The 984,987-nt window shown below is 38.3% G+C and overlaps 3 protein-coding genes, 1 long non-coding RNA gene, 1 other non-coding gene and 3 pseudogenes across 40 annotated transcripts; 2 read left to right on the forward strand and 6 right to left on the reverse strand.

The window, feature by feature from the left end:
* Positions 1-73,203: 73,203 nt before the first annotated feature.
* On the reverse strand, positions 73,204-328,089 carry COL21A1 (collagen type XXI alpha 1 chain). 4 transcript variants are annotated; one of them, XM_013045877.2, is made up of 30 exons: positions 328,069-328,089; positions 195,551-195,676; positions 191,443-191,994; positions 177,398-177,566; positions 177,086-177,302; positions 174,562-174,735; positions 173,422-173,499; positions 171,729-171,737; positions 171,338-171,421; positions 163,210-163,272; positions 151,516-151,569; positions 151,371-151,424; positions 135,668-135,721; positions 134,739-134,792; positions 133,657-133,710; positions 133,481-133,534; positions 116,523-116,576; positions 96,033-96,077; positions 93,734-93,787; positions 92,087-92,140; positions 88,162-88,215; positions 86,485-86,556; positions 84,685-84,720; positions 81,753-81,797; positions 78,549-78,581; positions 77,851-77,997; positions 77,707-77,761; positions 77,029-77,229; positions 76,181-76,258; positions 73,204-74,480 (listed from the first exon to the last, which is right to left on the reverse strand). In XM_013045877.2, the coding sequence occupies exons 2-30, from the start codon at positions 195,636-195,638 to the stop codon at positions 74,293-74,295; spliced, it is 2,874 nt and encodes a 957-aa protein (XP_012901331.1). In that variant the 5' UTR covers positions 195,639-195,676; positions 328,069-328,089; the 3' UTR covers positions 73,204-74,292. The 4 variants fall into 4 exon arrangements, with proteins under 4 accessions (XP_012901331.1, XP_004772458.1, XP_012901332.1 ...); XM_004772401.3 differs by lacking the exon at positions 328,069-328,089 and adding an exon at positions 258,437-258,951; XM_013045878.2 differs by lacking the exons at positions 77,029-77,229; positions 328,069-328,089 and adding an exon at positions 258,437-258,953.
* On the reverse strand, positions 164,126-165,081 carry LOC101671713 (annotated as a pseudogene).
* LOC123389544 lies at positions 300,648-300,751 on the reverse strand. The gene has a single exon (XR_006604159.1). It is a non-coding gene; the product is annotated as a U6 spliceosomal RNA (small nuclear RNA).
* A 117-nt stretch (positions 328,090-328,206) lies between the features above and the next one.
* On the reverse strand, positions 328,207-417,575 carry LOC123389531. Its single transcript, XR_006604148.1, has 8 exons — positions 417,454-417,575; positions 415,523-415,601; positions 374,369-374,471; positions 372,436-372,506; positions 348,941-349,167; positions 331,950-332,036; positions 330,520-330,591; positions 328,207-328,246 (listed from the first exon to the last, which is right to left on the reverse strand). It is a non-coding gene; the product is annotated as an uncharacterized LOC123389531 (long non-coding RNA).
* Positions 417,576-455,370: 37,795 nt separating this feature from the next.
* On the reverse strand, positions 455,371-926,632 carry DST (dystonin). Of its 32 annotated transcripts, none has more exons than XM_045071195.1 (104): positions 926,311-926,632; positions 925,695-925,729; positions 871,609-871,809; positions 814,849-815,056; positions 711,313-711,374; positions 679,788-679,877; positions 679,144-679,242; positions 677,453-677,530; positions 675,687-675,779; positions 648,511-648,677; positions 631,753-631,865; positions 631,551-631,657; positions 628,796-628,915; positions 626,349-626,444; positions 626,122-626,249; positions 622,316-622,409; positions 621,849-622,003; positions 619,881-620,346; positions 619,667-619,795; positions 619,433-619,510; positions 619,159-619,320; positions 618,965-619,069; positions 616,848-616,943; positions 615,916-616,041; positions 615,153-615,305; positions 614,811-614,965; positions 614,463-614,589; positions 613,800-613,983; positions 612,755-612,912; positions 611,855-612,033; positions 611,202-611,340; positions 610,197-610,390; positions 608,983-609,145; positions 608,203-608,286; positions 606,896-607,003; positions 606,150-606,248; positions 595,814-595,942; positions 593,541-593,629; positions 592,437-592,572; positions 585,879-591,341; positions 585,601-585,750; positions 585,242-585,457; positions 584,907-585,056; positions 584,069-584,302; positions 582,711-582,863; positions 580,698-580,931; positions 579,952-580,218; positions 576,579-577,127; positions 575,348-575,524; positions 569,139-569,262; positions 565,936-566,144; positions 565,003-565,320; positions 564,347-564,513; positions 562,383-562,539; positions 561,307-561,433; positions 558,929-558,991; positions 557,868-558,109; positions 556,784-556,913; positions 553,827-554,026; positions 552,244-552,739; positions 549,681-551,152; positions 534,036-534,197; positions 532,349-532,519; positions 529,682-529,848; positions 527,335-527,494; positions 526,808-527,134; positions 526,245-526,329; positions 524,682-524,923; positions 523,557-523,763; positions 512,065-512,184; positions 511,774-511,881; positions 509,754-509,972; positions 506,037-506,240; positions 504,668-504,899; positions 503,568-503,794; positions 502,040-502,162; positions 501,805-501,906; positions 499,446-499,547; positions 497,364-497,537; positions 496,896-497,051; positions 493,894-494,091; positions 493,197-493,325; positions 490,317-490,484; positions 489,324-489,479; positions 488,700-488,906; positions 486,057-486,176; positions 483,134-483,303; positions 481,698-481,857; positions 479,156-479,350; positions 478,521-478,649; positions 474,978-475,121; positions 473,896-474,084; positions 472,283-472,412; positions 470,485-470,648; positions 469,320-469,482; positions 467,894-468,048; positions 467,648-467,722; positions 466,757-466,774; positions 463,826-463,943; positions 462,397-462,468; positions 461,277-461,476; positions 460,709-460,819; positions 457,480-457,603; positions 455,371-456,632 (listed from the first exon to the last, which is right to left on the reverse strand). In XM_045071195.1, exons 1-104 carry the CDS (start codon positions 926,489-926,491, stop codon positions 456,370-456,372), a joined length of 23,430 nt encoding a protein of 7,809 aa, XP_044927130.1. In that variant the 5' UTR covers positions 926,492-926,632; the 3' UTR covers positions 455,371-456,369. The 32 variants fall into 32 exon arrangements, with proteins under 32 accessions (XP_044927130.1, XP_044927128.1, XP_044927127.1 ...); XM_045071193.1 differs by having other exon boundaries at positions 592,449-592,572; positions 925,668-925,729; XM_045071192.1 differs by having other exon boundaries at positions 925,668-925,729.
* LOC106003754 lies at positions 901,349-904,337 on the reverse strand (annotated as a pseudogene).
* On the forward strand, positions 904,894-909,909 carry LOC106003753 (annotated as a pseudogene).
* Positions 926,633-927,063: 431 nt separating the features above from the next.
* BEND6 (BEN domain containing 6) lies at positions 927,064-969,880 on the forward strand. 2 transcript variants are annotated; one of them, XM_045071211.1, is made up of 7 exons: positions 927,064-927,363; positions 946,594-946,813; positions 950,242-950,277; positions 952,385-952,562; positions 967,064-967,284; positions 968,756-968,948; positions 969,724-969,880. In XM_045071211.1, exons 2-7 carry the CDS (start codon positions 946,694-946,696, stop codon positions 969,849-969,851), a joined length of 876 nt encoding a protein of 291 aa, XP_044927146.1. In that variant the 5' UTR covers positions 927,064-927,363; positions 946,594-946,693; the 3' UTR covers positions 969,852-969,880. The 2 variants fall into 2 exon arrangements, with proteins under 2 accessions (XP_044927146.1, XP_044927147.1); XM_045071212.1 differs by lacking the exon at positions 950,242-950,277.
* Positions 969,881-984,987: the final 15,107 nt, after the last annotated feature.

Here is a 984,987-nt window from a genome sequence, read left to right on the forward strand (position 1 = left end):
TTAATGATTTTTTACTAGTTTATCTAATATATATATTTTTTCTTTTTTATATTTTTCTTAGGTGTTTTCTTTTTTTTAAATTTTTTTTCTTTCTTTCTTCCTTTTTGAACCTTTTTTTGTCCCCTTTCTCCCCCCTCACGATTTTGGATCTCTTCTAATTTGGTTAAAGCATATTTTCCTGGGGTTGTTGCCACCCTTTTAGTATTTTACTTGCCCCTTCATATACTCTTATCTGGACAAAATGACAAGACGGAAAAATTCAACACAAAAAAAAGAACAAGAGGCAGTACCAAAGGCTAGGGACCTAATCAATACAGACATTGGTAATATGTCAGATCTAGAGTTCCGAATGACAATTCTCAAGGTTCTAGCTGGGCTCGAAAAAGGCATGGAAGATATTAGAGAAACCCTCTCAAGAGATATAAAAGCCCTTTCTGGAGAAATAAAAGAACTAAACTCTAACCAAGTTGAAATCAAAAAAGCTATTAATGAGGTGCAATAAAAAATGGAGGCTCTCACTGCTAGGATAAATGAGGCAGAAGAAAGAATTAGTGATATAGAAGCCCAAATGACAGAGAATAAAGAAGCTGAGCAAAAGAGGGACAAACAGCTACTGGACCACGAGGGGAGAATTCGAGAGATAAGTGACACCATAAGACGAAACAACGTTAGAATAATTGGGATTCCAGAAGAAGAAGAAAGAGAGAGGGGAGCAGAAGGTATACTGGAGAGAATTATTGGGGAGAATTTCCCCAATATGGCAAAGGGAATGAGCATCAAAATTCAGGAGGTTCAGAGAACGCCCCTCAAAATCAATAAGAATAGGCCCACACCCCGTCACCTAATAGTAAAATTTACAAGTCTCAGTGACAAAGAGAAAATCCTGAAAGCAGCCCGGGAAAAGAAGTCTGTAACATACAATGGTAAAAATATTAGATTGGCAGCTGACTTATCCACAGAGACCTGGCAGGCCAGAAAGAGCTGGCATGACATTTTCAGAGCAATAAACGAGAAAAACATGCAGCCAAGAATACTATATCCAGCTAGGCTATCATTGAAAATAGAAGGAGAGATTAAAAGCTTCCAGGACAAACAAAAACTGAAAGAATTTGCAAACACCAAACCAGCTCTACAGGAAATCTTGAAAGGGGTCCTCTAAGCAAAGAGAGAGCCTACAAGTGGTAGATCAGAAAGGAACAGAGACCATATACAGTAACAGTCACCTTACAGGCAATACAATGGCCCTAAATTCATATCTCTCAATAGTTACCCTGAATGTTAATGGGCTAAATGCCCCTGTCAAAAGACACAGGCTATCAGAATGGATAAAAAAACAAAACCCACCAATATGTTGCCTCCAAGAAACTCATTTTAAGCCCGAAGACACCTCCAGATTTAAAGTGAGGGGGTGGAAAAGAATTTACCATGCTAATGGACATCAGAAGAAAGCAGGAGTGGCAATCCTTATATCAGATCAATTAGATTTTAAGTCAAAAACTATAATAAGAGATGAGGAAGGACACTATATCATACTCAAAGGGTCTGTCCAACAAGAAGATTTAACAATTTTAAATATCTATGCCCCCAACGTGGGAGCAGCCAACTATATAAACCAATTAATAACAAAATCAAAGAAACACATCAACAATAATACAATAATAGTAGGGGACTTTAACACTCCCCTCACTGAAATGGACAGATCATCCAATCAAAAGATCAGCAAGGAAATAAAGGCCTTAAACGACACACTGGACCAGATGGACATCACAGATATATTCAGAACATTTCATCCCAAAGCAACAGAATTCACATTCTTCTCTAGTGCACATGGAACATTCTCCAGAATAGATCACATCCTCGGTCCTAAATCAGGACTCAACTGGTATCAAAAGATTGGGATCATTCCCTGCATATTTTCAGACCACAATGCTCTAAAGCTAGAACTCAACCACAAAAGGAAGTTTGAAAAGAACCCAAATACATGGAGACTAAACAGCATCCTTCTAAAGAATGAATGGGTCAACCGGGAAATTAAAGAAGAATTGAAAAAAATCATGGAAACAAATGATAATGAAAATACAACAGTTCAAAATCTGTGGGACACAACAAAGGCAGTCCTGAGAGGAAAATATATAGCGGTACAAGCCTTTCTCAAGAAACAAGAAAGGTCTCAGGTACACAATCTAACCCTACACCTAAAGGAGCTGGAGAAAGAACAAGAAAGAAACCCTAAGCCAAGCAGGAGAAGAGAAATCATAAAGATCAGAGCAGAAATCAATGAAATAGAAACCAAAAAAACAATAGAACAAATCAACGAAACTAGGAGCTGGTTCTTTGAAAGAATTAATAAAATTGATAAACCCCTGGCCCGACTTATCAAAAAGAAAAAAGAAAGGACCCAAATAAATAAAATCATGAATGAAAGAGGAGAGATCACAACTAACACCAAAGAAATACAAAGTATTATAAGAACATACTATGAGCAACTCTACGGCAATAAATTTGACAATCTGGAAGAAATGGATGCATTCCTAGAAACATATAAACTACCACAACTGAACCAGGAAGAAATAGAAAGCCTGAACAGACCCATAACCAGTAAGGAGATTGAAACAGTCATTAAAAATCTCCAAACAAACAAAAGCCCAGGGCCAGACGGCTTCCCGGGGGAATTCTACCAAACATTTAAAGAAGAACTAATTCCTATTCTCCTAAAAATGTTCCAAAAAATAGAAATGGAAGGAAAACTTCCAAACTCATTTTATGAGGCCAGCATCACCTTGATCCCAAAACCAGACAAGGATCCCACCAAAAAAGAGAGCTATAGACCAATATCCTTGATGAACACAGATGCGAAAATACTCAACAAAATACTAGCCAATAGGATTCAACAGTACATTAAAAAGACTATTCACCACGACCAAGTGGGATTTATTCCAGGGCTGCAAGGTTGGTTCAACATCCGCAAATCAGTCAATGTGATACAACACAGCAATAAAAGAAAGAACAAGAACCATATGATACTCTCAATAGATACGGAAAAAGCATTTGACAAAGTACAGCATCCCTTCCTGATCAAAACTATTCAAAGTGTAGGGATAGAGGGCACATACCTCAATATCATCAAAGCCATCTATGAAAAACCCACCGCAAATATCATTCTCAATGGAGAAAAACTGAAAGCTTTTCCGCTAAGGTCAGGAACACGGCAGGGATGTCCATTATCACCACTGCTATTCAACATAGTACTAGAGGTCCTAGCCTCAGCAATCAGACAACAAAAGGAAATTAAAGGCATCCAAATCGGCAAAGAAGAAGTCAAATTATCACTCTTCGCAGATGATATGATACTATATGTGGAAAACCCAAAAGACTCCACTCCAAAACTGCTAGAACTTATACAGGAATTCAGTAAAGTGTCAGGATATAAAATCAATGCACAGAAATCAGTTGCATTTCTCTACACCAACAGCAAGACAGAAGAAAGGGAAATTAAGGAGTCAATCCCATTTACAATTGCACCCAAAACCATAAGATACCTAGGAATAAACCTAACCAAAGAGACACAGAATCTATACTCAGAAAACTATAAAGTACTCATGAAAGAAATTGAGGAAGACACAAAGAAATGGAAAAATGTTCCATGCTCCTGGATTGGAAGAATAAATATTGTGAAAATGTCTATGCTACCTAAAGCAATCTACACATTTAATGCAATTCCTATCAAAGTACCATCCATCTTTTTCAAATAAATGGAACAAATAATTCTAAAATTTATATGGAACCAGAAAAGACCTCGAATAGCCAAAGGGATATTGAAAAAGAAAGCCAATGTTGGTGGCATCACAATTCCGGACTTCAAGCTCTATTACAAAGCTGTCATCATCAAGACAGCATGGTACTGGCACAAAAACAGACACATAGATCAATGGAACAGAATAGAGAGCCCAGAAATAGACCCAATGGATACTTAAGGCAAAACCCTCAGGTCAAAGTGGACAACTTTCAGTCAACAAGTAATTCTGCAACAGAAATTTACTCATGAAAATTGTGACCTGGAAGGAAACAAGCAGAAGTTGATGAATACAGACATGTAGGCTAACACAACTTTCAAGAAGTTAAACTGTAAACTTCAGAATAGAAGGAAACCATAACATACTTAATTATTGTTAATCAGAAAGTCCACGTCAACTGGCTCAATATTTCTGCTGAAGACAGTTTTTGACAGAATATACAAACTACCTTCATGAAACCAAAAAGAATATGATGCTTTCAAGATTAATAAATGTTAAGCTAATTCTAAAAATATCTAGTCACCAGACACTTCCATAGAAAGATGCACAAAAGATCACTCGGCTTCGTTGCCCAAAACTGTTGGATTATATTACCTAGGCCTGACAATTAAGCCCACAACTTTCTCTTCTAAACTTGACAAAGGAAGTACCTAAAACAAACTTGTGCCTCTGGATAATCACCCGTTTGCTTCTAGTACAGCAGCTGAGTTTTCTGGAAGTACATCTGTGTTTGATCTGAGCTCCGGTATAAATCAATATAATGTGATCAAGATGACCCTTCTTTTTGGCCCTTTTCCTGCGAATGGTGCAATACATAATTACCTCTTGATCAAAGAGATGTGGCAACAAGTTGTCTTGTCTGAAGAGTTCAGACCTGCCGCCTCTGGTACTATGGGACTGAGAGATAAAGAAAAATATATCTCCCATCTGGATACTAGAGCCCCTTCATTGATGCATAGTGGCTAAAACATTTCTTCACTCACTCTGTGTGAGTGACAAATGTCTAATCTCCTACTGAAAAAGAAGCAGAGTGACCAACTGCACTGATTTTTCTGGGACTACCGAACATTTAGCACTGAAAGTCCCACATCTCAGGAAACCCCCTGACAAGCCAATCCAATGGTCAACATCTCTCACTATCCAAGATAGGTATCTCTTCTCTGCCTGTAAAGGCATGCCTCAACACCAACATGAGACTTTAAATGGGGTTTCACGTAGGTGCAGGTGAGTACCAACATGGATAGGATAAATTTCTGGACACAAATCTAGATTCCCTCATCCTGAAAACTCCAAAAGTACAAAACTTTGCACTCCACCCCAAGAAATAACATATCACTTTAGTAATTCTATTTTTCATCCAAATCTAAGAAGTCTGCCCTTATATAATGATGAGAATACTCCTGGTCTAGAGAATCCCACCATTTATTTGGACCAAAACATACATCTTATCTAGATCCTGACATACCTCTCTGCTGCACCCTTAGAATGAAATTTACTTAGGAATTAATTTTTCCCTGATTATTATGCTTCTGCTCCTCAATAGAATGTATTTCTCAATGCTCCGGCACGTACATTTCTAAAGCAAACAATTAACTCTGATCATATATTTTTAACTAATGGAAGACCACCATTTAAGTAACTGCCTACAGTACTTGGAACACAAAAACACTTTTAGTTTATCTCAGTTAATGAAATTCAGGTAAGTGACCAATTACTTAAATGTCATTAAAGCAACTTTATTTAAAAATCTATATCATAAAAGTAAGATCTTCCCTTCAATTAATTGATTTCTTATTCTTGAAACCCATAGATTATACAAGACTCTGGATTAATACAATTCTTTAAAAAATTAGGTAGTGAAAGATTGAAGTAATGTTAATTCTAAAATGTTTTCCAATAAAAATTACAAACCAAACAAAGCACAAAAGCAGGTTTGGAGACTTTGGAAAACTTCTCTGCAAATAACTAAGAATGGGAAACCTAATTTAGTTCTTCTTCATAGTATCACAACAGAAAGACAGGGTTCAGAATGTACATTTATACCCTGAGCTTTCCCAGCCCAGAGGGAAGATGCAGTTTGTATGCTTGAACTGTATTTAACTTTTAATAACACATTTTTCTGGTTTTTTAAAGCACTGAATATTATCAGAAATTTATGAAAAAAACTTAGGTTTTTAAAAGGAAACTATTAAAACCACCTACAATCTGTGTCATCATTGTTTTATTTCTGTCCAGCATTTTTGTAATACGTTTTATGTCATATTATGAAATGCATATTTAAAGAAAAACAAAGCAGAATTAAATCTATATTGCTCTGACTTTCTTGGGGAGTAGAGGACTCTGGGCATAGTTTTACGAGAGCCCTATTCTCTGGAGTAGATCAGAGTGAATCGTGCTCCAGGAATGAAGATGGCCAGTAGTGCCAGGCTGGCTACAGTCTACTCTGCCTTCTATCTCAGAATTGTTCACAAAGCCACTTCTGTTTTGAAACCCTCACCAGTGAAGGGTATTCTATCTTTCTCTGAATAGAGGTCACTGTTCTTCAATTTCAATGTTTGATTAGACTCCATGGAACTTTTCTTTGCTGCCTGGCTTTTCTTTTGTTGTCCCATGTGAATAATTCTTTTTCTTGAGACGGAAAGAGTGGAAAGGAAAAGTAGAAAATAAAGAAAAAACTATGTAAATAAATATACATGCTGAGAGAAAAAGGAAAAATGTACATCTAAGGATGTATTCTGTAGGGAGGAAAATATTCAGATAAAATCTAGCTAGATCCATTAGAGCTCAAACACTGGGTTGAAATATCTGAACTCATGAGGAAGGTACATTTTCTAAAATATCATCATAGGAATTTGTACTAAATTTATCTTTTCTTTCTTTTGGTGAGGAGGGTACCATTATTTGGATACTAGAAATGAATATTCAATAACACCTCCATAAAGGAGGAGGAAAAGAGGAGAGTCCCTTAATGAAGGGATCACGGTGATGAAGAACCAAGTGAGTTATAACGAGCACGGGGTATTATGTAAGAATGATGAATCACAGACCTGTACCCCTGAAACAAACACCACATTATATGCTAGTAATTGAATTTAAATATATTTTTTTTTAAAAAGAAGAGAGTGGGTTTTAAACAAGGGCCCTCTATAACCAATCTCTTTTGATGGCACACATAATTATTCTAAAAATAAAAACATAACTTCTTAATAATGGCTACAAATCTTTATGTATAAAATGTAACTTCATGATGCAAAATATACTATTTACTGCTATTTCATGAAAATATTACACCCCTATTTGTTTCTGGTTTTATTCTGTTTGTTACAACCAAGCATTAACAAAATGAAAATCACTGTTGAATTCCACAGTTCTCTGTGTTCTATTATTTCAACATGCAGAACCTCTTTTGTGTGTGTGTTCTTCTCAATCTTGTACTTCTTTGTCTACTTAGTAACATACAGAGTTCATATTTCCTAATTATTAAGGATTTTGAAATTAAAATTAAACTTTCCTAATTTTCCTAAACTTTCCTAATTTTTAAAAAAGATTTTACTTATTTATTTAACAAAGAGGGAGAGAGAAAGAACACAAGCAGGGGAAACAGCAGACAATTTTTTTCTAAATTTTTCTAAAATTGATTATTGTGTTAAAATGTGGGTGTGTATTGGTTTAGATTGTACGGATGAATGAAAACTGAAGAGCTATCTTTAATTAATTAGCAAAAACAAACTGAGGGTTGCTGGGGGGAGGGGGGTTAAGAGAAGGGGGGTGGGGTTATGGACATTGGGGAGGGTATGTACTTTGGTGAGTGCTGTGAAGTATGTAAACCTGGTGATTCACAGACCTGTACCCCTGGGGATAAAAATATATGTTTATAAAATATAAAAAAATTTAAAAAAATTTAAAAAAACTATACTGTAGTCCCTTTTTCAGGGTAATTATATTTTCTAAATCATTTTGCTAAACAAAAAAATAACTGAATATATGTAAACAATTGCCTGGAAAAATGGGTATTTATTATCGATTCATGTAAGCCATAATATGCTTATTATATAATCATAAGCCATAAACATGGTTGATTTCCTTCTGTAGCCTTTAGACCCCTGAAATTCAGATAAGAATGTTGACTTGAAGAAATTCAGGCTTAAAATATGCTGCTTTGATTTAGAATGAGTTCACCGAAAATTAGATAATATCCAAGCTATATAAACGGCTGAAGTAGTTACCACATTGGATATAAGGCCAATAAACATCACTTTTAAAATAGAAAGTCATTAAAATGGATAGCTTCTGTAAGTGCTTGACCCAAGTATTTATATTCCAAGAAATTGTACAAATTATGGCTAAGCATATGTTATTAATATCTTCTGTCTTAGATAGATGGGTTTTGAATTTATCAGTATGTACATCACCCTTTATTTTCAGTTTTCTGATGACATTTTTATGGATGAACTTTCTCCTGATTTTAAATTGTGGTATTTTAAACATTTGTTGTTCTAGAAGGAAGAACAAATTCCACTCTGATCAAGTAATAGCTCTTTAATAATGAAACAGATACATAAACTAGATCCTTTGGTCTCTAGCTATGAAAATGACTGATGAACCAAAGGCCTAAAGAAGCTTTGCTAGCAGTCAGAGAGACCGTTCCAATGAAGGTAGAGAAGAATGAGGGTGAAGGATAAAGTTGATACCTTTATTCTTTTTCTTGTTGAACAGTGTGGTGGTGGGGCAAACACATGAGGAAATACACTAGAGTTCAAGTTCTATGCCTTTAGGACAAGCAGTTGCTTACTTTTTAGCAGTTTATTAATTAATCTAAATTTAATCTTCAAAAAAATACTTTAATTTTAGTAGGTCCTTATCTTAATTTTAGTCACTTTTTAAATTGCACCTCTTAGTTTTGGATGCAGTAAAAGTTGATTGCAGTTCTGGGGCAATAACAAGAACAATTTTTACGTGATCCATGTTTTTCCTAATTTACTGTGGTGGTGGAAAATATTGTTTATAATAGCAAGAAAGACTTGCTTTATGTTATTGTTTCCTGTAGACACAACTCTCCAAGCACCAAACCAAAATCTGAGAACACACACAAAATTCGTATGGGGCAGCAGTAGAGTGAGAAGAGACAAAAGGGCATGGAAAGAAAAAACCAACTCGGAGTCAAGACAGGACGACAATCAAATCCGGGATCTTCCACCTGCTATCCTGGTTTTAATCTGACTTTGGGCAAGACATTTTACATCTGTGAGCCTCACATTCGAGAGCCTTAAGATGGAATCTTACCTACCAACAGGATTGTTGTAAGGGCTAAGCACTTAACATACCTGGGGCTTACAAAGGATTTCATACGTATTAGAATACTCCTTCCTCCTTCTCTTTCCAAAATATTTTTTATTAATAAGGACATTTTCAGTAAACTATTGATGTCAACAAAGACAAAAAATAAGGTATAGAGAATTATAATAACTCTTTCTAATTTATTTTAAAGTAAGAAGTAAATACCTACTACATCCAAACCAAAGCCAGTTTTTGCTGAGTGTTTTTTTTTTCCCATCTGAGAAAACATATCTCATAACACTTTACTTCATTAGCCAACTTAACAGTGTATCGCTTCCCTAATCCTCCTGTGAACTGTGATTATTAAAATTCTTGGCAGCTTGGTGTGCTGGAGATGAGAACATATTAACTCAATTATAGCCAGTGAGGCATGCTTTATTAGAATACTACCTTGCCTCTTATGACTTGGGTTTAGCTTGTCAAAAGTAACAAATGAAAGACTTAACTTTCCATAACTTTTTCTTCCCACTCCATCCATTATACCCTTCAATATCCTCCAAAGTGCTTTTTATACTCCAAAGAAACCTGGACTTAGATATTCTTTGAATTAGAATGTGGAAATGTCCATAATATATTAATTTTGTCAGACAAGGCTTGAGTTAAAAAGTTAATCTTTTGTTAGCTCTCTATCAGAAGCAAGTTCTGCTCAATAATTTTTAATTTTTTTATAAAGATTTTCCATGAGCAAGATTTGACTCTTTCCCACCACCTGGGGAGACACAAAGTCAACTCTAATGTCTAACCAACTGCCTCAGTGCTCCTTCTTCTTAAAATCTCAAATATTAAATAGTTTCTTTGGGTCCGATTTATTTAGAGTGATTTCTAAGTTTCCATACAGAATTCTAAAATTCTGTATAACTCTGAGTTGTGTAAGTACTTACTAGGCACCCTTATGGGTTTTCCCTATTAAGTGCAAAATACACATAAAATAAAATCACATTACTTTTCAAGGAGCTTAAAATCTAAGTCTCCCTTTAATCTTGGTCCTTAACTAGTAATAAATGGGTCCACTTGCTCAAAACAAGGCAAGTGAATTCTCTTGGGATTTTTAGTTAATATGTACATTATGCACTAGGAACTAAGGTAGTAATATAAACAGAATACCATGGTCTCTATTGTATCTGAATTTAAAGTCTAGAGTGGGTGTCTTATTCTGTTCAGGCTGCTATAACAGTACACCACAGACAGAGTAGCTTGTAAACACTAGAAATGTATTCTCACAGTTATGGTGGCAATGGTGCCAGCATTGTCTGTGGAGAATCCTTTTCTGGGCTGCCATTTTCTCATTATATCCTCACTTGATGAGGAGGAGGAGAGAGCTGTGTAGGGTCTCTTTTGTAAGAGCACCACTCTCAGCCATGAGGGCTCCACTTTCATGATTAATCTCCTTCCAAAGACCCCAGCTCCTAATACTATCATACTGGGGGTTAGTGTTTCAATTTATGAATTCTGGAGGGACATAAACATTTGTCCATAGTAGACATAGGCAGATAATTAAAGACAGCATATGGTCTTTGATGGGGCAAGCATTTAAATGCTTCTGGCTTCTGGCCTGAACAAGTACTGAACTGCTGTCAGTCTTTAGAGAGAGCACACTGTACTTCACGAGATTAGAAGAAAAATAATTATTTCAGTTTGAGATACTCAGCCTGTGACACTTAATTGAGTTTTAAATGTGTTCCACAGCAAAAGCTTTCAAAAATATATGCTCTTTCTCCAATTCTAATATTGTTGATAAACAAAAACCATTTCACCCAGAAGCAAAAACAACTGGAACTTCCTATGAGTATTCTTTTCAGATTTCAATAAATCTTCAGCCTTATAAGAAAGATGGTGACCATGTTCTCCTGCTAGCCAAGAAAGAAAAGTCCCAGCAGTCAAGTTCTTTTTGATAAGACATGGAACATAGAACGTAATTACAATTACAAAGATGATGTGGGGGCTTAAGACATATGTTTCACTCTTTTAAGGAATAAAGTTGGGAATTACTTCCTATGATTGGAAAGAATCTAACCATAGAATTTTTTTAAGTTTACTTAATTAAATAATGTCTATCTCCAATATAGGGCTCGAACCCATAGTCACGAGTTCAAGAGTCTCATGTTCTTAGACTGAGACAGCCAGGCACCCCCAGTCATAGAACTTTTAAGCTCAATTTTCTGTGGACTTGTCTCTTCGTTTCTTCTTTAGTCTTATGGATTGAAATACTTGGTTTGTAGGCTGTAATGTAGATTCTCAGCAGTGCTGGGAGAGCAAATTTAAGAGATTTTTTTTTTTATTAGGTTTGAAATAAAGGCTCTCAAAAGGAGAGTAAAAAAAATAGACATTGCTGAGCGAAATGAGCCCAAAGCTCAGAGAGGGTCTTTTGGTGACCACCTAAAATTTGAGTTGACTTAACACAGTAAAAATTGAAGACACTATTTTTCATTGATCCTAAGTTCAAATTTCTTCTAAAATGGCAACTGATCTCTGAAATTAGTACTTTAATCAGTCATCTTAAAGCTTCATCATTCTGGTGGCATTAGTAATTAAATTGTGCCTAAGCATGCACAAACTAGGAAGTATGTATTTTTGTTGTCATAGGTTTAATAATTCTATGCACTTGAGTATGCATGTTGCATTTAACTACAATAGAATGCCCTCAAAAGATTGTTATGATTCAGCCCTGAATAAAAAGTTACCATACATCCAGAAAAGCATGGAAACAGAGCAGTGTAATATAATACAAAATCTGTATCTAACAATTACAAATGACCTTTTTCAATGGTTATAAAAATAATTATTTGGGGGTGAGAAATTTAAGTTCCACTCTCAGCAAATTTCAGTTATGTAATGCCATGTTATTAACTATAGTCACCGGGTTATTTATTAGATCCAAACAAAAAAAATGAATAAGATAATTATATGGAAACAAGGAAATCCTGTCACAATGTATATATATTACAATGTACTCTTTATATATCTTTCAATTTTCTTTGTCAATTACACCTCAACAAAGCTGAAAACTATTCTAAATGATAAGAAAGCATTATGTTAATGTTTAATTGGCAATATCTTTTCCTTCTTAGAGGTATAAAAAAGAATGGTGCCAGTTAAAATCAAAGACATCTTGGGATCAATAAAATGTGGCAAATAAGCAAATCCCAAAGTTTTCCATTGTCTTTTCAAATATCTTTAATTAGACATCTGTTTAGCATTATTTAAGCTTAGTTGATAATTTAAAGTTATTTTGAAAACTAGACTCTGGATCTCAAAGAAGACTTTTTTTTTTTTTCTTTTTAAGGTATTATATTTGTTAGTACTACCTGATGGCAGGAAATCCTAATTATTGGGAAAGTATTTAAAAGGGAAAACAATTTCTAAAGTGCTGAAACTTTACATTTTAAAGTAATACATTCTGGCAAATGTCCCAGACACTTTTATGGACCCGGAAGAATAGTTGCACTGGACTGTATAAAGGAAGTGACATGGTAGATTTAGATTCTGATTAACTTTTCCCAGGGATTTCAGAGAAACATTCTCCAAGTCAAAGTTTTGCAGTCGGTGGGGGGGGGGGGGTGTAAATTTCAGAAGTTTAAGTTTCCTGGGCTGGTAGCAGATCATTTATGCATGCTGTAAATGCTGAGCACCTGTTTGTGTAAGGAACTACACAGGATTCCATGGTGAATGCAAGAATAAATAGAGTCCCTGTCTTCAAGAACCTTATAGTCTCCACAAGGAGCTAAAATACGTATACAAATTATTATAATTCAGAATGATAAAGAGCTTCCAGGGAGATGCGGGTTGAGGACACTGGCAACAAGAAGTTCACACCCCTCTATTTTGAGTGAAAGTGGCAGTGAGTCTGGAGATCGAACAATTAAATAGAGTTGTGTGATGTCAGCTGCTTTCATGAGCCATGCTTGAAAATGTAAAGTTGCATCTAATATTCTTCAAATTCAACTTAAGGATTTGTTCACTTTAAGATGGTTGTTCTAAATTCTGGAAGGATAAAAAGGAAAATAAAAAGTATTCACACTGTTTTTCCTTATGATGACACAGTATTGGATTTTAAAACTATCATTTGAATTTGTGTCATTTTTAAATGATATCTTCTTTTTTAAAAACAGCATTCCAAGATTCAAGTAGAAGTGGTTCAGTTTTATAATTTTCATTAATGATTTCAAGGCTCTTGTTTCAATTAAAAAAAAAACTTTGTATTAATGGGTTAATAAAGCGAATTAGTGCTTTCTTTTTTTATGTACCTGGATTAAATACATTCTTGTCTCTAGGTCTTTTTTTTATTATTTTTTTTGCTACTACTTTTGTGGGGACTTCTTTATTTCACTTTCCACCATAACCACTTACTCATAAGATTGTCTTTTTAGAAAGACCATGAATATTTGAAGGCAGAGTATATATCCTACTCACTCTCCCTCCCACATCACCTAGTTGAGTGCCAGGAAATTAGCAACAATTCAATAAATATATCACGAGCGTATGTATGCATGAAAAATGTCTATAATGATGAAAATAAATTTTAAAATATAAAGACAACATATTAAAAATATCTTGGTTCTCATGCTATATATGCCACATTTCAATTCCAGAAGACTATTTTAACTTATATCAAATATTTTTAATTTTATAAAATACCTCTTTAAATGGAACAGCTTATTGTTATGTAGAAGACCACTAAGCAGACAGGATGGTATACGTGACTTTGGAGCAACATGGATTTGAACAGCTCAGGTCCACTTACACACACATTTTTTTTGATACAATACTGCAAATGTCCTTTCCCTTCCTTATGATTTTAATAACATTTTCTTTCCTCTAGCATACTTTATTGTAGGGGTATAATATATAATACATATAACTTACACAATTTGTGTTAGTTGATTGTTTATGTTATCTGTAAGTCTTCTGTCCACAACAAGCTATTAGTAGTTAAGTCTTAGGGGAGTCAAAAGTTATATGAGGATTTTTGACTGCTCGAGGGTTAGTGCCCCTAACTCCCCAAACCCCCATTTTTTGAGGGCCAACTGTATTTGCCATTCCTCTGATTGAAGCAAACTTGGAACTGCAAACCGCAATTTAATTATTTCACCAGTGATCTAGTGAAAAAAAAACCATGAATGATACCTAAGTACTGTTTGACGTGCTTACTGCAAATTAAACTTAAATGAAATAAAGTTCGTTCTTTTCTATGACTCCAGAATTCTTGCTGTTGCTATCAAAAACTGATTATTGGTTGGTTTTACAGATAAATACCCAGATAAATAACTATTATTCAGATAAAGAACTCATAATTTATCCTAAAAATGGTGAAGTAGTTGGAATATTAACAGACTAGGAAATACCGTAAAGCAATCTAGAGGTAAGTTCAGTGTGCTGGGTTTTTGTTTCGTATAGGCACAAGAAACATCCAAGAAACCATTATAGTTGCTAATCTCATATACAAAAGGAAAATTTATTTAAGGTTTTAAGGATTTAAGGTTTTATTTAATATCATAAAGAAAAATTATTTTGAATTGCGATATGTAAAAAAGATATCACTTTCCCTCTTGCTACCAAACAACATGAATGATCAGAAATAGTGATATTTAAAAAAAAAAAAGGAACACTGTTCAGATTATAAATATGTCTTTGTTTTTACAGTTCCGCATGAACTAGATGCAGGTCTTTAAAATCATGGGCTATTTTTTTCATCTCCAGGACCTCTTCTGTTTGTCACTTAATTGATGAATGAACAGATCTATTACTAACAAGAGCTGCAATCATGATGCATTATAGTAATTCATAATTTAATAATTTATTTATAATGGACTCATTTGTAATTAAAAAACACAATAAGTCAGTTTGTGTATTACAACCTATTTACATGAATCAGAACCGAATAAAGTAGGTTATGAATACTTGCCTCCCAATCTTTCTTCCTTCCTTCCCAGCGGAAAACCAGTAACAGTTTAGTGAATATGTGTGACCCTACATTTTCTATGCTTATTTAAATACATATGCACATATTGAAGCAAAACAGGTACAAATATTTAAATGCAATGATATATATGTGCTCTTAAACAAAACTTGAGTCCTATTATACATAATGTTTTTTAACAATCTAATTGGGAGAAAATTTACTACCGCAACACAATATGTGGTCTTCTGTGTCTGACTTCTTTCATTCTGGATAAGGTTATGGAAGTTTATCCACATGGTTACATGTATTTGATCTCTTTTTGTTGACCGATGTCTGCTGTATGGATTTAACATATTTTGTTTATCCACTCATCAGTGGATGGACATTTGGGTTGATACCACTTTTCGGCTCTGATGAATAATGTTAACATGAACATTCATGTGCACGTGTTCGGTAGACATATGGTTTCGTTTTTCTTGGGTAGACATCTAGAAGCAGAATTGTTGGGCCCTGTTGTAATTCTACATTGAACATTTTGATAAACTGCCCAAGTATTTTCCAGAGTGGCCGTATCCTTTTACATTCCCACCAGCAATATATGAGCATTGGAACAATTCCTTATTCTCTTCAGTTCTTGGGATTGCTTTTTGACTATAGCCTAGTAGTTATGAAGCCGTATTTCATTGTGGTTTTAATATACATTTCCCTGATAACTCATGACATGCTTCATCCCTGTGTGTCCATCATTCTTATACCATCTTTGAAGAAATTTCTATTCAAATCCTTTGACAATTTTTAATTGGGTTATTTGTTTTCTTGTTACAAGAATTCTTTATACATTCTGGATACGAGTCTCTATTTAGATATATGATTTGCAGATATTTTCTCGCCATCTGTAGGTTGTCTTTTCACTTTGTAGATGGTGCTGTTTGAAGCAGAAGTTTTTAATTCTGATGAAGTCCAACTTATTTTTTCTTTTCTGGCTTGTGCTTTTGGTTTCATATCTAAGACATCATCCACTAACACAAGATCATCAAGATTTGCTCTTATATTTTCTTCTAAGAGTCGTATGTTTTAGCTCTTGCATTTTGCTCATTGATTCATCTTGAGTTTACATTTTGGATATGGTGTGAGAATAGGATCCAAATTCCTTCTTCTGAATGTGGATATCTAATTGCGCAACACCATTTATGGAAAAAGAGTATTGTCCCCCATTGAACCATGTTGGTATTTTGTTGAAAATCAATTGACTATTAATGCAAGGGTTTACTCCTGGGCTCTCAATCATATCCTATTGATCTAGATGTCTATATTACAGTGCTGCACTGTCTTGATTCTTGCAGCTCATATAAGTTACAAAATCAGAAAGTCTGTGTTCTCCAACTTTATTCCCTCTGTCAAGACTTTTTGGCTTTTCTGGGTTCCTTATATTTCTACATGAACTTTACGATCAGTTTACCAATTTCTGCAAAAGAAAAAAGGCATTAACTGGGATTTTGATAGCAATTGTATTGACTCTGTAGAACAATTTGAGAAATAACTGCTGTTTTGACAATATTGAGTCTTCCAATCTGTGAACATGGATGCTTTTCCATTTATTTAGGTATTCTTTCACTTTTTTCAGCTATATATTGTAGTTTTTAGGGTACTGGCCTTGAAATTTTTTTAAAATATATTTCCAAGTATTTTTATTCTTTTTGATTCTGTTGTAGTGGGGTTGCTTTCTTAATTTTGTTTTCAGATTAATTATTGATAATGTATAGAAATACAGTTGATTTTTGTATACTGATCTTGCACATATCCTGCAATCTTGCTAAACTCATTTATTAGGTCTAGAAGTTTTTTAAGAGGATACAAATAATTTTTAAAATCCCTTTTTCACTTCACGACCTATCCATATGGATAGCTTTTCAAGTCAGATATATATATATATATATATATATACCCCTGTAATTCCCATTTTAATAGAACTTGGTATTCCACATTATGATATAACAAAATATGCTTATCCTCAACCCTCTCCATTGCATTTATATTAATTTCTTTTATTTTGCTATCATAAAAATACTAAGTAAAAATCCTTGATCATGTGTAACTACTCACACATGTCCATATTTTTATATGTCAGAATCTTAAAAACAGAATTGACCAGTCATAATAAATATTTATCTAAAATTCTAGCAAATAAGGAAAAATTGTCCATCAAAGAGGTTCCAAATGTTTCCGTCATTAAAAAAATGACTATCAAAACAACTAACAGTTCCCGGTCATAGTCTTCTGACTTGGGTAGAAATAATTCCTTGCCAATAAAGCAGCAAGATTCTTCCTGTGATAGTCAATTTTAACCAGAAAAAAAAAAAAAAAAAAACAGAGAGGAACTAAGAGGATTTACTGTAGTTCAGTCAATCAGTAATAGATGCTGTGAAGCTTTCTGACGTTTTTGCTTCCTGATTCCCAGAAGAACATGGTTCACTAGGTCTCAGAATAGGAAGCACATGTTCAGAATGCAGAAACACATGCAGGCTGGGTAGAGCTATTTATTCAACAAGCACTTCCCCAAATAAGTGATTCCTCTTGTTTGTATACACCTACGCATTGATGCACAGATATACACATGTCCTCAGTATACATTTTGGCATGAAATCGTTAATCAGGAACCCCCTTGCCACTGTCTTAGGAGTATATTATAATCATATTCCAAAGGATGGTGGTGCTCCCTACCAGGAGATCCTTCTTAGGTTATATCCCAACTTCTAAAGAGAGTTTTAAAGGATTCCCCTGTTGCTTCTCAATGTAAGGGCCATTGACTATAAATCAATCAAAGTTTAAAGACCAGAGTTCTCCCATTCCTTGGAGCATCACAGCTTCATTCTCTATTATAAAACTATCAACCAGTATTTGTGCAGAGAAAACAGAATGGAAGCAAAACCTTCAATAGCAATGGCTTAGCCAAACAGCTCTTTAAATAAGTATATTGGCAAAGACTAAACTATTTCTGCCTCATGAACACGTGCTCAGAAGCAAGACGTTGATTGAAAATGTGAACTCTTTGTGGGCGCCTGGGTGGCTCAGTGGGTTAAGCTGCTGCCTTCAGCTCAGGTCATGATCTCAGAGTCCTGGGATCGAGTCCCGCATCGGGCTCTCTGCTCAGCAGAGAGTCTGCTTCCCTCTCTCTCTCTCTGCCTGCCTCTCCATCTACTTGTGATTTCTCTCTGTCAAATAAATAAATAAAATCTTAAAAAAAAAAAAAAAAAAGAAAATGTGAACTCTTTGTAAGATGACCAGCAGAACCTGGGAAAAGAAAACTGCCGGCTATCTCAGGTCACAAGTTACAAACTTGCCCACAAGATTCATGTTTATTAAGGGTTTTTTTTTAAAATTATTATGTTCAATTAGCCAACATATAGTACATCATGAGTTTTTGATGTAGGTGTTCAACAATTCATTAGTTGAGTATAAACACCCAGTGCTCATCACAATGGGTTTTTTTTTGGGGGGGGGTTGTGTTTTGTTGTTGTTGTTGTTTTTCTTTTGTTTTTTACAGAGAAAGAGCTCATCGATAGCAGAATCCAGGGTATAGGATTTCTGGTTGATGGAATGTGTTTAGAACTAAGTTAACACCAGAGGCGCCTGGGTGGCTCAGTGGGTTAAGCCGCTGCCTTCGGCTCAGGTCATGATCTCGGGGTCCTGAGATCGAGTCCCGCATTGGGCTCTCTGCTCAGGGGGGAGCCTGCTTCCCTCTCTCTCTGCCTGCCTCTCCATCTACTTGTGATTTCTCTCTGTCAAATAAATAAATAAAATCTTTAAAAAAAATAAAAAAAAAGAACTAAGTTAACACCAGAATAAAATCTGAATTGTTATTTGTCAAGATTCCTTTGTTCTTCAATCAAAATGTTTTAGCTCAGGTTTTGTCTCACTCCCAAAGCACGTATCTACCAAGAAATTCCTATGTGAAAACTCTGGGTAAGGTAATGACAATTGTTAATTCCTTAAAGGGGAGAAAGAGGCATCCATATATGTAATCATAACACAAAATCCTATAAAAGTCTACTGACCATGGTTTGCAGAGACTCTTCATGCTTTATAAGTTTAATAGTACCAATATTCTACAAAAAACATAGGTGTCATCAACCCTATAGAGCTATTTGCCAAAGTAAGTCTAAGTATTTAGATTGCTTTTTTTCTAATTTTTAAAGTAATAAAGGAAGTTTTGACCCTTCAAAGGTAGGAGCTGTGTTTGTCTTGTTCACTGTATCCCCAGAATTTATCACAATGCTTAATATACAGTAGACATTCAATAAGGATTTGTTGAAATATTAAAGCAATTCAGATTAATGCACAAAAATATTAAAAAAGAAAAAAAACATCTTGGCCAATTTTATAAACTCCACAGAAATATGTATTTTTGTTCAGTTCTGTGACTGTCTTCTTACAAAACTGCTATAATAGCAATTGTTGTGTTTAAAGTAAGTTCACATTCTACATTGTAATGCACAATGACTGCAGTCCTCCACAATGTTTACATCATTTTCCACTTCATCACTATGAGATGAGTTTCCATTTCCAAAACATGTCTCAGCACTTTGTCAATTCCTCCTCCTTGGTTATTCTGGTATGTGACAAATAATCTTGCAGTGCTGTTTTCATTGGTATTTTTAAAGATTTTATTTATTTATTTGACATAGAGAGAGTGAGCACAAGCTGGGGGAGCGGGAGGCAGAGGGTGAGGGAGAAGAAGGTTCCCTGCTGAGCAAGGAGCCCCTTGTGGGGCTAGATTCCCCAGGACCCAGGGATCATGACCTGACCCAAAGGCAGATGCTTAACTGACTGAGCTACCGAAGCATCTCTATTGGTATTCTTTTAATTACAAAATAGAAAGAACATTTCTTGTTCATTTACTTTTAATCTTTCTTTATGAATTGGCTTTCCAACTTTTTATGAATGTGGGAGTTCTTTATATAGCACTGTTATATAGCAGCTTTTGCTACCATATGTTGCCTTTTTTCTGTTTTTATGTTTGTTTGTTAATGCCATCTATTCTGAAACCAATCCTACAAAAATTTTCCTTTTGATTTCTGACTTTGGTGTCACACCAAAGGCCATCAGCAAAACTAAGATTGTGTAATTATTTATCCGTATGTTTTCTAGTTGCATTTTTTCATTGAAATTTCAATTTATCAAGAAAGTGCTCTCATCTAAGCTGTGAGATGCAAGTTTAAATTTGCTTTTCCAATGAGCTAGTTATTCTAATATCATGATATGTAGACTTACAGACTTGAAATGTGACATTTGTGAAACCAAAAAAAATTATGATTATATCTAGATTTTTTGGTTCTGTGTCATTTGTCTATTTTAGTGATAGTACTACTTTTTAGAACTATAGTACCTTTATAAGACCTTTTGTGCTACAATATTTTTGTATTTGTATTTTATCAAGAAATTCCCCTTTTTAGGTAGAATATTCCAGTTTCTGGACCGTTCTTTAACGTTTATTTTTCTGATAAACTTTAAAATCCTTTAACCAGGTTTTTATCCAAAATTCTCACTGGAATTGGTTCTGGGATTCACAGAATATTGTTTAAAACTCTCCAGAAGGTAGGTTTTTTTTTTTTTTCTTATAATTTTCACATAATTTCAAACATGATAGATTTTTTCAAGAAAACAGTAACAAAACAATAAATAAAAGTGATGGTTACCAGAATAGTGGTGGGTAGGGGAATGGGTTTAAAGAAGTGATGGGGATGAAGGAGTGTGATAAGCCCCGGGTGTTGTACGGAAGTGTTGAGTGACTATATTGTACATCTGAAACTAATACTACACTGTACGTTAACTAACTTGAATTTAAATAAAAATTTAAATAAATAAATAATTCTTAATGAGAAAATTAAGAATATCAAAAATCTCATCATAAAGAAAAGACCCATCGGGCTTTTCAGGGAACCTAGGGTAAACTGGGCGGGGTTGGGGGGGAGCAAGCTATACTTTCGCCACTAGAGGGCAGTGCGCTCTAAATAATGGACCCCATGGCCTTAAGAAGAAGCCCAGTTTCACTCGAAAATCAAGTTACCTAAGAATAACAATAGACTACAAATTTACTTTAAACTCGATAATAATTACGAAATTTTATTCTGATATTAGCAACATAACATTTATTTAGAATAGTCATAGAAATATAGTCAACACTGAATGACCCATGTTAATAGTCAGTTGCTGCCTGCACAGCCACATTGGGAAGACCTGCATGAAAACAGATGATACCTTGTATGAATGAGAGAGAACTCCCTGAAAACAGAAACTGTGTCTTGTTCACCAGTTGATTCTTCAATACATGCATAGGGTCTAGTTTACAGCAACATATCAAATATTTCATATTTCAAGAAATAAATATTTCTTGAAAGATAAAATTTCTTGAAAAAATATTTCAAGATATATTTCAAGAAAAAAAATGGTCTAGAGTCTCAGCCCTGCCCAAATCTGAATTAATTCACATGAAACTTGATACTACACTAGGAACTAGTACTGTTCTTAAGCAAGAGCTTCTCCTGTCCTAAGCCCTGCACTTCTGCAGGCCCTACTGGTCTCCTCTAGCTGCACTATCAGGCTAAAACTACCCCCTCTTCCTTCCATGGTCAACACAGCATGACCACCTGAAATCTATGATCACCCTTTCACATCATGCTCTGGGTACCTGAGTCACAGAATTAACTGGAATCCACATTCAGAGACTGTGTAGTCTGTTTCTCTGAGCCCATCTTACCTGAGCTTATCATGCTGTGAGTGTGGATACCACCCAAAAGCTAGCCAAAGGGAAGCTATTTCTTTGGAATGTAGACAGAGTTACAATGTGCAGGCTGAAATATATGGGCAAGAGAAATGGAAGGAGGATTTTATCTTTTTATTCCTTGTATTTCCAAAGTGCATCATTTTTAATAACTAATGTGTATTAATTGTACAATTTTTTTTAAATACGGAAGAAAAGATACAGAAAGTAGAATCCACATGATATGGTGACAGATTGGATGCAGAAAGTGAAAGGGAATGAGTGGTCTGTCCCTATCTTTCAGGCTGGGGAACTGGTTGTATGATAGTATCAGCAAATGAAATGAGGAATTCAAGAAGGGGAATCGGTTTAGGGATGTGGTATAAAGTGACAAATTCTATGAAGAAAAGTTGTATAGACAACCTATGCTATATTGAGGTACAAATATCTCAAAAGCAGTCAGAAATTCCAGTGGAGATCTCAAGAGGAATATTCAAACTGGACCATGCATTCAGAGGTATCTATGTATGTTTGACAATACAAGCAAAGAGGCCATCCAGGAAAAGTATACAGAGAACAAAGAGAATAAGCCCAAAGTCCTTACCTTGGGAAACAACAACTTTTTTTTAAAATTTTATTTATTTATTTGGCAGACAGAGATCACAAGTAGGCAGAGAGGCAGGCAGAGAGAGAGAAGGAAGCAGGCTCCCTGCTGAGCAGGGAGCCCGATGTGGGGCTCTATCCCAGGACCCTGGGATCATGACCTAGGCTGAAGGCAGAGGCTTTAACCCACTGAGCCACCCAGGTGCCCCGAAACAAAAACATTTTAACATAAAAGGAAAGGTGACTGAGAAAGAGTGATCAAAGAAGTGGGAGAAGAATACAGAGTAGAAACCAAGGAAAACTTTGAATAAGCACAGAGCTCGTGCTTATGAACCAAAGCTGAAAAGAATGCAATATATTCTTAAAAGCACTGTCTGGATTTGATCTTCAAGAAGTCATTTGTGACCTCAGAGACAGTCTTGTCAGTCAGTGGTCCGGGTGACAGCAGAGTGCTGCAGGCTGAACAGTGATGGGAGCTTGGGGAGTAGAGTTTGTGGTGGTGTCCACGTGTTCACCTTCTTTTGAGAAGATAAGGAGAAAAAGAGTGAAATACTTTTAGGTTTGGTGGGAGAGGCTAATCCCAAGAGAAGCTGTGGGTTAATAATAAGAAAAATCTGAAAATTTGTCCTCTGGGAGGCTACCCCCATTGGAAACCCAAACGTGACCTCTAGCTCTTGTCTTTTCTTGTTCCTTCTTGACTCCCACCTGACCGTATCCATCCTTGAGTGGTGTCAGTTAGAAGCCAAACACTAAAAAAAGGACAATTTTCCACCCATTGGTGTAGGTTCTCTTCTACGAAGATTAATGTTAAGTACTGTTTTTATTAATCAACACCAACCATTTTCTTAGAATGTTTATCAAGTAGATAAAGTCTCAATTTAGACAACTTCATCTACTAAGCAGTAAGTACTACACTGATAGGCAAATTTGGTAATAAAGAGTGAAAAGCTAATAGAAGAATCTTTTTAGAAGCAAAAAAAAAAAAAAAAAAAAAGTAGGCTACCCAAAGTTACTTTGTTTCATTTGGCATGCTCATTTTGGCTTTAATTTCTATTCTTATGATTAGAATTATAAATAATAAAGATTTAGTATTAATTTATGCCACTTTGGACTTGAATAGAGTCATTATTGGTCTAGTTCAAACATCACTTCCCACTCTTCACAGAGTTACCGTCTGCGGGCGCCTACTGCAAGCTCCCCTGTCTTGCTACTCTTTGTTCTCTTCTTTTCATACCCATCTCCAGCCAAGAGCCATTGTTGGTTGAGCTCTTTCTATCCTGTCACTGCCCCCCACCTCCGCCGCAAAGTCCCAGGAGTAGGCACTGCTGTCTTTATGTGGGAGCCAAAGGAAACAAGATGGCAAACTACATATACTTTTATCGTCCCAGGGGAGAATTCTAAAAAATTAAGCCCTACTCTCTTCCTCATTTTTTTGGTGTACTCTCCAAAATAACTCCTTCTTGGATCCCCTATGAGATTCTCCATCATATTTTTCAAAACACCCAATTTCCTATTCACAATATCTTACCACTCTCCCTACCCATTCTCAACCTAGTAGCACAGGGCCCTAAGTCTGATTCATTCTATCTGCGTAATACTCAAGGAAGGACAGGAATATGGCTAGTGAGAAGCATGGCTCTTCTTTCCCAAACATGGTGCTTATGTGAGTTGGAGCCAAAAGCCAGGTGGTACCCCAAGTCACACAGGGCCCTTATGTCCCAAACAGACTGTTGGAAAAAGGACAATCCTCCCCAGTGCAAAGACAAATTCTCGGACTTTTTTACAGATAGCTTGAATTCATAAAGTAGGTACAAAAGTTTCCCAACTACCTCCTAAGCTGCTTTATAATTTACGTGGTACTTCTGCCCCTTCTGATAGTGACATTATCAAATTATCATATAGAGCATATCACATTATTAAATAGAGCAGTAACTTCTTTGCCAAATACCCTTGTTCTCAACTTCCATCTAGGGGAGAGGAAGAGGGTGGTTTATTCTTCAGTTACTTCTGCTTATTTCATTTTGGAAGAAGACTAAAATCCATTGTAATACCAACCCCAGGATGCCAACCAACCCATTCATTAGCCTTATGGAACTATCTATTTTTATAACCAAAATTGTCTCATCACAGCATCTCACGATGAGCAAGAATAAGTTTTTCCAAGTTATTCTTGTGTATTTCTGTAGCACTGTGATTCAAGTTTTCCTAAAAGAATTAGCAACATCCATTCAGGTATTCATTCAGGAAAGCTATTCTAGTGTCTTGTGGCAGGTGCAGGCATTGGGACTGACCTTGGGAATGGAAATGGGAACAAGATGAGTCCCTGCCCTTAAGGAGTTTACAGACCATAAGTTGTCAGTCCCAGTAGAATGTGACTAGTGCTATGATCCAAGAGGCACAAGCTGCTATGAGGGAAGTGGAAACCCACTCCAGTCTGAGGAAATCACAGATGGCTTCCTGGAGGAAGTATCACAAAAAGCCGAGCCTTGAAAGATGCGTAGGGTTATTATGGCCCAGAAAAGACAAAAATGTGTTGAGGTAGAGGGATGGACCGAGGATAGTAAGAGCCTAAGATAGCCTGGCACAGTGAGAGAAACTGAAAACAGTTTACCATGACTGTGCTAGAATACAAGGTTTATTTATTTATTTTTAAGATTTTATTTATCTATTTGACAGACAGAGATCACAAGCAGGCAGATAGACAGGCAGAGAGAGAGGGGGAAGCAGACTCCCTGCTGAGCAGAGAGCCTGACGCAGAACTTGATCCCAGGACCCTGAGACCGTGACCTGAGCCAAAGACAGAAGCTTAACACACTGAGCCACACAGGCGCCCTAGAATACAAGGTTTAAAGTAAGGAATTTTACTTGAATAAGTCAAAATGTGTAGCAAAAGTTTTAGTTTGTTCACATCCTCACATTAATATAATACATTTGTTAAAATTAATGAACAAATACCGATACATTATTATCCAAAGTCTATATACTTTATTCAGATTTCCTCAGTTTTTACCTTTTTCTGTCCTAGGATCCCAACCAGGATACCATTTTACAGTTCTCTGTTATACCCCCTTAAGCTCCTCTTGGCTCTGACAGTTTCTTAGTTTCTTAGCTGAAGACCTGTGAGAAGCACAGCTGTGAATGTCATTCAATTTGGTTTTGTTTGGTATTTTTCTCATGATTAGACTGAGGTTATGTGTCTGGGGAGGATGTATAAAATTTGTAATAGAAAATCTAGTGGATATAAGGTCAAGGCTGCCCTCAAATAAAATTGAAAAGTTTTGATCCATTTCCCCACTATAGGTACACACGTTTCTGCCCCACATCCCCAGATTCAGCAATCAGTGGGATCTCTCCTCCACTTCTTCCAGCCTCCTAAGTTCTTCCTGAAAGGAAGCTCCCTCTTCCTCCCTCTCCCTGTCTACTCACATTGCTGTCATAGCTTGCATCTCCCTCATTTCCCAAAGACACTGCACATGTTATTCTCTGCCCAGAAACTTCTCCACACTCTCCACAGCCCTTGATGCCCATCTCACCCCATTCCACACCGCATCCACCTAATAACCTCCCATTTGTACATCTCAGGCAGCTTCCTCAGCAAGGGCATCTGTCAACCTTGGCCATACCTGGCCTCTCAGAAGATTAAATTCTTTCACTCTGAGAGCAGCCTGAGCTGTTCCCTCCTAGCATGTGTCTCTGATTGTAGCCAGCGGTTCATGTGCTTCTGTGATAAACACCCACTTCCCCCTATCTGGAAGCTACCTGAGGGCAGAAAATAATTCTGTGTCTTCTCACCCAATATTGTCAGTGCCTGGCACGAGCCCTGAAGGCCAGTAGATACAGAAGTCTCCAGATCAACATCCTTTCCATATCTTAAGCTATTTCAAGCACTGTTACCTAACCAGGTTCATGAAAACCAAAATATATTAAAGATGACTATTATGATAATAACATTTTCTGATTATCAGAAGCCATTATATACAACCCTCAGCTCTGCCTCTAACCAATAAATTCCCAATTGATGTTCCACCAGAAATTGTAAACTTGAACTCACGCACATGTACAGATGTGTGGGGATGGAGGGGGCTATCTCCGAGGGAAATGATAGCAGCAGGATCCAGCATTAAAGCCTCTTTTAAAATCAAGAAGGATGTAAGTAAACAATTGAATAGTAGGGACTAGAATTCAGTTTTCATATTAAAATGTTAACAACCAATAGGACATAAACAAGATTGCCCAGGAAAGGAGTGAATAGCATCTAAATGAATAGTGTATTTTAGATGAAACCCTACAACCATATATTCTATTACGGCTGCTCTCTAGAATATGTGCCAATGCAAGGACTGCATCATTCTTTTCATGTTTTTTCTGTTTTGGGAACAAAATGCCTGAGCTGACCAACAACTCACACCCTCAAAATCATGCATTTTTTTCCTTACACGTGCACACCTTCCTAACTGTTGATTGACAAAGGACATTTTCTGGAACTAAATCACTTAGCGATTGTTTGTTTGCTCACAACTGATACAAACGTGGAAAATGTGACTGCCCCACAGAAGGGAAGATTATTCATTAGCCATAAAGTAGCAACTTAGATCATTTCATGCATGTCATGAAAAATCTAGCAGGCAAGCCTCTTATATACATTTTTTTTTAAGTCCTATTTTCTCTCCCTTTTCTGCTCCCAACTGCAGCAGAATGGTTCTCAAATAAGTCAACTGACATAATTTTATCCTTCATTTCTCAGACAACAAACTTTTGTTGAAAGCTTGTTAGGTCCTTTTCACTGTACTAGCAACAAAGAGACAGATGAATACAGACACAATTCCTGCTCTCAGGGAGCTTACACTTTAGAGGCAGAAGACAGACTAAGAGAATATAAATACACAAATATACACCATTACAATTTCAAATCGGAAGAGCCTCTTTAAGCTGGAAGTGATCTTCAATAATAGGAAAAATCCAGCCCTGAAATAGCCCAAGGTAAACATATTCAAAGGGAGAGAAGAGAAAGGACATGAGGCCCTAAGTCAGCACCAAGTGAAACTCGTTCAAGAAATGAACCAAAAGCTACTGTAGCTGGAGCATCCGGAGTGGAGGGAAGAATTATAGAAAATAAAGTTAAGAGGAAGTCAGGGCCCAGATCTCCCAGTGATTTCCAGACAGCAAAAGGAAATCAGATTTTTATTCTAAGCAAAGTGAAAGGCTATTGGAAATATTTAGGCAAAAAAGTAGAACCAACAACAATAGCCAAACTATGGAAAGAGCCCAGATGTCCACTGACAGATGAATGGATAAAGAAGATGTGGTATATATATGCAATGGAATATTACACAGCTATCAAAAATTGACATCTTGCCATTTGCAAGGATGTAGATAGAACTAGAGGGTATTATGCTAAGTGAAATAAGTCAATCAGAGAAAGACTATTATCATATGATCTCACTGATATGTGGCATTTAAGAAACAAAATGGAGGATAGAGGGGAAGAAAGAAAAAAATAAACCAGAGAGGGAGACAAACCATAACAGACTCTTGATCATAGGAAGCAAACTGAGAGTTGCTAGAGGCGAGGGGAGTCAGGAGTTGGGGTAACAGGGTGATGGACGTTGGGCAGGGTATGTGTTGTATTGAGCACTGGGTATTATATAAGACTGATGAGTCACAGACCTGTACCCCTGAAATGAATAATAAATTACATCTTAACTGAATTTAAATTTCTAAAGTTTAAAAAAATTTAAAAAATAATAAAAACCAAAAAAGTGGAACCAATCTATGATTGGCATTTTTAAAATATAATTCTATAAATGAGTCAACACTGTTTTTTTATTATTATTATTTATTTATTTATCTGGCAGACAGAGATCACAAGTAGGAGAGAGGCAGGCAGAGAGAGAGAGGAGGAAGCAGGCTCCCTGCCGAAGCACAGAGCCCGATGTGGGACTTGATCCCAGGACCCCGGGATCATGATCTGAGCTGAAAGCAGAGGCTTTAACCCACTGATCCATCCCAGGTGCACCTTAAAATATGATTCTAATCCAATGTGGTGAATGGATTATAAGGGTAAAATTAGAATCAGAGAGGATAATTGCAGTAATCCAAGTAAGAGGTGAGGATCCCATGAACTGGGATTCCAATAGTGGAAACATAGAGAAATTGATAAACCAGAGGTATCATTGGGATGGTCAGCTGGGGGAACATGGTGAGGCCCAGATGTGGAAGATGAGGAAGACAGGAATGAGTGCATGACTGGGTTTCCAGAAGCTTGAAGGTGACACTGTTCCCTAAAAAGAGGCAATGACCAGAAGCACAGGGAGGAGAAGGGAGAAGGAATCTAGTGTTCCTTGCGAAGCATGTTAAGTATGGAACGCCTCATCAAGCGATAAGTTACAGACAAGGAACCCAATGCCAGAGTTTAAGTAACTTGCCCAAGATCACACAAGATACACAGCTGGTCCATGTCCATTTGAAGTTCAGTCCTTCTTATTCCAAAGTGAGTTCAGATTTGGAGGGGACGTCCAAAATTGTGTTATTCATCTTGTACCCACATACAGACTCAACCTGCTGACAAGCCAAATACAGAGTCCATCTTCTCTGTGTCATTCTGGATACTTGCCGAATGGTATTCCAGACAGTAAACACAAAATAATGAAAGCATTATCATAGGAAGTTCTTTCTCAAATCTGCTTAATGTTAAAAATCACTTAACACTTTGCTTGTTCATGACTGACTTAGGCAAGTGAAATTGGATTGCAAGAATTTGCAGATCTTCAGAGAGAAATTCACTAACAAGGATAAATGGTCTAAATATAACTTTGATTGGATCCTGGAACAGAAAAACAACATTAATGGAAAAACTGTTGAAACCCAAAAAGAGTCTGTAGTTTAGTTAATAGTACTGTACCAATGTTTATTTCTGAGTTCTGACAATGGAGCATAGTTCTGTGAGACGTGGATGTGAGGAAAGAAGGCTGAAGGGCACACAGGAACTCTCTGTATTATCTTTGCAACTTTTGGGCAAACTGAAAATCATACCAAAGTAAAAGATTAAAACAAACAAATAGACAAAAGGAGATGATGTATCTTATTGATTCCATCCATATTGATGGAATCTGAGTGTTTGGAATGCCACACAAGATATTAAAACCGTAAAAGAAGAATTAAATAGTGCTGATGACTGGGCGCCTGGGTGGCTCAGTGGGTTAAGCCTCTGCCTTCAGCTCAGGTCATGATCTCAGGGTCCTGGGATCGAGCCCCGCATCCAGCTCCCTGCTCAGCGGGGAGCCTGCTTCTCCTCCTCCCCCACTTGTCTCTCTGCCTACTTGTGGTCTCTGTCTGTCAAATAAATAAAATCTTTAAATAAATAAATAAATAAACAGTGCTAATGATCATAAGCAAAATCTTCAACTTCACTTGCAGTTGAAGAAACACAAATCAACAGGAGACATAATGTGCTTCCACTGAAATCAGTGGAATTAATAATTAATAATGACAACCAATGTTGAATGGATTTGGGGAAAATTACCCCCTTATATACTGTGAGGAATATTCATTGTATCAGGATCTTAATATTACAGCTAATAGAAAACTTACCTCATAATGGAATAGTAGAGAATTTGTCAGCTCACAGTAGGCCCAGCTTCAAGTAAGAATTAGACCCACTGTACAAAAATCAGATTCATTCTGACTTGTCTTTGCTTTCTGTGCTGTTAGCTTTCCCTTAAAGCCGACTCCTCATACACAATTCCCATAGCTGCATTCTTCCTCTTTCCATCGGGAAGCCAAGAAATGATTTTCTCAATAGTCCTGAAAATGTAAATATTTCTCACCTCAATGGCCTGAATTAAGCTATAAGTCCATTCCTAGGTCATTCACTGTGGCCCAGAAGAAGCACTTCACAAGTGGGGCCAATTCCTCCAACACCTTTTGGATGAGAATATCAGAGGGAAGGTCCACTAAAGGAAATGAAAAATACTACTTCCATGATGAAGGGGTATGAGTCAAGAAGATTTTTAAAATGGAGAATTTTAAGGTGCCTGGTTACTTCAGTTATTGAGCATCTGCCTTCAGCTCTGGGTGTGACCTGGGAGTCCTGGGATCAAGTCTCATTTTGGGCTCCCTGCTCAGCAGGGAGTCTGCTTCTCCCTCTGCCCCTGCCCCTGTTGCTCGTGTTCTCTCTCTCTCAAATAAATAAATAAAATCCTTAAAAATAAATAAAAAATAAAATAGAGAATTTCAAATAATTCCATTTTTAAAAATTATTTCAAATATTACAAGAAAAGGAGTCATGAACAAAAGGTGTTCTGGCAATTTTATGCATGCAACAAAATATTTGAAAAAAATCTGAATTCCCAGCAACAGTATGCTTGCTACAGTTACAATACACTGCCACGCTGCCTTAAATATGATATTTTCAAAGAGTATTTACTTTGAATAAAAAAAGAATATTTACATGAATGAAAGTCATACCATACCAGTGAGTTCAACAAATAATTGTTGATGGCTACTATGTGTCAGGCACTGGAATATGTCAGGGAGCAAAACAAAGATACCTGATCTCCTGGAATTAAGAAATAATAATAATAATAATAATAATATTATTATTATTCTATATTATTATTCTATATTCTTTTTGTAATATAATATTATTATTAATATTATTATTATTATTATTATTATTATTATTACAAAAAGAATATAGGTCAATTTTTAAAAGAGCAACAGTCTCAAATGCATACACACACAAGTATCTCCCAAGTACCAACATTTTCATATATACACATTATGCACATTATATACATTATACACACAAATATCTGAAAAGTGATACATCAGTATGTTAATAGAAGTTTTCTCTGGCTGGTGGGTTAAATGAGATATTTTATACCCTTCAGTTGTCTAACATAAACAAATTGTCTATCACAAATATGTGCTTCCTGTTAAACCAGAAAAGAAGTAACAAATTTGTTATTTTTTAAAAGAGTGGATACTGGCTTCTGTTGATATTCTTGGCATTTGCAGAACAATTTACTAAATGTTTAATTCATTTCCTTTCACTCCTACATAGTTGGGGGGTTGGGTAATGAGAAAGGAAGAAAAAGGAGAATGTTGAACTTATTTTTCTACAAGATCTAATTCTATCTAATTGTTTTAAATTAAACCCTTCTTGTAGCAAATCTATAGAAGCAAAACTTCTATAGAAGTATGTTCTATAGAAATGTTGATGCTGAATTTATTTTTCCCAAGACAGAATTGCTGTTTTTAGACTTGTGAAAAATAAAGATTGGTTACAAGGAATGGACTTTACCTATTTTTATTATCTAAGATATGATTACAGAGAGAATTATTATTTCACATTTAAGATTTCCCACAGCATGACTTCTGTCATGTGTTAAAAATAATTCTAATGCTGTCCAAGACATTCTGTATTACCCTGGTGCGTGAATTCCTAAGCCATTCCCAGAACAGAGATGTTTTTAAAGAAATTTCCCATGAGAAAACATAGCATCCGACTTTTGGTGATATGAAAAAAATGTCTTCTCAACCAACTTTTCCATTTTAACTACCTACTACCATATCATCAGTGGTAACAACCTCCTTGGCATGTACGGGCTAAAAGTAGTTCTTTGAGGAAGTTTGTTCTATAGAATTAGCTGCTATACACAGTTCCTATGACATATGAAGCTGAATGTGTTCAACCTTGACCTTTCAGGATTGAACAGTTGGTCAAACAAGACTACAAAGCTTCCTTGGAATTTGTTCAGTGAGTGATGAGTGAATTCAAATGGATTCTCAGGAGTGTCATAATTAAGTTACTATTCGTTCACATTCTGAACAAAAAATTTCTGAAATCCCTGTATAATCAGGAAAATTTAAAGAAGTCTCATGCATGTGAGGTATTCTCTGAACATGCTGACATCCTGGTCTGAGGAAGAAATGACTCCTTCCTAATTCCCAGAAGAGTCTTTGCAAAAGTGACCTAAGCTTTATACCAGAAAGAAACAAGAACAATTTTCTCATTAGATCTTTGGTACTTGTCCTTACATTATTTTTTTGAATACCATTTCAAGAATCTTGATTCATCAGAAGTACTATATCAGGTATATCAATTATTTTCATGGAGAGGCCCCCAATGAAGTTATACAAGTATCAGATACTATCAGATACTTCTCATTTCAAAATGTCTTTGTAGATCTTTGGTAATAACAGATTATTGATCTATAACATATCCAAAATAATTTAGTATAGGTGACTGCTCAAAATACATAGACTGAACCCACCACTTTCCAGAAAGTTGAAGTATTCATTTATAACAAATCAAAGAAGTCTGATTTTTCCCTAAGAGAAGTAGCCTCTTTGATGCAAAGAATTATTAAGTGACAGAAGCCAATGACAGCCCATTGTGTGTTTGATAGCTGGTATGTTCTGGAAAGAAAAGAGAAGAGAGAGAAGAGATAAGAGAAGAGAAAAAAGAAGAAAAGGGAAGAGAAGGGAAGGGAAGGGAAGGAAAAAGGAAGGAAAGAAAGAAAGAAACTGAAAGAGAAAGAAGGAGGGAGTGGGGAGAAGGAAGGAAGGAAAAGCAGAGCTAGGGAAGGCACAGGAAGGGAAAGAAAGGGAACCAAGGGAAGGAGAGAGGAATGAATTAGAAACAATATCAGGTATCAACAGATTAACATTATTCCTAGCCAGATTAATATCTTATAAATTTTATTAATATATTTTATGATTTTCTCAAAAATTTTAAATTTTTAGTAAGCTATAACCTCAAATGAGATTTGGAGAACAAATGTAAAGACTCTTGAGCACTTTCCAAAATCAAAGTCCATAGAATGAGAGCAGTAACAACATCTTAAATGTAGTTTTTAAGTTCTTCTGCAAAATATCCTAATGGTACTGCTCAGCTGTTTCATCTACAGGCAAACATAGAAATACAGAATTGACATTCATGACTCAATATTAAGAAATTCATTCATCAGAAAACCATGAAGAGTTTCTAATGCCTAATACAAATCACAGCACACAAATGGGAATTAAAACTGGAAAACAAACAAACAAAGAAAAGTGTACTTTGGCAGTAAAAAAATCACAAATCCTCCTTTTACTCCTGTAACAGAATATGTTATTTGACAACAAAATACACAACTGTTTGGCTTTGAGATCAAGAAATAGAATAAACTAATTAAAATAATAATATTAGGTAAATACTTGCTAAGTACCCACCAGAATGAGTACTGTTTCTGCAACTGCCAAGGCTAAACTAAACCACGGTGGCCAGGTTCTTCAGGAAATCACACTCTGGGGCAGTTCATGTCAATCTGCATTTTGCACTTGGAATTATCAAATTCTGCTATTTATAGCTCCCTACCCCAAAATATATTTAATATAACACAGTAAACCTTGAACTTCAGGATCTTTCCTGTACATGGGCCTCTTTCAAGGCCCCTGCAGGGACTCCAGTAACGTACTTACATGGTATATGGTTTTGATAATTTAACTGCAACCAGATAACTCCTCTTTCATCCCGCACAGACTCCTCTCCACCGTTTTTCTCTTCACAGTGAGCATTTTGTGGATCTGGCTAGAAGGATTTGCCCTTGGGAATCCTTTTAGTTTTGCTTTGGTGGGCTATATTCATGTAGTTGCAGTTACTCTCATGTAGCGTTAAATACTTGCTAACTATCTCAGTATACCAATGATGTGTCCAGGAACTGCCCTACTGCTCCAACTCACCCAGCCTTGAGGCATAAAGATCAAGACACAAAAGTTAACGATGCAAAATGCCTTATGGCATCTTGCCCTGGAAGTATGTGAGTAATGCAGGAGAAACAGAATTACTCAGTTTACTTGTGATCTGATAAATGGATTTCAGATAAATTCATCCACATCATCTAATCTAATGAAATGGTCATATGGTTTTAAATTATTCCTGCCAAAAAATGTCAAAAGATACACCTTACTAATGCAAACCCAGGAGAACAATAGGAAAGCGTACAGTTCTGTTCCTAGTATGAACTCACAGTCAGCCACATTAAAGGGTAAAATAATGATGCTCTGATGATGTGTGCCAAGAAGCTATCTACCGTAACAGGTTTACAAACTTGTCCTTGAGCATGCGTTATGCCTTCGGATATTAATTAACACTACTTAAGAGACATTCTTCACAACAGGCAAAATATTTAAAAGCAAACATGCAGAATAAGAAGATTAAACTCTACTTCTAAGAGCATGAATGTTTTATGACATTAATAAATTTTAAAATATTTTAGACTATCTTAATGTACTATATCATATGTTTATAAAGTACATAGTATGTTAATATTTGTAGCTAATATTTACATTATACCGGGCACTATTCTAAGTATTTTATATAAATAGAAATAGAAATTTAATTAATTAATTAATAATTCTCAAAGCAAATCTATGAATTCGTATTATTATCTCATTTTACAGGAGAGGAAACTGAGTAACTTACCTTGCCCAACATCATCCAGCTAGTACAAGATGGACTTGAATTTGAACACAACTCCTTTCCTTACTGGCTGGCATTCACCTTCCCCATCCCTATCCACTCTCTCCTTCCACAGCACTTCTCACTTCACAACGTTAGAAACAAAAGTAATAAAGTCATAAAATCAGTAGAAAGCATTCTGACATTGAAAAGGATGGATTTTTTTAATGAATCAAATATAATTTATTTCTAAATGCCAAAAATAAAATAATAGAGCCATAGGAAGAGATTTCATGTTAAAAACACTTTAATTTGTCTTTTTATGAAATTTAGGGGGTTTATTGAATAATTGGTATCCAATATTATGAAAAGAAATTTTTAATTTAAAAAAATTAGATCACCCATGGTCTACACTGCTATAGACAAACTTCTTTACCATCTTTTACCCAGTGTGTAAATTTCTTCTTTCTAAGGAATTTGGCTTATCTTGAGATTTTAGTTTCAGCTCCATGCTTGGCATGACCATGATCTCCCATCCTCTCATAGATATAATGACCTAAGCTAGGGAAGGGCAGAATGGCTAGTAGGCAACATGAATTTGGAGGGAGAATAAGGAAAAAACACTGCTTTAAAAATGTTAAAATTGTATTCTTTGTGGTAGAGGCTGACTAGATGCTCTCTGATCCTGTTGCTGCTTCCTAGGCAGTCAAGAAAATGACATTTCCCAGTCATCCTTTGCATTAGGCTGAGGCCATCTGAGTCATTTCCAGGGAATGAGATGTGGAAGGAGGAGAAGAACAATACTGCCAGGCCTGGACCTAAAACCTCCAGGGCCCAATTGAAGAATGCTGCACTCCTCAATTACTATCTGAAGGAAACCAACAAAAGTGCTACTTGACCCTCATGATATTGGATTTCAGCAGGGAATTAACTTTTATTGTGCTAAGTTACTAAGCTTTGAGGGTTGCTAGCATGAATTATCCAGATAAATATAATCTCATTTTTAAAATAAAACATTTATTTATTTACTTATTTATTTGGGCGGGATGGAGGGAGAGGGAAAGAGAATCCTAAGCAGACTCTGTGCTGAGTGCAGAGCCCAAAGTAGGGCTTTATCTCAGGAGCCTGAGATGACAACCTGAGCCAAAACCAAGAGTTGGACGTTTAACCAACTGCGCCACCTAGATACTTCAAGCATATTCTCTTTATAGCTTTTTGAAACCTATGGTTTTAGGGTGAAATGTGACCTCACCAGAGTAAAAATATGGTCATGATTAAACTGAAAACTAATTTTTCAGTTTAATTTATTGTAGTTTTGTGTATCAATTTTTAATTACCTGATGGTTTATTCTAAGATGTCAAAATATTGATTGTGATGATTTTTGGAAGCTATACATTTATTCATGCATTAGCAATCCCAACATGTTCATTGTTAAAAAATAAGGCTTTTTTGAATCTGAAGTAAATGCTGAAATCCCTGAGTCAATACCAAAGAAAGCAGAGAAGTGAATGGCCACCCATTCCCAACTGGATTTTATGCAGCCCAAGGTATGTGGATAGGTAGACACTTCTCTTTACATTCTTTAGAGAAGAACTGATATAAATGCTGTCAACTGCATGCATATAAGGTCTATTATCTGACTAATGTTTCTAACTAATGTTTATTATCTGTGAATTTACAAATTGAATTGCTGTGTGTTTTTAACAAAAACAAAATGTTTAAAACTGAATTCATCCTTCATTAACATTTTTATATATTACAATATCTAGAATTTATTAGTTCTAGAAATATTTATTCATGGGAAATTTATTTATTTAAGTTTCAATTCAAAATGAAGACTATAAACTTCTCATTTTGGTTTTCTCACATATCACCATGACATGGTAATTGTTTGAAAGTTGTATAACATTTTGACTTTGTTGACAGCTATGTTTTATTCCTTTGCCAAGACTTTTTTTTTCATAATGTTAGAGAATTTTCTAACTGGGAGGGAATTAAAAAATTATCATTTTAAGAATGTAGAAACAAAGGCACAGATAAATTAATGGCCTTACTCCTAAGCCTTAGAGACAGCCAGTGACAAATCTGGGAAGACAATCTACCATTTCTCTCCTGATAACTTCTTATTCCAAAAGAAGTGTTAACCTTTTTTGTTTGTTTAAGTTTCAACAACTATAAAATAATTTTGTATTCTGCTTTTTGACACACATAATCATCATGTTTCGAGCAACTTTACACATCAAAATGTCTAGGGGATTTCCTAAATAAAAATACCCACTATTATTTCCCTTAAATGTATACTTGTAGAAAGCCATGAGTATCATTTCCTAATAGAATCACAGTCATGAAGTCTTTAATTCAGTGAGAGAGTTCCTGATCTAACCCTTTCCACAACAAAAGTGTCATGATTTAATACTAAGATGAAATGTGAGTTTCCAAATGCAGTGCTCATTGTAACAAGAAACAAGCTGGATTTTGTAAGCCAACTCCTCTGGAAATTCTTTTCAAAGGGTTTCAGTTAGAGTCCTCAAAGATCACTCACACTCAGAAGCTGCTTAATTGTCATCTGAATGTAATTTCTTTCTACAGTTCAATAAACTGCATGTTGTTTGGCTGCCAAATGGGTGACTTCCACTGTTTTATCATTAAATCAACATACATTTTAATGACTACCTAGTGGTTATTGATGAGGCTTCCCAAGAAATGAAAATACACTCAATATTAAAGAAAGAAATGTGTTGGGGTTTGAATTGATTATTTCAAGGGCTAAACTAATTTGCAGCTTCAAGTATTAATAGTTTAAGAAATCAGTTGAAGGCTTTTTGTCCGATAGGATACACCTCATCTGTTTCTTATCTCTTGGATCATTGCCTTTTGTTGCCTCTTATCTATGATCTTGAAAATCTTTGTTTCATATATTTTGTCTGTAACTTGTTGCTTTGGGGGAGGACAAATAGGATCTCTATTCCTTCTTCTAGACTAGAAGCAAAGTGTTTGAACTGATTTTAACAAGAAAGGATTTGTGAAAAGTTTTTGGAAGAGAGAAAGTTCTGTTGAGAAAATCATAGAAAATGACATACCAGCCACTGTGGAACAGCATGGAAAATAATGAATAAAAATTTAATTGATTAACTGTTTAACCCAAGCACAGGGAAACTAATTTCGTCTACTCCAGAAAATATGTGGAAATTGACCATCTTAATTTTGGTCAACACAGGGTAATGTTTCCTGCAGAAACAAAGAAATCCCTCCATATTTTAGGTAGTGCTCCATCATAGGACCAGGGCTGGTGGAGTAGCCTGCATCTGGGCTTTCTAGTTTGATGGCAGAAGTTAACCCAATAAGTGCTGAAACCTCAAAATGTTTTATAGCTTCTTCTCAGATATGGCATACATCACATTCACCCATATTTTGGGGGGGTCACATGCTTATGCTTGTCTGGAGAGAGGGCCCTATAAGGAAGGCCCTACATGTAAGGTTCTTGAATATTTTCAGCAATAGTAAAATCTACAACAATCAATAAAAATTAAAAATTAGTTAATTAAAAATATGGATATGAAAAATATTCATATAGAAAAATATTCATATAGAAAAATTTTCTATATTTTTCATATAGTAATATCCTGGGCTCTGTGAACTCCTGTGGTTTACCCAAGGACCAGACTCCATAGACTTTAGGTTAAAAACCTCTGATTATATAGCTTTGATGTTCTAAATATTTGGGGCCAGGAGAAATCTTAGGTTATTATAAATTTTACAGAGTGGAAAGGTCATATGTTGAGAATGGACTCCAATTTTATTGATTATAAATTCAAATCTGCCTATAAAAATATTCCACAGAAGATAAATTAACATATTCAATATTATCATACATGAGAATTAGAAGGTCATTTAATATCCCAGGACTTGTGCTTTATTTTCAGACGTACTCATTGAACCTCTTAACAAAAATATTCTTTAGACTGAAAAAGATTTGCTAAAGTTCATTTGAACTTTTAACTCCCTCACGTGATTGGGCCTGTGAGAGTAACAAAACACCTGTTGGTCAAGCAGAGTTACTTCTGTTTAAGAAGTCTTGCCAGATTTGTCAGGCTGTGAAACTACACATGCTCCATTAAAAGTCAGAGAATACCGTAATAACATTGAAATAAGAAATAAAAGAAGTATTGTTTCATTTCTGTTTTGAAGAATGGAAAAGGAATAAATCAAGAACAAGAAATACCAACAAGGCCAAAGAGTGAAGTATTTCTGTTTAGGGCACAATTTTACCCCATCTCATTTTGTATGTGAGATCTGTATTTTTGTTTATACTGCTATAATTATAAAACATATGAAAATAGGTCAGAAAATATTTATTGGTTTAAGGAAAGCATATTATTTTTATGTTTGTTTTATTTACTTAAATTCCAATTATTTGAAAATTATAATTGTATATCTAAAAATAGTAAACACAAGCCACAAATTATTTAGGTGTTTTTTGTTTTGTTTTGTTTTTAGAACAAGTCAAGAAGCAAATAAATAATTTTATTAATAAATGAAACACAATAGGGTGACTGAACACTATAATAATCAGGGCCCCAATACTCAAGATAGAAAAATTCTAGGCACATTTATTTACAAACTAATTTTTGTTTGCTCAGTATTGGACAGACCACAGGAACATTGCAGCACTTAGTGTAACACTAAAGCCTGAGCAGATGGGAGCTCAAAAGACAGGGATGAGAGCACATGATGGAACCCAGCATCAGAGTCTTGCAGAGAAACCCACCTAGAGAAGAGCCATGACTTTTGGTGGAAGGGCACCACCATCCCAAGGTGATCACCTAAGGAGGAAGGAATCAATGTGCTGACTACTTTTCTGCCTCCTTCTGATCTGCTCAGCCTTCCCTTTGGTAAAACCCAGCTGGAAAGGCCAGAAATCGAGGAAACCATTTGACGCTGGCAATGGGTCTTGAGGGGCAAATGAAAGGACTTTGGCCCAAATATATAAATACAATATTGGATGATTTTGAGAAAATTAAATAATATGATCGTGAGTGGATTATACTCCAGATATATCTTTTAATTGCCAAACACCATTAAATTTTGCTTTATCATTATTTTCCTCTACTGCTCCCATAGGGCAGAGGAAGGGATGAAGAGGAAGAACAAGTCTCCTTAGAGAATTATTGTCTCAATGTCTATAAATTGCCACACTTATAAATCTTTTAATCCTAAATAGCTAGCACATATTTAGCACACAATAAGTATTTATTGAAATAATGTAATGAGTAAGTGAATGAATCATGTTTAAATGGGAAGGAACTGATGTAAGTAAGTCCCAACAGTAAAAATGGAAATCTATATAACACAGATTGTTAATTCTAAATGTAACTCCAACGGTGGTTTCTCTTAAATCTATGTGAAACCCAGATTCTTTAATTCTCTAACACCCTGGTCTAGGTTTCAAAATTATTCCTTTAGGTACTCTCCTACAAGTCTCTGTGTATCTAAACATATAACGGGCCCTATGTTTTCAATTTATTTTATGGTGCAATGGCTCTTGAAATATATCGTTACTAATTCCTCCAGTTTTCTTTGGGTGTTATATGGCAACATATTAATCCCTAAATGAAAACAGGATGATTTGTGGGAATGAATCAGTACTCACTTAGGCCACCCCAGAGAAATAAATCTCAACACTTTCAGGAGAGGCAGGGGAGTCTTGTTCTTTTGGCCTCAACGTGGCTCACCCAGAGAGCGATCATCTTTAAATAGCATAAGTAAAATCAAAGTCCCTTAGAGACCTAAAACGTGTAGCTTAATCTATTTTCAAGTCAGTTTTCACTTGACTGAAACACTGTGCCTATGTAATTCACACTCAGAAAGGCTATATCCTCAAGCTAATTATGAAGTCATTCTACTCTGTCCTTTACTTTCCTTCTCTCTTCTTCTATCCCAGGTGTAAAACATTCCCAAGAGATATAAACAATTATATAGAAAAAGAAGGAGGGCCAAAGTATATGCCTAATTTGCCAACTTCTTTATTGACTTTATGATAAAACCTGATGGGCTTTTTGTTCAAATTTTATGCATTCTACCTTGAACATAGATGGCCAAAAAAAAAATTCTGTAGGTAGAGGAAAAAACTGAAAAAATAGGAAAAGAGTAAAGGGAAATAGGAAGAGAAGGAAGGAGAGAGGAAGAGAGAGAAAAATAATTTTCTTCTGCTTACTCATTTGTAATTCTTGAATCAGATGCTTCAGATCACAGTAAGTAATAAAGAAAAAAATGGAAAAAATGTGTAAAAGAAACAATACATGTCACTTCAAGTTTTTCAGAACCTTAAATATATCATGGTCACAATTTGATGGACTATACACTAGAAAAGAAAAGGAGCTATTATAATCCAGAAAGATCTCATTGACTCAGGTGAACTTTGGAGATAAAGACAAAGGAACTGAGGGGAGAAGACATTAACTCCAAATAAAGAAAGACCATGGGTTTTTGAGCTAGAATATGTTGGTTTTAGTGTGTCTATGATTTCAAGTGTGTCTTTTGACAAAGAAAAAAGGATTCTGATAAGTAAGTAGCAATGACATGAGCTAAAAACAAGCTAAAATCAAGAGAACTTCTGTGGTTGCTTTATAAGAAGCCATTATGTGATACAGGAAAGAAAAACACTGAACAATAAATGACATTGGTAAATATAACCTATAAGGATCCTTCCAACTCTTGCACAGTATCCCAGGACTTTGAGGTCTAGTTAAGTTACTTCTGGAAATCAAAACATTCATCTGTGGAAAGCTGTGTTCAGCAATCAACCAGTGTATAGCTAACAGTCTCATAAAGCAATTCACTGCAGTTCATTATCAAAGGGTACATTTTGACAACTAGTTTATCTTAGTGGTCAAAATATGAAATTATATTGTTTAAAGCTAGACATTCTTTGTATGATTGAGGTTTTAATGGTGGGAATTCAATGACATAATTTTTTAAAGTTTTTTCTAAGTGTTTTCAAACATACACGTGTCCTAGGATTTGTCAGATGCTAATGTGGGAAGAACATAGTGGAAAAGTGGAAGAAACACAAGGGGAGGATGTCAAAGCAGCTGAGGGCTAGATAATACAGGGTATGCTGAGGTTCGATGAGAAATTGTATTTTAGGCTCAGAGCAACATGAAGCATTTTAAAAAGGCTTAAGAAGAGGAAAACACAGTCTGAACTATTATTTCTATATTGTTTTGAGTCTATTGACTAGAGTGGTAGACTACTTATAACAGCCATGGGAAGAATCTTGTCTTTTTCTTAAATCCCCAGTCATTTAACACCTTGCCTTATGTGAGAGATACAGCACTTGCTGATGTAACTAAAATGTCTTTATGGTTGATTAAAAATGCTCATTGTAGACAAGGCTCTCAGTGATCCCTCCTTGCATAATCCTCTCCCTTTGAGCATAGATCGAACCTGTGACTTGTATCTAACCAACAAAATACGCCAAAGGTGATAGAATATCATTTCCATGATTAAGTTAGATAAGATTATGACATCCGTCTTGTTAGCAGACTCTTTATGTAGCCCTCTTGGCTTGTACACTGTGAGGAAGCAAGAGGCCATGTTGGAGAGATCCACATGGTGAGTTATAGCCAATAGCCAGCTAGGAACTGAGACTTTAAATCTAACAGCTCTTCTAAAAAGTGAATTCTGTCAGTTTTTCCATCTGGAAGTAAGCCCTCCCTCAGTCAGGCTTTCAGATTAGACCTCAGCCCTGCCTGACATCTTGACTACTGCCTCATGAGAGACCCTAAAACAGAGAAGCCAGAGAAGCCATGCCCAGACTCTTTAGCCACAGAAGAATACAATAATAAATATGTTGTTTAAGTTACTGCATTTGTAGCAATCATTTACAGAGCAATACATAAATAGTATTATGAGGAGGAGATACTCAATTCACATTAACTCATTCTCTTCTGAGCATGATTTTTGCATACAAGTGTAGGTGTTTGGTCTAAAAGACCAGGCACTCTGGTCACACTATTAATTAATTCATAGGTAGTTTCCTGTCTTGAACCAGGCCATTTGGAATCTTTCTCTCAAGAATTTAACACTTGGAAAAGAGAAATAACGGGGTAGAAGTAAGTCACATTACTAGTGCCACTCTAGAAAAAAAGGCTGAAGAACTCCTAATGCTGAGGGTACAATTCAAAAAACCATGTTTATGACAATGACAATGGCAAAATAGGTAGATTCTAAAGAATCTCCTGTAGACTTAGGTAAAAAAAAAAAACTAGAATTTATCTATTCAAGCTTTCAAGATCATAATACAAGTTTTGAGAAAATAAGTTCAGAAATTTATAATCCTAAAGCCATAGACCTTCATTTTATATTAGGGGAAGACTGAATTAAATTTGTGGACACCATTTTTTTTGTGTATCAGCAATTTTCATTGTGGACAATAAAATTTAGGAATACAGGATGTACATCCCTAATCACGGCACCGTGGTTAAAAAAAAAAAAAAAAAACAAAAAAACAAAACAACTAATTGGTGATAAGAGCTTGAGCTGGAAGTGGAGAATGAATGAAATTATTTATAATTTTGAGAAGGTAATACGCAAAATGCAGAGGTACCATTTTTCTTTCAGGATAGGGAAGATAAGGGAAGGATAACATGTGATAAAATCCATATCTCTACTGGTAAAACAAATACATTAGACAGAATGTATCCTAACCTCCCTTAAAGGTATAAATTTTATGACCCTACAAAGAACTCACTGTAAGAGGGCAGTAAAAAAAAGTGAGAGAATTCTCACATGTATACTGCTGCCATGCCAACCTCTTCCAGAAGAGGACAGTACAAAGGAGTAGATGGAACACAACACAGTAAGGCCTTTTAAGGTCCTGGGAACTCAGTTACATTGACTTTCATAAATAAACCAAGTTAAAAGAAAGAGATGTTTTGATGCAAGAAAAACTCAGATAAAACATTTATAAATATGGTGGCATAACAAAAAGGAATAAGCTTTAATTATTTACCATGATTGATAATTAATACTACATCATCCATCAACACAATTACTAATACACAAAAATCAACAATCTAATGGGAACTTAATATCAGTTTCCTTTATAAAAGAAGCAGTATTTTTGGTTCATACGCATAAACTGATAACTCAAAATGTCAATGTTAATTCAAGGCACCAGGAGGCAGCAGGCTCTCCGAATCTAGAAACTGTAATCTAATTGATGGTGAGTGCATGGAAATTTGAATAGCTACTTTTCTTGTCTTAGATGTGTATGCATGATCACAAGAGATGGAGAAACTGACTTGTAAAGTTTGAATAAGATGCAAGATTGTTTTTTTGTGTGGTCTCTCTTCTTGAAGTCTAATTTAAACTATTTACAAAGTCTACCAAAACATAGCAAGAAACAATAGTGGAACTCTGAATTATTCCAAATGCCTTCTTTTTTCACCCCTCAGGCTGTACACAGGCATAAACCACTGAGATCTAAATTCTGCCCTTAACTGCAAAGAGGATGCCTTACAGAAAGTCTCGTGTGTGGATTTATGATAGAATTTGGCCCAAAATCCTGTGGTAGGCAGATCCAGTTTTGTTTGTCACACTTACCTGGTTCAAGAGCCATTAGCCATTATTTGTTAATGTGTCTGTTAGCACATTCTGAAAAAGACTAAAATTACAGAAAGCATTTTGAAATAGGAGATATTAAGAATTTATACAGTTTGAGGATATTTTTCTATTGTGTAATGGGTGTGTATGTATTTAGCCATCTCATGTTATACAAATCCATTTTACCTGTGGGTAAATGTTTTAGGATATGCACTTATTTAAGTAATCCATTGCTAAAATAACCCAAGAAGAGAAAAATAATTGAGGAACAAACAAAGTAATTCAAGTGTAATATAATTTAAGTATAAAAAGTGTGAGGCAAAATTCTGAACCTTATGACTCCTACCTAAGAAAAAAAGGAGAATTTTTATCAATGAAATTATTATGCTTTGGAAAAGTGTGAACGGTTGACTCTATGGACATAACAAAAGTAGTTTGACTTACATAAAAAATTCATTTAGTCTGCTCTAAAATAAAATATCTAAATTATTGGTAGAACAGTGAAAATAGAAGCATAGTAAATATAAAGATACTGGACTAGAATTCAAGAGACAAAGAATTAAACTACGGCTGGCAAATAATTTCAACTCAAGTATGAATTCCAAATTACATCATCCACTTAAAACACTTTGTTGAGAATGAGTTATGGGCCACTGCTGGGTTCAGCAGGAGAAAATGCTTATTAGCAATTTTTAGCATAGGTAGGTATGGAAGGAAGTGTGTTTGGGGTGGAGGGAATGATGAATGTGTGGGATCTCTGTCCTCGGCAATACTGCTGAAATTATGACTCCAATTTTTTAGCCCCAACTTATTTATAGAATGGGGTTGAGGGGAGGTATGTGCCTCTATCACTTTGATCTCTCTTTTTTTGTTTTCTCTCTTAGTTCTTTTATCTCTGAAAAGAGAAGTATGTGAAAACACCACATTTTTCTACTTAAAAACTGTTTTATTCAAAAATGTTTTAATATTCAGAGGGATGACCACAAATATTGAAAGAGAAAAATCTGTGCTGCACAAACTAACTTGTAGAACAGCTGGAATTTTGCTTCAGCAAACCCTTACCTTTATTTAAGCAAGGGCAGGAATTAGGATTAGTTAATTTTGGGGTGGGGGGGGAATGATACACTGTTGCCATGGTAACCTTTCCCTACTTCTGAGAAGATCTTCACAAGTTCTAACATACAAAGGAAATAATTTTCTCCTCAATCTTTGCTATGAGAAGACAAGTGAGAACATATAATTGAAAGGTGAATTCAAAACCAAGCCAAACAAACAAAAAACAAAAGAAAACCAAGCCAGAGGAGAGAAGGCACTTGTGCAGTGGACCATGAAGTTTCCTCCTGGAGAGCTTTGGTCAATAATGGCAAGAGATGCAATGAAGACTTATGAAAGCTCTTAATCCTTTTTTTTTTTTTTTTTTTTAAGTAGACTGTTAACTCACATGAAGTCCTTAAGCCCACTAGGAGCCAGACACACATACTTTCTGAAGTTGTTCTGTCTCAGATGCAGAATTTACTTCTGAGGTACGATTAAATGGAAGCCGATAACATTTGTAGATTTGTGAGAAGGAAGAAAATTGCACTTAGGTCTTACTAAATTTTATTTTTTGTACACAGCACTCCTAAAGTCCCTTTCAAAAAGACTGCTAGTTTTTCATCAAAATGCATTCCTCCTTTCTTTCACAGCAAGAAAGTTGTAACTGGGCACCTCATCTGTCTAGGAAGTGCTTGGAGCCTGGTCTGACAATAGATATCAGTTTTTTCTACCAGTAAGTTAGTAGAGGTAATGTGAGCCACTTCCTGGCCTTGGCCTTATTTTAACCTTGCACATTCTTGCTCCCTTTCTAAGAGCTGGGCACACACACACCTGTGACCCAGTTTTTACCATGCAAATGAGGATAATATTCCAGGGGGAAGACAGAATAATAAGGGAGGAAGAGACCTGAGTCACTGAATGACAATATGGAGCAGATCTACTCCCAAAACCTGGATTGTCTCTCTAAGGATTCTTATATGAGGGAGGAGTAAATAAATATTTTTCCTGGAGCTCGACTATTTGGGAAGCTCTGTTGTAGCAGGTTAAGTAAGCACTAAAAGATTTTCTGTAGGTATTTTTACATGTCATGATAAACAAAACATTGTCATATGGTTATGGTCCTGTGTGCTCTTTACCTAGCAAAATTCTTCCTTTCTCCAACCTCTAAAGTAAATATCAGGTAATCTTGAATTTGATGCTTATTATTCCTCAACATATTTTTGTATTTTACTAAATATGTATGTTTCCTTAAACAATATATAGTATTATAACATTATATAAATTTTGTCTTTAGCAGCTGGGGATCTTAGTTGCAAATACGAAAGAATCTATTTTGATGAGTTTAAACAGAAAAGGATTTTATGACAGAATACTAAATGGTTCACAGAATCTCCTGGATTCTCAAAAAAGCAGTCTGAAGCCTACACAGTCCAACCACATCACAAAAGTTTCTCTAATGAAAACACCAAGGCTTCTAACCAGCAACTGTGATGCCATGGGATGTAGAGAAAATAGTTCTGTGTTTCTGTACTGTCTGGGCCTTCTGAATAAATTTTTTCTGAAAACTTGGGATCCTGGGGTAACATGCTTAGAGAACTCCAGAGAGATTTACCTAATTCTAGAGGTATGTGTTTACATTTCAAAAGAAAATGAGGCCCATGCCCTTGGAGACATCCGTAGGTCATAAAAAGCCAGAGAGCTGAAGGAGGCCCATATGGTTCCTGGAGACTGGGATGTATATTGCAAAAGGCTCCAATGAGAACCCGGGTCCTTTGCATCCCATCTCCACAGAGCAGAGCTTTCTCTTCTTCCATTCATGGCAGGAGAGGGAAGATAAGAGGGAAGAGAAGTGTCCTTTGTATAAGGATAGAACCCATTTTCTCCCGTCTCTCACCAGGGCTTTCCTACCTGGCTTTCATCACATCACCTCAGGGGTAAGAACTCAGGTAGGGAGGAGTCATATGTTTATTAGTTATAAAGTCACAAATACAAAATCTGTTACTGATCTCGATCACCTCATATATACATTCAGAATAAAATAAAGATGACTATTCAATCCCAACAAGTGCCGGGGCTTAAATGTTAGACATGCCGACACACCGCTTCCCCCCAAAACACTGTACATCACCACTGTACTAACTAGAGGCCCTGCTTAGGGGGTTGGGAAACAGCCTCTGAGGCAGAGATTTCTGTAGAGTATATTTATTAGGAATATTCTTAGGAACAATGTCTATAAGAATTAGTGAAAGAAGTAATGTTAGGTAGACAGAGAAACTGAACCATAATACACTTGTAATGGAGGCCTCAGTCAATGACGTAGAGAGCTCTGAACATTTAGTTGTCCTAAATTCAGACTAAGAGTTTAGATCCCTAGAAGTGACCAGTCACTTCACAGAAGCTGTCTCTAGGGAAAGAGCTACACTCCAAGAGCAATTCGTGGAAACAGACTCAGCTGACAGCTATCAGTAGCAACATCCTGGCAACTTCAAGATGACTCCCTTAACCTTAAAAGGAAGATCTGAGCAGTGAGCCCTCCAACACCTAGCACCAGATCACTTCCTCCAAATACAGCTGGCTCTTCAGAGAGCTCACTTCTGAATCTAAGACCTGAATGGATATATCTGATGGGAGAAAACTTTCAGAAGTATGATGCTCAGGAAAAACATACCTACATCCAAGTATGTATTCCGTTAAGGACAAAGCTTCCCTGTCCATGAGAGAAGGTATCCACTGTATACTCAGTCTGACATCGGTTGGCTGCCAGTTCTTTATGGTATGTGATTGCATTTTCACAGGGCAGAGATGGGGGAGCAAGTAAGGGGCAGAGAGAGTTATGTCAGGGTGCTGCTGCTAGAAACCTAAGCACTTAGCAATAGCAGTAGCCTGGTGAGGTTTCATGAAGACACATGCATGTTGAGCTATGAAACCACCACATTAACAATGACCAGTAGTAATTTCAGCAGAAGCAGACACAAACACAGTATTGGTATGTAAAATAAAATTTACTTATCTGAGTAATGTATACTTATCTTACTATAGAAAGAAGTTAGAGGGATCAGAATACTGCAAATCAGAACGTAAGATTTAGAATATTACAAAGATCAGCAACATGATCCTTGAACAGATTTTGTATGAGTTTTCATGTTCTCCTGGAAAAGGGAACAACTGCAGGTGAAACAGCTTATTGAAAGTTATATCAAACTTTCTGGAAGCTCAAATGCTCCCCTTCCAGCCCAATGTCCTTTATTTAAACCTAGAAAAGTTCTTCACACAGGCTCATCTGGCTCTGTGCCAGAAGCAGCTTCCTATAAGGCAGGTTGACTTCATCAATCTAGGTGCTACACAACATAAAAATATAATAATATAGTTCAGTTATAGAGGCCATTATTAAGGGTTCATTGACCACCCCTGGCCTCCCTGGTTTAAGTGCTCTCCTGAAATGAAAGCTAAGAAACTGGAGCAATGATTCTATCTGGGATCATGCTAATAGATCCTATTTCTGTTGAATATGAAGGTGTACAGTCATCTCCACATGGTAAAATCCAACTCTTTAAGATCCAATTACTGAAGTGAGGGGGAGGCAGGATGTGTGTTCCAGATCAATAGCACCCTATCAAGCACCAGGGCTGTGTTGATTGGCTCTAGTAAAAAAAAAAAATAAGTAAAAAAAAAAAAAAAAACTACATCTTCAATGTAGTCATCACTTTATAAATCTGATATTCATAACCCTTATTCTCAAAGGACTCAGTACAACAGGTACCATAAGTGAGCCTGTAATAAGATTAATCACACCTGTATCTTCCAAGTTTTCCATAGAACTAACCTCTGATTTCTTAGGGATACAGTATTTCTATGGCTTATACTTTGGTAGGGAACTAGAATTCCACATCCACCATTTAGCTCTTCTTCCTTGACAGTCTTCTTACCATTTTGGAAATTGCTAAGTATGTCTAATCCAATAATATATTCAGGAAATAAGACAAATAATGGGAAGACTGTGTTTTCATGTCTGATAGACCTACTGAGACATTGTCTTAGGCCAAAATTCCATGTATCACCTGACCCCAACTCTCCTCAGGCCCACCGTAACCAGTGAACCACAAAAATGTTCTGGCTGGCAGTACTGGTTTTTTCCTGGTGATATAACCAAAAAAAGAAAAACAAAACAAAACACCCCCACATATTTAGAGGCTTAAAACAATGCCATTTATTATCTCACAAATGGTAGGTTAGAATTCTAAGGGTCTCCTCAGGCTAAAATCAAGATGTTGTTGTTTTAAGGATGAACTCAGTTCTTGGCAGATTTTAGTTTCATAGATTTGTTGGACTGAGGTCCCCATTTCTTCACTGGCTTTCATCCAGGGTCATTCCCAGCTTCTAGTAGCCACCAGCATTCTCTGGCTCATGACCTCCTCACCTTCAAACCCAGCAATGGCTGATCATCTCCTGATGCTTTGAATCTTTCTGATTTCCCCTTCTGATACAGCTCTATCTTCCTTTTGTGGTAGCACTGACATGTACTTTGTCTAGGATTCCTGATGTTTTCTCATTTAAAATGGTCTGGGTTTGTAAACCATGGGTTGGGAAATTGGTAAGATGACTTATGTGGCCCAAAAGATGTTAGACTATTGGAAAATGGCTTCATATAAACTTGGTTAAAAGAAATCTCTGATCCTAATGAAGTTTTCAGATACCAGTTTCCTGTCATAAAGTAATATTTCAAGTGCTGTTTATAATTTATAATAATTTAATTACACACTTCGATGTCTTAAATGGGCATTGTATGCATTAAATAGAGATAAGACTATATATAGGCTATTTTACATTTTCATGCATATGTGTGTGATAAGTGCATGATGTGTATATGAGGGTTAATATATAATTAACAAGCCAAAGGTATGAGAGTGGACACAGAAAATGTGTTTAGTGTTATATTTAAACGAAATAATGACCTATGTTTAAAAATGCACACATATTATTTTCATTCTTGTAAAATATACTATGGTTCACATGAAAGAATAGCCACTATTATTTGTGTATTGACAAACCAAATACTTGGTAGTTAATCTGGCATTTATCAGATAGAAATAGATTCAGTAGTATATAATAGATTTCTAAACTAAGCTAGAAAGTTATTTCTCTGTCTTGTAAGAGGCTAGCCATGAATGGTCCAGAGCTGCTATGAAGAATCTCTTCCACCAAGTCACCTTATCTGATGTCCCTATCATACTTCCCTTCTCTACATAGTCTAAGAGGACTTGCTACCGTGTCCACATTCCAAGAGGCAGAATAGGAGAAAGGGACAAGAGAGGACAGTTTCCTTCCTTTTATAGACCAACCCATAAATAGCCCACATCACTCTTACCACATTCCATGTGGCAGAACTGGGTCACATGGCCACACCAAGCTGCAAGGCAGATGTGAAATATAATCAACACTGACATAGTTTGCATTTATTAAGCACCTACTTAGTGACTGTAATAAATCCTGGATGCAGAGTTTTATTTTTTCATTCAATCTTTACAACTATCATTAGGCCCATATTATAACTGACTTGTCTGAAGTCACAGATTTGGAAAATTAGGACTAGAAGTCAAGTTTCACAGTTCCTAGTTCTTTTCCCTTTTCACTCTATTATGCATTAATGACAGCCTGATGACTTTGCAGCCTAGGGCAGAAGGGTCATACACATGTAATATGATGTAATCTTAAGAAACAGATAAGCCAAAAAGAAATCATGTCTTTTCTACCAAGTGCTTTAGCCAGAACACAATTTTAGATATTTTTAGACTCTTGGAGAAGAATAAAAATGGGAGGTCTTTTGATGGGAGGCCATCTATAAATGATGCTGCTCAGTGTGAAGATTTTTGCAACTGAATTCCACACAGGAGAATGAGCATCTCTAAATTTCATGACCCAGTGTAGACATGAAGCCAGCTGCAATTTCCCCTGTGGTGGTACCATTTACCCCGATGATTTCCCTCCTCCATGCAAAACAAGCTTCCACTCAATCAGCTCCATTTTGGTGGCAGATTAGCAAAACATTTAATAACAACAACAAAATACAGTTCTATCATAATACAGAAAGAATTATGGTGCAAAAAGATGGTTTTTGGAATTAATGGTATAGTGCAGGAGTTGAAACAGGTGACAGTTTATAAAAATAATCATAGATTTTTAAGTACTTACATCAAAAATTTGGGATCCCTGGGTGGCTCAGTCAGTTAAGCATCAGACCCTCGATCTCAACTCAGGTCTTAATCTCAGAGTCGTGAGTTCAAGTCCCACACTGGCTCCATTGGCTCCACACTGGGTATGGAGCCCACTTAAAAAAAAAAATCTAAAACAACAAACAAAAAACCCACCGTGAGCAACAGCACTTTGTCACGTTTGTATCTTTTATAATAAGAACAGAAAATTTAGCTAAACATCAGAATTCACCTAGGAAAACTCAGTAAAATGGAAATGGGAAACTCATGGCTCTGTGTAGAGAGCTGATGTTAGAACTACATGCAAAAGCCCATCTTCCTATTTTTTTCTTTCTTTCTTTTTTTTTTTTAAGATTTTTATTTATTTATTTGACAGAGAGAGAGATCACAATAGGCAGAGCAGCAGGCAGAGAGAGAGGGAAAACAGGCACCCTGCTGAGCACAGAGCCCGATGGGGGGCTTGATCCAGGACACTGAGATCATCTTAAAGGCACAGGCTTTAACCCACTGAGCCACCTAACACCCTGCCCACTCTCCTCTTAACAGAACTCTATCACTTTAAATGCCTTTAGATATAGAAATGATTCCACATTTCCAAGTGGCTCCTTCTTCAACTTTAAAAAGGGAAGACAGAGAGGAATAGCAGACTGGGACAAATTATGTTCCAAGGAAGGAACTGTTGCCATGTGACATATCATTGTACTTTGGTAGCCCTAACTCTCATGGCAAAAGGGAACATAACTAGAAGCAAAAACAAGATCTCTCATAACTCCATTTCATGGGAGCATTTCCTTCTTTTACAACACCTTACCCTCAAATAGTAATTATCAAAAGTGGTGAATGGGGTTAAAAATTCATCCAGGGACACAAAAGCCTTCTAGAATGAAATGGAAGATGGAACATTTCATGAGCCTGACTTCTAGAGTTTATTGGCTTCTTGTGTGAGAGGCATAAAAAGACCAAAGAGATTTTGTGGTCTCTTAACACAAGGTCCAAAAGTGTTTTTTTAAAGAGAAAGAGAAAAACAAATGATTCTGTCATGAGCAGAGCATGCTGGAAAGCTTCAGATACACAAAGGGCTGCTCAAAAGCCTTGTGTATTCTGGTTTTACATCTTGAATTAAAATGTAAGTTCAGAATTCATCTTCAGAGGACCGACATGGTCTTCATCACATAAATGCTTCCATGCCAAAGGCTCTTTAATGGAGAGCAGCTGTGTCAGCAAATGGTAAAGTGGTAGAAACCGAGATGCTGTGACATTATCTTATCTCTGTGCCTCCTTTCTTCTAAGGAAATAGGAGACCCTTTTTTCTCCATGAACCATTTATAGTCTAGGGCAAATACAGATGAGGGAGAGGGAGATGGAGAAAGGGAAGTGCCCCAGGGTGAACAAACCAGTTTAGTCTCCACGATTTTGCCTAAGTGGGGGTAAAGTGGCCAGCATGTAGCTAGGGCCAGCCAGCCCCTCCCCTTGCCTTGAGGCCACTCTGGGCAGCCTTATAAAGCTTAAGTTCTTGGTTATTTTGGAAGCAATGCTTGTGACGGCTGTAAAAATGCCAATACTTACTTAAACAGAACTGTGTTGAGAGAGCTCCATGGTAGTTTGCACACCTCTGTCTTCCACTGCCAGAGGTCATCATGGTCCTACCAGCTGCGCATGCCTGTTCTTGTTTCAGTTTACATAGGCCAATATCCCTCATCAGCTGCTTACACCCCATGACATGGAGATTTCCATATTCCATGGAAGGTGTGGTCAACAACGTTAGCCTCTGTAAAGCCATCCATCTGTCATCCATCTATCCATCCATCCTTCCATCTTCCCAACTTGTATCCCTCCTTTCTTCCCCCCTTCTTTTCATTACTGTCTCAGCTGCCCACCACATGAGTTTGGAGCATCTCCAATCCATCTGTGCTTTCAGGTTCATTTAGGTTCCTTCTGGCAAACCCAGAACACATATTTCTATATCTAAACTTGAAGCTGTGTTTGTTGAAGAAGGTCCCAATGGCCTCTTGCATTATGGAAATTTTAAATATACACATAATTAGAAGAGTATAAAGAGTCTCCCTCACATATCTATTATCTATCCATCAATAATTATCAGCATTTATATAATCCATTTTTATTTCATTCATAAATATTTCAGTCTGCATTGTTAAGTACTATTTTAAAAACACAGAAGCCATACCATCATCAAAATTAACAAATTAACAGTATTATATAATACCAATCCATATTTAAATTTCCCAGTTGCCCCAAAGGTATTTTGTTTCAGTCAATATGCCTGAACAAAAGTCCAAAAGGTTTGAAGAAGTGATAATTATTGATTTACCTTTTTATCCTAGCCTTCAACCTTAATTTTATTTTAAAAACCTAATGAATTATAAGAATTTCAGAGCAATTATGAATGCATGTTCTATGAAAGCAAGAAACTGAAGTAAAATTAGTTCCAAATATGATCTTCTTACAATATCATGATTATTCAGACTATTTGTTGGAATACAGAACTATAGATGATGTGCCAAGATTCTCATATCTTGAAAATCCAAGTAAAAAAATAGTTATAATCCCCAGAGTGGGGAACTTCACAGTTCATACAAATGTGGTACATTATCAAAAAATGTCAACAAAAATAATCAAGTATGCTGTGCTACTCATATTAAAAAAGAATATAATGAAGTCATAATTGAGAAACAAGATTATTTCAAGAAACCAACTCATATACCTAAAATAAACAAATTCTTATTGTTCAAATCCAATGACACCAAGATGTGCTCCAGCAATTCAAAGACTATTAAAACTACCATGTTTATTGATACTACCTTGGACTCCAACATCAACATAGATTTAAGCAGAATTTGCTGTTATTTTGCATGGTACAGAGTGAAGCAACAGAGTTGAGCAAAAAATATATTGCCCTGATAATTAAGAGGTAAGAGTTCTGGTATATTTTTTATTCTCAATTAGATACTTGATATTAGGGAAGTCAATAGTTATTTTCCTCAGTGTCTTTCTCTAAAATGAGATAAAAAAATACTTTTTCTACTTAATACACAGGGTTATGAGCTTTCTGTGTGCAGTAAGACTACTCTAAAGATACCAATAATATTCTCCTCCCAAACATACCATCCTTTTGACAGGTTGTTTTAAACAAATGTGTCTTAAAGCTTACTTCTTTCCTCTCCTTTGTAAAAATGGAAGCCCTACAGATTTCATTTTGAACTTAAAATAGGATAATTGTATTCTGAAGCTCATATGGTCGAGTTTTCAAGACATGATGAATTTGGTGGATATGAACATTGAGGGAACCGTGGCCTTCTAAATGGACTAAGGTCATTCTTTCCAGTCACAGCCACATCGAGTGGATTTCACCGCTCTGTCCACACACTGATTGAAATACAGTGGTACAGTACTTGTAGCAACTTGAGAGACACCACTGTCCTCGTTTCAAAGTTCAGCCTACTTCTCTGTTCCTAACTGAAGTCCACAAATAGAATGGTACTTAACTTGACTTTTAAAAGTACTTCCACATACATGTTATTCTTTTCCTTTTTTCTTTCACAATCAACTTTCTCTTCTCTCTTTTCTTCCATTCTCTTCTCTTTCCTTCTCTTTTCTCTTTTCTTCCCTCCCTTTCACTTTCCTTCCCTCCCTCCACTCCTCTCCTCTCCCTCTGCCTCCCCTCCCCTGCTTCCTTTTTTTCTCTCTCTCCACCCCCCTCCAATTTTCTCAAAAAACCTGTAGAAGAACAAGCAGCTGGCTCTTATACAGCTCCCTTAGAAGCAGTCCTGAAGAACACTGTTAGAATGTGATGATAGTATCTGACAATCCCAGTGTCCCTTTACAAATCAATCTTTCTCTGAAATTTTGTTTTAATCATGCACCATCATCTGGGATTATACCGTTTGTACATTTATAACCTGCTAGGCAATGTAGTATTGCATTTGTCTTCATACAGCTCAAAACTATCTCTTTTCAACAGTACAAGATGAGATCTGTTGTAAATAGACACAGAAACCATCAGAATATATCCAGGCTTTAATTTGGGGAAGATGAACCGATGCATGCTGGGCTAGAAATAGGATGCAGATTCAAGGGAAAGACGGCAACTGAAAATTCAGCTTCCACTGCTGGCTAATTTGGTGTGAGACTAAAACCTACTCATACAACAAATCCAGGGATTCTTTCAAAAGAAAATCAGAGAACTTTCCTTCACATTTTTCAAAAAGTCAGACACAAAGTCTCAACTGAGTCTCTCTGCTAGTTTTTTCTTTTTTTAATTATTCCTGACTTCTCATTTTATAAACATGATCACCAAGTAGACTTACTGGATTTGGTATCATATTTCTCATTTTGATACATATAGGTAAAGTTTTCATCATGACCTCTCTTATCTAAGAGAATCTTCTTCCTCATTTCTTTAATTTAGGATTATAACAGCCTTACGCTTTGTGGTGTTCTCTAATCCTTATTAATATAATCTCCATTTAAAGATTCTTTTCATTACTTTTTCATTGTTGCTTTGCTATGTATAAAATATAGAAACCAATTGTGAATATTCAATAACATTTTCAAATAATCTGTAAGCTTGCTGTAGTTTTGTTCAAATATCTACTTTTTAAATTTTCTAAATTAAATAACTATAAAATGAATTTGGCCTTTTTTATAAACTTTAAATAAGCCAAGACTATTAATTTTTAAAAGAGGTAATACATATACAGAACAAATACATTCTTAAGAAGTACAGATGATTGGATAGATAGATAGATAGGTAGATATAGATACAGTAGGCTTTTCTCTGGCTTAACAAAAGAGAAATAGATAGATAGGTACATAGCTAGAAAAAAAAAAAGAAAGAAAAAAAAAAGAAAGAAAGATCCATGTTCTAAACCCTAGAGGTACTACTACAATAATAAATTACATAATAAGTATAGCCAATAATTCAATAATGGAGATTATATGGAACACCAATATGCTAAATCCATTAGAAGACAAAAATAAAGAAAAATGTAATAAAGAATAGATGAAACTGACTGAAAACAAATAAAAAGAGGGTAACTATACACCCAACCAGATGAATAATAACGTTAAATTAAAATAGTCAAAATCAGGGGTCAGCAAACCAGGGCCTATGTGCTAAATTCAGCTTGCTATTTGTTTTGTCAACAAAGTTTTACTGGAACACAGTACTCCTCATTTATTTATCCATTGTCTATGCATTCTTCTGCACTGCAATGATAAAGTTAAGTAGATGCAAGGAAAAAATGTACGACCTGCAAAGCTTAAAATATTTACTATCTGGCTTTTTATAAAGAAAGATTGCTGAGGGGACCCTGGGTGGTTCAGCTGATTAGTCATCTAACTTTGGCTCAGGTCATATCTCCGGGTCCTGGTACAGAGTCCTACCACCATGGCAGTGGGGAGTCTGCTTCTCTCTCTCTCTCTGCCCTTCCCTCTATTTATGCTCTCTCTCTCAAATAAAATAATAAATAAAAGAAAATTTACTGACCTCTGATCTAAACACTCTAACTGAAAATAGATTGGATACAAAGCAAGTTCCAATTATATACTGCCTATAGGACATCTTTACATGTCTGATGCAAAGATATAGATAAAAGTCAAAATAAGAAAAAGATATCATTATGCAAATTATTTTCCAAAGAGTACCGAGGGTCTGTATTAACATCAAAGTATATTTTATAACAAGACTATTACCATGAATAAAGGGAAGAATTTATGATAAAAAAGAATCAATGCATCAAGAAAACATAATATTACTAAACGTGTATGCACTATGTAAGAGAGCTACAAAATACATAAAGCAAAAAGTAACAGAACTACAAGGAAAGAAAACCACAGTGGTGGCTGGAAATTTCTAAACTCCTCTTTTAGCATTGAGAGAACAAGTATGCTGAAAATCATTAAAAATAGAGAAAACTTGACCAATGCTATTACCCAATATGGCTTAATTTATGGAATACTCCATCTGAGGACAGCAGAATGCATATTATTTTCAGGATAGATGGTGTATTTCCAGAACAGACCACATGCTGCTCAATAAAATAACTCATTAAATTTAAATAATCAAAATTTTCTTCTGAAAATTGAATTTAATTAGAAATCAGTAAGAGACTGAAAAACACCCAAATATGTGGAAACTAAATAACACAATTTTAAATAATCCCTCTATCAAAAAGGAATCACAAGAGGAATTAGAAAATATTTTTACTTTGGCCATTCTAACTAGTGTAAGGTATCTCATTGTGGTTTTGATTTGAAATCTCCCTGATGGCTAACGATGATAAACATTTTTTCATGTGTCTGTTAGCCATTTGTATGTCTTCTTTGGAGAAGTGTCTGTTCATGTCTTCTGCCCACTTTTTGATGTGATTATCTGTTTTCTGAATGTTGAGTTTGAGGAATTCTCTATAGATCTTGGATATCAATCCTTTTTCTCTAGTATCACTTGTGAATATCTTCTCCCATTCCATGAGTTGCCTCTCAAAATTAACAAGATAGTAAACAAAAAGTGTTAGAGGATATGGAGAAAGGGGAACCTTCTTACACTGTTAGTAGGAATGCAAGTTGGTATAGCCACTTTGGAAAACAGTGTGGAGAGCCCTTAAGAAATTGAAAATAGAGCTACCCTATGACCCTGCAGTTGCACTACTGAGTATTTACCCCAAAGATACAGATGTAGTGAAGAGAAGGGCCATCTGTACCCTAATGTTCATAGTAGCAATGGCCACAGTTGCCAAACTGTGGAAAGAGCCAAGATGCCCTTCAACAGACAAATAGATAAAGAAGATATGGTCCTTATATACAGTGGAGTATTATACCTCCATCAGAAAGGATGAATATCTAACTTTTGTATCAACATGGACAGAACTGGAGGAGATTATCCTGAGTGAAATAAGTCAAGCAGAGAGAGTTATCATATAGTTTCACTTACTTGTAGAACATAAGGAAAAACATGGAAGACATTGGGTGAAGGAGAGAAGTGAGTTGGGGGAAACCGAGGGGGAGATGAACCATGAAAGACTGTGGACTCTGAGAAACAAACTGAGGGTTTTGGAGGAGAGGAGGGTGAAGTTTTGGGAGAGTCTCATGGTGGGTATTAAGGAGGGCACGTCTTACATGGAACAATGGATGTGGTGCATAAACAATGAATCTTGGAACACTGAAAAAATAAAATAAAACTTAAAAAAATATTTTGAACTTAATTAAAATGAAAAATAGCATATCAAAATTTTACGATGCCCTTAAAGCAATGCTTAGAGGGAAACTGAAAGCTTTTAATGCTTATGGTAGAAAATAAGAAAGATCTAAAATTGATTAAACAGTATCTACCTTAGGCAACTAGTAAACAGAGAGCAAACTGAGTCCAAAGTAAGTCACAGCAAGAAACAATAAAGAGCAGAAATTAATGAAGTAAAAATGGAAAAATAAATAGAAAATTATGCAACCTACCTCTGAGTTTTTGAAATTCTAACAAATTTTCAAAAAAGCTACTTGAACAAATAATAACAAGTACATTTCATGGGGTCCCAGAATAAAAGGTCAATTTAAGAAAAAATCAACAGTAATTCTATAAATTGTATTAGCAAGGAACAAAGAAAATTGAGGTTTAAAATAATATATTTACAAAAGCATCCAAAAACATGAATTACTTAATGATAAATTTTGCTAAATAATGTATACAAGACCTATATAATGAAAACTACCAAAAAAATCTCTGAGAGACATAAAACAGATAAATTAATGAAGAAATATACATGCTCAGGGATGGGAAGATGACTTATTTTTAAATGTCAGTTTTCCCAAAAATAGCCAATAGAGTCACTGAATCCCAGTTATAGTTTCAGCAGGGCTGTTTTTGTAGAAATCAACAAGTTGGTTCTAAAATTTTATGGAAATGCAAAGCGCTTAAAATTGTCCAAACAGGGGCACCTGGATGGCTCAGTGGGTTAAGCTTCTGCCTTCCACTCAGGTCATGATCTCGGGGTCCTGGGATGAAGTCTACATCTGGCTCTGCTCAGCAGGAAACCTGCCCCCCTGTGCCCTCTCCCTGCCTCTCTGCCTCTCTGTCAAATAAGTAAATAAAATCTTTTTTAAAGAAATAGCTGAAACAACTTTGGAAAAGAAAAATAAAGTTGGAAGACTCAACTACCTGGTCTCAACACTCACTCATAGAAGTATATAAAGGTAGTGTGATATTGGCATAAGGATAAACATGTTCACTCAAACAGGGAAATACCCTATGTTTATGATAAACTGATTTTTGACAAAAGTGCCAAAGTAATTCATTGGGAAAATGAGAGTCTTTTCAGCACACAGGACTTAATAGCTCTTCTGGGAAAAAATGTACTGTGAACCTTACTTCTCATTTTTTTATACAATTTAACTCAAAATAAATGGTAGACCTGCCTGAATACAAAAGCTAAAAAAATAAAAACTTCTAGACTTATGTTGACCAATATAGTAGCATGAGATACATGGTGGTAATTTAAATTTAAATAAATTCAAATTCATTTAAAAATTCAGTTCCTGGGGTGCCTGGGTGGCTCAGTGGGCTAAGTCTCTGCCTTCAGCTCGGGTCATGATCTTGAGGTCCTGGGATCAAGGCCCGCATCAGGCTCATTGCTCAGAGAGGGACCTGCTTCCCCCTCCCCTCTGCCTTCTTGTGATTTCTCTCTTTCTGTCAAATAAATTAAAAAAAAAAAATTCAGTTCCTCGGTTGCACTAGGCACATGACTCAGTTGCTAAATATGGTCAGTGGCCACAGTATAGATACAGAAGTTTTCCAATACCAGAAATATCTATCAGACAATGCTATTCTAGCAGAAAACAAAGGAAAAAAACTTCATGATCTCAGGATATGAAAGATTTCTTAGATGAACACAAAAAGCGCAAACTATATAAGAACAAATTATACATCATAAACATTTTAAAATTCTACTCTTTGAAGGACTTATTAAGAAAATAAAAGTACAAGCCATAGACTTGAAGAAAATATGTGCGTTAGAGAACAAAGGACTTATGTTCACAAAATACAGTTGCTTATAGAGTTAAGAATATACTTATAATTCAAAAATGCTACACCTAACATTCAAGAGTAATGAAAATGCTTCTCCACATAGACTTGCAAATAGGTGTCCATTGCAATGTTACTCACAACTGTCCCATAGCAGAAATAACCCAACTTTCCACAAACAGGTGAATGAAAAATTGAAATGAAATTGAATCATACCAAGGAATTCTATTCAGCAACAAAAAAGTAATAAATAACTGACAGAGATAAAAGTGAGATGGATCTCAAAGACATGCTGAATCAAAGAAGCCAAAAACGAAGGATTACATAAGTGTGATCCTATGATCTGTTTATACAAACTCTAGAAAATAAAATTTTAATCTTAGAGTGACAGAAAGCAGATCAGGGGTTTCCTAGGAAGAGGAGTAAATTATCTGGGAAAAGGCACAAGAAAACTTTACAGGGATGATAGCAATGTTCTATAAATCCTAACTGTAGTGATAATTTCATGAGCACATACATTTGTCAAAACGTATCAAAATATACACTTAAAAATGGATGTTTTATATTATATGTAATTTACACTTCAATAAAGTATCTTCTAAAGATAGCCTATTATATTTATTAAATATACACATTAAAAATCAAATTTTAGATAATATTTTGGATTTTATGTAAGCAAAAAGGAAGAAAAGGAGAGAAAAGAGAAAGGCAGAAGATAGAAAAAATAAAATACAGATCAATTTTAGGCAATTTCAAAACTTTGAAAAGAGGAGAATGGTTATTTGATTTGTTTATTTATTTTCATCTTTTGTGTAATCAACAATACAAAACTGTTGCAATTATTTTTGCCCTCAGAATATTCTTTCCCCTGAGTAACATGATGCACAGATTTCATTTCCTAGGCATTTATACAGATATTCATGTAAATAATATTATTGGGAAAGAATGTTTCCTTGCCAATTTCCAATGCAGAAATTAGATAATTCTAGGCAAAAAAAGTTATGTGGCTGAATACTTTCTTTAATTTCCATGCCAAAAGACCAGAATCCCTAATATTCAACAAGCTCTTATAATTTCATCGGCAGTTAGCCTTGTGGAATGCAGAATTTGGCACCAGAAAACCACATTATTCCACTGACAATTGGATAATGTGGTCATGTCCTTAGAAAGCACCAATATTAAATTAGTGGATCAGAAAAAAATGAAACCGTAAATTATGATTTTCCTTAGCAACATATGTATTTTTTCCTATTGTCTCCTCCTACTTGCCCCCCTAATTTTCTATCAAGTGCTCAGTATTTTCAAAGCATTAAATTAGACTGAATGCTTAAAATTCTTCAAAGCCTCATTTTCCCTATTGCTATAAAATGACATGGGATTTGGGGATGTGAAAAAAGACAACACAGTGCTTGTTTTCTACATATCTGAAAATGGAAAAATATGTTGAGTACATTATTTATTATATAGAGTAAACTTCATCAAAATAATAAAAGTCAGTTTTGCCAGAATCACAGAAGAATGTAAATACTTTCATTTCCTTTCAAAGAGTTAGTCAGTGATTGAATTTAATACATGAGTAGATGAAACAGGAGCAATAATTTACAAAGGATACCTTAAAAAGTCCTGAAAATTCAGTTAGTTGCAATTCTCTACAAAAATGAGGCCTGATTACACAGTATCTTAGTCAGATGAATTTATTCAAGAAAAAGATGGTAGGATATTCCAATGAAGAGGCTTCACTAATTCTAATATAACCTCTGATAATATTCTCCTAATATAAAAGACTAGAAAAAGATTTAGGATCAAAGTTTGAGGTGAGATCTGGTAACTGTCTACATGGGCCAAATTTATTAGTACTTTGTGATGATTAACCACACACAACAAGGAAGTAGCTAGCCTGAGAACACCAGCCTCACCGGTAATCATAGTGGCAGCTCACCTCTACAAGGTGCCTACTGGGTGTTGGGTACTTGCTGGGTATTTTAAAGTTAATGATCACATTTAAAAACAAACCTCTGAGATCTCATTGTCCTTCTCATTTCAAAGATGAGACTGCTGGTGCTAATCATGACTAGATTCAAGACCACACAGCCAGGAAATCACATTTCTGTCCAAAACCTGTGAGGCAAAAGAAGTTCCTGGTTCCCCTGTGTTTTCCTTGTCATCACTGCAGAAGTTTAAAAGAGTAAGCCAATCATCAGAAAGTTCTAATAATGATAACCAGTAGTTATGGAGTAGTGTGTCCCAGATACTCTTCTAAGAATTTTACTCAACTCACCAACATTCTAGTTTTCTAGATAACACCATTACCCTTCCTTATATGATCGTGATACTAGCAAATATGGTTCAAAAAGAATTTCAAATCAAGCCTTGGCAAGAGGTGTACTTGAAAACATATTTTGAAACAGTGCAGGAAGCTTGCCTTTAACAAGCCCACATACTCATGGGGGAGAGTGACAAAGAAAAGTAGCAAAACAAGGTTAAAAACAAACATGCTACCATGAGGAAATGCACAGAATATTAGGGGAACACCTGGGAGAGGTCCCAAAATTGACCTAGGACCGTCACTCTGAAAGAAACCTGCAAATGACAGTCCAAAGGACAGAATAAAAGCAGTGCAACATCTTCCAACGGAACGAGATAAATTGTAAGGCTGTGCAAACCTGTGCCAGACAAACACTGTTGTAGAATATTAGATGGCCTCCAGTCACCAACGAAATGTTGTATTGCAACACAGACTATATAGTGAACACATTTTAGTTATACCCAGACTGAAAACATGAGACTTGGAGCCTGGCAGATCTGGACTTAATCTTGGATTCATCACTGTCTACTCATACAAAGCTCAGCATTTTCATTTATAAAATGAAAATCATATTACCTAGTCCTAAGGAAGCTATAAATACTAAAGGATGGATGTTTTGAAGTCAATGAATCAATGATAGCTGTTGTTATTAATGTCTCTCTTCTGGCTTCCTAATGTAACTGTCCTTGACAGAACCCAAGAATTCAACAGATCCCTGTTTCTTCCCCTTTTGGCTTCCAGAACTCTAAAACATGCCTGGGGACATTAACATTTCGTGGAGACAGACAATAGCATTCATCTTTACTCTGTGGGTGTTACTGGAGACAGTGATCATTCCTTATGTGAGCTAATGCCTCTAAAATTTTAACTAGTTTGCTTTAAAATGAACAATGGAATCATGGTATGATGTGGCATAAAATTCATCAGAGCCAAATGTCTTTTTTTCCTCCCCTTTTTCCTACATGGATACAACTTATTCTTATGAAGGCTTGAAAAGATCTTCCCCATCTCCCATTTCTTTTTTTTTTTTTTTTTTTTTTTAGTATTTTATTTATTTACTTGAGAGAGAGAGAGAGAAAGCCGGAGCAGGGGAGAGGGGCAAAGGGAGAGGGGAAGCAGGCTCTCAGCTAAACAGGGAGCCTGACATAGGGCTCTATCTCAGGACCATGACCTGAGCTGAAGGCAGAAGCCTAACTGACTGTGCTAGCCAGGCACCCTGCATTCCTCCCACCCCCTCACCCCTGCCATCTCCCATTTCTTGGTAAGGTGTGAAGGAGTGTTTGTTAATTAAATGAAAACCAGGACAGCTGCTGATACTTAGGTTCAGAGAATCTTTTAAAAAAGGAAAAGTTTTCTTAAATGGAGATAAATATATTAATATCAAAGAGATCCCTGGACAGATAGATAAAAGAATCTTAGTTGTTTCTGAAATTTTAAAGAAAATAAATTTTAAAAATGTCTGCTCGGTTTTACCATTCTTTCCTTTTATCCTCACAAACACCATCTTTAACCATGGACTTCCTTTCTCTTCTGCATTCCTCATTTGCATAAACAAAATGCTAATTAGCACTAACATTTTGCATCTAAAAATGGTAAGTTAACTCCCAAGATGTGTGATCAAAGCAATCCCTCAACATTATACTCTGTTCTTTACCCTTTTCTACTCTCTTCATTTTTTAGAAGATTTTATTTATTTATTTGTCAGAGAGAGAGAGAGTGAGCACAAGCAGGGGAGCAGCAAGCAGAGAGGAAAGCAGACTCCTTGCTAAGTAGGGAGCTCAATGCAGGACTCAGTCCCAGGACCCTGGGATCATGACCTGAGCCCAAGGCAGCCGTTTAACCACCTGAGCCACCCAGGTGTCCCTCCCAATTTTTTCTTAACTAAACCTTTTGTTTCCCTGGACCCACACAGAAACACAACATGAGAGAATATTAACTATCTTTCAATCTTTTCACTTCATGTGGTATAAAGGGGTTCGTCCTATGAATACATGTGCACCCACTGCTATGATGAAAACCTATTCTCCATGGCAAGGCCATCTCAGCCCCAATCACTAACATTCTGTGTCCTTGCTGTTCCTTTCTGAATAATTTGAATAATTTGAATAATTTGAAGTGAACACTCCCTGGCTATGGTTGATCCTTGCCCGAGCTACCTGAGAGAATATACACTTCCCACTGAGTCATGTGCTACTGAAAGACCCCCCCCCCCCCGTCGTTAACTAATTAACTGCTCTTTTGTTGTGTAAAAGTACCCCTCCTCCCCTTGCAATGAAAAGACCCTTCCCCCAGGGTTGAATTCAATGTAACTGCTCTTTTGCCTTTCTGTAACGGCTTGGCTTTTAGGGCATGACACTTGACTCCTGTTTGAACAAGATACCCTCTCCTAATAGCTGGGGCATGGTCACGTAGGCAAGGGGGCTGCAGGGTCACATAGGTCACGTAGGCAAGGGGGCTGCATAGTCACGTAGACAGGATGTCTTTCTGCTGAATAATAAGGTCAAACTTCCCCTCTTTGTTTCCCCTTCCCGCCTCTCTCTTCGCGCGAGGGGGTCTTCCAGGGCCAATCCACTAACACCAAGTATGCCTTTTTTCAAATGTTCAAATTGTCAGCCAATCGGCCCCGTCCCATCCGGGACTTGTTTGTACCTGTCTATAAAAATCCTGCACCACCCCAGCCTGGTGTGCTCAGCTAGCAGGAGCTGCTGACCACCCGCAGGCGCCTGCGTAACAATAAAGAACCTCTTGCTGATTGCATCCAGTGGCAGTGTTGGATTCTTGGGTAAGGGGATCCGCGGGTCTTTCACTACCCCTGCCATATTGTGTCTCAGTTGTATAAGGACCAATCTCTTTTTTTTTGCTTTTGTTTTTCCCAAAGCTCTGAGCAATCCTCAAACATTCAACTGTCCAATAAATTCTTTCTTTTACAAAATGTAATGAGTCCTGAGAAAAGGGGATATATTTCTGACAGCATTTTTTAATTACATCTAATATTCCTGATTTTCTTAGTTTCTATCACTTTTTCATTTGTTATTTAGACTGAGTTATTACATTCATTTCTTAATCTCTGGATATGGAAATATTTGTTTGAAATATGGCCAGAGAAAGAAGTTTCCATTAGGAGCCTTATGGGTTAGCCACTGTTAAATTAATTAGACAAAGAGACCATTAGATTGAGATCTAGATTGGTTTTGTAGCCCACATAAGCAAACCAAAATCTAAAAGTGAAATGCCTCAAGATTAAGAAATTGAAACCTAAGGACAACCAGTCACAACGAGCCAACTAACCTTTCTCAAATAACACACCTGGGTCAGCTACAGCCATTTAAATATTTTTCTTGCTTTGCTTCCACCTCTGTCTATAAGTCTTCCTCCAGCTCCTGCCCAGTGGAGAACTGCTAACAACTTTCAGTTAGTTACAGATTACAACCTATTTTTGTTCAAGTCTTATCATTTTTACTATGCCTCAGTTTACTTTTTAACACACCGAAGATCTGCCCAGTCTCTGCCTCTTTTTAATAATTCATAAGGAAATACAGAGATAAATTTTATTTTAACTATTTCGGTTACCACTAAATTCATCATGAGGAGAATAGGGGAAATCAGTTAAAATAAACAGGTGAGTAAAACACTTCTAACAATTTAGTTTTTAATTCTCATAGGAGTGGACAATATGATGGAACATGGCCTTGTCTTGGAGACAGAAGAATTTAGGATTGAGTCATTACTGTTCTAAATCCTATGTAACTGTGAAAAATCTGCACCTGCGCTTAATATGCAGAAAGCATAAAATTCATAGTTCATACAGTTAATTCTAAGATTAATAAAGGTATTATTCAAGTTTACAGAATTCAAGTCTGTTTCTGAAAAGTCCCTAAGAGAGGTCAGAGATGGAAAAACAAAAAACAAAAAACCACGGTTTCAAATTGATTTCCCTCTAAATCCAACCCACGTGCTCAGATACTCCTTTGTCTACTCCCCAACTCCCTTGACCTTACCACATCAGCCGAAGGCAAGGAAAATCACATCTAAATTAGATTTTGCTTTCCTCCAGGCAATCATTAACAATTGCTGGGATTTGGCTCTAAAAACTTCCATTTCCCATTTCTGGTTTCAGGGCTTTTTTCTCCGCAAGGTGTTTCCTTCTAGAATTTAGGCTGACTGCAGATGACCTGGGGAGACTGGAGTACAACATTTTATCTAATCAGCTCTGTTGATTTATGGAGCATTTCCAGACAAGATGACATCTATTTCATAGACTTTCAGCTCCTCATCAAATAGGCCCCTCTACCTTAGCATCCACATGTTTTGCTTTGGGGCAGCAAATTAATTCTGAGACTGAGTTTGTCTTTGCCAGCAGTTTATTTAACAGAAATTCCACAGCCCATAGCATATAGGGTAATGTCCCTTCAAGAGCCAATGAAGAAATAACCTACTTCAAACCAATGACAGGTTAATGGCACTGTTGTCCCACGTAAGGGGAGGTGAAAAGAATAAAGCCTACATTTAGTTGAGGTCGACCCTTGTAGGAGTTAGTGCTTGAGTGAGCCGGCTTAGCCAACCGAGAACTTATGTGCAGCTGTCACCTCAAAAAGTTGCTAGAGCACATTGCTAGGGAATGATGGCACCAGTATTGATGCGCAGAGTAAAAGTCCCCTGTTGCTAGAGCACATTGCTAGGCAATGATGACGCCAGTGTTGATGGGCAAAAGAAGTGCTCTATGGTTTTCTGCACTACTAAGACAGTCATCTTTACTGCAGTGGTAGCTAATGGCCCTAAGCTCTTGGGTGAACTATTTAGATCAGCGGTCACCTTACCTGGACTAAATGATCTCAGGAAGTCCTCACAAACACTTTTTATAGTCCACAAGTCCCTTGGCCACAGTTGTACCTTTATATGTTTTTTATTGGTAAACCCCAGTGGGGCCCTCAGCAATTGAGCTCCTGAATGCTTATCAATGACAACAGATGAGATGAAACACCCTGACCCAGTCTACTTCATCAAAACTTTACTTCTAAAATCAACTGCATTTTCTTTTGGTCTTTGTCATCAACACATGGATTTGAAATTATGTCAAACCAGTAGACACCATGCCACTTTGAAATTATGTCAAACCAGTAGACACCATGCCACAGCAGTTATAACATCAGATGTTCCTAAAGGGTCACAGCACAAGTCACCTTTTCTGGAATCTTGAGGCATCAGAGAGAAAAGAAAAACAGAGAGTTTTTACTCCCGTTGTCAGTGAAAGGCTGGTATGAATAACACATAAGTGTGGAGACTTCTTGTCACAGTCAGAGCCAGTATCAGAAACAGGCTGGCATGTTTTGCCCCAGTGGAAGCCTGAAACAAATACCTTTCCATTCACATTCTAGACCATGGTTCTCAGGCTAACCTTCCCAACATTTGCAAGAGAGGCCCCTAGAAGATGCAGCTCGAGCTCTACACACAAGCTTGGCCTATGTCAACAGCCAAGTGGAAGTCTGGAAAGTTTGGTTCATACCCTAACTCCCACTGTACCAGCAAGACCTCACTTTCTTGGTGTTACTGGGTGCATTCTGGAAGTTATCTGCGATTACCGTAGAATAAATTAATGGCCTTTTATTTTCCCATCCCCTCTGCTTCTGTCTTATCTTCTTTTATCTTCACCTTTATCCTCAGTGCCATGGTGTTGGCATTTACTTAGCTTCTCCACTTCCAGTCCTGCCTGGTTTCATCCACTCTCACTCTCACTCTGCAATGCAAATCTCTTCCCGCTATTTCATCCTTAAAATCCTGCAAGACACTGTAATATCCTCTCCTTCCCTCTCCATCCCTTTTCCCATTCCCAATATCTCCACCTTTATCTTTTGCCACCTTCTACCATCAGCCTTCTAAAACCCACAAATAGAGACTTACTTCTACTCTGGCCCCGGGCCTCTGTACATCTCCTGCCTCTGCTTGGAAGACAAACCAATTACACCAGAATCTATCCATAAAGCCAAAGTAAGGAAACTTTTTTAAAGTTGCCTAGGTGATTGTGATGTACAGCCCAGGTCGAAAAAACACAGTAATTTAAACCCTTTGTTTCAGAGATAAGAAAACAAATTCAGGGTAATTATCAGATCCGTCCAATATCACATGTCACAGGACTCTACCTTTTTTGTTGTCAAAATGCCTTATTTCAAAATTTCACTTTGAATTTCACTTTGTAAGATCCATAGACACTTTTCAAATTTAATATTTTTCATATTATTTTGAAATGTTAACCAAACTGGGGACATGATGGAAAAACACTATCACTGTGTTTCAGTTCTCCAGATAGGATCCTCCAGTCAGCGATTTCAAAGGGTCCTTTTCATCTAGGACACCAATATGGGACTTTTAAAGTCTGCTTATTCAAAGTTCCTTTGTGAAAACCTACTTTTAGAAAGGCGGAACACAAAAATAATTTAGTGAATAGAAACAGCAATGTTCTTTATTTCAAATGTGTTCCTTGAAGCAAAATATAATTTTTCTACATACCTTTTAAGATAAGGTTTTGTTGAGACATTCTGGAGAAACATTTACAGCTCAATTTAACTAAATTATGGGCTGATTTCTGGTCTTTTCCCTTACTTTTTTTTTTATTAATGTATAATGTATTATTTGTTTCAGGAGTACAGGTCTGTGAATATCAGTCTTACACAATTCACAGCACTCCCCATAGCACATATCCTCCCCAATGTCCATCACCCAGCCACCCCAAAGTTACTTTTAATTGGGCAAACTTTTAATTGAAGTTTCCCTTTTGTGCTCCCCATCATGTCCCACAGTCCTTGGAGAGTAGGCTCTTAATGCTTTAGTCACAGTACTGATCATCTCTTGTGCTGACATTTTATAAAATCTACTGTTCCACGATTCTGGGATGTGTGGTTTACTCACCTGTAAACTCTAGATAGTGCTAAGGGCAGCTTTCTGTCTGCCCTGGGCACAAAAAAGCTAAAACACCAGCCAGTTGGCCAGATCTGTAACTGAGAAAAACCAAGTCTGAGCTTCAAGCCTCTCCTTTGACAACAGAGTTATCAGACTGAAGTTATAATCAAAGCTCCAAGCCAGAGCACTTTAATTAGATGACCTGTATCATACAAAGATAAAACAGATAAGCAATACATCGGATATAAAGAGCTTCACTAACTGGTTTAGGAGTTCAATTTACAAAAATGTAATAATTTTTTTCTTCTTTGGAAGCACAGTTTTGAGGATATAAATCTAACCAAGCTTGCAAAACTGAGAAAATTTTCACGCTAAATATATGTAGTGATTGTTTATCATGGCTTGGTTCTGTATGAGCAGATATATGTATTTTGCTGCCCTCTACTGGGGATTAAAGAATGATTTTTTTTTTCATTTCCACCTCAATTAAAAATTTCCTCATGATGAAAATTAAATAATTACCTGGTGAAGTTCTAAGAACTAGGGGAAAAAGAGCTCATAAAAATACAGAATTAATAAAATACAGATAAAACACCCCAAAACTATAACCCCCCAGGGTTTGTTGGGTTTTTCCCCTCAATTGTTCCCACTTTACATTTTTGACCAAGATGGCCAAAATCTGGTGGACAGCTTTTACTGAGAATTATTTTTACCCTTCAGACTGAGAGTTTCATTCTGAATTGCAATGAGGCAGATTAATCAGTTTTAACAGTTTGAGTTACACAGATACAAAATCTTTTGACTAGCTAAAATTTCATCAAAAGATTGCTAACCTCACATTATTTGTATGGTTCTGGTAAATTAGCAGACTTTATTCCATGAAGTAATTTTTCATTTCATCTCTTTTAATCCTCAAAATACTCATTCTTACTATTAGGTAAGTACTATTAATATTCCCCATTTAACATATGAAGAAATCTTGGCATGAAGAACTAGATAAATTTTCTGAAGACTCACTGGAAAACGAAGGTGGGGGGGTTGAACCCAGGCAAACCCACTACAGAAGCTATGCTTCTGTAATGACAATAAAAGTGCTTTGCCTGTAACAGGGTGCTGACACACCATTATAATGCAGAACAAACTCATTCACCTGCTTATTTGTGAAAGTCAGTGTAAAACAGTTAATCTCAAATTTGTCCAACGGATAAATACATTAGGACAAAACATATACCACGATATATTACAGAAATATTTCACCTTGCAATATTAAAGTAAGGATACTAAAAGTAACATGGTTTATTTTTCACAGGTTTTACTCTCTGAATTCTCCACGTTTTTCTAACTCCCCCAGCATTTGCTTGTTTTCATTATCTTGACATGACTTGGTTATGCTAATGCCTCCTAGCCTTTCAAATCTCAGTTTCTAATCTTTGCTTGCTTTAGAGAAGTTTTCCCTACCCTCACCTCTTTCCTATGAGCTTGGGGAGCAAATAACAAAATACTATTTTGTTATGGCAGCATAAGACTGGCAGGCTTAAACAACAGAAAGTGATTTTCTCACAATTCTGGAGACTGGAAGTCCGAGATCAAGGTGGGCTTCCTTCCTGGCTTGTTGACGGTCATCCTATCTCTATGTGCTCCCAGGACCCTTCCTGTATGCATGTAGAAAGAGAGAGATTTCCCTCTTGTTCTTCTTATAAGGCCATCAGTGCTATAGGATTAGTACCCTACCCTTAGGACCTCATTTAACCGCATTGCCATCCATAAACCCTGTTTCCAAATATGGTCACAGGGAAGTTAAGGCTTCTACATATGAATTTAGGAGATACACAATGTAGTCCATAGCATTTTCTCCTTTCTTAGAATGACTGTGTTGGAATTACCTGTTTACTTACCTGCATCTCATTACACAAGAGCAACCTCAGGCCAGAAAGTGCCACTATATTACCATTTTATCCTTGGCACCCTACCTGCCACTTAATGGCCACATAGTGGTTGAATGAATGGTGATATTTACTACCCTGTTCCACTCCTTTACCACTGTCTTAACAGATATTGTCATCATTAGCTGGGGGTTAGGTGTAAGCAGATACCCAGGGCTTTGCTAGAGATAGAACAACAAAACCAGCCTTATGCTATGGCTGGAACATAAAAGTTAAAAAACCAAACCAATACAAACAAACAAACAAACAAACAAAAAATATGTGTTGGCAAGAATGCGGAGAAAAGGTACCCCTCTATACTGTTGGTGGGAATGTATATTCGTGCAGCCATTGTACAAAATAGTATGCAGATTCCTCAAAAAATTAAAAATAGAAATACTGTATGATCCAATGATTTCACTATTGGATATTCACCCACGGAAAACAAAAACACTAATTCAAAAAGACATATGCACCCCGATGTTTACTGCAGCATTATTTACGATGACAAAATTATGGAAGAAGCCCAAACATCCGCTGACAAATGAAGGGATCAAGAAGTTGTGGTGTACATATATACAATGGAATATTACCCAGCCATGAAAAAGAAAAGAATGAAAGCTTGTCATCTGCAACAACATGGATGGGCCTAGAGCATATTATGCTAAGTGAACAGACAGAGAACAACAAATACCATATGGCTTCACTTACGTGTGGCATCTAAAAAACAAACAGAAAGCAGAAACATACCCATAATTACAGAGAACAGGCTGATAGTTGCTAGAGGGGAGATGGATAGGAGGATGGGAAGAATGGGTGAAGGAGAGTAGGAGATCCAGGCTTCCAGTTATGGAATGAGTAAGTCGCACCGATTAAAGGCACAGCATAGGGAATATAGCCAATAGTACTGTAATAGCATCGTAGGGTGACCAATGGGAGCCCCCCTTGTGGTGAGCACAGCATAACGTATAGAATCATGATGTTGTACACCTGAAACTAATGGAACACTGGGTGTCAACTCTACTTCAACAACAAAAGCAAAAACAACACAAAACAAGCCTTGCACTAACTCTGCTACTGAACGTTACGAACATCAGTCTCCCCTGAGGTCCTCACCAGAGTGGTAGAATGACATGTCAGTTAAGCTGATCAACAACCATTCCTGGGCCAGGAAGCAGGTTGTGCCCCTCTTTATGTGAGTAGCACAGCAACTGAATTTCTAAGTTCTTATTTCAGATGAACAAGTTCATAAAGAATAAAGTAAATAACTTAATAAAGTATATCTATTGAATAAATGACCATGGGACATCATACTATACTCAACTCTCAGTTAAAATTATATATAAAAAAGAAACCACTGCAAACAGGCCTGTACAAAACTTTATTATACTTTGAATAACAAGCATGTAACAAAATATAGAGCACGATTAGAATGAAATATCTCAAATATGTTCCTTACAAAAGCAGTAAGTACAGTACACAAAGACTGTCCATAATATTTTAATGTCTGCTAAAAATATCAAGACATACTAGGAGCTGTAGAGTTACCTTCCCTTTCAACTAGAGCATTTATTCCCATTAGCTTTGCTACAAATGAAAGTTAACATATAGGAACATACACATAAAATAAGTGGAATGGAAAATGAAGGCATACAACAGACGTTCCAATTACTAAGCAAATGTGAAGAATGAAGTCTTTTTAGAATTCCAAAAACTGCATTTCCTTGGAACATACTGACCAGGTACAATGAAACTTTTTTTCTGACATGTTTTTAACATGTTTTTAACAACAATTTTGTCCATGCCCAATGTAATCAATACTCTTTCTTAGCATAATTCAAGGATTTGCAAATGTACTTAAACACATTCGCCTCATTGAGAGGTGATATTCAAAACCCTGAATGCGCACCAGTCAGTCCACTGTCCCTCCCCAGTAAGCACAGACACTAGAGTAAATGACTGGTGTGGCAACACGGTCTGTCCTAGCTGAGTATCAGCCCAATATTCTTTCCAGCGACACCAGACACGTGTTTTGGCTAATGGACAAGCATGTGCTAGGAAATATGAAACATGAAATTCACACAGACATGAAATTGAACTCAATTACTCTGCTGCATGGAAGCTGAATGTGAAATATTTCACAGTGACTGAAATTGACTGGCTAACAGGCAATGGTGGTTTTTTAATATTCAACTTTGATTAAAATAAATGGACTTACAAGAAACCCTTGAGATTTAGTTAATGCTACTAATCTAAAGGCTCTGAATTACTTCAGAGCCTTTAAAATCAGTATATGTGACCTTTTATATAGTTTTCCTTAAGAAAAAAAAATAATAAGAACACCGAGGTACTTTAGTTTCTTTCAAGGGATTACTGTTGTTATCTTCCTGAGATGCAAAAGACCATAAGAGAAAAGCACCATGCCTAGGTTGCTGAATGAGGCATCAGACACTAATAGTTTGGTCCTTTTCTAAATGGGTCTCTTCCGACAATTACACTAAAACATAGTGATGGATCGCAGATGCCGGGGGGTCCTGGTTGGCCTTGGATTCCGGGTTTTCCATGATCTCCATCTTTGCCTGGGAGACCTGGGTCTCCTGGAGGACCTTCTTTGCTTATTCCAGGAGGACCCTCTGGACCTAAGGTGGGACATGAGCAATATATGAACAGAGGAGTTTGGTTTTTGATGACAGAGCTGATTCTGTTAAAAAACTTAAACTGAAAAAAAAAAAAATTTAAGTTTTACATATTTGCACATATGTGAGAAGAGGAGGGACTCTTTTGCTAATCCTGTATACCTTCCATGGGGAAAGGACTATCCAAAAATAATCAGCAATTTTTATAAAACTGGGCTAAGCTATATTAATACAGCAGTCATGCTGCTGATTGAGACACAGAGCTAACATTCTAACATTTCAATTGGTGGGTTGCCCAAACCCATTTCTTCCTTCCAGCGTATCTTCTGCCAATATTATTATAAATTAGCAAGTGAATAGACCAGTAAGCTAAAACTTTACTGATGTCACTTTTGTGCCATATTTGCAGTGAAAGGACTATTTCCATTAGACACATTTCTGAGTTTCCACATTTAAATACACTAAATACACTCATTACCATGCAAAATCTGTGATCAAAAGACACACAATGGTGTAACACCTCTCATTTGTGAACCACTGCAGAATTAGTTCAATGAGCATGCTCAAAGGAAGGAGAGTTAACTTAGGGTTTTGGCCTTCTAAGAAGTTGATGACTCCGGATGCCTGGGTGGCTCAGTGGTTAAGCGGCTTCCTTCGGCTCAGGTCATGATCCCAGGGTCCCTGCTCTGCGGAGAGTCTGCTTCTCCCTTGGCCCCCTGAATCTCTTGTGCTCATGTGCTCGCTCTCTCTCTCTCTCTCTCAAGTATTTAAATAAAATCTTTTAAAAATATATATATAAAATAAAATAAAAAAGTTGATGACTCAAAAGAACAAAATAATTCAGCTTTTGAAATGGAGCAGAGGGGTCTGAGGTACTTTCTATGAGTAATGATTCCTGCAGCTACTACTAAGAAACATTTATTTAACACTAACTACAGCTGTGGATATACTTCCAAGTATTTTACACAAAGACTGCTGAATCTTTTAACCCACCCAAAAGCTTCTTGAGGTAATAACATCTAGAATGATAACAGGGGCCATCTGGGTGGCTCAGTCATTTGAACATCTGACTTTGGCTCAGGTCGTGATTTCAGGCTCCTGCGATTGAGCCCTGCATCAGGCTCCTTGCTCACCGGGGAGTCTGCTCTCTCAACTTCTCTCTATCTCTCTCTCTCAAATAAATAAAGTCTTTGAAAATAATAGTACACATTTAATTGAAAACATGATTGTTATGCACTATTCCAAACACACTACAAGTATTAACTCAGGTTATTTTCCAATGTCATGATGCACGTACCATCTCACCACCATTTCACAAATGAGGAAATGGAGGCCTCACAAAGTTAAATCACACAGTAGCTGAGAGTGACTTAAAGAGTCCACTGTTTCAGTTACGTTGCTTCCTTGAGAATCATAAAGATGGAACAGTGATATACACCAGATAAACATGGGTGACTAAGACCAGTAAAAACTACTCTACAGAGTCGTCTTCTAAGGCTTGCCAAACAAAAAACAAGAGAAAATCCCAAGTGAGTTGTGAATATGACAGAGGAAGAAAAATCTAGGAATTAGAGCTCAATGTGTTGAATGTGATTCATTCAAAAAAGTAAACAAATGTCTTGATTTTCAATTTTTTGACATAGGTTGGTGATCATCTTAAAGCCAAATGTACGGTACACTTATGAGCATATAGCAAGTCTTACCTGGGGGACCAGGAGGACCTTGATCTCCGGGGTACCCAAACCCTTGGTTCCCCTTTGCCCCATTTCTTCCTGGTAGACCTGCAGAGTGTCAAAGACAGGAACATGCTTACTTTTCCTATAAAATCACTTCCTCCTGGATCATTTCTTTCAAATTTGTTAATACACACATTGAAAGAAAAATCTTTTAAAACAGCTTGCCATTTATTATTTCTCATGGGAAACAGAATTTTTGAAGGAAAAATTTCCAAAATTATCACTGATCTAGAAAGATGTAACAAGGATTAAATATTAAAAAGGAAAATGGTTTGGGATTATTAGCCCTTTCTGTTAATCACAGTTGTTTATTTATCACTGTGATTGAACATCTAAATTGTTCATATAATAGGAAATAAAAAGGAAAGTATTATCAAATGACATTTCATATAAACATTCAAAGAGAAGTAAGTTGTGGGCCATTAGTAAGTTAATTTTTCCTATAAGAGGAAAAAACCTTTCCAATAAGGTAACAGAAGTTACTGATGTCAAAACAAAGGAAATAGTGTCTGTGACTACTTAAAGACCTTCTTATTAAAAACTCAGTCCAAATCTCTAAGTACAATGTCAACTTTTTCTAATTTGTCATTTCACAAGCTTCAGATTTCAACCTTGCTTTAGTTTAGAATATTGCTTTAAGATAATAGAAAACTTGCTTTTTAACTAGTTGACAAATTATTTAAAGACTTAGGTATACAAGAGCTTTTTGTCATCCTAAAAACAAAGATGAACCCATGCCTATTAAATCAATTTAGAGAATGAACACAAAACATACCCTTTTTTATCGTTTGTTTATGCACATAAAGTTGAAGTACCTTTTAATCCTCTGGCACCTGGACGTCCAGGAGCACCCACTAACCCAGGAATGCCATCTCTTCCCGGCAAACCAGGAAATCCTCGAGGACCCTCTGGGCCTATGGGACCAGGCGGTCCAGGAATGCCAGGGGAACCGTGTTGAGACTGGCAATGATCACAACTTTGAATTCTTCCACTCTGAAGTAAGACTGGTAGCTGAGCTTAAAAACAAAGAAGTCCCACCCCTTATATTTAAATGGCAAATGAGTATTAGTAACATCTTACTCATTTTTTATAACATACAGATGCCAATCTGTTGACCAATAATTTTGCTTCTAGGAATTCAACTCATTGGTCTGTGTCATCATTTTTTTGTAGCAATTGCTTAAAATGGGAAGGAAAAGTGAAAGCAAACCCCCAAAAAGAAACTGGTAAATTATAGACATCTGTATTTATGAATTAAGTTTTCAGAGTTATGTCAGAAAAGAAAATTTAATTCTTGGTGAAATAATGATAAACTTCTTTATTAAAAAGATTACAAAAGAGTACACATAACTTTCATCTTCATAAGCATACTCACCTAGACAAAAACAGGGATTTACAAATGTCCTTTCTTATTTTATGTCTTTCATAATTTCTACCAAGAATCTGTATCACTTTAGTAATTTTAAAGTTATTAAAATCTGTTTGAGACTTACCTCTTAATACATCGGTGCAAACTTGTCGAATATACTGTTCTGAAAATTCTCTCCCCTGCATCAAATTATTAGGGGTTATAACATGTACATACCAAGTAAAAAGCAATGAAAATGCAAGAACTAAGGAAGAAGCAGAATACATACGGGCTTCCCATCCAGTCCTGGAGGTCCCTGAGGACCTGCTTCCCCACGCTGTCCCTGGGGACCCACAGGCCCCATTAGGCCGTCCACCCCAGACTCTCCTTTTGGTCCCGTGGCACCTCTGACACCCGGCTCTCCCTTTTCACCTCTCTAAAATCAGAAGAAACCGTTAAAAGTTCTATTTAAATGTTTCGGAAGGCAAAATTGCATCAAAGACTTCCTTAGAGATATGCATATGACTATATACATACATGTATATATAATGTACATTATACAAGGAAACTTCATGTCATATTCAAGGCCTACTCATCCATCCATCCACCCATCCACCCAACTCCACAAATATCCTCTCTTCATTGAGCGTATTGTGTAGGTAATACGTCTAGTGCCAGGGAAACAGCAAACATGACACAGTCCTGTTCCCAAAGAGTTTGCATTCTAGAGAGACAAATACAGAAACACAGTGTTCTTTGTTGAAACACAGACAGAAAAAAATTAGCTCTTAATCTAGAAGGAGAACCATTGACATTCACAAATATGTAACATTTCTTAATTAATTCAATGAGTCCGCATATTACGAAAATCACTATTTAAGAACTGAAGAACATGAAAGGCATTTTCTGTTTGGGATGCCTATAGCTAGATTTATACAGCACTGAAAACTCAAGCAATAAGGACTGAAAAGAGAGCATATGACATACCTCTCCTTTTGCACCCTCATGGCCTTGAATTCCCTTTGAAAATTAATAGGAGAAAAAACAATAATAACTGTGCAAGGTATACTACTAGAAATGTGGCATGCATCTTTTGCTATATATTTAATTAGACTTTAGGTTTTTTAAAAAGATTTATTTATTTATTTGAGAGAGAGAGAGAGCACACAAGTAGGCAGAGAGGCAGGCAGAGAGAGAGGGGGAAGCAGGCTCCCCGCCAAGCAGAAAGCCCAATGTGGGACTCAATCCCAGGACCCTTAGATCATGACCTGAGCTGAAGGCAGATATTTAACCCACTGAGCCACCCAGGCAATACCAAATGTCAGCTTTTAATTTGAAAAGTACTGACAGAATCAGTGAAAGAAGTATTTTTGATACATTTTTTTGCCATTTCAAAGGAGACTAAGGACAATGCAATATGTTAACTAGATAATAGAAAAATGTGAATTTATGTAACTGTGTCATTCTTAGATATGAGTATTTTTACATGAAGTTCAAATATGTAGGTTAGAAAGGGATTCCAGTTGAATTTTATTTAAATTCTATTCTGAATTTTAAATACACTACTATTTTAACGGAAATTAAGCTCCAATCAGGTAAGATATATTTAGTCTTTTATTGGGGTGATTAAATACTCTATTTTCCCAAGTTTATGTCTTTAAAATTAAATTTCAATTGAGTGCTACTTATAAAAGATGAGTTAAAGCAATGATGCCATTCAAAGTGATTAACAGGGAAGAAAATACTCATCTGTCCTATGCCTAAACCACTCACGGGTGGTAATTCAGAGATTAGAAAAGCAGTATGAGGTATAAATGGTATTTTTCCCAAGTGATACGCACACTGCGGAGCCCACACAGGGAATTCACTCACCATTAAAATCATTGAGTGCCTCTGAATGGCTATATTAAATTATTTCCCACTCATCTCTCATGTATTCATTGCAATGACAAATTACAGGTGATAAGAACTTTCAGGAAAGGCATTAAAATTTCCCATTTTTGAAATTCCTCATACACTCACCCAGTACCAGTTCAGGGATCAGGGTAAAGCTTGTACGCACACAGGCAGGATTTCATGATTCAACTTTATAATTAGCAACTGGTATTCCGAAATCCAACACAAAATTTAGTGCATAACACTTCACACTATGAATTTTGAGTTTGAATATTTATTTAGCATCATCTCTAGGTTTCTTGGACACGGATACCCAGATTAGACAAAGGGGAAGACAAGTTAGGTAAAATTCATGTATGGCACAGAGAAAGGGTGATTCTCAAATTAAAATGAGAGCATAAAAACACTAAATTTTCATACAAAAATATATTAGTGAGTAAAATACTGTAAGACTATTTTTTAAATATTAGGGTTTCTGAAGAAAGGCAGGGGTGTTCCCTACCAGACATAAGCCTACAACTAGAGCTCATACAAGAGGAAAGACAGTGGAGTTAAGTTCTCAGGGCTAGAACTGAATTAGAGCTGAAACTGAAAACAGCTGTCCTCTGAGAATCCACCAGGATGATTTCATGAGCAAAACACAACACGAAGGCCAAGAAATCACAGACTTGCAGCCCTTGGTAGGATGACAGGTAAACTAGGACTGTTTATTTAAAGAGCTTGGGACAACTATTCAGCTGCTGAAAAGCAATAGTTGCTTTGACCCCCAGGTGCTCCCTAAGGGCTCAGGGTTCCTGGTGGTGAGAAATGCAGCATCTGACAAATTTAGGGCAGAGGCTTTCTAGGGAACTCAAAACCTGCCTGGGGAGATGATTATTATTTTCCTTGAGAAGTGTGGGGGAAAAAAAAAAAACACGTTAGGGGCACTGTGTAAGCCAGTGACTTGGCAAGGTTATGAGCTCAGACTCCACAGGAAATAGCCTTCTTTTCAGACAGTTATTGTAAGAATTTGGGGGTAAGGCCGGGGTTGCAGAGGTTGAATGGATGAAGAGGTGAAGGTCCTCCTATTAGAACAGCTGTTTATATATATTGTGTGATTAACTTAGGGAAATCAAGGGGGAGGTGGTCTGTGCTGCCAGTGAGAAGAATGGGGACAGGGCTGGCTGTGTCATCAAGAGTATTGGAGTCAAGCGGAGGAGCATTAAAATTAAAAGACATGATTTACTGAACATACTTTTATGCAGGCAAACTCGGGCCATTTCTCATTTTAGTTACTTTTGTTCTTCGTGTTAGCTTCTAAATTCTCAACTCTTCCTAATAGCAGCACTGACCTTCCACCTTCTACTATAAACAACCTTTTGACCATATGCTTTCAGATCTCACTCCCATGGTCTCACAGATTTCTCCAGGTGAGGGAAAGAGATCCCTCTCCTCAAAGACATCACTCACGTTTTTCTCCCCCTCTCTCCAGAACCAGTATAATTACTGAATCTCTCTTGAATGTCACATTTGAAAAAGGTCTACCCCACCAAGGGTCTCCCTGTACAGTCTGCCCTTCCAAGGGTGGACCGAGTTGGATCTGAGCTTAATTATTGGCAAAGAAGCAGCACATAAGCTACATTAGGTACAAATCACTTGCATGCCTCTTTTGGTCCAGTTCAGCTCTGACTGAACTTGCAGGCCATATGGCAATCTCACTGGAACACTATTTAATGAGGAGAGTTTAGTCAGGGAAGAAGCAAAACAATTTTATTATGAATCTATTCCATAACATAGTCCCTCAAGATAGCATTTAATGAATCTCTATTGTAGGAAATTCTATCTCTGAACACATAAGAGGGAAACAAGTACATTTCTCCACACCTAATAGACTTCACCTACTCACGTTTCAAGAAAAAAAAAAAAAATCAAGACTGATCAGTAGATAAGGAAATACTGCCACTGTATGGCTGCCTTTGGCCAATAACTATTCTAAGATATAGGTGGAGTTGCCTACCTTTAGCCATTCATTTGACCAGAAAAAAGCATGGGGAAGGAAGTTTCACAGTGTAGAAAAATGAAAACATAAGGCAAAAGATGAAAGCAAACCATTATCAAAAAAATGAAAACATAAGGCAAAAGTTTAAAACAACCCATTATCACCATCATCACCTGACATTTTCTTCCTTAGGTGCTTAGAATGCATACTGTATCTGCCCTCCTTCCTTTTCTTTTCCATGTGCAGGTAACCCCCTCCAAACACCATCCAGTTATGTGATTCATTACTTCATCGACTATCAGAGAAAACAAAAATACCTGTTGCCCTGGGATCCCTTGTCTTCCATTTTCTCCCTTTTGGCCCTTTAAAATTTAATAAAAATTACTGATTAGCTCGCACACATAGAATACCACCACATATAAGAAACAAGTGATGTATTAACCTATGGTGAAGAAAAAATGTCACCAAAGCAATGATGCAAATATATAAAATGATATAAGAAATAAGTTAGTCTCTCAGAGTAAGAAAAAAGAGTCAACCCTCACATTAACAACATGAAAATAATTTAAAAATCCAATGGCTGTGGACATTTGATTGATTTCAGTGACATAACCATGTTCAGGGCTAGCTATAAACATGCAAAGACAAGAAGACATATTTAAAGGAATTTTTAAAAATTAAAAATAGACTGCAAAAGTGGAATACTATTCATACATTTTGAAAAATGGAATCTTGCCATTTGTGACAGACAACATGGATGGAACTCGAGGGCATGACACTAAGTGAAATAAGTCAGAGAAAGACAAATATTGTATGATTTCACTTATATGTGGAGTCTAACAAAATCAAACAAACAAACCAAACCAAAAAATTTAAGATTGTAGATAGAACACAATAATGGTTTCCAGAAACCATAGGGGGTGGGTGAAATAGGTGAAGGGGTTCAAAAGATATAAACTTCCTGTTATAAAATAAAGAGGTCCAGGGGATGGGTGTATAGCAATGGTTACCACAGTGGTAGTATGGTAATACTGTATATTTGAAGTTGCTAAGAGAGTGATTCTTAAAAGTTCTCCTCAAAAGAAAAAAATTTCTAACTATGCACGGTGATAGATGGTAACTAGACTTATTGTGATGATTGTTTCACAGTGTATACAAATTTTGAAGAGATTATGCATAACAAATTTGTACACCTGCAATATAGTTGACTCTTGAACAACACAGACGTTGAGGGCACCAACCTCCCTCAAAGTCCAAAATCGGTATATAGCTTTTGACTCCCCCCAGATTTAACTACTAATAGATCATGGTTGACTAGGAGCCTTACTAACAATATAAACTATCAATTAACCCATATCTTATATGTTACATGTAATATATTCTATATTCTCATAAGTAAGCTAGAGAAAAGTAAAAGTTAAGAAAGTCATAAAGAAGCAAAATACATTTATGATACTGTACCTTATTTATTAAAAAAAAACTGCATATAAGTGGAACTGGGGAGTTCAAGCTGACATTGTATAAGGGTCAGCCATATACTATTATATGCCAGTTATACTTCAACAAAAGAAGTACCATAAAAACATTTTTCATGAAGACATTTAAGTCAGGAAAAATAAGAAGAGAAGAAAAATAGTAAAGACATAAACACATTTGTCCATTTAATAAATATTTTTGGATATCCATCATATACAATGCATGGTCCTAGCCCCTAAAGCCCTACTTCATCCCTATGTTGGACAAGATTATTAGCAATTTCTAGGAAAACCAATACCTAGATAATATAATCAATGAATGATCTAGTGACTTAAATTTTGAATCACTCTTGCATTGTGATTTATTCATTAATTTACCTAAATGGACTCCCAACATTTATTGAATGACACCTATTTGCTATCCCACAGAGACACTGAAACAAAGATACGCTAACCTGCAAGTTGCTTACTGTGTGGTGGGAAAGATAAGCCATTAAATCAAGAATGATGAAAATGCATACTGAAACATCTGGGCTGGATACCACCAGAACAGGAAGGTGTATCTGAGAGAAAGGGGTCCTACAGGGTAGGGAAAATAACTCTACCCTAAATGACCAAAAAGAGTTAGTCAAACAAGGAAGGATTTTCCAGGACAGACTTTATCTTGAAACATGTGGGATACCACGGAAGAATTCCTGAGTGGGTCTGTAGTTTCCTTATTGCATGCTGGTAGGAGCATGAGAGGAAGAGAGGAGAGTGCACTCAAGGGGAACAGGGAGGAGGACAATGCAGAATTTGAGACCCATGGCAAGAAATGATCAGGACACTGTGAATAGGAAGAAGGGCCCAAGTTCTAGACAGGCTTAGAAGTGAAACTGCAGGTGAAGAGAGAAGAGAATGGGTTTTAAGATAACTTTCTAGACTTTTTCCTTAGGTTATTACATAGTGCTACCAATTACATAGTGCTACTATGACAAAGAACAGAGTAGGAGATGGTTTATGGGGAAAGGTGACAAGTTCTGTTTTGGACACACAGATGTGCACATGAGTCATCCAAATTCAGTACAAAGAAGGGAATTGGAATATGTGGGTCTAGAGCTCACAGATACTTCCTTAAAATTCACCTCACTCATTTCAAAATTAACTTAAAGAATCATAATAATGCTTGAATATCTCAAGTAAAACAAATGGAATCAACCGTAGAAAAGCAATTTTTGAGACTCTAACATTAATAGATTCTAATTCCACTCTTACTTCAATTTGTAATTTCCTTTTATACCTCCAGAAATTCTAGAGCTCCTCACCTTTGTTTCTAAGACACCCAAATGAAACGTCCTTCTAAATCATTAGATGTCTTCAGCCTGATTTCATTTTTTGGTATAATTCTCCTTCCATCTGTTAGTTTGAACATGTCTTATAATTGGTGTTAATGGTTTCTTATCAAATTTATTTTTGCTATAAGCCATTTCTAATCATTTCTGGAAACATACATACTTTCCATAAATATATAAAGATATTAGAAGTATATAGTAAAATCTGTATCTGTCTTGTTGAACCATTTGGTTCCCAAGTTTTCTACAACACTGGAGTGGAGAAGAATCTTAAAATGAGATTTGACATTGACCAAACAGTTTAGAAGACAAGAAGAGAGCTGGGACTTAACAATTAGAGACTGATGGCAAAACTGGAAGGAGCTGGAAAAGCCATGTGAGAACTAAAAAGAACAAAGCCCTGATTTTATTGCAAAGCAAAAATAAAAAAGCCAGCAACATACCTGAATGCCTCTTTCACCTTGATTTCCTTTGTCCCCCTGCAAAAAAGCAGTTAAATATCTATCATCAGAAGCTGAGTCCAAAACAGTATTTGGGAAGAGAGTAAAATCATATTATATCAAAATGATGTTCTAAATGAACTCTGTCTTGTGCTCTTACATTTGAGAGGAAAATTGACTACAATTTCTATTTTACCAGGAATAAGACAACTTTTCTATATCAATCACCATCTGACGGTCAACAAACATGAGAAAACTCATTTTGACAACTGCACTTTTACGAAATCAAAGTGAAAATCTTCCATTGAGCCAGTAGTAGCCATGCATTTATAGGATACAGTGAAGTAGAACATAATGTTAAAATGGTATTTTAGAAAACATATGCTTCAAAAATGAATTTGGGGGGGAAAATCCATATTCCAGGATAAAAACGTTCCTAGGATTTTTCAGCTAGAAGAGATATTCCTGACCAACTCCTTTAATGCTCTGGTTCTTACAAGGACCTGAATATTAATATGAATGACTATAATGAATCTGCAAATCAAGGAAGATAAGCACTTGCCCTGAGATGAACTTGGACACTGTTTCCAAATTTCTTTTCTGCCTTACCATGCTCTCTAAACACAGAGAGTTTTGTGTTTACAGCAAATAATATATAGGTGATCTTTAAAAAGGCAACTTTTGGAGCACCTGGGTGGCTCAGTGGGTTTAAAGCCTCTGCCTTTGGCTCAGGTCATGACCCCAGGGTCCAGGGATCAAGCCCCACATCGGTGCTGTCTGCTCAGCAGGGAGCCTCTCTCTCTGCCTGCTTCTCTGCCTACTTTGCAATCTCTGTCAAATAAATAAATAAAATCTTTTAAAAGGTGGGGGGCAACTTTGCACAAGAAATTTCTCCAATTCCAAACATATATTCACAGGTTTACTTCATGTGCACTAAGTTTCTAATACTTCATTGCTGCTATGAGGGTCATTCCTGTCTCCACAAGTGTTACCGGCTATTCAGTGTAACAAAAAGGTCAAGGATCATACCGGTTCTAATAACCTAGGGAACAAGTATATAATACATGAGAAACAGAAAAATGAAATGGTAGAAAAACTAAAACAACAAGGGATGTGAAGATGAAGACATGTGTCTACCCTTACCAGAATAAAAGCCAGTGTATTTACTTATAGCCTGAAATGTGTGTATTTGCAGTGGCATTGACTTCTTTGATGAACAAGCAGTCAGTTGTGACTTAAGATCCCACCCAAAATAATATTTATATAGTTACAGCTTCAGGGTTCCTTTACTTGAGGAGAAAGAGAGAGAGAATATAAATCTTAAGTGTTGCTCTCTTCTCTCACCAAAACATTTATCAGTATACCTGACTTGTATTTTAAACTCAAATTCATTTTAAATGAAATTCTATATAATATCATCTTTTATAAATAGCAACTTCATGGTCAAATTTTTACCTTTTTTAGACTTTTGCCCCAGTTTTGATAAGAGTTATATTCACATTTTGGTAAAAGTGCCTGACATGGAAGACTCTTCCTATAAAATTCCTGTGGAATTTAATCCACTCATGTGGATTGACTGCAAAAAAATCTGAATTTATAGGATATTACTTTTCTGAGCTGCATGTTTCATCCAAGACCTTCCTCTAGGAGACCACACCCATGTAGGGACCACAGCTATGGACATGGGGTAGGTCAGCTTATCCTTAAAAATATAATCAGTCCTGCTATAATGCTTTCACAAAAGGAAGACTTACATGCTAAAAGATGACTAAAAGTCAATTATATCTCCTAAACAATGCGTACCTTTTTTCCTTGAATTCCAGGTAAACCCAGGTATCCTGGTTCTCCTGGGGGACCTACTGCTCCTTGTTCTCCCTAGGTAACACAGAAGTTACATAAGATTGCAGACTTATTGCTTATGAAAAACACCACTGTTTTCCTCTACCTATATCTCCAATTTATAATCCATGGTTTCAAAATTAGTTGACACTTAGAATTATTACTTCAGATACAAAAGAATTAAAAATTTACCAGAGTCCTGATAAAACTTCTTATATTTTTCCTATCTTTGCTAGTTAAACTACTCTGATAGCATATGTTTTAAAATTTTATAAATATTTATCATTTTTATTTTATTTTATAGCTTCAACAATAACGTAGATAGTAAGGTAGTGACAATAATAAACATAGGTTTCTTTTGTTTTCTTTACTAACTTTCCCTTCCTCCTTGAAACTGCTTATTCTTATATTGCTACCTTAAAGAACTGATTGTTAAAAACTGATGAGTAAATAGAACTAAAATCACTGATAATCTCATTACTCACTGCTTTTACTTTGTTACAGATTTTCTGTCTACCTCTCACAAGCACACAATAAACGATTCAGTTACTAAGATTTACTCAGTATGCATGCATCATTTTAGAATGTCTTTTACCACAAAATCTATTAGTACTATGATGTTCTTCACATGCTGTTTTGTTTTTAAAATGTAATTTTAAATTACAAAATAGTACTTAACTGTATTGATTTACCATATTTGTTTTAATAAAATGCCAATTGTTAAACATTCGTTTTCATAGTTTTTACTTTTATCAACAATATTAGGGTGAACATCTTTATAGCTAAATAGTATACATATTTACGGGTTTTATTCCTTATACAAATGGAATACTGTTGTCTTAAAAGTGAATTCTTGAGCTATTTCCAGTACAGGTAATATTCCATGACTTAATTCCTCCACTCTCCATCATCCCATAGAGATTATTCTCTTAATGAAATAAAGATTTCTTAAAAGTCTTACATAAGGGAATTTCTGAAAGTTACAGTAATATAGGATGGAATCCTGAACTTGCTTCATGGTTTTTGGTTTGAGTTTTACCTTTAGTCCCTGACTCTACCACATTAACTAAAGCCTACTCTCTTTTGTAGAAACAGTTTTGTCCTCTTTACTTACTACGCCCATTCCTGAGCTATGGAATATTACTGCAGATTGTTAAAGGCTTGAAGAGAATTGAAAATCCTATTGAAATAAACATCAACCATTTGGTTTGGAGGAAAAATAAAATACAAAAGGCTGTGAGAGCCCACGCTAAAGTCCCATCAATCAGCAAAGAGAAGAATAGCACTACTTGTGTGGGAGCCACACCCACTTTCCCTCAGTTATGGAAGACAGTGATATTCTCCGGACCAAAGAGAGGTTCATGTTAGCCTGTGGCTTCTACCATTTCCAGGAAAATCAAGCCAGAGGATATTTTATGTCTGTTACCCAAACTATGATAAAGCATCCAAAAAAAAAAAAAAAAAAAAACAAATGAAACCTTGCATTAGGCATTTTCTTACGTGTTTGTTATATCTGTTACATAGATCATCCTTCATTTCATGTAACTTCTCTTAAGGGATGCAAAACAGTAATCTTAACAAACAACGAAGGAGACTTATAATTCTTTGAATATATTTCCAAATGTCTCAAATGATAATTACCTTTAGTCCAGAAGCCCCAGGCATCCCTTGTAGTCCAGGTTCACCTTTATTTCCCTGTCAATGCATCAAACCATTAAATTTTTTAAAAACGCAGTCACAATATATCTGAAATAGACACTTAAGGGAATTAACTTAAAATAATTTTTACATTTTCAACTCTCCAACTGTATGAAACATAGACTCTGTATGTTAAGTCTACTTATTCAGAAAGAATGAATCCTCATATTCATAAAGCTTTCTGAAAGCATGTTTTAAAGCTAGCAGATACAAGTAAGGGACGAGATTCAAAACCTCAGAAACAAGTGCAAATTGGCTGGGACTCCATACTCTACAGGCGAGAGCCATGTATTGTAACAACATCCCATATACCGAGAATCTTCATCTTTGCCCAGTTTCATTTTCTCGGGATGACTCAGTTTCAGCATGCAAGGAAAGAAAATTAGCTTCAAATGTACAGTGGCTTTTAAAAAATACATATATATGAATCAGAAAATGTTTACTTTGTGCTCTTTTTCAGAATTTGAGTGCCATCCTTTCTAACAAAAGCTTGGAGGGCAAAACCAACTTGACAGGGCAAAGAATATAAAAGTATAAAAGGGGTCAGGCATATAGCGAGAGAGCACGTCTGCTGGCTAATAAGGAGTGACTGTCAAAGACAGTCCTGGTTTTCAGAACTACAGGGTATTATGCTAAGTGAAATAAGTCAATCAGACAAAGACAATTATCATATGATCTCACTGATATGTAGAAGTCGAGAAACAAGACAAGAGGATCATAGGGGAAGGGAGGAGAAAATGAAACAAGACCAAACCAGAGGGGGAGACACACCATAAAAGACTCTTAATCTCAGGAAAAAGAGGGTTGCTGGAGAGGAAGTGGGTGAGAGGGATGGGGTTGCTGGGGGATGGACATTGGGGAGGGTATGTGCTATGGGGAGTGTGGTGAATTGTGTAAGACTGATGAATCACAGACCTATACCCCTGAAATAAATAATACATTATATGTTAATAAAATAAAAAAGACAGTGCTGGTTTTCAAATTTACCTTGATATCTAAAATCCCAATCTAGTCAATATCAGACAAAAGCAAGGGCCGAACTGGGTGTACTAATAAGTAAAGGTAAACAACTTCATTTTCAGCTTTTGAAAAGTTTTCTAGGTTACTCATGTTGAGAAACATATGAACACGATACTTGGACATAATTAAAGCATTCAGCACGTAACAGCATTATTAAGCCATAGAACAATGGTTCTTTAAAATTGGGGCACTTGGGGGGTTCAGTGGGTTAAAGCCTCTGCCTTCGGCTCAGGTCATGATCCCAGGGCCTGGGATTGAGGCCCACATAGGGCTGAGCAGGGAGCCTGCTTCCTCCTCTCTCTCTCTCTCTCTCTCTGCCTGCCTCTCCGCCTACTTGTGATATCTCTGTCAAATAAATAAATAAAATCTTTAAAAAATAATAATAATAAATAAATAAATATATTTTTTTAATTCTATAAGTGACTAAGCAGAAATTCACAAAGGTGACAAAACTTGCCGCAAGCTACTTGATTATGTTAACATAGCCTAATGTCATTTAGATAATAATTTTTAAAACTGCAAACTAGTATGGTTTAATGGCTTAAAAAAAAGTATCATAAACCAAGTTAGAAGTTTTCTGAAGATCCATCACAGAGTTTCAGCCTCACCCTTGCCCTATTTAATACAGTTTTTTTTGGTCCCACCCTAAAATTCATACTAATTGACACTGAAAGCATAGTTCACAAACTTATCACAGTTGACAAAACAGGCAGAGAGGGCACCTGGCTGGCTCAGTGGGTTAAGCATCTGCCTTTGGCTCAGGTCAATGTGGGACTGAGTCCCACATTGGACTCTCTGCTTGGCAGGGAGCCTGCTTTCTCCTCTCTCTCTCTCTCTCTCCCTGCCTCTCTGCCTACTTATGATCTCTCTCTGCCAAATAAATAAATAAAATCTTTAAGAGAAGAAAAAAAAAAAAAATAGGGAGAGAGAAACTAACATAGAGCTAGGTAAACTATAGCTCACGGGCTAAATGCAGCCCAGTGCAGAGTCTCGTAAATCAAGTTTTGCCAGAACACAGGCACAACCCACACAGTCCATGGCTGCTTTTGCAATATAATAGCAGAGCTGAGGAGCTGCAACAGAAGCTACATGGCCCTCTAAGACTGAAATATTTACTATCTGGCGATGTGTAGAACACCTGAGCTAATATACTACATGAGAAAAGAGTTGAAGTGTCTCACTGAAAAGATTACGTTCAAGAAGTATAATATCAACACTCTGAATCAACTTTTAACAAAATAACTGCACAAGTACAGGATGAGAGAAAACAAACTTTACAGTAATTCATGTAAAAATAAACTGATCCTGGAAACAGCCACCTGCTTTCCCAGCTCTAACAGTAGAAACTACTCAACTGGTGGATGCCATAAGGGATCATTCTAAAACATTTTATGGAAATTCCATCAGATTTAAAGACCCCCAGCTCAGTGTGAGCTAATGATGTGAAACAGCTGATAAACACAAGGTGAGGAAATCGTAGGCTGAATTCGTAAGAATTAGAACATCCAGAACACCGTGGCGGGAGTCCACTGTACCCCTGTTCCTTAGGAGTATATGACTACTCTGTATCTTCTCAGAAAATGACTTTGAGGGGCACCTGGGTGGCTCAGTTGGTTAAGCGTCTGCCTTCAGCTCAGGTCATGATCCCAAAGTCATGGGATCCAGTCCTGAATCAGGCTCCCTGCTCAAATGAGAACCTACTCTGCCCCTCACTCCAGCTCATGTTCTCTCTCATTCTATCTCAAATAAATGAATCTAAAGAAAGAAAGAAAGAAAGAAAGAAAGAAAGAAAGAAAGAAATTATGCAGAATCTACTTGGTAAAGGCTTTATACCAATTCAGTACTACTAATTCAGTACTAATTACTACTGTAGGACACACAATACTCCAACAATTCACAAGGGTTCACCACTGATGGAAGGGCAGTAGCTACTTTTCTCTGATCACTGGGTTCCCATGACGCTTTATCCTATTTCTTTCTCTAAATAGTTTTGAAACTGAAAGCAGAATAGATTAAGTCATCTCCTCATCCACTCATTTTGTATGCCAGAGTCTATTCCCATGGGACAATGTCTAGTTAAAGGTTTAATTCTTTCAAACAGGAATTCCATCATTTCCGTTTGGAAGGTTGTCCTACATTCTACTCATTAAATACTTGAGAACAGTCTGAGTCTAGCCAGAACATACTTGATTTGAGCCTCCAATAAACCAAGAAAAAAAAAAACACAATAGTTTTCTTAGCATGGGATTCTATCACCTAGAATATGGTCAAACCATGGTATTCAGAGTTTCAGTTCTATCTTGAGAATAACCTAACCTGACATTCTAAACATATTTGTCAGGCTTGCCTGACATTTCTTAAAAATGAAAGTAAAGATCAAGTACTATCTTACCCACAGTCCTGAAGGAGAAAACACCTAATAAAACTCATGACAAGCATTTTACAATAAAAATTCCATATACATACTACCAAATAAAAATATCAAGATGATGACTTAGGAACCGGTAAAAAGTTATCCTCAATCCTAACTACTAACCCACTCCATTGGTGGGGTTTGGAAGCAAACCCCGTGCAACTCTACACAGTCCTTGGTGCTCCTGGGATGACAAGAGAGGAAGAGGGGGTCAAGTAGTCAGAGATTCTGGACACTTTCCAGCTCACACCAGACCCGCTTTACATCATCCTGTTTTTATATGTTTAGTTTTTGTCTAACATTTCATTCTTACAAATGACCATCCATAGAATTAAAACCACATTTTAAGTAAAATCAGTAGAGTTAGGTTTTACTGAGTACATAAGTGGTCATTTTCCACAAAGTTTTCTATCTTATGAATTTCATTTTATTTACCTTAGATCCTGGTGTCCCAGGCTGACCGGGCGAGCCATCACGTCCCATCAAACCCTACATTTTTAAGTGGAAGTTTCGAGAGTAACTTAGAAAACATTATTTAAAAAATATTAAACCCATTTCCAAGGCACACATTCTCATAATAATTAATCTGCTAGAAAATAATACAATATGAGGAAAAGTTCCCCACAGAGATCCAAATAAAGGATAGTGAAAAAAAGCAAAGCCCTCCTAACATGGTTGCTCAAATAACTTACAAATAGCAAAAATTCCTGGAATGCTAGTAAAAGACAAATGTAAACACAAGTTGGTTTTCTTTCCTACATTCTTACTTTCTCCCTTTTGTCAAGATGGCTAAGAATTAGGTTTCTTCACAGATGTCATCCTGGTTAATTTTACATTCAATTTCTGTTTTCTTAAACGATATTTTGAAAGAGTTACAACCTAATAAATTCCCTGAATATAACAATCTCTCTTCAAGTTACAAAATGGTCATATTTGTAACTAACCATATAATTCAAAATATGACAATAATTACTCTAGCAACAAGGAACTAACTTAATTTAGATTCTACTTTAAATACCGTTACGTACATTGAAACATTTGCTTTCTCTTAAACATAGCCAAGAATATTTGATGAGCAAAAACTATGCAATTAATATCATCAGAAAACGTTATCTCAGTAGGATCATCCTGAAGATTCTATGTCATCACTACTATGCTTTGCTATTAATTTAGGATATTGTTGTAACTATAAAATGTAAAATATACTGGTTCACTGAAGCATGTATGAAATATTAGATATAATAAGTGTACATATTCTCAAAGTTCAGTGAAGCTCTAGCTAACATAGATCCTAGTAAATAACCAAGTATATTATTTCAATGAACAAATGATGTGGTAGTGACAGTGGAGACAGATTACTCCATTTTAAAGGAAAGAATCTTCTTTCAAAACTCCCCTAAAGTCAAATTCATATCTCATGCATAATATTTTTCTTCCTTACTCTTATGTGCAAAATTCACCAACTCTTTCACCAAACAATGAATAAAATATCTGTGTTTTTAATTGACATAAAGCCTTTAACTGTTAAACATTAAAGATAACCATTTTACTTAAAGTTATTATAGGCAATTTGATTCATAGGTTAAAATCAACATCACTTCTAGCAATTTTTATACAATCTTGCACACATACAATAGGATTTTCATAATTTCTAATACCAAACTCATATGTCCCTTCCACTCTCAAAACTTCCTAAAATTATTTGTTCACTAATTTAGGATCTTGCTATACTATGTGTTCTGAATATATTCTCCATCATTAGTGTAAAAATATGTAGTTTTAAAAAGTGAAAAAAATTATTATATTTTAGACCTTTTTATGGTATGTAGTTTTTTAATGAATAGATAGAATATTTGTTTTCTGATTTATCTACATTATGAATTCTTGATCTTTATTTGGGTGGGAAGAAATGTGGAATCCTCTAGAAAAATGGATATAATTATTTTCATACAAATGGATTTGTGGATCCCCCAAATATCACTGTTGAATTCCCACCCCCAAGTTTTATAAACTCCAAAATAAGAACTCCTGGTACATCAAAACTGTATTTCAAACACCCTGATAATAATGACATTAACATACAGGAATTCCCGGAGCTCCTTTTTTTCCTAGTGGTCCTGGAGGTCCAGTTTCTCCCTAAAAATAAAATACAGATCAAATTTAAAATTTTTAATTATAAATCCATTTCCAGGAATTCCCTACTAAAGCATTATGGAATGAAAATCCACTACCAATCAGCCCAGTCTGCCTTCTCTTTCTCTACTGTAAACCAGAAGCAACATAGGATAGAAAAATCAGGAATAAAATACCTTAAAGATTTGGGCATAGGGTCTGTGAAATCACTAAGTCCTATATCTTTACAAGAAAATCAGGAGTGATACTATCATTGTTTCAAATGAAGACCTGGAAGTTCACAGAGAGTTGGTGAGGTGAGAGAACAGTTGGCGGGGGTGGGGGGTATCACATGAAAAATTTTCTTTTATTTATCATAGATTAAGAAACATGATAGTAAACATAAATTAAGAAAATACAGGACATAGAATAATAGCATTTATACTTCAATTTCTTGGATTGTGGCTAACTAGGTATTCCAAGTGAGTCTTTGAATTCTTAACAACAAGAACAAAAACCTGGAAAGACCATTCTCTGAGATAGAGTGCTGTCTTATAAGAAGTTGGAGAGATCTTCAAAGATCCCTTATTTTAATAAAATATACTTTGTGTTGACACTGTGATTATGAGGATTTGGATTGACACTGTGATTATGAGGATTTGGATCTATGCAGAAACCTTGCCAGAGGTAGAGATGCAGGAGCCAAGAAGGCTGGAGGTGTCTACAGTGCATCAGAAAGTGAATGGTGGACTAGCCATGGAAAGAGGGTGGGAATCCTTAATCCCTATGAACACCCAGGACTCTTAGAGGGGGGCTGACCTGATATCCATGGTTACTAGTAGGAGGCAGCTCTCCATGGCCTGATTAGGCTGCCAGAACTCACGCCAATTAACATGAAGCAATGAACTCATATTTATCAAGAAAGAAAGAGGCATCAAGCTACAAGACTGAGAGTTAACAGAAATAACAATTGCAGATATTGGAACTGTTAGAAAGAGAATTTAGAACAATATAGGAGGTCTTTACATATTAAAGAATGGAATCATGAATGATGACTAGGACTGTAAGGAACAAGATGCTATCAAGAATAAAAAGATGTAAAAAAAAAGAATAAAAAGATGTTATTAAAAAGTTGAACTTTTAGAAATGAAAAGTATGATTGTTTTGTTTTAAATCAATTGCTAGTTTAAAAAACAGAGCAGACACAGTAAAGGAAGAATAAGTACAATGGGAAATATATCTAAAAAATTTAACCAGAATGTTAGAATCAAGAATATGAAAATAAGAAGCTCTTCAGAAACATGGAGTACAAAATGAGAAGGAATAAAATTCATCTAACTGTAATTTTAATCTTTGTTCCAAAGATTGGAAGAGATATAATTTGGAAATAATAAGCGATATCTTCCAGAATTAATGGAAATAATTCCATAGAGTCAGGAAGGAAAGTGAATTCTCCTCAGAGTAAATAAAGAGAAATACACAACTAGATTCGCAGTAATGAGCTTTAGAACATGAAAGACAAAATACCTTAGAAGAATCCCAAAGAAAGGGGCAGACCACTTACAAAAGAACAATAATTAGAATGAAAGCAAATGTTTTATAGTAATAAGGGAACCCTGAGGACAATAGAAGAAAATCCTCAACGTGTTTCAGTGTAATATACCCTACAAAATGATCCCTCAAAACCAAGAGTAAAATATCTAAGATTAGATAAAATCTGAAAACTTGTTACCTAGATATGTGTAATAAGAACTGATAAAGAGGGGCACCTGTGTGGCTCAGTGGGTTAAAGCCTCTGCCTTCAGCTCAGGTCATGACCCCAAGGTTCTGGGATCGAGCCACACATCGGGCTCTCTGCTCAGTGGGAAGCCTGCTTCCCTTCCTCTTTCTCTGCCTGCCTCTCTGCCTACTTGTGATCTCTGTCTGTCAAATAAATAAGTAAAAATCTTAAAAATAAAAAAAAAGAACTGATAAAGATATAGTTCAGGAAGTAGTAAAATTATCCCAAAAGGATAGTCAAAGGGCATTAGAAAAGTAACCACGTAAAATCAGAAAGCACATGTATAAAACAGAAAGCACATCTGTATAAAACAACAAAACAAAAGCTAATTATAAGGATAAAATAATAGCTTCTGAAATTATATAATATTTGAACAATTAACTGTTGCTACAAAAGTGGGAAGGATGTGTTCTATGTGAAGTCATCACCACTTTGCCCTTTTAATAAATAGATCTAGCCCCAAATCTTTCAAGTTTCATTAATACTCACCTTTTGTCCCATTAATCCTTGGTTTCCAGGAAATCCTGGCATTCCCTAAAAAGTAATAAAGTAAAATTTCAATTTTAAAAAGTATGGACTGTATCATAAGGAAGAATAAGTCATAACTGGATTTTTTACTTGTAAATAATGCATAATTTCAAACTTCTGTCATCCACTTACAACATAACACTGCTACTGATAATCCAATTTGGAAAAGAGAAAATTTATGAGAGCCAATATTATATGAACATCTACTGATAGTTCAAATTTTAAATACAGTCTTCCAAAAAGAAAAACTTACTAAATATTAACCTGGTTCTTCTTTCAAACCAACGTAAGTGATAAAATAAGAAGGATGCTTCATTTGAATATATTCCTTTACTATTTAAAATGAATAATGCATAGTATTCCATTGTGTATATATACCACATCTTCTTGATCCATTCATCTGTTGATGGACATCTATGTTCTTTCCATAGTTTGGCTATTGTGGACATTGCTGCTATAAACATTCGAGTACACGTGCCCCTTTGGATCACTACGTTTGTATCTTTAGGGTAAATACCCAATAGTGCAATTGCTGGGTCATAGGGCAGTTCTATTTTCAACATTTTGAGGAACCTCCATGCTGTTTTCTAGAGAGGTTGCACCAGCTTGCATTCCCACCAACAGTGTAGGAGGGTTCCCCTTTCTCCGCATCCTCGGAATACTATGCAGCCATCAAAAGAAATGAAATCTTGCCATTTGCGACAACATGGATGGAACTAGAGCGTATCATGCTTAGCGAAATAAGTCAGGCGGAGAAAGACAACTATCATATGATCTCCCTGATATGAGGAAGTGGTGTTGCAACATGGGGGCTTAAGTGGGTACGAGAAGAATAAATGAAAGAAGATGGGATTGGGAGGGAGACAAACCATAAGTGACTCTTAATCTCACAAAACAAACTGAGGGTTGCTGGGGGGAGGGGGTTTGGGAGAAGAAGGTGGTATTATGGACATTGGGGAGGGTATGTGTTTTGGTGAGTGCTGTGAAGTGTGTAAACCTGGTGATTCACAGACCTGTACCCCTGGGGATAAAAATATATGTTAATAAAAAATAAAAAATTATATTAGAAAAAAAAAAGAACGCCAAACATTCTATTTGCAGCTACATGAATAAAAGTGAATCTCCCATAGTCACATGCAAAACCACAGAATCTAAATATTTCTTTTCTGCAAGAATTTCAATTGTTAAATTGATCTTATGAAAGGATCGCTGTGAAAGTACTATTAAACTTCGGTTAATCATCATGCTAGCATTGAAATATTAATTTTGCTTATTTGTTCTTTGAGAATTTGTTGTTAAATATCTCTTCTCCTATGGAATGGGGTAGAAAATATAGCCATTGTAAACATTGATATAATAATTTGATATTTACAAATAAAATATGAGAATTATTTTGAATTCATAAAAAAATATAAAAAAAATGAATAATGCAAGAAAACCTGTAAAGTCATAGGAGTTCAGATTTAGTACGATTCCAAAGGGCCCCACTGCCTCACAACCATAATTAAAAACTAATAAGATTAACCAATATCCTCCAAACTGAGCCATGAGATACCCAGGAACTTATTTCCTTATCTAAAATACAATCATTCTCCTAATGATTCCCTTATTGATAAAACCACGAAGAATATGCAGGTCACAGTTTCAGGACAGAAGGAGAGAGAACTCTTTCACATGGTTCAACCTAGATGTACAAGTTCTCCAGCAAGATTATAGAATATTAATGTTCATTGTATAAATTTGAGAATAACATTAGCACATTCATTAATGGGCAAGCAGTTCTACTGTTGGTCCTTCAGTGCATTTACCAAAATAATCTTTTACCAGCCAAAGCAAACAGTGATGGTACTAATCAATTTTCATTTTTTATTCATTCTTCTTGGCTTCTTTCTCGATGGCACTTCAGTTAGAATAAGCAACATAGACAGATGGCAGAAAGAGAAATTTGAAAGATGAGGAAACAGGGCCCCATCAGTATTTCTTTGAAAGCCCTCTGCACTATCATGGCACTCAAAGAACAGCAGCACTCCTGAGTAAATCAAGGCAGGTGGTAGAGAGGCCACGGACAATGAGATCAAGTTATCTTCTATTACAGGGAGAGTAGGCCATTATTTTGATTTTCACATCTTGACTTTATTAACACAATACTGGTCAATGTGTTAGCCACAATTATAATGCAAGACACATGCATATAGTTCTGGTTTTAAAATCTGAACTTGAATCATAAATTGGATTTCATGTTGATTTTATTTGGCTCCATTCATTTTGCCATGGCACTACACCCTTTGCAGAGAACAAGGTTTGTGTGTGAGCAACGACTATCAACGGAGGGATTGTAGTCTAGTTGAAAACACAAGCTTTCATAAACATATGAATTAGAAAATAATAAAAAAACATGTAAATTTTAAAGTAACATTATAAAACATACCATAGTTTTCTTTAAGACATACAGAAAATTAAAATAACTGAGTTCTACATAGAAAGAACACAGAATGATATAAATTGTATCCTTCCAAGGCAGAAAATGCATATTCTCAATGCAATCAATTAAGATCAATAAAGTTCCAAATAAAGCCCTCCAGTTCATAGACCATAACTTGGCATGAAACCATCTGTAATCAGCTCCCATTCAAACACACATATACACAAACTCACTAAAGGTCTACATTAAGTCCGGAATTGAAATAAAACCTGCCTGTAAAATCTTAGCAGATACAAGACAGACATACATTGTTCTATGCTGAAAGTGGTGCTAGACACTGGACACTAGTGGACACTAGACACTGCTGTGGCCATGCAGTGTCCCTTGGGTCCAAGAATCTCTAATCGGGGTCAAATAGTTGCCCATGATACCATCAGACCTGAGAAGCTTGATTTCTTGCTGCATTCTGTCTTTTGTTGCTTAGAGTTTCATCATGATTCAAGTCTCTACGCCCTCACACAATGTGACATTAGTACAAACCAGTTAACAGACATACTGCCTCAACTTCTGTTTCTGAAGCCAATTCCAGTGTCAGATAGGCAGTGTCTTCACTGTGGGGGCAAATAGAGTTATGCCCAGGCACCCTGACATCCACCTCCCAGGAGCCCACAGTTCACTCCCTGGATCTGATGTCTTATTATTTAAATAATTATAATACTGAGCTTGGTCTATATTTGGACATAGTCCAAATCTTATTTCAGCGTATCAGATATTCAGTGTTTGGGGGGAAATTTCAGATTTGAGAAAAAGAAAAGATTCCTCTTCTTATCATCTTAACATGTTAGTAAAACATGAAAATGTATTTCAGAGATATGAAGTCATATATTCTATGTCTAATTATGCCAAGAACTATTGCTTATTTTATAAATATAAACATAAATATATAAAACTACATTATATTTAAAAAGAAGATGTAAAACTAATTTATAAAAGCAATTATTGGCAAAACTAACATGATACCATGGGTATGCATGGAATAAAAGACTGCTGAGAAAGAAATTAACCAGAACTGAAGTCAGTCAGAGCTATATTAGTTAATAAAATTCTGCTAGATTTTATTTTTCTGGGCTCCCATTTATTGAAATTCACTAAACTTTGCCAATTTTACACTAGCAGAAGTATTATTCAAAACCATTTGAAATTTACCAGTTTGTCGATCCAAAGTATTTAGTGACAATTACTTCATACAGCAAATGTTTTCCAAGCAAACTATTTTATATTTCACTTTTGGCCTGTGTGGTTTTGGATTCAGTCAACTGTAAGAATGTGTAAATAAAGAAAGAAACAAGCATTTTATCTGGTAAGAGTAAAGGGGTATATTTCCCCCACTTCTGTGATTTCAGTTTGGGTTTGAGAAAGAGCAGAAAGTCAACTGGAAAATCCTGCATAATGTTGTGGTGAAAAAATGTTGACATAAAAATGTTCTAGAATTTTCTCCGTAACCATTAAACCATTGATGTGTAACAAAAAGTCATTAAGAATAGAAATACATAATTTGGTATAAAGGGTTTGGTCTCTATTTCCTAAAGTCCACTTTGCAATGAAGGAAATGTGCCCATGATACATTACTTAGAATACACAAAAAATATTACTTGATACTTTCTCATGTCCAAAGAATTCAGTTATCTTATCCCTGAAATCAGAGCATCTTGGAGCCAATCTGCCTGTATGTAATGCACTATTTTCAATGTACTAAAAACAAATCTAACCCATTAATGGTATTTTTATATCAAAATTTTTAACCTTTCCATACAGTGGTATAGATATTTAATATACAGTTATCAAAATATCAGAAGAATGTTACGTTTTCTATTGTATCAAGAAGTGATTTGTTTGTTCCTAAAGATTCATGAAGAAAAAGCACCTATAGGTTGGAAGTACTGTTCTTATTAGCTACAAAAATTACAACTGTTATTATAGTGATTAATAAAAGCCCAATGGAAGCAGTTACAGGTTTAGACAGTGAAGTCAGCCATCTCATTATCCAGGGGCTGATGGACTCCAAACCTGTTATTTAAACTGTGGAATCTCAGTATCTCCATTTTATACGGGGCAAAATAAGAAAATCTACCTCAGAGAGTTGGTACATTATATCAATTAACTCGCACAAGTGCTTAGCTCAGTGCTGGCACTTTAATGAACAAATTTTCATGACTGTCTTTTCACAGCTCCTCCCTGACCTTTGAAGGTTGTGAAATAGATGAAGTCAATTCCCCCCACCCGTCTCAAAATGTGTCCTCCTCCTCCGTTTAAAGGACGTCTTTTTTTTTTTTTTTTTTTTTTTTTTTTTTTGGTGGTTGGGGGTGGGGGGGGGAGGGGTGGGGTCTTTCTACCTTGCATCTCTCTACCCTTGTCTCCAAAACATCCCCTTGCACCCAAGAGGACTCCAGCAATCTAAGGCTTCCCACTAGGCGGCATCATATTGGCAGTGCCCTCATCCACTACCTGTTTTTTCCTATTTGGCTAACTTTAACTACAATGATTTTTGCTTTTTAAACATTCACATGTATTCCATCACAATTCTTTCAGGAAAATATAACCAAAAGTTCCAAATGTACTTTCAGTTGAACCCCACGATGTTTTTCAATTCTTTTTTAAAATTCCACACTAACTGACAGATCATTATGAATGATGTATAAAGATTACGCTGTGGTAAGAGAACGCTAAAGAGAAGTAACTCACAACCACAGCTGCCAAACCTAAACAAACCAATATATAAGTATTTTCAATAAACCCATAATAAGGAAATCCCCAGCTTTACTATTCCCTTTAATATTTTAACACAGTTTTACTACTCCCTTTAATCTTTAAGGGGGAAAAAAGATAATCTGAGTAACACTGTATGAATTTCTTCTTCCCTAGGCTACAGATCAGGACTCACATGGGACTGGACCCCAAAGTACACAAAGGGAAGTAATTTCAATAGAAAATACTTTGGTAAATATTTCTGTGCTACTTATGTTTATACACAATAGAAAATGTCACCAGTTTGACATAATAAGTTACGGAGAGAGATCAGGGATGGCATCAAAAGGAAAAGCTACCTGCAAGCCCTTACAAAGTTGCCTCAAGTTACTGGCATTTCTCTTCAGCATCTAAAAGTATTTCAACATTTTTTAAAGGCCAAAAAGATACTCTAAACAATTTTGCTGTTGTCAAAGTATCTTTTTCAGGACAAAACAAAAAAAGACAAACGTTTAGCAAATTAAAATAACATACCTGAAAACCCAAAAGAGGAGGGGAAGACAAGATTTCAACCACGGATGGTCTCGCACCACCACATCATGGGACATCATGGTATCATGGCCTCATAATGTGAATTTAAATCATCTCCATCTTTAATGCCCTAGAGATGTTTAAATAACAAAGAACTATCTGGTCCTTGGATATTAGGTAATATTTCTGTGGTGAACCCAGGAATCCAGAAAATAACCTGTCCCTCTATATTAACAAGTGAGATCATGCACAAGAAATATATTAGGGGGATAAAGAAATCTTTTTAAAAATTTTTAAAGAAGATTTTATGTATTTATTTAATAGCGAGAGACACAGCTGGAGAGGGAACACAAGCAGGGGGAGTGGGAGAAAGAGAAGCAGGCTTCCTGTGGAACAGAGAGCTTGATGGGGAGGGGGGCTCTATCCCAAGATCCTGGGATTGTGACCTAAACCTAAGGCAGATGCTTAACAACTGAGCCACCAGGCTCCCCATCAAGGTCAATAATTTTAAGCACATCTGCCAAGTCCCTTTACAATAGTTGATATTCTGGGAACTAGGATGTGGATCTCTTACAGGGCAAGAGAGGAATAATTATTTTGCCTACCACAGAAATATTACCTAATAACCAAGGACCAGATAGTTCTTTGTTATTTAAACATCTCTAGGGCATTAAAGATAGAGATGATTTAAATTCACATTATGAGGCCATGATACCCTAATAACAAATCCAGTCAAGAATAATATCTAAAATGAAATTTATAAACTAATCTAATTTGTCAACACAAATGCAAATGGCTTTACCATAATGTTAGTAAATCAAATACTGCTGTGCATTAGAACAGTAGAGCATGATTAAGAGGACTTGCTTCAGGGTGCAATGAGTGTTTGATGTTAAGAAATATACCCATATAATATGTTCATACAAGTTATTAACAGTTTAGAGGAGGAACTATACAGAGTCATCTCAATATCAGGCAATATTAAAAAGTCATATGATCCCAAAACCAGACAAGGATCCCACCAAAAAAGAGAGCTATAGACCAATATCCTTGATGAACACAGATGCGAAAATACTCAACAAAATACTAGCCAATAGGATTCAACAGTACATTAAAAAGATTATTCACCACGACCAAGTGGGATTTATTCCAGGGCTGCAAGGTTGGTTCAACATCCGCAAATCAGTCAATGTGATACAACACATCAATAAAAGAAAGAACAAGAACCATATGATACTCTCAATAGATGCGGAAAAAGCATTTGACAAAGTACAGCATCCCTTCCTGATCAAAACTCTTCAAAGTGTAGGGATAGAGGGCACATACCTCAATATCATCAAAGCCATCTATGAAAAACCCACCGCAAATATCATTCTCAATGGAGAAAAACTGAAAGCTTTTCCGCTAAGGTCAGGAACACGGCAGGGATGTCCATTATCACCACTGCTATTCAACATAGTACTAGAGGTCCTAGCCTCAGCAATCAGACAACAAAAGGAAATTAAAGGCATCCAAATCGGCAAAGAAGAAGTCAAATTATCACTCTTCGCAGATGATATGATACTATATGTGGAAAACCCAAAAGACTCCACTCCAAAACTGCTAGAACTTATACAGGAATTCAGTAAAGTGTCAGGATATAAAATCAATGCACAGAAATCAGTTGCATTTCTCTACACCAACAGCAAGACAGAAGAAAGGGAAATTAAGGAGTCAATCCCATTTACAATTGCACCCAAAACCATAAGATACCTAGGAATAAACCTAACCAAAGAGGCACAGAATCTATACTCAGAAAACTATAAAGTACTCATGAAAGAAATTGAGGAAGACACAAAGAAATGGAAAAATGTTCCATGCTCCTGGATTGGAAGAATAAATATTGTGAAAATTCTATGCTACCTAAAGCAATCTACACATTTAATGCAACTCCTATCAAAGTACCATCCATCTTTTTCAAAGAAATGGAACAAATAATCCTAAAATCTATATGGAACCAGAAAAGACCTCGAATAGCCAAAAGGATATTGAAAAAGACAGCCAAAGTTGGTGGCATCACAATTCCGGACTTCAAGCTCTATTACAAAGCTGTCATCATCAAGACAGCATGGTACTGGCACAAAAACAGACACATAGATCAATGGAACAGAATAGAGAGCCCAGAAATAGACTCTCAACTCTATGGTCAACTAATCTTCGAGAAAGCAGGAAAGAATGTCCAATGGAAAAAAGACAGCCTCTTCAATAAATGGTGCTGGGAAAATTGGACAGCCACATGCAGAAAAATGAAATTGGACCATTTCCTTACACCACACACGAAAATAGACTCAAAATGGATGAAGGACCTCAATGTGCAAAAGGAATCCATCAAAATCCTTGAGGAGAACACAGGCAGCAACCTCTTCGACCTCAGCCGCAGCAACATCTTCCTAGGAACAACGCAAAAGGCAAGGGAAGCAAGGGCAAAAATGAACTATTGGGATTTCATCAAGATCAAAAGCTTTTGTACAGCAAAGGAAACAGTTAACAAAATCAAAAGACAACTGACAGAATGGGAGAAGATATTTGCAAACGACATATCAGATAAAGGACTAGTGTCCAGAATCTATAAAGAACTTAGCAAACTCAACACCCAAAGAACAAAGAATCCAATCAAGAAATGGGCAGAGGACATGAATAGACATTTCTGCAAAGAAGACATCCAGATGGCCAACAGACACATGAAAAAGTGCTCCATATCACTCGGCATCAGGGAAATACAAATCAAAACCACAATGCGATATCACCTCACACCAGTCAGAATGGCTAAAATCAACAAGTCAGGAAATGACAGATGCTGGCGAGGATGCGGAGAAAGGGGAACCCTCCTACACTGTTGGTGGGAATGCAAGCTGGTGCAACCTCTCTGGAAAACAGCATGGAGATTCCTCAAAATGTTGAAAATAGAACTGCCCTATGACCCAGCAATTGCACTATTGGGTATTTACCCTAAAGATACAAACGTAGTGATCCAAAGGGGCACGTGTACTCGAATGTTTATAGCAGCAATGTCCACAATAGCCAAACTATGGAAAGAACCTAGATGTCCATCAACAGATGAATGGATCAAGAAGATGTGGTATATATACACAATGGAATACTATGCAGCCATCAAAAGAAATGAAATCTTGCCATTTGCGACAACATGGATGGAACTAGAGCGTATCATGCTTAGCGAAATAAGTCAAGCAGAGAAAGACAACTATCATATGATCTCCCTGATATGAGGAAGTGGTGATGCAACATGTGGGCTTAAGTGGGTACGAGAAGAATAAATGAAAGAAGATGGGATTGGGAGGGAGACAAACCATAAGTGACTCTTAATCTCACAAAACAAACTGAGGGTTGCTGGGGGGAGGGGGTTTGGGAGAAGGAGGTGGTATTATGGACATTGGGGAGGGTATGTGATTTGGTGAGTGCTGTGAAGTGTGTAAACCTGGTGATTCACAGACCTGTACCCCTGGGGATAAAAATATATGTTTATAAAAAAATAAAAAATTATATTAAATTAAAAAAAAAAAGTCATAGGATTCTAAATCTAGAACTTTGTAAGCCTGAATCTGAATCCATCAGAAACCAACTGTAAACATAGTTGGTGAAACACTAGACATTTTTGTTTAAAATCAGGAATAAAGCATAAGCTGGATTTTGAAGCAGTAATTTCACTTAGAGGAAAACATCCTTCCCTCCAAATATTGCATAATACATGGAAATATATGTAACATCAATAAGGGAAGTTAGATGAAATATATCCATAAATATATAAAATGAAATGAGATAGAGGTTATATTCTTTCTTATAACCAGATATGGTAAAACATATATAATACTTTTAAAGTTAAATAAAATTTCAATGGACAAGACTTTTTACTTTAAAAATCTGTATGTGTTCTGTTTATGTATTTGTATATTCAAGAATATGTTTGGAAAGAATCTTAATAAATGAATAATTATTATCTCTAGGGATGGGATTGGGATTCAGGTAAATGAAGGCAGATTTTGAAATTTACAGCACAACTTCTACTTTTGTCTATTTGAGAGAAGTTAAATAAAATGTATAATAAATTACTACATGAAGTAATATAATAAAATATAATTAAAATATACATAAATAATACATTAAAAAGTTGGCCCATGTAGTTTTAGATTTCAAAAATTTCTCAGAAAAAAAATCTTAAGATTTTTCTCCCCACATTTTAGTCATTCAAGAAACTACTGCTAAATACCTGTATTTCAAAATAAAAAAAGTAAAGATATTAATGGTTGTGGCTATTATTTCACTAAAAAAATAAAACAACCCTAAGGGGTGCCTGGATGGCTCAGCTCATTAAGCATCTGACTCTTGATTTTGACTGAGGTCTTGATCTCAGGGTTGTGAGATCAAGCCCCACATCAGGCTCCCAGCTCAGCAGGGAGTCTGCTTGAGAGTCTCTCTCGGTCTCTCCCTCTGTCCCTCCCCCCATTCTCTAAAATAAATAACGAAATCTTAAACACACACACACACACACACACACCTAAATCAAGAAAGAAATATACTGCAACCTCACAGTTGTTACCTCAGAGGGTTTTGCTTAGTTTTCATGCCTTGGTAGGTTATTCTCACAGATAATTCTTTACACATTGCTAAGGATATACTGTTAGACAAAGGCATCAGTCTTTCCATCTAGAGAAGAACAATACTGTGTTTTAGAACCAATTTCTTTGATAAAATAGCCAGGAATTTGGCATTTGACAAGATTTGCCATACATTTCCCTGTAACAGAAGGAAAATAATAATTTTATTTCTAAAATAAAAATGGTAATAGGTCAGATCTAAAAATTGATTTTAAATGTACTATATATATTTTCAAAGTACATTTCTAGGAAAACTAATAACCTAAAAAATTCAATGAAAATGTAACAAAATGAATAAATTCAGTGACCAACTTCCTATCTTTGTGAGGATTTATTAATCTTCATATAAACAACTTAGTCTTGTTCAACTGTAGATGCACCTTTGTTTTCCACAATAGGTTTGCTTCCAAAATTTTGTCAAAAAATAATACAGTATTTCAAATACACCAAGAACATTGCCTCTATTTGGAAATATAATTTCTTATCATTCATGGCAATATTGAAGTTTATTTAGACAGAGAAAGATACTAAAGCACATACAGTCTTAAAGAATAAGGTAGCTAATAAGATGATAATTCTACTTTCACTTACCAATATCACTAAAATTAATTGTTCTCAAATAGGTAACTTTGTCTTTTTCCTACCTTCATATTCCTCTATTTTGATCAACCTGTATCGTAGTCTCTATGTCACTGGTTATCAAATTTTATATCAGACACATATAAGGGCAGCCATTAAAAACACAGTTTCCTGGGCTTTAGGCCCTAATTCTGATACATTAGCACTGGGATGGACCAGGAAACTGAATTTTATAACCATCTCTGGTGATTCTGGTTAAGGTACTCTGGATCAGAGTTGGAGAAACACTGTTCTATATATAGTAAACCAACCAACCAAGCAACTAACTCTTGAACATTATTTGCATTGGGGTATTAAGCTAGAAAAGTCATCAAGAAGTTTTTATGATTATCTACCAATTAAATTTTCATATAATCCATTTTAAGTCTCTTTACTCAAAAACAACTATAGATCATTTCCCCACCAATTTTTAACCCTTCACCAAAAGTCTTAATACTCAGCTTCTCATGATTAACTTCACTTTGATGGCATTTAAGAATTTTGACCTACCATAGGTTTTTTAAATAAACCTTTGAACAATATGTTTATTGAGTAAATGTTCTATTTCTTCTAACTGCAGAGAAACTACTCTATCTAAAACCACCTGGTACAATATCATATGTTCTAGGATTGCTTGGCAAATATTAGCACCTGACTCCACATCTCAGTAAGAATCTGCAATAATCCTAAAGCTCTCTCATGGTAGTTTCTCCTTTTGTCTCATTAGTAATTCCATTCTTAAAATGCATTGTTCATAAGTTTTTCATACTTCACTAAATCCATCAAGTAAGTGCACTCTTTTTATGCAGACATCATAAAATTCCTTTGCCTTATTAGTATTAGTTCATCAAATCACTATACTTCACTTGCAAGAAAGAGATCTTCATTGAAAAATACCAAGGCCCTATCTTCTAATAAAATTATTAAAAGAAAGTTATATGCCAATCTCACTTGATCATTTTCAGTAGATTAAATTCATTGTGAACCATTAGAGTCATACATGACTTCTAGAACATTCTCGATACTAGTCTACTCATGATTAATAAACTCTTTTGTTAAAAACGTACTTTTTTCCCCTACAAACTCAGAAGTGTGAATCTATGCCGAAAGAGTTTCAAAGCCACAATCTTTTAAAGAAACCAAAATTAAAACAGCAAAGCAGCTATGACTTAAAGTATATTTGTTTCAAATAACAGTTCAGTATTCAAAATTACAAAAGTAATTTTTATAAACCATCTGACACTATTGACAATTACCTATTAGGTATTTACCTGATTATCAAAAATAAAAATGCATATTGGTATAAACAAATATTTTCAAGTGCTCTTTCTCAGATATTACCCATCTGTATGTACCTATCTGTAACACACCCTAACATACGGAGAACATAAATGATTTTATGATGTTCTCAGAGGCATAAAACATTTGTCTAGTGTTCAATGTGGTAACCACACTCAAGCATCTTGGAAATATTTTTTAAAGACAACAACAAAAAAAGAGCTCATCAGAATGAAAAAATCTCATTACCAAAGTGTGCACTCCAGATCACATAAAAAATATATTAGTTTCCACACTTAAGAAAATAGAACGAATGAAAAACATTCTCATTTCATCTACTAAAATAGCATTTTTATGGATCATGAACCCAGTATTAAAATAAATATGCCTTGTCTTGAATAACACTGTGAATTCCATATTTTCATGCTCTGAAAATGGAGAATGTATTTGGACTAATTCAAAATGATCATATGATACCTTACAACAAAGATAAAAAGTACACAAAACAACCCCAGCCTCTGTATGACTAAAGAACATAATTTGAAAGTCAAAGTCTTGAAATCTTTGAAATATAAATATCCTGTATAGATGGTGTTTCCTCTCACCCCTTCTCTTCAAAACTGAGGTGGATGTAATCAATCCATATGTCAATGGGAATACCGAGCCTCTATAAGCAACACAAGATTCTCTTTACCCACAGGTAGTGCTACCCATTCTGAGAACTAATCATGCAGCATTTCAAAGTTCAATTACATTCATTTCTCTTGTCATTTCAGAATTCAATAAAGCCTTTTTTGAATTATAAGGAATGAATAAATGAGAAAAATGGAAATAAGTACATTTTGATGCTTATCCAAAACTTTACAATGAACATATTTAAGAGATTTCTTCAGAACAATAAGAAAAATGATCAGTACCATAGACACAGAGTCTCTAAATTTAAAATCTATGATGTGATAAAGGTGTTTGATGGTGGTCTTGTTTACTATGCCAGCGAAATCGTTTGTAAGGAAAGAATTAAACAGATGCTTTCTTAAATCTGGTGGGATTTTATTAACTAACTTATACAGATAATGGGCCAACATTTGCTTTTCATGTGTAAAGAAAAAGATACAATAGTTTCATAGTCATTACAAAACCAAAAGCCCTATTTGGGGAGACCAAAGTGTTGCACACATTGCTTACAAATTCAGTCACTCCTGCAGAAAAATCAGATGTGTACATAATTTGATTTAGATAAAACCTATTTCAAAATGTATTCTAAGGATGACTCTCAATCAGGTTTTAAAACATAACCCTGGAATTTAAATAATAAATACAAGTGTTTCAAACATTCTAAGTTGTTTGATGTGAGTTGCTTTCACACTGAGAAATGCCATGGGAAATTCTTAGGAGACATCAGGTTAAGGTTGTTCCACTCAACACATACCAAGGATGTGCCACTTCTCATGCCTGAAAGAGGAGTGGGGGGGAAATTGTTACAAATCTGTATAGAAGACCTATACAAAAAGCTTGCCGTTCAGTTGCAAATCAAATAGGAAAAATAATAGAATTCAGGTTTTTCCCCTTTTAACCTTTCTTCTTGATATAAATAAAAAAATACAATCAAGTAGGTAAATAAAGATCTCACCACATTATGAAGATAATGAAGTGAATTATACTTCATGGGAAACCACCATATCCTTTCAACATGAAATTTTCCCGAGAATTTTATGGATGTCTTTGGCTTTATAAGCATAAAAATGACATGTCAAACAGCCCAGAGAGAAGTTGATGAAACAAAAGGCCTTGTTTCATCTTGTCTCTTAAGAACATGATGACTTGGACCAGTTCACCAGCTAACATTACACCACAGACACAAGCACCACATGTGGTTTAGCAAGAATTCGAAAGACATGAAGAAAGGAAACTAAAACCTCTATGAGCCAATGTCCTCAAATACAGTACAGTGACCCCCACATCTTCACCCCTATAAAAATGATACAACAGACATTTTCTCTTATTTAAGAAACACATGCTCACCTCCATAGGTCCAGGAAATGTGTCATCCTTTCTCTCATCCTCATGGAGCTCCAGGAATCTTGGCTCAAGTAGTGGAATCCAGCTGCTGCCTACCCATCTTTGCTCTGAGCCACCTGGGGCTGGTCAATTATGAGAGAACTAGCGAGCAAATGGCTCAGACTGAGCAAAAGTTTAGCACTAGATACAGCAGGTCATCAGGATTGAGCACCAGGACAAGTACAGCTGTACTTGTCATAGCTATGACAAAGAAGAGTGAAAACATGGAAACTGCAGATAGTTTGGCCAGCAACAACTGGTTATGGCGAAGTAGTGGGTCAACATAATTTGATCTACAAACTCATTTGGTCAAACATGAATGTTCCAGTTTTCGTTTTTCAACTGCTGGTGAATTCTAGTGTGCGGCTGCCCTGTTACCCCACCTGCCTCAACTGCCCAAGATAAAAGCAAAGTTATTGGTGAGAAGTTCAGAAAACACACTTCCAACAACTAAGGATTCCTTGAAGCAATCAGACTGTTCTTTATTCCTTGGTACAAAACTGAAAATGTAGTCTTACAAGCTTAAGATCTTTTTTAAAAAAAGAAACACTGTAAAACACTCCAAATCCACCCCCTTGTTTGTTTGTTTGTTTTATAATGGATTACAAAACAATGGTACAATTAGGGAAGAAAATAAAGTACTGATAAGTAAAAATGGAACATAACAGATATCAAAAACCACCTTGGAGAAAAAATAAGCAAAGTGATCCAAAACAGGATTAAACCATATGTTTACCATGTAGATTATTTATTATACATACACATTTATCAAGTATCTCATTTTAAACTATGCTTAGGTATGTATACATTTTATACAGTTTATATACATAATATATTTAGTATCAGACATTAAATCTGTTCCAACTTTGCAAGACAATGAAGACTACAGAGAAGACATATGGGCTAAAATTTACTAAGCAGAATGATGCAAAAATGCAGAAAAATAAGAAGTAGATGAAGTAAGTTTTTAAAAACACAGGAGAGGTTAACAAAATTTATGAATCAGAAAATAGGGGTGGCTGAAGAGCCTTTCTTTTAACCAAATTGTCACTTAAACTTGCTGACTTGCTTTAATCCCAAATATGTTTAATCAATACAGGTGCTGCCTAGTGTTTGCGAGATATCAGTATGTGCTTCCATGGCCTTTTTACATGGGTCCATTGCTAAATAAAATATCACTAGATTAAAGCCTCAGTGTACTAGTTTCCTGTGACAGTTGTTAAAAAAAAATTTCACCACAAACCTGGTTGTTTAAAACAATGCCATTTTATTTTCTCAAGGTTCTGGAGGCTAGAAGTCTGAAGTCCGGGTCTTGATAGCACTGCACTCCCCACAGAAACTCTAGGGGAGAATCCATACCCTGTCTCCCATCTTGGAGCTGCCAGCACTCCTTGACTTGGGGCCATGTTGCTCCAGTAGCAGCCGCCATGTTCTCAGGGATGCCTCTGAGAAACTTCAGTTCAGCTTTTAGGGCCTTTCAACTGGGATCAGCCCCCCTCCTCAGATAACCCAGAATAATTTCTTCATCACAATATCATAATCACATCTGCAAAGACCCTTTATTCATATGAGATAACATTTACAGGTTGCAGGCATTAGGGTCTGATGACCTAGCGTGGGGGAGGGTAGTATTTTTCAACCTACTACCCACAGTATTTGCAAAATGCTAAAATGTCCTTAGAATCTGACCCACTATTTCTTATTAGAATTTCATTAGCTGTGTCTATCCTTTGTTCATTGCCCAAAGCATAGGCCGCCTATTTAAATGCTTCTGTTATTATCTAGATAGGTTCCATTTGAAAATACCTTAGGGTCACCTCCCCAGGCAAAACTAATGCTTCTTACTCTCTTTCCTGTTTATTGCCTGGTTGTCTGTGTCATCGTCCATGCAGTAGGACTATTGAAAATCAACCTTTTTCATCTTAAGTGCCACATCCAAACAATCCTCAAGCTCTGCTGGTCCTGCTTCAGTTCATTTCAGATCAGTCCCACTCGCCCTGCCCCCTCTCCCATCCGTCCCATCCTGGTTGCAACTGTAGGGGGCAGAACTCAGCTAGAACTCTGCCAGGCTCTGTCCTCTACCTTGGCTCACCTTTATCCATTTTCTATTCTACGATCAGAGTGATCTTTTTCCAACTTTCTGAATCTGATCAACTCACTCATCTAATTGCAACCTTTGAAAAGGTCCCACTATTCTTGGATTTAAGTTCGAGCGGCACAGACCGGCTGCTATCTACACCCACAACTTCATCACATATTTCTACCCTATTCCTTCTGTGTCTCTTAAGCAGCCTGAACTCGAGTCAGCTTTTTCTAAAATATCATGACTTTGTTTTTACTTCGACATTTGGGAACATACTCCAGGTTCCTGCCTTGCCAGGCCAGACAACCAGCCAACTCCGATTTATCTTCCAGAATATGGCCAAGAGAGTACCTTGTTTAGGAAAGTATCTCTATACACTTTAAACAAGTGAACCATACAGTATACTATAGTTCAATAAGGTTATTACTGAGAAGAAAAGAAGAATGAATCAGGCTCAGTGATAGTCCCGAGTGCATTTAGTGTTGTACACATCTTCTCCAAGACCCCCTGTGCCTACCTAACATTTGTACTATGCTGTCATCTCCTGGCTTGTGTGACTGCTTCAGGACATGGCCGTGACAAATTAATCTCCACATTCTCCTGGAGTAGGATCATGTCTGACAGAATGTGGACACTCTGTAAATGTTTGCTGAGTTAGTGACAAGATTATATAATCCATCAACAGAGCATTACAGGCTTGAAACCAATCATCATAAGTCCAGCATGTGTTAGAAAGGAGTCTACAGTCACCTGGATGGAAGTTAGTTTTATGTAATTCGCCACTTCGAAAATAAATCACCATTGGGGCTAAATTCCTACTAGGAATGACCAATACTAAAATTCAAGGTGTAGCCATTAGAATATAATAGTACTTTAGACAATATAACCCTTCCCCAAGGAAATAGAGTCTTTGTCCTCAATTTGCATTCCAGGCATTAGTGTTCATATTTACCAATCTGCTTACAGGGATGAGTCATCAACCAGCTGCTATAAGCTGTGTTTAATTAGCTTTAAAGCATTTTTCTAAGAGCTTCTGTCCTTCCAACTTAAGCTCCATTAATTTTCTTGGCTGCCACATTATGGAACAAACAAGTGAACATGTCCTTTTTAGTGAGGCCAAATCATTCATTATAAATACTTATACGCAGTATCCACACATAATGGAAGAGTATTCATTTCTTTGCATCACCAAATACAAAAACTTTCATTTTTTTTCCTGTTTCCAAAGCTTTATCTACACATGGTAAAGACCAAAGCCTTATCTACACATGGTAAAGACCAAAGCTTTATCTACACATGGTAAAGACCAAAGTTTTCATTAATGGCCAAAAGAAGAGAATCATTCTCAATTCCGTTCTTCACTATAAAAGAATACAGACCATAAGAATTCTATCCAGATAATGTGGGCCAATTTTAGATGCTCAATCTATTAACTGCTTTCCTAAGAGAGTATGTCTTCTGACATAGGAAACTTGGCTTCCTCTCCAGCGGCTGGCAGGAAAGAGAGACAGAGGGCCAGAAAGGGCAAGGGACCATTCTTGCCTTCCTTGATCGGTGGGATGGAGTAGGAAAGAGTCTGCAGAGTTTCTCTTGGTAACTCCCGGTTTTCTACCTGATTGGTTTAGAAGAGATCATATTCTAAATACCCCCACTATTGCTTGCCTTTTTTAGAACTCTGTGATTTAGCTTTTGCTTCTTTATCTTTTCACTGTCTCTCTCCACTGCGAGGGTGTAAGCCTCCATGTCCAGTCCCTCTCGCTAAACTCAATGCCTTATGCATTCTGGGAATGCGGTGAATGTTGCAAGGGAACAGAGAGAGTCAAGTCTGAAATCAGGAGGGCCTGAGATGGAAATTTATACTAGTGAGAAAGTTCTATACAGAGGTCAATCTTGAGTAAAGTGGGGGCAGGCAGGGCAGAAGAAAACACATCAGCCTCTCCTTCTGGCTGCCGTGAGGAACAGGCAGCCTTGGGAGAGGAACACGGCCCCTCGAGCGCTCCTAATTCCCTCTTTATTCTATTTGGTTTCATTAACAGGATAGCAACAGTATTATTTTTCAAGTAAATATATGCTGTTCCTGTCACATTATGGTTCATGTAGACTTGCTGGTCAGTCGGCTTTTTCTAACATTGTTTCTGTGGGAAAATGAGCCACAAATTCCAAATAACTGACTCACCAAGATTTATAATATAACCAGCTCAAATTATAACCTGGTTTTCATTTCAGCTGTCCGCTATTTCCCTCTTCTCTTTCTTTTCATGTTTCTCATTCTCTCAGCTGTCTTCCCTCCCCCGCCTCCCCCCATGCTCATGTACCTGCACGCCCATGTGCTTACGTGCACACATCTTATAGTCTCTAGAAATAAGAGCATAAACAAACATACCCGGTCTCAGATCCAGTTACCAGGTCTCAGAATTCTTCCTTAATCATAAAAATTATGAGTCAGATATATGGAGCTCACACTCCAGTCCAAATCACATACTTGTTGAGGCTTTATCAAATAGCCAGTGGGTTAGTGTCCTGATTGCAGTCTCTTCTCCTTTCAGTCTATCGTGAATATACCAGTAGCTCTTCACTGCCTCTACAGCACGGTTCTGCATCAAGTTAGCTCTTTTTCTTCCCATAGCACTTCCATGCCAAGTACAGAGAGTTTCCTCCCTGAATTCAGTCGAGGACTGCTGTGTCACAATCCTATCCCACCTTCCCAACTTCACTTTCTATCACTGCAGCCCCAGGACTGCTTTAGATCATTTCTTTATCTCTTAAGCACACACTTAACCATCGTACCTGGGTGTCTTCACTCATGTTCCTTCTCCCTCTGGTCTTCCTTTCTTCCCCCATCATCCTTTTATGATCCAATCAAGCCCTAGATCCTTGGTAAAAATTTCCCAATCACCCCACGATACAAGGTTCCCTTTCTAAACTCTTTCTGTGTTTCAGAGAACTCTATGCATTTGTGCAACGTTTTCATAGCTTTTTTCCCCATATGTTTCCTAAGACAGCCTCACAACAACACAGCGAAGTGGGTACTGTTAAGGATGTACAATTCACAGATAAGGAGAAAGCTTTTCAGAGATGTGAACTGATTTACCTCAGCTTGCAGAGCTGGAATGTGGCAGGAAATTATCTTTAAACCCTGGCCTTCTGATTTCATGTGAAATCCCCCATTTGGCACTTACTATAAACCTCTTTGGGTTGGTCATTATTTGCGTCATTTTTCCGCAGTCTTCCAAACTAGATTATAAGCTCCATGAAGGCAGTAGCTATGTAGAGAACTTGTCCCAATGCATTATAATACACAAGATGAGAACTCAATAAATATTTGATTGAATGATTCTATGAGTAGGTCACCCCATTTAAGAAGCTTCTGTGATTCCGCTGTCTTTTGTCCAATATTTGGATTCTGAGTGCTCACCTGAACGCTCTATGAAAAAATGCAATATATGTTGGCTATTTTCAAACTTCTTAACCTACTCATCCCCAAAACAGGCTGCAAATTCCCCTAAATTTAAATTCCCCATAAGATCCTTCGATGAATAAAATGAGACCAGCAGGTGTTTCAATCTTGGCCAATGTTGGCCAGGAGTTGTAGGAAGAAAAGGTGGGGAAAACGGTAAGTGAAGTTGAGTCATCTGGCACACTTGCTGAAAACACATATATCCAGGATTCAGATCCATCACTTTCTCAATCATGTTTCCTTACCCCACGTTATATTGAACACATGACCCCAGGGAGCATATTACCCAACGAGCCAGTGGCAAAGTGATGCTGGCTGAAGGCTCAGCAACAGACTAGGCTGTGTTCGGCATTTGTTTGTGTGGGCAGGAGTACTCATGATTGTAATTCATACTGCTGGTGAATTTTCTGCTCGTGACATTCTCCCCATTTTGTAAAAAAGGGTTAAATAGTTCAATATCTTATAATGTTCCTCAAAGAGCAGCTGTAGCATGTGAATCTGGAAGTCACTGAACAACAACAGGTTACCTGATAGGTGTATTTAAATAGAGGATTTTAGGAGAGGAAAAGAATTTCAGTATTTAGAGCTGAATTCAGAAGGTACTCACAGGCTCTCCCCGGGACCCATCCTGCCCTGGAGCACCTGGAGGTCCTGCTTCTCCCTTTTGATGATTTAAAAAAAAAAAAAAGAAGAAAATTACATTTTCAGACATGTTTATAAAATAGTGATATATAACACTGAGTATTAAAGTACCTTAGATACAACATAAACATTACTTCTACATTATTATTATTAATAATGTTATGTGGCCACTATACTTATGAGTACAGCATAACATATAGAATTGTCGAATCACTATGTTGTATGCCTGAGATTATCTACAGCACTTTAACAAAAAAATGTAACACCGTATGCCAACCATACTTCAATAAAAAGTAAATATTCAAAATTTTGTTTGCTATTTTATCATTTACTTAATATCAAAGAAAAATACTAGTAAGTGTACAGGATTTTTTAGGTATAATTATAGATTCTATTAACAAGTTAGGTAAAAGGCCTAAATAAAAGGAGATATATATCCTATTTATGGGCAGAAGAACTCATTCATAGTCATGAAGCTATAAAGTCTTTGTAGCATAAAGATGTTAGATGTCTCCAAATTAATCAAAATTTAATGCAATTTCAAAAGAAATCCCAAGAAAATATTTGTTGTAATGTGGCAAAATTATTATAGGATTTAAGTAGAAGGAGAAATTACCAAATGGCCAAGACAATTTAGGAGAAGACCAAAACGGTGAAATGAATTTGTTCCTGAACACACATCTAGCTATGGGAGTTAAGAATTTATAGCACCACCCCAGGGAGAGAGAGAAGATCACTGGAACAGAAAAGGGAGTCCAAAACTGCTTTTAATAAGTTCAGTATCTGGAAAGGAATCAAAACTGCAACAAATGGTACTTGGATTATTAAATACCATTTAAAAAATTAAATGATATTTATTTTTTATTTTTTTAATTAAATTTTAATTTTTTAATTAATTTTAATTTAATTTTTAAATATCATTTTAAATATCATTTTAAAAAATTAAAACTGAATAATCAAACACATGCACACGCAGAGGAAATAATACCAAGGTATGAAAAGTAGAATTTTAAATACTTTTGAAGGAAACAGAAGAAATTATATTTATAAGCTGGGGGCAGAGAAGAATTTTTAAAGTAAAATGTAATAAAACAAACCATAATAAATTTTGATTATCTGACTGCACTAAAAACATAATGGCTTATCAAAAGATATATCAAAAGTCTAAAGACAGACCACAGAGTAGAATAATAAACTTGCATGTAATAACAAAGGGTTAGCAAATTAGTATCTAGAATGTGAAAGCCTTCTAATACTCAATAAGAGAAATAAAAAATAAAACCAGATTATAAAAATAGATATGAAATTTTAAAATTCCTTCTGTATTACTGATTTTAACCCTTCCTGACATTAGATAACTCATTATGAAATTCATGAAGTGACTATATAAATATCCAACCTATTATGGCAGCAGATAATGGAGTTAATTTATAAAATAACTCTGATACTATACACTCATGAGAGTAGGACATTACATTTATTGCCAAGGTAAATGTGACCAAGGTTTATATCAATCCTTCCATATTTATTTTTATTTAACTTTTTACTTTAAAGTTGATCATTCTGTTGGAATGGAGCCACTGGATTGGATCATTCTTCTGGATCTATTTGAACTAATCATTCTAATTTGACCTTGCCTCCCAACAGTTACGTTTTAAAACCAAAATAAAGTTTTCATTAAAAATGGAGTTACTTAGGGACGCCTGGGTGGCTCAGTTGGTTAAGCAGCTGCCTTCAGCTCAGGTCATGATCCCAGCGTCCTGGGATCGAGTCCCACATCGGGCTCCTTGCTTGGCGGGGAGCCTGCTTCTCCCTCTGCCTCTGCCTGCCATTCTGTCTGCCTGTGCTTGCTCTCTCCCCCCCCCCTCTCTGATAGATAAAATAATAAGATCTTTAAAAAAAAATGGAGTTACTTATAAGTTATTACTTGAAATTATTTGAAACTTTAAGTTAGTATCCACCTAGTTAAAATTAACACTAACATGTTTATTTTTAGGTGACTATAATGACTAGCATAGTTTTTAGTTATATGCCTTTAAAATCCTATGCTTAAATGATTTAAGCATCTTATTTTCTATCCACCCTTTCGCATCCTCAAAACTTTCCCCAAATTGCCAGTGTATATAACAGTATCTGATACCACTTTACAATAAATATAAGTGGAGTTTATTCCTAAAATGTGTAATATTGACAGGTCAGTACAGCTTTAAACTACCAGAGGCAGTGTCATAAAGGGCAGGGGTGGAAAGAAGCCTCTTAAACACACAGACACACCCTCTATGCTTTTTGAAGCCTTCTAGTCATCAGGAGCCATGATTTTGTTTTCTATTCAGCAAAGTGTTGCATCATAACCATGTTCTCTGCAATGATGCCACATTTTGTTTCATACCAGAAAAAACACTTCATTCTACTTGAGATAAAGAAAGCAAAGCAAAAAGCATTTTTCTTGTAAATACTTCAAATGCCTGGGTTGAAATCAGTCTAAGGGTGAAAGAGTCTCAGAATACACGTACTGATGCACATGCCAACGTGGTTTTCCACAGTTTCATATTCCAATGAATTTCCCAAAATTGTAGAAAAGAAATCACAGAAGGAAGAACCAATAAAACCTGGCTAACATAATCAACACTTGGGAAAAAAAAATTCAACCATATCACATTATGGAAACACAGACTCTCCCACTTTCATGAATTCTTGCATTTCATAAGGACAGTGAAATACCAACTCAAGCCAAATAGTTCATCTGGTCCAATTTTATTTACAAACACTTGCTGACAAGCTGACAGCGGACAACAGAGGGAGCAAAACACAATGTTTTCCTGTAAGTTAACCAAATTGGGAGGTGCTGCTGGCCCAATGGTTCTACAGAAAAGCTTATGAAAACACCAAAGAGAAACAAAGATATATGTAGGATTCACTAAGTCTAAAAGCTCTAGGTCAAAAAGTCTGAAAAATTGAAGGGATATGTCAGGACCTAACACAACAGGGAAACACTGCAATGACTATACCTAAACTTAACATTCATGTTAACAGTCAGGAGGATTCACCCAAGCCATTGGTGCTCTTGGACAGCCCCCACATCAGCCAGCTCAGCTTCAGTTCATGTGTGAACTTCAAAGGGCAAAATTTCAGGCTTTCCTGCAGACCTAATGAATCAGACACACCAAATGGTGGAGCCCAGCATTTGGCTTTAACAGCTGTCCAGCTGATTCTGACGATCTGAGGACCATGGCATATCTGTAAGTCCTCAGGTCACTGACCTTCCCATACCTCCGGGTACTGTCATATGTGACTTGCAAGCAAATCTGCAGTTTAGCTCTTATATATATAAAGGGAGGAGGGCAATCGTCAAATAGTATAGTAAATGCTATTTACTATAAATAAATAGTATTTATTTATCCCAATAAATCTGGGATTACCTAACTATTCTGCCTGGTAAAAATTTCTCCATTTACTTCTCTGATGACCCAATCTTATTTTTTTCTAATTAGCAGGATGTTTTTTAAAATGCAACTAATCATCATCAAGGTTTATCAATAACAAAGTCCCCAAATTATTTGAGGATTTATTTTTATTCCTACTTTATGGACATGATGATACATAATAATATGAATAAAATATCTAGTCTTTATCATCTACAGCAGTAGTTCTTATACTAGCTGCATCAGAATCTTTGGGAGAATTTGTTAGACTGCAAATTGTGGACTCCACTCCAGAGTTTCTGATCCAACAGGTATGGGGCAGATGCTAGGAATTAGCATTTCCAATGGGTTCCTGAAAAGTGCTGATACAGTAGACTTTGGGACCACTGCTCTAGCCCAGATCTCCAGATGCTTACACATCTTTTCTGTTCTTACCAACACCTCTCTACAATGACACTGTATATTTAGCTTCACACTTGGCACCGAGTTTTAGGATGGTCAAGCTATTCAACAGGTATCTTGTTAATATAGGTGCTATTTTCCTGACACGCACATTCTTTAAAGGCAAGAAATATCTTTTTTGCTTTGTATTTTTTTTTCATTACCTAGAATACTTACAGTAACGCTGAACAGAATGTAAAACTATATATAAGGTTATATGTCCCCTTCTTCATTAAACACTAAAACATATCAAGGAAGGAGGAATGGGTTGTTTATTCTTAAATGTTTAATTTCAAGGGGATAAAGGAAATGGGGAAAAACACTGACAGATAAGGCGACAGCATTTGCTGTTGTAAAATTATGCACACTGGTTATGAAAAGATTCTACCTCAAAGTGTCCTCTTGATAGCCTGAATAATGTTTCACAGGGAAATGAAGAATGGTTTTTTTTTGGGTCATTTTCCATAAAATAATTAAATGCAATACACAACCTGTGAAATTCAGTATTATGATCAGAACCTAATCTGATTATTTGATTGCTTTCATGGTCTGGAGAACCTGGTGCATATATATTTGTTTGGCTGGTAGATAAAAGCACACAGCATGCCCCCGGCTCTAATTTATCATTTTGCTACCCTATTATTAATTTCTTTTTTGATATAAAAGAATTGAAAAAAATGGTACGGTAAACATTATTTCTAAATCCAGTTTCTACAGCTAATGTCAAAGATGATTTACTCCACAAAAAGCAGCTATTTTTAAGAAGGAAATTTAACCAAAAACAGACATGTAAAACTTGCATTGCATGTGTATTTCCTTTCATGCTATGGTCTCTGGTACTTACCCGCAAGAAATTAAAGAACGAAGAGTAATTTAATTTGTGGCCATAGCAACCCTCAAAGTCAGGAGGGTGACCATTAAAACATAATTTAATTTTGAGGAGATTATTTTATTGTTAAATGAGTAAAAAAATGAGTAAAAAATACAGTTAATATTTTAATATTTTAAAATGTCATAAAAACAGTAGAGTCAATAGTTTCATCATCATGTTTTATAATTGAGAAAGATTATTTGGGCGTAACCTGATTTTTCAACAATTTAGTGAAAGAAATTTTCATTGGTTATTAAATTATGTCTATGTGATCTTGGACAAGCTATTAATTTTCTCCATTCCTTAGTTTCTTCATCTGTAAAAGGATAATTTTTTTTTTTTTTTACTTATAGTTCAGTGACTTACGAGATTTAATGTGAGAATGCATATAAAGCGCTGGGAAAAGAGCCAGGCCTGTAGTAAGTATCCAATAAATTATGTCTCTTGCTATCATGTGTCCTGTCCTGTGTTCACTTCTCGTCGCACCCAGTTTAAACACCATTTTACAGTATTTTAACTGCTAACTGGAATTCTTATCCCTCTACCTCACTGTTATCTGCCACACTTGCCTAGGCAAACCTCAATATTCAGTAAATCAAACTGAAAGCTTCCTCAGACCCACACTTAGGCTTTGAAGTATAGCCTCAGGAGGGGGAAGTACTACAGTACTACAGTACTACAGTCACCCAGACTGTAACTTTCAGCTTCAGTGAGACATCAACGCATCTTCTCTAGTTCCTTAATCTCCTCTGGGCCACATTTTCCACACAGCTAAATAAGAGGTTCTCCAATCAACAAAAACTACCTCTTCCCTGTCTCTTTCCTGTCTCTCAACTGGTGACAACTTCATAAGAGAGAACGGAAGTCAACCATCTTGTCACCAAACCAACACACTCACCTGAATTTTCATCCACCCACTCTTTTTTTTTGTAACCTTTCTCTCTGTCTTCGAAGATTTTATTTATTTGGCAGAGAGAGAGAGATCATGTCCATGACAGCACAAGTAAGGGGAGCAGCAGGCAGAGGGAGAAGCAGGCTCTGTACCTTGCAGGACCCTGGGATCCTGATTTAAGCCCGAGGCAGACGCTTAAAGGTCTGAGGCACCCAGGTGGCTCCCTCTCCCCCCACTTTTGTTTTTAACAAAAATAGGTATCCCTCCTACAACGTAAGATAATCCTTTCCAGTTCTGTTCACTCTCCCACTCCTCTCCCATTCCTTCTTCTCTCTAAATGAGACAGGGCTCCTTATCAGGATTTAACTATTTGCTGGACATCTACTCTTAAATGTGCCACAGAAATCATATATGCACACACTGTACTTCTCATTTCTCCACCTCTGAAGAGAAGACATAGTTAACCCATCCCAACAAATAATTCCATTAAATAAACATCAAACTTCACTATACATTAAAAGGAGATGCTCAAGAAATTAGAAGCCTAGTAAGCCACTCCAACTTTTATACTCCTATTAGTAGAGGTCTAAATACATACAAAACATTTCAAATTGAGAAAATTTGCAGACAATATCCAAACAAAACTACTAAATGAAAAACATAAAATGAAAATCCAAACATTTCAGTAAATTTCCCTCACACAAAAACAAACATGAAGCAGGAAAAAAAAAAACTGCAAAAATTGTCATAACCTGGATTAATATTAAACAAGCAGTTTTAGATGTAAACAAGGATGATATAAAAATAAGAATCCAGGAAATAAATTGAAAATACAAAATAATCTCATATATTACAATTAAATTACTAGAAACTAAGGGAGAAAATATTTAACTTTAAATTTTTAAAGCTACTGAGAAAAAAAACTAAACATAGCCAATAAAAATGACATTTTTAAAAAGATAAAAAGGATCAGAGAAGTGGTAGAAGACAGTCAAAGAAGTTGTAACAGATCTAAAATTAGAGTCCTCACATATAAATTCAAACAATGTAACAGAACTTCTTATTTATTCATTTATTTATTTTTATTTAATTTTATTTTTTTTTCAGTGTTCCAACATTCATTGTTTATGTGCCACACTCAGTGCTCCTATTTATAACTATATTCCAAGGGGCGCCTGAGTGGCTCAGTCAGTTAAGCAGCCAGCTCTTGATTTCGGCTCAGTGATCTCAGGGTTATGAGATCAAGTCCAGCATCAGGCATTGTGCTCAGCATGGAAATTCTCTCCCCCTCTCCTTCTGCCCGTTCCACTCATGTTTTTTCTCTCTCTAAAATAAATCAATAAAAATTTTTAAAATATATATTTATTTTAAAAACTATAATCCAAGATAATACTCCAGAATTACAATAAGCCTTGAATCTACTTATTCAAAGGATTCTGGGATAAGTGGAATTCTTAAATCTGAGACATAAGTTATGCTCTTAGACTTCCCACAGAAAGGTTTTTGTTTTGTTCTGCTTTAACTCTCCAGGCTTCCATACAAAAAGACAAAGCCACTTACAAAGGAAAGACAATCAGGTTGACATCAGCAGCACATATGAGAGCCCTACAGCAACATCTCAAAGAAATTCAAAGAAAAACAGTGACAAGACAAGAAGTCTTAATGCTATAATGACAGCAACAAGACAGTGAAGCCAAATTGTCATTCAAGTAGCAAGAACAAAAAAACATGCTAAACACAAGAATTCAGAGAATACTGTATTCAAAAACACTTCCTAAGCAATACACAATAGAAGAAGTTTCATAAACCAAAATGATGGCTAGGAATTATTGGTTAAAGGGGCTGATGAGAAACACCATACTTAATTGCAAATTTGAAACAAAGGTGGAGAAAGTGTAGAAAATAGTTTATAAATATTACATAATCTGACAAAGTAGAAGTAATAGCATTAAACAAACAAGAAGAAAAGGAGGAAGGAAAGGAAATAGAATAAATTCATTAACTGACACAGAAATGATAAAGTATCATTTGAAGTTGGCAATGCAAAGCATATGTCTAAGGGAGGCAAAGGGTTGCTAAAGGAATTCTAAACTGTATTTGTACAGATTACTAGAGGTATTTGTATAAAGACCCTTAGTAGTTAACACCGCTGTACTGTGTATTTGAAAGTTGCTGAGAGACTAGAGATCCTGAGTTCTCATAACAAGAAAAAAAATTTTGGACCTATATGAGATGATGGATGTTAACTAGAGTTTTGTGGTAATCATTTCACAATAAAAGTAGGTCAAATCATTACAATGTACACCTTAAATTTATACAGGGCTGTATGTCAATTACTTCAATAAAACTGGAAGGAAAAAGAGCACTGGAAAAACAAACTTTCGTTAGTCCTAAAGAAAGAAAAAGTAGAAAGACATTAAAAACTGACCACAATGAGGAAAAAAAAATAAAAAAGCATAGTAAATAGAACATAATGCACATAGTAATATAACAAAATTATAACATAAGCATTATGATAAATGTAAGACCAAACCTATTAGTGAATAAAAACAGACTCAATCTCTTAAAAGGAAAAAAATTCAGATTGCTTTTAAAAGCAAAGACCAACTCTATGCCTCAGATAAAAGAAACAACTAAAAATTATTGAAAAAGCAAACAACAGAAAAATGTGCAAAGGTTTAGCAAGCAAATAAGAATAATCAAAATGAAGAAATGCAATTCTTCTAAATAAGGCAAGGCAAACTTCCAACTAAAAATTATTAGGGAAGACAAAAAAGTGATAGTTGATAATGTCAAAAGCCACAATTCAAAATGAAGATGTAATAGTTATGAATATCCATGCAACAAATTAAAACCACATTCATGAAACAGAGGATAGAAGAAGCATAGATGAAAATGACAAGATAGGTAAAACAAAACAAAAATTAAGTATATAGAATATTTAAAGAAGACATTCAATAAGAAAATTTTACAAATATACTGAGTTTCACATTCTCAAAATAGAAATTTACCTTCTTATATGACAGGAAACATTTCTGACAGTTGAACATATAATAAGTATAAGAAAGAATTTCAACAAATCCCATTAAGAAATGAAACAAGATGGGATCAGGTGGGAGACAAACCATAAAAGACTCTTAATTTCAGGAAACAAATGGAGAGTTGCCGGGTGGGGGGAGGAGGAGGGATAGGGTGGCTGGGTAATGGACATAGGAGAAGATATGTGCTATGGTGAGTGTTGTGAAATGTGTAACCCTGACAATTCACAGACCTATACCCTTGGGGCAAACAATACATTATATGTTAATTAAAATTAAAAATAAATAAATAAGTAATAAATTATACAAATAATATTTTCTGATACAGTATAATAAAGCCAGAAATTGACAACAGAATCAAAATAAAAGGATTTTCAACCTAAATTTTTTTAAACTTTCAAACAATTTCTAGGAAAAAGAAAAATATAATAAAAAATTACAGAATTTCTGAAAAGTAATAGTTTGAAAACATTGCACATTAAAATCAAGGTGACACAATTGAAGCAATAATTTAAAAATATATATAATTTAAATACTAAAAAAAAAATAGTAATGCAATGAAAATAAATGAATTCACTTCCCAATTGTAAAATCTAGAAAAATGTGAGAAAAAAGGAAGTAAATAGTACAAAAATAAAAACAGAACAAAACCCAGAAATGGAAAAAAAAAATAAAGTTAATAATTAACTTACAATATTGGATCTTTGGGGGAAAAACAAAAAGAACATAATAGAGAAGCCAGAACCTCATTTATAATCAAAAAAAAAAAAAAAGTAGAAAGCAAAAGCATAAATAGTCTAAGAAACAACAAAGGGAGAATAATCACTGAAACCAAGAAAACTTTTTTTAAAAAAACAAAAAAGGACTGGCACCTGAGTGGCTCAGCTCTGCCATCCGATCAGGGCATGATCCCAGGATCCTGGGATGGAGCCCTGCATCCGGCTCCCCGCTCAGTGGGGAGCCTGCTTCTCCCTCTCCCTAGGCAACTCCCCCCTGCTTGTGCTTTCACTTACTCTCCCACTCTCTATCAAATAAATAAATAAAGTCTTTAAAAAAATGAAAGGAATTTGCACAATTCTGTATTTGAAAAATGTAGATGAAATGACTGATTTCCTAAGAAAATGAAGTATACTATTATTGGCCCCGTGAGAGACAGACTGCTTCAGCCAACCAATTTCCATGTAAGAAATAAAAGCTATCAAGAAGCTTTTCAACACAAAGAATATCAGGCCCAGATGATAATGGAGAAGAGAAGGAGAAACGCTCTGGTGCATGAATTCAATTGTAACCACCAATAATAAATGATTATTATGTAATATAGAAAATCAAAAATGAAAAACATTAAAAATGGTACATTAAAAAGACAAGAATACAGCATAAAAATAGGCAAGAGATCAATGTAATAGAACAGAAAACCCAGAAATAAACCCACATGTATATGGTCAATTAATCTTTGACAAAACAGTAAAGAATAGCCAATGGGAAAAAGACAATCTTTTCAACAAATGGTGTTGGGAAAACTGGACATGAAAAAAAAAGAAAACTGGACTGCTGGCATACACCAAACACAAAGATAAATTCAAAATGGATTAAGAACTTAACTGTGACACCGGAAACTATAAAAATCCTAGAAGAGAGCACAGGCAGTAATTTCTCCCACATTAGCCATGACAACTTTTACCTAGATATGTTTCCTGAAGCAAGGGAAACAAAAGCAAAAATAAATGATTGGGACCATATCAAACTAAAAAGCTTCTGCACAGCGAAGGAAACAATCAACAAAACTAAAAGATAACCTTCCGAATGGGAGAATGTATTTGCAAATGACATCTCTGATAAAAGATTAGTATACAAAATAAAGAATTTATACAACTCAACAACCAAAGAACAAATAATCCAACTTAAAATATGGGCAGAAGACATGAACAGAAATTTTCCAAAGAAGACATACAGATAGCCAACATACCCATGAAAAGATGCTCATCATCATTTATCATCAGGGAATGCAAATCAAAACTACAATTAGATATCTCCTCACACTTGTCAGAGTGGCTAAAATAATGAAACACAAGAAACAAATGTTGGAGAGGAAGTGCATAAAAAGGAATACTTTTGCACTTTTGGTGGGAGTGCAAACTGGGACAGCCACTGTGGAAAACAGTATGGAGGTTCCTCAATAAGTTAGAAATGGAACTATCGTATGATCCATAATTTCACTACTAGGTATTTACCCCAAGAATACAAAAACACTAATTCAAAGGGATACATGCACCCCTCTGTTTATTGCAACACTATTTACAATAGCTAAATTATGAAAGCAGCCCAAGTGCCCATCAATAGATAAATGGATAAAGATGTGGCATATATATACACAACTGATTATTATTCAGCCAAAAAATGAAATCTTGCCATTTGCAACAACATGGATGGAGCCAGAGAGTATAATGCTAAGTGAAATCGTCAGAAAAGTACAAATACTACATGATTTCATTCATATGTGGAATTTAAGAAACAAAATAAAAACAAAAACAAAAAAAGAAAAGGGAGAGACAAACCAAGAAACAGACTCTTAACAATAGAGAACAAACTGATGGTTACCAGAGGAGAGGTGCTTGGGGGGGATGGGTGAGCTAAGTAAAGAGGACTAAAGAGTACACAATTCATATGTACATTATTCAGTGAGCACTGAGTAATAGATAAATTGTTGAATCACTATACTGTATACCTAAAATTAATATAACCCTGTATGTTAACTACATTGGAAATTAAATTTTAAAGCAATAAAATAAATTAATAATTTTAAAAGGACAAGAAAAATGCAATGTTATAAATAAAATATGCCAACAAACTGAAAATGAAAGGAAATGAATAAATCCCTGCAAAAGCACAAATTACCAAAATGTACTCAAGAAGAAAGAGAAACACTAAAGAGCCCAAAACTTAGTAAAAGAATTTAAATAGTAATTAGAATTTTCCTTACACTTACAAAACTGAAGTCCAAATGGTTTCACCGGTAAATTCTACCAAACAAGGAAAAAATGAGACCAATCTACACAAACTCTTTCAGAAAAGAAAAGCTAGTATTACCTTGATACAAAAGCCACACACATACACAAAAAATCACGAGAGAACTACTGACCATTATCTCTTGTGAACACAGAAACAAAAGTCCTTAATAAAATATTTTCAATTGAATCTAGCAGTATATAAAAAGAGTAATATAAATGGCTAATTGGCATTTATCTGAATAAAGCATGATTAGTGTAATCATGATTAGTGTATAAAAAGTCAATGTTATACAACATATTAAATAAAAGAGGAAAACAATATAAATCAAGAAATGCTGAAATTTTTTTATAAATTCAACACCTAATCATAATTAAAGAGAAAAACTCTCAAGAAACTACAAATAAAAAGGAATTTCCCAACATAATGAAGGAGTTTCAACTAACAGTTACGGGTAAAAGACTACCTATGATTAGAAACAAGGCAAGAAATGTCACTACTTCTATTTGAGATTGTACTGGAGGGCCTGTACAGTGCAATAAAATTATTACAATAAATTTAAGTCATATCGATTATATAGAAGAAGAAAACAGACTTTATCTCTAAATAATATGATCTATGCAGAAAAATCTAGGGAATTTACAAAGAAAGTTGCAGGAATCAATAAGTGAGTCTAGCAATACTGCAGGATATATGATAAACCAAACTAGTTCTTTTTTTTTTTTTTTAGGTTTTTTAAAAATTTATATGACAGAAAGAGAGAGATCACAAGTGGCAGAGAGGCAGGCAGAGAGAGAGGGGGAAGCAGGCTTCCCGCTGAGCAGAGAGCCAGATTCAGACCTCAATCCCAGGACCCTGAGATCATGACCTGAGCCAAAGACAGAAGCTTAACCCACTGAGCCACCCAGGTGCCCCAAACTAAACTAGTTCTATTTTCACAGGTTAGTAAAAAAAATTAAAAAACCCTTAAAAATATCTTCACAAGAGTATTTTTAAAAAACATAATATTGGGGTATGAATTTTACAGCAGACATAAAAGATCTGTACACTGAAAACTACAAAACATTGCTGAGATAAAGAAAAACTATTAGTGGAACATTATACCATATTCATGGATTGGAAGATTCATTGACCATAACTCTCCTCAAATAAATGTAAAGATATGTATATACTCTCCTGTCTAAAAGTTTAAGCTTAATCTCAGCCCTTCTGCCCCATCTTGAATAGAAGCTGAACTTGGTAACTCAATTCCAAAAAAAATGTGCAAAGAAAAAAGCAGTAACTTCACAGTGAAGAAACATGACAAATATTACCATAACCAAATCATAAAATTTAATATAATCAGTGATTAGTCATATGGATAGTATATAATCTGATATGATGAGATGGGCACTTCACCTTTGTGTTATCCTTCCCTCCCCACCAAACAAACAAGCAAACAAAAAAACGAAAAAACAAAAACAAAAACAAAAAACCCAAACCTGTAATTCCAGCCTAATCATGAGGAAAACATCAGAAAAACCCACACCAAGTGACATTCTACAAAATACCTAACCAAAGCTCTTTAAAACTGTGAAAGTCATGAAAAACAAGAAAAGAATGAAATTATCATAGATTATAAGAAACTAAGGAGGCATAACAAAATAATGCTATGTGGTATCCTCAATTAGGTCACAGAACAGAAAAAGGACAGTCCTGTTAAACTAATAAAATCCAAAAACAGTATGGAGTTCAATTTACAACAGTGTATTGCTACTGATTTCTTAGTTTCGACAAATGTGCCATAGTAATATGTTAACATCAGGAGAAACTGGATAAAGTGTGTAAAGGAACTCTGTATACTGTATCTGCAACTTTCCTATAAATCTAAAATTATTACCAACTAAAAAGTATACTTAATAAAACTCGGGAGGCTTCTCTGTAAAATTTTTCAAGCTGACATTTATGCTTATAGGGGATTTGCTACACTTAGTATATTCATTACAATTTTAAAATGAAAAACAAATTTAGATACACTGTCAGATTTCAAGACTTTACAGCTATGATAATCAAGACAGTGCATTGTTTACAAAAGGATGGAGATAGATTACTGGTACAGAATCAAGAGTCCAAAAATAGTTTCACATGTATCGGTGAAATCTTATTCGGCAAAAATGCTCATATAATTTGGTGGGAAATGATAGTCTTCTTAATAAATGATCCTGAAAGAATTGGGTGTATTAATGGAAAAAAATCAATCGACTTTTTCCTCATGCCATACATGGAAATTAAAATCATCAAAAATGGATTATAGGCCTAAATTGATGGCTAAGATGATAAAGTTTTAGAAAATATAATGTTCTAAATGTAAGTATTTAGAAAAATTGACTTTTTTTCTCTTTTAGAAGAAAAGACAAGAGAAAATCTTATAACCTTAAGTTAGGTAAATATTCATAAATATGACACAAAAGGCATGAACCACAAAAGAATTTAAGAAGTTGGACTTCATCTAGATTAAAAACTTTTCTTATCAAAGGTACAGTAAGTGAAAAAGCAACCCAAAGATGGCAAGAAAGTATTTTCAAACATAGATCTGATCAGTGATTATTGAATAACTATGTAAATATACTCAAAACCACTGAATTATGTATACAATAAATTAAATAGGTAAACTGTATAATGTGTGGCTCATTTATGAATAAAGTTGTTAAAAAGTAAAGTAAGGTTTACACTTATAGGTATGTCCATGCAAACATGCTACCCAGATTAATATCAAAAAGGGAAATAAACTAGAAGTGCCTGGGTGGCAAAGTCAGTTAAGCACCTGCATTGGGCTCAGGTCATGATCCCAGGATCCTGGGATCAAGCTCTGTGTAGGGCTCCTTGCTCAGTGGTGAGACTGCTTCTCCTTCTCTCTCTGCCTCTCCCCCCTCACGTGTGCTCTCTTTGTCTCTCTCTCTCTCTCAAATAAATTTTTTAAAAATCTTTTTTATTTTTCAATAAAAAGGGGGGCAAAAATTAGGAAAAGAAAAACTAAGCCCAAAATTAGGTGGAGGAAGGATATAATTAATATTAGAACAAGAATAAATGACATACAGAATATAAAAACAAAAGAAAAAATAATTAAAGCTAGAGTTGATCTAAAAAATTTTGGATTTTTTTTTAAAGATCTAAAGTATGGACAAATCCTTAGCTTAACTAAGGAAAAAAAGTAAGACTCTAATAAAATCAGAAACAAAAGAAGAGACATTACAATTGATGCGATGCCACCGAAATAAAAAAAAAAAAAACACAAGGGACCATTATGAATAATTATATGCCAACAAATTGGACAAACTAGAAGAAACGGATAAATTCCTAGAAACGTAAAACCTAACAAGACTGAATTAAGATGAAAGAGAAAGCCTAAACAGATCAATAACAAGTAAGGACACTGAATCAGTAATCAAAAATTTCCTAGAATAAAGAAAGTCCCAGGACAGGCAGAATTCACAGGTAAATTCCACTAACCGTTTAAAGAATTGATATGGGTCCTTAAAATCTTTCAAAAAATAAAAAAGGGAACAGTCACCAAATCATTTTATGAAGCTAATATTAGCCTGATACTAGAGCCAAATAAAACACCACAAGGAAAGAAAACTACAGGCCAACATCCTTGATGAACATACATGTAAAAGTCCTGAACAAATAGTATCTAACTGAATTTAACAGTACATTGAAAGGATCATCCACCACAATCAAATGGGGTTTATCCCTGAGATGCAAAGATGGCAGTATATGCAAATCAATGTGATATACCAGATTAACAGAAAAAAAGATAAAAATCATATGATCATCTCAAGAAATGTAGAAATAAAAAATTAACAAAACTCAATGTCATTTCACGATTAAAACTCTCAAAAACTAGGCATAGAAGGGATTAAACACAACACAATAAAGATCAAACACACACGTGTGTGTATATAGATATATATGAAAAACCCAAAGTGAACATATTTAATGATGAAAACTGAAAGCTTTTCCTTTCAGATCAAGAACAAGACAAAGATGCCCTGTCTTGCCACTTCTTTTCAACAAAGTACTAGAAGTACTAGCCAGATAAATTAGGTAAGAAAAAGAAATAAATAACATCCAAATTGTAAAAGAAGTAAAATTGTCTCTGTAGATGACATGATCTCACATATGGAAAAACCTAAGAACTCCATCAAAAAACTGTCAAAAATAATAAATTCAGCAATGTTGCAGGATACAAAATCAACATATGAAAATCAGTTGCATTTTTATACTCTAACAGCAAACTATACAAAACAGAAATTAAGAAAGCAAACATATTTCTAATAGCATCAAAATAATAAAATACTTTGAAATAAACTAAACCAAGGAAGAGAAAGACTTATACACTAAAAACTAAAAAACACTGATGAAAGAAATTAATGAAGACTCAGATAAATGAAAAGCCACCCCTAATCCCTAGGTTTATGGATTGGAACATTTTTTATTGTTAAAATATTCACACTACCACAAATGACCTACACATTCAATGTGATCCCTAGGAACATGATGACATCTCTAAATCAAATTTTGACCAAGTGACCTCACTGGTTGATGTATTACACAAATCCTCTCCTTAGGTATTCAAAAAACTTACAGCAGAACAATTACGTGGGCTGCTGGCACATTCCAGATAGACTGACAATATATTCATAGGATTGATACCCATTTATTTAACAAGCTACAACAGAGGAAGTCCATTTCTACTTGATAATTAGTGAAAAAAGTTTCTCTCAGTAAGAATATGAGGTGCAAACCGATCATCATAAGGGCATGTGCCTTTTGAGTTTTTTAGGGGTGTGAATGACAGGCACCTTGCAGTTCCTCTTGCTCTAATTCTCTCATACTAATACCACCACACAAGTAATAAAGAAGTTGTTGAGGTTAAGGATGAAGTCCCCCTACCTCCCACCCATGTCCCTCCCTTATTGGGAGATAAGAGCATGGTACCTCTTCTTCTAACCCACCAAACAAATCCATTTGAATGACTTAGCAAAGAAGTTCAAACTTCTGATATCCAGGGATTTTATTTCTAACACCTAAGAATTCTCAATAGACTCAAAAGAACTTCACTACCATTTTTAAATTACAGTAAAACAACTTTCAGCTCATTATTTTATGCCATTGTCATATTGTAAAAAAAAAAAAAAGTCATATATCAGTACATTTTTCTAATGTTCACTCACAAGTTACAGAAATCTTTTGAGTTTTTTATGTAAATACCTTGTAACCAGGACTACCCATTAATCCATCCTTTCCATGTCTTCCTGGTTCACCCTAAAAAATAAATACAGATATTATAATACATTTTTGTACTACTTTTTCTTTCTAAAAGAAGACAGTACAAGATAATTTTTATTTAGTGTAAAATACTCAAAAGCTTCTTCTGTCAAACTCACAGCACGTCCAGGAAGGCCAGGAAAACCAGCATTCCCTTTTTCACCTTTTGCACCCTATATTAAAAACAAACACTTAGAAAACAATCCATGCAATAATTTAAATTTTTGTTTTTATTACTCAAAAAGAGCTTCATTTTTTGTTTGTTTGTTTAGCTTTCTGAATCTGTGTTTGTGCCTTTGACACTTCCACAGTGATTTTCTGCTCAATAAAGAAAGCATGCTTGACCTTGGTATGGGCATATTTAGCACACATGGAACCACCATGGGCCCTGTTGACATGTTTTTCCATTTTAGGCAAATTCCTAAGACTTTAGGTCTCACAGCACAAATTCTTTGAAGTTGGCTTGGGCACACACATGCGGATCTTGATGGTTTCTCAACTTTCTTGGTATAAAGGTAAACAATTCTTTCACTAGAGTTTCTGGACAGCCTAGTTTTGCTAGCGAGTTTTGTAGGCTAGCCTATGATGATAGCTGGACGATTGGGAATGCCCCAGATACCATTCCTAGAGGAAGTACAACAAGGATTTAAAAATTCCAACTCAAACTTCTGTTAAAAAGTAAGTCAACATCTTTATGTAGTGACAGAATTCATGAAACGACAGCTAGTGTTGGCTCTACAACTCCTGGCAAAACATTATTTTACCAGGCCAGCCAACACAAAGACATTAAAAAAAAAAATGGTGAATGCAGGATTATTACAAATGTCTAAACACAGAAACCACATCTTGGCAAAATTAAAAGGCAGAGAAGATATAATCTTCCTACAATGTGAAGAAATTAGAAGGCCCAGAACAGTGATTCTCCATGGACATGATGTCAAGCAGCTCCCACTTCCTCCCAAGGAATCTCTCTCTACAAATACTTTAAAAAATCAGAATGATCAATAACATGATGCTTTCTTATCAAATACCACATACCAGGTATTATTCTCTATTTTCTTTACTCTAAATAAATTTCCTGAGAAAGGTAAACAAAGCTAATTGCTATAATGGTGAGTCAGCTGGGACTGAAACATGAGTTTTCTACTTCCATGACATTCAAAGTTCCATATGGATATTTTGTTTTATAACTCATACTTCCCTTTTTGCCATAAAATCCAGTTGATCCTTTATCTCCTTTGGGGCCCATTTCACCCTAAAAGAGAAAATACAAACACTGAATTTTATTTTTATTTATTTTTTAAAATCTTTATTTCAATTCCAGTATTTGTTATGTCTCTTTTTATGTGATTTAACCAGGGAATTCTGTGTGTACCTGAAGAACATGTGTATTCTATTTCTCATGTTTTATATACACCTTTTCAAACCATGTATTCTGAATTATGCTTCAAGTAAAAAATGTTCTTGTTGAAAAAAAAAAGAACTTTAACTGAGGGTATTCGTTGAAAATAAAGTCTATCAGAGGGGAGGTGGGGGATGGATGAAATAGGTGAAGGGAATTAAGAGTAAAATTTTGATGAGAACCAAGTAATGAGGTATAGAATTGCTGAATCACTGTATTGTGCACCTGAAACCAATATAACACTGTATGTCCAGTAACTGGACTTAAAATAATTGACTTTTAGAGAAATACAAAAATGTCTCTTTAAGTTTAAAGGAAATAAACACCAATTATAAACAAGGTTTAATGGCCAACATGAAATAAAATAGGAATAAAATAATTTAAATTTTATTTACAAAAGCCCTACATTTGAGGCTTTATGAAGAAAAACAGGAAAAATAAGGATAGCTGGAACTTTCACAGGGCCTAAAGTACAGGGCTTAGAATTAAAAGAATTTCCATATATTAAAACATACTTGTCAGTGTTTAAGTACCATAAAATTTGTTACTGGAAATTTTAAAGAAAATTTGTAAAAAGCTTTATGTAACTATGGTAGCAATCCAATCATTTACTTTATTATACTTCATATTTGAGCATTTACTTATAACACATTTGTAACATAAAGGACTTCTAATTTCAAATAAAATGCAAAATTAGTGAATATTAAAAGACTAGACTTTTTTTCAACCTTTAATCCTGGCATTCCATGAAGCCCAGGAAAACCAGGAAGTCCACGGTCACCCTGAAAATGAAACTAAAATTAATGAAAGAAAATATATTTCAGCCTAAAATATAACATAAATTCTTTAGCTTCACCTTTGTCAAAATCTACTGGAAAAAAAAATCTTCGAACAGTTAAACACATATCTACATTAAAATCTTATCTCTATGAAAGATCAATCCTCATTTATCAGGGTTTCCTTTAGGATTAGAAAAAGAAAGTATTTTTGAGACTTAGGTGAAGTTTTTCCAGTTCTGTGAAATATATTGTTGGTGTATATATATTTATATTTATATATTACTTATATATAAATATATTTATATATTTATATATTTATTTATATATCATTTATTTATTTATTTTGCTGTGCTGGGGGAGTGCAAGCATGAGCAGGAGGGAGAGGAGTAGAATGAGAGAGAGAGAGAGAGAGAATCCTAAGTAGGCTCAGGCTCAGTTTGGAGCCTAATGCAGAGCTCCATCTCAGGACCCTGAAATCATGATCTGAGTGATCAAGATCAAAATCAAGAGTTAATTGCTTAACCAACTAAGGTACCCAGGTGCCCCAAATGCTCTTGGTATTTTAAGGAATTCTATTGAACCTGTAGATTGCTTTGGGTAATGTGGGCATTTTAATATTAATTCTTCTAGTCCTTGACTATAAAATATCTTTCCATTGTGTCATTATGAATTTATTTTATCAGTGTCTTATAGTTTTCAGAGTAAAGGTCTTTTATTTCCTAGGTTAAATCAAAAAACTTGAAAACAAATGAAAATGAAAACACAATGATCTAAAATTTTGGAGATGCAGCAAAAAAACTAGTAGTAGTACATGAACTCAATAGTGTTGTAGAATATAAAATTAATACCCAGAAATAAGTAGCATTTCTGTGCACTAATAATGAAGTAACAGAAAGAGAATTAAGAAAAGAATCACACAGTTGGACCAAAAAGAATGAAATACCTAGGTATAAACTTAACCAAGGAAGTAAAAAAATCTATACTTTGAAAACTGTAATTCAATGTAATCCTTATCAAAATACCATCAACACTTTTTCAGAACTAGAAGAAATAATGCTAAAATTTGTATGAAACCACAAAAGACCCCAAAGATCCAAAGAAATCCTGAGATAGAAGAAAAAACCTGAAGATATCATACTTCCAGATTTCAAGATACACTACAAAGCTACAGTACTCAAAACTGTATGGTAGTGGCACAAAATAGAGAGCTAAGAAATAAACCCATTCTTATATGGTCAATTTATTCTATAACAATGAAAGCAAGAATATACAATGGGGAAAAGAGAGTTTATTCAATAAATGGGGAAACCAAATAATTAACATGCAAAATAACGAAACTAGAATCCTTTTCAACACCATACACAAAAAATAAGCTCAAAGGATTAGAGACCTAAATGTGAAACCTGAGACCAGAAAAATTCTAGAAGAGAGCACAGGCAATAATGTCTCTGACACTTGTCATCACAACATTTTTTTGGATATGTCTGCTAAAGCAAAGGACAAAAAAGCAAAAATAAACTATTGGGACTTCATCAAAATAAAAAGGTTCTGCACAGCAAAGGAATTATCAATAAAACAAAAAGGCAACCTACTTAAGGGGAGAAGATACTTGCAAATGATATATCCAATAAGGGGTTAATACTTAAAAATATGAAGAACTTCAACAACTCAACACCAAAAAAAAAATCTGATTTTAAAATAGGTAGAGGACTTGAACATACATTTTTCCAAAGACATCCAGATGGCCAGCTGACACATGAAAGGATGCTAAACATCACTCATCATCAAGGAAATGCAAATCAAAACCACAATGAGGTATCACCACATACCTGTCAAAATGGCTAAAATCAAAAAGGTAAGAAATTAAAAGTATTGGCAAGGAAGTAAAAAAAAAAAAAAAAAAAGGTGGGGAGTGGAAATTGGCATAGCCACTGTGAAAAGCTTCCTCAAAAATTTAAAAAGAGAAATACAATATGATCTAAAATTCCACTACTAGGTATTTGCAGAAAGAAAACAAAAATGTAAAACAAAAAGATATACAGACCCTATGTTTATTTCAGCATAATTTATAACACCCAATATAGGGAAACAGCCCAAGTGTTCATCAATTAATGAATAGATGAAAAAAATGTGCCATGTACATATATGTACATACAATGGAATATTATACAGCCATAAAAAGAATATCTTGCCTTTTACAACAATATGGATGGACCTAGAGAGTATTATGCTAAGTGAAATAAGACTGAGAAAGACAGATACCATATGACTTCACTCAGATGTGTAATCTAAAAAAAAACAAAACCAAACAAATCAACAGAAAGATGAAACAGACCTATAAATTACAGAGAACAAACTGATGGCCGCCAAAGGGAAGAGGAATGAAGAGATGGTCAAGTGGGTGAAAGGCAGTTGTAGATATACGATTCTAGTTATGAAATGAAAATGTCAAGGGAATAAAAGGCACAGCATAGGGAAGAGAGTCAATGATATTATAATAATGACGGATGACAGCTATGCTTGTGGTGAGCACAGCATATCATACACAGACACCAAATTATTATATTGTACACCTGAAATTACTGTAGCAGCTATACTTAAGTAAAAATTTTTTAAATCTAAAATCTTTTTTTTTAATTATTCACATATTTTAAAGAATGATCGAGTTATTGAATGGATAAAATCCTCCAAAGGCAGCTTTTTTCATTCTAAGCTTCCATATCTCTATAAACTCAAATCACCAGACCCCATGGTTACATTGCTACTGCATTTTCAGTTTCCAGCATTATCTACTGGCCTCCCACTGTGAAAGAAGGGATCGACCTCTAAAACCAACCAGCACCCTCTCCCCATCTCCACTTCTAGGAAACACAAATTCCTTAGCTTTCTATGACAACATTGATTAAATCAATTGTTATCATTTCTGATACTAAGATTGACAACTAAACCATAAATATGCTGATTGCTTGCCTTTTCTTGCCCTACAAGTTAAAAATTGCCTGTTTTGGAAGGGGCAGGAGGTTGACTACTTATTTTCTTATAAATTTATTACAACATTGAACTCCAATCTCCAACTGTCAAAATCACTGAGAAATATACTCATATACGTTGAAACTTTGATATTCTTTGCCTTTTCTAGAGGCTTCTCATTTGTTTCAGTATACATTTGTTCTCCTGTTTATTTCCTTGTTAGGGTAATACATCATCCCATAGCTTCCTGAAAACGAATTCATGGAAGACCACTTTCTGAAATTTAAATTTCTGAAAACATCTTTATTCTGTTCACTTATGTAATTAATAATTCATAGACCTTTGAAGGCTCTACTCCATTCCCTTCTTGACTTTAGTGACACTAGTGAGATATCTGAAGCCTTTCTGATTCTGATCACTTGTATATGACATTTTCTTTTGGTGGTTGTAGGGTTCTTCCCTCTCAGAAAGCACGTAGGATCTTCTGTTTTTAGTGTCTTACAATGTAAAATTGTACAATATTAAGCATAGATATGGTCATAATCATCCACTATGCTAAAACTATGGAAGACTTTTCATCTATATGACCCCATGCTTACACATGTAGACTCCCACCACACACCCAAACTCCATCCACTTTTCACATACACAACCTTCCCTTAGCTACCTCTAAGCATACTGTGTTACCAGAACCAAGAGAGTAAATAGGCCTGCAGACTCTGGAAATGGAAATCAGGACCCAGGATCTGGAACGTGGTCTATGAGGAGGTCATGTACTACAGAAGTGCCTCTTTATTGGCTCTGAAGTCCCATCACTTCCTACCAACGAACACAATGGAAGCACCATCTATCAGGGGTTTTCCCTCCCTGAGGGCACTAATGACACTTTGTCCAAGTCTTCTGCTCAGGTCTTTTACCAGTTTCTTCTGAGATTTTTTGCTGATCTTTAATTTTTCTAAGATCATTTTCTGGTTCTTGATGATCAGTTCATATGGAAGCTGATGATAAACTCTCAGCGAGTACAGTTCAGTGACTGAAATTCTCCATATATGGTGTGGTTGGGTCATTTACCTAAATAGCTCTGGCTATCAGTGGATTCCCCATAGAAGGATCTTCTTTGCCTATAGTTGTAGTACAACTCCACCCTTTCTTTCCAGTCTAGAGACGTTCAGCTTTATACTCTCCAGATAGTAAACTTGTGTATCTTGCCAGGGTAGAAGAAAAGAGACTAACTTAACCACACAGAGGTTAGGAAGGAATAACAGGATCTCACTATTCTTAAAGAAATATTCAACCATGTTTCCATTTTTTATTTTTTTAAATATTTTATTTATTTATTTATTTGTCAGAGAAAGAGACAGAGAGACAGGGAACACACAAGCAGAGGGAGTGGCAGGCTCCCTGCTGAGCATGGAGCCCAATGCTGGCCTAGATCCCAGGATTCTGGAATTGTGAACTGAGCCAAAGGCAGATGCTTAACTGACAGAACCACCCAGATATCCCCATGCTTCCATTTTTAGCTCTACCTTCTAGTCACTTCCATTTTCAGAAATACTTGTATTACCATTTCCTAAGCCTTAGGGATGTGTGCACATGTGCACACATGCAAAAGGGATTCTCTCTCATATGAGTCATATCACTTTTTATTTTAAGATAGAGCTTCCTTGGGTCCTTTCAGATTCCAAAAATGTAGAGCTATTATCTTCTTTTTTTATTGTCATTTTAGGTTTTATTATTATAATTACTATTTCATGATTGTGGCTTTATGGGAGTTTAAGAGCAGAGAAAGTTAATGTGTATATTCTGCCCTTCACCTTCATCAAGAAGCCGCAGTAATTTATTGATGCTTAAACAGTAATATCCAGAGCACCTTCCACTGGGAGGCTTTAAACCTCCTGGACAGGGTTATTTCTATGACCTCTTGTGTAGGAACGCTAATATTCATTCACTTATTCTGTTTTATCCTAAACCAATTTCATTCTTTATCCACTCTGGTTAATTGTAGGAAAATCTGGAAAGGTACTTATCTAACTAGACCAATACATTATTGACCTTCTTAATTTAAAAAAAAAAAAAACTTAATTTTAACAACTGATCTATTCCACATTGAGATATTCCTTTCCATTAGTGAAAGAATGGGAGGTATTATAAATTTTTACAGAGAGGGAACTGGGGCTGTGAGCCCAGGAATTCCATCATCTTCTCCTATGATAACTGATGTCAAATAAGGAATAAAAATGACATTATATTTTAGATTTATCTGTATTATGTTTGGTTCCTTTAATTTATCTATAAGTGTATGTAATATAAACAGTATGCTAGGCTCACGGTTATATCCAAAAATCTGTTCACCTTATACTACCACAGAGAATTTTTTCTGGGCACACAGCTTCCCAAGTAGAGACTCTACTTCCCAGACTACTTTGCAGTTAAGCATGGCCACCTAACCAAGTTCTTGCTAACAGAATGTGTGTGTAGAGGACTGCAGCCCACAACTTCCACAGAATTTATTAAAGGGAGAGTTACTGCTACGACTTCTCTTTCCTCCTTCCCATCAGATTAGAATGGAAGAGAACACTCTAAGGGAGATCAGACCAACAAGAAGGAAAAACGAGAGTCCCTGGATAAGTACATAAATAACATGACAGGAGAAATAGACACTTCTTTCTCATTTACACCAGTGAGTTTTGGGGTTTGTTTCTGGTCTAAATAGGAAGAGTATGTTTTGTCTTGTAAAGAATGTCCTTCTCATGGGTAATAACTTTCCCTTGACCATCTTAATTTTCCACTAAGGATTAATAACAATCTGTGTATATATGAGGGAGACAGACAGAAGATCCACTAAAAGCCCTAACATTCTAGAGTTTATTAATCCCAAAATTCAGTAGTTTAACCCAAGAATATGAAAAAATAAAATAAAATTCAGGGGGAGATCAAGAGGTGCAATAAGAAACTGAATCATATTCTTTCCCCTACATGTAGACTCCCAATATGAGAACAAAAACCACTTCTTGATTTTTTTTTTTTTCCTTTTTGCTTGGGGCAGGAAGGAGTGGTAACCGTTTCTATAGAGAGAAAAGATTAAGTTAAGAAGACTACCTGAGCTAACTTTTTAGAAGCTGTGCTAAAATAACCTATTGATGGTGGGACTAGACAAAGATATACTCTTAATAAAATGGAATGTAGCTGGACAGTAAATACTTGATAGAAATACAGAAGGAAGAGGACAAACCAGGATTCCTTATTAAGGCTGAACAAAGTCTAAGAACTCCACTTTCTGGGTACATAGTACAGAAAACAGAATCTTCACATTTTAATTTACCAGAGATAACAAATCTCAGATGAAGTGAGAAGACTGGGAGCATTCATTCACACTGGAACAGAAAAATAAAAACCTGGACAAAGCTATCCTTATGTGCATAAGCAAGATTTCTAAGTAAAATACAAAAGCATGGAATAGATATTAACATGGTGAAAAATTTAGTGAGAAAATTTTTGAGGAATACTGAAACAATATCTACAAAATACAGAACACAAGAAAGTGTTACCCAAATACAGTAAACCTCTGAAGAATTCAGGGGTTGGGGGCTGACCTCCATGCAATTGAAAATCCACATGTAACTTCTCCATCTCCAAAAACTTAACAACTAATACTCTACTGTTAACTAGAAGTCTTATGAATAACACAAATGATTAACACATAAATTTTATGATATGTGTATTATATTGTCTTCTTATAATGAAGGAAGCTAAAGAAAAGAAAATGTTATTAGGAAAGTAAAGAAAATATGTTTACAGTATTATGCTGTATTTTGTTGAAAAAAATCCAGATATAAGTGGACCTGTGAACTTCAAACTCATGTTGTTCACTCAAGTTATATCCAAGGTTTAAAACAAAGAAGTGGTAAAGTTAAGCCAAAATCTCCACAATGAGTATATAAGGCAAAAGGCAAATAAACACTCCTGTGTTGGTCATCTGCTACTGTAATATAGCTTCAACTATGTTAATTAACACAAAAACTGGTATGCTAGAAAAAGGAGGCTGCCAAAACAACAGTATTAAAAATTATATATGGCAGTGGCTTTGGGGCTAGGTAGTGAACAGGGAAAACAATAATTAGATGTTTGAAAAATGATGATTCATTTAATAAATGGTAAATATCTTAAAAAAAAAAAAACTTTGCTGGTAATACTTGCAAAGGCAAATAATGCATCAAATGGACTTAGACCTAGAGGTAAAGAACTGAGAAAACAGAATGTTGGTATCATGAATTGGTTACTATCATGAATTGATTGGTATTGGCTGCTTGCAAAAGGCACTATAAAAGAAAGAAGCCCAGAAAAGAATCATTTGATTTTCAAGTAGTAACTAAAAGGAAGAGACGAAGTACAAAAGTCCTGGGATTGGAAGACACAACTTTTTTTTTTTCTCATCTTTAACAGATAAATGATGAAACTGGAGAAGACATTTAAAAGAAGTTCAATTAAAACAACCTCTGGGAAGAACCAAATCAAATATGTGGCCACAAATACTATTTTTTTTTCACAAATACTGTTCTTAAATCCTCTGAATCAATGATGGTCGGTCCAAAAATCCTTTCAAGATGGACAGAATGGCTCAAGGAAAAAAAAAAAAAACCCACACAACAACAACTAAGAGTGCAATGGATGTCTGATAAGTTTAAGTCACCTATCATTAATTATTAGTAGTTAATAAATTAGTGTATAGAGGGTCATAACTAAAACAAAGGCTATGGGTGCTGCTATTGGCTGGAATCAAAAGTCAAAGATACAAAATCACAAATATCCACCTGCTGTTGAGAGAGTTGTACTACCAAAGCAGCCATAAACCTGTAGCTACAAGAGACTGTGCTTGAAACTTAAAAAAAAAAAAAGTCACCCAACAGCACCACTACTTTTCATGTTTTTCTAGCCAGTTTTGACTAGCCAATGAATTTAGACAAAATGTAGAAATAAGAAGTTAAAAACTAGAAGGAAGAAAAAGGACAATCTTATGTATGTTCATACATCTACTATGCCAATATACCTAATACCCTAAATCATAGATTATGTAGTCAATTCCTGCTTTAAAAAAAAAAAGATAATATGCAAAAATGTTTTATATATAAATAATAACCAATATGAAAATATATTAAAGAAAAGTTTCCATTTATAATAGAAACAAAGGAGATAAAAATTCCCAGATATAAACTTAGGTAATATTAGAAGACTATGTGAAAAAAAAATCAATGCTATTTCACTGAGTTTCAAGACTGAAATAAAAAGGTAAATAAATCATGATCTTAAATGGAAAAACTCAGTATTGAAATTATGTCAATGATTCTATAACAAATCCATAAAAGGAGTCCTAATCAAAATATGAGTAGGAATTTCTTAAAAACTAAAGAAAAGATACTGAGCTTTATCTGGAAAAATAAGCATATAAGAATAGCCAGGAAAATTTTGATTCTAAAGAATAATGAGGAACTACTAGGCCTGCCAACATTAAATCATATTATGAAGTGACAACAATTAAGAACAATTTGGTGTTGGAGAGGATGTAGACAGATAAATGGAACAAAATGGAAAGCCAAAAACACAAACCCATATGAAAATGGAAATTTAGGGGTAACGAGGAGATTCCAAATAAATGGAGAAAAAAGTGATGATTCCATAAATATTGTTGTGGCAACTGACTATCCATTTGGGAAAAGAGAGGGAAAAATATAAATGCTCGTATAACTTCACTCCAAATACCAAAGTTATAAAGATTAAAACATAAAATAACAAAAGTCTAAAAGTAGAGTTATTACCTACAAAATGTTGGAATGTGGAACCCTTTTACATAGACACAGAAAAGAAAAAATGAAAAAATCTACACATACATAAAAATTTAAACCTTATGTATGGCTAAAATTTCCAAGACCAAGTCAAAACACATAATAAAAACCAGGAAAAAATATTTTCATACCATATAGGAAATCTATAAAAATCGATTTTTAAAAAGATTAATAGCCCAATACAAAGCCATAAAAAGATATGACTAAAAAGGAAATGACAGAGAATTAACAAAATGCCCAAAACTCACATAACAAGGTACTTTACCTTACTAATAAAGAAATGCAAACCAAACCAATACTATTTTTAACTGGTACTGGTAAAAATTAGAAACTTTAATGAAACTCAGTGCTGATAAGAGTGTGAGGAAAGACATTTTCACATGCTTGTTGGGAGAGTACAAACTTACTGGAAGTTAAATAGGCAATTTGTATCAGAGTTAATTATGCATTTTACCCTTTGATCCTATAATCAATTCCAGTTCCAGAAAATATTCCTATATACTTAGAAAAATTTACTAACACATACACACACACACACAGTGCAACATCTTAAGAACCACAGCATCCCTAAATTATAGATTTCTTAAATTGGTTAGGGACAGCCTGTATAGTATATAGATGTGATTAACCTGCTGAAGGTTACTTTCTTGAGGCCTCTTTCAATTTTGCACGGCCCTACAGCTTAGAGAGAATTTTATTCAACTTCCTTGGCACTTAACAGCTATGTTTTTTGTTGTTGTTGTTGTTGTTGTCGTTGTAGTATTTAAGATTTATTTATTTATTTGACAGAGAGATAGAGCACAAGTAAGTAGAGCAGCAGGCAGAAGGAGAAGCAGTCTCTCCACTGAGCAGGGAATCTGACGAGGGGCTCAATTCCAGGACCCTGGGATGGTGATCTGAGCCGAAGGCAGGCACTTAATGGACTGAGCAACGCAGGCACCCCAACAACTGACTATCTTGACAACACTGTGTACATGTTATGTGTTTTATTAGATCCCAACTTCTTGGAGGAAAAATCCATTCTGATTTTTTTCCAATTTTTATTTAGTAGATATGACCACCATTTACCAATACCCCAATTCTCTCCACTTCCAAGCATATAGGGGAATCATACATTGCTGACTCTTGAACTTGGTGTGGTTTATAAAATTTGCCCTGGCTAATTAAAGATGAATAGAAGTAGTTTAAAAACCACCGTCTGATTCTCCACATACCTGCTCCTATAAGTAGTTATGATCTAGATGGTGGAACTTCTATCAGCCTAAGTCTCCATGTGAGGAAAAGAGGGACCTGTCACTGCTGCTAATAAATGCGTAGCCTCATGAGCAATAAACTTTTCTTTATTTTGAGATACAGGCATTTGGAATTTATTTGTTACTGCAGAATATACTACTCTATCTTCAGCCGGTGCCTTGCTTGTGATTAATGATAACTTGCTGAATATGCAAAATATTTTCATTTTCTAAAATACAGTAAACACTTTTGAGTCTTCCAAAATATTTCACCTAAACAGTTATTTTGAGGAGTCACACTCCTGGATCCATCTGACCTCACAAGAGATTAGAAGCAAAGCTAATCCAAGATTTACAGGGAGATGGTTTCATTTCCACAGATGCCTCCAAAGCTTTCATGACTGATGAATATCCTTTACCAGCTTATCTATCCCATGATTTGGTCTAGAATCATAGTCTCCAAGGTAAGGTCAAGTCAGGACAGTTGGGTGGCTCAGCTGGTTAAATGACCGACTCTTGATTTCAGCTCAGGTCATGATCTCAGGATCATGAGATCAAGCCCTGCATGGGGCTCCCCACTCAGCAAAGAGTCTGCTTGAGATTCTCCCTCTCCTTCTGCTCCTCCCCTTAACTGGTGCATGTATGCTCTCTCTCTCTCCCTCTAAAATAAATAAATCTCTGAGAAGCAAACTAAGGGTTTTGGAGGGGAGGTGGGGGTTGGGTAAGCCTGGTGGTGGGTACTATGGAGGGCATGTATTGCATGGAGCACTGGGTGTGCTGCATAAACAATGAATGCTGGAACACTGAAAAGAAATAAAATCAAATGGAAAAAAATAAATACACGCCTAGAAGACTTTTACTACAAAGATTCTACAATTCAAATTCACCTAACACATCTTAGTTGTTCTTTCTCCTTTCATTTTGAAACAAATATTAAGTCTTTCGAGGCTCAGGCAATGATTTATTGGGAATTATTTCAATTTACTAAAATGTTTCCTCTCTTTAATGCAATGATGGGCAATCCCCTTGGGTTTGGAGATCATCACTGAATTATTCAGGCCTAGAAAACAGGTAGATTCCTGAGCTTCCAGAACAGGGTCACTCCCATAGCTTCTTAGTGACCACAGACAGAGTCTATCCAAAGTGAAGATGAGAAGTGGAATTTAGAACCAACAAAATATGAAGCACTCTCTAAAAATTCAATGAAAGTTTTAAGTTTTCCAGTGATGCCAGTAGAGAAAAAGATAACAGAACAGAAAAAGGCATAGCAGCCAACAAATGAGTCAGGACATGGAATTAATGTTTCTTTTCCATAGGCTGAGATGCTGAATCCATTACAGATCCTTAAAAGAAAAGAAGTTGAAAGATCAGTGGTTACCAAGACATTGTAAAAGTACTCACCGAAGTAATAAGCACTTGGGTACACACAGGTCAGCACCCCATGGACAGAATAGACACTTAACAAAACTTGACTTCAGAGACTATTCAGGGAAGGCACAATTAGTGCTGCTTTGGAAGAAAAGCCTCTGAGAAAAGGGTAGAGGAAAGAAGGAAAATGTGGTACTACCCCTTCCATAAAAAGTAGAAGTTCTTCTGAAAATCCCTGGCTTCAACAACAATTCCACAGTTTCTTCAGATTCAAATGCAGCAAAATATTTCATCAGAAAACAGAATGTATATGTATGTGTGTGTATTTAATATTTTTATTCTATTAACTATAACTGGTTATATCAATATACTACTATTTTTAAAGATGCCTTTTACTTGTTTGTGAGAGAGAGAGAGCATGTGCACGCGCCATGTGCGAGAAAGCACAAGTGGAGGGAGAGGCAGAGGGAAAGAATCCCAAGCAGAGTCTGTGCTGAGGAGGCGCAGAGCCAACACGGGGCTGAGGCAGGGCTTGATCCCATGACCCTGAGATCATGACCTGAGCTGAAACCAAGAGTCCGATGCTTAACAGACTGAGCTACCCAGGTGCCCCTCAATATATTAATAGGCTTAACACCAATATTTGTATTTATATATTTAACACATAAATTTATATTCATGTAAGTTTATATTTAATAATATAACAAACAGACTCTATTAAGGAAGGAAAAGAAGGCATAGGACTGACTGAACCCTGAAATACTCCAACATGTAGAGAACGGATAGAGAAGATATAAGTAAAAGGTGAATTCAAAGCCCAACCAATAACCTGTAACTTCATTAAGTCTCCCTTTCTTGTGCCCCTTAAACTCCAAGCACACCCACGCCAGCATTTGGACCTTTGCGCTGTGGTGTTATCAGAAAACTACATTACCCTCCCTTTTTGAGAAGGAAGATAAAAGTGGCCACTTTACTAAGCCAATTCTATTTCTTCCTCCCATGTCATTCTTGGCTTTGTTTTAATTTTTTAAGGTTGTTTTGTTGTTGTTGTTTGTTTGTTTTTGTCTTCAGACACTATGGAAATAAAACCACTGATACTAAGTTTAATAAGTTAATATTAATAAGTTAATACTAATATATATAATATATATAATTTTATATATAAGTTAATACTAATATATATTATATATAATATATAAGTCAATACTAATATGTATAATATAATATATATAATTATATATAATATAAGTTAATACTAATATACTAAGTTTTAGCATATTCCCTAATAAAACTTTCAGCTTGGTCTTTTATTACTGTTCTCTCAGCATGTACACTGGAATTCCCTAATTATAACTGACTATATAAATCACTGTCATACCACTTAATCTTTGGACTTCAGAAGTGCAACAATGAAAATAAAGGATTTACTTCAGTGAGGAAGCCTCATTTATCACATCATACTCTTGTATGTATGCCAAAGACAATGGGAAACAGATCTTGAAGGAACAATTTAAATGGTAAATGATCTAATGAGGAAATTAAACAAAATGTGTAGTTTGCTCCATAATGAGACCTTGGATATATTAGCGTATTTTATTTCTTAATCCCAGAAAAACCAAGTGATAAATTTGTACAAAGTCTAAAAAAAAATTATTACTACCTCCCATGTGTTCAGAATTGAATTTGCTATAAAAAAGGTTTCATAATCAACTCAAAAACCCATAAATGCATGCCAGTTATTCAACCCAGCCTAAGTAAATTTTAACAAAATATATTTCTTTCAGTGATTTAAATATATGGGTTTCCTTAAAGCTGAAGAAGTGTTTTGAAGTACTTTTTATTAAATTCCAAATAACTTTAAAACATATTATAAAATGAGTTACCAACTGAAGACCATTTGGTGAATAAGTGCTCCTTTTTAATTTTGTAAATTCAGGAAGGGGGGGAACCTGCGAAATCTATACACATTCTATTGTCTGATATGTAGGAACAAATGTTGAAGTCAGCAAGAAAGTGCATGTAGTTTTAATTATCTTAAGTGGAAACTCCTACAATGGGAGTGTTCAGAAGAAATCCACAAGATGGAAATGATTCTGGGAAAAGATCCTAATGGAGAACAGCGTGTGGAACCATCTCTGAGAGGCCTCTGTGTGATGCCTGGAAAAAATGTCCTGCATTGCCCCAAGTCAAAGTCTCCTCAGGGGTCTACTTTTAAACCCTCCTATTTCTGAATATGAAGAAACTATATCCTAGAGGAAGAACTGAGGAAACGTCTCTAACTTATTCAGTGATTGCAATCCAGGTAAGGAACGTTCTAAAGCCGCATGGAATGTGAGGAGAAAATGTAGATGGCACAGCGCATAGTGATTCTGGGCTCACAGTGACTCTGCCAGATCAGACTTTATGCACTAAGAACAAATTTCAGAGAAAAAGCAACTCTGGGTGAAACTAGACTGAAAACAGAGACCTTCATAGAAACATACACTTTATTTTATTCAACAAAATGTATGCCTTTGTAAAACTCAGGCACTTCTGTTCTGGAGAGAGTACAATGACCCCAAAACAAGAGAGCAATTAAAGATGTGACTAAGCAAATTGCTGTTATTCCTTTACTTTCAAAGAGACACTTTACTCTTATTCTTTTTAAGGTGAATAAAAACCCTCCTTTTTATAACTGGTCTCTAAAACCCAAGTAAAAGGGAAAAATAGATAAATGTATTCATTCATCCATTCATAGATATATTCACTCATATACACATACTTTTATGAAACCCCTGCCATCCCCCAATCAGGGTAAGTGAGAATGTTAAACAGCAGTGATCCAGGGTGCCTGGGTGGCTCACTGAGTTAAGTACCTGTCTTTGGCTCAAGATGCAAGGGTCCTGGCATGCCCACATCAGTCTCCCTGTGCAGGGGGGAGCCTGCTTCCCCCTCTTCCTCTGCGCCTCCCCCTGCTCATGCTCTCCTCTCCTCTCTTTCTTGCTCTGCACACTCTCTCTCCAATAAATAAATAAAATCTTAGAAAGAAAGAAAAAGAAAAGAGCAGTGGTCCCGTAGACTAGAATTTAGGTGAGGTGACTGACACATGGTCTCCTCAGGACAGATATCCTCATGCTCCCAGGGACACCCCCAGTTCACCTGGCAGAGGTCAGGCAATCTCTCTCAACATCCCCACAGCATGAAAATATAAGACGTCTGCCATTCCTGCATATGGTGCAAGCTCCCTATCAACTCTCAAGAGGTATCTCCATCATTTAAAATAGGCAGATTTCTCTGTGGCTAAAAAAAGACTCCTTCACAAGAAACCGATGAAGGAATCACCATTGTGTCGATGAAAAAAATAAGACTCAAAGACATTAAGCAACCTGCCCAAGAACAAGTAACTTCAAAGTGGCAGATATATCATTAGATCTGCCAGAGATCCAACCTTTCAAGATTACTTTACCAGCTACAATTTTCTGCAAACAACATAAGCAGCCACAAAAACCTAAAATGGATACAGGTTAGGATCAGAACTTCTCAGATGTGAACATGGTGCACACTATCTTAAAAAGGTAATATTTAGCAAGGATTAATTAGAAAATTAGTACAGGCTTTTATCAGGAGCAAACACCAGAATGCCTTCACAGACCTTATAAACACAACTGTGCTTTAAGCTAACAAATCAACATGGGATCTGAGCAAACACAGTTGGGCATCTTGGATGTGGACCAGCTACCAGGGCCAGTAGGTCTTGATGGCTCTGGATCCTTGGGGAGGTACTGATATATTGAACATATTTAAAGATGATGTACTTCAATAGGAAGCTTGCCAAATCTCAGAGTTGTGAAAAAGGAGAGTCAGCAGTAAATACACCCACTGAAGCCCTTAGGAAAAAGCGCAGTAAGACTAAGCCAATAGACCACCTGCCAGATAAGTATCCATTATGGAGAAGGACACATGGGTATGGAGCTACCCGTGGCTAATAGGAACACATTTCATCCACAAGGGAGAGAACATAGCATCAGAGCAATGTCAATACCTGTTCTGTGTCACGGTGGTCATCCAGTGACAATCAATTTCATCTAGTGATAAAAGCCCCGCTATGAGCTTTATTGGCCAATGACCACTGACCATGAGCCCACAAATCTTGGAATTCTCCAAGGTGAATGCTACTGAATGGGAGTCACCATAGGTGACATTCTTGGTTTTCCTTGAGTGAACCAAAGCCAATTGGACACATTTTTGTTTGTATGCATTTACCTTTTCACCATCTCTCCCTGGTTCTCCTTTGTAACCTGGTGGTCCTGGAACTCCCTAAATCAAACACAGAATAAAATTCTGTTAATTATGTTTTTTGGTTCACTAGAAATGGTGATTCTTTAGTGTGTGTCTATGAATCACATACTTGTATTCCTGGAGATCCTGGGACACCTGGTGATCCTGCAACTCCCTGATATCCCTAAAGAAAAGCAAACACAAAATAATTAGTATTTCAACATACAAAAAGCAGTCTTCCGTTTCAGGATTCACCCTTGACTGTCTTACACTTAAGACTTCACTGGGTGACCGCTTAAGAAACAAAAATAACAAAGTTTCAAATGTTGAATGTGGAATTAATATCTTCGGTCTTTAGGAAAAGGTCTTAAATATCTCCAGATTAATAAAAATACCCAGATATGTTTCAGTGACAAGGAAGGCTCTGGGATGCAAATACAGAGCCAATATTCGCAGCTCCTAAAAAAATGTTTTGCACATAGAAACATATTCAACATAGTCAAGAGAAAAACATGCAAGATTGGAGGATTACACTAATGTAATCCATTTTTAAACTACCAGATTAATGGCCATTTGAGTTAATCTCTGGAATAAATTAAAACTTGATAAATGTTATTCTTCAGGGTAAGTCTATAACAGCCTTTGGGACTGCTCCTTTTGGAAAGCAGCTGCTGTTAACCCCACGAGTGTGGTTTGACATGTCTCCTCCACCTCCCAATGCTGAGCTGTCTGCTGAAGTGAGGGTCCCTTTCAACTTCACTGCTTCTTACATATCCCTCCAGACAGTGGACCTGTGGTACAATAGCAAGGCTTCTTCAGACAAGGCAAGCTATTCATTCTTCACTCAGCATATGGCAATTAAACTCCCAAACAAACTTGCAGGCCCAGAACATTTGTCTAGGTTACTCAGGGTCAATGTCAAGTTGACTTGAACCACCTGGCACCTGCAAATACATTTCTCTCTCTTATTTAGATTCCCCCCCCCCCCCGTCTCAGATCTTACTGCTTGGATATGGCTTTCTGTTGTCAGCCGTATAAAACAGATCTCGTTAGTGTTTCCAATTACATCTTCATTGTTAAATCCAAAAGCTTAATTTCCATGTGGCTATTTATGGCTGGTTTTTGTATTCACCCACTTGCTTGTCAGCACATTTTTAGCTGTCATTTTAGACACAGCACAACTCCCTGCTTTCCCACTCCCATTTTCAAATACTTCTTTTACTATTCTTTGCTAGCTCTAATAACACCAGTAACAATAATCGTGTTTGTCTCCGCAACAGCAGTCCTAGATTGTTTTTCTCCTTTTACACTCACTCGTATTTCTTTTTTTTTTTTTTAAAGATTCTATTTATTTATTTGACAGGGAGAGATCACAAGTAGGCAGAGAGGCAGATAACGAGAGAGGAGGAAGCAGGCTCCTGGCTGAGCAGAGAGCCCGACGCAGGGCTCAATCTCAGGACTCCGGGATCATGACCTGAGCTGAAGGCAGAGGCTTTAACTGACTGAGCCACCCAGGTGCCCCCACACTCGTATTTCTTATTCTGTAAAATGTTCCCAGTTACTCTCCAAATGAGAGACTATATAAGTTCCAGCACCAACTACGATGCTTTCCTTCATACCCCATTCAGTTTTTCACAGAGTGTATCATTACCCTTTCTCCAGGATTTCTCACACAAATACTCCTGAGTCCATTGCAAATGTTAAACATTTTATTTCATCTGTGAATGAGTCTCAAAATGAATCCCTCCATACACCACACGCCATACAAAACCACCTGCAGTATTCAGACCCCAAATCTGTCTCTGGGCAGCCACTGTCTCTGTGTTCTGGGATTAGGTGTCCCCTTGATAGGAAAAACCCAGTCCGATTCATTTCTATATTTCCAACACTGAACAGAGCATTCGGCAATTTTTTGTTAATCAAACTTAGGACAAATTTACCTTTGAGTCATGCACACTGCACTGAGAAAAATCTCTTTCCCCAAGGAACCAGGTTATGTTTATGCTGCTACCAGTAGCAAACTGAAGCTTTTAGTAATGCCATGTGGTTCCTGTTCTCAAGATCAAAGTCAACACGGTTTGCTCAGCCTTTTATCTTTATGACTCCAGTAACCACCGAATCTCTTTCCTTCAACCACTTCGCGATCAGATAGGTCTGGAATTAAATTGCAATTCTGTCGCTGCTAGGATATTGCCCAAATGGAGTTAGGTTACTTATAATTGCCACCCCTTAGGAAGACACTGGGTCCTCTGAAACCCTGTAGGCACTCTCTTGATAGTCTGACATGATACACAACAGGCTATTGTAATTGGGAGAAATAATAAGAGCAATGATTTATACAGTATTTGTCATGTTCCAGATTAAGTACTTCACATATATTAATTCACTTAACCCTCACAACCACCCTAACGCAGGGTCTATATTATCCCTATTTTCAGATGAGAAGTTACTTAATCACATAAGATTAAGTAACTTGCCCAAAGATAGACAGCTAGGAAGTTGACAGAGCCAATGGGAATACCCTCTATCAGAAAATGCTTCATGGTAGATCCTATCTTATGATTCTAGAATAATTAATGAGATCTTTCAAAGCACAAAATGCAAGGCTTTTAAATTGCTTAGAATCCTGAGTGCCCAAAGAAAAGGAATGTTCATCTAATTCCTCAAAAGAAAGTTACCATGGAGATTGGCTATTTACCAAAATGACCGGTCATCTGCAAAGTTCACTGTAATGAATTGTTCTTTTTCACAATTTTTCAAAAGTTAAGCCAAATGTCATATCAGCTTTATTACTTTGTTCACAAAACAAATCTTTTGTAGAAGATCAAAAACTGTACTCTTCTTCGAAGTTAATATGATCCATTTGTTAGAGAGGACACATCACATTTCAATGGATTAAAGCAACGTGGAGATACCCCAGACTGTGTTCCCAGCTCACCTCTGACTCATAATGTGACCTCAGGCAGAGTGATCAAATCCCCAAATCCTGGGAGGCAACTCAATAAAGTGGAAAGACAATGAATTTTGAAATTGGAAGACCCTGGGCTGAATTTTTGCTCCTCCCTTTACTTTCTACAGAATTTTGGCTAAGTGACTTTGCCTAGTTAAGCCTCAGTTTCTTACCATAGACCAGGATAACAGTGCCCACTTCACTTCTGAAAACAAACAAATGAGAGTCACAGGTGAAAATGCCTGTCAGAGGCTAGGAACTCATATGTGAGCTTCTTTGTATCTTCTTCAGACTCAGTGACTTTCGTACAAAACCATGAGAACTCTCCTGCAAACTCTTATTCTGTAGCCTTAATGGGCACCATTAGTACCTGAGGAATGGCAGATCCAGTCATCAAGATTTTGATTTAATTCTTTTTCAACATTCATATAGATCTAATGGCGTATATGTGAACAAGTCTTCAGTGTGCTTTAAAAAGGCCATATTTGTTTGTCTTTGGAAGAACTGCAATAATAAATGCTTCTCACAATCAACCAGGTTGATTTTTTTTTAACTTACAATGAGATGCATTCTTGAAAACTTAGTTATATATAGAAATTCAAAGATTTTTTTAGAAGCTAGGGGAAGCATGATTAGCAACAAAATAAAGAAAAACCAAAACCACATCCAAGCTGGGGGATCCCAGGGCAAATCACCAGAAGAAACTGGATGAAATTCAGAAAAACAAATTTTGGACTAAAAATCAGGAAAATAAAGGTTAATAGGGAGGAATATTACAGCACAGAACAATTTCCAAGAGGTGCAAAAACTAAACACTGGCTGACTCATAGCAGGGTACACTTAAACAAAAAAAAATGCCCTGAAACAGGAAAAATGATAAGCTTTCCTTACAACTTACTGAGTTTTTATTTTTCTTAATACACATGCTTCTGTGTTTTCCAGTAGGAGTGCCATTTTCACATGATCTTTGATCAATACTGTCTAACACTGATTTTGCTATTTTGCAATTATTAGCAGATCCAAATACCCACCCTACCCCCATGTGCAAGACTTCTGACAGTAAAGTCTTTTCCATGTTCACAGAAAGTTTCTTTGTAAATGAGTCATTTTTTAGGAAAAAAATATTCTCACTGCCAAATTGTAGGGTTGAAGAATACAGAATCAATTTAATTTTCCTCCATGATTCATAGTTACAATGCTCCAGGAAAGATGTATAGCATTGAAATGGAAATTAAAGAAATAAAACTTATCCTGTGAGCAAGGGTCACAGTCTCTTCTGAGCCCAATTCTAATCAGACCATAAATTATCCTGCCAACCTCAGTATATAGATCTTCTTAAGTAGCAAGGAAGATAAAGTAATTGATTTCCTTTAAGTATTCTAAACTCTAAAAATGATTATAAAATCCAGAGAAATCAGTTTGGATGTCACTCTTCTTTTTGAAATTTAAGAATGTGATTCAAAATTTATTCTATTACATAATTTTCTTTTAAGTTTTCCAAAATTCCCATAGATACCCTTCAAATACAGCCAGGGTAACTAAGTAACCAAAATCCAGTGTATATTTTTAATGTTCACTGTGGATTCTTCTTGCCATTGGCACTCTTTATAGCCCTACACAACCAAATCCCAAAAATATTCTTAAATCTCAGTCTTTTCATGTATAGCTAATATAGAAACTAGTTTATTTACCCCTAACCCAACTGTTAATCAAGTAGTGTGTGTGTCTGAACTGACTGCTCAAATTACTTGACTAATAATAGATCCCAGTAACAGAGGTAAAATTACACCTGAGCTAAGTTCTAAGAAAGACACTATGGGAGGCAAAGAGCAGACAGGGAAGCTTTCTGGAACGACAAGCACAAAGGAACACTCAGGAAGCACAGTACAGAACAATTCCTTGAAGAATTTAATGTACAAATAGTACTATGTAATATCTACACACACACCATTATTATATATACTATCTATACTATATTTTAAAAAATAAGTAGTCTATTTAAGAGGCCCGTGAGGAAAACATGGAGAAATTCATACATGAGATTTACACATGGGGAGGGTTGGGGGAAAAAATTAGTCAACTAAGCTTTGTCTAGGAAAGCTTTACAGGAAAGTTTTAAATTACACTTTGTTATAGAAAAGATAAAGTGCCCAAGTATAAGATAATTCATTTGAGGCAAATGGCCCATATTTCAGTCTACCAGTGAGCCTCTCATGAGGGATGTATGCGTGTGTTTGTGTAAGTTTTATGGTACTGGGAGACAATAAGACAATGAAGCTTTCTGCTAAAGGAATCCAAAATGAGGTGAAGTGAGAGCTCAGGTAGAAAATGTTTTCTCTAGACAAATGTTTCATACACTTCATCATTAAGCCACCTCTTATAATTCTATTTTCCAAGTTAAATAACAGCCATTCCTTTGGCTTGTAACCTCATGTACCCCATTTTCCAGGTCTTAATCTTCATGGCACTCAGCCCCAAACTCCCCACAGCTCTTAAACTGTTGAGTCCACAACTGGCACCATATTCAGTTAAGAGTCTGAAGGAGAAAAACATAAAAACTTGTCCCATGAGTCCTATTGGTCTACTATTAATTATTCACCTCCTGTCAAGCTTACTCTGCAAGCCTAAATTCTAGTTTTCTTCCCCTTCTTTTTCTCTACCATCATTCTCAACCATTTTGAAACAGCATCTTTCACTTGGCTTACACCTAAGATTTAGTCAATTCTCCCCCCACAGACATTCTTTTGAGTTCTTACTCTTGTCCCCATTTCTCTCTTCTAAATGAAATCCAAGTCCTACAAATCCCTAAGGTATAGCAGGCTAAACCAAATCTAACACTTCAGAAGAACGACTGTCATCTTGCTTAATATAGATGTTATATATTTACTAACAATGCCAAAAATTGCATCAGCCCTTCAGGCAGCCCCATTACAAATGCTGATCCCTTTTCACCAATGTTAAACTTGAATAACATGTCCCAGACAAGTAAGAACCATACGTTCATTTGGGTTGAATTTCACTATATTAGAGTAGCCATTCTCCAAGTTTGCCAAATCCGTTTGGATCTTCATGTCACCCCAAATGCCAAAATAAATTTCAGAAGTGAAATCGAGAATTAAAAATTCTTAAAAATCATATTAAAGTAAATGAATAGAGTAATAGTAAAAAAAAAAAAAAAAAAGAAAGAAAAGAAAAGAAAAAAAAAAACACTAGAAAAAATAACCAAGCATTTAACTGTAAGAAAATTTTACATTGCTACAAGTTAAAAACTATAAACCAAATAAATAATTAGAAGAAACATTTACAACATATATGTCAAAGGATTAATTCTTTTAATCCTTTAGTGTAGGAAGCTCTTACTAATCAACTGATTAACATTCAAAATACTATCACTCATATAGAAAATGGGTAAAGGACAAGAAAGGACACTTTATAAAAAAGGAACTCACCCTGAATGTCAGACTTCTATATTCAACTACCACCTAAAATTTCTACCTGAACAGGGGCACTGGGATGGCTCAGTGAATGGTGCATGCAACTCTTAATCTTAGGGTTGTGGATTTGAGTCCCACATTGGGTGTAGAGATTACTTTAAAAAAAAAAAAATCTTAAAAAAATTTCTCTGCTTAGCCATCTGACAAAAATTTAACATATCCTAAACCAAACTCTTGATTTCCCTTGCCCAAGTTTTTCTATTCTTCCTTCCACAACTCACTGAGTCTCCTTTGACTCCTCTCCTATAAACTCATGCATTACATCATCAAACCCTATCATATCTAACTTCAAAATACCCCCAGGAAGTCAGCAGTTCTCTTTACCTCACTACTTACCATCCTGATTCTAGCTGCAATCATCTTGTTCCTGGATTATTTCAAGAGCTTCTGGACTCATCTCTCTGGTTTTTGTCCTCATCGCCCTAAAATCTATTCTCAACTAAGAAGTCAGAGTAATCTTTTAAAAAATATAAGTTACATCACTTCAATTCAGACCCTCCAGTGGCTTCTGAGTTCACTCCAACCAAAAGCCAAAGTCATCACAATGGCCTAAAGAATTCTACTCCATCTCCCTTCCTTTCTCCCTCTTACCTACCCAACTTCACCTCCTACTAACCTGCCCCACCCCTCTCTCTTTGTGTTTGATAAAATCATCTACCTTTGAAATTCTCCCATCTGTACTGACTACCACTTTTGTATGGTTTAACCATCCACAGAGAAAGCTAGCCACTTTCTGGAATCTCTAGACTAGACGGGGTACACCAAGGGGTGTGGGAACAAAGAGAGTCACTGCATCACAGAGTGTGGCCCACTGACCAATCTACACTTCTATCTATCCTATCAGTAGCAGTATGGTATCAGTCTTCCAGAATCACTTAAGGGCAATAACATGAAAATTCACCTCCAGAATCTGACAGTTTTAATCTAGCTTACCTTTCTCCCTTAGCAAATATGATGGCTTTAATGGAATCTTAGAAAATTAGCACTGGAGAGAACATGGGCCTCATCCGGCACCATCTTCTCATTTCCCAGACAAAAAAACTGAGACCCTTGAAAACAAAGCAATTTTTAAAAACAAAGCAGAAGGCAAAACAACCCCTGATCTCTCTAACAACCAGTGAGGCCTTTGGTTTGAGAAAAGTAATTTAGTTCATGAAGACTAATTAATAATGACTGAAAACAGAAATAAGCACTATAAAAATATAATCTTCTACAAAATCATAAAATAGTTCTAGTATATGTTTTCATATGCTAGATGGCCTTTAAAAAAAATCAATGCCATAACAGTGCAATGCTTTTACTAATAGTACTATCTCCAAATTACCTGCGGGATATATGAATATTTCCCCTGCCTCTCTCTCTATAACGATATAGCAAAACAGTAATATTCTCCGACAGTGCTGTTAGAAATCATTTCACTGATAAAGAAATGAGAAAGGACAGGAAGAATTTGAAACTAGCTCTTTAATTTTGTTTGAAGGCATTTTCCTTGTGAAAATTAGTATTTCTCCAGAATGGAATAATTTCCTATTTAAAGCTTCAGTTGACTTGGCCTGGTTATAATGTGAAAGAGATTCAAACTGCTTATTTAAGGGGATTGCACAGAACCAAATCCAAACAAAGCAGAATTCCCTTCGAATTGTTCCATCCAAGTTTCCCTGGTCCAGATGGCTTCAATAGCCAGCCAGAGACTCCACCCACACCTTCCCACTCCCGCTGTGCACTGGCCCTGGACACACACTAATGACCCTCAGCTGTTCTGGCTCCCAGACTCATTTTCTTTTCCTGCCTGGCCACCCAACCTCCTATCTCCTACAGAGACAAAGGAAAGAGGGAAAGGGAGACACTTAGGAAAAATCATATCTTTGGGTAAATGGGATTTGCACTAATGAATCAGTTTCTTATTGCTGCTGTAAGAAATTATCCCAAACATAATGGCTTGAAACGACACAAACTTACATTCTGGTGGTCAGAAAGGCAACACAGCCTTAGGGAGCTAAACTCATGATGTCAATGGGACTGCATTCCTTCTGGAGGTTCTAGAAGATGTGTTCCTTCCCTTTACCAGCTTCTGGATACTGCAGACATTCCTTGGCTCATGGTCACCTCATCCTGATCTCTGCTTCTGTCATACATCTCCTCCTCTGACTCTGATGCTCCTGCCTCCCTCTTATAAGGATCCTTGTGCAAAATTCCTAGTCTAACATATTCACAGGTGTTAAGATTAGGAGGTGGACATTCTCTTTGCTCTTTCTCTCACATCAGGTATGCCTAGTAACATCTAACATCTAATATCAGGTACTACAAAGCTATACCTATGTCAACAGGTAAAATCATATACACAAACACATATATATGTAGTGAATACGATGAGATAACAAGTCTATTATAGATAAAATAAAAGTCCATGATTATTATATCAGGCTTATTACAACTAAATTCCAGTACTTTGTTCAGGCAAAATATTTAAGGAGGAAAAAAAAAAAAAGCACATTAGAGCCAATGGCCTATGAAGGGCTTGCTCACTACTCACTGCCATATACTGCCCAGGACTTTTCACCTCCAAGACACCCAAAGCCTAAATAATTTAGTAGTGCTGTCAGAGGAAGTCTTCAGGCAGGCAAGGGCTCACACTCATAAAACTCCTCCCACCCAGAGTGATTAGGGGAGAACCCACACAGGGCCTCAGGCAGTGTCTTCAGTGGGAGGAAGGAGGTGCAGTTAGAGAGTCTAACCAAGTCACATGACACTTCAAGTTAAAGTGAGAAAAGGATGAGATATAAGGAACCACGAGGAAAATGCTGGCAGGAACAGGAAGTTAAAGATAAAGGCAAAGAGGAGATGTTAGTTTAGAACCTATTTGTTTCATTCAATTCAAATAGAAGTAGTCTGATAATAAATTTTTCTTCTTCTTTCCTGCAAATCACTACCTGGCCACTTCCACCCTTATCCGCTTGGCCTTTTACCCCACATAAAGGTCCATATTATACCAATGCCCTCCAACCTGCCCAAGGATTTTCTTCCTGAAAATGCCCCTAATCTCCCAAATTACTGATTTTTTTTCCCTTCTGCCTCATTGTCACCATCATAAAACCGTGTTATAACATCTCCTATTTCTTAAAAGACCCTCCTTTTATCCCACATCCAAACCATGCAACTGCTCCATATAGCTGATCCACATTCTACCCCTCAGAAAAAGCTTCCATATTGACAGTCATCATTTTATCTCATACTCTCCCTTGAACCTATTTCAATCTGGTTTTTGTACCCACCCTCCCTACCCCATTTGTCAATGGCTTCAATACCTCCATAAAGCAAATCCAGTGCTCTATGCATAGAGCTCATTTTTCTCAATGTCTTGGCAACAATGACACAACTGAGCACTCTCTTCTTGAAATGCATACTTTACCTGGCTTCACGGATGCCGCTCTCTGTTGGTTTACCTCCTACTTCACTGGTCTTTCTTTCCCAGCTTTTTTGGCTGCATTCTCACCCTCCTTTTCTCTTTTTCCTCTGAAGACAGCCTGAGGTTCAATCCACTGCCCCATTCTCTTCTCCACTTTTCTGTGGTTGCTCTCTAAAGGATCTCATTCACTCTGGTGGCTCAGATAGTATGATCTACACACTAGGAAGTCCCAACTATGTATTTTCATTCTCAAACATATTCCTGAACTCAAGATTCCTTTCTCTAGCATCCCAGGAGATACTAGGGGCACTCCAGGAGACAACAAGGGCTCACACTCATAAAACTCTGTCTAGCTCAGTAAGCTGTTCACACAGAGATCCTCTGAGTCTTCCCTGACTCTTTCTCTCGTGCCTCACATCTAATTTGACAGCTAACTCTGGCCAGCTTTACATTAAAAAAATAATCCAGAATACGACCTCATATTTTCCCTTTCATATCTCTCTAGTCCAAGCCACTTTTACTTCTCCCTTAGAATCCTAAAATAACCTGCTTCCACTCTTGCCCTACATAATCTACTCTCTGATATTTATATGTATCTTTCTAAAACATAACCCAGGTCAAGTCCCTTCCTATCCCCAAATTCCCAAAAGTACTGCCATCACACAGACTGCACTGTCTCAGGGACTAACAAGCTCCTGTATCATGATGGTTGGCGTACTGATGGTTTAACATTAGTCTGTGGTTCCTTCATTCCTTAAACTTTACTGCCTCAGAATACAAACCTTTCCATATTTTATAGCAAGAGGTTAAATGTCTCATGATAAAGAAAATTCCTTAGTGGTGCCTGGGGTGTTCAGTCAGTTAAGCATCCAACTCTTGATTTTGCCTCAGGTCATGAGTCCAGAGTTGTGAGATCAAGCCCTGCATCTGTCTCCACACTGGGCATGGAGCCTGCTTAAGATTCTCTCTCTCTCTCTGCCCCTCCCCACTTTCTCTCTTGAAAAAAAATATCTTAGGAGATACTTTTGTGGTGACCATTATTTAGCATTTAAAGGCAAACTCCTAATGTTTATTTACTGTTATAAACATGTTGAGAGCTAACCTGAAAATATTCACCTAGAAAGCCCTAAAGTGTATGTGCTTTATGTTTCCTTAATTCAAAACTGTTCCTAAAGTTCTCTTGAAACTTAGAGGATACTATTTTTGTTCAGATTATAAGCATATATGTCCTCACAAAATATCTTTCAAAAAGATTTTTTTGAAAACTTCCATAGACATGAAGGGAAAAGGTAAAAGATTCCTGAACCTAGCTATTCAGCAATACTCACTGGACAATCTTTAAATGTAACAAAGATGTATGCAATTTTGGAGTAACTCACCTTTTAAGTGACTAGAACACTGATTCTATTGACCAAGCTAGGCTTAATGTTCCCTTCTGCTTAACTAAACTTCAGTCTTCTTCCTGATTCTAGGTGCTTGATTTCCCTTCCCTTAGAACATTTACTCTAGAAAATTTCTAATTATAAATTCTTTCTCTGACCCTTTGAGTGGCAAACCTTTTTAAAAGCTTGTTAGTTTTACAACTAGCAGGGTATGTCTTTCTCCAGGACCTAGGAGCCATCCCTTTGAAAAAACATCCAGAAAAATAAGTACCCAGACCTTCCAGGCTCTGTGGGATGGTAGTGCCCTATCTGTCATGAGCGCCAATTAGCAAAGACAGATGGCCTAATCACAGATGACAACATGTGTCAAACTCAGGATGACTCAATTTGCTCCATCCCATTGATCAACCACCCAAGTCCACCAGGACGTTTCCACTAGCTCCATTTCTGTTTCAGTGGTGGAGTTCAATCTCTCTCCTTATTATGGTAATCTTAAAGTCATTCTTGCCTGTATAACTAACTTTGCCCAGTGCAATTTCAACTTTGACACCATAATCCCAGTACTGGAGATGACTAAGCTTTCAGTACTCACAGGCTTACCATCTTGACCAGATTGTCCAGGGTAGCCAGGGTTCCCAGGCTGTCCAGGTTCACCCTAGAAAGGGAAAAAAAAGAAAAAAACTTCTCAGTACAAAACAACCAACCACACTGTTGCTGTCAGAGACCTTCAAGGTTCAAGCCAATTCCATGATTTGTAGATCTTTGTATATTTTTTAAAAATAAGAAGAACAACAACAGACATCTCAAAAAAAGGTTAGAAAAACAATGGCATATTTTAAATGCTGACTTTACCCAAAAAAAGGCTTTTTATTACATAAATTTTTCAGTGATTTATTTCTATGATCACACCAGGTATAACAACTAAAGTACACTTCACCAATGTAAAATGTCAATATTTATGTCAGGATACATTTTTAGAATTCTGAACAAGCTGAAGTGTCATAGCAATATGGTCTCAATGATAGCCATCTTTCTCTCATAATTCTATTTAGACTTAATTCTATTCTCAGTATTACACTATAGATATCAATGACCTATGATGTAATAATTTGATTTGCAATTATTTATTTAAAAAAAAAGTTTGGGGCACCTGGGTGGCTCAGTGGGTTAAAGCCTCTGCCTTTGGCTTGGGTCATGATCCTAGGGTCCTGAGATCAAGCCCCGCATGGGGCTCTCTGCTCAGCAGGGAGCCTGCTTCCCCTTCTCTCTCTCTGCCTGCCTCTCTGCCTGCCTGTGATCTCTATCTGTCAAATAAATGAATAAAAATCTTAAAAAAAAATTTTTTAATAAAAAATTTTTTAAAAAGTCCACAGGCTATACAATCTTTCACACAAGATTCAAGTTTAAAGCAGCATGACAGTCATTTCTTTTATTCTAGTCAATGTGTTTCTTTGCCTATATTTGTAACTTCATTTTAACATAATGTTAAAAATGTTTTTTTCTGTTAACATATTTTAAATTTTTCTTTATTTCAGAACTGTCTTTATGTACAGACATCATTAAAAAAAATGCACATATAATGGAGATCTTCCAAGAACAGGAACTGAAATTAAAAGTTAAAAGCATTTAGGAGAACTGAAATTGTCCCAGAGAAGTTCTGAGGCTCATGCTTCTTTAAATGACCTTGATAACCTCTTCAAGTTCTTCCTTTGTGAACATGTGGAAATTCTGGCCGGGCTGCACCGTGGCCAGCTCTATATTAGTTGCATTCAGCTTCTCCTCCATTACTTGTTTGAGGATGATGAGTGAAGACTTGATGGCTTCTTTCAATGTCATAGACTGGTGGTAAACTTCAAGGAGCTCTGGGCACCCTCTGAAGCAGAGCCAATTGCTCAAGCATCACACTGTACAAAGGTCCCAGATGGGTCCATGTGAAACAGCAGGGGTCCTTTCTCATCAACTCCTCCAAATAACAGTGCTACTCCAAAGGGACAAGACATGACACCTGGATCTGCATCTTCTTCTCCAAACTGAAGAGCTAGATTAGACACAGCCTGAGTCACACTCTCCACAGTCATTGTCTCATTGTAGGTGAACCAATAGTTCTGTGTCTCCACTCTGGCTTTATCAATTAAAGTTTTAGCATCAGCAATTAGCCCACTCATGGCACAACCTATGTGAGCATCAATCTCTACAATTTTCTCAATGCTGCTTGGCTCCATGAGTGGGGAGGTAATTCTCTTCTCCACAGCTAGGCATACACCCTCTGATGTCTGGATCCCAATGGCTGTAGAACCAAGCTTGATAGCTTCAATGGCATATTCCACTTGAAATAATCTTCCTTCAGGAGAAAAAGTATTCACGCCCCTGTCGTACTCAGACCGGGCGAGGAACATGGCGAGGGCAGGAGAGGGCGGCAGTGGCTACGCGGGGTTTTCAAGGGCCAACACCTTAACATAATGTTAAAATTTTTAAATCTGAATATTTACATGAGAGCAAGGCCCAAGCCAAACAACTCTACCCAACCCCCATAGTCCTTGAACACAAGGACTAATAAATGAAGAAATGACCTTTGCCCCCACAAACCAAGGATCTCCAAAGAATATTATTCCATACAATATGACAGTGAGCTCAGGCACATTCTAGGAAACTCTAGTTTGTTGCCCAATGGCCAGTACTGACCATTTGATTAGTCACCACCCATGAAAAAAACCAATGAGAGTAACACTTTTTGTGAGTTGAGGATGTTGCATAATCTAATTCTAAAAAAGACTTCAAAATTAGTATCATATTAATCTATTGCTGAATCCATGAGAGCCACATGGGCCATCTTACTTAAAAACATGAAGTCTCAACCATCAGTATCAGTAAACTCCTACACAGAGGCAAGGTAGCTGATTTCAGTTCATTAAGTCATTATTTACATTAAGAACTCATTCACATTCACACAGGACCCCAATAATTTTAAATTAACTAAACACCAATACTAAGGTTACTTTCACAAAGCCAAATCTGCAGATCTGAAATACTACTTCAGGCTACTGGCTACAGAGAGTTGTTCCTGAAACATAACAGGAAAACTGGAAAGAACTATGTGAACTCTATTAATTAATAGTAGCCAATGGAGAAGGGTTGGGCTTTTCACATAGGAGCTGCCCAAGAGACATAGCATGAGGAAGGGTTGAGAAGAATGGAAATGTTATTTTTAAAAGAGAGAAAGAGAAAGAATAACTGTAAATACAGGGAGAAACATATCCTGTCTTGCTGAAGAGACAGAATTTATAATTCTAACCCAAAGACTTCCAGTGTTAGCTGTGCATTAAGGAGTAACATTCTGGTTCTCTAGGAAGTTAGTTTTTCTCTTCTTATTTTGAGAGGATCCACATTAATCTCTAGCCTCTCTACCATCCTTTAACCCTGTTCAAACTGAACTTGTTATGCTTTCAACAAACTCCATCTTTTCTTCTCCTGACAAGCTGACAAGAAGTTTTTCTTCCTTTTCCACTTAAGAATCCATCATTCCTTTTTTCCTTACTGTCTTTTTCTATTGAAAGGCTAAGCAGCTTCTATCACTTATCCCTTACTCATAAGCAGAGTTTTCTCAGTCTTCCCTTGATTAGTCTTCATTTATCATTTGGATTGAAAACAGAGTCTTTATTTTCTCCCTTTTTTTGAATGGTTGGGAGGGTTGATAATGCTGGGTATCAAGCAGAGATTCAATAACTATTTGCGGATTTACTATAAATCTTTTTTCCTGTTAATGACCCCCTTTACTTGCAGAGTATTATTATCAGCAAAATCTAGGATATCAAGGACCTGGGATTTATCCTCTACTGTGATAAAGCTGGAATACAGCTTTGATAAAAGAAGAAATTAAATTTGTTTTTAGCACTGTGTCAAAGTATAAAACATATTAACATTTTAAATAAATAAAAACTAAGTTTCCAAGACAAAAAAAAAAAAATCATTCACAAGATAAATCCAATGCGACTTTAAAAGGACCATAACACTGGTGAAGAGCCCCAAGAGAGAACATAATCTTTTGCAGGTTCTATTATTGCTGATAAATCTTACTGGTTATTTTGCCTATTGCTCTATTGATTTATTTGCAAAAACCAGGAAGATTTCGTGGTGTTTCCATTAAATTGGGAAAATAAGGACAGACACTAATTTTGGAGAGAAATCCAATCAGAATAAAAATTCAATTGTATTACTGTAATAAAAGTTGATGCTCTACCTGGATTGTTTATTATATGCTAAGCATGGATGTAAGAGATTTACATATACTAAATTACTTAATCCTCATAATAATCCCATGAAGCAAGTAATTTTATTATTCTCATTTTTTATATAGGAAAACTGAGGCGCCAAAAGGTTAAGTCACTTGCTCAAGGTCACACAGCCCTAGCGGAGATGACACTTGAACTCAGCCAATTCAGCTCCAGAGTCCCTGCTCCTAAACACTACTATCCCTGCCCATAATTAACATGTTAATTAGAACCAGACCTGGGGACTGCTAGTAAACTTAACATAGGGAACAATTTCCAAATACATTAAATGAGACATAGGAGCTATTATTATACAACTGTGACTAAATTCCCAATCCACTTTCTTCTAATTTAGTTGAAACATTTGCACATTTTGAATTTTTAAAAAGTATGTGTTCAGCTGAAAAGCAGGACTTACTTATATTCAATTGAACTTGTGCCACAGGATTTTTGAGTTGTTGACAGGAGTGGAAATGTCATGGACTAAGCTGAAACATCTCTGAATATGGCCTCTCAAGTCGTATAAATATGAATAATCAAAGTAAGAAATAGTTGTGCTTGCAAAAGCAAGCTAGTATTTTCAGTTGCTCATCTAAAACAAATGTCTTTGGAACTCTTCGCCTAGGCCCAAATCCTGTATGTTCAAGCCCTCTTCTCAAAACTCCTTGTGGCTTCATGCAACCCTCCAGACTCCACAGGAGTATCTGACCTAAAACCTGTCCTCTTTTCCTAAACCAACCTCTTCCCTCCCTCAAAACTCAAACACCCACACTCTCAGGCTAGAAGGAATCCACTTAGTCTGGGAAAATTAACATAAAAATGTGAATGCCCAGTGGCCCCTGAAATTTTCCGAAGGCTTTTGTATTTTAAACAGAGGATACTTTGATAGCCTGAATGAATCTCTAATGGTGGTATCTGGAGGGTGAAACAAAGGAAATCAACAGAAATACAGTGGCATAGAGGGTGGTATTTCAGAGAAAAGGATTAGTAAGAAATTGTTCCTTCCTAAAAAGAAAAAATGACTTCTTTCCACTTCTGAAACAAAAGACCTAACATCAAGGTTAGATCAAAAGTGGGGAGTTTGGCCTCACAAATGTTCCTACGACTGAAGTGGGGGAAGAAGTTGCCATTTATATGGAAAAGTTTTTTGCAAAGGGGGATTGTAAGTTGGGGATTGCCTGGATCTTTCATATCACAACAAAGCCATCCCATATAGGTTAACTGGGAAGAGGGGTGAATCTTATTTTTTCAATGACTTCCTAACTCATTAAATAAAAACTATTACCATTAAGCACTGTGTTAGACACTAAAATTCCAAGGGAGAATTTATTTGTATTAACCTTCATTATGAAGTGCTTGCATATAAAAAGTATTCCAACAGATTTATTAATTTGATCACTCCCTATGTTTGACATTAAGAATACAAAATGAATTAGCTATTCTTCAAGGAACTCATACTCCAGTAACATAAATATATTTCTGTGACTATAGAGTTATAATGCCATGGTGAGTCTAAGATACCATAGTTAATTTGACCTGGTTTTTCCAATAGGGCTGTCATGTCTTTTGGAAACTCAGACAATTTTAAACAGATGAGTTTATCTTTGAATAAGCACTGACCCACCTATCCACTGTTTCAGTCTGAGAACTCAACTCTCAGTTCCCACAACTCTATTTCTGGCTAACAGGAAGATGAGATCTGTTCTTCACAGGTAACTCTGTTTGATGGACATCTGCAAAACCTTCCAGAGAACATCTAACAAAAATGGCCAATAAGTCTCAGTTGGAGCTACAAAAAATGGCTTTCTCTATTTTAGTTCCAGTTCTGTTAATCTAATTAAAAACCCTCTTAATTCCCCAAACCAGAAATTCTCTGAAGGAAATACAACTCAGAGTGTTGCTAGGGTTTCTGTTTTTCACATACAGGTCCCTGATGTAAGGAACCACCTCCAGGGGAAAGAGCCCTAAAAGTATGGAAGAGTGTGTGTGTGTTCCTGTCCTCTGGCCAGATTTTCTGAAGAAAATGGAAAGCAGATCAAGAAGGCACGCCAACTTAAAAGATTGGTGGAAAACTGCAATTTCACTTAAAGAAGTAGGTGGCAATAGCATGAGATTATGACTAAGAAAAGAAAATGAAAATGAGGAACACATGAAATTTGGAAATACTTGGTATCAGAGGCTTGACCAGATAAGACAAAGGGTGTACTAAAAATCTGCTGCAGGAACATACACGAATAAGAATTGATGTCACTTCAAGACACCTAATAGACCACTAGTAAAGATTCAGAAAACAACAGAGATATCTGATGCCTCCCCAAAAGTAGACAGCCCTTTTAGAGATCCTGAGGGTGGCCTGAACCTCCCTGGGAGTCAGAAAAGCACAGGAGGTTTTGAGAGGTCAAACATTATACACATCTGATTTCCATATTGTATCTCTTACAGATTAAATCACTTTTATGTGTAATATTCCAAGTTGAATAAACTCTATATGTGTGTGTGTGTGTGTGTTTATGTGTGTATATAAATATATATGCTTTAAAAGAAGTCTGCTGGTAGGTCACACCAAGTTGTCTTACAAGTTATATTCTCCCAGGAGTATCCTATAGGCATTTCTTCTTTATGTCAAGGCACCCTAAATAACATGCAGTTGCTTTAACTAAAGAACAAAGAACACCTGGATTAACTTTCCTAAATGCAATCTAAAAATAGTTTGTAACAGTAAATTGATTATAATATACTAAAGCCAAATTCCAAGCCAAACAGATTTACTGTGAACGAAATAGTGAATGTACACTTTATTCTTAAATTGCATTTCTTTCTTGATTTTTTTGAAGATAATTTATTTGACAGAGAGACCACAAGTAGGCAGAGAGGCAGAGGTGGGGGGGGGCAGGCTCCCTACTGAGCAGAGATCCTGATGTGGGGCTCAATCCCAGGACTCTGGGATCATGACCTGAGCTGAAGGCAGAGGCTTTTAACCCTCTGAGCCACCCAGGCGCCCCTCTTTCTTGATTTTAATGTGAGGCCTGAAGTAGGCCATGAGCTACCAAATAAAAATGGGATGAGCACTGGGTATTACATGCAACTGATGAGTCACTGAATGTTACATTAGAAACTAATGGTGTACTATATGTTGGCTAATTGAATTTAAATTTAAAAAGTGGATGGGAGAAACATGCATAAAAGATGGTAGGAAACAAATTAGATGAGCAGTTTAAAAGCTAAAATTTTCAGTCATGGTGACTGAAACACTAAGGAAATTCCATCTAAATGAACATTACAATTCATATTCAACAAAAATTAATAAATGTTGTGTGGACACCTAAAGCAATAAATGATCAATACTCTTTTTGGCTAGGCAGCCATATCCAATTCCAAGTTAGGCATTATTTTTATTTAAGTGATATTTTAAGATGATATCAAATGAATAAGATTTAGTGGTGCCTGAGTGGCTCAGCTGGTTAACTGAACAACTCTTGATTCTGGCTCAGGTCATGATCTCAGGGTCGTGAGATCAAGCCCCGTGTTGGGCTAAGTACTTGGCACAGAGCCTGCTTAAGATTCTCACTTCCTCTCTGCCCCTCCCCCCACACTCATTTGCAGGCTCTCTAAAATAAATAATTAAATAAATCCTAAAAAAAAATGAGCAAGATTTATATATAGTAGACAAACCACTTACTATCTCGGTATCAAGCTAAGTCTAAGTGATCCCACAGTAAGTATTAACTTAAAAATAGTCATTCATACTTAATAGCACAGAAGCATATTCAGACTTTTTAGTTATATAAAAAGTAGCTGGTTATAAAATGGTATGCACATCAAGGCTTCAATCATATAAAGATGTATACACAAATAAATACGTAAATGTTTATATACACGTACACACAAACTCTATTCACACACAAATCAACAGATGGAAGCAGAACATGTGCATATATGAACATGACTAACAGAACATACACCCCAAAAGCAATTACTACATGATTAAGTAAAATTAACTAATATATATGCCTCAGTTTTTAGAATTAGACATCAAACATAACACTGAAATCAACTTTAACACTTCTACTCTTCTTTTCTACCTGGAAATCATTTTGAGAAAATAAGGATTTAGAAACATAACTTAATAAGTGCCATTTCTTCATTTTTTATGAGGTTGTAAGGAGATACCATTCTGGGAATCTGGCAGCAGTGTTTGGAAAAAAACAGACCAGCAAATAAACTACTAATACTGCCTCACTGTACTGTGGCTAGGTGGTATCAGTTCTAGTTTCGAAGGCAGTATAGATTAGAATACACTCTTAAAAAAAAGTCACTAAAACTTGGGTTTTAAACTGTTCCAAAGCATTAGGTAGAAATTTCACAACAGCGTCAGTGGTGACTAGGAATTCTGTGCATTTGCTCACCTCTAATTTGTGTGTATTAACAAAAATCAAGTTCAGTATTACTCACTTTGGGGCCTTGCAGTCCTGGTTTTCCCGGAGGACAAACACAGGGAGCTGGAGTTGAACCTACATCACTGGGACCATTGAGGCACTACAGAGACAAAAATGGAAATCAGCAACAAACATGGAAAGACACATGTATATCTGTATTATGCTAGTATGTATAGGTGTCTGTACATATGTGTGAAGCTGGAAAGATATCTTACGTCTACTTTCCAATATTACTTAGCATAATCCATTAAGAAATTCTGAATCACAAAAAGCTATGAAAACTAAATGCACTCAAAATACATAAAAATAAGTTCTATTTATCTAATATACTTACAGTTGATAGAAGGAAGCAAAACAACCCACAATACAAATATTACCGTAAGGAGAATAATAGCTTCCAGGCCTACCTCACCATTCTGAAAGAAAAACAACAATGAATGTGTTTTAAAGGACACTTTTAAATTTCTAAATTATCATCCTAATTTATAGTTATTTCATTGTCCAGGTTCTAGATACATGAAGTATCAAAACCAGCAAAACCTAAAACATGTACGTGCAACTCCCCTAAAGAAAATGACATTAATATATGTTATGACGACATTTACAGTAGGATAAAGTAAGAGCATGAACAACAATGAAGAGTGGAAGAAGAAAATGGAAATGCCAAAGCTGCTTGGTATCATGGCCACACAGGAGCAAAAATACTTCAGGGTGAGATTTATATGTTCTCTTGAACTTTCTGGAAGTCATTTGAAAACCAAAGGAAAAAGTCAAAACACATCTAAGAAAGTCACAAAGCTCGTGCATTAAATTTTCTGCATTTTATTTTAGGAGACCTCCTCACCAAAAAATATGCTTCTTACTGAATAATACACAATTTTTAAAAGGTTAATAATCTTTCCAGATAATAACAAATTAGATCAAAAAAGGAGAAAATGGGAATAAACATGCAAAAGGTAAGCTACATGAAGTCACACCTGAGAGTAAGTAAGGAGACATAAAAACTCAGAAAAGTGAATGTGAGAACTCAAAATCTACCATCTATGCCTGTACTTTTATGATGTGGGAGGGAAATGGTCATAACATCGATGCAGAAATATCAACAAATAGAGTATACAGAATGGACTCTCAGAATGTAATCATGTATTAAGACTTTTAGGAGAGACTAGAGGTCTGTATTTCAAGTTATAAGTATCTAATATAAAAGTTACAGTGTACAATTACCTCTCTAAAAAACAAAGAATGAATCATTTCTAAAAGGTTCCATGGTTGATATTATTAGAGAGCCTTGAAATGCACTACTCTACGTCCTCAAGGTTTAGGATTTGTAGGTTATCCAGTTTTTTAGGAAAAAAAGATAATGGTAGCATGACTCTACAAAATAAAAGAATTATGACATGAGCTCAAATGTTACTGCGAATCCTCACTGCAAAAAGTTTAAAACATTCTTATTTGCATTATAAAAATATGGCTTTTTATTTTTTTGCCCAAGGGAGAAAGGATTACACACACACAAACACACAAGCACACATATGTCATCAGACTCAAGAAATAAACATTTTAGCTTATAATTTTTGCCTCCTAACACAGTAATGAAAATAGCCACATAAAGAAAAGTTACTTATATCCTCGAAATACAAGAAAGTCTTCCTTAGGTAACAACAAAAAGAAACCTGTATATTCATTATGGTTTGAGAAAACGTGCTGTGAACAGGAAAATTCATCACTTCCTATTCTTTAGAACTGTGCTATGTAGGATATTCTGTCCACACATTTAATTAAGTATAGAAATGTATTTTATGCTCTGGATATTCAAAGAATCCTAGATTTTCCTAGAGCAGATCCAGCCCTGTTTCACTTGAGTGCCAGAAACATCACACTCCGAGGGGTGAAAAAAACATTTCCTTGTGCTCTTCCATTTACACTTGCACAGTGAGACATTATCATTTCACTTCAATTATGAACCTCAAAATATGTTTTAATCAATGTAACTTTAACTGCACTGACAACAAACAAATTAACTCTGTAATTAAATTAAGGCTCACATATTATCTTTTATTTACTGCTCTGAAAGTACTGAAGGGAATTCACCCTACTCACAAATCCAGGAATCTCACATGCTGTCTCCCGGTTGTTTTGTTCTGGGTCACAGTAGATTCGCAACTTCTGGACATCAAACTAGGAACATAAACCCCAACATGTTAAAATTGAGACCCAAGTTAACTGCTTCATAAGAGTGACCCAACTACATGAGCGGTCACGGAAGGCTTACATCATAGCACTTAGCTAAAAAATAACAATACGGAATTTAAATACCTATCATACAGTTTAAAAATGTGATAAAACATAATTCATAAGGAAAACTCTAGCACCAAAAACCAATGTCTAATTTCCTTTAGGAACCCACTGGAGCTTTTTTAGTATCTCTATACTAAGAGCTAGCCTAGAGAGCATTTCCTGGGACACTTCAAAGCTTTCTCAGGCCTTCTGTGTTTATCCTATATCTTTACATTTCTGATTACAAAAGAGTGGCCTTAAGAAGTCATCTATGGTTTCAGAGATTTAGTTGCTGGCATTGCAGATTGTGTGATGAGTAGTCCAAGCACCTGCTGTTGTTAAAATATTTACTATACTCTGACAGGTAACATGAATGTAAGAGAGCATGGTGTAATTTGAATATGAAAGTCTTCCCTTCACAGAAACAGAGCAGGAAAGTATAACTTTTCAAATAAGGACTGTCCAAGACATGGCTATCCTTTAATATACACATTTCTCAACCCACACAGATACACCAGTTTTTTAAAAAAATCAAAAAAATAACAGTTTTGTTTAAGAAGAAAGCGTCTTGAAACACATTAATCTGATTGTAACCTCACAGCTGCAGGGAAATTTTATAGTTCCCAACTCACAGCTCTAACACAGTCTCTTTTCCAAGTTGTAATTTAATCTATGCTTCTCCTGGGAAATATGAAATTAATGTTTCATAAGAATGCAGAATTCTACCCTGAACCCAGGGGAACAGTTTTCTAAGAATTCTTATAAAATCTATTAAGCCTAATTTTGCATTTTCATCCACACACTCAAACACACAATTCCACAAATAAACTGACCACATTTGGTTTAAGTGTCTTAAAGGAACTAATAATTAAGTTAAATACAGTTAAATGTGAGAAATACTGCCACAAAGGACTGCAAAAGCTTGCTTTATACAATGCAAAAAGCAAATGATTTTTTATCTACCTGAACAGTTTCTTCTTTCCCAGAATACTTTCCAATTTGAGTTTGCCCACTGATGAAGATCCCTAAAACTGGATGTAAGGGCTTGGTTTCAATTTGTTGATCATCGATATACAGAGTTACATCTTGTTCTGTTACTAAGAGACGAATTTGATGCCAGCCTTCATCAAATAATGTCTACAGGAAGAAAGTATGAAAGATTTCATAAATAAAATTCCTAACAATCTTTCATATTTTTTTTGTTCCCGTTCCTTTGTCACCAGCCATAAATCCACACCATACAGATTTGATACATTATATACTAATTCACCCTGACCCAAGTTGGGTCTCAAATTCTACCTACCAATTAATTTCTGAAGCCCTAAATTTTACCCACCAATTAATTCATCTACTTACACATTACAAGTAAGTAGATGTATCAAACAATTTACCGAAGCAACTCCCTCAAGGCCACAAATTCCTAATCTCTGAATCCTAATGGCTTTTCCCATTCCTCATCCTATTTACTTCATTGCAACTTTAGATCTTTACCAGTTCATCTTCCTTAATATCCTCATTCAACTTCCATAACTCAAACCATCTTGATCTTCATTTCTTCTTCTCCAATTGCTCATTCTCTATTTCTTTGAGGGCTTCTCTTCCTCATCTGTCTTTTAATAAGTTCATTAACCCAGAGATCTGTCACTGACCTTTCTCAGTCTCCCCTTTGATTATCTATTTCTACAGGTCAGTCATTAGGCTATGGAATAACTCCCATATCTCCAACAGCCTGGACCTCTTTCCTATTATATGGGATCTGTAATTCTAATATTGGCTAGTATAGTTTTACCAGGATATTTCACAATCAGCCTGAGGGAGAGTATAGCAAAATGAATTTGAACTATCCCCAAAACTTTCTTCCTCTCAGTTTCCCTTGGATAATGAAATCCTTAGTTTCTAAACTGCAACAAGTGTCTTTACTTCTTGCCCTTCCCTCAGTTGCAATAATCACCATATGCAAAGCTCTACTAAATATGTTTCTTAAATATGACTCAAATTCACTTCACCATTTCCACTTTCATTGCCATGGTTTATATGTTTATGCACAACTTGCTTTATCTGAATCATTTTCAAACATATCTCTAACTCTTCCCTTTCTAAGCCATCCTTCATACCACCACTATAATTAATTTCTCTCACTATAATTCTGTCAGAAAAGATGCCATATCTTATTAATTTCTGGATTCCCAGGACCTAACCCAATTCCAGAACATGGAAGAAAAAAGTTTTTGAAAGAAGACAGAGCTGCTTTGACCACGACACACCTATGACTCAAGACCTTTTGATGAAATCCTGTGACCCACTGGATGAAGCCCAAAACCCTTTGTGTGGTTTCCAGATCCCCACAAATTGAACTCACACCTTAATGTAATCTTTCATGTATCTTATACTCTAAACACAGGGGACACCACTTTCTCTTCTTAAAATAAAAAACCTGCATTTTATTATACATGAGTACTCAACACTGAACCACTGACGCATATGTCCTTAGCTTTCTTCACCAAAATCCTGTATGTTCTTCAAGGTCCAGTCCAAAAAGTATCTCATTAATAAGACTTGCCCACATTCTGTGTTACAATCTACTTTTTCCTCTACACTCCATTAATACCTTGTACTTCCATTAGATACCAGAGGGCTTTAACCTTCCATTATAAATAAGTTCCTTGAAAGTGTGAAACATGCTTTATTTGTGATTTCTTATAGAACCCAGAACATTGACTTTAATAAAAACGGCAGCCCAAATTTCAAGAAATTTAATCTGCTTACCAAACGAAGAAATTGTACAGATGGCATAATTTTATATACAACCTTATACATTTCCTAAAATTAATACAATATTCTCTTAGATTGTAATTATAATAATAATCAAAACATAACTGTGTCTATCATTCCATCTGTATTCTGACCACATTTGACTTGGAAAATACACTTTTATTTTTAGTTTACCTATTTTATTAAATATAGGTTCCTTTGGGGAAAACAAAGCCTTCTCCTAATAAATATAAATTCTGTACCCATTATCTATCTGTATTTAAGTTTCTAACAAATGTCTTTTTCTCAGTATCTTGTTGGACATGGCAGTGTGAGATGGACCAACATGACTTTGAAACAGATGAGACTTAACTTCAATTCCTGATGTCACCATTTATTAGCTGTGTTAATTTGATATGGAACCTAATATACTTGAATTTTTTTTTTTTTTTTGGTCTATATAGTGAGAGCAATAGCTTCTGCATTGGGTGATACAATTAAATGTTCCTGGCATCTAGGAGCAGGCACTCAAAAAATGTGAGTTCCCTCCACTCCGTAATCCCATCTAAGAAACAATTTTCCTTCATTTGTTGCTTTTATTCAGTAAACCAACACTAAAACTAGGAAATCAGAATCTTTTCCGCCATGTTAAAACTACGACTCTCTTTCTCCAACACACACAAACCTGGTGGTGACTCCCATGAATACCATCATAATCATACCTAGGCATCTTTACCTTAACTTGAGAGCCAGCAAAAGTGACCACTTGTGAGCCATTAATTATGCTGGTTGTTGTAAACAGTAATGTTTTATCCACACCATTTAAGGTAACTGCTATTTGTGGCCTTCCATCAATGGTTAAAATTCTCCATAGATCCCACATTTTCTTGACCTTAAATCTCTGAGTGGAGACAAATACATATGATGGAGGAAGACCTTCTGGGAAAACATTGCTAGGAAAAGGAAAATACACATAAGCTTAAAAAATTCTCAATACATCTATAAACACGTCAAAAACAAAAAGGTGGTATCAACACATAACATATACCTTGTGAATTCTGATAAGTCAACTTTTGATGTTACTTCATATCCTTTTATTTTTGTTGGTGAAAGTGGGATTCTTTTCTTAACCTTTTTCTTTACACCCAAGCCTAAAAGAATATCAAACCCTTTCTCATCGCGAGCTGCCACTGGAATTCGTGTTGGACAGACAGATTCTATAAATCCAAACCAAAAGGAGTAAACATTGATTAATCATGGATTACTTCAACAAGAAAATGAGAAATATTAGAGAAAACAATTATAAAATCTATATATGCACACAAATATACATAAATGGATGTAAATGCATTTTCTGAGAAAACATGCAAGAGTCTCAAATGTCGTTTTTCCCCTAAGAGGGGAAAAAAGTAAAACAGAAATAGGAGAGAAACATTTGTTAATAGATTGTCTTAAGAACACTATGCTGACATTTATAAATCACTATTTTGAATGCAGGGCAACCTAATACCTGGGGGGTAGCATACTGGAATGGCATTGATGATTCTCATCCAGGATTTGCTATTAACTAGTCACGTGACTTTTCATAACTCTTAAATCTCTTGGATCTGGGAGGTGAACTCCAAGATTCCTTTCTTTCATTTCCAGCATTTGAGGAGTAAAAAAATAAAAGTGTCATTCTTGACATTCTTTCCAGGTTCAGCAATTGATAACTCTATAGTTCAAATATCATTGGTTCTATTGCTCTGGAAAAAAACTGTAGGTCTTTTCTTTCATGAAAGTTCTTGAAATAGGCTGATTATCTAATCTATGATCAATAATATTATAAATAAAGACTATTTCCTTAAGAAGAATCATTAAAGATGCCTGGGTGGCTCATATGGTTAAGTATTTGCCTTCAACTCAGGTCATAATCTCAGGGTCCTAAGATCGAGACCCACATCAGGCTCTCTGCTCAGAGAGGAGTCTGCTTCTCTCTCTCACTCTACCTCTGTGTTCTCTCTCTCTCTTGCTACCTCTCTCTCAAATAAGTAAAAGTCTTTTAAAAAGAATCATTAAGATTTGTATTATACAGTCATCTGTATAAATTATAAAAAATATGGCATGCTTTTCATTTGATGGGAAACTAGTATCTGAAATTATGTGGAAAATTTTATATGGCTGAAATGCTATAAAGCTGTTATATTGTAGAAATGTTGCAATATTTTCAGATTCTTCCAAGACCCTCGTAATATATACTTTGAGCATGACTGTTTATATTTTATAGAGCAGCTAAGAAAATAAAACAAGAACAAACTCCACTGAACTTCTTTAAGATAATCACTCTCTTACACAACATTAAGAAGACGGAAAAGTATCATATTTATGATACAATAAAAAGTAATGAGATGGATTTTATTAACCCAACATGTACAGTCATAACTCATACTACAGAATATTGAAAATAAAATAAAGGTTTGATATAAATAAAATTACAAAAATTCCTGGAAAAGGAGGGGCATTTTTCTCTGCAGGTCTTAAATCTTAAGTTTTGAAGTAACCCAATGAATTACATCCTTCTCTGGTAAGTCTGGAACCAAGTGAGGAGGAGATATAGGAATGAGGCAAACAGATGTTGGTTAGACTCATGATCTAGTGAGTTTCGTGAGATGCACACCATAACGAAACCCCTCACACCATCCCAACAGCACAGGGCTGACTTATTCCCCTTTCACACCTTAGAAGCAGGGCTTGCCCCCTAAGCTCACACGTGGTCTACAGAGGAAACCAGAACACCCTAGCTCCACAGACACACTGAGCCAAGGAGAAGAAACCCTTGCCAACCATGACCAGCTACTTTTATCAAACTCACTCATCTGAAAACTGATTTTCTCATTCAGTGGTAAGGAGCTAAAAAAAGGGTGGGAGAGAGATCAGAAGAGCTAGCCTAGCTGAAATCCCTCCACATGAAAACACGAGAAGCAGAATGTAAGAGTTTCTAATAACACTATGTTATACAGTTTAAATCATAAATCAATTAATAAAACTAAATATTTCCTGTCATGAAGCAGGGTTTCTTTTTTGGCAGGTGAGGAGGGGGGAAGTATGCAGACCAATACATGAAGCCTCATGTTAGATGCCTTTGATTTAAAACTGCAAAAGTTCAGCTGAAAGGAAAATATTACATCATAAAAATATTCAGATTTGAACTGCTCCTTTGATTTGCTTTACAAATGAGAAATTATAAATGTTGGATTAAGATCTCAGACTTAAGAACAGGAGGTTTAGACTTAAGTCTCTCTCTTAACCTCTCCTGAACCTCTGGACTCTCATCTGTGAAGGGAAAATAATAATCTCCTTCACAGGGTTTGTCTGAGGATCAAATGTGATGATGGATGTGAAAGTGCTTTGTAACTCCAATGTGGAATGGAAGCACAGGGGATAAAGCAAGTATTATGTCCATCATTTTGCTCTAACAAAGCCCTTTACACTGTCTTGTAATACCCCAGATTTTACGGGGAAACAGTGTGGCACAGCTTGTGAAATCAAGGATGAGCAATATAGCCGTGTTTTCTTTACTACCTAGTACATCTAATTAAGAAGTATGGATTTAAATAATTATGTTTTCTTGAAGGTCATTTTTATTTCCAGTTCATTCACTTGCAAGAACAGTATCTTAATACATGGGAAGTGAAAAAAAAATGTAGGAAAAATGCTCAAATACAGTTTTTATGTTTGTATACATGTAGCTATAGGAAACAGGTAAAAGAAGTTTCTGTATATAAAATGTTACTTTGATAACCAACAACTTCTGCACAAAAGAGAGATAAATAATTTCCCCATTGTGTAGAAAAAAGAAATACATGTTTAACTATACAAAGCACATCCAGACCAAAGTATGGAAACTCAAAATAAAAACTGAAATGTGGAAATTATAATTTTAAGTATCAGAAAAATCAAATGTTGAGAGACTCAATTGGAAGCTTGTTACAATCCTTACAAAAGGTAATTAGAACAATCTAGGTAAATAATTTATTTTAAAGGAATGCATTCAGGAGGAAGGGTAAACAAAACAGAAGACCAAAGTTCACAAAGATTTCTATACCAACTACACAGTTCTAATTTCATTCTACTCCAATATGTTTGGAGTATTCAGGGTAGGAATGCTTTCTCAGATGAGCAAAGATAACTCTATTTTAAACCTCTGGGACCAGTAATACCTGCCTTTTGGTTTGGATGATTTATTTTTGCTTTTGTTTCCCTTCCTTGCCTTTGGAGGTAAGAAATATCTAGAAAAATTCTCCTGTGACTAAAATCACTGCCTGTATTCTCTTCTAGGATGTTTACAATTTCCAGTTCCACATTCAGTGTGGAAATCCACTTTCAGTTTAATGTGGAATGGGAGAAGATATTTGCAAATGATATATACAATAAGAGGGGTTAATATCCAAAATATATAAAGAACTTAAAACTCAATACCAAAGAAACAAACAATTCAGTTAAAAAGTAGAGAATATGTATAGACATTTTCCAAAGAAGACATAGACATATGGAAAGATGCTCAATATCACTAGTCATCAGAGACAAATCAAAACCACAATGAGAAGGAAGTGATCTGAAGGGGCACATGAACCTGACTGTTTATACCAGCAATGTCCACAATAGACAAACTATGGATAGAACCTAGATGTCCATCAACAGATGAATGGATAAAGAAAATGTGGTATATATACACAATGGAATACTATGCATCCATCAAAAGAAATGAAATCTTGCCATTTGCAATGACATGGATGGAACTAGAGGGTATTATGCTGACTGAAATAAGTCAATCAGAGAAAGATAATTATCATACAATCTCTCTGACATGAGGATTTTCAGAGGCAGGGCAGGTGGTCTGGGGGGTAGGGAAGGAAAAAATGAAACAAGAAGGGATCGAGAGGGTGACAAACCATAAGAGACTCTTAATCTCACAAACAAACTGAGGGTTGCTGGGGAGTGGGGGTAGGGAGAGGGTAGTTGGGTTATGGACATTGGGGAGGTGATGGACATTGTGCTATGGTGAGTGTTGTGAAATGTGTAAGCCTGATGATTCACAGACCTGTACCCCTGGGGCAAATAATATATGTTAATATAAATAATTTTTAAGAAAACACAATGAGATATCACCTTACACCTGTCAGAAAGACTAAAACCAAAAAGACAAGAAAGAACAAGTGTTGGCAAGGATGTGGAGAAAAAGGAACCCTTATGTACTGCTGGTAGGAATGTAAATTGGTGCAGCCACTGTGGAAAACGGTATGGAGGATCCTCAAAAAATTAAAAATAAATATGCCATATGATCCAACAGTTCCACTACTAGGTAGTTACCAAAAAAAAAAAAAAACCAAATAGCCCAAAAGCACTAATTCAAAAAGATATATATACCCCTATGTTTGTTGCATCATTGTTTATAATAGCCAAGATACAAAAGCAACCTAAACATCCACGGAAAGACAATAGATATACACATGCACAACAGAATCTTAAACTGCCATAAAAAAGGATGAGATTTAAAAAGAAAAAAAAAAAAAAGGATGCAATCATGCCATTTGCAACAACATAGATATACCTAAAAGGTAGTATGCTAAGTAAACTAAGACAAAGAAAGACAAATACCACATGATTTTTCACTCACATGTGTAACGAAAAAAAATAAATAAATAAACCAAAGGAATAAACAAACAAAAAGCAGAAACACACCTGTAAATATGGAGGACAAACTGATAATTGACAGAGGACAGGGAGATAGGGAGATGGGCAATATAGGTGAAGGAGAGTGGGAGATAAAGTTAATGAAACTTCAATAGTTTAGTATGATGGTAGATGATAGGTACACTTGTGAGCATAGCATAATGTATAAACTTGTTCAATCACATGTTGTACACCTGAAATTAATGTAATATTGTATGTTGACTATATTTAAAATTGTCTGATTTTGCTTTTCTATTAAGTAATCCAGTACTACCAAGGTAATAAAAACATGTTTTATTTAAAATTCTGCCATGGACATGGACACAAAATCCATATAAATCTCTAGCTTAACTAGAGCAACCAAATTCCAACTACACCATTCCAGCTCTAAGTTAACATCACAAGAAAACTGATGAACCCATTATTCCAGAATATATCTAGCCTACTTTATAAGTGCCTATTTAATTCAATTCCACATGCCAAGTGATTCGAATGTCACCTCTCTCCAGATGTCACTTTTTTTTTTTTTTTTTTCAGATCAAGGGAATTCTATCAAGAAGATCTGTGGTCAGAAACCAAAAGTAATTTTACTGATCCAGACCTGATAGTCCAATAAAACAAGAGTTGTCTGGTGCCAACCTGTGCAAGCCAGCTTCTTCAAACTTTCCTGGATTGAACTTGGTTTTGATGGTAAGGCCCCATTTGAGCAAGTCAACATCATATACTTTTTTTAAAAAAAAACAGATAAATTTCCTGCCTCATCTAAAAGTCAAGATGGTGGAAATTAAACAGTAAGAATACACAGGCAGTTTTCTAGAGCCTGCTCTTTACCCACACCTGTGTATAGCAAGCTCAACATACCTGAATTAAAATATGGGTCCTAAAGCCCAGTAATTCAAGCCATTGGCTGCTGCAAACCCTTAAAGATTCCTAAGGATGGTATCTTCCAGGGCACAAGGGGAGATTTCTTTCTCCCTCCTTTCTCTCCTCTTTGTTGTGTTAATCCCATTCCAATTTACTCAAAAAAGAAACATAAGAATGATGTCAGCAAGATAGTGGAATAGAAAGTCACAGGCCATATTCTCTCACTGAAACACTAATTTAACAATAATAAATGGACAAAAATACCTTTATGAAAATTCCAGATTTGGATTAGGAAGTTGAAGTACCCCAGGTGAACACAAAGCCAAGAAGAGCCTCACTGAAACAAGTAATAAGAATAATTTCACTTTATCCACATCATTCCTTCCCCCAAGCCTGTACAAGTAAGTGCCAGGAGAGGACACCCTCGTTTGTGATACTGCCCTTCAGTGGAAAAAAGAAGAGTGGAACACGTATCCACAGGACTGCCCAAGAGACTGGTTTCAGTGTCACCTCATCTGGAGCACTGAAGGAACTGGAATCATTTGGATTCCTAAGAACTGCTGAAAACAAAGAGTCTTGGAGCTGGGGGAAGGAGCTTGTTGGGGCTGGCAACATGTGGCTCAGCATGATCAAGAGAAGACACATAACTTGAGCTTTCTCCCTCTGGAGGAAGAGAAAAGAATGGTTTACGTATCTAGCATTCTAGCTTTCCCAAGTGCTACCTGAGGAAATAATATTGGTCCCACCTGACTATGGATCCTGCCAGGGAACCAGAATATTTTTGATGCCTAATGCCCACTAAGAACAGGGTGAGGAAGCTTACAGCTAAGACTTTGGCTAGACAAAACTAGAGAACTTAAAAAGCTACTGCGGCGGGCGGGGGGGCGGGGGTGTGTGGACCAAGCAAGCCTCTCTAAGTAAGAAATTGCGCACTCGGGCCCACAGAAATTGCATCCTTCCATAAAAAGGCCTCAAAAGTCCCCAGAATATCTAGACAAATTAAGAGATGTGACTGTTTTTTCAAATGTGTGGATCCAAAAAAAAAAGCTGTAGGGTACACAAAGAAACAAGGAAACATGACCCAATCAAAGGAATAGAATAATTCTCCAGCCATCAACCCTAAAGAAAGGTAGATATATTATCTGAAAAAGAATTTAAAACAGCCATAATAATTATGCCCTGTGAGCTTAATAAAATGATGGTATAAACAAAATAAGAGTATCAATAGAGAGATAAAATATGAAAGAGAACTAAAAAGAAATTTTGTACCTGAGGAACATAATAACTCAAATGGGGGGGGGGGAAGACTGGAGAGGCTCCAAATCATACTTGATCAGTTAGAAGAAAAAATCAACAAACTTAAAGAAGGTGATTTGAAATATCTGGACAGAAGAACAAAAATTTAAAAGAATGAGAAAGACTGAAGAAAGCCTAAATGACTTATGAGACCCCATGATGTATACCAATATACATATTATAGGCATTTCAGAGAGAGAAAGAGAGTTTAGTTAAAGAAGTAATATCCCAAAACTTCTCAAATCTAGGAAAGGAAATGTACATCCAAATTAAAGAACCCAAAGAAATCCACATCAAGACATATTATAATCAAATTATTGGGAAAAAAGAGAGAGTTTTGAAACCAGCAAAAGAAAAGCCACTCATTATGCACAAAAGAATTCCCCCACCCCCACCATATGGCAGATATCTCAATAGAAACCTTGCAGACTACAAGCGAATGGGATGATATACTCAAAGCACTTGCTGAAAGAAAAAGATTTTCAAATGAAAAAAATAACTGGTAAAAATATTCTTCAGAAATGGAAGAGAAATAAACACTTTCCCAGATTAAAAAATACTGAGGGCGTCCATCACCGTGCCTTATAAGAAATACTGAGGGAGTCCTTTAGGTTGAAATTAAAGGGCATTAAACAACAACACAAAAGCACTCAAAGTACAAAACTCTGTGGTTAGGGACACCTGGGTGGTGCAGTCAGTTAGGCATCCAATTCCTGGCTTCAGCTCAGATCATGATCTCAGGGTTGTGAGACTAAGCCCAATGTCAGGCTCTGTGCTCAGCATGGAGTCTGCTTAAGACTCTCCTCCTCTCCTCCTACCCCTCCCCATCATGCATGCACAAACTCTCTCACTGTCTCACTCTAAAATAAAAATAAATAAATCTTTAAAAAAAAAACTCACTGGTTAAATATATAGACAAGTTCAGAATACTATAGAACTTTAACAATGGTGTGTAAATCACTTTTAATTCTTATAGAGAAGTTAGAAGAAATTATAAATAACTATAACTATAAAAATATGGTAATGAATACCCAATATAAGACGATGTAATTTGTAACATTAATAAGAAAGTCTGAGGAGACAGGGAGAAGCAAAACTATAGAGTATGTGTATGTGATTGAAATTAACTTTTCAGCTTAAAATAGGCTGCTATAACTATATGATGTTTTATGTAACCCTCATAGTAACCACAAAGGAAATACCTATAAAAGATATAAAAGATATACAAAAGCAAATGAGAAAAAAATCAAAACATGTCAAAAAAGATGTTAATGAAACACAAAGGAAAAAAACACAAAGCAAGAGAGAAAAGAGGGACCAAAAAAGGCATAAGACAGAAAATAATTAACAAAATGGTGATACTAAATCCTTCCCTATTGCCATTTCAGATATAAATGGATTAACCTCCCAAATAAATAGACACAGAGTGACTAAATGGACAAAAAACAAAAAAAAAAAAAAAAAAAGAAAGGAAGGCAGGAAGGAAGAGAAAAAAAGAAAAGAAAACAAGATCCAAGTACATATTGTCTATAAAATATATACTCTAAGATTACAGACACACACAGGCTAAAAGTAAGGGGACAGAAAAAGACACTTCATGCAGATGGTAACCAAAATAGAGCAAAGGTGGTACTACTTAGACAAAATAGACAAGTCAAAAACTCAATGGAGACAAAGGACATGATATGATGATAAAAGGGTCAATTCACCAGTAAGACATAACAATTATAAATATATATGCACCCAACATCATAGCACCCAATTATATGAAGCAAATGCTGACAGAATTGAGCAGAGAAATAGTAGATATAGAAACAGAATACACATTATAGTAAGGGATTTCAATATTCCACTTCCAGTAATGAATAGAATATCCAGACAAAAGACAAAAGAGGGAACACAGAACTTGAACAACACTGTAGACCAAACAGAACATTCCACCACCAGAATACACATTCTTTTAAGTGCAAATGAAACATTCTCCAGGATAGATCACATGTTAGGTCAAAAAACAAGTCTTAATAAATTTAAGAAGACTGAAATCATACCAAATACATCTCCCAACCACAACATAATGAAACTAGAAATTAATGATAGAAGGAAAAGTGGAAAATTCACAAATATGTGGAAATTGAACATGCTTTTGAACAACCATTTGTTCAACAACTGACTCAAAAAAAAATTAAGAGAAATTAGAAAATACCTAGAGGTAAACAAAAACTAAAATACAACATACCAAAATTTATGAGATGTGGCAAAATACTAAGTATTTTGGAATAAAGGATCTCAAATAAACTAAATTTATTCATTAAAAACTAGAAAAAGAACAAACTGAGCCCAAAACTAATAGGAACAAGAGAATAATTTTAATTTCAATAATCTTTAAGATAATTAAGATTATCTTTATTTCTTATATCTTTTTTTTTAATTTTTTATTTTTTATAAACATATATTTTTATCCCCAGGGGTACAGGTCTGTGAATCACCAGGTTTACACACTTCACAGCACTCACCAAAGCACATACCCTCCCCAATGTCCATAATCCCACCCCCTTCTCCCAAACCCCCTCCCCCCAGCAACCCTCAGTTTGTTTTGTGAGATTAAGAGTCACTTATGGTTTGTCTCCCTCCCAATCCCATCTTGTTTCATTTATTCTTCTCCTACCCACTTAAGCCCCCATGTTGCATCACCACTTCCTCATATCAGGGAGATCATATGATAGTTGTCTTTCTCTGCTTGACTTAATCTAAATTCATAAATAAATGAAATAAAGAAGAGTAAAATAAAAAAATCAAGAAATTCAGAGTTGATTTTTTTAAAAAATCAACAAAACTAAAATAACTTCAGCTAGATTAACTAAGAAAAAAAGAAGATTGAAATAAATAAAACTAGGAATGAAAGAGGAGACATTACAACTAATATCACAAAAATACAGTCATAAGAGACTGTAATAATACAATTCTGATAACCTAGAAGAAATGGATAAATTTCTACACTATAAAACCTACCAAGACTGAATCATGAAGAAATAGAAAATGTAAACAGATTCATAAGGATATTGAATCAGGAATCAAAAACATCCCAACAAGGAAAAGCCCAGGACCAGGTATCTTCACCAGTGAATTTTACAAAACACTTAAAAAATTAATGTCAATCCTTCTCAAACTCTCACAAATATCTGAAGAGTAGGGAATACTTCCAAAGTCTTTTTATAAGACCAGCATTGCCCTGATACAGGCCAGAAAAAGACTCGACAAGAAAAGAAAACTGATGCAAAATCCTCCACAAATTACTAACAAATTGAATACAACAGCATTATAAAAAGGATCCCAAAAAATCAAACATCATGATCCAGTGGAATTTATCCTTGAGATGCAAAGATGGTTAAACCTATGAGATTAATCAATGCAACACACCACATTAAGAGAATAAAGAATAAAAGTCACATGATCATCTCAATATTTGCAGGAAAAAATTTTGACACAATTTAATATTATTTCATAATAAAAACACTCATCAAATAAAGAAGGAATTTACCTCCACATAATCGAGGTCATATATAAAAAGCTCACAGTTAATGGTGAAAAACAAAAAGCTCTTCCTTTAAGATCAGGAACAAGACAAGGATGCCCACTCTTGCCGCTTCTATTCAACATAATATTGGAAGTACTAGCCAGAGCATCAAAAGTAATGAAATACTAAGGAATAAACTTAGCCAAGGAGGTGAAACACTGACATGCTAAAAACTACAAAAGACCGCTAAAAAAAAAAAAAAAAAAAAAAAAAAGCCTAAAGAAATCACCAACAAGTAGATACATCTCATATTAATAGACTGGAAAATTCAATAATGCAAAAATTTCTCTAGCACCCAAAGTGACCTATAGTTTCAACGCAGTCCCTATCAAAATCCCAACAGCCAGTCACAGAAGGACAAATACTGCATGCTTTCACCTTTATGAAATATGTAAAGTAGTCAAACTCATAACAACAGAAAGCAGAATGATGGCTGCCAGAATGGGACGAAGAGGGATATGGGGAGTAGCTATTCAATGGGCCCAAAGTTTCTGTCAGGCAACATGAGGAAGTTCTAGGTATCTACAGTACAACACTGTGCTTGTAGTTAACTATACTGTACTGTACACTTAAAATATTTAAGAGGTTAGCTCTCATGTGTTTTTTACAATAAAAAAAGAAAAGAATAGAAAGAAAAAGAAAAAAACTAAACTCCCAGTCAGATAAATAAAGAAACCATCGTCCATCACAAAAAGATCATCCTGAAATAAGAAATGTACTGCAGAATACTCCTTTAAGCAAATGGTAGGTTTATGAAGTTTAAATAATCCATGTGGGACCAAAGAAGTAAATAATATTTTGTTCATTGTGCGTCAGTCACAACAGGAATATAAAAGTGAACAACAAGATAAGCAATCCAAGGTAGAATTTAACCATTTATCAAAACAACAAAAAATAGGAACTTTGTCAAACAATGCAAATACAAATTGCATGATTTGAGGCTTCTGCAAAACAACAATGCACTAATCATAATCTAATAGTTATTAAAAAGTCAAATGCAAAAAAGTCCTTATATTCCCCTAAGTACAATTTCAAAAACTACATTTTAAAAGATGGCTATTGTACCGCATATTTGTGAACTGAATAGACACAGACATTACTTACATTCTTTCTTTGAGTGTGCATGAAGAAATATTTGGAAAGCTTTCAAATTTAATTTTTTTTTACAGACTGGACATTTTTGCCAAAAGAATTTTTTATCCTTTTAAACAAATCTTTCACGTGTAATTAGAATTTTTTAATAGAATGCATTTACCAAAATACGTATCTACACAAAGTCTCTGAAACAAGTACTGCCCAGACATACTTTATCAAATTTATATTTTAGAATATAAAAGAATGGTAGGTAAAACATCACCATGAAAAGTCTGTTTTAATAATGAAATATATCTAGCTACAAAACCAAAGAATTCTAATTCTAACCTTATAACATATTTAAAAATCTATGTAGGTCAATTATTTTTCAGTAAAATTGGAAAATAAATATAAATTCTCTGATCAAGATGAGAAAAGTCAACACAGTCTTACTGTTAGGAACATGAAAAGAATAATTATGATAATCATTTGTACTTGCTATAGTGACTTTTTAAAAGTTTGATTAAAGAAAATGCTTAACTTTTTTAAGATCTTATTTATTTATTTGACAGAGAGAGAGAGAGAGAGAGATCACAAATAGAGAGGCAGGCAGAGACAGAGAGGGGTTAGCAGGCTCCCCACTGAGCAGAGAGCCCAATGAGGGGCTCGATCCCAGGACCCTGGGATCATGACCTGAGCTGAGGGCAGAGGCTTAACCCACTGAGCCACCCAGATGCCCCAGAAAATGCTTAATTTCCATCCCTTCTTAAATAATCTAAAAATAAATTTAAATGTTTTTCTGTACTATAGCTCCCAAACAAATATGAAGAAAATAGAGAAATAAATCTTTTTTCTACACCACATTTAGAAATTTTTTTTTTTTAAAGATTTATCTGAGACACAGAGAGAGAGAGAAAGCAAAAAGAGTAAGAGGAGAAGCAGACTCCCTGCTGAGCAGGAAGCCTGAAGCAGGCTTTATCCAAGGACCCTGAGATCATGACCTCAGATGTTTAATCAACTGAGCCACCTAGGCACCCCAGAAATGTTTCTATCAAATGTGAACCAACATATTTTTGGAGCATTTTTAGGCAAACTAGAAAAAATAGTCTTTTGATTTTATATCAATTTTATTTTTTAGATATAGTATTAAATGCTTGTAGTATTACAAATTACTCTCTCCAAAAAAAATATGAATGTCAATATCCTAATACATTAATATTTGCCAAAAAATGGCATACTATGGACTATAGTGTCCATACTATGAACTTATCATAAACACAGAGTTAGATTTCATGGAATGATGTAAAAATGACTGACTAATAAATACTATATTTTCAAATATTCTCTCACTGATGGTAGAAATTTAAGTCTCTCAAGTGCAATTTTTAGCATTTTTACAGAGCTCTAACAACATTAGTAATTTGAACTATGTTTTTGAAAAAAATCAGACATTCCCATTCAGAATTCTGTATAAGAATATTTTATAGCAGAAAACTTAGAAATGAACAAAAAACATCAACTGATAAATGGATAAAAAAGATACACACACACATGAACACAATGGAATATTAGTCATCAAAAAGAATGAGAATCTTTGAGAGAATGATTTCATGATTTCATGAGAATGAAATCTTGCCATTTCAAACGACATGGATGGAGCTAGAGTATATTATGCTAGGCAAAATAAGTCAGAAAATAAAAAATACTGTATGATTTCACTCATACATGGAATTTAAAAAATAGATGAACAGAAGGGGAGAAAAAGAGAGAGGCAAACCATAAAACAGACTCTTTACTATAGAGATCAAATTGAGGGTTGATGGAGGGAAGTTGGGTGGGGGATGGACTAAGTGGGTGATGGGTATTAAGGAGGGCACTTGTGAGCACTAGGTAGTATGTGTAAGTGAAGAATCATTAAATTCTACAAGTGAAACCAATACTACACTATATGTAAACTAACTAGAATTTAGATAAAAATTTTAAAAAAGAGAAAGAAACTAAACACACAATAAAAGGGGAATTATTAAATGAATTATCTTAGGAGACTGAGACTGTCTGCTATTATGGTAATAGAGGATGAAAATTATACATAAAAATAATAGAATATACAATAGTATGAAAATAGAGGATAAAATTATATATACGTTATACTTATTTAGGCACATGAATAAGCTCTCAGAGACAATAAAAAAAAGAAAGACTGGAATGAAAAAGACAAAACACTAACAAGAGTAATAGTGATCATGTGTAATTTATATATTCTTATGTTTTATGTGTCTTTATTTTCTTCCATCTCCACAATGGACATGCTGCAATTGTAAAAAAAAAAAAAAAAAAAAAAAAAAAACAGCAACAAAAAAGGATATTTTCTAACTATAGATTTGCTTATGTGACTGTTTCTAAAAACAAAATTTATCCAAAATAAATGAAACACAAAAATACATGTACACCTCCATTCTAACATGATAGATAACTTGACACTAAATATAACTACAGTGGTATAGATAAGCAGGTTATACCAAAGTGTGAGAAAATGCAATTATTAATTGTTTCCAAATTCTATTAAGGCTTACCTTCACAAAGTTTCTGCTTCATCACCTCCCTTATTTTGGATATCGCAATATAGTCTTCCACATAAAACACATAAGTAGATGAAGGCTTATTGGCAATTGCTCTAAGTTCTGCATCTTCTGTTTCTGAACCAACACCAATAGCAAATAATGTTATTTTATTGTCTCTTGCTGCTTCTGCTGCATCTTTAACTTCATCTTGGGATTTACCATCTGTGAGTACTACTGCTATCTTTGTCAGAAACCGTGAGGACTTGGCAAAAAGGTAATCAAGTGCAAACTGGATGGCCTTTCCAGTCCTTGTGTTTCCACCCAGGTAATGTATAGATTCCATTGCTGCAATCAAATTCTCTCCAGAATCATGACTTCCAAGAGGAATCTCCAACACAGGATAATCACTATACTGGACGACTCCAACCTGAATAAACTTCGGTCCTATGTCAAAGTTTTTCGTGATATTAACAAGCCACTTTTTCACTATTTCAAAGTTTTCTGGGCCAACACTGTAAGAGCCATCTAAGATGAAAACTAAATCTGTTGGAGCAGTACGACAACCTAAGTGAAGAAGAAAACCATCAGAACACATTTGTGGTATAAAAAGCAAATATGGGAGGTTTTTATTGCACAATCTTTAAGTAAGCAGATGCAGGGGATGCTTTCACAACATACATGGGTATCAAATCACCATGAGGCACACATTAAATATAATACAATTTGTATGTCCATTAAATCTCAATAAAGCTAGAATTTTAAAATGTAATCAGCTCATAGGACCTTTATGAGGGTTAAATAAGATAAATTGCCTAATTCATGAAAATTCTTTCTAAATCAGAGCTATTATTTTTGTTGACATTTTTAAATTCTGTTGTCTTAATTTAAAGATTAATGATTCAGCTTTAAAAGTAGGGAATAAAAAAGGATACTATATCTGACATGATATCTAGATAGCTCTGTGTAGGGGCAGGTACTGCCATAAAGCAACGTTTAATTCCTTTTCCCCACTGACTAAATGAAACCACAAAAATAAATAAACGATTTTCAGATATATGCTAAAAGCATTCTTTTAAGTTATCCCTGAAATATGTTTAGTTTAATGTTAATCTAAAGTATTTACAAAAATCCATAAGTCAATGAATGGGAGAAAAATTTTAAAAAGAAAAAAGCTTTCTGCCAACTTCAGAATTCAACTAGCATATTCTTTGATAGAGTTGATAAAAGTTTAATGAACTAAGATCACCAATGTAATATCTACTCTTGCACTACACACAAGATCAATGTTTAAAGATCTGATCTCTCATTTTCAGCCAGAGAGAGACTTGTGCTAAGTGAATCTTTGTTCACAAGTAGTATAAATTATTCTTTCTCCACAGAGATAAAGATTCTTGTTTCAACATAACAGGAAACATGAGATCAGCACACCTGAGAGTTCTATTGGAGAACAAAAACCATCTTTGGTACAAGTTACACCTAGACAAGTTCTAAGCACTTGTAGAAAGAAAAAATCTTAACTCTCTTTTCCACAGTACCCAGCATGCCTTCAGGCCTATTTTAGCCTTTCAGTATATGTATATTAAATACCTGCTCTGTGCTTGACTATCTTGCTAGGTACCAGCTTCAAAGATATATAAGATATCTCAAACAGATATCACAGTCTATTAAGACAGATGACTGGCTGGTTAGGCAAAATACAAAATATTATGAGAACATTTAGGAGAGGGTAAAAACTAATTGTGCAAAGTCAGAACAGATCCTGTGGGAAAGCTGACAGGGAACCTGAGATCTAAAAAGAGAACGTTAGCCAGGTGAAGAGAAGGACCTTCTAATCAGAAGGAACAGTAAGTACAAAGGTCCAGAGGTAAGAATCAAAGAGCCCAAATGACAAACTGGTTGGAGTAATTCCAACAGTGCAAAACAGCTAATAGAGTACACTGAAAGGAATGGCTACACCTCCTGTTTCTCTCAATTCTTCACTCAAATCAGTAAAAATACTACCATTTATGGCCCATACGATAAAGATCACATGTCCTTGGAGATAGTAAGTTTAAAGAGGGTGAGATGAGTCAAGGTAATACAGTAACAAATTTTAAGTCCTGTGTTTTTACACATATTAATAGCCTCTCTTAGTAGTGATCAGAAGCCCAATATAATGATTTATTTTCTGTAGACATTACAAATAAGGTATCATAACTGTAAAGGACCGTCCTGGAGGAAAAAACAAAGTTCAGTGACTACTAGCATTTGTATTTCTTTATTTGTATTTTTGCATTTCCTTACATGTAAAATCAATTAATCAATCAATCACTCTTTCTCTTTCCCTCTCCTTTCTATTCTTTTCCTCATATTTGTCTATTTCCATATCTGGGATGATGACAAGGTCACACAAAGATGCCTCAATTTTAAAGGTAATTCACTCAAAGTAACTGGTAAAAATAAACTACTCTCAGGTGAACATATAGCCCAGAAGTTTAAAAAAAAATTTTTTTAACTGCCAAAACATGGATTTACCTCAAAAATGTAACTGTGATTATGATGTCACTCTTAAGATGGTGTGAAGTCCAAAAAATCATGAGGAACACTATTCCAACATCCTTTGGCATGGTAAACACTGCCAGAGTTCAGGCCAGGGACAGCAGAAATGGAATTCTGCCTCAGAGGCAAATTTTCTAATGCAAGGGAATGTAGTTCTGGGTTTTTCTGGAAGCTAGACTGGGATTAGAGACATATGCTTTTGTTGGGCTTTGCGGGAGAGACAAAAGGACAGACAAGTCATGTTTGCAGAGTTCTTCAGGGTAGTCCTTCCTCAATACTATGAGACTCATTGTCTAGACCTGCTAGTGTTTGTGTGCCACTTGATTCAGTATTTATAAACTCTTACAACGTTATTCTTGGCCCTTCCTATCCCTTTTCAGAGCCATGGACCATATATTTCATAACTGCAAGGTTAGCCAAGAGCATGGGTACAAAAGCAAGTACTGCCATTTATAAAAACTAGACAAAATACCACTCCAAGAAACCTCTTCCTTAGAAAGATGAATCATCAGTGTCACAGAAAAAAAAAAATGGACTAAAGATCAAAGGCATACTTCAAATACTAGTTATACCTCTAACCAGCTGTATGATATTAGGTAAGCCCCTTACATTTTGTGAATTTCTTTCCTACTCAAAAAAAAAAAAAAAAAACAGAGAAAATAATATATACTTTGTATAGTATGTGAGTGGATTAAACTCTGAGAGTATTATACAAACATTAAATTCACTATTAATAAATTCTGGGGAGTCTGGGTGGCTCAGTGGGTCAAAGCCCCTGCCTTCAGCTCAGGTCATGATCCCAGGGTCCTGGGATTGAAACCCGCGTCGGGCTCTCTGCTCAGCAGGGAGCCTGCTTCCTCTTCTCTCTACCTGCCTCTCTGCCTACTTGTGATCTCTGTCTGTCAAATAAATAAAATCTTTAAAAAAAAATAAATTCACTATTAATAAATTCTAATCAAGCTGAATCAAGTTGTCAAACTTACAAATTTAAGTGCTGTAGAAACCATAATTTATAGTAGGTTGTATATGAGTTTCAAAATATGATTATAAGCCAACTTTTTTACAAGACGCATGATATCTGTAAATAACGGCGTGGGTAGTAAAAATGCAATTAATATAGCTCTCCTTCTCTAATGCAAGCTCTCCTATACACAACCAGAATAATAGTCACCATCTACTGAGATGTCACTGAGCTAAGCCATTGATAGGAGTTACCCTGTTTATATGAATTATCTCGTTATCTCTATGAGATAACCTCATAAAATGGTCCTAACAACCCAATGAGGTAGGTACTTTATCTCCCTATCACTAAGTTCTAAATGGCTGAGTATAAACTGAATACCATACCATTTATTCCAAAGCCTAATGGGTAAAAGAATAAACAATTACCATGGAATTCTCTCAAAATTACCTCTGATAAAAGCTTTTCCCTCAGTTAATATGTAACACAGTAATTCATTTCATTTTAGGGAGTTACAGCATCAAAAACAGTAAGAATAAGATCCTAAAAAGGATTGCTTGAGCTCCCCAATTGTATTTCCACATTCAATTTGTTGATAACAAAAACATTGATTATTCTTACTTGATCTTATTTCCCCATCTTCAGCTAATACAGAATTCCGAAGAGGCAAGACCAAAATTATCCAAAGTAATAAAATATGGTGAGCCATGTTTCTGTTTTCGTTCTACTATTTTGGTTTTAGGATTCCTAAAGAGAAAAAAGGGGGGAAAAAAAACACATTAGAAAAGTAAAGACAGTACCATGCAAACGACATATCAGATAAAGGACTAGTGTCCAGAATCTATAAAGAACTTAGCAAACTCAACACCCAAAGAACAAATAATCCAATCAAGAAATGGGCAGAGGACATGAACAGACATTTCTGCAAAGAAGACATCCAGATGGCCAACAGACACATGAAAAAGTGCTCCATATCACTTGGCATCAGGGAAATACAAATCAAAACCACAATGAGATATCACCTCACACCAGTCAGAATGGCTAAAATCAACAAGTCAGGAAATGACAGAGGCTGGCGAGGATGCGGAGAAAGGGGAACCCTCCTACACTGTTGGTGGGAATGCAAGCTGGTGCAACCACTCTGGAAAACAGCATGAAGGTTCCTCAAAATGTTGAAAAAAGAACTGCCCTATGACCCAGCAATTGCACTATTGGGTATTTACCCTAAAGATACAAACGTAGTGATCCAAAGGGCCACGTGCACCTGAATGTTTATAGCAGCAATGTCCACAATAGCCAAACTGTGGAAAGAACCTAGATATCCATCAACAGATGAATGGATCAAGAAGATGTGGTATATATACACAATGGAATACTATGCAGCCATCAAAAGAAATGAAATCTTGCCATTTGCGACAACATGGATGGAACTAGATCGTATCATGCTTAGCGAAATAAGTCAAGCAGAGAAAGACAACTATCATATGATCTCCCTGATATGAGGAAGTGGTGATGCAAAATGGGGGCTTAACTGGGTAGGAGAAGAATAAATGAAACAAGATGGGATTGGGAGGGAGACAAACCATAAGTGACTCTTAATCTCACAAAACAAACTGAGGGTTGCTGGGGGGAGGGAGTTTGGGAGAAGGGGGTGGGATTATGGACATTGGGGAGGGTATGTGCTTTGGTGAGTGCTGTGAAGTGTGTTAGCCTGGTGATTCACAGACCTGTACCCCTGGGGATAAAAATATATGTTTATAAAAAATAAAAAATTTAAAAAAAGAAAAAAAAAGAAAAGTAAAGACAAATACCTAGCCATTGTAAGTTCAAATTTTTTCATTGTAATACTCAGAGTAGTTCTTACTAGCCTTAAAATAATTTATCTGTCTAAAATAGCCATATTTTAATAAAAGAAAGGATAAGAATCATATGATCCTCTCAACTGATAAAGAAAAAGCATTGACAAAATACAGTATCCTTTCTTAATTAAAACACTCCACAGTAGGGGTGGTGAACCATGAGAGACTATGGACTCTGAAAAACAATCTGAGGGGTTTGAAGGGGCGAGGGGGGGGGAGGGAGGTTGGGGGAGGAGGTGGGAGGTAAAAGGTGGTGGGTATTAGAGAGGGCACGGATTGCATGGAGCACTGGGTGTGGTACAAAAACAATGAATACTGTCACCCTGAAAATAAATAAATTAACTAATTAATTTAAAAAATAGCTGACAATATGAATTTTACCAGATTTCAAAAAAGAATGATTGAAAAAAAAAAAACACCACAGTGTAAAGATAGAGGGAACATCCCTCAATCTCATAAAAGCCATATATGGAAAGCCCAGATAGAATATCATTCTCAAGCTATTCTTGGGAATGAGAGCTTCTCCCCTAAGGTCAGGAACACAACAAGGATGTCCACCCCCACCACTGCTGTTCAACATAGTACTAGAAGTCCTACCTTCAGCAATCAGACAACAAAAACAAAAAATAAAAGGCAACCAAATTGGCAAGGAAGTAAAGCTTTCACTCTTTGCAGATGACATAATACTTTATTTATATGGGAAACCCAAAAGACTCCACCCCAAAATTGCTAGATCTTATATAGGAATTCAGCAAAGTGGCAGGATATAAAATCAATGCACACAAATAATTTGCATTTCTATATACTAACAATGAGACAGAAGAAAGAGAAATTAAAAAATCAATCCCATTTACAATTTTACCAAAAACCATAAGATAGGGGTGCCTGGGTGGCTCAGTAGGTTAAAGCCTCTGCCTTCAGTTCAGGTCATGATCCCAGGGTCCTGGGATTGAGTTCTGCATTGGGCTCTCTGCTCAGGAGGGAGCCTACTTCCTGCTCTCTCTCTGCCTGCTTTTCTGCCTACTTGTGATCTCTGTCAAATAAATAAATAAAATCTTAAAAAAAAAAAAAAGATATCGAGGAATAAACCTAACTAAAGAGGTAAAGGATCTGTACTCTGAAAACTATAAAACATTCAGGAAAGAAATTGAGGAAGACATAAAGAAATAGAAAAACATTCTATGCTCACAAATCAGAAGAACAAATATTGTTAAAATGTCTATACTACCCAGAGAAATATACACATTCAATGCAATCCCTATCACAATACCACTGGTATTTTTCACAAAGCCAGAACAAGTAACCCTAAAATTTGTATGGAACCAGACAACACCCTGAGTAGCCAGTAGAAAGAAATGTTGAAAAAGAAAACCAAAGCCAGTGGCATCACAATTCTGGACTTCAAAGTATATTACAAAGCTGTGATCATCAAGATAGCATGGTACTGGCACAAAAACAAACACATAGATCAATGGAACAGAATAGAGAACTATAAATGGATCCCCAACTCTATGGTTAACTAATATTCAACAAAGCAGGAAAGAATATCCAATGTAAAAAAGACAGCCTCAACAAATGGCATTGGGAAAATTGGACAGCCACAGGCAGAAGAATGAAACTGGAGCAATTTCTTACACCATACACAAAGATAAAATCAAAATGGATGAAAGAACTAAAGATGAGACAGGAATCTATCAAAATCTTAGAGGAAAACACAGGCACAACCTCTTGAAATTTAGCCACAGCAACTTCTTGCTAAACACTGTCTCCAAAGGCAAGGGAAACAAAGCAAAAATGAATTTTGGGACTTCATCAAGATAAAAACTTTTGCATAGCAAAGGAAACAATCAACAAAACTAAAAGGCAACCTATAGAAAGTGATAATATATTTGCCAATGACATATCAGATAAAGGGCTAGTATCTAAGAGCTATAAAGAATCTGTCAAACTCAAAAACCCTAAAAACAAATGATCCAGTCAAGAAATGGGCAGAAGACATGAACAGATATTTCTCCAAAGAAGACATATAAATGGCCAAGAGACACATGAAAAAATGCTCCATGTCACTTGGCATCAGGGAAATACAAATCAAAACCACAATAAGTATCACCTTACACCAGTAAGAATGGCTAAAATTAACAAGCAGGAAACAAATTTTGGTGAGGATATGGAGAAAGGGGAACCCTCTTACACGGTTGGTAGAAATGCAAGTTGGTACAGCTACTTTGGAAAACAATATGGAGGTGACATTAAAATAGAGCTACCCTAAGACTCAGCAATTTACTACTAGGTATCTACTCCACAGATACAAATGTAGTGATCCAAAGGGGCACCTGTACCCCAATGTTTATAGTAGCAATGTCCACAACAGCCAAACTCTGGGAAGAGCCCAGATATCCATTGACACAGGAATGGATAAAGAAGATGTGATATATAGATACAATGGAATATTACTCAGCCATCAGAAAGGATGAAATCTTACCAATTTACACTGACATGGATGGAACTGAAGGATATTATGCTGAGTGAAATGAGTCAATCAGAGAAAAACAATTATCACATGGCTTCGCTCATATGTGGAATTTAGGAAACAAAACAGAAGACCATAGGGGAAGGGAGGTAAAAATAAAATAAGATGAAATCAGAGAGGGAGACAAACCATAAAAGACTCATAACTATAGGAAACTGAGAGTTGCTGGAGGGAAAGTGGAGGGATGGGGCAAGTGGGTAATGGATATTAAAAAGGGCACATGATGAGGCACCTGGGTGGCTCAGTCAGTTAAGTGTCTCTCTTTGGCTTGGTCATGATTCCAAGGTGCTGGGATTGGACCCTACATCAGACTTCTTGCTCCGTGGAAAGCCTGCTTCTCCCTCTCCCTCTGCTTCTCCCTCTACTTGTGGTCTCTCTCTCCATCAAATAAATTGATAAAATCTTTAAATAAATAAATAAATACAAGTTTAAAAAAAAAGGGAACATGATGTAATGAACACTAGGTATCATATGCAACTGATGGATTACTGAAATCTACATGTGAAACTAATGATACACCATATGTTAAAAAATTGAATTTAAATGAGTAAAAAATAAAATAAAATAGCTGTATTTTAAATATATTAATGGATGAATAGGAGTTGAAGAAAACTGTAAGTTTTTTAATTCATAATTATCTTGGAAAAGTACAAACTTTTCTAGAACTTTTTGCTTTACTCAAAATATTTACTAGAATTCCTTCTTCAAGCATGACCTGTAGAGCTTTATCACATTCTTTTCATTATCTCAATAGTAGCAAACATTTTTCTCTTAAAAATGGATTTGCGTTTTAAGAAACACTTAAAGGGTATCTGGTTAAAATATTTATATAATAAAGCTAAGTGATAAGATTTAATTTTAAATGTGGTATAATTATAAGCATTAGAATCTATTTTATTTGATTCATAAACACTCAGTTACATGACTTTAATATGTCTTCTAAGTTAGACCAAGGTCTTTACTTCTGGTTAGAATGTGGAAAGTGGCAAGAGACTATCACTCCCACTAATGAAAACATGCCAGATAAACTATAAAACTATAGTCTTTTAAACCCAGCAGAAAAGACAGGATTTAAAAAATCTAAATAAGCAAAATACCAAAAATTATTAATCCTTTATAAGATAGAGGAGATTCTGGGCTGTTTTCATCCCTAGCAGAAAGGGAATCCTCCTCAGGAATAGGAATTTGCACAGCATGAGAGAAACCAGCCAAAACTGATGTGACACACTACAGTCCTGCACACAGAATGAGTATGCCTGCATCCAGTAATTCTTCCCCATGAGCCTTAACAAAGTACATGGAATAGAGAAGTAACACAGAGAAAGCTGAGAGCAATACAGAATAGCAAGAGAGATCTACCTTCCTCCCGCTGTTCAGGTAGCCAGAGAATTGCTCAAATACAAATCTTTGGCTTGCTGAAGCCTAGGGAAGAGGCAACAAAACTGAGTAAAGTCCCTCTAAGGCAGGCACTCCAGTCCTTCACTACTGTGGAGAGAGATATCTCAAAAAGCAGAAAGGCAAATGAATGACAAGAGAGAAAAATAAAATTTGGAAATACAAAAAGGTAGAAACCATATTGACAAGCTGAAACAAATCTCCCAAGGTTCTCTCAAGGTATAAGAAGAAGTAAGAAAAATCTGATATCTGATCAGGATTAAAATATTCAGTATAAGGAGATCCAGAGATGGTCTAAATATCAGAAATATCCAACAGGGTTTGTAAAATGATTATCATATACAAAGGATCTAGTGAATAAGATAAAGAATGGGCAAATACATGAGAAATTTCACAAGAGATGGAAAACTTAAAGATACAAGCTGAAATGATTGCTGTCAAAAAATATTTCAAACATATAATTCATACAATGGTTATCTCCATACATCAGAGGAAAAGATTAGTAAACTTGAAAATGTCAGCAGAAATTACCCAAAATGAATCTTAAAATGGGGTGGGGAGAGAATGATAAAAGGAAGAGAGCATCTGAAATCTATGGAACAATACCAAGTGGTCTTGATTTAGCATACAAGCAATTAGCTTTTCAGATGGAAAGGAGAAAGTGAATATTTGAAATACTTGAATATATAGCAGCCAAAGATTTTTCTAAATTGTCAAAAGCTACCAACAATCAGATCAAAGAAGTTCAGCAAACCCCAAGCAAAATAAAAAGTGAGTCAGACCTAGGTACTTTACATTCAATTAGTATCAAAACAAAAGAAAATTCTTAAAACCAGCCAGAGGAAAAAGACATTGCATACAGAGGGACAAAAATTTGAATTTTAGGTGGAAATTTCATAGTAATAGAAAAGGCAGATCAGAAAGATATAAAAATTCCTCATATCAGGGAGATCATATGATAGTTGTCTTTCTCTGCTTGACTTATTTCGCTAAGCATGATACGCTCTAGTTCCATCCATGTTGTCGCAAATGGCAAGATTTCATTTCTTTTGATGGCTGCATAGTATTCCATTGTGTATATATACCACATCTTCTTGATCCATTCATCTGTTGATGGACATCTAGGTTCTTTCCATAGTTTGGCTATTGTAGACATTGCTGCTATAAACATTCGGGTGCATGTGCCCCTTTGGATCACTACATTTGTATCTTTAGGGTAAATACCCAATAGTGCAATTGCTGGGTCATAGGGCAGTTCTATTTCAACATTTTGAGGAACCTCCATGCTGTTTTCCAGAGTGGCTGCACCAGCTTGCATTCCCACCAACTGTGTAGGAGGGTTCCCCTTTCTCCGCATCCTCGCCAGCCTCTGTCATTTCCTGACTTGTTGATTTTAGCCATTCTGACTGGTGTGAGGTGATATCGCATTGTGGTTTTGATTTGTATTTCCCTGATGCCGAGTGATATGGAGCACTTTTTCATGTGTCTGTTGGCCATCTGGATGTCTTCTTTGCAGAAATGTCTGTTCATGTCCTCTGCCCATTTCTTGATTGGATTATTTATTCTTTGGGTGTTGAGTTTGCTAAGTTCTTTATAGATTCTGGACACTAGTCCTTTATCTGATATGTCGTTTGCAAATATCTTCTCCCATTCTGTCAGTTGTCTTTTGATTTTGTTAACTGTTTCCTTTGCTGTGCAAAAGCTTTTGATCTTGATGAAATCCCAATAGTTCATTTTTTCCTTTGCTTCCCTTGCCTTTTGCGTTGTTCCTAGGAAGATGTTGCTGCGGCAGAGGTCGAAGAGGTTGCTGCCCGTGTTCTCCTCAAGGATTTTGATGGATTCCTTTCGCACATTGAGGTCCTTCATCCATTTTGAGTCTATTTTCGTGTGTGGTGTAAGGAAATGGTCCAATTTCATTTTTCTGCATGTGGCTGTCCAATTTTCCCAGCACCATTTATTGAAGAGGCTGTCTTTTTTCCATTGGACATTCTTTCCTGCTTTGTCGAAGATTAGTTGACCATAGATTTGAGGGTCTATTTCTGGGCTCTCTATTCTGTTTCATTGATCTATGGGTCTGTTTTTGTGCCAGTACCATGCTGTCTTGATGATGACAGCTTTGTAATAGAGCTTGAAATCCGGAATTGTGATGCCACCAACGTTGGCTTTCTTTTTCAATATCCCTTTGGCTATTCGAGGTCTTTTCTGGTTCCATATAAATTTTAGCATTATTTGTTCCATTTATTTGAAAAAGATGGATGGTACTTTGATAGGAATTGCATTAAATGTGTAGATTGCTTTAGGTAGCATAGACATTTTCACAATATTTATGTTGTGGTGATGCAACATGGGGGCTTAAGTGGGTAGGAGAAGAATAAATGAAACAAGATGGGATTGGGAGGGAGACAAACCATAAATGACTCTTAATCTCACAAAACAAACTGAGGGTTGCTGGGGGGAGGGGGTTAGGGAGAAGGGGGTGGGATTATGGACATTGGGGAGGGTATGTGCTTTGGTGAGTGCTGTGAAGTGTGTAAACCTGGTGATTCACAGACCTGTACCCCTGGGGATAAAAATATATGTTTATAAAAAATAAAAAATTAAAAAAAAAAGACTGCAACAAAAAATTGCTAGAACTGAGGCAGTAATTCAGTAGAGTCATAGAGTATAAAATCAACGTACAGAAATCTGTTCCATTTCTATACTCCAGTACTGAAGCAGCAGAAAGAGAAATCAAAGAATCTATCCCATTTTTAACTGCACCAAATTCATGAGTTACCAAGGAATAACACTAACCAAAGAGGTGAAAGGTCCACACTCAGAAAACTATAAAATACTAATGAAAGAAATTGAAGAAGACACAAAGAATGTAAAAACATTCTGTCCTCATGGATCAGAAGAACAAACTTTATTAAAATGTCTATAGTACCCAAAAGAAATCTCCATACTTAATGCAGACCTTATCAAAATACCAACAACCTTTTTCACAGAGTTAGAACAAACAATCCTAAAATTTGTTTGGTTCCCAAAAGGCATCCAATAGTGAAACAACCCTTAAAAGAAAAAGCAAAGCTGGAGGCACCCCAATTACTTACTCAAGCTGTATTAAAAAGCTATAGTCAAAAGGCCTCTGCACGGCAAAGGAAGCAATCAATAAAATTAAAACACAGTCTTTGAAATGGGAAAGGATATTTGTAAATGACATCTCTGTTAAAGCAATAGCATCCAAAATATGTAAAGAAGTTATAAAACTCAACACCCAGAAAACAATCCGTTTAAAAAATGGGTAGAAGACATGAAGAGACATTTTCCAAAGATGATTTCCTGATGGCCAGCGACACATGAAAAGATGCTGAACATCATTCATTGTCAAGGAAATACAAATCAAAAGTACACTGAGACATGATCTCACACCTGTCAGAATAGCTAAAATCAACAACACAGTAAACAACAGATGCTGGAGAGGAAGCAGAGAAGGGAGCTCTCCCACAAGGTTGGTGGGAATGGACACTGGTGTGGTCACTCTGAAATACAGTACAAAGGCTCCTCTAAAAGTTAAAAATAGAACTTCCCTATACTCCAGCAATTGCACTTGTTGATATTACCCAAAGGATACAAAAATACAGATTTGAATAGATTCATACACCCAATGTTTATAGCAGCATTATCCACAATAAGAAAATTACTAAAGAGCCAAATGTTCATCAAATGGAGAATGCATAAAGACAATGTTTTACATATCTACCATGGAATATTACTTAGCCATCAAAAAGAGTGAAATATTGACTTTGCAACAACTTGAATATAGCTAGAGAGTATTATGATAAGCGAAAAAGGTCAGTAAGAGAAAGTCAAATACCATATGATTTCACTTTTATGTGGTATTTAAGAAAGAAAATGATTGAACATGGGGGGAAAAAAGGAGAGGCAAACCATCTGAGGGTTACTGGAGGGGAGAGGGACTGTGGAAGGGTTAAATAGGTGAGGGTTATTAAGGAGTGCACTTGTCATGGTTACCACTAGGTGTTTTATGTAAGTGATTATTCACTAAATTCTACACCTATATAGAAAAAAATAAATAAAAATGAAAAAGCCAACCAAACAAAAAAAAAAAAAAAGAAAGATATAAAAATTCTAAATCTGTACACATCTAATAATAAAGCTACAGAATACATGAAGCAAAAAATGGGAACTTAAAAAAAATTCAAATCAAAATGCTACATTTTTACACCCACTTTTCAGTAATTACTGAATTAGACAAAAAAATTAGTAAAGGTACAGGTTTTAAAAACATCAAACAACTTCAACATCTATAGAACATTCCATGTAACAACAGCATATACATTCTTTTTGTAGTGTAAATGAAATAGACACCAACATAAACCATATGCTGAAGAAAAAATAAGCCTCAAACTCCAAGGAAATGAAATTATGTTAATTATTTTCTTTGACCAAATGGTATTAAATTAGAAAAGGAAAAAGGAGAAAATACCAAAATATTGCTAAATTTAGGAACATATTTCTAAATAATTCATAAGTTTAAAAAATCAGAAGGGAAATTTTAAAATATTTCAAATTGATCAATAACTTTTTTTAAAAAATGAAAATTTTATGATGCAGATAAAGCACTGTTTAGGGAAGACGTTTAGCTTTAAAAAAGTATATATTAGAAAAGAATAAAAATTTAAAAATCAGTATCTAAACTTCCATTTTAAGAAGCTAGGGAAAGCAGAGGCACCTGGCTGGCTTAGTCAGAGGAGCATTCAACTCTTAATCTCAGGACTGTGAGTTCAAATCCCCACTGGGATGCAGAGATTACTTAAACAAAAGCTTTTAAAAAGTCTACTTCAAAGAATGTAGGGACCATAAAACAAAGCCAAAAGAAAAAAAACAATTGATGAGATAGAAAATTGAAAAATAAAAAAGAGTTAATTCTTTGAACAAATGAACATTCTTAGAAACCCTAGCAAGAATAGCCAAGAAATAAAACAGAAAACACAAATTGCATGAGTCGATATTGAGATAGGGGATGTCACTACAGACCCTACAGACAGTTAAAAAAATAGTAAATAGACAGATGAATTAAACAAAATTCCAGAACATACTACGTATAGAAACTGACCTAAGTTGAAATCCTCTATTAGAAAAATCAATGTTTAAACAAAAAATTTCCCACAAAACAAAACAAAACTCCAGATCCAGATAGTTTCACCAGTAATTTCTACCAAATATTTAAGGGAAAAAAATAATAATAATCAAATTATTTCATGAAATGAAATGAAATAAAAATAGAGGTAAAATGAATTTCCCCCAACATTTTGTATCAGGCCAACATAACCCTAATAGAAAATTAGACAAAAATTTTACAAGTTAAGAAAACTATAGTCCGGGGGAGCCTGGGTGGCTCAGTGGGTTAAAGCCTCTGCCTTCGGCCTGGGTCATGGTCCCATGGTCCTGGGATGGAGCCCCACATCAGGCTCTCTGCTCAGCAGGGAGCATGCTTCCTCCTCTCTCTCTGCCTGCCTCTCTGCCTACTTGTGCTCTCTGTCTGTCAAATAAATAATAAATAATTTAAAAGAAAGAAAACTATAGTCCATTATCCTTCATTAACAAGGATGTAAAAATGCACAAAATATTAACAAATCAAATCTAATAATATATAAAAAAGACCATGACAAGTAATGTTTATCCTGAAATTGCAAGATGGGTTTAATGTTCAGCTGACACAACCTACTATAAGAGACTGAAAAAGAAAAATAAATGAACATCTCAATTTATACAACAAAGGGATTTAACAAAATTTAACACCCATTCATGATAAAATTCTCAGAAAACTAAAAAAAGAAGAGAACTTTTTCAACCTAATGAATGCCATGTACGAAAAATCAACAGCTAACATCATAACCAAATGGTAAAAACTGAACAATTTCTCCCCCACATAGATAAGACGTTAGACATATTCTCACATCACTTCTATTCAAAAATGTACAGGGAGTTCTAGCCACTGTCATATTCCAAATGAAAAATAAAAGATATAAAGCCTATAAAGGAAGAAATAAAACTATAATTATTTATAGACAAGATTTTAGAGAGCTCATGCTCTCTAAATAAATATCAATTCATAAATAAATAATAGCTCAATCTTTGTCGGGGGGGAAGACTCTGTATTGGTTACATGTTCATCTTTATCAAATTGATCTATACATTCAAAAAAATCCCAATCAAAATCCTAGCATATTTTTAAAAAGAGTGATGAATTTATTCTAAAATTATATAAAATCCAAATGATTTTGAATTAGAAAAGCAATCTTAAATGAAGAACAGTCTTCAATAGAAGACAATCTTGATTAAGAAGAACTAAACTGAAGAATTTACACTACCTGATTTTTGCCTTACTATAAAGATCCAATGATCAAGAAAGTATGTTATTGGTGAAGGGATAAACAAAGAACAAAACCCAAAAGAATTCAGAAATAGACCCACATTTACATGGTCAACTGATTTTCAATAAAAGTGTCAAGGTAATTGAATAGGAAAGTCTTTCCAATAAATGGTGCTAGATCAACTGGATAAGCACAATAAAATGATCCTTGACCCTACCTCATTCCACATACAAAAATTAGATAAAGTGTAGATCTAAATGTAAAAGCTGAAACTATTAAGCCTCTAAAAAAAAAATTTAAGAGAATATCTTCATGACCTTGGGAGTAGGCAAAAACCACTAGCAATTTTAAACATGGATACATCAGATTTCACCAAAATTAAAGATTTCTGTTCCTCAAAAATATACCATTAAAAATACAAGCCAATAGGGACACCTGGATGGCTCAGCTGGTTAAGCGGCTGCCATTAGCTCAGGTCATGATCCTGAGGCCCTGGGATGCAACCAGGCTCCTTGCTCAGGGGGGAGCCTGCTTCTCCCTCTGTCTGCCACTGCCCCTGCTTGTACTCACTCTCCAATTAAAAAAAAAAAAAAAAAAAAGCAAAGAATACAAGCCAATATTCACAACAAAATACTTATAAAAAATGACCCACACCAGAATATATAATTTTTTAAAATTCTCACAATAGTACTCAGCCATAAAAAAATAAAATAAAATCTTCCATTTATGATAAGATGAATGACACTACAGGGTATTATGCTAAGTGAAATAAGTCAGTCAGAGAAAGACAAATACCATATATTCCATTTATATATGGAATCTAAAAAACAAAACAGAAACAGACTCATAGATACAGGAAATAAACTGCTGATAACCAGATGAGGATGGGGTTGAGGGGCAGATGAAATAGGAGGAGATTAAGAGGTACAAACTTCCAGTTACAAAATAAGTAAGTCACAGAATGTAACAGCATAGGGAATTATAGTCAATAATAAAGTAATCACTGTGTATGGTGATGAATGGTAACTATACTCACCATGGAGATCATTTTATAATGTATAAAAATATTGAATTACTGTGATATATACCTAAAACTAATAGGATATTTATGTCAATTATAGTTTAACAAAATAAAAATATTTTTTAAAAATATTTTTTTAAAAAGTAAAATAATTCTTCACAAAAAAAAACTTCCTAAAAATCAACAATAAAAAAAATCCAATTTTTTTTAAATGGGTAAAAGTCGTGGACACACACAGGAAGATACAGAAATGCCCAATAAACATTTTAAATAGTACTCATCATTAGTCATCAGAGAAATGAATGCTAAGACCTTGATAAGATAACATTTCATATCCACTAAAATAGCTAAAATTGAAAAACTGACAATATCAAATGCTTTTGAGACTATGTGGAAAAATTGGAACTCAGACATTGCTGGTGAGAGTGGGAATATGATATAACCACTTTAGAGAACTAGAGTCAGTCTCTTAGAAAGTTAAACTATTGGGGCAACTGGGTGGCTCAGTGGGTTAAGCCTCTGCCTTCGGCTCAGGTCATGATCCCAGGGTCCTGAAATCGAGCCCCACATTGGGCTCTCTGCTCTGCAGGGAGCCTGCTTCTTCCTCTCTCTCTCTCTCTCTGCCTGCCTCTCTGCCTACTTGTGATGTCTGTCAAATCTGTCAAATAAATAAATAAATAAAATCTTTAAAAAATAAAAAAGAAAGAAATTTAAACTATGTCCAGGAATTCTCCCACTAGATATATAACCTAGAGAAATGAAAACTTGTGCCTATAAAAAGGTTTTAACGATGTTTGTATAGTAGTTCTATTCATAATCGTCCCAAATTAAAAATGACTCAAATGCTAACAACAGGGGAACAGATAAGTTGTGTAGCATATTCACATAATGAAATAACACATAGCAACCAGAACAACAAGAAAATGAACTGTTACACCCAACACGTGAACAAATTTTAGATATGTTCTACTTAATGAAAGGAGCCAAACACAAAAAAACACATAAAACATGATTCCAGTTTCATGAAGTACCAAATCACAAAACCAATCTGTGGTGGGATAAAAATATATGTTTATAAAAAATAAAAAATTAAAAAAAATAAAAAATAATAATAATAATAATAACAAAAAAAAAAGAAAAAGAAATCAGGAAACGTTTGCCTTAGATGAAAGAATTCAACTACAAAGTAGCAAAAGTCAATGGGCTGGGTCAGAGAAATAGGCTACATTTGCAGTGATGATGTTCAGGTGTCTGAATTTGTCTAAGATCATTAAACTTAAGGCTTGATAACTATACAATTTGTTGTATATAAATTATACCCCAAGGTTAAAAAAAAAATCTCGTATCATCACTGTCATTTTTCAAATTAGGCTATCCCCTGTGGACAAAATGCTATAAAGGCCAAAAATGTCAGTGAGAGGCATTTTTGGTGAGTCATCACCAGGATGTGCTGTTTTATGGCAATAATGTGTGCTAATAAATATTGGCTAACTTCCTTCCCAAAAGCCTCAAAGTTATTCTGCCCCTCTACCATAATCATCCTCATTATTTCTATGTAGTATCTAATTCCGTCAGAATTCTTATAGAGTTAGTTGTCTTAATTTTATTAAATTCTATGTCAGCAACCATAAAAGTAGACTATAGGAAAATGGCATTATTTACTGTCATGTTATTTAACCTTGGAAACATAACTGGTATGTTTCATAAATATATGTTATAATCATTTCATTGTACCTATGCTTAAGTGCAATGAGTATAAACTGAGGCATAACAAACTTTAACATTCACTTCAATCACCCGGGGAATCTAAGCATATGGATGCCCCTAGCGCTACCAAATAGCTTCAGGTTGTAGAGCAAGAGACCAAACATTTTAAAAAATAATAAAAATACGAAGCTTCCCATACCCATATGCTGATGTATACCAAAGTTCTAGAAATCTGGTATAAGGTAATGCAAAAATGATACATAAGGAAAAAAAGCTGTAAAGTTCCTAGAGTTCCTATTCTCCTGGCAGAGAAATAAATTAGCAATCCCCAATAGGATAGCATTATTCAAACAATCTCTATAAGCAAAAATGTGTAAAGATGTGCTACTTAAAGAGTGGCTCATATGCCACCTTTACACATGGAAAATTCTGCCTTAGAAAATGTAACCTTTTAATTCTATATAAATAATTCTCAATGGATAAAGAGAAAAGCAGGAATTACTCTTTTTTTAAAAGATTTTATTTACTTATTTGACAGACAAAGATCACAAGTAGGCAGGGAAGCAGGCAGAGAGAGAGGGGGAAGCAGGCTCCCCGTTGAGCAGAGAGCCTGATGCGGGGCTCGATCCCAGGACCCTGAGATCATGACCTGAGCCGAAGGCAGAGGCTTAAACCACTGAGCCCCCAGGTGTGCCAAAAGTGGGAATCACTCTTTTTAATTCTTTTTTTTTTTAAAGATGCTATTTATTTATTTGTCAGAGAGAGAGAGTGTGAGCACAGGCAGACAGAGTGGCAGAGGGAGAAGCAGTCTCCCTGCGGAGCAAGGAGCCGGAGAACCACTCTTAACAGAATGTAGGAATGTAGGAATTTAAACTCTACTGCTCTGTTAACATGGATATACATAGCTAAATGCACACCAAGCAATCTAGCTTATAGATTCAACACTGTCACTAACTACAACATAGTATCTTTCCTATAATATTCAAAAAAATCAATTACAGAAAAAAAAAATCCATATTCTCTGACCTCCCATAATTGTGATAAGGAAAATATACAGTGTTGAGACACTTCATTTCATCTCAGGAAGTGGTGAAGAGAACAAGGCTTGCTTAGGTAAAACATGGCTTGTCTACCACATGCACTCCAATAAGCTGCAGACCCAAAGGTTCTGGGAATTCAGAAGTAACCAAACTAGTTAAGGAATCAGTTTTCACGTAGTTCCTGTTCCAGACACTAAATAACCGAATGAGAAAATTTCATATAATGTTAAGTGCTAGGAAGAAATACAAACAATAATGTAGAACTTAGGGCCAGGAGAGAAAGGGCTCCTTTAGATCTTAAAGTCAAAACAGGCCTATGAAAAGATGCCCTTGCAGCTGACAGTTAAGTCCCGTGAAGAGCCACCCTTGCCCTGAACGGAAAACAAAGTTTCCCTTCCATGGAGGGAGTAAGTTTGGCTAGTTGTATGAACAGAAGAGAGCTCGGGGAAGCATGAGTGTAAAAGCACGAGAAAAAGACAGCAGGAGCTAAAATGAAGTATCAAGGACTACATGTGGTATGTTAACTTTAGAACTGTCAGCCCTAGATGCAAAGTGAATCCAACAGAGGGTTTTAAGCACGGGTGCCTCATGATCAAACTTTTCACATTTAGTGTGTTTCATCCCACTTCCCAAATCAAAGAGCTCTATAGACTTTCAACAGTTGATTATCACTCTTTATTACTTTTCATAGCTCTTCCATTTCTTTACTCTTTGTATCATACCCTACTATCACAGTCTCTGATACTTTACTAAAATCAAAATAACTACTGTGGGGGGCCGCCTAGGTGGCTCAGTGCGTTAAAGCCTCTGCCTACCGCTCAGGTCATGATCCCAGGGTGCTGGGGTTGAGCCCCGCATCTGGCTCTCTGCTCAGCGGGGAGCCTGCTTCCTCCTCTCTCTGCCTGCCTCTCTGCCTACTTGTGATCTCTGTCTGTCAAATAAATAAAAAATAATAATAATAACAACTACTAGGGAGCCTGGGCGGCTCAGTGGGTTAAGCATCAGACTTTTGATTTTAGCTCAGGTCACGATCTCAAGCCACCCAGTGAGGAGCCTGCTTAAGATTCTCTCTTTCCCTCTGCTTCTGCCCCTCTCCCCCTAAAAAATTAAAATTAAAATTAAAATAACTACTTATAGTAAATTTCTGTAAGCAGTGGATACAAATGAAAACAAATTCCTTGCCTCCTGCCTCCTTGCAATTAATGTCCCTTGCAGTGGGTCAGTGGTAAAGGCTGGGAATCAGCATGAGGAGCCATCAGGAATGTAATAAAAACTTTCAAAATAAGGGACTGAGGAAAGATGCCATCTCAAAATTTGCTTGCTGCTTGGCTATAAAACCTTCAGATGACACTGATGACTAAAAATAGTTCCCTCCTGAGACACTAACACTCATGCTTATTTATAGGCTCTGTCTTTTAACTAAATTGTAAGACAGGAAAAGGTAGAGAAACAAGCTCAGGTCCTCACACTTTTATGCACACAAACACATACACATCTATTGTGTTCTATATTTCTGACACTATGATAGAAGGAATCATTAAGTGGGACAGATAAATTTAGAAGAGCAAACTGCTGGCAACCCAGAAAAAGAATTAAGAATTAATTCATGTATATATGTAAACATGTAGGGTTTGGTTTGAGTTATAATTAAAACAACAGAACTATAGTTACAACTTTTGGAATTTCATAGATCCAATCAAGCCCCCCTCCACCAAAATATATAATTAATCAATGCCACCTTGATTGTGTGTAACAATTTGTGGATGTCTAAACAAATGACATTTGTTACATTTCTCTAAACGACCATCTGGAGTGGTAGGGCAGACAGGTAATCATAAATCCCCACCTTATAAACAGGTTAAGATATTCAAATATGTTATTAGTATATACATAGCAGAGTTTGCTTTCACACAGGTGACTACTTTCTTGATTCATGTGTAGAGTACATTCCATAGCATCCATTAAAACCACATAAGACAAAACAAAGGGCAGTAACTTGGTTGTCAGTAGTTTGGTGGAATGGTTTAAAATCCCATCTGATTAAGCAACAAAATATATGGTCTATGTGATCATTCAAAATGAGACCAGTAAAAGATAGACAAGGAATATGAAGAACAGTATATTTTACTTGCCTATTACAATAAATCCACAGAAATCAGGCCACAGGCTTCTGTTGGTAATTTAAGCTGTGCTTAAAAATGTAACCCTCTTTTCTATCCCTAAATTCCTCTTGTATTAATATCTATTAGCCTAATTTTTGTTTTCTAATTCACCTCTAAAACACAGTATTAGAAAACTAAAGACATCAATTCCCAAGGAGATAGTTAATAACATGTTTTAAAAGATTTTATGTATTTATTTTATCTGGGGGAGGGGTCAGGCAGAGGGAGAAGCAGGCTCCCTACTGAGTAAGGAGCCTGATGTGGGACCCCATCCTAGGGCCCTGGGATCAGGACCTGAGCCGAAGGCAGCCACTTAATGACTGAGCCATGCAGGCATCCTTGTTACTAATATTTTTAACATCTACCTCAGGTCAAATTGTTCTCCTGCCACTTAATCTTCCAATTCATCCACAATACACCAAAAAGAATGATGTAAAACAAGTCATAAGGTGTGAGTTCTAGTCCTGGATATCCCATTTGCCTCCTTAGAAAATAAAACTCAAGCATATGCAAGGTTAAATAACAATACAGGATAATAAATACAAAATGAATGGCATAGACAAAAGAGGGGCCAGGGTAAAGGAAATAGGTGGAAATAAGCATTTTATGTTCATCCTAATTGTGGTTTCTAAATACCATTTTCCATTAAAAGGAACCAGGGCTCTTTGGAAAAACAGCAGGTTCTAAACTGGGGTACCTGAGACCTGAGACAGAAATCTTGTCATTTAATACAAAGAAGAATCTCAAAAACTACTGAGATTAGAGCAAAAGGACTGACAAGCTGAACTGAGAGTTCCTTTCAGGTAACAATGAAACCATCTGATCTTTAAAAATAATCATAACTACAATGGACTAAAGTATAACAAACTGCTGAATCTAGGAGTTCATAATGATAAATGCAAAAAACACCATGGATCACTTTTGGAGGTTGCCAGTATACAAATAAAGAGAATCAAGCATTTTCTTAATTTTCCTACATGTATGATATTTCAGAGTAAGAAAACAGTGATGAAGCCACCATTACTAATGCCAGAAGAATGAGAGAAAGAGAAAATCAAATCTTGCAACCCCTAATGAAATAATAGATCTAGGCAAGGATCACCAGGGCTACTAATATTATTAGGTGAAAAGTCAGAGAGAAAATCAGGACAGATGCCTTAGGCTTGATTACACCTGAACCCACTCAACTACCTTAGCATCATTACAGCAGAGAAAGACATGTTCCTCCCAAAATGACATAACAAACAGCAGAAGCACATTTATTTTCACTTGTGAATTGTTTTTTTGGCCAATAAAAAGTAAAACCTGAATCTATTCAACTCTCTATATCTACTCAATTCTAAGAAATATCGGACTATGTTACATATGTTAGGATGAAAGCAGCAAAATCTATAAAGTAACAGGCTGTATAACCAACAAATAAGCAGTATGAACACAAAAGTAAGAGGACTTTAGAGATACATCAATTACAATGTAGTTGAGGACTTTGTTGGAATCCTGATACAAGCAACAAACTGTGTGCATTTTTGAGACAATCAGAGAAAACTGAAGATGGTCTGAATTTTAGAAGATATTCACCATTTTAAGAAACACATTGGATGTGATAGTAGCATGGGAATTATGTTTGCTTTACCTCCTTAAATATTCAAAGAAAAAATATAGATAAAAATAATAAAAGTACAAGCCATGCAGTTGGCCAACATATTTGTAACACATAATCAGCAGAGAATTTGTATCCAGAACATATATTAAACTAATTTAAAGCTGCTTATGTAATAAAATACCTCACTCTATGCCACTTTTATCAAAATCCAATGAATGCTTATGCCTATATCAGCTATTCCAAATATGATGCTATATGAGGAGTTTTCTGAGTTTTCTAACCAAGTTTGAAGCATTTCAAATATTGTGAAATAGTCAAGTGGGCACTGTTTAAAAAGATGGCACCAATTCAAATTTCCTGGAGAACTTAAGAGACTTGGTCTAACCTGAGTTAATTTACCCCTAAATAGGTATCAATCCTAAGAGAGCAAATAAAATTAGTGCTAAGCATAACATTAACATTTCTTACATTCAAACTATAGCTATGAAATCCTAGAGGGTTTCCTAGAAATGCTTTATAATACCTTGGAGCCTCATATAATTGACACATACTGCATACTTGGTTCCATTTTTAAAGGTGTAGATCATTATTCTTTTGTTTTTAAGTATCATTGTGATAGTTATCTGTGATTTCTTTTCAGAGATTACCATTGATTCTAAACTTAATTGCGAGTCAGGAACATAGCCCCTCCTCAAATATTATTCCTTTAGTTAATATTAACTTAATAAGACATTTTATAGCATAGCTTTGTTAAAAATACAATAACTGTTCCTATTCTAAGACATTCCAGGTTTACAGGAAAAATTCTAGATTAGACTAATAATACATCGATAAAGACTTGACATTTAAGTGGAATAATGATAATCATCTTTCCAAACCTGTAACTTTTCCCTTTCAAGAACTAATCTCAGAAAATAAATGCATGGTGCTTATGGAACCCAAGAGAAGACCTGGGGAAAAAGTAAAATTTGGAGTCACTGACGAAGAAACAAAATACCACCAAGGAAAGTCACCAAAAAAAAAAGCAAAGGATAGATGCAAAGCATCATTATCACCTAATTTAATATTATACTTAGAGTTCTCAGTGATCTCTAAGAATATTTGGTATAAGGATGTGAAATACCTGGTTTCCATAGTAAAATGTTTTTCTAATAGCTTAGTGAAGCATTAGAAAATGATATATATTCAAAAATTAGAATTCTTAATTTCTTGAGGAATCTCCACACTGTTCTCCAAAGAGGCTGCACCAACTTGCATTCCCACCAACAGTGTAAGAGGGTTCCCCTTTCTCCACATCCCTTCCAACACATGTTGTTTCCTGTCTTGTTAATTTTGGCCATTCTAACTGGTGTAAGGAGATATCTCAATGTGGTTTTAATTTTAATCTCCCTGAGGGCTAGTGATGATGAACATTTTTTCATGTGTCTGATAGCCATTTGTATGTCTTCATTGGAGAAGTGTCTGTTCATATCTTCTGCCCATTTTTTGATATGATTGTCTGTTTTGTGTGTGTTGAGTTTGAGGAGTTCATTATAGATCCTGGATATCAACCTTTTGTCTATACTGTCATTTGCAAATATCTTCTCCCATTCCATGGGTTGCCTCTTTGTTTTGTTGACTGTTTCCTTTGCTGTGCAGAAGCTTTTGATTTTGATGAAGTCCCGAAAGTATATTTTCCCTTTTGTTTCCTTTGCCTTTGGAGATATAGAATTCTTTCTATGCATTAATGATGTGTACCTATCTGCTAAAAATCAAAGAGCACAAGCATTATGTGGCTTAGAAAATAGTAGACTGGGTTTTGCAAAATTGTATTTAGCCTGATTCTACTATCATGTGAATTTAAGCATGAGATGAAGAAAGAAATCAGCTGGGACTTCTCCATGGGACTTGGTTTTCTTTTCCATAAAAAGAAAAGGGTTGACCAGTCAGACAGTCTGTGTATCTATGATAATCAGCAAAATCAATTTACATGAAGTCTTCTTGTTGTTTTTTTTTTAAACAAAAGTGTAATTACACTATTGTGTAATCTATTTTTTTTCCCCAGTGGCATTTATTTTTTTTATAATTAAATTTATTTATTTTCAGCATAACAGTATTCATTATTTTTGCACCACACCCAGTGCTCCATGCAATCCTTGCCCTCTATAATACCCACCACCTGGTACCCCAACCTCCCACCCCCCCACCACTTCATTCCCCTCAGATTGTTTTTCAGAGTCATAGTCTCTCATGGTTCACCTCCTACTTTTAAAAAATCATAGACATTAAAGAAACAAGTCTAAGAACAAAGATATTTTATTCTACTGTATAAAAAGCCAAACATATAGTGTTGGACAGATTTACTACATAGAGCTCATCATGTAAGACAGTGCTTTCATTTACATTATTGCTCTCATCCACATAACCATTCCTTGTCTGAACTCCTCACAACCAATAACATCTACTACTTCACTACTGATTTATGTTTAGAAGAATCATCTCCCCAACCTGTAAGTGTACTTGTCCATGCAGGATTGGTATTCAAACCCTGGTCAGCAATCACTAGCCTGGGCAAGTTCTCCAACATTGCTGAAACATAGCTTTTTAATCTGAAAAATTAGTATAATACCACAGTCCTTCTAGGACTATTAGAAAGATTAAATAAGATAGTTAAAGGTCTTATTTTTGTGAGGTTAAACAGTAATAGGCACTGACATTTCAATCTTTATCCTCACTAAATCCTTAATCACAAACAGGAAAGTATCTTGAATATGTCTTTTGTATTCCACAGAGCCGTTACTGACTCTAAGCCCACAGAAGGCAATGCAATACCTGTGCCATCAACTGACTCAATAAACATTTATTGAGAACCTGTTTGTAACAGGTATTGGGGTAGGCATGGGAGAAAATAAAAATGAAGAAGAATATCACAACTCTTTCATTAAAGATTTCTAACTCAGCTTGACACTCAATAATAAGGATATTAGAAGTATGAAGTAATTTTAACATAACTTGGCATAATTGTGACTGGACATTGACCAAAGTATTTATAAATACAAAACACAAATAACAAAAATGCATAGTCATTGTCATAACTAAACAGGAAAGAGTTGAGGCTATGGCCATTGTTTATCTCCCTAAATAAAAATGTCCCTTGGGGTTACATTTTAATGGGCAAATATGAATATTTGTCTAATTGGAAACCTGTTTTCTTTTTCTTGGAGCAGGAATTACAGGAAAAACATTGCAGAGATTCAAGTTCCATGATAAAGAAGAAAAAACAAAATGGGTTTTCATAGATGGGATGAAATCATGTTTCCATGGAAACCCTGAACTGGTTTGTTGCAGTCCAACTTAAGTTGGCAATTTTGGCTAATTTCAACTATAAAAATAAATCTGGCAACTTGAAAAATTTCCCCATACTATCCAAAGAGAATTTTCAAATGATAGCTAAATACATAGACAGCATCTTACTGGATTAAAGACATATTTTTAAATTTATTTAATCATTACCAACTTCACCTGGCAAAGATATAATTTAAATTGGAAACAAATCCAATGAACTAAGTGGTGCCAGAATAAACAGAATCTAGAATATGGTTGTCCTTTGATTCTAATGTTGGAATAAGAACAGGGACAAGAACTTCCTCTATTACAGACTAGCAGAGTCTGTGGGATTAATAATTTTACTGAATCATGATAACCAAAATAGACCCAACATCTGATCCCAAACAGACAAGGCTACTTTTTTTTTTAATTTAGATTTTTTTTCCCCCATATTAGAAATCTAGTTGATCACTGGCACATGTTGGGCCAAAGAAGACATCAAAGTGTTTGTTTTATTGTAATAATTTTTTAAAGTATTTTTGTCCTATGTTTTACATTTACTAAAAGTTTTACCCTTATTTACAGACCTCATTGTTATACAGGGATTGGCTCCAGCCCCTGAATTTGTTTCATATGAATTTCTTTTGCATGATCTGGAGTCTGGATAAACCAAGTAAGAGCCAAAAGGCAGGCAAACATAGACCTTATCAACTCTGAACTAAAACTATCCAGTCGCACAACCTTGATCAGCTCTTCCCCACAGCCAGTAACTATCTCACAACCACATTTAAGTGAAATGTAACCTCCTATGCTTCATCCACGTGACAATTTCAACACTGGGAAACCTACAACTAATTATTAATGGATCATTCTTCTCTTCACTCTTTTACTTGCATGTTCCTCTCTCTCCTTGCTTTCACTGCCAAGCTTCCTTGAGAGGTGGGTCTTCATTTTTCCCCTCCAATCCCTCCCTTCCTGCTGAAGCTTCATCCCACTGCAATCCAGTGTTTGACTCCCGCACAGTGTTTGACTTCCTAATTGCCAAATTAGGTCAACTTTTTTTTTTTTAAGATTTTATTTATTTATTTGACAGATCAAAAGTAGGCAGAGAGACAGGCAGAGAGAGAGAGAGGAGGAAGCAGGCTCCCTGCTGAGCAGAGAGTCCAATGCGGGGCTTGATCCCAGGACCCTGGGAAGGCAGAGGCTTTAACCAACTAAGCCACCCAAGCACCCCTGGTCAACTTTTTTTCTTTTTAATTTTATTTCTTTTCAGTGTTCCAAAATTCACTGTTTATGTGTCACACCCAGTGCTGCATGCAATACGTGCCCTCCTTAATACCCACCACCAGGCTCACCCAACCCCCCCACCACCCTCCCCTCCAAAACCCTCAGTCTGTTTCTCAGAGTCCACAGTCTCTCATGGTTTGTCTCCCCCTCCGATTTCCCCCATCTCACTTCTCTCCATCTCCCCACGTCCTCCATGTTATTCCTTATGCTCCACAAGTAAGTGAAACCATATGATAAGTGACTCTCTCTGCTTGACTTATTTCACTCAGCATAATCTCCTCCAGTCCCATCCATGTTGATACAAAAGCTGGGTATTCATCCTTTCTGATGGAGCCATAATACTCCATTGTATAAATGGATCATATCTTCTTTATCCATTTGTCTGTTGAAGGGCATCTTGGCTCTTTCCACAGTTTGGCAACTGTGGCCATTGCTGCTATGAACACTGGGGTACAGATGACCCTTCTTTTCACTACATCTGTATCTTTGGGTAAATACCCAGTAGTGCAATTGCAGGGTCATAGTGTAGCTCTATTTTTAATTTCTTAAGGAATCTCTATACTGTTTCTTAAAATGGCTGTACCAACCTGCATTCTCACCTACAGTGTAAGAGGGTTCCCCTTTCTCCACATCTTTTCCAACACTTGTTGTTTACTGTCTTGTTGATTTTGGCCCTTCTGACTGGTGTAAGGTAGTATCTCAATGTGGTTTTGATTTGAATCTTCCTGAAGGTTAATGATGATGAACATTTTTTCCTGTGTCTCTTAGCCATTTGTATGTCTTCATTGGAGAAGTGTCTGTTCATGTCTTCTGCCCATATTTTGATGTGATTATCTGTTTTGTGTGTGTTGAGTTTGCGAAGTTCTTTATAGATCTTGGCTATCAGCCCTTTGTCTGTAGTGTCATTTGAGAATATCTTCTCCCATTCTGTGGGTTGCCTCTTTGTTTTGTTGACTGTTTCCCCTGCTGTGAGAAACTTTTGATCTTGATGAAGTCCCAAAAGTTCATTTTCGCTTTTGTTTCTTTTGTCTTTGGAGACATGTCTTGAAAGAAGTTGTTGTGACCGATGTTGAAGAGGTTACTGCTTGTGTTCTTCTCTAGGATTTTGATAGATTCCTGCCTCACATTTAGGTCTTTTATCCATTTCAAGTTTATCTTTTGTATGGTGTAAGAGAATGGTCGAGTTTCATTCTTCTATACATAGGTGTCCAATTTTCCCAGCACCATTTATTAAAGAGACTGTCCTTTTTCCTCTGGATATTTTTTCCTGCTTTGTTGAAGATTATTTGATCACAGCATTGAGGGTCCATATCTGGGCTCTCTACTCTGTTCCACTGGTCTATGTGTCTGTTTTTGTGCCAGTACCATGTTGTCTTGGTGATCACAGCTTTGTAGTAAAGCTTAAAATTAGACAACGTGATGCCCCCAGTTTTTTTCTTTTTCAACATTTCCTTAGCAATTCGGGATCTCTTCTGGTTCCATACAAATTTTAGGATTATTTGTTCCAGCTCTTTGGAAAATGCCAGTGAAATTGTGATCGGGATGGCATGGAAAGTATAGATTGCTCTAGGCAAGGTCAGCTCTTTCTAACCATCTTTCTTTACTTGCCTGCATTTGGTTCATATACATGGGTTTTTGTTTTGTTTTGTTTTGTTTTTCACTGATACCTTTCCCTTTTCCTTCCTTGACATCACACTCCCTAGGAGTAACTTAATTTCAGACTTCTCTGAGAGTCCCTCCTATACCATCCTTTATGCGTTTAGGTTCCTGGGGTTTAAAGAGAGCCTCTACTTTTCTGATCCTTCAAACTCTCACTTCATCCTCCCCTACAGCTTTAACTACCACTTTGATATCAACAAATCACAATTTTTTTTATCCAGAGCATACTTATTTTTTTTACTTATTTTTAAATAAGAGTCCATTTCTTAATAATCATATTCAAAATTCTGAACGTCAACTTTTCAACAACCAAAATATATCTCCCTTTCAACAAATCTTGAAATAAGCTCAAAGCCTACTCCTAAAAAAATTGCTATTCTCTTTCTATTCCCTATTCAAGGAATGATCCTACCATTTAACCAGATATCCTAAGTCAACATCATGAGTGTCTTTCAAAAGCTCTTTTGTGCCCATCTTCTCTCACAACTAATAACAAAGTCCTCAAGATTCTATTTGCTCTATATCCACTACCATAGTCAGCGGCCAGGACTTCTATAATTTCACATCCATCCATGCTATTGAGATAGATGCAGAAGAAACATTTGATAATTTCAATACTCATTCATTATCTTGAAATACGACACACCCATTTACCACTTCAAAGTAAAAAGACAAGTTTTTTAATACGGTAAAACCAAAGACTTTCAAGAAACAAAAATTAATGGTGAAATGGGTTAGAAGGATTATCTTTGAATAAAGCCATAAATAATACAAAGATGCCTGCAATCACTTCTACTTGGCACTGTAAGAGACACTATCTAAGAAGACAACAAAAATAGGCATAAGATCAAGAAAGGAATAAAATTATCAATATTCTTAGGGAAAATATCTAAATTTTAAACACCACACAAAAAATAACAATTACAGATTTCAGCAAAGTTATTACTTGCTGAATAAGTAATAAGTACTTGAGTACTTACATATAAAGATTCAGTACTGACCAAAGTTTAGTCCAGAATAGTGGGTCTCAGTAAAGATCCTAGAAACAAATCCACCTACATATGCGAAACTGTTATGAGAAAGAAGTGGCATAACAAATGAGTTCTGAAGAGATAGCTATTGAATAAATGTCCTTGATAACTGGGAATCATAGGGAAAGGGGAATTATAGATAAAATTGTACCCCTATTCACACCATATATCAAAACCAAGTACTGATGGATTAAAGATGTAAATGTATAAAACAAAACTTCAAAACTCTTAGAATAGTATAAAGTATATTTTTTTAACAGCGGGTAAGGAAGAAATTTATATTTTTATAACAAAAGACAACATAAAGTTAAAAGACAAATTTAATCTGGAATAAAATATCTGCCATGTGCTTTCTAACAAAGAATGATGGCTTGGCTATATAAAGAAGGCCTACATTCAGTAAGAAAAATAGAAATAATCCAATAAAACAATAGGTAAAAATTATGAACAAGAATTCAAATAAGAGGAATCCTAAATGTCCATTATAAAAATATGAGCAAACTTCATAATAGGAAAATACAATATAGAATAAAATACTATTCACATCCACAAAAATCAATTAACAACAAAAGTTAAAGAGGATTTAGGAAAACAGGAATTCATGCTTTTAAAAATAAGAGTCTTTTGATTTTGTTAACTGTTTCCTTTGCTGTGCAAAAGCTTTTGATCTTGATGAAATCCCAATAGTTCAGTTTTTCCCTTGCTTCCCTTGCCTTTTGCGTTGTTCCTAGGAAGATGTTGCTGCGGCAGAGGTCGAAGAGGTTGCTGCCCGTGTTCTCCTCAAGGATTTTGATGGATTCCTATTGGGATTTCATCAAGATCAAAAGCTTTTGCACAGCAAAGGAAACAGTTAACAAAATCAAAAGACAACTGACAGAATGGGAGAAGATATTTGCAAACGACATATCAGATAAAGGACTAGTGTCCAGAATCTATAAAGAACTTAGCAAACTCAACACCCAAAGAACAAATAATCCAATCAAGAAATGGGCAGAGGACATGAACAGACATTTCTGCAAAGAAGACATCCAGATGGCCAACAGACACATGAAAAAGTGCTCCATATCACTCGGCATCAGGGAAATACAAATCAAAACCACAATGAGATATCACCTCACACCAGTCAGAATGGCTAAAATCAACAAGTCAGGAAATGACAGATGCTGGCGAGGATGCGGAGAAAGGGGAACCCTCCTACACTGTTGGTGGGAATGCAAGCTGGTGCAGCCACTCTGGAAAACAGCATGGAGGTTCCTCAAAATGTTGAAAATAGAACTGCCCTATGACCCAGCAATTGCACTATTGGGTATTTACCCTAAAGATACAAATGTAGTGATCCAAAGGGGCACATGCACCCGAATGTTTATAGCAGCAATGTCCACAATAGCCAAACTATGGAAAGAACCTAGATGTCCATCAACAGATGAATGGATCAAGAAGATGTGGTATATATACACGATGGAATACTATGCAGCCATCAAAAGAAATGAAATCTTGCCATTTGCGACAACATGGATGGAACTAGAGCGTATCATGCTTAGCGAAATAAGTCAAGCAGAGAAAGACAACTATCATATGATCTCCCTGATATGAGGAAGTGGTGATGCAACATGGGGGCTTAAGTGGGTAGAAGAAGAATCAATGAAACAAGATGGGATTGGGAGGGAGACAAACCATAAGTGACTCTTAATCTCACAAAACAAACTGAGGATTGCTGGGGGGAGGGGGTTTGGGAGAAGGGGGTGGGACTATGGACATTGGGGAGGGTATGTGATTTGGTGAGTGCTGTGAAGTGTGTAAACCTGGTGATTCACAGACCTGTACCCGTGGGGATAAAAATATATGTTTATAAAAAATAAAAAAGAAAATTAAAAATAAAAAAAAATAAAAATAAAAATAAGAGTCAATTTGAAGGGCAATTTACAATGCTTACTGAAGTCGGAAAAAAATGCAAATGCTGGGGCACCTGGGTGGCTAAATCCTTAGGCCTTTGGCTCAGGTCAGGATTCCAGGGCCCTGGGATTGAGCCCCCAATTGGGCTTCCTGCTCAGCAGGAAGTGTGCTTCTCCCTCTTCCACTCCCCCTTCTTATGTTCCCTCTCTGTGTCTCTCTCTGTCAAATAAATAAAAATTTTTTAAAAACGCAAATGTTATCATCTTATGATTTATTGCAAGGAGCACCTTCTGAAAAAATGTATCTATGTATAAAAGGAGACATAAGGAGATCTATCTATCCCTGCAGCATTATGTATAACCAGAAAAAAATGAAAAAGCCTGGTTGTCCATTCATAAGAGCATGAAAACTTATTTCAAGACAGTAAAAATGGGTGCTCTAGACATCTGTGTACCAAAAACAGAATGTTCCAAGAGGAAATAAACAGTACAATGCCATCTAAATAAATTTCAAAATTTACAAAATAACAATATATGTTGTTTGGGGGTACATACTCACATAGAAGAAGTTCAAATATTTATGTTAGAATAACACACAGTAACCGCCAAACAGCAGTTATTCTGGGGTTTGTCTGAAGAGATCAAAGGCAAAAAGATCTGCAATTTTCTTACCTTAAAAAAGACAGAACGATCTGAAGTAAGTAAATATGGGTGATAAGTTCATTGGTGTTTGCATTATTTTTCCATTTAAAATACTCTCTAATTAATTTCTTTTAATTAAAATCGCTTCAGGGCTTCTTCTTGCTTTCAGGACACAGCTCTGGCCCTTCTCAAAGAAGCCCTTTCATGACTTTGTCCCCATCTAACATCCAAGAACTATCTTACTCCTGGTAAACACCACAAACCCTGTGGTACCATGATGATCCCTTTCCCACCCTCAGATAGCCTTGGGATTTTGTCTTACACTGCGACTTCAGAGAACCTTTGATGTAACAAGTGTTTGTATACATGCCCATCTCCCACCACCAAAATGGGAATTACTTGAGGACAGGAATATCTGAATTTTCTCTCCCTTCTGCTGTGTTTCATTGTGCATTCACATACTAGAAAGTCACTTAGTGGGTGGATAGATGGATATATACAAACAAACATCCATTGCTGAAGGCCAGCCTTGTTTCCTACCAGCTTTCCATTCTTTAAGAAACAGGCATAAACACTTGTTAAACCTTAAGTGACTGTAAGAGTTTGGGTGGCCTCTAACTCTTCTCCTACATCCTCACTTATCCCAGATTTCTAGTTTTCAAAGACAGGTGGTGCTATTTCCACTGTACCCATACTTTCTTTGGGCCCCCCACTCCTGACCCACACCCCTGATCTGCAAAAGTGTCCACCATCACTTCCCAGCAGTGCAATTTACCTACAGATCAAGATGGAAAGGTTTTGAAAGATTTGCTCATATCAAGGCACTTCTGTATCTTCCTGCACATACTGCACTGGGCATAGTTCAAAGATCAGAGGCTTTCCATTAAAACAGATTTAAATTCTTCATCTACAACTTACTTGCTTACACTTAGGTGTGATTTCATCTCTTCAAATTTTACTTTCCTGTTCTTTAAAATGAGGAATAAATGTATCTACCTTGAAGGGTTATCGTGAATGCTAAATGAAATGGCATAAAAAGCACCTTGTAAAGTCTCTCACCCATTATAAGAACTCAATGAATAGGGACACCTGGGTGGCTCAGTTGGTTAAGCAGCTGCCTTCGGCTCAGGTCATGATCCCAGCGTCCTGGGATCGAGTCCCACATCGGGCTCCTTGCTCGGCAGGGAGCCTGTTTCTCCCTCTGCCTCTGCCTGCCATTCTGTCTGCCTGTGCTTGCTCTCTCTCCCCCCCCTCGCTGATAAATAAATAAAATCTTTAAAAAAAAAAAAAAAAAAAAGAACTCAATGAATAATTTTTTTTTTATTCCTTCTCCTTAAATCTTTTAACTCCATGATTTCTACAGAAAAAAAAAAAAAAAAAAAAGAAAGAAAGAAAGAAAAAGAAAAAATAGGAGTGGAAAAACAACTAATTGCTCTAGTTGAAAACAATTCTTCCTTCTTTCCTGAATATTATAGTGTATTATATACAAATTTTAAGCAGGTATCCATCACTTTGCTGTAAGGTAATAAACACCCATGCACATGTGTGTATCTCCTAGTTGTCTGACCAGTGGGTTTCCAGAAGGCAGGATTTAAAACCACTTATTTCCTAAGCCAAATTATGCTTAAAAGTTATAAGCAATCAGGTAACTATTTTGATATCACACCCACCACTGGCAAGATATTTAGTTTTATTTTTTTCATGATGGTGATAGATTTATGCTAACTCATCTGCATGTTCAGACATGATTTCTTTGGGGTTCAAACATCAGTTGAATGACTGGCTAGGACAAAGTGTACAGAATGCTGTTGTTGAACCCTGAAAGTCAACTGGCACACGGGACTTACTGCTGCACTAGTGACCACGTTCCAATCAACAACTAAAAAACCAGTCCAGATACCATTCAACCCACACAGAAGACCAACATAACTCATTTTGGAGAAGAGTTTATTTTTAGAAAATTCATACTTTAGCTTTGAAATTGTGATCCAAGTAGAGCCAAAAGATGATACAACCAAACATAAAAACAACAAAAAAATATCCATCCCCTATTCACACACACATAAATTTCTTCTTGGCCATGGATGGATGTCTTTTAAAGCCCAATCCACACTAGGATGACTCAAAGATGTGCTAAAAATCCCATCCTCTCTCCTTCAACTTTCTTCTGTTATCCAAATAATACCCATCAGAATCATCAACAGAGCACTCGATTATAATCAACCTCACGCAGATGTGAAAGGCTTCATATTTGTATAGAGCCAATGCTATGTCAGCATTATTCAATGCCTCTGACCAAGGCATGGACCAAGGAAAGATTCCAGTTGAACTCCTGTTCTTAACCACCTGTACTGTCTTAGGGCTGCATTTTCTTAATATGTGTCTTTTTACTCAGGCTAAAACTTAACACACAGTCTAAGTGGCATTTTTCTACACATTTATATTTTTAAAACAATGAAAAATTTGAGGTCCTCTACCTCAACATCTCTCATATTTCTAAGTAACAAGATAATTAGTCATTCCTTCCTGGAAATTAAGTACATAAGATAGTAAATTTGTATACTTAGAAGGTGAGTCCTCATTACATTTTCCAAAGCAACTTACAAGTATTTCCTGTAAGAAGTAAACATATCAAATTCAGTGGTATACATATTCTTCAAATCTTTTGAGTTCTTACAAAATATGTGGCCAGTCCTTATTTTTAAGAGGTATAGAGTTTAGAGTTTAGAGGTATAGAGTTTAAGTGCAAGTTCTTAAGGTGTAGAGTTTAGTGTTAATTATAAAATATATTGTTTCAAAATAAGAAATAGTGTTTGAGAGTAATACTCTCAAATGTCATAAATGCGTGATGTTAATTTTTTAATTAAAATAAGATTTCTATGAAAGGACAATTTATGAGTTTCACTGAATGTCCTCTGCCTGAATAATTGGGCCAGTATACAGAGGGGATTTCATTTTATAGACTCCAACTGCTGGCTCATCTGAAGCCAAACTATCAATAAAGTCAAGGCTTTCTCTCAGTTAACACTCAACCACTGAAGTAGAACAGAAGTTCAGCCCAACTATGGAATCCACAGCATCAACAACTAAGGACTGGCTTTGCTATGAGACTCAGAATAGCATATATTAAATACACTGAACAAACAAGAAACTCCCTATTAAGAGAAAAGTAAAGGGAATAGCCCTTAAGATTAATGAACCAAATGACTGAGAGGTACCAGAAAGACCTTCCAACCAATTTCATTGTTTAGCAGATAAGAAGCTGGAGCTCATTAAGGTTATTCTAACCAATATCAAATGCAGTCACAAAGCCAATATTGGAACCATGGCCCACTGGTTCCCAAAACAGTGTTCTCCCCCCTGCCTCCCTTACCTGGGTAAAGATTTAATGTCACTGCCCTAGAAGTAACCTGCAGATATCAGCCCGTGCCTTGAACACAAAGAAGGCTTCTATCTACAGACAGTATCCCAGAAGCCTCAAAACTACTCTATCTGGTCTTTAACACTAAGCAAAACAATCCCACTCCAATACAGACTCTACAAAGCAACAGATGCATGATTCCCCTGGTCACTGGACTCCTCTGAGAGCTGGAGGTCGCAGTATGTGTACAGAGATGGGAAGCCAATTCTGTTCCATCTCACTGTCAGGAGCACTAAATGTGATCATGAAAGCTCAAGAATGTCACTGACTGTGACATGCAATACAAGTATTAAAAATTCTATGTCCCCAAACAAGAAGCTAACCCATTCCTTAAACTTTACTACAGAATTATCTGAATATAATTTACCACTTCTCTCTTTAAAGTGGAATGCATTAAAACCATTTATACAACACTAGCTTGATACAAAATATGAGGAAGATCCTCAAACTTTAAAGTACCTTGCTTTCAAAGTGGAGAACACATACTTGATGAATATGAATATTTGATAATCTCATGCTCCAAATTGTCCTCCAACATTATTCTTAGGCATAGAAGGAGCTTACTTTGAAAAAAAGAAAAAGAAAACACAAAACTGTAAGAAACACGTCATGAGAAACTTCATGAAAGTTGTTAATTATATCATTATTTTGTTCTTAGCACACCTCATAACACTTAAGACCAAAGGCTCTTCCTTAACTGTGTAAAAAAGTCACCACATGGGTTATTGCTGTGCTATATCCACAGACAGCAGCTTCCTCTTATATGGAAATAACACATTCCTCATTCATTTTAGTTACGGAGAAAAAGCCTGATACCCAATACTGTGTAGTTCCTACCCCATGAGCACTTTAAAATAATATCTGTTTTCCTTGTGTGAAGTGAGGGCTATTGCATAACTTCCTGAAATGCCTTTTAATTCTGGAAGTTTTGTGTCTCCTGTCTTTACATTGAATACATTATAAAATACTGAACATGTTTGAGGTTTTTGAAATAGTATTTACTATTTCATACTTTCTTAAATTTTGGAATCACTTTATATTCTGAAGCAAAATTAAAGGTGCTGTCTTTGTCTCATACCTAATTTTGGCACTTCTACCTGCCCACAGAAAGCAGGAAGAAAAAAATTAAACTGGTTAGTATGTATTCTAAGTTCTTGGAGTGACTGAGTTAGTGCCAGGATCATAAAACTGACACTTCACTTACAGAGAAAAATTATTCTAGAGGAAGGAAGGCTGTCTCCATTATAATTCTGCACTGAAAAGCCAGTTTACATGGGACGAGTAATGCAAAACCAAAGTGGTGAAACCTGTTACAAATTCAAATTATTGAAAACAAAGAAACCTGATTCAGTTTACAGAAAAGTAATTAGCAAAAATTACATCTATTACATCTATTGCTCTAGTGAAGCATACCTATCTTTTGTGGTATCCTCAAGATAAATTCCATTTACATAGTTAATATAGTATTTTGTCAAACAGTTGACTTCAGCTGAGATTAAAATTTTGCTGCTGTAGTCACTCAACGTAATCCACTAAAACAGTGATTTTTTAAATCAAATGTGTATTAAGTACCTGACTTATTGCATGCCTGATATTTATTGGATGCCTGATAAGCACTGAAGCATTATGAAAATGTTGTAATCAAAGCACTTAACTGTGTAGAAGTTTATTATATATATATTTATATATATATATATATATATATATCTTGTTTTTTCAACAAAACTATGAGCTTTTACAGGGTAGGCGCTTTTTATATTTTTAATGAAAACTGTATCACTACATAATAAATAGTAGAAGCTCAATTAACATTACTTTTATGGTTAATATATTTGTTCATTTACTCATTCAGTGGACACTTATTACCTGTCAAATGCTATAATACATGCACAGCACATTGCATGGGGTACCTGGTATACAGGAGGTACTTAATAAATGTCACATTAGATGGAGAGATAAATAGCTAGCCAGTCATGACTCGTATTGGGTAATGAGCATACAATGGATATACAAAGAATTCTGATATTACAGAAACACAGAAAATAGCCTAGGGAATCCAAGCAATTAGCTAATACTGGTTAGCAGAGAGATCTAAGGGAATATTATGCAAAAAAAAAAAAAAAAGTACAATCAACATCTCAGTATCAAAATACAAGGCAAGTTCAAGTTTAATATCACTGAAGATGTCAACACTACCTTTGTTTACCTGACCTAACCTAACCTAAAATTTTTTATTTACTAAAGACTCAAGAAAAACTTGAGTCATCAGTCATTATATGTTGTATTTAGGAATTTTTTTTATAACTAAGGAAGATAGAAGGCCATTTAAACACTTAAAGAGTCAGAAAAAAACCAAGATGTTATCCACAGTGTGCTTGAACTCATCAAAGAAAAGGATGCTACCACCTAAATGCTACAAGGTTTTTCCGGATAGTACTCTGAATAACAGCTAATTTTTATTGACATCCTATATGGACCAGACAATGGAGTAAACAATTACATACATTATTTCATTCAATTCTATGAGCCCTTACAGTAGCAACTCTACTATTAATTCTACTTTATAATAGCACCATGAGGTTCAGAGAGATTTAAAGGAAGGTAGTTACCCAAAGGCAGAGCCGGAAGTCTTCACAAAGTCCCTCTGAGGCCATATGACCTCTGCTTTCTACCACAATTCAATGGTAGTCTTAAGGCAAAAATCTGTGCTTATTAACTGATATTCCATAGTTCTAGGTCTTTTTGCATTAAATGCAATACTGTGTATTTAGTCCAGTACAAATACTGTGTATTTGTCAACTTAGGTTGAAATTTGGGACCAGTTAAGTCTTTACCTTGGGGTCTAGCCTATGCATTTTAGGATGTTTGCAGCATCCCTGACCTCCACCATACTAGATGTCATTACTTCTCCCTTCTAGTTGTGACAATCAAAAATATTCGCAGATGTGACTGGGGAACAAAATCAAGCCCTTGAAAATCACCAATGTAGTCAAAAGAGACTTGTCTCAAGGATTAGCAATTAGAAGCCTTGATAAAACTGTTTTTGTTCTCAGCTTTCATATTAGAAATCAACCATGTTTATACTCCTTCACCCAAAGAATAAGGCATTATGGTAAAAAAGCATCAGTTTGTTTAAAATATTAAAAAGACTTCCATTTGTTGGTTAGCCTTTCAGTTTCAGACCTGACATAAGCTCTATTCATTCTCATATTAGTGTTTTGGGGATTTTCCTTCTATCAGAAGCAAATGTTTTTATAAGACCAGATATTTCATCCAAAAAAAAAAAAAATTAGGCAAATAAAAAACTCACCACACACAATTCATGGCTTGTACTTGCTTTTTATTTTTGTTGTTGTTGTTTTGTTTTATCTGACAGAGAGAGAGGCCACAAGAAGCCAGAGAGGCAGGCAGAGAGAGGGGGGAAGCAGGCTCCCTGCTGAGCAGAGAGTCCCAGGACCCTGAGATCATGACCTGAGTCAAAGGTAGAGGCTCAACCCACTGAGTCACCCAGACACCCATGCTTTTTGTTTTTTTAAAGTAACCTCTACCCCCAACATGGCGAGCAACTCACAACCTCAAGATAGTCACGTGCTCTACCAATGGAATCAGCCAGGTATGCCTGCTTTTTACTTTGGCCATGAGCAGAATCCTTCTAAAATTGGGAGTGTTTTTCTTCTATTTTATTCTGGGGTCACATACAACTAACTCTAAAACAGCATAATAATGTTGCCCGTGAGGACTTTCATTAAATTCCACTCACTCACATGGTAAAGGTGATTATATTTTTCATGTTTTTCAATCTATACAACTACAAAGCTCAAAATCTCATACCTATGAAACTGTTATACAATCTGAGTCTTTAGTGCATTCAAAGAATATAATACAAAAGAAATACTGTTTCTCTAGGGACAAAAGTTTAAGGCATGTAATCCATCTCTCTGATGAAATGCAGATTTCCTACTAGAAGACAAATCATTCATTTAAATCAGTTGAATAGGATAGTACAAAAAGAAAATCCATCTGGTTACATTTAAGGCTCAGAAAAAATCATGTACAAAAAAGATTCTCTGGCTTTCGGCCTAGAGGATTTTTGTGTGATTGTCAATTGGGTATATTTTCATTCAGTTTAAGATCATACTCTTCAAAAACAGGGACTCCCCAGGAGGTAGTAAGAAAATTTCAAAGTGGATCACACAGATCAGAACTCTCAGATTCCAAAAAAAAAAAAACTAAACCTCCTTGATGACTTTGGCAAAGGTAGGCAAGTGGCCTAATTCTATGTCCTTTATTTTTCTCCCATCCTTTACATTCTCGTTCATACCAAAGAGATTGCATGTGAGTGGTTCATATATTTATTTTTTATTAAATGTTGAGAAGGTACATATTGGGAAGAGGGAAGAGATATCCTTGGTCTATTCGGAATAAAACTTTTGCAATCCCTGGCTAAACTGCAGCTGGGTCGCTCACTTCTGAGATAAACGGCACACCTACCAATACTGCGTTCATGATTATCAGTCCATGAATTAGCTGCATTCATTTGAAGAAAGGCTGCCGGTAACTGACAGTAACATCAGTAGAATGGAGGACAATGACATGTTTTTTTTTCCTATATTCTTTGCTTCTTTAATTATTGTCTAGATTTTATCTGTTCCTTTCCACTGAAGAATAAAAGTGTCCTCTATGAAGGCAATGTGAAGGAAAAGGTCTGTACTCTCTCTCTCTTTTTTAAGATTTTATTTGACAGAGATCACAAGTAGGCAGAGAGGCAGGTAGAGAGAGAGGGAGGGAAGCCGGCTCCCCGCTGAGCAGAGAGCCAAATGCAGGGCTCGATCCCAGGACCCTGAGATCATGACCTGAGCTGAGGGCAGAGGCTTTTACCCACTGAGCCACCCAGGCGCCCCAGGTCTGTACTCCTTATCACACTTTTCTATTCATGCTTTATTTAGATACCTAAGCAATGTTCTTCATTTGTAACGTGCCTTGCAGAAACACCAATTTTTTTTTTTTTTTGCTTTTCCAGATAACCATTGAATTTTAAAAATAAAAATATATATGAAATTCTTCTAAAAATTTAGGTGTTAAGTTTATGTCATTTTTCCATATATGGACGCAAACAATTAAAATTTCCTGGGGGCGCCTGGGTGGCTCAGTGGTTTCAAGCCTCTGCCTTCAGCTCAGGTCATGATCTCAGGGTCCTGGGATCGAGCCCCGTATCGGGCTCTCTGTTCAGCAAGGAGCCTGCCTCCTCTCTCTCTGCCTGCCTCACTGCCTACTTGTGATCTCTCTCTGTCAAATAAATAAAATTAAAAAAAAAAATTTCCTGGAGGCCGCCAGTAAGTGGTTTTTGATAAGTAAAGTTATTAACTGGTCTTTCAACAGTGAAGGAATAATTCTAAGTTAAACTATATAAAAATTTTAATCTGTGTAAAACTATATTTGCACAATGCATTCATGGCAAACTACCCTTAAATCAAAGATGCTCAGAAATGTGATATCATTAGCTATTTCCAGAGTAACAAAATGCACCATAGCTCCTCTTGACAATCACTGAAAACATTTCCACCTGATAAGAACTAAATTAACTGATGTGCGAAAAAATATTAAAATCTTGCATTTTAACTGATTTTTCCACTGTAAAGTGTTGGGAGATAATTCTGCATGGTATTTCTGCACCTTTTGAACCATCTTTTGTTCTGAACTATTTCCAAGGATGGTGGAAGAGCTCCCCAACAGCCTTGGGAGATAGCGTCTCCCTCCTGGGATGAAGCCAGAATTTGATTCCTGACTCATATAATAACTATGAGTTCCCCTCCAGTACAAACGCTGGACACGTCTGCTAGCACCCTTTTTATAACAGGGATTTCTTAAGCTCAGAATTCCTCAGCTGTGACATTAACCTCCATGTATGCTAGTAGCCACCTGCATCCCTCCACACGGCTCTCGTGGGACTTGAGGGGCAAGAAGAACCAGTGCAGATATGGAATTCATGCTGTCTGCTGTGTTGTAATAAAATGCTTTACCTCTGACCCAAGAGTCTCCTCTCTTCCAACCTAAAACTGTAGCAGACTAGCTTGTTAAGATTGCACTTAGGGTAAAATCTCAGACTCTTCACAGTTTTTTTTTTTTTTTCTGGGTTTGTTGGTTTTTTTCAAGATTTTTATTTATTTATTTGACACAGAGAGAAATCACAAGTAGGCAGAGAGGCAGGCAAAGAGAGAGGGGTAAGCAGGCTCCCTGCTGAGCAGAAATCCCAATGCAGGGCTTGATCCCAGGACCCTGAGATCATGACCTGAGCCAAAGGCAGAGACTTTAACCCACTGAGCCACCCAGGCAACCGTCTTCACAATTCTTGATAAACACAGTAGGTGCACAATAATTACAAATGTTAAATGAAGAGCACAAATCACTATTTATAACCAAACTCCATGATTATACAGATTTATAATTTTCTTTAACAAAAGTGTACATTACAGTCTATACTTTGTGTTAGACACAGTTAACACAAAAAATACTGATTATTTTAATATTTTCCATTCTGATACCTATACCTAATTTCAGTAAGTGACTACTGCTTAACAAGTCCCAATCTCTTTGGAACAGGGTGGACATAAACAAAAAAATCATATTTATATATCCAAAAAATTGGATTGTTTCTAAGAATCAATAGATTTGACCAAATCAAAACATAGAAACAGTGACACTATGGGACTGTTGTTTTCCTGACATTGCTCTATTTTACCATTACTGGAAAAAACACATCAATATGAGCCATTTGATTAAAATAATGACAGATTTCATTTGGACAGCCAGCCTGAAATATTATTGTTGGACAGTATCCCTTTCTATGTTACTGTATTATATAAATGTATTTAACAAAAAGTACTGCTTTAACTATCACAACCAGTGAACCAAATCATACCAACCACTTTTCCTAACTTTCTCAAAACTGATGATGATGAAGAACAGTAAGGCCCTTAAGCTACCATGCAAAGTAAATTTCAGCATTAAAAAAAAAAAAAAACCCACAATTAAGACAATAAACAGGGAAAGACATAATCCCAACCCTTGGGGGAGAAAAAAAATCAAGAAGAGATTTCCCTTTTGTCAAATACTAAAAATAAAATCACTCTAACCACTAAATTAGTCTAAACACCACTGACTCCTTAAAAGCCACAATTTAAATTCCCCCCCTCAAAACCCTTAAAATATTCCATTTTCCTTCAACATCATGCAAGTTACAATAAGGCTTCTATTAAAGCTAACGACCTCCTCTGTATGAAATGGCCAGTTCTTTAAATCATTTTGAGACTCAGAGTTCCCAAGAAACTAAGCACTAGACCAACCCATCCTCATTGGTTCAGAACACCTGCGGCTGAGTGAGGCAAGGACTCAATAACTCAACCGCCTGAAACACTTTACAGAGCTTCCCCTGTCCTGGTCGCCACTGGTTCATAGTAAAGAAACTTGAAACTGTTAAGTTAGCCAGGCTCTCTGCTCAAGTACAGAGGGAACCTACCATAACAGGTGAAATGAGAGCCAAAAAGACCTACTCTCATAGTGGTGACCTGGTATTTGGAGGCCTAAAGGTTGCCCCTTGAGTGAATTCTCAGCTTGTCCCCGGCCAAAGGAGCTGTGGTTTTCAGAGACTCAATGAAAAGAAACCACATTGGGGCACCTGGGTGGCTCAGATGGTTAAGCATCTGCCTTTAGCTCAGGTCATGATCCCAGGGTCCTGGGATTGAGCCCCACGTTGGGCTCCTTGATCAGCGGGGAGTCTGCTTCTTCCTCTCCCTCTGCCTCTCTCTCTGCTCATGCTCTCTCTTTATCAAATGATTTTTTAAAAAAAGAAAGCAAGAAAGAAACCACATCGTAAAAGAATCTGGTGAGGGCCTTGACACTAGAAGATCATTTTAATGGAAAGGACCTCAAAGGGTAAGAATGTATCACTGATAGGATCACAGGTAAAATTTTGAAATTTAATTATGGCCTTTACCTTTTCAATATATTAATCACTAAGAGAGTGTCTTACATTGGAAGATGGAGAGGAGAAGGGAGTTGGGAGAAATCGGAGGGGGAGACAAACCATGAGAGACTGTGGACTCTGAGAAACAAACTGAGGGTTTTGGAGGGGAGGAGTGTGGGGGGTTGGTGAGCCTGGTAGTGGGTATTAAGGAGGGGGCTTATTGCATATAGCGCTGGGTGTGGTGCATAAACAATGAATTCTGGAACACTGAAAAAATAAAATAAAATTTTTTAAAAGGTATCTTATCTTTAATTTTTTTTCTTTTTTTAATTTTAAATCTCTAAAACATATTTTTAGAAGTTATAAGTATTATGCCTGCTATTTTGTGATCTTTTTTCTACTTATTTCAAATAGCCTTCCCAAGAATCAACAAAGTACAAATACTAAACAGAACTATTTACAGAATACAAATACTAAATGGAATTGTTTAAAGAATCTATAGGTCTTGAATTTTACTTTTCATTTTTTTAATTTAAACTTTATTTTATTTTTTTTCAGTGTTCCAAGATTTGTTGTTTATGCATCACTCCCAGGGCTCAAGGCAGTACGTCCCCTCCTTAATACCCACCACCCACTCACCCAACCCTCTACACCCCTCCCCTCCAAAACCCTCAGTTTGTTTCTCAGAGTCCACAGTCTCTCATGGTTCATGTCTCCCTCTGATTTCCCCCAAGTCCCTACTCCTCTCTTCCCAATGTCCTCTATGTTATTCCTTATGCTCCACAAGTAAGTGAAACCATATGATAATTGGCTTTCTCTGCTTGACTTATTTCACTCAGCATAATCTCCTCCAGCCCCATCTATGTTGAATTTTACTTTTTAAACCCTAGATCAGAAATATTACCAATGGTTAATTCATTCATGAAGCTACCAGGCATAGAGACCCTAACCTGTTATATATACCAAGATAAGTCACTTTGATTTCCTCACCTAGAATAACAGGAATTTAATATTATTTCTTTCTTGGAACCAGAGAAAGGTAACTTTTTACCAAATGCCCCATTACATAGTTATTCAACTATATTAATGTTACCTGGCTTTTTAGGACAGAATTCATTGGCGATGTTGACCATATAAACACACCAAAATGTCAGACTTCCAGTCTTAACTGGCAAACTTGCTAACTAGCTGGTCTGGTTTGAGTCACATTGTATTCAGGAAACCCCATTTTCCTAACTTAATTTAAGTTGAATTGTTTTTGTGATGGTGTTCTTTGGTTTGCTTTGCTTTTATGGGACAGTGTACTGCTCAGTAACTCCAGTATTGCAGTTTATATGAAAATCAGATGCTCTTCACTTCCACAAAGAACAGAAAAAGGTGACACAACTAAATTAGGCAAGATTTAAGTTAGTTTGAGAATGAAACTTTGGATGAAACTTATGAGACATGATCATGAGTCACTGAGAAACACTGGGGAATACTTTCTGTGGAGATTTTTTTTTTTTAAGTATATAAGAGTCTCATCCCTGTGGGATGGCTTCTATATGGGGAGCCCACCAACAGTTGAATGGACTTGGACTCACCCAAGTGCTTTTCCAAGCTTACAACAGTGACACGGAGGGTCTTCAAAGGGACAAAAAGAGTAACTCTTTCTCAATAACTAAAAGCAGAATGCAGTTCCAGACCACCAAAACTCTGCAAAGCTGGTTTGTGACCCTGACTCAGAGTCACTGGGATGCACTAGGAAACCACAGTTCTTGGCAGATGCCCATTTTATGTGCAAAGGCTTACCAGATGTGAAGTTCTATGTGCAATAGAAACAAAAATGAATCTGCTGTGTAATCTGGCATGCCAATTTATTCTGTGAACCAGCAGGTAAGAGGCTTGGTCTCATGTTTAAGCAAAGCCTATGGTGTTTGAATTTGAGCAGGAAAAAACTTCTTAAGCCCCATGCCCACCCCCCCAAATTAAAACCAATCCTATATGCTTGTTAAGCCTGAAATCCCACCAAGATTTATTTCTTTCAATTAAGAATTCCATCCCTGCTAAAATGGAAATTCCCTTGGGAGACATAAACTGTTATCAGTTATTTATACTTCAGTGTAAATGAATTTCAAATCCTGTCTTGACAGCTGGTTTTGATAAAAAGAATACATGAAGCTTGGTTGTTTAGATTATAAAAGAGAGGGGAAAATCTTCAAGAGATAAAAGTTAACAAATGAATAACTACCACTATTATTTGTCTATTCATTCACCAATATTTATGAGCACCTAATACTTTTCAGGCAATGTGCTAAGCATGGAGGATCCAAAGATGAAAAAGCATAGTTAAGGGCCTCAAAAAATGTAGGATTTGGAAGAAGGACATCAAATATGCAGTTACCATAGAAGAGCAAGGAAGTTAATGAAGGTGTGGGCAAGATGTAAAGGGAGGCTCTGAGAAATAAATACTAAATCTGCCTGGCAGAGAGGAGATGGGAAAGTTTTCCAGGAAGAGCTAGAGTTTGCCCTGTGAATGGAAGGAGAACCAGGATGGTACCTGGGAACATTAAGGAGCAAGGTGCAATCAGTGAAACAGCATTCCTGAAATAAAGGTGTTTGGACTAAGGTACCAGTGAGGGGTGGGAGGCGGTGTCTTAGTCTTCTCAGGCTGCCATAACAAAATACCATAGCCTAGGTGGTCTAAACAACAGCCTTTTATTTTCTCACAGTTCTGGAGACTGTAAGTCTGAGATCCAGATGCCAGCATGCTCTGGTGAGACCTTGCTACAGCTGGGTGCCATCTTGCTGGCTGTGTCTTCACTAGGCCTCTACTTTGTGGGGGAAGAAGGGAGGGAGCAGGGTAAGTTCTCTGGTGTCTCTTCCTGTAAGAACACTATTCCTATCATATCCAAGTCCCACCCTTAAGTCCCACAATTCAGACCCTAGCAGGAGGTGAGGGAAATGAATCACAATGATGGGGAGGGTACTCAGGAACCAAATCATGAAGGGCCTTTTAAATCAAATAAAGAAGAATCAATTTTGTCTGTAAAGCTCATTCTAGGATTCCAGAAGGATTTTAAGCAGGGAGTGACATAATCTGGTTCACATTTTAGAAAGCTCACTATGGCAGCAGAAGGGAAATCAGAAGGGACACAGAGAGGCAGTGGGGGCCTGATGCACAACAGAGGGAGCAAGAAGAGGGGTGAGAGATATTCAGGAGTAAAAAACAGGCCGTTTGATTGATTATATCAATATGATCAATGTGGGGAGGTGAAATGAGAATGACCCTAGCCTCTGGCTTATGCATGTAGTGGACTGCAATGTGCTTTCCTGAAAGAAAGACCTCAAAAGGAAAACTGAATTTGTTTGCTGGGAGATATAGGAGAGAAAATTAAAAGCTTATTAGCTTTTTAAAAAAATAAAGTATAAGCTTCATACACAGCATGTACACTGTTTACTTGGCAGCTGAGTACACTAACTCACCGTGTCCCAGGAGTGCAGTTATGGGAGATACAACTGATGCTAAACAGGGTGAATGGATATGGACCCACTCTGGCTTACTATTTGCTTATGAGTGCAAGGGGCCAAGATTTTTGTCCTTTAAAATTCTTTAGATTGAACAAAACTTAAACATGTAACAGTACAAGACTAATTTTGAAAATACTGGTTCATCTTTATGATGAAGTGTTATAGAGGTATGAAATTCATTTGTTCCAAGAATATTTAATGACATAAAAAATAAGAAAAAAACAAAATATAAAACTCTATTTACTAAGCTAATGGCAAAAAACTATTTTTTACATAGAAATGTCAAAAATTCATCCCTTCAGATAGTAGCATTATAAATATATAATTTTTTCATTGTTTTCCCAATCTTTCTATGAAGAACATAGGTTTTAAAATCAGAAATCATAAACTTGTTTTTAATCTTGTATATGTTTTGGGGCAAAGCTAATATTTTGGAAAAGAGGCTCTCTCCCACCACTAGCAGACACATAATTATCCTCTACCAAACAGGAGATGTTAGGCTATGCTAAATAGCAAGTATTTCCAAAAACTGTAATGCCTTGTAACAACAAAGGTTTGTTTTTTGCTCATACTATGTGTCCACTATGGGCTGGCTGGGGGTTCTGCTCCACATTCGTTTTAGGATCCATTCTGAGGAGCATGGTCACTTGCCATGGCAGAGGTAAAGAGCCCTAGAATGTCTCTGACTGGCAATTATATGCTCCAGTCCAGAAACACATGTCAATTTCCACTGAACTAATTGGTCAGAATGAACGTGGAGCCAGGAAATGTAAACCTACTATGTACCTGAAATATATTTGGCCAACAGAGATTATGATGATCACATATAACTACTATTCAGCAGTCCTGCCCCACCGGAAAAATTATGGAGTTATTTCTAGAGTAGTGTTCAAAACTGAAAACCATGACCCCCATGAGTAGATTGTGAAATCCATTTAGATGAGCAGTGTTTTTAATATAATGGAATTTAAGGGGAATTGTCAGAACATAACACATGTAGAAAGGGTAGATATTTACCATGAAACAATATTTGGTACACATCTATCAAATAAATACAGATGTGTCACAATGTGAAATATCTTCCTGTAGGTTCTGTGAAAAAATGTGGGAAACCATCATTCTGTGGGTGCCCTTAACTCAGCGAGATAGACAGAAACATAATAATTTCCATGTTGGGCTCTTCAAAGCTAATGTTTCAGACTACTGCAAAAGATTGGGGAAACCGGATATTCCTCCATGGTATAGGTCTCAAAGAACCATCCAATTTTTACTCTTTAGTATAATGCTCTCTCAGTAATAAATCAATTAAGAAATATCATGAAGCAACATATTTTTACCACCTTCTAAATATTAGTTTCATTATTTTTTATTTCTAACAGATTTCAAGCTTCAAAACCTTTCCCTTAACTATACAGATCCTCACTTTATTGGTTAAGAAGACACAAAATTCTTACATTAATTTAAAGGGCATCCCTGACGAAGATGAATGGTAATACAACTTTTTTCAATTTGTATTGCTATTAACTTATAAAACATTGTCATGAATGATTTTAACAGGCTTATGTTTTAATGTTTAAGAATGCATTTTAAGGGGCGCCTGGGTGGCTCAGTGGTTAAAGCCGCCGGCTCAGGTCATGATCCCAGGGTCCTGGGATCGAGCCTCACATCGGGCTCTCTGCTCAGCAGGGAGCCTGCTCCTTCCTCCTCTTTCTGCCTGCCTCTCTGCCTACTGTGGTCTGTCTGCCAAATAAATAAAAATCTTTAATAAACAAAAAAAAAAAAGAATGCATTTTAAAACTGCAAAATACCTACTGTATCTAACTTTCATCACAGACTTAATATTCCCAATTTTCCATATCCCACTTTTTATTTTCAAATAAGAAAATACAAATTCAGGGATGCCTGAGTGGCTCAATTGGTTAAGCAGCTGCCTTCTGCTCAGGTCATGATCCCAGGGTCCTGGGATGGAGTCCCACATAGGGCTCCTTGCTCAGCAGGAAGCCTGCTTCTCCCTCTGCCTCTGCCTGCCACTCTGTCTGCCCGTGCTCGCTCTTTCTGACAAAAAAAAAAAAAAAGAAGAAGAAGATACAAATTCGAACTATGCACTCTAGCTCTCTCTGTTAGTCTATGAAGAAAAGTACAATGTCTATCAATTTAATTTCAAATTTCTCATTTCCAAAATGAATTCTCACTCTTACTTTCTGTCATCCATGTGAAATGTTTTTAAGTGCTTACTTAAATGCAAGAGTTTCAACCAGTTTCAGTATTTTCAGCCCTGCCCCCACAGACCCTCCCATACTTGTTCCTAGCTACCCTCCACATAGCACTGCCAGTTAGTTCAAAAGCCAGCCTTTGTTTCTACAGGGAAAATACTGGTTAAACTGCCAAGAACAACACAATGCCTCATGTGGTACAATCTTCTTTTACCTCCCAGATGGCTCCACTGCCACTCACTAGGTATGCCAGAGAGATTTCCTGAGGAAAAAAGGAGTCAATGTGAACTAATATCATCTACCATCCTGACATTCAAAGACACCAAAGAAAACATGACTAAGTGCATTTTAAAGAACGGAAAGTGGAAAGACCATCCTCAAAAATAAACTAGTGGGCAATTTTTGTAGCATATAAGAGGAAGCTCTGGTATGGAAAAATGATGAACATCCGGTGTTTGTTAATTAAGGAAGCGTTATATTCAGTTCAGTAACAGTAACTAGTTTAGAAGTGATGAGTCACAATATTCTTTTCCTTCCTGGCCTGATTCAGCAAGGTGTGGGGAAAAGAGGTTCCTACTGGCAGTGGGACCATCTATACCGCAACAAGGCCTCTAAGACACTGCAAGAATCTGAGCAAGGAAACGAAGCTGACAGGATTTCAGCCTCTCCTCTAAACAAATCCATGGAGTGAGGAGATGAGTACATTGGAGGCTCTCCTCCATTTCAAATTTGCTGCAGTTCCATTCTCTTAAGTAATTTACCTAATTATTCCATTCAGTGCAATGTTAATAATTAGCTTCTTTAAATAAACCAAAAAAGGTCATTTCTTTTCATTATTCCAAACTGGATATCCTATTATGAGTTGTCTATCAATTAACTTCTTATAAACAAAATTACCACACCCAGAACATTTCTATTACATCCAAAGAGCTCCAAAAATATGCACAGTATCATTCTGGTCATTCTCATTTTTCATGGGAGCTTCTCTTTTTATTGCTATCAGACAAAAACAATTCCCTGAAAATCCTCCTCCTTTTTAACAAATGAAAACCACTGTATAAATCCAACTAAATGCTGATGGTATGGTTTTGAATCCTAAAATGTGGAATTTCTTAAACTAGCATTGTTCTCCCCAATACACACATACACAGACACACACACAATGTCAACACATAAATACCAGTCAAATTTGGATTATCAGCCAACTGGATGGCAAGAAACAACTAGCACAGATATTCTTAAGTGGTGGAGAGTTGGGGAAAATACACAGTTGGGCATTGGAATGTGTTTTATTCTTCTACTTGAATAAAACAATGCCTGGCACTCTGGAAATTGGCAATAATGTACTTCAAACTGAGTAAACAATGAAACTTTCCTAGGAGTAAAAAAACAAACTCAAGAGAACTAGAAAACATTTTTGTTTGTAAATACATTGATTCATACCTTAGCAAATGAGAAGACTATGTTTTGTTTAAAACAGCATTTTTAAACTCCTGCTATATAAGACTAGTGTGAAAAAGAGAATGAATTATAGGAGGTGACAATGTCATTAAATATTTATAAAAATTCTTGCAGAAAGGAGCCCTAAAAGGGCTCACAATACACAAACTCAAGATTGTATTATTATTACCAAATTTGCCATCTACAATGCAAGAAATTCATGAGGTGGGAAATTCTCATAACTCACTGCTCCCTCCAAAGTTGGTTGGTTACACTCTATTATAGAGATTTTTCTAATTCAATGGTCGAAAGCATAAACAGCTGCACTGGACTTGGTTCATGCTGGAAAACTGACATTTCTCTAGCAAGTGCCAAGTATAGTCTCAGAATTACAATATGTCAGACCTTATCCAAATGGAGATGCTCTTATTTTCCTACATCATCCAAATGCTGCTCAGGAGAAATTACAAACAAGATCCCTAAAGCCTTATTACCAAATGGCCCTAAGGAACAATTATGACTATCCACATACTTCCTGGTGCAAAATGCTCATTTCATAGCAGAAGTAATAGAGCAGGTACCAAAATGACTTCTGCTCCCAATTACAGGTGTTTTAGAATATTATTGGATTAACACGGAACATGATGCCTTCACAACTCCATGCCCTCTATTTCTGGTAAGGTCAGAAGAACCATATTAGTCAGAGCTAGAAGAAAAAGTATTCTCAGATCAGAAGTAAGGAAAGTTCCAAGATAGAGTTGGAAGTGGTTTGCACAAATGAGGAAGAACAAGTGGCCTCTTAGAGATTATACAATTCTTTTCTATTTGTAGCTACAGGAAGCCATGAGTATGGGTTCTTAGACTGGTTTAGCAAAGCAGGTTTCAGGTAGGTGTGCCACTAGAAAACCCAAAAGAAACAGCAAATAGCCATGTCCAGAAGACATTAGACACTACCCAACTCCACAATCATTTGGGGCAAGCTATGGAAACGGGAAAAAAATCCATCTGGCAGTAAATATGAAATTGCAAACATAAAGATATGAACAAATATTCAATAAAAACTACCATCATGGAAGAAGACACAAAAATAGCAAATACAGGGGTGCCTGGATGGCTCAGTGGGTTAGGCTTCTGCCTTCAGATCAGGTAATAATCTCAGGGTCCTGGGATCAAGCCCCACATGGAGCTCCTTTCTCAGCAGGGAGTCTACTTCCCCATCTCTCTCTGTCTGTCTCTGTGCCTACTTATGATCTCTTTCTCTGTCAAGTAAGTAAATAAAATCTTTTGAAAAAAAAATAGCAAATACAGTAACTAACATCAATAGAAACAGAGTTAATTCACTAAAAAGATAAGCAGCTTAAAGGTACTTAATATATTCAGAGACACATTTGAGAATATTTGAATATATACATTAACATATTGAGAGACATATGAGAATAACTGAAGAGGGAAGTAGTGAGATGGAAAATCAAGTTGAAGAATTCTATCAGATTACAATGCAAAAGGATACTAATTTTACAAAATATTTTAAAAGTTTTCAGAAGGAAAAAAAATAAAACATATGAGGAAATAATGGAAGAAAAGTATTCAAAGCTAAATAAAGATCTGAATCTTCAGACCGAAAGGATCTCCCAAGTTACAAACTGCTTGAATGTGGGGGGGGTGAGGGGAAATACATGCCTTTTTAGATACATATTGGTGAAAATATACTAACTCAAAGGAAAAAGAAAAAAAAAATCCTAAGTGTTTCCAGAGGGTGGAAGGAGAGAGGAGACAGAAAGGATACCAATTAGTGTCTCCAAAAAAATTACCCTAAGGTACACAAAACTAAGAGTTAGTTATGGGATAGAATTAATTAACAAAACCTTCCACCTACCCTTAACATTCCTCCAAAATAAACTTCCCTCTACTGGAGGGACGCCTGGGTGGCTCAGTCAGTTAAGTGACTGCTTCAGCTCAGGTCATCCTCCTGAGGTCCTGGGATCAAGTCCCGTATGGGGCTCCTTGCTCAGCGGGGAGCCTACTTCTCCCTCTGCCTGTTCTGCCTGCCGCTCCCCCTGCTTGTGTTCTCCCTCTGACAAATAAAATCTTAAAATAATAAAAAATAAAAGTGTTATTGGAAAAAAAGTTAATAACATTCTAGCAATAAAACACAAGCTCTCACACTGGAAGCTGATGGGAAGAGAGAGATGGAGGGTGGTAAGAGTGATAAAAATCATGTAAATAGGACAAATTATCTGGGAAGGGGAATAGTTACCAACTAGCTATTACTAGGAAACTAGGTTTTAATTTATACATAGAAATATGATGATGGCAATCATTATGTAAACAGGAATATAATTTCCAGGGAAGAAAAGGAAACAATTCCAAACAAAGATAGAAAACGTAATAGTAATAATTATAATGAAGAACAAGAAAGCATGATAAAAAGAGAAAACAATGCAAAGAAAGAGTCCAAACATATTAACAATCATAATAAAGTTTTCTGGTATTTAGAATTTAGAAATTTCAAATGGTAGGGTTTTTGTTTTAAGATTTTATTTATTTATTTGAGAGAAAGAGATAGCAAGAAAGGGAACACAAGCAGGGGGAGTGGGAGAGGGAGAAACAGGCTCCCCACCGAGCAAGGAGCCCGCCATGGGGTTCGATCCCAGGACCCAGGGATCATGACTTGAGCCGAAGGCAGACATTTAACAACTGAACTACCCAGGCACCCTGTAGGGTTGGGTTTTGTTTGTTTGTTTGTTTGTTTTTAAGATTTTACTTATTTAGAGAGATAGAGAGTGCAAGCAGACGGAGGTACAGAGAAAGAGAATCTCAGGCAGACTCCAAGCTGAGAGCTGAGTGCAGAGCCTGAGATTGGGGCTTGATCCCAGGACCTTAAGACCATGACCCGAGCAGAAGCCAAGAGTCTGACACTCAACTTCCTGAATTACTTAGGTGCCCCAGTGTGGATTTTTTTTTGGGGGGGGGGGGTTGTTTTTTTATTGTTTTTTTAAGTCTACCCACATGCTGCTTACAAGAAACCCACCTACAACACTTGTTAAGTGCCAAGAGTAAGTCATATCAGACTGACCTGGACTTCTCTGATGGGCATACTAAGATGTCATCAGATGAATACTCTGCTCAAGAGATTTCAAAATGAGAACAGATGAAATGTAAGCTTAATATAAAACTAAATGGCTCCCCAGTGGAGAGTTAAGACCTGATGCTAACATGGTGGGAGATTTCTAGTGATGTTTTTAGAATACTGACACTTGCCCTGTCCAGTTAACTGGTTACTCTTCATTTGGGTAAGGGCAACCATGACCTGCAAATCACAACTCCACACAAAGCAGAGCTAAGAATGATCTCTGACTGAATGAAAGACCTTACTGAAAGATCTCACCTGGATAAATAATGGGCCAACTGCCACAAGATAAAATTCAATGGAAACACACGAAAGTCCTGGGAGCCAAAATCTGGATTATAGAATGCTCAATAGGAAGCTGCTGGCTTCACAGCAGGAGATCTGAGGAGTCTACAAGGTCTTAGCTAATGGTAAACTGCAGTCATTATTGTCAACTGGACGCCCAACAATTCGTTTGCTTCTGGGCTACACCCTCTCCATTCAGCAACCCTATGATCAGGAAGAATCAAACCTCAGTGGATCTAGACAAGGCTGACCAGACTGGAGACATAACTGCAAACCACTGCAAAAAAAAAAAAAAAAAAAAAAAAAGCAGCAATTTTAGAATATGATGTCCCACTTGTCTTCAAATACTGGCAAGACTGCCACGAGGAAAAGATATTAGGCTTCTCCCCATCACTCCCAGAGTACAGAATTAGGACTGATGCCTGGAAACTCCAGGAAGGAAGTTTTCAGTTTAATTTCATTTTAAAAAGGTTTTAATAGATGGGGATGTCCCTCAAACTGAAAGTTTCCCATCACTGGAGGTGTCTGGAATAGGGCAATATGTTCATTAAGTACGCTATTGCGATAAGCATAATTGGTATCAACAATATTTATACAGTAAACAATAATTATTCATAAAATAACTTCCAGCCCTATGACTTACATTGACTAGAGTGTCTAAACCAATCATTTGTCCAAACTGAACCCAGGCTTCAAGAAGCAGATTTAGAGCACCTGGGTGGCTCAGTAGTCAAGCATCTGCCTTCAGCTCAGGTCAGGATCCCAGGGTCCTGGGGTTGAACCCCTCATTGGGCTCCCTACTCAGTGGGAATCTTGTTTCTCTTGCTCCCAGTCCCCTGCTTGTGTTCCCTCTCTGACCACCTCTCTGTCAAATAAATAAATAAATAAATTTTTAAAAAAGCAAGTTTAATCTCCACCTCTTCTACAAAGCATATCATGACAAAAAACAAGACCACACCTCCCACAGTGCCCATCTCCAGTATTAGACCATTTAGAGCTCCATTACATTCTTATTTTGCCTCCTAAAAATTATATTTGAAATAGTCCATCTCCCAATGGTACCACAAGCAACCTGGGGTCATAACCAACCTCAATCTGCCAGGCACCCTGGTAGACACCGAATTAAAACTTGCTGACTCATCATTCCTCTCTCTCTCTCTCTCTCTTTCTCTCTCTTCTTTTTCCCCTTCATATAGCACACAGCCAGTGTTTTTGTAATCACCAACATCTGCTCATTGTGAAAATAATGAAATACACAATAATGCCTTCCTGCTTGATATACCAAAATTCTTGCATTTTTCCATTTAAAACTTCCCAACTCCCTAGTGAAAACAATGCTAGAAACTAACTGATACCAGGGCACCTGGGTGACTCAGTAGGTTGAACATCTGCCCTCGATTCAGGTTATAACCCAGAGTCCTGGGATCGAGCCGTCTTTGCTCCTCGGAGCTCTTTGCTCCACAGGGAATTTGCCCCCTCTCCCTGCCACTCAGCCTGCTCGCACTCACTCCCTCTCTGTCAAACAAATAAAAATCTTAAAAAAAAAAAAAAATTAAGAAACTGACTGAAACCCATTCCTGCATATTTTGAAGGTAGTAAAACATGCCTTCTTCCTTTCCCCTTTTACCACAGAACATATCATATCAATAGATGCCTCTAGGAAAACAGAGATCCCAGATTTTGAAGGGAAAAAGTCAAAATATGAAATTCTCTACAGAATAATAAAGATTAGCAAAGTCTTACACTGTAGACAAGCAAGGCTACACATTCCTCTTCCCTGCAGCCTAAAAATACTATAGATCTGTACAAGTGCACTCCTTGAGGATACTGGGTTGGGTGCAACAGTCCAGCCTTATCCAAAGACTGGCAGTACTAAGACAGTGAAAGAAAGGAATAGAAGGAAAAAAATTTCTTCTCCAGCTCAGTTTATGATAAATGCTCATCTTTGAGGATAAACTGGAAGAGGGGATAAAACAGAAAGTGTACACATATTTATTTTTTAAATTTAAGTTGTTAGAATTTAAGTTAAATTCGAAAATGTGAAATTATCATTGCTTCTCTAGTCTTATGCTGCTTTAGGCTCAAGGTCCAAAAAGATGGCAGGTTACTAGAAGGGAAATTTCAAATTCAACTTGGCAGCCATATCCAAGATGATGCAGAAACATTTAAAATGCACAAACTTGTTGCATTACTCAAGCTTAGCATTTAATAATGGGATGAGTCTGGCTAAAAGTTGTCCAATGTGAAATTACACTCCCGAGCTAAAAATTAAAAATATTTAGAGACATAGCTAAGGAAACACAGATGCACAAATGGCTCTAACTATCCTGTATCGGTAATTGGCCAGACATTCATTTAACTAATTTAGAATGAAACAGAGATCAAAAATAATCACATTTTTTCCCCCAGGGTTCTGACATGTGTAGTCTAAAAAGAATTGATTCTGATTTCCCAGTGCCTCCATAACTTCCCTCTGTCAAGCGTCAGTCAATTGAATTCAATTCAACATAGTTTTTGTTTGGTTCAGTTTGTTATTTAATAGACTATGTATTAAGTCCAAACACTCTGTAGTAACTTACTTACATACGTCATGTATGTAGAACTCACCACAATTTTGAGAACATAGATCCAACCACAGACACAAATAATAGACCTTCTGACTAGTAGATGTGGGGGCAACTGACCAGATTACAAACACAACAACCTCCTTAAAGCACCTACTACACATAGCAATAAAAGAGGTTTAGGACCTACATGGTAATGCAACTGATCCTGACAAGGGGAGCATCCACGGAGAAATTTGCTAAGCGATTATGAGTCCTTGAGGACAAGGATCATAATTAATTTATCACTGCATCACCAGGATCTAGTTTAAACCACAGAAAGAACTAAGACATATTTGTGGGATGGATGGATTCATGCATACCCTACACAAATGCACCAAAGTGCGGGCTGCAACTGCACAGGGAAACCTAGCTGATGAAGCAAATCGATACTGAAACCCAGGGCTGCATCTGCCCATTGACACAGCTATGTTCTAATTTTCGCAAAGCTGTCCTAATGGGCTATCGGTGGCCCTGACCAAAGAGATCTCTGCAATTGCTAAACCCAGGAGCTCAAGACAAACCACCGATAGCTGCAAACAAGACTGGAAGATAGCCTCAATCCCACCAAACCATCACAGTGACCTTCTGGGACTATGCCATATGGCAGAGGAGGATCATCTTGCAGACTCCACAGCAACACTTACAGTCACAAGGTATTCCTCCCAAAGGCCAATGTTACTGCCAGCTCTAAGAGAGACCATCCCCAGCATCCACACTTTCTTCTCCCTCAACCCAGTGTGAACAATGGTGAAAATCTGGATGTGCCTCTTCATGACCCAGGCTGTACAGAGGATACCTCACCTAAAGTAGTAAGGTGGGGCACATGGGTGGCTCAGTCAGATAACCATCTGACTCTTCAATTCACCTCAGGTCATGATCTCAGGGTTGGGGGATCAAGCCCCATGTGGGGCTCCAGGCTCAGCACAGAGTCTCCTTACGACTCTTTCTCTCTCCTTCTCCCTCTGCCCCCACCCCTGCTCACATGTGCGTGCTCTCTCTCCCTCTAAATAAATCCAAAACATAAAGTAGTGATGTGTTTTCCAAAAGACAGACATCCAAGTCTCAAGTGTAAAAAAGCTTAGAAATAGGGAGAATAGTATACTTATGATAATAACAAAGTTAAGTGGAGTACTTCTGTCAGGCACTATGCTGAGGGGTTTGAGTTATTCTACTTAACCTTCCTGACCACACAAAGAAGTAGGTCCTATGATCCCCACTTGACAGATGGACAAACTAAGCTTTAAAAAGTTAAATACTAGGCCCGAAAATCACACAGGTGCTAAGTGTCAGGGCCATGACTACAAAATACCCATGATCTTAGTTAGCTATCATCGTACATGGCCTCAAGGTCTTAGAGTACAGAATACTCTTTTGGCACTCACAAGGAGTAATAAACTGATTTTCTGCTTTTACAAAAATATTTTGTATCATTTTAGCCATATTTTACTATCTGTAATTAGTGTCTGGTATTTAAAAGCACATCTGGCACAATAAATACTTGATGAATTAAAGGAAGATAAATTAATTACACTGTAACATCATTATCTCTCATTGGAATGGAATTCAAAATTAAAATTTCAAATGTTTCCATCTACATAGCATGTAGTTAGGCATTCATTTTTGCATTATGAAAGTAAAACATGTATATTAAAAAACAGACAAAACAAAGAAAAGCAGAAAGAAAATATCTATCATTCTACAAACCAAAGACAACTGTTAACATTTTGAGAAACATGCAATTCAGAGCTCAAAAATATAATTTGATTACTCATGTAAGCCTGATTTCTACCACAAAAGCCATAATTCAGAATCAGAAAAAAAATTTTTCAAGTGTTGAAAAGACCAATGAACTTTTTTTTATGTAATTTCCACATGGAGGCCAAAGAAAATTTTGTTTAACCATCATGAAAAGATATTTACAATTTTCTTAAGATAAAAAGATCTGTTATTTCATTATTCTTCATTCACTACTGTCCATTTTCAGTGAACATTCAAAAAGGATATTAATAGGAATTTGAGAAATGTGTCCTACATTTCCCAGTAGACTAATTTCCTAAAGGGTTTTACCCTACATTGACCTAAACTGTCTGTATATATGTTCTAAGCTGCAATTCTTTACACGGCCCATGATGGCTCCAAGCAGTGCGTGCAACCAAGGAAAAGAAAAACATACAAACAGCAAAATGAAAAAGGACTTTGCAATCACACCTGCCCAACTACCCCCTTCCTACAGGCTTTTCTAAGCTACTAGCTTTCATTCAGTTGGTGGCAGGCTGGTGAGAATCCAAGTTTCGTATTTCCTAGTCCAGAGCCTTTTAGGAAACAATGAGAGCATCTATGTATTTAGTATTTGACATATATTATTATTATTATTACTATTTAAATGGTAGTTGAGAAATGACACACAGACAGTAGGGACCTACTCAGTCACACTGCACACACTATAGGCTTGCTGCCACTAAATATACACAGAGTTTGAAGAAGGGTCCATGTACTTCCACTTCCTGGAGAGAGGATGAACGTCACCTTCTCTTTTCATTCCCACCCCAGCCCCATTCCAAAGGAAGCCAAGTAGGAGCTCTGCTTACAGCATTCTAGAGAAGACAGTTAGGCATGTCATCCCTGCCGCCCACATTGTTGATTTCACTCTCTCTCATTTCAAACCTCAGTCCAGAGGTGTTAGCTCACAAGTGATCTGAACAGGAAGGGGACAGTAAAAGGAGCTGTAAAATGATGAAAAGGCAGACTGCCCAAGGCAACGGAAATTTCTCCAGGTAAGTGGTGGAGCTGTCCACGTTCTCAGGAACTTGAGTGTGTGTTGACCTTCTCCACACTGCCTCTCTCTGGGATAAACGCTCCACTTCTTGCTAAGATCTGCCTTCAAATCATACTCAACCCTTTCTAAAGACTGATCACTTACCAAACTGAACCTAGCAACTTCTCTGAATCCCCATACGGTAGCCAAGCTCATGGTTGGCACTTAGGCACTATTTGGTGAATGGCTGAACACTTACAAAGAGTGTTCTGGTCTTATCTCTAATATTCTACCTAATTCTGGATACTACTGAAAATCACAGGCCTAGACACACCCCATGAGGTGGAATAAAACTCTCTCTCCCTAATAAAGTAGCAAAATTCAGATATACAAGGTTTAGAATTTTTGAAAATTTGTATTTCGAAAAGTTGTTTCAAACACTGAACGACCTTTGAATTTGAAAGTTACCATGAAAATATAATACCCATGTTCTGAGTGTTTGTATTTGTCCCTATACCACTTTAAAAACTAAATTTCCAAAGAATATTCTTAAAAGTACAAAATTGCTCTAAAGCTCAAACTTCACTGGAACCTCTTTTTATTTGAATTTTCAAATTGCACTATTGGGTATTTACCCTAAAGATACAAACGTAGTGATCCAAAGGGCCACGTGCACCCGAATGTTTATAGCAGCAATGTCCACAATAGCCAAACTATGGAAAGAACCTAGATGTCCATCAACAGATGAATGGATCAAGAAGATGTGGTATATATACACAATGGAATACTATGCAGCCATCAAAAGAAATGAAATCTTGCCATTTGCGACAACATGGATGGAACTAGAGCGTATCATGCTTAGCGAAATAAGTCAAGCGGAGAAAGACAACTATCATATGATCTCCCTGATATGAGGAAGTGGTGATGCAACATGGGGGCTTAAGTGGGTACGAGAAGAATCAATGAAACAAGATGGGATTGGGAGGGAGACAAACCATAAGTGACTCTTAATCTCACAAAAGAAACTGAGGGTTGCTGGGGGGAGGGGGTTTGGGAGAAGGGAATGGGATTATGGACATTGGGGAGGGTATGTGCTTTGGTGAGTGCTGTGAAGTGTGTAAACCTGGTGATTCACAGACCTGTACCTCTGGGGATAAAAATATATGTTTATAAAAAATAAAAAATTATTTAAAAAAAAAAAAGAAAATTTTATTGGTCCTTAATCTTTTCTTGACACCAATAACTGTAAAAACAAATAGTTAACAAACAGCATAACATTGCAATCATGGCTAAATTGACCAAGATCAAAACAACACAAGTCAAAACCAAAACTAAACACTGAATCAAACACAAGCAACTGGCAGGATTCCCAGAAGGTCACTAAACTTGGACTTGAGAAAACTATCAACGTTTCCTGAAATTTTCAAAGATATCTCTAAGTTTTTTCATTAGTAAAAACCAAAATGCCAGAGAAACAACAAAGAGAAAAAACTAAACTGAATCCTTAGAAAAGACAAACCTAGTAGGAAAAAATATCCCTTTCAAAATTGACAGCTATAAATTTATTTTCTTGGCATTGTGGACATATTGTTTGCAAAGGAAATCTTTTGAATAGATAACTCTGAAAGCAAACTGGGTTAAGCAGGACAGGTAGATCTAGAGCATTCCAGTAGCACTGTCTTTGATTATGTGCCTCCCTCATATTATCTGATTTTCCAGAAGGCAAGGTAGTTGAATGAAAAATATTGAGTTGAACACAGGAACCCTGATTTGTCATCCAGTCCTACAACTAACTCTGCATAAGCCTTTAGCCTAGAATGATACCTCTAAGCCTCTGTCTCCTCATTTATATTAGATCAATTATAATATCCATTAGCACTCTAAAAATTCTAGGAGTACATGGGAATCCCACAGATAATAATGTATAGTGTTACAGGGCCTCTCTTTATAAAGGACATGATTACTCCTTTTCACAATAAATTAACCAAATTAACTCTTTTAATCAGCTTGGGTATCAGCATTCTAAAGAACTGTGCTGGGTGCTTGGGTGGCTCAGTCGTTAAGCACCTACCTTTGGCTCAGATCATGATCCCAGGGTCCTGGAATCAAGCCCCACACTGGGCTCCCTGCTCAGTAGGGAGTCTGCTTCTCCTGCTACCACCCCCCAACCCCTGTCTCCCATTTGCTGTGACCCCCTGCACCCCCTTCCACTCTCTCTCTCAGATAAACAAATAAAATCTTTTAAAATAATAATAATAAAGATAATAAAGAAAGAAAGAACTGTGCTTGGTGATACTGATGTTCAGTCAAGTTTGAGAACCAGTAGGTCAAAGCAGTGATTCTCCGTGTGGTCTCTGGCCAGCAGCAGCATCTGGGAACTTTTATAAATGGTATTCAAAAGGTTGTACTATTTTCTGAGAAACTTGAAATACTTCACTTATCCTGAAACAAATTCTCCCACTATCTAAAACAGAAAAACCATCAAATGAACATAGCCTAAGCTACATTTTTTAGGATTCCATTTTTAAGAGGTGAAAACAGAAAAGAGAGCCTCAGCTTAAACCATTCATTAAGTCCAAAGTAAAATAACAGCAAATTCTTATTAAGCATTTACTATGAGTCAGGCAGTGTTAAAAGAACTTTATGTACATTAACACATTTACTCCATATAACAACCCTGCTGAGATAGGTACTGTTTTCCCAATTTTCTAATGAGGATACAGAAGTAAAAAGATATATGCAACTTGTCCAACTTCAAACAATTCATAAGTGACAGAGTCAGATACAAGACAAGACTAGATAGTCTGGGGGCGTCTGGGTGGCCCAGTGGGTTAAAGCCTCTGTCTTCGGCTTAGGTCATGATTCTAAGGTCCTGGAATCGAGTCCTGGGATCGAGCCCCCGCGTCAGGCTCTCTGCTCAGCAGGGAGCCTGCTTCCCTTCCTCTCTCTGCCTGCCTCTCTGCCTACTTGCAGAGTAGTCAAATAAATACAGTCTTTAAAAAGATTGTATCTGTCAAATAAATACAATCTTTAAAAAAAAAAAAAAAAAGACTAGGCAGTCTGACTGTAGAGTGTCCCCAACCAAAATATGGAAAAGAAAGGAAATTTGGCCTCCATGGCTGATCTTGTTTGCATGAGACTAGACCACATGCCAAAAATAAACATTTCTACTTTGTTTCTCTCAAGAATGATAATGACTCTAGCTACGGAATTACTATTGCATGCTAAGAAATATAATCCAAAAACAATAAATACAAAATAAAAACATGTATCCATTTCCACTGATGTGTTTTACTCACAAGACTTCCAAGATTGGCCTTAATAGTAAAACCATCCACTTTGGAACAAACTAGGGCCCTCAAAATGAACTAAATGAATGCCAGGTAATGCTCATCAAAACCTTTTTAAGTGAGCCAGGTTATGTAAATCAAGTGCAATTAGGCTAGCTCCTCTAACACTATCTCTGCTCCAATCCTTATGCATGTAAGTGGAGAATTATAAAATCATTTTTTATTTTATGCATTGCAGTACTGATTATTCCTAATTGGCCACTCACTGCAACAGAGCTGCCACATCCTGTCACTGACAATTGCAACATCGCGGACTCTCTTAGCTCTCCAGATAAATTATCCAAAACACGTGATTTGATTCCTGAGAGTTTGAATTTGCTTCCACATGCCTTCATTTTTCCCATCAAGAGATGTACCTCTGATCTTTCCTTTTCATCGCCAAAGCTACTCTTCATTTCATACATAGTGAGTTAAACAGAAAACCCTACTCAAATTAAATTGTAACGGCATTTAGTAACATTAAATTCTAATCATATTCATTTTAATAACATTCACTTGTAAGGTCAAAAGTATCCTAAAAGAGACTGATTGCCCGAATAAAGGAGTTTACATGCTCGAGAATGCTCATATGCTGGAAGCTGCATTACGTTTAGTCTCCAGGAAGTAACAGAAGATTAGTAATAGGCAGGTGTAACATTGAATTCCAAGAGTCAAGATGAGTTATAAAAAGGTGCTCTAAGTTAGAAATCTAATATTCAACTTATCATTGAAATCAAAGGATAATCAAGACTACATTCAAAATTACAGAATAATTTGGCATCCTTTTTGAAATTGATACCATGTTTTTTCACCAGAACTATTTGGTCCTAAGATGATCATTCAGATAAGTTCCAATCAAACGATATGCACAGAATTGCTTTTTGGGTATGTGGTTTGAAGCATTTTGAAATTATCACAGTTAAGCAGAAAAAGAACTCTTAAATTACGTCACCTAACCCTTTTTGCCAGTGTAGGCCTACCCTTGCTCTGTATCCTCATTTTCCCTTCTCTTATATCCTCTTCAACAAACCTTCATGTAGCTGGATAAGGTTTCAGTCTGTGCTCACTCTCAAGAACCTAAGAAATACCAGATCGTATTTCCCAAGTGCCTCTCTTGGATACCACAGCATGCCACCTTTAGATGCTCTCTTCCCATCTGAATTGTCTAAGGACTGATATTAAGGAGAACCAGACTTTAAGACTATTTAAATGTGAATGTTAATGGATTATAAAATCCACCAGATAGGGAATGAAATACTTTACCACAGAGAGTGAATAAAAATCAAATGATTTGAAGCTAATCAAGTAAAAAAAAAAAAATTCTAGAAAGTTCCATATAAAACATGCAATAAAATTATGAAGAGAATTTGAAAATATTCTTGTGTTCACATTCTGGTTAAGAAGCAAAAGCTATAAATTCTAAAAGTTAGATTTAATACAAAATCTGACCCTTATATCAACATACTTTTCATTTCAAGGCATTTGGGGATTAGAGTTTTTTGTTCTTAGTGTGAGTGTGGTGTGTGTATATTATTTTACTATTTTAAACACTTTAGAAGCATTATTTCACTTTAACAACAATGTGAGAACTATGAAGGATGCATTGTATTACTACAGTCCTCCTTTACAGATGGGGAAACTGAGGCTCAGAGAAGTTATGCAACTCTCCCAGAGCAAATTTTGAATATGTTCCCATAGCATATTTTGAACCTGAGTCTTGAGCCCCAACAAAGGCTCCTGTTCCTTAACACTACCTGTATTTTCCCCAGTTCTCTAAACACAAGCTTAGTACCTGCCCCTCAAGAAGTCTATATATTGCAATCACAAACTGGCACAGAAAATGCCAGTTTGGGAAATGAACGTTTCCTGTACAGAAAGTCTTGCTAGGGGTAGCACTGTGTTCACCAGGCACACATGTGGTGGGACTGGAGTCATGCCTATTCTAGTTTTTTATCCAGCATCAGATTTTCTAATCCATTTAAGCCTATTTGCAAAGTCATTCTATTTCTGTACTAATGACTTAGAAACAGCTGGAATTTTTTTTAGCCAAAATTTTGAAATCTCAGATCTCTATTAAAAGAAGGGGGGGAGGAGTCACTTCAGATAATCCAGAGACCTGCAATGCTGAATTTCCCTTTCACTCTGGAGAACTGGCATGAATCCCTTAAACCTCTGCTTTAAAAAAAAAAAAAAAAAAGTCCTGTAATGTACACTGATGACAGAGATGATCTGGTATCATCTCATTGGGAGCCAAAGACTCATGTTATTACAACTAGAAGACTTATGTATATTTCTTCTTCGGCTTCATTTCGACTCAAAAAAAAAAAAAAAAAAAAAAAAAAAAAAAAAAAAAAAAAAAAAAAAAACCTAAACCTATTCTTTCCTAAAGTACACAGATTCTACCATGTAAAAATTGCTCAAGATGATAGCTAATTCTCTACCCTTTGCAGGATCCTCCAATGTTCCCAGTGTGTTTTTTGGGGGAGAGGGTTTGTTTTGGATAGGGCAAAACCCTACTGATGCACACCTAGGATTTTCTGAAAAGTGTTCCCTTTACTCCTGCCCCTGTGGAGGGGAATTTGCAGGTGTTTGCCCTTACCTTAACTGAGATCCAACCCAGTAGTTCTCAAAAGTAGGTAAATGCAACCATCACCTGGTGGGCTCATGGAAACAGCTAAACCTTACTCCCAGAGTTTCGGCCTGGGCTCTAGATCGTCCCTTAAAGTTCCCAGGTGATGCTCATACCGCTGGCCAGAGATGACATTCTGAGAACCACTCCTTTAACTCACTGGTTCCCAAGCTGTTCTGCATGGAAATCACCCTGGAGGAGCTGTTTTTAAACGTGGATGCCCCCAAGTCCCATTCCTACAGATTCTCATTTAATTGGTTTAGGGTGCTGCTTAACTACCGAGTTTTTTAAAGTTCCCCCAAGCTCCTGTCCTGTGCAGCACCATTAAAGAACCTTCTGGGCCAAATACACCGCCCACCGCCCTGTGCGCTCGCCCACGCTCCCGGCGCGCCACGTGTGGACGCCACTGCCCCTTCCAAGGGGACGATGGGTTCAGGGGCATACATTGCCACACAATAAGAATTCCCGGGGCCAAAGACCCCGCGGCACAAACCAGCTCCCAACGAACCTCCTGTGATTCAGGAACACCCAGTAACTTTGTAGGACAAATCCTGTCATCCCAGCCTCCAGCCTGGGTGCAGGGTTGATCTCTGGATTCACCAAGCGCTTCAGCGCGGGGAGAAAATGTCAAACTGCAGCCCCGGGACAGCTAGCCTTGGACCCCCTATTTGTTACTCTAGCAGAGAGAGGGGAGAAGGCGTTGTCACCTTACCTGACGCGGCGTCCAGGGTCAGGGTGGCGGTCGCAGCCAGCAGCGTCTTGTACCAGGGCTTCGGGGGGCGTCCCAGGCAGCGACCAGCCCCAACCCGGGCAGAATCTGGGCTGAAGAGGGTTGGCTCCCCTCCGTCCCGAGCCCGGTCGCCCCGTCGCCCCGTCCGCCGGCAGTGGCCAGTGCAGAGCGCCTCGGCTCCGAAGCTCGCTCTCGGCCCCCTGGAGGCGGAGCCCCGGAGATAAGGTTAGCACTCCCGCCCCCTTTCCGGTGGGCCAGGCCAGAGGGTGGGTTTTGGATCGCGATCTGCAAGTGCGAACTGCTAATTAACCCTGGTGGAAACACGCTCCGCTCGAATCCTGCCAGGACCAGAGGCTGCGCGACGGGAGGGGCGGCAGAGGAGCTACCCGGGAAGCGGGAAAGATAAAGGAGCGCCGAGGGCGAAAGGGAGAGCCCGGGGAGGCGAGCACCTGGGGCGCGTGGCAGCACGGAGGAGAGGGGCTACCTTCTGTAGCCCGTGAGAACGGCCCCCAGGGGGCGCCAGGGTCTGTCACCCTGGTCCGCCCCGCCGCTGGGTGTTGTACCTGCCCTTAACCTAAGGGAATAGCTGCCCAAAAACCTGAGAGGAGTTCACTTTCAAATAGGTAGGCAGTTACCTGTGAGGACCTGGAAGTTACAGAAGTTCTGGAATAAGGCGACGGCCTCTGAAATAAAGGAGTACTCTGTTGCTCTGCCCTTAACTCACAGAGCACCAGAAAGTTCCTTAACCTTCAGGTGCTTAGACCTCCCATGTGCCCTGGACCCCCCCTTACCACCCCTCACCTGTCACTTTCTCCACTTCTCACTCTGCTTTACCCCCTCACCCCCTCCCCCGTATGGCCTGCTTGTCCTTCCTTATACACCCCAGTGTGGTGTTCTCTCCCTACTTCATCTACCTCCAAAGCTCTGTCTCCCACCTTATCACAGTTGCCTGCTTCCCTTTATTCAGGTCTCAAATGCCCCTTCCAGAGCATCCTTCCTGCATACTCCATCCAAATGGAACTCCCACAACCATTCACATCCCCTAACCCCACTTCATTTTCAACACATTACTTATCATTCCTTGAAAGTGTATTATTTGTTCTGTTGCTTTGCATCCATCTCAAGAGAAGCGTCCTGAGGAAAAAGAATTGGTCTTATGCCTAGCTTTACTTTCTACATCTAGAACAATACCTGGAATATAGTAGGTGCTCAATAAATATGGGCTGAGTGAATGTGTGACTCAGTTTCTCCCCAGGAGAGAGCCTTCACAAAGAAATGTCTGCCTGCCTTCAACAACTAAATCCTACTAAGTTCAGGTCAAATACATTCATCTTGGGATGATTATCATTTTCTGCGTTTCCTCATTCATTCATTCATTTCTGCATTTCCTTATTCATTCATGTTATAGTCCATTAGTATTCAGAAATGTTTCTTCCTGATCAGATCAATGAAAATATGACCACAACTTCCCAATATGGAGATATAGATAGCAGCCATATATATACAATACTTTTCTGGGGAGAGAGGTACCCTAGCCATACCTCAGCTTCTGCTGCCTCAGACCCTCCATGCTCAGACTTCTGACCTACAGAAACTCAGATATAATTCATTTATGTCATTTTAAGCTGTGTCATATCTGTGTCGTGTGTCATAAGTGTCATATCTATTGCTCACTATTATATTCCCATGTGAACAATAAACAAATATTTATTGAATGAACAAATTTGCTAATGTGACAAGACCAAGGGAGAACCACCTTAGTGTATATATATACTGAATGCACTGATGCTGTTCCAGGCAGCAGGCTAGACTTTGGGGACAGAGCTGTGAACAAAACAAGCCCCTGTCCTCCCTCTCAAGAAGCTAAAATCATCCTCAAATAATACACTATTCACAAAGGCAGGCAGTTCTCAAATGCTCTCTCTAGGATAGGATTGTGGGTAGAATCATCCCAAGCCTATCTTATTGTATCCTTCCTCACCCTTTAAATCAAGGGTATGTGTGAAGGGAATGAGAAGTTTCAAAAGTACAATAGGAGGCCTGGGAAAGAAAAGGGTGCATTACCTGATGGTGTTGGGGCTCCAAGTCACAGAAACCAACTCTGGTTGAGTTCAACAGCAAAAGGAATTTAGGCCATAGAAATGATAGGAAGGCTGGAAAACCAGGCTTAGAGAAAGATAGTCTGTGAAGGACCAGATTCTGTGTAGCAATTACTGCCCAACAGTCTTGTAAAGGCAACACAGCTTGAGAAAATAGACTGCATCTGTTTTTCCTGCCCTTGCTGTACTCTGTCCAAGACCCAAAGTCCAGAGAGAGAGTCCATTTAGCTTGGCTTGGTTTACATGCACACTCCCTTAGCTAGAGGACTGACAGACCAAAGACCACTAGTGGGGAAATGTCTAAACCTTGTATACCAGCTGACAATCAGGAATTAGATATTATCTGATCGATCTGACCATAAATTCAGCTCTGTGCCAGTGGCACTCTTTAAAATAAGGAGTGGACTTATGTAGTTCCCAAAGTCATGAGGACATTGCTTTACAAGGTGGCCAACTTTGAAGCAGTCAGCACCCTGGATATTCCTCACATGGGAACTGCTGACCAGGACACTCACTTCTCTTCCATGGAACAGTCTTGGCTATTTCTGTTTTGCAGGATATAGTGACAATCATGGTGGGATGCATGGAATGATCGTCAGCCCACTGGTAGCCCCTAAATCTGCCCTCTAGGAGGATCTCCTTTGACCACTGAGCATAGGACATTGTTGTCAAGGTTGAGGTCTACCTGGGAAGACAAGTCCTTTTAAGCTCTAAGAGGCTTCTGGTCAATTTCAGAGACTAGAAACTAAAGGTCAGTAATGTGACTAGTCATTTCCTTCAATCTAAACAGCTACTGAGGATTCTGGTTTCCAGGCAGTAACTTCAGTGTTCTAACCATCTCCCTAGCCTCTAACTAAAGCATTTATAAACAGGGATGTGGGATGGAGAGACTTGCCCATTCTGACCTTGGACTCCAAACTATAGCCCAAATGCATTTTTGCAGTAAATGTCATTATCTCCTCTGACAATGAGGCACTTCATAACAAGAGGTATATGCAAGGGTCCCAGAGAGCCAGCTTCTTATTTCCTTCTGTGGTTCTTACCTTCCTCCTAGTATTGATCATACTAGCTTTATTACTAGGCAGAGAACTTGGCTTTTCCAACTATCCAAGGCTCTAGAACACCAGAGCACCAGAGTACCAGGCTTTCTACCATTTCATTTTGCAGACTGCAACCAGTCTGGAAACAGGCACTGTTTCCAATCTACATGGAAAACGAATCCTTTGGAAATATATGAGTAGCTCACAGAAGGGCTGTAAAACTACTTTTGGGAAAAGAAGAACCAGATAAAGTTGCAGAGATAACAGGAACTCTTCAGCATTTTTAGAAGGATATCACCAGTGGTAGAAGTGAACAACATTTTTTTCACATTCATATATTAATCTACTCAGTGTATAAGGATAGTGAGTTTCACTGGCCTAGCTAGCATGGGTCACCAGCCAATACCTTACATTAGGAGAGAACAAGGCATCTAATTGTACTGGCCTACTGAAACACATTTGACAAAGCCTTTAAGTCTGAATTCAAAAAGCCTGAAGAAGAAGAAACACTCAAATGAAATCAGGATGCTGGTACCATAAAAAGTAGGAATGAGTGCTAGGTGGAACAAAATAAAACATCTACTACAGAGAAAGGAAAGTGATGCCATTTCCTTAGGACTTCTTCAGAACCAACTATGGAGGCCACTTCCTGTTCTTTTCAACACCTACATTCTTGGATTGTAGACACATTTCCAGTTTGATGGTTAAATCCAAGGGACTAATATATACTAGTTGTATTCTATCTAAAAAGATATGGCTTATGATAGCCCTACTGTGGAAATAATTGGAAAATACTTCACAGGCCTGAGGTCCATGATTTTTCAGTAATGATTCTAATAGTCCCTGGTGATGCCCCATGATAACATCCCTGGATCAAAGAATCCACAGAAGGAATCGTTCACACGGATTGGTTTAGGATGGGCAAATGACCCAAATTAGGCCAGTCAGACCTCTTTCTGGAACTTTGGAAGGGTGGGAAAGAGGAGTTTTTGTTGTTGTTTTTTCTTGGATTTTGAACCCGAAAGACCATGTAAGCCTAAATCCACCTAGAAGAAGCTGACTGAAAATTAAGCCAACACAGAGAATGGCAGAACTATAGGAAAACGAGAACAAGCAACAGACACCAGCGACAGACAACAGACACCAGAATATCTACATCCAGCCACTACTGAAACAAGGCCTCCTTCTAGATGTTTTTCCCTTGAGTCAATAAATCCCTTTTTTGTCTAAGCTAATTTGAATCAGGTTTCTCTTCCTTTCTATGAGAAGGGCCCTAAATTGAACACCCAAAAGCAATTTCAAAGCTGAAAGAAACTTAAGAAAACAGAATGTCAGTATAAAATCATTTTGTGTCTTAAATCCTTCTTAAATTCATAGCTTGAAATGCTAAACAGCAAATCATTTCTTAATATCAGAGTTTGACATCAATAATGAATATTTTTATAAGTCCCCTTAAAAGTCCGAAAGTCTAAGACAAAATGACTCATTCTAATTTGGTTGGATGATCTTTAGTTCTTATTTCTGAGGGCATGTTCTTAAATCCAAATGTGAGACACACAAATTAGCAGGTAAAGATGCAAAAAAAAACCACACAAATATACCCAAATGTGCAGTCAGAAAAAGCTTAGAGATAATTCTTCCATTTCATAGTTCTTTTTCTCACTATCAAAGTCCCAATTTCTTCTGGCCAAGAGAATACTGAATGAATTCACATTCCCCGAGGTTTGGGTCACATTTCTTACATTTTTTTCTTAGGGCTGAAAGGCAAATTCAACTTTCCTTGCCTTGAACCATAACACAGAAATGAGGAACTACCCTATTTCTAACCAGCCATGGCAATGGTTTCTTGTTAGGCTCCTACCTTCAGAAACTCTTTAAAACATGCTTCATTATGGTAGTTACAGTGAGGAAGGAAGAGGCAAATGGCCTTTGTGTTGAAGTCATTTATATACAGGCATCATCAGAAGTAAAAAGAAAATAAATTCTTTGTTGGTTTATTCATTTGTGATTGAAATGTTGTATCTAAAGTGAAAACACAGATTCAGTACTGGTTTTCCTTTAATTTACAGTTAAAAATTGGAAATAGAGACCTGTCAACAAGGATTTTCAAGTCCCTGGGTTCTTTTTAGACATGGTTAGTAATGGGCTGGGATAGATTTAAAAAAAAAAAAGTCCAAGTCCCATTAACTTCCAAGTTAACAAATATATATATAAAGCTAATTACTTCAAGTTCCAATGGATCTGTGTGCACACATGCACATGCATATAGGGAGGGGGGACTGAAAAATATTTGAAGATATTGAAGTTATTTAATATAGTTTTCTAAAAACTATAACCATCCCAATTCCTTACTTTTCTAAAGTTATTCCTCTAAGAGCTTTCTTAACACTTCAAGATTGCTTCAAGTGCAGCCTAGTTCCCTGGATAATAGTTCATGTAGGAAATTATCAGTGATGACCACCTGGAGAAGACATCCCATAGTGTACTGCCTACATTAAAAAAGGAAAGACAATCCTATATTTTTGGCTTCCCAATTCATGGTAGTAATCCTAGGTTTTTTCTGTCATAGTAAGTCATTTATTATCCAAGTTGCATGTTTTCCCCAGGTAAATGATTCAGCACTCATTCCCTTCTATTTCAATTCTGTTTAATTCCCAATACTTTGGTTTTATTAAAGTTGCTTTGACCAGATTTAAGAGATACTTCACCATATGTCATATGAAAAATTAGGATGGTTGCTGAAATTATGTCCGTGGTCCCTTTCCAGATGTAAAGTGCTTGAACCTCTGTGGGACAGGCAAGCCACAGTTACTGTCATACATTATAACCTGCATTTTGTTTTCTTATTTCCTACATTCTTTAAATCAGAGCTAATTGAATCAAGTGTCCTCTAGATTCATCACCTTCTTTTTCAATTCTGGGTATAAAAATCTTTCCTTTTGAACCTTCTAGATTGATCATGGTTCCTAAAAGGGAGAGTGTGTGTGTACTTAGTGTTTTCTATGGATATCCCCCCCACCCGGTCTAACTGCACAGAGCCTTGTAAAACTAATCTTTTCTTAAGGATATACATGCTTCTTTTTTTCTTAGAGGCTATCTCTAGAACCTACCATCATAAATTGGGCCACCTGCCTACATGACATCTTGTTGTAAGGAAGAGGAAGGGAAATATCTCCCCAGCTCTGCCAAGGTTTTTCCCAGCCAAAAGCATACTCGGGAAGCCTCAGTGCTGCAGTAAAGGGTGGGGATGAACGCCTTGGCTTGCTGCATGCCGACCTCGCAGAGATGCCAAGTTATTCAAAAGAGAAGTCCCTTAGCTGTAACAGAGTCATCTGCTAGAATCTGTGTACAGGACAGATGTGGCTTTCCCCTCAGCCCTCTGGGAGCTCACATTGGATAAAGCCCTTAAGCCTGAATTCAAGAACCCCACAACATACCTGACTTAAAAAAAAAAAAAGGTATATAGAGAGAATACCAGCCTACCTCTCATCATGGCTGATCTCTGGGAGAAGGGCAGCACAGGGTAATCATTGCACACTTCCAAATGTGAACAGTGACCATTCTGGGAGGTCTGCTTGGCTCAGCTGAAGATCCTCACCCAAGGTTCTCTTCTAGTGACTGATGAATTCTAAAGATGGGAGGATTATAGAATCTCTCTACTAGTTTTTCTGATTTTCCTAAAAAAAAAAAATGGATTCTAGAGTATTTTAGACTTTTTTTTTTTTTTTTTTTTTTTTAGTGAGAGAAAGAGAAAGAGCACAAGCAGGGGGTGGGGGTGCAAAGAGAGAGAGGGACAAGCAGACTCCGCCCTGAGCATGGAGCCCCACACAGGGCTCAGTCCCGTGACTCTGAGATCAAGACCTGAGCTGAGATCAAGAGTCAGAGGCTTAACTGACTGAGCCATCCAGGCACCCCTAGAGTATTTTCAGGTGGGACTTTAACCTATTAGATGATTGCAGAAGAAAAGCATAAAGTTTTCTAGATGCCAAGTAACCTAACACCAGGCTAAATTAAAAGTAATTCAACACTCTCATATCACTTTTCTGCCCCAGTCCCTCTCACCTTGCTCTTCCTTAAGGATCTGGAAAGCTTAGACTGAGGATGACTTACGGGGCTTCAGATCCAGCCCTTTTATTTCTGGTGGAGGCAGGAACGTGGACAGAGATGGGAAGTACTCATAAGCAACCACTGTATTTTCCCTTAAACCCTAATAGAATGAAACTTACTTCTTGCACTTCCAAGTTTAGTGTCAGGAAAAGTTTCTTACTTAAAAAAAAATGTATTTTCCCTAAGAGTAGAAAAAAAAAAAATGAAAAGTTTTAGCGTCCAATTAGATCTTTGAAAACTTAACAAACAAATATTCAGAATCAGAACCAAGACATCGCTTTGGTGCAGTGTCAGAAGTAAAGCCTCAAACAGGAAGAGATTCAAAAAGATATCCTCCCTAACATAAATTCGTTTCACACTAGGGAGGAGCAAAATCTAGACTTAAGATTTTGAAGCCTTAAATATCTATTTTCCAACTCCACCAACCAAATAACATTAAAACAACAGTTTCAAGGCTCTTTTGAAGTGCAAATCTATACCCTTTTTAGTCTCACATGGGACTGAAACCAACAATGCTTCCCCATTCAGGAGGAAAATATATTGATTAGCTGATGGTGAAATGAGTGTGGCAGGTTCAATTAGAATTTGTAAAGTCTATAATCGGACATTCAAAATACAACTCATGTAGGTAAGCAAGTGAGCCCTATTCTCAGATTTATAAAGAATCAGGTACAAACTCTGATGAATCTTCTATTTCTCATACTAAAGAGAGGTATTTCTCCATGACATACTCCTATTTACAATGACTTGAGGAGCAGGATTGTTCTACGAGGTCTCACGACAGGAGGTGTCAAGAACAGAAGCTGTAAGAATCAGGGCAGTTTTAAAAGGACAGATAAAAATTATAGAGCCTGGGTGGCTCAGGGGATTAAGCCTTCTGCTCAGGTCATAATCTCCAGGTCCTGGGATCAAGCCCTGCATCTGGCTCTCTGCTCAGCAGGGAGCCTGCTTCTTCCCCCACTCTCTACCTGACTCTCTGCCTACTTGTGATCTTTCTCTGTCAAATAAATAAATGAAATCCAAAAAAAAAAAAATTATAGAGCGTATGAAACTTACTCCCCCAGCAAATCCTTATTGCTAGCAAGGTTGGATTTGATTAACACTGTTCTATTATTGAATTTAAAATAGTTAAGGCAGGGTAGTATAGAGATTGTATTGCTCAAAAGAAAATCTCTATAGTTCTTGTATGCTTGTGGGGGAGTGGAACTTAGTTTGAACTTTCTAGAAAGAAATTTGGCATTATGAATCAGAGGCCTTAAAATATGCACGCCCTTTGACACAGCAATTTTAGTTTTAGGAAAATACCCAAATAGAATAATCTGAAAAGTAGGCAAAGATTTATGACCAAAGTTACTGGTTAAAACATGATTTAAAATGGACAAAAACAACAACAACAAAAATGGTCCAAAACTGTGGATCTGTTAAATAAGAAGTCACCAAACATTTTCTGCAAAAGTCCCAATAGTAACTATTTTAGGCTTTGTAGACCATGTTTTCTCTGTCACAACTACTGCTCTGCATTGTCAATGTGAAAGCAACACAGACAATAGTTAAGTAAGTGGGTGCGGCTGGGTTCCAATAAAACTTTATTAATCGACATTGAAATTTGAATTCATATAATTTTCAGATGTCATGAAATATTATTGTTTTGATTCTTTTCAAATATTTGAAAATGTCAAAAACGTTCTTAGCTCATGGGTTTTAAAAGACAGGTGACAGGCCAGATTTTCCAACCCCTGGCTTTAATTATAGTATCCTCATTAAAATTTTATGTTCAGTATTTATGATCAGTCAAAATTACACAATTTGGGGAAAAAATTACACAATTTGGGAGGGAGGGGAAGAGGAAGGAATAAAGGGAGGCCAGGGAGACTGGAAGATAATATGCTAAAACAGACATAGTAGTTATTTCTAGACTGAGAAATGGTGGGTAAAATGGATGATTTTTCTTTCATTCTTTATTTTGTATTTTTTTGGATTTTCCACAATAAGTATATGTTATTCCATGATTAAAGTGATATCTTAAGAATAACTTTTCTGGCTAAAAGGATTCATATCTTTCTTTTATTTTTTTTTTTGTTTTTTCTTTGTTTTGTTTTTATTTATTTATTTATTTATTTTTCATCCTTTTTTAAAATTTTTTTATTTTTTATTTTTTTTTAAAGATTTTATTTATTTATTTGACAGAGAGAGATCACAAGCAGGCAGAGAGGCAGGCAGAGAGAGACAGAGGAGGAGGAAGCAGGCTCCCTGCTGAGCAGAGAGCCAGATGTGGGACTCGATCCCAGGACCCTGAGATCATGACCTGAGCCGAAGGCAGTGGCTTAACCCACTGAGCCACCCAGGCGCCCTCATCCTTTTTTTTAAAAAAATTTTTTATTTTTTTATAAAAATATATTTTTATCCCCAGGGGTACAGGTCTGTGAATCACCAGGTTTACACACTTCACAGCACTCACCAAAGCACATACCCTTCCCAATGTCCATAATCCCACCCCCTTCTCCCAAACCCCCTCCCCCAGCAACCCAAGGCAGGGATGTCCATTATCACCACTGCTATTCAACATAGTACTAGAGGTCCTAGCCGCAGCAATCAGACAACAAAAGGAAATTAAAGGCATCCAAATCGGCAAAGAAGATTCACATCTTTCTTATTCTTTAAATATTCCTGAGAAATTTTGGACTTTCTGAGATTCTTGACAAAGCTCACCCTGGTTTTCAGCAATTACATTTAAAAAGCACTGTTTTTGCAAACAGAAGCTCTCAAGTCATTTATTTTTAAGGGCATATAATTTTTAAACTTAAGTACTTAGATCTTAGCCTCAAAGTCAGCGTCAGTCTCCCCCACTCTTTCATTCCCCTCCCCCCCGGGTGCACCCTTCAGCTCTTCTCCACTATTTAGCAAGTGCAGGCTGCCCCAGCTTTCCATACTGATGTGGTAATAATACCTCCAACCACTTCCCTCTACCTGCGTCTCAAATACACCTGCTCTAATCTCAGAGGCTCATCACTTAAAGTCCACATGCATGCGCCCCATTCCCTCATCTCTTGTTTACCTGCTATTGGCTCCTGGTCAGTTAACAAGCAACCCATCGGGTGCCCGAGTGGCTCATTGAGTTAAAGTCTCTGCCTTCAGCTCAGGTCATGATCTCAGGGTCCTGGGATTGAGTCTGAATCGAGATCTCTCCTCAGCAGGGAGCCTGCTTCTCCCTCCCTCTCTGCCTGCCTCTCTGCCTGCCTCTCTGCCTACTTGTGATCTCTCTCTGTGTGTGTCAAATAAATAAATAAAATCTTTAAAAAAAAAAAAAAAAAACAAGCAACCCATCACCTCCTGTGTCAGTGTTACGGTATATGTACTAGATAATGGCTCACACTGTAGAACCTCCAAAAGTATCTTTATATTTATTTTAAAAGGGGGGTTCATATCTTAATATCTTAACTCGACTGAATAATTAGCTGACAGACAAATTTCAGGCATCCCCAGCCAGCATTTCCCAAGCATATTTCACAAACACTTGTCTTATGAGAGGTTGCAGAGGGAAAAATAAGATGTGTGTTCAGGTCATTTGGAGAGCTGCTGTTTTCCCCTTATGAGACTTCCAATTCCTATTAGCATGTGTGTATTAAAAGCTTTACAAAGTCCAAAAGTAAAGACAACCCATTTAACTTGTTTAATTCATTGTACCCCCAACTTTACCTGAAGCTTCCCTCTGTGTCACCTCCTCCCTGTCTTTGCACCTTGTGCAAAGAAACGCATAAATATCAAAAACATTGAGCAGAAGCAGTATTCCCAAGGAACACTCTTGGAAGCCAAAGGGAAGAGCTGACAAGCGGGGTCAGGGAGAGTGATGCGCTCTAGTGTCCCTCAAATCATTTTGCATTGGAAGGTAATGGTCTCGGACTCTGAATCTGGCCCCTTCTGGCCAATGTTCCACCACATTCTCCCGCTGCTACCGCACAGCCAACATGTGCATTTCTCCTCAGACTTCTGAGTGTCGTCAACTCCCTCCTTCGCCACTTGCTGCTCCTCTCTCTCTCGGTCTCCCTGACTCCACAGCACACGCACTATCACTCTAGTGCATCCCCATCATTGTTGAGTGTTCACTCACAAACTGTGTACTAAAATTTAAATTAGAAGCACCATAGCTTCCCTTGGCTGCTGCCAAAAATTAGCATATGTTTTCAGTATCTATGAGACACACACAGCTGACATTTTTAGAAAATTACATTCCATTTGCAAAAACATATGTATCCAACTGTGATGAGATTAGATGTTCCCACATTTATTTTTCTAAGAATTGAGCACATCCAATATACAATCTTCTCTGAATGCATCTCACTGTTTCTCTTTTGACAATATCTTTCAAATATCCTATCACCATGGACAGTTATGCATTAAATTTTCATTCATCTAATAGCTTCTTAGAAAAACATGTACTTTTTCCAAAGCAAATTTCTACAGCCAGTCTACAAAGGATACAGAATAGAATATTGCTGCTGGTTAGGACACCCTTCATGAAACCTATTATTTCAGATTATAGATACGTGCCCCTTATAACTGGAGCTTAAAGAAACACATGGCCAGTTCAGCATTTATTGGTTTCCAAACCGCATTATGGTATTCTGGATTTGTTCTGGCCATTTTCAGATAAGTCATTTTATCAAGGAAGAAAAGCATGACATTCCTTTTCACATTACAATTTGGATTCTAACCCAGGAGGAGCAACCCACTGCCACTCCACCACATACACACATAGCGTGTTTCAAATTCAACAGCAGTGTGAAAAGACAGAGTTAGAACCAAATAAGAAGCCTGGTTTAACAAGAGACTATTATTTAAGAACCTAAGCTTAAGCTGAATTATTTTTTATCCTCCCTCAAGAAATGACTCTAAACCCAATACAGTGGTCCTCCTGTAACCATGGATTTCACTCAAAAGAAAGTCTCAGGGGGTGCCGAGGTGGCTCAGTCTTTTTAAGCTTCTACCTCAGCTCCTGGGATCTGGCCGTGCATAAGGCTCTCCACTCAGTAGGCAGTCTGCTTGTTCCTCTCTCTCTTCCCCTCCCCCGCTTCCGATGCTCTCTCTCTCTCAAATAAATAAATAAAATCTTAAAAAAAAAAAAAAAAGAAAAAAGGGATACCTGGGTGGCTCAGTTAAGTGTCTCCCTTTGTCGCAGGTCATGATCTCAGGATTTTTTGTCAATTTTGTCTTAAATAATGAAAGCAAGTTTTCATTGTCTAAATGAATTCCTCTATCTTTTGGTTTTTTTGAAATTTCCTTGCCTTACTTTATAGAAAATAAGGAGTTAACCATAATTCCACTACAGGGAGCATCTCTCTTCTTGCTGGATAAGATGCTGCCTGATTCATGAATCATTTAATGAAGCCAATTAGATTTTTTAAGGAAAAAAAAATAATTCCACTACAAATCCAAAGATATGCCAATGGTCTTCAAAGCCACAACCTCTCAGACCTCCTCTCTTACCACTCTCCCTCCCACTCATCCTGCTTTGTTCATAATGTCACCACTTGCATAAACCTAAAAGTGAGCGCCTCTTTCAACTTTGTACCTCAGGCATCTCTCTTGCCTATCCCTAGGCATGGCCCTAATCCAGGGCCATTGTAGTTAGGAAGATTAACATTGTAGTCAGGAAGATTAACATTGTAATTAAAATTATATTTAGGAAGATTAATCGCTGTATTAGTCAGGTTAAACTAAGTTATGCTGCAGTAACAAACCAATCCCAAGTTCTGGTGGGCTTAGCCCAACAAAGAATTATTTCTTGCTCTCAGTACAGGCAGATCAGCAGGAACCTCTGCTTTGCCCAGGAATTACTCAGGGAACTGAGTGATGGCAGCTTTATCATGTTGTATTCCATCTATCTAGAACATGTGGTCTCTGATCACTGTAGCAGAGGAAGAATGTAGACTTTACCCTGGCTCAGTCCTGGAGTGACTCATGTCACTTCCTTCACATTTCATTATCCAGAACTGCAAGAGGACTGGGAAAGATAGGGAAGAGAGTAGAATATTTGATAAATTTTACTGTTTCCACCACACACACACACACACACACATATGTAGCTACAACTGAATGCAACAGATATGAATTTTAGTTATCAATGCATCCAATCCTTTAAATCTGTGCTCTTTCTTATTTCTAGGATTTAAAACATTAGGTCCCCTCTGCCTGGCATATTCACCACAAACACACCCTACTGTCAAATCCTACACTTGGCTGCTCAACCTCCAGGTTTTGGCATAAATTTCTTCCAAGAATCCAAGAGAGATAACCTTCCCTCTCTTAACCTAGACCCCCCTCTGTGCTCTCATTTACTTTTGTCACATTAATAATGGCTAGCATTTTATTATCTACTCTGTTCCAGGTACTGTCCTGAGCACTTCCCACTTAATCCTCACAATAGGCCAATGAGGTAGTGTCATAGTCCAAGCTCCCTAGAAAATAGAGCCTGAACCAAAAGCATGTACGCTAGCTCTGTATTTGGTGGGCAATCCCAGGGAAGCTGGAGGGCAAGAAGAGGGCAATCAGGCAGGAAATAAGGGGAACCTGGGTAAGGAACTGAGATATAGAGCTGGCCACGGGTTTGTGACATACTAGGTGCTCACAGGAAATCAAGAGATAGAGAGGCAGAAAAGCACTACTCTCTGAAAAGTTCATCCCATCTCCAATTAGACCAGACACAGCTGTTCTATAGACAGTGGGTCTGTTGTAGGAGGTGCAGCCTAGTTTCATGACCAAGAGAAGAAGACAAGAACTGTTCCAGCTAGAAAGAAAGGGAAAGACAGGGACACCTGGGTGGCTCAGTTGGTTAAGCAGCTGCCTTCGGCTCAGGTCATGATCCCAGTGTCCTGGGATCGAGTCCCGCATCGGGCTCCTTGCTCAGCAGGGAGCCTGCTTCTCCCTCTGCCTCTGCCTGCTATTCTATCTGCCTATGCTTGCTCTCCCCCCCCTCTCTGATAAATAAATAAAATCTTAAAAAAAAAAAAAAAGAAAAGAAAAAAGAAAGGGAAAGACATTGGTCTGGGCTGATCTACAAATCCAAGCCAAAAACATTTGGTTTAGGTAGTTGTGTTTTATTTCCAGCTTTTAGTTGGAGCTCTTAATGCTCAGAAACTTAACAATTAAACAAGATTACACAGCTAGAAAGTAATCTAACCAGGATGTAAACCCAGGAAAACTAGCCCCAGAATATGTGGTCTCGACCACTATACTGCCTCAAGAACGCAAACTCCATAAAAACAAGAAATGCTTTATTCCCAGCACCTATCACAAATATAGAGTCTAACATACAGTAAACACTCAATAAATATTTATTGAATGAATAAGTTTATTTTAAATAAGTGGCATTTCACGAAGAGCTAAAGAAATCAGTAGGAAAGACAGATTGTATTTTATTGGGGTGCTGTGGAAGGTTCCATGATAAAAGTGACATCTGAGCTGGATTTTTTAAAGATTTAGAAAAAAAATCTGACCCAGTAGCACAAAGGCCATATTTAGAGACTATAGCTTTACTGAAATGGAGAGTCAAAATAAGGGAATGGTGGGAAATAAGGCTTAAAAAGTACACTGGTATCAAATTGTGAAAATTTGTCATATTCAATCACAAGATGCTTCAATCAGAGAGAAATTGAAAACTGTACATTCTAAAAGACATTTCCACTTGTAACAATGCCCACGACCAAGGAAGCCAAGACCATGCCCCAGAATATCTCCAATTTGTGGTTTACTTAAGCCAGTTTTAGTCTGTTCTCTAGGAACCAACCATTGTTCATTCTTTATAGACAGAAGTTCCATTTTGTTGTTACCCACATCTCAATGGCTAAAGATGAAGCAGTGTTCTTGTTTTCTATCATGATAAATGGAAAACAGCTGTGTAACATTCTCTTTATAATAAGCTTCATACAATTCAAGCAGTTATTTAAACATTTTCCTGATACTCGAGCATTAACCTAGCATACAGCATAAGAGATACTATAAGAAATCGTAGAAGAAAGAACAGATAATAACATTGCCTTTAGACACAAACTCTTAAAAATCTGTAAGGAATGAAATTATATTCCTTTATGGGAAACCCTTTAGTTTATAATGTTTACCTTGCAATACATAAAGCATTGCCTTTACGATAAATGAAGTCTCTCTGGAACTGATTATAACACACATGGGAAGCAAATTACCGAGATAAATTTTTATTTAGCAACATGAACATTCCAAATCCATCTGTGAGAGTTTCATAATGCTTTCATTTGCATTCGCATTTCCATTTGGTTAATGTCTTCATGCATCAGTAGGAGCAACATAAATAGAATAACCCACAAGTCACCCTTCTGCCGCTCACTCGTTATCTCATCACTTCCCTTGGACTTCAGCATTTTATGCACTTCGGAAACCGCCTCTTTGTTTTCCTTTTACTTCTATGGCTGCTGCTTCTCAGCAGTCCTTGGAATGTTATTCCTATCCACCCTACCATTAAACATCAGCATTCCTCAAAGATCAATCCTAAACACCTCCTTCTTTTCATCCTCCACTATCTCCCTAGAAGATTTTATTCAGAAGACTCACAAATTTAGAGGTGCCTGGGTGGCTTATTGGTTAAGTGTCTGCCTTTGGCTCAGGTCATGATCCTGGGGTCCTGGGATCAAGCCCTACATCGGGCCCCCTGCTCAGCAGGGAGCCTGCTTCTCCCTCCCCCTCTTTCTGCCACTTTGCCTACTTGTGCTTTCTATCTCTCTGTCAAGTAAATAAATAAAAATAAAAAATCTTAAAAAAAAAAGACTCACAAATTTACATTTGTTTCAAGACCTAGCTGTTGAAGTACAGCTGACCCTTGAATAATGTTGGGGTTCAGGATGTCAACCCCCCCCCACACACAGTGGAAAATCTGCTTATAACTTTTGACTCCCCAAAAACATAACTATTAATGGCCTCCTGTTGACCAGAAGATTTACTATTATATATAGTCACTTAAAACACTGTGTATGATATATGTATATGTGTATATAATATATATATACACATATATATATAATTTACTATATTCTTATAAAGTAAGCTAGATGAAAGAAAATGTTTTAAAAAACTTAAGAAAGAGAAAATGCATTTATAGTATTCTACTGTTTTTATTGGGAAAAAAATCCACATATAAGTGGACCCACATAGTTCAAACCCATATCGTTCAAGGGTCCACTGTACATGTAACTAATTTCCCATGGGACATTGACATCTGAATAGCATCTAGAACTCAACTTACCAAAACCTGAATATGTGATACATGAACTCCCAAACTGATTCTACTCTAATGTTTTCCTTGCATCTATTTTTCCCTCTAATCCCTGTATCCAATCAAATATAATCAAATTGCCAAGTCCTGTAAATAGTATCCCCTCAATATTTCTAATCTCTCTACATTTATCCTTCACCATCACCATTTGCCTAGCACAAGATCTTGAAGCAGGATGTTGATTGAGACTTTTTGCTGCCCAGGAGCCATCAGTGGTTCTTGATGAAACCTTTTCCCTTCTCTACCCACAGGAAAGAAAAGGTGCCTCTTACAATCCGATGATGGAGAAACTATAAAAGAGTCGTTCAGAGGATTGAGGTACCTACAGAAAGGGGAGACTGGCGTCTCAGTCTACAGTGGCTATCTGCTCACTTAGAGGTCTTATGGATTTGCCCACTGTGCTTATTTGAGCAAGCGGAGAGGGCAGTTGGAGTGACATGGCAGGGCTGAGACAGGGCTGGCAGTGAAGCAGTCCATTTGCTACTTGGAAAAATCAGGAATGTGTGCCTTTGCCATGCATCAAGAGAATGTCCCACAACTCTTGATGGGGATCCCAGGCAGAAGAGCCTCTGGAGGAGACTGTCAGGGCAAATGCTAAGTTGAAAGAGGTGATGCAAATTCTTCTTGAAGAGCCAGAATTCCGATGCCTTTTGCCTATGCGTCACCAAAGGTTAGTCAGTGTTAGTCCGGAAAAAAAAAGCAGGAACTAGCAACTCAAAGACTGTAACGGAGCCCACCAAGAAAGAGACACTGTCCTTTTCCCTTCCCTCCCTACCGCCCCTACCAGAAGGGCCTGGTCCAAGGACAAACGATTACACTCCCCACCCCCAGTGCAAAGGGAGTCTAAATCCTACTTCAAAAGCACTTGTTTCATAGACAAATGCCGGAGGTATCATCACTCCAAATCCTTGTACTTAGAGAAGACTCTACATCTCATATGTGACACATATGTGACACATCACATCTTAATTCAGTGAACAGGAGGCCTGCTTCCCTCCCTATCACTTAATGAGGTCTCTTTATGTGCTTCTGCTTGGTACTCAGGATTGTTGTTTATATTTGCACTCTACTTGCTGATGACATTTTAGGAAACAATCCTCTCCTAGTTTAAAAATACTAAGTACAATTATTGATGCTAGTTGGAGTCTCATAGTGCAAAGCTTTTGAGGTACAAAAATTAAATTCCATCTACTGAGAAGAAAAATTAAGGAAATACGCACAACAGAACTTTCATTAAAGACAAAGGCCTTATGAATTCTTTTTTTGTAGTCGCCAAAGGCTGTCTCCAAGTGCTTTTAATGAAGCAGTTTTGCGGGGGGGGGGGGGTTGTTGTTGTTTTCCCTGGGTCACCAATAGCTTTCATAGGCCCGTTGTCTAATAAAATATGCCAACGCAATTATGATTTACAGCTTCATTCATGCTGACAACAAAAGACATAGTGAATTTAGTTAATGATATCTTAAGTCACAGTTACTCTTCCCACCGAAAATTAAACTGAAAGTAAAATTTGAAACTCTGTAGAGAGAAATCAGCTTCATAAATATCACAAACACCTAATATAAAATTAGAGAATGTACCCTTTTTAGAAGGTACTGAACATTCTAGACTGGGAGTCAGAAAAATACAGCCCTTGGACCAAATCCAGGTCGCTGCCTATGTTTGTAAATAAAGTTTTATGGAAGACAACGCCATTCTCTTAACAGGGACCTTCACACCAAAAAAGAACAATTGAGTAGTTGTGACAGAGACTGTATAGCATACAAAGGCTAAAATATTTACTACCTGGCATTTTACAGAAAACATGTGCTAAGTCCTGCTTCAGTGGCAATCCATTATCTCCAGTTATGCTAGAAAGGCTGCTTTTCTTTGAAAGAAAAGTCCTGAGTACCTGAACCTTTTCTGGTAGGATTCACTTAGATGATGATGATGATCATGATCATAATAATAATAATAATAAATAATGATAGATGATAGGGAAGTTTCTACTTACATGTAATATTTTCGATCATAGCATCTAAAGGAAATGAAAAAAAAAAAAGGACACTGAAAGTGCTTTCCTAATCTTATTTTAAGAATTATCTTCCTCTTTAGAGAACATGTTTCACAAAGATTATCTACTTCAAACTAAGTCAAGAAAAGGAAATAATTTTACCATTCTTTTCCTTTGTTCAGCTAATTATTAATAGTACATATTTGACTCTGTCACAGCTATATATTTTCTTTAGCATTTTGTACAGGCTGAATGTACATAGTTTCTTTAAAATTCAGTTAATTTAAGCTTGACTTAAGTCTGAGGAACAGATTCTAAACATCTTCTTTGGCTTCCCTTCCAAACAGGGGCCTATGGGTCTAGATTACTAATCTTGAGTCTCAATACAATACACATTAACAAAAAAAAAAAAAAAAATTACCTTTCATATCACCTAAAATACAAAGGGGTTATGAGAGCTGTATATTGACATTCAATATGATAATATTAATAGCCAATGCTTATTGAGGGCTAACTATGTGCTCGTGTAGCCAAGACTGTCTGGCTCTTCATCAACCCTGCTTCCTTCTCTAGGGACATGAGCTGAGGTTCAACTAATGCATTGTTCCTGGTGCACCATCCTCCATTCTCTTTCCCTTTTCATTGATTTGAAGGAGATGAGCCCAGCAACCTGAAAAACCACTGTTAAGGAGGGGAAGATGGACGATGGGAGAAATGTGGGTCCCCAATCGCAGTATGCAGGAGACCCTTCAGTCAATCAATATTCCCTATTTTGGACTTTGTATGAGTGAAAAATTAACCTCCATAATTCTTGCTCCATTAGACATTGGAGACTTGCTTGACAGCACAGCTATCATGACTCTAACGGGTATTGTTATTTAATCAAAAGGTATTTGTATTGGTACTACTATGTATATGTAATGCCTACCATACACACTGTAATTTTAAGATCAGCACATTAGGGCACCTGGGTGGCTCAGTGGGTCAAGCCTCTGCCTTCAGCTCAGGTCATGATCTCAGGGTCCTGGGATCTAGTCCCATGTCCGGCTCTCTGCTTGGCAGGGAGCCTGCTTCCTCCTTTCTCTCTGCCTGACTCTCTGCCTACTTGTGATCTCTCTCTGTCAAATAAATAAATAAAATCTTTAAAAAAAAAAAAAGATCAGCACATTAATTTATAAAAATATGCTAACCCAGCTAGATATTTTATAAATGTGTAGGAGATTCTTAAGAATGTCCTGAAACTCCTTGATCTTAGAAATCCCCATAAAAATTTTTTATCACATTTTAGGTAAGTCATTTCAGATAGTAAACATTCTTGTTAAAACCAGAGGATACTGGGAGCGCCTGGGTGGTACAGTCAGTTAAACACCAAACTCTTGGTTTGGGCTCAGGTCATGATTTCAGGGTCACAAGATTAAGCCCTGTGCTGGGCTCAGCAGTCAGCATGGAGTCTTCCTGGGGTTCTCTCTCTCTCTCTTTGCCCCTCCCACGTGTGTGCTCATTCTTTCTCTCCCTCTTCCTCTCTCTCACTCAAATAAATAAATCTAAAAATATATATACAATAAAAACCAAAGAGTACTAAATAAGTTACAGACAAGCATGTGAACTATAACAATGCTAGTAATGGTTTGTGAATTCAGATGAGATATGAAGTGTTAATAAGCCACAGACTTCTATTTCTACTCCTGACAGAAAAGTGATCAAAAAGTGGGATGTGCACTAATTATAAAAACACAACGACATCCTATTCAAATTATTATTTGTTAATTTCCATAAGCTTTTAAAAATTCTGGTCAAAATTAAAGACCTCTGGGCATCTTTTATTTGTTGGAACATGAAATAATTATGTTGTTAAAAGTGGCAAATTACGTCCTTCAAATCTGGACTTTATTTCAAAACAATTTTGGATATTGTGTGCCACTTACGTTGCAATTTTCTTTTGTATATTTTCTACTTGGCAAGCACAGAATTAAACAAGCACTAGAAACTTTCATCTTCTCTTCCCCATAAGAACTCCCACCACCACTATCCTCTCCCTTGAGCATTAGATAGGCCCTATTTAGTTTATGGAACTAGGCTAGAACAGCGGTGGGATGTTTGAGAAACTGTGAAATGACTGCCTGGGGGTTACACTTAATGATCTCAACAAGTATTCCAGCTGACACATCCCTACATGAAAGCCAAAAGAGAGCAGGAGGTTTGATAGCAGGGGGTTGGAGATGGGGAGGAAAAGCAGCTCCTTTTTCTAAGAATGTCCTTCTTTGTCTTCTCGTTCTCTCCATATGTGGCTGTTGAGGAGTCTATAAACACTGCCACGCCCACCATTCCCCACAGGGAGCCAAACTCCTGATAACAGGCTGAAAGGCTCCCTCTCCCCTTTCCCTTTTCCTCTTCCTTCGGATATGCACAATATAAACCACACATTGGTGCATGCATACAACATTGTACAGTTTACAAAGCCTGCCCAAATCACTTTTCCCTGATCTCTAGTACAACAAGACCCCCTCCCTGCTGGCTGACTAGGAGCATGGTCACAACCCAAATGAAGAAACTGAGGCTCAGTTAGGAGTGACAGCAATCACACTCCACACCAAATCTGGCGACTCACTCAGCCTGCCTCGAATCTCCACCAGTCTCCTTAAACTCCTCCCTCAGCACCTTCTCTCTCTCATTTCTTCTCTTTCTTTCTCTGGAAAGAGTCATCAAATTCTTTAACCTCCTAGTCCTGAAATAAATGATGCTCATGGCTGAGAATGAAGTTGCCCAGCCCTGAACTAGGAATTAGTTGGCTGTAGAATGAGGCTGACATGGACTCAGTAACTTGCTTGTAGCCTTGGGTGGCTCCTTTGTCTTTGCCTCAGCCCCCTGCTGGTCCTGGATCACAGCAGCAGAGGCCAGGAGTGTCTTTTTCCTTGGCAACAAAGCTGAGACCACTCCTTTCTGATGCAGCTCTCTAAAGAACCATCCTGTTCCTATTCCCAGATTTGATAAACCCAGGATTGTGCAGGAAAATTACTGGAAACACTCAAGTGTGACTCACACACCTCAGGTGCAAGATAAAGCTATGTTCATGTAACTGCTTAAAAAAAAAAAATCAAAGGAGGTTCTTTTCTGAGTCTTAGATTATGCTAGTGAACAATACAATCTGCAAATGAGAAGTGAACCAGCAGAAGGTATGAGCCAGGACACCAAGATGCCCTTGGCTCCAGCAAAGTCAAATAGCCTTGTATTTTGCCTATATGAGTCAGATGAGAATCTCCCCTCTATCTATCTCTAAGACTGCCAAACTTCTCCACTAATTAATGTTTAATAGCAATGAAAGGAAACTAAGCCTGATAAACCGCTCAATCCCTCAGATGTTCATCTGAACACATTTTATTTTCCCTGCTCTTCTCTCCCCTTCTTCTTCTCAACCTTTTTCTCTGTCCCTCCTTCTCTCTCTGTCATTTGGGGACATATGCACACACCCAAACACACATGCATAATGTAGATGGCATCCAAATGGTTACCACCTTCCATTACCTTCGTTACCTTTCAAATACTCTATCTTAATTAACTACCATCTATGAGTTACCATCATGCATGTCTTCTTTCACTTGATTACTTTTTTCATTGATTCAGTGAATTCTTATTCAGTGTCCAGTACATACCAAGTTCTTGGCTAGGTCAGCTCATCTCAATCCACATACCTTCCCTGTGGGGTTCACTTACAAATGCTCTCATTAGTATCATTCGTTGAACAGGTATTGACTAAGCCCCAACATCAAGAGATAAGTTTAGGGGTGCCTGGGTGGCTCAGTGGGTTAAGCCGCTGCCTTCGGCTCAGGTCATGATCTCAGGGTCCTGGGATCAAGCCACGCATCGGACTCTCTGCTCAGCAGGGAGCCTGCTTCCTCCTCTCTCTCTGCCTGCCTCTCTGCCTGCTTGTGATCTCTCTCTGTCAAATAAATAAATAAAATCTTAAAATAAAAGAGAGAGATAAGTTTAGTAGGTGGCACAGGATGAGGTTTTTATTAGTTTATTCTACGTCCTTCCAAGTTTCTCAGCTCTTCTCCAAACTCCTGGTGTTATAGTGGATTCCTTCGCAGGGCTGAATGCAGCTCGGCATGACTACCACTTATGGAGCCTCCAGTCTCCAAGGCACTTAAGACCCACGATCTTGCCTCTGCACAAGATTTTATGATCACCATTCTATGGGGAAGGAAACGGAGGCTCGGAAGGGTAAAGAACTTACCCGAGTGTGTCTGACCATAAGGCCCATGTTCATTCCTCCACCCTGGACTTTCCCATGGTCCTTGTGCCTTAACATCCCTGTTTCTCTAGTCCCTGAGGTTTCAGATTCCAGGCACTCCTGGATGGGGAGACTTCAGACACAGGACCATACGCTGTCACATTAGTTTTGACAGGAAGGAAGAAAATGGGAGGTTTCATACGTCTTGAAGATAGTTACCCTTGTAAGGATAATCACAAGATCAAATCACAGTGACAAAGTTACAGTTTACACAGTTATTTATCATTTAAAGCACACATGGTGAATACTATGGGAGTATACTTAGAAATTCTGATTTTGGGGGTGGCCACCTGGGTGGCTCAGTCAGTTAAGCATCTGCCTTCAGCTCAGGTCATGAAACCAGGGTCCTAGGATCAAGTTGGGCTCTTTGTTCAGCAGGGAGTCTGCTTCTCTCTCTACCTCACTCATTCTCGTTCTCTCTCTCTCTCTCCCCAGAAAATAAATAAATAAAATCTTTGAAAGAAACTCTTTATGAGAGAAAAAGAAAGAAACTTCACCCCCAAACACCACCAATGTTATCATCATTAACCTAAACAAGCACCCATTATGTGACCTTTAGACTTCAAGAACACGTTCAGAATTTTATAAAAATAAAAAGTCCAAGTCTGCTAATATTCTTCTTCCTCATGGGTCAAGAGAAGGCTTTACCACTGCTCCATTAACTGACCTGTCTCCTTCTTTACCCCTGTTACCTTCATGCAGCTAATCTGAAGGAGCCCCTCCAGGGCCTGTGAGTTGACGGGTGGCCTCCAGAAATCAGATGGAAAAGTGAAAAAACAAAATCTTTACCCAGTCCTTGGATTTCTTGATCACGAACCTCTGGGAGGCTGAGCACAGGTGTGAGTCGAAGGCACCTAGACTTGACAGATAAAGCCTCTAATTAAATAACTCCAATACTCCAAGAAAGAGCCAATTGTCATGAAGAAGGAGGGGGTAAAAATAAGAATAACAATCTGGGAGTTCAATGAGGAGACATATTGAATTCTAGAGAGTCTTAGAAAATCTTTAAAACTGAGTAACTTCACTGTTGTTTTGGAAGATGACGTGAGTGGGTTTTTTAGAATTGCTGTTTTCTAAGTGGTAAGTTTCCATTCTAAGTATTTTTGGAGGAATTCTAAAAGCCCTGGTGCCTTCAAATTACAGTTCCAGGCATGCCAAATAAGCAACTGTTGATTGGGGTCACACACAAAAAGTCTGTGTTCCCAGATTGGAGAAGCACCTCAGAAAGCCTTCATATCGGTTACCCTAGAGATTGTATTACAATTATAGGTATCAATGAAGATTTTGATGGGACCCTGAAGGAAAAAAGAAGAAAAAAATGGAAAATTTTTGGCTGGAAAGGGTAAACAAGACATTAGCTCCTGCTGGGGGGTTGGTGGTAAATTTCATTTTAAAATAGGATTTTACCATCTCTTACACACATGGTTTTTCCATACTAAGAGAAAATAATTTTAGAACAAGTATTCCCAGAGAAAAAAAGAAAATTACAAAGGTACAAAGACTAGAGCCATTATTCTACTCTTCTATTATTATGAAACATGTGCAGAGAGAAGGGCTCTGGATGCCAGATACATGATCTAAATGGTTCAAAGTGTGTCCAGCACAAACTTAGGATGGGAAAGATCCTCTGTGGTCAGACCAGCATGCAGAACATTGCACAGCATGAAGCCTTCTTCCAGATGCATTGATTGTGTGTTGAATTAAATAAATCAAATCCAGAAACTTGTTAACCTCACACAATGCTCCACAGAGAAGGGCTTCCCAGGAAATGTATAGGTTGGTTTTAATTATCTTGCAAAGAAAGTTATTGTCTGTGCACAAGCTACCTGGGTGATAATGTTCCTCCGACAAAAATGATCATTCCTTACTCAGTGAATAATAAGACTCCTTGCCACCTGAAACCATATTGCAGACCTACTCCAGGGCCATTGAGCTCATGAATTCTGGTTCTTAAAAATTATTTATGTCAATGATCTCCTTCATTACTATAAAAAACAAGAATATGCTGTATCCACTTAGCAGTCTACATAATAGCCTATTCATGTAAACTTTCTTCCCATGGCTTTCTCTGTAAAGATGTACTTTTTTGAATAAACCCTTCTTATTTAAAAAACTTTCCATGTAGGTCAAGAGAAACTCCTATTTCAATCAATTGTAAAGTTAAACAATTTATTTTAAGCTCAGTGAATATACTCAAAAATTTTATAGCAATCTGCATAAAGTAATAAATAATATATGTATTACAATAAAATAATTTAGCAATCTGCATAAAAGATCTTCAAAGATAAAAGATTTGAGCCTGGTAAGATCCTCCTCCATATCTGTCCCAGGGTAGTCAGAATGTACATAAAGATTTATGGGCAAGGTTCTCAGCATTGCATCATTTATGAAAGTGAAGAAAACAAAGTCCATAGGACCATAGTCAAAAAGTCATTATGAATCCATGTGTTGGAACAATACATGGTCATTAGAATGATTTTTAACAAATAATTTAATCATGTAGAGAAATTCTTATAATCTAAGATTATGAGAAAAAAACTCAAGAGGAAGAATAAAAACACTGGTAAGCCATCTCCTAATTTCACAAGTAAGTATAGGCATGAACCAAATGCATCCTTGAAATATACCAAGATACTAATAGTGTAAGAGCTCTATTATGAATAATTCTTAATTTCTCCTTCAACTTTCCTATATTTTACAAGTATTTACAATGAACATGTATGATTTTTTAAAGGAAGACATGAACCAAAATTGTTTCTGTCATTTTTGCTCAGTGATAGGAAAAGAGGCATGATTGCTGGTGGTGGGTGAGGGGACCACAAATTAGCAAAGAAGTCCAGTCTCCAAAAGACAAATGAAAACCATACAAAAATATGAGTAGCCATTTGTAGCAGGAACCAATGTTTTAAATAAAGAAGGCTTGCTAAAGAGTGTGCCGAAACTCAAAAATTCCAATAAGAGATCTAGTCTCAGGGAGGCAGAACAGGGACACACACCCATACAGGACCTCTCCAGCTAGGAAGAGAGAGGGAGGGAGATCAAACAGTAAAAAGAACAAGAGTGGCCCTAACTCCTCAGCTTTCAATGGTTACCGAATAAAACCCATCTCATGACTCTGGCAAGCCAGGTCTTTCAGGAACTGAACGTCAACAACCTATTTATATTCTATCCAAAATTTCCATCTTCTGGCTAAGATCAGTTTACCCTACATTTTACCATTCCAAAACACTTACCGTTTTCCATAGTATGCCCTACTTTTCCAAGGTCTGCGGTCCAAGGGCAGGGTGTTCTCTCCTCCCCCTTTTCTTTGCCTTCGAAGCAAGTCAGACTCACTTACAGTGGCATCTGGTCATTAGAATTGTTTCAAGTTCCCAGGCGATTTGAATGTGCTGCACATGTTGAAACCATTTATCTCGCCTCTGTTCATTTCTATTTTTGTGGCTCTCCCCCTAGAGCCACCCCTCACCATCTCCAACAAACTGAATTGATAAATAACAGGGACTTGTCCATTCATTCATTCCTTCATCCAGTGGATGTTTACTATGTGTCTTCCTGTGCCAGGCGTTCTTAATTTTTATATCTGACCTCCTCCTTCTTCTTCCTGCCCCCCCAGCGCCTAGCATATACCCTGGCACAGGATAAAAACTCAGCAAAAATGTGTTCTAGTTCACTGAAATCACCACAAGTGTTTTCCAGCTCTTATTCATGATCTTAAATAGCTTCTTCTTTAAGAGCATCAATTAGCTAAGGTGTCAAGCTCTTCTTTTTAACATGACACTAAGTTTGCATTTTTAGATCTGGAAAGGATCTTAAGATTCAGTTGTCTTTAGGACACAACTCTGAAGATAAAGTTTCTTTTGAGCAGTCTACCTCACACAACACAAAGAATCCATAGTTTTAAAATGTAAGTACAACATCTCCTTCAAAGAAGGAAAAAATTATATATATATATATATATATATATATATATATATATATATATGGAAAAAATCTTCTCATTTCTGTTAGAACAAGAAGGAAGCACATGCTAAAAAAGTAACATCTATTAAATTAGTGTAAAGTCTTCTCAAGTACTCATGTGATGTGGTATTTAACTGAAAACCCCTGAAGTTTCCTATTCTCTATTGCACAAACCCAAGCACTCTTCCTACCCTTCAAACCTTCCCTCCACAGCCATGCTTGCCCGCAACCCCACTCTCCTCCTCAAAACCAAAACCAAAAGCACTATTTGCAATAAAGTTTGTTAATCTCCCAAACACAGTTTGATTACTCTTTCTTCCTGTCAAAAACATTGTTCCCCTCCTGACTCTCACATGAGAAGGGAACAGCAATGCTGATTTTGGGGGACTTTCCCTAAGGCTTTTATACTGACAGCTTAAATGTGGATTTCCACTAGCTCAGTCTGTTTCAGAAAACAGAAAAGTCAAAAAGAGCAAAGGACTTAAATCTCCCTTGATAAGTCCTAATTAATTGGCCAATCAGAAATTATCCTAGTGTTTATGCTAATAACCATGCCAAGGTATGATTTCATGCAAAGTTTAAACTGGACATATTCAAAACAAGTTAGAGATGAGGATATCCATAAAAGATGAATTGAGGAGAGGTCAATTTGATTCAAAGATGCATTCATTTGAGCACTGGGCTACCACTGAAGGTCTGTCACATGCACACACACTAGCATGTGCGCACACAAACACATGTGCACACATGCATACATACGCCCATACACATGGAGGCACATAGACATGTACTTGCACACACTTGCAAAGACACACACACACATATACTACTCATATATAACTGTACATGCCATACACACACACATGCACACACATGCACACATTTGCACACTCATATCTTATCACCCAAACAAAATTTGAAGTTCCATGAGGCTGTCCTCTACGCGTGTTCTTCCCCAGTACTTGGCACTGGGCTAAGCCCATATTACATACTAAATAGATAACCAGTTAATTCAAAATGTTTACATAATTTTCTACATTGGTATGTCTAAATTTACTAATCATTTGGCCTACTTTATACAAGTTAATATTTTGTTTTTCCTAAATGAAAACTGTGAGTAACCCCTACTTTTCTCATAGTTACAAGGGTGCTCAAGGCTGATGATCCTTGAGCTCATGCACTTTTGTAAAGGGAAATGCAAATCTGGTAAGTGTTCACAATCTCTGCGTAAAATAAGACAAGAGATGAAAATGATGTTCAGGGAGAGAGACGGAACAATCTCAGAAGCAGGAAGTTTAGATTTTCTTTTCTGAAAAGATTAGGCTTCCCTTGTTTCTTTTTTGGCTTTTATGTGTTTAAAGATGATGCTGACTAGACTTTACTGTTCTGTGTTACAGTATCATGTTAATTGTTCTTAGGGATAGAATAAATAGTAAGTGGCAGAATTATTGCAGACATTTCAAGTCTGTGAATGGATTTCTATGTTAATAGGAACCAAAAAATGATCCTCAGATGGAAGCCTAAAGACATGGGAGACACAACATTAAACCTGATCCGCCACCACATGTAAGCTCTTTGAGGCTACTTGATATAGTTGAAGCATATATATATATATATACATATATATGTATATATATATATATATGAAATATATATATATATATATACATATATATGTATATATATATTTAGCATAAAGCTGCATTTTTCAAACTTAATTTTTCAAACTCTTTTCCATTATGGCCCCATCGTAGGAAGAATAATGCCCCCCCCCAATGTCTGCACTCTAACATTCAGACCTTGAATACATGAAGCTAAATTCAGGACTTATAGTAAGTGACAAACTTAGTGTAAAGTTTGTCACTTTCACCCAAAAAGCACATTATAGGACTATCTTAGGGTTTTCCTAATAGTCTCCCTGAGAATATGTGGTTCTCAAATCTTTCTATAGTCTCCACACCCAGGGAAGCCCACAGTAGATGCTCAATAAATATATTTGAATGAATAAATGAATGAGCAAAAACAGATAAAGAGAGATGAACTGGGTTGACCTTGTCACACACTTTAGATCAGGATTTTTTTTTTTTTTACTTCAGCCCTACTGATATCTTGGGTGAATAATCCTTTCTTGTAGGCGACTGTGTGTGCAACATTCCTGGCCTCTCCCCACCAGATCCCAGTAGCACCCACCAATTGTGAAAATCAAAAATGTCTCCTAGATGGGGGTGGGGGGGGGCAAAATTGCCTCTGGCTAAGAACCACCACTCTGAAACAAAGGTCCTCAATTCTAGCTGTACTTTAAAATAACTTAGGATGACTTTAACAAGCAGAGAAAGTCAATCATCATATGGTTTCACTTATTTGTGGAACATAAGGAACAGCATGGAGGACATTAGGAGAAGGAAGGGAAAAGGTGGGGGGATTGGAGGGGGGGATGAACCATGAGAGACTATGGACTCCAAGAAACAAACCGAGGGTGTTAGAGGGGAGGGGTCAGGGGGATGGGTTCGCCCAGTGATGGGTATTAAGGAAGGCACGGATTCCATGGAGCACTGGGTGTTATATGCAAACAACAAATCATGGAACGCTACATCAAAAACTAATGATGTACTGTATGGTGAATAACATAACACAATAAATAATAATAATAAATAAATAAATAATAAATACCCAATGGTTAGGCCGCATCATTGATGATCTAAGTCAGACTCACTCAGGGTGGTATTAAGTCATTGGTAGTTTCCCAAAGCTCTCAGGTGATTTGAATATGCAGCCAAACACTGAGAATCACTTCTCTAGCTGCTTGCTATTAAAACTGTGGTCCATGGACAAGCAACTGGGCATTATCTTGAAGTTTGTCAGAAATGCAAAATCTTGGGCTCTATCCCAGACCTACTGCACTGGTCAAAGTCCAGGCAGGAGACAGAAACCACACCAATTACTGCAACAGTGAGAATTTCATGTAAGGAACTGTTAATTAGCAACAAGGTGAGGATGGCCGAGTTGGAAGGTCCTGAGCTCACCTCCTCCCACAGACAAACCAGAACTACAACTACATACAAAACAGCTATCTCTGAAAACTGAAGACCAACAGAAAAGATTTCACACAACTCAGGATATAAAGAAAATTCCCACTGAGATAGGCAGGAGAGGCAGAGACACAGTCTAATCAGGACCCACACTGCTGGCGCAGCAACATACAAATGAGGGGCCATCACAATGGTAGAGGCCATCCCTGACAAACAAGAGGTCTAAGACCAACACGGGGTTTTCCAGTTCAGGGAAGCTGCACCGGGAAGATGAGACCCCACGATGTCTGGCTTTGAAGACTAGCAGGGCTTATGTCCAGGAGTGCCAGAGAGTAGTGGAAAACCAAGACTCTGCTCTGCAAGGGCACACGCACAATTTCACTCAGTCCAAGCCCCAGTGCAGAGGCAGTGGTTTGAAAAGTACTTAGATACACATGAAGGAGAATCACTGACAAATTTTAGAGCACATGCCAAAGAGGCAGGGATCTGTTCTAACATTTTCTCAGGATAGAAGGTCTGGTAGGTACCTTTTTTTGTTGTTTTTTTAAACTCCGCTTCCATCTACCTGACCTGGCACCGGTGTGCTGGTGGAAGCCATGTCTGACACTATCCATGTGCCCTTCTAGCATCTCTGGCTCTGCCCCCGAGTTCCTCAGGCCACTCATCCTGCCCAACCCACCTGCTTCAGTCAGAGCCCTTCTCCAGCAGCTCTCTGCCTCATCACGCCTGGAGGAAATAAATGAAATAAAGACTAAATGAATAAATAAAAAGATCAAGGAAACTAAGAGTTGGTTCTTAGAAAAGGTATGCAGAAGAGATAAGCCTTTAGCCAGAGTCATTAAGAAAAAAAGAGAAAGACCCGAAATAAAATCAGAAATGAAAGAGAAATTACAATGTATACCACAGAAATAAAAATGACCATCAGAGACTACTATAAATAATTATATACCAACAATTAAGACAACCCAAAAGAAATGGAAAGATTCCCAGAACCGTACAGTTTACTAAGACTGAATCAGGAATTGAAAAGTGAATAAATTGATCACTATTAATAAAGTTGAATCCATAATCAAAAACTCCAAACAAACAGGAGATTAGCACCAGACAGCTTGACAAGTGAATTCTACCAAATATTTAAAGAGTTAATGACTATCCTTCTCAAAGTACTCCAAAAAATTGAAAAGGAAGGAATGCTTTCAAAGTCATTCTTTGAGGCCAGCATTATCCTGATATCAAACACAGACAAAAATTCCACAAAAAAAGAAAATTGTAGGCCAATATTTCTGATGAACACAGATGCAAAATCCTCAACAAAATATTAGCAAACCACACTCAACAATACATTAAAAGGATCATACACCACAGTCAAGAGGGGTTTACTCCAAGGATGCAAGGATGGTTTGATATCTGCAAATGAACCAACATGATTAACAAAAAGAAGGGTAAAAATCATAAATCATAGGACCATCTCAATAGCTGTAGAAAAGGTATTTGATAAAATGCAATATTTATGATACAAACTCACAAATGCCGTATATGACAAACCCACAGCTAACCTCAGACTCAACAATGAAAAGCTAAAAGTTTTTCCTCTAAAATCAGGAACAAAACAAGGATGCCCATTCTCACTACTTTTATTCAACATGGTGTGGGAAGTCCAAGCCCAGCAAGCAGATAAGAAAAAGAAATAAGGCAACCAAACTGGAAAAGAAGAAGTAAAACTGTCACTATTTGCAGATGACATGATACTATATATAGAAATATCCCCACCAAAAAACTACTTGGACTAATAAATGAATTCAGTAAAGTCACAGGATGCAAAATTAGTAATAGAAATCTGTTGCATTTCTGTGTTACTGATAATGAAGTACCAGGAAGAGAAATTAAGAAAACAATCCCATTTATAACTTATTAAAGAATAAAATATCTAAGAATAAATTTAACCAAGGAAGTGAAAGACTTAAACTCTGAAAACTTGGTAAGATATTAATGAAAAAAATTAAAGACACAAATAAATGGAAAGATACACTCTGCTCATGGCTTGGACGAATTAATATTGTTAAAATATTGCAATCTACAGAATCAGCGCAATCCCTATCAAAGTACCAGTGGCATTTTGGGTGTCACCTGGATGGCACAGTTGGTTGAGCATCCAATTCTTGGTTTCAGCTCAGGTTGTGATCTCAGGGTTGTGAGACTGAACTCCATGTCTGGCTCTGGGCTCAGCATGGAGTCTGCTTAAGACTCTCTCTCCTGCTTCCTTTGCCCCTCCCCCTGTACTTGTGCACTCACTCTCTCCCTCTCTCTCTCTCCAAAATAAATAAATCTTTTTAAAAAATGCCAGCGGCATTTTTCACAGAGCTATAACAAATAATCTAAAACTTCATACAGAACCACAAAAAACTGTCAGTAGCCAAAACAGTCTTGAGAAGGAAAAACAGAAGTTAGAAGCATCACACACCTGATTTCAAACTATATTACAAAGCTGTAGCAATCAAAACAGTATGGTACGGGCTCAGACACAGACACATAGATCAATAGAATGGAAAAGAGGGGGGAAAAAAAAGAATGGAAAAGAGAACACAGAGAGAAATGCATCCTTATCTGGTCAACTAATTTTCAACAAAGGAGGCAAGAATATACAATGGGGAAAAGACAATCTCTTTAATAAATGATGCTGGGAAACCTGAACAAATATATGCAAAGCAATGGAACTGAACCACTTTTCTTATACCAAAATGAATTTTGAATTTATTTTTGTATATGGTATAAGATATTTGCACCCCTGTGTTCATTACTTACAATAGTCAAGATAAAGAAGTAACCTAAGAACCCACCAGTGGATGGATGGACCAAGAAACTATGACACATACACATACACACATACCACAGAATATTACTCGGCCGTAAAAAGAAGAATAAAATCTTGCCATTCGCAACAACATGGATGTATCTGAAGGGTATTCTGCTAAGTGAAATAAATCAGACAGAAAAAAAATTACCATATGACTTCACTTAAATGCAGAATCTTAACAACAAAACAAGTAAACAAAACAAAATAGAAACAAACTCATAGATAGAGAATAATCTGGAGATTATCAGAGGGTAGGGGATTATGGGGGCAGAATGGGAAAAATAGACAAAAAGGAGATTAAAAGGTACAAACTTCCAGTCAGAAAATAATTAAACCGCAGAACCTACTGTACTGCAGTAGGGATACAGTTACTATTGTAGCAACTTTGTATGATGACGGGTAATAGCTAGACTTAGTGGTGATCCCTTCACGAGGTATATAAATGTTGAAGGACTGGGTTATAAACCTGAGACTGACATAATAGTGTATGTCAACTACACTTCAATTAAAAATGTTTTAAAATTACTGGGGATAAAAATACATTATATGTTTATAATTTTTTTTAATTTAATAAAAAAATGTTTTAAAATTAGTAATCAAGTAAAGTTATTAAAGTAATCAACTAGGTCATTGAAAGAGTAAAAATAAAGCTCTACTATTAGGGTGCTGATAATGGCAGAGAGCAGCTCCCACCATTGGGGTCAGGAAAGAAAGGAAAGAGGTTGGAATCCCTGACAGGGGCGTTGCTTGGCCCAGGGTGCCTAAGGGGCATAATGAAGTTCATCTTGACAGTGTTGGAAAAGCTGAAAACTGGAAGTTGCCTCAAGTGGGAGGGACTGCTGTTGCGGGATGGAAGGAGCATTGCACGGGGCATGCCCACTGGGCCACAAGCGGGCGGGTCGTCCTCCGTCCTCCGGCTTCGCAGTCGCCCCCTAGCGCCCCATCGGGGAAAGCCTAGCGCGGAGCCCGCCGGCAAAGCACAAGGGCGGTTGCCGAGTCCAACCCCTGCAGCTCCCGGCAGAGCCTGAAAGGGTGGGTTTGGAGCTGAGAGCCGGTGACAGTTTAACCACAGACACCGCACGTCCACAGATGGAGCATCTGCACTTTAGCAGGACCTCCAGGGGATTCCCGTGCACGTTGCCGTGTAGGAAGCCCTGCTTTCGAGCCTGTCGCGTCTTTGATCCATCCTGGCTCCTAAACAAGCTCCCTCGAGTTGGCCCGCAGCTTGGCAGCACCCTCCACTGGAGACACTCCCAGTCCGCTCCCGAATGCCAGTGACACAAACCACTGCTTTATGGTGGTTTGTCGCCTTAGATGTCAAGGGAGAAAGAAATGAATTCGGTCTCTGTGTTCTCTTCAAAGTTAAGTATTTCCTTGTCTGTTGCCCGCTCCCCCCGCCCCCACTTCTGTTTCAAAGGATTACAAACAAAAGCAAATTGGCATTCTTTGGTTTCTTAATACTTCCTTAAATGGCTAAGTAGAATCCAAAACTTCAACTGTGCAATTAATATCAACAAAACAGGACCCCTCGAGGAGACTCTGGACGCTTTCACTCTCCAGGGGACCAGTAATTCTGAGAACTGAGTATTTCCTTCCCACACAGCCGTCTCAGCAGCCTCCCTCAGAGAAAGCCCTAGTAGCCGGAGAGGCTGGCGTAGGAGGGTCTCACTCCAGCAGGCATCTGGCAAATGTGCCTTGCTCACCACCAGAGAGAGCAGGTGGGAGTGCACGGCGGCGCGGTGCCCACCCATGGACACAGCTGAAGAAAATAACTGGTCAGCAAATGTCCTCCTTCGGAGCATCAGCATGTTCTGCTCGCCAGCATCACCTTGGCATTGCGGGCGCAGGCCCAGGGCGGGGGGCCGGTTCGGGGAGGAGGGCTGTTTGCGAACGTGTCTTGTCCGCTCCTGCCACCCAGTGGACGTTCCTAACTCCTACGCTTAGAATCCAAAAGTCCAGCGTTTGAAATTTATTCAAAGCTTAAGTACAATTGTCTCTAAAAACTGCCAATCCTTTCAATGAACGTATTAGAAACTCACTTAAAATGGAATATGTGGGTAAGTGTAAACTACATGTGAATACATATTCAATTTTACATAAATGGAAATGTGCCGTATGCTTTGATAATAAGAGCTCAGCTCATAGGAAAGTGTGAATGAAAACAAAATGACCTGTTTTCACAGGTGGGAAGATTCTTCATAGTTTAAAAATATACTAAGAGGATCACAGTTCCATATATATGTACTTGCTCAGTTTTTAGTTCCAACATTATAAATTCTTTTTTGAGAATTTCACATGAAATAAAAAAAAATTAGTAACACAGAAAATGTCAATTACTTTGATTCAAAGGTTCACATGTGTGTTACAGGACTGCCAAAACAACTTTATAAGATTGCTTTGGTTTATGTATAGGGTGGTTTGTCTCATATGCTTTATCAACCATGGATTCTAAGTTTTTTAAGTCCTTTAAAACAACCCATGACATGTGACATTTAGGGATTACTCTATTTGAGTGTGGATGAGTAAATTGATGAGTAAATAGGTTGATAAAAGTATTATAGGACATTCTTCAAAGAACAATAAAGAAGTGTAACTCCTAAGAATCACATATTTACTATGTAGAAACTAAAAGACCAGATGTCTTTTATTAAAAGGGAAACAAAAATCCCAGTGTTGAATGACTGAATTTTATGAATTTATTATTGATTTTGATGATTAATGAAATAAAACATGATATCACAAGGACTCTCTGAAAAATCCCATTTTCTTAGGCAGCTCTGACTCAATTGCTAGCAAACATATGATAGAAATTCTGCACTTGATTAAAAAACCTATCACAGAAATCTAAGAATCATTGAGAGAAGTTTCAGAAGATAGAGAAGACATGTGAAAACTGGCTATTTGGATTCTCTAAATTTCATTAAGATAAAGGAGAAGTTACATGACAATTTCCAAATGGCTGGCTAATTATAACAAAATGCATACAGGCATTAGAAACTATTATGAAAAGATGGAAAGCTTATTGTGTGTGTTTCAACTGAACTTGAACTGTAACAGCTGAGATGCACCAGCTCCTTTTGGTATTTATCCTGGTTCTTTGCAAAGCGCATACAGCAAAAACTGCATGTGGTCAGTCAAACTCAATTACAGTAAGACTAGAAAATTGATTTGAAATGGCAATTTAGTTGAACCAGAACTGGACCCGAATTGTTTTGTTACTCTCCCAATCAAGATCATTCCAAACTCCTATCTTCACTTTACTAAACTAAATAAGGTTATCATTACAATTGCATTTTGATGTTGAATCATATAAAAAGGCAAGATTGAATTAGATAGTGATCCTCTGCTACTTTTTTGAGTTCACTACAATGTTTGAGGGCTTTTTTGGCTATTTCAGTCAAAAGGAAAAATCAATCAATAATCCATAGAACAAGATTTTGTGAAGGGTCTGATGCATATCTGATATATGGTTTGTGAATATTTTTTCCCACTCCATAGGTTCCATTTGTTTTGTTCTGTGCTGTTTTTGCTGTGGAGTTGTAGGAGTTTCTTATATATTTTGGACAACAACAGGGCACTGTTCCATAGTATAAAGTTTCAGTTATGTTAAATGAGTAAGTCCCAGGGATGCCTGGGTGGCTCAGGCCATGATCCCAGGATCCTAGGATCGAGTCCCACATTGGGCTCCTTGCCCTGCAGGGATCCTGCTTCTCTCTATGTCTTTGCCTGCCTTTGCCTGTGCTCTCACTCTCTCTGACAAATAAATTTAAAATCTTTTAAAAATTTTTTTAAATAAATAAATGAATATGTTCCAGAAACCTGCTGTACATCATAGTGCCCAACGTAGTTAACAACATGGTATTGTGCACTTCAAAACCTAGTAAGAAGTCAGATTTCATGTCAAGTGTTCTTACTGTACACACAAAAAAATTTAGAACACAAGGAAGATCTGGGAAGCATTGGATAGGTCTATTACTTTGACGATGGTGATGGTATGATGGGTGTTTGATATGTCCAAACTCATCAGATTATACTTATGCTAATTATACAATTAAGCATTGTATGTCAATTTTACCTCAATAAGGTTGTTTTTTTAAAAAGAAACAATATATAATATTCAAAAATTACATTATGCATCTTCAAATAAAAAGTAATTTCTCACTCTTTCTTTTTAGGTTAATAGGAAATTGAGCAGAAAGTAGTTTCCCCTGTTATTAACATCTTCCATTAGCATGCTACATTTGTTACAATTGAGGCATTATTCATACATCATTACTAACTGAAGTCCAAAGTTTATATTAGCATTCACTCCTTGTGTTGTACATTCTATGGGTTTGGAAAAGTGTTTAAAGAACATGTATCCACCAATACAGTATCACACAGATGAGTTTCACTGCCCTAAAAATCCTCTGTACTCTGCGTATTCATCCCTCCCTCCCTCTCCTTGAGCCCCTAAAATACCATGATCTTTGTTCTGTCTGTGTAGCTTTTCCTTTTCCAGAATATCTTATGGCTGTAATCATGCAGTACGCAACCTTTTTAAGTTGGTTTCTTTTTCTTATGATAAGCATTTTTATATCTTTTGTAGCCAGATAGCTCATTTCTTCCTATCACTACACAATATTTTATTAACTGGCTATACCAGTTTATTTATACATTATACTAAAGGATCTTAGCACTTCTAAGTTTTCGCAACTATGAAAAAAGCTGCCATAAGTATTCATGTGTAGGCTTATGCGTAGACATAAATTTTCAACTCCTTTGTGTAAATAATGAAAAGCACAATTGCTGAATCATATGATTACCACTGTGTTTAGTTTTCTAAGGAACTGCTGAACTATCTTCCAAGGAGGTTGTATTATTTTGCATCTCCATCACCTGTTCTCCACATCCTCATCAGCATTTGATGTTAATGTGTTTTGAATTTTAACCATTCTGATAGTAGATGGTGGTAGCTCATTGTTTTAATTTATAATTCCCTAAATGACAAATGATGTTGGTAATCTCCCTGTTTATCTTCTTTAGTGAAGTGTTTGCTCAGATCTTCTGCTCATTTTAAAAATTAAACTGTTGGTTTTCTTATTATTGAATTTTAAAGTTCTTTGTATATTTTGGATACCAGCCCTTTATCAAATATATGTTTTGTGAAGAATTTTTCCCAGTTGGTGATTTATCTTTGAATTCTCTTTAAAAATCTTTTCAGAGCAGAAGTTTTTAATGTTCATGAAGTCCAACTTCTGTTTGTTTGTTTGTTTGTTTGTTTTATGGACCATGCCTTGGTGCAATATTTAAAAAGTCATCACCAAAGCTATGATCACCTAGATTTCTCCTATGTTATCTTCTGAAGGTTTTATAGCTTTTCCTTTTACATCTAGTTCTATGATCTATTTTGAGTTAGTTTTTGTGAAGCTCTGTGTCTAAAATCCTTTTTTTTTTCTTACATATGGATATCTAACTGTTCCAGCAACATTTGTTGAAAATCTTAAAGTTTAGTTGTGTTAATCCTCCAACTTTGTATTTCTCCTTCAATATTTTACTGGCATTCTGGGCCTTTCGCCTTTTTACATAAACTTTAGCATCAGTTTGTCAATATCTACAAAATAACAGATTTCAACTGGTCTTGCATTGGATCTATAGATCAACTCAGGAAAAAGAAACAATAATACTGAGTTTTCCAATCCATCTACATGGAATATCTATTTATTTAAATCTTTGATTTTGGGACACCTCGGTGGCTCAGTCATTTAGCATCTGCCTTTAGCTCAAGTCATGATCCCAGAATCCTGGGATTGAGTCTCATATCGGGCTCCTTGCTCAGTGGGGATCCTGCTTCTCTGCCTGCCATTCCCCCTGCTTGTGCTCTCTCTCTCTTTCTGACAAACAAATAATTAAAAATCTTTTAAAAAAAAATCTTTGGTTTTGTTCATCACAATTTTCTAGTTATCTTCTTACAGATCTTAGATACATTTTGTCACACCTATTTTCCTTTTCTTCTTCTGTGTTAATGTAAATGGTATTGTGTTTTCAGTTTCAAATTCCAATTGTTCATTGTTGGTATATATGAAAGTAAATGCCTTTTGTTCATTAACAATGAATCTTGTAACCTTGCTATAATTGCTAATTAATTCTGGGAAATTTTGTTATTCTTTAGGATTTTCTACATAGACAACCCTGTCATCTATGGACAATGAGTTTTATTTCTTCCCTCTTAAATGGTATACCTTTGAGTCTCTTTTTAAAATTCTTTGATTTTTTTATTGTTCTTAACAAGGACTCACAGCACAATGTTGAAAAGGAGAGTGAGAAGGACATCCTTGCCTTGCCCCTGAGCTTAGTGGGAAAACATCTACTTTCTCACCACCAAGTACAATGTTAGCTATAGGCTTTTTGTAGATTTTTTTTTATCAAGTTGAACATGTTCTTTTCTATTCTCAGTTTGCTAAGATCTTGATTTATTTTAATGTAAATTTTAATATGTTTCAGGATTAAACTAAGTAAAAAAAAAAAAGTCGGCCTTAAAGCAACAGTCAGTAATACGTTGTCTCTTCTTTTCTAACCTAAAACTTCTAAAATAAGATTATATCCAACATAATCATATTCTCACATGAAGATAAAAACAATCAATCCAAGTAACTTCCAGTGAGTGTAGGTAAAAGCAATGGCATTTTCCAGTCTTGAATCAAAACTATATTTAAACAAAATAACCCTTCAATCCTCCTGGTCAAAATCACTTCTTTAAACCATTATGGAAAAAAAAAAGAGAGAGAAAAAGAAAATAAACCATTATGTATACTAATGATTTTACAATTTTGTCTGTGACACCAGCTATGTCTCCAATTACCTCAACACATATAATGGTATTTTAAAACTATTATTATGTTCCCTCTAATTTTCTTCATACAATCATAGGTGCCATGGGCAATAAACATCCAAAGGCAGTTTTGTAATTTGTGTCACTGGCTCTGGATTGTTTATAGATACACTGTATATTATGCCAAACTTCTCCCTGAGACAATATCTGGACTGTTTCTATTATGGTAAACCAACATTTGGGAAAGAATATACCAACACATGGATGGCCAGAATGAAAATTTCTTGTGAAATTCCCACAATACTAACCACCAAGAGGAACTCTCTAGAACAATAAGCCACTTTTACATTTTATTCTCACATAAGTATTCATAAGTATCTGTAGAACACTTGAGAGATGCTTTACCGCAGGCACTAAATATATGAAACATTTAATGGGAATGAAAATATGGCACATTTTATCAAATCGTGGATAGGTTTCCAAAATTACCATCCTTAGGTTCTTGGTCACTAATATGTCTAGAAACTTGAATAAGGCTCAGTGTAGGCTGTTATCATCCATGAGATATCTGAGACCCCCTTTGACCATGTACTCACTTCTTGAATTTTCACAGTCAACCGAACTCTCCGGGCAGCTTTGCAACACAGCCTACTGCTATATTAAATTGCTATTCTCCCATAGAGACCCAATATGGAGCCCAGGTATTTTCTAATTTATAAAGAGAGTGGGGCATTAAGTCAAAATGATAATATATATTGATAGAAAAATGACTGAATATAGATCAAGTTACAAGAAACCTGCATTATGCAGAATGAAAACCAACCTTGGACAAGTGAAAACTAGTTCCTGTCATTCTCTACCCTTCAAAGTCATCTCAGTAAACTCCTCCTCCAAACCTTCATATTTCATAGTTTCCTTCTACTTACTCATTGTTCTGTTTATTCTCTTCAGCTTAAGTCAGGTGAAACTTGAGATTACTTTCCACTGACCTTAAAATGTGATCAGTAGCCATCTGGACTTACAAAGACAGGCAGGGCCCTGTATGTGAGCCAATATACATATTTTTACTTTGCTTAACATTCTGTCATATTGTGAAATGATTCTAATCTTGGGAAAGAGTAATCAAGAATAGTTAAGATATTTACTATGCTCTTTCATTGACTATAATTTCTTTTTATTTGACTTCATGGGCAACTGGTTGTTATAACTCCAAAAAATAGGTCCTTTTTGTTGTTCTTTTTTTTTTTATGGCAACCTGAAAATTAAAGTCCTCAAAAAATGCACATGATTTATAATGATAATAAAATGAGATGCTGGAAAGTAGGAACAAGTTACACACAATAAAGCTATGGTTCTCAAAAGGTTACAATGCAGTAGACTGATGGTCTCCAAATGCCATTATTATGACTCAGAATGTGTCCTTTGAACAGCAGAACATTATGTTACAGTTAGGGCTTACAAGTTGAGAGCCTTCTATTATTTTACCCTTGAGGAGGCCTCAGTTCTGCACTGCGTGGTCTGCAGAAATGCACATATCTCCAGACCTGCAAAAAGGGCACCCAGAAGTTAGTAAGACCCTACCTGGTAAGGAGTCAGAGTATCTGGTTCTAACACTCGAGAGTTGTGCTGCGTGAGCCAACTGTTTGGTTTTCCTGAGGTTCGGTTTCTGTCCTGGAGGCAATATGAATGCTGACAGAAAAAAATACCTCACACATGGTTGTCATCAAGCCCAAACACATCAGAAGGGGCCGAGTCTAACGAGGGAGGCTGTGGCCACAATTCAGGAAGGAGATGATGGTGAGTAGAACTACTGTTAAGTCAACAGGTTTGGAGAACAGCAAATAGACTGGAGATGTATTTAACGGATAACATCAACAGAAACTGACTTCTAACTGGGGGAAGTATGGAGGGGTCCAATATTGTTCCCAGGTGTCTGTTGTGGGCAGTTGTAAACTTCAGGTGTCTTTTTGTGGGACAGTGAGCACAGGACATGGAGGAGATTTGGCAGTGGGGTGATGTTGGGATGGGAGTCTAAAGCAGTTGGCTTTGTATGCCTGTAGAAACCTACATGTGCAATCAGACGCTGGAGATAGGACCTGAGGAAGAAGGGGAAATACTCTGAAAATGGTAGTGAGGAGAGAGAAGGACACCATTCCACCCTCAGCCCTGAGGCTGGGGGATTGGTGAGTTCGTGATAATAATCCAAGGTAGAACCAAGTTTGAACTAAGGAAAGGAGATAAAAGAAGTTTTCAGAGAAGAAGTTGAGGATGCAGGGTGGTGACTGTTATTAGAACATGTGCTTCAGCACATCTATGAACAGAACGTCACCCTCACTAACATCAGAAGGGGGCGACTAACCCTTTCTTCTTTGCATTTCTATTTGTTTTTTGAAATACTTGGCATCATCTTATAACATTAGTGTATGCAAAAATATAGTACTCAACTTAAAAAATGTGAACCAGAGCCTCTTAGAAATCCATCATCTTAGAGTCTGACGAAACCTTAAAAATCACATACCTCCTTGAAAGGACTTGTATTCATGGTCATAGTAGTAAAGTATAGGTTTCTATACTATCGTTAAGTAAAAGAATCAAAAAATTTTCTTCATTTGTCACTGGAGATAAAAACTCTCATCTTTTGTAATCTCTGGGAGGGGGACACCAACCTAGAAGCTAAGAACGTTGCTTTCTTATCTCTGAACTGGCACTTCTTTTTTTTTGTGGAATCCTCCACAGATTGACATGTCATCCTTGTGCAGAAGCCATGCTAATCTTCTCTGCATGGTTCCCATTTCAGTATTTGTGCTGCTGAAGGGAGTCTTGAACTGGCACTTTTTAGTTATGTGACCCTTGACAGTTCATCTGATCCACAGACCTCCAGCCCCAAATATGGGGCTGAATTAGATCATTTCAATAGATTCTAGTCTGCTAAAGATCTTTATGAGTATATGAAGCTTTCTGCTTTGGAACAACAGTATAACAGGGAATTTCAACTTGATAAATTTTAGAATGCTAAATTTGGATTTGAAAAATTAGAAATCTGTTTTATGTATTCCTCCAAATATTTAACTTGTATATTGTGAGGAAAGTACCTTGACTCAGATACACTGAATGAATAAATTAGCTCTGGTTCTCAGTGAAGACCCAAAAAAAAAAAAAAAAAGGCAGAAAGAAATAAAGATAGCGACAACTGTTAATGATATGTGATTTTTAAATAATAAAATTATCACCCTCCTCTAGCCCAGTCAACCCTGACAATGTGTCCTTTTGTTAATATATGCCATATACTGAGGAAGCCCACTTATAATCACCATATACAGACATATATGGAAAGATAGTACTTTTTTTCCCAAAAGAAACATTTCAAATGTTTATATTTTATAAACCATATTTTATGTGACTTAATACTTTCAGATCAGACTTTCATCTTCAACAATATCTTATTTCTCACTTCTGGTGTGGGCTTCACCTAATTATTCCCATGAAAGATTTTCCCTCAGATTGCCTCCTAATTCCTGGACTTTCTCTAAGCTCCTCTCAAACTAGGGCATATATGTCTTTCCTTAACATTATTTAATATGTTCTTAAAATAAGAGGAGTAGAGCTTGGAAGTCCTTAACTCGTACTTCCCCTGTGGTTAAGAGCTCCCCTTTCTTTAAAAAAAAAAAAAATGCAAATTTACTGTTTTAATTTTGCTTGCAATTTCATATATTTCCACATTGTATGCTATTTCCTAAAATATGAATTGAAGTAATAGGAAAATTAAACAAGTCTGGCCAGCTTAGCATTTTCCATATTTAGTTGTTATATTTTATCCTTCAGAACAAAATTCCACATAAGGTAAAGAAAAGACAGTAAATGTCAGAAAGATTATGGAGCCGCCAAAGCATGCAGGAAGCCAACATGAATACGAGGAAATTCATTAATAGACCTGCCCAAATGTGTTTATGCATGATTAAATTATGGATAATATGATACGGTTCTAGAAGTTGCTTGAAAATAATGAGGGTTGGGGGTGGAGGTGGGGGTAGGGGGGTGGGGAATAGAGTACTGATTAAAACAATACTCCAGATCAGGGGATGATTGTTGTTTAAGCTGGGTGATGGGTACATGGGGTCTGTTACATGATCCCTTCTATTTTTGTGTATGTGTAAATTTTGTAAAATAAAATATTATTCTGTTATACTAAATGCTTAATTTCTAAATAATTAAACTGGACCTCTTTTATCCTGGAATGTCTTTTTTTTTTTAAAACCAAACAAGAAAATTTTTCACCCATTAGATACAAATGCTTAATAACCACTGATTTTCATACACTAACTTCCCATACCAAATAATGTATTAATCTTAAAATATGCTGGTGATGTTTTGGAGTGCATTCATCAGACATAAGCCATTAATTGCCATTCCACTTTTTTGTTGTTGTTTTTATTTCCTACAGAATCATGCACACAGGCTTTGGCATCCCCTTGCTTTCTCATTAGCCCAAAACACATTGAGCTAAAATGAACAGACCAGGGTACAATTATTCAGTCTATAGTTGGTTGGTGGTTGATAACTACTGCTCCAAAATCTATTCTATGGGTTGATGGATTGGTGAATGTTCAATCCGTACAGATGCTCAAAATTAATTTACTGGTTTAGGACCCCCCCGCCATGCTTTATTCACTCAGTCAACACCTATCAAATACTCTCTCTTCTTTTTTTAACCTTAATCAACTCATTCCAACAAATGTATTTTGAGCACATATAGTGTGAAAGCCACAGTTTTAATGTAGGGATTAAAATTACTAAGACTTGGGATGCCTGGGTGGCTCAGTAGGTTAAGTAGCTGCCTTTGGCTCTGGTCGTGATCCCAGGGTCCTGGGATCGAACTCCATGTTGGGCTCCTTGCTCAGCAGGGAGTCTGCTTCTTCCTCTCCCACTCCCCCTGCTTGTGCTCACTCTATCTCGCATCTGACTAAAAAAGAAAAAAAATACAAATAAAATAAAATCTTGTTCTTAAAAAAAAATTACTAAAAATCATTTGCTGCTCATAGAAAAGCATATGGGAAACTCTAAGATAAGCTAGAACAAGAACCATAGTAGAAGGGGCTGAATAGTGGCTCCCACAAAGTGCTCACATCTTAATCCCCAGAACCTCTTAATATATTACCTTACATGACAAAAGGCACTTTGAGGGTGAGATTAGATTTAGGGTTTGGAGGGGTTATAAAAAATGCAATTACGGGACACTCAGTGAATGAGCCTTCACTCACCTCAGGTCATGATCCAGGGTCCTGGGATGGAGCCTCCCATCAGACTCTGTGTTCCGAGGGGAGTCTGCTTCTTCCTCTGCCCCTTCCCCTGCTCGTGTACTCACTCTCTTTCTTTCTCCCTCCCCTTCACAAAATAAATGAATAAATAAAAAATCTTTAGAAATATTAAAAATTTAAAAAATAACAAATTAAGGATTTTGAGATGAGGAGAGTATTTGGATCATCCAGGTTAACCCGCTGCAATAAAATTAAAAAAAAAAAAAAAGGGTCCTTGTAAGTGGAAGAGTGATACAGGGAGTCAGAGGCAGAGATTTGAAGATGCTGTGCTGGTGCCTTTGAGATGGAAGGAGCCACAAGGCAAAGCATGCAGGTGACTTCTGGAAGCTGCAACAAGGGGACAGATTCATTCCAAGAGCCTCCAGAAGGAGTACAGCCTTCCTAATGCTTTGGTTTTAGCCTTTTAAGACCCGTTTTGGACTCCTGACCTCCAAAACTTAATTTGTGTTCTTTTAAGCCATTTTGTGTTTTTAAGTCACTAAGTTTGGGGTGATCTGTTACAGCAGCAATAGGAAACATACAGACAGGAACAAGATTACTTTGTTGTCAAGAGTTTAATAGCCACACCTGGCTACTGGGTACACTATCTGACAGGGTAGATTTCGAACACTACCCTCATTCTGGGAATTCTGTTGGGCAGCCTGACTTTAACATCCCTAAGAATCCCACTAACTGGGGCAGCTGGATGGCTCAGTTCTTAAGCACCAGGGTCCTGGGATTGAGCCCCGCCTCAGGCTCCCTGCTCAGCGGGAAGCCTGCTTCTCCCTCTCCCACTCTCCCTGCTGGTTCCCTCCCTTGCTGTGTCTCTCTCTGTCAAATAAATAAAATCTTAAAAAAAAAAAAAAAGAATGGCATTAACTTCTGTCATTCCCCTGGAATATGATATGCCAGGGTGGAGGGCACAGGAATGGGGCAAATCCAGAGGTTCCCATCTCAACTTCAATTGCTGATTAATCATGCTCAATCTTTCATTATCAATCCTGGCTGCACAACAGAATACACTGGGAACTTTTTAAAGATACTGATGCCCAATCCCATCCCAATCAACTGAACAGGAATCTCTAGGAGAGTCTGAGGATCAGTGTTCTTAATGTTCTCTGGAAAACTCTTTAATTAGGACTATGGCTGAGCAATAACTTTATTTAAGTGTAAGTACTTGATTAAAAAAAAATAAAGAAATCAAATGGAAAAAAAAATAAAAAAATAAAAGCTTCTTGATGTAAGTGTAAGTACTTGTATTAGAAAGGACATTGGGGAGGGTATGTGCTTTGGTGAGTGCTGTGAAGTGTGTAAACCTGGTGATTCACAGACCTGTACCCCTGGGGATAAAAATATATGTTTATAAAAAATAAAAAATATATAAAAAAAAAAGAAAGGTCGTTCTCTTTTATTCTCACCGAAGTTACTTGGAGGCCACTTACAATACATAATTGGTGCCAAATAACTTGTCTAACTAGTTAAGTAAGTCTCAGGGCACAATGTTTACCATCTAATGCCAAAGGATATGTCCAGAACAAATGAAGAAATATGTATTCATTAGTATAGTTACATATTTAACATTACTAATGTTTATTATAGTCTAGAATATTTAAAATATGCTATATATGTATATGTATGTATATATACATATATATATGTTAATTTTATTTCCTTTTACCAGAAATCTATTTGACTATTTGGTCCATGAGCATACTTTGGGAATAGACATTTAAAACATGGGTTCTAGGGCACATGGGTGGCTCAGCTCGTTAAGTGTCTATCTTTGGCTCAGGTCATGATGCCAGAGTCCTGGGATCAAGCCCTGCATCAGGTCCCTGCTCAATAGGGAGCCTGCTTCTTTCTCTCCTGCTCCCCCTGCTTATATGCTCTTTTCTGTCAAATAAATAAATAAATCTTTAAAAAAAAAAGTAAAACATGGATTCTCTTACCTGGCATAGATGTTACAAATTAAGAAAGATTTAACTCACAAAATCCAGGAATCATAAAGAACTATCACTCACTGGGATATATATATATATATATATATATATATATATATATATATAAAACATATATATGTTGTAGGTATAATATATATAATTATATAAGAAACTAACATATAATAAAAATTATATGTTAGATTAATCACGCTTATGTTCCAGACAAGAGGAGATGAAAGGAGTCAAATCCGAATTTAGTTGTTGTGCACCTTTATTGGACTCGGTACTTGGGAGCGGTGGCTTAGCCAAATGAGAACTGATGTCCCACTCCAGCGTAAAAGTCAAAGTCTCCCATTGCTGGACCATGTTGCTAGAGAACAAGGTGATAGGGCTGATGGGCAACAGGATATTTCTGGAGGAGTTGGCTGCATGGCTTTCACCACTGTCCAGCCAGCAGTTTTTGAAAGATACAATGTGGGTTTAGCAGTGACATGCCAATGCATTTCCTTTAATTTATTGAAGTATAATTAGTTCCAGGTATACAACATAATGATTCAACATTTGTTGAACCTTGTGAAATGCTCACCACAGTAAGTCTAATTACTATCTGTTACCTTACAAAGTTACTATAGCAGCCCCTGAGAGGCTCAGCTGGTTAAGCATCCAACTCTTGATTTCAGCTCAGTTCATGATCTCAGGCTGGAAGATCAAGCCCCACCTCCGGCTCCAAGCTGGGTGTAGAGCCTGCTTAAGGTTCTCTGTCTCCCTCTGCCCCTACCCTCCTCTAAAATAAATAAAAGTTAATACGATATTATTGATTATATTTCCCACTAATATATTTTAAAATTAAAGCACCATTTCCATGAGGGGAAAATTTCCAAAACTCTGTGCCAGCCCATCAAAACTAGCTCTACAGAATACAAAGACTTTTCCTGGCCAAGACAAAAAGTACAATTATCGTGAGTAAAAAGAATAAACCAGAGATTACAATTCTTGGAGGAGTGAGCTGAAACTGTTCCAGGATATGAGTTGTCACATTAGAACATTTGTTTGGAAACATGTGTTCCTGGCATAATTATGGGAGCCGTCCAGATCAGAGCCCCTTGACAGGGACTCACTTGGGCCCCTGCAGTGCCACCCTGCTTATTTTAACACCTTCTCTAGCCCCTTATCAGATAAACAATGAAAAGGAGAAAGAACATCGAGAAGAATGCTGCTAGAACCCTTCACAGTCAGGGTTAAAAAAAATTAGTCTTTATTTTCATGAGACGGTTAGATCTCAACAAGATGATTTTCCTTCAAATGGACCCACTGTACAGCTCTAAAAATTTATGAGGACATTCTACTCTACTTTTGAAGATAAAAGCTAATGGACATGGTTATAGCTGTGTGAATACATACATTATAATATATATATACATATACATGTGCGTATGTATACAATTAATCATCTTATATAATCGATAATTATAATTAAAATAACATATGCATATCTGTTTATAAGTGTCTATAAAATAAAATGTGTCTATAAAAATAATTCGTGGACCACAAGATATTGACACTGAAGGCTCTGACTGGAAAAGAAAACAACTTGTCCTTAAAAAAATTTCAGTGTAACAAACACGTGGGAAGACTCGTTAAACGCTGACTCCTGACTTCACTGAGAAGCAAATAAGGAAGACAGAGGTAAGTGCAGTAGTAGATCCAATGCCAAAGGGAAGTTCAGGACTCCACATGAGCACAGAGAAGAATCGTCTAGTCTAATGGGATATCAGGATGGCTTCTTAGTGGGAGTGACAGCTCAACTGTGTCTTGAAAAACACAAGTCATGATAAACATTATTCTTTCTGAGTGAGGATGAGGGCTAAGAGGTGGGAAGAGTAGTGGGTTTTGCACAGAGGAAAGACTGTAATGAACCAGTAGCAAAATTACGTAAACAGGGAACTAGACCAAATTTAGCAAACCTGGAACAAGATGTGTGTTGTGATGGTGATGGCAGATGAGGTTGGAAGGAAAGGCGGCATCTAGATTATGAGGACCACAGGCACCTTGTTTGAGAGACAACTTTCTCTTTTGCAATGGGTCATATTTGCCTTTTAGATTTTCCAGTCTATCTGCTGTGTGGAAGATGCAAGCGGGTAAACAACGGAAGCAAAAAGATGAGTTACAAGGTTAATGCAAGCAAGCAATGAGCCCTTGAACTAGAACAATGGCAGGAGGGAAAAGAGAAGGGATGGAGTCTATGATCATTGTGGTGATAAAACACAGAATTTGATGATTGATTAGGTTACTGAAGAGTGGGTAGAAGAAAGAATTGAGACTGACTCCCAGCTTTCTTACTTGGATGACTGAGAGGATGTTGGTATTTGTTAGGAAATGATGAGTTTGAGCAAGTGTATTCATTGAATGAAAACTTCTAAGCTCGAATGTGTAATTTGTTTTGAAGTATCTGTCAGAGATTCAGATAGAAATATCCAGCTTGATATATGGAATTGAAGTTCAGGAGAGATTTCAGGAGTGAAAAGAAAGAAAGAGAAAGCTACTTGAACAAAGCTACTTCAAAGAATATGAGTGGTACTACATAAAATAAAATAATACATAAGACATGAGATTACCCCCCAAGAAACAGCAATACCTTTTGGGGCACATCAATGTCACTAAGGTACCTAAAGGGACAAAAGAGTTGCCCTTGAGGGACAAGGAAGGAAGAGTTATGTACGAAAAAAGATACCCAGTATAAATGGGTTCCAAAGAAACCAAGGGAAGAGAGGTTTACAAGGAAAGCATGGTCCACAAGTGGCAAAAGCATCAGAGAAGTCAGTAAGGACACTGAATTCACAGCCTCCACACTGGGAAGATTTGGGGTTTCAGAATCACGCAAAACTTGATTTGTTATTCCACCACTTACAAGGATGGCAAGTTACCCTCTGAGCCTTAGTTTCCAAAATTTGCAAAATTAAAATGAAATACTAATAGCAAGGTGCCAGCATGCTTGGGTTCTAGTGAGAATTCCTTCAGAATTGTAGATAGCATCTTTGGGCTGTGTCCTCACATAATGGGGAGACAGATATCTCTTTTTCTCTCTCTCTCTCTCTTTCTTTTTCTATTCATATAAGAAGAGAATCCTATCAGATTACAGACCCTCCCTGTGAACTCACTTAACCTTAATTACCTCCTTATAGGTCCTGTCTCCAAATATAGACACGTTGGGGGTTAGGGCTTCAATGTGTGAATTTGGTGAGGGGCACAATTCAGTGCATAGCATAGACATTCAGATCGCTGATAAAATGGGAATGGCTACCCCAGCTTGGTCACCCACATAACCTATTCTTTGGATAAGAATGAGCATCTAAGGTCAGAAACATGGATAGAGGCATTCCTGTATCTCCTCCCCCACCTACCTCTGCCTTATCCAGCCTATTTTCTCTATTGCTTTGCCCAGAAATACTGCTATGCAATTAGTAAAAAGAATTAAGTTTTAAAATTGCATTCTTTTCCCAAAATAGAAAGAACATATGCCCTCCCCTTCCTTCAAGTAAATCGTGCATTAATTTTCATTTTTAAGATATCACACCTTTTTCTGACAACAGCTCGGACCTTGGGCCCTCTCCCCATTGGATAAATGTAAATAATATGTGGGTTTTAAGAAAGGAAAATAGCCTGCCTGGGAGGCAGGAAACATGGATTCTAGGCTCAGTCCTACTTTAAACTATCTGCAGCACTTTGGCTAATATATTTAAATCTTGAAGCTTGTTTTCTCAAATGTGAAATGACTGGGTTGGATTTAACAGTTTTAAACTTCGTTCCATTCTTAACATTATATAATTCTAACTATATAAAAAACTTTCTAAGGTTTAAAACACTCAACTTTCATAGTCTCCAACTTGAGATCTTCTATTCGAGTTTGATGAGGCTAGATTGTGATTTCCCATGGTAAAAAAAAAAATAGGCAGATTCTGTGATACTATGGCTTGTTTTCGGGTCTAAATGGAATAGAAGCAAAATTTTCCCTTATAACTTTGAATTAGTGCACAAAGTTGCTTTCTACATATGGCAGTACAATAACTGTAAACCCAAGAGCACACCACTAGAGGGCAGTACAGTAACATAGATCCTAACCATTTTATCCTATAGTGATCTATAAACGTGATGTAATTGAACCTCTGAGTACTGCCAGTATTATGGGATGTTACTGCAAACACAGAATACAAACTAAAACTAAACAAAAATAAATAAATAAAACTAAACACACAACAACAACAAAACAGCGCAACTGGGGATTATTTAATGCCAGCATGGTTAATGTAGACATTTTGACGGATTATAAACAAGGCAGATGCATGAAGATAAATTCAAATAATGGACTCTTTCCTTTTTATCCAGATATCAGACTACACGATACAAAACAGCTACATTCAGTTCCTTTTAAAGGATATAGCCTCATGAAGGGGCCCTGACCTATTCCTTGAGTGGGGTGCCCGAGCCTTCCACCTGTGACAACCCTCCCCAACCTTGGCAGGCCTACCTTCCTCCCCTTGATTGCATATCACAAAAGGAGATAACCCATAGCCTGACCAGCCAACTATGAGGTAGTGTAATATAAAAGTTCTGCACAAACGCGGCCAGGGCTGACTGGTTGCACCAATAAGATTCTCTCATTCTGAAATTTAAATTTACACCCTTGGAGAGAATCAGTCTGTTGATTACAGGAATATACGTAGGAAACTAAGGAGTGATGATCTTGGATGCCTGCTGGTGGGGGCTGGAGGGGGGAGGGCCGTTAGAAAGGCCTATCCTTAAATCCTGGTTGAATCTTGAATCTTTCCCATTTCCAAACTACAGTTCCTGCTTTTTAGAAGCTATTCCTAGCTTCCTTCGAGATTTCTCTCCCCTTCTTTCTCCCTCTCTCCCTCCTCTCTCTCTTCCTCTTTCCCTTCTCTTCGCTCTGCCTTCATCTTTCTCTATTTTTGCACATAGAACTTTTCAACTACCTGAGTTAAGCTAATTGGATCTTTTGTCTTTTCCCGGGAAAATGAGCTTAAAAGCATACCCACAGTAACTGCTATGTCATTGCTAACCAATTTTCTTTTTGCACATGATACTCGAAATGTTACAATCTTACAATTTCATGAGCAGATCCTTGAACTGCAAAGAGGGTCATAAGTTTGTTACATGCTTGCTAAGAAATACTCCTATTAAAAATACACATTTTCAAACACATTATTCTTATTTTTTTAAAAAAAAGAATTATAGCATTATACAAATACAAACATTAAAAATTGACATTAAAAATTTTGAGCAGCACACTATGCTGCAGGGTATCCATATTAGAAGTCTATCCTAGGTATTGAGGCACAGGACTTCTCGGGAAGAGTCATGTAGGATTTGAAGACTGCAGCCCCCCGGAGTTTCTCTGTCATACTAGTCCACACTCAACCTCCAGTAATTCATCAAAATGAGCATCTAAGCGTTCCTACTAGTTTATGGCTTTAGAGGCATCTGCTCTAGTTCAGCTGATCTCAGCTGTGACTGTCAGAAAGCAACTGCATCAACTCCCCTGTGAATGTCTGAATTCACCTCTCTCTATATCTCAGGCTATCCGTTTGCCTCAAAAACTCAGTTCTCTGATGAATCATGAAAAGTCATTGATTTTCAGTTTGTTTAGCTTTTTCTTGTTGTAAAGACGGGAGTGATGACTTCCAAGCTTTTTCCATGTCAGAACTAAGACTACAAGTTCAAAGATGACTTACTGAGCTTTACCATGAGCCTGACACCATGCAAACTATTTTTATAAGCATCCATGTCTTTAATTCTCCCAATAACACTATGGCTTTCTGCTTCGGTCCCCAACATGCCTCTTTGTTGCCACCAGATTGCAAAACCCTGGGTGAGTCATCCTCACTGTGTGAGGATTTTAGCTCCTTGTACATCAGTTTCTCCCATCATAACTTCTAGAAATCTCAAAATCCATGTAGATGACTCTTGCAATACTCCAGATGCTCAACCTCTCGACCTCTGTTCTCTCCATAACTGATCACATCCTCCATGTGATCTCAGTTCCCTACCCCCATGGTCATATCAACAGCTTATTTGTCATCACAAATAGGAATCTCTCCATGATCGCAATTTCAAAATTGCATTTTTGGACCACCACCTCTTATCTCTCCAGCTCAATCCCTCTAGCTCTTCTACACCCCCAAAACACTTCAATGACAACAGATACACAATCCCTTAATTCTAGTTTCCACTGTTCCTTGCTGCCTTCATCATCCACCTTCTTTGATATCCATGTTCCATCATTTGTTTCAACATGGATGGGACTGGAGGAGATTATGTTGAGTGAAATAAGTCAAGCAGAAAGAGTCAATTGTCATATCGTGTCACTTACTTGTGGAGAATAAGGAATAACACAGAGAACACTGGGAGATGGAGAGGAGAAGTGAGTTGGGAGAAATCAGAGGGGGAGAAGAACCATGAGAGACTGTGGACTCTGAAAAATAAGCTGAGGATTTTGGAGGAGAGCGGGGAATTGGGTCAGCCTGGTGGTGGGAGTTAAGGGAAGGCACATATTGCATGAAGAACTGGGTGTGGTGCATAAACAATGAATTTTGGAACACACACACACACACACAAACACAAAATTAAATTAAATTAAATTTTTAAAAAAAAACAAGTGCAAAAAAAAAAAATACACCTTGCATGGAGCCTCAAGTCTCATACCTTCTTCATTATACTCTCTTTGTACAATTCTCACTCTGGTTAAGTCTAGCTCTGCCTAATCCTAACCCCATACCTGTGAATCCAAACATGACTAAATATTCAGTCACCCTAATGGCTCTTAAATTAAGTATGTGTCCACTAGTACTTAGTGTTACCTGGAAATCCAAGTATGCTCGCTAGCACATTTTCTCTCCCATTCCCCCAAACTCTTCCTCATCAACTTTGATCCTCAGACCTCCAACATCTTCACCTGCCTCCTTACTCTCAGTTGAGGACAATACTTCCAATTTCCCTTTCAGGGGAAAAGAGAAACTAAATCAGGAGAAAACTTCCATGTTCTCTCACAACCACCGCCTCCCATGTATCCTGCACCTGTGCCCACACTCTCCGCCTTCAATCCTGTTACCGTCAGTCTTGTATCTAACTAGCAACCCTCCCCTGTGTACACCAGATCCTTTCTCTCTTACCTTCTCAGCCATTCCTTTTCTGACATCATCAATTTTTCCTTCTCTGATGGATTAGAAAAGATAAACATACAAACATGCTGTAAATTTTGCTCCCATCTTTAAAAGGTATATATTTAGTACTGACCCCACTAGCTATTATCCTATTTCTTGCCCTATTTTCAATAAAATTTCTGAAGTTGTCTGTACTTGTATCTGAAATTACATACACACACATGTGTGCATACATGTGTACACATATACACACAACATACACACATGTACATACATACACATGCACACACACACACACACACACACACTCTCTCTACTCCCTAACATTATCTCCTAATCCTTCCTCCCTCTCCCTCCACTCCAGCCACCCCACCTCTTTGCTGTTTCTGCACCAATCAGGACCCACCTCAGGGTCTCCTTTACCTGGAAATCTCTTTCCTTTAATATCCACATGGCTTGTACCTTCACCTCTTCTAGTCTTCTGTTCAATTTTCACCTTATCAGAAAAGCCTAACAAACTTTTCTGAAAGAGCAATGCATTCTCTCCCACCGCTCCACCCAGGGTTCTCTTTCCCCCTTCTCTGCTTTATTTTTTTTCCCAGAGCACTGGCACCTTCCGGATTTTTAAAATCATGGCTACACACTAGCAAAATGTACACTCCACAGGAGAGGGGCTTTTGTCTGATTCACTGCTTTATGCCAAGTGCTTAGAATGTGCCTGGACACAGGGAGCATTCAGTACATATTAGCTGAATGAATACTAAATGTTGCACCAAGGAAACCGAATTTTACAGACAGTACGTTAATTGGCTCATCGCCTCGGCGTACAGAAATAATAGAAATTGCAAAACTTCTAATTAAACAGGAACTTTGGGGCACCTGGCTGGCTTAGTCAGTGGAACATGAGACTCTTGAACTCAGGGGTGTAGGTTTGAGCCCCATGTTAGATATCAAGATTACTTTAAAAACAAATAAATCTTTAAAACAGACACATACACACAAACCACCATCTTCATCACAGCATAGTTAAGAATCAATTCTCCACGGGTCTCTCCTGTTTCTACACATCTTATAAGCAGAGGCACCAACTGCCTTTGCTCCAGACTCTATTTTCATGGGTGTTTATATATTGATCAGTCCTAGAAATTAGAGATGGTACCTCCCTCCAGAACAAAGGGTAGGTGTGCTTGCTGCCCATTTTCTGAAAATTGGATTTCGTAAGCTCAGGGTTTCTCTCCTGTAATGAAACTTACCACATGTCCAGGCACCAATCTGGACCCTACACACTGGCCCAGGGGAACTTTAGGCAAAGCGAGCTAACACAAACATACTGTTTGCTGTGCTCTGAGTAATAAAGTCCTTTGTCTCTGACCTAGAAGTACCTTCTGCCATCACCGAAATTGTGGCAGGCTGACTTGTGAGCTTGAAAGAGATAAGAGCTCAGACCCTTCTGTGTTCTTCACAGATACTATACTACTGTTCCCAGGTGCACTAAGTGAATTCTAGAAGTTTCTGTCTCTGATTCTTAGAATCCCTAAATTTACCAGAGATATTCCATTTAGTTATCCCTTAATTCTCTGTATAACTTAGGTAGTTGGCAACAGATAAAAGACTTAATCCTTTGCTCATGTTTATATTTAACCCAAGATGCCAGGTAAACCCCAAGCAATGTGATGAGACACAGAGGAGTGTCATCCTACTGGACAGACCAAGGTGACACTCAGGCTGCTCCCTGGACTATAGTGGAAAGGGTAACTGGGCACTGATTTGGTGCTTATGCTTGTAGTGATAAAGACCTCTTGTCCTTACTCTTCTCCAGTGGCTTCCCCCGTCTACTAGCCTGTGATCTCTTTTATCTAGTCTAGGGACAGGAAAAGCTTGCTTTGGCCACTTGGAAGCTGAATCCCTTTACCATATGATGCTTGGAACTCTGTTGGCTGCTTTACACTTTCCTCAAAGCAGTAGAGACTGAACACTATGTCGAAGAGAAACGCTCAAGGATCGGATAATTATGAACTTAGCCCAAACAGTCATCTCCAGTTCCTAGAGCTAAGACATCACTTAGCACTCCCCTAGGAACACAATCTCTCCATTCACTGGCCCTGACCATGGCATGGCCTTAGACACTTGGACAGGTAAATGACAGTAGTATGGAAAACAGACCCAACCTTATACCTGATCAAGGGAAAATGAGGCAGAACCGGATGTCCCACCACATCTGGACAACCATGGAATGGTACCCCACCCACCTCTATCATATTAATATAATATATCATATAATATAGTAACTGAGATCTTCTATATGACTTTGTCATTCTCCTAACAGATATTCAGTTACCATTAGTTATGAAAACTGATTAAGAATTTTAACATAAGTCAAGGGCAATCTGGGGAAACACATGATTGTATTTTAATGTCATATTTTATTAGATATGTTATCTTTCATTATCAAAGTTCCTCACACATTTTAATTAAGTACATATATATCAAAATGAAAAGATAATTAAGTTCTGAAACTCTTTTGATCTTTCTGAAAGTAATCAATGGCAGTATTTTTAATAACTGATTCTTTAGTTAGCTTAAATTTATTATATTAAAAATATGTTACAATTCATATATATTAATTCAAACCTGGGAAACTATAGAAATGTATTGAGTTAGAAGCAACAGGATAATCACAATTCCCCAACTCAGGAAGTAGCTGCAACATGGGCTCTAGCATAACCAATCTTTTTCCCTTACATAAAACTACCTTCTTCCTCATTTTACTAGGCTCTTGAATCTTGCCTGAGGAAAGATTATAAAAACTAATTTAATTGTAATTTAGTGATATTGCATCACAAATCAAAATGACAGCCCTGTCTTTTTTTCTGGTTAACAATCTAACATGGTGATCAGTTGAAACAATTCTAAGAATTCTTCAAAATCTTATTGTATCAACATGTATTGCTAGCAAAGTAACTATTTTGATTTAGTTGGACAGGAAATTCTGAAAAACATTTCATAAAATGACTATTAATGCAACTCATCTAAGGCACCTGGGTAGCTTAGTTGGTTAAACATCTGCCCTCTGCTTGGGTTATGATCTCAGGGTCCTGGGATGGAGCCCCATGTCTGTTGGGCTTCTCCCTTCACTCTCCATCCCTGCTTGTGTTCTCTCTCTCTCTCTCTTTCAAATAAATAAATACAATCTTTTTTAAAAAATGCAAATCATCTGTTCAGTTAAAAACACATATTTCTATCTTGACTTGATCAGGAACAATGATAATCAATACACGAGTGATTTAATTTTAACTGAGACTAGACAGGCACATCTTGAACTACCCCCAAAAGTTACTCCTACTGGACACTTGGGCTTGAGAGAGGAAAATCTTAACAGAAAATGGGAAATTCTTCCATTCTAATTACATATTTAGAAAATGAATTGTGGATACACATGTATCTTTAGAATGAAACTTTGTTCTTTTTATGTAAACCAATATGATCAAGTTAAACATCCTAATTTGCAGTAGATGATATAAAACTTCATTACTTTGATTTTATTTTTGTGAACCTCTTCATATTACATCTTTTCTTTAAATGTTCTAAAGTTGTGTAAATATTTAAAACTCTGACCTCTGGGTTTCAGAAATTTGGGCATATGTATGAGCAGAAATAAAAAATTATTATCCCATTTCATTAAAAGTAAGTGAAAATGTGAATCTCATGTGACATAGTCTGCAGTGAATTTCAATAATAGAATAAAAGAGTTTGTATATGTGCTGCCAAAACAAGTACTAGAATAAAACAGTTTGGCCTCAGGGATGGAAGAAGCCAAAGTAAGGAATTCAAAAACAAGGAAACGGGCGTTTTTCCAGAAGCTGACCCATGGTGAAGAAAAAGCATCAGGTAACAGGTCAGCAGCAAAAGCCCCTAGGTCAGGAGTCCCAGGCAACACAGGGGTGCTCTGAAGTCATGAGGCCCTTGGAAAATTTCAGAGAATTAATGGCCATCTTGGAATGGTGGTTCAGGGTGAACTCAACAAATCCAACAGGCCCACGCTCAAATCCTGCCCTCACCAGCTCGTAACTAGATACTGTTGGGCCAGTTACTGTCCTAAGAGCTTCAGTTTCTTCAAAATGTCAATGGAAATGATCACATTACTTACCTCCTAGGACCTTAGTGAGGAAACAACTATCCACATCATAATACACTTAGCACAAGGCCTGGCCTCAATCCAGCACAGGCAGCTGGGAAGGGTCACATGAAGAAGAGGGAAACTGGTCATCGGGAACCAACTTACTATCTTACAGAATATAAAGAAGACAGAGTACAATCTCATAAATGTGGGGTCAGGCTGCCCACTGGGCACTTAGGAGTTGGGTCACTTGCTACTTGCTTAAAAATAAAAAAGCACATTTTCCCATTTAACAGGCAAAAGTGACTTGGAAATACAACCCAGTAGTTGTTACAATATATAAATTTGTCCAACCTACTTTCTGGTTATAGTCACACCATTACTCCAATAATTCATTTTTTATGACTCATAGTCACATGGTTTCTAGAAAGAGACTGAAAAATTAATATGAGTCATCTTTTCTAACAGCCATAACTATATAATGTCTTTAAATCCTGCTTTGTCTAAGTTAAGCAGACGTGCTTCCCAAAGGTCACAACCTCCTCCTCTGCCAAAGGCCTGAACATCTTATTAGATCCCTAATTCTCTATGAATTGCCCAGCATGACAACAAGGTTTAATAACTTCTCATCTAGAAAGACAGCCGCACACCTTTCTCAACACAGATTCAGCATAGCTCGGCATCCCACTTTGCAAAATGCTCCTCTTTATCTTCTACCAGTGAAAACTCCATTTTCGTCTCTTATCCTCCAACTTTCAACATCAAATATGAAAAATAATTAATTTAATTAATTAGCAGCAGACACTTGACATTCTGATAAAAAGTGTGCCTCGTGTTTTCCCTTTAGGAACATTTTAAATGTTTGTATTTTAAAAGGCTTCCAATTTACTCCCTCCCCCTCCCCCAATTCCTTAATTATTTCTCAGATCTTTAATTACATGAGTCAAGACAAATTGATAGCTACAAACATCAAGTATATAAACTTGTCTTCACAGTGACAGCTTCAAATACTTCTAAGGTCAACTATGTTTAAAATAGGAGTCCTTCTCAGTTAAAGACTCTTAAATATTTCAATATATATCCCATAGGATATCAAATTTGATATCCTACTATACATACTGAATTCTAGGTACAACACAGAATAGCTTTTGTGCTACCAAAGCCAGTGTTAACTGTCTCTTTATTTGCTGTTAATTTTAAGACATATTCCCAATCTCAAGAGAGGTAATTACACTGGAAGAAAAATCAATTAGAGACTCTGCTTGTTGTGTTTCTCACCAAATCCCTAAGGCCCAAGAAATATTGTAGAATTAAGAAGTCACCAGTGAAGCATTAATGTGAGTCACAGAAAGACCAAGCCTCGTTCAATTTGATGAAAGCTGTACATTTGCAATCACGTCAAAGGCAGAAACACTTTAGAGCCTATCTAAGAAAATCACCTTGCAGAACTGATAACTAAAAAGGCTCACAATTATTTTCTTTTAAAAAAAATTAATAAACCCTCAAATTCTTCCAAGAAGTTCTCTGTAATCCTTCAAGATTGAACTCTACCATTCCTGTATGTTTTCCCACCTACTATTTTGCAATATATAAATGAGAAGCATACTATTGAATGGTAAGGAGGGAGAACAATACTAACCAGCAAACTCTGCTCACTGAGCTCACAGTCTGCTACTCCATAATCACTTGGGCGGATGAGTCCAAACCCTCCACCAGCAACAAGACTCCTGTTCGTGGACCCAGTTCTGAAAAGACAAGGCCGTCTAGTTCTGGGCCTGGGCTTAAGACCCGTACGAACCTGGGTTCAAACCCCAGCTTGACCACCTACTAGCTGTATGACCTAGAGCAAGTGATCTAACCTCTCTAATCTCATCTTTAAAATGAGAAAAGCAATAGCTGTTTACCAACGGCTTATCACATTGCGAGGCACACAGTCCGGCTCAAAAACGATAGCTATTATCGCGACGATCATTACAGGACTCGTATCTACTGCCACTTCAAGTTCAAGGAGTCTTTCACTGTGAGGACTCAATCTTTCACTGTAAGGACTAACTTCTTAATATTTTATGTGCATAAAATCATACACACACGCACACGTCGGACAATGACGAACCCAGATCCCTGGCTCTGTGAGCCCCACCCGAGTTGCAAAGCTGTAGCGGCGGAGACAGGGAAACCAGGAAGTCTGCGTGGAGGAAGTGAGGAAATGTTCACATTAGTAGCTAGTCAAAGCCAAATCTGGACAACCACACTGGGCCATTTCCTATCTTGATTTTTATTATTACTGCCTGAATAATATAGGGCAGCTGATTTTTTTTTTTCTCTATCTCGACAACAGTTTAGTTCAGAGGTGAGAGGAAATGAAAAGGGTGGTTTGTCAGGAAGTAAGTTCTCTTTACGCAGCTGAGAACCTGCACCAAACAAAAGCTATTTATGGAGCGATCTGCTTAACTAGTTCCAGGAACTTAAGTCTCAGGTGTAGGTAATGCTGTCAAAAACTCAGAATGTGTAAAACTCTTGGCTGAATCTCAGAGAGTCTCCTAGTTATCATAGTGGGGTACTGGGGGGGGGCTCAGACTCCTGAGCTAAGTTTAATAAAAGCTGTGCATATTGGCCAGTGTTTCTTAGGATAGTCTAGACCACTATCATTTCAGCGTGGTATAAATAAACACAAAGCGAATTTTTTTTTGCGGATAGAACCTTAAAACCACTGGAAGTCGAGAAGGATATTTGGTTTGCTATACTGTAAAAAGTCAATTCTTTGAATATATGCATATATTGATTTCAAAATATAACATTCATTTTTAAGAAAATGTAATTTAGTGATTTAAATTGAAAATTTAAATGTTAAAAATTAAATTATTTGGAAAAAATTTGGAAATTATTAAGCTGGATTTTTAGAAGAAACCAAATTAACTGCTGCATTATGAAAATAAAACTATTTGCAAAATGGACACAAAATATAGGGTTAACATTTCTAAAAAAAAAAGTATCAGTTAACAGTAATAGTAAATACATTCTTTATCTAACGATGTAAAATCATCAAGAAACATAGCATTTGATAGCAACTGTTCCTTAAGTTTGAGAATACAAGTTCTTAGCTGGGAAGAACGATCTCAGACAATCAACAATATGGTAGGATATTCAGAAGAATCCTCAAAAAATCATTTATTTATCAAACTTAGCTGTGAATTGGTAAAACACTTTTTCCTATACAGGAATTATTTTCTTAGGATATAATACTGGTATGCAATTTTCAGCCCAAAAGATTACAGCTTGTAATACCTGCCACCAAACTGGCCTCCAAAGGTGTCTCTTTTTCTATCACCATTCTCAACACCAGGTTATATCAGTTTTTGAAAGTTTCTGTTAATTCACTAGGTAGAGAGTGACATCATCACCGTGCTCAGTTTTAATTTGCATTAATGCGATTAGGAAAACATTTCTAGATGTTTCTTAACCATTTATATTTCTCCTTTTATAAATCATCTATTCACATCCTTTGCTCGTTAATCAATTGGTATGTTCTCAGCTCTCTAATTTCTCTGTAAAAACTCTTTATACTTTAAAATCTTAAGGACGTGTATCTAGACATACTGATCGATATTTTACCAATTTGCCATTTGGCCTTTAATTTTCTTCTGCTGTGTTGTCCTTAATAGGTTTTAAATTTTCATCTAAGTAAAACTTTTAAACTTTTCTTCATTTTATGGTACTTCCTCTGTACTTATGTATAAGAAGGTCTTCCCACTCTGAGATCAAAAATTGCCATGTTTTCCTCCAACTTATGGTTTCATTTTTTAATTTTTCAGAAGAGTTTTATGGAGGCATAACTGACATACAGTCAACTGCAAGTTTAAAGTGTGCAATTTAATAAATTTTTACAAACACATAAACCTATGAAGCCAACACCCCATCAAGATAATGAACTTATCACTGGGTGCCTGGGTGGCTCAGTTGGTTAAGCATCTCAGCTTAGGTCTTGATCTCAGGGTCAAGCGTTGGGCTCCATGCTTGAGTATGGAGCCTACTTACAAAATAATATTAATAATAATAATAATAATGAACATAACTATCACCCACTAGTGGCACTGTGGTTTGTTTAGTCTTCATCCCATTTGGCATGGAGCTTCTAAAATCTTAGAATTTCCCAAGTAATAAGAGAACTATAGGTGGGGTTTTTTTGTTTGTTTGTTTTTTTATATTATTTATTTATTTGACAGACAGAGATCACAAGTAGGCAGTGAGGCAGGCGGAGAGAGAGGAGGAAGCAGGCTCCCCGCTGAGCAGAGAGCCCGATATGGGGCTCAACCCCAGGACTCTAAGATCACATGACCTGAGTCCAAGGTAGAGGCTTAACCCACTGAGCTACCCAGGTGCCCCTATAGGTGTCTTTTGTAACATTAATGAGTTAGCTTTTGGAAAGCACCTAAGGAGGGGGCTGGTTGCTAGGAGAACCAACCATGTGATTAGAAATTAAAGGGTCAGAACTTTCAACCTCACCCCTCTAAGGTTCAGGGAGTATAAAGGGGCCGGAGACTGAGTCAATTGACAATGGTTAATGATTTAATCAATCATGCCTGTGTAATTAGGCCTCCATAAAAACTCAAAATGAGGGCACCTGGGTGGCTCAGCGGGTTAAGCCCCTGCCTTCTGCTCAGGTCATGATCTCAGGGTCCTGGAATCAAGCCCCATATTGGGCTCTCTGCTCAGCAGGGAGCCTGCTTCCCCCTCTCTGCTGGTGCTTCTCTGCCTACTTGTGATCTCTCTTTCTCTGTCAAATAAATAAATAAATAAAATCTTTAAAAAAAAAAAAAAGACTCAAAATGAGGGTGTTTGGAGCACTTTCAGGATGATGAAGACACAGAGTTACTGGGGAGCAGTGTGTGTATAAAGGACATGAGAGATCTCTGCCCCTTCCCCTTACTTCAGCTTATGCCTCTCTTCCATCCGGCTGTTCCTGAGTTACACCCTTTTTAATAAACCAGTGATCTAGTAAGTAAAATGTTTCTGAGTTCTCTGAGATACTTCAGCAAATGAATAGAGTCATGGGAACCTCAGATTTATAGCCAGTCAGAAGTATGGGTAACGGCCTGGGCTTGTGACTGACATCTGAAGCTTGCGGGTGGGGAGGGAGGAAGTCTTGTAGGACTGACCTCTTACCCTGTGGGATATGACATTATCATGGAGTAGATAGAGTCAGAATTGAGTGAAATTGTTAGGCACCAGCCGGTATCCCTAGAATTATCTGTTGGTGTGGGGGAAACCCATCCCCACACACTTGTTGGAAATAAGCAATTGAATCATTTCCTGCCTTACAGCATCACTATGAGATTAAGTGAAATGACATATGGAAAGTGCTTTTGTACACTTTAGTCTGACACACAAAACACAATAATTTTGAGTTACAATTGTCATTATTATTTCTAGACCCTTGTGCAGTGGCTTAAAGGTGCTGTGAGTAAGAGAGGCACAAGTTAGTCATAAATTACGATGAAGTTGAGTTGTTGCCCATGAAAGAATGGCTGCATGGCCAACAAGAAGCTTGTTAAGTGATATTAGCTGATAATTTAGTAAATTATAGAATCTATCCCTTGGTTTTGCCAAGCCTTGATTTGCTAATATGCTAAGAGACCAACACTAACCAGGCTTCCAAGTAACTGATGTAGAAGTGAGCCAGTGTGTGAGCTGTAATAAAGATCCTAAGTACCACATGGGTTAGATCACTAGTCAATGCAGCCAGAACCTCCTCTCCCTCCAGGTTGTCCCTGCACTGTGAGAGACAGAACGTAAAAATAGACAATAGCCAGACCATAAGTAAAAACTGAACTTTGACCCACAACATGCCCTGATCTACACAGGAAACCAATCTCCTTATCTGCAATAAACAACCCCGGAAACCAGCCCACCTATAAGTCAAAAGTGCAGGGAGCCAGATTGCTATCTCTGGTGACAATCCAGGGAGCTGAACAATAACTCTGTGATAATCAGCCCCAAACTATCAGGATTTGATTAATAACTGACAGCTTCATGCTTAGGACCAACAAGAAAAAGCCAAATACCCACCCTAACCAATCACCCAAAATGCCCCACTTCTACTGAGGCAGCCTCCAGCTTTCCCCTGCCAACAGCCAATCCCAGCAGACCTGAAGACTTTCTTTTTTCCTTTTTGCCTCTGAGTCTGCCAAAACACAAGTGGTGAATAAACAGACTTTGCTTTTCTCATGATTGGTCTTGGTTTATTTCCACAGCTGCAGGGATAAGCCAGGCGGAGCTGCCCACAGGGAGGCCTGCCATAGATACTGGTTTAGTTTCTTCCTTAGTAATTGCTCAGGAATGCTGAAAAATGCCTCCATTGTGTGTAAATTTTATTATTTTAACTGGGAGAGTTTGGGGACTGCCTTGTTATTGATTCATGGCACTCCTATATATTTGATGACAGTGGTAAACGATGACAATGATGGGGTTGAGGATGAGGAGGACAATAGGAATAATAACACCTAACATTTATTGAATACGTGCCAGGTGCTTTGATAAACACTTTGATCACGAAATCAGCTCATGGAATATGCTAGAATTCTCAGAGTGCATCAGCCGCACCTGAGGACTTAGAACTGAAAATTCTCTGTCCTGTCACCCACCTACTGATTGGCCCTCCAGGGGATTTTGATGCTGCCAAAGTTTGAGAGCCACTGGAATCCCTATGAATTCATTCTAATTCACATCATTTTAAGATAAGAACGTTGAAGGGCGCCTGGGTGGCTCAGTCCATTAAGGTTCTGCCTTGGCGTGAGGTCATGAGCTCAGCGTCCTGGGATCGAGTCCCCCCATCGGACTCCCTGCTCAGCGGGAAGACTGCTTCTCCCTCTCCTGCTCCCCCTCCTTGTGTTCCCTCTCTTGCTGTCTCTACCTCTTTTTGTTGAATAAATAAATAAAATCTTAAAAAAAAAAAGATAAGAACATTGAGGCACAGGGCAGCTAAGTAACTTGTCCAAATTCACACATCTAGAAAGGAAGTAAAGGTTGGGTTGAAACCTAAAGAGTTTGAACCTCTATACTGCCTCTCTAGTTATGAGGGAAGATGTGACAAGTTTCCAGAGGGGTACCTGTGTGGTGTAGTTGGTTAAGCACCCAACTTGAAGACCAGTGGTGATCTCAGGGTCCTAGGGTCAAATCCCCAACTGGACTCTGCACTCAGTAAGGAGTCTGCCTGAGATTTTCTTTTTCCTCTGCCCTTCCCCACCTCTTTCTCTTTCTCTCAAATAAATAAATAAAATCTTTTTTTTTTAAAGTTTCCACTTTAAGCTCAGGTGGTGATGTCAGGGTCCTAGGATCGAGCCCCAAATTGGGCTCTGTACTCAGTGAGGAGTCTGCCTGGGATTCTCTTTTTCCTCTGCCCCTCCCCACCTCTCTCTCTCTCTTTCTTTCAAATAATTAAATAAAATCTTTTTTTAAAAAAGTTTCCAATTTTCATTATCTAATTAGTCTATATGGATACATTCACTTTATGAGATTTTAAATAATTAAAATGGAGTAAGGAAAAACAAATGAGAAGAAAATATTCTGATATTAAAGACTTTATCCCCCAGAGCCCGGGGGGATGGGGAGCCGCCAGCCTAAGGGACTGAATACATTTCCAAGACCAGCTATTTTTCCCAGTAACCACTTTTTCCTTAAGGCTATATAGCAGTAAATTACAAAAAAAAAAAAAAAAAACACAAACTGAGATCAGTCTCAAACAAATGAGATCACTTATGTGAAAATACTTTTTAAGGAATTGCACAAATTCAAGTTACTGCCATTATTGTTAGCTAGAACCAATAACAGTATCTGTAAGGCGATCCCCCTGGCACCTCTCCCTGCCCTCTGATTTAAGTTGTGTCCACTCCATGCCAAAATTTTGGTCAGTGTAGTGGGAGAAAGAGATGTATCACACCAACTCTTTGGTACTGTCTCGTCCAAAACAATGGGTAGATCATTTTCCATCCAGTTATTTTGGCAAAACCAGTACGGCCTCAGCTGCTTTGTTTGGACTAAGTAAATACTTTCTAGTCTTTTTCCACATTTAAGTCCCCATGAATTCTCCTTTGCCACTCTTGTTTCATGGAACTGTTCCTAGCTAGACCTTAGTTTATTCCTCCAAATTATCGTCTCATTTCTTTCTCTCTTTCAAACATGCTCTACAAACTCACTTTTCCTGGATCTTTTTCTCCACCTACCCATGTAACTATGGTGAGTGGACATGACAATATTGTATAACCTGAGTTTTAAAAGTTTCCCGCACAGTCATCCTCTTCGTTATTCACAGTGGGTTTCTCAAGGGTTCCACGACATAATAACAAAAATAACAATAGCAATCACAACTACTACTTTTAATGAAGGCTTGAGATTTTCCAAGATCCTCGAGCCTTCATATCCACCCTGCAAGGCTGGAGGATGAAAGGATTTTTCCTCTGAAAGCAAATAATCTCTGTAAGGAGTCCTGCCCATAAACTATGCTTGGCTTATGTGAAAGTGTTATGCCACACGGAGAGCCTTTACCTTTGTGATTCTTAATTCTTGCTCTCAACCACCAACCACCTAACCAGAGCTGGTCAGGGCCTCAGCTCTGGAATCACACATTCCACTCCCTGCCATGTGATCTTGGGTCTGTAGGGCCTCAGGTTTAATGTCTGTGGAATATAGTGACAATAAATGCACATGTAACCAGCCAACTGATGTGTCTAAGCTCAGCGGAATACAAACATGAAAGGGTTTTCCTTTTCTCTGTGTGCTGCCTTCATAATACGCTACAGCAAATCCCTTTAACTTCATTTTGGAGATATCCCATTAATTTGGGGTTATTTGCACTTATTAAAGTTGCAAAGTCCCATCTAAAAAGATACTTGCAACTGACATGTCCAATAAAGTATCAGTATCCAAAATACAAAAAGAACTTTGACAACTCAAAACAAAAACAAAAATAATAATGCAATTAAAAATGAACAGAAGACATGAAAAGATATCTCTCCAAAGAAGACATACAGATGGCCAACAGACATATGGAAAGATCAACATCACTCATCATCACGGAAATGCAAATCAAAGCACAGTAAGATGTCACCTCACATCTGTCAGAATGGCTAAAATCAAAAACATAAGAAACAACAAGTGTTGACCAGGATATGGAGAAAAAGGAACCCTCATACACTTTAAGGGGGAATGCAAACTGTGTAGTCACCATGGAAAACAGTATGAAGTTTCCTCAAAAAAATTAAATATATAATCACCATGTGATCCAGTAATTCCACTAGTGAATATTACTCAAAGAATATGAAAACACTAATTTGAAAAGATATTTGCACCTCAACACTTATTGCAGCATTATTTACAATAGCCAAATTACGGAAGCAGCCTAAGTTTCCACCAATAGATGAGTGGATAAAGAAGATGCCGTATATATACATTAGAATATTATTCAGCTATAAAAATGAATGAAATCTTACCATTTGCAACAACATAGATGGATCCAGAGGGTATAATGTTAAATTAAATAAGTCAGAGAAAGACAAATATATGTGGAATTTAAAAAACAAAACAAAGAAACAGAAAAGTGACAAACAAAAAAACAGACTCTTAAGTATAGAGAACAAACTGATGGTCACGGGGCGGGGGGGCAGATAGGTGAAAAAGATGAAGGGGATTACAAGCACACATGTGATGAGCACTGAATAACGTATAGAATTCTTTTTTTTTTTAAACATTTTATTTATGTATTTGACAGACAGAGATCACAAGCAGGCTAGAGAGGCAGGCAGAGAGAGACAGGGAAGCAGGCTCCCTGCTGAGCAGAGAGCCCGATGCGGGGCTCGATCCCAGGACCCTGAGACCACGAAGGCAGAGGCTTAACCCTCTGAGCCACCCAGGTACCCCCTAGAATTCTTGAATCACTATACTGTACACCTGAAACAAATATAGTGTATGTTAATTATACTGGAATTTTTTTTTTTAAGTTCTATTTAGTCCACACTAATACAAAATTAGTCTCCGGAGTGCCTGGGTAGCTCAGTTGGTTAAGCATCCACCTCTTGATTTCGGCTCAGGTCATGATTTCAGGGTCATGAGACTAAGCCCTGTGTTGGAGTCCATACTCAGCACGGAGTCTGCTTGGGATTCTCTCTCTCACTCTGTCCTTCCCACTTCATACTCTAAGTTAACTGATTAATTAAAATTAGTTCACACTCACTTTAATGATCATTTCTTCCCTTGAAGTGTCATTAACAGTCATTCAGTTTTAAAATCGTCATTTTCCCTTCCCATTCCAAATGCTCTATGACTGAGTTCCAAACAGTAAACGACTACATATTCAATGCTAAATCAAGTTCTGCTGGACTCTGGCTTAGAAGTTCTGCATTTACATTCTAATCTGTGGTTCTAGGGTTTGAAAATGAGAAAAGGAGTATCAGGGTTTTTGCTGTACCATGGGGAAGGAGAGGATAAGTCAGGAGCAGGCAAACTTGGGGAAAAATAAATGTTTGATTCCAGACAGGCATATACATAGTTTGTCTTAGAAAACCATGCCATAAACATCCTAGATTATCATTACAGCTTAATTGACTTCCATCTAGACCACCTAAGCATTCGTCATTTCTCTTCAGCTCCTTCTAACGACCACATTATTTCTTCTTGCACTAATCCCATTGACCCAGGAGGAAGTTCAGACATGTGCACTGCCGTTAACTCCAGCTTCCCGGGAGTGAGCAAAGGAATCCCCTGGGAAGAGGGCAACGAACTTGTGCTGACCACCTAGATACACTGACAAGACAAAACCAAGGCGTGCACCTTACTTTGCACCGTAGAACATGCCTCCACATATATTAGAATTTTACCCTCCAGCTTATACATCATTTCTAATTCTATTTTACAGATGGGAAAACACTCAAATGTGTTTTACCCAAAGTGGCTTGACTAGTACATACTGGAACTGGAAAACAGACATTTAAAATCAATATTATCTCCTTTTAATGGAAAGAGAAATGGAAACAGAAACCTAAAAAAGCTCAAGATGTCACCTCACATCTGTCAGAATGGCTAAGAAACAACAAGTGTTGACTAGGATGTGGAGAAAAAGGAACCCTCATACACTTTAAGGGGGAATGCAAACTGTGTAGTCACCATGGAAAACAGTATGGAGTTTCCTCAAAAAAATTAAATATACAATCACCATGTGATCCAGTAATTTAACAAGACTAGTGCAAATTAACAAGACTAGTGGAAGCAAAGACAGAACCTCCTTTCTTGCACATGCCTAATTTTGCCAACATACCACACCGAAAGTTTTATGCTGCTGGGGTCTTCCATTTTCAGTTCTCAGCCCTTTGGAGAGATGGGAATCTTGCAGAACGTGTCTAACCAGAACTTTCCTGGGACCCCAGCGGGAAGAGACTCTCCTTTAGCTCAGCACTGTAGGACCCAAGGCTAACGACTCATAGCTGATCAAGTCAAATGAAATTTTAAGGTGGAAGTTGCTAAAGGAAGAACTCCATTGCCAGTTTATAAACAGAACTCTGAGATGTTTTTCAAAATAGTTCCAGGAAAGTGATATCCCCAAATTCCTATGGACTCACCTATGAAACAACCCCAGGGCTGACAGGAAGGATTTCCTTTAAGGGGTGCCTGGGCGGCTCAGTGGGTTAAATCCTCTGCCTTTGGCTCAGGTCATGATCCCATGGGAGGGGGGGGGGGATCGAGCCCCACATCGGGCTCTCTGCTCGGCAGGGAGCCTGCTTCTCCGTCTCTCTCTGTCTGTCAAATAAATAAATAAAATCTTAAAAAAAAAAAAAAGTAATCCACCACAGGGGCCACTCAGAAAGACAAGGCAGACCTTCTGATAAGCAACTAAACGTCAACACCTGATGTTTGAAAAGACCCACAATATATTTTGCTTTCTGCCTTACAGAGCAGCTGTTCACCAGCCCACGTTAAGGCTTGCCACTCTCATCCCATTGCCTGAAGAGCTACCCCCTACCTTCCTACCTGTCATTATAATAACCTCCAGAAACCCTAATAATAATTCATGTCAACTTTTAAAACTTGCATTTTTTTCTTGCATATGGAAGCAAAAACTGTCAGCGTCCATCACAACTTAAATGTTGAAACTTAACTCTTTGACATGCTTTTTCTGGTTTGGGGAGCCTTATTTATCTGCTTTTGCCCATGGCTCTTTACACATTGACTGGAATGGGGCTGGAGGTTACTTCAGCCTGTCTCAGATGCCTCCTTCTATTTTAGGAACAAATCACCTTCACAATAACAACTGATGGTAAACCAGTGGGAAGTTCAGAGTATGGTAGATCATGGTATTTGACCGTTGATTTTAGCCAGTTTTTATTGTGAAGAGCAATTCCGATTTCAGAGTTCAATTTGCCTTCAGAGTTTTCCTACATTCTATTTTTGTGGCTAGTTATTCAAATAAAATATATTTCTCAATATCACAGAGATTCAATCAAAAATTATTTTTCCTGTGGTCATTGAGACAGAAAAACTGAATTCACTATTCACTATTATAGTCAAATATAAAATACTTGATTTCTGGAATTAATGTTTCCAATAGAATTACAATTTCCTTATTTCCCTATTTCCTTTCATGATGATATACAAATAAAAAGAAAAGAGATGTTTCAGAAGAAAAGACCATTTACAGTAATTTTATAAAACTGAACTTTTTAGGGGCAACTGGGTGGCTCAGTGGGTTAAGCCTCTGCCTTCAGCTCAGGTCATGATCTCGGGGTCCTGGGATCAAGCCACACTGGGCTCTCTGCTCCGCAGGGAGCCTGCTTCCTCCTCACTCTCTCTCTCTGCTTGCCTATCTGCCCACGTGCGATCTCTCTCTGTCAAATAAATAAAATCTTAAAAAAAAACTGAATTGTTTTGCAATTTAAGTAAAAATTTAAGTAATACTCATCAAACTATAAAATGACCTTTTCTGAACATTAATAATTAAGATGTCTTATCATATGTATATTTACATAATAAACTAAGGTCCCTACAGTTTGTTTATAATAAGTTGTACTAGAGATCGGTTACTTTTTAAAGATCTATTTATTTGATAGAGAAAAAGAGAGAGAGTGCAGGGGGTGGAGAGGTGGGAGACAGACAGAGAGGGCAGAGAGAATCTCAAGCAGACTTCCCGCTAAACATGGAGCCCAACATACGGCTCGATCTCATGACCCTGAGATCATGACCTGAGCCAAAATCAAAGAGTTAGACACTTAACCCACTGAGCCATGCAGGACCCTTAGAGATTGATTATTAAACAGATTTCAAACTCATGCCTTTATCACATGTATATATTTTGAGCATCGGTCATATGTCAGGCACTGCTCTGAATTTGGGGGTACAGTTGTGAACAAGTAGGACAAAATCCTCCCTCAGGAAGCTTGCTCCATAAGCAGGTATTTTCTGATGTCATCCTTTGCTTTTTTAAATTTCTAGTCCCCTTATTCCAGTCCAAAAAGTCTCTCCAAAGCTGGCTTTCTAAGGTCCTTCTAGTGGGCTGCTTTGTTTTCCAACTCAAGAGCAAACACAGATCAAATGCCAACAACACCTCCATAGCTGCACAACACAGCAGTCCTGTGAGTGGAGTCAAAAGTAGTACAACCCACCATCACGCAGGAAGCAAGTGGAATGAGTTTGACCTAATCTCTAGTGCCAGAATAAGGTACTTACTTCCAAAATGGCACCAACATTCCTCAATTCATGATATTCATGCCCTTGCATGGTCTGCTTTCACACTGAATCAGGGTGGGCTTTGTGACCAATAAAATATGGCAGAAGTCACATTGCCTAACTTCCAAGGCTGGGCCACAAAGGCATTGCAAGTTCTGCTTGGTTTCTTAAATTATGCATTCTGGACAGTCAGTGGCCATGCAGTGAGGACATTACGAGAGGCCCACATGGAGAGGAACTGAGGTCTCCTGCCAACATCCAGGACAAACTTGACAGTCATGACCACCTTGAAGGAGAACCTTCAGCCCCAGTCAAGCTTTCAAATGACAGTTGCCCCATTTGACACCTACCTGCAATTTCATGGGGAACCTCAAGTTGGAACCACTCAGCCATACTGCTCCTAAATTCTTGATTCTCATTGCCTGTGAAACATAATAAATAATTTATCATTGTGTTAAGTCACTGAGTTTCAGGAAGATTGGTACACAGCAATGGACAATTATTACACAGGTTTATTATCAGCCAAACTCTTTTTTTTTTTTTTGTAAACATGGTCTTTTTTTTTTCTTTTTAAGATTTTATTTATTTATTTGTCAGAGAGAGGGAGAGCAAGAAAGCAAGCACAGGCAGGCAGAGGCAGAGGGAGAAGCAGGCTCCCTGCTGAGCAAGGAGCCCAATGTGGGACTCGATCCCAGGACACTGGGATCGTGGCCTGAGCCGAAGGCAGCTGCTTAACCAACTGAGCCACCCAGGGGTCCCTATCAGCCAAACTCTTAAAAGTGCCTAGACACTACCATCTTGTACCATTAACTACTTGTTGTAATATCCTCTTCCTAACCCCAGGAAATGCACTCTGGGAGTTCATAAAGCAGTTGATATGATAAACTGATAGAGGTTACTATGTAAAATACTACAGATACATCAATAGTATGTATTTTCTCTGCTAAAACATTTGTATCTTTTTTATTTATTTACTTGACAGACAGAGATCATAAGTAGGCAGAGAGGCAGGCAGAGAGAGAGAGGAGGAAGCAGGCTCCCCGCTGAGCAGAGAGCCTGGGATCATGACCCGAGCTGAAGGCAGAGGCTTTAACCCACTGAGCCACCCAGGTGCCCCAAATATTTGTATTTTAAAAGAATTTTTCAGGTTAAAAAACATTAGGTGTTTTCCTATGTAAATCACTGTGCTGGCCCCTCTGTGAAGTGTATGGGTGAACAGAGGAGAGACTCTTCCTTTAAGTACCTTATAAGGTAACAAAGGAGACAAAAAGGCAGAATATGAATTAAGGCAGATAGCATTTGAGTTGAGATTAGAAAGAGGAAGAGAATTGGAAAAGAACACAAGTGTATGAACTAAGGTCCATTATTAATGAGGATAATGTCTGGGTAGGTGACTTGGCAATTCTTTCATAACAATAATAATGAGTACTCATTTGTTGGGAGCCTATCTTATGCCAATCACTGATATATGATCAAATTTAATCTTCATTGCACAATCTGTGAAGGAGCTATTATCTCCTTTTCACGGGTGAAGAAACAAAGGTTCTAAAACATTAAGCCACTTTCCCAAGATCACCCAGATGGGAAATGGTGAGGCTGGGTGCTGACCTCACATCTTTTTGATGTCGAAACCAACACAGAATCTCCCCACTACACCACAATGAAAACAAGGAACCTTCCTAAGGACTCTGAACACATGCATGATCCCTGCATCTTCAGGCCATTTACACCACCAATCTTCCCTCCAAAAAAATGCCATTATGATGTGTTGACAGCTTACTTTTGATTTTAAAGAAGCCAGTCGGTCTCTAGACAAATCAATTCCAGAAGGAGAGTTTTGGAAGAATGCTGTGGTAACATAATGCATCTAAAAATTTCCAAAGGAGAAAAAGAAACTGTCAGAGGAAGGCCAGGGGCTTTTTGGTAAAAACACATTTTCTTCATTGCTCATGTCTAAACCTTCTGTCCTCTCTCTAGTATTCCAGGAGCCTGACTGACTCAATCTCTGGCAAATTTAAGCACCACATATATTTTTATATGGCACCATTCACTTTTCAACACTTGGCTTTGCATTCTGACAATTTAGCTCAAGTATTTGGATGAAAAATGAGTAGGACTGTTTTCTTCATTTACTCCTCTTTTTTTAGTACTTTTAAATTTATAATTTACATACAATAAAATATACAACTCTTATGTGGACAACTCAATGGCATTTTACTTATGTATACATCTTTAAGTCTACCACCCAGATCAAAATGGAGAACATACCCATCACCCCAAAATTTCCCTCATGCCTTTCTGGTCAATAACCACTATTATGACTATTCTGACTTCCATCACCATCAACTGTGTTTCCCATTCCTCAAATTCATATTAATGGATTAATATGTACTCTTTGGGGTCTGCCTCCTTTTGTTCATCATTTTTGCATTTCTTTCATATTATTGCATGTATTGGCAGTTTCTTTGTCATTGTTGAGTACTATTCCATTGTACTTTATGTGAAATACTACTGAAAAATTATTAGATCTACTTGGTCAATACCTGAGCTCATACTTTATATTTTGGGTGTCATCTCAAAAATGTAGATACAACCACCCAGACATACAAGACACATAATAACACATAATATTATCTATAACCATTTTCATCTTTCCCTGTTGTTCCTACTTTCTCTGGTAGCAGAAGAACAACATATGTTTGATAAGTAAATATAACCTGATATCTTCTGGCTGAAAACAATGTATGTTGGTCCAAATTGACTTGGAGTGAATATTAATTCAACTCAAGTTTCCAACCCCCAATGAGGGCTATTTCTATCTTCCCAGATTCACATCTGGATGGAGGGGAAGATGTTCCTACCGTCAAGGCAGCAGAAGGTGGGGTTTCAGACAAAAACCACCCTCAAGGTCTTTGCTGTCTGTTGCCCACTGAGAGTCAAGTCCCTTGTGTATTAGGATGCCACTCGCTGTAGCACTCACTGGTCCCCACCAGCACCTTCTGCCAGAGATTCTAATACTCAGCAGTCTCCCCATCTCAACCAGATCTGACACTACATCTGCATCCTTCTTGGGTTCCCAAAATTCTCAACTGCCTTTGCCACACCCCACTGGAGGATGATGGGCTCCAGGGGACTTTTGGCCACCAACTTAGATCCCTCAGATATTCCTAAAATACCACCTGAGCAGCCCATGCTCAGCACCATGATTAACATAAGACCTACCTACAGGGCTTGGTATTCTCCTGTGAAACATGGTGAGAAGTTAGGACTAACTCCCACACCAGGTATTTCCCAACCTTTCTGGATTTTCCTTGCCAACCCTTGCCCACCCACATGCCAGAGTTCAGCGCTCACGAGGGAGTCAAATCATTCCTGTCTGACCTCTTTGTCCTATTCTCCCACTTTTCCCTCTCCTTTGTGTGGGGTCTTCCCATAGTCATTTCATCTGCCTTCAAAAACTATGGTTTACAGAAGTGTTCTCAACTAGTACTGCACATTAAAATCATTAAGAAATGTTTTTGAAAAACAGCAATACCTGAACTTTATCTTAAACCAAATAACTAAATTGAGTCTCTAGAAATAGAATATAGGCATTAGTATTTTTTTAAGGTGCCCCAAGTGATTCTGATAAGTGACCAGGATCAGAACCCACTGGTGACAATAAACCTTTGATTTGAGTCAGCGAGGCTTAACTCTTGATAGGTAAAGAGAAACTTTTGGGATTTAGAAAATCTCTTTTTGATGGTAAGACATTGTGTTGCTAAAGACTCAAGAATGTCAGCTCTGAACCATGAGAGACTATGGACCCTGAAAAACAATCTGAGGGGTTTGAAGTAGTGGCGGGGGTGGGAGGTTGGGGTACCAGGTGGTGGGTATTAGAGAGGGCACGGATTGCATGGAGCACTAGGTGTGGTGCAAAAATAATGAATACTGTTATGCTGAAAATAAATTTTAAAAAATGATTAATTTAAAAAAAAAAAAAAAAGGATGTCAGCTCTGAGAACCAAAGCCAACAAATGACTTCTTTGCTCGGGACTGGGAGTACCTATTATTTCCCGGAAATAACAAAACCCATCCATTCCATGTGTGGAGAGATGAGGGATATTATCGATTAATGGAATTTTTTAAAAAATCAGTTTAATATTTTCAAAATATCATCCCCACATTCTTTTCATTTTTTTCATTTATCCATGCATTCACTTACTATGGTCCATATGACTCCACAAAGGAGTGGTTGGGACCAGCACCATAGCACTATATAGAGGATGAATCAACAGTCACTTGCACATCATGACTGGAGTAACAAGAGAGGATTCTCTTCATTTATTGAACAAATATTTACTAACTGTTTACTTAGGGTCATGTGCTTTTAGCATATAAGAAGGGCAGGTGGAGAAACCTGATCTCTTCTCATAATCTGAGTCTAGAAGAGAAGGCAGTGATATTGCACTAGGGACCTAAGGCACCTAAGTGTGAGGGGCAAGGTGTGGAAGGACACTCTGTGAGAGTTCTAAGAAGAGATGTGAGGTCCAACCCAGGGCACACCCCACCTTCCATCTCCCTTATTAATATTTCATTTTCCCCAACACCCCCAATCCTGCTTCCACAGACACTTTTCACATGACCATGCACAGGAGCCATTGCCTCAGTCATGGGAAATTCTTCCAGCCAAAGTAAGGTCTGAGGAAGAATGAAGATAAGGAGGGAGAGGTTGGTTCATAGTCTGGGCAGGTGAGCTGAGTAGGACACTAGGGTAGTAAGAGAGGCCAGTAGGGAAGGACAACTTGATAGGAGACCAGAAAGAGTTGAGCACTGAAAATAACCAAGAAACTCAGTCAGAAATTTGAAAGAGGGGGTGCCTGGGTGGCTTAGTCAGTTAAGTGTCTGCCTCTGGCTCAGAACTTGGAGTCCTGGGTTAGAACGCCTCATCGTCCAGGCTTCCTGCTCAGCTCCCCCTGTTCATGCTCTCTCTCTCAAACAAATAAATAAAATCTTTAAAAGAGAGAGAGAAAGAAGAAGAAAAAAATGTGAGGGAGGCAGAGAAAAACAATTTGTTCTTTATAATTCAGACCAGGCCAGTCTCCCTCTAGACACTTTGAGACTGGAAAACAGGGAAACTGCTGTCCTTTGGAAAGGCAGGAAAGTGACTTTTTACAACCCTATAGTTTCTCCTGTTGTGGACTTTTCTTTTGTTGTTTGTTGTTGTTGCTATTGATGTGAACTTTCTTGCCAGGATTTAAAAATTCTCATGTCATCTATGAAACACCGAGAGACAAAAGGATTGGGAGTTTTCACTCAATTTTCAGCAGGTAGAGCAAGACAGGAGATAAAAAAATCAATGTGAAAGTTTAGACTGGTTATGTCAGAAGATAAAGATGCTACACCTGTCCCTGTCACTCAAAGAGGAAAACAGACTTTCACTTTGTGGAATGTTCCTCAGGGGGGATACGTTCCTAAAGCAGAGAAAAAAATGGAGAATTGATTCTGATGAAGAGAAATTTAAAAGGCATTCTTTTAATCCTTATCTAGGGCACTAAGAAAACGATCCTTGAAAATAATCCACTACACTAGTAATTACCAGTTAAATGAGACAGATGCTTTCTTATTGGACACCTTCATACCAAATACCCCAGAGACAGCAAAATGAATTGAGGTAAGAAACCAACTAGAGTTCCTTAAGTTTCACGCTTTTTGCAGACAGATTTTGGGAATCCATGAAGACCTCTACCCCATCCAAAAAAGTTAACCACATAGACTGAGGGGTTGAGTCACCATAAATCAAAATAAACTTTAAAAAACACACTCAGCACACAAAGCCATAATTATCTCAAGCTGCATCCTTGCCAGCAAGTGGTTTTTGAACAAAGAAATTAGAGATGCTAAGGCTATCACCAAAGTGATAAACTTCTAAAAATCATCAATCAGAAATAAAATAATTAAAATTTCAGAACATCAATTTTAACTTTTATTCTTAGACATGTGGAGATGAGGAGTATAGCAATAATTTAGTGGAGACATGAAATAATATACCTATCTTTTGAATTAACCAGACAGAATTATTTGCTATTTCCTCTTTTCCATTATTATGTATATTTAGCTTGTATCTCATTTCATTTTTTAAATTTTAATCAAGAAGCATTTTGTTAAAAGAAAACAATCCAGAAATCCTCTTCAGTTTTATCATAAGGAATCAGGGCATCTTCTGGACTCCAAGGGCAGCGATACAGCTGGCCTTGGGGTTCCTGGGACACCATTAGAAGCCAAGCAGGATTCTGTCTCCATGTTTCTCACATGCTGACATGGATTCTTTGGTCGGATCCTCTCTACACTCACCCTTTCTTTCCACAGTCTACATCAATATACTTCCTTAGTCACATGGTCCCAAAGGTCTGCTTAAGATGGTGGTTTCCCATCTGAGTCCACACTGGCATGAAAGCCTAGCCAATTCAAAAATGGATCCCAGTTCAAAATTATCAGGAGAAGGAATCTAACTGGCCAGTGAGGATCAAGTATGCACTTTGGGTCCACTCCAAACCTGGGGTGTGGAGTGTGTGCTGAGGGTCACATGACCTGCCACCAGCTCAGCAGGGATGGGACTCCCTGAGATGAGAGCTTGGCCAGGTAGAAAGAGCAATGAGAAGGACAGGCAGGGATGACTGGGGGAGGACTGGCAAACTCCTGGAGCACTTGTGTTATAATCAGTGCTTAGATGTTTTGTCCTCCAGGAGAATGTCAACTGGTAGGGAGAGGAGAGAGCAGAGCAAGGCCTTTTCAGCTTTTCTATTTATTTCCTTATTTATTTTTTGAGACTGTGTGCAAGGGGGATAGGGCAGAGGGATAGGAAGACTCTTAAGTAGGCTCCACGTCCAACCCAAGCCCAACATGGGCCTCATGACCCTGAGATCACAACCTGAGCCAAATTTAAGAGTCCAATGATGCTTAACTCACTGAGCCACCCAGGTGTCCCATCTCTTTAGCTTTTTAAATAAGAGCTTCTCTTCATCCATCCACATGTATTATATGTCGTCTCTCACAAAATAAGCATTAAACAATGGGTCACTAAATGAATAAACAAATGGCAAACTAAAATATATTTCAGAGAAATATCATCCAAGAATATCTGTAGTTTTTCATTTTAGTTGGTTTTCTGAGCCTGTGTCAAAGAACTTGAAGTTCTCATAGCTCTCTTCCAGATTACTTAATTTAATTAGTAATCTAGCAGTAGAGGATATAAATACTGCTGGGGATATACCAGAACTGTGTTCTCAGATGCATGACCAGTTGGGTCCGCTTACCACAAGTTGTTGCCCTGGGGCTATGGATTAGAAAGGGACACAGCAGGGCCAGGATGGGAGTTACTGCTGAATCCCCACACCCAAGGACATACTCCAGCCTCAGGGCAATCTTTTCCTGCAGTAACCCAGCCACAGAGGCCCCAGGCTTCTGTTTTGGACAGCAGAGACACTTACCTAATGTGATATTGGCTCATTCATTATTTTAAAACCTTGGAAATACAATTTTCTGTAGTCAAACTTTGAATAGTTAATGTGAAGCCTGTCACTGGACCACTTAGTCTGTATTTATTGAATACCCACTTTGCACCCAGCCCTGTCTGTGCCCTGGGTTAGAACACCGTCTTGCCAGGCACAAAGCTGACAACCTAGCAAGGACTTTGGATTTTACACATTAGAATATCTAATTATGTTCCACAAATAAGTGAAACCACATGATAATTGACTCTCTCTGCTTGACTTATTTCACTCAGCATAATCTCTTCCAGGCCCATCCATGTTGCTACAAAAGTTGGGTATTCATCCTTTCTGATGGAGGCATAATACTCCATAGTGTATATGGACCACATCTTCCTTATCTATTCGTCTGCTGAAGGGCATCTTGGTTCTTTCCACAGTTTGGCGACCGTGACCATTGCTGCTATAAACATTGGGGTACAGATGGCCCTTCTTTTCACGACATCTGTATCTTTGGGGTAAATACCCAGTAGTGCAGTGGCAGGGTCATAGGGAAGTTCTATTTTTAATTTCTTGAGGAATCTCCACACTGTTCTCCCAAGAGAGGAGAGGGGGGTTGGGAGAAGGGGGGTGGGGTTATGGACATTGGGGAGGATATGTGCTATGGTGAGTGCTGTGAAGTGTGTAAACCTGGCGATTCACACAGACCTGTACCCCTGGGGATAAAAATATATTATATGTTTATAAAAAATAATTTAAAAATAAATTTAAAAAAAAAGAATCTCTAATTACATGCCCAATTTGATGTAAAGAGTTTATGCTCTCTGTGACTTTGGTAGCTCTGCTAAATTCCCTTTGGGTTCTTTATTGTAATCCCTGGAGACCCCTGCAGAAGAAAGTAATAAATGTAAGTATTTTTGCCATACGGTGACCAGTGCTAGGAGAGATACAAGAAGAGGACTCCTTATTATGAAAAGAGAATGGGGGAAATACACATTATTTTTCCCTTTCTCTTGCTTCTTGCAGGTTCTTCTTAGGGCAGGAACATTCACTTGCAAGTGCACAGGAGGCTGAAACTCAGAGGAAACCTCATCATTCTAGAGAAAGGAATCAACAACCAGGACTTAGAGTTGGGGAGGATGGCTAAAATCTCAGAAAGCTGTCCCCTAATTCTATGTATGAACTGACACAAGTCCTGAGATCTCCCTCACTGGCACATGCATTTGTTATACCCGCAGGAACAAAGCAAAGGCCTTGAGAACTGAGCTACAACACAGGTCATGACCCAGGCCCAAACAAACCCTGTGTGGCCAGATGCAGACCCCACAGCATAGCAAAGACTTTGAAGTCTGCAACACTGAAAGAAGGTGAGACGGAACTGAACCCCACAGGCTGGTCACCTGCTAAAACAAAATAAAGGGGGAAAAAATCAATATTCTCCAAATGATTTTAACAGGACATAGAGTCTTGCCACCAAGTATTCTGAATAGGAGTAATGGGATTCGCATGAAGTAAATGAAACACTTGCTTTGGGTGCAAAATTTAAAGGAGAGAGGGGGACCAAAAGACTCAGTAACAAGATAAATGATATTTTAACACAAGGTCTAAAAGAGTCAGAATGGATGCAAAAAAATTCCACAATGAACAAAATATCAGAATTTTAAATAAAGACAGGACCAATATTGCTGATTTTTCCTCTTGTATCAAGCTCTAATGTGGCTCACCATAGCACCATTACTGATGCTAGAAGGCAGTAGAAAGGAGCTCCCTAATGTACTCTAGATAGTCAGTGTCCCAAAGTCCCCAAGAGAGCAGAAAGGGATGGAAAGTAAATCGAGAGAGGCAGAGAGAAGCTATCCAGGAACCTGAAAAAAACTCAAGTATGGCAGACACCATGTATCACAAAGGTAGACAGGTATATATCTGAAAACGAGGATGGGTTGAAAGGGTTTACAAGGGGCAGTAAGATTCCCTGGCTCTCCCCAGCAGGAGACCAGAGCTCCTAAGGAATCTGAATTAAGAAACTGGGGGTAAGAAAAAAAATACAGTTGGTGAAGGGAGGGTGAGATGAAAATCTGCATGCTGAACCAGGAGCACCCCCACCAGCAAACTGAAATCTCCTTCCTGCGCCCTGTTCTAAGAATACTGACAGAGGGGCTTACTGAGCATTGTCCCACCTCTCTTCCTCACCAGTAGCCTAGATAATTCATCTTAGGAAGAACCCAAGAATCCTAAAGAAAAGACTTGCAGATATTAACATCAGTGATTATGAAACAGGTCTACAAATTATTTAGCATCTATCCCATCAAGAAGCAGAGTGTAATTTCCTTCCCTGGGACTATGGACTGTCTTAGGGCCTCAGTTATAGTGACTACAATGCTCTAGGAGGGATACTGCATGACTTCCTGGGCTAGGTTAAAAGAGGCCATTCCTATGGCTCTCATCTCACACTATCTTGAGACACATGCCTTTGGAACTCTGAGCTGCCATGTAAAATATCCAGCTACTCTGTAGCTGCCACACTAGAGAGACCACAGTAAGATAAATGCCCTGAGAGTCCCAGGAGCTCTAGCCTCCAACTGTTGGAGTCTTCCTGGCCCAGGAGCCAGATATATGAGTGCAGAAGCTTCCAGAAGACCTCAGATTCACACACTTGAAAGCCCCCAGATTCACACACTTGAAAGCCCTCAGATTCACACACTATGAAAGCCCCCAGATGAAAACCACCTATTTGAGACCACTCAATCCCCCAAATCACCAGAGATAGTAACAATATGTGATTGATGCTGGTTTTTGCCCTTGAGGTTGGAGTGGCTTCTTATGAAGCAATTAAGGTAATCAGAACCATGACATTTGGAGTTCTCCCAAGTAAAACTGTGGTTTTCCATCAGTTATCCCACAGTTGCTTCCAAATGGCTATTTAGTCTTCACATCTAAATATGAATAACCAGGGACGCCTGGGTGACTCAGTCAGTTAAGCTGTTGCCTTTGGCTCAGGTCAAGATCCTAGGGTCCTGGGATGAGTCCCGCATTGGGCTCCTTACTTGGCAGGGAGCCTGCTTCTCTCTCCACCTCTGCCTGCCTCTCTGCCTGCTCGTGCATGCTCACTCTCTCTCTCTGACAAATAAATAAATAAATAAATAAAATCTTAAATAAGTAAATAAATATGACTAACCAGTCACAAATCATCTCAGTAAAGCTATTAAATAAAAGGCAAAGACCAACACAATCAGAAAAAAAGGAACCCTGAACAAAAAGAGACAATGTTGGGTGAGCCTGGTGGTGGGTATTAAGGAAAGCACGTATTGCATGGAGCACTGGGTGTGGTACATAAACAATGAATTTTGGAACACTGAAAAAGAATAAATTTTTTTAAAAAGAGAGAGACAATGCAGGGAACAGAAGAAAACCTGAACACAAGTCTGAGAAAATATACCAAAAAGTAGAACATAAAAATTTTTAATGTTCAAGAGAAAAAGAATTGAAAAGGTAGAGAATCAATTCAAGAGGCTCAACATCCGATGACAGAGAATGAAGAAACAATCACCATGCAAAAGAACATGGATGCTTTTCACAAAAGTTGAACAAAAGACAACAGATACAAAAGAACATACTGTAGGGGCACCTGGGTGGCTCAGTTGTTGGGCATCTGACCCCAGCTCAGATTATGATCCCGGGGTCCTGGGATCGAGCCCCACATTGGGCTGCTTAGCCAGAAACCTGCTTCTCCCTCTCCCACTCCACCTGCTTATGTTCCCTGTCTCGCTGTGTCTCTTTCTATCAAATATATAAAACCTTTAGAAGAAAAAAAAAGAGAGAACATACTGTATGATTTCATTACACAAAGTCAAAAACAGGCAAAATGAATCTCTGGAGCTAAGAGTCAGGCAGTGGATGTCTTTGAAGGGGGAAAGACCAGGACGGGCCAAGACACGCTGCTCATTTCCTGGCTCTTAGTGTGGGCACTAGGCTCACAGGTGCCTTCGCCTCATGAAAATTTGAGCTATTACACTCAGGAATTATGCATTTTTCTGCATATATGTTCTATGTCAATTAAAAGCTCATTTAAAAAATTAAGGGATTAAGATCAGTCCCTGTACTTATAAGGCAAGACTAAAAAATGGTTCAGGACCTAACATGTATAGATTCTTACTGGCCACCTAAAGAACAACCTAAACTGAGTGCTAAGAATAATAAATACAATAAATAGAACATATCTAACATGTTAAGTCCATGATAATAAAAAGCAGTCCCCATTTATTACCTTAGACACTGATGGGAAACCAATTAATTACTTTAAGATAAGGGAAAGAATCAGGGCTTTATTATTATATATATATATATTTTCCCCCCTGTTCTTCTCCCTTCGGTTTCGGGTCTCTTCTGATATGGTTATCATATATTTTTCTGGGGCCTTTTCATCCCTTTTAGTATTTTATTCTCTTGTTCATATATTCTTATCTGGATAAAATGACAAGGGGAAACAACTTACCACAAAAAAAGAACAAGAGGCAGTACCAACAACTAGGGACATAATCAATATGGACATTGGTCATCTGTCAGAACTAGAGTTCAGTATGGCAATTCTCAAGGTGCTAGCTGGGCTCAAAAAAGGCATGGAAGATATTAGAGAATCTCTTTCTGGAGAAATAAAATACCTTTCTGGAGAAATAACAGAACTAAAATCTAACAAAGTTGAAATCAAAAAAGCTATTAATGAGGTGCAAACGAAATAGAGGTTCTTACTGCTAGGATAAATGAGGCAGAAGAGAGAATTAGTGATATAGAAGACGAAATGACAGAGAATAAAGAAGCTGAGCAAAAAAGAGACAAACAACTACTAGACCACGAGGGGAGAATTCAAGACATAAGTGATATAATAAATAAAACAATATTAGAATAATTGGGATCCCAGAAGAAGAAGAAAGAGAGAGGGTCAGAAGGTATATTGAGCATTATTATAGTAGAGAATTTCCCTAATATAGCTAAAGGAACAAGCATCAAAATCTAGGAGGCACAGAGAACACCCCCAAAATCAATAAAAATAGGTCCACACCCCATCATCTAATAGTAAAAGTTACAAGTCTCGGTGACAAAGAAAATCCTGAAAACAGTATGGGACAACAGGTCTATAACATACAATGGTAGAAATATTAGATTGGCAGCAGACCTATCCACACAGACCTGGCAAGACAGAAAGGACTGTCATGATGTGTTCAGAGCACTAAATGAGAAAAATATGCATCCAAGAATATTATATCCAGCTAGTCTGTCATTGAAAATAGAAGAAGAGATAAAAAGCTTTCAGGACAAGCAAAAATTAAAAGAATTTACAAACACCAAACCAGCCCTATAGGAAATATTGAAAGGGGTCTTCTAAGCAAAGAGAGAGCCTAAAAGTAGTAGACTAGAAAGGAGCAGAGACAATATACAGTAACAGTCACCTTACAGGCAATACAATAACACTAAATTCATATCTTTCAATAGTTACTCTAAATGTAAATGGGCTAAAAGCCCCCAATCAAAAGACACAGGGTATCAGAATGGATAAAAAAAAAAATTGATATACTGTCTATAAGAAACTCATTTTAGACCCAAAGAGTCCTCCAGATTTAAAGTGAGGGGGTGGAAAATGATTTACCATGCTAATGGACATCAAAAGAAAGCTGGGGTGGCAATCCTCATACCAGATCAATTAGATTTTAAGCCAAGACTATAATAAGAGATGAAGAAGAACACTATATCATACTTAAAGGATCTGTTCAACAAGAAGAGCTAACAATTTTAAATATCTATGCCCCTAACATGGGAGCAGCCAATTATATAAACTAATTAATAACAAATCAAAGAAACACTGTGACTATAATACAATAATACTAGGGGACTTTAACATCCCCCTCACTGAACTGGACAGATCATCTAAGCAAAAGATCAACAAGGAAATATTTGCTTTAAATGACACACTGAACTAGAGGAACATCACAGATATATTCAGAACATTCCATCCCAAAGCAACAGAATACACATTCTTTCTGGTGCACATGGAACATTCTCCAGAAGAAATCACATCCTGGGTCACAAATCAGGTCTCAACCAGTACCAAAAGATTGGTATCATTCCCTACATATTTTCAGACCATAGTGCTCTGAAGCTAGAACTCAATCACAAGAGGAAAGTTGGAAAGAACTCACATACATGGAAGCTAAAGAGTATCCTACTAAAGAATGAATAGGTCAACCAGGAAATCAAAGAAAAATTGAAAAAATTTATGGAAACAAATGCAAATGAAAACACAACGGTTCAAAATCTTTGGGACACAGCAAAGGCGGTCCCGATAGAAAACTACATAGCAATACAAGACTTTCTCAAGAAACAAGAAAGTTATCAAATATACAATGTAACCCTACACTTAAAGGAGCTGGAGAAAGAACAACAAGGAAAGCCTAAACCCAGCAGAAGAGAAATAATAAAGATCAGAGCAGAAATCAATGAAATAGAAACCAAAAAAGCTATAGAACAAATCAATGAAACTAACAGCTGGTTTTTTGAAAGAATTAATAATATTGATAAACCCTTGGACAGACTTACCAAAAAGAAAAGAGAAAGGACCCAAATTAATAAAATCAGGAATGAAAGAGAGAGATCATGACCAACAACAAAGAAATACAAACAATTATAAGAACATATTATGAGCAACTATATGGCAGCAAATTTGGCAATCTGGAAGAAATGAATGTATTCCTAGAGATATATAAACTACCAAAACTGAACCAAAACCTGAGCAGACCCATAACCAGTAAGGAGATTGAAGCAGTCCTCAAAAATCTCCCAACAAACGGGATGCCTGGGTGGCTCAGTTGGTTGGGCAGCTGCCTTCGGCTCAGGTCATGATCCCAGCATCCTGGGATCGAGTCTCACATTGGGCTCCTTGCTCAGCAGGGAACCTGCTTCTCCCTCTGCCTCTGCCTGCCTCTCTGTCTGCCTGTGCTCACTCTCTCTGACAAATAAATAAATAAAATCTTTAAAAAAAAATATCTCCCAACAAACAAGAGCCCAGGTCCAGAGGGCTTCACAGGGGATTTCTACCAAACATTTAAAGAATTAATAGTAGTAGTAGTACTACTATTTTTGAAACTACTTCAAAAAATAGAAATGGAAGGAGAATTTCCAAACTCATTTTATGAGGCCAGCATTACCTTAATCCCCAAACCAGGCAAAGACCCCATCAAAAAGGAGAATTATAGACCAATATCCTTGATGAACACAGATGCAAAAATTCTCACCAAAATACTAGCCAATAGGATCCAACAGTACATTAAATGGATTATTCACCATGACCAAGTGGGATTTATTCCTGAGCTGCAAGGTTGGTTCAACATCCACAGATCAATCAATATGATACAATACATTAATAAAAAAAAGAACAAGAACCCTATGATATTCTCAATAGATGCTGAAAAAGTATTTGACAAAGTACAGCATCCTTTCTTAATCGAAACTCTTCAAAGTGTAGGGATAGAGGGCACATACCTCAATATCATCAAAGCCATCTATGAAAAACCCACAATGAATATCATTCTCAATGGGGAAAAACTGAGAGATTTTCCCCCTAAGGTCAGGAACACAGAAGGGATGTCCACTATCACCACTGCTATTCAACATAGTACCAGAAGCCCTAGCATCGGCAATCAAATGACAAAAAGAAATGAAAGGCACCAAAATCGGCAAAGAAGAAGTCAAACTCTCACTCTTTGCAGATGATATGATACTTTACTTGGAAAACCCAAAAGACTCCACTTCAAAACTGCCAGAACTCATACTGGAATTCAATTAAATGTCAGGATATAAAATCAATGCACAGAAATCAGTTGCATTTCTATATACCAACAGTAAGACAGAAGAAAGAGAAATTAAGGAGTTGCTCCTATTTACAATTGCACCCAAAACTATAAGATACCTAGGAATAAACCTAACCAAAGAAGCAAAGAATCCATACTCAGAAAACTATAAAGTACTCATGAAAGAAATTGAAGAAGACACAAAGAAATGCAGAAATATTCCATGTTCATAGATTGAAGAATATTGTGAAAATGTCTATGCTACCTAAAGCAATCTATACATTTAATGCAATCTCTCTCAAAATACCAACAATTTTTTTCAAGGAAATGGAACAAATAATCCTAAAATTTATACGAAACCAGAAAAGACCCCAAATAGCCAAAGAAACATTGAAACATTGAAAATGAAAACCAAAGTTGGTGGCATCACAATTCCAGACTTCAAGCTTTATTACAAAGATGTAATCATCAAGACAGTATGGTACTGGCACAAAAACAGACATAAAGATCAATGGAACAGAATAGAGAGCCCAGAAATGGACCCTCAACTCTATGGTCAACTAATCTTTGACAAAGCAGGAAAGAATGTCCAATGGAAGAAAAGACAGTCTCTTCAACAAATGGTGTTGGGAAAATTGGACAGCCACATGCAGAAAAATGAAACTGGAACATTTCCTTATACCACACACAAAAATAGACTCAAAATGGGTCAAAGACCTCAATGTGAGACAGGAATCCACCCAATCCTTGAGGAGAACTCAAGCAACAACCTCTTCGACCTCAGCTGCAGCAACTTCTACCTAGAAACATCACCAAAGGCAAGGTTAAGGGCAAAAATGAACTATTGGGACTTCATCAAGATCAAAAGCTTTTGCACAGCAAAGGAAACAGTCAACAAAACCAAAAGACAACTGACAGAATGGGAGAAGATATTCACAAATGATGGATCAGATAAAGGGCTAGTATCCAAAACCTATAAAGAACTTACCAAACTCAACACCCAAATAAATAATCCAATGAAGAAATGAGCAGAAGACAGACAATTTCAACAGATATTTCTGCAGAGAAGACATGCACATGGCCAACCATAAGACACATGAAAAAGTGCTCAGCATCACTCAGCATCAGGGAAAAATACAAATCAAAATCACAATGAGATACCACTTCACACCAGTCAGAATGGTTAAAATTAACAAATGAGGAAACAGCAGATGTTGGCAAGGATGCACAGAAAAGGGAATCCTCCTACACTGTTGGTGGGAATGGAAGCTGGTGCAGCCAGTCTGGAAAATAGTATGGAAGTTCCTCAAAAAACTGAAAATAGAGCAACCCTATAACCTAGCAATTGCACTACTGGGTATTTACCCTAAAGATACAAATGTAGTGATCTGAACGGGCATGTGCACCCAAATGTTTACAGCAGCAATGTCCACAATAGCCAAACTAAGGAAAGAACCTAGATGTCCGTCAACAGATGAATGGCTAAAGAAGAGATTTTATACACACACACACACACACACACACACACACACACACACACAGGAATACTATGCAGCCATCAAAAGAAATGAAATCTTGCCATTTGTACTGATGTGGATGGAACTAGAGGGTATTGTGCTGAGCAAAATAAGTCAATCAGTTGAAGACAATTATCATATGATCTCTCTGATATGAGGATTTTGAGAGGCAGGTCAGGGGATTTGGGGGGTAGGGATGGAAAAAATGAAACTGGACTGGATCGGGAGGGAGAAAAACCATAAGAGACTCTTAATCTCACAAACAAACTGAGGGTTGCTGGGGGGATGGAGGGGTTGGAGAGAGGGTGGTTGGGTTATGGGCATTGGGGAGGGTATGTACTCTGATGAATGCTGTGAAACGTGGAAGCCTGATGATTCACAGACCTGTACCCCTGGGGTAAATAATACATTATATGTTAATAAAAATAATTTTTAAAAAGAGATTTCATTTCATATCAAAATTAGAGGTTCCTGGATGTTATTGTAAGTAGGTTAGCACATATTATGTTCCTCTGAGCTTTTCAGTAGTCAATCACTGAACAAATAATTGCTGAGTGTCTACCATTTCCAGAATAGTAGATACCTAGGTTTTGTCTGCTCAGGAGTCCTCTTTTTCTAGAAACTGCCCCTGCTCTTAGCTTGATCCTCAACTGAATAGTTCAGGGTGGACAGCTGACCCAAGGTACCCAATGAAGGAAACCTAGAAATAAGGAAAACCCCAGACATTTTTGACTAGAGACACAAAAAATAGCCCCCCCCTTTTTTGTGCCTCCTCTTTAAGGAAGGCAGCCATAAGACTAAACTCTCAGTAACTATCCATGGCCCCATTTCCCCATGTGAGGGATTAAAGGTCGCATAGGAAGCAAAGCATAGACAAGAAACAGGGAAAGAGCCTTGCCAATGTTTATTGTTCCAGATCTCCAGCTATATCCCTGTCCTTGCGTAAGTTGGCTTTTTCAGCTTTTCCGGGATTCTGTATTTTGTGTAAACCAAGTCTGATTGAGAGTTATTCACTTGGAAAAATTTCATATACTTGGGCACAAGGCCATGGTCTAAGGACATTATATAACCACACCGTAGTCCCCACACTCAAGGAGCTTAAAGTACAATGTGAAGACAGGTACAAAAATGTGGTTGATTTCAGAACAGAGTGATAAGCTTTGTGAAAGGAGTGACACAAGACACTCTACAGCCCATAGAAGATGTACCCAGAAAAGCTTCCCAGAAGACATGCTACTTGTGGGAACTGAAGAACCATGGGGGCTAGACCAGGGCATCTCAACCTCACCACTACTGACATTTGTGGGCTGATAATTCTCTGTGGGGGAGGGGACCTGCCCTGTGACAGGTAGGTTATTTAACAACATCCCTGGCTTCTAGATGCCAGTTGTACAACCAGCCATGCAAGTCAAAAATGTCTGCAGACACTGCCAAATGTCCCCCAGGGGGCACAAAATGATCCCGTCTACCCAATGTCTTCATAAAAACAATAGAGGGGTGTGCTGCCTGAAATGCAGCCAAAATAGAATAATGACTGCCTTATGGAATAACAATGTGATTTCCTCATAAAAGGTACCCTTGGTGGCCACATGTTGACAGCTCACTAGCAACTTAAATTCCTCAAGCAGTGCCTTGGAGCACGCCTTGGGAAATATGTTGACACATTCTTGTTTCAGGAGGATGAATCCCTTGGCCACCAAGTCCCGCTGGGGGCCACTTCCTTCTGAAGAAGCTTTTGTGTCTTTGCTGTAGATGATTAAAATTTCTCCACAGAGGAGTCTTCGCCGCCCATTTACAAAACTAACATCAAGAGCCCAATTTTCATTATCCCAAAACAATCATGGCGGCATCCATGATTTGGGTTTGGGATACAAAAAATGGGTGCAAAAAATGTTATGGAAAGCCTCTTTATTTGTTTCTCAGAAATCACAAGCAAAGGCCACTTACCGTAAACCCTGCAGGTTGCTGGGAAGTCTTTCCTGGGTTTTCTGAACATGCCAGACATAATAAACCTGTTTCTTTACAAATAGGGTACCTGAAGCCAAGTAACGTGAATCCATACAATCATTTTTCATTCCTTTCAGTTACTGATGAAAGGAGTAACCTTGCTTCTTACGATGTCTGTTTTCTGTATTCTTGAATTTTCTTTCAAGGCTGTAGTATCACTGATTGATCTGTAAATCAGAGAAAAACAACAAATTCCTTCATAGGGTAATAACAAAGATTAAAGGGTAATGCACCATACCTCACTGATTTGAAAAAGCATGCAGTTCCCCCACCTTTGAGCATCTGCAGAATGAGAATGTATCTGGCAATCTACAGCCTCTCAACTCTCCACTAGTCAGGGAGCAGTCACAATCCCGCTGTCCTCACCTACCCACATGCTAACTTTTTGGCCTCGTGGCATGAAGGGCGACTCCCCAACTGTCAGTGAACAGACCACTTCAGAACTTGAGGAAGGAGCATGGGTTTGGGTGGTTGTCTGAAAACTTTCTGCTGAGACTTCAACAAAGCACCACACCAAACCTTGCAGATCAGGGGTCAGCACTGTGGAGGGAAACCCCAGAGGTACATGGGAGCCCCTCTGAAGAAATGCTGTGTCCCCTCCATTCTCATAGGTAAAGAGGAAGGTGTTGCGTAGAGAAACAACAACCTCAACAATCCTGAGTCAAAAAGTGATTCAAAAGAGTCTGAATGCAAAATGAACAAACAAAAAAATCTAAAAAACAAACACTAATAGCAACAAAAATCCTTCAGGAATTCCTTAACCAATTGAATTTGCTCAGATTTTCCTTCTATATGCACAAGATGATATATGATGAAAAAAAAATTTAGCTAAGCCCAAACAGCCCTTTCAACAGGTATACAACAAAAATTCTACAATTAATTGCACACTTTTTTCCTTAGTGATACATAAAATTATGGCATACATCATAGTTGTTTTAGATTTGAGGAAACACAGTAACAGAGAAGGCTGAGGGCATGGTTCACATCTAGTTGGTTATCAACAAACAGTAGATGTTGTTGTTTCTAGGACTTTATAGTTGTCAAATCTGGCCCGATCAAGAGACAATATTTGAGAATAAACAAATTTATTTTATGAAAAAAATCCCCCAGATCAAGTGCATAGAGATGATTCTATAAAATAGCTTAAACATCAAAGTCCCTTCTAAGTTATGATTTCATTGGTGAATTTACATCCTCAAATAACAACTGCAGAGTATAATTTCAATTCTCTCCTCCTTAACACTCTTTTTCTAGTTATCTTGTCCATGTGGCAGAGAGCCCAACACATCAGGAGGCAGGCAGAGCGACAGAACTCGAAATCAAGCCACACTTACCCACTGGCTTGCACACCCATAACAATCCTGCACATTGTTAAGCTTCTCGTACTTTTGATTAAATTTCATGGGAATTTAAAGGAATTAAAGAAAGGAATGGTTTCTGAGTGTGGAATTTCCCCAAACGTGGCCCTAAGTCAGGAAAGATATTGAAAGAATATAAATGAAAGAAGAAAAGATCTAAAAATCTCCAAATATTCTAGGAAAAGAAGTCACATTTGTTAATATTTTCGTTGTATATAAATACCTGTTATGGGCCAATGGATAAACAGTCGTAGGGGTATGTATAATGGAAACTTTGTTTCATACAAACAGTAAAATGTGAAATAGTCTTTCATATAAATGACAAGACTTCCATTCAATAGATGTTCGCCTGAAGCAAATTATCAGTGTTAAGGTTTCTACCTATAACACACTAAATAATTTTTCTCAAAACTTCCATAATATTTAATAAGATTTTGATTATTAATTCAAATACAAAATGTAACTTTCTGCCAACGGTTATCTTAGAATATGTCAGCTCATTCTGCATCAAAATTATTCTGTGGAAGAACTTTTCTGGTAATGGGTGTTTTCCAAAAGCTAGTTCAAAGGTATGAATATATAATATCATATCATAATGTATACTACAATATATGTATTAAAATATCCAGTAACCTTATCACAAATACCTCCGATTACACCCTTGTGGGATTTTGTTCCATGTAGTCTGGACCAGTCACAACCCACGTGCTGGTTTCACATCAAAGCTTGCAAAATGAACCAGAGCCAGGTCTGTGTTGTTGAGATGATCAACCACCAGAGAGCAGCAAAGCACCTCATAATACCTTACCTTAGGTTTTTGTTTGTTTTGTTTTATTTTTTTAGTTCACGAAGTCGGACCGTGGAATTAGGGTGTTGATTTTTCTGTTTATATCTTGTAAGTCTTTTATCATATTAATTAATGAAGTTACTTTTTTTAAACCCGAAAATAAGAGCTATTAGGACATTTGTCATTGATTTTCCTTAAAGATCTATCCAGGCACACCCCCAAATTTCTCCTTATAAGTATTATTCCCATTTTTTAGTAGTGCTTAGGATTGACATATTAATGCAGAATGAAAGATAAAGACTTCCAGTTTTAACCAAGTAGCATATTAAATTAAACTGGGTGATTTGGGCAGAAGGATTCTTTGCAAGATTGATGTTCTATTATGTGAGTCTGAAAAGCAAGACAAAGGAGAATTGCTGGCGCCTCTCAAGTCTCATCCGAGTCTTACATCAAAGGAAATGAAATGTATTCCTTAATCTAATTTGTGGCTCTCTTTAAGTATAAAGTCAGAGCAAACGGAGGAACAATAAACTAGTGAGATATGATGTGTCTGGAACACCGCTGAATAATAATTTTATTTGCACTGCAAATAAATAACCACAAAAGAAAGAAAGCCTATTGATTATCCTAAAGAGAATGACAGACAGTGGGATTGTAGCACTGATTCTTTTTCATAGGATTTTAAATCATGCTCCTGGAATTAGAAGTCCCTCTAAATACAATGGTGATGTGAAAGCAGACAGCAGAGACTAATAAAAGCGACTGGGGAGGGCTGGGAGGGTGTGTGTTACATGCACGAAAAGGGAATAAAGCCGGTTGCATTGTGCGACAGCATCTGTTTCAGCTTCACACTGCTGTGCTGATGTGGACCACTTTGAAGGTGACAATAGCAGAATTCAAAATTGCAACGTCAGGGGGAACAGATGCCACAGACTAGAGACGTGCATGGTATTATTGCAAAACTGATGAAAGACAGGACAAGGGCCTTTTATTAAAAAAAAGAAAGAAAGAAATCCCTGTCACAATAAGGGTTGTGAACCTGAGAGCTAACGGAGTTAATGTGGCGGCAAGAGTTCACAGAGATCGAAACTAAAATAGCAGGGAATGAAACCACACAATAGCAACAGGTAAAAATGTCTTGGCAAAAAGCTGGCAGTATGAACCCAAAGGCATTGAAAGGGTTTAAAATAAAAATGGAGAGCAAAAAGCCACAGTACCTTATCAGGGCACCATTCCTGGGAAACAAATAGAAATATACTGGGATAACAAATACATACTTCTAGAAGCTTTAGGTGGAGAGAATGCTGGAATTACTAGCAGCAACCCCTACCTCTTCTTTTCTTATTTAATTTTTAATTCTAAGAATATGAACTTAGGGTTTCCCTGGGTGGCTCAGTCAGTTAAGCACCTGCCTTTGGCTCAGGACATGACCCCAGAGTTCTGGAATGGAGTCTGCTCTGTGAGGAGTCTGTGTCTACCTCTGCTACCCCCACCTTGTGCTCTCTCTCACTCTCTCTCAGGTAAATAAATAAAATCCTTTTAAAAAGAAGAAAGGAAAAGAGAGAGAGAAGGAAGGAGAGGAAAGAAGAGAAGAGAAAAGAAAAGAAAAGAAAAAAGGGAAGGAAGGAAGGCAGGGAGGGAGGGAGGAAATGAACTTAACTCTTAGCGAGACAAAGGACACAAGACAGGAAGTTAGAAACCTGTCGTTTCTATTATTTGCCTGTTCTGTGATTCAGACAGGTAGTTTGGTTTTGCTGACTCACGGTTCCCACAGGGTAAAAACAACAGGTCAGACTATACTACATCCCTCAAAAACAGAGCCAGGCAAATGTCTATCTATCTCCCGAGTTTCTTCCAGTTCCTGCTCTTATACATGAATTGATTAGTCAGGATTTTGACTGTATGTTGCACGATTATTTGCCTAACTTTATTTTTAATATGATAAACATTATATGAAAACAAGTCTAAAGTTGGAAATAAGCTAAATGATCCTTGGAAGGATATTTTCATTATTTATGATACATCAACAGCCTCTGAGGTAACTGTTTGGAATGCTGTAGCTCATCCATCCAGCGATTTGCCGGAAATGCTCACACTAGCTTATCACAGGGAGAAAAGGACGCTGTGAAACAAGCTGATCACACTTTTTAAAAAAACGACACCGAAGTGTTAACAATGTACATCTCTGGCTGGCAGGATTCATCTACATTAAGAACAACAGACTAAAGCACAAAAAATAAAAAATTTGACAACAGTTGCAGATCTGTAGGACTGTGATTTTTGTGTCGTGTCTGTGTGTCTGTGTGTCTGTGTCTTTGTGTGCTTTCCTACAACATAAACAACGCAAAGACAACTGATATCTTTTTGGAGATTCCACAAGTCTTAGTTCTACTGAAGCCATGCAAAGAACCTAAACTCAGAGTGCTCCCGGGTCATTTGCAAGGATACTGGGTATTGTTTTCAAGCAGACATCATCTTTTCCTTTGGCTCACTGGCCATTTGGCCTCCCAGCAAGAAAAACCACCTTCCTGATCGCTGAGAGGATATGAATCAGGTCTCCAGGTTAATGGAACACAATGACTGCTTGCCCCTGGAAACCCTGGCCAGCCTGTCCCCTTGACCTGTTCCCCACCTCACACACCAGCAGAGGCCCCATCTGATATTACCAGACGAGGAACCACTGCCAAGTAGCAAAGTCAGCCAAACTAGAAAACTAGTCTTGCAAGTGAAAAAAGAAAAAAATGTTTGTAAAGTGTGATCCCAGTTTTTTAGTTTAAAAATTATAACAGCAATAACACAACAAGGAAATTCACCAAAATGTCAGTTGTGATGATCTCCATGTGGTGGGACTACAAGTGCCTTCAATTTTCTTATTTTGCTGATCTCTGTTTTCTAAATATTTTGTAATAAATATGTATTATTTTGTAATTTTAAACAAAATGATTAAGAGTGATTTTGTCAGTTTCATCAAGCCAACAATTTAGGATCCCATAGCTATAAATACACCAATTATTAGAACTCATATTCATAAGTTTTTATAAATAAGTATAAATTTATAAATAATAGCTTTCTAAAGGATTAAATGGTTAAAATATTGGGATTTTTACTAAACTTACTGAGGTGCCCCCGTGTATTTTTCTTCTCCTTTTCTTTCTTTTTTTTTTTTTTTAGAGAAAGAAAGAGACCACATTTGCTAGCCAGAGTGTGAGGACAGAGAGGGAGAGAGCATTTTAAGCAGGCTCCACAGCAACACAGGGCTTGATCCCACGACCCTGACATCATGACCTGAGCCCAAACCAAGAGTTAGACGCTCACTGACTGAGCCACCAAGGTGCCTCCACGTGGCCCTGTGTTTGACGACAGCCAGCTTTGGCATTCACTCCACTGGCGTCGCATCTAGGGTCTTTCCTTGAAGGAACGCTCTTCTTCCCATCATCTACTATCAAGACACTTTTCTCTACTTTCCATGTGGGGCCTGCCTCTCCCATTCCTGCTGACTTTTATAAGCAAGGATCCACCTTCACCATATCCTTCCTCTCAGTCCCCCAGCTTCCTAGCCCCTTCACAAATGACCCAGCAGCCTCCCCTGGTTTCTTTGCAAGTGTCCAGGGGTTTGTATGTTGCATAAAGCTCCCAGATCAATGCTTTTGGGGAAGTTTTTTGATTCTTCCTCAAGACAGAATAGGCTTGACCCTCACCCTGCCCTACATTGCCCCTTGAGTCCCAGGGGCCCATTACAGCTCATTTCAACTTCTTTTGACATGTTTCTACTCTGAATCTCTATCAGGGCCAGGCCTGACCAAAGGCCAATGGAGACCAGCGGCTGCTCAGTAACTTCTCTGGGACATTTGTTCATGAAATATGAATGGCTGGACCCTGTTATGTGTTACCCTGAAAGGAGAGATAAATTGTCATCCCTAAACGAATAAATGAATGCGTGCTTTGGGAGACCAAGGACTCACTTCCTTGACCTTCTGGGAACAAGGCTTCAGTCTCTTTTTCCTAAGTCCGTGTCCCAGACAGCAGAAGCACCAGGTGGTAGAGACACAACAGGTATCTTGTGATCACATGGTCACCAAGTATTTTAATGCTGACAGCTGTGTGAGGTAGGTTTTTATAACCCTCATTTTACTGATCCAGAAACTGAGGCTTGTGCAGGTTAAGACATTCTGCACCAGTAACATCGCTGGCAAGTGTTAGAGACAGACTGAAATACAAGTCATTTGACTCCATTCCACAGAGTCTCTGCTGTATCACAGTTCACCAAGGGACTCGTCTTGAGTTTGGTCACCTGTTTCAGGAGATTTGCTTCAGATGGAAAAAAGGAATCCTAGGAGAATCCAACCTGGGTCTGAGAGGTAGAGATCAAGCAGTATTTCTCAGTTTGTACTTACCTTGCACATTTTGCATGAGGTAGTCCTGTACGCTTTAGGGTGTTTTGCCTTCTTGAACCCTGCCCACTAAAATCTGATTGAGACCATCCAAAATGCCTGCACCCATTTTCAAATACTCCTGGAGGGACACTCTGCCTTCCCAGGATGAGAACGCAGGAGTCTGAGAACGTCTGATTTAAAAGCAGGGCCCATCTCGCTAATAGGTGACAACTGGAAACAATATTTATATCGGTAGGAAAATAATTACTAGACAGGCCAGATAATTTGAACTGTGCTGACTTAGACTAAGTCGGAATTTGTACTGAACATCAGATTTGAAGGCTGATGTCATCAACCAGCACTCGATGGGCTGGCTGCCAAGATAAATGCATTCATTATGAGTATAGTGAGTGTGGTGTGGCTTCATTAGAATGGAAAAAAACAATATCTACATCTTTACCAGAGTTTGCATCTCTCTCAGCTGTCCCTTGAGTTGGCGATGATAAGTCCCTTGGTGTCCCAGACCCTCATTAATGTTACATTCTTTCTCATTGGCAGAGGGAGCCATTGGGAGAGTACTAATGGACCCTGGCAGAAGTAGCAGCGTCAGGGGCTGTAAATGAGAACAGCTAAGCAGCGACCTTACAGAAAAGAGAGAAGAATTAGAAGCCTCCATGATTCCCCCACCACCATGGAAACAAGTCATTTCTTTTACGAGCACACAATGCTTTTACAGAGATACCATCTTCAAGGGTCATTTTCTCCTGGATGTTGTTAAAAGATGAATGAGTTTTCCCGTATGACTAGGAGAGGGGATTGTGTGCTAGAGCCTGTGGGAGACCCCTCCCAAAATCCAGCTTATCTCCATCCATAGCGAACCATCAGAATCGTGCAAGCAGCTGGTGAAAAGGGCTTTGTGCTGGCGCTGTTTTTCCCATCAGGAGCCCTGCCTGGTTCTCAGGCGGCTGAAGTAGGTGCCTTTCATTTTCCCTTGGATGGCTTCAGGGCTACAATTTGCTTGGCCTAGAGTAACGATTACGTGGCAAGAGCAACTCTGATCTTATTCTACCCAATTTGCTAGATGTTATCTCACTCTTTAAAGAGCCCAGAAAGAAAGATTCAGAAATTCAAGCGTTCTGCTCTCTCTCACAGACTGCGCAATCATTTACCACAGCTGTGACTGGGCACTTTTCAGGCTTACACAAGGGGGACTATACAGGTTTCAGGAAAGTATTTTTGGTTCCATTTTTGTTTCTGAGTCACTGGAGAATTGAATTATCTAAAAGTGCCGTGGTGTTGTGTAAAAGTCTTTGCCCAAGAGAGGATGCCAGGATGCTTATATTCTCTCTCTAGAGCTGTGTTTCAGAGGTAATGATTCCAGAAAACATATTTATTGAGATAACTAAAATAGATTCAGGTAGCTCCTTTAATCTCGGGAGTCTTAAACAGTCAAGTGTCAAATTTATTAGGAAAAAAACAATTACAGCTCATCAAAACCTTTCCCCAACCTTCTCAAATCTCCAATAATTGTAAGTAGCTATCTACACCTGACCAAAATGACTCACCAGTAATAAATCAATAGTCCAATGTTCCCCATATAAAAGTCCACATGATAGTTGAGAGCTAGGATTTTTTTTTTCTGTTTCCTACTGGTTGGACAAGGGAGATAATGAGACTGGTACCCCTCAGCTGCCTCTTGAGTCTAAGGTCAATGCTAACTTCTTTATGCTCCTAAGAATAATTTAACATAAAAATCAAATCGTTTAATATTAAAACCACTCTTACCCTTTAACTTCTTGGTTCTTGGATCTTCTTTTCTCCCCCTTGTTTTAATGGTTTTGCTAGCTCATTGCTTGAGATGTGTTAAAGCAAGCCGCCTCCCTTATGCTTTGGCTATTGGTACAATATAATGTTTAGGATCTTCTAAAATATTCCTAATCTCATATTTATTCCCAGTAGTCTATCCAGTTCACTAAAGCTAGACCACCACCCAAGGTCATCAAACCATGAGTTACAACGTGGTGGTAAAATGTTCTCACAATCCTTGTAAGCCAAAGCCCCACAGATGGAGAGGGCGGTGAGCTGCTTAGCAAATTGAATCGTTCATTCATCTGATGGATTTGACTCTGAACTTTTACATCCTCTGTAACAAATATTTCTTTCGAGGTCTGTTTTCATTTCACTACATCCCTCTCTTAATATAGGAAGCTGCCTCAGCACATGGGGGGGATTTTAAAGTCCCCAGGAAGAATTCCAACAGCCCCTCTAAAAAAAGAAAAGAAAAATAGAAGAGAACCTTTCTTACTGGCTTTTGCTAAAGACTGAAAAGTCCCATTTAGAGATGCATCCTTTGATTTAGAGATTTGTCTCACTTGAAAATTTAAGGAAAGGATGAATACAAATGTGTCTCTATCCTTATGGCATTTACTCTGTATACTATTGAGTTTATTGGGTTCCTTTTCTGAGATCACATTTTGATAGAAGAAAAGGGATTTAAAAAAAAAAAAAAAGGCTGAAGATACAAAAGCTGTGGCAGGAAGGATCATGGAAGTACAAACATGACCCAATTGTGAAACGGTGTGGCTCAACAGACAAAACCTTGGTGATGGCACAGCCTTGCCAAGGCTGAGCCTATGCGGTGCTCACATTCCTCCCATGACATGTCTCTCTACAAATCGGAGAGGCACCGGACCTGTGTGCGAGCGGGCTTTTAGCTTCGATGGCCAAGTCTTACAACAGGAAAATCTTACGAGTGTCTGGTTGAGATCATGTCAGTTCTCAGAAGCCGAGTATCAGGAGTGAAAACCGGCTACTCCCATTTGAAAAGAAGTATATTGTTGTGTGTGTGTGTGTGTGTGTGTGTGTGTGTGTGTGTGTGTTTTAATGCAGCAACATCCAAATGTATAACCAAGGAGAGCCAAAAAAGCAACTAACTGGGAGGAAAATGTTCTGTGAAGTCATATTTCTCTCTCTTCTTGCAAGTTATATATTTTTGTGGAACTCTGCCCCTCTGTCAGGCTGTGAACAAAGGGAGAATTCTTCACTCCTGAGGCTGTGTGGCAGGAGCAATTAGGTTGATGGGATTTGGTTTGAACTCCAAGCCAACACCTCTCAACAGGACAAATGCAGGTTTCTTCCAGATGAGTGTTCCCACAGTACCATGAGTAGAAAATTGTTTTATGGCAGGAAAAAGCACAGTGATTTTACGAACTGATGAAGCAACGGCTTATAAGAGATTTCATTCTCACTGGGCCAATCTGCGTTGAGAGGGAGAACTGGTCAACCATGGAAGACTAACAGCACCTGTAAGATTTGGGGGTATTCTTTTTCTTATTTAGAACACATCTGTATACACTCTACTTTCTTCTACTCAACAAAAATATAATCTCCTCAAAGTTACATCGACATGAGAAGTTTAAAATTTCAAGACTATATGATGTCTCTGTGATCTTACAAATAAATAATACAGAGTTTAATGGCACATCAGGAATATGAAAATTTAGTAGCTTTTCCCTTTTAGTTGAATCAATATAGAAATATTTAGAACTGATTCAAAATGCCATTATTCACTGATTATATGTATGATAGATGGGGAAACCAATCTCGAATGCCTCCTTCTTCGTTCTTGCTGGTAGAATCCTAATTTTGTTTGTTCATCCCTTCCCCATCTAATTCAGAGTATAAATATAATTAGCCTAAACTCACAATGGTTATTTTATTTCCATTGCCAGTGATTAGTTTAGGAGCGGGCATGTGGTCCACATCTGGCCAATGAAATGGGAAGGGAAGTCTTTTGGGGACTTCCGGAAAAAATGTCCTCCCTCTAAAAAAAACAATGACCAAAAAAGAGAGAGAGAGAGAGAGAGAGAGAAAGAAAAGAAATAAGAATAAGAATAAGTTACATTTTTCTATAGGACAATGTTGTGTCTGGAAATGATGTTTTGAGATGAAGAGGGGAGGTAATCAGTCTCTTACAATACCCTGAGAATACCAGAGCCAAGAGAAAGAATCTAGATGATGGCACCAATAAATTGGCTGGCTTTAGAGTATCTACTTCTGCACTTCTTGTTACATGAAATAATAAATAAACTCATTGTTTAAGCCCATTTATCCAGTTTTCTGTTACTTGGAAGTGAAATAATTTTTTAAAGTTCCTCGTAAATACTCATAAGCATTTGAGTATGATTGCTTTAGCTCAAAAAACTATGCTGCAAAATCAAGCATCTCAAATTTGTACTAATCTCAATGCTCTACTCAGGAATTATTCAACAATCTCTCTTTTGACTCAATAAGGCAGGAACCAAGAATGGTATTTGCAGCATATTTGCATGTCCATATTATATAAATGATTCTAAAAATTAAGACAAATAAATCATTCTAGAAGAACCTCAGCCTTTTAAGTTATTCTTTCATTTGTTGATCTATGATCTTGATTCATGGACTAGACAAAAATAAAATTTTAAAGCTCTACATCTCTAGACCTTGTAGGTATTTGGAATAATCTCAAAAAGAGAAAATGACATTTTTTTCCCATAGTGATTTTAGATTAATGAGGAAATACAAAACCTGACTCTTTGCAGTAGAGAAAACAAAATATTGAACAGTTTGATTTCTCTGTAGCTGAAGGGAAGCTTGGTAAAGAGTACAAAAGTGAACCTGAAAGGCAGTGACTACTTTGTGGTTTGATGCAAATTCTGGTTGGTATTGTATAGTTGGCAACTGGTCCTAACTCCACACTCGCTTCTTCTCACTCCCATTAAAATTAATTTACACTTCCCTTGTTTCAGAATTATCTGCCTTTAGCTGCCAGGGAAAGTCCGTTTATATTTCTTGGGAGCCAAGCAAGCTTCGAGGTCACTTCCTACCATTAATTCCCTGTCAGCAAGTGTCACTTGGGGCATTTCCTGTTCCTGTTCTCATTAGTCCTGAGGAGGAGAAACTCTCAGTGGTCTCTGACTTTCAGTCCTCCACAGCAGTTGTCAAGTAAGTGCTGGTATACCATTCATTTCATTTAACTGGGACTATTTTTGTAGAAAAATGTCAATAGGATTTCTCAAGTATAAATCTAGTATATTCCTTGCTGAGACTCTATCTGTAGCATGGGCATCATAGTTTTTTCTCTGGAAACAAACTAGGTAGATTACGTCGCCAATAAATACTTAGAAGTCATTGTAAATAAGTCCTAGGTATGAATCCAGAATATCTACCTTTAGTTGAATATCGAAATACAGTTGCTCTGGTCATCTTTACTAATTAAAATCAGTAGACCCTTGGTTCAGTTGAAAACATTCAATTAAGCAAAGAAGGTATTTTAATCATTGATGACTTTGTAAAGAAGGACTAATCAGAATGATTATTTTCACTTTCTGACAAGATCATAGGTAAAAATCTTTTGAAATTTTCCAGTAGAAACATATCAAATTATAGAATGCTTTATTTTTTTAAAGATTTTATTTATTTATTTGAGAGAGAATGAGTGAGAGAGAAGAGGAGGTCAGAGGGAGAAGCAGACTCCCCAAGGAGCTGGGAGCCTGATGCAGGACTCGATCCTGGAATTCCAGGATCATGACCTGAGCCGAAGGCAGCCACTCAACCAACTGAGCCACCCAGCTGCCCTATAGAATGCTTTAAATATTTGCTCTTATTGAACATATTTGATAAAGGGAGAAATCTTTTATAACTTTGGATTTGATATTATTCAGATATTAAAAATAATTCTCTTTTCTACAAGTGCTCAGATTATCTCAATAATGCATGAGTGGCAAGCAGAACAGGAAGTTATCAGCCAGTGTGTTTTATTTTCATCCAAAGCTGATTTTTTTAAACACTAAATTGATAAAATTTTCCCCCACAAACTACCTGTGTTAAGATTGAGCGAGGAAAACAACAAAATATCACAGAAGAATATAAAAGTCTATTTAAGTAAATAGAAACATTATGTTCCTGAACAGGAACATTTTCCAAAGGCAATTTGACAAAATGAGCCCAAGATTTATCCAAAAAAACTAAACTGGCACAAATAGCCGAGCAAATTCTGAAGCAATAGTGAAAAAGAAGGAAGTCTTACCCTCACATCTGAAGTCATATAATGAAGTTACAATAGTGGAATCACTGTGGCAATGGTATGAGAAGAGACAAATGAATTCAAAACAGAAAAGAAGACTCGACAAATGCAAGTACCATCAGAAACCATCCTGCACATCATACAGCAAAAGAAATGCCAGATATAAGAGGGAGTTAAATGTAAAATTGCATCCATGAAAGAACTGGAGGGAAACATTGGTGAAAAGTATTTGATCTTGGTGCCCAGAGGCTTTTCTGGGCATAAAAGCAGCAGAAGAACACACAAAGAAAAAAAAAAAAAAAAAAAAAAAAAACCTTGGTGTATGTGACTGCATAAGTATATAAATCTTTCCATTAAAAAGAAAATCTCGAACAAAGTAAGAAGGCAAAAAACTGAAATCTTTTTGCAATGTTTGATAAAAGGAGTTGTAGGTTTAATGAGAGAGATCCTTCAAATCATTTAGGATGAATTCCCACCCAATAGAAATACGGGAAGACACCAGAATTACCTAAATGGCTATAGATCTGGAAAATAAAGCTCCACCTCACTGATACTCAAAGAAACACAAGTTAAGACAACCACAATATCAACTCACAGAAAACCGTCTAATATCCACAGTGATCGTACCACTGCTAAATGCGATCTTAGCCAGTTACAAAAATATGTTCCCTTGGAATTAAAAGCAAGAAAAATGCTCAGGAAAAAGTATATTACAAAGCAATTTATGGCAAATGTTTGTAATTAGAGCACCCCCCTCACTTGCGGGGGATACTTCCAAGACCCTCAGTGGATGCCTGAATCCATGGATAGTCCTGAAATGTCCATATACAATATCTTTTTCTTTTCTTTTCTTTTTTTAAGATTTTATTTATTTATTTGACAGACAGAGATCACAAGTAGGCAGAGAGGCAGGCAGAGAGAGAGGAGGAAGCATGTTCCCCGCTGAGCAGAGAGCCCGATGCACGGCTTGATCCCAGGACTGTGGGATCATGGCCTGAGCTGAAGGCAGAGGCTTAACCCACTGAGCCACCCAGGTGCCCCGATACCTTTTTCTATACATACGTACCTGTGATAACACTTAATTCTAAATTAGTTAAAAGATTAACAACAATAACTGATAATAGAACAAGTGTAACAATACACTGGAAGAAGAGCTATATGAATGTGGTCTCTCTCAAAATATTTGATGGTTCTGCACTCAGCCTTCTTGTGATGATATGAGAGAATAACACGCCCCCGGGATGAGATGATGTGAGGTGAATGATGTGGGCCTTGTGACATAGCAGTAGCGAGAACCACGGAAAGTGAAACCACCGATAAGGAGGGGGCACTGGTGCATTCAAATATATATGCTTAAGTGTAAATATATGTCTAGAAAATGACTTCAAGTCTCACAGGATTTTATCCATAGGTTATGGGGTCCTAGGCTATTTCCAATTTCTTTTTATGCCTTTCTATATTCATCTTTTACTTTAGTAATCAAAAGACAGAAACCACAAATGCCTGCTTTTTCCCCTGTGGAGTCTGATTTCACTCTCCCAGGAGCAGCCCCTTGAGGCTACTTCTGTTCAGAACTGCCTGATTCAGAACCAGATCCAGGGGAAAAACAAAAACAAAAAAAGACCCAACTCTCTGTTCCCAGCCTTCCTCACAGGGTTCAAGTTCCCCTGGCTTTAGGTCCCTCCCTGAGCACATACAGTGAGAACTAATCAGAGCCTTTCTGTAAAATATGAGACTTGTCAAATATACGAAAACTAAACAGTCAGATGTGACACGGCGGCTAACTCTAACTGTAGGAAGAGCTCATCACGTCCAGTTTAAAATAACTTCGGTCCCCAGGATGAGGGCACTGCACATGGTTAACACAGAACTTTACCCAATGGCTGATGTTATTCCTACATTTTTCAAATGCTTTTACTTGGACCTTTTCAAAATAAACCGTAGAATTGGACTTTATGTGCTTATATGGCAAGGTTGCTCCCTGTGATACCGTCGCAAGGCTGAAGCATAAAATCGAGTTGAGTTCTTGCCAAAACATGAATCAGTTGCAGCAGAATATTCTGAGCTCTGTTCTTCTTTTTTTCCATTCTCTAATATTTCTTCACATCACAGCCCAAACAATCGCTCATAATTAAACAGAGAGAAGGAGCAGTGCTGGCAGGAAATGGACTTGGCCAGGATCTCACAGCCCCTCATTGTCTTCCCCACAGAACAATTACATCAGTTCCTTCCATTTCCAGAGGAAGAATGGATTTTGCAGAGCAGCAGATGAAAATAAGAGGAAGGAGGCAGCTTATTTACATATCCCAAATCAGGTTAATGTATAATTCTTTTTTAATGGAAAAGGAAATGCCTGAAAGCATTGAACAGTCGTTTAAAAATCCGGCCTTCACTTCCTCTGGGATCTCCAGCTCACGCTGACCCCCGGCTCTGCTCATCAGTTACTCAGGTCTGCGAAAACCTCCAGTTCAGAGGGAGATCCAGCCCACAAGCATGCTCTATTCCAGAGTCTGGAAGCTTCAAGGGAGGTGAAATGCCAACCGTGTTTGAAAAGTTAAAAACATCTCACCGCCGAGTTCTTCGGTATCTGCTATTTACTCAGTAGATTCCCTGTAAATCCCAGTGCCGAAGAGGATTTAGAGTGTAAATGTGCACACCTAGATAGTGTCAGATGAGGCACGGCTTAAGAGTTGTTTGGCATCAGCTTGGCTGGATGATGAGGCATTGTGGTCAACCTGCTGCCTCCTGGGGACGAAAGGCTTCTCAGCTCACAGGCACATCGGGGTCCAAGCGCCCCATCTGTTCAAGAACTCCCAGGTGACAAGAGATAAGCTCCAACCTAGACCTACCCGCCCACCCTGATCATCCTTGCCTCATTCTACTGCTCTGCTCCCTACCCGACCGGCAGCCTGGAATTCATCATGGTTTCCTAGGTTGAGGGGCCAGTTCTCACAAACCCAAAAAGTTCTAGAGACATGCAAAATCTCCAGTCCAGCCTCCCAGAGAAGTCAGCTCAGAGAACCACGTTCTCCATAGGAGCCTCTCGGCCATTCAGGAACAATGAGCACCTTTTTGGATGCCAGGAAGACAGGAGACTTCCCTTTTTTCCATTTCTTAAGTTCCTGATCTCTCACTGTTTTCTGCTGGGCTAAAGCCCCACGGGCCTTAGCGCGCCCCTGGACCATCAGAGAAAGAGAGAGATCAGGCAGGCAGGCTGGAGTGTCCAGCACCCATCCCCAAACCCCTGCTCTGTGAAGCTGAGGTGAGCGCCTTGTGACCAGGGTGAGCCCATGAGATAGATAGGTAAGAGGATGAAGAGGGGAAGACTACAAGTGTTTCGTTCTGAGGACTGTGCGGACAGCTCCAGACTATTCATTCCCCCACACGAGAAGTCCCCAGTGTGTGTTCTACACCAGAAAATGAATTCCACAGGGCCCCAGGTACGCCAGCTTCCAGAAGGGGAAGAGTCGTCCCTCGGTCACATGCTTACAGATGGATTCCCTGTACAAAGCCACAGATCGTTGAGAGAATCAAAGTAGACACCTGGTCCCTGTAGCTGGACACTAGCTCTCAGTCTCTTCAGCTGGAAACAAGACGGATGTAAAATCAGAGAAATGCTGGGGAACTTTTTTTTTTTTTAAGATTCTATTTATCTGAGAGAGACTGAGCACGAGCAGAGGGAGGGGCAGACGGAGAGGAGAAAGCAGACTCTCCTCCGAGCGGGGAGGCATAGGAGAGGCGCGATTCCAGTGCCCTGGGATCATGACCTGAGCCAAACACAGGCCCTTAACCAACTTGAGCCACTCAGACGCCCCTAAGCTGGGGAGTTTTATCTGAGGGAGCATGGAGACAGCATAAGGCCCAGTCGATAAGGCTGGCTGACGGGCACAGGGATTCTCTCTCTCCTCACTCTGGTTTCTCCCTGTCCCAACACGCCAAGAGTATTCAGCAAGTATTGGCAGAAGAAACTCAGTAAAAATGCCCCGATAAAGAACAAGAATATGATTTCAACATTAATAACGAAAGCAGCACCATAAAAGGCAGAAGTCCCCTGTTTACAAGTGACAGATGCTCAACTAAAAGGGAGTTTTTAACTTAAGCCAAAAAGGAGAATTTATCAGCTTACATAAATAGGCCAGGGTTTTGTTGTATTTTTGTTTTTTGTTGTGTTTTGTTTTGTTTTTTTAAGTCTCAGGCACATCTAGATTCGGAGGCTTCAATATTATCATCTGGGTTTTGTCTGTTTCTTCATTTCTTGGCTTCTCTTCCTTCCCTACCTTGGCTTACTTCTGCAGACCTGTTCTCCCATGACTGACCAAGGTGTTTACTGTAATGTCTTGGTCTTTTTTCTATTCCACAGCATCTGGAACTCCTCTCTCAGTTTAGGGAATTTCCCACCTCATAAGTCTTGGTGGGGCACGTGCTCTCCCACTGCGGAAGCTGCAAATGTCAAATGCTTGTCTTCCCAAACTGCTTTGCAGCTGGGGTTCAGGCATGTAACCCAGACGACACCAATCAAACACAGCTATCCTAAATTTGGATCTAGATGCTGCTAAACCAAAGAAAGAGCAAAGGAAAAAAAAAAGAGAGAGAGAGAGCAAAAACTCCAAGGTCTCCCTGACAAGCTCATGTTCCTGGGACAGTGGTGGCTGCCCTGTGGTGGTTCCCAGGGTCCTGTTCACACAGTGTCAGCTCTGGAACCTGGAGAGTTTTGTGCTCTACCACAGCGGTTATGCTGTCCTCGCTGGACCCATCCTGAGGCATAAGATAGGGCCATATTCCTGGTTGTTGAACATAGTACCTGATTCTCTGGCCATTCCCTCTGGAATGGAATTCTGTTACCCAGGAACCTATTTCTATTTAAATCATCCCGAATGGTTTTCTATTGCTTGCATATAAGAACTGGACTGCAAACAGCTGCCCCAAATTCATACCATCTCAGTTTAACAATTCCAGTTGAAAAAAAGCTTCTGTAAGTGTGTATCTCAGTGCAGGCAGGGATTGTTATCAATCTTTTGGGGAGCACATACACAACTCTCTCCAAGCATGTTGCTAGAGGAATGGGACTCTATGATTGGCCCAGCTGTGGGAAATGTCCATTTCTGTGGCCAAGGACAGTGAACCTCATGAAAGAAACTCACAAGGATCTTACAGAATGGAAGAGGTGACATTTCCCAAGGAACATATATGTCCATGATAAATATTTTCCTTGTTATATAGAATTTTCCCTACTTATTCACCAGTCTTTTAAAACTCACAAATACATTGGGGCTCCTGGGTGGCACAGTCGGTTAACCGGCCAACTTTGATATCAGCTCAGGGTCCTGAGATTGAGCCCCATGTCAGGCTCTGCTGTGGGGCTCTGTGCAGGGCATGGAGCCTACTTAAGATTCTCTCTCTTCCTCTGCACTTCCTCCTTCCGTCTCTAGGACAAACAAACAAGCAAACAAAACCAACTCACAGACACCAAACCTCAAAGAATTGAGAGAACAAGTCTTATTTCCCTCCTCAGAAGAATAAAATAGGACATCTTAAAGTAAAAAAGCCAGGGAATATGGTAAGTAGGGAGGATCTTCTGTGTAGATGTTCTCGAAATAAGACACACTATGTTTTCTTGTCTCCAAACCTTGGAAAGTTTGTAGAAAAGATGTTTAGTAACATCTAGACAACATTAGGAAATAATTTCTCCTAAACAAAGTCCCCAGCCTGCTCTCTTTTAATTATCTCCCCATTTCTGGCACCTAGAACATGGGGAGATTCTTCAGTCTTTGGGAAGATGATTTTTCCTGGTGGAGGTTTGCCAGGAAACCAGTCTTTGCTGAGGGGAAAAAAACCAGCTTCGATCATTACATAGTGTCGCTACATCCCAGAGAGTAGGAGACCCAACCCGTGCTGAGGAGTCTCACATGTTGCCAAAACTCTTGGGAAGTAGGGCTCAGCTGGAGGCAGAAAGCCAGTGTAGAAGAAAAGTGAGGAAATGGCAGTGCCAGAGGGAACAGGATAGAAAGAATGTCAGAGAATGAGAGGGGGAACATGTATGAAATTGCATCAAGGTCAGCAAAACCCTAATATAAATAGTAACAGCTGTACGCTGAGTCCCTGCAGAAAGAGTCTGTGTGGAATATTTTCCATTTGGCTTTCCAGGTCCACCCTCCATGCCTCTCCACTTTGTTCCCTGACGGGGACGGCCGAGCCGTGCGGACTACACCGATAGTCCCTCTGCTTGCTCCTAGCTGGGTTCAGCCAGCAGGAGGCACCGGCAGAAGACAGAAACACAGGAAGAGAGTGAGGTCTGAAATTTTACTTGTCTGCTTTTCGCCACAGAAGACCACAGCCTCCATCAGGCAATCTTCTCTCTAGGGCCACTCACTCCAGTTCTGCACGCTGCCCCTTCCCCAGGCCCTCTCAGGACAGGACGGGAGGCACTCTGTTCTGTCCTAGTCCCAGCACACTGATCCATCCCTTGTTGGTTTCCCTAAACCAACCCACATGTTGTAAATGGTCCCTTTACACAGCGGTTTTCATACCTCTTAGTCACGTCAGATGAGTATGCCCTCAGTTTCCTGCTGGGACTGTGACCAATGCAAAATCAAAACATTCTTGGAAAGACTCCACGCTTAACCACAGCAGCTTGGGGTAGGTGGTAGGGAGAGAAAATGGAAAAATTCAAAGGCAGGGAGAGAACAAGCAGAATTGGAATGAGGATAGTGAATGTGTTGCATTCAGCTCAGACACATTCCTACACTGGATCCAAGCAGAGATGTCAAGTATGTGAATGAGAGTGCAGGGTGCATTTTTTGGGATGGAGATTTAAGAATTATTCACATGGAGTAGTAAATAAAACAATGGAAGTACATGAAGTGGCTCAGGAAACAACAACAGGGTGAGAAAGGATGATTGTCATTAAAAAAAAAAAAAAAAAAACTAATGAGAGTCTCAAAGAGCTAAAATGGAACAGATAGGAAGCCCTACCTTTCATTTACCAACTTTTATAACTGAAATCCCTATAAATATTATGTAGTGTTTCTTTGAACCAACAAAATGCCTTGTGAGAAGACTTTTGCTCCAACCTCGCAACTCAACGTAGACTTCTCCAGAGACCTTATCACTGCTGCCGTCAAAGTGCCAAAATGGCCCACAGACAAAAATGACCTCTGGAGGAAAAGTATATCCTTGATTATATACAATTTCTTTGGAAAGAAATCATTAAGAATTCAAAACTTCAAAAAATATCCTAGATAAGTTCACTTACATATACATGTCCTTTATAAACTTTTAATCATAGATTGGTTTTCTTGTAGTGTATAAAGAAACTATATATCCACCTAGCATATAAACAACAAAAGATGAATGAAACTTAGGTTGAAGGGCATGAAACTATTACCAGGTGGCCCTAAGAACAAGATTTGGTGAAAAAAAAAAACATCAAAATAGGGTTTGGAAAACGTGAATGGATCAAGAAAATATTTTGAACCACAACAAAGTAGTTCTCAGTGATAAAAAGAAACCAACTACTGATACACTCAGAGACATTATGAATCAAAACATTATGCTGAGTGAAAGTAGCCAGAAACAAAAGAGTTCATAGTGTATGCTTCTATTTATATAAAGTTTAGAAATGGCAAACTAATCCGACAAAACAAAGATTTCATTGGTTGCTGGAGTCAGGAAGCAGACGAAGGGATAAACAGAAAAGGAAAAAGGTATGGTGGAAGTATTCTGTGTCTGGTTTGTAGTAGCAGATCCATGAGTGGGTACATTTGTCAAAATTCATCAAATTGGGTACTTTAAGAGGACATTACTTATTGGACAAAACTTATACCTCCACAAAAGTGATTGAATTAAACAAACAAACAAAAAAAAAAGGCAAGAAATACTGCCGGCGACTGATGCTCTCCCCAGAACGTGGAGTGTTTCATGGATAAAAGGGAGAGGGGCAAGTGACAAGGAGCCGTCAGGAAGGGGGAACAAGCCAGGAGAGGGAGGTCACTCAAGTGTCCAGAGCAAGGCTTTTAAGGGGAAAGAATTGACTGGTTATCAGTGATTCTAAGAAAAGATCTGTAGGATAGTGACTGAAATTTATGCATTGGCTGCAACATTTGGGGAGACAGTTATAACCTTCATCAGAGTAATTTCCAGAGTGGGACTGTAGACACCAACTCCCTGGGAACCCCCAGTGAAGAGGAAGGAGAGGACATGGAGGCAGAACATAGAGACTTGGAGGAATAAACAAAGTAGTGTAAAATATGACAGTCACCAGAGATTGAAGAAGGTAAGGGGGGATTTTTTTTTTTTTAAATGGAAGAAACATGAGAATCTTTATCTGCAGGCAGAACTAAATCAGTAAAGAGGGAGAGTTTCACCCTACAAGGGGCCAAGGAAAGGCAGGCTCCAGAAGGTTGAACTTAAATATCAAGGCCCTCATCCTTCGTGGAGAACAGGGAAAATCAGGATGAGCAGATGTATAGGTAAATCTCTTAAAGAGGGAGAACAAGTTGAGACATTATATACTTTATGGCCTCAGTTTTCTCAGTAAGTTAAAAGGCATGGAAATTTGATGTGAGACACTGAAGTAGGATGGGGTCTCAGGAGATTTTAAATAGTTCGAGAAAAAAAAATGGAGGGGTACATGGAAATCTTCTGAGGCTGGAGGCGGATGATGAATGACCTAAATTGTTTATAATCAAAGACCCATGGGAAGGAGTGTGTGGTGTCCACCAGCAGGAAGAAAATTAAATATAGATTTGATATAGATGAAGTTAGGTAATATATAGAAAAGTAGGCTAAGGCAGGATAATGTGTACTCCTCAGTTTCCTACTTTCTCCCCACCAACTCTCCTCCCTAGAAATTTAAATTCATTTAAAAAACTATTAAGTTTAGGGGTGGAGGGGATGGAAGAGCACTCCAGTATCCTCAAGTACCCAAATGTGATCAAATAACAGTATAGACGACCTTGGCTAACATAAAATCAACTGGCAGTTAGAAGAATGCTAAACCTTAAATGCCATTTGGATGGTAGAAACACACACACACACATAGTGATAACATACTGCGTACCTTTTTAATTCAGTATATCTCAGTGAGCTGTCTCATGCTTTTATAAAGCTGTATAATATTTCATAGTCTTCGTGCATCATTATTTCTTTAACAAAGACTTACTGATGGACATTTAGCTCGTTCTCAAGATTCATGCTTTTATAAACAGTGTTGCAGTAAATAACATTGTATATATGTCATTTTATGTAAAAACAATTTTATCTATAGAATGAATTCCTGGAGGTGGAACTGCTAAGTGAAAGGGCATGCGAATTAGTATTTAATTTAATATCATATCGTATTACACTCCCACAGGCAAAATATGAGTACCTACTTCCTCACAACCTCACCAGCACAGCACTTTAATAAAATTTTCTGTCTTCATGAATCTGATAGGTTTTAAATGACATCTCAATCTAATTTTAAATTAACTTGCATTTTCTTAATATGAGGAGACTGAGCATCTTTGTGCAAATTCAGGAGTCATTTCTTATTCTGAGATCTGCCTAATCATTGCCTTTGTCCATTCATTTTTCAACTGGGAATCTGTGTTTTTTTCTTACTGATTTTAATACGCTCTTTTATTAAAGAGTGTAGATCCTCATGATTCATGAGTTTCCTATTTGTCAATTCACCTACTTACTAAAATGTATTTGTAATTCCCAAATCAATATTCACAGTGCTTTCGTGATCATTCACAGAGACGCACAGAGAGGCAAAAAACTGAGTCATCCTGCACGCATGTTCCCAGCATAGGTCAAACAAGGTCATACTCTGCCTTCTTGTTTCAGCTCCCATTCTGTAAACAAAATGTCTTTTCATAGTCTACTTCACACCATATTTTTCACATGTTTGAGTTTTTATTGGTTATTTGGCTATTTTATTTCTCTCTCTTTTTTTTTTTTTTAGTTTTTAAAAATTTATTTAAGTGATGGCTACACCCAACATGGGACTCAAAGTCAAAACCTGGAGATCAAGACTCACATGCTCTTCCAGTGAAGCTAGCCAGGCACCCTTATTTGGCTATTTTAAATACACCCCATCCCCAACCGTGGTGCTAAAGTGCTCCATTGTGTTCCTAGGAGCAAGAAGGCTGGGATGTGTTTTACTGAGAAATACATATGCTTGATTAGCTCTTTCAGGCGTGTGTTGATGGTGCTGTTGGCTGTATGACATAAGGCATCTTACAGAAACATGCATAAAAAGCATCACGTAGGGGCGCCTGGGTGGCTCAGTGGGTTAAAGCCGCTGCCTTCAGCTCAGGTCATGATCCTGTGGTCCTGGGATCGAGCCCCGCATCCGGCTCTCTGCTCAGCAGGGAGCCTGCTTCCTCCTCTCTCTCTCTCTCTCTGCCTGCCTCTCTGCCTACTTGTGATCTCTGTCAAATAAATAAATAAATAAATAAAATCTTTAAAAAAAAAAAAAAAAAGCATCCCGTATAGATTGGCTGACAAAAATGTTGTGACCAAAGTTAAGAGGAAACTACTCCTGCATTCCCCCTAGAAGCAATGATTCCATATTTGCTCATTCAGTGTTCACAGTGACTTTAGAGAACATAACTAATGAAAATAGTGACAACCGTTGGGGACATTAACTCTCTGAGATGCAAGTTGCAATTACTGTGCCCAGCCTGCCATTTCTATTTTAACTTTGATTTTTTAGCAAGGATATATATATAGGATATATATATATATATATATTTTAATGTGGTCATATTTATGAAATGATGTTTACTCTACATCTCCAGCGATTGTGATTTAGTTAGAAAAGAGGAAAAAAAGAATGAGTGGAATAAACACTTGAATCAGGGGGTTACCTGCCAGCTGGTCTGTGGAGCTCTGCCCGAGCAGAAACAAGCTATCTCTCCATCCACTCAAATAAGCCCACCTGATAGAGAGGAAAAGAGAAATGATATGTCTGTTACTTCAAAGGGAAGCAATTAAATTCCCAGGGACGCCATTTCACTTTATCCTTGAAATATTTATATGAGGATGACATGAGCCCATGGCTTCAGTTACAAAGATGCATGAACAAGGTCACTTCCATTTCTACAAAATTCACAGTAGGGATATTATTATACTTTTGGTGTCACATTCTCCTTCCCCCAACATAAGCTATAAAAGTTGTTTTGGGCAATTATAATAAGCTTTCCCTTTAGTCAATGTGGCCTGGAATCATCTTCAAAAGAAGGAAGACTTACCTTCTAGCGAAATGAGGAATATTTGGTCAACTACCACCACAGAAAGTCCCAAGTTGTATTTAAAAGAACGTGAAAGTGACACACTGATTCTAAATTGGAAGTCACACTTCTAGTGGCTGGGCTTATCAAATCTCAAGTGACAGGTGATTTTCAGACGCTGATACCAACACCCTTCCACAATGGCTGCATGAAAAAGCTTTTCCTTGCCCACAGTCCCCTCTGCTAGTAATTTGGCTTCAGCAATAGATACGAATCTGTGACCTACTTGCAAATTATTCCTGGTGACATGCATATAGAAGTGTAAAAAGGAGACTAATAAAAGCACCTGATTTGATAAGTGATCAAGTTTACCACCACTAGGGATGTCAGAGCTGATGAACTTTACCATGCGTGACCTGGAAGAGTGACACCACTGAATGTTTAATATGTTGGTGATTTAATCCTGCATGTGTAATTATAGAGCCCTGGAACTAGGAATGCTCACATCCTCCCTCCTAATTAACCACTGGTTATTCCAAAGTACACTTGTCTTTCATACAAAAGAACTGTATTGTTCCCACAGCCCCATAATTCTATAGAAAAATCACGTGAATTTGTTGTTGTCTTAAAGAAGGCCACTTTAGGAAGAAGCAAGTATCATCAGGAGTAGGCTCTCTGCTCCCCCAAACCCCTCCTCTCTATCCCTGCAAAAGAACGAACTTTCTGCTCTCCCTTTCCAGCTGACACAAAATCCATATATTGAGACCCTAACCCCCAATGTGAGTATATCTGGAGATGGGACTGTTAAGAACTAATTAAGGTTAAATGAGGTCATAAGGGTGGGGGCCTAATCTAATAGGCTTGGGGGCTTTATAAGAAAAGAAATAGCTCTTCATTCTGACTCTCTCTCTATGCATATGCACCCCTAAAAGGCTGTGTACCCTCCCACCCCCCACCCCCCGCCCATGGAGATGGGGACCAGCCATAAGCCAGGAGGAGAGCTCTCATCAGAACCCAGCTACACTGGCATCCTGATCTTGGACTCCAGAACTCTGAGAATATAAATATCTGTAGTTTTACCTGGGATGTTTCATTGTGGCAGCCCAAGTTAAGACACTCCTTATCCTTGACTTGGGGCCCGCTGCTTCCATGTCGGTTCTCAACAGCTGGTGTGCAGTCACACAGGTCCCCACACTGTCCCCCGTCCCCACCTCAATGGCACCCACAGTCCTAACTTCCTAACCTTTCCAGCAACTTGCTCCTCCCCCCAGTTAGTCAACACCTTGCTTCTGACATCTGTTCCCTTGGAGTCCTGTCTTCATATGTAGGTGACTGAATGATCCAATAAACTGCTTCATGCTATGGAGTCAATGTCTGATAGTGATTTGATATCACTTTCATGTCTCCCTTGCATTCCTACAGGCAGAGCAGGTTTCCTGAAACCTGTCCATATCTACCTTGCAGATTTTGATAAGGGTAGAACAAACTTGACAATCCTTCTGAAACAGAGCAGAAGAAGGGGGCCACAGAAGCACCCCCCAGAAGTTAACCCTGAAGGCAATCTACCTACCTCCTTCACAGTCTCACCCAGTACTCTTGGGAAACAGCCAGGGTCTTTGGCTTCCTATGAAGGAGTCCTTCCAGCATACCCTGTTCCTCTTCCAGTAACTTCACTGCAATAAAATTTTTTAAAAAGTTAAAATGTGATCATCTCAGATACGGAAGCAGGTTGCCAGAACTGAGATTTTAGAGAGTAAGGGAATCTTTTAGACCACCTCCCTGTAGCTTGATGCTTTACTCCATTTATCCATTTTTAAATGAGTATCAATGTGAGAAATACCTATTTTAAAATACTTTTCTTAAACTAAATACAACTTTTAGCCCCTTTTGTGCTAATCTGGGTGGCATCCATCTCTCCAGAGCTCCTTCTCAGCTTGCATTCACCCCAGAATCCAAAAGGCTAGGTGATGCTTGAAAACTGGGGAAAAGCCCTTTAGTGATCAGCTTCCGCCCAAGCTCCCCTCTCCCATGGCCTCATGGTCAGGCCCACACTGCCTTCCTAAGCAGACATCTCCGCTTCGGCACCACCCATGCACCCACTTCTCGTTTTTTTTGACCTTCTGACTTGATCTAAGGCAGGAAAAAAAAAATCTTTCCTCCTCTGATTGTCCTCTAAAGAGTTTAGCATAAACTTGTCAAAGCTGAGGCTTTAGAAAAACAAAAGCCAGGAAGAGAACACTCTCACTGACAACTTCTGCTTCCCGCTCAATAACAAAAACTTTCTCTATGCCAAAAGAACATCAAAAGGCAAGGTTACACTTGGGGAAATGGGAAAGGGAAAGTAGAGAGAGAAAAAGTAATATTTTACTCAGTTATCCTGGTCCCCAAACAACAGATCCTGAAGAGAAGGATCTGGTGCAATGACAGACCAGTTCTCCTTGCTGGGTCTTACCAGGCAGCTGCTAACAACACCAGCCTGGGAACGAGACTCACTCCCCTGCTCTGTTAATAATTTCCTATAAGTCACTTGCCTCTCTGGAAATAATTTTGTCTGTTTATGCATTCAACAAACGCTCACAGGCCTATTCTCTGCAGGAATTTGGGGAGAGTGCGGTATAAGTCTTGGGGCTTGAAGATAGGCCTTGACCTCGAGTCAGCACATAAACCGAACCGATGCAACTACAAAGGACAAGGACAAGGACAGAGACATGCCGGAGATGCTAGGGGAATGCCAAAAAAGGGACCTGGGAGTGGGGGAGCAGTATGAGTTGAGTCCGGCAGGAGATGATATGCAGGCCAAGGGGTGCTTGAAAGGAGAAGGCAGTGGTGTATGAGGATCATGGAGAGCTTGGCAGGAATCAGATCCCAATGCAGCTTGTATTGTCTCCTAATAGCCATGAAGGCTCCTGGGAAGCTCGGGGGGAGGAGGTGGTATGCCAAGGTTTGCTTCTTTTTTTGTTAAGCAACTTAACACAATTTTATTACCTTACAGTTCCACAGGTCAGAGACACAGGTCTCACTGGGCTAAATGCAAGGTATGGGTAGGCCTGAGTTCCGTTCTGGAAGCTCTAGTGGAGAATCCATTTCCTTGCCTTTCCCGCCTCTAGAAGCTGGCTACATTCTTTAGTTTATGACCTCCTTCCTCCATCTTCAAAGCTAGCAAAAGCAAGCCAAGCCCGAGCTCCTGGCAACCACTCATCTGCTTTCTGTCTCTATAGATTTACTTGTTCTGGAGAGTTCGTATAAAAGGAATCACTGGATATGTGACCTTTTGTGTTTGGCTTCTTTTGCTCAGCAGGCTTCCCAGCTTCATCCATGCTGTGGCATCTATCAGTACTTAATTCCATTTATGGTCGAACAACATTCCATTACATGAATATGCCACCTTTTGTCTATCCGCTCACCCTTCCATGCGCATCTGAGTTGTTTCCTCTTAACTAATACGAATAGTGCTGCTATAAACCTTTGTGTACAAGTGTTTGTTTGAGTGCCTGTTCTCAGTTCTTTTGCATACATAGTTGGGAGTGGAACAAATGGCTCACATGATAACTCTATGCTTAAGTTTTTAAGAAACCACCAACCTGTTTTCCATATAGCGTCACCATGTCACATAACCACCAACAAAAACACGAGGGTTCCAATCTCTCCACATCCTTGGCAACTCTTGCGATTTTCCGTTTTGTGTGTGTGTGTGTGTGTGTGTGTGTGTGTGCACATAGCTAACCTACAGGTGTGAGGTGGTGTTATTGTGGTTTCGGTTTGCATTTCCTTAATGACTGCTCATACTAAGTATCTTTTCGAGATTTGCTTTTCAAATAACTGAACGGGAAGTTGTGTGAAAAACAGATTTAAAAGAAAATGAAAGGAAGTCAGTAAAGCGAGTTTTCCAAACTAAATCTGATGGGGTCAGAAATAAAAAATGGGAGTAGGGAAAGAGAAGGAGAAATAAATTGGAGAAATACTTAGAAAGTAAAAATGTCAGAGTTTAGGGACCAGTTAAGTGGTAGTTCAAGGACAAGTAGAAGTCAAAAATGCCCCCATCATCCTTATCCATAAAATGAGAGGGTGGACTGTATGACCCAAAGTGCTTCCCTGCATGAACATTCTTTCTCAGAGTGATTTTACCTTGCAAATATCAAAGAGGTTTATGAGGTGAAATTTACTCAGAGCTTCTCAAAATTGTTGATGCACACATATATTAACTGCTTCTAAAAATAAGCCCTTCTCCACTGCAGGGCCAGATAAGAAAGGATAAAATTTAAATGGAAACAATTTAATTATTTAAAACTTAATTGTTGATTAATTTAATTAATTAATCTAAGCCAATGTAGCCTCTAAATATCAGTCATTGATCTCACATAGCAACCCACAAGTGCCAAGGCCTTGTGACCCTGAGTAAGGCTTTGTCCTGTCAAAAGGGGGATATGGGGGGTGCCTGGGTGGCTCAGTTGGTTAAGCGACTGCCTTCGGCTCAGATCATGATCCTGGAGTCCCAGGATGGAGTCCCACATAGGGATCGGCAGGGAGTCTGCTTCTCCCGCTGACCTCTCTCCTCTCATGCTCGCTCTCTCTCTCCCTCAAATAAATAAACAAAATCTTTTAAAAAGAGGGGGTATATGGATTCTAATGGAAATTATTTTTTGAGATCTACACAATGGAAATAAGTCAATGCTCCAATTCCCAATTAAAGGCATAAAAGTTTTATTTTAAAATAGCATAATTCTCTGACAAGAAGGGCACGGATACATTTGGATGAAGAGATTTTATAACTTACAATTCTCTCAAATTTAGGATCTGTTTTTCTCTATTCTTACAGAAAAAAACAGATTTGGCATATTTTAAAATGTAGACCTGATTTTATTAGACCCAAAACAGATTTATTAAGAATACTTCTTCAAAGCTATAAATGGATCAAAAGAAAATTCTTCATTATATAAGTCCTCTCTTAAAAATTTAGGAATAGATCAAAAGAAAATTGTTCATTATACAAGCCTTCTCTTAAAAATTCAGGAATGAATCTAATTGATAAATAAATGTAAGTGGTATAATCCCAATAAGCAAGAACTGTACTCACTTGTAAAAGATAAAAGTGATAATTTTATCATATGTGTTAGTGCTAAACAAAAACACCTTGGGCTATGATGGCCACCTGAGATTTTACGCAAAACCTGCCCGATCACTGTTAAACTGTCTTTTTGAAAAGATGGATGAATCCTTGGCTTTTATTATCACTAGGTCATTAAAATAGCAAAAGAATGGGAGAATTTTGCCCTTCCTAAGCTATATTAAAACATCTTTCATTTTCCCAAGTGCTTTTCTCCCATTTGTTCACAATTATTCATCACTTCTTTCCCTTAACTGAGTCCCCTTCAAGGCACACATTCCATTCAACCATTAAATTGAATCACCATCCTGCCAAGTAATTTATATTCTCTCAGTCTTACTCCTAATAAGATATAAAATGTACATTTTTCTAGGACTCAACCTGATCATAAAATCATTTCCACTGAGGGTTCGTAGAGAGGCCATGACCAAAGTTAAAGGTTAAACTGTGAGGTCCGTGAGAAAGGAATTAGAGACAATGTCTTCTTGTCCTGATCTCTTCTGGCACAGCTCATATACCTGGAACTTTTTTACCCTAATGGGCCCTGCTCATATTAAGGCCCACCACAGCTCCCAAACCTATCCTATAGGAGGAAGCAAGCCTTATAACTTCTGATCCTCCTTTTCTTCCCATCCACCAGTTCCCCATTGGATGATATTAGGGGATTATACAATGTTGCTCTTTGTCTCTAGCAATATTTTTCATCTTCAAGTCTATTTTTTCTCATCTTACTATAAATACGCCATTTCTCTTATGGTTGCTGTTTACATTGAATATGTTTTTCCATCTGTGGTGTAATAAAAAAATAAATATTTGGTCTTCATCCCAGGTCCCTGGCACAGAGCTCCTAAAACCCTTGGAATTTACTGTCTTTAGGTAGATAATGATTCAGGTGGGGAGGGGGGGCATAAATAGCTTCAGAATGAGGCCTAGTTGGCAGGAAAACAACCATTGGTGAGAGTGTTAGAACTTTCAAACCTTAACCTCCAACCTCTGGGGAGCGGAGAGGAGCTGGAGATTGAGTTCAGTTATCTGATGACCAATGATTTAATCAGGCATATCTACATAATGAAACCTCCATTAAAAAACCCTAACTGATGGGGCATGGAGAGCGCCTGAGCTGGTGCGCATATCCGTGTGCCAGGAGGGTGGCACTCTGTCTCCATGGGGGACAGAGGCTTAGGACCTTTCTAGACCCTCTCTATGTATCTCTTCATCTGATAGGCTTGTGGGACTAAGTCCTTTAAGTTGTGAAGTCTGATGTTAATACCGGGTAGATAGTTTCAGAATAGGACTGGGTGGTACATCCAGTTGATGTGAGAGAACTGAACTGGTGTGGGAAAACACAGATTTGGGGTCCAAAAAATGCACACCATCTTTTCATTTCAACCTGGCTACATCTTTGAAACTAAAGCATGAATCTTATAGATGGTAGATATTTGGATCTTGTTTTCTATCAGTCTGACAGTCACCACCTTTTAAATGGATTATTTTATTCCTTCACACTTAATATTATTGATATTGCTGGATTTATGTCTCATTTTACCTTATAGTTCTTTTTTTTTAAAGATTTTATTTATTTACTTGAGAGAGAGAGAGAGAGAGCACGAATGGGGAAGAGAGGGAAAGGGGAGCCTGACGTGGGGTACAATCTCAGGACCCTGAGATCATGACCTGAGTCAAAGGCAGATATTTAACTGACTGAGCCAACAAGGTGCCCTCATTTTACTTTATAGTTTCTATATGTCTGTCATTGTATTTTTCTGTTTTTTCATTATTTGCATCTTTCATTTGTGTTCTGTGTTTCTGTGTATTAAATAGATATTTTCTTGTGTATGATTTTAGCCTTTAACAATTTTTGGATTATTTTTGAGTGATTTTACTCATGTTTGCTCTAAGGTTATAATAACTTATTAGAATCTACTTCAGATTTATATTAACTCATTTTCTATAAGATATAAAGATTTAGAATATAGTGCTATAGTTATTATTTTATATAATCATATCTAAGAGATAAAAGGAAAAAAAACCTATATACAGATGTTTTTCTGTATCAATTGTCTTATTTACCATTTCTGATTGTTTTGTATCTCCCTAGGGATTTGAGTTACCATCTGATTTCATTTTCTTACTCTAATACAGTTTCATTTCCTCCCCTGCTCCTTTGTACTATTCTTGTCAAATATATTACACCTATGTGTTATAGGTCCACCAGTATAATTTCATAGATATTATTCAATGCAATTTTTAAATCAGTTAAGAAATATGTAATTTTACTTTCTTTTATAGTTACCTGCATAATTACCTTTACTAGCACACTGTGTTTTTTTAATATATGAATTCAAATTCCTTTCTGGTTTAACTTCTTTTTAGCATCAAGAATTTCCTTTAGTATTTTTTGTAAGCTAAGTCTGCTAGCAATGCACGTTTTATCTGCCTCTTCTCTCTTCTTTCCTTTTAGTATCCCCATTACATCAATCCCATAATTTAACATTATTTTGCAACTAATGCTATCTCACATTTTTCTGAGACTTTTCCTTTTTCATCATTTTCTCCCATTCCTCAGATTGCACTGTCTTTATTGATCTAGATTTAAGTCTGCTGATTTTTTTCCTCCAACCAGCAAAAATACCCTATTGAATCCCTCTAGTGGGTTTATATAATAGTTCTTATATCACTTCCTGCCAGGTTCTTGTCCTAAACCCAGCAATTCTGTTCTGCCTTTCAGAGGTGCCCCAAGCCTGAACCCCAATGAGATTTCCTGAGAATCCTGAGAGATTTCTGGACCTTGTCTCTACCAACGTTCACGGAAGGTCAGTCAGCATCTTTAGATTCATACTACAACTATTATCTTTAAGACAAATGCCATTATTCCTGTTTTAAATAAACAAAAAAATTTAAAGCCAGAATTCAGCAGTAATTTGTCTAGAAAATAAAGGACTAGAAGGCATAGCTTCTGAATTTTAACCAAACCAATTACAGAGTCTCTATCAGAGTCACCTAGAAATTTCTTAAAAATTCAGATTCCTGACTCCAATCATTCTGATTCAAAACAATTGAGGTAAAACTCAGAAACTGAATTTTTAACAGTGCTGTAGCTGATTCTAGTAGAGGGAATCTGAGAACAGTAATACAATTGAAAACCAATTACACCCTCAAAAGCAGTAAGGAAAGAACAACAACCTAGCGGGGCAGATTCAAGCATGGGAAGTAAAAAGAAGAGAAAGTATCTTCATATTCTAACAGAGACATTGTTGCTAATCCAAAATCAAGAGCAAGGACTCCAACCTAGGAGTTGGTCGCCAAATAGTTCTTACCATTAATAAGAACTAAGTAAGAACATTATCTTAGTAAAAACATTATCCTGAATATGACTAACTTACCCAATGCCAAATAATTTTAAAGAAAATTCTAACATTTCCAATATTTTAAGCCTTTAGAAGAAAAGAGAGTTTCAAAGCAGTATTTACAAATACTGCATCTGGAATGGGATGATTTCCCAGATTATTAGCTTTGTAAAATATTACACCCTGTCTTATAAGGTGTGATATTATTTCTGTAATTTATTTTGATATGTAAATATGCCAAGTGTCTATTACGATAGGCTCTTTTATATAAGTATATAGAGCAAGGTCCTGCCCTCAATGACTCAGACAGAAAGATTAATTCGTTGATTCAAACACAGTCTGTGGATTCAGGCAACCCTCGGTCTATGTCCCAGCAACTTTCCTTATTAAGGTAAAATCTTGGACTGATTATTTGACTTTTTCTATTCTCAGGCTCTTTGTATAACAGAGAAAACAACATCGTCTACTTCATTGGATTTTGTGAGTGTTAAACAGTGTAATTCTCAAGATGTTAAAGACATGACTATCCTCCAAACTTACAGTGAACTTGAGACAAAGAGCTATTTATCTCATTCATGAGTAAGCCAGCAGAATCACAAAGGAGAACAGAAGTTGGTATACATAATAAAATGAAGAAGTGTTGGAAAAGGATGGTTACATTATTTCTAAAACTGGTTACTATCTTGTAGGATCTTAAGTGATCTTTTCCACAGAAATTATTTGCATCCCCACCATTTACAAATTATTTGTAATGTAATTTGCAATCTGCTAGAAATTTTCATCTAATGCCATCTGGGCCTGAATCAGGAGTAAATAGAAAGTCAAAGATGTATTCCTAGACAATTAGATAATGCTTGAATTGTCCTGTCAGACAATATTCCAGCATGGTAAGACATGCAGTCATCATTTTGCCTTATTTCCAAGTTTGGGATAATTTTTCTTAATACACATAAAGCGTTTAGCACAGAGCCTGCTATGTAATTAGTGCTGAAAATCTGATAGCGTATTTATTATTTTCTCTTTATAATCCCAGCTCTGCTGTATACTAGCTGGCTGATCTTGGGCAGGATTCTCTCTTTCCTTTAGTTTTCTCAACTACAGAATGAGGATGATACCTCACAGGGCTATCATGAGGACAAGTAGAGATTTAATACGTGCAAAACTCTTCATGCCTGGCACATACTAATCACTAAATAAGTGAAAGTGAATGCTTTCATTCCCCAAGGCATTTGATGTCACACTATAGCCAACATTTTCACAATATAAGGAAATAAAAGGGGGAAAAACCACTGCTGTGATGTCAAAAGGGTGGGCACAGCTGGCCAAAGGATGTCCAAAGAACAAAAAGCAAGTTATTTATAGCTGGACTGGGAAACCAGCTCATCCTTGCCTCAAATATTATTAAAATAATGAACACATTCCCGGGTTCTGAAAATAAAGATAAGTTTTATACTCTTGTTTGTCTGGTCTTTGCTCTCATCCTAATACAGTAATAAGGCACAACACACTTTCCCAGGTTACCACATTAACTGCCTGCTGTTTTTAGACCAAATGGAGGCCTAGGTGTCCATGACATCTTTCCCTGGGCATGAAAATGTTAATTATTTTTTACTAAGCACAGCTTCCTCAGCATGTTTGACAGCCGCAATCGATGTGGAAATAGAAAGCTAATGTCATCACCCACCAAACACTGCACACAGTCAAAGCCTGACGAGCGATTCCCACAGTTTCCCCTCTATACAAGGAGCACCTGAAATGTGTCTAGGGAACACTAATTATTATCTTCCCAGCAATCTTCTCCTGCCATTGGTATGCTGGGAGCTCACTTTCCACCAATGATCAGTCTATGCTGGTGTCAAGCCATGCCTCTGAGCTTTGTGGAGTCTTCTCCCTGAGTCATTATATGAAGGATATACTTAGAACCCAGAGACAATCTGGATACAAATCACTGGGCAGCCACCTGGAGTTGTGTCTGTCTCTTCCCGGGTCATGTTTCCTAAGTTGTGAATGAACGCAGCCTCTGTGAAGCCAGATGGCTCAGCGCACTGAGAAGGTCATGGAACATGTGCATTTTAATAAGCACATAATGGGAATGAGATGGGATACAATGTGTCATCCCAGAGCCAATGATCAGTGTTCCAAAAAATTGTCATGGCCCTTCCAGAAGTGATTCGTTCTTCCCTACTTATTTATTCAGCTATTCATGTACTGATTTACTCTCTAACCATAGAAGGAATAACTTGATTCCCAATTTTGGATAATCTGCCTATTATAGAAAAGAACAAAGGAAGAGCCAAAAGCTCTGTGTAATTCCACCACCTAAATATTATCCGATCAGTATGTTTTTGGTTGAGGGACTTCTGGTGTCTTTTCATGGGGGAGAGAGAGAGAACCCATACTTTTATACCTTTGTACTCGTGTTTTTAACCTGGCTGGCAGGTGGGGATACATTCAGTTATCTAAGTCTGCACAACCAAACACCTCCCAACTTAGTGGCTTTAAAAACAGCAGCATTGATTTTGCTCACAAATCTAGGAGCTCACAATTTGGGCAGCATTTGTTGGGGACCGTCCGTCTTTGCTCCACTCTGTGTCCACCAGGCAGCTCAAAGGCTGCGGCTGGCACCACCTGAAGGTTCTCTCATCTGTGTGCCTTGGGCCTCACCTGGAGGAACTGAGCAGACAGATGGGTGTCCTTGAGCACCTTTTGTTTTCTGTGATCTCTGTCCTCTCCTCATGGTGCCTCCAGCATAGTAGCCTTGGGTGAGCTGGACTTCGTATATGTCAACTTAGGGTTCCCAATGCTTATGCACAGCTGGGAGCAGAGGAGACAAGGGGGATAATATCATCTTTTATGATTTTGAATCATGCAGCTTGGAAGCATGCAGCCTCGCTTCCACCATATTCTATTGCTTTAAAACAAGTCACTAGAACCAGCCCAGACTCATGGGGAACACAAACGAATCCACCTTCTTGGAGGAAGTATCCAAGAGTTTCTGAACATGTTTTAAACCCCCTGGGGAACTTAGCAATTAAATGGATAGTTAAGTAAATAAATAGGGAAGGCTGAATCACTTCTGAGAAAGGTTGTAAAAATCTTTTAACACTAATCATCTGTTTCCTCTGTGTGACATTATAGCTCATCTCATTCGTGAAATATGCCTATTAAAGAAAATGCCTACTTTCTGTGGCAATAAACATTTGTTGGCTAAATAAATTAAGCAAGGCGTAAGTATTTTTTATACCAGTGGATATTTTTACAGTATAATTTTAAAGGTTGCACTGTGGACATATCATAATTTATGCAACCAATTTCCAGTTACCAATTGATAAATAGTAGACTTTTTACTTTGTTGTATAAATAAATCTAACATCCTAGGACAGAAGTCTCTACTTGCTTTTGATAAATTCATGAACATAGAATTTCTGGGTGAAAAGGATATATATTTTTAAGGTTTTGAGTAGTTACTACACAAATGTCCTAGGTTTGTTTATTTGTTTAGGAGGCTTTCATTTTGAGAAGGGTTTTAGGTTCGTAACAAAATTCAGCAGAAGATACAAAGATATACTCCCAGTCCCCACATATGATAGCCTCCAGTATGATCAGCATCCCCTACAAGAATTGTATCCTTTTACAATCCGTGTACCTACACTAACCCATCATTATCAGATCTACAGTTCACTCTTGCTGTTGTACAACCTAAGGGTTTGGACGAATGTATAATAATATATATCATTATACTAACATACAGAGTATTTTCAGAGTGAAATGACATATATTCACCATTATAGTATCAAAAACAGTAGTTTTTCTGCCCTAATAGTTATCTGTACTCTGCCTGTTCTCCTTTCCTCCCTAGTAGTCCCTGGGAAACACTGATCTTTTTACTGTCTCCATAGGTTTGCCTTTTCCAGAATGTCCCATAGTTGTAATCACAAAGTATGTAGAATTTTCAGATGGGTTTCTTTCACTTAGTAATAATACTGAAGTTTCCTCCATGTCTTTTTATGTTCTGATAGCTCATTTCTTTCTAGCACTGAATAACATTCCATTGTCTAGATGTGCCACAGTTCATTTATCCATCACCTACTGAAAGACATCTTGGTTGCTACCAAGTTTTGGCAATGAATAAAGCTGCTATAAATATCTGTGTGCAGGTTTTTGTGTGAACATAAATTCTCATCTTCTTTGGCTAGATCCCAAAAAGCATGATTGCTGTATAATAAGCCTATGTTTAAGTTTGTAAAAAACCATCAAACTGTCTTTCAAACTGGTTGTATAATTTTGCACTTCCACTAGCAATGAATAAGAAGAGTTCCTGTTGCTCTACCTCCTCCTAAGCATTTGGTGTTGGCAGTGTTCTGGATTTGGGACATTCTAATACATGTGTTATAGCATCTCCTTGTTTTAATTTGCACATCTCTGGTGATATATAATGTGAGGTCATCTTTTTATGTGCTTTTCTGCCATCTGCATATCTTCTTTGACCCATGTTAAATAAGTTTTTGTTTTTTTTTTTTATGGTTGAGTTTGAGGAGTTCTTTTCACATTTTGGGTAACAATCCTTTGTCAAATGGGTCTTTTGCAAATATTTTTTTCCAGTCTGTGACTTGTCTTTTCATTCATTTGACAGTGTCTTTTGCAAATCAGAAATATGCAATTTTAATGAAATCCAGCTTATTGATTATTTCTTTCATGTATTGTACCTTTGGTATTGTATCTAAATAGTCTTTGCCAAACCCAAGGTCATCCGGATTTTCTGTTACCTTCTAAATGTTTTATAGTTTTGCATTTTATATTTAGGTCTGCAGCCCATTTTGAGTTAATGTTGGTGAAGTGTATCTCTTCAGTGTCTAGATTAATGTGACTTCCAGTTGTTCTAGCTCCAACTTCTGAGAAGACAATTTTTTTCCTCCATCATATTTCAATTGCTCCTTTGCAAAAGATCAGTTGGCTATGTTTATGTGGATCTATTTCTGAGCTTTCTATTCTTTTTCCTACTTTTTTTAAGCATTTGGTGTTGGCAGCTGAGCACGGAGCCCAATGTGGGACTTGATTTCATGACCCTGAGATCAAGAGTTAGACACTTAACTGACTGAGCCACCCAAGTACCCCACTGAGCTTTCTATCCTATTTCATTAATCTACCTCTTTATTCTTTCACCAATACTATACTATCTAGATCACTATAGCTTTTTACAAAGTTTTGAAATCAGTAGTGTCAGCCCTCCAACTTGGTTGGTTCCTATCCCTCAATATTGTGTTGGTTATTTTGAATTTTTTGTCATCCATATGAACTTTAGAATAAATTTATTGATCTCTACATAATAATTTGACAGAATTTTGATTGGCAACATATTGATTCTACAGATCAAGTTGGAAAGATTGGACACCTTGTTAATATTGAGAATTCCTATCCATGAACGTGCAATATATCTCCATTTATTTAGTTCTCTGATTTCTTCATTCAAATTTTTATGATTTTTCTCATATAAATCTTTTACATATTTTGTTAGACACCAAAGTATCTTACATTTTGGATTATTAGTGTAAATGGTACTGTGTTTTTAATTTTAAATTTTACTTGTTCATTGCTGGTAAACAGGAAAGTAATTAACTTTTGTATACTAGCCGTATAACTTGCCATAATCACTTTTAGTTTCAGGATTTTTGTTGTCAATTCTGTCAGATTTTCTCCACAATCATGTCATCACAAACAGGTTCATTTCCTCTTTCCTAGTCTGTATACCTTTTATTTCCTTTCCTTGTCTTATTATATTAGCTAATATTTCAGTGTGCTATTGAAAAGCAATGGTAAAAGCAGACATCCTTGATTTATTTTCTGTCTTGCACAGAAAGCTTTGAGTTTTTCACCTTAAGTGTGATAGCCACTGTAGGTCTTTTATTGACAATCTTTATCAAGTTGATAAAATTCCCTTCTATTCCCAGTTAACTGAGCATTTTTATCATGAAAGGGTGTTGAATTTTGTCATATGTCTTTCCTAAATCTATTGATATAAACGTGATTTTTTTTAGTCTGTTGATGTGATGGAGTACATTAACTGATTTTTGAATGTTCAACCAGCCTTTAATACCTGGGATAAACCCCACTTGGTTTTGGAATACAAGTCTTTATATATGTTGCTGGGTTTGATTTACTAATATTTTCTGAGAATATTTGCTTCAATGTTCATGAGAGATATTGGCCCATCGTCTTCTTTTCTTGTAATTCCTTTGTCTGGTTTTGATATGAGAGTAATGTTGGCCTCATGGAATGAGTTAAGAAGTATCTCCTCTGCTTATATCTTCTGAAAGAAATTGTAGAGAATTGGTAGAATTCACCAGTTAATCCACCTAAGACTAGTGCTTTCTGTTTTAGAAGATTATTAACTATTGATTCAATTCCTTTAGTAGATATAGTTTTATTCAGATAGTCTATTTCTACTTGTATGACTTTTGGCAGCTTGTGTTTAAAGATTTGGTCCATTTAGGTTATCAAAAATGTGGACATAGAGTTGTTCATAGTATTCTTTTATTATCTTTTAATGTGCATAGGATCTGTAGTTATGTCCCCTCTTTCATTTCTGATATTAGTAATTTGTATTGTCTCTCTCTTTTTTTCTTGGTTAGGCTGACTAGAGGTATATCAATTTTATTGATCTTTTCAAAGAACAAGTTTCTGATTTCATTGTCACTATTATTTAGAAATAAAACAAAAACAAAACAAACAAAAATCTATTATCTGCTAGATCACTTAAGAGGAAGAAAAATAAGGTTTTAGTTTATATTCACTTATTCCTTCTTTGAATCTCTTCCTTATTTTATGTAGATCCAAGTTTTTGATGTATATTATTTTTCTTCTCTCTGAAGAACTTTTAACATTTCTTGCAAGGCAAGCCCATGGCAATAAATTCCCTCAATTTTTGTTTGTCTAAGGAAATTTTTATTTCTCTTTCACTCTTAAAGGATAATTCCACAGGGTACATAATTTTAAATCGGTGGGGTTTTTTTCTCTCAGTAATTTACATATTTCACTCCAGTCTCTTCTTGTTTGTAACATTTCTGAGAAGTTAGATGTGATTTTTATCTTTGCTGCTCTATAGATAAAATATTCCCTTACCCCTGGCTTTTTTCAGGATTTTTCCTTAATCTTTGATTTTCTTTAACTTGAAAATAATCCGTCTAGCTATAGTTTGGGGGTTATTTACTTGTGGATTTTTGTTTGTTTATTTTGTATTTATGCTGCTTGGCATTCCTTGAGTTTCCTGTATCTATAGTTTGGTGTCTGACCTTTTGGGCAAATTCTCAGTCATGACTATTTCAAATATTCTGTTTCTTTCTCTCTGCTCCTTCTGGCATTCCCTTCACGCACATGTTATACCTTGTGGAGTTGTTCCACAGTACTTGGATATGTTGTTCTGTTTTTCTCAGTTCTTGTTCTCTTTGCTTTGGGGTTTTTAGGCATTCTGTTGATATAGCCTCAAGCTCTGAGATTCTTTACTCAGCTATGTCCCGTCTAGTAATAAGGCTGTTAAATATATCCTTTGCTCCTATTATAGTGTTCTTTTATCACTGTTATTTCTTTTTGGTCCATTCTTAGACTTTACATATCTCAAGGTGCTTGGATGGCTCAGTTGCTTCAGCATCTGACTCTTGATTTCAGTTCATATAATGATCTCAGAGTTGTGAGACTGAGCCTAGCATCGAGCTCCCCGCTCAGGACACAGTCCGCTTGAGATTCTTTCTTCTGCCCCTGTGCATGCATACACATGTGCTCTCTTGCTCTCTCTCAAATAAATAAATAAAATCTTTAATAATAAAAAAAATAATTTCCACATCTCTGCTTACATTGCCCTATGATCTTACATGCTGTCTACTTTACCCATTAGATCTCTCAGGATATTAATCATACTTTTTTTTTTTAATTCTCAGTGTGATCATTCCAACATCTATTGCCATATATGAGTCTGCTTTTGATGCTTGTTCTGTCTCCTTAAACTGTTTTTTGCCTTTTGGAAGTCTTAAAATATTTTCTGCGAGCCTGGCATGACTTACAGGATAAAAGAAACTGTTGTTAAATCAGCCTTTGGTATTGTATGGGGGAAGCGGAAGTTTTCTAGAGTCCTACAATTAGGTCTCAGTGTTATGTTTGCTAGGATTATGATTCTAGGCTGATATTTAATGCAAAAGCTTAAAAAATGTAATTAAAAAGTAACAAGAACACAGAGTCACATCAAAATGATGTGTGTTATAGTAGTATTTTATATTAGTTGTACTTCTCAGTCTAGCATTATTTCATTCCTTTCCCCATTAACTACTTTGCTATGGACAATTTTAAAAATTGTATATAATAATTTTTCTTACTTACATTTGAATAATTACCAAATATATAGCATTTTATCCTGTGTCTCTCAATCTGCTTCCATTCTCTGGAATGGATTCCTTCCTATTGATTTATTTCTGATTTTATTTAAAATTATGGCCTATTTTTCATATGCAGTGTAAATGGCTTTTGTTGAAACTGAAAATTGTGCTTCCCAACCCCAGCTTTCCTCTAGCTCTGCTTTCAATTAAAGTTCAATTTCATTCCATTGTTGGCCATATTATGAGATACATTATATAAAATCTAATTTGCATATACTGAAACATTAGAGGCACACCAGAGGCACTTTTTAGTTATTTAAATTCTAAAATTATTCTTTTATCCCACATCTGGTAGAATCATGTAATGTTCACTTTGTCTTAACCTCTGAAGTGCCCCTATGAGCTGTTAGCATTAGATGAAATCATCCTCAAAGGCTTTGAAAAGAACTTTTTCAAGGAGTTATACCTCTACTATCTTGCTTTCTTGTTTTCTTCACACATAAAATGTCCATACTCACATGAGCAACTTAACTTTACTTATTTCTATAAGCGCAATGGCATCATACTTATATTTATGAAGGTAAGAAGGGTCCATGATTTCTTTTTATTTCTCTCTCTCTCTCTTTCTTTTCCCTCTCCCTCTCTCTCTCACACACACATATACCACATCTATAGCATTATAAATATTATTCTATGGTTATGGCTTCTGTGATTATACAAAGCAGAAACGCAACACAATCTAGTTTAAACCTAGGAGCTCTAGCAATAAGCAACATCATTAGGCTTCAGTCTCAATCTCTCCTCTCCTGTCCTTGATTCTTGCACAAGCATTTGCCTAGGTCAGGATGGTCAGGAGGTCAGGATGGCCAGTAACACCATTGACCATAAATCCTGCCATCTAAATGACCACAGTGAGAAAGACCATTTCTTCCTGAAGAGTTTTGATGAAATTTCTAGATTGTATCTCAGTAGACTGATTTGAATCAGGTGATCTCTCTGAACTACCCACTATGGCCAGAGAGTGTACTCATTGAACAAGCCAGGTTATGTGTATCTCCGAGATCCAGGCCCACCAAACACTTAGATGGAGAGTTGGGGAGGGGTAGTTCCCAGCAGAAAAATCAAATTAATTGCCATAAAATGGTGGTATATAATGGGCCAATACACAAAATAAATATCCATTACACTCTCTAGGTAGTTTGGAGAATAAAACATCCTCCCAAACCAGATCTGCCTCTTAATCTTCTTACTTGTCTACTGCACTCAAATAAACCAAATGATTTGGTCAGCAAATCAGGTCGGTGAAAAACATTTGAAAACTTGCCTTGTGTTGAAATATAGACTCCAAACATTTCTCTGTCCAAACCGTATGCTGTCATCATTGTCATCATACACACCAATGCAGGAGCTCACTATAGTCATCACCATGACAAGACCAGCACCAATGAAACACAAGGGTTAATAATTTCATTTAAAATTAGTCTTCTTTTATCATCTTCCAAAGTCTACTAGAATTACATTGAAAATATTTTTTAAGCATAAACTTGCTAGCACAAAGAGAATCATAGAAGAGATGACAGGGAAAAGATTTGGAAGTTGGAAAGCAGATGGACAAGATTTTTGAAAGGTGAAAACGGGGCCAGCAGTGACTGTGGGACCCAGAAGCAAATCAGATCAAAGCAGAATAGGTGAGAGGTTAGGGGTGCCCAGAGGAATTCACGTGAGGCTGAAAGCAGAAGAATGTGATAAAAGTTAGGTAGAGGAGTACATAGATGTCCAGACCTGCCTGCCAAGCTAGAGTAATCTGGAGACTAACCTTACAGCATTCAGGTAGAAGACTAGAGGTATAGTCACTGAAGAGATAGAAGGAGGGAGCCTGAATATGGGGACCCCAGGCATGCCTGAGTATAGGGATACAGTTCTGGAAAAAAGTGGGCCTTAGTAGAGATCTATATTCAAGGCGATTTCCTGGCTACCTTTCCCCATAGATTTCTAAACTTTAGTTTATATATAGTTGATATATAACAGATATAGTTGATATATAACATTGTGTGAGCTTTAAAGTGTACAAGATGTTGATTTGCTACATTTATATATTATAATATGATTACCACCAAAAATTTAATCCTGGATTTCCAGGTTATTATGAAGGTGTAGTTGTTGAAGTAAAATAACTGAACATATTTTATTGACATTTTGATAGCTTTACTTATAATTTTTACGTTTACAGAGATACATTATGTGGATCTCCATTTGTATTCTTGCCTCAGGTCCAACAAACAGAATTAAAAACAAACAGGAAAAATTTAATCTTGAGGAACACAGACAGTATAGGGAACAGTTAAAAAACGAAGAACAAAAGCCACACTGTAAATAATATTCTTTGAGGAGAAAGAGATAGGAGGAGATATTGCCAAGAGATCTAACAGAGCTCATCTCCTCCCAGTAACTCTTCTTCTCTCCTGATGTACATATCACCATTGGCTTGAGTAAATAGGGCTCCCTCAGAGTTCCTTGTGTTCCTTGTAATAACATCTCAATCTCATTTCAAGAGATTCCACATGCCCCATTAATACCACTTTTCATACTGCCATAGATGGTTTCCACAAAGTTCTGTGTGCTCATGGCAGAAACTGCTACGCTCCCACATTCCACCATTAGGCCTGAACCTGTGTCACTTTGTGACTGAGAAAAACAAGACCACAATCTCCACCCAATGGTTCTGTATTCTCTTAACCTAACCCAACTGCTCTCTTCCCACACCCTGTCTACTGTGACCTCTAGAATATAGAATCAAATACAAACTTAATCAAAAGCAAAACTCCTCCACTCTCAAATTCTTTTCTGAAAATTCCCATCACTTTCTGGTCCCCCAAAAGAAAAATCTTTTAAAGCCATAGCTCCCTTTGTGTCCCGTGCAAGTAGTGGCTCTTTGTCTCCCACGCCCCACACACCAAAGAACCTGGAGGAAAGAGGAGTCACCCCTCTGCTTCTCATCACCATTTCCATCTGTTCCTCCTCCAAAACCCTCAGTTCCTCTGAAGCTCAATTATATTCACTCTATTATCCACCATCTTTATTAGATTTCTCTATATCTGTGGATCACTTCTCATTCCATGAAGATCCTGGCATCTAGTTTGTATGCTGCTTCAGTTGTGACACTTGGCAACATCAACATGCACATGATCAATCCAATATCCTGACGCTCAGTTCCTTGAATTGCCCTCCTCCAGTGATCTTATCCTGAGCCCACCTGCTCCCAGAGTCCTTCATTACTACATTGCATGCGTGATCAGCTCTTCCATTTTGCCAAACCCTCTTGGCCAAGCCCAGTTCCTCCCACTCCCCACATGCACCTTTGCAGCTGAACATGACTGGAAAAAAATCAGGCAACCATGCTGACTGACCTTACTTTAAATTTGTGAGGAATAATCCCACATGAGCCTTCAGTGCTGACCTGCCACACCAAAACATTTTCCTCTTCCTTTTCCCTCCAACTTTCCTAGATTAATATTTTATAGCTTCTCCTTTCTCAAGAATAACATCTCAAGAATACCTGGGACATAATAATTGGTGCTCCATATTATTGAATGAATGGTTGAATGAAAATAAGTTGAAAAAGAAGAATAGGAGGTTATAAAGGAGAGGAGTTAGGAAACAAAACTAAAATGCTCTTGAAAATTAAAATATCACAGCTGGAATTAGAATCCATTAGACAAGTTTGAAGATAAAGTAGAAAAAATTCTCCCAGAAAATATAAGGGAAAGCCAAAGAGATGAAAATAGGAGACAAAAGATAACAAAATTGAATGATTAGAATAAAAGGGAAAATACCCCAATTCTGGGAATTCTGGGAAGATAAAAGAAATAATTTTTAAAGGAATTCAATAAGTTTCCTGGGACGAAAGGACATGTGTTTCCAGATTAATGTTTGCACAAAGACAGTCCAAAATTACACAACACTCATGTAAAGATATTGGGCTGTATTGGATAAAATATATATGTATTTACCATTAGACCAAGAAATCCTACTCTAGGACTCTATCCAAAAGAGATACTTGCAAATATGCCAAATGACATATGCACAAGGATATTTATTATAGACTTATTTATTATAATAACAAAATACTGAAAACAATCCAGATGTCTATCAATAGGAGAATGATTGAATGAACTATGTTATCCAGTTATAAGTAACATTTTTGAGCAATGGAAGAAATGTGACCATGAATGAAAAATTGGGTAACATTAAGGCATTATTTATTTTTACCAAGGTAATAATGACATCATAAGTATGTTTAAAAAACTTATCTCTTAGAGATGTGTATTGAAAGATTTATGGGTGAAATAATAGATGCCTTGTATTATCTTTAACATATTTTAGCAAAAAAAAAATTAAAAAAAAAGAAATGGATGAAGTAAAGCTGGAAAATATAATTGTTTAATCTATATGATTAAACATGACTATATGCAAGTATTCATTACAGCATTCTCTTTACTTTTTATTATATTTGGAAACTACCATAATAAAACATTTATTCCAAATATAATGGATTTTTATCACTATCATTAATGTACAATATCCAGAAATTAGTATATACCAGAGACAAAATGAGAGTCCTAAAAGCTGAGAGAGAACGAGAATAGGTCATGTGAAAAAAGGACCAAGAATTCTAATGGTGCTGGAGCACTCAATAACAAACTGCCCACAAGACAATGAAAAAGTACTTTCAAATTTCCATGGAAATGACTCAAAAAATGGGAGAAAGTATCTGAAATCATATAACTAACTAGACTTTTTCCAAGATATTAAAAGAATTTTTAAAATTCAATAATAAAAAGCCAAATGCTCAAATAAAATATCAGCAAAAGAATTTGAATAGGCATTCCCCCTCCCCCCAAAAAAAAATTTCCAATAAGCACATGAAAAGACACCCAACATCATTAGTCACTAAGGGATTCAAATCAAAACAACACTGAGATACCACTTCACATTCACAAGGATGGCTATGATAAATTTAAAAAAAAAACAGATACTAACAAGTGTTCACAAGGCTATGGTGAAATTGGAACCTTCGTACATCACTGAAAGGATTGTAAAATAGGGTAGCCCTTTTGGAAAAGAGATGGTAGTTCCTCAAACTATTAAACATAGTTACCATATGACCCACAATTCTACTCGTAGGTCTATACCTAAGAGAACTGAAGACAAAAAGAAAAAGAACTGAAGATATATATCCACAATATCCACATAAAAATGTGTATGCAAATGTCCATAGTAGCATCATTTGTAATGGCCAAAAAGTGGAAACAATCCAATGTTCATTAACTGATAAATGAATAAGCAAAATTGTTATAACCTTACATAAAGATGACTAGTGGTCACTAGGGACTCAGGGAATGGGAGATGACTACAAATGGTTCAAGGTTCCTCTTTTTTTTTTTTTTTTTAAGATTTTATTTATTTATTTATTGGAGAGAGTATGAGTGAAGGGAGGAGCAGAGATTGAGAGGGACAAGCAGATTCCATGCTTGCTGCAGTGCTCGATCCTATAACACTGAGATCATTAACTGAGCTGAAACTTAACCCACTGAGCCACCCAAGAACCCCAACTTTTTTTTGAGGGTAATGAAAATATTCAGGAATTAGATAGTGGTCATGATTGCAAAACTCTGTGAATATACCAAAAACCACTTTACTGTGTACTTTAAGGGTTAATTTTATGGTATATGAATTATACCTCAATAAAGTTGTTTATTAAAATACTGTGACCACAGGTCATGATGCTGGGTGAGGTCTATGACTCTTTCAGTTGACATCTGTTCTTTATCTTGTTTGTTGATTGACCAAATATTGTTAAAGATGTTCAAGCAGCCTGCTCAATTTACTAATCCAGAAATTCTTGGCTATTTTGGATTGACAAATCTTCCTAATTAAATCTAGTGAAATGATTTCTGAGTTCATGGTGTGACTGAAAATCCACATACATAGATAGTCTGTTCTTGACTGATCTATGTAAAATTATTTTGAGTTGGAGAACAGAGAATATTGAAAAAACTGTCCAAATTGATGCTGTAAGGGTTAAGATTAAAGCAAGTCAAACTGTGATTTATAGCAGTGGTTACACCAAGATGTGGTGACCAATCAGCCACAGAGTTTGTTCTGGTATCTCCCACATGTCCGTTTGGATTATCTCTGCATGATAAAAGTGGTTTGAATAAGTGGTCATATCACAGAGAACACAGGGCAGTGTTGTTTTTATTCTACTTCAGTTTTTGAGCATGAATTTGAATCCTTAGAAGATAAATTTTAAAAGGTGATACACATTAAGGTGAATTATTGTACCTATCACTACAAAAGCTAACAACCTCATTTGGAAAAAATGACAGCAATTGAAGAAACAGAATATTGATGAAATTGAAAAATGTAACATCAACCTTTGTCACTGTTTCTAAAAGTTTATCACTTATCTGAATCAGAAGCAGATGAAGATGGTAAAGAGTTTAAAGATCACACTGCGCTCTCTCAAATCTAGGGCTCCAGTTTTTGAGGTAAGATCCAGTGGATTGATGCAAGTCAGTGGCAAGGGGTTAGTCTCCATCACTCTCTACAGGGCTTTGTGGGCATGAAGACTCTAGAACAAAATGACCGCAGATGAGAGCAGCACTCATCACTCACCTGCAAAGCTTGAGGGGTAATCCTGGACTTCCACTATGAAAATGTTCATATGGAAACAACAGAAAAGTGAAAAGTAAGGATGTGAAAAAAGACCAAACCTGGCCAGAAATGCTTGTTTCACACAAGAGATGAATACCATGAACTACATGCATTCAAGCATGGATGCCGAGGTAGGCCAGACATGGCAATGGCCCTGTCTGTGAGCACGTGCAAGGGAAAACATGCCAGAGCAAGAATTTGGTTGTATGTTTTTTTCCTGAGATTGTTGGGAGAATGCCCACCCTAAGCTCCTATGGAATATTATTTTGGTTTTATCTTCATCTTGTGTTGTAACTTTTCCTAAAAAGGACTTCAACATTATTTGTCATTTTTGTGGCTTTTATTTGTGCTGTAAATGGCTTACTTTCATTCTCCTTCCTTTTTAACCAGGAATGTTAGAATTGGTTTTCAAAGTCTGCTTAGCAAGTATTACTAACAATAAATTTCTCTGAGATCAATAGGTCTAATTAGCTAATCACTGAATTGATTCATATCAAGGAAAAATTCACTTTTACCTAAGATGCATTTGAGTGGTAGAACTCCTCTCTACTGGGGTATCTACAGGAAGACAAGTTAATGGAGGCAACAATGAGCTCATTACTTAGCAGGTAGTCCCTCTTCAAGTCTCTTACTTCATTGTTCTTGGTTTATATATATGAGCACAGCACCGAAAACCAGTTTTTGCTACCATTCAGTACAGATAATTCACCTATACATTTATCTCCTTACAAAGTAGAACAGTGGAGAACAATATAGTGAGACACATGATCATACTTAAAGAGCTTTGAAAAAAAACGAGAAGGTGTAATGGATAAATGATTGAATACTACATTTGAAACTAATGATGTACTATATGTTGGTTAATTGAATTTAAATAAAAACTTTTTTTTTTAAAGAAATAAACAAGAAAATTCTGGGGGTAATTTTTTAAAGTCCTCTAGATTCTGATGCCAAATAACTAAAAGTTAAAGTAATTGCAGTGAATGCATTATAAGCTATTTTTTTTAAGATTTTATTTATTTATCGGGGGGGGGAGCGAGCACAGGCAGACAGAATGGCAGGCAGAGGGAGAAGCAGGCTCCCTGTTGAGCAAGAATCCTGATGTGGGACTCGATCCCAGGACGCTGGGATCATGACCTGAGCTGAAGGCAGCTGCTTAACCAACTGAGCCACCCAGGCGTCCCGCATTATAAGCCATTTTTATTTGTAGTCTTCTAAAATGTCTATCCCTAGAAAGTTAATCTTGGTTATACTGTGTTACAGAGAAAAACAGCCTGTAAGGTCCAGCTGTTGGATTTTAAGTTAGGATTCTTACCTATAAAATGAGAGTCAGTAAGATTATTATTATTATTATTTTTTTACTAAATTTGAAAATAACCTTTTCTCTTTTTAAAGACAATTTTTGAAGTCTGAATTAGACTGTTCAAAAGCCATTTTAAGGATCAGCCTGGGGGTGCGTGAGTGGCTCAGTCAGTTAAGCACCCACTGATTCCAGCTCAGTCATGATCTCAGAGTCCTGAGAGAAAGTCGAGCTCTGCAAGGGGTATGGAGCCTGCTTAAGATTTTGTCTCCCTCTTTCCTCTTTCCCCACCCTTCCCCCACACAAGTGCTCTCTATTAAAAAGAAAAAAAAGAAAGCAAGCAAGCTCAGCATCAGCTACAGACATCAGTTTCATCTGGGATGAGACTCTGAGATTTCAGACACTGTGGTGTGGCCAAATGGAGCCCTCATTCTGGGTAGGCCTTCCAAACTTCTGCTATTTCCTTTGGGAACAGCTTTCTGATAGAATATGATTAGTAGCGGCACCTGAGTGACTCAGTGGGTTAGGCCTTTGCCTTTGGCTCAGGTCATAATCTCAGGGTCTTGGGATCGAGCCCCACATCAGGCTCTCTGCTCAGTTGAGAGCCTGCTTCTCTCTCTCTTACTCTCTCTCTCTCTCTGCCTGCCTCCCTGCCTATTTGTGATCTCTCTCTGTCAAATAGATAAATAAAATCTTTTAAGAAAAGAATATGATTAGTAATGATGGTTGTGCTGTGTTTAGATCATCTCATTCATTGTCACCCATTGTCATTCCCTTCATTTTGAGTAACACATTTCTCCATATGATGTACAAGAATGTATTTGAAATCCATGCCAGATCATACTGATAGTCAATGGGTTCCAAGGGTCAAAGCTACTTATTCTTATCCATTTTGTGCAAAATGTGGCCTTAATCTTCATTTTTACCTTTGTATTAATGCACTATAGTACATTAATAAGGGAGTTGTTCAAAATGTTTGCTTTTTCTCAATAATTCTACAGACTCAAAATCAAAATTGATATATTAAAAAAAAGTGAGTGGAGTAAAGACAGCAGGGGTGTTGGTTTATTTAGATTTTCACTTTCATCGGGGGGAGGTGTAGGGATTGAAAAAAAACTGACTTAAGGATGAGGTGAGATTTTCCTTTTGTATTTGGTCAGAACAGGAAAAAATAAGTTAAAAATATTATTTTTTAAGGTATAATGTTTCAAAAATATTCAAGTTTCTCACTAACACTGTGTCTTTACCACTAAATAACTATAAATGGTCAAATGGGACACTGTTTGCTTTTAAGCAACATTATATCATTTGCCTTTAAGAACACTATTAAAATGTTATATTTGTGTTCTTCACATCCTTACCAAGCAAAGGTATCCTACGATTTCAGCACACTACATAGAAGATCAGTTATTATCATTATTTGACATCTGTTAATTATACTAGAGAAAAATGTTTTAAACCAGTATTTATAAATTACCACATAACTAACACTAATTAACACTAACCCCTGTGACATTTGAATAAAATCGTTACTCAGAAGAAGTTAACATTTAATAATGTTTATGGAGGTATGGGAACCTACATATTTTAAATCACTTTTTGCCTTGCTTCCTAAAACTAGAAAAATGATTTTGCTAATTATATTTTGTATGTTATTTTACCAAGATATTACTAATTTCTACCTATAAAAATGTACTATGGGAACACTGTTTTACATAATAATCTTATATCCATTAAACTAATTTTTTCCAGTAAAAAATTAAAAAACTACTGTTTAGATATTTTCAATAATTCTGAGAGAAAGTAATTTCCAACTTGGAATTCTATAATAAGCCAAGCTATTAGTCAGTTGTGAGGGTAGGATGAAGACATTTTGGAACATATAAGCTCTCAAAACATTTATTATTCAAGCAGCCTTTCTTGGGAAGTTATCAAAGAATATGTTCTAAGAAAAGGAGGGAGCAAACCAAGTACAAGGGAAGTGTAAATCCATCAAGCATCTGATGCAACCAGAAGAGAGATGAAAAAATCCATGGTGATGTTGAAAGCAAACCCAGAGGCTACATGCCCAAAGAACAGCCATGGGGACAGAAGACTCTTGGAGCTATCTTCCAAGAAATGGTGATAATAATGGACAGTTTGATAGGTAAGGATATTTTAAGAGAAGATCTATGCTTCTGGAGGACAGTCTGTGAATAAATAAGAAGAAAAACAGCAAAAAAAAAAAAAAAAAAAAGATTGTTGGAGTGTTTTTCTAGAACACTAGAAAAATATTACAAATATTATTATGTGGAATCCAAAACCAAAATTTTTTAAAAATGACTCTTAAAAACAGAGAACAAACTGGTGGTTTCTAGAGGGGAGGGGCAAAATAGATAAAGTGATTAAGATGTACAAACTTACAGTCATAAAATAAATGAATTCCAGAGAAGAAAAATACAGCTTAGGGATACTACTGTAATAATGTATGGTGACTATACTTACGGTGAACACTGAGTAGCATATAGAAATGTCAAATTGCTATGTTGTACATGTGAAACCAATATAATATTCTATTAACATATCATACTTCAATTTAAAAAAATTTTTAGCTCCAAGAGAAACCAAAGTTATACAAAATAAGAAATGTAATCATAATATCATAATACATTATGTGATTATGTGACTTAGCTGAGGATACATTTTACATGAGAGTAGTCATATATGCAATGAGTACTGAGCTATTATTATATTATATAAATATATGAAAGGAATGGGGGAGAAGAAGTTGTGTGAATGCATATATACTTACATGTGTAACACCTGAGGTGTCCTAGTTTCTATTTGAGAGGAAGCTAGGAGGGATACATCCTCTCCGTAAATGGGAAGTCAATAGCAAATACCTAACACTTCAAAAACCAAACTCTCAGTATACTTAGGTTCTTTAGAAATATGGAGGGAAACTCTAAAGGAAATAGTTAAGAAAGTTGAAACGGTAATGGAGGGAGTAGCAAGATGGCAGAGGAGTAGGAGACTTAAATATCAGGTTCCAGGAGTTAAGCTAGATAGCTATCAAACCATTCTGAACACCTACAAAATCAACAGGAGATCAAAGAGAAGAAGAACAGCAATTCTAGGAACAGAAAAGCGACCACTTTCTGGAAGGTAGGATATGCGGAGAAGTGAATCCGAGGCGATATATGGGAAGATAGACCTTGAGGGGAGGGACTCGCCCCCAGCAAGTGGTAGAGTGAGGGACATCACTCCAAAGGCTAACCCTTGTGGGAACAAGGTGGTCTCAGGACCTGCAGGGTCACAAAAATACCAAGGGTGTCTGAGGGTGACAGAGCTGCCAAGTGTCAGAGTGGGGAAGCCGGCTGCAGAGAGGGGGCTGAGCAGTGGGCTCTCAGCTTAGGGTAACCTTATACTGTAATGTGAGGCACAGTTGGGCCACTGCTCTTTGAGCAGGGACCCTGCAAAGTGGCAGGTCCAGGGAGACTCTGGGAGGAGTGGCACAGGAGCATGCTGCAGGAATTGGCTGGGTTGGGAGATTCCAAACAGGGCCATGCACCAGAGAAAGAAATGCTTGGTCACAGGATGGGTGAGCATGGAGTGCGGCCAGAGACCAGGGAGACAGGAGCGATTCACCGCTTTTCTCTGAGGGCACACTGAGGAGTGGGGCCCTGAGCTCTCAGCTCCTCCGGGCCAGAGGCAGGGAGGCTGCCATCTTCATTTTCCTTCTCCAAAGTGGTACAGAAAGCATTCAGAGAATAAAAGATACTGAGAGTGAACCTGAGCAGATTCATTCTCCAAACGAGGCCACTTAGCCTGGCCCCTGGCAAGTGTGGTGCAATTCCACCTCCAGCAAAGATATTTATGAATCAGTACAATAGGCCCCTCCCCTAGAAGATCAACAAGAACATCTAGCCAAGACCAAGTTCACCAATCAATGAAAACTGCAGTACTTCAGAACTACAGGAATATAGTACATAGAATTAATGGCTTTTTTCCCATGATTTTTTAATCTTTCAAAGTTAATTTTTTTTTCTTATTCTATTTCTTTATTTTTCCTCTTTCTTATTTTAACATTTTCAACTATTTTATCTTATCAATACCTTTTTAAAATTTTCATAATTATAGTCATATTCTATCACTTCATTGTATTTGACCTCATTTTTTATACACATGTAGGTTTTACTTTCTTTAAAATTTTGGGCTACAGTTTCTTCTAATAGATAAAAATATACCCTAAATCTAGTGTATGACTTTGTTCTAGTCTCCACCCTCTTCATATTCTTTTTCAACCAACTTCTTATCTATCAATAACTTTTTTAGAACCTATTTTCTAAAATTTTCATCTTTACAGTCATATTCCATCCCTTCATCATGTTTACCCTTATTTTTGTGTATATATATATATGTTTTTCTTTCTTTAAAATTTTGGGAGGCAGTTTCTTCTAACAGACCAAAACACACCCAAAATCAAGCATGTGGCTCTGTTCTATTCACCAGTATAACACACACACACACACACACACACTTTTTTTTTTCCTCCTTTCTTCTCTACCCAGTTTTGGGTCCCTTCTGATTTGGTTAGTGTATATTTTTCTGGGGCTAGGGTAACCCTTTTAGTATTTTGTTCTCTCATTCAGCTATTTTTTTTCCCATTTTTAAGGTCTTATTGGTCACCTGAGAGTAAAGGAGTTTATCAGCTCTTTCCTGAGAACAGCTTTTCCAGAGAGGGGGCGAAGGGGTGCACAAAATGGCACCGAGTTCCTGGCCTGAGGAGCAGGCCAAGGAAGTGAGAGGCAGACAAAGCGGGGAGACGGGGCACACGGAAGACACAGGGCAGCTCCCGGACAGTCTCAGCAAGCTGGAGGCAGGCCCCAGGGACTGAGGTGCTCAGCTCCAGGCCTCAGTGAGGGAGAGACATCATAGGCATCATTCATCTATTCTTATCTGGATAAAGTGACAAGGCAAAAAAACTCACGACAAAAAAAAAAAAAAAAAAAAGAGAGAGAGAGACCAAGAGGCAGTACTGATAGCTAGGGACTAATCAATACAGACATTGGTAATATGTCAGAACTAGAGTTTAGAATGACAACTATCAAGGTGCTAGCTGGGCTGGAAAATAATCTAACCAAGTTGATATCAAAAAAGCTATTAATGAGGTGTAATAAAAAATGGAAGCTCTTAGTGGTAGGATAACTGAGGCAGAAGAGAGAATTAGTGATATAGAAGACCAAATGATGGAGAACAAAAAGGCTGAGAGAAAGAAAGATAAGCATGAGAGAGAGAAAGAGAGAACCACGAGGGGAGAATTCAAGAGGTAAGTCATACCATAAGACAAAACAATATTAGAATAATTGGGCTCCCAGAAGAAGAAAGAGAGAGGGGGAGAAGGTATATTGGAGTAAATTCTAATAGAGAATTTCCCTAATTTGGCAAAGGAAACAAGCATCAAAATCCAGGAGGCACAGAGAACCCCCCTCAAAATCAATAAAAATAGGTTCACATCCCATCATCTAATAATAAAACTTGTGGGTCTCGGTGACAAAGAGAAAATCCTGAAAGCAGCATGGGACAATAGGTCTATAACATACAATGATAGAAATATTAGATTGGCAGCAGACCTATCTACACAGACCTGGCAAGACAGAAAGGACTGGCATGATATATTCAGAGCACTAAATGAGAAAAATATGCAGCCAGGCTGGATATAATATTGAAAATATAAGGAGAGATAAAAGCTTCCGGGACAAATAAAAATTAAAAGAATTTGCAAACATCAAACCAGCCCTACAGGAAATACTGAAAGGGGTTCTCTAAGCAAAGAGAGATCCTAAAAGTAGTAGACCAGCAAGGAACAGAGACGATATACAGTAACTGTCACCTTACAGGCAATACAATGGCACTAAATTCATATCTCTCAATAGTTACCCTGAATGTAAATGGGCTAAATTCCCCCAATCAAAAGACACAGGGTATTAGAATGGATAAAAAAACAAGACCCATTGATATATAGTCTACAAGAAACTCATTTTAGACCCAAAGACTCCTCCAGATATAAAGTGAGGGGGTGGAAAACAATTTACCATGCTAACAGACATCAAAATAAAATTGGGTGGCAATCCTTATATCAGATCAATTAGATTTTAAACCAAAGACTATAATAAGAGATGAGGAAAAACCCTATATCATACCTAAAGGGTCTGTCCAACAAGAAGAGCTAACAATTTTAAATATCTATGCCCCTAACAAGGGAGCAGCCAATTTTATAAACCAATTCATTACAAAATCAAAGAGACACATCAACTATAATACAATAATACTAGGGGACTTTAACATCCCCCTCACTGAACTGGACAGATCAGCTAAGCAAAAGATCAACAAGGAAATAAAGGCTTTAAAATAACACACTGGACCAGATGAACATCACAGATATATTCAGAACATTCCATCCCAAAGCAACAGAATACACATTCTTCTCTAGTGCACATGGAACATTCTTCAGAAGAGATCACATCCTAGGTCACAAATCAGGTCTCAACCAGTACCAAAAGACTGGGATCATTCCTTGCATAGTTGTGGACCACAATACTCTGAAGCTAGAACTCAATCTCAAGAGGAAAGTTGGAAAGAACTCAAATGCATGGAGGCTAAAGAGAACCCTACTAAATAATGAATGGGTCAACTAGGAAATTATGGAAGAATTTTAAAAATTTATGGAAACAAATGCAAATGAAAACACAACTGTTCAAAATCTTTGGGACACAGCAAAGGCAGTCCCGTGAGGAAACTACATAACAATACAAATATTTCTCAAGAAACAAGAAAGGTCTCGAGTACACAACCTAAGCCTATACCTACAAAAGCTGGAGAAAGAACAGCAAAGAAACCCCTAACCCAGCAGGAGAAGAAAAATAATAAATATCAGAGCAGAAACCAATGGAACAGTAAAACAAATCAATAAAACTATAAGCTTGTTCTTTGAAAGAATTAATAATATTGATAAACCCCTGGTCAGACTTATCAAAATCAAAAGAGAAAGGACCCAAATTAATAAAACCATGAATTAAAAAGGAGAGATCATGACCAATAACAAAGAAACATAAACAACTAAAAGAACATATTATGAGCAATGGTATGCCAGCAAATTTGACAACCTGAAATTTGACAAATTTGACAACCAAGAAATGGATGCATTCCTAGAGATGTATAAACCATGAAAACTGAACCAGGAAGACATGGAAAACCTGAACAGACCCATAACCAGTAAGGAGATTGAAGCAGTCGTTTAAAAATCTCCCAACAAACAAGATCCCAGGGCCAGAAGTTTTCCCAAGGGAATTCTACCAAACATCTAAAGAAATAATACTTATTCTCCTGAAAAAAATAGAAATGGAAAGAAAACTTCTGAACTCATTTTACGAGGCCAGCATTACCTTGATCCCAAAACCAGGCAAAGACCCCATCAGAAAGGAGAATTACAGAACAATTCATTGACGAACATGGATGCAAAAATTCTGAACAAAATACTAGCCAATAGGATCCAACAGTACATTAAATGGATATTCACTATGACCAAGTAGAATTTATTCCTGGGCTGCAAGGTTGGTTCAACATCCTCAAATCAATCAATGTGATACAATACATTAATAAAAGAAAGAACAAGAACCATATGATACTCTCAACAGATGCTGAAAAACATTTGACAAAGTATAGCATCCTTTCCTGATCAAAATTCTGCAAAGTGTAGGGATAGAGGATAGCATACTTCAATATCATCAAAGCCATCTATGAAAAACCCACAGCCAATATCATTCTCAATGGGGAAAAACTGAGCTTTTCCCCTAAAGTCAGGAACATGGCAAGGCTGTCCACTATCAGCACTGCTGTTCAATGCAGTACTAGAAGTCCTAGCCTCAGCAATCAGACAAGAAAAAGAAATAAAAGCCATCCAAATCAGCAAAGAAGAAATCAAACTCTCACTCTTTACAGATGATATGATACTTTAATTGGAAAACCCAAAAGACTCCACTCCAAAACTGCCAGAACTCATACAGGAATTCAATTAAATGTCAGGATATAAAACCAATGCACAGAAATCAGTTGCATTTCTATACACCAACAGCAAGACAGAAGAAAGAGAAATTAAGGAGTCACTCCTATTTACACTTGCACCCAAAACCGTAAGATATCTAGGAATAAACCTAACCAAAGAGGCAAAGAATCTATACTTAGAAAACTATAAAGTACTCATGAAAGAAACTGAGGAAGACACAATGAAATGCAAAAATGTTCCATGCTCATGGATTGGAAGAACAAATATTGTGAAAATGTCTATGCTACCTAAACCAATCTATATATTTAATGCAATCCCTCTCAAAATACTAACAATTTTTTTTTCAAAGAAATGGAACAAATAATCCTAAAATTTATATGGAACCAGAAAAGACCCCAAATAGCCAAAGGAATATTGAAAATGAAAACCAGAGTTGGTGGCATCACAATTCCAGACTTCAAGCTCTATTACAACGCTGTAATCATTAAGATAGTATGGTACAGACAAATAAATCAATGGAACAGAACTGAGAGCCCAGAAATGGACCCTTAACTCTATGGTCAACTAATCTTCGACAAAGCAGGAAAGAATGTCCAATGGAAAAAAGACTGTCTCTTCAACAAATGATGTTCGGAAAATTGGACAACCACATGCAGAAAAATGAAACTGGACCATTTCCTTACACCATACACAAAAATACACTCAAAATGGAGCAAAGGCCTCAATGTGAGACAGGAATCCATCAAAATCCTTGAAGAGAACACAAGCAGAAACCTCTTCCACCTCAGCCACAGCAACTTCTTCCTAGAAACATCACCAAAGGCAAGGGAAGCGAGGGCAAAAATGAACTATTGGGACTTCATCAGGATCAAAAGCTTTTGCACTGTAAAGGAAACAGTCAACAAAACCAAAAGACAACTGACAGAATGGGAGAAGATATTTGCAAATGACATATCAGATAAAGGCCTCGTATAAAATCTATAATGTACTTGTCAAAGTCAAAACCCGAAGAACAAATAATCCAATCAAGAAATGGGCAGAAAACATGAATAGATATTTCTGTAAAGAAGACATCCAAGTGGCCAATAGACACATGAAAATGTGCTCCACATCACTTGGCATCAGGGAAATACAAATCAAAACCACAATGAGATACCACCTCACACCAGTCAGAATGGCTAAAATTAACAAGTCAGGAAACAACAGACCTTGACATGGAGGTGGAGAAATGGGACCCCTCCTACACGTCGGTGGGAATGGAAGCTAGTGCAGCCATTCTGGAAAACAGTGTGGAGGTTCCTCAAAAAGTTGAAAATAGAGCTACCCTATGACCCAGCAATTGCACTACTGGGTATTTACCCTAAAAATATGGACGTAGTGATCCGAAGGGGCATGTTGCATGTGAATGTTTATAGCAGCTATGTCCACAAGAGCCAAACTATGGAAAGAAACTAGATGTCCATCAACAGATGAATGGATAAAGAAGATGTGGTATATATACAATGGGATACTATGCAGCCATCAAAAACAAAAAACAAAAACCCTGGAAATCCTGCCACATTTTACAACAATGTGGATGGAACTAGAGGGTATTATGCTAAGCAAAATAAGTCAATCAAAGAAAGACAATTATCATATGATATATGAGGAATTTGAGATACAGAGCAGGGGGTCATGGGGGATAGGGAAGGAAAAACTGAAACAAGACAGTCTGGGGAGGGAGACAAACCCTAAAAGACTCTTACTCTCAGGAAACAAACTGAGGATTATGGGGTGTTGGGGGGAAGGGATAGGGTGGCTGGGTTATGGACATTGGAAAGGATATGTGTTATGGTAATTGCTGTGAATTGTGTAAGACCAATGATTCACAGACCTGTACCCCTGAAGCAAATAATACATCATGTGTTTAAAAAAAAAAAAAAGAAAGAAAGAAAGAAAAGAAGAGAAAGAAAAAAGAAAGTTGAAATGGTTGCCTATGGGAAGCAGAAATCAGGTGAGTCATGCTATATTTTTATAATAAATATTGTGAAGCCATCTGACTCTGAAAATGTATAGAACTTAAATAAAAATGTAATTTTTATCAGAGAAATGTAGAAGTATACCTATATAGTACCTATATAGTCAGAATTCACTTAATTCTAGCTGTTATTCAGTATTCAAATCTTTACAAGGAAAGAGAAATCTTTTTTTTTTTTTAAGATTTTATTTTATTTGTCAGAGAGAGAACACAGGCACAAGCAAGGGGAGTGGCAGGTAGGGGGAGAAGCAGTCTCCCTGCTGAGCAAGAAGCCGGATGCAGGACTCAATCCCAGGAGTATGGGATCATGACTGAGCCAAAGGCAGACACTTAACCAACTGAGAAACTCAGACATCCCAGGAAAGAGAAATACTAAAACACAGCCTCAAAATATCATGAATAGAAGTCTTTAAAAAGTTTTATCTAACTTCTGAGGGTGATCAGTGACTCCTTTCAGATTCTGACATAAATTAAGATCTCTCTACAAGAAAAGTGAGCTCAAGACTCCACAGAGTTCAGACTTCCTGAATTCATCCGTAGAGATCTTCTGGATATCCACATATCACAATTGAAGAACCCTTATTTTGGAGAAAATAATAAATATACAGAAAAAATGTCAAAGCCTTGAAATGGGCCGCATGAAAAGGGTTTCTTTACTCACCTGAGTAGCGTTCATAAAAGCAGCTTTGATCACAGGCAAAGGGTGGGCCATTGCACGGTCCACACGGGTCTCCTATTCCAAGTGGATTTCAAATAATGCTGGGCTTCAGACCTCTGAGATTATTTCCTGCTCTCAGTGGTTTTAAGACTAGAGGACAGTGTTTTTCTTGTGTGTTAAATAGATCTCTTTGTTTCAAAACTAAAAGAAAGCATTCTTGGGAGATTTGATTGCACAGGGTCTCCACATATTTCCTGTCTATTAGCAAAGCTTTGCTTAGTTGGAAAATGTAGGGCCACAGTTTCATCTTCTGGACCCAATTTGGCCATAAAAGATTAAAGAAACCAAAACCAGATTCTTTTCACATTAAAAATGATGAAGGCCCCATGGAATTTGGTATATGAATGTTTGCACTTAGCATAGAAAGTCTTCAAAACACTACTGAGGCAAACCAGAATTGGCCAGGGAAGCATATTTTCCAGATTTCAAGTCATTTGGAGGGGTCCATTTTAGGGTTTTTGAGACGTATTATAGAAGACATGCGCAGAAACGAAACAAAAAACTAAAGAGCTAAACGAAGAAGCCTCAGGTAAAGTCTTAGTTTGTAGGGGCTTTGAACCAGTGAGTTTTCACAACTTGTACGATGACTGTCTGTTGAGTAAGACTTTCACCAATCCCTCTGTTCAGTAATCTGTGATTCACATGCAGCTGTCAAATTACAAGGGTGCCAAATAGCATTAGCTACAAAATGCAGAAGAAAATGTAAGTTGCTCTTTTCTTCATGTTGGCAGGCCTCCTACCCAAAAGAAATTAGTAAGATTTTGTCAGATGTTCACACAAAAGAAAAGACACTTTTTTATTTTTCGGCCTTTTTAGAGCCGGTCAATTGCAAAGCTATCCTCTCCCCAACCCCTCGTAAAAGCTGCCTCAGCGAGTACTTACTTATTTTCCATATTTGGGCCTTTGTTCAATTGATTTCACCAAAGCCCTCTCAGTTTCTTTGCTCTTTCCAAAAAAGGCCCTCGTGAACAGGAAAATTTAATACAATTAGTTTTCGCTATCAGTTATGGGGCTTGCCTTATATGTTTTCCACATGAAATGAAAATAAACAAAGACTCTAAAAGAGACTTTTAAAATGAGAATTAAGAATAAAATTTGAAAAAAAAAAAAGATATATTAATCACATGCAACAAATCCTACAAATACGATGAAAGACAGCAAGTATCCAGCACTTAGGAGCGGATACCTCTAATGGCAGTTGAGAAGAGAGGACTTTAAGAGGCCCATTCCCTGTAATCACTTCGGAATTAGGAGTCTCTACCCAAATGTGCCATCGCCCTAGCCCACCTCACCAGGCCACTTGGCCTTAATCGAAGGCAAACTAGAAGTGCATTTTTAATTCTATCCATTTCTTTTCTTTCCTTTTTTTTCTACTGACCTACCTCACTACCTAGAACAGGACAATTTGCAAAGCGATGTTTAACAATACCTTTTAAATAGTGAGGAATGGCAATTAGACAAGTAGATGAAATCTTTCACTAACTCAGAAGCTCTCTTTGTGGCCCTGCAGAAGGCAGTATATTACAGGGGTGCCTGGGTTGCTCAGTGGGTTAAGCCTCTGCCTTCAGGTCAGGTCAAGGTCTCAGGGTCCTGGGATCGAGGCTGGGATCAAGGCCCGCATCAGGCTTTCTGCTCAGCAGGGAGCCTGCTTCCCCCTTTCCTTCTGCCTGCCTCTCTGCCTGCTTGTGATCTATCTCTCTCTGTCAAGTAAATAAATAAAATCTTTAAAAAGGGAAAAAGAAGAAGTTCTCTTTGCATTCCTAACATTAACACTCCCTAACCACCCAAGTTTCCCCCTGCTTGTCTTATTCACGGGGCTGCTAACTGGAAGATAGATGGGCCTATCATACCTTAGAGTTAGAGCTCTCTCCTGGATGGCATGACCAAATATATGAATCTACTTTAGCTATGTAACCCCAGTGCTCCAAAGTCTTTCCTAATTCCTCTTTACTTCAAATATTTAAGAGACCGCTTTGTGCCTTTTGGACCCATATACAAACACCTACAATGAGTCGAGAACCCTGTTTTTACATTTTCTTGTCTTTCAGAATCTTTTCGACTGCCCTCCAAGGGCACAGCTAAAGCTCTCGGTTGCCTACACTAAACCCTGATTACATCTGAATAACTTGCTTCCTCCAAAAAGCCAAAGGCTTCACCATGCTCTTCTACCACAAGACCTCTCCCTTTTTTTCAACTGGTAGGACTAGTTCTGAGATGCAGTTTTGGCCACTCACTCACCAAGGGAGGTCCACTGGGAGTCATGTGGGAAAGATGTGCGCCTAAAAAGACAAGCAGAAAGAAGGAAAAAAAGACCCATACTTTCTCAGGGAACGTTGTAATGTCTGGAGGTGATACTGAGGATTATTGTCACTTCTCATGACCAACTCAAAGATAAAGCCAACCTTTAGTGGGTGGTAGGGACGAGGGGGTCACGCAGAAGCAAAGACAGTGTAACAGATTATGCCTGAAACCTGCCTAACCTCAAAACATCCTGCAATTTGAATTAATGGATCCCTTACTGTTCAAGAAACCACCGACCTCGTTGGTTTCTGATCCTTTCCACAGATTGCAGCCTAACATATACAGAGGGTAAATCCAGAGGACCTTCACCAAGTGACCATTTCTTTTTTTTTTTTTAAGATTTTTAAAAAATTTATTTGACAGAGACAGAGCAAGAGAGCACAAGCAGGGGGAACAGCAAAGCCAGAGGGAAAAGCAGGCTCCCCACTGAGCCGAGAGCCCTATGGGGGCTCGATCCCAGGACCCTGGCATTAGGACTTGAGCCAAAGGCAGATGCTTAACCAACTGAGTTACCCAGGTGCCCCAAGTATATTCCTTTTGGTCTCTACTCTTTTCTTTGCTAATATTCTCACAACTCCCACTCTCAGGTTATAATAAATAGTTAAATAAATCAAAGAGAGAAACATCCATAGGCCAGAACACTCATAAAATTCCCCTTAATATCATTTAAAATAGGCCACGTTTCCTGAAAAGATCTCAAGATATACCTTTGGGAAAAGTTTGGAAACTAAGTTCTAATAATTGCTGATAATACAGAGTAGCATGGGGGCAGAATGAACTTGTGGGCAGTAACCCAAAAACCATTTGATCTTGGGGGTTTAAAGAAAAAAGTGACAACTAATTCCTAAATAAACAAAGTGCTCTGCAGAAGTCATAGAAATAAGGATAATGTAGGGAGGTATAAACTGGGGTCGGACAGGGCGAGGGGAAGCAAATGTAACATAAGACAAGTTCTTCTCAGCCAAGAGAACTTCATATACTTTGCTTAAAATATTTCACTTCTAAATAAATCATATCTTAAAATTACCAATGGATGTGGGCAAATAACAAATTCATCACTGGTGGTATACCATCAGCATGAAAATCTACAATTCATACTTGTATAAATGGGCCACTGGACATTGGAGAGATGCTTGCAGAGAGCAGGATCTCCTCAACTTACATGGACAACAAGGTTTTATTAAACGAACTCTTAACAGGGAGTAGAGGTCCCATAGTTCCAGTTCCAGTTCCCTAGTAAGGAGGGTAACACTCAACACATTGAGTTAGTAATAGAGGACCGTGATCCAAGGAGCTCCCTGCACTTCCCTACGACATCTGGGTGAACGGCATTCTGCTTTATTTTCCAAACAGAACTGACTCTTCAGATGGAACTCATAGAAAGTGAAAGACTGAGTCTAATGTGGTAAGAAGCTGTTAAAAGATTAGTATTGGCTTTCGGTGGAAAAACAATTATGCTGAATTACATACACATCTGCCACATACTCAGCAAACTATCAGAGAAGCCAGATTTCCCTCATGTTTTACTTCTTGGACCCGTTTCAGTTTTCAAATAGAATACAGCACTCTAGTTATTGCTTACATGCATTTTCTTTAAATAAACTTCGAGCAAACTTAGAAAGCCTGTTATTGTTTCCTAAGGAAACTCTTCCCAACAACTTACCCAGCAGGAAATAAGAGTATTTATGCCCTCAACCTCTGAAAACTGCTTCATAGCTTTCAAAATTTTTTAATGGGCATTCATTTGATTAAGAGCATTCATTCATATGCATTATTTCATTTGATTTAAAAAAAAACAAACAAACCAACCAACGACTGGCCTAAGCTTCTTACAGCTCTGCTTAGAACAGATCTACAAGAATACAGGGGTATGCATTCATGTTTGCTGTCCTGTTCATTCATTGATTCATTCAATAAGTATTCATTGTCTACAATGTGCCAGGCACTGTTCTAAACACTGGGGATAGAGCAACAGGAAAAAGAAAGGGACAAAATCCCTGTCTATGTGGTACTTACAACCTCAGAAACACGTTGTAACTGTTTTTCGTATTTCCATTGGGCCCATCAATAGCGAATAGCTTAGTTTTTCCATGTTGCATTAGCGAAGGTGATTTAAATAATTACTGGAAAGAGTTAAGACCCCAAATCTAATACACTGAGATAGGTGACTGCTTAACAGCATGGGGAAGGTTTATTAATTCATGAAGGAAAAAAAATTAGTCTCCTTTGATGCATTTCTCAAGTGAGGGAGTGGATTTTCCATTTACCATAAATCCAGAAAAGAACAATGAACATCACAGAACTCCTTATATCCATTTATCACACACAGATTCACTATGTGCAGGACATATTCCATTTGTTTTCACTTGAATACTTACATCAACTCTTAGAGTTGTTAAAATTATATTTTCCAGATTAAAACACACACACACACACACACACACACACATATCTTGGAGAAATAAAGTACAGAGCCTGAAGCTAAATTTGTTGTGAAGTTTCAGTAAGTTAATAGATATGACATGCTTACAACAGTGTCTGACAAAGACTGTTAGATAAAGATTACATATTACTATTACTTCAACAAATTTAAAGATGAGAAAACTGAGGCCCTGAGGAATAACTGGTCCAAGGTGCGAAGCTGGTTAGTAATCACCTCCCTCCCCAGAGTGACTGAAGAAGGATCCAGGCTGATCTCCCCACCTAGCAGTTGGTCATATCCGGGGCACCATACATACCAAGACATTAGAGAACCACCATTAGGGTGCTATTTTTTGTATCATGTTAGAATGTGTTTGATTTGGGTAACAAATCCAAATAGGTAATTTAACACCAACTAGTCATAAGCCTAGCCACTTGTTATTTTAGAAATGGGGAAAGAGCATTCGGATAATATGGGACATAGGATGCTCCTTTTGGGAGGGAGGAACAAGGTTGCAATGACAGATATTCCTGGATAGAGTGAAGTTCTCCCCCTGGGGAGTCAGCACCAGGCTGAGGCACCCAGAGACTTGGAAACACCAAAGACAAACATGACTGCTCTGTCATTTGCCTGGTGTTTTCACTTCTCTTTAACTTACCACACATATTTCCTGGGCAGGAGGTGAGGGTGAGAGGAAAACCTCACAGCTATGAATCTCCTGATGGTTCTGGCCCATGTTGGTCCACACATACCTGAATCCTATATAGGGAAGGGTCAGTAGTGAGGGGACACAGCTGAGGCAGAGGGAGAAAGGAAAAGAAGCGGGAGTCCTCTCCTCAAGAGGTAAACCCATCCTTATCTAGGTCAATTCAGGTAAGTAATCTAAAAAAATTTACTCTTCCCACTCTTCCCACCCTTGTACTTTGCCCCCCTGCAGACTTTTGTCCAGACTGCTGATCCTGTTATGCGTTCCATTCTCCCAGGTTCTTTAGTTACTAAAACATTTACCCAGTGTGGTGGAGTTGTGGTTAGTTAGCACTGTTACTTCTTTAGACTGATTGCTGGATAACATAAAGGAGGTTTTTAGGGAAGCGTTGTAGTCTAAAAGCATCTCTTTCAAGGCTTGGTGAGAAGCTTTTCACAGCATGCTCCAAGAACAAGCATGCCTACACTCACAGAAGCCTCTGCTAGAACTGTCCCTTCCATAAGGTCATGGAGGTGAATGTTCTTTTTTAGCTATAGCTGGTTCTGATGGTTACAGATGGAAATGATGATAAACCAAACAGAGTTCTGCACCAGAGGGGATGTTCAAGCTGTCAGCTGGCCTCCTGGAGATCACTCTAGATTGGGGGTCAAAGTTCGACCTTTTCTACATATTGTAGAACAAAGTTCTACCTACTGTCCCTTTGTAACTTCAGTCTCTCATCCTCACATTGCAGACTCAGACCCTCTCTTACTTCTGGTGCCGGCAAGCTCTCTGTGATATCCCCCTAAGAGCTGCATGCTAGAGGAGCTCCAGCTTTAGTTACAAACCCCAAAGGGCCCTAGGAAGCCAAGGATGTGCGTCAAGCATCTCTGACCTGCAGTATTATTCATCAAGGACCTGCTTGTGACTGCAATCCTTACAGTTTTAGAAAGGAATCTCACTAAGAGCCAGAGAGAATCATCTGGTGTCACATGGGATAGATTTATCGGTAAAAAAGCTAATGAGGAGAGAATTATTAAATCTTCTTGGCCTGTTATTTAAAAGATGCAAAAGTATTAGGCATCCTCCAAATGTTAAAAACATATAAAAAGTTTAAAAGACTCCATTGCCCTCTGCCTTGAAAGTATACCCATGAGTCCAGGGAAACTTTTGAACCCTTGAGAAGACAAGATCTGGCTAAAAATCCTCTGGGGATACGAGGTGACAGATGCCCAAGACCCCCTCAAGAACCATTTTCCTCCAACAGCCAGAAGTCTCAGAATAGCAGAGCTGTGCAGGGTAACCTTGGCAAAGACGCGCAATGCACATTGGACAATGAGTTCAAGAGGAGGTCAAGAGCCATGCAGTGCACACCACCCAATTACAGTCTATTTGTGGAAAGCATAATGTGTATTTTTGTTAAAGGACGACTATAGGCTGAGGAGAATCGAGTTGGCAGTCTTGGTGTTTAAAGGATCCATGACACCCTACAAAGTATTTACAGAAGGAAAATCTTACAAATAAGTATTTGACTCAGAAGGAGATGGGCTGAGATGACAGATGAAAATGAACTCTGTGTAGCTCTGAGTTAGGTCAGAGTCCCCAAGGTGACAGAGAAGTCACACAGCTTCTGCAAATGGACAAGCCCTGAAAAACGAGCCCCTGCTCAAGCAATTCATTTACTTTCCAGTCGACCACAAACTTACCCAGTAAGCCATGAAATTGTGTCTGGAGGCAAACTGCAGCCAGGCCCAGGAAGACAATCTATCACTTTCTGGAAAGGCTCTTAAAAAATAAAAATAGGAAAAATATTCCATGAAAAAGCAGACACTTCATTGTGTGGTGAGTCTCATTAGACTAAGAAAATAGCACCACTTAACTTTCTATTTACAGGACAAGTATTGAAATAAGGATTATCTAAAAGGACCTCCAAAAACATTAGTTAAAAGACTCTTCTCTCCGATGGAGTTGATGGCTTTGTGTAGCAAGGGGGCTAGTTGCTGGAAGTGACCAGTGCCTTGAGCAGTGGTTTCCATGCCTTCTAGGCAGGAATTATACCTAATCAGAGAATTACCTCTGCTTCCTGAGAGCATCTAATCCAGAATAAAACCCTACTTCCTTCAACCCTCATCAAAGTCATCTACCACAAGTGCAAATCCTGCAATAAGTCTTTCTAACTCCTCCTTACTGAGATAACCCACAATTCCTTGAGGAGTGAGGTTGCCATCACAGGAACAAGTTGATAAGCCCAAACTTTCTTCTGCCACAGGTGGATTCCTGGTGGTCTGTCACAGAAAGGCATTGTCAATGTAACAATATACCAAAGTGCCAGTATGATCTCCCAGTTCAAACAAAGGCAGGCAGCTCCCTTGCCTGTGTACACACATCACAAAAAAAGTTATCTAATGTGAGAAACTCCATCAAATTTCTCTCTTTCAAGATTCAATCCTAATCATTCTCTAAAACAGGATCCAAAGCCATTACTCAATACATATGTGTAGGCTCTTTCCCTGTATCAATCCCTAAGGAGGACTCTAGGCCATTTTTCTACTCTCCTTATCCCACACTCTCAAGTAGGAATGATGTTGACTGGCTTGATGAGCTCTGGGCTGTTCATCATACAGAATCTGGAGAGTGGGAGAGCCAATAGCAATTGAAAGATACATGGAAGGTGAAATCAACATTACATGAGAGTTAACTCAGGGTAGATGAGGGAGGGAAGAGGGAGTCTGCATCAACTGGGTTGGGAGGAGCCAATTTTGGAGATAAGTCTGTAGTGAGAAAAGAGAAGACTTTGAACCAGCTGCAGTACAGTAGTAAAGAACTTGGATGTGAATAAGATGAAGAAAAAGAAGTTCCAAGAAGTTACCCTGTGCTTTATGAAAGTACCACAAATTCCTCAACCCTCATTTTCCTGTTTGTTTTCTTCAAACGAAACCAAAACAACTTAATCTTTTGGAGAGATAGCAGGAAAGAATTCAGTTTCTTTTTATTATGTGTTGTTGTTGTTCCTAGTCTGTTCTTTTATGCCCTCCTCCCATGACTGTGCCATCTGACAGTGGAGCATTATACAAGTTATATTTAGAACTCAGATTGAGCATGCTTGGAAAGATGGTGGAGGAGCAGCTGACTGAGATGACATCAGGTTACAGCAGTTCAGCTAGCTAGGTATCAAACCATTCCAAACACCTACAAACTCAACAGGAGATAGAGAGAAGAAGAGCAGCAATTCTAGGAATAGAAAATCAACCATTTTCTGAAAGGACATGTGGAGAAGTGAATCTGAAGTGACAGGAAGACAGACCATGGAGGGAGGGGCTAGCTCCTGGCAATTGGCAGAGCAACAGAGCACAAAATTGGAACTTTTAGAAATCTGCTCCACTGAGGGACATTGCTCCAGAGGCTAAGCAGAGGTAGAGCCCTCACGGGGACATTGTGGTCTCAGGTCCTGAGGGGCCACAGAAAGATTGGAGGTGTCTGAGTGTGGCAGAGCTCCCAGGTATTAGAGCAGGGAAGCCGGCTACAGAGACAGAGCCAAGGAGTGAACGCTCAGATTGGGGTTACGTTAAACCGAGAACCAAGGCACAATAGGGCCGCTGTTCTTTGACCCCAGAAGTAGAAGATCTGGAAGACTCACCTTCCTGCTCTGGGAAGAGCAGCATGGCAGGAATCTTCTGGATTTGGAGACTCCAAATGAGACTGTGTGCCAGAGACAAAAATGCTCAGTCACAAGCTGGGTGAGCACAGAGTACAGCCAGAGACCAGGGAGACAGGAACAATTGAGCGCTTTTCTCCAAGGGTGCACTGAAGAGTGAACCTTGAGCTCTCCACTCCTCTGGGCCAGAGATTGGGAGGCCACCATTTTCATTCCAGTCCTCCAGAGCTCCATGGAAAGTGTTCAGGGAACAAAAGCTCCTGAGAGCAAATGGAAGGAGATTACTTAGCTGAGCCCATGGCAAGGGCTGCACAATTCCACCTTGGGCAAAAACACTGGAGAATCACTGCAACAGGCCCCTCCCCCAGGAGATGAGCAAGAAATCCAGCTCACTGATGAAGGAGAACAGTGAAACTCCAGAGAAGGGGAAAACAAAGCATGGAATTCATGACTTTCTCCCCATGACTCTTTAGTCTTGCAAAGTTAATTAAATTTTTTAATTTTATTTTTTTCTTATTCTAATTTTTTAACTTCTCTTTCCTCTTTTAACATTTTTTAACTACTTTATCTAAACAATACATTTCTAAAAAAAAAAAATCTTTTTAAGCCTTCATTGTTATAGTCCTATTTTATCCCTTCATTGTATTTAACCTTATTTTTTGTATACATAGAGGTTTCTTTTTCCTAAAAAATTTTGGGATACAATTTCTTCTAATAGATCAAAATATACCCTAATCTAGCACATGGCTTTGTTCTAGTCTCCAGCCTGACCATATTCCCTCCTCTTTTTTTTTTTCCCCAACCAACTTATGAATTCCTTTTTTAGAATTCTTTTTAAATTTTCATCTTTACAGTCATATTCCATCCCTTCATTGTGTTTACCCTTATTTTTGTATATATATAAGTTTTTCTTTATTTAAAATTTTGGGAGGTAGTTTCTTCTAAAGGACCAAAATACACCCAAAATCAAGTGGGTGGCTCTGTTCTATTCACCAGTCTAATACATACATATAATTTTTTTTTGTACCCCTTTCTTCTCCCCCTGGTTTTGGATCTCTTCAGATTTGGCTAGCATACATTTTTCTGGGATCTTTGCCACCCATTTAGTATATTACTCTCTCATTCAAATTATAAGGCAGAAAACTCACCACAAAAAAAAAAAAAAAAAAAAAGGAAGGAAGAAAGAAAGAAAGAAAGGACTAGAGGCAGTACCAAAGGCTAGGGACCTAATCAATACAGACATTGGTAATATGTCAGAACTAGAGTTCAGAATGATGACTCCCAAGGTGCTAGCTGAGTTGGAAAATGTCATGGAAGATATTAGAGAATCTCTTTCTGGAGAAATAAAAGCACTTTCTGGAGAAATAAAACAACTAAAATCTAACAAAGTTGAAATTTAAAAAGCTATTAATGAGGTGAAATAAAAAATGGAGGCTCCTACTGCTAGGATAAATGAGGCAGAAGAGATAATTAGTGATATAGAAGACCAAATGATGGAGAATAAAGAAGCTGAGCAAAAGAGAGACAAACAACTACTGGACCATGAGGGGAGAATCCAAGAGATAAGTCATACCATAAGACAAAACAATATTAGAATAATTGGGATACTAGAAGAAGAAGAAAGGGGGGGGCAGAAGGTACACTGGAGTGAATTATTATAGAGAATTTCCCTAATATGGCAAAGGTTACAAGCATCAAAATCCAGGAGGCACAGAGAAACCCTCCAAAATCAATAAAAATGGGTCCACACTCCATCATCTAATAGTAAAACTTACAAGTCTTAGTGACAAAGAGAAAATCCTGAAAGCAGTATGGGACAACAGGTCTATAACATACAATGGTAGAAATATTAGATTGGCAGCAGACCTATCCACACAGATCTGGCAAGACAGAAAGGACTGGCATGATATATTCAGAGCACTAAATGAGAAAAATGTGCAGCCAAGAATATTATATCCAGCTAGGCTGTCATTGAAAATAGAAGGAGAAATAAAAGCTTTCAGGACAAACAAAAATTAAAAGAATTTGCAAACATCAAACCAGCCCTACAGGAAATATTGAAAGGGGTCCTCTAAGCAAAGAGAGAGCCTAAAATTAGTAGATCAGAAAGAAACAGAGACAATATACAGTAACTGTCACCTTACAAGCAATACAATGACACTAAATTCATGTCTCTCAATAGTTACCCTGAATGTAAATGGGCTAAATTCCCCCAATCAAAAGACACAGGGTATCAGAATGCATAATAAAACAAGACCCATTGATATACTGTCTACAAGAAACTCATTTTAGATCCAAAGATACCTCCAGATTTAAAGTGAGGGGGTGGAAAACGATTTGCCATGCTAATGGACATCAAAAGAAAGCTGGGTGGCAATCCTTATATCAGATCAATTAGATTTTAAGCCAAAGACTATAATAAGAGATGAGGAAGGATACTATATCTTACCTAAAGGGTCTGTCTAATAAGAAGACCTAACAATTTTAAATATCTATGCCCCTAACATGGAAGCAGCCAATTATATAAACCACTTAATAACAAAATCAAAGAAACACATTGACTATAATATAATAATAGTAGGGGAGGTTAACATCCCCTCACTGAAATGGACAGATCATCTAAGCAAAAGATCAACAAGGAAATAAAGGCCTTAAATGACACACTGGACCAGATGGACATCACAGAATATTCAGAACATTCCATCCCAAAGCAACAAAATACACATTCTTCTCTAGAGCACATGGAACATCTCCAGAATAGATCACAACCTGGGTCATAAATCAGGTCTCAACTGGTACCAAAAGTATTTGGCTTACTTGACATCCAGTTGCCTCAAATTTATAACATTAAGAAGAAATTTGTTGCAGTCATCACTGACTTTTTTCATTTATCTGACAAAAATTTTCTGCAGGGGTGCCTGCGTGGCTCAGTGGGCTGAAGCCTCTGCCTTCGGCTCAGGTCATGACCCAGAGTTCTGGGATTGAGTCCCACACTGGGCTCTCTGCTCAGTAGGGAGCCTGTTTCCTTCTCTCTCTGCCTACTTGTGATCTCTGTCTGTCAAATAAAATCTTTAAAAAAAATTTTTTTTTCTGCAGGATATGGGTCAGCCCAGGGCTAGAAGCTACCTGAACCTGGGCCTTGAGAACTCACAATGAGCCAGTGACAGGAGCTTACAGGTGTCTCCTTACATATGAAATATCTGGAACTTTCTAACTGACTGTACTTGGCTTTCTTGCTATTGTAAACCGTGGACTAAAGCAGTGGTTTAGTTTTGGTGTCACAGTTTTGGTGTCACAGTTGGGGGTGGGGATGGTACCAGTATCAGGTGAGCGGCATCCATGAATGCTGCCATGCACAGGACAGGACAGCCCGCCCCCCCCAACCAAGAGCTATATTGCCCACAATATTGAGCGTGCTGAGACTGAGAAACCCTGTTATCAAAAATGTGAAGGAAAAAAACCCTGTACCAAATAAATAAATAAATAAATAAATCAAAGGGGCAACTAGTAGATAAACAAGTCCTGGAAACCCAATACACAGTACAGTGATTACTGACAACACAATTGAACTATACACATTTGACTTGCTAAGAGACTAGATGTTAATTTTTCTCAGCACTAGAGGAAATAATAATTATATGACATGATAGACATGTTAGGTAATGCTCCATTGGCGATCATCTTGCAACATAAATGTATCATATCTATATGTCATACGCCTCAGACTTACACAATGTTTTATACCAAATATAACTCAATTTTTAAAAATCAGAGATGAATAAAAACTCTTTAAGGAAAGAGTCTGTGTCAGACTCTTCAAGGAAAATGTCTGTGTAAAATTGAAAAAAAATAAATTAAACCACAACACTGATAAGGAAATAAAGAATACACAGCAAAATAAAATCAAGTTTAAAATACCCCTTTAATCTGCAGTGTTGGCAAATTAATCTAATTACCGGGTATTTTGCAAATGCTCTCAGTAGTGCTGGTGTCCTGGAAGGAAGAAGATTCAATTTCCAGCCTCCCCCAGAAATTCTCTAAGGAAAATTTGTTAGTTAGCCCTCTTTGCATGCTACAGAGCTGAGGTTCTAGACTGAGATACTGCTTCATCTAAGATAAAACATGGGGCAGACAGGTTGCCTGGTTCAGGAATACCCATTCTATTTTAGAGATTAAATATGGATGTGGAGACTACCTCCTGCAGACCAGGCTTCCAGAGAACTGCAATGGTGACCCCTTTCCTGGTTGCACAGGCCCTAGCATGGACTTCTCTTGGGCTTTTAAGGACCCAAAGAGAGGTTCTTTCCCCAAAACACTCCTACCTAATCCTAAAGAGGAAGAAAAATTCGTTCTTACATAGGACCAAGGGAATACATGGAATAGCACAAGAATGCCTGTGTTCAAATCCAGCTCCGCCATTCATTAGCTGTGTGACTCTGGATAAATTACTTAACCTCTCAGTGCTTCAGTTTTGTCATTTGGAAAATGAGGGGCAACCCACCTCATTGGATTCTTGGGGGAATGAAATATATTAATTTGCAGGTTAAAGTACTTAGAATAATTCCTTCTACACAAGAAGAGCTATATAAACTTTAGTTATTCTTATTTGAGTGAGACTATAGGAGAAAGAAGCTGCATCCCATTTTTATGGATTTCCCCGGGCCCAGTGTAGTGCCTGTGATACTCCCAGAATACGTGACAGTGATTATACTCCTAAGAGGTTTTGCTTTGGTTTGATGTCAGTATTTTACTCAAGGAACTCCTTTATTGGTGTTGATATAATTTTGAGCTTTTGAAAAGTCACTAGATAAGCTGAGATTTTTTTTTTTTTAGTTTATTTAGAGTTAAAATATAGAGGAAGTCTTGCAGAAACTCAGATTTAGTACTTAAATGCTTTTTTAAATTAATTAAATTTTTTTTTGAGAGAGACCACGTGTGTACATGGTCACGTGAGCAGGGGGAGGGGCAGAGGGAGGGAGAGAGAGAGAGCAGGCTTCACACTCAGTGGCAGAATTGGAAGCAGGACTTGATCTCATGATCATAAGGTCATTACACGAGCTGAAGTCAAGAGTCAGATACTCAACTGACTGAGCCACCCAGGCACCCCAGTACTTCAAATATTTTTAGAAGAGTTTTGGTTAATATGGAGAAAAGGAACTGACAAATGTCCACGTGGGCTTGGGGTGCAGGAATGGGAGGTAGGATAGAACAAATACCAAAATGTGTTCTCATTACCACTGGGATTTCTTTTTTTTATGCATTTATTAATTTTATTTCTACTTTTTATTGAATAGAGTGCCCTAATCCAAGTATACAGCATGACACATTTTACATATGCATAACTGCTCATAACCACCAGATTCAGAGCTGGAAGGAACATTCTAGCATCCCAGAGGGTCCCCTTACCTCTTCTTAATCCCATAAAGGGGACTAAGCCACTCTCCAACCTCCATCACTATCGAGTAGTTTTATGACTTCTTACACTTGGTAAAAAGATATTTTTCTATGTTTTGTTCTGGAGGTTTTTTTCCCCTGAGAGCTCTATTGTTTTATTTTTTATGCTTATGTCTATGATTCATCTCAAATACATTTCTGTGTGTGTATGGAATGAACTATGAGACCAGTTATTATTTTCTATATATACATCCACTTGCTTCATTATTATTTATTGAAAAGACTATCATTTCCCCATTGAGTTGCAAAGGTAAGTTTATTATGAACCAGTTGTCCTGTACATGAGTATCTGTTTCTGGACTTTGTAATAGTCTCTCTGTGTTCCTTTGGTAAATTTGATTATCCTTCGTCACTACCATACTGAATTAATTATGATAGTTTTATAGTTTCATAAGTTTTAAAGTTTGGTAGTATACAAGTCCTCCAATTCTGTTCCTCAAATTGTCTTAGAATTCTAGGACTTTTGCATCTCCATATAAATTTTAAATTTAATTTGTACATTTCTACTAAAGGAAAAAAAAAAACGCTTTGTTGGGATTTTTAATATGAATGTACTGAGTCTCTAGATGAGTTGAGCAGAACTGGCAGAATGGCCATGTTGACCTTAATGTATGAGCATGGTAGATATCTCCATTTATACATGACTTTCTGGAATTTTTCTCAGTGGTGTTTGGTAGTTTTTAATGTGGAGATCTTGCAAATCTTTCATAAGGGTTATTTCTAAGTAGTTAATGTTTTTTGATGCTATTGTAAAAGTTACTTTTATTTAATATTTCATTTCCTTTAGTTTGTTTCTAGTACATAGAAAGGCAATGCAACAAATATGCTAACTGTTGATTAAATCTAACAATGTACACACTCTTCTGAATTCTCTATGCAATCACATTATACATGAATTATATGAATGTTATTTCTCGCTTTCCAATTTTTATCTTTTCTTTCCTTTCCTCACCTTTTTCCCTGGATAACACCTAAAGAACAATGTTGAATGGCAGTGGCAATAGAGGTCCTCTCTTTCTTGTTCCTAACTTCTAGACGAAATTTAATTTAATTTAATTTAATTTAATTTCACCATTAAACTGGGTACTTGCTGTTGGGTTCTTGTAGACATACAAGTTTCAGGTTTTATCCCAGACTTGCTAAGTGTGTTTACTGTGAACAGGTATTGAATTTTATCATATGATTTTTTTTACATTTACTATGATGTTCATGTGTTTTTTCTCCTTTCAGTTGTTAATGTAGTAGATTACCTTGATTCATACTTTTGAAGAGTAAAACCACCTTTCTCTCTCTCTCTCCTAGAATACACACCACTTAGTCATAATTCCTTATCAGGGGTTCCATTTGCTAATATTCTGTTTAAGATTTTTATGTTTCTGAGCTATATGGGTCTATAATTTTCCTTTATTTATTTTCCTTTATGTCTTTTGTCAGATTTTGTTCTCACTGTTACACCATCCTCATAGAGTAAGTTGGAAACTGTTCCCTCTTACTCTGTTTTCTAAAAAACTATGCTTAAAATTTGTATGATCTCTTCTTTAAATATTTTTGAAGAATTCATCAGCAAAGCTGTCTAAGGCTGGAGTTTTCCTTGTGGGAATACTTTTTTTTAATTTTATTTATCTATTTGACAGAGAGAGATCACAAGTAGGCAGAGAGGCAGGCAGAGAGACAGAGGAGGAAGCAGGCTCCCTGCTGAGCAGAGAGCCCGATGCGAGACTCGATCCCAGGACCCCGAGATCATGACCTGAGCCAAAGGCAGCGGCTTAACCCACTGAGCCACCCAGGTGCCCTAGAATATTTTAAGCTACAGATTTAATTTCTTTAATATATGTAGGATTATTCTGATTGGCCATTTCTTTTGGGGGCAGTTTTGGTAAATTGTGTTTCCTTCCTCCTTCCCCCCTTTCTCCTTCCCTCCCCCCCTTCCTTTTTTCCTTAATCAATCATGCATCAGTGTTCATCAATTTTATCACTCATTTCAGAGAAAAAAACTTTTATTTTGTTGATCTTCTCTGTTTAAAGCTGCTTTATATTTGACTGATTCTACTTTTATCTGTATGATTTTGTTACCTTTACTTTCTTTGGCTTTAATTTGTTATTCTTTATCAAGTATTTTTGATAAACAGAAGCTTAGATTGTTAATTTTCAACCTTTCTTTTTTCTAATATTTTAGCTATAAATCTAAGCACTATTTTACCTGCATAAACATGCCATATTTTTGCTATCATTCACTTCATGATATTTTCAATTTTTACTGTGATTTCTTCTTCAACTCATGAGCTAATTAGAAATATGTTGCCCAATTTCCAGACAATTAGAGGTTTTCATTCGGCTGAAATCTAGCTTTCTGTTTTTAAAGAAATAATCTATAGTTCTGTTTTTGCTTTTAGTTCAGTTCCACTCTGGCCAGAGAATATGCTGTATGTTATTTCAATCCTTCATAATTGTTTGGAACTTGAGTTTTGTTCCAACACATGTTCTATTTTGGTAACATGTACCCTGCAGTTTGGAAATGCTGACTTTTTTTTTCTTATTTTATCAGCTACTGAGAGAAGTATTTTAATTTATTTTATTTTATTTTTTTCAGTGTTCCAAGATTCACTGTTAAATCTACATCTATGGTAGTACATTTATAGTTATTTTTGTTTTCTATATTTTAAGTATATATTAGATAGATACACATGTAGAATTATATTTTCCTGTTGAATTGATCCTTGCATGATTATGAACTATCCCTCTTTCCATCCCCAGTTCCCTAGTCTTAAAGTGTACTTTGATAGCCACAGTCTTACCAGTGACCCCTTTGTTAGTGCTAGCATGGCATATCATAGTGAACATCCTTTTACTTTCAGCCTATCTGCATCCTTATATTTATTGTGTGAATTACAGACAAGAAATGTTTGGGATAGTTTTTTTTTTTTTTAAGATTTTAAATACTTATTTGACAGACAGAGATCACAAGTAGGCAGAGAGGCAGGAAGAGAGAGAGGAGGGGAAGCCACTCCCTGCTGAGCAGAGAGCCTGTTGTGGGGCTCGATCCCAGAACCCTGGGATCATGACCTGAGCCGAAGGCAGAGGCTTTAACCCACTGAGCCACCTAGGCGCCTTGTTTGGAATAATTTTTAAAATCCAGTCTGGCAATTTAGTCCATTAATATTTAATGTAATTACTAACATATTTGGGTATAAGTCTCTCTTGCTTTTTGTTTCTGTTTAACCTTCTGGGGTTTTGTTCCTTTGTTCCTGCTTTCTAAACTTTTGTTCAACTAATCAAGTATTCCATTTTATCTTTTCTGTTGGCTTTTTATTTTTATTTATTTTTATTTTTTAAAAGATTTTTTAATTTATTTATTTGACAGAGAGAGATGCAGAGAATGAGGGGGAACACAAGTAGTGGGAGTGGGAAAGGGAAAAGCAGACTTCCCGATGAGCAGGGAGCCTGGATGCGGGGCTTGATCCTAGAACCCTGGGATCATGACCTAAGCCAAAGGCTGATACTTAATGACCAAGCCACCCAGGCATCCCTCCTGTTGGCTCTTTAAAAAATATATTTTATTTATTTATTTGAGAGAGATAGTGAGAATGAGAAAGAGCACAAGCAGGGAGAGGGAGAAGCAGGTTCCCCAGTGAGAGGGGAGCCCAACATGGGGATCTATCCCAGGATCCTGGAATCATGACCTGGGCAGAAGCAGACACTTAACTGACAGAGCCACCCAGGCACCCTTCTGTCAGCTTTTAATTAATCATTTTCATATTATTATTTTAGTGGTTACTCTAAAGATTATAATATGCTTCTCATTCTTGGCTAAATACAATCTACCTTAAATTAATACTTTCACCACTTCATCAGTAAAGCAAAACAGTTGAATTCCATTTACCCTCCTTCTGTTTTTGTGCCATTGCTTTTGTGTATTTTTCTCTCATAAATGTTATAATCCCCAGGAAACATTACTCTTGTTGTAGCTTTAATTCACAAATATCTTTCTATATTTATCCCCCAGTTATCCTTACTGGGGATTTTCCTTCCCTCCTGCAGATTCTTGGGATCATTTTCTTTTACCCTGAAGAACTTCTTTTAGGATTTCTTATATTGAAGTCCTGCTAGTTACAACCTTGCTCAGCTTTCAGTTGTCTGAAAATGACCTTAATTTGATGTGATTTTTGGAAGTTTTTTTTTTTTTTTTCAGAAGACAGAATTCTAGATTGGCAGGGTTTTGTTTTGTTTTGTTTTGTTTTCCTTCAGCACTTTAAAAATATTATTCCACTGACTCCTACTTCCACAAATGTTGTTGAAAATTTAACTATTTGTGTTAATATTGCTCTTTGAAGATGATCTAGTCTAAAGTATATGTTTCTTATTCGTCTGTATTTTAGCACATAATATAAGCTTCTTGATGGCAGGGACCATTTCTGACTTGTTCATACTCTGCATCTAGAATTGTACCTGGTGCATTATTTAATATTTACTTAATGCATTATTTTAAAAAGAATTTATAAATTAATTACTGAATTATTTAAATACAGTGCAATGCCTAACAAAAGTAGCAACTTAACAGAGTGAATGAATGAAGCCATTGTCCCTTGACAAAATCCACACTTAGAAATTTCTGAGAGCCATTCAGACTATTGCACAGACCTCCTGCTTAAATTAAATTTTACCATTGCATAAACAATTTATCTACATTAATAGCTTTGAAAAACTTGGCTTGCATATTATATCTCCAGATAATAACATCTGAAAATGAGATATTCGTAGAGGTAAGATTCCTTTTAGGTTATTTACTATATTAAAGATGAGCCAAACCAAAATGTGTTCTATGGCAATTAGCTTTTAGATAAATTGATTTCGTAATGTAATTTCCAAAGGATGGAGATTTATTACACACACAGATTAAAGGAGGTTACAGTGATTTGAAGCAAATAAAATGATGCTTATTCTCAGAAAGCATCAGGCTTAACAACCAGCAGAGCCAGACTTACAAATAGATGAAACTTCTCCTTGTTGCCAAAGTAAAGGAAACAAACTTTAAACAAATTGGCTTAGCATATTACTCTCAGCTAATTTTTGTAAACAAGAACATTCAGCCTTCTTGTCCCTTAACAAATGTTGCAAAATCGACATAAGTTTCACCTAAGTTATTACTTCAAGACTTTTGGAATTCCGTCATATCACTTTACAACACAGGAGGCAAGCCTTTGAAGCTCAGATGCTTATCCAGCCTCTAGTTCATTAATGGAAGGAGAAAACAGGCTGTGCATTAATCAGAACGAACAAATGCTGAGCCATAGCCAGGGGAAGTAAAGAAAAGAATGAGGAAATGAAGATCTGACCATTTATCTCTGAGCCACTTACGTGATCTCTGGCTAATTCATGCCAGGAACTTCTCTCACAATGGGAAGATTTGAGAGATTTGGCTGTCTCTATTTTGAAACATCCATCTGGAACCAAGCTTTCTTGAAATCAGGAATAGCGGTGGATATGTTATTTGTTTGTTCGACCAATATTTGTGGTACACCTATTATGTGCTTTGGAGCTTTTTGTGAATAAAATGTCAAAATCCTGATGGTCAAGCAGCTCATGTTCAGTAGGAGTGAGAAGAGTGGTGGAGGGAGAGAGAGAGTGCTGTGATCAGGAGGGAGCAGGATGCAAGGCTGCTGAGAGTGAGGCGCCCAGGAGCTGCCTGGGTGATGGGACAGACAGTGGGCGTGGATGTGGGGAACTCAGAGCATTCATAATGAGGCAAGAGAATCCGAGAATCAGAGCATTCATAATGAGGCAAGAGAATCCGAGAAACTAGGAACATGGAGCTATCAGGACTTTCTGACTGGGAACACATTTCCCAGTGTAATGGATGCCACGTGAGGTGACAAGTGACCGTGTAGAGAACTGTTCTAGGGCGCCTGGGTGGCTCAGTGGGTTAAAGCCTCTGCCTTTGGCTCAAGTCATGATCCCGGGGTCCTGGGATCGAGCCCCGCATCGGGCTCTCTGCTCAGCAGGGAGCCTGCTTCCTCCTCCCTCTCTGCCTGCTTCTCTGCCTACTTGTGATCTCTGTCTGTCAAATAAATAAATAAAATCGTTGGGAAAAAAAAAAGAGAGAGAGAGAGAGAACTGTTCTAGCCAAGGCTTTCAGGAAATTCCCCTAGAGCTACTGTTAGCGCTAATTATTTATTAGTGCCTATTAATATGATAATAGCTGCAGCCATTTGTGGCATGCTTTCTCTGTACCAGGCATGATGCAGAGGGCTGTAGACACTGCCTCACGTCACCCTCTACTAACCCAACAGTGTGGGCACATTTTAATCCATACTATAGATACGGCCACAAAGACTTGGAGAAGATCATTGGCTCAAGTTCACGGAACTAACAAATTGTGGAGCCACAGTATTAACATGAGTCTGCCAGATGGCGCTTGGTAGAGGTCAGAATATGTGGCTGAATATCCAGCATTATTTAACAGATATTTATCAGGTACCCATCATGGACCAGAAACTGCACCAAAATTATGAAGCAGAGGGGCCTTGCATACATCTAATCCTCTCATTTTAGGCATGAGGCTTACAGAAGTTGAGGGAATTTATAATAAAGTGATGTCCTATCTTTGTCACCTATGAATGGGAGACAAAGGCTGAAAAGAGAAAGAAATGATACCTCAATGGATTTTTATTCTAAAACATTTGTGGTTACATCACCATGATGGTGCAGTAGGAGACCCCAGCCTCTGCCCCCCCCCCAACCCCCGCAAAGATCAACAATTCCATGTCTATCCACAAACCAAAATAAGTCAGGATGGGGATGGGTGGCGGTTCCAGAGTCCATTTAAGCAACCTCAGCAACACAGGAGAATAAAAATTGGAGCACAAAGGCAGGTAAAGGGAAGGAAGAACAGCTTCATTTGGCCTCCATCATTTCACGCTCCCAGGCCAGCACTTTTCTAGACCCAGAGGGAATGCCCTAGCTTGAGAAAGTTCTCTTCCTGGGAAAGGGAAAGCCCATGATTGACCAGTTTCTGCAGCCTTTCCAGAAACTTGCTTCCATGTCACTCCACCTAAAGACCAGCAAAGCTGAGATACAGAGAGATAGTCAGTGACAAGGTAGAAGAGTAGGGGTGACCAGACGGAGCCATGTAGCGGGGAGTTCCAGTTACATGTTCTGCAGAGGAGCCCAGCAGTTCTTGCCGCTAAAAAAGAGCAATGGCAAGTGCAGTCATCACACGGCCCCAGAGCAGATTTTCCTGGATTTTCACCCCACTGGCATTTGCCCGCCCTCTGAGTTCTTCTCCACTTCCTAACCTGCTCCACCCCCACCAGAGCCCAGGGTCCCCATGGGCAAGCCCCAAGCCTCTGTAGCTGCATAAAAACAAAATGCAAAGTCACAGTCCCCGTGGCGGACCTTCACTCACAAGTGTGTGCTTGAGGCTAGCAGCTCTAGCTGTGCACCTGCACGGCCTTGCGCTGCCTCCCAACGCCAGCCTCCCTGCTGTACACAGGTCTGCAGCTGCTCCTGGGCCCAGCCTTAGCCCTGTCTTGTCACTTGCCTCCACTCCTGGGCCCGCTTGCAGCTAGCCGTGCGCCTGCATTCTGCTAACCAAGTCCAGTGGCCAGCCTGTACACCAGCGTTCGTGCCCAGGGCCGAGAACTAGAGGCCAAGCTATGTGCCTCCAGCTTTCACTGTGCCCGAAGCAGAAAAAGAAAGGAAGAAGTAAAATCATCCTCATTTGCTGATGACATAAAAGGTCCCAACAATTCCACCAAAAACAACCTGTTAGAATAAACAAATTCAGTACAGTTTCAAGATATAAAATGAATCTACAAAAGTCAACTGCATTTCCCTTCCCTAACAGTGAATTCGCTGAAACAGAAATGAAGAAAACAATCTCACAATAGCACCAAAAATAATACAACACTTGGGAATAAATTTAACCAAGGAACTGTAAGACAAAAACTGTAAGATGTTAATGAAAGGAATTAAAGAAGACACAAATAAATGGAAAGATATCTCATGTTCATGGATCAGGGAATTAATATTGTTGAAATGGCCATACTACCAAAAGTGATTTATAGATTCAGGGTAATCCCTATGGAGATTCCAAAGGCAGTTTTCACGGAAATAGAATTAATGATCTTAAAGTATGTTTGGAACGGCCAAAGACCCCAAGTTATCAAAGCAATCCTGAGAAAGAAGAATGAAGCTCGAGGCATCATACTTCCTGATTTCAAACCATACTGCAAAGCTATAGTAATCAAAAAAGTATGGTACAGGCATATAAACAGATACATAGACAACCGCATAAAAGAAAGAGAATTGAGAGCCCAGTAATATACCTGTACAGTTATGGTCAACTAGCACTTGACAAGGGAAGCAAGAACATACAATGGAGAAAGGCTAGTTTCTTCAGTAAATGGTGCTGGAAAAATTGGGTGTTCACGGGCAAAACAATGCCCGTGAACATCCAATTTTGGACCCCTATCTAACACAACTCATGGAAATTACACAGAAGACCATAAACTGTATCACCCAGAAAAAAAAAATAATAAAATAAACAAACAAACAACAACAAAAAAAAAAAAAAAACAGGAAAAAAGCTCCTTGACATTGGTTTTGGCAGTAATTACTTTGAGATTTTTCCAAAAGCACAAGCAACAAAAGCAAAACCACGTAGGACTACACCAAGCTAAAAAGTGTCTGCACAACAGAAGAAATAACAAAATGAAACAGCAGCCTACAGAGGGTCAGAAAAAAGGCAGAAAATATTTGTCAATCTTATATCTGATATATGTAAGGAACTCAACCAACTCAAAAGAAAAATAAAAAACGAAAACATAAACAAAACTGATTAAAAAACAGTCAAGGACCCAGTCACAGAGCTGCAGCCCGCAGAGGACTCAGCAGCCTCCCCCTGGTGCTCCTGGCTGCCCACAGCTCCATCTCCAGGCCCTCCTTCTCCCACCATGTTCCTCCATTTCCGCTGAGGGACAGGAGCCCTGCAGTATGTCCACTCTCCAGACTTTGCACTCTTGTGATCCCTTTGCTGATGCAAGTAAGGGAAATGCTCTGCTTCCTGCTGGCATTGAAGGTTATATCCATGGAAGAATTCAACAGAGAAATGGCAGAAGACCCTTACTACTGTCCAGAGACTTGCTGATGATTACAAGGAAAAGAAACTAGTGAAGGTGTTTAAAAAGAAGTTTGCCTGCCATGGTGTTGTGCTTGAGCTTCCAGAATAGGGAGACGTAATTCACAGGATAACTAGCACAAGAATATAGGCCAGCTCCTCCCTTGCAGAGACTGGACTGGCTAAGGACCAGCAGCTGGAGGTTTATGGGCTTTAAGTACTTTGGCTCATTGAAGCTTAAGTGAGGATTTCCTTCCCATGAGTAGAATTCCCATTCTGTCCTTTGTCACCAGTTTAAAAACCCCACAGCTTGTATAATGGAACCATTTCAGGGCTGCTTTTCACCTGGATTGAACGAATGTAACTGCTTCATGCAATAAACTGGAAAGAGTCATGCTGTCTAGTCTTGAAGTCCGTCATTTAAACAGAGGTCAAGCAATAGACACCTGGCAGTGTCTGGCCTGAAACCAAGAGTAATGAGATGTTTCAGTTGAGCCCAGAGCCCCAAGATCACAGCCAGCTGTGTCTGTCCACAAGTTCCTCGGCTCTCCCTCTTCAGAGTCCCCTGCCCTAAGAGAATGTCACCACCTGAAGAGCCCACGTGAAGCTGAGAAGAAAGGATGGGGTCAGACAACACCCGCAGCTGTGCTGCTAGAGGCGGTCAAGGAAGATCCCTGGTATCTCCAACCTGACCAGGGGGCAGAGCTCAGAGAAGCCACCTTCTCTCTAGTGAGGAGTGATGGAACATCTGGCTTACTATCAAAGACTTTTTGACCAAACATATCCCTAACCAGAATGTGAAGCCAACCTTCTGTCAGAGTGAAACTTTTGTCAGAGGAGCAAACTTCCAACTGACAGATGAGCCACTTAGCTCCCTGGAGGGCTTGCCACTTCCTAGCACCAGCGGCCCAAGGACATGGGAAGTAACAGACTGGTTTTCGGTTTATTTTTTCTTTCAGTTTTAATGTTACATAATATCTTCAAGCCCTTATTTAAATAAAATTTGTTGTCAGAAACTAAATAATAAAAAATGGTCAAAGAAATTGGGTGTGGAGCAAAAGGAACCCCGATGCGCCATTGATAGGAAGGTAAATTGGTAGAACGGAAAACAGTATCAAAAAATTACAAAAAGGGGCACCTGGGTGGCTCAGTGGGTTAAGCCTCTGCCTTTGGCTCAGGTCATGATCTCAGGGTCCTGGAATCGAGGCCCACATCAGGCTCTCTGCTCTTCAGGGAGCCTGCTTCCCCCTCTCCCTCTGCCTGACTCTCTCCCTACTTATGATCTCTTCCTCTCTGTTGAATAAATAAATAAAATCTTTTTTAAAAAATTAGAAAGAGAACTACCACGTGATCCAAGCATTGCAAATGGCAGTATTGTAACCAATGAGGTTTATCTGAGGCGTGATTATAGCTAATTAAGAACTACCATGTGATCCAGAAACCCCACTTCTAAGTTTATATCCAAAGGCAATGAAACAACTATCTCAAAGAGAAATGTGCACTCCTGTGTAGTACAGCATATTCACAATAGCCAATATACGGAAACAACCTAAGTGTCCATCAGCTTAGATGGTTGGGGGAATGGCTAAAGAAGTGAGATATAGATGTACAGATATACACAATTGCATATTATTCAGCCTTGAGAAAGAAGGAAATCCTTCCAATTTTGACAACATGGAGGAATGCTGAGGACATTAGGCTGAGTGACATAAATCAGACAGAGAAAGACAAATACTGTATGATGTCACTAATACGTAGAATCTCAAAACACCGAAACAGAGTGTTTTGAAACAGAGAAACAGAGTGTTTTGAAACATAGAAACAGAGTAGGATGGTAGCTGTCAAGGGCCAACCAGTTGGGAAAATGTGGAGATTTGGGTCAAAGGGTATAAACTTTAAGTTAAGATGGATATATTTCAGGGATCTGAGGTAGAGTGTCGTCACTATCATTAACAACACTGTATTGTGTACTTGCAAGTTGGTATGACAGTAGAATCTTAATGTTCTCACCATGATAACAAAATGGTGATAATGTGAGGTGACAGGTATGCTCACAAAACTTCTTGTGGCAAATATTTTGCAATATATGTGTTTCAAATCATCCCACTGAGTACCTCCAACTTACACAATTTTCTATGTCAATGAATAAATTCTGGAATTCTAAAGTATAACATGATTATAATTAACAATATGTAGTTTTTAATGAGGGTTGCTGAGAGAGGAAATCTTAAATGTTCTCACCACACATACACACACACAAACACACAGAAACACACAAACACACACACACACACTCACACACACAGGGGCACAAAGACAATTATGGGAGGTGATGGAAATGTCAACCACCCCCACTGTGGTAATTATCTTGCAAAATAGAAGTATATCAAATCATCTCGCTGTACGCCTTAAACTTGCACGATGTTAGTGTGTAAATTATATCTCAGTAAAGCTTGGGGATGGGGGGCTGAAACGAACAGGGGTGTAAACATTCCTTAGAAGTCACTGCTCTTCTGTTCAGTCAGTCACTGAGGATGACTGAATCAAGAAATAGTTAATTGGCATTAACTTTCCCTCCCTACCCAAAACTGCTTTCAGGGTGAAGTCTGTGGCCAATAGGCCTTTTTGTCTGTGTGTTTTCGCAGTAAGCTGTGAGGTACCTCTCCTGGAATTATCCTTCAGTGTGTTTATATGGACTGTTAATAGACTGCTTGGAGACTGCTCTAATTAAATACGGCAACTGAAAGAAGTAGGACCTCCCCAGCAAAGGACATGTGGCTTTTAACTGGAGTCAGGCAGACTGTAAAGGTTCCCCACCTTGGCCCACCAAAAGCTTGGACCCGGCCATTACAATGGCACCACATGAGATGCATTCACTGAATTAACATCTGGGCCTGGTTATCAGTTTGTTTTCATCTGGAATATTCATTTTTAAAGTCTGGCGCATGCTTCCCATTTATTTTTTAGAAGGTGTATTGGGTTCCGGATGCTTGAATCAACCCGTGGCAGGCATCAACCTGGTTCAGTTCTTGGAGAGGACTTACAACAGCAAAGCCCCTATGAGCTAAGTCACATTCACATAATTCGAGTAGATTGCAGTTGGGCGGGAGATCAGACGGATATAAATTACTTAGCAAGAGCGTTCTTTATAGAGCCCACAAAGGAAAACTTTAATCCAGTTCTAGGAGTTCTCGTTGATTTCTGTCGTGTAGCCTGACTAACGAGCCCTTATTTTATGTGAGGGCTACGGCCCTGATGATTCTTATCTTCAGTCAGTAAGAAACCTACGCTTATGAGAATGAGGTGCCATCTTCAAAGTATATTCCACAGAAAGTTGATTGGAAATCAATATAGAAAATAATAAGTTTAAAAAAATGTTGGAGGCAAATAGGGTTGGCAAATGCCAAGTGAAAGTTAAGGTCAATGAGATTGTCTATGACGATGTTTTAGGATGTTCAAGGGTCTGTTGTGCCTCTCCAAACTTACCTGAAGATGGCCTTTTGTTTGTTTGTTTGGCAGAGTATCCTGGATTGCTCTTTTCTTTGCAATGTGTCCCCCTGTTTAAGGGCTATCACTATCCACTCTAATGGTCAGCTTTCTCATTCTCAAAATAAAGTAGCACTTATTTTGATGGGATTAGCCTGAGGATTGAGTAGAAGTTAATATACATATGAATTGTCTGGTACATGACAAGGCAGACAAATGGTTACTTCCAGGCAAGGGCATGACTCTGGTGATACAGACTCATCATGTACACGGCTCTTCACATCTTCCGCTCTTGTAAAACACATGCGCAGCCCTTCACAGCTTAAAAGCCTGAACTTCTTCTCTTTCTTGGGCAATCTCATCTCTGATTATGCTACTTTGACCTCTGTTTCTTGCCCTCCCATCCGGGGCCTCATTACTGCGTCTGCCCCACCCCATGCTAATACATACATGTTCACTGTATTCTCCAAAATGTGAAATTTGGAGAAAACATGGGATTAAACAATGTTCAACAGATGTTACACATTTCATTTCAGCAGGATGTCTCAGACCCTTAGTTACGTATGGCATTGTGCCCCTCTAAGAGGGAACTTTAACTGAGAGCATATTTTCCAAATTTATTTTACAACGGAACTCCACTTTTCTTGGAGTGTCTGTGGGTCCCAGTGGTCTCCGAAACACAGATCTAGAAATGCTACTGTAGAGGCTTGCTGGAAAGGAAAATGGCCCTGCTGTTAAAGTCCAGGAGAACCTCTGAGACTATATACCCAGTAAGTGGACACTGTCCTCTGATACTGATCAGAGGTTAAGAGTGACACATACCTATAGTGCCCAGCTTACTTACATTATCACAAAAAACATTTTGATAATGCCACAGCTAAAAAAAAAACTTCACAGACAACAAAATCTTGAGTAGCTTAAATTTCCCAGGGTACAAAGTACCTGAACATATTGAGTTTTCTGGTTAATTTAGGCTAAAAATGTTTATAACATTGATAGGTATGCTTTTTGGACTTTGTCAATTCAGTAAATAAACATAATTGAATATGTCTGGGTGATTTGAGTTCTTTATTTGTGGTATTAGGAGGCAGGGCCTTTGGGAGGTAATTAGGTCATGAGGGACAACCCTCATGCTTGCCCTTCTTAGAAGGGGCATGAGAGAGCTTACTTCTCCGTTCTCCATCAGGCGAAGACACAAGAACCTGCTGTTTGCGAACCAAGAGCAGGCCTTCATCAGGAACCCTTCCTGGCCTTCAGAATTGTGAGAAGTGTCTGCTGTCTGAGGCACCCAGTCCATGGTAACTTGTTACAGCAGCCCAAGCCGCCTCAGACAAGGGCCTCACGAAGTCATGGCAGACACTGCCAACGAGACAATCCTTCACCCCTTCTCGGGAAAGAAAGGGCTCCAGCTAGCATGTTAGTTGCATCCTGACTGATTGCAGATTTTTGCTGAACACATTGACCTGACTCCTGAGAGAGGTCTGTCCCAATGCCTCGTTGCCTAGAGGCATGTGTATTGTGACACCTTCTGTCTTTGCAGGGCTCAAACAGCATGAAAACAGTGATGTTGTTGGGAATTAAAGCAAGGACGACTTCCACAAAGCAGCTCGTATGATTTGCATTGGAGAAAAGGTCCTCCCCCAGGATCTTACCCATAAGCAGACAACAGACACCCTAATTAATACCAAAGAAAAATGAATAATGTGCTTACCTCTTTATAGTAGAATAATTGGATGACTCTCAGTGACATCTTGACTTTAAAGAATGAACGTTCCACCAGTCACAGATTCTAGAGGTGGTACACCTCAGAGTAATCACATGACTTGACCTAAGAGCCAAAAAATTCTGAAGTTTCCAAAGAGAGATAAATTGACTTAATTTCAATGCATTCAGATGGCCAATCTTCCTCATGTATTATTTCTACCATTTTCCTGCTAGATGCCAAAGTTTCTTGCCTTTGTATCTTGTTCTCGCCTTGCACATGTATCTCTAACATAGCAGAGGCCAGCTGGATATAGTCAGAAATAAGTAGCTTTTAGCAGAATTCTAGAATTGTAGAAACAGGCTCCCAAGGTTTTCCAACAGGTCTTGAAACTAATATTTGCCACTGTGCATTCCTGCCTGTAGAAGGGGTTCTGGGGTGGGGTTAGAGAAGATATTTACTTCTACTCTGTTCCTGACAGGCAGTTCCATTCATAAGTGGAATTAGGAAAGGGGACTTGTGATTAGATCATAGAGGAAGCCTAGGATACTGCAGATAATTAATAGAGGGTGAAACCTCTGAGAGCTAACCAAGACAACTTCCGCTGGGAGAGCCCAACCTAGGATACTACCCAGAGACGGAGAGCTCTTAGGATTTAATAATAACATTCATTAGTGAGATTAATTTTTTATAAAATATAAGTCAGTAGTTCCCAACTTTGACTCTGCCTATTAGCATTCCAATACCCAGGCTGCAACTGAGCCAATTAAGTAGAAGCCTCTGGGGAGTGGGAACCAGACATCAGTTCTTTGAAAACCTCCCCAGCTGATTCCAATGTGCAACTAACATTGAGAACCCCTGATCCAGGCAGGTGTAAGAAGGAAAACTGGAGGAGACCAGCACAGGTGAGTCTGCGCATTATTTGGTGAGTTTTATATTCAAGAGTTAGTTGGGGAGGGCGAAATACCCGTTATCTCCAAGGGAATGTGCCAGGTACAGGTGAGAGCGGGCAGGCGGGAAGCAGCAGAAAAAACAAGTGATCTAGGCCCCAGGAGCAAATATCCCGGCAGTCCACAGGGTTTGTTTAAACTGTGGAGGTTGTCCGCCAACCCAGAATTTGTTGACTTCATCTCTCCCTGGCTGTGACGCCCGCAAAAAGTGGAAATCTGGAGAAGCGTGTCTGACGGAATGGAAAGAGTTGAAGCAATAAAGAGCCCGCGACTCAGCAGTGTGGTTACAAACTAGCAGAGAAGGGCGAGGGCTAACCTCCGAAGCAGAGGATGATTTCAAACATTCAGCTGAAAGCCATAGGGAAATGAAACATTATGGGATATCCCGCAACTACACAGAAAACAGGCGGCCCAAAGAAGGGCGCCCCAGTGTTTCTGAGTCTATTAAAGCTGGTAAGTTGTTCAAGGTCTAGAAGACTCAAAAGTTGAGACAAAATGGCCAATAAGACCATGAAAAGATGCTGAAAGTCACTCATCATTAGGGAAATGCGAATCAAAACTGTACGATGTCCCCTCACACCTATTAAGATGGCTACTATCAAAAACAAAACAAAAAGATGTGGAGAAGTCGTAATTCATCGGGCCTGCAGGTGGGAATGTGGAAGGTGCAGCGGCCATGGGGAACAGTATGGAATTTCTCAGACAATTCAAACTAGAACTACTGTATAATCCAGCAATTCTACTTCTGGATATATATTTTAAAAAAATCAAAACAACGATATGGATGAGCCTTGAGGACGTTATGCTCAGTGAAATAACCTAGTCATAAAAAAGACCGATCTTGTATGATTCTGCTGACCTGATAAAAATGGTAACTTTCAGGATACATGTATTTTGCCACAATTAAAAATTAAAATACATATAACCAGTTACTTTTAGGTTAGAAAAAGCAAGGTACAGTGTAGTTTCTATAATATGCATATACTTCGAGCTACAGAATAAGAGTCAAAGGGGGCGCCTGGGTAGCTCAGTGAGTTAAAGCCTCTGCCTTTGGCTCAGGTCCTGATCTCAGGGTTCTGGATCAAGTCCTGCATCAGGATCTCTGCTCAGCAGGGAGCCTGCTTCCTCCTCTATCTCTGCCTGCTTCTCTGCCTACTTGTGATCTCTGTCAAATAAGTAAATAAAATCTTTAAAAAAAAAAAAGAATCAAAGTATTATCTTATTTCTTGCTTTACTTGTGCATATACGTATTTATGTGTGTACATGTATGTGTGTCTGCGTGTGTACATATATGCATATATTTATATATACACCTATATGCATTCCAAGAGCCAGTGGAAGAATATGTAGGAAACTAATAAAATGGGGTGGAGGGAAGTGGGACTCAGACTTCTTGTGACACCTTTTTTAATGGTTTTGACTTTTGAATCAAGTGAATGCATTGCCTATTAAAAATTAAACTGTCTAAGTCATCCAAGCCCAGGCAAAGCCGAGGACATGGAAAAGGAGCGCGGGTGGATCCTCGGTGGCCTCTTGGGGCCTAGTCTTTAATAGACACATCAGCAGTGGCTTTATTCCAAGTCTGCGGGACACATTTGTCTTGGCCTGAGACAAGTGGGAGATTAAAGGGAACTCTGCTAGGAGACAGGGAGCTAAGGCCTAAGAATTCTGGAGTGAGAGGCAGGGGAGCACCCCTGCGGGGACTGCAGGAGGCCCAGCATCTTACTGGGGAAGGAGGAACCAGGGAATTGAGGACCTGGAAATGCTACCACCACCACCCCCACCAACAAAGCTGTATATTACATACACAGGGACCCACAGTCCTAGGAGGGCTGGAAGGCCGTGTCACCCTGGAGAAATAAGGAACATTGGGCTCAAAAGGGAAAGAGCAAAAATATATAAGCTTTATATATTGGGCAGGATTTACAGAAGAAGAATCTGGGAATGTCTCAAATGCCACTTTTCCGGGGGGAGTTAATGCACCTTTGGGTCCTCTCTCCCTATATGCCTTAGTTCTCTCAGTGGAGACTCGGTTTACACACTGCACACTCACTCTGGACCCCAGCAGAGCTTGACCAGCATCCTGGCAGGCTTGAAACCCAGGATATCTTCTCTTTGTGTTTCCCTCTCCTTCTCCCACCAGCCACCACCTCCCCCACCCCGCCCTGCCCCCCCACCTCCCAGGGCAATGCTAATTCACCCCTTTGGTCTCTGAGCTGGCCAAGCAAAGCAGGTTTGGTAAAGGGAGTATCCTTTTTCCTGGAAAACTGCTCTGAGGCAGCCCTCATTCTTGTTGGGTACGTTTCCAGAACATACATGTTGTTCGGTGGAAGCGTATGTACATGTAAGGGTCTAAGACATATCGCCAAATTGTCTCCTAAAGGAGCTGTTCCATTTTCACTCTGGGCGGCAGCATGCATTGAGGCCCGGCTCTACCATGTTCTCGCCAGCATTGTGCAATCAGACTTCTCTGCGCTTGCCAAACTACTGGGGTCGAATGTGATCTCATAACTCTTAAATTTAAGTAGAGTTAGCCATTTGCATTGTTTTGCAGTGAATTGTATTTTTTAAGTCCTTTATGAATATTTTAGGAGTGCCTGGGCCCCTCCATCGATTAAGGGTCCACTTTCAATTGGGGCTCAGGTCATAATCTCAGGGTCCTGGGATGGAGCAGGGAGTCATCCTGCTCAGCAGGGAGTCATCTAGTCCTTCTGCCCCTCCCCCGCTCATGCTCTCTCCTTCCTCTCTCAAATAAAATCTTAAAAAAAATGATAAAGTAAATTTTGACTTTGTGTAGCTTTTTGATGGGCAGGGATTTATCCGCCTTTCTTCGCGGTTCCTGTGATTTGGAGTCTTGCTTAGAAAGGCTTCCCCAACTCTAAAATTATATATTTTTTAAAAATGCTCTTTCATATTGCCAGGCTTTTTCGGTTTGGGTTTTGGTAGGGTACCTTAACAGAATCTTAGTTTGAGGAAAGGTAGGTTTCCACCAGTTAAAATAAAGAAAACATTTCATAAAACTGGGCATTTTTCTCGGACATCTGTCCTCCCCCCACCCCAAGACGTTATGGCTCTGGTTTCTGCCTCTCTACGGGCATTTGCAAGTATTTTTCATAATTGTAACCTAAAAATACATCTATAGAAATGTTGCTACTGCCGAGCATACTCACAAGCGAGTTTCCGTGCCGTGGGCAGCCTGCGTTCTGTTCTGGAAGCCAGACAGAGATTGTTTTGCAGTCTTAACAACAGTTTCCAGTAAACAGATTACACCGTGTGGGAGAATCAAATGTGAAAGGGGCCTCAGTTGAACTTTCATTATTTGTCAGTTATCGGCATGAAGCTACTTAAAGATTTCACGAGACAGGTCGTTAATACTATGGGCCCGAAGATGTCCGTTAAGGAAGAATTCTCCTAATGGGTTTCGTTCAGTAACGTTAAGAAAGGTTTCCAAAGCAATGGTTTCATCAACTTCAAAATAGGGCCAACTTTTAACTTATCTTCTTATGTGATTTGGGGAGTCTGCCAGAAATTATTTATTCTAATCCCCACCTCTAGGAAGAATACTCCCAGTGCCTTATTCTTGGGTAGAACGAAACACCAAATATACTGGATAGACCGCATCTTGGACGTGAAAATTCCAGAATTCCTGGTAGGAACCCAACCCTCCATATAAATCTATTTCCAAGGATCTCCACCACCAATACATTCAAAAAATATTACTAAGGAGCAAAATGTTGTTCTCTTTTGCATTCTCCACTGTTCCCTGTACCTACCAGGGGCTGGATGGCAGTGAGATGAACCTGCCAAAGGAATGAGAAACAGAGAAACAGAGAAAATGGAAAGGCCATAAAAAGTCATTGTTCCTTGGGGGCACTGAGGTCGTACCGCCAGTTAAGCGGCCTACTCTTGGTGTTGGCTCAGGTCTGAGCTCAGGGTCATGAGATAGAGCCCCACGTTGGGCTCTGTGCTCAGCACTGAGTCTGCTTCAGATTCTCTTTCCCTCTGTCCTCCCTGCTCATGCATGCATGCTCTTTCTCTCAAATAAATAAATACATTTTTTATTTTTAAAAAATGCCATCATTCCTCCAAGGCATGGACTATAGAGTCCTTTGGTTCCTCCCCAGCTGACAGCCCGTGAAGATGATGACATCTGGACCCCACTCTCCGCACCACCCCAGTTCCTTCTGACCCTCAGATCCTCGATATTGCATCTACAGGGAATCAGTCGTGTTTTTAATCACCAGCACCTGGAAATAGAACCTTTCCCAGGCAGGGTAGCCAGATTCAGCAAATAAAAATATGGGACACTCTGTTAAGTTTGAATTTCAGATAAACAACAAGCAATATTTAATAAAAGAATATCCTATGCCATGTTTGGGACTTTGACTAGCAATTTTCATTGTTATCTGAAATTCAAATTTAGCTGATGTCCTATATTTCATATGACAATCCTACTCCCAAGGCAGCCTCCTTATTATAGCTGTAATGAAGAAGACCTCTTTCTCATAATGAAATAAAAATCTGTCTTCTATCCATTGGTGGTCCTTCAGATATTTAAAGAAAGCTATAGAAGCACCAAAGTCAGACAGACTTGGGTTTAGTTTTGTTACTTTGTGCCCTTGGGCAGTTTCTTTAAACTCTCTGTTTTCTCATCTCTACAGGGAAACCATTATTATTATAGCTCTTAGAAGCCCCAAGTAATGTCGTTCAGCCTAGTCAGAGGGGTGATTGAAATCAGCCTCAATTCTGAGTAATGTTAATGGAAATTTAGAGAAGACTGTTTTCACAAGGATACAGAATGAAGATTGCTGTTACCCATCTCCCAGGAGATGAAGGGGAATATCTGTTAGAGAATGTTTAGAGTGGTCAGGAATGCTTAACCGCTGATGACATATTGTCTATATCCAGTCATCATGAAGATGGGCTCCTGAGTCTGTTGTCTCAAAAGTCCGAAGAGCATTTCTAAGGTATTCACAGGTTTTAGTTGTTATTTCTCAACTACAGTAACTGTATCTATGATTCATTATATAGACTATGTTCATTATAGAGAATGAATGGCAGTTGTGGAAAATAATTGTTGTTATTCCATTGAAGAGTTTAAGTTGTGATAAGTCACCTATTAGCTGTGATTTCACGGATCTATTATAATTAAAGTCAAGGGTTCCTGGGTGGCTCAGTCAGTTAAGCATCAGCCTTGGACTCAAATCCTGGGGTCCTGGGATTAAGCTGGGCATCAAGCATTGCATCAGGCTCCTTGCTGGGCGAGGAGCCTGCTTCTGCTTCTCCTTCTCCCTCTCCCTTTGCCCCTCCCCCCAATTCATGCTCTATCTCTCAAAAAAATAAATATTTTTAAAAATAATTAAGCAGGATACAAACTGCAGATTCTCTTGTAAAAATAAATTTCTTTGGACTAATTAACTTGTAGGCATTTATATTAACTACATACCATACAATCTTATTCTTCCATATTATTATAATCATTTCCAATATGGTTCTGAGCTGCTTCCTGGTCCCTCACCTGTAGAAATCAGCCAGTTGCCCACATCTTATGATGAGGTACCACAGTGGAGCAGGATTTTCTCCTCTCTTGTGCTGGACACTGTATTTTTAGTAACAAAGCACAAGTTCATTTGGCACATCACCAACTGACTTCCACTGAGCTGTCAACTACAACGACTTTTGGTTCTTAGATATGCGGTGGATCATTTCTTATACTTTGCCTTTGGTTTCCTCATTCCCGAATTTACAAAACCTATTAAAATTTAGCTTTTATTTATAGGTTCCAAATCTAGCATACCCAGATTCTTTTTATACTCTTTTCAGTCTTTACCATTTACTTTTTTTTTTTATGGTGGTCACAGGCAACATAGTTTTTTGGGTTTTTTTTGTTTGGTTTGGTTTTATTTTTTTATTTGTAACGATGTATTTCTTTTTAAAATACTTTTTGATTTAGAAACTCAAGCTTTGAAACAAGATGACCGAGGAATCTTATGTTTAAAAATTAAAGAGACTCCTTCTGTGTAGCATTACATCAAAGGGAAGAGGTTTCTCTCACAACCAATTTCTTGGTAACCATCATTCAGGTCAGTTAACAGACATGGGTGACCAGATAGCTATCACTTTAAGGTATGTATCTAACAGAAATGCCATGAAAGGAAGGTAATTAAAAAGATGATGGCAGGTCTTTGCAATATTCTGAGCTTAACAGAAAGAAGATAAACTTTATTTTGCATTTTTATTTTATTTTATTTTTTTAAGATTTTTATTTATTTATTTGACAGAGAGAGATCACAAGTAGGCAGAGAGGGAGGCAGAGAGAGAGGGAGAGAGGAGGAAGCAGGCTCCCTGCAGAGCAGAGAGCCCAATGTAGGGCTCCATCCCAGGACCCTGGGATCCTGACCTGAGCTGAAGGCAGAGGCTTTAACCCACTGAGCCACCCAGGCACCCCTATTTTGCATTTTTAAACATATGTTCTAGAATCAGGGGTTTGAGGTGCCTGGGTGGCTCAGTCGGTTGAGTTTATGGCTCTTGATCTGGGCTCAGGTCTTGATCTCAGGATCGAGTTTAATCCCTATATTGGGCTCCAAGCAGAGCCCACTGAAGAAAAAAAGAATCAGGTGATCATTTTTCCTTAATATTTTCCCACAAACATAATGTAGTTTTGGCATTGAATGTTCTACATCTAGGTTGGGAACAGTTTTCTATCTAGCAGTGGGCTTCTCTCTAAAGCCCATCCTTGATCTTAAGAGACATAAGCACCACATACCAGAGATAAGAGGCAGCTAAACATACGCCAAGATCACTGATTCTTGGCGCAAAAGATGGACCCTCCATCCAGTTGGAGCCATAATTTAGCTTAATCCAAACAATGTTTACATATTATCCTCTAAAGCTAAGGATTTCCTTCCAAAGCCGAGCACAAACCAATGGTGCATTTTGAACATACATCACAATGTGAAAGAACCACATTTCTTACTTCTTGTTGCTTTCCAATTGTCATTTTAAACCCACCAGTCTATCTCTACTCTTTCCCTACACTGAGCTCTCCGGCAAGTAATGTTTGTATAAACATTTGTATAACGTTTGTTATACAAATGTTTGTATAAATGAATTCTATTTTTGTAATATGTGCTTTCTTTCACCTTGATGTTGGCAAGAGAAGCAGGATGGGGAGAATATTTTTTAGTTTCTTTTTTTTTTTTAAGTTACTAAAACACTCAAATTAGGAACAGATAAGCAAGAGACTGATGAATAAGATGTGGGGGAGGACACCAAAAAATAACTCTGAACAATAACCACTCACACAAGTAGCATGGTATAGTAGAGAGACAATAGATAGGCTTTGGGTTCAAGAAGAACTGGCTCCTAAACATGGATTCCTCTACTTATTAACTAGGGGACTTTGAGCATGTAATTCTCAGAGCCTCAGTTTCACCAAATTCCTTACCAGCAGTTTGGGCTAACTGCCCGCCCCTTCCTTCCTTCCTTCCTCACTCTCTTTCTTTGTTTCTCTCTTTCTTTTTGAGAGAGCAGGAGAGAGAATGCACAGAGGGCGGTTGGGGGGGGGTGGAGGGAGAGGAAGAAAATCTTAAAATCTTAAGCAGACTCCATGCTGAGTGGGGGAGCCATCACAGGGCTTGATCTAGATTGTTTCTGGGTTGTTTAACAATGACTGAAAGGCAAGTGGGCTCATGCCTGCTGCGAAAAGCTCTAAATAGTGTTGCATCCTTATATATAACATCCCTTGGATAAACTTTAGTTCAAAGTCCACAAAACAGTGCCTCCTCATGAGGTGTTTTGTGCACTTCATTTTTCTAGAGAATGCTGTGAAGCCAGTCCTTGACTACAAAAGGGATCTTACTGACACCAACCAAAATGTCAAACCACACTGAGATGTGTGTACAAAGGAGGGAAGGACCATAAAAATATGTTTTATTTGTTGCCAAACTTTCCCCCCTGCTTCACAAAAGAGTATAGGTCTTTCACAATTCATGCACTGCAAATGTGAGTTCCCTTGGAAAAAAATTTGAATGAGACACTAACTCTAACCAGCTTGTTAATTCCTTGAAGCTCCCAGACCAGAAAGAAGCATTTAGGGGCCAGAGACCAGTGTATGTTTGCAGCCATGAAAATTAGGAGTTCTCTAGTAAAATTCTAATGTTTCCATATAACAGCAACCTAGAGCCTCCAGGGTTAGAAAGGAAAGGGAGTGAAAAAGAAGGATATTGAGGCAGGGCTACATTTAACCAAGAAGGAGTGAGGTAGGTGCTAATGAACTCCCAGCCTGGAGTCACTACCTCATCAGCCCTCTCGTCCTATTTAAAACATGTTTATTCATTAACTTCCTTTAACCTCTCTTGTACCTATTAGGGAAACATCAGTGCTCATCGTGCTCAGTTTTTGTTGTGGTTGCAAATGTCAGACAACACTCTGGCGGCCTGAAGTGGACAATCTTTGCTTGGATGTCTTTGTTGTTTGATTCCCAATGTTACAAGTAGCTTTTTAGTAAAGTGAAGTTTTGAAGAAACATTCCTCCTCTAGTCTAGAAAATGCTGAACCAGTGACTGGATTTTGATGTGTCATACTCTTCATGTGTGATTAAAAAGGATGTTGAGGGCGCCTGGGTGGCTCATGGGTTAAAGCCTCTGCCTTCGGCTCAGGTCATGATCCCTGGGATCCTGGGATCGAGCCCCGCATCGGGCTTTCTGCTCAGCAGGGAGCCTGCTTCCTCCTCTATCTCTGCCTGCTTCTCTGCCTACTTGTGACCTTCATCTGTCAAATAAATAATAAAATCTTTTAAAAAATTATTTAAAAAAAGGATTTTGAGACTTTTAAAGATTTTTAAAACACTTTCTTAATTACATAAAGAAACTAAGGGATTAGGATACAACTATTATGATGTAGTATAGTGGTAGGCAGCCTTCAGAGAAGGCCTTCAGTGACCCCGGTCTCTTGGTAGTCACACCCTTGAGTATGGGTTAGACCTAGTGATTGGCTTCTCATAAAAAATGGCAAAAGTGATAGAATGTCATTTCTGTGTTTAGGTTAGGAAGACTATGACTTCATCTTGTTGGACTCTACTGTCATGTTGGAGGTGCCCATGTGGTAAGGAACTAAGAGCCTTAGTCCCAAGCCCATGAGGGATGGAATCTTGACAACCAACCAACCAACCAACCAACCCACCAATGAGTGAAATTGAAAGTGGATCGTGTCCCAGATGAACTGTAACACAGATGACTGAGGGCCCAGTGGGAACCCTGATTGCAGCCTTGTAAGAGATCTGAAGGAGAGGACCCAGTTAAGGCTTGCCCAGATTCTTGAACACAGAAATTCTGAGATAAGGTATTTGAAATCACCAAGATTTAGGGCAATTGTTGTCCAGAAATAGTAAGCAATGCAAGTGTCATCTTATTTCTGGTTTTAAAGACTAAAATAACTACAGATAAAAAATATACAGTGTCTCTGGCCTTTTTCAGTTTAAATATGTAACTGGGGATACCAACAAGGAAGTACATACAATATGACTTTGAAAATTTTTAAAAAAGCAACAATCACCCACAAAATTTATCAGTGATTTATTCTGAGTACTGGGGTGATGAGTGATGCTATTTTCCTCTTTGTACTTTTATGCATTTACTGAAGTTTCTACAGTTAACGAGTGTAATTTTATAATAGAAATTGATGATGAAATGTATCACTGAATGTTAAGAATCCCACTTACAAAATGCAGTCAGTATACTTCGAAGGAACATACTAAATAAATGTGCTTCACTGAATTAACTACCTTTTAAACATGGTTTGACAAAAGCAAAGGGTTCTGACACTGATATATTAAACTAACATATAAGAGGTACATTTTTAGCGGTGCCTGCGTGGCTCAGTCAGTTAAGCATCTGCCTTTGGCTAGGGTCATGATCTCAAGGTCCTGGGACCAGCCTGCATTGGGCTCGCTGCTCAGCACAGAGTCTGCTTGAGGTTCTCTCTTTCCGCCTTCCTCTGCCCTTCCCTATCCCTGCTCATGCTCTCTCTCTCTCTCAAATAAATAAAATCTTTAAAAATAAGTAAAAGAAAAGATACATTCTCAGGGGTGCCTAGGTGGCTCAGTTGGTTAAGCATCTGACTATTGGTTTTAGCTTAGGTCATGATCGTAGGGTTGTGAGATCCAGCCCTGCACAGGGCTCAGGGAGGCGTCTGCTCAGGACAAGATTCTCTCCCCCTCCCCTTCTGCCCCTTTCTATGCTCACTCTCTCTCTCTAAAATAAATAAATAAATCTAAGAAACATTTTCAAGGTAGTGTGAAAGTAAGAGTGAGCAAAAGAACATATGCATGAAAGTATGAACATAATTTGAAATACATCTGAGTGATAGAATCAGGATAAATGCCTTAGACCACCTTGTAAAGCCCTATAGCCAAACTAGGCAAAAAAGAAACAGGAAATCTGAATGCATGTCATTCCTTACATATCTTTATTAGGTATTTTTTGGTTAGGTCACATGATTGAGTTTCCACACCTGAAATTAATTTTTGAATAACACTTGATTTGAAATACCACACCATGACATGGTCAGAGAAGAGTTCCAACATCTACCCACATACATTGTCAATGGACTTAAGCAAATGCATAATATTTAGGTTTAATTCAAGTAAATCACTTAGGATATTTATTTGGTATCAAGAGGAATTAGGACTCTGGTAGCTAAGAGATGAGTCAACTTTATACAGGAACTCATTACGCATCTTGTAATGGTTGGAGGGAAAAGAGATGTTAAATATCAGCTGTCTCAAATCAGACCATCTTACTCAACAAACCAATTTTAAAAGGTTGCTACTTTTTTGGAACCAGATAATTTGATGAGACATGAAACAATGGAAAATTAGCCTAGTTATGGAACATAAGGCATTTCCAACACTCCAGTTATCTTAAGATGAAGTTTACTGCTCTGGAAAGTCCAGATGTGGTATGGCTTCCTGAGAGAGGTCATGATCATGTGTTCTTTATGAAGGTACCATCTTGAGAAAAGAATGTGTAGACCCTGACATAATGGTGACGTGTAGTGGAGTAACTATTGGTCTCAGCATAAAAATATTTTTTTTAAGATTTTATTTATTTATTTGACAGACAGAGATCAAAAGTTGGCAGAGAGACAGGCAGAGAGAGGGGGGTAGGGGGAAGCAGGCTCCCCACTGAGCAGAGAGCCTGATGCGGGGCTCAACCTCAGGACCCCGAGATCACGACCTAAGCCAAAGGCAGAGGACTCAACCCTCTGAGCCACCCAGGCGCCCCTCAGCATAAAATGATTTATCTACTCTGTCACTTTTCAGCTGTGTAAGCTTGGACAAACAACCACCCCTCTGGTTACACTTAAATTCTTTACTAAATACAAATAATACTTATCTACTATTTCAGCAACTGTTTGGGAACCTCGATAGCATATATATATTTGTGTGAAGAGCTTTATAAACCCAAATTGACATACAAATGTTAAAACTAAAACATCAATATGGACATAATCAAGTACCTAAAGGAGCAAAAGTTTTCCCAGGAGAAACAACTCCAAATTAATCCATCACCAGACACTGTAGAGTTTAAATCTGAAAACATTGCTTCAAACCTGTTCTATTTCTCTGAATTCCCTGGTTAATTCCCACATAGGTATACTGGGACTAATTTGTTGACCAGAACACATTTCCACAATTGCTTATTTTTGAAACAAACCTTTTTATGCTACTAATTAAAAACATAGCCATGTTATGTGTTTCTACCATCATTGGTCCCCCTTTCAAAAATGTAGTCTTGGGGCACCTGGGTGGCTCAGTGGTTAAGCCGCTGCCTTCGGCTCAGGTCATGATCTCAGGGTCCTGGGATCGAGTCCCGCATAGGGCTCTCTGCTCGGCAGGGAGCCTGCTTCCTCCTCTCTCTCTCTGCCTGCCTCTCTACCTACTTGTGATTTCTCTCTGTCAAATAAATAAATAAAATCTTTAAAAATAAATAAATAAATAAATAGATTTAAAAAATTTAAAAAATGTAGTCTTTATGGCAACCCATTTTTAACACTTTCCCACAGCCAGATCTATTAAGTGTATATCAACATACTATACTCCTGAGGCCAGAGACTTCTGCCTTCTTGACAAGTGAGAGCTACACACACACACACACACACACACACACACACCCAAGCCTACTTGGGACTTCGATGCACAGCCTACCGGAGCTGAAATGCAGTAGCTTCGAATCTTCCATCTGTTCCTTGAATCTAGGAGGTGACTATCATTGCTTTCTCCATGCAGATTCTTCTATAAACAGCAATAAAAATCAATGAAGACATAGGACAGCTGAGAGTTATTAACAAAATGCTGAGGCCACCAAAATTTACATTCTTGCAACCCTTAGACAATGTCCCAAATATAAGTCCTTCTCGGTCATACATCTGCTCCTATGTTTTCACACTGTTCTTGCCTTCTACTGCCTTGATCCAAACACCACTCATAGTGTGCCTTCCTCCGAAACCCTTTCTTCTGGGGAGCCTAAAACCCAATTCTGAAGTTAAAAAACAAAAACAAAAACAAAAAACAAAAAACCATCTTTTGTCCTCTGCTTCTTTCCAGTGCTCTAACCCTTTGCTCTTCCTGCTGAACTTGACTGGATGAAGCCCAGCTGTAGATCAATTAACTTTCTGTCTCCTCTGTTCCTACAGTAGGTCACATCCCACAGATCAGGGTAACTATAAACCCATGCATGGTCTCAGATATTTCAAGCCTTCTTTGCTCAACTCCAAAATCTTAACCTATAAATTTTTCCTTAAGGGAGGACACTGTATCTTCTAATCTGTTGAGAGAAGTCAGTGCAGAGTAACGCCCTTAACATCTCTTGTCCCATCTCAATCATTCTTTCTTCACCTGTGGCTTTGGGAATATTGATATATTCCCCCAACTCTGAATTTTTGGAGAATAGCTAACCGGGGCTATAATTACACATAACCACTAGCAAAGGAGTGCAACCTTGCATAACTAGGAGCTGACGGGAAAGGAACTTCATAGCATACTTCTACCTTGCTGAAAAGATGGCTGAGAAGTGGCAGAAGAAAACAGTGGAGAACAGTGATCTCTAAAGTAGGATACATGCAAGGTGATCACATAGGATATGGGAAAATAAGATGTCTACTTATAATTACATTTTGTCTAAAAGAGGAGGAGGAAATCAACCTTCCTGAACATTTACTACAGACTGACAGTTGTGCCTGCCTTCCCGTCACTCAGTGTCCTCTGGTGATCTGTGTCTGAGGTGACATGAGGGCAGGGCAGGAGTCCCAACAGCTCCCAGACTCCTCAGCTTGCTTTCAGCATGTAGAATGGACGGCAGTTTACCTATGCCAAGCTGGGTGAATTTACAGAGTTTATCTCTTTTCTACAAAATGTGGCTTACGTGGATCCCTGCAAAGAAACCATGAGTTTAAGATACTGAAGATGCAATAAGCAAACAAGGAAGTGGCAGGGATGGCGCTTCTGGAACAAGCCCTCTCATCGGCCACATCATGAGATGCGTTCAGGAGGCTCTCCTCAGACTTGACAAAAATTTGGCCAAAAAAGGTGTCAAGTCATTTAAAATACATATCTATACCCACATCGATGTTGTAAAGATCTCACTCTAACATTGTATGGAGCCTTGAGAAATTAGCTAATGGTAAAATACATGCAAATAAAAGGCATAAGAAGAAATTAATAGGTCATACATTGGATAGGTTTGCTCAACAAATTCTTATTGATGGAAATATGCCCCAGAAGAGGTCTGGGGACCCCTGGCATAGAAGTTAGACTGTAAGGTCGTGGGAATTAAATATCCTAGCCTTTGCCCTAGGGTAAAAGCAGTTATACTTTAAGATTAGTAGCATTCTAAGAGAATGGTTTGTTTTTGAGGGTAATTTTTATTAACATATAATGTATTATTAACCCCAGGGGTACAGGTCTGTGAATCGCCAGGTTTACACACTTCACAGCACTCACCGTAGCACATACTCTCCCCAGTGTCCATAATCCCACCACCCTCTCCCTTCTCCACTCCCCCCAGCAATCCTCAATTTGTTTTGTGAGATTAAGAGTCTCTTATGTTTTGTCTCCCTCCCTCCCATCTTTTTGAGGATAATTTTTGAAAGCTTCTTAATCTCCATTTTATTCTTATATCCTATGCAATCTTTAATTGCAAACAATGGAGTATAATAGTAGTATGGGTAAACTAAGACAAAATTCCTTGCAACCTATTTTGCTTTGCATATATTCTTAGCACATTCGAGGTAGAAGGATGGAAAGGTCCCTGTTTTTGTTGTTCTTCACCCTAACTAGCTATTCAGTATTACCAGAGACTCTGAAATTATATAAAATCAACCAAAGTTGTTCAATTCAGTAAGGTCAGTCAGACTTCAGTCATATGAACTGTTGCACCAACAAGTCACTCATGACACCATTCTCTTGCCAGTAGATTTTGGTGACCATTAAGTCAATCCCTAACACGACTGCAGGGAACTTATTAAAGTACTGAAAGATAAAGTATCTATCCGTGCCTCCTTTGTGGGACCCCAAAGGTAAGTTCATGGCCGAGTGGCAGTGTTGTCAGACACACGTGGCAGCCTGGGCACTAGGGCACGTACTGTTGGGTGGTTATCGGGTCACACATTTGGCAATAAAGCACACACATTTCAAAACACCTTGTCAAAAAAGGAGTTAAAGCACCATACGCATTAGTTTCCCTTCTTGCAAACATTTAAAAAAAATTTTTTTTTCTAAGATTTTATTTATTTATTTGACAGACAGAGATCACAAGTAGGCTGAGAGGCAGGCAGAGAGAGAAGAGGAAGCAGGCTCCCCGCTGAGCAGAGAGCCTGATGCGGGGCTCGATCCCAGGACCCTGGGATCATGACCTGAGCTGAAGGCAGAGGCTTTAACCCACTGAGCCACCCAGACACCCCCTAAAACAAGTCTTAAAGTGATTTAAAAAAAAACAGGGGGAACAAGATCCTTTCCCAGGTTCTTGTCCTTGGGAGGACAGCACCCCCACCCAGAGCATGCCCCAAGCCCTTCCACCAGAATTCACCATGGAAAGAACCAGATCTGAGATTGCCCAAACCCATCTACTTCTGCACTACCATCAAAGAGGATGTGTATTTCAAAAGACAATAGTAAACGTACATGAAAACTGGTAGTGTTGATTTTTAAGACAAAAAATCTACTCCATAAAACTCTTAACGTTTAAGAACTATGAATTTAACACCTTGGTGTTCTACTTTAGCAACCAAAACCTAAGTCTGTAAATGCTTCAATGTTAAAAATCAAAATGCCAAAGACAACCAATCACAAACAGCCAACTAGGCTTTAAGCTTAGCCAATCAATCACTCCCTTCTGTTGCTTCTGCTTACTCTCTGTAAGTCTCTTCCCCTGAGCTCCTCCTGTCCATGCAGGGCACCCAGACACTTTCCGGTTTGGTGCTGCCTGGTTCTAATAGATTTTGCTCACATAAACTCCTAAAAATGTTAATAAAATTCCTTAGTTTTATCTTTTAACAGAAACAAGCTTTAAGATTTTTGGAGTTGAGATTCATTTCAATATTGTTTTTTAAAGAAAAAGGTAGGAGTGTAGGGGGTGGGAAGAGGTGTGTGTGCCACATTCCCTGAAACTTCTTGGAGGACTCTTTAGAAGTCAGCCTGAGGCTCAAGGACTAGTTCGGAGGGAAACAAGTTATCAGGCATCAAGTCTGAAAAGCTCCCCGTGAGGGCAACTGCTGATAATTGGGAGCAGTTCCTTAGGAATTCTCTGAAATATCTTAAACCACTTATCTTTCTTCAAAGGCTTACTTAACTACTTGAAAGAAAGAAAGAAAAAGAGAGAGAGAGCGAGCATGAGCAAAATCCCCAGGTCTTTAATGGGGGTGGCTTTCAAATAGGCTGAGATAAAATCATTCTCTTAAATTTGTCTTTGAAGTGGAAATGTGATCATACAAAAAGCGCCAAAGGAGTAACAACCATTTCAACTGCTTTCTCAGGTGACACATTTATAATCAAATGCATGAATTATAACGTGATCTATTAGGTTAGAATTACCCCTTCTATCAACGGCTCCCACCTGAGATCCATGCTGTGAGAAAAAAGGAACCTTCTCAGAAAAAAGGACCATCACTTAAAAGTGGCCGCTAATTCCTGTCCATGGAGACTCTGGGCTCTTCACTGCTTGCCTCCATGAAAAAAGGCCAAGCAGGGAAAACACAATACTATCCCCTTGAGCCTGAATACCACTACTGCCATTGGCTAAAATACAGGGTTATGAGAGAAGTTATGACCTGTTATGCCCAAAATAACGATCTGACATTCTTCTAATTATACATTTTAAAGATTCATTTATTTATTTTAAAGAGAGAGTACACAAGTGAGGGGAAGGGCAGAGAGAGAAGCAGACTCCCCGTTGAGCACGAAGACCAACACAGGGGCTCCAACCCCAGGGTCCCAAGATCTTGACCTGAGCTGAAACTAATGTCGGCTGCTTAACCCGAATGAACCACTCAGCTCCCACTTCTAGTTATATTTGATGCCATTTCTGTATTTGGGAAAATGCGATCATTTTTTTTTTTTTGAGATTTTATTTATTTGACAACAGAGATCACAACTAGGCAGAGAGGCAGGCAGAGAGAGAGGAGGAAGCAGAGAGCCCGATGGGGGCGCTCGGTTCCAGGACCCTGGGGTCATGACCTGAACTGAAGACAGAGGCTTTAACCCACTGAGCCACCCAGGTGCCCCTGATCATTTGATTTTTTAAATGCACACAGGCCAGAAGAATATCACTAGATTACCTTAATAAGAGCAGTCACCTCCTCACACATCCCCTGGTTTTAGGTCATTTTTTTTAGTGATTTGCTTCTTTATTAATTTATTAACTGTTTCTCCCTTGAATATAAGATGGCAAAGAACTTGCAGCCTCAGGGTAAAATAGTGGCTGGCACATGGTTGGTACTAAAAATATTTTATAGAATATTAAATATTTGTTAATGTCATTCTTAGTACATACTTATTCTATATGATATCCCTGTGTTGTGATGTCCCCCAAACTCAGCCTGTCACGCTATTAGTAAAAATATATCACACATACAACCTTTATTCAAAGCAAACAAACGATAGAAAAAGTTATTTAAATAATCAGGTATTCCATATGTTCAAGTGAATATGTTTTATTAAATGCATACTAATATCTTTCTATAGTATGTGAGTATACATAATAAATTAAAATGTATATATTTATTAAATATAGATATAATACCAGAACATGATTATTTCAGATGAGAAATCAAAATAAACCTATTTGTAAGTATCTTTTGGTCACTCCAAATTGATATTGCTCATAAAAAAATACACGGATTTTCCCTGGGGAAAAAAATTAATTCCATAGCAATGTAGTTAAGGGACATGTTTTATTTCATAGCTTTCTGCAAGCAAAATTGCTCTGATACAAAATGAGTTCAATGATACAGGTGCTACTGTCCACTCAAGCAAAAGAAAACCTCACATTTCTATGAATGCACTTTATAATTATATTCTTACAGTAAAATAGGTCTAGTATCCAGGATGCCTCTGGCCTCTCGGGAAGCCGAGGCTCGGGATCCGGGCCGGGATCTCGAACGTCCCCAGCGCTGGCCGGAGCCGTGGGACCGAAAAGAACTTCCTGGGCGCGTCGGTCAGATACTGTTTAAACGACTGTGTGTGTGTGTGTGGACGTGCTGTCTGCCCTCCATCTTTTCTTTTACAGTGAAGTCATCTCAAAATGTATGCCGGGTGTGTGTCTTTTGGCTTTTCAGAGTTTCTACAGAAGCAGGAAGATGTCATGAGGTATCCGTGGGCCGCGGCCGCAGTGCACCGGTGGACTTACCTGCGGGGACACTCACGGGCTCTAGTGTGGGCTCCGCACGACCGTGCGGACGTGCCGGTGCCGCGGGACCGCCTTCCTCCCCCTCACATACCATGTGACTTTGACCCCAGAATAGCTGACAAAACATTTTACAGATAAAATAAAAAGACAAATACACAAATAAGGCCATCTGCAGAATTTTAAACTCACTTCTCGCAATTATTTCACAATAATTTCTACATCATATTTTACATCTTTCAAGCTTAAATAATAAATGCTCAAGGAAGGGCCGTGGTGGAACCAAGTGCACTATCTCTTGGAGGACTTGTCCAATTTGCTGGCAGGTGATTTCCTCTGGGGCGTGGGGATTTTGGAAGGCTTGGCTGTGGCTGGCCGAGAACCTGCTCGGGGGGTAGGCCTGTGTGTCTGGGGCACAGTCTCCACGTCGGAGCACACGGACTGGATTTCTGAAATGTCAAAGTCGGATGCGTCGCTGCCTCGGCGGCTGCTGGCCCTGCTGCCAGCTTTGCTTCCCGCTCGGCTTCCGGGTCGGCTGGGAGTCTTCCTGGGGTCTGAGGAGACAGGATGGACAGGGTTGAACCACACTTTATTAGTATTGGGTCGACGGGCAACACCTTCTTGAAAACAAATGCCACCTTTAATCTCCACAATTTTTCTCGTTGCCTGGTAGGTGCTCAGGAGACCTGGGGATTCATGGCCTTTTTCCATTCCACTAGGGAAGGTAGCCTCACTCTTAGTACAGATAGGTTCACAAACTAAAGGTACGTTTGGGCTGAGTGACTGAAAACAGGATTCCACTGATTACAAACAAGTATGAGGAAGATCCCTACAATTTAAAATTATGCTTTCCAAAGTTCAGCTCGTGTACCTAGGGCTGAGCAAACACGGAGCAAACCCTTAGGTGTAAGTTTTGCCCGAGGATAAGTGATTCAAAACACAGGGGAATTTAAAAGAGAAGACTTGAAACTTGAAAGACGCTTCCTGCTAGCTGAGCCCACAACCCCAGGGACTGGGTTCACTATTCTGTGAAGAAGTAGAAGCGCCATGGGCGTAAGGCCCAGCATGGTGGGGTTTTTCCAACCATCCAAGAACTGAGACCAGGGCTACTTCTGAGCAGGCAGAAGAGCCCAGACCTTCCAGCGTAGGACATGGGTAGGACATGGCTATGGTGCTTCCCATGTTCACCTTTCTTTGGTACTTTCCAAAAGTGATTTTCCTGTCCCTTAGTCTCATGACTCATTCAACCCCTACCACAGCAGGAGGACTGGACTAAGTGTCATTTCAAAAGAATACAGAATCATCAATTCATTATTTCATCCCCAAGGAAGAAGAGCAGAGGCTCGAGTCTTCCGATCCCACTGAGAGAAGCCCTTAGAGACGGACCTGCGCCACACTCACCAGCAAACTGTGTTCGGACTCTGGCTGCTGCTGTGGTTATCAAGCCACTGTCGTCCCCAGAGTGGAAACCTTTCCCTGATAAGTAGCCGGGGAGCCGAAGCTTGCTTCCTTGGATTGGTGTGCCCTGTATTTAATCAGTGAAAGGACATTTCAAGACATTGCTCCTGCTGTGTGATCTTCCACTAACAGCCTGTTACGGATGGGCGGAAACCCTCTTCGGGAAGGGGAGCGGGAGGGGGAAAGCGGTTTTTGATTAAGTGCCACCTGGGGTTCTCACTGCTCACTTTCCTCATTTTTTATTCTCTCCCTGAATTCAAAAGGAATTCATGTTGAAGAGAAAACACAAAAATAGAGATCCCCAAATGACAGCAAGGGGGAAAGAGAAAAAAAGCGAATTAAACCATGAGCACATTAGTATCTTCCAGGTTGTCAGCAAATATTACAGAGTTAGGAGAGTCCTGCCAGAAGGATGGGGAGCACACAGCAGAAAAAGAGTGAGGGACTCCAAAAAGTTGTGCTTGGATAGTCTGTGGCCTCCAAAGCTTTTAGGTAACCAAGCAGAAAAGAACAGACAGAATTAGGACAATAAGTAAACAAGGCCTAAACAGTCACCATTTAAACAAACTTAGCTGAAAAAAAACATGCAGTGACATTTTCTAACTTGGTACCATGCCACTGTATTTACTTCCAAAACTTCTGTGGTACTTCCACATGAAACATGGAGGTGATGCTTAGGAAGAACACTTAAAAAATTCTTAAGGAGTTCACAAACAATGCCTAAAGCAATCACAACCATGAGATTTTATTATAAGTCTAAAATCACTGCATTTTTTCCAGATCACTACACCATTCTGAAAATCTCCCGAAGTTAAAAAAATAAACAGAAATCCCAAGAAATAGAAGGGATGCCATTTTGCCTCAATTAACTTACAGGGAGCTGTTTGGTAGAAAGGAATCTACACTCATTACGTGTGTGTGTCTGTGTGTGTGTGTGTTTTAATTAGTTTTTCCCTTATTAGTTGTGAATGTTTAATAGAGCATATATAAGACCTTTTGATACTTCAGAGTTGCAATTTAATATAAATGTCATATTTGCAATTCATTTACATATGCATTCTAGCATATATTTAAGAATGGAATTTATATGTGATTTGCAGACATATAAAACTTAAGTTTTCAAAATACTGTTCAAACGTATCAGGATAATTAATCTTCACACTTACCTAATCACAACTTTTTTATAAATGGGAAAGATAAGGGCCTGAAAAGGGCTGTGGTTTGCCCAAGATCTGGCAACTGTGATCAAGCTAAATTCCTAACTTTAAAAGAATCTTAACAATCCATGAAAGGAGTGAGGACCCCCAAATTATGACATATATCATTCAAGGTGGCAGAATTCAATGTGAGACCCAAATCATTCTTCTCAGAAAGCCCTGACTGTTCTTATTTTATTGTCATAAACCCTACCTAGTTCTCTTACTGACCCCTCCACAGAAGTATACTATTGTTTTCTCTGTTTGGGTATTTTGTCTATGAGACTACTGGAAATGAAACATAATTATATAGTAGTTAAAGTAACATACTTAAACTCTAATCCGGGAGAGTCTCTTGAACTAACCCAATAGCACAGTCCCAAAATTTAAAACACACATGCCACTTGAGGTCCCTTAAATTGTTCTCAGTTTTCACAGGGGAAGGGAAGGAAAAATAAAATAAGATGGTATCAAAGGGGGAGGCAAACCATGAGAGACTCTTAACTCTAGCTAACAAGCTGAGGGTTGCCGGAGTGGAGATGGTAGGGGATGGGGTGACGGGGTGATGGGCATTAAGGAGGGCATGTGATAGAATGAGCCCTGGGTATTAGATGCAACGGAGGAGTCACTGCCCTCTGCCTCTGAAACGGACAATACAGTATATGTTAACTAGATTGAATTTAAATAAAAATTTTAAAAACCTTCTCAGTTTTTGCTACAACAGATCCATCATAAGTGGCAGGCGTCTCCAGATAACACATGATACGGACTCCTTTCACCGGAGGGGAAGGGTGGACATGAGGGGCCAGGGAAGGAGGAAGAGCTGATGAAGGCGTTGTTTCTGCCTCAATTCTACCATCTCCAGCAAGGATTCTCTGCATCATTTCCATCTGAGTCATGAGAGTAATAAAACATTCTCTGCTTACCTCTTATTATTCATCCAAGGATTAAATAATAGATTAGAAAAGCAAAGTTTTTGAAAGGCATAAAGGGCTTTTTAAAGGTACTATAGCATTTTCATAAAAGGATCCTGGCCTTTAACATGAAATCCCCCCCTTCATTTCCAGACAAATCATTGAGGGACTTCCCCCCCCCCGCCCCATTATTGTGATTCTAATCAAATATGTGATTATTTGATACCTATATGTATCATTTTACAGAGAACTCTTTTTCAAATCTGTGCGGTGGACTTTCAATTGAATGTAGATGATCTGATAGATGAGCTAGCTTGGGAAATTTTATATGACCTAAATATCTCATCCCCATCAATCAGGCCATGTTAAAAAGCTGAAGCATATTTAAACAGTAAACTTTAAGGTCTAATAAAGACACACACCTATTGAAAATGGCAGAGAACATCTTGCATGCCTCAGCCCCCCAACCATGGTACTGATAACTAAAAGGCTTATGGCTCATACACCCAGTGTTCTCCGGCAGAAACAAACATAACCAACATTTGGAAGGATGGTGTTCATAAGAAACACTCAATAAACTTTCTTTCAGTGTAAGTGATTTTCTCTTGCAAATGACAGTGCCTCTCACCCTACCTAAAGGGGGATTATTGCATTTCTTGCCCAAATTATGGTTAGAAGCATGAGCATACCAGGGGCTTTAAAAGAAATTTCACTTGGGCCTGAATATAACCTTCTGTGTGTCACTCTCCCAAGGGAGAAAAGTCAAGTATGAGGAAAAGAATAACAACAACAACAAAAACAACAAAGGAGGCACACAGAGCCTGCCAAGTGGTATCACTATGCTCAGTTGACACCATTCAAAAAGCTATCAATTCTCTGTTCTATGGACCCTTACTCTGAGGTCTTCCAAAAATGCTGAGTGGATACTTGTTTTACAGAAGTCTATAAAAAGACAAGGTATGGTCAGAAGTACGTGTGTTAAGGGAGAGGTAAAGCAATGTTAGTGTGTGACAGTTTCAATGACAGAAGACTGTTAGACTAGGATCTGGGGCCTTACGATACCTCTGCAGATGGCACGGAAAAGTCTGAGCACTCTGCTGGTTTACAAGGAGTTGACATTTTGCTGTTTGTCAACCATGGTTTACCATAATTGCGTGTTAAAGGATGGAGAATCTGTATGGAACAATGGCAAATCAAATGTAAAAGATAGCAGATAAAAACCACAGAAAGAGATACTCATAGCCAAGAGTAACATTTCACAGTAAGAATGATAATAATTAAAAATAAATGGAAAGATCTGATGGCAAATCATATACGCCAAACAAACAAATAAATAAATAAATAAAGCTTTATTTAAAAGGGGAAAAAAAAACACTCTGAAAGGTAACTAAAGCTCCTAAGCAGATAGTCTCCATATGGGCCACAAGGCAAACGTGTGTTCTATGTGCATATACATCTATATATATACACATAGACACAACACATATTTAATCCTTCATCTGTCATATTTGAGAAGGGATACACAGGGAGAAGACTGGCCCCACAAATTCCTGGGTCCTCAAACACTCCAAAGCACCCTCGAGACAGTGATCACACAGGAGAAGGACAACACTTCCTATCTGAGTCCTACCTTGGGTGTGCTGGCGGCGGGGACCTGTGGTGAGGCTGCCTGGCCAGCCTGACTGGATACAGAAGTTGATCGGTTGGGTGATGCTCCTCGTGATGAAGGCCGTGATCTTCGGCCCCGGGGCCGGAAGGCAGCCATACCCTGACTGGCACCATCTGCTAAAATGAACTTCTCCCGGAGCTCCATGTTTGTCCTTCCTTTAGCTGGGTTATGTGACACACACATGCAAACAGAAGAGGAGGGGACAAAAAGAGGCGCTCAATCACTTACAGGAAGAACAACAGCTTGGCACCACAGACCATGTTGAGGAGTTCAAGAACAGCTTTTTGCCATGCCAACTCCAACGCAGCATAACAAAAAGTTAAATGCATTCCTTTACAATGCATTCCTTTTGGATACAAGTAAGTTTGGGAAAGAAAAAAAAAGTGTGTTTATTCTAACACTAGACACCAGCAAGAATAACCACTATTAAAGAAAGAGTCAGCATGAAAATGGAAAGCTCATGCTAAAATATTGTTAATCCACCAGCTACTGATGCCCACATGGTTCGTCACCCCTCCCCCACACTGAGAAGACAAGCCAGTAAGGCAAGGACTGTGGCTTTTGCATGTACTACTGAGGTAAGGAGAATGCCAGTATTTTAACACTGGAATTAACCAAACAACAGGATTACACAGAATAAGAGATGGCTCGTTAATCATGAGGACAACAGATAAACTCTCAGGTTTTTCACTTAAATGAGGCAACCGGTATTCTTATTTTATGCCTTGGAAAACTCGGTTTAACCGACATGCAGTAACAAACATCAGACCCAAGGATATGAGGTAATCAGTGATGCAACACTCATACAAACACATATGCACATGGAGAACACTGCACAAGAACCCGATGAGCAACGTGTTAGCATGTGTCCGATCACTTAGAGAGCACCTATGTTCGTGGCACACCGGCAGTGTGCCAACGGTTCTGCATTTAAATTTGGAAGCACCAGCTCAGTTGGATATGAGTTAAGCCATACGCGATGGATGAAGCGTGTTATCTTAAAACAAATGATTAAAGCAAGAATGTAAAAGTAGGAAAGAGAAAAGGCAAGAGGGGAGAGGCAAAGACGGGGGTTGCCAACCTATAGTAGGCTGAGTAGTAGTAATTGAAGAGTTTGATTCCGAACGTAACATTTTACTCCCATGATGATGAACTAGAAAAAATGACACAGGATACCAATCACATTAAAGAATACTGTTAGCAAGAGAAGAAACAAAGTACAGTAGTTGAATATGCAAAGGGGTGCTCAGATCCAGCTTTTAGCACACATTTTAGAAGAAAAGTTGCATCAGGGAAAGAAGCATTCAAAGATTTGACTCAGTAAGAAAAACGTATTTGGAAGACTTGGCCACAGTCACACTAACTTTCCTAAGCAGCAAGTCAACAAGGATACTACATATTCTATTTGCTTTGTCTCTTAGTGGAACTACAGCACTGGAGGCTGCGGTATTTCCAAAATATTAAAAGAGGGAGTCATCGCGATTATACCCTTGGCGGGTGTATCTTTGACCTGCAGAGAGCAGAGCTACTGAGTAGGGTCGTAGGATGATCCCAGGTGTCCTTAGCAGAGCGGCCTGCAGACCCACAGAAACTCACTCTGATGTACCTGCACAGTCAGATGCCCGCATCGAATTAACAGAGGCCCCGCTGGAAGAACCCTGGCCTCCCACTTGGTAACCGAAATACTATCAGCACGGACATTTGCTGTCGTTCGTTTAAGAGGATTGAAATGAGCTCACAGGTTAAAGAAAATCACAAAAATGTTACTGCTTTTTTTTGTTTTTGTTTTTTTTCCCTAAGGAAAAATGGGCCAACTAAAGTAAACGGGACCTAACTAGACACTGCAATCAAATGACAACTTGTAAGGTCAATTAATTAAGAATTCCACAATTGACTACAGGATCTGAAAAATAAGGAAAATTGAAAGATAATCAAGGATTCTTTGGCTGGTAGGTATGGTGTGAGCTACAGTATCATTTGTTTATATTTTCAACATGCTCATCTATACCTTCGAATTAAGAGTCAAGTTGGCAGTTAATGATGATTTTCAAAACTTTTAGGTATTAACTTTCCTTACCTCCCCCCAATATGAAAAACTTCCATTTTTAAACCTTTATTGTCCAGCATGCTCAGTCTCCTTTACCTCAATCTGCTTTCATTTTACATTGCTATGTAATGACAGGTGAAATCCTTCCCCTAGTTGGTGTAATTACTCATTTTGAAAACTGCAGATGGGAGCATTTCCCTAAAGATAAAAAAAATCTATTCTCGTATTTCCTGCCTATCAGTCTCATATTTATCCAGAAGATGTAAGGAAAAAAATGAGAAGAACATGGTTTACATGACTGCCACAAGTTCTTTGGGAACTTTAGGCTGACAGAGACCAATGTGAAACATTCATTATTGTAATAAATGACCAAAATTATACCCAGCATGTTTTTGATGCTGGAAAATAGTACACAATTGATACACTTTCATGGTGTTACTATCTTAACATAGCATCTCCTTACCCCTGCAAGGATCATTTTTCACTAAGAACTCATCAAGTGCCATCCATCCACCTCCGACACGAACCATCACAGTACTTCGTAGGATCCGAACAAGTCGCAGCTGCTGGGAGTCTCCAAACTGTGAAGACGAACGAAGAAAGAACCTCTAATTGTCAACAGCAAGTCTATGCTAAAGGATGATGTACAGTCTGCAGTAGCTTAAGCAACCAACTTAAATTTCTTGCTTAGTTCACAGCGATTAGTAAAATCTCAGGAAAGGGGGTTTGAAATGATCTGCGTTAGACTGCTGCATGCTGATTTAGCCCAAAGGAAACAGTTTGGAAAAAGCTAACAAAGGTTATCAAGTATAATACTGAAGCTCTGTTCAAGAAACGATTTTTCTTTATGATAGAAACAACATTAGTAAGGCAGTAATTGACAAATGTTTCTCGAAATCAAACACAGACATGAAAATAAGTAAAGGCCTACTAGCCCAGGGTTTATACAAGATAAGATTCTAAAGAAAATCTACTAAACTCTAATCTTCATTAAAACTTCCTCTTCTACTAAAACTGTTTTCCACAGAAATCTGTGAGAGAAATCTCCATAAACTCATTTCGTTTTCTCTAAGAGCAGTTTTAATTTAGAGAGATTAAATATAGTAAATGAACATGACCAACAAAAATTTCACAGTCAACTAAAATTTCTGCATCAACAATGATCTGGTAAACCAATTTGTTAAAGGCTGGATTAATGTGCCATTCTGGATTACTGTAACATTAGAACAGCCAGTGACACATTATTAATTATACAGCTTTCTAAAAGGCTTTCAAAGTGTTTGCACCATAATTACTGACACTAATAAGCAGTCGTGTTCTTCCCCTTTCAATGGATCTCCAATCACTTGGATACACTACAGATTCTGCAAGTTCTGAATAAATGTCTAGACTACACAGTTTCTGATCATAAAATTTATTTTGAAAGCCCATGAGAAATAATTTTATACTTTTAAATCATTTCTAATAGGCTCATGTTCAGCTTGTAAAAATTACCAAACCAAATTTCATGCCTGCCAACCCAGCAGATACCAAGCAAAATCAATAGTCAAGTAAACATAAATAAAGCTTCTTTTAAAGGCAAGTAAGAAACAATTGTGACTTTGACTATTTGTGCTGGCTCATGATGGATAATCAGAAAGCTTTATTTTAAGTAGAAACAAAATCTTCCACTTTTCAATATACTTTAACACTGAGTTTCAGGAAAGGAACCCTAAAACAAAGCCAACCATTCAAGACCCTGAAACTCAAAAGGACCTGGATGAAAAGCATGTAAAATGCACCAGCAGGAACTCATGCGTTTTACATCAACCCTTTTTATATTGCTATTTCTAAGTCCATTTTCAAGCCTTGAGATTTAAACTTTCTTATAAATTGAACCAGTTCCTGAAATGTAAATTAAAGTTTAAAAATCAAAATATATATTTATTTTGTTAGAAAAAAATTGGTGCTGCTAATAAGCGAAGGAAAAGGAAGGGATTTAAAGAAAATTACCCTTAAGAAACCAGATAATTAGACCAGATACTTTTGGTCCAAGATTAGGTTCAAAGCAAAAGTTTTCAGGAGATGATGTATTTTATAGAGATATTCCAATTGTAATAAAAATGATTTAAATTTTTATTTTGAGAGGGTATTCCCTAGACAACTAACATTGTCTTCAGAATTTCCCTAATTTTCCTAACAGCCAAATCATGAGACAAGAAAAAAAGAGACTAATGTTTGCTTTTAGTGTTTTGAGTGAATAAAATCTTTTAAAGTTAGCATTTTTCTCATCCTTTCCACAAATAAAAAATATTATCCCCAATGTTGACTCAGAAAATAACAAGAAGGGATCAGAACAGTAACTTTTTATATATTATAACTAAGGCCAAGTTTTAAAGACATCCTTTTTATTTATTATAACTAATGCCAAGTTTTGAAGACATCTATTCAAAGGAGCTGAAAATTTCTATTTGAAAAAAGTTATGTGCTTGCAATAAATGGGGATAACCGGGAATTTGAAACCTAAGAGGTAATATGGCTTAAAAACTGAGCAGCAGAGTGAGATCTGACATGATATGTATGATCAGGTGTTAAAAATTGTACAGTTCTTTCCAAAAGCATACAGTGAAAATCCCTTCTCCTTTGTTTAAATCAAAACACAATTTTTCTTATCCTTAGTTCTAAAAATTGTGATAATGACACAGGGCCACTGGACAGTTTATACTGACTTCAGTGTAAAGCCAAATGAGTTAAAGTGTGATTTTAAGATTTCACAGAAGTTATCAGAGATACATTTCCTCAAAAGGAATTGATACCAGTTAAGACGTGTAGAGTTAAAATTCCTGCTCAGAAGATGTAAAGCCCTGAATCGGTGGTTTAGGATAAATGCAACAATCACTACTTTGGAGAGAACGCATCACTTGTGGCTGAGTGCCAGAGAGACTTCTCACTACTCTGTCTTCCCACGTCACCACCCACTGCAGATCCTTCTCTAGCTACTGCTGATCTAAGGACCTCAGAGTTTGTTTGTTTTTTAACCTCAATAGTTAAACACAGCAAAGAGACGTGTGCAGAATCAAATCTTTATTCCAATAAGTATTTGCATAAAACATATGCTAGCAGTGTTATTAAACCGGAACTAAAAATGGCATTTCTAACACTGTGACCAGTCAAACTGCAATTTGTTATCTGGTTTGCTTAAAAGTAATCTCCTCATTTGAGACACACGGCAAAAAGGAATCCTGGATCAAGGACCCTTACAGCATTTACAGAAACACCACGCCAACCAACAATGTAGTAGCTAGGGCAACAGCATGGGAAAGATTGGCCATGGCAAGCTTTAATGACTATGAATTAAAGTTAAAAAAAAAAAAAAATCATTGGGAACTTGAGAATACATTCCACTGGTTTATACCTGATTTCCCAGGAAGAACTGATAAAAAAAAAATGAAAAATGGAAGAAAGACACAATTAGTTCAATAGGAAACTTTCTGTATGACTCTAGAACACACACATACAATCTGTCACACTCTGGGCTCCTGGATATAGTATCTAGTTTAGAGATGTGCAGGTACCCGCTGGTTGAAACGTAAACCATATAATCAGTAAATTTTCTATAAAAGTTTTTTTTTTAATCTTTGGGTTTCATATTTAGGTTAGAAATTCAAATATGCCGATGAATATTTTCCAATATGGAAATACAAAAACTAAATTCAAAAAGAAATTTTGCTTGTAAGTAACATGTTGTATTAGGGAAACTCAGCACATTTCCGATCTAGCTACTACATGTGAGAGATATTCCAAAAAAGAGAAAAAAAGATAGAGGAGTAACAAAGTCACACTGGTGTTCAAATAACTGTTTAGAAGAAGGTAAACTGAGCTTTTAAGATTTTGAACAAAAAGAAAAATAACTACATAAGTGGAAAACATTGCCTCTCCGTATTTCTAAAAATGATTCAACATTTTTAACTTTGTTGTTCTGGCTTGGAATAGCTTTGTTATTAGAAATATGATAACTTACCTGTAATCATAATAAAATACATTTTAAAGTCACAGGAAGCAACCTGAGTATGTGGGATGTGTTTTTCTCCTCAAAGTAAAATGCATGTCAGAGATATATCCTAGTTTACAAAATGCAGGCTATCTCTACATCATTTAAAATGACAAAAGCTGGAATTTCATATACCATTCTATTGTGATGTGAGGTAAAAAATAAATAATTAGCATTCCTGGAAAGCAAGGAATGTATACAGATTTCCATTGTTATCCTTCAAGAGAACTAAATAGTTAACTTTTGAAAACTCACCCTATATTTGTTGTCTCCAATCTGTTCAACTTGAAATCGTTTTGCACATTTACACTTCGCTACCTGCCTTGTCACCTGCCAAAAACAATGATGAAATGTCCATTTCAAGGTTAACATGACACTGCAGAGTCAACAAACACCTCAATACAACTCAAGATGGAAATAAAATGGCGGCCTGAATCTGAGCATGGTGTCCCGGCAGCGCCCGCTGCTGCTGCTGCTGCAGGGGGTCGGGGTGTGGAGTACCTCGTCTTCGATTTTGTCCGCATCGGTGACGGGTTTATATGCATCTTTATTTGGGTGAAGGGCTGCTACAAATTCATAGTAGTCAATATATCCATCACCATCTCGGTCAAAGATGTCTGCCACTGCGCTCATCTCCAGGCGGCTGGTTGGAAACTCTAAAATTTTCGAAATAATAGTAAGTATGATTACTGAGGTACAGCTGAAAAATAAAATTGTAAAATACTGAACAGTATACATCATGATGATCTGATCCTTGTACGTATTATGAAAGGAGTCCTTCCATCAAGTTAATTGACACACCCACCACCTCACAGATATCTTTTTGTTTTTTCCTGAATATTTAAGTTCTACTCAGAAAATTTCAACTACATAATATCCAGTGTTATCAACTGTAGCCATCACATTGTACTTTAGATCCTCAGACCTTACTCATCTTGGAGTTTCTACCCTTCTCCAGGCTGTCCTCACCTCCCCCACCTCCCAGCCCCTGGCAACCTCTTTTCTACACTGTGAGTTTCACTCTGTGTGTAGATTCCACGTAGAAATGCGAATTAGGATACTCTCAGAATAAGCCATACTATATTCTCAAAGTTTTTAAAACCCATAGTTTATAATAACATTTTACAAAAAGATTTAATCTTAAAAAAAAGTTAAGTAGTATACCTTGCTAATTCTGACTCAGTTGTATTATTTCTATCTTAATGTAGCCAGTTAAATTATCAGGGTCATCAAATATATTAAAATCCTCTTAAAAACTGATTTATATTATAACAAATCAAACCACAATATACAGGACCTACATTTATCTTTAATTACTACCAGGATGAATCATTGAAAATTGCTTTTATTCTTGGTTGAAAACTTTAAAATTAGCAAATTTCATATGGTTCAACTACCACTTTAAGGAATATATGAATTTTATGCATGTGAATTCATATCATATATATACTCATAAGATTATATTAAATTTACTTTAAGATTTCCAGTAACATCTGCCCAAGAAATCACCTCCATATGACTCAACCATCAAACAAGGTGACACATACCTTAAGAATTTTCATAGAGTTCTAATTTCCCGTTAATGACAATGATCAGATGTCAATTAGAACAAAAAAGGGAAGAGGCTGACTTGAATTTACTGATTACCCATTACATGTCAGACAAAACAATCTAAGAATCAAATATTATTAACTTTATTATACTAATGAGGACACAGCTTCAGGGAGCAAGGAATATACCAACTGTGGTTACAGGAGTATGAAATAAGCCTGACCCCAAAACCACGCATTTCACCACGGACACTTCCCTGAAGGCATGACTTCATAGCCAAGCTTAAAGGCGATGCTTTATTAGTAACACAATTTTAAAGTGTGCTTATTTTCTTTAAAAAATGACATCATTTACAGTCACTTCTCTTGGGACTTACTTGAGGAAAGAATTCCATCAATAAATTCTTGTCGGGTTATTTTCCCATCCTGATCTTTATCAATTCTCCTGAAGAAGTCCATCACTCGAGATTTCTTATGATTCATCCATCTCATGTATTTTTTACGCCAGATATCGAAATCAAAGTTAGCAAATTCCCTCAGCTGGAAAGGACAAAAGGTATTTTGGGTTCATACGGTGCACAAACAGTACCTCCGACTTTATGAATAAAGTTATTTTTAATGACCTTCCAGATAATGCACAGATCTTTCCCACTTCAAAAAAATAAAAAAGGTCTCATTTTGCAAAGGGAGCACAGAAACATCTTTCCTATGATTTCACTACTGTCGCTGGTTGTTCTTTTCAAATAAAAGAAACATACAAAACTCCTCAAAAAGTCAAACTAACAATTTCTGATAGTGCCAATGTGACAAAGGTGAACTGCCCCAGAGAGACACTACTGTTAAGTTTTGTGCCTACCGGACAGCAGGCCCAGCTCAACAGCTCTCACCTCTGCTCTCTCTCTGCTCTTTGCCGTTCTACCATCCAAGGCTTCTAAAAATTTCCCAGTTTCAGAATCTGAAACTCTACATCTCAGACCACAGAATATATATATATATATATATATATATATAATGAAAATACCTGAATTATCAGTGGTTATATTTCCCAGATAATACCAAGCAAACATACATCAAGCTGCTTCTTCTCTTAATGGAGTCAGGTTCTGATTATGTTAGAACATATTATAGTGGACCCTGGGACAACGCTGGGTTTGAACTGTGTGGGTCTGCTTCCATGCAGGTTTTTTATGAAATTTTTAAAAAGACGTGTTTTCTCTTCCTTGTGATTTTCTTAATAACATTTGCTTTTCTCTAGCTTACTTTATTATAAGAATATAGTATATAACACATATAACTTTGTTAATTGCTTCTTATAGGTAGGGCAATAAGGCTTCTGGTCAATAAGGGGCTATTAACAGTTCAGTTTTGAGGGAGTCGAAAGTTATATGTGGATTTTTGACTATGCAGTATGTGTGTGTGTGGGGGGGTGCTGTTAGTGCCCCTAACTCCATGTTGTTCAAGGGTCAACTGTAGTTTACTTTATTGATTCCCTAAACCCACATCCCATATCATCAGGGGTCCTGAACACAGGAGTTCTCTGACCTCCTCCAGTCTGTCCAAGGCGTCATTAAGCTTCCTCCTCCTTTCCAACGCAAGGAGCCAAACTTGCTGCCATTTGCTCACCAATAAATTGACCCTCGGATTCTTGGTTTCGATTTGTGTCTGTGATCCAGAGGGATATAAGCTTGACGCTGGGAAGCGTTTTCCTGTTAAAATGCAACTTTAGTTAGGAGAGTGGTTTCCAGGGTTCTAAATATGTTAAGGCTTGGCCTTTATTGTTCCTAGCTAAAACTGAATCAACTTAATTATTTAGAAAGATCTTATTTAGATCTTATAATGTTCAAGTTCAAATCTGTTTTACTTACCAAGGATCACATACTTTTCATATAAAACAGAGAAACATACCCAATGGGCATTTAAATACTGAAAAGCTCTCTTTATAAAATTATGTTTAAAACATTTTCCAGCTTAAAATCCATGCCATTTCAATGACAAAGAAGTACCTTGTGAGCCTCTCTTTTGTTAAGGCATGAGAAAATAAATCTCCCAGGGCAGTGAGACTTATCTTAGAATCAGCTACCCAAACCCAGCTGCCCTTCTTAGAAAAGAAGGCTGGAAGGAAGGCAGGTGAGGGCAGGAGACAGTGGCCATTCATTTGAGTCACAGCAAGATACTTCACAAATTCTGATCAAATAGGGACGTGTGTGTATGACTCCAGCTTTCATCCAAGTCTGTTTTCCACAGAGACTGCACATTTCCTGTGCACAGTCTCATAACCCAATTTACTGCCTTTCCTAATTTTTTCTCCCTCTTTTCTGGCTATTTTTCACAAGTTTCTATAACATCACAGAACAGTTGTCTCAATGCATTTTTCTCATCTAACTAAATGGTTGAGTGTGGCCTGGAAAAACAACTAGCCTAAAGTCACGTTAGGAAGAGTGTTCAAGCTGGGATTTGCCCAGAGTTTCTCACTCCTACGAGGCCCTACAAAAATATTTACTGAGCATTTAACTACAAGCCAGGAAGTATGCTAAGCACTTTGTTCACATTAGTTTATCTAATCCTCACCAGAATCCAGTGAGGTTATAATTATCCCCTTTACAAATGTGTAAATTGAGGCTCAGAGAGAGTTTAAGTAACTTGTCCCAGGTTATATTTCCAAGGTGGTAAGGAGTCTGCCTCCAGAGTTCTTAACCACCACTTTGTTACCTTGCCCCCTTGGGTAATACAGCAACTACAAAAGATCTGAAATCATTTTTTTTTCTATTAAGGCACCTTTAAGAAATGTATTGAATTACAATTATTCAGCTATAAACTGAGCTTCTTTTAAATCTTCTCCAAGCCTGCTTTATCATTTTTAATGTCACTTTGTGACTTCCTTTCGTGGAGTCAAAGTAGACTAAGAAGTAAATAGAGCCTGAAGTCATATGAACATGGGCAAAATCTATCAGACTGCCAGTCACTAATGAACAGTTAGGTCATAAACTATATCCAGGTCATGGTCATTTCTGCTATATCCCACCATAAGGTTATTTATATAACAGAAGCAAAGGGGATGATGGTTTCTGTTCTTGTTGTACATTTTTTCCAATTTCTTCTAGCTAATCTAAAAGATACCCTACAAGCAAATAAAATTAAACAGAGAGGCCTGTATATGTTTTTTCCTTTATTTTTAAATAAGTTGCTACAATATTTGAGCCCATGTATTCTTTCAAGGAAAACTTTTACGGTAGAGAGAGCTCAAAGAATCACCAATTGCTCTGAAATTTCAAGTGACAACTCAAAACTAACTTCCTTGGCTTTAGCCATGTGCATTTTAAAGAAATTGGCCACTGCTTACTTCCTGCTCGCCCTTTATCCAGGACCGGAATATGGGACTGTAATGAGGAAGGATCAGCTGCTCTCCTCTTGTAGGTCTTGGTAACTTTGTCCACATCAGGTTGTTTTCTGGTCATTTCCTCCATGAAGGTCTGAAAGGTCAAAGTCAATTAAATAGAAGTGCACCACAGAAAACTACCTTTAGAAATGAACTAAAAGCAAAGGATAAAAGGACCATGCTATTATTTCTGAAATTCATTCTGGGGGGAAAAAAAAGCATAAACCAACTTGTTATATCTTTAGGGGCCAAAAAATTGTAAGCCACTATAACATAGCATTTACTCACAACTAAACAATATAAAATGTTACATATACCTGGTAAGTAATTAGAGCACTGTAACAGTAATTTGTTTTAGCTTGATGACCATGCATGGGAGCAGCTGTATAATTAATATAACCTATCTGTGTATCAACCAGGATCTTCCAGAGCTTTTAAGCTCTTCCTGAAGAATCTTAAAGTGAGTATTTATCTGCAAAGCAACTAATTAACTGGGCTGGTCCTCAGGATGTCTCTGCAGCACGTTTCACTAATGTATTTGAAATACTTCAGATGGCTTTGCTATACACTGACATATGGCAAACATATTAAATATGGACATATCTTAAATATTTCTGTTTATACAAATACTATGCCAAGGGAGATAAAAGTTATTCAGGTTAAAGTTCCCATTTAAGAGGTCTGACTATCTTGCTACTTCTTGTCTTGTCTCCTTAGGCTTATTATTGTGACTTAGAATACGCAGCAAAGACAGAGACTGTGGTGAAAAGGGGTGGAAAAAAGAGGAGTCAGATAAAAGTGAAAAGTAGAGAAACACATGTCTAGAATCTGTCACACTGGAGAACTCTGATCACAGAGAACACAACATGAGGCACTTCAGGGCCGTTATGGACATGAATGGCTCATACATTTATTTAAAAATATTGCAATGTGGGACGCCTGGGTGGCTCAGTTGGTTAAGTGGCTGCCTTCGGCTCAGGTCATGATCCCAGTGTCCTGAGATCGAGTCCCACATCGGGCTCCATGCTCAGCAGGGAGCCTGCTTCTCCCTCTGACTCTGCCTGCCATTCTGTCTGCCTGTGCTCGCTCTCTCCCCCTCTCTCTCTGATAAATAAATAAAATCTTAAAAAAAAAAATATTGCAATGCTAGCTGCTTCGTCAACTAAGCTGCCATTTAATGCTTCCCTTTATAAATGTGTATCAAAGTGACAAGCATACAAATAAATCAGAGTCAGTGGGAGGCCCACAGGCAGGATAGAGAAGTCATTTGTTTTTTGGAGCAAGATGATGCACTCCCTTGTAGACAGGGTGTGTCTGAAGTACTGATGGTCATCGTGGGAGATGCGTGGCAGCAGAGAGTAGAATATGCGAGCATGGAGCCATAAAGCCCGGCAGAGCGAGGTCGCCAGAAGACGGAGCAGAAGAACAGGGCAAAACGGACAATAAATGTAAGGAAGAACTTGAGGAGTGTGTTTGAGGAAGTGATGGTAACCAGCACAAAGCAATCTCTTGAGAAGTATGGCAGTGAAATAAAAACAGTATCTGAGAAGACAGGGTTAGGATGATATTCATATTACCTGGTGTTCTGCAATGAGGGCTTTCACCTCTTCGATTTCCTGGGGGATGACTTCTTTGTCCTTGTCGCTAAGTGTCGTTTCGGCCCACTGCAACCAAGCCAGCAAAGCTTCCAGCAATTCCTGTTTTGCAATGAGCCCAGCCAGAGCACTTGCTAATCTCTGTTGATGCTGCTTCGCCCAGGCCAACACCTGTTGGGGAAACAAATGTCTCTCAATTTCATCCATCCTAGTTAATAACTGATGTAAAAATACACAACTGCTGGCACTAGTTGAAAATAAAACTCCAGTGACGTGCCTGTGACCGTCAGAGTTAAACAAGTACACAAGAACTTCACCAGCACTATGCACTGCTGGAAACAATTCACTAACTGGGGAATTAAGAGAGGAAAAGGGACAGCAATGGGAAGTGAGGCACTTTCTAACAGGTATTTTTCTGAATACATGTATTAGGTAACACTTCACGCCTTATAAGATATGTTACACAAAAAAACACACTCTTCTATATTTGGATATAGAAGATCATCCTGGGCCTGGGATCATAACACTGCCAGTCTTTCTAGATCCCATCAGCGGTACCATCAGTGCTATCTGGGATGGTACTACCAGATTGTGGAGGACATGAAAGCCCCTCTGATGTTTGCCCCCATAGTTACAGACGGGGTGTCAAACACCCAAGCTTCCTTTAGATTTCTAGTCTGAGTTCAAACACACATTCTCTGACGGCTCAAGAATGCTTATTCCATGAAGCATTGAGTGGAAATAGAAATAGATAAAATCTTAAAATGCAGAATCCAGTTCATGTACGTAATCCATTCCCCAAGCATATACTCCTCTGAAGTATAATTTGGGTGCTGGGTTATTCAACAATGTGGAAGTGGGACAAAAAGTCATACAGGGAACCAAACATTTGCTTTTTCATGCTTCAGGGACATAGCTGCAAAATGGCTTTACGTTTTTAAATAAAAGTGGACTGCAGAGACAGGTCATGCACAGAGGAAGGTTTGCAGAGGCCTCCTGTTCCCAGGGTCACACATGTATCTCAGTTCTGTTCCTGCTCTAATGATGACTTGAGACCCACTGACCTCCTCAAACCTGGCCCGGATGATGGTCATCCAGTGTTTGATGGTGGTGATGGAGTCAGGGTGGCAGATGGCCAGGACGGCGTCTCCCATACTGGTAGCTTTATTCAGCGCAGCCCGTTTTTCTTCCAGTTTCTTCATGAACTCCTAGAGCAGAAACAAACACCTCAATCAGCTGCTGGCACTGGTTGAAAATAAAACTCCAGTGACGTGCCTGTGACCGTCAGAGTTAGACAAGTACACAAGAACTTCACCAGCACTATGCACTGCTGGAAACAATTCACTCACTAACTGGGGAATTAAGAGAGGAGAAGGGACAACAATGGGAAGTGAGGCACTTTCTAACAGGTATTTTTCTGAATACATGTATTAGGTAACACCTCACGCCTTATAAGATATGTTATACAAAAAAACACACTCTTCTATATCTGCATAGCGTGTACATATGGTAATGGAGAACAGGACTAGGAGAGAGAGTACCACCAGAGACAAAAATATTGATTGAAAAAAAATGTCCTCACAAAACTAGGAGGTTGTATATTTAAAACAGCATGAACTGTGTGCCAGCAATGAGAGGAATATGTACCGAAAAGGAAGAGAGAAGGCTGGGCAGGGAACTATAAATGTTTGGGGTGAGGGAGAGAGGGCCCAAATGTCCAGCAGGAAAGAGTCGGGGAGAGCATGAAGGGGATGGGCCTGACAGCCAGAAACTGTCATCCCCTGCTCTGGTGGGATGAAGAAGCCCTGACAGGCTCTAAAATGCTTTCAAATCAACTTTTCTGCAAATGTCTCACACACATAACTGTACTTTCTACCATCAGAACTGTATTCATAGATACATGAGTCACAGAACTCTGAAAGCGTGGCTACAAATGAGGACCTCTGCCTTAAAAAAGGTCTTGTGCTTCCAGAACCTCAGAGTGAATTTCAAGCATCTGCCAGCACCCCAGTCTGGACCCCAGCACTAAGAGGGACGGATTCCTTAGTAACATGGGCAAGGGCTGCAAAGGCTACAGACTGAGCGGACACCCCGTACTATCCATGCCATGTGGTCAGGGTGATCATCGGAGAATGGGTTTCCTAGAATGTCTAGTGACCTTTTCTTTTTGGGTTCTGGGCCGCAGCTCTGTCCTAGACCTCCTATTCTGGCATGTTGCCATGTCTCCTTACATACCTACTGGACGTTAAGGTCCACAAGATCAAAAGACCGTGTGTCTTTGTGATTGAATAAGTGCTTTTTAATTCTCATTTACCCATTTTTACTGCCGTCATGTCAAGGTTTAATTAATAGTATACTCCACTAACATGACCTATCTTTAAAATATCATCACTTTTATTTTAAAAATTATTTTCATTTAAAAAATTTTAAAATGAAAAAATTATTTTCATTTCCTCCAATACAGATCTGCTTAACTGAAAGGGGGCGGGGGGAAGCTTTACTAGGAAGAGAAAACCAGAGGCCAATAACAGCTGTGCTTTCCCAAAGACAGGGGATCTGACCGTATACTTTTAATCACCCCTAACCAAACAGTGCCAGAGTCCTGCCCAGAATGCCGTGGGCTGGATGGTCAGCTCCCTGCTTGCATTCTATGCTCACCTGGGAAAGCTTGCCATTTTTGAAAGTGGACTATACTGAGAAGTCTCTGGTCCTGGGGCTAAGAAATTAAATATTTTGCTTTACTTTTATTTGCTCAGTGAAGAAAGCAGAGGAAATAAGAAAGAACGGATGATGTTATGGCTAATTATTGGTACTAAGCAGCCCTTTATGAAATGACATGTAATTTTATACAACTTAAAAATATTTAAAAGTAATTTGTTGTAAAAACAAAAACAAAAACAAAAAGACCCCACAACACTACCACTGCTCCGGATACCCTGCTTCCTGATGCTTCTGGGGGTTTCCTGCTCCTGCTCTGAGGGTACTGATACCCCAAGCGGGCACCTTACTGTAAGATGTTTGATATATAAGAAGCTCCTCTGAGACCAACTCTGTCAGTGGAACTCAATGCTGGCTGGTGGGTCAGACAACAGTAATATAATAGCTCTTCAAAACACTGAGCTGAATCAAAAATTTATAATAAATTTGATGTCATTTTCCTCCTCTTATATTCTAACTTCAACTTTAAATGGTTTATGGAGCATTCCGCTCCTCCAGATAATGTTAGACAAGCTCACATCACTTTTATTAATGACAAGGCAGTATTTCATTGCTATAGGTTAGGCAGCCCGTCATTGAGAGAGCACAATCGTCACAAATAAGAAATCTCCATAGATGATGTAATCCATGCCACAATGGAACTAATGACATCCTTCCAACCTGAACCTGGAAGACGAGCTTCTTCAGTGGTGTTAAACAGATCTTTTAAAAAGAAATGTTGGATACTGCATTGAGTGTTAGCATTGTAAATTTCTAATTTTTTTTTTAATTTTTATTTTTTTCAGCGTAACAGTATTCATTATTTTTGCACCACACCCAGTGCTCCATGCAATCCGTGCCCTCTATAATACCCACCACCTGGTACCCCAACCTCCCACCCCCACCCCTTCAAAACCCTCAGATTGTTTTTCAGAGTCCATAGTCTCTCATGGTTCACCGCCCCTTCCAATTTCCCTCAACTCCCTTCTCCTCTCCAGAAAAAGGTTTAACAAAAAACAAAAACAAACAAGTGTTAAGAGGTATCCAGATCACTCTCCTAACAGTTTTGCTAGTTCTAGGCACTGTTACAAAATAGATGTTGACCTGAAAACTCAGTGGCCAGATTTTTATTTGGTTAACTATCCAACAGTATATCTACTTACAGAATTCATTTTAAATTTATAATTTATACTACAGGCTACTTCTCATAAAAATTTAAGGTGGATCTTGATTAAAACCAGAATTGGCGGGGTGCCTGGGTGACTCAGTCATTAAGGGTCCTGAGATCAAGCCCCACAGCAAGCCTCACATTGGACTCCTTGCTCAGCAGGGAGCCTACTTCTCCCTCTCCCACACCTCCTGCCTGTGTTTCCTCTCTCACTGCGTCTCTCCCTGTTAAATAAATAAATAAAATCTAAAAAAATAATAATAAAATAAAACCAGAACTGGCAGAGATTGAAAAATAAAATTTGAAGACCAGTTATTGAATTACTTGCTTGTCTTGTTTACTAAGATCAAACTTATTTATTTATAATTCTAATGATATGTTTATAAATGCCAAAGGCTCATGCAGGAAATTTCATCTGAAATGCACATGAAAGTACAATGAAGTTGACCAGTTTGGGTCAGAAGCCAGATAACCTCCTAGAAAAATCAATGTTCTTCCAAAAGAGAGGGGACGGTGACTCACTTTGGAATAGCCACCTTCTTCACAAAGCAGTCGTGGAGAGATAACTTATTTGCGGGCATGGGGACACACCAATGTAAGCAAAGAGGATGAAGGCAAATTCTCAAATGTGCTAGATCTTTAATTACTTCTCAGAAAGGGAAATATGCATGCAATTGATATCTACCATCACGAGCCTATTGAATTTTCTCATTTAGTTTTACTTAGCATTTAGATAACTCACTTTATGCTGATCAATGAGTGTCCGAAGGGCATCCTCATCATCTGGGAGAGCACCATGGAAACGAAGGGTTTGCTCGGCCTCTGCCAGCCACTCCAGGAGGGCATGCACCACTGAGTGAAATTCCTCTGCCTAACAGTTCACACACACACACACACACACACACACACACACAACACACACACCCCACAAAGAAGATCCCCAAAGATGCTTGTTAGTATACAGTCCTCCTCTCAATGAAAAAAAAGTCTTAAATTTACATTGATTAACGATATGCATTATGCCCACTAAAAATATAAAGATACATGTTGCTACACTTTATAAATGTTAAGACCTCTAAACCCCAATATGAAGACTACTTCACCATTTTAACAATCTGATGTTAGAGCCATGACAGCCCATTACACGTCTGAGGTGAAAAATTTCAAGACTGGCACTTTTGTGTGACAATGAGAAAACTTCCCTCTGTGAGTAACTTAAAACTCCTGCGGGGAGGAGCAAGGCAAGGATCCTCTAAGAATCTCCCTCTCCATCACCGTCCCAGTAAGAAAGGAGGAGTGAAACAGTTCTCCACCAGAGCAGCTCTGGGCTTTGATACCTTTCTCATCACCCCCAGCTGCAATTTACAAGACTGTCACCTGCCGCAGGGCTGCTTCCAAGCGGGTCTGCTTGGATATGGACAGTGCACACACGGTTTCCCAGCGTGTGCTCAGTTCCTGCATCTGGACCTTGACCCAGGAGGAGTCGTCTCGGCTGCCCTCGATGAGCTCTCGCGCTGAGCGCTTCAGGGCCTGCACGCTGCTGGTCCTCTTCCCCAGTTCTTTCTGGAAAACCTAGAAAGACCGTATTTTCATTAAAAATTGTTTTTTCACTACAAAATGAAACCAGTAAAACACAGTGTGGAATATATATGTACATGACCTCCTGACCAGTCTCTAAGACTTAGAGTTTAATGAGGCGTACTTCTCACAGAATCTTCAGGAGCTCAGTCATCACATGCTTGCTCCTAACAGAGCTGTAAAGCTGTTCAATCTTCTAGCATCCTCCTGAGCAATCAAACCTTAATTTTTAAATGACGCTTTGGATTTAAATAATGGTGGCTACTCAAATGCAATTCCACAAGTGAAAATGTCACGTTCTCTTTTTTTCTATAATTCTTTACTATGGCGTCCCAATTCCTCTCAAATCCTCATAAGTGCCAAGAATGTGCTGGCTACCTCATTCCTCTTCATTAATAGACAAACAGACGAATGAAGAACTAAGCAATCCTGGGGTCTGCATGAGGGTACTGGAGGGAATGGCAGGGGAGCCCACAGGGAGGGGGCCTGCAGTCTTTTTCCCTGCAACACAGCTTCAGCTTTCACAGTATCCTGAGAACTAACCTCTAATGTCAAATTTTAGAGGCTTACATCCTTATCTGTCCTTTCGGAAGAAAAGCTTTTCCCTACCTCTTGCCTAATTTTGATAAACTTAGATGTGCCAGGAGTTAGACTGGCTTCTTTTGGCCACAGACCCAATCCAAAAAATGAGCCCAGGGTACTTCATTTCTGATCCAAGAGACAGTGTGTGCAACTACATCTTTCAAATTAACCAAGCTTATAGATAGACTAAGATTACCTTATTTCTCTAAAAGATGATTACAAATGAATATTACTAAGCACATCTTATCATTTTGGCTCTATCGATGAGTTTCTGTTCTGATAATCAAATCATTCATAAGTGAGCCCGTCAAAAATAGTCCAAACATAGTACAATAAATTCTTTGTTTGCTATCACTCTAGTGGTGTTAAATGAGGTGTGCCTGCAGACACACACACACACACACACACACACACGCATCGAAAATACACCATCTGTGTAATCTGTTTGTGATAGGACTCGCCCGATAGTCCTGAGCTGACTTTCCAATGTACTTGGTGAACTTAAACTTCCTGAGCCTTCCAATTGTATTACTAATGCTGAATGATTAACTCATTCTTGATAACCTTTAATATATAAAAAACCTGGCAAGTGCTGAAGGGAGTAAATATTTAGACAATGAGTTTATACAAATGGCATTTATGTAAAAAGTAACATTACACTATTCATTACTCATTGAATGAATGCCAAGGAATGAAAGTCTGTATCAATCAATCATGCACAAAACATTTGTTTCAATATAGGCAAAGCAACAAAATTCAACTTTTTTTCTTTTTGTAGGTCCAATCACTGTTCTTCATCTATTCTTTGATTTTTTTAATAATATTTAAATGTAACAAACTCTCTTTTATAATCAGATAACAGAACGAAAAAAGGGAAAATAAATATGCAAAAGCACCAACTATTTAAAAAAGGAACAGGTTAAGATCAAAACAACGTAACGAGGCAAGTATGAAGAAAACATTTTAACATGAAATAAATTTTCTAATTCAAACATAAGAGAGGAGAAATAAAACAGTGCTGTAAACTACAGTGCTGTAAAATATTTGTATATAAAGTCTACTCTGGTACAACCATCCCACATTACTACTGTGCCTCAGGTTGTTTTTGAGATTCTTTAAGTTGTAACATAACATTTTACCATAATTTTGGACCTTGGACTCAGTATCAGTGGGATGTCCTGAATATTCCCTTTGATTGGCAAAAAAATATTTAAATCCCTCTCAGGAGATTGCCAGGAAACCACTTGACTTAAAGTAATAATTGAATCCCTCAGAGCCTATGCTGATATCTCACAGATTGCTAGAGTTCAAGGGGCAAGGATAAAATGGTCTTTAAAAACAGAAAAGTAGCCTATCTTGACTCCTGTAGATAATGTCACAAATCCATACTTATGGAATGACCAAGTTCCAGGTCACTGAGGGAGTGATTTTAAATTACACAATTATTTATATGAATAACAAAAGATTATAAAACATTCTTGGAACATGTTTTAAAGCACCAGAGAACTCTAAAAGGTTTTAGATCTGGAAATTGTTAAAAAAAAAAAAAAAAAAAAAAAGTATCTCATTGATACTAATTTTCCTGTATCACTTTTAAAGTTGGCTTCCTGATTCTGCTCAAAGCACACTAAATACTAAAGACTGTTACATATTATGATATATAGTCTCTAGATTTTAAAAGGCTAAGATAAGGGGTTACAGTTTCCTCTAAATTCAGGATAATCAAATGAGATCAATAAAATGTTCCAGTTAATAATACCTTGTGATTATCGATCAAATTCATCACTAAATCAATGTCTCCGTGGACAGGCTGGTCTTCTGCCAGCTGGGGTTCAACTCTATACAGCCAATCAATGAGGGCCTGCAAGGCATCTGTGAATTGTCCAGAAAATAACAGGGCTTCCTCCAGTTTATTTTGTCTGGGGAAAAAGGTGGAAAAGTCAGACTGAGTAACAGAAAACCCACCAAATACCTGAATATCTAAAATCCATTTATGAAGGCTGGGCAATGGTCAAAGGAAAAAATAATATACAGGTATATTCAGTGCGTTTCTTTGCCTTTTTTAGAAAATAACAAAAGTTTTCTCAAATTTTCTTTTTTAGTCCTTCAGTAGATCTTATCTGTTCTTGGAAAATTCCTCCATTATCACCTCTAGAAATCAGTGATCTTTCAGTTTCTTCATTTAAAAAAAAGTCATAAAATTTTTTGTTTTAAATTATCATACAGTAAACTTGACTTTTTTGAGTGTACAGTTCCATGAACTGTAACACATGTAGAGATTTATGTAACCATCTCATAATTAAGAAAGAACAGTTCAGTCATCCCCCAAACCTACCACACGCTGTCTGTAGTCACAACCTGCCCCATCTCCAACCCCTGGGTGTCTGCCTGCCATGAAATCATTTATAGCACATTGTAAAATGTATATAACCTTTTGAAATGGAAGGTTTTAAGGATTTTTTAAAAAACGGCAAAATTTCTATATTCTTCCTATGTATTCTATAGACTACATTCTAATTTTCTATTCTAATATAATTTTATTATTAGGATATTCTATTTAATCTTGATATTGACAAAAGTAATTAAACCAAGGATCTAAGAATTGTCTGAAAACATTTCTAAGATATTTGAACTCTTCTACTACAATGGTACTTTCTAAATCCTTAAAGATTTAGAAATTAGATTTGGGTCTTTATGGTTCAAGTATAATGAGAAAGAAGACTAGACAGTAATGGATGAAGTTGGAAGGGAACACCAGGGTCAGATTGGGAGGACCTTGCCCGTCACACTAAGGAGCCTGTGTTCTGGTTCACCCTCAATATTAAGTTCCTAAAAAGTATGAGGCAGGGCAATGACAAGACCCCATTCATATTTTAAGAAGACCATCCTCCTACTTATGGGAACTGGATTAAGGAGGACAAGAGCAGACCTGGGGAGACCTGAAAGAAGTCAGGTCTGAGATGACAGGCTTGGAGAGTAATACCACTGTTGAGTGAATCAAGTAATTAAAAATAAATAATAATGAACAACCAAGCCTTCTGGGCACAGGCACTGTGTAAGTAGGGTATTACAGATGACCAGAAGTTCCCAGGCAAAGGAGGTATTTAAGGTTCCAGAATGTTCCTACAAAGCATCACTATTGTACACTTGAAAGAAACCTACAAGGCAACCAGACTGCCCTACAGGACTTGTTACCTTTCCACAGATTTTCCACAGATGGTATCCCATTTGTCTCTGAGTTCACTCAGCATGTCATCCAGTTTCAGGTTGTCATCAGCCAGGGTGGTTTTCTCCTTCAGGGACCGTCCAGTTCTGTTGGTGGTGTCGTAGACAGAATGCTTGGCTCCAAGTGATTTCTGAAACTCCTAAACATTTAAGAAGAAAAGAGTACGCATTTCTACTTGAGGCTAAGAAATAGTTAAGAGATATTACAAGAGTCGCCCCTAATAAATGGAGTCTTAATAGAGGAAGACACCAGCAAATGATCAAGTCAGACAGTGGAATGCACCAGGGTGGAAAAGAATCCTTATAAATTGAAGAGTTTACTTTTCTCAGAAGCCACGTGGCTTTGAAAGTACCGATTATTATGAAGACAGTAATTTCAAAGCAAAACAAATCTTCAATCTTTTATAGCTCTAAACCACAAACAGTATACGAGTTATAATACAATGAAATTGCTAATCACCTATTGAAAAACCCAGGAGTTTGGAAAGGAAGTAGTAGTTAACACTCAATGAATAACTGAAGGCCCTATGTGGACACAGGGTGACTCATAATCTGTGAATTTACTAGAGTTTTGGTTTTTGATCAGACAGATCTGTTGTCACACATTGGATGTTCACAATGATGGTACATATAATTTTATCTGTGAGCCAGGATGAGGGACAAAGAAGAACCACATCTCAAGATTCCTGTGTTCTGACCTATTGCTCATTCCAGTCACACCCCTTGGCAAGTCTACCCCCCTCCTCCTCACCTCAATGATGCCTTCCAAAAGTCTCACAGGATCTACAGATTACCTCTCCAGTACCAAATAGCCATGTTGCCAATGTGATGTCTACACTTTGCAATTTTTGCACTGTTAATCTGCATGTTTGTGCATGTAAATGTGTATGTGTGGGTGGGGTGGATTACATTCTGTACACAACTCAGGTACAAGCTTTTCTAGGGCAGGGACACTGTCTTTGCAGGCCTCTCATTATCACCTTATGTTTCATTTGTGTTTGTAAGTGTCTAATAGCAAGAATGAGACAGCTGCTATTGAATATACAATTTCAGGGATGGGAAAAAAGGAAGGTCAACCTAACAAGCTCATAATATATCAGGGAAACACCACCACAGTGATTCTAAACCCTGATAAGCACATGAGAATCACCTTAGACAATAAAATGCTATGCAAATGTATAATTTTCCAAAATAACTTTGGTTATAATTATCTAATGAGCTTTTATTTCCCTTAAAAGCTAGATACTCTAAGTTTCTTAATAGAACTTAGATATTTATTTTGTCTTATAATAGGAAGCCACTTCATCTGGGAATTTTTAAGCAATAAACACCGTTACAATACCACACTATTTCATGTAGTTTGTTTTCTGTAATTATTTTTTTCTTGTTTTCCAATAACAGGATGTTAGTTTTAGAATCATTGTACTGAAAGATTTTTTCCAAAAGAACAGATACATAAAAAATATTATATAGCTGTCTATCAAATAAATAAATAAAATCTTTAAAAAAATATTATAGCTGAATATAAGGCAGATCAAAACTTTTTTTAAAAACAGAAAAATACCCAAAAGATGAACAGAAAAGATGTTTAAGATTGGCTTAATGTACCTTGTACCTTTGTCTCAGATGAAAGTTGACTTTGGCAACAAGCCACACTAGGAACAACAGACAATCTACCAGGGTTCTTCACATATTCTTATTTCTAGGATTCTCCAACTTGAATACACAATATACTTTCATAAGACTACATGACATGACAACTATGTTCAAGTTCAAACAGGCATTGTATTTTGAGAGGGAGCCTCTTTTTTCCATCCAAAGGGAAGAAAACAAGATGCTGCTCACTGTCATCGTGCTGTCAATATTGAATGCGGCAGCTCAAAGGCAGAGAGTACCAGCAGAACAAGCCACTCAGTTGTGCTCATCTAGTCAAAGAACAGGTGCTCAATGTCTCCTTCTTTGCTCCTAGGATCATGACTTCCTGAGGTCTGTTAGAACTACCCAGAGAAGCAACCAACCTTTATGAAGAGGATGGTTAGAACTCTCTGTGGATGATAAGCCCTACATCACCCCAATTTTTCCCAGCTTTTTAAAAATGATCATGTTTCAAGCAATAAAATATATGTAGACACTTAAAACGATAAACGTGTTTTTTGCAGGACCCACTCTCTTTTACCCATATCCTTACCCTGAGGGCTGATGATCACTTTATAACCAGAATGACAGACCCAAATTCAAAGAGTTGAGGAGAATGGGAATGTTCTTTGAATGCCATGTGGTATGAATAAAAGGTAGAAAATATAAAATACTATGCTTCTATACCTTCTAGTCTACATAAGGAAGCCACCAACTATATGTCTTTGAGGATAAGGATGGACTTTCACATACCACATATATATAATAAAATATCAGTTTGTGTAGAGGCAACCAATTTACCCCACTAAATTGTTTGAGAGAACCTAATGGCAAAAATTATAGTACTTTCTGCTATAAAATTATCTTCTACATGGCATTTGATCTACGAAAGAAATTACAAGACAGACATGTGAAAAGCTAAAATGCCAACATTTGAACTCCTATAAATCTTTTATATTATAGGTTATAGAACACTTCCAGTTTTAATTTTCTATATTTTATTTTAACAATTGACCCTAGAATCATAGGGGAATGGTCAGCAGAGAGAAAAGATACTACTGCCACTTGACCAATGTGAAGAGCAATCGGTTTTAAATTTAATGGAGGCCCACATTGGATGGCCTTTTCTTCCCCCTAGTGATGAGTGAATACACAACCAAATAAGAATTTTACAAGTGATTTTGAGATCAAGAACAGCTTACATGCTTTTCTTTTTTTTTTTTTTTTTTTTACATGCTTTTCTTAATTGCAGACCCACCTTATGCTGTGCAAGTTGTGTTTTTATCTTGTCTGGGTCATTGGCAATTTCCAGCTCAGAATCCAAAGACTTTTCTGATTCCTCTAGCCATTCCATAAGTTTACTCCATGCTTCATGAAACTGTAAAAGAAATGTAAATTTCTGTCCAGAATATTTTCTGGTATGCTTATGATATATAGAAATTAATGAAAATGTTAAAATTAATTCAAATTTCCCCTAAAAAAGAAGAAAGCAGTGACTTCATTGGATTACAAATGTCTTATTAACTCTTGACTTCTGTGATTGTGCCCCCACCATGGTCACTTTGTTGTAACTCATTCAAACACATAAACTTTAACAAAAACAGAAATGAGCTTAGAAACAGCACACACCAGGGAGAACTTACCTCCCTTTCCTTTTGCTTAGTAATTAACATAAACTGTCAAGAGAATTTTATTTGTCCACTGCCCTCACTGACAGATTTGGGTCTACTTCTGAGGTGTTTCACTCCCATGTTAAGGAAAAGGAACAAAAAGGGAGGGACGAAAGATAAAGTTTATAAATCGGTCCTAAAAAGTAACAAGAACAACAACAACAACAAAGGCCTTACCATTCCTACTTAATACAAAGGGAGTTCAGTACCTTTACTGCTGCTATCAGAATCCTCAAGTGCACGCCTGTGTCTCATGTACTGGTTTATATGTAAAAGCACCCATGGTACATGAATTCATCTATGACCTTCCACTATTCTGGGGCTACGTACACTTGATTTCAGCCATGGTCTCTTATCTGTTCACAGAGAACTAGTGAACTAGTGAACAGAGAACTAGTGAACTAGTAAACAGAGAACTAGTGAATACTATTTTGGGATACCAAATTGTGAGACTGGTCATAAGTAATTTCTCATAATAAAATTAAGTGGACAGATACATAACAAAAAACTGAAGTCATCAAAATAAAGTCTGTTTTCTATCAAAGCACATTAATAATGGAATAACAAAAAGAGACATAGCAATAAAGAAAAAGAGCACGGGATCACAAGGCTGGCAGGGTCCGATGAGGTCACCTCCCTGCAAACCTCTCCCCCAACACATCCTTCCCACAACTCCGATCAACTTAAATATGAAAATACAGAGGCCAGAAGAGGCACAGAAACTGCCAAAGTCAGAGGACTATGATCCACATCCGAACCCAAACTAAGATCTTAGAATAGTAAGAAATAAAGAAATAGTCACAGTGTTTGGTAGTCTTGCTATCACGGATGGCAAGTTTAATGGTACAAATGCACAGATTCTAAAGCTGGTCCTGCTTTAAAAACTATTTTTAAGCCAGAGAAATAGAAGAAATGCTATACTTTTGCACCCCAAAAGTAGTAGAAAAACCTTACAGACTGAACAATATGAGGAAACAGAACTGACAGCATGGAGAAAGGACAAACGCTTTCATAAACTCGATGTTTGTAAGTCAAGCAATGCCCCCATCACAGAGGATACTGCTACGCTGGTGGAAGGAGGATGTCAGGCTTATCATCAATACTGTCTTAAAAAACACAGTGAGGCACTGATTCTATTCCAGACTCACTGATAACACTGAACACATCATATATCCCCCTCAAAAAGAAGCAGTACAGCATGTAATCCTACAACAATGCCATTTGTCATTTCTAAAGCTTTTAACAAATTTGTGCTGAGAGCTTTAAACACTGGAACATGTGACTCCCATGACATCTTCTATATCACCCGACGGAGACTGCCTCCCCAGAAAAATAGAGTGAAATGCCAATTACAGAAAAATGCAACTAAATGGGGCAAAAAGAGTCATTAGAAAATTCAGCCTCAACATTATACTGAGTTTCTAGCAAAATGCAAAGATCTATGCCAACCAAGGCAGGCGCATCTCTCTCTTCCCTGGAGCACAGAGACACAGAATTTTACCTCTTCTCTGTATTTAGTCTAGGAATGGAATATTAATAACAGGTGAAGATAGGAAGGGGCGTTCCTTGTGAGATTTTCCAGATTGTCTAGCTTAAACAAAAAAGGAAAAATAAAACAGCCCTAAAAGTTTCAGACGATTAATTTAAAAGCAGTGCAGAACTGCACCAAAATACTAGAGAAGAAACAATAGCCTGTCAACAAGGGTACAGATTCAGAGAGGTGAGGAGAACCTGCCAGCTCAGACATAGAATCTGCTCTTTCAGGAAGCTGCCCAGAATGTCAAGTGCCCCCCTCTCGGCCCTGAGAGTCTGTGGACAAAGTCTGGCTGAGAAGCTAAACACAAGGTAGCAATTTAATAAAGTATAATGACTTAATCCGGGTATGCGAGTAGAGATTGCAAGAACAAAGGGAAAAACCAACAAACCGAACTCACAGCAAAAAATCTGAGCCTCTTTTTGGACCTTAATGATAACAGTTAGTCTATGAAGCCAAGCTATAATCAGTCTTTTCACGATCAGTCCTCAGGACCGGAAGGTGCTGCCAGGGCAAAGAGTGATGTCACCATTGAAACTGAGGCCACAGCCCTTTTAGGAAATAAACACCTTGGCCTTGTGCCACGATTGTTACAACGAATACAGCTTGCAACAAAAGTACTTTTAACAACATGATATGTATTTCAACACCTAGAACTGATTGATTGCCAAGTTCAGAGAGTTTTATAAAAGTTTACCTGCTTGGCTCTCTTCCTTGCCTCATCCAGAGATCTTCCTCTTTCTACTAATCGTTGAACCACTTTTTCCCATCGACTCTGGACACTGATCAATAGATTCTTGATTAGGACAACATCTTGTTTCTGACTGAAATATTTCAGGTGGGTTCCAGTTTTGTCCAGCTCTATTATCTGCTCACGGTGAGAATTTACTTCATTGGCAAAGACCTTTACCAAAGGAAAAAAAAAAGGGTAGAATTAAAAACAAATGAAAAACTATTCTATCTTGAGGTGCCTGGGTGGCTCTCTGCCTTCAGCTCAGGTCATGATCCCGGGGTGTTGGGATCGAGCCCCAAGTTGGGCTCTCTGCCAGCAGGGAGCCTGCTTCCTCCTCTCTCTCTCTGCCTGCCTCTCTGTGTACTTGTGATCTCTGTCTGTCAAATAAATAAATAAAATCTTTAAAAAAACCAAAACAAAACTGTTTTTAATCTTAAAAATGCTTTTGGTGTCAAACCAAAAGCTCAAACCATTTTAAAGGACAAAATAAAGTTTTCAAACCACCAAGTTCATGCTTCTGACATTAAAACAGTGTGCTGTCTAAAAAGGCCTGAAATGAGAATGCTAGCCACCCGAGTTACAACATACCTTGTGTTCATCGATTTGAAACAAGACTGTGTCCAAGATAAGACTTGGCCGAGAAGCTACATTTAGGGTCTGCTCTGCCTGGGTTAGCCAGTTGATGAAGTCTTGGAGAGAATTGTGGAACTCCATTGCCAAGTTGAGGGCCTCTTCCAGTTTAGTCTGTGAAGACAGATTATTTAGTATTTGATGATATTTAATTCCCCCTCCCTTGCCCCAGTTTAACCACTCTCTGGCAGATTTCCTTCCCATCCACACTTTATTTGTACTTAATCTGTTTTCTGTATTACCTAAACAGTTTATGAATGCAATAGGCTTTCACTAAAATACTGGCAAACCAAACTCCCTTCAGTATAGTGAGAAGATCTCACTGCAGCTAAAAAAAAAAACTAATACAAACTAAAATTGTGATTTGGGGGCAATTAACGACAGAATATCAAAGAACATAATTACTAAACAGAACTGTAGAAAGAAAAGTTGACATTCACATGATTAATGTTGGGGGTCAAAGTACTAAGAAATATATGCACATTATGCTCTGTCAGTGAGGGCACACAATCTAGTATTCCTAGCCTATCATTTCTCTGATAGCATTAAACACTGATAATTTTAATCCCTTTACATGACTTGTTATGGGAGTGCTTATTAAATATACGATCATCTCGCTCTCTTGCCCTCCTTTTTTGCCTTCCCACTACATACCTAAATAAGTGTGATTAGAATTATTTAACTATCCAGAATTAGTGTGGTTCACAAATTTTTAAAAATATACCTAGTAACGCTTGATATATGATCTGTCTGAATAGACTGCTTTAACTCTGTTCTCCCATGAAAGAGAATATTATTTCCAATTGACCCCATGAAACCTCCATATGTATACAAAGAAAATTTAAACACAGATCATTAAAAGTTCCACTGATAATTCTAGTCAGATAAAGTAAAGCCCACAAAATAAAACAATTAAAACGATCATTCTAGGACATTAATTAAAGCACATACTTTCCTTTCATTGAGCTTGGTTTCCACCGATTCCCATTTTTCTTTCAAGTTATTTAAGTCTTGGTCAATTGTCTCTGCAGATTTGGGGCATCTTGCAAGCATCTGCTGGCCTTTCTGCATCAGACTTTTGTATGTTTCTTCTTTAACATCAAAGGCAGCACAGATTTCCTAAATTGAGATATCCCCCCAAGTTATATCATTTTTAAGAGAATAAAATCCAAGAGTTCCTTTTTCGAGGTCATCAATCCCAAGCCCCTTATCCTATATTCACCTCTATCCAACCCAGAATAACCCTGACACATTCAAATTTTTCACTGTACTGGAACAACACCTAAACCTAGAGACAGAATCCTGTCTTCCAGAAAGCTCAGAAATGGTGCTATCATTATCGGTCCATTCCAGCATGCTAAAGTTTATGAAGTAATGTTTGAAATGTTTTCCAGAAAGGTTTCACGGCACTGTAACCAATCAGGTCTGTGGCCCTGAGTGGGTAATTTAACCTCTCTGGGCCTCAGTTTCCTCCTCTGTAAAATGGGTTTTCTAAGTCTCTCCTCAGACTGTGATACAATGGCTGTAATAATTTTTAGTATGTTAATTCTGTCCTCAGAAGACAAACAATGAATAGAAAATAGAGACTCAATACAGTAAGAGATTTGAAGCTGATTATTCAGACTTTGGAATTACAAAAGACAAACTGTGGTACTATGGATACTACTCTCATTTATAGAATTTTTAAAGATTTCAACTGCAATGCAGTTGTGTTCCTTCTACAGAGAATATTAAAAAGTTATGGAGGCAAATTCAGAATTTAGTATCAATAACACAAGAGTTACATTCATGTCAAAACCTAAGACCAGCTCTCTTTCGTTAGTTCAATTATAACATGGGTCAAATTACAGCTCCTATTAAAAAATACATTCTGTGTCTAATATTTTCAACTAACATAGTTCAATAATTTTTAAAGTGAGATATAATTAATAAAATTCACTATTTTAAAGTGTACAATTCATGTTTTTTAATGTATTCACAAAGATGTGCAAGCATTACTACTAATTCCAGAACATTTTTATCTTCTCAAAACTTTGTAATTTCTTAAGCCCTAAAAAAGAAAAACCCAAAAAACTTCCTAAACATAGTTATAATATCACCTACCAAAAGCCTTTAATCCTAAAGCAAAACTTTTAAATACAGCTAACTCTCAGGAAACTATAATATTCCAGGTTTTCTAGTTTCCTTCATTTCTAACACAACCAAATCAAAAGAGCATTACTAAAATGATATTAACAAGAACCTGTAACTGTTTAGAATTCCTTAAATCATGGATTTTACAACTCTATTGGGTTAAGCAAACTCATTTTCAATACCTCACTCAAACCAAATAAGTGGATATGTATAATAATATTTTTCTAAAAGTAAAGTGTTTCTAAGATAAGCTCTTTGCTTTCCACCTTTTTTACTATATTCTTCTAAATCAACACTTAAAAACTATTTGTTATTAGGAATAATCCCAAGTATGTTAGTTTAAGAAATCATTAAACTTCTACTTAATGGACATTGTCTCTGATTAACTATGAAGGTAGTTCCAGGAAAGTAAGAAGTATCTGAACATCAGTTAGGTTTTATGGAAAAGGAAAACACAAGCACTGCCAAGTTACTAGTCAATTATTTTTTCAATGAAACAAATGGGTCCCCTGTGGCACCAAAAAAATGACAGTAACAACAACAAAACCACATACACAGTAATTTTCTAGAACAATGAATATACATTAAAAGTTTCTAGGAAATTCCATACTGGATTGATAGAATTGATTTTAACTGCTCATAGCAAGTGAATAAGATGCTACCTCTGTCGTATTTCTTCACAATACCTACAAGGACGGTTACTTCCTCTCCAAAGCACCAAATTCAAAATTATTTACAACCAAGTGCCTTTCCAATAAGCTCTTACAACAACACTCTATATCCAATAAAGATGACAGGCTTTAATGTAGAATGGCCCATTTCTTATGCCCGATTCCTAAGTACCTGTACTTTTATTTCCCAAATACTAATTATTAGCATTTGAATATTAAAAAAATTTTTCTGATGCAATTCACAAGTACATAAAATGATTAGTATTCAAAATCTGAAATAGACTCATTTCTCTTAGAACTTCTAAAGCTGAGTTACAATGTAAATGAATAGGAAATGTCAATAAATTGAAGTCTAAATTTAATTTGTCAGTACACATTTCTGTGAAAGAAAGCCAGAGTCTCGAGTTTCATTATTTTTTTCATCCTTATCTTTAAGAATTGACATGCCATAGAATCTGGGTGGGAACAGCCCACAGGCACAATGCTTCCAACTGGACAATTAACAGAAGGCTCCTGCTGGTCCATAGCTACTATAGGTGTGAAGTTGAAGATACAGAATGAACACCATTAAAACAAATAAGTAACTCTTGAACAGAACAAGAACATACTTTCCAGCCTTCCAGACGAGGTCGGAGTATAATGCTTACAGCAGTAGCTTTAAAGTCAATTCTAATTACTTTAGGAATTCTTCTTTTCACTCAAGATACAACAGTTTAGATTTACACTATGTTGTGTTACTATCCATACAAGCTCATCATTTTATGGGGAAAAGTTTGCTTCTAAAAAATGTCTAGACTTCTAAAACCTTTCTTCATATACTGACGCACTAATCTCTTATATAAAGGATAAGTTCTGACTTGAAAATTTTAATCAATAAATGGTTTTTCTAGCACTTACACACAAAGATTTCTGCTATATAACTGTATATCCTTTAAACCTTCTCCCACAATTTATTTAGCACCAGGGCCCACACCAACTGGTCAGGGTCTTAATCGGAGGCCACAGCTGTAGAAAATAATAGACTTACCATGTGGGCATTAAGCTGCTCCCTGGCTGTTTCCGGCAAACCTCCCAGTGGCTTGGATGCTAACAGATGACGCTCCGTGTCCGTTAGCCATTGCTGCAAATCCTCAATCTCACCATGGAACCCTTTGGCCTGGAGTGATAGAGAGTTTTAAGTCTGGGCCGTAAACACATTGTCACTTTCTAGCAGAAAACAAGGTTTAAACAATCCCGGCCCGCTAAGCCTCTCCACGCATTCTTAAGAGCAGGCAGGTGCAAATGGATTTGTCTGCCTTTGCTCATGAGAGCCCTGGCAGATAAGACTATTACACTAAGAACCAGAGGGCTGTCTTCTCATCTGCTCTGTTCTTTATCCCACTTATTTTTACTCCTCTCCTTGAGGGATAAAAATCAAATGAGGGTCTGCAAATCAATCAAAGAATTCCAGGCTACTTTTTAAATAAAGACTTATTTATTTATTTTAAAGATAGAGAGAGACAGAGAGTGAAATCATGGGGGGGGGGTAAAGATAGAGGGAGAGAGAGAATCTCAAGCAGACTTCCCACTGAATGCACAACCTGATGCAGGGTTCCATTCTAAGATGTTGAGATCACCAGCTGAGCCGAAATCAAGAGTTGGATGCTTAACCGACTGAGCCCTAGAATTCCATGCTATTTTAATCCTACAGGACAATAAACGTTTGAGAATTTACTCTTACTCACCTGGCGCAAGGCACCATCCAGCTGCTGCTTCCTTTGTTCTGTTTTTTCCAAAACATTTTTCCAGCGTTGATTTAAAACCTCTAGCTTGTTCTGAAGGCTGCTTGCTTCTTCTCCTGCACTTGATTCAATTAGGTCATTTCCTGCTTTATTAACGGCTTCCACTGTGGACTGATGGGCTAATACATCATTTTGAAGTACCTGAAAATATTAAGATAACACTATGTTTACTAGCTCATCACATGTTAACATCGCTTTTCATGCAACTTTAAATTGCTGAGTTTAAAACATTCTTAAGCAAAAACATATGCAGAGAATTTTAATACAAGAAAGTGTTAAAATGGTGGCCTTCTCTTCCCTTAATTTTGCAGCTTTCCTGGATATACCCTTAGTCTACCAAGAGCTCCTGAAATGATTATGTAAGAACATTCTGTTAGTTCTTTCCATTAGGATAATTTTGCAAATTGAGGACATTAAATATCTGGAGATTATAATTAAAAGGTTCTATATGTTTTCATTTGATTCACAATCATTCTAATTGAACTTAATTTTCATGTCTTAATAATTTTTAAAAAGGAGGGATCTTTATAAAAAGCATGTACTTTGATAGGTTAACAATACTAATCACTTTCAGAGGTAAAGTTAAATATTCCTGTGGTCAAAGTATACAGGTAGATCTATAAAATTCATTTTTCTGAATGGTCAAACTCCTGCTACATAAGGCAGAGCCTAGGCACCAGGAAAGCAAGAAGGAGAGGGATGGAAACATTCCCTCCCTTCTTCCAGCAACTGGGCTGGTGATTTTAAGCCCTTTCACTTCTGACCTTTAAGAAACGGAAGGAGAAGGGAGAAGGAGACCTTTCTAACTCCTCACAGATAGATAAACAGAATTAAAAGACCCCTACTCATACCTTGCCAAAATAAACTGCATCAGGGCCTGTCATGTCCCCACTGCTACTGTATTCTAGAAAATTCCTGTCACCAATGTACGCTGCTTTTAACGACAACTGCTAAGTTTATGAAAATGTAAATCCTATATAAACTCACACCATGGGAATAAACATCTTTTCATGCAGGACAGTCTAACTAGTCATTACTGCTTTTAACAAAGGTTTAAGACAGACATTACATAATTAAAAAAAAATTAATGATTCAAAATAAGTCCTAACTGCCTAATCAGATTTGGTTGGGCAATGACTATATAGACTATATATGACCATATAGACCGCATAGAGAGAAACGTTTTTTAAAGATTTATTTATTTTAGAGCTATAGGAAGAGAGACTGTGTGAGGCTAAGGGGCAGAGGCAGAGGGAGATACAGGCGCCCTGCTGAGCACAGAGCCCTGACATGGGGCGTGATCCCAGGACCCCGGGACCATGACCTGAACTGAAACCGAGCTGATGCTTAACTGACTGAGCAGCATTTCTCTCCCCAAGCAGGAGAGAAATTTAAATTAGAGTACAATTACTATAGGGAGATGTATGAAAGAAGGAACACTGAACCAAGAATACTAAAAAATTGTTTATCGTGACACTAAAGTATCAAAAACCTTTCATTTTAATATAACAAACATGTAAAATTATTAAACATTTACTATTTGATAATCAAGGAAAATTTATATATGGTCAGAATTTAGGACCTAACCTTAGGTAAGATGCTTCTATTAATGTGAATGCTAAAGTTCTATGAAAGACTGTTGACTGTCACAATAAACTACTGAACATAACCTGTTATTCATTAAGCCTATTGACTTAAGAGACAGAAAAAATTTTTTTCTCTTTTTCCTCTGAAAAAAAATTATGTATCTCACTTTTCCTGGCCAAGTCAATGGCTTTGGTCATTTGCACAAAGATCCTAACAACTGGGTTTCAGGATTTATTTTTCTAGACAAATGAACTTTATCATAATAAGGTAGAGGTCAGCTCTCAACCCCTGTGAGGTCTGCTCTGATGACCTACGCTAGAGATCACCTAAAGCCCAAAAGATGCCTCCTGCTTTCAGTTCGGGGCCCCCTGTGGTCAGCTCCATGCTTTTTTGTTCCCTAAACCCCTCGGGCTCTAAGGATAGGGAATTTTCTTTATTAAGAACTGTCAACCTTGGGGTGCCTGGGTGGCTCAGTGGGTTAAAGCCTCTGCCTTCAGCTCAGATCAGGTCATGATCCCAGGGTCCTGGGATTGTGCCCCACATCCAGCTCTCTGCTCATCAGGGAGCCTGCTTCCCCCTCTCTCTCTGCCTGCTTCTCTGCCTACTTGTGATCTCTGTCAAATAAATAAAATAAATAAATAAATAAATAAATAAATAAATGAAAGAGCTGTCAACCAAATGTCACAAAGATGACAATATAAAGTTGTTCTGAATGTATTTCAAGATTAAAATTTTTAATTTAAAGCTTTAAACAAGTGCAGACATATAAAAACCCTTGTAAACATAATAAATATTATTAAAGACTGATTCAGAAAGAAAAAGACTAAAGACACAGGAAGCCATGGGAATTAAGGGAGACACGGAGACTATGGAGCAAACTCCCACCGAGTGAGAGACCCACAGGCAAACAGAAAAGATGTCTAATGTGCCAAACAAGCAGCAGGTGAGATACACGGAGATAAGGGTGACCAGAGGGAAAACACACACACAGCCTGCAGTGGAACATTTCGAGGCTATGACTTGTAGCCTTTCCCCAACAACCTTTAAAACTAGCCCATGTCAATCCAGTGACAAGGATAGTCAGGGATTTAACCCAATGTTTGCCATGCAGCCTTAAAACTTCACCAGAAGTTTCCCACCCTTGCTGTTCTTGACGACTGTCTTGAACCACAGAGAAAAAATTTTGATCATGATCTTTTAAAAAGTGTGTTTTTAAGTAGCTTAATTGTCAGTTACAAACGTCAAATGTGGAACTGTACTAAAATCATAAACTTGAAAAATCCATCAAGAGGAAACCTACCACAAACAATCTGATGGCATTAAAAATGCAAAGAGAAATAGGACACGCAGCTACGTACGTGATGCTTGGCAAGTTCAATTTCAATGGCCTTGGGATCTCCTCCCACAGGTTTCTGCTCACTGAGCAGGCCCTCGGTGTGCGTCAGCCATGTCAACAGCTCATCCAGGGCGTGCTGGAACTGGCCCAGGGCTAACAGAGCCCCCTCCAGCTTATGCTACAAAGAAAGTGAAGAGGAAGAAAAGCCATATGAATTCGATATTATGAATGACATACCTTTATAAAAGTAACAAAGGCAAAAAAAAAATCAGTTGAAAGCATATCCAATGAAGCCTAATCAACATATATAGTTTGAAACTCCTTGTGGTTAAAAAAGTCATGTGAGAAACAGGAAGAATTCTAATAAAATAAGACTTTAGGGGCCTTAAAACTTTAGGTACTTAATTATCTAATTTCTTTTAATAATGAGTTTACCTTAATATATGAACTTGAACTTTTCTAACTTCTTAATGAAAGTGTCAGGGTTTACCTGTCTGTTGATAATTCTTTCATCCAGACTATCCCATATCAACTTCAGCTCCATTAATGGGTCTTGAACAGTGTGTTTGTCACTCTCTTCTGTTACTTTCTTCAGCAAAAGCTCTGCTTGATGGTTCAGTCTCTCCATTTCTATCTGCTGTTGGTAGGCCTCGGACTTAAATTGCTATTTAAAAAAAAAAAGAGAGAGAGAGATAAAGGAAATTTGTTTTAAATCAAAACTTCAAACAAAGAAATTCTATGGATTCAATATTTATTCTAATTCGTACTTCTTATAGTCAGGGAGGTGAAGAGAAAAATCTAACACAAAAGAATTATAAATTGAAAAAGATGAGAGAAGTCTTTTTTCTTTTTCAATGTTTTATGATGGAAAGGATTTCTATTTATAATTTTGATATTTCACACTTTTGTCCCCTATGGTTAAAAAAAAAAAGTAAGAAATTACAAGATTAATCTTATTTCTAATGTCTACATATACTCAATATGTGAGCTTTGAAATGAAAGAAAATAAAATAAAAAATAAAAACTCCCTCAAAATATCTCTAAGAAACCCAGGTTAACATTGCTTGCTCAAAAACATATATACATCTTGTATCCACTGAACATTTTATGTTTTCCATAGCTGTGCTGTGTTAATAGTTATTCCTACACCTCACCCACTGTTGACTCAGAATAACATTATTTTTTCTCCCAGCACTCACTAAACATGTATTTAATAATCTCGGTTTTGCCAACCAACACAGGTTAGCAAATGGTTGCTTGTAGGAGACTGTCCTTTCATAAAATATTTATTTTTAACCTGTAAGAGTAAATCATTAAATAGTAAGTCATTAATGGCTAAACAGTTCCTTAATTCTTTTCAAGCATAAAAATAATAATTAAAAAATACTAATTAAGGTATCATGAATACGTGCTTTCTTTTCACCAAGCCTGTAAAGAAAATAATTTTATTCTCAATTTAAGCTAAGGGCATAAAAGTGAGACCAGTTAGAGAACTGTCCCAAGGGTATCTGGCTAAGTGGAAGAAGCACTGGGATGTAATGTCACACAATCTAATTTAAGAGAAAGCACTCTTAAGCAGCCTGCTGTATGAAAACTATTGAGATATGTAAATATCCAAAAGTGTACATCTGTGAATGTACATAAAGTATATCATATGTTTACTACATGATCACATATAGTTAAAGAAAAAAACTGCAATCTAATGATGGCAACCGTAATAATTTCTAAATGAAATATTCTAAATTTTACTCAGAGATGAAAATGCTATAATTTTAAACCCAGGTAATAACTATATAAAAAATCTAGCAGAGTTTATTGAAAATAGTGTGATGTCTCTGTGGATGGAAACTTGAAATTAGGAAGGAAACAGCTGATCCCACTTGGATAAATCATCATCAGCACAGAGGAATTCAAAGAGGAAACAGTCCAGCCATTTTCACAGCTGGAGATCAAGAACCACAAAATCAAAAATTACAGAGGAAAGCAGATGGAAAACAACAAACATTTTTACAAAACAAACATTTTGGGAAATACTATTAGACCACGGATGTTTCTTTAGCCTGTTAGACTAAATGGATTACTCTGACCCCCTGAAGAAAACAAAAATGGTGCTATATGTGTACTGAGGGCAATGAAACACTCCTGAATAATGAAGTTATGAAAATCCCTATAGTCTGAGCTACATATGCATAAAACACACCCCCACACCTTACCTGCACCTCCTCCTCCTCACTGCATTCCCAACAGGAGGATATCTGAAAGGCTATAAATCAGATCTTAAGAGTAGTTGCCTCTGGGTACATAACATTTTGGGTGGCTTTAAAAAAGCCACTTTTTTTTTTCCTCATTTGTATTTTCTGACTTTTCTATAATGAACAGGGGCTGATTTAATAATAAGACTGGTATTTTCTATCATTGAGCATTTACATGCTGCTCACTTTGTACAAGCACCTTATTAAACCAGTTTCACAATCAAAATGTTAACTAATTATGTAAAATAAACTTGCATAAAGAATCCTATGAATAAAGAACATAAAATGCAGTCTTTGAAATTAATGAAGTCCACACATACCTTTAGCTCCTCAATCTGCTGCTTGACAGTTTCAAGATCTGTTCCAATTGGTGACATTGAAGCTAATTTACCACCTGCAATATCTACCCAGTCAAACACGGCCTGAAAAACACATTAGTCCACTAGTTATCAATGCATCTGAAATTGTTATAACATCCCAAATGCTACAGAAAAGTACAATCATAAATCTATACAGGTATTAAGGAATGAGCCCATTTTACCAATTAAGATGGTTCACCTAAATAAAAGCTACCATATGCTAAAAAAAGTTGTCCCAAATATGCAGTAGACATAACCTCCAATTCTGCATCCAAGTTTGCAAAGGAAATTCTTTTCTGAATAGAATCTTAGAATACTAAGAACTTTCAAACACATGCATCTGAAAAAAAAGTTTTACAAATTCCAACACATGAGATAGAATTCTCCATGCTTTCTTATGTCTAAGAGGCAGATGATGTAAAAATACTGAAAGAAAAAGATTCAAATCCATCTGCTTATTCAAATAAGCAAAAAGTTTACTGTTTAGCACTTGAGCGAAATTGTTGGCCCAACTAAAGCCTGATATGTTATTTAGATTAGCATTAAAATCCTGCACCTACAGAGATTAATATTATGACCATTACTCTGAATTATAGCACAGACTGCACAATCTATTTTTCCTGTTCTTGTTAGGTAATGCAAACATTTCAGAAAGGCACAACTCACATTTCTTTCACATACTGAACACACAAAATCATAATGGACTTTAACAATGTTGCCAGACCATATAGAAGGAAACTATCTGGTATTTTTGGTTATCATTAATAAACCCAAGAACTTAAGCAGCAATCTGGGAAATAAAATTTATTTTACTTTACAATCAAACCCTGAAATGTCTAGAGCTTCTGGACCTTTAAGATCTAGCTCTAGTGGGACACTGGGGTGGCTCAGTGGGTTAAAGCCTCTGCCTTCGGCTCCGGTCATGATCCCAGGGTCCTGGGATCGAGCCCCACATCGGGCTCTCTGCTCAGCAGGGAGCCTGCTTCCACCTCTCTCTCTCTCTCTGCCTGCCTCTCAGCCTACTTGTGATCTCTATCTGTCAAATAAATAAATAAAATCTTAAAAAAAAAAAAAGATCTAGCTCTAGCTAGGCCCAGCTATTTAATAAATCAAGTGGCCCTTCATTTCCCACAGGTGATGCTACTAACCTCCAGTGGGTCTTGTTTTTCTAGCAGGGGTAAGGACAGAGTATGAGTGCTGGTGCCTAGCCAGACCCCTCTGGCTAATGGCTCGGAGGCCCACAGTCTGCGACTGGCAGCAGTGCCATCGCTTAGCCATGGAGAGGGCACAACTCAGTCACTTACCAATAGTTCAGGAAAATTATGACCTGGTCTCACAAACGGAGGGCTGGAGCCCGATTAGTTACTGGCCTTTGAAACCTAACCAATAAATTATCTCTCTGGTTGAAAAGTGGGGGAAGGAGTAAAGTTATATAAGATATAATTTGTAGTGAAGTTTTTCATACATTTCCAAAGTTCAAAACACTTTCAGCTGGCATAAAGCCTGGCTTGTGATATTTATTTTTACAAATATAGAAATGAAATGGCACAATAAAAAGGAAAAGATGTTCTCATCTGAGTCTTAAAAATAATATTCACTTGGTTATGGAAATACGCAGAAGGGCTTTTTCCATACGGTAGGAGGATTGACAGACTCAGCGCTGGCCAGCCTATTAGGAAATGGAATAAGGCTGAAGAAGGTAGGGAGAGAAACGCCCCTGAGCTGGCTGGCCTCATCTGACAAGGCGATTATTCATTAAAAAAAAAATAACTTAAAAAATGGTTAATAAACTGAAGGAGAGCCCTTACGGGATGTGAAAAACAACTATGGAAAGGAATTATGTATATGGAAAAGAAGAATAGCATTTTACATTTTACACAACAGATTATGAGCTAATAAAACAGAAATCTATTTTAGTCCACGGGGAACACTGGCTTCAAATCAAACTTCTTTACGTCTGACTTTCGTTAGACTTAGTGATATTTTTAGGTAGTGTTTACTCCTTTCATCTTACTCCACTCCACTTCAGAACAGAATTCTGACGCGGTCCCATCTCACTGTCTGGTGCTAAACCATTACAATGTTTTAAACAGTAAAATTTTTCTTTTCAAAGCAAATTTCACATGTGTATAAACATGCTTACATGTCTCTGTACATCTACACAGATCTCAAGAACTACCTTCTAGAAGGCAAACCACAAATGACAGTAGACAAGGCAGTTGCCTGCACACTGGCAGCCCTAGGGCAGTGTCTATGTGGGCCTCTGCAGACCTCAGTCACAGGCCTCCTCCCCTCGGCAGCCCCGCCGCGACCCCCTCACCTGCAGTCCGTCCTGGTACTGGACGGCAGTCTGCATCGCCTCCTCGAGCTTGTCCACCCGGTCTTTCCAAGCCTTATTTAGAGAATCCCAGGCTGAATTTAACTACAACATAAATATTAGAGCTCTTTTAGTATCATTTGTTAAGTTTTCAACTCCTTCTACCAAATATGCTTTAGTTATACAAGATCTCTTTAAAAATGCATTCTAGCAAGAGAAGGAAATATGCTAGTTGTACCTCATCTATACTCTTCTTGACAATGGGTTTATCGGGTTCCCCACATGCAGCAATGAGTTCAGAACCCAAGTTAATAACTATATCCAGCTCTTCCTGTAGTCCATCTATTTCTTCCTTTATGGCCTACAATAAAAAATAATTTTTTGAGCAAAAACACACTGGAACTAAAAAGATACACACAAAGACATTAATGAGACTTATTTCTAGGAGGTGGGGTTATGATCAATTTTCTTCTTTCTCTCTTCCAAGCTTCTGCAATAAATTTTTTCAATAAGAAGAAATATTTTAAAGAAAAAACAGTGTCCTTTGTAACAGACATCAAATGTTTGTTATGAAAACAACATTTAAGGAATTACTTCTATGTAACAAATACCACAAACCAGCTCCTTTAAATATTAATAACAATGAAAAGTGTAGAAACATATTTTGTTTTCCAAACAGAGCAGTTTGGCAGTATTCATTTAACTTGGAGTTAAGTGATCAAAAAAAGAAAAATCTAAAAAAACCCTACCTCCTCCCCCCACACAGCAAAACCAAGCTTACAGATACAGAGAACAGATTGGTGGTTGCTGGAGTCAGGGGACAGGAGAAGTAGAAATTGGCAAAAGGGGTCAAAATGTACAAATTTCCAGTTTTTGAGAAAGAAGTCATGGAAATACAATGGTGACTGTTGTTAATACTACTGTGCCATATACGTGAAAGTTGCGAAGAGTAAATCATAAAGAATAAAATAAAATCACAGAACAAAATAAATGTAAGTAAAGTATGAGTTTGATGACTTCATACAAATTAACGTACTCCTTAGTAGATTTAGGATAATCTAGCTCTGGATTAAATTTTACGTCATTTCCCTAGGACTTGTAAGCTACCAAAAAAAAAAAAAAGATGAAAATGCAGTGTTTTACTTTTGCCTTCATTTTCTTGGTTAAATATATTTATTTGTTTGAGAAACACTTAAGGAGCATAATCAGGCCCTAAACTGGGCATTGGTTGTATGAATGGATAGGGCCATTCCACTCAAGGAAACGAATATGCAAAGGTACAGAGACCAGAAGGTGCACACCGCAGTGCTGGGGGACCCCCTTTCTAATGAAGGAGCAGCAGGACAAAACGGCTTCGCGAGGATGCAAGAGGCCAGTCCACAGTTGCAGGAGGCCGCGGAGGCCTCTGAGGGTTTTGAAGCAGCAATCGGTGAGAGTGGATCTGGAGAGAAGACTGATGGCACATCTGCAGGCCTGGCAAGGAAAGAGCTCCGCAGGTAGGGCGACCACTCTGGAGGACTTCAGGAGCCAAAGATGGAGCTAACAAGGCCCTGAAATAAGGCAGTGGCAGTGGGGTTGAAGAGAAACTTAAAAAATATATAAAAGTGAAATCTGTGGGTATAACCTATATCCTACTACGTCACCAAGCACTCCACTTTCAGAATGAAATATAAATTTGAATAGAGCAATTCTGAATATTTATCAGAGGAATCCAGGTTTCATTACGCCACAACTTATTTTATTTTTAAAGGAGGTCTTCGGCTTACCTCTGCTGCCTCTTGTTGCTGTTTAACTACTGAGGGATCAATTCCAGGATCCTCTAGATCCCGGATGAAATCTTGTGTATCTTTAGTGGTTACTACCAATGACATGTGATCACACCAGAATTTTTCTGCTAATTCCATTACATCCAGTAGTTTGGCCTCCCTTTCTTCCACCAGTGTGTGTATGTTCTCCCAAATGAAAACCATTTGGTCAAGCTTATCCTGAACAGCTATAACAAAACATAGTATCAAAAAGGCAATAAGTTAGTGCCATATAAGCAACAAAGTCAAATGCTTCAGTTCACATGGCAACAGTGATTCAATCTCCCAAGTATCCAAAACTGGATCCAATTTTGGTTGACCCCAGTCTATTGGGTAATGCTAGGCCCAACACAACATATTCCAGACAAATGCAAGACCTCAGGGTATCCTACCCCTCTCGAACCAAGGCTCTTTTTGACAAAAGCAGATGCTCAAAGTCAAGTGAGCTCAGAGTAGACCAAAGTTTACCAAGTTTCAAGTTCACCAAGGCTGACCTTAATTCCAAAGAAAATGACATAATCATCTAAGCTCTCCAAATCAGGAATAACAATGTCTGTTCAATTCTAGGAATATAACAATGTAGGATATGTATTTTGGGCTTGTTTCTAGAGTACTCTTATCATAAACTTCCACTAATCTATGTGTACGCCTTTCCTTCGACCCACCCAGCTCCTATCTTTAAGATGGTTGGCTAAGGTCGTGGTTGCCATTTCTGCGGCTATGAGACTACCCATTCTGGGGTACCCATTCTGTAAAGTAGAGTGTGATTAGTAATGAGGGGGAAAAAAACCCTAGATTTGGTGTTATTAGCACCATCCTTTAAACATCTGGTTTAAAAGTCCCAGAGAACACATGGCTTTTGCATAATGGCACGTTGTATCTGTAACTGATTCCACAAACATAGGAAAACACAAATGAGGGATTTATGTACACAGCCCTTCAACCCCACGGGTAATACCTTTTCTAAAATTATTATGCAATTTACTGTCAGTAAACAGCATGAACATTTAGATTTATTTTAAAAGTAAAGCTCAATTGTTTCCTTATTCTGAAATTATTACCTCTGGCAGATATGTCTTTATCAGTGCCCTCAGATCTTGCGATCATTTCTTCTCCCCGCTTTTTAAGAGTTTCATACAATGGCTGTAGCTTCTCCATGTCCACTGACACATTCTTATTCTCACTGATCTGCTCCTTAATCTTCTCCACCTCAGCTGAGATTGAAGGTGGCTGCCTCAAACGCTCCACGATGCGTTCCAGGCTCTCAAGGATCTGGTCTATCTTGTCATGGAACTAGAAGTAAATCAAAGGGATCACTTATAGGGAAAAGACTTGGGATATCAAAAATGAAATTAAAATGGAAAAAAACCCATCTATTTAATGTCTCAATCAAGAATTAGATCTTCGATTGTCTGTTAACACACCCACCCAGTTGAGTGTATTTGTTACCAAACAGGATGGGTTAATGTATAATTGGACAACCTGGTATCAGTGTCTTACCCATCACTTCATTTTATCATATTTAAATGAATTTTTAAAATTAAGTCCAATAAACTGTGTGTTTTTCTATCAAGACTGTTTTGTTTTTTACTCATTACTTTGATACCCTAAAACGTTATATTATTAAGTATAAGATTCTTGAACATTTTTGATGAGAATAAAGGTATTTCTTAAGATATAAATTTCCTGTATTGAAAAACGTTAAAAAACGAAACAGAAACAAAAGGCCCCCTGATCCTGTAACAGAAGTTAGAACTTCATTCATGTTCAAACACATGATCAAATTCATGAAAGCATTTTAAAGATCTGTCTGCAAAGGTACCACAGACAATAAAGCAAAGTTATAAAAACTCACTCAAGTTCTACACTACCTTCAATATTAAAGGAATCATCACTCAGGATTCCATAAAACAGACCACTCTAATGTTAGTGCATCTAACAATTAAAGTCCAACTCTGAAAATGGAAAATCTGTTGGTAATTTCAAATTCAACTTCTCGAAAAAAAGTATTTTCAAAAGGGAAAAATACCAGTTTCCAACTTCATATTTTTTTCCTTCTTACTCAGTACTCACAGTCTTTCTTCTTATTGCCTTCTTGGGAGTGTCTCTTTAATAATGATAATAACATTTTCTTTTAGCTCTCCCAGAGGCATCTACTGTGGATGGACACTTCTTTAAATATCTGGGCAGTGACGACAACCATATGTTTCTTAAGTCACTGAGAATTATTTTGCATTCTATCTTCAGCAGGCAAAGAAATATAAGGACTGGACCAACCAAATACCACCTTTAAGGAGCCAAAACATCCATACTCAGATTTAATGTAGTGAAATAATTTTGTTTGAACTTTAATCAGAAGATCCAAGAAAATGTGTTTCCATGCTCTTCTGTTTGGAAGAACTCAATCACCTTTCTGGTGCAAATGATTACCTGAGTAGACTGAGAAATAGCTTCATCCAACGCCACGGCCCGCTTTTTGACATCCTCTTTAATTTGACCGTAAAGGGTGTCAGCTGCCACGTACTTCTCTTGGATAGAAAAGCCTTCGCCTGGGCTCAATTCCAGTAACTGTGGCCCAGTTTTGTTCATCTTATCTATATGAGGCTTGTGTTCGGCTATCAACTCTCGCAGTTGCTATAACAAACCAAACAGCTTCTCAGTATCTCAGGGTCACGCCTCCATATTACAGCTGTCTACATGCCCAATGCATCCAGCTGGCAAGAAACACCAAACACCCTCCCCATCACAAGGCATTTAACACAGGATGCCTCATGCTGCTCTTGGCCAGCAAGAGATGCCCTGACAGAAAGAATAAACAACAGTCTGGTCATGTCAAAGTCTCTTTAAGGATAACATACAAAAATGCTGGTTGACTGAAATAATCGCAGTTCATTTTGCCTTTCCCATGAAGAGCAGTACACTTGGACAAGGGTCATATTACATAAAAGAATTATGAAATCACTATATCCCCAACCTATAACAACCAAGCCATAATTCTTGGTAGTCCCTTTCTATACACTCAGGATAAATGCAAAAATTTAAAGTGGAGGAAGGAAGAAAGAGAAGGAAGGAAAAGGAAAGAAGTTCAGCTGAGGGTAGACATAATGCAGGGAGAAAAAACTATACATGAAGGTAAGTTAAGGGGATATTAGCCCACAAGGCATTGTAATTATATATAGTTAAACTAATACAAGATGTACACGTATGCATTACTTTATATATACCTAAGTATAAATCTATTCTATTATGTCAAATATGTCACATATATGATATGTATGATATATACATACGAATGAATCTATCTGTACTTATTTTAAAATGCTAAAGGCTACAGGGTAATCAATCTATTAGATACACAGCTATATAATGAGCATTATTTGTAAAGTGCATTTAAAGAAAAATATATGACACGTTTTGCATGAGGTCATCTAATTAAGAGATACAATGATATTTACACCAGTGAGTGTGTGTAATCCAGGTGGAGCCCCCATTCCTTATAGGGAGACAAATAAATCTGGAATAAATATATTCCACAGAACTTGGGGCCTCCACTGAGTAGTTTCTCTTGGGCCAAATCCAAAGCCACATCCATCTTTGCTTCCAGGTTTCCCTGTGGCACTGAGGAACCTTCCATTTGTACCATGTTAGTGATTAGGTTTCATAAGCAGAAATTCCTTACCCTCACCAAAAGGTGTATCTCCTTCTATTTTGCTACTCAGGCCCCACCATAAATTTCTGAGAGAAATTATATTCAGGAGAGATAGCCTAGAAAAAAACTACCAATCTTCTCCCGCAAATAGTTTCATTTCTAAAATTCATCAAAAAGAATCAACAAGATGGCCACATAACTCTAGATTTTTATTTAAAGTGCTCACTAAAATCAGTCATATAAATTATTTTGAAAATCCCTATGGAAATTGGTACATTACATCATCAACAATCCCCAAACTATTTTTGAAGTTTTTCTGAAGGCCATCTCAAAACTCTTGAAAAAGAGCTAAATAAACATAAATTCAATTAAAAAAAAAAAAAGAACATGGGTGGTCCAAATCTAACCTGCTGCCCATGAGAATGTGGGAGGGTCATGTCTACGATCTAGCTCCTGAGGGGTCCAGGCTGAGATGTTCTTATTTTTGTTTTCTGTTATTAGACCACCTAGTAATGCTGCCTTAAAGAATGGAGGTGGTAAGGGTAGTATCAGCTAATAGACAGTCCCACAAAAAAGGAATGTATATATATGTTCTGGTTTCACTACTCAGCAAGGCATCGTTGGAAAACCAGCTTATACTTGGAGTTATCAAGAGACTCTCAGGTAAAATGAGAGATCTCTGCTCATTTTAGATCTTTAATGAGAGATTTCCTGAGTTTCCCAGCATCTAGGGAGGTCTCATTTGTCCAGCACCACCAAAGGACACCTTAGTTTGGGACTTACTGAGATGACCCATTTTTAGGCCATTCCTCTTCTAGATGTGTAGTAGTACTAGATGTCTACCTGGGTGTACGCATGAAGAAAGAGCCCAGTAGGAGATGTCTTTTGCCTCAGATGTAACAAAATGATTCTTGGCAACATCATTCCATAACAGTCCAGTCACGTTCACGTTATATGTACGTAGTGTGACCTCAAAACACCTACCATAGAGTAATTGGCTCTTGGAGCCATTTTTTATTCCTGATTAGAATGAAGCTCAAGATGAGGCTGGGGAGCTACAGAAGAAATGCTGTTCTAGAAGGCTGTAAATATTATGAATAATTTTGTTGAATAATTTGAAGACTTGGCTACAAAGTTTTATAGTTCCTTTATATAAGAAACTGTAAATTTGACAGCTGAAAGGTTATGCTAAAAAGAGAAAGTAAATTCAATTTTGAAATTTAATAATAATTCAGTAATAACCTTTCCATTATCTGATATTACGGAGAAGCATAGCTACTCAAATCCTCCTTCAGAATAGAAGGAATCTGCAGAACATTTTATATTAGAAGTTATTCAGTGGATAGGCATCAGGATTTCTGCCACAAATAAACCTTTATATCAAAATTAAATTCAATTCTTCATAATTTTTAAGTCTTTCTCCTGCTGATGTAGATAGAACTCAGTAAAATTTCCATTTTACATTAAAGTATTGACTAAAGCTCTTGTAAACAAATACAGATATTCTTCAATGGCAGTAGATTAAAAAAGTCAATAAACAAAATTAATAAGAAGCGTGGCATGTCCTTCAAACAATGATGTAATATACCAAGTTAAACTTTGCGCACATGCATGCGCACACACACACACGAACAGTCTCAGAGTACAATTTGTATAGATCTGGGAGAGAGCAACTAGGTTCCTAAGTCCATAAACAGCAAGAACTCCAGATTTTTTCTGATAGTCTTGAGTCCTCTCTCAAACCCTTCCCAAATTTCAAGCGATGTTAATATTAAAGTAACTGCTGAAATGAGGGCTTCGTAATGCCATTTTATTTATGTTTAAAACATGAGGCATTTATAGATGTAAATACACTCTCTAGTTTACTCATATATACTTATAGGAGCAAAAACCATCAAAACAGTAAGAAAAAAGGGGAAACAACTTGTCTTCATACTTCAGCATTTTTCCTTTTCATTGAGCTAGCTTTTACATTATTTGTGCTTTGACATATTGTTACATTGTTCATCTCCTCCAAGCTCAGTGGTCTAGTCTGTATGATGCTGCTTTGATATATTCCTACTCTTTGCTTATATTCTAGATGGCTCCAACCAATACATATGAAGTATAAAACTAAGTCAACATATGTAAATTAAAAACAATTCAATACGCATAAATGGGAAGTACTTCAAAAGCATATTTCTCTAACATTTTAACATGGGAAATTAGTTTGTACCAGAATAGTTTATACTTCATACCACTCACTCTAGGAAAGCTGTGATACAATTAATGGCATACACAATGAGTCTCCTCACTGTAACCCTGGAAAACAATAGGTAAGCAACTCTGAGGAAAACAACTGTGCAGACCAGAATAGGATATTGCTAAAATCTCCACTGAACTGCATTAAAAAGGACCATGACAGTTCTCCCTTTGGCAGCACATGTACTGAAAAACACCATCACAGTCACAATTCTCTTCTAATGGGGATTACAACAACCTTCTAATATCAAGCTTACCCGATGCTCTTCCTGCTGTTGTCTTAGAGTCTCATATTCAAGGGCTGGGGCAGGAAGTTGAGAGATGATTCTTTGTGTTTCTGTCAGCCATGGCCAAAGCTCTTCATAGGTTTCCCAAAACTGGTTAACCAGGGACTGTGCCCTTTCTAGCTGTAGATACCTCTCTGAGTTCACCTGGCAGATGGCATCATAGTTCTTCAACACTTTGTCCAGTTTTTTCTAGAAAATAAGAGAATGAAACGTGTTCAGCTGGCCAAGCAGGCAAAGACCTCAGGAACTCCAGAATGCTTTTTCCAGCACTAAATGCCTAGTGCAAAGCAGGTACTCAATAAATGTATGTTTAGTGAATAAATCATTAAAGCCTATTTAGATTGTAACCAGTTCTGTGTATAAGATTTCATTTTAATTAGAATTAAAAAGACCCTTCAAGGGGCACCTGGCTGGCTCAGTCAGTAAAGCATGTGACTCTTGATCTCAGGTTTGTAAGTCTGAGCCCCATCTTGAGTGTAGAGATAACTTAAAAATAAAACCTTAAAAAAAAAAAAAAAAGATCCTTCAGGTTCATCCATATTGTTGCACATGGCAGGATTTCCTTCCTTTTTAAGGTTAATAATATTCTACTAAATGCTAATGTTGTGTTCTTGCCTCAATTTTAAAAAATTTCCCCTTATATATGTAAAAAATAGCAAAAACGTGGAAAACATCTTAAAATACAACAATTAGAGATTAAGCTAATAAATTATGGTCTCTTCACACAATGGATTTTTACATCAACATCAAAAATCATGGGATTCAATGACAGAGAACCACCCCCACCTCCAAATACTAGGTGACAAAACTCAAGATATAAACAAATAAATAGCCTCAAGTTTATGAATAAGACACGGAGCTTCCCAAACATAATTAACAAAATTCTTCAACTATCCATCTAGGCCTTGTTGGTCCTTTAAGGTTGGAAAACAGGTCTCATATGAGTCTAGCAACATTAACATTACTTTGTAGCCAAAAATAAGGACTATCTTTCACAAATGAAATTGTAAGAGGAACTACTAGTCAACAAAATTAATTACATATATTAGACTCAGAGTAGAACATTATATTATACACTATGTTTTGTGGGCTGGTCACAGTGAAAAGACTATGGCATAAATTCACATCATAAACCAAGAGCAAAAGATAGAGCACAATAGTAATCTAATAAACTCCAGAATGACACAGAAATTATTTCATCATGACCAGCATTTTTCATGTCAAGATCTTTGTAAAAATAATAAAGGAAATGTTAAATTACAAATAAGCAAATTTCCAGAAGAAACAGAAGAAGATGTACCAGTATACAGTTACATTCTATTCCTTTGTCTATGCTATACCTTAAAAGCAACACCTACTCTGAAATGTGATCTTAGGCACAGACTTTTATGTAATTTTTTTTTACTGTGGGATATTTTCCTACCAGATGCATTCATACACATTAATTTCTTTAGTCTGCTCAGATGTCTGAATTTGAATGGAACTAAACATTTTTACTTGTGGCTGATTTTTCATCAATTTAAAAGATTATTAAAAATGCATAAAGTAGATGCTTTCTTAATTATTCAGCTCATTGTTTTTCCTATACAACTTACTGAAATTCTATACAGAATGGATCTCAGCCTTAGAGAAAACGAGGTATTTTGAAGCATATAAACAAGAGTTGACATATCTAGTAACAGTTTATACTGATAGTAATGTAAGTAATACTGCCAACATTAATCGAATGTCTAATGTGTGCCAGTCATTCAAGGACACAAACCTTAATATTACCACCTATTTAAAAAAAATCATCCCCATGGTGATTCCCTTAAGGGATATTCCTTTTACTGTCACTCTATAAGCTTGAAAAATGCCTTATTTAAATCTAATGATTTAGCTGTCTAAATGGCAGCTGTGGATAAAGGAAATGTGCTTCCCTTGGACTGAGAGCTTAATGCAGGCCATTTACTCAAGAGTCTCACAACCAGTCACACAGACCAGATTATACCTTCATTGATTGCTTTTCCTCTTCACTGCAGGTGGCCATGATTTTATGTCCAGATTTAACAAGTTCATCAATAATATCCTTGTGTCGCAAAATCTCCATGGTGAATGTCTGTGATTTACCAAAATAAAGATTAAGAAGAGAGAGAGTGTATGACTAAAATGAAAACAATCAGGCAAAGTCGTTAAAAATACCAAGTTATGCTAGAGGGGTCTTGCAAAGTAAATCATACAAGCACATTGTCTAGACTTGGGGCCACACTAACAAATAATTCTGATATAATTGGAAATTCACCTTTTGAAGCTGCAGCTGAGCAGAGGTCTGCTCTTGCTCAAGCCTGATGTCACCCAGAGACATCAATTTCTTTTCAGTCTCAGCAATCCAGGATAACTCGGCATCAGCTGCCTGGTCAAACTAAACAAAAGATAAATACTTAGGTCAGTAAGTTCCTATAAGTGGTGCCAGAAAAATACTTCTCTATATTTCTTTCAAATATCCTAATTCTGACACAAGCGGAAAATTTGAGCTTCTCTCTTTGTGGCATCCTGAAACAGTTTATGAGGATGACTAAAATCATAAAGAAAGGAGAACTTCCAGCAGAGTAATTAAACACAAGCTCTTCAAAGGCACTGGATGCATAACACAGCGTTAATGATTTTAGGAGTGCTCTCTGTTGCCTTCTTTTTGGGTAATCAGAAGACTCTTCTGACTACCCAAATTGAACGGCTCCAGAAGTCAATAGCTGCATCAATCATGGCACCCATCACTTTAATCCACATGACAGGCGGGCAGCATCCTGCTTTCCACATACAGGACTCCTAGCAAAACTCATGAAATATTCGCATGTATTTACCATATTATGTGTGCATAAATGTATGTGCAAAGTATGTTCCTTTATGCAGAGTAAACCCCCAAATATCTCACGTATAATTTTTTTTACATCTCATTTAAGAACAGCAAAAACCGCTTCTAAGAGTATTCTTAAATTGTCTAAGAGGTTTCATTTTCCTGATCTTAACAATTCATGGCAGAAATTCATATAGTACAGAAAAATATACAGAAGAAAATTAAAACCTGGAGTTAATACTGTTGGTATTTTAGTGAATTTTATTCCAAAAGTTGAAAAAGATTTATGAAAGTCCAGGATAAGACTGTATAAACAGTTTCATATCCTGCTGTTTCATTTATTATGAACTCTTGCCATGTCATAGTCTTTTAAATGAATTTTAAGTAATATCATTGTATTCTAGCATACTTGGATATTTTTATCTAGGCTCACTGTATTTTCTGCTATTACATAAACAAATCTGTAATAAACAGAAATCTCTGACAGCATCTCCAATTAGTTCCTTAGGATAGATTCCTAGAAGTTGAGTACCAAGTCAGACAGCATGAACATTTTTGATACCCTGCATCAGACAGAAGCCAGTGCCTTCCAGGCAAGAAGTTATCATAAATGAGCGAAGTGGGTGAGTGCCCCCACAAGCACCAGTGAGAAATGGTAATTAACGGTGGCCTCAGTTGGAGGATTTCATCATGAGCTTTCAATTCTCTAATATTTCAAGAGAACCTGGAAATCTAGACAGGAGGTAGGGGATAACTAAGTGAGGAGAGAGAGGGGTAGAGATAAGATACTAGACTGGAAAATAATCCATACTTTTGAAACACTCTGCGACACTGTGCAGACTCCTGGGCAGATGGAGTAGAGGTACTTTTCCCTGTTCCTTGTAAGTATACCTAAAAATCCTGGGCATTACACACTTGTGTACACTGCATATGAAACATACATGAGAAGACTGAACAGAAAGAGAAGAGAGCAGAGCTGCTGCGGACCTTGGTGCTCAAGGAACAGCACAGTGGTTAGTTCTCTGGGTTTTTTTTCTTGCCTCACGTATCCTGCACTGAATATTGGAGAAAGTGCAACCCAGAAACAATGAGAGGCACAGACAAAAACCCCAAGAAAAGACTGCTCTCTCAGCCAAATGACCAGGAAAGGGGCACCCCAGCAAGAGAACATTTAAACAATAGCCACTCTGTCTAAACACCACAGCACAGAAGCTGTCCACCCACACTCAAGCCAAGAAAGGCCTAGATTTTCATCCTCACGAGCAACAGGACAAGCTGTGGACACTGCTGGTGATATCAAGAGAGGGCCAAGTAGGGAGCCAGAACTTTAGTTCCCACTGGCCATTGACAAGGTTCCTGCCCCCACAGTCCATAGAAAGGATGTCGGGAGCCCCCACGCAGTAATGAGTTGCCCCTCTCCGTCTCCTCTGGTGTGGTGTCGGGGAAGGCCTAGTGGAGAGTCAGGACGCTCACCACCACTTAGTGGTTAATGTAGTCACCCCCACTGAGGTGTGGGAAAGGCTGCTCAGAGAACTGAAGTACAACTCCCACTCCCAGACAGCAGATATGAAGAACACCCCCATTAGGTATCATGAGGGACTGAGTGGGGAACGTGGAGCTCTTCCACCTGGTAGCACCCCTGCCTTCTTCTGCCAGAGTGGTGCCAAAGGAAGTCCATCAAAACAGAAAGTTTAATCAGTCAAAACAGAAAGTTTAATTAAGACCCAAAATTCATGACTTCACAGCAAGAACTAAGAAGACCTCCAACGGAACTAAAGAGAGATAATCAATGGACACCAGTAAAGAGAGGACAGAAATGTTAGCACTGTCTCACAACAATGTGAAAGCAGCCATGATAAAAATGCCTCACTGAGCACTTTCAAACACAGCTGAAATGAATGAAAAATTAGAGAAGACCTTAACAACAAAACAGTCTCAGCAAAGAAAAAAGGCTATGTAAAGAACCAAATGGAAATTTTAGAACTTAAATTTATAATAACAAATAAGCTTGGTAGGTGAGATCAATGAAGGGCATGGAGGAAAGAGTCAGTGAAGCAGAAGACAGAACAGAAATTACCCAATCTGAGTAAGAGAAAATAGACTGGAAAAAAAAAAAAAAATCAACAGAACCTTAGAGACCTGTGGAACTACAATAAAAGATCTAACATTCCTGTCACTGGAGTCTAAGAAGGAGAGGAGAAAGAAGCTGTCCCAAAAAGTACTCAACCATTCTAGAAATGAAGTACAGAAAGTTTGTGGTTGCCAGGAGTAAGGAGAGGTAGAGGTGGGAGCCTCTAAAAGAGCAGCATGAGGTAGTCCTGTGGTGATGAAATCTTTTGTATCTTGACTGCATCAATGTCAACATCCTGCTTGTGATCCTGTGCTATAATTTTGCAAAATACTACCCTTAAGGAAAATAGGTAAAGGGTACAATGAGATCATCTCTACATTATTTCTTACAATTGCATGTGAATCTATAATTATCTTTTAAAAAGTTAATTAAAAACGACAACAACAATTCTGGGTGGTTAACCTCTCATCTGTGAGTTCTTATTCGCATTTTCTTTAAGATTTATACTACACCAAACAGCCCTTCAGATGGGATGTGCCAATTTATAATCCCACAAGGAGAGTTTTGCTATACCCTCATCACCATGGGGTATAATTTATTTTTTAATAATATTTGCCAAGCTTATCAGTGGACTTCCCTCATTATAAGGAAATAACCCGCCAGCCATGAACTGGCACAAACATGAATAGCACTGATTAAGAGTACTATTATGTTTTCAATCTTAAAAGAAAAAAATAACAAATTATACAAGTAAAGAATACATAATAGTAATATAAGTTTTTTTTTTTTTCTATATGCCATGGACCCACTTGTTTTCACCTTTGTGACATGAGTTAAATAGATTTGCAAATAAGTAAATAAATACTGAAGCTATTTGCAGGTCAATTTCTTTTAGTCAACAGTTCAGAATAGAAAAAAAGTTTAGATAACCATTTGAATAATGGGTCCAAGCCAGACATTTAATAGGGGTAAAAATAACAGTCTTACATTTACCTTAAAAACTCAACTGCATAAGAATATGAAAGGGAAAATAGGGCTTAACAGACCTTTCCCGAACAACCTCTACACATGCTACCAGCACAAAATCTGAATATAAACCAACATCTCCCCCAAAATTGATGCAGAGTCAGGCTGCTTTAAGACAAATATAGGATCTGGGCAGCAGTCACACTATCATACCTGCTGATCAGAATTCTCCTTCAAGTGTCACACACTAACGTTGGTCCCGACAGAAATTCAGAGTTTTAGCCCTCAGAGTGAGCTCCCTTAAAAGAGCAGTACTTCGCTGCTATAAACATTCGGGTGCACGTGCCCCTTTGGATCACTACGTTTGTATCTTTAGGGTAAATACCCAATAGTGCAATTGCTGGGTCATAGGGCAGTTCTATTTTCAACATTTTGAGGAACCTCCATGCTGTTTTCCAGAGTGGCTGCACCAGCTTGCATTCCCACCAACAGTGTAGGAGGGTTCCCCTTTCTCCACATCCTCGCCAGCATCTGTCATTTCCTGACTTGTTTATTTTAGCCATTCTGACTGGTGTGAGGTGATATCTCATTGTGGTTTTGATTTGTATTTCCCTGATGCCGAGTGATATGGAGCACTTTTTCATGTGTCTGGAAATGAAATCTTGCCATTTGCGACAACATGGATGGAACTAGAGCGTATCATGCTTAGCGAAATAAATCAAGCAGAGAAAGACAACTATCATATGATCTCCCTGATATGAAGAAGTGGTGATGCAACATGGGGGCTTAAGTGGGTAGGAGAAGAATAAATGAAACAAGATGGGATTGGGAGGGAGACAAACCATAAGTGACTCTTGATCTCACAAAACAAACTGAGGGTTGCTGGGGGGAGGGGGGTTGGGAGAAGGGGGTGGGATTATGGACATTGGGGAGGGTATGTGCTTTGGTGAGTGCTGTGAAGTGTGTAAACCTGGTGATTCACAGACCTATACCCCTGGGGATAAAAATATATGTTTATAAAAAATAAAAAATTATAAAAAAAAAGAGCAGTACTTCTGAAACGACTGTGTACATGTGTATATTCCAATAGAATTATTTATTTTTCCTGTATTTCCCATAATACTATACATTCTTTTTTTTAGCAAAGCCACATTTTCCATAAAATTTATTGAAGGGGCTCACGGTTTTGCAGACAGTAGTATTAAGACATGTTTTTTCGTTGATTCATTACTTTTTCTGCTACTGGGACAAATCAGAACAGTGTGGATTCCAGAAAGAATCTTGAAAAATTCTATCTTGAGGTGCTTTGGTGGCTCAGTTGGTTAAGTGTCCGACTCGATTTTGGCTCAGGTCATGATCTCAGGGATGCTGGATATGGAGCCTGCTTAAGACTCTCTCTTTCTCCCTTTGTCTTTGCTCCACCTCTCCCTCTTTAAAAAAATTCTATCTTCACCAATAATTTTTACAATTTCACTTAGTTTCAAATGGAAGTACTCATTAGTTAGCATTAAAATATCAATGTGCAAAAGAAAAAAACTTGGGGGGTACCTGCCTGGCTCTGTCAGTGGAGCACGTAACTCCTGGTCTCAAGCTTGTGAGTTCAAGCCCAACACTGAGGGTAGAGATTACTTAAAAATAAAATTGTAAAAAAAAGAAAAAGAAAGAATACAGGCACCTGGGTGGCTCAGTCAGTTAGCAGCTGCCTTCGGCTCAGGTCATGATCCCAGGGTCCTGGGATCCAGCCCCGCATTGGGCTCCCTGCTCAGCGGAGAGCCTGCTTCTCCCTCTCCCTCATGTCCCACGAGGGACTACGTGTCCCTTGTGCTCTCTATCTCTCTATCAAATAAATTAAAAAAAAAAAATCTTAAAAAAAAAAAGAAGAAGAAAAACGTCCACTAATTTGGAAGCTTCAGATGTAGAAAAAGAAATCCTAATGAAAAACAAGTACAAGGGTCTTCTATGAATGGTTCACAAGCTTTCAAGCCATACACGATGAAACTTCAAAATAAAAGTTTATTATGTGATTCACTTATTAAGAAGAGTACAAAACTGAGCAAAATAGTCCAGGCCTTTGTACCTGAGTGCAAGTGCTGCAAAATAACCTGAATAAAATTTAACAGTAAGGAGTTTTTTTCTCTACTGACCCCTAAAAAAATAAAGTGACACAACACCGTACTTGTTTGTAATCAGGCTATTTTTAGCACTTATACGACAGTCCCAAGAAATAAAGTCAGGCTGTTAGTGTCAATATTAGTTTAAATCTATTTTTCTCTCTCTCTCCTTAAAAAAAGGGGGATCCAGTGAAAAACAGTGTGATGATACACTCTAAGTTGCCAAAATGGATAGCAGAAACTCAAACACTGTTTCTTCGACCAAGGCAAATATTTGCTCTGCTAAAAGAAAACAAGACTTCAAGCAGAGATTTCCCTTCTGTCTTTTGACAAATTTTTTCATTAAATTAGCAAATATTTATTGTCCAGCAACAAACAGAACAGCCAGAGGGTCTTCACGAAGCAATCTGCAGTAAAGCAAGGCATTTTATTTAGGCCAATGAATCTTTCAAATGACTCTCTGTGTGCTTTTCTAATAGACCATAAAAGCTGTTTATTTTGCAATGTGAGCAATATGGAGAGCAAGTTTACTAGACCAAATTTTAATAAATTTGTTCACAGCTTACTCAAATAGCAAAAATTAACTTCAAATACATTGTAGATAATCTTACCATCCATAATTGCATTCTGGGAAATACTTTATTAGGTATTATTAGGGGAGTCTAACCACTGACCTACTCTAACTCCTATTACAGTTGAACTAGTAGTTCAGGAAGTTCCAACAAGATAATGAAAAACAATTTTTAAGAGATTTTTGTTCTTTAAGCAATCTCTATATCCATTGTGGGGCTTGAACACACAACCCCAAGATCAAGAGCTATATGTACCCCTCACTGAGCCAGTCAGGTGCCCTGATAGTAAGAGATATTTTAATTGGCTATCTTTAAATATTCCTGAAAAACAGTCTAAAACAATAACGGCCAGCATTTTACTGAACACGCTAAGTGCTTTACACTCGATATCATCTTTAATCCTGACACAATGGCATAAGCTGGGCATTACCATTAACCCCATCCACAGTTGAGAAAACTGAGGCAGAGAGAAGTTATCTGACTTTCCAGAGATTACCCAGCTAGTTAATGTTGGATCTGGGACTCAAAGCAAGGTAGCCTGACCCCAGGGACTGTGCTTCTAGTTGCCATGTTATGTATCACTTGTGCTGGTCTACAGTCTGGGCTTCATGAACTCAAAATATTCATGTGATTTCACTGAAAATGGCCCAAATACCCTAAGTCAATAGTACTTTTAACTTCTTCTTTAAATATTTCTCCAATCTCTGACAAACTTCTTTTGTATTTATCTAGAAAATTTCTCTAAAGTGGGAAGAGGTTTGAGAAAGGCAAAATGATAAGTAAACCTTAACTCCAAGGACATCTTTTACTCCCTTCCCCTGGCTGAGGATCTTATCACTTTCTTCTCATTCGCATTTCCTTCCATTTTGCTCTGCATTATTCATTACACAGCCCATATTTTCCCATCCCCAACACCTGGAGGGTCAAAACAAATCTCACTTCCGTGGGGGAGGTTTCCTTCTAGTTCTTTTTTTTTTTTTTTTAAGATTTTATTTATTTATTTGACAGAGAGAGATCACCAGTAGACAGAGAGGCAGGCAGAGAGAGAGGAAGGGAAGCAAGCTCTCTGCTGAGCAGAGAGCCAGATGCGGGACTCTATCCCAGGACCCTGAGATCATGACCCCGGCCGAAGGCAGCGGCTTAACCCACTGAGCCACCGAGGCGCCCACCTTCTAGTTCTTTAGAAGAAAGAAACAGGTGTTATTTTTCTCCAAGGCTGATTCCTAATAAACCAATGACCTGCTTATTTTAAGTGCTCCCAAATCACAAACCTACGTGTCTTTAATATAAAGGGGTCATTGCGGCCACTAAAATAAGGCAAGCAATCAGAACTGTTGAAGAATGCCTGGGATTCCCAGACCCGGTGAAACACACCCATTTTAGCAACTTCTGACAACTGTGTATATTGGTAAGAGGCAAAGGACAATCAATGAACTGCTCTGAAATTTAAACAATGACAAGGGTCTGACTTCAGGCTACAAGTCTGTATATCTTTTAAATGAAAGTGCCTTCCCCCTTTACTACCTTGCTCATTTGGTTCAGTTTGCAATTAGAGGGAAAAAAGCAACAAAACTCTGTTACTATACACAGGTTTAACATGCAAAACCACATACAGGTGCTAACTCAGTTGACCTTATGTATTATGAGAAGGATGCAGATGTTCCGCTTTGTTTATAAAGCTCACCACCACTATTCACTAAGCTGGCTCGTTCTGCTCAGACTTTTCCTAAAAATAATGAATGGGCCTAATTCTTATAAAAAAGAATGCTCTTGGGGTGCCTGGGTGGCTCTGTCAGTTGGGCATCTGACCCTTGGTTTCCCTTCAGGCCGAGATCTCAGGGTCTCAGGATCATGAGATGGAGCCCTGCATTGGGCTCCATGCTCAGCAAGCAGGGAGTCTGCCTCTCCCTCTGTTCCTCCCTCCCACCCATTTGCATACTCTCTCTCTCTCAAATAAATAAATGAAATTGTAAAAAAAAAAAAAAAAAAAGACTGTTCTTTTCAGAAGGTCAATGCCTGCCAATCAGATGCATCCAGTCCTTGCTCCTTAGCCCATAATTGAGGCAGTTTGATTATTTCTCAAATAGCAATAAATACTACTCACATTTACACAGAGATCTACCATCAGGCTCTAAGATTTCAGAATTCAGTGATAAATGTCTTCAAAACTTACCATGATATAGGAGTAACATTAAAAAAAACCCCATATCAAATCAGAACTTTTCTTAAAAACTATATTAATAGAGGGCTGTTACAAAGTCATGCTAATTAGCAGGTATCTGTATGCATCCTTCCCTTTCCTTTTCAAGCTAATTCTTTCCATGTTTTCCTGACATCTTTCTTATGGGTGTCTGGAAGTCAATATACTCTGTAATAGTGGCCTGACACTTGACAAAGTCCTCATATTTCTGCTGAATTCCAAAAAGCAGGTGATAATATTATAAAGGAGGTAGATCTGTACATAAACAGCTGTAATGCCTGGCACAGAGTGAAACACCTTAATAGAAATTTGTCTGGAAACAAAACATTCAGTTATTTAAAATCTATTTAATCTAGTTAGCTAATTATAAAGCAAAACATTAAATATATACATTTAAAAATGAACAAGTCATGTTCAAGACACATATCCTTACCCCATTGACCTGTGGGTGTGGGTATGTTGAAGGTAGGGACATGGAAAGGATTAACAGTTACTAAAACCAACTGTATGTGACTACGGGTATGTCCGAAAAGATGGACGGTGGTTAGATCATGGCCAGGGTTTCAGAGGAGGAGAAACACAGAACAGTACATGATTTGTTTATACACCATAAAACAGTACAAAATATGTGGCTAACATCCAAATCTCAAGATGTTTTTGCATCATCTCTTATATTGCATGGATGTATTATCATTGCGTAAACAGAAAACAAATATTTTAGTATCAACTGTACTCTGGTCCTAACTCCAAACATTTATAAATGGGCAAAGTCACGAAAGGACTTCAGTGATTTATTAAGCTCCTTTATAAACTTGAAAATTATAAGTTTAGAAACCATTCTTTTGGGTACAAAACTAAACCTTTGCCAAACCAGAAAAACAGGTACCAAATTCATTTTTTAATTCTCCTAGTGAATGGTAATTTCATATCCTGTCAGCACTGTACTCTCCTGGCTCACGGTCCTTGTAGATGGAGATGCTCTCATTGCATACTTCCCTTTTGCTGTGATAATGGCACCTTTCTTCAGACTATTGGAGAAGGTTAGAAAAAAATTACACCACCCCTCAGGATTTCTCCTCTCTACATAATTTGTTAGGAGGCACCACAGTGAGTAGAATGAGATCTGGATTAAATCTGGATCAAACTCCAGCATGTACCAGCTTTTGGGATCACAGACAAGTGCTTTCACCACACATGTTCTTCCCACTCAAAAAGCGTGTCTCTTCAGCATAGCGGGAAGATTTCAATTTTTTTTTTTTGATGTCTTAAGTACATTTTACAGATTTTCTTTACTGCTGGAGGTATTCCACTGGACAGACATGCAGGCATTTCAAAGGAATGCACATGTGAATACAGAATAAATACGTGCGAACAATGAGAAAACAGCATTAACTTTAGCTGTGTGACCTACCTTACTACTACACACATTGTCACTCTCTCTCAGAAGGAAGACTAGAAAGCTAGTGATCATATTATTTACACACATTCTTCCTTCCAAGAGTTTTCTGTATTCTTTCAGAAAATTTAAAAATTTTCTATAGCAAATGATTTTATCAGAAAAAGAAAAGAACAAACAAACAGTAACTTATTTTCCCAAATGATGTATGTTTGGGACATATACTGACTTGGTTACTTCAGAAAATACCTGCTAACCTTGAAAAGAATTGAACTACAGTTGATGACATGAGCACATCACCAAGATTACTAACCTATAAAGCTCCACCTGCCATCTTGCCCTCATTACAGTCTTACTTCAATGAACTGACCAGCCATAGTCAACTTCTCAAGAAAAATCATACTCCAGGTGTACAGAATATTTGTCTTGCTATTTAAGAAATCTTCAGTGCCAATTCTGAAATACTGATACCAGTTTTGGTGAAAAACAATTCAGTATTTTCCTACAGCTGAATAACTTCACAAATAAATGCATTCATTTTCTTGTCATAAGGAGGCACAGAAACTGTGCCAAACTTGGAAAACAGAAGTCATGCAGATACATTCCTCAGGCATGAATGCTTTCCCTCACAAAAACTTTTTTAGGCAGACCTTTTGCTGTCATGGTTTTTCATCAGCTTTTGTGACTCCAGAGCATGGCACAGACAGGAGGAGGGAAGCACTGTGCCACATAAATGAGGATATATAACAATATATAAGTTACACCTTTACAGCAACCTTCAGAAATTAATTCCGGATGCTCCCACACAATCTGCATGATTTGTGTTTCTTGCTTCTGGCACGCATTAGGAGAAGCTTAGTTACGGACCTTCCATAGCTCTGCTCTACAGTACACTGTAAGAGTGCACTAACCCTGCCACAGCAAGTCTGCAGTGAGATTCTGATGACTTAATGTAAACAGTCTGGATACTCCATAGAAGTTCATCAAAACATGTCTTCTAAACTTCTGTCTCCAGGACCCCACTCATTTCCCACAGGTTTCTGAGGGAGCTGGGGTGAGAGCCGGGTGCCCATAAAACTCTCCAGAACTACAGACTCTGCATGAGTCACACACAGGTCAGAAACTGTTGTTTTCCGCCTCCAGTCATCTCCAGAAAACACACATCATCAACACACCACTGCTTCCTTTGCAGAAAGAATATAGCCTTTCTCCACCATAGCTGCATGGAAATGAGCAGCTAATACTGACTTAGATGAAAACTCAAAATATTTACTCACAGACAGATCAGACTTAGCCAAGGCATAAAATTAGCATTAGTAATTCACATACATGGAGGCAAAAAGCACTGTTTGGAAAGCGGGGCTGGTCTTCCCAGCGAGTGATTTGGTAAAGGCTAAGTCTGGGACACAGTGAGGCAGATGGCTGTTAACAATGTACAGATTAGCAGTGCCCTGCCTGGCACTCCCATGTCCAAGGCACCCAAATTCTTTTCAAACCCCTCCTTTCATTTTTGAAGCATAACAAATGAGTGGGAACACTGTGAACAGTAATCTTTGTTCAGGTAAAGGCTCGGAGAACAACTAGGGAGAATTTATTGCCGGGACAACAAACCATGCGTCCCTACCTGCTGGGATCTCAGAATGGCGGCATCGATCTCCTCCACCTTTTGAGTGATGGTGTCGCTCACTAATCGGTAGCGCTCATTGTCCTCGGCCACCATTTTTTCAAGTCCTTCCCTTGCCCTCCATGGTACCAGCTCCAGTAAAGCACTGCTCACTTCGTTAAGGGAGTCCAACAAGGCTTTGCTGTTCTTTGCTTCCTTTTTCAGTTCCTGAAGACAGAATTAAGAAAACATACAAATCTGGGGGTACTGCTCAAGAGTAAACAGACTTTTCCTTTCCCTGTCATTGGCCCTAAAGTCCTTTGCAAGCCAATAGTGCCAGGCCCTGATTGCCCAGTTAAGTTCTAGAAACCTTTGTTATTTAAAGCTATTCTGTAAAAAGTAAAGTGTTTCCTGAGGAGTTCCAAAGAACAATTCACTGGTCAACATGGCAAAGATTTTATCTTTGAACTTTAATATAAATGCTTAAAATTTGGGAAACAAAACCAAGTAAGATGGCATGTATTATTCTTTGCCTTCTGGTAACTTCTCAGTAATCAGGTACCAGAAAAGTAAAATAAAGAGGAAAGTCCAAGCCAGAACTGAAGTGACCCTCGAGATGAGAACATACTGGCTTTCATCATCCCAGCTGAATCATGACAGGCTCTGTGAGCCCGACCTCCCCAACTCCCTTTCAACCCACGTGATCACACTCTCTTTATCAATTCCAGGGTTGATAAAAACAGAGGTTCTCTCTGAAGAGAAGAACCATTACCATGACAGAACACCACCTCTGCAGTACAAGGAGAAAAGCTACCTCAGGTTGTGCATCTATCTTAGAAAAATATGGTTACTCTAAGCAATTACGTGTATGTCTAAAACAATCATTTTCCTTCTTTTTTTTTCTTCCTCTCTGTTTTCATCATTCTGTCTCTTGTGTAATAAATTATACTCTCAACCATAAGACTTGAAACACATTACGATGCACTGTGATCCTCTCTGGGTTCCTGAAAGTTCTAAACCATTGATTTGCTGCCAGTTTCCCTTGGGTCCTCACCCATGGAGGCATCCTCCAGTCTGTTAGGAATGACCCGAGACTACCTCCCCAAAAGAGAACCCACAGATCAAAACGCATAGATGAGAGCGTACTTTCTGCCTTGCTTGTGCTTGGCTTGCTGTGTCTCCCGTCAAGACCTGCGTCTCATAGGAAAGTAATTCCACCTCCACCCTGTCCAGCCAGGCGCAGAGCTCCTCACGTGTGGAGTGCAGCCGCCTTGCGAGCTGCAGGGCCTGTTCCAGAGTCTTGGCTACATCCGTGCTCAATTTCGTAATGTCTTTGTACCTCACTTTAATGGCTTCCAATTTATCTTGAATTATTAAAACTTCATCACCTAAAATTTCAAAGGCATGTTAGATCTCCAGAAAGAAAAGGGAGAGAGAGGGTTTCCTCAGATATTATTGTACACTGATGAGATTTTTCTAGGGAGGGGGAAAAAAAAAGGCGGGACATTTTCCCAAAGATGATCTGACCCAAGAGAAACCTTTTTCCAGGTTTTAACCTTTTCCCCAGGACTTTTGGCTAATCTCAACAGCTCTGAAAACACAACTATAAAGTTGGAAAGGGCTACAGAGCCTCAGTTACATGAAGGCATCATCTTTGCATCTAACTACATGGGATTTTTGGTTTTCAAGCAGAGGGGCTAAACACTGCTTGGGTTCAAACACTGGCTCTGTGGCTTGTTACCATGTGTAAGAACCTCTCTGTTCCCCTGGTTACACATCATTACATAGGGGTAAGAACAGAATCCACCTCATAAGGTCATGATAAAAATTCAATGAGCTTATTTGCAAAGTGTTTAGAATGGTGCCTGGATTATGTGTATAGTGTTTAGAACGGTGCCTGCACATGTGTGTGTATGTGGGACATATGCATGGTGTGTGCATGTTTATACATGTTAAAAATAATAAACTCATCTGCACTATTTCAGTAGGTCCTCACTCGACTCTACTTCACGTTCAGATAGAGAAATTGTGTCCTGGATTTCAGACTCCTAGTCCAAGATCCTAGATCCTAGAATACTGGTCTAGATACTAGATACTAGAGTAATCTAGATAGATTTGAGATACTATATGAAATCCTCCAACTCATAGTGAGTGATACTTACCCATACCACAGTACTGATGCTCAGCGACATGGGTAGAGCGGAACTTTCCTTTGGCCAAAGGAATAACCAACACAGGTCAGTCTGTATCTGTTTTGTTTTTTTGGTGGGTTTAAGGATGAGAAACAAAGCCTGGGGGTAGCCACAGTGTGTGTGTGTGTGTGTGTGTGTGTGTGTGTATATCACAGAATGCAAACTAGCTTAACACTGGAAAAATGTGTCTACCACCTATGCACTCATGTAGTACAAACCACCTCCTGCAAGTGGAAAACCCACATAACTCTGCTTCCCAGACCATCCCCTATGCCACAGTGCTTTGTGTGAGTAATACACACAACTTCCATTAAGAACGCAAATGAGATCATGAGAAAAAAAGTGAGATCATATTCCAAAACCCCCTTGGGTTTCAGCTTTAAAAAGAATTCTGCAGAATGAAGTCTTGGAGTGGCCCCAAAATTACAAAATACTGTTTTTCCCCCTCTCCCTAAAATATTTAGAAAGCAATGCAAAAATGCTAACTGCGTGATGAGTTGATTTGAAAGATTCTCACCTGTTGTTTGTTTTAGTAGTTCTAAGCCATTTAGTAATGCCTGATCTACATTTTGTTTTCTGAGTAGGATGTCCTCTTGCAGAACCTAAAAACACAGGTATCATTTTTATGGGGGGGATTTAAATAACAATTAGCTTTGGTTAATCTTAGAGAATTCTGTGTTTCATAGAGATTTAACTATACACCTCCCATTTTCAACTAGTCATTCCTGTTCCCCCGTCGCCCCCTCCTCTCTAAACCATCCTGGCCCACGTCTCATGTTCAGCTACCCTAATTCTCACACTCTCTGTTTCATAAAACAGCTTCTATGAAAATACTGGACTACTAGTTAATTACGGGTCTTGGTATACAACCCTAAAACAACAAAAGAAAAGTGAAAAATCTGGCTAGTGGATAAATTCAATCTTTTCTGAAAGTGACTTCATCAGAAGTAATCTGCACACACAAAGTCTTTTTGGGGTATAGAAATTCACCTAAATCATAAGAACATAAAATAACACAGAAATAAGGAAGACAGAAAACAATGACAACTGAAATGAAAAAAAGAACATAAATAAAAATACCCGAAGTTCAGACTGCTGCTTCCATAGCCCCTCAGTGCTGTAGTCCTGGACTGAGAGCTTGCTGAGTTTATCATGCACTTCGTTCAGCCAAGTCATCAGCTCAACTTCATCTTCCCCAAAAATCTTAGCATTACATAAGGCCTGCTGGAGGAGCTCAGACCTGCTGTGACTTTTCTCTTGAATCTCAATGTACAACACTTGAGAGGAGTCTAATTTATTTTGCACCATATCTTTATCCTCCCTGGAGCTCAAAACCTTTAAGGACTGGCCAATGCTAACAGCCTGGTGTAAATGTTTATTGTGATGGATGATGTCATCTTCTAAGGCCTAAAATAAAGTTTAAAAAAAAAAGAGAAACAAAAAGGATGGGCAAATAAAAATGAAAACATAAATAGAACGAAAGAATGACAACTGAAATGGGCTGCTGCGATCATGCATAACGCAACAGTATATAACTCAAATTTATGACATAAAACCACAAAGGAGATGGAAAACGGAATCTTACTCATGTGCAATGGGTATCTTACTTTGTGCTGTGCAATTTGTTCCTCAAGTTTTGACGCTTGGGTTCCTATGGGCTCACAATTCGCCAGCCTCTTTTCTATGGTTGTAAGCCACTCATTCAATGGTTCTAGGGTTTCATGAAATTGCTGTGCTACCACCGAGATACCTTCCAACTGACGATTCCTACACAAGTGCCAAGATAAAGGTCATTTAGGGATGAAGAATGTGTGAAACATTCAACAAAAGCCTTTACTCATGCTCTTGCATTCAAAACATTTTTTGTGGAAAACATCTAAGGTTAAAGTTAAGATCTCTCACATTTAAAGGACATGCTAAAATAGTTCTCCTACTTAATAAAATTAAAAGTGAACCACAGATCAATCCCAAGTACCTAAATCTTAAGAAACTCTGAAGAAATTTGGTTACAATACTTATAATAATAACAGCTGGATAATAAGAAGAGCAAATGTTTTACTAACAGCAGCAATAATAATGACAGTAAAAAAAAATTTACTGAACTCATGGTCTACACCAAACCCTGTTCTAAGTGTTTTACATATTAATTAACTTCGATCAGAGCACTAGTTACTGCGATTGCCTTAATCAACTGGTCAAAATTGGATTCACATGTTGAAGACCACCTATAGCTACCCCCGCATGGAATGAATAGGGATTCCTACAAGAGTAGTGTGTTGGGTGTATTTTCCAGCCCCCACCCCAAGTACAGCGTCAGGTATATTTCCCAAAAGCAACAGTTAATATTTATGGATTAAAATACCATGAAAGAGATAAATATTCTTCAGACTTTGACTTATTTGAAATACACTTTTATATAATTTGAAATGCTGCTAGAAAACATATCGTTTCCTCAGTGTAAAAAGTACCACGAAGTGAAAACTCACTTCCCCTGTCCTCAGTTTTCACTCAGGGCCAGAGACTGTGCTGGTCTCTATACTGAGAACCTGATTCAGTATCAAATCCTGGGACAAAAGGTTGTTGTGATAACTTTTTATCCTGTTTAATTCTAAGGGAATCATGTGATTTAAGAAATTTGCTTCCTACAGAGACCAAAGGATTTCTAGAAAATTGGCACATGCGACTGAACACACTTTCTGTATCATTTTATGACAAACTACACATTCCTATATGTCTTAAAACTTTCAAATGAAATATATTTGATCTTTAAAAAATGAATAAAATGACAAAACTATTTTTGACTTCTGACTTACCACTAAATTCAAATATCTAATCATCTAGAATCAGTGAAAATAAATTATTTTGCGACTAAGTTCAGTTTACTGTGACTTAAACCATGAGTGACTTTATTAAACTGTGTAGGAATCATAATACGACCAGTACCCTTCCACTTAATACCATTGTGAGGAAGGTTTAGGACAAGAAAGCTATGTGGTAGCAAAGCAGGGACCTAGACATTCACTAATTTATTTTTTAAAAAGTACCAAGAGTATCCCCATGGCACCCAGGACACAATGTCCTGGGCATTACACAGAAGGAATGATCTCCTGAAACATATTAAAGATCATGAAGCTTTTAGCCTCCTTAGGAGCATCTTATTCTATGGTCCTACAACTATAATTAATTCTATCTCAATATTCAAGATGAGACAAATCCTTCTCTTCGCCATTGTAGTTCCAAAGAACGGAGCAATTTATGGAAATTATCATTCTGTTCAGGGGTTCATCTATTTTCAAACAGTCTCCCTGTGGCTATGGTTACACTTCAGTGTGGCTACTACTCAGCACTGGTCAATGTGATGCCAACATGGACAATGAAAAAAATACAACTAAAAAATAGGTTGACTGTGTGCCCAGCACACCATGCTCCAGACCTCTTAGCCTTCTTAAACGTCACTGCATCCTACCATCTACTTCGTGTCTCAGCTAACCCTACTCCTTTAAAAACATAACTGTCATTTCCCTGCCCCCAGGCTTCATTCTTCCTATTATATGTTCCCACAACACCCTATATTTCTGCTCTGAAACATTACACTTGTCATTACTTTCCATTGACTATGAAACTCTACTAGACTGTTCCTCGAGGAGAGCTCACCTCTACAACCCAAGGCCTTGCTCTGTGCCTGACGCCCAGCAGACAGGCAGTCACTAGGCCATAAATATAAATAACTTACTCCTAAGGGAATTATTTCTCTTAAAATAAAGAGTTGAAATTATTTGGTGACTCTAAGGCCTTACCATTAGAGGAACGAAGAGAGAGGCCCCACAGCCCTTGCTCCCTGTTCATGTACAAGTAAACACAAGAAAATGACTGAAGAAAAGCATTATCAACACACAAACTATCAGCACAAAAGCCTTTGCTACTCTTCCAAAAGACTGGAAGTATTTAAGTTACCTCGTTTCAGCTTTATTAAGCAATGCCTCCCATCTACTATCCAAGAGACTCAGCTGTTTCAAAATCTTCACTTTATCTGCAGGCTCTGCTGTTGCAGCAATTTTTTCTCCTTCTCGTTTGATTACCTCCACTGTAGATTTGCGGTCATCCAGCAATCTTTGGAGAAGCTTCAGACGGAACATTAAATACCAAGAGCAAAAGGGGTGGGGTGGGGTAAAGGAATAATTGTAACTGTAATTTGTATGGAGTCACATAAAAAAGAGATAGGATTTTAAAAATAACTCATTTTGTTTGGTGATTCATTGCTATTGTGTCAGACACTGTGACTGGGGCTCTTCATAGCAGATATAACTAATATTGATAAGGCCATTAAGCCCATCCATTATTAATTTTTTAATATAAAAGAATGGGGTAGAAGGTGCTGCTGAAGGGTAACGCTACAGCACTGAAAGCACAAAATCCCCATTATTGTAACGAAATGGGAATACCATACACCTTCAACAATCACCTGTTTTACTGAGACAAGATAATAATAAATCATCACTGTCTTCAACACCTTTCCCCCATGTTAAACAAACCATTCTAGACAGGGAAACAAGCTAGTGAGGCTAAAACTGGAGGCTCCTGCCTCTCTTTACTAGGTGGAACTAGCCCCTAAAATCCCTTCATGAGGCTAGAAACTAAAAAAGGGCCCCTAAATATCACTTCCAAAAGGAACAGAGGATGGAATAAGTCAGAAATCCCCAAAGCTAGCTAAATAAGACTAGCATTTCAGGATTTAGCAGCAGAATAAAATCCAATTTAATTCTAAGCAAACATTTCAAAAAGCCTGGGATGGAATGTTTGACAGAAGTAGCCAGAACTCAGGATTACCTTGCTCTAATCTAATCAGAACGATTATTTCATGAGCAAGTGCTAAGCACTGGGACTGTGTTAATAAAAGTGAGGAAGGCACAGGTATAAGAAAATCTAAATACTTCTTCACTGCTTCCTTAATCTGATCCTGACTGATAGTTAAGGATTAAATAAATGCACAGTTACCTCTAGGTAAGAAGCTAAAAGAGTATCCTCTCACTTTCACTTTGGGACCACCAAATCAGGCAGTAAGAAGAGCACGTTTAAAAAAAGAAGGGAGAGACATGCAAACTCTCTTGATACAGTGTACAGTCATTATAAAATCAAGGTACAACAGGTGGTTAGGCAGTAAAGAGAGTAATTAAATGGATTACTTCTGATAAACTTTAATAGCAAAGCCTCTAGCAATGAAGAAAGCAAAATCAACAAAATCAATATATTTTGTTGTCTAAACATAGTTCATTGACTTTGGGAGTGTAAGAAAGGTTTAATTAAATACTGAATGGGAGCAATTATATTATTGTATACAACATCCTATTATACTTATTAAATATTAATAAGTATTTAATAATATTAAATATTAACATTATTACATCTTATATATTACATATATATTGTTTAAAAATCATGTAAATGCAATGTTTCCTGTTCTGTTTCTGTAATGCTCATCTCTAAATCTATTTCTAATAGGTTAATTCCCAGTACACTAGAGTCTTCAAAGAATTTTTAGAGATAGTATTGAATGTCAAAACTAAATTAAACCTCTTTATCCATTCTCATCTTTTTAAAGTTCCACACAGGAAAAAAATCCTACCAATGTGCTGTGTGCTAGGCCCCTCCCATATGTAATTGCAAGTCATGGCTAACAAATTGTCTGAAAATGCACTAAATGCTTCCTAACTGACCAGCACCCTCGGGAGCACAACATTTTTTTGCATGTTATCATCCCTTTAACAAGTATGTCTTTCTTTCCAACTTGGTCTTGTACTGGTAGTGTCAAAAGACACAACCACATACTCCTTAGCATATACGAATCAAATACTTGCTTCCTTAGCACATAGGCTGAGTCACAAAAAACTGCCTGTATTTAATCTATAAATAAGGAGTGAGACATACCGGCTTCCAGTTACGGAGTGAACAAGTCATGGGGATGAAAGGCACAGCATAGGGAATACAGTTGATAGTTATTGTAACAGTGCCATAGGGTGACCGATGGGAGCTACACTTGTGGGGAACGTAGCAGAACATGTAGACTTGTTGCATCACACTATATTGTGCATCTGAAACTAATGGAACTTTGTGTGTCACCTATACTTAAAAAAAAAAAAAAAGCCATTTCAAATAGATCGATCTAATATATAAAGGGAATGGTATTTCTGCCAAAGTCACCTTCTCAGTGAGTGAGGTTTACCTTAACTATCCTACTGGAAACCGCACACACACAACCCCAACTCCACCCCAGCACTTCCTGCCTTCCTTCCTTGCTCTGGCATTTCCTAATTCTTATCTCCCATCCCTGCTTTATCACTTGCTAACTTATTACAATCTACTTACTTTTACTGTCTCTCCCTCTTCCTCCCCGCCCACTAAACCTTCAACTCAATGAGGAGCTTTCCTCTCCAGCGCCTGAAACCATGTCAGACCCATGCCAGATGTTCAGTTAATCCCTGCTGAATGACTGAAAACTAACGTTTAGAGCACCAATCACCAGTCAACTAGAACATTCCGTCAATACAAAGAGAGTCACGAAGAAGTTTTTTACTCTCCTTACGATATGACATGACGCGTGATACAACAGTATCCCTGACTTACCTTCTGCTCTTGTATCTGGGCCTTCACCACCTTGAACTCGGCTGACGGGGGCTTCTGATTGGCCACCAGCTCCTCGGTGTCCAGCATCCAGCTGAGCAGGGACTCCAGGGCGTCCTGGAACCGCCCACAGTGCAGCAGGGCCTCCTGCAGCTGGGCTGCTCGCTGAGCCACCTGCAAAGTTGCCGTTGAATCAACTTGCTTCCATGAACATGAAATTGGCCCACCGGCCACCACTTTTCATGCTCATCTTCCCATCTGGTCACAGGTTTTCTTTTTCTTGTCACTTAAAATCTGCCCAAAGCCTTGACAGTGGGCAGGACTGTGGTGGAAAGGAGTCAAAGTCTAGCAAGCCAAGCCAAGAAGAAAAGGTTTCCATTCCAAACAATAATGTAAAAGATGAAATCTTTGAGATTTTGGAGATACCAAACATAGTTATGATTAGCCATGAATAATTCGAGTACTATAAGGTTACTGAAACAATGCCTAATTCATTTTTATCAGTATACTTCTGATTCATTTTTTTTTATTTCCTACTTTTAGCTTTAGACAAATCTAAAAAAAAAAATGATAGTAGAGAGAAACAGATTTCCATTTTGCTAGGCAAAATACCTGTAAAGTATCTGATTAAATTCTGCCAACTCCAAGTCCTAGAGTCCTTTTCTTGACAAACCAGGGCCTTTGTATCCTAGTAAATGGAGTCTCTGTGTCCTACAGAGAGATATCCTATTGCCCTTCTCACAGATCTTTTCCTTCAGGACTGAAAAAGTAGTTGGCAAGATATTTCAAGTACCATGGAATACATTTACACCTGACACTACTTTCCAATTGTGTTTGAAGGGCACTACAATACGAGTCAGGCTTTAAAGGATGACAAATGTGCTTCTGAGATCAGGCAACAATTGCTTAAGATTTCAGAGCAGAGAAAACAGCAAGAACAAAAACCACCAGCACCAGACAAGCACAGCCATCCCACAGCAATGTTCTGGTCATTTACATCATGTGAAGGGCTGCCATTGTGTGTCAGCATTATCTCCTTAAGGTATCAGTGCATTATTTTCCAGGGTTTTCCCTCATAGATATTTCGAAAGAGGTGGGATCTACATCTCGTAAGTAAAATAATATTTAGAGTTAAAAAAGTCTACAGCAAGGGTGGCAAACCCTTTAGTCCAAGGCTGACAGAGAGACAGAGCTGCTTTTACCTGCACAGTGTGACCTATTATACAGTGGGAAGTTAGTTGCCAACATCTGAAAATTAGGTTTCATGAAAAAAGGAGAGATTTCCAGGTTTCTTTAAAAGAAAGTAGACCACATGACAACAATAAACCTAGGGTCGGTACACGCAATGATTTCCAGGAGGCTAAGAACCGACTGTACCTTTGAAATGTGTGTGTTCCCTCAACACGAGCTCATGGATCATGGGCCCCCTGCCATCACACGGGCACGACAGGATCTCTGTCGAAGTCGAGAATGGCCAGAGGAGACCCAATTTCACCCAACTGGCTTCTTTCATTTATGCTGCCCACGGACCACCTGAGAGCATCTGAGTTTGGGCCATCCAGTTTACAGCAATATAAAAAGGCGGGCATGTGTAGGGAAGCTTAGCTACTAAAAATATGATTAGTCGTCACAACAAATGCTAGAGAATAATAGTCAACAGAAACCACAATGAAAAAGATGAAGAAATCACCTTCTTATTGAGAGTCTTCCAGCGGGCATTGACGTCATCCAGGTCATGCTCCAAACCCTGTGTGCTGGTGCTTTTAGCCGCACTCTGAATAAGGCCTTGACCTAACCAGTTTACGTCTTGCTGTTTAACCTGCAAAGGTTCAATCTCTTCTTTTTGGAATACCTGCAGTCAGAAGAGCAATCATTTATACAAATTATCTAACAACCACCAAATATATCATTTGCTCAACTATCAGCTTTCCAGTATTAATGGTAAAAAATGTTTTTGTCACTCCTCCTACATCACAGCAACCTTATAAGTAACGGTAAGAAACTAAACTAAGTACAAATTCATAATATTATCAAAACCACTCAAATTTTAAAGAATGATTTTCTAAGTACCTTTAATCAGATTACCTCTAAAACCAAGAAAAGAGTTTATCTGTCCTCTCTCTATTGCTTCATTAGCATAACACTAGATAGTTTCTATCATTTTAGTTTAGGTCTTGTAGAAAAAAGTATGGAAAATGCAAAGGAGGGAAATGATGGGCCCCAAAAGAGCCTTACTGGGCTTTATCCTCCTGGGATACCCGCTGCTAGCTGGCAACTGCTGAAGTTTGAGACTCAAATTGGAAGTGAAGGTAAAGAGCAAGGTGCCGAGAGGAGCCAAGAGGCCAATCTATAGCTTGCCAGCGGGGCCAAAATACAGAGCTAGGAAAAGAGAAGGGATGTTGGCAGGCACAGTAATAGAATGGGTCCCTCCCCACCCAGCCCCCTCCACACCTGTCAAGGTGCCAACGACCTTGCAAGAGCACGGAGCCCTCACCCCACGGATGTGCTCACACATGTCTCTGGCCCAGCAAGTCTGGTTACTCTCTGGTCACAGCATGCAACGCCAGTCATTTGCCAGAACTCTCCCCCCAACTCTCAGTCCCATCCAATTTATGGTCCCCAAATGCCTATAACTGGCAAAACAAAACAAAACAAAAACCCTCATGTGCTAGAGTAAAATGCCAGTTCCACAAAAGCAGAAATTTCTGTTTTCCTTAAGTGGTTCTACGCCCTGGAGCTACCACAGTACCTAGCATGTAATACGTACCCCATAATTACCTGCTGATGAGTATCGGTCCAGAAAAATTATATTTACATCTTGGCGTGGATGACATTAACCTTGCAAAAGGATTATACTGATAATATATCACCTCTTTTATAGAGATACAAATGTTTTAAATATAGGGCCTAAGGGATGCCATAACAAAAAATAACGTAACCAAGGTAGGAAAGTTTCGCTAGATATTCAGACAAGACAAGGTTTGGGATTTGAGTCATTATACTACAGGGCACTATATATCAATAGTCCAAGTAAATGAACAATTAACAGACTATATGAAAACATTAAAAAGAAAAATAAATTAGGACTTAAAAAATTACAGACATCTTATGGAAAGTAATTTTTAAAGATGTAGAGGCTACAAGAGAAACTCTTCAAACTCTGGCCTGGGACAACAAGGTACTCAAGATAGTTCTGTGTTACTGCATGAATGAGAAAATTTAGAAATAGCAAACAAATAAATGATCATTTCCCTTAAAAGTCTCCTCTCAGCTAAAAGCCCAAGTTTCTTCCTCTACATAAAATCCTTACAATTTCCACACTGGCTCGTTGTTTCTATATAATAGTACAAAAATATAAACAGTCAATTACACATAACCAAAGAAATAAGAACTCAAATCACTGAGGAAAAAAAAAATAAGCTTTCATAATTTTTTAAAAGGTTATTAAGTTACCTAAGAAGTCAATACAATGTTGCAGCAAGGTGATGAAAACAGAAGTTGTTACTACCATTCTACTTCTTTTCCTTAAGATTTCTAGGAACTAACTGCCATGGATATGTTTTACCACTTACAGAAAAGAAGGGGGACTGGTAAGAAAACTGCTCCTTCATAATTCCAGGAATGTGCCAGGGAAAAATTCTACTCTCCCTTCTCAGATAACATTCAGGACAAAAAAATTTAATATAATGTTCTAGTAAATTGCCTTCACCTCTGATCTTGGTTTTAAAGAAATTAATTTTAGGGCTGCACATCAGAGTAGGTCTGGGTGAGTCTGGTAATTTTCTAAAGTGCTACAAAAAAAAAAAAGGCTATGGGCTAAAAAAGAGAACTATATATTCCTAAGAGCTTAATTACTTTCTACAAATAAAGTGCAAAACCCTTTACATAAAAAAGTACTTTTAAAGCTTTTAACCTAATATGCCATTTAACATGTGCCCAAGGAAAGGGTAACGCTGATGGGAGCAGTTATTTTGTAGGCTGGGAAGAGGACCTTTCCTGATACTGTCTAAATTCCTTATCTCTCAGTGGCAACAAATACCTAGGAAGAGAGACTTTCCCCCTAATCTAACCCATAAGCACACAGACACAAAGTTTAAAATAAAATAAAATTACCTCTGAGGCAAAGTTTACCAGAAGAGCTTAGTAAAAATACCAAAATAGCTGAACTTCAATCTGAGTGGGAAGAAAATAATCACAGGCTTGACAAACAACCCCTACTTAGGACAAGGCTGCACCCTTTACTTTCTTACCCCATTCACCGCTCACAACAAGTTAGGAGCTTCTAATGACTGCAAAACACAGCAAAACTACTTCCACATTCAGAGCAACTGAGAGAAGATTTTCAGCACGTTTAAAAATGTCCTTAATTTGAGCAGACTACTTCGCAGACCACAACAATAACATACTATGTGTTTGTACCTTCGTGACGAGGCCTGTTCAACCTTACAAATCCAAAATAACTCCCCTTAAATGGCAGTGTCTTAAACCACAATTTGTGGAAAAGCCTAAGAATGTTAACACAAACTCCCAGGGGTAGCATTCTAAATGCAGGGAACAGGTACTATGTCCACAATCAACAGGACTCTAACCAGCTGGGAATAATTATTCTTCTTTTTTTAAAAAGGTCCTAATTAATTTGTTATAATGATAGATTTATCCCTACCTGGCATCTTGGAGGGTACTGGGCACATCCCCAAAATAAGACTGGATTTGAGCCTTACTAGAAACACTAGTGACCACTTTAATACAGAATACACAAACTAGGGGTTGGCACTGCATAATTTCACATTCCCATTAATTACCTGAACTGCCTGAAAGCCATTACAGACTGGGTCCAATAGTCCTGCCTGGGCCCTTGCTTTTCGGGGAGCTGCTTGCTTTCTTACTGGTGTGAACTTTGGGGAACACTTCCTGTGGACCATCTCCGTCTCCTGGGCAGAAAGGGGTGCCTCCACTTCCTCTTTAGATGCTATGTTGGATTCTTCCAGATCGTATGGTGTCAACAGAGTCCCATTTTTTACTACACTTGTGCCACCACAACCTGTATCATTTCCCTCCAGATCTGTGAGAGAGAGATGTAAAACCTCAGAAGACTCTTCCAACAGTTCCCTACTTCGCACTGTGATTGGAGATCCTCCTGGTCCGTATGTTTTCCCTTCCTCTCCAGGATTAGAAATACACTGGCTTTCTCCATCTCTTGGTGCCATTAAGGGATCACACTTAACAGTGCCCTCTTTCAAATCATTCTGCAGGCAGCAATTTTCACCATAGATTTCCCTTTGACCCCTTACACATTTTGTTTCCTCTAGCGGAGAAACATCATGTAAAATCATTCTGAAATTTTCATCAGGGTGGGCACTTCTACTTGAAAGCAATGGAATTTTCTGTTCACTAATGGAATAAACAGAAAAGAATGGTCTGTATTGCTCTGCTATATGAATATCTTCAGCAGAAGACAAGCTTCTAATTCGTGACTGGTCTTCAGTTAAAATGCCCTGTTTTTCTTCCCTCTCTGCTGGAGGGCTACATAACCCAGAGTCATCCTCCTCCGACGTTAAAGAATTAGTACCCCACCTGCACTTGCTGTCCTTGGTAACGACATCTGACATATCAGTAGGTTCAACAAAAGAGCTTTCACTTTTGTTTGCATAATCCATAAAATTGGCTGGGACAAACATACGCCAGGACCGTCTATGTTCTTTCTTTTCTGCATGGGATTTGGCTTTGGGTAATCCTGTGGTTCGAATGATATCACTATTTAGTTTGAGCGCATCAAAGATCATCTTTTCATCTAGTTTGTTAGCTTCACGACCTCTCAGCTCAAATACACTGGAAGAAGCAAGGGCACCGTTAGAGCATAAAGAACTAACATCCAGTGTTCTGTGACTGTAGGGTAAAGTCCGATCTGTAAAATGCCTGGAAGACAGGCTACCCTTTGAACCAGAGTCTATCTGTTCATTTAGTCTGACAGTGTCATAGATTGACCGCTGTGGGACGTAACAGTCTTCGATATTTAGGTCCTCTTCTTCTTCACCTTTCCCTACACATGGGGGATTCTGACGTAAACAGTCTGGTCTGCTGAGTGGCTTCCCCATTTTGTAGATAGTTAAAACAAATATTGCAGCTCTTGACACAGAAAATAAGAAAGAAGGTAGAGCATCTTTCAAAAAAGTGTACTTCTGACCAGAGTTATAGTGTCCTCAGCATAAAGACATATGCTCAAATAATAACAGGTTGTGATCTATGAGGTGTTAAGGTCATCATCATCAGTGCATCACTCTAAATGCAACTACCTTTTACCTGGTTCTTTTTGAAAGGAGTCTAAAAAATAAAGTGCATCAAGAACACAGAACAGAAATCTTCCTCCCCCTTGCCCTGTTCCCCAAGTTCCCTAACACACACTCCAAAACACAGAACAAAACAAAACAAAACAAACACACACTTAACAGTGGCTCAATCAAAACATTCCATTATCAGTCCGTTTCCCTTTTCAGTCTAATTTTGCATCTGAGATTTCCAGGTTAAAATTTCCAAATGAGCAAGCATTTTTAACAGGCTGAATGTTAATATCCGCAGAACTCTGTTTAACTGTAATCCACTTAAGGATGGCTTGCAAAACTTCATCTCCTTTATAAATAAACCATGCTTCAGAAACTTAAAAGACAAACACAGGGGCCATGTATTTTTCAGACCAAGGCACAAATCAAATCTTCAGAGAAAAATAAGTTGTCTAATGCTGTTATGAAAATTAAAGTCTTCTTTTACTTTTTTTGGGTGTAGCTATAAATAATCTTGATTCAAAAGGCAGTTTTTCTTCCCATATTAAGCTTCTTCGAGGCTACCCAAAAGAAAAAAAAAAAATAGACTTTTGGACAGCCAAGCCAGGACAGTCCAACAACCGTTTAAAGTAAACAGAAAGCACGGTGTACTATAAACTCCCCTTTAAAAAAAAAAAAAAAAAAAAAAAAAAAGCCATTTCCAAAGTCTTATCTGATCTTCCTTAAGGCTTATTCCACCTGAGGAAACTGCAGCAGAGAGGAGCTCCGGGTTTCCTCTAAGGCACAAGCAGCGCAATTCCCATTCAGCTGAAAACCGAGACTACTCTAGCCTTTGAAACTGACCCTCTGTGGCCGCGGTTTGGCTTTCATTTTAGCTACAGCTGGAGAGAGGCAGAGGTGGCCGGTGGGGGAGGCCGACAGACAAGGAACTCCAGCAGGGACGTCCTGCGCTGTCCCCAGCTCCTCCGGGCAGTGCGGTCCCCGGCAGGCATCCTCCCGAGCCAGGGCGCCGCCAGCAACGCCCTCTCTCTTCCGGCAGCCCCGACTCGTCCCTTCGCCGAGCCGCGCTCCCGGCCCGCAGCGCCAGCGCCTCGCTGCTACGCCCTCCCGCGACTTAACTTCGCAGTCATCTTTTTCTTGGACTCCTGGCCTCCTCTCGGGAGCCGGCGAGCTGCTTCAGGGGGAGGTACCTAGAGGCCGGGAGGCGGCAGCGCAACAGCTTGGTGGTGACATCAGCGCCCATCAGACCCGCTCCCGGCACCGGGGAGAGGGGCAGCTCGGGTTCAGAGATCCCCGAAATCCCACCAACTACGTGGTTCAACTTGGGGAGGGATCCGAAGGGCTTGCAGAGGTAGAGCCTGACTCCAGGGACTCCCTGAGGAAAGCCTTTTGTGAACGCCCCTAGCCGTGCTCATTTGAATATTAAATGGAGGGGGAAAGGGCTACGCAGGTCCCTACCCTCCAGATGAAACCACACCCTCAAACCACACCTCAGGCGCTGCTGTTGCAGACTGTGTTTCAGTAGCATTTGCCATGCAAAGTGCGGATCACTTTGAGTCCGGCGGTGAATCATTGCTTTTTAAAGCCCAAGTTCAAGTTTGACTGTTCTCCAGAGTAAATTATTCCTGTGGGCACAGCCCTGAGCGCTGCTGACATGAATATCGGTGGTTACTAATAACCACACAGGCCCCTGGAGCTTAATGCAAGGCCCAGACAAAGATCAAGGGCAGCCAGTGACTCTGGATATTTAATAAACAAAATCACATCCGCAGATGGTTATCGATGGAACACTCTTTAAAAACACTGAAAATAAATTCAGCAAGACAAACCTTAACCTTTGCAGGAAAAATTAATAATTTTGTTTAGATAAATAAAATCTATCCATTTTTTATTTTATGAAATAAGCAACAGTATTAGAGTAGCAGACAGACCTACAAATTAAAGCGGATTGTTTTTTTCTCAATCTCACAAAATAATCATTTGAATGTAAATAAAACTGTGTTGACCCAAAGAAGGCAGTTATGGTAAAAAAAAAAAAAAAAAAAAAAGAAGAAGAAGAATAACCTTATATACATTCTCTGGGAATTTTACAGAAAAGATGTGGCTGGGAACTTTTGTACTTTTCATGAGAAAACATTATTCCAAAATTATTTTTATATACTTAAGAACTGAACCTTAAAAAAAAAAAACCTTATTTCCAACCAGACCTCTATAGGTAATAACACCCATTCAACAATTATTTGATGCAATTCAGTATGTGGCCACCATTAAGTTGGGAAAAGAAAAATATATACATATATAGCCATCTATAAAGACAAATGTGTATAAAAGTACCTATTAATATCACAGTATCAATGCCCATTTTTCATAGTTAAGTAGTGAAATATTTCAATAAGCCCTTGATCCTCTGGTGCTTGAGCACAGAGGTTGTTCTGGGGTACTAATAGTAAAAAAAAAAGAAAAAAGTGAACACAGTTACCATGTTTGAATAGTAGACTGGGCACTAGACTGAGAATTATGAGAGACCAAGGGTTTTACTCCCAACTGTCCCTATCCTGATATGTTTAAGACTGAAAAGTACTTATTCATGGCAATATTAATATTCAAGTTTCCATGAATATGGATGAGTATCTTTCCCTAAACATCCTGAGATTCTCATGAAACTTTCCATAAGAATGGCCCTTATTCTCCTTAGAATCTTACTCTGAATCATTATCACAATATTATTTGGGTTTTATGCAAACCTAAGAAGAGCAACATGTAACTTTCTCATTTGAGGTGGATAGTGTATTTTTTTAAAGTTAAATTTTTAAACTACATATATAATCCACTTATAAATTCAAGCATTCATAAAAAAAAGTACTATCTACCAAACACCACAGTAAGCACTGGCAAAACACTGGTGCAAAGACATTCAGTACCACTGTCCTTATACAACTTAGAGTACAGTGGAGAATATGGGTGAGAAAATGGGCACAATATACAGTTTGGAACTAAGGAATGTTAAGGGAAAATGCCCTCGGTGATTATGTTTAAGTATATGCCACTTATTTAATAACTGAATTCCTATTTTACTAAACTAATTTCAACTAAGTCTACAAATGATAATCCTAATAATTCTGATTCAGGTTAAAATCTGAGCTATTGATATTATATTAGTATTTATGATAATTATAGTGTGTATATATATGTATGTATGTATGTATACATGATGCATGTATGTATATATCTTTGTTACTTAAAATCACATTCCAGGGGTGCCTGCGTGGCTTAGTCGATTAAGCATGTGACTCTTGATTTCGGTTCAGGTCACAGTCTCAGGGTCTCTGCCCCTCCCTACCCTCAAAAAAAAAAAAAAAAAAAAATCAAACTCCAAAGGTGTATCTGGATAACTAAAGAACTCATACATTTTTAGAGCAAAGCTAGACTGGTTTATCTTCCCTTCCCAAATTTTATTTATACAGCTACTTTAAATGTTATAGTCTCTAATGTTAATAAAATCAAGATATATTATATAATATATAATAAAGACATGTTAAACTGTTAAATATTAATCATTATATCTAGACCTCTCACATTTTCATAATCACAATGAATAAAATGGGCAAAGTTCTTCTGAAAAATAGTTAACCCTATTATTTCATATATACAGAAATTATAATGTTAAATGTTCCCAAAATGTGACTGCTTACTTGCTGTTGCCTACTAGGTATTCGTGAGCTAAAGTATCTCCTAAAGGCAGATGATTTTGGAAAAGTACACAAATTCTAACTGCATAATAGCAAACTAGTACCACTTTCTCATTTTCTATTTCTAAGGTGAAATTAAGTCATTGAAAAAAAAGTTCTTCAAAAGTCTTACCACCAAGTGCAACAATCCATTTCATAGAAAAGCTAAAGGCTAATTTTACCAACTAAAACATGCAGTTTTTAGGGCTGAAGGATTGGTAATCTTGAGAAAGTCAATGTGCAGTAAGCAGAGAATGTGCATTATCCACGAAAACGGACAGGAGAATTTTCCTGTCCCAACAGCTAGGTACTGAAATCTGGATCAGAAGCCAAACAAGAGATATATGGTTTGTTGGGGGAGGGGAGAATATGGTTTGCTATGACACAAAAATAAGCCTTTGGAGCAACAATTTCTGTTTTTCTCTGAAACATAAACACTACTAGATAATGAAAACTGAAAGAATCCCATGTTTTTAGTTTCAAAAATAATAAACATCTTCACATAAATAACTAAAGGATTTTCAAGGATACTTATCAGATGAATATGCAATAGCTATTTATTTTAGTAGAAGTAGTTTATATTAAAAAAAAATAAGTAGGATATGATAACCCACCACAAAAGCAAACAACTTCAAAAACACTTAACAGACTTACTGTCTGATCTTGATGGGAATTTATCTTGGTGTGAATGCTAGGTTAACAGTTTTAATAGGTATTTTCTATTTTTCCTGTAAGTAACTATAATATTATTTTTCCTCTATCTTCAATATGGTTTTCAGATGACAGTGGATAAAAAATACTCTGATAAAAAATACTCTGTGTAACAGAAAGTGATTCTATATATAACACTGCTAACTGAAATATAGGCATATGTGCATATATAACTTCTGAAAGTTAAAGTTTTTTTTAAAAAAACTTTTAAAGTTAAAAAAGTTTTTGCAAGTTAAGCAAAAACCAATGTCTCAATGTTCAACCTCCCTCAGAAAACCAAAAACCAAACAAAACCTGAAAACATTTTTCATACTAAGACACTACTAAAACAAAGTAGTCTTGAAATTAAGGCAATTAATAAGTGAGCAACAGGATATGTGAGCACAGACATTTTCTCAGGGTATCCTGGTTCCTGAACAGCTCCAAAAGCTTTCCAGTTAACTTTATAACCACAGCATTGACCTCCCTGAGACATTACTTAATGAATGATTATAGTCCTGTGCAACCACTTAAAAAACATTTACAGGTCAAATTTTCTTAACAAGAGACCAAAGTATAATTCCATAACCACAAACCAAATTCTCTCTCACACACACACAGACACACCCACACCTTTAAGTAAGCAACTTTCCACATTAATAAATTATGTGACCACCTTTCATCTAAGGGAGGTCTATATGATAATGACAATAGATTTGATAATCTGGCACTGGGGGAGGAGGATAATCCCTTTAAAATGGTGTTGTAGTTTTATCCCATTAACAACAAAATAAAAAAAAAAATAAAAGACAGAGAAGAAGAAAAAAATCCTTCCCTCCTCCCCCCACACCTGGCACATAAAATCTCTGGCTAAAACTGCCCTCTGAACAACCTACTTTAATTCTCAATCTTAAAGCAATAGAAGAGAGAACCATGCAGCATAGACAGTGACAGTGTTACTTAGCAAAGGCAGAAAGAGAACGCACGTTGCCAAACACCCATGGTCTGCTGGTTTTTGAGTGAGAATTACGAGGTTTTACTGACACCACACAGCAGATCAGTGTCAGCTCTCTGTAGCTTGGCGTCCTGGTCTCTGCTTGGGTGGGTCTTCTCTCTTCCCCAGCATGGATGAAATTTTTTTCCCTAAAATCTTAAGTGCCACACTGATGATAGCTGATTAAATGATGTGACCTTCCCATAAGGCCCATGCATCAAATTGTGGTTTCTACAGTGAAAATATTTTCAGTTTTTAAAAATACCAGAGGAAGATATCATGCAACTGCCTTGATAATAAAGTCACGTGAACAGAAATCCAGTCAAGTAAGTAAGAATTTTTTTCCCTAAGAAAAACCTCTTCTACAACAGCAAAACTTCATGTCCTCCTGTTTTCAACTAAAATGGGGAACAATTCGCCACAGGCCTCTATATAACAATATGGGCAAAACCCACTATGTTAAAGCATTCTCTGGATAGTTCAATTTTATCTTTAAAAATATGGTGACATCACAGAGATTGTTTTAGGATCAAATCATAAATACCTTAGGAAAGTATTTGGAAAGTGATTTATTTCAGCAATACTATTTACAAATTGGGCTCCGACTGCCTGGTTTCTGCAGCCTCAAGATACCCGGCATTTTAGTTGACCCCTATTCAAATGAAGACACCTGGGTTAAACAATGCCTTCACAGGGACTAGAGAACACGTATCCCAGTGTATGAGGCAGGTGTTTTGATCTCTGTCTATGGTTTTGGTTTGGCTTAAACATTTTCTGCTCTATGTAATTCTATTTCAATTTTGAAAATAAAAACAAATCAGTTTAGAGAGACTTTGTACTGGAGATACATTATTTGTGGGGACAAACTGAATTACAACTTGGGGCAGCAACAGAAATAAACAGTAAAGCGATTCTGAGATAAGCCTTTTTACCATGGCCTCTATAGCGGTGGGAAGGGTACATGTTTAGCTAGGATGTGACTGTATATGTTCATTAAAACATCAGGTTTCTTTGATCTTCACTGAAATTAAATCAATTCAATATGGTGATAGTGATTACTTCATGATGATCAGAAGATCTGACTGGCTATTGATGACATCACAGGAACTGCTGGGACATGTTCCTTGTATACAGTTGGTTACATGTGTCTTTGATAAATAAAAATGTGGAAATATTAATATTACTTAATAATGTAGTTTAGATTTGAAGATAATGTTATGCTAAGAATCTTTAGCAGGAGGCAGGGAAGGGGGAACACCAAAGGGAATTTTTTCTTTTCTGCCTAGGAATTTATGATGATGCGCATAGAATTTAATGTAATATAGACAATTTAAGCAGAAAAATGATACTTTAAATTATCAACAGTAAGAGAAAACACCTCACGTTTCATACATTTTAGTCAGGTGACTAATATTTAGAAGTCAGAAAACATATGGTAAACAGAACTCACGCAAATAATTTAAAAACTTTAACACAGAAGTTAATACCAATATATTTTCAAAAATTTGGAATAGCTTTCATAGACATGAATTAGGACATTTGGTTCAGAATAGCATATGTATTTAATCATTATGTTTAGGTTGGTATCTTAAACATGAATTAATTTTGAACTTTCAAGGATATTAACTGCTATTTCTTAGGTTAATTTTTAGGAAAAAAAAAAAATGGAAGCAGAGAAGTCTTACCTAATTTAAATAATCCATTACCCTCCCAGTGACTACAAGGCACCCTCTACTGAGTAGCTAGGTAATAGCTAAGTTTCAAGCCTACTCTGAATTTTATATTATGGAAAATGGTTATAAGATTCTATCCATGATATTAGGTTAAACTAAAGCTACCTGAGAGAGTAATGTCAAACTGGATTACATTTCAAAGTCTAATAAAAAATAGACTCAGTACTTCAGTGCTCCTTCTATTTTATATTTAGAAATTATAAAAAATAGCTATTATTAGCAGAATATTATTATTATATTAATAATACAGATTATTCTACTTAATATTTCAGGAAGGTTTAAAAATTTTTTTATATTAAAACTAAATGTCCAACAAAAGCCTGCCCAACAAAAACCAAATTAAGATCTGAGAGGTTCACAAATTGATCTGCCACTTGAATCAAGAAAGACAATCTCACTTAGACAATGACACGTTTGGTCTACTTGGGCTGCAGAAGCGGTGGTGTTGACTACCATCAACATTACAGCATCTACACACATATTTATCTCATTTTTCTCATAGCAGCCGGTTTTACAGGACACTTAGGGTATTGCTAGTCTTTGGATTCAAATCAACAATGGCTTGTTAATCAGGCCACCCAAATTTGGCTACAGCAGAGATTTTTTTTTTTTTAAGATTTTTTATTTATTTATTTGACAGACAAGAGATCACAAGTAGGCAGAGAGGCAGACAGAGAGAAGAGGAAGCAGGCTCCCCACCAAGTAAAGAGCCCGATGTGGGGCTCGATCCCAGGATCCCAGGATCATGACCTGAGCCGAAGGCAGAGGCTTTAACCCACTGAGCCACCCAAGGGCCCCTAGAGCAGAGATGTTTTAAAATTTCCCAGAGAAAATACCAGATGTGCATCATGATGAATCAAGTTGACACAAAATGGTGTATTATTTCCACCAAAACAACCAAGCTGGGACACTCAAAACCTGTGTGACCTTGGGCAAGTCACCTACCTAACTCCTGGCTCTCAGCTTCCTTACACTAAGATGGGGATAATAATAGCATCCATGTCTCAGAACTGTTAACAGGATTAAAGACAGAGTTTAGAGTAATGCTTGACAGGTAGTAAGCCCTCCATAAATATTAATTGTTGTAACTGCTTTTTTTAGAACACACACACAGACACACAAATAAATAGAATTAGTGACTGTCTACACTACCATCTTTATTTACCATAATAACATTCTTGTTATTTTTCCCCCTCTGGTCCTCGAATATATTAAATGTAGACAACTTGTCCACTTGGAAACTTTTATTTTAGTCACTGGGTCTCAAGACACTGAAGTTATGTCAAGATGTTCTTTATTACTAAATTTCATTAAAATCAATCAACTCCTTCCAAAGTAATCAGAAAAGAGACAACACAGCATGATAAGTGGTTTATTTTAGAAGAAATGACCACTTTATTTCTCTTCACAATCAAATAAAACAATCTCTGCAGCCCTTAATGGTAATGATGCCTTAGTGCTTTTGAGTTTACAAAACACTTTGAATGCACTGGTGAGAGAGTTCCTCTTACCTCTGCTTTTTCTTACTTTCAAAAGAACTTTCTCTAGAGAGAGCCACATTTTTCAATGTACTCATGACTGGGAACACAGCGAGGGAGGCATCTGCAAGCAGCAGCACCAAAATTATTACTTTGGCCCATTTTCTTACACATAGTTGAAGTAGTTTTTTGTTTGTTTTTCCCCCTACACAAATTCACAGAAAATCCAGAAAAATGATAATGTTTCACAAAGGCACTGGACATGCTTCAATTTCACTAGGAAGAAGGCAACTTGATTACTGTCATTCAAGCACTCAAAATTTGTCAGGGTTCTACAGAAAATTCCAGAGACTCACTCATCAAGTTCTCCCCAAATCTCTGAGGCAGCCATTGTCACAGAACTTTGTTTTTATAATAGCAAATCCTCTCATGTGAAATCTCAGCTTTGCAAACCAAAAACAGGAAAGTCTGACAGACCAATTAAGGAGGAAAATCAACAGTGTGATAGCCTTCCCTTAATTAGTTAAGGGAAACCTCCCTAAAATGGGGATGGGAAGTTCAGGAGGGGGAGATCTCATTGCCTACCACTCAGTCCTCAACTGAAATCCAACAGGAAGAGACAGAGCTTGCGAGTGGACACTAATACTTCACTGCTGCACAGACAGGAGCAAGACAGGTTTACCTCCTCCTCTCTAAGGCCCACGGCAGTCCGGCCAAGGAGAGACGGTCACAACTCAGCCAGTGAGGAGCCACTATCCTTTCAATGGACATTTTGTTTATAACAGCCTTCCCCAATTCTAGCTTTCCTCCACCAAAGAATGTTCCTTTCTTCTCCAGACTTGTCTATGGTTCTGCCCCAGCTTGCTCATCCCACCCTGCAATTCTCTAATAAATCAATCTTTTGCTGGTAAAATAATTGGCAGTTTTACTTTTTAAGGTTAACACATTCTTGGCCTTCAAAAATCAGTGTCTATATAGATTCACAGAATTTTAAGCCCTGAAGGAACTGGGCCTTAAAGGCATCTTATAAACCACAAATAACCATAATAGTAATAAGAAAAAGAAGTTATTTTTCAAAACTCAGGCCCCTAAATAATGTTATTAAAGCTGAACAAAAGAGATACTATGTCAAATATAACAGCACAGAATTTGATAGCACATCTGATTCTTATTCATTTCTCATGGGAAACAATTCATAGTTTCGCAAATGCTACTTTTATTTGGTCTTATTTTTATCCTTTATGTGCAAATGGTGGGACTAATTGTCATACCGGGCTTTACTGCAAAGTAAAATATACCTCATGAATAGAACAAGACCCATGCTAACCCCAAAGATTCATACTGGTCCCATGCAGCAAATTCTTGATATGTAGGAGCCCCTCTGTACAGGGTTGAACCTGTCTTTGTCCATTGCGGAGATGCAATTTCTGCCCTTATTATCATAAATGAAGTCAAATCCAGTGACACTGCACATGGTCCAACCATTTTAATCTAATGTTCTATTTATTAAGCTCACTCCAAGCTATCAAGTGGCAGACATCTCTAGCACTGAGGAACTTACCGTTCATCAAAAATATTTTATTCCTAATCCTCTGGAGCATGAGCCCAATATCTGTTTTTATAAAACCAGAAAGGGTGCCTTTCAAAATATGAACTTTTGGAAGAAAAAGTTTACAAAAGAAATTAAATTAAAAAGGATAAGAAGACTATAAAAAGGAAAAGAGGAAAAGACTATAATTCACCATTTAAATAAAATGTTGGGAGACAAACATGAAGAGAACAAGCTTTTTGTGTTATAGTTAGGCCTCTGCAGGAGAGTTTAAAATATGGCTCTGGTCACTCCAGATGTCGGTTGTGAATGACATCAGAAACAGACCCTACAATGTTAGTTTCAGGCTCACCTAAAACTTTTCAAGCACCCTTTGACCTCTTGATATGATCTCAGGTCTAACCCTACAAGGGCCCAAATCCCTAGAAGTCTTGGAAATCTCCACATGCCTGGATATTGCCTCCACATGTGCTCATTCAGGTTCAAACACTGTGTGATAGCTATATTAGAAGGCTCTACAAAACAGGCGATCTGGGGCACCTGGGTGGCTCAGTGGGTTAAAGCCTCTGCCTTCAGCTCAGGTCATGATCCCAGAGTTCAGGGTCCTACGATCAAACCCCGCATCAGGCTCTCTCCTCAGCAGGGAACCTGCTTCCTCCTCTCTCTGCCTGCTTCTCTCCCTACTTGTGATCTCTGTCTGTCAAATAAATAAATAAAATCATAAAAAAAAAAAAAAAGGAAAAGGCAATCTCCTTTCTGTACCAGTTACAAATTTCTTTTAAAAACAAAAAAGAAATTGTTTTTCTAATAAAACACAATGAAAATATGAAATAAAAATTCTCTTAAAATTTTTTTTAAAAAACAGTAAAAATGAAGAATTCCTACCTTGAACACGTCAAGCTGTTGGTTAATCGTCTCTGTTTCCATACCAACAGGGCCTTGAGACTCTTCATGTTCTTCAGCCTTCTGAAGCAGAGAAGAAAATTCCTTCAGTTTGCTGTAGAATTCTTCAAGACGTCCGATTGTCCCTTCAACCTGCTCTTCCCTGGCTTGGGCCCGATCCAGTAACTTGTTGCATTGTTTGCTTAAAGCCTCCAAGTCCCTTTTGATTCCAACAAGGTCAGGTGAGGTCTCTTCCATGGCCAGCATCATCTTGCAGGTTTTATTAGCATTGTCGTTGCTGGCTATGAGGGCTTCTAGTTTCTTCAGAAAGGCTTGAATAGCCTCCTTCTGCTTTTGCAAGGTGTCTATATCTCTCCCCACTGGGGCCATGCTATCCAATTCATCATCGAACTCTGCAAACTGAGAAAACATCTCTCGGATGGTATTCTGGAAATGCCCAATGCCCTGAAGTTTTGTTTCCAAGAACGAACACCTTTCATCAACCTGCTGATTCAGCGCACTATGGTCTTGAGCTAAGGTTTCTGCTTGTAATAAAATATCAGAGGTTCCCTTTGAGTCTGAGGCTTCTACCACGAGGTCCTGGGCAAGTCCTTTGACCAAATCTACCTGATGCTTTACAGTCTGAAGTGCCTTCTGCTGGGTTTGCAACATGGTCAGGTACTTGTTACTGTAGGCCTGGGGTCCTAGGGAGTCATGGGCATCCAGCTGTTCCTTTACACACTCAAGCTGCCTTTTAGCTTCTTTGGAAACTTCCTGAAATTCTTTCAACTTCTGGGCCATGCTTTCCAGACAGAGTTTCTTACTGTGAAGTTGTTCAGTGACCATATCTACCTTCTGGATCAGTGATTTATTCTCATCTGTAACAACTTCTTTATCTACCTCACAGACACTGAGCAAGCTGCTGGCTGCGTTGTTGAGCAGTTCTACCATCCCCAAGTGTTGGTTCATTTCCTTCTGCAAAGACTTTAACTTGGCCATAGCATTCTCAGTTTCAGCAGGATCCAAGCAAAATTTTATTTCCTCCAGGTTATTCTGACAGTCGTCTATCCATGGCCGGAGAGTCTCTACATGCTCTTTATACTTGCGGGCTCTTCCCAGTGAATCTTTTACCTTGTCTTCTCGTTCTTTCACCTGCTTATTAAATCCATCCCAATTGGTTTTAATTGTGTTAAGTTGTGACTGTAAGGCCGCCTTCTCAGACCCTTGTGTTTTTAATAAAAGATTTTCACCTTCTGCAATGGTTTTTTCATAAATATTAGACTGAGCAGACAGAGTTTTACTAAAGTCTTCCTGGTCTTTAATTAATGACTCCAAGACATCAAGTCTGGCTGATATTGGGGGGGAACGGTTTTGCTCCTCTTTCTTCGTATCCAGCCAAACCTGGAAATCTTGGGACATTTGCTGAAATTGGTGAGAGCTTGCACAGGCTGCCTGAAGGTGCTGAACATGATTCTCTAAAAATGAAATCACAGATATGTTTATTTTACATCAAAATGTAATCTAATCTATGAAAAGCCAAGAGAAAAACCACCAAATAAGTGGACAGAACCGTCTAAAAGGGAAATGACTTGTTCACTGGTGCGGTTTTTACATATCATGAAGGCCCCACGCAGCAGCACAGAGGGACTGCGTGGGTCTGGGTTCCGGCTTAACCCCTCAAGAGCTGTTAGACCCTGGGTGGATAATTAAACCTCTGAGCCTCATCTCCCCAAGTATAAATTGGCAAAATTAATAGAAGCTGCTGTGGCAATTAAATGATAATACATGTAAAGTTCTCAGCTTCATGCCTGTCATGGGAATGTGGTTGCAACAGTAATCATCTCATCATCACCACAGCGAACATCACAGTATCCCATCAAAATAAAGGAGTAGGCTGGAGACAGTTGCTACAATCAATAAGCAAATCCAATCAATTAAAAAATATATAAACTGAGTATTTACTAGTTGCAAGGCACTTAGAGTTACTTTTCAATCAGAACAAACACAGTAGCCAACTGTGCTCTCTTCAGGTACTCACTCCTGCTGCCTCTGAGCCCCATGGGCACATCTGTCACATAATCAGGTCCAAGGTAGGTGAGAGAAGAACCTAGTGCCCAATGCTTCTCTCTCAGGGAGACTACCAAGACTTGGTGAGAGAAGAACCTAGTGCCCAATGCTTCTCTTTCAACATTCCTCTAGAAAAGCTTTCTATGACAGGACAGAACAGAGTCACCACAGGTAAGAAAAGGACTCGAAGCATTTTTAAGAAGTATATTCACCTGTTCCTCTGGTGCAATGAAACTGTCATGCAGCAAAAACATTAACGGACATCTTTTAAAGACCGTTTTGAAATATCTGACATTTCCATGGTTATGTGACTTTTGCCCATTGTTTGTGCGTTACCCCCACAGCTGTGTCTGCACTCAGTAGAGTGGCCCCTCCTTCCTCTGCGCTCTCAAGGAGGGCAGAGGCCCCTCAGGGTCCTAGATTTGGGGCCACCTCCTGGAAAGAGGCACGATACTGATCTCCGTTTCCGGAAAATCCATGTATTCAAAGATAGACAAACCTGCTTTTTGTTCAACATCCTTAAATAATTTTAAGATGCCTTCCAGTTGCCTACTAAGCTCTGCTTTCAAGTACTCTTCCTTCACCAGTGCTGACAAATCCTCACAGAGGGTCTGGGCCACTTTTATCTGCTTCATTTCCTGCTCTAGTTCCTGCTTCACTTTTTGGGCTGCTTCCAACTGCTGTTTCATAGCCTCAGGGTGTGTGCTCACAGCCACACTGCTGCTGACTTTATTATCCAAGTCACTCAGTTTATTAGAAAGGCTTCTCAGCAGGCTTTGATACTGCGTGCTTTTAACAATGGCTTGGTCAATCCAGCTGCATCTGTCGCTCAATTGTCCCGTGAGGCTGTCCCACTTTTGGGTCAGAGCTGCCAGTTGCTCTTTCACAATCCCATGGAAAGAAGGGTGTTCGCCAGGTCTGCTCAAGATGCCCCGGCCAGCATCTGTTAGCTGTTCGTACTGAGGCTTCCGAGTGTCAAATTCTTGCAGCAGAATCTAAGGCGAAGAGGTAAAGAGGGCAAATAAACACCCAAGTTATTGGATGATTGATTATGGAAAACGGAACTTTACATTTTTAGACAGACAGAAATGGTATTTATCTATCTAGTGTTTGCTTTTGTTTTTTAGTTCCTGTTGTCCTAGTTTTTATTTCAAGGGCAGGGCAATATGTTAAATTAATCCAAAGAGGAATGGTCTCTATTATAAAAATTTTAGCCAATAAATCACGTTGCTCAGAATGTAGGCTCAGCTCTGACTCTCATTATACAATGAGTGATCCAGAAATTTCCATTTGTTAGTACATTTCATCTCTCTCAGGGAGACTACCAAGACTAGGGGCAATAATTTTTCCCCAGATACTTTGCTTCCATTCTCTTCAGATTAAGAACATATATGAGCTAGGACATGTTGACTCTCAATGACCAAGATTGCTTCGTATTTTCAATATACAAGACTGGCCACACGGCTCTGAGACCATAGTAGATGCAGGGAAATCCGACTAGCACCACGATGGAGCTTTTGCTTGTACCTCTGACTCATATCTCAGGGATTTTTTTTTTCTCCTCGTGGGTTCATCCACTTTATAATTAGACCAGTCTAACCCATGTGTGGTTCAAGGTTCCCTCTTTGTTTTTCTTCTTCTTTCTCTCCTTTTTATTCTGTCTCTCCACCTCCTCAGGGGCACACTGCATGAGTTTTACAAGTTTCATTATCTTCTACCACAATCAAAATGAATAAAACCTCAAAGGAGTAATTTCTAAACAATAAAAAGCACATACCAGCTTCTCATAAAAATGTTATTAGTTACACAATCACATTAATATTTCAAAGAAGGCCCTTTTTAACAGGGTCTGCACAAACCACAAGATGACTGAAATGCTCAAGAGACTTGACCCACTCATGGGCTCAGGAGACTGTTCTGGGATGTCTCCTGGCTGTGGTACTCTGGGGGTTTCCCTCTAACCTCAGAACGGTATCTTATGGGCATCTGAAGCATCACAAATACACTTCCAAAGCTAATGTAATGAAATGAATGTAATGAAATGAAAACATTTGTCTTGTTAAGTCACAGAACACCACTCACCTGCACCTGCTGCCTCTGTGTGTTCAGCATATTTGGGTCAATTGACAAGGGCCCAAGAACACTGACCATCAGTTCTTTTTCCACAAGCCACTGTTTTAACTGAGCTTCTACAGTCTGGAACTGGGTTAGATTATTAGAGGATTCTTCCAGTTTTTGTTGTCTATCAACTGTTAACTGATTGAGTTCTTGCCACTTAGAATCTAAAAGAAAAAGATAAAAGATGAAACTGGTGTTTGGTATTTCTACATCTAACATCACTGTCTATGTGAATACCGCAGGATATGACTCAAAATGATACATAATGGCTATCATTCGGTCTTTGTAACTCTACTTACACAGTAGAGTTACACAGTTGACTAAAGCCTAATCTAAGAGTTAATTGCATTTAATGATACAGATTTTATGGTCCTGGAGCTGTGTGTCAACTGAAGTATAAGAAAAATTTGAATCTGACCTTAGAAGAATATGTAGAATATGTAATATTCCTTAAGGCAAACAGGATCCAGCAATCCCTTATTTCTTCTAGAAGTCCTATAGAGTCTCTCTGTTCAACTGTAACTGACCCACTAGAACAAGGAACATTAACCCTTTCTTTGAATAGCCAATCTTCAATGATCAGTGCCGGGCAAATGACTCCCACATTTGTAGATCTATGCCAATTCTCTTTTATTCAAATCGCAATGACAACTAGCTGCTTGCTTGGAAGTCACAACACTAGGAAATCACATCAACCCTTTAAACACTAAAAACAACTTTTTCTTCTTATCAAAACTGGTAGATTCTTCTGATTTTCAGAGTTCTTTGAAAGGTTATTCTCTCTTCCATATCACTGAAGTTCAATACTTCAGAATGTTCTTTCATGACTCTCTTAACTCCTGTCTTCTTGATCATAAAGCCTTAAACCTATCCCTTACATTCCTAGTGCCCTAACTCCATTTTGGTCCTCCTCATGTTTTGCCTGGACTAGTGGTTCTCAAACTTCAGCTGCACTAGAATCACTAGGAGGAATTAACACAGGTTGCAGGGCCCCATCTCCCAAATTTCTGACTCAATAGGGCTGAAGAGGGGCCTGAAATTTTGGCATTTCTAGAAAGTTCCCAGGCAATACTGATGCTGTTGCTCCCCAGAGCACACCTTTGAGAACTATCATCCTAGACTACTAGACTTCTCACTGGTTTCCTTGTAATTAATTAGTGGTTCTCAGCTGCAACCCATCTGGTTCTAAAATAACTTCCTTAAAACATAAATATGTCGCTTCTGTGATATCCTTTAATAACTAAGTTGTCACCACCTAGATGATAAAATATGAAGACTTCTGCTCACATTCAAGACCTCCCACAAAACTGACCCTAGTCTAGTAATATTAGAGGGTCTGGAACCTGAGATGAAAACTCTGAGTCCTATTGATCCTACAATTACCATCCAAACAGGCTTCTGCTTACACCAGCCCTTACCTAACACACTCTACTCCCTCTCTATGTATCCCAGCTCAATCTTTCTGTCACAATTCCACTAGACCTTATGCCTCTGCTAGGAATCCTTTCCTGCTGTTCCCACCCTTAAAACAGTTTGTCCCCTGAAGCCAAGAGTTACTGACCAGCATTTGAACATATTAGTCACTCAATAAATAGTCACTGATGAGTGTGATTAGTTGATCAGACAGATTTTTTTCATGTAGCACAATACAATAAATGGCCACTCTTAATACAACCAATCTGTTAAAACGTACCTAATGACATCATTCTATATGGTATGTTCTAGTCAGACACAATCTAACAACAAAAATAATGCAATTCAAAAAGTGAACTGAGAGGAAGAAATACCAAAATCTTATCAGGAAGCTTTTTTGAAATACTCTTCACTCTCAACTCCTATTCTAAAATGCCTTGATAATACCATCCCCCAAGTAATTCTGATTATCCCAGGTGAGAGCCACTGAATTAGGGACAAATAAATTACAATGCAACAGGAGTCTACGGTTGGATTAACTAAGTTAAGTTTCCTTAGGATAACATTTTTCAAACTAAAACATACTTACTGATTTTTCAATTTATCATAGCATATCTGACTCTAATGGAAGGACAATATTTAGCTCAACATAATGGAACAACTGATCGTAATATAACCATTATAATCATAGTGAACACGCAGCACCTACTATGTGCCAGGTACAGTCTGTCTGAGCTGTACACACATTAACTCGTTGGATTTTCCAAACAATATTATGAAGTAGGGAAAATTAGTACCATTGTCTTACATGCATTTCCCTTATCATAATAATGGGAAGGGGTGATAAACTAAAAGGACTTGGGAAGAGAATTCTGTGTTTATGAGAAACAGTTTCCACAGGGACACGATGGAGATGAAAGGATAACTCTAGATGAAGAATGGAAACTAGCAGACTTCTGCGGGGAGCTACTTTTTAACCCTTTCCCTGACTGGGGAAGAGAAGAACATAAAGCAGGGGCCAAATGAGTCCCCTGAAGGAACTCCAGGGAGGAGAAGGGAGCTTACCTTTTCCAGACCAAAAAAAAAAAATACACTTAAAGGAATATTTAAATTTATATAATATTTATATATATATAAATATAATAAATATAATATATATATATAATAAAATATAATAAAGCATAAAAAATAGAAACACCAAAAATCAAGTAAAAAAAATGACAAAAACATGGTACTTGATGCACAGCATTTTATTCACTAGTATCTACACTCCTCATAAAAATAAATTTTGTTACGGTGTTTAGCAAGATAAATACAGGATATGCCCAGTCCCAGCATACTATAATTTGAAATGACATTTTTAAATTTGCAACATTGTAAACATGAAACATTAAAGCAAATTCAAAATTAACTGAGGCTGGTGGATACACTTTTTTCTGATAAAGACTATGATTTAAAAATGATTGTGCTCCTCATTCACAGACTCTGGGATAAGTGACGTGACATACCAATTTCCGTCAGCATCTGTTTCCACTTGGGGGCCTCAGGAGTGTCTGGGTTCTCCTCCAAGAGCTCTGTCAATTTGTCTTTCAATTCCTGTACCTTGTTTACATTTTGCTTCAGTTCAGCCTCAAATGTCTAAACAAGGGGAAGAAAACTGTTACAGTATGTCAACATCAGAAGACAAAAACACAACTGTAATAGATGAAAATTTCCACTGTGAGTGCTGAAGTGGGTGAGGGACCAGAATTCAGCAGTTAACTATTCTCCTCTCCTTTTCGGAAGCAGCCTTCAACCATCTGATAAAGGAATCCGAAAGAGGAACACTACAGCTAGGGAGAAAATGACTCTAGTCCCCAGGAGCTGGGAAGAACTTCCTGTTATTCTTAAACAAATCCCTCTGGAAAAAAGGAAGATGACATCAATAATATTGTAACTGATAAGAAAATCAGTCTTGATAAAGGCTGTCAGCTTTGAGAATCTACTAGTGAATCAACACTGTCCTCGGTAACATGCTATAGAATTCAAACATAGACATTTTTGCCACTGTTGTCACAGTGTAAAATCATTTCCCCAATCCTGACAGATGGAGAAAGAAATGCCACCTATTAAACAAAGGGAAAGTGTGAGCTATCCTATTTTATGTTGGACAGAACAAATCCCTAATATACCTAAATAAATATTTTCCAATAACTGACTGGTTAAAACCCAAGACTTAACCTGATTTAAAGGTGGCGAAGTTGGGACGCCGGGCTGGCTCAGTTGGTGGAGTATGTGACTCTGGAACTCAGAGTTGTGGGTTCAAGCCCCACTTTGGGTATAGAGATTACTTAAAAATAAAACTGTTTAAAAAATAAAGGTGGCAAAGGTGCTTATGCCCCAATATTTGGCTCATTTTATAATGTATGTATGTGTAAAACGGGACTGTGATCATCACTTTCTACAGAAAGGCACATTGAGCAAAACTGGCAAGTTATTTGCTGAAGGTTACAGAGCTGGGAATCAAAACATGGGTCCTGACGCCCAGGCCTCCGATCTGGATGCTGGTCTGTTCTCTTTCAGGTCTTCAGGAAATGTGTCTGCAGGATGTACCTTATTCTGCTCCACCTGCGTCTTCACGGCCTCGGTGTCTGTCGGTGTCGGTGCCTGGTGCCACTTGGCCGCAGTCTTGTTCATCTTCTGGAGCCACTGCATCATGGCGCTGGATTCTTCCTGAGCCTTTTGCAATTTGGAGAGTTTGGTATTCAGTTCAGCTATTTTGTCCTTAAGTAAAAGGCCAAGATCTTCATAACCATGGCTTATGTCAGTCATATCCTTTTTAATGGATGTCAATCCTTAAAATAATAAAATAAAATAAGAGAAAATCAGACACATACACTTTCAGGACGTTTAGAGGAAAGCTCTAGAAATAAAAGTTTGCTTTACGTGATATTCCCTTCAATTTTGTCCATATTAAGCCTACTATGATAAAGTCATAGATTTTTTAGAACTAAAGGATTAAAAACCCTAAAAGAACTACCTTATAATGCTATTTAATAACTAACGATTTAGGTACATTGCATAATACAAGTGAAATGAAAAAGATTTTTCAATGGAATGGGAAACCAAAGCCATGAAATGCTATGTATTAAGTCCTTAGGAATCAAACTCAAGAAAATACCTCAAAGAATATTATTCCAAGTGACAAAATATCTTAGATTATTTAACGAAAAAGAAGGAAACACAACCAAATACCAAACCAAACTACCAGATTTCACTAACTTGAGGTGAACAAAATTACATGGAATGTGATATAAATATACTTATGAGGAAATTACTATGATATAAAATAATATCATTTTAGGGGCCCCTGGGTGGCTCATTTGGTTAAGTGTCTGATTCTCAATTTCAGCTCACTCAGGGTCATGGGGTCAAGCCCCAAGACAGGCTCCACAGTTGTTGCAGACTCTGCCTGAGATTCTCTCCCTCTCCCTCTACCCCTTCCCCCAATCACACTTTCTCTCCTTCTCTTTAAAAAGTAAATATTGTTTTAATTCAAAGTTGACATTTCAATATAACTATTGTTCATCTCTAAAAAGATTTTCTCTCAAAAAAAAAAAAACAAAGCAAAACCAAAATTAACTGTAATCGTAAGCACTTAAGTTACTATTCACCTTTATTTGACAAAATATCGTGAGTATCTGTGGCTGTTCCTTCACCATTTAATATTACTCCACCTGTAAAAATAGTAACACTGAAGTAGTCATAGATTTCTATAGTATTTCTACACATTAATAGTAAGTAGATGGCATTAAGTCAAACCCCATAAACAGTAATCATTTAAAAATGTTATTACTATTTGAAAATATCAAATATTGATTCAATGTCTAAATCAAACAAAGGTCCATTATTTATACATCCTTTCTGGTATATAACATTCATTCTTCTTTTTTTTTTTTAACTTACTTCCCAGTTTAATACACTTATACACAGCAGTGATACAATGTGGGACTGTGAAAAAACTTAATTTGAATATAATTATATAAAATGGCTAGATATGACTCATTTATATAGATTTTAGGCATCAAATTTAGCATTATGTATTTAGTTCCATGAAAATTTTTGAGGGTTCCCCGTATCTTAAGCACTCTGGTGTAAACCATAGGGAATTCAAAGATGCAAAAAGAACCTAAAGGACGTAACATTCATTCTTAAAGTGGTAACGTAATCACCTTAAACATTAAAGTTTAATAAGTTTAGATTATATACATTCATCATTAAGTATTACACAATTTTGTGATAGCATTGCTTTACTGCTACTTTTAATAATAAAGTCCTTGAAGCTCAAAAGTTGCTCACTGTGTGTGTTGGATGAAGCATAAATGACTGACAAACCCTTACTTAAGGATTTGAAAATTGTCTGGTATAGTTACACAGTGTTATTATGGGTTTAATGGAAGCAGAAAAAGGTACAAAGACATGAAAAGTTAAAAGGAAAACAAACAAACCCTATTACTAAAACCCACATTCTGCCAACACAGAGAGAGAAGAGCACAGTGGTTAGGAATGCCCAGACTTCGGTCTATGACTCACCTGAATTTAAATCCCAGCCCCACTAATTACTAGTTGAGTGACTGGATAAATTAATCACCACCCCATCACGCTGGTGGGGATAATAATACCTAACTTTCGAGGCCACTGTGGTGTAGTAAAGACAGTTAACTGATGGCCTAGCAAATAGAAACTACTCAGTAAGTAGTAATTAGTACTTCTCTTTAATTGTATAAACATCTAGCCTGGGCTCCTTTTTCATAAGCAGAATATTAAAATACTCAATTAGACTTTATCGGGCAAGTATGCATTGGCTGCCGATCTACAAAACACAAAGACATTTCCTAAAACTAGCCACAGGAGGACAAATTTTAAACAGGAATATTTAAATATCTGAATCTTAATCTGATTTTTGTCTCTTAAAAAAAAAAAAAATCACAGACATTGGGATTTCGGTTGAAAGTGAAAATATCCTGAGTCAAGACTGATTCCTACTGTGCTTGATAGTTATCAAGAGTAGGAGGAAAAACAGAAACAAAAACCTTACTTATTGCAAATATAAAGTGGACATGAAGAACTAAAAACACAATAGAATTCCCTTTCTTTAAAAAACAAAACACTTGACATTTCAGGAAATCTGATTAGAAGAGAAAGGAGAGATCATCACGGCATATAAATATAAGTACGCTCTGAAATGGGGTTAATAGAGCGAAATAAACGGTTGCAAGAGGCCCAGCTGCAACACCAGTCTCACAATAGGGGCAGCTGGGGGGCTGGGCGGAGCAGAAAAACCACAGAGGGTACTCAGAGACTCTCAGAATAAAGATATGCGATCTGCCTCCATCTATTCTTGGTGGGGAGGGAAACCCCTGATATTAACAATATAAATGTTTTAAACTTAAACACATATCCACATCTTAAATTAATTTTAAAGAATCATTACTAATTCCCCACTTCTGTTGAGTGGCTCAATCATGACTACAATTTAAATACGCTGGCTAACCCATTATATAATTTTCTTTGGGAACACTGTAGAAAATAAGATAGATGGCGATTTTTCAAAATACAGAGATCTACTCTACAGAAAAGAGCTACTTCCTTCCCTCACCTCTCCTTTCCCAGGAAACTGTACTCATTGATCAAATATTTCAAGTAGAATTTGAGTTATCTCCATTAATTAAAATAGAAAACAAATTGGAATCTGATCTTTCCTCTTCCCCAATACAATCCTCCTTATTCTTACACATTAATCTGGCTACATTTTAATTGTAGTTTCTAGGAAAATGAACCATAATAGGTATTTGAAATTTGATTAGTACAGATACTATTCCATGCATGGAACATACTTTTAGGGCATATATAGATGCCATCTTTCTTGTCACTCTCCCTTTGTATTTCTGAGCTTATTTTACGCATTAGTTTAAAGATTAAGGGAAACAAAAGTAACATGGGTGGACCCAGTTCTTAGAGGGTCTGCCATGGATATAAACAAAACACATACCTGATTTCACGGCTGCTATTGCCTTCGCAGGGGTAGTCACAGCGCTGATTAGGTTACATAGTGAGATCCCACTGTTGTTTACTTTCTGAATCTCTGGTGTTTTTAAACTCCACTTTTCTTGTAATTTCTTGAGATATAAAAACACAGTATTTTTCAATCTTCATAATATTTTCAAAGTTATACATTATAATTCAATTTCTTAAACATATCTTAAAGCAATGACTGTGGGTCCTGATTTGTGGGGGAGTGGATAGAAAAAAAGGCACCATGCCTAGGTGTTCTAACAGCCCAGGTGACTGTTAACACTGTTAGTGGTGAGAAGTGAGGTATGATCCGTCCGACATTCTGCTCCTAGCCACAACGCAAGTCAGGCTATATCTAGCTGCCATGGGTTCCAAACTAACTGTCAACTGTCAGTCTGAAAACTGCACTTGGTACCAGCCAAGTTACAAAAAGAAATGTGCCAGAAATGATTTAAAAAAAAAAAAAAAAGGGAATTCAGAATTCTATTTAATAGTGAGTTTTAATCCCCAATACTTCAATGAATTTTTAACAGCATGCACCTCCACAAGGTTGGAGTGGGAGAACTACCATAACTGGTCATAAATTTTATAACTTGCATCAGATGACAGAAGACTTGTGCAGTATCTCTACTAAAGATTCAAACAACTTCTAACTTCAAATACTGGTTCCAGGGATATATTGGAGCTAGAGTTAAATACTGACTTGAAGAGCAGGATCCTTTACATAACACTATGAGAAGCAGTATTAAAAAACTCGCTGAAAATAAGTAGAGCTTTGGTGGGAAAGAAAACTTGGGTACTAGAACAGTCAGCAACTCACTAATACATCTCTTTTAAAAAGCAGATTAAAATCTTTTAAAAAGCAGATTAACTCAAAATGTGTGCTCTTCCTTGAAAGGATCAAAGCTATGTCATGATTTCCAAATATAACCAAAATATACCGAAGATAAAATGGGGATCTAACTTGCTAGATAAAAGAAAAGAACTAATAGTCTTTTTACCTCCCATTACTCACACGGACAAAGAAGAAATTAGTAGTAGATAACAATTCACCTTAGTTTCTTCTAAAGATTTTCCTAAATCCTCTGAACCAAAAGAAGGCTGCACAATGGGAACTCTTTCCGTTGTTTCTTTTATCCATGACTTCAGTGACTTAACAAGAACTTGGAAAGCATCCATCTGTTCTTGACAAGAAGATACAGCTTCTTTTCTAGATAACAAAAATTATTGAAGAATTTAAGCCACAGAAAGAAAAATACTCCAAAGGAATAATTACTAGTAAATAAATTTATTATTCCTGTATCAGGCCCTACAATTAAGGGGAGAAAAACTTCCCCCATGCAAACTCTAACCCTGGATAAAAGGAGGCGATGTCTCATAGGTGCCAAGTGAAATCAACTACTTTATTCCTTAGGCACAATCTATAGACAAAGACAGGAGCAGTTAAGAAATCCATAACCCATACAGTAATGGCACTTTATAATGCTACATAAACTCTAAGGCTATATAAACAGTTTTAACATTATTTAGATTCAGCAAGCTTTGATCTGTCCACTTTACATGGTACTTAATGCCAGCAGGCACAGAAGCAGCAGGGAAACACTTACAAATCACCAATCTGAGGAAACCATGCCGCCACCTAGTGGTTTCTACACGACACTACAGTCACTTAAGCAGATGGATAAACCAGGTGCTTCAGAGAGTCCAGACTGAACTCTTCAAACATGAGGTGAGACCAAGGGACTAAAGAATGTTAATGACTGCCTCCCCGACAGATACTCAGAAAACTCCACAGTGAACCATATGGATCTTTCTGCATATTAAGCACCATGGAGGGAGGGCACATGCCCAGCACATTAACAGCTATGAGGACAGATCCATTTGGTATGTGGGTGGCATGTGGATGGCATGTGCCCATGTGCTCCGTGTGTGGAATACTGGCACAGAAGGGCCCACTGCAGCTGGACTAATTACTGATGACTACGTGGTTTTAAAACTGGACCCTTCTGGAAAAAGAAACCACCTAGAGTTCACCTCAGAAAACCAAGAATATACTTTCCATGTGATGTGAGTTAAATATTATGTGACAAGATGAAAAATGTAGCTCTGGAAATAGTAGTAGAGAGTGTTCAAAGGTTTTAGGGAGAGCATTCTGAAGAAATAAAGAAGAGTTAAAAGATAACTATTTTCTATCTTTGTGGGGTCTATAGAAAAACCAGAGGTATAGTCTACACTAATATGAGATCAGAAAGAGAGAGAAGTCTAGTTACAAGATTTATCCCTGTACAGCTTTTTAGCTCAACTTAGATGCATTCTCTTGTTTCTTATCTTGCTTGTTCATGGAGTTATTTCTTACCTACAATTCTTTAAAAATAAACTATTTTACCAAAAAAAGAAAAAAGCCATCAGAAACTATATTGAAATTGAACACTTTCTGAATTAAGCCCCAAAAGCAATGAACTATGAGCTATCTCTCAAGGTTACTTCTGCTTTTGCAAATAAAACTGTGGTATTTGCCAAAGGCTTCAGAGACCACATTGATTTTAAATTATTTTCAGTAATACATGACCACCACTATTTTCTACATAATGCTTTCTATTTTAAGGTTAGACTCATCAAATTCCCATCCTAAATATTCTAACAAAAATGCACTCAATTTTAATAGGAAAATAATATCAATATAAAAGCACTTACAAAGTAGCCCTATATTTTTTTTTTAAAGATTTTATTTATTTATTTGACAGAGAGAAATCACAAGTAGGCAGAGAGACAGGCAGAGAGAGAGGAGGAAGCAGGCTCCCCGCTGAGCAGAGAGCCCGATGCGGGACTGAATCCCAGGACCCTGAGATCATGACCTGAGCCGAAGGCAGAGGCTTAACCCACTGAGCTACCCAGGCGCCCCAGTAGCCCTATACTTATTCACAAGTTTTGTCTCAGGTTTCTATATGAGCAAATAAAAATATTTCATTCTTTAAGTTTTAGGTAGATTAAAATCCAGTTTCTTAAGTGGTGCTTACTTTTCTTTGATGGTATCCTCCATTTCCTTGAACTTCTTTGACAAATTATTTGTTTTTTCAAAAACCAGAGCCTTATCACCTGGCAAGCCATGGCTAGATATCTCCTTCAAAACATTGTGTAAAACTTCAAGATCTTTCTTGTGTTCTAAGAATTCAGCAGTTGATTCCTACAAAGCATATGGATATTTAATCAATCTAAGATGTTAGATCTCTGGATGGCATTCTATCAAGAGGTGCGTATGGGACTGGAATGGCTCTACTCAGAATTTCACAGAATGATCCTGCCTATGGTCAGTACTCTAAATATAAATACACAGGCAGTTAGGCTGTCTGGAAGAGAACGCAAGTAAATTTATTTAATTTAAAAATGCATTCTTTATAGTCTGTCTCCTTGTGGGTTCTGGCATATGATACTTACATCATCTTTAATATGTGGGAAGTGTATGTATGAGAAACAGTGTTCATTTCTAATCAATGAGCAAAGGCTTTAAGGGGAAGATGGGGTTTGGGATTTTTGAAGTAGGGAAAGGACAGATCCTTACCAATCCATCAGCAACGAAAATGATGACTGCAAATTTCATGTTGCTAATATATGTGTGAGCTGGTCTCAAGTGTTCACACACTTACCAACCTCGTGAATATTAAGGAAGACATACCTGCATATACTGAGACAATTCAGTAACATCTTTTCCTGGCACATCAACCTCAGTGAGAGCCTGAGTTTTTGTTTCTAAAAATGTCTGGAGCTTTTCTGAGAGGTTCTCAAAGAGTTCTACTTTGGTTTTTAGCTCTTCCATTTTGGCAAGTTTTTCTTTCTGTTTACGACTTGCTTCTGAAAATCGGACTGACAAGTCCTTCATCTTGGCTTGCAGTGAGGAGGCAGTGGATGGATCTGTGGTTTCCATGAATTTCTTCAGTTTTTCATTCATGGCATTTATGCTGCTCTGTCGACCTGCGATATCCTGTTCCAACATCTGAAATGAACCAAATATTGCGTATGTTTCATCATGAAGTTTACAAACAATGTCAGAGAGTGTTAAAAAATGACCATACATAACCACATGAGCTTGAACAACCTGTGACTGAGGAAAGTTAAGTGTTGGGGCTGACTGACAAGTTTGATCTGTCCCTTGAGGAACAACATCCCAAATCTCTTCAGGACAGAATGGCGAACAGCTGTCAGGTTGCCCAGGCAAGGCAGGAGATGGCTGCTACTTGGCAACCCTTGGGATTTAACAGAGCCTAGGGATTATCCAAGGTCCTAATTTTTAAAAGGCTAGACAACACCAAGATTGATCTGATTAACCTCGTGTGCAGCTGGCTGAAGCTGTGATAAACAAGATAGGCCTCGGGTATGTGTAAGCCCCCTGTAATGAGTTACATTTGTGAGAAAGTATACAAAGCACGCTCTCTACTTCTTCAGAGAAAAACTGTTTCACACATGTGTCTCAGAGCAAGCACTGCTTTTCACAGTTATATTCAGGAACCTTTCTTTTCTTTATCCTTAAGTTTTATCTTCAATTTACCCATCCTTGGGACTATTTAAGTGGTTGTTGTTTTTTTTTTTTTTCTTATCAAATGTCACTTACAATGTTTTTACTGATGACATCCTGGAGAGCAGCAGAGTTCAAGGGCACTTGACCTTGCTCTTTCAGAGAACTTTCCACATTTCCCATCCAGTCCAGCATTTCATCCAGGCCATCCTGCACACTCAGTGAGCGGGTCAAGGTTATCTGCAGTTTTTCATTTCGTTCGTTAACAGACTTGGATAGGTCATCATATCTCCCAACAATGTCATCTAGCCCAAAAAGATCAGAAAGTGTTAACCACAAAGCTCTCTTTGCCCTATTCCTTTTCAAAAATACACTATGGTGGTTCACACAATTTCCACACCAAAACTGGAAAAAAAAAAAAAGAGGTTTAAATGATAAATTCAAAATGCGAAATCAGGGCACCATCTAAAACCTTAACAAAATAAGAAAAAGATCTCAGTGAAATATTAAAAAAAAAAAAGAAGTATTTTTTAAAAAAATAGTTGATATATATGTCATCTGCGTTTAAAAAGAACTTTTGGGATGCACAAACATTTGAAGTGCCCCAGAAAAATGTTAACAGTCTAAACAGCCAATCTTTGGTTCGCAATCTGACATTTTCAAATTAGCCATACTATTAGCTAACTACATGGAAAAACGAAAAAGGTGACACTCATACACAGCTATTCTCAAGGACAATACACCGCTATAAAAAAATTTATCAAGAATTAACCTTTATATATAAAAATTATCTCTCCCTTGTGCATAGCATACATACTCCCTTCCCCTCTCTCTCTCTTTCTCTCTCTCACACACACACTTAAGCTTTTGTCAACCTTCACAGTCTAAGTAAAGTACTTGAAAGCACAGAAACTGACAGATGCACATATGAGAAAACAGATATATACAATGAGAAAAGAGATCAGGAAAATCCACTGAAAATAAGAAAGGTTGAGATTATGACTCTAAAATATAAATAGAATTTATGTGAAAAGTTTAACAGCAGACCAAAGGGAAAAATAAATAAGGTTAATAGGTTGACCTACCTCAGATGAGCTTAACCTTATTTTCAATTCTGAAGACTTAAGATGTTAAAATGCTGTTCTAGCCTAGTTTTCACTCAAACACAAAGTTCTATACTTTAACATCCCACATTCTATACTGCAGACCTATGAGAAGTTCAAAGAATAGTGATTTTTCATGAATTAATCTCTCTCTGGAATAAATCATCAATTTATTACTTATTGTCCAATAATTTGAAAAACATTTTAATTATTTATGAATGCTTTAGTTGGATATATTGTATGTTCAGTTAGAAAACTCTTGACGGCAAAGACCTAAGAATGAAAACATTTTACATGCTCTCTTTGGCCCATGGAACACAATCTATAGAAGCAATATTTGTCTTTGATTATTTTACTGTATCATGAAAAAACACTTTGACAAATTTTCACTGAATTGAGAGGTTAAGATAAGCTAATTTAAGGCGACAGTCAATGGTCCTGTCAGAGAACAGGATGAAGCCCGGGAGAGTGCAGAGCAGGGCGGGGGGCGGGGGGTGTCCGGGAGATGCACTGAATATGCTATCAGCAGACAAAACAAGAAGCAAGTTCAAACATAAGCCCTTCTTTGGAAGTCACAGAGAAAATACTCTGAATTATAGGAGGTGACGGATTAGCAGGTAAGCTGCCTCTCAGGTGGACAGTTCTATGTGTGGGAGGGTAAATCGGTAATCTAGTTAGCCTTGAGCAGTGCTTTCCCCAGCAAAGTCAGCTATTGTACTGAATGGGCACGTTTTGAGTGTTATTATTTTTGTATTTCTTAGTGACGAAATATTGTCACTGAAGTGAATTCTTGCTTTTACTAAGTAAATATTATTTTAGAAGAAAAAGGTACAAAATGGAATCTACTCTAAGACTTATTTTTTTAAGTGGTTGGTTTTCTTAGAGGTCAGATAGAGCTTAGAGAAATTCCTTTATATCTTAAATGTATTTTCACATAGTCCTAGAAACTTATGCCAGATAGAAGTTTTAAAGTCTTAATGTATAACATGTGGATTTTTAAGCTAATAAAAACCAAACTATGTACCCTTAGCAATGGGGAAAATGCCTCTTCAAATAACAGAAGCACATATATATGACAGTCTTCCTTTTCCTCCAAATCTCCATGCCCAAGTCCTTAGAGCAGTGGTTGCCAATGTGGGATGACAAGATGGTGCTCTGGGATGTAGGAACAAAATATTAGAACTTCCATTCATACCTTTATCTTGTGCTTTTAAATGATATGTTCTTGTGTTTTATAATTATAACACACATAATGTGATAAGATAGTATATCTTATAAATACACATGTATACATGGGGTATATGCTGAAATTTTTTTGACAGGGATGCATGCTCAAAAAAGTTAAGCCATCTTTAAGAATGAAAAAAAAAGTTTTCCTTCCATAGACTGGTTTTAGAAAAAAATAGTTTCATCCTTCTCTCATTTAAAATTTCTGCTCAGATCTTAACTCACACATGCTTTGGTGTGAAACACAGGTCCAATCATCTTATAAAACTTACGCTTTTTATTTCATGCACAGAAATATGTAATAACCTTGAACTACACATTAGCAAACCAATGCAGAAAATACAGTAAGGCAGCAAACATTTATTGATACCCCAATGTGCATTTAATCTAAACTAAATATGATCGTGCAATAGCTCTTCACTCAAGAGATAGTGACTCTAACGTGAGGGCACAGAATCGCCACTATGAATAGTTACAAGTTTCTAGTATCAACGGAGAAAACTGGGGTAATTAGAGCCCTGTGAGACCACTCAAAGGCTTCCAGAAAATGGAGAGGTGGAAACACTGTTTTAAAGCACGTCTTTTAATGCCAGCCATGCTTCTGCTTTCTATAAAGACACCTCTGTGAGTCTCTTTTGGTCATAGGTTTAGAGTCTAACTCTGCCCAATGCCTTCCACCAAAAAAATCTCACGTCCTGCTTTCTATGGTGAGTGTTTGTTTCTATGGTGAGTCTTTGTTACATTTTCTAAATATAACAATAGACTTTAAACAAACTCTTGTCAAAATATACAACCCCCATTCCCAATATACCTGCCCCAAAAGGCATGCTCCTCCGAGATAGGGAAGCGCTATTTCACAGGGAAAGGGCAGAAGCAACACCATACGCACCCGTGAGTGTGTTCTCCGTTTCAGAACACCTTCATGGAGAATCTACCTGTGAGAAAGCAAGCAGGGAAATAAACACTTACCCAGTGTTTTCTGGATGTCATTCTTGGCTGGAAGCAGAGATCCTCTAGCATCTAAAAGCACTTCAGCTGTTTTTTTCAGTTTCTCTACAGCAACCTGCTGACTTGATATCTGTCCTTGCAGAGCCTAGAGGATCGAATGCTTCAGTTATACTCAATAGTACTAAATGATGTATTTCTAATAAAAAAATTATTTCCAGTACAATAAGGTAATATTAGACATAGAAATCTTTTCATCATTATCAACTTACTCCAGAGTCCTTAGAATAAGGCCAGTTATAAAGTGGTGTTAGCAAAGTCATCAACCAGTGAGGGCAATATAAATTCAGCCTTGAAAGAAGCCACTGAGCATACGTTCATGACTCGTGGCCTGGTTCTTGATCTTGCAACCGTCTCCCCCTAACCTGAGATCTCCCTTCATCCCCCTTTCAGGGTATCGTCCTGGACGAGACCCTCAGTAACCACCAGAAAACAAAAACAAAAACCAATCTAACACCAAAAACAAAACAAAACCACCTTGAGGACTATCTCTGACTCCAGGTAAGGAAATAAGGATTTCCGCTTCTATGCAAAGTCATATTTATTTCTGTTTATTCAACAAATGTTACTTAACATCTAACAAATTCAAAAAAATCTTGCTGCGTTTGTGAAAATACAAAACCAAACAGATACAAAGCTCACCCATAGGGATCTTACAGTCTATATCAGCAACCTGTTAAGTGCTACTGGAAGCTGAGAGGGGGCTAAGTGCAGAGGGAAATGAGGACCGTTCTCCATGCTGGTGGCACTGGGCTGGGTCCTGAGGAAAGTATGGAAGGAGGCAGGTAGAAGCAGGAAGGCCATGTCCCTGCAGAGTGGACAAAGATAGGGACTGAAATATCACAGGACAGGGGAGGGTCCCAACCAGGTAGAAAATATGTCTGGTTGAATAAAGAGCAACAGGGCTGCCCCGCTAAAGAGGCTACATTTCATCCTGCAGCAATGGAGAGTCGTTCAAGGATTCTGAGTATGGGTTGACACACTCAGAGCTGTGTTAAGAGAGGGCAAAATTAGTAGCACTGTGCGGGATATGTGACATGAGTAAGAAATGAAGCAGAGAAGCCAGCTGGAGCAATTTCAGCAGGAACAAAGGAGAGAGCCCCTTCTGGGCTGGGAAGACAAAACTGGTTACAAAGTTGGGGAGGGTCTCTTGATAACTGGTTATCTAAAGCTGTGCTTTGAGATGCGGTAGACACAAACTACATGGAACTTTCAAAATTTAAAATTAATTGAAATCTAATAAAATTCAAAATTCAATTCTTCAGTTGTTCTAACCATATTTCAAGTCCTAAGCAGCCAAGGGTAATGAGTGGTTACCATGTTGGAGACATTATAGAATATTTCCATGGTCACAGAATGTTCTACGGGATATCACTGCTTAAGGAGGCAGGAATAAGGAAAAAGAAGAGAAAAGAGAAGCATCTAGTGGTTTTGAGCTGAAGCAATTAATGGAATTCATAAGCAAAAGTGGGAGCAAGTTTAGGAGCAAAGGAGAGTTTAGGAATTTATGACTTCAAAGAGCTCTTAGGAACCTCACATAGAAAGAAAAACAAAACAAAACAAAAAAACTGGGGAAGATGGAAGTGGAGTGACTCTGAACACAGGCTAGAACCAGACATAAAGCTCTGGGAGCCAAGTCCCACAGCAAGACCACCAGAGCTGCAGGCACTAGAAGAGGAGGCCAGGCGGAATCATGGACAGTTCTTAGACGTACGTGCTGAGAAGGAAAAAAGAACAGATGTCATCAAGGAGGTGGAAATGGGACTGGAATAATTCTGTCCCCAGAGGTTATAGGAAGAGAGAAAATGGAAAAGGTTAACAATGCTGTTTGCTTCAGAAAGGATATCGGAACTCTGGATTTGCTGAATTGAGGCCCCCACTTCTCTAAGTACAAGGGGCTTAGCAGTTGCAACAAAGAGACAAGAGGTAGAGGCAAGAACCACAGAGTCTTCCAGAAGTCTGGCCCCGCATTCCTAACACCTCTGACATATCTGTGTCCAAAAGGGCTGGCCACCCAGGCCCTCAGCCTGGCTTTCACTTCACTGGAGCTACTCAAGCTCCTCTCTCAGTCTCACACTCGGATTTCAAATTCAAATTCCCATATGCCCAACTGTAGATGAACTCATCCCTGGCCAAGGGCCCAGGTTTCCAACTGCCTCTTGATCATTTCCATCTGGGTGTAAACAGTCACCTCCAACTCAAAACACTGAATCTGAACTCATTTTCTCACCCCTACACCTGCACTCCTCCTGTTGTTGTAGCTCATGACCCAAGCAGTAACTCTGAGCTTCCTTCTGGACGCTCCCTCAACCCTCCTTTCCATATGCAAATCCACCACCGGGCCCTGACAATTTTACCTGCTCAACGTGTTTTTAAAAGCAGGCTGCTGCTCTGTATTTCTGGATCACTGCACTCAACTGAGAAAAGCATCCTACCAAGCCCCCTGCCTCCAATCTCTTCCCCAACATAGCTTCCCCTCCCCGTGTGTTCTACCTACAATACATTCCTGGACAATACCACTCCCCTCTTTAAAATCTTTCAGTAGCTTCCCACTGCTCACAGACTTGAGCCTACAATGACATATATCCCTTAATTCTACCTTCAATCTCATCTTCTTCCACCTCCTGTTCCAGAAATGTCCAAAAACACAGTTGTTTCAGAACTATTTGCTCAAGCTAGACCCAACATTTAACATCTCTATATGTTAACCTTCTCACGCTACCCATCCCCCCATCATCCTGAGCCTGGCTCTTGTTCACCTATTAACAGTCAGCTGGGAAACCCCCTAACTTTCTCTTTACCCCTAGTTTGCAAGAATTCACCCCAGGGGCTCCCATAAGTACCCTGTGAATAATACTGGATTTGTCTCTTTAACTTCTTTGAGAACAAGGAATTTATTCTAGTCCACTTCCTGTTCACTGCCCTACACAGTGCTTGGGACACTGAAAAAGTTTCTAAAAGAAGTAAATGAATGAAAAGTAAATAAGTAAAAACATCAGGCATAAGATCCCAAAAGATCCTCTTCTATTTCTGCCTTCATTTCAGACTAAAACAAATGCCTAGAGCCAATGGCAAATAATTCCTCAACTGATTTTCAGATTCAAATAATTTAAACGACATACGGGCAGCCCATATATGTCAAAAGGCCCAGCAAGCTATGGCCGAAGTGGGGTTTGTGATCTGTGTACCAGATCCTAAAACTGTCCCAAGAGGCCAAAGACTCTGTATCAGGGTGGATCTGTCTAGGAAATCCTTTTACAGGTTCAGTTACAGGACAATTCCTCATGACAGGAACCTTACCTAGAACCAGGCTGAAGTCCAAGCCGCAGACACAGTTTGCTGGCACTGCATACTTATTTAAGAGATGAAATAAGGTTATGAAGACCTCCAAAAAAAGTTTTTTTAGAATATGAGTTCTCCAAGGGGAGAGGCAGAGTTTTAACACCTTTGTGTCTTCACAAAGCCTAACAGTAGGCCTAGCACATAAACGTCTACAGGATAGATACCTGTGAAAGTCAGCATGGTTCTACAAAATGTTTAGTACCAATGTCGGCCCGACCTATCATCCTAAAACTTAGAAATGGATCACAAGAGAGGCACTTTATTCTTGATCTCTTCTTTTCAAAACATCCCATGCCTTTTCTCTCCATAATTACATTCAAGTCAACAATTATTAATCCCTAACATGTATCAGGTTAAAATTTAACGAGGGCAGAGGTTTACAATAGAGCTTCAGAATAAAATTGCAAACTGAAATATGTACCATATGTACTTTTTAATGGATTTCAATGAAATCAAAACATAAAGAAGCATCTATGACAAGGGGCTACTGAGAGATCATGACCTTGGTCTCCTCCCCTGGACCAGAAAAGTGTGAAACTTATAAAGGGCACTTGTCCAAGACTCAGGAGACACCTGGCTTACAATATCCCTGAGCTCAGTGCAAATGTTGACACTGTCAGTCAACACCACCTAGCTCCATGCCTAGTCCCGAACCTAGGCCTCTAAACTGGTCCCCAAATCCTGTCTTTCTGTGCCTGGTATGGAACCACAATGGTTTTTGTCCACGGATCTTTCTGGAAGCAGAGCTTAGTTATTACAGTTCAGTTCAGTGGTATCAGAGTGCTGACAACACAGCTACCAGTCGCTAATAACAATGTGCTATTGGACAGTAATGTGTCAAATGAACCAACTTGGATACCCCCGAGTTACATTTATTATCCAACAGAATATGCTAGCATTGTAAGTGTAGAGAAAACTGAATTTTCTGTGGTAGTCTTATGTGTTTATATTACTGCCGAAGAAAAATAATTTTTAAATGTTAATAAAAATGAAAGAAATGGAAAGCGCCCAATCCTCCTAAAAATGTATCCTTGCTACACACTGAGATCATCTGTGAGGAAAATAAGAACATATGCCAAGAATAACTTTAACTGCACATTTAATTTTTAAAATTACGCTGTGGCTTAGTTAGAATTAATTCTCTTGAGACATTGCTCTCCTCTTTAACACTCCTTTGGCTGCCTGATGACCAGAAGAATCTTCTTCCACGGCCCATACCAAGAAAGTTTTCCTCTGTTTGACAATTAATCCAGGTATTGGTTTAACTTTAAAACTACAGCATCCTTTTGGTTTCTTCTTTTTCTTTTAGCTCTAGTTATAGAAAAATTACTTTCATATAGGGTGGACTCAGTTTCCTGATAAAGACCTTAACTTAAAATGTGTTGTTTTTAGAGTATACACTTTCCTTATTAAAAATACCTGACTTCTTAACTAAATGTCATGTAGACAATCTTCATAATTATTTTAAGCTATTGGCAATTTCTACCAAAATACTGGTCTTTACGCCACAGTTTGTCCTTTGCCCCTACCACATACTCTGTTCTTGGACACATGATCAAGTGGGACCAGGAAACTTAATTAAGACAGACTTATTCTTATGCTTGTGGAAAGAATAAATACAAACAAAAAGGCCCAGGACTGGTAACACACACCCAAAGGAAGGAAGCCACCCCCGGGAGCCCACGCCCCCACTGGGGTGCCCACCTACAGCAGGACCTCTCCCTGGAGCCTCAGGTGACACTGGGTAAATGCTGCAGCCCAGGAGAGAAGCATGCCCTCTGTCCCAAAGACAGTTGTAGCCAAGGCTACAACTTAGCTTTCTTCCAACCATAGGTGGCCAGTCTCAGGCAATACCTAATGTTAAGCTCCCTTGACAAGGCACCTGTTTTCCCTAGTAACAGCATGAGAATGGCTTCTGATTCTGTAACTCGCAGATGCAGGTGAATTCTGGAAGGCAGCTGTTTAACTGGCAATACTGTGATGAGCTCCTAGCAATGGCAGCAATGACTGCTACCCATCCGCTTAAAGGAGACACAGAACTGATTTATGAAATGAAACTTCCAAACTCAAAATCATTGGTCATATGGAACAGGAGCAAAGTACTTCAAAAATGATCTCCCACCCCATTAAGATTCTAAAATGCGCTTTAAATTAAGATAGAGAGACTCTCTCTCTGCCATTGTGGGTGTGCTGAGAGCTCCTCAATTATGCAAGTCTGACATCAAGCCTGCACTTCTGAAGGGGTGGGCAGACTTCCTGAGAACTGTGCCAGGCAATAACGGCAGTTTATGCCTCTAAGAATCATGGGGATCCTCAACAGGAACACCAGTCCTGGTCCTCAGAATGGAACAATGACATCCTTCCTCCTTTCCACCTGTTCGTTCTTGAACACACCCTCAATTCAGTACCACCTTTGGACCACACACTCTTGTAGGTGAGGGAGAGATAGCCAAGAACAAAAGAGAAAAACACCTGCCTTCATGGAACTTACTTCCAATGGAGGAGAAAGACAATGAACAAAATAAGTAAGAATAAAGATACTTATCTGGTCAGGGCAATACAGATCTTTCTTTAGGGAGGAGGGAGCAGTGGGATGCCAGCCATAACAGCAATGCCAACCCATTCACAACAGTGGAAAACACAACCTCATTAGAAAGAGAAATTAATGGACTGTGAATTAGAAAGAGAAGTATGTTTCCCATCCTCTGTTCCATTTCCAAAGTAAAACGCTCAACAAAAGTGTGGGGGAGCAGAATGCTTTCAAGACAACTAAAGGGCTGGATCGCTCACTTTTCTCTCTCTGTTTCTCCTTCTCGGTCTCTTTCTCTTACCTTGGTCTCCTCTAACTGCCTTTGCAGATTTTTAGGGTCCACAGCGATGGGTTCAGATAAGTGTTTGCTCGCTGTGACCTCACAGGCCTGGAGCCCAGAAAGAAGTCCACATGAAGCTTCTTCGTAGTGTTGATATTTATCCACCAGGTCTTTAAGGTTATTCCCAAGGACATTGCACTAAAAAACAATAAAAATGAAAACTCAGAAGAAATGAAGGGTGGGGGATTAAAATCCTACTGTATATGTGTTAAAAACCATACGACCTACGAGTTAGGCAATTTGGAAAACACCAGAGTTCAACCAAAGTTAGGGGAAAATGGTAGGACTAAGATATTTTTCCTTCATGTGAAGAAGTATCTTCAAAAAGTAACCATAAAAACGAAGAGATAGTCCTAGATTTATACCAGTGCAAAAACATGTTTACAGGGGCTGGGTCTCATCGCCAAATGGAGAATTCGGGTATCAATCACCAAGGGAACTAATCTACCGGACACACTCCAAGTTTTATATACCACATGGAAAGCTATGTATTTGATGGAAAAGTTTTCAAAGTACTTTATAAATCACTTCTATGTCACCCGAGACTGAAGTTGCACAAGCAGGGCAAATAATCTAGAGCAGAATAGAGCAAAGGCCAATAACTAATGATGCTCCTCACACCATTTGTGCGACTTGGTTAGTCTGTTCAGCTTATACTGTGAAGAGGGAAATGTCTTCTTAGTTCTGCGGGGTTTTTTTGTTTTTGTTTTTGTTTTTAACAAAAGCCTTCTGCTTGTGCACAAGGAGAAGCTGAAACAGTCTGTTAGCTAGGAAGCATTACAATAACGAACTGATCAACCACACCTGCAAAACAAACAAGTGTGAAGGGCAAATGATGTGACGTGAAAGTTTGGTTCCAAGCCTGAGAGGCAGCAAATCAGCAAGCCAGGCTTCAGGTCCGGAACCAAAACACAAATGCCACCTGGTGGTCAGATCGGATATTGGCGTTTTAGAGTTAAGGCTGTCTGGAAACCACTCGCAAAAAAACCTAAATCGATACCTTGAGGCTCCTAACTTTCAAACACGTTTGCTGAGGTAAAGCAGATGAGTAAGAAAGAGGGAATGAGGATGAAACCACCTGATGTCCTCTGCTTCAGTTCTTCACTTTCTCGCTTGTAATTCCAAAACCAAAGTGGAGAGGACAGAGCGAAACTATAGTCACAGGCTAATCTCCCCTTAAAAATAAAATTACCTTCGAGTAGAGAGACCTGAACCGATCAGTGGCATGATCCAGTTTGCCCTGGACCTCTCTGTGGGTCGCCGAAGTATCGATGCTTTCCTGGGCAGCCTTGCTGCTGCCACTTCTCCTGCTGCAAGATTTGGCCGCTTCTAACACTCTGTTTCCAGAAATTGTGATGTACCTCAAGTCCCCTTTGTGAGAAATGACATCCTCTGAGAAACTCTTCTGCCGCTTTAGCTTGGTCAGCAAGCCACCAAGGTCATCTGCGCCTGCCTCCAGGTTTTCCAGCTCCTGCTCTGACTGCTGCAGCCAGTGCTCGAACTCACTGTAGTCGGCGTCAAACTTCTCCAGTTCCTCCTGCAGAGAGTGAGTCAACTTCATCTTCTTCTCCGACTCGGCCAGCGCGGCCTCATAGTGTGCTTTCAGTTCCTTCATGTTCTTCTGCAGTTTCTCTTTCTCCTCAGGAGACAGATGGTGGCCCTGTGTATCGAGCAAGGCTTGCGCAGCCTGCGTGGCCACGAGGACAGCCTGGTGCTGAGATGCGATCTTCTCGTGTCGGGCCTGCGTGAGAACACATCAGCCGGGAGGTCAGAGCTGTGACAGGGTTACACAGAGGAGGCTGTTGGGGTTCGACCAATCCCAGTCACCTCAGGATGGACAGACTTAAATGAGCCACAGGCCGGTGACTGGATTCTCATGAACCTCACCAAGGTGCACTGTATTTCCCTCATGTGGGCGCATTTCAGAAGAACAGACTTGACCATCCTAATTTCATTTTTATGGAGATTTTCTAATCTTCTCTAAAACAGCCCTTAGATAGTCACAGAAGATAAGTACTGATTTTGAGAAGTTTGGAAAAAATGTGATGAATATCTCTTCCAATTGAAAGACAAGCACCTATAGTCTGATCTCATTCTAGTCACTGCTTCCTGACAACCATCCCGAAGGGACTCCTCCTGTCTTAAGCTAACTACTGAGCAACAAAATACAACATTTTTATTAAGAAATGATCCTGAGAAGACACTTAAGAAGGAAAAAGAGAATTTGTTAATTTGAAGGCTATAAAAACACTAGGACAACCATTAAGCAAGAACAATACACCTTCAGAGAAGCCCAGACAAAGTTAGAGGAACATACACAGTCAAAGGAAATACTGGAGCTACTGGGCTTCACTGGGCCTCAGCTTCCTACATGAGGAAAAGGAAACAATGAGTCCTACACATCCTAGGTTTGCCGACACGAGTACATGAGATCATGTGTGCAGACTACTTCCTGGCAAGCCCGGCATATGCCAGGGATTAAAATCCACTCTGAAAGCAGAGAATGGGTGTGCAGAGCTACTGCATCCTCAGCCTTCAGGGCAGCTGGGTGGGTGTCAGGTAGCTGGAGTCTCTTTCTCTCCAGCAAAGCAGCTGCTTCCATTCACCCCAATATCCATACAACTATGGCAAAAAAGATAAGAATCCTTTTAGATAATTTCCAAAACTTCTCATAATGGTTTACAGGGAGCCAATGTAATGATAACATTACCTCATAATGGTTCATAGGGAGCCATAATGTAATGATAACATTACCTCAGAGTTCTCTATTTGGTCCAACCCCATCCCCACTCCAGGAACTCCAGTGTCTCAAACCACTACCTCTACCCCCTCCTCGTGAGGCACATTAGGGGCTTTTTTCCCCAGGTCTCCTCATCTGGTAACAGCTCTTCCCTCAGGTATCTCTCGCACACACCCCCTCTAAGTCTTCACGCAAATCTCATCGTCTCAGCTAGACCTGCTCAGAAATGATCTTATTTAATGCTGATAAGTGGTTCCCGACCCCATGCTCACCCACCCATACCAACTCAACTTACTTCTTTTAGCAAAAGATCATTACCTTCTAACATCCCATATTGTATAAAATTTAGTTATTAATAAATATCATCTTCACTATCCTCACAGGCAAGCACCATGGCAGGGAATTTATGTTGCTCACTGGGAAATCCCATGCACCTAGAACAGTGTTAGCACCAAGGACTAATAAGAATAACTACGCTATGAAATAAACAGGACTGAGAAGAACTGTTGTAGGAAAACTGTTCACTTATAAGTCTGATCCCCATCAGTCAGCTGAGAACAGACTCATTAATATTTGTATTCTATCTACAACAATGCCTGCCACATCATGGACCCATGATATTTTTGTCCAAAGAACTTTTCTCCCACAGACTATGTCTTTGACATTTGAGCTATAACCATAGACTGCCCTCCAGTGGGTCCTCCACACATGGGACGTTAGACAGACATATGGAACACCTTATAAATGATCTGATCCATCCCCTTCCTTTTATAAATGAGGAAATCTGGGCTGAGGGAAGAAACCATGTGGCCTAGGACATGTGGCACAACTAGAAAGTACTGGAAACAGAAGCCCTAGTCAGGCCCTTGGGCTGTTTCTGAACTCTGTCAGGACATTAAGAATTCCTAAAGCGCTTTCAGAGACCCATATCCTTAGAAGCAAAAAGATCAGAAGGCAAACATCATGCTGTGGCTAAAAACAAGAGCTTTCCTATGAGGCCTCTTTATGTTTGAATCCACCCACTGGTATTTTCACTCATTGGGTCAAGTTACTAACCTTTTCTGACTTCTTTATAGCTGACTCATTCCTAAAGGAATTCATTAACTTTTTCATTTTAAGAGATAATTACAATAAGGTTCTGGAATAGCCCCCGTAAACTATGAATACAATAAATACTTCCACTCTTCTTCTTGTTTGACTTATATTTCCTAGACTATAAAAACCTTCTATTCCAAGGACTCCAAAGACAAAGACATGGAGGAAAACTCCTAAAACTGCAAAGGGCCTCCAGTCCAGTCATCTGATTTTGTGACAACAAAAGCCACATGCTGAAATAAAATGGTCAGTTATGTGACACTCTGAAAAAGGTTTTCAAAAGTTGCCTCTGCTCCAGCACTAGATGTGTACACTTGGACAAACGACTTCACTTCTGTATGTTCCAGTTTCCCCACCTGTGAAATGAGAATGCAGCCCCTGACTTCCAAGGGAGCAGGGGGCCAGAGGGACTCAGGGTGTTCAGATGGGAAGAGCTGAGAAAGGAGCCTGCAGGGTCCACCATAACTGTTATCTATTTGCCATTAATTAATACCAGCTATCATTATTTCTATTAATTCTTCACAAATTTGCTCCAGTTAGAAGAATGCCACATCTCATTGTTTCTTGCTTAGAGTTCTCACAGCAACTTATATCTGACACAATGATGCACCTAGAAGGTGGGACTTTACAGTCAGTGGTCATTAAGGTTTCAAAAGAGAACTCAGGTACCCCATTTCCACAGACCTAAGAGACAGAATTTGACAATATCACTCTGTTTAAAACAACAAACCTTAACTTTCTGGTACTGCTGGTTCAGATTCTCCTCAGTGGTTCCAACTTGTCCATCAACATCAGTTTCCAACAGGTTACCATTAACCTCATCTTCCTCTCCCATCACCGACGTGCCATCGCCTTCTTGAAAATGAGTTCCGTTCTGTTCAATGACCTGTCTCTGTTTGACCTCTGCTCTGTCGGAGTCTTTGTCGACATTGGACAGCCAGTCCAGCAGGTTTTCTATTTTGGTTTTGCTCTCTTCCAGTTGCTTTGCAGCTGCCACCTGGAGAGAGGAAGTTCACAGGAGGTATTCTATATGCTGGCTGAGGCACCAGTTTTAAGACATTCCAAAAGTAAATATTTAAAATTAGAGTGGGGATACTAAAAATGGACACACACTAAAAACTGAACACAGTGAAATTAAACCTTAGAGTCACAGGTAGTTACTGGGCATTCTGAAATTTTAACTACAATTGATGTCCTTAAAAAGACATGCTGAATTTTTAACTACAATTGATCGAGTCTCATGCATTTCCCAAGTAGAAAGCCTGACAATCCCACTTAAAAAAATTTTTTTTAAGTTAAAACGAGTTTTTCAAACTTTCTACAACATTTGGCCAATTATATGACTGGAAACCCATCATTCTCGTCTCTGGTACTAATCATTGCTTACTGGCACCTGATACCACTTAAAACTTCAAGTAGCTGTTATACTAATCATCTTCAACAAAGCAACAGTGTACTACATATTGGAATGAGGACCTTTTCAGTTTCTTCTTTGATTGCTGTTGTCACAACTTTATCCAGCTCCTTTTTGGATTGTTCTGCCTTTAGATTAAGCTGTTCACACTTAAACTTGGCTTCATTGAGTTTTTGCTCAATCAAAGCTTTATCTTCTCGTGATAGCTTTTCACCATTCTCTTTTAAGAATTTCTCCGTATTTTTCACTATTTCTGCCAAAGCCTGTGCACTTCCTCGCATATCTTTCTGTAATTCCTTATAACACAAAAGAAAAAAAAAAACCCTTATTAAATTATTACCTATTTAATTCTACAAGAGCTGTAATTCTAAAACAGGGAGTGAGCAGAGAAGAATCGAACACTTATTTATAGGTTGAGAACGCATAGTCAATCTGAGTTGGTTTACTTAAGTCACAATATTCAATTTAATGTGAAATCTCAAATGACATTAAAGAAAGTGTGAGATTTTCATATTTCTAAAACATAAAAATTTATGTTTCAGAACATGAACTTCAGGAGCGTGTAGGTGGCTCAATTGGTTAAGTGGCTGACTCTTGGTTTCAGCTTGGGTCACGATCTCACGGTCCCGGGATCAAGCCCGGCACTGGGCTCCACACTCAGCGGGGAGTCTGCTGAGGATTTCTCTCCCTCTCCCTCTGCCCCTCCTCCTGCTGTGTCTAAAATAAATAAATAAGTCTTTTTAAAAAAGAAAATAATGAATTTAATAATATAATCTATACGAATTTGCTCACACCAGATATTATCACGCTATATGAACACATTTATAGGAGCTTTTAAAGACATGACACTACTATTTACTATTTATTCAGTTTCTAAACATTTATTTTTTAATATATATTTATTACTCAGGATAAAAACAAATTCTCCCAGTGAACTAAGATAACTTCTTCTAAACTCCAAGGCTCTCTAATATGCAATGTTTGCTTCTTTGCCACAGTTGCTAGGAAGCTCAAAATTAGGATCTCTCCTCAGCAGTTATAGCTTCCCTCCATCTAGATTTCTGTATGGAATTTTTCTCTTCTTTTCCTCCTTTATTTTGTGTTTTCATTCTCCAAATTATACTGTTTGAACTTTCGCAATATTTTTCCGTATTTTTAATTTAAGCTTTATCAAATCATTCTAAGTATTTGAATGGAAAGAGATACTACTTACTGAGCCACTATTATGTGCCATTAACTGTGCTAGTCACTTAATTAACACACAGCATTTGCTTAACTCCTACAATCAGTGAGGTATGACCAACAAAGAAACTAAGGCTTGAAGAGGTTCTTTATAAAGCTAACAGTGTGGAGTATCTTGCATTTGAACCAAGAGCTATCTAGTTATCATGAGAATGTTCTTTCTCCTGACACCAAAATCAGGCTATCTTTACCTCTCTTTATTGTTTGTTCATGTGATGAAGAGGGACAAATTGTGGAGAAAGATGAAAGGAATAGGAAGTTAAGAAAGAGAAAGAACCCAGACAAATAGCTACTGTACAACTGAGTGAGCTGGCTTTAAGGGGAGACAAGTTTTAACTCCTTACACCAGATACTTCCATTAGCAACCTCCTTTTTTTTTTTTTTTTTAAAAAGGTGGCTTACTATTATATAGTAGTTCTTTTTCTTTTTTCTTTTTTTTTTTTTTTAAAGATTTTATTTATTTATTTGACAGAGAGAGATCACAGGTAGGAAGAGAGGCAGGCAGAGAGAGAGAGGAGGAAGCAGGCTCCCTGCTGAGCAGAGAGCCCGATGTGGGTGGGACTTGATCCCAGGACCCTGAGATCATGACCTGAGCCGAAGGCAGTGGCTTAACCCACTGAGCCACCCAGGCACCCCATTAGCAACCTCCTTTACAGCGCCTTCCCTCAATATCTCACCAACATCAGTCAAGAAAATTATTGGCTTTCTTGAAGCTGGAAATGTAACTCTTAGTATCAAGTTGAAAGCTCACCTTGGCTCAGAATAGCTGACATGACTTGCTAATAATACTATTAGTATCAACAGAGAGCTGCTGATGCAAAACCAAATTTTACCTCCTGCTTGGACTGATACTTCTTTAACTCAGTTGTGCCATCTCCAATCACGAAGGCTTCCTGGTGACCAATGAGGCGGTTTTCAGTCTGGGTGAGGAGATCGCATATTCCTTGGAGTTTCTCTTTGTACTCCTGCTGACGTTCTGCCACGATCTAAACAGGGCAAAACCAAAGCACCTTAGATGTGTGGTCATAAACTCACTATTGTGATTCCTCCTTATGAGAACACATTTTGCAAGTTCTGCACATTGTACGAGTTCTAACTGCAAAATCAGAACATATCTTGCAAGTTTTTCTGTGTATGCTGTAAACATGATAGCAGTGGGGTACATATGGAGCAAGGTGACACAGAAAGTAAGAGCATGTCCCGTATACAAAGAAGGAGCTCATGTTCGGATGAAACTGCTCAGGAGAATACTGGCCATGCATATGGGTAAGAGATGGAGCTTCTGACCCACAGGAAGGAACATTCCATGTTCTTAAGCTCTCGAAACCTGCGACACACACAATTAATTCTGCAAAAGGATATCAAAACAGAAGTTAGTTGTGGTTTGTATGTTAACGTATCTGCTATGTGTACTTGGGTTATCATGCGGAAGACAACGCCTAGGGGCTTCAAGAAAAACTAAAAGGAGCACTGCATGCAATGTTTTTACTTAATTACTGTGCCTAATTCCACTGCCACCCCTCTGCTCATTAGATATAGCACTCTAATATAATTCACTCGATCAAGAGATTAATTTGGTAAATCAGTACTAATACTCGCACCTTTCCTTTTCCTACTATTTATACACTAGTTATGCATCTTAAAGCCACTCACTGATCATGTTTCCTAGAAGCCCAACACATGCCAGGCAAGTAAAATCATTCTTTTATTAGTGCTCACAGTACTACCAGGTAAGCACGGTTACTATTTCATATTTACCACTGAGAAAACCATGATTGAGCAATGTGCCCTAGGTCACACATGACTGAAGGTAGCTGGGAGGTGAGCTCAGCCACTCTGACTCCAGAGCCCATGCTCCGTGCTGCTGTGCCCTCCTTCCTCCCAGTGGGAAAAGATACCTTACTCTTCTTTGTCCATATGTTCATCAATTTATCAAAATCTGAGCGCATCCATATTTCCTATTCCCCCCCAAAAATCAAGACTCCCACTTGAAAATGGTGGTTTCAGGGAGTCATAAAAATTAAAATAAACTATAGCATTCTTGTGGAAAATAATATTCTTATATATTCCAGCATCTCTCCATTATACCCTGTCCACTAACTGCCTTTCTGGATCCTGGGGTATCCACATAACAGGTTTCACACAAAAGAACTAAAAACAAAGAATTCCAGCTCCACAAAGAAAGGCAAACCTTCTGATCATCAAGATCTTGTTCTAGCTGTAACTGAGCCTTTAGGTGCTCTACCCGGGCAGTTACTGATTCCTGCACATCAAGAAAACACTTCTGAGTGGTATTTAGGAGCCTCAGGAGTTGTTTGCTTTGGCTGGGAGACAGGTCTTGTGCACACTCAGAAATGAAGAACTGCACATCAAGGGCAGTGGCCTCCAGCTGCACTTTGGTGTGTCCAAGGTCTTTTAACACGTTCTGTGAACAAAACAGTGCAAGTTATAAAATGGGAAGTAAGCCATAATATAAAACTTGTATTGATAATATTTAAAAATATCCTTCTTCTATCAGGGACTCAAGGTTTTACTGACATGTTTTCATGATTCGGTTAGTCAAAAATCTATTCAGCACCTGATAGTGGATGGTAATGATGAAATTATTTAAATACTATGGTACTTAATATTATATGGGAAGATAATTTCTCTAAGAATTTTTCAGTTTTCTGACTCAGGCCAGGAGCCTAAGATTCATTCATGAGGCATGCTATTCAAGTTAAGAACTATGATGTACTTTTAAGACTAATTTAAAAACTACATATTTATGTGACTAATACATACATGAATATAAATCTTAAGATGTCAGTGGTGGTAAGGCACTGATAAGGCAGTTGGGAAAGCATCAGAATGATAACCATATGTTGTGATTATTTCATGGTTGTGTTAGTTATGAACAAACATCTCTTAGAGACAAGGAAGAAAATAACCTTTTAAGATTTAGCAGTCATGATTGTTCCTGTAAACAGTTGTTATATTAAACCTGGAGGTTTTTAAATGTACTTTATCTCATTTGTTTTAATACTTGCCTTGAGAAATTCCAAAGTTCTCTTCACATGTTCAGCGTCTTGTACATTCACAATCTCAATATCCTTCACAGACTTGCTCTTCTCGGATATCCAAGATGAGAAAGACTCCAGTTTCTGTAGAAATTCTTCATAGGAAACTGCTAGTTTAGACTAGAAAATAAAATCATGTGTTCATTTCAATTACCAAATTTCAAATTCCTACAAAAACTGGCTCTGTTTCAAGGCCCTAGCAGTATTAAAACAAAAAAGACTTCATCTCATGACTAAATTTTCAAATAATCAAATTTTCTTCAAAACTCAAATTCTGACTTGGCGTGAAATGCTTCGATGCCTACCATTTCGGAGTCAATTGCAAGCATGACGTGTTTCATTCTTTCTGAAGACACACTGCTAAGGGAAGAGAAAGAAGTCTGCAAATTTTGGTGGCTAGTCCTCAATTCCTCCAGCTGTCCAGTGGGGAAGTCACTGGGAAGAGACTCTAAAAACTCTTCTGCCAACTTCATGTCTTTTCTTAAAAGAACAGCAATTGGAGCCAATCCCAATTCAAATGTCTGCGAAAAACAGATATCCCAGAACCATTCAGTGAAAACACCAATCACAATCCATTCTAAATGTAAGAGTAAAGCCCAATGCTCATTTTTCCAAGTTAACACCAGCTGACAACCATTCGTAACAGGCAGTGGACAGTTCTTACCTCTAACTGTTTAAGTTGTTTCCTCAAAGCTTCCAGATTATTATCCAGAGACTCCTGGCTGTCTAAAGGGGGCTTCATATCTTGAAGTAAAGCCAAATACTCATGCATTTTTGATGTGTGCTGTGAACACTGCTGTAATTCAGTGGAAAACTAAACACAAATTTGGACATTTTAATTCAATAGCCTTTACATTGTTTTTTAAAGCAAATAAAATATATGGGGTTATTCCCAAATGTTTCATGCAGCTACTACCATATAAAAATGTAAAATCAACTTACTTGTTCCACTGAGCTATCTCCAGACGTCATTCCTTTTGACCCTGAAATACTTTCCAAATGGTCCGGGGTATCACTGCATAGCTCCCCCAGCTTCTCATCGCTTGGCAATGCTGATGTACACACAGTAGAACTTTCTAGTCTAATATCTTTTATATTTTGTGAACTAAGGGAACAATGGTTTTCTTCTTTGCTTTTAAGATCATCAAGAATGTGTGACTTTTCATCCACCATCTCAGGAGTAGTGGGTGATTTTTGATTCAAGTCACTGACCTGTTCCACCTTCTCTGAGTACGTGTCAGCCAGCAGCTTGTAGAAAATATTTTCAAGTTGCAATGGAGCTACTTTAGAGGTTATACCTCTTTTCTCTAGCTCATACTCCATCTGGGTTAATTCTTTTATCAATTCAATTGCTCCAGTAATTTTCTGCTTATACTGATTTTGCCTAAGTATATCAAGGAGAAGCTCAGACTTCAGATTTGCAATACAGAACGGATCATTGCTGCTCTCTGCTTTCAGTTCTGGTGAGTTATTCACAGGGGAAACCCCAGAACAGTCACCAACTTCAAAGTCACTGGGCACACCAGATGCTTTATTTGCCAGCTGTGATATGCTAACTCTTTTAATTAAGTTTTGAAGTAAAGTTTTGGTGTCTGCACAGACTGAAGATTCTTCAACCTCTTGAGGATTCATAGGGCCTTCTTCCAGTATACTTTTTAAGATATCCTTTACATCCTCAACAAATACCTGAGATAACTCAGGAAACTGAACCTCCTTTTCTTGGAGTCCTAGAGACAAGGTGTGTTCCTTTTGCTGCTGTTGCTCAATTATTTCCACCCTACTGTTAATTTCTGATAATGAGCAGGCTGTGCTTAAAGGGCTCCTGGAGTTACCATTTCTTATTCCATTTGTGCAGAGTTCTGGTGGCACAAAATTGTTACTTTCCCCCTGGTCTTCCATACTTCTAAGAGGTAAGATTGACAGTGTGCTTTCCTTACTTTCTGGTGTGAACTGAGCCATTCCTGTTCCCCCTTCTGAGGCACTTTCTTTAGTACAAGGACCACTCTGTCGGGCCATCTCATTTAGAGGTGAGATTTCCTGGGTAAGAGTTGTCTTCTCTTTTACATCATTTACTCTGAACTGTACGTGCCCCTTCACAGCAGGGGAAGCTGTTAGAACACAGCTTGGGATACCTTCACTGGGTTTTGAGACATCCTTTGCTTTTACATCTTTTGTACAATGTTTTAAATAAGTGAACAGGTCAGAGGCTTTCTTAGGCCCATCAGTGAATGAATCTCTCTCAGTACTTGTATCCCCTTCGGACAACAGAATGTCTGAAGTCAAGTCAGCACCGAACACTCTGGAAACTGAGGAGTCAAATATTTCTTCAAGATTCTCAAACTGAACAGGACTTTCGCATACCACTGTCTGTGGGTTCTCTGGTTCATCTCTAAGAGTTACACTTACTTTTTTCAGGCCTCCTTTCTGATTATGTTCTTCACTGTCTGTGATTTGTGGAAATGGACACTGGTCATTACCTAAAGCAAGACTCCCCATCGTACTTTCATTAGACAAAAGTCCAAGATACCTATTATCTTCTTGTAGACCTTCTCCTCGCACCTCTCCTCTACCTGAGCACACTTCATGAACTGGCGTTTCGTCTTCTGTTAGTATACTGCTTTGGTCGCCTTCCTTTACAATTACACCTCTTTCGTTTCCTTGATGCTCCTTGGCAGTTACCGAGGCTATGGATGACAAACGGCTTTCCTCAGCGGGCTTTCCCATTAAATCGGGCTCAGAACAAATGATAGCATCAAAAGATGAGCAGACTGGAAGGGTCACATTCTTGGAATATGGATCTCCACCTTTCACAGAGTCAGTAGATTCTGGCCCTTCGATCAACTTAATCTTCAGGTTCATTAGATCATTATCTACTTCAGAAGTTGAACAGGTATCAGTATTGTGTAAAATAGCTACCGAGCCAAAGATGTCTTCTGATTCAGCGTCTTTAGTGATTGGCAACAATATATCCTTAAGGGCCAGCTCATGATTCAACGGATTTTCTGGGCTTTTTCCAACAACCTCAGTTGTATATTCTTGAAGGTTGCTTCTTTCCATAACCAAGCTCCTTTTACTAGTTGATTCTAGCTGTAAAGCATTTACACCTTGCTGGTTTTCTAAAGAACTGCAGTTGTGCATTCTATCCAGGAGAATTCTTTCATTAACACTCTGACTGTCCTGAGTGTTTTCCTTTTCACCTACTGCAGTGGCATGCAACTGGCTATCTGTATCTGCAGGCTTATCCTGGCGCCAGGGCTCCTCACTGTCACCTTCTACTCCTTCTTCATCATCGCCATCATCATCATCACTGTCATATACGTAATCCCCATAACTTTCTTCACTTTGCATAGAATCTAACTGCTCAGTTTCAGATGTAAAATCTTGTCCAGTTATATGTTCTTCTGTTCCCCCTCTCCAACACCCAGCGTCATCAAATTTTAACAAAGCACTAAAGCTCTCTTTTCTTCCTCCAATTTCATAATCAGTTGATGAGTCAGACTCATCACCTTCAAGGCTGTTTGAGCTTTCTCTTTCTGATACAGTTTCCAGCAATGATCCGTTGCCCTCATGTGAGCCAACTGAACCTGAATGGATTCTCTCACCAAGATCGACTCCAGCATTCTTGGTAGCCATGAGAACACCCTGGGGAGACTCTGGGCCTCCCCTCACACTTAGGCTGTCAACCAGTGCCCCCTGGGCTATCACAGAACTTCCATTCTCTCTTGAAATATCATAAAATCCATCCCCAGAGGGAGCAGCCCCATCAGTTTCCTCTTGCAGTGTGGCATAGTCCTCAGGCTGTAAACAATCACGATCGTCCCCTTCCAGAAGCAGAGAATCATGGTCGTCATCTTCAGACAAGGGAGTATCATAAAAATCATCTTCACTGTCAGTGTCTGTTTCTGTCACACTTGGCTGATCATCCAGGAGTGATGTTTCATAGTCGCCAGCACCAACAGTTCCTTCAAGCAGCAGTGGGCTGCAGACAGAAGATGAGCCCTGCGGGGTCATGGCACAGGTGTCCTCTTCCATTTTGGACCCAGATGGCTTGTCTTCAGGTTTCTGTGAAGAGGCAGCACCCAATTTTTCCTCTTCGCCATAAGTTTCTGAAATACATTTATCATCGCAAGACTGGACCAGAGGAGGACTGTCACCTATATTTACAGGTTTCTGTTGAGAGCGTTCTCCCTGTAAACTGATATTGATCGCTGCAATTCCCAGAAACTGCTCTTGAAAAGTCTCTCCCATTCGTTGACCTGACAGCTTGGTTTGGTCACTGAGGGGCGATGTGGAGTCTTCACATTTATTTCCATTGCTCTCTAGGGTAGGTATGTCATTAAGGCTTTCCTGGTCATTCCTCAATTTATCATGACTTAGCAAGGCACTCAGCCTGGGAGAATAGTCAAAGATTGTCAAATCCCTGCTTATATTACCTTCATTCTCTTTTTCATTCAAGTCACAGATCATACTAGTTTTTGATCTCATAATAGGATTTGTTATCGAATCACTTGCAAAGTTTTGAATATTTTTAGAATGACTACATTCACTGACATGTTCACTTGTTCCAACTTGACCTTGATTTTCACTGTTTTTAAGTATGCCTTCAGAGTCTTGTCTAAGCATGCCAAATGCTACAAGCCCAGGCTGTGCTGAATAGGATGCAGAATTGGAAACACACACACTGGATGAAGTCTTGACTATATGATCAGTTGCTATTCTATTTTCCAGGTTTTCTGACTCACAGAATTCACTACTGGTAATGTTATTTCCCATTTCATTAAACTCCTCATCTATGGCATGCTTTCTGTCTTCAGGGATTTCTTTATGCTTAGGTTCTCTACAATGCCATGTACCAAAACTATTCGGCGAAGCTAACCTGTCATTCTTTTCTTCACTTGGAGCATTATTCAGAAAAACACCAGGGAGTCTTAAGGTATCAAGACATTCTTTGATGGATGTGCCCTCAAATTCTGCACTACAGCCTTCCAGCAGCATCCCAACAGCCTCATTCAAGTCTCCATCATACAGCAAGAGCCTCTGCCCTGTGTTTGCATCCATATAGCTATTTATCATCAAATAAGACAAAAATAATTTTTTAGTTTGTTCTGAGCTCTGAGTTGCCACCGGCTCTTCTCCATCAAAAACATCCTCTTCTTGCCTGTAATCATGGACTGTGGATGGTTGGAATTTACAGAAAGAGAGCCATCTTCTGGCATTTTTACAAGCTTCTAAACCCCCCAAATCTGGCATTTTATCAGGCAGCATTATATTTTTCAAAATCGATGCTGTGTTATTATCTATAATTCCCAGCTGCTTAGCAACATCCAAACCAATGACTTGAGAAGTTTCTGGAATATAAAGAGCAGCTATTTTCTGCCTGCCATTCAGGATTTTGTAAGCCAATTCATTTGTAATCAATTCTTGCTGCAAGGAAGACGATGTAGGAAATATTTCACCAGAGTGAGGCCAAATGAGTCCAACATAGCCTCGCTGAGCCTCTAGGACCAAAAGAGCACTGCTTGAAGTAATTAGATCACACTGGACCGCTTCGTCCACCGTCAAACGTTTAGGAGGGTCTGAGTGGATGATTCCGCCTGTTTGAACCTGATATGTGAGAATACTGTTAGCCATGTCTCTGTCAATCACCCCTTCTGCTACAGCTTCTTCAACGGTCATTCTCTGATCAGAGCTGCAACTGATGAGACCCCCGGAAAGAAGCTGTGCACCTAATAACCTAAACATGGTTTCACGGTCTATAAGACCTTCATGAGCTGCCCTTAAAATGCTTATGTTTCTTCCACATTTTAATGTTATTCTGCCTCCTTCTTGCGGTCTCACAGGTAGAAGCCGCAACCCAGTGTTTTCCTGTAAAATACTTCTTTGTATAATATCTGCTAAAGACACCTTCTCAGCAGTGCAGGGGTCAATAAGATCTTTACATGTGTTTTGCCTTTCCAGGACTTTAGAAAATAGTGCTGAGGAAACCAGGTTCTGTTGGAAAGCCTTCTGCAGGGTCAACTGTTCTCCTGTGGCTGGAGTGACTAGAAAGCCTGTGGAAAGCAGTATCTCGAGAACTCTGATGGCCATGGATTCTGATATCATGCCTTGGGCCAAAGCTTCCAGCACTGGAATTGTGGGAGATGATATAGTAGAAATGATCTCCTTTACTTGATTTAGTTCTTTGAGTTGGCACAAAACTTGCTCATCAATAAGGCCATGACTTGCAGCATCTTGGAGGTCAAAACATTTTCTTAATTTTGGTGAAATGAGACCAGAAATCATTAGCTGTGTCTCAAGCAACCTGATTCCTGTGTCATAGTCTAGAAGGCCTCTTAAAACGGCCTGAAAGACGGAAAGTACTTCTCCAGTTGTCTGATCAACGGTGCCACCAATCACTTTATCCAGCTGAAAAGAGAACAGAAAATTCTCAGATCAGTCAGTGACCCAAGGGTGGGCAGAATTTCATGAAACTTAGTTTGCATTTTTTTAAGAAATAAATACACTTCAACATAAAAATCCTCTACTTACCAAGGCGCAGCAATGCTGTGAATGTTAGGCAGCTCAAATGCACAAGTGATCTATGTCAGTGATCTATTCAACAGCACAGGATGTGATAAAAGCTTTGAAAACAACATGCATCTGTGAATTGAAAACTTAATATTGTGTACATTAACAAGGTTAGTGAGGACACAACAGAGTAAATGATGATAGTGAGAAAACAGAACACATACCTAAGAAGGCAAATCATGCTCTCTGCAATTGGGTGAGATTAGTTGACTGACATGAAAGAGAGTACCAAACCCCATGCTATTGATGTTTACAGCATACAGACTTCTTTGCAGACAGTAAAAAACTAATGAACCAGAAAAATTGTTACATACCCCCAAAATGTGACAAATACTGTGTATAGTATTCCAGGGAGTAAGGGAATTGAATACAAGGATAACTTTTTCAACACCGAATATTATGTTGAATATTGTGAATATGTATTGTCGAGTTTCAAAAGTTTAAAGACAGGCCAAATTTTAAGTGATTCCTGTTACATTTTAAGAAGATGCTAGGGCATCATCACTATAACAAATGGCCCAGTATTCCTCCAGTAAATCTCACGATTATCTCTGAAAATGAAACTAGTGCATAACACTCTAGTGTCATCTTTAAAGATGAGTTGAAGCTATTTTATAACATCATATTTATATAGTAAAATACCTAATACAGCAGTAGAAGAATGGCTTTTAAAGAGAAGAGTTAGAAAAATGAATGATTCTTTTCTTTTACCATGCAAGGCAGAGATTAAGATGTCACAGAAACTGATGACAGCAAGTGTAAGACTGCATTTAATAAACAACACTGAAATCTCTAAATACTTAGATAAACTCCATCCATGTTTTTTCCATGTACACAAATTCAAGGTCATTTATCACTGACATACATTTCTACAACCATGCGATAAAACTAAGACTCTTGAAACAGCTTCATGTTTTAAATAAATTATATTACCTTCTCCTCTACCTTTTTATCTCCTAAGGTTTGTGATTCTTGTAGTTGTTTCAGAGATTCACTAAAGAAAGAATTATAACTTTCTTGAAGAGATTTCACTTGTTTTTCCAATTCATTTCTTTCTTCATCTGTCATTCTAAAGTAACCAGAAAGCATGAAAAGAGGAATGCAAGTCTTCAAGTGATACGGACAACACATTAGGCTCAATGATTTTGTAAAGTAAAATCCCTTTCCAAACAAGCACATGATCGTAAAGTAAAACAAAACTTCATTTACAGATTGCTCAAGTCTCAGAATGTGTATAAAATTTAAGGATGGCCCTTACACATCCAGGAATCCTTCCCTCGCCTGAGAAAGAGACGGAGAGAAGGCTGTAAACTAACACATGAGCACTTCTCTAGCATACACACACATTTCTAAAATAACAACACTGTTATCCAACAGGGGAAAATATTCAAGTTAGCTCCAACATGGAAGTGGGACAGAATGATAGCATGACTCCAGATGAAACTTGTTCAAACTAAAGCATGAATAAAGATGAAATTAACAAGGAAATTAACCTGATTCTCTAAGGTACAATACAAAGTCATTGTGGCATAATCTTGGGGACAGCCCCAAAAAGGATTTTAGAAAAGGATAGTTTTTTTTCCCACCTGAGGCACTGGCTTAAATACATGAAGTACCTTGTTGGAAAAAGTAAGACCACAATATGAGAAACCAGGTTATCACAAGTCTCAGCAAAGAAAATGAAGATATCCATACATATTTTCCAAAAAGTAAAGTCATAGAGAGTCATAGAAAGTACTACTTAGAATTAAAACTTGGCTTCGAATCTTTACCACTCACTAGCTATCCACTCTTAACATTTTGGAGCCTGTTTTTTTTAATCACTAATATATGCGTATAATAGCTACATTTAGGATTTTGGTAAAGACTGTAAGTGACTAAAAGTAACTATCATATTGCTAAGTTTATAACTGTGTATTAAATAAATTTCTGAGTTTGATTTTTAAAATCTCAATTAAAATTTACCAGCTTTTGCTCTGCTTAACATGAAGACAACTTCTCTACTTTGAATAAAAGAGCTAATGAAAACCAACATACTTGTCTCCATGTTTTGCCAAAAATAGCTGCATGGTTTGAAGTGCTTCAGATAATTGCTCCTTTTTGGTTGATATTTCTTCACTGGAAATCTGCAAGGTTAAGAAAACGTACTCAAACTCTCCCCTCATAAAGACTAGAACATAGTAATTATTAAAAACTAATCAGGTTTTAGTTAAGATCCAAGTGATGGGTCTACTTTCTGGGTGGCCCAAGTTAATATCAGTGTGCAAGCCTGGATAAGAATAGTACTTTATCTAGAATAAAGATTAAGAGAAGTCTCTCTCTCTCTCTCTCTCTCTCTTTCTAGCCATAATTCCCCCATTTCCATTAGGAAGTGGTAATACAGCAGTACGTGGTTCTTGCATTTGTCACAGCCCAACTGTGAATTAAGGCTGCCCTAACTATCCCACATGTCCAGAGGTTCTTCACTGGCCCAGTGTCATCCTTGTATGGTGCAGCACTCAAAAACCCATGAACATAGGCCACTGCTCCATAAAAGTATCTGGCCTCCTCCAAGCTCCTGCATGCCCTGCTCCTTTTGAAAAAGTTATGGTGAAAGCATGAGTCTGTAGATCTGCAGACCAAGGTTAAATCATTTCTAAAATTTGCAAAATTCATTAGTGACATGGGAATGAAATTGATCTGAGGAAAAGCAAGAAGTTGTAACATTTTCTCCTAATGTCTCAACGGTATCATTTCTGAATACTCTATTTCAGAAACTGACTGCCACCCTTTTAGAGGAGCAGAAATGAGAGGAAGTGATAGACAAATGAAAAGGTGTATTTTCCTCCAATGGACTTCATTCAGAACAGAGTCAACTTAAAGTCTATTTTTCGCGATTATAGGTGATCATGAGGCCATAGTGATTTTTAACACACATTATTCTATCAAAGTACCTTAAATTTCACTTAATAGAAAGACCATCAAACAGAGATTATTAGAGATTTATAATTTAGGTGATGATCTGCATTTTGAAAGTGTCTGCCTACTTTTAGGTCTCCTAGATCTAAAGTGGATGTAGTAAAGTTTTAGGGAATTTATAAAACTGCAGAATAAGAAAATACCAAGCTTTGTAATCTACATCTCTCAAAAGAAACTTGTTCTCCCAAGAAATCCTGCCTAAAGTTTGTATTCCTACTTTAGTTCTTGCCTTATCTGATGGGGTGGGGGTAAGATGGATAGGGTATTTTAAACTAAATATTGGCACAAAGTTACTTTGAAGGTTTGGAGTTTAAAACACCAAATGTAATTGCTTTCCAACTTCTGATTTCTTCCACACTAATAGGAAATACAGTACATAGGACTAATATGGCTCTATTTCAAATGAATACTAATTCAAGTATACACTCAGGTCTACAAATTTCTCCAATGGGGAGCCCCGTTCAGTTACATCTGCCTGACATCATAGCCCAAATTAGATAAGACATTGAAGTTTCCCCCTATTTAATTATGTCAACAATGTCTGTTTCAACTGATGACCAGTGAACACTGATGCAGAGCGAGAAAAGGAAGCTAATGATGACCCCATTATTTCCAAAAGTCAGGGCAGAGGCAGAGGGGCAAGTGTAGGAAAAGTATTTGAGGAAAAATATTGCTTAATTTAGTGGAAACTTATTGTTTTTTAGTACAGCCTCAATTCTAGTGTTGTTACTGAGCATCAACACTGGACCTTAGCTCAACAACACCCAAAGAGCTTCTCACAGTACTGTCCAACAGACATCACGGGGCACTAACACCTCATGAGCTGGCTACTCAATGGCAGCCAGGCAGCTGGGGAACAGAAGAGAGCCCACAGCGCGAAAGAATTCACTTAGGTAAGGGAAAGAATCTAGAATTTCCAGTGATTGACTTTTTGTAAAAGACAAAGACCCAGGAAAGTACATGAAATCCTCAAAAATGTTAATACCCCCATTTTGTAGTTCTTTTGTTCTTGAACATTTTCGTTTACCTTTTTAAGAATGAGACCACATAGTTTTACTATAACGAGTGCACGGGTTTACTCTGGGCACAAAACAGAATGACTCAGCTCCTTAGCAACTCTCTTCACTATAATCAAGAAGCAGATCTAACCACTAGGAGCAGCAACAGTAAGACTAATAGAGTTCAGGCTCTGTAAGCAGAGATACTTCCTTCTGCTACAAACTGTGATTCCTTGGACAGGTTACTTAACCTCTCTGACCCTCATTATAACTGCCTACAATTTTTTTAGGTTCTGTCAATTCAGTAAATTCTATCCACTATTATTATTATTTAACCAGAACCTCAGCGAATACCTTTTGTTTAGAGAAGGTAGATTTTCCACCCTTCTCACCATCTTTCAATGTCTTGCTGATATTTGATACCCATTTCTGTAATTCTTTGGCTTTTTCAACATGTTCTTTCTTTTCTTCTTCCAGGGACCTCTGACAAGTGTGAGTGGTTTAAAAAAAAAAAAAGAAAGAAAGAAAGAAAGACATATTCCAGTAAATGTTTGAGCTGTTAAATGGACCTTTCCAGAGAAAATAAGAATGTAAAAATATGTTTTAATCACACACAGTATACTGAGCATTTTATTCATTCACTGAACCATGTTTATCACATCACATGGCAGATGTACTTCCACAATGTTTATGGTAGCAAAGAAAGCTGTGACACTCTAGAATGATCAGTCTAACCTCCCAGCTGGTCTATCAATATAGACAAATTAAAAAAACTCAATTTTATTCATGAAGCACTAGAAGATCTTTGAATTCTGCCTTTGCATTAGCATTACAATCACAGTGGTCTAGACAGAAAAGTATCAAAATGGAAATCGGAATGAACCATGAATGTGTACACACATATGAAAAATATACAGAATGAAGAAATATCTCTCCCCTTCTTCTAACACAATAATGCTACTTTTAATTATAGACTCTATGTGGAAATGGGAGACTGTGGTAAACATTTATTATGTAAAGGTTATAATGCAAGAAAAACTGAAAACCTCTTCCCTTTCCAAGGAGAAAAACACTGTAGCTTCATAGATGAGGTGGGCGAAGGGGAAAAATTTACATCCTTCTCTTTGATTCCATGGTGCCATCTGAAGTACTCTTTCAGCAAATGTAACGGATCATTTTAAAAATGTGAGCCCTAACGTCTGGCTGGATCTATTCCGCAATGAAGAATTCTGAAGAAAAGATGCTATAAACTTGCTGGCGTTCATCAAGCTTACTCCATATTCTAGGTAAAATATCTTTATTTTAGTGTCGGCAAAATCAAGACAAAACCAAAACAAAACCACTAACCTAAAAGCTAAAGGAAACCATTTTGAAGAACAGTAAATAATCTGTTACTTTCAATTTAAAAATTATTCTCTCTCCTAAACAGTCACCTATTTCCAGGCCTCAAGAGATTAACAGTGCTCTGAGTAGATGACATAATCGCTAGACTGTGTATTTAACTGATACGGTCATGCTCTGGACAGACCACATGAAGGGGAGAGCATCGGCCCTGTGCAAAGTTATTTAAACACGTCCTTTTATGAAGAATAGTAAAGGCTAGAAATCCCAGTCATCAAAGGTTCGGACACCTCTAAGAGTTTAAGACCTGTGTGGAAATCAAAATCAGCTTTCTCTAAAGCTTCTTTGTATGTCAACTTTCTTTTCGTTTGAGGGCATATTATATTTCTGACATAGGACTTCTGATCTTTGAGTTTCGTAGCAATGAAAACATCTATGATGCCCACTTGGAGAGCCTCTTCAATTGACAACCGGGAATGAACCTGTGGCTCCATCAACCCCCCTGTCAAGTACTGAAATTCCAAACATCTGATTCCCATTTCCTTACTTATGATATTTGCATTGACAGCCTCCACCACTGACATCACTTTGTTGGTGACAGGATGGCCAATCCCTGTGATTACTACCTCACACTGTCGCAGCTGCTGGGCAAACCCCTCGTCCACGAGGCCTCTATGCAAAGCCTCTGCCACCCGGTATTTTTTGCCAGTGAGAGGATCAATTATCCCCCCCGTGCTGACTTGGGCTTCAAGGCATCTGAGGGCAGTAATCCGGTCAACCAAATTCCTGCGGGAGGCCTTTAGGACAGAGATCCTTTCCCCACTGGTGGTCAGCCAGTAGCCGGCAACAGGACTGTGCAGATCCTTCTTGGGAACCAGCCGGCTCAGCAAGGAATCAGCGAGTTCTGTCAGTGTGATGAGCCCTTCCTGATACTTTCTGACCCAGGCTTTGTCCACAGCTCCCTGCTCTACAGCTTCATTAATATTGACCTGTAACCCCGTTTTAGTATCAGTCAGCATATGAGAAGGATGCCCGTAGGATTCAAAAAACGTGGCTTCCTTCCACTGATACTGTTGCCCTGAAAGCTCTAGGTAGGTACTTTTTTCAATTAGGTTTCTCTGGAAAGCCTCATATGCAGTCAGTTCTGCTCCCGTTTTAGTATCTACTACAGAAATCCTATGGGTTTTGCCTACATTGAGATTGGAAATGTTCCTCTCCCCAAAGGGAAACAGAAAGCACTGGCAATCTACATCAAATACACACATTCGCAGTAATTCGGAGTAATAGAGAGCTTGCTTGTTGTTGGGATTAGGAAAGACTCTTGAGTTGCTGGATGGCTCGTGTAAAAATTGTAGGATGGCATTATTTAACAAGCCTTGCTGCACAGCAACTTCTGGAGGAATGCGGATGCCCCTCACAGGGTCAATGACTCCCCCACTGGCAATCTGAGCCTCCAACATGTGTTTACCTCTTTGCCTGTCAAGCATTCTATTTTCCATAGCTTGGAACACTGACAACGTCTTAGAAGAATATGAATATCCCAGGGCTGCCTTCTCTGCCTCAAGGAGCCTAATTTTGAATTCGGGGTCAATAACTCCATTCAGGATTGCATCTTCAACAGAGTATGTCTGACCTGTATTGGGGTCAATTATAAAACCTGTTGCAGCCTGAGCTTCTAAAAAAGCTAAAGCCATCATTTTGTCTATTATGATTTTCTTGGCTGCTGAGGCAAAGGAAATCTTTTCTTTTGTGGATTCTAGGTAAAGCCCCGCGATGGAGGTGGCTTTGGTCAAAAACTTGCTAAGTGTTTTCTGAACTTCGTCAACAGTCTTGAGACCAAGTCGCAGCTGCTCAACTGTTTTTGCATCCAGAAGCTTGGCTTCAACCAACTGCCTACCAGTCACAGTGTGCCGGAGCCCCTGGAATTTAAATTCATCATCCCTAACTGAACACGTGTGATCGCCATCCACATTCTGGAAGGTCTCTGGTTCTGAGCCTTTCTTAAGCAAATCTCTCTGGAGTCCACCAGGTGCTCTGCACCCTCCAAGCATCCATTCCTCGGCACTGGGGCCTGGGCTCTTCTCTTGTTTTAATGTGGTGACTTCTGTGTGCATATCATACTGCTTGTTCTGAGCTATCTGTAACAGGAATTTATGAGACATTAAAATCATCTAAAGAACATTACATCACTTTACCCATCCTTAATCCAAACGTAATTCCTACGATAATGAAAGTTAAGTAGAGAGAGGAAAATTTTCAAACCAAAGAGGGGTCAGGGACAAGTAATGGTATTTTGAGTCTGAAGTCTACTTTAGATGACAATCAAGGTACTAAAATGGTACGTTTAGGGGCGCTTGGGTGGCTCAGTGGGTAGGACATGGGTAAATTAATCTCAGGGTTTTAAGTTCAAGCCCCACATTGGGTACAGGGATTACTTAAAAATAAAATTTTTTTTAAAAAGGTACATTTTAAAAAGACTTGAGATGAAGTTTGTCCAAAGAAACTTCAGAAATTAAAGTGAACTGCTTAGCTTCTCTAGCTTTAAAAAAAAAAAAAAAATTCTTCAGAACATAATACCGTAAATATAACTGTAACACTATTACATCTATGTATTTAATCTCAGCCATTTAAAAACTAAAGAATGAGAATTTGTAGTAAAGATTCAAGCCAATCCCTAGAAAACTACAGCATAATTTTGTCAGAACTACAAAGAGCCAATCTCTTAAACATTGTTTAAAAAGTTTTAGTCTAGCTGAGAAAGGAAATAAGAGAGGAAACTTGGCATGAAGTAACTGATAAGGTCTCAGAAACCAGAGTATACCTCCAAAGGGGCCAAAAGTTTCGCCAGGTCCATTTCACACTTGCCATCTTGATACCTAACCGGTGGTCTGGAACTGTACAGAGCTTGATCTCTTATTTTCTCAATTTCAGAGAGTTTTGTAATAGGGTTTGTCTCATCAAAAGTTATCTGTAATTCGGTGCTTGTCTGAGAAAAATACTCAGAGTAACACTGCTGGCTTTTCTCTTTCTCAAGTGGACCCCCTGACGGCCAGAACTGGACTTCCTTTGGTATTTGCTCAACACCCCAATGCTGCCATTTTTCTTCCGAAGGCTGTGGGTCTTGATTCCGTCTCAGCAGAGGAGACCGGGTCGCAGGGTGAAGCTGCCCTGTAGTCCTAGAGGGCACGTCCGTAGAGTGCTGGCACTCATTTACTGTCATCTCAAAATCTGGTTTGAAGGGACAGTCTTTGGCTGGGTTCCTTTTTTGGATTTCACACTGGAGCAAAACTAATTGATGTTCGTGCTCCTTTATCTGTTGATCCATCTTTTGCTTCAGACGTTCGACTTCACGTTTCTGGGCTACCAGCTCGTCTTCAAGTTTCCGACATTTCTGATAATGATTTGCTTCCACATTCTGCCCTTGTTGCATTTGCTTGCGATACTGCTGAAGTTGTCTTTCAAGGTCTCTGATATTTGTCTCACAGAGCTTAGCGTTCTCCTGAGCTCTGCAGTTCTCTCGCTGAAGAGACACGAAATCAAGCTTAATGCCTGAAATATCGTTTTCAGTGATAACTTTGGAGTCCATTAACTTTTCCATCTTTTTCCGAAACTCCTCTGCTGAGCGCTTGAACTTGTCTGATTCCTCCTGAAACAGAACCATCTTTCTGTGGGTCATCTGCTCCTCTATCGTCTTTAAGTGCAGTTCGTCTTGCACTTTTTTCAGCCTGTTATTTAACTCCTGCACCTGAGCTTGCTGTAGCTGTACCTTCTGCTCCCCTAGTCGCTTTTCCTCTTTGGAGGCGCTCAGCTCTGCACTCAGACTCCGGACTTCCTTCTCAGTGTTCTGGATGATGATGTTCTGCTGGTCACACTTTTGCTTAAACTCACTAACTAAATTTTGGCTTTTGGCCAGGTCTTCCTCTAGGCATTTAATTTTTCTATGGAAATCCTGTTCTGTCTTTGTCTGTTTATGCAAGTGTTCGTTGGTGTTGCGTAGCTGATCTTTAAAACCATCCGCTTGAATTTTCAGGGCTTCGCACCTTTGCTGGATAGCTTGTTTCTCTAAAACTACGTTTGCTGATTCAGTTTGAATTCTCTGCATCATTAACTTGGTTTCATTATTCTGCCTAGTAAGCTCATCTACTTTTTGTTTTAGCATTTCTGCACACTCATTACTTTTCTTTAATTCTTCATTAAGCTTCTGGATTTTTTCATTATTTTCTTTTTCAGCTTTAATATTTTGAAGCAGCTGTGCATGGCTTTTCTCAAATTGTTCTTTGAGATGATCTGACTTTCTCTGGCAGAATCGTATTCTTTCATTAGAGGATTCCTTCTCAGCCTGGAAAGAATTAACTTGTGAATTTAAATGCTGAATATTCCTCTCAGCTATAGCATGGGTTTTAGTGATCCTGTCTACTTCTCTTTGCAGTTTCCCTTTCTCCTGTTGAAGAGATTCTAATTCCACTTCATAATTGTGCTTTATTTTCCGAAGGTCATTAGCTTCTTGCATGACTTCCTCAGCTTTGTCTGTGGTTTGGTTCAACTGCCTACCCAGTTCTCTGAGTTGCTGGGAATACCCTTCCTCTACCTGATCCTTCCTTTCCAACTCTAACTTAAGGCACTTCAGCGTGTTATTAGTTTCATCCAATTTTTCTTTCAACAAACGGGCCTTTTCCTCAGATGAAGTTTTTTCAAGCTGAAGGGCATTAAGTTCATACTTCAGTTCTCTCATGTCTTTTTCAGCCTTTCTATTGGCGACTGTTAGCTCATCAACCTGCTGCTTGAGTTCCTCTGTTTTCTGTCTGTCCTGCTCTCTCTGAAGACCTGCGACTCCTCTGTATGACGTGGCCTGTGGCAACGCACTTTCTTTACATGAATACTGAATTTCACTTATTTTTCTTCTTGCTTCTGATTCGATCTTCTGCTTTTCTTTTAACTGCTCCTCTGCTATCTGTTTTTGAAACGTGAGGTCTTTTTCCATCTGCTTTATCAGCTTCAAGAGTTCCTCCTCATTGTCTCTCTTTCTCTTCAATTCTTCCATTAACTTATTTTTTTGTTGCTCCAAGTCATTGAGACTGGAATCTTTTCTTTTGAGATGATCTTCCAGGGTTCTTCTTGTAAAGGTGTTCTCTTCTAACTGGTTCTGGAAGTTCAGAAGGTTTTCTTCCACCGCCGCTCTTTTGGCCTCGGCCTCCAATGTGAGCTTTCTCACCCGCTCCAGCTCCCGCTCTGCAGCCTCCTTCTCCCTCACGATGGTCTCCAGCTCCCTGCGGTACTGCTTGGCTTCGCTCTCAGCCCGGACTTTCTGCAGAGCAATGTCTTCTACATTTCTCTGCTGCTTTCTCAATTCATTTTCTGCAGCCTGCTTGACCTTTGGAAGTTCCTCCTCTACTCGAGACTTTTGTTTCTTTAGTTCAGCCACCATTTTCTCCAACTCACTTATTTTTCCCGTAAGTTTGCTATTCTCAATCATTGTCGCCTTCTGACGCTGAAGCAGATCTGAATATGCCCCATGTTCAGAAGTCTCCTTACATCTTTTAATCTACAAGAGATGTTTACAAGCATCAAACCTGTCCTGTTCAAATTTGTCTTTAAAAACCTGAAGCGATGCTCATGAAAATGCTTATAAAAACAAGGGAAACCAAAAGCAGAACAAATACGATCACCACTCCCGTCACCAGCACTGCCACCGGCACCACCACCTTCTTCAGAGACAAAGCTTCAGAAAGTCAGCAGTGAGAGAGGACAAACAAAAACAAAACAAAACCCCTTTCGTGTCATGTTGGCTAGGCCAAATGATTTTTTTTTTTTTTTGGTGTCTCAGGAATAATTTTATTTTAAAAATTAGCTAGCTCAGGATTTGACAGCAAGAAATGAGGGATCTTACAAAAGATACAGCAGGACCCCAACCCCTTATGGATGAGGAAACTGAGGTACAGAGAGGTCAATTATGTGAGTTTTGAAATCTCACATAATGGGTGAGGGACCAATGGGGAATAGAACTCACAGCAGCCCCCTTCCTACTCTCCCACACAACTCCATCTTACAAGCTAAAAACATACAGGAACCGAATGACACTTACAAATTCAATTTTCAATACTTAGCCCAACAGAGATTTAAAATATTTATCTCTCTAAGATAAACAAATAAATCTTTGAAAAGGAGGGGGGGCACCTCAGTGGCACAGTCATTTGAGCACCTGACTCTTGGTTTCAACTCAGGTCGTGATCTCAGGGTGGTGAGATCCAGCCCTGCTTCCAGCTAGGTGCTCGGTGGGAAGGCACCTTGAGGGATCTCTCTCCCTCTACCCTTCCCACTCATGCTCACTCTCTCACTCTCTAAAATAAATATTTTAAAAAATATATATAAAAATAAAATGATACATCTGTTTCATTTAGTGAAAGAAACAAAATATAGAATTTTGGTACCACTTTAAAGAGTCAAGGCAAGAAATAATACCTCATATGGGTAAGGAGGGAAATTATATAAAAATGTGTAATTTCTAAAGTTGAATTCCTTATTTATTTATACTTGCCATATTATGACAATTATGATAATCAGAGCTGCTAATGCAAAGGCAGGTATAGTCCCTGGGCACTTTAGAAAAGGTGTGCTTCATATACTCACAGATCTTGTTGTTGTTGTTAATGATATGCCTTATACAAATCCACTTTGACAAGTACCTTTAGATACTCCATAAATATAAAGATATTTGTTAAACATAAATCTTTGTAAAAATATACTTAAGGAGTCAACTCCAATGTACAGAATAAAATGCAAGAAAAAAATTTTTTCAACTGATAGAAGAATCAATCTCAGCTGGGAGGACTACACTCTGCGTTGACGAGAGGACTACATGATCAGGGCTAGTGCAGAATTCCAATATAATTTCTTTATTAATACCGTAAGATTATTAGTTTCATATCACCAACTCAAGATCATCATAATTAGAACCATGTAAACAGGAGTAGAGAAATTATTCTAGATAGCAGATTTTTTTGTTGTTGTTGAGAGGCTCTGGTGAATTTCAAGAATTTAATTTATACTACAAACTATATACCTTACTTTGCTTCTTCTAATTTTTTGATCCCCAATAATTTCAATATGAATTTCAGTTGTTTCCTTTGCTAAGCTAAATATGGTTTCCCATAATAAGAGTTCATATAAAAACAAATTTCATCACAACCTGCAAAAATTAGTGCTCTATTTTATTTTGTTATCAGGGTGAACTCCTGGTGACACTGAAGCATTTTACCTGCTTAAATATTATATTTCAGTATTTTTTGAGTTAATTTCTAATTGGGTCTTTCTCAATTGTTTATCAAAACTCCCTTAAAACTTAGCTGTCACTAAGATGTCACTAAGCTGTCACTAAGTTGTCACTTTTTCTCTTTCATGCTGTGAGGTTAGAAAAATGAAAACTCTCTCAGGAAAAAATTTTTGTTATTGAACCCTCAGTACTTAATTACAGTCATTTTAGTGATTGTTAATCATCTCACATTGTCTAGGTAAGTCTGAATGTTTTAGCAAATACCACACAAATTACTAGAAGTAATTTAATCCAATTGCTGATTTTCTTTCTCTTAGATCTCAAATCTACTCATATAAAAATAACTTCCTCAAGGTTTCTCTAACTATTCCCCCAGAAAAACACCCTGTCCTTTGATCTCATCAATTAATTTTTGATGTACTTTTCTCTCATCACAGATTAGAAAATCTACCCATCTAACTACCATTTCTATAATTCTGTTTCCTCTTCTCAAATTAATTTGTATCCCTCTTTGATTTTATGTTTATTATTAAAAATTCTGCTCTCAGACCAAGATTTCCAATACAAGTCTTTGCAGACTCAGTTTCAGGAATACCACTCTCGAGTCTGAAAACTGAGCTCTGTATTTTTATATGAGACATTCCATTAATATGATCTTTTAGTGGTGAATTTCCAATCAGTAATGTTTTCTTATATATTTTAAGTTATAGTCTCTGCATGGTCTTGTTTTGAGTTTCAATTCAGTATAAATCTTTTATATTTCAAAGGATGAAAAGCATAATTTTTATATATACCAGGCTTTTTGAAAAATCTCTTGGTTCCATCAACTTTAGTATATTATCTCCTCAGATAAACTAAGGGAAGTGGCTCATTTATGTGCAACCAGAGATACACTATAAGAGAGGGAAAGGACTTAGCTTATATTTAACTAAATATACAATTGAAAATGCATATTTTTAAATATAGAATTTAAAAGACCTACATAGCATTTTAAGTGGAATCATATCTCTCAAAAACTAAAAATATTTTTAAAAATTACAGATGCTCTTTTACAGGTGAAAGACGTATAGCAATTATTTGATCACAGATTCTGTGGTTCTCCTCTCTAAGCACAAAGGAATCTTGTTATAAAGACTTGCAATTAGCTTGGTTAGTGATTTCATTGCAGGAAACTGTTAATTCTGAACAGACTAAAATAGTGACTCAGGTAGAAAATAAGAAAGTTAACACCATTTAGATTCCACTACTGTTTTAGTTCTCTTGTTATATGAAGTTACTCTAAGTATAATCATCTTCAGAAGTTCAAGAACAGTCTAATTTAAAATGGCTAATGCCCCACAACCTACTTATTTTAGCATTCTGTCTACTATTTTTGTCTGTTCTGAGGTTAGGAATAGAAACAATTCAAGATAATAAGGCACAGTATAACCTCTTCAAAATTAAATACAATAGCCTTTTATGACAATATAGTTTTTATAAATAACTATTTCTAAACATATTTTTAAAATGTAGACTTAAAGCACAGAAATCCTCCAAATTATAATGGTACTTAAATGGTCTTTTACCATACAGCATACCTTTTGGGAAACAATAAAACAAAAAACTCCACAATTCTTAAAGTACTATCATTTTATACAAAACCCTGCCTCTTCTAAATTAATGGCTTTTATGTTTTAAATCCTTGAAAATGTAAATTACTTTAAAATGTATAAAACCAACGTGTTTAAGTAGTATTTCTGTAGTCATCTTAATAGTAGTAATTATACTATTCAAAAGAAGTATATTTCTCAAATATAGGAAAACTGAAAAAAAATCCTGCCAAACTGCCAACATTTCATGATTTAAATAGAGCCATTTCAGACATTAACTTTAATAATATCTGCATCTTAGAGTGAAAATAAACAAAGTTCTCCTGCTGGAGTGAATCAAAAACACACAGAAAAATCCTAGGCCTCTACTGTTTTTCACTGTAATTGCCTAATTAAATAATAACTCATCATCCATGTAAATTTGTCATGAAAACTTTTTTTGTTTTCCCAAACATATTGTAGTTCCTTTAAGTTAGTGGTTCATAGTTACCTCCTCCTCTTCCAGCCTCTTTAATGAATCACCAGCAAATTTAACATATTGTGTCATGAGGGTGACCAGAGCAGTGTATCGGGTCCTTAGGTCCATGAACTGCAAATAATGAAATAAACAATAAAAACATAATCTCCAGTGGCTCTAAATGAGTTTAATGAACATTGATTAATAACTGTAACATTAAATAGCCTTTGTGATGGTAAAATACACAATTGCCCAGTAATGGCAAATAGGTAGAAATGGGCTTATTACTTACTGCTGTACAAACCATATCAAATAACAATCTCCTCTAAATTTAATTGACAAAGTACATTTGTTATTCTCTGCAGTTAATAATTAATCTTTTTTTTCCAGTGTTCCAAGATTCATTGTTTATGCACCACACCCAGTGCTCCATGCAATACATGCCCTCCTTAATACCCACCACCAGGCTCACCCCCCACCCCCTTAATAATTAATCTTGAATAAAGCTCTTCCAAGGATTTTTTTACAACCCTCAATAAAATGCACTCTTTAGGTAAGGGTTTCTTTTTGGAGACAAGGAAGAAAGTTCTGGAAATGGACAGCAGGTTTGCACAACAATGTAAAGTCACTAAGTGCCATTGAACTGCACACTTAAACATGGTTAAAATGGTACAATTCCTATTATGTGTACTCTACCACTTACAAATATATAAATATAATATTTTAGGTATTGTTCCTCTCTTCTATATCCCCTCTCTTCTTCCCTGCACTTTAACTACCTCTTGAATAATGAGATCTGCTGAGCTCTGCATTCTTCGGCGTTTCACTGGAGATTTCTGCTGTGAATCTACCATGGCCCGGTAGGTCATTGTTTGTAACTCATAGTCCTGTATAACAGAGTAGGTGAGATTAAATTAATTAAAGCAAAGCATTAATGCTTCATTCTACAGTGGCTTGATGCACAGAAACTGAACCTGATTTCACTAAGTAACTTTTTTTTCCCTTAAAGATTTTATTTATTTATTTGTCATATAGAGAGCGAGCGAGCAAGCACAAGCAGGCAGGTGGCACCAGGGAGAGAGAGAGAGAGAGAGAGAGAGAGAGAGGCAGGCTCCCTGCTGAGCAAGGAGCCCCATGCTCCTTGCTGTGACTCCCAGGTGTCACTGACTAACTTTTCTTTTCAATTCATTTTTTTGAAAATTTCAGATACTGTGTTTTGGCAGTTCTAGAATTTCCAGTTGGTGTTTTTTAATTGAAATATAATTAATATACAGTGTTATTTTAGTTATAGGTGTACAACATAATGATTCAATAATTTGATACATTTTTCAGTGTGCTCATCAAGGTAAGTGTACTCTTAATCCCCTTTATCTATTTCACCCATCCCCTCCCCACCTCCCCTCTGGCAGCCACCAGTTTATTCTTTATGTGTTTTTTTATTTTAATTTTTTTCTCAGTGTTCCAAAATTCATTGTCACTAAGTAACTTTTAAAAATTACTACAAAACTACATTCTTAGGAAACTATCTAATCCTGGGATGTTTCCAATGTGGCAATAAAAATCAGAAACATCTAGGGTGGTCAGAAAAGTTTCCTAATTCTCTTTAGAAGCTCATGGAAACATTTAGTTACAATATGCTAGTTATATTCAGCCTCCCTTTCACCAGGCTAAGCAATGGAACTTCAGATCTGGATGCCTAAGGCCCAACCAAGGGCCAACAGCTTTAGACATGTGAATGGTCTCCTAAGAAAGTCAAGTTCTTCCAGGGACTACTCTAGCGATGCTAAAGGAGAGAGAGAGAGATAAGTGGTAAGAAACCAATTTCAGAGCTACATATCTCTTCTGACATGTGTGTGTGCAGCTGTGCACGTCTGTGATGGAGAAAAGATGAATAAAGCAGAGGCTGACGTGTGACTCACATGTCACAGAGAATTAGGAGATAAGTGTCACAGGGCTCCCAGGAAGATTCTCTGTTTTCACTGTTTCACAGAGTCAAATGACTTGCAGAAACTTCTTGTTTTCTAAGTATATTGTCGAATCACATATCTAAATAGTAAATTTGATGGAAGTAACTGAATCTTCTTACCTTCACTGTAGTTGAATACTGTTCTGCATATTTTTGACACTCATCCATTTTGCTCTGTTTCATTTCTATTTCGGACACCAGCATCTATAAACACATAAAGTTTAGAAGAAAAAGAACAAGGGAACTCTATGCTTTTTAGCCACTTAAGGTGCTCAGGAACTAAGAAATAGCCATGCCCTTTAACAGTAAAGCTCCTTAGCCTTTTGCACTTAATATGTAATAAGGCAAATGACAAAGTTCTGAATTAAGCCACATAAGTGACCCACCCTCAGGTGGCTTCCAACACAGAAATTACTAAACTCCACAGGAATTAATCAAAAGTAGATTTGAAGGCTTTGGCCCCCACCCACTCCTGATCAAAGCAAAACTAGACACTACTGTCTCGTTAGGATGGAATAAAAATCTCAAAGAATTCAATTCTTTGTCAAATGTGACTGTCCAATTTTTTACCACTACTGTTTTTATTTATTTGGGATCCCACAAAACTATTGTGGCCAGCAAAGTACTAAAATGATTTCCATATCTATGATTAAATGACCATTCAAAATTTGAACACTGTCCCAACATGCTATTTTCTTATTTCTTATACTTTCAAAACTGACTTTCAAGAAATCGAAGTATGTGATGAATTTGAATTACAGGATTTTAATACTTATGATTTACTCTTTACCTTCTTCTAAATAGTTGCGGACTTTTTCTTTTAACGAGGTGAAGGCAGATAAGGATGATGACTGACCACATGCAGACAAAACCTGGATATAAGAAACTGTTTTTACTTACCTTCTGTTGATTCAACTGTGTGGCTAGAGTTTTACTATTTTCAGGCTGGTTTTCCTGAATCTTCCTTTGGGTAGTTTCAACTTGCTGAATCCAATCATCTAAAGGATGGTAAGTATCTCTGTAGTACTTCAGTGATTTGCCAATGCCTTCTAAGTCCCGTAACCTTAGAGAATAAAAACAAGAGAGTCACAGTTTCCAACAGTATCCATTAAGAGGAAAGACGAGATGACTGTACTGCAAGGCACTCACTGTAACAACAGGGATAAGTGAAAGAATTCTAGGCTTAAGCTCCCTGAGGCCCAAGGGCACTCCATACTGGCTGAAGTTGCATATAAATACTCTGCTCCTGGATTTGTGCAATTTAGTGATACTGATTATTCCAGGTCCAAGCCTAACAAACTAGCTAAACATCAGGAAAATTGGAAATTTGACCGTAATTATGATCTATCAGCATGCCTTAAATACCCAAAGCTTGTATCAAATGGCAATTCACTTTTGAAATAATGACAACGTAATTCAACAGAGGGTCCAATGCAGACTCAGAGAGTACTTCCTGGAACTGTGATTAAATGAAAATATCTGTTTCTGTAATTTTAAAACCTCTATATTAAATCTACATAATGTATACTTGATAGAGATTTAATAACATATATTTGAACATAATTTTACTTGCTAAGAATGGCACTATATTAGAAAAGCACTTTATTTGCATTAAAATAAACATTAAAATGAATAAGATGAGCACAAAAAATCCCGTTTCCTTTTGCTTTTCTATTTGGGTCACTGGATGAATGATTTCAACCCTCTTGTATCCTCAATTAAAATGAACATCAGGTCATTTCAATTGTTTCACACTTCTTAGGTCTAGTACAGATTGCTCTAAACAGCCCTGTGAAACACATGATCCATGCTCTTACTAAATCTAGGTTAGTTAAATAGTTTAAGTTGGTTACAATTTTCCTCAGAAAAGGCAAATAGACTTACTATACAAATGTCAGACTACATCAACAGTTTGAACAACACAGAGTTGAAAAATAATTATTTTAAAATTTACTGTTTTGCTATATAAGGTAAATAAATAAATATATATATATATATATATATATACTGTATATGGGAGTTTTTATAAAACCTAGTAAGTTTATATTTTACCTAGAATACAAGGATAAACATTAACAAGTCTCTGCTGAAACTGAACAAAAAAGGATACTAACCTGTTGTCAATCTGAACATGAATATTTTGCCACCTTTCAACTAATTGATCTGCTTTTTCTTTGTGCCAGTCAAAATCAAGGTCCCGTTCTTTATATGTTTTAAACATCTCATCACTGATGGCTTTAGCTTTCTGCAACTCATCCTCTAATGCATGGAATACCTCTCTCTTTTCATCTACTTCAGATCTCCATTGCTAAAATACATTAATTGGTGAATGTTATAAAATGCGTCAACCACTCACTATGTAAACACATATTTACATTTATTTACCTGATTTTACAATTTATTTACAAATAACGGATATAAAATCAGATAAAGGAAAGACTATCTTTCATATACGAAAACAATATATTGGGCTAAACCATATGAAACTGTCAACTTTTGACTGCACTTTGATCTTAAAAAAACAATTTTATAAAGTTGAGCCTAATAGAATTTTCATATCAATAAAACAAAATATATTCATGAGCAAGTTTGCTACCTCAGTAAGTCTTTTTAATTGCCTATTTCTTAAACATCTACTAATCCCATTGTTTGAAAATGAATACATGCATTAAAAATCAATGAGATAATTTCTCAACTTTGCAGTAATTCCATACTTAATGCTTTATATGTAGAAATGTTAATACAGATGAGTACAACTACCAGACTTTTTCCTTTCCTGAATTAACTCCACTACTTACTTCCTTGATGTCTTAAAATAACCACCTCGTTCAGTGAGAGAATCCATTAAAAGAAACTTTCAGTTTCAGCTCCTTTTGCTGACATGAATTGATTATAAAAAGCTACTATCTACAAAGAGATGCAGATTTCAAATGAGGAGAACTCTCCGAAAAATGACTTATTTACACTAAGCTATGGCTACATAGAGATACGAAATGAAACGGATATAAATGTATTCAAATTAAGATATTTGCTAGTTCATGTCTAAAGATCTAGGTGTTAGAGAAATACTTCTAGACTATGATCTGAGCAAATGCTGCCGCTGTAAGGGAGGGACATACCTTTAAAGTACTTATCAGATTCTCGATATTATTCTTATCGGCTATAACTGCTTCTTCTTCACACAGTTTAGTTTCATAGAGTTTTACAAGGGCTTCTGCTGCCTGAGTGTTTTTTAACACCAAATTAACAGTTTTCAGTCTAAAAAAGAGAATGCAACAATAGTTTCCTATTAGTTTAACTGTTTATCTTCCAGTAATACAGTCCTGACGCACATCACTAAGCATGATATAGCCCTTTCTTGGTTTGGAACACAGACACATTTACTCCCAGATTAACATTCAGCTAAGTCTCTTCTTAATGGAGGGCGAGTGCTCTAATCCACACCCTGCCCAGCAGATTCTGCAAGAGATTCAGGGTACGGTGGTCTTCTTTCAACCCTTTTTTAGACCAATCCACCAGGCTACAACAGCTGAGGGACTGACACCACAGGCAAAATGTGGAAAGATCATACATATGCCCTAATCTCTGACACCCATTTCCTTTCAACATGAAGCATAATAACTCCATGGAGATAATATTATTAATACAAAAAAGGGAAAAACACGTTCATTTTTATGAATGTTTTTAAATGAACAGCATATCTATATTTATATGTACATATGAATATGACAGTTGCATGAAGCAAATTTATACTACGACAGAGGTAGCATACTTCTCTATGTAAGTAGAAGACATAGAATAGACTTGGTTCATGTTCTGAATGACCACACCGAGCTCAGATCGTAAGGTGGGAACTGATGCAGAGGCTGCAGCTTGACTGAAAAATTCTTCACATTTATTTGTGATTGTTCCCAAATCATCTTTAAGTCGCTCCAATTCTTTCTTTAGTTTCTATAAAGTAAAGAATAAATATAGGTATTAGGCTATAGTTCCAGATGGGGTATCCTTCTTAAAACAGTTTTAAAAAACCAATCTATATTATAATTGCTGACTTAAAAAGCTATATATTCTTTACTTTCTGTTTATCAAGAAGCTAAGCCATAGCATTCCAGTTTTATAATCAGTAATACTTTTACTGCCCATGTCCTCGGGCACAAACATGTAACTTAGTGCTTCTGCATTCAGTAGATGATCAACAAACATACCCGCTTTCACTGTGAGAAACCTCAAGAGTCTCCATCACAGTGGGTGAAAGGGTGCACGTTTCTGCATTTACTTGAGTAAAAGGCAGAACTGAATTATGTATGTATTGAATTATGTATGTATTTCATATAAGGTATACCGTATACCTTATGTGCAATATAAGGTATACCTTATATGCAAAATTGCAATATCAGGTAAGGTATACCTTACCTGATATTGCAATTTTGCATGTATTATGTATGTATTATGAATGTATGAATTATGTATGTATTTATTGCTTATCATGAACTACATGTAGTTCATGTAGCTCATGTAGTTCATGATAAGCAATAAATACATAACCAGAACTCACAAAGGGACCACTAGGCAAAGCTGAGCACATGAGAAGTCACTGGAGTTAACAATGAAGGTCACTGAGACAGTCATTTATCTTCAATTAATTCTGTTCCAACCCATTTACAAATCTCACCTCCTGCTCCGTGATTCTGAACACGCTTTCATGCAAATCATCTCTTTCCAGTGGAGTGCGGATCTGTCTAATCAACCGATCTTCACAACTCTCTAACCGAAGTCTAATGTTTCGAACCTCAGAGATGTAGAGATTATACACGGATTCCTCTTGCTCCTCTGTCAAAGTAAATAGAATGTTGAGAAAACACTATGTTTTCTGTCTTCTGGACGTTGTTCTGGACAAACTAAGGTTACCTGTCATCACCACAATCCCATGCTAAGGACATGAAACTTAATAAAGTTGACCTTACAATTTATGAACATTTAATAAAACTTCCCTAATACTATTCTAAGTGTCAATTTCTGATTTATGATGTCCAAGGAGAGTAATATATTATGCTGTTATATGTTCACAAAAATTTGAATTACATTAGCTGCAGATTAATCTTTAATATTTAAAAAAATGCTTAGAAATGAAATGTAAAGAATTTGTTAATATTTAAGAGTTTTTTAAATAGATTACTAATGAAATTTTTATTTCTGAATAATATCAAAGGAGTCCAGAATAAACTATATTTAACAAAAGTTAACTAGATAAAATCTTCTCCTTTAACTTAACCTCTGTAAAAAATCCAGGTTTGGTCATGGGAAATCTCTGTACCTTCCTCTCAATTTTGCTGTGAATCTCAAACTGCTCTAAAAAATCAAGTGTTTAAAAAAAAAAAAAACCACCCAGGTTTGGTACATGGAAAAATAACTGAATCTTTTCAAAAACTAAAGGATTATTCTGAACATTACATTGCAAAACAGTAATATTAAAAAGGAGATGTGTTGAGAATTCACAGCTTGTCACATAATATTTAGTTGGCATCTTTTTATTAATTGATCATTTAGAAATAAACGAACCCCTCCTTGCGGCTTCCTACCTCACAAGTGCTTCTAATGTTCCAGCACCCATCATAGGCGGATAACATAACACACCAAAGACTGATTCTCACTGAGCAGAAAAGAACCTAGACTAAACACCTATGGGGGAAAAAAACACAAGGATTCTCATGCTTTACCTCTTTCTGCTGATTTAAGAAGTTCCTGATAATACTGTTTACATACATTAACTTCCTTCTCCAGTTGTGTTATATCTGAGCCCGAAAATATTTGAGATTCCTGGCTATCTTCCAGGAAATCTTCAAAACGAGATTGTAGGTTACTGAGAACTTGCTGATGTTCACCAGGTAACATCGTCTTTATCTAAAGAAGATCAAGGATCCATGTAAGCAAGTGATCATAGTACTAAGAACTAAATGTAAATGGGAAAGATCCTAAGTTAGTCTTCTGGTGTATGTTAGTTTGTATTAGTAGTCATATATAGAAGAACGATTTGAAATTATTTTTATTAACAATTTCAAGTTTTAATAGATAAGGAAAAATGAGACTATAAAACACCAAAAAATGAAATCAAACTATATCCATCCCTGTAAGTCCAAACACTACATCCTATCTCCCTACCAAAATGTAATAAGCACTGAATTAAATATGGGATATCCAGATTTCCCCCATTCTTGGAAAGTGCCTTATATATGGCAGGTATATAACAAATATTTATTAAATGGATAAATATTAGCATGGATCTGCTGGACTCCATCCTATTCTGGAACAAATACAAACAGCACCCACAGAGTGCCCCACATTCTTGGACAGATTAGGCTGATGTGTTGATTCATACTTACTGAGGCCACATTGCTAGCTCGAATTCTGTCAATTTCATTGATGAGATAATGCCAGGACACTACACTCTTCATGTTTATGTGAGACTCGTGCCAAAGAGTCAGGACACTCTGATACTGTTGCTCAATTCTGAAATACATGAAAAAAGCAAACAAACCAAACACTTGATTAAGCCTTTTCACTCCCTCTGAAAACATGCTATAATTTTTCTTCCTGTTTGTAAACTACTCCAAGTTTACTAGTTCCAGATTCTTCTGATCCTATGGGCCTTGACAAAGTACTGATTGTTTCTTTAAACCTTCAGCAAGCCTCCAAACTCAGCTCTATGTGTTTAGCAAATGCATACAAACCTGTTGGCAAAGTCAACGGCTTCTTTGTTTGGTGGAGGAACTGTGAAGCACACGGACGGGACCATAGCCTCATTCCCAGTAGGGCTAATGACCTTCCATTTAGCACGATGAGAGTTGTTGGCCAAAACACACTCATCGTCTTTGTAAATGGTTATCTGGTTTTAAATGGAGAAAAGAATAACCAAATGAGATCACTGTTGACAAACCCTTTACCGTACCCAATCTTGGGATTTTGTTTTGTTTTGTTTTTTTGAAGTAGAAAACTTTACCACTGGTCAGCAAAAGGACTTCATTTTTAAAAAGCTAAGAATAATGACAGAAACTGGTTTATTTCTAGAATACCTCAATTTGTCTGTAGTCACAGATAGCTTTGATCGGAATAGAAGTTTTGAGTGGACAGTCGGGATTCCTTGGCTTCAGCTGAATTATTGTTTTTGCTCTCCCCATCAGGCTTGCTACTGTGCTTTTATACTGCAAAAGTTCTTCTTTCTCTTCCTAAGAAATAAAAAAGACAGATTTTAAAAAGTAAAAGACTTCTCTCTTCTTTTAGGGCTTAACACAAATAAAATTTCATCATAAAATTCTTCCCTGACAACCTAGCTGGTCTATACATTCAATTCCCCTCCTCCCTCTCTTGGATTTCTTTTCCCTTGTTCTGTTTGGATGGTTTTTTCCCTCACTAGCATTTATCACTATATTACATATTACACTAATTTATATTTATGGTCTGCTCCCCCTTTAGCATTTAAGCACCAGTAAGGTAGGGATTCTTGTCTGTCTTCCTCACTGCTCTTCTTCCGGTACTTAAAACAGTGTCTAGGATATAAAAGCGCTTACAGTTATTTGTGAAGTGAATGACTAAACTCAGACACACACACACACCCCACTGTCAAAATATTTAAAATATTGAGGCAATCACATAAAAAAACACATTTGTGGTACTTGGTACCAAAAAAATACTAAAACTGCTTTTTTGATTGAATGAGATGGAAATATCAGGAGTACCCAAAAAACACAAAGTTCTGCACACATATAAGTATAAAGAAATACTAATCTAATCCTGTTATACACAGCTGATGAAATGCATGGGTTTCTGTACTAGTACCATTGACTCCTGAACAAGGTCTTCCAGCTTGTGAATGCTGCTTGATCGATCACAGCTGTACTTCCGCTGAATGGCGTCCTTTAGATTCCTTAAGTAATCAGAAGCTTCTTTGGCATCATTGAAAAACTGTAAGAAGAGGAAAACTGGCAGTTAGCGTATATCAAATGCCAGTAAAGCAGAGAGTTGTCCAGTTGGAGTACCAGAGTCCTGTGTACCCCTCATGAGAGAAAAGAGAATAAAATCACAAGACCATGTAATAGTCACATCACTCCTTTACCTAAACAGCTCTTGAATCTGGGTGAGTATCAGTAAACACTAAGTATCTAAATTTTATATCTATATTGTGTTTTGGCCCTATAATATTTTGGGAGAAGTTCTATTTTACTTAAGGGTCCAAATAATTTTTAAGCAGGAGAGAAATTCCAACAATTTTTTAAAACTTCTAAAAATTAAAAAAAAAAAAGAGCTCTCTCTAATGAAATATCTCTTTATAAAAGACATTTATAGGGGTGGCTGGGTAGTTCAGTGGGTTAAAGCTCTGCCGGCTCAGATCATGATCCCAGGGTCCTGGGATTGAGCCCTGCATCGGGCTTTCTGCTCAGCAGGCAGCCTGCTCCCTCCTCTCTCTCTGCTTGCCTCACTGCCTACTTGTGATCTCTGTCAAATAAATAAATAAACTCTTAAAAAAAAAAAAGACATTTATAAAATCAAGATTTTCTGACATTTTTAAAGGTTTTGAAAGGATTTCCCCCTGAAAAGATGGCTTCAATTGATCCTATAGTACCTATGTCCCATACATGCTACAAAGAAAAATACTTCAGTTTATTTCCCCCACACGTTACATACATGTCCTTAATAAACAGGAAGGCACTTTCTGTAAATAGACCAAAATCACAATACCATCAGCAGATGTTGTGATTCTGTTCGTATACCTCGAAATATGCAGTGTTCTCCTTTACATGCTGCTCCACACACTGGCACAGCTGTAAGATCCAGCTCCACTGCGTCTGCATGGCTGCTCGGTATGCCTTCAGGATGAAACACACATACACAGCAAAGCTTTTAAAGGCTTAAAAACTCTGCTATCTGAACAGATGATGAGATTATTCTAACAGTAAGATGTGAAAATTAGGGTAGCAAAGTGCCCCTTCTATGTAAGAGTTCTTACTTGCACAAAGCCAGTCCTAAAAATTTAAATATAAATTAAAAATTTTAAAAAAATGTAAAAATTCAGACCAAAATAAACGGTTCTGTAGTTTTCTCTTTGTTTTGTTTTTAAAACTAGAAATAAAACTAGAAATTCTTGGGGAGAGGAGGGGTAACTGAGATGTCTTTTGCGAGGGGCAGGTCTGGGGACAGTGGAGAAGACAGGATGCAATTCCTTATCACTGTAATTTTGGAATTGTAATTCTCATAGTACTAAGAATTTTTATTTAAAATATTTTTACTTGAATTTTTAATACAATGTAAATCTCTCACGAGAGCAAAATATAACAGAAAGAACATCTACTTCCTAAAGAAAACATAAGACACGCTTTTATATTTAAGATGCAATTCACGGACTTCCAGAAGAGGGAGCTCTAGATGCTTTAATGACTATCTTAAGTAAGCCTGTCATTCTTCCCCTTTTGGAAAATCTCATTCATGTGGAGCTACGTTCAAGCAGGCTTTTGGAATGGAATATACAATGCAGCACTGGAAACCTGGCAACATATCACAGCCATATTACCTTGGCCTCAAATTAAGCTACTTCCAGCAAATTGGCTATAAAAGACATATCATTGTGTGTTGTTAGATTATTAGTTTCTTTTTTCATAACATATGAAATAGTGTAGATAATTAACTAAATATTATCTACGTACCCACAAGACACTGAATAGGGCAATGGAATAGTAAAGATGACTCAGGCTTAATTTTATTCCTTAAGAAACTTTTAGTTAATTAGATTAACATCTCTACATAAAAGTAATCAGGTTCACATTCACATTACCCAGTCCCATTAAAATACTTAGCCTATAATCATATTCCCTAATAATTTTCATCTCCACCTTGAAGAAGACTCTATTTTTAGTTTGTCATCATACAAAAGTATATACACCCTTCAGTATTCTAATTTGCTTTCCCTACTGTTCCCCCTACTCTTCTGTCTTTAACTTCCCATATGGCATTTCATGGGCATGCAAGATTGTGGCTATATATGAAGAAGGTCAAATATAACATTCCCAAAACTTTCTGTGGAGGTCTAGAATTTCAGTCATCTTTTGTACTATGGCAGTGAACAAAGACTATCAGATGCCTCTGCTTGAAGCAGCTCACATTGTAAGCACAGCCCCATTTGTTCCCTCTGGCAATCTATCATGAGTTTAACATTCCTCTCGCTCCTATATAACCCCCTCTACATTTAGAAAGTCACTCACTCTACCTAGTATATAATAGGACTAAAAATTAAATAGACCACATGGGAGACTTGGTAAATCCCACTCCAGTTCTCCACTTCTGGATTTGAAATGTGTCCTCTACGCCATAAGGCTTTGCCAGGTTGTTGTTTCAATATACCTCACAAAACCAGCCATGAACAAAATTATTAAGTAATAATAACAAATATTTCCTGGGAACATGTGTACCAAGAATTGTAGTAAGTAAGAGTACACTATTTGTCCCGTTCTTCACACACAGCTCTATGGGTTAGAAGGACTGCCCCATTTTGGACAGGTGAGGGAGGCAAGAAGGATACATCAGTTGCACAATATCACAGTCAGGAATAAAATAAAGTTTTTTTAAGTCAAGAGCCTTCATATTTACTGTAATAGATCTCTTTAGCCATGGGAGTTAGCAAAGGTACCTTTAGTGGAAGAGATTTGTGGGTGACACACTTAGAGAAAGCGATAGTTAAAGGCAAGAATCATGATGATTTGTCAGAAACGTGATTTTTGAGCCATGCTGTAATAAAAGTTTGTTTGTATTTTTCAATTTATCAGCAATAAAAGAATCTGAAGAGTAATCATCAAATGTCAATATTCAACCATGACTGTTATACTTTCTGACTTACCTCAATGGTCAGTCGGGCTGGGTGATTTTCCAAAAGTAGCTGCTCTGCAATCTCCTGAACTGATTTAATATTTTCTTCCTTTTGATCCAATTCTCTCATTAATTCCTAATGTAAGAAAGAATGAAGAAGCAAGGTTAGAAAAAAGACCTAAACCTGAGATACAACTTTCATTCAATGACAAAGACGATACTTACAGCGTGGTAATCTTTTTTCCGAGCTATGTTGGTATTTCTTTCGCTCCAGTCATAAGCAACTTCCTCTTCTTCTTTTTCATTCAGCCAAATAAGTTCATTAGTTGCACGAGTTACAAAATTATGGAGTGTATCAAGGTGCCGTTCCTGATTCCGGGATGTATTCTTTGTAAGAAAAATCATTGTAAGAATCATGTTTTAACCAAAAGGAGTTAAGGGTAATTCTTAGTAAAAGTAAAAAAATGAAGTTTAAAAAACAAAAAACAAAAAGCCTTACCAAGAGTTTTGCATACTGACTCTCTAATCGGTGTAACTTTTCAGCGTAAGTTAGTTTCAGAGGTGCCGTCATTTGAATCTATAATATGGGATAAAAAGACATCGAGTTTAGGGATCTCAAGGAATTCTGACTTATACTCACTGCATCTATTATTTTGTCACAGGATCTTTATTTAAAAAGAGCAAAACAAAAGCAAGCTAAAATGAAATATATACAGATTTTAAATTCATATACCTCACTGATTTTAGCTTCTTTAAGGCTAGATTCAAATTCTTCAATAGCTCGGTGAACATTTTTATGATTTTCTAAATGGCTTTCAACACTTGGCAAATCTGATCCCCACTCAGTGCGGTCCAGCTGCACCTTTAAACAGAAAGATGCTAGAGTTAGAAAACAAACTGGCAGCAATAAAGACTGAAGCTTTCGGGTAGAATAAACATTCTTTTACCTGCATCTCATCAACCCAATTCAAAAGATCCTGAACAAATTTCATGTTGACTTCCTCTTCTGTTAAATTCTGATCCAGCAAAGATGACTTTAGAAGGGGCTTTCGGATCTGCATCAACTTCAGAGTTTGCAATGAATTGGATTCTACTCCTGAACTGAAACTTGGAACTAATCCCCCTGATGGGAAACCAGGTGTATAAGCCGGAGTGACAGATGGAGTCAGGCGGGAAGTCAGACCTGATGACAGGCCTGATGTCACACTAGAAGGGGTCAGGGAGGGTGTTAAACCCTGGGTCAGCCCTGAGTTCAGACTGGGGTTTAAGGTCTGTGCAAATCCTGAGTTTAAACTTTGAGTAATTCCTGATATCATGAGTTTCGTCTGTTCCATTGTCAGCATGCGTCCTTTGCTGTACACGGAGGAACATTCATTCCTTAAGGCCATAATTTCATCACGCAGTTTTGCCACCCTGAAAAGAAAAATCAAAAGGGATAAACTATAATAAAAAATGCATTTTCACAAAGAGTGAACACTAATGCCAACTATGGACATTAGTTAGTTAATAGTAATGTACCAATATTGACTCAATTTTTTTTTTTAAAGATTTTGACAGACAGAGATCAGAAGCAGGCAGAGAGGGGTGCCTGGGTGGCTCAGTGGGTTAAAGCCTCTTCCTTCGGCTCAGGTCATGATCCCAGGGTCCTGGGATCGAGGCCCGCATCAGGCTCTCTGCTCAACAGGGAGCCTGCTTCCTCCTCTCTCTCTGCCTGCCTCTCTGCTTATTTGTGATCTCTGTCAAATAAATACATAAAATATTAAAAAAAATAAAAAGTAGGCAGAGAGGCAGACAGAGAAAGAGAGAGAGAGAGGAGGTAGCAGGCTCCCTGCAGGGAACCCAATGTGGGGCTCGATCCCAGGACCCTGGGATCATGACCTGAGCCAAAAGTAGAGGCTTTAACCCACTGAGCCACCCAGGCACCCCAATATTGGCTCAATTTTTAACAAATGGATCACACTAATGCAAGATGGTTGATAATTGGGGAGGGAGGTAAAAAGGGGCATATGGGAAACCCGTATTTTCCTATCAATTTTTCTGTAAACCTGAACTATTCAAAAAAACAGTCTACTAAAAAAAATCACTATAATCATATTAATAAAATTTTGCATTACAATTTTTTTCACTGAACTTTGTGCTGTAAGCACTTTCCATATTATCACAAAGTCTTTATAACTATCACTTATAATGTACATAATTATTATACTATAATGAACATAATTACTATACTTTATAACTATCATTTATAATGAACATAATTACTACACAATTCTATTGCTTGACATGTAGGATATTTCCAAATTTTGTTATTATAAAATATCTCTGACATGGACAAACCTTTTTTTCTATATTTATTCATATGTTTACTATATTTAAAATTATTATAAATTCCTAAATGTGAAATTACTAGATCAAAGCATCATTTAGAATTTTTGCTTTATATATACCTGATATATATATTTATAATATATATAGTCTACAACCTGAGAAGGTTCCATTTCTACCTTCAAACCCACTTCTCTAAGATAGAGAATTTCATACATACAATTTGTTCCAACATTTTGTTATAAACATTTTCAGAATAGGATAAACAGAAAACTTAAAAGTTGAGTTATAAAGGATACTTTCTTCATATTTTCCCTTTTTCAAATGTCATAACAAATATTTTAACATGAAGTATGTTAGTTACTAGTGTTCAATATTGTATGTACAATAAAATATTGTTCCTATTACTTTTGAAGAATACCTAATTAACATATCAAAATATATCAGAATTAAGGTGACACACATTTTCAACTAAAAAGAGCCTAAAAAATATATTTCATAAAACTGCCACAGTCTACATTCCCATTGCAAGTGTCCATGAAGCAATTCCACAGAAGGATAGAGCACAAATAAGCAGGAATCTTACTTACCTCTGTACCAACTGATCTGCCTGGTAGTATTTTCCATCAATGAGAATCTGTACATCAATTACATGCTGGCGTAAAAGGTTCTCACATTCAAGTATATACCCGGCAATTTCTGCTTCATTCTGAAACTGCACCCCTGATTCTAATCTTTTAGAATCCTGTGTTTTAAAAGAACTCGACATTAATTCCATGAAACAAGTTTCAAAAGTAGCCTCAAATATAAAACTCAAAATACTGTAATGAAAAAACTACTTGGGTCCTTTCTGTTTTCCCTTTTGGTTCAAAAATAGGTTTTCTCTTTGCACACCGTTCCGCAAGAGAGCAAACAGTGATTGCAATCTTTAAAAACCTTCAAGATTCAGCAGAAGACAATAGAAAGAATCGACCACCAAAAGGCACACAGAAGTTTTAGTTCATCCAAAGGTACAACCCCTCCATCACAATCCCAATGGCTCCTAAAATTAACTTACAGACTGGAGAGCATTTCGGGCAAGTATCAGTTTGTCTTCACAGATGACACTGTCCCTTTGAACTCGGTTGGCAATCTGCTGCAACATTTCCAACCTAAAAGAAGAGACAGAATAAAGCAAAGTCTCTCCCTTTGAAGTCACAGAGTTTACCACCCCTGAAAAAAACGTCTCCCTGCCAAAAGACAAAACAATCCGACAATAAGGATTCGATACCTGTGTCCATTGAGGGACTCATTGCCGAAGGTAATGCAGGAGTTGATTAGTGTTGGACCACAATTAACTGAGAGAAAGTTTTCATTTGAATCCAGACTGGTCCGGGTGCTAGTAGTGTTACTAAACACGGAATCACTGCTTCGGTAGCTGTAACTACTACTGTGCATTTTTAGTCCTGAAATGATGTTCCTTCTCTGACCATTCCAAGCAGACGAAAAAGCAGGTCTGCTGAAAGCTCTACTTCTAACGGTGAAAAGCGGCAGCTAAATGTCACTGCCGTAACGGCTCCTTAAATATGCTCCAACTGGCATATTTAACACGCAGCAAATAATATGCTGATAACTATTCAAAAGAATCTTGCCGAAAGGCATGCGTTTGCTAGCTGAGGTTTGCCTTTTGTAGCCCGCATTAAAACTCTACAAGTACGGACAAGGCAGGCTGATCAGGGCGTCACTGGAAAAGATTTGCCAAATATTTTCATCAAGAGTCATCCCATCACAGCCACCTAAAAAACAACTCAGATGCCTCCCTGAAGCCCAGGTACAATTAGTAAAGGCTATTCAGGCAATACCAATCATCAGCTTAAAAACATAGCCTGACTTTTGTAAAGAGCCCGGTCTGTCCCAACTAACACAAGGTACTGGTACTCAGAAGCATCTATAAACAAATGAGTTTGATGTGAAAGAAAGGGCATTTCCATTTTTTTTTTAAGATTTTTATTTATTTATTTGAGAGAGAGACAGTGAGAGAGAGCATGAGAGGTGGGAAGGTCAGAGGGAGAAGCAGACTTCCCATGGAGCTGGGAGCCTGATGCAGGACTCGATCCTGGGACTCCGGGACCGTGACCTGAGCCAAAGGCGGTTGCTTAACCAACTGAGCCACCCAGGCGCCCCGGGCATTTCCATTTTAACTGCCATGTCATTTATCAGGTTAAGTTAACTGGAAAAGTGACCTTTCTTTGTATAATATGTTCTCAGGAATGTTACCGCTAATCTTTTTTTTTTTTTTTTTAAGATTTTATTTATTTATTTGACAGACAGAGATCACAAGTAGGCAGAGAGGCAGGCAGAGAGAGGGGAAGAGAAGCAGGCTCCCCACTGAGCAGAGAGCCTGACGTGGGCCTCGATCCCAAGACCCTGGGATCATGACCTGAGCCAAAGGCAGAGGCTTTAACCCACTGAGCCACCCAGGCGCCCTGTTACCTCTAATCTTACTATAGTCATTCTAATTTTTTTTTTTTTTTTTTTTTGGTAACAAGAGGAATTGCAGTTTATTAAAATTTCATCTCTGCTTAACTAGAATGTACTAATGATAGAATAGAGTTAGTTTCAGTCAGGGTTAGATAGTCCAGAAGGAAATCAAGGGTCCTCTGACTGGCAACATGAGAAGGACCAACGTCCTTGCAGTCACTTTACATTCTTAAAAGCCAACGTGTTAAGTAGACTATCAATGCAATGCTCGCAAATTCAACTTGTCTGTGCTTGTTTTTCCTTTCGATAGATTATTACCATGGCAAAAGAACATTGGTTCTTTCTCATTTATCTTTTACACATTCCCATGCCACATAGTTATTATTTGCAATTAATCGTTAATGCCAAAACACTTGTTGCATCAAGAAAAATGAAGGCCTTTATCCAACCAAGTTCGTAGAACATTTTTGTACTCCCAATACTACAAAGCCAAACTGTTGCTTCTCCACTCTAAAGGTGGGTATTTTTCTTTTTAGATAGCGAGAATGGGGAAATTTGGGAATATCGTGTTAGTAAATAGAGAAGTGTCAAATAATAACAGCAGGACTAGGATTTAGTAAGCAATTATTATGTGCCAGGAAATAAAGTAATCATTTTACATGTATGACCTCTTCTCATATTCAACTACCAAATGTGGTAGGTACAATTTTTCAGCCTGTTTATAAATGAGGAAACTGACGTTTGGGGAGGTCAATGAACTTGCCTAAGAATACATGACTAGCAAGTTGAGCTAAAAATCTTATTCAGGATTCACTAGCTCCTGGACCTTGAACTCTTGACCACTGCATTAAAATCCAGTTACTATTCTGACAACTAAAAATCTACTCACTATCCTTTCTCAGACATACTTTTCCATTACTTCTGATAATTAGCTTAGTGTATCATTTTAATTACCCAAAATTTTCTCCTTCATAAAAGGTCCATCCTAGGTATTTCAAGCTTATTCTGGATCTAGATCCAGTTATGGAGATAGAATCTTACACTGTAACAGGAATGTAATCAGTAATGTCATAAATAACTGACAAGTTAAGACTTGCTCTTGTATTTTCAATGCATTATTTCCTATTTCAACAGTGTGGAAAGTCATGTGTAGAACACAAAGAACATGAGTGTACTAAGTGCCTCTCTGTGTCCCAGGCAGTGAGTGCACTGAACACTGGCAACACGAAAGACAGCAAAAACAAGTCTATCTCCACATTCTCAGAACTCATAACTGTGAACAGGCAGCCCTTAACTAAATGATCACAGAAATAAATCAAAATCACAATTGAGATATGAAAGAACAATACATGTAAATAGGACATGTAAAAAAAAAAAAGAACAATACATGTAAACGTAAATAGGAGAGTTAGAGCCAAGACATCTGAATGAGCCTGGGAGATCACAGGAAGTTTCTTGGCGAAGTAACACTGGAGCCGGGATATGAGATTGATCAGGAGTGAAGACAGACAGTGAGGATGAAGACTTCCCTGCCAAAGGAACAGATGGTGCAAAGATCCTGTGTATGGAGGAGGGCGGGACCTTGGCACATTGGGCTCCTGAGAGGCAGTCAGTGTGGCTACACCACTGAGAGCAAGGACGGTGTCAAGTGAGGCGGCGAAAGAGCCACACCTGACCGCACAGGCTTTCTATTGGGAGGCCCAGAAGCTCATGAGGAACAGAGACCACAGTTCCCTTCCCAAGTGCCAAAGTCAGGCTGTGAGGTAAGTACTATAATGGAGACAAATCCATTCAACAAATGTCTCCTCATGTCTAAGCAGTGCTTTCCCGGGCAACCAGGTATAGTGGGAGAGAGAATGATAAGAGTTAGTGATGATTTCATGCAATAAAGGCATCTGTAGAAGTGAGAATTTGAGCCAACATTTCCCGAGTGTTTTCTAGATGCCATTTCACTGCCCTCTAAGGGGAGACAGACTAGAGTCTTGTTCTCATTGTCCCAAGGAAAAAGGGTCGTAACAAAAATACAGCAAGAAACAAAATAAGTTAACTGCTAACTACATATCAGCTTCTGGATCCAGGCCCTATATTCTCAGTATGGGAAATTCTCACAAGTAATTTAGATTATTAGATGAGACTTCACACATCAACCCAGTCTATCAGGTCCCTAATTAAACATTATTTCAGTCATTACTCCTCAAACCTCTTGGAAGAGTTTCAGGATAAAAAAATGAAGAATCAGAAAGACTAATGACTTATCCAGCATCACACAGCCAAGGACATGAAAAATATAAATGATAGTCCTAGGTCTGCCTGGCTCCAAAACTGAAGTTCCTTCCAAGAGAACAAAAAGTCACCTCCCCACGCCCAACCTCATACCCACAGCAGAAAACACCTCCAGCCTACCTTTCTACTTCTGGGCGAAGGGCCTTCTCCCTCTCAAGCATGGCAATAATGAGTTTCCCCCACTCTTTCTCAATGTCATTTGGATGATAACCTTGCAGTAGTTTGATACGTCCAAATTCTATCCAAATCTTGAGAAAACAAAAAAAAATTTTAAATGAAGAAAGGATATTAAGAAAATACTAAAAATAAAGATTGTGCCTGACAATACAACAGAAACTTCTGCTTACCTCTAATAACTTATATAGGCGTTTGATTTTTGATTTTTCTGTCTCCTTTGGTGGAATTTCTGTTTCTTTAAACTGTAAATACTGATTATAAAGTGCCTAAAATGAAAGCAAAAATATAAATGAAGGCCCAAACTTCAAAGACCTATTTTCATTACCGCATAACATTACCACTTCAAATGATATTTACCATGTCTTATGCATTCAGGGGAATTCCTTTATAAAACTGACACTCAAGGACAATACCAATTCCCAGTTAATCAATGACTAGCTTCAGTATGCAAGATTTGACAAGGGTGTAATTACTGACGTGAACCGTGAATCAACATATGCCATGAGGGGATCTGGATAATAATAAACTGTGGCAGTGTTTAGCAGGGCTTTACTAAACATCTCTCTTCATACAAACAAGAAAACATAGACTTTAAAAGATGCTCTTTCCAAATGCTGTACTTTTAGCTTTTAGTTTTTGGAAAAATTATCTAATGCAATTCCTATAAAGGAAAAAGCTATTCTCTTTTGTATCATAGATCTATCCTTGAAAATAGAACTCTATCACACAGAATTCTCATCACATAGCTAAGCCTTGGTTTCAATGTCCCACTAGCCAAGCTAAACAGATCTTTTAATAAACAAATACAGATGTTATTGGCTGCTGTTATTGTTATAGAAGTTTCAATCATATAATTAAATTATCTGGTTTATAGAAACTATTTGAAAATCTCCTAAATACAACTTATTATATTAAAAAGGACATTTGTAAAAATTATGTAGATAAAACTTATCCACATTTAATAAGCATGCTCTAATTATTTCATTTTAATTCATGCTATTTAAAAAAAAAATTCCCCCCCCAAAAAAAATTCCCTGTCAAACCTCAGACAGCTACATTTATGAAGGATTCCCATCAATGTTTCATTGGCTAATGAAATTATTGGCATTTCCTATGACATTTTCTTCCGTGTGTTATGTGCTATCCTAGGCACTACCAAGTAATCTGTGTAGTCCTCAAAATTCTTCCAAATCCTTAAGAATCTGCATTCATCAGAAGCCAGTACAAATTTACCCAAGTCTCTTGACAATAGGAATCCATCTGGAAGTAAGCTGAACTTGAAATCTAAAAATTGCTTTGAACTCAAAATGCAATGTTTCGGGAAGTTCATTAGAAAATAAGTTCATGATGCCATTATGTGCTACACACCATGCATGGTGGCTGGCGTGAGAGAAGGGGGAAATGTTTCTGGCCCTGGAAAGGTTTGCATCCACATAAGGGAGACATCACACAAACAACTTTAGAACACTTAAAAATCATCACAGCAACACATGCCAAGTCGTTTCGTGCCAAGGACCAACTCCCCATGGCAGTGTGAATAAAAACTGTCCCACAGATGCTTTGTACTGATGCGTGAACACAACGAATCTCTTCCACAGGACCCGCCCTGGATTATTACAGATTTTGCAATTCTAGTTTGATTTAAAAAAAAAAAAAAAGCCTATGATTTAAGGAATTAGACTTTGTTGTTAATATTCACATTATCAGTTTCTTGAAATAAAGCAGACTACTTTGTTATTAAAAGTCCAAATATATAAAATGAGACAATATTCTTCAGTAAGTGTACATGTCTATAATTCTTTAATATTTCTATGATGTCTTTGCATCAAAGAGGTGGACCTGTTTTTAGGCAGTAGCAAATGTTTTTATTAAACGATTTCATTTATACTGGAAGTCACATTCATACTTTTACTCCATGGTGAAATAGAGTTTATATCTCTTGCTACACAAAATGAAGCCTCTGAAGCAGTTTTTAACAGGGTTCAACCACAGGCACATTCCCAACCACTGTTAAACTTGTCCCAGCTTCCCAGAGACCCCCCTGCCACAGCTGTCTATCTGGTTAGGCTCCAGCCCTCCCCATGCACCAAGAACACTTTGGCAATGTCAGTTTCAGGGTCTCTCAAATTGTATCTTATCACTCTCAACAATTCAAAGCTAAGGGACTATAAATCTCTAAGATGTTGCTGTTATTAAATTTTGATTATTAACATTTACCTCTGTTTTCTCTGAGTAGGAGATGAATAAATTTAAAAATTGCTTATTTACTAGTGGCTTGCCAAGGGCAATTTTTCTTGAACTCCTGGAATTATTGAATTATGATAACATTATTTAGAAGTTTAATAATCAGGGCACCTGGGTGCCTCAGTTGGTTAAGCATCTGACTCCTGATTTTGGCTCAGGTTATGATGTCAGGGTCATTGGATCGAGCCCCACATCCAACTCCATGCTTAGCGCAGTCTGCTTAAAATTTTCTCTTTCCCTCTGCACCCCCTTCCCACTCACATGCTCTCTCTCCCTCTAAAAGAAAATAAATAAAATAAAGCAAAATAAAAATATATTTTTTTAAAGTTTAATAATCGACTCAATCCTTTGTAACTTCTACAGTGACACAGACCTTTAGTTCCACAGGATTATTAGGAAATGTTCTCTCAGACATTGTGGTGACATGGTGTCTAATCCACTGAATGAGGTAGTTCACCATATTCTGGTATTCAATCCATTTGACTTCAACATCCTAAAACAATAAAATGACAGAAAAGATCCATATCTGCAGATAATAACAGTCATATCTAACACAACTTAGTCAAAGGTCATTCTGTGAATTTCTGTGTCTTTCAGCAGAACAGTCAGAACCAGCTCAACGTCTTCTCACTCTCTACCCAGTCCCACATAAACAGCTTGAAAAAACATGCACGTAAACATTTGACAATGAAGAGTAGCCTAATGAGTGCTACTTCTGATCCAGAGATAGTGGCTGCCTGGGGCACTGTGTGAAGAAGGCTTCTGAGGCTGCATTCAAATGCAGCAGGGAAGAACACTGTGATCATTTTGGGGTGTTTTCTGGGCACCCAGGAAGAGGGAGTAATAGCGTGAACAAGCCAGGTTAGCTGCCATTGTGTAGATCTAAATCCACTGTCTATCTGAAACCCAAAGATCTATATAGAATGTAGGAAAGTAGGTAGGAATGAAAACTATAGGAAATGTATATGATAGGATTACTCATTAAACAAACTTTAAAAATGGAGTAAACTGGAAGGCTGTCACCTGCTATGTTCAATTAAGTATCTGATGAGTGTTTATTATGTTCAAAGCATTGTGCTAAGTGTTACAGTAAGAATTTAATACTTTAAGAAATAATACCTTTTACCAAAGAGTCACTGTCTAAATGGGGAGGCAAGAGAGTTGTAATATAAACAGCTAATCAAAATGAAAAGCAGTATTTAATTAAGTGTTGAAATACCTGAAAGAGGTAATACACACTAAGGGTTGAGATAATAATTGGGTAAGCATAGATGTGCCTCAAAAAGGTCACCAAAGGATTCTCAGGAAAGGTAGTCCCTGAGCAGTCCTGCAACAACCACTAAGTAATTCTTTGGTGGGCAGGGGGGGGGGGTGGAGGAGGGAGGCTAAAACATAGGGAGTCCCGAGTGAGTCACAAGTCACAGCTCTGAACTAGATAGAAATGCCCGGACTACAAGCAGTCTGTGTTGAAAGACTAAAGCTAAAAAAGTAGGTAAGCAAATTAATATATACAGAATTTTTTTTAAAGACTTTATTTATTTGAGAGAGAGAGAAAGAAAGAGATCACGAGCAGGGGCAGGCAGAGGGAGAAGCAGGCTCTCTCTGAGCAGGGAGCCCGATGCAGAACTCAACCCCAGGCCCCTGGGATCATGACCTGAACTGAAAGCAGAGGCTTAACTGACTGCGCCACCCAGGCGTCCCAGCATATGCAGAATTTTAAATGTCAGAAGGACTAGACTGGATTTCACCTTACAAGTCAATATGTAATCAATGAAAATTTCCAAGCTAAAGACAAAAGGTTTTAGGAAGATCAATTTGATGACAATGTGCAGTACTGCTGGGAATGGGATGAGATGGAGATGGAAAGTATCAAAGAGCTGTCGTCCTAGTCCAAGTGTGAAGGGGTAAGAGTTAGGAACAGGGTGAAGGGAATGAGAAGGCAAGACAAGGAACGGCTGCAAGAAACCCTCTCAAGCAACATTTGACACTGACTTGTTGGCAGACATCACAGCAGGGGATGAGCATGGAGCAGGTTACTCAGGGATCAGGAGAGGATAAAGCCCTGAGAGGAAGAACAAAATGAAGAGAATGGAAATAATTCTAGAAACAAGAGCACACAGAGGTGAGAAAGAGACTGAAATGAGAGCTCACCAAGATGAATTCCAGAATCTTCAAAGTAAAATAGAAAAATAAAAAAGAAGAAGAAGAAGAAGAAATCTGAGAGAAGAGGAGAAGCCCAGGGTAAAGGGGTTCATCCTCAAATTCATAACCCTGCAGGGTTTCCTGTTCTCTTCCAGAAATGCCTAAGTACATGTTCATAAAACCACTACAACACGCATGGTTGAACTGAATCACACAAATCTTTGGGAAACAGTGGGCAAATGAGGAGCCCGAAACCCCCTATACTGGACACCCCACCCTGCTTACTAAGTAGCTCTGGTAGTTTGGCAAAGTCAAATAACCTTCCTCTAAATATCGTCTTTAAATCGGAGAAAGAATTCCTAGCCAAGTTATTTCATGAGATGATGAGAGTCAATAACATTGAAAGTGATTTCAGAAGTTGAGAAATTCTACAGACACAGAACGATTATCAAACACTGCCAATGTAAAACAGCAGCAGGTTAAAAATGAAAAACTCCAAAATTCGGTGGTTTAGAGCTTTCATTAATAAATGAAAAGAATATGTATGGCCTACTTTATTTATGACAAAGAACAAATTTTTTTTGAGTTATGCTTTAATTAAAATGGTGGAATAGTGTCATGAAAATGCAGACAGGGCTGGCTTATTAAATAGCATCTTAACTCAAATTCTTTAAAGAATATTTGATATTGGAGTACCTGGGTAGCTCAGTTGGTGAAGTGTCTGCCTTTGGCTCAATTCATAATCCCAAGCGCCTGGGATTGAGTCCCATGTGGGGCTCCCTGCTCAGAACGGAGCCTGCTTCTCCCTCTGCCCCTCCCCCTGCTTGTGCTCCCTCCCTCTCTTTCTCTCTCAAATAAATAAACAAAATCTTTTTTTAAAAAAAGAATACTTGATATTTAAATACTGTAAAAAGCTTTATCAAAGAATTCAGTCAACTGGTCATTACTGAATTAGCAGCTTCTAGGATGGAAAAACCAATACTCACATTTGCACCAATACCTTCGCCACCTTCAGGGACTTTGGGAAATGCATCATAGAGAGATGACACGTAAGTTATTACTGATTTTTCATCAGGTGAGGAGACATCAACATCTATAAGCAGCAACATAAAATTATTTCAAATGTTGATAGATTCCTTTTAATCAGACTCTCATGTCAATCTATACCTAGTTAGGACAACAGCTCACCTTCAGGATCCAGAAGTCTTATAACACCAATTTTTTCTGCTACATAAAAAGCGTGCTCTAAATTTGCAAGGTTGCTTTGAACAGCAACAGTATTCATGTCTATCAGGTCCGGCCTAGGAAAAAATTCACCATAATTAATTAAGTTTTCTCACATGCGAATTCAACATTACACTTACATGTTGACCTATTTACATAACATTTCTGCAAATACTAATATTAAGCCTGGGTTGAAATACAGAGACTTTCACCAAGTATTTAACATTGCTGACTTCTCTCAGAAACTCGTGGATGCCAAAACCAAGTACAGGGAGGAAACTGTAAAAATTAGAATGTGTATGATTTTTTACAAAGTCTATGAACTCCTCCTCATCAAATATATATGAGTATCTGTCCCCTTCAACCTATGTAAGCTCCACTATTCCAACAGCATCCTTCCAATCCAACTAGAATCCTATGTTTCTCCCCAAACACGAAGGTTTATGCTTTAGTTCAATGCCACATTAGTGGCATCTACCATCCAATGGACAGGATGCCCTTTCCTGTCACTGTTGTCCTCTCACTATTCACTCATCTTTAGAAGCAGAGATCAAGCTCCACCTCCTTCATGAAGCCCTCACTAATCTTCTCCAACCTCATTTTTCTTTCTGTTCCTTGAATTCCTTACACTCCTGGGCCTATGCTCATCAATTTGACATTTAGAAGAACCACATACTTCCCTGCCCTATTAATTCACTGTTTAATGTACATGCATATCTTGCTTTTCACCTCTCAGTCAGCAAGAACTACGTAATAATAAACTTTCGTATTTTATCCTTCTGCTGAGACAGAGTGGTACAGAATTAGCAGACAGTATATATCTATAGATAAATTGGTAAGCAGGTTAGTTAATTCTGAGTCATAAATGAAAGACTAAAATAAGCACTAGTTTGTATTTTCCCAAGATTGCATATGAGCATGCCTGTGTATACGCATGTGTGCATACACACACACACATTCTCATATGCCAGACTTCAACTCTTCCTAATTTGTGAGACTCCCGTGATACTCTAAACTATGGGGATACTTTAAAGCTAGCTCTGTTTATATACAAGATTGGAAAAGACTTCCCGAGTACTCCTTGTAGAGAAAGAGGCAAAGCAGTTGGTTGGAAAATTAACACAATGCCAAAAGCCAGTCAGAAAACATTCCTCTCAAAGACAAAGCATTAAAAGAATGCAAAAACAGATGTAGAAATTGTAAAACTCAAAAAGAGTGGTCCCCACCCCAAAATCACTGAGTAAGAACCCGCTCATCAAGTTCTAAGGACAGCTCTCAACAAAGTCCACAGACATTCTGGTTTGCTCAAAACAATCATTTGGGAACTGCACAGGAATGGGAGGACTCTGAGATCGTGGGGGAGGACTGACATGTAAATTATTTTGAATACTACTTGGAAAGCTGTTCACAGAAAAAACTCTTTGAAAATATATTGTCAATTTTAGGAAGGTATGCAGCAAGTTGTAGTCTTCTTTTATCTGCTGAGAAAGCAGACCTCCAAAGTAATCTACTTATAGTTTTTTAGCACTTTGAAAACTGTGCATACCTTGAGACCTAACTACCATGACCTACCTACCTATTCCTGGGAAATTATTAGGAAATTCGTTAATGTTTTTCACAGGCACTAATATGATCACTTAAAAGTGATCCTGCATTTATTATAGGACCAGTAAATTTACTGACAGCAATAGAGGTAAATGACTTATCTCTAAAAACAATGTTTTTTATTCACACAGAAGCATTCTGAAGAATCTGCCCATCTCAAGATTACTAAACAGGTGAATATAAGTCTAGACAAAAACAAATACCTCAAGTTCAAAAAACTGTTCTGCTTCCGTAAAGTTCACACATTTTGAAGAAATAAAATCCAGCCTTTCTGAGTTTATCAAACCTCCCAACAAGAAAGGGCTCGTTGTTGTAAGAACCCTGCCATTAGCAAGAACGTAAACACTGAGTAATCCCAGAGGGAATGAATAAAGTCATTGAAGAATCAAGTTTTTGACTAAGAGAATAAAACATAAAACTTCCTTCAGCATGACATAGTCCTTTCAGCACAAAGGCAGTTGTATAATACACTGAGTATGGATAAGTCACCTCTTTTATCGTGACATTTAACACTTTAGTGGAGCAAAAACTGAAGTGGTGTTCCTCTGTAACACAGGAGACAAAAGTCAGCAAAAGGGGGAAAAAAAGAAAAACTGTAAAACCACCATGAAAAACTGACAGCCTGAAAGCTTTCAAAATTCTGTCCCTTCTTGAGCTCACATCCTAGGCCTTCAGTCATGCTCTGTCTTCCAATCTGCCTTTCCATTCTGTGTCCGGAGCTTCTGGGAGAGGCTTGTGCTGTGACATGTCTCTACGTTCTTTCCTCCTTACAGTCTCACTGAGATCATATCACCTTTAAAAACTTCAGCTACTGTGAAGTGTGTAAACCTGGCGATTCACAGACCTGTACCCCTGGGGATAAAAATATATGTTTATAAAAAATTAAAAAATTTTTTAAAAAAAACTTCAGCTACTTTCTACCTACAGAAGGTTTGTATTTTCTTTCAAAAGCTTTTATTTCAGTTTAAGATCTTCTTTTTGTGGAACTTTAATAGGAAATTTAATTCCCATTTTTAGGTCTGACTAACCAAAGTCTACCATGTGGCAAACATGTACAAGGTGGCACCCAGGTTTCTGTAATGCATTAATCATTCTAATTTCCCTATTTTCTGCAAACCTGTCAAAATCATATATTGTAAAACCCTGCCACTGAAAGTAATATATATTAGTCTTTTATGGGAAAAGGGTCATCCTAACTCTTAACTTGTGTTACTATTCTACGATAACATAAGCTTTCCTGAATGACTCAATCTTCACATGTAACAATTTTTTTAAACATACATCTATATCCTATGTTTCTTGCATAAATGATTAAAAACAGCTTACAGAGAAAAACACAAGAAGATACCACAAATTCTATGGTGCAAGTATAAAACTAGGATAAGGTCATAAGACAAAACGAAAAGCCAGGCCAGAAAGTGCAAACTACTTATAAGCATACTTAATGCCCTTATTTCAAAAATATAGGGCCAAGGGGCACCTGGATGACTCAGTGGGTTAGGGCCTCTGCCTTCGGTTCAGGTCATGGTCCCAGGGTCCTGGGATCGAGCCCCGCATCGAGCTCTCTGCTCAGCAGGGAGCCTGTGCTGCCTGCCTCTCTGCCTACTTGTGATCTCTCTGTCAAATAAATAAATAAAATATATATATATATATATATATATATATATATATATATATATATTATATATGGCCAAAAGGTATTAAAGTGGCTATTGCCATAATACAAAATAATTTTGGATAAAAGTAATGTTTATCTTTCATACAACACCCATGTTAAGAGTATTCTCTCTAGACAGGTATGTGCTAAGGTGAGTGCTGTGAAGTATATAAACCTGGCAATTCACAGACCTGTATCCCTGTGGATAAAAATATATTATTTGTTTATAAAAAATAAAAATTAAAAAAAAGAGTATTCTCACTACACAAACAAATATAAAATAGACTACAAAAACACACGCATATACAAAACCACATGCACATACACATGTATAATGGATATGTATGGATAGGTATGTATGCATTTATGTACAGATTTATAGTATGTATATGTTTATATATATGTGTATCTTATGTATATGTATGTATACATTATGCATGCATATGTATAGTATAGGCATACCTCATACAGATAGGTATGTATGTGGATATATATTATTTATTAACAGATATTAATATATTTTATATGTTACCACCCACACTGACAGCCAAACTAACAGAACATGAAAACTGTAGATAGGATTCTGAGAGAAAATTTGACAAATACAGTGTTATAAATGGCTGAAGATTAGCACAAGAAACTACCTAAGACTTCCACATTTCATCATGCTAACACTGAAATGTTCAACTACAAGGAACTACAAGGAATATGAAACAACATCAAAATACCTGGAAAAAACGTACTTAGAAATGGCCTTTGGAACACACCTGAGGGGACACTGATAAAAGTTAGCTAAGAGAAGAATGCATTAGTGCAGATACAAGAATAACAAATTCTGAACCAAAAATGTGATAATGGCTGAAAGGACAGATCTAATATCAATAGTCAATGTCCAAATCAGGATTTTTTTCAAAGTATGCAAAATTTATTTAAATTCACAGAGTTTATTTGGTTGTGTTGGCTCTCAATGGACACTCAATAATTATTTATCATATGGATACAGACCCAAGTTCTGGCTACCCAGGATCTAAACCCTTTTCCTGTGTTTGAGAAATTTTCCGTTTTAGGAATCATGAGAGAAAGAGAGGAGCAGAGACCATTTCCCAGAACAAAACAAAAAGACATCAGGTTTCCTTTTTGTCTCTTTCCTTTGCTCAAGAAATAAATGCCCACTACATATCTTGCCCCCACACATGACACTGGCTAATCAACTCACATTCTTCCCATAAGACCTGGTTTTCTCTGTTCCCAAATGCTGTCTACTATCTTTATTTGTGTACTTACTACAATTTGTTACAACTATGCACGTGTCTGTCTCTCACAATGAACAGTAGACTGCCTGAAGGCATGGTCTGTTTTTATCCATGTTTATAGCTTCAATATCTAGTATAATGCTCAGCACATGAATGTTTGAGAAATGGTTAAATAATAAAGAAATGAAAGAGCTTTGAGAGCTGGAAGGTACCATCTGATACCACTGATTCAAATTCCTAGAGATATTTTCCATCCCAGGTTTGCACCTTTCCTTTCCTTTTCATTAATTTCTACAGACAAAGCTACCGCCTATAGCTTCCAATCAGGATTCCAAATCCTTGTAAAAATCCACATAGAATAGGACACGATGTCATAGCTTCTCCATGAACTAAACACACATCCTCCTGAGGTTTCCTAAAGGCCTTTCTCTGCTGAAAACAATCTGGAAAACAGGCATGCGCTGAAAACAACCAACAAGGGATATATCATAAAGTTTCAAAAGCGTACGTTACTGCTTCTAGGTGTGACTCCTCCCTTCTAATGCTCCCATATGCCCTCAGCTTCAGCAGCTGGTTAAGTTGCCAGTTGGAATAACTTATAAAATAACAATAAACAACTGGGATTAATATGTAACAATAACTACTATGTGGTAGGCAATGCAGTGAAGCCTTCAAAGGCATTATCTCACTCTTCTCAACAAGGAGATGATACAACTTAAACAGGAACACAGTCTGACCAGGGACAGTTGGGATTCAAGCCCCAGTGTGTCTCAACACACAGCCTGGGCAATTCATTATACTATGCTGGCACTATAAACTGAAAACAGGCACCCTGAAGCTGCAAATTCAAGATAAAGAAAACACCGAAGGATGTATGCTTCTCCTGGTGGGGAGGATGATCCTGATCATAGTAATACAACCACAAGGGAGAGTGTATGTGTGTCAGTGTGTACCCACATACTCTGGAAAACAAACTGTGAGTAATGGGATATAGTTCCATACTGTTACCACAACAGTACTCACCCATATATATGACACCAATGTTTCCCACACTTTGCGTGGTTTTAGGTCCCTAATCCAGACTGAGAGAATATAGGGGGAGGCCTGGTCATCCATACTTTAACAAGGTTCTCCCCTACCCCAGGTGATTTTTTTCAGACAAGTCTGGGAACTAAATCATCTTAAAACTCCTCTTGTCTCTAATATATCTTTCATTTTCTTTCAAAATTATCCATATTCTGTTCTGGCAAAAAAGAAAGAAAGGAAAGGAAAAGAAAAGAAAAATCCACCATACTATCAGATAACTACGTATCAAGACCAAGACAAAGCTGACACAAACACAATCATGCCTACTGCCTTAGACTCTCACTACAATACAGCAAACCTTTTCCCTCTTGTCCTGTACTGATTCTTATTGCTTAAATCTAGAGGAAAAGAACCCATTCAGGATTAGGGGAGGATGGAGACACATTTCACAGCAGCCTAACCCTGGAATACACTGTAAAATGATGAAGTTTAGAAAAGACTGCATTTGGTATCAGAGTTTTTTAATCAAAATCAAAACCACGTAAACTTTGTGATTTGAGATAGCTGATATTTGAAAGGACACTGAGCAACAGTTTTACTTCTCAAGTGAAAAAAGAGAGAGAGAGAGAGAGAAAGTAGAACGATGGCTGCCAGCAGTTTAGGAAAAGGGGAAGAGTTCTGCGGATGGATGTATTAACATACCAAATGGTAAATGTTATGTTATGCATTATTTTCCCACAGTTTTTCAGATGTTAAAAAATTTTTAGGGGCGCCTGGGTGGCTCAGTGGGTTAAAGCCTCTGCCTTCGGCTCGGGTCATGGTCCCAGAGTACTGGGATCGAGCCCCGCATGGGGCTCTCTGCTCTGCGGGGAGCCTGCTAACTCCTCTCTCTCTCCCTGCCTGCCTCTCTGCCTACTTGTGATCTCTGTCTATCAAATAAATAAATAAAATCTTAAAAAAAATTTTTTTTAGAAGACAATTTTTACATAGTTGAGAGAAAAGGCTCTACTGAGGTAGAAAAAAGTGACAGGGCTGTGATTCAGATGTCTGGTAATTAAGTCCTAACTTCCTCTCTGAACTGTGAACACACATCCAGAAACCTATGTCTCAATTCCCTTCTACAAAAAGTGAAAATCAGGAATCAGAGAAAATCAGGAACTACAAGAATCACCTAGAATTCCAGTTATCCCTTAGGGAGTATCTCGAGGTGTGTGGGGGTGAAGGGAGGGCATCTGGGCTGCCATAGCCATGAGGTCTTAAGAAGCCACTTGATTTGCCCAAAGTCTCAAGAGAAGATTCATGTGAAAGTACTTGTGAAATAAATACACATACATGGGTGATTAAAAAGCATTCACTGCCATGTAAAGAACAATGTAATGAAAATGTCAGAAAAGGCCTCACTTGGTGCTCTAGTATGCTATTATAAGTAATTTTTTCCAGTCAACAAACTAGCAAGTTCATTCATTCACTCAATATTTAATAAGGATCTACTATGCGCTGGGAAGTGAGGCATTAAGAATTTAAACACTGTGTCTACGGAGAGCTCCGAATTCCAGAGGGAGTTCAAGAGTAAACCAGGAGAAAACCTGGCGGAAAGAGCACCCAGGCAGAGGGGAAAAGCGTGCATGTGCTCATGCCTGAAGGGTGTGTGAGAACAGGACCACCGCAGGGGAAGGGAACCCAGAGCAGGACACATGGTAAGAGACAGCTGGATGGATGAGGAGCCGAGACGATGCAGAATCTCATGAACTTGTTTAAAGATGCTGAGTGTTCTTCTAGGAACTACGGAAAACCAGTGAAATGCATTAAGGAGGATTACAGGAAACTAAAAGATCAGATTTGAGGTGGAAGAAATCTCAAGGGGTGAAAGTATTCCCAGAGAATCCAGGTAGGGGAACCAGAGTGGCTTGCGAAAGAATGTGGCAGCGGCAGAGGGAAGTTCACAGGCCAGGTGCTATCTAGAAGGTCAAATCCACAGACCCGATGGGTGAGGGCACAAATGAGAGTCAACTCAGAGAGCACAGAAGGTCAGCAGGCAACCCTGAAAAACTCCCGACATGTACTGGCCTCGTGGTTGAGTCTGCAGACGGAGCCGAGCGGAACAGCCACTGAGACAGGAAGGATACCAGGCCAGTGAAGGGTCATAAAAGCTGAAGAAAAAGAATAGGGTTTCAAGAAGAAAAGAATGGACAGTAGGGTCAAAGACTGAGAAGAAAAAGGAGGCCTGAGAAATGTCCACTGGATTTAGCCACACGGAAGTCATCCATGACCTCAGAAGATTTTGGGTGAATTAAGGGGCCAGGGGCCACATTAGAGTTGGGTGAGGAATAAACACGGAGTGAAGAAATGAATATGGAAGTACAGACAACTCTTTTAAGAAGTCTGGCCTTTAAGGAAAGGAATGATGCGAGGCAGTAGATGGAAATAAGCACAGAGTTCAGAGAGAAGCTTTGTTTGCTGTCTTATGAGCAAAGAGGCTTTGGGGTGCTTAAAATCGAAGGAGAAAGATTTGTGGAGACAGAACAGCTTAATGTAACAAGAAAGAAGGTGTCTGAGGCAATGGCACAGCTGGGATCCAGAGCACAGGAGGAAGGGTACAGGCCTTGGATGGGGGAGAGGGGATTCATTGCTTTATCAAACCAGAGCAAAAAAGGACCAGGAAAGATGCAAATGAAGGCAGCATGGTGTCTTTGGCAGCAAAAAGAAAGACATTTCACTAGCTGGCTTCAGTACTGCCTGAGAGCTGGAGTACAGATCACCCGTTGCCAGGTAGGGAGGAAAAGGCAGTGTGAGGGAGAGTAGGAGTGAGTTAACAGGAGTAGAAAAAGACTGCTGGTCGGAACCATTAGAAGCTGGTCATCATGGAGTCACAGTTGAAACGAATCTTTTCTGATTATATAACTAGTACATACTTGGCAGCATGCAAGAAACTGAAAGGGATTCTGTGGAAGTTAAAATAAAAAAAAAATAAAAAATAAAACAAAAAAAAAACTCCATTTACCTAGAAATCAGTCTTAGAACAACCTCTGTACTCCAGAACACCACGCACCTCCCCACACACCAAGCAAGAAGCCAGGTGTGTCACTCAACATTTGTTCTTCGATAGATCACCCAGTAACAATACGCATTAAAATGCCTCACTGATCCTATGACAGTAGAGCAGTTGCCATAACAAATTCCTGTAGATGACTGTCGGGATTAATCATGTTCAGGCTTAGCACGTTCTTACTGTTCTTATTGGTGCAAAAAGCCTCTCACCTTGGCCCCCTCCCCTCGGCGGGGAAAAAAAAGACCTGTAATATGGTCTTCGCCTCTCCCCAGCAAATAAATGTGAGCGTGTAAGAGATCCACCCACAGTTTCATAAATGGGTGTAGATATTCCTTTATGCTCATATTTGGGCACGTATTGTTGAAAGAAACAAAGCCAGGAAGGTAATTTTTCCTTTTCTCAAAACTAGATGCCTCAATTTATTTCAAATTTTCTTCCTACTTTTTTCTACAGAATGACTCTCTACCAACAAAACAGACAGCAAAGAATGAAAAATACCATGATACAGCAAGTTTCTTTTTTTTTTTTTTTTTTTAAGATTTTATTTATTTATTTGACAGAGAGAGATCACAAGTAGGCAGAGAAGCAGGAAGAGAGAGAGAGAGGAGGAAGCCGACTCCCTGCAGAGCAGAGAGCCCGATGCGGGACTCGATCCCAGAACCCTGAGATCATGACCTGAGCCGAAGGCAGCGGCTTAACCCACTGAACCACCCAGGCGCCCGATACAGCAAGTTTCTAACATTGGAAATTAAAAGATCCCTAATGAATTACAAGTCTCAGTTTACAGAGAAAAATTAACACCATAAAAGCCTCATACACTTTAACAAATACAGAGAACAGTACTGATACTGATAGACAAGTAATTGTTTCTATACCTACATTTTAGTGAACTTCAGTAAACCTTAGTCACTAGGGGATAAATATCTCCCCAAAAGGGGATAACAAAGAGATAGACCTCTCAAAGAAAAAGAGATGGATAGCAGACATGTTGGCTGCTCCTGCAACATAAGGGAAATCTGAGTGTTAGAGAAGGGTAAGAGAATGCCGATGGGAGCCCGGAGAAAAAGCATATGTCAGGTTTCCAAGGAAAGGGAGTCTTCCATCAAAACCCAGTTCCTCTTGCACTGTATGGTCACGTGTCCTGTTCTGAGTGGGTCAGCAGCAGCACATAGGGAGGAAAGGAACCTGACATTTATTACACACGTCCTAAATCTCTGACACTGTGACAGGCATCTTCTCCTATGTTATGTGATATGTTCTGATATGTTATCTCAAGATACCCCTCACAGCTGGCATTCTAACTTCTTTTTTTTTTTTTTAAGATTTTATTTATTTATTTGACAGAGAGAAATCACAAGTAGACGGAGAGGCAGGCAGAGAGAGAGAGAGAGGGAAGCAGGCTCCCTGCTGAGCAGAGAGCCCGATGCGGGACTTGATCCCAGGACCCCAAGATCATGACCTGAGCCGAAGGCAGCGGCTTAACCCACTGTGCCACCCAGGTGCCCCTGGCATTCTAACTTCTTAAATAATCATATCACTCTGAAATCTGCCAACTTATTTGATCATTTTCCCTCTAAATTCCTAAGACATACATGCTTGGACTAATAGCTCACACACCAAATAAACAGAAACACAAGTCTGCCATTTTAGCTCTGGCACATAGCTGAAAATCTAAAAGAAATAAAATAAAATAAAAACAATTTAATGCTTAAAAGCTTAAAAAATTATGAATAAGATGATAAATGTTAAAAGAACAGAAAAAAATGAGTGGGATTTAGATCTGCTAGACTGCAATTGAAGAAGAAAGGGAATGTTTCTCAAAGGCATCATGGAGGTGAAACAGTACAAGAGGAGTAGTTTCAATGCTGTTCTTCTCACAGACAATTCAGATATGGGCCTTAAAATTTTAAATGTATTATCCTTTGACCTAGAAATTCTACTTCTAGGACCTTATTAAAACAACACATTCACACATCTACACAAAGAAACATACAAAGCCCAATACTTTTTAATAGCAAAGAACATAATGTCCATCAATACGATGCTATTAAATAAATTATGTTACAGCCATACATTAGAATACACTGCAGTATTTTAAAAGAATAAGGGAAACCTATTTCTGCTCGTATGGAAAGATATCCAAAATAAATTAAGGAGAAAGAAAAATGCAAAATAACATATATGCCATTATCTCAAATGTGTTTTAGAGAAGATTATAGCAATGCTCAAGATTAGGTACTTATGTAAGTCATACCTCAGCAGAGTTGACCCTTCCCTCCCACCACCACACACAAAAAAAGTGATTATATATGCACAGAAAATTTCTGGAAGAATATCAAAGAAGCTGAACAGCTGCCTCTAGGGAATGGGACTGGGAATCTGGGGAAAGAAATCATATTTCAATGCATACCCTTTTATTTTATTTGAATTTTTTATTATGTTAATGTACTATATTTTCTGTTAGTTGCTTTTTTTTTTAATCACAGATACAACAAAAAGAAGGGCTGTGGCAAGGAATATTTATTGTAGAAATTGCTATAAAATGTACCAGTCTTACACAGTGAGCTCTGAGAATTCAACTGTTTTGAGTTTCTTTGATAAGTTAATAAGCAATTTTATTTTGCCTCACAAAGTGAAATACTTGCGATTGTTCAAAAAATTAGTAACTTTCAGGGCTCTGTGTCTATGCCTAGCCTATGGTCACACACAAAGCACCGCCCATACCTGTGTGGTGTTTGCACAAAGACATACACACCCTCGTACCTCAGGGTTCTGCAGCCTAAGGGCAGACCTGGTTCTGAAGGAAAAAAAAATATCACCTCATCACAACTAATCCAACTTCCTATGGGAACATTTCAGGCCCTAAAGGGCCTCCTCCCAGTATTAAACCAGTCCAATCCAGTTTAGCTTGTAAGGTTTGACTGAATCCAAGCCTGTGGCTGAATCATAGGCCTCCAGGTCAGACTATTAAACAAGACTCCCACCAGGGCCTTAAGTTGAATCTTCCCAATTACAGCATTTTGAAACATTTCCTGTAACAAAATATGATGGCCCCAATAAATTCTAATTCAAAATGCAAACAATGAACAAAATCACTGCTATCCAACTACAATCAGACAGGTGAAAAATATCTGGATGCCTAATTAGAAAGTATTTAAATGGTGTGCTCCTGATACCATCTATTTCAAAGAAGTTGAGTCTTACCTCAGTGATATACTTAAAACTTGCTTGTGAAAAGGCAGCCAGAGGTCTCAAAAGGAAATTTACATGAATGAACAGCAGCATAATTTAAAAACAAGACTAGGACTAACAGATACTAGCAAGAAGAAACAGTCTCTCTGCAAAACACATCCCCCCACCCCCACACACACGCATTTCAGTCCTGACATACTTAGCATCTTTCTCTACCACACCTCAGGCTCGCCTGGCTCTACCACACATTTTGCACTGTTCTTTCTGGCCTGTGGGCCCACGTTCGTGTTCATGCCTGCTCAGGCAGACGTGTTTTCACAGTGAGCGATGCTGTTTTGGAATTTGGCTTTCATCAGTGTTCTAGGGCAGCTATCTGCGTGCAGTGACTGATAAATTAAGACATGCTGGGGGCTGAATTTCAAGCTAGAAGTCAGAGCTTTGTTTCTTTCAAAAAAAAAAAAGGAAAAAAATCAATTGTAGTATGATACTTGAGCACTCTCTTAGATCAGAACACAGAAAAATCAGTTGAACCCTCTGTTTGGAACACCTGCTGTGAAGAATGTGTGCTACTGATGGGAATTTAAGTCCTCTATATCCAGACTCTACCAGAGTGATTAATCCATGAGAGCTTAGAATCCCGTGGCTGTGGATTCTCAGTTAATTCTACTTCTCTTGTTTTTAAGCTACTTAGTCATCGAATGCTTTTGTGACATCCTTTTGATTCAAGTCCATCAAATCCAGTCTTCCTTATTATTCTTTTCAATGAAAATTAAGGTTAGGGTCAAGAGTGAGGCTTATTTACCCAAGATCTCTTACCAGTTGTGGTTTTCAGTGGAAAGATTTTAATATGCTTTAAAGAAATGTAAACTATACAAACAAGTACAAACTAGTACAGCTATATGGCAGTTTAATTATTTGAATTCTTTGCATTAAAAACGGAACATAACAGACAGACGTTCCTAGAAGGAATTAGGAACAGCTTCCTAAGACAGAATTAATAGAAAACCACAGTTTTTGCATCATTAACCTATATATTTATTTTTAATTAAAGTATAGTTGACATACAATGCTATATTAGTTTCAGACATACAACATACTGATTCTACAATTCTATATATTACACCATCCTCACAATAAGCACAGTTATCTTCTGAATCATTGATCTATTTAAAAAGATCGAATAGGGGTGTCTGGATGGCTCAGTCAGTTAAGTGTCCAACACAGTTTAAGCTCAGGTCATAATCTCAGGGTCATGTGACTGAGTCCTGCATTGGGCTCTGAGCTGAGCATGGAGCCTGCTTATGATTTCTCTCCTCTCCCTATGCCCATCCCCTCACTTGCAAATGCTCCCTCGTTCTCTCTCAAAAAAACAAAACAACAACAACAACAAAAAACTATAGAACTATCCTTCGTAATCTCTTCCACTAAATCATACTACTTTATCATTCTTATTAGCCATTGCATAATCCATGTTCTTCAATTCCTTAGGATAATATGACACACCAAAACTATAGAACAGTTCACTTGTGGTTTTGCTCTTACTTATGCTAAGTGTTTTCATGTTCTCTTATTATCTCAGTACTTTATGAGCTGTTGCAACGCTACTTTCATTGATGGCTAATTCCAAGTTATGCAATTAAATGTTGGTTCTCATTAATTTCCTTCTTTTTTACTTCACATTAGTAAAGTACTGCTTACTGTTATAAACGAACATTCTCTCCACTTCAAAAGTCACATTCTTATATGGGAGCACTAATAAAAATATATGCTGGACATATACTTTTGACAGTATTTATAGTAACACAAAATCTGAAGGATGTTCTCTGTTTCCACTTTAGATCAATATTTCTAAATCTTCAGAAGATAATATACATAAAAATCTGACGAGAACACTTATTAAAAACGGTATTGGTTTATTTTTCAATGATAAACAGTATCCATTTTCCTTCTAATCTCCAGAGAAATCTTTCATATTCTCTCCAGGACATGCAAACTTGCTCCCTCAGGAGACCCACATCCCTCCTTCCAACCGCCACAACAACAATCTGAAGGTTCTTTCCTGCTAAGCCTTCACATCCTCTTAAGCTCCTTATTGACCAAGTATTCCATACATCAAACCTGGTATTTCAGTAGAAACCAAACACAAATTCCACCTCAGATAATTTTTATTACATAAGTCAAATTGAACTCATATAAGAAAGTCTTTTTATCCAAAAACTATATCCAAAACTCAATTAAGTGGAAATGTTCCTACAGCAAATCCAAATACATCACAAAATTTGTGGAAATAATTATTAACTAAAAACAACTATAAATTAGACACTACTGTATTTGTGATTACTATTGTCCAATATCCAAAAATTTGCTTATAGGGATTTTACAATTGTTTATAACTTTCTCAATTCCCTTTAGTATGTTAAGGCATTCAACAGTGAAAATTATGTGTAGTTCAACCCTATCCATTTAATTCTTACACATGCGAGAAGAAAAAACTCGATTTTTTTCTAAGTAAAAAGAAAAGTCTGAGGACCTTAGCTCAAAATATGGTTCCACACATGAAAGATTTCTTCCAGTGAAAAAGGCCACTGTCTTCTAAAAAGAATTTAACTGATTTAGTATCACTTAAATCCACCAAATTACAAGTTCAAAACAAATAACATTGACGAGATCCAAATTCTCTCCTAAAGCAATATGAGCTCTAAATCATTAAACTTTCCGAGGAAATTTTACCATCTCTGACAGATAGTGACTTATTTAAGTACTTAAGAGAAAAACACATAGCATGCGTATACTAATTTGTACTTCTACTCCTTCACAAGTATTGAAGAGACAATGTCTTGAGACCATTGTTTTGTTTGTTTGTTTGTTTGTTTGTTTAAATTCTAGTAACACAAGATTAACTTGATTTCAATAGTCTTTTTAAAATTTTTTTAATTTTTTTTTATTTTTAAAGATTTTATTTATTTATCTGACAGAGATCACAAGTAGGCAGAGAGAAAGAGGAAGCAGGCTCCCTGCTAAGCAGAGAGCCTGATGCGGAGTTAAATCCTAGGACCCCGGGATCATGACTGGAGCCGAAGGCAGGGGCTTTAACCCACTAAGCCACCCAGGTGCCCCGAAACCATTGTTTTTAAAAGTCAATTATTTTAGAAGAATAGCTGGCTTCTAAATGCTTTGTTTCTACTTAAAACATTTCAAAGAGAGAAGAGCACACCCTCAAAGATCCATCATGACATAAATCCTTCAGGTATAACAATCCAGATATTTTTATTCAAAGGCCAAGAAGATCTTATCATCCTGGGTATACAATGTGCCCAACTACACAGGCCTTCCTATGGCCTCCTGTTTTAAGTCACTTGAGAAGTACATTGTGATCACTGAAATGTCTATAACTACTAAACCCTCTTGGCATTGTGTTACTCAAGGAGATCGGATACTTTATTTTCAGCATGTGTAGGCAAGTTGATTCTGTCTTTTCCTTTTAATCAGGCAGACTGTACCTACCTCTACTGAAATGTTGTTTCATAAAGGAAGCGGACTAGTGGGTGTTTTAAAGGGGGATTGCCATGTGGATGCTTGGGATATCTGTTACAGTGTTACCAATGTTGAAATTTCCAAAATAAAAATGAGAAAAAGAGAAGAAGGGGAGAGAAAAGGGGAATGAATGGAAAAACAGAAAGAAAAGGGAGAGAGACAAGGAGAACGGGATTTTAAATCATGCAGACCTGGATTAAAACCTCAGCTCTACAATGTATTAGCAGCATAACCTCGGCAAACCCAAGGTTCCTCCTCTGTGAAAGTGGGATAACAACAGTCCCTGTTTTGTTGGACTGCTGGGAGACCTGAATGAAGTAAGATATGGAAAGCAATGAACAGAATGCCTCACATATAGACAGGTAACAAAATAGTAACTACTCTATATAATTATTGTTTTTATCAAATTAGTTTGTTAGTTTAATGAGTTATAGCTTCAGCTTACTCCATCTAGGAAGACAGTTCTTTGACAACATGATGTAATCTTTGCAAAACTAAGAAAAGTAACTAAGAAAAGATCAAGAAATACACTGTTTTCAGTAAATATTTTATGGGGATCTAGCTCCTTATAAGACAATAAAAGCAAGGAGTCAAAAACCAGAGGCCCCAGGTCTGAATCTCAAAGCTGACTCTTGCTGGCTATGTAGCTAAAAGCAAGTTTTACCCCGTGCCTCAGTTTTTGTCTGTCAACTGATAATATTCCTATAGGAATGTTGTGAGGACTAAATAAGTTAATGCATGTAAAAACTGCATAGGATAGCGTCTGACACTTAGTAAGTGCTATGTCAGTATTAACTGGGATTTAGTTGTTAATAATTCTCAGCAGATGGGGTGCCTGGCTGGCTCAGTCAGAAGAGCACCGACTTCTGATCTTGGGGTTGTGAGTTTGAGCCCCATGTTGGGTGTAGAGATGAATAAATAAAACAAATAAACTTAAAAATATAATAACAATTCTTACCAGAAAACTTTTAACCACCCCAAAGTTGGCCACTTCTGAACCCTGCTACTCACTAGAGTAATGAGCCTAGGAGACTATAATTTGGATATGTGTGAGCTCTAAATGAGAACCACACCCTCACCCCACCATTCATCAGTCCTCTGCATGCACAACTGTGCTCATCCACCTGAAGATTCTGTATTATCAGACCTTATTGTCTTCCAAGTTACCAGCAAAATCCAAAGGGAGTGTTATAGCTATGAGAGTCTGTGTGTGCCCACAAGCTTAGAGTGATGATCTCGTAGCAGTGGAAATGTGATGTTTCTACTTAGGCCTGGTCTGTATTTTCTAACTTTCTGCCATGCACATGTACTGCTTCTGAAATAATAAAAGGTTATTTTGAAATTTGGAATCAAAAGAAACACTTCTCATATTTGTCTAAGGAAAAAGCCCCCTCCCAATTTCATACCTGTATTTATGAATGATGGCATTAAATAGTTTTCCATCTCTCCAGCAGGTAGTGAAATTCTCACACCGTATTCCAGCATAACCCTCTGTTGCCTGCTGTGTCCACAAGAGCAATCTCTCCTTAGCAGACATGTCCTCTGACTCTCCAGTAACATGGATATCAGATATCTAAACATAATAGAAAGTATTAAAACATTAGGAGGAAAGCTAGCTCAGACAGAGAACTACTATGCGCCAAGAACTTTGCCAAGTGTTATTTTACTTGATCCTCATAATTCTCACAGGAAAGCTAAGTATATTTTTCCCATTTTACATATAGGAAAACTGAGTTTCAAAGAGGTTCACAGATAGAAAATTAGGATTTAACCCACACACCTAGTTTTTTTAATATGCCAAAATGTCACAGCATTGAAAATCCTAATTTTCAGTGAGATTCCTCTTTATTAACCAGATCTGTTAAAATAACTCAACCAAGTGTTTTTTCTAAGTTCAAGATCAAAAATAAAAACTACGGATTACTCTAGATTACCACCCCCAGAGGAGGATTTGATCCAACAGGTATTCTGTGTAAAGACCAAAAATGTCCCCAATTTACTACATAACATGACAATTTGATCTAAACTCTCTTTAACTTTCTCACAAGTCCTTGCTCAGCTTACTCAACAAGAAATCTGTATTAACTGACTTTTCCCTATACTTTATTTGTTTTCATTAAATTTTCTAAATGTTTCTTCTACTAAATAAAACAGGTCTTCAGTTCACATGATTTACATTTTCTCAAGAACCTCTCTAATAAGGGTCCTACTTAATCTGCTGATAATGACATTAAGGCACAGAGTGACTCTACCAGGGGTCACATGGTGATTCCAAAGCTGGGATTAACACCAACAAACAACTGTTCCCTCCATCAGTGCAGGAGGCAAAAGCCAAGGGATCAAGGAGACAGGCAGGAAGCCAGGATTAGGATGAGTAAATAAGGAATTGGAAGCAATACGTAGGGAGTCACAAATCATTTTGTAACAGGAAAAACATCAGTAAAGTCATGAGATTGGCTTCTAGTCCTGGCCACTAGTCTCATAGCTTTGAATAATTCATTTCATGTCCATGAGTCAACTTCCTCATCTATAAACTGAGGAGGTAGGAAGAGAAGCAGATTATGTTTAAAACTTTTTTCAGTCTAAAGTCCTCCTCAGAGACGGTAAATATAAACCCCGAAGTCAGAGGTCAAAACAGGCAGAGTTAAGCAACTGAAAGTAGAAAATTTTAAAAACCCAGACTGAAGAAAGCCTTTTAATGCGCAGCAGTGCTTGACTCAAATAGGAAGCCCTTTATCCTTCCCAGCTGCCACGAGAGCCAGAGGCATGGCCAACCCGGGACCCTGGGCAGGCTGTGGCAGTCAAAGCCCACACCAGGCCTGGCAGCTCCTAAGAGCTGTTTGTGGGGGCCACACACACCCTTTCTCTGCTATTCAGCACAGACCGCTATGCCCCGTGGTGCTCTCTCCCAGCCACAATCTGAGACATGCTCCTTGACAGATCATTGGAAAGTAGAGCGCAGCATCTCAACTTATTTTTTTTTAAGATTTTTATTTATTTATTTGAGAGAGAGAGTGTGCATGAGTTGGGGGGGGGGGGGGACAGAGGCAGAGGGAGAAGCAGACTCCCCCACTGAGCAGGAAGCCTGACATGGGGCTCAATCCCAGGACCTGGAGATCATGACCTGAGCTGAATACGCAGATTCTTCACCCACTGAGCCACCCAGGCATCCCCACAATGTCACAATGTAATCATCTTTCCTGAGAATCTGTGCTAATCTCCACAGCATGATAAGAACTATGCATATACATGAACACATTATATAGGATATACATACAGGAAAAATTCCTTTTTCTTTTTTAATGTGGAAAAAGAGACCAGAAAAGTCACAATATTCTTTCACCTAACTTCTAACAGATACTCTAAAATTAGGCTAGAGAAGTTAAGCTCCGTCGGTTAAGCTTCCAGCTCGTGATTATGTTCAGGTCATGATCTCAGCATCCTGAGATCAAGCCCCACCTCAGCTCTGCATTCTGCACAGAGTCTGCTTGGGATGCTCTCTCTCCCTCTTCCTCCGCCCCTCCCCCCAACTTGTACACTCTCTCTCATCTTCTAAGTAGATTAATAAATAAGATCTTTAAAAATCAATAAATAAAATAAAATTATGCTAGAGAGCCTTTCTAGCACATCCCGGGAGTTAAAACCCCATCTCCACTATTGATGTTCCAGCTCCTCAACTGCTTTAAGACCATTCTCTCACTTGTAAAATAATGATGGTAATTGTTATTACACTGTGTTGTGAGAATTTGAACACAAACCCAGCATAACGTCAGCGATTTTATTATTGTGGTTTTTATTATTCGTTTGGACAAAGGGGGAAGCAAAACTTTGGTTTTATTATTTTCCCAATTCTCCTACTATAAAGGGAAGTAAAAAACAAAGTTTTTAAATTTGCTGCCTCAAATAAATAAAAATGTATAAAAACAAGGGTTCAGAAAAACGAATCTAGGAAACGGTGAATGAGAAAGTTGAACCTCCAGTTCAACTGACAACAGTTTCCTCTTAGCCTTTACGAATTGTAAGATGAACTGCTTCTGGAAACCCTTACACCACAGGAGCTACATGGGTGGTAATTACAACTATATAAAGAAAAAAGGAGGTAGCTAAAGAGAGCGGGGACTATTTTCCATGGGTCAAGAACCCCGCCAGTCTAGTCACTGAATTACCTATTCACAAGGGAAGTCAGTAAATTTCAAGGACAAAGTAAGTTTAACAGGTTCAAGCACAGCACAGCATTTTACCCAAGGAAGGATATTAAAGCAAGGGGGAGTTTAGAGGATGAAAACAGTCTAAATATCAACCAGGAGAAAGGAATAGAGTCTTATTAAATAAGGTTCCAATGGATGAATTTCAGATTATTATTCCCACACACACTATTTCAGACTGTTACACGTGTATACACTACTTAAAAACCTGTGATTTTCAAATGTTACAAACCAAACTTTAACATATCAAAGACTGCTAACCCACTGACTTGTTTTCAGCTTTTCCTGCTATTTCCAATTACTTGAGTATTATTCCTACAGGGAAACTCATGGTGTTTTTTTAAAGGTTCTGTTACCACTAACCACTACCTCTGAGTATATCAAACTTTTCATGATACTGTGCAACCAAAACCAAAATGAAAAATAAGTTAAACTCTAAAAATTAAGTCAGTAGTCATCACAGATCACCCCTGATTTAAAATCTGTGCATTCAGCAAATCAGCCCGAATCCTCCGTCAATGACAGGTCAGGTCTGATTCCAGGAGGTAACTGAGTTTCCTTCCTTCAAATCCTGGCAGCACTACAGAGATCAGAGAAGGTGTGCATTCACGCTGCCTGGGCTCAGATTCCAACCCCAACAGTTAACAGAATTATGACCAAGAGCCATTTGCATCATCACTCTAAAATCCTTTTTCCTCATTTCTACCTCCTTGAGTGGTTCTACAGATTCCATAAAATAAATCCACATCAAACATTTCGCACAGCGCCCGGCATGTAGAAAACACTATAAATGTTAGCTTCTCCCACCGTAATTTTATTAGCCGTGCTTGCCACTTAATGTTTCTTCCCAACAATCTGTCAGCTAGCCCCAAAAACAAACAAAATCATTTCTCTCTGCGCTCCTTCGGGTAACTCGAAGCCCTCATGCCTCACCTCCAGGTCATTGCTGGCTTCCACCCAACTGCAGGCTCTTCCTGTCGCTGTGCCATCCATGCCTGTATTTCAACCCTGCCTCATCTCTCCTGACCCGGCTTGACACCATTGTCAAGATTTTCAGAAATGTCTATTCTGTGGTAAACAAAGTCTCTGACCTCTTCAGGACCTTACACTGCTTCTACCATTTTACTAAACCAGGTCTGCCCCTTTTGCCCCAGGTCAAGTCCCACCCACCCCCTGGCCCCTGTAGACAGGTGAAGTGTATTCTAACTCTCCTAGTGATGCACAATCAACAGTCTTCCAACCACGACCCACGTGTCCCAACAATCCATTTTTATACTACAGGCCACTCTTGTACTACCACTTTCTTCTCCTTTAAAATGTTCCCTGCATGGTTACCCACCCCCTACCCCCAGAAAGATCTGACACGCAGCTCAGCCTGTACCCATCTCCCTCATAGACCACCTTCTCTCCACATCTGCTGCTACATTCTTGATCTCAGTGCCTTACGCCAGAACTAGCCCACATCAGACCTTTAAGTTTTGAGAATGAGTTCCTGTTCTTCTTCTAACTTTCATTCTCTACCCCCAAGTAAACCATTTATCTGGCTTCATCAACATCTCACATGCCTTGACCTGTCCAGTTGTGTCCCACTCCGTGAGCCCTTTTCGATCTTCACTTCCTTCTCTATCTGGCCTGTACGACATGATCCACCAAGAAAATAGCAACATGAGTAAGAACTCCCTCCCTTCCCTGCCCTGCTACACACAAACTTGGCTTCCATATGACCTGCTTTTCTCCTATGCTCAGAATCCTTCCACCTCCTGCCTCCTGGGAGTCTCACTCTATCAATCATTCCTTCCTCGTCTGGGTCTTTGCTCTTAGTACTTAAAATACCCAAATCTCTTCTATAAAAATAAACAAAGCTTCATAAACTCAATTCCCTCTTTACTTATCACTGTATCTCTCTCTGCCCAGTAAAGCAACTGAAAAAAAAACTGTTATTTTTTGTCAGAGGCAGGCCCCTGGCCAGGGCGGCCTCCGCCATTAAGATGGCGCCTGGCTAGTTGCCAGGTTAGGATTGCCTCGTGAGACTAAGCGGAACGCCCAAAGAGGAAGTAAACAGCATTGGTTGCTAGCGAAGTTGTTCGTTTAGGTGCACAGCCTGATTCACCCCCTCCTGTACCCTGCTCGCTGATTGGTCATGTAAGCGTATATAAGTGTGTAGACTTGCGGAAATAAAGAGAGAGAAGATACGTCTGAACTGGGGCTTCTTATTGTCCTTGCGGGTCGAGGGCGATAAATGGCGTCGAAACCCGGGAACTAAATAAAGGAATCTCGCAAGGTAATCCGCAGGAAAGCGGGAACATTAGCCACATTCAAAAGTGGGAATTCCACGGTAAAGCGGGGAGTAAAAAGGCCACGTTCAAAAGTGGGAATTCCGTGGTAAAGCAGGGAGTAAAGGTCAACTGAAGTATATGCGTGTAAAAAGTTAATGTGTTAGTGTCTTTAACATCCGCGTCTGTTGTCTATGTGTTCATAATGAGATCTGAAGTATCTAAAGTGCGGTTGGAAGGGTCTTTAGAAGACCTGCTGAAAGCCAATGGAACTTCACTAAAAGCAAAAACTGCTTGGGCCTTTTTGAATACAGTGGAAAAGGCGGCTCCATGGTTCCTAGATGAAGGCTTGCTAAACATACCTCAGTGGGACCACCTGTGATCCACGGTTTGGCCCCTGTGAAACCTATTAATGCCTCGGGGCCATATCAACCTTTTAAGTTGTCCAAGTGCACCAATAACAATTCAAGGCAGTGGGGATTTACAGGGTCAGCTGTCTAAGGTAATACAAGGACCAAATGAAGCATATGCTGATTTTGTAGCAAGGCTGATGCAAACAGCTGGTCGAATATTTGGGGAGGTAGAGACAGCCATGCCATTGGTAAAACAGCTGGCTTATGAGCAAGCTAATAAATGGTGTAAAGAAGCCATCAGACCGTGGAAAAGCAAAGACTTGAGTACATATATTAAAGTTTGCAGGGGTATCAACAACAGTGTTATTCAAGGGCAGGTTATGGCTGCAGCTATCACTCAAGGTTTACAAGGATTACAGGGAGCTCAACAATATAAATATAGGGGTACTCCTGGAGTTTGCTATTACTGCAAGGAGCCAGGACACCTTAAGTGTGAGTGCCCCGAGAGAAAGGTGTCTTATCAAGAGCCTAAAAAACCAGGTATCTGCCCAAGATGTGGGAAGGGTGCCCACTGGGCATATGAATGTCACTCAATAAGGGATATACAAGGAAACTCTCTGCCTCCAAGAGGGTCAAAAAACGGGAAGGGGGGCCCCACACCCCATGGCCCTCAAATGTATGGGGTGCTCCAACAGGTGGCTCGCTCGCATTATCCGCCGACGAGCCAAGGCAAGCCACAACAGGAAGGTGGCATCTGTGCCACCACCAGACTCCTATTGACTCCAGAGATGGGGACCCAGGTAGTCGAATCAGATTTTAAGGGCCCATTACCTGAGGACACCGTGGGCCTCTTGCTAGGACGGAGCTCCACGGCGTTATCAGGACTCATTGTTCACCCCGGAGGTATAGATGCTGATTATAAAGGAACGGTGAAAATCCTGGTATCCTCCCCACGTGGAATTACAGCTATTAGTCCAGGTGATAAGATAGCTCAAATCCTGGTATTGCCTAGTTGTCACAAGCTTTTTGGATGCCATGAGGTTACGCGGGGACAAAAGGGGTTCGGTTCATCTTGAGCTCCTCTAGCATGGAAAATAGACCCCTTTACTCTCTTTGGATAAGAGACAAGAAATTCATGGGCTTATTGGACACTGGAGCAGACTGCAGTAAACGGGTAAATCAGCTGCAGACAGACATGCAAGTGATGCTGCTTCTCCCCCTAAGCCTTTAGTACTTTGGAACGACATCCTCACAGGAAAGTGGAATGGACCAGATCCAGTGTTAATATGGAGTAGGGGGTTTGTATGTGTTTTTCCACAGGAAAAGGAGGCTCCAATTTGGATCCCAGAGTGGCTGGTGCGTGCAGCCTTGCCTCCAAACACCAGTCATGATGCTGAAGATGCTGATGATAACTCTGGGGATGCTACACCTCCTGCGGCAGACTCAAGCCAGAGAGCTGTGAGCAGTGGTTAAAGCATGGCCATAACCTTTACAAGTGACTAACTCTTCTCTCATATTCCCTCCTCTCCCTTTGATGCATGGCAGGTCTGTAACTTGCTAGGAGCATGTACTGATAACTCATCAATGTCCATGTTAAATGGTGGCAAATTCCTCAACTGTTCTTATAAACAAAATGACTCTAGTACCTTTGAGACAACAGTTAATGTGTCTTGTCCCAATATATTACTTATCAGCCCACCCCCATATGCGTCTCACCACCATTCCTTTTCCTCGTAACAAATGCTAGCGAGCTGTATGATACGTTGAATTGCACTAAGAATTGCTACCTTTCCCAGTGCTGGAATGTCACGGCCTTCAAGCTGGCTGTGATTATGTCTATCCCTACCCATGTTCCTATCCCAGTTTCCATTCCAGAGGACAAGTTACCGGTGATGCTATCCAGAAAGAAGAGAGATTTTGGTATCACAGCCGCCGTTGTGACAGTATTGGCTATATCTACAGCAGCTGCCACGGCAGCAGCAGTCTCGCTTGCTGCAACTATACCCACTGCGGAAGCTGTGAACACCCTTGCAGAAGGAACGGCGGCTGCCCTTCAAACACAGACTCAGATCAATGCACATCTGCAAGCAGGAATCCTGATAGTCAACCAGAGAGTGGATTCGGTTCAAGAACAAGTGGACATATTGGGGGCCCTATTGGGACTGGGATGTATAGCACCCTTCCCGGCAATTTGTGTACAGAATGTCTCCCGAGAGCTCTCTCAATACTTGCGGGGGAATTGGTCCGCAGAATTCCAAAACTATACTCAGCACCTGCTACTACTAAGCCTAACAAGGATAAATAACACCAGAGTTGAGCTTGCAACCCTCCCAGAGATAATCAAAACATTGCAAGATGTGTTAACCTTTACGAAACAATGGGCTAGCGTAATTGTTCTGATGACAATCCTCATAGTGGGCTTGATTCTACACCTAGGCAACAGCAAGCCACAGTGCAGGCCTTGTTAACCATCAAGGCTGGAACATCCCCCAAGTGTGGCTAAGTATGCTGGATCGGTAGTCAACGACGGGTAAGATTGGTGGGGGAAATATACCAACCTAAGACAGGATGCAGATCATTGATATCTGCCGTCTGATGACGGGTAAGGATATTCCCCGCCACAGACAACCTATGACAGGCACGATCCCTGCCATAAAAGAAAAAAGGGGGAGATGTCGGAGGCAGGCCCCTGGCCAGGGCGGCCTCCGCCATTAAAAGATGGCGCCTGGCTAGTTGCCAGGTTAGGATTGCCTCGTGAGACTAAGCGGAACGCCCAAAGAGGAAGTAAACAGCATTGGTTGCTAGCAAAGTTGTTCGTTTAGGTGCACAGCCTGATTCGCTCCCTCCTGTACCCTGCTCTTTGATTGGTCATGTAAACCTATATAAGTGTGTAGACTTGTGGAAATAAAGAGAGAGAAGATACGTCTGAACTGGGGCTTCATGTCATCCTTGCGGGTCGAGGGCGATAAATTTATGTGTTTTTTTTTAATTGATTTTGTTTTTGTATTTTTTACCTTTATTATCTTTACCTGTCAACCTGTTGTGATTTGGCTTCCATCCCAATCACTCATCTAAAAGTAGCAGTGACCAGACAAGAAAGCGAGGGAGGTTCCTGTTCATGACATGATTTTCTCAATGAAAAAAGGAAATCAGACAGTGAAATATAACAGAGGAAGTAGTGCTCAACTGCTCACACTACTAACAAGTAGCAGTAAAATCTGGACTTGAATCTGCCTGGCTCCACTGTGCTTTATCCTACAACCTCTTCAAACTCAATACAGAGAAAAATTAATCACTCTTCCTCCAACCTGTTCTTGCTTCTGTGTTTGTAGCTCGGAGGATGGCCCCATCAGTTACCCCACTTACAGTGTCTTACTCAGTCACTGCTCGGCACATAATAGACAGTAAATGCCCCACGAACTATGTCTTTGTGACTGAGTTTGGCACCTGTGGAATCTGAATTATTTCACTCAGGCAACCACAATATGCTAGATCATTCTGCTTCATCATATATTTCTTCATCATAAACTTCAAGGTCCCGCACAGGAACGAGAGGCTTAATTACAAACTCCAGCCAGCAACACTGAGGCACCCATAAAAATGTCACTTGGCCAAGTAGGTTTTTGTCTGCTTACTAACTGACATAAGAGAAATGACACATTTCACAACATTTTTCAAAAAACTTATTTTGGCACAACCTAAATCAACCTAAAAACAACCTAAATCTAGTATTCTCTAAGTTCAAGAAAAATGTGATGAGATGCGCTCAAAATGTTTGAATTAAAATGTCTTTATATTTCAAGTCCAAATGAACGCCAAGGTCAATCTCACAGTAACTTTTAAGACACAGTTATGATAGGTCATTAGAATGGTACTGGGCTCAGCAAAGCTTCCACCTTCTTCTAGAACTGAGTCTCACTATTGGGATTCTCAAGTTCCTATGAACTGTCATGTCTGGTCTGCATCTGAGGATCTATTTTACTTACAATTGAAATGATTGTTTTGGATTATTTAATTTTTCAACGAAGCAACTTCATTGACCTTTTTTCTGGTATATCCGCTTTAAATGTGAAATTTCAGTAAAGAGTTTATCACAGATTCTGCTTAAATTTATTTTTAGTATTAGCAGATAGAATTGGCTCAATTCCCACATGAAAATGTACTGAATTGGTTGATGTCAATTAATAGAAAAAACCCAATCTTCATACATTTTTTTGCTAACTATACATACATTGTATAGGCCAAATCCTTATTTCACTTGAACTGCACAGGAAATGTTATTTCCTTCCCATAAAGCCCAGAAGGTAGTGGTGTCCCTACCGGACTAGAGCAAGAAAGGGCAATTTGCCTTTGACCATCATTCTATTTACATATTTTCCTCTTCCAAGATAGTTCAAATCAAAATTAGAAAGAGGAATCTACAAGAATTTTATGTGAAGTGCAAGTGTTTTCCAGAGCCCTGACAAAAGCTGGTTTACATAGAACAGTTCCAGGTTTAACAATATGTAACAGTAAGGCATGCTCAAAAACTGCACGGTCACATTATTAGAAAGTGGGTTCTCCAACAGGGATTCTAAAAGCATTGTTCCTACTGGAAATAGAACAAATGCTCAGAAAAATCTAACCATTAAGGTAAGAAGTCCTCAAACTCATTTGAATTAGGAAAATGGCTGCAGGCCGTATATTTTAGCAAAATTATTTTGAGTCATGTAGGGCATTATAAAAAAAAAAAAAAAAAAAAAGAATCCAGATGCCAAGTATATGAAATCATTTTCATAGTTCAGGATCCAGAGTCTTGAGAATAAAAAAAGTCACCATTTCTGTCTTATCTTTTCACTCTACAAAAGCAAGATCAAAACCTAAATTAAAAAACAAATAAACAACAAAAAAAAAAGACCAAAAACCTCAGCCTAAAAAAAAAAAAAGGCTATCAAAAAAACAAAGCTCTCTACTTTTTCCTACCTTCACGTCTCTTTTACCATGTTACCTCTGCCCTCAGACACAACACTGATACTGCACTACATAATTTCCCTTCTCCCTCTTGGCAGAGCAGAGACAACATACGATAATCAGAACATAATAATCAGAACCAACAGAAGGTGTTGGCAGCTATAGGGGAGTCTCTGGAGGGAGATGGTAAAGAGGTCCAGGTGGAGGAAATTCAAACACAAGAAATCAAGACTAACCCAAATGCACAGAGTCCGAACTGTGGTCGAACCAGGCATGTGCCTGCTCGGGGATGAGCTTCATAGTGCCCATCAGACCCAATGCCTCACAGAGCACCATGAGGCAATGTGAACCACAGACTCAAGAAACAGCTCAGAAGACACAATAAACACCTGAAAACAGACGGTTTCTGCTTCTGCGATCTAGGAGCCAAAGAAACCAGAGCTAGAACCCTCAAAAATAAAAGCATGAGTTTCTCCAACTCTTCTAAAACCCAGTCATGTGTACTGACTCATCCCGCCACTCATGCTCAGTCATCCTTAGGAAGACATGAGCACTTAATAACAGGGATATATTAGTGGTCCCACGACTGTGTTTAGGAGAGAAGAGGGTCTTCTATTACCTGTTATCTCTTTTTTCCCCACTACCAACTACTGAGTTGCAGTAACTACTAACCTTGGTCTGGACCATCACCTCTAGTCTCCAATGTGAAGACCAATGACATCTTAAGACACAATCATAAGACACCTGAAATAATATTGAGCTCAACAGAGCTTCCATCTTCTTCTGGGACTAAGCTTCAGTGTATGGATAAGTAATAGTGTCCTAATCAGACTCACTGCACCAAGGCTTGGGCTATACTCAAATGCCAGTTTAGGATGTCCTGGACTCTGCAGCCACAGTACTCCAGCTCAGTCTTGGCTGATCCCCCATAGACTCAAGCCATTCCCTTTCTACTCTATGATCAAACCATATGAAATTCAACCCATGTAGACCACATCCTCCCTCTCTCTTAGAGTCCTCCAATCAAGCTACTTCCCCACCTTGAAACGGTCTCCTCATACTCTGCCCAACATGACACAGATTAGGTGCTCAATATCTGTTAAATAAGAAGGGGGGAGGGAAGGAAGAAAGCAGGGAAGGAAGGAAGGAAGGAAGGAAGGAAGGAAGGAAGGAAGGAAGATCAGAAACACGGTTCATGTTTTCATTTGATATGAATGAGTTTTAACCCATCATGTCATGTAAAACTTGTCATTTTAGAAAAGTAAATGGTTTCCAATGAGCCTCACTTTCCAGTAATAATACAGCACCCTGACCCCTGCACAGAAGTACCCAGCAACAAGCACAGGCCCACAGACCACTCAGTGAGAGCTCAACATTAAGTAGTGAAACTAAGCTTCATCCATATCATTTCTCTAAAGCAGTTTCAGAAATCTGACACAACAGATAACCTCAGAGTGTCTTCCAATGAAAGAAAACAAGCCACCATATCCCATCTCAGAGCTCACTCTGCTTTCATTCACAGCTTATTGCAAGATGACCTACTTACTGCTAGGTAAATTGCAACTGCCTCACTATGTTGGTCAGCTGAGACTGTAAATGTAAAAGTCCTTTGAGCAAAGTCAAAGCCACAAGACAACTGGGCGACAGGAACACCCTATTTTTACAGATGTTGTCATGGTTCTGGCATGCACTGAGAAAACGAGAACAGCCAACTTGCGAAGTTGAATCAGATATTTCCTAAAAGATTCACTTCATTTCTGTAAAGAATGCTTGGATTTCATTCTTCTATACAAGGCAAATAATGCAACTTATATTTTTTTAACTTTTAAAATAGTTGTAATTTGATGAAAAGATTAAAAAGTTTAATCAAAGTTGCTACTTAAACAATTTACAATGCGTAACACTGGAAAAGGGAACATCTCTGAAGTTAAGAGAACTAAGATATTTAGCTTACAGAAAGCTATAAAAATACTTAAGGATTAAGGAATTGGGAGAACTCAAACTGAAAATACGCAGAGCCATTTGGGGGACCCCTCATTTCACTGGTGAGCAAGCTGAGGCTACAGGAAGTGAAGTGACTTGTCCAGGGTCTCACAGTGTGCTAGCAGAAGGCCTAAGGTGTGGACTTAGGTCTCTTGAATTTCAGACCAGAATCAGCATGAAATTTCTCCTTCACATTTAGAAAAGAAATCCTTACAACTCACACTCATTTTTCCCTCAGGTCAGTAGCCCATAGGGGGGTGATTCCTTTCAGTGCACCATTTGCAAAATAATCCTCACTAGACCAAACACAACACCTCAAACGACCACCTACACCCCACAGAACAGCCACTTTGCCTCCAGCATTATGTCCTTTTCTCATCTCATACCAGAGCTACTATCAACAATGTCTCTGAAATGGACTTGTACTAAGGTGTAAATAACCAATACAAGCTCTAAGAATAGGTTATTCCCAGGGGTTATCTCGGGTCAAAAAGATTGACAAAACTGTAAGCTAATTATGGAGTTAGAGGAATATACTGTCTGATAAATAATAAGTATTCAGGAAGTATGTGCTGAAGATATAGTGAGAAGATGAGTGGAGTTGGGGAGACAGACAGGGACAGCATACTCCACTTAGGCAGAATGCTTTATGTCCAAAGGAAAGAAAGAAATGGCCTGTTATAAATCTTCTACTCAGCAGATGGCTACTAAGTATTTCCACCTTTCCATAGAGCAGAAGATAGTAATAAGATAGATAGAAGGTATCAAGTACTTAGAGTCTAGTAATTCCTTTTCAAGCACATTACTTCTTTTAATGCTCAAAACACACCAATCTGTTTCACAGATACAGTAAGACCTGGGTTAAATTTCCTTCTCTGATGTAAGACCTTTTAAGTTCTCTTTCCTCTGCTACACCAAATTTATACGGACTTTCTGTACCATTCCAGAAAGAGCTTTTACCTATCAGTGAACCATCTCATTTTATAGAAGCAAAATCTGATTCTTAAAAAGATTTATTCCTTTATTTTAAAGGGGAGGGCAGAAGGAGAGAGAGAATCTCAAGCAGACTACCAGCTGACCATGGAACCCAATGTGTGGCTCAATCTCACAACCCTGAGATCATCACCAGAGCCAAAACCAAGAGTTGGACACTTAGCTAACGGAGCCACACAGGCACTCTGATGCAAAAAGTGATTTAAGGGACACACAGTAAATATAGAAATGAAACTAGTCAAACATTCTTCCTTGCAGAACACAAAATAACTATTGGTTCAGAGTGGTAGACACAAGAATGTTATCAAAGGAAATTCAATTCTTTCATATATCTCTTATTAACATATAATATATTATTTGTTTCTGTGGTACAGGTCTGTGATTCACAGTGCTCACCAAAGCACATACCCTTCCCAATGTCCATCGCCTAGCCATCCCAACCCTCCCACTCCCCTTCCCTTCAGCAACCCTCAATTTGCTTCCTGAGATTGAGTCCCTTATGGTTTGTCTCCCTCTCCGATTTCATCTTGTTTCATTTTTCCCTCCCTTCCCCCATGATCCTCTGTCTTGTTCCTCAAATTCCTTATATCAATGAGATCATATGATAATTGTCTTTCTCCGATTGACTTATTTCACTTAGCATAATACCCTCTAGTTCTATCCACGTCATTGTGAATGGCAAGATTTCCCTTTTTGATGGCTGCATAGTATTCCATTGTATATATGTAACTCATCTTCTTTACCTATTCATCTGTTCATGGACATTGAGGCTCCTTCCACAGTTTGGCTATTGTGGACATTACTGCTATAAACACTGAGGTGCAGGTGCTCCTTCAGATCACTGCATTTGTATCTTTAGGGTAAATACCCAGTAGTGCAATTGCTGGGTCGCAGGGTAACTCTATTTTCAGCTTCATGAGGAACCTCCATACTGTTTGCCAGAGTGGCTGCATGAGCTTACATTCCCACCAACAGTTCAGGTAAGAATAAGAATGAAAGCTGCAGGCTAGAAAAGATGGATCTCAAAATTCTTCTACTTCCAGAGTCTCTTAATGTAATTACTGCACAAGTAAAAGTATAATATTGGGAGGAAGACTGGCAGAGAGTTCTGGAAGGTGGTGACCTGTGTTCAATTCCTGACCTCATCACATACTAGCCCTGTGGCCTTTCTGGGCCTCTGTTTCCTCTCACAGAGGTGCTGAGAGACTAAAATGACACATGCACATGGTTTAGAATAGCACCTGTCCTACAGTGAACCATGGTGAGGACTATCCCTTAAACTCTTTTATTCACACTACTTGACATTGCAGTCAGGCAAAAGAAAATCCCATATTGAGTTTGTCAACACAGGCAAATATTTCCAAGCCGAGATGTTTGCTTCCAAAGACAACCTCTTCAAAGATGTTTTAACTATTTTGGCAGAAACAAATGTAATCAACACATTTTTAGTGAGTGCTTCCAAGTTTCACAAATGTGTGAAAATGCTCCACAAAATATTTTTAACAGCAAAGATGGCACAAATATTTTGAAAATTCTAACTGGCTAAAACTGTCTCCCTAAAAGGAAGAGTTAAATAGAGGATAAAAGCAAAAAGTTGATAGAGTTCAAGTGTTAATCCTCTAAATTAATAGCTACCTTTAGCAAATGCTCATTTATTTCTTATTCAAATAGGGGGGATATAAAATAACTATTTTTTCTTGTACAGCAACAGTTTCAAACTTTCACATATCCTTCATTTAACTGAAAAGACCAAGGCATTGATAGAGATGCCTTATGCAACTTTTCTATAACTAAATTTTCACAGACTGGTTATGAAATCCAAAAAACTAGCAATGGTAAAATTTTTTTAAAAATTAGTAAGGCACTTCATTTAAAAAGATGAAACTATTCAGAAAAGAATGAGCTAGTCAACTGTAAACCAAAAGACCCTTGTTTTCAAAATCTGTAGATGAAACCTATCATATAAAAGGAAAAACAGGGTGGCTCAGTGGGTTAAGCCTCTGCCTTTGGCTCATGTCATGATCTCAGGGTCCTGGAATAGAGCCCCGCATCGGACTCTCTGCTCAGCGAGGAGCCTCCTTCTCCAGCACCCCCCTCCCCCACTGCCTGCCTCTCTGCCTACTGTGATCTTTCTCTCTGTCAAGTAAATAAATAAAATCTTTAAAAAAAAAAAAAAAAGAAAGAAAGAAAAGAAAAGAAAAAGAAAAACATTCAGGTTTTATCCTAGTGCTTAAATTCTTTTTTTTTTTTAAGATTTTATTTATTTATTTTGAGACAGAGTGAGAGAGAGAGAGCGCATGAGCAGAGTGGAGGGACAGAGGGAAAGAGAGAAGTACACTCCCCACTCCCTGCTGGGCAGAGAGCCTACTGTGGGACCTGAACCCAGGACTCTGGGGTCATGCCCCAAGCTGAAGACAGACGCTTAACCAACTCAGCCACCCTAGTACCCTATTCTAGTGTTTGAATCTTAAGAGCTCAGTAGCCTAAGATTCAGAAAAGATTTGGTTAAAGAAAAAAATACCAATTATATGTCAGTGAGTTTGAATATTAATGTAGTCTAACATTTTGAGATGGTTCTCAATTTTTTTAAATTTTTATAATATAAAAATCAATTAAAAAATTAAACTCTTCATTATGTACAGATCAACTTAATTTGTACAATATCCCACACCTTATTTCTCATCCTTCTCTCCTTGGCTTCCTTCTTGGGTTCCTGCACCATACACTGCAATTCACCAGGGTATTAAAAGGAACAAAGGAATAGTTCCATTTTCATTAATTAATATGGCTACATAGTGTAGTGGGAATTTAACGTTATTCATAATTATCATCTTAGAGGTCTAACTTTCAGGTGACTAAGTTTACAGTTATGGTCCCTGTCATTTGTTTTATTTATTTATTTTTATTTTTAAAGTTTGTTTTTTTTTTTTAAAGATTTTACTTATTTATTTGACAGAGAGAAAGAGATCACAAGCAGGCAGAGAGGCAGGCAGAGAGAGAGAGAGGGAGAAGCAGGCTCCCTGCTGAGTAGAGAGCCCGATGCGGGACTCGATCCCAGAACCCTGGCATCATGACCTGAGCCGAAGTCAGCGGCTTAACCCACTGAGCCACCCAGGCGCCCCTGTCATTTGTTTTAAATAAACAATGGGATATACTGTATGCAGAAAAGAGCTATATTATATTTCTCTCAGAGTGCCTTGTTTTGGTTCAATATATAACAGGTACATCATAAGTGCCTGGTAGAGAAATAAAAGGAGAGAGAGATGGAGGAAGAGGTGAAAACACTAAACAAACAAAATGGTATGCAGTTCTGTACATGAGTTCATAGAAATTTAAAAGTGAAAAAGATGTATATGGGGAAAAGTGAGTAACGTGTAACAGGTAAGAGTTCAGTTTGGTCGACAGCTGGGTGACATCCAAGCTCTTCTGCTTAAATTATTTACCCTTCCTGAGGCTCAGTGTCCTATTCTGTAAAATGGAGCCAAAAATAAAACCATTTCATAAGTTTGCTCCAAAGATTAAATATCATAATGGTGGCATGTCTGGCATGCAGTAGGACTCAACAAATACCATCATTATTAACAGCAGTATCATGATCTAGTCCAATACCCTCCTTTCCTAGAGAATGAAATGGAGACTTAAATGAAAAGAGCTGTCTAAGTCATACAGCTCTCTGGGGCAAAGCCTGACTACAACTCACACCTCCTGCCTTCTGGGCCTATAATCCACACTGCTTATCAGAAAAACTACCTTGGGGCACCTGAGTGGTTCAGTCGGCTGAGTGTCTGCCTTCAGCTCAGGTCATGATCCCGGGGTCCTGGGATGGAGCCCGGCATTGGGCTCCCTGCTTCTCCCTCCCTCTGCTGCTCCCCTGCTTGTGCTCTCTCTCTCTCAAATGAATACATAAAATCTTAAAAAAAAAAAAAAAAGGAAAATATAAACTACCTTGAGAAGAGAATGAGACACAAATGCTAAGCTAAAGTGATACTGGTTCCCAAAACGTAGTGTTTTTAACATGTGAGAGGGTGCCTAAAACAGGATGCCATGTTCTTATGCTCCACCAGAGCATACTCTGATCGGATAAACAGGGGTAAGGCATTTCCAATAAGCATTCCATAAGCAGGGACTCTGGAGTCCCCCTTGAAAACCACCACTGTAGGCAAGGAAGAGTAACAACTTCCCTAGTCTTGGCCAGAATCACCTGTGGAACTCCTCCCTAATCTATTACATTAGCATCACTGGGGTGACTTCTAGGCACCTGTATTTTGTAGAAAGCTCCTCAAGTGACACCTACATCTGCTCAGTTAAAGAACCAATGGCCTATACACAGAGGAAACAACCAGCTTGGTTGATATCAATGTAACAAGACTAGAAAGAGGTGGGATTGTGAAACTAGAGAAGTAAAGGAGTGCTTTGTGGGAAAAGCTCAAGGGCAAAGGTAGGAAACCTTGTCACAAGGTACAGGAAGCACATGAGTCTTAGACAAGTAAGAAATCTCTCAAGAAGGGGGCTGCAGTGAGCTCATTATTCCCTGTCCCCAAACATGGCTTGCCTTTGCCACCTCTGTTTATAACGCTCATCCTTCACAGATGAACATCAACTCCTATAAACATCAGCCCTGCTCTGACCTCACAGCAACAGCCTTCAGAACTCTGACAATTCATCAAAGTAGGTTGCTGAGTAGTTCAGCTCAGTTAATGTCATTTACTGTGTTGCTATAAGGACATGCTTTAACCTCAGTTTTGAGTTCTTAATTCTATAAAAGAAGAACTATTTTGCATATTCATATGGTTCTTAAGATAAAAGACACAATGTGTCTGACATCTTTTTTCCAATTCCAATGCAATACACAAATCTAAGATACTCTTTTTTTTTTTTTAAAACAACTCCTAACCCTAGTCAAAATTAATGCGATTATGAGATTTTATTCGGTGGGCACTCAAGGAGGGCTGCTGAGTAACCTCCACAGGGCTCTGTGGCTGGAAGGGCTCTCTCGGTCGGCGCAGGAATTCAAGCATTTAAGGAGGAAGTAGACTGGTCACTTATACCAAAAATGATAAACTTCACAGGCCCAGGGAAGTTTAAGTCAGAGGACTGTACTAATTCAAAAGTTAAGAAAAGCACAAGAACTGTATCCTCTTCTGCTCAGAAGTTAACTCAAAGTCCTCAACCCCAAACCTGCAGACAACTGATCGAGAGAAAGAAAGGATGTGACAGGGAAGACATAAAAAAGATCCTGCAGGAACAAATAAGGAAGGAATGTTGGCTAACCGATCATTTCTGAGGCATAATGTTAATGAAGGGGCTGAGCACCCCCATCTGCATTTAATTCTTCAATAAAAAATGCAGAAGCCAATGCAAGATAAAGAGTTTCTGTGCATAGTTCTAACCAAAGGTAATTAAGCAAACAGAATCAAGCACCTGCAAGGTTAACCAGGAGAATGTCCTATGGAGAGTACCCAAGCTGTTGGTTCTGACTCTTTGTAAGCTCAAAAATGAAGAATCTTTGTCTGGACTGTAAGGAAGTAAGACGTCAAACTCCTCAGATAAATATGACACTACCTCATTCGGCTTTGTGAAGTACCCCATATCACAATTATTCAACAAATGTAACTGGCAGGTTTGTGCCTTCTTTTCATCATTGAAGTTTCAAAAATCTATACCAATTAGAAGGGTAAAGTCCTTTGGCATGAGAATATAACAAGTGTGTGTGTGTGGGGGGGGTTATGTAGCACTTAGGAAAAAGATTTTAAGAATTTCCATTATTGAAAAAATGTAAGGCTTACAAGAAGCCATATTATATACAATAAACAGCTGGAGAACATGAAGCAAAACAAGCGGTTTCATTCCTAAACACAGAACAGCTAAGTAGTTTCCTTTTGCACTGACACAGAGGCTATGCTTTCTTTTTAAAATGTAACCCCTGAAAAATGTAAATCTAAGAGCTGACATACTATTGGCAAGGCGGGGTAGTGTGTCTATATAGAAGAGCTTCCCAGAGCTCTGCAGCTAAGGTCCACGAGGATCAAGCACACTGACCCTGACAAAACCTCATTCTATTGCTGTGCGGACGACCCTAGCTGACCTCGCCAGGACTGTTTAACATCACATACGCCATTTACGTCCAGAGTTTTTGTTGAAAGACAAAGTGAGAAAGAGCTTAAAGAAAAGGCCCTCTACTCCCACCTAGTTACATGTAGAGGTTGTCTGGGTAATGCATGTCTCAACCAAGTAAATAAATACTCACTTCCATTTCAGAAGACAAGTGAAAACTCCAGAGAAGTCACTTGTCTAAAGCTAACTGTCAGTGTTAGGAATAAAAATCTCAACTTTCTGGCAGTCAGTGTCATACCGAAATACCTAGGACATGCCACCCAAATGATGTCTGATTTTAGAAAGGGGCTGGGGAATAACTCATAACAAAGAGACAAAAGAGATTTGGGTGATTTTATCTGTGATAATCACCCCAACACACACACACACACACACACACACACACACACGTGGCACGCACAGAATTAAAAGCAATTATGTGAGTGTTCCAGTGCATGAAAACTGGTGGAGAACTGGAACTGGCTTTCCAAACTTATGGATCAGCAAGTCAGTACTGACTGATAACTGGACTGTATCCTCCCAACATGAATCATGAAGCTATTATCTTCTCGTGACTGTTTTCTGATGCAATTTTTGCCTACACTGCACCCAGTTTCCAAAGGCTCTTCCATAGGAAAAGTCAAGAAACGTGAACTAGAGAACTTCAAAAGATGTGCATTCCCTTAAAGTGATGCTTTTCTAAGTCTTCCAACAGTAACAAAAATATGCAGGGGTTTAAATTTAAGTGCGATCAAAGAATGTGGATATCACAGAAAATAAAAATCATAGTAACCGAACTTAAGGTTACAAATAACAAAATGCACCAAGAACTCTCCAACTTTCACATAAACTAATCTGAATACAACTTTTAAAATAGACAAATTACAGAATCTCAGTCAGATATGAGTACCTGAGTCCTTATTTACACCTTAAGCTCAGACTCCACATTTCACTTACCTCATTTCCGTCTGTGTCCTTGGAAGCAGAGGACACAATGGTACAGAGGGAATGACATCTCTTTTTTTCAAAGTGAAAATGGTATATTTCACAAGGGCAAAATCTCTCAGTGTTTTGCTTCCCTTGAACACTGCTATTATTTTTTGATGGGTCTTCAGAAAACCCACTTTTTTCAAATGATCTCTCCGTACCATAGTGAATAGAACTCAAGCTGGCTGCCTTTGGTAACATTAAAACATCAGTCTTTCTTTGGAATGTTATTTCTCTCCTGCTGGCATCATCTAAATGTTCCTTCCTCTTTACACAACATGGAGTGCTGTCCGTTTCTGGAATCCTTTCCTCCAGGTCACTAACTTTTACTTCTCTGTCACGGTCATTAGCAGAAGTGTCCCCATAGTGAGACAGACTGCTTGCAGTACTCGGCACCAGTTTCTGTTTCACACTGTTAACTACAACTTGTGTCTTCCCTTGCAGATGCGGAATCCCAGCATCCAGGGTGGGGTCTAGGACAACGGCGTCCTCCCGTACCAGTCCCCTGAGTAAAAGAGCTGGCTGTTCCTCTGAGAGCTGAACGCCACTCTTCTTCTTGCCTTCATTTTGCTTGTTTGGCTCTACTGAGTCTCTGTCACCTATAATTGTCTTGATCGGCTTTCTCCTGAAATATTTTCTTCTGGGAGAGTATTTTTCAGGGCTCAAAGGAGTTTTGGCAGGATCTAAATACTGTTCTTCTTTCTCGGCTCTGACACATCCACAGACATTCCCCATTTGATTTGTAGGAAATCACAGTTCCACAGATTCACTCATTTCAAAATCCAGGACTTCCTTCGAACTTTTGCAGTAAGTCTGAAAATTCCACTCTGACCTCTAATTCCTCGGACTTTGTGACCATCCTCTTCAGCATGAGGCCATTTTGCTTATGAGAAAAACACACGCAAGAAATGCCATGGCATCTTGCCCAGCTGGGTCCCTGTGTCTCATTAGACACCGTGGCTTATTTCTGGCCACCAATCCTCTTACACAAACATTACTGCTCACTGTAAAACTATAACGCTGATGAGCTTTCAAGGCAAACCCTTAGCTTTATCGTATGAGCAGACTCTGACCCTCCCTTTAACTTTCAGTTTTCTGAAATGCAGTTACACTACCAAAGTTTGCTTTAACCTTTGAAACTATTGGTGGTTCAACAAATCTGAGAGCAAACAGAAAGCAAATACCAGTCAGGAGTCATTTAGCAAAATGCCTTTCAAATGTTGTTTCAGAGAATCTCTAACATATAATTTTTTTCTTAAGAAACACTAACTAATTCTGGTACTTGCCAGAAAAGGGGGAGCTCAAAAATTTCTGTAAATTATACTAAGCTTTTTTTCAAAACATCAGTCATTAGAAAACAAAAACAGGATGATTTGCTAGCTGTAGGAGAGATAATAAATGCTAAATTCCTAAATACTCAATAAAAATTATTTCTAAAATCAATCTCATAGTAGCGCCTGTGTGGCTCAGTTGGTTAAGCATCTGCCTTTGGCTTAGGTCATGATCCCAGAGTCCTGGGTTCGAGCCCCCCATCAGGCTCCCTGATCAAGAAGAAGTCTGCTTCTCCTCTCTCTCTGTCCCTCCCCTGACTCTCATGCTGTCTCTCACTTTCTCTCTTAAATAAATAAAATCTTTAAAAAATGATAATAAAATTCAATATACCTCATAAAATAGTTTATAGTATTTTTCATATTACATATCAATAGAACTTTTCATATTTTGTATTACATTTTTATATGCCATTATATTTTCCAAGCCATTTTCTTATATGGTTATTAGGATTTTTACATAAGCAAACTGATCAATTTTATGATTTGAAGCATGAAATGCTTCGCCAGAAGAAGCACATAGATGTGTTTCTTATACATGAATGAAGGTAGCTGAACTTTGTAGGTAACACTTACAATTGTACCCTAGTTAAATATTATGTAATTTTACTAGGGCCTTGCTATAAAAATAGTAAATCAATATGGAGCCTGATTATTTAAGGTGTGCATATTTCTAAAACTGAGTCATAGATACGGTAAAAAGAAAATCAGTATAGCATGACTGGACTTACACGTAAGCAGCTATCATTTGACTAAGTAGAAAAACATGATAATCACCATTCTCTAGGTAGTCTTTAGACTGATCGCAAGATGGAACTCATTATACTTTTCTAAATAAGAATATTCAATTAAACAGTCAAGTTAGCGATGTTGCCAATACCTGCTAATGATAGGCCTGCATGATGATTAATCACTGAAAGAGAAAATTAAACCATGTCTAATGGCAAAACTGAATATCCGAGAAGATAAAGGGCAAAAATAAAGTCTCAGATTTGGGTTTATTTTTAATTTTATTTTCAATGTCTTCATTGGCAACGGAACATTACTGACAAGAACATAAAAGCATAATGGCTGATACCTGTACTGGTGAGATAAAGGCCCAACCGCTGATGTGCACCCCATCCACCCCTCCCTGAAGCTCCGCCAAACTCACCAACTACCCATTCCCAGGCCATTACACACTGCTCCCTCTCCCAGAAATGGCCCAGCTTTAAGTCTCCACCTGGTAGCTGGCATTCATCCTGCAAAGTCTATCTCTAGTATCAGTGAAAATTTCTCTAATACTTTCCTAATACCACAACACTCCTCCTCTATATCCCTTATTTATACTGCAATGGATTCATTACAAGTCGATTGTATTTATGAACATTCTCCTAAATAGACACAACATCCTCCATTTTCCTAGCATCTCTGGATCTAGCATATGGTAGTTACTGATAGAGAACTATTGTGTTGATAATGCTTACCTTCAGAAAGCCTGACTGGAAAAGAGATTCAATTTGTGATGCTCAAAACAAATATTTTTTAAATAATAAATTGATCTGGACACCTGGGTGGCTCAGTGGATTAAGCCGCTGCCTTCGGCTCAGGTCATGATCTCAGGGTCCTGGGATGGAGTCCCACATCGGGCTCTCTGCTCAGCAGGGAGCCTGCTTCCCTCTCTCTCTCTGCCTGCCTCTCTGTCTACTTGTGATCTCTCTCTGTCAAATAAATAAATAAAATCTTTAAAAAAATAATAATAATAAATTGATCTTATGAAATTATTTTCCTTATTTATATAAAGACCAAAAAAAAAAAAAAGCCAAGTCACTTTGAGTGAGAATGATTACCACTGCTATAAGTAGCCTTCTATTTTGGCTTAACCAGTAAAATCATTCTGATCCAAAATTATCATACTACTAAGAAATTATCATACTCCAGCCCCTGTTACTGGATCTCCCTGATAGCAAAAGCCCAGCTGAGGGAACATTTACCTGTATTAGCTACCCTGAAGTCTGGCTGGTGACACCTGGTTATTTCATTTAAATAAGAAGGAACATTTTTATTTTACCAAAACATTGTTGTGTTCCACTTTAAACAAATCTGGATCTAATTTCTAAATACTGGTGATAAATAGTCATAATATCTCGTCATCTGGGTCCTAAAATACACTGGATTCCATACTATATGCCATAGGACCATTAGGATTCTATTAGAAGTAGTTCTGTGGCTGGTCTTCTTTTTTCCTCCAGTGACAAAATGCAATGAGTTTCTTAATACATAATTCTTTTTGAATGACCTTTTGCTTTAAATTTCTTCAAACTTAGGATCGAATTCCCAACCATTCACTCACATTTTGGTCTGTCATTTCCTGGCTTCTGCTCCAACTTGCCTGATAGTATTTCTTCCAAGGTCTCCAATGTCCTCCTTCAAGGTAAAACTAGTTGTCGGTCTTCATTTTCTCACGCTCTTCAGTGCCATTTTGTAGTGCTCACCATTCCTTTCTACTTGACATTCTCTTCCCCCTAGATTCAGCAACACTGCATTTTCTTGTCATACCATCCATCTATCCAAATATTCTGTTCTTTTCTGTTTCCCCAGGTGGATCTTCTTCCTCCTGCACCCCAAATCATGGGTCTTCCCCAAATGTCTGTCCGTAGCTCTCAGCTCTTCTCTATACATGCTCTTTTCTTGACTTCTCTGAAGATCCATTCTCTCCGAAGTGCTCAGTGACCACTTTTATACCGATAACTCTAAGTGCATTACCTATAGCAGACACCCCAGCTATGCTCATGTATCTCCAAGAGTTCAGCACGCAGATGCACAGAACACCTGGCAGTCCATCAGACCCACTCGGGCAATCCTTCTTTATTCTCTCTCCCCTGACCATTACCCTGTCTCAGTCGTCTACTGGTGTGTGGTTTGTTTTATATCCCAGGCTGAACAGTTCAGAGTCATCTTTAATCCCACTCCTTCATCCTCTGTGCCCTGTTGCCAAATCCATTCCTTTCTTCCTTCAAAATGTCATCCCTTGGATTCAGTTTTTCATCCCCATCTGAGTCCTGGCCTTTATCATCCCACTCGGAAATTACTGCCTCAGCTTCCTGGCTTCTATCTCCCTAACTTCAGACCTGGCTCATTTAATCTATTTGATGTAAAATTGATAGATGCAGTTTCCCCAAAAATTATTTTTCAAGTTCAGATTGGTTATGTGATATACCCAATGTCATCAACTGCCATAAGTAAGAGTCAATGGTAACACTTAGCTCTGCCTCCTGCCACAGCCTGGGTGCTTTCCTCAGCCCCACAGTCCCCCAAGTCCAGACACAGCCTGTCTCACAGCTATGTTAGAAATGATGGGACTAGCTCCTTGCTCCAATAGGCCTTTCATCTTCCCATGTGGAGTTCCTGCAATTTCAACCCTGCTCAAGGTCCTGGGACCTAATCCACTGAGGACTGATTAAAGGATCCCTGAGAATACTGCTGAGGATCTCCACATGAAATCTGCTTTCAGCCAGTTCTACTTAGTCTTTACCCAATTCTAGAAAAAGGGTCTGGCTTCATGCCCAAATCCCAGCCTTGGTTAGGGCTCAGTCACCTAGCTTCCTGAGAAAGGTGTGCTCTACTAATGGGGCCCCTCAGATCTTTAGGTTCCTGCCTCTAGCCCCTGTTATTGGATCTCTCTGATAGCAAAAACCCAGCTGAGGGAATATTTACTTGTATTAGCTACCCCATAGTCTGGCTGGTACACCTGGTTGCCAGCATCTCCTCCAATTTCCTACTGCTGCAATTTTGATCAGCTGCCTGTTCAGGTCCTAGAAACTACCTAGACTCTAATTCCCACAGCTCTCCATACCTGTCAGATTTATCCTGTTCCCAAATGAGCTCCAGGTACACTATTTTCCATCATTCCCTTATAAACCTTAAGTCCCAGAACATTTTTACAAATTAAGAAATAAGTCTTACTCCCCTCCTGATTTGGTTTAAAACCTCAGCTCCTTTCTGAAGCTGGTAAGTTACCTCTTCCTCCTTCAAGATCTAACTGAACAGCAGTCAATCAGTAGGATTTCCCGCATGCCTACTATGGGTCAGGCTCTGGGTTGCATACAGAACATGCTTAAGCAGAAAAATGGATAATGAACTAAAGCACATTCTAGAGTTAGAATTTACCTTAAATCAAATAAAGATGATTTGTTTCAAAATGCATCATTTTACAAAAAAGTAAAAATCCAAATCAGCTCTCAATGAGCACAGATGTATTAGAGAGATCATCGTAAATTAACCCGCATTTACTCAAGGCATCTGGGTGGCTCAGAGGGTTAAGCCTCAAACTCTGGGTACCTGATCTCCCAGCGGTGGGACTAAGCCCTTCCGGGCACCACGCTCAGTATGGAGTCCGCTTCAGATTCTTTCCCCCTCACCCTCTGCCCCTCCCTGCTCTTGCGCACATGCTCTCTCTCTCTCTCTCTCTCTCTCTCAAATAAATAAATTAAATCCTTTAAAAAAAATCTGCATTAATCTCCTCAAATCTTGTTTGAGAAAGCTCTCCACAAAATACGGCTACTTCTAATTCAGGAGATCCCTTTATGAAAATTATACTGCCATCTAGCGTCTATCAACAGGAAAAAGTAGTTCTCACTGAGAAACTAGAATGCCAACAAAAACCATTCTAAGTAAGGAATGAGTCATAGAATGTTTATGTATCTAAGTCAAGTAACACTGTCCAATAAACAAAAGAAATGTGTCTGCATTCAGTAAAAAGAAATCTTTGTCTTCCAACACTAAGACCGAAACCGCTTAAGCTGAAAGCTGAACAAAAACCAAAATGGCTGCATTAATGCCTCAACCAGGCCTGATTTTAACGACTGAGCCACCTAAGCGCCCCAACAAGGCCTGATTTTAAACAAAGTAACCTTTTTACTCTCTTCCACAAACCTCCCCACCTCCCCTTTTAGCCTTTGTTTCAGGAACCAGGAACCCTCCTGAAAACATGATGTGTGTGGCCGGCTACATGTACCAACAACTCCCATGGAAACCAGCGAGACTCTGCTTTTCCCTATAAAACGCCGGAGCCCCTTCCTCCAGGTAGCCTGCTGCTGCATCCTCTGCCCAGCAAACTGACAGAGCTCTTGTTTCTCTCTATAACGAAACTTTTGTCTTCGCATTATATATTTCAGCTCCTGAGCACAGAGGTCTGTTTTCGACAAGATTACAAACATCATCTTATATGCTCATGGATAACAGGGGGAAAAGGGTACCAGGTTCACAGGTAGTAAGTTACTGGAAAGGAAATATTCAAATATACTGTTTAAGAAAAGGAGCCTGAATTTTACTTTCTTCCATATGATATAAATGGCATATTCATTCTTTGTATCAACCACTTGAAAATCAGCAATAAGAGACTAAAAGAAATTAAAATGAAGAAAAATTAAGCTTACCTGAAAGTGCAAAATTATTGTCCATATTAATCCCAAAGTCAATTTGGGATTTCCATCTGTTATGTCATCATTTCTAATATTCACTAATTTCACCTGTGTTATATGAAAAGAAGAGATAAAGCCAACTTTTTCAAACCAGCACACAAATTATCTTTACCTACATAAAAGCGATTCTAAATTACACAAAGAAAAAAAATCGAAATGATCTAAACACCAGTAATCCTCAAATTAATGTTACTTCCTATCTCCACTAATCTCCATTTTATACTGCAAATTACAGAGTAACCAAAACGGAAAAAACAATTGTTACTTTGGTTTTTCTTTTAGAACAAGTATTAAAAGCATTCACTTCTCAAAAGGAAAATACAACTCAGATTGAGAATTCTTAAATACTTGAGAATTGAAAATTAGATATAATTTTGTCACTTGAAAATAAGCTTTATTTTACTCTTACCATTAAGAAACTGTTCTGAACCATAAAATAGTTCAGTAATTTTCTCATACTTCTGTTACAAAATGGGGGAATAAAACTAGCATCATTTTTCTATTTATCTACCATAAAGTGTTATCAAAATAAATAAACACGTCACTGGATATTTGGGAGACTGCTCAAATATAAAAATAATAATAACACAGGGACTTAAAGCTTATTAACTATCAAATTATGTATTTTAGGTAACCAAAAGCAGTAATGATACTTATTATTTATATCCTGGATAAAAATAATTAAATATCATGAATTAAATACAATAATAACTAACATCTTACTTCCTGGACAAAACAGTGCCAAAAACATTTCAGACAAGGAAACAGAATTAACCATCATCAGACCTCCTGGAAACTTCCACTAGAACTAAGAATAAGAAGGTAAATAAAAGTAACATTTAACCTTATTTAAGTACTGTTAATCAAAGTTTAAAAAATAAAAGCATTTTAATGTTCATTATAAACTAAATAAATCAATAATAAAAAATAATGTTTACCTGTCCCTATTTCCCTCCCTTCCTTTTTCCCTTCATTAACAAGCAAAAAGTTGCCACCTCTGATTTCTCATTGTTTTCAGTAATTTTACTTTCTCCTGATTTTCCTTTTTCTCCTTTTTTCTACTAATTGAAAAATTACCAATACTTTGACTTATACCTCTACAACACCACAATGCCACCAAATCATCCAATATAGTGTTCATTCCTTAACATTATTTCTTCTAAAACCTCAAGCTACTTGGAGACTGTTGTCAGAAATATTGCTTTATGTTTAACTACTTTTGATTACCAATATTATCTATTATTACAAAAAATATTTTAAAAATTGCCTTACCACTACTAAGTATTAAAAATGTTTACACTAAGTTTTTTCAAGTATTATATAAATTATTTTTTATAAAAATAATTTTACAGACTAAGTATAAATAATGAAGAATTGCCCCACTACTAAGAACTGTTCATAGGCATTCTTAACATTCTGTTGCTACTAAAATATCATTAACTTCCTAGGCAAAGCATTCCGATTCTAGCAGAAGGAAAGTTAGTAGCTCTTATTCAGATGGAAATGCAGCCACTTATAATTCCTCTGGGCTTACACCTACTATTAACTTCCTTTTCTTTGGAGCAAATGTTTGAACATATTTTTAAATATTTGTCTCACAAAACCACAAACTCAACCATTAGAATTCGCAAATTTAACCTTTTCATTCCCTGACATGTTTCTATGTAGATTTACTCCGTCATATATGTTTATAAGATTATAGTCTTTGAGAAACATCATACCTGGCGTCTTTTCAAATAGTCAAGTGCAATTTGTACATTCTGTAGTCTGTGAAAACGCATCCGACCCTTTTCTCTGGGCTAAGAATAGAAAAATGCAGGGTATAAAAAACATTATAGTTTCTGATACCACTAACCATGCTAAAGACACTTATGATAAATATACCCTATAAATATACTTTATATTCATCTTAACATGTCAAAACAGTATTTACTATTCAGTAAAACCATCAGATATCTTTAAAGATGCTTTTATGATTTTGTATTGTCTGAAACTGAATTTAAACAACTAGGTATTTCTCTGAATATGTTTTATTTAAACACATGATTTATTCTATATGCTTTATTTAAACAAAAGAAAAAGAGAAAATACCACAGAACATATAGACTTTTTATAGTTACTATACTACAATTCTAGCCTACAGTTTTATTAGCTTTGGATGCACAGAAAGAACTAAAGACTGTTCCCCATTTTGCCTTCTTAATAAACTCTCTTGTTAAGCAGATTTTTATAATTACATATGTATAGCATGTTAATGAAAATGAGGTAAAGTAGCATGCAATTAGTATAAAATCACCAAGAGGGAAAAAGACAGAGTTTTACTTAGCATGATAAAGGAAGAAAGAAAAGCAATTAAAACCATATACTATATTTCCTCTTTATTTTAGCTTTTTACAAAATCATTTGGACTCTAATAATTAGTTTCGCAATGCTTAGGGATGGACATGATTATTTACTGTCTCAGGAAAACCGACAATCCATAATTTTTTTGATGCTGTTTTCCTTGAGAAAAGCTACAAGCTTTCAGAATGAAAACATAAGGAGATAGAGCTGAGAAGATGCTTAACAAAAATACAAAGAATGGAGTTGAAATTTACCACATAAAATCTTCCAAAAGGAAGAAAAAATACTGACAGCTTATCTTCTCAAATATGAATAGGTTATTACAGCCAAAGTCACCATAATGAAACAGACAGCACACTACAAAATGGAAAAAAGGTTCTATGTAACAGGTAGAAATATTGTTGGTGAATTCATCCATTGGATCCAAAAAAGGCACAATTTCCAATGGAATCAGGGGCACTTGGGATGTGGATGACAAAAGAAGCGTATCTGTCTTGCAAAGGTGGGCTGAAGTCAACTAAGTGTAATGAAGATGAAACAGCTCTGTGGGTTCTACCAGGACTCCAAATTTTAAGACCTTCCCCCCTTCTAAATAAGACGTATAGAAAATACGTAATGTCCATCAAATACCTATTGCCAGTATGAGTTAAAGCATAAACTTAAATAGTAAAAAAATTTTCATAAGTCTGTTCAAATAAGGCAACAGTGGCCACATTTGAAATATAAATTGCAGAAGTGAAACAAATTTGCATAAAAATTAGCAGGCTAGTTGTCAAGATTTCCATATTTATGTAAAAGGTGTATAAAATTCTTTAGCTAAAATGCTATCATATAATTTAAGCACCTATGTTCAATTACTATGCACTGCACAGTAACATCAATAAATTTAAAGAGAAAATATTTCCTTCATCCAGTTTTCTGGTACACGCACATCCATCTCACTGTGGGTTTTGGTCCTTTCTCTAATTTTCTAAAAAGGAGCCCAAACCCGTGGGTTACTTCTCTACCACATTAGCGCTCACCACACTGTAATGGCTAGGTTAGTCGAGTTATGGGGGCCGACACCTACCCCCTTATCCTCATCCTCCACATCCTCATGCTGTTCATATTCGCATGCTTCTGTTGCACTCACCAATCGTAAGGTCTTCAAAAAATCTCGCTCCCTTGGCTAATGAATATAACGGACAGAAGATAGAACAGCAAAGACACAAGACAGACCAGAAATGAAAAGAAGAGCATGAACAGAACATAATGAAGGAGAACAGGTAACCAAGAAGGGGAAGTCATGATCACAAAAAAGGAAATGACACCTGTGGAATGGATTAGACCATTTTTCGGAAAGCAATGTTTATTTCTTTGTTATATGTCAGTCTTTTAATATGTGGTTATATTATGCATCCAACCTCTGCTAAGCAAAAACAAAAACAAAAAAACAACCCCAAAGATAAAAAAGAAGCAAAAACAAGAATAGTAGTTTAAGTATAGAACTGATTATATAAGCAAAGTAATCAAAGTGCTTCGATCTCCCAAATTCACATCATTTGAAGTCTGAAAATGATTAGGAAGCTAACCAGAACTCGTTTTCAGGCAGAATTCACAGTGCAAAAAAGGTGAATGTGTCACAAATCTGAACAGTGTCTATTGACAACACACTGGTCCCATGTGGACAGGATTACATGTTCTGCAAACTAAATTAAGAAATTTTAAACTTACCAAGGTATCTCCTGAAAGAACCTCTAAAAGAGAGATTAAATTGTGTCCATCCCTTAAGTCTTCATAGAGATCATTCACATGTTTTCGAACCTACAGAGAGAAAAGCAGTTTAAACTTTTGGTCCTGAACTTGGGATCATCTTTAACACTCAAATAAGAACAGGGACAAGTAGAAAACATTCCTCATATGGTGTTCATTTTCACAGTGATATTTTCATTTTAATTCTCTCATTACTTAAAAACTAAATTTAAATTTAAAAATCAAAAACTAAAAAAGAATAAACTTCCAATAAATAATTCCTAAAGACAAACAGAATTGTTATATTTTTAACATGCTACAATTAATACAGGCTTGGCCAACCACATGGGGTTACAATTTTTTAGATACAAGGCAATGGCAATCACCTTCATAATTCCTGGTATAACAGCCAGGGCAACCCTCGCAGGAAGAGCACCCCTTCCCCCAACCTGAGTTGGTCTTCTATTCTCTGTGCCATAAGATCCAGGATCAGAGACACACACGCTATACTTTAAAAATCTAGAAATACAAGCTAGGTGAAGGGTCCATGAGAGTCCACATATTTACTGTTTTTGAAACTTCCCTGTGAGTCTACACTTATTTCAAAATAAAAAGTTTTTAAAAATTCACATGTGTCAAGTTGGAAGACCTCTGCCCAAATTTTCCTCTGCACATTAATCTTCTTGTGACAGAGGGTTTTTATAACCATGTTAACACCCACACAAAGTTAACACTTAACCTATAATAGCTTCTTCCTCCACTCCACAGGCCTGATTGAAGCCTGTGATTTTAAAAGCACAAACCAACAAAGATTTCCCAAAAGCTTTCAGTCTGCCTAGTAAGGATATCTCCTATAAGTACTTGGCCTACTGCAAGGTTTGTGCTAGAGAGACGAATGTCAGAGCAGACTATTAAGATGGCTGTTCCACAGAGGGTTGGCATGGTACCATTTTCTCACCTTTTAGTGATTCTAGGCTGTATTACTTTGTGCTGCTCTCATGAAAGGAGACAAGGAAGTGGTCTAGAGGCAGAAAGCAGAAATCTACCTACATTACGCAAAGGGCACACACCCTACATGCTTGCCAGTTGGTGTAGTAAACTCTTAAAGGTTTTGTACATATGAGTCAAACTTCTTTGCACTTCTAACATGTCAAGTGAGTATACAGCACAAAATAATATAAAGATCTAAAATATGAATAAGTGGGGCGTCTGGGTGGCTCAGTGGGTTAAGCCTCTGCCTTCGGCTCAGGTCATGATCAGGGTCCTGGGATGGAGCCCCACATGGGGCTCTCTGCTCAGCAGGGAGCTTGCTTCCTCCTCTCTCTCTCTCTGCCTGCCCTCTCTGCCTACTTGTGATCTCTCTCTCTGTGTGTCAAATAAGTAAAATCTTTAAAAAAGTGCTTATAAAAAAATAAATAAAATAAAATATGAATACATAACAAGCAAGAAAAGCCTAATGGAAAGTGGAAGAACACTTTTGATGATTGAGTTTTCATCTTAAAAAAACTTTAAATGCCATTACATTTTATTATCTTAGTTGCCTATATACATGTTTTGCAGTTTTACTAGTACCAGAAAATAGTTTTGATTAATGAAGAAAAAATTCCCTTAAGAGTTTCGTATCATATTTACTAGTTCCTATGTGTTTTTGCCCAAATCACAGAACTTTTCAATATTCAATTAACTACCTATGTATATACATCATTAAGTAAAAATAACTTAAGTATTAAACTTAGGCTCAATAGCTCTAAATAACTGCTAATATCAATAGTACCTATAAAAGTGGCCAGTAACACTGAAAGTGAATCAAATTATTAAAACAAGTGTTCCCATCTTCACAGACTGACATTTTATTTTCATTTCCTAATTCCCAAGAATATCAGTTGAATCTTTGACATCACAAGATGATACAACAGTAAAATAAGATTTAAAAAAATACTTTATTTCCCTTAAAAACAACAAAACAAAAAAAAAAAAAGAAGAGTATGTCATAACACATTTTTAGGCAGTCCTAATTTAGAAAACCTATAAATATCAAAAAAGTTATGAAGTGATTATCCCTTCCATTAGAGTATTCACCTTGGGATACCATTAAATGACAATCCCCTCAAGTCCTTAATTATATTTCAGAGATGAATTAATTTTCAAGGATCTTCATAAGAACACATCTACTACATACATAGGACACATATGTAATGCAGATAAGCACCTTAGTGAAATGAATACTAACGCACACTTTTCTACTCACATATTAGAACTCTGTAAGAATTCCCTTAGTCCCATTCCAAAGCATGAGTTTAATTTATAAGGCTAAGGACCTACTTAAAAACAAGGCAGAGGAGCTTATAAATTTATGTACATCAGTACATCTAAATCTATGTACTTCTTTATGTATCTCCACTATAACCAGAAAGCTGCCTAGCTCTAAAAGAGCCTGTACCTAAAAAGGGATAACATTCACACAAGCAATATTATATAGTTCCTGATCCTGGCTTAATTTCACAAAATAAATTACTTTACTGTATAGGTCTGACATCCTCCGCACACAATCAGGATGAGGCCTCTAGCAACAGTAACTAACACACAGCGCTGAGAATGCTGGGCTCTCCAGTCCACCATACCCGCCCACGTCCTGCCAAAGCCACATTTCAATCCACATCCACTTCCTATGTCAGTCTCACTCCCAGACAGTTAAAGATGAAGTGTGATTCTGAACACTTATTTCATTGGAAGGCAATTTCACAACTTGCTTCTGCCAGACAGAACTAAATCTCCTTTCTAACATCAAGGAAGCCTTCCAAAACCAGGTGTCATTTTTCATCATCGTATTTATGCAACAGTTAAGAAAAATTGAATCAGGCATATGTAGAGAAAGATAATGATAATATTATGCCATGCAAGGGGACTAGGTGGCTCAATTGGTTAAGCGACTGCCTTCGGCTCACGTCATGATCCTGGAGTCCTGGGATCGAATCCCACATCTGGCTCCCAGTTCCATGGGGAGTCTGTTTCTCCCTCCGATCTCCCTTCTCAGGCTCTCTCTCACTCTCTCTCTCTCAAATAAAAAAATAAAGTCTTTAAAAAAAAAATCATGCCATGCAAAAACCAAGTTAGGGAAAAGGAAAACATGTAATAAGGGAAAAATAATTAAGAGCCCTATATTTTAGTCTAGCTTCTGCCACAGGTCTCATGAAATAGCACCTGCACCCTAAACTCTCTAGACCTCAGTCATCTCATCTGCAAAATAAAACTTTAAACACAAGGCTTCTAGTTCAAACTAGAGAAAAAAAATTATATTATCTGAAAACAAAATTATCATTTTTAAAAAGCAATATGTCAACTGAAAAAAATGTAAAATGGAAAGCTGTTTTCTAAGTCTTAAGGCTTAATTTTTTAAGAATTTTAGGGGAGGGACGCCTGGGTGGCTCAGTTGGTTAAGCAGCTGCCTTCGGCTCAAGTCATGATCCCAGCGTCCTGGGATCGAGTCCCACATCGGGCTCCTTGCTCGGCAGGGAGCCTGCTTCTCCCTCTGCCTCTGCCTGCCATTCTGTCTGCCTGTTCTCCCTCTCTCCCCCTCTCTCTCTCTGATAAATAAATAAAATCTTAAAAAAAAAAAAAAGAAGTTTAGGGGAGATGGGGCACCTGGGTGGCTCAGTGAGTTAAAGCCTCTGCCTTTGGCTCAGGTCATGATCTCGGGGTCCTGGGATCAAGCCCCGAATCGGGCTCTCTGCTCGGCGGGGAGCCGGCTTCCCTTCCTCTCTCTGCCTGCCTCTCTGCCTACCTGTGGTCTCTGTCTGTCAAATAAATAAATAAAATCTTAAAAAATAATAATAATAATTTTAGGGGAGGAGCACCTGGGTGGTGCAATTGGTTGGGCATCTAACTCTTGGTTTCACTTGGGTTGTGATCTTGGGGTCGTGGAATCAAGCCCCACACTGGACTCTGCTCAGTGCAGTCAGCTTGGGACCCTCTCTGCCCCTCCCCTGTCCTCTAAAATAGATAAATAAATCTTTTTTAAAAAAAAGAATTTTAGGAGAAAACACAGAAATAGAATCACTTAACTTCTGTAATGCCTAAAAAAAATCCTGAGGCTTTATCATGTAATACTGCCTATTTTCCCTGTCTCAAGTGATTATTCTGAGAGCTCAAAGAAATTCTGCATATTAAAAAAATGCTAACTGCAAGATAGCATTATCATCATCTTTATCATCCTATGTGAAATAAATGTTGCCATTATTCACAATAATACAGTGCTGCCTGGCTGGCTCAGTCAGAAGAGCATCCGGCTCTTGATCTCAGAGTTGTCAGTTCAAGCCCCAGGCTGAGTGTAGGGATTACTTCGAAATTAAAAAAAGGGGGGGGGGCTACAAAACAAGCAAATAACAAATGAAAAATACAAATACATACACAATGAACTATATTACTAGGTACCTGACCCTGTCTGTGTTCAAAGGCTTTTATAAATATTGGCTTATTTTCCTCACCACAAAAAAGTGGGATGAAAGAGAAGTGAATTAACAATTAAAAAATCAGCAAATTAGCATTATGGGGAACAAGTGGTAGTGGATGAAATGAGTAAAAATGACTGGGATTCTACAGAAATATCTGATCAAGCAACCAATTTATGGGGGGGGAAAAAAGGAATTAGAGAGTTAAACTGACACAGAAAAGTTTTTTATTTTGCCCTAAGCCTGAGTCATAGACATTTAGCCTGGTAACTTTCCTTCACAGATGACTATGGTAACTGCCAGTCGTCTTAACCTTCCGGCTTCAATTTTTAATAAAACAGTCTTTCTTCTCATTTTGGAAATTTTTTCCCTGTGGAACAAAACTCTGTCTGAATAAATAGTGCTGGGGGGAAGTGATGAGCAAAGTAAAAGCACTCTGAGATACTCTGGGGTTAAATTACATAACCTGAATTACATAATAAGGATGAAGCATCATTTTCTGTATTTCATAAAATTCTCCCAGAATTTTGCAGGGCTTTTTAAAATGTGTGCACAGCACTGTATTTGCAGTGCACCCCTAGAGGGCGCTAATCCTTTGCTTAAGAAGAGTCTCCTAAAGAAAGAAACTACAAAATGGTGGGGAGGGCACACAGAGAGACTGTAAACAAGATGCTGGTGATGATGACATAGGCAATTTGCCATTCGTTTTTGGGAGAGAATAGATTATGCCAAGTCTATAGCATCCAAATGGTTTAACTGGTCTAAAACACTACTGTTAAAAATTTTATTTTGTTAACTTATGAGCGTCTGGTTTTTCATTGACTAAATCAAATTCAACTCTGAAGATAAGATGATCACATAGCTGCTTATTTAAATAAATACGTCTAAGACTGCCTTTTTCAAAAGCCTGATTTTGTACTGACTGATGTGAATCTAGACAAATTCCACAAAACTGGCACTCCCCATATTTAAACTTATAGTTACCACGTAGCTACAGTTTAGTCCAGGTCACTAAAGGTGTATTGAGCATCCACTGTATGCCACAGTATCATTTAACCTCTAAGAGTACAAAAAGGAATAATAAGAGAGCACCACCTCTTAAAGCCTGCAGACTGAGTTGACAGCAATGTAGAAAAGAGCTGAATGTTCCAAGAGGAGGGAAGAACAGAAACAAAGAAAAACAGGCAAGCCTGCACACAACGGTGCATAAGATCCATGGAAAGAAAGCAGCCCTGAAATCAGTGAAATGTGAGGCAGAAGGTGAGGCAGGAAAAGGTGGGTTGGGAGACATGGCAGCTTTACATGCCACTAGAGGAAGCTCGGAACTTTCCTAAGCAGAGAGAACCACTGAAGACTTTTAAGCAGAACAAGGACCCAGTATTTCTGACCATATAAAAGATTCCTTGTAAAGTATTATCTTGAACAAAAATAAAATATTTACCATGAGCAAACCCAAATCAAAGATAAAGCGCTCAGGGTCCAATCTATACACCATAGCGGAGAAGTCTCTCAGAGAAAACAGAGACAGCATGCTTTCAGAAAATCTTGGGTAAAATGCACACATGCTAGCACAGCAAGGGGCAAAACACCAGCCACAAGAAGCATTCTCTGTTCTCTCTTAAAGAAGTCCTACATCTAAAGGATACAGTATTCTGGAAAACAACTAGCTATCTTTAGAAAGGAACATAAATAATAAAAGAAGGCTTGTCCCAAATAGGATCGCCTCACAGCCTACTAATTGGGTGAAGAGAGAAGGAGACAGTCAGCTTCAGTGAAAACTATGAATTAAAATGTATTACAATGCATTTATTTTTTCTTCAAGCAAATACACTTTCATAAAAATAAGCTACCACATTCTCCTGGGAGAGAGCCTTAGAAATCTTAGTTCAAAAAAATAAAAATAAAAAATAATCTATCAAAATATTACCTTATCAATTACTGATGAGTGATGCTTTTTAAATACACAGAAATACTTAAAAACAATGTAATCTCTTGGATAGTTATGAGACAGGGAAACCAAAGGGACTGTATTAAAGAAAAAGCTGTTTCTTTCTTTTGCTTCTTTTCCTGTTTCTATTCTTGCTAAGACCTACATGCCTGCCTTACACATGCTTTAATGAAAGTCTTCCTTATGAAAGGCAAGGAGTTAATGCTTCTTTCGAGTCTTCAGCGCAACAGATCACATCTAAGGTCATCATGAACATTCTCTAGGACCAATGACTTCAAATAGCTTGACACCAAAACCCAAAGCTACAGGGCATAAGTGACTTACATAGGACACCTGAGCACTCATCCTTGTCGGACAAGTTGCCAATGAGGACACATACACCAGACCAGACGACCCACCTCAGTAAGAACTACAGACCACCCCTCCACAGCGGGGAGCCTGGCTGGATGAGTCAGTGCAGCCTGCCACTCTTGATCTCAGGTTTGTATTTTTGAGCCCCGACTTGGGTAAAGAGATTACTTAAAAATAAAATCTTTTAGGGGCGCCTGGGTGGCTCAGTGGGTTAAGCCGCTGCCTTCGGCTCAGGTCATGATCTCAGGGTCCTGGGATCGAGTCCCGCATCGGGCTCTCTGCTCAGCAGGGAGCCTGCTTCCTTCTCTCTCTCTCTGCCTGCCTCTCAGTGTACTTGTAATTTCTCTCTGTCAAATAAATAAATAAAATCTTTAAAAAAAAATAATAAAATAAAAAAAAATAAAATCTTTTAAAACAAAAAACTCCAGACCCCCAAGCAAAGACAAGATTCATACTCATTTTCCTTTCAGAGTCTCCCAAACATTCTTGTCTGTAGCTGCTCTATGACTTCAACAAACTCTGCTCTTACTTCCTCTCAACTCATATTTGACTTCTATCCTGTGAGAAGCTGAAGACTCCCTTCACTGGTCCCACGGGACTCCTCTGGGTCCTCAGACCAACCTGACTGCATCAATTAGTTGCTTTATCTGAATAGGTTTGCTTACTTCAGTACTATTTCTTCAAGAGTTGTGAAAGAATAAAGCTACAGCTACAGCATGGATTCTATCAAAATTACTACAAATTCTAAATTCGTGCAAATAAGTATAATGGGATGGTCATGCTTTTTTGTAGTCAGTGATAGGTCAACATCAAGGCCATACATAATTCATCCCCTTCGCTGTTTTATAAAACTATAAAATAAAGATATCTGTCATACATCTTAAGGTATTAATGAATAAAATAAGGAAGAGTTTAAAACAAATCACTGTTGGTTCTGGGCAGTAAAAATAATCTGTTCTTTGAAAAAATTTTTTGACAAAGAAGATTTTTCTTTTAAGCTTTCAGGTTGATATAACAATCAGTTATAAAAACAAAAGCAAAAAGGTCTTCTCTATTCTTTCACTACAAGGTAGTACATCAGGTGGTAAAATAAAACAAAAGCATATTATTTTAGTAATAAATGCTTTAAGATCTGGGAACAGTTTAGCCCTCACCTATGTATTCTTTATAGTCTCTTTTGCACAGTTTCACTGTTGTCATAGGAACCTTTTTAAAAAGCTCTTTTGATTTTAAAAATGTTTAAAGCACATAACTATTTTCTGTAACAATCTGTTTTAGCTTTAGGACAGTTGGTTCTGGTTTGGTTTGTTTTGGTTTGGGTTTGAGTCCTCTACATTTCCTTCCAGTTCTTCCCTCTAAGGAAAGATGGAGGGAAAAAATCTATTTTTGCTCGTGTTTCCCCATCAGCCTGCAGATTTTGACCCCTTGCAGAACTATTTAATTCTTATGCTAAGCAATTATAAATATTACTTGAAAGAGAAAAATTTTTTTCAAAAATCAATTATTCTGCATACTTTTTTCCATCTGTCCACTGTTTTTTGGATTTTTATTAGAGATGTGGTCTAGGGGTGCTGGGTGGCTCAGTGGGTTAAAGCCTCTGCCTTCGGCTCAGGTCATGATCCCAGGGTCCTGGGATGGAGCCCCGCATCAGGCTCTCTGCTCTGCAGGGAGTCTGCTTTCCCCTCTCTCTCTCTGCCTGCCTCTCTGCCTACTTGGGATCTCTGTCAAATAAATAAATAAAATCTTAAAAAAAAAAAAAAAAAAGATGTGGTCTAAATAACCTCCATATTGCAATGTCAGACAAATGAGCACTGACTTATAAAGACATCAGCATTATCCATTCCATGTAGTTCTTTAAATGGGGTGGGGGTTCTTTAAACCAATATGACTTGAAAAAAAAAATCATGGTAAGAGCGATTAAGAGCAGCTTTCAATAATAACAGAGAAGAGGAAGAACCAATCACTGGCATTTTTCTTTTAAATTCTACACCCAACATGGGGCTCTAACTCACAATCCCAAGATTAAGAGTTGTGTGGTCTACGTACTAAGTCAGCAAGGTGCCCCTAATAACTGGCCATTTTTATGCTTACCTCTTCCCATTCACCTTCTCACAATTTGGACAAAAAAAAGAAAAAGCTGAGAAAACTAGGGATTAGTGTTCATAATCACAACACTTCTAATGAATAATTAAGAAGCTAGTCAATGAGACTAAATTTTTTCATTAGAAACTAAATTTTGAATAAATGTAAATATGTAACTATAATAATTTAGTAAGACAAATAAAGACAACTGAGTAGAATAGGTATATAGTAGTACAGTAGTATAATAGGTGTACTACATGAGTTCATATAAGCCAAGTCCTAAAAAAAAAATTAATTAGACATAAAATAAGCCTGTTTAGCCTAGGTAGTCTGAAACTACAGCATCAAAGTTCTATACTTTACCACCAACATTTTGAACAGATTCCACTGTATTTTCAAATTCTAGCATCTATTAAAAAAAGTCTCTTTTTATAAGATTTTCTTAATTTGAGAGATAGAGAGACAGAAAGAGCAGGGAGGATGGCAGGCAGAGGGAGAAGCAGGCTCCCCACTGAGCAGGAAGGCTGATGTGGAGCTCCATCCCAGGACCCTGGGATCAAAACCTGAGCAGAAGGTAGACACTTAACCAAGTGAGCCATCCAGGCGACCCCTTGAAAAACTCTTGAAGCAGAATTGTGTATATTTTCCAGTAAAAATCATGTAAAGTTACTTTTAAAAATCTGTAATTAGTTTTATCTAAATTACAGCCATTACCAAAATTTACAACTTACTCAAAAAAATGAGTATTTCCTCAGTAAATCCCCACTAAATGACTCTGGTAAGGTTACGCAAAGGTCTTAAGTCAGGTTCAGATTAATTACTAGAAATTAGTGATGCATTCAGGTAAATACATTCAGTTCCCATGGGAAAATAAGGACAGCTCCAGGGATAAAGAAACCTATCAGTCATTTGCCCCTTAACACCAAGTCACTTCATCTGACTGATCTTAACACCTAATATCAATTTCAAAGAAACCTTTATCATGGTTGGTGATTAGATGGAATAAGTTGGGGGGGTTATAGTCTGAGGGAAGCACTGCAGTTTGGGGCATTGCAGGATTCCACAGTAAGAGCTTTTAACACTGAGAAGGCAGCCGGAGAACTCTGGGCAGCTGGTGAGTGGGGAGAGAAGAGTCCAGGAAAGATACAGGGAAGTGACAAATAAAAATGTCAACTGCTTCACAATTCTGATTAAAGTGCTAGCTGTGGCACCTGCTTCCTGAATACTTCTGAGTTGAATCATCTCTTTTGGAGCATTTGTCAAATATGCCCTATAGGGTGTCAATGGCTGACTTGTTAGAAAGTGTTTCAACAATTAAGTAGATACTTCCCCAAAAAAGAATTGTCCTCTTTTCCCTCTGGAACCATTTAAAATACCTTTTACAACTGGTCCTTGTTCTTACACCATACACAAAAATAAATTCAAAATGGATTAAGGACTTAAATATGAGAGCTTGAAACCATAAATATCCTACAAGAGAGCACAGACAGTGATCTCTCTGACATCAGCTGTAGCAACATTTTTCTAGTATGCCTCCTCGGGCAAGGTAAAGAAAAGCAAAAATAAACTACTGGGACTAAATCAAAATTAAAAGCTTCTGCACAGCAAAGGAAACATCAACAAAGCTAAGAGGCAACCTACTGAATGGGAGAAGACATCTGAAAATGGCTTATCTGATAAAGAGTTAGTATCCAAAAATACATCAAGAAATTATACAACTCAATGCCAAAAAAAACCCCACAAATAATCCAATAAAAATGGGCAAAAGACATGAACAGACATTTTCCTAAAGAAGACATACAGATGGCCACGAGACATATGAAACGATACTCAATATCACTCATCAGGGAAATGCAAGTCAAAACCGTAAGAGATGACTATACACCTGTCAGGATGGCTAAAATCAAAAACACAAGAAACAACAAGTATTGGCGAGGATGTCAAGAAGAAGGAAGCCATGTGCACAGTTAGTAAAGATGCAAGCTGATGCAGCCACTGTGGAAAACAATATGGAGATTCCTCAAAAATTAAAAGCAGAAATACCATATGATCCAGTAATTCCACTACCAGGTATCTACCCAAAGAATACGAAAACACTAATTCAAAAGGATATATGCACCTCTATGTTTACTGCAGCTTTATTTACAATAGCCAAATTATGGAAGCAGCCCAAATATCCATCCATCAATTGACAAATGGATAAAGAAAATGTGGTGTAAGTGTACATACACGCCCACACACGTGTGCATACAAACACACATGACAGGGAAGAAAAACACACATGATGGAACATAACAAAGCCATCAAAAAGAATGGAATCTTGACATTTGCAACAACATGGATGGAGCTAGAGAGCATTAATGCTAAGTGAAATAAGTCAGAGAAGGAAAATACCATATGATTTCACTCATATTTGGAATTTAAGAAACAAAGAAAAAAAAAAAAGAGACAAACCAAAAAACAGACTCTTAACTACAGAGAACAAATGGTTACCAGAGAGAGCTGGGTGGAGGGATGGGTGAAATAGGTGATGAGTAAAGAGTACACTTTCCATGATGAGCACTGAGTAATGTATAGAACTGCTGAATCACTATACGGTACTCCTGAAACTAACGTAACACTGCATGTTAACTATCCTGGGATTAAAAAACTAATTAAAAATAGAAATAAAAAATTTAAAAAGTACTTTTTACAACTCAGCTATTTACAGAAAAAAAATCTGGTACTACCTCAGCATACACACACATACAAAAAACCAGAGAACCTCCTGAGCCTCCAAAATCCAACTTTGTCTACTTCACAGATGACGTCTCGGTAGCATGGCTCTGCCAGTCCTCAACCAAAGAGGGAGCCACTGGCTGGAATGCTTGTAATAGGAGTCTGGCTCCAGGCTGGGAGGAAGCAAGGCCCTCACAGAGAAGGGTGAGTGCTGGCCATGTAAGAAAATCCACCTGAGACTAAGGATCCAAGGGAGTTGGAGCTGGCAAAGGCAGGTATCTCCTGGTCACACCATCATACGCACTTCCTGGTGTCCCTTTCAGAGCCCTGGGCAAGAGATACCAAGGGAGGGAATGACACAAGTGCTTGCTTCATCTCTTTTTTAAGTATCAAGGGCTGGAAAAACCTAAGGGATCTCTCAGTAGCATATTTTATAGTTTTAAGGTCTTTACAATACTCTTACACTCTGTATGTAAAGTAACTCACTCTTCTTTAAACATAAGCCCATTTCCTCAAGTCCTTACAAACAATCCACTGAGAACAACTGGCTGTATCCTCCTCATTAAACCGCTGAAATAACCCCGGATTATGATTAAGACAACTGTCACAGGGAGAGGAACACTGAAACTATTTTTAAAGACACCCCCAGCTGATGAGATCGTACCACCTTTGCTACAAACCATGCTAATGCTTAACTCCTCTTCCCTGTTTAAAAAAAAAAAAAGTTTCCTTAAATCCAGATGAAACTCTAACTCCCCCGTACAATGATATACATTTTCCAAAATAAAGTCACTATAAAACACATTTAGGAAACTAATAAGTTTGGATAGTTATAAACACAGTTTATTCTATTAATTACCTAACAAAAAAATGGATACATATTTTATCAGCTGTTGTTAAACTCAATCTCTGCAACAGAATTATATCTTCTCCAGGAAGATTAAAGGTTTCAAAGATACTCTTAATTTCTTCAAATTGATCACTTCCTAAATGACATTACAGTTTTGCCAAATTTCCAGATTCCATTTATTTACCTAAGGCTGTGGACCACAAATACTCAACAGCTAGTCCCCTCAGCTGTTCATGACCAGAGAAGAAGCTGTACTGCTGCATTTCGGTCTCACACTGAAGCCTGAAACATAAGTATTAGTGATTTTCTCCCCCACCTCAGTTCTGAGCACGCATGCGCTCGCTCTCTCTCTCTCTCTCTCTCTTTCTCTCTCTCTTTTTTCTGAGTGCACACTCACTCTCCCTGTGGAAACTATCTCAGGGCTTGAATTCATAGCCCTGATATCAAGACCTGTGCTGAGATCAAGAGTCAGATGCTTAACAACTGAACTACCCAGGAGCCCCAGCACCCTTGCTTTTAAATTAACAAGTTTCACCAAGAGTAGGCTTAAACCAAGTCACTCTAGCAAATGAGAGGCCACATTTCTCAAGGTGAACCACGGGACACAGCTGTGCATGTACTGCAAGACATACAGGTCCCAGTACCTGAAGAGTAGAGCTTCACTTCTAACCCCAAAGGCTAAGAGAATTTGAAAAGAAAGCTAAATACTTGAGGTCCCATTCTCAAAACTGCCACTGTCATATCTCTCTGCTTGTATTCACTGTGTTCCCTCTACCCCAAAAACGCTGCTCTGTCCCCACTCCTCTAGCTCTCCAAATCTCACTCTTCCTCCAGAGTCAAGCTCCAGTTCCACCCAGACTGAGAAGGCCTTTCTTCTGCACTCATATAGTCCTTGGCTTATTCCAGAATGCCAATCATCGTTTTCCTTATAGAATAGTTTTATGCACATAATATACTTAAATATAAGCCTCTAAAAAGGACAGGGCCTGGTCTTAGGTCCTCATTGTAAAAGTGTCATGCTTTGTACAGTACTTCTCATATAGTAAATATCAAAGAAGGTTTGTTCAGTAAATAAAAGATTAGTCATTTGCACTTGCCTGTGAACATAGCCATGCCTTGAATGCCTGCCCAGTTACAGGAAGAAAAGAGAAATTCAGAAAACAGATTCAAGAACTCCATCAGGCCACTTCCTAGCAAGGGATCTGTCCCTGCCCCAGGGGCCTACCATGGCATCTATTAGAGTCCAAACGTGGCATCATGTCTTATCACACAGCCGGAGCTAAGTAAAAGCTGAAGGATTAACACACCAAGGAAAAACGTCCCTTTCAGCATGGCAGCCTTCTAAGTATTTCCCCATACCCATCTAAATTAGTGTTGTGTTCAGATAAATCAAATTTCAAGACTTAATAAATCTTATAACAAAATGTTTCTAATAAAAATAGACATATAGGTCACTGAAACATAATAGAGTGTCCTGAAAGAGACCCACATATTTATGGCTTTTGACAAAAGGACAAAAGCAATTCAGTACTAAAATATTTTCAAACCAATACTGGGAAATTCAATACCCATATGCAAAAGCAGCCTTTTCCTCAAAATTAATCAGAGACCTAAATAATGGAAGAGCTAAAACTATACAATTGTTAGATGAAAGCATAGGAGTAAATCTTTGTGACCTCAGGTTAGGCAAAAATTACTTATAGCACCAAGAGCATAAGTGGTAAAAGAAAACCCAGTAATAAAAGAACATTAACCCAATTTAAAAATAGGCAAAATCTAAACAGACATTTTTACAAAAAAAGATACACAAATGGGCAATAAACACATGAGAGGCTCAACATCATTAGAGAAATACAAATCACTATTCTATGACATAGCATTTCACAGCCATTAGGATAGCTAAAACAAAAAAGAAAGAGAATAAGTACTAGAAAAGATTTAAAGAAATCAGAACCCTCTCCAAGGCTAGGGGAAATATTTAATGGTGCAACCTCTCTGGAAAACAGCTTGGCATTCCCTAAAATGTCACACTGTGTTTACCATATGACCCAGCAATTCCATTCCTAAGTAAATATCCAAGAGAAATGAAAATATATGTCCATACAAAGACTTGTATGCTCCTGTTTACAGCAGCATTATTCACTAATAGCCAAACATGGAAGCAACCCAAATGCCATGCAACTGTTAGATGCATAAACACGGTGTGATAGAGCCACAGGATGGAAACACTACTTGCCACTAAAAAGAAGTGAAGATGCGTGCTACAACACAGATGAACCTCCAACTCTGCATGCTAACTGGAAGAAGCCAAACTAAAGAACACGTTCTATTTGACTCCTGTTTTTGTCAAATATCCAGAAAATGTGAATCTTGTTGAAATAGAAGCTATATCAGTGGCTGCAGAGGGCTGGGGGAGGGGGGTGTTCTTTTTGGAGTGATGGAAATGTTCCAAAAATTTTGATTGTGGTAATAACTGCATAATTCCATAAATTTACTAAAAATCAATTATACAATTAAAACCAATGAATTTTGTATGTAAATATATTTCAAGAAAACCTGTTCTTAAAAATACTTTAATTTGGGGGCACTGAATGGCTCAGGTCATGATCCCAGCATCCTGGTATCAGTGGGGAGCCTACTTTTCCCTCTCGTTCTACCTGCCGCTCCCCATTTGTGCTCTCTCTGTGTCAAATAAATAAATAAAATCTTTAAAAGTACATTTTAATCAAACTCCCTTTGAGTTATTGAATGGGAGCAATGTCTGCATGTGAGAAATGTTTACACTTATCACTTAACATCAGGATGTTAAGATTGTTCTAATACATCAGCTGAAATACATTTTTAAAACACCTATGATTTGTACTTACTAAAAAACAGTTCTAAATATATTCAATTCACACTTAATTAAACAAAAGGCCTGATCGTAATACTAATAAAGCTGGAAAAGCTGGTAACATCCATGACTACAAACCTTTAATCTAAACCAAAAACAAGGTATATATTAAGAGAGCAAAAAGCAAATGCAACTGATAAGGGAAAAACTGTGCTCTAAGATGGCCGACCAAATCAAGGGAATTCCAGTCCCTGTCTCAAAGCGCTTCCGGGTTCTTCTTTCCTTACCCTGATTCCCGCAACTGCCAAAAGTACTAACTATGCAAAAGTAAAAGGCTATAAATTACCCTCCCTGCTTGTGCTTGGGACTCAGACCCTTGGAGAACAGTATCCTCTGATCCCACCAGTGTTACATAAACCTCCGATCCTCCAAAGTCTCCGAGTGCTGCTTGGTTCTTGCCCCAGGATCCAGTCCAGGTACCGTAACACAATAGCCATAAAGGACTACCTACTGATCTAGTTAGGAAACCTCTAATTTGAGTGACGGAAGTAACATTTCATCCACGTCATTTTATTTATTTATTTTTTTAAGTAGACTCCATGCCCAGCAAGGGGCTTGAACTCACAACCTTGAGATTTAGAGTAGTCTGCTCCACCCACTGAGCCAGCCAGGCGCCCCATCATCTACTTTATATCAGCATTACTCACTGAACTTTTAATTGAAGTGGCATTTGCAATGGGTACATCTTTCATGACAATCTTAACTTAAAGAGGATTATCACAGAAATAAAATTTTGCCTTAGTAAAGCAATATACTGATCTGGCCTTTTCAATACCATTTTGTAAATAAATCAAAGAGAGACGCTCATTTAGAAAAGTAGCTGTGTATGAAGTGTGTAAACCTGGCGATTCACAGACCTGTATCCCTGTGGCTAATAATACATTATATGTTTACAAAAAAAAATTTATTTAAAAAAATTACATTCATAGAACCACAGTTGGCCTTACATATAGGAAAGGAAAGCTACTTTAATACATGGATTCACAGGAAGCACAAGTGGCCATACTGTAGAGGCCACTTTTAGGCAAACAGGCTTAAGTGACAGAATGTACAAAGGGCCCATAGCAACCCCCCTGGCTGAATACAGACAGGACCATGAGGGGACCTCAAAATATCCATAGGCCCCCAATGACCAATGGGTTACTCACAACAAGGTATATTTACCAAAAAAGGAAGAATTCAGTAAGGTGGTCATACTTCCTCATATTCCCCTTTAAAAACAGCCTTTACCCACTGCCTCCTGTCCTCTGCTGTCCTGCCCACCACAGTGTATTCGATACACTTGCAGTATATTCAATAAACCTCTATCTCCTTTGTTCTGCCTCAAGTGAATTCCTTCACCTCCCTCTCCACTAGCTTCTACTGGCTTATGACGCCACATCTGGGGCTCCCCATCCAATCAAGAGACATCCCATTTAGACACTACACACATCTCACCACTAAATGTATATACACAAAACTCGACCCAAAATACATATAAAATTTTAGTCTCAGACAGAATCAAGAAACTTTTTCTACAAAAGCTAGATAGTAAATATTTTGGTTTTAAGGGTCATATGATGTGACAACACATAGGTGAATCAGAACAGCTGGATTCAATACAATTTTATTTATAAACACCAAATTTTGTATTTCATATAATTTTCATGTGTCCCAAAATACTATTCTTTTGATTTGCTTTCAGTTCTTTAAAAATGTAAAAAAGAATTTTTTTTTTAAGATTTTATTTATTTATTTGACAGACAGAGATCACAAGCAGGCAGAGAGGCAGGCAGAGACAAAGAGAGGGGAAAGCAGGCTCTCCACTCAGCGGAGCCCTATGCGGGGCTCCATGCCAGGATCCTGGGATCATGACCTGAGCAGAAGGCAGAGGCCTTAACCCACTGAGCCACCCAGGCGCCCCTAAAAAATAATTTTTACCTCACTAGTTGTACCAAAAAATAGGCTATGGCCAAATTTGGCCCTGAGGCAATAGATGGTTTGCAGACCTCTATATCTTCCCCTACCAGGAGTTCCTGTTGAGATGCAAATGCCCTTAGCACTATCGGCCCATTAATCATTATGGGTCCTTCACTCTTGGAAAGGAGATGAATTATACAACACTTTCTCTTTTTATAGAGAATTAAGAGTGGAAAAGGCAGTTTTTACAAAATAACATTATCTTGGTCCTTTCTAATAAAAGCAATAATGTGTCTTTGTAGGAAAACAGTTAAGACTAAAGGAGCAATCTTACAGTAGAGAAAGAAAAAAAGGAAAGGTAAATAAACAGGCAAACAGCTCAATGTGTACTAAGGGGGGGAGGTGAAAAGGAAGTAGACAATAAAAACAGAGTTGACTTCTGTGGATAACAGCAGCTTGTGCTCTTACTATATAACTGATGACCTGGTAGAATTCCTTCAACTCATTTTCTGCTTTCAACTCAAGAGTCTCAAAACTTTCAAATGGGAAAACTGAAAGAGAATAGTCTAAAAAAAGAAACGTAGGCCACAAACACTGCATCACATAAAAACAAAATAAAGGAAAAGGGAGTATTTGACAAGAAAAGGATGCAACAGTTCCTTCAGATAGTTAAGCACTGCTATATATGGGTTCTATGGGGGTAGGGGGAGGGAGGGCTGGACCAAGACAAGTGGGTGGGAATTACAGTGAGCAAATTTCAGGCAATGAAAGAAACAGCTCAGTTACAATTCAAATGGACCAAAAGTGTAAGTTGCCCATAAATTCGAAAATCAGTGACCCATAAGAAAGGCTGTGAGAAAATATTCCTGCAATGACAACCGAATTAACTAGATCCTGTCCAAATCTGGGATTCTAATTAATACAAAATTAATTATATTTGCTTAAAAGCAGTCACTTTAAAACTCTCCGGCAGGAATTCCCAAAGGGATGTTAACAGATACTCTTTGATAAAAAGAATCCATGACCAAGTGAATTTGTGAAACACTGAATTAAACGGGTTCTTTATCACAGACGTTCTCGGTCTTTAATATGCTAATATATACCGTAAATCTCTTCAACTAGGGAACACTGCTTTCCCAACTATCCCGGCAACGGAAACTTTTCTCTTTCCAGGACATCTCACAACACCATCACACGGGTGTTCCTGAGGACCTGATTTGAAAAATGCTGCTTCTCTGCAAAAAAAAAACTATGTTTTTAGTTGATCTTGTCAACTCTGGAAAATTAGTTTTTTTTAAATCCAACAAGTAAAGTATTAATCAGAAATTAAGTTGAGAAGACAAAAGTCTGGAATTTAATAACTCGGATTAAACATTAAAACTTCACTACTAAATACAATGCTCAGTGTTAAAAAGAAAACCCATGGAGTTCCTTATGCCTGGCCAAGTCACAAAACTGGGGCTTTAATACCTAACCTAAATGCAGTTTCAACCTACCCCACAAATGAAATTTTAAATTAGCTGGCGTTTTCTGGTCAGCACCAACAAAGTAAGCTATCACAGTAGCCCTCTCTAGCTCCTCCCCACCCCTCGAAGGAGGATGAGGTAACCTACCTGATAAGACCCTCCCACACACACTTTTGTCCCTAAAGCAAAGTGACCTTGCCTGGAACACTCTTTACTTGTCTTTTGCTAATAATTTCCCTGTACTCTCCTTCCTATAAAAACTGCATTTTGGGGGGGCGCCTGGGTGGCTCAGTGGGTTAAGCCGCTGCCTTCGGCTCAGGTCATGATCTCACGTTTCTGGGATCGAGTCCCGCATCGGGCTCTCTGCTCAGAAAAGAGCCTGCTTCCCTCTCTCTCTCTGCCTGCCTCTCTGTCTACTTGTGATCTCTCTCTCTCTCTCTCTCTCTGTCAAATAAATAAATAAATCTTTAAAAAAAAAAAAAAAAAAAACTGCATTTTGGGGGGTACCTGGGTGGCTCAGGGGTTAAAGCCTCTGCATTTGGTTCCGCTCATGATCCTAGGGTCCTGGGATCCAACTCTGCATCCAGCTCTCTGCTCAGTGGGGAGGCTGCTTCCTCCAATCAATCTCTCTCTCTCTCTCTCTCTCTCTCTGCCTGCCTCTCTATCTCCTTGTGATCTCTGTCTGTCAAATACGTAAATAAAATCTTTAAAAAACCTGCATTTTTTACAAGTCCTCAGAACTCCCCTCTACTTGCCACATGGCATGCTGCCAATTCGTGAACTGCTTAATAAAGGCAATTAGATCTTCAAATTTAATCAGCTGAATTTTTCTTCCTTAACATCAGTAAAATCAAAGTGTCTGCAAACATGGCTTCTTAAGTTTATATAAAATAAACGTTAAACATTTAAAACATTTAGGACTGCGAAAATTAATGTAAGGAAACCTCACGAAAATGGAGTTGAGAGACCAAAAAGGGGAGCTCTCACATCCTAATACTCAGAATCAACTGCAGACCCAACAGAAGAGAGGCACACCTCACAAGTCAACACTACTTTAGCTGCTACTTCACCACCCCAGCCCCCCAGCCCCCCAGCTGGGGGAAGAAAAGGGTCTCTTCTTCCCACAGCCACAAGCAACAGCCCAGCCAATGGGAAACTGTCATAACTCAGCCAATGAACAGCCATTGGACTTGGACCTCCCAGGTTACTCCAGGGGACTTGGTTTGTAACAGCCCCACCAACTCCCTCCTTTCCACTATAAAATAGTGTTCCTCTCCTTTGCTCTCTGGACTTGCCCAAGGTTTTCCCTTCGGTTTTTCAAGTGACTTATTATACCATACTTCGAGTCTCTGGTCTTCCTCAGTAAAGCCATTTTTGCTGGTAAAATAGCTTGCAGTTTTACTTTTTAAGATTAAAAGGAACAATAGCAAATTGTGAAATAAAAGGATCAGACCAAATCTCATGCACTCAGGACACCAGATCTATAAGAAACTGGTCTACTTTTAGAATTTGTCAGGACAAGGATATCGTCTCTGTCTGGTATAACTGTAACTACATCTAAGAAATGAGATTTACAGACTGCTCTGTAAGAATTCAGTAAGCAGCATGGCTTTCTGGGGGTTTTGACATCCTGGGGGGGCTTTCGGTTGTTTAAGAACTACTAGAAAGCTGCTCGTGGTCTCCCGGAAGACTTAAGTGCCAAATTCTCCACTCAGCACAAGCTGAGCTGTGTTTGTGGAACGATGGGGCTGTTGCTCTGTGAACTACTTTATCTAGGCAAACGCAAACAGTGATGTTACGGCTCACAAATCATATGGTTAACTGCCAAACGCTCGCAGCATCTCACCTCAAACTGTCAGGCCCATGGAGGAAAAAAAAGGTGTCAGTGTGGGCCCTGGCCAGACCATGAAAAACACATTCCTTTATTTAGAATTCACCATTTAACTGGCATCCATTACTAGCATATTACTATAAAACCACTATCACTGTACATTTTGGGCAGTGTCCTCTTTGCAATATGCAGGCAACAGCAGGACTCAATCCCATAAAAATGCAAACATCAGGACCACATCTATCATTGCTGTGGAAGATAGGGCAAACCATAAGCTTTGTGATGATCTTCAACGTCCATAGACAGGAAGAGAGCACTATCTGTTTTACAGGTGAGGCCAAGAAAGGCTTAGAAAAAGTCAAGGTCACATCTCTAGTAGTCAAGGGAGGATATGAGTCCAAGTGGCTCAGCCCAAACAAAGCCTGTGCTCTCAACCCCCACACTATACCTTCCCTGTGTTCTAAAGAGACAAAGTAATGAAGGATGCTGTCAAAAGTAGGTATCGGTTAGAAAAAGTAACCAAGGCAGACTCCAGGCATGACCAACTTACTTCCATGCTTGCCTTCCTACTCACAACTTTTTTTCTTGAATTGTCTGAAATTCCACCAGAGATTACCCTTCTTTCAGCAGGAAAGCCAGAATGCTCTATCACTCACGGGATGCAGTGAATCAGGTTTTCATCAGTCCTTCTTCCTAACCCTCCCTGAGACCAACTGACCTTAAGTCCAAGATGGAACATGAACACTCTGGAACATAGGGCCTTAGGAAGATATGGACATGCACTGGGCCCTTGGGTAAAAAAGAGGGTAATTCTAAGGAATGAACAAAGATCCAGAGTGAGGTTTAATCTTGAACCTATTAAACTTTGTCCTCTAGTGTATTCCATCTCCTTGATATTGGGACTTGAGCTCTTAAACATCTGTAAAATAGGAGAGAGAGGCACCCCGGTAGTTCAGGAAGGTCTGAGGAAAATAGTCCTGTGTCAGACACCATGCTTGGTTCCAGAGATGCACTATTTAATCAGACAGACACAGCTCTGTCCTCACATTGCTTAGAGTCTAATATCAAACAACAAACCAAGTCTTTTGCTTTCATTTACCTACTACAGAATGCATATACTTTTTCAGATGTCAAGGCCTATACAATTTGGTTTGAAATGTCAGCACCACTGATTCAAGTGTAAATTTTTTCTTCTTCAAAAATGCCTTCGTCAAATAAGTCAATCGGAGAAAGACAATTATCATATGATCTCCCTGATATGAGGAAGCAGAGATGCAACATGGGGGGTTTGGGAGGTAGGAAAAGAATAAATGAAACAAGATGGGATCGGGAGGGAGACAAACCATAAGAGACTCTTAATGTCACAAAACAAGTTGATGGTGGCTGGGGGGAGGGAGGTAGGGAGAGGGTGGTTGGGTTATGGACATTGGGGAGGGTATGTGCTATGGTGAGTGCTGTGAAGTGTGTAAACCTGGCAATTCACAGACCTGGACCCCTGGGGCTAATAATACATTATATGTTTATAAAAAAAATTAAAAAATTATTTAAAAAAGGAAAAAAATTTAATCCAGATAGAATTCATTTAATGTATATTATAAAGTATTTAGCTAACTTCATTTTTTCTTAAATATTTAGCTAGTTGCCTAAACTCAATAGCCCATACTTTGGGTAAACATTAAGTATTTTAAAAATAAAATTTTTTAAAAATGCCTTTGTCAATGCTCTTCCTTTAGCTAAAACAAGCACCTTCAGGAATGCTGCTTGGCTTCTTTGTATACTTTTATCTATATCTCTAAATTCTTACAAAGTTTATTGATTAGAGAAGAATGCAAACAGAAATTCACGGTGATATAAAGAGGTCCAGCCAGAACAGCAAAGACTTAAGAGTATGTAGGGAAATGGCTAAGAGAAATCAGAGCCGAGTAAAGTGGCAGTGTAACTCAACATATTGCTTTTTTGTCCTACGTCTCTGTCTTCATTTTTTCTTGATCATTCCTTAATTCTGTGTCTTTCTCTTGTGGCATGATGTAGTAGTACGACATCATTTTTCTGTAGAGCCAGAAGGAGGCAGGACTAAAAAGCTCAGTCCTGACACATTCTAGCTATTCCATGCTCAGCAGATAACTTAGCCTCCCTCAGCCTCTGTTTCCTCACTGGTAAAAACAAGAGTTAAATCAGACCATTTATGTTCCATATCCAGTCCAGGATATGACACATGTTAAGTATTCAATAAAAGATAGTGACAGTGATGGAATAATGATAATAATAAATGAAGAAATCAAAAATAATTAAAATTACAATTGATCACAGGAGGGAATTAAAATTAAAATTACCTACTGAAATCACTGAGTAAAATTTTGGTGTTCTTCATTTGATAAGGTAGTTCAGTATATTCTTTTATATTTTTTAAGATTTTGTTTATTTATTTGACAGAAAGAGACACAGCAAGAGAGGGAACACAAGCAGAGGGAGAGGGAGAAGCAGGCTTCCCAACAAGCAGGGAGCCTGATGCAGGGCCTGATCCAGGACCCTGGGATCATGACCTAAACCAAAGGCAGACGCCCAATGACTGAGCCACCCAGGCACCCCGGTAGTTCAGCATATTCTTCACAAACACTAAAATCACATGTGATTGCTTAAATGACTCTCATGGGAGGAAAAAATGTTTGTCTTCTTGTCGTAAAATAACTTCAAGTTCAAAGGTATTTTGCTATTAATTCATCTTCCATTCTATACAAATAAACCCATGATGTGTATCCTTCAAAATTTAATGTCATCAAAGTCTGTGAAATGGCTATAAACTGTTCCCAGGGCAGATTAAAGAGACAGGACAACTAAACGCAATACCTAAACGCACACTGGATCCTGCCTTGGATTTCACAATACACTCACATAACGTTCCTTCATGCCTGTGCATAAAATGCAAAACTCTTCCTAAAATCCAGTTACATAATGTCACTCTCGTCCTCAAAAACTTTTAAAACCTCGTTGACTAACCAATCGCATCTGTTTCTTACACCTGACTTCACCTTCTATCCATTGTCTACCCAACCTCATCTTCCAGCAAAGGCTAGCAATCCAGTCCACCAGACTCATGGTGCCCCTCCCCACAGCACCATCCCCTCCTTCTCCACACAGGGCCTAAGCTAATTTCCTCACCCTGGCACAGTCCCTAACTACTCAGAAGCCCCCAAGCCTCCCAAATCCCATCTTTTTTTTAAAACCCTTGTTGGTTGTCACACTTGGCACTTTATCCTAGGCTGTCCTGCCTAATATTAATGGCTTAAATGTTTCATGGTTTTACATATATGTATTTAGTATTTCCAACAAAATGGCTGCATGGGGATGCATGGCTGGCTCTGTTGATAGGGCATGTGACTCTTGATTTCAGGGTGCTGAGTTCAAGCCTCACATTGGGTATAGAGTTCACTTTAAAAATTTTAAACAATGGGGGACACCTGGGTGGCTCAGTTGGTTGGACGACTGCCTTCGGCTCAGGTCATGATCCTAGAGTCCCGGGATCGAGTCCCGCATCGAACTCCCAGCTCCATGGGGAGTCTGCTTCTCTCTCTGACCTTCTCCTCGTTCATGCTCTCTCTCACTGTCTCTCTCTCAAGTAAATAAATAAAATCTTTAAAAAAAAAAAATTTTTTTAAACAATGGGGCACCCGGGTGGCTCAGTGGGTTAAGCCTCTGCCTTCAGCTCAGGTCATGATCTCAGGGTTCTGGGATCAAGCCCCACATTGGGCTCTCTGCTCAGCAGGGAGCCTACTTCCCCCTCTCTCTTTGACTGCCTCTCTGCCTACTTTTGATCTCTCTCTCTCTCTGTGTCAAGTAAATAAATAAAATCTAAAAAAATTTTTTTTAAAATAGATGCATGAAAACAGAGTAGTTCCTAAACTGTATTTCAAATAAAGTTTTGATTATACTAAAGTTCAATACGGCACTGTTGAAAGTAAATAGTGTTACTGTGCACTTTTTTCCTTGATGAGGAATTTATCACAAAGGTATCATTACTATTCATGATGAGAAAACGTTCAGAATTTCTCAGTCCCAAGTTACTATTCATCTACATGGAGCCATTTCATACTCACATATATCTTACTCTCTTGAAATCATCCATTTCTTCACATTTTTAAACCCTGATTTGCTTTTAAATTCTACATAAAGGGTCTTTAAACCAGACATTTCCCCAGAATGCTTTCAACCCTTCCTCTACTACATACACTGTTATCTCATATCACAACAGAATAACTTAAATGTCAAGTCATACTTGTAGAGAAATCAGACTAATGTCTAAATGTCAAGCTCAGCTTCTCCTTCAGCTTTATTTTTTTTTTCATTTCTATATTTATTTGACAGTCAGAGATCACAAGTAGGCAGAGAGGCAGGCAGAGAGAGAGGGGGAAGCAGGCTCCCCGCTGAGCAGAGAGTCTGATGCGGGGCTCAATCCCAGGACCCTGGGATCATGACCTGAGCCAAAGGCAGAGGCTTTAACCTACTGAGCCACCCAGGTGCCCCTCTCCTTCAGCTTTAATCACTGGGCTCCAGAGCACCTGGGTGGCTCAGTGGGTTAAAGCCTCTGCCTTCAGCTCAAGTCATAATCCCAGGTCCTGGGATCAAGCCCCACATCAGACTCTCTGCTCAACAGGGAGCTTGCTTCCTCCTCCTCTCTCTCTCTGCCTGCCTCTCTGCTTACTTGTGATCTCTGTCAAATAAATAAAATCGTTTTTTAAAAAAAATTACTGGACTCGGGGCACCTGGGTGGCTCAGTGGGTTAAGCTGCTGCCTTCGGCTCAGGTCATGATCTCGGGGTCCTGGGATCGAGTCCCGCATCGGGCTCTCAGCTCAGCAGGGAACCTGCTTTCTCCTTTCTCTCTCTGCCTGCCTCTCTGCCTACTTGTGATCTCTCTCTGTCGAATAAATAAATAAAATCTATTTAAATAAATAAATAAATAAATAAATATCACAGGACTCTAAATTCATCCTTAAGATTTCAATGTAGTTGAAACAGCAAAATATCTGTACTGAGGCAGACTGGGATGCATTTTTCACTTCCTCCTTAGACTGCTTTGCCAATCTATGGGAAATTACATAATCTCTCTTAGCCTTATTTTCACACAGTCCTAAAAATTACTAGGTGTATGGGGTTGAGAAATTACGGAACCTCTCTTATCAATTTTATCACCTATAACACTGGGATAAAATAGGACCAATCCATAAGGACAGTTATGAGAATTAAATAAACTAAGACAAGTGGGGGCACCTGGATGGCTCAGTCAGTTAGACATCTGCCTTCAGCTGAGGTCATGATCCTGGGGTCCTGGGATCAAGCCCCACAGCAGGCTCCCTGCTCAGCAGGGAGTCTACTTCTTCTGCTCCCTCCAACCATGCCCTCTTCTTGTGCATTCACTGGCTCTATCTCCCTCTCAAACGAAGAAATAAAAATTTAAAAAAAAATTTTTAATTAAAAATAAATTTTAGGGGCGCCTGGGTGGCTCAGTGGTTTGGGCTGCTGCCTTCGGCTCGGGTCATGATCTCAGGGTCCTGGATCGAGCCCCGCATCGGGCTCTCTGCTCCGCAGGAAGCCTGCTTCCCTCTCTCTCTCTCTCTCTCTCTCTCTCTGCCTGCCTCTCTGCCTACTTGTGATCTCTGTCTGTCAAATAAATAAATAAAATATTCTTTTAAAATACTGTAAATAATTAAAGACTACCATCAATTTTATGTCTTAGAACAATTCTCTGGATAAAATTACCTAACTGAAGTCATGAACATTTTTGAGAACAACCCACTCATGGTTTTTAATGCTATAATTAAAATTATGCTAAAGACTAATACATAAATGTTACCAACACCGATAGTTTACCTAAATATCTAATCTGCAAGGTAAACAACCCAGTGTGTGAAGAGACGTGCAGTGGGAGCAAACTTTGACGTGTCAACTGGACTTTATTCTTAGAAGTATTCTGAAGAATTATGCATCAAAAGGAAAACACTCCTGACGGAACAATCAGTGTAAGGGCAGGCTTAGTCCTACAGCTGAAATATGAGAACACTGCTATTTAAGTACATTTAGAAAAATGCGAGAGGCCTCCGTTCACCACCAAGTGTTAAGTTTTAATTATCTGTTTACTTTAAACAAATGTAATTTAAGCTCTGTGAATATGAAATAAGGCTATATTATTTTTTGATACAGTTTTTCTCCCCCCCAAAAAAATATTCTACCCAAATATTCTAGGGAAAAAAATGTTTAGACATATGGATATAATAGTAACTTACGCCGTCATTTAAAAACGTAAAAACGGACAATGCTAAAATCATGCCCTAAGCACTGGGCTACGCTATTCTGCAGCTGCATAAACTATAACTTCCTAAAGCACCGGGAGTAATTGGTGAGCAGTTAACAGTGCAGGTAGATAGAGTAAAGTAAACACAGCCTATTAGCCAAGGGGACCCCGCTGGCAGATCTGCAACCCATCCCAGTGCACGAGGAAACCACACTTTGGACACAGTCCCTGTTCTAACTTATATTCGCATTTCAGGACGGGTACTACAGTTCTGCCAGTAAAGTTCTCCCTTCTGTAAAGGAAGGAAGCAAACTTTGTGGACTATGCCCTCCCATTGTGAATCTAAGTGCAATCACAACTGAAGAACAAAAATGGCCAACCTTTCAGAAGTCTGGTGGGCCTGCACTGATTCCCTTTCCGCAAAGAGAGTGTGTGGGAGAAGAGGGAAAAGAGGAACCAGAAAGACTTTGGGGGCCCCAAAGTCAATTCATAAATGACTGCGGAGCAATGCTTACAGAGGAGAGGAGGGTATGGCCAACAGGATTACCTCAAATAAATAATTTTCCCGTGTCCCAGTAGAACATGAAGGCAAGAAGGCAACAGGCCAATCTACTACCTCTGCAGATTCTGAACCTAAATCTCAGCTTTTTCTACTAAAAGGGAAAGTACTGGGGCAGCAGGCTGGGCACGGGGGAGAGACACAGTTCTTTAAGACTGCCTTTGGCCGGGGTTATGATCTCAGGGTCCTGGGATCAAGCTGCAGGTCAAGCTTCCTGCTCGCAAGGAACCTCCTTCTCCCTCTCCGGCCAGCTGGTGCTCTCTCCTGCATTCTCTCTCTCTCTCTCTCCCTCCTTCTCAAATAAATAAATAAAATCTTTTAATAAATAAATAAAAGGGAAAGTACCTGAGGTAAGAAAAGAGATTTGGATGAGAGGGGAAAAGGGTTCCTGAGGCAACATACACAATGTGCCAATTAACATATTTTATGTTTAACTGGATTATCTCTTTTGTATCCTCACACTTACCTATCACTGCCACCATTTTACAGATGAAAGCCTAACAAGGTTAAGGTCTCACGAATAATAAACTGTAAAGCCTGGACACAAGCCCTGTCTGACCTCGTGTTGCCTCCCATCTTTGGTTCACATGCCACAGACTAATAACTTTGGGAGCCATTCTTCTTTCAAAGACAATTTGCTCTAACTTAGCAAAATATATAATTTGTAAAATGAAAAGAAAAAATTCAGCAAAGTCATATCTGTTCCAGGATCTCCCTGTTCTAGTTCTTCCTGGAGACAAAACTGTGCTGGAAAAAATAGGGTAAAATACTTATATAATATTATTTTAAAATAAAAATAATAATAATTTAGAAAGGGCAAAATTTGTAAGAAGATGAAAAACACATCCCTCGCTGGGGTCAGCACTCCCTGGCAGCTGAGCCAAGAGCAGAGTCTCTAGACCCTAAACCCCATAGGGCCATCCTAAGGCACAATTCTGGAACTGTGTGAGAGCACCCTTTGTGTACAAGACAACCATTCCTCCCATATTTTCCCCTTTAACCTCCTCCCTCACCTCTTTACTCTCTTCTCCTAGATTTCCCCTTTAACCCCCTCCTTCCCCATGGGTTGAAGACTACTTGTTACTATAGTTAAAATGGATAAAACATAAAGAAAACACACAGAATTATCCAATTATCTAAATGATTTCATTCTCATTTTTTTCTCTCCTTACTCATTTTCATTTTATTGACTTAGTTGTCATAGCCATCCTCTCCTATGATCCCATTTTATTAAAAACTCTTCAAATAACATAACTCTCATTCACTAAAAAGGAATATGGTGGGGCACCTGGGTGGCTCAGTTGGTAAAGGGACTGCCTTCGGCAAAGGTCACGATCCTGGAGCCCTGGGATCGAGTCCCGCATCAGGTTCCCAGCTCCATGAGGAGTCTGCCCCTCCCTTTGACGCTCTCCCCTGTCATTCTCTTTCTCACTCTCTATCAAATAAATAAATAAAATCTTTAAAAAAAAAAAAAACTTTTAAAAAGGAATATGGTAAGGTAAAAAAAGACATGGGATCCACTTCTCTCCTTTCCCTGTTTCTCCCTTGCAGATGTTCAACATGTCAATGAAGAACATAAGAAAATCAATACAGAAAAAAATATTACTTTCTAATATTAAAATTTTTTACTTAAAATTCACATTTTTATGTTGTATTTCCCACTAATGGGATTATGACCAATGGCCGCCTGGGGCAAAAGAGTCCAGCACATTTTTTAGTGAGAGGAAAGAGGCTGACTACATAATGCCACATTCCTTTTTCCATCACTTGAGCAAAACATGGAAAAGATCACATAAAGCCTGCCCTTTCTCTGGTTAACCAATAACAACACAAACCTTAACAGCCTGGTGCCTCTAAATGTTTGAGGTTAAAGCTCTAACTTCCAGACATAAAAGAATGAAAGATTTAATAATTATGTTCTCACATATTTGAGTTTTGTGCCAGAGATTTCAGTGCACAATTTTTAAGATTATAAGGGAAGACAACTTTGAGCTGACACTAGAGCAAAACAGAACAAAAATGTAAGCAATCGACAATGGGAGTTAGCCAAGACTCTACTGTCTAGCTTTCCTCCACTCCCTCCAGTGACTCCTCATTTAATAAAACTTAACTTTAAACTCTGACACTGTAAAATACTTCAGGAAACAAATAAGCCAATTTGATTACAACCCTAAGCAATTGAATTGGCATCTAATGGCTGTTCTGCATAAAATAACATATTTTCCCAATTCTTACTGCATTGCAGCAGAAATAAGCCTTAAATCATGAGATCTGTCATTTTATTAAAAAAAAAAAAAGCAGTCACATAGTCCAGGTAAATCAAGCTTTGAATGCTTGCTGTCTGACTTTGAACCACTAAAGTAAACCACCTTGGGTAGTTGCTATAAGAATTAAATGATTTAATGTATGCAATGTATATTACACACAGTGAGAATACTCTTGCCAGGCACTGTATAAATAATATAGCCTTTGTCCTCAAGCAGCTCAAATAGTGTTTTGACATTTTTAGCAAAGGAAGTCTCCTTTTACTTGACCATTCAATTTATGAACTACTCAAAAGATCAATGGTCCAGTCCAACATGCCTGGCACACAGTAGGCCCCTAATAAATAGTCAGTGATACAGTACCTGTGGAGGTCATCCTCACTTCTGCTTCTACTTCTCTCTGGTATTTACTGGCAACAGTTGGAACCAGAGCAGTTACACTCCAGAAGACATGGGGCAATTCTCTGTGTCCCCTAACATGCCCCGCCAAGAGAGCCACAGTTACAAAGATTGCTCGGGCATCAGCTACCAAAGGGGAACCTCTGCATCACAAACTCTGCTTCCCGTGGATTCACCTCAGAAATGGGGAACTCCTGTCAGAGATTCCAACTCCAAAGTTTCATACCATAACGCTCACATCAACTCATCATCTCTGCCCCACCCTGTGGAAGAGCCCTACTCACAATATGTGTGTGATGAGACAGAAGATTGGAAGAGGGTAGTAGATAAACTGTTGGTATCCTTCATTAGTATTCACAATATATTTCCTCACAAAATCACCACAAAGCACTGTGTCTCAACCTTTTATCTCTTGCCAAAATACAAAGGATTCAGCTCCCAGCAGTACCAGAAGCTCCCTACAGAAATGATTCTCAGTTGGAGAGTGGGTGACATCGCCTGCCTGAAGGATACATCAGAATTTGGGAAAAGGATTTTGTCAATGAGTAGAGAAAGCGAGAGGACTAAAACATCCCTCAGGTGATATTGATATGCCCCTTGAAATGAGAACCACTTTTATAGAAGGCTATTACATGCTTTATTGGTACATTATTGGTACTCCTTTGTTACATGATGCTTTAAATAGGATTTGTGAGTAGCTTAAGAATATAACCTCATTTAAAATAATGTTTCTTTATAAGAAAATTCTAAGTCCCAAACAGCAGACTTATTTAATGTTACCTGTCTCCAACTTGAGGACTATCCATAAGAGGGAGAAAAAAACTGATTCATTGTAAAGTCATATAGGTGCTTTAGCTGTGATTTATAGAAGGGCTTCAGTGGGAACCAATAACTCCATGAAATTGTATGCAAATTTTATGTGTATATGTATTTTTCTGGAGAGCTTGTAATAAAGTATCCCACAGCACACAAAGAAATATTAATTTCAGAGCCACAACTATTTACTACACAGAGAAATGTACACATAAGCACCAATATCTAGGTCATACCAAGTACAAGAAGTTAAAAAACTCTAGACATCTGTCTCTATAATCCACCTTTTTTCCCATATAACCCTCTGCCATCCACATATATATCTGATACCAGAACTTGGTTTCAATCTTGAGAGAGAAAAAATCTTACTGAGAACTGAAGTCTTTCCATGCCCTAATACATAAATATTTACATGCTTCTTATATACTAAGACTTTTTACAGAGTCCAGTAATAATGGGTTTTAACTAAGTCACAGAGTGCACTGTAATCACCATGTACTTATCTTCTCGCCTTCATCATTACCCACAGGCCACACACCAGATAATTATAGATAACTAAAATGCATGTCAAATGCTCTAGAATTTAAATTTTCGATTTGCTGTTGAAAAGCTGTGCTTCAGAGCCATACAATCAATTCTTGCACAATAAATTAAAAGTATGCTAAACAATTCCATGATGTGAAAATAACATTAACCGACCTTCATGAGATGCTGATTTATCCATTTTGTAAACGTTTTCTTTTGAACTTTGTCCCGTTCATCTGTAAGGGGAAGAAAAGACATAACATGAAGTTGGTAAAATCTGTGAAGAGGAGATTTTAATCATGATTATACATATAAATAAAAATACGGTCTTCAAAAAGTACTGTTTAGTACATTTGGATTTTCTTGTTAAGTTTTGGCAGCTTACAGCTAGCCATAAGAAAGTTAGAAAGCCATCTGTCAAGCTGGTCTCTTTGCAGGGTTGTATTTGCCAATGTTACTCCATTAAACAAACCCCTCTGCGCACTCCATTGGCATAAACTCCGTCACAGGTACCACTCCGAGGAAGCTGTCTGACAAAAACCTTTCTAGCTTCAGGTGAGCCCTTACCCTGAACTTCCCTAAGCACTTGACCATTTGGTCTTCCAGCTAAAAGTGGGAAGGTAGGTAGTGCCATTCTCATCTTGTAGAAGGAGAAACCAAGACTTAGAGGGGTTAAATGGTTGTCCACAACTATTTAGCAAAACATTTAATCGCTGTGATAAAAGGAAAGACTCACATTCAGGACCTTTGGCTGAAGTAAACTGACTAACCAGGTTTCTAACCATGTTTCTTCTTTTATAGATTCCTGGTTTTGAACTGTCTGGTAAAAAAGAAACATCCCAACTAGATCCTCACTACAGAGAGCTAATACTGCCATGGTTACCACAGACATGGTACACAGAAGAGCGAGGGAAGACTTCTTATGATTTAAGGAGAAGAGTACTGGAAAGTATGGTTCATCACATCATTATTACAAAAGAAAACCATAACCTTCCAACATCTAGAAGTGACATTCGAAACTATACTACCTTCCTCCTCCCTGGTTCTAGGCAGCAGTTCTCTGTGTAATTGTTTCCCTTCTTCCTCCTTTCTGTATTTAGGATAGTGCTTTCTTCTTTGGTGGTCTTGTTCCTTCTCTACCACAGTTTGAAATTCTCCATCCATTCCCTAGGGATAGGCTATATCTCACTTTCTCCCTCCTCATTCTTCATCCCTGAGTGCCCTTAAACTATTTTAATGGAAATGAAGTTCCTTTGAAAATGTTTTTCTATTTATTAAAAGTATTTATGGACACAGTTAGGGGGATTGGATTCAGATGGCTGCACAGCAATACCCTGAACTCACCTATAAACACACCCAATCTACAGCTACGTGCGAGTGAATTCCTTCTGATAAAGACCTGAAAACTAGCCAAACATCTCCTCCATGACAAAGGACGATGACAACAACCAAAAACAAAACAAAACAAAACAAAAAACAACAAAACACTGAGATAGGTAGGAGATGGTCTCATCAAAAACCCTACCCCCAATGTAGGGACCCACAACAACTGTGGCAGGGATCTCACAAATGTAGAGCATCTCCCTGAGGAATGTATTTGTGCCCTATACCAGGCATCATAACCCTTGGACCTGCACCAGAGAAATGGGCCCCCAAAATACCTGACTTTGAAAAACAACAGGGTTTAAATCCAAGAGAACCAAAAGGCTGTGTGGGAGCCTGTGTGGGAGAGAGAATGTTCACTCTTAAAGGGCTCACACACAGACTCACTCAACCATGGAACCAGCACAAAAGCAACAGTTTAAAAAGCACTTAGACCACATGAGAAGGAGATTCATTAGCTAATCTTAAAGCTTCTGCTGGACGTGCAAGGGCACCACCACCACCCCCTTCTCCCAAAGTCCCACTTCAGCCAGTAGGGAGCTCTGTTCCACCCTGGACTGCCCCAAAGCACTATTGAAGATGGTGGGATTCCCTAGTCCTAGGCTTCACATGGAGTCTACTGAAGCCAGTGGGCACATGCAGTCCACACACGGGTGACCCCTTAAGCCCTTATCTCTGGTGGCCAGGGTGGACACTGTTGCTGGGCTCCATGGAACTAGAATAGGGGAGATAGTTCTTGGCAGGCTACAACTCCCAGGGCAAAGCACAAACATGAGACTGAAACACACCCCCACTGTTCCTGTGGAAATGGCGTATTTACTTGTCTTGGAGCATTAGTCAGAAGGGCAAGCTTCAGGTTTACCATACATAGACAAACCACGGAGGAATTCTCAGAAAACATGGGCCAGAGGTGGCCACCTTTGTACTCTCCCTTAGCCTCACTATGGCTTACAGGTACTTCCCAGAAAGAGCTTATTCACTCATCTGGAGCCCTGATTTTTCAACTGTTGCCAAGAAGACATCTCTAAATCACTTGGTCTGCAGACCCAGGAAAGGTTATGACTATGATCCCACAGGACTGTATATATTTGCATACTTTAAAAGGGGCTGACTGAGGGCCTGGTTTCCAGTCAGTCAGAAAATAAATGCTGACTGAGATCCCTTCCTTTGGAACACTGTCAGGGTTTGACACAATCCCAATAACTGGGACCAAGGATAAAGCAGCCTGCTTAAACAATCACAAAAGTTTGAGAGACAACCAAGAGCTAGGGTAAGGTTGAATGATAAGGTCCATCGCCTACACAAAATCACTCCTTCAAGATGGGGAGAGGTTGGTGATTTGCCTGGTACACAGAAATAAATACAGAGAGACAAGCAAAATGAGGGAACCCAGAAATATGTTTCAAGCAAACAAATAAGATAACACCCCAGGAAAAAATTTAATGAACTGGTGGTAAGTAACTCACCCGACAGAGTTCAAGCAATGGTCATTAAGATACAGAACTTGAGGGGCACCTGGGTGGCTTAGTGGATTAAGCCACTGCCTTCGGCTCAGGTCATGCATGATCTTGGGGTCCTGGGATCGAGCCCCGCATCTGCCTCAGCATCCCTGCTGAGTAGAGAGCCTGCTTCCCCCTCTCTCTCTGCCTGACTCTCTGCCTACTTGTGATCTCTCTGTCAAATAAATGAATAGAATCTTAAAAAAAAAAAAAAAAGATACAGAACTTGAGAGAAGAACGGATAAACTTCAAAAGATAGAAAATATTAAGAAAGTACTAAACAGAAGTCACAGAGCTGAAGAATATCATAACTGAACTTAAAAATACATCAGAGTAGTTCAACAGCAAACTAGATGAAGCAGAAGAACAGATCATCCTGGAAGACAAGGCAATGGAACCCAGCCAAACACAGGAGCAAAAAGAATAAAAAGTATTTTAAAAAGTGTAGATAGTTTAAGAGACCCATAAAACAACATCTCACAGGATAACATTTACATCCCAGAAAGAGAAGAGAAAGAATGAGAAAAGGGGCAAAAATTTTTTTGAAGAAATAATGGCTGAACATTTCCCTAACCTAAGGAAGGAAGGAGACATCTAGGTCCATGAAGCATAGAAAGCTCCAAATAAGAAGAACTCAGAGACCCACACCAAGATACCCTGTAATTAAATCGTCAAAAGTTAAAAGAAAAAGAGAGAATCTTAAAAGCAGCAAGAGAAAAACCATTTGCTACATAAAAGGGAAGCCCCATAAGACTATAAGCTGATTTTTCAGAAGAAACTTTATAGGCCAGAAGAAAGTGGCATGATATATTCAAAATACGGAAAGGAAAAAAAAAACTTCCAACCAAGAATACTCTACCCAGGAAGTTTATCATTCAGAACTGAAAGAAAGATAATGAGTTTTCCAGACAAGGAACAGCTAAAGGTATTCATTACCACTAAACTGGCCTTCCAACAAATGTTACAGAAACTTCTTCAAGCTGAAAAGAAGAAGCACTAACTAATAACAAGAAAATATGTATTTAGAGAAGTAAAAACTATGCTGGGAAAGCAAATATAAAGGTAGTAGATTAGTCACTTGTAAATCTACTGTGAGGTTTAAAAGACGAAAGTAGTAAAATCAACTATAACTACAATAGTAAATTAAGGGGTAAACAAAAGTATTTAAGATACTTCAAAAAGACTAAACACAAAGGTGGAGGCAAAGTAAAAAGGTACAGTTTTTAGAATGTGCTCAAACTCAATACCAACTTAAAGTAGACTTTTATGTATAAAGAATGAGACAGGTGAATCTCACAGTAACCACAAAGGAAAAATTTACAGTAGGTACATAAAAGATAATGAGAAAAGAAACAAAACACAACACTAAAAAAAGTTATCACATTACAATGGAAGGAAGCAAATGAAGAAAAAAACAGAGAGGAGCTACAAAAATAAGCAGAAAACAATTAACAAAATGACATTAAGTACACACCTATCAAAAATTGCTTTATTTTTTTAAAGATTTCATTTTTAAAGATTTTATTTTAAAGATTTAAGACCCAACATGGGGCTCAAACTCACAACCACAAGATCAAGTTGCATGCTCTACCACCTGAGCCAGCCATATGCCCCAATAATTGCTTTCAATGTAAATGGACTAAATTCTTTAATCAAAAGACACAGATTGGCTCAATGGATTTAAAACAAGACATCTATATACTGCAAATAAAAGACTCACTTCAGATCTAAGGATACACATAGACTGAAAATGAAGGGATGGAAAACATGCCATATGCAAACAGAAAAGAAAAGAAAGCTGCTATAGCTACACTTACATCAGACAAACTAGACTGTAAAACAAAGACTGTGTAAGAGACAAAGGACATTATATAATGATAAAAAGGTCAATCCAACAAGACAATTTAACCCTTGTAAATATTTATGCACTCTAAATATATGAAGCAATTATTAACAAGACCTAAAAGGAGAAATTGACAGCAATGCAATAATAATATGGAATTTTAACAACCCATTTATATCAATGGATAGATCATCCAGAAAAAAAATTAATATGAAAACATTGGCCTTAAATGATACACTGGACCAGATGGATTTAATACATATATATGGAATATTCTATTGAAAGGCAGTAGAATACACATTCTTCTCAAGTATATGGAATATTCTCTAGGACAGATCAAATATTAGAGCAAAAACCAGATCTCAACAAACTTAAGAAGATAAAAATCATATCAAGCATCTTCTTTGACCATAATGGTATGAAACTAGAAAGTAATTACAGCAACAGAAGTCACAAATACATGGAGATTAAACAACATGCTAGTGAACAACTAATAGGTCAACAAAAAAGTCAAAGGGGTAGTTTAAAAATACCTTGGGACAAATGAAAATGTAAATAAAATATTCCAAAACCTATGGGATATAGCAAAAGCAGTTCTAAGCAAAAAGTTCACAGCAATGAGTTTCACAGGCCTGCCTTAGAAAACATGGAAAATTTCAAATGAACAATCCCACTTTCCACCTAAAGGAACTAAAAAATAAGAGTAAACAAAGCTCAAAGTTAGAAAAAGGAAGGAAATAATAAAGATCAGAATGGAAAATTCTTCCTTAACTTATAATGGGTTTATATCCCAAAACCCCATCAGAGATTGCAGTCAAATGCTCTACCCCTGAGCTATACTCCCCAATAACCCCATCAGAGATTTAATATATCATTGACTGATAATGTATTTGTTACACCAAACCTACAGAACATCACAGCTTAGCCTAGCCTACCTTAAATATGCTCAGAACACTTACACTGGCCTACAGGTGTGCAAAATCATCTAACACAAAGCCTATTTTATAATAAAGTTCTGATTCACCATATAATTTATCAACTGCTGAATTATGGAATATTGAATGTTTTATAAGTGTAGAATGGTTGTAACTACAGCAGTTATTTACCTGTGTCATCACATGCCTGCCTGGGAGCTGCAGCTGATACTGCTTAGCATCATGACAGAATATTATACCACATATCAGGAGCAAAAAAAAAAAAAAATCAAAATTCAAAGTATAGTTCTTACTGAATGTATATCACTTTCACACTAGAGTAAGTAAAAAAATCTAACTTGAATCGTCATAAATTAGGGACCATCTGTAAATGCAATAGAGACAAAACCAATTAAAAAGATCAATGAAGCTAAGAGTTGGTTCTTTGAAAAGATAAAATTAACAAGCTTTTACCTAGACTCACAAAGAAAAAGAGAACTCAAATAAATAAAATTGGAAATGAAAGAGAAGCTATAACTGATTACACAGAAATACAGAGGATCATGAAGAGACTACTATGAACAAATTATACCCTCAACAAATTAAACCTAGGATGGGTAAATTCCCAGAAACATACAATTTTCCAATATCAAATCACGAAGTAGAAAATCTGAATAGATCAATCACTAGTAAGGAGACTGAATCAGTAAATAACTCCAAACAAACAAAAGTTCAAGAGCACACAGTGTTTTACTGTTGAGTATGGTGTTAGCTATGGGTTTAATGTATGGCCTTTATTATGTTGAGCTATGTTGCCTTTACACCCACTTTATTGAGTTTTTATCATAATGGATGTTGAAATTTATCAACATCCATTATGATAAAAAACATTTTTTCACCTATTGAAATAATATAATTTTCATCCTTCATTTTGTTAATGTGGTATATCATTTTGATTGATTTGTCAATGTCAGATCACCCAGAACAAATCCCACTTGATTATGATGTATAACTCTTTTAATCTATTGTTGAATTTGGTTTGCTAATATTTTGTTGAAGATTTTTGCCTCTATGTTCATCAGGAATATCAGGCTATACTTTTTTTTTTTTTTTTTTTTTTTTTTGTGGTGTCATGGTCTGGTTTTGTTATCAAGGTAATGCTAGCCTCGTAAAATGAGTTTGGAAATATTCCCTCCTCTTAATTTTTGAAACAATTTGAGGACAGATATTAAATCTTTGAATGTCTGGTAGAATTCCAGATGGCCAAAAGCGCATGAAAAGATGTTCAACATCATTAATTATCTTGGAAATGCAAATCAAAACCACAATGAGATATCACTGCACACCTGTTAAATGGCTGTTATCAAAAAGTCAAGAAATAGCAAGTGCTGGAGAAAACGTGGATAAAAGGGAACCCTTGTACCCTGTCTGTGGGGATACAGATTGGTACAGCCACTATAGAAAACAGTATGGAGGGGCGCCTGGGTGGCTCAGTGGGTTGAAGTCTCTGCCTTTGGCTCAGGTCATAATCCCAGGGTCCTGGGATCAAGCCCCCCCTCCCCGCCCGCGTCGGACTCTCTACTCAGCGGGGAGCCTGCTTCCCTTCCTCTCTCTGTCTGACTCTCTGCCTACTTATGATCCCTGTCAAATAAATAAATAAATAGATAGATAGATAAATAAATAAATAAATAAACAAACAAACAGTATGGATGTTCCTCAAAAAATTAAAAATAGAATGACCATAGGGTAGTTGATCTAGCTATTTGACCTCTGGCTATTTATCCAGAGAAAACAAAAACACTAATTCCCAATGTAAAATCTCTAGGCACAAATCTCCCCAAAAACAATGAAATCAAGTAATTGTTAACCAATATTATCATCCACAAAATATGTATTAATTCCTCTCTTGGCCCCTTTAGGGTATCGTCTATACGTTAGTCACCTTTGTCTATCCCAGAGAAGATGTTATAGTGCTTTTATGCACTTCCCAAATAAAAATACCCCATGGGGCACCTGTGTGGCTCAGTGGGTTAGGCCTCTGCCTTCAGCTCAGGTAATGATTTCAAAGTCCTGGGATTGAGCCCCATATCCGGCTCTCTGCCCAGCAGGGAGCCAGCTTCCCCCTCGCTCTCTGCCTGTCTCTCTGCCTACTTGTGATCTCTCTCTCTCTGTCAAATAAATAAATAAAATCTTAAAAAAAAAATACCCCAAATGTGAATTAATTATGCCTCAAAAAGGACAACTGAAATCTATATAGGTAGATATACTACAATACCTCTTAAAGCAATAATGGGATCTTAGACATCTTTGAGCCTTGTTCCTAAAGAGCTCAGAATGAACCTAACTTACTAGTACATAAGGCAAGAACAAAGTATAAGAAGCAACTACTTGTCCTACTTACTGATAAAATATAGATTCTATACATCCCTCATTTAGTCATTCATTCCAACATCTATGAAGCCATATGATGAGCCCAGTGCCACAGCGGTACTGGGATCACCATGCTGATAGAAAGTGCACTGGCCCTTGCTCTCCGGAGTTCATCATCTAGAGAGGGCACCTGACATGAAAGCAGCGTGATAAGCATGCCAACAGAGCAAACGATGCAGCATTCACCATGTAAGCAAGCACAAATAAGAGAAAGACCAATCCTGCTCAAGGCGTCAAATGGGACTCCAAGGAAAAGAAGTCGATTAGCAAGACAGAAGACAGCCCTGTGTCAAAACCCAAGTGTTAGAGTGCCTTGGGTGGCTCAGTTGGTTAAGTGTCTGCCTTCAGCTCAGATTATGATCCAAGGGTCCTCGGATGGAGCCCTGCATTGTGCTCCCTGCTCAGTGGGGAGCCTGCTTCTCCTCCCTCTGCCACTTCCCTGCTTGTACTCTCTGGCTCTATCTATCAAATAAACAAATAAAATCTAAAAAAAAAAAAAATAGGAAGTGTTGTGATTCCCTCCAGAGTTGCCTCCTCTACACCAAAGAGACAGTCATCTTTCAAATGGAAGTGCTGAACAAATCTCAGTCACAGACAATGGTGTGGAAGAACCTCGCTCTGCGGTGCCATGTGACCTTTGGACAAGTGAGTGCAAACAATCAAACCTCTGCACCAAAGTCTAGGACTTATATCACCTTTCCGGCACTGCTTTTCCAAGCCTCCAGCAAAAAGTAAACAGAGTAGGGGAATAAAAAAAAGATTACCTCTTAGGCAATACCTACATTATTCCCATCTAATTAATAACCTAGGACCCTAATCTTAAATCATCAAGAAAAAAAATTAAAATGTATTATTTATTAAAAATCTTCATAATTCAAGGACAGACAGCTTTCATATCATGTTACAGAATACGAGATTAAGGCATTCCTGTAAACTATCCTCCAAAATTCTATTAAATTTTTGGATTATCATGTAATATAAACTCTAAACAAATTTATTCTGTCTCATTAAATTTAATATATGTATATGTTATATATAATTATATATGTTATATACAATATATAATTATGTACATAATTATGTATATTATACAAAGTCTTCTCCTTTTGACACATAATGGCTAATAAAATATATTTCTTATTTTCTAAATTAACAAAAAATGGTCCTCTACTTTAAGGAATATGAAGAAATAGAATATGTGTTCTTAAAAAATCACTTATTGATTAATTTCTTACCCACATGATATATAAAGAATTGTGATTTAATCAAATAAGTTTCCTCCTGGTACAAATGACAGATTCAGTTAAGTGATACAACTCTAAAAACGTTATTTTGATCCCTGAGGTTTGGCTATGGTGGTTTCTGCTAGAGGCTCAAAAGCCCTGCTGAAAATATAAGGTGGGAGTTAAATATTTGTGAGATAATACTGAGGAAATGCTGAGGAAATATACCTCAGAATTATGACGCACAACTAAAGTACATGAGTAAGGTACCAAGAGCAAGCTAACTAAATAACACACACATTTCATAAAATCTGATACTGTTTTCTAACAGTTAACACCTAAACCTTTTCTTTCAGACCCTGATGAACCTAGCTGACTCCCATTCAAGTATACCAAGGCAGTTTCTTCGACACTGGAAGCCTCCCACAGCACCACAACAATGAGGAAAGAGGTATGGTGAACTTGAAGGGCCTCAGCTTCCTTCAGGAAAGCAGCTTAAGATCAGGGAATAATTCAGGTCTGGGGAGACAGTGATGTGCCACTTTCCAGAAGCATTATTTCAAAAGCGAGTTATTTCAAAAGGGAGTATTCCAGATTACACCATCTAATTTTCCAATTACAAGTCTCATGATGGTTCTTTATTTCATTTTAGGAAGGGATGTCTAACACTGAGATTTATATTTAGGGCAACGTTGCTATGACAACAAATAGGGAAAACCACTCCTGAGATTTTAACCGATTTTACTGGTTTTACAGATTTTACAGGTTTTCCAGTTATTTTTCTGAATGAAGTTTTAGAACATTCCTCTACCGGAAAATTATTTCATGTATAGAGTAAGTTCCAAGTAAAAATATACATCTATGATCATTTTATAAAGTACAACCTGGCTGAAAATATATAATGACACAAAATGCAAAGAATAACAGAATTTGGAAAAAAACAAATATATGTGCAAAAACAGCACGGATTATTATTACAACCTACACTGACTGGCTTTCAATAAAATCCAATCAAAATTAAATCCACTTAGTAATCATACGTAAAATAAATATTAGGATTGTTTAAACACATACCCTATGTACAATGAGAGGGTGAAAGTTCTCTCCAGCAAGGCACAGAAGTTACTATGTGAGCCTCTCCAGATATCTGAAGGGTGCCCCACGGACTGCTAAACTCCCGCCACACAAACCAACACCACAGGTAATGCAACTTTCCCTTCTCAGTACTGAAAACATAAAAGTGATATTACAGGTCAAACTACTAACCCATACAGCACATCAGCCCCACCAGCTTTGCGTTCCAGTCTTGATCATTCCTCATGAGCTGCCCCATCATTCTGCAAGAAATGTGTCCAAGAGTCCCCTAAACTTTCAGTACAAACTCTGATGTGTCAGAGTCCTGTTAACTTTCTATGCAGAAAGAACAACACTGACTAGACACTCCCACTTACAAGCTGAAAACTAGTCAACTCCCCCTTTTAAACAAACATAAGCAAAGACAGCCTCCTGCACTATTTTGCGCAGGGTATATACAATTATTGCTTTTAAAAAACAAAACAGAAAACCCAAATAAGTTATCTTTATCCTTTTAACTTTAAGCTGTTCATATGAAATCCCTTAAAAAGTGAGTTTTGATTTCCTAACTATTTTGCAGTGAGGCAAACCAATAGGATGTCCCATTTCACTGCTGAACTAGCTCATCACATTCTCCAACACCCCAGGCAGAATTCCCCTCGAATAAAAAACAATACCCAGCCTAACTCGTTTAACTCATCCCTGATATGCATGCTATGAAGGTGACTTAGAAAGCCCTGCGGTATGTGCTATACACACAGACACACACCCTTCGGGAGCAATTCCACCAGCAAGTGTTTATGTACACTTCACAAAAAATTTCACTTCAATCACAGTTCTTTGAGCTGGATGGTACCTCTTCATTTTGTAGAAAAAAAAAAAAACAAGATTTGGGGAGATTAAGAAACCAGCCTAAGATTCCACAGCCTAAGTGGGATCTTTAATCTGATTTGAAAACCCACAGCTTTTCTATGTCACCCAACAGTAGGCCCCCTAATCAAATAATGCAGGAGAAACAAGGGGTCTCCAATGTACAAGACCTTCGCTTGAGCATGAATGAAAAAATGTCAAAAAATGAGAACCCCTGGGGTACCTGGCTGGTCTTGAGTTTGAGCCTCACATTGGGTGTAGAGACTACTTGAATGAATGAATGAATGAATGAAATTTTAAAAGGAAGGAAGACAGGGAGGGAGGGAAGAAAGGGGAACCGCCATTCTAAAGAAGCAACAGTCAGCGCATTCAGAATGCCCATGTTGTCTGAAACATGAGACAGAACTCCTTTCTGAATAGAAATGGTATGAACTGTAACTTCAAAATGACAAAAAAACAACAAAAAGATCACTAGGTATTTTCAGCTATAAGCAACCAGCACACTTGATCATGCCAAGGGAGAAGACCCTGCTAGATTAGTAGTTGCCAATATGCTTTGAAATATCCACAAATGCTCTTTAACTCTATTCTAAATGTACCATAAATGAAAATATATATATATATATCGACTTCTGCAGAGAAGTTTAAAGCATGTGCTCAGTCAGTACGCTTCGCTTCCTTTCTCCCTCTTTCTAATTGTCTTTGTTTTATTAGAGTCCCTGCCTCTGCCACAGAATAGCCTGAGCTCACCCACTTCACTGAAGGAGGCTAGAAACAGCGGCAAACAACATGGGAGCACTTACGATTTGCCAGGTATTGTTCTCAGCAACATACATACAACACCCATATACTGCATATTATCCTCACAACAATCCTGTGAGATTATGCCTATTAATGACAGAAGAAACAGAGGCACTTAGAGGTCAAACAACTTGCCCAGGGTTTTACAGCTCCGAAGGCACAGGGTAGGGAGAGGATGCAGTTTGTAAAAGCAGAGTCGATATTCTAAATTTCATACTTGGAAAACAAAATGCTAACTTCTTAGTAAGGTAACTAACGACAAAAAGTAAAAAGTGAGGCTTGGACAAATCAGCGGTGAGGATACACAAAAGACAAAACTCACCTTCTGCAGATCAGTCGTTCTCAAGAAGACGGGAAGGGCTAATTACAAAGCTTTACCAAGAGGTCACAACAGAACTTAGGGCAAGCATGAGATTTCTGTTTTATTAATAAGGTTCAGATGTGAATTTCAAAAGACTGGACAACACTTTGCAAAGGACTCTATCAAAAGAAAGAAAGAAACTGAAAGAAAAAAGGAAGGAAGGAAGGTAGAAGGGAGGGAAGGAAAAGAAAGGAAGGAAGGAAAGAGAAGGGAAGGGAAGGGAGGAAAAAAGAAAAGAAAAGAAGTGTTGGAGTCCTGTGGAAAAAAGATACAGGTGGTAGAGATTATGGGGATGGATCTGTTCAGTCTCCCCGCCACTGCCCAGAAATAGCTCTATAGTATAATACAGTAAAAACTGCAAGGGAAAAATTCTTAAGATTTCTATCATTATAGAAGGAGAACTGGCCGGATGAAATAGTTGGGATCATGAAAAGACCAGCTCCTGAAACTGATGACACTGTACAGCTGATGAGCAGGGAGCTGGGTAAGAATGGTTCAGACCTGACACACATCACCTCCCCTCTCCCTCCCCTGCCTAGTCCCATCTCTGGCCACCTGTGAGCTGGCAGCCTGTACCCAATCACCACCTAGAGGCTCTGCCCTTCATCCTAGTAACAGCTCCCTTGCCCGCCTGAAGTGACCCTCACCGACAGTGGTCCTAGACAACATCATCTGTGACTGGAGGTTGTAGGTATAATGGTAAGAGCAAGGGAGTCCCTGCTCCCATTCTAGTTGAAAAATCTTGCCAAATAGTCCTACAGAAATATCATTATGGTTTGTTTCTGTAAGTGTAGAGCTATAACTAATCCAACTTTCCCCCGATGATCCATGTGACCCAACTGTGGGACTACAGACCTAAAAGAAGATACTTAACATCTCTGAGCCTTTGCCCCAACATCTACCCCCTGCCCCCTGTTTTGTTTTGTTTTGTTTTTAAGATTTTATTGATTTATTTGACAGAGAGAGACACACTGAGAGAGGAAACACAAGCAGGGGGAGTGGCAGAGGAAGAAGCAGAATCCCCTCTGAGCAAGGAGCCCAAAACAGGGCTCCATCCCCAAACCCTCAGATCATGACCTGACCAAAGGCAGATGATTAAAGACTGAACCACCCAGGCGCCTGCCCCTGTTTTATTAAAAGCAGGATTCTTATTAGGAAAATTCCACCAAAATAATGCCACTGAATTATTCATTATAAAAAAAGAGAATATGCAACACAGTTGAAGACTCCACGGGTGAAAGTATATGAATGTTATTTCCCAGTAATTTATTAGCTTAGTCACTACTGCAAAGTCCCATATACTTCAAGCTTATACCAGATCTCCCAATCAGGAGTATTGTTCGGCCTCTGTTCTAATTACTTTTGGTAACAGGACATTCTCATGCTGTTGCATGATACAAAGAAGTATTTTAGGACTACAGCTAAGACAGCCTCTCTTCCTTCATTTTCAAGGTTCAATTCCACACAACTTAAAAAGAATTCTTCCTCCTCTACAAGAAATGACGGGATAAAAAAAGAAATTCTGGAGTCGCCCCTTTCTTATTACTGGCTTAATCAATTTAAATTCCCAATGTTGATGAATCTCAGCTTTTGTTTTTTATGACCATTATTTGTTAACATCTGAAGCCAAATGAAATCGACATTACTTTCTTTTGCAGTCCCTCCTTGCTGAGAGCAAAGCCAGTCTACTGCTTCTGTGCTAGATAGTAAGTATGATTAAAAACCACATTTAAAAAAGAGCTACTGGCATATCTTCATAAAGAAGCTCTTTATATTTTCAAAAATCCTTAATCCTTTTGCCAAGAAAATGAAAATAACTTATAAAGGAGATATCTCAAGATAAGCATGGAACTGACAACACATTTCAAACATATAGCTTCAAAAAAATCTTCAGACTTTTATTATCTGGCAGTACATGAAGAAATTATGCAATATTAGAAATGAGAATGAGAAAAAAAAATTTTAAGACTTTATTTTTAAGTAATGGGTGCTCAAACTTACAGGCCCAAAGATCAAGAGTCACATGCTCCACCAAATGAGCCAGCCAGGCCCTCTGAGAATGAAAGAATTTTTTAAATAAATGAAACCATTAGAAGGAAATACACAAAAAATTGTGTTTTAAAAATAGTTGGGTAGGAAGGGTGTTTGAAAACGACTTACAAAACCATCAAAAAACATGAACATACAAAGGCAGACAAAAAAATTTTTTAAGGCAAACAAACTGGAGGCTTCTACGTGGCCAGTCAGTTAAGTGTTTGACTTTTGATTCTGGCTCAGGTCCTGGGATGGAATCCCATGTCAGTCTCCACTCTAGGCATAGAGCCTACCTGGGATTCTCTCTCTACCTCTTTCTCTGCCCCTCTCCCTACTCCCTCACCTCATACACCTGCTAATGTGTGCTCTTGCTCTCTCCCTCTCAAAATTAATTAATTTATTTATTAATTAAAGGCAGACAAATTTGACAAAGGACGGATATAACAGTGACACTATAAATGGAAGTTAAAAATAAAGCATGAGTAACTGAAAGGAGATATATGCTAGATATATAATACACACTAAGAACATAGAAAATATAACTCCTATTAGTCAGTAGGAAAAAAGACAGCCCTTTCCCAATTACGAATGATTTGAGCATACAAGACTACAAGTCAAAAAGAAGGAATGCAAATGGCCAACAAAGACATGGGAAAATACGTCACCCATCCTACAGAATATCAGTAACAGAAACCTTACACACAGTGACATGAAAAAGATCCAAGATATATAGTTAAGTGAAAAAAAAGCAAATAATATATATACAAGATGCAGGTCAAATTGGAAAGAGCAGTTTCATCAGAAGAGGGTAGAAGCTGGAAAGAGGGAAGATCAGTGTGATATAATGTATATTTCATTCTTCGTATTTCTGTATTGTCTGAATCTCTTATAAAGAAGATACCTTTGTGTACTACGTGAACAATAACTGTGAGAAAAAAAGGGGTCTCGAGTTCTTTTATTCATTTATATATTCAATACTCTGACAGACTCTATAGAAGACACAGAAAAAAGACTTAAGTCACAGGTCAGAGTACCCCCACTCAGATCCGAAGACAGAGCTAAACATTTCGGGTATGGTTAGGCTGCCCTGAGGCTGCTGGCTGCAGGAGAAATGGAAGAGCAGGGAAGAAAGGGGTAGGGGCGAGGGAGTAAGAGGGTGAGAGAAGGGGAGGCTCAGCTGGTGACCTTTTCAGAGGATGATTGCCCAGGCTGGGATACAAAATGATGAGGCTATAGAGAGTCTCTGAAAGTCTTGAACCAATAACTGAGAATATATTCAGAAATACCTTGCTCAGAGGGCACCCTTGTTTGAAATTTAATTGTCACAGGACAATACAGTCATGGTTCTGCTCTCCTCTACTGGGAATCCAGAAGCAGGCCAAGGATAGAATGTGCTAAGTAAGCTGAGACAGAGATGATGGAGAACAATAGAGCTATAAATCTCTCCATACAAATGCTTTTTTGTACAGCTCCTCCCCTGCTGCCACCACTCCCCACAATCCTCGATCAGATCTGGTACTTTCCTGCCACTTCCCTGCCAGGGCAGGAGCTGTGTGGCTGAGGACCTGAAGTGAAGTCTGGGATACACGGTAGCGGGGGCTGGGAACAAAGGAGTATTTACTGGGTTCTGCTCTGAAGAATTTACTGGTATCTGTCCTCACAATTGGCCAAGATCTGTAATATAAAACACCTAAACTCTGATTTTAACCTATTTTCTCCAACAGAGCACACTAAAAACATATGAACATGAAGTTCTGATGACAGTTACTCTGCTACAACACTGAAGAACTGTTTATGATCTAACTGCTGCCGTTCTGAGTCACTGTTAAGGGTAGAAAGTTTCTACAATTCTTTGTGTTCAATGACTTCAAGAAATTGCAGTTCTTTTAGAGTTTTCAATCTTTGCCTTTCTTTCAAATTCAAAGGTCTGGTTAAGAATATATCCTAGAGGGCACAGTTATTATAGATAAGTTGGTGAAAACAAAGTAAATAAACATCATTTCCACACTATTCATATATGAGATAAATCCACCAAGATTCTGGGTAACTGAGATCATGTGAGGTTTTAAAGTCTTTAGTTTTGAAAACTTTTATAATTATTACTACCATGTGGAAGGAAAATAGAACCACTTACTTTAAAATACAAAGCAATCCAAGTTAACCTCAAAAATTAAGACCTCCATTAGCTCAGAGAAAAATATAAACAACAAATTATAATGAATGCATATTGTGTTCTCAGATTTCTTTCAAATTGTATGACTTGTTGGTTTCTGAAAGTGTATTTCCTCTTTTCCTTATGTTATTTTCTGTCCCAACCAATACCTTAATTAAATAATATATGCTTATGCAAGTTTGTTAAGTAATCAGGTGCCTTCAGACTTTAAAACATAAAAAAATTAAAATAAAAGGAATGTCCCTCTATATAGTTCACTGTCTATGTGCTCCACTTGGTAGGCTATGAAGGTAGCTGTGGGAAGGAGAGAGAACACACTTCGGAGATGGGGAAAGGGTAGGGGACCTACACAAACATGAGTCCAGATCCTGGCATCAACAGGAACAAACAATTCCAGCTTGGGAAAATTACTTAACTTCTGTTAACTCAAATCATCTCCTCTGTAAAACTGAGTAATCATCATCAGGTACCTTTCTAGATACCTAATACATGTATTAAAATAAGCACTAATAATTGCCTTAATTTCTCATCATACCAATTCCAGAAAAAGAAAAACCAAATGAAGATGTCCTCAGCTACTGAGGAAACTATCCCTTCAGTAAATAAGCAGCATAAAATCTCTCTATATGGTGAACTAGAAAAAGAGAAAAAAATCCTTAATTCTTCTCAAGGTGATAGAGTAAATCAATACAAAGGACAAAAATAAGAACTTGGGAGTTTTGGATTATTGCACAATAGAACATTCTCACTCTGTTTACCTTGAATATAATCAGTCTTTCTTGATAAGTATTGACTGGTACCAGGAATCTGTCAGAGTAGCCCACAGAACAAAACCAAAAGTAACTTAATACATGGTCTAATATTCATCTAACAAATTTCATTCTTCATGAAAGAGAGTGACCTGGAATTCTTTAACAGAGGTATAATCGATATCTAGAAGTCTCAATAACTTCTTTTATATGGTTGTGATCTCTTACTTTGACCAAGGATTTGAGTATATTTTCAGGTTCAGCAGCTACATTTCTCAAGTCGAAGGAACTACAGGGTGATTCACAAGCACAGCACTTTTCCCTCCTTTAACACAGGCCAGTCATGGAGTGAGTCAACGGCAAGGATAAAGGGTGGGGAACACCCAAGACAACTGCTCTGAACCACTGGAAAAAAATTTCAGTCTGGGCTTGTTTTATAATGAGATTACCTCCCACCCAAAATTTCGCATTGGAGTGTAGTTTACAGCTTGTGGGGCAACTGCTTCAGTGACAGCATTACCACCCATACACCCCCAGTGGGCATCAGAAGCCACACAGCAGATGACCTCAATTCATCCCAGAAAGGCTCTGGCACCACGTGGCACCCCCTTCCCACGGTCACACCCATGAGCGCTGATGAGCAAAAGGAAAGACACACAGAGTACGGTGTCTGGAGTTCCAGGAGACCTCTCCCTGAGGCTTCATTTCCTCTCAGGGCAAAAAGATCTTCAAACTTGTTTCAGTCAGAGATACACTTTCCCAACTGGAGCTCACCCAGAACACAATGGGTGGAACAGATGGGGATGAGAGGGCTCTGACCCAAGTGAGAGGGGAAGAGAGCTTCTCCCAAAGCTACTCCCTAGAACATCACCTTTCCATGCCTCAACTGTCTACAGAACTCTTGCCTTGTCCACCTACTTTTTTTCCCTTGAACACAAAAGAACTCAATAATCTTCTCAGATATCCTTCCAGGCATTTTAAAAACAACCTATGTACCTTTATTTTCTCCTGTTACAACAGTGGTCTCAAACTTTCACATGACCCTACCTATCTTCATGAGAAAATAACAGGGCACACTCTAGTCCCCCAAAAACAAAAGAAAAAAATGTATGCAGGGAAAGAATAGTCAGTGCAGTTTTTTACTTTGTTTCCATACTTTCATTAGTGAGTAGATAAATGATAAAATGAAGATTAGGGCTGGCAGAACAAAGAGGAAAAACTGACTATCGAGGACATGACAATAGTAGCAAATGCCTACAAGGAAGTTTTGCTAACAGCTAATTCTGTGTGGTAAAAATCGGCAGCATGAGGTAATACTGATGGGAAACTCGAGTGGAAATTTGGAAAGATTGATAAAGAAGCTTTTAAAATGTTTATAATATTCATGTGTCCTGACATAGTAACTATAACGCTTGACATCTCTATAACACTAACTGTGTGGCCCTGTTCCACACATTTTATATCGTCAAGATCAGAGGTCTGTTTTTATTCTTAATTTACAGAGGAGGAAACTGAGGCACTGGGAAGCAATCTGTTCAGGCTCTGAAAATTGATAAATGGAGAATCTGGATTCAAACCAAGGCAGTCAGCCCAACAATCCACACTCCTAACTCCTGATACTACACTGCCTCTGGAATATAGTCTGCAGAAACTCCAAAATTCAGACTACAACTTATAATACAAGAAAATATTCATTCCTATGTTAAATACAATTATTATCTGATAATAAACTCAATACTTATCAAGGCATTATTAGTTACCCAGTAAGAGAAAAATGTGAAATAATCTAAATATCCAAGGATAGAAAAATAATCAAGTCAGTTATGGTATAGCCACAAAATGATTATGCATTCATTTAATAAATACTTAAAAGTCTCAGTGGCATGAATATGCCAATTATAACATCAGTATTTTCTTCTAATTTTTTCAAGAATTTTATTTTTCAAGAACGTTCAAGAATTTTATTATATATATATATATACATATATATATAAAATAAAATTTTTTTACAGTTGAAAGGGAAGGTTGTACAGCAGACAGTCTTGTAAGAGTTTTGTTCTTAAAACCCCTCAATTGGTACAAAAAAAAATTTTTTTTAAGTCTTACACCTTATCTTTCCTGACTGCTACTTGTGTCGTTTTGAACACATGCAGCCAACTTTGAACTATCAGACTCATGCAGCCATTTAAAACACTGAGGGGGCGCCTGGGTGGCTCAGAGGGTTAAGCCTCTGCCTTCGGCTCAGGTTAGGATCTCAGGGTCCTGGGATTGAGTCCCACATCAGGCTCTCTGCTCAGCGGGGAGCCTGCTTCCTCCTCTCTCTCTCTCTGCCTGCCTCTCTACCTGCTTGTGATCTCTGTCTGTCAAATAAAGAAATAAAATCTTAAAAAAAAAAAACAAAAAAAAAACACTGAGGAATTTTTCCCAAGAGAAAAGCTACCAAGCTCCCTCAGAGAACAGGGCACCACCACGTGGCCCATTAGCTATAAACCAACTGAGCATTCAGCAACCTCTGCCTGGCTATTTTAAATGACCTTGGTAACTAAAATGTATTTTAAAAATGAAGTATTTGTAAGGTCCCTAAGGCCTGAGGTGTGACTCAGGGATCTGCTCCAGTCCAAACGTATTCCAAAAGAAAAAGTGGAGGGAGGGTACTGAGAAATTCTTGAACTGCAGAGGCCTCTGGGTGGCTTGGCTCGTTGCATGTCCTAATCTTGATTTCAGTTCAGGTCGCAGTCTCAGGGTCCCTGGGTCGAGTCCTGAGGCTGGCTCTGTGCTTAGCACAGAGTTTGCTTCTCTCTCTCCCTCTGCTCCTCTCCTACTCACTCATACGCTCTCTGTCAAATAAATAAATAAATCTTTAAAAATAAAATAAAATAAACTTTAGACATCACCTGTTACCTAATGACCAAAAGACTCAAACCACTAAAAATATACAAATTCAAACTCCATTTTTTTAAAATATAGAAATCTCTGTGACTAAATGAGTAATGGCTTGAACTGCCTCTCCTAAAAAGCTAAGATTTACATGCCTCTATGTATTAAACATCTCGGTGGCGCCCCTACTATTTCCAAACCCAATCTTTTTTTTTTTTTTTTTTTTTTTTAATGAGCCAGGCTTTTTCAGAAGGTAGCAGTCCATTAATTCAACAAGCATCTCTTGAGAACCAACTAAGTGCCAGGCAAGTACTAAACATGGGCAATACAAAATGGAATGAGTCATGCAGCTTCCCTGTCCAGCAGGGAAGAGACCACGAAAGCAAACGGCAAAACTCTGTGATCAGCTATGGCAGAACTGTGCGAAAGGAGCCTAACTGATTTTTTTTTTTTTTTAAAGTCACGGTTTAAGTAACAAAATAAAACAAGTACATGCTGAACTGTTCAGTTCAGAGTCTTGACAATCGTTTGCACCCATACCCAGCGCCCAAAACAAGTCATGTCACATTTCCATCCTCCTTGTGGCCCTCTGTGACCCATCCTTATCTCCCCTCACCCGCAATCTGACTTCTATGACTACGGATTAATTTGGCTTATTCTAAAGTTTCACATAAATAGATTCTATTTGAGTCTAGTCTCCTTCTCACAGCACAGTATTTTTTAGACTCTCCCATGTTGCGGCATGGATCAAGGATTTGTTCCTTTTGATTCCAGAGAGGTATTTCATTAACTGGATGTTCATTCACTCACCTGATGATGAATGTTGGATACTTTCCAATATAATAGCAATTTATGCTACTATGAATCAAGCTGACTCTCCTCTGTTTTGTTTCAACTCTTTGATTTATATTTGTGTGTGTTTTTAGTGAGGGGCAGGAAGAGTGGAGAGTATAAAGGAAGAATGAATAGGATAGGCAAAGAAAATAGATGAGGGAAAGAAGCTAAAATGAGCAGAGAGTTAAAGGTGACCAGGCGTAGACAAAGCACGTGATGCACACAGAAGAATCACAGATGGTTAGGCCAGAATAAAAGGTCTGTAGAGACATGCCGCGCTAAGGAAAGGGGGACTCCGACAGCAATGCAACAGAGAAGAGGAAACAGAACCTTGAAAGGGTACACAGAAGTGTTTGGCTTACGATCTCACTGAGGCAGTTTAGAGCATACCAGCTTTGAAGGCAGAAAGACCTGGCCTCATCCCCACTGTGCTAACCCTGTGGACAGGAGCAAGTTAGTAAAACTCCTTAAGATTTATTTTCTTCATCTGGAAAATGGAGAAAATAGCAGCCATTTCAAAGACTTGTAGAGAGACTGGGGGAAAAAAATGAAAGTTATGCAACTAAGAGAATGGTCAGCATAAAACGGTAGCCCCTCGTAATGCCATCTGATGGATTTCAATGCACTCATCTCCAACATTTACTGGAATCTAAGTGACGGCAACATCGAAGCACCCGTGATGGTTTCTGCTAATTTCACACTACTTCAGTGACTGCAGATTTCTCAATAAGATCTCCAGTAACCCTTTTTTTTTTTTGCTTTGTTTTTAAAGAATTATTTATTTATTTTAGAGAGTGAGAGCATGAAGAGGAGGAGGGGCAGACGGAGAGGGAGAGAACCACAAGCAGACTCCACGCTGACCACAGAGCCGATCTCACAACCCTGAGCTCATGATCTGAGCCGAACCCAGGAGTCAGAATCTTAGCCGACTGCAGCACCCAGATGCCTCTCCAGTAACCCATTTTTGAGTTAACAGATTTTCTCAGAGAAGATTTGTAAGGAAGATATGAAAAGAGTACAAGTCTGGAAGTAACAGAACATGTATCATGGTGACTTGTTCAACTAGATACTGTTCATAGGTTATTGCTACCCTAAAAAAACCAAGTCTGACTATCCAGTTACAGTAATGATCCAACAGCATGGCCCACTGAATGCCCATAGCTCCAAAACACGCCCTGGGCAAAGAAGATAGTAATGATTCCTAAAACAGAACTTTCTGTTTACATGAACTATTTCAGAAATCCACCTAATACTACTGATAATGAAATTTTCAGTTATAAAAGAAATAAGACTTTCTTTTTAACTGTGGGGATGAGAAAGAAACTAAAGTGCTACATAGTGACACAGGCCAATTCAACTGATCTCCAGTGGAAGCAAAACAACTTTTATGAAGTGAAACCTTTTAAGGGAAATTAATTCAACAGAAGAAGTATTTTTTAAAATATAAGTAAAACACACTGACATTCACACTAAAAGTAAATTTTAATCTGACTTTGCACAATTTTTTTTTTTAATTCTATTTCTACGGATGGGGTCGTCTACACAACACATTCTTTTTAGGGTCTGTGCTCTTAACTGAGAGATCCCGACTTAATTTACTTTAGCAGGTCATCTACCACAGGGCCCTGAGTATAAATGCACTTGGTGGATTCTGAATACAGACCATCTCCTTTATCACTGGTTTCATGCTCCTGGCAGCCTCATGAATATTTATGAGCTAACTGTATGTGAAATCTGAGATGGCTTAATTATAGTAACTGAAGATACAGCCCTTATTCACCAAAATCAAAATGTCACATATACTTGTTCTGGATTCAAACAAACTGAGACATGAATATTTTAGTATAATAAAAGAAATGACATCATAGTTCCAAGAAAAATTTCTAAGACTTAAAAATATTTTCTAACAGTCAAACTACACATGGATAAAGTCTTTAAATTAAAACACATGTTCTTTATTTCATAAGTCCTGGATAATTTCAGCTAATTATAATTATGTAGACGTTACATACTTTCCAGAATCAGAAATGGATCAGACAGGAAATAGGATTATAAAGTAAATATAATTGGATTATCTTTTCTATTTCACTGGCTTATAGTAATACCAACACGCTTATTTTTTTCAGCTCCAAAATGTGCACCAAGGCTATAGAAAATACCCAAAATGGCATGAAATATATAAGTAGACAGAACTGCAAAAAGGAACACATGATATAGGGATATTATGGGGTATGACAGAAGTTTTATAAAATACAGCTTCTGCCATCAAAGCATCTCAAATCTGTGTCACTTGGGTGGCCCAGTAAGATGGATGTCTGACTCTTGGTTTCAGCTCAGGTGGTGATCTCAGTGTTGTGAGATCACACTGACTGCAGGAGCCTGCTTGAGATTCCCTCTCCCTCTCCCTCTGGCCCTCCTGTTTGTGCACACTCTCGCTTTCTTTCTCAAATAAATGGATAAGTTTTTTGGTTGTTTTTTTTTTTAAAGGCATCTCAAATTTAACAGAGGCAATAAAACAAAAAATAGATATTTGACCCCAAATGGAAACTTACTGACCACATATAGAATGGGAACTGAGAGCAGCAGGGCCAGGGTAATCTTGAGTACTCATGAGGACTTTTGGACATGGAGGAGGAGCTGCACACACTTGGGAGAAGGAACAATAGCAGAAGTACACAAATGGGAATGAGGACAATGTGAGATGAGGAAACTAGTATCCAGAAAATCACACTGCACTCCAGAGTCTGTAGAGGGCTTTCACATGATCATTTCACTTTATTCCACATAGATTTGTGAGGTAGATGCTTACTCACATTTAAAGATGAAAAACCTAAGGACACCTGGGTGGCTCAGTTGGTTGGACGACTGCCTTCAGCTAAGGTCATGATCCCAGAGTCCCCGGATCGAGTCCCGCATCAGGCTCCCAGCTCCACGGGGAGTCTGCTTCTCCCTCTGACCTTCTCCTCGCTCATGCTCTCTCTCACTGTCTCTCTCTCAAATAAATAAATAAATAATAAAAAATAAAGATGAAAAACCTAAAGCACTAATAGATGAGAATAATTTATCCAACATCACTTCGTTGGTAACTAGGACTTGAACACAGGTCTTTGGATTATGAAGTCCCACATTCCTGCTAAACACTACCAGCAAAGAGACTGATTTCAATGATGTCAGATCTAAGAAGACGAAAATTTTCACACCTGAAAAAGCAAGTGTAGTAGGATAACATTTCAAAAATGATGTAATTACTCATACGTCCTCGTTTGCCTTCTGACACAAAGTATTCAACAGCCGAAGAAAAAAAAGATGACAGAAATCCTACCAAAAAAAGATGAATAATCACTTCTGACTTGCAAAACAGGATCACTCAGCAACACTATATACTAGCCATGTTTATCTAAAGAAAGTCTGACAAATTGTTTCAATCCTTTCCCACATCCCCACCTCCTTTTAATCAGGGACCCCATGGAGCTCACAGAATTCTCCTCCGGCATGGAAACGATAGCCCCCTTCCAACTCTAACAGCAGAGCACAGGACTAGTTAAAAGGAACATTAAGGTATACTGTGGGAGAGAGATAAAGTCAAGAGGTTGGACCAATTTCTACTGTCCAGGCTTTGGCCCTGACAGGAACAAGTGATGTAATGGACACTGGGGAGGGTATGTGCTATGGTGAGTGCTGTGAAGTGTGTAAACCTGGCGATTCACAGACCTGTACCCCTGGGGCTAATAATACATTATATGTTTATTAAAAAATTATTTAAAAAAAAAGAACAAGTGATGTAGAAGGCAGAGGGGGCTCTTGGCCCTACTTTGTACTGAGTACCCTGTGAAGGGGGCCATCCTTGGCTCTACTTGGAACAAACCACCAGACACAGAAGTCCCTATGAGTCTGGCTGCGGCACTGGCCAGAGGGATCATCCTAGCAAGAAGGGACTCTGTAGCAAGGGCTGGACAGCAGAGCACTTGAGCCAGGAACAACGGAGCATCCCAGCCAGAGTGCAGACAGTTTGCAGCACCAGCAGAACCAAGGGGAAGCCAAGCAAATGCAGGGCCTGGCCTAAGCCACAAGAATGGGCCCAACTCTGACTGGTTGCTGACTTGGGAATCAGTGGTGTCAGGCATCAGGCAGGCAAAAGGCATCACCCAGGAGGCAGAGATACTAAAAAGGAAGATAAAGACGCTAGTAAGTCTTTGTTTCCCCACCAAAGTAAGATTGCAGAAACCACGTCTCTAATTCTAGATGCCCAGAGAAAAAGAAGGGAGAGAGGCTATCTACCAGAACTAAGCCTTTTTATCAAGCAGAGTCAGAAGAACAGAAAGACTATTCAAATTACCACATCTAAGCATTACCACAGACTAAGCTTTAAAACAGATTCAACTCTAGTAATTTTCTCAACTAGTCAGAAAACATAGAATTCATGAAGACGGCCAGAGCAGTTATAAAATTAAAGAAAATATTTTCTTTGCATTTTCAAGTTTAATCATGAATCAAATCTTTCAACCCTACCACAACAGGGCAGAAAAGCTGCTTTTTACAGAGCACAAAAGAGAGTCATGGTATTTTCTCAAGAGAGGTATCAAGACAAAAGGTCTATAACCAACTGTATGTGGTATGGGAATGAATCTCTGCCTCAAGACTAGTTTGGTCTTGTACAAGAAATGGCTAAAATAATCATTCAGACTATTTCAATTTTAAAACGGGGGAGGGGGATCCCTAGGGGCAGGGGAACTACCTATACCTTTAGAAAAGTGGAACTGCAAACAATGCAATTTTGAACTCCCAAGAATTGGTGACAGACAGCGCTATTATGTCTATACTAGAGATGGGATTGTTCTTTTTCAGGAAAGGCTTTGAGAATTTAAACTAAGACAGTGACCATCTGTACACAGCCATGTGCAGTCTGCTAATAAACATCAGATGTCCCTAAAAACCCAAGTGTTTATAATAATAAGGAAGGAGTGGCTGAAAGTTCTATGGAAACATAGATGTCAATCAAAACATTCTTAAACTTACTGTGAATATTCTAAGCATTTTCTGTCTACGTTGCAACATTTAATGGGGCCCAAGTTCCATCAGACCAAATGGTTCTTTTCAAATTGACAGTGTGGAGCAATCCCTAGTAAGAAAATCCTGATTTTGATGAGGTCACATGGTTACCTAGAATAAGAATGACACCTCCCCAGCTTCACTTTCGGCAAGCATGGCCAACTGACAAAAAACAAAAAACAAAAAACCTCGGTCAACAAAGTCAAATCAGAAGTATCATCGAACAGTAAATTTAAGGAGTTTTCTATAAAAGACATGTGGTGAACCCCTTATCCCCTTTTCCCTCTTTCTTCCTTCCTCCTGGCTGGGAGGCCAACCAGATGGATAAAGTTCATGCACTCAACTCGCACCACAAGGCAGCACCTAAGGCTGGTGCAGGAATAAGGTAAAAGGAGTCTAAGTTGTTGGCAATGGTGGTATTCATGAGCATTTGTATAAATGAGCATTAATGAGACTGAGCATAGCCAGCCCTAGACTGCCTCCTGCTGTACTTCTTTTACAGGACAGAGAAGTAAACTTCATTCTAAATCAGTGTTTTTATTTGCAAAACAGGACTATTATTGATAAACTACATCTAATGCTAACGAAGCTCACCTAACCTAACCTGTTTTCCAGTAAACCTGCTACTGAGAGTTCTTTTAAAAAGAAAATTTCCTAGAAGAAAAACAGCATTTATAAAGTACAAAGTAAAGAATTAGGTCTAATCAGGTGTACTGTATATGTATCCTTCTCTCTTCAATAAGCAGATGCCTTCATTTTTAGCTAGATTCATGGTCATCAGGAATAAATACTACATCTCCCAGTTTTCCATGAGTTAGATGAGGCCATGCTCTGGCTAAGTTCTGGCTGATGAGATGTGAGCAGAAGTGACCGTGCTACTTCTGGGGACTGTATTTCCTTTGTCCAGATAGCTGGAATGCAGACACGCTGACCAAACATCTCGGAACGCTGTGAGGGTAACAGTCTAGGATGGCAAAGCAACATGACCGAAGGACCTTTGTTCCAGTATACTATGGCTGTGTAACAAACCATTCCAAAACTTAACTGGGTAAAATCACCATTTCATTATGCTCATGAATTCTATGGGTCTGAAATTCAAAACCAGTCCAAGGGGATATCTTGTCTTTGTTCCACAATGTCTGAACCTCACCTGGTAAAACTCAACAGATAAAATGGCTGGTATTAGGAGGCAAGAATCATTTGGCAGCATCTTCACGTCTGGTGGTTGATGCTAGCTGTGGGGACCTCGTTTGGGGTAGTCAGCCAGACCGCTCACAGATGACCTGTACACTTGTCTCACAAAATAGTGACCTCAGGGTAGTCAAACTGCTTTCCTAGTAATTCAGGGCTCCAAAAGCAAGTGTTCTGGAGAACAAGCCAGAAGCTGTATCACCTTTTCTGACCTAACTCGGGGAAGTTAGGTAGCATCATTAACCCACATTCCGCTGGTTACAGGTAAGTCAACCAGAGAGAAGCTTCAGAGAATCTAACAGTTTTACAAGCTAACAGTTTACAAGCATCCAGATCAAGACGAGAAAAGATTCTACAGCCTTTTGAAGGGAAAAGCAGCTAAGTAACTAAAGACGTTTAAAAACCACCATGGTCAGGGTCCCTGAGCATCCTATTAGCCCTGACCACCTCACAGAGCTGAGCGGCATACCATCCTGGACTCTCTACCTCTACTGTTACCTAAGTGGAAATAAAAGTGATCATTTTTAAGCCACTGTTTTGTGGATTTCTACAGTAAATTTTTAAAAGAATACTATGAACCCCAATATTCAGCAATAGATCTTCAAACACAAGTAGCAATAATGTCTGTCTCAAAAAACTGATTTTATAACTACTAGAATGAACTTGTAGTCATAATTTATTTTATATTATCAGCTGCTGGCATATTTTCTTCAGTCAACATTATTAACAAATACCAGAAACCCCTAATACACTACAATCCTTTTATCATTTGCATGCTGCCAATTTCCCTTCCTGGTTTGATGCATTGTGGGGTTTCTGAGCCCAGACAATAAAGATGCTGACACAGCCAAGAAACCGTAGCCTGAAAGACAATGAGTTCCAGATGCGCGGCGCAGATGTGACTAAAAGGGCCCTAATGCCTCTCATATCACAGCTACTCTCCCCAAAACACTATTCTAGGCCAAGTAAAGCACTCCTTCCACCTGCCCTTCTTGTCATGCATTTATAAGTCAGCAAAGAGAAGCTTTAGAGGATCTAAGAGTTTTACAGGAGCATTTCATATTCTAATCATTTGCTATACACCGGATATAGCATTATCCTTTTATTTTTTTTAATTAACAAAAAATGGGATTTCCACCTCCTCAAATCCACTCAAAAGAAGCATGTAAAAGGATCACTGGTTCCTTCATTCCCCTCAAAACAAAAAGAAAATAAACTTTGAGAGTATACTAATTAATTTAAAAAAAAAACCTGTGCAAGTCTTATCATTTCAAAATACATTTAAAACCACATATTACTCATGGTCTCAGGGTCCGGGGATCGAGCCCCATGTCAGGCTCTCTGTTCAGCGGGGAGCCTGCTTTCTCTCTCTCTCTCTGCCTGCATCTCTGCCTACTTGCCATCACTGTCTATCAAATAAATAAACAAAATCTTAAAAAAAAAACACATACTATTTTGAAATAGCTACATAGAGGAAAACATTTTGATATCAAAATCTATGAATGTAGAATTCAGAAAAATAAAGTCTTTTGAAACAGACTAAGTTAAAATCAAGTCCCACAACTTAACCAGCTGTGTGACCTCATGGAAATTACTTACCCTCCCTGAGCCTCAGTCACAAAAGTCTATAAAATGGAGCCAACTGCCAAGAAACACCACAAGGATTAAACAGTGCCTGGCACAAAGCAGATATTCAGTGTGTGTTAGATCCGCTTGATTCGGGGACTAACCTAACTCACTAACTGACCATGCATACCACCTACTGTCTCCACATTCCTTTCCAACTCACATTCTGTCTCACCATCAAAAGATGGTAAAAGACTGTGTAGGGCTTCAGTGAACAGAAAATGCAGACATGGACTAAGAGAGAAAAACCACAGATCCCCTTTGCTAGAATGGCACCATGACTAGAGCATTTCTGTGCTGCTGGTGCTGGATGACACAGACTACATCCCCAAGAGAAGGATGACAAATTTGTGTTCTCTATACAATCTTTGTCAGTCCCAGGCAGGACCAACGGAACACTGTTTCATCTGGACACGGGCATGGTCCCTAGCAGGTCCATGTCAGGGCTGTCCATTGGAGCAGACCGGGGACAGCATAGCAGCCAGCAATGCGAGCAGCGTTTCTTCCAACAGGGCTTGGGGTTCATCTTTCTCACAGGTTTCCACCTATATTTAGCAAGTGATATTAAGAGTTATTTGTGGTTTATGAAACATATGTCTATTACCTATTTAAAGGAGACTTCACCTGCAACATGGATCCTACAACATGGATATATTTAGCTGCATAGGAAAGGTCTGAACATCACTTGTTTAGAGAAGCTTATATTACAGAAAAAGTCTAAAAAGATGTTGAGAAAAACAGAATAAACTGCCATATATCCATCACAGAACTAAAACAATCATCAGCTCACAGACAGCCTTGGTCTATCGATATCCATCTGTAGATCTATAACCCACTCCTTCCTGCCATGAATTATTTTGAAGTATCTCTCATACTATCATGTCATCCATGAATATTTCAGCATGTGCCTCAAACAGTAAAATCTTCCTTCATATATCATGAAATAAAGAGTTTAGATTTCCCCCAGGAATCTATTAATTTCTTTTCATGACTTCTTTATTTGATGTAGGATCTCAATGAGTTAAATACATTGCCGTGGCCAGGACACTAGGATGGTTCAGTCCCATAAGTGGCTGACTCTTGGTTTTGGCTCAGGTCATGATCTCGCATGGAGCCCCACATGGGGCTTCCTGCTCAGCAGGTAGTCTGCTTCTCCCTCTGCCTGCTGCTCCCTCTGCTTGTGCTCAATAATTTAATTAATTAATGAATTAATTTTTTTTAAAAAGGAAAAAAAGTATTTCATGGCTATTACTCTAAATGGCTCAACCAGAAAAGCTACCATTACTGGCTTTGAATCTCTAAAGTAGTTAGAGAAGATGAAGGAAAAGATGACAATAAGGAAGCCAGAAGCCACTGCAAGAGAGGTCACACTAGCCCCCAGCCATCCTTCTGGCTCAGTATCTAGAAGGAAGTGGAAAATGCCTAAAGGCTAGAGCCTTGACTATTCCCTTCGATTGTGATAGAATGGGTTTCAAAAGAAACTTTATTCTCACAGAAGAACTCAAATGAATAGTAATTCGGAAACTTTAAACCTAAAAACTTTAAATCAAAATGCACCTCATAGACACTCTGAATGTAAACATAGCAGAAATAGAATTCAAATACAGATTAATCCAAAATCTACCTACCAGGTAAATAAATGCCAGTATAATACAAACTACTAACTACCTTTTTAAGGAAAAAAAAAAAAGAATCAGTTATAATGATACCAAGATGACTAATGAAGTCACAAGCAGGTTCTACAAACAGGGAGCATCACATCAGATGTCACCCATCAGTCAGGCCCTTCCTGGATCCTTGGTCTTTCCATCACATTAACAGTCTTTCACTGAAGGACCAACCCTTATAAGAAGCCACAGTGATAACAGCGGGGTCTTCAGAACCAATCTGCTGCCTTTCCCATAGAAAACAAAGGTAGAAGAAATAAAGACATAAGCCAGTTATATAATATCACAGATTACAGGATTCCATTTATTTGAATGTCCAGAAAAGGCAAATCCATAAGGACAGAAAGTATATTAGTGGTTGCCTAGGGCCAGGGCAAAGAGGGAATATAGGGAGTATGCGCTAAGGGGTACAGGGTTTCTTTCCAAGCTGATAAAAATATTCTGAATTTGATTTGGTTGCACAATTCTGTGAATACTCTAAAAATCCACTTTAAAGGGATAAGTTGCATAGTATGTGAATTATATCTCAATAAAGCTATTACCAAAAAAATAAATAAATAAAAGAACTACAGGGTAGTTACTTCTCTACAAACATGTTCCTTACAGAAATTAAGATACGGAATAATCATGGTTAAAATGAGATTTATGACTACAGAAAGATGATACTTCCAAATAAGACGGCAGAGAAAGGACTTATTGATGAGTTCAGTACATACAGGAAAGCTAACTCTGTCCTAATTTCTCATAAAGGAAAAGTGACAGACTCTCGTTTTTAAAACATGGTAGGGCTACCTGGGTGGCTCTGTGAGTTGAGCAGCTGAGTCTTGACTTTGGCTCAGGTTATGATCTCCGATAGTGGGACTGAGCCCCATATCAGGCTCCTCACTCAGCGCAGAGTCTGCTTGGGATTCTCTCTCTCCCTATCCCTCCGCCACTCCCCAGATGTGCTCACAGGCACTCACTCTCACTCTCTCTAAAATAAATAAATATTTTTAAAAATAATAAGGGGCGCCTGAGTGGCTAAGTGGGTTAAGCCTCTGCCTTCAGCTCAGGTCATGGTCTCAGGGTCCTGGAATCAACTCCATCAGGCTCTCTGCTCAGGAGGGAACCTGCTTTCCCCTTTCTCTCTGCCTACTTGTGATCTCTCTCTCTCTGTCAAATAAATAAATAAAGTCTTTAAAATAATAGTAATAATAATGATGATAAATTTTTCTAAATAACACTGTAAAACAGTTGCACAACTATTTTCTCCTTATGTCTTTTTTTTAACCTCTTACATATTTTTAGGTCAAAACAAAAAAAAGTTTTCTTTTTCTTGATTAGTTTATTGTATTCTTTCAACAAGCACTATTTTGGGGTGTCTGGGGGGCTCAGATGGTTAAGCATCTGCCTTCAGCTCATGTCATGGTCCCAGGGTTCTGGGATCAAGCCCTGCACTGGGTTCCTTGCTCAATGGGGAGCCTGCTTCTCCGTCTACTGCTCCCCCTGCTTGTGCTCTCTCACTCTTTGTTAAATTAATAAATATAATCTAAAAAAAAAATAACAGTTATTTTAACACCCTCTATGTACTGTATCATGGTTAAGACGAATTAATGAAAACATCACCTTTAGAGAAAATAGTTTCTCCTTGTTTATCCTTACAGATTTGGCATCTGTGGCCATATGTTCTAATTTTCTCCTTAAATATGCCAGGCATATTCACATAAACATTAATTCATGCCTCATTTTTCTGATCATTTGCCTAATATGTTAAAGGGCATCTTCTCTCTGCCTAAATCAAGTCAACATGTCCTAGCTTTTCTCTATGATCAATTAATTGAGAAAGAGAGAAAGGGGGAGAGAGAGGCAGAAAGCAAAGGGTTTGTCTTGAAAACTACCACTGACCTCCTGGTCTGACCTAACAAGGAACTCCAATGCTTTATCACCTATATTTTTTACCTTCAAAAATATGTACTCAGATTAAGTACACAGATAGTTGAAGGTATGGAAATATTTTTGTCTCCAGCATGGAAGCTCCCCTCGTATGTAGCCAAACAGCACAAATATATAGGTTAATAATAATCCAACCTAACAGTAGTTACAGTTGCGGAAGTCTCCGGCCAAAATCTCACTACCCGCTCCTGATCACCAAACCTTCTGCCAGCGTGTGTGTGTGCAAGCTCACGTGCCACACACACAGTCCCAGATGCCTCGAGAAAAAGATACCTGGGCCGCTGGTCCACTCCTACCTGGGCAGGAGCCTCTGAACATCACTGCCCAGTTTTCCTGCGCTCTCCAGTGGCAAAACTGAAAAATGCAAGTCACCAAACCGCAAAGCAACAAGCAGTTTCCAAGACTATTTTTGGTCAAACCACTCTAACAGCAGCTAACATTTGCCGTTCTGTTTGGCTGGCAGCCTATTCTTCTACCTCCTTTGGTCACTGTCAATATTCTGTAACTTCTAGTGTACCATTCACATGCTGCTTGGCCTTAGATGTTGAATTTGCACTAGTGAGACCCCACCCCCACCACCCACTAAGCTGCAAAGTCAGGTCCCTGTTTATAAGTCCAGCTACCTCACTACTCGTGCTACTATATGGGAGCAATGACCCTGTTTCATTTACCTCTGTATTCCCAGCAACCAGCAACTGCCTCGCAGAGAGAGGATATTCAAATACTTATGTAAAGAAGGAAGGAAGTTAGGAACAGTGTCAAAAGGGGGGCAGGCAAAGGACCCGGCAAATCTGTATATGGCTGCCTGCGACTAGCCGGCTCTAGGAACATGGATAGTGTATTCACTGGGCCCAGTTTCATCACCTGTAAGATCACCGGACTACAGCCTATGACCTCTAAGACTCTGTGACCCGTACATTCTACTATTTTACTGTCTTATATGAATGATCATCATGCTAGTGAAGGTCACCACAAGAAATACCCACTTTCAATGAAATTCTTAAAAGCAAAGCTTCTACCTCCTCTACTATTTTCACATCTCTGTGGATACCATTTCCCCCCAACTTTATGTTTCAAAATATTTTTAGTTTCACCATAAGTGTAGACATAGAAATCAGTAATTTAGAACTTGCATTATCTTCAAATTATGAATTTCATAAGAATTATGGTAGATTATTTATAGAATTATGGTTAAGAAGTCACTGCAGGAAGTTGTTAGGTAGGAACTAGAACTACCCACAAAAGGAACAAATTCTGACCAACCATTTGCTAGAAATAACATAGGAAACATATGCATGCCAGGACATCATAATGGGGAAGTTTACAGAATAAATATACGTGCAGAAGTCAAGACATGCAAGATTGATCTCCGGTCTGAGTCTTAAGACGGAGATAATGAGAGGCAGCAGAAACCAATCTGCAGAGACTGGGCCTATGGGGATAGTGGAGAAATATGAATTATAACATCTGACAGAGAGCTTAGGACCACCAGGCAAACCGAAGTTAAAGAATTACTAGTGTCAGGGAATCTGGGTGGTTCAGTGCATAAAGCGTCTGCCTTAAGCACAGGTCATGATCCCAGGGTCCTAGAATGGAGTTTTCTGTCAGGCTTCAAGCTCAGCAGGGAGCCTGTTTCTCCCTCTCCCTCTGCCTCTTTTCTGGCTTATGCTCCCATTCTCTCTCTCAAATAAATAAATAAAATCTTTAAAACAAAACAAAACAAAAACAGAAGAATTACTAGTGTCTGGGAGAAGCCTCCAAAGATTTGAGTGAGACTTTAATTCTTAGTTCCTGACAACTACCAGCGGCAAACTTTTCAGGAGTGGAGCCACGACAGCCTCCTCTTCAATATTCCTGAGGAGGAAAATGCCATCAGTTCCTTCAAAAATCACTTACACTCTAAACATTCTAAAAACACCTGAATAACATTTCCTCTTAAGACTTGCCAAGTTTGATTTGGGGTTCGTTGTGTTTACATGAATTGTATGTGGGCAAAGAAAATCTGAGCAAAACTATTTATCTTACTCAACTAGGCACAGGCACAACTTAGCATTCTTACACTACAATTTCATGGGACCAAAACCCCAATCCATCTATGCTCGCTGTGACAACTGAACCTCATTTCCCAAAACATGGCTGCACATTTTGTTAAAACTTAACTGCGTGAGCCTTTAAGTCAGAAACAACTTAATACAGGGGTACCTGGGTGGCTCAGTCAGTTAAGCATCTGCCTTCGGCTCAGGTCATGATCCTAGGGTCCTGGGATGGAGTCCCACATTGGGCTCCCTGCTCAACAGAGAATCTGCTTTCCCCTCTCTCCCTGCTCATGCTCTCTCTAGCTATCTCTCTCTCTCAAGTAAATTAAAACAAACTAATACAATTTCTGTGTTAAGTATGAAAAGCATTTTCTTCTAAAAATTGCATGGTTCTCATTACCGTCATGTTTTGTGACATTACCACATCACAAATGTCACTCACTCACGGACAATGTCTCTTACAATCATCCTTTCCACAAACACTTACTGACCACCTACTATGTGACAGGTACCAACCAGGCCAGATACTGGGATACAAAGGTGGGTAAAAAATATCTATCTGGCTTTGAAATCCTGGCTGTCATGTTATTTAGAAAGACATTGCCAGCTTTCTAAAGCTTGCAGTCTCTCATCTCAGACACAGAAGGCCTTTCCCTGTAATTGTTGTAGTACCTTTAATAGTCCAGATTATATAAGGAAATCCCAATTCTCTTCATCAAGAAATACAAGTGACTGTTCGTGTTTTATAAATCCACTGAGTCAGGGATTATTCTTCCATTTTGACTTGGGTGATTACCTTAAGTGACTCATAAATACCACGGTAAGGAAAATCTATTATTACCACAACAGCTGTACCTTGTCAGGAATCAGTAAATTTTCTCAAACGTCATCTTGGTTCGGTTTCAATTTTGACTTTATCTTCTAAGTTCACAAGTTTGAGAATCAGGTAAGATCAAATAAATAGGCACCTAGTGTCCTTTCACACAACTAATGCCCTATTAGTCACCAAATCATTCATTCATTCATTCATTGTTGAAAATTATTATTTACTGAAAACCTATTGTATTTTATGATCTGGAGACACAAAGAGCCCTACCATCTGGAACTAAATTGCAGCAGAAAAAGAGAGACAATGAGCAATGACAATAAACATAACCAAGTAAGTGCGTATATCAGATGGTAAAAGTGGTGATGGTTCTAAACCAAGTACAGCAGTCAAAAGAGATTAAGAGTGTACAGGATCTGAGGGAAGAGGGAAGGGAGTTCAAGTTCAAATAAAATGACCTGAAAGTCCTCATTGGGAAGATGACATTTAAATAAGCCTTAACTTTTTTTTTTATTATTATATTATGTCTGTCACCATATAGTAGTACTTCATTAGTTTTTGATTTGTGTTCCATGAGTCACTGTTTGTGCATAACACCCAGTGCTCCATGCAATACATGCCCTCCTTAATACCCATCACCAAGCTAACCCATCCCCCTACCACCCTCTCCTCTAAAACCCTCAGTGTGTTTCCCAGAGTCCATATTCTCTCATGGTCCATCTCCCCCTCTGATTACCCCTCTTCATTTTTCCCTTCCTTTTCCTAATATCCTCTATGTTATCCCTTATGTTCCACATATAAGTGAAACCATATAATAATTGTCTTTCTCTACTTGACTTATTTCACTTAACATAATCCCCTCAGTCCCATCAATGTCAATGCAAATGGTGGGTATTGATCCTTTCTGAAGGCTGATATATTGGGGGATGGGGGGGTTAACTGGGTGATGGTCATTGGAGAGGGTATGTGTTGTATTGAGCACTGGGTATTATATAAGCCTGATGAATCACAGACCTGTACCCCTGAAACAAATAATACATTGTATGTTAGTTTTTAAAAAGTCATTCATCCAATTAAAAAAAAAAAAAAAAACAAGAATGAAAATAAATAAATAAATAAATAAATAGGCCTTGAAAGGGATGGAGTTGGACAGGCAGATATCTGGGAGAAATGACATTCAAGGTAGAGGCAATAGCCACCACAAAGGCCCTATACCAAGTGTGCCTGGTATATTCAAGTAAGACCAAGGAGGCCACTGTGTCTAGAAGGACAAGACTGAGAGGGGAGAGCATTAAGAGAGAAAGTCAGAGAGGTAACAGAAAAGCTGAGTACTGAAGGACTATGTAAGTCATTTCAAGGAACTTCAGTTTGACTCCTACTAAAATGAAAAGCCCCTAGAGGGATGTTGGAAGAAGAGTAACAGATCTGACTTAGTTTTAAAAGATCCCTATAGCTTTTATACTGGGGGGAAAAAAAGATTTCCAAGACAGGGATGCCTGGGTGGCTCAGTTGGTTGGACGACTGCCTTCAGCTCAGGTCATGATCCCGGAGTCCCGGGATCGAGTCCCACATCGGGCTCCCAGCTCATGGGGAGTCTGCTTCGCTCTCTGACCTTCTCCTCGCTCATGCTCTCTCTCACTGTCTCTCTCTCAAGTAAATAAATAAAATCTTAAAAAAAAAAAAAAAAAAAAGATTTCCAAGACAGAATATTCACCAATTGCTTATTCCCTGAGGCATAAAATATTAATCCCATTCAGAATAGCCAACACTGAAGAATAACAAAGTCAGAGGACTGACATTATTCAACTTCAAGATTCACTACAAAGCTACAGTAATCAAGACAGTGTGGTATTGGCAAAAGAACAGAGAAAGAGATCAATGGAAAATAGTAGAGAGCCTAGAAATAGACCAACACAAATATAGCCAAATGATCTTGACAAAGAAGCAAAGGCAATTCAACAGAGAAAGGATAATCTTTTCAACAAATGGTGCTGGAACAACTGGACATTCACATGTAAAACAAAATGAACCTAGGCACAGGCCTTTCACAGAAATTAACTCAAAATAGATCACAGAGTGAAATATAAATAATATACCTATAAAATTTCTGCAAGATAACACAGGAAAAAATCTAGGCGACCTTGTATTTGATGATGACTTTTTAAATACAATAGCAGTAACAGAATCCTTTGAAGATAAGTGATAAATTGGACTCCACTTAAATTTAAAACTTCTGCTCAGGAAATGAAAACACGAACCAGAGATTGAGAGAAAATACTTGCAGAACACAGATCTGAAAAAGGACTACTATCCAAACTATACAAAGAACACATAAAACTCAGCAATAAGGAAACAACCTAACTGAAAGTGGGCAAAAGATCTGAATAGACACCTCATCAAAGAAGATTAACAAAAGGCAGCTAAGCATATGAAAAGATGTTCCACATCGCATGTCATTAGGGAGCTTCACAGTGAAAACAACAATGATGCCTAAATGGCTAAAATCCAAAACAACTGACAACATCAAATGCTGACAAGGATGTGGAGCAACAGAAACCCTCATTCATTGCCGAGAGACATGCAAAATAGTAAAGCCAGTTGAAGTCAGTTGAGCAGTTTCTTACAAAGCTAAACACAGACTTGCCATCCAATCCATTAACACCCTCATAGATGGTTTACTCAAATGAGCTGAAAACTTCTGTCCACACAGCAAACTGCAAATGGATGTTTATAGCAGCTTTTACTCATAATTGACAAAAATGGGAGGCAACTAAGATGTACTTTAATAGATGAAGGAATGAACAATTCATACAATGGAATATTCAGCAATAATAAAAAATGGGTTAAGAGGGTATAAATTCATTTTTTAATTTTTTAAATGTTAACAAAATATTAAGAAAAACAAAATATGAGCTAGTAAGACATAAAAAGATATGGAGGAAACTTAATGACATACTGCTAAGCAAAAAAGCTAGTCTGAAAAGGCTATATATACTGTATGATTCCAAGTATGAGACACTTTGGAAAAGGCAAAACTGCAGTGACAGAAAAAGATCAGTAGTTTTCAGGAGGCATAGAGAAGGGAGGAAGAGAGGGATAATCAAGTGGATCAGAGTATTTTTAGAGCAGTGAAGTTCATCTGTATGATACTGTAAAGGCAGTTATTAAACATTATGCATTTGTCAAAAACCAAAGAACTGTACAATACCCCATGCACAACTGTAGAACAACACTAGAGTTTAACTATGGGTTTTAGTTAATAATAATGTATCAATATTGGTTCATCAATTATAATCAATGTAGCACACTAAGGCAAAATGTTAATTTAACAAGAAGAGAAACTATGAGAGAGAAGGGGTATATGGGAACTCTTTGTACTTTATGCCCAATAGTTTGTAAACTTAAAACTGTTCTAAAAGTCTATTCATAAGAAATTTTTTCCTATCCTCAAAGTCCTTATTGTCATTACTTTATTGCACACATTCCTGACCACTTCCAAAATAGAGTTAAGATGACACATAGAAAATGAAAAGTATGAGTAGAAATAAAATATCAAAAACTATGTGTAAGGAAAACAATACAACTATACCAAAAACTTAAGCTAGAGTTACTTTCAATATTCCTTTGAAAAGTAACTCTAGCTTAAGTTTTTGGTATAGTTGTAATCTTCTCCATCAATATCCATTATATTCTCTCACTGCCTCGTGAATCTGCCCTTTACACAGCACCTACCCCAATCATAATTTACAGATATCATCTTCTCAGTGTCTGCCCTCATATGAGATTCCTCAAAAGCTGATAAAGAAGGTGAGAAATGCAACAGTAACCAGGCAGCTATAAATTTGATAAAGAAACTGAGGGTCAGAGAAGTTAAATGAAAGGTCCCAGCTTAAAAGTGACATAGCCAGGATTTCAAAACCTGACTGTCTGACTTCAAGGCCTCATGTTCTTGTCGCTACACCATAAAGTACGATATATTTTTTGTACTGTACATTATTGTCAGGCTGTCAAATGTAGTGATTCAATAATATAATTCAGTGGTTCAGCTGGAAATCTGCCTAATTTACTCAAAAAGATCACAATTGCTCCTAATTGCAAACCCTGTTTAGAGATTAAAACCCAGAGTGAGAGCTCTATTTCATTCTACACATGTGCCCAGAGATGGGGGCTCGGGTCCGCTGCTCATAGAACATAACTCTGCCATGCTCACTTTGAGTCCTGCAAAGTAATAAGGGTTTCAAAAGATGAACTAAACTCTTCCCCAGACTTGTTTTTGCTACACCCTTAACATGTGACTCACAATAGAACCTGCTGCCTTTACAAATGTAAAAAAATACCACCCAGGAAACTAAATTATCAAGGCGTAAGGTAGGAGTTGGAGGGGAAAAAAAGCTCTATTTATAAAAATATCTCTTCTGGACAATTTATACACAGGTCTTACAGCTACCACATCCTAAAATAGCTTATCATTTAAAATAACTCTGACCATACAATTATCAGGAGATATCTTAACTACATTCCTGTTAGATAATAGAAACTGTCCAAAGGGGAAAAGAATTATAAACATTACCTAAGAAAACTGGGTATTAACTTCAGAAGTTCATAAATTCTTTTACACAGGGCCCCCAATTTAGGCTAATGCTAATCCTCACATTGGTATGTGACTAAAATTGTCTGCAAAGAGCAGTTGTCCAACTGACATTCTGGCTCTGTCTGTAATGTAATAGCTAAAGAATGTGGTGTCATTTAAGGAGACACTATAATTTTCTGTATTGAATTAGAGTATTAAAATGTTTCTAAAGCATTAAACAATAAAAAATTATTACTTCTAACAATTCTAAATGCACAAATAATCACAAAACAAGCACAAAAACATGGATCAAAACAGTCAGGTATATGTTTTGGTTTTGAGTACTTATGGGCAAAATGCTAAGATTCCATTTTCCTACCCCCAAAATTAGAAATATCTGCATACTATTTTCCATGAACACAAACTGCACATACCAATCACACCTACAGGACATAACTGCAACAAGTAAATAGGAGTCATTAATAGTTTGGATCACAGGTCCCTTTAAGAACCTGGTAATATGGCAATACACAGACCTGTACCCCTGGGGCTAATGATACATTATACATTAATTTAAAAATTTTTAAATTAAAAAAAAAAGAACCTGATAATACCCGTGGAATTTATTCCAAATGCACACAGTACGTGTATATGAAGGCAAAATTTTACCTACAAATGTAGGGAGTACCTAACTTTCAACCTCAGTTTAAAAACTTCTAACACGGAGAAAAATCCCACTGCAAGATTGCTAGACTTGCACAATGGCTTGTGAGACACTGGGATAGTGACTTCTATGCAAAGTGCTAATACTGCAGTAAGAAAAGAAAACATTCATAGTGCTGCCAACAAAATTCACTCTGCAAGAGAAACCACCATGAAAATAGTGAAGACTTACACCCTACCCTGTGGGGCCCAGGCTGTTTTAAACGTTAAGACTCAGTAACACGAAGAAAGCTAACCTACCAAAATCTCAATTTTTAAAGTAGGCATAATTTTAGACTTTCTAAAGAGAATTTGTTACATAAGCCTTTATCATTTGGTAAAAACAAATGTCAAAGTTATGCAATAAAAAATACAGAGCAGGGGCACCCAGGTGGCTCAGTAAGTTAAGCCTCCACTCTCAACTTTGGCTGAGGTCACGATCTCAGGATCCTGAGATCAAGCCCCCTGTCAGGCTCCAAATTCAGCGGGGAGTCTGCAGGATATTCTCTCTCTCCTCTCTCCCTCTGCCCCACCCCTGCACTCTCTCTCTAAATAAATAAATCTTTAAGAAAAATACAGAGCAAATTTTCTTTTTTTTTTAAGATTTTATTTATTTATTTGACACACAGAGAGAGAAATCACAAGTAGGCAGAGAGGCAGGCAGAGAGAGAGGGGGAAGCAGGCTTCCGCCGAGCAGAAAGCCCCATGCGGGACTCGATCCCAGGACCTTGAGATCATGACCTGAGTCGAAGGCAGAGGCCCAACCCACTGAGCTACCCAGGTGCCCCCAGAGCAAATTTTCAATAGAACATCTGAATTATTTCATGTGATAGAAAATAAGAATAAAAAATACATAAGTTACTTATTAGCTGAACCAGGAGAAGAAGTTTCTGACATTTTTACTGCAGTGATACTCTCTGTAGTACAGAAGTACAGGGCAGGAGCCTGAGCAGCAGAAATAGTACTCCAGTACTCCATGAGGAGTTGAGTATCTTCAACCCATTCCTTGAACTGCAACTGATTAGCCATGGGACTCTGATCAAGGCATTACCTTTGAGCATCTCATTTTTTTAGGAGAAAACTGTAAAATTAAGGGAACGAACTATATGGTCTTTAACAATCTTAATTATACTTGATTATATATACTCTGAATTTATAAGTCTATTCAAAGTAAACAATGAGTCAGGGCCAATTAGGACAGAAGCAATTACAGTTATAGGCTGCCCTAAAATAACATTTCATGTATGAAGTAGGTCCCTCAGAAAGGCTGGCCCAAAGTTAGGTCCCTCAGAGCCACTGTGGTAACCAGCCTCCAGGATGCCCCCTGATAATCCACACCTTCTGTTATTCACACCCTTATGTATCTCGTCTGTACAAAGATGCAAGGATGTATCTCCCTGTACCAGCATTATCTGTGTGACCAAATGCATATGGCAGAAACAATATGTCATTTCCAAGACTGGTCATAAACTAGGGAGTCTTCCTCTTGGGTGCCCACGCTCTCCCCCTTGCTCTTAGATCTCTGGCTCTGAGGAAAACAAGCAGCCATGTTGTGAGCATGTTGTGGCTTCTGGCCAAAAGCAAGCAAAGAACAGAAGCCAAAAAGGGCGTGCATGTGAGAGCCTAGAAGCAGATTCTCTCCAGCACCTATTGAGCCTTGAGATGACTACAACAGTTTGTCTGCCACCTGCTGGGAGACCCTGGGCCAGAAACACCCAGCAAAGCCATTCCTCGATTCCTGACCTCAGGAATTATGTGACAGTAACATTTGTTGTTTTAAACTACTAGGTTTTGGGGTAAACTGCTCTAGAGCTACAGAAAACTACTATAGTATTCTTTTATTTTTTGAGCCTCCTAGCCCTTATATGTGATGGGTCACCATTTATTTATTCTTCTTTCACCCTTTTATATAATCAACCCCCATACATTTACTTTTCTCTCTCTTCTACAACCATCCAGATGTGGATCCCCTATATCTTACTATTACAAACATCATAAAAGCCTATACACCTATACCTATACACTATATATATATATATATAGTATGTGTGTGTGTATATATACATATATATATACACATATATATGTATATACATATATGTATATACATATATGTATATACATATATGTATATACATATATATGTGTATATATATATGTATATATACATATATATATATACACACACACTATACACTAATGCCTACGGTTTATACACCTCTGAATCAGGGATCCCACATTTCAATATAAACAAGAGACATTCAGACAATGTCAATGAAATAGAGTGGACCAATTATGAGGTAATAGAGATGTGGGAAATAGTGGATGTTAGGATGTATGAGTCTTCTCAAGGAGGCAGTCTTCCACTCAGCTCCTGCCAACCATTGCCATTTGAGGATGTGGGCCCAGTGTTACAAAATGGCCTCTTTTTTTTTTCATGAGAGGCCTAAACTCTGGATTTTTAAGTGAAATTTCCCAATTCTGAAATAGTGATTTAAAAATTTTACTATAGTACATGGGTTAAAACATACCTATAATCTGGATTCAGCCTGTGAACCACCAATTTCCAACTTCTACTCTAGATTTACCTCTCTAGAATTTCTCTTTGATCTTGGTTCCCCTGCTCAAAACCTCCAATGGACACCCATTTGGTTGAGACCAAACTATTTAACCTGGCATTTACATACCTCTTCAATAAGAGGCCACCTACCTTTCCAGCCTTTTGGCTCTATTAAAATACTCTATGATAATGACTAGCCTAGCCAATACCCTCAGGAAAAGCCTTGGATGTCCCACTCATGATATTCCAGTCAACTGCCCCATCCACACTTTATGCATATCATAAAATCAAACCAAACGTCATTTCCTCTGGTGAAGCTGTTCTTATTGCTATGCCATCCTCTGAAGTCCTGCAACAAGGAACTCTCAAAATATCATTTACTTGTTAGTTACATATCAATTCAGTGACTCTTTTACTATGATTGAGAATATTTATTTAAACTTGATGTATTTACTTAGCTTTCCAACATTTATACTGCCCACTAACTATTTTGTAATGCTCTGTGATACCCTGAATTCAGCTAACTCAAAAACTGTATGTAACACCAGGAAGCCATCATTTACTGTACTCTGTTCTCAAGATCAGGCAAAGGTGAGATTTAATCCCTGACTTCAAGGAGTTTACAGATTCTTGGGAAAGCAAGGCGCAAACAGTTTCCATTGTACAGTGTGATAAGCAATGAGTGGAAAAAGAAGCAATAGTAACTGAGCTGTTCCACAAAGGACAGAAAGAACTACAGGGACTAGGTTATATCTGAGCCAGACTAGGAAGACTAAGTGGTTCGCCAGAGTGAAGAACCTCTCTCAACCCTCTTTAACCAAGAAGGGTCCTCTAAATGACTCTGGTCGTCACTGGAACCATGCATAACAGCATTCACCACCAACATAATCTGAAACTGCTTTGTTTATTTAACCTTACATGTCTCACCTCAAAGTAGAAGTGTGGCCATCATAATTATGCACAGAATAGGTGCCCATTAGTATTTCATTTATGAACTGAAAACAGGGATAAAGCTTTGTAAGATATGTTTCCAAAATAGCTGCATTACTCTTAAAAACAGAGGACAATGGCGCAGTCAGTTAAGTGTCCAGCTCCTGGTTTTGGCTCAGGTCATGATCCTGGGGTCATGAGACTGGACCCCATGTCAGGTTCTACACTCAGTGCAGAGTCTGCTTGAGATTCTCTCTCCCTCTTTCTCTGCCCCTGCACTCCCTTCTCTAAAATAAATAAATAAATCTTTTTAAAAAAATAGATGACAAAATATTTCAAAGGACCAGTGCTCAGATCTTGGCCTCTAATACCAGTCTCTGATCAAAGGAACCAAGGCTCTTTGGAGAAATGGCTGATTCTAGGCCTGGGGAAAGGAACATGCAAAAGGAGCCTGGAACATTGTGTAATGTCAGAAGAGTAAGGAAGTGTTCAAAAAAGCAAGGCGGGAGTGGGGGGCATGTCAAAGACTCACAGGAACCAATCTGAAAGAGCTCTTAATGGCCAGTGCTGGAATAACTGGAACAACAAAACAAATAACATAGTATTGGATTATAACCCAACGTATAAACTAAATATCCCCAAGTCTATACTAATATAAATGACTGAAGGAATAAAAGATAAATGGGGGAGAAGAGACAAACTTCCTGCTCAGAAGTACCCCAAACAATTGATGTAGATACTCCCCTCTCCAGGATGTTAAGCTTAACTCATCATCCCTTGGGCATGGGCTGCACTTAGTAACTTGCTTCCAATGAACAGAGTATGGAAAGATGAAGGAAGGAAGAAACCTGGCAAACACAACCTCAGTGAGGTACTCAAGGTTAACACACAGTAAACCACGTTGAAAGTGTGTGCCCTTGAGATGATGGGTTAGGAATGGCCCTTCAACTCTCTGGTCCTTTTTGCAAAAACCTATAATTCCAGTCTGACTATGTGAAAGACATCAGACAAACCCAAACTGAAGGATATTCTAAAAAATACCCAAACAGCATTCCTCCAACTGTCAGGGTAATCAAAAACACATAAAGACCAAAGGAAACTAATGAAACAAGACAACTAATTGTACTGTGTTATCCTGGATGGGATCCTGGAATGGAAAAAAAGATATTAAGGAAAAACTAATGAAATCCAAGTCAAATATGGAGTTTAATTAAAGGTACTATGTACCACTGTCAATTAGCTGTGCAAATGTATATACTAAAGTAAGAAGTTAACAACAGAGAAGACAGGGCACAAGGTATTCAGGAACTATTTATACTATCTTGCAACTTTCCTACAAATTAAAAACTTTTTAAAGGTTCAATTAAAATTCTTAAAAATTTCAAGGGGGTTCCATATTTTGAAAAATGTTCTTAGTAAAAACAAGATGACTCTGGACCCAAGCTTTATGCTAAAAACATTTTTTAAACAGACAGGTACTATACCAAAATTATTTGTTTTTATTTTTTAGATCTTAAAAAAAAATTCCTGCTCACCAAAACTCCCTTATCACATCTAGAGATTTTATTGGGTATAGCATTACAAAACAAACTGTGTACTTAAAAGCCACAGTCAGATCAAGACTTGAAGGTCTTCTACAATCCAAGGAGAAAGTGCGTTTGAGGAAACAGACACTGTGACAGCTTGATTTGAAATTTTAATAATCAGAGTAGTATAGTACATATACAAATACTGTTTGGGCACCTCAGCAGAGCTCATTAGGCCTTACAAATTAATTTACTAGAAATTAAGAATGAATATTACTCATCTCTATGCCAAGACGAAAACACCTATCTTTATTGCTGACTGTTCTTTACTTAGTAGTGGTTCCTAACACTTAACTTGAACTAACCCTGGTTTCTCTATGCAAATAAAAAATGTCATGTAATTAAACTCAGAAACACAAGGAAGGACAAAGACATAAAAGACATTTATGTCTTAAGGAGATCCAACAAATCAAAAGCCCTGCTCCCTGACTAAACTCCCAAGCAATTGAGAAATGAGATAAAATGGATAAAAGAGGTAAGTTTTAAGAGAAAATAATTTAGATTGATGGATAAGATAGGAGAAGTAAGAAAGCCAATAAAAGACCAAAATGTCACTTTTATTACTAGTAAAACCTAAATTGGAGAACATTACTTACTACAAACAAGGAGGTAATGTCCAAATACTGAGCCCCATAATTAAACAGACTTGCATCCCAGTCACGGGTAGATGGTACCCTGGAGATGGGGCAGTGTGTCCCTACAAAACTTAAAACATGGTGCCATGGGTTAAGCCACCGGCAGCTTGTTCATAGGAGACAGAGGAAGAAGTAGTTGGCTGCATATGCCTGCTTTCTCTTTTCAAACTCACCAATCAGATTAAATCACTTCTACTCCCCTGAAAAGGTACAAGAAGGCATAGGTTCCTCACTAAGGGAATCTCTATCACAGAAATAATAAGCATTCCCCTCACACACAAGAAAGAGTGAAATAACCAAAGTTTATTTAGTTGCATCATATTAGGTATTATAAAAAATACTAAAAAATGCAAAAGAAAACTTAACAAAATTTAAATATGCATATTTCTTGACTTTGTTATTCCATTGTTGTACATTTATTCTATGCATGTACAAGCACAAAGCTTGAGTAAATAAATCTAAGAAGTACTTGAATTTCAAGGAATTGGATTCCAAGGAACTTATCTCTGCCTCCCTTATGCAACACCAAGAATTATGACACAAAAATAAAACAAAATTGTCCAGGGCAGTATCACTGTGCAGAGAATTGAGGCAGGAACATAACAAAAGGATTATAGATCTGAGAGCCTGCTGAAGCCCAAAGTCTTCTTTATTTTTTATTTTGTTCTTAACTTAATTTTCTTACACTCAAAAGAAGCCAAGTAGTATGAGCCCTTCATCTATCTATATTCCCAAATCAACATTATCATTCTAGAACGCTACCACTGTATTATAGCTGACTCTGAAAAATCACCTTCTCATCCTTGGCACCCATCTCAGAAACTGTCATACATGAGTTATAGTAGGTAAGTATGTGTGGATGTTAATTAATTTTGTAAAAACAAAACAAAACGAAACAAGAGCCTGCTTCCAGGACATGATCCATTCTCCTACCTCAAAAACTTCGATTGTGACAAGATGTAGCCTTTATAACTTTCATGTTCACCCCATTTTTTAAAGATCCCTTACATTTCATAAATGCATGCTTTCCCTACTAGCAGATAGGAAATCTGACGTCAAAATTTAACACCAATCTCGGCTGATCTTCTTGCAGTATTTAAGTTCCTGATCCATCCATAACAAGAGCCAAAGACCTACTTGCTGATTTCTATGTGTTTATCACCAAGTTCCTGATTATTCCTCCCCTTAACATCAAGCTTCCAGCATTCCAGTCCTATACATTTTTAACCCAAGATGTACCCAAGAATAATGAAGTATCCCATGCACTGACAGCAAAGGTCCATCAGTAATGGGACAGAAAATCATTCATTCCTTGAAGGTGGGCCATGTGTTGGCCTTTTTAACATTCCTATACTAGCGGATTAGACAGCAATTGCCATAACCACAGAAGACTGAGAAAATGGGTTCAGAACCATTTTATGGACATCAGAATATTCACAAGAAAATAGCCTAAATTCTTAACACCAAGGTTGGAGATAATCCTGATTATTAGGAATCTTGCACTTCCTATGATCTTAGCCTACTACAATGGGAAATTAGTTCTCTGGAAAAGCAGAATCTAAACTGATCACTAGGCCGAGTGCAATTTCCCTGAAACCATGATTTGCTGCATAGTGTAAAAAAAAAAATTTCTTGAAACACTGAGTTTTGAATTACAAAATGCCATTACAGACTTAACAAAGAAAGTAGCAGCAACACATCGCTTTACAGTGTTCCCATGTGCCAGGCAGTATTCCAAGCAATCCACATGTAAAACTCATTTCATCTCACAGTAACTCTATGAAGTAGGTACAATTACTCCTCCCATTTTATAAATGAGGGACACGAGGCACCAAGACCTTTAAGCTACCAGAGTATGAGACAGTAAAAGGGACCCTGCATCTGGGCATATATCCTAAAACTTGCCTAAAGTAAATGCACCTGGAACAAACAACATTCTGTTGATAAAAATTAAGTATGTGCCCACTTACTATCATCTTTGCTTTTATTTCAGATGAGTAAAGTGATGCTCAGCAAGATATAGTAACTTACTCAAGGCCACTTAAACCAAGACTTGACTTGGAAGTACAAGATCTCTAAAACAAACTAGACTAAATATTTTGCATTCCTAGACACTGGAGAAATGATACAAAATAGCTTGAGGTATTTTATGAACAGAAGTGCTTCATTACCTAAGATAGGCTGCAATTCTCATGAGGGTTAGCATGGAAAAATATGAAACACTGTAACACATACCACAAAAGGTAAAATTAGACTTCCAACATTTTGGAATTAAAAGCAAAGCTTACAAAGAAAAATACTAACTCCTGATGGATTTTTTTTTTTTTTTTGGTCATCATATTTGGGGACTATTTAATGACTCAATGAGTGCTAGACTTTGCTTAAAAAAAAGAAGCATGGCTATTAAGAGATTCTAACTTATAACAGTGTAATAACTCTCTGTACTAGTGAGTACTATAATGTTAAGTTGACAAAATGGGTATCGGGAAAGAAAAAAGACAAAACTTTCACGAAATAAACATTTAAAAATCAGACTCTATGGGCTCCTGGGTGGTTCAGTGGGTTAAAGCCTCTACCTTCAGCTCAGGTCATGATCCCAGGTTCCTGGGATTGAGCCCCACATGGGGCTCTCTGCTTAGCAGGGAGCCTGCTTCCCCCCTCTCTCTGTCTGCCTCTCTGCCTACTTGTGATCTCTGTCTGTCAAATAAATAAATAAAATCTTTTTTAAAAAATCAGAGTCTAAACACTTTAATTATGACAGTTACAAAGAAAAATGCTCTATTAAATTCTTCTCATCAAATATTTTAAGAAGCAAAAGCATATGAAATAATTGTATAAGATACACTATTTTTTGTTACCCAGCTTTTGAAAAAAGGATTGAGATTATTTTCACAGTCAAGAGAAACCCTGTGTTATAGTGACAATGGAACAATAGGCAGAGTTAAGATATTTGAGTTCTGTCATTTCTACATGTAATCTATATTTTTTCAAGTATTAACAGAGTCAAGGTATTTTTCAATGTCAAGATACATTTTTGCAATGCTCTGTTCCAATGAAATTATGGATCCACCATAAACTATTTAACCAATCTCGCAATATTAAACAATTACGACTGCTTCCAACTCTTTATTATTATAAATAATGCTATAAGCAATATCCTTGTTAGCCCTTTGTATATAATTATTTTTCCCTTATAACACATTCTTAAAAGTGAAATTTCAGTCAACATGAATACATACATTGTCTTCCAAAAAGGCTGTGTCATTTTTATATTAGCAGAAATACTGTTTGAAATAGTATAATATGAAATACATTTAAATCTAATTTTAAGAATTTGTATTTTATAACCATACATATATAGAATGTATATATCTGTGTGTGTGTGTATACATACACATACACACACATACACACAGCACACATATACACTCCTATTATATAAACAGTATCTGTTAAAATACTGTGCTTATTTTATTTATTTTTACTGTGGTAGAAAACTGTATAACATAAAATTTGCCATCTTAACCATTTTTAAGTATAAGTTCATTAGTATTAAGTATATTCCCATTTTTGCACAACCAACCTCCAGAATGTTTTCATCTTGCAAAACTGAAATTCTGTACCCATTAAACAACTCTTCTGTTCCTGCTCCCACCCACCCGTAATAACTTACCAGCCCTGGCAACCACCATCCTATTTTCTATTCCTGTGAATTTGACTAATCTAGATACCACTTATAAGTGGAATCATACAGGATTTGTCTTTTTGTGACTGGTTTACTTCACTTAATATCATGTCCTCAAGATCCACCCAGGTTGCGGCATGTGTCAGAATTTCCTACCTTTTTAAGAGTGAGTAATATTCTTTAGCATGTACAGACCACGTTTTGTTTATTCACTCACCCATGAATGGACGTCTGGGCTGCTCTTGGCTATTATGACTAGTGCCACTATGTAAATTACTGTGCCTATCTACAAATATTTATAAACATGGTAAAACCCTGTATCAGGAGTCCTTGACACAAAGAATTCCAATAATTTCATTAAGAAGAGAGGATAATTCCACTTTATATGGCTTACAAAGATCACACTGTGGGGGCAGAGGGTGAGGGAAGGTGTTGAGACAGGAAAGTCTACCCCTTCCACCTCGCAGCCCCCAGAGCTCTCATATTGAGCATGGAATCACTTAGTCACTACCGGGAACAGGAACTCTTCTTTGCCTGAGCTCCAGAGGTATCAGGCTCCAGCCTCCACCAGATAGAGTTCTAGCAGTCCAACTCCAGCAAGAAATACTCCCTCACTTCTCTGTATGCACAGGCTGCTCCGTGGGTGTTCAGATCACACTTCTTAGAGACTGTCCTTCTGTTATTCTTCCTTGGCCATATTCTCACTAACTAACACTGGAATCCATTATTTCTCTAGAGCTGGTATTTCCGACTTGCCAGAAAGTTTTTAAAAATTTTTGACCAATCCTCTAAAATTTCTCACTTATAGTTACTGTCAAAAATGGCAGAGGGGCACCTGGTGGCTCAATGGTTTAAAGTCTCTGCCTTCGGCTCCGGTCATGATCCCCGGGTCCTGGGATCGAGCCCCACATCGGGCTCTCTGCTCAGCGGGGAGCCTGCTTCCTCCTCTCTCTCTGCCTGCCTCTCTGCCTACTTGTGATCTCTGTCTGTCAGATAAATAAATTTTTTTTAAAAATGGCAGATATTAGGTGCAATGATGCCCATTTTACAAAAGAGAAAACTGAGGCTCAGAATGCATTAGTCATTTACCCAATGTCACAAAATATAAATGAGCCATGCCAAATTTGGGACTTAAGTCTGTAAAATTTAAAGCTTATATTATCTTCACTATTTTATGCTACACTTTACAAATTCTCTTGGTAATTCTGTCACTAACACCTATTGCAAATAAAAACCACTATTCTTCTCAGAACATCGGGTTTACACACTTTGGGCACTTTCTCATTCAGAAATCTACAGACAACACATGCCTTCTTCCTCCTTTTGGGTTCCCTCTAAGAATACATCATCAGTAACTAAATATATCTGCCCTATGTTTGACTTTCATTTGTTCAGAAAGAAATTACAGTGTGCAGGTTAGCAAGCTGGGAAAAAAACACGTTTCATTACCTTATTTTCTAAATTACTCATGAGCTTAAAACACAGCATGAACCACACTTCTGGGTGAAGGAATCTGTAACTTAAATAAATAAATAAATAAATATAAATAGGTTTGTAGTAGGCCAGGAAACCTAAAAGCACCCAGTGAATACAAAGACCAACTAAAAGAAAGCAGCCAGACGCTTTTAACAAAAAAAATGCCCATTTCCCTGCCCTTGGCCAACAGTACCAAAGGTACTTTGATCAGAAGCTGCCCAACAGGAATGCTATTTATTAGAGAGCAAATAATCAACCTAACAAATTCTTCCACACTTGGTAAAGTTGAAGGTGAGAGATGAGGAGCAGAGACACCTGGAGTTACAAAGAAAAACCAATCAATGCCAAGAGAGCAGGTGGACAGAAGTAGCAAATGCCAAAAGTTGCCTTAGATCCAAGGCCACAATGTATCCTTGTACTAAATCCTTTATCCTTTTATCCTATTACAGCAGCCTGAGTGAAGTCTCTCTACCCTGAAACATAGTAAGACTGGTAAGAATAAGGTGCAGACACTGAAGCACTGTTTCATATATATCATAGGAGAGAGCAATTAAGGGAAACATATGAGTGTTGCTGGGACAGAGAGAGAATGGGAGAGGACAAAGAGCCCCATGGTAGCAGATTTGAATAATGAATATCAGTAATAAACTTGTGATTTTTAAAATAGATATCTATTTCCTAGCTATTTCTTTTACAAGGACCCAGAAACAGATAAAACCAGGTAGCAGTAAGCACATCTAGTGTCCAGATCTTGATTTTGAAATACAAAGCCCCGCTGAAATAAACTAGGACTCCTTAGAGAAAAAACTGATTCTAGATCTGGAGCAGGGAAAGCACAAAGTGAGCTTGAAACATCTTGTCATTCAGAAAGCAAAGAAATGCTTAAAGATCAGTAAGAACATAGTAAAGAGACACAGAAGCCAGCTTCAAGGAGCTCCCACTAGCCGAACTTTGGACAATTTAAACATCAAAAGAAGAGCAATGAATTCTAACACACTGAACAAAAAAAGAATCCATGAGTCAACAGTAAATTTTAAAAAAGAAAACCGGGAGTTGCGGGGGTGAAAGAAAGCTATTCTTTACAGAAGAATGCCAGCTAATAAATGGGGGGGGTGGGGTGATCACCAGATTTACTATTAAATAACTGAATCAGGCAAGGGTCAAGGATCCTAATCACTAAGTAAAAAGCTATTGGGGAAGAGGATATGCATTAATTACTCACAGATAATGCATTTATTACAAGAGAGAAAAGTACCCAAAAAAGGTACTTCTGCCATGGTGAGATCTAGCAGATACCACTGTAATTAAGTGGTCAGATTTACCACCATTAATGAGATACACTGGCATGTGCCTCCTGATATAATGCAATAAGAAATACACACTATCACATCTGTAGCTTTTTTATCAAAAATGTTTAACCTGAATCCAATCATGAGGAAATGGTAAGAAAAATCCAGATTGTGGGACATCCTACCAAAAAAACTGGTAAGCAAGGGGCTTTTCCAGAATAAATGAGACTAAAGATATATACTAACCATGGAACACATGATCCTTATTTGGATGTTGGGACTTCTAGGGAGTGGAAGAGAATGGAGGCTAAAGGTCGGAGAAACTCAGGGAATAACATTATAGGTAAGTTTCTTAGGGATGAAAATGGTATCACGATTATGTAAGAGAATGTCCTTATTCTGAGGACATATGTAATTATTTGGAGAAAAAGTAACATGATGCACAAACTTAATTTTTAATGGCTCAGTTAAAATCAAAAATAAAGAGCACCAAAATGTTAGCGACTAGTGAAACTGGTGAAGGGTACAAACAGTATCCATTCCATCAATTTTTTCTATAGATGTAAAGCTTTTCAAAAATAAAACAATAGAGGGAAAGCAACGCAGCTGCAAAGAATTCTAACAACCAAAAGAGGTTCCGACATAGAACACTGTGCTTTGAAGACGAGAAAAATATTTACAAAAAGAAAAAGAAAGTTTCGGGTTAGTGTAACATTAAAAATCTGGCTTATTCTCATTTCAGCAAATAATCCTAATTTCAGATGAGCTTTCTAAATTTAAATTTAAATAATGGATATGCAGTGAAGAATGTACACACTGTCCCTGATATATAAGTAACCATAAGTAATACTGAGTAAAATTTTAAAAACCCATTATTTTGGGGGCGCCTGGGTGGCTCAGTGGGTTAAGCCTCAGCCTTCGGCTCAGGTCATGATCTCAGGGTCCTGGGATCGAGCCCCGCATCGGGCTCTCTGCTCGGCGGTGAGCCTGCTTCCCTCCCTCTCTCTATCTCTCGCTTTCTCTGCCTCTCTGCCTACTTGTGATCTTTGTCAAGTAAATAAATAAATAAAATAAAATAAAATAAAAACCCATTATTTTTATTAATAGTCCCTTAAGATAACTATTACCAATTCCCTAAAGAATGAAGTCTTAATATGAAACATTACATTATAAAGTTTATATTTTAAATGTACAATGAAAAAAATCGGTATGAGTTGTAATTTCTAAGTTTTCTTTGTGACATCTGGTTGAGGTACACATGATATTGAGAAAAGAGAATGTTTAAATGTTAATATAGTCACTGCCTGATTTAAGGAATAAAATTCAAGCTCTTTTGGTTGTAACCTACACAGTGTTCTTAAGGTTTCTAAACTAAACATTTTATTTTAATACAGGCTGTCAACCTGCGTTGCAGCAGAAGACTTTAAATAACTTTTCCAAATTTAACTTTCAGTCCAACTAATTACAGCATGATCCACCACCAAAGAACACCAAACACGGGCTATTGCCAGATCTCTGCAGACACTACATATACCAAGGAAGCGGACTGAAATTCAGAGCTGACTTGCAAGGTGGAACCAAGACAGTCTGAGGCCTTTTACTATCTCTTTATATTTCACTTATAATCACGTTATTTGGTTCTGATTAAATAGATCAAATTGAACAACCTACCTCTACTCTCTCCTGAAAACACATTACACTGACAGTAATTGGAATTGGTTTTAGGATACACCACAAAAACAAAGAGAAAGGAAAAACAGTGGTAAAAAACCAACATTTGGGAGCTAGAAGGCAAAAGAACTTGTGGTGCCTGACACAACAGAGAGCTGAATCCTAAGCCAGGTGTGAAAAGCTGAGAAGAAACCTGATTCACACCTTGAAACCCCTAAAAACCATACAAGAAATTCATGGTACCAGGCAACTCTGGAAATGAGGGTGGAGATAGGCCTTGAAAGTCAAGGTCTAGGAAGCAGATTTCTCTCCCTCAAATGATCTCCCAACCCCCAAAAGGTGAGGGTTTATTCTCTGGAGAGAGTGAAACAGAGACAGGGTCTCTAATCTGCATGACAAGAGACACAGATAAGACAGGAGGCTAAGTATGAGTTCATATACTAAAAATGAACATCCTCCAACATCTTCTGTCCAGTTCCCTCAGCTGGAGTTGAAAACATTATTCTCAGGACGCCTTGGTGGCTCACTTAAGCGTCTGCCTTCGGCTCACTCAGGTCATGATCCCAGCATCCTGGGTTCAAGCCTTGAGTAAGGCTCCTTGCTCAGCAGGAACCTGCTTCCCCCTCCCCGCTGCTCCCCCTACTTGTACTCTGTGTGTGTGGGTGGGTGTGTTTGTGAGTCAAATAAATTTAAAAATCTTTAAAAAAATTTAAAAAAACAGAACTACCATTTATGATCCAGCAGTCTCACTTCTGGGAAATACCATCATTATCTTGAAGAGATACCTGCACTCCCATGTTCACTGCATCATTATTCACAATAGCCAAGACATGGAAACAACCTAAGTGTCCATCGACAGGCGAATGGATAAAGAAAATGTGGTATGTATTTATGGAATGGAATATTATTTTGCTGTAAAAGGGAAGGAAAGGCCATGTAACAATATGAATGACCTCTGAGAGCATTATGCCAAGTAAAATAAGACAGAGGAAGACAAACACTACATGATCTTACTTATATGTGGAATCTAAAATAACCTAACTCATAAAAACAAGAGAGCAGACTGCTGGTTGTCAGGGCTAGAGGGATAGGGACATACTGGTCAAAAGATTACAAACCTTCAGTTATAAAAGCTAAGTTCTAGGGATCTAATGTACAATACAGGTGCCATACCTAATGCTGTATTGCATACTCAAAGATTGTAAGAGAGTAAATTTTAAATGTTACCTTGAAAAAGAAAGTGCTATGTGAACTGATGGATGTGTTAACTAACCTTATTGTAGTAATCACTTCACAATGTATACGTATATCAAATCATCACACTGTATATATCTTAAATTTACATAAAGAGGTATGTCACCTTCATCTCAATAAAGATGGGGGGAAGCGAATTCTTGGAAAATAAAAATAAAAAAGAAAGATTCAGTGGAAGGACTAGAAGGTCAAACTGAGGAAATCACTTAGAAGCCAAAACTAAAGGAAAAAATTATAGAAAACAGAAGAGACAAGCAGAGAGCCTGCAAACAAAAGAAGAACTTGAGGAAAGGAAATCAAAAACTTCCCCAAATTCCTTTTGCCTCACTGCAAAAGAGAGCAAGGGGTCAGCAGCAGCTCTGCTGGTGCCATACGAGGAACCCTGCGGCCAGGGTTCTTGCTCTTGCCACATCCGCTCAAACTGGCATGGTCTAATCCAGAAATATGGCCTCAAAATGTGCAGCCAGTGTTTCCATCAGAATGTGAAGAACAGAGGCTTCAGTAAGGTGAACTAAGTGAACATCCTTGAATGGGTCATCCAAGAGACCTATCTTAACTGCAGATATCCAAGACACCTACCATAATGCTAACTCATTGTACATAAAATAAAAATACCTCAATTATAAGTGCTTTAGTGTGGAAAAACACACTTCCCAGAATTAAAGGACCTAAATCTTCATATTAATGGGACAAGCAAGTGCGTAGCTTGATGGATGAAGAGTTGCACATCACAGCATAGCATCATGAAATTTAAGTATTTGGAGACAAAAGATCTTGAAACAGCAGTTTTCAACCTTGACTGCATATCTGAACAACCTAGGGAGATTTTCAGAAATACCATGTTTTGGCTCCCCTCCAGACCAACTATTTCAAAATCTCTCATAGTAGGATTTGGCTGAAGTTCCCAGCCGATTCTAAAGATCAACCAGGTTGAGAATCATTGTCCTAAATTTGCCCAGAAACTAAGGAAAAAGAGAGAGGAGGAGGGAGAATGATTTTGGTTTTTCTTAACAGCAACAGTGAAAGCCCAGAAGACAACAGATCAGCAATTTCAAAATTCTGAAGGAAAATTTATTCTCAATATAGAGATGAGCAATTAGGGGTAAGCACTTACTAAAACTTTTCCAGAACACTGAGGTCTTACACAGACAATCTGGGGATGGATTTGTGATAAGTACCTAGAAAACTAATAAGCAAAGAAGCAAGATAATTATTAACTCCAGAGAATACAAAAAGTTGCACAAAAAGGAAACGTCGTCAGATATACCATGTCTCAGTGGGAAACACAATAATGTGAGCACAGAACACTGATCTATACAAATGAATGACACAACTACAGTGGGGGGGGCGGGGTGGTGGTTAGGATAGGGATTATGACATGCCTGATAGTAGAAGAGGATAAAGCAGGCTAAATGCTCACCTTCTACCACACAATACGCAAAACAGAAAATCTGTAAGTCAACCGAAAAATAGGTTATTTAATGATGCAATTCAAATACCAAACAGATAAAAATCTAAAGTGGGTGCAATCTTCTCTGGGTGCAAACAATAGTTGGGGTGGTGGGCATAAATGGTATGGAAGGGACTGCTGTTTTTTGTAATGAGTTTAAAAGAACTATTTCACTTTTAAATTATGCAAATGATTTAAAAATGAATCCAATAAAAAATAAAACTAAATTGTAAAAAAAGCATTCTATAAGTAGCATACATTTTCATCAGTTGTAACAGGAATAGAATATGTCTACGGACAACATATTTTTTAAAGTAACAATATAAACATTTTATTTAGAGACATGTAAGTAACCACCAGAAAAATAAAAGCAAGATTCTAAATGGCATTCAAGGACAAGGTAATAAAAGAAAAGAGCTCCGGATCTGAAACTATTTATTTTTATTACAAATCCTTCTGCTTCATTACAAATCCTATTTGATTTTGTAACCACGCTCATATATTATAGTATTTAAATAAAGACTGTGTTTAAAAACTTACTTAGGGGTGCCTAGTCAGTGAAGCCTCTGCCTTCAACTCAGGTAATGATCTCAGCGTCCTGGGATCAAGCCCTGCATTGGGAACCCTGCTCAGCGGAATAGTGATATAAAAGGGCCCTAAAAACTTTGCTTTCTACATTGGGAGTATGTATTTGCTTAATATGTATTATTCACAAGCTAGACAAGGATCACAAATGTTCTCCTCTTACAAAATGTTCAGATAAAAATTAAAACCCTCCTTTTCCCCACAGAACATACAACTTCACCTTTATAATTACATCGAGAAAACAAAGACTCTTGACATGTTCATAAGGGCTTGTATAAAATTTTTTAAAAACTCTTGGGGTAAAAGAACCATAATAAGTCAAAAGAGATTACATAAAACTTGCTAAATGTTCTCATCTTAATGGTACATTACATAATAAACCTTAAGGGAGAAACTAAAGCTGATTTCTAATTTCTTAATACTACTTTCATTTCTACTTATTTATTTTTTTCATTAATCTATTATATTTTATCTTTAAGGAATAATCAGAAGACGGGTTTGAAAACTGAGCATTTCAAGTACAATGAATCATGACACATATTAAATGACATAATGAGAAATATATTTAAATTTCAGAATTCTATAACTAATTAGGATTACATTTCTGATTTCCATGGACAGTGAGCAAAAAGGTTCTTAACTTTACGGACTCAAGTATCACTTGCCTTACAACTCTTGGGGGAAAATATTTAAATCAATCTTAAATTTGGTAAGAAGAATAAACTCAGCAAACATCACTTTAACAAATATAGGCATGTAAGATTTTAATGAGTATTTTTAACAAATATTTTCATTTGGACTTTTAATACCACTAGTTTTTTGACAAACTCAGAACATCCTAGTAACATTCAAACACTGGAAATATACCCAATATTGACACTTTACTGCTAGCTAGACTCTGAGGACCTCAAGACAAAGACTTCTTTTAGGACAAACATGAGCTCATGAGAACATACTAACTTATCTCATATAGCACATTGCTCTACTTTTTAGGAGCAAGACCTTTCCCTTGCTCCACACACATAACACCCATTGATACCCATGGGAGCCTGATGCAGGGAAAGAGCACCATGTGGCTTCTTCTAAAAGGAAAAATTTATGTCTGCTTTTGAATGTTATTTGCCACCTGGCCCCCAGCCAAGCCAATATAAACATCACCATTCATGGAGTACTGGATAATTCCTTGTCTTCAGTGAATTCCAGACTTTTGAAAAGGTCAAAACTCAATTTGAAAAGAGGAAAATCATTATACTTAAGAAGGTCCAAGGCATAGAAAGAATATCAAACAGTACAATACTGACAAATGATCCAAAATCCTGTAGCTGGCATGAAAATCTATGCAATAACAGCTGCCATTTGGGGATGTTTATTATGTGCTAAGAACTCAACTACATGCTTTACATCTATCATCCCATTTAACTTCCAAAAAATCCTGTAAGTGGATACTATCCATATTTTGCAGGTAAGGAAAGTAAAACTTAAGTAAACTGGCAGAGCCAAGTTTAAAATGTCACTTTTAAAATTCATCCTACAATCTTATTTAATACTTTGCTTTTCAAAGGAGACTTTTTTAAATTAATTATTTTTATTAATATATAATGTATATTTGCCCCAGGGGTACAGGTCTATGAATCATCACACTTACACACTTCACAGCGCTCCCATATCACATATCCTCCCCCAAAGTCCATAACCCAGGCCCCCTACCCCCAGCAGCCCTCGGTTTGTTTGGTGAGATGAAGAGTCTCTTATAGTTTGTCTCCCTCCCGATCCCATCTTGTTTCATTTTTCGAAGGTGGCTTTTTAAAAATTTCTTTAATCTCTGTAATAGGGACACTACTGCTTAATTATACCTTCAGTCTGAAGCGTTCAGGAGTCTGCAAAATATAATAAAGAATATCTAGGAGAGTCTTGGACTGAATCTGAGTGCAAACACCTCTTATTTAAATTCACCACCGCCATTTTCTTTCTAGATAATTATTGCCTACCAACCGTCTTCCCGACTACCAGAGGCAGAACTCCCTTTCAACAAGAAAGCCCTAGGAAGAAATTCCTCTCCTATAGGCCCTAATAGGAACCTTACAAGCAGACCAAACTGGCCAGCAAGTCAACACTCATTCTAACAGAGCAAGAGCTCAAATGCTGCTTAACAGTATTCCAAGATGTCACCTTCTTTTTGTTAAAGTTGTAAGACAACTCCTTAGCATGCAGTGCCATGAGAATTTCTGTGATTCATGGGGAATCTGGACAGCACAGATACAATTTCTTTGTAACCCATTCTCCTGAACTGGGGATCATGGTATAAGAAACAAAGGCAAGGTTTTCCCATCACACAAATGCAAGGAACAAAGGCCAGGTCCATGACCCCATTTCACTGAATCTCCTACAGTACTGAATATCAAACATATGACCAAATGCAGTCTTCAAATTATTACAATTGAGTTGTTTTCTTCACAGCATGAGTCTGAACACATTTAAGTTAGATTTCTTTCATGAAATCAAGCTATCAAGATACAGGCTACACTAATGTATATATAGTGAATTAAGTAGCAAAATGTGTCAAGGGCTGTAACTACAATTATTTTTTATCTTAAAAATTAAATGGATGGTAATGAGATATAGATCATCTATGACTCCGCAATCTGAAGGATTTAGACAATTTCTAAATTTTCAACACCAATTTTTTTTTTTAAGATTTTTATTTATTTATTTGACAGAGAGAGAAATCACAAGTAGGCAGAGGTGGGGGTGGGATGCGGGCTCCATGCTGAGCAGAGAGCTCCATGTGGGACTCGATCCCAGGACCCTGAGATCATGACCTGAGCAGAAGGCAGAGGCTTAACCCACTGAGCCACCCAGGCACCCCTGCAATTATTTTTTTGAGAGAGAGAGAGCATGCATGCATGTGTGTGCGGGTAGTTGAGGGGGGAGGGGCAAGGGAGGGAAAGAATCCCAAGTTTGCCCAGCACAGAGCCCAGTGCAGAGCTCATCCCACATCCCCAAGATCACGACCTGAGCCAAAACCTAGAGTCAGGATACCTGACTGACTGCACTCCCCATCACAATTACTTTTAAGTCCAATTCTGAGAAAATGTGTAATTAAACAAGACGAAAAGTAAATGCTTAAAAAAAAAAACCCTTTAAGGTACTTTAAGGTAGTTATGGCTCCAGTTACACAGAGATAAAGGCTTCGGCACCACTGAAATTTTCCCATTAATTTACCAATTTAAGGACAAGATACATGAAATATTATATTGCTTACTGCCCCCCAAAATTCTCAATATCCTGGGGCTTTAAAATATATTATCAGTCTCTTTTGACAATTAAAATTTGAAAAGGTAAAATACTGATTTTTCTAAAATTCCACCACAATAGTACATTTCTCAAGAAACACAGAAGACATAGTGCCCAAAGGACCACACTTAAGTAGCTTCATTAAACACATTTTCACAAAGGAGATGATCATAACTGTATTAAACCAAACTCAGATCCTCCACAGATCTTGTTAGAGCAAGCCTTTTAAACTCACAATAATAATTATCAGTGACTCCCCCCACAAAAAAAACTATCAGCGATCCCTTACAAATAAAAATACTGTTCCCCATGGCTGATTCATAGAGTAGAATCAGCAACTTTTGCTACTGTATTTTTGCATATGAAAATTAAATTTTGGTTTCTACCTTAATGTGTTCTGTATTTCCTTTTGACTTTTTCTTTGTGCAATATTTTTTCCCAGCAATATTTAATGTTGTTAACTTTTTTCCAAATGTGTGATCCTGAAAATCTTTATTATCTTGGGTTAGGCAAAAACTTCTTAAATAGGACATCAAAAGTATGCGCCACAAAAGAAAAAAAAAAAAGGATAAGCTACACTTCATCAAAATCAAAAAATTTTTCCTCTTCAAAATGGTCTATGTTATCCCCCTTCCATAGATACCATGGCTTCTCCTGCAGCTTTTCTGGTTGAAGAATGCACTAGTCCTCCATCCAGCACAAATATCTAATCCATGTGGCAACTGCATTCTTTTCACGAGATATTAAGAAACTGCTGTTCTGGTTTATACATCAGTGTTCCAAGAGTTTATTTACCTGGAACAGGTCAATCTTCCTGAGTGGAGACAAGACTTTAGTCTTTTTATACCTTCGAAAACTAAAACCCAAACCCTGAGCTATAATGACTTCATCCAAGTAACATCCCACTGAATGCTGGGCCACCCACCCAAACTCCGGTAAAGTTTCTTATCTATTTTTTACCTATAACAAGCAGTATTTTTGAAAACCAGCACTCTCTTAAGAAATTAACTGAACTCTCCCACATTGATTTCTTTCCCCCCAAAGATACAAAAAGTTAACTTCAGCCTCTTGGAATAGTTAACTTTTTTTAATTGTATACAATTTTATTTATTCTTTTTAAGATTTTATTTATTTATTTGAGAGAGAGAGAGCATGAGAAGGGGAGAGCGGCAGGAGGAGAGGGAGAAGCAGGCTCCCCACTGAGCAGGAAGCCCAAGGCAGGGCTCAATCCCAAGACTCTGAGATCATGACTTTGGCCAAAGGCAGATGCTTAATCAACTGAGCTAGCCACGTGCCCCTAGAACTTTATTTAAAAAAAAAAAAAAAAAAAACAACTTTATTTTCATAGAATACATTTTCATATTAGAGATTTCTACAGTGGAAAAATAACAATTTATTACTTTTATATTTGTAGACAAGTAAAATTAATTTTAAAATTACTTCATACTTACAGAAAAGTGACAAAAGTACTAAAAGGATTTCTGTACACTTTTCACTCACGTTCCTTGAGGTGTTAACATTTTACCATATTTGCTTCATTTCCTCCTATCTACATCTATCTACGTAATCATTATATATTACAACAAACACATAATTATAAAATTTTTAAATTCCATTTGTAAAAAGGAAGTTGCGTGCATGATTCCCCTTTACTCTTTTTTTTTTTAACATATAATATATTATTTTCTTCAGGGGTACAGGTCTGTGAATCATCAGTATAACACAATTCATAGCACTCACCATTGCACATACCCTCCCCAATGTCCATCACCCAGCCACCAGGGTCATCCCTCCCCTTCCACCCTCCAACAACCCTTAGTTTGTCTCCTGAGATCAAGAGTCTCTTACAGTTTGTCTTCCCCCCTCCAGTCCCAACTTATTTCTTTTTTTTTTTTAATATTTTATTTATTTGACAGAGAGTTAGAGAGAGAGCACAAGTAAGCAGAGTGTCAGGGAGAGGGGGAGAGAGAGAAGCAGGCTCTCTGCTGAGCAGGGAGCCTGATGTGGGGCTCGATCCCAGGACCCTGGAATCATGACCCGAGCTGAAGGCAGCTGCCCAACCAACTAAGCCACCTGGGCGCCCCCCAACTTATTTCATTTCCCCCATGACCCCCTCAAATTCCTCATATCAGAGAGATCATATAATTATCTTTCCCTGATTGACTTAGCATAATACCCTCTAGTCTCCTTTACTCTTAAATACTTCAGTGTCAATAGCCTAAGAAAAAAGACATATAATAATTAACTTTTGATACTAAATGCTCAGGCAAGCCTGAAAAACAAAAAGGACAAAGAGAAATGAAAGATTTAAAAATGAAAACAAAGAAAACCAGAGTCATGAATTTACAAAATCTGATACAGTTGAAGAAAAAAAACTCTTAAAATGCATGTTTGCCATTATTTTACAGAAAAAAATAATAAGGAAGTAGGAAATGGTCTATCATTTACCTAATATCTTCTGATCATTTCCTAAATTAAACAATGAAATTATACACAAATACATCTAAGCAACATTTCTTAATAAAGAAAACTATGAACTATGGACTACTGATTACTAGAATCAGCATGAAACATCATTCTGTTTACTAACTACAGGGCGCCTGAGTGGCTCAGCTGGTTAAGCGGCTGCCTTCGGCTCAGGTCATGATCCTAAGGTCCTGGGATCAAGTCCTGTATCAGGTTCCTTGCTTAGTAGGGAGCCTGCTACTCCCTCTGCCACTCCCCCTGCTTGTGCTCATTTTCTTCCTGATTTAAAACATAAATACACACACACACACACACGTGTGTGTGTGTGTATAGTAAAAATTTTTTACTTATTGCTACTCAAATTAAGCTTAATTCACATAAGTAGTAAGAAATATTCTACACTACATTTTCCCTTAGTATGCTTCATTCAAGAGGTCAAAAAAATGAACCACTGATATTTTTATAATTAGCAGATGGAGCACAATCTAATAATAGAAACTGGACATTTTCTACCACCTGCTGGTAGTCTGTGTTTATTAGTCAGTGACCAGGATTTCAATAATTTCTGAATAATGGTCAGGTGGCAAATTTGTTACATGAGGCCTAGCATGATGGCAGATGCCAGACTGTGTGGTGTGGATCCCATGGTGGGCAGAGCCTTCTCTACCACCCACCGCCCTCTGTGGTTACCTGCAGTGTCAAATCACTCAGCATCTGATGGCAAAGGGAACAGCTGGGAGGCAGGATTGTGTGAAGACTACCTACACCATTGGCTCACTCCTCCCAAATCTCCCCACCCTCTCTTGAAAGACACTAATCCCTCTTTTGCCCCCAGATTTGCTCCTTTATGCTTTCCCTTAAGCTCCATGATACCACCCCACCCCAAATTCCTTCAGTCTCTCCCCCTCCAAGTCAGTGCCATCAGTCACAAGTATTCATGGAATGGGGCTGGCCTCAGGGAACAAACCTCAACTACCCCTCCCTGAGTAAAGAATAACTTCTGGATGGTTCCTAGCCTCTTTTCCCACTGAGTTATGAAGATGCTATCTGAAAGGAGTGCACGTACTTCAAATTGTGTATTAAACAAGCCTGTTGTAGAACTTAGTCATTTGGATGGCAGCATAAATTAAATTTTAAAATATTGCCCCCTTGAGGCACCTGGGTAGCTCAGTCAGTTAAACATCTAACTCTTGATTTCAGCTTAGTCACCATCTCAGGGACATGAGATTGAGCCCTGTGTTGGACTCTCCACTCAGTGGGGAGTCTGCTTGACACTCTCTCCCTCTCTCTCTCTGCTCCTCCCTCTGTCCCTCCCCACACTTACATACTCTCTCTCTCTCTCTAATAAATAAATCTTTAAAAAAGTACTGTCCCCTCGCCTGGGTGGCTCAGTGGGTTCCAATGCCTTCAGCTCAGGTCATGATCTCAGGGTCCTGGGATCAAGCCCCACGCAGGGCTCTCTGCCCAGCAGGGAGTCTGCGTCCCCCTCTCTCTGCCTGCCTCTCTGTCTGCTTGTGATCTCTCTCTCTGTCAAATAAATAAATAAAATCTTTAAAAAAAAAAAAAAGTACTGTCCCCTTATAATAATCATGTAATAAAACGTGAGAAGCCTGACAAATTAGAGCCTTCAGTATACTATCATTCATAGCTCTACTTGAAAGAAAAACTGTAAATAATATAAATTGATTGTTGGTTGCTGTCGGCACACAGTTAACGTAACCTCCCATCTTCTACTTGGACAGCTGGTAAAATCATAGTAAATGTTCCCACAGATGACTCACTCTGTGGCCGTACTTAAAGCGTCAGTTGTGCCTACCACCCTGAACTAAGACTGGAAAAGAGACGGATTTTAGATAGACTTTCAACCATATAAGTATAACTTTTAAAAATCTTTTTTCGGCTTCCTTTTCACATCACAAATTCTAAGAACCATTCAATTTTGCAAGGTTTTAGGAATTTTAAATATGGCATTTTTATTTATCAATATAGCTTTACTTTCTTATATATGTGGCTCCCAATTAATGTTAGGTTGTAAAATAAAATAAAAGAATGACAATCTTTATATTCAGTAAACAGCTAAAATGTGTGTACCTGCTAAAAACAGATATAATGTTAACATCACATTTCTATACAACATGATTTACTCCCACCAGACACCATAGCATTTCATTAGTAATAGACTGAGATTATAACGTCAGTTATTCCTAATACATACAACTCTACATCTTAATTTGTGAATGATGGGTAAAAAGTTGGTGTGGTAAAAAATCCTGTTTTGCTATATTTTAAGAACCTAATCGTTTGTAATCCCCAGTCAGAAATACATGATTGTTGGGTATAATGTTAAAGCAGAAAACAATGTTAAAAGTAACTTAATACAACCCACTCACCAGATACACCAAACTACCACCACATTCAACAACAACAAAAAAGCTAAATGATTTGCCCAAGAAGTCATAGCGAAGAAATAGCCCTATCAGCCTAATTCCAAGTTTCCCAGCTCCACATGTTTCATTCCTCTTGCTACATCATGTTGTCTTCATTAAACAGAAAAAGAGGCAGCCCCCTCTCCCAGGCTGGAAAGCCTCAGGTTCACAAGAGACCCTGCCCAGCCTTCCCCTGCAGCTGCTGTGGCAGGGCAGAGCTGATGTCCTGGAGGGAAGAAGGATGGAGGGTGCATTCCCAGGCCAACCCAGGAGACCAGCAGGAAGCATTAGGCCCCTGGTGAGGTGTAAGACAGGAAGCCAAGAGTCTCAGCGGACACCAAGGAGGGATCCAGAGGAAAGCCAGCTCTTCTCCCCATGCTACCAGATGGAAATGTGTTGGCTGAGGTGAAAGAAGGGCCATGCACCCAGGTGTTTCATTTTTCTGAAGGAACAAGGGATAGACTCTTCCCACAGGAACCACAAGATGTTGAAGCCACCAATGTGACGCCTTGGCTTCCTAACATAGCAGTTAGGGAAACATGCTATGAGGTACTGAAACCCAATTTACAAAGAAACTTTGAAACAAATCTGTCTGTTAATTAGCTACTGACTGTTGTTCTTTTAGATTTTTATTTGTTTTAGAGTGAGCGAGCATGCACAAGCATATAAATGGGGGAAGGTGCAGAGGGGCAAGAGAGAGAATCTCAAGCAGATTCCACACTGAGCAGATGCAGGCTCCATCTCAGACCCAGAGATCATGACCTGAACAAACCAAGAGTTGGACGCCTAACTGACTGAGACACCCACATGCCCCTTGTTCTTTGAAAATGGGGTTAGGGGGGAATGTGATCTACAAGCTGATAATGAAACTGTGTGTCAACTTCATTTTTCCACTTTCCAGGGAAACCATAACCTATCAAAGGTCTTCCTCATCTTCAGCAAGCCAGAATCTGATGTCTTGTTGAAAACAGAAGAAAGCACCTGCTTGTCTACTAAGAGATGTAATAAGGAATATCAACTCCTAGGCAAGCAAACAACAAACATGCTGCATTTCTTAATGATTATGGTAACTGATATAAGTCTAACAATAATTCTCAGCAGATATGAGAGGCATATCTTTTTAACAGCTTATCTAATTTTAAATTAAGCTTTTCAACTGCTTGTTCTATACTATTATTATTCATTTAAAAATCTACTTTTTTAATTCTTTACCTGCTTAAGACAAAGTGGATTGTAACTAATTCTAATTATGATGAGAATTTACTAAGTCTACACTAAAATTGTTTCAGAAAAGAAGTGTAAAAGAAGAAAATGTAAACCTGAAATATAAACTATACTCCACAAAAGAAGAAAATATCCTTAGGTGTGTCTTATAACAGGTGAAATTTATCAAAGGGCAGATCTAAACTAATATCTACTTGCCAAAAACAACCTTTAATATTCTAAGATATTTATGTTAAAGTGGATTGATGTTTTATTTCTTTTAAGATTTTATTTATTTATTTAATAGAGAAACAGAGAGAGAGAGAGAAAACATGAGCAAAGGCAGAGGCAAAGGCAGCGGGAACAGCAGACTCCCCACTAAGCAGGGAGCCCGACATGGGACTTGACCCCAGGATCTTGGGATCACAATCTGAGCTGAAGGCAGGCGCTTAACTGAATGAGCCACCTAGCCACCCCAGATTAATGTTTTAAATATGACACATCAAAAACCTCAAATTCTACCATAAATACTGGATTTAAAGAATCACATGTTCACCTTCAAATCTCAAAATAATAGATATTTACACAACCCTTGATGCAACTATACTCATTTCATATGAGCCATTAATTTATGAAGCAAATATTTTAAAATTCTATTTTAATGTATTTAATTCTATTTAATTCTTATGCTGCCTAATGTATTTGTCTAAATGAACTACAAATAATAAAAATATTCCTGTTCTTTTACCTTCCATCAACCAATCTTTTACCTAACAGATTACAAGCAGAATAAATGGAATCAGCACCTTTTGTTATTCATTTTTAAAAATTACTGAGCCTAAATATGCTTTTTGTATCATTTATTCAAAATAAGTTGATTCCCAAAGAGAAAGCAATGAAGAATATGAATGCAATAATATGGTACCAACACACAAATGAAATTACTCATTATATTTATTATTATATTTATTATACAAATAAGTGTATATGGGGAAAGTGTGCTTCTATACAACTTCCCTTTTAAAGTATAAAATTCAAGTATGGGAAAAATAATCAAAGAAAATGAGCTATTTTACTTTGCTAAATTTTATTTTACTATTACACAAGGTATTTCTATATGAAATACAATGCTGTTGTTTCACTAAAAAAAATAAGAAGCAAAAAGGCACTCTTTGATCAAAATCCCACCACAAATGGTAGGATTGAGAGAATGACAGAATGCTTCTATTTGGGGATGTCAGTGCATTAAAAATTAGCAGAGACCATCCTGGTGACAGAAATTGCACCTGCCACTAACAATTCTTCAGAGCAGGATCTGACCTCCTATCAAATCTATGACACACCAGAGAAAACACTTAATTGGAGCCCATCTCCTCAACCCTGTTCTCCAATAGAGCAGTTTCCTCTAACGGCCATTTGTCACAACAATAGTTACAGCTGTGCCTGCAGACAAAGAAAACCTAATCGCACCACACAACAGAACTATCAAAAGCAAACCCTGCAAAACAGAAAACAAATTCTCTACTCTTAAGACATTTGCCAGACAATGAGATGACTCCTAAGCTGAATCTAGAAGTATATTTTGGTCAAGGTATCTTAGAATATTATATATTCTAAGATATATAATATCTTAGAAGTCCAGCTGGCTCAATCAAAATATTATTGAACAAAAATAGAGGCAAAGCATATACTGAGGGGTTTTATCAATTTGTTCATTGGTACATTCACTGTGTTCCAAAGATGATCTGAAGTTACGTACACATTACAGCAAGATATCATAAATCAGAAATGGGAATGTGGTAAAGACAGCATGGTGTTGGCGGGCTGCAGGGACAGACTCCACAGTCTAACTGCCTGCACTGTAATCACAACTCCACCACTCACTATAATCCTTGTGTCATCCTGAGCAAATCACTTATCCCCTCTGCACACCCATCTCCTCATCTGTAAAATGAAGATGAGGACACTTACCTCCTGGAGTTGTTATGCAGATTAACCTAATACATATAAAACACTTATAACAGTGCCTGGTAAATAGGAATGTTGGCCTAAAAGGGAAAGGTTGGAGGGGAATAAAACAGGAACAGAAAATGGATCCATAAAGAAGGCCAGAGCACATAGCCCCTTTAACATGCATGACTTGATTTTATCTTAGCCGTAGTTACCCATTACACGAAGGTATTAAAAATTCAAAGTTAAAATTTGGGCATTTATACCCATGACATTTTTACAGGACAAGCTGCCTTTAGTATACAGTGTCTACTCTGGCCAAATTAATTAAGTACTGTATTTAACTGGCATAAGTTTGCCACATCTTTCTAAAAAGGAGTTTGACCAATTCAGGAAATTCTTATAGCACAGTGGAAGAGTTCCACTTTTAGAACTGGGTGAAAGGTCTGTGCATACGCCTTTAAAAATGATCACCACAAAGGGGACTGGAAGATACCCCTGCAGCTCAAACCCCAGCACCTCTGCTTTCCCAAGTTTCGGGCTTGAGGCCATTTCAGAAGACAGCAGGAGTACAAATGGGGTTAAACTGAACACCTAACCCTGAAAGTAAATTATAAGGTACTGTAAACATCCGATTTCCTGCTTTTTCTAATTTAAGTATTTTAGCCAATGGTGACCTAAAAATATTATTATATTTAAATAAAAAGCTCTGCAAAATTATATTAAATGTATTACAATTTATTGACTAACATCTAAATAGATACAGACATTTAGGACACAATAATTATTCCATATAATTTAGATAAATTTGATAATAAATGATGAAAGTTTATGGCCACATGCCCCAGCTCTGAACAAAGTTTCAACTGAGTAATTTATTTAATTTTTCTTTCTTCCTCTGTCTTCCATGAGAACTGAGAGTTCTAAATTATAAAATGTCTATACAGGAAACCCCTGAGTTTTGACCAAAGGGCAACTTTAGGTTAGAAAAATAAATATTCCAGGGTGCCTGGGTGGCTCAGTGGGTTAAGCCACTGCCTTTGGCTCAGGTCATGATCTCAGGGTCTTGGGATCAAGCCCCGCATCGGGCTCTCTGCTCAGCAGGGAGCCTGCTTCCCCCTCTTTCTCTGCCTGCCTCTCTGCCTACTTGTGATCTCTCTCTCTCAAATAAATAAAATCTTAAAAAAAAAAAGAAAGAAAGAAAAATAAATATTCCAAAAGGAGTATGCTCCCAGTCTCATTAATGTCATCATCCCACTCTCTTCTGCCTAAAACTGCCTGCTGACTTAGCTTAGTTTTATACCCCAATTTAATGAATTCAATTCCATAACCTGAGGTGAACCTAAACTTATAGGGGGTGAGGTGTTAATGAACTGATGAAAATTTATAAACCTTAGGAAACTGCTTACTTGATATTTTTCAGCTTCCTGTAAAAATCCAACTAATGCAAAAAGTCATTTGTTACTCTGTCAGGAGAACAGTGAGTCCTGTTTCTAGAGCCCCTTTCATGTACATATCCCACTTTGTAAGGGGAGGAGGCTGCAACCACCTTATAGACTCAGGCCAGTACACTGAGTTAGCAGTGCACCCAAGAGCTATGGCATGTGTAGGGACACTTATCTCTGTCCCCAAAGTATTATTATAGGCCTATGGTTCAGCTGCATAGCAACGGCACTCTATTGTAATTGCTCTGCTTGCTCCTTATAGGCATCCTGGCAGTTTATTAACACGCCTTATCTACAGGAAAAAAAATGTAGGGCAAGATTCCCCTATTCTCCCACAGGACTGTTGTGGAGGTAGTGAGCAGAAAACAGTGAGTTGAGAAAACTCAACAAGCCTCAAAGGTCCTAGTCTGATCAATCTATGCCTCCCTGAATTTCAAATTTCATATATTTTAAATAGAAAGATAAACTTTTAAACAGACCTTTTTTTTTTTTTTTTTTTTTTTTTTTTTTTTGCTTTTTATCTACTTTCCACGTTCTCTCCACCATATATAAAGCATGGCTTGTTAGCAATTATATTCATATTTAATTTTGAAATTCTCTCCTACCAAGATCTTTGTGGTCTTTGCTCAATTATAATTCCACACTGCTCTAAAAACCAAGTATAAATGCAGACTTGTGAGATCCTGCACAGGGACTCATCACCAACCAATGCTCAGCCTCTAGAGCCATGGAAACTGAAGTAATAAACAGGTGTTGTTTCAAGCCACTTAAAAAAAAGAAAGAAAGAAAAAAGCCTAAAAAGAACTTAAAAGAAATTTTTTTAAAATTTTATTTATTTATTTGACAGAGAGAGATCACAAGGAGGCAAGAGGCAGGCAGAGAGAGAGGGAAGCAGACTCCCTGCTGAGCAGAGAGGGCAATGCAGGGCTTGATCCCAGGACCCTGAGATCATGACCTGAGCCGAAGGCAGAGGCTTGACCCACTGAGCCACCCAGGCACCCCAAAAGAAAATATCAATGAGGGGGTGCCTGGGTGGCTCAGTTGGTTGGGCACCTGTCTTTAGCTCAGGTCCTGATCCCTGGGTCCATGGTTATCAGGCCCAGTTCGGCCAGAAGCCTGCTTCTCCCTCCCCACTCCCACGGCCTCTCTCCTCCACTTGTTCTCTCTCTCAAATAAATAAATAAATTCTTTAAAAAAAAAAAAAAAAAAAAAAAAGACGGGACGCCTGGGTGGCTCAGTTGGTTAAGCGGCTGCCTTCGGCTCAGGTCGTGATCCCGGCGTCCTGGGATCAAGTCCCACATCGGGCTCCTTGCTTGGCAGGGAGCCTGCTTCTCCCTCTGCCTCTGCCTGCCACTCTGTCCGCCTGTGCTTGCTCTCGTTTCTCTCTCTATGACAAATAAATAAAATAAAATCTTTTAAAAAAAAAAAAAAAGAAAATTTCAATGAGGACTATTACTTTTCACTTGGGCATCTCCCTTTCTAAAGATACTTCACTTAGATAACCTTACTGATCTAATCATCTCCTTGGATGAAGAATTTATTTTTTAAAGGCAAATTCACAGTTTAAACTAACTGAGAAAATAACATAACCTTTCCAAGAAAATCCAAGAGCCATTTGATTTTATTTTCCTTCTCAGATGAAGACAAATGATATTGTTTATGTATGCAGGTTGGATATTTGAAAAACAATCTGAGAAAATAAGACTTTTCATGGGGAACTGTGAGATAAATATTCATTTGGGTTTTTTTAATAGTGATAATATTTTATCACTAAACTCTATAGCAAGAAATGAAGTCATATTTCCTTTGACTATTTTCCCCCATTTTTATTCAAAACAGAGTACTACAAATTAGCCAAACTTGTTATATTTTACTTTTTATTAGATCATATTTATGTGTTAAAGGAAATCATGATGGGGGTGCCTGAGTGGCTCACTCAGCTAAGCGACTAACTCTTGGTTTCGCTCAGGTCATGATCTCATGGATGATGGGTCAGACCACACTCAGAATGGAGTCTACTTGAAAATTCTCTCCCTCTGTGCCTCCCCCTACTTGGGTGCTTAAGCCTGCTCACTCTCTCAAAAAAATAAATAAATCTTTAAAAAAAAAAAAAAGGAGGCGGGAATCATGATGACTTTTCTAAAGGTTAGTGGACATTATCTCTGGTCTCCATTATGATCAACTAATATAGGGAAAGTTGTGCTATCTGGTATTTTACCAGAAAGTTCTAAAAATTTCTGTGGCACCAGAATAAAAGTCCCCCAGGAATCACAACATCCTAATCTTACAGAACATATAACCTATGTACCCCTCTGATTAAGTTAAGGATCCTGGGGTGAGACTATCTTGGATCATCCAGGTGGATCTAATATAATCAAAAGTCTCCTCAAAATAAGGAAGCAGGAAGAAAAAAAAAAGCAGGAGGAGGAAAAGCAGGGGGATCGGAATGAGAGAAGATGTGACAAAGAAGCAGAAGTGGAAGTGACGTGGCCATGAGTCAAGGAATGAGGGTAATTTCTAGAAACCAAAAAGGGCAAGGAAACACATTCTCTCCCCTTCAGTGTCTAGAAGGAAGACTTTTGTTGACACCTGATTTTAGACCCTAAGACCCATTCTGGTCTTCTGACCTCTAGAACTTTAAGATACTAAATCTGTTTTTTTTTTTTTAAGCTACTATACTTGTGCTAATGTATTATAGCACAGTAGGAAACTCATACAACTTCTTTCTAGGACAAACTGCCAATTTTTTTTTTTTTTAATAGCAAGAACCATGCTATCACAAAAGGAAGGGCCCAAGGGAAGGAAAAGTTTCTGCCTCCTAAAGTTAAGCAAAGGATACATTTACATGAGTGTTTTTATCTTTTTTTTTAATACTTTTTATTTATTTGACAGACAGAAATCACAAGTAGGCAGAGAGGCAGGTAGAGAGAGAGGGGGAAGCAGGCCCCCCGCTGAGCAGAGAGTCTGATGCGGGGCTTGATCCCAGGACCCTGGGGTCATGACCTGAGCAAAAGGCAGAGGCTTTAACCCACTGAGCCACCCAGGTGCCCTGAGTGTTTTTATCTTTTAATAGATAGATCTGCGGCACCATGAGAAGTCATAAGACAAACCAAATGGAGCAACAGTAATTAACGTTTTCAATATTAAATACCTCTTTATTCCATGTGCCCCACCTTTCATGAGACCCAGGGTCTGAAGAGTGTGTCATCTCCCAAATGAATTAATTTAATAAATAATAATTTTCCTTTTTAATTAGACATGTTGTATGGTAAAGCAGGTTTGGTGATCAACATAAAATTGAGAGAAAGTTAATATAAGTTCTGCCAAAAACAAAGGAACTTGATCATCTGGCCAACCTTATGTGGGATGTTTTTGTAATAGAGAGAAGGGTCCTAATCCCAAGGGCTCCAAGTACTCTGGTTTATAACCACCAAGACAGAGCAACATCACCACCTTTTAGTGAACTGCATATTTTCTAAAGGAACCAGTTCCCTACCACCTCCCCCAGCAGGTTTTCCCAACTGCTACATAAGAAAGCTTTTATATTAATGATAATGCATGTACACACAGCACTGAATCTAATGCTGCGTCATCATTCAATTACTGTTTGTTTCTTTTCCTCTTCTACTTCCCCCTTACTGCCTTTTCCATCTCCAGAATGAAGTATCACAGAAAATCCTAGATGACAAGTATATTAACAAAAACATTTCTTTCAAACCCATTCACAAATCTCAAATTCCTCATCTTCAGAATTCAGATGTCAGCACCAAAAACATTTTTCTGATATGTTTCATCATTTCTCAAAACATTTCACAATGTCCACCAGAAGTATAAGTGAGCTCTAAAATGGCCAAAATAACATTGACCAGAGAGAAGAAAGTGATGGAAAACTGGGGAAACCACAAAGTGAAACATCAGTCGCTAAGCAGTCGAAGGGAAACTGTACATTGCTGTACATTCGAAAAGGTTTGCAGAAGAAAGAGCTCAATGAATTAAAACACTACTACATGTAACTTAAAGGTTCTAGAAATCACAGAGCAAGTTCTCACAATTTCACTAGGTCTCATAAATTTAGGAAATATCAGTTTTACTTACCAAAGTTATATAAAACAGCTTAAATTGATTCTTAATATTAATTAAGAAAAAAAATTTGTTAGGCCTCTTCATCCTTATTCGAACTTAGGGTTTTTCAATAATGTTTCTAACAATACAATCAGAAGTCCTCTTTTAAAAATTTCAATTCTTGGAACGCCTGGGTGGCTCAGTCGGTGAAGCATCTGCTTTTGCCTCAGATCTAGTCCCATATCAGGCTCCTTGCTCAGAGAGAGCCTGCTTCTCCCTCTGTCTGCTGTTCCCTCTGCTTGTGCTCTCATGCTGACAAACAAAATCTTTTAAAAATAAATATAAATAAAAATAAAATATGTCAACTCCTTAATGCAACATTAGGAAATAGCTTTATATAAGCAAAAGGTCAAGAAATTTTTATATATGCTTCATTAAGACATGTATAAATTAACAGGTACGCCAATAGTATTTATGGAGCCTCCAGGTTGTGCTGTGAGTCAGGCACTATGCAAGGGCTGGATTAATATTGCAAGGAACAAAATGGATTCTGTCCTTGCCTTCAAGGTTTACAAGCCATTGCTAGTCTTTTTTTTCCTAATGATTTTATTTATTTATTTGACAGAGAGAGAGATCACAAGCAGGCAGAGAGGCAGGCAGAGAGAGAGAGAGGGGGAAGCAGGCTCCCTGCTGAGTAGAGAGCCCCACGTGGGGCTCGATCCCAGGACCCTGAGATCATGACCTGAGCCGAAGGCAGAGGCTTAACCCACTGAGCCACCCAGGCATTCCAAGCCATTTTTAGTCTTTTTGAACTGCCTATCTAAGTCTCTGGTCTATTTTTCTGCTATTTTTCTTGTCAATTTATATAAACATTTCATACACTAAGAATATTAACAGTTTGTCATAAAGAAAAATTCAAATAAAGTCTAAGCAATTACTTAAACAAGTCATAAGATAATTCTGAAGCATAAGTAATTTACTTAGAATTTTTCATATCTACTACTGCCTCGCATTCAAGAATATCTTTCACCTCAAAAGACATTTTAAGAGCACAGGCTTTTTGAGACAGGTGGCCTGGTTCTGAATCCCAGCTCTGCCACATTTGCCAACTTCCATTCGGGCATATTACTTAACCTCTATTGGCCTCAACTTTATTCACTGCAAAACAGAGATAATTTAAGCACTTGATTCATATGGTTACTTCAAGGATGATGTAATCATATCTAGCAGATACTACGTGCTCAATAAGTGTTACCTATTTTCAGTGGTATGTTAGTGCTGGCTAATAAAAGCTTCAGTGAGATTTAACTGTTGATTCAGGATTGTGTTTGCCAATTTTTAAAGAGACATCATTAAAAATTAAATTAGATAAATTAGATAAAACTATAATTACACAAACTACATTAAAAAATAATAAATATCCAAAACTCATCACTAATTGTTTTACTACATTTTACTGTTATCTATGATCATTCATTTATTTGCATCTATTGCATCATTGTATGCAATAGATGCAAATAAATATATTGTATGCAATATAAGAGTGTGCTACTTCTCAATCTGCAGTCAGTGATGTCAAGTTGGTAGCCTGAAATTGACCACGGTGAAAGTATTTACACCACAGAAAAGAGAAAATGCTATAAATCAAGACTTACCCCCCAACCAAAGCACTGGGTCAAATATTTGTCAATGCACCCCTGCCTGTTATTTGAGCAATTATTACAGTAAGTCACCTTTAATTTCTTGTTAAAAGGAAAAAAAGGAAATGTTGGCAAGTCAATATATTAGTTATCTCTTATCTACTTTTTATCCCTATTGTTACTATGTATGCAAACTTGACTGTCAAGCTCCGGTTCCTTTTCAACACTGTGTCCCTAAAGGACCACATAACTTTGTCTGCAACTGCACCAGACAGGAACCTTGCCTTTTTTGTGCTGCCAAAGCCAGAGAGATTCAGTATTCTTTAAAAATAACAAGGCTAATCTACCATGGTTAACTATGAAGGCCACCTTAAGGAGATAAAAGCTAAGTGCCAAACTGTCATCAGATACAGTCCACACATCTCTTAAAATTGTTTTGACCTTCTGACATTACTTAGCAACTCAAGTCAATATCAAACAGGCCCACAGTCAAACTGAAACACAAATATTAACTTCCAAAATAACAGTCAAGCACACAACCACCTTCCAACAGCTCATTGCATGTCATGCATCAGGACCTAATGCAATAGAATGTGTTCAAAGGGACCAATTAAATGTTTCGATTTATGTTAAAAATGTGGTAATGTTTACACTGCACAGAAGCTTGCCAAGGAAACAGGTTGGCTGACCCTTGAGACTTACTCTACTTAGTCAGGACCAGGAGGAAGGGGGAAGTACAGCACACACATCTATCTGGGTGCTTAAGTAGCACAAGGGGTTTTGTCCTTACCCTAGCACAAGGGCAGCATGATTAAGTGGAAAAAACATTAAACTAGAAATCAGAATATGGGCTCCAGCTCCAACTCTGGTGCTAACTAGCTCTATGAGCTTAGTATTTCTGAACTTAATTCTCAGACATAAAATGTAGGAGCTAAATTACACAATCTCAGTTCTATGATTCTGCTCTATTATTCTGAATAAATGTGCTGTCACTATAAAAAGAATCTTTCCTCTATGCCTAGCCTACTATGGCAACATAGTTTTATTAAGCTGACTCAAATTTAAATATCACATAAATAGAAACATTTACATTTGATGTGAAGATATAGAAATCTTATGTATGTCTTAATGCTCCAGTTACACAACAACTTATACATTTTTAGGGTTATACCAGTACAAAGATAAATGCATGAACAGGGACAATGCTTTTTTCCCTTCTATACCCTTCACCAAACTCAGTCCAGAACTTCCAACAAACAGAAAGAACTTAATAAAACTTGTGGATAAACTGTATTAGGGATGTTGAGAATTTAAGTCTACAACATTTCTATAGCCCATCTTATTGTAATTTTTTTAAATTAAAAAGAAAAGAATGGCCTTCTACCTCTGGACATGATAAATTAACAGGGGCTGGATTTATTCCTCCACTTTACAAAACAACTTTTGTCTTTAGAAAGAAAGATAAAATTTATGAAACCAGTTTTTAGACATGAGACAATGGGCAGAACAGGTAAGAATGACCTCTGAAAAAAGGGAAATAAATGAGGTGAGCCCTACTATCACCTCAGCATACTGCCTGTGGTGAATTTCTAGGCTACAGTGTGTGTGTGCGTGTGTGTGTGTGTGTGTAGGAGAGCTGGGTGCAGCCAAGAATGGGAAAAGGGAGGGGAGAAGGCCACCAGTCTCCTTCAGTTGAAGAGACAGAGTTAATCTGAAAAGGTTAAGACAACTAGAATTTGAAGGGCAGAGAACCAGAAAAAAATTCACAGAACACACTCTAAACATATGCAAAAGACTGCATCTTTATCTAAGTACTGTGTACATCATACATAAGGAAACTAACAGAAGTCAGGTAAAGAACCACCAGAATGCTACAGGCAGAACACAAAAGGCTGCTGCTTCCATAGTGGGGAAAATCAGCCCTACACTAAATTCTGCTCTGGTTCTGTCTACCAAAACCTAAAAAACAACCCTTGACATGATCAATCCATTTTAAGTACTTAACTATATCAACTCAGAAAAACTTAAAACAACCCATTAAAAAATTTTCAGAACCCAACTAAATAAAATTAACAATTTATTTACTTGTCACCAGACATGTAATGAAGCTGGAAAATAAAACCAATAATAGGAGTAAAAGTAATCAAAAGAACAGACCCAGAATAACAAATAATAGAAGTAGTAGGCAAAGATATTAAAACAGCTATTACTAACATACCTAGTATGTTCAAAAAGATAGAGGAAACCATATTAAGGAAAGACCTGGAAGACACAAGAAATTTAAAAGACCCAAAGTAAACTTCTAGGGATGAAAAATACACTGGGCTGGATTCTCAACAGATTGGACACCTGAAAGAAAAGGTTAACGAATCTGAAGATAGTAACTCTAGTTAGGTTAAGAAACTGAATTCAGAAAAACCTAAAGCTCAAAATCCTCAGTAGAAATTAATTCATCCAACCACTTATAAAACAAAATAATTAGGGGCATCTGGGTGGCTCAGTCAGTCAAGTGTCTGACTCTTGGTTTTGGCTCACATTGTGATCTCAGGGTCGTAAGATCAAGCCCCATGTCAGGCTCCATGTTCAGAGGTGAGTCTGCTTGAGATTCTCTCCCTCTCCCTCTGCTCCTTACCCTCCTCACATGCTCTCCATCTCTCCCCTCTCCCTCTAATAAATAAATAAATCTTTAAACAAATTAGTGTCTACAGTATGCCAAACATAATAAACATGGAAAGATTTAAAACACTTAAAAATGTTTCCTACAGGGCGCCTGGGTGGCTCAGTGGGTTAAGCCACTGCCTTCAGCTCGCGTCGTGGTCTCAGGGTCCTGGGATCGAGTCCCACATCGGGCTCTCTGCTCAGCGGGCTCTCTCTCTGCCTGCCTCTGTGTCTACTTGTGATCTCTCTCTGTCAAATAAATAAATAAAATCTTTAAAAAAGAAAAAAAGTTTCCTACAGTTTCCTAACTTAGTTTTGCAAGCCTCAGAAGTATTCAATATTCCCTTATTTGATGATCTTATAAACAAATATGCAGTGTGTTTTCCTTTATCTCCCCAGTGTATTTCCATATCATCTTATACTATTAGGTACTAAAGTAAGTATACTGTAAGTATGGGGTTAGTTTAGAATTGAATACAAAGAAAAAGAAATTGTACTGTAATAGGGCTCTACCATAATTTCTTTATTCCTACTTGTTAGAGAAATAAGACTATATGAAACAAGCAAAGAGATATAGGGCACATTGGCATTTGTATATGTCATGAGTACCCAGTTGTTTTTTTTTTTTTTTTAAAGATTTTATTTATTTATTTGAGAGAGAGACAGTGAGAGAGAACATGAGCAAGGAGAAGGTCAGAGGGAGAAGCAGACTCCCCATGGAGCTGGGAGCCCGATGTGGGACTCGATCCCGGGACTCCAGGATCATGACCTGAGCCGAAGGCAGTCGTCCAACCAACTGAGCCACCCAGGCGCCCCATGAGTACCCAGTTTGTATATAATTCATTAAAATGAATGAAAATATTAAGTCAGATAAGAAACAAAACAAACAGGAACTCTGGCTAAGGACAGCACTTCTTAGAGACCATTATTACATTTCTCTACCCTATTCATGTCAGTGCCTTCTCGCCCCAGTGGATTTTGCCCAAGAAGACAGCCTGCAAGTGTACAATCAAATCAGATGCTGAAAATGATAGCTGAGGTCATAATGAACCACCTCAGCCATAAGCAACCACACAAACTGAAGGTCTGTGAATCCTTTATGAAAGTGGCAGATGGTCTGTTAAGGCAATGTCACTTAATAACCACAATGTTGCTTATACAGTATACCTGTCAGAATCATATGGAGGAAGCTTTTCTCAAAAACCAGCAGCTTCATCATATACATGCAAATATTTAAGAATTCTCTTCTTTTAAACTTCCCACTTTATTTGCAGTGGTATTTATATTTACTACAGAACTAATAGATACGTTATAGTACTAACAAAATTAATAGATACAGAATAGATAACAGATTTAATTAACATAATTAACAGATAATTAACATAATTAACAGATACAGAATTAATAGATACTTTTTTAAACTGTTAATTATAGAGACTGAAAAACAAAATCTCACCCCCTAGAGCTGACCATTATTAACAGTTTGATTTCTATCTTTCATATTTCTATGTTTTAATACAGGGGCTTTTTTGTGTGCTTTTTAACATTTTCTTTATCTATCTAACAGTCAGAGATCACAAATAGGCAAAGAGGCAGGCAGAGAGAGAGAGGTGGAAGCAGGCTCCCCGCTGAGCAGAGAGCTAGATGTGGGGCTCGATCCCAGGACCCTGAAATCATGACCTGAGCCAAAGGCAGAGACTTAACCCACTAAGCCACCCAGACGCCCCAATACAGGGTTTTTAATTTAAAAATGTCATACATCTTAGTCTTCTGTCTTTTCATTTTCCTTAAAAATATATCAGAGAAATATTATAGGTAAATACTTAGAGATCTCACTCATATTCTTTATTTAACATGGAAGTATCAAACTTTATTCAACAACCCCCTACTGAGAGTCATTCAGGTTGTCCAATATTTTGCTATTATAAACAATGTCACAAAAATATATTGAATTCTAATTGTTGCAAAGATTCTAAAATTTTTGTGGGTCAGAAAGTAAATGTGCCTTCAGCAGCAACTTCCCTTCCCCAAAGAGGGTAACAAATCACATGTCACAAGCAATGCACAAGAGTAGTGTTTCCCTATATTCCTGCCAGTACTGGTTAGACTAAATGCTCTTGGAAGATAAGAGTACAAGTGATTACTGACTTTAAAAATACACACTATTTCTAGCTTTTTGCTAAAATCTTTGAAATTTCTCCACAGACTTGCCGCCCACTGTCAAAAATTTGTCAGTTGTCTTCAATTAACCAATGAGCAATGCTACAGAAATCTACTTAAAAGTTCCAAACAACCAACTTATAACTCATTTTTTCTTACAAATGTTGTTTAAATAAACATTATATAATCTGGACTAATACAAAGCTATATTTTTTAATTTAAAAAATGGTAAAAAAAAATATTGATAGACAATATACACTGACATTTTGTAGTTAATCTAGAATAATTAAAATATCTAACATTAGATCTATTTTTTTAAGTTTAATAAATACATACAACAGGAGCATTCCTATTGGAAATACACTTTCCAAATCACATCCTTCCCAATTACATACTTAGCTGCTGTTATCATAGAGGGAACTGAGGCCACTGGAACACCCAGAAGGAACATATATGAGCAGGGAAGGAGCTGGAGAGAGGTAAAATATATGGAAGGAAACCCAAAGGATGAGGAATAGAGAGAGTCGGGCCACCATTCATCTAAAAACCTCTATCTCCCAGCTCCCCAGAAATACCAAGTGATAAGCTTCCTCTCCTTTTTTTTTCTATTATTTTCCTTCTCTCACACATATGATATGTGTACCTTGCACAAATACCATATGCCCATTTGAGGTGTGAGCAAACTTTCCATCCCTTCCACTGCCACTCCTACCTACTCTCTAAATGTATTAGAATTGAGGTCGCATAGCATCATATTCTCCTCTTTTCAATCCTGGTCCACAGCAGAAGGGAAGGATCCAGATTCCAGCCAATCCTCAGAATGCAGGTTATGGGGAAGGGGTAAATAATGGGGGTGCTCTGTGGCCCCAATCCACCAGGAAACAGCCAAATATTCACATGCTGATAAAAAAGCTGCAGCAAAATTGGCACTGGACCTTTCAAGATGAAGGAATATTGTAATTGCATATTATAATTCCAATTTACTTTAACCCAAATCTATTTCTTAAAGCCTCAGAACACTGATGAGCCCACTGCACACAATTTACCTTCACTGACATAACACTGGTCCCTCAAATATATAACCATAAGGGGTGCCTGGCTGGCTCAGTCAGAAAAGCATGTGACTCTTAATCTCAGGGTTGTGAGTTCAAGCCCCATGTTGGGTGTAGAGATTACTTAAATATATAAGAACTTTAAAAAAAATCAAATCTAACACTGAAATTCAGCATTCTTTCTGCATTTTTAGAATGCCATTATGGTTTCAGCTATTGCTTCACTTCCTCCACTCATTCCTTCTGTATTATTTTCCTTACTAATGCTCTTGCAAGCCAAGGCTTTTTCATTATGTAACTTAGGTTCAGCCACTGAAAGCATCCCTTCTACGTACCAGAAAATAAAAAAGGAGACCAAGGAACATGGAGAACAGGAAAGCAGGAGACCTCAGCTTCATTCTTGCTTCTCCATGTGCTGGTCCTACTTCTCTGGACATAAGTTTTCTCAAGGAGAAAATGAGAGGACAGAAAATCAGCCACTTAGTGTGTCTACCTTTTCCATTCCGATTCTCAAAGGTGGGTACGTAAGAAAGTAGAGTTCAAGTCAGATGCAGAACTATCCAATATCTCTGTTACCTTGGGAGGCAGGGAAGAACAAGGGAAGGGAAAAAACAAATCTGGCAACTTAAGCAATGCCCCAGAATGAAGATGCTCCAAAACTGAACACCACAATCCTTAGTCCTAAGGCTGCAGCTCCACCTTAGATCCCAAAAATGGTCAACCAGGACCTGTTTGTTCACATTCATTACTAAAGTGAAGCATTAAAAGTACCGTGAAAGAAATTTTCCATTTCACCAGAGATGGAAGAAGGAGGCTCAAAGGACACAACATTTAGGCCTTTCCTCAAAGTCAGATATTGGGGCGAGGAGGGGGAGCACCTAGGTGGCTCAAACAGTTGAGCATCTGCCTTAGGCTCAGGTCACGATCCCAGAGTCCTAGCATCAAGCCCCACCTCAGGCTCCCTGCTCAACAGGGAGTTTGCTTCTCACTCTCCCTCTGCCCCCCCCACCTTGCTCAAGCTCCCTCTCCCTCTCTCTAATAAAATCTTTTAAAAAATAATATGTGATTATCATTTAACTAAAAATAAAAGAAACACGACCTAGCCATGCAAGAACAATACATAGTGACACGACAGGTAACAATTTTAAAACGTCCAAAAAGAGCTCATTTGTACACATCTAAAGACACCAAGTTTACATATCATTAATGCATATGATGAGAATGAAAAAACACTTGTAAAAATATGAATTTCTTCCAAAAGTTCTACTTCAAACAACATTACAGATAAACCTAATCCTCCAAAGTACTGCTTAATTCTGTACCATAAAAAAATGTAATCATGTAGATTAATACAAGTAATCAAATACAAATGCAATCAATTTCAACCTATATCAGAAGCCCTGAAGGCATTTAAAAAAGGTTTGCAGGAGTGCCTGACTGGTTCAGTCGGTAGAGCACAACTCAGAGTTGTGAGTTCAAGCCCCATGTTGGGCTGGGAGCCTACTTAAAAAACAAACAAACAAAAAAAGGTTTCAAAGGAATCAATAATGGTTTTTGAAAAAAAATTAAAACTGTGATTAAGGTGTTAATTTCAAAAATTAAAAAAGAAACCAATGCCATAAAGAGTAAATGGAAAATATGTCAGAAAGTGATATCAAGGATAAACAGATCATATCAGTACAAAGTGATACGTTCCAACTCAACAAAAACATAAAACACAGTGCTCAAAAGCTCCTCAGGGCTATCGATACAGGTTGAAGTTGATTGCATTTGTATTTCATTACTTGTGCTAATCTTCAAGACTACTGTTTATTAATGTGTCTATTACCTTAAGGATCTAACATGCTTGCTGGCACACAAAAGCACTCAATAAATGCTTTCTAAATGAATAAATGATGAATTAATTCATTAAAGCCAGTATTATAGGATGGAAAGAAATCTTGGTGACTATTCATGTTAATTTATAAAGCCATCCAAGTCTAGTTAGTTAGCAAAAGAGTCAAGAATGGAAACCAGATTCCTGATTATTAGTCTTTGCTTCCTTTACTATTGTTGAATTTCTAAAATTCAGAGTGACTGGAATTTTTAAGTCAGAGATAGATACATAAATAGATATAGATATATAGGGCCAGATAGATAGATACCTCAAGAATCCACTCAATCATTAATCAGGCAGTACCTTAGAAACAGTTAATTGATAAGTGACTTAAATAGTCCAGGATTTCTTTCTTATCTTGAAAACTTTTATTTCTTAAGTTTATAACATCAAAAGATATCAACGTAATAATATTCACCAACACCCAGCCAGATACAAAACTGATTAAAAGGTTTATGACATTGTTTATTCCACTACACAATGGAATACATGTATCAATCATTTAAAAATGTTTTGAAGTAATATTTAATGGCATTAGAACATGCCATGATATATTAAATGAATAAGCAGGATACAGAACTTTACAGTGATCCAAATTTTTAAATGTTCTGTATTAAGGAAAAAAGAGAAATGGAAAAAGATAAGGAACTATGTCTGAGGATTAAATATTTGGATAACAGAGCTACCTATTATTTTTTATTCATATTTTGCACATTTGTTTATTTTCCAAAAATGTTAGTGAGTTTGTATCAAATTTTTCATTCACATTCCCCCAAGTACTTACACAGTTCTTCCTTTTCCACTGAGTACTACAGAAATTACACCTTTAGTCAATAGGATAGTTCTTCTGTTGAAATGTTAAACTCTGGGGGTACCTGGGTGGCTCAGTGGGTTAAAGCCTCTGCCTTCAGCTCAGGTCATGATCCCGGGGTCCTGGGATAGAGCCCCGCATCAAGCTCTCTGCTCAGCAGGGAGCCTGCTTCCCTTCCTCTCTCTGCCTGCCTCTGCCTCTGATCTTGGTCTGTCAAATAAATAAATAAAATCTTTAAAAAAAAAAAAATGTTAAACTCTGTAATTTTAAAAGCTGCTTCTATTAACAATGGAAATAAAGGATAATGGAAGTTTTCTCTCAAGTAACTAAATTCTCAACAGCCAGCAATAGAATTTCTCACTAAAGTTTATGGTTTCTGCACAGCCCAAAACCATGTTAAACAAAAAGTTTATGGATTACGGATAGCCCAAACTTACATTAAATAAAAGGTAAACCAAAATATGAACATCTATCAATCCCAGAATATATTCAGTGGCCATCCTAAAAATGAAATTTGCTTGGTTAACATTAAAGTACTGATTAAATCAGTATGATAATACTTTCCCTACAATGTAGAGTGAATGACACATGTGGTCATAGTCAGATGAAATGGTAAAGCAAAGAAAACCCTCTGCTGACACTATCCACCCCACTTACAAACACCCCTATTGAAATTCTGCTTTCCTTCAAATAGCGCACACCCTGCTAATAAAACCCTTGGATGCTCAGATCCTCCTCTTTTGTGGCACTACTTATAATGAGTAGAGCTGGTCCACCCTCTTCATCAAACTGTGCTCTTGGGAGGCTATAGTCTTGGGAGGCTATAGTCTCTTCCTTCTGCAGGTCCTAGTTCCTCTGCACATTTTTTAATCATATGATCAATAGATATTTAGAATTAGGGGCTCCTGGGTGGCTCAGTGAAGCGGCTGCCTTTAGATCAGGTCAAGGTCTCAGGATCCCTGCTCAGCAGGAAAGCCTGGTTCTCCCTTTGCTCTCACCACCCCACCTCCTCCCCAACCCCCACACCCCTCCCCAACTCCCACCCCTGGCTCATGCTCTCTCTCTCTCTCTCAAATAAATAAATAAAATCTTTAAACATAATTAAATATTTAGAATTCAACCACATATTCCAATTTGGTCATTTCCAATTTCTCCTGGCCCCAAACGCTTCGTGCCTTCCCAGTTCTTAAAAGTATACACTGATTACAAAATGTGATGAAGATGGGGGAGACTGTATGTTAATGGTGATTTGTTCACTTCAAGCATGGAATCAATTAATTCCTGATTAGAAATATGAAGCTGGAAACAATGCAGCTTGAATGTTTTCAAAGAAATGTTAATAACAAAAGTATTTCATTCTATTTATTATTTTAATTCTACTGAGGCCAAATTTAAATTTCTACATAGTGTTCTAAATGGAAAATGATGGAGACTAAGTTAAGAACATCTGTTTTTCCACAAGGAAAGCACACTATCCTTGCATTTTGCTTTCTGTAACTTAAAATTCTTCAATACTTCCTTCACTCCCTCCAAAATTTTTCAAAGAAAAAATATAGACTACAAATTATATATAGCAGCTAAAAGTTATTGCTTGTGAGATTACCTTAAAGATAAAGTCACATTGCAAATACCTTCATAACCATAAGTCCTCACTTAATGGGGATTATAAAACCCACACTGTACACAAAATCAAACTCTGAACAAACTTCACTCAGTTTTTTTCCTACTGTTTTCAATATTCTCTAGTTTCTGATATGTAGATCACAGAAGGAACCACCAAATACTTTCATCATTCACCTTCTTTCCCCTAACAAAGGTAGTCAGTAGTGTTCCAGCATTCATAAATGTTCAATGTGTGGCTCTTCTGAAATGAGCTGAAGGAAAAAATCAGGTAATCTTGTTCTCCCTCTTAACTCATGTGATTTTAAAAAACTCAAACATGATCACTTTGGTAAAAGCAGTGCCTTCAGTCTAAGAGACAAAAGTAAAACTTTATGTTCTTAGATATTATATACATATACCATCATACCCAGGCCATAATCAAATTGCCATAACAAAAACTCACTTAAAAAAAGATTAAAACCAACAACTAGCTATCTAACTCTACTTCTGATTACATTTTAAGTAAGTAATCCAATATCCTAAGAGTTTAACTTTCACATGTTTTTCAGGACATGGACTACTAATTTCAGTTTATCCTTAAAATAGAACAGTTCGAATAATTTTAGACTCAAGTGCTATAAGGCATCATAGCTGCCAATGACCTGGATCCCTGAATCGCAGCGGCAGCACATGCAGAGACTTAGCAAACTGTCAGAGAGCTGAACCCTGAGCTACCGCGTGCAATCCCACAAAGCAGCTACAAGAGTCAATGCATGTACCCAAAACAAAGCAGTACTTAAAAACAGTATGACCAGATGAAAGAAAATAATCAGGGCCTTGGGGCGCCTGGGTGGCTCAGTGGGTTAAGCCTCTGCCTTTAGCTCGGGTCATGGTCTCAGGGTCCTGGGATCGAGCCCCACATCAGGCTCTCTGCTCAGTGGAAAGCCTGCTTCCCCCTCTCTCTGACTGCCTCTCTGCCTACTTGTGATCTCTCTGTCAAATAAATAGATAAAATATCTAAAAATAATAATAATAATAATCAGGGCCTTATTTAAACAACATAATATGCAATGGTTTAAAAGTGTCTAAAGGAGGTACCAGTATAAAAAATTAACCATTTGCAAAACACATATCTGATAAAAGACTGTTACCTGAAACATAAAAAGAATTCTTAAAACTCAACAATAAGAAAATAAACAATCCAATTAAAAAGTACGCAATGGGCACCTGGGTGGCTCCTCTGGTTAAGTGTCCAGCTCTTGTTTCCGCTCAGGTCATGACCTCAGCGTTGTGGGATCAAGCCCCGCTTTGGGTTCTGTGCTCAGTGCACAGTCTGCTTGAGATTCTCCCCCTCTCCCTCTCCATCTGCCCCTCCCTGATCGCGTTCTCTCAGTCTGTCTCAAATTAATTAATTAATTTTGAAAATGTGGCCAAAAGATCTGCATAGACACCCCACCAAAAGAGAGATACAGATGGCAAATAAGCATATAAAAAGATGTTCCACGTCATGTTGTTACACTACACACCTATTAAAATGATTAAAATCCAAAACACTGCCAATATCCACTCATGAGGATGCATCATTCTCATGCACCGCTCTCACTCATCGCTGGTGGGAATGCAAAATGGTACAGCCACTTTGGAAGACAGTTTAGCAGTTTATTACAAGATAAACAAAGCCTTCCCATATGATCCAACAGTTGTACTCCTAGATATTTACCCAAATGAGCTGGAAACGTATGTCCATACAAAACCTTGCACACAACTGTTTATAGCAGTTATATTCATAACTGAAAAAACTGAATGCAAGCAAGATGTCCTTCAATAGATGAGTGGATAAACAGAATGTGGTACATCCAAACAATGGAATATTATTCAGCAATAAAAAGAAATGAGCTATGAGTATGAGACCATGAAGGGATCCAGGGGAACCTTAAATGCCTATTATCAAGTGAAAGAATCCAGTGTGAAGAGGCTGCAAACAATATGATTCCAACTATATAACACTCTGGAAAAGGCAAAACTATGGAGACAGTAAAAAGAACAGTCGTTGCCAGAGGTTTAGGGACTGTAGGGGATGAATAGGTAGAACGCAAAGGATTTGGGGGCAGAGATACAATTCTGTATGATACTGTAATGGTAAACCCATGATATATGTGTTTGTCAAATCCCATAGAATTGTACAACACAGTGAACCCTAATGTAAACTATGGATATGAGTTAGTAATAAAATATCAATATTGGTTTATCAATTTTGATAAACATACCACACCAATGCAAGATCAAAAGGGGAAACTGTGAAGGGAGGGGAGAGAGTATATGGGAACTCTGTACTTTCTGCCCAATTTTTCTATGAAACTAAAACTACTCTCATAGTCTATTCACTCAAAAAAGTAAAAATAAAAAAGACTACTGGCCTAAGAGGAGCCAGAGGATTTGAGTTCTTGGGTCTACCTCATTCACTGATGGTCCATGTAATCTCTACTGCTCAAAATACTTCCTATGCAGTACTCTATCCTACCATCATGCACCCAGAGGTCGACCTGATGCATCATACCTCACTGGCTTAATAAAGGTAGTAAAAGAGGGCGCCAAGTAATAGTATTTCATACCAAGAATTAAGAATACAAATTGTTACACTGGCATGGCCAGATGGGGAACTCTGACACTGAAAATAAGGGCATGTTTTAATTCACTGGGACAATAGTATCTTTGTATAATGACTTTAATACCAGGATTCACTGAGAAATATTTTCACCCACTAGAGAAAAATCAGGACTTTGTCAATTCCCTTTGACGATTCTTTCCAGGAAACATTTCAGGCATGTATCAAAGTGGCCACATTCACTGGTGACATTTAAAAAACTTAATTCTTTTCAAAAACTCCTCGACCAAAATATACACTGAAAATGTTCACACTAAAATTTTATTTTCCTTTCATGGATATCTAATAATTAGAATTTATACTCCAGCTAAGATATAAAAGTTCAAGCTCCAAACTCTATTTAACACTTGAATTGAAATAAATCCCTATACACTTTTAAACTATTAATTTTAATTTCATGAATCCATTTAACACATCTCAAGCAGTCGTTGTATTAATCAAAAATCATAATCCTAATAAAAAATATTCATAAAAGCAATTTCTGCAACATTTACCAGTCAGTGTAACAAAATTCAAAATATATAGTTTATGTCAAAAAATTATCTATAGTTTATGTCAAATATACACTTTCTGTTCAAATGCCACAGACACCACTGATAGCTATATGATCTCAGGAAAATTAATTTCTGTAAGATTCAATTTTCATATTAGTAAAATGGTAGTAGTTGTAGCCAAGATAAAGAGTTATGAGGGTTAGAAATGATACATACATAATTCATTCACAATACCCAGCACTGTCCAGTATATAAGTAGGTGTATAAAAGCTGAACCCATAAACAAAGATGGCTTAGAACTTACATGATCATATAACCACTGAACTCCTTATATACCAAACAAAACTGACTCTACAAATCTCAAGTTTATGTAATGAAAAAAAGTGGCAAATGAAAAAAATTACTGAAATACACTGAAAGATTTGTTTTTTAATCATTTACAGTTCCTTCTATAAAAGATCTTAAACTAGTAATTTTATTTGCTTAAAGAAAACAAAATCTCTGCTCTAAGATACTACAAATCCTGTTCAGAGGATTCCCAATAAGGTTGATAAGCTATTACTTAAGGAGCCCTACATTAACTAGAACATTCTAGTTTTCTAGGTCATACTACTTGCTGTATTTCCAGTGTCAAGAAAACAGCATTCATTCCATTTCATTACCAAAGAAGGTCTAATAATGGTTAATATTAAAAATTTATTTCAAAAGCATTTTCTAATGAACACACTACAAATCTTTTTTACACAAATTAAAAAGAAAATACTTCAAACTTCTTCAATATAACTTCAACAATGGAAGCCACTGCACCCCTTCCTGTCCCACACTCAAAACCAACCAATTAGCCATCCTGTCAATTTCTACCATTTCTCCTGGATCAGCCTTCTACTCCAAGCACCATAATTTTACAATGGCCTCTTAACCTGTTTCCCTGCTTCCTGAATCTTCCTTTCCACTCAATACTCCATACCTTTACCAGAGTTATCTCTCTAAACACTATTTTCATTGGTAACACCCCACTGAAGATCATCAGGGGTCCCTTCCCTACCTACAGAATAAAGCCAAAACTTGATCCTCAGTGTGGCATTCAAGGCTCTTTTCCATCTGGTCCAACATTATCCTCCGTATTTACCCATTTCCATCTTCCTACAACCTCTATGCACTGCCATCTCTAAAACTTACTATGCAACTTTAGCCAAACATTCAAACTGGATTCTCTGGCTATGCTAATGAAATGGTACAGTCACACTAGTCTCTTCTCTCAAGCTTTCCTCCCTGGGACCTTCACCTTCTCACAGGGTAAAATCCCATTTGACCCCAAGTACATAACTTTACACAACACCCAAACCAAGCAGAATTATTTGCTTCCTCTTCCGAAAGTGATTAAGAATAGGTTGAAAAATAACAGGAAATAAAATTGCATTAAGGAAATAAACCAAAAAATAAATAAAATCCTTATTTGATCTCTAACAGAAATAATGATATACTTCAGCAGATATCTGCCTAAAATTACTCTTTGGAAACACGTAGCCTTGACCCCTAACTTAGTAAGAGCTGAGAAATGGACACCAAAGTCTTTCTTTTTCAAAAGCCATTATAGACAGAAAAGTCCCATGTTATAGAACCACCCGACTTTCTTTGTAACGAATAAGAAAGACTAAACATTCTAAACTACGAATCTTCTTACTTAATTTTTTCATCAGACATAGACAGCCAGATATCTTATACATTTTTATTCTTAGTTGTGGAACTAAAACAGAAAGGAACATATGACAGCCTTTTTGTCACCTCTATAGCTTCGGATGTTTTTACAGGCTCCAATTTCATGAAGACACTTTGGGCAAACAGTCCAGCTCCCCAAAGAGCCAGGCTCCTGGGCTCACATGACCCAAACACAAAAACACAGACGTTTCTTTGCCTGACTACAGAATAACCATAGAACAATAAATTGTTCCCACTGCCTCTCCTTCCATGTCATTTATTGCCTACAATCGTTCCTGAGCCAGATAATAAGAGCCTCCAAATTGCTCAAATAAAAAATTTTCAAAAGCATAAAGCTTTTTTAAAGTCTCTGAGCAAATAAATGTTGAGATAACTACAAAAGTCTAAGTCAGAACAAAAGAAACTAAAGAAGCATAAGTCTGCTCTTTGGGTTCAAAGTTAAATTCGCTAACAATATCTAATAACTGCTTACATTCCTAGATGGATATATGTTCCTTACAGTATGAAGCAACAAGTAAATTCTTCAGCCAATTTAAATCCTAATTATTTGGGAAGAAATTACTTTTAAACCCATGGTGTAACATTATAAAACATCCAACCATGTCATATTGAAAATCCTCACAGATTTCCATGGATCTTTCAGATATTCTCTTACACTTTAGCAAAGTCAAATATACTGTGTTAGGGATGTTAATATGTGTCCAAACTTAAACCTTCTACTTCCAGGGCAGATACTTTACCTCTGTGTGCTAGACACTGCTGGTTGCAAATAACCATTTTGCCTGACTCTTTAACCAACAGAACTTCAACCCTGTTCAAATGTTCATAGTTGCTATGTAGACAGCAGTGGCCCCTTTAACAGTTCTGGCCAATGAGATATTAGCGAGAGTTGCTGGGTGGGCTTCTAAAAAACCTCTTTAAAAGGAGGCTAACTCAACTAGTTTTCACCTTTTGTCCTTTGTCCTTGCAATTCTCCTTCTCTCTCTCTCTCTCTCTCTCTCTTTTTAATATTTTATTTACTGGGGCTCCTGGGTGGCTCAGTCATTAAGCATCTGCCTTCAGCTCAGGTCATGATCCCAGGGTCCCGGGCTGGAGCCCCGCATAGTCCTCCCCACTCTGCAGAAAGCCTGCTTCTCCTTCTTCCACTCCTCCTGCTTGTGTTCCCTCTCTCACTGTGTCTTCCTCTGTCAAATAAATAAATTAAATATTAAAACTTAATAATAATAAAGATTTTATTGATCTATTTATTTATTTATTTATGGGGGGAGGGGAGCAGAGGGAGAAAAACAGGCAGATTCCACTCTCAGCACAGAGCACCAGGCAGGACTCCATCCCACATCCCTGAGATCATGATCTGAGCTGAAATCAAGAGTTGGATACTTAACCAACGGAGCCACCCAGGCACCCCTGCAATTCTCCTTCTTCCATCTGGAAGTAAGACACAATGGCTGAATAGGAACAGCCATCTTGTGATGAGAGAAAGACATCTCAGTGGCTGAGCGGCCACTGAGAATCGGCTAAACAGCAATACAGAAGTTCGGGTCCCACAAATAAAAGTACCCTGCAATCCTGGTCTGCCTACCTGCCTACCACATCTTCTCAGTACCTGAGACAAAGAAACACTCTCATCTATTTTCTGTTACAAACAACCAAATACAACCTTAGCTAACATTGATTTCCAGACTAAGCCCACTTCATTTGTTAAAAGAAAAAGCCCAAACGAATGCTGTTATAACTTGCAGCACTACAGTGCTATCATGATGCCGCACAGTTAAAGTTCACTTATTACACAACTGACAAGTACATTAAGCCATGAGCAGAGCATGAGCAGATGAAATCTGAAATCAAGTTTTTTTTTTTTTTAAAGATTTTATTTATTTATTTGACAGACAGAGATCACAAGTAGGCAGAGAGGCCGGTAGAAAGAGAGAGAGGGGGGCGCCTGGGTGGCTCAGTGGGTTAAGCCGCTGCCTTCGGCTCAGGTCGTGATCTCAGAGTCCTGGGATGGAGTCCCGCATCGGGCTCTCTGCTCAGCGGGGAGCCTGCTTCCCTCTCTCTCTCTCTGCCTGCCTCTCCATCTACTTGTGATTTCTCTCTGTCAAATAAATAAATAAAATCTTTAAAAAAAAAAAAAAAAAAAAAAAAAAGAAAGAGAGAGAGGAGGAAGCAGGCTCTCCGCAGAGCGGACAGCCCGATGCGGGGCTCGATCCCAGGACCCTGGGATCATGACCTGAGCCAAAGGCAGAGGCTTTAACCCACTGAGCCACCCAGGCGCCCCTGAAATCAAGTTTTTGTAGAATCCTGGAAGCCAAGTGAAAACCACTGAGCAAGACCTTCCAAGACTACACAGTATGAAGCGGGGGGAAGTTCCAGAAAACTTTACATTCCAACTTTCAATCCAAATGGCACCAGAGTCGGCTCACACAACAAAATGACAGGATTTTTTCCAACCACACATCTATGCAGGCCATAAAACTGAAGTGAAGATGAAAACTACAGGTGTAGTGGTTCTCAGTCCCTTCAGTCACCAAGCACATAGGCAGAATTACATAGCCCTGAGAGAAAAGGTTAAAGCAATTACTCAAAGTTTCCATGGAAAACAAACAAACAAGCAAAAAAAAATTAAAAAATAAAAAAAAAATTTTTGCCTTTCTTTCAAAATAATCAAAAAGGATTTTTCAGTGATGTTCTAGATAAGTAAAAAATCTGCCACTCACCTTTCACAGAGAATGATAGTGAAACATTTTTTACAGCTGTCTGGGGACAACTGCTTGATTTCCAGATCAATAGGAAAAGATCCAGTTTTTTGGGCTGAAATAATTTGCCTTCTTTCTAAATTAGGCTAAAATGTATAAAATAAAATTTATTGGGTTCACATTAATGATGTCATTTTCACACTTAACAACCTTTTCAAAAAATGTTGAGAAAATTAAATCTTCCAATGACAGAATTAAGTAGCAGAATTTCAGATTCAGGTGAGAGCTAATATTAATAATATAAAAATGTATATAATTAATCAAGATAACAGTATACAGGGGAGTTTCCTTATACTGCCCCCCCAAAAAAACAAGAGGGATCATTCTGTCCTCTGTGCTAAGCTAAACATGTTTCATATTACATAGTAAATACACTGGATAATTTCATATATATATATATATATATGAATATATATATATATGAAAGCCACTGACATGGTCAGTTTCTAGCATAAACAATAAGTAAATGTGTCTTATTTGTAAATAAGTGCCTTTATTCACCCTGACTGTGCTATTAGCTGAAGTAATGTGATGTTTTTTTAATCAGATATCCTGAATATTCCGGCTATGAGTATATCTTATAAGCAAGAGAACTACAATATGAATCAGAGCACTGCACTCTTCTCTGCAGCAAACAGCTCTTTCTGTGTTGTTCTAATTCATCGAACGTCTGTTTTCACTCAGAAGTAAAGGACCAAAGCAAGACATAAGAACAGACCACATCATAAACAACTGGGGCTCACTAACTTGGTACTACTCAGTTTTCTACAACTGGGTTGTAAGTCCTCGCACAGGCCATCTGAGGACTAAGCCTAACAAAACTCTCAGCTTCTAAATCCAATACTCATAACTGCTGACAGTATAGATTATTATAATTCTACGTTTCTGACAACAGACAAATTTTGAATTTGTTCCAGCTGACTCCACCACTTACACTATTCAACAGCTGGGGCATATGATAACTTGGCAACCTGATAATACTCTAGCTGAATGCAAACTCATTCTGTAACCAAGGAACTTTGTCAGAAATAAAAATCCAAATAACCTCTCTTAAGTTCAAATGGGAATGTGAAATGTTTGAACAATGCATGATTTCAGAAAATGAGCGACTGTACTTTGAAAGTTTAGTGAACTGACACTCCCTATTCAAAGCCTACAATTCTTTCCTGATTAGATCAGCCCCCATAGCAAGTCATCACGGTTAATAAGCACTATAGTGAAGTCATCGTATTGGATACTGATGGGAAATCATAACTGGCTTCAAAACAAACTGGGAAACAATGAGTTTTCCAGGTCCCCAGCTTTACGTATAATACACTGGCCAATACTCTTACTTTCCTTTCCAAAACTAAATGAAACATAGGACATCTATAAAGCCAAGCACAAACTGATGACCTAAGCATTTTAAGACCACAAAGAAAATGAAGGTAACATTGCTCACTTTTTCAGTGAAATTTGGGACTGTAGGTTTGAAAGAGTATATTTAACTGCAATGATGATCATTAGGCTATAATTAAAATGAAGTGTAGTGAGAAATGCAATGGCCTTTGGATCTTTTTCTTTTATTTCCAAAGGCAAAGAGAAACAAGCTTTTAAAGAATGCTTGCTTCTGCAAGACAAGTCAAAGCAACAATTATCGTTTTCAAAGTCACCTGAAATCACCCATACATCACTGAGGTAAAACTTGATAAGACAAAAATTCACACAGCAGTAATTTTTTTCTAAAGTATGAAAAAACTTCCAGACGTTTTTGCTTCTGGATTTTAAACAGCACAGGTGTGTAGTCTTCAATAAGGTTTGTTAATCGGCATTGCAATATTTTTCATTTTTCACGTTCTGGAGAAAACTGATTAAAAACCTTATTTTAAAATGTAAAGACAGAAATAAATATGAATGTATTACACACGCAACATAAATGCGACCGATGTGCTTTAGCCTAAAATATCAATGCACTTGCTCAGTGGCAATGTTATACACAATAGAGTCTTGGCACAAAGGAATTCTGATTGCGCTGTTTACAAATTCAACATGGATTAAAAGAATGTCAATAACAAAACATGTTCTAGAAAGAGATAAAATACATTTCTGGGTAGACTGTGAGCATTTTGGAAATTTGGAATTTAGTTGTTCAATTCAGGATTTTATATTTCTACTTTCTGCTAATAGAAAAGTAGCAATGCATGCCATTTTTAACCATATAACCCTCCATTCAATTTGCAGATATAGTTTCTTAAGACCAAAGCAAGTGTTCGAAAGATACAAAACCCTCTGAATCCAAGCTATGAATCCGGCCACTCTTCACTATTAATATATCAAGGGTCTGTCAGTAACCCTGGGTGGGGAGTGTTTTGGTCTCCTTACTGTGTCTCTTGTCTGTACATACTGAAAAATGATTTCCAGAGACAAAAAGGCTCTTTAAGATGAGACGATGCACTTTGTCTAACACTATATTTAACTATAAAGTCAAAGTAAACAATACTAAAATATAAAAAATTTATCAGGTTGGCACAGAATTTCCCAAACATAAATAGGCAGAAAAGCATTTCAAAATATACTGCTTTACATTTAAATTTACAACAGACTCACTGACTTAAGGCTTTCATCCATCACACAATCAAGTAATTTTTATGATGCATAAGAATAGGCATATACTCAGAAACCACAAACTTTTTTCAAATAAAATCATTCTAAGAAAAATGATTTGGGGATGCTCTCAGTGGTGAAACCGAAGAACCTTTTTTTTTTTTTAAATTTAAGAACCCAATACCCCATGCAAAGCAAGAGCAGCAATGCCTTAGTAATCCCGTGGAGAATTAACCGGCAGCCACCCTCCCAGGAAGAATTATGATTATTCATAGTACTTAAGAGCTTCTACAAGGGAGAGAAAATGCAATGTGCTTGAAACCCAAACCCCTTCCCCCCACTCCAAGGGCGTCTCCGGACCATCGCCCACCCCCACCACTCTCTCTGAGTTGTGGTCACTAAATCCTATCCAAAAAACCCTGGTCCATTTCCAAGACTGGCCCAGACACCTGTTTACCTGTGCCCAAGCAGTAGTGGCTCTGGTTAAGCAAAGATAACGGTTACCAGGCTGGTGCGTGCTAAGCCCCGCCGCCGGAGCCCGGGGCACCACATACCTTTGTACCTCTCCAGAACATCCTCGTAGGCCTGGAGGTACTCCTGCTCCTCCACGTACAGGTAAGCAGCTGGCGAGAGATACCCCGCCATACTGAAGTTTATCTAAGCGATGACTGGCCAATTCCCCTTTCCCCCTCCTAACCCCAGAGACTATCGTAGTCAGCAAGACGCAGCCTTGAGAACTGGAAAAGCGGAAGGAGCGGCGGGCTGGGGGAGAGCGCTGAAGCCGGAGACGCAGAGCCAGGGGCGCGAGGGGGCGGTGGGCGCCGGAGCCGGCAGAGGAAACGCCCAGGCCCCCTGGCGGGCTGCGGGTGCGGGGCCGCCGCTCCGGGGAGCCAGAGTCCCTCTCAGGTTTCAGCAGCAGCAAATCTCGGCGAGCCCGGGGGCGGCGACAAGCAGCGCCACGCCACGCGGAGGAGCCTGGAGCCCAGTGGTGACGGGCGAAGGGTGGCGGGCGCCGGGACCCTCTGCGGGCAGCACGGCCGTCGCCCTGGCCCTGCGCTGGGCGCCTGCTGAGGGCCCGGCTGAGGCCGCGGCGGCGGCGGTGCTGAAGGACGGGCGCGCTGCCTCCGCCCGGGATGCTGCGCGGCGCATCTGCGGCATTTCCTGGCCGCCGCGCCGCAGACACTCGCCCGCGCCCCCGGAGAGAGGGAGGCGGGAGGGCGGAGGGCGGAAGGGAGGGGGCAAGCGCGGCGGTCAGCGCCCGGGCTGGCTGGGCTCCGACCCTGCCGCGGCTCGGCCCCTCCCTCCCCAGGCAGGGCCGGGCGCCCCGGGGCCCCCTCTCCGGCCCGCCCACCCGGGTGGATCTCACGGCCAAGCACGCCCACCCCCGGACACTGGCCGGCCGGCCCGGATCCCCAAGGGTGAGGTTTCTATTTGGGACCCACAACAGGTGCCTGGGAAACAAAGCCGCAGATCGCGGTCACCGACGAGCGCAGCAGCCCCCCCACCGCGTCCCCCCGCCCCCCCCCCAACCAAATGGGTTGAGCAGTCGGAGGTCTCCCCCCGGGAAGGGATGACAGGGGCAGGAGTGGAAAATACTCTTCGACCCTGCTTATGGCACGGAGGGACTCAGGTCACTCAGTGCCTCACGGGGCGGGGAGGGACCAGGGTCCCTTCCCCGGGCACATCTCGGGGGCGGGGCGGCGCGCCTCTGCAGGTGGCCCCGCGCGTCAGGGCCTGACAGCCTGGAAGCCACTGCGCCTGCGCGCCCGGCGGACCAGCCCTCAGTCCCTCCCTTCCGCCCCCCAGAGCCAGCCCGAGCATCTGCCGCGGCGCTCCTGGGAGGCGGCCACAGCGGGTTAGCTCTCAGTGCCTCCAGCTTACTTTGTCCCCTCCCTCCTTCTCTTTCCCCATTATTCATTCCACACAGTACTGGTATCTTCTGAATTTGAACAAAATGGACACAATTCCCTTAACTTTGGAATGTCATATACTAAGGTGGTGAGTTTTAGGGATCCAAGAACCATTTGGTACTCAGACGCGTACACAGATGTTTAAGAGTACTGACTGAAGTCAGCATCCTGCCTCCTTACTAACTGTGTGACATGGCCAAGTTACTTACCCTCTCTGGCCTCTCTTCATCAGGAAAATGGGGTTAATGGTGCCTACCTTATAAGTCTGTGGCTTTATACATGTTAGCTATAATTATTAATAGATAAATCAATGCGTTGTTGACCATCTGACTTGACAGTTTCATCTTTTGCCCACATCTTCCCTCCCTATTTCTTTCTTTCATATGTACTGACCTTTTGTCCTTGATGAGTTTTTTTTCCCCTTTCAATGTTGTGAATCTGGACCATTTTTCATTAACTCTTAGATGGGGATAAGTACTAAAAACTGTACACTCCTGGAAAAAAACGTACTTGAGTTAGAGCTGGAAATCTTTACTTCTCTTGAACAACTGGCCTACTTTTGTTATCCCAAAGCAAAACCGTATCTCTCTTTCTGTCCTGACCACTGGTTTATAATCTGAGTTTGAGTCCATGTCCCACCAAGCTCCTAGGATCAATGGTTTTCTCGCAGCTTGGTATGCTGTACACATTGGTTCATGAAGTAACAAGCATGCATCATCTGTGACACCTTCTTGAAATGAAAGGGTTAACAATTAGATCCCTAAAAGTCATTCCATTTATAGACCACACACGTAGATGAATCTCTCTCAAAATTTTTTTGTCTCCTTTACAATGACTAGGGTCATTGAGGGCACAGTCTGAGCCTCCATCAGAGACTGAAACCCAGCAGCATCCAGTTTTGTGAATATAATCAATGCACTCTTAATTGATTTTAACTCTCCTTTTAAGGAGACAGTCAAAATGAACAGCAGCAGCATTGGGGTTTTCTATAAAGATAGCCTTTGCCCCATGCATTCTTGGAATGGTAATATTGGGTCAACCTGCTAATAATAATAGTCTGTTCCATAGGGAAGCAGAAGTTAAGCACAGCAGTTAAGAGGCTACCCTCTGGAGCTAAGAATGCCTGAATTCAGATCAAGATCCACCACTTGCTAGTTGTATGACCTTGGGAAAAGTCTCTCCCTCTCTCAGCAGATTTCTGGACTAAAAAATGGAGAAAATAACTATACCTACTTCAAAAGGTTGTTCAGAGACTAAATGAGACAACACAGTAAATGCTATAAGAACATCTGACCATGGAGCTCCTGGCGACTCAGTTGGTTAAGGATTCGACCCTTGGTTTCAGCTTGGGTCATGATCTCAGGGTCGTGAGATCAAGCCCCATGTTGGGCTCTGTGCTTAGCACAAAGTCTGGTTGAAATCCTCTCTCTCCCTCTGCCTTTCCCCCTGCTCATGATCTCTCTCTCTCTCAAATAAATAAATCTGAAAAAAAGAGCATCTGACCATTTGCAAACTATCATTTATACAGCATTTACCATATACCAAAGAATTTGTAAAATGTTTTGCACTCACTACTTTATTTACTTGCCACAGCCATGACCCTTTAATAGAGAAAATGAAGATGAGAAAAATTCAGTAAGTTGCCAAAGAAAATACAACTAGCTTGTGATAGAGGGAGAATTAAAATCCAAGTTTGCCTGAGTCCAAAGTCTGACTCTGCTTAGACCCTTCAATTCCAACTTTAAAGAATTTACATGGGACAAAAATCCATATTTTAAAATAGCACTGTTCCCAACAAACCGTGTACCTTTACGGGCACTTCAAGAATAAAAACTCGGCCTACCATATCCAGTAACTAAGAACAGCAGATCTATAGTTCTTATATAAAAGTCATTTATACAATGGATATTATAAAGCCCCACTCCTTACACTTCATCATCTTTTTCTCACATTGACCTTGAGATATAGGAAAGGCGTACAGTCTCCGACTTTAAAGTGAGAACACTACAGTAAGTGCAAAAGCACTTTTAAAATCGTCAAGTGTCAGACATGTGACATAAGACTCTCTAAAATGTAAACCTGATTATATCACTGCATTGCCGAAAATCTTTCAATAATTCCTCACCACTTACAGCATGAATGGTCCAATCTCCTCAGTATTACACATAGGCACCTTTCCATTTCCGCTATTCTCTACCAAATCCCATGTTCTACTATGCATTGCACTTGAAATTTCCATATAAACACATCTCCCTACCTTTGTTCTTATGGTTCCATCCCTCTGAAGTGGTCTTCCCTTTCCCCCTATTCCCATCAAGCTCTTTAATTCTCACTTCAAGTGGCACCTCCCCTCAGAAGCTTTCAGGCTCCATTCTCTGTCCATGTTAATTAGACTCTCTTCTGGATTCTTTTCACATTAGGTACTTATATAGCCCTAACAACTAATCTCTCACGCCATGTTGTAACAGTCTAACAACATATCCAGTTATCATATTGGACTATAACTTCTTTAAAAGCAGAACTATGTGCTTTTCTTCATTTTATTCCAGGGACTCGATCAATATTTATTAAATGTGAATGAATTTAGTTATCCCACACACCATAAGGTCTTTTTGACTCTAGGCATTTTCATGTTCAATTTTATTTTTATGACCTTAAAAACAAATAAAAATATTGGACTTTCAACTCCTTTATTACTAAGTAATGAACACAATGGACATCCTCATACCACTTCTGAACCTCACCCCATCTCTTACTAGGGATGAATTTCAAGGATGGGTGAGTTTCAGGCAGAGTGTGAAAATGTCTAATAAAGTTAAAAGTTGAAATCTTTTCATAGTATATTTTCGAACTACCCACAGCATCGAAATCGCTCAGATGCCCTGTTCCCTTATCTTCCACTGGTTGATCACTGGTGAACAAATAACATATTTGAATTTCATATTTTAGCTACATTATTTTTAAACAGATATCGGAAGACTGGCCTCCAAGTCTTTGCTCCCAAGATATGATTATTATGATTTGTGTAGAAAACAGCCAACTTACCAATATTTATTTTTAAAACAGTAGCATATTTCCATACTAGGGCTGCTTATTCTGTTTGTAGTTTTGTTTTGTTTTTGATTAATCTCTTTAAAGTATGTGACTTTGAGGTCTCAAGTTCACTAATGAACACTAACTTTATAGCTCTCCCCATATAGCTATCCCCAACTCAGCGAACATTTTAGAACAAATAAAACATGGCCCCTGCCCTCAGTGAGTTTACCGTCTACCAATATCTTCTTGTCCACTGCATCCCATCAGAACCCCCAGTTCTTCCATTTCTTCCCCAACTACAGTATACACAGATGATTAGTCCCCCCCAACTTCTCTGGACTCTGGCCTAGTCATTTTCCTCAATTTAAATAATCTCATTACCCCCTCACAAATTCCTTACCAATCCTTCTCTCATAACCCCTTCCTGCACTATCAAAAAGCAAATTACCCACTTCTGTCACCATCAACAAAAACCTCAAGCCAGAAGCACCTTCTTCCTTCCACAAAATGGACGGAACACAGGCATCCTGTTCTGATGGGCTAGAGCTCCAAATTCTCTCAGCACCCTCCTTTTACCTGTCTTTGCTTTCTGCTGAGCCAAAGACACCTTGCAGATACTGGCTCCTCCTCTCCATGCCTCACACCTGCTCCTGGAGGGGCAGGGTGGGGAGTGAAGCAGTATCTCTACCGGGCAAGGAGTCAGGCCTCAGTGACTAAACACTTTTTAATACTTGAGGAGGGCGGTGAGATCTAGGTCTGCCTCAGCTCCCCCAAACCACCCCTGCTTGGTCTCACTGGCTCCCAAACAGTCTCCCTCCAGGACCCTCCCTCCTCCCACCCTTTCACTGCTCCACCCCTCCCCTCAAGGCCTGGAAGAGAACAGGCAGCATCTCACAACAGCAGCCAGAAGAAGCTCAAGGCTGTTGCCCCAGAAACCCAGACTAGAGAATGGCTGTCTGGGAGCTGTTTGTTTTTCCTGTAATCAGAAAATCCTACTAGGGGGACTGTAGGGGGAGTCCCTGCTGCTGTGGTGCCTGGGCTCTGGACTAGTCCTCACCAGCCCCTCAGAGGAATATAAAGTACCAACTTTGCATTACAGTGGGAGGCAAAAGAAACTGAGTGGGCACACACCCACCACCACCCCAGAGGGAATGTTCGAGAGTGGAGAAGAAAGGAGCCAGATCCACTGGCTGCAGAAATCAGCTGGGACAAAACCTGACCTTTGGCCTTTGCAAAAGCCAGCGGCTCCCCCCCCCCCCGCAAAAGACTTAGTCCATCCTACCCATTACCATTCTGAAAGAGAAAACTGTGGAGGGAACTGAGGACCAATCACCCCAGAAAGCAAGTCTCATGCACAGTACACATATGAAGAAACCACATAGGCACTGGGAGGTTGGAGGATTGGTTTCCTCAGTGTTCTCAGCTTTCAGCTGGGTAAAACAAGTCATCCCTTCTGGTTCGACTTCTACACCCAGTGCAAGGGAACACCGGTAACAGAACAGAAACATTGGCACCTCCCCTATATTAATTAATCAGGAATGCATGATGGCTAAACCTTCAAAAGCACCAGGGACGGAAAGCTGCTATGGACAGATGGTTCTGACAGAGATGCTACAATTAAAAAAAAAAAAAAGGCATCCAAGTTGCTGGAATTCCCTCTGCAATCCCATATACCAAACACCAGGAATCCACCCCAGTTAAACCTGCGAAGCTCAGTGTCCCTGGGCAAAAAATGGAAAGGAAGGGAGCTTTCTCACAGATTCTAGCAAATACACTAGGAATCACAGAAGTTAATACTTTCAGAATGTCACAGCGGCTAGGGCATGTAAATAGGGAAAGTTTAATGCAGATGTCTGTAAATATCCGCCTTGCAATTCGAAGGTATCAATCCATCCAACCAGAAGACAGGGCCAAACAGCTTAGTCACCAGCAGGCTGGGCAAACTGCTTTCTCGATAGAAATCAAGCATAAAGTAAACATGGTCATCCTCCTCCCCCACCTTGAGCACAGATCTCTGCCCAGTGCATCAGCTCCCAGCTCTGGCTCCCAGGGGCTCAGATGGGTGAATTTCCGCAACTCCCGTCAGGGGTCCGTCCCCTCCCCAACGACGCGCTTACCTGCTATCCTAAGCACTGCCCTCTCAGCGGGGTCCAGCACTGAGCCCCCATGAATCTTTCTTTTTGATCTCTCATGTTTAGGCAAATTCCAGGGTAAGGTGTCTCCCGGAGCTGGAGATGCGGAGCCAGATTTCTGGCTGAAATCATCCTCATCAGAAAAATCCGCAGAGGAAGACATAGAGCAGCGATAGGACGCGTTCCCGGAACTCTACAGAGGATGACACAGGAAAAAAAAAAAGCATTAACAGCATAACACTCACATATGCTCATCGATTTCAACAGCCCCCTCCCTGCCCCCGAACGGAGTCTGGCATCCTGTACCATCCTCAATGCTGAAGGGATACACAAACAAGAAATAAAACCCAGGGCTCACCATCTTTTCTCCGCGGCGTCTCCGACAGCAGAAACAAAACCCAAGCAGTCCCAATACATGGAAGAGGTGCACAGAAGTGTGTGGCCTGCGGTCCGGCCACCAGCTCACAAATGACTGGCCCAACAATGAAGCCAGAATCAACAGCCTTCCTGTTACAAATCTATAGTATTTGGCTCCCCCACCAGGACAGGAGAAACATTTTCCATTAGGCTGCTGGTTAATTCATTAAGGCAACTAACTCGAAGTTTCAAAAACAAAGCACAAATGCAGGATGTTGAGTCCCAATTCCTTTCCGTTTCGGGTCGCCTCACCGCTGGAGTCTCCTTTCTGACGAGCTTTAAGCCCCTTGTCCTCTTTATTTAATTTGCTTCATGAGATTGAAGCAGGTTCCCAGAAAAGAGCAAGGAGGGAGGAAGGGCAGATTCTGAGAAGAGCTTTTCTTAAGGCTGGGAGAACACAAAAGACTGTTTTCAGAAGCCTAGGACAGCGGCAATAAACAAACATCTGAACTCAGTTGAGAGTTCTTCAGATAATTTAAACTTCTAACAAAGTAACAGCTGCCAATAATGTAAATGAGGATGATGGCAGCACAGTGACAGGAAACAGAGCCCTTCTCAGCTCCTGGTCATCACACAGGGAATGGAGGAACAGGATGTTTCCACCAAAGCACTTTGCCCTCCCTTCATCACGTAGGAGCAAATCTGCGGGATCATATCTTGCTAAAAGGGTTCTATCTTCCATTCGGGGAAAGGGCACGAGCGATCAGTCCTGCCTTCTTGATGGAGTTGGGTTTGTGATCCTGTAGAGAGCCACCAGCTTACTGTGGAAATCAGGATGTGATCTGCTCTGGGAACAGAGTTATAGAGTATCAAAGGGAAGTCTTCACTTTCCCATTTAGAATTCCACTTGGCTAAGTGAAGCACATCATAAAGATGGCAAAACTGGTACAACTCGAATTCCTGAAACGTATCTTGCAGTCACCGATTCCTCAGAAACAAGTTGCAGACAGGAATCAGTGAGGCATACTCCAATTTGAGCAAAAACACTGGCTGCTCACAAAAGCGGTGGCTACTGCAGCAAAACAGGCTGTGTGAGCAACATCCCAAAGCACTCACCCACAGCCTGTGAAACAAACTAGAAGTGAATCAGGACTATTAATCTTGCCTCGCTCTATTCAGGCATGTTGTTACACACGGTCAACACCACCATTTTAACAGTACACATAATATCTCCCACAAAGTAAAGTGTCTAAGGGTTATCTTTAGCTCTGTTCTTCCCTGATAAAGTGGTCTTCCATTTTATTTTACCTGCCATTTCATCACCTTGGCTAATTTATTTATTCAGATTTTGTGTGTTCTCCTCATGGCAATAATGTATGAGGCAAACATGAGGTAAATACATAAAATTGATTTTTCTGTATTGTAGCTAGAGTCCACAGAGAGTTGTGAGTGGCATTAAGTCAGTCACAGAATGCTATTATCAACCTAATTTATTTTCCACGCTTTTCAGAAAATTCATCTTGAGCTCTCTGAGGTGGTGTTGTCAGCTGGATCCATGAAAAAGGGGGACATTCTTGAAGACTTTCAAAAGGGTATTGGGTTTCTTTGGTTGCCTTGTCTTCCTTAAAATGGCTTCCAACCTGTCCTTACTTAAGGTCATCCTTTATCTGCGAGATTATATTTCTTGTTGCCTGCACAATTTCAGTGACTATAGTAATTTGATTGTTTATCTTTACAGACAGATTTAGGGAATAACTGTTAAAGAACTGCTCCGTTCCAAAAACCACTGGTTATTGATTTTTATAGATAGAGTAATTCTTTTTAATGACCAGAGTCTCAGCTGATTGAACAGCCAGACGTGATTTATGCCATGACATAAACACCATTAATCACACACAGCCAGATGGGAACAGTTACTACCCCAGGACCCAAGGGTGTTGACTAGGGCAGCCTCTAATCTAGTAGTGTCAGTGGTAAACAGATAAGAGAGAAAAGGAAAAAAAGACAATCAGCAACACCTCTTTCAGCAATATATCATATGAAAATATAGATACAGACACAGAGACCCAGGGAAATCATACATATTTATATTTTGGTCAAGTCTCCCAGGTTACACGATTCAAGCATTTTAAGAAAGTATTCGGGGTTTTATTGTTGTTGTTGTTGTTTTCATAATAATTTTCATAAACACTTTAAAAAATATAAGTAAACTATACAAAATTAGGCCCATTTGAATCTTGAAAATTGAGAACGGATTTAAAAGAAGCTGCTCTGAAGGCAATTGATCCTATAAGACTGTTATATGCTTTACTGATTTGCGATGACTTGCCAATTCATGTCACTATCTTGGGGGCTAGAGAGAGGCATGTAAGAGTACAGTTCTCATTTTTTTGGAAAAAACAAACATGTTCCCTGGCCCAAAATCCAGAGCCTCGACTTTGATGTGGGGCTAGCAAGAATAAGACAAAGAGGGTTCTTGCAACCAGCAAAAGCTCCCAAGATCTCCCTTGTTCAAACCTTGCCTAAAGTTTGATTCATATTAAAATATGAATATCTAATATATATATATATATATATATATATATATATATACACACACACACACACACACATCTATGTCCATGAATAGGAGATGGGATAATTACAGTATATCCATATAATGAGCTACAATGCAACAATTAAAGAAAAGTGTTATCGATCTACACTTAGAAAAGCATAAAGAGTTCATATAGAATGATTCTTTTAAAAAATGTGTGTGTGTAGATGGATAAACAGATACATGATTGATAAATAGGTAGACAGATGATAGGTAAGTAGATAACCATTTACCAGTATGTAAACAATGGTTATGTCTGGGTGTTGACTAATACTATAAATAGATTTAATTTTATTTCTTGTAATATTTTTAATCCAGAACAAACACACAAAAAGATTACTAAAAAGAAAGATACCATACCAACAATCAGACAGAAGAGCAAAGGCCCTATTAAGAAGTAACTATTTAACCAGTGCCTTTAACCATTTGGGGCTCATAGGCACCCCTGAAAAGTTGAAGCAATCTATGGAAACATCTCTCCAGAACAGAGCACATGGGCACATGGGCTCACTGACCCACTGACTTCAAGTTAAGGACCCCAATTTACACCATCATCTATCATCACCATTTAGCATTTGCGTTGAGAACAAGAAAGCACTGTGAGTATGCAGGAAGAGAAATAAAGGTAATTAGAAGAGTAAAGACAAGGTTGACCTAGGTCATAATTTTTTTTTTAAAGATTTTATTTATTTGACAGACAGAGATGACAAGTGGGCAGAGAGGCAGGCAGAGAGAGAGGAGGAAGCAGGCTCCCTGCTGAGCAGAGAGCCTGATATGGGGCTCAATCTCAGCACCCTGGGATCATGACCTGAGCAGAAGGCAGAGGCTTTAACCTTCTGAGCCTTCCAGGTGTGCCAGGTCATAATATTTTTAACATTTGGCTTTTTCTTTTCTTTTCTTTTCTTTTTTTTTTTTTTAATAAAGAACTCTGAACCACCTCTGGATCTATGCTGAGTCTCTACAGCCCAAAACACCAGGTTATGAGGAACCTGTATACCCTGTATTGTGTCTTATTACAACCTAATTATTAAGGCAGTTTTAACAATTGAATTAGATCACCCTAATTTTAAAGTGACTTTCCTAATAGCCAGTGCATTCACATAGTATTAAAAACAACCCAAATGCCTTAAAGCTAAGATAATTACAGAATGCAACATTTTTAGAAGGGGAACTAAACAATAACTTCTCTAATTGAAACCCCGGTGGGGGATCTGAGATAAATACAATGGAACTGCCTAAATTGGAAGCCGCCCAACCTTAGTACCCTGATCTGCAGGAAAGTGCCAGGAAATTGTCTCTGCACTAGACATTCTCTAACTGCAATGAAGAAACAAGTGCAGAGATAAGGGTTTATAAAAGAGCCAGACTTTTAGGGTCCCAGAGACTGGTAAGGTAACTTCCACAAACCTTCATATCTATATTTTATGCACACGTCTGTAAATATATTCCCAAAAGGTTAAAAACTAAAAAGCACGTAAAAAAATAACAATTAGGCAGGGGTGCCTGGGTGGCTCAGTCAGTTAAGCATCTGACTCTTGGTTGAGGCTCAGGTCACAATCTCAGGGTCATGAGATGGAGCCCAGTGCTGAGATGGCTCTGCTCAGCGCAGAGCCTGCTGGAGATTCTTTCCCCCTCCCTCTCCTTTCCTCCCCAACTCACACTCTTTCTCTCTTAAATAAATAAATAAGATATTTAAAATTTAAAAAAGAAAGAACAATTAGGCAATCTAGATTGTGGGGCAATCGATAAAATAACTATCCTGGACTCTTCATAAACGTCAATGTCAAGAAATATACATACCCAAAAAACAGAGAATGTTCTAAATTTAAAAGACAAATAAAACATAACAGCAAATTCATGAACCTTGATGAGATTCTATACTTTTTTTTTTAAGCCAAAAAGACATGTTAGAAACAACATAGATCATGGATTGCTTATTAGATATTATTAGGAAATGATTGTTAATTGTCTATGGTATGATAATGATACTGTAGTTGTGTGAGAAAGAGTCCTTATCTTGGGACACTTTATTCTTACCTTCCAGGCTGGAGAAACTCATGACATCCATCTGTACTTATTTTCAATTGTTTTAATAAAACAGAAGGACTGGTAAATATAGCAATAGGTTAATAATAAGTATCCACTATACTACTCTTTCAACTTTTCTATACATTTGAATATTGTCAAAATGAAGAATTGGGGGAAACACATAAGCAGGACCTTTCTCAGTTTCTCTAAGTGTTGCTTAGTCTAGGCCTGTTCTCACAAAACCAAAATCCCATGTTGTAAGTACACAGTGATAGTATCCATCTGAGTGATTTCTTGTAACATTTCTTGGTATACAGGTAGAGAATTAGATAAGCACCCAGAAAGGTGATGTGCTTGCCTCAATCCCAAGCAGAGTTTTAGATGGAAGGATATAAAATAGGCTCCATTGTTATTCATTTAAATATAGCCCAGTAAACCTAGTTGGTTAAGTATCACTTTTTTTATATTTTACAAAAACAAAAAGAAAGATGTCAAAACTTTTAAAAACATAGATTCCAATTTTGTTTAAAATTCTGTTGATTAGGCAAGTACAAATACTAGCTTCTTGCATGTTATGTAAAAATGCAAAGTATGGCACAAAAAAACACTTATATCCTAGTTTTTTACTGGGAAGTAAGTCAAAAAAGCAAGGGCCCACTATCTAATAAATAATACAATAATACAATAATAATAAATAAATAATAATAAAGAAGACAATCTTTACAACAAATAAACAGATGCTGAAGAAAACAATTAATGAAAATGTAAGAAAGTGCATTTAACCCCTTGAAGACAAAATGAGTTACATTTTGGGGACTATGTGCTTGTTTTTAAATTTTTTTCAAAACCAGCTGAACAATTCAAGTACTCTCTCATCATATAAATAACTTTTAATTAGTCTCCCATTGGAAACCACCTCTATTTTTTTTTAAGATTTTATTTATTTATTTGACAGACAGCAAGAGAGAGAGAGAGAATGAGCCCACAAGTGGAGGAAACAGCAGAGGGAGCAGGAGAAGCAGACTACCTTCTGAGCAGGGACACTGACACAGGACTTGATCCCAAGACCCTGGGATCATGACCTGAGCCGAAGGCAGATGCTTAACTAAATATGCCACCCAGGAGCCCCTGGAAACCACCTTTAAACAGTAAGAGGGAAGGGCCTTCTTGTTTGGCAAGACATCAGCTGTCCCTCACTCTCTCCTTTTAGGGGAGAGAAGAAGAAGAGCTTAGGAGGAGTTAGGGGGAAAGAGAGGTCAGAAAGAAAGGAAGCTGGAAGGTTCTTGGATCTCACTCAAGCAGGAGGCTTTGGGCAAAGAATTAAGGAAGTCAAAGGTTTCTTTCTAGGTGGAGAGCCCCAGTTCATAAGCCTATGAAGGAAGACCACTGGAATTCTGGACACAGACTCTTCCTAGAGTAGAAAGATTATGCATTAGTTAAGAGTGTTCCTTGGTCTTATGTTTCTGGGGAAACTAAGATCACACAACATAATTTTCCTCTAGCTGTATAAGGAGCTCTCCAAGATAAGCATCAAACACTCATTTCTGGGAGGAGCATGGCTTCAGATTCTAGGCAGTCTTGGCTTAGCATTAAAACATTCTGCAAGACTTCCTTCCTTTCAGTCTAACCAGCATGTTTTAACTATACACATCATTTATTGAATGACCATCGTCAGGGACTTTACTGAGCATTTTCATTCACTATCTTATTTAATTTTCACTGCAACCCAAGAACGAGCTTTGGAGAGGTTAAGTAACTTGTCCGTAGTATTCTATCAGAAGAGCCAGGATTTCTATCTGGGTCCTTTGACCTCAAAGCTTGTGCTCTCAACCACATGCCATTAAATGCCCTAAAATATGATTCATAGGCACTAGAGGAACGTCTTAACATATTGCCCTCAAAGATCTTACCATGTATTTGGGGAGCCCAAAAGGAGTAGACTTGTTCTGTGCTCAGTACTAGGTTCAAAGGATGGAAATGATGAGAGACAGCTATCAGTTTACAATGAAGAAAAACCATACAAAAATATACAACCACTTAAAAGTGGAAAGGACTGCTTCATATGGTAGTAAACATCTACCCACTGCAAGAGACCAAGCCTTCACTGAGTGGAACGTTGATTTTATTATCCTCTCCCAACTCTAATATTCTTTGGTCCTATGTGTTCTGAAACCTCTGCAAATCTTCTCCCCAAAAAGATCACAAATAAAAGAAAAATTATATTAAGTATCAAAATACCATTTCTTAATTGTAAAAATCTTACAAGTAGACTTTTTTTTGCAAGCCCAGCTTCATTTAATCATATTAAAATTATAAAAACAGAGACAAGAACTAGTCTACAATTGAGGATCTGCAGAAAGTCTCTCAAAACTGAGGAAGAACATTTCAAATAATTTGCCATAAAGAAGGACAAACACAACACTGAAAATAGCCCCGCAAAACAGGAACACATTAGGAACACATTAGGAAGACAAACTTGAATAACAAAAACATCTCTCTAACTAGAGAATACCTCATCTTATATTTTAAATGGATATTTATTTATATCAACAATTAAAAATGTGTCTTCCGCACACATAGTCTTCCGCCTTAGAGGAGCTTTAAGTCCAAATGGAAGAGTAGAGGAGATAAAACAGCCAATTTATATTCAAATATTATCATCTTAATGGATTAGGCTGAAAAATATCTCTTCCAGTACGATAATGCAAATATATACATAAAGATGTGATTAAGGAGTGACTGGATGGCTCAGGAGGTTAAGTGCCTGCCTTCAGCTCAGGTCATGATCCCTGGGGGCCTGTGATTGAGTCTCATATCAGGCTACCTGCTCAGCCGGGAGCCTGCTTCTCCCTCTCCCTCTGCCCCTCCCCCTGCTCATGTTCTCTCTCTTGCTCACTCTCTCTCAAATAAATAAATAAAATATTTTTTAAAAAATAAATAATAAAGATGTGATTAATAATATAAAGCCAGGGGCGCCTGGGTGGCTCAGTGGGTTGGAGCTTCTGCCTTTGGCTCGGGTCATGATCCCAGGGTCCTGGGATTGAGCCCCACATCGGGCTCTCTGCTTGGCGGGGAGCCTGCTCCCCCCTCTCACTGCCTGCCTCTCTGCCTAATTGTGATCTCTGTCTGTCAAATAAATAAATAAAATCTTTAAAATATATATATATAAAGCCAATTAGTAGAGAGATGCTGACTCAGAAAACAGACTAGAACATCTACAGTCCCTTTAGAAGCCAGGATGGAGATTCAAGAGTTCCCAACCTCCCTCATTCCACCAACAGTGTCATGTCCAAAAATGCCAACTGCTGATAGAGTCATCCCACAGATGCTTTGTGATGAGCCTACTCATTTTTAAAAACTGACTAATGATAAACATTTAAAAAACTGCAAATTTTACATGAAAATGTGGATGTGAAGCATTGAAACTAGCAGTATTTTCCCTTTTTGGAAAGGACATGTGCTTTCCATTCTGACACAGTCCTTACCTGGCTCACTTCATTTATCTCTCTATAATACCTGGTCTATGAGTTTGTGGCCCTAGCATAAATTAAGCCATAAAGAAAGGAACAGGCAACACTGTTGCATTCAGAAAGTAAAGGAGGTAAGAAAAGTAAGGGATAATGGTAAATCAATAGGCTGACAGTTTAAAAAAGGAAACTGGAGAGGAAGAGACAAAACAAAAGGAGAGGGTTATCAAAATATCTCAGTTAAATTAGTGTTAAATAGGAATAGGTGATTCCATGTTCCTGCTGGCATCCAAGTGCTAATCTCATTCTGCTCCATCCCCAAGAACCCTAGTTAACATTTCCAATACCCAGGAAGTGGAACCAAACTGTATGAACTTCCATAAATGCTGGCTCATTATCTCCATCAATCTGGTGGGCTCACCCACTCCACTACTGCAGTTCACCCCCACTGTTGTCTGCTCCAGCCCCTGCCCATGGTCAAATCTGCTACCAAATGTTTCTCCTACCTTTGAGTCAGTCATGGAGGGTGTTTATACCAAATACTTTCAACAGCCAGGTTATAGCTCTGATTTCTGCTTGAAAAAAAGATGTAGGCTATGATCATATATATGGGGCCCTAAGATAGAAACACAGGACATTTGCAAAGACCAAATCCCAACTACTATCTATATTGTCTTGTTATAAAGTTAAAGATACATGCATACTGTGCCAAAGACTGAATGTTGGGAGAAAGCTATATGACCTTGGGGTAACTGCCTGGCTTCTCCGGGCTTTGGTTTTCTCATCTGAGAAATGGGAAACCTAACAGTGCATAAGACATAAGGCTATTGTAGAAGAATAAACAATACATGAAAAGTGCTTTAGCAATGCCCAACATGGAGAAAGCATTAAGTAAATTTAAGTATTAAGTGATGTTACCTATTCACCTTGGGATGATCCAAGGGTAGGTGACTTATTCCAGCTGAGCCAATATGATTGTCAGTCCAGGGAATTTGAAGCAATGAACAGAGACACAGTGATTAGAAGTTATTGGAATGAGGTCACATTAATAACAGCTCTCAGCAAACAAGGTCCATGTAGTTTGGCATCTATCCTTCCTATCTTTCTCAAGAGTATTAGTTGAACATTTCAGTTCTTTGGGATATCCTTGTATCTTTCCAATACAGGCTTCTTCTGTTTCTTTTAAATTCATTATCTTCATTGTTGAAAACAACAACCAAAACTTAGGACAAACACATTAGTATTTAAAAAAAAAAAAAAGGCAATTATAGGTATTCAATTCTTCCCTGCAGAAACATAAGCAGGGTTATGTCTTTATACCTTCATTTTTATTACCTATCTTCATTAATACGACTTCAGAAAATTGCTTTTGATAATAGCTTTTACATAGTTATTTGCTCACTTCAAACAGCTACTACTTAAATTAAGTGGAAAAATTACTTTTTCATTTAAAAAAAAAGTGCCTTATTATTGCACTGAAGCCAAGTACATGAAATTTTAAGTGCTTGGCACTTCCATGGTCCCTTTTTGAGGAAAACAGTGCTGGTTCCCAGGTGTGTTATGTGAAAACAAGCCTGCCACCACCAGCCACAACTGACTGGAACCATGAGTCACTGCCTGAACATAAAGAAGCCCACTGCCCCTGGGCTGATTCTTCATACTGGATGGTGGTAGCCCAATCCAATCATAGCCTCTCCACTGGGGAATAAAGGCAAAGTACACTCCTAAGGTCCCTAACTACTATTTGGATTTTCCTGAAGATGTGCTATACATCCCACTCTTGGAACACTTGAGATCCATCTGGAACAACTGTGTGGCTCAGCGGACCTACATATACACTAAAGGCTCCCTCAGATTTCATTTTCTCTTTGTGATGGATCTCTCTTTCAGAAGGTAATCTGGCTCTGCCCCTTCCTTGCTTTATCCCTAGGGGAAGCTATGTGTCAGGGCAGGAAGCAGGAACAGACTGCAAGAACACTTGGCTTTTGTTTTCCACAAACCTAATCTGTTGAGACTAGGGTTGTAGAAGGGAGCAGAGGATTCTGGGGAAAAGGACTTTGCCCAGCCTTAAAAGAGGCCCTCTTGGGCTACAGGGAGCATCTGTGGATCCTGGAGCAGGGAACTTCTTAAATCCCAGCCATCATAAAGAGATGGCTGTCTGGTATGTCTAGGGGGACAAACCCTGTGGTTCACATTTCAAGATCCCTGTGTCCCAAGAGTAGCCCAGAAACAGCCTAAAGGGCCCAATGGGCCATCATAGGGGGTGTGTCAGCACAAGCTGGGGGCACAAATATTCCCCCCATTCAGTGACACTTTGGCATCTTATAAGAACCCAGAACATTAACACAACTCCAAGATGGAGGAAGCAAAGAACATGCAACCCAGCATAATGGGAGCCTGGGAGTCAGAACCTAAGTTGACAGGAAAAAAGAGAAAAAGTATGTTATACTAGAGTTCATAGCCTAAGATTCAAACTCACTGTGTGTCAGTGAGTAACTGTGCAACTGTGTTACACAGTAACTGTGTCATATTTACTTTAGAATCCCAATTCTTAGGAGTGGGCCCCTCGTGACTATCTATTGAATGAATCTACTGGCTCAAAGCTTGGCTTCAGCAGGGGGGTCCCACGGGAGTAGAGGTTCAAAGAGGAAGCTCTGCCAACTAGGGCTATAGATGTACTGAGTGTCTGTCTGTCTGTCTCAAAAACACACAGAACCCATCAACAAAATTACCACAGCAGCTATCTCCTCCTACATCTTCTTCTTCCTCCAGCGTCATTTTTCTTTTTAAGACTGTCTTGAATTACTCTAGAACCAAAGTAGAAGGAAATATACTTGCTTGCTTACTTGCTTACTTGCTTACTGCCGCCTTATTTCAAAGTGGGTATTAAAGGGGCACCTGGGTGGTTCAGCCAGTTAACTATCTGCCTTCAGCTCAGGTCATGATCTCAGGACCCTGGAATTGAGTCCAATGTCAGGCTCCCTGCTTGGCAGGAAATCTGTTTCTCCCTCTCCCTCCACCCCTCCCTCTGCTTGTGCTCTCTCTCTCTCAAACAAATAAATAATATCTTTTTTTTTAAATAGTGGGGAAAGGGGCACCTGGGTGGCTCAGTGGGTTAAGGCCTTTGCCTTCGGCTCCGGTCATGGTCCTGGGGTCCTGGGATCGAGCCCCGCGTTGGGCTCTCTGCTCAGCAGGGAGCCTGCTTCCTCCTCTCTCTCTGCCTGCCTCTCTGCCTACTTGTGATCTCTGTCAAATAAATAAAATCTTTAAAAAAAAAAATAGTGGGGAAAGAGGAAAAGGAATTTAATACCTACAAGTTACCTAACCAATGATATGAGACTCCAGAATGAGACATAGGCAAAGCATGAGATGCTTTGGGAAGCTTACAGTGAGAGGGAGCAGATGAGGCTGGGGACGCAAGTGATAAATGGAGATCACAGAGGGCCTTGCATGAGTGCTAGAGCCTGGACTTGACCTTGCTGGAGCCAGAGTGTTGCTGAAGGTTTGTAAGTAGTTTGTCCTTCTAGATGGATGACTCTGACAGCCATAGAGAGTGGACTGTCTAGGGGTCAACCTCAGACAAGACTAGTTGGCAATTATTGTTACAGTCCAACAAATGATGACAGCCTGAGCTAAATCACTAACATTAGCGATGGAAGAAGAATGAATGTGAGAAATATTTGGAGACTGGAAAAGAGAAAGTGAGAGGAAGGCTGGGATGTGGCGGGTAGGGTAAGGCAGTTTACGTGGAAGGAACTAACAAGTCACACAGAGGTGTAACAGTAGGGAGCCAGAGAAGGGCGGCAGAAAAATGAGTGGGCCCCAGGCAAGTCATACAAGGAGGCTCAAGATGTGGGGTCTCTCTGATAAGTCCCCAAGTTCATGGTGACTCAGACTGGTTTCAAGGAAAAGGCTGTCTAGTCACCCATCTCCAAGAGACCTGCATTTCCCTCCAGCTACAGCCCGGGGCCCCCAGGTGCTAGTGAGTGATATGGGAATCCTGCCCCTTAAGAGAAGCTGCAGCTGGTCAGGGTCGCACAAGGGTCTGCTGAGATAGTAGCATGCCGGTGTACCAAAGCCCAACTGAACCATTCATTCCTTCGGTTGTCCTTTTGCTCAGGCACATGGAGAGTAAGAGTGTACAAGCGAGCTTGTTCACTGTCCCCTTTCACACAGGAATTGGATAGGAGACTATAGTAAACATACCCATTTCCCGTGACAGTTTCAGAACAGTGATACTAGGCTACTTAAAACAAAAATGGCAATACCCATATTTTTCTGACTTTTAATTGTCTACAGCAAGCAAATATGGTACAGTATTCCCACTGTGCTTGTAAAGCAATTTCACCCATTCTTTTCCAGTGTTCACTGCAGGTTCTCTCAGCAGTTATCTCCCGTGCCCTGGCTTTCCAGCCCACCCCTCCTCTCCTTAATCCTATTGCACACTAGGATTTGTGTGAGTTCCAACCCACCGACCTTCCTCCTTCCTTCAGGCGGTTTTCTCCTCCCTTTCTCAACTGGGTCTTCAACCCAGCCAGTCCAATAGCTTCCTCCAAAAATAACTTAAAGCCTAAAAGAGTTTTTAAAAATGTGGGCGCCTGGGTGGCTCAGTGGGTTAAGCTGCTGCCTTCGGCTCAGGTCATGATCTCAGGGTCCTGGGATCGAGTCCCGCGTCGGGCTCTCTGCTCGGCAGGGAGCCTGCTTCCCTTCCTCTCTCTCTGCCTGCCTCTCTGCCTACTTGTGATCTCTCTCTGTTAAATAAATAAAATCTAAAAAAAATAAATAAATAAAATTAAAAAAAAATAAAAATGTATATCCACGTCCAGAAAACAATATGATGAATTCCATCAGAAACACACGCATACTGTGGAATAACCAAAGAGCATTCCCTTCTGCCCTCCTGTATTATTACTTCCTGAACTGGTCCTGTGTCTGTATCCACGCACAGGAACCAGCTGGAAAGTTAGCTGGTGAAGAATCCAGGTACCTTCAAAAATATCTTCAGGGGCGCCTGGGTGGCTCAGTGGGTTAAAGCCTCTGCCTTCGGCTTGGGTCATGATCCTAGGGTCCTGGAATCGAGTCCCACATCGGTCTCTCTGCTCAGCAGGGAGCCTGCTTCCCCCTCTCTCTCTTCCTGCCTCTCTGCCTACTTGTGCTCTCTCTCTCTGTCAGATAAGTAAATAAAATCTTAAAAAAAAAAAATCTTCAGTGAAAATCAGCATTTATGGATGTGATGGTTAATTTTATGTGTCAGCTTAGCTAGACCCTGGGTATGAGTCGGCTTCAGCCAAGCAGCTGAAGGTCTTAGGAGCGAAGACCAAGATTTGCTATCGTTGAAGGTGTTTTTTTCTCAAAACTACAACAGAGGAAACTTGCCTGAGTTTCCAGCCTGTAATAGCAACTCTTTTTTTTTCTTTTTAACTTTTTTTAGAGTGGTGGGCAGTGGGATAGGGCAGAGGGAGAGGAAGCAAAAGAATCTTAAGCAGGCTCCATACCCAGTGAGGAGACTGACGCAGGGCTCCATCTCACAACGCTGAGATCATGACTTGGGCCAAAATCAGGAGTCGGACACTTAACCAACAGAGTCACTCAGGTGTCCCTGTAACATCAACTTTTACCTGAATTTCTGTCCTGCCAACCCGCCCTTCAGATTTTGGATTTGGCAGCCCCACAATCTCATGAGCCAATTCCTTAAAATAAACCTGTGTGTGTATCTGTTCTATTGGTCTGTTTTTCTGAAAAATCCTAACTAACACAATTGGCTCCAATATTACTTTATAAGAGTTTTATAAACCACCTTTACTGCATTTCAGGGAACTAGAAACTCGTGACTATAATTCATACTTTACACTTTAATGGAAAGAAAGACCGTATGGAACTTTTATCAGGCCAAGTTAGGAGGCTACCGTGGTTTCACCACTGATACTACCATAAGAAAGTTATTTAACCACCCCAACTTTCCCATATTCCAAATGTAGATGATCATACTTTCTTCACCAATGTTAGACAGCATAAAATGAGATAATGTACGTAAAGCACCTAATATGAGGCCCGCCTAGGACATAACAGCCAATATATTTTATAGCATTTCTTTCCAAGATGAAAAATAAAATGAAAACCAGGTTTTAAAAAGTACATAGATTAGCAAGGATTACAGTTACATTATCAGAACGTGTATTGTTTTTAGGACTTGAAAAAATCTTTCCAGCTTTATTGAGAAATAATTGACATACATCATGGCATATGTTTAAGGTATATAACATGAAGCACTGATTATTACATAGTGTGAAATGACTACCACAATAGGTTCAGCCAACATCCATCTCCTCACACAAATACAATAAAAAGGAAAAAAGAATAAAAAGGGAATAATTGCTTCCTTCTGATGAGAACGCTTGGGCTTTACTCTCTTAACTTTTCTGTACACCATTACAGTACATTATAGTATTAGCTATAGTCATGATGTTGCACATGGCATCCCTAATGTTTATCTTATAACTGAAATTTGTTACTTCTTTTAAGATTTTATTTATTTATTTGACAGAGAGGGAGAGACATGAGAGGGAACACAAGCAGGGAAGTGGGAGAGGGAGAAGCAGGCTTCCCGCTGAGCAGGGAGCCTGATGTGGGGCTTGATCCCAGGACCCTGGGATCATGACCTGAGCTGAAGGCAGATGCTTAATGACTGAACCACCCAGGCACCCCTGAAATTTGTAACTTTTGGCCATCTTCTCCCAATTCCCCCACCCTCCACCCACCACTTCTGGTAACCATAAGCCTGATCTGTTTTTCTGAGTTTGGGTTTTTTGGGGTGTGTGTGTGTGCGCGCGCGCGTGCATGTGTGTGTGTTTAGATTCCACAAATAAGTGAGACCATACAGTATTTCTTTTTCTCAGCTTGTTCCACTTAACATAATGTCTTCAAGGTCCATCTTTGCTGTCACAAATGGTGGGATGTCCTCATTTTTATGGCTGAATGATATTCCATTGTATATACATACCGTCAGTTCGTTATCCATTCATCCATCAATGGACATTTAGTTTGTTTCCACGATTTAGCTATTAGAAATAGCAAATGAACAAAAAGATGAACAAAAAGATACCTTTTTGCTGAGTTAGTGTTTTCATTACTTTTGGATATATTCCCAGAAATGGAATTGATGGATCATAAGATAGTTCTATTTTTCATTTTTTGAGGATCCCCTGCACTGTTTTCCATCATGACTGCACCAATTTGCAATCCCACCAATAGTGTACAAGTATTCCCTTTCCTTGACATCCACATCAGCACTTATCATCTCTTATCTTTTTGATGATGGCCATTCTAACAAGTCTGAGGTGACATCTCATTGTGGCTTTAATTAGTATTTCCCTCAACATGTTTTCATGTATCTGGTGCCCTTTGTATGTCTTCTTTGGAGAAATATCTATTCAGGTCCCTTGCCCATTTCTTAATTGGATTATATAGGAAAGAGAGTTGGTTTTTGTTTTTTCCTTTTTGTGTGTATGTTGTCAGTTTAGTTTAGTTTTGTTTTGTTTTAACTTAGGAGGTGGTTTTGAGGGTTTTTGTTTTTGTGGTGGGGGTTGTTTGTTTTTGCTATTGAGTTGTAGTTTTTATATGTTTTGGATATTTACTTTTTATGAGATATAAAGCTTGCAAATAGTCTTTCCCGTTCCATAGGTCGTTCTCACTTTGTTGATGGTTTCTTTCGCTGTGCAGAAATCTGGTTGGATGTAGTCCCACTTGTTTATTTTTTATTTTGTTGCTTGTATTTTGGTGTCATATCCAAAAATTCAGTACCAAGGAGCTTTATTCCTCTGTTTTCTTCTAGGAGTTTCAGGTCTTACACTTAAGTAATCCATGTTGCATTATTTTTTGTGAGTGGTACAAAATATGGCTCCAGTTTCATTCTCTTGTATGTATATGGATCCAATTATTTCAGCACAGTTTATTAAAGAGACCATCTTTCCTCCCCTGAGTATTCTTCACTCCCTTGTAAAATATTAGTTGACTGTACATGCTTGGGTTTGCTTATAAACTCTCAATGATGTCCCATTTATCTATTTGCTTTTATGCCAGTACCATACTGTTTTGGTAACTGTAGCTTAATAGTAGACCCTGAAAGCAGGAAGGGTAATACATCCTATTTTGCTCTTCTTTCTCAGGATTTCTTTGGTTATTTGGGATCTTTTGTGGTTCCATATAAATTTCAGCAGTTTTTCTACTTCTGTAAAAACACTACTGACGTTTTAACAATATCCATTCTTCCAATCCATGAACAAAAGGTACCTTTCCATTTATTTGTGTCTTCTTTGATTTCTTTCATCAATGTCTTGTGGTTTTCAATGTAGAAATCATTCGCCTCCTTAAATTTATTCCTATCTTGTTTTTTATACTATTGTAAATGGGGTCAATTTCTTTATTTCTTTTTCAGAAATTTTGTTGTTAGTATATAGAAATGCCACTGATTTCTGTACATTAATTTTGCATCCTGCAACTTTACTGAATTCAGTGATTTGATCTAACAGTTTTTTGCCTGAGTCTTTAGGATTTTCTATATATAAAATTATGTTGTCTGCCAATAAAGACAATTTTAATTCTTCCTGAGTCTACCTTTTTTTTCCCCTTGAGTAATTGTTCTAGCCAGGATTTACAGTATTCTATTGAATGGGAGTGGTGAGAGTAGCCACCCTTGTCTCGTTCCTGATCTTAAAGGAAAAACTTCCATCCTTTCACCAGTAGGTTAGCTATGGGCTTATCATATATGGCCTTTATTATGTTGAGATATGTTCCTTCTATGCCTAACTTGTTAAGAGCTTTTTATCATGAAGAGATGTTGAAATTTATCAAATGCTTTTTCTGCATCTATCGAGATGATCATATCATTTTTTTCTTTCATCCAAGGAACGTGATTGATCACATTGATTCATTTGTGTCTGTTGAGCCATCCTTGCATCCCAGGGATAAATCCCACTTGATCATGCTAAATGATCCTTGTAATATGCTATCTTCAGTTTACTACCATTTTATGAGAAATTTTTGCAGTTATATTCATCAGGGATGCTGGCTTGTAGTTCTCTTTTCTAATAGTGTCTTTTTCTGGTATTGGTATCTGGATAATGCAGATCTTGTAAATGAGTTTGGGATTGTTTGCCACTACCCGCCCCCCTTCAATCTTTTGGAAAAGTTTAAGATAGATTTGTGTTACTCCTCCTTTAAATGTCTGCTGAAATTCAGCAGTGATGGCATATGGAACTGAGCTTCCCTTCATTGGGAGATTTTTTGTTACTGATTTAATCTCTTTACTAGTATTTGGTTTATTCATATTTTCTATTTCTTATTGATTGAGCCTTAGTAAGTTGTATGTTTCTAAGAATTTTCCACTTATTATATGTTGTCCACTTCACTGCATATAGTTGTTCATAGTAGCATCTCCTAACCCTTCGAATTTCTGAGGTATCAATTGTAGTGTCTACTTTGGTAAGTCTGGTTAAAGGTTTGTCAGTTTCGTTTACCTTTTCAAAGAACCAAACCTTAATTTGGTAAATTTTTCCTATTGTTTTTCTATCCTCTGTGTCATTTATTTTTGCTCTACTCTTTATTATAATTTCCTTTCTTCTGCTAATTTTGGGATCAGTTTGTTCTTTTTCTAGCTTATTATGGGCTAAAGTTAGATTATTTAGGAGCTTTCTTGCTTCTTAATACAGGCTTTTATTGCTATGGACCTCCCTCTTATTTTTCTTTTTATTTTTTTAACAGAGAGATAGATAGCAAAAGTAGGCAGTGCGGCAAAAGGGAGAAGAGAAGCAAACTGAGCAGAGAGCCCAATGTGGGGCTCAGTCCCAGGACCCTGGGATCATGATCTGAGCCGAAGGCAGAGGCTTTAACCCACTGAGCCATCCAGGTGCCCCTGGACCTCCCTCTTAGAACCACTTTCGCTGGATCCCATAAATTCTGATATGCTGTGTTTCCATTTTGGTTAGTGTCAAGAAACTTTTTTTGTAAACAGGAAGACGTTTATTATAAATATTTAGGTGAGGACACAAAACTGGGTAAAAAATTTCATCTAGCTTCCCCTGAAGAACCAGGGTCATAGCCACTGCACTCTCCCCCAAATTTGTTCTTTCTGCCTACACCACTTCCTCCAGGCATGCAGTTGCACCTGGAAGCTCCACCATGTGCATGTACCTAAGTCACAAGGAAGTCTAGAAAAGGCTTTCAGCTTCACAAAAGTACTAGAGACACTAGAACAGAAGCCAAAGGAGCCAGATTCAGCATCTGCCACATCAGGTTAAGAAGTTTTTCCTCTCCCTCATTTATTCAGAGTCCTGCTGCCCACCCCCCCTTGAGTGGCTGTGAACCCTTGACCCGGCCCAGGGGGCAGAGCTCACAATCTTAGTCTCATCCCATCGGCTGGAACTTAAGGACATCAGGCATGTTGGAGGATGCCCTTGCAAGATGGTGAGTGAGACTCCTGGTCTCAGCTGGAAGTTCTGTTACGTCAAGGAAGGTGGGGATGCCTGCCCTCTTAAGTGGAGTGCGTTAACTTTGCCCAGTTTTGTCTTGAGGATCCTCTCTGCTGATCCTTGGGATTCTGTTTCCTCATTCCTCCTCTTTATTATTTCCTTCCTTCTGCTTCCTTCAGATTCGTTTTATTTCTCTTTCTTGGGCTGAGCCCTTAAGTCATTTTATTTTACATCTATTTTGTTTTTAAATATGTGTGGCACAAGGAAGTTCCATTTAGCCAGGGAGATATGCCAAATATTTAACAAGTGGTGCAATGGGAATACCAGCCACAGCAGATCCTGGCAGAGGGAGAGGGTTCTATTGTTTACCTGCTGGTTTGGAAACGCAGCAGCAGCACTGCCCCTATGTGTCTGCCACATCTCCCGCTGGCCTCCCAGCAGCACTCTCGCTGCTGCCCATGAGGGCGTGGGGCTGTTCGGGTCAAAATATTTCACAAACTGCATTGGATTGTTTCTCTAACCCATGAGCCCATTAGGGTACACCCTTCATCTCCATCATCTGAGGGGCATTCAGTCTTGTTAGTGCTGATTTCTACGGCACCTGCCCTGTGTTCAGAGAACAAGGGCTGTACCACTCTGATTCTGTTATTCTGCTGCCATTTCCCTTATCACTGAACATGTGGTCAACGCTGTGAGGGTTCCACAATGGAAATCATGGGTGGAGAGCACAAATGCTCAGTCTTCAAGAAACTTTTCAATTCCCCTTTAATTTCTTCCTTGATCCACTGATTGTTCAGAAGAGTGTTGATTAGTTTCCATGTGTTTGTAAGTTTTCCAGTTTTCCTCTTGTTACTGACTTCCTGTTATTGAAATCTATAGATTTCATGTCATTTAGGTCAGACAAGATATTTAGTATGACCTCAATCTTCTCAAATTTGTTAAGACTTGTTTTGTGGCCTAACATATGGTCTACCCTAGAAAATGTTCCATGTGTGATTCAGATGAATGGGTATTTGGGTGTCACTGAATAAAAGGTCCCCTATATGTTTGCTGAGTCTATTTGGTATGTAGTATTATTCAAATCTGCTGGTGTTTTTTTTTGTTTTTGTTTTTGTTTTTTTAAGATTTTATTTATTTGAGGGCGCCTGGGTGGCTCAGTGGGTTAAGCCGCTGCCTTCAGCTCGGGTCATGATCTCAGAGTCCTGGGATCGAGTCCCGCATCGGGCTCTCTGCTCAGCGGAGAGCCTGCTTCCCTCTCTCTCTCTCTGCCTGCCTCTCCATCTACTTGTGATTTCTCTCTGTCAAATAAATAAATAAAATATTTTAAAAAAAAAGATTTTATTTATTTGACAGAGAGAGATCACAAGTAGAAAGAGAGAGAGAGAGAGAGAGAGGAGGAAGCAGGCTCCCTGTCTAGCAGAGATCCCGATGCAGGACTCGATCCCAGGACCCTGAGATCATGACCTCAGCTGAAGGCAGAGGCTTAACCCACTGAGCCACCCAGGCAGCCCCAAATCTACTGTTTTTTTTATTGGTTCTCTGTCTGGATGATCTATCCATTGTTAAGGGTAGGGTATTAAAGTCCCCAACTATTGCTATATGACTGTTTACTTCTCTTTTTAGCTCTGTTAGTTTTTGCTTTATATATTTAGATGTTTTTATGTTGGGCACATATATATTTACAATTGTTTATATTGTAATTGTTTTTATATATAGTATATATATAAATGTATATTGTTTTATAACAATAATATTGTTTATATATTTATAATATCTTTTTGATGTATTGATCCTTTTATCGTTATTAAATGACGTCATCTCTTCTTACCATTTTTAGTTCAACGTGTATTTTATCTGATATAAGTATAGCTATCCTGTTTGGTTTTTGGGGGTGGAGGGCCTACCATTTGCTTGAAATGACTTTTTCCATATCTTTACTCTTTGTCTATCTGTGTCTTTAGAGCGAAAGTATTTCCCTTACTAGCAGCTTATTATTGGATCTTATTTTATTTATACATTCAGCCACTCTCTGTCTCTTGATTAAAGAACTTAATCCATTTACATTTAGGTAATTACTGATAGGTAAGGATTTATTGCCATTTTACTAGTTGTTTCCTGGTTGTTTTATAGATCCATTGCTCCTTGTTTCTTACTCTGCTGTCTTGTTTTGTGTTCGATGTCTTTAATATCAGTATGTTTGACTTTATCACATTCTTTTGTATAATTACTATAAAATTTTCCCTTCTAGTTACCATAAGGCTGACATAAAATATCTTACATTTGTAACAACCTATTTTAAACTGATGACAACTTAACTTCAATAGAATTCATATACTTAACACTTTTCTTTTCCCCCTCACATTTTAAGTTATTGCTTTTACAATTGACCTTTTTTTTACATCATGTAACTAATAACAAATTATTGTATTTACAGATACTTTTGCTGTATTCATTTTTCTTACTTTTAAGCTAGAGCTGTAAGTTATGCACCATTATTACCAAATTGCAGACTCTAACTATGACTCTCTGTATTTACCATTATAGTGAGATTTACACTACCTTTTAGTGTTTTTATGTTAATTAGTCTTCTTTTACTTCCATTCAAAGGGCTCTCTTTACCAATTCTTGTAAGGCAGCTCTAGCAGCTACAAACCTCTTCAGCTTTTGTATGTTTAGGAAAGTCCTCATCCCTTCTTTGTTTCTGAAGGACAGCTTCACCAGGTAGAGAAATCTTGGTTGATGATCATTTTCTTTCAATATTTTGAATTCTTTCCTAGCCTAAAAAGTTTCTGTTGAAAAATCCACCAGTCATCTTATGGGAGTTCCCTTGTATATAACTTCTCTTTTTTCTGCTCATAAAATTATTTGTCTTTAACTTTTGGCAATTTGATTATGATGTGTCTCAGTGTAGCCCTATTCAGGTTCAATCTATTTGGGGTCCTTTGGCCTCATAGATCTGGACATTCATTGCTCTCCCCAGGTTTGAGAAGGTTTCAGCCATTACTGCTTTTTTTTTTTTTTTAAGATTTTATTTATTCATTTGACAGACAGAGATCACAAGTAGGCAGAGAGGCAGGCAGAGAGAGAGAGAAAGGGAAGCAGGCTCCCTGCTGAGCAGAGAGCCCAATTTGGGGCTCGATCCCAGGACCCTGAGATCATGACCAGGACCGAAGGCAGAGGCTTTAACCCACTGAGCCACTCAGTTACCCCAGCTATTACTACTTTAAATATATTTTCTGTCCCTTTCCCTTTCTCTTCTTCTGGAATTCCCAAAAGGCAAATATTTTTTTTTTCATTGTGTCCTGTAATTCCAGTAGGCTTTCTTCACTTTTTTCTTTTTGCTCCTCTGACTGGTAATTTCTAGTGTTCTATCTTCCAAGTCACATTCTTTTTTCTGCATGGTCTGTGTCTACTTTTGAAACTCTGTTGAATTCTTCTGTTCAGACTTTTTTATTTTTCAGCTTTAAAATTTGTTTGGTTTTTTATTTTTTATTTTGATGGTGATTTCCATCCACTTACTTTGTTGCCACATTGTTTTCCTTATTTCGTGTAGTTATCTGTGTTTTCTTGTACCTCGCTAAACTTCCTTAAGAGGATTATTCTGAATTCTTTGTCTGACAGTGCATGAATCTCCATTTATTTTAAATTCTTATTTACTTTTTAAGTACGATCTATGCCCAACATGGGGCTTGAACTCAGAACCCTGAGCTCAAGAGTCCCATGCTCTACTGGTTCAGCCAGCAAGGTGTCCCATAAATCTCCATTTTTTAGAATCAGTTACTGGAGCTTTATTGGTTTCTATTGGTGATGTCTTATTTACCTGATTTTTCATCATCCTTACATTGATCTTTTACTCTGGTCATCCTTCATTCCAATGTAAGGGATGAAGGTATGACCAATACCCTGCACATCTGAGTAATGGAGCTCTTCTTTCAGACTCTATAGATCTGCTTTGGGAGAGACAGTTCTTTATCAGTCAGCTCAGTTTGGGTTTCTGGGTGTGTCTTCTACTAATGTCTTTGGACAAAAGAGACCTACTATTATGGTCTATTTTGGGACAAGGCACCTGTTCAAGCTCTGAGGATGGGAATGGGAATTTGTGCCACTGCCTGAGAACAGTCGGATAGGACTGCTGGTTTGGTTCCCTACCCAAGTGAGGCTGTAAGATGGGTTCCACAGTTGCCTGAATTCTCTGGTGAGGCTTGCTAGATCATGAGAACTGGAGACTACATTCATTAATAGATGAGACTAGGAATCAATTTCCTTCCCCTAGCAGGGCAATAGGGCAGAACCCAGGGCCTTGTTACTTGTTGTTTAGGGGCCTGAATCAGGTCTGGGTGGGCACTGAATTCTGTGGTCAGGCGAGACCACTGGTTTCACTCTGCAGACAAGGAAAGCCATGGGCTGTGCTCTCTGTCACTATATATGGGACTGTTGAATGGGCTTCACAGCTTCTCAAGTGCTCTGGTTAGGTTCCCTGGTCCCACAAGCTGAAGGCTGTATTTGGCATTGAATGGGACTATGAATTAGATTCCCTGCCCAAGCACTTAGGGGAAGCTGCTGAAAAACTAGTAAAGTTTTTTGTTATCTTAACTCATGCTGACCTGCACCCCCAAGTTCTCTAGCTAAACAAGGTCACTGGCTTTGTTCTGTAAACTCTTGGCTCTGAATGCCTTCTTCTCAGCTCAAGTGGCACTGGGCCACAGAGCTTCCAGGAGCTTTCTCCAACCTTAGGTTCAGATGAGGCAGAAAAACAGAAAGATACTCTCCAAATGGGTAAAGCTGTGACTTAGCACCTTGTCTGCATGTGTGCAAACTGGGCTCTAGAGCCAACAAAATTTTTCATTTGAGAATCTGAATCAGGCAGATCTGGGGCCCTGTCTCAGTTCCTTTGTCTGGACATGAGGGGATAGGGCTACTTCCAGCTACTGTCAATTTCACAAATCAGCTCTTTAGTTGGGAGGGGCTGAGAGCTACCTTCATTCTTGGCTATGAATCAATCCCCCTACCTGCACAGTAGCACAAGAAGGCTCCGCAGCCAGTACTGGCTTTGCTCTGGGGACGATCTGCTCTGCTCTGCTCACCCACCTCTTGGCTTGAATACCACTATGCTACACAGCTTCCAGGAATTGTGCTAGGCCTTCTGGTCAGATGGAACTGGAAGGCATTCTCCACAGCAGGTGGGGTGGCTGAGCGCCTTGCCTGGCCGTGTGCAAACTGAGCTCTAGGGCTCAGTTCCTTGTTTGGGGATCTCAATCAGGCAGCTCTGCAATCTGCCAAGTTCCCTGGTCAGAGTGCACGTCCAGCTTGGTGCTGCAGATGAGCTAAACTGCTGACTGAGATTACTGCTTGGGCACAGGTATTAAGTCAGTCAGCTAAGATATGTGTGCAAATTGAGACAAGCCCCTCCCCTTTCTCCATCGGTCAGATTCCCAGTGACTGCAGATTTTCCTGCAGCCCCCGTGATGAGAGATCAGAGTAGGCACTCCTAAAAAATGACGCTCAGTATTAAGAGAGGCTGGCTATCCCCACGGAGTTCTATTTTCCCACTAGAGGGACTAGAAGCTCAGGGCAGACCTGTCCATGTGGTACTTCACTGACCTGGGGGAAGGCAATGTGGTCAACAGGTACCCACTTCTCTTACTCTTCCAATGTGTCTGTTTTGGTCTCTGAGGTGTAGTGGGGACTTCAACCTCACCCCTATGTTCTAGGATTATCTCAGTGGTGTCTTGTTCTGAAATATATGTTAACTGTTCTTCTTATGATGAGGAGAAAAGTCAGGAATGGTCTATGTCACCATCTTGGTGACATTATCCTGAAAAAAATTTTAACCTCCCTTCATATCATCTGCACACTGATGCCTAAAATTCTAGTAATACTGATTCATTCTTTATATTTAAAGATTTTATTTATAATTAAGTCTCTCAGGGGTAGAGAACAGTAAGTGATATCAGCCATTTATACTTTAGTGTGAAGAAGGGCATCAGACTACATCCTGAAGAATAAATAAACAGAAGAGGGAACATTGGCGCTTTTAGTGGTAATGCAAGTTAAGTTTTGCCTACATCACAATTTTTCCTGGAGCTAGTTCTGCCTGTCACAGGACAGAAATGCAAGGAGCCAAATGAGTCTCAGTACTAACAGAAACACAGCCTGGTCCTAATTCACAATACTACTCAAGAGAAATACTGCCTGGAGTACATGCTTTTAATTTAAATGCAACAGTCCACTCCTCTGTTTCCCTAGTTCAGAGTCCAGGCTCCTCATCACCACTCTGCTGAGTCAAAGAGACAGATGATGGCCTTATCTTCTCACCTGCCTTCCTGATTCTCCAGGGAGAACATAATCTTTCATGTGATCTGATGGAGTCAAAAGAGCTACCAATAACTGGGGCCATGATGTCTGAAATCTGCCCACTGGAGATTCACTCTTCAGTGTTCCTTTCCCTGTGACAGTCTTGTAAACTACATATACTTCTAGGAGGGAAAATGAAGAATGGAGATCAGAGTATGACAGAGCAACATGCCTCCTGGTCCAGCTTCACCACTTCTTAGCTAGGTAACTGTGGACAAGCTATTTAACCTTTTTAAAGTTTGGTTCTCTAATGTATACAGAAGACCTACTTCCTAGGGTTGTTAGGAATAAGTGAGCTATTGCCCATTGCCCAGCACAGTGCCTGGCTCACAGGAAGTGCTTAGGAAATGCTAGCCACTTTTACTGTCATTAATTAGCAACAATAAAAATGCTGTCGTCATAAAATGTTTATGTCTTTATCACCTCTTTTCTTGTACAGTTTCACTTATTTATGGTTATCTCTGGAACTACAGAGCTGATGATGTTTCCAAACAGTTTTTAATAGGATTTAAAAATAGGAAACAATGGTAGTCATTTGTTTATAAAAAGCAGCATTCTTGTTTCAGAAGAAGCTATTTTTCACTTCCCTAGTATCCTTAAATGTCTGCATCTCAGACTTCCTGATTCTTTTGCTCTAATAAACAGACAAGATTGCCTGGAGTCATGGTGATTACCCATACTCTAGAAATAAGTTTAAGAAATCCACGTTGCATGCTTAATACTCCCATAAATCCCAAAGATTATAGGGTTTTTTAAATGTAAAATATCTAGGTTTTCTAAATTAGTTTTAACCATGGGGAGGGTGTCAGTTCATTTTACAAAATGTATATGTCTTTTAAATTTACGGAAATAAAAAACTTGAAAAACTTAGCAAAACATGGCATTAAAGAGGAAAACAGTACAGCATATTCCAGATGTGACTCTGAAGGTTTTGGGACATATGATGTGGGCATCTTTGGTCATTTTTCCGGTCTTTGCTTCCTCAAAGTGATACCCAACCTGGATGACTTGAGATTTCTAAATTGTCCGTGAGTCCATCTCTGAAGTCTTTTTAATGCCCAAACGCCAATATCTTTAATGTTTTGCCTTCAAACTCACACAGAGCCTGTTTATAAATAAACTTATAAATTTATTTATCCTGAACTATAAATTTATCCTGAACTAAGTTTAAAATCTAATGGATTAGAGCTAGTATATACTGAGTATCACATTTAAGGAAGAAAATAAACAAACAAACAAACAAATCCTTCCCTAATCCCATAACTCTTCCTTCTCTCTAGAAAGTGTATTCTGTATTATAACATTTTCTTAGAAAGTTGTTAGTTACCAAAAACAATTAAAAAATTAATAAATAAAATAACCTGACAACCACAATTGCTAGTTCAGAATTTATCTGGATTTGCTTGTGATTAAAAAAATTACATCAATATTTTCTCATTTGAGATTTGATGTTCAATTATAACAAAATATTATGCAGTTAAAAAGTTGGCTTGGCTTCATATGTACTGAAATTTGACCCTTAAAAATAAGTGAGTCACTAGAGTATTTCTCAATACCCTACGTGCATATGAATTCTACTGTCTGCGGGAAATGAAGGTGCTTTGTCATCAGCTTTAAGCCTAAGAGATGAGAAGCAGCTGGCTCCGTGCACTGCACAGCCCTCTGTAGAAATGAAATTATACTAGAAATGCTTGAAGTCATGTCTTGACCTCCTAGCTGGAGCAGGGAGAGTATAATGATCATATTTTTTAACTTTTGATGGCTCTAGGGATGGAACCTAAAACTTTGGGGTACACATAGCTCTGACCTGAGAAAACCCACTTGAGGGAACCTCTTTAGTGACAAAAATAAGACAAGGGTTTCTCAGCTATACTGTAAATTTGACATCCTCATCCTTCCTCTTATATAATACATAAAAATGCTGGATGAAATAACAACATATATTTTAAAGGCATCAGTAAGGTGGCAAGAGAGTGTTAAGGAAATCCTCAGAAACCAGGCAGATGAAGAAGCAAAAACACAAATACAGAGATGATTTGCTGATCCCTGAGACCTAACGGTTCACGTTGATGGCCAAGCACCTGGGCAAGGACGGAAGACAAAGAGGAGGCCATGTGGTTAGAACACTGACAAATAAAGCCAGGAAAAGTATGAATTAGATAAACAAAGTAAAATACCCTGAGAGAGCAAGAGCACTTACCTGTCTGAGGCCTGAGGCTGGACCTAGTAGGTCTCTCATGTGTGTTTTGTGGCCAATTACACTACCTGTGCAGTATGTAAAGCTCTGATGCTGAGAATTTATTTTGAGATTCCCCGCAGTTAATAAGGTCTGGCAAAAATAAAAGAAGATCCTCTCTGGAAAAATGAACCTTCAATCCATGCCTCAAAAACTTCCACAAAATTCCAGCTAAGGAAAGCTCATGATAAAAATTTGCAAAACAGGGATTGGGAGGAGGGGTGTGAAATGGGAGAACAGAGTCAAAAGGCACAAACTTTCAGTTATAAAGTAAGTCAATGGTGATATAATATACAGCATAGCAACTATAGTTAATAATACTGTATATTGCATATTTGAAAGCCACTAAGAAAAAACATTAATAATTCTCAGACACAAAAAAATTCTATTAACTATGTAAATAGGTGATGGATGTTAAATAGACTTATTGTGGTGACCATTTTGCAATAAACAGAAATACTGACTCATTTTGTTGTACAACTAAAACTAGTATGTTATATGTCAATTACACCTCAATTTTTTAAAAAGTTGCAAAACATAATGAGACAAGGCCCCACTGGTGGGACTACCAAAACAACACACAGACAAAAACCCATAGAAAAAAAAATCATCAAAAATAGCAAAGCAATGAAAAATACAATAATTTAAATTAAGGCCTGGAGAACAGAAATATATAAAGAGCTCCTACAAATCAATAAGAGAAACAGTAGCAACCAGGTAACAACCAAGGAAAAAGGCAAATGAAATGCACATTTTTAGGAGAGGAAGCACGTGTGGTTAATAAATATACGAAAAGATGTTTGGCCTCATTAGTGATCAAAGTAAAGCAAACCAAACCCACAATGAGAAAACATATTACATGAATTTGATTGGCAAAAACGTTTAAAGTCTAAAGCCACCACATGCAGAAAATAACATGGCTCCACATACTTGTTTATCCATGGCTGATGGAAATATAATTGGTACAAGTACTTTGCAAAACAGTTTGGCATTATTTTCTACAGTTTTACTTTCATGTATGATTGTAGTAATTCTGCTAAGCATATACCCAAGAAAAACTTACACATACAGAGCAAATGGATTATGCAAGAAACATGGAGTAGCACTGGAATAAGGAAAAGCCTAGAAACAAATGCCCATCTACAAGAGTGTGAATGAATGAATAAACTGGTACAGTCACAGTTAAGTCAAATGAACATACTACAGTAGCATCCAGCAGCATGGTTAAATAGTAGCAATGCAATATGAACTGAAAGTGAGTTCTAAATAATTAAATAAGGTGTGATCATCTTTCTTATTAAGTAAAAAAAAAAAAAAACAAAAACAAAAACTAAAAAATTTTAAATATGGACTTCCTAAGAATGCACTGAGATGTAATAAACTCTGTGAAAAGGTAAACAAGAGAACGATATAAATGTTCAGAATGGTGGTTACCTTGAGTATTGAGAGTCAGGTGTCTGAAGAGACCATATGGTCAGACAGAGATGAAATCCTAGCTAATCCTAGCTTTTGTTTTGAATGGTAGGTTGTGGTAGGTAGGTAAATAGGTAGATAGATAGACAGAGAGAACAACCAGCCAGGCGAGGCATGGAGCCAACAATGAGAGTGTCCGGTATTAAATATCTTAACTTTCTTTTCATCCCTCTTTATCACCATCATGTCACCTAAAACCTCTGTCAATCATAACTACAGTTTTGGGACATTTTGGAGCTCCTAAAACCTTGTCAAAATATTACCTTGTTTCATCCTACAGTTCTATGAGATAGAGATGGCTATTATTCTCATTCTATATCAAAGACAACTATAGCTCAAAGAGATGAAGTGATTGTTCCAGCTTAAATTGAGTTCTTAAAACTCCCAGTTCTGGATCCTTTCCAACATGAGCCTGAAGAAAACCTGTCCTTCCTAATCCTTCTCACCTTCCCCAACAAATCACATGACATTTAAAAGATCCCAAAGAGGGGATTCTGGGTGTCTTAGTGGGTTAAAGCCTCTGCCTTCAGTTCAGGTCATGATCCCAGGGTCCTGGGATCGAGCCCTGCATCGGACTCTCTGCTCAGTGGGGAGCCTGCTTCCCTTCCTCTCTCTGCCTACTTGTGATCTCTCTGTCAAATAAATAAATAAAATCTTTAAAAAAAAAATCCCATGCCCTGAGAGAAAGACAACTATCATATGATCTCCCTGATATGGGGAAGTGGTGATGCAACATGGGGGCTTAAGTGGGTAGGAGAAGAATACATGAAACAAGATGGAATTGGGAGGGAGACAAACCATAAGTGACTCTTAATCTCACAAAACAAATTGAGGGTTGCTGGGGGGAGGGGGGTTGGGAGAAGGGGGCTGGGGTTATGGACATTGGGGAGGGTATGTGCTTCGGTGAGTGCTGTGAAGTGTGTAAACCTGGCGATTCACAGACCTGTACCCCTGGGGATAAAAATATATGTTTATAAAAAATAAAAAATTAAAAAAATAAAAATAAAAATATCTGGGGAGAAAAAAAAATCCCAAAGAAATAATAAATTAGTTCTCCAATCAACAAAGGCAGATTCCAAAGATAACACCATTGAGAGAGAGGAACCTCAGAATGATGGACCCCCTCCCAGCCACCTGAAGAAGGCCATATGAACAGCTTTGTCATTCTTTATTAACCTTCTGCACAATTCCTCCTGAGCTTATATTTGGAACCTATGCCAGAGACGTTTTGAGACATTCAGAATCCTGTTTTAGAGGTTCTGTCCATATCACATCAGACTTATGATCAGATACATTTAACACATTTTTCATTAAGAAGTTGAAAGAGCTTCATTATGTTAATAAATGTTTGTAAAACAACTTCTTGAATTGATTTTAAACTTCATTTATGTATAATTATATAAAAGTTGAATTACAACAACCCAGCTGAAATAATGATACATCTTGTAGTCATTTAATGAAAGACTGTTTAAGTTCAAGCTCCCAACTTTGTATTTTAGAATCAATAATATATTTAGGTCTGTCATTCCAAAAGCCTTTGAGGAGCTCATACTCTACAAAGAGACTGGAGTCTAATGGACACACCACCCGGCCTCCTGGTCTTCACTGTGTGGATGTAGAAGGTTGCCTCTGGCTCCTCTGAGGTCTAACCCTAAAGCTGCTGAGACCCCTGCCATCCTCAGCTACTGCCCCAAATCCAAGACCCATAAGAAACTGTTCTCTCAAAGGCTATCATCCTGCTATCTCTACCTCCTCTACCACTACCTTCCCTGCCAACTTTTTCCAGGTGCCCTTTGGAACCTCCATTTCATAGTCAACAAGCTCTACCCTCTCACAGAAAGTGACAACTCCACTGCTTGTCTTACCTTAATCATTTATTAAGTGTCCGTTCTCGGCACCCCTGCATCCCACCACAAGTGGCTGCTCCTTCTCCTGTGTGTCCCATCAAAAGCTTGCCCCTCTCTTACATCCACAGCATCATCCAATGTCACAGGTCTCCTTTCTGAATTGTCTGACCTTTGGCCACACCCCCTCATTCACTGAGGACTTTGGCATCTGACTCACTGCTTCTTCTCCACACTGAGTGTCGTCATCATCCCAGAAGATTTCCACACCATTTGGAAGAGCATCTAACACCTCAACCATAAAAGTTCCTAACCTCCTGAACTCAACCTTCTCTCCTCTTCTGACCCATGGCCTCATTCTGGATGACACCAGCACCTGGAAGTGAACCAACTATGAAACTTCTCATTCTAATCCAACAAAATGACCTCAAATTTCTGGCTAATTCTCTCACCCTTTTTCAAGTTAATCACACCTCCAACCCTTATTTGTTGTTGTCAGATGTATTCCTGCCCTTGTGATTTCCTCTTCTTCTTCAGCTGGTCTCATGCTTTGTCATTTTAAGCATTCTCTTGACATCAATATCCCAGCCACCTTCTCTAGAGCTCTCAATTCCATCCTCCATCTTGAACCAGCCAAAATATTCACCTTAACTCCTGAGCTTACATTGCTGAAGCCTGTTTTCAAAATATCATTCAACCAGTCAATCTGATTCCCCAACAAATGTAAAAATATCAAATACCAATTCACAGTGCCCACAGCACTGTTCCTATTTAACCAACTCCACCAATCCCAAAATGTATCTGTTTCTCCTCTTACCCCTGTGCAGGTCCAGGGAAGTCCTCCCTTTCTTCTCACCAAAACATCTCAAATGCTTCCCACCTTAAGAAAGCCATGTCTTGGTGTAGCTGTGTGGCTCAGTTTGTTAAGCATCAGACTTGATTTCGGCTCAGGTCATGATCTCATGGGTCGTGAGATCAAGCCCCACGTTGGACTCCATGCTGGGCATGGAGTGTGCTTAGGATTCCCTCTCTCCCTCTCGCTCTCTGCCCCTCCTCACCCTCTTAAAAGAAAGAGAGAAGAAAAGAAAAGAAGAAAAATGAAAAGAAACGAGAAAAGAAAAAAAGAAAGACTTTTGAATCCCACATCCTCCCTAATTTACTGCCTAATTTCCTCATTCCCTTCTTAGGTAATCTACAAATGCTCTCTCCATGTCCTCATCTCCCATTCATTTTCCCCCATTCACTTTCAAATTTACTTTTATTTTTTATCAAAGTAAGACAGACTCATAAGCTAAGGAGCAAAAAATGCTCAAAAGCATTTGGCCTAAAAGCCTTTTATGCAGATAGATGGTTCTGTCCCTGATACAGATCTCTGACGAAATGTTACTTTATCAAAAAAATATTCTCGAGGGGGCGCCTGGGTGGCTCAGTGAGTTAAAGCCTCTGCCTTCGGCTCAGGTCATGATCTCAGGGTCCTGGGTTCGAGTCCCGCATCGGGCTTTCTGCTCAGCAGGGAGCCTGCTTCCTCATCTCTCTCTCTGCCTGCCTCTCTGCCTACTTGTGATCTCTGTCAAATAAATAAATCTTTTAAAAAAATATTCTCGGAGTATGCTACATAAAATTACAGCCCATTATTCCATTCCCACCTTTCTTTCTCCCTTACTTCAAGTATTTTTTCATACAATTTATCATTTCCTAACATAGTATATATTTAGTTATATTTTTACTATGTCTCTCCCTTTTTTAGAATACCCATTCTGTTTTTATAGGATCTGACAAAGCAGACATAATAAATATATTTATGTAATATAATAAATATATTTAGTGGAATTAGTGAAGACATAACTATAATAGGATATTAAACTATAATATACAAAAAATACATATATTTTTTGGTCTGTTTTGGCTAATGCCCCAAAGGCCAGAAATGATATTAAGTCCTCCTTTCTTTCAATTCTGAAGGGATCCTAAGGGAAAATGCTAGAACAGCACAACTAAAAATATGCCATGGAATGCTGCCAGCCTGACAACTGTTTTACTAGTTTGCTACAAGGTAAATATGGAAATTTAGAGTATTTAGCAACTTTTTGAATGATTTGACATTGCTCTGGAAATGGAAATGGTCAGTAGACTCGCCTTGTTGAACAGACCATTTCAGACACTGCTGAGCTCATGTGTTAAGTCACCCGTGACATGAAATGAAAAGACCAGTCATGCATTAAAGGACCATATGTAGATCTTCAATGGATCAAAAATTTTTTTTAAAATCTTCCCCACAAATGTGTGAAAAGTATTGTACTAGAGCATTTATGAAAGCCATGTTAAGCTTTAACTATAATAATAATTAGAGCAACTAGAGTCCATTGTCTACTCAAGAGAGGCAAACAAGGCCAGAAACCAAGAGAGATTGTTTGGCAGAAAGCTACTGATGCCTTATACATTTTCCTCCTAGAAGAGAGGCCGGTGTGCTTGCCCTGTACCTTGTAACAAGAAAGAGCGTACAAGCAGATCTCCTGAAGGGTTAAGCATGTATCCCTGAGGCTGGAGCACATATGACTACAATATGACTCTCACCAAGAGAGTCTAATGATGAAGAATATGGTTGGAGGAAAAGAGTTGACTGGGACTGAGCTACCCACCCCGATAGGCAAAGGCACAAGCCCTTTGGGTACCTAATGTAGGTCCCAGGAGAGAGGGAGCTAACTTAGGTGCCTATTTAAGGGGATCTTTTCAAAAGGACCTTGTGTATGGAAGAAGAGACAAACTGGGGAGGGGGGGGGATCATCAGAAGCTCGGGGCCAAGGCAGAACACACAAAGATTTTTCCTACATGAAGGGAAATGCAACACACGAAGAGGGCACAGATGCCAGATCTTAACTACATGGGCTCCCATCTTCTCCTTGGGCCAACCTAGAGGAGTCAGAAGCAACAACTGGACAGTATGGGAGAAAACAAAGAAGGAAAAAAGAAGTCAACCATGTCCTTCACCTCTTCCCCAACTCTGGCTCAGGCTCAGAGAAAAGAGGAATATTAACTTCAAATACGGAGTTGTGACCATACATAAGATCAGCCTGAAGTAATGCTATTACTAGACTGTGCCAAAATCTTTAATGTTTGAAAAAAAAAAAAAAAAGGGACTTCCTATTTTTACATAAAAGTTGTGAAACCTGTTTTATATTTTTCCTTAGATGCAGAGAGTAATTTAACTAGAGATTGGTAAGGAGTAAGTTTGAGTTCTCATTGCATCCTAATCAATAAACAGACGGTGGGCACCCAGGTGGCTCAGTGGGTTAAAGCCTCTGCCTTCAGCTCAGGTCATGATCTCAGGGTCCTGGGATCGAGCCCCACATCAGGCTCTCTGCTCAGCAGGGAGCCTGCTTCCCTCTCTCTCTCTGCCTGCCTCTCTGCCGACTTGTGATTTCTCTCTGTTGAATAAATAAAATCTTTTTTTAAAAAAAAATAATAAATAAACAGGCAGTACACAAAAATGGTGGTCTCGGGCTTTCCTCCCTCTCTTCCCAGATGCAGCTATGTTCACATCCTTGGTTCCTACCACTTTGACATTTATGGTTCTACATAAAATGCACATAGTGTATCTCTAGATTCATTAATTTTAGATATTATCTATTGAGTTTCTATTATGGTAGACAAAGATTATACCCTTCTTACATAAATTTTGCTTAAATCCACATTCAGTGATTTCATGATTAAGTCTATGACAATAACATTCCCTGTTAAATCAAGCATATATCCCAATTAAATTTCCTTGCGTATTCAAACTTCCAGTTAATAATTGCCTCATTTCTTTGTATTTTCTTTCTTTTAATCTCTATGGTTTCTGGTTTATTTGAAAGACTCACCCCAAGGCCCCAACTCCAAGGAGCTGGAGTACGAAGGCTGACTGGGGAGGGAAAGATCCGGCCCAACCAGACCCCAGAAAACTCAGGGGACCTACTGGGGTACTGGCGAGGATGTAAGAGCAGACCTGTCCCATCTGTGCCAGAGGATAGTACCCAGAGGGGACTCTGTTGGACCTGATGAACCTAATTCTTCCGCCATCCAGGAAAGCAGTGGCTGTGCTGATGGAGGGAAGTGGTCAGTGCCCTAAGTCTGCAGTTCTCCTCTGTTGCTGCACTGGCTTTGGACTCTGTGCCAGGTCTCCACCTGAAGTGCCATCCTCAACACCCATCCCAGGAAAATGAGGTTCACCTGCCACTCTGACTACTTCTCTCAATGTAAATGGTCGATATATGGCCAATGTGTCCTTCTGTTAGTCCTATAGAAATCTCTTCAGGAGCCTTCCCAGCCTCCCATCTCTGCCGGCTATTAGCTAGCTCTGCTGCACAGACAGGAGTTCAGGACCATCTTGCAGATCATCCTCTACCTCTTTCCTGTGCTAATCCTTAGTTTCTTGGATCTCACATCTTCTTCCTTTTTGTTTCATTACATCCTTTGAAAGAACACGTCTCCTACCAGTCAAGGAAGAAAAGGTTCATTTGATGGAAATTGTGTGAATCCCTGCATGACAAGTGTCATTATCCTCACACTTCACTGACAATTGGGGCTTAACATTCTGGATTGGAAGTCACTGTCCTTCGGAATTTCAAGAGCAATTCTCCATTGTCTTAAAGTTTCTAGTATTTTTCTAAAGTCCAACAGCACTCTATTTTCTCATTCCTTTTTTCTTTCTTTCTTTTTTTTTTTTTTTTTTTTTTTTTTTGAAGTAGGTTCCCCACCCAGCCCAAAGACCAGTGAAGGGCTTGAACTCACAATCCTGAGGTCAAGACCTGATCTGAGATCAAGAATTAGATGCTCAACCCACTGAGCCACCCAGACACCCTCTATTTTCTCATATTTTATCTTTTTCTAAATCAGCTCTACTAAGGAATTGTTCACATACCATAAATGTACCCATTTTAAGTCATTACGCTGATGCCTTCCCCTCCACCCTCCATCCCTCCACCGTTCCCTCCTTTCTCCTTCCCTCATCCCTTCCCCTTGGGCCCCTCCCTCTCCCTCTTTCTCAGCTTCTAGGATCATCTTATTCATCTTATTATCCCTAGTGTCCTACTCACACACTAATGTGTCTTAGCATATATCTTTTATTCATTCATTGTGTTAGGCACTCATTTTTTAGGTCTTCTCATTTTTTTTTCAAAGATTATTTATTTATTTATTTAAGTGATTTCTATGCCCAACGTGGAGCTCAGACTCATGGCCCTGAGATCAAGACTTGCATGGTCTTCCAACGGAGCCAGCCAGGCACCCCCTTTTTACTCTAAAGACTTCCTCCAGTTTTGAGACCTTTTGTTTTTGTTTTATCTCTGACAATTTCTTTTTTGAAATATGGGACCACTTGGATCCATTCTACAATGTTCTTATCTTTTCTCTCCAATTGTCTGTCTTCTACTTTCTAAAAGATTTCATCAACTATAAATTTCGGGAAGGAGGGGCGAGTGGGTATGCTGTCGTTTTTAATTTCTAAGAATTCTTTTTTTATGTTTTGCTCCTTATTATTTTTTAATTTCACATTGCTTTTGTCTCACGGATGTGTCAGAAAAAACTGCCCAAGACATGGAAATAGGCAAAAGAGAATATTAGGCGTTCTTTCAAAGGAGTGTTAAAGAACCCCATTGAAACTCTCTGGGGATTATCTAATTCTGTAGAGGTAGGCACTTTCGATGGAGTTTCTATTGACTAAATCAAAAATTTTTTTAAAAAAGAAAACCAAACCAAACCAGGGGGAGCAGGGGGCTCCTGACTGGCTCAGTTCATAAAGAATGCAACTCTTTGATCTTTCAGTCATGAATTCAAACCCCATGTTAGGCATGGATCCTACTTAATTAAAAAAAAATTAAAAATAAAAACAAAAGACGATGACTAAATCAGTAGTTGTCCTGCTTTATAATGCATCTATCAGTAGCACTCAGAGGGCTTGCTAAAATACAGACTGCTGGACTTGGCTTCCAGAATTTCTGATTCAGTTAATCAGAACAAAGAACAAGCTCCCAGGTGATTCTGATGCTGGCAGATCAGGAACCAAACTTTGAGAACCACTAGACCAGGCTATTTATAAACCTGTAAGAGTAAAGGTAACTTGTAATAAAGCAAACGATTCTTGTCCTTAGCAATGCAAATGAATTTTGTCCATTGATCCAATTGATTTCCACCCAGCAAAAATGACAACCCCGATATTACATATTATTCATCCATAAGATATTAACAAGTTTTGCCTCTATTAGCAAATTCACTTTGGCATTCCTGACTATATATCTCCTTCAGACTCTGCTTTGAATTGATTTTATCATCTGACAGGCTACCCAGTAATTAATGAATTGAATAAAATCCTTAATATATGCTCAACTTATATTTATAGACGGTCCTGTTTTTTAATTTTTTAATTATATTTAAATACATATTTCGGGGTGTCTGGGTGGCTCAGTGGGTTAAAGTCTCTGCTTTCAGCTCAGGTCATGATCCCAAAGTCCTGGGATCAAGCCCCAAATCGGGCTCTCTGCTCAGTGGGGAGCCTGCTTCCTCCTCTCTCTCTGCCTGTCCCTAAGCCTACTTGTGATCTCTGTCTGTCAAATAAATAAAAATAAAATTTCTTGTAAAAAAATACATATTTCATCTTCTCTTACCCTTTTGAGGATGTTGGGAATTTTCATCTCTCCATACTGTCACTATTTCCTCTGAGTTCCTCTTATTACCCCTTTACTCTGGGATTTTTGTTTTCTCTCCTTCATGTTGGAAGCTTTCTTCAGTATCTGGTGATGTTTAGCCAGCATCCATTCACATTCAGGACTGAGATACTAAAAAGCTCACTACAAAAATTGGGAATATGACTTAGGTTTGTCCAATTAGTGGGCTTTGCCAAAGCATGACGGATGAAGTGTGTCAACTGGTGGGACCAAGCAATAAGGTAGCAGTTGACTTTTTCATATGATCCCCGCTAAAATCTGTCTTCCTCAGGGTGGTTCAATTTCCTCAGAGAAGAGTCTTCTGTTCAACTATCTGGGAAGCATAAGCCTGGATGCTGGCATTCTGGAGCTGGGGGTGTGGTAGTGGGATGAGGGTGCTGAGGTATAGATGCCTTATCAGATGTACTCACCCCCACACCTCATCGCTACCTTCTTCAATGGCTGTTATTCCTAAGTCCACAGTCTCTTTGATTTAATTTCTTCAGAAAGTATAAGTTTTTTAAAGATTTTATTTTTAAGCAATCTCTCCACCCAACGTGGGGTTCAAATTCACAACCCTGAGATAAGAGTTGCATGCTCTACCTAGCCAGGTGCCCCAGAAATTATACTTTTCATCTGTAGCAGTGAGGAAGAAGATGTCTGAATAGTTACGAAGGTGCCTAGTCAAAATGCTCCTCATGGAGCTTTTCAAACAATTCCTACTTGCAATCCTCACCTCATTTTCACCTGCAACAAAACAAGGTGATTCCTATTCCTGTCCATGAAGACTCTAGGGTGCTGGGAAGGGGGCGAAGGCTAGATTCTCTGTACATATTTTCTATTCTTAGCTAACTCATTTACCTTTCTCCATTTGCTTTCATCTTCATGTACTATGGTTCAAAGTTACAAATGTCTCTCACTTTCATCAAAGATTGACTTTGCCTTTCCATTTCTTGTTCTCCTTGTTGTTTTGGAGTGATTTGGCAAAGAGAATCAGGAACTGAAAGCTACCTACTTGCCACCTAGGTACTCTTGAGTATACTGAAATCTGGTTCCTGCCCAACATCATACATCTAAAATGTCCTCCCACTAGAACACTTAGGTCCTCTTCGTTGCTACTTAAAATTCAGAGCACAGATTCAGCCTTCATCCCTCTGTCTTCTTGTACTATTTTATATCCTTTCCACTCCTTTCTTGGAATTCAGTCTTCTCTTGGCTTCTGGGACACCATTCTCCCCTGGTTTTCCTCTCTGGTTGTATCTTCTGTTTGTTTCATCCTGATAGCTTTCTATTCCACCATTTAGCCCTCAAACACACATACAAAATCCAACGTATCTTCCCACTCCCCCACATCACATCATATTCCTCTCATCTTGCTTTCCTCCCATTTTTGTAATACTCCAGAATCTACCTATTTTCTAAAGCTAGAAACCAACTATATACATCTATAATTGTGGAGGGTTTTTTTTCCTTTTTCTTCATCCCACATAGTATTTGTTACCAAGTTATATTTATTATAATCTTTTATGGCTCTCAAATAAATTTCTCTTTGCATCACATTATTAACTATCTTAATTTAAGTCCTAATCATTTCTTACTTGGACCAAAGCATTAGTGTTTTTGACTCTAACCCTGTACTTTTCTTTTTTTTTTTTTTTTTTTTTTTTTTTTTTTTTTTTTTTTTAAAGATTTTATTTATTTATTTGACAGAGAGAGATCACAAGTAGACAGAGAGGCAGGCAGAGAGAGAGAGAGAGGAGGAAGCAGGCTCCCTGCTGAGCAAAGAGCCCGATGTGGGGCTCGATCCCAGGACCCTGAGATCATGACCTGAGCCGAAGGCAGCGGCTCAACCCACTGAGCCACCCAGGCGCCCCTAACCCTGTACTTTTCTAATTCAACTTGTACACTAGGACTAGACTAATCTTTCCAAACTGAAATCATCTTCCCAGCCCTCTATTACTCACTATCCTCAGGGGTCCCAAATACCAAGAGATAAAGGACCACATTTTTTAGCACGGCAAACAAAGCCCTTTGTGACTTTACCCATTCCCAGCCTTGAACTCTCCACCAGCTTCATCGGCAACTATTTCTACTTCCCCAGAAGGAACAAAGCTCTCTCACACTGCTCCTTCAAGACATTTTGCTCCCCTGCTTGAAAGGCCTTTCCCTATTTCTTCAACAGTCCTTCAATACTCAGCTCAGCACAGCACTTCCTCCAGCAAGCCTTCTCTGAACTTCCTATTTTGAGATAAGCGACTCTCTAATATTCTCTTAGAACACCCTCTATAACACTACATTGGAACCATCTGTTTGTCCCCTTCCACAGACTTTAAAGTCAGAGACCTTATATTATTCACCTCCATATCACCAATATCTCTAGAACCCTGTCCCATACCTAGGTTGTGTATAAGTAATAATAGTGGACAGATAAAGCATTCACTGTATGCCAAGTGCTGTTCTGAGACCTTAAAAAGATGAATCTGCATAACGATATAATATGGTTATGACCCCCATTCACCAGTTGAGGAATCTGAGCCCCAGTGGAGCTAAATGACTTATAGGACCCAAAGGCAATATGAGGAAATACGCACTAAAACCAGAATTTACTCTCCCTAGGCAGTGTGGTTCCAAAAGGCACTCTTAGCCACTCCATCATACTGTTTATTATATTTGCGGAGAGGCTGAGTTTTTTTTTTTTTTTTAAGAAGTTATCTATTTATTTGATAGACAGTGAGAGAGGGAAAACAAGCAGGAGGAGTAGGAGAGGGAGAAGCAGGCTTCCCAGCAGAGCAGGGAGCCCGATGCGGGGCTGGATCCCAGGATCTGGGATCATAACCTGAGCCGAAGGTAGACGCTTAACAACTGAGACACCCAGGCGTCCCAAGGTTAAGTCTTAACTCAAGCAAAACTAAACTGGGCCCAACCCATTACTAAACCAGGTGTTCTTATAGCATGTGATATAAAAAGTAAATTTTCTGTCCCCATGATAAATAACTCTTAAAAGAGTAACAAGAAAAGTTGTTTTGAATTTATAAAATACAGTCTAACTTGGCAATTTGCTACAATAACTGAGCCTATGAATTCCCTTTCCTGTATTCCTTCTCAGTCTGACTTGTCACCTTACAACTGTCTCCTAGTCTATGATGGCTAAACAACAGCTACTTGGGCAAAAAAAGTAGACCAGAGATTCATTATTAAAAATTTATTGTAATTCCTCAATGCCCTAGGGCTAAGGGTTAGAACACAAAGCCCAGTCTCTTTCTTCTCGGAGAGACATAATTCTTCTCATTATTAAAGTCAGAACGTGAGACAGAACTACTATGAAGAAATGACTTTGGAAAAATAATTTTAGTACGTTTCTAAGAAAGCAGTGCTAGTCTGTTTTTCAACTTATCTGGCTCCACAATTAGAGATGTTTTAAAACACCAACTAATGAAATACTCCTAAACTGCCTTATAATATAAAACACTCTCTTACTCAAAGTTATAGATACCTAGGGAAATAAAAAGAACTGTGAAAATAACTGAGAATATAAAGCAAACACTAAGTAACCGTCAAAAGTATCAGACAATGCCTAATACCCAATTTACTCATCTTCCCACCCCAGCTCCCACCTTCAAACCACAAGTTCATTTGTATATTACAAAACAAACCATCTATTTTGTGTGTGTGTGTGTGTGTTTTTAAGATTTATTTCTTTGTCAGAGAGAGAGCACAAGGAGGGGGAGCGGCAGGCAGAAGGAGAAGCAGGCTCCCCACTAAGCATGGAACCCAATGTAGGACTCGATTCCAGGACCCCAGGATCATGATCTGAGCCACAGGCAGATGCTTAACCAACTGAGCTACCCAGGCGTCCCAAAAGGAACTATCTAAATTTTTAGGAGCAGGCCATGAGCCCCAGAATTCTAAAACTCTCCTACCATACTCAGTAATTTACTCCTGAAAATAGTATCACAACTCAAAAACAAATCAACAATTAGATATTGAATCCAAGTGGTTTCCATTATTGGTGAAAATCACAAATTTGTCTAATTTGTCATCAGTGAAAGAAATCAAGTCTGACTGTAGTTCACATTCATTAAACGGGAGTCTAATTGTCTGATTCACAGACACCAAAAAAAAAAAAAAAGGACCAAACAGATAGAACAAGGTGCCAAGAATCCTGGCTAGTGTGACTTCTTAGCATCTCTTCTTCGAACTCCAAAGAGCTGAATGAACACATGGCTCTGTACTTTAAAGTATATGTGCAGCCTGAATGTATAATTTTTGCCCTTCTGAACTCTTGGGACAAAGAATCATACTAAATAATGTTTAACCTTCTTGGAATGCAGGAGGAGGAGAAAAGGCTGAAATTGATATGTCACAACTGATTATAATCACAGTTCAAGGGATGTGGATCTTGATAGCTAAGAAAAAGGAGCTCATTTTCAACACTTATGCTGGCTATTTAAAAATAATTTTTCTACAGCTGCACGTTGTAAAAATTAATAGCACAAAAGCACATGTCCTGTAAGGACCCCATGGCTTCTTAAAGACCCATGTCTCGCTATCCAGTTTTTGCAAAAGTGAACAGAGTTTTGGTGGGGGTTTTGTTCTTGCATTTGGCAAAGCAGCAAAATAAATTTATTTTCAATTATCCGTGTCTATTTCTCTCTTTTTTTTTTAAGATTTATTTATTTATTTACTGAGAGAAAGAGAGAGAGAGGAGAGTGGGGAGGAGAGGCAGAGGGAGAGGGAGAGATCTCAAGGAGACTCCCCACTGAACATGGAGCCCAACATGGGATTTGATCTCAAAACTCCAAGATCATGACCCAAGCCAAAACCAAGAGACAAATTCTCAAACAACTGAACCACTGAGGTGCCCCTCTCCACTGCTTGTTTCTAATAGAGCTAATATAAAAGTAAAATTCACAGATAATTTTAAACTACACTAATAGTTTCAAGCTTTCTTAAGTAAGCTTTAAATAGAGCTAGAAATGTGTAAATCGTCAGCTCACCTTTCTAAGCAAAGAAAAATGGACGTCTGAGCAGCAAAATGAAAGCAAAGAATCTACCTCAGGAAAACCATCTCCTGAATAGAGAGTCACATAATGGAATGTGATGTCAATATTAAAGATTAACTAAAATCGATTAGGTAGTTCAATAGCTTGCATTTCCACCATCATGAAAATTTCATGAGCTCTGTAAGAAGATACAAGTATAATCTGCTGGAATAAAGTAACGCTGCAGTGGAAGAATTCTATTTACAATGAAAAAAGTTTAAGACTAGGAATCCTTGAGTTTCACCAAGACAAAGTCAAGCAATGTGGCGAAGTGCTGCCTTTTTGGGTCCGTTTTGTTTTAATAATGGTTCCATTTTCATATCAATAAATCTACAAAGAACAAAAATAGCAATCTCAGTGAAAATCAGTTTTTAGATATTAAAATGAAAGAATATGCCTATATAATTCTTCACCTGTTTTACATCATTTGTTAAATTTTAAGTAACAGCACACTTTTTACGCCATCCACTAACATGTTATTATAAAATGTTCTCGGTAAAAAGCTGACAAATAAGCAACAGTCCTTTGTTAAAGAAATCAAAAGCATCAAAAGACAGCCATGGGAATATTGCCCCCTTGTGTCTTTCTAAAACCCTACTTGATGCGTCAGTAAATATCTGAAATCTGGAAGTATTATTAACAAAGATTTAGGCTCACTCCATGAAAAACAAAAGCCAAAAGAGGGACTTAATGAAGCAAAGTACTGATGATATAAATTTCACCACAAATATGTGTTTCACTTTTTAAAATGTCTAAAACCTTTCATTATGGGACATCTCAGGCTTACACATAACAAAGTTTAAGGAACTACCATTTACACATTGCTCACCTTCATCAATTAAAAAGTCTTGGTCAGTGTCGTAGAGACTATATTCCTTCCCACATTTGCTCCTCCACCTCTTTGGATTCCCAGTGGATCCCAGAGATCTTAATATTTCATTACTAAAAAATTTAGTACATCTCTCTAAAAGATATGGGCGGCTTTTAACAAAATCACAACACCATTACCAATCTCAAGCATTACTATCAATTTCCTAATATCATCAAATATCTGGTTAGTCCCACATTTTCTCAAAAATTGTTCTTTTTTGCATCCAGTCTGTTCATCCAAACAAGGACTATACATTACACTTAATCAATAGGTCTCCTCAATCTCTTTTATAATCCATAAATTACCCCCCCCCCCGTTTTTTTGTTTCTTATAATGTGTTTGTTGAAGAAACTGGACTGTTTGTCTGAAGGTTTCCCCTAGTCTGGATTTTACTAACTGTATCTTTAGAAAATCTTTCAACATATTCCTCTGTCCTCTGTGTTTTGTATAAATCTGTAATTAGAACTAGTGGTTTGATCTGATGTAGGTTCAATGTGTTTTGCAAGAATAGGTCTCAAGTGTTATATATAAAGCACATAATGTGTGGCTGCCTCTCTTGTGGCGTAAGAAGTCACTGATGACCACTGACGTGGTTCATTCCTTCGCTACAGTCTGCCAAATGGTGACATTCCAATCTCATCATGCTTTCTTCCCTCAACAGCTATTCGATTACCATAAAGAATAATTTTTATAGCAAAGACAGGATAATGCTTGATTCCTTTCCCTTTGCTATTTTTTCAGAAAAGTGACTTGGCTCATTTAGCTTTCTCCAATGGGCTCTCTAATCCGGTGGTTTGTTGGTTTTTTAAAATATCATAAATTCATGGATTTTTAATATATTGATGTATGTTGATCCACTGTGATCATTATTCTTACTGATCAGGCAATAGGAACCTCTCCAAGTTTACTCCTCGTCTTTCTGACAAAACCTCAGTAATCTTTGATGCGTCCTTGCTTTCTGGTTTGACAGGATATGCCAGGTTCATTCTATATTTCTTGTTTCAAATCTGGATCAGCCATTTTTCCTAGAAGTATATGATGGCTGCTGCAGATGTCCCAACTGGATGCCCCACGCACCCCCCACCCCCCTACCCCCAGCCAGTGCACTCTCAGCAGCTGCTAGTGTTGACTGTTAATGGCTCACATCTGTCCCTTCTTCAAAAAAACTCCCCTGGGCTAAATCCAGCTTTCTCACACCCCCATCTCAGTAGCCCATGGCCAGTGATGAACTGAACTGAGGGACTAAAGGGTCGCCTCAAGTTGAGACTAACTCTAGAGTACAATTCATGCTCCAGGCTGAAACTAGTCTCTGGCCAAGCTTTGTCCTTGTTTATTAGCTTTTGCCCCCTGCCTTGTCCTGCTTCCCGTATTCTCTTCCTGAGAGCTCTCCTTCAAAAAATCACTTTCACAAGAATGTCCCTTCCTCAGGCTCTGCTTGAAAACCCTACCAATGACACAGCATTAGTTTATTTCCATAAGAAATGATATAAGGATACTGTAATATGGGCATTACTATTGGATTGGTCATTATTCCTAGACCTGTTTAGTGGACAGAACAAGGAAATATTTCTTTCAGTGAAAATATTCATGGGGCACCTGGGTGGCTCAGTGGGTTAAGCTTCTGCCTTCGGCCCAAGTCATGGTCTTGGGATCCTGGGATCAAATCCCGTATCAGGCTCTCTGCTCAGTGTGGAGCCTGCTTTCCCCTCTCTCTGCCTGCCTCTCTGCCTATTGTGATCTCTCTCTGTGTGTCAAATAAATAAATAAAATCTTTAAAAAAAAAAAAAAAGAAAGAAAGAAAGAAAGAAAACATTCTTTATGAGTTACAACTGATATCCCCTTTTTTAAGATTTTATTTATTTATTTAACAGAGAGTGAAACAATGAGAGAGGGAACACAAGCAGGGGGACTCATGCCCACACTGTGCACACAAGGACATGTCCTCCCGTTAACAATTAAGTCCTTTTCTTGGCATTTGCTACTTGTAAGTACCTCTTACTTACCTTGTGCCTCTCATGCTTCATAATAGTTTCATTTAAAATAAGCTAAATAGGGGCACCTGGGTCGCTCAGTAGGTTAAGCGTCCAACTCTTGGTTTCCGCTCAAGTTGTAATCTCAGGGTCCTGAGATAGAGTCCTGCGTCGGGCTCCATGATCTGAGGGGGAGTCTGCTGGAGAGTCTCTCTTACTCACCTTCTCCCTTTGCCCCTTCCCCCTCCTCTCTCTCAAACAAATAAATAAATCTTTAAAAAATAAATAAAATAAGATAAGCTCAATGTATATCTCCTCTGATGTTTTTATCATTGGAGCCCTTATTCCATTCACCTTTATTGTTGTTCTTCTGTCTCTTTGCCTACAGTTGTTGTTTCAACTCAATTTCTTTTTAATTGTGGTAAAATACGGAAAACACAAAATGTATTATCTTAACCCTTTCTTAGCGGACATTTAGTAGTTGTAAGTACCTTCACACTGTTGTATGACCATCACCATCATCTACCTCCAAAATTCTTTTCATCTTGCAAAACTAAATCTCTGTTCTGATTTAACAACTCCCCATTCTCTCTTCCCATCAGCCCCTAGCAACCACCATTCTACTTTCTGTCATTATGATTGTGCTATTCTAGGTATTTTGTAGAAGTAGAATCATGCGGGATGGATTCTTTATTTTTTTTTTATTTTTTTAAGATTTTATTTATTTATTTGACAGAGAGAGAGAGAAAGATCACAAGTAGGCGGAGAGGCAGGCAGTGAGAGAGGAGGAAGCAAGTTCCCTGCCGAGCAGAGAGCCGGAAGCGGAACTCGATCCCAGGACCCTGAGACCATGGCCTGAGCTGAAGGCAGAAGCTTAACCCACTGAGCCACCCAGGAGCCCGGGATGGATTCTTTATTTGTGACTGGCTTTTTTCACTTAGTATGATGCCCAAAAGCTTCATCTATATTGTAACATGTGTCAGAATTTCCTTCCTTTTGAAGGCTGAGTGATATTCCATTGTACGGTTCACCCTTGAACAACACAGCAGTTAGCAGCACTGTCCTCCCATGCAGTCGGCATCCATGCATAACCCTGACTCCCCAAAAACTCAACTGCTAATAGCCTACTGTTGACTGGAAGTCTTACTAATAATAAACAATTGATTAGCATATATTTTGTATGTTATATCTATTATATGTTGTATTCTTACAATAATACCTAATTTTTCTTAATTTTTTTCAGTATTTCTAAGCTACAAGTTTGTCCACAAATTTTTTCAAATCATTGCAAATCTCCAAAAAAATGTTCCACTATATTTATAGAAAAAAAATCCACATATAAGTGGACCTGTGCAGTTCAAGCCCATGTATATATCAAATTTTGTTTATTTTTTCATCTGTCAATGAACACTTGGGTTGCTTCTACCTTTTGACTAGTATAAATAATGAACACGGGAGTACACATATCTCTTTGAGACCCTGCTTTAATTCTTTTGGCTGTATATCCAAAAGTAGGATTGCCGGATCCTATGGTAATTCTATTTTAAATTTTTTGAGGAACTGCCATACTATTTTCCTCAGAAGCTGCACCATTCTACATTCTCAGTAACAATGCACAATAATATTTCAACCTAATTTTAACACCAGATTAAATCAGATATCTAATCTTCCTTTATCATAGTGATGCTGAGCGGCACATAGTGGGAATCAATGCTAGTAAGTCAGTGATGTTTCCCAGCATCAGAGTCAATTACTTATTTGACCATTTGATCAGTGAGCAGGATGTGTGCAGGCTGTGGCATAAGCCAGGTGGTCTTAGACCAAAGCAGACTCGCCAATACATTCCCCAAATGTTATCTGAGTTTGAGCTCATCCAAGAGATTACAGGGATAAGGGATGTCTGTCTCAATCTAGACCGATGACCTGGGGTCAGTCTCTTGCTCCCTGTGAGACTCAGCTTTGTCAGATTGGGGTAACAATGTATGCCCTACCCAGTGCACAAGTTGGTTGTGCAGATTCAATGAGATAATGAATACGAACATGCTTTTAAAAAATAGGAAGTATTATTTAACTACAAAATGCCACCACAAAGCAATACTGTTCCTGAAATACTACTGTCATTTCCAGAACTGACCTCTCCTCTCCAGAGACACAAACTAAGCTCCCTTTGGATATGTTCAATTTCCAGAGTTTGATTTTCTTGAACCATACTCATCACCTGACAATCAGGGGGCAGTGGGAAAAGGGAGGAACTACTGAAAGAAATCAGATCCTTACACTCACCAGGAGGTGGTTTGGAGAGTGCAACGAACGTGATATGTAGAAAGGTTGAGAAATAGATCTAGGAGAAAAGGTCCAGAGAGATGGAACCATGAGCCCAGAAAACAACTTTTTTTTTTCTTTTATTTATTTTCAGCATAACAGTATTCATTATTTTTGCACCACACCCAGTGCTCCATGCAATCCGTGCCCTCTCTAATACCCACCACCTGGTCCCCCAACCTCCCACCTCCCCACCCCTTCAAAACCCTCAGATTGTTTTTCAGAGTCCATAGTCTCTCATGGTTCACCTCCCCTTCCAATTTCCCCCAACTCCCTTCTCCTCTCTAACTCCCCATGTCCTCCATGCTATTTGTTATGTTCCACAAATAAGTGAAAACAACTTTTTTTATTCCAAGTACAAATAACTTGCTACTTTGGAGGTACCTAACAATGGGTGATCTTATCACTCAAAGGCCTGGAGCAAAGGAGAATCTTGCTTTAGGAGGACCTCTGAATCAGATAAGCTCTAAGATCCCCTCAAACTTGATCATTTTCATTTCTCAAGGACTGAAAGGAACACAGCAGCAGGTGGGCGAAGCTAGACCCTGTTCACAGAGGATACAACAGAGAAGGGTCTTCTATTGTAACCCATGGTATTGAGGACAAAGATGAAGGAGTCACTTCAGACAAAGACGGCTGTTAAATGCCAAACAGATTTCCAAAGGAAGCTACCAGTGTGTCCTACTTTAAAATAAAGGAATTTATACCCACCCACATTTCCCTCACCATTTAAAGACCACTGTTGAAAGGGCTTTCTTTTCAGTCCTTTGATCCAAGGTTGTTCATGAAAACTTTGGAGGGATAAATGGCTATCTAACAGAGTCTCTCTAAGGCTTGAGTTTTCTTCAAGCTTCCTTTGCTTGGAGCTGAGAGAATTAAAAGTTTTTAAGACAATAGGTAACCTGGAGTACAAGAAAGACTTAAAAGGAATGGCAACAGGTCTTGCTATAGTGCTATAGTCGAAATGCTGACACAGGAAGTTAGAAAGATGGGCTTCTTTTTCTCCAAGCAAAGGGCAAGAATCCTTTCACCAAATTAATCTTGGTTCCATGAACTGTTTGCAAAATTAAATTCTGCCTGTATTAGCACTACTCTTTTAACGCAGTCCACCTACCTTGCGTGCTGTGCACCAATATTCTTATTCCTAATGTTCGCAAATTTATAGTAAGCGAAATCTTTTGTAAGATTATGTGAGGGAGGCATAGCAATGCATAGCAGACTCGGTAAGTTGCAGGGGTATAATTCAATAAATCCTTCTGAGGCAGTTAGTAAAAGAAATCTGACTTTATTAATTCAGTTCACTCTCTAGAATTCCAAAGAGAAAAAGAAAACAAACATTTCCTTTAGAAGCTTTGTATTTGCTGATTAATTAAGCCAGAGTAAGGCTGTACAGTCAAGCCTTCAACAGAAAAGGAAGTGTCCTAAGGTTATGCAAATAAAGCTGCCTGGTCCTACATATTTCAAAAGGAAAGGGAACACCATTTAATAATCTAAGCAGGAAAGGAACAGAGACACATCCTAGTATATTTCCAATGAGATCAAGGATATATAGTTAGCTTTTCCACACGGCAGCAAGTTCCCAACTACAAAGATGACCTGAAATCCTGCTAATACTAATTAAAAAAAAAAAAAAGAAAGAAAACTATGCAATGTTCCAAAATATCCTGCAGCCTTACAATGAGCCAAGTTGCAATCCGAAAAGCAGATAATTATGGACATTGGGGAGGGTGTGTGCTATGGTGAGTGCTGTGAAGTGTGTAAACCTGGCAATTCACAGACCTGTACCCCTGGGGCTAATAATACATGATATGTTAATTTAAAAATTTAAAAAATTTTTAAAAAGAAAAGCAGATATATTCCCCAAGACTGGAAACCAAAATTGAGCAGCATAAGACAAAGAAGGGTGAGGTCAAGGAATCGGTGTAGTAGGAGAAGGTGCAGGAAAGAGTAAGGAGTGGGTTTGGGAAATCCTTTTCTGCTACTTTCTGTAGTTTCTACCTGAGTTTGCCTTTTCTTGGTCTAAGATGAATACCCTTAAATGAAATTTAAGGGCCCTAAACCCATCTCTCAAGGCATCTGTATTTCGTGTGTCTGTGTGTGTGTTTATGTAGGGTTTATTTTTCTCTGTCACTGACAACACCACATGCATTCAGATGTGTGCACTTTTTATTCTCATATCCCTACCCCTGGCAACCACCAAATCTGTTCTCTCCATCTGTATTTCTAAGGGAAGAGTTGGAATTATAAGGGAGCTTTATTTTTTCTTTCCAACCTCCCAGTATTGGAGGACCCCAAGGCTCGGTCCTCAAGTCTCCTCTCTATTAACATTCGCTTCCTGAATCATTCCTTTCAGTCTCATGAACTTGGTAACATTTCTGTACTAATGACCACCAATCCAGACTCATGTTCTCCAAGAAATTGAGACATTAGGATATCTAACAGTTCTTTCTTTAAAAAAAAAAAAAAGATTTATTTATTTATGTGTGTGAGAGAGAAAGAGAGCGCATATGCATGTCTGCTTGCACAGATGAGTGGGGAAAGGGACAGGCGTAAGAATCTTCATGCAGACTCCACCTCCCATACCCGGAGTAGGAGCCTGATGCAGGGCTTACTCTCATGACCCAGAAGATCATGACCCATGACTTCACCTACCTAAGACAAAACCAAGAGTCAGATGCTTCACAGACAAGCCACTCAGGCACCCCTCTAACAGATAATTCTAACGTAATATATCCAAATTGGAAATTTGATTTCCATCCTCAACCCAGATCTGCTTCTTCCTCAGCGTTCGCCATTTCAGAAAGCAGGACTACCAATTATCTGTGCTAAACCAGGGGCCAACTCCTGAGTCAAAATTATCAGGCTCAGTAATCCAATTAATAGGGGTGGTGGCTTCAGGGGCTAAAGTTTTGCCTGCAGGGGGAGCAAGCTACAGCTTGGGCTGTGACCTGGGAGCACCAGCAATTTTTAATCAGATATTCTTGCACGTCCATGAGAAAGTCTCGGGAATTCTAAGTCACAAGGGAAGGTAGGGTATAAAAAAACTGGGATTAGTGAAATGTAACAGGAATGGACTCAGCATGCCTGATTATTTGCAAGTGCTCTAAAATTTTAATTTCCCCTCATCCCACTCCCGACACAAACATAAATACCTGCTGGGGCTTAGTGTTGGTATACAGGTTAACAGGTTGGTTAACAGGTTCATGTGGGAGGGCAAGAGATAGAAAGGCTCTTACCACTCCCTACCACGAAGAGAGGGTCAGTAAAATGCATGGCAAAAATGAAGTTTGAAGCTTATCTAAGGTTTTCTTTTTTTTTCCTTTTTTTTTTTTAAGATTTTATTTATTTATTTGACAGACCAGAGATCACAAGTAGGCAGAGAGGCAGGCAGAGAGACAGAGAGGAAGAAGCAGGCTCCCCGCTGAGCAGAAAGCCCGATGTGGGTCTCTATCCCAGGACCTGGGATCATGACCTGAACTGAAGGCAGAGGCTTTAACTCACTGAGCCACCCAGGCACCCCTTACCTATGGTTTTCAATACCATTTCTACCATCTATGCAGGCAGGAAAACTTGAGACTCAACATGATTAAAATGCATTAGGAGAGTTCATTAAGATAAACATCTAGCACTAAAAATATGATCATGTGAACTTCTCCATTCTCAAACTGCTCCAGTCAAGGTGCTTGGATTTAAATCTTAGTGCTGTTATCTACCAGCTGCATGACAAGCTTCCCCTTCCAGAAAGTAAGCACCTACCCCAGAGAAGCACTGGGGAGATGAAATGAGAAAAAACAGGGAAACACCGGAGAACAATGCCCACATGTTGCCCACATGGTAAGCAGGCAGTAAACGTGAGAGATCTTGTTTATTATGTGTATTGTGATGATGAGAAGGTTTAAAAACTCTAGGATTCTGGTACTCACCCAAAAAAGGCTTTGTACTGTCAAAATACTAAAGAACAAATGGAGATCGGGAACTAAGTATCTTTTCTGCTCCAAGGTGGTGGAAAATTCCTTAAGTGTTCCAGTGACATGTCATAACAAAAGTCCCAAGGCAAATTTACTAAGAGAAAAATCAGGATTATTTTTTTTAGCTAACTCACCTTCAGAAACATTCCAAAGGAGTGAAATAAAATGCACATACATTATTAATTAAGTTTATATTAGTGATCTCTATTATGAATGCATCTAGGCACATTTGAGTATAAATTATGGATTGAGAAAAAGTACACAGGTTAGAGCAGCCCAAGATCCTGAGGTATAATGCCTTCCATGTGGCCCGTGGCCTGCTTCATCAAGAGGCCAGTCCTACAGAAAGCTCACTGAAACAGTGCTTTCACAGCTTCTGACCCCTGTCCTTCATGGCTACATCCTAGTTCATTCTTTCTCAGTCTCAGGCCTGTTTATTATTCAGATTGAGATTTGAAATGTCTGGACGGGTGCCTGGGTCGCTCAGTCGGTTAAGCCTCTGACTGCTGACTTCAGCTGTGGTCATGATCTCAGGGTCATGGGATCAAGCCCCGTATCCAACTCTGTGCTCAGTGCCGAGTCTGCTTGTCTCTCTCCTCTCTCTCTCTTTTTCTCGCAAATAAATGAATAAAATCTTCAAAAAAAAAAAAATGTCTGGAGCGCTTCATATAAAGTCATTCAAATAATCCTGAATCACCATAGCTGATTTAGTTTTATTGCATCTCCAAGACACCATCAGAGTTAACCTCATGGCAACCCGTGGTAACACTGATCTTCTCCAAAGGTATATGTCAGGAAAGGCACAGGCTTCAGGTATGTGTCTTCTGGACTTGGTGAGGCACTACCAACAGCACCTAACCAATTACAGAAGAGGAAGGCACAAGGCCTGGACTCAAGTCCACATATGGCATAAACACAGGAATGTGTCAGCAGAGGCCATAAGATTCCAGGAGGCTGAAAGGGAATCATGTGAGATAAGGTACCAATAGCTTCCTCACCAACTCTGACAATTTCCAGTCTCCCAACAACCCTAACAGATGCAGACAGATGGAGGAGGTGAGCTTTACCTGCCCCAAAGAACACTCTCCAGATTTTTTGCCCTAAGCAACAGAGTAGCCTCCCCTGCCAATTCCTGCCTCTACTCTCTCCCTTCTAATTCCTTCTCAAGAAGTCAGAGCAAAGGTCATCTTTGATTCCTCAGAAGCAGTGATCATGAGACGACAGCACGTCTTAGGGTCAAGTTCCAGCCCTAATTACCTCCCACCCACATTCCTGCCCTAGTTATTACCCGACCGCTGTCCTGCTCCTCCCTGACTCGTCCTGCTCACGTTTAAGCTTCCTAAAATTGTGCTTTGATCATGCTCTTCTAGAACTCCACAATGCACAGACAATGAAGTTCAAACACAGGGGTTGCCCAGAATGTATTTTGGCCCCAATCTCTTTTTCCAGCTCCTGTACTTCTCTCTCATGGAAATCCCCACATCCAATCAAGTGATTCTCAGTACTTCTGTTTATTCCACTTGTCATACCTAACTTCTGCTGCCTATTGCATTCCTGCCAGCCTTTTATTTTATTTTTTTAAGATTTTAAAAATTATCCACTTGAGACAAAGAGAGACAGAGCATGAGCAGGGGGAAAGGCAGAGGGAGAAGCAGACACCCCGCTGAGCAGGGAGCACAGCGCCCAACGCAGGGCTCTATCCCAGGACCCTGATATCATGACCTAAGCAGATAGAAGATGCTTAACTGACTAAGCCACCCAGATGCCACATTCTGGCCAGAATTTTAAAGACCAACCCAAACCCATCTTTTCTGTGAAGGAGTTACCCCCCCATCCACCCTATGGGGATTCAGGGAGGGAGGTGCAGGGAGAAAGGGTAGCCCTCTCTGTTCTCTAAATCCCTATAGTGCAGAAGCTATATGTCATCTGTAAATATCATTCATTCTTTTACTCAATAAAATACATTCAGAGGTCATGGGCCAGGAGCTACCAGTTGATAGAGCCCCCAAATAAGTCAAGGTACAGGAAGGAAAGGAAAGGAAGAGAAGGAATTACCACTTATTGTTGGTTCTAAGCAGATGACTGTCCCATCTATTTCCATGTCAGCTTAATTCACCCTCCCAGCTCCACAGCTAGCTACTGTTATTGTCACTCTTCAGTAAGAAATTGGAGTCTCAGAGAGTTACACCATCTGGCAAAGATGACCTGGTCTGTTCTCTTTTATTTTCTACTGTCCCTATCCTCTCTCATACTCTCTGCCCACCTCTCCCTTGCTCTGTCCTTGGGAGGCTGATCTCTGTAATGTGCACCTCCCAAGGCCCTGCCCAAGCCCAGCAGGAGCTAAGAGAGCACTCCCCTCACTTTCTTCCTGCTTCTGCAGGTTCTGGCTGTGGCCGCACTCCTCAATCACAATTCCTATGAAAGTTTCTTTCATGGCCCCAGTAGTTCTCACCAGGATCCAGTAAGACCAGCGTCGTCTGCTGCCTGTTCAGGCCAGGAGTGGGTAGGTGGGTAAGCTCCACCTAAAGGTTAGCGAAGCATCTTAGCCCTGTCCACACCTCTGTAAATAGTCCTTTCATTAAACTCTCCTCAGTTAAACTCTCTTAGCATGCCACCTGTTTCTTGCCAGACCCACAGAGCCAAACTTGAACCCATGCCCATTTTCTTACAGAGCCTGATTTTTTTCACTTGGATAACTGCTATATAGGAGATCTGTACAAAGTACTGAAGATCAAACCAAAAAAGGTATCTCACTATGATAGGAGAGACCAGACAAGACTTTTCTGAACAAGTTGCTGATCATGAGTCACTCTTAAGAAGTCAGTTGTAATTCACCAGGCAGACAAAGAGAGAAGTTAGGCTGGGGCACCTGGGTAGCTCAGTGGATTAAGCCTCTGCCTTCAGCTCAGGTCATGGTCTCAGGGTCCTGGGATCAAGCTCCGCATCTGGCTTTCTGCTCAGCAGGGAACCTGCTTCCCCTGCCCCCTGCCTGCCTCTCTGCCCACTTGTGATCTCTGCCTGTCGAATATAAAAATCTTAAAAAAAAAAAAAAAAAAGGAGAGAGAAGCTAGGCATTCAAAGACAAACTGGATACCAATTTCAAAGTCAAACAGGAATACATCTTATTACCCAACGTGCTCACATACAGTGCTCACAAGAGAGTAATGGTGGTTGATGGTTTCTAAAGTGTGATGATAACCACTTATCCAACCTGAACCCCGTGGAGATTAGAAGCAGCAAAGAGTTAGCTAACTTCTGAGCGAGAAAACCAATGTGCCTATTCACCCTACCCTCAGCGGATCCCCACCCCAGAAGGTAAAGCCAACTCTTCAGCATAACATACAATCCCTTGGTGATCTAGCCCTGCCTGACCCAGCTGGCCTCATCTACCAGCACCACCTCCAGTTCTTGCTGAGTACGCCAGACCTTCCACATCTCTGTGCTCTTGTACAGGATCCTCTCATCAGAGATCCCTACCTCCACTTTCCACCTGATATACTCATCTTTCAGGACTCATCCTTGGCGTCTGCTGTTCCTCCACAGTGCTTCCCCGGCACCTTGTTCAGAACTGTATAATAGCATTTTCAGAACACAGACATGCATCTCATGTACTTCTTTGCATGTCGGTCCATGGACTCAGCTGTCCGAGAGGCCATGTACTACAGGAAGGTAGCAGAATGGACAGCCAAGAAGCTAGAAGCAAGCTGCCTAGATCCAAACCCTAGAGTGTGCCTCTAACAGCTAGGTAAACCTAGGACTGCTATTTATACTCTCTGAGCCACTGTTTCATCATTCAAAAAATGGGAATAATACCATTTACCTCATAGGGTTATTAAGGGGGTCCTGTTATACAGTGAGCTCTTAAGAATCATCAGTTATGAATATGCATCTGTGTATCCCTTATTTCGTATATAAAAAAGCTTATTATGTTTGTTGAATGAATAACTTTTCCTACCACTTCATAGTAGATACCACATAGATACCAAATTCTACATAGCTTGTTTCCTTAAATCGTGAAAAGAAGACTCTGATCTTGAAATATGAGTTTATTTTACAATTGGTCAAAAACATGTAGGACCTTTCCTGTAAGGGAATTTAGCTTCTTGCCATTGTCTCTGGCCAGTGCACCAAGTTAGACGTTCTCTTGGCCTCCTAGCAATCTCCACTGTGCCTGGGACACAGTTACTTCCACAAAAGGGCAGTTCTGTTATAATAATTTACAAAAACCTATTATCAATCCAAATAATGATGGTTCCCCTAGGTTAGCATGAGAAATGCTCCCCACAACAGAGCAATGAACCACAGGGAAACCTCATTTTAATGCTAAATCAATGTAACATTATTGCAGTTACGAAATGCTTTTGAGAATGTTTTACAGTGGCATTTTCTAAGCCCCAAATCCTTAACCATCACAACCTTGCATAAGAAGTCCATGGGGGAGGACCCGAACCGAGAAAAAATATCAGAGCACGTAGAACAATGTGGTCAGGCGGTGGAGACCGGTGAGCCCAACTTTCCCAGGTAAGCAGCACTGCAGCCCACAGCAACACCTAGCACTTGGGCAGAAAAGGACAACACTGCTTGCTGCCCTGGTCCAGAACAAAGGCCACAGCCGAGAAGGCTAGCACCCTTGTCACCCTGGCGGGCTATAGACCAGAGCACTGGCCTCGGTGGTCCGAGAGCCACATCCCAGCAGGGCTCAGCTACTGGCCCAGACCCCAGCCTTACCCTTCCCTCCTCTGCTTCTCTTCTGTCTTGTTCACCCTCTTGACCAACTCCGATCTCACCATTCTGGCCCCTCGGCTTGTGGACTCTGCAGCCCCTGCTCTAATCCTCGACCCTGCCTCTAATGGGGCTCAGAATTCACCCGTTTTTAAATCACCCCGTCTGCAGCGACCAGCTCTAGCCTCTTGGACAACTCTGGCCTGGCACTTTCTATGGAATCACACTCCTTCCTGGGATGTGTATGAGTTCAGGGCACTGAACAACCTGACGATCTCATCTGACAATTTTCTAAAACGAAATGAACTACGCCATGGATTTAACATTCTTATAAAAGTTCTCTACTCACAGGCCTTCTGGTTGAGGCACCTTGGACGGAGTGATAGAATTCTGGCTGGACTCGGCTGTTTTTCTTGATTCTTCGTTTCCTCACGGAAATCTCTTGCTCACTCTGGTGGTGAACCTCCACCACAGGCTTGGCTTCTTCCAGGCGAGCAGCTGCAGCCGCTGCAGCCCGTCTTCTGAGATGCCGAGGGCTCGCTCTGAATCCCTGTAGTGGAAAACAAACCCACACAAATCCAGATTTGTATTGAGTTCATTTCTGGAGAGTCTGCGGCGCTAATTCTACAAAGAGCTCTAAAAGTCACAGAGCTCAGTGAGATCATTTACATTCCTGAAGGGAGCATGGATGTAGAAGGAGGCTCAACATTAAAAAATGCTTTAAATTCAATGACAATATTTAAAAAAAAATAAAAACAGCAGGTGAGCACATTGCTTTACTTATGTGTATATACATCAGACCGCATGTGAAGAAGGGTATTTCCACTTAGGCATGAGGCATGGTAGAGGAGCAGGGCTGAATACTGTGACGTGGCAAAGTGTCACTCTATGTTCCTGAGAACAGACTCTGAAGGCAGGAAAGCAGGAAGGTAAAGCAACATTATAAAACGCCAAAAGTGAAGATTCAAAACTAAACGGAGGCAATGCCATAAAGAGAAGAGTACAAGTTCAGTTAAACCATATTACACAGAGTGCCTGGGTGGCTCAGGGGGTTAAGCATCTGCCTTTGGCTCAGGTCATTATCCCAGTGTCCTGGGATCAAGCCCCACACTGCTCTCTGCTCAGCCTGCTTCTCCCTCTCCCTGTGCCCCTCCCCCTGCTGGTGCTCTCTCTCTCTGTGCCAAATAAATAAAATCTTTATATAAGTAAGCCATATTACGCATTTGGGAATATATGATTTTGGAAAATCTCGAAGAATTACATAAAATAGTCTCCGCCCTCAGGTAGCTTACAATTCCTCAAAGAGCAGCAATTCTTGTATACACTGGCCTGTCTGATTAAGAGTTAAGGTGGGCAGTTGAGGACACAGTGCCGGCAGAACTCAGAGAGGGAATCAATGAATGAAACCGAAAATAATCTATATTTGGCTTCGATATGTGGGTGGCATTTGAAAAATGAATAGACTTTATATTCCAGTCAAGGGAAACAACAGAAGGAATGAATGAATAAGTAAAATAATGGACGGGGGATAATATATTTATGCAGCAATTATTTCATGACATACTAGGATAAACATATAAGCTATGTATGAGTACAGTGGGAAATTAGACGATATAGGGTGTTAAAGGCTCCAAGAGGGTCTTCAGTGTGGTTGTGGGTCTTCTGACCTTCTTTTTCAAAGTAGACTCCACGCCCAGGATGGATCCTAAAGTGGGGCTTGAACTCATGACCTTGAGATCAAGACCTGAGCTGAGATCAAGAGTCAGATGCTTAACCAACTGAGCCACCCACTGGCCCCAAGGGTCTTCAGACTTTTTTTTAAATAGAATTTTTTTTTTTAAGATTTTTATTTATTTATTTGACAGACAGAAATCACAAGTAGGCAGAGAGGCAGGCAGAGAGAGAGGAAGAAGCAGGCTCCCTGCTGAACAGAGAGCCTGATGCGGGGGCTCAATCCCAGGACCCTTGGGATTACGACCCAAGCCAAAGGCAGAGGTTTAACCCACTGAGCCAGCCACCCAGGTGCCCTGGTCTTCAGACTTTTAAAAGATGTCTGAAAAAACTTTTAGACTGCGTAAAAGCATAAAAAATTAAGAGAAAGAATTTCAGGGGGAGAAGCAGTATGAGATACTGAGAGAGTAATGTGCACACGGGAATTCCCAGCGAGGGACATGGAAGAAGGTCTGGAGTCTGATAATGGAGACCCCAAATACCAGGCCTAAGGACAAGAAGGAGGAGAAAAAAGACAAAAAGTAGGGTGTGACCCACAGAGTCAAAATAGCACTGAGGTCAACAGAAATCAATAAGGAGGAAATGCAAATGGACGAGGCAAAACTGAGGTCACTCTTCGGTGCTTTTCTCTCATCCCCAAACACACGGGCCTGTTCCCATCCCTCCTCTGTGTGCAAGCTCAGCTGGAACCTCTTCACCCAGAATAGTCTCAGAACATCCCCACCATTCCCACATAATCAAGAGATACTCCAGCAGCTGCCGGAGAAGAGGATTAGGAAGAGGGAGCTGGGCCAATCCCTAAAATGCCTTCTAAGTGGAGTTAGGACCAAACCATGAGAACCAACGCCACGTGGGGCTGCCTTTTAAACACGGGCATTCCTGGACACTCTTCCCGAACACAGACGCAGCACACACTCTCTCTCTACTCTGCTTCCTTCTGAATTAGACTCTCTAGCTGCGAGGCCAAGAGGGTTAGTTTTTGGCTTGGGTTTAGGGATTTGGGGGGGGGGGGCGTTGTTCTCCTTTTTCCCTCTTATTATTTATTTATTCGTTTACTTTAAAGTTTTTTTTTTTTTGTTTTGTTTTGTTTTTTTAATTTAGAAACAGTGCATGAGCGGAAGCGGCAGAGGGAGGAGGATAGGGTGGGAATCTCAAGCGGAGGCTCCATGTTCAAGCTCACAACCCCGAGATTATGACCTGAGCTGAAACCAAGAGTCCGACGCTCAACTGACCTCACCACCTCTTTAATTTTTTTTTTTTTATTTTTATCGTGGTATAGTTGACGCACAATGTTACACTAGTTTCAAGTATGCAAAGAACCTCTTTTTAACAATCTCCCTGGTATTTCTGTGGTTCAAAGAGTCAGAACCTCCAGGAGTCAGAGCTCAGTCTTACCACTAGGTGGCACTAACTTCCACATCCCCTACATTCTCTCCAGCTCAGAAAGTGTGCACTGGTAGAATTAACCAAGTATTTGCTGGTATACTAGCTCCTGTCATGCTGGGGTGAGGTGAGTACATGTCTTTGGTAAGAAGTAGATCCTCCTGGGGGGCGCCTGGGTGGCTCAGTGGGTTAAGCCGCTGCCTTCGGCTCAGGTCATGATCTCAGAGTCCTGGGATCGAGTCCCGCATCGGGCTCTCTGCTCAGCAGAGAGCCTGCTTCCCTCTCTCTCTCTCTGCCTGCCTCTCTATCTACTTGTGATTTCTCTCTGTCAAATAAATAAATAAAACCTTAAAAAAAAAAAAAAGAAGTAGATCCTCCTTCTCTTGTGTTCCTAGGAGTAATAGGCAACGGAATTTAACTTGTATTATTATCAATATTTCTTACTGGCCTACAAATTCTAAAAACACTTTGGGGAGGGGGCACTCCCTTAATGTGATGCCCTCAAAAAAAGATCAAGATCCAAACAGGTTGGTGCAATCCTTCTGGACAGCAATAGCTGAGGAAACCTGCATCCCTGTATCTACTCTCAACAGATTCTACCAAGTGTGAAGGTACTTAAGGTACTACCTTACTTGTGATAATAGAAATTAGAAACAGTTTACACCATCCTTCTTTCCCTAAATTTCAGTCACTTTCTTCACGCTTTCTTTACACGTTCACATTTTTTTAAAGATCTGAGCAGCACCATGTAAGCCTCTGTGGTTTCTATTATAGCTAAATACACTGGCATTATTTTTAAACAACTTTTTATAAACATTACAGTATATAGTACACAGACCACAGCCAAACTATCTGGGATTGACTACTGCCTCTGTCACTTCTTAGCTGTGAGATCTTGAATAGTTACTTCATTTCTTCATCTGTACTATGGTGATGAAAACTAGGACTACTTTCATAGGGCTACGGAGATGAATAAATGGATTATAGTATATACTTAGAAGTGCATCTGCCGTGGAGTGATACATATGTGTTGGCTGGGTTTATTATGTATTTCATTTGTATGAATAAAAGATATTCTTTTTTTAAAGATTTCATTTACTTATTTGAGAGAGAGAGAGACATGCAGGCACGCAGAGGGAGGGGTAGATGGAAAGGAAGAACAAGCAGCCTCCCCGCTGAGCCGGGAGCCTGATGCGGGGCTCAATCCCAGCACCCTGAGATCACAGCCTGAACTGAAGTCAGGTGCTTAACAGACTGAGCCACCCTGGTGCCCCATAAAAGCTATTCTTTTTTTTTTTTTAGATTTTATTTATTTATTTGAGATCACAAATAGAGAGAGATCACAAATAGGCAGAGAGGCAGGCAGAGAGAAAGGGAGAAGCAGGCTTCCTGCTGAGAAGAGAGCCTGATGTGGGGCTTGATCCCAGGACCCCGAGTACATGACCTGAGCCAAAGGCAGAGACTTAACCCACTGAGCCACCCCCCATAAAAGCTATTCTTAGAGACAAAGCGTGTTATTAATCAGATATAAAAGGAAAATGCGTCATGCCACAGGTATGCCTTACTGACAGATACACATGGGTACTGTTGAGATACCAGCCACCCCTGACCATCAGGAGAGAGAATTCTTTGCTCCAGAGAATCCGGAGCATTTACTCTCTAAAGACTGAATCTAACCTGGGCTCGAACACAAGCTCCATCATGGAGTAGGAAAGCAAATTACTTCCCTGTGCCTCAGTTTCCCCATCGGTCAAATACATATACTAATACCTCTCTCATGGAGTTATGATGGTGTTTAAATGAGATAATTCACATTAGGTACTCACAACAGGACAAATATAACAATAAGTAATCAATAAATTATCACCGTAATCATCACTATTTCATTTCCTAGATGTTGCAGAAGCAATTCACCTGTCGGGTGTATAGTTATGATTACAGACACATCAGCCACATGGAGTCATCACTGGGCAGCCACCTGCTTATTTTCCTAAACTATGTACAGAATTATAGGCCCTAGTTTTATTGTATTTGCTTGTCTTAAATACTACATTTAAAAAGCCTTTGGGGTACCTGGGTGGCTCAGCTGGATAAGCGACTGCCTTCAGTTCAGGTCATGATCCTGGAATCCCAGGATCCAGTCTTTAATCAGGTTCCCTGCTCATCGTGGGGAGTCTGCTTCTCCATCTGACCCTCCCACTTCTCATGCTCTCTCTCTCTCTCTCTCATTCTCTTGCTCAAATAAATAAAATCTTTTAAAAAATAGAAATTAAAAAAATATGAAAAAGCCACAACCTGATAGAAGAAAATTTTATTTTAAAAGAGTAGGTTCTTACAGATGTTAACAGGACCTGATTGTGTCGGTATAATGTCCATTTCTCTATTCACTTGATCTTGCCTGGATCCCCTTTAACCAATAGGTGATTAACACCTGGAAGTCTCTCAGCAGTGAACTTCTGCCATTTTTAGGCTACCCCATTTTATCAGTGCCTTTGGGGTAATAACTTCTCAAGATATGCAGTCTTGAGACAGAGTGCACCATATTGCACTCTAGATCCTGCCTCTTAGTGACCTGTACATTTAATGGGTAGACACATGGCCAAGTCTCAATTAATTGAAGTTTCTCCGCTTGAGCACTGAATACTACCTGGAGGGATGTAAAGACTGAAAAAAATCAGCAGGAATTCATCAGTCTAGTGGCTACACCAAAGACCTTCTGAAACTACCTAGTTTTGCCTGTTCTAACCAGATAGTCTTGATTGTGAATTCTACCATACATTTCTAATAAATTCTCTTTGGGTTAGCGACAGAGTCTGTGGCCTGCAAACAAAAAACCCCAATGTATACTCTTCTGTGATGCTTTTAGATGCTTCGCTATTTTCCTATAGGTTGAGTACTCAGATTTAGCCAGGCTGGTTGTGTCGATTAGCATAAAAAGGGAGGAGACATTAACTGCAATTAATTTCCTAAGCACTACTTAGGTGCTAAGCCTATGATATCCACTTCTTAAGGGAGCAAACTGAGACTTATCAGGGCTAAGTAATCTATGAAAGGCAAAAACTTGCACTTAGAAAAGTCCAAATCAGAACTCGGGTCTACCTAACTCCAAGCCAAGACCAATGCCCTTATCACTCTGCCATGAGGCAGAGATAATATATAGGGCACTCGTGCATTCAGTGATAGTGCTCCACATATATTTGCAGGACTGGGCACCAAGAAAGTGCTTAGAAATCTATGCAGTTGATTAAAATAAGAAAAGGTCTATAAACAATTTAGGTAAGCAAAGAAGAATTTGAAAAGTTAACATTTCCAGGTAAGAATTATTATTAGAAAAGATCAAGCTACCACCTAGCTTACTGATCAAGCACCTGAACAAATGGAAACAACACTCTGAGTCACTGAGCATTTAAATAGAATTGCTTTTGTGTTATTGCTCTACCTGAGAACAACAAGGTTGATAGGTATATAAGATACGAATTTACCATATACAAATATTATGATACTCAATAAGCTGATATTTTCATAATAATATAATATGATAATTGATAATAATACCTCATAAAACCTCTATGATTCTCTTCATCCAAGGCCAGAATTAAAGAGTACAGCAGAAGTTTTTGGGTCCATGGATAAAATTCAAAGCAGATGAAGAGGATAACCAATTAATTTGGATGGGAATAAATTATTTTTTTTTTGTCACTGACATCTACTTGAAATTTAGCATATCACTCAATTATGAAAGTACGCTATAAACCTGATGTTATTAGCAGTATCAGTGACTTTTGCCACCAAAAGGAATCAAATACATATATATATTTAATTATAGTGGCTGCAGGCATCTTGAAATACTATTTATAATCATCATTACTTCAGAATCACAGTAGTTAACAAACCTGTCACTAGAACTTATTATTTAATTCATTAATAAAGAAGTACATATATTGCTCTGTCCAAAATGTTTTTAATAATTTATACTGATCTTTCAATATAATTGACTTCCTTTATAATTATACACATACACATACACACATTATAAAATTATGCATTTTAAAACATTCTGAGGGGCGCCCGAATGGCTTAGTTGTTAAGCATCTGCCTTCGACTCAGGTCATGATCCCAGGGTCCTGGGATGGAGCCCCACCTCGGACACCGTGCTTCTCTGTCTCCCACTTCCCCTGCTTGTGTTCCCTCTCTTGCTGTGTCTGTCTCTGTCAAATAAATAAATAACATCTCTAAAAAAACAAACAAAACAATTCTGAGGCTGAATCCATGGGCTTCACTAGACTGTCAAAGAGGATTATGGCAAAAAAATGGGTCCCCATTTCAGAAAACCTCAGAAATGAGTTTATGACTGAGACTGTTAGCTGCTCACCAAAAGCCATGCTTGCCTCTTCCTCTTGGGCACAAGCTAGACTAGACATTTCCCAGCCTCCCTTGCACTTAGGTAGGGCATTAGGCAGAACTGAGTTCTAGCCAATGGAATATGGACACAAGAAGCATATGTCATTCCTGGATCTAGCCCATGAATATTTCTCATCGCCACTTCTCCATTTCTTTTGGTTGGGATGACCTTCAGAGCAGACTTGAAAGTCACATACTGAAGATGGTCATGACTTTATCAGCAATGATCCCTGAATAACTGCATGGAGGAAACCACTCGGCCAACCTGTCACCCACTACACCCTTAAGTGACTAACAAGTATCTTTCTATGTTGTTTGAGCCATTAAAGTCTGTGTTTGCTATGGGAGCTACCCTAATTCAGTGGTTCTCAAACTTGATCAAGAATCAGAGCCACCTGGAAGGCTGATTAAAACAGACTGCTGGACTCCACCCTCAGAGCTTCTAATTCAGTAAATCTGGGACGGGGCTGAGCACTAGCAATCCTCAGATAATGCTGATGCTGCCATCCCAAGGCTGTACTGAGAATCCCTGCTGTAATGTCAGCTCCTGCCCCTTGCTAGGTATTAGTCAGTAATTCTGGTCATAATAACACTGTTCCCTATTGCACTATGTGCAGAGGGACCTTCAAGATTAAAGCGACTTTGTCACTTGTGATTTTAATAATCCTATACTAAAAGAATGGCCATGGAAGCCACTCTTTCAGCTGGATGAGAAATACTCTATCTGGAGCTACATTTTTGTTTTCAGAGAGGAGGTATTCTCTGACAAATAAGGGATAATGGGACAAAATATTACCTTTTCAAAGACTTACTTTCTAATAATCACTCTTTGGTATAGATCACTGGTTCTTAGCAGTGTGATGATAGTAAGAAGTCAATTTTTAATCTTTAAAACATCTAAGGAATTGTATACTTATTTTATTATTTTTTAAGATTTTATTTATTTGACAGACAGTGAGAGAGGGAACACAAGCAGTGGGAGTGGGAGAGGGAGAAGCAGGCTGCCTGCTGAGCAGGGCTCCATCCCAGGATCCTGGGATCATGACCTGAGCTGAAGGCAGACACTTAACGACTGAATCACCCAGGCAATTCTTTTAGATATGCTTATTTTAGACAAGGTTTCATAGGTTAGTATTACAGTGTTTCTTTTATACTGACTTATAGTCTATTAACTGGTTACTAGTTTCTGCTGATCAGAAGCTCTTGTTGGTGACAGCCTCCAAATGTCAAATGTATTGTAACTCGATCAAGATAAATGCAGTTTTATAAACAGAAATCTTTTAAAATTTCTTATTGATGTCAATCATTCCCTTCTTGACATATGTCCCACCCACGGTTCCTACTGCCTGGGAAAGCATGGTTTGTACCATAGCACCCCACCCCTCTGGGTCACACTTGCTGGGTCTTGATATTTGGGCTGTGTTCCTCTCTTGACAGTTTGACAGAGAAATACCAAGAGCTTGGGCCACTTGGCACAGAAGTTAAAACTGGGGGTGGGGGGGAACAGTCATTCTGTAGACCAGTGCTTCTCAAATTTTAATATGTATACACATAGCCAAGGATTCTGATTAAAATGCAGGTTGTCGGACCTGAGATTCTGTATTTCTAATGAATCTTCCAATGCTTCTGAAGCTTCTGATGCCGCTGATCTATAGATCAGTCTATGGGTAACAGTCTATGATAGAAGCTCTGTGGCTCCTGCGCTAACAGTAACAAGGCACAGAAACCATGGTGAGGAGACAGGTTGATAGCAGGAAGAAAAGCAGCAGCCAGTGAACAGTGAAGTAGTTGTGAGTCACACCTCAGGCATTTCACTATGGCGAGGAGTGAGGCCTTGAATCCACAACCAGCTCTCCATTCATCTCTGTGAAGCCAGACCTTACTATGGGTCTTTCTTAAATTCCATTAGGGGACACATATATCCTTAAAATACTGTCGGTCCCTGATACTGCACCCAATGAGCCTAAGACGCAAAACGTGACCTCCGCGGTTGGGGCAGGGAGAAGAATAAAAGGAGACGTTGAGGCTGAAACCACTGGAGATACATCTCCTTTAAGAAGCTTAAAGGGTGAGGTGCCTGGGTGGCTCAGGGAGTTAAGCCTCTGCCTTTGGCTCAGATCAGGTTCCCGGGGTCTTCAGATCGAGCCGTACAACAGGGTTTCCGCTGGGCGGGGAGCCTGCTTCCCGGTCTCTGCTGCCTGTCTCTCTGCCTGCATGTGATCTATCTACCTCTCTCTCTCTCTCTCCCTCTCTCTCTCTGTCAAATAAATAAGATTTTAAAGAAAGAAGAAGCTTAAAAGGCTTTTAAATTATAACTGTTAGATAACCTAAGCAGGGATCCTAAGGGTACACGCAGAAAACAACTATATTCTCTCTCCTTACTGTCCTTCAAAGCCGCGATGAGGAACTCATTTTCTCCCACTGCTACAGAAAATTTTGAGTGGTCTCTATAGTTTTTCTGGTCCTTCTCAGATAATTAAGAAGCCTTCTAGCCACTTCTAGTCACAAAACCAGGGCCACTTCAGTGAGCTCCTATCACTCTTCCTGGTTTTCTCTTACACAGAGCTTAAAGTGACTCCAGGCTCTTTCTCCCAAGAGATCCATAAGAAATGTTCATGCATCCTTTGTCCCAACACATTCTGGGAAAGCAGGCTCTTTCCCATGCAGCCAACTCAGCTCGTTCCTCCATTAGAACAGCAGGCCAGCCAATGGTCTCTACTCCTCTGAAATTATCCCACATGGTCTGGCACCCGCCTTGCACATGGACTCTGAGAACACAAGTCAAGCTTTCCCAGGGGTCTCCCTAAGTCACTCTTGCAAGGCTAAAGAGGGCTTAGGGTGAGCCTCGAGAACACTGCTAAGTCACTTTCCAGATTCTAATCCTGAACTATCCAGTAGGGTAGCTACTAGCCACAGGTGGCTGTTTGCACTTAAATTTTAATTCAAATTAAACTACAGATTCAGTTCCTCAGGCATACTAGCCACATTTCAATTGTTCAGTATCCCATGTGGCTAGTAGTATTGGATGATGCAGATAGAACTTTTCCATTTTCATGGAAGGTTCTATTAATAGTACAGCTCTAATCTCTCATAACTTGATCCTCAGCCTTTATCCATTTAGCCTAAAATCGGTGATGGGTGATTATAAATGGCAGCATAGGCTAATTGCTGAGGCAAGCAACGCCAAAATCTCAGTACGTCTCGATCATGGATCAGCATAGGTACTCTGCTCCCTGGAGTCATTTAGGGTGCAAGGCACCATCCATCTTGTGCCTCTGAATCAGCAACGTCCTCTCCACTCTACTAGTTTAGGGAGAAAGAGACAGGGATATGTGGGAGGTTTTCCGAAGGCCAGGCCTATAGATGGCCAGGCCTATAGATGGCAGTCATCATTTCTCCTTACATTTCATTAACTAGAACTCACTTACATGGCCATCACCTAACTGCAAGGGAAAGTAAAAAACGTATTTCAGTCCTGTGCCCAGAAAAAAGAGAGCATAGATATCGGTAAGCAATAGCAAAACTGCCACAGAGCTATTGGCAAATTCAGTTTTATAGCTACCCCCTCAGCAAGAAGGGGACTAGATCTTCTCACTGACAACGCGAGCCTTACCAACCACAATACTTGGGGGCCTCTGGCCAGACTCAGACAAAAAGAGTTCCATTTACACAACATACTACGTAGTGAAACATAATTTGTCCCATTTATCTCATGTTTTCCCAACATCGTTCAGCTGTTAACTACATTCAATTTTAATCCTTTATAGGTGCAGAAATAATGTTCATTTCTAGTATCAAACACCGTGCATGCTTGATCTCATTATTTCTTATAATATGTCTGGGAAGCAGATACTATTTTGATGTCCACTTTACAGATGAGAAAATCGACATTTCCCTGGGATTGAAACTCAGGCAACCTGACCCATACTCTCTATCAGGTGTCAGCAACTATGGCCAAAACTGACTCACTATTTTTCCAAGTTATATTGGAATACCCACTCATGTATGTATTATCTATGGCCACTTCTGTGCCACAAAAGAAGAGATGAATAGATGCAAAAGATTCACATGGCCTCCAAGTCAAAAATTATTATGATTTGGGCTTTAACAGAAAAACTCTGCCAACCCTTGCTCTAGAGGACTCTGTAGGGCCTTGAGCACTCTGCTTCCATCATAGACTAAAAAGTAACTCTGACTCGGTGTTTTGGTCTACAATCCGTGGTCTCCCTCAACAACCTAGTCTATGAAATATAAGGTTAGTTTAACTTCCCTCCGGCAGCCAGGTCTACCCCATCTGCTTGTGGTTTCATACGCAGATTAAACAACATCTGTTCTGCCGTTTCATCAGCCACATAAACAATATTACTAAAGGATGCACGTGCATTATTTTTCTAAAAGGATTATGGCTACTCCCTGATATTTTTTATATTCGGACTGTCACACCAAACAAAAGGTTTGCACAAATTTATCACGCTGCTTTTGGCACAACTGGTTTCCATCCTTCACCCTTCCTACCTCCCACTTTAGTTTTTAGAGATAAAGCCATCAGCACAGAGTGACAGTGAATTTTGTGGGCAGTGGCTGTCCAGGAAGGCAAGGCTTATTCTGTTGAAACTGACCTACACTCATCTTTCTCTTAGATAGGACTCCTCAACACCCCGTTTTTGACCAAAATAAGCCATAAAAAGAAAATAGGTATCTCAGCTTTGCAGAGACCCTCCCTCAGAGTCTGGAACTCACTCTGCATTGGTATTAAAATCAAGCCAAAAGTAGGGTAGAAACTGCATGCACAGTAGCAGAACCAGAACAAGAACATCTTAGTGGTCACTGTGGGGTACCACCCGAATCTTTCATTCATGAGCAGGTACTTATTTCCCCAGCTGCTAGGAGTGATGGCAGCTCCTGGCTTTCACCAGAGTCCCTTGTGGCAACTGCCCTCAGCTAGAGAGCTAGCTGCTTAGCCTACAGTCAACCCCCTTCCCCAGGGCCAATCCTGGTCAATGCAAGGCTGAGTGCTTGCCTCAGTGAGGGACTTTTCTGAAGGGACTCTCAGCTCTGGAACTTGTGGGATCAGCAAGCGCATACATCACAATTCCACTTCTCTGTCTGGCCATCCTGCTTCCCTCCTTCCATTTAGGTGTTGTTCTCAAGGGCAGCCCTCCCCCCCACCCCAGTACAATCCCCTGCACATAATCTCCACCTCAAAGTCTTTTCTTAGGAAGCTGACAGTGCCACCAACATGAGACTGATTTCCTAAACGGGGCCATCAATCGCTTACGAGTCATATTTAACATTCACTGACAAGAAAGAATCAGCAGCAAAGAGCTTCCCGAAGACAGCAAATCAATCGTTACAAAAAAATTAGAGTAACAGCAAAATACTGGGCAGCGTATCCATCAAAAACAGGTAGCAAGAGGATGTGGAAGCAGCTGTCATTGGGAAGTCCAGTGGGGAGCAGACAGAGTCCTAGAGGGAAGCTGAAGCTCTACTCGCAGCTAAGGAGGCCAAGAGAGGAAGGCTGCCTGGGAAACCGGAGCAGTCAGCGCAATCTGCTCTCGCTACAGCCGGAGCTCAGCTCAGCGCCTCTTGGCAACCGGGCCCCAGCCCCGGGCACAGACGGTCATGCGCAATGACAGGCTCTATAAATAGCAGAGCAACCAACAAATCAGAACTCAGCCTTCATAATTGCAGATCAAGGGGTCCTATAGATGATTCCTTAAATGTGAACACAATCTGTTTGCACGCAGCTCTTTCCGAGCTACCACTCATAGACATTATTACCAACAGCCATGTCTACAAAATAAAGAGACACAGTTTAAAAACATGAATATATCAGACAATGTCCTTTGCAAGGTAAGAAGCAAGGAAATATGAAATAAGGAATCGTGTCTTATGAGGTGTTTACAACTTCCCAGTTGCAAATGCTAAGAAGCCAAATACCACCCAAACAGCAAGATTTCTAAAGTTGTAAATAGTCACACTATGCAAAGGCCATTAGCCTCAGTGAGCAAAAGCGGCAAGGCCAGTCGTAAGAAAGCAGCACACAGGGGCATGAGGAGAGAAAAAGGAGCCACAGGAAAAGCACAGGAGACTGCTGAGGCTGTGCAGGAGAAAATGTGGGAGTGGGAAAGGGTGAAGCCAGGGAAGGAAAGAAAGGAAATGAGAGGAAAATATGGGGGGGAGGGGAAGTGCTAATTTGCAACAGGTCAGAGCCAAGTGCTAACATGGTTACAGAGTCTTCAAAGGCATCCTGAATAACCTACAAAATCAAAGCCTTTAAGAAGATCAAATCAATTTATCAAGGAACGCATCAAAAACAACTCAAGACACAAGAGAGGACAAAATAAAGATCCAACTGTGTGTGCAAACTGAACAGCTAACGCTTTACACCAAGGAAGAAGGAAGAATGCAGTATCAATAGCATCCCGAACCAGCTCTTTATTCTCCAGTAGTACGTTATTCTTGAAATCCAACAACAATCGCAATAAAGTACGGTTTCTACGGTTTCTACGAGAAATTCCTCAACCGACGCTGACTCCATCATGACTCAGGCAGATTGCGCCACAGCACGGAGGAGGGCTCACTAGCTGGAGCGGCAGACCGCTAATGGGGGGAAGGAGCAAGTGGGCCGGGTAAGGGTCCCGAGCACGTCTGGGGCAGGAGGCAGCAGTTTGGCACAACCGTGAGAGCGTCAGGCATCCAATACTCAAAGCCAGGCAGGTACTTGTTGATAGTTCAGGCATAGCAGAACCTGGGCCACCAAAAGGGGTAAAGGTCCCAAGATCCCTAAGTGTCCTCACTGTTGCCTGCCTCCCTTCCACTCTGAATTCTTGACCTTCCCCAGGATCTAGCAAATAAAAGGCATTTGAACAACAATCCCGCGTATGTATAAAGTTAACAAAAGCTCTTCAGGCTTTTGGGCTGGAGTTTAGGGCAGGATTTCAGTCCCAAAGGTGAGCTGTGGACTAAAACAGTAAAGCAGGGTAGTCATTTACAGAGCCCCAGGCCAGGAGTCCTGAGAGGAATGCTCCTCAAGCTCACCGTCGTGCCCCAGCACGAATCCTTTGAAGCAAGCCTAAAAACAACACCGGCAGAGGCTTCCAGCAACTACTGCTCTGATCGGAAATGTCTCCAAAACTTGGACGGCCCCCACTGAGGATGCACAGAGCAGGAAGGACTGGCCATTTCTGCCCACGGTCTGAAAGCTGACCCTTCGGCCTGAGGATACTAATTGAATGTGTATTTGGTCCATGTTCAAGTCTTAAATGCTTTTCTGGCAGCACATGCCCTCTCAAAATATGCTTACTCGCAAGACATACTTATCAGCAAGAAGGAAAAAAAAAGTTTTCATGACCTAAAATCTTATGATAATTTATACCAAGTAAATAGAAAGAAAAAAAGGAGTGGAGAGAGCAAATAGGACCAAGGTCCAAACAAAGACAGTTCCTCAGAGGACTGAGAGAAATGTTTGTGAGTGAGAACGTTAGTCGATTCAGAGGGTGGCGATGACCTCCTTTACTGCTCATTTCTGCTCTGTCTTTGGCATATGTCACACGGACATCAGCAAAATCCCTGCTTTAGCGGTCACCTTGTACTGACTCTTTCCCAAGGTGATGCAGCAGCTAAAAGCTTTAAAGAGATTGTGTTATCCTCACTTGCAGCTATTTGGGCAAGAGCTATGAACTTTTTAACCTAGATCATATGATCCTGTCGACTTTTTCCATCCGATTGATTTAAGTGGTGTTTATTTCAATGTGGCTTTTTCACAATATATATCACAGTTTGACTTATCCTAAATGCATTCCTGCATATGAAGGCAAGTGACATGCTTCATTTCCCCTTCTGTCCTTTGTTCCTACACATATATGGCACAAGCAGCTTCTCAATGTGTGCTGGGTTTGATTTTTTCTTTTGGAAAGATTTGTCTAAAAATTTCAGAAAAGAACAAATTAGAAACTTAAACCCACCGAACAGTATATACCACATTCTTTCCAAACTATATAAATGAACATGTCTCTTTTATGCATCCCTCACAGTAATAACTGCAAAGTTAGTAAATTACATCCTGTCTCTTCCCCTACGCTTACATATAAATAAAAATTTTTAACAAAACTAGGGCCTTGCTATAGATATTGTTTTGTACTTTGCTCTTCTCATCTAACAATAATATATAAAGAGATTTAAAATTAGATAGTACATTCTTTTTAAAGACTGATCAATTTTCTAGTATCTGGGTATGCCCTACTTTAGCCAACTATTCTCCTACAAATTAAAATTTGGGATATTTCTATTTCTTTCTCCTGTAAATAGTGCAATAAACAAGATACATATGTATCTTTAACAAATCTCTACTTAGAAGGAATTGCCAGGCCACAGAAAAATCACATTACAAAGATACTTCCAGGTTTGTCTCTAAAAATGTAGAACCAAATTACATTTCTAGCAACACTAGGAAAGTGTCTGTTTAATCCTATCCCTATCAACACTGGATAGTATCAACCTTTTTGTTTGTTGCCAGTCTGATAGGCAAAAAAAAAAAAAAAAAAAAAACTACTCTTAATTTAAATTTTTTATTCATAAGGTTGGAAATCCTTTCAGGTCTTTTATAAGCCTTTTTTTTTCTGTTTTCTTTGAATTATCTGTTCACATCTTTTGCTAATTTTTCTATAAGTTATATGTATTTGCCATATTGATTTTATGGAAGCTTTTTATAGACTATGACTCTAACTCTTTGCTATATATTCAGCAAGTACGTTTATGTAGGTTGCAACCTGTCTTTTAATCTTATTGTACAGAAGTATAAAACTGACAATCTTTTCCTTTATGACTTCTAAATTTTTTTCCTAGAAAATTTCTCCCAATTGCTAGATTTATAAAATGTTCTCCCAAATCTTCTTTTCCTTAAGTCCCTTAAGTGTATATTTATAATCTATCTAGAATCAATATAATATTTTTAAGCCATCTGAAATTAACTTTTAACTATGGTGTGAGGTATAGACTAATTTTATTTCCTCCCAAGTGGATAACATCCACTGGAATATTCCTTCTAAAGAGTTTATTTTATTCATTTTTAAATTTTTAAAAATGTGTTTATTCTTTATTATAGAAAATTTCAAAATATAAAAAAGAAAGTAAAAGAGTATAAAGAACTCTAAGTACCCACCACCCAGCTTCAAGAACTATCAATCCATTTCTATTGATTTCAAATGTCATTTTTATCATTTATTAAATCTCTACATATATTTGAATATGTATCTGAACACTGTTATACTTTAATTGGTGTGGTTATTTTTAAAATAACATATAAACACATAAAATTTTTTACAATAGCAATAGGAATAGTGACGCCTGAGAGGCTCAGTGGGTTAAGCTGCTGCCTTCGGCTCAGGTCATGATCCTAGGTCCTGAGATCGAGTCCCGCATTGGGCTCCTTACTTGGCGGGGAGCCCGCTTCTCTCTCTGCCTCTGCCTGCCACTCTGCCTGCTTGTGAGCACTCTCTCTCTCTCTCTGACAAATAAATAAATAAAATCTTAAAAAAAAAATAGAATATACTCCATACTGCATTCTAATGAAATGAAAAGCATAATAAAATACAGGCCAACTATTATCACAAATAGATCGAAAAATACGGTGACTCAAACAAGATAGAAATTCATTTTTCTTCTGGCTAGTTCTCAGTTGACAGGTGGCTCTGATCCATGAGGTCATCCAATGAGCCAGGATCCTACTCTATCACTACTCTGCCTTCCGCTCAGGTATTCCTTGTTCACACATTTGAAACTGGCTCACCACCACCACAGCTGCTTTCCAAGCACGGAAGAAAGAAAGGGACTGTGGGAGACAAGCAGTTCTGCTTTAAGGACTTGACCTAAATGTGCATGCATCACTTTCACTTATATCCAATTGGCCAGAGCTTAACAGAACTGCAAGAGAGGCTGAGAAATGGAGGCTCTAGCTGTTTCGCCATATGCCCACTCATAAGCATAGAGTATCCATATTACAAAACTAGGGGAAGATTGAATTTTGAGGAAAAATTCATAGTCCTTACTATAAAAATGAATGTAAAAAAATTTTGTATCATAAAATTTTATCTTTAAGATTTTACGTATTCTTTCTTTTTAAAATTTTGTTTATTTATTTGACAGACAGCAAGAGAGAGCAGAGGGAGCAAGCCATGCAGAGGGAGAAGCAGGCTCCCCAATGAGCAGGGAGTCCAAGGGGGGCTCAATCCCAGGACCCCGGGATCATGACCTGAGCCAAAGGCAGACACCTAACCAACTGAGCCACCCAGGCACATCTTATTTGTTCATTTGAGAGAGTGAGAGAGAGCAGGAGAAGGGGAAGAAGGAGAATCACAAGCAGACTCCATACTCAACACGGGACGGATATGCGGCTCGACCTCAAAACCCTGAGATCATGACCTGAGCCAAAATCAAGAGTTAGATGTTCAGAGATTGCATGGAGCACTGGGTGTGGTGCAAAAACAATGAATACTGTTATGCTGAAAAGAAATAAAAAATTAAAAAAAAAAAAAAGAGTTAGATGTTTAACTGACTGAGCCACTCAGGTGCCCCCAGAGTTCAATTACCTTTAAAGGCACTTAAGTTGTCAAAATTAGAAATAAATTATGCTGTTTTATGTTACAGAAAGATAAGAATTCCAAAGTTCCAAAATTGCTAACTTCCAGTAATAACAAGAAACTCACAGTAGCAAATATTTTCAAACAAACCAAGAAAATAAAGGTGATATTTGAATAATGAATAAAAAAGTAATTGCTCTTTTAAATTTGCAGTATAAAAAGGGTGTTTTGAAAATAGATATTTTATTTTATTTTATTTAAAGACTGTATTTATTTACTTGACAGAGATCACAAGTAGGCAGAGAGGCAGGCAGAGAGAGAGGGGGAAGCAGGCTCCCTGCTGAGCAGAGAGCCCAACTGGGGGCTCGATCCCAGGACCCTGAGATCATGACCTGAGCCCAAGGCAGAGGCTTTAACCCAATGAGCCACCCAGGTGCCTCTCACCAAAAGTTCTTATTTAAACGATGAAACTGATAAATATTTGCTGGGTATACTGCAATTCCTTTTGAAACAGGTACACTTTTGGAGTAGCTCAGGGCTTTGGAATACTATGGAGACAGTGAGGCTCCCTCACTTCCAGTGGGAACAAAGTTCAAAGTGGTCTTCATGTCCAGCAATTAATAGCTATTATCAAAGTCCCTGAGCATTCCAAACTTGACTTCTCTGGAGGTTAAAGGAAACAATCTCATAAATATTGCCACAAAGGACACTGCTTTCGAAGGAATCAATGACCAAATCTCCAACACGGTTTAAAGGGATGATCTCCCAAAGGATAGTCTAGAAGAACTGACTTACAGATGTCCAACAACATTGGAAACCTAATAATTCTTAGTTTGATAAAGAAAACTCTGGCTTGGGCCAAATAATAATCCAGGCCCATCAAAGACTCTAAAATTTCCATTACTGACTACTGAACATCATTGAATCATTGGTCTACTGAAAAACTGATCATCTTTGTGAACTAAAATATAAGGCCACAAAGAGTGTTGACTTTGCTTGCCCCACCTGCCTGAAACACAATTCAAGAAGACCTCTCTTCACTGCTCCTACACACTTTAAACTACCCAGTATACCATTTGAGGTTTGGCAGATGGATTTTATACAGTTTACCCTGTCTTGTGGGTATAAACATGTCTTGGCAAAGGTTTGTGTGTGTGTGTGTGTGTTTTTTAAGATTTTATTTATTTATTTGACAGGCAGAGATCACAAGGAGGCAGAGAGGCAGGCAGAGAGAGAGAGAGAGAGAAGCAGGCTCCCTGCTGAGCAGAGAGCCCGATGCGGGACTCGATCCTAGGACCCTGAGATCATGACCTGAGCCGAAGGCAGCGGCTTAACCCACTGAGCCACCCAGGCGCCCCAGGTTTGTGTGTTTTAAAATATCATTCCTACTTGGGAATGCCCCTTACACTTCATAACCAGGGAACTCACTTCACCAGTCAAGTGCTTCAACAAGCCTGTGCTGTTTGGCCAGTCTAATCTTTACCCGTAATCCGCAGGGTTAGCAGAAGACATTCTAGCATTAAGACTCAACTGGCAACATCTGTATGCTAGCCAAAAGCACTGCCATTGGTCATTCTGAACCTCAGTTCTACCCTTTTTGGAACTCATAAACTCTCACCTCTTGAGATAAAAGCTATTTAATTATCAATGAGTTAAGATACAATGCTTAAGATATAAACCTCAGATGAGAAATGCCTGAGAATTCTCCCTTCTACCCTTCCTTGTTACTCACATGTGACCTCAGTGGTTTCAGCCTGCACACTTTTCTTCCAACTGAGACGTGACAATCAAGTAAGGTCCTTCTGGCACTAAAGGATGATATTACTTTAGTGTATGAAACCACTAAATAAAAAATCCTAACTCTTGATTAGCAATGCTTTCAAGCAAAGATCTTGATCAAGGGGAGTATGGATAATGTGAAAAATAAACAAAGGAAAGCTCATTAAAAAGGAGTCAAGAAACCCTGAAAGGAGAGCTCTTGTGCACCACCACCCACCTTAAGAAGCATACCTCACACACCCCAAAAGGAAGAAGCTTATTTAACCTAACCCAGCAGGAAGAAGGAAAAACTTCTTGCCCAGCAACAGCCTGGCCAATGAGAAACTGCCACAGTCAGCCAGTGAGAAGCTGTAATAGCCCCTTCAGCTTCCTCCTTTCCCCTCTAAAAGCAAGCCCCTCTCTCCTGTTCTCCAGACTTGTTAGGGTTTTTTTTGTGTGCTGAATTGCCATTCTCTGCTATTCCCAAATAAGCTTATTTTGCTGGCAGAATAGCTGGCTCTTTTTTCTAAAATCAACATGCTTAAACAAGAAAATCTGAGAGGATGACTGACACAATTTATATTGTTTTATCTCAGCTTTGGTCATCTTAGGTTTCTACTAATGTCCTTTTATGGTGAAGGAAATTTGATAAAAGCAATAAATGAAACATATCTAGAGAAAGAGACATTTTTAGCAGTGAATGTACAAAATCATCTAGTTTTTAAACATGTCGCTTATTTTAACCATCAGAAGTACAAGCTACTTCCACAGTACAAGAAAGATCTCTCGTTTTACCTTACATACCCTAAAATGTTCCTAAATAACTTCTCATTTATAGTATAAAAATTTTTTTTAATAAGAGGTAAGCTAACATGAGAGTCTGCATTCTTGCATGATGGAAAGGGACTTGATTCTGCTTACCCCCTTTTGCGATTAGAGCACCTCCAAAAAAGGAGTGAAAACTACATTTCTAGGAGCATTGTAGGAAACGTATGCAAAGGAGCTACCAGTTCTATATGCAGTTTTATATGCAATCCTGGAGCTCCTGGATGGCTCAGTTGGCTAAACATCTGCCTTCAGCTCAGGTCATGATCCCAGAGGCGCAGGATCAAGCCCTACATCAGGCTCCCTGCTGAGAAGGGAGTCTGCTTCTCCCACTGCCCTTCACCCTGCTCACGTTCTCTCTCTCTCTCTTGCTCTCAAATAAATAAAATCTTAAAAAAAAAAAAAAAAGAAAGAAAGAAAGAAAGAAAAGAAGTGAAAAAAAGAAAAATCCAAAGTACAAATATTTGCTTTTTTAAAAAATTGTTTATTTAATTTTATGAGGTAAGAGAAGATACAGATTAAAACATTCCATTTCAGGGGCACCTGGGTGGCTCAGTGGGTTAAAGCCTCTGCATTCAGCTCAGGTCATGATTCGAGGGTCCTGGGATAGAGCCCGGAGTTGGGCTCTTCGCTCCGCGGGGAGCCTGCTTCCTCCTCTCTCTGCCTACTTGTGATCTATTTCTCTGTCAAATAAATAAATAAAATCTTCTTAAATAAATAAATAACATTCCATTTCAGGCCCAACTTTGATTGAACTAACATATGTGTGTCTGCTTTTTTTCAAAGGGGTTAAGGAACACTGATTTGGACACCTTAATGCCTGGCTAATTTAAAAAGCTGTCTTAGCATAGTAACGCTGGGCCAACAGGTCACAAAAAACATATAGCCAGAATAGCATTTAATAGGAAGAGTATTACTTTTTCATCTAGACTTTGAAGAACCTAGCAAAACCAGCAATCACGAATCCAAGTTCACTCTACCCTTCTCAGAGATGGCAGAAAAGGAGAAAAGCACTGACCTTCACAGGATGCCTAGTGGTGGGGGCTGGGAAGGGATGGGGGCGAAGTCTAGGACAGAGGAACAAGAGGAGAAAGCTCCTCTCCTTACGATGTACAGAGATCAAGGGGGGAAAAAAGAGAGAGATAAAGAAAAAAAGAGAGAGAAAGGCCTGGGCCAAGAGGTCTGGCCTGACACTTGACAGAGCCCTGGCCTCCCCAGAGTTGGGGGCATTCAGCTAAACCCTCCACTGCTAGAACTTTTACTGGGATCCAGGGTGCATTTATTCTAAGTAAAGGCGGCAACAATTGTTTTCACATTGTGTAGCTTTTGGAAAGGAGGCACATCTTCCTGGGAAGACACTCCAGCTGGAGAAACCATAAGATATATTCCCCTCAGTTTCTATCCTCCACCCACATTCCCCACTCCCTAAAGGGAAACAGAAACTAACTCTGTGGGATAGGAATAAAGGCACTCATACTGATTTACAGGTAAGAATCGGTCTTCCTATTTCACAGCTGATAAAACCAAATTGTCTTGCCAAAAGAAGTAACACTTCTGAAGTAAGGTTATAAGGTCAGCAAATTTATACTGTCGCTGTCAGACAATTTTTCCTTATTTGGGGGGTACTGTCAAACCCTTTAAAGTGGCTAATTTTAACTATTAATGTAATTCAATAAAAAGCATAGATATATTTGTAATTTTTCTCCAAAACGGTCCCACTGTCCCTACACAATCCAACACAACTAAACATAATTGAGTACACTGAGAAGAAAGAGAAAACTAAAACTTACTCTCTACCTAGAGAGTAAAGAATAAAGAGTACATAAATATGTTAATGCATTAAGGTATACCTTGGGCAGGTTACATCAGTGGAGCAGTAAGATAAGGATAATAATATTTCTATGTTCTTGAATAACTTTTGTGGCTAAAGAGGCTCCAAAGAATTCTAAATCCTCCCGCTGTCATCCAAACACAGATTGCCAATTAAAATTTTTCTAGCAGCTCAAGATGGGAAAACATTCAAGCTAAACATAATCCCATGCTCTATATTTATGCTTTCTAGGTGGAGGCATCATGGAAAGAGCTTTAATTTCGCTCAAACCCCTCAACGTAATCCTCTGCTTTCAGGTCATCTCCTCTCCCAATGGAGATATTTTTAGCAGCTCTTATTATTCCCACTCATTGTCTTATCTCTACTATCATAATTTCCTGAAGCAGGACAGAATTTCCTGATGCAGGAAAAACAAACACAAGCGTCCTGATACAAAAGGTGGATTATTATAAAGCTACCAGAAAACTGTAGACTTTCAAAGCCTTGAAAACTTTCTGATTTATTCTGATATACATCTTCTGATTAAGCAGACTGAAAAAGGTGTGTTGTCAGAAAAGCATCTGCACTGTAGACATAAATCAAATATAAATTAAATTCACTCTGAATGAAACATTACGTTTACTTTCATACAGTGTAAGTGAATTGTTCAAAACCCACCTTTTAGCATTTGGTACCTGATACTGAAGTCCCTTTAGAGTCCTATCTGTGCAGCACTGTACTAAGCACTGAAAACAGAAATGAAGACCCAGTGCACCCTCAGGAACAACACAGACTTAAAAGCAAATGAAGCAATGAAGGAAAGATAAAGAAGTGTTCTCAGGAGACATTATCGGGGAGGTGGTCTGTGTGTGGTGGTGCAAGGGGGGCTCCACTGTAAGAAAAGCCAGAGTCACTGCTTCAAAAATGAGTAAGGATTCTACAAGGTCAAGGGCAAGAGAAGGCCCACTGGTCAGACAGAGGAGGATGCATGAAAGCCCTAAAAATAATTGATGAGCTGGGAGACTAGAGATGAGATCAGAAACTTGAACAAGGCATTCTTCCAGTTTTCCTTTACTTCCTCCAAGGTAGCTGGTGATCCTGATGTTTTGGGGTAGTTTTTAAAGGAAGGCAGGAGATCCCCTCAGGTTTCTGAGTGGAAAGCTTATTAAACCTGTTTGACTGAGTCGGTGGAAGGATGCAGTCTTCTCAACCTAGGACAGTTATGCCTCACCTCAGATGTAAGCGTACTTGGAGAACAGACGACACAGGGGATACAAAACATAACATACCAGAACCCAAGATCCTGTCATGACCATATTCATAATTCCACTATTAAAATGCAAATATGTGATACCGGAAAGGTCATATCAATTCAGAGTAGGTAATCTCAGCAGGGACTGGCATCAGAATAGGATGGAAAAGAAGAGCAGGTAAGAGGGAGAATTACGTGAAGACATAGTAAGATAATTATGGGATTAAAAGGCACCAGAGATACCCTACCTATTTCAGTTTGCTATGGACCACCTTTTCTCAACTAGCTCAGCTAATGCAGCATCAAACATTTTTTTAGCCATTCTGGATACATTTAATAAAATAATCTCCCACTATATGATACCAAACTAGCACCAGACCCAGAAAATCTCATAAAGGGGATGCCACCAAACCTTAAGAAGTGAAAACCCCATAAAACAACAAGAGAAACCAAGAAAGCCTGATGTAAAATGCCATCTGAACTGTTCCAGAGTTTAGAAGAAACATGGGAAACCCAAAAATGTTATGAAGCAAATAACAACACTGAAATAGAACCCTGATGACCTGAGAAGAGATTCCTAAAAACAGGTAATCTGAAATAATCTGAAAACAGATTTCCTGAAAAGAGAAAACTTCAGACCAATCTCAAGTATAAAGATTAATACAAAAATCGTAATGAAAATATTAACAAGAAGAATTGGCAGCCAATTAAAAGAACACATGATGGAGGGGGATTTTTTTTTTTTAAGATTTTATTGATTTGAGAGAGAGAGAGACAGCGACAGAGAGCATAAGCAGGGAGGAGAGGGAGGAGCAAGCTCCCTGTTGAGCAAAGAGCCCAATGCGGGGCTCAATCCCAAGACCCTGAGATCATAACCTGAGCCAAAGGCAGGTCTTAACTGACTGAGCCACCCACATGCCCCTGAAGGGGGATTTATTACAGAAATTCAAGAAAAGTCCAGTGTTAGAAAAATCCACTATTATATTTCACAGGTCTAAAAGGAAAACCCACACAATCATCCCCATTGGAACAGAAAAAACATTGAGGAAAATTTTTCAGAAAACAATCTGGATCACAACATTCAATAAAGTAAGAATAGATGAGTCATAGACAGGGTCCTTTCAGGGAAGCAGAAAGCTCACCAGCTCATCAGAGGGAATGAGCTCAGCGGAGGGAATTTAATAAAGGGAATTGGTAAAACAGGTGTTGGAGGACTAGAACAGCAAAAAGAGGACACAGAGGTAACCACTGAGATAATAAATGCAGCTACCACCTCTAAGTTGAGGGGCAGGAAGAGGTTAGGTTACAACAGTGTGGTAGCTCAAAGGAGAGGCCCCACAAAGCACACTGCTCAGCTACCATTCTTCAGGAGCTCAGGGGAGGACAGTGCCTCTGGGTTGGGGCTCGCACCTCTGGGGAGGGACCACCGCCTGGCTTCTTCCAGCACCTATGAGGGGAAGTGATGAAGCTGGTTCTGGCTGTCTACAGAAAACACTAGAGGCTGTGGTAAGATACCTGGACTGGGAAACCTCTGACAGGAAGAGCGAGAGACCGGAAACTCTTCTCCCTCCTCTCACCCTCCAGCTCTCTCTAGTGCCCTCTATTGACAGATCCCAACAGGAAGCCGATGTCAAAAGCTCTAGGAGATGTAGTCTGCAGAATCTCATCCTAACTCCAGAGGCTATCATATACAAGGGCAAGGTGAAGCTGAAAACAGAAAATACATACATACATACATATATACATACATACATACATAACCAGCACAGATGGAGAGTTCTGAAACATAATAAAATGTTTTTATGTCAGGACACCTTGGTGGCTCAGTCGGTTAAGTGTCTGCCTTCAGCTCAGGTCATGATCTCAGGGTCCTGGGACGGAGTCCCGCATCCAGCTCCCCTACTTAGTGGGGAGTTTGCTTCTTCCTCTGCCCCTATTCACGCTCTCTTTCTTCTCTCAAATAAATAAATAAAATCTCTTTAAAAAAAATCTTTTTATATCAACCTAAAACCCAACTTATGCTTACCAGGGAAATACCAAAGACTTTCTCAGTAAAGTGAGGCACCAGAAAATGATACCTACTCTTATTACTATTATTTGACATTTTGCTGGATGTCCTAGCGAAAAGAAACTTACCCATGAAAGAAATAGAAAATGCACAATAGGAAAGGAAGATGTACAATAATCTGTACTTGCAGATATGTTTATTGTTTTGTTTGTTTAAGATTTTATTTTTAAGTAATCTCTAAACCTATGTGGGGCTCCTACTTGCTGGGCTGAGATCAAGAGTCACATGCTCTAGTGACTGAGCCAGCCACGTGCCCCCAGATGATGTTTGTGTACCTGGAAAACCCAAGAGATTACACTGGAAAGTCCTACAGACATTAAAATAAGTAAGTTAGCAGATTAAAAGGTTAAGATAACAAAACCAATAGTTTTTATATATAGAAACTACAAACAGAAAATATAATGAAAAAAAAAAACCCGCTTTTAATCACAACCAAAAAGATAAAATCTAGAAATAATCCTAACAAGAGATGTGGAAGAGATACATGAAAAAGACTCTTTCACAAAAGAAGAATTTAAAATAGAAAAGCATACCAATTATTAGATAGGAAAACTCAAAATCACAAAGATTCAGTTCTCCTTTAACAAAATTCACGTTTAACATGGTCTCAATAAAAATACTAATTTTTAACTTAGAATTAGGTAGCCTGATTCTGATATTCATATAAAAGAGAAAAAAATAGTAATAGCCAAGCCAAAGAGCCTTCCAATAAGAGAAGACATATTAGGAAGCCTCAGTAATTAAAACAGACCATGATGGAGGGCCTTGTGATACTATTTATCAAAATTGAAATACTTGAAATGTTGACCCCATAATTCTTCTTTTGGGAGTTCATCTTATAGATACGTACATCTGCACACATGTGAAAAGACTATGGTTTTACATTTAAGCACTGTTTGTAATAAAAATTAGAAAATGTTCAAATGTCACCAATAATGGGATAGTTAGGTAAATTATATTTTACATCCAATAGGAAACTGGGTACCTATAAAAAGTAGAGCACTCTCTATAGAAGATGCTCCAAGATACATTAAGTGAATAAAACAATATGCAGAACAGTGTTTATTGTATGTTACTATGCATATAAAGAAGAAACACAAAATACATTTTTATTTCCTTGTACAAAGAAAAATAATAATGAAAGGATTCACAAGAAACTAAGAATAGTGGTTATGTTATGTAGCATTTCCTTAAATATGATAAGAATGGCATAAAGAATTCTCACTTTTTATAGGCCTGAATTTCTCATTTTTATAGGTTTTAATTTCTGAATCATGTGAATGTTTTACCTATGCAAAAACGAAACTAAAATTAAAATAAATAGGCAATAACAGCAAATACTGCCTAACTAAATCTTTAATTTCCACAAAGAAGAGATACCAGCATACACAAAGCTCTTCCTGTTACATTTTTCAGCTATCTCAATGTCATTATTAAAATTTCATGTGTAGGGGTGCCTGGGTGGCTCAGTGGTTTAAGCCTCTGCCTTTTGCTCAGGTCATGATCTCAAGGTCCTGGGATCGAGGCCCACATCGGGCTCTCTGCTTGGCAGGGAGCCTGCTTCCCCTTCTCTCTTTGCCTGCTTCTCTGCCTACTTGTGATCTCTGTCTGTCAAATGAATAAATAAAATCTTTTTAAATAAACAAATAAAATATCATGTGTAGAATCAAACAAACAAACAAATAATAACAAACCCAATTTACCCTTTGATTCTATGCACAAGTATAGTGACTTTCAGGAAAATGCAGGTATAGCCAAAGAAGAGAAAAAAAAGGGAACATCAGCACTAACGTCAAAGAATGACGAATTTCTTCTCAGATCATATAACTGTAAGATAAAGGAAAGAGGGACAGTTCTGCAAAGGTAAGGGTAGGTCTTAGTCAACTTGATTTTATTCTATTTAACCCTCTGACAGATGGGCCTCTCTCAGTCAGTTGGGTTCACTATTCTGGTTAGACTAAGCCCTTCAGAATCCATGGCCCAAAATAAGGGGCACTCCAGGCTCTGGTGGTTCCTGCGTGGATGAGGAAAACAGGTAAGGAAAGTGTGATGGTCTGCAGAACCTCTGACCCCATTTTGTCAATCTCAATACCCAGCCCAGGGCACTATGCTATAGCCTGGTTTGCAGGGTCCTGACCTTGGGATCTATTAATATAGTGGCAGCAAAGGTATTAGACTCCAGCTGCTAGAAGGATTTAAAGCAACGGTTAACAACAATGAAGGGGTAGCCTTTTACGGGTGGCCCCTCCTCTGTACCAAATGTTATCGTGAAAGCACAAAAGAAATAAAATGTGCAGACGTCATATGAGAGACTTGGGTTTCAGGCCCAGAAATCACAACAGAAGATTAAAAAAAAAAATCCTTAGTTATAAAAAAATTAAAAATAAATTTCAAAAATCCTTAATTATAGGGGCACCTGGGTGGTTCAGTCATTAAGCAACTACTTTCAGCTCAGGTCACGATCCCAGAATCCTGACCTAGTCCTGTACCGGGCTCCCTGCTTAGTGGGAAGCCTTGCTTCTCCCTCTCCCAGTCCCCCGCTTGTGTTCCCTCTCTTGCTGTCTCTCTATCAAATAAGTAAATAAAATCTTTTTTTTTAAATCCTTAATTATAGCTCTTGTTTTGTACAAGGTCTCAATGGACAGAGTTCCGGACTTCCATACATGTTCCTTGATTTTGCTTTCCTTTGCTTTCATTCTATATGTAATAAAAGACGACAGATGGGCTTAAAATCAGTGAGTATCCATTTGAGGGTAAGAATCGACTCTTGCCTCTTGTAATTTTTTTATATCTTTGCCTGAAATTAGCTGTATCACCATCATTAGTAGTCATTGTCCCAATGTCTGTTCATTTATACAAAAAGATACAGAAAGGGCAATAAAATATCCAAATAATTGCAAATGCCACTGAACAAGGACAGTAATGATGCTGAAACTGGTTACAGGCAGGCAGCTCTCAAAATATTCCTTTGTTCTGATTGAATGACATAATCTAAAATCCTGGCATGAAAACCTGTTGAGAGATGGCATTAATACACTATATGAAAGGGAAGGTTATACACACAGTCAGAAATCTGCACAGGCAAACAAGCCCTTCTATTGTGGAATTCAAATTTCAGATGCTTCCTGCTGCCTCCTTGTCAGTCTTTTATAAACCTGGAATGAATTAAGTTGAAGTGATTATCCTTTAATTACATCTAGCTGCATTCTTCAGTATGGAAATGACATCCTGATGGGATGGGAACATGTATGGAACTTTGGGGAAGAAAGGCAAAGGGATTTTAGAAGCTGAGAGGAACTGAAGGGTAGGGCAAGCCCAGGAAATAAAATACCCTGAAGAAAGTGTTCTGGGAAGTCAATCAACCGGCATGAGAGCCCCTAGAGGAACAGAAGAATGGGAGAGAGGGAAGAGGAGGAACAGCAGAACCAAATTTCAACTACTCTGCATTTTCTCAATATGTCCTACGGATTCCAATGATTTTACCCACTTAAGCCCATTCATCCCTTCATCAAATATTTACCACACATCAAATATTTAACAAATAGTGAGTAAGGACCCATTCTGTGCCATATCCCTCACAAGGCTGTAGAGAAAAGATAAAAACTACAGCTGAACCTTGAACCACGTGGGCTTGAACTGCACAGGTCCAGTTACACAAATGCTTTTTAAAAGATTTTATTTATTTATTTGAGGGAGAAAGTACACACGAGTGGGGATGTGTTGTTGCCTCCCTCTCCTTTTCTTTTTCCCTTTGCTTGTTTGTTTCTTACATTCCACATACAACTGAAAGCATATGGTATTTGTCTTTCTCTGACTGACTTATTTCGCTTAGCATAAACTCTCTAGCTCCATCTATGTTGCTGCAAATGGCAAGATTTCATTCTTTTTGATGGCTGAGTAGTAGTCCATTGTGTACATATACCACATCTTCTGAATCCATCCATCAATTGAGACACTTGGGCTCTTTCCATAATTTGGCTATTGTAGATATGCTACTATAGGATCCATGCTCTGCATTAGTACTTTTGTATTCTTTGGGTAAATACCTATTAGTGCCACTGCTGGGTCAGGAAGTAGTTCTGTTATTTATTGAGGAACCTCTATACTGTTCTCCAGAGTAGCTGCACCAATTTGCACGCCTACCAACACTGCAAGAGAGTTGCCCTTTGTCCACATCTTCGCCAACATCTGTTTTCTTGTGTTGTTGATTTCAGCCATTCTGACAGGTCACACAGATTTTTTTTTATATAAATACAGTACTGTACATGTATTTTCTCTTCCTTGAATTTCTTTCTTTTTTTTAAAACTATGCAAAACTTTATTAACCTTGTTTCAAACTTTATTCCCTGGCCTCTTCAGCTTAATTAGCTACAAAGAATAAATTGTACGTAAGTAAAAACTGAAAAGAGCTGCAGTGTCCAAAGGCCTTTGGCTTAAAAATATTAGACATCCAAATTTTATCAGATCCAGGAACAAAATTTTTAAAAAGCAGTCATAACATAAAATAGCAGCTCCCAGTAACTTCCTCAAATTGTATCTTCTTTAGAAGTTGACTCCAATCAGTTTTCTTCACCCTTGGAAGCTTCATCCAAATTCTCCCTAAGATCTGAAGCTTCATCATCATCCTCCTCTCCAGTAGCAAGTGCTGCTTTTCTGTCCACAGAATGTGTTGGCAGAGCTTCAGCCAGTCTCCTTCAACTAGTCAGACTGTCTGCATTGGGTTGGTTGAAGATACTGGGTAACATTTCTGTCGGCTGCTTTGTCTCAGCATGGTCTGTACTGGTGGAAATAGTCACCCCCAGGGATGCCTGAACTTTGGGGTTGTTAAAGTGGATCGCTCTTCTGGTTTGCAAACATACTCACTTTTTTGATACTAGAGATACTGTTTATCCCTAACTTCTTTAAGGAGAACTGAAGTTTTATTTTTTTTTTAATCATCTGCTATACCCTTTCTATGAACCACCTTCTTTTGGTGAGAGTTCCTTTCCCACCAATGCATGTTTGTGCTTGCAGTTTGGTGAGTTTCTCCTGGTTCATGATCGTTTCTTTCGTGTTGTTGGAGTGGAAATAGGGGACGAGGGTTGATACTCAGGGGGTGTCAGGCAGACCAGCTGAGATGAGGTGCACACATGCGGGGATGCAAGATGGTAGCTAGAGGGAAGCCAGGAGTTTTTCCTTGAATTTTCTTACTAACATGTTCTTTTCTGTAGCTTACGTTACTGTAAGGATTGTGCATATAATACATATACATAAAAAATATTAATCTACTATTTATGTTCTCAGTAAGGCTGCCAGTCAACAGTAGGCTATTAGAAGTTAAGTTCTGGGGGAAGTAAAAAATTATGCATGGATTTTCAACTGGGGTGAGGTCAGCACCCCTAACCCCCTCATTGTTCAAGGGTCAGCTGCACATATCACCTGCCTTGGGAAGACAGATGTATAAATCCCTGTATCTGGTGCCCTCATCCAGTCACAGAGAGGAGAATGTTTGAGATGATCAAGGAAGGATTGTGAGATAAAGGAAGAAAAGAGGGGATGTTTCATCTTCATTTTTGGTTTTTTTTTTTTAAAGATTTTTTGTTATTTATTTGACAGAGAGAGAAAGACACAGTGAGAGAGAGAACACAAGCAGGGGGAGTGAAAGAGGAAGAAGCAGGCTTCCTGCCCAGCAGGGAGCCCAATGCGGGGCTGGATCCCAGGATGCCCGGATCATGACCCGGGGAGCTGAAGGCAGACGCTCAGCAACTGAGCCACCTAAGCCCCCCTCATCTTCGTTTTTAAGTATGAGTGGGAGTTTGCCACACACACATACACACACACACACACACAAAGAGTAGAGGAATTCCAGCACTGGAGGTAGTAGGAAAACACAGAGGGTACAGTGAACATGGAACAACTAGGCCTTGTTTGAGTTTTTAACGCATGCTTTAGAAGTAAGGTGGAGCTAAGACTGAGAAAGGTATACTAATTCTGTAAGCAATGCCATTAAGCAAAAGGAGTAGAAGATCAGATCTGATTATGGATAGCTTACTCTGCCAACAATACAATAAAAGGTAAACTACAAGCCAGAGCCAAGGAGACCTGATAACAGTCTTTTATTTTTTTTTAAGATTTTATTTATTCATTTGACAGAGAGAGATCACAAGTAGACAGAGAGGCAGGCAGAGAGAGAGAGGGAAGCAGGCTCCCTGCTGAGCAGAGAGCCCGATTCGGGACTTGATCCCAGGACCCCGAGATCATGACCTGAGCTGAAGGCAGCGGCTTAACCCACTGAGCCACCCAGGCGCCTGATAACAGTCTATTTTAAGAGCCAGTTCCTCTACTACCTCTGGCTTATGAGCTTTATATTTGTCACTATTATGTTTTATTTCATTAGAGGCTACTCATCTTTTGTGCTATTGCCCTGACCAAGTGACTATACAACTCATCCCCCAAACAGGTGCATTTTTAAGAGTGAATGGGAGCACTAATCAGACAGGATGTTAAAACAATAGGCATAAACTCAAATTCTCCCTGGGAAATAAGGCGATAAAATCTGTCCATCACTGGGGGTTGTTAGCATAACCCATATTTTGAGCCTAGGAAAAATGACAACTCTTGACTTCCTGTTTAGTTTTTGTTTTTTAAATTACTTTTTGATGAGCTCTGAGTTTACAAATTCTAGCATGTTGGCTGTAAATGGTTCATCTCAGCTGGGGCCAGCTTAATAATTTGTTGATCGACAGCCCACCAGTGCATTTCACTGTGACTATAATGGATATAGTCAAAAAGAAAAGATCACCCTTTTTCTAACATCCTGGCTGGTTGCCCTCTGCAACTGAGATGTCTCCAGGCTGGCCCTTCCAACTTCAGTTAACATGTACTCAGGAAACACAAATTAATTTGAATATTAATCTTTAAAATCATACTTAGGAAAGTATATTTTCTTATAGAAAAAATATCATATTCTAAAACCAAATATTGATATTCACTAAAAGATTTTCCTACTGTTTCTTTGAACAAGAGAGATAATAAAGAGTTATCTAAATATATCTAAAAAGAATTGTTTTTTTAGTTTTCTGGATTACTCCCATACACTCTCCCTATCAGCTGGCAGTATCTCTCTGTTTTTCTAAGCTACACACACTAGTTCAGCTTTAATTAAAAGGCCTGTTGCCATAGTTTCTCAGAGAACAGCTCAAGGCATGCTTGAGTCCGTTATTTTCTTGAGGTTTCTAGAGAAATTATAATGTAGCAGTAGCCAAAATTTCCTAATTTTACCACCTCTCATCCAGGACAGCATATGATTCAAACATATAGCTAGATACTCTGAATATCTTAAGGGAATCTAAACAACTAGGAATGTTATTAAAATTCAACCTTTGGTTTCTTCTGTTCTGCCACATCAGTAACGTAACCAGCGGCTGCATCTTCCTCAAAGAGCAGACCAAGGGGGAATTCAGCCCCTCAGTCTGCATCTGACTGTGTCTGGGGAAAACACCAGCACATGTTTCTTTCTATTAATAATGGAGAAAATGCACTGTGTTTACAAGTTATAATAACCATACTGTTTCATATTTCCTAATAACTCAGAAATATAAATTCCAATATGCTTAAAAAAGGAGATCTCAGAAAATAGATTAAATATTGGAAATCCACTTCTTCAAGAATTTCAAGAATTAAAAAGTGGAGCTCAGGGATCTTTATGCTTAAAGCTAAAACTTGATTCCTTCTGAACCCCACCCTGCTTTCAGACAGCAATTCTATCTCTAAGTCCCAGAGAGCAAGCTCAAAGTAACCACTCTGAGCTTTCAAGGTTAAAGAAGGTGAATAAACATGTGATCCCCATGAACCTTAGAAAAAGCAAATGGCAGTTCAGCTTGTTCAGACTCGGCCCCACTGTTCTGCTGCTAGATAGCCGGAAGCACGGACTGTGCAGGTCAAAGGCCCAGGGTTGGAATGTAGCTCTGGCAACAACCACTGTCTGACCTTGGGCAAGTGATTAAATGAGATAGGACAAATGTAAAGACAAGAGAGCTCTCAAAAAATGGCAGCTATTAGCATTTCCCCATAACTAGGTCATCTCTGGGGCAGGATATAGGGCAGGAGGAGATTTCACTATTTCCAGAAGAGCCTAAAATCACCCTGCTTCCTTCGACTATCAATTTAAGAGCTCGTATAAACTACTCTATTACTGATTTTTTTTCAACGTATATACTACACAAATATTTGACTTCCTCATTCTCTATCACCAACCTTCCTTTTATTTTTTTTTTAAAGATTTTATTTATTTATTTGACAGAGAGAAATCACAAGTAGATGGAGAGGCAGACAGAGAGAGAGAGGGAAGCAGGCTCCCTGCTGAGCAGAGAGCCCGATGCGGGACTCGATCCCAGGACCCTGAGATCATGACCTGAGCCGAAGGCAGCGGCTTAACCCACTGAGCCACCCAGGCGCCCACCAACCTTCCTTTTATTTATTCTCTCTCTCTCTCTCTCTTTTTTTTTTTTTCCTGTACAAGACAAACAGAGTCTAAAAAGTTTTTGAGAGATACTAGGGCCATATTTCCAATCAGGAGAATAGAGAAATCAAAGATTTCCTATGCATGTTAGATTTATAGGTATTGGCTAATGAAAAAATGCATGGTGAATGAATGAAGTCTCCATTCTGTCGTAGCCATGTGTGCCTTTATCTTTCAATCAATAGGTTTGCATATTTTAAAAATCACATATAATATTTTCACTGATTCTCAGAACATCCTGTAAAAAGACAGAATAGGTATTGCTATTTCTGGTTTATCAAAGGAGAAAGTGAGCCTTACCAATATTAAGTGACTTACCCAAGTTAAGCTAAAAAACAGGACTTGACTTCAGGTCTTTTGACAACTAAGTCAGGGTTATTTCCACTCTATCCCTCTCACTGCAGCATGGTAAAGGCAAGCTGAGAAGCAACGCTCCAGGTAGTTTTTGTAGCCCCACATAGACGTACTTCTTCACTATTAAACAAACCTGAGACACTTCAACCTCTATGCTGCAGTAAAAGATCTGAGTCTGAGCTAGAATTTCCAGTTGTAGACTATGGCTTGGGAATGACTTTATGAATTACCATTTCTCCAAGTATTACCAATAATAACAGGAATTTATCTTCATCTCACATCTGAACCATGGTGGGAACTAAAGCTCAACCCACCCTGCCAAAGGCATTACCCAGCACAAATTTTCACCTGGTAGAGATTTTCAAAAAACGACGCCAATCCTAACTAGACAAAGATATCTGGTCATCTTACTGCAGAATTTCTTAACTGACATCTATCTCTGCATGAAGAGGGCCTCCACAGGCATTTGAAAGTATGCAAGAATATATGTCTATGTACCCCTAATATTTCTAGAGAGATAGACCATAGATTTCATAAGATTCTGACAATATCCCCCAAAGGTTGAGATACCATAGGAAGACTTCAGAACAGTAGAAATAAACCTCATTATTATAAATTAATTTTTAAACTTTTAAAGTTTCTTTTTGTATTGCAAATTTCTATTATAGTGCATCACTTTTTAAAAGCTAGACAGTTTCACCAGATCTTCCCAAATATATTTGGAATTTCTCTGGAATGTCCCTATGGCAGCTTTTAAAACAAGAGGCAGGGGCACCTGGGTGGCCCAGTCTTTAAGCGGCTGCCTTCAGCTCAGGTCATGATCCCAGGGTCCTGGGATGGAGCCCCACATTAGGCTCCTGGCTTGGGGGGAAGCCTGCTTCTCCCTCTCCCACCTCCCTGCCTGTGTTCCCTCTCTCACTGTGTGTGTCTCTCTCTCTGGCAAATAAATAAATAAATAAATAAGTCTTTTAAATAACTAAATAAATCTTTTAAATAAATGCAAAAAACAAAACAAGCAGCAGTTACACTCTGTATCAGTCTGAAATATTTGAGAATGCCTGCTTCCTCCTTCATGCAGCTCATTGCAAGGTAGGTAGTGGCAGGAATTTATTTACTAAATGTTTGTTAATAATTCTCCAAAGTTGTTCAGTTAGTTATTTAAAACTTGTTAATGGTCTACCACCTCATTCTTAATGTGAGAATTCTTTTCTCTTTGTAAATAACAGGATAAAATGTGTACTTTTTTCTCCAAAATCTGCAGGTAGTTCTTTAATCCCAGTCTATTTAGTTTTCAGAAATTAGAAGGAAGTCCAGAATAGCCATCAAACTGGAAAATGATGAGACTGATCAGAAAAGAAAAGAAAACATTTCCAAAGGAAACATACTAACACATTAGGTTACTAAAAGTATAATGATGAAATAAATGGAATCTTCAGTGTTGCATGAGTTATATGCAGAATACATGTCACTACCAGCATCATCCAAGACGGCAAAATGCTACAAGATTTCTCAAAATGTAGATAAATAAAAAGAGAAAAGCAATGGGCTCAAGATGGAGAGAGGATAGACCACTTAAAACAGATCATGGTGGGCCACCTGGGTGGTTCAATTGGTTGAACATCCAACTCCTGGTTTCAGCTCCCATCATGAACTCATGGGCTGTGGGATCAAGCCCCAGAGTCGGACTCCGCACTCAGCAGGTAGTCTGCTTGAAGAGTCTCCCTCTACCCCTACTCCCCACTTGCACTCCTCCCACAACTGCCCTCTCCAAAATAAATCAATAAAATCTTTTAAAAAATAAACAAAAACCAATCACGGCTCTGGGTACAGTAAGGTAGAATAAGTGTATGTCTCCCACTGAACACATATATACAACTGAACAGAATACACTGAGCAAATTGCTCTCTGAAGACTCTGAGAAGCAACTAATAGCAAGGGGTTTGACATGAAAAGGCCAGAATTTGAAGCACCACCAAATCAATCGTGAGTTTGCCATTTTTGGTCTTCAGTATCCCCCAGACTAAATGCAACACAGCATCACAGTCCAAAACCCAGACCTGGGTACTGAGGCTCAGACAGAGAGAATTCTAAGAGAAGGTCCTTTCAGACTTGAGTGAGAAAGGGAGTGTAGAAATCCCCCATTTTTTCTTCTGAGTTCTTCAGAGCCCCAGCCCTTCAAGCAATCCCACAGGCAGTGACATTAGAAGTCCCAACAGTATAGGAACCAAAACTCTTAGGAAGGAAACCTTCCTCTCTGATCCCAAGAGAGTGGGGTCATCTCTCACCACTATAATATATACCCTATGTTTTCCTGCCACCTAGCCCTGGATGCAAGCATAGTCACAGAAGTATGCAACAGAACAAAACAATGAAAGCCCCAACTTTCTGCCTAGCCATAAGAAAAAAGAAATCTGAGGGGCGCCTGTGTGACTCAGCTGGTTAAGCACCTGCCTTCGGCTCAGGTCATGATTCCAGGGTCCTGGGATCGAGCCCTGCATTGGGCTCTGTGCTCAGCAGAGAGCCTGCTTCTCTCTCTCCCTCTGACTGCTGCTCTGCTTACTTGTGCTCTCTCTCTATCTCTCTGTCAAATAAATAAATAAAATCTTTTAAAAAAAGAAAAAGAAAAAAGAAATCTGAAAGTACTATTAAACCAACAAATTAAACAATTTAGATGAAATGAACAAATCCGTAGAAAGATACAAATAATAAAACTAACTCAAGAAGAAATAGAAAATCCAAATAGGCATATAAAAAGTAAAGAAATTAAATACTTAAACTTTAAATTAGTAACTTAAAATATTCCCACAAAGAAAACACCAGCCCCATATGGCTCCATTGATGAGCCCTATTAATACTTAGAATACCAATAATGCATATCCTCATAAAATAAAGAAAAACTCAAAATGGATCATAGATTACATAAGAACCAGAACTAGAAAATTTCTAGGAAAAAAAAATTTTTTTTCATGACCTTGAATGTGGCAGAGTTCTTAGACATGATACCATAAAGGGAAACAATTGATAAGTTAGACTTAATGAAAAACATAAAAGTTTACACTTAAAAAGATACTATTAAGTGGGACTCCTGGGTAGCTCACTTGGTTAAGCATCTCCCTTTGGCTCAGGTCATGATCCCAAGGTCCTGGGATGGAGTCCTGCATCAGCCTCCTTGCTCAGCAGGGAGCCTGTTTCTCCCTCTGCCCCCCTTGCTTGTGTGAGCCCTCTCTCTCTCAAATAAATAAATGTTTTTTTCTAAAGATACCATTAATGAATACCATAAATGAAAAGACAAACCACAGACCATAAGTAAACATTCATATATCCCATGCTGTTAAAGATGAAGGGAAGGAGGATATGAAACTCCTAAGTATATCTGGAAAGCAATCTGCCCCCAGAAGTGGTAGTGATGTTCCACAGAAAAAAGTAAAACTTGTTGCTGATGAAGATGAAGAAGATGATGATGATGATGATGATGATGATTTTGATGATGAAAGTACTAAAGGGAATGTCCCAATAAAGAAATCTGTATGAGATACCCCAGCCAAAAAAAGCACAAAAATCAATCCAGAATGGTAAAGACTCAAGACCATTAATACTAAGATCAAAAGGTCAAGAATTCTTCCAAAAACAAGGGGGAAAAAACCTTAAAACACGGAAAGGACCTAGTTCCACAGAAGACATTACAGCAAAATGTAAACGAAAAGAGAAAAAGGTGTTTAACTTCCCTAAGTGGAAGCCAAAGTCATCATTTACGTGAAGAATTGCTCTGGATGACTGACCAAGTGACTTATTCAAGATCTCTGGCAGTGGAGAGGTTTCTGTAAAAATCGAAGCAGTTTGTTAAAATTTTCCCATCTTATTTCATTGCTGTAAAAGTTTCTACCTGGCCGTCCTTTTTACAAGGCAGAGTAAAAATTTCCCTAATGTGTCTGTTAAATATAGTCCAGGTTCCATTGCCAAGACTGTGTTGTCCAAAACGCCTGTTTGATTTTTAGAGATGGGACCCCACCCTTTACTTGGTTTTAAGTAAGTGTGAAATATTACAACAGGATATAGTAGTAGTCCTTGTCTGACAAATGGAAATGGTGGGAGACAAAAATATCCATATAAAATAAACTCAGGGGGCGCCTGGGTGGCTCAGTGGGTTAAAGCCTCTGCCTTTCGGCTCAGATCATGATCTCAGGGTCCTGGGATCAAGCCCGGCATCTGGCTCTCTGCTAAGCAGGGAGTCTGTTTCCCCACCCCACCCCCCACCTGCCTCTCTGACTACTTGTGATTTCTGTCTGTCAAATAAATAAATAAAATCTAAAAATAAATAAATAAAATAAACTCAGTATTTTCACAAAATAAAAATTAAAATGGCCAATGATTTGAACCATTTGAACATGAAAAGATGCTCAAAGTCATGAGGCATAAAAAAAAAAAGTCCTGGGGCGCCTGTGTGGCTCAGTGGGTTAAGCCGCTGCCTTCGGCTCAGGTCATGATCTCAGGGTGCTGGGATCGAGTCCCGCATCGGGCTCTCTCTGCCTGCTCCCCTCTCTCTCTCTGCCTGCCTCTCCATCTACTTGTGATTTCTCTCTGTCAAATAAATAAATAAAATCTTTAAAAAAAAAAAAAAAGTCCTGAGGCATTAGAGAAATCCAAATTAAAATTACAGAATACCACTTTAGACCCATTAGAATGGCTATAATTAAAAAGACAATAACAAGTACTTCCAAAGACGTGAAGAAACTAGAACCCTAATACACTGATTAAATTGTACAGCCACTCTGGAAAACAGTTTGACAATTTCTTTAAAAATCAAACATACACTTATCACGTAAACAAAAAAAGAAATATTTACCCAAGATAAATGAAAACATATGTCCACACAAAGATTTTAAGCAAATATCCATAGCAGCATTATTTATAACAGCTAAAAACTGGGGAGAAAAATGCAAAGTCCATTAACTGGTGAATGGGTAAGCAAAGTGCTCCATATTCAGAGAATGGAAGGCTATTCAGCAATAAAAATGAACAAACGACTGATACGCGCTACAATACGGATAAACTGCAAAAACATCAGGTCACAGGAAAAAAGCCAGATGCGAAAAGACTACTAACTATATGATTCCACTTATATTTAATGTCCAGAAAAGGCAAATCAAGAGATACTGAAAGTTGATTTGTGGTTTTGTGAGGTAAGGGGTGGGAACCAGAATTAAAAGTAAAAAGGCATACAAAATCTATCTGGGGCAATAGAAAAATACCCTAAAACTGGTAGTTATACGTCAAAAAACGGAAAAATTAAATCAGGGCTAGAAATTTCAGGGGAAAGTAATTTCCATATATATGAAATCCAAGATGTTGGGAAAAACTGTCCAGGGAAAACAACAGAAAAAGCTTAAAATGAGTGTTTTTAAGGAGAGTAGTATCAGCACACCAGAGATAAGTCAAAAGATTTTCTATGGTAGATTGCAAATGTGGCCACAATACTTTCAACTCCTCCTGTTATGACTCTATTCCCCCCACACCTATGACTAACTGTGGCCAAAACAACATGTAAGCAGAGACATTGTACTTATAAGTTCAGGACCTAACCCACAGAAGTCTCACTTATTCCATTCTTGCTGCTTTTGGAACCCAAATCTAGCCACAAGTAAACCAACCTGGGTTGCCTTGCTGGAAGAGGAGAGACCTGTAAAGGAAAACAGAGTTTGCCTGAGGCTGACCAAAGACACATGAGGGAGTTCCAGCTGTGATAAGCCAAGCCTGACTCACACCAGAACAGCTGCCCAACTGGGCACAGCCCAAGATGCCAATCCCCAGAATCGTGAGCTAAATAGTTAATGTTTCAAGTAATTTGTTACAAAGAAGAAGCTAATTGATATACTAAAAAAGAACACACATGACTGCTGGATTACACAATGAACCAAATGACTGGGCTCTATGAAGATGTCCAATAAGGACAGGCCTCCTAGGCATAGAAATAGAAAAGTAGTCCATGAGATTGACTCGGGTCTGGGAATTATCAAAGTCACTGGTGGCAGAGCAATTAACTGCTTGAACGAAGAGAGAATAACAGTAAAAGCTTCTCTATATTGTTGATGAATGGTCTATACTGAGCAGAAATGCAAGTGAAGTTGTCAGAAAATGCTGATAGGCTGAAAGCCAGGGAAGATTTAGGCCCAGAGGTCCTGACAAAGATAAGACAGAAACTCATTAGGACTGTGTGATGAGAGGTACCTCGCTGGCTCAGTCAGGAGAGCCTGTGGCTCTTGATCTTGGAGTAGTGAATTCAAGCCCCAGGTGTGGAGGAGAGTTTACTTAAAATTTTAAAAAATATTTTTTTTAAGTGCATGATGAGGTGAAAAGACAGGAGATTGTATAGAGAGAGGTATTTCAGAATTCAAGATTTGGAGGTTAGCGTAGTTCTAAGACATGATGAAATATGCACAGGATGGGTGCCTGAAGGGCTATAAATAAATATTTGTCCATTTCGCCTTAGTTGTCGAGTATTTTGGCATCAAATTATACAAAATAGTCTCTCATTCTTTTAATGACTGTAGGTTCCATAGTTACAAACTCCCTTCCATGTATCATATCAGTAATTTTTTTGTTTCTTTCTTGATCAGTCTAGCTAGATATTTAAACACTTGGTTGATATTTTCAAAGAACCAACTTTGGCTTTCTTCATTTTCTCTCTATTTCATCAATGTCTGCTCTTTATTATTTCCTTCCTTCCACTTATTTTGTGCTTACCTTTTTTATCCTCTAGCTTCTTAAAGTTGAAAATTTGTTAGATTTTAGATATTTCTTCTTTTCTAAAATAAGCAATTAAAGCTATGTATTTTCCTCTAAGCACCACTTTGGCTGCACCCCACTATTCTGATTTAAGATTTTATTTTTTTAAGTAATCTCTACAACCAAACAGAAATAGGAGAAATCTTATTTATCCCTTTAATTTCAATAATTTTTACTCCAAGTATTTTGAGGTTTTGTTATTGGATACCTACACATTTATAACTATGTCTCCCAGAGAAATTAGCTCTTTTATCATTATGGAACATCCCTCACTATCTGTTTGTCTTAGTATCTATTTTATCTAATATTAATATGACCACTCTTACCTCTTTTTTATCATATGCATGATTTATTTTTATTTATTTATTTATCTATTTATTTATTTATTTTCCCATCCATTCACTCTCAGTCTAACTGGGTTTTTAAGTATATCTCTTATAAACAGCATATAGTCAGGTCTCACTATGTATACATTCTGATAATCTGTCTCTTTAAAAAAAACAAAAAAGATTTTTTTTTTTAATTTATTTGACAGAGATCACAAGCAGGCAGAGAGGCAGGCAGAGAGAGAGGGGAAGCAGGCTCCCTGCCGAGCAGAGAGCCTGATGCAGGGCTCAATCCTAGGACCCTGAGATCATGACCTGAGCCGAAGGCAGAAGCTTAACCCACTGAGCCACCCAGGTGTCCCTCTGATAATCTATCTCTTAACCAGACTGTTTAATCCATTAATATTTAACACAATTATAATATGGTTTTAGGTCTACCATTTTAGGTTTTATTTTCAGCCTGTCCCTTCTGTTTTTTGTCCCTTTCTTCCTTCATTTCTTCCTTCTTTGGATCATTTGGATATTTTTTAGAGTTTAATTTGGGTTTATCTATTATAAATAAATAAATCAAAATATCATTATTTTTTATTGGTTGCTCTGAAAATTAAAATGTGCATTCTTAACTTTTCATTCTACTTAGTTAATATATTACTTCATATAAAATGTAAAAATGTTGCTCTCATACAGGGAGTCCACTTATTTCCCTGTACTTGCCTACACTGTAGCTGTCAAACTTCTATCTATACATCATACATCCCACAAGACAATGTTATAATTTGTGCTCTAAACAATTATATGGGGCGCCTGGGTGACTCAGTGGGTTAAGCCTCTGCCTTTGGCTCAGGTCATGATCTCAGGGTCTGGAATCAAGGCCCATATCAGACTCTCTACTCAGCAGGGAGCCTGCTTCCCCCTCTCTATCTGCTTGCCTCTCTGCTTACTTGTGCTCTCTCTGGCAAATAAATAAATAAAATCTTTACAAAATAAAATATAATTTAAAATAAACAATTATATGTATTTTAAAGAAATTAAAAGGAATGAAATGGAATTATATATTTACAATGGTATTTGATATTTCTGATGTTCTTTTTTTTTTTAAGATTTTATTTATTTGACAGACAGAGATCACAAGTAGGGAGACAGGCAGACAGAGAGAGTGGGGGAAGCAGGCTCCCCACAGAGCAGAGAGCCCAATGTGGGGCTCGATCCCAGGACCCTGGGATCATGACCTGAGCTGAAGGCAGAGGCTTTAACCCACTGAGCCACCCAGGTGCCCCTGATGTTCTTTATTCAAATTACCACCACATTTCTCAAAAATAGTTGTACAGAGATTACCAAACCACAACATTTGGCTCTCATCTGGCAAGAATGCATAAATTACACATTAACACTGCCCTAATCTTTTTTCTTAAGGTCATGATAGTTAAAACAATACCACTTGGCACCAATGTAATTGTAAACAAAACAAAAATTCAGGCACTAGAACTGAGTGACAATACCAGTGATAGGGTAGATTGGATACAAGACAATTCAGAATAAACTTACATTGATTTTTTCATATTATAAATTGGAGTAAAAACATTAAATATTAAAATTTTTGTTCAAAACTCTCACATCCAAGTATACAAATCCCTTCAATAATGAATAAAAATGTCAGGGAATATTTTCAACTCTTTTAAAAGTGCCTGAATCTGTGTATTTTCAAAGTAAACACACAAAGTTAACTAAGGCATAACTGTATTTCTGAAATAAAAAATGAAAACCATCTATTTCCCTTTTAGTAAAGACAGAGGAATATTTGGAAAGTTACAGAATCCATGAAAATTAAGAATTAAACTGACTTTATAAAGAAAACAGCAGGGTGTCCACATGGTGCAGTCAATTAAGCATCTGATTCTGTTTTGGCTCAGGTCCTGATCTCAGGGTAATGGGACTGAGCCCAGCATCAGGCTCCAAGCTCAGTATGGAGTCTGCTTGGAGTCTCCCTCTCCTTCTGCCCCTCCCCTCCTTTCTATCTCTCTAAAATAAATAATAAATCTTTATAAGAAAAGAAAGGAAAACAGGGTGCCTGGGTGACTCAGTTGGTTAAACTTTTCCTTTCAGCTCAGGTCACAGTCTCAGGATCCTGGGATCGAGCCACGCATCAGGCTCTCTGTTCAGCAGCGAGTCCGATTCTCCCTCTTCCTCTCCCTCTGTGATCTCTCTCCCTCTCTACCAAATAAATAAATAAATAATCTTTTGAAAAATAAGTGTAATAAATTTTTAAAAAGAAAACATCGAGTATTCATTCATTTAGCAAACCTTTACCGAGCTTTATTCAGTGCCAGACACTGAGCTAAGAACTAGCGATTTAGACTACCTTCAAGATATTCACAATCTTACAGAAGAGGTGAACAAAGAACTCAATTATTATTATGAACAGGGAACTAGGAAAGTTACCTGGAAGAAATTACCTACAAGCTAAGTTTCAAAGGGAAATCAAGAGTTAGCCTTTTGTGCCTGAGTATTTTTGTTTTTGCTGTCTGTGGGCGGACAATGAGAGAAATGGAAAAGAGAAAGAGGCTTTCTCAGTTGGAAATAACATGGACAAAAGAATAATACTAAAAGGTCACAATCTGTTTGGAGAATTAAAAATGTGGACAAATGGTCAGACTAGAACTAGCAAAAACACATCAGGATAGGAACCATCCTGATGTCATATTGAGAAAGTCGAACTTGGGGCACCTGGCTGGCTCAGTCCGTGGAGCATGCACTCTTGATCTCCAGGTTGTACTTCCAGCCCCCACATCGGGTGCAGAGATTACTTAAAAATAAAAATAGAAAAGGAATGTTGAACTTAATTGCCTTGGAGACAGTGGGAGGCCACTGAAGGACTTGAAGTAGCGGAGGAATATGGCTTACCCAACCTTTCTGCCTTGAATACCTCTACGACAGAAGCTAGGAAAAATAAAAGCTCACATCCCAAGCTTCCCTTGCAGAGGGAAGTGTAAGAAGAAACCTAACTGGAAGGGCTTCTGGCAAAAATTTTGATTTCCTGATGAATATCCTTCCTTGGCTAGCTCTATCCCTTCCTCTCCTTCCCTCCTTGAATTTGGGCATGATGTCTGCAGCTGTGCCAGCCATCCTACAACCATGAAGCTCAAGCAAAACCTGCAGCATCTCTAGACTTCTTGCTATGAGAGGATATAAATCCCTGTTAATTGATAATCTATTTTTATGTTGGGGTTACTTGAATCTGAATGTCTCCCTTAATAATAAAAGTCTTAAGAATTTGTATTTTATGAGGCACCTTAAGAATTTGTATTTTATGGGTGGCTCAGTCAGTTGGGTGGTCAACTCTCAGCTCAGGTCTCGATCTCAGGGTCTTGAGTTCAAAACCCATGTTGGGCTCCATGCTTGGCATGGAGCATACTTAAAAAAAAAGAAAAAGAATTTTTATTTTTGAATGATTCTTACTAAATTAGTGCATGTGGATTGAAAATGGGGAGGCAGAGGGACTGGTCTGGAGACCTATTATTATAGGGTCTGAACCAAGGTAACCATAATGGATGTAGTAAGGGAGGCAGACTCCAGAGATTTGAAAGAGGACAGGATAGACAGGAAGGGATCTGCCATCTCTTCCAGATTTCTGGCTTGAGCAGCTGCAGAGGGTAGGGGTGAGGGTAGTGCCACTCCCCAAAACAGTGGCAGATAGGATTTGGAACTGACAAGTTCAGTGTTCAGTCTGAGATATCTATGGTACCTCCACGTGAAAATGAGGGGAAAGCAGCTAACTGTCGGTAGCTGGAGGTCAAGGGTGAAGTCTGAATTTGAGATACAGATTTCTGAGTAACCACTGTATGTGGGTAAACTAAAACAGTAAGTATGGTTAGATCCTACAAGTAGAGTTGAAATAGGGTGGGCAAAAATGAGGCCCGGCACATCTATGAAGACAAAACATAGCTTAGTAGTTCTTAAGGTTGGGGATGGAGGATGGAAGTAGGAGAGGGGAATAGGGAGTGACTGCTTATCGGTATGGGGTTTCTTTTGACAGCAATAAAAATGTTCTAAAATTAAACTGTGTGATGGTTGCACAACATTGCAGATACACTAAAACTCACTGAACAGTATATTTTAAATAGGTGAACTGTATAGCATGTGAATTATAGCTCAATAAAGATGTTAAAAATAACTGGGCACAATGCAGAACCAGGGGAATATCAACATTATCAGTGGGAGGAGGATCCAGTGCAGGAACAGAGGGAACCATGGCCAGAAAATGGAGTAAAATTAAGAAGATTGTCCAAAACCTGGGAGAAAGCTTTCAAAGAGAGATCAGGCGCCAACAGTGTCAAATACAAGATACGTGATTAAGTTAAAGACTGAAATATTTGGGGGCACCTGGGTGGCTCAGTCGTTAAGCATCTACCTTCAGCTCAGGTCATGATCCCAGCCCCACGTCAGGCTCCCTGCTCAGCCGGAAACCTGCTTCTTCCTCTCCCACTCCCCATGCTTGTGCTCCCTCTCTGGCTTCCTGAGATAAATAAATAAAATCTTTTTAAAACAAAAAAGACTGAAATATTTGATTGAACAATTGGGAACTCATTGTTGAGCTAAGAGTGAATGATTTTAAGTAGTAGTAAGAGAAGCCAGATTACACAAAGTTGAGAAATAAATGAGAGATGAGAAATGGAAGGTAACAAAAGACTCTTTTTCAGGAAACTTCTCTCCCCAAGAGATGACCTGGTGGTATAAGGAGGTTTGTATTGCTTTCAAAAGGCAGCACATAGCAACCACTCTGGAAAAGAGTGTGGAGTTTCCTCAAAAAGTTAAAAATAGAGCTACCCTATGACCCAGCAATTGCATTACTAGGTATTTATCCAAAGGATACAAACATAGTGATTTGAAGGGATAAGTGCGCCCGAATGTTTATAGCAACAATTTCCACAATTGCCAAACTATGGAAAGAGCCTAGATGTCTATCCACAGATGAATGGATAAAAAAGATGTGGTCCAAATTTACAGTGGAATATTACTCAGCCATCACAAAGAATGAAATCTTGCCATTTGCAATGACATGGATGGAACTAGAAGGTATTACATTAAGTAAAATAAGTCAAAGAAAGACAAATACCATTTGATTTCACTCATTAGTGGAGTTTAGGAAACAAGATAGATGAACATAGGGTAAGGGAAGGAAAAACAAAATAAAAGAAAAACAGAGAAGGATACAAACCGTAACAAACTCTTAACTACAGGGAACGTGCTGGAAGGCAGATGGGTGGGGCATGGGGTAACTGGGTGATGGGCGTTATGGAGGACATCTGATGGAATGAGCACGGAGCATTGTATGCAACTGATGAATCACTGAATTCTACTTCTGAAACTAATAATATAGTATGTGTTGGGACGCCTGGGTGGCTCAGTCGGTTGGACGACTGCCTTCGGCTCAGGTCATGATCCTGGAGTCCCGGGATCGAGTCCCGCGTCGGACTCCCAGCTCCATGGGGAGTCTGCTTCTCTCTCTGACCTTCTCCTCATTCATGCTCTCTCTCACTGTCTCTCTCTCAAGTAAATAAATAAAATCTTTAAAAAAATAATAATAATAATATAGTATGTGTTAATTAAATAGAATTTAAATTTAAAAAAATTTTTTTAAAAGATAGCACATATGATGCTTATGTGTTACGGAAAGGAGCCTTCAAGGAGGGAGCCGGACAAAATAAATGAGGAGGGAATGATTCATGGAAAAACATCTCCAAGAGTCGGGAAGAAAAGGAATTCAAGAATAAGAATGAAATATGACAACGGAGGATGACAGATGGGTTTTTCTGTTGGACTGGGAGGGAAGTTTAAGATACACTTAGTTGGTAGGAGCAAAAAGTTTAAAGTGCTATTGCTTGGGGGATCTGGGTGGGTCAGTTGGTTAAGGGTCTGCTTAACCCTGATCTCAGGGTCCTGGGATCAAGCCCCAAGTCAGGTTCCCTGCTCAGTGGGGAGTCTGCTTGTCTCTCTCCCTGTGACACCCTCATCCCTGCTCATGCTCTCTCTCTCTCTGCTCTCTCTCACAAATAAATAAATAAACTAAGTGCTATTGCTTGATGGCATCGATGTTCTCTGTGAGTTAGCAGACAGAAGTCACTGGCCAAGGGTGAAGGAGTAGGCTTGAGAATTTGAGGAGGACATAAATAAACACCTAGAACAATTCTTATGGGAGACAAATTTGCCAGGAAGAAGTTTAAAAGCAGAGGCATATTTGAATACTTTTAAAAAATGTAATATATTTCAAAGCTGATAAAAACCACCTGGTGTATAACTAATTACCTACAAATTTATTATACTTTGCATTAGAATTTGTAATGCCCACACTGAACACATGAGCCAGATGTCACAAATGCCAGACATATGGTGTCTGAACTCAAAATACAATCCAATGATACTTGAGCGCTGGACCTGAAAAACATGGTATCCTGCAAAAGCACAGCTTCAGGGTGACCAGAAAGCCACACATCCGGTCATTCTCCTAGGACCTTTGCAGTAGTAGTGGACATGACTCCCCATTCTCCCTAAGTGTGGAAAGAAGAGTGAGGGGACTGTTTCACTATAGTTTCCAGAAAAAAAATCAAAAAGCAATTTTTTTTTTTTTTGCTTCTCCTGAGAGGGCTCATAACAGGTGACCTCCTACAGTGTTCAAATAAAATAATGTTATGTAAGGGCCTTTGCCAACTATCAAGTAGTATACGAAAAATATTTTTATTATAGCTGGTATTCATTTATATTTCTTTACAGATTTAAGGGAATGTAGAGCTAGGAACGCTTTTTTTCTAATCATATTGGCATACTCCGAGCTCTGAAAACAGCCATGTGCCTTCCTAAATCTTTGCCTATCCCTATGCGCTCTGCTGGGAGGTTGCTCTCATTCCTCTCTGTCTAGCCAGATACCCCAACCTGCACATTTCAGCATAAATATCACTGCCCCTTGGAAGGCTTTTCTGATCACCCTAGCTAGAAGCAGTCACTTCACCAGAATTATTCCAACCATTCCTTTTCTTTTTTAAGATTTTATTTATTTATCTAATTGAGAGAGAGAGAGCATGTGCAAGGTGCAGAGGCGTAGAGAGACAGGGAGAAGCAGATTCTCCACGGAGCAGAGAGCACAACACAGGAATCTATCCCAGGACCCTGGGTTCATGACCTGAGCCAAAGGCAGACACTTAACTGACTGAGCCTCCCAGGCTACCCCACCAACCATTCCTTTTCTATACATAATTTACTTGTATTTTTGTTAATTACATCTTCATCTTTGCCTTAATCTCCTAGAAGGCAGGAATCATGTTTTACATAATGCCTTTTTAGCATGATGCTTCGCACATAGCACAAACATGGCCGTTACTTCTGGAAAGGGCTTCAGCAACCATCCTCATGTTATCAGTGAGACTCTAAGTCTCAGAGACACTAAGGACTTGACCAAGATCACACAGTTAGAGGCATAGCTAAAACCCAAAATCAGGATTCGAACTCTATTTTCATATTCCTTTCATCAAACCAAGACTTGCAATTAGACTAGTTCTATTTTATAAACCAAATCTCAAAAAAGAGTCATTCTTGAGCCTTAAGATTATACAAAGATTGGGGCATCTCGGTGGCTCAGTGGGTTGAGCCTCTGCCTTCAGCTCAGGTCATGATCTCAGGGTCCTGGGATCAAGCCCTGAGTCGGGCTCTCTGCTCAGCCGGGAGCCTGCTTCCTCTCTCTCTTTGTGCCTAGCTCCCTGCCTACTTGTGATCTCTCTCTGTGTCAAATAAATAAATAAAATCTTAAAAAAAAAAAAAAAGATTACACAAAGATTCAAACTTCTCTGGAAAACTCTTATTTCAACTTTCATCTAGATTGCATTTAATTGGCTTGGATTGCATGGGGGAAAATCGGGCTTCTCTTCTTTCTTTCTTTCTTTTTTTTTTTTTTGTCCTTTTAGCACTCTGTTTTGTTGCCATGTATCTAAAGCAAGGATAAATTATATGGTAGTGGTGAATGCTGGCTGAATAAAGCCCTGTGAACAGGGTGAATTTGTCTTTTTTACAAATATATTGGCTGTACTTGTATACCCTGGCCTTTGATGCTTTTGCCACATTTGTGATTCACAGTTGGAAACAGCACAGCAGTTCAGTTACCGTAACAGAAGAAACTAGCAACTATAATATTTCAGTACTGATATAGGAAATGACCTAGAAATAATTGTCAAGGGCAGAGGCTATACCTCAGACCTTCTGTTAGCTCTACTATCTAACATCACATGTTGTACAGAAAAAAAAGGAAATTTATTTGTTTTGAAAATAATTGCATGAAGATAAATGAATCATGTGTAGAGTTCAATTTTGACCGATTTAATGAGAATAAATTAATTTAGACCTAGAATTTAACTCTAGGCAAAGAATTTATTTATAAAGATAACCCAATTATAAAAGAGAGCTAAATAACAAACTACCATTTTCTGTAATGCACTAAATTGGGCAATTCTCAATGAAATATACACATTTAATAAGAAGCTATGAAGTATGGTTATTTTGCTGACTATTCTTGCATCATTTGATAAAGGTTCACTCTGGGAATATAATGAGGCCAAGAGAGTTTATGTGGAACATCCTTTCATCTAGGATAACTTGGATAATCACTGGAAAAGCCTAAAGGATTAATCTATTCTGCTTTGTAAGAAATGTCCATTAACAATGCACTCAACTTAGCTTGCCCCTTTCATTGAGAATGTTGGGCATATTATTCCCTGAGCTAGGAGTGACACAGTTAACCACAGGGCAGACAAAATGTAGCCAGGGAGTTCTTGTCTTACTCAGTCCTTATCTTGCTATATGACTCTTTGGGAACTGCTTAATTTAACTCTTTTGGTTCCTTTACCTGAAACGGGAAGTGAAGATATTTACTCAAATCCTGATAGACATACAACACACTCTTCCCCCTCCCTGTGTGAAACAAGGCTTCCCTTATTCCACTGAGCTGATGAATAGGGATCATTTACCACTGTTCACTCTGGGTATTCTCACAGGACATTATAATTGTCTTCATTGAAGTACTCCCAAGACTCTTTCTTGAAATCTAATGGTACCTCAATTACGCATATCACTTTCTGAAATTTCCTTAAAATCAGGATTGTCATTGCCCAATTTTCACCACAGGAATCCAGGGAAACAGTTAACCATTGTGTGAAGTCACAGCATAAGACATAAATCCTCAGAAAAAGTACCCTTCTTAGATACCCAGATTAAACACCTGCTTTCTACACTGAGTCCTACTTCAATGTGAAGTTACTTCTCTTCATTAGCTGTTTATGACCAAAAAAAACCCCAAAAACTACACAAGTTCTTTATATTCATACATAAAACACATATTTCTATCTATCTCATTGGGTTTTTATAACTGTCAGTGAGCTGGAGTTACAGTCTTCAGTTACTTGGCTGGGTTAATAGTTTCACATTCTCACATGCTATTATTAAAATTCAGAGGTCTATCAAGTCAGTAAAGATGAATTTACAAGTGTATCAAAATCAAAAGGGCTGATAGGTGGTTACAGTTTCAAAACATCTTATAAACATGGATATTATTTAGTTATTGCTTCATGAGGAAGAAACTGCTACATGTTGAAGAAATGTGTATATTATATACTTAGTGAAGAAAACAAAGCTGGAGCTCCTCAGACAAGAGATGTGACTTTCTTCACAAAGCAGAGAGGGTTCTGATACTAGGGTCTTTCCCCCTGGACAAGTAATTCTCTGACTAAGGAACATCCTGCAATTTCCAGTCCAGTTGGACTCCTTCCTGGGCACGTAGGTAGCAGAAGCATTATTCTCTGCCAGGAAAAGCAGCATGGGCCTCACAAACTTCTTCACATGTTCAAGGGCTTTCCCAAAGCTCGTTCACGTTCCAAAATGAGTCAGCACATCCTAAACTCATCTTCCTCATTTCACCACTACGGAAATGCTGAAAGTGAATTATCTACTTACTGAGACTGGAATGAGAAAGGCACCTAACTTCTTAGTCCAATATGATTATGACTTATCAAAAATCGAAACAATTTCTTTGAGAAATATTTTTGCAGCAGCTATTACTAAAAAGCAGTAAGAATATCCATTATGCTGCTCAAATTCTAATTTTTTAAAATGATGAAATCCAAAATATTCAGAGGTAATTCTCTAGGAGAAAATCCTTCTAGAAATGGCATTTTGAGAAAAGGGGAGAAGAAAAAATAATTTCCAATGTTTTCTTCATAGGGAGATGTTTTATTTGTGGTGAAATATGGAAATATTTTACCAGTGAAGAAAACAGTGAGGAAATATGACATTTTCATACAACACAGTTTCAGGATTTTCACTTATAAAACAACATTCTTTAAGTAGTTTATCAAAGAAATTTGATACAAAAAGGAACATAAGTAGCCCACCAACAAATTAAGCCAATATTGTATTTAATTTCCTGAGAAAAAAATATTTTATTTCTTTTTTTTAATAGCTCCACACCCAAGATGGGGTCCAAACCCACAACCCCAAAATCAAGACTCAGCATTCTCCACGGACTGAGTCAGTGAGTCACACTGAAGAAAAAATATTCTAAGCAAATACATTTTGTTATAATTAGTGACTTACATTTTTAATACAAACTCCAGGACAATTTTTACAAGCTAGAAAGAGATTCAGCAAATGTTGAATTCCACGCAATGTCCTGAGAATGTGCACTTTCTTTGGTTACCAAATCTTGGTCAGGAACTGGCACACACTGAGAAATTTTTCATTCATTCAATAAATATTTCGTAAGGACCCACTATATACCAGGCAGTTGGGATACGGCCCTAAACAAGAGAGACATGATTTATGATTTCATCAAGCTCACAGGCTAGCGGGTGGGGCAAATGTGAGAAGTCTAGACAACACGTCAAACTGGACTAGGAACTTGTGAAATGAGTTAAAGCATTAACCAACTGCTCCCAGCTTTCCTAACCAAATGTAAGTTCAGGACAAATGCTTAACTCAGAGATAACTAAACAAGACATACTCTTATCTCAATTTTTTGTGTTTTAGCTGAAATGTCTAATGGTTAATATAATAATCCATAAAAGGATTATCTTGATTCTATCACTTATGTGAATGGAACTGCTAATGTCTTTTTAAAATCAAAATCCTAAATTTTGATGTTTGCACCCTGACCATTGTTTATTTTTTGTCACATCTAAAGTAGTCTATTTATCAGATATCCAAAAATGCTGCTTCATAATAGACACAGTTTATGTTGTCTTCCATAAATTTCAATTAGTCAGCTTAATTAAGACTTCAAATTCTGCAAAGATTTTTATTCTTCCACATTTTTAAATTCAGTTTTACAAGATGTAATGATTGCTACTCAGTACTGAATATTTACTATGAACTGAGTATTTTTTTTTTACATAATTACTTATAAATCTCCCCCCCCCCACTGTAACTCTACAGGGTACTATTGGTTCTACTCTCCAGATAGGGAAACTGAGGTGCTGAGAAGTTAAGAACGTTTCCAAGAACCACACAGCTAGTTAGTGTAAAGACAGGAACGGAACCTCTTCCTTGATTATCTGACTAGTTAATTTTTTCTCTTAAGTATCTTAAATTGGGAACGGAATTCTCACCCTCCAGGGCTCAATGCAGTAGAATTACTCACTGTGCAACATTATAATGATGTTCTAATAATGCACTTAGTGCTTTCTAGCAACCAGAGCCCAATAAAACATCTAGGATGCAATAAAACATCTGATTAACTAGTGAAACAAAATGTGGAATAACTTCTCAGGTAAATGCCAAGGAAATGGAGGGTGTCTAACTATGAAGTCTTTGCTAAAATGAGTAAACCACATCATGCATTGTTACCATAACCTCCCAGCCTGGCTGTGTGAAATTCTCCTGAACAAAGAGAAAATTATCTCACACTAAGTGGGGGTTGGCCTGGAAACTCATAGAGGGACGCTGAGCCACGGAGAGCTTGTGCTTTTGTTTTGTTCTACCTTCAGCGGGGCTCAGTCCCACAGTAGTCCATCCTCATCACTGCACCCACATCACTTGCTCACGGAGGTATGGTCCACATTCCAAAAGCAAAGACCAGCACACACGATCGGATAAAGCCAGATCACCAGCCATCACTTTGCAAAAATCCTCAGATGGCCCCAATAAAACATGGACAGCTTTATGGGTGAATATGAAGGTACGCTTGAAAGCTTAAAATGAAATGCATATGGATCAAATGACTCTGCACTAACTTCCTAAAAGCTCCTCTCTGTCGTCGGCTATCCAAGTTCAAGGGAACCACCACAGCCAGCTGACAGCACCCAGAGAGCTTCCACCGGCAAATTGCAGACTGTAAATGAAACGGAGATCCACCCCGGGGGCTAAGTTTCCTAAGGTCTGTAGCGCTTTTTAGGGGCTGTCTTTGCCCCTCTGGTACAGCGGCTCCGCTCCACAAGAAATCTGACCGTGAACACCGTCCATTTGCTAGGCACTAATGCTGGGGAACCGCTTGAAAAGAAACGTCACTTTCGGCTTGGGGGCAGCATGCTCGCCATTCAATGCCCTACTGGTTTCTTAACACGCATATGATTAATATTGGTACTCAGGAAAGAGAACTTCTTCTGACCTTGAGCGTGCGCGCTAAATAAATTACCTCAGAACGAAAGTGGTGGGATCTCATAACAGCATCTGGGGAGAAAAGAGAAAAAAACGAGACTTCATTTAACTCCTTGCTCTTCACCTGCAGAGTTACTAATGACTTAGGTGAGATACAAGGGTCAGGAAGGCACATTCCAGACGCCTTGATTTCGGTGGGGGCACACTGTAGGGCGGGGAGGTTACTAGGCCACCGGTCTCTAGGTGAGTTCTCCGCGAGAAGTTTCAGGGAAAGTTCTGGGAGAGTTGAGGAGCCCCGAACTCTCCATGCCTGACTTTCTTACCCCTAAGCTCCAGCGACGGATGGGCCAAGGGAGGATGCCGCAGCCCCGGATTCCGCTCCTATTACCCTCAGCAAACTGACGCTTAGAATTTGCATCCGTGCCTCCCTTCCCAGGGCTGGACATCACCGTGGCTATCCCATCCGGGGATACGGGAGGAAGGCGGTGAGGGCAAAACGGGCAAGGGATGTTTAAACACATAAACGTACTAGGCTTGCGGAGTAGGCGATGATGGGGGTAGGGACCGCAGCGCGGACCCGAGCTCCAATTCACTCTCCAAATTGGCTTAAATGTGCCTCTCAGCCCGACGAAATTCGTCGCGGCGTGTCTTACCTCGGCTCCTTGAACGACCCGAAAAGACCGATTTCATCGGATGCCTCCCTTTCTGGAGCCTGCGGTGCCAGCAGCAAAAGAAGACGATGGTGGCGATGGTGCCCAGCAGAAGCAACAAGAGGAAGAGGGCACATTGGATGCTGTAGGGTCTCAGCAAGACGAGGAAAGCCGCGGCGATCATGGTGCGGGCGAGGCGGGGGCGGCGAGGCGGCGGGGCTGGAGGGCGGCGGCACAGGCACCCGTGCCGGGCGCACCACGAAGCGGCGGGCACGGGCGAGCGCGGCTCAGCGCGTCATGCCCGGCGCTCGCGGCCCCGCGACCAGCCCAATGGCTGCGCACCCCGCGCCAGCCGCGCTATGCGAGTGATCCAGGGCTGCGGGGAGCGCTTGCCATGACTCAGCAGACGGCGACGAGGCAGGGACTTGGCGGCGGGGAGTCTCTCCCCTCCCTCCCCAAGCGCCCCCGCCCCCGTCCGTGCGCAGCCCCCGGGCGCAGCCCCGCCAGGGACGCGGCGGGCTGGGAGGAGCAGCACTGCCGCTGTGGCCACCCGAGTCCCGCGCATCGTCTTGCGGCCGCCGCCGGCCTCGGCATCCCAGAAGCCGGGCGCACGTGGGTCGGGGCGGGGACGCGGCGCCCGGGCTGCAGCGGCGGCGGCCCGCGGGGGGCGGGAATGGGGCGCCGCGGCGGGGGCTCGCCTGATGACATCACGGCCGGGCTGCGGCAACGCGGGCGCGCGGACATGGCTGCGGCGGCTTCGGCGGCGGCCGCGGGCTGCGCCCGGGCCTGAGCGCCCAGCGCCCTCCCGCGGGGCCGCCCGCCAGTCCGCGCGGTCCGCGGGTGCACAGACCCGGCGCCTCTCCGCTCCCCGACACCCGGGGCTTCCACCTATCCAGCCTCCCCGGGCCGAATTGCTGGGGAGCTCGGCGACAGGGGGCGCCAAGGAGCCAGGGGGAAATCCGTGAGGCGCTGGCGGGAGCCTGCAGGCGGTGCTACCCCCACCTCCCACCTCCCCGCGCCCCGCCCCGAGGTTGGGGCTTTGGAGGATGCAGCCGGGTGAGCTATTGCTTGCGGGGGGTTCCTCGCACGCTCAAGCGTGAACACTGGGAAGGGCCTTCCCTGGGAATTGGGGTTTTCCAGGCACGGGAGGCCCACCCTCTCCGAGGCCCACCCTCTCCAAGCCCCTCTTTAAAGTGGGAGCACTCCCTCGGGAGAACGCTCCGCTCTGCAGACGTGAACTGTTACACCCCCCAACTAGGTGCTATTTCTCAGCCGAGAAATGGGCCCTTCGGATCCTCCTGCATCCATGCGTTCGTTTACCGTCAAACCTTGACTCATTCAGAGCGTTTGAAGAGACAGGCAATTTCAGATGGAGGGAACGGGCAGATAAAGGAAGTTGGAGATTGGCTTGTAAATGTTTTGAGGAGAAGTATTGTAGGGAGTGTGAGGAAATAATGACCGGCCACGCTCAAAACGCACACATTCCCTCCTGCCCCCTCCTCTTTCCTCATGACCAGCAAAAAGTATATATTTGATGGCCAGGAGATTTTACGGTGGTCTCTGGTGCAGTGCAACGCAGAAGGTGTGGCGGGCGCGCTGCAGTGTGCCTTCCTGCGGGCTGCCACGGCCACCTGGCCCGGAAGACGCTGCGGCTGCAGTCTGCGGCATCTTTTGGCCTTGGCCGGCCGGGTACTTGTACCGCGTTATGCTGCTCCCTAGGCAATGCAGGCATTTCCTGGCTGGGAGGGGTGGGAGGCGGGGACGGACGGCTGTTTTTGCTTATCTTGTTTTATTTACTCGCATGAGGCAACTGCAATTATAGTGGCAAAAAGTAACCCATTATTGCATTTGTGTAGTTCCTAATAACTCCTGAGGGGGACTCTTACTTTGGAATATTTAAGACACCGAAGAAATTGTCATAACAAATGATGTGTAAAATTCTGAAAAGCATTTAAAGGATAAATGAGAATACTTAAGTTGTATTTGCTTGTAGGATCTCAAAATCAGTACTGTTTTATAACTGTACAAAATCAATTGTACAATTCTGCATAAAAGCTTAACCCATTGATGTGTTCAAGGCCTTGAACATATCACCATGTGTAGGCATTAAAGGAAACTCAAAAAGGCATTGCCTAATGCCTTTCCTAAATGCCAGGTTCGTAAACACGGAAAACCATGGGTGAAATTTTCTTATGTACAAGTTGTTTCCTAAAGCAAAATAAACATTCACGTTGTTGAAGTGTTGCATCACATTCGGTTGTTTTGGTTTGACGATGCAAGGATCTTGCTTGCAGATGCTGTATAAGGTGAGAACGTTGAATGTCAGAGAAGTGGCTGTGCTACAGGTCAGGATAGGCTTCCTAGGTGCCTGGCACTCGGGGTCTGCCAGGTAGCACGGCACCATGTTCACATTGCTCAAAGGTCTCCTGCTACCGCAGCCCACTGCAGTGAGAGACTGTATTCCTGTCCATTGTGCAGGAGTGTTGAAGAGAATCCTGAGAGTCTGCAATGTGTGGCACATTGGGAAGGGAAGAATTCATTACTGAGTTGACTCCCAGGGGCCTGATAGAAAAATTTAAACCAACAAAATAGAATTAACCTTTTGCAACCATTGGCAGAAATAACTAAGAGAATTTAAGAATGTCACTTTCACTTTATACTTCCCATGGACTAAAATTTGCAAGTGAGCTAACATGGCCTAAATATCTTTGAAAGGTGTCTAAGATCACAAACACAGCATAGTAACCAATTTGCTCCAAACTTTGCATTTTTAACAACAAAAAGCAACTAAATAGCAATTATGGCTTTCTGAGGTATTACTTTAGCACAGTTGTTACCATCCTGTGTCTTGCTGCAGCCATTTATAAGTTTCAAGTACACACAAGAACATCATTTATTTCTCTTGGCAGGCAAATCCCTTAACTGCCGTGCAGTAGGATTATAGATATTTCTTTTTAACAGCATTCCTATTTGTTCTTTACATCAGTTATCTCAAGGATACTAATAATAAGGAAACCAAATCATTGAAAGAATTTAGTGTTTGGGTTCCATTGCCATTTTCTGATTTGTTGCTAATTTATCAGTTCCATCTCCAAATAATGGCATGTTATTAATTGCTTCTGTGTGTTTATGCGATGCGAATGCATTGTGGAATTTAATAAATATTAAATCAGCCAATCAATCCCTTTTTGGACGTTAATTTAGTGGAATTCATGTATTTTCTTTCTGCTAGGTTTTCATTATAAAAAATAATTGACATTGTACCAAAGTCACAAATTAAGGTTTGTCAGTCGGCATGGGGGAGGAAGGTCCTTGATCAAATGTTTCATATGAAGAAATGAACGATCAAGATGGAAAAGTATAGATAATTTTTTGACTTTTTATGCTAGTGAGTTAGCACTGTCACCCAAGGGAAGACAGTTGATAAAGAGTTGATAAAAATGGTTAAGAGTGCTTGGTATTAGGTATGTAGTGGGTGATCCCTCATGCAGCCCTTTTTCCCTTTGGCTTCTCAAGCAAATTGAGAATACACATGAAGAACCAAAAGGAAATTAAAATATTAACTTTATTCAGGGTAAATTCAGATTAAAGAACATGGCTTAGATTCAAGGCCAAAATGGGACATCTTACTCCTTTTCCCTTAACTCTGCATCCCCAACTAGTCACAGCTGAAAAACTACAGGTCTTCCCAACACTATGGCACCAGGATACTACTTCTTACCTGGAGACCAGAAACCAAAAAGAGCCTGACACTGTCCCACCCATGAGGCTTGCAGCTTGACTGAGCAAGAGACAGGACCCTACATGAGAAGGGGACCTTTCACACATCAGTCCAGCCCCCTAGTGGCTGGAAGGTCCTCTCTGATTTCCCCCATCACTGAGTTATTCACCTGCCAAAGTAAGATGAGTAAAGGGCTTTAATAAAAAGAAAGAAGCTGGGGGGTAGGGTGATTGGGTTGGGTGGCTGGGTTATGGACATTGGGGAGGGTATGTGCTATGTTGAGTGATTTGAAACCTGTAAACCTGATTATTCACAGCGGAACCCCTGGGGCAAATAGTACATTATATGTTAATAAAAAAGAAAAAGAAAGAAGCTCTGCAGTATTTCCCTAGAGATAAGCAGTTGCAGCACAAATTCCTAATTTATGGGTCAGAAAGAAAAGAAGGCTCCACCCTAATCTGTGTAGAGACCAACTGAGAAAAAGGGAAGAAATGAAGATGACTCAAGCTTTGAGCTAGGGTAGAAGGGCAGTTCTGGAGGAAAAGATGACAAACTGAGTCTTACACCCATCAAAATAGAGTTGTCAGAAGGATATCCATATGAAATTATCCAGCAAACGCATGGAAATGTGGGTGGAGAGGTCAGAACCAGAGACAGACTGGGAGTCATCAACATGAATTATAGTTGAGGTCACGGATATAGACAAAATGACTAAGGGAGAGAAATTATAGAAAGAATTAGAATCAGACTTTGGAGATGACTTCCATTTGTGGACTGGAGAAGGACAGCAGAAGGCAAGTCTATGGAAGCCCAAATAGGAAATGTTCCCATTTAGTGGTTTTCTAGAACAGAAGCACAAATGGGAGGTTAAGGCGTGCGAGGACTGAGAACTGGTGACTAGGAGACCTCTGGAAATCTTCCAGAGAACTGATTCATCCTAGTGGGAGAGGCTAAAACCAGACATTAACGGGTTGAAGGAGTAGGAGGTGAAAACAGAAGAGCCTCTGTCCACAGTCTTTGGAGAAAGTTGACTGTAAAATTCTAACTCTAAAAGATAATTTTATCTAAAAGGGATGAGTAGAATTGTGATTAAAACCTGAGTAATGTTTTTGTTTGTTTGTTTGTTTTGTTTTGTTTTTTATCAGGATGGGGTACTTAACTAAGTTTACAGGGAACTTGAGAGATGGAACCAGCAGTGGTAGAGAAATTAAGAGTTAAAGAGAAAGGAGAGGAGGGCATTCTTCTTAGGGTGTAGCTGTTGTTTTAATATATCCGCAGTACCCCTGATGGGTTCTTTCTGCTCTCTGGCTGCTTTGACTCTTCAGTTAACACAGACCCTGACTAGTTAGGAAGGTTCTCTGACCATGGTCTCCTCTCCACTAACTCTGGCTACAAACCCTCAGACTAGGAGTATGATTTTTAGGGAAAGATAAGGGATACCTTGGAATGTAGCCCAGATTATCTGTAACATTTTATTACAAACCTAAATGAAAGTGAGCATATTACCTGACTGGTAATCACACAATGATATTACATTGAAATATTACCCCCTTGAAAACAAAAAGTTTAGATAAGAATGGCTCCAGCAACAAATTTTTAGAAATAAATCATACTGAGTTTGGACTGATAATCTACTTGTTCCTAGGTAAAGTTTTTTACTCTCAGAACATAAATGGCATAAAAGGAAAATTGAGAGGCATCCAAGGAAATGTGTTGCATGACTTATTTATTCCCAAATCATTTTTCATCATAATCTGAGACCAAGACCTGTGCCAACAAAGCACATGTTCTTGTATTGAAAGGTAAAGGAGCTGCATCATCAGCTCCTATGACATCTAATGTAATGATGGAGGCAATTTCCAGCCACCAAAATTAGCGGAGCCATCATGTGGATGGATTGCTATTGTCTTTTGAAAATTTGGTTTCTTGAAGGAAAAGTAATTATTATTTGCAAATATTAATTTCAGCAAATCTTTCCTGGGAAAAGACTTTATATTCATTTTACCACAATAAAAACTTTTAAAATAATTTGGAGGCATCATTGTAAGGAAAACATCTCAAGTGAATCATTTCTAATTGTTCTTCTAACATTTTAGAAGTTTTAGAGACTAATTAGAATTTGTTGTCTTATTTGTTGTAGAATCCAGAATAATGTTGTTGGAGTGGGGGGGATGTTCTTTTCTGTGAACATTACAGGCTTCTCAAAAAAGTCTACTGAGTCTGAGAGTTTTAAAAAAATGTCTATAATTGAATTCATCTACCCTATAATGCTTTGCAGACAGTTTTTGGAAAGTAATCATTTATTATCCACTAGCAAATAGAATTCATTTATGTAGTTTCTAACATTGAGTGTAGGATTAGTCATGCAGCAAAATACTGAGTCATTTGGCCAGAAAATTTACTCATAGTTGTATGAACTGCCAATGGAAAATTTGAGAGCTGTTCATAAATCAAATTATAAAGCTCTTAGGGTTATAAATCACTAAGCAGCATTGTTCATTATTATTCAGATAGTGTAAAATATTTCCACCATTTCTAAGTAGGGGCAATTTACAAAGCAAGTTTGAAATCTGAGGTTAGTGCCTTCCAGTTCCACCATAAGGGCTTTAAGCATTTATACATTTTCAAGTGAAAAAAGAAAAAAATTAAGGTAGGAGGTTTATAGTTACATTGTCATTGTGTTAATACATTGCCAAATTGTGTTAATGAAAAGACAGCAACATTTAATAGCTAAATTTCCTCCATTTCTTATAATTTTTGTAGCGCTTTTGCATTAAATATTTTGTGTAAATAGATTTATATGCTAATTCATTAGCATGCTGGTAGCCTGAAAGAATAATGTCACTAAGATAGCAAAGGTAACAAGTATCCCAAGAAGAACAGAGAACTTCAACGAGTAACTGATGATTAGTAAAAAATGTTTCAATAACACACTATTCCAAAGATTATTGAAATTATCCCAATTTAATGACTTCCTATGGATCTGTAATAAAAAGAAAAGTGTATCTTAAAAAGTCTTTGTTGATCCCAAAACACTTTTTGGAGTAAAATTGGGAAACACACAGCAAACGCACTAACTGAGAATATAGTGGAATTTGTATTTCAATGGAAAAAGTCAAAAACCTGAAGCCTGTTCTTGTTGTGCTATCTGCTGCAGGAGTTGTTAACCTGCAATTCATTAAAAGACCTCTAGGGTCCTGAAATTATATATAAAAATGTGGGTCTCTATTGGAGAACATGGGCCATAGTTTTCATCAGGTTCTTAAAGAGTTCTTAAGAACAAAAGAGAGAAAGGGAGAGGATGAAAGGAAGCTAGGAAGGAAGGGAGGAAAGAAAGAAGGGAGGGAGAGAAGGAGAGGGGGAGAAAGAGAAAGGACCATGTCAGACCCATACAGCTCCATACAGATGCCAAGGCTTTTGCAGTATTAAATGATTCTCTCAATCCATCAACACTAACTTCACCTAGGTACCCTCCTTGAAACTGGGAGAAGTGTCTTAGGATAAGCAGAGGAAAACTCTCTACTCTAACCTATAAAATTTCTGGGACATCTTCCAAATGCAGGTGAATGCTTCCCTCCCTGAGACTAGCTGAAGATGCTTCCTGTCCTCTTGCAACTTTGAACAGATTAGGAAAGAGATAATTGAGTCCCTAAGGTTAACTTTCATTGAGATGTCTGTTCTAACCCTGAAAAGGAATCCTGTGTTAACTTTCTGGGACCACTTCCACAGACTTCTTTCATGGCAAGAAGGGGCTAACTTGATTCTTAAGCTATCTTCAGGCCACTTAAGCATCCTAATTTATATCCAGATATTTGGATGGATAAACCCATTCTGAGGTAAAACACTGGTACTAAGATTTGAGCTCAGAGTCTACAAGGACTCCATAGTTTGAAGGCTTAAAAGAAAGGCAACAGGACTTAATATTAGGTTCCCCAAAACGACCCCTAGACATCCTGGCGAGTGTAGCCATTACTCTTCCTAAATCCTGCCTCAAGCCACAGCCTATGAAGCTTTTCACCATTCATCCTTCTGTGGAGACTTAGTAAATGGGGCCTTTGATCCCACCAAGATAATTCCTTTATTTAGTATGGAAAACCGCCTGTCCATACCAAGTGCTCAGCTCCATCCACCCGTATCTCTCGCTTCCCACACTTGCCATACTTATGAACCTCGACTCCCCCCACTGTCACGTTTTCAGAACACGAGGCCCCAGTGTCTTATCACTGTGATCCCATTCTATCATATCATAAGGCTTGTTATTTCATCTTGGGACTTTCTCATTCCAGTGAGCAAGCCCAGTTTTCAGGGGTGTTCTGATCTCTCAGTTTGGGTGGTTCTATTTTCTCCAAGTTCCCTTCTGACCCTCTAGGCTGTGAAGGATTTAGTGGCACAATATTCACCTGATCCACACAGAAACAGATTTTGAACCGATGCCATACTGAGTGGCTCAGGCCCCTCTGGTTCTAGTGAGCACCATTCTTTGCACAATTTCATTCTGCTGCCATTCGAAACGCAGGAATCCACCTTAAGAAGACACTGGTAAGACTGCCGTTAGTGTACCAGACCCCTGGCGGTCTGCTGTCTGTGAGCTGTTGAAGTCTGGGTCTTAGTGTGTAGATGAAGGGGCACCACCAGCAGCACCCTGAGAGCTGGCTGGTACAATCTTATTCACCTCTCTCTCTCCCTCAAGCAGCATGGGACAGCTTGTCCTGGGCTTCCTCATTACTGAATGGTTATCCTGGGGTGGACCACCAAGTTGTTTTAGTAGTAGCTAACACGTGCTGAATACCTACTCTCTGCTCAGTTTCTGCTAAATGCTTTTACCTACCTTCACTCATTTAATCCTCACAGCAACCATGGGTAGGTACTGCTCATCTCTTTATAGATAAGGACCTTGAGGCCTAGAGATACAGAATTTCCCACAAGATGGCAAATGCCTTCACAACTCTCCAACACTTAGAAAACCATAGTTTCTGTTGCATGCTTTTCATTTACGCTGCCGCCCTGTCCACTGTAGCCTCACCTCTAAAGGAAATCCTCCCCAGTTAGGTTTGCTGGGCACCTACCCTATCTCTTTTTGGTCTGTTCTTAGACTAACCTGAACCAGATGAATGAGGGCCAACCAGACATTCCAGCAGTGTATCAGCTGTTTCCCAACACACAAGGGATCTGCTCCTCCCCTTTAGCCGGTAAAGGATTTGCCTAGACCACTTTTTTTTTTTTAAGTGGTTTTTTTTGTTGTTGTTTTTTTTTTTTGACAGAGAGAGATCACAAGCAGGCAGAGAGGCAGGCAGAGAGAGAGGAGGAAGCAGGCTCCCCGCTGAGCAGAGAACCCAAAGGCAGGCAGAGAGAGAGGAGGAAGCAGGCTCCCCGCTGAGCAGAGAACCCTCAATCCCAGAACCCTGAGGTCATGATCTGAGCCGAAGGCAGCAGCTAAACCCACTGAGCCACCCAGGCGCTCCTGCCTAGACCACTTTATCCTTCAATGTAGCAAGACTTCTTTTGTTGAAAATTTATAGATCTGTTATTATTTCATTGCCCCATCACTATCATTTGAGTAAATTCAACTCAGCACCTCCAAGAAGCTATACAAGCTTGGGGAACTAAGCAAAGTATCACTTTGGAAAAAAGCCTCTATCAGAGACCATCTGATTGTCCTTCCTAAAAAGGATAGTTCTTGGGGCATCTGGCTGGCTCAGTCAGGCGAGCATACAACTCAAGTTCTCAGGGTTTTAAGTTCAAGCTCCATGTTGGTATGAGCCTACTTTAAAAAAAAAAAAAATGCATAGCCCTAATAATTTGTCTTTATTTTTTTAAGTAAGACTGACTGTGGTTTTCTGATATAGCATCATAGGCGTCCAGATTAATTAGCTATGTTTCTTGATGCCTCTCCCACCACTGCGTCTTGTAAACAATCCCCCCTACACACATATACACACACACTACATGTTTGATCTAAGCTTGTATGAGGGGGATCTGGGTCTTTTTCCTTCAGTTACTAATAAAAATACTACTATTAATAAACTAAATAACCTAAGTAAATAAAATAATGAATATATAACAATATCAACTCATGATGGTGTACTGTTATTATTCACAAATGGGGAAACAGGCACAGAAATGTTATGTGGATAGTAAGTATTAGATTTATGGTTAGGGATCCAGCCTAGGTCCTGTGTTTGTAACCTTATGTAGCCCTGCTTTGTCATTTAATATACTCACCAAAGATTCAGACTGGAAGACTCTCTCCAGTGACCAACATAGTGAAAAAACAAACAAACAAAAAAAGGTATTTCACTAATCTTTCAATCCTTTGGTAGGAGGACAAATTTAGTCTCCCCCCTCTTTGTGTGAACAGGAGGTACATCTGCCTGGGATTCTGCCTCCCCTTGGCTGTTTGAACAATTTCTCTACTATGGAATCATGACTTCACAACATTGTCCCCAAATGCCACCACTTCTGAGCCCCCTCTTCCTCTCGGTTTTTGACACTCCTGAACCCTGAGTTTGGCTTCCACACTTTGAACTCGTTCTACTCATCTATGCTTCCTTGCCTTTAGGTAGCTTTCTAGACTTCACCTGAATTAAGTAGATCCATTCCATTTCCTTGGGCTTCCTTCTTCGGTCAATACCTGCATTATCTCCTAACTAGTTTCCTGGTCCTGACTTGCCCTATGGCTACCCACACCCAGTTTGGCAATACAGGTTACAGAAGATGTCCCTTAAATTTCCTTCCATCTGCATTATTCTATGAACTTATCGAAGAAAAATGCCGCTCATAAAGTTACACGAATGTGTTTTTCTAAAAACCTATATATAGGAGGTAGGGAAATAATTTTAAAAATGTGAAATGTAGTTAATCATTGCTTTTTTAAATTTGAATGGTGCTTTAACATGGTATGAAAGAACATTAGAGTGAGAAAATTATTGGTAGTAGATGAGGGGGCAAACCACTTAAAGTGATTTATTAAGTAAATTATCTGAAATACGTGACTCAGCACATTAATTATGTTTTGAACTCAACTTTTGAGAGTATGAAAGTACAAAAATAATAGAAACTATCTAAATGGTAACCAACTATTTCATTAATATATGATATTAATGTAGGGTATAATGGGGCAAATATTTCAAAGAGAAATTGGTTTCTCCTTTTCATGTTATAATTGACCTGATAAATTAACATTTGAAAGTTGAATCACTCCTGATTTTCATGCATAGACATTGATTCTTGCATCAGAACTATTACATTTTGTGAATTTTAGAAATTGGTCTAAAATTTAATGTTCTAGAATATGATTACTTAAAGCAAAAGCTAATGATCTCATCTTGCCCTCAACTTTCAAGATGAATAGATTGTTCTGCATTAATTAAAAAAATGTGAAATGGAAGATGATTTACATGACTTACAGTTATTCTAAAATAGAACTTTTAATTGATTATTACTTTCCTTTATGCTTAAGTTGGCATCTGTGTTTCTGATAAATGGGGAAAAGTCACATAAATACCAAGGGTTGGTGGGGGTACAGGGAAGGAAGTAGAGAAAAACAGCCAAGGGAAAACTACTCATAAAAACTGATATTTTTTAGGGAAGATTTTGGAGGTCCTAGAACCACAAGGAAACTCAACCAGAGTCTCTTTCAGTTTTGCCTATACTTTCTTGTGCAAGCTTTCAGACAATTCCACACATGGCTACAGCATTTTTTATAGGCAGTTGGTGAGGATAAATGACATTGTGAAGTAGGTAAAGATTGTCTTCCACCATTCCCAGCCTCTGATTTCTGTGCTAATACCGCTCTGCTATAGAAGTCTTCTTCCTGAATTTATCAAGATGGAAGTAAGCCAGTCACCCTGTCTAACTGCAGATAAGACAAAAGCTGGGTCATTTAGCACCTGACTCTCTTGCCAGGTCAGGAGCAACAGAGAAACTGAGAGAGTGCATCACATGTAGTAAGGGTAAGAATGTTTCATGAAGTTTTGGTTTAGTTTTGTGTGTGTGTTTCCTCGATCAAAATATACTCTATTTCTTACTGTGAATTGCCAGAAATGGTTGAAAACCGCTGACTTATATTATCCAACCAACCACATATCATGGATGTTCTCATGGCTGTGTTCATGTTTAATTTCACATCCTACAAGTACTATCTAGGGAATTAATGAAATGCTTTCTGCTAGCAAAAAATAAAAAGGGGAAGATAACTACCTGGTGAATTTTCTACTATTAGAAGCTAAGAGGAGTGTTTAAACATTACCAAATTCACAATATCCTTTCTGAATTTGTTAATTGGCCGGTAATATAAACATTGAACCATCTGTTTGTGGATGTTGTAACAAAATATGGGTCTGAAGTCTACTGAAAAGTAGTCATTCTAAAAGAGGTTCTATATGTTCCTGCTGGTTAGTCTTGAAAGAATTATGTGTTTTTGAAGATCTTGAGATGTGCTCAATAATTAAATCGTATTAGTGGTAATTACCACCCTAGTAATGGTAGAAGATTTTAGTACAGGTAGGGATATTACAAAAACAACATTTTTATAAACTAATTTTCTCTAGTTTTCTTATTGTGATAAAGCCAAATAACATAAAATTTACTATCTTAACCGTTTTAAGGTGGATAATTCAGAGGCATTAAGTATATTCACATTGTCCTGTGACCATCACCATCTTCCACATCCTGAACCCTTTTCATCTTGCAAAACTGAAACTCTATAACCATTAAACAGTAATTCCCTATTCCCCTTCCCTCCACCCTGGGGTTATCGTCATCCCCAGTGACCTAGGAATCTGGCATCTTGTCACCATCACTAAATGATACTTGACAGGTTCCTATCAGTTAAATCTGGCAAAATTCAATTTTATCAAATAGTAACAATTTGGGACGCCTGGGTGGCTCAGTTGGTTAAGCAGCTGCCTTCGGCTCAGGTCATGATCCCAGCATCCTGGAATGGAGTCCCACATCAGGATCCTTGCTCCGCAGGGAGCCTGCTTCTCCCTCTGACTCTGCCTTCCACTCTGTCTGCCTGTGCTCGCTCTCGCTCTCTCTTCGACAAATAAATAAATAAAATCTTTAAAAAAAAAAATAGTAACAATTTGATGTAGAATCTTACCTGCTATATATTATGTCTCTCAATTTCTGTTCTTAGTTATTGTAGTAATGTACAGTGAGGTAAGGCACTGAGGAGAAAGAATTTGAAGTGCCTAGCTTGGGTGCCTGGGGGGCTCAGTGGGTTAAGCCTCTGCCTTCGGCTCAAGTCATGATCTCAGGATCCTGGGATTGAGTCTCGAATCAGGCTCTCTGCTCAGCAGGGAGTCTGCTTCCCCCCTCTCTCTGCCTACTTGTGATCTCTCTCTCTCTTTCTCTGTGTCAAATAAATAAAATTTTAAAAAATATTTATTACTTATTAAAAATAAATAAATAAAGCACCTGGCTTGCTCAGCAGGAAAAGAAATTAAGGTGAAAGAAAAGAAAGCAGATGATACAGTTTAAACTCCATTTAAGTATGATAACTGAGCTACCATGGGATTCAGCAAAGTACTGCTCATCTGCCTGCTACCTGTTCTTTTATACAGCCTGCAAGCTAAGAATGTTCTTTACATTTTAAATTGTCCAAAAAAATCAATATAAGAACAACATACCATGATATATGAAAATTATATAAAATTAAACTTTCAGTGTCCGTTAAATAGTTTTATTGGAACATAACCACACTTACGTTTTTATATACTGTTATGGCTGCTTTCATGCTATGAGGGCAGAGTTGAGTAGTTGTGACAGAAACCATTTGAGGCAATCTCATCACTTGGTACCACTGCTCAATACCCCACAAATCACCGTAATGTGGTTACAATAACTTCATGGTGTTTCAGTGTCATGCATATTGTCACACTGTGGCATTTTATATATTTTTTCATTATTAGTACATGCCAGTCTTGTCAAAAAACAAAAAAAGAGAAAACCATATTTCATGCTTTTAAAGCAGAGTACACTGTGGCTTATTTTTTTAATCACATTAGGTGTTACCAAAGCATTGTTTTTATGATCCAGTGACACTATAGGCATGTTAAAAAAACATAATATGTGTCAATATTACCAAACTAAGCACTCATCACAATATTTCCAAAACACAGGACAGCAACTGTCAGAAAAAAAATAGAAAATTCAAAATGAAATATCTCATCCCAGTAGAATTTCTTCCCAAAAATTAGAAATAGGAGTGCCTGGTTGGCTCAGTCAGTGAAGCTTGCAACTCTTGGTCTTGGGGACATGAATTCAGGCCCCATGTTGGGCGCAGAGCTTACTAAACAAACGAACAAAACAAAGCAAAATGAAATGAAATGAAACTGAGTATGCATACAAAATAAGTTTCTGAGTGGTTCATTTGTTAACATGCAAGGAAAACCATTAACAGATAGTGAGTTGATTAAATCATGCTTGATTGCAGTAGCTAAAGACATGTACCCGGGGGGGAAAAAAAAAAAACTTACTTAGATCATTAGACTTTCAGCAAAAACAGTTGCTCAAAGAACTGAGAAAATCAGGAAGAAAATAATAATCAATTTAAAAACAAGGCAAATGACTGAGTTTTTCTTGGTGCTTGATGAGTCAACAGATGCTACTGATACTACTCAGTTATTCTTGTTTATTTGGGAGTAATTGCTGAGTTTAGAGGGACTGACAAATTAACCTCTATAAGTAGTCTCTGTGAAGGAACTGTAGGAGAGAATATTTTCAAAGAAGTTGAGAAAACAATGATTGAGTACAACCTGAAGTGGAATCTGCTAAGATGTGTTACAGCTGATGGTGGTAAAAATGTGTGTGGAGCAGGAAAGGGTTTAGTCAGACAAATTTACAAAACTTGTAAAAATAAAAGGTGTTTAAAGCCTACTGTTAGGTAGGTGTTTAAAGCCTACTTATTTTGTATGCATACTCAGTTTCATTTCATTTCATTTTGCTTTGTTTTGTTCGTTTGTTTAGTGAGCTCTGCGCCCAACGTGGGGCCTGAATTCATGTCCCCAAGACCAAGAGTTGCATGCTTCACTGACTGAGCCAACCAGACACTCCTATTTCTAATTTTTGGGAAGAAATTCTACTGGGATGAAATATTTCATTTTGCATTTTCTATTTTTTTTTCTGTTGTTATTTATCAGCAGGTACATTGCAGAAAACATTTGAACTTACTGCTTCTTTTTAAAATAGTTTTATTGAATTATTATGCACATACCATGCAATTCACCCATTGGAAGAGTACAATTCAATATTCCTTTTGCATTTTCACAGAGTTGTGCAACCATCACCACAATCCAATCTTTTTTAAAGATTTTATTTATTTGACAGAGAGAGACACAGCAAGAGAGGGAACACAAGCAGGCGGAGTGTGAGAGGGAGAAGCAGGCTTCCCGCTGAGCAGGGAACCCCATTCGGGGTGCCATCACGGAACCCTGAGATCATGACCTGAACTGAAGGCAGCCACTTAATGATTGAGCCACCTAGGCCCCCTACCACAATCCATTTTTTAAGAAACATCTTTGTTCTCTCTAAATTAAAGGATACTCTTATATGCATTAGCAATCACACCTCCTCCCCACCCCCACCCCCAAAATCTTTTACCCCTAAGAACTCACCAATCTAGTTTCTGTGTCTATAAATTATCTGCTGTTATTCTTGACATTTCATATAAATGGAACCACATAATGTGTGATCTTTTGTGACTGGTGTCTTTCACTTAGCATATTTCCAAGGCTCATACGTGTTGTAGCATGTATCAGAACTTTATTTCTCATTGCTGAATAATATTTCACTCTAAAGATGCTACATTTTATTTATTCTTCATGAGTTGATAGATATTTGGGTTTTTCTACTTTTTAGCTACTATGAATAATATAGCTTTGCATATTTACATACAAGTTTTTGCAGGGATATATGTTTTCATTTCTCTTGGGTATATGCTTAGGAGTAGAATTGATGTGTTCAATCAGGATGATTTAATGTTTAATTTTTTGGGAAACTGCCAGACTGTTTTTCAAAATGCCCGTACCATTTTACAATCCCACCAGCAATGTATAAAGTGCTCCAATGTCCCCGCATCTTTACCAACACTTGTTATTTTCTCTTTTTTTTATTATAGCCATCTTGGTGGGTATGAAGTAACATCTCATCATACTTTTTATGAACATTTCTGTAATGATTAATGACATCTTGTCATGTGATTATTGGCTATCTGTGTATCTTCTTTGAAATAATGCCTGTTTAAATCCTTCACCCATTTAAAAAACTGGGTTTCTTTTATTATTGCGTTGTGAGAGTTCTTTATATATACTCTATACAAGCCTCTTATGAGATCTATTTTCAAATGTTTTCTTCCATAGTGTGGGTTACCTTTTTTGCTTTCTTGATGGTCTCATTTGTGAACACTTTCATTGTCATATTTTAAAATCATTGTCTAACCTAAGATTATAAAATTTACTCCTATGTTTGCTTCTAAGAGTTTCGCTCTTACATTTGGGTCTATGATCTAAAAGTAAATTTTGAAATAATTTGGGCATATAGTGTGAAGTAGGTTTTGCTCTTTTGCATAGGAATATTCAGTTGTTCCAGCACCATTTGTTGCAAAGACTTTTCTTTCCTCACTTACTTGTCTTTGCAACCTTGTAAAAAATCAATTGATCATAAATGTAAAGGTTTATTTCTGGACTCTCAATTCTATTCTAATGATTTAGATGTCTATCTTTATGCCAGTACCACACAGTTTTGCTTACTGTAGCTTTGTACTAAAATTTAAAATTGGGAAATGTGATTATTAAAAATTCCTTCTTTTTTTCAAGATTGTTTTGGCCATTGTTGATGTCTTGCATTTCCATATACATTTTAAGATCACCTTTCAATTTCTGAAAATATTATCTTCACCAAACCAATAGTGCCAATGGTGATCTTCCTTCTTGTGGACTTGACCATCATAAATTCCATTAATTTTTTTCAGAAATAGAGGTTGAGTATTCTGCCTTGCCCTGCTATACAGCATTTCCATAACTTAGCGGTGGTGAAGTTTCACTGCAAATGTGTGAGCTCAGGGCCAAGACTGAAATTTTTAGTAACTGTCCTCAACCACTCCTATGGAATGCTGAGTAGCTTTTGGAACACAGAATGGCTAATGGAAATTAGCTTTTGTAACAGACTTGATAATGAATTCATTAACAATCTACAAGACCAAATCACAAGACAACACAAGTACTTATATGCAAAAATTACACTGAGGTAAAGTCATTTCAATAACCTTAACTTGTCACTCATAAGTAATGTCTCAGGCTGCTTTATACATTTCCCCTCACGCCAAAAGTTATAACAAGAATTCAGATGTTCTTTAAAAAAAAAAAAAAAGAATTGAGATGTTCATCTCCACTCGAATTTGCACTATATGTATTTTTCCAGTTTAAACTACAGTTCTAGTATTGTGTTTCAGACTTCAATGTAAGTACAAAGAAAATTTATCTATTTCAAAATACATTTAAGGGGCACCTTGATGGCTCAGTCGGTTAAGCATCCCACTCTTGGTTTCACCTCAGGTCATGATTTCATGGGTCATGAGGTTGAGCCCATCATCCTCCTGCACTCTATACTCCGTGAGGAGTCTGTTTGAAGATTTTCTCCCTCTGCCCCCCAAATCCCTCTCTCTCTTTCTCTATCTAAAATAAATAATCGTAAAAAAATACATTTAACTGTGCAATGAGGAACTTCTTCCTAACCTTTAATTGGAAATAATTAATTGCTGCAATAGAATAGTACACTAAAAAGTAAATACCAAATGAATTTAATAGAATTCTGTAAAAGTCTACTGAAAGATGAATATCCTCAATTAAAATTATTAACTTATATTGGGAGGTATGAACTTCCTTAGTGATGATTGTGTAATATTGTGAATGTACTAAAAAACCAGTGAACATATAGTTAAAATTATTAAAATGGTGAATTTTATGTTTTGTGACTTTTATCTCAGTTAAGAAAATTATAAACTCAAGGATTAAGATCAGTATATGGCAATGCCTGTTGGTGTAAAAGACATTTTCAGATATGGAATACATAAAATCTCATTGCAGAATACAGTTACGCTGAAAAGAAATTAAAAAAAGAAATCTCATTGCAGGTCAGCATTAACAAATGAATACTTGGGAAATGTATTTTTTTTTTTTTTTAAGATTTTATTTATTAGTTTGACAGAGAGAGATCACAGTAGGAGAGAGGAAGGGAAGAGATCACAGAGAGAGGAAGGGAAGCAGGGCCCCCGCCGAGCAGAGAGCCCGATGTGGGACTCGATCCCAGGACCCTGAGATCATGACCTGAGCTGAAGGCAGCGGATTAACCCACTGAGCCACCCAGGCGCCCCGGGAAATGTATTTTGATGGTGGAGAAAACTTTGAACTCTAATTAAACAAGATTTTTAAAAATTCTGTTCTCATGAACAGAACTGTCTTACAAAAAGTTGTATTCGATTATTAATAGTATATTTGCAATTTTATGAATAAAATTTTGTGAAAACTTTTCTTTTTTGCTATATAAGAATTACATAATATCCTCAATTTTGCCTCTTGACCTACAAAGCCTAAAATGTTTACTATGTGACCCTTTATAGAAAAATGTTTGTTGAGGTGCCTGAGTGGCTCAGTGGGTTAAAGCCTCTGCTTTCGGCTCAGGTAATGATCCCAGCGTCCAAGGATCAAGCCCCGCATCGAGTCCCGCATCGAGCCCCAAATCGGGCTCTCTGCTCAACAGGGAGCCTGCTTTCCTTCCTCTCTCTCTCTGCCTGCCTCTCTGCCTACTTGTGATCTCTGTCAAATAAATAAATAAATAAATAAATAATTTTTTTAAAGAAGAATGTTTGTTGACCTTGCTCTGGGTAGATGGATTAATGATATTGGCTAAGAGTGGAGTTTTTAATCTATAGAATGCAGAGAGGCGGGCAGAGAGAGAGAGGAGGAAGCAGGCTTCCTGCTGAGGAGAAAGCCTGATGCAGGACCTGATTCGGGGCTCAATCCTGGGATTGACCCTGGGATCATGACCTGAGCCGAAGGCAGAGGCTTCTGCTTCTGCCTTCTGAGGAAGGTACCTGGGTGCCTACTGAGCCACCCAGGTGCCCCTAGAATGCTTTTAATTATATATCCCTGATTTAGGATTTTTTATAGTAAACATACCCAGAACCTCTGGGTTTATAACCTTGAAAAGGTCATGTAAGCTATACAACTCTGAGGTATAAATGGAGATATAAAATGGAGATGTGTTACAACTTAAACACTCCCCACTATGTGAGGTGACCCTCATCATTTAAAGGCTTCACTTATTCTAGACCACAGAGTACCTATGTGATCTGAAAAGGAAGGACCTACAAAACCAGTAGGATGCCCTAGACCTCTCTCTACTTGACCTGTGCCTCTCGATTGCCTTATCATTAAAATTATTAATAAAGCTTGATGCTAGATAAAACCCCTTATGTTTGTGAGTCAGATATGATTCACAATTCAGTTCAATTCCATGTGTGAGTTCAAATATTATTCATATATGTGAAAATCCAAAGTAAGCTTTCAGACTCACAACAAATGATTTTGGCAAGACAATACCAAATTATTTCATGCTTGGAGTAAAGAATGGTGAATTTCTCTTAAAGTAGGTAAAAGTGCCATATTTTCTAAAAGAATTATTTGGTATATTTTGGTAAGGAAGCTATGTTACCTTCTGCTCAACAGTCTAGATATTTCTTAAAGTCCCTTTAAGTTCAGCCCCTTTCTGTGTTTAAAGTTTTATTATTTACAATTAATATCTTTTCATAGATACAAACCAATATATGTGAGTAATAAGGATGTTAAGACCAAATGTACTATATCATCTGTGAATAGCAAAAATTAAATTTGGTCACTTCATCCTTACCTAATAATTATTATCTACTTTTCAGGTTTTGAAAAGTAGATAATTATTATCTACTTAATAGTTAAAGGATAATAATTATTATTCTTTAAAATTTTTTATGAACTGTATCTTTGCCTTTGAGATATATTTTTCTTTCATTCTTTATGGTAAATTCTTAAATTTACACCAAGAAAAGTCTTCCACCTCAAAACTGGAGAGTTTTCAGAAAAAAGCAAAACAAACTTATAAGCAATTCTTATTGCTTATTAATCCCCCCTGGAACATTTTGATCCTAATGAGATCTACTAGTATTAATGCCTTTTATAACTTTGATCCTGTGAAATACTGCCTGCATAAATTTATAATGTTTCTATGTTGATATTTAGACTGCTTATAACTGACTGTCAAGAAAAAACTTATAAAGATGAAAGTTTTTTTCACACTATTTCATTTTATAAGTGACAATTCACTGCATATCAGTCACATCCTAGAAACAAGACATCCTCATGATGACGATGAAATTGGAAGATTTTGAATCAAATGAAAATGTGCAAAATTTGTCAGCAGGAGAAAGATAAGAAACGTTTAGTAAAAGTATTTTACTTGAGTGGCTACTGTAATTACGAATCATCTGCTTGTATATACATTACGTATCCTTTTTTTGTTTTGTTTTTAAGGAAAAACATTAATTTGGGGACTACGTCAAGAATAGTATCATCTACATGGGCATTCCCTCTTCCTACGATTTCAGAAAATCTTTGAGAACTATTTGAGAAAATGCAGAAGATCTTGCAAACAGATGACATTACCAATACCCAAGCTCTTAGAAAAGGGAAAAGGAAAAGGACAGAGACAATGGACTCAGAGAATGCAAATAGTGACATGGATAAAGGACAGGTTGGTGTTCTGTTACCTCAGTATAACTTTATTATCTAGCTTCAGCATAATTCCATAGTGCTTTTCATAATTTTTTACTTCAGTACTTTCTCTTCTTCTATTAACTCATTGTTCCCTTTAATTCTTTGTTCAACCAAGGGAATAAAAATTTCATATTCTCTTTGTAATGTTGAACAAGTTGAGTTAGAAACATACTCAAAAGACATTTTACCTGCTTCTATTTAAGTATGACCAATTATGCCATTGTTCAAACTTTCACTCATATTCTGGGAAATGAAGGAGAGGAAACTGTCAGAAACTATTTTTCCTCTCAAAAAGTACTAAAGAAATTGAAATATCTATGTCTTCTTTAATATTTACTGTTTCTCTTCTTTTATAACTCCGGTTTGTGGCCCATGTTCATCACTGGTTTGATGTGGGCTCCTTTCTTTTTTTATTTATTTATTCCTTTTTAAGCTGTATTCCCCACTCGCATTGTCCTCTTATACTTTGAACAACCCAATAATGTGTGTATCTTTTTTCATTTTATGTGTGTGTCTTTGCAGTATATATATTTGTGTATGTCTTTGTAATACATGTAGTTTGTTATGTGCATGTATTCTTATTTAATTTTTTAAATACATACTATACATTCTCATAGTTTAAAATATTTTTTAATCTTCTGGGGATGGTGTTTAGAGGAATTCAGGATGGCCTGGCATTTGACACACTATTATAAGGTACTGTAAAATATAGCCCCTAGCAAAACTAGGCAGTCCCAAAACTATGGTAATGGAGCTGTTTACCTTTATACCAAGAAGATTGGGAAACTGGCAAAATTTGTGGTGGAATGTTCTCGGTTCATCTTTAAGGAGTTTATGCTACGAGACTTAAAGTTCTTACGAGGATCTAGGGGTGCCTGGGTGGCTCAGTTGGTTAAACTTCTGACTCGATTTCAGCTTAGGTCATGATCTCAGAGTCCTGAGATTGAGCCTGAGTTGGGCTCCTCCTTTAGTGAGGAGATTTCTTGAGATTCTTTCTCTCCATCTCCCCCCACCCTCCCACATAAGAGCACATGCTTTCTCTCTCAAATAAATCTTTAAAGTTCTTACAAGGTCTTTCTAAAATTTAAAAACATGTCAGCAGGATCCATGATGGTTCCACATGTGCTAAATGTGTGCCTGACAGGATTAAGTGAGCTTTCTTTATTAAGCAGAAAATTATTGTGAAAGTGTTGAAGGCACAAGAAAGCAAAATTAAAGAAATAAAAATAAAGCTTTTCTGAGTTTAAAAAATCAGAAGGCATGTATTTTAATATATATAAATATATATTTTAAGGTAAATGGTGAAAATTCTCACTCACTTCCCTGTCTCCCATCCACCCTGTTCCCCCCTCCCACCTACACTATAGGTAACCACATTTATTGCTTTCTTTGTTAATCCTTCCAGTGTTTCTTTGTTCAAATAAAACAAATATAAAAATAGATATTTTGTCCCCTCTTTTGCACAAAAAAGTAACTTATCAGATATGCTGCTTTGTACTTTGCTTTTTTACTTAATATTTTTTTAAGATCTATCACTAGTGTATAAAGAACTTTCTCTTTTTTATAGCTCCATATTATTCCACTGTGTCTATGTACCAGTCTTTATTTAGCCAGTATCCTATGATGGATATGGCTTGCTTCCAACTTTTTCGTTCTTACCAATCACACATTGTACATCTTTACAAGTTGCATTGTACAACTTTATGGATAGATCATTTAGTACATCATTTAGTAGTACATTGGTATCATGATATATACCTCAATCTGTTTCTGATTTTTCCATCAGCACTGATTTTACTATGGCAGCTCCACAATGTTGAGGATCTCTCTTATCTTGCTGGTCTACCTTACTTAACATGCAACACCTATCTCTGGGTCTAAACTGACTACTCAAGGGGCATCTGGTGGCTCAGTCAGTTAAGAATCTGCCTTCAGCTCAGGTCATGATCCCAAAGTCCTGGGTTTGAGACTTGTGTCAGGCTCCCTCTGTAGGGAGTCTGCTTCTCCCTCTCCCTCTATTCCTCTCCCTTGTTCATGTTCTCTCTCTTTTTCTCTCTTTCTCTCTCAAATAAATAAGTAAAATCTTTTTTTAAGTTCTTTTATATTCAAAGTAATTATTTGTAGATATGTATTTATTGTCATTTTGCTATTTGTTTTGTGGTTATTTCTATAGGTTTTCTCTGATCCTTTCTTCTCTTGCTCTCTTTCATGGTTTTTGACCTGATACCCAGTTTTTGACTTGTGGTTACCATTAGGTTTGCATAAAATAGTTTCTGCATAGAACAGTCTATATTAGGTTGATGATTGCTTAATTTTGAAACCATCCTTTACACTTCTCCTCATATTTTAGGTATATAATGCCATATTCTACATCCTTTCATTTTATGAATAACTTTTTCTGGTTTTTACAAAAGTACTTACTTATATTGCTTTTGTATTTTTTTACTTTTCATACTCTCATTTGTGGTCTTTCCTTTTCATTCAAAGAGTCTCCTTTAATATTTCTTGTAGGGCTGCATTAGTGGTGATGAGTTACTTTATTTATTTTTTTTTTTATGAAAAACTCTTTATCTCTCCTTCTATTCTGTGTAATAGCCTTGGTGGATAGAGTATTCTTGGCTGCAGATTTTTCCCTTTCAACACTTTGAATATGTCATGCCACTCCCTCCTGGCCCACAAAGTTTCTGCTGAAAAATCCACTGAAAACCTTATGGAGTTTCCTTTGTATGTAACTAACTTTTATTCTCTTGTTATTTTGAAATATTTTTCTTTATCATTACTTTTTACCATTTTAATTACTATGTGTCTTGGTGCAGACCTCCTTGGGTTGAATTAGGGGAGGGGGGCTCTCTCTGTGCCTCTTTCCCCCAGATACCTATTTCCTTCCCCAGATTAGGGAAGTTTTAAGCTATTATTTCTTCTTATAAATATTCTGCCCCCTTTTCTCTCTCTTCTTCTGAGATCCTTATAATGAGAATGTTATTATGCTTGATGGAGTCATCGATTTCCCTAAGATTATCTCAATTTGCATAATTTTCTTTCCTCTCCTTTGCTCAGCTTGGTTACTTTCCATTACTCTATCTTCCATGTCATTAATTAATTCTTCTGCTTCATCTAGTCTGCTATTTATTCCATCAAGTATACTTTTTAAAAGATTTTTTGTTTGAGAGAGAGGGAGAAAGAACTCATGAGCAGAGGGAGGGACAGAAGAAGAGAGAAAAGCAGACTCCCTGCTGAACAGGAAGTCCAAGGTGGGGCTTGATCCAGGACCCTGGCATTATGACCTGAGCTGAAGGCAGACACCTAACCAACTGAGCCACCCAGATGCCCCAACCATCGAGTGTATTTTGAATTTCATTTATTGTGTTATCTCTGATTGGTTCTTTTTTTATCTCTGTGTTAAAGGTCTCACTGATGTCCTCCACTCTTTTCTCAAGTCCAGTGAGTATCTTTATGATCATTACTTTAAAACTATCTATCAGGCATATTACTTATATCTGTTTTGCTTAGATCTCTTGCTATGATTAGGTCCTGTTCTTTCATTTGGGACATATTCATCTGTCTCTTCATTTTGTCTAACTCTCTGTGTCTGTTTCTCAGTGTTAGGAAAGTCAGCTACTTCTTTTGCTTTTAACAATAATAGCCTTATGAAGAAGAGGTCCTGTAGTGCCCTGCTGTGCAGTGTTCCCTGTTCCCCAGGGCCTATCATTTCAGGGAGTATCTCTTATATGTGTTGCTTGTGCTCTGCTGTTAAGTCGCATTTCAGGGAGTATCTCTTATATGTGTTCCTTGTGCTCTGCTGTTAAGTCTTGGCCTCTTCTTCCTTCAGTGCAGTTGTCTGAAGAGGCTCTCTGCCAGCAAGAGTCAGGACCACTGCCATCTTCTATAAGGTTCTGGCATTGTGTGGACTCACTGTTCTCACACTAAACTATTTCTATTTCACCAGTTTCCCCAGCACTCACCTGTCTCCTGACCAGGACAGAGAGACAATTTGGATTCTCTAGCTGCTTTTCAAGAACTCTGGGGAGTCTGACTGTTTTCTCTTATCCAGCTGTCTAGATACTTATTTTTGGCCATTTCTAATTTATGATCCAGAGAGGCACCATTAACACCCTAGGGTTAATGATGGACATGGGGACTCTTTTTAGGGAGTTGTTTTGTTTTGTTTTGTTTTAAACATTTTACTTATTTATTTGTCAAAGAGAGAGAAAGAGAGCAAGCACCAGCAGGGGGAGCAGCAGGCAAAGGGAGAAGCAGGCTCCCTACTGAGCAAGGAGCCCAATGTACTTGATCCCAGGACCCTGGGATCATGACCTGAGCTGAAGGTAGACACTTAACCAACTGAGCCACCCAGGTGTCCCTCTTTACAGAGTTTTTAATAAACTGAGGAGCAGGAGCCAACCCTGTTATTCTAGGATTGCTCCTCATTTATCTGGATATTTCTATCATATACCCTTATTCTTGTGACCCATCTCTCCTCCCCCCAAACAGTGGGGTCAGGAAGAGCAAAGACACTTGAATCTGATTTCCTGCCATCCCAGCTCCTTTTTTTCCAGGCTTCTCCTGGCACCAGAATGTCTCTTCCCTTCCTGTGCAACATTAAACATTATGTCATAACTTTATCTCTTCTACTCTAAAGTTTATTTATACTCCAGGATTGACTGAGTGGTTCAGTCAGTTAAGCATCTGCCTGTGGCTTGGGTCATGATCTCCAGGTCCTGGAATCAAGTCCCATATCGGGAATCCCTGCTCAGCAGGGAGTCTGCTTCTCCTACTCCCTTTGTCCCTCCCCCACCACACTGGAGCTCCCTCTCTCTTAAATGAATACATAAAATATTTTTAAATAAATAAATAAAATAAAAATTAAAAAACTTTTATACTCCAGCCTTTTGGCTCTTTATAAATTCCATTCTATACTCCAATTTTCCATAAAAATAGAAAGATAGATAGATACACAAGATTAATAATTTGAATAAATCCTTTCCTGGATCAATACAGCCTAGGTCTTGCAACCCAAGTACATATGTTTTCAGACTTTTGTCTTAGTATTGACCTTAAAAATTACTTCTAAAACTAAAAGGAAAGCAGGAATGCTTTGTCCTAAGTGAATCTTCTTTCTCTTTTCTCTGATGCAATAAGCCCCCAAATTTCTCAGTCTCAACAGAGAGGCTGTGAGTGAAAAGTTAGGGGAGAAATAGAGGGTGAAGATGAGTTACAAAGATCTGAATAGCTGTCTGGTTGATTCTTCTCTGTTATACAATTTTTCTACTTTATATTCTTCACTGAAGTTAGACAGAATCCTGATTTCTGCTATGTGACAGATGTGTGCATGAAACTTTGATGTCTTCCCTTTTCTGAGCTCCCCTGCAGGGGGGAAGACAAAGCTGAGGCTAGTTCACTAGGTAGGACAACTCTTCATCTGGAGCAAGAAATGCCTGGGAGATGAGGGTTTTGTAGGTCTGATTAAGTCCCTTCAGCATATAGAACATGGGATAAACCATTAAAGTCACTTTGAACCTTCTTTTGTTGTACCTGCTTTGTATTTTAGAGAGACCCATATTCAGGAAATGCTTTTCTACCTGGTGAGAGCTCCAGTGAAGATGAAGAGCCTTTAGCAGAACTATCAAAGGAGGAATTGTGCATGAAAATAAAAAGTCTGAAACAAAAACTAACAAACACCCGGAAAGAAAACAGCCGACTTCGACAGTCTTTGGTCATGCTTCAAGGTAAACTTTGATAAAATTGATATTTTTAGATAAAAGTAAAAATATATGATGAATGAAAATTACTGCAAATCAGCTGTCAAGAGTGAAAAACCAAATCAGTGCTTCAGAGAAAAAAAATCAAAAATCACATTTTAAGAAAATCTATGATTATATAATTTAACACAGAAGCACTCATCTTTAAGCCCTTAGTTTATGACTTAGGGAATTTTAGATTATTCCTACAAAATATCAAATGTTGTATTCATTTAATAATATTCAATGGCTATTTATTGAGCATTTAATAGGGGTTACTCACTGTGGTAGGCCCCAGAGAGAAAAGGTTAGTAAGACAGAACAAATAAGTTATCATGTTCATAATGTGCTTATCTTATTCCCCTCTGCTAAGGAAAGTACTAGAAAATGGGACCTATTATGAGACATTATAGAACCACTGGAAATAAAGATCCTGTACACTGAAGTATAGTTTTGGAGTTGGGAAAAGTAGTCTGGGAAAATAGTCGCATTCCACTGAAGACTAATAAAGGAGAAAGATCAATTTATGCAAATTAAAAACCACTTGGTATAATGTCTTTTTTAGGATCCTATATTGTATTTAAGTGTTTAGTTTTCAAAAATTATGTTTTCCATTTGCAGTTAAGCATCATGCACTATTTTGTGCTGCTGAATATTTGGCAATCATGTCTTGTGTTGGGCAATATTCTGTTGTAAAACAGTAAATACACAGACCATTTTGAAAATAAATCCCTCTGGCTGCTATGTACAAATGAGTACAAATAACACAAGAAAGAAATCAGGGAAGGGCCACTCTCCAACAGTATTGCAGTCATCCAGACTAACATGATGGCACCCTAGCCCAGGACAATGGTTATCGAAGTAAAGAGGACAGTTCCACATAATTATGGAGGCAGAACTGATAGGAGATAGATAGAACATGGTGATGAGCTAGATTTTCATTTTGTGGTAATGACTCATATACTTTCCTAATAATATTTATTACAGTGAAGACTTCATAGTTTTAAGTAGAAGCAGTTACAGCTAAAATATATTTATTCCAACACCAAACCATTATGTCTTTATTTTTTTCTACTTTAAATATTGAATTTTTATAACCAATGTTTTGCCTTTTTTTTTTTTTCTGGTGAGGTTTTTGTGATTTCAAACAACAGATCATTCTCATTTTCATATAATCTGTTCCAGGACTTAGAGTAAGATGAAAAGCTAGTTTATAAAGTTAGTATAAATTGCTGGCTAAAAGTATTGATTTTTGAGTTACAGGCCTTGGTTTGAATCCCAACTCTGCTGACTGGCTATACAACTGGTGCCATGTATACCTGCTTTGTATTTTATGGGCCCCCAGCTCCAACTTCAAAATGGGAGGGGGGGAGGTGGCGGCGATAACCTATCATGTCCTTGCTGCTGTGATGATTAGAAGAGATCATTGGAAGAAATGCTTCACCCAAAGCACATGACAGGTGTTCAGTAATGGTATTTATTATTGTTACTGTCTCTGCTTTTATCAACACCAGAACCTGACACATAGAAGCCCCAAAAGAAAATTATTACACCAATTTTTGTTATACATTTAGATGATAAAATTCTAAGTGTGAGTAGCAAATGAGTTTCAATAGTATGTGAAAAGAATCACTATGACAAGCTTCTTCTCCCTCCCACACTCCCAGTTGCCATTTCATTTTTTCTCTCTGCCAACTTTTTACACCTCCTCCCATATCCTCACTCTCAGTTGATGACTTTGCTTCTGACTTCATTGAGAAATTGAAGGATATGAAATAGACTGCCGTCTCCTTGCACCCATGCTTTTTTTTTTTTTTTTTTTTTTGTATTTTTGTTTTTAAAGTAAGCTCTATGCCAAACTTAGGGCTTGAACTCACTACCTCAAGATGAAGAACTGCATGCTCTACCAACTGAACCAGCCAAGTGCCCTATCCCTGCACCTATGCCTTATGCTTCACTCTCTCCTGTCACTCATGATGACCTACTCTCTTGTCTAGCCAAAAACAGTTATCTCCACCTATGCGTTAGATGCCATCCTCTTTCACCTAAGGACATAGCTCCAGAGCTTCTCCTGGCTCTCCAACACAAGATAAAATTTTCCTTCTCTAATGAATCATTCCCCTTTGCACCAGACTTACCATTATTTAAAAAACAAAACCAAACCCCTTCCAAGCTATTTGCTTCTCCACCTTCCACCCTATTTCTTTCCTCCCCTTTATAGGAAAAACTCCCTAAATGATCTTGATGCTACATACTGTGTTCAATTTTTCCCCTTCTATCCTCTCTGGATCTACTTCAATTAGTTCCTTATTGTTCTATTATAATTTCTTTCCCTTATTCACTATAACTCCCATATATAAGTTTACTGGTAACAAAAAGTACTACAAATTGCATAACTTAAACAACAGAACTGTGCTGTCTGCCACTTCTGGAGGCTAACATTCCAAAATTAAAGTGTCAGCAGGATCACACTCCCGCAAAAGGCACCAGGGAAGCCCTCTCTCCCAGCTTCTGGTTGTTCCTTGACTTGAGGCCATGTAATACCAGGCTTCCTGTGGTGTTCTCCCCATATGCTTATCTCTCATCATGTCTAAATTTCCCCATTCTTATAAGGACACCAGTCATACTGGATCAGGGCCCACCTTAATGACCTCAGTTAAATTTGATGACATATATAAAGACCCTATTTCCAAATAAGTTTGCACTCTGAGGTACTAGGGGTTAGGACTCCAATTTATCTTTTTGAGGGGACACAATTCAACCCATAACATTCCATATTGCTAATCTCAAAAACCATTTTTTTTTTTTGAGAGAGAGCACAGGGGGAGAGTAAGAGGGAGAAGCAGAGAGCTCAATGCGGGGCTCGATCCCAAGACCCTGAGATCATGACCTGAGCCCAAGGCAGATGCTTAGCCAACTGAGCCCCCCAGGTGCTCCTCAAAAGCCATTTCTTTTTTTTTTTTTTTTTCAAAAGCCATTTCTTGATGATCATCTAATTGCCCTGTGACCAGCATTTGAGACATTTGGCTATCTCTCCTTCTCTGGAAGTTTCCTCATTTAGCTTTTAGGACACCACATTTATCAGTTTTCCTCTTACACTGCTGATCTTTCTATCTAAATCCATATGGCTGATTTATTTTATCATCTTACTCTCTAAATATTTGATGATGCCCCAAGCTCAGACCTTGAACTTCTTTTCTTTCTATGTACACTCACTTCATAGGTGATCATATCTAATTACATGATGTTAAAATCCATCAATAAACTATGATTCTCCAGCCAGGACTTCACCCTTTAACCCAAACTCATTGTCCAACTGTGTACATGACATAACTGACAGGTTTCTCAGACTAACATGTGCAAACCACACTCCTGACCTGTATTTGCCTTTCTTCCTCATCTTGGTTAATGCTAACTTCATTGTTCCAATTTCTCAAATGAAAAACCAATTTCTATATTTCTTTTACATCATACACTCAGTCCATTGACAAATCTTACTGACCTTGTTTTCAAAACATTTTTGGGATACAATCCTTTTTACCATCCCTACTACTGTCACTCTAGTCCAAGCCACCATTATCTCACACATAGAATATTATGGTGGAGTCCTAGCTGGTGTCACTATTTTTGATCTTGCTTTTCTCTAGTCTATTCTCAGCACAGTTGCAAGAATAATCCTGTTAAACAAAATCAGTTTCATGTCACTTCTCTCTTCAGAACCCTTAAGTATATTTCCTCCTCACTCAGGGGAAAACAGAAATCATTTTTATGATCTTTAGTCCTTATGCATTCTGGCTATTTCCCTTCTACTTACTACTACTTTCCCCTCCTTCTCTGTGATCCAGCCACATTGAACTACTTGTGTTTTCTTTGAAGACATCGGACATGTTCTTACTTTAGTGTCTTTGTACTGGTCATTTCCTCAAGCTGGAATGTTCTTCCCCCAGAAGAACATTCTTCTCACTTACTCACTTCAAGACCTTACTCTAAATTCATCTTTTCCCTAAACTCCTTCCTCAATATAAAATTTCAGCCTCTCTCTCTGCAACGTATTTTATCATTCCCCTGCTTCATTTCCTCTTTGGCACTTACAAATCTCTATATAATCTATTATCTATTATATATTTAATATTCTCCTACCCCCTCCATACACACACACACACACACACACACACACACAAGTGTACCTCCAGAAACCAAGTCGTAGAGTTAGCTATTGGCTGGAATTCAGGCAACAGGAACTGCCCACTACTGCTGTGGTACTCATCATGCATTTACTCATTCGGTAATATTTATAAAGTCCTCCTATATATTAGTCACTGTTCTAAGTACCTAGGAAAGTCCAGCAAATAAAACAAAGATCCTTGCTCTCATGAAACCTACATTCTACTGGGACAAGACAGTCAAAAGCTGTAATAATTAATAATTGAATAAATTATATAAAATGTTAGCTGATAGTAGTATGTAAAAAATAAAGGAAGGTAAAAGAAGATTGGGATTTGAGGGAGAGCATCAAAAATACAATCTTAGGGGTACTACCTGGGTGGCTCAGTGGGTTAAAGCCTCTGCCTTCGGCTCAGGTAATAATCTCAGGGTCCTGGGATTGAGCCCTGCAGTGGGCTCTCTGCTCAGCAGGGAGTCTGCTTCCCTTCCTCTCTCTCTGCCTGCCTCTCTGCCTACTTGTGATCTCTGTCTGTCAAATAAATAAATAAAATCTTTTTTAAAAATACACAATCTTAAATACAGTCCTAAATAACATAATCAGAGAAGGCCTCCTTGTAAAGCTACAGTTGGGAAGTAGGAAGATAACAGAGAGTTGAAATTTTATGTATAATCCAAATAAGAAAGGGTCTGAGAAAAGAATGCAGAATGGTTATTTATCTTTTGCTCAGTAATGCTCTTAATAACATTTTGAACTAAGAATCAGGGCTCTTTTTCAGTTTATAAAGCCTACTGAGGAAAAATGGTAGAATATATATGCCATTTTAGACTTGCAGAAGAGCAAATGTGTGTCTGCTATACATGTATGTTTTAAGCATTTGAAACATGTCTTGTGGACCACAACTGACCAACACCATAAGATATAAAAGGAAAATAGTGATATATCTATTTTATAGAAGTTATTAAGTTGTCATTATTTTTAGAGAATGAATATATACCTAGGAAAAAGAAAGCATCAACTGAAAATTCAACTCTCGTAAAAAATGAGATTTCAGTGAAGAATCAAAAATCAGTTAAGTTTTGCCCCAGTTTCTTTAAGTATGACATAAGTTTAAGTGAAATGTGTGTGACTCTCCCTTCTCTTCTGAAACCTTACTAAAAATAAACTTAAAGTGTGTAAAAGCACAAGGTCAGGGAAACTGTAAAGAAGACCACAGCAGCTAAAAGATGCCAGTAAAATTTTAGACACTGAAAAGCAGATGAGCGAGTAGTAACTGACTAGCTGTAAGAATCTAAAAACTCAGTGTCTGGGATGGGGTTGCGGAGTGAGTAGAGGTAGAGAAATTAAAAAGAAAGAAGCTAAATCACACCAGAAAACTATAAATGGTTTAGGATTTGTACCTGTGAAAGGGATTATGATAGTGCTGGTAGTGTGAAAAACTGAAAGACCTACATAAAGACCTTTTGGGACCACAAAGTCACACATTCTCCCTATGTAGCCTGCAACTACCACCCTTCACCGCAGTAGAAGATGGAGGTTTTCTCTCAGAAGAGGTTGAACCAAAGCTATGAACTCGGGGACAAGCCAAGCTGAGGGAGGGTGCTTATTTAAGGAAATCCTCTAACATGGAACACAAACCAAAATGAACAAAGAGAATAATAAGATCAGAGGGAACAGAGACAACTCAGGGAGCAGTAGAAATTTGCACAAAACAAGAACAGGGTTAGTTTAAGAGAGGAATATCCAAAGAACAAGGGGGAGAAACCTAGAAATTCAATAAAATGTCTGGAAGTAAAGTTAAGAAAATCTTGTAGATATTAGAGTAAGAAGACCCAGAAAAGGAAAATAGTAAAGATTAGGTAAAATAAAGAATTAGTCCCAGAGGTTAAATGACCAAAGACAAGAGATCCTAAAAGGTATGAGAGAAGAGGGAGAAGTTATTTAATATTAATACCACAAATCTCTAGAATTGAAGGACACAATTTTTTACATTAAAAGATAACACCCAAAGCAAAAAGACTTGTCCAAGTCATAACATTGTGAAATTTCAGAACAGCAGAAGTAAAGGGAAGATTCAAAAGCTTTCAGAGGAAGTAAATACGCCCCATGCTAAGGATTGGGAATCAGAATGGCATTGGACTTTTCACCAGCAACACTGGAAGTTCCAAGAAAAATAAGCAATGCCTTCTAAATTACGAAGGGAATGTAAATCTAAACTTCTATACCTGAGTGAAATTATCAACCAAGTGTTAGGGCTGGTAATACTTTCATACAACATCTCACTAATGCACTTCCTATTTCTTTTTCAAAGGCTAAGGGAGGAAAAACTCCTCCCAAATGAGAGAGTAAATCTAGAAAAATAAAAAAACATGACATCCAGGGAATAGGTGGTCCAATTCAGGAGAGAGGCAAGGAGGAGTCATTGAAGGATAGTGAAGGGAAACTCCAAGGTGAAAAGTATACAGTCGCCTAGAAGCAGCTAGCCCAGACTGTGGAGGCATATGCAGGGCTCCAGAGGAGACAGCTCCAAGAAATATATGAAATTGGCATTTGACATGATATACCCAAATATCTAAAGAGATTTACATAGGAAGTTTAGAGATGTATAGAAGTTTAGGGTGAGAGAAATAGTGTAAAAAACAATAATAATAAGGTAATTATTAACTCTAGGCGGGGGGATCATGTTTTAAAGAAAAAGAAATGTGAATAATGTTTACATCACTATAATAATGAAAGCACAATATTTATTGAACAATTGTGTTACCACTATTCTGAGAAGAGTGTGTGTATGTTTGCGTGTGAGTAGCAGGTATGTGTATTTCTGCGTGGCTGGGAGAGGAGTTGAAAGAGAACAATATTGCCATATTACATAGTTGAAAATCATTAAGCAGCGGTGCCTAACTTGCTCAGTCATAGAGAATGTCACTCTTGATCTCAGAGTGGTGAGTTCAAGCCCCACGTTGCATGTAGAACTTACTTTAAAAAAAAAAAAAAAGAAAATAGAAAATCAGTAAATAATTATATGGATCTGAAAAATCAATAAATAGTTGTATATGCACATTATTATTTAAGAGTATGAAAGTAAGTACCAAAAGAAATAGTTAAATGATTTGGGATTGGTGATCTCTAAGAGCGATAATCAGGAGTGGTGAGTGATAAGGCAGAAGACTACTATTATTCATTATAAGCCTTATTTTATTTCAAAACTGATGAAAGTATATAATACATGCCCCCAAATCTAGCAGCTACTATTTTTTTAAATAAGTAATTTCTTTATAGTACAGAAATTTCCAGTTATTTTCTTAGGGGGAAAAAAAAAGAATCCAGTCACATTAATTACAAACAACTATAAAATAGCTACTAGTAACCTAAATAAGACACATATGTAGTCAATGAAGAAATATAAAAAACTCAGCGAAGAAATATAAATTAATGGAGAGACTTGTCACATTCATTGATGAAAGGAGAAGATGCCAATTCATCCCCAAATAACTAATACTTTCAGTGGGATTCCAATAAAAATACTAATGATTTTTGTTTTGTTTTGTTTTTGGAAATTTGACAATGATCATTATAAAGCTAACCTGAAAAAGTAGGCAAAATCAATTAGGAATCTTCTGAAAAAAGAATATGAGTGTATAATCTGTCAACATAAATCATATAAATTTCAAATGACTAAAAATAAGTTATTTTGGGGCACCCGGATGGCTCAGTGGGTTGAGCCTCTGCCTTTGGCTCAGGTCATGATCTTGGGGTCCTGGGATCAAGCCCCACGACAGGCTCTCTGCTCAGCGGGGAACTTGCTTCCCTCTCTCTCTCGGTCTGCCTCTCTGCCTGCTTGTGATCTCTGTCTGTCAAATAAATAAATAAAATCTTTTAAAAATAAAAGTTACTAGTGCAAGATCAGCAATGGTGATTTGGAACAGAATGCAGATCCCTCAGTCAGAACCTCATATATGACAGAGAAACTATCCTACAAACGCTATGGCATAGAGGTAAATAGTACAGATTTAGAGGGGCCAAACCACCTGGGTTCAAATCCTGACTGCCACCTACTGTCTGTGTTACCATGTGAAAGTTGTTCAACCACTCTGTGCCTCAGTTTCCTCATCTCAAAACTGGAAATAATGACAGTGCTTGCCTGGGTGACATGTAAAGCATTCAGAACAGAACCTGGCAATAGCAGGTGCCATGTAATTTCCTTGCTGTTAATGTTGTTCGGTATCATAAGTCGTCAGGCCCAACTTCATGGATCCGTGCCCTAAGCAGGCAGTCAGAGCCCTGCTCTTAGAAAGGCCCCACATACTAGTTAAAGGCTTTACTGTCACCATATTAAGGTTATTAAGAAGTTTTGACACTGCATTTTCATATTTGCAATGAGCCTGGCATTTCATGTAGCAAGTCCTACAAGTTAATCAGGAAAAGGATAAATTATTCAGCAAATGGCTCTAGGGAAACTGATATTGCAGTGTGTGTTGGGGATGGGGGATCCAAGTTCAAGTTAAGTTCTCATTCCACTCCATGTGGCACACTAAAAACCATAACTATACAATTGTTTATCTTTTTTAAAGATTTTATTTATTTATTTGACAGAGAGAGAGATTACAAGTAGGCAGAGAGGGAGAGAGAGGGGGAAGCAGGCTCCCTGCTGAGCAGAGACCCCCCCCCAACAATGTGCTCGATCCCAGGACCCCGAGATTGTGACCCAAGCCGAAGGCAGAGGCTCAACCCACTGAGCCACCCAGGTGCCCCATAACTATACAATTTAAATAAAAAACCTATGTTCTGAATTTTGAGTGGGAAGTACTGGTTTAAATACATGATGAAATTTATCTTTATCTTTTTTTAAATTAAATTTATTTATTTTCAGCATAACAGCATTCATTATTTTTTTCACCACACCCAGTGCTCCATGCAATCCGTGCCCTCTATAATACCCACCACCTGGTACCCCAACCTCCCACCTCCCCACCACTTCAAACCCCTCAGATTGTTTTTCAGAGTCCATAGTCTCTCATGATTCACCTCCCCTTCCAATTTCCCCCAACTCCCTTCTCCTCTCTAACTCCCCATGTCCTCCATGCTATTTGTTATGCTCCACAAATAAGTGAAACCATATGATAATTGACTCTCTCTGCTTGACTTATTTCACTCAGCATAATCTCTTGCAGTCCCGTCCATGTTGCTTTCTGATGGAGGCATAATACTCTATAGTGTATATGGACCACATCTTCCTTATCCATTCGCCCGTTGAAGGGCATCTTGGTTCCTTCCATAGTTTGGCGACCGTGGCCATTGCTGCTATAAACATTGGGGTACAGATGGCCCTTCTTTTCACTACATCTGTATCTTTGGGGTAAATACCCAGGAGTGCAATGGCAGGGTCATAGGGAAGTTCTATTTTTAATTTCTTGAGGAATCTCCACACTGTTCTCCAAAGAGGCTGCACCAACTTGCATTCCCACCAACAGTGTAAGAGGGTTCCCCTTTCTCCACATCCCCTCCAACACATGTTGTTTCCTGTCTTATTAATTTTGGCTATTCTAACTGGTGTAAGGTGATATCTCAATGTGGTTTTAATTTGAATCTCCCTGAGGGCTAGTGATGATGAACATTTTTTCATGTGTCTGATAGCCATTTGTATGTCTTCATTGGAGAAGTCTCTGTTCATATCTTCTGCCCATTTTTTATATGATTGCCTGTTTTGTGTGTGTTAAGGAAATTTATCTTTAAAAATTAATAATATATATTTTCTAATACTCTTCACTGAATAGGCCTAAAAGCAAGAGCTCAATAGCAAAGAATATTTTTAGCTTCTGGATTTGGTCATATAACACTTCTCACTAAAAGGAGCTAGGGTTCCTTGGAGAAATGGTTGAATCCAGAATTTGCACAGGAAATGTGTGAGATGAGCCTTTTTGGGAGCCTAGAATAGGAAATCCAAATGAGAAACTTGTCATAGCAGAAAGTAAGGCAGTTAACAAAGACTATATAGACGTGCCAGTTAGAAGAGGTTCCTAGGGTGCCTGGGTGGCTCAGTGGGTTAAAGCCTATGCTTTTGGCTCAGGTCATGATCTCAGGGTCCTGGGATAGAGCCCTGCATCGGGCTCTCTGCTCAGCAGGGAGTCTGCTTCCTCCTCTCTCTCTGCCTGCCTCTCTGCCTACTTGTGATCTCTGTCTGTCAAATAAATAAATGAAATCTTTAAAAAAAAAAAAAAAAAAGAAGAAGAAAAAAAGAGGTTCCCAATGGCCAAAGATGAGACATTTTGAGGATCAACAGTAAGGACGACCACGGCAGGTTATCATGTATATTTCAATGCATGAGTTCATAATGGTATTCAAAAAAGAAAAAAAGCTTAAAAAAAAAAAAAAAAGAAAAAACTTAATGGTCATCTGAAAACTGGTAAATACAGATAATAAAACAAGCATTTACCCTGCCATTATTATAGGAAATAAACCTAAGTGTAACCAAATAGTTGATGGGAGGAAGTTTCCCTTTATACAAGAATTCTAGCTAATAAATGAAAAAGAAAAGTACTAGAATATCACAATTTTGCAACTCCTTATGATGTAATGAATCTAAGGGGTGATTATCAGTAACGACTAATATCACAAAAAAAGCTAACCATGCATTCAATTCTATCCGATAGAATTTTAAAATCCTACCCAAATCTAATCAAGACTTTAGATCTGATTACCAATTTAGAGCTAATTTAAGGAACAGAATAATATGTTAAACAGTATGTCATCGATACAATCAGCAAAATCCCACTGTGGGAAACCATGTAAAACAAATAATCCAGTTTTTTCAATTAATAAATTCCAAGGAAAAAACTAGGAAAAGAGAGAGAAAAATACCTATAGTTTATAAAAGAGATAGTAACTACTCATAATATGTGGACCTTATTTGGATCCTGATTCAAATAAAGTAAAAACAACAACAATGAGAAAGTCAGAGAAATTTGGACATTTACTAGGTTTTTTTATGGAACACTGAAAAAATAAATTAAATTAAATTTTTTAAAAAAGAGTTGGAGGGGCGCCTGGGTTTGCTCCTCCTTCTCCCTCTGCCTGCTGCTCTGCCTGCTTGTAGTCTTTCTGTCAAATAAATAAATAAAATCTTAAAAAAAAAAAAAAGAGTTGGAGTCCTATGTTAGGTGTAGAGATTACTTCATTAAAAACTTAAAATAGCTGTACCATTAAAAAAATAAAAATATTTAAGAACTACTGATGCGTATTTCTGGTTGTCACAATGGTGTTTTGCTTGTATTTTTTTAATTTCTTACCTTTAAAGATACATATAGAAATATTTACAGATAAAATGAGATGCTACCTGTGATTTGTTTGAAGTATTCCTGGGTTGGGGAGAAAATGGACGGAAGTATCAAAGGAACAAGACTGGTTGTGAGTGGAAACTGGGGGCTGGAAATACGGCGTTTTCAATTTTTGTTTGTAAATTAAAAGTATCCCTTGGAAGTTAAAAAAAATTGTATCCAGGCAGAAAAAAAAAAAGAAGCTCACTTGTAAAAAGATATTTGAACTATACAAAATATATGACTGAGTATTTTACTGCTTTGAATGCTGAGTGGCTTTCTAACCATAAAATAGATGAATTATACAGTAAAGAAAATACTGCTACTTTAAAATAAAAATTAAAAATTTGTGTATGCTTTCAAAAAATCATGAAATAAAATAAAAACTCTGGATGATAATACTTGGAACTTACAGCAAATAAAAGTTTAAAATATTTAATATATAAGGAAATAAGAGTAGCTAACACACTATGCACACTTATAAGAATTTTACAAAAACTGTCTAAGTTATTAAAAATAGAAAAAATAGGGATGCCTGGGTGGCTCAGTCATTAAGCCTCTGCCTTTGGCTCTGGTCATGATCCCGGAGTCCTCAGATCGAGTTCCATGTCAGGCTCCCTGCTCGGTAGAAAGCCTGCTGCTCCCTCTCCCACTCCCCCTGCTTGTGTTCCTTCTCTTGCTGTCTTTCTCTCTGTCAAATAATAAATAAAATCTTTTGAAAAAATACTAAGGGCACCTGGCTGGCAGTTGGTGGACCATGCAACTATTGACCGCTGGGTCATAAGTCTGAGACCCACATTGGGTGCAGAGATTACTTTAAAAAAAAACAAACAAACAAACAAACAAAAAACCCTATCTAATATTCTGTAGCCTAATACCTAATTCACAGAAGCCCAAATAGTCAATAAGTATGTATTTAACTTCACAATAATAAAATAATTGCAAATTAAATTTTACTAAGATTTCAACTTATCAAAATAGTGAAGATTATTGTTAATGACTAACACCTGTTGTTGATGGTGTAGCCAAAATGGTCGACTTTTTACATAGCTGGTGGTCATGTAAATTGGAAGAATCTTTCTGGAGAGCAATTGGGCAGTATTAGTTGAGGTCAGAAAACATTTATACCTTTGACCCTATTGTTGTGCTTTCAGGAATTTGTAGCGTTATTGCTATCAGAGATACATGCAGAGATGTATGTGCTAGGCAGTTCACAGAGTTTTGTTTGTAATAAAGAAAAGTTGGAAGCAGGGAGTTTTGGTGGCACAGTTAGTTAAAGGACCCACTCTTGGTTTGGCTTATGATCTCAGGGTCTATGGATGGAGCCCTAAGTGGGGGCTCTGTGCTCAGCACAAAGTTTGCTTAAAATTCTCTCGGAAAAAAAAAAAAAAATTCTCTCAGTCTCCCTCCTCCCTCTGCCTCTCCCTCCTCTGCTCTCTCTCCCTCCCTCTCTCAAAGAAAGAAAGAAAGAAAAATTGGAAGCAGCCAAAATCTGAAAAAAAAAAAAAAAGAGAGAGAACATTTAAATAAATTATACAATAGCAATACCTTAGAATAGTAGGGAACCATTAAAGTCATGTTGTCAAGTGGAAAATAACCGATCGACAGGTAAATGAAACTTTAATTGTTGAGTATCCATATAATGAAATATTAGTCAGCAATAAAAAGGAATAAATAACAGAAATATACAACATGAATAAATCTCAAAACATTACGCAGAGCAAAAGAAAAGTTAAACCAAAAAAAAAACCCAGAATATACCATTTGAAACCATTTATATGTAATTCTAGAACAGGTAAAACTTACCTCTGGCAAGGAAGTTGGATAAATGGTTGCCTCTAAAGTGAGCCCTGGGATTGACTTAGAAGGGACATGAGGCAACTTTCTGGGAGGATGGAGATGTTCTGTATCTTGTTGGTATGCATTAACTGGGTATATCATTTTGTCGAACTCATCTCCCTTTAGCTACTGATTTTAGCTCTCAAATCAAATATTAATCCAAAGATTGTAGCTTAATAATATGCTAAAGAAAAAGGTTTCAGTCTTTTTACTTCTCCAGCAGCCAATACCCTCAACGATAGAGTCAGGAGTTGAATCAGGGAGGGTTCAAAGTGCCTTCCACCCACCCAAAAAATGTTATTTGTCCTTAGGAAACAATTAGATATAACCATAACCAGAGAAGACCATTTTACATGGAGACATGAACCTTTGAATGTGTGAGTTTCCACTTAAAAAGGAACAAAGAGGGTGCCTGGGTGGCTCAGTCAGTTAAGCTTCTGTCTTCCGGCTCAGGTCTTGGGAATTCCTGCTCAGCAGGCAGTCTGCTTCTCCCTCTCCCTCTGCCCATCTCCCTTACTCATGCTGTCTCTCTCTGTCAAATAAATAAATAAGATCTTAAATGAAAAGAAGAGGAACAAAGAGAACATTCAGCTGATTACCAAAATTCATCCTTAATATGTGAAAACATAGTTCTGAATCATGGCAATGAATTTTTCTTAATTTCATGAAATTTGACTTCCTGGAAAACCATGCACAATGGTCACTGAAAATTTATTTTAATAACCTTAAATGGAAATGGTTTGATTTAATGGTCTTTTAAACTGGCCTGATGTGAGTATCTGGAAGATGATTGATGCTGGAATCAACAATGTCTCCAAATGAAATTAAAAACCTTCAAGTAATTCCAATAGCAATTAGAAAAAAGAATCAACTCTTTAAACCATTCATTTTAGTTATGAAGTGATGCATATACATTTAAATGCAACAATCACGTGTTTTTGAATTTATATATTATTATTTTATTATTAAGCCATTATTAAATAATAAAAAGTAAATATCTCCCAACCACTCTTCTCACCGTGTTTATTTTCCAAAAGTAGTAAATGTTAACAATTTGTTCCACCTATTTCTATACATGCAATATAATATGTATGTATACACAATAAAAAATATAGGAAGATATGCCCCTGTTATTAAAAGTATTCATAAAGTGTTACTTTTTCTTGCCATTTTAGTGTTACCGCAAGCAGTCACCCAGTTTGAAGAATTGGTTGGTATGGCAGAAGCCCTGCTTAAGGGTGGAGGAACCATGTCCACATCTGCATCCACCCTCTGGAGAGCAACAAACAACTCCTCACCAGACTCATTTGCCTCAACGTGCAGTAATTCTAACTCTAATTCCAGCTCACCAATTTCCTTGAAAGCTGAAGAAGAACATCATACTGATGAGAAACAGGTCAGTTGGAAAGCCTGCCCTATCTTTGTCTGGGATACAGTAGATACAAAAATTAAGATAAGACTACAAAATGGTTGGGAGCCTGACTGCTTGGGCTGTGGAGCATGTGACTTTTGATCCAAGGATTTTGTGAGTTCAAGCCCCATGGTGGGTGTAGAGATTACTAAAAGATAAATTAAAAAAAAAAAAAAAAAAGACTGCAAAATGATCACTGTTTCATCAGGTAACTTTAGGTAACTTTTGGTCATGACCATAACATTGCAATTACATAAAACAATTAACAAATCAAAAAAATATTTGTTTCACAAGTATCCAGTTTAGAAAACTAAAGTCAAATTGCAGTCAATGATGAGGTTATTAAACTAGAAATTTCTAGTTTAGTGATGGGTAACTATGCATTGAGGGTTATAAAATTATATCACTGAATGAAGGTAAATTTCAGCTTCTGCATGCTGAAAGAATATAATATTTTCCTACTTCCCCAATTTCTCTTCAAGAAACAGAAGCTAAAACGACAAGAGTTTCAATAGAATTGGGTATCAGCTTTGCAAAATATGCCTTCCAGAGCTATAATACTAACAATCTAACATTTAGAATATTTGAATATTGGTATATCAGTTTCCTTTTGCTAAGTCACAGATGACCACAAACTTAGTGATTTGTAATAACACAAATGTATTATCTCACAGTTCTGATCAGTAGATCAGAAGTGTGGTAAAATCAAGGAGTCAGCAGATGCATTCCTTTCTGGAGGCTCTATGGAAAAATCTGTTTCTGCTTCTTTAGGTTATTGTAGAATTCAGTTTCTTGTGGTTGTAGAACTGAGTTTCCCATTTTCTTGCTGACTATAGAGGCAACCCAATTCCAGAGGCAATTTCTAGAGGCAACTACATTCTTTGGTTTATGGGCCATTCTACCACCTTCAAAGCCAGCCATGGAGGCAAAGCCCCTCTCACAATTCCAATCTGACCTCCTTCCTCTGCCTCTTTTTTCTGACCCATTCTTCTGCCCCCTCTTCCCTCTTTAAGGGCTCCTGTGATAAAATTGGGCCCATCTGGATAATCCAGGATAATTTCCCCATCTCAAGGTTACCTTTAATCACAACCATATAAGGTCACATATTCACAGGTTCCAGGGATATGGATATCTTCAGTGGGCCACTATTCTGCCTACTACACTTAGTAGGAGGTGTTGAGGATCAGACTCATCCTTAAACCATCCAATCCAGATCACATGACAAGAGCTTGGATATACTCTGGAACAAATACCTCATAAATATTGGGAATTATATCAAAGATAACATTTAACTCTAACCCCTGAAATGTAGACTATGTATTAAAAGCAAAATACATCCCCTTAAAGAATGTTGATTTTGTTTTCTGGTATGTCTTAACTCAATTAGCAATATATTTTTCTGGATACAACTTTCTTTTCCTTTTTCCAGTTTCAACTATTATGTTGTATTTTTTAGTTCAAGATTGAAAAATGGCAGATTGCCCGTTGTAACAAGAGCAAGCCTCAGAAGTTTATTAATGATTTAATGCAAGTACTTTATACAAATGAGTACATGGCCACACACAGCCTGACCGGAGCCAAGTCCTCTACTTCCAGGGACAAAGCTGTAAAACCAGCTATGAATCAGAATGAAGTTCAAGAAATCATAGGTATTATATGGTTGTATTACACTGTCACATGAATTTGAAATTATTTTACCACTCAAGGTTAAGTTATTCTTTCATGGTTTTTTTGTTGTTTATTTTTCTATGAAAGAAAAATCTCAAAATAGCCTAAATCTCTTAATAAATATGGTAAATTTTATAGAAAAATTTACATTAAAACAGTTACTAAAATAAAGCTAAATTTTATTTCACGAAAATTTTGAATTCATGAATTCATAACTTCAGAAAAATGCATCCCAAAATCCTTTCAAACAAAATTTCAGTGAAGAGTTTAGATCTTATTTTCTCTTTCTTATCTTGGCTTTAGATTCCTTATCATTTATTCTAGAAAAATAGGGACTAATTTCCTACTTATGTGTTTTTTAATTTAATTTAATTTTCTTCTATTTAAATTCAATTAATGAACACTTGTGTGTTATTATCTCAGACGTAGAGTTCAGTGATTCATCAGTTGTGTATAACACCTGGTTCTCCTTACAACACATGTCCTCCTTAGTTCTACTTATGGTTTTTAAGTTAATCTCCTCAAATATAATCATCTAGCTATCAAATGATTTTTTGTAAATGTCAAAAAATTGAGGGAATCACTGAATCTGAGCTCTCTGTATTTTAATATGCCATTTCTCATTGGTGTTTGGGCTGTTTTTGCAAAATGGAGACAAAACTGCATTGTGGATTGCTTGATGTTTTATCTCAGTTCATACCTTAAGATGCAAAGGCCTCAAAAAGTGTTTTCATGTGTTATTGTTGTTTTTTACAGGAGTCACAAAACAGTTATTTCCCAACACGGATGATGTTTCAATTAGGAGAATGATAGGGCAAAAGCTAAACAACTGTACCAAGAAGCCAAATTTAAGCAAAAATCTGAACTCTCAGGACATTAAGTAGAACCTTTTGGTAAGTCCTCTCAATCTTCACAATCCTTTCTGTGCGGCAAGAAGATGTAATTCTTTGATCCCTGGAACCGCATTTTGTGACTATTTTATCAGAAATGTCAGTGGCCCAAGACATGCTAATAGGTGTTTGTGGGGATGGAGGTGAGGATCGGGAAAGGGGATTGAAATTGGGGGAATGCTAAATTCAAATACAGATTTTCCTTTTCCAGAACTCCTCAGAGTATTTTATACTCTTACGCCCAAGTGCTCTAGAAATCTCTAAGAAGGCAGTAGAGTGTATGTTTTTCAAATGTGTTTTACTGAAGAACTTTGCTTTTTCTTCACAGAATGCATGTTAATTTGTGGGTGGGGGTAGAAAGGAGTCAAAAGAGGGACATTTGATCATTTAGGAAGTGTTCCTCTAGAACAGGGAGATACAGATCCTAGGGAAGTCTCTGAAGTACATCAGTGGGACTGAACTTAAAATTCCAAACAGTCATTTGTTTTTGGCACCAACTGCTGGCTGGAAATACTGAGGTGTCCCCTCCACCAATCTGCCTCCTGCTTCTCACTCTTTAAATCTTTACACCAGTTGTTATAGTTTGTATTGGTTTGATAAGGATTTTTTTACCAACATGTTTCTATTATACTAAGACAAAGAATTGCTCCTAGGGAGTTTTAAAGGAAATACACTTTATAGTCAGGCCCTGCCCTTAGGCAAAACTGTCCAGTGGAATTTTGTGTTTGCTTCAGTGGTTTTTTGATTTGTATTTCCCTGATGCCGAGTGATATGGAGCACTTTTTCATGTGTCTGTTGGCCATCTGGATGTCTTCTTTGCAGAAATGTCTGTTCATGTCCTCTGCCCATTTCTTGATTGGATTATTTGTTCTTTGGGGTGTTGAGTTTGCTAAGTTCTTTATAGATTCTGGACACTAGTCCCTTTATCTGATATGTCGTTTGCAAATATCTTCTCCCATTCTGTCAGTTTGTCTTTTGATTTTGTTAACTGTTTCCTTTGCTGTGCAAAAGCTTTTGATCTTGATGAAATCCCAGTAGTTTCATTTTTTTTCCCTTGCTTTCCCTTGCCTTTTGCGTTGTTCCTAGGAAGATGTTGCTGCGGCAGAGGTCGAAGAGGTTGCTGCCCGTGTTCTCAAGGATTTTGATGGATTCCTTTCGTACATTGAGGTCCTTCATCCATTTTGAGTCTATTTTTGTGTGTGGTGTAAGGAAATGGTCCCAATTTCATTTTTCTGCATGTGGCTGTCCAATTTTTCCCAGCACCATTTATTGAAAAGGCTGTCTTTTTTCCATTGGACATTCTTTCCTGCTTTGTCGAAGATTAGTTGACCATAGATTTGAGGGTCTATTTCTGGGCTCTCTATTCTGTTCCATTGATCTATGTGTCTGTTTTTTGTGCCAGTACCATGCTGTCTTGATGATGACAGCTTTGTAATAGAGCTTGAAGTCCGGAATTGTGATGCCACCAACGTTGGCTTTCTTTTTCAATATCCCTTTGGCTATTCGAGGTCTTTTCTGGGTTCCATATAAATTTTAGAATTATTTGTTCCATTTCTTTGAAAAAGATGGATGGTACTTTGATAGGAATTGCATTAAATGTGTAGATTGCTTTAGGTAGCATAGACATTTTCACAATATTTATTCTTCCAATCCAGGAGCATGGAACATTTTTCCATTTCTTTGTGTCTTCCTCAATTTCTTTCATGAGTACTTTATAGTTTTCTGAGTATAGATTCTGTGTCTCTTTGGTTAGGTTTATTCCTAGGTATCTTATGGTTTTGGATGCAATTGTAAATGGGATTGACTCCTTAATATCTCTTTCTTCTGTCTTGCTGTTGGTGTAGAGAAATGCAACTGATTTCTGTGCATTGATTTTATATCCTGACACTTTACTGAATTCCTGTATAAGTTCTAGCAGTTTTGGAGTGCATTCTTTTGGGTTTTTCCACATATAGTATCATATCATCTGCGAAGAGTGATAATTTGACTTCTTCTTTGCCGATTTGGATGCCTTTAATTTCCTTTTGTTGTCTGATTGCTGAGGCTAGGACCTCTAGTACAATGTTGAATAGCAGTGGTGATAATGGACATCCCTGCCGTGTTTCCTGACCTTAGCGGAAAAGCTTTCAGTTTTTTTCTCCATTGAGAATGATATTTGCGGTGGGTTTTTTCATAGATGGCTTTGATGATATTGAGGTATGTGCCCTCTATCCCTACACTTTGAAGAGTTTTGATCAGGAAGGGATGTTTGTACTTTGTCAAATGCTTTTTTCAGCATCTATTGAGAGTATCATATTGGTTCTTTGTTCTTTCTTTTATTGATGTGTTTTGTATCACATTGACTGATTTGCGGATGTTGAACCAACCTTGCAGCCCTGGAATAAATCCCACTTGGTCGTGGTGAATAATCTTTTTAATGTACTGTTGAATCCTATTGGCTAGTATTTTTGTTGAGTATTTTTTCGCATCTGTGTTCATCAAGGATATCGGTCTATAGCTCTCTTTTTTGGGTGGGATCCTTGTCTGGTTTTGGGGATCAAGGTGATGCTGGCCTCATAAAATGAGTTTGGAAGTTTTCCTTCCATTTCTATTTTTTTGGAACAGTTTCAGGAGAATAGGAATTAGTTCTCTTCTTTAAATGTTTGGTAGAAATTCCCCCGGGAAGCCGTCTGGCCCTGGGCTTTTGTTTGTTTGGAGATTTTTAATGACTGTTTCAATCTCCTTACTGGTTATGGGTCTGTGTTCAGGCTTTCTATTTCTTCCTGGTTCAGTTGTGGTAGTTTTTATATGTTTCTAGGAATGCATCCATTTCTTCCAGATTGTCAAATTTATTGCCGTAGAGTTGCTCATAGTATGTTCTTATAATAGTTTGTATTTCTTTGGTGTTAGTTGTGATCTCTCCTCTTTCATTCATGATTTTTATTTATTTGGGTCCTTTCTCTTTTCTTTTTGATAAGTCGGGCCAGGGGTTTATCAATTTTATTAATTCTTTCAAAGAACCAGCTCCTAGTTTCGTTGATTTGTTTCTATTGTTTTTTTTGGTTTCTATTTCATTGATTTCTGCTCTGATCTTTATGATTTCTCTTCTCCTGCTGGGCTTAGGGTTGCTTTCTTTCTTGTTCTTTTCTCCAGCTCCTTTAGGTGTAGGGTTAGGTTGTGTACCTGAGACCTTTCTTGTTTCTTGAGAAAGGCTTGTACCGCTATATATTTTTCCTCTCAGGACTGCCTTTGTTGTGTCCCACAGATTTTGAACCGTTGTGTTTTCATTATCATTTGTTTTTTCCATGATTTTTTTCAATTCTTCTTTAATTTTTCCCGGTTGACCCATTCATTCTTTAGAAGGATACTGTTTAGTCTCCATGTATTTGGGTTCTTTCCAAACTTCCTTTTGTGGTTGAGTTCTAGCTTTAGAGCATTGTGGTCTGAAAATATGCAGGGAATGATCCCAATCTTTTGATACCGGTTGAGTCCTGATTTAGGACCGAGGATGTGATCTATTCTGGAGAATGTTCCATGTGCACTAGAGAAGAATGTGTATTCTGTTGCTTTTTGGGATGAAATATTCTGAATATATCTCTGTGATGTCCATCTGGTCCAGTGTGTCATTTAAGGCCTTTATATCCTTGCTGATCTTTTGCTTGGATGACCTGTCCATTTCAGTGAGGGGAGTGTTAAAGTCCCCTACTATCATTGTATTATTTGTTGATGTGTTTCTTTGATTTTGTTATTAATTGGTTTATATAGTTGGCTGCTCCCACATTGGGGGCATAGATATTTAAAATTGTTAAATCTTCTTGTTGGACAGACCCTTTGAGTATGATATAGTGTCCTTCCTCATCTCTTATTATAGTCTTTGGCTTAAAATCTAATTGATCTGATATAAGGATTGCCACTCCTGCTTTTCTTCTGATGTCCATTAGCATGGTAAATTCTTTTCCACCCCCTCACTTTAAATCTGGAGGTGTCTTCGGGCTTAAAATGTGTTTTTTCTTGGAGGCAACATATAGATGGGTTTTGTTTTTTTTATCCATTCTGATACCCTGTGTCTTTTGACAGGGGCATTTAGCCCATTCACATTCAGGGTAACTATTGAGAGATATGAATTTAGGTGCCATTGTATTGCCTGTAAGGTGACTGTTACTGTATATGGTCTCTGTTCCTTTCTGATCTACCACTTGTAGGCTCTCTCTTTGCTTAGAGGACCCCTTTCAAGATTTCCTGTAGAGCTGGTTTGGTATTTGCAAATTCTTTCAGTTGTTTGTTTGTCCTGGAAGCTTTTAATCTCTCCTTCTATTTTCAATGATAGCCTAGCTGGATATAGTATTCTTGGCTCCATGTTTTTTCCTCGTTTAGTGCTGCTGAAAATATCATGCCAGCTCTCTTTTCTGGCCTGCCAGGTCTCTGTGGATAAGTCAGCTGCCAATCTAATATTTTTACCATTGTATGTTACAGACTTCTTTTTTCCCGGCCTGCTTGCTTTCAGGATTTTCTCTTTGTCATTGAGACTTTGTAAATTTTACTATTAGGTGACGAGGTGGGGGGCCTATTCTTATTGATTTTGAGGGGCATTCTCTGAACCTCCTGAATTTTGATGCTCGTTCCCCCTTTGCCATATTGGGGAAATTTCTCCCCAATAATTCTCTCCAGTATACCTTCTGCTCTCCCCTCTCACTTTCTTCTTCTTCTGGAATCCCAATTATTCTAATGTTGTTTCGTCTTATGGTGTCACTTATCTCTCGAATTCTCCCCTCGTGGTCCAGTAGCTGTTTGTCCCTCTTTTGATCAGCTTCTTTATTCTCTGTCATTTGGTCTTCTATATCACTAATTCTGTCTTCTGCCTCATTTATCCTAGCAGTGAGAGCCTCCATTTTTGATTGCACCTCATTAATAGCTTTTTTTGATTTCACCCTGGTTAGATTTTAGTTCTTTTATTTCTCCAGACAGGGCTTTTATATCTCTCGAGAGGGTTTCTCTAATATCTTCCATGCCTTTTTCGAGCCCGGCTAGAACCTTGAGAATTGTCATTCTGAACTCTAGATCTGACATATTACCGATGTCTGTATTGATTAGGTCCCTAGCCTTCGGTACTGCCTCTTGTTCTTTTTTTTTGTGTTGAATTTTTCCGTCTTGTCATTTTGTCCAGATAAGAGTAAATGAAGGGGCAAGTAAAATACTAAAAGGGTGGCAACAACCCCAGGAAAATATGCTTTAAACCAAATTAGAAGAGATCCAAAATCGTGAGTGGGGAGAAAGGGGATAAAAAGAGGTTCAAAAAAGAAGAGAGAAAAAAGAAAAGAAAAAAAAAAAGAAAAAAAAAAAAAAAAGAAAAGAAAAGAATTTTAAAAAAAGAAAACACCTAGAGAAAAATGTAAAAAATATATATATATATATATATTAGATAAACTAGTAAAAAATCGTTAAAAAAGAAAAGGTAACAGTTAAAAAAAAAAATTTTACCCGAAGGCGAGAAAAAACAAAAAAAAAAAAAAAAAAAAAAAAAATTAAATTAACTGCAAGACTAAAAAAAATCACAGGAAAAAAGCCATGAGTTCCGTGCTTGGCTTTCTCCTCCTCTGGAATTCTGCTGCTCTCCTTGGTATTGAAAAAACCGCACTCCTGGTAGGTGAACTTGGTCTCGGGCTGGATTTCTTGTTGTTCTTCTGGGGGAGGGGCCTGTTGTAGTGATTCTCAAGTGTCTTTGCCCCAGGCGGAATTACACCGCCCTTACCCGGGGCCGGGGTGAGTAATCCGCTCGGGTTTGCTTTCAGGAGCTTTTTGTTCCCTGAGCGCTTTCCGTAGAGTTTCCAGAGGACGGGAATACAAATGGCGGCCTCCTGGTCTCCGGCCCGGAGGAGCCGAGAGCCCAGGGCCCCACTCCTCAGTGCGCCCTCAGAGAACAGCGCCCAGTTACTCCCGTCTGCCTGACCTCCGGCCGCGCTCCCGAGCTCACCGAGCCTGCGACCGGTTCAAGGTAACACGGAGCTGCGAGATTACTGTCGGCTCTGTCTCTGTAGCCGGCTTTCCCGTTCCAATACCCCGCAAGCTCTGCGACACTCAGACAGCCAACCCCCGATCCTTCTGTGACCCTGCGGGACCTGAGGCCCACGCTGACCCCGCGTGGGCTTCGCCCCGGTTTAGCCTCTGGAGCGATGTCCCTCAGCGGAACAGACTTTTAAAAGTCCTGATTTTTGGTGCGCGGTTTGCTCCGCCGCTTGCCGGGAGCCGGCCCCTCCCCCCGGGGTCTATCTTCCCGTCGCTTTGGATTCACTTCTCCCGCTGGTCCTACCTTTCAGAAAGTGGCTGATTTTCTGTTTCCAGAATTGCTGTTCTTCTCTCTCTTCGATCTGCCGATGGATTTTCAGGTGTTTGCAATCTTTAGATAAGCTATCTAGCTGATCTCCGGCTAGCTGAAGCAGTCCTCAGCTTGCTACTACTCTACTTCTCCGCCATCTTTGACTCCTCCCCTGTTTTTTAATATTTTTTTATTCATAGAGGTATATGGTAAATACAACAAAGGGAGGTTTTTTCTTCCATTTTGTGTTACTTTTATCTTTGACTTTCTATTTATTTGTTTCTCTGCCTAACTCTAGCCACCTTCAAACATCTTATTTGTTTTTATGTTCTTACTGTGTTTTAAATGGGATTAGAGACTTGGGTAATGTATTCTTTCCCACCATCTATCTTCTACCCATTCCTGACTACCACCAATTACCCCCAACACCCTTGAGGGCAGCTTACAATTTTGCTATATAACGAAGCCTAGTTCTGATGAGGGTCACCAATACTAAAAAAATAAAACAAACAAACAAAAAAACCCACTTAAAAAACAACTGTAGGGCAGGGTCTTTCCCTTGGCTCACCCATACTGGTGACCAACTTGTAGTTTTTTATACAAAAGATATGATTGATATTTTTTTTCTCTTTTTCTCCCCAACTGATTAAACATTTCAGTAGATTGTGAATTTCACAACTTCCCAGTTGGGAGATAATTGCTTAAATGAGCCATTAGAACGGCTCGTTTTGATATAAGACTACCCAGTCATCCAGATGTAGAATAGCCGAGTTCCCCTGCTAAATGCCAGTGTTGTAACCAGAGCTCCAAGGGTTCTTCTCTATCAGGCTACCCTTTTGGAGGACGTTATTATATTTCAGAGCTCTGCGAAGTATTTTAATATCCCAACTTCTGCCTTTTTTAATACCTCTCAGACTGCCAAGAGTACGCATAAAACTCATCTCTGACTATCAGTCAGTCGAGTATTGAAGAGATTAAAGTTAAAAGGGTTTTATATCAGTACTGTTTCTACTTGCAACCTAGTAGTAGTGTTAATAATCACCTGACTACAGCATTAATTCAAATAGAAAAAAGGAACAAATCTTTTGCTAAGAACGCAAAATGTTCTGTTGCTTTCTGGGCCTGAGCCTTACTTTGTGGACAAGTTGCTTGGAATAGAAATGTGTATATTTAGAATCAGAAGTTGGTATAGATGGAATAAACACTAGAATGGAAAAAATTTCTTAATTGTCAGGTATCTTTCATTCGAAGTATTGATAATTCCAAATTATCTCAAAAAGGACTGAGAAGATATGCTGGGAAAGACAGGGTCATATCCAACCTAATTTAGCCACACTGCATAAATTAGTCCCATATAGCCCCATCTAGTGGAACGCCCGCTGTGTTTTTTCTCTTTTTGGTCATCTAACAGAAGCCCTAAGATGACAGCACTTACTCAGGCAAATCATACTCCCCTCCTCCCTCCACACCAAAAAGCATCCTTTGGAAAAATAACTTTCTTTGCATGACTATTAGCAAGGTAACATGCACTACAAAATCACGGAGATTTCCGCAAATTCCTAGCAACCCCACCAGTGGGCCCTCTGGTAGACTATGGGCCTCCACCTAGTGCTTAAGCACAAGGTGGCCGCAGGTGGCTTGGGGACTTGAAACAACAATAATTTCCCAGCTAAGACTCGTTTCTGAGAGGATAAGCACTAAACTCCATTCTTCTCTCCCCCTTTTAGCTTTTCTCTTTCATTCCTGTGACTGCCCTCAAGTTGCCTGGGGCTCACTTTGCCAAGAGCTTCTGTTGTCAATCTTTCAGGCCTTTCTCCTTTTCTATTTTTTGCTTCCTTTCTTATAGGAACTAAAGAAAACTTTATTTGTAAGAGTTACAGAATATTAAAATATCACCTCTGGGGGGGACACATGGGTTGCTGGGCATCTACCCTTCAACTCCCGTCATGATCCCAGGATCCGGGATCAAAGCCAGCATCAGACTCTCTGATCAGCAGGAAGCCTGCTTCTCCCTCTCCCACTCCCCCTGCTTGAGTTCCCTCTCTCGCTGTGTCTGTCAAATAAATAAATAAAATCTTAAAAAAAAAAAAAAATCAACCTCTATAACATCCCACTAAATAGTCATACAAGCCTTCTGAAGTTTCCAAAGTTGCCTCAGCCAATTTAATCCCTACAATCAATATTACATATTGCATATATTCTAACTTAAAGATGACCTAATACAGCAGTGCTCAAGTAGGATGGGAGGAAGGAATTTTGTCCCTTGCCCCTCAGCTAGGGGTTGTTTGAAAATGTCTGGAGATAGATACAATTGTCCCAACTGGATGAAACTACTGGCATCTAGTGGACGGAAGCCACAGATGTGCTAAACATCCCACAAGACATAGGATATTCTCCCCTACAACAAGTATTACCTAAACCAAAATGTCAACTGTGCCAAAATTAAGAAATCTTGATCAAAAATGATTTCCTTACTTTGAAGATAATAAGACTAAACCCTAAGGAGGTTAAATGAATTGCCAAGATTATAGATTAGTAACTATTAGAGAGTCAACACTAGCATATAGTCAACTAAACATATAGTTCTTTGCATTTTTTTTAAGAAATCTTTTTATTCGTTTTTTAATTTCAGTGTTCTTAAACACAAAATGTTATGTTAGTTTCAGGTCAGTTTAATCTCAACAATAATATTACATATACATATATTATAACTTAATGTTAGTTTCAGGTGTACAATATAGTGATTCAACAAGTTCATATGTTATGCTTTGCTTACCTAAGTGTAGCTACCATCTGTCACCATAAACCCTATTGTAATACTATTGACTCTATTCCTTTTGCTGTGCCTTTTATTTCCATGACTTATTCATTCCATAACTGGAAGCTTGTATCTCCCAAACCCCTTACCCATTTTGCCCATCCCTCACCCTAACCCCTCTAGCAACCATCAAATTTTTTTCTCTGTATTTACCTGTATGATTCTGCTTTTCCTTATTCATTTGTTTGTTCTTTGTTTTTTATTTTTTTTGTTTTTTTTAGGATTCCACATATGAGAGAAAATCATATGGTATTTGGCTTTCTTAGCCTGACTTATTTCACTTAGTATAATATTTCTCTAGGTCCATCCATGTTGCCACAAGTGGGATCCATCTTGTCCTTTTATGGCTACATTATATTCCAGAGTTGTGTGTGTGTACACATACCACATCTTCCTTATCCATTCATCTATTGATGGATTCTTAGTTTTGCTTCCATACCTTGTTATTGCCAATAATGCTTTAATAAACATAAGCGTGCATATATCTTTTCAAATTACTGTTTTTGTTTTCTTCAGGTAAATACCCAGTAGTAGAATTATTGGACCATATGATATTTCTACTTTTTAAAAAATTTTTTGAGGAAACTCCATACTGTTTTCCATAGTGGCTGTACCAATTTACCAATTTGTACCAATTTGTATGAGGATTCCCTTTCCTCTAATCCTTGTCAACACTTGTTTTTTTTCTGTGTTTTTGATTTTTAGCCATTCTGACATGTGTCAGGTGATGGTCTCACTGTGGCTTTGATTTACATTTCCTTGATGATTAATGATGCTGAGCATCTTTTCATGTGCCCATTGGTCATCAGTATGTCTTCTTTGGAAAAATGTCTATGCAGGTCTTCTGCCCATCTTTTGAATTGGATTGTTTGGGGGGGTTTCTTGGTGTTGAGTTGCAGAAGTTCTAAATATTTTGGATATTAACCCTTTATCAGATAGGTCATTTGCAAATATCCTCTCTCATTCAGTAGGTTTGCTTTTTTGTTTTGCTGATGCTTTTCTTTACTGTGTCAAAGCTTTTTATTTTGATGTCCTTTGTATACATACACATACACAAGGACATACATCCTTTGTATGTCCCCAGAGTCCTTTGTATTTTTTATTGCACTAGTCATGGTTCTCCAGAGAAACAGAATGGGATGTATAGAAAAGAGACACTTGAAGGAATTGGCACACACAACCTGTAAGGACTGGTGAGTCCTAAAAATCTGCAAGATGGGCTACCAGGCTGCGGCCCCAGGGAGTTGATGTTGTAGTCTTGAGTTCAAAGATGATTATGCCTCCATCAGGAAAAGGACGAATACCCAACTTTTTGGCAGCAACATGGACGGGACTGGAAGAGATTATGACTGAGTGAAATAAGTCAAGCAGAGAGAGTCAATTATCATATGGTTTCACTTATTTGTGGAGCATAAACAAATAGCATGGAGGACATGGGAGATGGAGAGGAGAAGGGAGTTGATGGAAATTGGAAAGGGGAGGTGAACCATGAGACACTATGGGACTCTGAAAAACAACCTGAGGGTTCTGAAGGGGCACAGGGGTGGGAGGTTGGGGGAGCCAGGTGGTGAGTATTAAGGACGGCCCGTATTGCATGGAACACTGGGTGTGGTGCAAAAAAAAGTGAATACTGTTATGCTGAAAAAATTTTTTAAAAAAGTAATATAATTAAAAAAAAAAAGGTGGGGGACGCCTGGGTGGCTCAGTTGGTTTAAGCAGCTGCCTTCGGCTCAGGTCATGATCACCCAGGGTCCTGGGATCGAGTCCCACATCAGGCTCCTTGCTCGGCGGAGAGCTTGCTTCTCCCTCTGCCTCTGCCTGCCTCTCTGTCCTGCCTGTGCTCGCTCGCTCTCTCTCCCTCTGTCTCTCTGACAAATAAATAAAATCTTAAAAAAAAAAAAAAGGTGGTGTGAAGGAAGAATTCCTCCTTAGTCAAAGACCTCTGTCTTTTTTATTAAGGCCTTCACTGCTTGGGTGAGACCCACCTGTATCATGGAGGGTAGTGTGCTTTACTGAAAATCTACTGTATGAATGTTACGGATCTCATCTAAAAAATACCTTCACAGCAACATATAGACTGGTGTCTGACCAAACAACTTAGTAGCCTAGCCCCCAGTGGACTATATAAATTATATGTTGTTAGGATCAGAAATTCTGGTTTCTAAGCCTGTTCCACCTCTTGATAAATGTGTGGCCTGGCCTTTGGAAAGTCACTTTGACCCACTCTTCGAATTTTAATTAAGGTGGGATAATAATACTATCTACCTTAGAATGGATCCAGGATTTGTGGAACCTACAGCTTAATAGTATTTACGAGAACTCACTTTAAGAAACACAAAATTATGAATCCACAATCAATTACAGCTCTGCATAGGCTCCATGCCCAACAGAGACCTTGAGATCAAGAGTTGTGTGCTCTGCTGACTAAACCCCAGCCAGATACCCCAAAATGACATAATGTTTAAATGTTAACGAATTTCTCAAATGTCACATAATGGAGGGGGGAGTTACATAATATTTTTATTAACAGCTCTATAATATTTTTATCTTACGTTTGGGGAGTTTGCTTACATGTTGACTGCCTCTTCATTTTGACAACTTTGGGAATAGAATGAATAAAAAAATAATTTGGACTATCCTGCAGCATAGTGGATGAAAAAAAATTGCTTTTTTTTTTACACACTTTACAGAGTTTTCTTTCGAAAAATTCTTAGCTCTTTCAGTAGCAATGTAATTTTTAGGATTGTTGTCAAATTTGGGGGAGAGGACCTTTTTTAAGTTGCTCTGACATCTAAGCTGTAAGACTTCAAGGCATTTCAAGTTTTCTATGGAGTGGATCTATCTTAAATATTCTTTGAATTGACCATTTTCATGTTTTTGCTAGAAGGCAACTGCAAACGTGGAAAGGCCACCACTAACATAACCATACATAGATGAGATGACAAAGCACAAAAAATACATCCCTTAACAAAATCCTTAACAAAATCTCAGATATGCCCACTGCCATTCCATGGTTACAATCAAAGGAGAAAAAAATATGACTAAGGGACAACTGAAAGGGAAAGACAGTTTGTCTTAACTGATTATGGTTGAAATATCTAACTTTTTGCAAATTTAACAAAAATAAATATATGTGTGAAACATATTGGAATTTTCGGGTACTCATGCAAACAAATTTATTTGCTTTATAGTAATCTGCCTCTAACCTAGCTCACTTGGATTTTGTGAATTTGAAAGAGTAAAAACCAATTTGGAAAACTGCCTGCTATTTAAACAATCAACAAATGTTACTACACTGAAGAATGACAAACAGAATTGTTGATAATCTATTACGGATGGATGATGGGTATGTGGAGATGGTTCATTTTAATTTATTTGTGGGTTTGAAGTTTTACCTAATACAAAGGGTTTATAAGTCCTTTGAGATAAAATAAATGTAAATATTGTATTGTTATCTATGCATGGAATTCCTTCGAATAGATTAGATCATAAATAATTTCTAAGTCACCTCTATAATAATAGTGTTCTTATAAAACATTTGTATTTGTAAGCAAAAAATTTGTAGTAGACCCTAAAATAACTCATGTCCTATTAAAAGTCACAATACAACTCTAACAAAATTTGCTCTTTTTTTTTGAATTTGCGTTTTTATAGGTATTGTACGGGTAACTGAAATAAAACAACTTCAGTTCTGAATCTAACACTGGATTTTTGTTGGAGAATCTACACCTCCCTGGGCTGGGAGCTCAGAGACCGTCGTGACAGGCTGTGAGGGCATCTGTAATACTGAGGGCTCTTGATGGAGAGCACCGAGCTTGCTGAGAAGCTGCATGTAGATTCCACCCATAACTATCAGCGATGCATCAAACCAGAGAATTTCTAGCAGTCACAGTAAGCATGCAATCTGGTTTCTTTGGACCATAATGCATTTTCCTGTCTCCAAATGTTTCTCTGTGCACAGCTAACTTACACAATAGGAGCTTTTCATCATAACAACAAAACACTTCAGTTCAGCCCCTAAGATTTGTCCATTGTCCTTCCAAATCACTGTAACATTTATTATTACCCATGACTTCCCCATTTAAGTTTTTGGATCTTTAATATAAGCAAAACATGTTTGGAAAAGTCAACAGTGAAATAATCAATGTTCATGAACGTAGGCCGCAAAATTGGCCTAAAATCTTATAATCCTATCTAACAAAGCATGGCGTTTTCATTCTCAGTGAAATTAAAGAAATTACTCTGTGTTACCTAAAAATGTATAAAATAAAGAATCTCCAGGAAAATAATGAACGCAAACCAGACCTTGAATTTTAATGTAGGACTATTTCCACTGTAATCCTGAAAAAGAAACAAAACCCCGATTTTTTGTGAAGTATGAAAAACAATGCCATCCAAATTGACATTTTTTGGTTTAGCCATAATGCATGACTAACTTTTTTGATTGCAATTACAGTTAATACAGATCCGGTAATATCAAACCTAACAAATCTTTTTTTTTTAATACCCTATATACGAATAGATCATCCCTTTGTATTATGGTTGATTTTATTTGCTACCAACTGCTTAGTTTTTGAACTGGTTTGATTTCATTTCCTTGTATCAGAATAACAAAGAATTGAAAATAAAATCACATGGTTGTATAATAATCAGCATAAAAACAGAAAAATGCCATTTTTTGGTAAATTGATGAAAGATAAAACATTCTTCCTCAAGAGGCTTCTCCAGTGTGATGTCATGATTTGGCAACACATGAAAAACAACTTGGCAATAACAAGCCATGCTTCTTCAGTTAAAAGGTCATGTCTAAACTTGGAACAGAGGATTGCATATAATAATAGTGGAACGTTCAGAACTGTTGATCCAGGGAACATTCCATAAATGCTGGCTTGATAACAATGTGGTCGTACTAAATAAATATGATGATAAGGTAAATAACTTATGTGAACATTTGCTACTTTTAGGCCTAAGTATAAACTAAATCCCCATTGGAAACATAAAAAAATTATTTTGCTCGTTTCTTTATTAAAGGTGTAAATCCAGGAAATGTATCCTTTTCTGGGTCTGTTTGTCTTCTCGCCCAGCCCACACTACCAAGGCATAATCATTATAATGACCTATGTGACTCTGGCTTGTCTTCTAAGAGCGCCATACAAGGTAGGATATAGGAACAATATCCAAGATAAATGGGCTATGCTATGTCAGGATATATACACACTATCGCAGGAAAGTTTAACCTTTTTTTTTTAAATAACATATATTTTTATCCCCAGGGGTACAGTTCTGTGAGTCGCGCAGGTTTACAAACACCTTCACAGCACTCACCAAATGCACAGCATCCCCCCTACCCCAATGTCCATAACCCTACTACTCCGCTTCGCCCAACCCCCTCACGCCCCAGCAAACCCCCCCTCAGTTTGTTTTTGTGAGATTAAGAGTCACGTTATGGTTTGTCTCCCTCCCCATCCCATCTTGCTTCATTTATTCTTCTCCTACCCACTTAAGCCCCCCTGTTGCCATCATCACCACTTCCGTCCGCTATCATGGGAGATCATCTGATAGTTTCTTTCCCTCTTTCTCCGCGTGAATTATTTTCTGGCTAAGCATGATACGCTCTATTTCCATCGCACATTGTTCGGCAAATGGCAAAGATTTCATTTCTTTTGATGGCTGCATAGTATTCCATTGTGTATATATACCACATCTTCTTTGATCCTGTCATCTGTTAAGGGACATCGTAGGTTCGTTCCATATTTTGGCTTTGGTGGACATGCGGCTATAAACATTGCGGGTGCACGTGCCCCTTGCAGATCACTATGGGGTTACTACGTTTGTAATCTTTAGGGGGAAGGTTAAACATTTTTATTTAAAAATAATGATTTACTGAGATACAATGTTGATTTCCTTTTAAAATACCCTCTACTTTGTAGTGTGTTTTGCCAACTAAATGTAATAAAAGTTTCTTTGCAAAACAACTATTATTCAACTAGAATTTCTATTTTTTTTAAAGATTTTATTTA

Source organism: Mustela putorius, unplaced genomic scaffold, assembly GCF_011764305.1.
Source record: "Mustela putorius furo isolate JIRA1106 unplaced genomic scaffold, ASM1176430v1.1 tig00003983_pilon_pilon_pilon, whole genome shotgun sequence".
Lineage (NCBI taxonomy): Eukaryota > Metazoa > Chordata > Mammalia > Carnivora > Mustelidae > Mustela > Mustela putorius.

What these genes read in the sequence shown, in the direction of transcription:
- BEND6 (XM_045071211.1), top strand. Translation starts at nt 946,694, where the DNA reads ATGCAGAAGATCTTGCAAACAGATGACATTACCAATACCCAAGCTCTT. An exon ending in ATCATACTGATGAGAAACAG is followed by an intron (nt 967,285 to 968,755) that starts GTCAGTTGGAAA and finishes TGTATTTTTTAG; the next exon opens with TTCAAGATTGAAAAATGGCA. An exon ending in TGAAGTTCAAGAAATCATAG is followed by an intron (nt 968,949 to 969,723) that starts GTATTATATGGT and finishes TGTTTTTTACAG; the next exon opens with GAGTCACAAAACAGTTATTT.
- DST (XM_045071192.1), bottom strand. Translation starts at nt 926,491, where the DNA reads ATGATCGCCGCGGCTTTCCTCGTCTTGCTGAGACCCTACAGCATCCAA. An exon ending in TGGAGGATGAGGATAAGGGG is followed by an intron (nt 677,531 to 679,143) that starts GTAGGTGTCGGC and finishes TTCTATTCTTAG; the next exon opens with CCCAGAGAAAAGGGTCGGAT. An exon ending in AGTACCAGGACGGACTGCAG is followed by an intron (nt 499,548 to 501,804) that starts GTGAGGGGGTCG and finishes TGTGTTTTTCAG; the next exon opens with GCCGTGTTTGACTGGGTAGA.
- COL21A1 (XM_013045877.2), bottom strand. Translation starts at nt 195,638, where the DNA reads ATGGCTCACCATATTTTATTACTTTGGATAATTTTGGTCTTGCCTCTT. An exon ending in CAGGACTGCAAGGCCCCAAA is followed by an intron (nt 163,273 to 171,337) that starts GTGAGTAATACT and finishes TTCCCTTTCTAG; the next exon opens with GGTGAACCTGGACAGCCTGG. An exon ending in CTGGGGCTTCTGGACTAAAG is followed by an intron (nt 86,557 to 88,161) that starts GTAATTATCATT and finishes TGTGTTACCTAG; the next exon opens with GGAGAACAAGGAGCAGTAGG.